This window comes from Geotrypetes seraphini, chromosome 18, assembly GCF_902459505.1.
Source record: "Geotrypetes seraphini chromosome 18, aGeoSer1.1, whole genome shotgun sequence".
NCBI lineage: Eukaryota > Metazoa > Chordata > Amphibia > Gymnophiona > Dermophiidae > Geotrypetes > Geotrypetes seraphini.
The window spans coordinates 15923046-17076478 of NC_047101.1; the positions used below are offsets into that span (position 1 = coordinate 15923046).

Sequence of the window (1153433 nt, forward strand, 5' to 3'; positions counted from 1 at the left end):
AGACCCCTAATTTGACCGAAATGGAGCTGCTGCAACCGCTCTCACAGAGGGGAGGGGGGTAACTGCTTTAAGACACTTTTGTGAAAAGACCCCTAATTTGACCGAAATGGAGCTGCTGCAACTGCTCTCACAGAGGGGAGGGGGGTAACTGCTTTAAGACACTTTTGTGAAAAGACCCCTAATTTGACCGAAATGGAGCTGCTGCAACCGCTCTCACAGAGGGGAGGGGGGTAACTGCTTTAAGACACTTTTGTGAAAAGACCCCTAATTTGACCGAAATGGAGCTGCTGCAACTGCTCTCACAGAGGGGAGGGGGGTAACTGCTTTAAGACACTTTTGTGAAAAGACCCCTAATTTGACCGAAATGGAGCTGCTGCAACCGCTCTCACAGAGGGGAGGGGGGTAACTGCTTTAAGACACTTTTGTGAAAAGACCCCTAATTTGACCGAAATGGAGCTGCTGCTACTGCTCTCACAGAGGGGAGGGGGGTAACGGCTTTAAGACACTTTTGTGAAAAGACCCCTAATTTGACCGAAATGGAGCTGCTGCAACTGCTCTCACAGAGGGGAGGGGGGTAACGGCTTTAAGACACTTTTGTGAAAAGACCCCTAATTTGACCGAAATGGAGCTGCTGCAACTGCTCTCACAGAGGGGAGGGGGGTAACGGCTTTAAGACACTTTTGTGAAAAGACCCCTAATTTGACCGAAATGGAGCTGCTGCAACTGCTCTCACAGAGGGGAGGGGGGTAACTGCTTTAAGACACTTTTGTGAAAAGACCCCTAATTTGACCGAAATGGAGCTGCTGCAACCGCTCTCACAGAGGGGAGGGGGGTAACTGCTTTAAGACACTTTTGTGAAAAGACCCCTAATTTGACTGAAATGGAGCTGCTGCAACTGCTCTCACAGAGGGGAGGGGGGGTAACTGCTTTAAGACACTTTTGTGAAAAGACCCCTAATTTGACCGAAATGGAGCTGCTGCAACCGCTCTCACAGAGGGGAGGGGGGTAACTGCTTTAAGACACTTTTGTGAAAAGACCCCTAATTTGACTGAAATGGAGCTACTGCTACTGCTCTCACAGAGGGGAGGGGGGTAACTGCTTTAAGACACTTTTGTGAAAAGACCCCTAATTTGACCGAAATGGAGCTGCTGCAACCGCTCTCACAGAGGGGAGGGGGGGTAACTGCTTTAAGACACTTTTGTGAAAAGACCCCTAATTTGACTGAAATGGAGCTGCTGCAACTGCTCTCACAGAGGGGAGGGGGGGTAACTGCTTTAAGACACTTTTGTGAAAAGACCCCTAATTTGACTGAAATGGAGCTGCTGCAACCGCTCTCACAGAGGGGAGGGGGGTAACTGCTTTAAGACACTTTTGTGAAAAGACCCCTAATTTGACCGAAATGGAGCTGCTGCAACTGCTCTCACAGAGGGGAGGGGGGTAACTGCTTTAAGACACTTTTGTGAAAAGACCCCTAATTTGACCGAAATGGAGCTGCTGCAACCGCTCTCACAGAGGGGAGGGGGGTAACTGCTTTAAGACACTTTTGTGAAAAGACCCCTAATTTGACTGAAATGGAGCTACTGCTACTGCTCTCACAGAGGGGAGGGGGGTAACTGCTTTAAGGACACTTTTGTGAAAAGACCCCTAATTTGACCGAAATGGAGCTGCTGCAACCGCTCTCACAGAGGGGAGGGGGGGGTAACTGCTTTAAGACACTTTTGTGAAAAGACCCCTAATTTGACTGAAATGGAGCTGCTGCAACTGCTCTCACAGAGGGGAGGGGGGGTAACTGCTTTAAGACACTTTTGTGAAAAGACCCCTAATTTGACTGAAATGGAGCTGCTGCAACCGCTCTCACAGAGGGGAGGGGGGTAACTGCTTTAAGACACTTTTGTGAAAAGACCCCTAATTTGACCGAAATGGAGCTGCTGCAACTGCTCTCAAAGAGGGGAGGGGGGTAACTGCTTTAAGACACTTTTGTGAAAAGACCCCTAATTTGACCGAAATGGAGCTGCTGCAACCGCTCTCACAGAGGGGAGGGGGGTAACTGCTTTAAGACACTTTTGTGAAAAGACCCCTAATTTGACTGAAATGGAGCTACTGCTACTGCCTTCGCAGAGGAGGCAACTGCTTAAAGCGCTTTAGCAAAAAGACCCTGACGTTGGCTGAGATGGAGGGAGCAACGGGAATGCTGCTACTGCTCTCACAGAGGGTGTGGGGGGGGGGGGAATGTAACTGGTCAAGGCACTTTAGTGAAAAGACCCCCCCCCCCTTAACGCTGACCGAGACTGAGCAGCGCGGGCTACCGCTCAGGTAGTTGTCGGAGGAGGAGCAACGTCGCGCGGGCCGAAGCAGCTGGTGCAGTGGGCGGAGCCAGAGGGAGGTGCGCGTGCGCCGTCGCTCGGAACGGCGGCTGTGACTCTGAAAGGGGAGGAGGAGGAGGGGGGCGGAATGGCGGCCTATTAACCCCCCCCCCCCTAGCGGCCACCGGAGACCAACTTGGCCGCCGTCTCCTCACCCCCCCCCCCCCCCCAGATTCCCCGGTGCGGGGGGGGGCCAACGTCGTTCCGTGGACGCCGCCGGTTCGGCGTCCACCCCGCGCGAGAGCCGAGACGACGAGATGAGAGCGCGGCCGTGAGAGGAACCGCGCAAAGGTGAGAGACGGGCAGCGCTGCCTCCTGGGGGTGGGGAGGAGGAGGAGCGCCCTGTAACGGGAGGCGGCTCTTTTATAACGCTCGGGATAACGGGAGAGCGGAATGAGGAGGAGGCAGGACCGCTCCGCGCTTTTACGTCGAGGGCCCGGAGGCGAGTGAGAAGCTGCCCTCCCCCCCCCCCCCCCCCCCACTCGACGCGAGTTCCGGAGGTGGGTTGTTGGTTTTTTGTGTTTTTTTTCGCCTCTTCGACCTCTCTCGGTGCCTTCTTCTGGTGTTGATGTCGCGTCTCTCTGGCTTGGGGGGGAGGGGAGGGGAGGGGGGTTACTCGAGTTCATGTCGCGAGAGCGACTTTGCAACCTTTTGCACGGGAAAGGGAAGGCGCTGTCCGAGATGGCGATGCCGCAGGGATGGGGGGCAGGAAGAGAGCGCGAGCTGGGTGGTGCTGTTTCTTAATAGGCTCTGCTCGCCTTTAGCTGTCTCGATTTGCAGCAGAGAGGCTGGATTTGAGATGGTGGTGGAGGAGAGAGAGTGTAACTATGTGTGTGTTGGGGGGATATTTGGGAAGAACCAGAAAGTGAATTAAAAAGCAAGTTGGTCTTCAAGTGTATAAAGTTTCTACATGCTTTGAATATACCCTCGGGATGTATAGCAGCAGATAAGTTTCAGCTAGTTTTTCTTTGCCGAAGGCAGGGCATATGCTTCACAGTTTAAACATTTTGCTAACATACAAACACAAAGCAACTTGCACAACTGTTTTAGAGGTGAAAAAATGTGACTAGTTATTGATTACACTACGGTGAAACATTGTAGAAGGAGTAGCTAAAAGTCAGATCTGATCCATTCCATCTTTAAAAATAAAAACCACCCAAAACAAAATCTTAGGATCCAGTTTTTACCCATCTTAGGCTCTCAAGCCACGGTGGCCAGTTCCATGCGGCAATCCCTATTGGCTTTAGTGAATTTACCGTGCTGATCTATGCTATTTGGCTTGATAAGAAACCCTTATTAGAGCTGTATCAGATGCTGCTGGTCTGGCAGCTCCTTTTAATATAGGATTCATTGCATCTGGATCTGCCTACCCATGTTGCTAGAGCTGAACAAATGCATTCCATATTAAAGGAGCCTCTGGACCTGCAGTTCCTGACAGGGTTGTGAAGTAAAAATGTACCTACACCAAATCTGGCTCCAGCTTCAAAATGTTAAAAAAAACAAAAAACATATGGTAAACTTATCATTTTATACTTATATATGCATATCTTTAAGCAGTATCTAAAGTTACCAGTACTTTAAATAAATAAAAAAATGTAAAGCCTATTCCAGTGTACTAGATGAGACATTCTAGACAAGTGGGTAGCGTCCCCAAGTCCGTGTGCCATCTGCAAAAGCAATCCAGTTCAGATTTTTTTTTCTGTGCCTCCTCTGTACTTCACTGAGCTCCTTAGTAGAGAATGACACGGTGACTGTTACCTGCAGGAAGCCATAGGTAACCTGTAGGAATAGGGTGAAAAAAAGATTTGTATCTGCAGGTAAGGGGACAAGGCTATCCACCCCCCCGTGAAGAGGTGAATGGCTTTGTTCCCGCAGTAAAGTATCTACTGTGTGTTGCTTCCCTTCCAAACTTGCTTCCCTCCCAACCCTCCTGGTCAGCAGCCTATTGCGTGGTCCAGCAACCCCCTCGTTCCTCCCGATTGCTGCAGTCTAGGCATCTCTTCCCGTCGACAGGCCATCTCCCTCTCTTCTTCTCACCTTCACTTGCACTTTTCAGAGTTTTCTCTCTCCGAGTGGCCCAGACACCACGGCCTTCTCTCAAGTCATGTGGCTTCCGCAAAACTTCTCTAATGTTAGCCGCCCAGGCGGAAACAGGAAGTTACATTGGAGGAGAAGCTTCAGGGAAGGTTGACGTCCAGGCCGCTTGGATTCTGAAAAGTGCCTGTGAAAGTGACAGGGAGGGAGATGGCCCGATGAGGTGAGAGAGGAACAGACGCCGCATGGAAATGGGGAGGAGAGAGGAGGGAGCAGATGCTGCATGGAAATGGGGAGGAGAGAGAGAGAAAGACGGGAGCAGACACCGGAAGGAAGTGGAGAGAGAGGGAGGAGCAGATGCTGTATGGAAGTGGGGAGGGGAGAGAGGGGAACAGACGCTGAAGGGAAATGGAGAGAGAGGGGGAGGGGAAAGAGGAACAGTGTTGATGGGAAATGGGGAGGAGGGAGAGAGAGCAGCATACGCTGGATGGAAGTGAGGAGGGGAGAGAGGGGAACAGATGAAGGGGAGCACATACTGGATGGAAGGAGGGGATAAAGAAAATAGGGCACATGCTGGATTGGGGGAAGAGCATAGATTTAGTGAGCTACTGGTAGGGTGAGGGAAAGAGGTGGCAAGCTGTAGGTAGACACAATTAAAGGGAAATTGAGGACTGGAAAGTAAGAAAGTAGACAAGGGGTTGAAAACAAATTGAGAAGGAAGAGCAGAAAAGGATGGGAGAGGAGAGAGATACCAGAGCATTGGGGGAGGAGACATATACCAGATCTGAAGGAAGGAAAGGAGGAGAGAGATGCTAAAAACCACTTGGGGGAGGGAGTGAGAGAAGGAAGGGAAGAAGACAGACCATGGGGGGAGCAGAGGAAAGAAGATGGGTGCCAGACCAGTTTAGGTGGGAGAGGGACAGATGGAAGGGCAACGCAGACAGTTTCTGGTAGAGCAGCGGTTCTCAACCTGTGGGTCGCGACCCCTTTGGGGTCGCCTAAGACCATCGGAAAACACATATTTCCAATGGTCTTGGGAGGTGTTCTTCAACTGCCGGTCCACAGGGCCGGCACATCCATCTGGCCCAAGACAGCATTCTTCAGTCACTGGTCCACGGTGTGATCAACACGGCCGGCTCCCCGAGTAGTGTACAAAGCCGTGGGAAAAGGCTCCTACGTGCAGCTTGTGCCTGAAACGGAAGTCTTCTCTCTGACTTCACAATGTCAGAGGGAAGGCTTCCAGATGAGGCGTGGGACGCTACCCACCGCTTTGTGCAATGCAGCACTCAGGGAGCCGTCCTGAAGATGCTGCGTTAATTGCACAGTGGACCGGCCCAAATATAAAACCGGGGGGGGGGGGGGGGGGGAAGGCCAGAAGGCAAGGCACATGGAGAGAGAGAGACAACAAGGGTAGGGGAAATGCTTTTATTTTTTTTTTAGTGATTGATTTGTCTGTTCAGGAAGAAATGCATTTGTTTCTTTTCCTCTAGGGTGTACTGCTTGCAGAGTCTTGCATCTTAGGGTTTGTTTGTAAATATTAGTACTTTTTAGTTTTTGGTCCTGCATTTGTATGGGGTTATCTGTTTTCTGGTAGGAATGAATGTTGAAAAGCATGCAGTGTGCTTTGTGTATTTTAATTTTGTGGTTAACCTTTATGTGTTGTTAATACAATTATATTGTGTGTATATGTGAAAAATGAATGGAAGAAATGGTGTTACAATTAGTACTATTATGGGGGCGGGATCTGGGGCAGAGATTGAGTGGAGATGGGCACAACTTAGCCTAGTGTTCTTCAACTGCCTGTCTGCGGACTGGTGCTGGTCCACAAAATAATTATTTTATTTCCGCTGGTCCATAGGTGTCAAAAGGTTGAAGAACACTGGTCTTAGGAACTGAGACACCGCTCCTCTGTCTGTCTCCATACGTTTATTTTAAATTAGAAATAAATATTTCACAATATATAATTATATATTGTTTTTGTGATTAATCACTATGCTTTAATTATGTTCAATTTGTAACAGTGAAAATACATCCTGCGTATGAGATATTTACATTACAATTCATAACAGTAGCAAAATTACAGTTATGACGTAGCAACGAAAATAATTTTATGGTTGGGGGGGTCACCAAAACATGAAGAACTGTATTAAAGGATTGCGGCATTAGGAAGGTTGAGAACCACTGTGGTAGAGGCATAGAAATAGAGCCGATGCCATATGGAAGAGGCAGAGAGAAGGCAGACAGTGGATGGAAGGAAGAGAATGACGAGGAGATAAAGCAGAAACCAGACAACAAAGGTAGAAAAATTTAAATTTCTTTTCTTTTTTTGCAGGGGTTAGAGGTAGAGCCAGCCCACGATTAACTTTAGGGCCGACTGACCCTTTCCTGCCTCCTGGACCTGTCCATTGTACTAACATTTTAAAGCCTGGTGGTCTAGCAGTGAAGTGGGGCAGGAGCAATCTTCCTACGCTCCTGCCCTTGCATAGCTGGGAACAAATATGGTGGCCGTGAGTACCCGTCCATAGGAACCCATGGCAGTCATTTTTGTTCCCAGTTCTGTACAGGGAAGGGAGCATAGGAGGATCGCTCCTGCCCTGCTTCACTGCTAGACCACCATGTTTAAAAAAAAAAAAAAATCCTTCATTGAATTTTCAAAGCTAACAAAAATGCAATATAATATCTATACAAATAATAGTAATCATATATGCACTTATAATCAATCAGTATCCATACAACAGGAAAACCCCTTCACCCAACCAACATTTCAAACCATACAAAAGAACCATACAAAAGAAATACACCCCCTCCCTCCCCCTGGGTGTATGTGTGTATTATACCAACAGAAATAAAAAAAAAAAAGATAACTATAATGAATCCACAAAAGACGTCAATGGGCCCCAAATTAACTTGAATCTCTTACTATGCCCCAGCATATCTGCTTTCATCTTCTCATACCTATAACTTATGCATAAATTTGCCCACCAAAAAGTAAAGCTAAGACCACCAGGTTTTAAAAAGCAAGTAAGTGGAGAGGTGGGGGGTGGGTCACCCAGATGAAACCGTGAATAACTGAAGTCGCGAGTTCTGAACCTGCGAATATGGAGGGGAATGTGTATTGTGGCTGTGTTGATAAACGTTTATGTTGCCCAGCGGTGACTTGGTCTTGCTGGCCTCTCAAGCCGGTATGGTTGGTGTGTGTATGTGATTTGTCCGGGGTATGTTTGGTGTGGATGATATGGTATGGTTTGTTGGATGCTGTCTGATGGTATGGATGGGAATGCATGTAGGGATTTGTGTTTCTTATTTTAAAAGAAGGTTATTGCAGCCCTGCTTGGTTTTCCAGGAAGGTGACTTCTCAATGTTTTCCTTCTGGCCCTTATCATCTGTGGCTCTAATTGATAATTAGTAGATTGTAGCTACAATCTTTCTGTGGGCCTTGTATATGCTTATCATTCTCGATTGTTCCCATGTTGGACTCCTTATTCCCCTTCCTGGGTTATTTGCATTGCTGTTGAATTTCCCTGTACCATAATTCTTGTTGTTGCTTTATCTTTGTCTTGGCTGCTTTATCAATAAAAATTATTAAATAAAAGATAAACGTTTATAAACAAAGCCCTGCCAGCTGAAGATCTCTTCCTCTCGTTTGGCATCCTGAACTCTGATTTCTGAAATGACAATTGTATATAATATTGTTTCTTATACTTTAATAAATTAAGTTCAGTATAAAACTATTCGAGGCTTGTGCGGTTGGGATCAGATGGTTTGCAGGGACGGGGACAAATTTTCATTCTCTACTCCTTAGCTACACCTACAGTTTTTCCCCTTCTGCACGTATGCCTACAGGAGCATGTGCGATCTGTTCTCCACATTTTATTATTTTATTCAGTGTTTTTATTTCTCTCTTTTTGTGCATTTGCTTGGGAGAATTGCTACTTCAGCTTTGTAAAAGGAGCCCTATGCTTTCTTGTAAAACACTTTTTTTTATTGTTCAGGATTTTAGTTAGGTTGCAAGATACTAAAAAAATTGCTGTTCTTAAATAGCTAAAGACAAGTTGTGTACTTGTTAATGTTTTGAACTTCATACAGTAATTGTAATGCTAGTGTAATGTGTCTAGTGGTCCTGAATACTAGGATTTTGCATTTGAACCTGCAAGTTGCTTGCAGAATGCTGTCAATCATCTTTTGAACTCTGCCTCTTTCCCAGAGTTGCTCCTGTACCTCCTCAGTTTTTTTTCTGCAAGCAAGTTGCTCAGAGTGTTGTAGAAAGATTTATGGTATTACTAATGAGCGTAACATAAATAAGTTACGTGTCTCTTCGTTTTCTAGGGGAAAACCATAATCTCCTTACCCAAGGTTCGTTATTTTGTCAGTTTATACTAAGAATAGAGACAAAGCTAATGAGAAATACTTTTATTATGAAAATAGAAAAATATAGTTCATAAGCCAGCAGCAATAACTAATTATTGTTCACAAAATATCCGAATACATATATGAAACTCAGTACATAATTATCACACAACACTTGTTAGATAAATGAAATAAACTAATTCTTACACTCTAAATAATTACTTAAAATCAACAGGGTTGGACCCCTCAGGCCTTCCTACCCTTATATCATGCCAGGTTTGTGCTGGATGGCTAGCTGAGAAGCATCCATGTCCTGGATGTGACGGAGTGTGTGTGGGAGGGGTAGGATCCTTGGGCTCAGCCTCCAAGTCCTCTAGGGCTGGGGGATCAGCTGGAGGTGCATTCCCAATGGAAGAGACCCTTTACAAGTGCATTGACCAAGCTCAGATGTATAGTGGCTAAAGAGACTAGGAGTACCGATGGGGTCCCTGCTGCGTTCCTCAAAACTCCCAGTATGAGGTGGTGCTGAAAAGTGCTCAGCCCAACCAACTTCTTAAATTCTGAGCATTATTTTGCCACTGTAGCTGAAAAGTGTTTTATTTTGCAAAGTGCCAATTTAGAAAATCACAATGCTATGTTTTGACATTATTTCAGAGGTCCTTTTCAGGGTAACGGCAGTGATTTAGTGGAGTAGGAAACAGCAAGCTTCTGGCACTCATCCCTTCCGAACCTCCAAGAAAGCAGATAGGGGTTGGCCTTTTAGTCAGTCTAGGCTCAGACGGGCACAGATCGCTGGATACTAGAAGTTGTTTGAGAAGGTTACAAAATCAAGTTTTGTGCCCCTCATCCAGATCTCTTTGTAGATTCTACGGCTGGCCAGCTGGAGAGAGCCCTCAGAGTCCGAGCAATAGTACAAAAACTACTGGATCTTTGTGCCATAGAACCAGTACTGGATGAAGAATTGGGCTCGGGAAGATACTCCACATACTACATCATACCAAAGAAAGGCTTAGGTGACTGGAGGCCTATTCTGAACTTCAAGTCAATCAGTGCTGCACTAAGAGTGCCACATTTCGTCATGGAGACTGTTCGATTGGTCATAGCTGCAATATCGCCAGGGGAGTTTCTTCCCTTCCTCGATTTGACGGAGACCTATCTCCACATTCCTATTTTTCCGACCCACAGGAGGTACTTGCGGTTTCATGTGCTGGAGCAACATTTTCAGTTCACACTTTTTTACCAAGATGATAGTGGTGGTGATGGTAGCGAACCTCCGCAAAGCAGGGATCCAGGTGCACCCATATTTGGACAATTGGCTAATCAGAACCCCGATCAAGGAGGAATGCAAACTGGCAATTTCAAGAGTGATCCAACTCCTCCAGTACTTGAAATGGATTGCCAACTTCAAGATATTTCTTCCAGAGCCACACAGACTGAAGCCCCGGAAGCAGATTTCGGACCTGCTATAGTCCCAATACCTACAGCATGGCGGTATCTACAGGTCCTGAGGTTGAAGGCAGCAGCATAGAGGTGGTTCCTTGGGCAAGAGCACACATGAGGACTCTCCAAAACTCTCTTCTCTCTCAATGGTCTCCTCAGATAGACTTGCTTCAGCAACTGCTTCACTGGGTACTGGAAGTGAATAGCACTCTGTGGTGGTGGCTGCAGCCAACTGCCCTCTCAAGGGGCATGCCTCTCTGAATTTCCACCTGGAAGATTCTAACAACCAATTCCAGGCTTTACGGTTGGGAAGGTCATTGCAACAGACACCCAGTTCAGGGTTGTTGGACACTGGCTCAGCAATAGTGGTCCATAAATCGACTAGAACTCTGAGCCATTTGACTAGTGCTTCAGGCACCGGAGAAGTCTCTGGAAGGCAAGGCAGTCAGTCTTCTCGGACAATGCGACAGCGGTGGCATATGTAGATAGGCAGGGAGGCACCAGAAGTGAACTGTTCCACCTAGAAGCTCAACTCCTTTTGGTGGGCAGAAGTTCATTTGCAGGCCCTCTTGACCAAGCATGTAACAGGAGTGGAAAATGTGCAGGCCGACTTTCTCAGTTCTTGATCTGGGAGGAATGGTCACTGTCCCTCCCACCCCCCACCTCAGGCATTCAGCTCCATAGCCTGTAAGTCCTTTCAGCACTGATGTGTTGTGGATGATGTAGAGCCATTATGAGTTCTGATTTCGGTAGTCCTAGACTTTTTGCAAGAGGGACTTCCAAAAAAAAGTGAGAAAATTAAGAATAGTGCAAAACACAGCCGTCCGACTAATATTCGGACTAAAGAAAAGTGATCACATTAGTCCCTGCTACAAACTGCTACACTGGTTGCCAATTGAGGCATGGATCTTATTCAAGTTCTCCTGCTTTTGCTATAAACTGGTGTGGGGAATGGCCCCAACATATCTATTACCTCACTTCGAACTTTACACCCCCATAAGGACAACCAGAAATCACAACCTCTTTGCCTACCCGAAGATCATAGGTTGCAAATATAGAACCTTTCTGGATAGAATTTTTAAGTTTCAAGCTGGCAGACAGCAAACCTGGCTAGGCAACTTCATTGACAAAGCCAGGCAGACCTACGGCGCCTTTCGGAAAGAAATCAAGACCGCTCTGTTCAATAGATTTATTTCCTAGCCAAACAACGCCCCCCCCCCCCCCCTTTATTAAAGCTTTTATCTTCATGCTGATATCACGCTTCTTCTCTAACGGTATTCTGCTCTTCACTCGACTGTGCAGTGTCTTCCTCACCAATTGTATTTTGTAAATTGCTGACCATCCAGCCCTTTCGATGTAACATGTTAAGATTATACTGTAATCTGTTTGTACCCTGTAATCACTCAGTGACATCCTACCAATTCTTACCCTGTAATTCGCTGATTGTACAGCTCTCTTCACTGTAAACCGCCTAGAAGTTGCAAGATTAAGGCGTTATAGAAAAAATAAAGTTATTATTAATATTATTATTATTCTGAAAATTCTGTTGATCAGATCATTGAAGGTATAGATAGCAGGCCTTTCTTGTTTCCAAGCTCGGGGGAAAAGTGGCGCTCTGGCCTCTTACCCGAATATCGCCTGGTTCATTAAATGGGCTGTTCGTTTGTGCCCTCCGGTGCTTTTCCCTTTGCTATCATGGGCTCTTAACACCATATTACAAGGTCTCAGTAGAGCTCCATACGAGTCCGTACAGGAGGCTTCCTTTCTGGATCTTACCGTGAAGATGATATTTCTGGTGGTAATTGTCGGCAAGACAAGTTTACAAATTATAAGCTCTATCCCAGGGGTCTCAAAGTCCCTCCTTGAGGGCCGCAATCCAGTTGGGTTTTCAGGATTTCCCCAATGAATATGCATGAGATATATTTGCACGCACTGATTTCAATGCATATTCATTGGAGAAATCCTGAAAACCCGACTGGATTGCGGCCCTCAAGGATGGACTTTGAGATCCCTGCTCTATCCTGTAGGGAACAGTTCCTTAAGTTCCTTAAGACTCCTTGCACACGGTTCCATCTTTCTTACCAAAAGTAGTCTTTGTCTTCCACATCAATCAGGAAGTCTGTTTGCCTGCTTTTCACCCTAAGGGGTCTAAGAAAAAGGATAAAGCATTTACTGGATGTCAAGTGAGTGCTTCTCTGGTATCTTGAAGTTACCAGTGAGTTATGTGTCAGATCACATAACCCCGATATTAAAAGACCCCAAAGGAGCAATGGACCAACCGTCCAACTACAGACCCATAGCCTCAATCCCACTGTACATCAAAATGATGGAAGATCTCGTAGCCAAAACTTTAGCCTCATACCTAGATAATCACAATGTACTCCACCCCACACAGTCGGGATTCAGAGCCAACCACAGCACAGAGACCCTACAAGGAACACTAATGGACACTGTAAGACAAAACCTCTGTACAGGCAAGAAAATCCCACTCATACAACTAGACCTCTATGCAGCCTTCGACCTGGTAGATCATGACATTCTTCTACAAACTCTAGACTCCACAGGAATTTCAGGAATCTTGCATGGTTCAAAGGTTTCCTACAATCCAGAACATACAGGGTAAAAACAATGCAAGAAAAATCAGAACCATGGTCCAACCCCTGTGGAGTTCCCCAAGGATCACCCCTATCACCCATACTATTCAATATATACATAGCCTCCCTCAGCTCCTACCTAGACAAACATGGCATAACTTCATACAGCTACGCAGATGACATCACTATTCTCCTCCCCTTCGACCACCCAGAACCCACCATAACGAGCACAATACACAGAACACTCAAAACAGTAGCAACATGGATGACAGAGCACAAAATTAAAACTTAACCCTGACAAAACAAACTTCATCTTCCTAGAAAACAACAAAACTCCAACCTTAACAAATCTAGTAATAAACTCGATCTCATACCCAATTCAACCCACACTATTACTTCTGGGAGTAATAATAGATAGAGGCTGTACCATGCAACCACAAATCAACAAAGTAATAAAAGCATCATTCGTGACCATGAGAAATCTAAGACAAATCCGAAAATTCTTCGACAGGAAGCAATTCCTACTTTTGGTACAATCTCTTATCCTTGGACTAAATAGACTACTGCAACATACTATACCTCCCATGCCCAGCGACCATGATAAACAATTACAAACAATACAAAATACAGCCCTGAGACTCGTCTACTCACTGAAAAAATATGACCATATCACAGAGGCATACCATGATTCACACTGACTACCAATATAAGCAAGAGTACACTTCAAATTCTACTGCCTACTTTTCAAGACTATTAACGGAGAAAATCCAATCTACTGGAATAACCGACTAACTCAATCCTCTTCAACCAGGCATACACCCATCATCCAAAAATGTCAAATGAAAAAAAACTATATGACAACCTAATAGCCTCCAAAGCAGCTAAACTGGACAGACAAATCGCCACTCTTATTATCGATCATAAACTACAAAACCTTCAAAAAAGCTATTAAAACCATACTCTTCAAAAAATACATAAAACCCATCTAGCATGACCAGTCCCTACCCAACCCACTCTATACCCTTAATACTCTTTAATATGCTTCTATCTATCCAACATAGTCTAAAATGCTTTTAATTTACCCAATACTTATCTCCTTAGATCTCGACTTCTCTTTGGTAATTCTTTACCCAACATTTATCACCTTAAGATCTTGACAACTCTTTGGTACTTCTTAAGTAAATATTATGACATCGCTTATGCTGTTCCTGCAAACTTTTAATGTAATTCTTCTTAACTTTGATGTAATTCGCCTTGAACCGCAAGGCATTGGCGGAATAGAAATCACTAATGTAATGTAATCACCTTTTTGTTCTGACTAGTCATGCCAAAGAAGGGAAACCAGCGTCTAAAGCTTTGATTTTCAAGATGGATTAAAATGGCCATTTCCTCCTTGAATGTGGGCTGCAGTAAGCAGCCGCCAATTGCATTGAAAGCGCACTCCACTAGAGAGAAGTTGCTGCTTCATGGGTGGTTTCAACTGAGGAAATCTGTAGAGCAGCTTCATGGTCTACCCAGTTTCTATAGGCTGGAAGTAGCAGTCAGGAAAGATGCCGCTTTTGGGTTCTTTGTTTTGAAGGCAGGCTCAGTGGGCTCACTCTAGACTCTGGGGACTGCTTTGGTTCAGGACCACTAGAAAAAAAGATTACTGGTAGGTTCCTGCTCGATAATCTTTTTTTTCTTGTTCATGTATCTAGTGGTCCTGAAACCCCACCCCACCAGTGGGCTTTGTCTGCCTTCTGCCTTAAGATCAGTCCGAATTTGGAGAATTCTCTATCTCAGATGAACTGAGAGGATATAAAAAAGGGAAGAATGTAAAATATGGTTTAAGTCTCTGCTTGATTAGCAGGACATGCGAGTAGTTATGAACTCTAGATGAGATTAGTGCTGGTTGCACAAAGTTTTTGTACCTGTCTTGATCAGTTACAATGTTAATGGATTTGTTTGTTACAGAGCAGAGCTGAAGTGTAGTATCGGAGATTTTTCCCTTTTTCCATCCTTCTGGATATCTGTCATTACAGTGCTATTTGATTGCTTTTGTGCAAACTGAGGGGGCAGGAACAGCTACCTGGGAAGGAGGCGGAGTTCAAAAGATGATTGGCAGCGTTTTGCAGACAACTTGCAGGTTCAGATGCAAAGCTCTAGCGGTCAGGACCATTAGAGACGCATCTACAAGAAAGATGATTATTGAGGTAAGAAGAACCTAATTTTTATTTTTCTGCATTGTGTATAGCATAGAATCATTTTACTACAGCTGGTAGAAATCTATAGCATCTAATAGTTGCTTGCATGCTGAGGCTAATTTTTGCAATCTTCTCTTGATTTAGTCTGCTACAAGTTTGCTGAAAAGAGCTGGAATGGCTGCAAAAGAGAAGTTGGAAGCGATGTTAAATGTGGCCCTAAGGGTCCCAAGTATTATGCTGCTGGATGCCCTATATCGATGGGATGTGAGTTCGTTCTTCCAGCAGATCCAGAGAAGTAGCCTGAACAACAATCCTTTCTTCCAGTATAAGTACTTGGCACTCAATATGCATTATGTGGGTGAGTCTTCCCTACAGAATGGGATTTTCTTGTCAAGTGGACATTGGGAGTCATTAACAAAATACTCTTCCCCCACAATGAACTTGCTTATTTTCAGGCAAAATGCAATTAAGTTATAGGGCATTATGACTGAGCAAATGTCGAAAGAAAGGAAAACTACCTTAAAATATTTTTATGGACAGTGGTAAGGCTGGAGTTTTTCTGATTTAAAATGGAATGTGGAGGGGAAAAAAAACACATTTTCACAGTTATAGTTGAGAAGCTTTGCAGTGATCTGATTGTGTTTCCCAAGGGAGGGAGGGCTGCTACCAGTGTCTTGCTGGCAAGGAAGTGTTCCCAGTGACTAACCTTCCAACCCTACTACCAAGAAGCATGTGATAACCTAGGCATGCTTATTGATAAAGTCACGGGTAGGAAGGCACAATAAGGATAAAAATAAGATTCAAACTTTCCACAATTGCCTTCAGAGTGCTGCATTCTATCCCTCATTTCATGTTCTGTGCTTAGCTACTTCCATCTCCCCATATATTCTGTGTGTTTTATATGGCTCTTGTTGAGTGATGTTTCGGGACTCCTGGACTAATTCATGAGTGTACAGAACGCATTTAGAACAAACAGTTATAGCTCTGTTATTCATACCCCATTTGCTGGAGCATTTGCTTGATACTGCTCCGTAGGTATCACATCCTCTGATATTTCTTCTTTTATGATTTAGACCTTTATTTTGACTGACTGGTTTTCAGGCAAAGGAGAGGGAGATGTGGGGGGCCTTGTGGAGAGAAATACTGAGACACATGATTATTCTTTATTGTCCATACCAGTCCAGTTAGTCCAGATGAGCAAGTTATGTTCCCCTGCCAGTAGATGGAGCCAAAGAAAAAACAGCTCAGAGCTAATGTCACTCCCCTGTATAAAGAGCTAGCAAAACAAATCGGATGACTTACTGACATTCTTTTTCCCAGGCTACATCTTAAGTGTTGTTCTCTTGACGTTGCCTCGTCAGCACCTTACCCAGCTGTATTTGTATCTTCTGACTGCACTATTGCTCTATGCTGGGCATCAAATCTCTAGGTAAGAATAGGTGACCCTTTTTTTGAATTCTTGAATGGCCAAGATGTTTGTTTCATTTCAAATAGAAGTCAGCCTTGCAAGTATTCAGCTACTTGATCCTAGTATGTGCAGTAGAAATATTTTTTTTGGGGGGTGTTTTATGACTGGACCAGAGGATGTACTACACATGACTGTGAAGAACAGAGTACTCTGTGTTTTGCTGTTGTGCTGTGAAATGAAATCTTGGGTGACTCTCTTTATAAAGGTGGTTAATCTCAAATAAATAGATTTCTTTGTGTTTTTGTTTTATTGTTTGTAGGGATTATGTCAGGAGTGAACTAGAATCGGGATATGAAGGGCCCTTGTACCTGGAACCCCTCTCTCTTAATCGCTTCACAACAGCATTGATTGGTGAGTGGACACAGCAGCATCTGTCACAAAGACTCCTTTAGTAGAGACCAGTGCTTTCTTGAGATGGGTTCCTTCTTTGATTATTTAATAATAAAATTCACATCTCTCTTAAATGTCCTATCCCAGAGAGCTTGCAGTCTTTTTTTTTTTTTTTTCCCCCTACATAGAATACATGAAATGTTCTATAATCTGGGGTACCCACAATTATGTGCACCTTACATATGTAAATGTATAACTGCTAGCAGGGGACCTAAGTACTATTTTGTAAATATCTGCTTAATTTATTCTAGTGCAGTAGATGTGTCATTCTGGACAGTGGGGTATTCTCTCTATGCTTGCGAGCTATGCAGAAGGAATCTATTATGTGTTTCAGCTCCCTTCTTCTCCAGGGTGCTCCACTGCTCTCTTCAGCTTTTCCTCGTGCACGCGAGCTGGAAGGTGTCTTTCTAATCTGTTCTTTATATTTCTTTATTTTTTGTATGTTTTTGCAGTTTTTACAGCTATTGGTGTACCAGAGCTCCCTAATGCAGGGGAAAGCTCTGCCTGCATGGAGAAGAAGCAGGCTTGGGTCTGCAGCAGGCAGGTTAATCCCTTAGGGACCTGTTTGACCAGCCTTCTGAAAACTTTGTGGAGCTTGGGGTCCATATCCATAGTAGTTTAGCTCGCCTACTGAATCTCAGTGGCTTGAGCAGAGTCTGTTAGGTTCCATGGCAACCATAAGAACATAAGATGTGGATCCTTTCCAGAATGCACTACTTTCTCGGTGGTCCCCATAAACACTCCCTTCAAATGACACTCCTGTGGACTCCGGAATCCCACCACAGTATGAGTTGGTGGCCCGTCCACAGTCTTTATTACGGGGCATGCCCCTCAAAATAACTTCATGGGTGATTCTTACAATGGATACCAGTTTGTTCCACTGGGGAGGCCATTGCGACGGATGTCCAGTACATTTCAGGGGCGGTGGTCAGCTTCCCAGAGAAAGTGGTCCATCAACAGATTGGAACTTTGGGCCATTTGATTGGCATTACAGAAGCTGGAGAAGAGTTTGGAAGGACTGGCGGTTCAAGTCTTCTTTGACAATGTTACAGCAGTGGCATATGTCGATTGCCAAGGAGGCACCAAAAGTGTGCAGCTGAGCCTGGAAACCCACTTTTTGTTCTGGTGAGCAGAGCTATACCTACAGGTGATCTCTGCAGCACAGGTAGCAGGAATGGACAATGTCCAGGCTGATTACCTCAGCAGGTAGACCTAAGACCTGGGAGAATGGACATTATCTATAGCAGCATTCCAGTTCATCGTTCTTCGATGGAGTTGGATAACTTTCAATCTGATGACTATGGTGAGGAACAAGAAGGCAGACCAATTCTTCTGTTGAAGATCTAAGCCCGGAAGCAAAGGCCTGGACATCCTAGTCCAGCCATGGCCAAAGTGCAAGCTCTTGTACATGTTTCCTCCATGGTCCATGATAGGGCGGATACTTCACAGAATAGCAAACCACCCAGGGAGAGTGGTCCTCGTAGCACCGGATTAGCTACGCAGACTGTGGTACACGGACCTAGTGCATCTTAGAGGAACAAGGGTCTCTGACTGCTGACAGAAATTAAATTGGAAAAAAGAGAACTGCAGATGGTGGATGATGAAATGTGTGTTTGCTTGTCGACTATATTGAGCCATGTTTTGAGTCAATTTGCACTCAAAAACGAACACATCCCTCTCATTGATTAGCAATTCTATCTACTTTAGTTTCACCATTGTTATATGAACTTTAACTCTCAAATTTTAATTTTTTGTTGGTTTTGCAATTTTATAATTGTATTGTGCTGAGAAAAACATTTGCTCCATTTAGTGTGCTGGAGCTAAAAAAGTTTGAGAGAAGATGTAGTGGTACCATTTGTAATGATGTACAGTAGAAATAACTGCTGGATGAGAGGAATGTGGATGGTGGTTGTTTTTATGTTTTGTTTTTTAATCAGCACATTACTTTGTTTTCTTTCCATTCATAATGTTATCAATAATGAAATACTGTTTTGTGTCCTGCAGGTCAGCTGGTGGTATGCACCTTGTGCTCCGGTGTGATGAAGACAAAGCAGATTTGGCTATTTTCAGCTCATATGCTCCCTCTGCTGGCTCGACTCTGCCTAGTCCCTCTGGAAACCATTGCTATTATTAACAAGTTTGCCATGATTTTTACGGGCTTGGAGGTGCTGTACTTCCTGGCATCCAATCTCCTGGTACCCTACAATCTTGCTAAATCAGCATATAGAGAACTTGTTCAGGTAAGACTCTTGCGCAGATCATGATGCAAACTTTATCATTTTTCTTAATCAAGGGAGCCAAAAAGAGATTCCAAAAAAATGAATTTTTGATGTATTAATTATTAACCCTTAAACTTTTGAGCCCCTAAGTAAAAAATAACTTGTTAGCAGTTTGAAATTATTTGTCCCATAGGTTAATACCATGCACACTATAGTTCTGCATTTTCATAGGTTACAACAACTGTGCTGACTTTACAGCACAGAAAATTGCTGGTTCTTGACCATGAAATTCCACTATAAAATGAGTTATTACTGTCTTTATAAAAACTTTTATTTGGAAACAAATCATAAAATTGTATGCTAATAGCAACTTAGCCTCAGGTAACATATGCATGTCTCAAAGATTAAGCCATGCATGTGTAAGTATACATGGCTGGTACAGTGAAACTGGGAAGTAAGTCTCCAAGCATATATTTTTGACTCCTATATAAAACATAAGAGTGATTTAACGAAGACTGTTGAATTATAGTTTTTGATACTTAGCATCCTGGAAGGATATTACTGTTACATGGAGTAAGTAGGATTAAATGGGTCTGCTGGGACCATTGCTTCCAAACACATTATATCTTTTTTTTTTTTTTTTTTAATTTCTTTATTCAGTTTTGCATATTACAACAAGTGTATCAGAAAAATTCATATGATCTTATAAATACACACTTGATTTTCCTTCATGTAACACTTTAAATACAACATATCATTCTTATATTCATATTTTATAATAATTTAAATATTATGTAATACATTTAATATGTATGACAATTGTAATTAAAATAGAAAACCCCCCCAATCCCCCCCTACCTGTTTCAGAAAATCTAACCTAATACATCAAAAATATTAATTAATTCATACATATTATGAGATAAATAAAATAATACCCACCCACATCCCCGCTTAACAAATATCTTATTATGGGAAAATGTTATCAATCATTTAGAGATGGGAACAGCTAGCGAGATAATAAATTTGTTGATGACACAAAGTTGTTAAATCGCATGAGGATTGTGAAAATTTGCAAGATAACATTGTGAAATTGGCTAGCTAAAATGGCAGATGATTATGAGCAAGTACAAAGCGATTCATATGGGAAAGAGGAACACGAGCTATAGCTATGTGATGCAGGATTCAATGTTAGGAATCACTGCCCAAAAAAAGGATCTAGGTGTCATCGTTGAGGAAAAGTTGAAACCCTCAGCTCAGTTGCAATGGTAGCTAAGAAAGCAAATAGAATGTTAGGAAGTATCAGGAAAGGAATGTAAAACAAAGTTGAAAATGTTATATGACACTGTAATTTGGCCACTCTATGAATATTGTGTGCAATCTGGTCGCTGCATCTCAGAGATATAGTGGAATTAGAAAAGGCAACGAAAAGGGATGGAACAACTTCCCTATGAGAAAAGGCTAAAGTGGTTAAGGATCTTCAACCTGTATAAGAAATGGCTTAGGGGAGATATGATAAGAGGTCTATAAAATACTAAGTGGATTGGAACGGGTAGATGTGAATCACTTGTTTACTGTTCCGAAAAATACTAGGACTGGGGGACATGCAATGAAGCTAGCACGTAGTAGATTTAAAACAAGCTGGAGAAAATATTTCTTCACTCAACATGTAGTTGAACTTTGGAATTCGTTGCCAGAGAATGTGTTGAAAGCAGTTAGCTTAGCAGAGTTTTAAAAAAGGTTTAGATAATTTCCTAAAACAAGTCCATAAGCCATAATTAAGATGGATTTGGGGACATGCACTGCTTATTTATAGAATAAGCAACATAAAATTTGTTCTAGTGTTTGGGATCTTGCCAAGTATTGGAAACAAGATACTGGAGCTTCATGGACCTTTTGGTCTGTCCCAGTATGGCAACTCTTATGTTCTTATGATATGAAATGACCTAATGATGATTTAGGTGGCAATTATGAGGAGAAATTGAAAAGGAATTTCTTAAGCTCTATAACCTCTGAAGATCCATTATATAATTAAATTAGATTGATAAATAGATTTCTATCTCAGGAGGTTTATAGTTATAATTTGACAAGTTGCATACCTGAGGTTTTTTTTTTTTTTAAAGTTTGATTTCATAATAATTGAATTTTTAAATTAGTGATGTTCAATCAATATTGCCTCAGACCCTGATCTTCTGCTTACCCTAAAGGCAAACAAGGGAACTGAAGTGGTTTTGTTCTTTTCCTGTCTAGGTTGTAGAGGTGTATGGACTTCTGGCTCTGGGGATGTCTCTTTGGAACCAGTTGGTAGTCCCTGTGCTCTTCATGGTGTTCTGGCTGGTTCTGTTTGCACTGCAGATCTACTCATACTTTAGCACACGTGATCAGCCTGCATCCCGTGAGAAGCTGCTCTTCCTTTTTCTTACAAGGTAGGTCAGAAAGTGTACATCATATTAGAAAGTAAGGGGAAAGTTGTACAGACAGAACATCTGGCATTGACGATATGAAAATGATAAAAAGGATGAGATGATTTGAAGGCTAAAGCAGCTAGGGCTCTTCAGCTTGGAGAAGAAACGGCTCTGGGGTTGATATGATAGAGGTCTATAAAATACTGAGTGGAATGGAAAGGGTAGATGTGAATCGCTTGTTTTACTCTTTCCAAAAATAGTAGGATTAGGGGGTATGCTAAGTAATAGAATTCAAACAAACTAGAGAAAATATTTCTTCACACAACATGCAAGTAGATTCTGGAATTCGTTGCCAGAGAATGTGGTGAAATCAGCAGGGTTTTTAAAAAGTTTGAATAATTTCCTAAAAGAAAAGTCCATAGGCCATTATTGAGATGGCATGGGGAAATACACTGCTTATTCCTAGATAAGTAGCATAAAATCTATTTTACTACTTGAGATCTAGCGAGGTATTTGGGACCTGATTTGGCCACTGTTGGAAACAGGATACTGGGCTTGATGGACCTTCAGTCTGTCACACTATGGTAATTCTTATGTTCAATATAGGACTGGTTAAAAGTTTGACTTTTCTTTGCTGAAATTAATAGATAACCAGCACTTGTTTGGGCGAGGAGGATGTCTTCTAAGCACTTTTGATTCTGAGATTTTTCTTTCTCTGATAAGATGCATTTGAATTGTATATGATGCAAATCTGATTTTACAAAGAGCCCTGACATTTGTTTTGTTGTAATGTTATATGCATTTTAGAATAGTGGGATATAAGTTTCAAATCTCATTTGATATACCATCTTACAGATGTGCCATCAAGTTTTTCTAATATGTTCAAGAAGTGGTTTTATTTAATATTGGCCTTGATTAATGTGATTTTTTTTTTTTTAATCTATCTCTCCTCTTTTTCTTTCAGTATCGCTGAATGCTGCAGCACTCCATACTCTCTTCTGGGGCTGGTATTCACTGTCTCTTTTGTGGCACTGGGAGTTTTAACCCTCTGCAAGTTTTATTTGCAGGGCTATAGAGCTTTTGTGAATGATCCTGCCATGAACAGGTAATTTGTGTGTATGTAATTCTAGCCCACTGGCCCATTAAGCCTGATTTCCTGCTTCTAGTAATGGGAATGGGACTTGATATACTGCCTTTCTGTGGTTACAATCAAAGCAGTTTACATACTTATTTTGTACCTGGGGCAATTATTTTGTGGACGCTTAAGTGACTTGCCCAGAGACACAAAGAATTGCAACAGGAATCAAAACCAGTTCTCCAGGTTCTCAGGCTGCTCCACTAATGACCAATCCATGTTACAAGTACCTACAGGATCCCAGAAAGAAGCTAGATTCCATGCTGCCTACTCTCGGGGATAAGCAGTAGCTTAACTCAAGTCTACTTTATTGATAATGGTTTGTGGACTTTTACTCCATGAACTTGTCCAAACCTTTTATAAACACAGTTATGCTAACACCTTTTTTTATCATGTCTTCTGGCAATGAATTCCAGAGTTTAATTGTGCATGGAGGGGAAAAATTCTCTGATCTATTCACCTGCGACTCAATGCCGGCCTTAGGTCCCACCTTGGTGTATCATGTGATGCACGGGGAGGGGCCTAAGGCCATGATTGGCTTAGGCACCTCAGGCTCGTCAGCCAATCAGGGCCTTAGGGCTGGCCATTTGTTTCTTAAAGATAAATCTGTATTGAAATAATGTTAATTTTTTTTCTTTTGGCTGAGAGTAATTAGTGACAAATGGAAAAGAATGGCCAATATGCCTGGCCTTGATGAGATATTGATTGGTTGATATGTCTTTTTATATTTTCTCTGCTGGTGTTTACCAAGCGGCTCCCATAATGTGGACTATGGGCTCTTTTTACTAAGGTATGCTAGCGTTTTTAGCGCGCGCAAACCACGCGCTAAACAAAAAATACTAACAAGCTCAATGGAGGCGTTAGCGTTTAGCGCATGCTAAAACCGCTAGCGCACCCCCTATATCACTGAAAAAGAGAAATTTTATTTTATTCTCTTTCCTTTTTTGTTTTCTTGTATGGTTGGATATTCTTGTATCTTGTTACACAATGAATGTAACAAAGGTTAAATAAAGAAAAAATAAAAGGCATTCTTCCCAGCAATGTTGCTGAAGAAATTGCTATTCTGCAGTATCATTGGAAGCCATATTAAGGCACTATATTAATTAACAAAAAATTTTTTTTAAAAAAATAGTTGCTGTTTTCAAAATGAGAGCTGTCCTTATGGTTAGTTAATGTTCATTTAAAATAACTTTGTAAAAGATGCTAGTTGTGTAAGCTCTAAGAGGAGGGGGGTGGGGGGTACTGTGCTTATTGTCATATGAGGCAGGTTGGAAGGCACATCTTGTATTAATACTCTGCATTTCTATCCTTATGTCGTTCTTAGAGGCATGACAGAAGGTATTACACTTTTGATTCTGGCAGTGCAGACTGGTCTCATAGAGCTTCAGGTAGTCCATCGGGCTTTCCTCCTCAGCATCATTCTTTTCATTGTGGTGGCTTCCATCCTGCAGTCCATGCTGGAAATTGCTGATCCTATTGTTCTGGCACTGGGAGCTTCAAGGGACAAGTAAGAAACTAAGAACTGCTTTTGTTGACGTGTGTGGGACTTAAATCATACCAAAAAACAAAAGGAAGGACTGCAGTGATGTACAAAGCACAGGAACTTTTATTGAAGTCAATAAAATGTCCAAAAGATGGTTCTCATTAGTAAGAAGACAGGACCCAACATGGTCCGTGTTTTGAATGACACTCCGTCCTCAGGTATCCAGAATGTCCAGTGTCTCGTATATTGAGAACCATGTAGAGTACAACAGTTTGTCATAAAATTTGAAGAAAACGGGCGACGTGAAACTCCTGTTCTGCTGCTACTCAGTATCAAAGCTGAATGCAAAAGTGGTTCTCAATATGAGACACTGGACACCCTGGACCCCTGAGGACGGAGTGTCATTCGAAACATGGACCGTGTCGGGTCCTGTCTTCTTACTAATGAGAACCATCTTTTGGACAACCACATTTTATTGACTTTAATAAAAGTTCCTGTGCTTTGTACATCATCTCTGCAGTCCTTCCTTTTGTTTTTTCCTGCCTGACTTTTACTGCAGACTTGTTGGATTCTTCTTTGTTTTGACTTAAATCATACCATTCATATTTTTCAAACCCAGTATCCCATTAGGGATGACCCTTTTTTTGCCTAGTAACAATGTTATTACTGAAGCACAGTACTGGGCACAGCCAATATGGCCTTTTTTTGCCTCCAAGAGGCCTGGAACTAATTTCAGTTCTAAACATTGGATTTCATGACAAAACTGTTAAAAGAAGACCTGAATATGAAATTGCATGATTTCCTTCTTAATGGTATTCTTGGTTCATGTGTTCACTTTCACTAACATTTAAGTTGTAGAGAAACAGAGACACTGAGAACTGTTGATTTTCAATAAACAAATTTTCATGCCATTTTATACTTGATTGTGGGTTTATGCCAACCATTCTGTCAGCATTTGGAACTTCTCATTATATAAAAATGCTGGGCACCAGCTAGTTTTGGAGTTTTTGTTTTTTAACAATCCCTTTGTTGCTTGTAGGAGTCTCTGGAAACATTTTCGTGCAGTGAGTCTCTGCCTCTTCCTGTTGGTGTTCCCTTCCTACATGGCCTATATGATCTGTCAGTTCTTTCACATGGACTTCTGGCTTCTAATCATCATCTCCAGCAGCATTCTAACATCGCTTCAGGTAAGGGGGGAGGGCTTGATGTTTTGCTTTCCAACCAATTAAAAAAAAGAAAGGGGTGCAGGTGTGACACTAATATCTCCTTCCAATCACTGGTAATGCAAAATTCTAGTCTTCCTTCAGGCTAGCGGTGAGGAAGGCATACAACCAGGGCCAATTTTAGACATAATGGGGCCCAGGGCAGAAATTAAGGCGGGGGCCCCTGATCCCCTGTCCTCTCTGCACCCTCCCCCTGATATCCCTACCTCCCATTACTACCACACACATCACAAACAGCTTTAAATGATTTCTTCACACACAAAACACAGACAGACATTTACCAAATACAGAACAAGAGACCACATATAGAAATTCAACAGGGAACTCCAAGAAATTAAACTCAGCAAGTATTACAACACTGGAGAAATAAAAAACAGATATGCACTTTTCTGTACAGAACACACAAGGATCCCAGGCCCAGGTCCACCAAAAACTAGCCACCAAGCAAGGGCTGGGTAAATGACCTTGAAGGGCTATAGTTTGAGGACCCCCTGCTCTGGATGGTGGAGATCTCAAAACCCTGCCAGTTGAAGACCACCTTCTCCAGTCTGGCAGTCAAAAATCACCAAGCTCTGAGTTCTGGCCACCGGACTAGAGAAAGAGGTCTTCAGCTGGCAGGGCTTTGGGAAACCCACCAACTTAGGTTTTCATATTTTGCATTTGGGTAGGAGGCATGGGGCATGGCAGGAAGAAAAATTTAGTGCCCACACACTCGGGCTCTGGGCCACAGCCCACCCTCACTCCCCCATCAGTTGTCTAGTAAGCCACTGGGCACAATTCAAAGATCTGTGATGCACATATCCCAAAGCTAACATATTCTGCCAGTGGCATACATAGCATATATGACATCCAGGGATGATCTTTTTTTTTTTTTTTAACATCCTCTCCTCTATATGAAAAACATGATTTTTAGTAATAAACCACAAGTCACACAAGAATGTACCTAGGAAAAGGTAGCATCTTACACACTAACATCAATACACCCAATGTAAAACAAATAAGCCAGATTAGTACAGATCGATCCTACACAGTCAATGCTAACGGAAAACCATGTCTTTCATACAGACAGAACACAGAAACACCCTCACCTAGTATGGAATAAGTAATCACAAACTAAAAATTAGTAATATGTAGACAAAGGTTAAACTGAACCAAAAAGAAGTCGGACAGTACAACACCACAGAAACAGTGATGCATGTCCTCTAATATTGTACAAAATATAAAGACAGCAGATGTATATTTGAGAAAAGAGAAATGACAAATCGCTTTACAAATTAACAAATAAAACAAAAAAATTGAAAATAAGATAACATCATTTTATTGGACTAATACTTTTTCAATTAGCTGTCACAGGACAAAACCTCTTTCCTCGGGTCAGTAAAATATACTGCTGTTACAGTATCCTGTCCTGACCTGAACAAGGAGGATCTGTTCTCTGAAAGTTAGTCAAAATGTATTAAAATGAGTCCGATAAAAGGATCGCCTTATTTCCATTTCTATTTATAAACATCAACACAGTTACAATAGTACTTTATCCAAAAGCAAAAATAAATAGATTTTTTTTCTACCTTTTGTCATTTGGTTCTTTCCACCCAGCCTACCCTCTCTCCTGTCTACCTCCCCTTCCCATGTCTTTCCCCACCCCCATTGGTCTGGCATTCATCAAGTTTCAAGTTTAATTATTCTTAATGAATCGCCTATTTTAAATCACTAAGCGATGTACAAAGCCTTAATACATACAGATTGATACCTTAACACATACAAATTAAATATCATCTCCCCCCCCCCCCCCCTGGTTTTTAGCATTTCTCTCCTCATTTCCTCCCTTGATATCTATGTCTCCTTCATTCTTTCCCCCCCCCCCCCAGATCTAGTATCTCCCTCTCCTCTCTCTTCCCTTTTCCTGGTCTTCCTTCTCAATTTATTTTCTGCCTCTGTCTAGATTTTTTCTTACTATCCAGTCCTATTTCCCTCTTGTCACTGTGTCTACCTACAGCTTGCCACCCCTTTCCTTCACCCCCTCCAGTATCTCACTAACTGTATCCTCTTCTCCCCATCCAGCGTGTGCCCTTTTTTCTTTATCCTCTCCTCTTTATCCTTCTTTCCAATGTGTACCCTCTTTCATCACTTCCATTCAGCATCTGCTCCCCTTCCATCCCCTCCCCACTGACTTCCAATGTCTGCCTTATTTTCTCTTGTCCCTTTACTCCACTTCTACCATCTGCCCCCTCTCCCTCCTTACACCCCAGTTCCATTGAGTATCCTGTCCCCTTCTCTCCCTCCTTTCACCCCAATTCCATTGAGTATCCTGTCCCTCACCTTCCTACCGCTGCTGCTGCTGCTTTCCCACATGATCCTGACAGCACATAATAAAGCTCAAGCACCACTCAACCTCTTCGCCTTGTTGGCTCATCTCCTCCCCACCCTTCCCCTTACCTTCGCAGTCACCTTTCCAAATTATAGTTTTCTTTTTCAGCAGGGCCCTGGTGTGGCAACCATTTTCATAAGTTGTAGGTGTCTACTGGGCCCGAAGCTTCTCCTCTGACACAACTTCCTGTTTTCACCTGGTTGGATCGCGTCAGAGAGGAGCGTTTTGGGCCGGGCAGCCACCTGCAAATTATGAAAACGGTTGCCGTGTTGTGATTTGGAAAAGCAACCGCGAAGATGAGGGGGAAGGAGGTAGATGGGTCATCAAGGGAATAGATGCCTGGACTCTGGGGCCCTTTGGAGCTGTGGGGCCTAGAATAGCTGCCCTGTTTGCCCTCCCCTACCGCCAGCCCTGCATACAACATTCAGTTTTCTTTTGTGTAAAAAAATCCAAATCCCTATTCTGCTACAGAATTAATAGTGGGTAAGGTAGATTAGGGCTTGGGTGCATTAGCAGAGCTTGTAAGATAGAAGCACCGGGGTAAAGTATGACTTTGGAGAGGTATAGTTAGCAACAAAGCTTGGAAAACTGGGTTTTAGCACAGAAAAAAAAATTAGCAGTTCAAGACAGTGAAAATTGCTTGTAGTAAACTATGGATCTAATAGGATACAAGGTGGTGCTTCAGATGAGCTTGCAAAGTAGCTGTAAACACCAAAAAAACATGTTTCCTCAACCTTTATAAACAAGGATAGAACATTTGTAAATTTTTTATGGGATATATCTGTTTTTGTTATATATTTCATTGAATATATAGATATAGATATATAATATCCTTTTGCCTTCTATTAGGTTCTAGGAACCCTTTTCATCTATGTGTTGTTTATGATTGAGGAGTTCCAAAAAGAACCAGTGGAAAACATGGATGATGTAATTTACTATGTGAATGGCACATACCGGCTGCTAGAGTTCCTGGTTGCTCTCTGTGTAGTGGCTTATGGCGTTTCAGAGACCATCTTTGGGGAATGGAGTGTGATGGGTTCTATGATCATCTTTATTCACTCTTATTACAACGTATGGCTCCGTGCCCAACTTGGTTGGAAGAGCTTCCTTCTCCGTAGAGATGCTGTAAACAAGATAGAGTCATTGCCTACGGCAACCACGGAGCAACTGGAGCAGCACAATGATATTTGTGCCATCTGCTATCAGGTACAACTAAAGTACAACTGCTCTGAGTTAATATGGTCTTATGATGTCACAGGCTTCTAAAATGATAGCTGCATCTTTCACAAAAGAGAAAAATATTTATCCCAGGACAAGCAGGCAGCTATTCTTGACTGATGGGTGACGGCACCGACGGAGCCCCGGTACGGACAATTTTAGAGTGATTGCACTCTAAGAACTTAGAAAGTTCTGGTAGGCCGCACCGCGCACGCGCGAGTGCCTTCCCGCCCGACAGAGGCGCGCGGTCCCCAGTTTCTTAGTTTCCGCGGAGCTAAGAAGACGCGTCTCTCTCAACGGCTGTTGTGAGAGGATTTTTTGTGAACTTCCCGCTCGCGTAAACTTTTTGAGGAATCTTATTTCCTTTCCTTTTTTCTTTATTTTCTTTCTTAAAAAAAAAAAAAAAAAACATTTTGTTTTTTTTTTGCCTGCTTTTCGGCCTTGCCCCGGCGGGGCCTTTAGCCACCATCGAGGCCTCGGCCTTCGATTTGGCTGAAGCCGTTTTTACATTCATGCCCCCCCAACCCGGCTTCAAAAAGTGCCAGCGGTGTGCACGACCAATTTCACTAACTGATCCTCATAATTGGTGTCTCCAGTGTCTTGGTCCCGACCATCGAGCGTCAACCTGCACCCGCTGTGCAACTTTAAAAAAGAGAACTCTTAAAAATCGAGAGATTCAACAAAAATTATTGTTTGGTGCCGAGATGTCTGATTCTACACCGGCACCGACATCGGCACCGGCGCAGTCGGCACCCACATCATCGACACCACGCGATACCGCGGCGGTGTCGACTCCAGGTAAGCCGGCTAAGAAGCCTTCCCCGTTGGAGCGTCCTCCGGTCTCGATGGCAGCGAGTCCAATTCTGCCGACCTCGAGGCGCCCACGGAAGCGCTCCGCTCCAATAGAGGTGAGCCCCTCGACATCGGGGTCCTCATCCTCGGAGCGTAGAGCGGCACCGCAGGTACCATTAAAGAAAAAGATGGTACCGGTGCCTTCCCTTGAGGAGCGTATAGCTGCTGTTCTGAAGGCACAACTTAAAGAACAACTACAGCACCTCCTACCTCCAGCCCTGGCATCGAATTTACCGGTACCAGTCCGGTCTGAGCCACCGGTACCGATAGTGGACCGTCCTATTTTATCGACATCCACTCTATCGGTACCGGTACAGTCGGTTTCCTCGGTCTCCATGCCGATTCTGGCGCCGGAGCCGAGAGCTCACCATCAAGCTGTACAGACTTCGGCTCCGGTGCGTACTGTAGCATCTCCCGGTACCGAATCAGGCAGGTCGGGGAAGTCTCTTCACAAGTCCCGGCATTTAGAGCCTTCCACTCCAGAGTCTCGAGACCGGAGTTCTCAGGTTCGAGACCCTGACTTATGGGGTGACTCGGAGGATCCTCTTCTTTCGGAGGGAGAATGCTCTTCTGGTGATGAGGACCCGTCTGTTTTAGGAGCCTCCTCTAAACCAGAAGTGTCTTCCTTTTCTTCATTTTTGAAGGAAATGTGTGATGAAATGTGTGATTCTCTCTCCATTCCTTTGGAGGCTGAGTCAAAGAAATCCAAGGCTTTCCTTGATGCCTTGGACTTTGACCAGCCTCCAAAGGAATACCTTAAACTACCTCTCCATGATATATTGAGAGAGACGTTTTATAAGAATCTGGAATCTCCTTTAACTATCCCTGGAGCTCCTAGAAAGTTGGATTCCTTGTATAAAGTCATTCCTATTCCTGGGTTTGACAAGCCCCAATTACCTCATGAGTCCCTTTTAGTTGAGTCCACTTTAAAAAAGTCCAAAGGGGCTAGTGTATATGCCTCAGTCCCTCCTGGCAGAGAGGGCAAATCTATGGACAAGTTTGGTAAAAGGCTATACCAAAATGCTATGTTAGCAAATCGATCAGGAAATTATGCATTCCATTTCTCTTTTTATCTTAAGCACCTAATACAAAATCTCACTGCTTTTGAGAAATATCTTCCTGATAGGAAAAAGTCTGCTTTTCACCACACTTGTTCATCTCTTTTACAGCTTCGAAAATTCATGGTAAGATCTATCTATGATACTTTCGAGCTGACCTCCAGAGCCACTGCCATGTCAGTGGCCATGCGAAGGCTAGCCTGGCTTCGTGTTTCAGAACTGGACGTTAATCACCAGGATAGGCTAGCCAATACACCTTGCTTAGGGGATGAGCTGTTTGGAGATTCCATGGACTCCACTACCCAGAAATTATCGGCTCATGAGACCAGATGGGACACGCTTCTTAAACCTAAGAAGCCTCCACCAACCAGGCCCTTTCGTCCACAATCAACCTACCAACGTAGATTTGTGGCTCGTCCTCTGCCTCAAACTGCACAACAACCTAGGCGTCAGAGGCAACAGCGTCCAGCTGCTAGACAACCTCAGCAACAACAGCAGGTAAAACCTACTCCTGCACAAAAGTCTACCCAACCCTTTTGACTTGGTTCTCCAGAACATAGCCAGTCTTCTCCCTCCTACTCAACTTCCACAGCCTATAGGAGGACGCCTTTCTTATTTCATAAGCCCTTGGGAACTTATCACGTCAGATCAGTGGGTTCTGAACATCATCCACCACGGCTACTCTCTCAACTTTCAGACTCTACCTCCTCCAAGTCAACCAAAAGAGTCTGCTTCGCACACTCAGTCTTTCCTTCTTCTCCAGGAGGTTCAATCCCTTCTCCTTTTGAACGCCATAGAGGAGGTTCCTCTAGATCAAAAGGGACAGGGATTCTACTCCCGTTACTTTTTAGTCCCCAAAAAAACAGGAGATCTCAGACCCATTCTAGATCTCTGCGATCTCAACAAATGTTTGGTCAAAGAAAAGTTCAAAATGCTCTCTCTAGCCACTCTTTATCCTCTTCTAAATCAAGGCGACTGGCTATGTTCTCTCGATCTCAAAGAAGCATACACTCATATACCGGTCAATCTGGCCTCCAGACAATACCTACGCTTCATGATCAATCGTTGTCATTACCAATACAAGGTGCTACCCTTCGGTCTTGCCTCCTCTCCGAGAGTTTTCACCAAATGTCTGATTGTGGTGGCTGCCTTCCTGCGATCTCACCACCTTCAGGTCTTTCCTTACCTGGACGATTGGTTGATAAAGGCCAATTCATCTCAGACTGTTCTCCTGGCCACCAACCAAACCATCAGGTTTCTTCAACTTCTGGGGTTCGAGATCAATCTACCCAAATCTCATCTCATCCCCACTCAGAGACTTCAATTCATAGGAGCTGTCTTGGACACAATCCTCATGAGAGCGTTCCTGCCGTCCAATCGTCTTCAAACGCTTCACTCTCTATGTCAGCAGGTGCTTCCACAGCGTTCCATCACAGCAAAGCAAATGATGATTCTCTTGGGTCACATGGCCTCCACAGTTCATGTCACGCCTCTTGCACGTCTTCACCTGCGCACTCCTCAATGGACACTAGCTACCCAGTGGTCCCAAGCGACGGATCCTTGCTCACGTCACATATCTGTGACATCATCTCTTCGTCAGTCTCTACAATGGTGGTTGGTATCCTCAAATCTGTCCAGAGGTCTTCTGTTCCATCAACCTCCTCATCAACTAGTCATCACCACCGATGCCTCCCCTTATGCATGGGGAGCTCATTTGAACGAGTTCCAAACTCAAGGTCTTTGGACTGCCCAGGAAAAGAAGCGTCACATCAATTTCCTGGAACTCAGAGCGATGTTTTATGCCCTCAAGGCCTTCCAGCATCTTCTTTTTCCTCAAGTTGTCCTGTTGTGCACAGACAATCAAGTTGCGATGTACTACATCAACAAACAGGGTGGGACGGGCTCCCGCCTCTTATGCCAGGAAGCCCAAAAGATCTGGACTTGGGCCATAAATCACCATCTATTCCTGAAAGCGATTTACATTCAGGGAGAGGAGAATTCCTTAGCGGACAAGCTCAGCAGAGTTCTCCAACCTCACGAATGGACAATCGATCCTGTAACTCTACAATCCATCTTCGCTCAATGGGGCACCCCTCAGATAGACCTCTTTGCAGCTCCTCACAATCATCAGCTGCCCCTATTCTGCTCCAGACTCTACTCACCTCACCGTCTGGCAGCGGATGCTTTTCTCCTCGATTGGTCCAATCTGTTCCTGTACGCTTTCCCTCCTCTGCCTCTCATGTTGAGAACCTTATTCAAGCTCAAGAGGGATCAAGCAACCATGATTCTGATTGCTCCGAGGTGGCCCAGGCAACATTGGTTCTCCCTTCTACTTCAACTCAGTTCCAGGGAACCTTTTCTTCTGCCTCTGTATCCTTCTCTGCTTACTCAGCATCAGGAAACTCTTCTACACCCCAACCTACAGTCTCTGCACCTGACAGCTTGGTATCTCTCGGGCTGACTTCTCATGATACACTCTTGTCTCAGCCTGTTCGTTCAATTCTGGATGCCTCCAGGAAACCGGCCACTCTTCAATGTTACCATCAGAAGTGGACACGGTTTTCTTCATGGTGTCTTCTTCATCATTATGATCCCACTTCCCTTGCAGTGGAGACATTGTTGGATTATCTCCTTTCTTTATCAGACTCTGGCCTCAAGTCCACTTCAATCAGAGTCCATCTTAGTGCTATAGCAGCTTTTCATGAGCCAATCCATGGAAAACTCCTCTCAGCTCATCCCTTAGTGTCCAGGTTCATGCGGGGTCTTTTTAATGTGAAACCACCTCTTAAAGCCCCTCCTGTTATCTGGGATCTTAATGTAGTTCTCTCCGCTTTAATGAAGCCTCCATTTGAACCCTTGGCTACTGCTTCTTTCAAGTTTCTCACTTGGAAGGTGCTTTTTCTTATTGCTCTTACCTCTGCCAGGAGGGTCAGTGAGCTCCATGCACTAGTGTCGGATCCACCTTTTACGGTCTTTCATCATGACAAGGTGGTTCTGCGTACTCATCCAAAGTTTCTCCCGAAGGTTGTCTCTGAATTCCATCTCAACCAATCCATTGTTCTGCCTGTCTTTTTCCAAAACCTCACTCTCATTCTGGTGAACAGGCTTTACATACTTTGGACTGTAAGAGGGCTCTGGCTTACTATTTAGACCGTACTAAGCCTCACAGATCGTTCCCTCAACTCTTTCTGTCCTTTGATCCAAATAAATTGGGACGTCCTGTTTCTAAACGTACGTTGTCTAATTGGCTGGCAGCGTGCATTTCATTCTGTTATGCTCAGACCGGACTGACACTGGAAGGTTCTGTCACAGCCCATAAAGTCCGAGCTATGGCAGCATCTGTAGCTTTCCTCCGGTCCACGCCCATTGAGGAAATCTGCAAAGCTGCCACTTGGTCCTCAGTTCATACTTTTACATCTCATTATTGTCTGGACACATTTTCCAGACGGGATGGACACTTCGGCCAATCTGTTTTGCAAAATTTGTTTTCCTAATGGCCAACCTTCCCTCCATCCCTCTTTTTGTTAGCTTGGAGGTCACCCATCAGTCAAGAATAGCTGCCTGCTTGTCCTGGGATAAAGCACAGTTACTTACCGTAACAGGTGTTATCCAGGGACAGCAGGCAGATATTCTTGCGTCCCTCCCTCCTCCCCGGGTTGGCTTCTTAGCTGGCTTATCATAACTGGGGACCGCGCGCCTCTGTCGGGCGGGAAGGCACTCGCGCGTGCGTGGTGCGGCCTACCAGAACTTTCTAAGTTCTTAGAGTGCAATCACTCTAAAATTGTCCGTACCGGGGCTCCGTCGGTGCCGTCACCCATCAGTCAAGAATATCTGCCTGCTGTCCCTGGATAACACCTGTTACGGTAAGTAACTGTGCTATTTGGAAGTAGGTTTACAATTTAGCGCTTAAAGTGGAAAATTACTTCTTATTGGCTTGACTGGTCTTTAGAACACGAAGATGATAATGAGATCTTTTAGATACTAAACCATCCCTGCTGATTGTACATTGTGATCTTAAGCATTTTAAGGTTTTAAAATATACTTGCTCCTTATTCTTTCAAAAATAATTGCTAAACAGAAGTTTGCTACTAAACTGAAAGAGAGAGCTCATAAAATTAGTTTTCTTTTTTCTTAATCTTAATTTTGTTGATTATAGGAAGACTGCTGCTAATTTCAGATAAGCTTTATTTTATTTACTATAGTGTTGATGGTGGTGGTTTATAATTCCACTCCCTAACTCAACTGACAAAATCTTGCAGGTCAGTTTGTGTCCCTGGATGTATTTATTTGGTATATCTATTCAATTTAAAGGAATAACTGTGTATTGTGTATATTAAAAAATAATTATGTGCTAACTGAACTGCACTTAATCTCTGTCTTGAATATAATATAGTACAAGATGTAATTTTTTTTATATACCATCAAAACTAATAGCTCTAGACAGTTTTAGACATATTTAGAGAATAGCCAGGTTTACAAAGACTTATGAAGCCTCAGATAATTACATTCAGATTTCAATAAAGTTGGAAGAGAATTCCACAGACTAGGAGCAACTAATTTAAACACATTTTTCTGGGAAGATGCTAACCTAATTGAGGCAGATGAAAATAATAGTGAGGTAAGCATTCTACAGAAATATTCAGAATATTTCAATTTTTCCCCAAAATTTTCATCGTTTTTATCTCATCAAAATTTCTGGTAATGATAAACTTGTGGTTCTGCAGCATATGCCTATGGACCTTTGCAATGCATACAAAATGCTGTTAAATTTAATAGGTAAAATCTCCATTCTTTCTCAGAGTACCCAGGACAAAACACACAGTAATTACCAACTCGTTGTGGGAAACATAAAAAAGCCTCACAAGGATACTCCAGAAAGTCTTGTAGTAAAGCAGAAAATAATTTTTCTCTCTTGCAAGATAGGGTGTCCAAATGCAAAAATTGCAAAGTAGGCACACACAGCTCAGTATAATCATTTATTATCCACCCTCCCATCACATGCTCGTGCTACTTCCTTCAGCTTGTTACTTAAAGAAAGCCCTCAGTTAATACTGCTGAGATATCAGGTTCTGCAGTTACTGGAGGCATTGTATTCACACAGTTACAGAAACTATCTGCATATTTCTAAATCACACAGTATATGCATACAACATTAATACAGGTTCCCCCTATTGGTTCTATATATTATTACACTCTGCAATAATTAACATCATACATTTGTTAGCAAAAATGTATTGGTAATACACTCAAAGTTATTTCTTGTTTCATTTCTCACATCATTCTAGTAACATTATACCATCAAATGAATTAGCACAAAGCAGCTCCATAGACACAAGTTATGTTGCTTTTTTCCTTAATATAGCGCCATGTTCTAGGCCCATCTAGTATAGAAAACAGTCCAAATTAAAATTATATCTCAAACTGTATAACCAGTCTCTAAAACTAATTGCTTTCATCCTAAGCAAAAGGAAGCATAGTTTATTTTAAATTAATTCCATGGGATTGTAGAATTTTTCTGAAATCATAAAATCCACAAAGCATTACATAAAGCACTTTTTTTTTTCTTTTATAATGTTTAAATAGTTTTTAAGCTGAATTTAGAAATTTGTGTTTACAGTTTATTCAACTGCTAAGCCTAATTGTGGCGACAGATTTGTTCTAATTTTATGCAGAAATTGTCGGGTAACTAGATTGCTTGGTAGCTTGTGAATGTTACTGGCCTTATTAGGAGCTGTGGGTTCTGCTGCCTGCACAGCTTGATGCCAGTGTTTTTCACTAATTTTGAGGTATGGAGATTCTTTAGCACTGGGCTAATCTGGTACTCCCAGAAGAGAGTTGTTGTTTAGCAGGTGAAGCAACTGTTCTTATTATTTTCTTTTTTCTAAAACCTTTTCAGGATATGAAGTCTGCCATTATCACACCATGCAGCCATTTCTTTCATGCTGGATGTCTTAAGAAATGGCTATATGTGCAGGAGACATGCCCTCTATGCCACTGCCAACTTAAAAATTCCTCGCAACAGCCAGGGCAAGAGCCAGTACAGCTGCCAAACCCTGAAGCAGAACAGAATGCTGTCATTCCAGGACCCATTGATCATCCAAGTGGACAGCAAGGGGCGAGTCCATATGAGCATCCTGGCCAGGGTGTTGCAGAGGTATCAGAAAAGCTGGAGGACTCTTTAAATACTCACAAATGCACATTGAGCTTAGAATGCAATGGTAGTCCAGCCATTCCCTTGCAGGAAGAAATAAATTCAGTGGAACATCAAGATGTCAACAAACAGGAGCACTGTTTAAATTCAGTCTATCATAGAAGTTACATCAAGGTCATGGATGAACAGATAAACCAAGAACAGCAGCATCAGATAAACTCTCAGAAACATTTTCTGAACTTAGACTGTGATGGTAGGCCTGCTGAGACCTTCCAGGACAAAAAGAGCCAAGAGGAACAGCTTGTAAGGGATCAAGGGAGAAATGAGATCTCCATTGGAATCAGAAACACAAAATAACAAGAGGACGCTTGGGACAAAAGTTTAACTCAAGTCTGACATTTGAGTTGGTACTTGAGAACAGAAGGGATTGCAAGGGCAAGACATACCCAAATCACTCTAGTAACATGATGTGCTTTCTTTCAAGGTATCCTGGACAAGTTTTATACTTCTAATCAAACAATTTCCACCCCTGTTATCATTAATGTTATATATCTAATAGAAATTATAGATATATAAATAGAAATACATTTTTGAGCATGGAGTTTGTGCCATGGAAGTAAAACAGTAACCTGTATAGAGAAAGTCAACAAGCATTGAGGTAATACAATAGTACAGCTGGAAAGGTAAAAACTTCAATAATACCTGAAAGTATTATTTTGTAGGACTTGGAAGTGGAGGAAGAGAATTAAATAAAAGGAAGGAAATGTGAAATGACCATGCAATAGGGAAGAGGGAAAAGATCTTTCTGCCTTATAGTATTGAAAGTACAGTAAGTCAAGAGGCAATTATTCTCTTATGCACTGCCTGCTGGGAGTTAGCCACAAAATATTTTAGCATAGCATCGAAATGCAAGCGCAGACAATGTTGCTTACATTGGTACCTTGTTGCACGCCCACTTGCACGCAGTGTATACACACATTGGGATTTTTTGGAGGGAAAATGGGGTGGGATGGGACAGTTTCATTGATGTAATCTATCATGACTCTTGAATCTTCAGGATTGTCCAATGGATATGATATTTTACTTAGATACAGTACTTGTACTACAATTCACAAACAATTTCTCGGCCTATATGAAGGTAGCTGAAGCTCTCATGAGTACTTTTGTGTCCACTACAGTGTTGTAGTAGAAAAGTGGGATGAGCTTTGGTTACAGAGCAGGCAATCGAGTGATGTTTAATCTCATGTAATGTTTGATTCTTGCAATTAAAGAAAAATGTTGACATATGGCAAATTTTGCACTTTGGGAATGAGTACATAGATATGTATGATCTAACCGTGCAAATGCCACTTTTAAAGCTGTCGTTAGTTTGCACTTTTTTCTGACAAGACATGTCATATATAAATTTTTACATTCATCATGGCTTTAGGTAATATAGCAAAAACAGGCAGTTTTGTATGTGAATTTTGATAAGAAAAAACCCTAGTCACTTATTTATACAAACAGGCTTCACTTTAAAAGGAAAATTGAGTTTTTCCCCTGCCAAGTTACTATGGTGAAATGTGACCTCTTATTTTAAGTTTTATTTTTTAGTGAAAAATTTTGGCTGTAGACTGACATGTAGCAGAATGTCTCAATAAATTGATTTAATGTTATCTGATGGCATGTTCCTTGTGCAAAATAATTATTTGAATTAGACTAATTGGAAAGATTAACCTTTACAAAAGTTTTTTTGTGTCTGTTTTCATAAAGTTTTTGAGGATCATTCATATAAGAGTTTTTAAAGGCATGGAAGATGAGAATATTGACTATATAAGCAGAAGAACTGAGATAAGCAGACTGGGACTTTGAATGGTCTTGGTACAATTAATAGCCATAGGTGAAAGATTAGAAGAGAAAAAAAACCACCAATTACCCATACACATGGGTGTGCAAAGGGGAAAGAGATGCACTCCGCTTTCATACAAATTATGAATAACTCTGGTTGGTTGAGTGACTGATACAGAAACAAAGAAAATGTCAGATAAAAGACTATATATCTTATTCAGTCTTTTTATACAAACCCACTAAGAAGCTCTAGAACTACTTTCTTTCCTTCAGCTTTAACTGCTTAAAAAGGAAACTTGTTTTCAACTTTTTAAGAGTTGAGAAAGACAGCAAAGTACTGGTAAACTCCTAGGAAGACTGACCTGGATACGATTTTTTTTTTAACATTTACATTTTTTTTTCTGTTTAACCCAACCTAAAGTACAATATTAAAAATAGTGAAGTAATGAGCCATAAATACATAAGTCAAATATAGTAGCATAAATTATATTTAAATGACAAATTAAATGACAAAGAACTACCAATTGCCCTAAATCCAGTATAAGAAATATTGTCCAGTATATTCTAAACCATGTAGCATAGGCACTGCTAAACCAAGCTAGGCTCTTTCAGCAAAAGGACTTTAAAAGCCCTATTTTTCATGCGTTGCTGAGATCAGAATGGAACATCCAATTTGGGACATTCATTTTCCAGCCTGTTTTATACCAGTGGCCTGTAAACACAGAGCTTTTTGATTTCTAGGGCCATGGAAAATTCTCCAGATGTGCATCAGATCAACCATTTTATCAAGATATTTATACAAAAACGGTGGCATCACTCAGCAAGTACATCCATTCAGAGGTACTTACTTGTGTAAGTAAAGTGATGATTGGTTGTTCCTTCAGACCATATGCATGGGTTTGTTGTCTCCTGCCAGCAGGTGGAGAGTGAGAACCGAAGATTGCTGGCACCTACATAACTGGCAGCTTCTCCCTCAACGTCACCCCTTATACCACCCCTGATCTGCCCATTTTGGACATGGCTGGTCAGAGCCAATGTTGCGCAGTACTGCCCAGTTAAGTGCAGTTGAATATTGGCAGTTAGGTGTCCAGGAGTCTCTCCTGTCTGCTTAAATTATTTCGAATATTCAGCAGACAGCTGGGTGTTTGTCTGCTGTTATTGTTTCAGCACACTAGATGGTGCCCTTTTTTATTATTTTATTTTTTTATTATTTTATTTTAGAATTCAATGTATTATTCAAGCATATACTTAGAAATCAGAACAAGACATAAATATACAGGGAAATCCCTTAATAGAGGAAATAAATATTCAAATTTTACATGAACATAACAGGAAATTTTAACAAGGCCCTTGGGTGGAATCGCAAAAAAGTTCTTACAGCGTCTTGGGGTCATCAAAGAAAAAAGCGTAAAAAATGCAAACAGAACCCAGAAATTGTTCATACGTATATCTGAAATAATTACGTAACCCCAAATTTCAGTCTGGTTTCAGGACAAAGGTTCCTAACAGGGTAGATCTAAACACCCTGTACTTCCACCTGTGCCTAGATATCACCAGACTTCTCCAGAAGTACTTTCATAGTTTAATATAGAGACAAGTCCAGCCCAACATCTTGATGGCTTCCCATATGGTGCTACAGTTGACTACTGCTAGATTCTAAAATCCACCGAGGGAGATGCCATGCTGAACAAATTCAGCAGATCCAGAAGTTGTTGCAGTGTCAAACCTTGATTCCTGAGATCCTTTCCCCTGGCCATCTTGGGGGACAACGGGGCATTCTATGCACTGGCTCCCTGCTCGAGGCTGAATACTTCTACCCTTTCAAAGACAGTGCAGAAGCCAACAAACTGCTTTCTAATCTCAGTGGAGCCAGCCTATCGTTATGGCTCACAGACACCCACTCTGCACAAAGGCCCAACTCATTAAATGTTGGGCCCTCCGAAGGCACTGCAGTGGATTCATAAGTTATGATGCCAGCAACCTCGAAGATAGTCTGAATTAGCTCAAGAACAGAACCTAGCACCTGCGTCTAGGAACATATCTGTTCGCTCTTCTTTCCCATGGTAGCCAGCACAAATGGGGAGAAAATGGCTTAAAACAGATTCCAACACAGGAGCTGAATCACAGCACTTCTGCTTCACATACAATCTTGACTCCCAATAGTGCACTTATTTTTATTTGTATGCTGAATAGTTTACAAAGTGATTTTGGTGTTCACAGATTTATTAATTTGAATTTCACTGGTAGCTCAAGATGTCTGGTAAAGTTGTTGTTTCCCTGTCTCTAGAGGGCTTACAGTCTAAGTTTATATCAAGTAATGGAGGATGAAATGAGTGCATTTTAATATTACAATGTTTGTATTGTACAAGTAAACAATTATGAAAAATTGAAAAATGATATGAAGTACGTAGACAGCATTTTTTATTGGTCGATGATAGTTCTGATAATAATTCAAACAATAACATAGACATTCCTTTTAAAATAATGCAAGACAATTTGCTTGACAAACTATTATAAAAATACATTTTTCTAGTCTAATATCCAAACCAAACTACTCCAAACCAGACAGTTTATGGCAAGATCAACTTTTAATGCATTTAACGTGACATCAAGAGCATGTCTATTGCTATTAGATGTCTTGTGAGCCTCTGACATGGACATTAACACTCAGGAAAGTTTAGCAAATATTCCACGTCTGGGTGAAGAGCTCTTTGGTGACAAAATCGAGGAAGCCACACAAAGACTTACGTGACATGAACAAAGCTGGACCACCTTAAAGGGTTCAAGGCTAAGTCTCAGCAATCTAAATCTTCCCAGAGACCTGCTTCCTGTTTTTATAAGAGGTGTTATCCAACTATCTTGTCCTCTTCCAAATCCTCACCACAGAAGACGCAGAAATCACAGAAGCCTTAGACTTCAGCTTCTCAAAAACCAGTTCAGTCTTTGACATGCTTCTAGCCACAATACCCCTATCTCAGCTGCCTCCCCAACCCATCAGAGGCCAACTTATCTTATTTCATCAATGCTGGACTTCCATTATCACAGACTTCTGGGTCCTCAGTTCATAAGGGAGAGTTACTCTCTTCATTTTATCACCATTCCTCCAAACAACCTTCCAAGAGAGTCCTCTTTCACATCCCAACAGGCGTCCCTTCTTCATGAAATTGAAGCTCTACTTCACATGAATGCCATAGAAGTAGTACCCCCTTCCCAAAAAAAGCAGGGGTTCTACTTCTGGTATTTCCTAATTCCAGAGAAGACAGGAAATCTTCATCCCATTCTTGACTTCCAAGCTCTCATCAAATATCTAGTAAAAGAAATATTTGCATGCTATCTCTGGAGGCTATACCCACTTTTAGAACAAAACGATTGACTGCTCTTTAGACCTCGGAGGCCTACACACCCATTCCCATATATCTGGACCACAAAAAGTTTCTTCGTTTTCGTGTAGGTCATCATCTTAAATACAAAGTTCTGCCATTCAGCCTTGCTTCATTTCCAAGAGTATTCACAAAGTACCTAGTGGTAATAGCAGCAACCCTACGTTCCCACGGGTTTCAAGTGTTTCCTTATCTAGATGATTGTTTGGTAAAAGCTGCATCACCTTAAGCACTGCACTCAGTTACACAAGTGACCGTAGCTTTTCTCCAGCTTCTAGGGTTCGAAGTCAATTTTCCAAAGTTTCATTTTCAACCCACTCGTGTTAGAGTTCATAGAAGCCGTGCTCAACATGACTCTTCTACGAGCTTTCCTACCCCAGCAAAGACAAACCTTGCTTCAATTTTGCACTCGTATGTCCTCTCTACAAAACATCTCAGCAAGACACAAGATGTGGCTCATGGGTCACATGGCATTTACAGTTCATGTAACTCCCTTCGTTCAGCTTCATCTCAGATTAGCTTAGTGGAGCCTGGCGTCTCACTGGTCTCAGGTCATGGATTCCTTATCCCAACGGATCAAAGACACCTTGTCTCTTCAATAATCTCTTCAGTGGTGGTTAAATCTGGCAAATTTCTCCAGAGGTTTGTTATTTCACATCCCTCCACATCAGAAAGAACTCACGACGGGCACCTCTACTCATGCATGGAGAGCTCACCTGGACAGCCTCCAGTCTCAGGGACTATGATCTGCTCAAGAGAAAACATTTCATATCAACCTGTTAGAACTGCGGGCAATTTGCAATTCCCTGAAAATATTTCAGGATTTTCTTTCTAACCAAGCCCTCCTTGTTCAAATAGCCAATTGAGTGGCCATTCACTACATCAACAAGCAGGGGGAAACAGGCTCTCTTCCTTTATGTCAAGAAGCCGAACACATTTGGAACTGGGCAATTCCTCAGAACATATTTCTCAAAGCTATACTATATATATCTTAGGCAAACAGAATGCCCTGGTCGACAAGCTCAGCAGATTTTTTTTCAGCCGCATGACTCAACTCCAAAGTCTTCTCGATTTTTTTGGGAACTCCTGAAATAGACCTGTTTGCGTCTCCCCTAAGCAACAAGTTACCTCTGTTCTGCTGAGTCAGTACTCTCTTCATCGTCTGAAAGTGGATGCATTTCTTCTAGATTGGTCGCACAAGTTCCTCTATGCTTTTCTGCCAAACCCTCTGGTTCTGAAGACATTAGTCAAATTCAAACAAGTCAGCCACCATGATCCTAATAGCTCCTCAGTGGTCCTCAGCCTTCGTTTTCCCTTCTACTTCAACTGAGTGTCAAGGATCCAATTTCATTACAGATCTTTCCATCTCTACTCACTCAAAGTCAAGGATTTCTTTTACATCCCAATCTGCCATCTCTGCACCTAACAGCTTGGTACCTCTTGACCTGAATTCAGCAGATCTATGATCTTTCTGACTCAGTACAACTATTATAGCTGCTAACGACTCAAATGGATGCACTTTATTTTATGGTGTAATCTCCATCAACTCGATCCCTCCACATCTTTCTTCAGTATTGGACTACCTTCTCTATTTATCCAACTCTGGGCTTAAGACCACTTTGTTTAGAGTTCACCTCAGTGCTTTTAGTGCTTACCATGCTCCTTTAAACAATAAATTGTTAGCCCACTCATCCACTTGTTTCCCAATTTATGAAAGGACTCTTGAACTCAAAACCTCCACTAAAGCTGTCTCCAGTTATCTGGGATCTTAATGTAGTCCTTACCAGTCTGATGAAGCTGCCATTTGAACAACTGGCAACTACACATCTTAAGTTTCTCACTTGTAAAAGTGGTGGTCTTAATCTCTGTCACTTCTGCTCATCGAGTGAGTGAACTGCAGGCATTGGTTTGTGATCTACCATTTACAGTATTTCATTGCGATAAAGTGGTTCTTAGAACTCTTCCTAAATTTCTGAAAGTTGTCACAGAATTTCCCCTGAATCAGTCTATTGTGCTACCTGTCCAAAGCCTCATTCTCATCCTGGAGAAACTGCTCTTCATAAATTGGATTGTAAATGTGCCTTGGCTTACTACATACAGAGAACTAAGCCACACAGGTCTTCACCTCAACTGTTCATCTCTTTTGATCCTAACAGGTTGGGCCTACCTGCAACCAATCTATTTCCATATGCATTTCCTTTTGCTGCACTCAGGTTGGACTGCAGCTTGAGGGTTGTGTTACAGCACACTAGGTCCAAGCTATGGCAGCATCAGTGGCTTTTTGCACTCCACTCCCATTGAAGATACTTGGTCTTCAATTCACACATCTACATCTCAGTACTATTTAGAATCCTATTCCAAAAGAGATGGTCATTTTAACCAAGCAGTTTTACAGAATTTATTTTCTTCCTAATGGCCAACTCTACCACCATCCCATTCAGTAAGCTAGGTAGTCCCAAATGAGAATATGCTGCCTGCTTGTCCAAGGATAAAGCACAGTTACTTACTGTAACAGGTGTTATCCAGGGACAGTAGTCAGATATTCTCACATCCCTCCCATCTCCTCTGGTTGGCTTCTTAGGTTGCTTTCGGACCTGAGGAACTGCGAGCCGACTGGCATGAAGGCGTGCACGGTGCAGGCGGTCTCAAAGCTTCTTAAGTTTAAAGTGGCACTACACCTTTAGCACTGTCTGTATCAGGCTTTGTGGACGACGTCGCCCACATGTGAGAATATCTGCCTGCTGTCCTTGGATAACACCTGTTATGGTAAGTAACCGTGATTTTCCTGAAGTCCCCCAAAGTACAGTATATTGTTCACTGCAGGGAATCATTTCAATTAGTTATGTGCAAGTAAAAATTTATACTAACTTTAAATATTTTACCTAAAGATCTTACTAATAGGTATTTATTCGTACATTGATCTAGATAGAAGATATGCACTGTATCAAAGAGCAAATTTTAAAAATCTTGTGCTTGCTGTCCGTGAATTATCATTCCTCAGTAACAGAAATACCCGGATACAGCGTAGGGGGGTTGAGAATCGGGGGAATTGGATTCAATTCCCATTGTAGCTCCTGATGATCCCGGACAATTCACTTAACCCTCCATTGACCCCAGCTGCTATTTAGGTTTTTGCCAGGTACTTGTGACCTGGATTGGTCACTTCAGAAACAGGATACTAGACTAAGTGGACCCATTAGTCTGACCCAGTATGGCTATTCTTATGTTCTTTTGTGTTGCTTGTTTCCTGCTTAGTTCTGTGGGATATAAATATTACACAGCTTGGGCCAAAAGTAGGTATACAGTATTCATTATTTCTTTTTATTTTACAGGTATTGAATAGGTATGATACAATACTGAATGATGATCAAATAAAAATGAAACAATGTAACATACAAAAACCACGTGAATGTTAATTTTGACACCTGTAAAATAAAAAGAAATAATGTATACCAAGTACACTGGGACCCCAGGCCCTGTCCCCTCCCTCTTTTTGCCCCCTTATGCCCCCCCCCTATGAGAGTGTACCTCCGGGTTTGGCTCCAAAAGTCCAAGTAGCATCTCTTCCCTCCTTTATTATTCAGTGCAACCGAATGCAGTTTTCAAAAGGCCACAGTGATTCCTACATGCTGCTCATGGCTGACACAAAATCCCAGCATCAGAGGAAAGGCTTTTGGGTCAGCCGCAGGCAGTGTGTTGGAATCGCTGCCCGCGGCCTCTGAAAACTGCGAGTTCAGCTGCACTAAATAATGAAGAAGGCAAGAGGAGTTGGCACTTGGACCTCTGGAGCCAGGTGCGGAGGCAGGTACACTGGTGTCATCGGAGCAGGCACTGTTCTGGGCCCCCCCTGAACTTTTCGGGCCTGAGGCACACGTCTACTGGTCCTATTCTTTAATCCTGCCCTGTGTGTATCTCTGTAACATAGCACATACGTACATGGCAGCTCTATGACTGGTGTGAGTGCCTGTAACTAAGTGCATCTGCCCACTCAGTTATGGTAGTTTTCTATAAAGGAAAATAGACACCTATGTATTCATCAAACAGGGGCACATACATAGGGACACAGTTATATATTCCACCCTCCTCCCTCCCCACACACACACACTTGCTTAACCTGTAAATTAATATTGTGAACCTTTAGATTTTCCCACCGATCAAAGAATTCTTTTTCTTTTTTTTTTGTTAAATCCCATATTTTGAATTTGGTATCTTCTACTAGAATTTTCTTTGATAGGTCAATTAACATCTGAGTAAAAAGTTTTGATTTGCTTTGGAAGGAAAATGAAGCTGAGCATGAGGAATTATTAACTACCAGAAGGTGTCACTGTGCCTCTGCAAATAAATGGCCCATCTTTATAAGTACAAAAGAGTACTGAAGCCAATCGGTGTTGTCTAGTCAACCTTCTTTTATTATGGCTTTTACAGTTCTTGCTCTCTTTTTGTACCCTTCCACTATGCTTTCATTTTTTAAAAAATCTTATTTGAATAGTGGTTAGCTGAGGCTGTCTGGTTGCAAATCATATTTGGCTTCAGCTATTTTGGACAAAACAAACTTTCAGTTTAAAATTTGCAGTATGCTGAAGACCCTAGTATTGATTTCTTTCCCTTTTTTATACTGCTGTTTTGGTTTGTCTTTGCCCAGTAACAACGGAAGTCACTAGAATCAATAGTATGTCTGGAACCCGATACATAATGGGGAAAAAGGAGGACAGATTAAACCAGACTGGGTTTTACTTACATGGGTAGGGTTTTCTTATTGGAATCTTTTAAATTCCTTTATCTGGAGCAATATGATAACCCTAACCCAGGGGATAAGCTTCCTTCCCAAAGGACAGGCCTTTGCAGCTGGGGGGGGGGGGGGGGAGGGGGAGGGCTCTGTTTGGGCTTAGCTCACCAAGGCCACATGGGACGGTAGAGGTTTCTGAGTTTGAAGGCCCTGGTAAGTACCAGAACCTGGGACGGGGTCATAGCCTAAATCCAAGTTTCCAAGTTTATTTAATCTTTGATATACCGTTTATCAAAAACATACCTAAATGGTTTACAATTATCAGAATATTGTTAAAATAAAATATAAACGTCAAAGTAAAAAGTGTGTGTGTGGGGGGGGGGGGGAGTGCGACAAAACAAATAGACTTACTGGAATAAAAAGGAATAATGGGAAATGGTAAGAGCTTAAATATAATGAAAAAATAAAATGTTAAAAGGGAGGGAAGAAACAGAAGGGCTTTAGCACACTAGGTTAGGGAATCGCTTCGAAAGAAGCGTTTCAGTTCGGTACTGCTGACAAAGAAGCTGTTAGGGTTCTGGGAGAATAGAGTCAAACTGAGAAGGCGTCTTTAAAAAGGAATGCTTTTAGTTTACATTTGATTTTTTTTCAAGAGATGTTTCTTGTCTAAGATCTGACGGAAGGGCGTTCCATAATATGGGGGGCAATGACTGAGAAAATGGTTTTGTGGGTAGAATCGAGGAATAGTTCGCGAATAGAGGGGACAGAAAATAGGTTTTGAGTAGTGGAACGCAAATTCTGAGAAGGCGTATATGGAATGAGAAGTTTGTCGATGAATGTGCAGTGTTCTCCCCAGAAATTTTTTCCAGCTGGGTGGCATGAAAAAGTAGCTGGGTGGGGCAGGATGGGGAAATTTGGTGGTGGGGAAAATTAACCCCCCTCTTTTACTAAGGTGTGCTAGCGTTTTTAGCGTGCGATAACCCCCGCGCTACGCAGGAAAATAATGCCAGCTCAATGCTGGCGTTAGTGTCTAGCGCGCGGGGCAATTCTGCATGTGCTAAGCGCACGCTAAAACCGCTATCGCAGCTTAGTAAAAGGAGCCCTAAATGTGTACTATTTTTATTAATTATTATTTTCCAATGCTCAATATGACTTCCTTTTTTAAGGCTTGACACTTATGTCAGAATATTTTTACTAAATTTAAGAAGTATCCAATTCTAGAAGGGAATAATTAGATATTTGCCCTCTTTCAAATGGTATAGAGGTTTAAAAAAGGGAAATGCATTAAGAAGTCATTAGGTTCAATCTAGCCATTTATTTCTGCATGAATTTAAACAACTAAAAAAAAAAGATAAATATAGCTCATCCAGTCATACAAGAAATGGCTCTACAGCACCTCTAATAATGTTTTGATCGCTAGGTTCCTTCCTGAGGTCTCACTGAGGATATGAAATAGATGCTATCCCCACTTCCAGACCTCTTCCACATAATTTATGGAAAGGTGCTACTGAGCCTTGAAGGAGACCTACTTGGATAGTAAACTACATCAATTCAAAAGCCAAGCTTATATCCTCTTGATTCATAAGCGGTCATTTCTCTAGGGTAAATATTAAACATGTATGTTCTTATGTACCTTCAGCACTTTTTCTGTTCCTTTTTTGGCCTCTGTTACTCAATCAAAGCACATGAAAAAGATATATATCAAAGAGGAGTCCTCTTTACACTAAACCTTCAATTTTTTGGTGTATATATATCTTTTTCATGTGCTTTGATTGTGTAAAGAGGACCCCTTTTTTATAATAATGGAAAATGAAGTTTAATAATGCATTACTCAAGCAAAGCACATGCTAAAATGTATTGCATAATAGACCTCATTCCCAAAGTTTAAGAAGAGAAACTCTACTCACAATGGCTGTGGCTCAGAGCCAGTAGACATGTTTGCTCGATCTTGACTTCATCAATATGCACCTAGATGGCAGACTGTCATTTAAAAAAAAGGAATATGTGCTGGGGTACCTGACTGTACTAGAGATTTGAACCCATGACTCGTGGAAGATGGAAGCAGTGCCTTTGACCACTGAGCCACATGTGCTTCCTTTTAGGCAGGGGTTCCTGCCATGTGAGATGATACCTTAGGAGATCATAACCATCTCAGGGATAAAATAAGTTTCCCTCTGGACCCTGGAAAGGGCAGAGTGCAAATGTAAATGGAAGTCCACAACCCATGCTCTCTTATGAGACCAAAAAGAAGCTGTTAAGGTCCAGGCTTAGAATATCCAGGAATAACTCCCATCAGTGGTGAGCAAAATGCTCACCGTCGCTGGCTGAATATTACACCCAGTATGTTTATCAGTTGTACCAAAAATTTTCCTGCACTGTTTTTACGGATTTGAAAACTCTTTTATAGCAGTGTCTTATTGCATACACACAGACTGCACAAAGAGCCCACTTCATTTGAAGGTTTGTAAAAACAGAGAAACCTACAGATTGAAATGACCTCAAGCCCTTCATGCAGTAATCCTCTCTGGTTACTGTGCTGCAGTGCCACTTACACTATATAAAGACTTAAGCTCTCACTCTGTTTAGGTTGGAGAGAGAAACCCATACAGAACCAGAAAGAAGCATGCAACATTTAAAATTATATATATAACACCCAAGACAACAGTGCAAATAATAGCATAATAAGACAGGATTTTCAAAACTTGCAGCACAAATAGAAAGAATTCAGGATGGTTGGTACTTATTCAGTCTAGCAGACAGTTGTGCTGTCCCATAAATATCAGCTTTTCACATTTCTGCAGCATAACAACTCCCAGTTCGATGAGATTCAAACATAAGCTGCGCTCTGTGGTCTCTTTACTCCTTGTAATTGTGAGATAATTATCAGAAAAGAGAATTGATAAGCACGCAAGTCTGAAGACCTGGCGTCTAGTTCCATTAACGGTAAAATCTGATGGCAATTTTTCTTTTTGTAAGATTTAACCTCAAGTGCAAAGTAGTAAAAAAAAAAAAAGAAACTCGGGTATAATTCAACAAAAATGTATATTTAACAGCAAAAAAAGAGAGAATTGCTCGGATATCTGTGCCTGCAATGTGATTTTAAAAACTAGGATTAATAAGTTGTAAAATGCCTTGCAGTGCAGTGTGGAAATATCCTCTAGGACAGGTTATCAGAGCAGCAACTATTAGGTGGATTAGACATATGCTGTATTAATATTTCTTAGATTGCTCTGTAGAGTTTGCATGTACAGTGCTCCCCCGGTCATTCGCGGTCAGCGGTTTGTGGTCCCAGTCACTCGCGGTATTTTCCGACCGCGAATGACCGGGCAGCGGGAGAGGCAGGAGAGAGCAGCCAGAGCGCCGGCAAGTGAAGGGAATCACTCGCAGTAGGCTCCGACCGCCTCTTCCTGCATCTACCAGCTAATTAATTGTTTTTAAATTTGCTTTTTAATTGACGGTGCCTATTAAGCCTAATTGAATAATTAAGTTAGGCGCTTAGCTTGGCGAGGCGTGCCAATCTAGGTACCTAAATTCAGGTGCCATTTATAGAATCTAGGCCAAAGTGTTCAATCCCAAAGCCTCCATCCCTAAATCAAGATACCATTGTACCGTATGCAAGGGGGTTTGTCAACTCTGAAGTCCTGATTGGAATTCAATGTAGTTCAAACATTCAGTGATCCCAGCATGAAATCAGGAGAAATCAACCACCTTCCCTTCCAACCTGGCATGTTAAAGAGAGGCTGTGCCTCTAAACCAGGGGTAGGGAACTCCGGTCCTCGAGAGCCATATTCCAGTCAGGTTTTCCCCAGTGAATATGCATGAGTTCTATTTGCATGCACTGCTTTCAATGCATATTCATTGGGGAAATCCTGAAAACCCAACTGGACTATGGCTCTCGAGGACTGGAGTTCCCTACCCCTGCTCTAAACCAATCCTAGATAAATATTTTGCAATAAATTAACAAAGGGGTCCCTCATGCATTTGTAATTCGCTGAATGTCCAGCCTTCTTTCGATGTTGAACCGCCTAGAAGTCGTCTGACTGGCGGTATAGAAAAATAAAGTTATTATTATTATTTTACTAAAGTGCGTTAGCTGTTTTGGCACATGCTAAATGCTAACGCGTCCGTTATAGAGTGGGAAGAGTGTGGCGCAGTGGTTAAAACTACAGCCTTAGCACTCTGAGGTTGTGGGTTCAAACCCACGCTGCTCCTTGTGACCCTGGGCAAGTCACTTAATCCCCCCATTGCCCCAGGTACATTAGATAGATTGTGAGCCTGCTGGGACAGACGAGGAAAAATGCTTGAGTACCTGAATAAATTCATGTAAACCGTTCTGAGCTCCCCTGGGAGAATAGTATAGAAAATTGAAAAAAAAAAATAAAATATGGACGCATTAGCGTTTAGCTCGCACTGAAATGGCTAGTGCTCCTTAGTAAAAGGACCCCAAAGTGCTGAGTAGGAGTATGTCATTGCAAAAACAGTACAGTAAAACCTTGGATTGCAAGTAACTTGTTTTGCAAGTGTTTTGCAAGACAAGCAAAACATTTGATTAAATTTTAACTTTATATACAAGTAATGTCTTGCAATACAAGTACATGAAGTATATACACATCACAACTGAGCCGATGGTTCTTCTCTCTCTGACGCTGCAGGAGTGTAGTGACTGTTCTAAATAAGCAAAGTCTTGCAATACGAGTACATATAGTATACACGCGTCACATCATCACAACTGAGCCGATGGTCCTCTCTGACGCTGCAGGAGTGTAGTGACTGTTCTAAATGAACGAGGTCTTGCAATACAAGTACGTATAGTATTTTTTATTAAAGTTTTTGGGTTGTGGAACATATTGTCTGAGTTTCCATTATTTCCTATGGGGAAATTTGCTTTGATGTACGAGTGCTTTGGATTACAAGCATGCTTCCAGAATGAATTATGCTCGCAAACCAAGGTTTTACTATATTTGTAAACTGTATGCATTAGAGACTTCTACTTACAATACAGGATTAGACAGGATGTAATATTTAGTTGTTTATCCAAAGAAAAGGTTTATGATGATGATCTTGCAAGAATATCTTGGTCCATGAAGCTAGATTTAAATCAATTACTTGAAAGTATTAATGTAACATGGCAACATATTTTAGAAGTATGCCTGGAACAAACTACCCGAATGCCTATGGTGGGCTCTGTCTCGATCAGTGTTCAAATCCAAGTTAAAAGCCCACCTCTTTGAGATTGCTTTCAACTCCTAACTCCTCACCTTCTTCATCCCCAACCCTATATATCATGTCTGTCTGTCCAAGTTAGACTTTAAGCTCTTCTGAGCAGGGACCATCTGTTAAACATCAAAATGTACAGCACTGCATATGCCTTTCAGTGGTCTATAGAAGTGATAAGTAGCAGTAGTAGTGTTATTAGGGTTTTAGATGTGCAGAGTAGTTATCAATGTGGTTTACTGTTTACCTGAGTTATTAATAATTAAGTGTTGTATAAAATGGGACCTATGTTAAAATAGTATACCAAGGGGGGGGGGGGGAATCTACCCTGGGAGCAGGGGGTTTAGGGCTTTTGGAGCAGTCATGGGTCACCAGTCCGCATGCATGTGGCCGTTTGCTCCGCGAGTCCTCACCCCCTCTGACATCAACTTCCTGTTCCAGGGCAGGGGTCCAGCAGAACTGATGGCCATGTGCATGCAGAACACAGCCCTATGACCAGTCCATGCCCCCTCCCCAACTGCCTGGAGGAGGGGGATGTTCTGCCCCAGGTAGCCAACAAGCCAGGCACGCTACTACATGATGTAGTGGCAAAATAACACGTCTTAACAGAAACCCACATTGATAACGATGCCCTTAGATCATGGTTTCAAATGGTATAGCAGAAAAATGTGGATCTGGCAAAGGGGTGTGTTGTGAGCAGGCTTAAAATTAAAGGTGTATTTTTAAGGGGAATTTATATTTATGTTCAACAGTTTTTACACCTGATACCCTGAGAGGTATAGGTTTCAGAAACGTGCTGGTATGAAATAACGCACCATTGAAGAGAATAGAGAAAGTCACCCTTTAATTCTTCAGCTGTTCCCACTCGCCTCAAGAAATCAAAACTGGAAAATATACTACTACTGTATCATTTCTATAGTCCTGCTAGATCAAGGGTAGGGAACTCCGGTCCTCGAGAGCCGTATTCCTGTCGGGTTTTCAGGATTTCCCCAATGAATATGCATTGAAAGCAGTGCATGCAAATAGATCTCATGCATATTCATTGGGGAAATCCTGACTAGAATATGGCATGCACTGCTTAAGTACCTGAATGTAAACCACTTAGGCTATGAGTGATATATAAATACTTAAATAAAATAAATTTTGAGTTAGGATAAAAGCTTATATTGAAAAAAACTTGTACTGTAACTATGGCAAACTGTAAACCACTAACTCAGGGGTGTCAAAGTCCCTCCTTGAGGGCCGCAATCCAGTCGGGTTTTCAGGATTTCCCCAATGAATATGCATGAGATCTATTTGCATGCACTGCTTTCATTGTATGCTAATATATCTCATGCATATTTATTGGGGAAATCCTGAAAACCCAACTGGCATACGGCTCTCGAGGACCAGAGTTCCCTACCCCTGTGCTAGATCTACACAGTGCTGTACATTAATGCATTCAAGAGACAATCCCTGCTCACCAGAGCTTACACTCTAATCAAGCAGACAAATAGGACAAGTAGAGGGTTAGGGCATGGGTACTTTGCAAGTGAGTGGGGGTTAGGAGTTAGAAGGCAACCTCGAAAAAGTGGGATTTCAGCCTGGATTTGAATACTTGGCAAAGGCAGTTTGTTTCAGGCGCATGATGCAGCAAGAGAGAAGGAACATTTGAGGAGAGTTGGCAGTAGAGGAAAGGGTACAGATAAAGAGATTTGCTCAATGAATGGGGAGGAGGAGTATAGGGAGTTTGTTTCAAAAATGGGTAACATGTTCTGTTCTAGTACATAGCTCTTTATTTTACTATTTCATACCATAAATGTTTATATGCCTATTTTGACCCACTAATATTTGTTTCTAAAATGAATACACCTGATGAATGTGATCACTGCATAAACCTCCATTTCTCGGGGGGGGGGGGGGGTTGCAAACAGGTTCTTTACATCAGATCCTTTTCTAAAATTATAGTGGAACTGGAGACATCCTGAATTGAACATCTCCATTCCAATTCATATATCTTTCCTCCACTACCCCAGATACATTAGATAGATTGTGACGCCACTGGGACAGATGAGGAAAATGCTTGAAGTACCTGTATGTAAACTGCTTTGAGTGTGGATGTAAAACTACAAAAAGGCGGTTTACAAGTCCCAATCCCTTTCCCTGATGTCATAATGCCTCATTCCACCAATGCCTAAGAGTCAGCTTCATCAGTGATGTCACAATGACTTCATTGTTCTATACTTGGCTTACTTCTGATATTATATTGGAGGAGAATGTGTTGTAGTGGTTAAAGCGATATTGCAAAAAACTCAAAAAAGAGGGAAGAAACCCAAACAGGAAAAAAGACCAATCTTCCCTAACCCTATAAAAAGGATGAGGGGGGAGAGACACTGTAGCCACAAGAAATAACAAAATATCAATCAAGTTCAAGTTTATTGATTTTTAATATACCGACCATCAACGGGTATCTAGCTGGTTTACAATAATATGCTAAAATAGAAATAAAAGCAATACTTGTTAAAAGTACATAAGAACATAAGAAATGCCTGCACCAGATCAGACCTGGGGTCCATCTAGTCCGGTGATCCGCACATGCGGAGGCTCAGCCAGGCGTACCCTGGTGCATACATTAGTCACTCGTATCCCTCAATGTGTCCTGCAAGAAGATGTGCGTCCAATTTTCCCTTAAATCCTAGAATGGTAGTTTCCTCCACCATCTCTTTCGGGAGAGAGTTCCAGGCGTTCACCACTCGCTGTGTGAAGCAGAACTTTCTGGCATTTGTCCTGGCCGTGTCCCCTCTCAGCTTCAGGCCATGACCTCTGGTCCGAGTCTGGGTCACATTCGCCAATGTGAATAAAGCTGTTTCTTGCTCTCCATCCTTTCCCCCAGCTGGTGAGTGAGCTTGCTCCATTTTGTCGATTCCTTTTAGCAATTTAAAAGTCTCTATCAGATCCCCTCTCAGTCTTTTCTTCTCAAGGGTGAATAATCCCAGTTTTCTGAGGCGATCCTTGTAGCTCAAGTTCTCCATACCTTTTACTAGCTTCATCGCTCGCCTCTGCACCTTCTCCAGCAGTGTTATATCCTTCTTCAGGTATGGAGACCAGTGTTGGACACTTTAAAATAATGTTTATAGAAAGGGAGGGAAGTGTATATGAGGACATAGACAAGACGGACATGAGAGTGAGGATTAAAAAGGAGGAAAGGGGTAAAGTTACATTATTAGAGATAAAAATAAAGAAAAAATAAAAAAAATAATAATATAAATAGTGTGAGTTTGTATATAGTAAGTGGGAAGTCCTCAGTAACACAGCGAGCAACGGGGATCACTCAACCCCTGATGCACCAGCTGTCACATCAGTGTGCCCATGCGGGCACCAACTGTGAAACATCCTCGGGGTCACCCACAAATAATTATAGTGTACTAGTGCACCAAAAATGTGCTAAACATGCAAAAATATAATAAGTGACATACACCGAGGGTGAAGGAGCGACCAAAATCAACCAACACGGCAAGGGCAGGAGAACAAGCCAACAGTTGAAAGGAATACTTAGCTCTCTTGTGACACAAGTCTCTAGGCAGCCAAATGGCTTATCCGCATCAGCTCCTTCACCCTCGGATGAGGGGTAGAGACAATGTATGTCACTTATATTTTTGCATATTTAGCACATTATTGGTGCACTAGTACACTAATTATTTGTGGGTGACCCCGAGGATGTTTCACAGTTTATGCCCGCATGGGCACACTGATGTGACAGCTGCTGCATCAGGGGTTGAGTGATGCCCGTTGCTCGCTGTGTTACTGAAGACTCCCCACTTACTATATACAAACTCACACTATTTATATTATATTGACTGATATTTTGTTATTTCTTGTGGCTACAGTGTCTCTCCCCCTCATCCTTTTTGTAGGGTTAGGGAAGATTGGTCTTTTTCCTATAGTGGTTAGAGCGACAGTCTCGGCACCCTGAGGTAGCGAGTTCAAACCCCATGCTGCTCCTTGTGATCCTGGGCAAATCACTTAATCCTCCCCTGCCCCAGGTACATTAGATAGATTATGAGCCCATCAGGACAGATAGGGAAAATACATGAAGTACCTGTATATAAATCACTTTGAGTGTGGTTGTAAAACTACAAAAAGCGTTATATAAGTCCCAATGCCAAAATGCTGCTCATTGTGTTTGTCATTAGTGGTCCTGCATTACAACTAGAGGTCTGCACAGGAACGGGGATCGCAGGAATTCCGCGGGGGTCCTGCGGGAATCCCCCCCTAACCCACGGGACTCCCACAGGTACCCCCCTCTGGCCCACGGGACTCCCACGGGGATGGAAGTCTTTGGAAGCAGGGTTCGTCCATATAATATAATGGACACATCAGCCTTAGTAAAATAGGGGGTTTATAAGTTAATTACCTGAACAGAAAACAAAAAAAAGGGTTCCACCAAAGAGATTCCACAAGGAAAACAGCAGCGCAAACACAAAAGAAACTGTGGAATTGATGATCCTGTCAGAAGTAATTGATGCTTTTTATGGGGACGGGCGGGGATGGAGGTAATTCCTTGCGGGGATGGGTGGGGACAGAGAGGATCCTGACGGGGATGGGTGGGGACGGAGAGGATCCTGGCGGGGACGGGTTTCTGTCCCCGTGCAACTCTCTAATTACAACAGAGTACAAACTTGCATTTCGTAATAGCAGATATAACACAGAAATAGCACAATTTGCTACAAAAAGTAGAATGCTTAGCAGAGTTAGTTTAACCCAGTGTTCTTCAACCACCGGTCCATGGACCAGTGCCGGTCCATAGAAATTTCCTGCCGGTCCACAGGGCCAGCACGTGCATCAAGCCCAAAACAATGTTCTTCAACCGCTGGTCCACAGTGCAATCAATGCGGCGTTATCTTCGAGCCACTTCCCTCTTCCTAACTGATTCAGTGCACAAAGCCACGGGAAATGGCTCTTACAGGCATCCTGCGCCTGAACCGGAAGCCTTCTCTCTGACGTTGCAACGTCAGAGGGAAGGCTTCCAGATGAGGCACGGGATGTGCAAGGTGCAATTAATACTATTATGGGAGCAAGGTCTGGGGTGGAGATTGGGTAGAGATGGGCGGGTTCTGGCCCACGACTTAGCCCAGTGTTCTTCAACCGCCGGTCCACAGAATAATTCTTTTATTTCTGCCGGTCCATAGGTGTAAAAAGGTTGAAAAACACTGGTTTAACCATTAAGGTAAGCCTAGGCAGTTGCTTAGGGAGCAGCTTCAGGAGGGCCGTGAAGAGCAGCTGTAGTCAAAGCAAAACAATAGAGCTCGATCTCCAAACAAATTTAAAGAGCCCCAGGTGTGTACTTTTACCCGCAGGAAGGACAGGCAATTTTCAAATGCTCATAGCTTATTCACCTGGCTAAATGATTTTTGGAAATTGTCCTCATTATGCACACACGCGTGCATACACACAAACACATGCGGTGTAATATTTAAAAGTGTGTGAATGTCTTTAGGGGCTTGGGGGCCTGAAAGTTAATTGAAGGTTGGGATGGGCCATAAGGGCTACTCCACCCAAAACTCTCGAACAGGCCTTGGTGCAAAGAATCAATTTGTTGAAGATTTCAGTTAGTTATAAGTAAGATCAATAATAAAAGAATTTATTTATAAAGATGAACTACTCTTGTCAAAAGTGCTTTCCCTCTACCAGCCATATGCATTTATATTATCCATAATGTTAACAGTGGAACTGAAGCCCTCTGAAATTGTCAGTTTGTATTGATTTGGGAGCCTGAAAACAAACTCAGGTATTCCTGTCTTGTGGATGAAATTATCTAGCTAAATTATGTGTGAAACCCTCCTGAGGTCCTTTCCACAGATGCATCATCCCTAATGGGGGTTTGGCAGCAGCCACAGGATAAACCTACAATCTGCTGCAGGGTGTCTCTAGAGGCAGACTGTCAAGGAAGCAGTCAGCTAGCCAGCCCTGTGCCAGATCTGTCACGGTGTTGTCCATTTATAACCAGATTTGGAGGGGGGCAGGGGAGCACCACTCAAAACCAGCCTCTTTCTTCATCCAGATGCATCTTAGAACTCCAGAGCTGCTGAACATAAATGCACCTCTGCCACCTTAAAACTAAACACCAAATCAGTCCCAAAGACAACCAAATCTCTTTCCCTTTCATGAAAAACCACCATCTTTCCAGAACCAAAGTTTGTAAAGTATGGGCATTTCTGTGTAGGAGAGATAAAAGTCTTCTATCCATATTAAAATACATTAGGAATGTCTGAAGTTCTTTGAAAAAAAAACCCAAAGCAGAAACTGCTCTTTTTCCCCACAGGTAAATCTAAATGCCTCTAAAACCAGCCTAGAGCAATGTCACTTACACACAAGGAGAATGTTTTCTTAAAGTAATCTGGATTTTCATTTTAAGGAACTGTATTTCTCTTTCTGCAATATGTAACATGCAACACAATAAAACAGGGTCATCCAGCATTGATCCTTGAGGGCTGCAATCCAGTTGGGTTTTCAGGATTTCCCCAATGAATATGCATGAGATCTATTTGCATGCACTGCTTCCATTGTATTCAAATAGATCGCGTGCATATTATATATTTTTTACACTTTATCAATTTTCATAATTTTTAACACGCATTATCCCAGGACAAGCAGGCATGATATTCTCACATGTGGGTGACGTCATCTACGGAGCCCCAGCGCGGACAGCTTTTCAAGCAAACTTGCTAGAAGTTTCAAGTTTGCACACTGCACCACGCATGTGCTAGCCTTCTTGCCCACTAGAGGGCGCATCCCCACCTCGTGGTCCTCAGTTCATTTTCATCCGCGGAGCCAGAAGCCCTGTGGAGAATTTGTGCTAAATTGTGCCTTCTGTCGCCGCGGCTGTGTAGGGATTTTCGCACGGTCGCTGCGTTTTTTTGTCTTCTTCTTTCTTTATTTTCTTTCTTTTCTAAAAAAAAAAAAAAAAAAAAAATTTCGTTTCGTTTCGTAGCTACCGGGGGCTCCCGGTAGCTGTGGCCGAGGAACCTCGCTTGTTCCCGGCTCTCTTTTGGGCCCATGTCCCGGCCCGTAACGGGCTTTAAAAAGTGCGGGCGCTGTGAACGGCTTCTATCAATTACTGATCCGCACGGGTGCTGTTTGCGGTGTTTGGGGCCCCAACACCCGACGGCGTCCTGCGAGAAGTGTGCCACTTTCCAGAAGCGGGCACTTAAACGCCGCAAAGCCCGCATGGCAGAACTTTTCTCGGTCGAGTCCCCTCCGGGGAAGGCCTCGAGTTCGGCCTCGGCTTCGGCCCCGGCCTTGACCTCGGCCTCGACATCGGCCTCGACCTCAGCTTCGGGACCATCGGCTTCGCCTCGGGCCTCGATGCCTTCGAAGCAACTGGCCTCTTCCAAGGCCTCGGGTAAGTCTCCGCTTCCCTCCTCAGCTCCGGGATCGTCCAAAAAGCCATCCTCGGGCTCGTCGGCGGGTGGGTCCGCCTCGGTTAAGCCCAAGATGCCCGCGTCTGCCGCCCCGAGGGAATACTCGAGACCGAGGTCGCCCTCCGAGGAGTGGCGGCAGGCCTTGCCGCAGGGAATGTCAATCCCCGTGTTTCAAGAATTGCTCCGGGCGTTAATCGCCTCGGAGCTCACCGGGGCCATTGACCAGCTGCAGCAGGCTTCGGCCTCGGCTACTTCGGCCTCGGCTGCTTCGGCCTCGGTGGCCCCACAGTTGGCGACCTCGGCCTCGGGTACCGGGGCTTCGGCTCCCGAGGCGCCCACGGCCTCGACCTCGGCGATACCCTCGGACCCGGCTTCGCGGGATCCGCCGGAGCGTAGCGTGCGCCCAAAGGACAAGGTGCGCCGGGTGCGAAGAATCTCGTCTTCGTCCTCGAGGTCCTCGCGAGGTTCATCGCCCTCGGGCAGGTCTCGGGCGAGGCGCCGCCCGAGGAAGGCCAAGCGGTCTCGGACCTCGCCTCGGCGGCGTGGTCGCTCGTCGCCGGCCGGGGCCGATGCCTTGCAGGTGCGGGACCTGCGGGTCGATAACCCCATTTTGTTCCGGTCTCCGGCCAGGGAGAGCTCCCGGGCTTCCTCGCCGGGGCCGAAGGGTCGGGCCTCGGTGCCTCGGACCCCGGGGGGATCCCCGAAGGGTTCCTTCAGACGCACACGGTCTCCGACTCCGTCGAGGTCGCAGGAATGTGCCTCGTTGGGGTCGGGGTCAGGTAGGGAGCCCAGATACTCCCACGAGGCCTCTCCCTTCGGCTCCGCCGGGAAGTCTCGGTCTCCCTCTCCTCCTGCTAAACCCTCATCCTTTACGAGGTTTGTGCAGGATATGGCTGCGGCTTTGGGTGTTGACTTGTCTGAAGGGTCCACTTACACCAAGGAGTTCTTGGAGGAGCAGGATCTTCCTGCCCCCCCTAGGGAGTCCCCGCGCCTTCCGATTAACAAGGTCCTCTGTCAGACCTTCCTGAGGAATCTTGAGGCTCCCTTGACGGTCGCTGTGGTCCCCTTCAAAATGGAGTCTAAGTATCGCACCCTCCCCATCAAGGGGTTCGAGAAGGGCCAACTTTCCCATACTTCGCTCCTAGTGGAATCGGCGGTCAAGAAATCGCAGCCCTCCAGGGTCTCGGCGACGGTCCCGCCGAGTAGGGAGGGCCGGACCCTAGACAAATTTGGGCGTCGTCTCTATGCGAACTCTCTGATGGCTACAAGGGTCCTGAACTACGCATTTTCGTACTCTTCCTTCCTCCGTACGATGGTGAAGGACCTCCCCTCTTTTCGTGAGGTGATGCCTGAGTCGCATAGGGACCGGTTCGCCACCTTTAGTTCGAATCTGGCCCAGCTGCGCCTATATTTATTCCACGCTGTTTATGATGCGTTTGAACTCGCCTCGAGGGTGTCAGCCTGTGCGGTGGCCATGCGCCGGCTGGCGTGGCTTCGTACCCTCGAGATGGAGTCAAATTTGCAGGAACGCCTGGCAAACTTGCCTTGCGTTGGGGTGGAATTATTTGATGACTCTTTGGATGCGGCGACGGAGCGACTGTCCAAACAGGAACGCTCCCTGGCCTCTCTGGTACGGCCGAAACCTAAGGCTCCTGCCCAGCGTCCTTTCCGGCAGCCCCCGAGGAGGTACCCTCAGAAGTCGACGCCGGCCTTCTCCAGACCACCGCCACGGCGACAGCCCCAACAGAGTAGGGGTGGCCCCTCTAAACCTGCCGCGCAGGGGGCCGCCAAGGCCGCGCCGTCCTTTTGACGGGATAGGCGGTTGGGGGCGGGCCCTCACCGCAATATCGCACCATCCCCTCCCCATCGGGGGTCGGCTGGCGACCTTTGCCGGGGCCTGGTCGGCCGTCACGTCGGACGCATGGGTGCTCCGAACAATCTCAGAGGGCTATTCGCTCAACTTCTCCAGTCAGCCTCCAGACTTGCCACCCGGGGCTTGCCCTCCCAATCGGAACCAGTTGGCCCTTCTCCAGGAAGAAGCCAGGGCCTTGTTGACCCTCCGGGCGGTCGAAGTGGTTCCTCCCGATCAGAGGGGACGGGGGTTTTACTCCCGCTACTTTTTGGTCCCAAAAAAGACCGGGGACTTGCGCCCCATTTTGGACCTACGGAAGCTCAACAAGTTCCTGGTCCGGGAGAAGTTCCGTATGTTATCGCTTCCGGTTCTCTATCCGCTGTTGGAGGAGGGGGATTGGATGTGCTCCCTGGACTTGAAGGAAGCATACACCCATGTTCCGGTGCATCCCGCTTACCGCAGGTTCTTGCGCTTTCAAGTGGGGGATTTGCACCTGCAGTATCGGGTTCTTCCTTTCAGTCTGGCGTCGTCCCCTCGGGTGTTCACCAAGTGTATGGTAGTGGTGGCGGCGGCCCTGCGCACGCGGGGTCTACAGGTCTTTCCCTACCTGGACGATTGGCTAATCAAGGCCCCGTCCAGGAAGGGGGTTATCTTAGCGACCCGACAGACTATCAATCTTCTACAAGACCTGGGGTTCGAAGTGAACTTTCCCAAGTCTCAATTGTGCCCGGCACAGTCTCTCCAGTTTATCGGAGCCGTGCTGGACACGGTTCGCCTCCGCGCTTTTCTCCCCCCTCTTCGGCGGGATACCCTGCTTCGGTGGTGCCGCCACTGTCAGGGGCAGCGGGAGGTGTCGGCCCAGCACATGATGGTTTTGCTGGGTCACATGGCGTCGACGGTTCACGTCACGCCTTTCGCTCGCTTGCACCTGAGGCTCGCGCAGTGGACTCTGGCGTCGCAATGGCGACAGGATCGCGACCCGGTGTCTTCCCGGATATCGGTGACCCCTTGCTTACGTCGATCGCTCCGTTGGTGGACCGACTCTTCCAATTTGTCAGGGGGTTTGCTGTTTCTCGTTCCTCCTCACACCAAGGTCTTGACGACGGACTCCTCCGAGTACGCGTGGGGAGCTCACCTGGATGGTCTGCGGACGCAGGCTCTGTGGTCGGCCGAGGACCGTCGTTGTCACATCAATGTGCTGGAGCTTCGCGCCATTTTTCTAGCTGCGCGAGCTTTTGTCCACCTACTGCACGACCAGGTGGTACTCGTGCGGACGGACAACCAGGTAGCGATGTACTATGTCAACAAACAGGGGGGTACGGGCTCTTGGCCTCTGTGTCACGAGGCTCTCCGCCTTTGGGACTGGGCGATCTCGCAGAACATATTCCTGCGGGCAGTTTACATTCAGGGAGAGCAAAACCGGCTGGCGGACAAGCTCAGTCGTCTTCTTCAGCCGCACGAGTGGTCTCTGAATTCCCGGGTCCTTCGCATGGTCTTCGACCGCTGGGGAACTCCTCAGGTGGATCTGTTTGCCTCACCGGAGACCCACGAACTGCCCCTCTATTGTTCTCGGATTTACTCTCCGGATCGTCTCGAGGCGGATGCCTTCCTTCTCGATTGGGAGGGGAAGTTCCTTTATGCGTTTCCGCCGTTTCCACTGATTTTGAGAACGTTGGTTCATCTCAGATCGACCGGAGCCTCCATGATCCTCATTGCGCCTCGTTGGGCCAGGCAGCCCTGGTTCTCCCTACTTCTTCAACTCAGTACCAGGGAACCTCTGCTTCTGCCGGTGTTTCCCTCTCTGCTGTCTCAGAGTCAGGGTTCGCTCTTGCATCCCAATCTTCAGTCTTTACATCTGACTGCTTGGTTTCTCTCCCCCTGACTTCGATTCCGGTATCTCGGGCCGTGAGGGACATTTTAGAGGCCTCGCGTAAGGTCTCGACTCGGCTTTGCTATGCTCAGAAATGGACCAGGTTTACATCCTGGTGTTCTTTGAATCGTCTGGAACCGGATTCGGTGCCTGTGGCTTCGGTTCTGGAGTATCTTTTGCATTTGTCTGAGTCTGGCCTGAAAACGACTTCCATTCGGGTACATCTCAGTGCCATTGCAGCATTCCATCGGCATCTTGAGGGTCGTTCTCTCTCTCTTCATCCTCTGGTGACTCGTTTCATGAAGGGGCTAGTGAATATCCATCCTCCTCTGAAACCTCCTCCGGTGGTGTGGGATCTTAATGTGGTCTTGGCTCAACTGATGAAGCCTCCCTTTGAGCCCATCGACAAGTCGCATCTTAAGTTTCTTACTTGGAAAGTAGTCTTTTTGATTGCACTCACGTCTGCTCGTCGGATCAGTGAACTACAGTCCTTGGTGGCGGATCCTCCTTTCACGGTGTTTCATCATGATAAGGTGGTTCTTCGCACCCATCCAAAATTTTTACCTAAAGTTGTGTCTGATTTCCACCTCAATCAGTCTATTGTCCTTCCGGTGTTTTTTCCGAAGCCCCATTCTCATCCTGGTGAGGCGGCGCTTCATACTCTTGACTGTAAGAGGGCGTTGGCCTTTTATCTCCAACGCTCCAAGTCTTATCGGAAGGTTCCTCAATTATTTTTGTCCTTTGATCCTAATCGTTTGGAACACCCGGTTTCAAAGCGCACCTTGTCAAACTGGTTAGCTGCTTGTATTTCTTTTTGCTACGCTCAGGCTGGACTCCCGCTTGCGGGTCGTGTTACGGGTCATAAAGTCCGAGCGATGGCAGCTTCTGTGGCTTTCCTCCGATCTACACCTATGGAGGACATTTGTAAAGCTGCCACTTGGTCTTCGGTTCATACGTTCACCTCCCACTACTGTCTGGACACTTTGTCCAGAAGCGACGGCCGGTTTGGCCAGTCGGTGTTACGTAACCTGTTTTCATAATTTGCCATCCTCCCACCTGCCCTTTTTTGGTTGGCTTGGAGGTCACCCACATGTGAGAATATCATGCCTGCTTGTCCTGGGATAAAGCACAGTTACTTACCGTAACAGGTGTTATCCAGGGACAGCAGGCATATATTCTCACAACCCGCCCACCTCCCCGGGGATGGCTTCTTTGCTATGATATGGAACTGAGGACCACGAGGTGGGGATGCGCCCTCTAGTGGGCAAGAAGGCTAGCACATGCGTGGTGCAGTGTGCAAACTTGAAACTTCTAGCAAGTTTGCTTGAAAAGCTGTCCGCGCTGGGGCTCCGTAGATGACGTCACCCACATGTGAGAATATATGCCTGCTGTCCCTGGATAACACCTGTTACGGTAAGTAACTGCTTTACAAACCTTGTACAGAAAAGATTGAATTAAGCAAAGTTTCAATTACAAAGAAAAAAAAAAAAATTACAAATTTCTTAAACAATCTCCAGTCCACAAATCAGGATCCAAGACTTTTTATGCGCAATTAATACATATTGAACTATAAATCAAAATTAAGGAAAAATATACATATATTCTAGGTTGTTGTTCCTTCCTTTGCAAGACGCTTCAAAGTTAGAAAATTAAGTTAGGTGCAACGGATCGAAGAACACATATTTGAGCTATACATTTACAGGGGAATCTGAGAAAAAAATACTCCCCCCAAACAAAGTTACTCCAGACTTCATCATTAGGAATTGGTGTCTTCATTTCTGGGTCTCTAAAGTTGAAAGGGGATAGATTCCGTACGAGCGTAAGGAAGTTCTTCTTCACCCAGAGAATGGTAGAAAACTGGAATGCTCTTCCGGAATCTGTCATAGGGGAAAACACCCTCCAGAGATTCAATACAAAGTTAGACAAGTTCCTGCTGAACAAGAACATGCGCTTGGTAGGGCTAGTCTCAGTTAGGGCACTGGTCTTTGACCAGAGGTGCCACCGCGTGAGCGGACTGCTGGGCACAATGGACCACTGGTCTGATCCAGCAGCGGCAATTCTTATGTCTCTTTGGACACATCTGGAAAAATCTGTATCTTTAATCCGAGAAACTCTTTGTGTCTATTTTTAAAGAACAATCTCATCATCCAATTCTTATCTGGCAATAAAGCCACTGTTGCCAAAAGAGTTGCGGGCAGAGCCTGTTGTCTCACCAAAGTTTCCAGGATCGCAGCTATGGGCTCCTTTTATGAATGTACGCTTGCGGTTTTATCGCACACACTGGATTAGCGTGCGCTAGCCAAAAATGTACCGCCTGCTCAAAAGGAGGCGGTAGTGGCTAGCGTGCGCTATTCCGTGCGTTAAGCCCCTAGCGTACCTTTGTAAAAGGAGCCCTATATCTAACTGCGATTCATGTTGAACTTGATCTGTTATTTGTTGAGCTGAGACTTTACTAGGCAAATAGTATATCTGGGTCAACCAGAATCTTAGGTCTATCTCCCAGTGCATTCTGGGATACACTGGGAGTGGCCTAGGACTCAGATTGGCCAAGTCCCTTAGGCCACTCCCTTGGGGTGGGCGAGAGGGAATTAAATTAACACCAGAGCCTTTCCTCAACAGCTATTTGTGCCCTAATCTGATATTATGCCCTGAAATGCAATCTAAAACGCTAATCTAGGCTAAAACACTGTTTTGTATTAAACCCTAACAGAGACTCTAAAGTCTACACCATTGGTTAACTGGTTTTGCTGAGCTAAGAAAGAGACTTACAATGATATAACCTACTGAAACCCAAGTGTACCTTTCCCAGACAGTAGTTCACAGGTTGCTGTGAAAACTTTTTAATGCTGAGCCTCTACAACCTCTCTCTTAGAACCAGGCTTACTGAGGGTTAGGCTCTAGGCCAGCATTCCTCCCTTCAAGGGCAGCCTGCCTTGTGGTGTTTTCTTTTTTTTAACGTGCATACTGATTGGCTGGTTTGACAACAGTAGGACACCTACCACCGTCTACAATCGGGACGCCTTTTATAGACTTTGCCCCTTAATGTCAAGGTCTTCAAAGAGAAAACAGACATCTCACCTTGACAATCTTTCTCACATCCTCTCTGCTTCTGGGCTTCTCAATCCACGCTTCTGGAGACCTCTTGCCTCAGCAGTCCCTTTGAACTACTCCACTTTAAGACATATGAGCTCCTCCCTGCCAGGGTTCCACCCTCTTGAATCAGCAAGGTTGTTCCACCTACCCTGCATATATCTCCACCCACATGTAGCGCCCCCTGCTGTACAGTGGTGTAATAGCAGTATCAGTGAGGGAGTGCTCTTTACTATTCCGCTCTCTCCCTCACAACATAACAGTGCATAGACTGAGTTTTGGCATTTACACGGGTTTATTGTGGTATTCTAATCATACAAGTAATTGCTATATTATCTACTTTCACATCTGCTTTACAGAATAACTCCCATTATGTCACAGTTTATGCAATTTCCTATACCAAGAATCCCCAAATACATTTGAACTTGTACTAATAGCATTAATTATATTTAATATGAATGTTTGTAGTTAATTTCACTGATTAATTGCAGCTTAGGATATAAAATCCACGCATCAACCACTCCTCTTCTCTGTAAGAACTGCAGGTAACTTCGGACAGGATAAATAAACATAAATTAAGTAATGCCTTAAGTTTTCTTCAGAGAATCTTATGTTTTACTGAAAATTGTTTGTTATTTTTTGCTAGGGCCCTTTCTCAAAATGTCCTTAGAGTAAATCCTTAAATACCAGTTTAAGCAGTATATATGGAGGAGAATACAGCAGAAATTAATTTACCGTACTAGGTCATCAGTAGAGCACCTGGATTAGCAACACATCTTTCCTATAATTTTGGTTCTGTAAAGAAAAAAATAATGATTCCCCCACCTGACTTTTCTGTCATTCTTTCTTTTTAATTGAATCTCCTTTCTTTTTATTTGTAAGCCAATCAAAGTAGGTTGTTTTTGTTCCCAGAATCAGAATGCGGTGGAATAGTAGAACTCTTCTGAAGCCTTTGACCACCATGGCCCTTGATAATGTCACATGACCAATTCTGACCTCCAAGAATGACCTCCCGGTTGCTGTTTCCTCTTTGTTAATGGCTGCCTGGTTAAAATCTTTCACTGACAGGAAATGATATCCCATCCAGCCATTATTGCCAAAGTCTAGGATTACAAATGTACAATTGCGTGCATTTTACTTTTTCATTAGTTGCTTATACTCATGCAGAAATGATGCCTCTAATTCTGTGCTCCAGCAAAATGTTTACACTTGTCTTTTCTGTATGGCAGCAATTAATTTATCCGTTACCTATGACAATGCTTTACATACTCCAACCAATCTGCATAAGACAGTGATACTTCCCTGGGATTCTGATGAGTTGACCTTTGCCATTCTGAGTTAGCAGTGTCACTTCTTTATAATAAATTACAGTTGTGTATGCATTATTGTTATATCAGGAAAGTGTTGCCAACTTTTTTTTTGTGTGTGTGTGTAAATCAAGAGTATTGCCATCATTGCTCCACTCATTGGGATACTCTTTCTACAACAATTTGCTGAGGATCTCCATTGCACTTTGTATACAGTAAACCCCCTGCAAATTCGCGGTTCGCAAATCGCAAACTCAGTAATTCGCGATATTTTCCAACTGCCTCTTCCTGGTACTAAAGTCATGGTTACACCAATCAGGAGCTGCTTTGACACGCTATCTGACTTATCAAAACAGCTCCTGATTGGTGTAACCATGACTTCAGTACCAGGAAAAGGCGGTCGGAAAATATGCCTGGTTTCGTAAGTACAATTTAAGCACCCGCTGGCGCCCCAGCTGCCCTCTCCTGCCTTCAATAAGCTGAAAATCTGTTTTTGCGGTTTTTCAAAATTCATGGGTATGCCTGGAACGGAACCCCTGTAAATTTTGGGGGAGTACTGTAATCACGTACTGAATTTAGTCCTATTTGTGTAGTGGAAGCCCCACCCTTGCATATGCTCCTCCCTTCTAAATACACACCATGCTAGATAATTAGGTATTTATCAAAATAGTGCTTAGGCAGTATACTGGCATATACAATTATGTAAGTTGGGTTGTTTTTTTTAAGCTTATATTCCACTATCAGGGGTAGGCAATTCCGGTCCTCGAGAGCCGGAGCCAGGTCAGGTTTTCAGGATATCCACAAAAAATATGCATGAGATAGATTTGCATCTTAAGGAGGCAGTGCATGCAGATCTATCTCATACATATTCATTGTGGATATCCTGAAAACCTGACCCGGCTCCAGCTCTCGAGGACTGGAATTGCCTACCCCTGGACTATACGTAAGCAGATCACAGTGCCTAGTTTATAGAGTTGCCACATAAAACTATAAGTCCTCTATATGTGAATTTTCAAGCTACCATACGGATAGTGCCACCAAAACCTCCTTCTAAATGTTTTGGCAGATGCCTCTTTTTCGGTGCTCCAACACCGCATAATAAAAGCGTGGAGGGGCATAATCAAAACATACGTCTAATTCCAATTTAGGCATATGGCGCTAGACACTAGAGAATGACACAGGGACAAATTTGTCCTCATTTCTGCAGAACTCAATTTCCTCGCCCCGTCCCCGTGAGTTTTGTCGCTGACCCTGCCTCATTCCTATAAGCTCTGCCTTAACCCCACAAGCCTCGTACCCTTATGATTTTAAAGTGTTTGAGGCTTGTGCAGTTGAGGACGGAGCTTAAGCATTGGTGGAATGAGGCATTATGACATCACAATCTGAGCTCTAGAATGTTGCTGCTTAGGATTTTAAAGCGTTTGAGGCTTGTGCGCATGAGGACGGAGCTTAGGCATTGGTGGAATGAGACATTATGACATCACAATCTGAGCTCTAGAATGTTGCTACTTAGGATTTTAAAGTGTTTGAGGCAGATGAGGACGGAGCTTAGGCATTGGTGGAATGAGGCATTATGACATCACAATCTGAGCTCTAGAATGTTGCTGCTTATGATTTTATAGTATTTGAGGCTTGTGCAGATGAGGACGGAGCTTAGGCATCCAAGTCCCAAATGCCCAGAACAAGACTATTTGGATGTGGGAGGGGCCAATCTTGTAATGGACTGGCTATCCAGACATGGCAGCAGAGGGGCACCTTACAGGGCACTGCTGTGAACTTTACAACATGTTTAAGTTTTGATTATGAGCTCCTTATTGTATAATGCCAACTTACCTCATTCTGTAAACTGAGCATGTAAGTGGCAGCCCTGTCCCTGCCACTCCCATGTTTTGATCATATGAATGCCCCATTGCATTTGCACATTATGCCACTTATGAGTGTCCTTACAGAATAACAGTTGATCTGCTGCTAAGTACATAAGTGCCAGTTTTCTGTATATTTATGTGCACAAGTGGTTTGTAACTGTTAGCATTCTTATAGAAATGCCCTTTAGAATGTGGTGAAATAAGTTAGCTTAGCAGTGTTTAAAAAAGGTTTGGATAATTTCCTAAAAGAAAAGAGATAACTTGGGGAAATCTACTGCTTATTTCTAGAATAAGCAGCATAAAATGTTTTAGTAATTGGGATCTAGCTAGGTACTTGGGACCTGGGTTGGCCACTGTTGGAAACAGGATACTGGGCTTGATGGACCTTTGGTCTGTCCCAGTATGGCCATTTTTATGTTCTTTTGTTGGGTGTATAATCCACGAGCAGCTGGGTATGCAGAAGCTGTCAGCCAAATGGGTGCCCAAATGTTTGAATGCTGATGAGAAATGACATTGAGTGGACACTTCCAAGTTGATTTTTATGGCATTTTTAGTGAGCTGGTGCCAACATTTAGGAATGGGTAGTTACTGTTGATGAAACATGGTTTCTTCACTATGATCCTGAGAGAAAACAGTCCATGTAATAGCACTCTGTTTCTCCAAGGACATTCAAGGCCCAAAAGTCATCAGGAAAGGTCATGGCCACAGTGTTTTGGGATCATGTCTCCCCGCTCCTGGCCAAGCTCCACTGGCTTCCAATAATCGCCAGGGTCCACTATAAATGCGCCTGTTTAACTTTCAAAATCCTATATGGTATCCTCCCTCCCTTTATCCCTCTTTCTTGGAATTCCTCAAACCCTAATACCACCAGATCCTCCCACAAATTAAAACTATCCTTCCCCTCGCTAAAAGGCATTTCCCACACAGGAAAGCTAGGGACCTCCCTCCACTTCAAAATCACTGAGCTCTGGAACAACCTTACCTCCCCTCTTCGGAACTTGAGCTCTCTCCAAGTTTTCCGCAAACATCTGAAAACCTGGCTTTTCTCAAAAAATGTAAGTCTCCCTTCAACTTAGGAATCAAGGAAACTCTTATATCTTGGCATCCCAAGTCCTCTAAATTTTCTTCACACTTCTACCTCTAACCCTCTGTTGTAGTTCCTTCCCATTTCTCTTACTGTAAACCGCGTCGAGCTCTACGAAAGTGGAGATGATGCGGTATACAAACCTAAGGATTAGATTAGATCAGTAAGGTTTTGTAAAGACTATCTTCCAAGGGGCCAAACAGTGCAGAATACTACTGTAACTTGTCGTGCCAATTAACATTAACATAACATAGTAACATAGTAGATGACGGCAGATAAAGACCCAAATGGTCCATCCAGTCTGCCCAACCTGATTCAATTTAAATTTTTTTTTTTTTTTTTTTAATTTTTTCTTCTTAGCTATTTCTGGGCAAGAATGCAAAGCTTTACCTGGTACTGTGCTTGGGTTCCAACTGCCGAAATCTCTGTTAAGACTTACTCCAGCCCATCTACACCCTCCCAGCCATTGAAGCCCTCCCCTGCCCATCCTCCACCAAACGGCCATACACAGACACAGACCGTGCAAGTCTGCCCAGTAACTGGCCTAGTTCAATATTTAATATTATTTTCTGATTCTAAATCTTCTGTGTTCATCCCACGCTTCTTTGAACTCAGTCACAGTTTTACTCTCCACCACCTCTCTCGGTTAAAGGAGGCATTGAAAGAAAAAAGGAGAGGGAAGCTGCGGGAAGGAGTTCTCTTTTTGCAATACAATGCATCTCCTCACAAGGCTGGCAAAACGATGGATGTTTTTGATGCAGTTGAGGTTTCAGTGCATAGACCATCCACCCTACTCACCAGATCTTGCTCCATCTGACTGTAAAAAAAAGAGTTTGAAAGGGTGACAAATTTCAAGTGATTCGGAGGCGATTGCAGCAGCAGATCAATATTTCGGTGACCAGACATCAACATATTTTTTTTGTAAGGCTCTACATCATTCTTTCTCGGTTGGGCTGAGAACTTTTCAGCACCCCCCTCAAACTGACTTATTATATTAGTTTTGGATATTAACATACAGATGGGGAAGATTAGTAACTACTATGTAGTGGAAAGCAAAAGACAGAAATACTGTATTGGAATTTCACAGCTTCCATCCACCAAAGCTGAATGAGTCTACCCATTAGTCAGTTCTTATGACACTGACATCAGGGGATTTATCAGAAACGAGCCTGACTTACAGGAAGAAGATACACTAAAACCAACAGCAAGTGTTATACTGAAAACCATCTTAGAAACGCTCTAACTCTGTATTATAACACCTTTGCAGAAGCTCATGTAAACCGCTCTTAATTGACCCACCCAGTCATTAGTGGCAGTATAGAAGGGTATAGATAGAAGAATAGTATACAGGTCCTGGACCTGATGGGCCGCCGCGAGAACGGACTGCTGGCATGATAGACCTCTGGTCTGACCCAGCAGAGGCAATAATAATAATAATAACTTTATTTTTCTATACCGCCATAGTCAGACGACTTCTAGGCGGTTCACATTGAAAGAAGGCTGGACATTCAGTGAATTACAAATGTGTGAGGGGAATGTTGCAGAAGAAAGGTGGGGAGGGAATGTAAGTAGGGTTGAGAGGGGAGGGGATGTGAGAGGGGGTTGGGATTGCCTGAGAGATTGTTTCGGGTTTGTAGGGGAAAAAAGCGTAGAGCGAAGGTCGGTCTGTTTAGGTGATGATTGGTACCTATCCATCTACCTATCTGCAGTCAGTTACAGGCCTTACCTGCTCCGCATGTTCTTTTGTTCAAACATTTTGACACGTATATACGTATACAGATAGGGGGCGCTAGATTAGCCATTTACTGGAAACCAAGAGGCAGAAATAATTTACTGGGCTTTCACTGCTTTCATCCACCAAGCTGAATATGATCGGGGATTAGAACTGAGGGCTTGGGGAGCAGAGTGGGTAGGTCAGACATGGGATCAGAGATGACTGGATCAGCAACCTGAAAGTTATATGGATCCCAGACGATATTCCGTTCTGGCTTCCACATAGCTAAGTAGCAAAAGATAGAACAGCCTTTCCTGCAGTCCTTTTTGGCCGCTCAGCAATTGCAGTCACCAGCACTGAACATGGTTCACGTGTGCAAAAGTGTCCATTCCTCCTGGCATTGACCCGGATATTGATTCTGCAGTCTGAACCAATATTTAGCGGCACTGTCCAGTTGAATGCCACAGAATATCGGCAGTCAGCCCACTCAGCATGGTTTCAGGGGGGCAGAAACTCTTCTTGCTCACTTAAACCATGCTGTATATCAATCCCATTGTCTTTTTCTTGATCTTTCCCTTTTTTTCTCCACCTGTCTCTTTATTGTTGGACTTGGCTGAGGGCTGCAAGAAAATTCTCCTCTGCTCCCAAACCTTTCAGCGCACTAGGAACCATCTCTAGAGCAGTAATATTCTTTCCCTACCACTGAGACCTGATTGCATTACCTCTGTAATGCACCCACACCCTGCTGGGATCTGCTATTTTAAACTTGTTTAACACTATCTGAATTTACAACCTTATTTGGAGTCTCGCCATAATCAGGACTTTCATTGCTTTTCTAGATCTAGTAAGACCTGGAAGGGAGCTGTTTCAGTGATATTGAATGAATGGCTACATCTGTCCTCATTTCTTAAAGTATAAAGTCATTTCAAGCAATATGACATAAGCTGTTTTCCCAATATTCTTTCCTTTAAAAGAAAAAATGGGAACATTATTAATGTTTCTTGGAACATCATTTTCAATATTATGGATACAAATGTGCTGATTTTGTGTTCATGGCTTTAAAAATTATGAATAACATTACAATGGAATAAAACCTTCTTGCATACTAATTTTTATATATTTCTTCTTATGAACTATAAACATATATTCAGTGAGACATAATCTGCTTGGTTATGAGACAATAAACTTCACCATGTTAACGGATGGCAGGAGCAGGCCTTTTCCATAAAGAAGAAGAAAAAGTCATAATTGCTGCTTTTCTCCAAGAAACCAACTGGGAAATTAAAACTTGGAAAAAAAAAACAAACCCCAACAACTTATGAAACCATGACTACAGAAGACTATTTAATGAGGGATTCTTTTCCATTTTGTGTTCATGAACAGCTAAGGCCCCTACATAATAAAGCACTGAATAGAGGAAAACCTTTGTTCATTGTCATACCAGGCACCAGCCTGAAGAGGGCACTGAAGGAGGAGTTGAATTTTTTTTAAAAAAATATGAGGCATTTATGGTGTGGTGTGTGTTGGGAGGAGGATAGATGTGAACACTGGCCCCCAGGTGATGGGAGACCCATCAAACACCACTTTTTTTTTGCTGATGATAATCCCGCATGACTTTTAAAGCACAGAACTGGAAACAGGATTATATGAAAACTAAATATTTATTTCAATGTAATTCATGTCTTTCTGAAAAACACCTGAAACAACTTACATATTATACAGTACAATAAAATCCTAGTCTAAAACTGTATCCACCCTCCCCTTAGCCCATCATCAGATAATCTTGCCATCAATCCTGATCCTTATAGCACAATTTTTAACAGCCCCCCCCAGCCCTTGCTCTTCTATTCAGTGTTAATCTTTTCCAGAGTCCCTGATAAATTTTTTTTTACAACATTCAGGGGGTACCATATATCAGACGTACAAACAATGCACAGGACTTACCGTACCAAAAGGAGAGGAGGGGGATGAAATACAATATTGGATAAGAAAGAAGACAGATAGGGGGGAGGACAACAGGATGGGTAAGAAAAAGACCAAACATGGAGAGAAAGGAGGCTGTTGGAAACGATGCAAAGAAATTAGATTAAAGAAAGAAGGAAGATTCTACGGGAAGGAGAATCGTCAAATAAAATGATAAAGGCCTGACTTGACGAGCTAAAGATCAACGAAAGCATTTTAAGTTGCTCTTAAATCTATCCAGAGAGTGTTCTTCTCTTAAGTGGATTGGAAGAGAATTCCACGTTTGTGGTGCCGTGACTGGGAAGATATAGTGACGCTAGAAAAGATTCAAAGAAGAGCGACCAAGATGGTAAACTGGATGGAACTCCTCCCGTATGAGGAAAGACTAAAAAGGTTAGGGTTCTTCAGCTTGGAAAAGAGAGTGGAGTGGAGTAGAACGGGTACACATGGAGCGATTTTTCACTACGTCAAAAATTACAAAGACTAGGGGACACTTGATAGATAAAGTTAGAAACATAGAAAATGACGACAGAAAAGGGCCAAAGCCCATCAAGTCTGCCCACACTAATGACCCACCCCCCTAACTTTACCCCCCTAGATATCCCATAGCTCATCAAGTCTGCCCGCTCTGATTGCTCTCCTCCAATTTACCCTCTTAGAGATCCCACATGTGCATCCCATTTTTTCTTAAAATCTGGCACGCTACTGGCCTCAATCACCTGCATTGGAAGTTCATTCCAATGATCAACCACTCTTTCGGTGAAGAAATACTTCCTGGTGTCGCCATGAAATTTCCCGCCCCTGATTTTTAGCGGATGCCCTCTTGTTGCCGAGGGTCCTTTAAGAAAGAAAATATCATCTTCCTCCTCGATATGACCGGTGATATATTTAAATGTCTCAATCATGTCTCCTCTCTCCCTACGTTCTTCGAGAGAGTAGAGCTGCAATTTAGTCAGCCTATCCTTGTATGAGAGATCCTTGAGCCCCGAGACCATCCTAGTGGCCATTCATTGAACCGACTCAACTCTCGGCACATCTTTTCGGTAGTGTGGCCTCCAGAATTGTACACAGTATTCCAAATGAGGTCTCACCATGGATCTGTACAACGGCATTATGACCTCGGGCTTCCTGCTAACGAAACTTCTATGGATACACCCCAACATTTGTCTTGCCTTGGATGAAGCCTTCTCCACTTGATTAGCAGCTTTCGTGTCTTTACTAATGATTACTCCTAAATCACGCTCTTCTGCAGTCCTAGTTAAGGTCTCACCATTTAGGGTGTAATTTCTGCACGGATTTCTATTGCCAAAGTGCATGACCTTACATTTTTTAGCGTTGAAGTTAAGTTGCCGACCAGTGTTCCAACAGGAGTAGGTCCTGTGTCATACCGTCAGGCAAATTGCTATTACTTACTATGTTATATAGATTGGCGTCATCAGCGAATAATGTTGTTTTACCTTGAAGCCCCTTGGTCAGGTCTCCTACGAATATGTTGAAGAGGATTGGGCCTAAGACCGAGCCCTGCGGCACTCCACTGGTTACCTCCGACGTTTTGGAGAGGGTACCGTTAACCACTACCCTCTGAAGTCTACCACTTAGCCAATTTTCGACCCATGTAGGTAGTGTTTCTCCTAATCCCATCGATTTCATCTTGCTCAATAACCTACGGTGTGGAACGCTATCAAAAGCTTTACTGAAGTCCAAGTACATGACATCCAAGGACTCTCCCAGGTCTAGTTTTCTTGTGACCAGTCAAAGAAGTTAATTAGATTGGATTGGCAGGACCTGCCCTTGGTAAATCCATGTTGGTGGGGATCCCGTAGATTCTCCTCGCTCAGGATTGTATCTAATTCATGTTTAAGTAGTGTTTCCATGAGTTTACTCACAATCAATGTGAGACTCACTGGTCTGTAATTCGCAACTTCTGCCCTGCAACCCTTTTTGTGCAGTGGAGTGACGTTAGCTGTTTTCCAGTCCAAGGGGACTCTCCCCGTTCTCAGTGATAGATTGAACAGCACTGATAACGATTCTGCTAGGACATCGCCCAACTCTCTGAGCACCTTGGGATGTAGATTGTCCGGTCCCATGGCCTTGTTCACCTTGAGACTTGATAATTCGCGGTAGACGTCGCTGGGTGTGAGCTCGAAATTCCGAAACGGGTCCTCCGAGCTTTGCCTTGCCTGCAATTGTGGACTGGACCTTGGCGCCTCGCAAGTGAAGACTGAGCAGAAGTATTCATTTAGAAGTTCTGCTTTATCGGAGTCTGATTCTACATAATTCCCATCTGGCTTTCTAAGGCGTACTATCCCGTCTGTGTTTCTTTTTCTGTCACTGATATACCTGAAGAAGGATTTGTCCCCCTTCTTAATATTCTTTGCTAGATTTTCCTCTATTCGAAGCTTGGCCTCTGACAGCCAGTTTGACTGCTTTAGACCTAGCTATATAGTCTGATTTAGCTTCCCTTTTCCCCGATTGTTTGTAGGAAATAAATGCTCCTTTCTTTACTTTAATGAGGTCCGAGATCTCCGCAGTGAACCATTGAGGTCTGTTGTTTCTTCGCCGTTTTCTCACTGTTTTTATGTAGCGGTTTGTTGCTTCGTGTAGGGTAGATTTCAGGGTTGACCACATCGCCTCCACATCCATAGTTGGAAGAACAAAAATGGCAAACTGCTGGACATCTATATATCTATATAACCTTATCTATATCTATCTATATATATAGATATATAGATAGGTATAGATATATAGAGATATATAGATATCCAGCAGTTTGCCATTTTTGTTCTTCCAACTATGGATGTTCAGCTGGAACCATGCAAATTGGACTTGGATGTTTTTTTCAAAAATGCCCCTCTGTCCACCACACTATGATTTCTCATGCCATGTCTACTACACGTTTGCTATTCCATGTCTACTGTGCTAGGTTCTATCATGCACAAAAGGGAAAAGGAAAATCCAACGTAGTCTGCAGTAAACAACAGCAAGCAGAAAACAATGAACAGACTGCAGATAATGTACAAGGTTCTATCATGCTACATGTGATATTGTCATGTCAAACTAGGTTAGCCATGCTTGTGATACTATGTTTGCCATAAGAAAATATATATATAGTCTACTTAGATGTCTTGGCTACCGGGACATCTAACTTTATACCCTATTATCAATCAGGAAAACATCCTAATCCTGCCCATTTGGACGTGAGTGGGGGCAGCATAGTAATGGACTGGCCATATAGACATCCCAACAGACACCTTAGAGGGCACTGCTGTGAACTTCACTTAAAGGGTGCCAGCTGTACATCTCACCATAACCATTTTATAATTTAGGGTGAGCCCCCTAACCCCCATCCAAAAAACCCCTTCTATACCTTCCTGTGTACCACCCTAATAGCAGTTATGGCTGCAGGTGGCACCTATATGGCAGTATAGAAGGTTTTGGGTGGGCTCATATGTTATACCATAAATGTAGTGGTTAGAGTGGCTTATGGGCCTGGGTCTCCTCTCTAGGGTTCACTAACCCACCCACCAGGCTGTGTTTGCAACTGAAACAGCGAATAACTAGAGCTGAAAGTACCTGGGAGTGCATCGGATACCGAGTATGCAAGCAGCTCTCTCTCTCTCTTGATCTTGCTGGTTGGGCTGGCTGGGCTTCGTGCAGGCTCTGCTTCCGCTCCATGTCGCAATGAGGGGGCGGGGGCCTGCGTGAAGGACGCGTCTATTTTCAAAGTGCTCGGCACTTACGTTTCAGTTCTGTGCTGTGAGAGGCGAGAGCGTCTGGCGGAGGAGATGATGCAATATTTTTGGGTAGGAACTTTAATCATGAGGTAATTTTTGGGGGTTGGAGTCAGCAGCCAAAAAATCATGAATAAGCGAATCTGCAGATATAGAAACCGCAGATACGGCGAGAGAAGCGTATAATAACCCATTACTTATCTTTTTTTTTTGGGGGGGGGAGGGGGGTTGATGGATTAGAGCAGTGTTCTTCAACCACCGGTCCATGGACCAGTGCTGGTCCACAGAAATTTCCTGCCGGTCCACAGGGCACGTGCATCAGGCCCAAAACAGTGTTCTTCAAACGCCGGTCCACGATGCGATTGATGCAGTGTTATCTTCGAGCCAGATCCCTCTTCCTCACTGATTCAATGCACAAAGCCACGGGCAGTGGCTCCTGTCCCTGAACCAGAAGCCTTCTCTCTGATGTTGCAACGTCGGAGGGAAGGCTTCCATATGAGGCGCGGGACACACAAGGAGCCGCTGCTCACAGCTTTGTGCATTGCATCAGTGAGGAAGAGGGAGCCAGCCTGAAGATAATACCGGGGGCGACATAAAATGACCAGATGGGAGCAGGCCAGAAGGTAAGGCATAGCATGGAGGGAGGGAGACAACAAAGGTAGGGGGAATGATTTTTATTTTTGAATTTTATGATTGAATTATGTCAATTTTGAGAATTTATATCTGCTGTCAGTGTGCTTTTGTGTAGTTTAATTTTGTGGTTAACCATTATGTGTTGTTAATAAGATTATATTGTGTGTATCTATGAAAAATGAATGGGAAAAATAGTGTTACAATTAGTATTATTATGGGGGCGGGGTCTGGGGTAGAGAATGGGTAGAGATGGGCGGGGTCTTGCCCATGACTTAGCCCAGTGTTCTTCAACCGCCAGTCCGCAGACCGATGCAGGTCCACAAAATAATTATTTTATTTCTGCCGGTCCATAGTTGTAAAAAGGTTGAAGGATTAGAGGGTGTTCTTATCCATGTGCAAAACCCATTAGGGCTACGCCAGCAGTTGTAATTCCTCCAAAGTGGATAAAGTGCAAAAGCATAAATGTACGTATCCCATAAGTGAAACAACCTATACAATTTCCAATGCAAATTAGACATAGTACATAGAACAGAGGGATCTTGCACAGTGGAGGCTATATATTATACCACTGGAGGGTAGAGCATTATATGATGGGCAATATAAAGTGTGGCAGTGCATAGTAGTATTTTCAGCATGTTATAATAGCTGATTTTAACTTTCCATCTGCAGGCTGGGTGATATATTAAAGGACCCTTTCAGAATACTATTTTGTTCTATTGTTCATCCTGAGCTAAGAATACTCTGGCATTCTTGATAGCTTTGAAAAGATGCTAATGGGTTTTATGTATTTATTTAGTGTTGCTTGCTTTGCTTTTGGAAATGATATATGTTAGCATTACATATAAAGTATTTATAAGACTCCCTGGCTTCACTATAATTAGATTATAGAGCCCCCCCTTGTAAGCCAATCCAGTCCAAGAGGTAAAACAGTAAAGCAAAACTGAGTCAGTCTGCCCTAGACCCAAATCCCAAATGAAAGTTTTGGAATTAAATTACATGGATGCTCTGGAGCCTTACAAATGTTATTATAAAACTCTGCGGGGTTGTTTTCTGTATTCTTCTGACTTAAAATGATAGAAACAGCCTTCTCCTTGGATGGGCTAGAAAATGGTCCTATTAAGCACCTCCTCCGCCCTTAAGATGTTCAGCTCCTCCTTTCATTTCATTGGTTAAACAATGGTTTACATTAAGAAAGAGAACTGCCCAAACCATTGCAGAGCAAAAGATCAATAGAAGAGAAACCTCTACAATGGCAACAAACAAAACCAGAAAATTCATAGAATCATAGAAAAGTAATAGGGTTGATAACCTTCATAATACCTTTGGGAAGCATGCAACTACATTAAACTAAACTAAACCTTAAATTTATAGACCGGGTCATCTTTAAAAAAAGAAAAAGAAGCTTGCTTTCTTCATCTTGGCAGCCTTGTAAATAGTTTGAAACCTCATTACCCTACGGAGAGTCCAAGAAATATCTTTCTCATAGGTTTTCCTATGAAATAACATCTGGGAGGTCCAAGATCTCATTCCCGGGAAGCTGGTTCCACCTACCATTTCAGTGTCGTCCATCCCATTCCTTCCTTCTCCTATTCGTTATTCACTCATGAATCTGTCTATCATACCATCACTCCCTCCAACTCCTTCGTTCATTCATCTCTTTCCATCATCATGCAGCGTGCTGCTAATGTCTTATCAAGGGCTTCTGGCCAGCTTTTCTCCACTATCTCTTTGCTGTCATTAAAAAAAAAAAAAAAAAAAAAAAGACGTTAAACGAGAGACTCTAACAGGGAATTCCTTTCCTGCAGTCTGTCTCCCTTTACACCATCACCATGCATGCCATTCTCAGCTGTCCATCGACCCCTCTTCCTCTGAAATCATTTCTACCCCGTCAGGACATAATTATTCTTTGCCTCACAACTGCACAAAGGACAACTTTGAGCAAGGCAAGAAGCTCGGAAGTGTGTCGGACATAGTACTTCCCCCCCCTCCACCCCCCCCCCCCATAATAAACATAATCAAGGTATCTGCAATCTGACTACATCAGCCTCGATACCTGATTGCACGAAAGGGAAATCCGTAAACATAGCAGAGACAATTTGCTGAAAACGAAGGCATTCTAAGCAGACCAGAATTTCCTCCCCCGGCCCACCTCGCGCACTGGAGCCCAGGAGCGCCTCGAGCCAACTTTCTCAGCCTTCCTCGGAAAGGGGGTGGAGGCGGAGGTAGGGTAGGCGGAGCCCCGCTGCGCGTCTTTGTTTCCGATTGGCCACAGCTGGGCAGAGGGCGGACGGTATGCAAATGAATGGGCGGGGAGGGTGGATTCCTCGCTCCACTCGCCTCCGAAGAAGGCCCGTCCCCCCCCCCCACCTCCCCTCCTGCCGGGTCTCGTGGGCAGCGTGTTTAGCTCCGGGGAGAGTCGCACTGGATGCCACTGGGGAGAAGAGGCAGCGCAAAGCTGAGGGAAAGCACAGCAGCCCGGAGAATCTCTGGCTCCAGCCATCATCCAGCCCCTTCTCTCTCTCTCTCTCTTCCTTTCTGTCTTCCTCTTCCCCCCCCCCCACCCCTTTCTTTCTCTTCCTCTCAGTCCCCTCGCTCTTACCTTCTGAGAACGGAAAGAATATTTTGAGTCAAACAGCACAAAAAAAGAGGACAATAAACTTGCCTCTTGTGACAGCAAAATGACATTTGATGTGGCAAAGCCTGCAGCTCTAGGTACATCCTATTGTTTCTTAAACTGATATGAGAGGAAGTCATCTCTCTCTCTCTTTTTTTTTTTTTTTTTTGCATTCAGTCTTCATCTGAAGGGCATCTTTGCTTTTTTTTTCTTTTTTTTTTTTTTTCTTAATACAAAAGAGATCTCAGCCCTCCTGCTCCAAGAGATCACTCCAGTATCTTAACGCTTTTGTTGTCTCCGGATTCTTGGATTTGCTAACTGCCTGATTCACCGCTCATCATATTATTTTTTTTAAATTATTTTTTCATTTTTAAATATCTTTTGTGGCGATTGGGGTTTTTTTGTGTTTTGTTTTTTTTGTAATACTATTAGAAGACAGAAAAAGAGGAAGTGATCCTGTGTGTGTTTGGGCGAGAAAATAAAAGACAAGCGAAAGGAACCCCCCTCCCCGAAAGGTTGTTTTCATGTTTGGGATTCAGGAAAGTATTCAGAGGAGTGGGAGCAGCATGAAGGAGGAGCCGCTGGGCACGGGGATGAACGCCGTCCGGACTTGGATGCAAGGAGCCGGCGTTCTGGACGCCAACACGGCCGCTCAGAGGTAAGGACCGGCGCTGGGGCAGATTTGCGCGGCTCACTTGCACCTCGCCCTTCGCTGATCGAGGGTCCTAAATCTGCAGGTTTTTCCGTCTTATTTGGTTTAAAAAGCGTGCTCTTTTAAGATCTAGCCAGCGGCTCTTGTTCCCGTTCCCTTCCCAAAAGTTTTCCAAATCGGCTCCTTGTTCTCGTAGGTTTTAGTACCTGTCCAAACCCAAAACACGTGCAGAAAGTGAACTGTCATGTAACACGCCAGAATAATTTTACAGAACGTCAAATGACTCCTTTTAGAGTTTTATAATCTGGCACTTGTTAGCACAACTTTTGCCGTTATCTTATTTAACTCTTATGAAGATAATATACCTCAGTAAATTACGTTTAGGGTACCTCAAATACAGCAACATTTGTTTGTGTCCACTTTTATGTATCCATGTTTCGCACGTGCGTAATATTTCCTAACTTTATTCGTTATGTATTTTATATGCAATATAATTTGTATTCTGGGACACAAACCTTGCGATTATTGAATAAACTGATTTGTAGGAACAAATACATTTAAAATTAAATAATAATAATAATGATTGGTAGTAGGTAAGCATTTGTTTTAAATGAGGGCATAGCCCGAATCCATAGTCGAATATACTCCCTATCGCCCTAGTTCTGACTGTTTGTTAAATAGTAACTACAGTATTTAGGATGCATGTTCTTTGGACACCAGACCAAAAATAATGCACACAAAAGTGACACAATCCCCCTAAATTTACCAATCTTTAATTACCAAGTTCTTTAATTAGGGACTTCCATTGGGGGGGGAGGGGAAGACGAGAGACATTTAATCCAGAATTTTTTACAATTGATAATGGTATATTGAGCAGGCTGTCACTTTTTTGGATTAAAGGGAAAAAAAGTATTTCTTGTATAGAGTGTATTTCAGACTGGACTTGTGCCCGATACCAATGCGTGTTAAGGGGATGTGTGAATGGATGGAGAGGTGGAAGGGCAGACCAGGGAGACCGAATGTGATGAGGGGGTGATTGAGGAAATAGGGTGGCCGAGGAGACGACCCAGGGCGGATGAAGAGGAGACACCCCCGGGAAAGCTGAGGGCAGATGCGCGGCTACTTGAGCTCCAGGTTCTAATCCAGACTCTTTGTCCGCAGTGGAGTGGTTCTAGCCCGGGCTCACTTTGAGAAGCAGCCGCCCTCCAACCTGCGGAAATCCAACTTCTTCCACTTCGTGCTGGCGCTGTACGACAGGCAGGGGCAGCCTGTAGAGATCGAGAGAACCGCTTTTGTGGGCTTTGTGGAAAAGGAGAAAGTAAGTAGGATTAAAAAAAAAATTTTTTTTAGTGTTGTCTTATCTGACCCCCTTCTCAAGAGCTGCTAAATAGTTCCGGTAGCGCCCAAGGTGCAGAGAAGCTGGCTTCCTACTGACTCTCACTTTCTTTTTTTAAGGAAATTATAAATTAACCATCTAATAAAATTAAATATAAATTTATATTTTTGCTTTTGTACTTGCACCCTTCTGTAATTATGAGATCCGCTAATGCTCTAGGAGAACCTTTTGATTATGCAGTTAAATTTGCTCCAGCTTTCTGTGTTTTAAATATTTATAACTTATTCAAAGTACCATGCTATTCCTTTTAAAATGTTCATTTTGTTGTGCATGGCATACTTTGCCGAGACCATGGCTCTATAGTTTGGCCTCTAAGTGCTGCAGCTTGCTTGTCTTTTCCCTCCTTGCCTGGGGTTTAATTTTATTTTCCCTTGGTTGGGGCTCTGCTCTCCTTCCTTTTTAATATCTTTGTTCTTTTCTTGAAATCCAGGAATCCAACAGCGAAAAGACCAATAATGGGATTCATTACAGACTGCAGCTTCTCTACAGCAACGGTGAGCCTCTCGGAAGCCAGTACCTGGGACCAGGGGGAAGGTGGGTGGGCAAGGCTGGGAGCTGCGATAACAGGTACCAGGGCCAAGGGGTGCAGATCAGTGCCCATAGCGGACTGCAGACCTAACCAGAGACACAGCAAGGTAGAAAGTATTTGGTACAGATCAGTGCTAAAACTAGCTGGTTTGCCTAGTAACTTGAGGGAGATTCAGGGCACAGGGGTAAAAAAGTCAGGGCTCACATTTAAAGGGCCTTGAGGTTGCTTCTCAGATGCAATACTTCTTTGGGTCAGAATAATTTGGATTTGTGTACAACTCTCTGGACTCGTTATAGAGTTACAAATTTTGTACTAATAAAACTGAGAAGCTGTATCTATCGGCCCATTCCAGCTCCTTTTCGCCGAGGCCGTTCTATTGTCAAGCTGAGAAAGATGAAGCCGGTATCAAAGCTGCAGAATTTTCAGCACCGGTGGCCAAAGTTTGCCGTAAATAATTGTGAGGACCTCTGAAAGGGGTTTTCATGCGAGGACCCCTGAAACTGAAAGCTGAGTCTAGAGACCACACCGTATGCTGTAAACATATGTGACCGTGGGGAAAAGGCTTAGTACGCGTGGCCCGGTTCGTTAGGACCGAGCTTTATTAGAAACTCTCCTTGGTAGATGTAGTCTTTACACATCCACTGTACCGGGATGAATGAGCTGTAGGGACGCATTGCTTGGTCTGTCCCCTGGCCGGTGGTTCTTCAAGTTTATTAATCAGGGTGTCTTGGACCAGCTTGGGAGGACTTGGAGAGAGGGATCAGGGGGATTCCATGATTTGTTTGTTCCTACTTTTTTCTTTTTCTTCCTAGGGATAAGAACAGAGCAGGATTTCTATGTTCGTCTAATAGACTCCATGACAAAACAAGTAAGTTTTTGGCTGTGCTGTACAGGGGGCCGCCGGGAAGAGCTGCGGGTGCTGCAGGTGGCACCAAGGTTTTCAGAAGAGGCTTTTGCGTTCTAATATTTGGGCAGATGAATTATTATTTTGTATTAATGTAGTATAGGCAAATCTCTTTCCTCTTCCTGTCCCAGTTGGAGTAGGGGATGGAGATCATCGGACTTGTTGATAACTCCTTTTGCTGGAAGGTATTCAGGCACATTGGTGTTTGTTGGTTTTTGTTTTTCCCTGAATAGCTGCTTTAACAATAAATGCAAATTTAGTTTCCAACAATAAAATCTCCCCCCTGATATTTCTTCCCACACAGCAAGAAGGAAAATGACCAGGGTTGAGGGCTTTGCTCAGAGAGCAACGAGCGAAATAATTAAAGAAATTCGGTTCCAAAGTTCGCAGACCCTACAGAAAATGACACTTTTTTCAAAGATGGAAATCTGCTCTTGCCTCCTCCTTTTCTATAGGAGCGGCCGTTGAAAAGTTTTCAGCCCAACAAAAAGTTGGGGCAGTCTCTGTTGAGGGCTATACTCTTAGTCCAGCAATTTTCCACTTTTTTTCGTTCCATATTTTTCAAACGGAACGAGAAACCAGTGGACATTTGCTGGATTAAGTGTATATCCCTCGATGGAGACTGCCCCAACTTTATTGGCTGGACTGAGAACTTTTCAGCGGCTCCTCGCAGTTGTGGTACAAGCGGCATTGTAACCTCGTCTCCTTTTCCTGAAGACAAATAATACAAAGTAAGAAAATAAATACAAATAAAATTGAGATCCCATCCCATGTATTTAGTTCAGATCCGGACCGGAATTACCATCTTTGTGGATGCTAGCCATGATTTGCTCCCAGCCAAAAATACTCTGAAAATAGAGGCATTCGATAAGCGCTTTCATAATCCAGTTGAGAAAAGTCGGTGCGTTTTGCAACTAAAAGCAAGCCTTCTTATCTGGCATCCCGTTAGATAAGGTGAATCCAGCCTCTCTTATTATTTCCTCTCCCCCCCCCCCTTCCTGCCCCCAGGACATGCAATGGGAGAATGGGTCCCATTACATTTTTGTTCTTGATCTGAGATGCAAAAGCTCTGAAACTGAAAGTGTTCTCAGCTACCCTGTTCGTAGTTTTGGGCTAAGAGAAAGAGGTGTGTGTGTTGGGGGGGGGGGGCCTTGCTATGGATAGGGAAGACAGACCGAAAGGGGCCTGAGCTGGGAGCATCGGTGCCACCCTCGGAAATCCGCAGCTTTGCCCAAACACCTGGGACAGCTCTTACCAAATTTCTTCCGTGAATGGAAGGAGGGGGGGGGGGGGAGGCGGGGGAGTCTTCCTGTGTTAAACTGATTTATTTATCTTTTCTAATTATAGCGATTTCTCCTTCAAGAACGTGGGCTTGGAATTATAATTTGGCTAATATATTTTTTTCACAGCACAACGTGGTTTGTGTCGGTTTTGTGGATGCCTTAGCGAATAGTTAACTATAGTATACCCGTTGTTATATTTTTCGTTACTCTTATTACTTTTAAAAAAACAATAGAACTGTGTTGGCGTCATTATGTCTGAAGAATACCCTACAATTGTTAATTCAGAAAGATAGTCGATTTAAATTGAACATCTTTAGAATATTTTCCAGTTTTGTTCCAGTGTTGAGTAAAATCCGTTCAGTTTGGTTTTTTTGTTGCTTATCTGTGAAAGAAAAAAAAAAAAAAAAAGATTAAAAAGAAATATTGATTACTGATTCGGCATTTGTTGTGATTCTGATTGAATCATCATCGCTATTACTGAATAAATTAAAATTATTTTTATTTTTTAAATGTGACCCTGATCAGGTACTTTGAACCTTTTATTCTGCGATTGAAACCTATCCCGGAGCAAATATATTTGCTAAGGCGTTAATTATTCAATTACTTTCTATCGCTGACTGAAAGTAATGGAGCCATAGTTCTAAGGCAGGGGGTTACTTGTGAACATAACACAATCAGTCTTGAGTCTCTGAGATTTAAATAACAGTAAAACCTTTTATATATAATAAAATGACGCTTCTTGAACCCTAATCAGGTTGAGTAGTACTGCTTCTCCCGGTTATTTAGGTTTCTGCCTGTTTAAAGAGACACCTCTGTTAAGTAGTCCTTTTAGGCTTTCTTAAGGTTGACAGAGCAAAAGGTGCTATTCAGCATTAGAATTTGCTTTCCTGTTTAGGATTTTTTGTTTCATTAAATTGTATAAGGTCTGCTGTTAAAATTACCAAAGTAGATTATAAGCCATTTTTAAAACTGTTCTGCCATTTTTCATAGGACATCCCATTCTCATCTCTCTTTATTACAAACTGCCAGAGGTTTCTTTTAAAAGAATGCGTAAAATACGTTTTCTGACAGTCATGTATATAGCCAATCTCCAGTTATGGTGGCAAAACATTTTTCTTTTGGCTGTGTCTTTAATTATAGTCACGGTTTGACTGGAGAGAAAGGTTTATGCAAAACCAATGATTTTTGTAGAGTGGAAGTTGAGGCGAGTGTTCGAGTGGGAGGTTTTGCTAGGTACCATTGTGAGCCTGCGGGGACAGATAGGGAAAAAAATGCTTGTGTATCAACGTAAAACCGCGCAGACAACCTCCATGGATAGGTGGTATATAAATAATTAATGCACTTGTAAACTTGGAGAAGAGGGTGAGATTTAAGGGTATTTTGAAATTCAGTTCTGGTATTGTACGCATAAAATAAACTCTGGCCTTTCTAATGCTGCCAAAGTCACATGAGCATTCAGTGATATTGTAGAAGGGAGAATTCTCCTCTATATTGAAGGAGCTTTTTTGTTCCTTTGTATATCTGTTAATCCATCTGTTTCAGAAGTGGATTAAGCTTTATTCTTAATAAGATACGTACGAGGGTCCGCTGAAAGGTTCTCTGCCTGACCAACAAAGTTGGGGCCGTCTCCATCAAGGGCTATGCGCTTAATCCAGTGATTTTTCTACTTTTATTTTTCCTGATGGAACAGAATAAAAAAATGGAAAATCGCTGGCCTAAGTGCATAGCCCTTGATGGAGACGGCCCCAACTTTGTTGGTCGGGCTGAGAACTTTTCAGCGGTCCCTCGTACCAGGAAGTAAAGTGAGGGATGTAATACATGAACATAGGCAAATATGAATTTATAATTAATGTTTCCTCTATAACAAGTGATATATAGAGGGATCTCTAACTCCTGAACCCTAAAAATGTAATTAAATATTGTATGTCTGAAATTTCTTCAGTTTTTAACATCAGTTAAGTATAATGTGCCAGCTGACTTGAAGGGCAAACCAGGCCTCAAAAAATAGTTAACACAAAGAATATTTAGAGAAAACAGTTTCAGACAGCAAACCTACTTCCCCGATATCGGTCTAAATCCCTCAAGACTGAGGCATAGGTTTTAATACACACACGTGTATTTCTTAAATGATTATATGATATTTGGAAGCTTTAATATTAGGTTTGTTTGGGGGGGTGGGTTGCACTGTCATTATCTTTTTTTGAAATATGCAAAATCTTTTGCTAATAATTGCTTCAGCCAAATATCTAGGGAGTGACTCACTAAAAAAAAAAAAAATTAGAGATTATAATCCCAAATCAGAAGTATATCAAATAATCCCTCACATATATCGATCATTCAAGGCACATAATATATATGTCAAGTATGTGAGGGATTATTTGGTATATTTCAGTAATTGCTTCAGTGCAAGGGTCTCCGTGAATACTTACACTGTAGCTTTATACAGAACTGGAGTCTAATAGACTGGGAGACCTTCACTTGAATTGCAGGTAGAAACAGCATTTTGACCTCAGATTTCAGTTTTCCCTCACCCCTGAATAATCTAAGTTTGGAATTTTGCATGCGTGGTCAGGACCCACGTATGGGGGGAAATGTTTTTGTTTGGAGTCTGGGGGGTGAAAACAAAGCTGAGGATTTTGGAGAGGCTGCCTCAGCCAGATGGCCCAGTGCATTCCCAGTCTGGCAGCCCAACTGCTCCCGCCTGTATAACATACAGCCATTTGTTCTGCGATATTTATGCTAGAGCTGTTTCCATGTGAATGTTTGAACAGCCTTAAAAATGAATGTATTAGGAAGGATGCATTTTATTAGAACTTCTGTGAAATACGTTGATTTATATACCGTGTGTACATAGGCACACATAAGCGCGTGCACGCACACAGACACTGAATATATGAATGAGATTGTACTGACTTTTGAATAACATAATATTTTGGCTTTCTGCAGCGGACAATTTAATATAGTGTTCACAACTTTTTTGGTAGCAGTTGGTAAAATGGGCTCCATGCGTTTTTAAGCTTGTCGAATTGTTCTTTGTTGGACAGAGAGAAAGCCCTTTTTTCCTGTTCCGTATGTTTTCAAGTTCTCTCAGTGACCTCTCCCATTTTATTAAGCTGGCATTGATAAGGAACTGTATGCATCCGTATCTTAAACCCTCTGAAGTCATACTCAACCGCCAAAGTGATGTAGGGACTTTATTTTTTTTTGCTATCAGTGAGGCCATATCAGCGTGATATTATTCCTTCAAGCCCTTACTAATCTGGCAAGGAAAACAAAAAAGGCTTTATAAACTCAGGGGATAATTTTATAAACAAGTTTTCATGCATAAACCCTGATTTATGCACATCACTGGCCTCTTATGAAATTATCTTGTGGATTACATGCTTAAAAGTCTAGGTGGTGGCAAGAAGGTGTATACTTTTATGTGATCTGTGAAAGGCATGTTTAAAAAGTGTACTTTAGGTGGAGCACAGATGGTGTCAGGAAGTACCGTATACATATTTTATACAATATACATGTATGGAGAACTGGGAATCTTTTCCCTGGAGAAGAGGAGACTTTAGAGGGGATATGATAGAGACTTACAAGATCATGAAGGGCATAGAGAGAGTGGAGAGGGAGAGAAAGAAAAAAAGATTGGAGAAACTGGGTATCTTTTCCCTGGAGAAGAGGAGACTTAGAGGGGATATGATAGAGATTTACAAGATCATGAAGGGCATAGAGAGAGTAGAGAGGGACAGATTCTTCAAACTTTCGAAAAATAAAAGAATAAGAGGGCATTTGGAAAAGTTGAAAAGGGACAGATTCAAAACGAATGCTAGGAAGTTCTTCTTTATCCAACGTGTGGTAGACACCTGGAATGCACTTCCAGAGGACGAAATAGGGCAGAGTACGGTACTGGGGTTCAAGAAAGGATTGGACAATTTCCTGCTGGAAAAGGGGATAGAGGTGTATAGATAGAGGATTACTGCACAGGTCCTGGACCTGTTGGGACGCCGCATGAGCGGACTGCTGGGCACGATGGACCTCGGGTCTGACCCAGTAGAGGCACTGCTTATGTTCTTATGGGAGAGGAGGAGATAGTGGATGCTGCGGATGGACCATTTGGCCTTTATCTGCCATCATGTTTCTAGGTTTCTATAACCATAAAGCTCTATGACATCACAATGCAGGTGCAAAGAGCCTTAGCCTATAGGAAGAGGAGATGCAAATGTTAAGAGCCTTAGCCAATGTGCTTCCAGAGAGCATAATAGGGCAGAGTACGGTACTGGGGTTCAAGAAAGGATTGGACAATTTCCTGCTGGAAAAGGGGATAGAGGGGTATAGATAGAGGATTACTGCACAGGTCCTGGACCTGTTGGGCCGCCGCGTGAGCGGACTGCTGGGCACGATGGACCTCAGGTCTGACCCAGCGGAGGCATTGCTTATGTTCTTATGTTATCTTTTATATGTGTTCATTTCAGCCACAATTTCTGCAGGTTTTATGAGACTCTTATAAAGATTCTTAATGGCACCTACTTGGCCTTCAGACATAAGAATATCATAATTGCCATACTGAGGTAGACCGATGGTCCATCTAGTTCAGTATTCTGCTTCCAAAAGTGGCCAATCCAGGTCACATGTACCTGGCAAAATCTCCAACAGTAGCAAGATTTCATGCTGCCGACCCCAGTTTATGGACTTTACCTCCAGGAATTTGTCCCAATCTGTGTTTTTTGGTTTTTTTTAAATACAGCTACATTAGCTGTTTTTATCGCATCCTCTACGAAGGAATTACAGAGCTTGACTTGAGTGATTTGTTATAAATTCCTCCATACACATGTGTTCATCACACATACAAGGGGGTGCAGAAATGTTTTCAGCCCAACCAAGAAGAGAATGACATGGATATGGTTCAATCAATGATCCGAAACAATGTCAAAAACATAGAATTTGGTTTCTGCAAATTGGCACTTAATGAAATAAGATAATGCTCTTTTCAGCTCCAGTGGCAAAATAACGCTCAAAATTTAGGAAGTTGGTTGGTTTGAGAACTTTTCAGCACCCCCTGGTTTGTAATAAAAAGTGAGCCAAGTATAGGACAATCAAGCCATTGAGACATCACTGATGAGGTTGGCTCTTATTGGTGGAATGAGGCATTGTGACATCACAATCTCAGTTCTGGTTACCAGAGACTGAAACTCTTCACACTACCAGGGGATGCTGGAAAGTTCTCAGCCCAACCAAGAAGAGAATGAGGTGGATATGGTTCAGTCAATGATCTGAAATAATGTCAAAACACAGAATTTTGTTTCTTCAGATTGGCACTTAATGAAATAAGATTAACACTCTTTTCGGCTGCAGTGGCAAAATAACTCGGAATTTAGGAAGTTGGTTGGTTGGGCTGAGAACTTTTCAGCACCCCCCTTGTAAATATGGCCGGGCACTCGGACCCTTTTCATTGTGAGGCATCGGTGTAAAATCATTTGCACAGTGATCGTTCCCATCATCTTTTCCTGGTTAGGTCGGCTAGTGGTTAATGCCATTCAAACGGCCAAATTCATTGTGGATCAAACTGAGCAGTAAACAGTGGCTCAAATAGACCCATATACAGGACAAATCTAAAGACCTTTTTATTTAAGGAAGCCTTTGCTCAAGAATTCTTCGCTCCATGGTAGTGCAATACTTTATCCTTACCTCCTCCCATTGTGTAAGCACTTTGGACTTTTTATTTCCCCCCCCCTCCCCCTTTGTGTCTCTAATTAATATGTTCTCTTGTTTATTTATACTATTGTGTTTTTTGGGGTTGTTGTTTTTTTTTCCTTATCTCTTTATTTTTAACCTTGTTTCAACCTATTGTAAATTGCCTGGACCAGTGGTTCTCAACCCTGTCCTGGAGGACCACCAGGCCAGTCGGGTTTTCAGGGTAGCCCTAATGAATATGCATGGGGCCGATTTGCATGCCTGGCACCTCCATTATATGCAGCTCTCTCTCATGCATATTCATTAGGGCTCTCCTGGAGGACCACCAGGCCAGTCGGGTTTTTAGGGTAGCCCTAATGAATATGCATGGAGCCGATTTGCATGCCTGGCACCTCCATTATATGCAGATCTCTCTCATGCATATTCATTAGGGCTCTCCTGAAAACCCGACTGGCCTGGTGGTCCTCCAGGACAGGGTTTGGAACCACTGGCCTAAATGTAATGATAGGTGGGATATCAAATACTTAAACTTGAAACTTGATCTGGTTAGACTGGAGTATCTTTAGGCTTTCTAGTGCAGCCAGGTATTTGCTGCTGAATATCCCAGATACTTCACTTTCAGTTACCTCCCTGTTCCCGGATTTATCAATGTCTTTAGTACAGGGCTGCCCAAGTCCAGTCCTCGAGATCTACTGGCAGGCCAGGTTTTCAGGATATCCACAATGAATATGCATGAGAAAGATTTGCCTGCACTGCCTTCTTGGTATGCAAATCTCTCTCTCATGCATATTCATTGTGGATATCCTGAAAACCTGGCCTGCCAGTAGATCTCGAGGACCGGACTTGGCCAGCCCTGCTTTAGTATAACAACAGAAACATAAGAATCCATGTAAAAATGGCTTGCTTTTTCTCTGTAAATATTGGGATTTATTTTGGTGCATGGAAGTATAAGGTGCCCCCGTTCTTTATTAGAAAGAGGGGTAGGGGTGAGAGAGAAGGAATGGGTGGACAACTAAGTGGTAGGGGTGGGGGTGGGAGTTGGGGGGGCTGTAGATTCTGTGTTAATCATGATTTCTGCAAAATCAATGCATATTAAGTCATGTTAGAAAATTAGAGGAGAAAACTAGTAAAGAATATAGTAATTCTTGTTGTAGAATGTATTTTTTTTTTCCCAGTAAAAATGGTTTGAAATGGAAATGTTCTATGAATTGAGTCTTGTGGAGAGGATTCCTGGTAGCCGCGAAGGTAAGAGGGAGGGAGGGAAGGGGTTGCGCGCCTTCCCTCAAGTTTCTTTACGCCGCAAAGGTAAGGTGGAGGGAGGGAGATTCTCGGGCCGCTGAAGGGTGGTGAAGTGGTGAAAGGGAAGGGTGGGTGCTACGGCGACGGGGCGGTGAAGGGGACGGCAGGCGGGGATGGTGGTCCGGTGACGGGGACAGATTTTTTTCTCCCGTGTCATTCTCTAATTCCTGGCTCTTGATTTGGCATGGATTGCCCATATCGAACTTTTTTTCTCTGGTTCATATGGTTCTCCTCCCCACTTGATACAAACCAAGGCCTTCTAGAATTTTCTCCTATATTGTAGCAAAGAGTACACATCCAGTTGTATTCATTACTATAACTTTCAAAGTATTTGTTTTTTTGTTTTTTTTTAAGTAATTCTTTTCATTGGAGAATTATCGTACTGTATTTTGTTTACTGAGATTTTACATTTCTGGCTTGATGCGAAGTGGTGGGATGGCCGTGTCGGTCCACTTTCCAAGGTAATATAAAGAAGCAAAACAAACAAGCAAAGGAAATAAGAACATAAGAAGTTGCCCCCGCTGAGTCAGACCAGAGGTCCATCCTGCTCAGCGGTCCGCTCCCGCGGCGGCCCATCAGGCCTAGTGCCTGAACAGTGGTCCCTGATTAATTTTGTAACTTACCTCTAATCCCATCCCTATAATCTACCTCTACTCTTATCTGTACCCCTCAATCCCTTTATCTTCCAAGTACCTATCCAAAGCTTCTTTGAACCCCTGTAGCGTGCTCCTGTTTATCACATCCTCCGGTAGCGCGTTCCATGTATCCACCACCCTCTGTGTGTAAAAGAACTTCCTGGCGTTCGTTCTAAACCTCTCCCCTTTAGAACGAACGCCAGGTAATATCTTTTTAAATTTGACTAACTCACTCCCTCTTTTATAAATTCACGCCAGTGTTTTTAGCCCTGGCCATGGCGGTAACAGCTCGGACGCTCTATTCTATGAGCGTTGGAACTACTACCACAGTGGTCGGGGCTAAAAATGTTAGCGTGGCTTTGTAAAGGAAGAGGTGAGTTAGTCCCAATAAAAAAGATATTACCTTATTTCCTTTGTTTTTGTTTTTTTTTAATTTCTCTCTTACCTTGGCTTGATGTGAAACTGCCCCTTTGTGATGTTTAACGCACGTCAGAATATTAGTCGCCCTTTTGCAAAACCGTAGTGCGTTTTTTTTCAGCCCCGGCCGTGGCAGTAACAGCTCAGACACTCCTAAGATTTTCTATGAGCGTCGGAATTTTTTTCCTTCTCTTCATACCTTCCCTATGTACTAACCCGACCTGCTTATTTTTAATTTTTTTTTTTTATAAATTGTATTTTTTTTTCTTTCTTCCCCCTTTCCTATTGTTTCATGAGGATTGTTTACCCCAGTTTGTTTTTATTTTTAATTTAAAGTAGTTAATTTTAATTACAATGTATTTGTGATTTTAGAAATTTTATTTTATTTCTTTGTAAAACGCTTTGTATTCTGAAAAGCGTTTAATCAAATAATATAATAAACTTGAAACTTGAAACAGTTACCTCCGCAGCCGGTGCTAAAAACTGCGCAATGGTTTTGTAAAAGGGGCGGTGGGGGTGGGGCTCCTTTTTACTGAGCTGCGTAAGCATTTTTTGCGCGCGCGCTAAACCCATGCGGCATGGTTATAACTAAAGCGCGCAGCAATTTGGCGCATTTTATTCCGCGCGCTAATGCCCTAACGCGGCTTAGTAAAAGCCCTTAGTTAACTTTCAAAACATTTTTTAGAAAAGTTCATTTGTAGCAAAAGAGGTTCCCCCCCCCCAACTTAAAACTGTGGATTCAAATTTAAAAGGTATTCAATCTTTTTCTTGCTCATTTGAAAATGAGTATGTTTGACTGCTACTGACTATTTTGACTATTGCTTTCTAGCCAGAGTGCTGTCTTTCTGGGTGATCTTATTTTCTGCCATGTTTATGAGTGATTTGATTGGTTTTGTATTCTGTGTGAGGCTTCTGTGTAAACGAGACGCTCTCTTGAGCTATCACAGTATTGTCTGTTGACAAATAAAGAACCCTGCTTATTCGGGTGTTTGACAGAAAGTCATTGATAGTCATCTGAAGGCAGGAGAGGTTCTGCCTCAGAAATATCTGTCATTTTGCAGTGTAAATAGATACTGGGTGTCTTTTTCTAAGTTCAGGCACGTGGAGGCGTAATTTTTATAGCAAGATGACTAGTGTAAGAGAGTAGAAGGCACCTAATTAGGCCCTATTTTATAAAGAAAAGTAGGTACTTGCTTTTCTTTATGAAATACTAATATAAGTGGCAGACATGGTCATTTACATCAGCTCTAGGACAGGTGCAAAATATCTGCACTCTTTGTCAAATATAATATATGCATATATTTTTGCATTTCACCATGCTTTGGCCACAAACTCCACCCTGAACATTACTACTCTTTATCATTTTCTATAGCACAGAAAGGCGTACACAGCGCTGTACATATGACATTTAATTGAAGGGTCCCTGCTATGAAAAGCTTACAATCTAATTTGGACAGACATATAGGGATTTGGGGAGTTTCTTGAAGAGAGCATGATAGGATGGACATCGGTAATTTTATGGTGAGTGGGAGTTAGGAGATGAGAGCGGTCAAAAAAGTGGGCTTTTAGCTTGGATTTGAATACTACTAGAGACGGAGCCTGATGTAATGACTCAGGCAATCTGTTCCATGCATACGATGCAGCAAGAGAGAAGGGACGGAGTCTGGAGTTGACGGAGGAGGAGAAGGCTGTGGATAGGAAGGATTTGCTCAATGAATGGAGTTCATGGGGGGGGGAGCATAAGGGAGATATGTGAGGAGAATTATTGACGGGCTACAGAGTGATTGCACTTGTAGGTCAGTAAGATGAGTTTGAATTGAATTTGGAAATGGATGGGGAGCTAATGAAATTACTTGAGGAGGGGGTAACGTGAATATGGTGGCTCTTGTGGAATATGTCATGCAGCAGAATTTTACATGGATGGTTGAGTAGAAGACCTGAGAGAAGCAAATTGGAATAATCTAAGCAAGAGGTGATGAGAGTGTGGTTAAGGGTTTTGATAGTGTGCTTGGAAAGGAGAGGTCAGATTTTGGTAATATAAAAGAAAAAGTGATAGGCCTTAGTAGTGTTTTGGATCTGCGTGGAGAAGGAGAGAGGAGTCAAAGATGACCCAGAGATTGGGAGAAGGAGAGTGTTGTCCACAGAAATAAAGAATGGGGGGAGAGGGGTTTAGACAGAAAGATAAGGAGCTTGGTCTTAGCCATATTTCGTTTTAGATGGTGGCGAGACATTTAGGTGGCAATGTTGGATGTGCAGGCTGAGACTTGGGTCTGGATTCCTTTAGAGCAGGGGTCTCAAAGTCCCTCCTTGAGGGCCGCAATCCAGTTGGGTTTTCAGGATTTCCCCAATGAATATGCATGAGATCTATGTGCATGCACTGCTTTCAATGGATATTCATTGGGGAAATCCTGAAAACCTGACTGGATTGCGGCCCTCAAGGAGGGACTTTGAGATATCTGGTTTGGAGAGGTAGATCTGGGAGTCATCAGCATAGAGGTGATACTGAAAACCATGGGAGGAGATCAGTGCACTGAGGGAGTGGGTATATATGGAGAAAAGGAGAGGACCCAAGACAGAACCTTGAGGATAGAGTAGATGCTTTTGAATCTGGTCAGGAACAGGTCGTTATAGACCATAGCAAGGGTAATTTCTGTGGAATGGAGTGGGCGAAAGCCTGATTGAAGATGGGTGAAGAATAGCTTGAGATGGAAGGAAGTCCAGGCAATGGTGGTGAATACATTCTAGTAGCTTGGATAACAAGGGGAGAGGGAGATGGAGTGATAGTTGGAGGGGGATATGGGGGGTCTAATGAGAGTTTTATGAGTAGCGATGTAAATACAGCGTGTTTGAAGACATTATGAACGGTTTTCAGGATTTCAGTGCATATTCATAGAGAAAGCAGACCTTTTCCAATTTTGGGGAGGAAAAGTTCAGTTTTCTCTATAATGGGGGGTTGCACCCCCCAACACTCCCCCAACGTTAGCACGAACACGATGCAGTAAAGTGGGGGGGGGTTCCCCCCACACCCCCCGTCGGAGCTCTTTAAAACAAAGTGTTCCCGCAGCGTGCTTCTTTCTTGCGCCAAATTGTCAGCGCTGGCTTGTCGGCGCGCTGGTGTCTGGCGCGCGATTATCCCGTCACCCTGTAAGGAGTCATTCACGCATGTACAGATTAGTTGCCACAATTGTGCATGAATGATTAAAATACCCCAAAGTGGGTGTGTACTTTACTGCTTAATGTATATACGCCCCCAGTTAGAATTAATCTTGGAATGTCTGTTGCTGATGTGATGTCCAAACGTATTTTAAGCTCTAGGGGGTATATGTGTGCTTGATGGATCCTTCACTTTTAGGGTGCTTTAATGGAAGGGTTCTAAGCTCAGTCCTTAGGACAGGGGTTTCAAAGTCCCTCCTCGAGGGCCGCCATCCAGTCGGGTTTTCAGGATTCCCCCCAATGAATATGCATGAGATCTATTAGCATACAATGAAAGCAGTGCATGCAAAGAGATCTCATGCATATTCATTGGGGAAATCTTGAAACCCCGACTGGATTGCGGCCCTCGAGTTTCAAGTTTCAAGTTTTATTTATATTTGATTAATCGCTTAATTAAAATTGTTTCTAAGCGAATTACAATATATAAAAGTGACATATAATTAAACATAATACTAAAATAGGAAATAACATATAAGATACTATAAAACTAGCAATTTATACAATGAATACATTTAAAATAAATAAATAAATAAATAAAAAAAAGGGAGAATTTACATAACTAATATATAATGAGCTAATAAATTTATACAATAATGAAAAAGATATCAACATAAAAAAGAAAGAATTAGGAAAAGAAGCGTGGAAAAGAAGAAGGGAACGAGGAAGAACTCAGAAGTAATTTATAAGTTAAAGGCATCCTTGAATAAAAAGCATTTTAAATTATTTTTAAAATCGCTTAAGTTATTTTCATCTCTTAACTGTAATGGTAATGAATTCCAAAGTTGCGGTGCTGATACAGAGAACATATCTTGTCGGCGGGTTCCAATAACTTTTAAGGAGTGAATCGTTAAGAGTTTATGGTTGGTTGATCGTAGAGAACGTGAGGTACTATATGGAATAAGCCCCTGCCTTAGGATATATCTAACCAGTCTAGTTTTCAGGATATCTACATCCTTTTGTTTGCACTGCATCCCTAGTTTGCAATATTTTTTCCTCATACATATTCATTGTGGCTATCTTGAAAACTTGACTGGACTGAGAGCCACTGCTTTAGTGTAATATTTTTTTTTGCCTCTTTATAAGGTATCCGCTATTAATATTTATCTCATCTCTAAACACCATATTACGAAAATGAGTTTAACAAGAAATATTTAACAGGTTTTTATTCAAAAGATGTTTTATTTTCCTATAAAACAGACATACAGTAGGAGATAACATTTTTATGGCTTTGCCTTCAAAAGGATTACTTATTGGGAGAATTTGAAAAGCAAACTGCTCTAACGACCTGTAATTCCTTTTTGGCAATGCAGTTGCAGAGAGACATTTTCAGATCTTCTTGAAGAGCAGTTTAAACTTAATTTAAGTTCGGAATTCTTGACAGCTCCATGTCTTTTAAACAATTATGTATGTTTGTGTGTGTATAATATATTTACAGGGAGAGAGAGAGAGGATTTGTGTATGTTAATGCACAAAATGTGTGAAAAGTGTTTTGTAGTTTGCCTGTCAGCAGGTGATATCTTGTGCATTAACTATTTTTTAAAAGATAATTTTGGGCTGGAGTCATGTCATGGGTGGAGAATGGGCGTGGAAACATTAACCCACTAGTGCAGTGTCTTTCAAATTTTTTATTAAGCTCCGGCACACTAAATGGAGCAAATGTTTTAACTGAAATGACAAAATTGCAAAAACCAGTGCAAAATTAAACTTGAGAGTTATATTTAAAGTTCTTTAAACTATATATGGGTAATTTTTAACAATGGTGAAACTAAGGTAGATAGAATAGAATTGCTAATCAATGCAATAGATGAGCTTGTTTTTGAGTTCAAATTAACTCAAAACGCAACTCGATAGTTGACAAGCAAATACACATTTCATCATCCACCATCTGTGCCTATTTGGCACCTATCTTTAGATGCCTTTTATAGAATTTCCCTCTTTGGGCTAGGCACCTACTTTTTTATAGAACTGAGTTTTTTGAGTTAAGCCCCTAGCTTTCAATTTAAGTCCAATTAACTCTTTATTTGGCATTGTTGCTCAGAGGCTGTTATCGGAGTTCTGCATCTCCAAATGCCTGTTACTTGGCACTTATTCAACTTCAAGTTACGTAAAGCTGATTGAGAGTTGTCGAGTGCCAATATCAGCACTAATGAATCCTACTTTTCAATTAAATTAGGCCCCTGATTCTATAAAGTCTGCCTAAAGGTAGGCGCCACTATTGGCTTAATCAGTGCTGATATTGACACTCGACACCTCACAATTGATTTTAATTGGACTTAATTGAAATTTAGGTGCCTAACTTGAAAACCTTAATTCTATAAAACGTCGGTGCCTAACTCAAAAGGGCAAATTCTAGAAGAAGCGTACAAAAGTTTGGCGCCGAAATAGGCACCGTTCAGCGCGATTCAAGTAAAATTGGGTGCCGTTTAATGAATCGTACTGAGCGGCACCTATTTTGGAGGCGCCCAATAAATAGACCAGCTCTAAGCACAACTAAAAGTTAGGCGCCTTTCTGAGCGCTTAAGTACGCTTAAGAGCGGCGATTCTGCGATAAGGCGCCTAACACGTAGCCACACCCAACATGCATAGCGCCTATTTTTTTTTTTTGTTTGAAGGCCGCCTAAATTTTTAGAGGCGCCTTATTGCAGAATCACTCTTGATAGTCGCTTAAGTTTCAATTATTACTGATTAAAAATCTTGATTGAGCTTGTTAATCAATTTAGATAGGCGCCTGTCTAGTTGGGCGCCTCCAAAATAGGAGCCTAACATTAGACACCGGTTACAGAATTTGGGCCAAAGTGCCTACATTATAAAAAAAAAAAATGGACATGGTTAGGGTTGGCTCAAGGGCGTGGTTTTCAGTTAGGCACCTCTTTGTGAATCAGGTGCCGTTGGGCTCTGATATCGGCTCCTAAGTTAGCCCGAGAGCCTGTCTCGACGGGTGTATTGTAACACAGGGCTGGGAGGCCCGTGTGTCGTCCGCGAGGCAGGATGGGAGAGGGGTTCATAGACAACGACGAGAAAGACAAAAGCGCGCGCCGACAATTGAGCGCAGCGCGCGCCGCTCTAAATCACAGTTTTTAGGGGCTCCAACGGGGTTTTTTGTTGGGGAACCCCCCCAGTTTACTTAATAGACATCATGCCGACGTTATGGGGGGTTTGGGGGGTTGTAACCCTCCACATTTTACTGTAAACTGAACTTTTTCCCTAAGAACAGGGAAAAAGTGAAGTTTTCAGTAAAATGTGGGGGGTTACAACCCCCCACATCCCCCACAATGCCCCCACAACGTGGCGCGATGTCTATTAAGTAAAGTGGGGGGGTACCCCCCACGCCCCCCCCGTCGGAGCCCTAAAAACAGTAATTTAGAGCGGCGTGGCGGCGCGCGCTGCGCTCAATTGTCTGGGCGCGCCTTTGTCCCGGCGCGCTTTTGACCTGACACCTGGGAGAGGGGAGGGACGGTAGTAGGCAAGAGTTAAGAGAGAATGTGGAGGTGTGGTTCGCACCAAAAGGCTGGCGAAGGATTGGGTAGGTAAAGTGATCGACGGTGCGGGGGAGGCAATAAAGCTGGGACCTTGGAGGACTCGGTTTTTCCAGGGTCCTTCAGGGCGGTTTTTTCCCCCACCCGCCTGCCCGTTAGGTGGTGGCTTTGGTAGCTCGGGAGGGCGGGTCACCCGAGCTACTGGGTGCTGGGGCTCATCCGGCAATGAACCGTGCCTGGGAGCCATGCCTTGGGGTCAGGTGACCCGGTTAAAGGGGCATGAGGTCATGCCACCCTTCAGACTCTTGCTGTTTGTGGCGGGGTCAGGGGGCAATATATTGATGTTCACACCGGGTAGCTCGGGAGGAGCTTGCTGATGTTCAATTGATGTTCAATGTGTTGATGATGTTGATATAAGCAAAATTTAATTTATTTGCTATTGTTGATTAATAAATTGAACTGCGGCTATGTTCCAAAATTATGTGTGTTGTCTTATTAGTTAGTTGGGACAGGAGAAAGGGTGTGTGGGGGTGGGGGTGTATGGGCGACAGTAGGGACTATTCAGATCCCGCTGTTAATAGTACACTCAGTAAGCATGAGGCTGGCATCAGAGTTCCAGGTCAGGAAACGGCGAGGCAAGCACCTGGTGGAAAGCTTCCTACATATGTAAAATCAAATGACTTTACTGCCAGTCATTCATTAATTTGGAAATGGTGTTTCAGTATTAAACCTGAAGTAGCAGAACAGACATGTGGTGTCTATTGATAATATATAAGAACATAAGAAGTTGCCTCCGCTGAGTCAGACCAGAGGTCCATCGAGCCCAGCGGTTCGCTCCCGCGGCGGCCCATCAGGCCCATTGCCTGAGCAGTGGTCCTTGACTATTTTTATAACCTATCTCTACTCCTGTCCCTATCCTCAATCCTTATCTGTACCCCTCAATTCCCTTGTTCTCTAGGAACCTATCCAAACCTTCTTTGAAGCCATGCAACTTGTTCTGGCCTATCACAGCTTCTGGAAATGCGTTCCACATATCCACCACCCTCTGGGTGAAAAAGTACTTCCTAGCGTTTGTTCTAAACCTGTCCCCTTTCAATTTCTCCGAGTGCCCCCTTGTACTTGTGGTTCCCCATAATCTGAAAAGTCTGTCCCTGTCCACTTTTTCTATGCCCTTCAGGATCTTGAAGGTTTCTATCATGTCTCCTCTAAGTCTCCGCTTCTCAAGGGAGAATAGCCCCAGCTTTTTTAGCCTGTCAGTATATGAGAGGTTTTCCATATCATGGTTTTAGCAACATGGATAGTATACGATTGTAATTTCCAAATCATAAGTAGATTGCAGCCAAGAACACTTTGTAGCTAATTCTAAGTCAACATATAATAAACTTTCTTGTTTTTGCAGTGCTCGGGTTCCACTCGCTTTGCCTTTTATGCATCTGTTCTCTTGGTAGGAGGGCAGAGAATCAAATGTTTTCATTATCTTATGTTACAATCTTTCCCATTGAATCCTGCAATAAGATGTTGTCATTTCCTTTCATTGCTTAATTAGGATTTTTATTTACTGGTTAATAGAATTGTTTTCCTCTCTCTGCTCCTTCTTTTCCAATACTGTGGTGCCCTGGATTAGGTTATGTGGCTTCATAGGCAGGGTCAGTGGCTGTGTATTTGACACGGTCTTGCTAGAATAAAATGCACATAGGACCAATGTATGAATTTGTCAGTGCTGAGGTTTTAGGAAGATGTCACAATGCAGACTTAACAGTTTGCCCCTGGGTCCAGCTTAAAATAGCAACAGAACTGCTAATGCTTGTGGGTTCATAGACAACCCCGCGAAAGACAAAGGCGCGTGCCGACAACTGAGCGCAAGATGGAGGCGCGCGCCGAAGAAAATTACAGTTTTTAGGGGATCCGACGGGGGTTTTTGTTGGGGAGCCCCCCCCCAGTTTACTTAATAGAGATCGCGCCGGCGTTATGGGGGGTTTGCGGGGTTGTAACCGTCCACATTTTACTGTAAACTTAACTTTTTCCCTAAAAACAGGGAAAAAGTGAAGTTTTCAGTAAAATGTGGGGGGTTACAAGCCCCCAACCCCACCCCCAACGCCCCCACAACGCGGCGCGATCTCTAAGTAAAGTGGGGGGGGGGTTTCCCCCCACGCCCCCCCGTCGGAGCCCTATAAACAGTAATTTTCGGCGGCGCACACCCCCACGCTGCGCTCATTTGTCTGGGCGCGCCTTTGTCCCGGCGCGCTTTTGACCTGACACCTTGCTTGTGCCCCACACCTTTTGCGCTCTAGTACTTATTTTAGAAGTTTATGAGGTAGGTTTCAGAAAGAATGCTAAAATCTAGGTGCCGGGATGATGTGTGAATTGTGTAATGCAAACTGCCCTTATAGAATAAGAAAATAAGAATTGCCATCCTGGGACAGACCGAAGGTCCATCAATCCCAGAATCCTGTTTCCAACAGTGGCCAACCCAGGTCCCAAGTACTTGGCAGAAATCCAGATGCTGTAGTAGCAACATTCCAAAGCTCAGATTGCGATGTCATAAAGCCTCATTCCACCTAAGAGCCAACCTCATCGGTGATGTCACAATGCCTTGATTGTCTTATTTGCCATACTGGGACAGACCGAAGGTCCATAGTTTATAGTTTATAGTTTATTCAATTTTTGATTAAACGCCTTATCGATACTTCAAAGCGTTGTACAGAGTAGAAAGTATTAACATTTCACAAAAATAACGATTAAACATACTTTCCTATAGTAAACTACAGGAATACAGACCGTACAAACTGGGTAAATGTTGACGAATTTGCCATAGAAACATAAGGATAAGTGGGAAGAAATACACTTGTAATAGAAAAGTGAGGAACATTTAAGGGAAAAACACTTAGGACCAGGGGAACAGTAAAAAATTAATAGTTGTGGAGAAGTGGTTCAATTAAAAGCGTCGTTAAAAAGAAAGCACTTTAAATTGCTTTTAAAAGTTTTTAAGTTTTTTTCCATTTTTATATACAAAGGCAGAGTGTTCCATATTGTAGGGGCTGTAACAGAAAACGTAGTGGTGCGACGTGTACCAATGATTTTTAAAGAGGGAATATGAAGGTTATATTGAGAGATGGATCTTAGAGTTCTTGGGGGGTCGTATGGGATCAGAAGTCTATCTATGAAAGCTGGTGAGTTGGTCTGCATTGTTTTAAATGCCAAAAGAGCGATTTTGTAAGTTACCCTGTGTGAGACTGGTAACCAGTGGGCCTTTTGGAGCAAAGGGGTAACATGATCATATTTTTTTGCTCCCGAGATTATTTTAATGGCCGTATTTTGAACAAGCTGCAAGCGTTTTAAATCTTTGTGATAGATACCGTTTAGTAGAGAGTTACAATAATCCATTTTTGAAATTACTAGTGAATGAATCAAAATGTTAAGGGAATTAGTATCTAAAAGAGGAGCCAGTGATCTTATCATTCTCAATTTATAATAACAACTTTTTACTATTGCACTTATTTGAGGACGGAATGTTAGCTTATTGTCAATTAAAACACCTAATATTTTTGAAGTTGAGATTAATGGAAGAGGAATATTTTCAATCATGACTGGAGTTATTAATTGATCTCCCTCTTTTCCGACGAACAGAAGAGTATTTGTTTTTAGAATGTTTAAAGAAAGTTTGTTTGTGTTTAACCATTCGTGGACTTTACTTAATTTTTGGTTAATTGCCTGAATCTCGGTTTGATTATTCGGATTAACAGGGTGCAGTAATTGTAAGTCGTCAGCATAAGCGTACACCGTAAATCCTATTGATTGACAGAGAGTCAAAAGCGGGGCTAAATAGATATTAAATAGTAAGGGAGATAAAATAGAGCCTTGTGGTATGCCAAATTTTGAATGATAGGATTTAGATTCTAAATTCTTATAATGTACATCAGCTTCCAACAGTGGCCAAGCTAGATTCCAAGTAATAAAACAGATTTAATGCTGCTTATCCTAGTAATAAGCAGTGCATTTCTCCAGGCCATTTGAATAATGGCCTATGGACGTCTCATTTAGGAAATTATCCAAACCTTTTTTAAAACCCTGCTAAGCTAACTGATTTCACCATATTCTCCAGCAACAAATTTCAGAGTTTAATTACATGTTGCGTGAAGGAATATTTTCTCGTTTGTTTTAAATCTACTTCTTAGTAGCTTCATCGCGTACCCCCTGGTCCTGGTATTTATTGAAAAGAGTGAACCAGCGATTCACATCTACCCTTTCCACTGCACTCATTATTTTATAGACCTCTATCGCATCACCCCTGAGCTATCTTTTCTAAGCTGAAGAGACCTAGCTGCTTTAGCCTTTCCTCACAGGGAAGTCGTACCGTCTCTTATCATTTTTGTCGCGCTTCTCTGTACCTTTTTTAAGAAACGGCGACCAGGCTTGCACTCAGTACTCAAGGTGAGGCCTTACCCATAGAGTGGTACAAGGGTATTATAACGTTTTCATCTTTATTTTCCATTCCTGTCCTGATAGCTCCTAATATTCTATTTGCTTTCTTAGCCGTCGCCGCACGTTGAGCTGAGGGTTTCAACGTATCCTCAACAATGGCACCTAGATCCTTTACCTGGGCAGCGACTCCTAACACAGAACCCAGCATCACATAGCTATAGTTCGTGTTCCTCTTCCCCCCACATGCATCACTTTGAACTTGCTCACATTAAACGTCATCAGCTATTTTGACACAAGTTTGCTGTTTCGTGCCTAACTTTAGGCTCAAGCAATCATGCCATGTCAAAGGCTGGTGTAGGTGTCAATTAACATCAATTTAAGCCAATTATTCAATTAAGTTGTATATGCAACTGTCCTTTTTCTATAAATTGTGCACACAAATTCGCATGCTAGGGATAAAAATTTGGGTACCTGAGTTTAGAGAATTAGGTGATATGTGCATTTTAGCCATGCATAAACCATGTGTTAGAGCTCCTTCTATAACCCTGCAATCGAGGACCTTTCATTTAGCCACTAGGGGGTCGCTGTTGAGTGAGTGACATGGAACTGCCTCCCCTCTAGTGGTTGCGCATGCTCTTTGCACTGTTTGCAGCATCCCCAGCCCTTGCTGATCTGGTGAGCAGTAGACCTCACCTGACTCGGGGATTGAACTGGGGACCTTGTGTATGATGATCCATGGCACTACCACCGAGTCACCCAGCGAGTCATCAAAAAGAACTGCTTATGCTTAGAAAACTACTTTATGTTCATACATTTGCAACCACAGGTAGCCGCCTACTTACGTCAAAGGAACTTCACTTGCTCTCTAAATCAGTCTGTCACTACTTGGCATATCTGTGATATGCCCAGCAGTGGGAAGGGTACTGTTGAGCGGGGAATGAATGAGCATAGTTAACTAATGAAATATTGGGCCCTGTTTGCAGAGCCCAGTTTTAATGGCGTTTAAATGCTATACTGATAGCTGGTCTAGCAGACTTCCTCATCAGATTTAGCACTGAGAGCCTATCTTTAATTAACGGAGCTGTCGGCTCTTATGGCATGCTCTGTCTCTGACCCATCTTATAATATATATATTAATTGAGTCTATGACATTTTTTGCTGCACAGTGCCATTAACATCAATTTGTACAAAGTCAACTATGCTTCATTATACTGTTCTACTGATCAAGTGATCTTATTGGCATAACTCCTTCATTTGCTGTATAATGTATCAATATACCGTAATATTAACCATACCTAAAATACATAAGAAAATGTTAACAATACCATATCTAAGCAGGTAAAGTGTCATCAGTGATATCGTGCGAACTTAATCATACATTTAAGAAACTAGAATAGCATAGATTACTTTCAAATAAGCCTTTTAATATATTCCTATATCATTAGCAATGATGGCCATTATCTGACGAAATTTAATTCTGCCTGCTATATTATCGCAGAAGTTTTCTGTTTCATTTTTATAGCTTTAAGGTGTTGAAAAAATTTACCACCCAGTATTGTTTTTCCCAGTTTCAGGAATTCTAGGGGTGATTTATTTTATGCACATGATTGCAACAAAAAGACAATTTTTTTTTTTTCCAGTCACTGCTGGACATGTGGTAAACAACTATGGTTTAAAAAAAAAAAAAAGGTTCGGACAAATTCCTGGAAGAAAAGTCCATAAACTGTTAAGGTAGATCTGGAATTCTCATCCTCATGCCCAAAGTTGGGCATGGAAATCCAATCTTAAGTGCTGTTCTGTAAGGGGCGTTAGGCCAAAGTGCCCTCTATAGAATAATGCTCGATGTGGATATCCCCTCCCCCCCCGTGCCTAAATTTTAGCACCATGTACAGAATCTGGTACCCTTTTATGTGTAGTTGCATCTTGATTAATTGAATTCACTCAGTCAATCAAAGATGAAGCTAACAAGGCTTGACATGGTCCTCCAGCGGTGCCACCACAAGCAGTGTGGGAGTCTTCTGCCAGCATTCCTGCTGATGGGGGATGATGTTTCAATATGATGTTTTCAATCATGAGGGAAAGGCAAGATCCCCTGGAAATCCTTCCCTCTGTCCCACAATTGAAAATACAATACAATACCGAAGCACCATTGTCAACTGGCAGAAATGCAGGCAGAGGAGTCTTGCAGAGTTTAGAAAGATCAACGCTTATCGGGAGAGAAGGCAAACCTTTTTAATAGATTTTGGGCTTGCTTGGGTCAGGTATAGAGGGCAATTAAAAGATCACTCAGAGAGTGGTAGAAACTGGAACGTTCTTATGGAGTCTTTTATAGGGGAAAACACCCTCCAGGGTTTCAAGACAAAGTTGGACAACTTCCTGCTAAACTGGTGAGACTGGACTCATTTGGAGCACTGGTCTTGACCTAGGGGCCGCCGCGTGAGCGAACTGCTGGGCGGGATAGACCACTGTTCTGACCCAGCAGTGGCAATTCTTATGTTCTTATCAGATAAAAGATGTGAAGGCATTGGCGTGGTAGGGGGTGGGGGGACAGTCCGCCCCCAGGCGCCATCCTGGTGAGGGTGCTGGCATCCGTCCTCCTGACCACCCTTTCTTGTGTCGACTAACTGTTCATGTTTTTTGTTCAGTAAGCTCATGGACTTCGCCATACAATGGGAATTTTTATGGAATGTAGCAGCAGGTCAGGAAAAAAAAAGCTGTATCAATTCATGTACCCTGGTCCTCCGCTCTTAAAATGACAAGTTGTTTGCTTTAAGTGTGTATCCTGGATGGCGAGAGACACCCCATAGTTTGCATAGCATGCAGTTATCTCTTTCTCACTAGAGCTGCTCTTGACGATGCATGACCTCGGACTGTTTTTATTGGCAGTCGGCTGCAATCTTGTCTGTATCCCACTGCAGTGGTTCACTTTGTTTGTGGAGTTCCTAGGGAAAGGTATGCTTTGGTTCTGCCTTACATATTCATGAGATTTTAGTATTTTTCTTGTTTATTTTATTTTCATTGTACTTTGTTTTCAAGGAACAGGGCCAAAATCAGGCCGTGTCACCTTTTTACCTCTATTGGATTCATTTTTCTTTATAATGGAAGTGGAAATTGCGGTTGTCTCAACTATTAGAAATAACCAAACCTACTCCATGCAGTCCATCCCAGGCGCCAACATGGTGAGAGCACAGGCACCCTCTCCGTCCCCCCGCTCCTTCCCCCCCCCACTGCCGCACGTGTGTGTCGCTTCCCTTCCCCCGTTCCCCTGTGTCGTTCCTGTTGCGAGCAGAAACCCCCAAGCTGCTGTCGTTCCAGCATCGGCTCTTCCTCTGACATCACTTCCTGGACCCGCGCCTAGGAAGCAACGTCCCAGGAAGAGCCGACGCTGGCGCAACAACAGCTTGGGGTTGCTGCTCAACGCCAGGAATGTTACAGAGGTACGGGGGGAAGGGAAGCAGCGTGCGTGTGGCAGGAAGGGGGCGGGGAAGGAGCGTGTGAAGGGGAGAAGAGGGTGGGGGAAGGGCACCACAGTCCTGGGCACCTCTCACCCTGGCTGTGCCACCGGCTCCATCATCTGCAGATGTGTGTAATGTACGGACTGAAATGCCAGAGAAGGATCATGTTTGGGGTTTTTTTTAATTATATATTTTTATCATTTTCATAATACAATCAAGTATAAACTTGTACAGATAGCAATATAAGAACAAATCAAATATATATATCAATACATAAAAATAAAACATTTTCACTCTAGTCCCCAATATAAGAGATCCAAAAAGTAGATAGCAGAAAAAACAAAAGGAAATAAATGTCAATACATAGCATACATGGCATTGGGGGCAACCTTTTTCCTATGTTGATTGATGTAAATGTGTAGTTCATTACTCTTCACAGAAATATGTCTTTTTTTGAACCCTTTCAGTTGATGACTTTCCTTTCAATGTCATGATTGGAGAAGGATAGAGCTAAAACTTAATGCCCTATTCGTAGTGTTTAAGAGGTGACTAATTTAGAATACCAACCGTAAGCCTGAAGTCATTATGCCATTGTATAGATCCATGGTGAGGCCCCACCTGGAATACTGTGTGCAATTCTGGAGGCCACATTACCGTAAGGATGTGCTGAGACTGGAGTCGGTCCAGAGAATGGCCACCCGGATGGTCTCGGGACTCAAGGATCTCCCGTACGAGGAACGGCTGGATAAGTTGCAGCTGTACTCACTCGAGGAATGCAGAGAGAGGGGTGACACGATCGAGACATTCAAGTATCTCAAGGGCCGCATCGAGGTGGAAGAAGATATCTTCTTTTTCAAGGGTCCCGCGGCAACAAGGGGGCATTCGTGGAAAATCAGGGGAGGGAAACGGCAAGGGGACACCAGGAAATTCTTTTTCATTGAAAGGGTGGTTGATCGCTGGAATAGTCTTCCACTTCAGGTGATTGAGGCCAGCAGCGTGTCTGATTTTAAGCCCAAATGGGATAGACACGTGGGATCTATTCACAGAGAAAGGTAGGGGAAGGTCATTGGGGTGGGCAGACTAGATGGGCCGTGGCCCTTATCTGCCATCTATTTCTATGTTTCTATGTTTCTATGTAACCTGATCATGTAGGATCATATTTATGAACAAGAAATCACTTAAAAGGTCTTCCCGCTTAAAAGCGCGATTGTTTGTTATCGCACCAACTCATTAATGCAGTGGCCTAATGTAGCGATTCCTGCCAACTTTTTATTGGTTTCCTTAGAAAACCAGGGATCAAAATTTATGAGAAGGAAGTCAGAAAAATGGCACAATGTATACAAACAGACTGACTTCAGTAAAAAAAAATCCTGTCTTCAGAGAGTGATCAATACATGTATACTCCACTCAGAGATATGAAACTCAAAAAAGGAAGGCTGAGGAGCTCCCACGCTAATCCTGTGCTAATCAGTCAGCACGCATCAATGCCCGCAAGCTAACCAATTAGCGCAAGGCATGCCTACTCTCCACCCCTAAAGATATCCACCGCACTAAAAAAATAAAAAGTATTTTTAGCACATGGGTTGCGTGCACTGAGCCCGCAGTTAATGTGTGGCTCCTGAGTGTAACCCACAAGCGCCGTTTTTAAGCAGCGGTAAGCATGCTTAGTAAAAGGGCCTCTTAGTTAAAAATGATCTAAATGCCCTAGATCAGTGGTCTCAAACTCGCAGCCCAGGGGCCACATGCCAGGTACTATTTTGAGGCCCTCAGTATGTTTATCATAATCACAAAAGTAAAATAAAACAGTTTCTTGACCATATGTCTCTTTAGCTGTAAATTACAATATTATTATTAAGACTTAGCCAAAAGGAAAGATTTATAAACCATAAAGAGTTTTACCTCATTCAAAATTATCATTTCTTTAATAAGACGTTAACTATTTTTTCTGAGGCCCTTCAAGTACCTACAAATCCAAAATGTGGCCCTGCAAAGGGTTGGAGTTGGAGACCACTAGCCTATAGGAAGAGGAGATGCAAATGTTAAGAGCCTTAGCCAATAGGGAGAGGAGGAGATAGTGGATGCTCTGGATGGGCCATTTAGCCTTTATCTGCCATCATGCTACTATGTTTCTATAACCATAAAGTTCTATGACATCACAATGCAGGTGCAAAGAGCCTTAGCCTATAGCAGTGGTCTCAAACTTGCGGCCCGCCAGATGCTATTTTGAGGCCCTCGGTATGTTTATCATAATCACAAGAGTAAAATAAAACAGTTTCTTGATCATATGTCTCTTTAGCTATAAATTACAATATTATTATTATTAAGACTTAGCCAAAAGGAAAGATTTATAAACTATAAAGTTTTTTTTACCTCATGCAAAATTGTCATTTCTTTAATGAGACATTGACTATTTTTTTCCTGAGGCCCTACAAGTCCAAAATGTGTCCCTGCAAAGGGTTTGAGTTTGAGACCACTGCCCTAGATCCTGAGCGAACTTTGATGTTCTGTAGTCTAGCCTTAGAGCAGCTCATGAAGTGAATCTGCCCATTAGGAACAATTTCTTCTTAAGTAATATATACACAATTCCTCAGGGAGCATTGTGTTCTCGGCTTACAGCATGGGAATTTCACAAACCCATTAAAATATATTTTTGCGAACTATGTTTGAGGACTCAGATATAGCAGTAAAATGTAGTCATTCAAATACCTCCTAGGAGACACATTCACAGAATTATGCTTCACTCTTGGGCTTTTTCTGTTATGACACCGAGTATTTGGAATTCTCTAACAGTCTCAGTGTGCGTACTTTTGATGATCTTTGTATTTTCTGTAAATGCACGCACACGTGGTTACTCACGCAGGCATTTATACTCTAGTGCAGAGATTTTTCATTGGTTCATATTGTATTGTGGTTTTATCTCTTATGTATTGTTTTGTCATTTTATATTTTGATTTCTTTTTAAGAATTTTTTTTTTAAATTGTTGCTTGCCTTGAAACAGAGTTGAATGGCAAGGTTACAAGTATTTTAAATATAGAAAACCTTCACTTGACCATCTAATGCCCCTATTTTCTCTTCTAGGCTATTGTATATGAAGGGCAAGACAAAAATCCAGAAATGTGTAGAGTTTTGCTCACACATGAGATAATGTGCAGGTAAGAAAGACCCTGTTCTTCCTTAATTTACTTGCGGGAAGGTGAATTTGTGTTTCATAGCCAATATAAAAAGAAAATCTAATTAGCTTGCTTTGCTTAGAACTATACATTTCAGTTTTATATTTTTGGCACTATAACCCACAGATCAGCAATCTTTATAGGCCAGGGGTCATCAGTGATGCTGGTGTCCTGATGGGAGGGTTGCATGTCTTTGGCAAAACCTAGTTAATGGTGGTGATTCTCTCCTATGGGATACCAGCCAGGGGATATCCAATTTGCTCTTTCCCCAATCCTAGCCAAGCAAACATTTTCAAAACTCTTGAGCAGGTTGCACTAATCTCGGAAGCGTTGAGATTGGAACATCTGGCTTGCAAATGTTGTAATTTGGCATGTGGAAAGGAAAGGCATGCTTGCCGGTAGTGCTTTGCCTGTGGGAAATTGTCAACTCCTGCCATAACCAATTATTGATAATATTCCGTGATGCTTCATCCCAGCTTCAGTAGTAGGCGGGACTTCCTGGTTCAAGTGTGTAACCTTTTTGATTGATGCCTTCTTAGACCTTAAAGCTAAAGGTCTGAAGCAGGACATTGTTGGAGAAACCCTCTAATTCTATAAACCTGTAGACACAGTTTTACATTTATCCCTGGATTCTGTATAGGGTGTCCAAATTTGGGTGCAGTTCCCAGTTGTGTGTGCAAACTAATTAGCAAATGAAGCACTGGCAATCAATAGTTGGTGTTAACAAGCAGTTAATTGGTAGTAACTAAGAGTTGCTTGTGAATCAGCCCTATAACCCGTTCTATAACGTACGTGCCTGAATTTCATAGAAGAGTTTGAGTGCAGATCATGGTAAACAGTCTAAATTAACATCGGGACTATTTTGGTAAAGAATTTGTATGACGGACATCTTAAGAGACCCTTGATGCAGGCAAAGAGCCAAAACTCTGGCAGTGTTGGGTCTTTTTAGTGAATAAAGAATCACCGTCCCAGTAACATCGGGATCTGGATAGTCCCATCCTGTTGTCATTCTCCCTCCTTTCTCTACCACCATATTAATAAAACAACACACCTTATTGTGGTAAATAGCCGCAGCTCTTTATTATATCACATTAACCCATAAATACATTTACATAAATTAACATCATTAACACATTGAACCTTAATTAACAATGAACCTCAGCAAGCTCCTCCCGAGCTACCCTGTGTAACAGTACCTTTGCCCCCGACCCCGCCACCAACAGCAAGTGTCTGAGGGGTGGCATGACCTCATGCCCCTTTAACCCGGGTCACCTGACCCCAAGGCATGGCTCCCAGCCGGCCCACCGCTCATCGCCGGATGAGCCCCAGCACCCAGTAGCTCGGGAGACCCGCCTCCCACACCACGAAAATCTCACCAAAGGGAGGGAGGGCGGGACAAAATTATGCCTTGGAGGACCTGCAATGAACTCAGTCCTCCAAGGCTCGTGCTAAAACCTTAAGTAAACGCCCCCATTTTACCTACACTATCCAATCCCTGCCTCTCTTTTTGGCGCGAACCCCTCCCCTTCTTCCATATACTTCTTTTCAACGGTTGTTCTCTATCAACCCCCCCCCCCCCTCTTCCCTACCTTGCCTGCAAGCAACACTCGGGCCTCCCAGCCCCGTGTTACTCTCCGCCCTTTGAGACCAGCTCTCGGGCTCCTTCTTCTATTGGCGTGTACACTCTCTTTTGTGAGTGGTGGTGTTCATTTTAAAACAGAATTACCCCAAAGTATAGATTCTTATAGGGGTTAATTTCATAGTAGGATGCCTGTGTCTAAAAAGTGCTTATTTTAGATCTTTTTTTTTTTTTTTATAGAAAGGCAATATAAAATAATAACTAGACAACTAATAGCTAGAGCAGTCAACTAAGTTCTAGACAATTAGAACTTAAAATAGGCTTTTAGAACTAGGCTGCAAAGTCACTCACGTTACTACTTGCTCCCAAGAAGTCTAAGTCCAGTCCATGCTCTCTGTGCAAGTATGCCCAGGTTTTATAAAATGCGTGTGCACTTTGCAACTAACCCTTGATCACCTAGGTGCGTATTGTCTACTTCGATGCATATACTCGTATGTCCTTGTCTAATGGCCACTTTGTATAATGACACAGGCAGAGTGCAGTGTTAAGAATAGCGGCATCATTAGCTCAAAGTGAGGGCTTCTTTAATTAAAAATATTGGTGTGTGTATTAAAGGGAGGCATGGCCCCTGACGAAACGAGGAGTGAGACGGTTGGGCAGCCATCGGGCATAAAGATAAGTGCCTTTCCTTTACAGCACTTCACGCACTCTATAATGTTTAAAATTAATTTATATACAAGATTTTTTTGCATATGTCACTCGCTAAGACCAATGATGAGAACACCACCCCAGTAAGGGCACGAATAGAATTAAAAAGTAGTGCCTTGGGGTGATTGATGTCTAGCAAAAAATTCACTTGATATAGTTTTGTCCCCGTTATTTGGCACTTTATATATGCAACATGTGTTTTATGCACAGGAAATACTTTTGTCAAATTATCCCCAAGCTGCTCAAAATCTGGTTGTATCGTATTGAGAATTTGTTTCTAACTGGACATTCAAATGCTACAGTGCTTTTTTGGTCTAAATACTGCCCTCTCCCAAGCAGAGATGCTATTTTATCTAGATCTGGAGGAACAATGGGTTTTGATAAGACGAGCTGGGTTTTTTTCATGCCATCAGCCGTTTAGGATTAGCATTGTGAAGTCATAGGACATTGCTTTCTTTTTATTGGCCAGTTCAAATGGGTATTAGCCAATCCGGTGGATGGATATTGTTTTGTTCTTTTCTATCATATCTGCGCTTAACGATTTATATTTGACATTTGGATAGTTTGTCCTATGTAAAAGGATTCTATTCTGAGTACAGAAAGGGATATTAGATTCCCTACAGAAACACCCCCCCCCTTATTAAAGTGACAGATTAGAGATATTTTTCTTGTTTTGAAAATACCTAGGACTAAGCTATTTATTATGCATGTAATGTTACTTTACTGGTAATGTGGATTTTTTTAAAAAAATGTAAAACAGAAAAAATGTTCTTAACCCATTGAAAGCAAATGATGTTATTTGTTCAGCATGCCTGATAGAGAAAAGTCATCTTTAAAATGTCAAGCAGCTAATGTTGGAGATTAAAGCTTTTCGAGCTGCCTCGAGGATCTGTAAGAGGCGCTGTTTGTTTACCAGTCTGCATGACCCTGTTTCACAAATCTGCCATCTATTGTGCTGCTAACGCTTGTTTAAATTGCAAATCTGATGTGAGAGAGGGGCTCCAGGAGGAATTTGCTCCCTTTCTCTTGGTGTCTTGTCTGTTGCAAGTGGAAGTTGGGATATGCTGAATTTGCACCAGAAGTGCAAATGTAGCCTCAGTTATAAGCATAAAATTAGTCTGTTCACCATTAATCAGGCCAGCTAATTGCTATGCACTACCATTAGCCATATGGTGTGAAAGACAACTTGCTCTCCCTAAGATGAAATGTCTGACATGAAATAATGAAGTCCCTCGACTTTAAAATAGCTTGTTTTAGAGAGATAATTTCTAAACAACTTTCCGCGATGCTCTCTGTCGAGACTAACTGCACAATAAAACTGTGCATTTATGCAACAAAACCTGCATATTTATGGTACACAAAAACGTTTAAAAAAATGAAAAAAAAAATATCCAATTCCACGGGATAATGAAGCAGAGAAAATTCAGAGGGACCCTTGCAATTTGGGCTGCAGAAACAGTAATTATGTTTAGTTTTTATTCAGTTTCTATTTGGACCAAGTGTGAGAACAGAAACGGGTTATCTGAGCTTTTGGAAGAAATTGAAGGCTTTTTTGTTCAACAAAATTTTTTTGGTAACAATTTTGTATTTTTGATGTTTTTTTTAATATATATATAATTTATTTATTTATTGAAGACATTTATATACCGCATATGATCTACATGGTTTACATAAGTAACTTGCATAAAATTTGACAATACAACATAATTGTTACAAAAACAAATGCCACATATCATAAAATAACATCAAAAGGCATAAATCAAATCCTTGACCATGCACGCAGCTTCACATCTTGATCATTCACATTCTATTACATCAATGCATCGACAAACAAATAGATTTTCAATAGTTTATATATATATATATATATATATATAGGTTTTCTTGTAAATCACCTAGAACCTGAAAAGGCCCAGAGCGATAGAGAAATTATGGATAAGATTAGATTAGATTTCAGGGATGGTTTATTTTGAAGGGATTTGATTATAGTCCACAGATATCCAAGGCTACCATGTCAGCTGCTAGGCTACCTTAATAAATTAGATTAATAGACGAAGCCTCGCTGAGAAGGGTTCTCACTAATGTTAGCCTCAGGACTTCTAGTTCATAGTGCACTACAGTGGGGGTAGGTTTGAGATTCTCTCCCCCCCCCCCACCCCCGTAGGCATGCATTACCCAAGGGAATAACCTTAAGATGACCGAGTTCTCCAGAGGTGCAGCTGAAGCATTAAGAAGGTCTTTTAGAAAACACCCAAGACGTTCCGATTGAGATTAAGAGGACAGTTGTGTTAAGGGAAACAGAAGGAGTGTTATGTGTTGGGTAGGTCTTCTCAGGCCATAAGGAGAAGGGGTGGAAAAGGATGGCCACGATCTTCTAATTCATGAAGAAGAAATGTAGCTGCTTATTTCCAAGTGATAAAAATTGATAAGTGCCCATCAGTCCAGCTGTTTCCAGTCTATTCTCTGTGCTGTCTAATCTTGAGTCTTCAGGTTTAAGGCATAAATTAAGTTATCTATTAAAGATAAAGGTAGGCTCATGTGTGCAAGTGCCAAGTCTTGAAAAAATTATGGGAGCTATTCTTGACAGACTTGTGTTCCTCAGCCATCTTTAGCCCCTCCCTCCTCATTTAATGCCTTTACCATTGCATTTGCCAGTCATATTTAGCTCCTCCCCCCCCCCCCCTTGGCTAAAGCCAGGCACTCATTTGCTGACCACAAGTGAGCAGATGGTTAAGCTGACTACAGGTAGCTCCATGCCAGGAATCTCAGGATTTGAATTCAGATCAAGGCAAGCAACCTACCAATTGTACCACAAGAAGGTTATGTATTAGAAGAGAATAAAAAGAGACAAAGAAGAAAATTAAGACGAGACCTTTTTATATCGGACTAACTGAATACATTTTCTGACTAGCTTTCAAAGGAAAATATTGCAATAGAAAAGGGAGTGTGAAGGCTTTCTGCTGTTTGTGGGAAGATAATGGGAGATGTGAAGTGTGATCCCACTTACCCTCTCTTCTATTAAACTGCACTAACAGAGAGACAGAGAGACAGAGAGACGTGCGGGCCATTCAGCGCGGCTCACTGCACTAAAAACTGCTAGCGCAGTTTAATAGAAGAGGGGGTTCAGTCTACGGTTGAGTAAGACATGGGGCAAATTTGTCCCCCATCCCCACAGGAACTCAATTTCTCCGTTCTGTTCTCGCGAGTTTTGTTTCTGTCCTTGTCCCCTCCCCCGTTCTTGCCCCATTCCTGTAAGCTCTGCCTTAACTGCAAAAGCCTCGAACACTTACGATTTTAAAGGGCAGAGCTTGCAGGGCTGGGGCAGGGACGGGAAAATAACTCGCCGGAACGGGAAAATGAGTTCTCGTGGGGACGGGGGAAAACTTGTCCCCTTGTCACTTTCTAGTTTACAGCAGTGATTCTTAACCTTTGTGAGTCACGGACCCCTTTAAGAATCTGATGAAAGCTATGGACCCCCCCCTACCCAGAAATATTCACATCAACACAACTTTGCAAGCAATGAATATAATATACTTTTATTTATTGAGATTTGATTGTCTCGTGCATATGTGACATACACAAAGTGTTATTAAACTTTATAGTAAACAATCTAAAAAAAACCACACTCTTTTTTTATGCAAAATAATGGCCACTCGTGATAATTATGAAATAAATCCTCTTGTGCAAATTAAAACAGATCTACTACTACTGCTATATTTACTCTCATTAGCTGCGAGAAAAATCAACAGTACCGAAAAGATGTGCTGAGAGTAGAGTCGGTGCAACGGATGGCCACCAGGATGGTCTCGGGGCTCAAGGATCTATCGTACGAGGAAAGGCTGAAAAATTTGCTTGTGTACTCACTCGAGGAACGTAGGGAGAGAGGAGATATGATCGAGACGTTTAAGTATATTACCGGCCTTATCGAGATGGAAGAAGAGATTCTCAGCCACAAGAGGGCATCTGCTCAAACTCAGGGGCGGGAAATTTCATGGTGACACCAGGAAATATTTCTTCACCGAGAGAGTGGTTGATCCTTGGAACGAGCTCCCGGTGCAGGTGATCGAGGCAAACAGCGTGCAAGAATTTAAGAGCAAATAGGATGCCCAGTGGGATCCCTTAGAGGGTTAAGCCAAGGGAACCTGTCACCAGGAGTGGGATCCCTAGGATAGTAGACTTGGGGGGTGAGTCAGTAGAGTGGGCAGACCTGATGGGCTATGGCCCTTATCTGCCGTCATCTTCTATGTTTCTATGTTACCTGGCTGTATAGTGAATATAAATGTTAATTTTTATCTGACCCTCACGGACCCTCTGAAACCCATCCATGAATCCCCCTAGGGGTTCACAGACCCCAGCTTAAGAAAACCTGGTCTACAGGATGTTATGGCTGAGAAATAAACATGGTATAGATAAGATTTTTACTAGACAATATCTGACATAATTACATGATAAACAATAATGTAATACCCTGAGGAGAAAATGAGTAACTCTAGGCCTGCATCACCAAGGCTTTACACCTATTTGGGCTGGAAAAAAGGTTAGTTAATCAGGTTTTGGGTCTTAGTGATTCTAAACTGGGAACAACCATGCAAAGGCTTCTTCAGTAAGGGCACTGGAAATGTGGAATGAACTCTCATTTGACCTTTGGAGGGAAAATCATCATTTGAGATGCAGGAAGCAGTTGAAAGCGCTCTCTTCCTTCAAGTATTTGACCAAGTTTAAAATTGGTGGCTTTCTTGGGCATGTTAAAAAAAGATGATTTTAGTGGAAGGGGATATCGGGTTGGTTGGTTTGTGAGAGACAGGGGGGGATGCTAAGGGAGGGTTATCTCCCAAATTCTATTAAAAAAAAAAAAAAAACGCCAAAAATTGTGTGTGCAAATTTTGGCATACGTCTTGTTTCATTTTCTTTCTATATATGTGGTATGCCATGTGAAATCTTCCCTAGAAAGAAGGCTGTATGTTGTTCTCTTGAGGCCTAATTTTAAGTGCCATTTATAGAATTCAGTGCTATATATTGGTAGATTTGTTTTAACTATGAATTGTGAAATAAATATTTTATTGCAATGAGTGCAGGTTATGGAAACGCAGATTAAATGTAGAAAAAATAAATATGAGAAATACATAATTTTTCCTTCTGAACGGAAGAGCAGTTTTGTGGGATTGTCTGCTTTTAGTTGACCTTTGGAGAGGGGATGTTGATTGCTCCTTAATCTTTGACCTTTTTTTTTTAAGGAAGTAGCATCAAATTCATAAGATAATGGACGTGTTAGCGTTTAGCGTGCACTAAAACGGCTAACGCGCCTTATTAAAAGGACCCCTAAGTTAACATAAGAATAACCATACTGGGTCAGACCAAAGGTCCATCAAACCTAGTAGCCCGTTCTCACGTTGGCCAATATAGGTCACTAGTACCTGGCCAAAACCCAAAGAGTAGCAACATTCCAGCGTCTCAAAGAATAGCAAGATTCCGGAACCCCAATGAGAGCAACATTCTAGAGCTGAGATTGTGATGTCATAATGCCTCAGTCCACAGTGCCTCAGAGCCAGCCTCATCAGTGATGTTACAATGGTTTAATTGTCCTATACTTGGCTCATGTAACAACATAAGAATATCCTTACTGGCGCATCTGGAGAGGCAAGATGGCGGCGGCGTGAGAGCAGCTAGGAGCCAGAGTTCCATCATACCTTATTTTTCTTAGGCTGGGATCTTCCGGCAGCGTACTTTGGATTTTCTCATTCGTTGAGGAAAGCTTCGTTATGCCCCATAGTAAACATAAGGGGATTGTCCGGCTCGATCCCCCCATACCAGGACAATTTCCGATGGAGCGGTTCCTGACGAGCTCACCGGCTGTAGTGAGCGGGGAAGAGCTTCCTGCGGTAGCTCTGGTGGAAGGAGCCTTAGGATTCGAAACATCATTGTTTCCCCCGGAAGCCAGGTCGCCGCCCAATCCGGCTCAGGACAGTGTTGCAGGAAGGAACGCCGAGGACCCGAGGTGTCCAATGCACTCCGGAGGGGGGGACGCATACTGCCCAAGAAGCCGAGTTTACAACGAGCGGAGGAGCGGGTGTCCCTGACTCCTCGCTGGCAACTTCACCAAACTTATGGAATTTACTCCAAAAATTAGAAGTAGCGGTATCAACATCAACTGGTGAAATGTCCAAACTTGTGAGTAAATTTGATGACTTATTTGCTACAGTTCAAAGTATTAAAATGGAATCGGAATCTAGGTTTGACCAGATTAGTAAAAGTTTCCGCTTTGCAAAATTTTTCAGCTACTGTAGTCAAAGATAAACTCCTTTTCCAAAGAAAAATTGAACGGTTGGGAGAATTTTAATCGGAGGTTAAATCTCCGTATATTGAATTTCCCCAAGACTGTTATCTACTCCACTGGACTTGTTTAAAAAATACTTAATTGGAACCTTAAAATTTTCTTCTGAAATGATACCTCCAATTAATAAAATTTGCTATCTACCGAAGAAGAAAGAAGATTTGCAAGTTAAACAAGAAGTAGGGCCATAAATTGACTTCAATAACCTAACAGACATATTGGAGAATTCAAGTGAGGAGATTGAATATAGAGGAACTTTAGTTGTTGCATTGGTTTTTGAACAGGACCTTAATTCAATATTAAGAAAAAGACGATCCAAGATGGCGACACGTACCGGTGTCTGGTGAGACGCTGAGGGAATTTCTGCTTCTCATTTCTACAGCGATTAGATTTTTTTGTTGGTCGCGATGCCGAAGAGACGGGGTAAGAGCGCCGCTGCAGCCTCGCGGCGTCTTGAACACCCCCCTCTCGCTTCGATTGAACATTTTCTCCAGCTTCTTCAGAGGGAGTCAGTGGTGTCGGGGAGTCGCCCGTTGGACTCTGCGACGTGGAGTGACGCCGGACCGGAAGTCCTGGGGCTGGATACTACGCTGAGCCCCGACCAGAGGAATCCACCTCCCCCACCGCTGAGTGCAAGTTACCCACGAGAAAGGAGTGGGCCAGAAGCTGCAGCACTCTCTGATCGTGAGGCTGTAACACCGGGGAGCCAGCAAGGGGAAGTCTCTATGGCTTTGTTAAGCCCAGAGATAGTTCCAGCGGATAGAGCAGAAGGAGGAGAAAATCCAGACCAACAGACAGAAGGCAGTCAAGGTGAGCCATTTTCAACTTTACATGAGACTTTCTTTAAACATGAAAAACCAGCTGAAGTGACTCTTGACTCAATTTGGGACTTAGTTTCCAAACTGGGAGACTCACTAACTAAACAAATTAAAGAAGGCGAAAAGAATATAAAAATTCAAAAACAGACAATAGAGGAAAATAAACAGGAAATTTCGAATATTAAAGAAAAAGTGGGAGAAATTGAAAATGAAGTGAAAATGATTAAACAAGTTCAATCCACAATAATAAAAGATAATCAAATTATTAGAAGAAAATTGGAGACTATGGAAAATAACTATCGGACTAATAACCTACGATTGCTGAATTTTCCTAAAATTCTATCTATAAACCCGAGAGAGATGATAAAAAGGTATTTTATGGAGATACTTAATATTCCTGAGGAATCATTGCCTCCTCTCACTCGAGTATATTATTTGCCTATTAAAGTAAGGGATCAACAATCGGAGGATAAGAAACAGGAAATACAAGACCTTCAACAAGATTTGACAGCAATCCTGGAAACATCAGATAAAGATTTGGCTAAACCAGCAACTCTTTTGCTATCTGTGGCGTTGTTGCCGGACAAGGATTGGATACTAAAGATGTTTTTTAGGAACAAGAATAAAGAGTTTTTGGGTTTGAAAATTCAAATGTTTCCAGACGTTAGTAGAGAAACTCAGAACCGCAGGCGTCAGTTTCTTATGATGAAAGCAGGAGTTACACAGCTGGGTGGTATTTTCTTTTTACGTTTTCCATGTAAATGCATAATAAGGTATCGAGATATTAAATATGTGTTTTTTGAACCATCTCAACTTACAGCTTTCTTGACACTGAAACGTCTGGAAAAAGAAGGAACAACAGCAACTACAATAACAACAATGCAATAGTAACAACAAATTGGATTTGATAATAGAATAATTCCTCAAGCCAGGCACACGATACTGTTTCTTTTGTATAGTATTAATAAATTGATTTCCTTAAGTTCACTCATATAAATCTTGGATCACATTATAGAGGACTTGAGATTGTTCGATTAGAATTTTATCAATACTACGTAAATGATTTCTTATTATTTTATATTTGATCTGACAATCTTTCTGTACAAAATGTTTTGATTTTGTTAAATATCTTAAAATGATAAATAAAGAATTAAAAAAAAAAAAAAAAATTCAATATTAAAAGCCTTTTTCCGCTCTCCTCAAAGTTTATTCATGGGACAGAAGATTTGGATTTTCCTGGACGTAACTAAAACAACCCAAGACCGTAGAAAATTATTCTTAGCTATGCGTCAAGAAGTAGTAAATACGGGAGCTGTTTTTCTTTTAAGTTACCCTTGCAAGTGTCAAATCAAATTTGCTGGTACTAAATATGTGTTTTATACACCAGATCAGCTACGTAATTTTTTTTGGATATGAAAAAATTAATGATAAAGTGAAATAGGGCTATAATTAGTAAGCTGGAAAGGTCACGTTAAGCTTTTTCCTTTGTTTATATTATAAATGGATCTCCTTATCTTGTTATTACTTGTCTCTCCCAAGATGTAATTGGGGTCTAAGGAAGAGAAATAGTACTCTTAAAACAATTTTCCTCTTTTTTGACTTAAGCTTTAATAATATTTCTTCTTTTTATTTAGAGTTTTCTTTAGTTTTCTTGTTTTGCTTAAATCAAAAAATTTTTTTCTAGGTTTATGCTCTGTATTACTTTAACAAGTGGATTCTTGTAAATGTATTTTGAAATGCAAATAAAAATTTTAAAAAAGAATATCCTTACTGGGTCAGACCAAAGGTCCATCAAGCCCAGTAGCCCGTTCTTATGGTGGCCAAACCAGGTCACTAGTACCTGGCCAAAACCCAAAGAGTAGCAACATTTCAGTATCTCAAAGAATAACAAGATTCCGGAACCCCAATGAGAGCAACATTCCAGAGCTGAGATTGTGATGTCATAATGCCTTAGAGCCAACCTCATCAGTGATGTTACAATGGCTTGATTGTCCTATACTTGGCTCACATAAGAATAGCCATACTGGGTCAGACCAGTGGTCCAACAAGCCCAGTAGTCCTTCTCACGGTGGCCAATCCAGGTCACTAGTACCTGGCCAAAACCCAAAGAGTAGCAACATTCCAGTATCTCAAAGAATAACAAGATTCCGGAACCCCAATGAGAGCAACATTCCAGAGCTGAGATTGTGATGTCATAATGCCTTAGAGCCAACCTCATCAGTGATGTTACAATGGCTTGATTGTCCTATACTTGGCTCACATAAGAATAGCCATACTGGGTCTGACCAGTGGTCCAACAAGCCCAGTAGTCCTTCTCACGGTGGCCAATCCAGGTCACTAGTACCTGGCCAAAACCCAAAGAGTAGCAACATTCCAGAGCTGAGATTGTGATGTCATAATGCCTTAGAGCCAACCTCATCAATGATATTACAATGGTTTAATTGTCCTATACTTGGCTCACGTAAAAACATAAGAATATCCTTACTGGGTCAGACCAAAGGTCCATCAAGCCCAGTAGTCCTTCTCATGGTGGCCAATCCAGGTCATTAGTACCTGGCCAAAACCCAAAGAGTAGCAACATTCCGTGCTACCAATAAAAATGGTATTTTTTTCCCTTTGTTGTAATGCTACATATTTCCTTAGAAACTGAACGTGGACTCTCCAGTCAGCTGACCTGATAGTAAATGTAATAACATTGTTCATGAACACTTTTTTAGGATGATTAACCACCTTTCAAGCTCTTCCCTCATACTCCTCCCCCTCTCCTAGTTATTTACAAGAAAACAAAAAATTCTCTTAGGTAGCAAATATACTTTTTTGCAGTAAAAATGTTAGAGGGTTCAAAAATCACATGAACAGAATGGACCATGGGACCTTAAGGTAGGTTAATTTAACGGTGTTAATTTATTGAGAAATAATCACTGTGTATTTAATTTCATGCCATATGGACAATAATATGTCTGCGTGGGAAAGAAGGGACTTTAACCAAGAGGTGTGTCGAGTTCTGCATCTCAGGTGAGCTTGTGACAATCACGATTGGTGGTGGTGGGGGGGACAGACCCAAAGCTTTTCTAATGTTCCTTACTGAGCAGCTGTGCTGGGAAGTCAGAATCAGTAATTAACCCATGTAAGAGACACAGTCTGGGTGCTGTCACCGCATTTCTGCTGACGTCCAGGTAAAGGGAGGATAGGATTTCTGCCATATTGCAACTCATTGTCTGAAGCTGCCGGTTTCCCCCCCCACCCCACCCCCTAATGCGCCTTTTCCAAGGAAACGGTTATCTAAGACTCCTTTCACTTTTGCTTTTACAGCCGCTGCTGTGACAAGAAAAGCTGTGGCAACAGAAACGAGACTCCCTCAGACCCGGTGATTATTGACAGGTTGGAACTGCTATTAATTTCTTGACTTTTTGTCCCTAATTAGAATGAACCACCTGCTCTGTGTTACTTGTATTACGAACGTGGAAAAAAAAACCATCTGATTGCAGGTCTTGTAGATAGGATAAAGGGGTAAACGAGATACAAAACATATATGCATTATGTGAACTGGATATCATTTTCATATTACATTATTAGTTTCTGTGTTTGGTATTATATATTTATGAACAGGGCTATTGCAATGGGTAGACAAACAGGGAGACCTCCTGGGACACCAAGCCAGGAGAGTACCACATTGACCTTTTTGAGTCAGTGTGTGAGCACAAGAGCCCGAAAGGGAGGGGGAACTGCCAAAAGCAGACCATGCCGGGGGCATCATTTTGTTCAGCAATGGCCCTGTTTATAAAAATGCAATGTTTCTATTTGTTCGCATGCACGATGCGAGCCCGAGTGCTGGGTGATAAGACTTTTGTCACACCCTGAGATTATATGACATTGTGATAAGTGTCTTTCTGCAAGGCTAAAACGTGACCTAAGCATCACGCATCTGGCATTTAGGACATGATTTACTAATGGTCAGCACACAATCTCTTGTGCAGAAGTCATTTTATTCTTACGAGCCCTGTGGCAGATGCGTACACTAACCATTAGTAACTAATCCTCTGACCCATCTCCTGCCCCTCCCCCCCCCCCCAAAAAAAAAAAAAGGTTTATAGCTTTTGGGGAAGAACTTGTTGGCAATTTTCTCTTTTGCATTTCTTAAATTGACTTGCTCCTAACTGTTGTGTTTCTGGATCTGTAGAAATACTTCCTGCTCGTGATCCGTCTCTCGGCTTTGGCGTGAGAATGGGATGTAATTGGGGTGACTTTCTTGTTGGTCTGGAATTAGTTTAATGTCTCTTGCATGTGTGGGTTCACCACAGTAATCCCCAAGAGTGTGTTTTTACCTTTCCAAACATGCCAACCCTGCATTTTGATTTGTGATTAGAGGAAATAATTTTTCACTCTGGACTTTCTTTGGCTTAATTCACATACTATGCCAGGAAGCATCAGAAATCAAATAATAGTTTTGTGATTTACGTGATGTGGCTGGGTGCTCATAAATATTTAACTTTTATTTTTAAAATGTTGCTTTTGATGAATCATTACCATGTTTTTCCTTAGTTCTGTTGGGTGCAATTCATCTGCATTTTTGAGATTTTGGTTTGGGCCTCAACACAGTGAGAAAATAATAGCTCAGCAAATTCCGATTTCCCAGAGCTGAATTCCTGCCTGGGTTCTCTCTAGATTATGAAGTGAGGCATATTTTTTTTTTTTTTTGGGGGGGGAGAAGGGTTGGGGGGAAGATTGTCCAAATGATGGTCTCGCAGAGGGCACACAGGCAATAAATCCTAGGAAAACCGAGGGTCTCAAATTTTAGCATCCACTTGTGTGGAGTTACATTTGCAAATGTTTTGTGTTATCTTTTCCTGAATGCATTTTGTCTAGAAATATATTGTATTTTATGGAGTAGTACTCTTAGCCTGCTAACTAGCCTCAGAAGCATGTGGAAACTGTCTGTCATCGGGAAGGGAAAAGAAAAGCTTGTACCCTGGCCTCCACAGAGATCCGTTGACGAGCTTTATTCATGCTTAGAAAAGCAGGAATAAGGCTAGAGTTACCATATGGCCCCAGAAAGAGGAGGCTGGATGGAGACCTCCGGGTTTTATTTCCATTGAAAGCAATGGAAGTAAGGAGAATGGATTGAAAAGCAACGGAGGTAAAAGCCGAATGTCTCAATCCATCCTCCTCTTTCTGGGGCCATATGGTAACCTCATTTTATAGGTTACCGTGCGGAGGAAAGTTTCAATCCATTATTTACTTTAAGGTCAGGAGGCTTTCTGGGATGTGGAAGATTTAAGAATGCATTTTAAATGCACGCCAAGAGCTTTTTGTCCAGTACTGGAGATTCTTTAAGAACTATGGTATGTTTCATTTTCAGACTTGGAGCACTGTTCATTCATTCACACATGAAGAAACCAGAGCACTTTTAAAAGTAAATAGCAGGTCACATTATGAATTTTAGCTTTGCTTAGCACTGGAGGATGTGAGCACAGCTTCAGAGTATGCATGTGCCGTGTCATGAGTTTGTATGAAGAAAGCAGAAGCTTATTGCTCCAGGCAATATGAATATGTTTATTAGTATGTAAGTAATTGTCTGCACAGTGCCATTCAAGTTACATATCTGTGTCTGAAAGGGCTTGTGTTTGGCATATCTGCGGAAAACGGTAGCCAAAGTACTTGTCCATTTAAAATGACCATGGTTGTGTTTGAGGTGTTAGCTGCAATTCATTTGACTGATTTCAGGCTCTACAACTAATTTCCAAACTGCCAGATGTTGTATAAGAAGTCCATTATGTCTAATGTCCGCCCATGCGAAATTATGCAAAGCAGTACATTGTGCTTTCAGTGTGGTTTCGTGATTGTTAGAAGTCTTCATATAAGCTTCAGTCACAGGCGGCATACTTGGAACCAGGCATCTGAAACGGTGACTCGGAGGAACTTTGGAGTCTCAGTTTTTTTGGGGGTTTTGGCCTGATCATGTGGCTTGCACTGGCCGATGAATCTCGAGCCATCAGAGTTCTAATTAGCCTTGCCGCTGTTTTTGAAATGGGATTGGGTTACCTGGGTTGCCAGTAGAGCCCTGAAAACTTTTTTTTTTTTTTTTTTTAAATTGTCACAAAATATCAATATCTTTAAGAGTGCTGACTGTGTAATTACTAAGCTTTATCCAATTTAATTTGTTTAGAAATAATGAGAAAGTCATATTAAGCTTCCAGACTTACAATAGGATAATATAAAGTTTATTTTGACATGGATATTTTCTCACAACTAGGGCTGAGTTGTCGTAGGTTGCTTTGGAGGGGGAGGGGAGGAATTGATTTGGATTTTAAATTTGGAATTTTTGGTTGAATGGTTTCTAATTACCGTTACAAATAATCTGCGTCGCTTTAGGGTTTGATGTTATTGCCAGGAGCATTTTGGTGATTTTAGCAAAAATATATTTCCAAATAAATATTTGAAAGCCATACACCCATGTTTAGAATATGGATGCTGCAGAGAATTATGCCTAATGCCTCACATCTGTTAAAAAAAAAAAAGTAATTTCATGTGTTTTACCTTGCTTGGATTTCTAAAAGGCTGAGAATACAATTCTATAAATTATGCGTGTACTTAAAGCGAACGGTCCGAAAACACTAAGGGCTCCTTTTACTAAACTGCGTTAGGGCTTTAACCAGGGCAGAATTAACCAATAGGCCAAGTAGGCACGTGCCTAGGGCCCGAAATGGTCAGGGGGGCCCGATGAAGGAGAGCATCAACATTGTTTTTTCCAAACGGCGATGGGCCCCTCCAGCATCTATCGGCAACGCGTCCCCCCCCCCCGATCGGCAACACAGCCCCCCCCCCCAATCAGCAATGCGGCCCCCCCGTTGACGGAAAGTAAGACAAGCAAGCAACGCAGGTAAGAAAGGCAACGGGAACTGTAATTTTGCAAGCGGTGCTGTTTGCCCAAAGCTTCCCTCTGATGTAGCTTCCTGTTTCTGCCTGGGCGCATGGTGGGGTGGAGAAGGGGGGGGGGGCCCAGTGTACTTGTGTGCTTAGGGGCCCTCGACGAATTAATCCTGCCCTGGCTTTAACGAGCGGAATAGCACGCGCTATTTTGGGGCGCTAGGCTAGCATTCAGCTGGCGTTAGTTCTAGCCACATAGTGCGTGGTAATTTCCTGCGTGCGCTAGAAACGCTAGCGTACCTTAGTAAGAGGAGCCCTAAAAGGCATTCAGTGTGGTCTATGCACAGTTTTGTTTGGTGAACTTAAAGGGAGACAGCTTTTTATAATAATGCAGGAAAGATGCAGCTCAAACTTAGGGCTCCTTTTACAAAGCCGCGCTAACGGTTTTAGTGCACGTGCCCGGATTAGCACGCGCTAGCTGAAAAATCTACCGCCTGGTAGCGTGCGTGTTAAGGCCCTAGCGCAGTTTTATAAAATGAGCCCTTAGCAGAAGTTGATCTCTGCTTCCTATTTTCATTTGAATTTGTGTTGCGGAATTCTCCCCGTCTGCTCGACTTACTCTGATCTGGACTTATGGCTGGTTCTTTATAGTGTGTCTGATTTTTTTTTTTGTATTATATCGAATAATCCTCCGAGTTACCCTTTCTTTTAGCAGCTTCACCAGATATATCGCTTTGAACCTAATGAAGCCCTCAGTATCATACCTCCACCCCATTCACATATATTTTTAGCGGGGAAATTTGGGTGTTAGTCCGTCGCCGGCCTTTGAATTAGAATACTAATTCTCAATTCTTAAAAAATCCCTTATCCATTAATAACTTTCTTAAGATAGAGCTGAATTCATATTCGTTTAGTGATAGCGATGTACTTATCTTAGTTATAACTTCATTTCTATCATTGGTTTATAACCTGGGAGACACTGGATCCTGATACGTTTCGCTAGTGCTTTTTCAAGGATCCCTCAGTGCCGCTACTGTCATCCGACTCTTCCTTGTTTGTGCTGAGTTCCCCGCTAAAAAAAAATGTATATGCGGTGGAGGTGGTGAAACTGAGGCCTTAATTAGGTTCAATGAGATATATCTGGCAAAGCTGCTAAGAGAAAGTGTAATTCGGAGGATTATTCGATATATTGGTGATAATTATATAACTCCTGAGTATAAAAGCAATTCTTTAAACTAACCATCTAAGGAAGAACCTGTGATTTTAAAAAACAAGCAAACACATTTTGGGGCAAATAATTTATGTAGCACAGAAAAATGGGAAAAAAAGTGCAGGTTGTGAGGAACTGTTTTTAATTTGCCAAGAATGATAAGCTATTAATAATAATAGTAATAACTTTATTTTTGTATACCGCAATACCAGAAGCAGTTCAGAGGAAGAAACTGTACATAGACAGCGAAATTTGAAAGCTTATTGTCAATTACATTGGTAGAGTAGATCGATTACATAGGGAGTCGAGAATGGTTGGCTAAGACCGGAAATAGGTCAGATATGCAGTAAGTCATGTTAAGAAAACAGAAATCAAGATGAGGCAGGAAAGAAGACGCAGGAAAAAAATGTTTGAAAACATTTGGCAGCAATAACTACTGATTTACGAGGGATTCATTGTGGTTCAAAGCCTCCACAAGCTATTTCTAGGAAACAGCTTTATCTATGAGAGCCCCCACCCCATTTTCGACAGACCATAACTGGCGCTCAGATCCTCACAGTTGATCGTGTTACAGCCGAGAGCTCACCTTGGGTTCCTGGAGGCCTTTTTTCTCCGTGCAGTTCAGTATCCGAGCAGTGCCTTCCTCGGTTGTTAAATCAGTCCCGGTGTCCCCAAAGCCACCCTTCTAGCTTATTATGCAGTATAAAAGTTAACGGTGGTGTTTGATGCCAGAGAATATTTTCTTGGGTGATATTAGCTCACTCTGTTTCTTGAAGATTATGCATTTTGGATTATTTTTTAAATAAAATATCAGTAGGTCTGGGGTTATATTGATTTTGAAAGTGGTTTTGTGCCTTAGTCTATTATACAGTACTGCTGTATAGCAAGAAAGCTGCCCTAAATAGCTTGGGTCTAGCAAGGTGATTTGTCTGCTCATTGCAGAGAGCCATAAATCATGGGTTTGCATCTTGTTAGCTTAAGATCCCATTGGAAAAATACAGTGACTATTGAGCGTCGGGCACAAAGCTGGCTTTCTGTATCTCAAACATGGATTTCTCTGTTATAAAGATCTGATCTCGGAGCTATAACTCTAACAGGCTTAGAGGCAGCTGAGCGTGAATGCACAGGCCCTGTTTATAGGGACACCACCAGGGTTGGTAAAGAGACTTCCGAAGCCTCTCGAGGATAAAACTCGCTATCCCCAATGTTATTTGTTACCGCCTAGGACCCCTTTTTACAAGGCCACAGGAGTGATGCTGCCGCGCTAAATGCGCCGAAGCCCATTCCATTCCGATGGACTTTCGGCGCATGTACCGCGGCAGTGGCGTTACAGTGGCTTTGGAAAAGAGGCCCCCTAGTTAGTTAGGTCTTGCATGTCTGTGGTTTTTTTTCTTCTTTTTATGGTGGGGAAGAATTTGAAAGACTTCAGGTTGCCGAGTTCTGCGCTGTCGGTTTATAGCAGTGGTGCAGCAGCCCAGCTATGGCCTGCTTTTACAAAGGTGCGCTGGTGTTTCTAGCACGCGCACAAAGTTAGCGCGCGCTAGCCGAAAAATTACCGCCAGCTTAAAAGGAGGCGGTAGCGGCTAGCGCGCGCTAAAACCACTCGCGCACCTTTCTAAAAGGAGCCCTATGTTTCAAGTCTATTTATTTGATATACCACCTATCATGATGTATAAGCGGTTTACAATAGGTTTTTAAAAAATATAATTAAAAGAAAAACATCAGACTGAAATACATAATCGAGACATACGGGTCCTTTTACTAAGGTGCGGTAGCTAATTTAGCATGCGCTAAATGCTAACACTTCCATAGACTATAATAGGCTCGTTAGCGATTAGCGCACCTTTGTAAAAGAGGGAGGTGGTGACTGGACACAAAAGGGGGGAGGGGAAAAGGACAATATTGAGGGGGGGGGAAATAAGAAAGCAATCCAGTGACCACACAAATTCGGAGGGGGTAAAGTTCATGTTTTGCACTACCTAAAGGATAAGAATTTTTTAATTGCCTTTCTGAATCCAAAAGGTTCTGACCAAGTTATTGCACAAAATAAAAAACACTGTACAGAAGAAACAAGAAAACACACCCTACAGTCCACACCTTCCCTCCATACTGTGTACAGCAATCGAGGAGTGATGGGCTTTCTCTATTCAGCTGGATGGCTCCGATATGGTTAGGGTTTACTAACATTGTAGCCTGCAATTTTATTTTTAATACTTTTTTTTATTAAGAGAAATTTTTTTTTTCTCTTTTCCTTTTTGGAATATACCCCCTTCTGTACAAAGCTACGCTAGCGTTTTGGGTTTGTTTTTTGTTTTGTTTTGTTTTTGTAGCACTGGCCGCCACGGTAAGAGCTCTGATGCTATGAGCTAAAAATGCTAGTTCGGCTTTGTAAAGGAGGCGGATGGTTATTTTTATTCTATGTTTTTTTGTAAATTTTGTGAACTGCTCTGTTATTGCATAAGGAAGGGCAGTATATTAAATAAAATTAACCATACAGTATAAGAACTGGTATAATGGGTCAGAGCAGTGGTCCATCTAACCCAGTAACCTGGTGACGAGACAATGGGCGCCGACAACTGAGCGCAGACAACTGAGCGCAAGGTTGACGGCGTGCCGAAGAAAAGCACTATTTTAAAGGGCTCTGATGGGGGTGTGTGGGGGGAACCCCCCACTTTACTTAACAGACATTGCGCTGGCATTGTGGGGGGTTTGGGGGGTTGTAACCCCCCACATTATACTTAAAACTGAACTTTTTCCCTAAAAATAAGGCAAAAAGTTCAGTTTCAAGTATAATGAGGGGGGTTACAACCCCCCAAACCCCCCCACAACGCCAACGTGATGTCTGTTAAGTAAAATAGGGGGGTTCCCCACCAACACCTCCCGTCGGAACCCTTTAAAATAGTGCTTTTCTTCGGCATGCCGTTGTCTCGCGCAATTTTGTCTATGAACCCAGTAACCTTATAGTACTCTGTACAACGCTGCATACATCTGGTAGCGCTCTAGAAATAATCGTACAGTGGACTCTCTCAGTTAACCGGCACCCACGGGGATTGATAGATGCCGGACAAATGTAGTTTCTGGTTGCTTGGGAGTTACTATTAAAAATAGGCCTAGCTAATACTATACCCCATACTACGCCATACCATAAACTATTCCAGACAAACTATCGGACATGCGGTAGGTAACGCGTGGGTGTACTCGGTCGTGACGTGCCAAGCTTACACTTACATTTCCACCAGAAACTGATCTTAAGAACATAAGCATTCCCTCTGCCGGGTCAGACCAGGGGTCCATCCCGCCCAGCAGCCCACTCCCGCGGAGGCCCTCCAGGTCCTTGACCTGTAAATTCCCACCACCTGAATTGTTTATGCCCTAATCCTGAAGTACCCTGTATGGTTCATAGACAACGGCGCGAAAGACAAAAGCGCGTGCCGACAATTGAGTGCAGTGCGCGCTGCCGCATCGCTCTAAATTACAGTTTTTAGGGGCTCCGACGGGGTTTTTTGTTGGGGAACCCCCCCAGTTTACTTAATAGACATCACGCCGGCGTTATGGGGGTTTGGGGGGTTGTAACCCTCCACATTTTACTGTAAACTGAACTTTTTCCCTAAAAACAGGGAAAAAGTGAAGTTTTCAGTAAAATGTGGGGGTTACAACCCCCCACACCCCCCACAACGCGGCGCGATGTCTATTAAGTAAAGTGGGGGGGTTCCTCCCCCACACCCCCCCGTCGGAGCGCTAAAAACAGTAATTTAGAGCGGTGCAGCGGCGTGCGCTGCGCTCAATTGTCTGGGCGCGCCTTTGTCCCGGCGCGCTTTTGACCTGACATCACCCTGTATAGTACCCCTCTGTCTATGCCCTGTAATCCATTTAAAGTATTAGAGTGTTTATTTGATCTATTTTTGCTGGTTGCTTGAGTTCCGGTTAACAGAGAGTCTACTGCAGTAGTAGTGGTCATTCTAGGTCATAAGTACCTGGCTTGATCCTCAAAATAAATAGATTCCACGCTGCTTCTCCCTAGGCAGTATCTTTCGCCAAGCCTGCCTAGTTAATAAAGGGAACATGGCAGCCATTCATTAGGAATTGCTACAGAAGGATGGTCCAGTCCTTTCCCCTTGATTTGTATGTCTTTGCGGCTGCATCACAATGTTTCAAATATCTGGTTAATGAAACCGGACAACGTCCCTTTTGTATGAGTGTGCACTCAGGCAGGGGGCAGAAGTTATTCTCAGAATTTACCTATTTTTTTTTCTAAAAAGTTAATATGCCTTCTAGTCTTGAGATTGATTGAATACCCAAATAACTCGTATTTGAATTTAAAAGGTTTGTAATAAAATTTCTGTACTGATTTGAATAAATTGCAGTTTTTATGACTAGATTGGAAAGCTTTGTGTCCCAACCTTTCCCCCATGTAGTTATTTCAGCTCAATAAATAAAACCTCATTAGTCTATTCCCATTTCAAAGAGTTTATTAAATTTTACAGGAGCAATTAGCATAAACTGTGCCAATTTTTTTTTTCTCAAAGTCTAATGAGAGATCTTCTTAATTAGGTTTACTTTGTATGGATCAGAGAAAGGACCTGTAGTGGCAAAAGTCCCAAAAGGTAAGATGAAGTGAGGAGGTGTATGCAAATCTAGCTCATGAATATTAATTGTGGCTAGCCAGAAAACCTAACAGGCTAGGTCGGTGGCTTAGCGAGCTTGAGAGCCTCCCGGGGCAGTGGTGCCCCGCCCCCAACTTTGTCTCCACCCCCTCGCTCCTGAGTGGCTGAAGGCTCCCTCAGGACAGGAATTCTTAATGTTCCCCTACAATTAGTAAAAAATACAAAAATTTTGGGGGTAATTTTTGATACTAAACTTTCTTACCATGATCATATCAGTAACATTGTAAAAATCACCTTTTATAGGTTACGCAAAATTCGTTCCATTTCAAAATTTCTTTGTCCCAAATCACTTACAATACTGATTCACTCTTTGGTGATGTCTAAAATTGATTATTGCAATTCCTTATTTAAAGGAATTGCACTATATGAAATTAAAAGATTACAAATCATACAAAATACAGCCATAAAATTAATAACCAATTCAAAAAAATTTGATCATGTAACACCACTCCTCAAAGAGGCTCATTGGCTCCCTGTTAATTACAGAATCACTTATAAATTATGTTTAATTATCTTTAAGACTCTGATCAATAAGACCCCTGCATTTTTATATAGATTTCTTATTCCTTATTCTACAGAGAGAATACTACGTTCTAGCGAACAAAATCTGCTATCTGTCCCTTCGTTAAAAATTATCAATACAAGGAGACAATTTATTTTTTCATGTACTGCACCGCAGACATGGAACGCCCTTCCTATTTTTTTACGCGAGGAAAAAGAACTTGGAAAATTTAAAACTGAACTCAAAACCTTCCTTTTTAAAGATGCTTTTATAACATAATTTTAGTTTTAGTATCATGTTTTCCTATATGAAACCTGTGTTAATTATTTCCCTTTGTGTTTCCCCTCAATGTTTCTTCTTTACTTTATGAATTGTAGTTCATCCCTCCTCTCCCATGTTTATCAATGTTAATATCACGAGTTCTTACCCATTATTTAAGTAATTGTATGTACTGTATTGTTTGTTTTATTTTTTATATTTGTTAATTTTAAAGTGTACATCGCTTAGAATATTTGATTAAGCGATTGATCAAGTCATCTAATAAACTTGAAACTTGAATGGGAACCACTGGCTTAAGTTGTTACAGAATACCCGCAAGCAGGCTTGTTGGTGCCCTAAACTTTTGTGCGATCACGTCAGATCGATAGCTGGTGTAAGTCGACGTGCCTAAGTGTGCCATGCAGCACACACAACTGATTATGCGTATCCCTCCTTGATGGTACATGCTCAGCGTAGTTTATGGAATAGCACCTAGCGCTTACGCTAGGCCAGATATTGATGCCAGTTCATGCATAAATGTTAGCAATCTATATCCTAGGTGTGGAGTGGAGGAGTGGCCTAGCGGTTGGAGCAGTTGCCTCAGCATGCTGAGGTTGTGAGCTTGATTCCCACTGCAGCTCCTTGTGACTTAGGACAAGTCTCTTAACACTTCACTGCCCCAGGTACAAAATAAATACCTGTCTAAAATATGTAAACTGCTTTGATTGTGTAAACCACACAGGAAAAACAGTATATCAATCCCTTTACCCTTTACAATCAACCTATTGTGACATCACCGAGAAGGTTGACTCTTATTGGTGGAATGAGGCATTATGACATCACAATCTCAACTCTGGTTACCAGAGACTGAAACTCTTCACATTAAGGGGGGAAGTTAGCAACATAGACCACTGGGAGAGGAGGCGTGGCTAGAGCAGCTGCCTCGGTACCCTGAGCAATGTTAGGAAATTCTACTTTACGGAGAGGGTGGTGGGTGCCTGGAATGCGCTCCCGGGAGAGATGGTGGAGAGAACGGCGACGGAGTTCAAAGAAGCGTGGGATGAACACAGAGGATCTAGAATCAGAAAATAATATTAAATATTGAACTAAGGCCAGTACTAGGCAGACTTGCACGGTCTATGTCTGTATATGGCCGTTTGGGGGAGGATGGGCTGGGGAGGGCTTCAATGGCTGGGAGGGTATAGATGGGCTGGAGTAAGTTTTAACGGAGATTTAACGGACAGTTGGAACCCAAGCAAAGTACCGGGTAGAGCTTTGGATTCTTGCTCAGAAATAGCTAAGAAGAAAAAATTTAAATTGAATCAGGTTGGGCAGACTGGATGGACCATTCGGGTCTTTATCTGCCGTCATCTACTATGTTACTATGTTACTAGGTTGCGAGTTCCATTCCCACTGCAACTACTTGGGACTCTGAGCAAGTCACTTAACACTTCATTGCCCCAGGTACAAAATAAGTACCTGTCTGAAATATGTAAACTGCTTCGATTGTGTAAACCACGTGGAAACAGCAGTATATCAAGTCCAATCCCCTTTTACCAGCTTCTACAATTACCCTTTATTAGAAAAAACAGTGTACACTAATTACCATGTTGCACTGAATGGAAAAAAAGAATTAAAACCCAAATAAAACAAACAATCGTGTAAACAACATGAGAAACAAAACAAAGCAAATAATCCCCCTCCTTTACAAAACGCGTAGTGTGTTTTTTTAGCGCCGGCAGCGGCGGTAACTGCTCCGGCGCTAAAACCCATGCTATGCATTAGTAAAGGAGGGGGAATGTTTGGCCTGTAGCCCCTTAGCATTCTTTTCGGTTCATAGACAACGGCGCGAAAGACAAAAGCGCGCGCCGACAATTGAGCGCAGCGCGCGCCACCGCGCCGCTCTAAATTACAGTTTTTAGGGGCTCCAACGGGGGGTTTTGTTGGGGAATCCCCCCAGTTTACTTAATAGACATCGCGCCGGCATTATGGGGGGTTTGGGGGTTGTAACCCTCCACATTTTACTGTAAACTGAACTTTTTCCCTAAAAACAGGGAAAAAGTACAATCCCCCACACCCCCCACAATGCCCCCACAACACGGCGCGATGTCTATTAAGTAAAGTGGGGGGGTTCCCCCCCACGCCCCCCCGTCGGAGCGCTAAAAACAGTAATTTAGAGCGGCACGGCGCTGCGCTCAATTGTCTGGGCGCGCCTTTGTCCCGGCGCGCTTTTGACCGGACACCTTCTTTTCCTTGCATTCATGCAATTGTCGATTTGCTTCCTGGACTTTTCTGGTCTGCATTCTTCTGCCGGTGTCTTGAGCACGCCCAAGGGCTAGGAACCTCCTGAGAGGCTCCAAGAGCTGCTGGCGCCAGGGTGGCCCTGTGTCTTGTAGCACTATGGAAATCATTAAGAGGAACCTCCCCCCCTCTGAAATTTGCGCAGGTTCAAAGAACTCCTCAAGAAAACTTCCTCAATGTACTTCGGTATAGCAGGGGTGGGCAACTCCGGTCCTCGAGGGCCGGAATCCAGTCGGGTTTTCAGGATTTCCCCAATGAATATGCATGAGATCTATTTGCATGCATTGAAAGCAATGCATGCAAATAGATCTCATGCATATTCATTGGGGGAATCCTGAAAACCCGACTGGATTCCGGCCCTCGAGGACCGGAGTTGCTCACCCCTGATATAGAGTACATTAGCTACTGTGAATGGGAGCAAAAAAAAGATACAGCATTTACTGAATAACACTGTCCTGCCCACTGATTTATTTAAGCCATTTGCTCCTGCAATGGGGAATTCAGGCCTGACTATTAGGGGGTGGATTGATAGGGTGCTGTGTTTGAACATTAGACTCAATTGTATCTTATTGACTAATATTGTCGTGGATCTAAAATCTGTATCCGACTCATTTGTGTGTCTGGCAACTGAACAGCAAATAGCTAATGTGTTATTACTGGGAAACTGGTGTTCTTGTATGCTGTTAGTTGCACCCCTGTGTATGTCGGACTGAAGCACGCTACAGAGAGTAGCATTCTGGGGAAGAAAAGGGGGTGGGGTGGGCTGTTTTTATCATAGAATTTCTGTGGATGGGACAAGATTCTAACAGATTTTTAGCACTTCACATAAGGATGTTTCTTAAAAAAAAAAATAATAAAAATAAATCTTTAATTTTCAAATATTAACAGTGCATTGCAGAGAATTTAAACATAAACGACATGATAGAGACTTACAAGATCATGAAGGGCATAGAGAAAGTGGAGAGGGACAGATTCTTCAAACTTTTGAAAACTACAAGAACGAGAGGGCATTCGGAAAAATTAATTCAGAACCAATGCTAGGAAGTTCTTTTTCACCCAACGGGTGGTGGACACCTGGAACGCGCTTCCAGAGTGCGTGATAGGGCAGAGTACGGTTATTGGAGTTCAAGAAGGGATTGGACAATTTTCTGAAGGAAAAGGGGATAGAGGAGTATAGATAGAGGGTTACTATACAGGTCCTGGACCTGATGGGCCGCCACGTGAGCGGACTGCTGGGCATGATGGACCTCTGGTCTGACCCAGCAGGGGCACTGCTTATGTTCTTATGTACTGCAAATGATTTGTCTGAAGGAAGATGGGGTCCTTTTCCTAAGGCGCGCTAACCTATTTACCGCGTGCTAAATGCTAACGCGCACATTATATTCTATGGGTACGTTAGCTTTCAGCGCGTGCTAAATCAGTTATCGCGCCTTAGGAAAAGGCCTCCTATGATAGATCAAAATTGGCCATTTTTTCTATAGCTGGAAAAAATAACTTTTGGAATTCCCTACGTGGAGTATTGAGAGTATGTAGGGATCGTAAATTGTTTAAGACGCTTTTAAAAATACAACTATTCATGGATGCTTTTTTGTAAATTCAGTGGGATCTAATTCTCCAGGTTCTGGGTGCTCTTCAATTTTAAAGGAAGATTCAGGTTAAGGAGGAATGATTTGAATTTCTATGTTGTTTTTAAATGCTCTACCAGTCACAAATGTTTATCATTTTTGTATTATTTGTCATTATTTTGTCTGTTTTTATGATTTGCGTATGTTTGATATGTACACCGCTTAGTTTAAGCGGTTTATAAATCTTAAAAATAAATAAAATGGTAAATAGAGATACTCAATCATATAAGAACATTTCACGTGTTAACTGTGACTATAGAATTTGCAATTCACACTGTTTAAATTTTTAGAGTTTAGAACATTGTATTTTATCACTGGAGTTAGCAATTTTAGCACCTGCATCTGTCTTAAAGGTTTTTGTCTTAAAGATGTAATAACAGATGTAATTTAAGTTTTGTATTTCATAGGTATGTTGAAGGTATGTTTGCAATATTAATACAGTGAATAAGCGACTGAGCTTTTTTTTTTTTTTTGTTAGCGATATTTATTCAAGAAGCTGCGCTATTTAGCCTCATATTTTGTGCTTTTTAATGCACATTCATTGGAGATATCCTAACAAGCTGGCCAGCCTGTGCACCCCGAGGTCTGAAATTGAGTACCCTTGTCTAATGGAATCTAAGATAATCTTTGTATTGAAGGTGGATGGTCTCTCTCTTTTTGCTGTGGTTATTGGTTGGTTGATTGTAAAAAAAAAAAAAAAATAATAATAAGAACATAAGAATTGCCGCTGATGGGTCAGACCAGTGGTCCATCGTGTCCAGCAGTCCGCTCATGTGGCGGCCCTTAGGTCAAAGACCAGTGCCCTGAGTCTAGCCTTACCTGCGTATGTTCTGGTTCAGCAGGAACTTGTCTAACTTCGTCTTGAATCCCTGGAGGGTGTTTTCCCCTATAACAGCTTCCGGAAGAGAGTTCCAGATTTCTACCACTCTCTGGGTGAAGAAGAACTTCCTTATGTTTGTACGGAATCTAGCCCCTTTCAACTTTAGAGAGTGCCCTCTCGTTCTCTCCACAAAAAGAGGTACAGCCAGGAGAAAGAGGGAAAGGGGCTGGTTAGTTTTCTTAAGCTACAATAGGATTCCTTGGTTTTGGTGATGTACTAGCGATCTGTTATACATGAATATTACTGGAACTCATCCGGGGAGAAGAAAATTCCCCTCTCATAAATCAGTGTGGCATCCTGCACAGGTATTGAACCCAATGTGTTTCAAAGTCCCTTTGAACGTTAGAACCATTTTTCTTTAAAGGTGACATGCCGGGCTTCAGTTCTAGCAACTTGCTGCAAAATTAAAAAAAATAAAATAATAATAATGATAAAAAAAAACCACCCATAAAATTAAAAAAACACCTGCACGGATTTAATGATATTAAAAAAAACCACCCATAAAATTAAAAAACCACTGCACGGATTTTATGATAAAAAAAAAAACACCCATAAAATTAAAAAACCACTGCACGGATTTAATGATAAAAAAAAAAAACCCACCCATAAAAATAAAAAACCATTGCACGTATTTAATGATAAAAAAAAACAACAAACCACTGCACGGATTTAATGATAAAAAAAAAAAACAACCACCCATAAAAATAAAAAACCATTGCACGGATTTAATGATAAAAAAAAAACAACAAACCACTGCACGGATTTAATGATAAAAAAAAACAAACCCACCCATAAAAATAAAAAACCACTGCACGGATTTAAGAAAGCAATCTGTGAAAAAAAAGTTACTTTCTTGACGAGCAACAGCTTCAGAAATATCATGCCTTGCATTATCCAGTGCAGTTAAGTGTTTGAGGCTCTGTGATTTTGTAATCAGTATCGCATAAAAGTAATAGCATTAGTTAGCTAACACATCCCTAATAAGATATTGTTCACCTCTTTGCCAGCTGCTGTAGAGCAGACTCTCCCTCTGTGGCTCTTTTCATTCCTCTCAATAAGATTATTTCAAACACTCTAATCCTGAATCATTGACATGGATACAAAAGCTTAGTGACATCTAATAGATGCCTTTTAAACTTTCCTTTTCCTCTTGTTCTTTCCTGGGTTTTTTTCCCCCCCTTAGGCTTGACAAAGCTCAGGCACACTTGGGTCCTGTCATATGACTGTGTGAAAGCTCTTTGTACAGTGTAAAGACTGAAAGGGCTCTGGCCCAAGACTGAGGGACCGCAGGGCAAGGAAAGATAGAATGAATGCCTATAATGTTGTACAGTTCCATGCAGAGGACCTGTACGATTCTTAAATCGGCACACCGACAAATCCGCACATGTCAATTGCGCTCCGTGAAATGCGCACACCAATCTGAATCTGCCATAAGTGGATATCTGGAAGGCCCTGATTTGCTCAGACTCCTCAGGCCCCCTCCCAAGGAAATAGGCTCTTTCTCCATTGGGATTCTGACATCGGAAAATTATGTATGTAAGAATGAGTAAGTGCTATGGCTAATTCTTAATTTAGGTCTGTCCTATTGTTTTCGGAGTTCTTTTCAGTGTATTCTATTCAGTGGCATAGCAAGGGTGAGTGGTGCCCCCTACCCCGCCATTTTCTCCACCCTTTCCGCTCCTTCCTGACCCCCTTGCTGCCCGTATGCCCCGGTTCATAGACAACCCCGCGAAAGACAAAGGCGCGCGCCGACAACTGAGCGCAAGATGGAGGTGCGCGCCGAAGAAAATTACAGTTTTTAGGAGCTCCGATGGGGGGTTTTGTTGGGGAGCCCCCCCAGTTTACTTAATAGAGATCGCGCCGGCGTTGTGGGGGGGTTTGGGGGGTTGTAACCCTCCACATTTTACTGTAAACTTTACTTTTTCCCTAAAAACAGGGAAAAAGTGAAGTTTTCAGTAAAATGTGGGGGGTTACAACCCCCCAAACCCCTCACAATGCCCCCACAATGCGGCGCGATCTCTATTAAGTAAAGTGGAGGGGTTACCCCCATGCCCCCCCCTGTCGGAGGAGCGCTGCGCTCAATTGTCTGCGCGCGCCTTTGTCCCGGCGCGCTTTTGACCTGACACCGTACGCCCCTCCCCTTCCTCAGTACCTCTTTCATTTTCCCAGCGTGAGCAGTATTGTGAACTTGTGGCCCGCATCGTATCGGCTCTCCCTCTGATGTCGCTCCCTAGGTGCGGGACCTAGAAATGACATCCGAGAGAGCAGACGCTGACGCGGGTAGCAAATTTGAACTACTGCTCACGCTGGGAAAATTAAAGAAGTACGAGGGAAGGGGTGCACGTGTGGCAAAGGGGGGGTGCCCCACCAAGACGGCGCCCAGGGTGGACCACCTCCTCCTTACTACACCACTGATTCTATTGTATTTTAATGATGTAAAAATCACTTGGAACAAGCGGTATAGCAAGTCAGAAGAACAAGCGGTATATCAAGTTTTAATAAAACAAATACCGTGATCATAGAGCTAGTTCAATTATGCATGCGAAAATGCAGTAAGGGTGTGCATAACGTATAGTATTCTGTGACTTACATGTGAGTGGAAGACACACCCATATCCCACCCAAGCTCCTCCCACAAATATGTCCCTTGCAGTTATGCGCTAATGCAGTTACATGTGCTCTTGGAGAATAGCACACGTAAGTGGTATTTCTTCTTGCATTCACGTTTAAGGCCCCTTTTTAACAAGCTGCGTTAGGGTTTGTTTTTTTTTTGTTTTTGTTTTTTTACAGCTGCTGTGGTAAAAGCTACAATGCTCATATAAATTCTGTGAGCGTCGGAGCTTTTACCACAGTGGCCAGTGATAAGAAAAAACCATAACGCAGCTTGATAAAAGGGGACCTAAATGCATGTCCCTATTTCCTTGTAGCCCCTTTAATATCTGTGAATGTGAGCCTGCAGAGCAGAGTCCCAGGCTGCAGTTTCGCTCTTGAGCCTCCTCTCCATTCATCGCGTTCCACCTGTGATTCCTCATTCTTCTCCCACAATGCCGTCTTTCAGGGACCTGTCATGGGATTCAGGTTCTCCGTTGCACTTTCATTCTATCAGTTGTTGGCTGGCTTCCTAAGATGTAAAGCAGTGTGATAAGTTGATCTCAGGAACAATTTACCTTGCTCAAACTTAGCTGTTGAGGGACTTCACAGAAAAGAGATATCCTGATATGTACAGTATAAAACAGAATTTTCCTTCTAAACAATAGAAGCTAAGAGGAATCTGGTGCAAATAAGTGCTGATGTTACATTTTTCACAACCCTACCAAAGTGGCACTGTCATCTTCTTGCCAGATATGGCTCAAACTGATCTTTCAGGGCCATGCAAAAAAATGAACATGAATGCATAAAACCCAGCTGTAAGTGATTCTGTGCCTGGAGGCCTCTGTGTCTGCTACAATTGTTTCTAAGTACAGCTAGTCTGATTAATGTTGTTCATTTTTATTTTATTTTTATCGTGTGTTGAAAGCTGTGTGGCACTGCGCAAGCCAAACAGGGTTATATCAGAGCAAAGAGGTGCAATGAATGATACACAAATACAGTAGATAGGTGCGGTGCCTTCCCCAAAGAGCTTAGAATCCAAGAAACAATGGAACCATACAAGAGAAAGGAGAAATTGTGAAACTGCTAGAAAAGGAAATCCCCTAGTTGAGCTTTTTTTTTTTTTTATATGAAAGTTGTTCTATTAACAAATGGGAAAGCTTCTAAAAATAGAAGCTTTCTGAATTTTCATTTGATATATTGGACCATCTCTAGGAAAAGGTGACTAAAGTCACCAGAAACAAACAAAATAAAAAGGTTTCAAAGATTATTTTAGAGCAAACAATTTTTAATACGACAGTCCAATCCCCAGTCTGTTTTTATCCCCTTTTAAAGCTGTACAATGAACTCTAGATCTATCTTATATTTTACTGTTACTCGCTTAGTATGTAATAAGCGATTTATCAAATTTAAATAAACTTGAAACTTGAAACTTTTATGTGAAATTTTTTTATAAAAGTTACAGAAGTTCAAATATGTAACCTTCTAGGCCGCTTATGGACATGACTTGAAGAATCGGCCAACCTCAACATTTTGGATCCGCTCAGAGTGCTTAATTCTTGGTTACTTACCATTTCAGACACCAAGGGGTTAATGAATTTTCAGCCTGCTCCCAGCAATCTTATCATGTGCCTGGTTGATTTTCAAAGGCTGAGGGCTTTCAGTTGTCCATAGGGCATCTTTACCAGCTTCTCCAAGGCCACCTGAACAGCTGCTACCCCGCACAGCCTGTCTTGGGGACATGAAAAGCAATCAGTTGGCTATCTCGCCGGCTCCTGCTGGTCGGCTTGTGCCAAGAGGGGAGGAGAGAGGGATAGCAGGTCAGTGCAATTGCTGCTTCCTGGCATTGGGGAGGGGGGGGTTTCTCCTTCTTCAGCTCTTTAGAAGGTTTTCTTCATTTCTCAGATGTAAGAAATCAATCATAAGGCCAAATTATTTGTTCTTATGGGTCTAGCAATTCAGCATGCTTTATCAGAATGGAAAAGAAGCTACACCTCTCCCTCCGTATTCGCTGTGATAGGGGAATTAACTGACCCGCGAATACAGAAAAACCGTGAATAACTGTTTCATATGTTCGCTGTTTTCTGTTAAAAACCATCGTGACTATGATGAAACCGCGAATAACATGGTGGGAGACCTGGCCTGTTCCTGAAGGATAGGCAAAACACGGTGAAGAAAGTGCCGGGAATCGGCGATTTTTCTCTGTCAGCGCTTGGAATCGGCGATTTCTCTATGCAAGCTGACATAATTTGAGGGGGGAGGAGCCAGCAAGCTAAAAACCACAAATAATCGAAACTGCGATTCCTGAAACCGTGAATATGGCGGGAGAAGTGTACAATTCTTTATCTGCATGGTGGGTGGGAGCCTGTCTTGCCCATAAATACGAAGAACAGGCTGCTATTGGGCGATGTTCAGTTCCCTATTTTAAGAGGGCTCTTTTAGATGACTATTGTAGAACACATGCTAATTGACTTGTCTTTCTGGTTTGTAGTCCCAATTCCTCTACTTTTACAATTTTGTTGGGGGGGAGGGGAAAGAGCTTAAATGCCATTAGGTTAATTGCGTTGAATTATGAAATTGAATAAAGACATGTAAACCGTATGAGCAGTTGCGCTAAATAGGTGTTGAGATTTTATTCATTATAAAAGTGTTACATTCTTCCAGTCTTGATGGGTTATAGAATAAAGTTCAAGTTCAAGTTCAGGTTTATTTTGATTAATCGCCTATATAAAGCTTTCTAGGCGATGTACAATAAAATACAAGTTAAAAGAAAACAAAACATAATATCACATTAGTATTACAAAACATCCGAAACATAATCACAAATAATTATTAATTAATTAAATAAAATTAATAAAATAAATATTAATAAAATAAAAATTAATAAAATATTAATAAAATATTAATAAAATAAAATATTAATAAAATAAAAATTAATAAAATAAAATAAATAAAATAAAATTAATAAAATATTAATAAAATATTAATAAAATAAAATATTAATAAAATAAAAATTAATAAAATAAAATAAATAAAATTAATTAAATAAACAAAACTGTAACACAGGGATACCTTGTACTCGAACAACTTGGAATCCGAACCAAAAAAATTCAAGAAAATTTTACCCCGGAATCCAAACGCTGCTTTGGAATCTGAACGCCCTGCACGTTGTTCGTGTGTGTTTGTGCGTACGTTTCCCCAGAGCTCGGGCCACCCATATGTCGTTCAGTTCCTTGTTGGAAGCTGTAGTGAAAGCATCTCATGTGATTTTCGCCTTTGTGTAGTGTAGTGAGGAAAATATTGTACTGTATTATTATTATTATTATTATTTGCTTTTATTTTACCTTAAAATCCAGTGTATTATTGTTAAAATTTGAGTTTGTGGGACTCAGGAATGGATTAATCTAGTTTCTGTTATTTTTAAATGGGAAAAATTGACTTGGAACTCGAACGATTTGGAACTCGGAACGGGGTTCTAGAACGGATTAAGTTCGGATTCCAAGGTCTCACTGTACATAAAACATGCAAAAAGAGAAGACTGCGGAGCTGATGTTCGTGATGCAGTGATTTATTGCGTCAACTCAAAGATGCTGATGCACATGCTGTCAACAGTGTCCACATATTCTTGGAAAATACGGACCCGACACAGGCCGTGTTTCAACTTAACCGTCTTCTCAGCGGTCCTAAAATGTAATGTAAAACCTTTTAGAGTGATGTAGTTAGTGGTGTGGTAAGGGGAGGGGCTTAGGGGGTAGTTTGCCCCAAACATCATCTTCCTAAGGGCACAGCACCCCTCCTCTGCTCTACCTCTGCCCCCCCCGCTCCTCTCCTTTTTTACTTCCCTGGCGCTAGGTTGCTGCCCGCGTCGGCATCGACTCTCTGATGTCACTGCGTCTAGAAACTGACATTAAAGGGCAAGCCGATACCGACGCAGGCATGCTGCTCATGCCAGAGAAGTTAAAAAGGTACGGGGAAAGGGAAAAGGGTGCACACACAGTGAGGGGGGCAGGGAAGAGGACAAGGGAGGGGCGCCACCGACCCGGGTGCTGCTCACCCTTACTGTGCCACTGGATGTAATGAAAGAATGTGAAATAAATTAGTGGATGAGGAAAAAAGACCCAATGGAGCGAGTGTGAAAAGTGAGATACGGAGAGGATGATGGGTAATAAATGCAAAGTGGGCGAAAGGCATAAATGTGGACCATGGATCAGAAAGTACCAGCCAAAGAAAGTGTAATCAACAAAAGGTGGTGAATTGCAAAGAAAATACGTAGGCGGTCGGAGCATACCGCGAGTGATTTCCTGCGCTCCTGCCTCTCCGGGTGCCCTCTCCTATCTCCCCTGCTAAAAACCGTATTTGCGGTTTTTCAGCATTCGCGGGGGTTCCTGGAACGGAATTCCCGCGAATATCGGGGGGAGTACTGTATTGGAAGGAAAACCTCAGGCCCCTGTTTGCCACTTGCTATTACAACATAGTTTGCAAACCAAAATGGGACCAACATCATTGATTTATAGCCTCCCCCAACCATTTAATTTATAGCAGTGGTCTCAAACTCAAACCCTTTGCAGGGCCACATTTTGGATTTGTCGGTCCTTGGAGGGCCTCAGAAAAAATAGTTAATGTCTTATGAAAGAAATGACAATTTTTGCATGAGGTAAAAACTCTTTACAGTTTATAAATCTTTCCTTTTGGCCAAGACTTAATAATAATATTGTAATTTATAGCTAAAGAGACATGATCAAGAAACTGTTTCATTTTACTTTTGTGATTATGATAAACATACCGAGGGCCTCAAAATAGTGCCTGGCGGGCTGCTTGTGGCCCCCGGGCCGCGAGTTTGAGACCACTGCTTTATAGCTTTAACTTCTGATCTCGTCTTTAACTTCTAAGCTCTTCGAAATGACTTAATACTTAGCTTTAGCTTTCATGCCGGACTTTTGCCCTTGGTATAACAATAGTGCTTTGTTTAGTCAGCTGTCCGTTGCCGACGAAGGCTGCCCGCGTTTCGCTTTGCTGCGTCAGGGCTCCGGACAGAGCAAACTAATTTAAACCGGCAGTGATTTTTCCTGTCATTGTTTAATGGCCGCTGGCAACTGCTTAATCCCCCCCCCCCCATTGCCCCAGATAGTGTGAGCCCACCGGGAAGGACAGGGAGAAATGTTTGAGTACCTGAATAAATTCAGGTTCTGAGCAAACCTGGGAGAACAGTATAGAAAATTGAATAATTAAATTATTAATTTTCGAAGCTGTACTTTTCTTACAGGGGAGGTTTTTTAAGCTAGAAATTGAGAAGAAGGGTGCAGAACATTTTTGGGTGACGCTACCCTAATTTTTGGAGTCTCTTTTTTCCTACCCCTAAGCAACAATATAGTTTGTGATAGTGGGAAGATATGAATATCAGGCATGGTTCTGTACAATGGCATTATGACTTCGTCAGCAGGAAGCCTGAAGTCATAATGCTATTGTACAGAACCATGGTGAGACCTCATCTGGAATACTGTGTGCAATTCTGGAGGCCACATTACTGGAAAGATGTGCTGAGAGTGGAGTCGGTTCAACGGATGGCCACCAGGATGGTCTCGGGGCTCAAGGACCTCTCGTGCGAAGAGAGGCTGAAAAATTTGCGGCTCTACTGTCTCGAGGAACGTAGGGAGAGAAGAGACATGATCGAGACGTTTAAATATATCACCGGCCATGTAGAGATGGCAGAGGAGATTCTCTTTCTCAAGGGACCATCGGCCACAAGAGGGCATCCGCTCAAACTCAAAGGCGGGAGATTTTCATGGCGACACCAGGAAGTATTTCTTCACCGAAAGAGTGGTTGATCTTTGGAATGAGCTCCAGGTGCAGGTAATTGAGGCCAACAGTGTGCTAGATTTTAAGAGCAAATGGGATGCCCATGTGGGATCCCTTTGAGGGTTAAGTTAAGGAGATCGGTCATTAGGAGTGGGATCTCTAGGAAAGTAGACTTGGGGGTGGGTCACTAGAGTGGGCTATGGCCCTTATCTGCCGTCCTTTTCTATGTTTCTATGATAGAGGCTTTTACCGCTACCTGGGGCGCTAGCTGCTCTGACGCTCATTGGCATTCTGTGAGCATCGGAGCATTTAGCGCTCCAGACAGTGATGATAACCTCTATCATGGCCTAGTAAAAGGGGGACAGTCAATGAACTGTCAGGAAACTTTAATATATGTTATAGAATTACGGTGATGTTTTGGTGTGACTAATTGGTGATCTAAACAACATTGCTGTTTGTGGTGGATTATCCTTTAGGATTCAGGTTTTCCATAGGTGTATACAATGTAGTAGGGGTTGGAGGCACCTGGGGCCCACCTATGCCTTCCTCTCCACCCGCCGCTCCCATCCCCCCCACTTCTCGCACTCTCCCTTCCCCCCCCTCCCTGTATCTCTTAAACTTCAGTGCAAGTGGCTTTTCTTCAGCATTCTCCTTGCGCCAGTTTTGGATTTCCCTCTGACGTCACTTCCTGGCCCCTTGACCTGGAAGTGATTCAGAGGGGAACTAGGCTGGCACGAGCAACAGGTAAGATAAGTTGTTTATGCTAGCGAAGATCTACAGAGTTACGGGGTGGGGGGGGGAGAGATGGCGTGAGTGTGGTGTGGTAGGGTAGGGCAGAGAGGTTCTGGTGACATGGCGCCTGGGGCAATCCGCCCCTCCCCCCTCACTACGCCACTGGGTGTATATCATGGCCTCTCTGTTTACTGCCACATATCTACACGTCAGTATGAATCATTCATTTCAATGCCTTTGGTTGTTCTGAATTTAAAGCAGCTGGGCGTAATTTTTCTGCTGCTCCTGTAGCTTCTTTGGGTGCATTCAGCCCCTCAACCTCAATGTACTCAGCACGAGGCACAGTCTCTCATACTTTGGTTGTTTTTAAAATAAATAGCATGAACAGAAGGATGGTGAGGAAACATCTTATGCTGAAACGTTAATTCTTTTAACATGTGGCACTTTTCCAAGGCAGGCTGGCTGCTTTCGCATACTTTAAACAAGATCGGAATTCTTTCTCTCAGCCTTCAGGTCTGACTGCAATTATCTCCACAATCAAATTCTCACCACTGTCCCTGTGAAAGCCTCTAGTCATGGGCTGCAAGGATTATTTGCTTTAGCACTTTGGGGGGGGAAAAAGAAACCTGTTTCGAAATTAGAAGCAGCTGACTTCCCAGAGCTGTCACTTAGTGGGACACTGCTATCCCCACAAAGCCACAGGCTTCCATAGGAGCAATGGGATGGGCCTCAGGGTCCAGGGCCCAACAATATTTTGCTCATCAGGAACTAGAGAGCTGGAGGCAGGGTTGGAGATCGGTTTGTGTGATCCTTCCAGTCATAGGTGTCGGAACGGGGGAGGCCGCAGAAGCTAGGGCCCCCTCCCCCAAATTGGCAGTCATAAGAATCAGTTATGGCTCTACTCCCTCACCCATCTCCTCCTGGCCGCTGTAACTTTAAATCTTCGGGCACTGCCGTGCAACGATGCTGCAGAATGAAGACTTCCGGGGCAGGCCTGCTCGTTGGGCGCTGCGTGGCAGCTGCTGGAAGATTTAAAATGACTGTGGGGAGTCGGGAGCTGGAGAGAGCGTTCATGCCACAGAATTCGGCTGAGGCTAAGGCGTAGCCTTTGGGCCCACCCAAACAAAAAAGCATTCCACTTTACTGCAATCCAGGTTCATGATGTTGGTGAGAGCAACTTCCAGAATACTTGCTGATGTGAATATTTTTGTCCACACTTTGTGGGGTTTTCCCTGATCTTTTGAACATTCCTTTGTTATTAGATCCTACTGGTTGGATCTGGCCAGGAACAGTTCATTAGAGACTTTAGCAAGAGCAGTTTCTGTGGAATAGAGCGGGCGAAAGCCTGATCGAAGCGGATCAAGAATAGTTTGAAATGAAAGGCAGTTCAGGCAATGGTGGTGAACAGCATGTTCTAGTAGCATGGATAAGAAGGGGAGTAGGGAGATGGGGCAATAGTTGTAGGGGCATGTGGGGGCATGCGGGGGTCTCGTGAGGGTTTCTTGAGGAGAGGTTTAACTACGGCATGCTTGAATACATCGGGAACAGTTGCTGTGGAGAGTGATAGGTTGAGGATGTGACAAATAGGAAGATGGCGCCAAGCAGGTGGGTTAGGGTTACCAGATGTCCGGGGAAAACCCGGATATGTCCTCTTTTTTTTTTTTTTTTCCAATTCTTTATTCATTTTCATATCTCATAACAAGTATACAATAATCATTCAATATTCATACAATTCACTTGTATACTTCATATAATATTAAATCTTATATTATCCCCCCTCCCCCCTTCCCTTCCACACATATCAACATTTTATTTGAATCTCACACATTATACCCTCCCAATCCCATATCATATTATTCTTCTATAAAAAAAAAAGTGTCTAATCATTCGAATATTCAATCAATGGCCCCCAAATTTTTTTAAACTTGTTATAATTTCCTTTTTGCATAGCAAGAATTCGTTCCATTTTATAAATATAACATATATAATTCCACCAAAAAGTATAGTTAAGTCTTGTATAATCTTTCCAATTTCTAGTTATATTCTGAATGGCAACTCCTGTCATAATCATTAGTAATTTATTATTATTTGCTGAAATTTGACTCTTTGCTCTCATCATTGTTCCAAACAAAATTGTATCATATGACATAGCAACTGGATTTTCTAGAAAATAATTAATTTGAGACCAAATTGACTTCCAGAAGGCGTTAATACAAGGACAATAAAAAATTAGATGATCCAAAGTCCCTGCTTCTAGATTACAGTGCCAACATTTATTAGATCTAGAGTTATCAAACTTTTGTAAACGTACTGGGGTCAAAAGAGCTCTATGCAACAAAAAGAACCAAGTCTGTCTCATAGATGCCGACACTGTACATCTAATTCTCCAAGACCAAATTCGTGGCCATTGAGAAGCAGAAATTTGATGCTTAATCTCAATGATATGTCCTCTTTTTAGAGGACTCTGCAGGGTCCCAGAAAGACTTTCCAAAACCCGGCAGGTTTTCTGGGTTTCGGAAAGCCCCCCGACGAGTTCTGGCCGCATCCGGAGGGCATCTGAGCATGCACGGATGACGTCGCACACACCTGCGCATGCTCCAGGCCCTCCAGGCGCGGCCGGAGCTTGGGGGAAGAAGAGAGGAGGTTGGTGAGGGTGGGGCTGGGCCAGAACGGGGTAGAGCCATGTGTCCGGATTTTCGCAGCCCGAAAAAAATGGTAACCCTAAGGTGAGTGGGAATCGGATCAGAGGAGCAGGCAGTGGGTTTGACCTCCCCTTCTAGTAACTACCGTATTTGCCGGCGTATAAGACGACTTTTCAGTACCTTAAAATCCTCCCCAAAGTCGGGGGTCGTCTTATACGCCGGGTACTGTTTACATGCAGTGGCGTACCAAGGGGGGGGGCGGAGGAGGCGGTGCGCCCCGGGTGCCAGCCCTAAGGGGGTGCTCCCGGCCTTGCCGTTCAATCCCCCCCCACCCCCGAAGGACCGCTCGCCCCAATGACCTTCCTGCACCACCTGTGAAGCAGTCCGCAGCAGGATCGCAAAGTCAGCGTCAGCGATCCCGCCCCTCCTCTGACGTCAGAGGAGGGGCGGGACCGTGGCGCAGGAAGCAGCGCAGGGATCGCTGACGCTGACTTCGCGATCCTGCTGCGGCTGCTTCATAGGTGGTGCGGGGAGGCCAGGGGGGCGAGCGGTCCTTCGGGGTGGGTCGGGGCATCAGGCCTTCAGGGTGGGGCGGGCAGGCAGGCAGGCTTTCAAGGGGGAGGGGGTGACAGGCAGGCAGGCAGGCCTTCAAGGGGGGACAGGCCTTCAAGGGGGGAAAGGCAGGCAGGCAGGCAGGCCTTCAAGGGGGAGACAGGCCTATAAGGGGGGGACAGGCCTACAAGGGGGGGGACAGGCCTTCGGGGGGGTGCAGGCCTTCGGGGGGTGCAGACCTTCAAGGGGGGGACAGGCAGGCAGAAGGTTGTGCAGAAGGTGTGCGGAAGAAGGGGTAGTCTTATACGGCGAGTATATAACAAACTCTATATTTTAACTGTAAAAGTTGGGGGGTCGTCTTATATGCCCAGTCGTCTTATACGCCGGCAAATACGGTATATGTCCATGTTGCTTTGGAACCTGTAATCCATTCAGTTTTAAATATTCTCATCAGTAAGATCTTGGCGATCGGCCTGTAGTTTGCCTGCTTATGTACCTTTGTGAAGGATGAATCCGTCTGTTCATTATGCCTCTGGAATTGCTCCTTTGTCCAGCAAGTGACTTGGCAGAGTAAGGAGTGGCTGCTAGCTGTTTCTTTAACTTGGGATGTATGCTGCCTGGCTCTTTGTACCCCTTTCTTCCTCCTCATCTTCCTGTCTCACAATTTACCCCTCCCCCCAAAAAAACGTTCTCCTTTAATGAACCTATCTAGAGGCTGATTTGTATTTGCTCTTAGCTATTTCTCCTGCATCCCTTTGTTCTCCTGATTTTTTTTTACTTTCCCTGTCCGCCTCCCTTTTTCCTGTTACACTTCCCTGTCCTCCTCCCTCTGCGATGCCTTGTGCTTCCTCCCATCTGTACATAGGAAAGCAACCCACCAGTCAGTTCCAGTCCGAATGCTGATAGCGTAGCACCATTTCTCACTTATTTGAGAGCCCCTTTTCATCGTGTTTAGAGAGAGAGAGAAAAAAAAAATCTTTATTATATTCTATTTTGTTAAAATAAATACATAAACTTAAACTATTGTAAGTCACTTAAATTTGGAGAGAATTTTACTTCCTGTTTCAAAGGTCAAGGAAAGCTGACCTCGACAGCAGTGTGAAGGCTGCTGAATAATTCATATCATTGACTTTGTGTCAGCTTCCACATTTGTGCAGAAGGATGTTTTATTCATCTGTCTCATTTAGGGTCCTTCTCTGCACCTGTTTCTACCATTAAGTACCCTGTAATTTGCATTTGATGCTAATTTGGTTTCATATCAGCCTGGTCCCCCTTGTTAATTTAATTTTCCAAGACCCTTTTCATTACTGCAGAAATGTTCTCCCTTTTACAGCGAGGAGCTATGCAGGTAATTGTATAAACTGCCTTTTAAATAAAATCTTTTGGAAGATTCCCCTGTTTAGCTCTCTAATTCCTGTGATTAGTGTTGGTTTGATTAATGTTTCAAAGGGTTAAATTAAAATGCAGATGAATTGTCTGGAACGCAGGCTGGATCCATTATCCCCGCGGAGGGCAGGTTTTATACTTTCGTTGTAGACCGGAGCACATTAAAGGGAAGCTATTTGGTTGTCCCTCTGTCCGGGTGTATGGTGCACTGTTCAGCTTTCACAAAGAAGGTATTTGTGACTTTCCTAGACTCCAGAACGGAATGTACCAGTCCTTACTGATTTTCTTCATGCCACAGGGTTTCTCTTTGCCAGTAGAGCTGCTGTGTTCATGCAACCACAGTGTTAAATCGGAAGTCAGTTTAGAAAATTCTGTAATTTGGGGCTTTTCTGTAAAATAAAAATATGTTGGAAGTAAATAAAGAAGTCCTTTACTCTTAAAAAGATTAATTATGTATATAGATTATAACAGAGAAAGGGGGGGGGGGGAGGAATAGGTGCTAGAAAGATATGATGAAATTTTTATGAATAAATATAGAGTAATTAGATGAGATACAGGAAGGTTCAGTGAGTACTGTGAACGGTTCATAGACAACCCCACAAAAGACAAAGGCACGCGCCGACAACTGAGCGCAAGACGGAGGCGCGCGCCAAAGAAAATTACAGTTTTTAGGGGCTCCGGGGGGTTTTGTTGGGGAGCCCCCCCAGTTTACTTAATAGAGATCGCGCCGGCGTTATGGGGGGTTTGGGGGGTTGTAACCCTCCACATTTTACTGTAAACTTAACTTTTTCCCTAAAAACAGGGAAAAAGTGAAGTTTTCAGTAAAATGTGGGGGGTTACAACCCCCCAAACCTCCCCACAACGCGGCACGATCTCTATTAAGTAAAGTGTGGGGGGGGTTCCCCCCCACACCCCCCCCGTCGGACCCTAAAAACAGTAATTTTCTTCGGCGCGTGCCTCCGCGCTGCGCTCAATTGTCTGCGCGCATCTTTGTCCCGGCGTGCTTTTGACCTGACACCACTGTGGTTCATAGACAACCCCGCGAAAGACAAAGGCGCGCGCCAACAACTGAGCGCAAGACGGAGGCGCGCGCTGAAGAAAATGACAGTTTTTAGGGGCTCCGACGGGGGGGTTTTGTTGGGGATCCCCCCCCAGTTTACTTAATAGAGATCGCGCCGGCGTCTGCGCGCGCCTTTGTCCCGGTGCGCTTTTGACCTGACACCACTGTGAACACATCCCAAACAAAACCAATAGAAATCTTAAAAATACAGGTACAGAAATAATAAAGTTTAAATAATTAAAGAAAAACTTATATTTGAAAAAATAATAATTAGCGGCTTTTTCTTGGGGGGGAGGGTACAGATATAGTCGCCCTATAATGAACTTTATTCCACAAAGAACGCATCGAAAAATCAAAAAGGCATGGGATACATAGTAGGAATGCAATGAAATGTTCACTGATAGTGCACACATTCCAATGGCTTGCACATGTGCACACTGTCAAGCAGTGGCGTACCTAGGGTATGTGGCACCCGGGGCCCATCATTTTTTGACACCCCCCCCCCCCCTCATGTAAAATTTTTTTTTTTTTTTTTTTTGCAATAACCATGAAATGGAATAAATGGTCAGAATAGAAACAGGCAGTGAAAATTTTCTTTTTTTTTTTTTTTTTTTTCCCAAAGTATTTTTATTGAGAATGGCAAAAGGTCCAGACAAGCAACCATGGTCTGTACAGAAACTTATACATTATCAAAAAGAACACAGAATGAGAGTAACAGCAACAACAAGCATGAACAAGCCTCTCCCAAGAGAAAATTGCCAATGAGAGGCATAGCAATACACAACAAAAGGCCAAAACTTGGGGCAAGCAAACAAATCCCACCCCAGAACCCACAAGAATAATAAGCCGGACTAGACCCTCAGCCATATTTTATAATGAAAAAAACCCCCACAAGCAACAACACCCAGACCGCTCACCAGACACACCAATCCGCACAACAAGCACCCAAGAAACACCCAGCCACCACCCAGACAAAACTACCAGACACACCTACCCCACCAAGCCCAGACCCAACCCCCCCTCCCCAGAGAGTGCAAGCGCAAAGTGGACCGTGAAAAGGGCAGCTGCAGAAGTGGAAAGCCCCAGATAAGTAGGTTAGCTAAAGAAAGCCCACAGATAGAAGAAATCAGGATAACAGAAGTTCCAACAAATGCTCCCACAGAAAATTTTCTTTTATTGAACCTCATTTATGTAACCATTATTCCAAACATAACATAACATAAATTATGTCTGAATTGTCATGACATCAGAAGTACATATGGAGTAGTTGCAGGTGATGCTTGGGACAGTTCTGATTATGTTAGTTTGGTTTTATGTGTTTTTTTAATAGAAGGGTTTTTATTTCTTTTTTTAAGGTTTTGTAGTTTGTGGTCGAGGTCAATAGGTTGTAGAGTTGGGGGTCAAGTGTTGCAGCTCGAATGGCTAGGAGGTTGTCGAACAGTTTTTTTCTTTTGACGTTTTTGGTTGGAGGGTGTGTGAATGGTGCGTGAGTTCTCCTATGTCTGTTTGAAGTGGATTGAATTATTTAGCTGAAGAAATTAGTTACCCCCCCATTCCACACACATTAATTCTCTTCCATTTTTGTTCCCATTATAAAAAAACACTGATAAGTTCCCAGGAAAAAAATACATTAAAATAAGAAGTGAAAACAAAGGCCCCTACAGATGAGAACATAACATAAGAATAGCCTAACTGGGTCACACCAATGGTCCATCATGCCCAGTAGCCCATTCTCATGGTAGCCAATAGTGCTGCCCGATTCAGAGAAAAATATTTCATTCGATCCGATTCACCCTGTTGAATCGATTTTTCGATTAGATTCACTGTTAATGACACCGCTTTTTAAGTTTAAACAAAGTATAACAATAAATTTCACAACAACAATAAATTTCACAAAGTACTTAAAAAAAAAAAAATCACATTTTTCCATTAAAGCAGTTCTGGAGACATTTGCTTGAACAGTCTTTTTTCCCAGTCCATAAGCAAGCAATATGAAAAAGATTTCCTTAATTATCTACTCAAACATTTTTGCTATTTACTTTCATTGTACCTATACTATTATTCAGTAGAAAAAATGGACTTAACTGTGCAGGAAATGAATCTCCTCATACACCCACCATATAGTGCAAAAATGTGCAAAGGTCTGTTTTTTTCTTTCGATCACTACATAGCCTAATGCCACACAAGCAGCGCTGTTACAAACATATTCTGAAGGTCAATGCTAAGGTTGACAAAGTTTCCTTCCTTGGACCAGAAGGAGATACTGACAAACCACTGGAAGAGATTCTAAAACAACTACCCAGAAATAACACCCAAAGACCCACTCAGTGTGTGAACCAGTTGAGTGGAGTGGACTAACTGGGGGTGGAAATGGGCCCAGAGTTTGCTCAGCAGAATTTCCCAGACTACCTCTTCCTCTCAACACACTGACATGCTACCACCACCACCAACACTAGGAACACCTCACCGAGTATGCCAGCAATGCTTATAAACTTTATAAAACACATTATTATATTTTCTTATAAAGCATATATTTTAACTGAACTCAGCCTTGCCATTCACAAAAATAGAAAAGTTCCCATTTCAAGCTGTCTCATGTACACTTTTCAAATCTAACATATTGTAATCACAAAACAGAAAATAAAATTATTTTTTCTACCTTTTGTTCTCTGATCAATATTCAAATCTTGTTGGTCCCAGGCTCTTGTTGTCTTGCTTGCCAGGGTCTCCTTTCTCCGTGCTAACCATCCGTCTGCCATCTCTGTTCTCCCCTTCCGTTTCCCTTCCCTCTCCCGGAGATCTGGCATCTTTCCTTTTTTTTGTCTCCATCCACAGATTCACCTTTTCTCAACTCCCCACCACCCCAGGATCCACCATCTCTCCCTTTCTGTTCCCAACTATCCTCCTATCCAGTATCTCTATCCCCCCTCCACACCATCCCCTGTTTCCAAGTTCTCTCCCTTTCTGTTCCTTCCCTCCCTAAATCCCATTATGCACCATCTCTCTCCCACTCCTCTGTTTTTAGACCCATTATTTCTAACCCCCAAAGTCTGGCATATGCATGTATCTTTGAACCCCCCCTTCCCTCTCTCCCTCTGTGTACTTTTACACCAGGACCCCCCTCCCCCGAAGGTCTGTCCCCCCTCCGAAGGGCTACACCCCACCCCTGAAGACCTGCACCCCCCGAAGGACTTTACCTCCCACCCGAAGGTCTGTCCCCCTCTGAAGGCCTAAACCCCACCCCTGAAGGACTGCACCCCCCCCCGAAGGCCTGCACTCCCTTGAAGGTCTGCACCCCCCCGAAGGCCTGTCCCCCCCTTGAAGGCCTGTCCCACCCCCTTGTAGGCCTGTCCCCCCTTTAAGGCCTGCCTGCCTGCCTTTCCCCCCCTTGAAGGCCTGTCTCCCCCTTGAAGGCCTGTCTCCCCCTTGAAGGCCTGCACCCCCCTTGAAGGCCTGCACCCCCCCTTGAAGGCCTGTCCCCCCCCTTGTAGGCCTGTCCCCCCCCTTGTAGGCCTGTCCCCCCCCCTTGTAGGCCTGTCCCCCCCTTGAAGGCCTGCCTGCCTTTCCCCCCTTGAAGGCCTGCACCCCCTTGAAGGTCTGCACCCCCCCAAAGGCCTCCCCCCCCCCCCGAAGGTCTGCACCCCCCTTGAAGGCCTGCACCCCCCCTTGAAGGCCTGCACCCCCCCTTGAAGGCCTGTCCCCCCCTTGTAGGCCTGTCCCCCCCCTTGTAGGCCTGTCCCCCCCCCTTGTAGGCCTGTCCCCCCCTTGAAGGCCTGCCTGCCTTTCCCCCCTTGAAGGCCTGCACCCCCCTTGAAGGCCTGCACCCCCCCTTGAAGGCCTGCACCCCCCCTTGAAGGCCTGTCCCCCCCCTTGTAGGCCTGTCCCCCCCCTTGTAGGCCTGTCCCCCCCCCCTTGTAGGCCTGTCCCCCCCCTTGAAGGCCTGCCTGCCTTTCCCCCCTTGAAGGCCTGCACCCCCCTTGAAGGCCTGCACCCCCCCTTGAAGGCCTGCACCCCCCCTTGAAGGCCTGTCCCCCCCCCTTGTAGGCCTGCCCCCCCCCTTGTAGGCCTGCCCCCCCCCTTGTGGGCCTGTCCCCCCCTTGAAGGCCTGCCTGCCTTTCCCCCCTTGAAGGTCTGCACCCCCCCAAAGGCCTACACCCCCCCCCGAAGGTCTGCACCCCCCTGAAGGCCTGCCTGCCCCCCTTGAAGGCCTGCACCCCTTGAATGTCTGCACCCCCCCCCGAAGGCCTGTCCCCCCTTGAAGGCCTGCCTGCCTGCCTGTCACCCCCTCCCCCTTGAAAGCCTGCTTGCCTGCCCGCCCGCCCCACCCTGAAGGCCTGATGCCCCGACCCACCCCGAAGGACCGCTCGCCCCCCTGGCCTCCCCGCACCACCTATGAACAGCCGCAGCAGGATCGCGAAGTCAGCGTCGGGTACCAGCCCTAAGGGGGTGTTCCCGGCCTTGCCGTTCAGTCCCCCGCCACCCCCGAAGGACCGCTCGCCCCCCTGGCCTCCCCGCACCACCTATGAACAGCCGCAGCAGGATCGCGAAGTCAGCGTCAGCGATCCCTGCTGCTTCCTGCGCCACGGTCCCGCCCCTCCTCTGACGTCAGAGGAGGGGCGGGATCGCGTCGTAGGAAGCAGCGCAGGGATGCTGACGCTGACTTCGCGATCCTGCTGCGGCTGTTCATAGGTGGTGCGGGGAGGCCAGGGGGGCGAGCGGTCCTTCGGGGGGGGCGGGGGACTGAACGGCAAGGCCGGGAACACCCCCTTAGGGCTGGTACCCGGGGCGGCCCGCCCCCCCCCGCCCCCCCCTAGGTACGCCACTGCTGTCAAGAAAAGAGTGCGGTCTCTTTAAGAAGAGTGCGCGCTCTTTCACATGGTAAACACTCTTAAGAATATCGCATCCTTTTTACACATAGTATGTACACTTTTTTGCAAAGACAACATTCATTCAGAATGAACCCCCTTCCCCCTGAAAAAATGACTTGAAATATTTTGGTCACCCATCCCTACGAACTTAATTGTTGCTGTGCTGAGACAGACCAAAGGTCCATGAAGCGAAGTATTTTGTTTCCAACAGTGGCCAAAAAGATCCCAAAAGAGTAACACCGATTTTATGCTGCTTATCCTAGAAATAAGCAGTGGATTTTCCCAAGTCCATCTTAATAATAGTTTATGGACTTTTCTTTTAGAAAATTAGCCAAACTAAGTTCAAATACAATTTATTTAATATACCTCAAATATAAAACCAGATGGCAAATCTAAGCGGTTTACAATAAAACATTTAAAAACAAACAAACCCCCCCCCCCACACACACACACACCTTTTTTTAAACCCTGCTAAGTTATAGGTAGCTCTGGAACTCACTGTGGTTAGTGTAGCTTGGTTTAAAAAAAAGATTTGGACAAGTTTCTAGAGGAAAAGTCCATAGTCTGCAATTGGTAGCATGGAATATTGCTACTATTTGGGTTTCTGCCAGATACTTGTGACCTGGATTGAATTCTATTGGAAACAGGATGCTGGTCTGGATGGGTCATTGGTCTTACCCAGTATGGCTGTTCTTATGGTCACAGCTGGAAGCGTAGCTGCAGTGGTGATTCTCCAGGGCCTGTTGAAATTTGCCAGCTGAGGCAGTTGCCTCCATGGCCTGGGCCTAAACGCAGGCCTGGTTGCCTTTAACAAAGAGGTCAGTTTGTGAACGTTTCTTTGTATTTGATTAGTGTGTAAAAAGCAAAACAAATGTTTACAGAATGCAATATGTGGAACTGCTTTGTTGGAAACTTCTACAAAAGAGAATAATGTAAGTTATGCCAGAGTTTAAATATAATCAGTCACATATAATTGCTGAAACCACTGTATAAATTCCAGTGTTTTTTTTTTTTTTTCAAGCTAGGCAAAGAGCTGAAAACACAGGAGAAATTCACTTTTTGCTTCAGTTTTTTCAGGCTTGTGCACAAATTTCAGGCCTTCCACTAAGGCCTAGTAGTGTACTTTGTCAGTTTTGTTTCGGAGAGTGGAAAGCAAGAGGTGATGAGGAATATTGATGATGTGGAGAGGAGGGGAAATTCAGTCTTCAAACAGATGATTCTTAGGAGCTTTTTAGAGGACGGGACTGGAGAGAGTTTGTCTAGGTTTTGGACTCGTTCTCTCCAGTCCAGCCCCCCCACCCCGGAGTCTGGTATGGCTTCTGTGAGTCTCCCCTGTCTCCAGTACCTTCTCCGGTACTGCAATTTAAAAACTTTGGGCAACCAGTGCCGTTAGCAACATGATTCTTCTGACTTCCTGTTCCTGTGTAGGCGGGATACTGCAGAGTAAAGACTTCCAGGATAGGCTGACGACAGAAGAGTCATGTCACTAACACTGCCGGCTGCCAACTGCCCAAAGTTTTTAAAATTGTAGCACCGGAGAAAATATTGGAGACAGGGCAACTCACAAAAGCCATACCCGACTCTGGGGTGGCCTGGGTGGGGGCTGGAGAAGGAGAGGCTGTGTTGGGGGTGGGTGGGTGGGTGGGGCAGTTTGGGGGTGAGACTGCTGGGATGCAGGGGTGGGGCAGGGTGAGATCAGGGATAGGGGGTGGAATGGGGTGGAGCATGGGTGAGATCAGGTGTCCTCTTTTTTGACTTGGCAAATATGGTAACTAGCTTTGATCAAGATAATATGAGACCATTTTCTAGCAATAACTGTGATGAAAGGCCTTAGGATTCATTTTAAAACAAATATCCAGCTGTAAAGGACATGGTTTGTGGTTGAAAACTCTGAATTGCCACATTGAATTGACTGATCGATTCCAGAATTATGGGCATGAGTGTCATCGATGACAGGTATTTATTTTGGCAAGTGGTCCTACATGGACAGGATCAGTACAATTTGATTTCTGCTCAACAATTTGGAAGAAAAAGATGTTTCCAGAAATTAAATATTTGCCGATTCTGAAATTATCAAGGGCACTTTTCAAAGCCTTTTACCAAGGTAAATTGTTGGAAAACTTTTCCCCTGTCAGTCTGGGTGGTTATGCCAGGGAAGGGAGGGAGGAATAGGGCACCCACATTTAAATGGGATTGAGGGGGAGGGGTAACCAAGAGAGTAGTGGTTTTCAACCCAGCCCTCAAGGCATACACAGAGCTAGATGCAGTAAAAGACCATGCAGGTTGTTATGGGCCGCCTTTGGGCTGATTCGGAAACGGCGATTGATGTTCCAACAAGTTTGCGTGCAAATGAGTTTTGCGGAGGTTCGCTGTAATCCCGTCCGATAAGTCGTTGTGAAGGCAACTTTGACACATGCGCAGAATAGCCCACTTGATACAGGCACAAATGTATACATGCACTAAACACGCCAGTCATAGGTGTGCCATTGGGAGGGGGGGGGGGCGGAGGGGTAGCAGCAGCCTACGCAAATGCGGGACATAAACGAGAGTGGTGCTGTAAGTTCTTGGCCCAACTCGTTCATATTTATTCATGAGGAACAAAAAATTTTCCACTTCTCTCATTGGCCCCCATTTTTTCGCTGCCCCCTCGTATACTTTACGCTGTTAATGGGCGCGCATAAGACGCACCTTCAACACACATGCTCACAACGTGTCTATAACACATGTATACGTCCTTCCACCAGTATTACGGTAAAAATGTTATAAACGTTATATTGATTTCATGGCTGAACTATTGATAATCACAGATGCACCAAACCTTCAATCAATGCAGGGATGTGTAACATGTATCATAAATCAACAACAGTTCATAGTTATCCCTCACCAATACTACTGCATCTCAAAGGGCCTTCAGAGGTATTTATCTGTTAGTGAACGGCAATAGCTTTTCAGCCAAATCACCAGATCATCTTCAAAAGTCCTGAGAGCTATTCATTCACTCATCCCACTATATCTCTTCTTAGTAACAAATTTGTCAGTTAAATCTTTACGTTAATAGTTAAACTTATTAAGAGTCAAACACTTTTCTGAATTGTATCGGGGGATGTTTTATACGTCGACACAAATTCATGTTTCGCCCCACTGGGGCTGTCTCGAGGCAAATCCCCCGTTTATATGACTCTCTTCATGTCGGCGATGTAAAACACCCCCAGAAAAGTGTTCGACTCTTAATAAGTTTAACTATTAACGTAAAGATTTAACTGACAAATTTGTTACTAAGAAGAGATATAGTGGATAAGTGAACGAGTAACTCTGAGGACTTATGAAGATGATCTGGTGATTTGGCTGAAAGTCATTGCTCTTCACTAACAGATAAACCTCTGAAGGTCCTTTGAGATGAATTAGTATTGTTGAGGGCTGAGTATGAACTATTGTTGATAAGACATGTAAGCGATTGGTCTTGACCTGTCATTTTTTTCGGGTCACTAGAAGTGATCGCTATATTTTATGCATGGCATAGTGATGTTAGGGCATCAATCGGTCGACTAGTTTTAATATTAATGACCTAATTTGCATGACATTTTTATGTTAATGACCTCGTTTGCATGGCAGAGTCGGTATGAAAAACCGCGTGGTGAGCCGTTTTGTACATTCAGTCGACAAATTCGGTCCGTTGCTAAACCAGTCAAACCAGTTTAGCGATGATCGTTGGACGATTGGAAAGTTTAGTGCATCTGGGCCCCAGTCAGTTTTTCAGGATATCTGCAGTGAATATGCATAAGATAGATTTGCATACAATGGAAGGAGTGCCTGCAAATCTACCTCGTGCATGGTCATTGAGGATATCTTGAAAACCTGAATGGAGGTGTGCCCTGAAGACTGGGTTGAGAATTGCGGTCTAACACTATACTTTAGTGTCTTGCAAACTTTCCGGCCGAGGTACACTAAATCCAGTACCCTGGCCGGAAGGCACCCGGAAATGCTCGGAACGTCAACATGATGATGTAACGTGCATGCGCAGAGGCCCATCTGGCTGCGGCTCGACCCGCTTCGGTAGAGGGATCCGGGAGGTGCGGGGAGAGAAGGAGAGTCATTTGCGCTGGCTGACTTTTACAGGATGTGCCTCTCGCCGCGAGAGGCACTTCCTGTAGGCTGTCAGCCGGCATGGACGACTCTCCTCCTCGCCAGTGTGCCACGGCACACCTAAAATCTCAGGAGGCACACAGTTTGCAATACACTGCTATACATACACTGGATTTTCAAATGCATATGCATGTGCCTTCCAGCAAAAATTTGCCTGCAGAAAAAGCTGTTACGAAGTCCTTTGTTCCCGTGGGTAAATTTCATATGGAAAGTTAGATCCAATGTCCTCGGGTACTTTAGCTGATCAGGGTGTTTGAAATTGGACTCCGTAGTGTGTAGGGTTTTCTCCACGTTCTCCCATCCTTTCAAAAGGAGCTAGTGGTCTGTGAGTTCATGTTTACTAACCGTATGCAGAGAAAGGGAACCGAATACGGATGGTATGAAATAGAAAGGCGCTGTAATGGATAGTAAAATGAAGTAACATAGGTTTTAAAAAATTTTTTTTGAAGGCTTATGAGTTCAGCGATGTTTTCATCGGCTAAGAATGATGAGATCAATTTCTAAACTTTTGGATACTGCATCTTTGAACATCCTAATCCGTTCCCTTGTTTTTTCATGTATAGATTACTGCAACGCCCTCTTTAAAGGAATACAAAAAAAAAAAGAACATAGAAGACTTCAGATTGTGCAGAATACATCAGTAAAAATCATTTATAATGCAAAGAAATATGATCACGTTTCCCCCCCTTCTGCACAAGGCGCATTGGCTACCTATCAAGCACCGAATTAATTCCAAACTTCTCCTTTTAACTTTCAAAACCAGATTATACAATCCAACCAGAATTTATTAATAAACTGCTTATTCCATACGGCCCATCCAGATCTATCTGTTCTGCAGCTCACAATTAGAGAATGACACGGTGACAAAATTCATCACCGTTCCCGTCCCCACGGATAACCGCGGGAAATAATCCCATGTCATTTTCTAGTGTCTATTTCAACCTCGGTCCTTTACACCAGCATTCTTCAAAGCAAAGCTTGCGGGTCAGTGGTTGTGGCCATTCATACTCTGATTCTTATGGGAGCCAAGGATAATGAAGCCATTGTGACATCACTGATGTGATTGGCTCTTAGGCACTGGTGGAATGAGGCATTATGACATCACAATATCTGCTCTGGATACCAGAGACTGTCATTCTGTAGTGTCTGTTTCAACCTCAGTCCTTCTACACCAGCATTCTTCAAAGCAAAGCTTGCGGGTCAGTGGTTGTGCCCAATTATACTCTGATTCTTTCCCCTCTCCTTAAAGAATGACATGAAGATGGTTTCCCGCGGTTATCCGCGGGGACGGGAACGGTGATGAATTTTGTCACCGTGTCATTCTCTACTCACAATCTCCTTAACATTCCATCTTTAAAATATATTAACACTTTTAAGATCCAAGAATTTTGCCGTGACGGCATTCCATTCCCAATTATATAAGGGAAGAAACTTCCGTAGGCCCTTTCAAGATTAAGGGCTCCTTTTACTAAGGTGCGCTAGCATTTTTAGCGCATGCAGGAAATTACTGCGCGCTACGCTTCTAGAACTAACGCCGGCTCAATGCTGGCGTTAAGGTCTAGCGCGCGGGGCAATGTAGTGCGCGCTGTTCCGCGCGTTAAAACCCTAACGCGGCTTAGTAAAAGGAGCCCTAAGTTGAAGACTTTCCTATTCATAGACGCTTTTGCCTCGTTAGGGCAACAATCTCTTCGTTGTTTTTCAGGTCTACCCTCTCCTTAATCTTCCCTTATTTGTTCTTTTCTTTACTGATTGTAATTCTCCCCTTCTTCCTCTTGTTATGTCTGTTTGTCTAGTGTATGTATGTTTGTTATTTCTGACAAATCCCCTGTAATGATATGTGTTTGTTTTTAATCTATACTTCTCCCTCCGGATTCACGGAGGATAGGGGCAGAGCCGGACCACGAATGGTGAAATACTGCGAATATCTTCTGTTCAGGCTCTGACCCACCCCCGCCTCCCTCCTGCTTTCCCCCCGGCATCCCGACCTTACCTGGTGGTGTAGCGGGCTTCTCTAAAGATCATCGGAACCAGACGTCACGACATATTCTCAGTCATGGCTCCCCTTACTTGGAATGCCCTTCCTTTATACATTAGAGAAACCAAAGACCTGAACTTATTTAAATCTAACCTAAAAACTTTCTTTTTTAAAACTTCTTTTAATATTTAAAACCTTCTCACTTACTATTATTTCTTAATTTTTTTTAATCAGCAATTTTAAATAATTCCTATTTCTTTTTTTCTCAACTTCTCTCAATATGACTTTCTAAACCCCCAACCCTAATGTTTTTTCCTCTTTCATATTTTCACTTTCTTCTCCTCTGAGAAACGCAATATGTAACTTTAACCTACTTTATCCCTTCCCATTGTTTTCTCAAGTTTGTCAATATTGTCTGTCCGAAATTTTTATGTACCTCTTTTAAAACTATGTATAGCATTTCTTTTTAATTGTTGCTCGCTTAGTACAAAATAGGCGATTTATCAAAATCAATAAAACTTGAACTTAAACTTGAAAACTTGGGGCAGGAGCGATCTTCCTACGCTCCTGCTCCATGTAGATCGCCAATAGGAAATAGCTGCCGTGAGTTCCCGTAGTCTCTCGAGACTACGACGGGAACTCCCCACAGCCATTTCCTATTGGCGATCTACACGGGGCAGGAATGTAGGAAGATCGCTCCTGCCCCGAAAGCCCGCTAGACCACCAGGTAAGGCCGGGACGCCGGGGGAAAGGCTAAACTGTTTTTTTTCTTTTTTCCCCTTCCCCAAAAAATTGTGAATATGTGAAATCGTGATTGTCGAAACCGCGAATGGGGAGGGGGAAGTGTATTGTTTTTGTGTCATTGTATGCTGTTAATGAATTTTAAATTTCAGATTAAGCGGTATAACAAATTTTTAATAAACCTTGAAACCTTAACCAGGCTAAATTATCTCTGGTCAGAAAGGGTAATTTTGTAAAGGAGACATCAAGACTTGGAATTCAGTCAAACTGCAGAAACAGGGAGTCTCCTTTTTCCCTCGGTAACGACATTGTAGGTAGCCTTTCCTTGTTCTAAATTTCAGCCCTACACACATGGTGAGCAAGGGGGGGGGGGGAAGCCTCAGAGAAAGGGGCAGGCACTGTTTGTGTTGTCAGGAGCGACACGGAGCAGGCATTCCCACTGGGACGGAAAGACTCTGGCTCCAGATTGTCGCCAGAGAAAACAGAAACAGGAGTTGCTTATGTGCTAGGAGAGAGCAGGAGCATTTGCCGACCTGGGAGATGGGCTTCTTCATTTCATGCTGCATGAGTTGAAGCACTGTGGATGTGTTGGGGGAAGGGAAAGCGGCATGGGGTGCGATGGGGGAAAAGATTCAAAGGAAATATTTTAAGGTGACACAGTACAGATATGAATATTGTTAAAAATTTGTTAATGTTGTTGTCATGTCTAACAGGGCCTTTGCTAAAGAAAAGATACATGACATATTTTTATAGACAGGTTCGTCATAAATTTAAATACATGATTAATGGTTTTTAAATGTGGTTTTGCATGTAGTTGAAAAAACCAAAAAAAAAACTCTGTGGAGTGACGATGTTCCTAAATGGACTTTATTTGAAAGTGTCAAAGTTCTAAAGGTACACCGAAATCATCCACATAAAATAATTCCATCCACATAAAAATAAATCATCCACATAAGACCCTTAAAGGACCTAGTCTGCTAGGGATACAGGACCCAACACAGTCCGCGTTTCGACAAAAAGTCTTCTTCAGTGTCTCATGTCCTGAATATGTATACCCTAGAGGAAAGGAGAGACAGGGGAGATATGATTCAGACGTTCAAATACTTGAAGGGTATTAACGTAGAACAAAATCTTTTTCAGAGAAAGGAAAATGGTAAAACCAGAGGACATAATTTGAGGTTGAGGGGTGGTAGATTCAGGGGCAATGTTAGGAAATTCTACTTTACAGAGAGGGTGGTGGATGCCTGGAATGTGCTCCCAAGAGAGGTGGTGGAGAGAACGGTGACGGAGTTCAAAGAAGCGTGGGATGAACACAGAGGATCTAGAATCAGAAAATAATATTAAATATTGAACTAAGGCCAGTACTGGGCAGACTTGCATGGTCTGTGTCTATAAATGGCCGTTTGGTGGGGGGTGGGCTGGGGAGGGCTTCAATGGCTGGGAAGGTGTAGATGGGCTGGAGTAAGTCTTAACAGAGATTTTGGCAGTTGGAACCCAAGCACAGTACCGGGTAAAGCTTTGGATTCTTGCCCAGAAATAGCTAAGAAGAAAAAATTTAAAAATTAAAAAATTTAAATTGAATCAGGTTGGGCAGACTGGATGGACCATTCGGGTCTTTATCTGCCGTCATCTACTATGTTACTATATATGTTAATTCTTTGAACACTCTTGACAACTTTCATTTTGGAACGAAAAAGAAACTATTGAAGAGGCATTAATTTTGTCATATGAAGTGGGCATTAAGATAGCTGTTTAGGTGTGAACGCTTACGATTGTTTTTTATGTATTTTTTTTTATTATTATGTGTGCTTATGCTTGTGAGCCGCTTAGGGAAAAGCAGATTATAAATAAAACAAACACAACTAACGTAGAAAATTATGACACGTATTTTGTGGCTGCCCGTCTCTAGCTCCACTTCTTACAACAGGTTGAGCTGGTCCTGTTTTGCTCCATCGTGTTCACGGACCTTTGCTTCTTCTACAAGTATGGGCAGGTAGTGGAGAAAACCAGGACTGGATTAGCCTGTCTGTAAATGAAACACAAGCAGCCAGAAGATGGGATAGAAGTAATTTGACAGAGATACCAGATGGCTGAAGGTCAACAGGAGTGGCCCAATTAAATCTATTGATTAATTTTAGCAATAGGAGCAGTTCGGATTTCTCCAAGAGAAGGACATTAATTAGGGCAAAAGCAGGGCTGAACCAGCCTTTTTTTGATGAGCCATCTGGTAACTATAGTGATAACCCAGTTGATTTTAACCACTAAAATTATTATTATTTTTTTTTTAGTGCTTTCAAATCAAAGTCCTGAAAGCTTAGATAAGTCCTCATAAAATGTAAATCTAGACAAGCAAGGGGCTTTATATGATACGGAGAGGGTGGGGGAGGGGTCAACTTTTATGCTTTGATCTTATTGACAAACATCCCCAAACGTTTTGTTTCGTATCGTTGCTCGTCATGTATGGGAACCCTTGTTCATTCTTTCCCCCAATTTTTCCATTATTGGAGGAGTTTCATTGGTAGCATGCTGTCTTTTTTTCAGAAAAAGTATACACTTTTCATAAAGAGTGTACACTATTCACAAGACCACAGTCTTTTTCAATAGTGCACACATGCGTGCACTCACACGCACACACATAAGAATTGTGTTTTATGGGGAAGTGATAAATTTGTTATCCCAGGACAAGCAGGCAGCATATTCTTAACGCATGGGTGACGTCACCGACGGAGGCCCGGTATGGACATTTTTCACTAGAAAGTTCTAGTTGGCCGCACTGCGCATGCGCGAGTGCCTACCCGCCCGACGGAGGAGTGCATGGTCCCCAGTTTCTTCGTTTCCGCGGAGCGAAGAAGACGCATGTGGTTTCAACGGCCGTTGAAAACATCCTTTTTGCCTTCCCGCTCGCGCTTTTTTCTCGTTTTTTCTCTTTTTCCCACTTCGGGTTCTCTTTTTTATTCGATTCAAAAAAAAAAAAAAATCTCTCGATTTTCTCTATTTTTTTGAATCCGGCCCAAGCGGGGCCTGTTGTCACCATACAGGCCTCCGGTTTTGATTTTGCGGAGGTCGTGTTTCCCTTCATGCCCCCTCAACCGGGCTTTAAGAAGTGCCAGCGGTGTGCACGCCCGATCTCCCTCACTGACCCACACAATTGGTGCCTGCAGTGTTTGGGTCCAGAGCATCGGGCTGACACCTGCACCCGCTGTGCCATTCTTAAGAAACGCACCTTAAAAAATCGGCAGATCCAGCAGAACATCCTTTTCGGATCTACTATGGAACTGCCGCGACGTCAACGGTACCGCAAAAGACGGCACCGACCACTTCGACGACGCCCGATCCTTCCTCGGGGTCGCTGGCACCAGGTAAGCCGGCTAAGAAGCCTTCCACCTCCCTTGAGCGCCCGCCTGCCACAGTGGCGACGCCGGTCCTCCCGGCCTCACGCCGACCCCGCAAACGCTCCGCCCCGATCTCGGTGAGTGCCTCGTCATCGGCCTCCTCATCGCCGGGGCGTGGAGCAGCACCTATGGAACCGAAAAAGAAAAAAGCGGTCCCAGTGCCACCCCTGGATGACCGCATCGCGGCCATACTCCATGACAAATTGCAGGAACAGCTGCAGCAACAACTCCAGCACCTGTTACCAACCCTCTTGGCTCCACTTCTTTCGGTACCAGACCGGCCCGAGCCTCGCACCATCCCACCGGTGTCCACCCCATCGGTGCCACTCAACACTTCCATGCCAGTCCTCTCGGCTCAACCACCCCGTTCTCATCCTGTGGTACAGACCCGCTCTGAGGTCGATCCCCCTCGGGACCAGGAAGGGCACCGGTCTCCCCGGGACCCTGAACGGCACAGCTCTTTCCGGGACCGGGATCAGCACCGGTCTTCCTCTCCCGGTACCGTCTCCATGCGCTCTGGCAAGTCTCTTTCTAAGACATCTCGGCGTGCGCACACTGATATCAGGGACCCGGACTTATGGGAAGAATCCCCACCCGGTACCGAGGAGGACGCATCATACACAGACGAGGAACCCTCAGTGACCGATACCGCTTCCAAGCCTGAGCAATCCTCTTTCACCAAATTCCTCAGGGAGAGGTCGGCGGCCCTTAGAGTCCGACTCCAAAAAGTCCCACGCCTTTCTGGATGCCTTAGACTTTGAACAACCTCCCAAAGAGTTCCTCAAGTTACCCGTCCATGACATACTGCGGGAAACTTTTTATAAAAATTGGGAAAATCCACTCACCCGGAGCTCCTTGTAAACTTGACAGCCTATACAGGGTCATCCCAATTCCGGGCTTTGACAAACCTCAATTGTCCCATGAGTCTCTCCTAGTTGAGTCTACATTAAAGAAAACTCAGGGCTCCAGTGTTTATGCCTCCACCCCTCCTGGCAGAGAAGGCAAAACGATGGATAAGTTTGGCAAACGCCTCTATCAAAATGCCATGCTAGCCAACAGGGCGAATAATTACACATTTCACTTCTCATTTTATATGAAGCATCTCGTACAACAACTATCCGCCCTACAAAAATACATACCTGACTGCAAAGTTCCAGCCTTTCAACAACAAATTTCCAGCCTCCTTCAACTGCTGAAATTCATGGTGCGCTCTATTTATGATTCATTTGAGCTGACCTCCCGAGCGTCCGCCATAGCTGTTGCCATGCGGCGTCTGGCCTGGTTGAGGGTATCTGATCTTGACATCAACCACCAAGACCGCCTAGCTAACGCACCCTGTCTTGGGGACAAACTTTTTGGGGAATCCCTGGATTCAACCACCCAGAAGCTCTCAGCACATGAGACCAGATGGGACACTCTGATAAAACCTAAAAAGAAAGCTCCACCTGCTCGTCCTTATAGACAACAATCCTCTTACCAGCGCAGGTTCTCGGCCAGGCCTCTCAACCCGCCTCAACAGCAGCCTCGCAGACCTCGTCAACCACAACACACTCAGGCTCGCTCTCAATCTCACCAACCTGCCAAGCCTCTTCCTCCGTCAAAACCATCTCAGCCCTTTTGACTCCTTTCTCCAGGGCATAGCCAGTCTTCCACCATCATTACCTCTTCCTCAGCCAATCGGAGGACGTCTCCAACTCTTCCTCAACCGTTGGGAGGTCATCACATCAGACCTGTGGGTCCTCAACATCATCCGCCACGGCTACTCTCTCAACTTCCAGACTCTCCCACCAGACAACCCTCCTATAGAGTCTGCGGCCCACTCCTCCCAGTCCCTTCTCCTCCTAAGGGAGGTCCAATCCCTCCTTCTCCTCAATGCCATCGAAGAGGTTCCCACAGACCAAAGGGGCCAGGGATTCTACTCCTGCTACTTCCTGGTTCCCAAGAAGACAGGAGACCTTCGTCCCATCCTCGATCTCCAGGATCTCAACAAGTGTCTGGTCAAGGAAAAGTTCAGAATGCTCTCCCTGGCCAGGCCTCTCAACCCGTCTCAACAGCAGCCTCGCAGACCTCGTCAACCACAACAAAAGAAGTGTGGGATGAACACAGAAGATTTAGAATCAGAAAATAATATTAAAGATTGAACTAAGGCCATTTACTGGGCAGACTTGCATGGTCTGTGTCTATGTATGGCCGTTTGGAGGAGGATGGGCAGGGGAGGGCTTCAATGGCTGGGAGGGTGTAGATGGGCTGGAGTAAGTCTTAACAGAGATTTCGGAGTTGGAACCCAAGCACAGTACTGGGTAAAGCTTTGGATTCTTGCCCAGAAATAACTAAGAAGAAAAAAAAAAAAAAAAAAAAATTTAAATTGAATCAGGTTGAGCAGACTGGATGGACCATTCGGGTCTTTATCTGCTGTCATCTACTATGTTACTATGGATAATTTTATAACAGGTGCATATGTCCTTTGATGAATAAGATGGCATAGAAATCTAATAATAAATAAATGAACATATTATATCTGTTTTATAAAGGCAGCATACTCGTAGGTGCTGTTAGAAATCTGTCCTACCTCAAAGGAAGTGCATACATTTACGGCTGCTTGGAGACTGAGCAAATGGCCTACTGAAACTTGTATGGCTGCGCCTCCGTAGCATTGCTCTCAGCTCCCCCAAATTCTGCTCTTGCTCTGCGGTAGTTAGGCCTACATTTATGTCGATATACCACCAAGTGCCTGCTTCTCTGTATAAAATGTGATTTAACATGCAAATAAGGCTTACAAAATTGCCTTAGTCAAGTTGATGTGTGTGTATGTATACATGTTAATAAATAAATTATATCAACCTAAATAATAGGCAGAGCTCATAGGTTGATTATAATTTGTTTATTGACATTTGCAAACCACATTTCAGAGAAGACCCTCTACGACGACGTGTATATTGAAACTAAAACAGTTAAATAAAAGGACATAAAAGCCACAAATAAAACTCATATATACAAAACTAAATAAAATTAAAACCACACAATAAAATTCATGCAAAGTTAAATGCATGTAGGCACACTATTAATTCCAGTAAGTCCTCCTAAAAATAACCCTGCCTAAATACCTTCAAATCAAACAATGTTTACATTACATTACATTAGTGACTTCTATTCCGCCTGTACCTTGCGGTTCTAGGCGGATTACAACAGAAGAAAACTGGACATTTCCAGGAAAAATTACACACTAGGGGCTGGTTACATAGTTGAGTCTTAGAGGAGAGGTTACAAGATGGATAGCGAGCAGAGGAGAAATTACAATACGAGTAGAAATCAGGAGACAACTGGCCGGTTATAGAATTATAACAATTTAGGGGCTGGTTTCTTAGTTTGAAACTATCTGAAAGTATGATAAACAATTGTGTAGCTTAGAAGATTGGTCTCAGAGATGCTTTTGGAGAGAGGGTGACTAGGGACCTACAGGTTAACTTGAAGTGGGGGTAAGACTCAGGGCTGGATTTAGATGAAAAGAGGCCCTAGGCTATTCCACTTATGAGGCCCTTTCACCTCCCCATTTTTAAGTTTGTAAATTACATGAGAGATAATAAAATACATCATTACTGTGATATATATCAATATGTTAAATGAAACATGTTGTTATTGGTACTAACCTTTATAAAAAATGTGACACGGATAATAAATAAATAAAAAAAAGTCGAGAACACTTATTTGGACATATATAGTACTTGTAACAATAACTAATCAAACATAACACACAACATTGCCCCTTCCTATGTCCATAGTGCCCCCAGTGTGTCCTTCCTCACCTCACCCCCCCTCTGATGCCTGCCTGCCTCCCATCCCCCTTCCATTGAACACCCCCCCCATGCCATCCTGCCTGACTGCCTTCCATTAAACCCCCCCACCCCCTCCGATGCCAGCCTGCCGCCTCCCATCCCCTCCCTCCCCCCGATGCCAGTCTGGGCCACCCTGTCCTGACGGATCAACGTTTTGCCTCTCTCCCGGCGGGGCTGGGCTTTGCCCAGCTGTTTCCGGACTGACATCTTTCCCTCCCCGATCCTCCTCCCAGGGTGAGAAAAAGAAAGGGAGAAGCCGAGTCGGCGCCCAGTTGTGGCCGAAGTCAGTTCCGATCCCGAAGCATAGAATTTCTCCTTATTTTCGGTTCAGTGTTTTAGTGTTCACTGTTTTTAGAATAGTGTAATTTTAATTTTGCTAACAATTTGAATGTAGGCCCCTCTTGATCTTGAGGCCCTGGGCTGAAGCCTAGTTAGCCTATAGGAAAATCCGGCCCTGGTAAGACTAGAGACTCCCAAAGAATAAGAATACATTGGACTGGCTCTGAATAGTAGACATTTTGCAACAGAGAAAAGGGTTTGCACAGTACAAAGAGTGACGGCCTGTGATGCCTCATTCAGCAAAGTGCATAAGCCAGCTTGTTCTCAATGAGATTCCAGTTCTTCAGGTGATCTTGCATCATGGTGGTATAGAATGAAAGCGTCTCAACTTGAAAACTAGCTCCTCTTTGACTTTCACAGAAACCTTTAATTTTGTGACCTGATAAATGAACAGCTGTCAAACACGGATTCCTCGCTAAAGATAGCAAAGCCTTCCAGTCGGAAAAGGCTGTGTTCAGAGTTTGTCTCGTGTGTTTCTAGACCTTGCATCATTGGTGTGTATTTGAAGAAACTGGAGGGTTGTTTTGTTTGTTTTTTAAAAAATAATTCTCTGGAATGTCAAACTATTACGTGTTAAACCCCCTATGAATTGTTATAAAAGCCGGCTTTTTCTTAATTATGACGGGAATAGCCATGCAGATTAGAGAATGACACGGTGACAAAATTCAGCACCGTTCCCGTCCCCGCGGATAACCGCGGGAAATAATCCCATGTCATTTTCTAGTGTCTATTTCAACCTCGGTCCTTCTACACCAGCATTCTTCAAAGCAAAGCTTGCGGGTCAGTGGTTGTGGCCATTCATACCCTGATTCTTCCCTCTCTCTGTAAAGAATGACATGAAGATGGTTATCCGCGGGGACAGGGACGGTGATGAATTTTGTCACCGTGTCATTCTCTAATGCAGATGATAACACGCAATTGGAAGAGTTATGATCGACTTAACTTTACTTTCTGGTGGGCAAACTTATGCTCCAGCTACAAATATGAAAGAATGAAGGCTGAAATCGAAGGGCATAGTAATGCATTTAACTTGGTTTGGGGCCCATCGGCATCTTTTATTGCTTTGATATAGTTATTTACCTTTTCTTTTTGTTTGATTTCCTTATGCATCCAGGGTGGGAGGGAGGCTGGGGGAGTGAAACACTACCACTTATTATAACTAGATTATTTAAAGCATATTTGCATTTCTGTTTTCGATTAAGTAAGGGGGGGAGAAAAATGATTGTTTTTGAAATATTTGTATGTTCAAAGTGCTTTTTTTGATTTGTTTATGTTCAGATTCATTGTATTGCACTGTTATTACTTGAAAATCAATAAAGAATTTAAACAAATTATGGAAGGAGAATTCCAAATATTATTTCAAATAGAAATGAAGATCAACAAACTGGCTTTAAGTCATTGGGGGGGGGGATTTTATTAAACAAAAATCAAAGGGTCCCTTATACGAAAGGCCAATAAGCCCTAACACATGTTTAAAGAGCGAGAAAACACTTTGCCGTAATAACCGCTTTTCCAAATGCTAAACTGCGGGTTATTTTTTGGGGAGAGGTGTGTTACGGGTGGAGAACAGGCATGGAAGTGTTAACCTTTTAGTGCATTGCACGGCTTTTACGAAGCCGTGTTAGCGGTTTAACACACGTAATAGCACGTGCTAATTTTCCGGCCATGTTAACCGCTACCGCCTCCTCTTAAGGAGGCGGTAGTTTTTCAGCTAGTTCGGGGGTTAGCGCACGCTAAAAAAGTACGTGCGATAAAGCCGCTAATGCGGCTTCGTAAAAGGAGCCTAAAATTAGGTGCCTCTTAGGTGCCTAACTTAATTGGCAAAATACCCTTAAGAGCCTCAATAATTGGTTTAAAAAAATTTAACTGGCACCTAACCAATTCTCTAAAAGATAGGTGCCTATCGCAATGCGCTTAGCGGCGCATCATGCCTAAGTGGGCGTTTTTGTGGGTGGAGCGTGAGTTTGGTGCTGCTGAGTGTGATTCTCTAAAAACATAGACACCTGAAATGTAGGCCTCTAAAACCCTCGCCTAAATTTCAGGCGTCTTAAGTTTTTACATAAGTGCCGCTAGCCGCAATTCTGTAAATGGTGCCTAAGTGTGAGTGACATGTGGCTGGCGCCTTTTTTTTTTTTTTTTTTAAGGTACCAGCCGATTTAGGAGACGTTTATAGAATCAGACCCTAACTGGCTGATATTGAGTTAACAGAACCAAGGGACAAAAGGGGGTCCAACCTTGTCTGCAGTGAAAAAAACAACCAGGAACAAACAAACCAAAACTGCAGATATGTACAACGATGTAGGCAAAATTTATTGTGACAGCAAAAGTATATTTAAAAATCTTTTTATCAAACAAGGGACCCAACATGGTCCATGTTTCGGACAACCTTCATCAGGGGTCCATGGTAGAAAAGGAAAAAGACATATGTCACAAAAAATTGTAGTGAAAAATACAGTAAAAACAAACAGATAATGTGTCACGCCGAGAGTCACTAGATATTTTAAATTTTTTGTGACATATGTCTTTTTCCTTTTCTACCATGGACCCCTGATGAAGGTTGTCCGAAACACGGACCGTGTTGGGTCCCTTGTTTGGTAAAAAGGTTTTTAAATATACTTTTGTTATCACAATAAATTTTGCCTACATCGTTGTACATATCTGCAGTTTTGGTTTGTTTGTTCCTGATATTGAGTTAATACAGGCGCACCTAGCCCCTCTTAAAGAGACCAAAAGTAGACCAAAAGTGGCCGTCTGTGCGCTTGCATTCCAGGTCTGGCTCCAGCCATTTTAAAAATGGTGACTACCAGCAACTCAGTACTACTCCCCAGATTTCCAATAGTTAATTTATTTTTATTCTGCATATCTTACAATTCTATGTGGATTACAGATTGTTCAGGTACTCGAGCATTTTTCCCTATCTGTCCCGGCGAAACATGGACCGTGTTGGGTCCCATATTCTGCAAAAAAATGGTTCATTGGTACGCAACAATCTGCTTTGTTAGTTCAAAATAAACTTTGCCTCTATCCTGTACATTTCTCTGCAGTTGTTGGGAGCTTTTCAAAACCCGGAAAAAGTGTCAGGTTTTGAAAAGCTGTCCGGGCCCCTGGACGTGTCCTCAAAAGGACGACATGTCCGGAGAAATCCGGATGTCTGGTAACCCTAGTCAGGGCTCATAGTAACATAGTAGTAGATGACGGCAGATAAAGACCCCGAATGGTCCATCCAGTCTGCCCAACCTGATTCAATTTAAATTTTTTAATTTTTTCTTCTTAGCTATTTCTGGGCAAGAATCCAAAGCTTTACCCGGTACTGTGTTTGGGTTCCAACTGCCGAAATCTCTGTTAAGACTTACTCCAGCCCATCTACACCCTCCCAGCCATTGAAGCCCTCCCCTGCCCATCCTCCACCAAACGGCCATATACAGACATAGACCGTGCAAGTCTGCCCAGTACTGGCCTTAGTTCAATTTTTAATATTATTTTCTGATTCTAGATCCTCTGTGTTCATCCCACGCTTCTTTGAACTCCGTCACCGTTCTCTCCACCACCTCTCTCGGGAGCGCATTCCAGGCATCCACCACCCTCTCTGTAAAGTAGAATTTCCTAACATTGCCCCTGAATCTACCACCCCTCAACCTCAAATTATGTCCTCTGGTTTGACCATTTTCCTTTCTCTGGACAATATTTTGTTCTACGTTAATACCCTTCAAGTATTTGAACGTCTGAATCATATCTCCCCTGTCCCTCCTTTCAGCTAACCTACATTAAACTTAGCCCAGGATGGTTATTGCATGACTCGATTGAGTATTTGTGGAGGTGGAAGCTCCTAGCTTCAGATCCCAATCTGACTCCTCTTCGTTTCTTCATGCTTTTGCTTTACATGGTTAAGCGCAATTCTACATTAGCTTCTGATGAGGTCTGAGCAACCTGGATGATTCAAATTTGGAATGGTGGGTGTGGCTAAGTGAGTTGAGTTGGTTTAAAAACATTAGACCCTAATATCGCCTTCAGAATGAGAAGCACAGCAGTAATGGGCAATTTTAATGATTTTCATTTATTCTAATTACCAGTTCAATTATTTAAAGTTTCTTTATGCCAATGCTGTTGCTTTAGGCACCTCGGATCCTTTAATGGCAAACAGCTGTTGGGGGGGGCAATGTAAAGTTTTATTTTGTTTTTTTCTTATTCCACGCCTATGTGTTTCAGATCTGATCAGAGCAGATCAGATGCAGTAGTTAAGTACGCAGCTAGATGTGGTCGAGGAACTTGGGCACTCTGATGTGATTTGGATATAATTACTGGCAGATTTTCTCCTCAGTATTGTGAAAATTCATCATCTCTCCAATCCCCCCAAACTGAATAGAACGATGGGGTTTGGACAAATGATCTGACGTTGTTGCATTTGTCCTTCTCGTGTTCTAAGGCTTGTTATAATGGTGGTCATTTTTGTCATGTGAATCAGTAATTCTAAAAATAAGCAATGCTGACAAGTAATTGTAATTTCTTCAGAGGCCCTTTCACTAAGCTGTGTTAGGCACTAACGCATGCATGCCTAATGCAGCTTAAAATGGAGTACTGTGGGAGGCGCTTGAGCATCCTGCAGTAACTGCGCAAGAAGGTGCTCTAACTTAGCACAAGAAAAATAAATAAATAAATAAAAAATATATATATTTATGGGAACTCATTTTCCCATCCTGTCGAGTTCTTTTCCCTCCCCATTCCTGCAAGCTCCATCATCATCTGCACAAGCCTCAAACACTTTAAAATCATAAATAGCGACATTCTAGAGCTCAGATTGTGATGTCATAATGCCTCATTCCACCAATGCCTAAGCTCCGTCCTCATCTGCACAAGCCTCAAACATTTTAAAATCCTAAGTAGCAACATTCTAGAGCTCAGATTGTGATGTCATAATGCGTCATACCACCAATGCCTAAGCTCCGTCCTCCTCTGCACAAGCCTCAGACACTTTAAAATCCTAAGTATCAATGTTCTAGAGTTCAGATTGTGATGTCATAATGCCCCATTCCACCAATGCCTAAGCTTCGTCCTCATCTGCACAAGCCTCAAATGCTTTAAAATCCTAAGTAGCGACATTCTAGAGCTCAGATTGTGATGTCATAATGCCTCATTCCATCAATGCCTAAGCTCCGTCCTCATCTGCACAAGCCTCAAACGCTTTAAAATCCTAAGTAGCGACATTCTAGAGCTCAGATTGTGTACCGTCCCATAGGATGGTGGTTGCCAAACGCACGCAACAAAAATGCCTCATCTGTATGCTGTGTGCTATATCAATGAAAATATACCGCCAAAAAACGGAAGCATTTATGGCAGCATGTTTTCATCGATATAGCACACAGCATGCAGATCAGGCATTGTGTGCGTTTGGGAACCACCATCCAATGGGGGGACCCCTGAGGAAGAGGTGTTGATCGAAACATGGACCATGTCGGGTCCCGTATTCTGCAAAAAAATGGTTCATTTGTACGCAACAATCTGTCTGTTAGTTCAAAATAAAATTTGCCTGTATTCTCTACATTTGCCTGCAGTATTTTTCTTTGGCCCTTGGGGCTCCTTTTACGAAGGCGCGTTAGCGGTTTAACATGCGTAATGGCGCACGCTAAAACGCTGGAGGCGCTAGCCGCTACTGCCTCCTCTTGAGCAGGCGGTAGTTTTTCAGCTAGCGCAGTGGTAGCACGTGATTAAAAGTCGCGCGCTAAAGCCGCTAACGCGGCTTCGTAGAAGGAGCTCTTAGTGTATGGCCATTAATACAAAGAAATACAAGAAGTCCATTTATTCTCTTATGGTTAAAAATGGCCTTAGTGTGCTTTTCCGTGGGTTTTTCTTTTGCGCTTAGGCCACTTTTTCTCAGGACCCCTTAGTTTCCATAATTGGCATTGTGTATATTTCTCATTGCCGTTTTGAAATAGATACACAGTAAAACTACTATATTACTATTTGGAATGTATGTTGGGTATTAGCGTTCTGCTTTCCATTATCCATTTTTCCTACATCTGTCAGAGTAGATGAATCACAAAGCGGAGAGCTTCCAATATTTCATTCCCTTTTCTTGTTTCTTGTATAGAAACATAGAAACATAGAAATTGACGGCAGAAAAGGGCCATAGCCCATCGAGTCTGCCCATACCAATGACCCACTCCCCGACTTTTACTCCCCTATAGATCCCACGTGAATATCCCATTTTCTCTTAAAATCTGACACGCTGTTGGCCTCAATCACCTGCTGAGGCAGCTCGTTCCAATGATCAACCACCCTTTCGGTGAAGAAGTATTTATTTTTATTTTATTTATTTATTTATTTGGATTTTTATCCCGTCCTCCCAGTAGCTCAGAACGGTCTACAAATGAACATACACAGTGGAGAGTAACTAGACATATAAGTAATACAACAGGTTTAGTGATTTGATTTATAGATTTTGGAGAGAATTAAATACAGGGAGAGTATAGCAGAAAGAGAGAGGGGGGAAATACAGTAGTTTAGTTTAAGGAAAGTTATATGCGTTTAGGTACAATTTGTTAGTGGAGAGAGTAAGAGAGGGTTATACTGGAGTTTGGGAAGGTGATAGGAGAGAGGAGGGGTGGGGCGTAAGGTGGGGAGAGGACAGAGGAGATCTTTAGTTGAAGAGGAGGGTCTTTACCGATTTACGGAATGTTAATAATGAGTTCTGTTGTCTAAGTTGAGGGGGGAGTTGGTTCCAGAGGTGTGGAATGAAGTGGCTGTAGGATCGTTTGTGGGCAGTTTCTGTGAGCAGGGATCTTCCGGGGGGGGGGGGGGGGGGGGTGCATAGGCGTATCTCTGACTTTGAGCGAAGGGTGCGAGTGGGGTTGTAGATGGGAAGCTTGGATTTTATGTAGGAGGGGGTGGTGGAATAGATTCTCTTGTGGGCAATTGCCAGGGCTTTGAAGGTACAGCGTTGGCTAATTGGGAGCCAGTGTTCAGCATGGAGTGCCGGGGAGATGGAATCTTCCTAGCATCACCTTGAAATTTCCCTCCCCTGATTTTCAGCGAGTGTCCTCTGGTTACCGAGGGCCCTGTAAGACTGAAGATATCATCTTTCACCTCTATACGCCCCATGATATACTTAAAGGTCTCAATCATGTCTCCCCTCTCTCTTCGTTCTTCCAGCGAGTACATCCGCAGTTTATTTAGCCTTTCTTCATACGTGAGATCCCTGAGCCCCAAGACCATCCTGGTAGCCATTCACTGAACCGACTCAATTCTCAACACATCTTTCCGGTAGTGTGGTCTCCAGAATTGAACACAATACTGTTATGGTTAAATGTAAATTTTTGTAATAGATATACCCCCCTCTTGCCCACGGAACTCCCACGGGGAACCCCTCTACCCAACGGGACTCCCACGGGGATGGAAGGCTTTGGAAGCAGGGTTCGTCCATATAATATAATGGACACGTCAGCCTTAGTAAAAGAGGGGGTTTATAAGTGAATTACCTGAACAGAAAACAAAAAAGGGGAAGGGGTAAAACGCGGACCTCACGGACCTGACGGACCTCGCGGATCTAAACCCGTATGGCCTTAAAAATCTGAGGTCCGTGTCGGTCCGTGTCCCTGCCGCTTGTAGTTTCTGTCGCTGACAGACCTTGATGAGATTTTAGCGCTGACGGATCCATCTCAGCATAGGGAGGGAAAAGTATTAGGATCCATCAGCGCTAAAAATCTCTTCGAGGTCTGTCAGAGCCAGAGACTAGTGCTGGAGTTTGGAGACTTCTTTTCCATAACCCACGTCCAAAACCTATGTCCCCGCTCTCTTGGCTTCTGCTCTGCCGCTCCAGCACTAGTCTCTGGCTCTGACAGACCTCGAAGAGATTTTAGCACTGACGGATCCTACCACTTTTCCCTCCCTATGCTGAGACTTATCCGTCAGCGCTCAAATCTCATCAAGGTCTGTCAGCAACAGAAACTACAAGCGGCACGGACACCGGACCGACACGGACCTCAGATTTTTAAGGCCGTACGGGTTTAGATCCGCGAGGTCCGTCAGGTCTGTGAGGTCCGCGTTTTACCCCTTCCCACAAAAAAGGGTTCCACCAAAGAGATTCCACAAGGAAAACAGCAGCGCAAACACAAAAGAAACTGTGGAATTGATGATCCTGTCAGAAGTAATTGCTGCTTTTTATGGGGATGGGTGGGGATGGAGGTAATTCCTTGCGGGGATGGGTGGGGACGGAGAGGATCCTGGCGGGGACGGGTGGGGACGGAGAGGATCCTGACGGGGATGTGTGGGGACGGAGAGGATCCTGGCGGGGACGGGTGGGGACAGAGAGGATCCTGACGGGGATGTGTGGGGACGGAGAGGATCCTGGCGGGGACGGGCGGGGATGGGTGGGATTTCTGTCCCCGTGCAACTCTCTAGTATGCCCCCAGATTTGTGTGCACAATCTTTAGAGCCATATATAGAATTTGGGGAAAATTGTGCAGACTCGAACGCCCCGTGAGCTTTTATCTGCTATCATAGTTTCTTTTTCTATATATGGTAAAAGAAGTTAATGAAGATATATTTTCACTCTGCAGTGAGACAAACATCAACAAGATCTGTTGTTTCATTTCATTCTCAAAAAAAAAAACCAAACAAACCCCAAAGGATTTTTTTTTAAAATTGTATGCTAAGTATGTGCTAAAATGGGAAAAAAACAACAACCCCCAAAATCCCTGAATGAAACAAATGGCAAAATGAAAAAGGTTTTCTTGCATGCTTCCAGAAACCGCTATATCCTCCTTAGCACAAAGTTATGGCAATCAGATATTCTGGCCTCCTCTTGATCTCCTAAAAGTCGAGTAAAAGGAAGGGAGTTCTTGTTGCTAATTATGAGAAGCAACATGTTTAGAAATGGGCTGCTTGAACAGTCTGTTTTCCTCCTTTGGGACTTGCATGCACTTTTTGCAGGGAGGGAGGGATGGGAATGGAGGAGGGGGGGGGGCAGGGAAAACCCAGGTATAATGAGAAGCTTAATTCACACAGGCCCTTGCATTGTTAAGCAACTTCAGGACATGGGAAAAAAGCAACTTGCCTTCAAATACCACAGCCGTTCTTGGGTGGTTGAGTGCTATAATAGGATTGCTTTGCAGCCAAAGATATCACGTTCACAAATCCGACTGTGTAATTTTTCTCTTCAGCCGGCCACATCTACCACAATCATACTGGCAAAAATGAGTAGTTAAATACCGGCAGTCATCTAAGTCTTCATAAAACCATTATTCAGAAATGTCGCCTTTTGCATGTAAGTTCATTTAAGTTTTTTTGGAAAGTGCTATTCATAAAGTCCTGAGGTTTGGGTTGAGAACTTCTGGTGTAAATCTAACTGGAATGAACGAGGCTGCGTTTGGAGGAGAGTGTGGTGCAGTGGTTAGATCTATGGTCTCGGTGCCCTCAGGTTGTGGGTTCAAATCCCACACTGCTCCCCGGGCAAGTCACTTAATTCTCCACTGCCCCAGGTTCATTAGATAGATTGTGAGCCCATCGGACACATAGGGAAAATGCTTGAAGTACCTGTATGCAAACTGCTTTGAGTGTGGATGTAAAACTATAAAAAGGCGGTATACAAGTCTCAATCCCTTTCTCTGATGTCATAATGCCTCATTCCATCAATACCTAAGAGCCAACCTCATCAGTGATGTCACAATGGCTTCATTGTTCTATACTTGGTGCATTAGACAGATTGTGAGGCCACTAGGACAGCTCAGGAAAATGCTTGAAGTACCTGTATGTAAACCGCTTTGAATGTGGTTTATAAGCCCTTTTCCCTTAAAACAGATGTAAAGAATTCAGGAACTAATTATCAACATGGGCTACCATTAAAGATGGGTTGTTTTTACCGTTAACTTATGCTATTTTAGCACAAGTCCCATTTTATGAAGTGAGACGTGGTTCCGATAACTTGGGGTTAACAGGAGAGTGTGGCATAATGGTTAGAGCCACAGACTCAGCACCCCGACGTTGTGGTTTCAGACCTCATGCAGCACATGAGAATAACTATTTGGTTATTTGACTTTTATTTTATTGGATGTTTTATTTTAGTTTTTCATCTTTTTACTTATTATAATGGTTTTCTCTTTCTATACATTTTTGTAAACCACATTGATGTTATAGCAAAGTGCAGTCTATAAATCCTAATAAGCATAAACCCTTTATTCTCCTAAGTTTTTGCTTAGACTGTCGTAGCTCTAGGAAAATCAGTGTATGTTATTTCTCCAGAACCAATATGATATACAAATGTTACTTGTACCCAGTGAAGAAGGATGCATTTTTCTCTACCAGTACTATTCTGCAAACAAACAGCCTGATCTCAAAACCTGTATCCCTACAAGATCCATCTTTCCAAATAGAGTACAGACAGTCCCAGATTAAGAACAAGTTACGTTTTTAAAGCTGTTCTTAAGTTGGATCTGTATGTAACTCAGAACTTATAGATTTTAAGATTCTTGATGCTTCCCTCTGCTTCCAGCTGACAAAAGGACCAACTGTCCCTACCAGTATTCCCTCTAAGGTACACCATGCACAACCACACACTGTTCTTAATGTGGCCATGCATTATTCCTGAATCTGCTACAGGAGACGGGTAGGACTCTATGCCACTGGAAATACTGCTCAGTGAAATCAAATGAAGCCACAATCACATTCTTAAGTATAAGTTGTACTTAAGTCGAGCATCTGTAACTCGGGGACTGCCTGCACTGCTTTTATGAAACTTTACATGGGTTTTGTAATCAATAGCAATGTGGGATCAAACAAAAGTTTTTAAAAAAGCAACCCCCTCTTTCAAATTAGAAATATTTTGTTTGGCAGCAAAATTTCATTTGTATCAGACTTCTATTTTGGCAAAACTTCCTGTACTTTTCACAGCTGCATAACAAACCAACCCATCAGTGCAAAAAAACTGCCACAAATCCCTTAGCCAGATGAACTTTGAAATCTTGCACTTTTTAGCCAAGGCAGAGGAGATTCTGATGCAACCCAAATATTGTGCAAGAGTATAAAATTGTACTGGAGCCAAAATGTTCAGGTGCCGCCAGGCTTCTGCCAGATTCGAAAAGTAGAAGCCCGGCGTTAAGAGTCCCTGACCAGGTTTTTCAGTCTCGAGGGAAAAGAAGCTGATTGACAGCACAGGTGGCCTTTGTATTCTGATAGGAATTTGGATCAAGCTCTCTTGGCCGGCCAGCCAGCGAGGAACTGTGTGATGCTAAAGCAAAACATGCTGTCTCCACCTAGTTACAGTGTAACAGTTGGAAAAACATATGGGAAAAAGTGGCAATAGCAGGCTTAATGCAGTGCTCAGGAATGCAAAACACCATTATACTGATTCCATTCTTGTCTGACTGTAGAATTCCATGCATAGGAGCCAACTTTTCAAAATGATTGGGGAGGGGGGGAGTGCTAAGCCCAAAGGAAATTACCCCTCCCTGGATACAGCTCAAATATTAGGGGTACTCAAGCACCCACAGAACTGGCTTCTTTGATTTCATGTAACCTTTACCCGTGAGCCTCGAAGGATGCATAATTTAAAATAAATAAATAACTCTCCTGCGACTGTCATCTCATTGGATTTTACTCTGGGTTAGAGGGGAACTAGGCACCAATAACATCTCTTAACTAGTTCAGGAAACATTAATAATTGTCTTAAGCCCCTCCCCCCAAGTGCATCATATATTTTGGTGGTCTTAGACATGCACAAATTCTGGTATCCAGAGCAAAACACGAAGGGCCTGATTCTAGAGATAATGCCATAAGTTATAATGCCGAAGTTATAATGCCATTATACAGATCCACGGTGAGACAGCACCTGGAGTACTGTGTCCAGTTTTGGAGGCCACATTACCAAAAGGATGTGAAGAGAATGGCCACAAAGATGGTCTCAGGACTTAAAGATCTTTCATATGAAGATCGTCTGAGCAGTCTGCGCTTATACTCGCTCGAGGAGCGCAGAGAAAGGGGGGACATGATAGAAACTTTCAAGTACATAACGGGCCGCATCGAGGGGAAGGAGGAAATCTTCACTCTTACGGGTCCCAAGGTGACAAGGGGACATCCGCTAAAACTTAGGGGAGGAAGATTTCATGGGGACACCAGGAAATACTTCTTTACCGAGAGGGTGATTGATAGATGGGATGGTCTTCCACGTCAGGTAGTCGAGGCTAGTAGCACGCTCGACTTCAAGAGACGATGGGACAAACATGTGGGGTCGCTACAGAGGTATGGTAGAGAATAGTTTCTCGAGGGTGGAAGGGATCATGATTGGGCAGACTTTTTGGGCGGTCGGCCCTTTTCTGCCGTCATATTCTATGTTTCTATGCCTTACTGCTACCTAACTTAATTGGTTTTAATTGGCACGATAATTGCGCTGCTAAAAACTGATTTTAAAAAGTATGCACCGGTAGACGCTTATGAAGGTAGATGTTGTAATAGTGTCTAAGGAGGCATCGAATGGGGCCTAGGATCAAAATAGGGGTGGTTAGGGGCGGAAATGACCATAGTTGCCGTTAGCCGTGATTGTCAAAAAAACATAGGCATCTGCAATGTAGGCCAGTAAAATCCTGACCTACATTGCAGACGCCTAAGTTTTGTGGCAGGCGCCATTAGCCGCGCCGCGCCAGGCCTGTGCGAACAACAGGCTAGAGTAGTTGTTCACGCTGGTGAAGATTTTAAAGAAGTGCGGGGGTGGGGAAGGGAGGGCGCGAGCATGGCGTGGGAGGCAGAGAGGTAGATGCTGGTGCCCCCACCAAGACGGCGCCTGGGGCAGTTTGCCTCCCCCCGCCCCTCCCCTTTACTAAGCCACTGCCTCAGAAATGAACATCAAGAACTCTGAAATCATAAATTCCTTAAACCACAAAACAATTATAAAGATTGATAGAATTGTCCAACATCAGCTACGTAATATTCAAAGGACTAAGCACGATGACTTTTTCCACAAATCCCCGAATGGGGGAATGTTAGATTTGAGCTAAAACCAACAAAGCCAGCTCAGCTAAAACCAACATGATCCTATTTCTTTTTTTTTTTTTTTTTCCAGTTCAAAGATTTTTATTGATTTTAACATATAAAAGTACAAAATATGTTAACAGGGCAAGATACAGACAAGTTGCTCAAGTAAAAGGAATCATAAAAATATTATCTATACAATACAACAAAATATAATAGTCTGCATTGTTGGAAAGATCTATCCAAGGTAGACTCTGCCACATGGTGGAATGCGATATGCCTTACAGCGAAATATGAAAGTGTGATAGCGGTAAAACACGACTCTATGAGTTCCTATTTCAAAATATGGAGTCCGGTCAATTCCTATTGCAACAAAGATTGATGACGTTCAGTTGTTGACTTAGGTTTTTGTTGTCTACAATAGAACCACTTATCTCACGTCATGGCTCATGTTTTGAACTACTATTTTTCTTTTTTAATTTTCAAGTTCCAGTCGGGATATTTAGGAGCAGGACTGCTGAAACGAGGAAACAAAAGCACTGGGATATTTGTACTCTCTCCCAAAATGTGTTTGCTATGAAAGTGCTAAAATGACCCTCTAGCACCAATGTCCATTGAAGAGTAAACATTACTACCTCATGCCTCATTAAAAAAGCGGCAGTCTGTCTCCCCCCCTCTTCCTCCAGTAATATTTTTGTGGTTAGTAGATTACAAGTTATATACCGATGTTTAGATTTATGTGGTATTGTGTTTATTTCCCTGCCCAAGGGCTCTATGTTATACCTGAAGTAATGGAGAGTGAAGGAATTTGCTAAGGTCACAAAGAGCACCAGTGGGATTTGACCTCTGATTTTTCTGGCTTGTATATTGCTGCCCTAACCACTTCTGTATGTTTACTCCTCTACCATCAAGAGTTTTGCCATCGTTATTACTAAGAGGAGTCTAAAATGACACAACTTGAAATAGTTTTAGATCGGGGGAAATTGGAAGAGCTACAATGGTGACTCTAGGCCGGTGTATCGCAAACTGTGTGCCTCCTGAGATTTGAGGTGTGCCACAAGACGCTGGGGGGAGGAGAGGCACAGGCACCAGCTGACTGCCTACAGGACATGCCTTGCGCAGTCAATAAATGTTAGTCCATTGAGTGCCGTGCACGTGCTGGGGTGTAAGGCATTAGAAGATTATGTACACATTGGGGCTCTTTAGATAATTGGGTTTTGGACGTTAATATGATCTTGAAGGAAATTCTGTGGGTGATAGGAAGCCAATGTGCTTCTTTTAAAAGGGGAGTTACGTGATCAAATCTCTCTCATGAATATTCATTGTGGATATCTTGAAAACCTGACTGGCTAAGGCGCCTCAAGGACCAGGTTGGTGAACCACTGGCTTAAGCCATTGTAGGCACATGGTGAAGTCTTTTCCATTCCAAGGCAGAGCAGTAGAGTTCTCTTTTCTGTCTCTCTTGTTCTCTTTGTTTGGGCTCTATTCATATTTCTCAGCCAAGAGCTGAGGCATCACCCACATGCTCTCACCGGCCTTTGTTCTGATGACATTGCATCAAATATGAGATTTCATCCAGTTGATAATCCACTGTCACTCAATGTAAGCCCTTTGGATATATGATTCAATCAGCTAGATTTCTGTAGTGTAGCGGTTATCGCGTTTGCCTTGTACGCAAAAGGTCCCTCCTTCGAAACCAGGCAGAAACAGCTTTCCCTTTTTCTGACAAGAAAACCAGGACCCACAGCATTGGATGAGGTGAAAGATTCTGCCAGAAGGGACGGCATGGCGTTATAATGTGTTTTTTTTAAATCGTGTTTTCTCTTGGGGAGAGGAGGAGATTAGTGGATGCTGTGGACGGGCCATTTAGCCTTTATCTGCCATCATATTTCTATGTTTCTTTCACCTGGCATAGCCGCGTCTGTTTCAGATGTTGGGGGGGGGGGGGGGTGTCCTATCTTTATGTGGTTTTTCAGAGCTGGTTGAGTGTTTCCCTGAAAATAAGACCTACCTTGAAAATAAGCCCTAGCATGGTTTTTGGGCTATGTCTTAATATAAGCCCTACCCCCAAATTAAGCTCTAGTCCCTGGATTCACCAGCAGCAGCGCTTCCCCCCGCTAACCCTCTATCCTTCCCTCTCATCTGAACCCCGCCCACCCCGAGCCCTACATTCCTCCCTGCAGAGCAGCGTCGGGCCGGCAGCACTCTTAACAGGCTGCTTCACGGCTTTCTCCCGCCGGGGCCTTCCGTGTGTCGCGTTACTGATGACATCATCAGTGATCCGGCAGAGGGAATTCCCCAGTGGGAGATGGCGCCTGGGGTGGACCGCTCCCACCCCACCTTACTACACCACTGGGTAAAGGCTCACATGCTTTTTTTTTTTTTAAATCATGTTTATTAAGGAGTCAAAGGCAATCATGCAACAAGAAACAATATATAACATCTGAGAAAGTGCAGAATACAAGCAATAATATGGAATGAAAGGCTCGCAGGCTAATCCTGCACTAATCAGCGCACAGTAATGCAGACGCGCTAACTGACTGGCACAGAAATGCTCCCACTCCATCTCTACGATGCCCCCCTCTGTGGAAAAATTAAAAAATGATTTTTTATTGCGTGGTTTGTGCATGCACATTGCAAGATTTCCGTGGGATGCCTCAGTGCATCCCGTGGTAAGCCTTTTCCAGCCATGTTAAGCATGCACTAGTGCAGTGGTTCCCAACCCTGTCCTGGAGGACCACCAGCCAGTCAGGTTTTCAGGATAGCCCTAATAAATATGCATGAGAAATTTGCATATCATGGAGGTGGCCTGGGAACCACTGCACTAGTGCTTACTGCAGCTTAGTAAAAGAAGCCCAGGATGAGAAGAATATTGTCTGCCATTCAATTTTATATTTCGCACATCGGCGAAATAAAAGCCCACACTCTTTACTCTAAAGCTGCTCCCCATTCATTTAGGAATCCTAATTCAATAGATGTGTTTGCTAAGTTAATACACTGTTTTGCAGAACAGACTGAACCAACACATTTAAGCTTTGTATTAAATTCAGCTTTTCTAATGTTACACTTGATTCATTTTTTTTCCCCCTGTTGTTGTTATTTCCCGCATCTTGTACAAACATTAATTAAAAATGAAGGCATTTATTGGTCTTCTAATGCATTTTAAAAGAAAGTAGGTCAAATTGCCTGTTAATTCTCCAGTAATGAAAAGCAGATCCTAAGTGCTGTTTAATTCCTGGGTCCACGTTTCTGTTTTCTGAGGTATGGGCCCAGGAGATCCCACACTTATGGTGTCATTAAAGACGACGAAATCTTCAGAAGAGGGATATGCCCCGAGCCTCTGCGCAGTCCTTTAGGCTCCCCCTGGGATTTTGTAAAGTGTTGAAAGAAACGCAGTTTGTAGCACCCCTTTAAAACATAAACGCAGGTCACATGGGAGGCCACGAATGGTGGTTTGGTGCACAGACTGAACGATTCCTTGGGGCTCCTTGTACTAAGGTGCGCTAGCATTTTTTTAGCGCATGCAGGATTTTAGCGCGTGCTAAACCCTCGCTACGCTTCTAGAACTAAGGCCAGCTCAATGTTAAGGTCTAGCGCGGGCTGCAATTTAGCACGTTAAAGCTTTCATACGCCGAACGGTTGGACAAGCTGGGACTCTTTGCCCTGGAAAAGCGGAGACCGAGAGGGGACATGACGGAGACTTATAAAATCATGAAAGGCGTAGAGAACGTGGAGCGGGACAGATTCTTTAGACTAGCGGGGACAACAAAAACAAAAGGGCATTCAGAAAAACTGAGAGGGGACAGATTCTTTTTTTTTTTTTAATTCTTTATTCATTTTAACTTCAATTAACAAGTATACAATATGATATCTTATACTATACAAAATCACTTGTACATTCTTAACCATAAATCTTAAATACTGTAAGTTATCCCCCCCATTCCATCCTCCCAGCCCTCCCTATATCAATAAAATTCATTCATATATGTATTATATCCCTTCTTATTATAAAATTTCAAGTATTTAAAGGTGTCTAATCATTTGAATATTCAATCAATGGCCCCCATCTTTTTAAACCTATCATAATTCCCATTCTGTAAAGCAAGAACTCTTTCCATCTTATACATAAAGAGGGGACAGATTCAAAACGAGTGCAAGGAAGTTCTTCTTCACTCAGCGAGTGGTGGACACCTGGAACTCACTTCCAGGAGAGGTGATAAGACAGAGTACAATAACGGGGTTCAAAAAGGGACTGGATGACTTCCTGGAAGCGAAGGGGATTGCAGGGTACAGATAGAAGGTTACTTTATTTATTTATTCGATTTTTTAGCCCGTCCTCTCAAAAGAGCCCAGAACGGGTTACAATGAATATATTGGTGCATTAAAATTATAAGTAAGATAGGTACTTAGAAATTCTCTTACTGTCCCGAAGGCTCACAATCTAACTAAAGTACCAGGAAAAATGACAATTAGAAGAGTAATAAAGAAAGAAAAATAGAGATAGAGGAGAAAAATAAGAAAATAAACATACTAATAAGATTACAATGATCTAAAGGAATTTGAAAGGTTAAAAAGAGGGGAGATAAGAATAGATGCAGAGGGAGAACCGATGAAGCAATAGAATTCTGGGGAAATTTAAATGAAATTTGAATGATAAAATAAAACAAAATAAGTGGACATTAGGCGAACAGGGTATGGAAGTTGTAGGTTAGGAGCACTTACAGGTCATGGACCTGGGGGGCCGCCGTGGGAGCGGACTGCCGGGCACGATGGACCCCTGGTCTGACCTGGCAGGGGCATTGCTTATGTTCTTATGTTCTTAATGCAGCTTAGTAAAAGGAGCCCTTAGACTTTGAAAGGGAGTGGCCTGCATTTTGATTAAATTTCTGGGTCTTCTGAACTGTTCAAACTGCATAAACGCACTGTTGGGTCAGCATGCATCCAAACCACCACAGAGTCCAAAAACTAGACAATAATCATAATAAGTAGAGAGAAACAGACCTCAATATATTAGGCTCTTTGATTCATGCAAAATCATAGGTCTGTGGAAAAAACTCCACTTAACAAATAACTCCCCCCCCCTTCACAAAACCGCAAAAGTGTTTTTTTAGCGCTAGCTGGTGCGCAGAACACTCTGTGCTGCTCCCGACACTCTTAGAGTTCCTGTGAGCTTCAGCGTGCTGGCCTGGGCTAAAAACCGCTTCCGCGGTTTTGTAAAAGGGAGTGGAGAGTAAAGTCCATTCAATCTTCAACTTTCAAATCTACAATATATATCGCTCATAACTTGGCTTTTATAATTCATCGATAGAAATCTTGGTGGGTCTATGTGACAATGTCCCAAACCATGCGGCTCAAGCTTAATATATACAGTGCAGTAAAACCTTGGTTAACATAAGAATTGCTGCTGCTGGGTCAGACCAGAAGTCCATCGTGCCCAGCAGTCCGCTCACACGGCGGCCCTTAGGTCAAGCAATAATATGGAATCCAAAGCGAATTTCTCCATAGGACGATTTGTTCCACAACCCAAAAACGTTAATACAAAATACGATACGTACTTGTATTGCAAGACTTTGCTCGTTTAGAACAGTCACTACACTGAGCCGATGGTTCTTCTCTCTCTGACACTGCGGAAGTGTACTGACTATTCTAAACGAGCGAGGTCTTGCAATACGAGTACATACAGTATACACGCGTCACATCATCACAACTGAGCCGATGGTTCTTCTCTCTCTGACGCTGCGGGAGTGGAGTGACTGTTCTAAATGAGCAAAGTCTTGCAATACGAGTACACGCAGTATACACGCGTCACATCATCCAAACTGAGCCGATGGTTCTTCTCTCTCTGACGCTACAGGAGTGCAGTGACTGTTCTAAACGAGCAAAGTCTTGCAATACGAGTACATGCAGTATACACGCGTCACATCATCACAACTGAGCCGATGGTTCTTCTCTCTCTGACACTGCGGAAGTGTACTGACTATTCTAAACGAGCGAGGTCTTGCAATATGAGTACATACAGTATACAGGCGTCACATCATCACAACTGAGCTGATGGTTCTTCTCTCTCTGACTCTGCAGGAGTGTAGTGACTGTTCTAAATGAGCGAGGTCTTCAAATACGAGTACGTTTAGTATTTCATATTAAAGTTTTTGGGTTGTGGAACGAATCGTCTGAATTTCCATTATTTCTTATGGGGAAATTCGCTTTGATATACGAGTGTTTTGGATTACAAGCATGGTTTTGGAACGAATTATGCTCACTAACCAAGGTTTTACTCTACATGCATATTTTTGAGAGAACTTTATTCTGCACTATCGGTGTGCACTAATTGGCAATGTTGGCATGTTTGTTTGGAGCTTATCTGATGAAAGAAACTTTAATGGTCCTCCTTAAAGCGCTTACAAGCTCATAGGTGATGCTTTTTGCCTTAACTCATCGGGGAGAAGCAAAATATTTATTTGAGGGTTGCTCCTTGCACTATTTTTCTTCGTATTTTTTTGACACACATGCACTGGTTTGTTGACATAAGAATTTCTAGAGTAATACCAGTAAGACATAGGATTTATCAAAGTGTTAAACAGCTTTAGCATGTGCTGAAGTGTTTAAGGCACCCTAATGGACCAAATGCATGCTGAGGAATTCACATCCCTGGGAATTTCCTGTTGGCTTGGTGGCCATCGTGCAGCACATGGAAGCAATTTTGTGTGGTCTCGGTTCAGTTCTGCAGGTCTGTGACTGAATATAACTCAATAACTACAAAAAAAAGTGTGTGTGTGTGGGGGGGGGGGAGGAAAGACCCTGCTGTGCTGCATCTCTTCCAAGCGCTCCGTGATGGCAAAGGTCAAACTGCTGGGCAAAGCTTGATAAAAGCACCCGGGGCCCTGCGTCAGTGAAACTGTACTGAGCTCCCTTTAGAGACTGCTGTTGGTAGTACTGGGTGCCTGGTATACTTACACAGGGTCACCCTATGGCTCCGGAAAAAGGAGGACGGATTGAGACGTCCGGGTTTTACTTCCATTTCTTTCAGTAGACGTAAAGCCCGGCCGTCTCAATCCGTCCTCCTTTTTCCGGAGCCATATGGTAACCCTATACTCCCACATGAACCAAACGGGGCAGATGATTGGGGGCAGGGCAAATGCTAGTGAACAGAACTTGCTTATTGTACAAAGCAAAGTTTTGTGAGCTCCCTTCAGCAACTAACCGTTAGGTTTTTATTTATGAATTTACTAGTTAACAATATGAAATGATACCAAGGAAAAAAAGGTTTCTAACACCAAATTTAACAATAATATACAACACAAAAAATCCTTTTCAAGTCCACAACAATTATTTTTATGTATAACAATTTTTATTGAAAGAATCAAATAATCAGTACAATAGGATAATACAAAAATACATTCAATACAATAAGAATCACAATAATATTTCATACAAATTTAAATCATTCTTTCAAATTTAATTTTCATATGAATTAATTCAATCTTATCTACACGCCCCTGAATTCCATCCCCTACCCACTATCGTCCCCTAAATGAAATCCCTCACCCTGGATGAAAGTTGACAAAAATAAAGAATTAAAATAAATAACTGGAATGTAATTAGTAAACCTAATTTTCATAATAAATCATTGATAACCAAACTTCGTATTTTTGGTGAAAGATTCTGAATATAAGGATCCCAAACGTCCATAAAAAGACGAGTTTTTTTAGGCGAACCTCGAACCTCCCAACTCTCAGATAAAAATAAGCGATGTAATTGATTCCTCCAATGCCAAAAACTTGGAGATTCTTTCTGCAACCCAAATTGCATCATACATTTATGCCCAATCATACAGGCTTTCTGAAATAAAAGACATTTTGGTTGGCCAAAAACCCCACAAGCTGATGCTTTACCAAAAATTATTCCCCTAGGACAACCCACTATCGAATTACCCCATAAAGAACCCAAAAATAATAGGATGGCAGACCAAAATGAGTTGATCAAAGTTGCATAGGATTTTTTTGACCCCAGTTCGATTATAAAAACTAGACAATTCTAAATCTAATAGATGCTGCCATTTGTCATATTAATATAGGGACTCTGGATCATCTGTTATTTTTTTGTCCACTGATACTTAGTTTCTGGAGGTCAATTTGGGGACAAATAAATCTTATTCTTGAGTCATCTATTCCCTTAACCTAAGAAGCCATAATTTGTGGTATGTTACTACACGCTAAGCCTACTTTGGATAAATATAAAAGCCGTCTTTTCTTGATTATGACTGGAATAGCTGTCCAAATGGTCACACATAACTGGAAGAGCCATGACAGACTTAATTACACATTTTGGTGGGCAAATGTGTATACCACATATAAATATGAGAGAATGAATGCGGAATGTTTGGGTTTTAGTAATTCATTTAATAAAGTGCGGAGCCCTTTGAAAACATTTGTTACCTCACATTAATGGTTATGTAAATCTCCTTTTCATAGACTTCCTTACACATCCAGGGTGGGAGGGTGGGGGGAGGGAAATGTATTTTGAAGATTAAAATTACTTAATTATAATAATTATAATAATGTAATCACACAATATGCTTCTGCTACAAAACAGTTTCTCGGTTTATCCCCAACCTACCTCAACCCATACTTCAACCTGAATTGCAACACTAAGAACTCCCGCAGAATTCATCTGTTCACCTTCCTCTCACTAAAACTATGTCACCTCAAAAGGTTCTTCGACAAAACCTTTGCTTTTCAAGCGGCTAAACTGAACCCATGGCTAGCCCAAATGGTGCTCGAGGCCCCCACCTACCTAGACTTCAGAAAGCTACTCAAAACTCACCTATTCCACGGACACAACCCCTGATATCCCGTCCCTCACTACCGTATTTTCGCGGATATAACGCGCGCGTTATACGTGATTTTACGTACCGCGCATACCCCTCGCGCGTTATATGCCTGAGCGCGGTATACAAAAGTTTTTAAACATAGTTCCCACCCCGCCCGACGCCCGATTCACCTCCCCAGCAGGACCGCTCACACCCCCACCCCGAACGACCGCTCGCACGCGCTCCCACCCGCACCCGCATCCACGATCGGAGCAAGAGGGAGCCCAAGCCCTCTTGCCCGGCCGACTCCCCGACGTCCGATACATCCCCCCCCCCGGCAGGACCACTCGCACCCTCACCCCGAAGGACCGCCGACTCCCCAACAATATCGGGCCAGGAGGGAGCCCAAACCCTCCTGGCCACGGCGACCCCCTAACCCCACCCCGCACTACATTACGGGCAGGAGGGATCCCAGGCCCTCCTGCCCTCGACGCAAACCCCCCTCCCTCCACCGCCCGCCCCCCCCCAAGAACCTCCGCCCGTCCCCCAGCCGCCCCGCGACCCCCCTGGCCGACCCCCACGACACCCCCACCCGCCTTCCCCGTACCTTTGTGTAGTTGGGCCAGAAGGGAGCCCAAACCCTCCTGGCCACGGCGACCCCCTAACCCCACCCCGCACTACATTACGGGCAGGAGGGATCCCAGGCCCTCCTGCCCTCGACGCAAACCCCCCTCCCCCCCAGCCGACCCGCGACCCCCCTGGCCGACCCCCACGACCCCCCCACCCCCCTTCCCCGTACCTTTGGAAGTTGGCCGGACAGACAGGAGCCAAACCCGCCTGTCCGGCAGGCAGCCAACGAAGGAATGAGGCCGGATTGGCCCATCCGTCCTAAAGCTCCGCCTACTGGTGGGGCCTAAGGCGCGTGGGCCAATCAGAATAGGCCCTGGAGCCTTAGGTCCCACCTGGGGGCGGGGCCTGAGACACATGGTCGGGTTTGGCCCATGTGCCTCAGGCCGCGCCCCCAGGTGGGACCTAAGGCTCCAGGGCCTATTCTGATTGGCCCACGCGCCTTAGGCCCCACCAGTAGGCGGAGCTTTAGGACGGATGGGCCAATCCGGCCTCATTCCTTCGTTGGCTGCCTGCCGGACAGGCGGGTTTGGCTCCCGTCTGTCCGGCCAACTTCCAAAGGTACGGGGAAGGGGGGTGGGGGGGTCGTGGGGGTCGGCCAGGGGGGTCGCGGGTCGGCTGGGGGGGAGGGGGGTTTGCGTCGAGGGCAGGAGGGCCTGGGATCCCTCCTGCCCGTAATGTAGTGCGGGGTGGGGTTAGGGGGTCGCCGTGGCCAGGAGGGTTTGGGCTCCCTTCTGGCCCAACTACACAAAGGTACGGGGAAGGCGGGTGGGGGTGTCGTGGGGGTCGGCCAGGGGGGTCGCGGGTCGGCTGGGGGACGGGCGGAGGTTCTTGGGGGGGGGCGGTCGTTGGGGGGAGGGGGTTTGCGTCGAGGGCAGGAGGGCCTGGGATCCCTCCTGCCCGTAATGTAGTGCGGGGTGGGGTTAGGGGGTCGCCGTGGCCAGGAGGGTTTGGGCTCCCTCCTGGCCCGATATTGTTGGGGAGTCGGCGGTCCTTCGGGGTGAGGGTGCGAGTGGTCCTGCCGGGGGGGGGGATGTATCGGACGTCGGGGGGGGCATCAGGCTTTCAGGATGGGGACAGACCTTCAAGGGGGGACAGGACTTCAAGGGAGGACAGTGCACGGAAGTCAGGGGGGGTGAACGGAGAGTCGGGACAGCGCACGGAAAGTCAGGGCGGGCGAAAGGAGAGTCGGGCAGCATGCGCGTTATATGCCTGAGCGCGGTATAGAAAAGTTTTTGTACATATCATCGTGATTTCTGCGCGCTATACCCCTGTGCGCGTTTTACAATGGTGCGCGTTATATCCGCGAAAATACGGTACTCCCCCCCTCTTCAATGCACTGAAATCCCCTCTTTCTCCTTCTTACTGTAATATCCCTTCCCACTACCCTCAATAACCTATACTTCCCTCCTCCAGCTAACCTTAACGACATCATTCTTTGTCAATTGTTCATTATTGTTTGTGCACTATTTTAATCTCTGATATGTTTATAACTTTGATAAATTGCTGTGAACCGCCTAGAACTCCCTGGGTATGGCGGTATACAAGAATAAAGTTGTTATTATTATTATTATTAATGTATTAATAATTGGGAGGAGGGTGGGAGAAAATGATTGTTCTTATGCATTACTTGTGTAATTAATAGTGCGGGGTTTTTTGCTGTATTTTATGTTAAATCAGTTGTATTGCACTTTCAAAGTTTGAAAATCAAAAAAGATTATATAAAAAAAAAAGGTTTTAACAAGTGATTCATGTTGTCAATGGCAGGAGTCCGATTAGCTTTTTTTGGGACCATTCCCATGTATTCCTCGCATCCAAATTTAGAAATCGTTTGGAAATCAAAGCAATTCGGGCCCAACTGAACTTTTCCTTGATAGTATTTAGACTTTGGGCATCCTAGAATTTCCATACTTTGTTTATCTGGAGCCTCTATGGGGCAGAAATGTCAGACACAGCTGCATTAGAAAGATGAAATTGGACTAATTGTGCTCTTTAAATTAAAAACCAGTAGTGAAACGATCCAGGAAAACTCCCCAAAGTATAACAGATTTAATCCATGTTTATTCACTGTTCTCTTCTTTGGGGACATTAATAATAAACCGCCCTTTAATACCTTGCACCCACACCACTGCAAGCTGACTTTTTAAAATATGGAAGCTCTTTACAGAGTCCTGGATGTGTTAATAACAGAACCAAGACCATCTGCCTGTCTGGACCCTGCTCGGTCCGGGCATTTAGGCATGCCTGTTGTAGCTGGGCCTTAAGAGTGTGGCATTTCCGTTAGCATCTAAGTGGAATGCACCAGGCAGGCAAGAAAGAGTTAATGCAATAAAATAAATATAAAAATATCCTCTTGGGCTAGAAGGGGGGTCAAAGGTTACTGTGCTGCTCTAGGAGAGCACTAATCGATTAGCTGTCAAGGTGGAGCCGGGGCCTCAAGTGAGAGAAGAATTGAGTGCCGTTCGGGCCCAATCTCCATAATTGCTCACTGCCTTTTGTGTACAACCTTTTATGAAACACCCAAAATATATCACTGAATCCTATCGATTAGCCATTGGGTTGAATAATTCACTTAGTATTTATTACCTGACCCCAAGAGGTTAAATAAATCCGCTAACTCGGCCTTGTGAAAAATATTACTTCTTTATTAAAATGAGGACCGATTTGCAAGCTCAGGAAGTGGCTCCAAAGGCCCATGCTTTGTGAAACGCAAGGAAACAAAGCCAAGAAAGGTTCTGTCATGGTTTGCATTGCAGTGGTTTTATTTCCTTTTTATGATTCAGAATGGCCAGTGCCACTCTTTTTTTCATTGCTTCTCTTGTCCATGGGTTTATTAAATTTCTGCTTGCTATTTAATGTATTTTTAGTTTAATTTATTTATTGAAATTTTTGAGACATATACCCTCCCCCTTTTTTTTTTTATAAAACCGTAGCATGGTTTATAAGCACCGGTGGTAGCGGTAACAGCTCCCGGTGCTCATAGGAAATCTATGAGCGTCGGAGCTGTGACCGCTGTGGCAGGCGCTAAAAACCGCGCTACGGTTTTGTAAAAGGGGGAGATAGTGAATAGAAACATGAAAATAATTCTAGTCAGGAATGTTATGTAAAATACAATTGAATGAGAAGAGAGCTTAGAGATGTAAATGGAATGAAATTAACCCCCTCTTTTACTAAGGTGCGCTAATTGAATTAGCATGCGCTAAACGCTAATGCGTCCATAGACTAACATGCATGCGTTAGCTTTTAGCGCGGGCGCTAATTGGTTAGTTCACCTTAGTTAAAGAGGGCCTAAGTTTGGAGGGTAGAATGTCAACTATGCATGCTAGGATCGGAGCATCAATGATATATGTGGCTGGCGTAGAACTATGGAATGCCTTGCCTGGTATCCTGCGGTTTTGTATGGGGTAGGGAACTCCGGTCCTTGAGAACTGTATTCCAGTCGGGTTTTCAGGATTTCCCCAATGAATATGCATGAGATCTATTTGCATGCACAGCTTTCAACGCATATTCATTGAGGAAATCCTGAAAACCCGACTGGAATATGGCTCTCGAGGACCGGAGTTCCCTACCCCTGCGCTAAATGCTAAGGCTTCCATTATATTCTATGGGAGCCTTAGCATTTAGTGTGGGCTAAATTGGTTAGCGGGGTTCATAGACAACGGCGCGAAAGACAAAGGCGCGCCCGGACAATTGAGTACAGCGTGGAGGCGCGCGCCGCTCTAAATTACTTTTTTTAGGGCTCCAATGGGGGGGGGAACCCCGCCACTTTACTTAATAGACATCGCGCCGGTGTTATGGGGGGTTTGAGGGGTTGTAACCCTCCACATTTTACTGTAAACTTAACTTTTTCCCTAAAAACAGGGAAAAAGTGAAGTTTTCAGTAAAATGTGGGGGGTTACAACCCTCCACAATGCCCCCACAGCGTGGCGCGATGTCTATTAAGTAAAGTGGGGGGGTTCCCCCCCACACACCCTCGTCGGAGCCCTAAAAACAGTAATTTAGAGCGGCGTGCGCCTCTGCGCTGCGCTCAATTGTCTGGGCGCACCTTTGTCTCGGCGCGCTTTTGACCTGACACCGGTTAGCGGACCTGTCAGGGACTGATGCTCACTTTTAGCGTGGCGGAATTTGCCTAAGCAAGGCACAAATACTTTGCTCCCCTATATTCTTCATTAGATTTTCCAAATAAGCAAGTATATAAAGACCTCATTTTATCTTGCAATCACAGGTAGATAGATTATATAGTAAAGCTATACATTATATAGCTTATATAGTATGCATTAGATTAGATATTATACATTAGGTTAGATATTATACATATAGATATTACATATAGGGCTCCTTTTACGAAGCTGCGGTAACGGTTTAATGCGCGTAATAGCTTGCGCTAAACTGCCGGACACACTAGCCACTCCCGCCTCCTCTTTAGCAGGCGGTAGTTTTTCGGCTAGCGCAGGGGTTAGCGCGTGATTAAAAGTCGCACGCTAAAGCCACTAATGCGGCTTCGTAAAAGGAGCCCATAGATATTACATATAGATATTAGATATTATACATATAGATTATATATTATACATTAGATAGATTATATATTTTTAATTTCCAGGATATTTACGACAGCAAACAAGTTTGAGTAGTTTTAAGAAAATGTTGACGAAATACCTCTTCTGTAAGATGAAATATGGGACTTGATCTATAGTTTTTTGATGCGAGGCGCTGGTAGCCTCTTTGTCAATTTAGCATTATTATACTCTATTTGTTTTAATGTACGTGATTTTGTTTGTGTATGTACTCTATTGTGACCCGCCTTGGGAAAGGTATGGTATAAATACAAATATTTATTTATTCAATTTTCTATACTGTTCTCCCAGGGGAGCTCAGAACGGATATTTCATAAGAACATAAAAATAGCTTTACTGGGTCAAACCAATTGTTCATCAATCCCAATAGCCTGTTCTCACGGTGGCCAATCAAGGTCACCAGTACCTGGCCAAAACTCAAGGAATAGCAATATTCCATGTCATCGATACAGGACAAGCAATGGCTTCCCCCATGTCTTTCTCAATAACAGACTATGGACTTTTCCAAACCTTTCTTAAAGCCACATCCTCTGGCAACACGTTCCAGAGCTTAACTATTCTCTGAATGAAAAAACATTTCCTCCTATTAGTTTTAAAAGTATTTTCCTGTAACTTCATCTTTGTAATTTCTGACAGAGTGAAAAATCGATCCACTTGTACCCGTTCTACTCCACTCAGGATTTTGTAGATTTCAATCCTATCTCCCCTCAGCCATCTCTTTTCTAAGCTAAAGAGCCCTAACCATTTTAGTCTTTCCTCATACGAGAGGGGTTCCATCCCCTTTACCATCTTGGTTGCTCTTCTTTGAACCTTTTCTAGTGCCACTATATCTTGCTTGAGATAAGGAGACCAGAATTAAAAGCAATACTCTAAATGAGGTCGCACCATGGAGCGATACAGGGGCATTATAACATTCTTAGTCTTGTTAACCATCCCTTTTTTAATCATTCCTAGCATCTTGTTTTGCAATCTAATGGTGCCCAGGATCAGGTCCTCCTTTTTAGTTGGATGGGTCCAACCAAAACCAATCTCAGTTCCCACCCCCAGACTCTTCAGTTGCTAATGTTGTGTTGAGCAAGGTATCGGTTTGGCCATAGTTCTGTGGCCAACCCCATCCCATTGCCAATGGATTTGAGCATCTTCACGCCAAGTTTTTTCCCCCTGCCTTCTTGTCATGCATCGATGGGATGCTTATACTCTTTCCATGGCGCTCTTTATACAACCGACAGGAAGCAATCTTATGGCTCCAGCCTCAGAACAGCTTAGCGCTGCCGCCAAGCAGCTTGGAATATTCACTTACAAAAAAAAAAAAAAGATTTCCTAACTTTGTACAGAGTCTTTCCTTGGTTTCCTGGCTGCATCCTCTTGAAATATCAAAGTATTGTTTTTGAAAGTTTGATGGCATTTCTGTTAGGTCAAGAGGAGGAAGCTATGCGAAGCTGGCATAGTGAATGGAGAGAGGACACAGCCCCGATCCCAGTGTTGCCTTCTGTTTGTTGCTGGCTGTCACTCTGTATCCAGGATCTAGGGTTAGGAGGTCATTTGCTGGTAGGGTAGAAGCCTGGACTTGGGTGGCAAACGCACGGAGTCCTGCATTTCCGGAGCTGCATTCTTGAAAGACAAATGTCTTTCTGAAAACACATTTGGTTTAGGTGTACCAAAACATACAGAAATGGCGACAAATGTTTTTAAACTTGTCATGTTTATATCCTCTAGTCTAGATAAATCAGAGGATCAGCTGATATATTTATAGATATCACTTTTGCCTCATATGTTTTTGAAAGTGGCATTCATTCTTTTATGGCCCATCTCACATTCTCTTTTCCTAAATAAAGTAACGAAATGATAATGAAAGAAAAATGTCAGTACTATTGGGATTTTTAGCTTATTAAAAAAAAGACTGTTTTACTACGTGGCAATTTACTTCAAATATTTTGGATTTGGCATTCCTTGAGAGCTCTAGACTTATAAGACTACTGTGTGATGCTTGGGAAAGAGTAAATTCGAGTCATCTCTGTGTAGTTTTGGACATTGCCTTCCGGTGTACGTCCAAGTTGAGCCCAATTTCCAAGAATTTATGATCCTGCTCAAAACTTGGTGGTTGTAGCTTGCATTTAAATGACTTCTTATATGTTTTTCTCCCAAATTTTCTTGGCTCTTGCTCACAGCATCCCTAGCCAGAGTAGAACAGGTACCAGTGGATCGATTTTTCACTCTGTCGAAAATGACAAAGACTAGGGGACACTCGGGGAAACTACAGAGAATTACTTTTAAAACCAATAGGAGGAATTTTTTTTTTTTTTTTGTGCTCAGAGAATAGTTAAGCTCTGGAACGCGTTGCCAGAGGTTGTGGTAAGAGCGGATAGCGTAGCTGGTTTTAAGAAAGGTTTGGACAAGTTCCTGGAGGAAAAGTCCATAGAAAGACAGGAGGGAAGCCACTGCTTGCCCTGGATCGGTAGCATGGAATGTTGCTACTCCTTGGGTTTTGGCCAGGTACTAGGGACCTGGATTGGCCACCGTGCGAACGGGCTACTGGGCATGATGGACCATTGGTCTGACCTAGTGAGGCTATTCTTATGTTCTTATCCCTTTCCACCCCACACCGTCTTTTTCTCCTTGCTTTTTTCGTGCTCACCTGCTCTATTTCCTTTGCTGCTCCTTCTTTCTTTCTTTCCTTGGATAAGGTTGTAATTTCTTTTCCTCCTCTTGTTTCCCACTCAGCTTCACCTTAGTGCTCTTCATCTTGGATACGGCATAAGCAAACGACAAATACCCTCATCTAACTATGAGAAATAAGCTCAAATGTCTGACCAGGATAGTTATAAAAGTACAACCTTCAGGCTCAGAGCAACAGTCTAGGGCTAAAGTCTACCAAGTTTCTTCTCAAATCAGGTGACTTTGGCCAATGGTTGAGCGAGGGTAGGAGGCACCTGGGGCGGTAGCACCCTCCTCCCCACCCCCTCTTTCTTCTGCACCACTCCCCCCCATTCTTTCCTCACCCCCCACGCCACGCTTTCACCCTCTCTTCCCACCCCGTACCGCTTTAAGTATCCACCAGCATGAGCAGCTTCTCCAGTCTGCTGTTCACGCTGGTGTTGACTTTCCCTCTGATGTCACTCCCTGGCCCCGTGACCCGGAAGTGATTTCAGAGGGAGCCAGGCTGGTGTGAGCATCAGACCAGAGTAGTTGCTCGTGCTGGTGAAGATTTAAAGAGGTACAGGGTAGAGAATGCCATGGGGAAAATTTCTGTCCCCTTCACTGCCCCGTCCCCGGACCACCATCCCCTTCACCGCCCCGTCCCCGTCTCTGCCATCCCCTTCACTGCCCCATCCCCGCTCTCCCTTTCACCACCCTGTCCCTGTCTTCAGCGTCTTCTCCTCTCCATCCCCCCTTCCCCAGCACCCTTCACGCGGTCCAGCAGCTCCCTCCCGCCAGCCAGCCGTGCATTTCTCTCCCTCCCTCCCTCTTACCTTCTCTTGTGACGAAACTGGCAATTTGTATAAGGCTATGCGCTGTATTACAGTCGAAGCCTTGAAGTCGCGTCGGGTTGCCTGCTAGAAAAGTCTCCTCCGATGCAACCGGAAACAGGAAGTTGCATCAGAGGAGATTTTCCCAGCAGGCAACGCGATGCAACTTCAAGGCTCCGGCTGTAATACGGCTCATAGCCTTATAGAAATCGCCAGTTTCAACAAGAAAAGGTAAGGGAAAAGGAAGGAGGGAGGGAGATGCATGGCTGGTGGGAGAGAGGGAGCTACCGGATCGAACGCTCATTCACCACGCGTGCTAACCATTTACCGCTCCACGGGGCAGTGAATGGCCTTGTCCCCGATCTCGCAGTGACCTTTTTTTTGGTCACCGTTTTGGCGGGTTACCCACAGCTAGCCACGGGTAAAAACCACCGTGTCATTCTCTAGTACAGGGGAAGGGGAAGGGAGGGCATGAGCATGGCATGGGAGAGCAGAGGGGTGTTGGTGCCCCCACCAAGACAGCGCCCAAGGCGGTGGGCTCCCCCTCACCTCCCCCTTACTATGCCACTGACTTCGGCTAGATCACGCTGTTTGTTCTACATCAGGCGGTGTCAAAGTCCCTCCTCGAGGGCCGCAATCCAGTCAGGTTTTCAGGATTTCCCCAATAAATATGCATGAGATCTATTAGCATACAATGAAAGCAGTGCACGCAAATAGATCTCCTGAAAACCCCACTGGATTGCGGCCCTCAAGGAGGACTTTGACACCCCTGCTCTACATCCACTTCCCTTTTATTTTATATCCCATTCCGTGTGAGCCCTTAAATCCAAGAGAAACAAACAGATGTTTAACTAAGAGAGGGAGAGGATGTCCTTATAGATTTATAGGCCATAAACACAGTTACTGTCCACATCAGGCAATGTATTCAGCCCAAGGCAGTCGGCAGCTTTTGAAACTGACTGCTGTGGGATGATCTGTAAATAAATTATATTAATTTTTCTTTTCTTTTATAAATTCCTTATTCGTTTTTGACATCAAATACAAAGTGCAACCACATGAACAATCAAGTAATATAAACTCCAACACTCTATTCCAACAAATAATATAAACCCTCCCCCACCCCTCCTGGATGTGTATAACAATCTTTCAAGAATCAAAGGGAAATAATCATAGTACTAATTGTGTTAATTCATATTCATAACTTGAATTTGCTATGGTGTCCCAACTGTAAAGAGTTAATGTTTTCAAACTTATAAATCCGGCAAAGGGATTCCCACCAGAAACTGTAATTTAAGTTATCTCAACTTTTCCAGTTTTTCATTATCAGCTGCATGGCGACTCCTGTCATGATGAGGAGCAATTTGTTCTGATTTGCATTAAGAACATAAGAACTGCCATCTCCGGATCAGACCTTCGGTCCATCAAGTCCGGCGATCCGCACACGCGGAGGCCCAGCCAGGTGTACACCTGGCGTAATTTTAGTCACCCATATCCCTCTATGCCTCTCGTAAGGAGATGTGTGTCTAGTTTGCTTTTAAATCCTAGAATGGTGGATTGCGCAATAACCTCCTCTGGGAGAGCATTCCAAGTGTCCACCACTCGTTGCGTGAAGCAGAACTTCCTGATATTTGTCCTGGACTTGTCCCCCCCTTAGCTTCAGTCCATGTCCTCTTGTCCGTGTCACATTGGACATTGTACCCTCCTCTGGGAGAGCATTCCAGGTGTCCACCACTTGTTGCGTGAAGCAGAACTTCCTGATATTTGTCCTGGACTTGTCCCCCCCTTAGCTTCAGTCCATGTCCTCTTGTCCGTGTCACATTGGACATTGTACCCTCCTCTGGGAGAGCATTCCAGGTGTCCACCACTCGTTGCGTGAAGCAGAACTTCCTGATATTTGTCCTGGACTTGTCCCCCCCTTAGCTTCAGTCCATGTCCTCTTGTCCGTGTCACATTGGACATTGTACCCTCCTCTGGGAGAGCATTCCAGGTGTCCACCACTCGTTGCGTGAAGCAGAACTTCCTGATATTTGTCCTGGACTTGTCCCCCCCTTAGCTTCAGTCCATGTCCACATTGGACATTGTAAATAATTTTTTTTCCTGCTCTATTTTGTCGATTCCTTTCAGCATTGATTGGTTTCTTGGGTAATAATATCGTTCCAAACAATATTATATCATATGATAATGCTAATGGATGTTATATTAATTTTCGAAGGGATAAAAGTCCTTTTGACAACTGGATGGGAAAAAAGATGCACATAAATCTGTGCTTACTGTGTAGGTACTTTTAAACTAAACTAAACCTTAAGCTTATATACCTCATCTTCTCTATAAAAATAGGGCTTGACACGGTTTACAGAAAATTAAAGAAAAAAATACAATAGGGATAGGGATAATATAGAGGGAAATGAAGATCACAATTTAGAAAAGAGCCATATTTACAGAATACACAGGCATGTGTATGAGTGTATTTTCTGCCCCCCCCAACGCCATCCTCAGGATTGATGTGTAGGAACAATTGTGTCTTTATTTGCTATACATTCATAACTGCGCCCGTATATAACCTAAAATAAACTAAAACTTAGGGCTCCTTTTACTAAAGCGCGCTATTGTTTTTAGTGCGCCGCTAACCCTCGCGCTACATGGAAAATACCAACGCCAGCTCTGTGGAGGTGTTAGCGTGTAGCATGCGTGGCAAAGTAACGCAGCTTGTTAAACGGAGCCCTTATTTTTATAGACCGAGCCGGCAACCAAGACGAGCTCGACTCGGTGTACAATAATGTAAAACATAATCCATAAATTTGACAAGGAAGAGTAGACTGAAATAGTTAATTTCCGAAACGTTTAGCGAACAAAAAAGTTTTCAGAACTTTCCGGAATAAAGCAAAAGAATCTAAACTTCTTAAAGTAAGCGGTAAAGCATTCTAGAATTTGGTTAATTTAAAAGCAAAAGAATAACTAAATCTCTTAAAGGTGGACAGCGTTCAAATACTCTATTTCTGCACATAAAGCTCCATTTTATGCACAGAAATGCCTTTGAAGATTGCACTCCAGACATTGGTGGCACCTTAGAGACTCATAAGAACATAAGAATAGCCTTACTGGGTCAGACCCATGGTCCATCAAGCCCAGTAGCCCGTTCTCACAGTGGCCAATCCAGGTCCCTAGTACCTGGCCAAACTCAAAGAGTAACAACATTCCATTCAGAATCCCAAAGAATAGCAAGATTCTGGAATCCCAAAGAGTAACAAAAGATTCCAGAACCCCTAGGAGTAGCAACATTCCATGTTGCCGAGCCAGGGCAAGCAGTCTTTCTCAATAACAGACTATGGACTTTTCTTCCAGGAACTTGTCCAAACCTGTCGTGAAACCAGCTACGCTATCCGCTCTTACCAGATTTTCAGAAGCAAGAGCTCACATCATTAGATTCTCTAGAACAGTGGTTCCCAACCCTGCAGTGAAGAACCAGTTGGGCCAATTTGCTTATCAAGAACTATTCATTAATTGTAGGTGGAAAAGCAATAGATAAATAAAACAGCCTTAAATTTGTCTTCAGAAAATTTGACTTTGTTCCAAGTCTAAGGCCCTCTTTTCCTAAGCTGCGCTAACCGATTAGCGCCCACTAATCAATTTAACACGTGCTAAACGCTAACGCATGCATGTTAGTCTATGGACACGTTAGCCTTTAGTACGCACTAATTTGATTAGCGTACCTTAGTAGAAGAGGGGGTAAGAGATCAGATGTTTCTCCTATCCATGTCTTCTAGAGCAGTGGTTCCCAACCCTGTCCTGGAGGACCACCAGCCAGTCGGGTTTTCGGGATAGCCCTAATGAATATGCAAGAAATAGATTTGCATATAATGGAGGTGACAGGCATGCAGATCTGCCCCATGCAAATTCATTAGGGCTATCCCGAAAACCTGACTGGCTGGTGGTCCTCCAGGACAGGGTTGGGAACCACTGCTCTAGAAGATATGGATAGGAGAAACATCTGATCTCTTACCCCCTCTTCTACTAAGGTACGCTAATCAAATTAGCGCGTACTAAAGGCTAACGTGTCCATAGACTAACATGCATGCGTTAGCGTTTAGCACGTGTTAAATTGATTAGTGGGCGCTAATCGGTTAGCGCAGCTTAGGAAAAGAGGGCCTTAGACTTGGAACATTCTGAAGACAAATTTAAGGCTGTTTTATTTATCTATTGCCTTTCCACCTACAACTAATGAATAGTTCTTGATAAGCAAATTGGCCCCACTGGTTCTTCACTGCAATAATGACAGTTGATTGGCCATTCCTTTTGTGGTTTATTTTTCCTTACCCAGTTCTCCCTATGTTATATTGTAATTTTCCATCCTTTTTTCCTGCTCTATACGTCTATATTGTACTGTACTATATTGTAATGTATTCATAAACCCCTTTTTACGTTAGTTTTAGTTTTGTAAACTACTTAGATTGTCAAGGATACATAAGTGGTATAACAGATGAAAAGAACATGAGCATGAACAAAGTAGAATCTTGTCCTTGAAGCTCATGCCTCAATAATAAATTAGTTATTGCATAAGGTGCCTTCAGCCTCTGTGTTATTTTTGATACTGTAGATTAATATGGCAACTCTCTGGAGGCTGTATAGTACCCTGATGAAACATATACAAAATAAGTACCTGTATATAATATGTAAACAGCTTTGACTGTAACAACAGAAAAGTGGTTTATCAAGTTCGATTCTTTTAGGACGACCAAGTGCCAACTTGGGTGGGATTTAAGACATATTTAACTTTTGATTATGAGCCTCTTACCCTCCAAGGACTCTTTTAAACCCAGCTTTTAGCACATTCTGAAGCAATAAATTCCAAAGTTGAATTATGTGCGTTTTAGGTTTCATACCATTATTATGTTTTTGTCCCTAATACCTAAAGAACTTACATACACTGTACACTTACAAAGTGATGCACAGAAATGGATATGGACACAAAACTGTTTTGAAGCTGTGTGTGTGTATGATTTTCAAGTTTAAGGTTATAGACTTGTGAGAAGGGGAAAAATGCCCAAGTACCTGAATAAATTCATGTAAAACCATTCTGAGCTTCCCTGGGAGGACAGTATAGAAAACTGAATAAATAGTGTGAAAAGCTTCAGCCTCTGATCACCAGAGCTGGTATTGTGACATCATAATACCTCATTCCACCAATGCCTAAGAGCCAACCTCGTCAGTGATGTCACAATGACTTGATTGTCCTACACTTGGCTCACTTTTCCTATATTTGGATTTCTAGAGTGGCGCACTGGTTAAAGCTACAACTTCAGCACCCTGAGGTTGAGGGTTCAAACCCACACTGCTCCTTGTGACCCTGGGCAAGTCACTTAATCCTCCCATTATCCCAGGTACATTAGATAGATTGTGAACCCACCAGGACAGAAAGGGAAAAATTCATGAGTACCTGAATACATTCAGGTAAACTGTTCTGAGCTGGGAGAACAGTATAGAAAATTGAATACCGTAAATATAGAAATGAAGGGATTAAGGAAAGAGTTTGCTCCACTAGTTATCAATCAGGATGTATAGCAAGTGAAATATTTACTCCATGCCCTGTCCATCACAATCAAAAGAGAAAACTCTCTCTTTTATTGTTCCTGAGGTTGGGCAAGGAGTAATGATCTTCAACTGTTTATATGGTTTAGGCTAAAAGATTCTGAGACTGTCAAACTAGGGTGGGGCAGGGTTTACAATGAAGATGTGTGAGGAATTTGTAGAACTCTTGTTATGATAGATGGCAATACGATGGATTAAAAAAAAAAATAACTGAGGAGATGTCCCAAAAAGGAAACCAATTTCATGACATATAATTAGAGTGGCATGGTGGTAGAGATGGTGGTGGTGGTGGTGGTGGTGGTAGGAGCATTGGTTTGTTCCCTAAGCAAAACAACGAAAAGAAAAGCAACAAGTCACACAAGGGTTCAATTAAATTTTAATTGCAAGAAGTCAAAACAATCTGTGCACAAATAGTCTATTTTTTTTTTTTAATTAAGAAAATGATACTGTCCTGATTTAAAAAAATAAAACAAGTAAGTAGCTTTGATGTTAATGACTTCTAACAACATAGAGGCTTTGGGAAGGAAGTTGCTTCTGACCTGAGGCTTACTGGAAGATGGGCTCTTTTTTCTCCATTTCATGGTGAATTGACTTTAGCTAGTGAGCAAAATACTTCAGTGAGGTCTTCTGGTGGTGCATGCCGTGAAGAAATGTTCGAGGCTCCCACCCCAATATACACTGAATTAAGATCCTAAGAAAAGCCATGCTGGGTCAGACCAAGTTCCATTAACCTTTTCCTATCGTAATAAAATTTTACGTTACTTTGGTTCCAATCGTAATTATTTTAGCAAAGTTTTGTATTATTCACCATTATCATTTACGGCTATTGTAAACATAATGTAAATAACTCATAAGTTTGTAAATTCAAATATTTTGTGTTCCTGGCTCTTTATTAGTCCACACAGACTGTTTATCCACGATAGTAATGACATTTTTGGAATGTCCCGTCATCGGGACACACGATAGGAAAAGGTTAAGCCAAGCATCCTGTCTCCTGTCCGATCACAAGAACCCAGTAGTTCTCAAAATATAGATCTGTTCCTCATAGATAATTTCCATGGGTGAGCAATGGCTCTCCCAAGACTATCTGGCTAATATTTTTTTTTAACGAACTTTTCCTCCAAAAACTTGTCCAAATCTCTTTGGAGCTCTCACCACATTTTCCAGTAGCAGATAACCCAATTTAATTATATGCTGCATGGAAAACCCCCAAACACTTTCTAGATTTACCCCGTCTTCTACAATACCGCGCTAGTGGTTTTTAGCGCAGAGAGCCGCGCTGAATGGCTTGCACTGCTCCTGATGCTCATTGAATTCCTATGAGTGTCGGGAGCAACGCGGGCCATTCAGCGCAGCTCCCCATGCTAAAAACCGCTAGCGCGGTTTCGTAGAAGAAGGGGTTAATTTTCATTTGCTGGTTGATCGTTTCATGGAGTTAAATAAGTGCTTCCTATTTAATCCTTCCACCCCACTCGTGACTTTATTAATTTCTATCATATCTCCTTGTTCAGTTGTCTCTCTTCCGTACTGAAAATCCCTAACCCGTTTAGTCTGTCTTCATAAGAAAGGTGGTCTTGCCGCTTCATAATTTTCATTACCCTTCTCCGAATCTTTTCTAGTTCTGCTATATCCTTTCTGAAATGAGGTGAGCAGAATAGAGGTCTGCACAGATACGGGGATCGCGGGAATCCCGCGGGTCCTGCGGGGGTCCCGCGGGAATCCCCCCTAACCCACGGGACTCCCACGGGGACCCCCCTCTGGCCCACGGAACTCCCACGGGGACCCCCCTCTAGCCAACAGGACTCCCATGGGGACCCCCCTCTAGCCCACGGGACTCCCACAGGGACGGAAGGCTTTGGAAGCAGGGTTCGTCCATATAATATAATGGACACGTCAGCCTTAGTAAAAGAGGGGGTTTATAAGTTAATTACCTGAACAGAAAATAAAAAAAGGGTTCCACCAAAGAGATTCCACAAGGAAAACAGCAGCGCAAACACAAAAGAAACTGTGGAATTGATGATCCTGTCAGAAGAAATTGCTGCTTTTTATGGGGACGGGCGGGGATAGAGGTAATTCCTTGCGGGGATGGGTGGGGACGGAGAGGATCCTTTTTTTTTTTTTTTTTTTTTTTTAATCTTTGTTCATTTTTAAACTTATAATAAGTGTGATAACATATCCATACGGACGAGTGGGGACGGAGAGGATCCTGGCGGGGACGGAGAGGATTCTGGTGGGGACGGGCGGGGATAGGTGGGATTTCTGTCCCCGCGCAACTCTCTAGAGCAGAACTGCTCACAATACTCAAACTGCGGTCAAATCATGGGACAACAATACAGAGTGCCATTTGTTCAGAAACAAAGAGCCGCTGCAATCATCATTCTCTCTTCAGAACAGTTGTGAATTTCACGAGAGAGCCTCTCCTTCGACTTCCTTGGGTATCGCACATTATGTGGCTGGAAGAGAACAATTCTCTTTAGGAGCAGACTAGTCGGGCAGCATTGCATGTGAATTGTTGAACGTGAACAGGGCCCAGTTGCGTAAGTATGTTTTCAAACTAAGATGGCCCCGATAGTTTCCAAGGGTTCTATTTATACAAATGACAACATTTTGACGGTGGGGTCAGTCATAGGCGCTGTGTGGGAAAACAGTAATGTTGCCAGCAATGGGGCAGGATCCATGCTGTGTTGTGGCTTCTACATTCCATTAAATTCCAAGCATTACTGGAGTGTATATAGTGCAAAGTAGAAGAAAGTTCCCCATCCCTTCAGTTTAGCAGTTCTTTATCCCTTTATATTTAATGTGTAATACTTGGGAATATTTCTTTTTTTCTTATATCCATCTTTCTTTTCTACACTGCATGAAATGTGGTATAACAAGTTGGCTAGGGAAAAGCATGGTATAGATTTTTTTTTTTTTTTGGAAATGGATATGTTGCCAAGGTCGCAGTACATATACAAGGTGTTGGCAGAACCACTCTGTGATTATGGATTACGGCGGATGAAATTTAATGTGGACAAATGCAAAGTGATAACATATTGAGAAGAATAATCCAAATCATAGTTACCGGTTGCTAGGGTCCACCTTGGGGAGCAGCGCTCAAGAAACAGATCTGGGTGTCATCGTGAACAATATGCTGAAACCTACCGCCCGATGTGCAGCGGCGGCCAAGAAAGCAAACGAGATGTTAGGAATTATTAGAAAAGGGATGGCAAACAAGACTAAGAATGATATAAGGCCTGTATCGCTCAATGGTGTGACCTCACCTTGAGTATTGCGTTCAGTTCTGGTCTCCTTATCTCAAAAAAGATAAAGCGGTACTGGAAAAGGTTCAAAGAAGAGCGACCAAGATGATAAAGGGGATGGAACTCCTCTCGTATGAGGAAAGACTGAAAATGTTGGGCTCTTCATCTTGGAAAAGAGACGGCTGAGGGGAGATATGATTGAAGTCTATGAAATCCTGAGTGGTGTAGAACGGGTACAAGTGCATTGATGTTTTACTGCATCAAGATTTACAAGGACTAAGGGAAACTCAATGAATTTACAGAGTAATACTTTTAAAACCTGGATCGGTAGCATGGAATGTTTCTACTCTTTGGGTTTTGGCCAGGTACTAGTGACCTGGATTGGCCACTGTGAGAACGGGCTATTGGGCTTAATGGACCATTGGTCTGACCCAGTAAGGCTATTCTTATGATCTTATGTAACCTATAGGAGGAAATATTTTTTCACTCAAAGAATAGTTAAGCTCTGGAGTGCATTGTCAAAGGATGTGGTGAGAGCGGTTAATGTAGCTGGTTTTAAAAAAAAAGTTTGGACAAGTTGCTGGAGGAAAAGTCCATAAACTGCTGTTGAGGCAGACATGGGAAAAGCCGTTGCTTGCCCTGGATCAGTGGCATGGAATGCTGCTACTATTTGGGTTTTTGCCAGGTACTAGTGACCTGGATTGACATCCGTGAAGATGGGACACTGGGCGAGATGGACCATTGATTTGATCCAGTAAGGCTATTTTATGCTTTTATGTTCTTATGAGGTGTGTGTATATTTTACGTAGCCTGGATTTTTATAGGTGCCAATATATTTGAGACTGGAATAGTGTATTATAAAAAAACTAGTCTTTAAGCCCGTTACATTAACGGGTGCTAGAATAGATGTGTCTGTCTGTCTGTGTTTCTTTATCTCTCTCTCCTTGGCCGCTGTCTGTATCCTTCTGTCTCCCCCTCCACCCCGAGCAAAGCTGGCTGCCCCCAGCACCCACCTCCCCCCCAAATGTCTCTCCATGGCCCTCTTCTGTCTTCCCCCCCAGAGCAAAGCTGTCTATCCCCTTTCCCTATCTCTCCATGGCCCCTTCTGTCTCCCCCCAGCACACCCCTCCCCCCAAAGCAGCCCCCTATCCCTCTCCCTGTCTCTCCATGGCCCCTTCTGTCTTCTCCCCCAGAGCAAAGCTGTTTGCCCCAAGCACACTCCTCCCCCCAAAGCAGCCCCCTTTCCCTCTCCCGCTGACTCTCTCTCTGGCCCCCTTTCTCTGTCTGTCTTTCTGTCCCTCTCCCTGCCCCTGTGTCTTTCTTTCTTTCCGTCTTCCTCCCTCCCGCTGTCTGTCTGTCATTTTTCCCCATTTCCCTGTGCAGCAGCATTTCCATCCCACTTCCCTATGCAGCAGCAACAGCATTTCCCTCCTATCCCCCCCTTTCCTGTGTAGAAGCAGTAGCAGCATTTTCCCCCACTCCCCCTTTCCCTTCTCTTACCTTCTCTTCCCTGCTCCATTCGGCCCCTCCCCCTTCTTTTACTGCCGTTGTCGATCCGGCCTGCTCCTGACCCTCCCACCGCCGACAAACCTCGGGGCTCCAGCCGCGTAGGCAGCACTTTAAACACGCTGCTTCGCAGCCTTCTACTGGCGATTTCCTCTGCCGCGTCTGTCTCCGATGATGTCATCAGAGACGCGGCAGAGGAAATCGGCAGAGAAGGGCGCGAAGCAGCGTGTTTATAGTGCTGCCTACGCCGCTGGAGCCGGGAGGCGACGGAGAGGGCAGGGGGTGCTAGCGGCTGGCAGCTGCCGCTCCGCAGGTGGAGAGCAGGGAAGGGCGCTCATGCGCACTTGTCTTGCCTCGCGTGAGGCCAGACCGTAAGCCGCGCATGCGCACTTCCTATGGGTCGCTACAGCTCGCGGAAAACGGATGCACGTATAGGAAGTGCGCATGCGCGGCTTACTGTTTTATTATATTAGATAATACCATGGCTAGAAGATTATACATCCTAGATTGTCTTACTTTGGAAATGTAACATAGTGCTATAAGTATGTAAAGTCTTTCTGAATAGTATAACAGTGCATCTATGCGAGTGTTGGAATGGGGAATTAGAAGAGAGCCTGGGTATTGTTCCTGGCTTTAAATCTGCAAAATGCACAGGTGTGTAGAGGGTTACATTTCCCTCAGGGTAAAGCTGAATATCTCTCAAAATTGGTTCTTGGGCAGTAGGAGACAATTATGCCATGTGTTGAAAAGTTCCAGCTAACCAGCTATGTCCATGACAGAAGTGCTATGCTAAACTTATACCTCTCTATCCCCCTCTCCCCCCATTTTTAGTAAACCGCGATAGCGGTTATTAGTGTAGGCAGCCATGCTGAATGCTCCGCGCTGCTCCCAACGCTCACAGAATCTCTATGGGCTCCTTTGACCAAGATGCGCTAAGCGTTTTAGTGCACGCTAACCATGTGCTAAACGCTGACACGTGCATATTAGTCTATGCGTGCGTTAGCGGTTAGCGCACGCATATAGTTAGCGTGCACTAAATGTGTGCTAAAACGCATGGCGCACCTTAATAAAAGAGGGGGTTAAGCGCGTCTGGAGAAGCGCGGAGCATTCGGTACTTCTTCCTGCGCTAATAATCACTGTCGTGGTTTCGTAAAAGGGGGGGGGAGGAGGGGGAAAACAGTGCGGAGGATGGAAAGCTGCTGGGTTGCCTGTCTTTGGTGTACCTCTTCTTTTTCATGTAGATGTCCAATCAGTGCCTGTATTTATAAAAATGAATTTTGAACTATTTCCGAATCGTGGTAGAGGATGTCAGGAAGTGGCTAATGCGTTGAAAAGGAAATAGACCAGGGCTAGGGAACTCCGGTCCTCGAGAGCCGTATTCCAGTCGGGTGTTCAGGATCTCCCCAATGACTGTGCATGAGATCTATTTGCATGCACTGCTTTCAATGCATAGTCATTGGGGAAATCCTGAAAACCCGACTGGAATACGGCTCTCGAGGACCGGAGTTCCCTACCCCTGAAATAGACCGAAAAAGGTGCCACCTTAACAGCTGGTTCATATTTTACACATGGAATGCTCATATCTGTATATCACGCCAGGCGGTGTTTTTCTAACCCAGGACCATCTGTATGTCTCATCTAGAGTTCACACAACAACAACATACAACTGGTGGTTGCAATAACATCGTGATTTGCGTACCACATTGGTGAGAATCTTTTACCCAGTGTCTTAGCCAAAGGTTAGCCTCCATTGCTAAATGTCTGCAGTTTCATTTTAGCTGCAGTTTTGGTGGGGGTAAATAAATGAAGATGCATAAATTCCTGTGTGTCTTTTTTTTTAATTTTAAATTTATAAATCTTTATTAATTTTCAAATGTTAACAGTGCCATACAATGAATTTAAACATAAACACTACACAGAACGCACTTTAAATACACAAATAATTTAAAAAAACAGTCATTTTCTCCCCCTCCCCATAATTAATAGAAGAAGAAGTACATATTTAATTTCAATAATATAGATAATTAAGTATAGCAAGCAATATTACATCCCCCTTCCCCCACCCACCCACCCTGGATGTGTAAGGAAGTCAAATAAAAGGAAAGGTACATGACAGTTATTGTGACTCAATAAATGCAGCCAATGGGCTTTATGTGTCTTTATAAAATAAGCTTGAACTAGGTAACTCCTTGGCCTTGACAAATAAGTAGCCTGTATGCAAAAGCTGCTGGCATATCTTTTGGCTGGAGCAGTTGCAAAACTTCTTAACAGGCAGTGGCGTACCTAGGGTATGTGACACCTGGGGCCCATTGTTTTTTGACACCCCCCCCTCCAATGTAAAAAAATATATATATTTAGTAATGTTTCCCCCAGGTGCAAGCCATGAGGGGGGTGTTCCCGGCCTGGGAGTCATGGTTCGGGAACTTCCCTTCTCACGGCCCGGTGCCAAGGCTCTGGATAGTCCCCTTGGCCCAGCATGTTCCCAGCCTTCTCTCCTGTCCGAAGGCCCTTTACCTTCCGTGAAGCTGAAAAAACTGCCGGCCCCGGCAGCTACGTCACCCTCGGCTCCCCTTCCTGCTTTCCGTGTCTGCCTCTGCCGCAATCCACCCGGGCGGAAACAGGAAGTTGTGTCATTGGCAGACGCGGAAAGCAGGAAGGGGAGCCGCGGACGACGTAGCTGAATCACTGCCGGGGCCGGCAGTTTTTTCAGCTTCGTGGAAGGTAAAGGGCCATCGGACAGGAGAGAAAGCTGGGAACATGGCTGGGCCACGGGGACTATCCAGAGCCTTAGCACCGGGCCGTGAGAAGGGAAGTTCCCAGACCATGACTCCCAGGCCGGGAACACCCCTCTCATGGCTTGCACCTGTGGTGGACCCCCTCCCCCCCCCCCCCCCGGTACGCCATTGCTAACAGGAAATCATTCTGTTATTTACTATTATTTTAGGTATTTATATACTGCCTATCAAGGTTATCTAAGTGGTTTACAATCAGAAACTCAAGCATTTGCTCTGTCTGTCCTGGCGGGCTCACAATCTATCTAACGTAGGCGTCTGACTCGCACCTAAGCATGTCTGTGGACGCCTAAGTCTGACATAAGCGTGGCTTGTGCCAGAAGTGGCCTTAGGCATTCACTCGAGGAACGCAGAGAGAGGGGAGACATGATCGAGACGTTCAAATATGTCACAGGCCGTATCGAGGTGAAAGAGGATCTCTTTTTCCTTAAAGGACCCACGGCAACAAGAGGGCATCCGTTGAAAATCAGGGGTGGGAAATGTCATGGCGACACCAGAAAATATTTCTTCACCGAAAGGGTGGTTGACCGCTGGAATAATCTTCCACAACAGGTAATCGAGGCCAGCAGCGTGCCAGATTTTAAGAAAAGATGGGATTGGCATGTGGGATCTCTTCATGGAGGTAGTTAGGGGGGTGGGCCATTAGTGTGGGCAGACTGGATGGGCAGTGGCCCTTTTCTGCCGTCATGTTCTATGTTTCTATAGGTGTGCTTAGGCACTTCCAAGTTTCCAAGTTTCCAAGTTTAATATGTATTTGATTGATCGCTTTATCAATTTCAAAGCGATTAACAAATGTTTAAAATTACAATATATAAAAGTTACAATATATTAAATTATTAAAAAAAAAAAAACACGACAAAACATAAACTAACTATGAGACAAATTGGAAACATTAGGATAAGTAGGGGGAGAAATTACAATATGTTTGAGCAGAGTGGGAAACAAATTAAGGAAAACACATATGGGTGGGATAAGAGGGGAGAAGATTGAAAAAATATTCTAGCAATAAAAAATGATTTGATTCCGAAACTTGTAAAAATATAGAAGAAGAAGCCGAATAAAATTAAATAATAAAAGCGTCGTTAAATAAAAAAGTTTTAAGATTACTTTTGAATTTGTCCAAATTAGATTCTTCACGTAAGTGGATGGGGAGAGAATTCCAGGTTTGGGGCGCTGTAACTGAAAAGATATATTGTTGACGCGTATTGATTATTTTTAATGAGGGAATTGTTAATAAGCGCTGTTTCTCTGATCTTAAAGTTCTGTTAGAAGAATAAGGAATTAGTAATTTATAAATGAAAGCCGGAGTCAGATGCCTTAAATGGAGGCCTGTGAAACGCTGTCTGTACAAAAAATAGATTTAACAGATTGTCCCTTCCTGAACAGAGTGAATGAGCTTGTTTAATATTGGGTGTGCTTAACACCCTCTGCACCCACAGACCTTGGGGGGGGGGGGGGAGGTACATTCATAGAATAACCAGGGGCTAAAATACGCATAGTAATAGAAACATTAAATATGAAAGCAGGCATTGTGTCTACCAGCAGGTTTATACAGCATGCTGTGAACCATGAATTACTATTCCTTTGTAAAGAGACGGTGTGTTTTTCAAATGACTTCCATACCTTGTAGAACCTCTGTGCCAAACTGCACAAAAAATCATAAGCTCTCGTTAGTGTGTCTAGTTTTTCTGTCCTAACTTTATCCAGGTAGCTCTCTGGGTAGTGGTTTGAATATCACGGCCACCTGGATAAAAACAGCTGCCGCGTGTGATCGAGGCAGACAGCGTGCCAGACTTTAAGAATAAATGAGATACCCATGTGGGATCCCTACGAGGGTCAAGATAAGGAAATTGGGTCATTAGGGCCTAGACAGGGGGTGGGTAAGCAGAGTGGGCAGACTTGATGGGCTGTAGCCCTTTTCTGCCGTCATCTTCTATGTTTCTATGTCTTCGTAAAAGGATTCCCTAGGTTGAACTGGAATTGGGGGCCAGTGGCGTACCTAGGGGGGGGGGGGGGGGGGCGGGCCGCCCCGGGTACCAGCCCTAAGGGGGTGTTCCCGGCCTTGCCGTTCAGTCCCCCGCCACCCCCGAAGGACCGCTCGCCCCCCTGGCCTCCCCGCACCACCTATGAACAGCCGCAGCAGGATCGCGAAGTCAGCGTCAGCATCCCTGCGCTGCTTCCTACGACGCGATCCCGCCCCTCCTCTGACGTCAGAGGAGGGGCGGGACCGTGGCGCAGGAAGCAGCAGGGATCGCTGACGCTGACTTCGCGATCCTGCTGCGGCTGTTCATAGGTGGTGCGGGGAGGCCAGGGGGGCGAGCGGTCCTTCGGGGGTGGCGGGGGACTGAACGGCAAGGCCGGGAACACCCCCTTAGGGCTGGTACCCGACGCTGACTTCGCGATCCTGCTGCGGCTGTTCATAGGTGGTGCGGGGAGGCCAGGGGGGCGAGCGGTCCTTCGGGGTGGGTCGGGGCATCAGGCCTTCAGGGTGGGGCGGGCGGGCAGGCAAGCAGGCTTTCAAGGGGGAGGAGGTGACAGGCAGGCAGGCAGGCCTTCAAGGGGGGACAGGCCTTCGGGGGGGGGGGTGCAGACATTCAAGGGGTGCAGGCCTTCAAGGGGGGCAGGCAGGCCTTCAGGGGGGTGCAGACCTTCGGGGGGGGGTGTAGGCCTTTGGGGGGGTGCAGACCTTCAAGGGGGTGCAGGCCTTCAAGGGGGGAAAGGCAGGCAGGCCTTCAAGGGGGGGACAGGCCTACAAGGGGGGGGACAGGCCTACAAGGGGGGGGACAGGCCTACAAGGGGGGGGACAGGCCTTCAAGGGGGGGTGCAGGCCTTCAAGGGGGGGTGCAGACCTTCAAGGGGGGTGCAGGCCTTCAAGGGGGGAAAGGCAGGCAGGCCTTCAAGGGGGGGACAGGCCTACAAGGGGGGGGGGACAGGCCTACAAGGGGGGGGACAGGCCTTCAAGGGGGGGTGCAGGCCTTCAAGGGGGGGTGCAGGCCTTCAAGGGGGGTGCAGGCCTTCCAGGGGGAGACAGGCCTTCAAGGGGGGGGAAAGGCAGGCAGGCAGGCCTTAAAGGGGGGACAGGCCTACAAGGGGGTGGGACAGGCCTTCAAGGGGGGGACAGGCCTTCGGGGGGGTGCAGACCTTCAAGGGAGTGCAGGCCTTCGGGGGGGGGGTGCAGTCCTTCAGGGGTGGGGTTTAGGCCTTCAGAGGGGGACAGACCTTCGGGTGGGAGGTAAAGTCCTTCGGGGGGTGCAGGTCTTCAGGGGTGGGGTGTAGCCCTTCGGAGGGGGGACAGACCTTCGGGGGAGGGGGGTCCTGGTGTAAAAGTACACAGAGGGAGAGAGGGAAGGGGGGGTTCAAAGATACATGCATATGCCAGACTTTGGGGGTTAGAAATAATGGGTCTAAAAACAGAGGAGTGGGAGAGAGATGGTGCATAATGGGATTTAAGGAGGGAAGGAACAGAAAGGGAGAGAACTTGGAAACAGGGGATGGTGTGGAGGGGGGATAGAGATACTGGATAGGAGGATAGTTGGGAACAGAAAGGGAGAGATGGTGGATCCTGGGGTGGTGGGGAGTTGAGAAAAGGTGAATCTGTGGATGGAGACAAAAAAAAGGAAAGATGCCAGATCTCCGGGAGAGGGAAGGGAAACGGAAGGGGAGAACAGAGATGGCAGACGGATGGTTAGCACGGAGAAAGGAGACCCTGGCAAGCAAGACAACAAGAGCCTGGGACCAACAAGATTTGAATATTGATCAGAGAACAAAAGGTAGAAAAAATAATTTTATTTTCTGTTTTGTGATTACAATATGTTAGATTTGAAAAGTGTACATGAGACAGCTTGAAATGGGAACTTTTCTATTTTTGTGAATGGCAAGGCTGAGTTCAGTTAAAATATATGCTTTATAAGAAAATATAATAATGTGTTTTATAAAGTTTATAAGCATTGCTGGCATACTCGGTGAGGTGTTCCTAGTGTTGGTGGTGGTGGTAGCATGTCAGTGTGTTGAGAGGAAGAGGTAGTCTGGGAAATTCTGCTGAGCAAACTCTGGGCCCATTTCCACCCCCAGTTAGTCCACTCCACTCAACTGGTTCACACACTGAGTGGGTCTTTGGGTGTTATTTCTGGGTAGTTGTTTTAGAATCTCTTCCAGTGGTTTGTCAGTATCTCCTTCTGGTCCAAGGAAGGAAACTTTGTCAACCTTAGCATTGACCTTCAGAATATGTTTGTAACAGCGCTGCTTGTGTGGCATTAGGCTATGTAGTGATCGAAAGAAAAAAACAGACCTTTGCACATTTTTGCACTATATGGTGGGTGTATGAGGAGATTCATTTCCTGCACAGTTAAGTCCATTTTTTCTACTGAATAATAGTATAGGTACAATGAAAGTAAATAGCAAAAATGTTTGAGTAGATAATTAAGGAAATCTTTTTCATATTGCTTGCTTATGGACTGGGAAAAAAGACTGTTCAAGCAAATGTCTCCAGAACTGCTTTAATGGAAAAATGTGATTTTTTTTTTTTTTAAGTACTTTGTGAAATTTATTGTTGTTGTGAAATTTATTGTTATACTTTGTTTAAACTTAAAAAGCGGTGTCATTAACAGTGAATCTAATCGAAAAATCGATTCAACAGGGTGAATCGGATCGAATGAAATATTTTTCTCTGAATCGGGCAGCACTATTGGCTACCATGAGAATGGGCTACTGGGCATGATGGACCATTGGTGTGACCCAGTTAGGCTATTCTTATGTTATGTTCTCATCTGTAGGGGCCTTTGTTTTCACTTCTTATTTTAATGTATTTTTTTCCTGGGAACTTATCAGTGTTTTTTTATAATGGGAACAAAAATGGAAGAGAATTAATGTGTGTGGAATGGGGGGGGGGGTAACTAATTTCTTCAGCTAAATAATTCAATCCACTTCAAACAGACATAGGAGAACTCACGCACCATTCACACACCCTCCAACCAAAAACGTCAAAAGAAAAAAACTGTTCGACAACCTCCTAGCCATTCGAGCTGCAACACTTGACCCCCAACTCTACAACCTATTGACCTCGACCACAAACTACAAAACCTTAAAAAAAGAAATAAAAACCCTTCTATTAAAAAAACACATAAAACCAAACTAACATAATCAGAACTGTCCCAAGCATCACCTGCAACTACTCCATATGTACTTCTGATGTCATGACAATTCAGACATAATTTATGTTATGTTATGTTTGGAATAATGGTTACATAAATGAGGTTCAATAAAAGAAAATTTTCTGTGGGAGCATTTGTTGGAACTTCTGTTATCCTGATTTCTTCTATCTGTGGGCTTTCTTTAGCTAACCTACTTATCTGGGGCTTTCCACTTCTGCAGCTGCCCTTTTCACGGTCCACTTTGCGCTTGCACTCTCTGGGGAGGGGGGGTTGGGTCTGGGCTTGGTGGGGTAGGTGTGTCTGGTAGTTTTGTCTGGGTGGTGGCTGGGTGTTTCTTGGGTGCTTGTTGTGCGGATTGGTGTGTCTGGTGAGCGGTCTGGGTGTTGTTGCTTGTGGGGGTTTTTTTCATTATAAAATATGGCTGAGGGTCTAGTCCGGCTTATTATTCTTGTGGGTTCTGGGGTGGGATTTGTTTGCTTGCCCCAAGTTTTGGCCTTTTGTTGTGTATTGCTATGCCTCTCATTGGCAATTTTCTCTTGGGAGAGGCTTGTTCATGCTTGTTGTTGCTGTTACTCTCATTCTGTGTTCTTTTTGATAATGTATAAGTTTCTGTACAGACCATGGTTGCTTGTCTGGACCTTTTGCCATTCTCAATAAAAATACTTTGGAAAAAAAAAAAAAAAAAAAAAAGAAAATTTTCACTGCCTGTTTCTATTCTGACCATTTATTCCATTTCATGGTTATTGCAAAAAAAAAAAAAAAATTTTACATGAGGGGGGGGGGGGGTGTCAAAAAATGATGGGCCCCGGGTGCCACATACCCTAGGTACGCCACTGTTGGGGGCAATGCAGTGCTTTTTATTCGATGGAAAGATGCCCTGTTTGCAAGAGATGGATTTTCCTCAGTTTTTGGAGATTTTTGAACTTTCATTGGTCGACTGAGTATGTGCGTGTGTGTGGGGCGGGGGCGATGTTTTGGAGGGGAGTTTTATGAAGCGTTTTTTAAACGATGGAGAAGGGGGTGGGTACAGTACGTATAAGCATCGTACTTGCAGGAGGAATTACATGAGATGAAATGCTAAGCCTGATCATTTCAGGGGTTTAAAGCTGGCAGAATAGCAATTAAGGATCTGAGCAGCTCAGCAGAGCTGGAATTTGAGTCTTTTGTTGACAGATGAAATCAGCATGGTTCGAGGATTCTCTCTGCCAGCTACATATGTTTGTCCTTAAGTGTGGATCTGGTTTTGCTTAATTTATTATGTTTTGTTCACACCCACCGAAGAAAAACAATGACGACTGAAACCAGCTTCATATTCCGTGCTTATACAATGCTTCTCTTTTTCCTAAGAAATAAATTAAAACGTCTCTGAGAAGGAAAGACCTAAACATCTACATGAGTTTTGTTTATAAACCTTGAACAAATTTTAGGCCTTTCTTTACCCATAGGGGTCATTTTATAAAGCATTTTGTAAGTGTGAAGCTTGTTTTCCACACAGGAAGTGGATGTTACAGTATTACGGTGCAGTAACAAAGCCAGACCTGACGTTTTGGGTGGACCCAGAGTCAATATCTCTCTCCCTCTCTCCCCTAGGTCTGTACCTCTTTCTCCTGACCTCCCCCCCTCCCCTCAACAGGTCTGCCATTTCTCTTCCCCCCTCTCTCTTCCAGAATCTCTCTCTCCCTCCCCACCTACTGGGTCCAGTGTCTCTCACTCATCCTCGGTCTTCCAAGCTTGCATGTTTTTCACTAGCAATGATGAAGCCTCTGGCCAATACGGAGGCATTCCCTCTGCCACATCCCACCCATGCAGCAACAGGAAGTTGTGTCGGAGGAGAGGGGCCATAGCAGAGAAAAGTACCCTGGGCTCACTGGAAGCAGCCTGGCTAGGGTTACCAGATATTTGGGAAAACCTGGACATGTCCTCTTTTTAGAGGACCGTCCGGGTGCCCGTACGGACTTTCCAAAACCCAGTAGTTGTCCGGGTTTTAGAAAGCTCTGGCCTTGTCTGGAGGGCCTCTGAGCATGCGTGGATGATGTCACACGTATCTGCGCATACTCGGAGGCACCCGGACATGGCCCAGAGGTCAGAAATGAAAAAAACATGACTTTCAGGGGGCGTGGCTTAGGGCAGAACAGGGCGGGTCTCAGGGGTGGAGTGAGGACAGGGACGGAACAGGGCGGGGCCACGCATCCAGGATTTTATCAAACAAAATATGGTAACCCGAAGCCTGGCTTCATTGCTGCTGGTGGAAAAACCATGCAAGTTTGGAGGAAGAAGGAAAAAGTGCAAATGCCAGACCTGGGGAAGAGAGGAGAATGATAGATGTTGAATGTAATGCAGTTTTTTTTCACTAGGGCATCAGTGAAGGGACTGAGGGTGGCATCTAAGGAGAAAAGTAATGCCCGATTGACCATCAGACTGAGCCAAAAATGGGAGGGTCTGTGTCCATTCAGACCCTTCTATGCCCCTGCATTCCTATATACGCATGTACTGTTAAGCAGATCTCAAATAGGCTTTGCTAGAAGTGATGTTGGAGGTGGGTGTAGTTCAGGAGTCTCAAAGTCCCTCCTCGAGGGTCGCAATCGAGTCGGGTTTTCAGGATTTCCTCCATGAATATGCATGAGATCTATGTGCATGCACTGCTTTCAATGCATATTCATTGGGGAAAACCCGACTGGATTGCGGCCCTCGAGGAGGGACTTTGAGACCCCTGGTCTAGAACAGATATGGGCAATTCCGGACAGGCTGGAATCCAATCAGGTTTTCAGGATTTCCCCAATGAATATGCATTGAAAGCAGTGCATGCACATAGATCTCATGCATATTCATTGGGAAAATCCTGAAAACCCGACTGGATTGCGGCCCTCAAGGAGGGACTTTGAGATCCCTGGTGTAGTTGTATCAGGGTGTAGTTGGAGGTGTGTATGTACTTTATACAGTAAAATATACACATAACCGCTTATAATATTCATAGCAAATTGCACCTGCATTAGAGCAGGTATAATGTTCCTTGTGCAGGAGCATCTGTACCCTTCTGGGAACCTATTTTATAAAGGCACTTATGTGAGGGGCTGCCGAAAAGTTCTCAGCCCAGCCAACAAAGTTGGGACAGTCTCCATCGAGGACAAATATATATTTTACTTATTGATATCATTTGATATACCGTATTTTCACTCATATACCGCGCACCCGTATAAAACACGCACACGGGTATAGCGCACGGGAAACTAATTTATGTAAAGAAATTTTTATATAGCGTGCACACCCATATACCGCGCATGCCGCCCCGACTCTCCCGTCGCCGCCCGACTCTCCTTTCGCCCGCCCCGACTCTCCTCTGGCCGCCCCGACTCTCCTTTCGCCCGCCCCGACTCTCCTCTCCCCCTTGAAGTCCTGTCCCCACCCTGAAAGCCTGATGGCCTCCCCCCGACATCCGATTCACCCCACCGCAGGACCGCTCGCACCCCCACCCCGAAGGACCGCTCGCACTCGCACCCCCACCCCAAAGGACCGCTCGCACCCCCACAGCCTCCTCCCCGCCATCATGGAGAAGCTGCCTACCGTTGTCCTGCTGCTTCCTCTGCTGGCGGTCCCGCCCCTTCTCTGAGCCCTGCGTCTGCGCTGCTTCCTCGTCTGGCGGTCCCGCCCTTTCTCTGACATCAGGAGGCTGTGGGGGTGCGAGCGGTCCTTCGGGGTGGGGATGCGGGTGCGAGTGCGAGCGGTGCCTCAGGGTGGGGGTGTGAGCGGTCCTGTGAGGTGAATCGGACGTCGGGGGGGGGGGGGAACTATGTAAAAAAAAATTTGTACAACGCGCTCACGAATATAATGCGCATGGTTATACTCGGTTTGTAAAATCGTGTATAACGCGCGCGTTATATGCGTGAAAATACGGTAAAGCCCTTCCTGTACAAACCAATCAAAGCGGTTTACAATGAAAGGCCAGCACTTATCATCACAATTTTAAAAGACGCATATACCTCTTTCTGAAGACCAAATATTCTCGTTCTCTGTGAAGATCAAGAAGACTTTCATTCTAGGAACCTTCACTGTACAAGTGCAGAGCTGAATAAAGAAATAAATAGGCTCCACTTTCATTCCTTTTTTTCAGAAAGGTTTGCTGATATCGCCTTTATAAAGAGTAATAAAAATGATCTTAGTATCTTTATTGACTTCTAAACCCCCCCCCCCTAGTTCTCCTGCTGAAGGAAGAGTGGTTTTATTTCATTGCATACAGAAAAGGTGTCGCACACCAGCTATAGGGATAGCATCAGCCATTAATGCATGTTAATTAGGTTATATTAACAGTCCATGCTAATGACATGCAGATGAGTTTTGAGTTTAATTCATAAACACATTAGCGTGGACATTATTGCAGAGCTGACACCTTTGCCAAGCAGAGTTAGAATTTTGCTTTCACTGCCCTGTGTTACCTTTTGCAAAATTCGAGCTGCTTTACGTTTCTGTGCACTAATGGGTACCGAGATGTTTGGCATAATTTTGCATGTCATTACCTTATTAGGAAAGTGCTTTGGAGTAAAACACTTGCAAGCCACGGTGTGTAAAAAGCGCTGATGCATGGAAACAGAACCCGCAAGAGCTATCAGCACTTTTGACATGCATTAACACTTGCAAAACTTGTTAGCACACTTTAATACATTATTGGCTTCAGGGAGAGGTAGAAATATACATTTTAGAGTTAGTATTTCCTTGTCCTTAGGTGCTAATTCTCTAGCCCCCATCACAGTATTTATTTGCACTCGTTTGACTTTTAAGAGTCTCTGGAGTTGGCTCCCTACTCCAGCCTAATTGAACTGACAATCCTGAAAGTGGCAGGGCTGTCTGTGTTTGACGGAGAGTCGTTTATAATCTCCCCGAGTGATAACTGTTGACAGTCATTGATTGCATTTTACCCCCAGATCTGACTTTACTTTATATGCCTGGTGTGAAAGTTAGGAAGCCAGCTGGTTGGCCACAGTGCGTCTACTGGGAAGTGGGTTGAGGGCCTGTCTTCCCCAGCCCTGGCCAGACATTGCTTAGCCAGCAGGATACGACAGCATTTTTTCAGAGTTGGGTTCAGCTTCAGCTGTAGGAGCTTTAATTATATTGTATGACAACACTTTCGTGAGCTATCAAAATAAATCCTTTGAGAAGATCTGCTGTTAGCAGCTTCAGAAGAAACCGTGCTTTGAAGACAACGTAGAGCGGATCAGCTTTTTACTCGATGTCAAAACATGAAACCTTGCTGATGTGTAGACTAGCTTCCTAACCAGATGAGATAATTTGGTATCGAATTTGCCCTTGTTTTTACTCCCTGCGTGCATCTTTTTCTAAACTGAACTGACACACATTGCAGTAGTCAGGAGTGTGTGATGAGCAAAGCCTAACAATTACTACCAACATGTGCCGGGAATACACCCTCGTGCATCTGTATGCCACTGGAAAAGAGAACCTGCTATCAAGTCCATTAAGGCCACTTAAACTAGAGTTTCTAGGTAGAATGATAGTAAAGAATTAAATGAGCGGCTGCTGAAAAGTCCTCAGCCCAACCAAGAAGAGAATAATGCGGCTATGGTTCAACGGAAACACTGTCAAAACATAGAATTTCGTTTCTGCAAATGAAATAAGATAACACTCTTTTCAGCTACAGTGGCAAAATAACACTCAGAACTTAAGAAGTTTGTTGGTTGGGCTGAGAACTTTTATGTAATAAAAGGGAGCCAAGTGTAGGACAGTCGAGCCTCTGTGACATCACTGATGAGGTTGGCTCTTATTGGTGGAATGAGGCATTATGACATCACAATCTCAGAGACTGAAAGTCTTCACACCGTGAGGGGGTGCTGAAAAGTTCTCAGTAGAGAATGACACGGTGACAAAATTCATCACCGTTCCCGTCCCTGCGGATAACCGCGAGAAATAATCCCATGTCATTTTCTAGTGTCTATTTCAACCTCGGTCCTTCTACACCAGCATTCTTCAAAGCAAAGCTTGCGGGTCAGTGGTTGTGCCCAATTATACTCCGATTCTTCCCTCTCTCCTTAAAGAATGACATGGAAGATGGTTTCCCGTGGTTATCCGCGGGGACGGGAACGGTGATGAATTTTGTCACCGTGTCATTCTCTAGTTCTCAGTCTAACCAAGAAGAGAATGATCTGACTCCATGTCAAAAACATAGAATTTTGTTTCTGCATATTAGCCCTTAATGAAATAAGATAAGCCTTCAGCTACAGTGGCAAAATAATGCTCAGAATTTAGGAAGCTGGTCCAGCACAATGAACCTTTTATTCAGATCTCACTAGCTGTTCCCCACCTCACTTTTCCCATTTTCTATTACCTTCCAACTCATTGCAGTAACAGTTTTTGGGCGGGGTCCACATGCTGGAGCGCCCTCTTGAACTCTTGTACAAATCAATGTGACCATTAAACTTGAAGGGTATTAACGTAGAACAAAATCTTTTCCAAAGAAAGGAAAATGGTAAAACCAGAGGACAAAATTTGAGGTTGAGGGGTGGTAGATTCAAGAGCAATGTTGGGAAATTCTACTTTACGGAGAGGGTGGTAGATGCCTGGAATGCGCTCCCGAGAGAGGTGGTGGAGAGGAAAACGGTGACTGAGTTCAAAAAAGCGTGGGATGGACACAGAAGATCTAGAATCAGAAAATAATAGTAAATATTGAAGAACTAAGAACAGTACTGGGAAGACTTGCACGGTCTGTGTCTGTATATGGCCGTTTGGGGGAGGATGGGCTGGAGAGGGCTTCAATGGCTAGAAGGGTGTAGATGAGCTGGAGTAGGTTTTGACGGAGATTTCTGCAGTTGGAACCCAAGCACAGTACCGTGTAGAGCTTTGGATTCTTGCCCAGAAATAGCTAAGAAGAAAAAATTTAAATTGAATCAGGTTGGGCAGACTGGATGGACCATTCGGGTCTTTATCTGACCAGAACTGAACAAGGTACTCCTTAGTACAAGGACCCCCCAGTAAATAAATATTACATGAAACCTTCCCTCTAACAGTGACAGATGGGAATCTAGCCTATCTGTGTCTAATTTTGCTACAGGATAAACTGGAAGAGAGGAATCTACGGTAGATCCATCGATGGTGAATAAAGAGAGGTTTGCTTTTGTCACTTTTGAAAAGTTTTCAGAAATAAACCTGTTCTGTGGTGGTTTAACCACAGATTAAAAAGTGGGACCTTTTTTTTTTTTTAATTTTTTTATAAAGATCTCGACTTCAAGATATATTCACAAAAAATAAGCAGGGGAAGCAAACATTAATGAGGCTGGTATAAAACACTTTGTAGGGGGATAAAGGGGGAATAATAATTTAACATTTTTTATAGTTGCTATAGAAACCCCTCAGCTCTCACTCTTGCTAATTAGTTGGGTTTTACACATTTTATATTTGGAAATGCAAATCAGATTTCATAAATTATTACTTATTTTTCATTTATATTTACAGTACTGTTACTCCGATACACACACAGGAAGTCTAAGATATTAATTAGTTAGAGAACACAAATGAGCATGGCATTTATGATCGCAAGGTGCTACTTCATTTGCATATGTTCAGCTACTAAATGGTGCAGAATTCCAGATTTGTAATCCTTGTGGAGAAAATAGGTAAATGGAACTTGTACAGGGAGGCGGTGGAATTAGGTGCGAATACATACTGGCTTTTACAGAGCCGCGGCACACGGGCCAGCGAGGTAAATGCTCCAATGCTCATAAAATTCCTATGAGCGTCAGAGTACTTATCTTGCCGGCCCTTGGTAGAAACCCCTACCGTGGCTTTGTAAAAGGAGCCCATAGCTTTAAGGCAGGAGTCTCAAAGTCCCTCCTTGAGGGCCGCAATCCAGTCGGGTTTTCAGGATTTCCCCAATGAATATGCATGAGATCTATGTGCACGCACTGCTTTCAATGCATATCAATTGGGGAAATCCTGAAAACCCGACTGGATTGCGGCCCTCGAGGAGGGACTTTGAGATCCCTGCTTTAAGGGTTTTGAAAAGTCGTCCGGACCCCCGGACATGTCCGGGGAAATCCGGACAGCTGGTAACCCTGTCTAGGACCAATAATCACTGGGTTATACTAAACCGTGGAAAAGTTTCTTACTGCGGGCAGGCGAGGCAAATGCTCCGACACGCATAGCAATTGAATGAGCGTTGGGGCGTTTCCCTCGCCGGCCCACGGTAAGAAGCTCTTCTGCAGTTTAGTAAAAGGAGCCCAAAGTTTGTAAAACTATGCGCATCCGAGATTGGCAAAACTGTTTCCTCGCCCTCCCCAATCCTTGAGGGTGGTGGATACATGGAACGCGCTTCCGGAGGCTGTGGTAGGCAGGAGCACATTACAGGGCTTCAAAGAAGGTTTGGATAGGTTCCTAGAGGACAAAGGGATTGAGGGGTACAGATAGGAGTAGAGGTAGGTTATAGGGATAGGAATAGAGGTAGGTTATAGGGATAGGAGTAGAGGTAGGTTATAGGGATAGGAGTAGAGGTAGGTTATAGGGATAGGAGTAGAGGTAGGTTATAGGGATAGGAATAGAGGTAGGTTATAGGGATAGGAGTAGAGGTAGGTTATAGGGATAGGAGTAGAGGTAGGTTGTAGGGATAGGAGTAGAGGTAGGTTATAGGGATAGGAGTAGAGGTAGGTTATAGGGATAGGAGTAGAGGTAGGTTATAGGGATAGGAGTAGAGGTAAGTTATAGGGATAGGAGTAGAGGTAGGTTGTAGGGATAGGAGTAGAGGTAGGTTATAGGGATAGGAGTAGAGGTAGGTTATAGGGATAGGAGTAGAGGTAGGTTGTAGGGATAGGAGTAGAGGTAGGTTATAGGGATAGGAGTAGAGGTAGGTTGTAGGGATAGGAGTAGAGGTAGGTTATAGGGATAGGAGTAGAGGTAGGTTATAGGGATAGGAGTAGAGGTAGGTTATAGGGATAGGAGTAGAGGTAGGTTATAGGGATAGGAGTAGAGGTAGGTTATAGGGATAGGAGTAGAGGTAGGTTATAGGGATAGGAGTAGAGGTAGGTTATAGAAATAGTCAGGGACCACTGCTCAGGCAATAGGCCTGATGGGCCGCCGCGGGAGTGGACCGCTGGGCGAGATGGACCTCTGGTCTGCCTCAGCGGAGGCAACTTCTTATGTTCTTATGATTGCTGTTGTTTGAGATTGTATCAGTGAATCAGTGACTCACTATTTTTAAGCTATGCTCTTTAGCTTTTCTCATTCTTCATGGCTGTGCTCCCAACTATATGTCCAATCTAATTAACTTACCATCAAGGAATTATATTTCTTCAAGATTTTTTAAATCTTCACTGTCCAAATTCTAGGAAAATAATTTGTAAGACTTGTGTTTTCATCACTGTTTGCAAAAATCAATTGGCGAGATGATGGAATTCAATACCTATGACCTTAAGGCAATTAATTATAAAACTTTCTGGAAAATGTTAAAAATCCCACTATTCCAAAAGTTTGTTAAGTATTAAGTGATGTAATAGGAAATTGAAAATGTTTTGTTTACTGGGAAAACCTGTCTTTCTTGATTGTCAGCCATACTGAATATTTGAAGCCAATGCAGGATATGTGTCCAGTATAGTGTAATGTAATTGTATGAGTGAGTGGAAATATTTCAGGGAAGAAAGGGCGATAACAAAATATTTCCGACCTTTGGAAGCAATCCATTTCTTGAGTGTTGTCTTTTTTTTCCTGGAGACTTCAATCCACTGTTTCTCACAGGCACAAGTGAAAATTGCATGTTGTACACTGCCAAATATATATGGGGAAAACCAAAAAACTGGTATTCTGCTAAGAAGAGTGATTAAAGGGAAACGTACAGAAGTCAAAAAAAATCAGTCTGATTTTTTGACTTCTGTATGTTGTACACTGCCAGCAAACTTTGAATGCAAGCAAGTTGGGTATAAGTTTTGCAAACTGCAGTCCCAAACATACCATACCATGTTGTTTCTTATACTCCGCCAATGTCAACTGGGAATCATTGTGGCTTACATAATGATTAATAAGGTTAGCAATATAGACCTTATGAATCGTAGAAAGACTATAATGAAAACAAGATAGGAGGAAGTCTGACGTAAGCAGGTTGGGAGGCAGTTCCAAAACCGAGTGGAAAGGGTAGATGTGAATCGCTTGATTACTCTGTCCAAAAATACTTGGACTAGGGGGCATGCGATGAAGCTACTCCCTACCGTACGTAGTAGATAAACAAACCGGAGCAAATATTTCTTCATACAATATGTAATTAAAGACTGGAATTTGTTGTCGGAGAATTTGGTGAAATCGGTTAGCTTAACAGGGTTTAAAAAAGGTTTGGATAAATTCCTAAAAGGGAAGTCCATAGGGTTGAGAGGGCTTGGGGAAATCAACTGCTTATGCTTAGGATAAGCAGCATAAAATCTGCTTTACTATTTATTTATTTATATTTGTATCCCGTCCTCCCAGTAGCTCAGAACGGTCTACAAGCAAACATTCACAGAGGAGTACATGGGCTTCCACGTCAGGTAGTCGAGGCTAGTAGCACTCTCGACTTCAAGAAACGATGGGACAAACATGTGGGGTCGCTATTGAGGTATGATAGAGGATACTGAAGTATGATAGAGGATAGTTTTGATAGTCGCTATTGAAGTACAATAGAGGATAGTTTCTCGAAGGTGGAAGGGATCATGATTGGGCAGACTAGTTGGGCCGTTGGCCCTTTTCTGCCGTCATATTCTATGTTTCTATGGGCTACAGCTAGGTACTTGGGACCTGGGTAGGCCACTATTGGAAACAGGATCCTGGGCTTGATGAACCTTCGGTCTGTCCCAGTTCTTACGTTCATAACAAGCTCAGAGCAGGCTTGATCATTTCTGCCCCACCTCTGGGCTTGCTTCCTGTTGCTTCAGTGCTGTTCTTGTTCAGTTGTGCCCTAAAAAAAAAAAATAAAACAAAACAGAATGAAACCTTATAAAAATAAACTGAAAAAGCCTACAGACGACACAGGAAACTATACAAAATGATTTTTTTTTTTTGCCTGCGCACCCCTAATGTGTACAATGTGCAAGCATTGTATGAGGAAGAGGTCTATGTGTTGGAACCACAACATGCATACAAAGTGTTCAGCTTGCAAAATATTGTGTGTGGATTTAGCTTGTGCTAATTCTGCTAAATTCTCACTAGAATCATTAGGAATTCATCTATCTGTAAGCTCTTTGTAAGAGCTCAAAATTCTGCAATTATCCACTGGCTCTGTGGCTACTCCCTACATTTTTCAGAGTGAAAGCAGTATAGTGGTGAGACACCCACATAAAAGCGATGAAGGCTAGAACTTCCCAGTCTAAAAATATAATCCTGTCTGTGGCTGAGTGAATCCTCAGAGCCCCTAGATATAAATATAATATGAAGACAAATACAAAATTTTTAACTTGTAGCTAATTAGAGTAATCAAAAAAATACACTTTTTAATTTTTTATTCCACTCCTTTTAATTTCAAGTCTGTGGTGAGGAGTAGTCTGGTGCCTCTGGGACCCTTAGTGGAAGCTATTTCTCCCTCTCACAATAAACAAGACTATTTTCCTTTTTAGGAGCCTGTGGATCTGTTTAAATCCAGGCTCCTGAAGGCTTGGACCAGTACATGTTTGCTACAGAGAAGGTTAAAGGTTTCTGCAAACTTCTTCATTCTTGGAGATAGGTAGCCCTTGGCAGTAAACGGCTTGTACCAGTTAAACCCCTTTGAATATTGACCTCAAAATATTTTTTCTTTTTTTTTCCCCCTTTAATTTTAGTAATAAATTGCATTCGTTCTTACATAAGGAATGCCAACAATGTAATAATTGCAAAAATGATATTGACAGTCAGCGATGCAATTTAACCCTCTCCAAATTTCATCAAAAGATAATAAGAAAGAAAACATTTTGCGGGAGGACTCATTTAGAGGGTAATTTTATAAGGGATGCCAAGATTTAGGTGCTAAGAAAGCACCTATCTGAAATCTTTCTATAACAAAATGCCAACACTTACTTTTCATTATGGAATACAAGCGTAGGTGGCTGAAAACACATGCGTGTTTAAGGTGCAAACATGAACAAAGCAAGGGCCCAGGCATTCCACAGTCAGCGAATGGAAGTCCAAACTCACTGGAATACAATGATCTTGACAAAGCGTTTATTTGAGACAAGTCGAATAAAAAAGAATTTCCACTTCATGAAAAACTGGCGAATGATGTAATACGGACTCTACACGGTCCGTGTTTCGGCAAAAAGCCTTCTTCAGGGGGTCCAGGTCAGTATTCACTCAATGATAAAAGAAGGATAACAAAGTGGTTTACATTGTCAAGATCATTGCAGTCCACGGTGTTTTCTTCTTTTGTGTTAAGATGCAAACGTACCAGCCATAGAGCTGAAGTGAATGTTCAGGCTTAGATTGCAAAAGTTCACTTTCAGATGAAAAAATATTTATCTCTGTTACAAATTGCTGATTCATTATAATAATAATAATAACAGTTTATATACCGCAATACCGTTAAGTTCTATGCGGTTTACAAAAGATTATTGGTGTACAAGTTGAGTTGACGTACAAGTTGAATTAACTTAAGGGATGTGGGGAACAATGGGGAGAAAGGGCAAGAGAGGGGAAGGAGGGAAGTGGGTCAGCTGTCTAGGTATTTCAGGAATAGGTGGGTTTTGAGGCGTTTCCTGAATACCTCATAAGTGGTGGGCAATAGGAGTTGTTCTAGGTCTTTACCCCATAGAGCAGCCTGATGTGAGAGAAGATGCTCATGGTGTTTTTTTAGTTTGCATCCTCTAACCGGGGGAGAAACAAACCAACTTCCCATTGAGTAAGGGGTGGATCAATTAGTAATAACAGATTTGATTTTGATCTTACAGGATTTTTGGAGGATTCTCAGGATTTGCTGGTATGTTCTACTGAAAGTGATAATGTGTTAATTATGAAAACCTTTTTGAAAAGTAAAAATGCTATACAATTATTTTGTACAGCAAAAATTCTTATGCTTCCCTACGTGGCCAAAGCTACACAGCTGAGATGGAAGGCCTTTTTGGCGCTGAAATCTAGGGTTATAGTTTTGGAAGCCACCTTTTTTTTTTTCTTTTTTAAATTTCCTTGTAAATGTTTATTGAAATTCCAAGATAAGGATCTTGTGTTTTGGAATCGACTGTTGTTGGAACAGTTTCTTAAATTACATGAAGAAGGAAAACCATGACTGATTTGAAGAGGAATTTTAATGAATCACGCTATATATTGTTGGACTTAGATCCAAGGATTTTCTTATATATCTACTATAAAATATTAGGTATCACTCTGTCTAGATTTGGGCTTGATGGAATATTGAAGGTATTGTTAAAAGATATCTGCCGGTGGCACTCAGAATTTTGCTCACCGCTGACAGAGTTATCTGGTTATTTTTGAACTGGCTAACAAGTAGTTTCAAAAGTTGATATTCAGCCTTAAGTGACGATGGGAAAGACATTTCTGTATTTTCATTTATGCACTAAACCTTTGAGCTAAGTATAGTGAAAAGAGTAGATTTGATTCACATGTCTACTCTTTTCAAAAATTACTAGGACTAGGGGGCATGCGATGAAGCTACTAAATAGTAGATTTAAAATAAACTGGAGAAAATATTTCTTCACACAATGTGCAATTAAACCCTGGAGTTTGTTGCCGGAGGATGTGGTGAAATCAGTTAGCTTAGCGGGGTTTAAAAAAAGGTTTGGATCAATTCCTAAAAGAGAAGTCCATAGGTCATTATTGAGATGGCTTGGGGAAATCCACTGCTTATTCCTAGGATAAGCAGCATAAAATCTGTTTTACTACTTGGGAACTAGCTAGGTACTTGGGACCTGGGTTAGCCACTGTTGGAAACAGGATACTGGACTTGATGGAACTTCGGTCTGTCCCAGTATGGAAATTTTTATGTTCTTAATTCTCCCAAGATAGCTGCTTTTCAGTTAGGTATTAACCACGGATTTTAGTGGCTGAAAATTAATGGCTAATTCCAGCTGAACGATTTAACCAGTCAGCGGCTGGCTAAATTACTTTGAATATCAGGCCCTGTGTGCGTAATTATGCACCCTACCCACACTTCACCTAAACTCTGTCCGTGTGAACATCACCACTAATGCACTAATACAACTAGATTACGTACTTAAGAATACTAATTAGCCAGAAACTGCTCATTAACACACACATGTGTTCACATTTCACTTACATGTGTAAATAACTAGTTTACCACACATCAGGAAGTTGTGAGGACAAGATGTCAGAAATCCAGCCAAGGTTGTAGTGTACAGTGTCAGAAGCAGCAGATACGTCAAAAAGGGTAAGGATAGAACAGAGGCCTTTGGATTTGGCTAGGAACAGGCCATTGGACACTTTGGTGAAGGCAATTTCCATAGAGTGCAGGGGGCAAAAGACCGACAGGAGTTGGTCAATAGTATTTAGGGATGAGAGAACGTCAAGACAATGCCAGTAGATGGCACATTCAAGCATTTTGGGGAGGAAGGGAGGAGGGAGATGGGAAGATAGTTGGAGGGGCTGGTATGGTCTAGTGAAGGTTTTTTTGGGGGTGTGTAGTATAATTACCGTGTGTTTGAACATGTCAGGGACAGTTACAATGGAAAAGGATAGATTGAGGATAACAAGTTTCAAGTTTAATGAGCATTTGATAAATCGCCTATCTTAAATTCTAGGCGACTGTACATAATAAAATCAGGGGAAATCTATAAAACAAAATAACTTATTACAAAGACAGATGGAAGGGATGACAGTGGGAGATGGCTGGGGATCGGATCAGAGAAGCAGGAATTGAGTTTGGAGGAGGAAAGAAAATCTGTGGTTTCATCGTCAGTAATATCAGGAAAGGAAGAGAAGGTGGTGGGGCCAAAGGAGGGTTGACAGAATGGGCTGGGGGGAAGGAGAGATGGAGGTGTCTAGGTTGAGAGCTCAAGTTTAATCTTGTGAACCTTGTCATAGAAGTACTCAGCCATAGACTTGGGAGGAAGCTGAAGATTGACTGAAGATGCTATGGCTAGAAGCCTGGAAACGTAGGAGTCGGAGGGGGTCATTGGTATGAATATTAAAGTCACCAAGGATGAGGGATGGAGATGAAGGTTGGTATGAAAGGGACTTGTCAGGAGGTCAGTAAATGACTGCTATTCGGAGAGTTAGTGAGGTGAATAGATAGATAGAAGGAAGAAAGGGTCTCTATTAATGCCTCAAGAATGGAGACTTCTGAAGGTGTTCGGGATGGTGCTTGTTTGTCTGGGTCTGAAAGACTGTTTTTTCTTGACAAGGGAAATATTATTCAGATATGCAAGTTCCTTTGGAAGTCAAAATTGTTTACCCAGTGATACTTAGACTTACTATGAGGAAACACTCCTCCATGGACTTCTATTGTGAATGTTGAAAGAAAAATTAAAGAATAGCTATTGTTTTCCTTAATTTAGGAAAACAATGTTCAATGACAACCAAATATTAAAAACAAAATGTTGCCCAAAATAGATTTTCTCAATCATTTTGTAGTACAGTTCGCTCAACCCCCCTCACCCCTCATTCTGCCCAGAACACGTCAAAAAGGGCATTTCATGTCTAATTTGCTCCCCCCTCTCCTGTTCTACCCTCCCAGCAAAAGTAACACACTCTGAGGCTGTGCTGTCATCAGGCTTAAGAAGGTCCTCATAGATTCGTGATACAAATCAGGCAGTTGAGGGCTTCCGGGCAGCGAGCTAAGAAAAACATTCTATCAGAGGATGCAGCCCGGCAAGCGGTGTGGCTGTCACAGCAGTCTGCCTCCAACCTGGGCTTCCGTTTCAGAGCCTCAGCCCCCACATCTGGTGGGACTGTGACCATCGGTGTCGGCGCAGCGTAGAAATCAGATACTCGGAGCACCAGGAAGCCGATGCGCCTTCCACTTCCTTAAACAAACACACCTTGCTATTCTGCTCGGGTTATTTTTCATGTGCAGAGCCTCAGACAGGCCGTAGGTTGCATTTTTTTTTACACCCCGAGTAAAATTGATAGTGCTGGGATAAGTGCACTATCATCCTGAGATAATTCAAACATCCCCTTTTAAAGCAAACTCTCTACAAACGGATGTGAAGCTCTCCCCCTCCAACAGCCAAACCTTTCTGTAAAAATAATAAATATTTGGTTCTGGAATGCAGGAAAAGAATCTGTCAACGGAGATTTTTCATTAAGGGGTTTTCTGTGTGAAAAGGCTTTCCACGGCGCATGTGAATTAGATCCTGTACATAGAAACATAGAAGGATGACGGCAGAAAAGGGCTAAAGCCCATCAAGTCTACCCACTCTACTGTCCCACCCCATTAAGTCAGAGTGCTGTTCGACCCATAGTAACATAGTAACATAGTAGATGACAGCAGATAAAGACCCGAATGGTCCATCCAGTCTGCCCAACCTGATTCAATTTAAATTTTTATTTTTATTTTTTTTCTTCTTAGCTATTTCTGGGTGAGAATCCAAAGCTTTACCCGGTACTGTGCTTGGGTTCCAACTGCCGAAATCTCTGTTAAGACTTACTCCAGCCCATCTACACCCTCCCAGCCATTGAAGCCCTCCCCTGCCCATCCTCCTCCAAACGGCCATGCACAGACACAGACCGTACAAATCTGCCCAGTAACTGGCCTAGTTCAATCTTTAATATTATTTTCTGATTCTAAATCTTCTGTGTTCATCCCACGCTTCTTTGAACTCAGTCACAGTTTTCCTCTCCACCACCTCTCTCGGGAGCGCATTCCAGGCATCCACCACCCTCTCCGTAAAGTAGAATTTCCTAACATTGCCCCTGAATCTACCACCCCTCAACCTCAAATTATGTCCTCTGGTTTTACCATTTTCCTTTCTCTGGAAAAGATTTTGTTCTACGTTAATACCCTTTAAGTATTTGAACGTCTGAATCATATCTCCCCTGTCTCTCCTTTCCTCTAGGGTATACATATTCAGGGCTTCCAGTCTCTCCTCATATGTCTTCTGGTGCAAGCCTCCTATCATTTTCGTCGCCCTCCTCTGGACCGCCTCAAGTCTTCTTACGTCTTTCGCCAGATATGGTCTCCAAAACTGAACACAATACTCCAAGTGGGGCCTCACCAATGACCCATGTAGGGATCCCACGTGGATGTCCCATTTATTCTTAAAGTCGAGCCCGCTGGTGGCCTTGATCACCTGTACCGGTAGTTTGTTCCAGTGATCCACCACCCTTTCTGTAAAGAAATACTTCCTGGTGTCACCACCAAATCTCCCAGGAAGTATTTCTTTACAGAAAGGGTGGTGGATCACTGGGGGCCTCACTTCTCTAGACCAGTCAGCAGAATATTGTAGAAGGAGGTAGGGGTTGTTGAATGTCTTTTCCCTTCTGCTCAGCCATGTGTGCTTTAAAATTTAGACCACCACCCCCCCCCCCGTCCTAAGGTATTTTGAAGTTTCTGATAGGGACGGACTGTGGTTTGTGATATAATGTTGCTTGTCAATAATAGAACACACTCTGACCCAAATTCTATAAAAGATGCCAAAAGACAAGACACCAAAATTGGTTCACCTAACCTATTTAGGTGCTTAACTTAGATCGGCTTTTACTAAACCTCAGTGGGCTGGTTAGGTAAATGCTTTAACGCTCATTCAATACCAATCCCAACCCAATATCCAACGCTCTATTTACCCTTAGATCTCTCTAATACTCTTTTATCTACCAAACGTTATCTAAAACCCATAATTCCACCCTATTCTTACCTCCTAAAGACCTCCACTTCCCTTTGGTAACTCTTTACCCAACATATATTACCTTAAAAATTCGATGTCATCGCTTATTCTATTCCTTCAAATTTTGAATGTAATTTTTGTTTTAGTTTGGATGTAATCCGCCTTGAACCGCAAGGTAATGGCGGAATAGAAATCACTAATGTAATGTAATGTAATGAGCGTCGAAGCATATGCCTTGCCAGCCCACAGTAAGAACATAAGAATAGCCTTACTGGGTCAGACCAATGGTCCATCAAGGTCCATAGCCCGTTCTCATGGTGGCCAATCCAGGTCGCTAGTACCTGGCCAAGAAGCTCTACTATGGTTTAGTAAAAACCAGCGTTAATTATTTACTCCTTCCTCCTTTTTTTAAGCCGAGGTAGAGGTTTCTACTGCGTCCCAGAACACTAAATACTCTGAAGCAGGGGCAGCGGAATGCTGTCTTGTTTGGGGGGGGGGCAAGGCGCTCCGCCCTAGCCCCGGCGAAATCATGTGGCAGCTTCAATTTTAAATGATCGAGCAGCCGCCGTGCAGCGTCAAGAAGAAGGCCTGCCCCCAGAAGTCTTCATTCTACTTCCGGGGGGCAGGCCTGCTCCTTGAAGCTGCATGGCGGCAGCTGCTCGATCATTTTAAGTTAAACCCTGGGAGGGCTGGCGGGTGGGCACCGGTTTTGGGGGAGGCCATGGCCCCTGTGGCCTCCCCTGTTCCGATGCCTATGCTCTGATGCCCCTGCACCGACACTCGGGAGAATTCTATGAGCATCAGAGCAGCGTTGGAGCATTTTGCCCTTCAGGCCATGGTAGAAGCCTCTACCATGGCTTGGTAAAAGGGGGGGGGGTTAATTAGTTTAATTGGCGCTGATAGCAAGCTTAATTGGCTTAAATGAAAATGGATTGCTAATTAGGTGCCTAAATTGGTGAGCGCCTATCGATTTCGGAAAGGCGTGGTTAAGGGCAGATCCTGGGCTGATCTTGGTCGTGTTTCCACGTAGGTGCCTAAATTGGACTTAAGCGCCAACGGGCGCCTAACGTAGGGACCAGTAATTAGGCCAAGAAAACCCCGGCATAAATAGAGAGCGCCTAAAATTTTGATGCCTACTGGTACTTAAGTCCAAGTTAGATGCAGCTAGGTGCGATTCTAAAAACAGCACCTAACTGCGCCGTGTTCCTCAGCAGGGCAGGATTAATTTGTCGAGGGCCCCTAGGCACCCAAGTACACTGAGCCTCCTGCCCCGCCCCATCCCACCATGCGCCCAGTCGGAAACAGGAAGCTGCGTCAGAGGGAAGCTTTGGGCAAGCAGCACCGCTTGCACAATTACAGTTCCCATTGCCTTTCTTACTCGCGTTGCTTGCTTGTCTTACTTTCCGTCGATGGGGCGGCCCCGCGTTGCTGATCAATGCTGGAGGAGCCCATCGCCGTATGGAAAAAACAATGTTGATGCCCTTCTTCATCGGGCCCCCCTGACCATTTTGGGCCCTAAGCAAGTGCCTACATAGCCTATTGGTTAATCCTGCCCTGTTCCTCAGTGCCTATTTTTTAGGTACTGTGCCAAAAGGGCATACTCTTTTTAAAAAGTGCACAAATGTACAAAGAGTTTGTTTATTTAAAAATTTGATACATCGCTCTCTTTTCCAGGCCAGAGTGGTTTACAATTAAAATATACCAACTTTTTTTTTTTTTTAAAAGAAAGGAACTCCATTAAAAAAATAGGATAGACCCACCCATACAACCCAAGGCTTCACTCTATCTCACATTCAAGAAACGATGGGATAAACATCAAGAAATGACTTCCAGAAACGATGGGATAAACATGTGGGTTTACTCCGGGGAAATGCTTAGGGGAGGGTTCTTATAGGGGGAGGGTTATTTGAGTGGGCAGACTTATTGGGCTGTCGGCCCTTTTCTGCCGTCATACTCTATGTATTCTGTAAAATAGCTCTCTGAAGGAGAATCAAGACCTCTTTGGACCCATGACCCTAGATTAAAAGCCTCGTTAAAGAAACAAGTCTTCAGCAAGATTTTAAACTTGTTATAGTTGACTTCTACACAGATTTCTTTAGGCTAATCATTCAGAATGTTGGGGCAGGTCAAAAAAATGCTTTCTCTCTTGTGGTCACCCAGAACACTGTTAAAGAGCGTGATTCAATTTTCAGAGACCAGTTGAGTCCTAACTGTGTTATAAACGTTGTTTATGAGGGCGTACATCTGCCATTGTTATCAGTGGAGTGGTTTAGTATGTAGAACTCCCATGCTCCGTTGGGTTCCCTGAAGCACCCTGTGAAACATGGTCCATGTCAGTACCCTTCAATGAGTTTTCAGATAAGTGAGCTTTCAGACATCATAAACACTTATTGAACATAAGAAATGCCTCTGCTGGGTCAGACCAGAGGTCCATCATGCCCAGCAGTCCGCTCACGTGGGGGCCCACCAGGTCCAGGACCTAAATAGTAACCCTCTATCTATACCCTTCTATCCCTCTTTCCTTCAGAAAATTGTCCAAACCCTTCTTGAACTCCAATACCGTACCTTGTCCTATCACACCCTCTGGAAGCGCATTCCAGGTGTCCACCACCTGTTGGGTGAAGAAGAACTTCTTAGCATTGGTTCTGAATCTGTCCCCTCTTAATTTTTCTGAATGGCCTCTCGTTCTTGTAGTTTTCAAAAGTTTGAAGAATCTGTCCCTCTCCACTTTCTGTATGCCCTTCAAGATCTTGTAAGTCTCTATCATGTCCCCTCTAAGTCTCCGCTTCTCCAGGGAAAAGAGCCCCAGTTTCTCCAATCTTTTGGCGTATGAAAGGTTTTCCATACCTTTTATCAAATGTGTCGCTCTCTTCTGAACCCTCTCGAGTATCGCCATATCCTTCTTTAGGTATGACGACCAATATTGGACGCAGTACTCCAGATGCGGGCGCACCATCGCCCGATACAACGGCAGGATAACTTCTTTTGTTCTGGTTGTAATACCCTTCTTGATTATACCTAGCATTCTATTCGCTTTCTTGGTGGCTGCTGCACACTGCGCCGACGGCTTCATTGTCTTGTTGACTATTACTCTCAAGTCCCTTTCTTGGGTACTCTCACTCAATAACAACCCTCCCATCGTGTAGCTGTATCTTGGGTTTCTGTTTCCTACATGCAAGACTTTACATTGAACTTCATCTGCCCTCTTATCGCCCACTCCCCTAGTTTGTTCAGGTCCCTTTGTTAATTGGATAGGAGAACAGCAATATATTACACCTTTCTAATGGTATATGGTGAGACCTTACATGTGGGTTTCCCGCATGGTTTCTGCATTTCTGAGCATAGACTTTATTAAGTGGTATATATTCATACCTGTTTGAGCCATTTTTTAAGTATATGGTTCAGTGTTCTGGGATTTTTTTGTTTGCTTTATTGTGATACGTGCTCTTTCCCCAGACACAATAGCAAAGTGATTTTTTTTTTCACATAGTACCCCGGGATGTCCCTAGAGAAATGTGGCATCAACATTCTGTAGTCTTGCAACGATCTCAGCCATCTCGCAGGCGTATGCAAAGTTGTCCACTTGTTCAGGTATAATGGCTGCTGTTCCTATAATGATTTATGTGCAGCTCCTATAAGGCACAGGCAATCAATGATACTATACAAACAGAGGGGTTACATGATCAAACACTTGTCAAGTTTCAAGTTTCAAGTTTATTAGTGCTTTTGATTAATCGCTTAATCATAATTCAAAGCGATGGACATAATAATAAAATTACAGTATTTAGGGAATAATACAATACTTAACATAAACTTAAGTCCAAACAGGACTATTAACAAACTTAACAAACAAGAAAAGAGGGGAAAAAGGGAAGTGAACTACAAAATATTAAAAGTAGAACAATCAAGGAAAAAAACATAAGGTAGGGGATATAAAATTCCACAATCATAATCAACAAGATAAATAAAACAAAGAGAGATAATTAATTATCAAAAGCGTCTATAAAAAGAAAAGTTTTTAAATTAATCTTAAATTCATCAAAGTTGCGTTCTTCTCTCAAATAGATAGGAAGAGAGTTCCAGACTTGAGGGGCCATAACAGAAAAAAATAAATTGTCGTCTTGTATTAATGATCTTGAGAGAAGGAATTGTCAATAGATGTTGTTCATTTGATCGTAATGTTCTATTAGAGGAATAAGGAATTAATAGTTTGAAAATAAATGCAGGAGTTTTATAAAGTAGGGATTTGAAGGTAAGTAAGCATAATTTATAAGTTATTCTGTGAGATTCCGGTAGCCAGTGTGCATTCTTAAGGAGTGGAGTTACATGATCAAATTTGTGCATTCCTGAGGAGTCTAAAAGCTGTGTTCTGCAATGTTCCGAGAATTATCAGTCATGAATAGACTACTGTATTTTCACGCATATAACGCGCGCGTTATACATGATTTTTACAAACCATGCGCGTTATAGGTGTGAGCGCGTTTTACAACTTTTTTTTTTCATTCTTATCCGGCATCCCCCCTGCGAACCGGCCTCCTCCCCCCCCGCTTGCGTCACCCCCCCCTCCCCCGCGATCCTACAACCCCCTCAGCACCGCAAAACATCTCTTACCCGATTGGGCACCGGCACCAGCACCAATGCACAGGACGTGCCAGTGCCAGTGCCCGAAGATCCTCCCTCATTGGGCTGGGCTGGGCTGTGCGGTGCAGGGAGATCCTCCTTCTTCCCTGTGGCGGGCTGGACTGGGCTTTGAGCATTTGCGCATGCTCAAAGCCTTCTGATCTCGCTTTCTCCGAGATTCTCAGATTGAGAATCTCGGAGAGAGCGAGACCAGAAGGCTTTGAGCATGCGCAAATGCTCATCTCGGAGACAGCGAGACCAGAAGGCTTTGAGCATGTGCAAATGCTCAAAGCCCAGTCCAGCCCGGCACAGGGAAGAAGGAGGATCTCCCTGCACCGCACAGCCCAGCCCAGCTGGGAGGATCTTCGAGGGAGGATCTTCGGGCACTGGCACGTCCTGTGCATTGGTGCTGGTGCCGGTGCCGGTGCCCAATCGGGTAAGAGATGTTTTGCGGTGCTGGGGGGGGTTGTAGGATCGCGGGGGAGGGGGGTGACGCGAGCGGGGGGGGGGAGGAGGCCGGTTCGTAGGCCAGAAGAGTAAGCGGGAGTGGGAGGAGGTTATAGCAGCATGCGCGGTATACGCGTGTGCGTGCTATATAAAAAATTTTTTACAGACATGCTTTGGACCCGCGCGCTATATGCGTATGCGTGTTATACACGCATGCGCGTTATATGCGTGAAAATACGGTATGTTGTCATGGGAGGTAAAAAAAAAGAAGAGCATATTGCAAAACTAGCACCGAACACATTAGTGTTTCCTGCAACTAGGTTTTTTATTTTTTTTTTGCTCCATTAGGTATCCATTAGCATATAATGCAGCATAGTATAAGGATCCCTTAATTTGTTATTTCAAAAGAAATACTTTTAATCCAGATAATTTGAGATTTTATGACTCTCTTTAGGTGAAAGTTGAGATAGGATGTGCCATTTTTGGCTCAGGGGTTCGGAAACTGCCCAGCTGCAACCAAACTTTGCATCAGGGCTGTAGAATTTCAGTTTTCTCCGAAAAAAAAAATAAAAAATAAAAAAAAAGAGTATTTGATCTTTCCATAAAGGAGAGAATTCAGACTTGTTTTCAATTACTGTTTCTGCTTCTTCACATCATCTTCCTGTGGTCCCCCCCCTCCCCACACCCCTCATCTGACTACCTTCAATAGAAAGGGATTAGTCTCGCAGGAAATTGGGCTCCTGAGGTCAGTAACACAGGCCCCCCGGTGTCTTCTCTGTAGTTTGCTGTAATGACTCCTTTGCTGAACCCAGGATTTGTTTTAAACGTCAAGGAGTTATTCGTCATGAAGCTGACTTCCAGGACACACAGCTGTGTCATACCGTTCAATGTATTTGCCACCTGATTTCAAGTCTAGGCTATGAGGTGCTTTACAAACAGGCAAACTCTGATTTATTTAATCAGATTAATCCGTTTAGCGCTTATGACTTTATACCTGTTTAGACTGAGATTTCTGTCTGAATTGGGCAACTGGATAAACCTCTTCAATGACAAAACTCTTTGCCTAGGAAAAAAATGAAATATGCTTTTTTATTTTTTTTAAGCAGTGATTGATAGTACTATTTGGGTTTTTTTGGGCTAACTTAATGCATTTCTTGTCTAGTTTCAAGAACTCACACTTTATTCCTGTCAAAGGATCATTTTGGATTTGAGGGAAGGAGCCTTAAGTCATGAAATTTAACTAACAAAAGTTTTTGAGAGTAATTTTATATATACCGTGTTTCCCTGAAAATAAGACGGTATCTTATATTAATTTTGGGTCCAAAAAACACACTAGGGCTTATTTTCAGGGATATCTTGTTTTTTTCATGTACAACAGTCATCTCTCCCTTCCTTTCCTCTACCCCAATTCTTCCTCTTTCCTTTCTCCCCCCCCATGTGCAGCATCATTCCTCCCCTCTCACCCATCCCCTTGTGCAGCAGAACCCCACCGACCCTCCCACCATCAGACTGACATACCTCCACTCCGAGGCTTCCTAAAGCAGCAGGGGTAAGGGTTGCTGAATTGACAAGTCCAATTTTTTCAGCAAATCAGGCAGCATTAATGTCAGGGATGGCGTCAGGGACATTCGAGGGGGGGGACTTTGGGGGTCAATCTTAACTATGGCTTATTTTTGGGGTAGAGCTTATATTAGGAGCATCTTTAAAAATCAGCTATTTTGGGGATAGGTCTTATTTTCAGGGAAACAGGGTAGGCATTGGAATGGGGAGGGGGGAAGGGAGGGATGTTACATGGACCCTGGCTCCAGAAAAGGTTTTCTGCCAGGTGCTTCTTCGCCTATGCCTTTCCCCCTTGTGCGCTTAAACCTCCACCCTTTCTTCCTCTCACAATCCCCATTCCTCACTCCCTTCATGTCCATACAAGACAATGGTGCTAGCTACATGGCCGGTCATCACCATTTTGAATACAGGAGCCAGAGTGATAGGGGATCTCTCCTGTCCCATTTCCACTAGAAAGGAATGCTCAGCCCAACCAACTTTCTAAATTCTGAGCGCTATTTTGCCGAAACGAGTGTTATTTTATTTTGCAAAGTGACAATTTTCAGAATCGTAATGCTATGTTTTGACGTTGTTTCAGATCATTGATTGAACCACGTCAATGGAATTTTCAAGTGTGGAACTCCAAGCCATCATGAAGTTCCTATTCTTGCAGAAGAAAACTCCAAAGGAAATCCAAGAATGTATGATGCAGACATTAAATGACAACTGCCCATCATACTCCACAGTGAAGAAGTGGTGTGCAAACTTTCAGTGTGGAGATTTCGAGACCGAAGATGCAGCAAAGTCTGGGAGACCTCAAATGGTGTAAACTCCTGAAATTGTTGACCATGTATATGACCTGATTTTGGCAGATTGGCAAATATCCGCTAAAACAAGTGCTGAACATAAGAACATAAGAAGTTGCCTCCACTGGGTCAGACCAGAGGTCCATCGTGCCCAGCGGTCCGCTCCCGCGGAGGCCCATCAAGTCCACGACCTATGAAGTGGTTTCTGACTATTCTGTAACCTACCTCCACTTCTATCTGTACCCCTCAATCCCCTTTTCTTTCAGGAACCTATCCAGACCCTCCTTGAACCCCTGTAGCATGCTCTGGCCTATCACAGCCTCCAGGAGCTCGTTCCATGTGTCCACCACCCTCTGAGTGAAAAAGAACTTCCTAGCATTTGTTCTAAACCTGTCCTTTTTCAATTTCTCCGAGTGCCCCCTTGTACTTGTGGCTCCCCACAGCCTGAAGAATCTGTCCCTGTCCACCTTCTCTATGCCCTTCATGATTTTGAAGGTTTCTATCATGTCTCCTCTAAGTCTCCGCTTTTCCAGGGAGAATAACCCCAGCATTTCCAATCTGTCAGCGTATGAGAAGTTTTCCATACCCTTTATCAGTTTTGTTGCTCTTCTCTGGACTCCCTCGAGTACCGCCATGTCCTTTTTGAGGTACGGCGACCAGTACTGGACACAGTACTCCAGATGTGGGCGCACCATTGCCCGATACAGCGGCAAAATGACTTCCTTCGTCCTGGTCGTGAGACTGGGTGTAGCTGGGTATGCAGAAACTATCAGCCAATGGGTGCCAAATGTTTGAATGCTGATGAGAAATGACATCAAGTTGATTTTGCAGCATTTTCAATAAGCTGGTGCCAACCTTTTGGAATGACTAGTTGCCGTTAATGAAACATGGTTACACCAGTATGATCCTGAGACAAAACCAGTCCATGCGATGGCAGCACTCAGTTTGTCCAAGGCCAAGGAAATTCAAGACCCAAAAGTCTGTGGAGGAGTGTGTGGCGCAGTGGTTGGATCTACAGCCTCAGCACTCTGGGGTTGTGGGTTCAAACCCCGCGCTGCTCCTTGTGACCCTGGGCAGGTCACTCAGTCCTCCATAGCCCCAGGTACGTTAGATAGATTGTGAGCCCACCGGGACAGAGAGGGAAAATGCTTGAGTACCTGACTGTAAAAACCGCTTAGATAACCATGATAGGCGGTATATAAAAATCCTAATAAACTTGAAAACTTAATAAACTTGAATAGGAAAGGTCGTGGCCACAGTGTTTTGGGATCAGGCAGGTGATGTAATGACTGACTATCTTCCAAGGAGCCAAACAATTAACGCAGAATTCTACTGTAACTTGCCGTGCCAATTAAAGGAGGCATTGAGAGAGGAAAGCTGTGGAAAGGAGTTTTCTTTTTGCAAGACAATTCACCTGCTCACAAGGCTGGCAAAACGATGGATGTTTTGATGCAGTTAGGGGTTTAAGTGCTCTTAGACCATCCATCCTACTGTTTCCAAACCCTAAAAAGAGTTTGAAAGTTCAGCACTTTTTTTTTAGTGATTTAGAGGTGATTGCAGCAGCGGAGAAGGATCGCAGTGACCAAACATCAAGTTTCAAGTATATTATCTTTTTAATATACCGACCATCAACAGGTATCTGGCCGGTTAACAATAAAATTTTAAGAAAGAGAAAAAAGTCATAAATATTTAAAGATGGTAAGTGGACATCAAACATAACTGGACAGACATGAAAGTGAGGGTAAAAGGGAAAGGAAGGGAAGAGTTACATGTTTTGAGAAGAGAAGGAGAAAGTGGGAGTGGGGTAAAACATATTGGGTGGGGTCGCTTTTTTTGGAATGATGTACCAAGTGTATTGAACGTAAGGGTTGAATATGTGGAATAATTTGTAAGTTTCGTGGCTCCATGGCATTCCCTTTTTGGTTGGGCTGAGAACTTTTCAGCATCCCCTCGTAAAGTTACCCCCATTCTTGGGGAAAGTAGGGTACGGGGGCTTTCTTTATTTCCAAAATGAAAAGAAATTTATAAAGGCCCCAAATTCAGAGGGCTTTTAAAATATTTATCTATTATATTTTCCATTTCATTGGAAAATGAATGCACAACCCTGAGTGTCATCTAGAACCGTGTTTCTCGACTCGGTCCTGGAGTACCCGGTTCATAGACAACGGCGCGAAAGACAAAGGCGCGCGCCGACAACTGAGCGCAAGACGGAGGCGCGCGCCAAAGAAAATTACAGTTTTTAGGGGCTCCGACGGGGGTTTTTGTTGAGGAACCCCCCACTTTACTTAATAGACATCGCGCCGGCATTATGGGGGGTTTGGGGGGTTGTAACCCTCCACATTTTACTGTAAACTTAACTTTTCCCCTAAAAACAGGGAAAAAGTTAAGTTTTCAGTAAAATGTGGGGGGTTACAACCTCCCACAATGCCCCCACAACGCGGCACGATGTCTATTAAGTAAAGTGGGGGATTTCCCCCCCACGCCCCCCCCCGTCGGAGCCCTAAAAACTGTTTGAGCGGCACGCACCTCCGCGCTGCGCTCAATTGTCTGGGCGCGCCTTTGTCCCGGCACGCTTTTGACCTGACACCGGAGTACCCCCTTGCCAGTCAGGCTTTCAAGATATCCACAATGAATATGCATGAAAGAAATTGGCATATAATGGAGGCAGTGTATGCAAATCAAGTGTATGCAAATTCAATGTGGATATCCTGAAAACCTGGCTGGCAAAGGGGTACTCCAGGACCACGTTGCGAAACACTGATCTAGAAGCTCTTCCTAAATCTTTCTCATTTCCAGCTATTACACTTCGTTTCGAGGTATCCCTTCAGATGTGTTCAATTTTCCGTTGAGACTCTTCAGTCTCGTCTGTGCTTTTATTTGTGTACAGCAGGGGTGTGAAAGTCGGTCCTCCAGGGCTGCAATCCCAATTAATATGCACAAGATCTATTTGCATGCACCGCTTTCATTGTACGCTAATACCGTATTTTCATGTAGATAACGTGCACCCGTGTAAAACGCGCACACGGGTATAGCGTGCGGGAAACCGAAATATATGTTAAAAAAATTTTGTATATCGCGCACACCCGTATACCGTGCATGCTGCCCCGACTCTCCCGTCGCCCGCCCCGACTCTCCTCTGGCCACCCCGACTCTCCTTTCGCCCGCCCCGACTCTCCTCTCCCCCTTGAAGTCCTGTCCCCACCCTGAAAGCCTGATGCCCCCCACGTCAGAGAAAGGGCGGGACCGCTGGAAGAGGAAGCAGCGCAGGGCTCACAGAAGGGCCGGGACCACCAAGAGGAAGCAGCAGGACACCGATAGGAGCGTCTACATGATGGGGGGGGGGTCGGGAGGCTGTGCGGGTGCGAGCGGTCCTTCAGGGTGGTGGTGCGGGTGGGAGTGCGTGCGAGCGGTCCTTCGGGGTGGGGGTGCGAGCGGTCCTGCGGGGGGGGGGGTGAATCGGATGCTGGGGGGGGACTATGTAAAAAAAAATTTGTACAACGCGCAAGGTTATGCACGGTTTGTAAAATCGTGTATAAAGCGCGCATTATATGCGTGAAACTACGGTAGATCTCATACACATTCATTGGGGAAATCCTGAAAAGCCGACTGGATTAAGGCCCTTGAGGACCAACTTTGACACCTGTGGTGTACAGTGAAAAAAAGCTCCTTCTCGCCTGGGTTTCTCTCCATTCTTCTATCTGTACCGTCTAAGTGCTATCTAATCTGATCAGCAATGGGCTCGGAAGCGGCACTTTTGGTAGTCTGCACATTTCCTTCTCAATAAGGCTGTTCTGCTCCCCTAGCTCCGCACGCGGTGGAGCCTCTTTAATATTAACTGACACCCTCTCCTAAGTTTAATCTCTTGTAAAATTAGGTTGTAGATATGAACACAGATAGAGCATTTCCAGGCCAGCACCAGTGAAGACAATCCTCTGGAACGGAAGCTACAGCAAGATCTGCATTCCAGTGACATAAAAACCAGGCAAATTAGCCCGAATCTGCGCTCCATTCCATTCATTTTCCAGAGGCAGTTAACCTCCTGATTTGATTACCTTAAAAACACGGACTGCTTTCCATTCATGCTAGATCTGCCTTAATCCGCCCCCCTTCCTTTTTTTTTTTTTTTCCCCCAAAGGTCAACTAATCTCCAGTCTTAAGTGCAATAAATGTAAATACAGTTCTAATTTAATTCTCTGCCTGAGATTTTATGTATGAACCTAATAATGGCTTGAGTTAGGAGGGAGGTGAGACGTTTGATGATTCAGTGGAATGTAAATAGGCATTGCGCACCGATTGCATCCTACCCACCTTTAAAACTCGGCAGCATCAGCTGCTCTAGTGGCACGCACTGTTACTAGCAGTTAAAACAAAAATCAGCACCTCCTCCCCTCCCCCCCCCCCCGGAAAAAAAAAGAAAAGATGTAGCGGTAAAACAAAAATTAAGAAAAATTATTCTGGTCTCGGGTCATCTCGCTTGTCATCTTGCCTCTGATGCACCTTGTCAGTGAGCGTGGGGAGCATCTGAAGCTGATTAGCTCTGCGATATAGCACATGTCACCCCCGCACATGGCTTTCTAGCAGAGCTTAATCTAGCTGGAAAGTGCCTGTGACTGCCACGCACTGGTGCTTCCAGCCTGACAACCTGATCCTCGTTTACGGAAGAAATTACACCGTATTTACACAAGAAAGCACCCCAAAGAAACAAATATATTAGCTTTCATTGTTTTATGCATCCCGGTACATCAAAATAATTTTTGCCTACCATGCGGTTTGTAATATATTAAAATATATGTACAGTATAGTTTGCATGCCTCTAGTAATAAGTAGGTGTGTGTGTAGACAGAAATCTCATCAAGTTCTGCCAATGCAGAGGGTTAAACGGGCGGTAGCATTACCAACACTACGCTGTCTGAGAAAAGTGTTTTAGTCGTACTCTAATAGAAATGAGTTTTATAGCTCTGCTGGACACATTGTGCAGAGTGCAATGATTAAATATTCAGGTGCATACAGCATAAATCTCTTCCAAAACAGTTTGGAATCTAGGAAGCCTGTATTCTAAGATGCATTCAATGCGGGCATAATTAAGCTCTGGAATGCATTGCCAGAGGATGTGGTGAGAGTGGTTAATGTAGCTGGTTTAAAAAAAAAAGGTTTGGACAAATTCCTGGAGGAAAAGTCCATAGTCTGCTGTTGAGACAGACATGGGGGAAGCCACTGCTTGCCCTGGATCGGTGGCATGGAATGCTGTACTATTTGGGTTTTTGCCAGCCTCCATGAAGATGGGATTCTGGGCTAGAGGGACCATTGGTCTGACCCAATAAAGCTAGTCTTATGTTCTTAATAAATAATGCAGTGCCTTGATAGTGGATGGTAAGTTGCTTGTTAAACAGTTAAACCAAACTAAAGTAAACCTTAAGTTTGTATACCGCACAGGGCAGGATTAATTTGTCGAGGGCCCCTAGGAAGCTGCGTCAGAGGGAAGCTTTGGGCAAGCAGCACCGCTTGCGCAATTACAGTTCCCGTTTCCTTTCTTACCCGCGTTGCTTGCTTGTCATACTTTCCGTCGATTAGGGGGGGGGGGGGGCATCGCCGTTTGGAAAAAAACAATGTTGATGCCCTCCTTCATCGGGCCCCCGGCCCTAGGCACGTGCCTACTTGGCCTATTGGTTAATCCTGCCCTGATACCGCATCATCTCCATAAAGATAGAGCTCGGCACGGTTTACAGGTAATTCAATAAATGAGGGAAGGACATAATAAGAAATTAGAGGTTATGAAGAGGATAGCTAGCTTTACATTATCAATAGATAGCTTTACGTTTTGGAGAAAAGCCAGGTTTTCAGATGCTTTCGGAATAATTGGAATGAGCCTAGGTTCAGCAGCGGGAAAGGGAGGTTGTTCCAAAGCTTTTTCTTTTTCTATTTCTTCTCTTTCTTTCTTCTCTTTCTTTCTCTTTCTTTCTTTCTCTTTCTTCTCTTTCTCTTTTTCTTTCTTTCTCTTTCTTCTCTTTCTCTTTCTTCTCTTTCTTTCTTTCTCTTTCTTCTCTTTCTTCACTTTCTCTTTCTTTCTCTTTCTTCTTCACTTTCTCTTTCTTTCTTTTTAAACTAAACTAAACCTTAAGTTTGTATACCGCATCATCTCCATAAAGATAGAGCTCGGCACGGTTTACAGGTAATTCAATAAATGAGGGAAGGACATAATAAGAAATTAGAGGTTATGAAGTGGATAGCTAGCTTTACATTATCAATAGATAGCTTTACGTTTTGGAGAAAAGCCAGGTTTTCAGATGCTTTCGGAATAATTGGAATGAGCCTAGGTTCCGCAGCGGGGCAGGGAGGTTATTCCAAAGCTCAGTGAATTTGAAGAAAAGGGATTTCCCTAATTTACCTGCATACATGGAGCCTTTTAATGAGGGGAAAGATAGTTTGAGTATGTGGGCGGATCTGTTAGTGTCGGGTCTCGAAGAATTCCAGGATAGTGGGATTAGGGAAGGAAGAATGCCATGTAGGATCTTGAAAATTAGGCAGGTCCATTTTATGTGAATCCTAGAAATCACCGGAAGCCAGTGAAGTTTTGACAGAAGCGGGGAAACATGATCAAATTTGCTTTTTGCGAAGATCAACCAAGCTGCAGTGTTCTGGATCCGCTGAAGTCTTTGAAGATTTTTCTTGGTTAGACTTAGATAGATGGAATTACAATAGTCCAGTCTGGAAAGAATGATTGATTGTACAAGGACAGCAAAATGTTGGCGGAAGCAGGATCTCACTTTCCTCAACATGTGAAGACTAAAAAAACATTTTTTTTTACCAGAGACTTTAGATGATCATTAAAGGAAAGTGTAGAGTCAATAATGATGCCCAAAACTTTGCTTGAGAATTCGATCTGCAGTGAGGGACCAGAAGGTAGTGGAATGAGCGGGGGTAACTGATCTAATTTTGGGCCAATCCAGAGTAGTTTTGTTTTGGACTCATTCTGCTTCATTTATATAGAGAAGGCCCAGGATTGGAGTTTTTAGCGCAGAGAGCTGCGCCGAATGGACCCGCGCTGCTTCCAACGCTCATAGGTGCTCTATGAGTGTCGGGAGCAGTGCGGGCCATTCGGCGTGGCTCCCAGCGCTAGAAAACTACTTGCGCAGTTTAATAGAAGAGGCCTTAAGTGCTATTTTATAAACGGGCTCCATTTATAGAATATGCTTAGGGCTGGATTCTGCATATGGCGCCGTATTGGTGACTGCCTGCAAAATGGCCACCGATTGCATGTCAGTTCCGGCTATGTCAAGCATAGGGGCTTGAAAGTAGGCCAGGGTTTTCGAGGCCTACATTTCCCGATGCTATGTTTGACGTGAATTGCGTCTACGGAGGCACCTGAGGATGTTTCCAGGGTTAGCCGTGCCTTTGGCACTCTAGGGTGCTCCCGTAAATGAGATCTAGGTGCTTTTATGTGCCCACATTTTTAAATTTTAAAATGGTTTTGCCACTTAAGTTAGGTTCTTTCCATCGTTTCGATGCCTATGTGGATTGTTTGAAATTGTTTGAATAAAGCAGTTTCTCTCAAACTGTGTGCCGCGGCACAGTGGTGTGCTCTGAAGAGAGCACAGAGCCGCAGTCTTGAATATAACCCGAGACCCCTATTTTTGGGCCCAAAATCTCGGTTTATATTTGTGTATATATGGTCTCTAAGGCAAAAAGAAGATGGTTGTCTGGTTCTCGGCCCATTGCTAAGAACTTCACTCCTTTCATCTTGTTCTTTTGCAAGTCCAGTTTAGAACCCAAAGTAAAAAGACCCGCATCTGGAGTACTACGTCCAATATTGGTCGCCGTACCTTAAGAAAGACATGGCGTTACTAGAGAGGGTTCAGAGGAGAGCGACATGTCTGATAAAAGGGATGGAAAACCTTTCATACGCTGAGAGATTGGAGAAACTGGGACTCTTTTCCCTGGAGAAGAGGAGACTTAGAGGGGATATGATAGAGACTTACAAGATCTTGAAGGGCATAGAGAGAGTGGAGAGGGACAGATTCTTCAAACTTTCGAAAAATAAAAGAACAAGAGGGCATTCGGAGAAGTTGAAAGGGGACAGATTCAAAACAAATGCTAGGAAGTTCTTCTTTACCCAACGTGTGGTAGACACCTGGAATGCGCTTCCAGAGGATGTACTAGGGCAGAGTACGGTACTGGGGTTCAAGAAAGGATTGGACAATTTCCTGCTGGAAAAGGGTATAGAAGGGTGTAGATAGAAGATTACTGTGCAGGTCCTAGACCTGTTGGGCTGCCGCGTGAGCGGACTGCTGGGGGCGATGGACCTCGGGTCTGACCCAGCAGAGGCAGTGCTTATGTTCTTATGACCCCCCCCCTCCCATGTTTAAAATGAACAGAGAGGACATATTTTCTCTAAACAATTTCCAAATAAAAAAATATTGACTTCTACCTTGTGCAATCCTGTGCTCCGTACTGCGCCCATGAGAAATCCTCTTTGACATAACCAGAAAGTGTTTTACAGTAAACAATGGAAAGCTTATTTGCATATCCATTAGGCACTCGCCAGTAACAAGGTTGCTTTGAGAGCATGCAATGACTTCACAAAGACACACTCAGACTGGCAATTTAATGTAATAGTTGTACACCAGCTCAAATAAGCATAAATATTGCAGGCTCCATAGTTTGTGGGCTTTGCGTAACCAGAGAAACATCTTACTCAGGTTTACTGAATCTTGGCATTACTAAAAAAACAAAACTAAACAAAACTTTGCAGTAAGACAGAGAAAGAGATGGTGGAGGTCATAACTGGGCATGTTTGGGATAGATGGGAAGAGGGTTGAGAGGCCGGGGAATGGGCAGTGGAGACTTAGTTTTGGTGTTGGTTTGCCCATAGAAATCTATATGTGCATCTACCCAAATTAGGGTTACCAGATTTTCCCGAAGGAAAATCCGGACCCTTGGCCACACCCACATGCCCACCCTGTTTCGCCTGCGTCACACCCCATTCCACTCCCAGCCCCGCCCCCCCAGACGGCATCCACGCATGCGAGGATGCAATGTGATGATGTCAGGCGCTGCATTCGCGCATGAGCGGATGACCCCTCCCAAATTAATGAATGTTACTGGTGGAACTCTACCTCTTATATGACCATGAAGAGGACACAACTGAGAAACTAGGACAATATGATCACTTCAGTTTTGGTCTTCATAAAAAAAACTACCTAGCTATATTGGGGCAAAACTACTGTTTAACTGGGCACTACCATTTGTTGTTAGGTGCCATCAACTTGTGCTTGAGTCCTAGCGACTTTATGAATTGTGGATCTAAAAAGAAATTGGTTTTGTGCTAGTCTGGAAAGGTCCTCCCATAGTTGCTTTCAATGTGTCCAGCCATCTGATTGCAGGTTTCCCTCTTCACCTGGTTCCTTCGATCTTCCCAAACACGATGTCTTTCTTCAGTGATCTCTCTCTTCTGATGATGTGACCAAAATAAGATAATCGTAACGTCATCATTTGGGCTTCGAGTGACAATAGCCGGATTGGTCTCTTCCAGAATTGATTTTTTTTCTTCTGGCGGTCTACGGCATGCCTAAAATCCTTCTCCAGCATCAAAGCTCAAATGAGTCAATCTTCTTTCTGCCTTGTTTCCGTAGCATCCAGCTTTCACATCCGTAACTGACCACTGAGAAAATGAGTGCGTGGACAAGTCTGATCTTTGTTTGGAGTGTTACCTTTCTTGCTTTTCTGAATACTTTTACATTTAGGTGCCAAAATTAAGCAGATAGTGCATCTAATATATAACATCACTGGTGCATGTAATTGCTGTTATAGAATACCAGCCTAAGTCAGCATCATTATACCGACATCTAGGCACTGCCATTTACACCAGATCTCTGGCTGATAAAAATATTAGAGCCTAAATGTGCTATATATGCATGTAATTTAAGTATTCTATATAATTTATGTGACTAAAGGTTGGCTCTGCCCATACTCCACTCATGCCCCTCCTCTGTGAGTGCACTCTAACAATTATGTGCTAATTCATACAGTAGAATATCTCCTTAGGTGTACTACTGCCATTTATGCATGAAAGTGTAATTCTGTAAATTTAAGTGTGCTGGAGATGCCTAAATTTAAGTGACCAGTTAGAGAATGAGGAAAATAAGTTGTATTTTACTGGTATAACTGCAACAATACTTCTGTTCGATATTTCTTCATAGTCTACATTGAGCTCTCACTATATCAGCAGGAAGCCTGAAGTCATAATGCCATTGTACAGAGCCATGGTGAGACCTCATCTGGAATACTATGTGCAATTCTGGAGGCCACATTACCGTAAAGATGTGCTCAGAATTGAATTGGTTCAGCGGATGGCTACCAGGATGGTCTCGGGGCTCAAGGGTCTCTCATATGAAGAAAGACTGAACAAATTGCAGCTCTACACTCTCGAAGAGCGTAGGGAAAGGGGAGACATGATTGAGACATTTAAGTACATCACGGGATGTGTCGAGGTGGAAGATGATATCTTTCTTCTCAAAGGACCCTCAACCATAAGAGGGCATCCGCTCAAACTCAGGGAAGGGAAGTTTTGTGGAGACGCCAAGAAGTACTTCTTCACGGAAAGAGTGATTGAGCATTGGAACAAGCTTCCAGTGCAGGTGATCGAGGCCAGCAGCATCCCAGACTTTAAGAATAAATGGGATACCTATGTGGGATCCCTACGAGGGTCAAGTCAAGGAATAGGGTCGCTAGGGTATAGACTTGAAGGAGCGGGTCAGTAGAGTGGCAGTATGATTAAGGGGGTCAGTAGATTTAAAGGGGTGGGTCAATAGAGTTGGCAGACTTGATGGGCTATAGCCCTTATCTGCCGTCATCTTTCTATGTTTCTAAAGCGATTTTGACAGGAAGCTTTTCAAAACCCGGACAAAGTGCCAGATTTCGAAAAGCTGTCCGGATCCCCCGGACAAGTCCTCGAAAAGGAGAACATGTCCGGGGAAATCCAGACGTTTGGTAACCCTAAGTCCCAAATAGATAAATATCAACAGGGCAGATCGGAAGGTTCAAGGCTTTCATATGCCGTCATTTATATTATACTATGGTTCTTACACTTAGGATATGGTCTGATCTGTTCTCACAACGGATTAAACATCACTAGCCAATGGGAAGGACTCCAGCCAAAGGAATCAAGCTCACTGACATATGGCGAAAACCTGCAGAATTATATAGGAAGTGTAAAAGAAAGTCTCTCTGCCTTACTTGAGAAAACCAAAAAAAATCTCTGTGGAGTGACGATGTTCCCAAATGGACTTTATTTGAAAGTGTCAAAGTTCCAAAGGTACACTGAAATCATCTACATAAAATAATTCCATCCACATAAAAGTAAATCATCCACATAAGAGCCTTAAAGGACCTAGTCCGCTAGGGATACAGGACCCAACATGGTCCGCGTTTCGACAAAAAGTCTTCTTCAGGGGTCCCTGGGGGTCCTATAAAGGTGAGTACGTGGGAAACAATTGTGTGGTGAGCCGGAAGTCAGACACTGCTTGCCACCTTTATAGGACCCCCAAGGACCCCTGAAGAAGACTTTTTGTCGAAACGCGGACCGTGTTGGGTCCTGTATCCCTAGCGGACTAGGTCCTTTAAGGCTCTTATGTGGATGGAATTATTTTATGTGGATGATTTCAGTGTACCTTTGGAACTTTGACACTTTCAAATAAATTCCATTTAGGAACATCGTCACCCCACAGAGATTTTTTGGTTTTCTCTGGATTTTCTTCTTTGTGGATATTTTGGGGTCAATTCCTTTTGTTTTTTTCTCTGCCTTACTTGAACATTTGTTTCAGAATTCCATTTCACAAGGGCAATAAGACTGCCTAGCCTGATGAACACTCGCTTTTGTAAGAGAGTAATGCAATGCAGATAGAGTATAGAGGCACTCGGAGTTTACGAGAGGGGGACATTGTCAGATCATGTTCAAAGAGTGAAAGCACAAACTTCCTGAAGCTTCCCCAGAGAGAATTCTATGTTGGACATCTGAAGTACTGTAGAAGGCATGAAAGTGATAGGCGATGCCTTGTAGTTCAAATGGGAAAAGGATCTTCAAGGGTGAAAAGCCTAGTTCCTAATTGTAGGTGTCATTTGCTGATTCTGTGTCCTGTTCTTCATACACACTGCCCAAAGGTACAGCATTCCAAAACGGTATCTAATTTCACTCGTCCTCATACCCCTTCCCCATACCTCAAACCTAAATAATTATAACTGCAGGAGAGCAAGCATCCCCGCTCCCCCAACCTTTCCCTTCCCCCATGTTGGATATCATTAAGAATGCCATTTCTTGAGCAGCGTGGGAGGGACTGAATATAGTTCCCCAATTAGGTCTTCAGGTTTACATAGCAGCACCTTCAGATCCAAATAAGTAAAAGGTGTTGGAATATGAAAGAAAATGTCCAGAATCTGAGAATCCACTGGTACCAAAAGGGAAGGAAACAGCAGAATTTATAAAGGAAGAGAAAAATCTCTTTAAAGAATTAAATCAGCAAATAAGGAACTAGTTGCACATACTGTACAGTATAGAAGTGGAATGGGAAATGCAAAGTGTCGTTCCAAAGACCGTTCGTTGATGAAACTGGACACTGGAATAGTTAAAATGAGGAGAACTGAAACCTAAGGATGAAAGATTGATAGTTGCAAGTCAGGACAGTAGATTAGGGATGAGATGCTTCACACGCAAGCATAGAAGCACTGCTACAACAGAATCTGTAGATTTTGTAAGAAAGGGCTGCAAAGTTCTGATGGGAGAAAATTTCCACAAGGAAGTTGACCTGTAGAAATCCACAGATGTAACAAGAATCCAAAGCAAAAGAATTGTGGAAGCCGATGTTTCTAAAGTAGACTTTATAAATGTAAAAAGAGTCGATAAAAACACCCACAGTTGAGGTATTAAACAGGACCCAACACGGTCCATGTTTTGACCCAATAGTCTTCCTCAGGGGTCCCGGTGTGGTCTCTTCAGGGGTATGTGGACACAAGATACTACGCCCGAGCGTGTTGCCACTAGAAGCTTCTAGGGTGAGCATTGGCAGTAAATTTGAGAGACTGAGATCATACTCCACATTCGCTGGCTAAATAATAATAAAATTTTATTTATAATCTGCTATACCTTTACAGTTCAGAGTGGTTTACATCAAGATCTGCCAAATGCAGATGAAGTACATACAGAAATATATCCATCAAATAACTAGAGTTTGTTAAACAGATTTTCTAAACATTTGTAAGAGATTAAATTCAGAAATAAACCACTTATAATTTTACTCCAAACACCAGCCGAATAAGGTAAAGTTCTGGCCAGAATTTTTTTTGAAATGCATCCTTTTTTTATATGTATTCAAACATTTTTTATTGAAGGAACAAAATTAGATTCATATAATGTATAAAAATATTTTTACAAATAAATTCATTTATCTAAAAATTCCACTCTATATAATCTATATATTCACTTGCATATAATCAAATATTATCATTCCTCCAAACACTTTATATTATAAACCAGGGGTCTATAAGTCCCTCCTTGAGGGCCGCAATCCAATCGGGTTTTCAGGATTTCCCCAATGAATATGCATGAGATCTATGTGCAGGCACTGCTTTCAATGCATATTCATTGGGGAAATCCTGAAAACCCGACTGGATTGCGGCCCTCAAGGAGGGACTTTGAGATCCCTGTTATAAACCATAATCCCCCTTTATTACCCCTCTCCATTTTCCCTCTCCCTCCCTCCCCTTCCCCCACCCTCCAACCCAATCCTCAAACCCTCCAACCCATTCTCCATACCCCTTCCAGGATGAAAGGTGACAAAAACAGACAAGTTTTGGAATTCAATTAAGAAAACCATAGCTTCAATGTAAATCATTAAGAATTAAACTTTTTGCTTTAGGTGAAAGTTTTTGAACATATGGATCCTTTTAATGTTGGAAATGAGAATAAAGAGATTCTCCGCTTAAGACGAGACACAAAATGCTTAGAGAGATAAATAGGAATAAGTCCAACCAACATCTTATAATATAAACATGCAAACTTAAATATAATTCTAACCTCGACTGACAACCAATGCAACTTCCTGTAATATGGAGTAACATGATCTGACTTTTTCAACTTAAATATCAAACGTACAGTTGGGGTTTCAGGATTTCCCCAATAAATGTGCATTGAAAGCAGTGCATGCAAATAGATCTCATGCATATTCATTGGGGAAATCCTGAAAACCCGACTGGAATACAGCTCTCGAGGCCCGGAGTTCCCTACCCCTGTTCTAGACCAGGGGTAGGCAATTCCGGTCCTCCAGAGCTGGAGCCAGGTCAGGTTTTCAGGATATCCACAATAAATATGCATGAGATAGATTTGCATCTCAAGGAGGCAGTGCAAGCAAATCCATCTCGTACATATTCATGGTGGATATTCTGAAAACCTGACCTGGCTCTGGCTTTCGAGGACCGGAATTGCCTACCCCTGGTCTAAACCAGACATGGGCAACTCCGGTCCTTGAGGGCCGTAATCCAATCGGGTTTTTGGGATTTCCCCAATGAAGATTGAAAGCAGTGCATGCAAATAGATCTCAGGCATCTTCATTGGGGAAATCTTGAAAACCCGTCTGGATTTCGTCCCTCGAGGATTGGAGTTGTCCATGTCTGGTTTAGACCTATTCTTTTACTTTGACTACAGCTATTTTTGCAGTATTCAAAAGCTGCCACTCTGGGCAACTGCCTAATTTTACTGATGGACGCAGCACTCATTCCCCTAGCACTACTAGACATATGCAGATCTGTACATCAAAACACAGAGTATGATCCCTGCATACAGTCCCTGCTCCAAAGAGCTTATAGTCTAGTCAAGACAGACAAACTGGACAAGAAAGTGCATCAATACACTGTGCTCAGATGGGGGGATTACAGAGAGAATGATAAGACAGATATTGGTGCTTACCGTATTTCCCCATGTATAAGCCGCCCCATGATAGGCCGCAGGAAATGCTGATTTAGGTTTTAAAACTCTTAGATAAGCTGCCCCATGTTACTAGCCGTGGTTTATCTAAGAGTTTTAAAACCACATGGGGGTGGCCTATACATCCCTTCCCCCCCTGTATACATCCCTCCCTGCCCCGGTAAATTCCTCGCTGGCTGCCTCCTGCCTCCTTCAATGTTGCGGCCACAGTGCAAGGCAGGAGCGATCTCTTCAGCATCCAGCCGGCCCCGCCCTGCTTCCTCAATGCCTGCGTCAGTTCTCGCGGGACTCGCAGCCTATACATGGGGAAATATGGTAGAAGGTGGGTTGGAGTTTGGAATTGAAAGCAGCTTCCAAGAAGTGGACTTTGAGTCTGGATTCAAATGCTGCCAGAGACGGAGCCTGATGCATTAGGCTCCTCTCCTCTCTCACAGGCTCTGATGGGGAGGGAAGCTCAGCCATTGCACAGTGCTAACACCTACGGGCTAGACTCAGGATACACAGGTTGAGTTGCAGAAAGAACTGTGGTCTACAGTTTTTGGCCAAGAACATTCATTGGGCTCAGCCAAGTATGCAGAGGGAGAAGGAGAGAGGATGGACCTGGATTATAAAAACAGGGCAGGGGTGCACAATTTCAGTCCTTGAGAGCCACAAACCAGTCGGACTTCCAGAACCCTCCCCCCCTCCAAGAACATGCATGAGATAGACTGGAATACAGAGGAGGTAACAGCGATGCCAAATTATGTCATGCATATCCACTAGGAGTGTTCTGATACTGCCCTTTTATGCTTTATGAATTAATTTATGCATCCATCTGTGGTCTACTATAGTGCCCATCGTCTGAAAAAGATCCGTCTCTGTGCTGATTATTGACCTGAGAATTACAGAGGCATTGTGAAGCAGTGCTGGTACAGTCTCCCAGGACCTCTCTAAAGAAAGCCGAAATTTCCTCTGAGCAAACTGTGAAATGGAGAGGTTGACTGGTGTTATCACCCAGCGACATATCCAAGACACCAAGCAACAAAGCTGGTGTGCATGTGGAGGACGTGTCTTTGTTTTTTGGGGTTTTTTTTTGTAAATCTTTATTAGTTTTCAATTATTAACAGTGCAATACAGTGAATTTAAATATACAAATACAGTAAAACCTTGGATTGCAAGTAACTTGGTTTGCAAGTGTTTTGCAAGACAAGCAAAACATTTTATTAAATTTTAACTTGATATACAAGCAATGTCTTGCAATACAAGCACATACAGTATACACACATCACAACTGAGCCGATGGTTCTTCTCTCTCTGACACTGCGGGAGCGTACTGACTGTTCTAAATTAGTGAGATCTTGCAATACAAGTACGTATCATCATCATAATAATAACAACTTTTTTTTATATACTGCAATACCACAAACAGTTCAGAGCGGTTTACAGAGGAAGAGACTGTATACAGACAGCGATATTACAAAAAACTTTCAAAATTACATTAACATGGTAAGATTAATCAAAATTTTCCTGAAGTGTTTTAGAAGTACATCATGGTAGAAATGGAGTCGGAGAAATTTGTCAAAGGAATAAGTTTTGATTGACTTCCTAAAAATTTGGTAAGAAAGTGCGTTTGAGATAAAGTTCGAGATACTGAGGAGCTGCGGAGAGAATACACTTGCAGGTCAGAAAGAGGAATTTGAACTGTATGTGGAAACGGATACGGAGCCAATGAAATGACTTGAGGAGAGGGGTAAGGTGGGCTTGGCGAATAGTATTTGTATTGAGGTTTTTGGGTTGTGGAACGAATCGTCTGAGTTCCCATTATTTCCTATGGGGAAATTTGCTTTGATATACGAATGCTTTGGATTACAAGCATGCTTCTGGAACGAATGATGCTGGCAAACCAAGGTTTTACTGTATTTCAACAACAATTTTCACCCCCCCCCCCCTTAACTAATGAAAATAAAACCACATGTATAATTTCAATAAAATAGATATAATGAATAATAATTATAATGTTTTCCCATCTCCCTCCCTCCCACCACTGTCTTGGTTGAGTTCTGACAGAATCAAGGAGAGGGGCCATACCTTACTCTCCAGTTAAATCTTTAAGATCAGAGGATAAAGCCCTATTAATAGTTCCTTCTTTAAAAATGATCTACTCCCGGAGAGACATGATTTTTTTCTGTTTCGGCCCTCCAAATCTGGAACCTACTTCCGGTGTCAGGTCAAAAGCGCGCCGGGACAAAGGCGCGCCCAGACAATTGAGCACAGCGCGGAGGCGCGCACCGCTCAGAATTACTGTTTGTAGGGCTCCGACGGGGGGGGGGGCGTGGGGGGGAACCCCCCCACTTTACTTAATAGACATCGCGCCGCGTTGTGGGGGGTTTGGGGGGTTGTAACCCCCCACATTTTACTGAAAACTTCACTTTTTCCCTGTTTTTAGGGAAAAAGTTAAGTTTACTGTAAATTGTGGAGGGTTACAACCCCCCAAACCCCCCCATAACGCCGGCACAATGTCTATTAAGTAAAGTGGGGGGGGTTCCCCAACAAAACCCCCCGTCGGAGCCCCTAAAAACTGAAATTTTGAGCGGCGCGCGCCTCCGCGCTGCGCTCAATTGTCCGGGCGCGCCTTTGTCTTTCGCGCCGTTGTCTATGAACCCCTACTTCCAATTAACCTAAGAGAGGAAAAATTATTGAATAAATTTAAAAGTCTTTTAGAGAGCTGGCTTTTTAAAGATGCTTTTCAATAAACTGGTACTATTATACTTTAAGGTGGGACGTGGAGGTTCACTGAAATATATTGGTACTTGTTTCCCATCCTGTGTGTATTAAACCTATGCCCGATTTAATTTGCAGTTTTATTTTTTAATATTGTATTTTATACTGCCCTTTTCCCTAATGTATTAATGTCTAATGCACAGGTGTCAAAGTCGGTCCTCGAGGGCCAGAATCCAGTCGGGTTTTCAGGATTTCCCCAATGAATCTGCATGAGATCTATTTGCATGCACTGCTTTCAATGCATATTCATTGGGGAAATCCAGAAAACCCGACTGGATTCCGGCCCTCGAGGAGGGACTTTGACACCCCTGGTCTAATGTATTAATGACTAATAGTATTCTATGTGATGTATGTGGATTTTATTATTTGATCTGATTTGTTTTTTATTGTAAATCGCATTGAAATAAGATTTTGCGATCAAATCAAAGAATCTATTAAACTTGAAACTTGAAAGGCCGGCCATTGTTGGCCACTTGGCCAGCTTTGACACTGTGGGGCCTGGAATCCGTTGGATGGTACTTTTTTTTTTTTTTTTCCTCTGTTTCACTCAAAGCACATTTACATCCGATGTTTCATTAGTTTATGGTGCTCCGAAAGAGGTGTAATGACTCTTTAAAGGTCTTTACGATGAAAAAGAAAAACTGCTGCAGAAGGGAAAAGCAAGCTCTGATTAGTTTTGCCAAAGTAAACTTTACCGTGTGTGTGTTTTAATGTTTCACATGAATGGCCCCAGTTATAGGCAGAGCTGAGAGAGGTGAGAATCTCCTCCTCTACCCTCCACCCCCAACATGGATATACAGTATATGCTGGAAAAATATCTAAGGAGAGAAACTGAAAGTTGATAGATAAATCAGTAAAAACCGAATATTAAACGGCTGAGCCAGTGGCCGTAGATGCCAACTCTGTGGGGCGCAGTGGGCTCTTGAGCGCTTCCTAATGTTAAACAAACTCCTCTGCACCCGCGAAGGAATGATTTATGCCAGGGGTGCCCACACTTTTTTGACTCGCGAGCTACTTTTAAAATGACCAAATCAAAATGATTTACCAACAATAAAATTTTAAAAAAACACAACGCACACTGTATGCATAGAATTGTTAATTATCATTCCTATTCCAGGGTTTTTTCAAAGAGGTCAAAGCAAATGACTCTATGCACTGTCACCTCAGTAACAACCATACAAAAATAGACAAATACCCACCCCCTCCCTTTTTACTAAACTACAATAGCATTTTTTAGCGCAGGGAGCTGCGCTGAATGCCCAGCGCTGCTCTCGATGCTCATAGGCTCCCTGCGCTAAAAAACACTATTGCGGTTTAGTAAAAGGGGACCATATTGTAAAATATAGACAGCAGATATAAATTCAGACACATTTTGATCACTAAATTTAAAATAAAATCATTTTTCCTACCTTGTCTGGTGATTTCATGAGTCTCTGGTTGCACTTTCTTCTTCTGACTGTACATCCAATCTTTCTTTCAGCCTGTATGCTTCCTCTCCTCCAAACCTCATTTCCTCCCCCAACTTTTTCTTCCTCTCTCCCTGCCCTTTCTTTCTTTCTCTCTTCATGCCCCCTTTCTTTTTTTCCTGTTTCTCTTCTTTCCTTCTGTCTCCCTGCCTGCGCCCTTTCTTTCTTTCTCCCTGCCCTTCCCCAAGCCACTGCCACTGCCACTGCCGCTGCCATCGGGGAACTGGACCCAAACGCCACTAACGGATAACAGGCCCCAAAGCCGCCGCCGCCGCCGCCGCCCCATGCTCTCTCTGCTTCGGGCCAATCAATCTTCCTCTCCCCGTCAATTCTGCCGTCAGAGAGGAAGTTCCGCTCAGCCAGGCAGCGATTGGCTGGCCCGAACTTCCTCTCCGACGGCAAAATTGACGTCGGGGAGAGGAAGATTGATCGGCCCGATAGATCGCCAAGGCAAAGGGAGTCCTGGATGATCGACTCACTTTGCCTTGGCGAGCTACCGGTCGATCGCAATCGACCTATTGGGCACCCCTGATTTATGCTGAGTTCAGCCTCCCAGTTATTCTGCAAAGCTGGCTTTCTTGCTGCACACTGCCACGCAGAGGACCTGGGTTTGATTCCCAGGTCAGGTCTTCTCCTCCTCACATCTGTGCGGGCTGGAACTGCTGCAGAGACAGTTTTCACAGTAGCAGTGCACCGACAGAAAACTGCCGTTTCCAGGGATGTTCAGTTCATTTTTTTTCTTTTTCTTTATGTCATCATAGGAGCAGTCATTAATGAGTACCTACTAGGTTTCTCATATACAAAAGAATCACCACTTAATATGAAAAATACACTGTGTAGATATCATAATCCTATTCAAGAAACCAGGCCTCAGATTCGGAGCATACGCAAAGTCCTATCATGGACTAGACGGTCAGCGTATTCTTACAGCTCCATACTCCAGTCATAGGCCAAGTAGCTTAAATTTAGTTTTTTAATAATTTTCTTAAGTGAAGCTTAAATATTGTGATTAAAAGTCCAAAACTTTTAAAAGTGAAACTTAAATGTTATCCTAAAATTCAATCGTATAAAGTTTAAGATTGAACCATCTACAAAGTGTAGCTGGCCGCGTCGGCTTAGCCATTAAATAGGCTAAATAAAGAATCGGACGTGAAAGCCATAAAGAAAAACTGCTTGAGATAAGTAACTCAGCTGCCTATCAAATAAATAATACACTTTATAGATGGTTCAATCTTAAACTTTACACGATTGAATTTTAGGATAACATTTAAGTTTCACTTTTAAAAGTTTTGGACTTTTAATCACAATATTTAAGCTACACTTAAGAAAATTATTAAAAAACTAAATTTAAGCTATTTGGCCTATGACTGGAGTATGGAGCTGTAAGAATACGCTGACCGTCTAGTCCATGATAGGACTTTGCGTATGCTCCGAATCTGAGGCCTGGTTTCTTGAATAGGATTATGATATCTACACAGTGTATTTTTCATATTAAGTGGTGATTCTTTTGTATATGAGTAAGCGATATTTTGACCACTTGGGTTGATTATATATAGTTTATATCTACTAGGTTTACCAGATGTTCCTGATGTGGGGGGGATTGTCCTTGATTTCAGGCCCCTGCCCCTTTCGATTCCTAATCATCTGTCCCTGATTTTAACAATGAGGGCAGAGGTGCCTTAGGCCCTCTTTTACAAAGGTGCGCTAACCATTTTAGGGCGTGGTTAGCATGCGCTAAATCAACGCGTGTTAACTGCTAATGTGTCCATAGGATAATATGCATGCGTTAGTGCGCGATAATTATCGCGTGCTAAAAGGCATAGCGCATCTTTGTATAAGAGGAGATTAGTGTGCATATATCTGCCTGCGTCCTTTTCCACCTCCCACTCCACCCCTCAACCTTCCCTTTACAGGTAGAGGAGGATATTAAATTCTGGGCCGGAATGGGGAAGAGAGGTAGAGACGGCTGGACTGGAAAGGGTAAGGGACAGAGGGAGGTGGACTGGGAAGTGGGGGAAGTGAAGATGGCTGGCTTGGAAGAGGGGACAAAGACAAGTGGAGATAAATGAACTGGAAAGTGCGGACAGAGAAAGTTGTAGATGGCTGAACTGAAAGGGTGGAGGAGAGAGAGGTTGAGATGACGATAATTGTTATGGCAAAAAAATAGCCATTGGAAAACTTTGTTCAACCCGACTCCACCCTGTCATGTCCTGTCCATCTGACCCGCACACTGTCGGGGAAAGTGCGTTCACGCTTTGCAAATAGGGATCAAGTATAATGGGTCAAAGACTGGATCCTGTTTTATTCATTATTACATATTACCCTGTGTACCCAACAGACCACCTGAGCGAAATATCAAATAGTGGCACTAGAAAAGGTTCAAAGAAGAGCGACCAAGATGGTAAAGGGGATGGAACTCCTCTCGTATGAGGAAAGACTAAAACGCTTAGGGCTCTTCAGCTTGGAAAAGAAGCGGCTGAGGAGAGATAGGATTGAAGTCTACAAAATCCTGAGTGGTGTAGAACGGGTACAAGTGGATCAATTTTTCGCTCCGTCAAAAATTACAGAGACTAGGGGGACACTCGATGAAATTACAGGGAAATACTTTTTAAAACTAATAGGAGGAATATTTTTTTTTTCACTCGGAGAATAGTTAAGCTCTGGAACGCGTTGCCAGAGGTTGTGGTAAGAGCGGATAGCGTAGCTGGTTTTAAGAAAGGTATATGGACAAGTTCCTGGAGGAAAAGTCCATAGTCTGTTATTGAGAAACTCCTTGGGGATTGGCCACTGTGAGAATGGGCTACTTGGCTTGATGGACCATTGGTCTGACCCAGTAAGGCTGTTCTTATATTCAATACAACGTAGCATTACTTATAACATCATCAAATATTTTAGCCCTCAGTGTCTGTCTTATATGGAGTCTATTACAGAAAACTTAAAGGTGTGTTAAAAACGGAAGTCTCATCCCCTTTTTCGGTTTTGCTTTTCTTCATTGCATGTTCTGTACTAGCCGAGCACATCAAAGAGGTTAATCCCTTCACAAACAGAAACAGGTTTGCTACAACTCTGATACTTCAGTTTCCACTTATCCTAGGAGAGGACCCTTTGACTGCTCAGAACTAAGCATACTGATTGATTTACACAGGAAAGATGGGGAGGGTGGACAAAGGAATAATAATCAACCTCGCATAATACAGGCATTTCCAGCTTTTAATAGTTACTACTTGAAGCAATAATAAAGGAGAAGCACATTGCAAATTGGATAAGAAGAAGAATAACAAATACAAATCCTCTGTCTATAATCTCTTATAACGTGAACATCGGATAGGGCTAGTCCAGAGCGCTGATTCCCAGCAGGAAAAGAAGCACTTTTCCTTGGGAAACGTCAGTGTTTAAAAACAGGGCAACATGGTTCAGTTTTAGAGTGTTGGGTACTTAAAAGAAGAGAATTTGTTCCCAAATTGACCTTCAGAAATTAAGTATCAGTGGACAAAATATTATTCCTGAATCATCTATTCCTTTATCTGATGAAACCATAATTTGTGGTACGATGTTACAGGTAAAGCCTGTTTTGGTTAAATACAAGAGCCGTCTTTTACTGATCACAATGATCACAAGGAACTGGGAATGTTATGACAGACTTAACTACACATTCTGGTGGGCAAGTGTGTGTAATACATATCAATATGAAAGAATGAATGCAGAATGCTTAGATCTTAGCAATAAAGTATGGAGCCCATTGACTGCATTTGTTAACATACAATAATGATAGGGATATATCTGGGACTGTCTGCCAAGTCTCTTCCCTGAAGAAGCCCTTTCTGGAAACGTCAATCGCTCCTCCTAAACTTACTTGCTCCACTTCATCACTGACGCTGAAACCGTGGATTGAAGACAAAGTTTTATTTTATTTTTCTTTCCAGCTTATGATTTATCTTTAATCTTATCTATTGTTTTGCCTTTTGTCTTTGTTTTGTTCTATTTCTATCATTTAAATTTCTCCAGAATTCTACTGTTCAACGGCTCCCCCTTCTGCTTCTATTCCTTTCTCTCCTCTCTTCTACCTTCCAAAGTATTTAGATCAGTGCTGTCTTGTTAAAATGTTTATTTTATTTTTATTTTTCCTCTAATTCTACTTTTCACTTCTCTATTACCCTCCAGGTACTTTAGTTAGATGGTGAGCCTTCGGGACAGTAAGGGAATTTTTCAAGTACCTTTCTTATTTCTAATCTTAATGTATATTTTCTGTAAACCGCTTAGAACCTAACGGATGTAGCGGTATATAAGAAATAAATTACATTACATTACATTACATTATTTCTTAGATTTCCTTACACATCCAGGGTGGGGGGAGGGGAGGAGAAAGTATTTGGAAGAGTTCAAAAATATTTAAATATTATATTGTAATAAATAATATAATTTAATATATTAATAATTGGGAGGAGGGGAGAAAATGGATGTTTTCTTTAATAATGTGTGTAATATGGTGTATTTTATGCAATCTGTTAAAGTTATATTAATTGTAATACACTGTCAAAGCTTGAAAATTAATAAAAATTTAAAAAAAATAAAAGAAGAGAATTTGTTACAGCTAATTTTCCTGTTTTTTTCCCCCTCCAAGCATAAAAATATTTCTAAAGAGGCTGTTACCCAGAAAGTCCCTGCCTTAAGTACTTCCCCAGGGCAACAAAATGTGTGTAGCTTTGATTTTTTCCGAAAAAAGCACTTAGCTGTCTCCCCTGACCTAAACTTACCCTGGCAATGCCTCCTAAAATACCAGAGCAACAGTTAACACATTGATAATATGTGCGCCGTCCTTTACCTGTAACCAGAGTGGCAAATTTTCCCCACATAAAGGATTTTGACCATTGTGTTCATAAAAAAGCATCACAAAGGCTGCTGATGGTACAGCTAAAAGACAACCACATACATTTATACCCGCACAGGATATGATGCGTGTTTTTACCCAAAATACACTCCTGAACATGGGCAAAAGTGTGCTTGGAGTAATTTTATGAGAGGCCTTCAATGTGCATACAACAGAGTGTATGCATAAAGCCAGATTCAGTCCACATTATTACAAAAAAAGTGTTACTATTTTACTTAATGTTGACTGAAATTGCCTGTATTCACCAACAAAAAACAATAAAGAAAAAGTGAAAAAAAGAACAGAGTATATATGTTCAAAAATTTTTTTTAAAAATAAAATTGCTTCCTAGGTGCCAACACTTAGAGGTGTGTTCTATAAACGGCGTCCTGCTTGTAGAGGGCGGCAGGCATCTTACCGCTGTCTAACCAAAGTTGGCATCTGTACCCAACTTTGGGTGCGAAGATTTACATCAACTGAAGCCTGATATAAATTTTCCAAGTTTATTTAACATTTGATAAAATCACTTTTTCAAAATTTCAAAGTGATGTACATTAAAAAATGGGAGAGACACAATGACGTACCAAGGGGGGGGGGGTGCGGTCCACCCCGGGTGCAGCCTTAGGGGGGGTGCACAGCCGGACAGGTCCGAAAAATTCCTGACTCAGCTTCCTGTTTCTGCCCAGGCAGTTCAATCAGGGGAAGCTTTTGACTGAGCACCTGTTGCCAATCTGAAGTTCTGCTGATGCCGGGAGAAGGAGGCCAAACTTGAGTGCTGTCACGGGGCAGGGGGGGCACCGATGCCACTGAGTGCTGTCACAGAGGGGGGGGGGGGGCGCTGATGCTGCTGAGTGCCGTCGCAGCCCAGGAATTTTCCGGACCTGTCCAGCTGTGCACCCCTCCTAAGGCTGCACCCGGGGTGGACCACCCTCCCACCCCCCCTTGGTATGCTACTGGGGAGACAAACAATTTATTGGGGAAATGCTAACTTACTTGTAACTTACATGTAAGGTAGACAAATTCTATAATACAGTATCTTTAGTCAATGTCCCTAAACCACCCATGTCCCTTCCCTGGCCACGCCCCCTTTTCACTTGTGCACTAATACCTTTGTGCGTGCATCTTTATAGAATAGCGCTTAGCAAGTTGAATGCACAAATCCAAGTTGCTGACCATTAACGCCAGCAATTGCTACCTGGCTTGTTACTCAAATTGTCCATGGAAATTGGGCTTGCACCCAAATTTCCACAATCAATTTTGTGGACCATATAAAGAATCCAGAAGTTGGTGTATAAATGCAAACACCTTGGTCTGGAATTCACTTGCACGTATCTACAACATAATTACTATAATCACCGTTTTTATCCAGGCTCTTTATCCAATAATGAGTCGTATAACAGGCAAAGCGATGCCTAAGAAAAGGAAGAACATGAACCCAGGAGAATTTGACAGAGAAAATGCTGCATTAAACAGGCTGGACAGTATATTCATTTTTCAAAAGCAACTAGTGAGGGCTGAATCTTTTAAAAGTGTTTTCTTTTCCATTCTTCCTAGTCTCTTTTGTTGCGTTCTCTGATTTGTTTCTCTGTTTTTTAGGGGACAGTGCTAAGAATATGGCTAAGGGCATGTCTGATTTCTTTCTTTAGACCTGTCATGACACTTGACCATTTTAAGGCACACCAACTTGGAGGGAAAAAAAAAATATGTTTCCCACAATTTCCAGAATGAGAAAACCATAAAAGGCAACCTGTACATTTGTACCATATGAGAATTGCTGATACACTACAGAGCTGTCATTTTAGCAGGAAAGCATCCATCATCTGCCTGCTACTCCTCAATAATCACCTTCTATTAGAGGCAGATTGAATCTTCAACCTGTGGCCCTGTGCCAGCCTTTGCTACACTTCTCAGCTTCCTGCTCTGCAAACTGTACTATTTAATGCACTCGGTCCGCTTCAACCCACCCATGTAACTAGGGTTACCATATGGTTCCATTAAAAGGAGGATGGATTGAGACATCTGGGTTTTACTTCTGTTGAAAGCACTGGAAGTAAAACCCGGATGTCTCAATCCTTCCTCCTTTTTCTGGAGCCATATAGTAACCCTACATTGCATTACATCACATTTATAGACCGCAAAAAAATCACGGATCGATGCAGTTCACAAAAGACAAAAAGCTGGACATTTCCAGTAAACCACAGGGAAATCGTCAATTATTTAAATTCTCTAAACATTTTACAAAGTTGATTTCAACAACTTTATGAAATATGTGTAGAACAAGACCTTCCAAGTAAAGATCGTAACTCCCTGTCCCAGCTAACTGCCTGAAATGCAAGCAAACATTGCAGGAACTTTTTATAAATACAGCCTTGGACTGGGGGAGAAACAAATAAAGCAATCTTACGTAGTGACTGATTTGGTGTAAATAATAAAGTAAATAATTATTAAAAAAAAAAAAATCTTTATTAATTTTCAAATATTAACAGTGCATTGCAAAAATTTTAAACATAAATGAATCAGGAAAAGCACTTTAAATATAAAGTAAAAAATTCTAATAGATACTAGGGTTGCCATAGTTAAGGATGGGAAAACCCGGATTCAAGGCCCCACCGCATTTCATCTCCAATCCCGACCCATTCCGCCTCCAACCTCACCCCCCCCCCCCAAAAGTCTCATCTCTTTTTTGAAAGACTACTCAACTTGGCCAAGTTTTGTCTGCAGCCTACATCAGGAGCATAGTTGTCTTGCAAGACTAAGCTACTGAAGCACGCGATGGTTTTTCGGGCAGCCGTGCAAGGCGTCCTTATTATTGCATGACCATTATGTTCCTGTAAACCACTAAGATTTTGATAGTGCTCCCAGTGACATAGCGAGGGTGAGTGACGGCCGAGGCGTGGCACCCCTCCCCGCCCTCTTTTCCACTCGCCGCTCCTTCCCGCCCCTCCTGCTGCGTGCACCCCTCCTTCTCTTCCCCTGTATCTCTTTCATTTTCTCGGCGTGATTGGAAAATCTGGCATCCCTAATTGTACCTAAATGTAACTCACCATGAGCTGTTACTCAAAAAGGTGTGAGCAAAATCAAAATAAATAAATACTGGCTTTGAGCTATGATTGAAAAGGCCCAAACTAAACTAAACTAAGCCTTAGGTTTATATACCGCATCTTCTCCACTGAAGTGGAGCTCGACACGGTTTACAGAGTTTAAAAAATATGGGAAGAGAGAAGAGAAGGAGTTTACAAAGCTAAATCTATCTGTGACTTTTGTAAGCACAAGATAGCATAACAAACCGTTGTGTCCAGTGGCATAGTGAGGGGAGGGGGAGGCGATCTGCCCCAGGTGCCATCTTGATGAGGGCACCAGCACCCCTCCTCCACTCTGTCCCCGCTCAAGTTCCAAGTTTTATTGTATTTAATATACCGACCATCAACATGTATCTGGCCAGTTTACAATGCTAAAAAAATGAAATAAAAGGTAAAATAATAATTATATATATATAGGTGTCAGGTCAAAAGCGCGCCGGGACAAAGGTGCGCGCAGACAATTGTGCGCAGTGTGGAGGTGCGCGCCACAGAAAATGACTGTTTTTACGGCTCCGACGGGGGGGGGGGGGCCGGGGGGGAACCCCCCCACTTTACTTAATAGAGATCGTGCCGCATTGTGGGGGCATTGTGGGGGTTTGGAGGATTGTAACCCCCCACATTTTACGGAAAACTTCACTTTTTCCCTGTTTTTAGGGAAAAAGTTAAGTTTACAGTAAAATGTGGAGGGTTACAACAACCCCCCAAACCCCCCACAACGCTGGCGCGATCTCTATTAATAAATTGGGGGGGCTCCCCAACAAAACCCCCCGTCGGAGCCCCTAAAAACTGTAATTTTCTTTGGGGCGCGCCTCCGTCTTGCGCTCAGTTGTCGGCGCGCGCCTTTGTCTTTTGCGGAGTTGTCTATGAACCATATATATATAAGGGAGGAGTGGACATTAAAAGACGATAAACAAAAACTTACATGAATTTGAGGGTAATAAGGGGAAGGAAGGGTCAATAAGTACATCATTAAAACAAAATTTAAAAGAAAGGGAGGAGGGGGGGGATAAGACATCAGGGATAGGATTGCTTCGTAAAAGCGGTTGAGATGATTTAACTGGTTTGGGGAAGGAGGTATTTAGAGGTCATGATATGCATCTTGAAATAGGAATGTTTTTAGTTTGGTCTTGAATTTAACGAGAAGATTTTCTTGACGGAGTTGAAGTGGCATGGCGTTCCATAAGGTTGAAGCTCCTTCCCACTCCTCCCCCCACCGCACGCACGCCTTCACTCTCCCTCCCCCCATACCTCTATCTCTTTGCCGGCGCGAGCGGCAACTCCACCTGCTGTTTGCGCCAGTGTCGGCTCTCCCTCTGACATCACTTCCAGGTCCCGCACCTAGGAAGTGACGTTGGAGGTAGAGCCGAAGCTGACGCGGGCAGCAAGTTGGTGATGCGGCTCATGCCGGGAAAGTTAAAAGAGGTATGGGGTAGAGAAGGGGTGTGCATGAGCGGCGTGGGGAAGGAGCAGGGGGCGGAGAAGATGGCGGTACCGCCCCAATCGCCTCTCACCCTTGCTTTGCCACTGTTTGTGTCCCTTGGTTACTATCGTATATGTTTTCATCAGTTCAAACATTCCAAGTGCTGTGAGTTGCTTTATTCTTTAGGAAAATAAATGCATTTGCATACTTTCTGACAAAGAAAACCTTATTCTTAGCTGTATTCATGTATTCCTTGATTCTAATTTCCTTACCGATGGTTGAGCTGAATTTACATTTCAGGAGCGAAGCTCAATTGGTGAATGCAGGGAGCCAACGTGGAAAATAGGAAATCATTCGCTAGGGCTTGAAATTGGTGCGTGTATGTGTTTGGGGGCAGGGGTGGTGTTCTTTGTTTCTTTTTATACTTATTCAGGAAGCGCTGACAATCGCCCTACATTAATGAACTGCGCCATCAATCAGAGAGCTGACAATGAGCGGAAAAGTGGGGTAGATGTCAGGCTGCCTGCAGATTGCTTTCTTCAGCTGAGGCCTGGCTGTTTATAGCACATTGAACCGGCCAAAATTTCTCCTGCACTGCGGCCAGGAATAGCAAGAGGAGGCAGGAAGGCAGAACCAGTGGAAAAGTCCCATTCTCTGTATGCCTTTCCACTGAAATAATACCAGTGATAATAATAGAAAGTAGGCTGCTTGTTGTGGTCAGGGGTGGGTGGGTGGGTCTTGCTTTGTAGAGAACAAAGTCATCAAATACTGCAAATGATCCCAAATTGTTTGCTTTACCCCTAGACATTACTCCCAGATTCTATATAGGTTGCCCAAATCTGGTTATGCGGGGCAAAAGCACATATGCAAATTAATGAGTTAAGAGGGTGTCAACAATCAATTATTGACATCAGTTGGCGCTATTTGGGTTTTCTGTGTACATCTGCCCGTGCGTTATTCTAGAACACTGCGCTCCTAAATTGTCTCCCATGCAACCCAAAAGGGAGTGTGGCCATGGGAAGGGCATGGGAGGGTCAGAGACATTTCCCAAATATAGGCACAGCATTATAGAATACCAGGGTTACCCACCCAACTTGCGTGCCAGTCATAAGAACATAAGAAGTGCCATCTCCGGATCAGACCTAAGGTCCATCAAGTCCGGCGATCCGCACACGCGGAGGCCCTCCCAGGTGTACACCTGGCATAATTTGTAGTCATAACCACACCAAGATTGATATTCATTAAATTATACTGTCAGAAATCAGGTGCTAGACACTTTTCAGTTTATGAAACCGGTGAAAGACCTCAGTGTTTCTCAGGATAAATCTTGTGAAACCATCTATGCCAGTAATAATACTGACACAGAGAAATACATCCTTGGTCTTATATTCTACCGTTATACAGTTATATCATTTTCTAATTTTTACTTTTTAACTTTTTAGTTTTTTACTGTCGTCATTTAAGATTTTATGAAAAAGTGAGCACTTATCTTGTTTCCTTCCAACAGTGCAAAACCACCGCAGTTGCCGTTTAAGATTTAACGCGGTATCAATACATCGCTCTGGAATTATTTCAGTTCAGACCGATTAATATAGAAATCCCAACAGGCCCTGTTTCGCTCTACGGCTGCATCAGGGGATTGAAATAATTGAATAATTGAAATAATTGAAATAATTCCAGAGTGCAACACCACCGCAGTTGCCATTTAAGATTTAACGCGGTATCAATACATCGCTCTGGAATTATTTCAGTTCAGACTGATTAATATAGAAATCCCAACAGGCCCTGTTTCGCTCTACGGCTGCATCAGGGGATTGAAATAATTGAATAATTGAAATAATTGAAATAATTCCAGAGTGCAACACCACCGCAGTTGCCATTTAAGATTTAACGCGGTATCAATACATCGCTCTGGAATTATTTCAGTTCAGACTGATTAATATAGAAATCCCAACAGGCCCTGTTTCGCTCTACGGCTGCATCAGGGGATTGAAATAATTGAATAATTGAAATAATTGAAATAATTCCAGAGTGCAACACCACCGCAGTTGCCATTTAAGATTTAACGCGGTATCAATACATCACTCTGGAATTATTTCAGTTCAGACTGATTAATATAGAAATCCCAACAGGCCCTGTTTCGCTCTACGGCTGCATCAGGGGATTGAAATAATTGAATAATTGAAATAATTGAAATAATTCCAGAGTGCAACACCACCGCAGTTGCCATTTAAGATTTAACGCGGTATCAATACATCGCTCTGGAATTATTTCAGTTCAGACTGATTAATATAGAAATCCCAACAGGCCCTGTTTCGCTCTACGGCTGCATCAGGGGATTGAAATAATTGAATAATTGAAATAATTGAAATAATTCCAGAGTGCAACACCACCGCAGTTGCCATTTAAGATTTAACGCGGTATCAATACATCGCTCTGGAATTATTTCAGTTCAGACCGATTAATATAGAAATCCCAACAGGCCCTGTTTCGCTCTACGGCTGCATCAGGGGATTGAAATAATTGAATAATTGAAATAATTGAAATAATTCCAGAGCGATGTATCGATACCGCGTTAAATCTTAAACGGCAACTGCGGTGGTTTTGCACTGTTGGAAGGAAACAAGATAAGTGCTCACTTTTTCATAAAATCTTAAATGACGACAGTAAAAAACTAAAAAGTTAAAAAGTAAAAATTAGAAAATGATATAACTGTATAACGGTAGAATATAAGACCAAGGATGTATTTCTCTATGTCAGTATTATTACTGGCATAGATGGTTTCATAGGATTTATCCTGAGAAACACTGAGGTCTTTCACCGTTTTCATAAACTGAAAAGTGTATAGCACCTGATTTCTGACAGTATAATTTAATGAATATCAATCTTGGTGTGGTTATAAATTTTGAAGATATTCAGCTTGTATTGTGAATAATAATTTGTAGTCACCCATATCCTTCTATGCCCCTCATAAGGAGATGTGTATCTAGTTTGCTTTTAAATTCTAGGACGGTCGATTCTGCAATAATCTCGTCGAGGAGAGCATTCCAGGTGTCCACCACTCTCTGCGTGAAGCAGAACTTCCTGATATTAGTCCTGAACTTGTCCCCCCTTAGCTTCATTCCGTGTCCTCTCGTCCGTGTCAAATCGGACAATGTAAATCGTTTTTTCTGCTCTATTTTGTTGATTCCTTTCAGTATTTTGAAGGTCTCGATCATATCCCCTCGCAGTCTCCTCTTCTCAAGGGAGAACAATCCCAGGCTCTTCAGTCGATCCTCGTATTCCAGTTTCTCCATACCCATTACTAGCTCCTCAGGAATCTGCTCTAAGCACTATTCTATAAGGGTGTTCAGCCCAAGGGTCCCTTTATAGAAATGCGCTTAGCATGGATTTTTCCCGGCGCCTACAATTGAGCACCATTTAATGAACCTGGCCCTTAAAAAGCAATATTTTAAAAATGAATACAAGGAGGTATTTTTTTTTTCACTTAATGAATGGTTAAGGTCTGGAATTTGTTGCCAGAGGATATGGTAGCTGCAGTTAATGTAGATGGGTTTAAAAAATGGTCTGGATAAGTTCCTGGAGGAAAAGTCCATGGTCTGCCATTGAGACAGACATGGGGGAAGACGCTTCTTGCCCTGGGATTGGTAGCATGGAATGTTGCTATTATGTGGGATTCCAAAATGTTGCGAGACTGGGATTCTGCATGGAATCTTGCTACCATTTGGGATTCTGGAATCTTGATACTCTGGGATTCTGCCAAGTAATTGTGACCTGGATTGGCCACTGTTGGAAGCAGTCTGACCCAGTATAAATATTTATATGTTCTTATGTTTGCGTCTACACTTACGAGTGCTACTTATATGTATTGAAGGTGCCATAATTAGCAGTTAGGTACACTGAGCCCTATTATACCTAACTGCTAAAGCATAGAACTGCAAGGGGACATATATCTGGGTGGAACAAGGGCAGGTTATGGACATGTCTCCAACCTATACCCGTAACTTAGAGGAAGATGTCATAATGCCACTTTATAGAACAATGGTCAGACCGCACTTAGAATATAGTGTCCAACACTGGTCTCCATACCTCAAGAGGGATATAACTCTGTTGGAGAAAGTGCAGAGGCGAGCCACGAAACTTGTCAAAGGAATGGAGCATTTGAGCTATAAAGAACGACTCAGGAAACTGGGATTGTTTACCCTTGAGAAGAGAAGACTGAGAGGGGATTTGATAGAGACTTTTAAAATATTAAAAGGATTTGATATAATAGACCAAGAAGCAGCATTGCTAACATTTTCTGATGTGACACGGACAAGAGGTCATAGCCTGAAACTGAGTGGCAGCAGGTTCAGGACAAATGTCAGGAAGTTCTGTTTCACACAGCAAGTGGTGGGTGCTTGGAATGCACTCCCGGAGGAGGTTGTGGCGGAGACTACGGTACTGGGATTCAAGCGCAAGTTGGATGCACACCTTCTTGCATATCATATTGAGGGATACGGTAAAGTCGGGTCTCCAAAAAGGAGTACCTAAATGGGCCGCCGCGTGTGCGGAGCACCGGACTAGATGGACCTCGGTCTGATCCGGTGAAGGCGTTTCTTATGTTCTTATGTTCTTATGATACTATTACATGCTTGGATGGTGCACTTAGGCACACCCATTTTCACCTGCCATTGGCCTGACATAAATTGTCACATTACATTACAGATTTCTATTCCGCCATTACCTTTCGGTTCAAAGCAAAAAGAGTTATGGAAGTTATACATTTTTTCTGTGGTGGATACTTTCAGTCCTGCTTACATTTTTGAAGCCTCGTCTTGCCATCTTTTATGTTATTATCGGGATCTTATATCTGTTTGTAGCATTATGATGTCCTTTGGATTTGATAGGCCATATGTTTGCTGGAACTGTTTGCTACTGAGCTAAAAATGTCCATGCCAACTATTTTCAACTTCCAGATCGTATATGAATTTTAGAAAACAGTTAAAAACCTACTTTATGAAAAAAATTTTTATAATTGACAATACATACTCTATGTTTATAATTCATTGCCCAATGTCCAGCTTTCTTAATTGTTAACCACAAGGATCCACATGGTTTTGTGGTATACAAATGTTATGTTATATGATTTTCTGTGATGATTCATGGAGAGTTTACGCCTTTCTGTTTTGGAGAGGCAGTGAGATGAGCCTGGGGAGGTGGTTCCTTTTTGCTTGGGTCCTTTGATGAAATCACGAGAAGGTATTGATTCATGCCAAGCTGACAGAGCCTGAGATTTGATCATTTTCCTGGTTTATAACTGCTGAGTATCAGAAGGGCTGAATCACTGTGCAAAGGACAGAGTGGAAACATTCTGTCTCCCCACTTCCCCCCCCCTCCAACCCCAGAATTAAGTGATGCCGATGTCCTCATCCTTTCATCCTCTGTCTACAGTGATAATGGATGATCACTCTACCACCACCTACAGAAGCGATGAGTCATGCTTTCTCTTCATCTCATTCCCCAACTTGGCTTTCCTTCCCCCACCTTGATTTTTTATATTTTTTTCTTTATCCCTCTCTGCCCTTCTTTCACCGCTGATGATCCACGATGATGGCATGATTTGCACACGTACTAGGGCAACATGGTTCTTGTCAGCATTCCAGCTCCGAGGACCAGGCTTTCACCTCACAGCTTCAATTTTTTTTTAACTTGACTTTACATCTGGTTTTAGTACCAAACGAAATAATTCTCTAGCAGAAGAGAAAAATGACTGCACACTGACCTCAGCTCTTTTTAATGTCTGTAAAGGTGACACCGAGCATCAGCCTGGCTCCAGGATTCTGGGAAGTGAATTATAACATTTTCTTGCTGTGTCATTTACAGAAATATACTGTCATGCATCTGCTTTTCAATGGCCATTAAAAAAAAAAAAAAAAAAAAAATCTACCATGCAGGAATGCAGAACATAAAATCCCAAAGCCACCTGGTTCTTGTTCAGATAAAGATGAGAAATTAAATAATTGCAATTTAATTTTCATGCTGCTGGACAGGAATGATAACAGTTTGATTTGAGGTTATTGTGTTTTAGACAAGGGCACAAGAATAGCCTAGACAATCATCATACTATATAATAAGACTGTTATTGAGCAATTCCATAACTGAGTGCCCACGATACTTGCCCTTGTGCATGCTGATTGCAGAGAATATTAGCACTTAAAGCATGTGAGCATCTTTCTAAAGGGCTAAAGTGCTATGACATGTCTCTGCTGTATATAGGTGTTTGCAGTTGCTCCAACTCTGTGGTCAGTGTTAACTGTGGATGACCTTAAGGTGGCCAAACAGGTTGACAAGTTGACGGCGAAAGCTAGAAGGATGCTACGGTGCATAGAGAGAGGTATGGCAAGTAAGAAAAAGGAGATATTGATGCCTCTGTATAAGACTCTGGTGAGACCTCATTTAGAAGATTGTGTACAATTCTGGAGATATAAAAATGATGGAGTCAGTCCAGAGGAAGGTTACTAAAATAGTGTGTGGTCTTCGTGATAAGGTGTATGGGGACAGACTTAAAGATCTCAATCTGTATACTTTGGAGGAAAGGCGGGAGAGGGGAGATATGATAGAGACGTTTAAATACCTACGTAGCGAAAATGCGCATGAGCTGAGTCTCTTTAATTTGAAAGGAAGCTCTGGAATGAGAAGGCATAGGATGAAGTTAAGAGGCGATAGGTTCCGAAGTAATCTGTGGAAATACTTTTTTACGGAAAGGGTGGTAGATGCGTCTCGCAGTCTCGCAGAAGAGGTGGTGGAAACAGAGACTGTATTTGAATTCAAGAGGGCCTGGGACAGGCACGTGGGATCTCTCAGAGAGAGAAAGAGATAATGGTTACTGTGGATGGGCAGACTAGATGGGCCATTTGGCCTTTATCTGCTGTCACGTTTCTATGTTTAAGTGTTAGGTGTGCCAAAACTAGGATATGCTAATATTCTATAATCAATTCCAACTTGGCTGCAATGTTACTTATTAACTGTTATAATAATGCAATTTAGCAATATAAAACAACTCGGATCTGAATCTCTTCGGACCTCAGATTGCCATGGGGTAGCGTAACACACTGGCTCCCATCTTCACAGGTCCATCACATATTTGCTTCTTTTACACCTTTATATAGGATCTATAAGATAGGTTGAACAGACTTCTAAATCCCCTAAAGTCCTACTACTGATCACCCTAAGAATAAACAGTACCACTTATCTTTCAGATTAAAGTCACCTGAGTAAAGAATATTTACATAAAGAACTTCCAAGAGGCAAGTTTGAATGATGAAAAATATTGCAGGTGTTAGCTGTGACCTTATGAGTGATTTCGCCATTGCACATGTTTTTAGGATGTTTGTGGAATCTAAAACAGTAGTCTCAAATTCTGGCCCTTTAGAGCTGCAAATTGGTCAGGTTTTCAGGTTATCCCTAATTTATATGGAAGAGAGAGGTTTGCATACGGCGGAGGCTTCTAGGGAGGCAAATCAATCTCATTTCATATTCACTAGGGAAATCCTGAAAATGTGGACTGTTATGTTGGCCTTTGAGGACTGGAGTTTAAATCCATGGCCTAAAATTTATAAATTAGGGAGGTGCATTTGTCAATGTACATTTGGTTTATTTACATGCCCTAAAAAAAAAAAAAGGGAATCACCCACACCACTTTACCCAGATGACCAATACATCGTTAAATTCAAGACCAAACTAAAAACATTCTTATTTCAAGATGCATATCTTAACATCTAAATACAGTGGTACCTCGGTTTACGAGTGCACCAGTTTGCGAGTGTTTTGCAAGACGAGCAAAACATTTGCAAACTTGGTGCCTCGTAAACCGAGCTTGCCTCGCAGTACAAGTGCCCCCCCCCCCCGGCGATCCGGCATCCCCCCCAGCGATCCGGCATCCCTCCCCCGCTCGCGTTGCCCCCCTCCACCGTGATCCTACTTCCCCACCCCCCCCGAGCAGTCAATGACATCCTTTATCCGACTTGGCACCAGTGCCGGTGCCCGAAGATCCTCCCTCTTCTGGCGCGGCTGGGCGGTGCGTCGGAGATCCTCCTTCTTCTGGTCTGGTCTGGGCTGGACTGGCTTTGAGCATTTGCGCATGCTCAAAGCCAGTCCAGCCCAGTCCAGACAAGAAGAAGGAGGAACTCCGACGCACCGCCCAGCCGCACCAGAAGAGGGAGGATCTTCGGGCACCGGCACTGGTGCCAAGTCGGGTAAAGGGTGTCATTGACTACTCGGGAGGGGGGAAAGTAGGATCGCGGTGGAGGGGGGGGGGCAACGTGAGTGTGGGGGGGATGCCGGTTCGCAGGGGGGGAAGCTGGATTGCGGGGAGGGGTTTGGAACAGCTTCGGATTCCTCAAGGGGGGAAGAATGGAGCAGCGCTGGTAGACTCGTGGGGGGGGGGGGGGGGGGAGGTGGAACCAATCAAAGCAGTTTCCCTTACTTCCTATGGGGAAACTTGCTTTGATATACGAGCAATTTGGTTTACGAACATGCTTCTGGAACGAATTATGCTCGTAAACCAAGGTTCCACTGTACCTCCTTTCCCAAAGCCAGTAAAATCTTCTCAACCGCTTTTACAAAGCGACCCTATCCCTGATGTCATATCCCCCTCTTCCCTTTCTTTTAAATTTTGTTTTTAACAATGTATTTATCGACCTTTCCTTTCCCTTATTACCCTCAAATTCATGTAAGTTCTTGTTTATCGTCTTTTTAATGTTCACTCCTCCCCCATATATATACAATTACTATTTTATTTTTTATTTTATTTCTTTTTAGCTTTGTAAACCGGCCAGATACATGTTGATGGTCGGTATATTAAAAATAATAAAACTTGAAACATGATCTGTACAGGAGGTTCCTTGATTCACATTTGTCAAGCTAAGGCCTCCTTTTACTGAGCTGCGTTAGGGCTTTAACATTGCCGCCTGCGATAGATCTTAACGCCAGCATCGAGCTGGCGTTAGTTTTTCCGCATAGCACGTGGCAATTTCCTGCGTGCGCTAAAAACACTAGCGCACCTTAGAAAAAGGAGCCCTAAGTTGTTAAAAGATTTTTTTTTTCTTAAAATTTATAAAGGGAAATGGATAATTTTTAAAAAATATTATTTATTCATTTTCAACACATTCAATAAGTGAAAACCAAATAAAATTAAACATTTTACACTTTAGACATCACTTACGTTTTTCAAGATTCATACATATTAATACCCTCCCCCTATACATATTTTAAACAGAAATTATATAATAAATCACCATTCAAACTTGTTTATCAAACCACAAAAATTACCACCCTTCCCCCCTATTTCCATCTATAAAAATAATCAATAAAAACCTTATATACCACCCATTCCCCCCCCCCTTGGATGTGCATTTAATTTAACAACAAAAACATAACTATAATGATTCTACAGAGGACGTCAATGGGCCCCAAATTAGTTTAAAATTTTTATTATTCCCTAACAGAACAGCGTTCATTTTCTCATTTATAAATTAGACATAAACTTTCCCACCAAAATGTAAAGTTGAGACGATCCAAATTTTTCCAATTTTGTGTAATTTCAAGTTTCAAGTTTTATTGATTTTGATATACCAACCATCAAATTAATATCTAGCTGGTTAACAATCGAATTAAAAAGATAGGGAAAACTGAGAAAAATTAAAATAAAAAATAAAAAAAAAGTGTGAACATATAATAAAATAAACAAACAAACGAACAAACAATTACCAGACGTACTAGAATGTGAGGGTAGAAAAATGGGATGGGAAAAGTTACATATTAAAGAAGAAGAAGGGAGATAGTAGGGGTTGGGTAGTACATAAGGGAGGGGTTGCTTTGTCAAGGAAATTGTTGTGAAAAGGAAGAAAAAGAATAATAGTTCTAATGTTTATTAAATGCATCACCAAATAGGAGAGTTTTAAGACCAGTCTTAAATTTAAACATAAAAGACATCTTTTATTAATTATGACAAGTGCAGCTATACAACTGATTACACAAAATTGGAAAAATTGGGATCGTCTCAACTTTACATTTTGGTGGGAAAGTTTATGTCTAATTTATATGCAAAATGGTACCACAAATTACTATTTCATAAGTTAAAGGAATCTCAGACTCTAAGATATTATTAATATGTCCCCAAATTGATCTCCAAAAAAATCATTATTTTAGGGCAATAAAACAGTAAATGATCTAATGTTCCTATGTCTAGGTGACAGTGTCAGCACCTATTAGATCTAGAATTATCTAACTTATTCAAACTAACTGGAAATGGATAATTAAAAAGCTAAGAAGATAAAATGTTAAAAAGTAAAAACTGGATCAATGATGATACAGGTGTTAATTAACTTTGATACGGAGTCTTACTGAAGAACTCCTTCTGATTCAATTCAAACAAAAATAGGACCATATTGGTAAATTGAGCATCTGGGACTGGGTTAAGTGTTGTGGGTGATTTAATGTTTGTATTCAGTTACAAATTGCATGTGCTTTGAATTTTGAAGCATGTAAAAACAAGTGTGCATAAAATTGATTTAACACATATTAACCTGCTTATTATTGCTTGCAAAGTTGACTTCTAAACATTAAAATATTCTAACGTGTTACAACATTTTTATTAAGAAAAAGTTTGAAATGAATTGGAAAAAATACTCAAAAATCAGGAAAAAAAAGCCTGAAGACAAACCAGAAATTATAGTACTGTGTTACTTTAAAACATTTTGGCCCAAATTCTGTAACCAGCTCCTAAGGTTAGGCACCTATTTCGGAGACACCCAACTAGGCAGGCGCCTATCTAAATTGAACAACAAGCTTAATTGAGCTTTTTAATCAGCACTAATTGAAACATATAGAAACATAGAAGATGACGGCAGAAAAGGGCTACAGCTCATCAAGTCTACCCACTCTGCTTACCCACCCCCTGTCTATGCCCTAATGACCCAATTTCCTTATCTTGACCCTCGTAGGGATCCCACATGGGTATCCCAGTTATTCTTAAAGTCTGTCACGCTGTCTGCCTCGATCACCTAGGCGCCTAGCGAGAAAGAGCGATTCTGTAACAAGGCGCCTCTAAACATTTAGGCGGCCTTCAAAGAAATAAACGCTATGCCTGTTAGGCGTGGGCGTGGCTTTGTGTTAGGCGCCTTGTTACAGAATCGCTGCTCTAAAGCATGCTTAAGCGCTCAAAGGGGCGCCTAAGTTTTAGTTGTGCCTAGACCTGGCCTATGTATTGGGCGCCTCCAAAACGGGCGCCACTCAGCGTGATTCACTAAACAGCGCCCAATTTTACTTGAATCGCGCTGAACGGTGCCTAACTTTTGGGCGCTTCCTATAGAATTTGCCCCTTTATGTTTCTGCTAGCTAGTCTTTTCCTTACATATTCCAACTGTATCTAAAATTGATTATTCTCCATTTATTTCTTTGTTATGTTGGGTTCCTTTTCAACTGTGTGGTCTGCATTGCATTGGTCAACTTTCATCAGTCTTTTGGGACATTTCCTTGTTTACTTTTGCTAATTAGCCCCCTCCTTTACAAAGCCGGCCACAGCGGTAGCAGCTCAGATGCTCATGGGAATTCTATGATTTTGCCATTGCTCATGTTTCAAAATATTTCTAAGTTTTTAGGGTGTTTGGGTAATCTTAAACTGACCGTCTCAAATTCTGGCCCTCTGGACACTATGGAAACAAGACAGAAAGAAGATGGACTCATTTGAGTGTCGATGCTGGAGAAGGATTTTATGGGTGCCATGAAGAACTAACAAATCGATTCTGGAAGAGATCAAACTGACTATGTCAATCGAACCTCAAACGATGACATTATATAAGACTGTGTTATTTTGGTCACACCGTCAGAAGAGAAAGATCGTTGGAGAAGGACATCATGTTTGGGAAGATTGAAGGACCCAGGCGAAGAGGGTGACCTGCAATCAAATGGCTGAATATGTTGAAAACAACCAGACTAGCACAAAACTGATTTCTTTTTCGTTCTTTAATTCATCAAGTCTCTAGGACTCAAACACAAGTCAAAGGCACCTAACAAACAATGTCTGTGTATTGTCACTTAGCAAATAGTCCTCTTAGATTATAAGACCTCTTGGGCTCGGAAATACTCACTGTACCTGATTTCTATTCATTTTGAGCTTGGATTTGCAAAGGTACATAAGTACATGGTGAATAATAAAATCTAAAATCAAGATCCAGATCTATTCTGTGCCTACATGAGATCTCTTTTCTATTTTCTGTAGATGATACCATCCTCATGCATCTGTTTTTGAATGGTTCCTCTCTAAACTTGGTTTCTTTGTAGAGAATCATTCTTATAATGCAAAACTAGAGGGGTGGGGGGTGGGAGAGAAGTTTCTGTGCAATAATTGGTGGAAAGCATAAAATCTTATTCTGCAAAAATATGAACCCCAAACAAAGTTTCAATGGATATCCTCAAAGTCGGCATAAAAATTGTAGAACAATTCAAATCCAGAAGAGGCATTTAAATAAATATTCTTTAATTGGTTTGACAATGCCCCTTTCCTGGCAAAGCCCAGAATATTTGTGTTGTAATTATATTTTTTTCTGGGAAGCATGTGGTTTCCATTAGGGGAGGCATGTGATTGATTGAATTCACGAACTGTGCCCAAAAACAAACCAATGTCTTTATAAATAGGACAAAAAAACACCAAAAATATTAGAACTGACTGAACCTCTAAAAGTAACATTTTTGTGTGTTTCGAAACACACTTTATGCCTCAGCAAATGAGGTTGAACATGAGGAGATACAGCTCGCTGGAGAACTAGTGTGCGACTCTAAGCTAAGTAATCTGGCTTTTCTGCAAAGAATTCTCAGACCCCCTCCCCCCCTACTTTGAAGGTCTTGAAATCTCTGGTTAGGAATCCTTCAAAAGAGGACTGATGTGATGAACTCCGGTCACAGAACTCTGCCTGGAAATGTTTTCTATTACATGAAAAATAAGTTCAGTGTCTTACATGTTATATTTGGCTTTCTTCAAAATAAAGTGAAAAAAAAAAAAATCATTAGAAAGTTACTGCAAAGCTTTAACAGTGGATTTTTTTTCATTTTGAAATATGAAAATTGCCCTTGAACCCTGCCAGGAAAATCATTGGGTAATATTTCACTCAATCCTAATAATTTTCCCTCACCACTGAAACCATTGCTGGCTTATTTTGCAAAACTAACTGGCAGTGTTTTAATGTTGGCATCTGTAGCAGGATATGTAAGATGTATTTATGCCTGTCTTGGGAAGGAAAGGGTCTTGAAACTGTTTTTAGGAGGGAGTGATAGTAGCTAGGGTTACCTGGCACTTTGGGGTTTGAAAAGCCTTCTCTAAATCGCGTTGGGCAGGAGGAAATCCGTGCATACACGGATTTCCTCTTGCCCGACTGAGCAGGCAGCAAGGGGGGAGGCTGGAGCAGGGCTAGGGCGGGATTGGGGGCGGGACTGGGGCATAATGTGGCGGGGATGGGTGGAACTGAGCGGTCCTGGGGGGCGGTTCTAGGGGGTCCGGATTTTACTATAGTAAAATCTGGCCACCCTAGTGATGGCAAAGCTTTCTCATCTACAGGAGACACTAACATCTGAGCATAAAGAGCCACATTCAATGGAATGGCATTTAAAGCAAGGCACAGTTAAGATCCACACTAATTGTCAGTTTTATAAAGGATTCTGTAAATGGCGCCATTATCAGTGGCCGCCTAAAAAAACAGCCGCAGATTGCAGGTCAATCGTGCCATGGTGCCATTTACAGAACTGTGGCTTTCGTCAAAGGTAGGCGCTGGAACTATAGGCCAGTGTTTTAAAGGCCTACATTTCTGGTGCCTACTATTGACGAGAATCGCATCTGTGGAGGTGCTTTGGAACGCCTAAGGTCGTTGCTGGAATTAACCATGCCTACTTCAGCCTTAGACATTCTAGGACGCCTCCGTAGATGCAAAGAAGGTGCCGTTTTTCTAGGCACCGGTAGGCGCCTACATTTTTTTTCTTAATGATTTTTAAATGGCTTTCCAATTTATTTAGGCACCATCGTAAGGCGTCGTTTATAGAATATGGGCCTCAGTGCTAAGCAACCTTCACAGAATAGTGTTTAATGCAAATTTCCTTGCCCAACATTGGGAGTGAAGACTTATTCCTGCCAAAATTTGGTGTAAATCCTTGCACCCAATTGATGACAGTTGGGCTTATAAATCAAAACATTCTTTAAAAATCATGACTAATTTTTGGGAACACCCCTCATCCGCCCATTCCCCTCCATGGCTACACCTCTTTTTGAGTTGTATGTTATACAATTTAGGTGCTCATGGTATAGAATAGGGCATAGGGCAGATGCGCATGTAACTCCTAGCTACTGCCAATTAAGTGCCACTCAACTCCAATTAACTCCAATAATGGGGCACTTAACTGACTAATTAATGTATGCGCATATTTGGAATCCACATCGAAACCTTGGGCATCAAACTTTGGGTGACCTTTATAGAATCTGGAGGAAAGCATTATCATATCGTTTCTGAAAGCATCGGAGCCAAGAACTTTCCTCGTACAATAGTGCTGAATTCCTTTTCATTTTGGCATTGTTAACAAAGGAAGCAAAATTAGGGTCATCTAGTTATGTACATTAATGCAATTTAATGTATGTTATATACATAACTTAAGGCTCATTATGCTCAGTGAAGTCTATATATGGTATTAATATGCATCAGTTCATTAACATACACAAATGAATGAGGCCCTTAGATCTCTCAGGTTAATATGTCACATTTAGTAGAATTTGGGGTAGAGGTCTGCACGGGAATGGGGATCGCGGGAATCCCGCGGGTCCTGCAGGGGTCCCGCTAGAATCCCCCCTAAGCAGCGCAAACACAAAAGAAACTGTGGAATTGATGAACCTGTCAGAAGTAATTGCTGCTTTTTATGGGGACGGGCGGGGATGGAGGTAATTCCTTGCGGGGATGGGTGGGGATGGAGAGGATTCTGACGGGGATGGGTGGGATTTCTGTCCCCGTGCAACTCTCTAATTTGGGGCTCATTGTCAAAAAAGAAAAATGTCCAAAAAATGGCATAAAACGGCATTTTGATGTTTATTTTATATATATATATATATATATATTTTTTTTTTGGCTAAAACATTCAAACGGGGCTAACTGTAATGCTTTTCATTTCAATAGTCTTCTGTCCTTCGGATATTCAGAGACTCCTAAGAGCTCCTCTGTTGAGTCTCAGGACAGAAATTAAAAAGGAGACCAAAACCCAAAGTGGGCTCATGTGTTTTGTAGAGCACACTTTGGTGAAGGTGACACCCTGTGGGGAGCTACTACTTACTAGAGAATGACACGGTGACAAAAGTCAACATCGTTCCCGTCCCCCAGATAACCACGGGAAACAATCCCGTGCCATTTTTAAGTGTCTGTTTCAACCTCAGTCCTTCTACAAGAGCATTCTTCAATGCGAGGCTTGAGGGTCTGTGGCTGGGCCCATTCATACTCTTGATTGTTATTTGAGCCAAGTATAGGCTAATGAAGCCATTGTGACATCACCGATGTGATTGGCTCTTAGGCATTGGTGGAATGAGGCATTATGACATCACAATATCTGCTCTGGATACCAGAGACTATCATTCTTTAGTATCTCTCAACCTCACTCCTTCTCCACCAGCATTCTTCAAAGCAAAGCTTGCGGGTCAGTGGTTGTGGCCATTCATACTCTGATTCGTATGTGAGCCAAGTATAATGAAGCCATTGTGACATCACTGATGTGATTGGCTCTTAGGCACTGGTGGAATGAGGCATTATGACATCACAATATCTGCTCTGGATACCAGAGACTGTCATTCTTTAGTGTCTGTCTCAACCTCACTCCTTTTCCACCAGCATTCTTCAATGCAAGAACTGAGGGTCAGTGGCTGAGCCCATTCATACTCTGATTCTTCCCTCTCTCCTTAAAGAATGACAAGAAGATGTTTTCCCGCAGTTATTTGCGTGGACGGGAACGGTGATGAATTTTGTCACCGTGTCATTCTCTACTACGTACTCCTTCTCTCAGACTTCCTACTCAGCCCCATTGGGACAGCAATGCAGTTACTAAGGCACATATTAGTCACAGCTGGAGGAGAGTGTGGTGCACTGGTTAGAGCTACAGTCTCAGCACCCTGCAGTTGTGGGTTCAAACCCCCACACAAGTCACTTAATCCTCCACTGCCCCAAGTACTTTAGATAGATTGTGGGCCCACCAGACACATGGGGAAAACGATTGAAGTACCTGTATGTAAATTACGTGGGGGTGTGGCTTTATAGCTTCATAAAGGCAGTACACAGGTCCCAATCCCTTTACCTTTAGCTAATCCTAAAAGAACCCTTCAAAGAGGGTCGGAAGAGCGCACACATTCCCACTGAAAGTCTTCCCCAAACCACCCTTTCTCTACATCTTCAAAATCTCGCATTGTCCTGGCGTCTCCTGGCATTCCCCAAAGACACAAACCCCACAGTGAACTGCACTCCACATAGTCTCGTGTGTGTTCCTAAAGAGCATGTTGCTCTGTGTGTTGCTGCCTCCACACCATAATTAAATGTGCTTTCAAACAGCGTCGAAGGCAAGTAGCATTCCAGCTTCCTGGTTAATTAATTCAGCTTTGTCCCCTAGCTTCCCATCACCATGCAATCAATAGTACTCTAGAGAACATTCTGCCAATATTGGAATCGGATACCTCCTGCCCTAAGGTATGCCCTCAGAGTTCAGGTTATGAAATAGTTTCATTCCAAGTAGACAGTCAACAATACCTGCAGGAAGCCTGAAAAATTAATTTGCCTCTCTGGTGAGCTCACCATGTTCATAAAGGATTATTAGTTCTTCTATCCCCTTTGTTCCTTCCTAGTTATTATTTTTTTTATATATATATATAAAATTTGCAATTGCACAAAAATTGCAACTGCCTGCAAAAGCAAGTTCACGCAGAGCGTTGGTTTGGGCGTTTGGGGCGGTTTGTTTTAGTCCCACTACACCACAAACTCGGGATCAGGGTCAGTTAAACTCACTATTCTACTAAATGTCAAAACTAGTGACTTGAGAAGTGGAACGAGAGCCTGAAGAGCATGTTGGGTCTGGAAATTGCATTTGAGAAGCAGTGAAATGGACACCCCTGACGTAGCGAATGAAGCGAAACGGAGGGTCCCCTGTCGGGTTCTGCGGCTGCACGGCCCAGGAAGAGAAGTGTTGGACTGAAAATATCCTGGAAGCTAAGTTGCTTTTCTTTCTGTCTTCTATGCAAGATCCTGGACTATAATGCTGTAGTGCTCATTTGTTCACATCGTCACGATTTTGGGCTGTGAGGCCTGGCGTGCTGTTTGATTTCACTCTGCAGGCTATTATAGTGTTTTTCTCTATTTTTTGTTGGGTTGCAGGAGTTTTTTTTTTGAAGAAGTGGAGTTTTTTGCCAGATGAAGCAGAACTGAGGCTTTTTCTCCACTTCTTTTTCCTTTTTTTTCTTTCCTGTTATTTACACATTGTGTGAGTGGAGATTTCTGTGTGAGTAAGGCCTTTTAGTGTTGCAGGGTGGATATCGGTTTCCATATGGGGTTTTGATATTTAGTAGAATAGTGAGGTTTGTTTTAGCCCATCGGTTTCTTCTTGCTGCCTTGGGCTGGGATCTTGTCACTCTCCGGGTAATTCAATTTGGAGCTAATTCTGGGGTCCTTATACTAAGGCGCTCTAGCCGATTTGGCGTGCGCTAAACATTAGCGCACGCTAACGCGTCCATTATATTCTATGAAAGTAACCTAAAGCCTAAGCTTAGGTTGTTTTTTTTTCCAGTTAATTAAATAGCTGCCTATTGGATAACTCAAATTCTTAAAACCAGCAATTAACTATTTAATAGAAACAAGTATTATCTTAATCAGTTCAATTTGATTCATCTTAATCAAGTATTATTTAATTATTATATGGAGAGAAATAGAGATGTCGGTGCTGGTTGACTGCCTACAGGATGTGCCTCTCGCCTCTCTTCCTCCCTGGGGTCTCGTGGCACACCTGGAATTTCGGGCGGCACAGAGTTTGCGATACGCTGATGTAATAGGTTATATTGGTGTTTATGTTTGAGGTGCAATCAATTCCACCAGCTGCAGAGATGGTATAGATCGGGGGTGTCCAACCTTTTGGCTTCCCTGGGCTGCATTGGCCGAAAAAAAATGTTTCTGGGGTCGCACAAATGTATCAAACGCTGCAGCAAGACAGAGGAGGGAGCCAGCAAGATGGTAAACACCCGGGAGCAGCAGAGGAAAACACTGCATCGCCCTCGACCAGGGCCACACAAAATACTTCACGGGGCTGCATGCGGCCCTCGAGCCACAAGTTGGACATCCCTGGTATAGATCGTTAAAGAGGACACATTTATTTTTACTATTTTAAGGATAGAGATAGAGGATGGGAGTTTTGATATACTGCAGTCACAATGGTTCACTTATTATATACCGTATTTTCACGCATATAACGCGCGCGTTATACACAATTTTTACAAACCATGCATAACCTTAAGCGTTATACACGTGAGCGCGTTGTACAAATTTTTTTTTTTTCATTCCGATCTGGCATCCCCCCTGTGAACCGGCATCCCCCTCCCCCGCGATCCTACATCCCCCCCAGCACCGCAAAACATCTCTTACCCGATTGGGCACCGGCACCAGCACCAATGCACAGGATGTGCCAGTGCCAGTGCCCGAAGATCCTCCCTCGTTGTTGCTGGGCTGGGCGGTGCGAGGGAGATCCTCCTTCTTCCTTGTGCCGGGCTGGACTGGGCTTTGAGCATTTGCGCATGCTCAAAGCCTTCTGGTCTCGCTCTCTCCGAGATTCTCAATTAGGTTAGACCTTCACTCCACTCCACATTTAACAGCATGCATGCCTAAATGTGTGCCCCAGCCATATCCTCTCCAAACTCTACCTGTGTGAGTGCTCACCAGCAAAGTATACACCATTGAATACCAGTGCATATTATAGAAAAGCATTTGTCTGAATGCACAATTGAACACTGAAATTAACCTGCATTATTGCCACCCAAGGCTAGGTGGCGCCTGTAGAATTTCCCCCTTAAGAGTCTTCAATTTTTTCTATCCAGGAGTATTTTCCTTTTTAAAGGTAGTGGTTAGAGATACAGCTTCAGCACCCTGAGTTTGTGGGTTTAAACCCTATGCTGCTCCTTGTGACTATGGGCAAGTCACTTAATCCTTCACTGCCCCAGGCGTATTACATAAGAACATAAGAATTGCTGCTGCTGGGTCAGACCAGTGGTCCATCGTGCCCAGCAGTCCGCTCATGCGGCGGCCTTCTGGTCAAAGACCAGCACCCTAATTGAGACTAACTCTATCAGCGTCCGTCCTTGTTCAGCAGGAACTTGTCTAACTCTGTCTTGAATCCCTGGAAGGTGTTTTCCCCTATGACAGCCTCTGGAAGAGCGTTCCAGTTTTCTACCACTCTCTGGGTGAAGAAGAACTTCCTTACGTTCGTACGGAATCTATCCCCTTTCAACTTTAGAGAGTGCCCTCTCGTTCTCCCTACCTTGGAGAGGGTGAACAACCTGCCCTTATCTACTAAGTCTATCCCCTTCAGTACCTTGAATGTTTCGATCATGTCCCCTCTCAATCAGGAACTTGTCTTGAATCCCTGAAGGGTGGTTTCCCCTATGACAGACTCCGGAAGAGCGTTCCAGTTTTCTACCACTCTCTGGGTGAAGAACTTCCTTACGTTCGTACGGAATCTATCCCCTTTCAACTTTAGAGAGTGCCTTCTCGTTCTCCCTACCTTGGAGAGGGTGAACAACCTGTCCTTATCTACTAAGTCTATCCCCTTCAGTACCTTGAATGTTTTGATCATATCCCCTCTCAGTCTCCTCTTTTCTAGGGAGAAGAGGTTCAGTTTCTCCAATCTCTCACTGTACGGCAATTCCTCCAGCCCCTTAACCATCTTAGTCACTCTTCTCTGGACCCTTTTGAGTAGTACCGTGTCCTTCTTCATGTACGGCGATCAGTTCTGTACGCAGTACTCTAGGTGAGGGCGCACTACGACCCGGTACAGCGGCATGATAACCTTCTACGATCTGTTCGTGATCCCCTTCTTTATCATTCCTAGCATTCTGTTCACCCTTTTTGCCGCCGCCGCCACACATTGTGTGGATGGCTTCATCGATTTGTCCTTCTGAGAGAAGATAGATAAGATTGTGAGCCCACTGGGAACAATAGAAAAAATACTTGAAGTACCTGTATGTAAACCATTTTGAGTGTGATTGTAAAACTACAAAAAGGCAGTGTACAAGTTCCAATTCCTTTCCCTTTCCCCCATCTTCTTGTCATTGTAACGATGGTTCTGAAGCTGAGTCTATGCACCAGGGCTTCCCTTACAACTATAGCTCCAAGTCTGCACCCTAATTGTTACCCTGAGCACTGATCACCACTCCCTCCCTTTTGAGGAACTATAAATCCTTCCTCCACGTCATTCCTAACCCCAGTTAACCTGGGGAGTGGAAGACACGGCCATTTTTTTTATTCCTGGGAACTTTCCACATAAATCAATCTACAGGCTGGCTTAATTTTGTTTTGACACTCCTCCGATGACCAAAAGAATCAGCTAAGTCTGTCATTAGAACAAGCTACCATCAAACTGAGAGGTTGTCTTAGTTCATCTGTAAAACGCCAGCATTCATGGTGTTTCTAAAAGCAAACAGAAGAGATCAAGGAGCAAACATATGGGAAATACGGACACAGTGAGAATTACAAGGAGCCTTATAACTAGGGCTGCCAGATTTTTGCTCGAAAAAAGAGGATGTGGGGCCCTGCCTTGTTCCACCCCCAATCCCATCCCATTCCGCCTCCCAACCCCGGCCCCACACAAACCTTATCTGTTTGGGGCCACGTCTGGAGGACATCTGCGCATGTGCGAATGACCTCCAGAAAGCCACGATCGCAATGCTTTTCAAAACCCGGACAAAGTGATGGGTTTTGAAAAGCCATACAGACGCCTGGACAGCCCTCTAAAAAGATGACATGTCCGGGTAAATCCAGACGTCTGATAACCCTACTTCCAACAAAGTGGATTTGTATTAATTTGCACAACCGTTTCTACTTATTAAAAAGGAACAGTTTAAAGTATGGCTGTTGTCAGGTATCAGGGTTGCAGTTATCCCTTTTTGGATTCTGTACAGTTAGAAACATTTCTTCATGATAAATCTCCGCTATGAGGCTTCCTATTTCTTTTGGAATGTGGAGGAATTGTATATCAGGTTAGCGGTGAGGATGTGTGTTATATTACTTTTTTTTTATTAGGACATTGTTTGTTGAGATTTCATTATCCCTTTATGTGGGCTAAATGAAAAATTCCACATGAGAATGATTTGTATTATTTATTCTGTTGAAATGTTTTTTATTTGCTTTATTTTTGGCATTGTATGCACTGTTTCCTCTAAGCTGAGTAAGGGGTCCTTCAATTGCATTGCTGCCTCTGGGGAGTGGCACTTCAATATTGTGTTATCAATCACTAGGGACAGGTAGGCTCCCTGGAGTCCTGCAGAGCCTGTCTTTTCCTCACTACTGAAAATGTGATAGTAAAAGAGCACCCCCAGTGGCAGGACTGTAGGTGGAGGACTCCCGCTCAGTTTAGAGGGAACAATGGCTATTTTTTTTAAAAAAAATTCTAATAAAAAGTGTAAAGGTTACCATCAAATATTCTCCCACAAACCCTCCCACAGACCTTGTCACTAAAAATTGTAATAAAGTGGTTGCCACAGTACAATTTTTTTTTTTTTTGTAATTACTCATTGCTTGTTTTACAAAACAGATAGCCAAAGGGATTCCGAAGTGATTTCTAAGCTGTCTTCAGTTCTTGAAATATATATTTTGGTAGTGAAGAGGACAAGGAGAAAAAGGATGTACTGCTATCCATCCTCTTGGAGATCAGTAATGGCTGTAAAAAAAAAATGAGGTCATGTCTAGAATACAGATTGCATTTCTGAACAGAAGGTCTGTGGACAGGCAAAAAACTTCCAAAGCTGAGCTGGGTATTTTGGAGGTTGTCTCAGCTTCAATTAGACTGTACAAACAGAACTGCCAGTCATTGATTCTGAGATAGTTTCAGAATCAGGTACTGCAGTAAAATTGTTCTAATTCTATACAGACAATCATAGGTCAAAGTAAATGTAATATAGAAAGAAAGAGGGAAGAGGACATTCTCCTTCTGAGAGGAGAAGAGTAGAAGACATATCTTTGGGTAAGTATACAGTATTTTACTCTGAGCTTTGATAGGTTTGGAGAGAAAAGCTAAATTGTAGGTTCCCTTCTATAGACAGTTTAGATCTTAAAAGAGCAAACTTCACTTAGCTAGTCTCCATAAGATAATAGCCTTTTATAGTTCTACAGTTTTTTAAGTTTGAACCTTCTGCTAGAGATAGTTTCTGGCAGACAAAGCAGGGTCTGGCTTATACTCCATTAAACAAAAGCAAAGAAAAGCACTAGAACTAGTTAATAATAAAGTATACAACCCTGTTCAATAGTTTTTAAAAGTGAAGTGTTTTACCAGAGGTAGAACTTAAATTGAAACAGAAGATTTTAAGTTAGGCTCAAACTTTTGTTTAAAACAAACAGAAAGTCAGTTTCTTTCTTGCCATAAGTTACAGAAACCAGTGCTGCTGACCGGAATTAGGTGTTAATTAGTTTCTTTAAGTTTCAAAGGGTCTGTTATAGGTCTTCTCAAAAATTACAAAGACTAGGGGACACTCGATAAAGTTACAGGGAAATACTTTTAGAAAACCAATAGGAGGAAATATTTTTTTACTCAGATAATAGTTAAGTTCTGTAACGCATTGCCAGAGGTTGTGATAAGAGCAGATAGCGTAGCTGGTTTTAAGAAGGGTTTGGACAATTTCCTGGAGGAAAGGTCCATAGTCTGTTATTGAGAAAGACATGGGGGAAGCCACTGCTTGCCCTAGATCGGTAGCATGGAATGTTGCTACTGTTTGAGGTTCCGGAATCTTTTGTTACTTTTTGGGATTCTGGACTCTTGCAATTCTTTGGGGTTTTGTATGGAATGTTGCTACTCCTTGGGTTTTGGCCAGGTACTAGTGACCTGGATTGGCCACCATGAGAACGGGCTACTGGGCTTGATGGACCTTTGGTCTGACCCATTAAGGCTATTCTTTATGTTCTTATCTTATCCTATGGAACTTTAAGGGTCTCATATGACATAAGTTACAACATAAGACATCTCGTATGTTCCTAGTTCAGATATCTGAATATATAGCAGCAAATATATTAATTTAGGGGCCCCTACTAAGCTAAATTGTTTATGTACACCTAGGGGAAATTCATGAAAAAGCGTTAAGCATGTTAGCATGAACTAACTGATAAAGACGCCCATTATATTCTAATAGGCATCTTTAGCAGCAAGTGTGCACTAATGTAATTTATTTATTTATTTAATTTGTTTTCTATCCCGTCCTCCCCCCCCAAAAAAAAAAAAAGCTCAGAATGGGTTACAGGTTAACATACAAAATATGCAGTGAACAAGTTACAATTTGCCATGGTTATAGTACAAGTCTTTTTTGGTACAAATTTTTATTCCAATTTCACGTGCTAATACGCTTGATGCCCCTTCATTAATTCTCCCTTTAATGCAGCAAAAATTAGCTTACCCCCCTCCCCTTTTTACAAAATCATAGCATGGCTTTTAGGGCTGGCTGCAGCAGTAACAGTTCCAGTGCTCATAGAATGCCTATGAGCGTCGGAGCTGTTACCGCTGCGGCCGGCGTTAAAAACTATGCTACGGTTTTGTAAAGGGGGGGGGGTCTAATGCAGAAGCGTTCAAACATTTTGCCTTAGTTTAACATATGACCACACTAAGTGCATGGTAATTATTTTATGTTTAATGTTTTAGAAGAGTTGAGAGAGGGTGTTCCTGGGCTAAACAGTCCATTTATATTATTGCCTGCACATAGTTAATCCAGGAGTCCTTATCGCCTCCTAAATAGGTGGTAGTAAGTGCCCCTAGAGTGATTATTTAATGACTGTGCAATAATATAACATTAGTGCATGCCCATATATTGAAAAAATAGAAAATGGCCCTTTTCTCAGCCACGCTGAAAATGGCCTTAGTCTTCAAGAAAGACTTGTATAAGGGAGCACTAATGCCTTTTCTTACCACAGCTTAGAAAGAGGACCTCTTAATTTGTAATATGTAGATTACAGCCATGTCATCCAATAACACTCTTTTAAGTTCCAGAAATTCTGTGATGAACTGTTGTTTTTTTTAAACTGAATATATAATGCCCCCTTATTTCAATATAGAAAAGCGTATTGTGAGTAAGGGCATTATTTTTTTAATGTATTATATAAAATAGGATAATATTTAGGAGATGATTTCCAGAGCTCCATTAGATGTCAAATGAGGCTTTCAACACATGCAAACTATGGGGTAGTACATTACCTGTCAGGTGTTTGGCGTTGCAGTTAGCAACAGGCGTGAGAAGCAAATCCCGCCAGGTATGCCTTATAAGGGGATATATAGAGCCTTAATAAAAACTTGTAATGTTGTTCCTGCAAAACATTTGAACAGGAGACAGTCGCGGGAGACGTTTCATTAGAAGATGTAAACCAGCACCAGTTATCTGCTTCTGCTGATGTTTTAAGTTTCAAGTTTATTAAAAAAAATTGTTATACCACCTAATCAAAATTCTAGGCGGTGAACCTCTAATAAAAGAAAAATAAGTTCCTGGCATTGGAGGAACCTGTTGCATCGTTTACTTTTGTTTGAGATTTGGGAGGTTAGGCGATCGTCTAGAAGAACCCGTCTTTTTATGGAAGTTTGGGATCCGTATATTCAAAACCTTTCACCTAGAGCAAGAAGTTTAATTCTCAATGATTTACGTTGAAGCTAAGGTTGTTTAAATTACATTCCAGTTCTTTATTTTTATTTCTTTTTGCCAGCTTTCATCCGGGTAGGGGGGATTGATTATGGGATGGAAGGGATAGAATTTTTTATAATATAAGGATTAGAATTTTAACAATTGTGAATTATTTATTATTTGTAAAGAATATCTTTTTGTATAATTTATATGTATTTTTACTCTATTCCTTTAATAAAATGTTTGAACATAAATAAGGGGGTAGGGAGAGGGTAGAGGGGTGGGGAAGGGGGGATGGGAATGGGGGAATATATAGAGGTATGAGGTGGGTAATAGGGAAATATATTTTGAAAATTAGTATTGTGAATATAATTGTAATGAGCATCTTATTGTATTATATTATTGTACTAGTTGTTTAGCCCGTTACATTAACGGGTGCTAGCAGCCCTTCTCCCTTACTTTTACCTCCTCCCTGTCCAGCAGCACCCCCACCCATTCCCTGCTCCCCCTATATAGCAGTAGCCCTTCTCCTTTTATCTCCCCCTGTTCAGCATAACCCCCCCTCATTTACCGCTCCCCATATCCAGCAGTAGCTCTTCTCCTTTACTTCCTGCTCCCCCCCCCCCTGTCCAGCAGTAGCCCTTCTCCCTTACTTGTATGTTCCCCACTGTCCATGGACCTCTGAGGAAGGAGTGTTTTCCTAAACATGCACTAGCATTTCATAAACATATCCCTATATTTTTTTTAAGGTGACTGAATACAGGCTAACGAATGCACCCCCCCTCCCGTCCACTAGGTGTCAGCATTGTGTGATGACTGCAGTGATTAACTCTGCCTTTGCAGTTTCCCCAACTCTGGACAACTTGAGGAAGGGGGGAAAGGTTTTCTTAGGGCGACATCAAAGCAAAGCAGCATTGAAATAGATATCACACACAGTACTAAAACAGTATTTCGAAGGTGACCATGTTGATATTCAGCAATGAGGTATGTAGCACTTTTTCTAGGATGAGTTCATGAACTTAATTGTCAGGCCTCATATATGGAGTTGAAGAGGTAGGTTTTAAGCTTCTTACGAAACATCAAGTAGTTCAGTTCTGAAGGCTGTAGGAAGTCCGTTCCATGTTTTTGCGCAAAGATATATGAACATCATATTAAATATGCATTTGTACTTGAGGTATTTTGCGTAGGGTAGGTTCAATTGGAGCTTGTCAAGATTTCTGGGTGAAGAGGACCAAGCCGAAGAGAATAGATATATAAGTGGTGCTGTTGAGCTTCCGTTGAGTATGTGGAACATTGTGCAGGAAATTTTGAAATTTATTCGGGTTTGGATGGATAGTCTTATTGCTGTGTTTTGTATGTGCTACAGCTTGAGGGTTAGGGTGGTATTGATACCCACGTAGAAGGAGTTGAAGTAGTCCAGTTGTGAAAGGATCAGCATCTGCACAAGTAGTGTGAAGTGTCGTTGATGGAGGTAAGGTCTGATGAGCCTCAGTTTTCTCATAGTGAAGAATGCTTTCTTCCAGAGGTTGGAGATTTGTGGTTCTAGGGATAACGTAGAGTCCAGTAGGATACCCAATACTTTGGAGGATTTTTCTACCTCTATGGTAGTTCCTGATGGAAGGATGATGTTTGCCAGAGCTGTCTATAGCGGAGAGTGAAACCAATGAATTTTGGTTTTGGACAACATGAGCAATAGGCAATTACAGCACTAAAAATATTCAAATTGCAATCAAAGTATGGCATAGTATGCTACATTACAATGTCGACACAACACAAGGTAAAACATTTTAATAGATAGCATAGGGTGTTAGCATATAGGAGATAAGATAGAGTACCAGGAGTAAGAAAATAAGGGACTAATTTAAAGACGTTGCATATGAAGTCAGAATGGTGCTTGAGAATAGAGAGTTGCACAGGGACAGAAATCCCACCCATCCCCGCCAGGATCTTCTCCATCCCCACCCGTTCCCCGCCAGGATCGTCTCCGTCCCCACCCGTCTCCGTCGGTATCCTCTCCATCCCCACCCATCCCCACAAGGAATTACCTCCATCCCCTCCCGTCCCCATAAAAAGCAGCAATTACTTCTGACAGGATCATCAATTCCACAGTTTCTTTTGTGTTTGCGCTGCTGTTTTCCTTGTGGAATCTCTTTGGTGGAACCTTTTTTTTGTTTTCTGTTCAGGTAATTAACTTATAAACCCCCTCTTTTACTAAGGCTGACGTGTCCATTATATTATATGGATGAACCCTGCTTCCAAAGCCTTCCATCCCCGTGGGAGTCCCATAGGCTAGAGGGGGTTCCCCGTGAGAGTCCCGTTGGCTAGAGGGGGGTCCCCATGGGAGTCCCGTGGGTTATGGGGGTATGGGGGGATTCCCGTGGGACCCCCGCGGAACCCGCAGGATTCCCGCGATCCCCGTTCCCGTGCAGACCTCTACTTGAGAAGTCTTAGGCAGGGTGGATGAACATTACATTACATTAGTGATTTCTATTCCGCCAATGTCACGTGTGTGTGTGTGTATTTCAGTGCTAGTGTCTGTCGGAGAGGTGGGGGAGATGTGTATGTGGGGGTGGGAAGAGGAGGGGAACATGCCTGGCATTTCTGTGCCATTTTCTTCCCTTGTTGATTATTTATACTTACACATTGTCACTTCCATATATTCTTCAGTAAACAGCTTGTAGCAGTTTGATGTTTGCTAATGAACTGTCAATAAACACATGGTAAAGGCAGAAGAAAGAAGAACTTGCCAAGGATTTTTTTTTTTCTACCCGTCTCCTCTTCATCCAGTTAAAACAGAGAAAGGAAGCCTCATTGGTTTAGGACATGGGTGATAGCTCTAGAGCTCCACTTGAGACTGGATGGTGGGACTAATTCTGTCAGCAATGGGGGAGGGAGGGAGGGAGGGAGCGAGGGGGGGAGGTAGCAGACTGTTTGCAGAAGGGAGTGCCAAGAGTCATCAGACTGCAGCTGTGAAATGCCTTTAAAACAGGCTTTTCACAGCCTTAGCAAAGCAAAAGGGCTGAGGAATGGTACCCAAGCTCACAGGGAGTATAAGAGAGATAAGTCTGGGTATGCTTGAGACACCCTACACAACCCAAATGGCCAGTCTGATGCAGGGCTAATTGCTAGTCGTGAATTCTCCCCACCCACCTCCCTCTCTCCATTTTGTTATCAGAACTACATTATTTTCACTTCTGAGATCTACAAAGGAACTTATTGTCGAAGAAGTTAGCAGACACAATACAACTTGTTATATCTCACAATTTTCAACAGGGAATCATTGTGGCTTACAGCAAGATGGGTTACATTTGTGGTAAATTGTTACTGAGAAGCGAGATTAATATTGCCAGATCAGTTTAAGGGATGGCAGTCTGTGAGATGTAGAGGGCTGGGAAAAAGTTGAGTCTGCTGGGGGAGGGGAAGAGATATGTTTGTAGTCTTTTCCTGAAAAGGCAACGTGTAGGTAGTCATTGCAGATAGGCTGGTAGACTGTTCCAGAAATATGGTCCAAGGAACTCGTCCGCCGTACTCCTTGATGGAAACGGTATTAAAATGTGGTGTGGTCCTTGAGTTAAGGTAAGTGTATGAGTCTGGAATATTGGCCACTCTAGTCTACTGGAGTTTTCTCCGAAGATGGACTTATGAATCATATAGGCTAACTTATAATAATAATAATAATAATAATTTTATTCTTATATACCGCCATACCAAAAAAGTTCTAGGCGGTTCACAACAAGGTGAGTTAATACATGGGATACAGATAAAATACAAATTAGAATAATGGACTTAAAAACAGATAAAGCCGGAAAACATTTATAATATAATGCAGAAAATACCGGCATGGCAGGGAAAGAAGTAATACATAGAACAGATAAAATACATCAAGTTGAATATAAGGAACTTGATTGAAAAAATGAAGCAGAATGCATTAAGATACCAGCCTATCAAAGAGTTGAGTCTTTAACTATTTTCTAAAATCAAGTTAGGAAGAGACCTCTAACATCATTTTTCCAAACCATACATTCAATTAGTGAATTTTTTTTTTTTCTCTCAGGTAGCCAGTGTAGTTTGAGCAGCAATGGGTTAGCCTAGAGGTGGCCAACGAGGGCCGCAATCCAGTCGGGTTTATAGGATTTCCCCAATAAATATGCATGAGATCTATTTGCATACAATGGAAGGCAGTGCATGCAAATAGATTGGGGTTATATGAAAATATGTTTTCAAGGAATTCTTGAATAGTTATGTAAATATGAAAATTGTAATTTTATTTCAGATGAATTATTTTTGTATTATATTATTTCCTTCAATAAAATGTTATATACTAAACCAATTAAAATCAATTTAGCTCAGTGTGGAACTAACCTCCCTCTTTTACAAAAGCCGGCCATGCGGGTCGGTGCAGTAAATGCTTCGACCACCCCTAGGCATTGAAAGGGCACTGGAGCATTTGCACGTGGCACTCAGCTTTGTAAAAGGGGGTATAACTTAGACATCGCTAGGCATCTGTGATTAGGGCATCCAGTGCCTTGGTGCCTTAGAATCAGCCCCTGATTACCTACCTTTTAGGTTCCTAAATTTTACTAAAATTGTAGCTGACGACATGGTTCCTTTGAAAATTCAGTTTAGAGCAGGGGTGTCAAAGTCCCTCCTTGAGGGCCGCAATCCAGTCGGGTTTTCAGGATTCCCCTAATGAATATGCATGGGATCTATTTGCATGCACTGCTTTCATTGTATGCTAATAGATCTCATGCATATTCATTAGGGAAATCCTGAAAACCCGACTGGATTGATCGTCGGGTTTTCAGGATTTCCCCAATGAATATGCATGAGATCTATTTACATGCACTGCTTTCATTATATGCTAATAGATCTCATGCATATTCATTGGGGAAATCCTGAAAACCTGACTGGATTGCAGCTCTCGAGGAGGGACTTTGACACCCCTGGTTTAGAGCCTTAAATCTAAGGAGCTCTTTTCTTTCAACATCCGCCTCATGTTTGAAGGACATGAAAGAAAGAGAATAAAATAAAGAAATAAAAAAAATAGAAATATTCCCTGTAAATATTGGGCCTGATTGTCTGTAGGACGCTGATCTCGGCAACCGCCTACGAAGCGGCTGCCAGTCACGTGCCGTTTCGTCGGCTTCCTTTGGAGAATCGCAGCTAATTTTCCCAACGGACGCCTTAAAGGTAGGCCAGCATTTTACAGGCCTGCATTTAAAGCGTCTGCCTCGCGCCTACGGAGACACATTGGGATGTTTACTGACACCCAAGACCACTTCCAGGGGAAACCACACCCACGCTGTGCTTTGGACATCTGTAAGTGCCCCCTGTGCATCTCTGCAGACACCCGAGAGATGCCTACAATGTAGATGCCCATCCTTGCCCTACATTGGCGCAGTGGTTGAAGCTACAGCCTCAGTTTCCTTTGGTTGTGGGTTCAAACCCCGCGCTGCTCCTTGTGATCCTGGGCAAGTCACTTAATCTTCCATAGCCCCAGGTACGTTAGATAGATTGTGAGACCACCGGGACAGATAGGGAAAATACTTGAATATCTGATTGTAAAACCACTTAGATAACCTTGATAGGCGGTATATAAAATCCTAATAAACTTAAAACTTGTCTCTATTGGCTGCCAGCTGGCGGTAGGACACTAGATAGATAGATAGATAGAAAAATGGAAACATAGAAACTTAGAAATTGACGGCAGATAAGGGCCACGACCCATCCAGTCTGCCCACCCTAATGACCCTCCCCTGCCTTTACTTTGCAAATAGATCCCACGTGTCTATCCCATTTGGCCTTAAAATCAGGCACGCTGCTGGCCTCAATCACCTGAAGTGGAAGACCATTCCAGCGATCAACCACCCTTTCGGTGAAAAAGAATTTCCTGGTGTCACCACGCAGTTTCCCGCCTCTGATTTTCCACGGATGTCCTCTTGTTGCCGTGGGACCCTTGAAAAAGAAGATATCCTCCTCTGCATCGATGCGGCCCGTGAGATACTTGAACATCTCGATCATGTCTCCCCTCTCTCTGCGCTCCTCGAGCGAGTATAGCTGTAATTTATCTAACCGTTCTTCGTACGGGAGATCCTTCAGTCCCGAGACCATCTGGGTGGCCATTCTCTGGACCGACTCCAGCCTCAGCACATCCTTACGGTAATGCGGCCTCCAGAATTGCACTCAGTATTCCAGGTGGGGTCTCACCATGGATCTATAAAGAGGCATAATGACTTCAGGCTTACGGCTGACGAAACCCCTGCGTATGCAACCTATGATTTGTCTTGCCTTGGAAGAAGCTTGTGCCACCTGATTGGCAGCCTTCATGTCCTCACTGACGATCACCCCTAAGGCCTGTTCTGCTACCGTGAGAGAGGTATTTAGATACAGATTTGTGTTTGCAAATTATTTTAATACATCTTATTAAGTTCACAGTACTAGATCATTCCAAATACTTGAAAAAAATCCAAGAAACATTTTCTAATGGATTGAAATTTCTCCTCAACTAGAAAACTGCCTTCTTTTCTTTTGAATAATAAATACATAAATTTCACATCCTATTTTGTTGGACAGCAAAAGAACAAGCTGGTGCTGGGAGCAACTTGCACACATTTTTGCTAAAAAAAATACATTTTTAAATATTTCCCTTTTAAAATGTCATGCATCGTTTAAAAAGAATAAAAAATAGGGACAAGCCTGCTCTGACTCACGAGTGCATCCTTTTTCTCATGTATATTTGATACCAGGCTCCTGCCTAATCTGATAAAGTGCACTTTCCCTCCGCTTGCTTACAATAAGCTGGCTGCATTAGTGCCGGGAAAAATCAATACCGATTTATAATTTACCATCACAAAAACCTATCACTTTTTATGACCCTCTATCCGGGCTCATTAATATTACATTAAGAAGAAACCTTCCCCCCCCACAACCCTTTACAGCACCCCTGCTGCAGAAGGATGAAATTGTAACTGGCCAGGGCTTGCGATAAGAATACAAACTTTAATGGCATTGGCTTTCGCAATTTGGCACTTGAATAAGTGTGTGGGAAGTGTGGCACGGATTGTGTGGGAATGAGATAATTCACAAAGGCCAGGTCAGCGTAGCCCTTTTAGAGCGGTCTTTTCAGCATGGGACACTTCATCATGGCTGTTTCATCTCTTAATATTAAGGCACCCTCTTAAAGTCTGTGTTCCAATATAAAGGGAAATCTTATGATGTGCCGATTGATCTGTGATGATACCCCCTCCCTCCCCTTTCAAACCTTGAAGTACCAGATGATACGGAGGAAGGAGAAAGAAGACCACGGGAGGGTGAAGGGAAAGGAAAGAAGCACCAATGGGGTGAGGGGGGTTAGTTCCCCCCCTCCTTTCTTTCAAACCTTGCAGCTTCAGCAATGTAAGCGCTCGCCATTAAAATGGCCACGATGAAACAGCTGTGGTTAAACGGCCATGCTGAACCGAGCTGGCTGAAACGGCCATGTTGAAATAACCGTCCTGAATCATCCTAGACCCGATTCTATAAAGTCTGCCTAAAGATAAGTGCTACTTTTGGCGTCTAATTGATAAATAGTCTTAATTGGCGCCGATATTGGCATTCCACACCTTAGAATAAGCTTTAATTGGTCTTAATTGGAAGTTAGGGGCTTAACTTGAAAAACTCAATTCGATAAATGTAGGCGCCTAGGCCAAGGTCCCTTCATTAAAAGTGGGTGTGGTTAGGGGGGGGCGGATCATGGGCATGGTTTTGAGTTAGGCACCTCTTTGTGAATCGGGTGCCGTTAGGCTCTGATATCGGCTCCCAACTGTAGGCATAGAAAACTGTCATAAATTGGGGATGCTTAAATCTTAGGGCACTGAGCTTAGGTAGGGTTACCAGATTTTCCGTCTGAAAAATCTTGACCCCTACCTAGACCCGCCCCCAGTCCCACCCATCCCAACCACGGCCCCACCCCATCACACCCCAAGCCAGTCCTAGCCCCGCCTCCAATCCCGCCCTAGCCCTTCCCCCTGCGACCGTACGTTGGCCCAGGCTAACGGCAACAATGATGGTTGGCACGTGCTAACTGCAAAATGCCTTCCATGCCTAGTCCCCATCCATGCCCTACGCTCTAACGCCAAATGTCATTAACAATGGTTTAGCGCAGTGGTTCCCAAATCTGTCCTGAGGGACCCCCAGCCAGTCAGGTTTTCAAGATATCCCTAATGAATATGCATGAGAGAGATTTGCATATAATGGAAGTGACAGTTATGCAAATCTCTCTCATGCATATTCATTAGGGATATCTTGAAAACCTGACTGGCTGGGGGTCCCCCAGGACAGGTTTGGGAACCACTGGTTTAGCGCTTGATAAATATCATCAATACTGCAAAACCCGTTGCCATGCTTATGCGGTAGCGGTTGCCATAGGCGAAGCTGCACCTAAATTACATAAACTCGTCTAGTATTTTTAATATTTGATAAAATATTGCTTTTATTTACCTATTTTAATTGGGTTTTTTTTTACACTCTTTTTATATTGTACACAATTTAGACATTTGTTTTGATAGACGGTATATCAAAAATAAAGAAACTTGAAACTTAAAGCACTTCTACCTGTAAATTAATGCAGACAGACAGACAGACAAGGGGCCAGGGAGAGACAGACAGAAAGAATGACAAACAGACAGGGGACCAGAGAGACAGACAGTGGCCAAAGAGAGAGAGACAAAGAAAAAAAGATACAGACAGACAGTGGCCAAGGAGAGAGAGAGAAAGAAAGAAAGACAGACAGATGGCCAGGGAGAGACACAGACAGAAAGAATGACAGATAGGGGGCCAGAGAGACAGACAGCGGTCAAGGAGAGAGAGAGAAAGAAAGAAAGACAGACAGACAGGAGGCCAGGGAGACAGACAGAAAGAAAGACAGACAGACAGCCAAAGGCCAAGGAGAGAGAGACAGAAAGACAGACAGACAGAAAGCAGCCAAGGTGAGAGAGAGAGACAGAAAGAAAGACAGACAGACAGAAAGCAGCCAAGGTGAGAGAGAGAGACAGAAAGACAGACAGACAGAAAGCAGCCAAGGAGAGAGAGAGACAGAAAGAAAGAAAGAAAGAAAGAAACAAAGACAGACAGGCAGCCAAGGAGAGAGAGAGACAGAAAGAAAGCGCTACTGCTGTACAGGGGGGAGCAGGCAAGGGGTGGTGGTGAAAAGCCGAGGAGAGAGAGAGACAGAAAGAAAGACAGAGAGACACATCTACTGTAACATTAATGCCATCAATTTGTGTACATTTCAAAGTGCTATAGCCCTGTTTTACTAAGGTGCACTAACTGATTACCGCGCGCTAATGCATGCATGCTAGTCTATGGACGCATTAGCATTTAGCGTGCGTTAATTAGATTAGCAGGCTCTAATTGGTTAGCGTGCCTTAGTAAAACAGGGGGTATGTGTTGTATTTATTCATTCAATTTTCCATACCGTTCTCCCAGGGGAGCTCAGAACGGTTTACATGCATTTATTCAGGTACTCAAGCATTTTTCCCTCTCTGTCCCGGCGGGCTCACAATCTATCTAACGTACCTGGGGCAATGGGGGGATTAAGTGACTTGCCCAGGGTCACAAGGAGCAGCGTGGGTTTGAACCCACAACCTCAGGGCGCTGAGGCTGTAGCTTTAACCACTGCACCACTCTAGAAATCAAAATGTAGTAAAAGTGAGCCAAGAATAGGACAATCAAGCCATTGTGACATCACTGATGAGGTTGGCTCGTATTGGTGGAATGAGGCATTATGACATCACAATACCAGCTCTGGTTACCAGAGACAGAAACTTTTCACACTATTCAGGGGAGCTCAGAACAGTTTACATGAATGTATTCAGGTACCCAAGCATTTTTCCCTGTCTGTCCTAGTGGGCTCACAATCTATCTAATGTACCTGGGGCAAGGGGGGGGGGATTAAGTGCCTTGCCCAGGGTCACAAGGAGCAGCGTGGGTTTGAACCCACAACCTCAGGGTGCTGAGGCTGGAGCTTTAACCACTGCGCCACCTATATTGCACCAAATATATGAAGCAGTCTGTTAATATTGTTAATATTCAGATTTTTTTTTTTTTTTTCCGTGCACATCTTTAATTTCCACCCATGACTTCAAATATTTCACCCAGCGCTCCGAAGAAACAGATGTCCGTTATCCCTGGTCGCTTTCCGACGTATGAAGTATCAGAATACAGGCACAATGGCTCTTTCACAAAGGGCAACTTTAGAAGAACTTTTGTGTCTGCCTTTCATTCTTCCAGCTCCTGTTGCCTTTTTGATTTAAGTACTGCAGGATAATGTGTGAGGAACAAAAAGGAACTTCTTAGGTCTTTTTATTTTTCTGCTCCCATTCATGCATTTTTGTAAAGAGACCTTGAAAGAAAGAAAGAAAAAAAAAAAGGAACCTGCTTTGGATCAAACAAGCCAAGCCTTATACTGTGGTTTACTGATAGTAACACCTTGGAAATGAACTTTTCTTAAATGACGAGAAATGGAGCTCTGGTGTGACCTCTCGAGCATCAAGGAACTTGACCCCAGACACTGGAAAAGTTGCACGAAATCCACATTTGGTTCCTGTGCATCGAAAGGACGACATGGAAAAATTCAAACAGCCCTTTCCTTTTCTCTTCTTCAGACTCGCTCTTTGAAAGCTTGTTTTTCATGTACGTTTTAAAATTTAACATTGCGTCTAAATTCTTTCCAGCTAATTTTGGAACGGAATGCGACGGTAAGAAGAGTTTTTGGAAACGGGAAAGTGCTTTTCTTTAATTCTTATTCTACGCTAATTGGAAATGAACCAGTTTTAATTTCCTGGTGAAATGGAGCTCCTCCCAGTGCCACGGTTGATGCTGATGCTTTGCCTCGGTGAAGAGTGAAGGAACATGTACATGAGAAGTACACAAAACGAGGAAACCGTGCGCTCGACCGCCTGCACCGGCAGCTTAGATAGATGGTGGCGTGAGTGGCTTATGTTAGAAGATTCTTCATCTCGTTCCCTGATTGACAGGGTCCATTTTTTTTTTTTTTGGGGGGGGGGGGGTTTCTGCCGTCATCAGTCTTCAGCTGCGCAGTGGCCATATGTCGAGGTCAGGGCTCGCTGGGACCCTGTCAGGCAGCCTCCATCACATCTCAAAGGCCGCTGAAAGAAAATCAATCATGTCATAAGTGGGAAGCATCAAAAATTTCCCCCCCCCTGTATGGCCAGGGCCCGTTGGGTTGTCTGCATTCAGTGGCTGAGGTTAGACATCTGTCAAGTTGGGCTAGGTGAAAAGTATTAGAAATGCCAGATAATCCTAAAACGGGCTGAACTGTGGATTGCTCGCCTCTTCCTTTGTCTTTCTTCTGAATATGACAAGCTGAGCACTTTAACTTCATTTCTCAGACAGGCTAGTGTCCCCCCCCTCACCCCCCACCCCTCCCAGCTAATCTATAGAAAAGCTTTTTGTGAACCTGATTATGAAATTGACGAGCCTAAGGGACAGATGGGCCACCTCTAACCTCTTGCTCATCCTCAGATGTTTCGGTGCGTAGATATTACTATTATAACTCACCGGTTGGTATGGTGTTGGACTTATATGAACATGAAAGCATGACGGAGTCGTTTGCTTGGTACTGGAGACTAACTTTTCAAATCCGATTAAATGCATTGTGCGCATTAGCAGTGCAGAGAGCTTCGATCCCTTAATTTGATTTCAGAATTCCAATAGCTGTCCTGTGTGTCAGTGGGAAGAGAGAGGAATAGACTGAATCAAAATGCTCTCTCCCTGCTATGTTGATTCTCTGATACTATCTCTGCCCAGCGTGCAATAATACAATTTTCTTCTTCTTCCGTAATTCCTGGGTTGGGGCCTGATGCTATGAAGCTCCATTCACCACCACTTAAACATTATTCCCTGCATTTTGTCTCCTGCCTAGGGGTAGATTCACAAAGCTTACTGATCGTGTACCACATGAGCAGAACTCACCTGTAGCTTCTGTATATATGCAGAATTTCCTGTATGAATATGCATGAGGCAGATTTGTATACCTTTCACCTCTATTATATGCAAATCTGCCTCATGCATTTAGGGATATCTTGAAAACCCAATTGGCTGAGGGGTCCCCCAGGGCAGATTTAAGAGCCTCTGCTCTAGGGCATTGCTTTGATTGAACTAGAGGCTATTATAAGAATAGGAAAATGCTATGAAAAAAAGTACTAGGGACCTAGATGTAGCAACCTATCATAGATCAACTGTATGTTAATTTAATGCAATATTAGTTATTTGCAGTGAACAAATATTATCTGAGACATCAACAAGAACCAATGCTTTTTTTTAACTGTAAGAACAAGCATTTTACAGGGAATATGCTTATTAATCAAGACCATAATAAAGTCAAGTTCTCCAGCTCACTGGTATACTTCCCAATAGGCATAGGAGATAAATGCCAACCACTGGAAATAGCTCTAGCAGCTGTGTCACTGTATAGTGTCAGCCAAACAACTGCTGCATCTTGGAAAGGGGTATTTTCCTGGACTAACTGCAACATGCAACTTTAGAGAGGGATGTCCCTTAGATGGAGGGATGTCCCTTAGAGGGAGGGATGTCCATTAGAGGGAGGGATGTCCCTTTAGAGAGGGATGTCCCTTAGACCTTAGGGTGCAGCCACTTCTCCTAGTTCTGAAAGGTACTTTGAAGGTTAAATTTGCTAGATTTTGCCCAATCTTTTGGGATGGTTTTTTTTTTTTTAATGCTTGCATTCTATGATCCACACATTTCAGCAGTCCACCATCGTTTGGAAATCCTCTGAATGACAAGAGGTGCAGGTAGATCCCAGAGCGATTGTCAAAACAAACCGCTTGCTCCATGTATTGTAGTTGAAATCAGTTTCAGCCAAAAGCTGTGGAACACGAGTCCAGTAGAGTCGGCATTGTAGACAAAATGAATTACAGTAGCGCTGTGGCTTTGGTATAAGCAGACTCCATTCTGCTGAGTGTAAATGAAACTTATGAAAGCTCACGTCAGTTAAATGCCTTTGTTTCCCAGTTATTATACCCAAGAAAAGAAAAGGAGAAAGAGGGCGCTCTTATTTAGAAAACACTAACACACTGCAGCTTTACATACTACCAAATGAAACAGTGACAGGACGAACAAAGAAAACAGTGCACAAATATTTAAACACAGAATGCTAACTCTTCACAGCGAGTGTTCGTCAACTGTGCATAGCACAAGAAAGAAAAGTAAACGATGGTGTATTGTATATATGTTACATTACATTAGTGACTTCTATTCCGCCTGTACCTTGCAGTTCTAAGCGGATTACAATATAAGATAGCTGGACATTTCCAGGAAGTTACAGTTTAGGGGACACTTACACAGTAGATGAAGGGGGATTACAATTTAGGAGACGTTAAATAGAGGAGGCAGAGGGGAGAAATTGAGGAAGGGAGGAGAATTGAGGAATACTAGTAGGGAAGATGAAGTATAGGGTTGGTTACTTGTTAGGGTCGTTGGGGAGGTCAGCTGGTAGTTTGCATGGAGAGGGGAGGATGCGAGGGGGGGATAGAAGGCTGTATAGTTTTTTTTGAATAGCAGGGTTTTGATTTCTTTTCGGAATGATTTAAAGTCAATTGTAGTTGACAACAGGTTGGAGATACAGGGATCCAACTTCGCTGCCTGCGTCGCTAGGAGGCCATCGTACATCTTCTTACGCTGAGTTCCCTTGAGTGGTGGGTAGGAGAATAGGATCTGGGTTCTTCTTAGTCTGGATGTGCGGTTACGATTTAGACGGTTGTTGAGGTAGATGGGTGCAGTTCCATTTATTGCTTTGTATAATAGACAATAAAATTTGAATTGGATCTGAGCTCGTATCGGTAGCCAGTGTGAGTCTAGGTAGGCATTAGTGATATGCTCAAATTTTCCGAGTGAATAGATCAGCCTGAGGGCTGTGTTAAAATTAAATTGCGGGGGGTTACCTGTGTGAGGTGCAGCGTTTTCGGAGGTGTTTCTGGGCCCTGGACGACAGCAGCACTTTGATTACATCTCGAGTGGCTGACTTCAGTTCCTGAATCTCGGCGGGCACCCGCGGAGATAACAGCCCTGACGTCAGCCGGGTCCTGCACGAGCAAGTGAAAAGGACGCCGCTACTGCCTGCCTGTGGGGGTTACCTGTGTGAGGTGCAGCGTTTTCGGAGGTGTTTCTGGGCCCTGGACGACAGCAGCACTTTGATTACATCTCGAGTGGCTGACTTCAGTTCCTGAATCTCGGCGGGCACCCGCGGAGACAACAGCCCTGACGTCAGCCGGGTCCTGCACGAGCAAGTGAAAAGGACGCCGCTACTGCCTGCCTGTGGGGGTTACCTGTGTGAGGTGCAGCGTTTTCGGAGGTGTTTCTGGGCCCTGGACGACAGCAGCACTTTGATTACATCTCGAGTGGCTGACTTCAGTTCCTGAATCTCGGCGGGCACCCGCGGAGACAACAGCCCTGACGTCAGCCGGGTCCTGCACGAGCAAGTGAAAAGGACGCCGCTACTGCCTGCCTGTGGGGGTTACCTGTGTGAGGTGCAGCGTTTTCGGAGGTGTTTCTGGGCCCTGGACGACAGCAGCACTTTGATTACATCTCGAGTGGCTGACTTCAGTTCCTGAATCTCGGCGGGCACCCGCGGAGACAACAGCCCTGACGTCAGCCGGGTCCTGCACGAGCAAGTGAAAAGGACGCCGCTACTGCGGCGCGGCCGCAGGGCGCGGCCGCAGGGCGTGGCCAAAGGGGCGTGCCCTAAGGGGCACGTTCTGCCCCTTGGGAGCCCCTTTGGAGACACTGGGAGACATTGGACAAAGTTGCTGGAGCTGTATGCTAGTAAGTCAGTAAGTTGAATAAATTAAGCAAATGGGGAAAAGGAAAGCTAAACCCAAAGTATCAACTCCAGTAATAGTTGGCCCTATAGATAGACATTTTATGTCTTCCGATGTCAGAGGAGGTAATCAGGATGCTGCATCTTTGTCAGGGGCATCGCTCAGCCCTCTGGAAAGAACTCCTCCTCCTCTACCAAAAACAACTGTGGGTTTGGATTCCCAAAGAGGTTCCAATTCTCAAACTGTGGTTCCTATGGAACAGGAGGCATCTTCTTCATTATTTTATGAGGAAATGCCTAAAGCTATCTCTTTTCAAAGGGAGGCTTTTGCTCCATTAGAAACCCGGAATGAGCCACAGGAAATTTCCCTCAAAGATTTATGGTCAATTAATGTTAGAGTAGAAGAGTTGTTAACATCAGTGGTAACACAAAATGTTAAATTTTCAAAAGAAGTAGTTACTAAATTAGAAAATATTGATTCAAACTTGAAAATTGTTGAGAAACGTACTCTGATTATGGAATCGCAAGTATCAACACTACAAACTTTGTCATCTTCTGTCCTTAAAGATTCACATATTACCTATACAAAGTTTGAAAAAATGGAGAATTTACTTAGGGCAAGGAATCTAAGATTTGTCAATTTTCCAAAAACTCATTTATTGACTTCAGAGATTTTGATTCGTAAGTATTTTAAAGAAATTTTGGGATTGGCAGATCCAGATTCCTTGCCAATAACAAATATGTATTATATTCCACAGAGAAAGAAAGTTTCGGCAGAAATGGGATTAGACCAGTTGGAACAGATAGAATTTGACTTGACAGGTTTTTTGGAAGATTCACAAGATGTAATCCAAACTAGGTCTACGCTATTAATAACTTTTGCTAGGGAATTAGATAAATCTTTAATTATGAAGGCTTATTTTCAAAATAAGCAAGCAAAGTTTTGTGGATATAATGTGTTAATATTTCCGGATGTAGCCCAGGCTACACAACTTAGAAGAAAGTCATTTTTGAATTTAAAATCACGACTGTTGGCCTTGGGAGCTACGTTTTATTTAAAGTTTCCATGCAAATGTTTAGTGAAATTTAAGGAGAATGATTATATATTTTGGGATTCTATACAATTAGAGCAGTTTTTAAAACTTAATGAAACACAAGTAATTGCCACTTGATTTAACTGTAATATGAGTTCAGTAGAATAATGCACTGTTTAAATTGATCTTGGTTTTAAGATCTTGATTATATTTTTGATTATAGTTGAAGTTAAGATCAGGATAATCCCCCGTAATGAGGACTTGAGGACAAATGAAAGTAATGTAAGATTAATTCTTTAATTTCTGAAAATTGTGATATTATGTTCCTTGTATTATTATTTGTATAAATGATAATGTTTAAAATCAAATAAATAAAAAAAAAAAAAAAAAAAAAAAAAAAAAAATTAAATTGCATTTACTCTCATCTCTGATTCTACACTGCAGTCAAATTTGCCAATGGGCTATGACGTAGGGGGCATATTAGCCGGTGGACTACTGACCGAACATCTATGGCAGGCAGAATTTCGGCAATTCATTTTTTTTAACCTTCACGAACTTGTCTACATTCCACACAGGTTATGTTTAGGCCAGTGTAGAGAATGGCGTGGGAACAACGTTTGTCCCTCAACCCTACCCTGTCCCTACAGACTCTATCCCTATTGGCTCTGCTTCTGTCCTTGATCCATCCCCACAGGCTCTGTCTCCATCCCCCGCCCTGCCCTTGCACGCTATGTCCTCATTTGCACAATTGTCCAGCACTTACGATTTTATATTTAAATCTTTTAATTAAAAGGGACAATATACTGTACAACTGTTTATAAATCGCCAGTAGAGCCTTCCATTTTGATCTGGTTTTAGTACAACCTTCCCAAAGATTCAGTTGCCTATGATTTTATATCATCTGGGAGGGTAATTGGTTTATCTTTCAGACATGGGTGTGGAAGAGAATCTAAACTGTGTAGTGGATGAACAGGAAAATAAGTGTCCATTAAATGTTAGACATGTTCCTGGATGCCAGCAACTACGGATGAATCTATTGCAGTAACAGTAAGATGACTGAGCAGCTGGGCACATGATGGAAGAAAGTTGCCACAACAAAGGCAGACAAGACACAAATGATGTCATTTAACAATTTTATGTTTAAATCCAAAAGCAGCTTCTGTAATTCTTTTAATCACTGAATTTAATTGTCAGTTGTCTAAGATGTGCTAAGTTTTTACATATTGATACTAGTCTCAGGTTTTCAGAGAATGGTACAGGTCTTAGTTCTTCAATTTATACCATTCATATTCTAATTAGAGATACTCTGTGTTCATCCCACACTTTTTTGGAATTTTGTCATTGTTTTCCTCTCTACCATCTCCCTCAGGAAGACATTTCAGGCATCCACTAGAGAATGACACGGGGACAAATTTGTCCCCATCCCCGCAGGAACTCAATTTCCCCGTCCTGTCTCTGCAAGTTTTGTCGCTGTAAGCTCTGCCTTAACCGCACAAGCCTCGAACACTTATGATTTTAAAGAGTTTGAAGCTTGTACAGATGAGGATGAAGCTTGCAGGAATGGGGCAGGGGCAGGAAAGGAACTTGCGGGGACGGGAAAATTAGTTCCCGCGGGGACGGGGGAAATTCTGTCCCCGTGTCATCTCTAGCATCCACCACCCTCTTCATGAAAAATAACTTCCTAACATTACTCCTAAGTCTACCACCTCATAACCTCAATTTGTGCCCTCTAGTTTTACCATTTTACCTACTATGGAAAAGATGTGGGTCTATATTAATACCTTTCAAGTATTTAAATGGCTGTATCATACCACCCCTGTCCTGCTTCTTCTGTAGAGTATACATGTTGAAGCCTTCCAGTCTCTTCTCGTACTTCTTTTGGCACAGACCTCCCCCCTACCATTTTCGTCACCTGCCTCTGGACCGCTTCAAGTCTTTTTTATATCCGTGGACGCCAGATACGGCCTCCAAAACGGAACACAATGCTGCAAGTGGTGCCGTGCCTGTTTTTGTTTTTGTTTTTCAGTTTCAACTGAAGCTGGCCAGCAAAGTTCATCTGCTGATTCTGTTTTGGTTGACGCCGAGAATCCTGGTTTTGGTCAGCCGCCACATTTACTAAGCTGTCGTAAACACTAACACGTTTACCACAGCAAAAAAAAAAAAAAAAGGCATTTCATGATGATTTTTAGATGCACACGAGCTACTTATGTGCTAAAAAAAGAAAATTTATTGTTTAACACTAGGGGTGGGCCTGAGGATGGAAAATAAGCATGATCTCCGCTAACTGGCTACTATATCTATATTGCTGCTCAGTAAACGATTAGCGCATGGTTAGTATGTCAGCCCTTACCAGCTACATAAGGGTGGCAATTAAAACATGTGAATTAATAGGAAAAATAGAAAAATTGGCCATTTTACCCCAGTGATAAGAATGGCTTTAAGGCATGGAAATGACCCAACCGTGCCCTATTCTGGAAAAAATAACTGATTATTAGATTAGTCGATTAATGAATTCAGGGAATTAACTGTTTTTTGTTTTTTTTTCCATTGGATAGTTCATGATTTCTTGATCATTTTATTGGGGATGGTATGGTGGAATTGAATGTGGTAGTCCTATCTAATATATGCTATTTTTAATTTTGTGAGTTTATTCAAATTGATATTTTATTATTATTGAAATGAAAGAATGGGTAATAAGGTTAAGTATATTAGTGAACTATTACAAGGGACTTTCAATTGATTTTTAATTATTATTTTAGGACTGATACATTTTATAGATCTATCATTAAATATTAGATATAAGAATGGGGAAGGGGAACTTTTAATAGTATACTTATCTATTTGATTAAAAATGGCTTAAATATAATATGACTTAAATATAAAGAGGGATATTCATTGATGTTTTATTGATGATTTTACAATGGATTTAATATGTTCATTTGGAAAGGATTATTTTTAAACGTTTTAACACTGTTTCTTAGAAATCATCCCATTAAGAGGAAGAAAATGCTTAATTTTTTTAAACAACAGAATGTGGATATATGCTATATCCAAGAAACGCACTTATCGGCCACAGAATCCAGTAAACTAAAAGGAGGATGGGTAAAACATTGGGGTTTTTTGCCCCTGATGTGGAAAGAAGGCTGGGGTAGCTTTTTTGGTGAATAAGAAATGTTCAGCTATGTTTATATTGAATGCTGCAGATCCCTTAGGAAGATGGTTACATATGAGCTTGGGAAATAATAAGCTGTCGCTTTTCAATGTATATGCCCCTAATTCGAATCAAATTGAGTTTTTTTAAACTCTGCAAAAACTGATACTACCACTGCTGCTTCTAATATAGTAGTGGCAGGGGATTTTAATGCTGTTATGGATCCATTGATGGATAAAAAACCTAGTAAGATTTTGAAGTCTTTGGGATTAAAAAATTTTACTCAATCTTGTGGTTTGAAAACCCTACTCTTTGATAACAGGTTATACAAAATGCAGCAGCATGTCTGATAATGGGTTTGTCTAAATATGGGGCTCCTTTTACAAAGGTGCACTAGTGGTTATAGCGCGCGCACTAGCCTCAACCGCCTCCTTTTAAGCAGGCAGTAATTTTTCAGCTAGCACATGCTATAGTGTGCGCTAATCTTGTGTGTGCGCTAAAAACGTTAGCACACCTTAGTAAAAGGAGCCCATGGTCTAAATATGACCATATTTCACCATATCTCAAAAAATTGCACTGGCCATCAATTTATGTATGGAAACATCCCAGAATTGCTTAAAAGCAATATACTCAGCTATATACCAAAAAGATCTTTGCGTTCTGAGAGTTTAGCTTTACTGAAGACGTCTGTGAATCCAAGACTCGTTGAGACCGGTAAAAAGACTTTCTGTTGCGCAGGAGTTAAGTTATAGAACTCCTTGGTGGGTCAGATACGAAATTGCAGTGAAAAGGGCAGGTTCAGAAAATTACTAAAGACGCAGCTTTTTGTAGATGCCTTTTTTTAGTTGCTCTTGATAAAACTGAAGAACTATCCATGATCTTTTTTATCCATATTTGGTATTTCCTTGATGGTTTTATATGTTTATTTTAATATATGTTTATTCAACTATGTATTTGTTTTTACTCTGGGCTCCTTTTACTAAGCCACATTAGGGCTCTAACGCGCAGAATAGCGAGCGCCTCATTGCCGTGCACACTAGACTTTAACGCCAGCAATGAGCTGGCATTAGTTCTAGAAGCATAGCGTGCAGTAATTTCCTGCATGCACTAAAAACGCTAGCGCACCTTAGTAAAAGGAGCCCTATGTGTTCATTTTAAATAGTGTATGTAAATTTTGTAAACCGTTTAGTTTTAAACGGTATATAAATTTTTAAAATAAATAAATAAATTTAAATGATCTCTACATGTACCTTCAAATTATTTTGCTAAGCGTAATTAGGTACATCTTCTCCTTTTTGCCACTAATTCTCTTCCTTCTCCCCCTTCCCTCCCCTCTATGCCCCAAGATACCCTTTTCCCACTGCAAGTCACCTTGAGCCTGTTTAGGTTTGCCTGACTTACAAATATCAACCTAAGGCCTTTTTTTTTTTTTTCTTTTTACCACAGTTTGGTAAAAGGGAATTCCATAGTCACAGAGATCTTTCATATTTTTACTATTATGGTATATTGTTATGTATGTTTATTGTTTTTTTGTGAAATTCTTGTGTATGTTGTTGTTTTATGCCTGGTGTGTGAGGCGCTTTTTTTTTTTTTCCAGAGGGGAGTTAATACAAATCGGTAATAATGATTTTTTTCTGTAAACTGCTTAGAAGAGAGGCATATGAAATTATATAAATAAATAAATATATGTTAACATTTAAAATGCACATTTATGATGTTGTGCAGAGAAGAGCAATACAGAGTTTTGATCTCACTTTTGGTAATCTAAAGTTTTTTTTAGAATGGTGATCGCTTTATACTTTGAAAACGTGCATCCCTTTCCATCACCAGTCTAGACCAGTGGTAGACAATTCCGGTCCTCGAGAGCCAGGTCAGGTTTTCAGGATATCTACAATGAATATGTATGAGATGGATTTGCATGCACTGCCTCCTTGAGATGCAAATCCATCTCATGCATATTTATTGTGGATATTCTGAAAACCTGACCTGGCTCCGGCTCTCGAGGACCGGAATTGCCTACCCCTGGTCTAGACCAATATCACCTATAAATAGTCCTTTTGTCTTTAGCGCTTAATTTTATAATATAAATATTGATTTATGAGGATTTTGTCCTGATTAGAGGGTAGAAAGATATCACAATGGTTGTATCAATACTTACAAGGGATTAGTCTTTTTAGAGGGAGTGGCATCGCCAAAGTTTAATAAAACCACCTTAACGTTCAGGGACTGGATTAGCTCCATCCCTCTGTAAGAGGAATATTTAATAAGAAAGCTGCCTATGACCTTGAATATTAATATTGTTTTTCTTTCCTGTAAATCAGTGGGTTTCTTTGTTTAATATCCTCTCTTTTTCTGTGTATGTTGTGTTAATTTGCTATAAGCAGTCTTTTTCACATAATTTCCCCAGGTGACTTGTCTCTCCTTGGCAATTTCCGGCTTTAATAAAGAAAACCTAATTAGAAAGAAACTGTTGATTGGTTTACTGGTGTAATTATCACAGGTGACGCTAATGAGTTTCAGTGGTAGATGGGGGAAAAATAAACAAACGGATTTTCTTTAGGGGCTTGAGCACAGTTTACCTCTTAAAAGCCACTAGCCTTCATTGCAGACCTCGGGTTTGCTCTTTGTGGGTCTAGTAGAAGATACGATGTGTATAAAACTGATTAATGAAAGATTTTGATGCTTAGAAACTCTCTCTCTCTCTAGAATTAAAGGCAAAGCTTTCTTTTGCTTCTGAATAACAGAAAAAAAAATATTTATGCTTGCTTAGGTAGGGTGGAATCGTCTTAGATATTTTCATGATTGGATTTCGGTTACTCGCATTAAATACCGTACAGGTACTAGGCAAGGGGGAAATGCTTCACATCGTTTCAGCTTTTCAGTAAAGGGACTGTGGAAGAACAACCTTAGCTCACTAAGGGAGTCTTTTACAAAGGCGCGCTATTTGATTTAGCTCACGCTAAAAGCTAATGCACCCATTATATTCTCCCCCTCTTTTACAAAGGGTGTGTTAAGCTTTTCAGCACGTGCTACGCACACGCTAAATGCTAACGCATGCATGTTATCCTATGGATGCATTAGCGGTTAGCGCATGCATTGAATTTTCTTTTACTAAGGTGGCTAGCGTTTTTAGCGCATGCAGGGTATTACCGCGCGCTACACGGCTAGAACTAACGCCAGCTCAATGCTGGCGTTAAGGTCTAGCGTGTGCGGCAGTTCAGCGCGTGCTATTCCGCGCATTAATGCCCTAACGCACCTTAGTAAAAGGAGCCCTTAGCGTGCGCTAAATCCACGCAAAAACGCTTGGCGCGCCTTTGTAAAAGAGAGCCTCTATGGACGCTTTAGCATTTAGCGCACTTTAGTAAAAGACCCCGTAAGAGCTTCAAGGCAGAGTCGGCCAGTGACTGTGTTATGATGATGTGAGAACAAGCTTTTCCAGTCCTAGATTTCTTCTACTCGAGTTCAGACATGGGGCATCTGGTGTGGCTTTTTTGCTGGACTATGAGAACTAGAAATTTGTTCACACCAAGGTTGGATCATCTGTTCTGAGGCGTGGAGTCAATCGATAATACCATTTCAGAGTAAAACGCTCTTTTCACTCCTTCAGACCTTGAATGCTTAGGTAGTTCACATTTTAGAATCACGATATATTCCCATCATGAGCACGGAAGGGGAGAAATGTAAGCAGTGATGCACTTCCTGTCAGGCCCGTATAGAGGAAAGCCATGCTCTGGTTCTGAAACTGTTGTGTAGCACCAGGGAAGAGAGATGACTAAAAGCAGTGGCATGGGGAAGGGAGGGGAATGCTCGATTTGCAGCTACTGCAGCCAGGCAGGGAAAGACCCTAGGGGAGAGGGTGGAATGATAGAGAGTGGAGGGAAGATGTTGGAATTGGCATGGGTAGATGGGAGGGCTAGTAGACTCATGTATAGGCCGCTCTCCCCCCAAACCTTTGACCTTTAAAAAAGGTTTTTAAAAAATGATGTAACTTATACACTTATATGGTAAATCCATCTCATGCATATTCATTAGGGGCATTCTGACAACAAAGTCTATACTTGGGGGCTCCTTTTATGAAGCCGCGTCAGCGGCTTTACCGCATGCCCATTTTTAACGCGCGTTAACCCCCGCGCTAGCTGAAAAACTACCGCCTGCTCAAGAGAAGGCGGTAGCGGCTAGCGTGGCTGGGAAATTAGTGCGCGTGAAACCGCTAACACGGCTTCGTAAAAGGAGCCCTTGATCTATATATGTATAGATATCTCTGTTTGTTAATGTATAGTACGGAGAAACAGGAATTTCAATAACACAATTTCTTTCCAGTTTCTGGTTTTTTTTGGGGGGGGGTTTCTTTTTTTTTTTTTTAAATAACTGTTTATTCAAGAGACAAAATACACGCAAGAAGCAGAGATAACATTTTCCAATACAGAACAAGTACCAAACAACCAACAAAGAGAACCATGAATGCAATTCCCAAATACATGACTGTGCTTCAATGACATGAAGAATCTAAGGATTCTGTCAATCCATCAATGGCTAAGAAAGGATTTATTTTTTTTAAATCCAAGCTAACTGTCCTTCCACCAGCTAATTTTAAGTCAAATCTTTACTTAAATAGAAACTTAACTTTCTTTTATATTCCTATTCCTCCATCAATTTGCTTGTGATATTTTCTATAATTTCTGGTTTGATAATTACTATAGCTTTTTTAAAAATTAAAATTAGCTTTTTAAAAAAAAAAAAAAATAAATCTTTATTGATTTTCAAGTAGTAACAGTGCAATACATATAAATCTGAACGTATAACAAATCAAGAAAAGCACTTTAAACTTACAAATATTTGAAAGTAATCTTCCCCCCCTTTTACTAAATCAATAATATAAATGCAATTATCCTTCCAATAACCCATTCTTATTTAAAGTACTAATACATTCCCACACTGGATGTGAAGGAAATCAGACAAAAATTAAAGAGAAATGACAACTATATAGAAACAATAAAAGATGCCAATGGGCCCCACACCAAGTTAAATACATTACTATGCCCCAATACCTCAGCATTCATTTTTTTCATATTTGTAGCTGGAGCATAAGTTTGCCCACCAAAAAGGGAAGTTAAGGCGATCCAAGTTAAATTGTAAGCTCTTCAGAGCAGGGGCCATCTATAAATGTCAGCCCACCTCTTTGAGAGTGTTTTCAACTCCTAACTCCTCTCACCTTGGGTTCTGCATCCTCAGTCCTATATGTCATGTCTGTCTGTCCAAGTTAAATTGTAAGCTCTTCAGAGCAGGGACCATAATTAAGAAAAGCCGGCATTTATAACGATCCATAGGGGGTTTAATATGTAATAGTGTTCCACATATTAAGATTAGCTTTCATTTTACTGAGGTTCAGGAAAAGTAGTGTTTGAATTCTTGAAGCTAGAGTTTCTTGAGCTGAGTTACTGGTTTCTTCACATTTTCTTTAAAACATTTTTCCTTTCATTTTATCTCTCACTTCCCCCATCTCCTCTGCCCACTGCTTTCCCCCCTCCCCCCCCCCCCCCCCACCTTCCAACACCTCCACTTCATTTCATTTTTCATCTGTGGCATAGTTCTTTTTTTTTTTCCCCGACCCATGCCACATTTTGTCTTGTCTACAGTTTTGTGACAAGAAAGCCAAAGACTTTCCCTGTCTGGCAGTACCTCCAGGGACATCTTTTGAACTCCCATAATTTGTATTTATTGCCACTCATTCTGTAAGTTCATAGTTTAATTTGCCAGCAGTGGCAGCGTTAGGCCGACATAGTATAACAAGATAACGTTAAAATGTCAGGACGAGAGGGGGCCATGAATGATGCATTACTTACTGCTAGAACCTGTACTTGTCATGCCTTTCCGCCAAAGTATTGTTAACGACCGTGTGAGGGCTTTATCTGACTGGCATGACTCTGGAATGGGATCATTAGTTCACTGCTCTGATTAGGAGGTTGCCATGGCTGATTAAGTCTTCTGAAGTAGGGATCTCGGTGGATAAATTGCATGGTTCAAGCTGGGTTAGGTATCTAGAGATAATTTATAAATTTTTATATAAGAAATTGCCATTTAGAATTGTTTACTGCATGTATGTCTTGGATGCAAAGTATCTGGACGGTAACAAATGAAGGGATTTGGGCAATTAAGGTAAAAACCGCTTTCTCATGTTAATCACATCCACCCTTACAGTCCTCAGTGCTAAGATTCAGTCTAATGTTCACACGAGGAGTCTTTCCCTTTCTCCTTGAAAGAAACATCGTCTGTGTTCTAGGCATTGATGGGGCACTTACAGATGGTTCTTTTGCATAAGGTACAGTTATCAGATTGTTCTAGGAAATAACAGCGGGATCTGGATAGCCCCTACTGTCTTCCCCAACCCCCAACTCCCCTTATCCTAGACCCAATAACAAACCACACACCAGCTTGGAATATAGCCGCAGCTCAATTTATTAATAAAATATCAGCTAAATTCATTTACATAAATTAACATCTTTAACACAGTAACTTCATATAACAAAATCTGCCAGCTCCTCCCGAGCTACCCGGAGTAACCATCAATAAATGGCCCCCAACCCCGCCATAAACAGCAAGAGTCTGAGGGGTGGCATGACCTCATGCCCCTTTAACCAGGTCAATATCCCCCAAGACACGGCTCCCAGCCGGCCCTCCGCTCATCGCCGGATGAGCCCCAGCACCCAGTAGCTCGGGAGATCCGCCTACCCGAGCTACTAAGGCCACTAATAGAGGGCGGGTGGGCGGGGAAAAAGCCGCCCTGGAGGACCCAGAAAAAACCCAGTCCTCCAAGGTCCCGGCTTTAAAACCTCCTCCGTGGCCGCCCCCTCTTCCCCTCAACCAATCACGCACCAGTTTTCTGGCGCGCTTCTAGCCACCCAATTAATCCTTCTCTTACTCGTCCCTCTAACCCCTCCCCCGACTCGAAGGCGACACAGGGCTCCCAGCCCCATGTTATCATACGCCCTTCGAGACGGGCTCTCGGGCTACTCTGAACTGAAGCAGTTCCACTCTATAAAGGAGGAAATGGCGAACCGTTGACCTGCGTTGGTCTAAAAGCTGAAAATTCGGAAATGCTTCATTCTGGATTTTCTGGAAAGGCAACTATGTAGCTTCAGACTGTGAGATAAAGAAGAGATTCTCCTTTCGATCTGGCTTTTCTGTTTTTCTTGTATAGATTAGAGACACATCCGCCTATAATTTTAAATTAACCCTTCTTGACCCAAGACTAGGCAACTTTCACTCATCGTCTTACCCCATCACTAACCTCAATTTTTCGTTTATTGTTTTTTATGTGTTTGTAAAACTGTATTATTCTAATTTGTTAAAAATTACTGTTCCTGATGTTTTATTACTACCCTTTAGCCACCTTAAACCGAAAGGCTAATGCGGTATATAAATAAGCATTTATGTTATGTTATGTCATAATAAGAGAGCTGATTCTACTACTTTAAGTCTATTATTCTAATTTGTATTTTATCTGTATCCCATGTATTAGCTCACTACTATTTAACACTTATATATCGCTGAAAGGCGTACACAGTGCTGTACATTTTGACATGTAATAGACGGTCCCTGCTCTGAAGAGCTTACAATTTAAATTGGACAGACAGACATGACATATAGGATTGAGGATGCAGAACCCAAGGTGAGAGGAGTTAGGAGTCGAAAGCACTCTCGAAGTGGTGGGCTTTTAAGTTGGCCTTGAACATTGCCAGAGACGGAGCCCGCCGTAGGGATTCAGGCAGCTTGTTCCAAGCATACGGCGCAGCAAGGCAGAAAGGATGGAGTCTGGAGTTGGCACAGGAATACAAGGGCATGGATAGGAGGGACATACCAGCTGTGTGGAGCTCACGGGGGGAGGGGAGGGGGGATCATGGGGGGAGATAAGTGAAAAGAGCTAGTGAGGGGCAGCTGAGTGAATGCATTTGTAGGTCAGTAAGAGGACTTTGAACTTCGGGAGTCAGAACAGAATAACTTTATATGAATTAGAAACACATAGGGGTCATTTTATTAAGGTGTGCTAACCAACGTAGTATACGCTAAGGATTAGCACACCCTAAATGTTAAGGTGCCCATAGAATATAATAGATACCTTAGCATTTAGCACACGCTAATCTATAGCGAACGCTAAATCGGTTAGCGCGCCTTAATAAAAGTGACATAATTAGTGACATTTCTATTTATAGCATTTTCAGTTATCATCAGAACATGGTACATCTAAACCTTACCCTAACTACCCAAGACACAAAGACAAAATAGTAGCCGCTGTATGGAGCGCATTTGTCAGGGCGCAATTGTCATGCACGTATTTGATGTGTGCGCAATTGTCGGGGCACATTGGTCGGGGCGCAATTGTCATGCGCATTTGATGTGTGCGCAGTTGTTGAGGCACATTAGTCGGGGCGCAATTGTCATGCACGTATTTGTGCGCGCAATTGTCAGGGCGCATTTGTTGGGGCGCACTTGTCATGTGCGCATTTGATGTGCGCGCAGTTGTTGAGGCACATTTGTCGGGGCGCAATTGTCATATGTGCATTTGATGTGCGCGCAGTTGTTGAGGCACATTTGTCAGGGCGCAATTGTCATGCATGCATTTGTGCACGCAATTGTCAGGGCGCATTTGTCGGGGCGCAATTGTCATGTGCGCATTTGATGTGCACGCAGTTGAGGCACATTTGTCGGGGCGCAATTGTCATGCATGTATTTGTGCACGCAATTGTCAGGGTGTATTTGTCAGGGCGCAGTTGTCATGTGCGCATTTGATGTGCATGCAGTTGAGGCACATTTGTCGGGGCGCAATTGTCATGCATGTATTTGTGCATGCAATTGTCATGTGCGCATTTGATGTGCACGCAGTTGTTGAGGCACATTTGTCAGGGCGCAATTGTCATGCATGCATTTGTGCACGCAATTGTCAGGGTGTATTTGTCAGGGTGCAGTTGTCATGTGCGCATTTGATGTGCATGCAGTTGAGGCACATTTGTCGGGGTGCAATTGTCATGCATGTATTTGTGCGCGCAATTGTCAGGGCGCATTTGTCGGGGCGCAATTGTCATGTGCGCATTTGATATGCGCGCAGTTGTTGAGGCACATTTGTTGGGGCGCAATTGTCATGCACGCATTTGATGTGCGCGCAGTTGTTGAGGCACATTTGTCAGGGCGCAATTGTCATGCATGTAGTTGTGCATGCAAATGTCAGGGCACATTTGTCGGGGCGCAATTGTCATGTGCGTATTTGATGTGCACACAGTTGAGGCACATTGGTCGGGGCACAATTGTCATGCATGTATTTGTGCGTGCAATTGTCAGGGCGCATTTGTCGGGGCGCAATTGTCATGCACGCAGTTGTTGAGGCACATTGGTCGGGGCGCAATTGTCATGTGCGCGTAGTTGTCGAGGCCCATTTGTCGGGGCGCAGTTGTCATGCACGTATTTGATGTGCGCGCAATTGTCGGGGCAAATTTGTCGGGGCGCAATTTTTCATGCACACATTTGACGGGTCACCCTTGGATCTTCATAAAAGGGCAACGATGGAATCTGTTCATCTCAAGATCTCATGTATAGGCTTGCCGAATACCCGTGAGGTTTTGAGATGAACAGGAGAGGCCAGATAGTAAGTCCTAATAAAATTGAAGGGTCAAAACATTTATAAAGGGGATATGTCCATATTTCCATACCGTTCTTCAGTCTGTTACTTAAGGAATCTTGTTTATAACAATTAACAAATTGTACAGCACTTGGAAAATTAGCATCCAAATCGCATCATTGAATTGTGTGCAAACGTTGTGTCTTTTTTGAAGGCAAAGTGGTTCAGGCAATGAATACTTCACTTGTAATGGTATGTTCCGTTGTTTCCGATGGGGAAATGAGATGTATATTTATTTTCAAATTGAAAGTGATGCATAGTAACTTAATGGGATGAAATTCCTTCATAATTCATTATGGGCATTGTAATTGAAGTTAAGGCTGCAAGTGAACACAGTAATATATCATACCCTTCAGTTCTGCACAATACCACCATACCATACATACCATATTATAATTTATAGTATATTTTCTTGTATCCTACCTTACACAAATCGCCATCATAACCAGGGCTGTGGAGTCGGAGTCGAGGAGTCGGAGGAAATTTCGGGTACCTGGAGTCGGAGTCAGAAGTACAAAAAACTGAGGAGTCGGAGTCGGAACATTTATCTACCGACTCCATTTTTGAACTTGGCATATCAATCACGAGCGATGCTTTCAGCTATAGCACCCACTATATACACAGCACAAATGTTGCGAGCAGCTTCCGCGGCCTTAGAACCTTGATTAAAAGCAAAAAAAAGGTGGTGTCGAAAATGCTCATTTCTCTCAACTTGACATTCCATTTTAACGATCTGAAAATTAACCAGTGCTGTGGAGTGGGAGTGGGAGTCGAGGAATCGGAGTCGGAGGAAATTTTGGGTACCTGGAGTCGGAGTCAGAGTCAGAAGTACAAAAAACTGAGGAGTCGGAGTCGGAACATTTATCTACCGACTCCATTTTTGAACTTGGCATACCAATCACGAGCGATTCTTTCAGCTATAGCACCCACTATATACACAGCACAAATGTTGCGAGCAGCTTCTGCGGCCTTAGAACCTTGATTAAAAGCAAAAAGAAGGTGGTGTCGAAAATGCTCATTTCTCTCAACTTGACATTCCATTTTAACGATCTGAAAATTAACCAGTGCTGTGGAGTCAGAGTCGAGGAGTCGGAGTCGGATGAAATTTCGGGTACCTGGTGTCGGAGTCGGAGTCTGAAGTACAAAAAACTGAGGAGTCTGAGTCGGAACATTTATCTACCGACTCCACAGCCCTGATCATAACAATACGCAAATAAAAACGATTACAAACAATAAAATAATTAAGCCACCAGCAACCCACATACAATTCAAAATTCAGGTCCCATACTTCATTTTATTAAAAAAAAGGTGTCTTTTTAATAATATTTTAAAATTCTGCAAATCTTTCCGTCGGCATATACACAACGGAAGCTTGTTCCATTCCCCGGGGCCCATACATGAACGTAAACTGTCCCTAGACACCTATTATGGTGAAAGACATCGGTTCTTGTATCCCGCAAGTATCAGCTAGGAATCATTGCGGCTTATGGATATTAGAAATGATGCAGGGGCGTAGATGTCTTTCAAATGAATTTTTATATTGTAGATTTCTTCATTTCTATCGGAACAGATCTGTTTTCATTTCCCCGGAACTTTCCTCACTTTTTTTGGGGGGGAAGAGCTTTAATGGGATTTTAATTCCTTTGATACTGACTTAAGAGGGATCTTCTGTTTTGTACTGATTGCAGCTTGAGGCATCCTGGAAGTGCGCAATGTCAGCGCATGTTTCATGTCATCATGTCATACTCCAGTTTTTTTTTCTGCCAGCGTTCACCTCTGGTCACCAAAATTTGGGCACAGACCCCATATCCACACAAGGAACTAATTAGTTAATGATCCATTGACAATCAATTATTGATATATGAATTGGCACTAATTAGGACTCGTACATAGATTTGTTCATGTGCTATTCTTTAACACTGGGCACCTATACGATCTCACGTGCAACTCAAAATGGTATGTGGCCATTGGAGGGACGTGGGCAGATCAGAATCATTCCCATAAATTAAGGAAAGGGATTGGGACTTATATACAGCCTTTTTGTAGTTTTACATCCAGGTACTTTAAGCATTTTCCCTATCTGCCCCAGTGGGCTCACATTCTAATGCACCCGGGGCAGTGGAGGAGTAAGTGACTTGTGTGGGGTTTGAACCCGCAACCTCAGGGTGCCGAGGCTGTAGCTCTAACCACTACACCACACTCTCCTCCGATACAGTAGCAGAATTGAGCCAAGTATAGAACAATGAAGCCATTGTGACATCACTGATGAGATTGGCTCTTATTGGTGGAATGAGGCATTATGACATCAGGGAAAGGGACCACCTTGTATACCACCTTTTTGTAGCTTCAAGCATTTTCCTTAGCTGTCCCAGTGGGCTCACAGTCTGGGGCAGTGGAGGATTAAGTGACTTGCCCAGGGTCACAAGGAGCAGTGCGGGGTTTGAACCCACCACCTCAGGATGCTGAGGCCGTAGCTCTAACCACTGTGCCACACTCTCCTCCAATACCAGAAGTGAGCAAAGTATTGTATAGGAAAAAAAATCAAGCCATTGTGACATCACGATGAGGTTGGTTCTTAGGCATTGGTGGAATGAGGCATTATGACATCACAATCTCAGCTCTGGAATGTTGCTACTCTTTGGGTTTCTGCCAGGCATTAGGACACCAGGGAAAGGGATTGGGACTTGTATACCACCTTTTCGTAGCTTCAAGCATTTTCCTTAGCTGTCCCAGTGGGCTCACAGTCTATCTAATGTACCTGGGGCAGCGGAGGATTAAGTGACTTGCCCAAGGTCACAGGGATTACCACAGGGGTTTGAACCCGCAACCTCAGCGCAATGTTGTAGAACACTTGGAATTGCACGCCTAACTGCCCTCAGTTGAGCACAAACAAAATTGCACTAGCTTTTGAGAGGTGTAAGTCCTCCTTCCCAAAGCTGGATGTGGTTAATCTGTGCTATGAAGGTTGCTTAGTGCTGTAAGGAATCTTAGCACAGGTTTTAACAGCACCTAACTTTGGATAGAATTTATTGAATCTGGCCCTTCCCGTGTTACTGTGTATAGCAGTGGTCTCAAACTCGTGGCCCGGGGGCCACATGCGGCCCGCCAGGTACTATTTTGAGGCCCTCAGTATGTTTATCATAATCACAAAAGTAAAATAAAACCTTTTCTTGATCATACGACTCTTTAGCTATGAATGACAATATTATTATTAAGACTTAGCCAAAAGGAAAAAATTATCAACTATAAAGAGTTCTACCTCATGCAAAATTGTCATTTCTTTAATAAGCCATTAACTATTTTTTTCTGCGGCCCTCCAAGTACCTACAAATCCAAAATGTGGCCCTGCAAAGGGTTGGAGTTGGAGACCACTGGCTTAACTGTAACCATGACATCCTGTTTGTCTTTGGGAAGCAGAGCTGAGATTGTGATGTCATAATGCCTCATTCCACCAATAAGAGCCAGTCTCATCAGTGATGTCACAATGGCTTGATTGTCCTGTTCTCCCCTCTGCCCTCCAACCCAGCCAGCAGATTAACTGTTCCCCTTAACTCAGTGGTCTCAAATTCGTGGCTCCCCAGGTTTATCATAATTACAAAAGTAAAATAAAACTGTTTCTTGATCATATGTCTCTTTAGCTATGAATGACAATATTATTATTAAGACTTAGCCAAAAGAAAAAAATTATCAACTATAAAGAGTTCTACCTCATACAAAATTCTCATTTCTTTAATAAGGCATGGACTATTTTTTTTTTTTTTTCTGAGGCCCTCCAAGTACCGACAAATCCAAAATGTGGCCCTGCAAAAGGTTTGAGTTTGAGACCACTGGGGTACAGCCAAAGAGCCTAAAACAGCCTGCCAGGGATATCACTTTGTAGGTTCATAGACATAATCGCGGAAGACAAAGGCGCGCGCCGACAACTGAGCGCAAGACGGAGGCGCGCGCCGAAGAAAATTACTGTTTTTAGGGGCTCCGACAGGGGTTTTTGTTGGGGAGCCCCCCACTTTACTTAATACAGATCGTGGCAGCGTTGTGGGGGGTTTGGGGGGTTGTAACCCCCCACATTTTACTGGAAACTTAACTTTTTCCCTAAAATGTGGGGGGTTACAACCCAAACCCCCACAACGGCCCCACAACGCGGCGCGATCTGTATTAAGTAAAGTGGGGGGGGGTTCCCCCCCAAAACCCCCCAGTCGGAGCCCTTAAAAACAGTAATTTTCTTTGGCGCGCGCCTCCATGCTTGCGCTCAATTGTCTGCGCGCGCCTTTGTCCCGGCGCGCTTTTGACCTGACACACACTTTGTACTGTGCAGTGAGAGAATATTTTTTTTAAACTATCCAGAGCCTCTCGTAGCCTTTACAGGTGCGAAGAAACACAAACCATATGCCATTTATTTTCAAAGATTCCTCATTGCTCCTATGCCATCCTACCAAGTCAATAATAACGAGAGCAGGTTTATCCTTGTTCTAGAAAATAGGTGTCTGAATTTCTGAGAACGAGGTCCTGCACTGTTGCCTGGTTGGAAAAACTCACCTGGTGACCTTTTGCAGTCTTTGGAACTGGTAGGATTTTTTTTTGTGGCAACTTGTTTAAGTCTACACTCATTGTTCGGGGTGAAACAAAAGATTTATAAAATTTGAAGCCAAGACCCTTCCACAGTCTTCTGTGGGGACTAAAGGCTTTGCCTGTCCTTCCAAATGATCATTAGAGCACAAATAGGATGTGGCGAGGGCTCCTTTTTCCAAATAGCTGATGCCTCACTGTGTTTGCCCTGTCACTCTCGCATCCATTTGCCCCACCTCACCAAGAAATGGCAGAGAAGAGAAGAAATGGTCACTAATTTGCTTATTTCTTGTGCTCTAAGATAAGGCTTTTGCAATGCCATTAGGAGGTAGCGTGTCATATTTAAAACCTGTGATGACACCATAGTACCATCCAGATGATTAATCTGCTCATTAAAAGAGTGCCGATGGGCTAGTCTAATTGGAACATGGATCTTCTGAAAGGACGTGGCAGGATTGGGAATAGGAAATATTACTCATAACATAAAGTAGGGATTAATTATGGTACTAAATAGTACCTGGCAAAATTTACATATGGGTCTGCTCAAAAGGAAAGGGTTAGCAAAAGTGCAGCCTCCCACTGCAAGGGATTTGTCATTTCGGAGATAACTGGGGTATGTCCTCGGTGAAAGCCTTCAACCACAAATGTTAAACTGGCCTTAATGAAGGTATAGTCTAATTTCATTGTGCAAAGAAATAAAAGTATAATTCTACCCTTTGTGTTTGCATGATCTATCTAGAGCAATCTTATATGGGGCATCCGTGGAATATAACAAACTGAAAGAGTATACAATCTAATTTAAGCTCTTCTGAGCAGGGACTGTCTATTGTATCTAATCTAATCTAATCCTTAGGTTTGTATACCGCATCATCTCCACGTTCGTAGAGCTCGACGCTGTTTACAGTAGGAGAAATAGGAAGGAACTACAACAGAGGGTTAGAGGTCGAAGTGTGAAGAAAATTTAGAGGACTTGGGATGCCAAGATATAAGAGTTTCCTTGATTCCTAAGTTGGAGGGAGACTTACATTTTTTGAGAAAAGCCAGGTTTTCAGATGTTTGCGGAAAACTTGGAGAGAGCTCAAGTTCTGAAGAGGGGCGGTAAGGTTGTTCCAGAGCTCAGTGATTTTGAAGTGGAGGGAGGTCCCTAGCTTTCCTGTGTGGGAAATGCCTTTTAGCGAGGGGAAGGATAGTTTTAATTTGTGGGAGGATCTGGTGGTATTAGGGTTTGAGGAATTCCAAGAAAGAGGGATAAAGGGAGGGAGGATACCATATAGGATTTTGAAAGTTAAACAGGCGCATTTATAGTGAACCCTGGCGATTATCGGAAGCCAGTGGAGCTTGGCCAGGAGCGGGGAGACATGGTCAAATGTACAGCACTGCATACGCCTTTCAGCGCTATAGACATAATAAAAAGTAGTAGAAACATATAGAAACATAGAAATAGACGGCAGATAAGGGCCCACGGCCCATCTAGTCTGCCCACCTTAATGTCCCTCCCCTACCTTTGCCCTGTGAATAGATCCCATGTGCCGATCCCATTTGGCCTTAAAATCAGGCACGCTGCTGGCCTCAATCACCTGTAGTGGAAGACTATTCCAGCGATCAACCACTCTTTCAGTGAAAAAGAATTTCCTGGTGTCACCTCGTAGATATTGAAACAGGCAGAGCAATAGACATATACTCTAGTATGCTGTATGCTGCCTGGGGTGCTGACACTGCTCCTTGTGTGTTTAGGATATCACCAACACCTCAATCTTCTTTCTGCTATATTAAATCACTTACTGAAGCTCCTCTGTGATAGGCAACCTTAGGCTACATCTGTTACATCTACAGATTAGTAGTGTTTCTTGCCAAAAGCGGCCTAACAGGCCTGGGCACTGTTGCATGTACACGGCAGAAAGTGCTTGCATCGATTGCTTTAGTTGACTCGTGCTTCTGCTTTTCTTGACATCTTAACACTCATGCGGGTTGTGAAAAATTGCAGGCGGACCTTAGGAAATTGGAAGACTGGGCGTCCAAGTGGCAGATGAAACTTAATGCGGACAAATTCAAAGTGATGCACATTGGGAAGAATGACCCAAATCATAGTTACTGGATGCTAGGGTCCACCTTGGGGGTTAGCGCCCGAGAAAAGGATCTGGGTGTCATCGTGAACAGTACGATGAAACCTTCCACCTAATGTGCTCCGGCGGCCAAAAATGCAAACAGGATGCTAGGAATTATCAAGAAAAGGGATGGTCAACAAGACGAAGAATGTTATAATGCCCCTGTATCGCTCCATGGTGCGACCTCATCTGGAGTATTGCATTCAATTCTGGTCTTCTTATCTCAAGAAAGATATAGCGGCGCTTGAAAAGATTCAAAGAAGAGTGACCAAGATGATAAAGTGGATGGAACTCCTCTCGTATGAAGAAAGACTAAAATGGTTAGGACTCTTCAGCTTGGAAAAGAGACGGTTGAGGGGAGACATGGTTGAAGCCTACAAAATTCTGAGTGGTGTAGAATGGGTACAAGTGGATCGATTTTTCTCTCCGTCAAAAATTACAGGGACTAGGGGACACTCGATGAAGTTGCAGGAAAATACTTTTTTAAACCAATCGGAGGAAATATTTTTTCACTCAGAAAATAGTTAAGCTCTGGAACACGTTGCCAGAGGTTATGGTAGCATGGAATGTTGCTACTCCGTGGGTTTTGGCCAGGTACTAGGGACCTGGACTGGCCACCGTGAGAGTGGGCTTGATGAATCATTGGTCTGACCGAGTAAGGCTATTCTTAAGTTCTTATGAAAGAAATTGGGCCCTTCATAGAAACATAGAAGATGACGGCAGAAAAGGGCTACAGCCCATCAAGTCTGCCCACTCTGCTTACCCACCCCCTGTCTAGGCCCCAATGACCCAATTTCCTTATCTTGACCCTCGTAGGGATCCCAAATGGGTATCCCATTTATTCTTAAAGTCTGGCACGCTGTCTGCCTCGATCACCTGCACTGGAAGTTGTTCCAATGATCAACCACTCTCTCTGTGAAGAAATACTTTCTGGTGTCTGCAGCAGCCACTCTCTCCTCCTCTCCCTATTGGCTAAGGCTCTTAACATTTGCATCTCCTCTTCCTATAGGCTAAGGCTCTTTACACCTGCATTGTGATGTCATAGAACTTTCTGATTATAGAAACATAGAAACATGATGGCAGACAAAGGCCAAATGACCCATCATAGAAACATAGAAGATAACGGCAGAAAAGGGCTACAGCCCATCAAGTCTGCCCACTCTGCTTACCCACCCCCTGTCTATGCCCTAATGACCCAATTTCCTTATCTTGACCCTCGTAGGGATCCCACATGGGTATCCCATTTATTCTTAAAGTCTGGCACGCTGTCTGCCTCGATCACCTGCACTGGAAGCTTGTTCCAATGATCAACCACTCTCTCTGTGAAGAAATACTTTCTGGTGTTGCCATGAAATTTTTGGCCCCTGAGTTTGAGCGGGTGCCCTCTTGTGGCCGAGGGTCCCTTGAGAAAGAAAATATCATCTTCCACTTCGACACGTCCCGTGAGCTACTTAAATGTTTTGATCATGTCTCCCCTCTCCCTACGTTCCTCGAGAGTGTAGAGCTGCATGCTGTTCCTGTTTTTTCCTTTTTCTTTCTGAGATCAGTTCATGTCAAGGCAGGTTTTTCAGGCTGAACTTATTACCTGAAAATAGAACGCACCATTGACATCATGTCCAGTGAGACCATGTAACTGCCATTTTGTCAAGTTAAAGCCACAAATATTCTTATTTTCATAGCTATGGCTTCCTTCTTTGGGTCTTGCTTCTCACTTCCCTTTCGGTTATAATTTTGTGCTGTAGCAGAGATGTCAGGTTACCCAGGTCCAGGCTGGAGATTGTGGGCCAATCCTGGTTTTGAGCTTCCCAAAGGAGCGTGGGGTTTGTAGTGCCTGACCCTGCCCATTGACATTAGGTCCCAAAATGTAGCAGGTCCCAAAATGTAGCAGAATGGGGTGGTCAGAAATCCAGCACTGTCCCCAAATCCTGTTGCTTTGGGTGTTCTGTTTTTTTTGCAGAGAACATTATAGCAGCCTCACAATTATGGTAGTGAATCCAAGAAGAGGTTATTTTGCTCTTGTTTTATACTAATGTGGCCCAGGCGTTGAGTGAGATGTCAATCTGACCGGGTGGGAAGGTATGTTTTAAGATGATGACATGCTGGCTCCCATCTCCTGCATCAGTGTCAGGCCCTTAGGACCCTGGACACTCTTTGATTGTCTTAGGAGGGGAGCGGAAGTGGGGGGAGGGAGGGAGAACTAAGGAAGTCCTCATGATCAGGGATGTCTGAAGAGAGATAGCAATAGATGGAACGTAAAGAAGCGAGTCGTGCATGTGGCAGATGCCCGGAGGGGAGTCACCACTGCACGCACGCACATGCATAAAAGCCCCAATTATTAGGAAAGACGCTAGAGAACCAATAAACGAGGGCTCGCCCCCCCCCCCCTTCTCTTAAACGTGTGATAGAAATGATGCTGGAAATTGACTCTGCCCTCCCCCCGTGGCTAATGAAATGAGAATCCTTTGAAACAAGGTGTAGTAACTAGATTCAGAGTCTTAGTATTCAGTAAATGCTACTGTGTGAATAACAGCGGTTACAGCTTTTGTTCCCAGTGCAATAATGATTGGGTAACCTTTGGAAAAGCAATAATGCCAGCAGGCAATGCATTACCTTTGGGATTTGGTGAGGGGGGAAAGGGTGATATGATGTGAGGCAGCATCGAGCTTGTAGTTTAGGTAAATCAGCGGGGGCATATGTAAAGCATGGCGCCCTGCCCTGTCGCTAACCAGCCAACAATTGACGAGAATTCCTTAGCTGACTTCTGGGGAGGTGGCCGGGACGTCCAGTCGCAGCATGGAGGTGACCTGAGCTGGATGAAACAGCGCACGGCCACCTGCTGAGTGTAAAGGTGTGGCTAACCCCCCTCGCCTCCACAAATCGAGGAAGCGTGACCACGGCTTTCCCCCGTGAGCACCAGCCCGCCCTGGATTTCCAGCAAACTTTGATTTCTTCAGTGCCTCCTCTTTATTAATACTGTGAAACCCTCATGCTGTTCCATTGTAAGCCGAGCAGGTTTGCCGAGAAAGGAAGGCTTGTCATTTGAATTCATCCCAGTCAGGGCATCACACTGAGCTCCGTAAGACGTCAATCACAGATACAACGGTGACATGTTTGACATTATTTTTTTTCTCTCTCTCTCAGAGTTATTCTCTGTTCCTTTGCTGCACGAAACAGAAACGGTGGTATGGTAGAAGAAGAGGGAGGACAGGTCAACTTCATGTATTTCTTAGGCGGATGCTGGGTGGAGGAGAGGGGATAACAATGGCCAGAGTTTATTTCTGTTTCATAGGCTGTTGAAGCTTTGAAGTGATCAGATCGGTGTCAGGTCAAAAGCGCGCCGGGACAAAGGCGCGCGCAGACAATTGAGCGCAGTGCGGAGGCATGCGCCGCAGAAAATTACTGTTTTTAGGGCTCCGACGGGAGGGGGGCTTGGGGGGGAATCCCCCCACTTTACTTAATAGAGATCGTGACGCGTTGTGGGGGCGTTGTGGGGGGTTTGGGGGGTTGTAACCCCCCACATTTTACTGAAAACTTCACTTTTTCCCTGTTTTTAGGGAAAAAGTTAAGTTTACAGTAAAATGTGGAGGGTTACAACCCCCCAAACCCCCACAACACCGGCGCGATCTCTATTAAGTAAACTGGGGGGGCTCCCCAACAAAAACCCCCGTTGGAGCCCCTAAAAACTGTAATTTTCTTTGGCGCGCGCCTCCGTCTTGCGCTCAGTTGTCGGCGCGCGCCTTTGTCTTTCGCGGGGTTGTCTATGAACCAATCGGATCTTGCGCTGATACTGTGGCCCGAATTCTGTAACAGGCCCCTATTTCGCAGGCGCCCATCTAGATAGGTGCCTATCTAAATTGATTAACAGGTTCAATTAAGCTTTTTTTTTAATCAGCAATAATTGAAACTTGGGTGCCTATCGAGAGAGAGCAATTCTGCAATAAGGCGCTTCTAAAAATTTAGGCGGCCTTCAAAAAAAACAGGCGCTATGCACATTAGGTGTGGCGACGTGTTAGGCGCCTTGTTGCAGAATCGCCGCTCTCGAGCGTGCTTAAGCGTTCGGCTAGGCGCCGAACTTTTAGTTGCGCCTAGAGCTGGCCTATTTATTGGGCGTCTCCAAAATAGGTGCCGCTCAGCATGATTCATTAAACGGCGCCCAGTTGTACTTGAATCGCGTTGAACGGTGCCTAATCCGGCGTCTAATTTTTTGGGCGCTTCTTATAGAATTTGCCCTTGTGCAACATTTTCATGGCTCTGATAGTTGCCCCGAGACAGACATTAGAAACATAGAAAGTTGACGGCAGAAAAGGGCTATAGCCCATCAAGTCTGCCCACTCTACTGACCCACCCAATTTAGTCTTTTTAGTCTGTGTGCTAATGACCCAACTCTTTAACTCGACCTTCGTAGTGATCCTACGTAGGTGTCCCATTTATTCTTAAAGTCAGGCACGCTGGTGGCCTCGACCACCTGCACTGGAAGCTTGTTCCAGCGATCTATCACTCTTTCCGTGAAGAAGTACTTCCTGGTGTCGCCATTAAATTTCCTCTCCTCTGAGTTTGAGCGGATGTCCTCTTGTGGCCGAGGGTCCTTTGGGAAAGAAAATGTCATCTTCCACCTCGACACGTCCTGTGACGTATTTAAATGTTTCAATCATGTCCCCCCTCTCCCTACGTTCCTCAAGAGTGTAGAGCTGCAGTTTATGCAGTCTCTCTTCGTACGAGAGGCTGAAGATCTTCAGATATTAACAAAGGTTGGTCTTTCGAAGCTTCAGAATTTAGGGCCTGTCCATGCGAATGCCCTTTTACATTTACGTTGGGTACCACTTATTCCACTTCTATGGACTAACAATTTGTTGTTCTGCTGCCACTCACATGCTGGGTACACTTGCCGCCAAAAGTGCTGGTATTCTGTGCATTTACATACATAAGTATTGTGTGAATGCAGGCGCCAGTTAAGACCTATCCCTTTAATAGTTATGTTTTATTAAAATCCATCTTGAACTGTGATTAGAGGACTAGGGCCCAATATTTAGAACACAAGAGGTAGCCCAGTTGTACCCTATGGTGGAACGCCCTTCCCCAATACCTTCGTAACGAAAAAGACATCTTAATTTTTAAAAAACTTTTAAAATCTTATTTATTTAGAGATGCTTTTAATGTTTAAATTAAATTATATTAAATTCAATATTGCTGAGGTTATTAACTCCCTTACCTATTGTTATTTCCTTATTCTACCCCAAACAATTGTAACTTTTATCTTTTCCTTCCCACTGTATGTCTGTATAAGTTTAATGTTCTTATGTTAAAATGTCAACCCCTTTGTTCTTGAAATATTTTTATTATGTACATCGCTTAGTGATTATAATAGGCGATTTATCAAATTGTGTTAATAAACTTGATAAACTTGATATCCCATGGTTGGCGGTGAACCTGGAAATTCCATGCTGGGCCCTATCCGGTGACCGGCATTGAATTTCCGAGGAGTTTTCATGGATGCTTTTGACATAGCCTGTTAAGCCGATGTTCATTGGCCAACTGGCTACGTTATAGCACCCAAAGATAGACCGGCTTTTTATGCGCATGCAGGCAAACTGGGAAAATCCCTTCTCTTCAAAATCACATGTCTTTGGAACGACCTCACCATCCCGTTGCGGAACCTGGGCTCCCTTCAATTATTCCGCAAACAACTGAAAACTTGGCTTTTCACCAAATTGTAACTCTATCCTCCCCCCCTTTTTCTCCTCCCTTCTACACATAAGTTCATGTAAACCTTTTTCTTCTTCTCTACCTATTATTTAAGGTCTTGTAAACCGTGTCGAGCTCCATACTCATGGAGATGATGCGGTATATAAACTTAAGGTTTAGATTAGATTAGATTAGATCTCTCTGGCTGTTAAACTTAGGCGATAAGCCAATGAATATTGTCACAAACCAGCTATGTCGTGTGACACAGCCAGTGACAGGCTAGCCACTATGCACTAATATTCAGCAGCCAAGAGTTGATCCTGGCCGGTTAAACAGCGCTGGTAGAATTATTTACAAAAAAAAAAAAGATCTTTTTAATGGAAGTTGCATTAAATCATCATTTTCTGCAGACAAGGCCAGTGTAAGTAATAATACAGTGGCTCACTGCAGATTTCAGAACCCCCAAATATCAGCATTCCCTTGCGGCAGTTTTCATACGTATATTTGGGGTACACATTTTTCAGTGATGACATGGTAAGCAGAAAATCTGCAGTCTGATACCTCAGCGTCTTCTAGTGGGGATACTGCAATTATGAAGACTTTCTGTCTGACCCAAAGGTGGATAATTACTTCATTAAAGGGCCAACTTATTGTCAACTGATAACCATGTTTACAGGATGCAGGGGGAAAAAAAAAAAGAAGCAATCTTTGCCTCCTTTTAGAAGTACTTGAATCAAATGTACTGCTTCTCTTGACTACATAGTGGATGGTCTTTAGTTCAAGATTTTTGCATGTTTAAAACCTAAAATTGAAATTTTGGGGGGGTTGATCGAACCCTTTTTTTTTTTTTAACTGTTTTATCATTTCACTAAAATATTCCAGAGTTGTTGTCGACCTGGGGGTGAGTGTGGAGAGCACGGCAGCTCTGGAATCAACCAAGCGTTCCCCTAACTTTTTAGCGGTGCGGCAGCCTGTTGCACACAGAATGCCTTGAGAAAAAGGTGGCGTGCAGCCATGTGGAAAATGTCACCATTTGCATCCGCACAGTCGGCTTCAGGGACCCGAGTTTTCACTTCCCCAAACCAAATGAGCAGCTCGCTGTTTGTGGGCTTTAATGTCATATCCTACATAAGTGCAGAGTTGAAAACATTTGAGAAAATACAGCAAAATCCCCCCCCCCTTCCCCCCTGTGAGCCAGCAAACTGGTCACCAAAGTGAAAAGCGAGGCTTTCTCTAGCAGGTTGGGTTTTGGTTTATTTTTCAGTAGCTTTTCCTTTTGTTAACTTGTATTGTTCACAGATGTTCAGGTATGACATTACTGTAAATGTAGAAAAACAACAAATGAGCTGAGCGGAAACGATGCCTGTACAAGACTTAACAAGTGTTTAAAAAAAATGTCGGGCTCCATATTCACAGTGATTGAAGTGGGCAGCAGAGGTTCCTGCTTAAATTGTGCTCAGTGGGCCGATCGCAGATATTCAGTGGCACGTAACCGGCGGTACCCCTGAATTATCAGCTCTGACAGTCCATTTTAAAAGCGGGCAGGAGAAGGGCATTGGAGAGGCAGATTCTGGGAGGAGCCAGTAATATTCCGTACCGGTGGTTGCATCGCTGAGCAACCAAATAGGTCCGTGTAAAAATCAGTCCAACTGTGGCCGCTTAGTAACGCAGGTGTCGGCACTGAATATCATCCTGGAGGCCATGACGCTGCCACTGGAGATCACAGCAGCCATTTTGGCAGTGGTGACAGCAAAAGCAGGAGCTACCGGCGATTGTTCCTGCCCCAACTAGCCACTAGACAATGAAGGGATGTATGGTAGTCCCGGGGTGGGGGTGGGGGGAGGATGCTATCAGTGGTTCTGGAATGAAGGTCTGTTTGTTTGGGCGGGGGGGGTGGAGGGGGGTGTTGGAGAAGGAGAGACTAGGGCTTCTTCTGTTCAGGAGGGAAGGAGAGCCCAAAGTGCAATGGCATTTTCCGGCTGAAATCAAAAGGCCAAATACAAATGTGGTGTTGGTTTCAGTTCTGAAACCGAAACTGAAACTCAGTCAGCCTCTAAGTGAATGTTCATGATCCACAGAGCTTCCCCTCCCCCCTCATTTCAGCTGATTTAATATTGTTCTTGACAGAGAGCTATTCCTCCCCCATTTTTGCCATCTCTATCCCCTTCTGAATAGATTGTAGCCGGATATGGGGATATCTTATTCACTGAACTCGTTGAACTATGCCTCTGTAACAGCCTACAAATACCTGTATGTAAATTATAAATCACTATGGTCATACCACAGAAGGGAGGAATCTCACATGCATTACCCTTACCCTTATTTTTGAAATGCCCAAGTCCATTTCCACCATTAATGATGCTTCCCGAATGTTTAAAGCCTTTAGTATGTGGTTTGCAGTATTTTGCTGAACCACAAAGAGGCGACCCAGAAGAGGCAGAGATCTTCGATGTCAGATATTGTTGTCTAGTAGACGCATTTCTCTGTCAACCCCTAGATCTGGCGGTCAACTGGGTTTTGGTCTGGTGAATTCACAGGCCAAAGAAGTCTGGGATCTCCCAGTGTAGCAGTTCTATGGTGTCCTGTGACCCATGTGCTGGGGCATTGTCCTGTTGGAAGATAAAGCGGTCTCCTGACATGCGACGGATCATTGGCAACAGCTTCTGCGATGAGAGGACGTCCCGGTAGTGTGTGCTGTTGATCTTAACCTCAGGATTGATGAAGAGCAGGTCTGTGAATCCGAGTTTCGAGATTGCGACCCAGACCATGACTGATTGGCTGAAGGTCGGGCAGGTCCATAGTTGGCGTTTGGCATTAACCTCACGCTTCAGGCAATCATTCTGTGCATTAATCAGTGGAGTTCTGATCCATGCACTTGTAATATCAAAAATGGATTATTGTAACTCTTTATTGAAAGGGATCTATCATAAAGACTTAAAACGTTTGCAGTTGATCCGAAATACAGCCATTAAGGTAATCTCGGGCGCAAAGAAATTTGACCATGTTACCACACTGCTTCAAAAAGCCCACTGGTTGCCTGTCCTATACAGGATAACTTATAAAATTGCCCTCTTGACATTTAAAACTTTACAGACCAATACACCAGCATTTATAGACAGACTTTTGATCCCATATGACCCTCCGAGAGCTTTAAGATCTATTTCTCAATATAATCTTAACAGTCCATCTTTAAAAATAATTGGTAGACGTCGTACCTCAATCTTTTCTGTGACAGCCCCTATGATTTGGAATACTCTTCTTTTACACTTAAAAATGGAAAAAAACTTACAAAAATTTAAAAGCAATTTAAAGTTCTTTCTTTTTAAAGATGCTTTTAACTGATCAACTGTGTTTTAGTAATTAATTTAATCTTGTTTCTTACCTTTATTTTCCCAATTCCCTTTTGTGTTTACCTTAAATGTTTCTCACATTTTCTATACCGATTGTATTTCTCCCCCTCTTCCTATTCGTGTCCAGGGGCTTTTTGGTCCTTTTTACCCAGTACGTATTTGTTGTCAGTCAAGTAGTTTTTATTATAATTCAATTAATAATAGATGTGTCATTACAGTAATGTAAGTTTTATTTGTTAAATTTTTGTCTAAATGTTAATTATAAATTTTTCGAAAAAGCGTTCAATCAAAAACCTGAATAAACATAAACAAATATCTTTTCATTTGTAAAAAGGATGAAGCTGATGCTCTAGGTACTTGGTCAAAAGTTGCTTGCACTGTTACAGCTTTGCACCATTGTTGTGTAACATTAACTCTTGGGCATGCGCTTTTTAAGACACTTTAATTTAAGATCACCGTGAATCATCCTAACCACAGTTGTCTGGCCTATTCCGGCTTCTCTTGCTGTTGGGTGTGTTTGCGATGAGCCCTCGTGGCTCAGTACAAGATCGCATATAATGTTAGCGTGCTCTTGTGCGCGAATCGAGCGCAGTCGTCTGCTGCCTGGCTTACAATCCACAGTGCCTGTTGCTCGGATCTTGCGTAGCAGCTCATCGAGATCGTTTATGTTCCAAATTTTCTGTGGGAACTCTTTCAACTATCGTCGACTGCTGTAACCTTTTAGAAGTACCAAGTTCTTTATCAAAATTCAGCCTTCTGCAGTGAAAACCATTTTGAAATAGAGATTATTTTTAAACTATCATTTGCTTCTGCGTGCATCCCATAGCAGCAATTTATTTTCACAAGATAGTGTTGTGGTTCGGTGGGAAATATTTACACCATTTTACATCAACTTCATTCAGGACATGATGCACTAAATTTCATAAAAATCGGCCGAATTCTGTGGAAGATAAGACAAAAACATTTTGGGTTTTTTTCCCCCCCCCCCCCCCCGGTTCACAGTGTACAACTCCTGTGTTGACTCTCTTACCTGGGCTCCAGGCCCACCCTTGTTCACATTACCACAGCCCACTACCCATGTAAGCCTCAGCCTGACTTTGCTGTGCACTGGAAGAATCCAAAACCAAGCGACTGCTGAGGACCAGTGTATTTTGAAAATCAACTTTGGTTCTTATGGATCAGTCTCGGTATCAACTTGCACATCTCTGAATGTTGGTTAAGCCTCTCACTGTTACTGGAAAAGTGTGCACCGGTATTGCCTTTTATTGCAAGTTCTGCAGCAGTGAGGGAATGAATGATTTCACCAATTACAACCCGCTAAAACTAACGTCAGCCAGTACAAATGAGTTGAGTTTTTCCAAAACATTCTTAACGTGCATTTGCTTACATAAAACCTTGTTACATAAACAGACAATTAAAGAAATCATTTGTGATGAATGTACGACTGCCGTTTCTAGACACCCTCTTTACTGGCGCGCTTGGCAGATGGATTGGTTTAACTGATCCACAGATGTGCAGCTTTTGAACTTCACATCTTCCTCCTGCTGTAGAGGTGCCAGGAAGCGAGAAATTACTTTCCGTTTAACCATTCGTGGCTCCTAGTCTGTTTTTGAAAGCAATTCCAGTTCTTTAGCTAATATCTCCCGTTTCATGCATATTAAATAAATCCGCAGTTAAATGAGCCCTGTAGTCTATTATTAAAAGTCGAACCGCTTTCTTTCTCTCCACGCATGATGATATTAGCTTTTGATTGCTGTTGGACTGGCTTTTGAAATTTCATCTGAACCGTGAGAGCAACGAAAACTCAGTGACCTCAAATGCTTTTCCCAAGTAGGGAAAAGTGTCGTAGGGCTGACGGCATTTGACTCGATTGACTAGACACGCTTTCATAATCAAAGCGGCGTCGGAAATAAGGGGCTCCTATTACGAAGGAGCGCTAGCGTTTTTAGCTCACGCACCGGATTAGCGCATGCTAGCTGAAAAACTAAAGTCTGCTCAAGAGGAGGTGGTAGCAGTTAGCTCGCGCGGCATTGAAGCACGCGCGTTAAGGTAGAGAATGACACGGGGAAAATTTCTGTCCCCGTCACTGTCCCGTCCCCGGACCACCATCCTCTTCACCGCCCCGTCCCCGCCGTCCCCTTCACCGCCCCGTCCCCGTCTCTGCCGTCCCCTTCACCGCCCCGTCACCGCCCCTGCTCTCCCTTTCACCGCCCCGTCCCCGTCTTCAGCGTCTTCTCTTCTCCATCCCCCCACCCCCAGCACCCTTCACGTGGTCCAGCAGCTCCCTCCCGCCAGCCAGACGTGCATTTCTCTCCCTCCCTCCCTCTTACCTTCTCTTGTGGCAAAACTGGCAATTTGTATAAGGCTATGTGCTGTATTACAGTCGAAGCCTTGAAGTCGGGTCGGGTTGCCTGCTAGAAAAGTCTCCTCTGATGCAACCGGAAACAGGAAGCTGCGTCAGAGCAGGCAACGTGACGCAACTTCAAGGCTCCGGCTGTAATACAGCTCATAGCCTTATAGAAATCACCAGTTTCAACAAGAAAAGGTAAGGGAAACGGAGGGAGGGAGGGAGATGCATGGCCAGCGGGAGGGAGGGAGCTGCCGGATCGAACGCTCGTTCACCGCGCGTGCTAACCATTTACCACTCCACGGGACGGTGAATGGCCTTGTCCCCGATCTTGTGGTGACCTTTTTTTTTTGGTCATCGTTTAGGCGGGTTACCCGGGCTCGACAATTCTGTTTTAGTTCCCTGTGATATGGAAGGTACCAGGGGGCTTTGTGGGAGTGGGAGATAGATTTTGTAGATAAAGGGGCCAGAGCGTGGTAGGTAGTCCCGGAAAGGGTAACCCAATTATGCCAGTTGGACTCTGGGTCTGTGTGTTTAGGAGAAGTTGTGTTGTATACTTGTGAGTCAAATGTTTCAATAATGAAATGTATTTAGGGGTCCTTTAACTAAACAGAGCTAAGTGCTAGCGCACGCTTATCGCAACTTAAAAGGGCACGCAGGATGTGCTCATTAAAATCCCAATGCACACGGAAAAAAAACAAACCTTGTGCTAAAAAATATTTCAGAATTTTTCTCTGAGGGGCAAGTGTGGGGTGGACAGTTAGTGTGACAGAGAGAATCACATAGGCCCTCTTTTACAGAGGCGCGCTAAGCGTTTTAGCGTGGACTTAGCGTGCGCTAAATCAACGCTTGCGCTAACCGCTAGTGCATCCATAGGATAACATGCATGTGTTAGCCTTTAGCACGCACTAATATTTCATGCACGCTAAAACGCTTAGCGCACCTTTGTAAAAGAGAGGGTTAGTGAAGCCACATTACCGTGGAGTGATTAGCGCAGGATTAGCTTGTGAGGCCTTAGGGGGAAATTCTATAAGAGGTGTCTAAAGATAAACACTTAAATAGGCACCTAAAGTTAGGCAAGAAACAAAAGGAATTGACCCCAAAATATCCACAAAGAAGAAAATCCAGAGAAAACCAAAAAACAACTCTGTGGAGTGACGATGTTCCTAAATGGACTTTGGTGACAGGTCAAAGGTGCGCCGAGACAACTAAGCGCAAGGCGGAAGCCCACGCCGAAAAAAACCAGTGTTTTTAGGGGCTCCGACGGGGGTGTGTGTGGGAGAACACCCCCACTTTACTGAATACAGATCGCGCCGGTGTTGTGGGGTTTTGGGGGGTTGTAACCCCTCACATTATACTGAAAACTTCACTTTTTCCCTAAAAAACAGGGAAAAATTGAAGTTTCCCGTATAATGAGGGGGTTACAACCCCCCCAAACCCCCCACAATGCCGGCGCGATCTGTATTTAGTAAAGTGGGGGGGGGGTTCTCCACAAACACCCCCCCATCGGAGCCCCTTAAAACACTGTTTTTCTTTGGCGCGGGCTTCCGCCTTGCACTCAGTTGTCTCGGCGCGCCTTTGTCGGCGCGCGCTTTTGTCTATGAACCATGGGACTTTATTTGAAAGTGTCAAAGTTCCAAAAGTACACTGAAATCATCCACATAAGAGCCTTAAAGGACCTAAACCGCTAGGGATACAGGACCCAACACGGTCCGCGTTTCGACAAGTCTTCTTCAGGGGTCCCTGGGGGGTCCTATAAAGGTGAGTACGTGGGAAACAATTGTGTGGTGAGCCGAAAGTTAGCCACCTAACTTAACCCCCGCCCCCCCCCCCCTTTTACTAAACCGTGGTAAAGGTTTCTACCATGGCCCAGAATGCTAAATACTCCCAACGCTACTCTGATGCTCATAGAATTCTTATGAGCGTTGGAGCAGTGTTGGAGCATTTAGAGCTCCGGGCCACAGTATAAACCTCTATCACAGCTTAGTAAAAAGGGGTGGGGGTGGGGAGTTGATTTGTAAATGTGCTTCAATTATGTGGTCCTTTTATTAAAGTACACTAACGATGTAGCGCACGCTAAGGCGCCCATAGAATATAATGGATGCCTTAGCACATAGCATGAGCTAATCTTTAGTGCGTGCTAAATTGGTTAGCATGCCTTAATAAAGGGACCCCTATGCGCTATGCAAAAATTTATATAAATGATGTGGACCCAACACGATCCATGTTTCGGGTATGAATAGACTTCCTCGGGGATCTCAAAGCAGTAGTGACACACTCACAGGAACATAGCATGCAGGAAGAATGACTTAATTGAACCTTTGCTGGACTTGATGTTTTAGCAGGTTCAAAATAATAATAATATATTTATACTCCCATTTTTGTTGAATTTGTGCAAATATTTTGAAAAACAAGTGTAAAACACTTTGATAGGTATGCACTTTTCTCACTGCATCTTTAATAATAATAATAACTTTATTTTTGTATACCGCCATACCCCCGAAGAGTTCTAGGCAGTTCACATTAGTTAGACAGAGATTACAAGTGGTTACATATCAAATTGATCATAGAGTTGCGAACAGCAAGGAGAGAAGTAGGGGGGGAGAGGAGGGAGACGGGGGAGGGGAGTGGATCAGAAGGGGGGGGGAGGAGGAGGATTGAAAAGGGGCATTAAGGGTCTTGGTCTCGGAATAGGTGAGTTTTGAGTAATTTTCTGAAGTCGAGGTAGTTGTAGGCCTTGAGGGCCATTTGGGCTAGCCAATGGTTTAGTTTGGCGGCTTGGAAGGCGTAGGTTTTGTCAAGGAATTTTTTTGAGTGGCATAGTTTTAGGGAGGGGAAGGCGAAGAGTTGAATTTTACGGGAGTTCTTGTAGTTGTGGTTAAGGGTGAAGTGAGGGGTGATGTAGCTTGGGGATAAACCAAATATTGTTTTGTACCAGTGGCAGAGAAATGGCAGGACGGACTGTCCGTTGTTATACTTTCTGCTTAAATAATTTAGTTGTATGCAAAGAGAGAGAGAAAAAAAATCTGAAACTGCTTTGGCTGCAATTCATTATTCATTAGTTGCATGCTAATTGTGCGATCCCTTTGAATTTTTAATCACATGCAAAATTGGCCACGGACGTGATGTTTATAGAGAGGAACTGATTTGGGAGAATGAACCAGTTCCTAGGAAAGAGACCTTGCCTGTCCGCCTGCCTGGCCTACTTTCCCATCCCTCTCTCTCTACCTCGGCCCATACACAGTGAGATATAATGTTCTTATCTCACTTCATCAATTGGCAGGGCGGTGAGCTCTTGACTTTATTCAAGTGATATGTCTGCGGAATAAAAGGGTTAATTATAGCCTTTCCCTAGCATTTTGCCTTACAAAAGGCTGCAGTTCCCTTTCTCCATTTTCTTTCCTCCTTTGGAAATCTGATCGTTTTAACGGCAGCACCTAGTGTAAGGGTTTCCCAGAAGCTTTTGTCGGCCCTAAGCTCCCGTTGGAAGATATTTCCCTTTTGTTTTAGGCCAAGCATCTGAGGCTGGTTTGGTTTGCATCAGGTTCTTGGGAAGGAGGGGGAGGCAAAGCGAGAATAAACCATTTTCTTTAATAAAGGACAGTACTGATATTTTGGCCGCATCAGTGAGACTGTTTGCTTTTCACCAGTTTTGCCCAATGTAAGTTGTGTACTGTAATCTGTGCGCACTTTTGCACAGGCCGCATGGCAGGATGTACATATATTTATTTAATTCATTTGGTTTCCATCCCATTCTCCCCAACGAGCTCAGAATGGGTTGCAGGCTAACGTACATCATATACAGTTAGTGCACAGGTGTCAAAGTCCCTCCTCGAAGGCTGCAATCCAGTCGGGTTTTCAGGATTTCCCCAATGAATATGCATGAGATCTGTTAGCACACAATGAAAGCAGTGCATGCAAATAGATCTCATGCATATTCATTGTGGAAATCGTGAAAGCCCGACTGGATTGCGGCCCTGGAGGAGGGACTTTGACACCCCTGCTTTAGAAGATGCCTCTTGTCACTAGCGCAGGGGTAGGGAACTCCGGTCCTCGAGAGCCGTATTCCAGTCGGGTTTTCAGGATTTCCCCAATGAATATGCATGAGATCTGTTAGCATACAATGAAAGCAGTGCATGCAAATAGATCTCATGCATATTCATTGGGGAAATCCTGAAAACCCGACTGGATTGCGGCCCTCGAGAAGGGACTTTGACACCCCTGAGTTAGTGGTTTACAGTTTGCCATAGTTACAGTACAAGTTTTTTTCAATATAAGCTTTTATCCTAACTCAAAATTTATTTTATTTAAGTATTTATATATCACTCATAGCCTAAGTGGTTTACATTCAGGTACTTAAGGATTTTCCCTTTTCGGTCCTGGTGGGCTCACACTATCTAATGTACCTGAGGCAATGGGGGATTAAGCGATTTGCCCAAGGTCACAAGGAGCAGCATGGGATTTGAACCCACAACCTCAGGGTGCTGAGGATCTAGCTGTGACCACTGCACCACACACTCCCCTATATATACTGAGGATCTAGTGCCGACATACATAATATACAGTTAACAGGTTACAGTTTACTGTACACTTCTCCCTCCGGATTCGCGGGGAATAGGGGCAGAGCCGGACCGCGAATGGTGAAATACTGCGAATATCTTCTGGTCCGGCTCTGACCCACCCCCGCCTCCCTCCCGCCTTCCCGGCCTTACCTGGTGGTCTAGCGGGCTTTCGGGGCAGGAGCGATCTTCCTACACTCCTGCCCCGTGCAGATCGCCAATAGGAAATGGCTGCCGAGAGTTCCCATAGTCTCTCGAGACTACGACGGGAACTCCCCACAGCCATTTCCTATTGGCGATTCTGTAACAAGGCGCCTAACAGGAAGCCACGCCCATGCATAGCGCCCATGCACAGCGCCCATGCATAGCGCCTACTTTCTTGAAGGTCGCCTAAATTTTTAGAGGCGCCTTGTTACAGAATCGCTCTTTCTCGATAGGCGCCTAAGTTTCGATTATCGCTGATTAAAAAGCTTAATTGAGCTTGTTATTCAATTTAGAGAGGCGCCTATCTAGGTGATCGCCTCCATAACAGGGGCCTAACATTAGTCGTCGGTCACAGAATTTGGGCCTAAATGCTAACGTGTCCGTAGAATATAATGGGGGCGTTGACATTTCACGCGTGCTAAATAAATTATCGCGTGCTAAATCGGCAAGCATGCCTTAGTAAAAGAGGGGGATAGTTTGTATGATATTCAAATAAAGAGTGTACTGGAGGGTGTGCCAGTTCTGAATGAGTGTATATGGTTCCCATAGGGGAAAAGTGGGGGGAAAAGAACACAATTTCCTGTAAATGATATAGGGAAAGATACAAATGAAAATGTCGAGGTGGCATACCCTTATAAATGAGGACTCTTTTATATATATATATATAAAATCGGAGGTATGTATGTGTGTATGTGTGTGTGTATGTGTGTATGTGCCGCGATCACGCAAAAACAGCTTGACCGATTTGAACGAAACTTGGTATGCAGATCCCTCACTACCTGGGGTGATATGTTCTGGGGGTCTCGCGGCCCACCTGCACACGTGGGCGGAGCTACAAACAGAAAATCAGATTTCACCCATTCATGTCAATGGAAAAAATGTAAAAAGCTGTGGGATCTCCAGTTATTTTACTTAGCAACCTTGACCCACCAAAACTTTGCAATGGCACAAGGCTTTGTGTAAAGAGGTTACTGTCCAATGTAATTGAAGCGACTATCTTAACCGGAAAGGGACAAGGTGAAACCGTATTTATCCCGCGGATACCACTTATTCCAACAGATCTTCCTTTTCAGTTTAAGAGATTGCAAATTCCAGTGAGACTTGCATTCTCTATCACAATCAACAAATCACAGGGACAGACTATTACATACTGTGGAGTGGATTTAAGATCCCCCTGTTTTTCCCATGGACAACTCTATGTTGCTTGATCAAGGGTGGGTTCACCCAAGAATTTATATGTTCTTGCTCCTGGAGGTGAAACTAAAATTGTTGTTTATAATCAAGTTTTGTGTTAGTAATATTTCACATTATTATTTGAATATTGTACTTTTTATAAAGCTGTAAAAAAATAATTTATTTCACCACTATAAAGTATCTTTTTTTTGAATCCATTTACAGTGTTATTGCTATAATTAAATACCCGTGCAATGCCGGGGCATCAGCTAGTATATATATATAAGGAGCTCCCTAGTTTTGTCGTCTCACAAACACTTTTTTTTTAAACAAAATTTTGCTAGCATAACTGCTCCCAGGAGAGATAGGAAGTTGCAGAGAAAGCAGTGTGAAGAATTTTTAATATACCTAAAAATAAAAAGATATGTGTTCCCTCAGTGATCATCAGGTAAATACTGGCAGAACTTTCCCAGGGCACTTTCAGAGAAAAAATTTCTTTTTTTTTTTTTTTTTTTTGGGGGGCAGGGTGTTCTCACCACACATAGAAGGAAGCTGGTCCATTCACTGCTAATGAATTACTGTATTCTTTTATGGTGAAGTTGGTTCACAGTCATTCGGGCACCGGACAAAGCCGTACCGACATTTCAGCCCAGACAATTGCGCGCAAGACTCCAGCGCGCCACTGTAAATGTTAATTTTAAAAGAGCTCCGGCAGGGGATGGGGGGGAACCCCCCACTTTACTTCATACTGTTCGCGCTGCTGTTGGCTGCCGTTGGGGGGGGGGGGGTTAGGGTAAAATTTTTCCTAAAAAATCGGGGAAAAGTTAAGTTGCCTCTATAATGGGGGGTTCCAACCCCCAACCCCCCCCCAATGGCAGCGCAAACACTGTTAAGTAAACTGGGAGGGTGGGAGCTCTTTGAAATGAACTTTGGCGGCGCGCTGGAGTCTTGGCGCGCAATTATCTGGGCTCAAATGTCCGCGCGGCTTTGTCCCGCATGCGAATGACTGTGAACCAGCTTACTGAAACTCTTATTATCCCAGCATGCTGCTTGGAAGGTAAGGACTCGTTTTACTAAGGTGTGCTAACTGATTAGCGCGTGCTAACTGAATTAGCTCACGCTAAACATTAACGCATCTATAGACTAACATGCATGCGTTAGCGTTTAGCGTGAGCTAATCGGTTAGCGCACTTTAGTAAAAGAGGGGATAAATAAATTGGAATGTGTGTGCTGTATTCACTGCACGTACAGTTCCTGGTGTCAGGTCAAAAGCGCGCCGGGACAAAGGCGCGCGCAGACAATTGAGCGTAGCGCGGAGGTGCGCACCGCAGAAAATTACTGTTTTTAGGGCTCCGACAGGGGGGGGCGGGGGGGTAACCCCCCCACTTTACTTAATAGAGATCGCGCCGCATTGTGGGGGTGTTGTGGGGGGTTTGGGGGGTTGTAACCCCCCACATTTTACTGAAAACTTCACTTTTTCCCTGTTTTTAGGGAAAAAGTTAAGTTTACAGTAAAATGTGGAGGGTTACAACGCCGGTGCGATCTCTATTAAGTAAACTGGGGGGTCTCCCCAACAAAACCCCCCGTCAGAGCCCCTAAAAACTGTAATTTTCTTGGGCGCGTGCCTCCGTCTTGTGCTCAGTTGTCGGCGCGCGCCTTTGTCTTTTGCGGGGTTGTCTATGAACCACAGTTCCTCGACCCTTGTAAACCACTTAGACCTGAAAGGTATAGTGGTATATAAGTAGACTGTTATGTTTAGCACGCCCAATCATTTTGAAAAAGGAGGTTTCTATGAATGAGGGGTACAGAAAACAAGAGGGAGCACAAATGAAGGCCCATTGTGTTAGATCGCAGATTGGTTTTGGATGAACTGGAGAAAACCGAATCATCAAATGAAGTAAGATATCAGTAACTTGGATACAGAAGATTTAGACCGGCAGAAGGTTCAGCAAGTAGCGTAAACTAGAGTTGCAGTCCATGTTTCATTTGTAGAGAAAACCCTTGATAAATTGGGCCCCGAGTGCCCATTGTTTGTCCCAGTGGTTGCTAATAAAATCCGTTCTTTTCCCTTCAGTCTAATTATTGGCAAGGTATTAAGGGATTAGTAGGTATTTTGTGCACAACATGGAGATGGAAGATTTTAATCGGTTATACAGAAAGCACTATGAAAGGAAGGAGAAGGTAGAGTGGGGGAAGAGGGTTATCAATAAATGCCTTTCTCTGGGCAGCCTCACACGTAAGTTATAGGGCTCCTTTTATGAAGGAGCGCTAGCGTTTTTAGCGCGCGCTAACCGAAAAACTACCACCTGCTTAAAAGGCGGCGGTAGTGGCTTAAGCGCGGGGTATTTTAGCGAACCCTATTCTGCGCGTTAAGGCCCTAATGCACCTTTGTAAAAGGAGCCCATAGCCTTCACTCGTTGCTAAGTGGGGGGGGGCCACGTTGGTTCTAAATGAGCTGAAGGAGAGTTGCTACTCCATAAGAGTCCAAGTTAGGCTGTGGTTGTCTATGTTATTGGTTCATGATGTAGGCCAGTGGTTCCCAACCCTGTCCTGGAGGACCACCAGGCCAATCGGGTTTTCAGGCTAGCCCTAATGAATATGCATGAGAGAGATTTGCATATAATGGAAGTGATAGGCATGCAAATCTGCTCCATGCATATTCATTAGGGCTAGCCTGAAAACCTGACTGGCCTGATGGTCCTCCAGGACAGGGTTGGGAACCACTGATGTAGGCTGTCTTACATTAATAAAAAAAAAAACAACAAATGTGGAGAAATGATGTTCCTGAGATGGACTTTATTAATATTAAAACTTGGCAAACCACATAAAAACCTCTAGGACGCAGTCCGCTGAAAAGCTTTGGACCTTGGAGCCAACACGGTCCGTGTTTCAACAGAATGTCTTCTTCAGGGGTCCCTTTGAAGTCCTGTGGTAAAGATACGTGGATAAAAATGCTAGTCGGAAATAAACTGATCCGTAAAAGCTGTATGCAGGACATGTTTTTGTCTGGATGGAGATCATTGGGTCAGTTCTCTTGTTTACATTAATAAAACTAAGAATTAGAAAAAAAAAAATTCACACACTAAAAAAGTGTTATAGAAACTGAAAGGGTTCAGGTTTAGAACTAACGCCAGGAAGTTCTTCTTCACTCAGCGGGTTGTGGACACATGGAACATGCTCCCGGAGGATGTGATCGGGCAGAGTACACTACGGGGATTCAAAGAGGGATTGGAGAGATTCCTGAAGGATAGGGGGATTGAAGGGTACAGATAGAGGTAGATAGGGATATAGGGCTAAATCAAGAAAACCTGACAGGTCGTGGACCTAATGGGGCCGCCGCAAGTGCGGACTGCTGGACGTGATGGACCTCTGGTCTGACCCAGTGGAGGCAACTTCTTATGTTCTTAAATACATGGCAAGCTAAATTACAGAAAATGAAAACAAAATTAAATTTTATTTCATGCATTCACCTACACGACTATCCCTTTCTTCAAACCATTGTTGCGATGCTTTCTCAAAGCCGTGTCTCTGCATACTTTGTCAACTTGTAAAACATGGTTCTGTTAATGGAGGGAAAAAGCTTTTTCCGTCCTTGCTTAAAGCATTCCTCTCGGTTGGTGTTCTCTGTGGGGACGGCGTGACCTCCCCCTCTTTCCACTGAGAAAAGTTTTCAAACATTGCAGGAAAATTGACTGACAAGGTGCTCTACCCATGCTCTTTATAAGACATAGTGACTCCACAGCTAATATAACTTTATCTTCATCATAACCTTCCTCAAGAGGTTTGACATCCTCGGCGAGAAACCATGGTCAGACTTATTGTAGCTCTAACTTTGCAAGATTGTTTGTCAGAAAAAGGAGAATCTACCAGCTTGACTGTCACAAAGATGGGGGGTTAATGCCCCTTAAAGAAGTGACGAGATTCACCAAACCATATGTCAGCAAATATTTCAATTTCAATGTGAAGGTACTTAAGACGGGTCACGGGACAGTTACTCGATGTGCATATACAGTATAACTCACTCTGCTTCCTCTCCCTTCAACCAATATATCATAATGAATTTGTGGAGCCACAACATGGGTGTAGGTCTCTTAGGCACCTAAGTTGAGACATGTGGAAGCCACATGAATTATAAGAGGCACTGGCAGTAAGGGGGGGGGGGAATTTATCAAGGGGTTCCAACTGATTTAGCATGCACTAAACTGTATGGGGGGATATTCTATAAATGGAACCAAGAACGTACCGGCACCCAAGTTAATTAAGAAATGCCATTTTAAATGGCAAAAAGTGGTAGAAATAATACGCTTACTGGTGCCTAAATAAAAGATCAAATCCAAATATAATTAATTGGGAACTTTGTCTTATTCTCAAGGTGAATCCAAATGACATCGGAATGAATTATTAGCAACAAAAGACCACCAAATATCTCTATGGAAATGACTATAAAGTGCTCAGAACCTTAACGGTAGAGAGAACATGACCATGGACACGCCCCTAAATGCGCCTCTCTTAGTCTTTCACTGCACTTTATGGGCTCCTTTTACGAAGGTGCGCTAGCGTTTTTGGCGCACGCACCGGATTAGCGCGTGCTAGCCGAAAAACTACCGCCTGCTCAAGAGGAGGCGGTAGCGGCTAGCAAGCACGCGCGTTAAGGCCCTAACGCGCCTTTGTAAAAGGAGCCCTATGATAACTGTTACGCTACTTTACTGAAACAAATTTTCCTTGTTTGATCGACTCGTAAGGAATAACACTTATCGTGAATTTGTTCTGAGAAAAATATGCGGGTTCTGATGTGTTTCGCCAGACCGGCTTCCTCAGTGAACCCAACACATTAAATCACCGTCCTTCAAATCAAAATAACAGCGAAACAGTGAACAGAGGTGGAACTGATATTTGAATTTGAATTAGTTTTAAGTGGTTCCAATACTTCCTGAATTATTTTGTATATTTGGAATCTACAGTCTAATTTTTACCCCTGACACAGGCAAAGGCCAAACATGGCCACGTCAGGTTTTTAATAAAGAGACTTACACTATTTGGACTTCAAGTTTCAAGTTTCAAGTTCAAGTTTCAAGTTTATTAAGTATTTGATTAATCGCTTACTCAAATATCTAAGCGATGAACAAATCATTCAATTTACAGATAATACAGGGGTTATAAAAGACAGATGGACACTGAACAAAACATATTAAATTAACGACTAACAGAATAAACAGAAAAGGAAAACAAAAGGAAAGGCAGAGTAATGAAATACAATAATAATGATAGAAAGAAGGACGGTTATGGTAAAAAACAATAGGAGGGAAATAAAAGAAGTTGCTTTATGAAAATAAGCAAAAATAGGCTGGGACTCCTAAATATCATAAGCGTCTTTGAAAAGAAAGCTCTTAAGTTTACTTTTAAATTTATCTAAGTTCTTTTCTTCTCTGAGATAAATAGGGAGTTTGAGGAGCTGTAACAGAGAAGATAAAGTGAGCCATGTTTTAATAACTTTAAGTGAGGGCGTGGTAATACTAGTGATCTTATGCTTTTATTATCTAAATTACCTAGTCTAAGTCATCAGTATGCATAGAGAGGCTCACCAGAAAAAAAATAGTTTAGGCTTAGGTCCAAGTATCTTATAACTGTCATAAATTATTTTGTGGCTAAATTAAAAACTGTGGTTTTGCATAACCGTTATCACTCAACCTAAAGGGAGTCATTTTGTAAAGCTGTTTCCACATGTAAAACATGTTGTACATGAGAAAAATAGCTGTTATAAAATCACACATGGGTTTACATATGTAAAAAAAATAGTATGTCCACCTCAATATTGCGCATCCTTTTATGTCAGGAGGATTTTGTTTAGGTGGAACTGGGCTAGATTTGCAAGGCAGAAGCATAATTTTATCAAATATGTGTGTAGATGTATAGAGTACATACACATAATTACTCCTGGCCAGTTACATAGTAACATAGTAGATGACGGCAGATAAAGACCCGAATGGTCCATCCAGTCTGCCCAACCTGATTCAATTTAATTTTTTTCTTCTTCTTAGCTATTTCTGGGCAAGAATCCAAAGCTCTGCCTGGTACTGTGCTTAGGTTCCTACTACTGAAGTCTCCGTCAAAGCTCCCTCCAGCCCATCTACACCCTCCCAGCCATTGAAACCCTCCCCAGCCCATCCTCAACCAAAAGGCCATATACAGACACAGACCGTGCAAGTCTGCCCAGTACTGGCCTTAGTTCTTCACTATTTACGATTATTTTCTGATTCTAGATCCTCTGTGTTCATCCCACCCTTTTTTGAACTCAGTCACCGTTTTCCTCTCCACCACCTCTCTCGGGAGCGCATTCCAGGCATCCACCACCCTCTCCGTAAAGTAGAATTTCCTTACATTGCTCTTGAATCTACTACCCCTCAACCTCAGATTATGTCCTCTGTTTTTTTTTCCATTTTCCTTTCTCTGGAAAATATTTTGTTCTGCGTTAATACCTTTCAAGTATTTGAACGTCTGAACCATATCTCCCCTGTTAATTTGCTTCTGTGGGGCTATACGCCGATTTTCAGGAGCATATTACCATTTGGTGTCGCTGAATAGCGGAACTTCTAAAACTGTGGCCTTCTATTTTGTGGGTGCTCTGAGGGCAGACTTGGCACTTATGTGGTTAAGGGCTGATTTTCAGTGCTTGACTACTAAAGTTAAACAGACAAATCAGACCACATAAAACTCAGTCCCATCTTTGTTCAGTTTCAATAATAATAATAATAACTTTATTTTTGTATACCGCCATACCCAGATGAGTTCTAGGCGGTTCACATTAGTTAAACAGAGTTACAAGTGGTTCCGTACAAGATTGATCAGAGTTGCGAACAGCGAAGAGAAGTAAGGGGGAGAGGGGGGAGGGGATTCAGTAGGGGAGAGGTGGAGGTTAATGAAGGGGTATTAAGGGTCCTGGTCTTGGAATAGGTGGGTTTTTAGTAATTTTCTAAAGTCAAGGTAGTTGGGGGCCTTGAGGACCATTTGGGCTAGCCATGGGTTTAGTTTGGCGGCCTGGAAGGCGAAGGTTTTGCCAAGGAATTTTTTTGGGTGGTTACATGCTGAATCTCACTTAACCGCATGAGGGACAGCTGGCTGCACATTATTGAATATTCAATGCTGTTGGCTGGACACGATTCATTCAATATTACATTACATTACATTACAGATTTCTATTCCGCCATTACCTTTCGGTTCAAAGCGGATTACAAAAAGAGTTATGGAAGAAGGGTTACAACGTTAGATCAGAGAAGGTTTCCAAGAGAGGGAAAAGTAGGATCTGGGGTTAGGGAGGGGATGGTAAGAGGGGGGTTAAGCTTTATCATGGTATTAAGCTTTATTAAGGGATTTCTTGAAGAGTATAGTTTTTATTTCCTTTCTGAACATCTTGTAGTCTGGGGTTATTGTCAATAGGTTGGAGACTTGGTTGTCTATCTTCGCTGCCTGAGTGGCCAGTAGTCCGTTGTATAGTTTTTTCCTTTTTACTTCTTTGATTGGGGGGTAAGTGAATGGGGTGTGCGTTTTCTATGCCTGGTAGAGGTGGTTTGGATGAGGCGGTCGTTTAAGTAGGTTGGGCTGTCTCCATTTATAGTTTTAAATAGTATACAGTAGAATTTAAATTGTATTCTTTCCTGGATTGGAAGCCAATGAGAATTGATGAATGCCTCAGAAATGTGATCATGTTTTTTCAATGAATAGATGAGTCTCAGAGCTGTATTCTGAATTGTCTGTAGTTGTTTAATCATTATTGCAGGGCAGGGGAGGTAGAGGATGTTGCAGTCGTCCAGAATACTTAGGATCAGAGATTGTACTAGGAGCTGAAATTGTGTTTTTTCGAAGAATTTTCGGACTTGTCTAAGGTTTCTCATAACTGCGAAAGATTTCTGTATTGTTTTGTTAATTTGTGGTTGCATGGTGCAGCCTCGGTCAATAGTCATACCTAAAAAAAACCACCAACCTACCAGCAGCAGTATATATATCCCTCTGTTTATATCTAGATATTATTTCAGCCATATTTAAGAAAATCATTAGATAATCTGAAGATTAAAAAACACACAAAAAAATAAAAGAAGCTTCAATATAACCACCACACAAACTAGCTTCTCTAAATTAGGGGCTCTTTTACTAAGGCAGACTAGCTGATTTAGCACACATCAAATATTAGCCTGTGTTAAATGCTAACATGCCCATTATATTCTATGGACGCGCTAGCGCGCCTTAGTAAAAGACCCCCCTTAGTGAAGACCTCAATCAAAAGAGCTAACAAACACATTAAAAGTGGAGAAAAAAAAGACCTCAGCTACTAAGCAACAGCCATTTTAGCAACAGGCCTTAGCAGGAACCAAAAAGCACCATCATAAGTTCTGAAGAAAAAAAACAAACCTAAAGTCCAACAGGTAGAATCCAACAAGTATAAAGATCACTTGGCTTCTCATCAATCTTCTCCAGTTGCCTCCTGGATTCTTCACCTGATCATCCATCTCCCGCTTTTTTTGTGTCTGTGCCCTACAAATTTGACATTATCAGAAAGGGGCAAAGCTCCGCTTTCTGGTCTAAAGGCTGCATTTCTTCATTGTATCTAGGCTTAGCTCTGGATCTATAACTTTCAATTCAGTAATTAATTGCCGTTTCATTGGGGACCTGATGCACACAAAGGATTGTTAATTGCCTACAAGTCATGCATCAGCCTCCTCTTTACCCTCCTACGGCTGAATTCATCAGATAACTTTCTATCTACACTCACCCTTTTTTTTTTTTTAATTATACGTGATGTGAAGGTGTCTTGTATATGCTTAACTGTCACAAATTTTGAAGGATTGTCAGTTGAAGGCATCAGAGTCAGGAGTCTTTGATTTAGTCATCCAGAAATAAAAGGGTTTTGTGTGTAACTCCTGGAAGTCATACAATTCTCTTTTCTTGCGTGCGGTATATAAATTCTTGACTGTAGTGGGCAGGCCATCATCACAAGGAATAAATGGATAAATTTCCTTGGATGACAGAGAAGATGCATTCATCTTGAAATAAGTGCTGCCACGGAGTGGTTTGCTGAATATTATTGGGCCTTGCGTTAGAGAATGCCATGGGGACAAATTTGTTCCCATCCCCGCAGGAACTCAAGTGAGTTTAGTCGCTGTCTTTGTCCCTGCACCATTCCTGTAAGTTCTTCCTTAACCGCACAAGCGTCAGACACATGATTTTAAAGTGTTTGAGGCTTTTTCAGATGAGGACAGAGCTTTGTAGGAATGGGGCAAGGACAGCAAAAGAACTCAGGATGGGAAAATTAGTTCCAGCGGGGATGTGGAAAAATTTGTCCCCGTGTCATTCTGTACTTGGGAGAACAGTATAGAAAATTGAATAAATAAATAGTGTGGAAAGTTTCAACTTCTGATAACCAGTAGTTTTGGGGGAGTTTAGGAAGGCTTATCATAAAATGTATAGGGGTTATGGTGAGATGTGTACCTGGCATCCTTAACGTGAAACTCACAGCAGTGAACCCCACTAGTATACCCCACTTCTCTGCTGGTATATCTGTGTGGCCAGTCCATTAAAAATTCTGGCCCCCTTCTACATGCTTGTTTTGGACATTTTTAAACTGGACTTTTTTTTGATAATGGCAAAAAAAAAAAAAATAGACATCTTGCTGGACAAATTATCTTGCTGGGCCATTTTAAAAATAAATAAATAAAAAGAGAGACATCGTGCAGGTTTCAAAATGTACATTTTCTCCACCCGAGTTTTGTATGCCTAAAATCGGACTTAACGTCCTATTGAAAATGCCCCTCATAGTAACATAGTAGATGACGGCAGATAAAGACCTCTACGGTCCATCCATTCTTTCCACCAATATGAACACCTAGCGCAAGGTATGATGCGATGTTACTTATGCATGTTTGATCTTGATTTGACCCTTGCCATTTTCACGTCTCAGACTGTAGAAGTCTGCCCAGCACCGGCTTTGCTTCCCAATTACTGGCGTTGCCATCTAAACACTGCTAAGTTGGTTTGGTTTCGTCCTAACCATGCAGGATTCCTTTGGTTTCATCCCATGCATTCTTGAATTTAGGATGGACTCGGAAATCCCTAGTATAGGTTGCTCAGCTGCCTGTCCGCATGCGGACGCGGTCCTTCCTTCCTGGCGCCTATGTTTTCTGAATATACTAAGGCCTCCTTTTATTAAACAGCGCTAGCAGTTTTTAACGCGGGGAGCCGCGCTGAATGCCTCGCGCTGCTCCCGACGCTCATAGGAGCTCTATGAGCGTCGGGAGCAGCGCGGGGCATTCAGCGCGGCTCCCCGCGCTAAAAACTAACGCAGTTTAATCAAAGGGGGTAAAAGTGCACCAGTGTTTCTGATAACTCTGAAGGCACTGTTTAAAACTAGGACTTGTAGCTCAAAAAGGAAAAAAAATATATATATAACATCAACAACAACAAAAAAAGCCCAAACTGTATTAAAGTCAAAACCCTGGCACAGCCATACCTGCCTAACTCCCACCTTCGCTTTTAAGAACTCCAAAAGTACAATGCTTATGGTAATGAATTTTAGCTATTACTAGGGAAAACAATCACCTTTGATGACATTATAGAATAAACACATTTAACAGCGCGTTGAATTGCTGAAGTATCATTTTCAACGACCTCATTAGTGTCACTTAATTAAAACTTCCTGCTCTTGACTTTGATGCTGGTGCAGGCGAAAACACTGAAGCAATTGAATAAAAAAATAAAAGGGGGGGGGAGGGGTGAAAGGGGAGGTACGTTTTCTAGTGATAAATAGCAGCGTCTGGTAATGAATCCAAATTATAGGCCCTTATTCTTGCAAACTCTGGTAAAATAATATGAAACACGAAGCAATTTTGTAGCAAACCAATTAATCAGCTGCCTTCAGATTTGCTTTACAATAATCCCCTTCACTTATTGATCACTTTAAAAAAAAAACACAAAAATTGTTCACAAAGATTAGGTTGGTGATAATTAAAGGCCCGGCTTTAGAAATACGATAATAACCATTAATTAGTAGGACGCTATTTTCAATGTAATTTGCTAATTAGGAATTGAGCTAGATACGGTGCAAATTCCTAATTATAAAATGGTGTAGGCATTTGTGATTAGTGTGGGCAAATCCATTAAGGTAGGATCCTCGTAGGCTCTCGTTGTTTCTACTGGCAGTCATCAGGGGTTCAGGAGTCAGTCACCCTTTCCTTTTACCTGGTGCTCCAGTGGCGTATCTCTTTACCTGGGGCCCGGCTGTACCTTCTCAGATGGACAAAGAATGCCATGTTTTTCCCTGAAAGCACAGCTTTGAGAAGTGGATTCTCACCTGCAGTGCTCGGGCCTAGGCAGGTAGGAGGCAATTCCGCATTACCCTTCAGATCTATGCAGGTTAACAAAAGTAAGGTACTGCTACAACACAGAATAAATGTCCTCTCTCTTCTTCAATGATCACCTCAACTCTTTGATAAAAAAAATGCTTCTTTTGCCTTCATATGTTGAGGAAGGTGAGATCCTGCTTTTATCATTCTCACTTTACCGTCCTCGTTCAATCTACTATCCTCTCTAGACTGGATTACTGCAATTCCATCTATATAAGCCTAACTAAGAAAAACCTCCATAGACTTCAGCTAATTCAGAACGCCGCGGCTAAGCTTATTTTCGCAAAAGGCAAGTTCGATCACGTCTCCCCACTCCTCTCCAAGCTTCACTGGCTCCCAGTATACTCCAGAGTCCTCTTTAAATGTGCCTGCTTAGCCTTCAAGATCCTACATGGCGTCCTTCCTTCCGTTATCCCACTCTTTTGGAATTCCTCAAATCCACACTCCACCAGACCCTCCCAAAAACTGAAACTATCATTCCCCTCTATAAAAGGTATATGTTGCGCAGGAAAACTCGGAACATCTCTCCCCTTTAGAACCACAGAACTCTGGAACAACCTCTCATCCCCACTCAGAAACTCAAGCTCCTTCCAATCCTTCCGCAAACACTTGAAAACTTGGCTCTTTGCAAAAATCTAATCACCTCCCATTCTCCAGTATTCTGTCCCTCTCTTTCCTCTTAGTCCCTCTCCTTTATCCCTTATTGTAGTTCCTTTCCTCTTAACTCTGTAAACCGTGCCGAGCTCTGCGCCTGCGGAGATGGCGCGGTATACAAACCTAAGGTTTAGTTTAGTTTAGTTTAGTCCTAAATAAATAAGGCTTTAATAGAGTTCTAAAATTTTGACATGATGTAGATCAGGTGGTCTCAAACTCAAACCCTTTGCAGGGCCACATTTTCGATTTGACGGTACTTGGAGGGCCGCAGAAAAAAATAGTTAATGTCTTATTAAAGAAATGACAATTTTGCATGAGGTAAAACTCTTTATAGTTTATAAAACTTTCCTTTTGGCTAAGTCGTAATAATAATATTGTAATTTATAGCTAAAGAGACATGTGATCAAGAAACGGTTTTATTTTACTTTTGTGATTATCATAAACATACCAAGGGTCTCAAAATAGTACCTGGCGGGCCGCATGTGGCCCCTGGGCCGCGAGTTTGAGACCACTGATGTAGATGTAAAAAATAATTGACGAAAATCAGTATCCCAAATAGCTGCTTGAAATGACAGTAGATTATGATAGCGGCAACCTATGGGCGACGGAAAATCAAAAAGGGAAGCTATCCGAGTAGAATGTCGATGATGGGAATAAATGAATCGATCAGCTGAATAGGCTGGAGCCATTTCTTTTTTTTTTTCAGTTCAAAACTTTATTGAATTTTATGATAATACAAACAGCAAAACAGCACAATGTGAGTATGCTTCAAGAAGCATAAAAAAACTGAGAAAAAGAAAACAACACTCGTCTGGTATATCAAATCACATATTAAAGAAAAGGCTGTGTTCATATGAGGCAGAAGGGAAAGTGCAATACAGCAAGTTGAAGGATATGGAGTAGGAGGAGTGAATAGAGTGTAGGAAGGTAAGTATACCATGTTCAGATAGGAACAATGCTTAACCAAGGAAATACATCATAATAGAAAACCTTGTGGGTAAGTAGGACAATTAATCAAACAATCAGGAGGTCAATTAGTCAAAGGTCCGATTTACAAAAGTCCAGCAACAAGGACCATGTTTTAGTGTAAGAGGATAATGAATTATGACGTTCAGCAATATGTCTTTCATATGTAACAAGTAAACATACGGAATTCCACCATTGGTTAAATTCAAGTTTCGTGGAGTCTTTCCAGTGTCGGAGTATTATTTGGACAGCATTAATTAACAATAGCGTTAGTAGGCAATCTTGATACATATTCAATGGTGATGTAAGGGCCAAAGAGCCCATGATAAAGAGTATCAAATGAAAAGGAATCAGATATATGGAAAATTTTGGTGATCACAGGCCAAATGGAAGACCAGAAGGCCATGACATGGGGACAGTCATGAAACATATGACGTAGAGAACCATCCTGGGATTTGCAGGTCCAACAACAGCTGTCAGAAGATCTGGACAATTTGGCTGTTTTATCAGGAGTCCCAGACGTTTCTTTGTAACATAGGCAACTGAACTTAAACTGCGCTCTAGCTTCCATAGGGGGCCAGTGCAGCTCCCTGGAATAAGGCGTTATGTGGTCCAATTTTTTTTTAGTTGAAAAATCAGATGAATTGCTGTATTCTGTATTAATTGAAATCGAGCCAGTTTTTGTTTTGTTTTGTTTTTTTGCTCGACTGCCAGATGCACAATATTGCAATAGCCCAAATTTTGGGAATGCCTCTGACCCATTCATGCACCTCTCATGACCGCCCCCCCCCCCATTGATTCTAGTAACAGCGCTGTAACTTAGGCAGCGGTAGGCGCCCTACGGCTGCCTATCTTGTTTTAATTGGCGGCAATTACCCGCATCATTTAAAAAAAATTTAAAAATCATTTTAAAAAATATAGGTGCCTGCAGATGCCAACAAACAAGGACACTGTAATTGCATCTACAAAGGCATCTAATGTCGCTTATGGTCAAAGTAACATAGAAACATAGAAAATGACGGCAGAAAAGGGCCACGGCTCACCAAGTCTGCCCTCCCCAATGACCCACCCCCCTAATTTCTTCCCTGAAGAGATCCCACATGCTTATCCCAATTTCTTTTAAAATCAGGCATGCTGCTGGCCTCGATTACCTGCAGTGGAAGATCATTCCAATGATCAACCACTCTTTCGGTGAAGAAATACTTCCTGGTGTCGCCATGAAGTTTCCCACCCCTGATTTTCAACGGATGCCCTTTTGTTGTCGTTGGTCCCTTAAGAAAAAAGAGATCTTCTTCCACCCCGACACGGCCTGTGACATATTTGAACGTCTCGATCATGTCTCCCCTCTCTCTGCGTTCCTTGAGTGAGTATAGCTGCAACTTACCCAGTCGTTCCTCATACAGGAGATCCTTGAGTCCCGAGACCATCCTGGTGGCCATTCGTTGAACCGATTCAGCTCTCCGCACATCATTTTGGTAATGTGGCCTCCAGAATTGTACACAATATTCCAGATGAGGTCTCACCATGAATCTGTACAATGGCTTCCGGCTGACGAAACTTCTACGGATACAACCCATCATTTGTCTAGCCTTGGATGAAGCTTTCTCCACTTGGCCGTCTTCATGTCTTCGCTAATGATTACCCCCAAGTCTCGTTCTGTTGTAGTCCTTACTAGGGTCTCACCATTTAGGGTGTAAGTAGGCGTGGTGTATGCCAGAAATGAGCCTAGGTGCCGCTAGGCACCTCCGTAGTCACAATTCTGGCCTACATTACTGTTTGTTTATTGATTTAATTCGTTTTCTAGCCTGTTGTCGCCAAAGAGCTTAGAATGGGTTACAGGTTAACATGCATAATTTCTATACAAGTTTACGATAAATTTTTATCCTAAGTTGATACTTGCTAGGGACTAACGATAATATACAGTTTACTGGTTACAATTTCCTATGGTTGTCCTTATGACGCAAGGTTTCCAGTACAAGTTATACCTATTTGGACACACAGAAAGTTACAGTGTGTGATACAATTTATCCTTATGGACTGAATGCACCACACGCCTCCCCCCCCCCCCCCCCCCGGTACCATTTTAAAGTGGCAGTGACTGCAGCCAATCACAGAGCGGTGCAGGACCAGGCAGAAAGCGCAAAGGTCGCGCTCCTGCATTGTGTATCACTCTGCAGAAAAAGGCAGCCATCCAGCAGGAGACCACGCTGGACCACCGCTACTTAAAAGAAAAGGTACCGGGGAGCTTCAGGCTGCAGGCTGCTTCTTCGGGCTGTGGGTGGCTTTGGGCTGCAGGCTGCTTCAGGCTGCAGGTTTTCCAGCACCAGACGCACCTATGTGTAGAGAGGAAAAACCAGGAAGAAGAAAGTTCTGAACCAAATTTTTTTTTTCTTGGTTTTTCCTCCTCTACAGGTGAGTGCATCTTATGGTCTGAAAAATACGGTCCATCTCTTTGTAGTCTATCGGTCAAGGGTAGGGGTTTAGGTGAAGAGGCATGTTTTTATTGCTTTTCTAACACTGAGGAATCCTTCAAGTGATCTGATCTACAGAGGCAGTTGATTCCAGTGATTCGGTATGAAGAGCTTTGTGGTTGGCAGTTGAAAGGCACGACCAGGGAAGGGGGGGGGGGGACGTTTTGAGGCTTAGGTTAGACATAAGCCATGATTATCTTAATGGTACCTACGTGTGATTGACACACGGCCGGCGCCATTTTTTTAGGCAATGGCTGATGTAGGAGCCGTCGCTAGAATCAGTTTTATAGAACAATAATTGATTGTTAAAGACACATTAATTAGTTTACATAGAGATCTGGGATCAGCACCCAAATTGGGTGAGCTTTATTGAATCTGGATGTGGAATGTCGGAAGTATGTTGGGGCAGGGTTTGTGAAAGAGGTGGGGCTCAAGTTGGGAGATGTCCAGGGGGCTGGGTTGATGGGGAATCTGCATATTGTGATGGGGGATGGCGGAGTATGAATCAGGTGCTTTAGTTGGGTGTTAGGAGTGTGTTGGGGGATCAGAGGGAAGGATGGAGGAGAAGGGGAAGGAGAATGCCTCCTCATCAATTTTAATCATTGGTAGCATGGTTGCTCCTGTACTGTCTGTAACAGTGCCAAGGGGTATATTAAAAGTACGCCCTGGATTCAATGAGCAGTAACTACAAAACCTATTGCACTTTAGTAAGGCAGCCCCCTAAGTTAAGTGCCAGTGCTAAACTTAATAGGCGACTATGCCAACTGAAAACTACCCCCATCATTTTTCTCATGGATAAAATTCTTTCTAATCCACATACTTACCCCATTCAGAAAAGAAATAAAATCCTGATTTAATAATAAATTAGCTTCAGGACAGCATTAGAGTCACTTAACTTGGATCTTTTCTGTAGAGGCTCCCACTTAAGCATCTCAAAAGACAGTAAATTATATTTGGGAGGCTGGAGAACGGACAACCCAGTTTCATTGCCCTGCTGCAGTGCTCTAAATTAATGATCGTCTTCTCAGAAAGGTAAGGACTTGTCTTCCAGCTGCCAACCTTGTCAGGGTTATAGCTCAATTAATGATATCGCCATAGAATTGTAAAAGAGGGAGCAGAATGCAAAAAAAAAAAAAAAAGGTATTTTATCCTGAAATATGTTACAACATCTAGATGTGCTCAGGGGTATTGTGTGCGCATGGGGTATCAGTGCAGAGAGCTGTTGTAACATCCAGATGTGTCTATGAGAAGAGGTGGTAGTGAGAGGAATTGCTGCTAATTTTAGTATCCAGATGCTTGTAGGGGAGAGGGTGAATGAACAAACTGTTCTGTAGAAATCCAATTTGTCTTACGTCCTAGCAGCTTCCTTCTGCTCCTTTTGGCTTCCAAGTTAATCAGAAAATGCCCTACCTGGACTGACTTCAGACCATATATAAGTTATGTACCGGTAATCATACACAGTAGAGAATGACACGGTGACAAAATTCATCACTGTTCCCGTCTCCGCGGATAACCGCGGGAAATAATCCCATGTCATTTTTTTAGTGTCTATTTCAGCCTCAGTCCTTCTACACCAGCATTCTTCAAAGCAAAGCTTGAGGGTCAGTGGTTGTGGCCATTCATACTCTGATTGTTATGTGAGCCAAGGATAATGAAGCCATTGTGACATCACTGATGTGATTGGCTCTTAGGCACTGGTGGAATGAGGCATTATGACATCACAATATCTGCTCTGGATACCAGAGACTGTCATTCTGTAGTGTCTGTTTCAACCTCGGTCCTTCTACACCAGCATTCTTCAAAGCGAAGCTTGCGGGTCAGTGGTTGTGGCCATTCATACTCTGATTCTTATGTGAGCCAAGGATAATGAAGCCATTGTGACATCACTGATGTGATTGGCTCTTAGGCACTGGTGGAATGAGGCATTATGACATCACAATATCTGGATACCAGAGACTGTCATTCTATAGTGTCTGTTTCAACCTCAGTCCTTCTACGCCAGCATTCTTCAAAGCGAAGCTTGCGGGTCAGTGGTTGTGGCCATTCATACTCGGATTCTTCCCTCTCTCCTTAAATAATGACATGAAGATTGTTTACCGCGGATATCCGCGGGGACGGGAACAGTGATGAATTTTGTCACTGTGTCATTCTCTAATACACAGCTAAAGGCAATTGATAGATTATCAGGAATTTCAGAGTACCAGCCAAGTAGTGTAACATAGTAGATGACGGTAGATAAAGACCCGAATGATCCATCTAGTCTGCCCAACCTGATTCAATCTAAAAATTTGTTGGGGGCTTTTTTTTCTTCTTCTCCTTAGCTATTTCTGGGCAAGAATCTAAAGCTCTGCCCGGGTCTGTTCTTAGGTTCCAACTACTGAAGTCTCCATCAAAGCTCACTCCAGCCCATCTACATCATCCTAGCCATTGAAGCTCTCCACAGCTCACCCTCTCCCGAATGGCCATATATAGACACAGACCGTGCAAGTCTGCCTCTTTGCTGGGGCAATCGTCATTGATTCCGCTTGCTTTTATATAGTAATCTTATATTTATGAGTGCTTAAACTATTAACTTAAGCGTAGCAAACAATTTTCTTCTTAGCATTAAAGGCTACTTAGCTTTGCAACTGCACCTCCTCCGACGTGCATCATGTTTCAACTACTTTCTTCGGGGAATGAGGTGAAAAAAGCACTGCAAAGTAAAATCTACTATAATAAAATGCTAAGCACGCATGCGCAATCTTACCCGCGCGATCTGTGATCCGTAGGTCCGTGGCCAGCAGGAGTGCGCATGCGCGCTTAGATGTGCCAGTGGCCGACAGAGAAATTACGAAGCGGAAGTCCTCCATCAAGAAAATACGGCCCTATCGCTTAGGAGCCGTTCCTGAATATACTCTGTAGTAGCGGCTCTCGCTTCTCAAAACCCTCAACCCTTGTGAAGCCTTGAAGCACCAAACGCTTCTTTTGAAAGCGATCCCCCTCCTAATGTCTCGCCACTCCCCATTTACCCCCCTTTTTTTTTTTTTTTTACTAATTTTACTTCGATGCATTTTAAAAAGAACTCCCCCTCCTCAACTTCCCTTTTGTTCCATGTACATCAATGTGAACCCGTCTAGTATTTTTAATATTTGATAAGATATTGCTTTCAGTTACCGTTTTTTTATTGCTCACCGTTTAGACACTTATTTTGATAGACGGTATATCAAAAATAAAGACACTTGAAACTTGCCTCTAACTGGGGATGGGTAGCCTTCCCCCCCTCACCCCAATTTCATTTCCCATGTTATTGAAAGAATTGTGGCCTGGATTCTCTACAGAGCAACAATATCGACGGCCTCCTAAAAAATGGCTGCTGATCACGTCAGTTGCTTGACGGCACCCTATAGCGAATCGTGCCTGCCTGAAAGATGAGTGCTGGATATGTAGGCCAGGGTTTCCCAGGCCTACATTTCCGGTGCTTATCTTTGTTGTGACTCATGCCTACGAAGGTGCTTTAGGCCTCCTAACGCCACTTCCGGCATTAGCCACGCCCATAGTGGCGTTAAGCAACCTAAATTGCCTACCTAGGCGTAATTCCAGTCATAACTACAGCATCTCCTCCATCCATGCCTTGTTGGATAGAGTCCAGTATCAACACTAACAAAGTTTCAGCACCATGCCTTCTCCAGTAGCCATTCTGATAGGAGTCAAGAACAGGAACACTTTCTAAGAGGACATCTAGCTAGCCAAGAACTTCCCTGTCGACAAGCTTCTCTATGATTGATACATTCAAAAATGGGACAATATTTAGTTGAATCTTTACGATCAATCTGATGCTGTTTGGAAATATTAATGCTTAAAACTTCCCTTGATGTCCACGACCGCCATTCTGGACCATCACTGTTCTGGCCTTCATCACAAATCCTTGCAAAAACAACAAAGCAGAAGCATACCAAGATAAACTAAAAAAAAACAACCCAAAACCTAATTCAAACAAACCGGTCATACTATAATAGTTTTTTTTATTTTAGAACATGTATAAAATATTTTTTAAAAAATATTAAAATATTAAATAGATAGTCTGGCTATGATAGCTTTTATTTTAGAAAAAAAAAAGTATAAAATATTTAAAAAGTAACTTATGTTAGTACACAAAAGAAAGGAGATGGTAACCCAAAATTGGAAGAATTACCTTCGCTTAAATTTTCCTTTCTGGTGGGCAAATCTGTGCTCCAGCTATAGGTATGAAAAAATGAATGCTGATAGTTTGGGGCACGGTAATTTATTTAAACTGGTTTGGGACCCATTGACATCTTATGTGTCTTCAATTTTTGTTTACTTTCATACACATCCAGGGAAGGGTGGGGAGGGGGGCTATTTCTGTCCTAATTTGACCTTTGAGCATTTACACCTGGGGTGGGTGGGAAGAGGATGGGAAGATATTAATAATCTGAATAGGGAAATGTATTGGGAAAATCTATGTTTCACATAATAACATAGTAGATGACGGCAGATAAAGGCCTGAATGGTCCATCCAGTCTGCCCAACCTGATTCAATTTAAACTTTTTAATTTTTTCTTCTTAGCTATTTCTGGGCAAGAATCCAAAGCTCTACCCGGTACTGTGCTTGGGTTCCAACTGCCGAAATCTCTGTTAAGACTTACTCCAGCCCATCTACACCCTCCCAGCCATTGAAGCCCTCCCCAGCCCATCCTCCACCAAACGGCCATATACAGACACAGACCGTACAAATCTGCCCAGTACTGGCCTTAGTTCAATATTTAATCTTATTTTCTGATTCTAGATCCTTTGTGTTCATCCCACGCTTCTTTGAACTCAGTCACAGTTTTACTCTCCACCACCTCTCTCGGGAGCGCATTCCAGGCATCCACCACCCTCTCCGTAAAGTAGAATTTCCTAACATTGACTTTGAATCTACCACCCCTCAACCTCAAATTATGTCCTCTGGTTTTACCATTTTCCTTTCTCTGAAAAAAGATTTTGTTCTACGTTAATACCCTTCAAGTATTTGAACGTCTGAATCATATCTCCCCTGTCTCTCCTTTCCTCTAGGGTATACATATTCAGGGTTTCAGTTTTATTGATTAATCATTGGGTGGGTGGGAGAGGGGGGATAAAATGGGTGGCCATGTATATTTGTAAGTTGAATGTGCTTTTATTGACTCATTATATGTTATATATTTGTGTCTTTCACTTTTGACGTTTGGAAAATCAATAAAGAATTTAAACTGAAAAGAAAGGAGATCCACAATGAGGAGCAAAAGAATTGGGAAATGAGCAAATTTAATTTTTTAAGCAATCTAGCAGTACAGCCTATAGGTTTAGCAGTGCTCTGTCTTGTAATGTTATCAATCATTTCAGCCAACCAGTTTCATTTCTTTAAGACGTCGCATTCGGCATAAACGTATCCTATTCTGTCCTTTTCTCTCCATCCAGCGTAATATGAAAACCTGTTTTACCCAGGGGAGTTTTTGTTCCTGTGACCCTCTGTCCATCCGTGACTCATAGTTGTACTTAGCAGAAATTTTGGTTTCATTTCATCAGTTAAGGACGAGATAATACACATTAGACTATTCCCATGATTAGATCCTGAAAAGAAAAAAAAGAAATATCTTCAGTGGGGCTCAAGTACATAGTGAAAAATCTCTCACTGACTCTTTCAGCCTATGTGAAGTGCATGGCTAATGCAATCGGGTCATTGAAAGTACACACAGATAAAGGCTGGCAAAGATACGGAGTCACAGCAGAGGAAGCAAGGGAAAAAAAATTGCCATCTGCCAGTGATTATACAGAATTATTTACTTACCTTCATGCCGAGATTCAAACTGTGAATTCTTAGGATAGGCAAAATGAATCACCCATAATCTGCATTTCTGGCTTCATGGCAGTAACATTGGAGACATTGGTCAACTATATTCTTCGCAACTGGCCTTACCTAATGCAGAACGAGGATCATTAAGGTCAAAGCAAGAGGCAAGAGAAGAGATGATCACAGCAGAGAAGGACGCCAGCATTTCCTCCCCTAGGATTTAGCATTACTTCCTACATAAAATGCACCCTCAGCCCTTGCAGTTGTTTTGAATGTTGCAGTTTCACTGGCTCAAGTGGTGCAAAATCCAGGATGTAATAGACCGTAAATGGGAAACTTTTCTAATTCTCGCTGCTTCCGAGCCCGTATGTTCTTCGTTTATGCCCCGTTGGATTTTTCATCAACATTGCTTGGCAACTCTTTCTCTTCTTTGGTACAGGTCACTTTTTGCAGATCATTTTGCAATGGTCTAAATTTTGGGGGGTTGTTTCCGTTGTGGGTTAGGGAAGTTGAAAAAAGCTGTTCCGAGGATTCAGCAAGACATAAAAGTGGTGATCAATCTCTCTCTTTTTTTTATTTTATTTTTTTAGTTTTAGAAAAGAGGACAACACTTCTATTGACAGGGAATTAGACAGATATTTATATTTTTATTTCACTGGGAGAGTTGGAGGAATACCACAAGAGCCAATTGTGACCGCCTAGCGTCAAGGGCAGATGGGAAGGTGGTGGGAATCAATATATGTCAGCAGCACAGATGGCCAAGCCCAGCGGTGCCCATATCCTGATGCCCCCCCCCCCCCAATCTACTGGAACAGAAACTGATAATCCTTTTATGATGGGTCTTAGCTGCCAACCTGCTGAAAGATCATACGGTGTCTTAGGGCTGGGCTCTGGAAGACATATTTACAGGAAAAGTAATGGTTCTTCAATCTTGCCATCTTGGAGAAGTAAGGAAAGGAGATGAAAGGCTCCCCGTCCTTGGACTGCCGAAGGTAAAGATCTGATCTGTTTTCTGGGAAATTTTCCATTGATTAGCCTCCATAGACTGATGTCAGTCAATATAGTAGAAATAGTGAATGATGACAGTCGCTCATAGACCACCTGGCCTCTGAGGATCTGTGATAGGAGGGGAGAGGAAGAATGCTGTTTCTAGAATGTTTAAGATGGAAAGATGGAGAGAAACTCTCTTCTTAATTGAATTTAAACATATTAGACCTTCAGTAGGTTTAGTCAGCGATGTGCAACTGCTGGGTTAGTTGAAACACTTTGCAAGCTGCCACGCTACCTGCTTAATGCTCTTTCACAGAGGCCAACAAGATTACCATTGGTGATGCTGGCACTGACACGGGCCCAGGTGTCAGACAATTAAGTGGAATGAATTTCCTCCAGTCATTTTCTGAGACAGAATTATCAAGGGAGGTGTGGGGGGGGGGGAAGCTAGGATCTGCTTTTCCTTTGTGCATTACCATTTCAGGCAAAAATAAAAACAACCCTGCTTCCTTTGGCGTTAACGGGCCCCCTCATAGAATGGAAAAGCAGAGCGATGTCTCCTTTGCTGGGTTTTGCTGTCTCGTAGGCAAAAAAGCAGAGTTAGAAACATAACAGCATCAGCTGTCAGAACCCACCCAAAACAAGAAGGGGCACGCCTCTGCAAGCTACAGCTAGTAATGATGAATTCAGTATTCAGCAAATAGACTAATTAATGTGCCATTGCACATCCCAATGCAATTTACAAGTCACAGATTGCATTAGGTGGTACAAATGACTCATTTGTGAACCTGAGGGATGACCTTTGGTAGGACTATTTTGTGATCTTGAAAATATTAAAGAAAGGTTATTTCACCTTGCCATGGTCTCCAAATGCCAAAATAGCCCAATTAAAAACCTTGACATGGAACCATAGGAACAGATGTGAGTCCTAAAGGGTATTAATTATTTCCAGTGTCAGCTGGTTGTATAATGGAGGCCAAATGAGAGCCTGGAAAGCTATTAAGACCTTGTCTTACATGCATTGGGGCTAGTGTTTGTATTCAAATTGTGGCGAATGTTGAGTTTCATTTGGGTGAAGCGACATGGAATTTAGGTGCCTGTAGCCTCCATGTATGATATTTGGTAGGTTAAGCCTCTTTGTGCTGCTTGCGGTTCCTGGTAGGCAGCCAGACCATCCAAACAGGTATATTAGGTGGCCCATTCAGGGTCAGAAACACGGATATAGAGGTTAGACATGATCTTAACATAATATAACACTTATATACCGCAGCTACCTCGCAGTTCTCTGCGGTTAACAAAAATTAAAATACAAGTATACATGTTATAAACGCAATTAATTAATTAAAATATTTACCAAATAGATCAATTTTCATAGATTTTCTAAATGCCAGATAAGACGTAGAGATAGAAAGATACATACTACTGTATTTTTTGCTCTATAAGACGCACCTGACCATAAGATGCACCTATATGTAGAGGAGGAAAAACCAAGGAAAAAAAAAATTCTGAACCAAATGGTGTATCCTGTCCCACCGCCCTACCCCCTGTCCTCCCTCTGGTGGTCTAGTGATAGGCCAGGACAGGGTCCTGTGAGAACTGACGGCAGCCATTCAGGGAGCAGCGTGGGGCCAGGCAGGATCGCGAAAAGCTCACACCTGCCTTGCGTGCTACTCTGCTGCAAGAGATGAGGAGGCAGCCATCCAGCGAGGGAGGGGCAATATAGTGCTGGACCACCAAAATTAAAAAAGGTACCGTGTGTGTTTAAAAAATTGTTATATTCGCTCTATAAGACGCACCTACATTTCCACCCACTTTTTTGGGGGAAAAAAGTGTGTCATATGGAGCGAAAAATACAGTAATTTGTTTATCCCATAATGCTGCCTGATACGTTACTAAAGATCTTACTAAAGAAGCATTTATACACACATCCTTTTACAGAAGGAAAATCAAAGAGCCGAAGATCACGTAGATGTTTTCTATTGGTAAATATAAAATGATCCATGAGATAACTGGGCAATAAACCCACTGAGAGCCTTGAAATAGATACAGCTGAACTTAAAAATCACTCTTGCTTTTATTGGCAACCAGTGCAGTTTATGTTAATACTGCATCACGTGATCGGATCGTTTCAGTCCAAAAATCAAACGCACAGCAGTATTCTGGATAATCTGCAACTTTTTTAAAATTTTTCTTGGATATCAAAAGATAGAGCGCATTAAAATAATCCAATCTACAGAGAACAAGAGATTGAACCAGCAATCTAAATGAGAAAAAGTCAAAATTCGACTTACCATATTTTCACTCATATACCGCGCACCCGTGTAAAACATGCACACGGGTATAGCACGCAGGGAACATAATTTTATGTAATACATTTTTAATATAGCGCGCACACGCATATACCGCGCATGCTAAAACCTCCTCCCGCCTACTCTGAACTGGCATCCTCCCCCCCGCTCGCATCACCCCCCCTCCCCCTCTGATCCGAGATAATCTGATCCGGCATTCCCCCTGAGAACCGGCAATCTCCCCCCTCCCCCCGCTCGCATCACCCTCCCTCCCCCGTGATCCTACATCCCCCCCAGCACCGCAAAGACAACTCTTACCCGATTGGGCACCGGCACCGGCACCAGCACCAATGCACAGCCAGTGCCCGAAGATCCTCCCTCGTTGGGTTGGGCTGGGCTGGGCGGCGCGAGAGAGATCCTCCTTCCTGTGCTGGGCTGGACTAGGCTTTGAGCATTTGCGCATGCTCAAAGCCTTCTGGTCTCGCTCTCTCCGAGATAATCTGGACTAGGCTTTGAGCAGTTGCGCATGCTCAAAGCCTTCTGGTCTCGCTCTCTCCGAGATAATCTCGGAGAGAGCGAGACCAGAAGGCTTTGAGCATGCGCAACTGCTCAAAGCCTAGTCCAGCCCGGCACAGGAAGAAGGAGGATCTCTCTCGCGCCGCCCAGCCCAGCCCAACCCAACGAGGGAGGATCTTCGGGCACTGGCACTGGCACATGCTGTGCATTGGTGCTGATGCCGGTGCCGGTGCCCAATCGGGTAAGAGTTGTCTTTGTGGTGCTGGGGGGGGATGTAGGATCGTGGGGGAGGGGGGTGACGCGAGCGGGGGGGGAGGATGCCGGTTCACAGGGGGAATGCCAGATCCGAATTTAAAAAAAAAATTGTACAACGCGCTCACACGTATAATGCGCATGGTTATGCACGGTTTGTAAAATCGTGTATAACCCGCGCGTTATATGCATGAAAATACGGTAATTGTTCTTAGTTTCCAGAGTAAGAAATAAGATTTCCTGTTGGAGAAGGGCTCTCTGCTCATGCTTTCCTCATGCCATAAAGACTTTGTCTGTGTGGTTGCTTTCAGATGGTATAACTGATGATAAATAGATGCAAAAATATTGAGCTTCCCATATGTCTGATTTCTGCATTTGTTGTAACATCTTGTAGAAAGTCAAACAAAACTGAGTAATATCTGTATTTTCTGAGGGGCATTCACTGCTTTATTTCAGGCTATAGACAGGTTTGATTGAGTCATCCTGAGAAAATGTCTTTCTGCACCATAAAAAAGGGAACAGGGCATGTGTCAAAGTTTCAGATTTTGTGCAAATAGTTTCATATTACTAAAATATGTTCAACATGTTTTTTTATATGGTGAACTTTCATTGTGGAGACCCATAATTAGTACAGGTGTGCAATGGGAAAATTACATAAGAACATAAGAATAGCCATACTGGGTCAGACCAATGGTCCATCAAGCCCAGTAGACCGTTCTCACGGTGGCCAATCCAGGTCACTAGTACCTGGCCAAAACCCAAGGAGTAGCAATATTCCAGCATCTCAAAGAATAGCAAGATTCCGGAACCCCAATGAGAGCAACATTCCGGAGCTGAGATTGTGATGTCATAATGCCTTAGAGACAACCTCATCAGTGATGTTACAATGGCTTGATTGTCCTATACTTGGCTCACATAAGAATAGCCGTACTGGGTCAGACCAAAGGTCCATCAAGCCCATTAGCCTGTTCTCACGGTGGCCAATCCAGGTCACTAGTACCTGGCCAAAACCCAAAAGTAGCAACATTCCATGCTACGGATCCAGGGCAAGCAGTGGCTTTCCCCATGTCTTTCTCAATAACAGACTATGGGCTTTTCCTCCAGAAAATTATCCAACCCTTTCTTAAAACTAGCTAAGTTAACCGTTCTTACTATAACCTCTGGCAACGCGTTCCAGAGCTTAACTATTCTCTGAGTGCAAAAATATTTCCTCCTATTGGTTTTAAAAGTATTTCCCTGTAACTTCATCGAGTGTCCCCTAGTCTTTGTCATTTTTGACGGCGTGAAAAATCGATCCTCTTGTCCCCGTTCGACTCCACTCAGGATTTTGTAGACTTCGATCCTACCTGCCCTCAGCCGTCTCCTTTTCTTTCCATGTTGTTTTCAGGATCTGTTATTTAAATTTGGGGGGGGGGGCATTTTGCCATAAGAAATGAAGGGCCTGATTCTGTATACAGCACCCCAAAAAAATCAGTGGCGACTAAAACGGTGCTTAGCGTGATTCTTCAAAATGTGCGTACCTTTTAAAGAATAATGTTAAGCACCTGCGCATCACATAACTTTTAGGTGCAACCATTTAGGCCAGCTAAAACCAGGCCTAAGAGATCCTTTTACGAAGCCGCGTTAGTGGCTTTATCTCACGCACCTTTTTAGCGCGCGCTAACCCCCATGCTAGCCGAAAAACTACCGCCTGCTCAAGAGGAGGCAGTAGTGGCTTGTGCAGCCGGCAAATTAGCGTGCGCTATTACGCGCGATAAACCGCTAACGGGGCTTTGTAAAAAAAGAGCCCTAAATGCCTGCACCTAAGTTGTGGGCAGATCAGGTGTATTTTTTAACAATGCAAATAACTCTTAGGAATGCCCATGATCCACCCATGCCCCTCCTCTGACCACGCCCCCTTTTTCAAATTTGTGCACTAGAACTGGTGCTTACTTTTTAAACAATTGCGCTTTCCAAGTTGTGCACAAAACTTTTTATTCAACCAGTTATGAGATATTAATTGCAGCCCAAAAGATCTCAATATATATACTCTGGAGGAAAGGCGGAAGAGGGAAGATATGATAGACATTTAAATATGGCGTGGCGTAAATGCGCATGAGTTGAGTCAATGAGAGGGCATAGGATGAAGTTAAGAGGTGATAGGCTCAGGAGAAATCTAAGGAAATACTTTTTTACAGAAAGGGTGGTAGACGCGTGGAACAGTCTCCTGGAAGAAGCGGTGGCGACAGAGACTGTCTGAATTCAAGAAAATGTGGGACAGGCATGTGGCTTCTACTAAAATAATGTTGTTCATTTTTTTCCCTTTAAATATGAATATTCAAGTTTTATTGTGACATGATATACCACCCTACAGCAGTTTACAAATAAAGATTGCACATGTAAGAAGAAAAATACATATTATATAATAAAAAAAGAAGGCAGTTATATGAAAATATATGTAGAAAAAAAAACCCTGTCTTCAAGACAGTACCATCCAAGACCAGCTAACCCAAGGCAATGAGACAGCAGGCCTAGCAATTGAAAATGTTTTGGCTCCCACAGTAGGGGCCTCTAGTTTAAAAAAGCAAGTTGAGCAAGTAGTTTGGTCAATTGTATATCTTTTGATTGATAAAACTCTAAATTTTAAATTCAGTCAGGCGATTGCCCTATTAAAAAGATGCACTTGGCAAAACTTAGTGCTGAAATTGGGCGGATCGAATGTTCCATTTCAGCTGCCCGAGTCTTGATTCGGATGACTGTTGAATCTAGAACCCATAATGATCTGGACTCTGATGTTATCAGGCAGGTGATTGTCAACCCCTTAAATCACATGGTAGTTCTAAGACCATGCTTACCAAACCTCAGTGGTGGAACCCCGCGCTAGTGGCCACAAACAAGCACATGACCTCCAAACAGTTCATGACATAGAAACATGATGGCGGATAAAGACCAAATGGCCCATCTAGTCTGCCCAGCCGCAGTAACCATTATCTTTTCCTCTCTCCCAGGTTTTCTTGAATTCAGACCCACTCTCTGACTCCACCACTTCTACCAGAAGACTGTTCCACGCATCTACCACCCTTTCTGTAAAAAAGTATTTCCTTAGTTTACTCCTGAGCCTATCACCTCTTAACTTCATCCTATGCCCTCTCATTCCAGAGCTTCCTTTCAAATGAAAGAGACTCGACTCATGCGCCCTCTCATAGTATCAGCTGCAATCATGCCATCATCTCCTGCCTTCTGTGGAGCTCCATGGGCCAATGACATTTTTGTGACCCCCATTGGGTCATGACTCACAGTTTGGGATGCACGATTCTAAGAACTTAAACCAGTATAAAGTTGTCCCTGCCCATACCTCGGAAATCTATTTAGCTACATTTCTCCAAATCGTATGGATGGAAAGGGGCTGGTGGCAGTGTCAGCAGGGCTAGGTCTTGCTTAATTATCCATGTAATCTATAATAACTTTGGCAGTGAAATGAAACCATATCTTCACGTGATCTCATACCTTCATTTGCTAATCATTGAACTTAATGAAACGTCAGTATGATCAAATCTCAAATGGTTATCATTTATTTCATAGCATGTGACAAATTGGGCTAGTTTTGTGGTCTGTGGAATTAAGGGCTACTTTTACTAAAACCACAGTAGAGCTTTTTACCGTGGTCCGGCAAGGTAAGTGCTCTAACGCTCATTCAATTCCTATGAGCGTCAGAGCCGATAGTTAGAAGCTCTACCGCGGTTTAGTAAAAGCCAGCGTAAGTTATCAAGGGGCCAATTTTCAAAGTTACTTAGCAGGTTGCTGACCAGTGCGGGAGAGTGTGGCGCAGTGGTTAAAGCTATAGCCTCAGCACCCTGAGGTTGTGGGTTCAAACCCACACTGTTCCTTGTGACCCTGGGCAACTCACTTAATTCCCCCATTGCCCCAGGTACATTAGATAGATTATGAGACTGCCAGGACAGATAGGGAAAAATGCTTGAGAACCTGAATAAATTTATGCAAACCATTCTGAGCTCCATTGGGCGAATGGTATAGAAAATTGAATAAATAATGTGAAAAGTTTCAGCCTCTTATTACCAGAGCTGGTATTATGACATCATAATGCCTCATTCCACCAATGCCTAAGAGCCAACCTCACCAGTGATGTCACAATGGCTTAATTGTCCATTACTTGGCTCACCTTTACTATATTTTGATTTCTAGAGTGGTGCAGTGGTTAAAGCTGCAGCCTCAGCACACTGAGGTTGTGGGTTCAAACCCACACTGTTCCTTGTGACCCTGGGCAAATCACTTAATTCCCTCATTGCCCCAAGTACATTCGATAGATTGTGAGCCCGCCAGGTCAGACAGAGAAAAATGCTTGAGTACATGGTATAGAAAATTGAATGAATAAATAATGTGAAAAGTTTCAACCTCTGATAACCAGAGCTGGTATTGTGACGTCATAAGTTTTGGATGCGTTGGAGGGCTCAGGGTACAATATAAGCCGGTTACAGTGACGTGTACCTGGGACCATTTAATGTGACTTCACTGCAGTAACTCCTAGATTGCCCTTTTGCTCTGCTTTGATCCGCTCAGCTGTCCATGCGGCCAATCTGCTAAGATTGTTGGCTGTTTGGATGTCCCAGTGGCTTGTTTTTGGACATTTTCATATTTGAAAATGGCCATAAAAGATAAATGCACTAAGTGCCAAAACACCTAGATAAATCATAAAAAAAAAAAAAAAAAAGACATCTTGCAGTTTCGAAAATGGGCATTTCCTCTACTGGATTTCTGGACGCCTTTTTTCCAAGACATCCAAATTCAGACTTAAAAATGCCCCTCATTGACTTTAATATTTAATGCATTTATATACAGTGGTGCCTCACACAACGAACTTAATTGGTTCCAGGAGCAAGTTTGTTATGCGAAAAGTTCGTTATGTGAAACGCGTTTTCCCATAACAATACATGTTAAAAAAAATAATTCGTTCTGTAGCATAAAATATGCTAAGATGACATAAAAAAAGATAAATTTTTTGTTATTATTTTTATTTAGATACATCTAAAAACATAATTGTTTTTCATGAAATAGTTTTGATACTCCTTTGGCTACTTTGGCTGATTTTATTGCATCCTTATTTGCCAAAATGGTGAAAATGGTGGTTTTGCTGAGGCCAAACTCTTTGACGAGGTCACACTGTTTTACCCCACATTCACTCCTTCTAATTATTTCCCGTTTCATTTCAACAGAAATCACCTTCCTGCTTTATTTAGAAGCCATGATATACTGTATAAACAATAATTTTACAGTGAGAGAGGGCAGAGTCTCAGCGGCAAAAACTGGGACTTAACTGTTCATTTTTTTTTTTTTTTCTAGCATCGGGGAAGCGGCGAGAGTAGCTCCGCCCCCCCCCAACGCATCAGCAGTAGGCGCCGGGCCCCTGCGAGCCGACGGTCCGCCACTGCACAGGGAGCCAGGCGGAGAGAGGGCAGTTAAGCGCAGTGCCTGCGCGGAAGGATGCAGCTCGGGCGACTTTGTTGTGTGAAACGAAGTTCGTTGTAGGAAGCAAGACCTGAAGTTCGTTGTGCGCAGCGTTCGCTGTGCGAGGCGTTCGTTATGCGAGGCACCACTGTATGTGGTATTAAATGTTTTATCTGTTAGAACACCTGATACAGGAACATGCTGAAACACGGCTGTGTCAGGCCATATCAACAAACGAGTACAATAGTGCGGCTCCTGTGACTTCTTTATCTCCTTTTGGCCCTCTCTGTCTTTTCTTCTCCTAACATGCAGTTAACAAAGGTCTGTTGTTAGCTCAGTGCATTAACTCTTTTATGGGCTCTAGATAAACAGTTAACTTGTGTTAGTGCCCTCCTTAAATGCCTAACCCACTTTAGTAAATAGATCCCCCAAATATACATGTACAGTACTTTCACTTTGAAAATTAGTGCAATCTCTGCAATTAAAAAAAGTAACCATTGTATCTATCCGGCCAGTCTTACAATTACACCCTGTGTATTTATTATGATGATCATTCTGGTTTACAGACTTGCTCGTTATAGTTATCAACACGGCTATCCTATTGAACATAAGAACATAAGAAGTTGCCCCCCGCTGAGTCAGACCAGAGGTCCATCTTGCTCAGCGGTCCGCTCCCGCGGCGGCCCATCAGGCCTAGTGCCTGAACAGTGGTCCCTGATTAATTTTGTAACTTACCTCTAATCCCATCCCTATAATCTACCTCTACTCTTATCTGTACCCCTCAATCCCTTTGTCCTCCAAGTACCTATCCAAAGCTCCTTTGAACCCCTGTAGCGTGCTCCTGTTTATCACATCCTCCGGTAGCGCGTTCCATGTATCCACCACCCTCTGTGTGAAAAAGAACTTCCTGGCGTTTGTTCTAAACCTCTCCCCTTTCAATTTCTCTGAGTGCCCCTTTGTACTTGTTGATCCCCTTAATTTGAAAAATCTGTCCCTCTCTATTTTTTCTATGCCCTTCATGATCTTGAAGGTTTCTATCATGTCTCCTCTATGTCTCTGCTTTTCCAGGGAATTTTAGTTCAGAAGTTATTGTGTGATTTCTTCCTTACAATTTGTATACAGGCACCTCTTTCTGTTGCTTTGCGTTGCAAAGCATTTCTCAACATGCAAACTGTCAAATCAAGGTGTGCATTTAGATAATAGATTGGCATCCCCAATGTCTGTTTAGGGCTCCTTTCCTCAGAGCAAAGCTTACGTTTGGCATAGATTTGTGTGTTGAGGAGGGAGAACAGATTTGGAGGAGGGCGTAGCTGAGAGGGAACACAACAACAGATGTTTACTATCAGTGACGGAAAAACAGTACCAAACAGCTTGTTTTTATGGCGGGTTGAGATCCTGTGTTCCCATTTTGGGGTTGCTCCAAATTTGATTCTGAGCTGTTATGCCAGAGGGAGTGAAAACATGCTCTGCGGGATTATCCCCTTAAATAAGGTATCCAGAATTAACTTTTGCTCACCAACGCCTGAACGTTCCAGCGGGCGCCGGAGTTCTCGGACCTCCCTGATATTCCTGTCGTCGCTGCCGTCTCCTGGCAGTCCAGTGAACTTGATAAGCGTCCCATCATCCTGTTAATCAAATTACTTATGAACCAAAATTGACAGTTTTCATTAATTATAAAGGATTATTCTAATTGCAATTCAAATTTATTCATTTAGAACAGACGGCATTCAGTAATATTTCAGGAAATTTGCATATTAAATGGAGAGGGTCGTCCATTAAGCATGGTAATGTATGCATATTTCCTTATTTTTAACTTCTGGGCCATATGCGCTGCTGCTACTTCAGCAGGTGAAAACCCAGGACGTGCTTAATTTGCTCAGCAAACGCAGGGACAGTAACATTTTTTTGGCCTAATCCACCCGTGTCCTTCGATCTTTATTCTTTGTCCTCCCAGCACACTCTTCTCCTTCCGCTATCTACCACTTACAGATATCCTCCTTCTCACTTTAATGGTTACTTTGGAGGAAATTTTGATCAACCTGCCTATAAAAGAAAAAAAAAAAAAAAATTACAAAATTGCAGGGCACAGCTGGTCGGGGTTGATTGAAATGTTTTACCGTAGAAGCTGTGTGTTCATTAATTTCTTCAAGATGCTGAAACAGGCATTAAGGTTGCCGGCTGGAGTCCTTCACAGTGTCATGTGGAACAGCGAGGGGGCTAATCGTCAGCCTTGTAACATCAACTGGGTACCCCCCTCGTGCGGCATGAACCTTTCCCCTCCGGTGAAAAATGAACCTGTCGGTGAGGAAAGCACAAACCACGCATGCAGTGAGACAGCGCCATTATTCAGGCGCATAAGAGCTGCACGCGGAGATCATTAAAAATCATATCTTCATAATATTAATAAGCACCCACCTAATCCCGGTGCAAAGTTGCATAAAGATGTATTTATAGCTACTCTTTGTCAACACCCTATGGCATTCTGCATTCCAGATAGGAGTCATCACTGGCGTGGTATTTTAAGGCCGGGTTTGTTTGAAGATAATATTCATTGGACTTTAAGGGGGTAATTTTTATCAGGAGTTGCTTACTCTTAGCTGCCAAAAACATGCCTAAACGACCTTGTAAATGACCATGGTTTCACTGTGAGATCGCACCTGGGCAAAGGTTGTAAGGAGCATCGTCGGTGTGAGCAAGCTCATGCATTGATGATATAATATTGCAATTTCTGCATGAATTTGCAAAATGCATCTGCTCTCATTTATATCAGCTCCAGGGGCTGGTGCAAGTGATTGCACCTACAATTAAGGCACATTTTTGGCCTTTTATGATACCCGCCCTGCCGGTTCGTCTTCAAGGATGGAGGCAAATTCTTGCCCATTTAAAACCCAAACTTTCAAACATGTTTAAGTACTTGCTACCTATGGAATTATTTTAAAGGAGAACCTTCCACTTTTCTGTCACTAAAGGAAACTTTCTGGTAGATCTCCCTTACGTGCAGGTGTATTTAATAGGCTGACGTCTATCAGCTACAATGATCTGGTTACTAATCGGCTGTTCTCAACTAGGGACGCTTGAAAGCCTTTCAGGGTGTCACAGCCACTGCTGCATGGGAAGAGAGGAGCACAGACTCCAAAGGGACAATCCTCCGCCACTGCAATAGAAAGAGCCAAGCTCATTCCTCTCAGCAAGTCGCTGCCAACACTAGTCTGCACTCTCTGTGCAATTACTTGGCGTTCCTGGCTCCCTCGCAAGGCTCCTACGCAAAGGCGATCTCGCTAAGGCAAGCGCCTTTGCCGCTCGCCTTCGCCGTGCGCCGAACGGCTGGGCGCCGTTGGCTCCCTTCTAATTAAAGGGGGAGCCCGGGTCCGATGCAACCTGTGACGCGGGTGGGGGTGGGCGGAGCTAACTCTCGCCGCGACCCCGGTCCAAACAGCCTGCTCCGGCTGCTTCCTCCTGCCTTCCCCTCGCTCCTGCAAGAAAGAAAAAAAGAAACAAGCAAAAATAAAAACGCTGCCGAGGTTTGCCTCGTGCCCTGGCTCCCTTCTAATTAAAGGGGGAGCCCGGGCCCGATGCAACCTGTGACGCGGGTGGGGGTGGGGGTGCACTCTCTTTAACTTCCCGGGCACCAACCACCTAGTCCAGGGGTGGGCAGCTCTGGTCCTCGAGGGCCGGAATCCAATCGGGTTTTCAGGATTTCCCCAATGAATATGCATTGAAAGCAGTGCATGCAAACAGATCTCATGCATGTTCATTGGGGAAATCCTGAAAATCCGAATGGATTCCCGCCCTCGAGGACCGGAGTTGCCCATGTCTGACCTAGTCTAATGGCAGTAGAGGAGCTACAGGAGAGGCAGCCAGCCACAAAACTAAAGAGGCAGCAGGTCCCGTGGATGGAGGTGAAAGCACTGTGTTTCATATACCTGTGACTGCTGATTCCTTCTCATCTCTCTCGATTGCAAGGGCTTCCTGATGTGAAGCCTGCGCAAGAGAAGGCGAAGAGGAAGAAGCCAGGCAAACTAGAAATACTGCATGTTTTGCACCTCCTTCTCCCCCCCTCCCCCTTCTGACTCTGCTGAGTCCCTCTACTCCAGGGGTAGGCAATTCCAGTCCTCGAGAGCCGAAGCCAGGTCAGTTTTCAGGATATCCATAATAAATCTCATACATATTCATTATGGATATCCTGAAAACCTGATCTGGCTCCGGCTCTCGAGGACCGGAATTGCCAACCCCTGCTCTACTCCCATACATGTTGATGGTTGCTTTATTTCTCTCTCTTCTCCAATCGCCACGAGAGAGAGAGAGAGAGAGAGAGAAACATTGGGAAAATGGAGTGGCGAGAGGTAGAAAGAGCTAGTAAGAGAGAAGGTGGGAAAACAAAAAGGCTGATAAGGGGGTTGACAGGTGGGGGGAGAGAGAATAATCAGGGAAATGGGGAAAGGCAGAAAAGAGAATGGATTTACAGGTATTATTATTATGAAACTATTTTTATTGGCAAATGGAATAACAACTCACAAGCATAGAATACAGATAAGGATTGTAAACATTTCCAAGAACGAACAGAAGAGCCCCCCCCCCCCCCCCCCGAAGAGGACTGGACTCTGATGTCCTCTCAGGGAACAAAGAGGCCCAAACGCCCCCAACTAGCCCAAACCCCCCCCCCCCCCTATTCCCCAATTTACAGGTATACTTCGCTATAACATCAATGTGGTTTACAAAAATGTATGCCATTATAATAAGTAAAAACATTAAAAAACAAATGAAACATTCAAAAAATTAAAATCAAATGATCAAACAGTTGCCTTGGAGTAGGATCTCCCATACATTAAGTAACGGATGGGAAAGCTAAGCCAAAAAGGTGGGTGAAGGCAGGTGAAGGCAAAACCCCTAAAACTGCTAGTCTTGCTAGCCTGGAGAAGCTGTGGAAGAGCCCAGAAGGTTTGGGGAGTTTTGCCTTCACTTTTAAGAAAAAAAGAATGGTCCTCTCTGATGCAGCCAGAATTGGCAAAGCATAACGTTATGTCGGAGGCTAGTTTTGCACGAGCATAACATAACACAAAAAATCAACTTCTACACCGCATAACCTTGCAGATCTATGCGGTTTACAAAAGATGATATCAACTTACAACCGAGTGAACATCACAGAACTTAATTACCCAGAAATCTAGAGAATAAGTAAGTTTTCAAATGCTTTCTAAATTGAGAAAGGCTTAAGAGATAATGGTTTGAATTCTTTATCCCAACTGGCAGCCTGATATGAAAGCATGCGTTCATGAAATCTTTTGAACTTACAACCCTTCACTGATGGATAAACAGAAAAAAGCATGAGCTTTACGTGAATGTTTTTGAGTAGCAAAGGAAAAGGAATTAATCAAATAAGATGGCGATTGACCCAAGACTTTATAATAGACACAACCCAACATAAAAATAATACGTACCTCAACCGGCAACCAATGCACTTCATGATAGAAGAGAGTTAAATGGACTATTTAGCTACTAAAGACCTCTAATATAAATGATTATTTAAGCTTCTTTTGAAGAATAACTAATAGTGAATTTGAAACATTGGGATGTATATTCAAAAAGTTTCTATAAAAATACGGTTATTGGACCAATGATCCGACAATTATTGTGACTTGATCTGTCACTGATTTATAGCATCTGAGGGTAAGATATTCAGCATAGGGAGGGCAGAGATTCCAGACCTCAGGTGGGAAAGGAAGGAGATGGGAAAGAGGGCAGATGAGAGAAGCAGGAAGATGAGAGATGATGATTCAGAGGCAGTCGCCAGACTTTACACAGCTCAGGAAAAGATGGAAAGGTAGTAAAGAGGCATGAAAATCCGCAACCATGCAGACGTATAGAAAACAGAGCGGATCCCAGGTGATTTCATTTGGGATCTGCTCTGTTTTCCAGAGACGGCGCTTCTTACGTTCTTATGTTTGGAGTCAAATATTGAAAGCGGGATTGAGATTATTTCCTCTGAATAACAAGAGGGAAATCCAAATGAAACAAGGTCTGCTATAGACTAATTCATTTACCACCCACCCCCACCTTTTACTAAACCGTGATAGCGGTTATTAGCATTCTGCGCTGCTCCTAACACTCATAGAGCGTCGGGAGCAGCGTGGGGCATTCAGCGTGGCTCCCTGCGCTAATAACCGCTATCGCAGTTTAGTAAAAGGGAAGGTTAATGCTGTTTGAATAACATAAGAACAACAAGAATTGCCGCTGCTGGGTCAGACCAGTGGTCCATCGTGCCCAGAAGATCGCTCATGTGGCGGCCCTCTAGTCAAAGACCAGCGCCCTGAGACTAGCCCTACCTGCGTACGTTCCAGGAACTTGTCTAACTTCATCTTGAATCCCTGGAGGGTGTTTTCCCCTATGACAGACTCCGGAAGAACGTTCCAGTTTTCTACCACTCCCTGGGTGAAGAAAAACCTCCTTATGTTCGTAAGGAATCTATCCCCTTTCAATTTTAGAAAGTGCCCTCTTGTTTTCCCTCCATTCGAGAGGGTGAACAATCTGTCTTTATCTGCTAAGTCTATTCCCTTCAGTACCTTGAATGTTTCGATCATGTCCCCTCTGTCTCCTCTGTTCGAGGGAGAAGAGGCCCAGTTTCTCTAATCTTTTGCTGAATAAGTTGTCCTTCCTGGAGAGTTAATCAGGACAAGGAAGTCCATTCTGATACCAGGTGGTAAGGCCCCCAAAGACTTGTTTTCAATATTCAGCTGCATAGTGTGCAGCCGAACTGTGGATGCTATATAGCAGTGGTTCCCAAACCTGTCCTGGGGGACCCCCAGCCAGTCAGGTTTTCAAGATATCCCTAATGAATATGCATGAGCGAAATTTGCAAGCCTGCTATCTACTTTAAAGGCAAATGTCGCTCATGCATAGTCATTTGGGATATCTTGAAAACCCGACTGGCTGGGGGTCCCCCATGACAGGTTTAAGAATTACTGGACTAGAAAACTGGCTTACTTACTTCCTAGTAGTAGACCGCTGCTTCAACAATTACATTTTTAGTGGTTGAGTAGAGTCGGAGGGGTGGCAACAGGCCATATTCATAGCTCTAAAGCAGTGGTTCCCAAACCTGTCCTGGGGGACCCCCAGCCAGTCAGGTTTTCCAGATATCCCTAATGAATATGCATGAGAGAGATTTGCATACCTGTCACTTCCATTATATGCAAATATCTCTCATGCATATTCATTAGGGATATCTTGAAAACCTGACTGGCTGGGGGTCCCCCCAGGACAGGTTTGGGAACCACTGCTATATAGTATGAGGTTTCTATTGAAAATATAGTTTTGTCTAACTGAAATATTTTGTTAGATTATTTGCGATATTATTTTGTATGAAATGTACCGCAGAGCGAGACCTGTAGTAGGCAAATTTATCTCATTCATCATCATTCATTCATCATGGTATCCTGAAACCTCAGCTGGCTGTGGGGCTCATCAAAATAATTAGGGAAGCTCTGGTACGGTTTGATGTGCTCACAGTCCAGCTTCTGTGAAGAAACTCAGAGCTTTCTCATGGCAGGCTACACATTTCCCTCACTCAGTGCTCCTTCTTGTGACGTATGACAAGAATGAATTGTCAAATGTGTGCTGTATATCAGTGAGGCACCAGAAGCATATCTTGAGTTGATTGATCAATACAGCTCTGATACTTACCAGTCCTTATCTTAAGAGCCTGCTTGGTTTTGCTAGAATAAAAGATGTGACATGGGCACCTCATGATATAAACAATTTTCAGTGCAGTATATAAAGAGCTGAAAAGTAAACACCAGTCAAATCCAATAACCTGCTGAGTTTTATTGGATTTGACACAGTGGCTTACCGAGGGTGAGCAACGCCCAGGGCGGTAGTGCCTTTCCCCTGCCCCCCCCTGCCGTGCGCACACACAACCTTTCCCCGTACCGTTTTAACTTCGGTGTTTGCAGCCACCAACATACCTCCCGTGTCGGCTTCGGCGCACTCTGAGATGTCACTTCCTAAGCACGGGTCCCAGAAGTGACATCAGAGAGAGTGCCGAAGCAAGTTGGTGGTTGCTCACGCCAAAGTTAAAAAGGTACGGGGGAGGGAAGGGGCGTAGGCACAGCAGGGGGAGGCGTAGGAAGGGGAAGTGCCCCAAGCAAGATGGTACCTCCCTCTTGCCCCCAGCCCCTTTACAACGCCACTGATTTGACTGGTAAAGGGGGATGGGACTTAATACACTTCTCCCTCTGTATTTGCGGGGGATGCGGGAGGACCATAGGCGCGAATATGGAAAAACCGCAAATAACTTTTTATATGTTCGTGATTTTTAGAAAACGCCTTCATTTTTATTATTGAAACCGCAAATAACTTTTCTACTGTTTGGAGCAAGCAAGCAGCAATTTCAGGGCTTGGAGCAGGCAAGCAGCAATTCCAAACGATTTCCAGTGATTCCCAAAGAATTAAGAGCTTGGAGCAGGAAAGCAGCGATTCCCAACGATTTCCAGCGATTCCCAAAGAATTAAGGGCTTGGAACAGGCAAGCAGCGATTCCCAGCGATTTCAGGGCTTGGAGCAGGCAAGCAGTGATTCCTAGCGTTTTTCTCCATGCATGCTGGGAAGAAGCCTTTCTCTCTATGGATGCTGGGAAGCAGCCTTTCTATCTATGGATGCTGGGAAGCAGCATTTTTCTCAGTGCACACTGGGAAGCAGGGAAGCAGCGATTTTTCAGAGTGAATGGTAAGCGCTAAACTTTTTTATCGGTACAGTAAAAGGAAAAAGAACTTTAATGATGATGTAATTTTGGGGGGGGCGGAGTCAGCAGCTGAAAAATCGCGAATAAACGAAACCTCAGATACGGAAACCACGGATATGGAGGGAGAAGTATATACCACTTTTTCTGCGTGGTTTACACAATCAAAGTAGTTTACATGGGGCAACAAAGTGTTAACTGACTTGCCCAAAGTCACAAGGAACTGCAGTGGGAATTGAACTCAGAAAATCAGGCTATTGAGGCACCAGCTCTTTTTTTTTTTTCTTCTAATATTTTTTTGTTAATTTTACCAAGTAAATACATCAAATACAAATAATACAGGCAACATAAATTCATTGCTAAACTATTCTGTTGAAAACATCAGAATAGAGGAAATAAGCTAAAACAAATTAGACAAATTAAGCATAAAATAAAACAAAATGCACAAGAGCTGCGGATAATCTTTTCAGATATAGAGAAGTCAAGTGAGATTACAAAGGCCCTGTTTTACAAAGGTGCGCTAAGCGTTTTGGCACGGATTTAGCGCGCGCTAAATCAACACTTGCGCTAAACCGCTAACGCGTCCATAGGATAACATGCACCACGTTAGCATTTAGCGCGTGTTTAACACGCGGTAATATTTAGTGCGCGCTAAAAAGCTTAACGCCCCTTTGTAAAAGAGGGGGGAAAGTGTTTCTACAGGAATCATCTCGCGGGGCCCATTTCTTGTTGAAGCTAGCAATACTGTTATGTTTGGAAGCAATGATGTCTTCATATTTTCTAATTATAATTAGGCACCTGCTCTAACCACTTGGCCGCTCCTCTTTGAAACAAACGCGTGGTTTTAAAAGATTGTGTCAGCTTGACGGCTATCCTGTGGAACATCCTTGAACTAGGAGAGCTGAAGCTCTGCTGTCTTACTGAGAGCGATCCAGGGGCAAAAAAATTAGAATTCATATGTCAAAGTTTTGTAAAATTTTATGAACTGACAAAGATTTGTATGTTTGAAAGTAGATTTTAGCAGAGCTGTTGCTTGCTCCGTTGTGTTCCCTAGGGTGGACTGAATGCTGGTAGTTTTTTTTTTTTTTATTATTATAATTTTGAATACATTACAATATTCAATAATTACAAAGGAAAATCACACAAAGCAATACATAATCAAATCATACATACATAATTCCTTTTAAGCCCACATTAATGGGGAAAACATGTTACTATTTCTAATCAAATAAATTCAAGAAAACTAAAGGACAATAATCCTCGGTTCATACAAACAACCTTGAATCATTCCTTACTAAATGGGATATTAATTTAATTTCTCCTCCTATTCTCAGCTAGATGAAACAAAATTATTTCTGTTCTCTCGCAACTAAAAATTGTTGTAGTTGTATAGGATCCCAGAAGGCATACTCAATATCTTGTAACTTAACCAAACATTTACAAGGAAATTTCAGGTAAAAAGATGCCTCTAGAGCCAAAACTCTATCTTTCAATTTCAGAAATTCTTTCCTTCTCAATTGAGTGGTTCTGGAGACATCCGGAAAAATCCTGACTAAATCTCCACAAAATTTCATTAACCTGTTTTTAAAGTAAAGTTTCATTAATAACATCTTATCCATCTCGCTCATGCATGTTATCACGAGGGTGGACCGACTCTGGATCACATCCTGTGTATCTTCCAGAAATTCAGTCAGATTTACCTCTGGTGTGGCCAGATGGTCCACCTCCTGAGCAGATTCAATTTTTTTAGGAGGAATATAATAATAATTATTTATAGGAAATTTCTCCGCATTGGCCATTCCCAGTACTTCTTTGAAAAACTTCCTTAATAAAATTTCAGGTGACAATAAATGAGTTACCGGAAAGTTGACTAAGCGGAGATTTTTTACTCTATTCATATTCTCCATAGATTCAATTTTAGAAGAATGCTGGTAGTTTGAACATGCTTCTCGGGAGCGCATGGCATTCTCCTCCGTTTTAATTGTCCAGGCTAATTGGTGGCACAGACCATTCTGCTTCACGTTGTCGCTCGGTCTGTTGTTGCCATGGATGACTTGTTTCCTTTTGAGCCCTGATATAAATGCTTCTTCCTACTGGCTTCTGTGCCTGAGGGTCAGATCTTGTGATACTCAACACGAGACATCCACCATAAATCTCCTTAAATAACACCGAAGGCAGGAAGGGGGTCACTGGGAAAAGCCAGCCAGTCTGAACAAAGTGGCAGTGACGCATGGCAGAAAAGAAACCCCCCGCAAAAAACAAAACCTGGGTACAGTGCTTGAGCAGGACAGCTGCTGTGAGGTGGGAGGAAGTGTAGTGTGGGGTCCTTTTTATTAAGGTGCACTAACTGATTTAGCACGCGCTAAAAATGAGCTTGCGCTAAATGCTACGGCACCCATTATATTCTGAGGGCACGCTAAATCAATTAGCACGCCTTAATAAAAGGACCCCTTTGTCTGTTAGGTGAGCGATTGGATTGGATTGGATTTATTATATTTGATATCCATCCAGAATTCGGCTGCATATTCCGGGAGAGCCGCTTTACTCGTATTACCCCTCTCCTAAAGTCGCTTCACTGGCTTCCCTTCTGTTTCTGAATACAATTCAAACTCCTCTTACTGAGCTACAAATGCACTCACTCAGCTGCCCCTCACTATCTCCCTTCACTTATCTCCCTTTATGATCCCTCCCGTGAGCTCCGCTCCGCTCTTAAGTCCCTCCTATCTGCACCCTTCTCTTCAGCTGCCAACTCCAGACTCCGTCCTTTCTGCTTTGCTGCGCCGTATGCTTGGAACACGCTGCCTGAATCCCTACGGTGGGTTCTGTCTCCAGCAGTGCTCAAGGCCCGGTTAAAAGGCACCTCTTCGAGAATGCTTTCGACTCCTAACTCCTCTCACCTTGGGTTCTGCACCCCCAACCCTATATGTCACGTCTATCTGTCCAAGTTAGATTGTAAGCTCTTCTGAGCAGGGACCATCTATAAATGTCAGCCCACCTCTTTGAGAGTGCTTGCGACTCCTAAGTTCAAGTTTCAAGTTTATTGGTTTTTTATATCCCGACCATAAAACAAATATCTGACCGGTTAACAATAAAATTTTAAATAGGAAGAAATGAAATATTTAATAAAGTTTTAGGAAGATTAGTGAGAAAAATAACGACATATAAAACATATAAACGGACTTGACAGTGAGGGTAAATGGGGAGGTAGGGAAAAAGTTACATAATCTTAGAAGAAGTGAGATAGAGGGAAGGGATATAACATAGAGGGCGGGAGTGCATGATATGAGTGATATGCGCTGAAGAAAAGGGATGAACAAATGGACAAAAAGATTAAGATTTGGCGTAGGCATCTTTAAATAGAAAGGTTTTAAGATTAGTCTTAAATTTTAGTAATTGGATTTCATCCCGAAGAAATTGGGGGAGAGAGTTCCACAATGTGGGGGCAATTATAGCGAAGTTAGTATTCCTTGAGTAAAAAGATTCTTTTAAAGACGGAATGTAAAGAAGTTTTTGATCGGATGATCTTAAGGAACAAGAAGAACTTTGGGGGATTATTAGTTTATCTAGAAATAGGGGCAGGTGGGAATGCTTAATTTTAAAAGTGAGCAGTATGATTTTATAAGTTATCCGATGAGTGATTGGGAGCCAATGGGCCTCTTTAAGAAGAGGGGTGACATGTTCGAATTTACCGATTCTATAGATGAGTTTGATAGCAGTGTTTTGAATAAGTTGCAGCCGACGAAGTTCTTTTTGGGGGAGTCCATATAGAAGAGAATTACAATAGTCTAAGTGTGAAATAACTAGGGAATGAATTAAAGTGTTAATCGAGTCAGTAGTTAGAATAGATCTGAGGGAACGAATGATACGTAGTTTGAAGAAACAAGTTTTTACAACGGAACTGATGTGATCGTGAAAAGTGAGTTCACTATCTAGGATGACGCCTAACAATTTTATTTTAGTCTCCATACGTAATGGTATGGATTTGATGTATATTATTCCTGGTATTACTTCGGATTTTTTAATGGGGAAGAGAAGTCCGCAAGATTTGTCAGCATTGAGTGATAGTTTGTTAGAGAAGAGCCAATCGCTTAAGATAGCCAGTTTGGTATTCAGATCGGTAATATCTGAAAGGTTTGAAGTGGTAATCGGATAAAGCAACTGGATATCGTCACCTTGGGTTCTGCATGCCCAACCCTATATGTCATGTCTGTGCAAGTTAAATTGTAAGCTCTTCAGAGCAGGGACCATCTATAAATGTCAAAATGTACAGCGCTGCATACGCCTTTCAGCGCTATATAAGTGATAAGTAGTAGTAGTAATATACCGCTAGTGCAGGGGTAGGGAACTCTGGTCCTCGAGAGCCGTATTCCAGTCGGGTTTTCAGGATTTCCCCAATGAATATGCATTGAAAGCAGTGTATGCAAATAGGTCTCATGCAGATTCATTGGGGAAATCCTGAAAACCCGACTGGAATACGGCTCTCGAGGACCGGAGTTCCCTACCCCTGCATAGTGCATGAATATTAAGCGGTTTACAATACTATTACAATAGAAGTGGAGGTTACAAAAACAAACGAACAAGACTAAAATACATTAGGAATAGGACTTACTAAACTAGCCTAAACTAAAGCTTAACTTTAAATGCCGGGTCATCATTCGGAGAAAGCTCGATTCGGTTTACAGCAGGGGTCTCAAAGTCCCTCCTTGAGGGCCGTAATCCAGTCGGGTTTTCAGGATTTCCCCCAATGAATATGCAAGTGGAGCAGGCTTCATCTAAGGCTAGACAAATCATAGGGTGTATACGTAGGGGTTTCGTCAATCATAAGCCTGAAGTCATTATGCCATTGTATAGATCCATGGTGAGACCCCATCTGGAATACTGTGTACAATTCTGGAGGCATTACCGCAAAGATGTGCTGAGACTGGAGTCGGTCCAGCGAATGGCCACCCGGATGGTCTCAGGACTCAAGGAGGAACGGCTGGATAAGTTGCGGCTATACTCACTCGAGGAATGCAGAGAGAGGGGAGACATGATCGAGACGTTCAAATATCTCACGGGCCGCATCAAGGTGGAAGAAGATATCTTCTTTTTCAAAGGTCCCACGGCTACAAGAGGGCATCCTTGGAAAATCAGAGGAGGGAAGCTGCACGGTGACACCAGAAAATACTTTTTCACCGAAAGAGTGGTAGATCGCTGGAATGGTCTTCCACTTCAGGTGATTGAGGCCAGCAGCGTGCCCGATTTTAAGACAAAATGGGATCGTCACGTGGGTTCTCTTCACAGAGAAAGGTAGGGGTGGGTCATTAAGGTGGGCAGACTAGATGGGCCGTGGCCCTTATCTGCCGTCTATTTCTATGTTTCTATGTTTCTATGTGCGTGCACTGCTTTCAATGCCTATTCATTGGGGAAATCCTGAAAACCCAACTGGATTGCGGCCCTCGAGGAGGGACTTTGAGACCCCTGGTTTACAGCAATTAGATAGAGATGATGAAAAATTTACAATGATTAAATAAAAACTAAAGAAGGTACACTTCCCCCTCCGAATCCACGGTTTCAGCATCCGCGGATTCGGTTATTCGTGATTTTTTTTTAAGGTGGAAAAAACAAACAAACTTTATTTTGGACCTTCCCCGCCTCCTTCCTGCCCTCTCCCCGGCATCCCGGCCTTACCTGGTGGTCTAGAGGGCTGGAGCGATCTTCCTATGCTCCTGCCCCGTGCAGATCGCCAATAGGAAATGGCTGCCGTGAGCTCCCATCGTAGTCTCGAGGTACTTCCACCATTTAAGTTCTGTACTGGACCCCCAACCCAGACAAAAGCTTCCTCCCCATTGGCTGGAAATGAGCCCCCCCCCCCCACACACACACACACACACCGGGGATACTCTAAACGGAGAGATTTCCATTAAACAGTAACAGAATCTTTCTCTTTCTCTCCTTGGGGCTATGAATTCTGTTTCTGCAATGGCCCCAGGCCGACTGAAGTGTACATACTAGGTGGAGGAGATTACGTACAGCTGTTGCTTGAGCTATTGAGCGGGCCCCTTACCCTCCCAGTTTGATGTAAATCAGGCTCAAACCTTTGTCATCTTTCACGGCTCTAGCGTGCTCACAGTTTGGAATGCTAGGAAGGATATGTTTGCAGGAATTCTCAAATCTTCCAGGACATTCTAAGCCTTTGTGAAGATAACTTTGTTGCAAAGGTTTAAGAATGATTGTAATAAAGTCATGTTACTTGATTGTCATTTCAAAGCCTTTTAGAAAAGCTTATTGTTAATCTTTCCTAACCCTTTTACGCTTATGTTCATAGTCAATTGTAAGCCTTCAGAAAGATGTCTTGTTCTTAAACAGTTGTAATCATTTTTGAAAGGAAGGCACAAATCCTTTCTCATTCCCCACACTCTTGCCTTTATTGTATCATCACAATACCTTCTGCCACAGTAAAGTGTGATGTCAATTGTGGACCTGCAAAAGGAGAGAATGAATTCCAAGGGAAAATATTTTTTTTGCAAATTCATAAGAACCTAAGAATAGCCCAGTAGCCCGTTCTCATGGAGGCCAATACAGGTCTCCAGTACCTGGCCAAAACCCAAGGAGTGGCAACATTCCATGCTACCGATCCAGGGCAAGCAGTGGCTTCCCCCATGTCTTTATCAATAACAGACTATGGACTTTTCCTCCAGGAAATTGTTCAAACCTTTCTTAAAACCATCTACGCTCTCCATTATCACAACCTCTGGCAATGCGTTCCAGAGTTTAACTATTCTCTGAGTGAAAAAAAGAATTCCTCCTATTGGTTTTTAAAGTATTTCCTTGTATCTTCATCAAGTATCCCCTAGTCTTTGTAATTTTTGACAGAGTGAAAAATCAATACACTTGTTATTGTTCTACTCCACTCTGAATTTTGTAGACTTCAATCCTATCTCCCCTCAGCTGTCTCTTTTCTAAGCTTTTTAGTCTTTCCTCATACGAGAGGAATTCCATCCCTTTATCTTCTTGGTCGCTCTTCTTTGAGATAAGGAGACCAGAATTGAACACAAAACTCCAGATGAGGTCACACCATGCAGCGATACAGGGGCATTATAACATTCTTAGTCTTGTTAGCCAACCCTTTTAAAAAAATAATTCCTAGCATCCTGTTTGCTTTTAGGGTCGCCGCCACACATTGGGAAAAATCAGGGAAATATATTCAGTTCCTATGACGTGAACGTGGAAAGCAGATTCCAAGAGGGTCCTTAGCAGAAAGTAAATAGAGGAACTGCGTTTGGTGAGGAAAATGGGCAGAAAAGATGGATCCAATGATCTTTAATCTACCCTTATGCTCTCTCGTACCAAGCTGGCAGATGAACAAACTGCCTGACCACCCTCATCTCATCTGCCCCATCTTACTCATCCTTCAGGAAATCTCTCAAATCTTTCCTCTACGATAAATTTCTTGAAACCCCCCCCCCCCACATCACCAAATAATCAAATACTCCCATCCTGTAATTGATACTGATTGCTTTTCTTGACATTCACCATCCTGCATTGGTTTTGTACACTGCTTTGTTCTTGATTGTAATGAAAGGAACTGTAGGACTTAGGGATATGTAACAATCATTGCATAGTAAACCGCTTCACCGCATTATTCTGTCCCTGACATTGCATTTTGCTCGATAAGTCTCTCGCACTGCTTTCTCCACTATATAAATATCTCTGCTGTATATGTACAGTCCCCTGCATGGTAAATCTACATTGTTCTTCGCTGTATAACACCTTTACTGAATATGTACAGTCCTCATTGTATCTTCGCTGTAAATGTACAGTCTCTCACACTGTAAACCGCTCTGAACTGTTTGTGGTACTGCGGTATACAAAATAAAGTTGTTATTATTATTATTATTAAAATTCTGCATCTCTATGACCTTTCCTTTAGACACCTCAAAATGTTTTAGTATTATTTTGCTACATAAAGAAAGGAAATGAAATTTTGAGAACTTGGAAAAGTGCACTTGAATGGCCTAGAACCTATGCAATGGTATTGGAATTCCGACCTTCTTGAGGGCAAAGGGCATATCTCACTGCTGAGTAGTGGGATTCCTGGCTTTATGACAAGCCAAGGCTGGGCATGTCATTCAGGATTTATTGAAAGTGACAATGTACTCTTGGTCTTTCTTATCAAAAGTAAGCGAGCCAGTCTGTATATCTAATATAATAAAATGATAGGCCGCGCATGCGCACTAAAAAAACGTGTGTACTGTATATAGACATAAATGCGTCTAATCCACATGGCGAAGTTCCTGTTTTCTAGTCCACAATGGCCCGATAGGTAGAATAATTTGTGGAGAGAATGCACCCATCCTTCCATTGGTAAGATCCCAAGTAGTCTGAACATAAGAAATGCCTTCTCCGGATCAGACCTAGGTCCATCTAGTCCGGCGATCCGCACACGCGGAGGCCCATTTAGGTACTCCTTTATGGAGACCCGGTTTTCCCGTAACCCTCAATATGATTAGCAAGAAGGTATGCATCCAACTTGCGTTTGAAACCCAGAACAGTAGTCTCCATCACAACCTCCTCTGGGAGAGCATTCCAAGCGCCCACCACTCGTTGTACGAAACAGAACTTTCCGACGTTAGTCCTGAACCTGCTGCCGCTCAGTTTCAGGCTATGACCTCTTGTCCGTGTCACATCTGAAAATGTTAGTAATGAGGGTTCCTGATCTATTTTGTCAAATCCTTTTAATATTTTAAAAGTCTCTATCATATCTCCTCGCAGTCTTCTCTTCTCGAGGGTGAACAGTCCCAGTTTCTCGAGGCGTTCTCTGTAGCTCAGATTCTCCATACCTTTGACTAGTTTCGTGGCTCTAGATAGATATTGAGGCAATGGCTTGTGTATTCCAGTGTCTGGGGCCATGCTATAGATGGAAAGATATTATAAGAGAATTAACACATGGCTACCACAAAGTATATATTGCAATCATTTAATCTTAACAAAAAAGACGCAATGAACTGAAATCTGACGGCTAATTGCCGTTCAAATTTATCTAAGAGTTGAAAACTTAAGGCCCAATACTCAGCCGGCAGTGCCAGACCAGGGAATTCAATGCCAGGCCGTGCCCAGGCAGCAGCAGCATTGGGTTTCCGAGTACGCAGGGCCAGCGGACACCTAGTTGGCTAAGTGAAATATTCAGCACTTAGGCTCTCTCTTACTAAGGTGCGCTAAGCGATTTAGCGTGCATTGAGCGCACGCTAAATCAACACGTGCGCTAACTGCTAACGTGTCCATAGGATAACACGCACGCATTAGCGTTTAGCGCGTGTTTAGCACGCACTCGTATTTATCGCGTGCTAAAAAGCATAGCGCACCTTAGTAAAAGAGGGGGTTAATCTTCTCTGGGTTACCCATATAAAATATAGGACCACCTTTTATACCGTCCTATTTCTGTGGCTTCCTTGGCCAGTTAATTGCTGAATATTGGCGCTTAACCAGCTAAGTGATGACTCCTCCCCGGTGACGGGATAATCGCGCGCCAGATGCCAGCGCGCTGACAATCCAGCGCCGACAATTCGGCGCAAGACAGAAGCGCGTGGGGAAAAAATAATTTTTAAAGAGCTCCGACTGGGGGTTTGGGGTGGCAACCCCCCCATTTCATTGGTCAGTGTTCGTGCTGCCGTTGCAGGGGGGGGTGTGGGGGGGAGTGAAACCCCCCACATTATAGAGAAAATGGAACTTTTCCCGAAAAAAATCAGAAAAAGTTCCGTTTTCGCTATAATGGAGGTTTCCAACCCCCCGACCCCCCCTCCAACAGCAGCATGAACACTAACCAATAAAGTGGGGGGTTGCCACCGCAAACCCCCCCCCCCCCGTCGGAGCTCTTTAAAAATTACTTTTTCCCCGCGCACTTCTGTCTTGCGCCAAATTGTCGGCGCTGGATTGTCAGCGCGCTGGAGTCTTGCACTCCACTGACTATGAACCCTCCTCCCCCAGAACACCCCAGAATAGCCAGTTTTGAGTTTGGTGCTAACCAGTTATTTTCAATGGTGCTAACTATTTAAGTTCTGCTGAAAATGACCAGTAAACCCCAAACGGGTGATTTTAACTGGCCTGAAGCTGTGTCTGGCCATTTAAATTGTGCTAAGTATGGACTCCTTTGATGTTAATGTGCAGACTATTGTTTATCACAGTGACTCACAAACTGGTTTGTTTGTTGTTTTTAGCTCAGGCACACTAATCGAGCAAATGTTTGTGTTAGCACACAAAAAAGAGGACACATAGCCCTGCCCTGTTCTGCTCATAACCCCACCCCCCATTCTACTCCAGCCCCGCCTTCAGCCTCATCCCCACACAAACCTCATCTTGTCTTTCCTGAGCCCGGGATTGCGTCTAGAAGGCTTCTGAGCATGCATGTACATCGATGCAATGATGTTGCATGGGTGGGTCTGACATCATGTCGACGTCTGCGCATGCTTGGAGGCCCTCTAGACGCGGCCCTGCTTGTTATAATTTACAGAGGTGTGCCAGGGAGCAGAGAGGCGGAGAGACACCGTCAGTGGCAGACATGTGTCTGCATCATCTATTCTTGAATTCCTGGTTGCACACCTGGAATCTCTTTGTGGCACACAGTTTTCAATACAATGTTCCCCCGCATATTCGCGGTTCGCGAATCGCGGACTCTCTCATTCGTGGTCTGCTCCGACCGCTTCTTCCTGTAGTAAAGTTGGGCTACACCAATCAGGAGCTGCGTGTCAAAGCAGCTCCTGATTGGTGTAGCCCGACTTTACTACAGGAAGAGGCGGGCGGAGCAGACCGCGAGTGATTTTCTTCACCCACTGGTGCTCCAGTTGCCCTCTCCTGCCTCCCCTGCCTTTTGACAGGCAAAAAAAGCGCATTTGCGGTTTTTCAAAAAAAATTTGCGGGGGAACGGAAACCCCGCGAATATCGGGGGAGTTCTGTAGACTGGTTTATTGCATCAGAGCAGTATGCAAAGGATTCTTATCAGTACGCTGACTTGGGTTCTCTTTAGTGACTGTTTAATGGGTGCTTATTGAGCTTTGTATATAAACGGTGGCTGGGGCACGTTGCAGGTAGAACTTCGTAGATAGCAGTAGACTTTGTCCTCTGGTTCACAAGGCAGCTAGAACAAGCATCGCACAATACTGGTTGTGCTCACTCGCAGTAGACATTGGCCCCTGGTTTATGTAAAATAAAATGATTCAATTTCTACTTGGCGTATGTCTTTAGTTTCAAGTTTAATAGTTTCTTTGATTTGTTTGCATAATCCAATTTCAATGCGATTTACATCAGTTAGAAATAAAATAAAATAACATCCACATACATGACATACACTGCTAATTGACAATAGAACATTAGGAGGGGAGGTAGCTTAATTACAATAATAAAAAAATAAAACCAGAAATAAAATTGGGTATAGGTTTAGGACACATGGGTTGGGAATCAAATACCCACATATTTCTATGACCTCCTCATCCTAACCTAAAGTATAATAAGACTGATCTATTAAAAAGCGTCTTTAAATAGCCAACTCTTTAGGAGACTTTTAAATTGGTTTAATAGTTTTTCTTCTCTTAGTTAAGTGGGAGTAAGTTCCAGATTTGGGGAGCTGAAACAGAAAAAATAATGTCTCTCCTAGAATATATAACTTTTAAAGAAGGGACTGTTAGTAGGGCTTTGTCTTCTGATCTTAAAGATCTTAAGGGGGTGTATGGTATTAAATATCTTTCTAAGAATGCCGGAGCTTTATTTGTGAGTATTTTATGAGTAAGTAGTGCTATTTTATAGGTAATTCTATGGTTTACTGGTAGCCAATGTTTTTCCTTTAAAAGTGGCCATCCTTGTCTGATTTTCTGTGTATGATGGATTTATATGGGAAATATAATCCTTCCAGTTTGGCAATCAGGGTCAGGTGATATGGTCTTACCCCCCTCCACCCCCCCCCACACACTTCTTATTATAAAGGTTTCCTGTTTCTGCCAAAATGACCAGCTTTGGCTCCTGCTTCAAATGCTACATTGGATCTAAGCAAAAAATAAAGTGAGGGATGCCTACAACTTCCTGAAGTTGGGGAGGGGAGGTGAAATGCACCCCATTTTATATTCTGCCTCAGTCCCTTGAAGTTCAGAGCGTTCTGGGTGATTAGGATAGATCTCTGCTCTCTTCGAAGATGAGAGTCGGCAGTGTGGCAAAGAAAAAAAAAATACAGCATTTGCCTTCTCTCCTTGTTTTTTTGTTGTTTTTTTAACCAAAAGTTGAAATGTTTTGCACGCTCAATTCAAAAGATCCGTCCCGTGAACACCCTGCTGTGATCAGGGACAATGATTTTACATACTCTCAAGTCACTAAAAGTCCTAACTCTACTCACAATTCAACTGTTCAAGCCCCCTCAATACATTACAATCAAAACCATTTTTATAAGGGAACCTCTTGTTGGTATGGATTTCGTTTGTAGCTGTTAGCCGCCTCGTAGGACCCAGGAAGACACCGGGTCCTCCGAGGTCCCGGCTTTATCAACTCCGCCCAACGTTCCTCTCTCCTATCAGGAGGCAGCCCCGGGGCGGGAACTTCAAACCCGCCTATCCTAAGCTGCCTCCTGCTCACCTACACCTCCCCCCCCCCTCGCGCGGAGCGCTCGTCTCCATGGGAGGCTGCGCGGGCCCTCCATCCCCGCGTTACAGCCGCCCATCGAGACGAGACTCTCGGGCTCTCCTTTGCAGTACTGAGTGCTATTGTAATCATTGTAGCATTCAGGGATATCAACATTGCTCCTCTGATTTGACCTCTAAATATCTAACTTTCTCCCTGAAGACTGACATGCCCCGCTTTCCTCCCTCGTCAGACCTATGGACCGCACCAATGCTGCTCACATCTGCCACCTGCAAGACTCCCTTCCCCTCTCTGAAGTTAGTCTATTACAGATGAGAGACTGAAATGATCTCTGCTGTTAATTACATTACATTACAGATTTCTATTCCGCCATTACCTAAGAACATAAGAACATAAGCAGTGCCTCCGCCGGGTCAGACCATAGGTCCATCCCGCCCAGCAGTCCGCTCCTGCGGCGGCCCGAACAGGTCACGGCCTGTCTGAGTCACCAGAAGGGGCCCCCTTGCCACCTTGGTTTCCCATTGAGTCCTATCTTCCCATCGAAGTCCTAACCCTCCGGTCTTGCACATGCACGACCTGGTTGGATTTCTATACTTATTACCTGGTTAGCTTTCTATACCTGTGTTACATCCCAGCACCTCTCTCAGTATCCCACGATCCCCCTATCCCTCAGGAATCCGTCCAATCCCTGTTTGAATCCTTGTACCGTACTCTGCCTGATCACTTCCTCCGCTTTCGGTTCAAAGCGGATTACAAAAAGAGTTATGGAAAAAGGTTACAAAGTTAGATCAGAGATCGTTTCCAAGAGAGGGATAAGAAGAATCAGGGGGTGGGGAGGGGGTGGTAAGAAGGGTATTCATGGTATTAAGCTTTATTAAGGGATTTCTTGAAAAGTATAGTTTTTACTTCCTTTCTGAACATCTTGTAGTCTGGGGTTGTTATCAATAGGTTGGAGATTTGGTTATCTATTTTTGCTGCTTGAGTGACCAGTAGGCCGTCGTATAGTTTTTTCCGTTTTACTTCTTTGATTGAGGGGTACGTGAATGGGGGGGTGTTTTTCTATGCCTGGTAGAGATAGTTTGGATGAGGGGGTCGTTCAGGTAGATTGGGCTGTCTCCATTTATAGTTTTAAATAGTATACAGTAGAATTTAAATTGTATTCTTTCCTGGATTGGAAGCCAATGTGAGTCGATGAATGCCTCAGTAATGTGGTCATGTTTCTTCAATGAGTAGACGAGTCTCAGAGCTGTATTTTGTAAGTTAATGCCACGGAAAGACTTGTAGGGGAAGGGGTAAAACGCGGACCTGACGGACCTCGCGGATCTAAACCCGTACGGCCTTAAAAATCTGAGGTCCATGTCGGTCCGTGTCCGTGGCGCTTGTAGTTTCTGTCGCTGACAGACCTTGATGAGATTTGAGCTCTGATGGATCCGTCTCAGCATAGGGAGGGAAAAGTGTTAGGATCCGTCAGCGCTAAAATCTCTTCGAGGTCTGTCAGAGCCAGAGACTCGTGCTGGAGTTTGGAGACTTCTTTTCCATAACGCACGTCCAAAACCTATGTCCCCCGCTCTCTTGGCTTCTGCTCTGCCGCTCCAGCACGAGTCTCTGGCTCTGACAGACCTGGAAGAGATTTTAGCGCTGACGGGTCCTAATACTTTTCCCTCCCTATGCTGAGACGGATCCGTCAGCGCTAAAATCTCATCAAGGTCTGTCAGCGACAGAAACTACAAGCGCCATGGACGCGGACCGACATGGACCTCAGATTTTTAAGGCCATACGGGCTTTGATCCGCGAGGTCCGTGAGGTCTGTGTTTTACCCCTTCCCGACTTGTAGCTCTACACTCTCTCAGCTAGAAAGAAGCCTATGCAAAACAAAATATTGTTGCCTTTGATTCTCTCCGACTGAAAAAAGCAAGAGGACATTGACGTGCTGAACCGTTGATTCTCTGCTTGAAAAAGAAAACAGCAGAGAGTGCATTTTAGGTCACTCTCCCTGGCTAATTAAAATCAGCCAGAGCTCTGAAAATCTCTAATTAAGGTAATGAAAAAAAATCAGAAAACCCACTTACCTTTAAAGGGACGTAGCCCCTTCGATCTCAAATCCTGCAGAAATGGTTATTCCCGTCTTCAGAAATATCCCCATCTCGCAGGACCCTGCTCATCCCTCCTTCACCAGCCCCTTGTTCCGCTGTTGCCTGAGCCTGGTCGTGGCAGCCTTAGAACGGCAGCCAAACCCTCATCCAGCATCGGCCCTGCATATCTCTGTAATGAGAAGAAACATTGTTTCATAGCAGTTTAATAAATGCTGCCCCTCTGCAGAGGGGGCTGAATTACACACTTCACAAACTCAATTAGCAGCACAACACTTTGCTTTGTTCCAAAGGTGATACGAGTTTATGGGCCTATTTTTCAGCAAGATAAATATGACGCCCGCTAAGACTTCCCCTGAAGTAAATAGTGTAAATAATAAAAGACGCTGCCAAGGAAGGCTGAGAAATGACTCCGTCTCCAGCCATTTATACTGCAACGTCAGCCCGCTGCTGACCAAACTGTATAACAACCTGTCATCTAATCGGTTCTCACTGTATTAGAGCAAGGAGCTGCTTCGGTTCTAGGAAGATTCAGGGGCACATGGCGTTAATGGTTCACCATTTGCCATGAAGAATTATACAGATTGTAGCTAAACCCGGGTGGAGGAGGGAGTGTCATACGCACGTCCTTTCCAGCTGGATAAGATTTATTGTGCAGATTGGCAAATGCCGTTATTCAAGCTCTTCGAAGCGCTTTCCAGCATGCCATGAATCAGTCCATTCATCTGTCCAGAGGCATGATAACTACTTGTCAGCTATACGAGCATAAGACCAATTGTCTCTCTTGCCCAGTATCCTATTCTTCAACTATGTAAGGTCTGCTCTATTTGTAGCATCTTTCTAATCATTGTAAACCGCATAGAACTTCATGGTCCTGCGGTATATAAACTATTATTATTATTATCTTCCTGGAGGCCAATCCAAGTCACAAGTACCTGGCAAAAACCCAAATAGCAGCAGCATTCCAGAGCGGAGATTGTGATGTCATAATGCCTCATTCCACCAATGCCTAAGAGCCAACCTCATCAGTGATGTCACAATGACTTGCTTGTCCTATACTTGGCTCACATAAGAATAACCTTACTGGGTCAGACCCGTAATCCATCTAGCCCAATATCCCATCTTCACTGTGGCTAATCCAGGTCACAAGTATCTGGGAAAAACACAAATAGTAGCAACATTCCACGCTACCAATCCCAGAGCAAGCAGTGGCTTCCCCCATGTCTGTCTCAATAGCAGACTTTAGACTTTTCCTCCAGGAACTTGTCCAAACCTTTTTGAACCTCATCTATGTTAACCGCTGTTACCACATCCTCTGGCAAATGCTTAACTATTCTCTGAGTGAAAAAAATATTTCTTCCTATTGCCCTGGATGTTACAGTAGTCAAGAAGACTCAGCAATAGTGACAACATGACATACATAATACATGTTATAGAATGGTTTGCAGTGGGTTGCACGCGCAAATCACAACTGATGTCAAATTAGCACCAGTATTTAATTGTTAGTATCCAATTATCATTAATAATAAAACCCTAAGCGCGCATGCGCACTCCTACCTGCGTGATCCGTGATCCGTAGCTCCGTGGCCGGCAAAGAAATTGTAAAGTGTGCGGCGCATGGCATGGGCGTTCAGCACGTGCACCCATGATGACTTGATACGAGTGGCGGTTTACTTTATCCAGCAGCGGTTACTGCAGAACTTATCTAGAAGAGGGGCAAGAATGAATAAAAGAAGCTTAGCCAAATGATACTGCAGACCATGTGGTAGCCATGTTTCTACTAGCAAGCTGCAAATGCCCAGAAGCCAGCTTTGTCAGTAGCAGCAAATTGATTGTGACCACAGCGTGCAGTGAGGTGGGTGGACCTACAAGGCTGTATTTTTAGGCAAAACGATTTCTGATTATCACAATGCTTGGATGCAATATTTTCTTACCTCTGTTACTCTAAAAAGGTAGGTGACAGAAGGACAGGGGGCCAGGGAGAGAGATTGAAAGGAAAAAAACCAGATGGGACATTGACAGACTGACACACTGAAAGACAGGTAGGTGAGAGTGAAAGACACACACAAAAGGACAGGGGAGTCAGGGAGAGAGATTGAAGGAAAGGAAAAACAGACAGCGGACAAGGAGAGAGAGACAGCAAAAAAAGACAGACAGACAGTGGCCAAGGAGAGAGACAGCAAAAAAAAGAAAGACAGACAGCGATCAAGGAGAGAGAGAGACAGACAGAAAGAAAGAAAGAAAGACAGAAAGCAGCCAAGGAGAGAGAGAGAAAGAAAGAAAGACAGACAGCGGACAAGGAGAGAGAGAGACAGACAGACAGAAAGAAAGAAAGACAGAAAGCAGCCAAGGAGAGAGAGAGAAAGACAGACAGAAAGCAGCCAAGGAGAGAGACAGCAAAAAAAAAAAAAAGAAAGAAAGACAGATAGCGATCAAGGAGAGAGAGAGACAGACAGAAAGAAAGAAAGAAAGAAAGACAGAAAGCGGCCAAGGAGAGAGAGAAAAAAAGAAAGACAGACAGCGGACAAGGAGAGAGAGACAGATAGCAAAAAAAGACAGACAGCGGCCAAGGAGAGAGACAGCAAAAAAAAAAAAGAAAGACAGACAGCGATCAAGGAGAGAGAGAGAGAGACAGACAGACAGACAGAAAGAAAGAAAGAAAGTAACCAAGGAGAGAGAGAGAAAGAAAGAAAGACAGACACACACATCTATTCTAGAACCCGTTAATGTAACAGGCTTAAAGACTAGTTGACTATAATTGCTTGTTAACCAATTGAGTTGTGCAAGCAATTCCAGATCTTGCCCAATTTTGGGTGTGCAAATTTCAGCAACATTTATAGAATTGGAGGGAGTATTCACAGGGGGAGGACAATGAACCTGCCAAATGTGCTTAAGTTTATTTATTTATTTATTTATTTATTTTATTTAAAAATATATGAATCGCTTTAAATCTAAGCGATGTACAAAAACATTTACATCCACAATTTCAAACAAAAACAAACATTGTAAAATGCAATAAACAAATAAGTCAGTCTCCCCCACAAAATTTCCTTAATACAGAATTATTCAAATCTAAAACAAATAATAACCACAGAGTTAGAGAGAGGTGGGAAAAAAGATTTATTGCATTTTGAAAAGTGGATAACAGCAGAAAAAGACCAACTGGCTCATCCAGTCTGCCCAATTCCTTAGACTTGCATGAATAAGAATATGTTCAAGCTTCCAGGCACAGAAGCATGATGGTTGTACAATATTAAATACATTTTGATTGCGCAAACCTCTTCAGGGTCTGTGAATTTGCAATCAAGTTTCCATAGTTTTTTCTCACTTCTAATAAAGGTTGCTTACTTTTCTGAATTTCCAGTGGCAAGCAGGGAGAAATATTCTGCTGTCATTTCTGAACGAGCTTTCATGTGTCATCCTTACTCTGACTGACATGGTAGCCATGAATTGTGCATGCCAGTCAAGAATAATAGACATAGCAATGGCAGGGCTAATTTTCAGTGCCTTGTCTACAACTAAAACAGTGCTTTCCTTGTAGAAATGAGCTTTTTAAAAACTGCTTGTCCATTATGGGGGCAATTCTCTAAACTGGAGTGGGATGATTCATTGCAACCATACTGAAACGGCTGTGTTGAATCATCCCATACTTCTGGACGGTCAGTGCTTGCAGCCATGGAGGTGGTGCTGCCGCCACAGCCATGTAATTAGACAGGAAGAGGAAGGGGCGGGGCCTGAAGCAGAAAATGGCAGTATGAGCCATGTGAGGGAGCAGGGTGCAGCGATCCACATGTGGTGAGCTCTGGGCTCAGGGAGCGACTGGGGGGGAGCATAGGTACTGAATGACATGATCATCCTAGAATTTTGAGAAAGGGGGGCACTGCCCCCCCCCCCCAATGGAGAGATGGCAGACCACTGGGTGAGGAGGAGTTCATCGCGACACATTTCATGCATTGGTTCAGCACTGAAACGGTTGTGCTAAATGATTAAATGGCCACGATGAATCGTCCTAGACCCATTCTGTAAAGGGCACCGAAATTTGGGTGCTAAAAGGCAGGGCACTGACTACAAGCCCTTGGAAAAGAGAAGACTGAGGGGAGATATGATTGAAGTCTACAAAATCCTGAGTGGAGTCAAACGGGTACAAGTAGATCGATTTTTCACTCCGTCAAAAATAACAGAGACTAGGGCACACTCGATGAAGTTACAGGGAAATCCTCTTAAAACCAATAGGAGGAAATTTATTTTTTCACTCAGAGAATAGTTAAGCCCTGGAACGCATTGCCAGAGGTTGTGGTAAGAGCGGATAGCCTAGCTGGTTTTAAGAAGGGTTTGGCAACTTCCTGGAGGAAAAGTCCATAGTCTATTATTGAGAAAGACATAGGGGAAGCCACTGCTTGCCCTGGATCGGTAGCATGGAATGTTACTACTCTTTGGGGCTCCGGAATCTTTTGTTACTCTTTGGGCTTCCGGAATCTTGCTTTTCTTTGAGATTCTGTATGGAATGCTGCTACTCTTTGGGGTTCCTGAATCTTGCTATTCTTTGAGATTCTGTATGGAATGTTACTGCTCTTTGGGGCTCCGGAATCTTTTGTTACTCTTTGGGGTTCCGGAATCTTGCTATTCTTTGAGATTCTGTATGGGATGTTGCTACTCTTTGGGGTTCCGGAATCTTTTGTTACTCTTTGGGCTTCCGGAATCTTGCTTTTCTTTGAGATTCTGTATGGGATGTTGCTACTCTTTGGGGTTCCGGAATCTTTTGTTACTCTTTGGGCTTCCGGAATCTTGCTATTCTTTGAGATTCTGTATGGGATGTTGCTACTCTTTGGGGTTCCGGAATCTTTTGTTACTCTTTGGGCTTCCGGAATCTTGCTTTTCTTTGAGATTCTGTATGGAATGCTGCTACTCTTTGGGGTTCCGGAATCTTGCTATTCTTTGAGATTCTGTATGGAATGTTACTACTCTTTGGGGCTCCAGAATCTTTTGTTACTCTTTGGGGTTCCGGAATCTTGCTATTCTTTGAGATTCTGTATGGGATGTTGCTACTCTTTGGGGTTCCAGAATCTTTTGTTACTCTTTGGGCTTCCGGAATCTTGCTTTTCTTTGAGATTCTGTATGGAATGTTACTACTCTTTGGGGCTCTGGAATCTTTTGTTACTCTTTGGGGTTCCGGAATCTTGCTATTCTTTGAGATTCTGTATGGGATGTTGCTACTCTTTGGGGTTCCGGAATCTTTTGTTACTCTTTGGGCTTCCGGAATCTTGCTTTTCTTTGAGATTCTGTATGGAATGTTGCTACTCTTTGGGGTTCCGGAATCTTGCTATTCTTTGAGATTCTGTATGGATTGTTGCTACTCCATGGGTTTTGGCCAGTTACTAGGGACCTGGATTGGCCACTGTGAGAACGGGCTACTGGTCTGACCCTGTAAGGCTATTCTTATGTTCTTATCTAGGTACCCAGATTTCATTATAGAATCGAGTGTAATTTGGCAGTCGTGTGCCAACATTTAGGCAATGTTATGTTATGTGCAGTTATACCCCACCAGATCTTCGCAGAGCAGACTTCTAGGCAGGTTACAAATAGCATAACGTTACATAGAACTTATATACATACAATATATGACAGAATCGTATTACAGTACATGCTTAACTGATATTTCTGAAACGGTGATTCACAAATAGCATTTTCATGGGTAGTAGGTTGCAGATAACATTATCGTTACACTGAGTAGACCTTCAGTGTGAAAGCCCCTCACTGAGATATTTGAAAAAGTCTTGTTCTCAGATATTTGCAGAACATAGCATACATAGTAACACGGATCTCCTCAAGAAGTGAGTTCTAGACTTTTGCAATCTGATAGTTAAAAGATTTGCAGTGAGATATTTTTTGTATTGTATACCTTTTATAGATGGAAATGATAAGATGGAAAAGATAAGAGCAATACCATTAGTGATCACTGTCTGAAGCACAATGTACAGATAATCCATCACAGAAACCCTCTAGCTCAGTGGTTCTCAACCCTGTCCTGGGGACCCCCCCAGCCAGTTGGGTTTTCAAGATATCCGTAATGAATATGCATGAGAGAGATTTGCATATAATGGAAGTGACAGGTATGCAAATCTCTCTCATGCACATTCATTAGGGATATCTTGAAAACCAGATTGGCGTGGGGGGGGGGGGTCCTCAGGAGAGGGTTGACAACCACTGCTTCTAGTTTATGTATTGTATTGTAATTATAACACCTACACTAAAGCTCATATATAGCAGCTCATGTATTATAACACCATTATAGAAGCTCATGGAAACCACTCTGAATTGACTCCCCAGTCATTAGTAGCAGTATAAAAGCTTACAATGAACAATTCTTTGAGGATATCCCAGAAACCTAACTGGCATTGGGGATAGTTCAGGAGTAATTTGGGCTGATTTAAGCCATGTGAAAGGCAGGTGTACATCTTAACATGTAAATGTTGCACTTTAGCACAAAGGAGGAAATTCTATAAATTGCGCTTATAATTCAGCACCCGAAAAAATCAGCCCTGATTCCCATGCCGAATTTTAGAAGCCAAACTTACACCTGCTGAGATCTGATGTAAAAGCTCGTGCCTGACCATGGTCTTCCCACTGTTAAATAGAATTATTCAATGTGTCTTCCTTTTTTTTTTTTTTACATTGTTGACCATTTTTTCTCTCCCCATTTTTTGGAAATTTTGGGTTTGGTGTATTCTCTGTTAGCAAAAGCTTGTATTATGAAGAAGAAGAACTATGACCTCAGCAAAGGATTAATGGAACAGATTTTCATGCAATAACTCTAAAGACATATTACAAGTACGAAAAGGGGATTTTTCTAGTGTTTGGGGGATTTATAAGCGCCAGAGGCTAAACAACTCACACAGGCACCAAGATTGCTCCTTTTTTTTCCCCAGCTCGAGACATGTTCTAATACTGTGACACGGCTGGGAATTAAGCTGGCTTACTAAATAGAAGACATGTAAAATAATTGAAAATGCACCGTATAGACCAGAATGACCACTGTAACAAAGTAGGGCTAGAAAGATTACTCTGATTTATAAGAATGTCTTAACTCTTAATCCCAGCATGCGAGATCCCATTGATTTTGTACACCAGTGTGTGTGTTTTAACAAAATGTATATATTGGAGATTTATGGGACAAGCACATTGAAGAAATGGAAAATTAAGTTAGGTGGGCACACATGGGATCTTCTATGCAAGATGCAAAAGCTGATTTCTGTTCTCAAGAGGTGTGCCTACAAATAGGGAATACACAGCTGTTTCTTGGTTATCAGTCAAGGCAGAATATATTAGACTAGTGTTTTAGCCCGTTACATTAACGGGTGCTAGAGTAGATGTCTGTCTGTCTGTCTTTGTGGGGGTTTTTTATTTGTCTCTCTCTCCTTGGACGCTGTCATTCTTTCTGTCTGTGTCTTTCCCTGGCCCCCTGTCTGTCTATCTTTATTTCTAACTCTATCCTCTCCCCTCAATCCTGCACGTGCCCTTTTTTCTTTCTCCTCCCCACTTCCTTCCAACGTCTGCTCCCCCTGTCCTCCACACTTCCATTCACTGTCTGTCTCCCTCTCTCTACCCCTTCCATCTACTGTTCACCCTCTATCTTGCCCCTTCCATTCACTGCCCTCTCTTCTCTTTCCATCCAGTGTCCGCCCTCTCTCTCTCTGTTCCATATGGCCTCTCTCCATCTCCTCCTTCTTTTTCTCTTGGTCTGGCATACCTTCCTCCTTCCCTCCATGCCCTGCCATCTCTTCTTCCCTCCAAGCCATTCTCTTCCCCTCTGCTCCCTTTCTTCCTTGAACTACTTCATCGGGCAGCAGCAGCATTCACAATTCATTGCTGTTGCTGGCTTCAGGTCTTCCTCTCTGGCGGGTCCTGTCTTTATGAAAACAGGAAGTAGGCAGGACCGGCCAGAGAGAAAGGCCTGAAACCGGCAACAGCAGCGAATTGTAAATGCTGCTGCTGCCTGAAGCACCCGAGGCAGACGCTTCTCTCCCCTCCCAGCCCAACCCCCGCTGACTCTGCAACCCTCCCAGCGAGATGACTTTAATAACAAACCTCCCTCCAGCGTTGGCAGCCGCAGCACGTTAAACAGGCTGCTTCGCGGCTTTCTTCTGCCGTTGAGTTCCTCTGTTGCGTCATTGATGACATCATCAGTGACGCGGCAGAGGGACTCAACTGCAGGAGAAAGCCGCGAAGCAGCCTGTTTAGCGTGCTGCGGCTGCCAATGCTGGAGGGAGGTTTGTGCCGGTATGTGCAGAAGCGGTATGTCCCTCCCCCTCCAGTACCTGTGCAGCACTTTGCGCGGCGCATCCTCCCACGATCCTGAGTTGGCCATAGCGCTCGAGTGTGGGCCCTAACCGCGCATTACTCTCCTGCCTGCCACGGACCTACGGATCACGGAACATGCAGGTAGGAGTGCGCATGCGAGGCTAGCGTTTTATTATATAGGATATGTTCCCTTAACAATTCTGTCATTTTGGTTTATTAATTTACTGACTGATATTCCATCTATTGCAAACTACTTTAAAATTTACTTAGGTTTAAGGGGGAGGGGGAGATATGATAGAGGCGTTTAAATACTTATGTGGCATAAATGCGCATGAGTCAACATAAGAACATATAAGACCATAAGAATTGCCGCTGCTGAGTCAGACCAGTGGTCCATCGTGCCCAGCAGTCCGCTCCCGTGGCGGCCCTTAGGTCAAAGACCAGCGCCCTAACTGAGACCAGCCTTACCTGCGTACGTTCTGGTTCAGCAGGAACTTGTCTAACTTTGGGCTCCTTTTACAAAGCTCCGCTAGCGGTTTTAATGCACGCATCCGATTAGCGTGCGCCAGCCGGAAATCTACTGCCTGCTCCAAAGGAGGCGGTAGCGGCTAGCGCGTGCGGCAATTTAGCACGCGATTTTCCGCGGGTTAAGGCCCCAGTGCGGCTTTGTAAAAGGAGCCCTTTGTCTTGAATCCCTGGAGGGTCAAATCTTTTATTTGAAAGGAAGCTCTGGAATGAGAGGGCATAGAATGAAGTTAAGAGGCGATAGATTCAGGAGTAAACTAAGGAAATACTTTTTTTTTACAAAAAGGGTGGTAGATGCGTGGAACAGTCTCCCGGGAGAAGTGGTGGAGACAGAGACTGTGTCTGAATTCAAGAAGGCATGGGAGAGGCACGTGGGATCTCTTAGAGAGAGGAAGAGATAATGGTTACTGCAGATGGGCAGACTAGATGGGTCGTTTGCCCTTTATCTGCCATCATGTTACTATGCTTCTATAACTATTAATCTCTTTGACATCACAATGCAAGTGTAAAGAGCCTTAGCCAATAAGGAGAGGAGATGCAAATGTTAAGAGCCTTAGCCAATAAGGAGAAGAGATAATGGTTACTGCAGATGGGCAGACTAGATGGGTCGTTTGCCCTTTATCTGCCATCATGTTACTATGCTTCTATAACTATTAATCTCTATGACATCACAATGCAAGTGTAAAGAGCCTTAGCCAATAAGGAGAGGAGATGCAAATGTTAAGAGCCTTAGCCAATAAGGAGAAGAGATAATGGTTACTGCAGATGGGCAGACTAGATGGGTCGTTTGATCTTTATCTGCCATCATGTTACAATGTTTCTATAAAACAAAAAACTCAAGTAGATATTCAGAATAGAACTGCTAATAACGAAAGGCAGAAAGGCGAGTTACTAACAGGGAGAAAAAGACCTCAGTGTTTCAAGGAAGCATCCAAGAAACTACTATGACAAGTAATATACTGTCATAGAAAAACACATCCTTGGTCAAAAAACTCCGTGAATAAATATTAGAAAGCTGTAGTAACACAGTTCAAAATACAGTGGTACCTCGGTTTGCGAGTGTTTTGAAAGACGAGCAAAACATTTGCAAACTTGGTGCCTCCTAAACCGAGCTTGCCTCGCAGTACAAGCGCCCCCCTCCCCGCAATCCGGCATCCCCCCCAGCAATCTGGCATCCCCCCCGCTCGTGTTGCCCCCCCTCCACCGCGATCCTACTTTCCCCCCCTCGAGCACGTCAATGACACTAACTTTACCCCGTCTTGGCACTAGTGCCGGTGCCCGAAGATCCTCCCTCTTCTGGCGCGGCCTGGGCTGGGCGGTGCGTCGGAGATCCTCCCTCTTCTGGGCTGGGCTGGGCTGGACTGGCTTTGAGCATTTGCGCATGCTCAAAGCCTTCTGGTCTCGCTCTCAATCTCTGAGATTTCGCCGATTGGCTGCTTCAGGGGAATATCTGAGAAACAAATTTATATATTTAGTCATAATGAAACATATAAATCTATAGTGTATCAAAAATCTAGGTTACCTTAGAAAAACGAGCAACAGCTTCAAAAATCTTCCACAGGAAAATGGCACCCCGGCGTCTGACCTGAGTTTTAAATTGGTGCGTGCTGACGTCAATCATACAGACAGGGGGACAGCAAACTAGTGAGAACAAAAAATAAAAGCGATCGTCAAAAGAAAGCACGCCATTCAATGCGGGCATTCATGCCCTTCGGGATACAGGTTTGTAATCTAAAAATCCATTTTTGCTGTCGTCTCAGAAGCTGCTTAAAGTCACCTCCTTTTCATGATGGAACTAATTTCTCGATTATCCAGCATCGCATCTCTTCAAAAGAATGGTTAAAGTCCATACTATTTTTTTGATAATTTGACAATGTTTCTATAACCGTAAAGTTCTATGACATCACAATGCAGGTGTAAAGAGCCTTAGACTAGGTGTGGTGGTTGTGTTAGTCCACTCTTCAAGGAAATATGTAAACATAAAGGAAAAACAGTACCTTTTTGTTTTCTTCTTCTCTGAATTCCTCTTCACACACACACACTCAACTCCCCCCCCCCCCAAAAAAAAAAACAAAACAAAAAAAAAAACACCCCAAAGAGGAAAGGGAAACAAATTCCTCTTTGTAGGCAAGTTAAATATAGCCACAGTAAGGAAATATTTTGACACCTTGTTGTAACGGAAGCCACTGTTTTCTAACAATGGATTGTCATTTTCACGGTCCTTTGTGTCTGCACAGCTGTCTCTGAGCTGTGGTGTTTTCATGCCTTTAGTAAGCACCTCTTGCCGATCTTGGGTGGGATGGGGGGGCCTCATTCAGGTCGGATGGGAGTGGGCATCTCTCCTGCCAGACATGGGGTGTGCATGTCAAGGGGACTTGCTCAGGCAGGAGGGAATGGGCACCCCTCACGCCAATCTCGGAGGGGGTTGTCCTCTGCCCGCTGCAGCCGGCTGAGCTGATTGCAGCAGGGGAATTTCCCCTGATCAGCTGAGCCAGCAGGACTCTCCCAAGCTGTGGTTTTGAGGAGTCCTGCCAGCTCAGCTGATCGGTGATTCCTGTGCCGCAATCAGCTGATGGCAAGCGGGCGATCTAGTTTCAGGATCCTTGGTGCTAAAATGTAGGCCAGGGTTTTCTGGCCTACACTTCAGCTGCCAATCTTTGTGGTCAGGTACGATTCTCTAACCAGTGCCAGTTAGAGATTCCTTATTGTAGTCGCGATTTTGTATCGGATGCCGGTACATGATTGACACGCGATGGGCGGCCGCTTCTTAGGCGGCTGCTGAGACCGGCGTCCTACACAGAATCAGGCCCTTTCCCTCTAATTCAGGGGTGTGAAATGTCGGTCCTCGAGGGCTGCAATCCAGTCGGGTTTTCGGGATTTCCCCAATGAATATGCCTGAGATCTATTAGCATACAATGAAAGCAGCGCATGCTAATAGATCTCAGGCTTATTCATTGGGGAAATCCTGAAAACCCGACTGGATTGCGGCCCTCGAGGACCGGCATTTCACACCCCTGCTCTAATTCTATAAACTTGAAAAACGTATCTAGGCATAGCTTACAAAGTTTCATGCTTAAGTTATAAAATAGTATCATTACACACATAATTTAATAATTGGCTGATAATTGGAGTTCTCAATGAATTATTGGCTATAAATGGTGCTAATTGGCAGAAATTAGCAGTTGCGCTTGTAACTGAACTTGGGATTCTACAAAGTGTGCGCACAAAGGGCCAAATTCTATAAATGACGCCTAAAATTTAGGCGTCATTTAGACGTCCAGCACTACAACACTGAGTGCAATTCTGTTATGTATAGACGCACACTCGAGGATCGCGCTCAGCAATGCTCAGCGAATTTAAGTGCATCTAGGTCAGGGGTCTCAAAGTCCCTCCTCAAGGGCCGCAATCCAGTTTTTAGGATTTCCCCCATGAATATGCATGAGATCTATGTGCATGCACTGCTTTCAATGCATATTCATGGGGGGAAACCCGACTGGATTGCGGCCCTCGAGGAGGGACTTTGAGACCCCTGGTCTAGAAAAAAATATGGGCAATTCCAGATCAGCCGGAATCCAATTGGGTTTTCAGGATTTCCCCCATGAATATGCATTGAAAGCAGTGCATTCACATAGATCTCATGCATATTCATGGGGGAAATCCTGAAAACCCGACTGGATTGCGGCCCTTGAGGAGGGACTTTGAGACCCCTGGTCTAGAACAGACATGGGCAATTCCGGACCGGCCGGAATCTAATCGGGTTTTCAGGATTTCCCCCATGAATATGCATTGAAAGTAGTGCATGCACATAGATCTCATGCATATTCATGGGGGAAATCCTGAAAACCCGACTGGATTGCGGCCCTCAAGGAGGGACTTTGAGATCTATATTAGACGTCCTTTATAGAACCGAGCAGTGTTTTGTGTGTGCTTTGAAGAAGCGCCTTTTAGGCATCGCAAAGACGTTCTGTCGGCGTCTATGACATCATTAGAACGGCGATTTTATGCTGGTTTTTTTTTTTAACATGAAAATTGTATGTAGGAGGCAGCCCAATTGTACAGAAGTGGACTCCAGGCTGCTGGCCAGGCTCTTCCTCCCCAAGGAGCATCACTTTTTTATTTTTTTTTATTTATCTTTTAATTATTTATATACCACTTATATCCTAAGTGCTTTTAAACATTCAACTACTTTATCATATTTCCCTATCTGTCCCAGTGGGCTCAAACTCTTATTTAGTGTACCTTGGTCAATGAGGGGATTAAGTCAGTGGTTCCCAACCCTGTCCTGGAGGACCACCAGGCCAATCGGGTTTTCAACTATCCCTAATGAATATGCATGAGAAAGATTTGCATATAATAGAAGAGATAGGCATGTGAATCTGCTCCATGCATATTCATTAGGGCTAGCCTGAAAACCCGATTGGCTTGGTGGTCCTCCAGGACAGGGTTGGGAACCACTGGATTAAGTGATGTGCCCAGGGTCACAAGGAGCAGTCAGGGATTTGAACCCACAACCTCGGGGTGCTGAAGCTGTGGCTCTAAACGCTGCGCCACACACTCTCAGCCAGAGAAGAACATAGGGCTCCTTTTATCAAACCGCTGGCCGTGCTAGCCGCTAACACCTGCCTCGAGCAGGCGGTAGTTTTTTGGGCCAACGCGTGATTAAAAGTCGTGCGTGCTAACCCCCGCTAGCCCATAGTTGCAGTACAGAAGGGCCTGGGAGAGACTCACTCGACAATACAACAGGCATGCCTGCTTCCCTCCAGCTGTTACACTGAGCCATCCCATAATTCTGAGGAGCCGCTGAAAAGCTCTCAGCCCAGCTAAACCAGTGTTTTTCAACCTTTTTACACCTATGGACCGGCAGAAATAAAAGAATTATTCTGTGGACCAGCATCGGTCCGTGGGCCGGCGGTGGAAGAACACGGGGCTAAGTCGTGGGCCAGACCCCGCCCATCTCTACCCAATCTCCACCCCAGACCCCGCCCCCATAATAGTACTAATTGCACCTTGCACGTCCCGTGCCTCATCTGGAAGCCTTCCCTCTGACGTTGCAACGTCAGAGAGAAGGCTTCCGGTTCAAGCGCAGGATGCCCGTAGGAGCCGCTGCCCGTGGCTTTGTGCACTGAATCAGTTAGGAAGAGGGAGCTGGCTCGAAGATAACGCCGCATCGATCGCACCGTGGACCGGCGGTTGAAGAACACTGTTTTGGGCCTGATGCACGTGCTGGCCCTGTGGACCAGCAGGAAATTTCTGTGGATCGGCACTGGTCCATGGACCGGTGGTTGAAGAACACTGAGCTAAACATAGAGGGCCTATACCCTTAGTCCAGTGATTTTCCACTTTTTTCATTCCATATTTTACGACAGAAAAAAAAAAAAAAAAGGAAAATCATTCGACCAAGGCCCTCTTTCACTAAGGTGCGCTAACGCGATGCATGTTAGTCTATGGGCACGTTAGTGCTTAGCGCGCGCTAATTCGATTAGCGCACCTTAGTAAAAGAGGGCCTAAGTGCATAGGCCCTCGATGGAGACTACCCCAGCTTTGTTTAGCCAGGCTGAGAACTTTTCAGCGGCTCCTCAGGATTATGGGACGGCACTGGTGCCACCTCCAGCGGTAGAAGCTGAAAGTCCTTGGCGGGATTGCATTCTGGTGCTACAGGAAAAATGAAAACAGAGGTGCTCCACTAGAAAAGAAACTCCTATCCAGGAGTCGGGGGTTGGATTCAGAAGGATTGTGTGAGCGCTGGAATTCAAGTAGTAGAGAATGACACGGGGAAAAATTCTGTCCCCGTCGCTGCCCCGTCCCCGGACCACCATCCTCTTCACCGCCCCGTCCCTGCCGTCCTTTCACTGCCCCGTCCCCGTCCCCGTCTTCAGCATCTTCTCCTCTCCATCCCCCCACCCCCAGCACCCCAGCAGCTCCCTCCCGCCGGCCAGCCGTGCATTTCCCTCCCTCCCTCCCTCCTTTTCTCTTACCTTTTCTTGTTGAAACTGGCGATTTCCATAAGGCTATGAGCTGTGTTACAGCCGGAGCCTTGAAGTCGCGTCGGGTTGCCTGCTAGAAAAGTCTCCTCTGATGCAACCGGAAACAGGAAGTTGTGTCAGAGGAGACTTTTCCAGCAGGCAACGCAACGCAACTTCAAGGCTCCGGCTGTAATACAGCTCATAGCCTTATGGAAATCGCCAGTTTCAACAAGAAAAGGTAAGGCAAAAGGAGGGAGGGAGGGAGGGAGGGAGATGCATGGCCGGCCGGCGGGAGGGAGCTGCTGGGGGTGGGGGGATGGAGAGGAGAAGATGCTGAAGATGGGGACGGGATGGGGCTGCCGGATCGAACGCTCGTTCACCGCGCGTTCACGCTTGTTCACCGCCCCATCTAACCATTCACCGCTCCACGGGGCGGTGAATGGCTTTGTCCCCGATCTCGCGGTGACCTTTTTTTTGGGTCACCGTTTTGGCGGGTTACCCGCGGCTAGCCGCGGGTAACAACCACCGTGTCATTCTCTAACAAGTAGCTGAGGGCAGTGCACATACATTTGATAAACAAGGCACTTTAGGGCTGCCTGCCCATATCAGCATAAATAGACAATGAAGCTTTTAGTCATTCAAAGCCATACCGAGGTTGATTGGCAGCTGGGACTGTTGAACACTACAGCCTATTCCCCTAACACTTCACTGCTATCAATTACAGTTTTGAATACGAAGTGTTTCTAATGTAAAATAATGCCAACCTCTGCCTCTAGCCGCAGGCCAGAAAGCCTCTTTGTGTTTTTCGCCCCCCCACCCCCCTCCCCTCCGTATTCAGGGACTTGTTCACTCACTACTCTCTCTTCACTTGTCCTCCCTCCATTTCCAGAGGACAGACCTGGATAATTGCTCAGTGTTTCAAGGTAGCTTTAAAAATGATCTCATTTTAAGATATACTATGTACTGCTTCCGTACGAGAGAAATTTGGAAAATATATTTGCGCTTCTCTGTTTTCTCGCTCTGAATGTTGCAGTGATGCAGCCTTCTCAGCGGAAACCCAGTAAACCAGCTCTTTCCTCGTGGTAATCAATAATCCCTTGGGAGGGTGACATCACTTCCCCCTTCCTTCATGATAATTAAACACAGGAAACCACTGCACCATCTCAAAACACAATATCTGAAATGTGGACACTAGCATCTTATTGTTGCCATTTTGGTGGGGGCGGGCTATTTAAAAGCAACCAAACAGGAAAAGACTTGCATACAATTTGAATTTTTAAAAGTTTATTTAGCAGTCAACCTTAAATGTTATTCAAAAATTGTATGCACTCAGATCTGGGGGGTGGGATGGGAGCTCCAGAGTGCACATGACACGGTCACATGAACTGGTGCTTCTCCAATTAGAGACTGAAACTTACCCCCAATCCCATTATTTTTCACATGATTTCTAAGACCGGGAAGTTGAAATTGCTATTTACCTTTCCTTTCGGAATGAAATGCCCTAAATCAACTCAATTTTCCCAGACAAGATGGCAATGAATTGAGATCAACGTCAACTTGAATACAGTGCCAAAGAAGTACCACTTATATAGCTGTAGAGACCAAAAAAGATAATACATGAATATTGGAAAAATGATCTCTATTCAAAAATATATCCGTTTCATTCTATATATGTACGATGATAGCTAATCTAGATATATTATGACGTATGCTCAAAGATGTGTAGCCCTTCCAAGGGCCAAAGCCCCTATAGCAAGACCCATCACCCAATCATTGCATATGTAATAAATCGAGAATAAATATTATTTTATTTGTGCGTTCGTAATGTTGAAAAAGAATTGAGAAATAAACACTTAGCTTTGGGAATCTCGATGCAGACCACGTTTCGGCATCTTTTTCAAGGAACCCGAAGGAATTGAATCAAACATTTGTGCTGAGAAAGTAGGATGGTGAGTACAGTTCAAATCTACTGTCCAAGTAATTTACAAATGAATACAATTACCACGTAACTATAGTGTCTGAAAATCTGATGAATATAACTACTATAAAGGCAAATGTTTAAGGTGGGTACCTGTCATTGAGATTCTTCTCTTCACTTTTTGTAACACTCAACGGACAAAACAAGCCCGCCAAGAGGTTTAAGTTCTCTGGGGCGTCACTACGCAAAGGTCACAATGATGTCATCTGAAACACATCACCAAAGGGACTGTCGAAACGTAAACTATCAGGCCACTGGGGTGGAGAGTTTTAAGTTTATAAATCCATCGTTGTTCACGGTCCCAGAAGACATGAGCCAAATCTCCTCCCCTCTTTAACGCTGGTATGTCCAAGACAGAAAAATGAAGGTCATCAGTGCGATGCATTTTATCAGTGCAATGTTGGACTAATGGAGCTTCCATAACTTAAGTGCTGATTTGCTCAAATCTCTGAACATACGTCATAATATGTATCTAGATTAGCTATCATCGTACATATATAGAATGAAACGGATATATTTTTAAATAGAGATCATTTTTCCAATATTCATTGATGAATTTAGATCAGCCTGATACTTCCCAGGTGTTTCAAGAACTGGAGGCTACTAAAGAAACTTTGCAAGTGGAAGCTACTCCATCCTATTTATATCCTTTTGAAGGTACGGTTCCCTGAATTGTACACAGTATTCTAAAAGAAGTCTCACCAAGAGACTTTTAAATATCATAACATAAGGATAGCCTCACTGGGTCAGCCTATTGGTCCATCAAGCCTAGTAGCCCGTTCTCACGGTGGCCAATCCAGGTCACTAGTAGTACCTGGCCAAAACCCAAGGAGTAACAACATTCCATTCAGAATCCTAAAGAATAGCAAGGTTCCGGAATCCCAAAGAGTGACAAAAGATTCCGGAACCCCAAACAATAGCAACATTCCATACAGAATCTCAAAGAATAGCAAGATTCCGGAACCCCAAAGAGTACCAACATTCCATGCTACCATTCCAGGGCAAGCAGTAGCTTCCCCCCATGTCTTTCTCAATAACAGACTATTCTTACAAAGATATTATTTAGTCAGTTAAATATGGTTCGAGGTCATATTATTCACCAAGATTAAGTAGGATTTTATGATGGGTAGAGACATTAGCAGTAATGCCTATACAATTACTTGTGCCGCAGGCAATGAGTCTTTTTTTTTCTTGTTTTATTTCTATTTTATACAATTGTGAACCGTTTAGGTACTTTTTTGATAAACGGTATATCAAGTGACGAATAAACTTGGAAACCTGGATGAGGTCTCATCCATCGCTGTTTCACTTGATACTGAAAAGGCATGCAGTCAAATAGAATAGCATTATTTGTTAATCCTTCTTCTAGTTTGTCTGCAGTGAGGAATTTAACCACTGGTGCAAATTTTATATGTGAAGCCTACTTCTAGAATCCTCTGTCAGCTCCCATCATTCTGGGACGAGGGACGAGTCAGGGCTGGCCCTGTCTTCCCTCTTGTTAACACGGCTCTTGAACCGCTGCTCAGAGCAATTTGCAATCGTAAAGTGATACAATATCAGTTAGAATGTAAGGTCGTAGCATTTGCAGGTAATTTATTGTTTTCCTTAGCAACCTAAATACTACGATTCCTGTTCTACTGGCCATAGTGCAACGATATTTTTTTCCAGTTTTTCTGGGTATAAGATAAGTCAGGATACCAGAGAGCACGCCCATCAATGACAAAATAATGCAAGCAGAGGCCAGTATGTAATTTTAACTCAAACGATCCTTCCGGCGACTTTAGGTACCTTTTTTTTTTTTTTTTAAATAAAATATTGAAGAAATTCTTTCCTTGTGTTTTATCATGTTTGTAAAGCTGGCTTTGATTATGTTTCGTAGATTTAGTCTTTTTGTTAGTTATGTTTGTTTCCCCTAACTTTGTAATTTTAATGATTTGTTCATCGCTTAGAATTTGGAATAGGCGATTAATCAAATTTTATAATAAACTTGAAACTTGATGTAAATTAATTAGACCATGATATCAGACATTAACCCTCTCTTCTACGAAACTGCGCTAGCGGTTTGTAGTGTAGAAAGCCACGCTGAATGGCCCATGCTGCTCCCGATGCTCATTGAGTTCCTATGAGCGTCGGGAGCAGCGCGGGCCATTCAGCGTGACTCCCCTAAGGCCCTCTTTTACAAAGGCGTGCTAAGCATTTTAGTGCGGATGCTCTCCCGACGCGGTCCAGAGGTGAAAGCTTTTCAAAACCTGGACAACGTGCCGGGTTCTGAAAAGCTGTCTGGATGCCCAGACATGTCTAAAAAGAGGAATTGTCCGGGTAAATCTGGACTTCTGGTAACCCTACCCAGTAGTTTATCGCATGCATCAGGAAGTAAATTGGGCGCAACTAGGGTTACCAGACATCTGGATTTCCCCAGACAGGGGTCAGGGAGGAAGTCCGCGCATTTGCGACCGTTACGCAATGATGTCATCATGTAGCGTTCGCACATGCATGGACTTTTTTCCTGCTCGACAAGAGCATGCAGCAGGGGGCAGAGTTAGGGCGGGATTGGGGATGGGTGGAACTAGGCAGGCCTAGAGGCGGAGCTAGGGGGGGGGGGGGTCCAGATTTTCCGAAAGGAAAATCTGGCAACCCTAGGCACAATACTGATCGAAAAAGTCAGTTTTCCATTCCAAAAGAGTTTTTCAAATTCTTTGTCATTCTTTGCCTCTAAAGAGGATCGAAGCAACGTGAACTGGGCTCTCTGTTTATATTGTCAGCAGCGTCTCCCTTATGTTTCATGGCTTGATAAGTTCTTCCTGTGAGACTGAATAAGCAGTTAGTTCATGACGTTGGGAACCAAACCCACAGTGTTGACTTTGGCCGCGCTGCTTTGCAGGAGTGCGTGAAAGGCTGTTCTGCTGTGTGAAAGCCCTTCCCATGTGCTAGTGGTTAACGTTCCAAAGCTGCGCTCTGCCCATGACTTTGTTTTCAGCAAAGTAAACAGGGATGTCAAAACAGGAGAAACAGCAGACTAACCAAGTACAAAAATTTCTGAGTGATAACGTTAAACAGGCCTCGAATCCACTGTTAAGGGCATCTGAGAACGGTGATTAAAGAGGGATAATTGAGGGCTTGTGGCCTTTTGAAAGACGCCCTCTCTCTCATCCTTATTTGATTCTTCGCCGTGGAACGTGTAAGCAGAGAATTCAAGGAATCTATGCTGAGGCCCAAATTCATCATTTAGGAGGTGATTTCCAAAGGTGATTCTTCACAGTAAAACTAATGTTTACCCGTGAAGAAAGTCCCTTTTCAAAACGCTCTCTTTCCCCCTCATTGCAAGCAAAAGGAGCGGCACCGTGACGGAAGCAAAAGCATTCGGCGTTCTAGGTGTGCCTTCGCGATCCCAACATCATCTCTCCCAGAACAATTGGAATCACGCTTTTAAATATTAAATATTTTTAAATATTAAGATTGGACTATTGCAACTCTATCTACTTAAGCCTAACTAAGAAAAACCTCCACAGACTTCAGTGGATTCAGAATGCCGCGGCCAAGCTCATCTTCGCTAAAAGTAAATTTGACCATGTCTTCCCGCTCCTGGCCAAGCTCCACTGGCTTCCGATAATCGCCAGGGTCCACTATAAATGCGCCTGTTTAGCTTTCAAAAGCCTACACGGTATCCTCCCTCCCTTTATCCCTCTTTCCTGGAATTCCTCAAACCCTAATACCACCAGATCCTCCCACAAATTAAAACTATCCTTCCCCTCGCTAAAAGGCATTTCCCACACGGGAAAGCTAGGGACCTCCCTCCACTTCAAAATCACTGAGCTCTGGAACAACCTTACCTCCCCTCTTCGGAACTTGAGCTCTCTCCAAGTTTTCCGCAAACATCTGAAAACCTGGCTTTTCTCAAAAAATGTAAGTCTCCCTCCAACTTAGGAATCAAGGAAACTCTTATATCTTGGCATCCCAAGTCCTCTAAATTTTCTTCACCCTTCTACCTCTAACCCTCTGTTGTAGTTCCTTCCTATTTCTCCTACTGTAAACCGCGTCGAGCTCTACGAACGTGGAGATGATGCGGTATACAAACCTAAGGATTAGATTAGATTAGATTAATCTGTTAAAAGCTTAACTGCAGCTGCTGTATGCCACCCACTCCCCAAAAGGTACTGCCTAGTTTACCTGACCATCTTAACAGAATATGCTTGGAGAGTTTATTTACTTCCTAGTGTATCTTATGGAACATAAGAACATAAGAATTGCCGCTGCTGGATCAGACCAATGGTCCATCCTGCCCAGCAGTCCGCTCACGCGGCGGCCCCAAGGTCAAGACCAGTGCTCCAAATGAGTCCAGTCTCACCAGTTTAGCATGAACTTGTCCAACGTTGTCTTGAAACCCTGGAGGGCTTTCCCCTATAACAGCCTCTGGGAGAGCGTTCCAGTTTTCTACCACTCTCTGGGTGAAGAAGAATTTCCTTACGTTTGTACGGAATCTGTCCCCTTTCAACTTTAGAGAGTGTCCTCTCATTCTCCCTACCTTGAAGAGGGTGAACAGTCTGTCTTTCTCTACTAAGTCTATTCCCTTCAGTATTTTGAATGTTTCGATCATGTCCCCTGGCAGTCTCCTCTTTTCAAGGGAGAAGAGGCCCAGTTTCTCTAATCTCTCGCTGTACAGCAACTCCTCCAGCTCCTTAACCATTTTAGTCGCCCTTCTCTGGACCCTTTCGAGTAGTACCTTATCCTTCTTCATATACGGCGACCAATGCTGGACGCAGTACTCCAGGTGAGGGCGCACCATGGCCCGGTACAAGGCATGATAACCTTCTCGGATTGACTGGAAGGTAAACTCTTATTAAGGGAGGTTTTTCAGCCTTCCCTTCAGAGTTTCACATCTCTGAGACATTTTATGCATACCTTTTTGATCACCATCTATAGGCTAGTTTCACCTAATAAGGTCAGTTGTGTTCTATATTTATTGCATCTTTTTCTGACCTTCATCTTATACTTAATCTTAGTATCCCTGAATACACTAAAGGAAATTTATTTCTTTATATAGCATGATGTCAAGTGCCAGCCTTTAAACTGGGATATTCTGCTCCAACTCATATGCACATGTAGGGTAAGTTAGGGATGGGATATACAACTTCAGTTCCGTGAGGCTACAAATAAGTTTTCAAAACTGTTTTTTTTTAAATTTTATCCAACAATAATAATAGCCAAATTACAACAGCTTGATATAACGCTGAATACAATAACCCTATACTTCAGTCGCATCCCTATTAAAAATCATCTTCTCTAACCCACTCTTTTTTTTTAAATTCTTTATTGATTTTCAAATTTTGACAGTGCAATACAACTATATTAAACATGAGAATTATACATAACGCACTTAAAATACACAAAATTAATACATTACCAATCATTTTCTCCCTCCCTTCCTCACATAACTATTATACTGCACATGCATATATTATTACAATATTATAGATAAATACCTTTAGCAAACCTAAATGCCTTCCCCTCTCCCCGCCCCACCCCACCTGGATGAGTAAGGAATTTGTAAAAAGGGAGATACCTGACATTCATTGCAATTCATCATATGCAGTCAATGGGCTCCACACCTTATTGAATATCATACTAGACCCTAAAACTCTGCATTCATTCTCTCATAGTTATACGTGGAACAAATATTTGCCCACCAAAATGTGTAATTCAGTCTGTCACAACTCTTCCAGTTACGCGTAATCATCTGGATGGCTATTCAGCAAACACGACCCTTAATAACCCATTCACCTCACATGACACTTACCCCACCGCTGCCCCCTTCCTCCTTCACCAGTCCCTCCCTCCCCCACTCTCTACCTCCCCTACCTAGCTCGGTCAAACCTGCAATTTCTGTAATATTGATGTAAACCTGCCCTCTTTGCAGACAGTTAAGAATCGCTGTAACTTCACGGCTGACTGTGGCAAATCACTGTAATTTATCGTAATTCAGCCTGCAATTTTCTGTCAAAAATTCTTCCAATTATGCTGTAAATCTGCCTCTAATTTTGTAAACCTACTGCTAATTCTGTTGTAAATCTGCTATCCAACGCTGTAAATCTGCTTCTAATTTTGTAAATCTACCTCTAATTTTGTTGTAAATCTGCTATTCAATGCAGATCATTTGCTAATTGATGTAAACCGCCTAGAACTCACTGGGTATGGCGGTATATAAGAATAAAGAATAATAATAATAATAATAATAATAATAATAATCGTGAAGAGCCGGCTTTTATATCTATCTAAAGAAGGCTCAATATGCAATATTGTACCACAAATTATGGCTTTATAGGTCAGCGGGATTGATGACTCAAGAATAATATTTATTTGTCCCCAAATTGACTTCCTGAAATTAAGTATCAATGGACAATAGTACAACCGATGATCCAAGGTCCCTATATCAATAAGACAATGCCAGCATCTATTAGACTTAGAACTATCTACCTTATTCTACCCCACACTTTATCCTATTCCCTACCTTACTTCATGTCCAAGTTCCCACTGTTTATCAATTCCCTGCTAATCTACTGATTCAGCCTCTCCCACCCCCTCCACCGAGTCCCTCACACCATCTTTACTCCCTGAATATTCCTGAAGGCATGAACTTTAAAGGGCTCCCGTGTCTAAAAATAAATTTGATATTCGGGATGTCTACAACGAATGTTCATATGATATACTGAAATACATTCTGCCTAATGTGTGGTTTCTTTGAGAGCTGCCCCCGTCTTCGTTACGTTTTACTCTCCCCGAGTTTAAGATGTTGAATTTAAACTTGAATTTCCCAGCCACGGATGAGGCTCATGCTCGGCAGAAGTTTTCACATTTCATGTCGCAGCCCCCTCACCGTCCTTCTCTGGTTTTTTTACCATAACTATCCCCCCTCCCCCGTTAGACACAGATTCCTAAACCCTTCAGTCGAACGCGACAGTCTTGAATTTGCGATAAGGCCGAAGCGAATCTCCCGTTGCATCTGAAGGTTCGGGCTGCACCCGTGCTGGGAAGGAGAGACTGAATCTGGAATAGGCAGGGGGGGGTGGTCTTGAAGCGGAGCTCGGCCCATGCAGGAGCAGCTGTATCTTCAGCGGCGCAGCGTACACGCGTGCAGTGTGGATGTGTGTTCATCTGGCCATGATTCATTCTGAGTGCTGTTTTAGCCTTCATAAAATATTCATGCTGGTTGTGCATGGTTCTATAATTGCCATCTCGAGCCCTGAATTATTTATAGGTTGTACTCTTCACAGTCTCATTTACCGATAGAGCAGATAACGCCGCACAAGAGGATCCCACAACACTGATGCCTGTTACTTTGCATTAAGTAGTGGAATTATATTACCGTAGGTGTAAAGAGCCAACCCTTTTTTTTTTCTCTCCCCCTGTTCTCACTTTAGTATATCATTTCTGTATTTATAATATGCTAATTGCTCAGATGCTGTTAAGCCTAGTAATTCCTGTCGAGTTTTGCAGAAATCATGATGTGGCTGAAACGATTTGGCTCTTGATCCCCTCCCCCCCCCCCCCGAATGATTGTTCTCGCTTTACACGCAGAATAATGTATGAAATGATGCCTAAAAAGGTAGACAGGTTGTGGGGACCTGAGCGCCTTTTGTTTTCTGCTTTTGATCAATTTGGGTGTTTAGTTCTACCAGGCGCGCAAGAGACCTTGCTGCCTCGCACAACGACGAATGCTCTTTCTAGGGATGCTTGCTACCAAGTTTCTAGTTATATATTCAGATCTTTCTTACCTGCTTCCTCAATAATAAACCCGTCATTCGTTGTTGTCTGTGACCCTTTGTACGCTGAACTCTTTGTAATGTTTCGTCAGTGACCAGTGAGCTATGTTAGTGTCACTGATTTGTTCGTTTATAGTTTACTAGTGTTTAAGCCCGTTACATTAACGGATGCTAGAATATATGTATGTCTGTCTTTCTTTCTGTGCTACTCCCTGCCCCTGTCTCTTTCTTTTTTTATTTCTGTCTCTCTCCTTCCCGCTGTCTCTCTTTCTTTATTTCTATCTCTCTCCCTCCCTCTTTGTCTGTTTGTCTGTGTTTCTTTCTTTCTGTCTCTCTCCCTGTCCGCTGTCCTTCTATCTCTCCATGGCCCCTTGCCTGCCTGCCTTTCTTTGTCTTTTTGTATGGCCCCCTTCTTTATCCTCCCCAAAGCAAAAGACCTAGCCAGCTCTCTATTCCCTCCGGGGCCGGTTTTGTACATCGGGCGCCATGGGAGGTGCTCGGGGCTATCGGAGTTGGAGCGGCATGCAGGGCTAATTTTGGGATCGGCCGTTTTTGCAGTGTCGGATCCTGTGCTTTGGCTGGCCGACTTAGGCCCGTGCGTGTCGTCGGACTGGAGGAGCCGGTCGGGGCCTGGAGGAGGCGATCGGGGCAGGGCTCCCTTGTGCGATTCCATGGTCAGCTGCATGGGAATTTAGAGGCATGGGTGAGCAGTGTGTAGAAGCAGTAGCAGCATTTCCAGTCGCGTAGGCAGCACTTTAAACACGCAGCTGTCTCCGATGATGTCATCGGATGATTTCTAGTTTAAAAAAAACACACACCAGGCAAGGCCAACTTTTAGGGCTGGGGTAAAAACTGAGGGACCCACTTCCACAATAACTGCTGCAGGGACTATGAAACAGCAGCATCGCAATTGCTATGTAAGTCTTGTATCCCTTATTGGAAAAAGAACACTCCAGACTCTCATAAATCCCTGCATAGAAACGAGATCCTTTTTTTTTTTTGAGGGGGGGGGGAAGAAGAAGAGTGTTCCAAATGCACTTCTGAGAGTTTATCATTCTAACAAATTGATTTAATCATGGAACTCATAAGAACATAAGCATTGCTGTACTGGGACAGATCAAAAGGTCCATCAAGTCCGGTATCCTGTTTGCAACAGTGTCCAATCCAGGTCACAAATACTTGGCAAGAACCCAAAAGAGTAAAGCAGATTTTATGTTGCTTATCCTAGAAATAAACAGTGAATTTTCCCAAGTCCATCTTAATAATGGCGTATGGACTTTTCTTCTAGAAAATTGTCCAAATCATTTTAAACCCTGCTAAGCTAACTGCTTTTATCACATTCTCTGGCAATAAATTCTGTAATTTAATTACAGTTTGTTTTAAATTTACTACTCAGATCATCTTTATCATCTTAATTTATTGAAAAAAAAAAAAGTGCGGAAGCTTAAGTGGAGAAACATGGAAACAAAGGTAAAACACTTGTAGATGACCAGAAAAAAGGGCATTTTCAATATGACATCTTTATGAACGTCTTGAGAAAAATGCACAAACATCCAGTAGAGAAAATGACCATTTTCAAACCATTGGGCTCAAGTATATAAAGAACATGGTCATGGTGAGTCTAGAAAGTGACCTAGCAGTGGTCGCATCTAGGGCCAATTCACCAAGCGGCCAAATTAATGGACCCTTCTAAGGTGCTGAGATCTTCAGAAGGTTTCCATTACTGGTGTGTGGGCCCACATCATGTTTGATTTCCATAGCTAAGATCGAATCTATTGAGCCAGTACCAGCTCCTCGCACAATAGTGTAGACCAGGGTCTCAAAGTCCCTCCTTGAGGGCCGCAATCCAGTCGGGTTTTCAGGATTTCCCCAATGAATATGGATGAGATCTATGTGCATTCACTGCTTTCAATGCATATTCATTGGGGAAATCCCAAAAACCGACTGGATTGTGGCCCTCAAGGAGGGACTTTGAGATCCCTGGTGTAGACCAACTCAGCTGACATCAGTACAAAAACTAAAGGTCAACACACCACCCAGAAATTCTATAGAGTCAAGTTTCAAGTTTATTCAAAATTTTGATAAAACGCAAATCAAGGCTTCTACGTGTTTTACGATTCATATTAAAAAAGGGGGAGACAAACAGGTAGATACCCACAGGACAGTACTTGGCCAACATAAAACAATGGGAAAAATTGGGAGAACTACATAATATGAGTAAAAAAGTACAAAAAAAGGTAACTCACAATAGAAAATATAGGGAATAAGACATAGAATCATTTGCAGTTCATTCCCGTTATGCCGTTGGTCAGAAAAATCTACTTACACACCAAAAAAGGCAAGTGAGATGTCTAAATCAACCAACAATTCTTTGATTAATGTCAAAAAGGCACTGTAAGGTCACTTGTCAAGTCAACAGAGTGTAGAAACTAAGGTTCCCAACTAGGATCCCAGTTTCGACAGTATGAACTGCCTTCCTCAGGGGACACACAAACAGCTGAAAGTAAAGATAGAACGTATAAATGAAAGACCAGAAAAAATTACTTATGAAAATATATAGAAACATGGGCATATCTTAAAAATTAAAAGGAACAAGACATACAACTCGGCATTCATTTAAAACAAAAAGAGTAATTTGCACAAATAAAATATAAAATCAAACAATGTTAGACACATGAGTAGACGACTATCTATGACGTGATTGAAACAATAGGAGTGTATTCCAGCCTATGTAAGTACAGCAGTGGCTTGAAGTATAGATATTGTTTGAAACATATGGCTAGCAACTTTTAATTGTTTGTAGGTCCCCTGAGGAAGGCAGTTCCTAGTTAGGAAGGGATCCTAGTTGGGGAGGCCTTAGTTTCTACATTGTTGACGAGACATTGACCTTACAGCGCCTTTTCGACATTACTAAAAGAATGGTTGGTTGATTTAGACATCTCACTTGCCTTTTATGGTGTGTGTGCTACAATTTGAGGCAATATCTTTCTTTCATTGGTCAGAAAAATCTACTACCACTCTTCTTTTATGAATTAGTATGATGGATTTTTACTAATGAAACAACTAAACACGGCAATGCTAAAGATTCCTTTTAAGATGGATTCTCTGTCAGTTTAGAACAGGGATGTGAAAATCCCTCCTCGAAGGCCTTAATCCAGTTGGGTTTTCAGGATTACCCCAATGAATATGCATGAGATCTGTTTGCATGCACTGCTTTCATTGTATGCTAATAGATCTCTTGCATATTCATTGGGGAAATCCTGAAAACCCAACTGGATTGTGGCCCTCGAGGAGGGACTTTGACACCCCTGGTTTAGAAGGACATCATAATTTTTTTTTCTTATAGGTCACCTGTAAGCCCAAAAGCTGTTGAAGTGATATACATTCAGGTACAGTAGATATTTTTTTCTGTCCCTGGAGGTTTCACCATCTAGGCTGGAACTGAGGTTAAATGACTTGCCCAAGGTTGCAATTTGCTGCAGTAGGATTTGAGCTGGGCTTCCCTGCGTCTTAGCTCACTGCTCTAATTATTACACCACTCCCTAGTTTGCCGGTGTTGTAGGCTTCTCGAATGCAGCTCGCTGAAGGGCCAATGAAGGAACCTCGTGTTAGAGCTGTGTGCTAATGCGTAGTTCATAGATATCTGACACAAGAGACACAAAGATTTCCTCCCCAGTGCAGTAACCAAATCATATGCAAATAAGTCTGGCACAAAAAAAAATGCGCCCTAATGTGTGAAAGTGCGCCAGACATGTACATATATTGGCCTGCGCTAAAGACAGTTATGTCTTGTGCACAAGTCGGTATCGTTGTTCTCTCTAAGCTGAGCGGGAATCCTGCCAGTGCAGGGTGCTGCTTCACTATCACATTTTCAATAGTGAGGGATAGGCAAGCTCTGCTGGACTCCAGGGAACCCGCCTGCCTCTATCAATTGAAAACACAATATTGAAACTTCACCCCCTACTGGCAGCAGCGCAGTTGGAGGACTCCCACTCAGCTTACAAGGAACAGTAGTTAGCGCTCAAAGTTGCATGCATGTACATCTGCACATGTTCTGGAATACTTTCAAGGCAAAAAATGTTAGATACCAATATCAGTGCAAAGAACAACATTTCTGTTCTCAGTGTTCGTGAATTTCTCAATAGCCCAGTGCTTTGCTCTTTGTCCCAATACGCCTTCTCCTTAGGTGCCTTTTTAAAAAAAAAATAAATCCTTGCAGGTAAAAGTTGCAGGTCTGTGTGCTCACAGTGACACACCTGCCGAAGAAGATCTAATCTTTCCTAGGTGATATAAGAGCAACCCCTCCCCCAGACATTGCTTTAAAGTCCTATTATTGAGCTCTGCTTTTTGGTCTCCTGCACACTTCTCTGCATCTGCGCTGAATAACTACCATATTTCCCCATATATAGGCCACGGCCTATATATGGGTTTTGCAAGCCGGCCCAGTGGGTGGGGCTTGCATATCTGGGGTATGGCCTATACAGCATTTTAAAATCATTCCCCCGCCCTCCCTTACCTCCCTCCCCGGCAGCGGCCTCCTTGAATCTCGCTGCCAGCGTCGCATAGCAGGAGCGATCTTTGCGTCTGCAGGCCGGCCCCGCGCTGCTTCCTGTATAGGCCACCCAGTTACTGGTAGATAAGCCGCGGCTACTAAAATGGGGCGGCTTATCTACCAGTTTCTAAACTCATATAGGCATTTTTTACAGCCTATACATGGGGGCGGCCTGTATGTAGGGAAATATGGTAATAGCTTCATTAGCATAGTTCTAAATGTACTATGTGCTGACGTCTACACAAGGCTTTGCACGTGGCTGGCTCAGATGCCAAAACTGAGCTAACTGCACGGTTCTACTTCAGCCCCTGAGTCATCACTTAATTTTAATTGGTCAATATCTTTTGTCACTGTGTCATGGTATCTGACCTTGCTCTGCTCTCAGAAACTATTCACCCCTCTCCCCCAGCATTTTTTCTACTCTCTGCGGTATAAAATAGCAGTGCTCGGGTATTGTAATGAAAATTTTACAAACCTATTATTTTGGAAGTATTGAGTGTGTCACTGGTTTATTGGAACAAGAGGGGGGAAAAAAAAAAAACCATTCACATTCCCAGAAAAGCAATAGAGGTTTGAGGAAGCTTCTCAGGTCCAGAATAACCTGCAAAGAATCTAATAAAAGGGTAATAAGATATTAATATCTCTTGCCTTTCGATTGCATGAACATGATATAAAAATGTTTTACGTTCTATAAGCCTTTGAATCTGCAAGAAATGACCCAGTAAATAACAAGATATTCAAGACATAGAGAAGGCTTGGATAAATCTATATCGAGAAATAATATTTCACTCATTTATTCTCTAAGTTAATATTTCTGTTGAAGGCTCAGAAGTTAGGTCACCTGTTTGTTGCCTGAGAACCAAGATACAAGACTGGGTGTCACTTGTATACATGCAGGCCCACACCATGTGTGGCTGAGATAATCCAGTTTATGTCCCTATAAATGAAAATGAACAGCTAGCCCCCATCAGGTGATTTAACTGGCCAGTAGCCATTTCTGGTTGGTTATACCGCTTTGAATATCACATCACCCGACGTGGCCACATTTTGGCTTATGCCTGCTTCAGGACCATCATATTGCAACTAGACAAAAATTAATAATAATCATTCAACGTCTTGTTACATGAACTAGAATCGTAAAAAGATAGCCAATGCATTGACAAGTATCTGCAGACTAAAAAGGATTACATCACATTACATTAGTGATTTCTATTCCGCCATTACCTTGCAGTTCAAGGCGGATTACATACCTATTGTCAGGATAATACAGAATACATAACATAGTAACATAGTAGATGATGGCAGATAAAGACCCGAATGGTCCATCCAGTCTGCCCAACCTGATTCAATTTAAATTATTATTATTTTTTTTTTCTTCTTAGCTATTTCTGGGCGAGAATCCAAAGCTTTACCCGGTACTGTGCTTGGGTTCCAAAGGCGGATTACAAGAGAATTGTCATGATATTGGGAGATAAATAGGAGTGGATTGAATTTTTTTTATTTGCTAAGGAGTGGATAGTATAGTAGGTGGAGATTAGGATGGATCAGGTTTCGTTATATAGGTTTTATGTATTTTTTTGAAGAGAAGGGTTTTTGTTTCTGTTTTTTGAAGGTTTTGTAGTCTGTGGTCGAAGATAGCAGATTGGTGAGCTGTCTCTCCAGTTTTGCTGCTCTGGTGGCCAGTAGGTTGTCATCCATTTTTCTTCATTTGCCATTTTTGGTTGGTGGGTATATGAATAGTGTGTGGGTTATCCTGTGTCTTGTTGAAGTGGATTGAGTTAGTCAGTTGTTCCAGTAGGTTGGACTGTCTCCGTTTATAGCTTTAAATAGTAGGCAATGGAATTTGAAGTGTTTTCTTGCTTGTATTGGGAGCCAGTGTGATTTGTATTGGGAGCCAGTGGACTGCATACGAACAGCTTTAGAGTCATTTGTGGGGAGGAGAATGGAAAAGCACAAATCCAGCCTCGATAAAATCAATACTAAAACACACCGAAAAGAGGCAAATGCGATGTCGGAAAACAACCGAATGAGACACATTGATTAGTCCAACAAAAGAAACGCTCTCGTCTGTAGTGGTCACAACTAGGATCCCAGTTTCGGCCCAAGCCTTCCTCGGGGGGGGCCTAGTGAGACACTTGTTAGTGAGTTGTACGCAAATGGCGTTTTGCTCCAGAGTACAACACGCCGACAAGGCTATTGCTAATTTGTTTGATTCTCCAAACCCCTGACTCTTTCTGAAAGCTCCCGCCCCTCTCTTCCCCTCGCTTCTCCTTTCCTGCCTCTCCCTTCCCCCCTCTACTTCCACCTCTCTCTCTTTTTCCCTATTCCCCCTACCTCCTTACCTATATTGTTAATTACCCCCACAATCCCACTTTGTAACCATCCAGTACTGTATCCCCTATTGTATACTATCTAGAACCGAAAAGGTTCATCATTTACTTTGTACTTTTCCGCTGTTGTATACCGTCTTGAACTGAACAGGTATGATGGGATATAAATAAAGCTTTATTATTATTATTACTTCTTTAAATTTTTGTCAGTGTCAGCAGCTTCACTGGTCTGCTGCTCGCTGGCCTGACTCCTCTCTGAATTCACTTCTGGGTCACAAGGCCAGGAAGTGACATCAGAGGGAAAGCCAACACCGGCGCAAGCAGCAGGCCAGATTAGTTGCTCTTGCCGATGAAGATTTAAAGAGGACGGGGGGAAGGGAGGGCGCAAGTGTGGCGTGTTATGAGCGTGGGTGTCACAGAAGGAGCGGGGGTGGAGGGGGGAGCCTCCTACTCTCGCTACGCCTTTGGGTGAAGGAATCTACTCTAACACTATTCTATAAAGGGTGGGCATGACTTAGCACCAATTTTTGTCTATTGCCGAATTTTGAGTACTGTTTATAGAATTCCCCCCCCCCCCAAAGTGGGTTGGCCAAGTAGACCTCAGCAAGGAAACCAAAACCGAATCTCTGAATCATCGTTATAATGAAGTGAAGGCGTGATAGGAAAATGATAGGAGGCTTGCGCCAGAAGACGTATGAGGAGAGACTGGAAGCCCTGAATATGTCTACCCTAGAGGAAAACTCTTTATAGTTTATAAATCTTTCCTTTTGGCTAAGTCTTAATAACAATATTGTCATTTATAGCTAAAGAGACATATGATCAAGAAACTGTTTTATTTTACTTTTGTGATTATGATAAACATACCGAGGGCCTCAAAATAGCACCTGGCGGGCCGCGAGTTTGAGACCACTGGTCTATCTGGTTAAGTGCTGAATTTCAGAATCTGACTGGCTAAGTGCTGACTCCACCCATGGAATGCCCCAAAATTAGCCGGTTTCAGCTTAGGTACTAACCAGGCATTTTCAGTGCTATTAGCTGGTCAAGTGCTGTTGAATAAGCCCCAGACAAGCAGTTTAAATGGCCAGGAGCCATTTTTGGTCATTTAAATTGCTTCGAATATCAACTCCATATGGGTACTGAATATATGTATTTAACCCCTCCCCTCCCTTTTTACAAAACCACAACGGTGATTTTTAGCACAGGTCAGTGCGCTGATGCTCGTAGGCACTCTATGAGTGTCGAGAGCAGCGCAGAACATTCAGCACGCTGGCCTACACTAAAAACCGCTATCACGGTTTTATAAAAGGGGGGGGGGGGGATAAATGTGGCAGTCGCTCCCTGTCCGACCTGATTATAATTTTAAGAGATTTTCTTTTGTTCCTCTGCGATTCACTGTAAACAGGCAAAGGCCTTGCTTCCTTTTTTGTGCCCCCCTGAGTTATGCTGCACCTTTCTAGATTGTTCTGCTGTGACGAAAGCCGTAGCGGTGGTTACCACCTGTAAATCTTCTGGAGCCATACCTTTGATAGGAATCGGCCTGATATACACACAGCACGCAGCTAAGTTTGCTGTTATTTAACGAGAAAAAGCCTATTTTGGCTGTAAAAATATTCACCATTTGTGCTCCCTGGAAACCGCTGATTTCGTTCCCTCTCTTTCCACACTGATGAAGTCCCCTGTGTATCGTTCGTTTGTTTCCAGTTTGGAAAAGAATCATCCGCTCTCATTCGTCATTGCCTGGCTCCTGCGGAAGAGTCTGGGTCCAGCCCGTCATTTGTTAAGAGCGACAAAGCTGCTCTCATAAATGCCGACATGTTACATTAATTTATAGGCACTGAGTGACTTATTAAAAGTGACGTGTGAAATATAACAGGGCCCAGTACGGATGATTAGGTTTTGGGCCTGGAACGGTAGACAAGACATGGGTAATGAATGGCAGCCTGCATGCTGGCATCTTTCCCCTCATTAGTCTGTATTAGCTGCATTAATAGTAATAATTGGATAGATTTATCATTTAAAATGTTTTAATAAATGTTTGGACAGCACCTGATCGAGGCTGTCGTAGATTAGGCCTATACCACTTGCTACGCTGTTATTTCAGTAAAGATTTATTCAGCTTGGAAGCAGAGAGGATGTTGAGGTGCTTTTAATCAGTAATGGATGAAATGATTAGAGGCATTCTGAGGGAACTTGTAACTAAAGCCCAAACTAACTGACATAAGAATTGCCATACAGAGACAGACCGAAGGTCCATCAAGCCCATCCTGTTTCCAATAGTGACCAACCCAGGTCCCAAGTACCTGGCAGAAACCCAGAGTAGCAACATCCCAGAGCTCAGATTGTGATGTCATAATGCCTCATTCCACGAATGCCTAAGAACCAATTTCATCAGTGATGTCACAATGCCTTGATTGTCCTATAGTTGGCTCACATAAGAGTTGCTATACTAGGACAGCCCAAAGATCCATCAAGCCCAATATCCTGTTTCCAACAGTGGCCAACCCAGGTCCCAAGTACCTGGCAGAAACCCAAAGAGTAGCAACATCCCAGAGCTCAGATTGTGATGTCATAATGCCTCATTCCACAAATGCCTAAGAGCCAACTTTATCAGTGATGTCACAATGCCTTGATTGTCCTATAGTTGGCTCACATAAGAGTTGCTCTACTGGGACAGCCCGAAGGTCCATCAAGCCCAGTATCCTGTTTCCAACAGTGGCCAACCCAGGTCCCAAGTACCTAACTAGATCCCATGTAGTAAAACAGATTTTATGCTACTTATCCTAGGAATAAGCAGTAGATTTCCACAAGCCATCTCAATAATGGCCTATGGACTTCTCTTTTATGAAATTATCCAAACCTTTTTCAAACCCCGTTAAGCTAACCGATGTCACCACATTCTCTGCCAACAAATTCCAGAGTTTAATTACCACATTGTGTTTAAGTAAATATTTTCTCTGGTTTGTTTTAAATCTACTATTAGTAGCTTCATCGCATGTCCCCTAGTCCTAGCATTTTTTTTTTTGAAAGAGTGAACAAGCAATTCACATCTACCCTTTCCATTCCACTCATTAGTTTATAGACCTCTTATCATATCACTCCTGAGCCATCTTTTCTCCAAGCTGAAGAGCCCTAACTACTTTAGCCTTTCCTCAGAGGGAAGTGGTCCCATCCCTTTTATAATTTTTGTCGATCTTCGCTGTACCTTTTCTAATTCCGCTATATCTTTTTTGAGATATGGCGATCAGAACTACACACAGTATTCGAGGTGCAGCCATACCATAGAGTGATACAAGGGCATTATATTATAACATTTTCATCTTTGTTTTCCATTCTTTTCCTAACATTCTATTTGCTTTCTTAGCCGCTGCCGCACATTGAGCTGAGGGTTTCAATATATCCTCAACAATGACACCTAGATCCTTTTCCTGAGCAGTGACTTCTAACAGAGCTATAGTCTCACAAGGTCCTCTCGCAATTTAACAACATTGTGTCATCAGAAAATTTAATTATTTCACTCATTCCCATTTCTAGATCACTGATAAATATGTTAAAAAGCAGCGGTCCCAGCACAGACCCCTGAGGAACCCCACTATTTACCCTTCTCTGTTGAGAATATTGACCATTTAAACCCACTTTCTGTTTTTCAATCAGTTCTCAATCCATAAAAGGACATTACCTCTTATACCAAGACTTTCTAGTTTCCTCAGAAGTCTTTCATGAGGTACTTTGTCAAATGCCTTTTGAAAAATCCAAATACACAATATCAACTGTTCACCTTTATCCACATGTTCGATTTGGACATTTAAAAACAACAATGAAGGTGACCAATTGGTGCTCAGTCTCTTTTATTGTAATAGACTTGACAAGATCGTGTTTCGGCCCAAAGAGGCCTGCCTCAGAAGTCTTATAGTTAAATCGTGATAGATAAGATGTACAAATTCACAAAATCTTTTCATTCATCATGAGAAACACCACTCCTTGGAGAACAAGCGTATACTGCTAACCACTGCTTGGAGAACCAGCTTATGCTGCTACTCACAAATCATCCAAAATCAGTGGCGAAGAAATACACATTTTTGAACGTGGCACCACAAGACATCCAAATTGTTTTCTTCAAAAATCATCTATTTGCATGTGAGGTCACCGGGATGTCTAGGCCACCAGAATGTCCAACTTTATATCCTATTTTTGACCACTGAAGCATCCAACTTAGAAACGTCTAAATGTAGACCATGTAGACATGGGAGTGGCCAGCATTCTGATGGACTGGCCATATAGACATGTCAATAGCACTGCTGTGAACTTAACATAAAGGGTGCAACATGTACATCTCACCATATACCTCTCTTTAGCTCAGTAGCCCACCCACCAGGCTACTTAAGCCATCTGTGAGATTCTCTAGTAGGCTATTCTAGAGACAGGTATGTACTGTTTCAGTCTGATTTTTTTAGGGGTGGGAGTGGGTTAGTGACCATTGGGTAATGTGGGGGATCATGTTTACTTACCTTCAGTGACCATCTGGTCAGTTTGGGCACCTTTAGGGCACTTAGATGCTTCTAAAACAGGTCTAGCCTGAAACGTCTAAGTTCCATCTAGGACAGTGTTTTTCAACCTTTTTACACCTATGGACCGGCAGAAATAAAAGAATTATTCTGTGGACCGGCATCAGTCCGTGGACCGACAGTTGAAGACTTCAAGAACAAATGGGATACCTATGTGGGATCCCTACGAGGTCATGCCAAGGGTTAGGGTCACTAGGACTGAATGAGCGGGTCAGTAGAGTGACAGTATAATTACAATTATTCTTTAGGGGGTCAGTAGATTTAAGAGGGTGGGTAAATAGTGTGGGCAGACTTGATGGGCTATGGCCCTTATCTGCCGTCATCTTTCTATGTTTCTAACATTGGGCTAAGTCATGGACCAGACCCCGCCCATCTCCACCCCAGACCCCGCCCCCATAATAGTACTAATCTTGCACGTCCCGTGCATCATCTGGAAGCCTTCCCTCTGACGTTGCAACGTCAGAGAGAAGGCTTCTGGTTCAGGTGCACGATGCCCGTAGGAGCCAATGCCCATGGCTTTGTGCACTGAATCAGTTAGGAAGAGGGAGCTGGCTCAAAGATAACGCCACATCGATCGGTTGAAGAATACTGTTTTGGGCCTGATGCACGTGCTGGCCCTGTGGGCCGGCAGGAAATTTCTGTGGACCGGCATTGGTCCATGGACCGGTGGTTGAAGAACACTGATCTAGGACATCCTTGGAATGGTTTGATTATAGCCGCAATGCGTCCAAATCTAAGCCCGCCCAAAGTCTTTCTCTAACATGCCTCTAACATGCTCCTTTGCCGCTTAGATGTTCTGGAGGGAGAATGTCCTGCAAAATGTCTAACATTTTGGTTTTGATTATCGGCACTCGGACGTTTTAGTGAGAAAAATGTCCAAGTGCCGAGTTATTTTAATTTTTGGAGTTTTGAAAATGCCCCTAGGAGTGTTGTTTAATCCCTCTACTTCCTTGGTTCTCAACCTATTAGAGACTGTAAAAAAAGTTACTGTTCTAATCTCAGTTATGCCATACTAGGAAAAAAAATAATGCTTTAGTCTCCCTGTTCTACAGCCATAAGTGATCAGGCAAAGTACCCGTATTTTTATCCAGCTCTCACTGATGCTTTTTTTAATCCCATATTGTTGTGTCAAAAAGAGCAGGGGTAAAGTACCCAGCAGGCCAAGTTCTCTACTACTGTATTATTATAATACTGGGGAATATTGTATTGCCCTGTATCCTGGGCAACTGTGCCATGAGGTGCAGGCGAACCCTGTCCTTTTGCATCACTTTGGTGATAAATGAGTCAGGTTTACATTTCAGTATGCTCGTTACGCTCGCACAAACCTCCTTTAGAGCCTCATTCAATTATTATAAAACTAGGATCTTAATCACTGAGACTTTTATTGAGAATTTGTGGAGATTGCATCTTTCAGCGAAAACACTCCCTGACATCCAAGATTCATAGACAGCAGCTGATGGCTTTCCAGTTACTTTGTCTCCAGGAGGAAGGTTTTGGAAGGGCCTGCCTGATTAAGTTTACATTAAGAGAGAATTCATTATTCCGGTGGCATTTTAAAGTGACTCATCTGTAAATCTTGGGCAAGCTTTTCAGTTGTCACTTTTGTGAAAGTGAACGCCGCTCCATCCTTCTCAGCAGCGTATGCGCAGATGTGACTGTGGTGATGCAGAATTTCAGAGAACTTGGAGGGACCCTAAGTCAAGTAGTGTTAACATTTCTGAGAGCCTGTATTACTTTATAACGGGGCACCTATGTTATATTGTTTATCATATATTAAACATAATATACCGCCCTAGTTGCAGCACAATTCAAAATGGTTCCCAACAAAATACATAAATAAAAATAGAAACCGAACGCCATTAAACATAGGATAGGATTCTACATTCAGACATAAGAACATTAAAAAAACAGGGTAGGGAGAACGAAAGGGCACTCTTTAAAGTTGAAAGGGGATAGATTCTGTATGAACGCAAGGAAGTTCTTCTTCACCCAGAGAGTGGTGGACAACTGGAACACTCTTCCGGAGTCTGTCATAGGGGAAAACATCCTCCAGGGATTCAAGACAAAGTTAGACAATTTCCTGCTGAACAAGAACGTGCGCTGGTAGGGCTAGTCTCAGTTAGGGCGCTTTTATTACAGGAGACCTTGACATACTTGAAAAAAGCTAGGGCTCTTCAGCTTGGAGAGGAGACAGCTCAGGGGTGATATGATAGAGGTCTATAACATACTAAGTGGAGTGATAAGAGTAGATGTGAATCACTTGTTCACTCTTTCCAAAAATACTTGGACTAGGGGACAGTTAGGGCGCTTTGACCAGAGGGCTGCCGCGTGAGCGGACTGCTGGGCATGATTGACCGCTGGTCTGACCCAGCAGTGGCAGTTCTTATGTTCATTCAAAGATCAACACTGCAAAGGGGAATGTGCTCTTCATTACTTTTCCCAACCAGGTAAAGGGTCGTTCGAAAAGGTAAGTTTTCAAAAGTACTTGAAACCAAGTATATGAAGATTCTAAACATAAGTTTGCAGGTGCTACCAGATGTACGCAGTGCTGTACATTAAACACACAAGAGATGGTCCCTGTTTGAAAGAGCTTACAATCTAATTATGAAAGACGCACTGGACAATAATAGTGTTCTATCACCCCTGCAACTAAAATATCCTATTAGTCCATGCTGGACAGGGGTGGGGGGAGGGGAGAGAGGAGGGAAACTGTGCACACAAACCGCAACAAACCAGTCAATGCCAACAAAGATGTCTGGTTGCGTAGTATTGAAACACCCCTTGAGTGAAATGGTGTGGTGGCCAATTTAGTCCACTTTTCAAGGTAATATTTAGAAATAAAACAAAAACAAAGGAAGCGAGGCAATACCCTTTCCATTGGACTAACTCAATACACCCCATGACTAGCCCTCGGAGGCAATTCCTTCCTCCCCAGATCAGAAACAAGCAAATGTTGACAAATATCAGTATATATAAGGGAAACATGAAAACATTTCAGTGATATTGGTTAACTTTTGCCTATCTCCGGTAAGAAGAAGGGGCCACCCAAGAAAGCCAACTATAAAATGCATTCGGTCAATTGTGTAACAACCCTCCTGAGGTTACGCAGTAGAAGCCAATTCGGTAATAGAAACTAAACACGTGGAGGGGCATAATCAAACGTATATTGCTCAACATAGCATCAGCAACTAGATAGTTTGGGGCAAAGCTGAAGAAAGGTTGCTTTGGCATTTTGGCTGTAGATCCACATGGAAGATGGGTACTGAAACTTTTATTACAGGAGACCTTGACATACTTGAAAAGAGCTAGGGCTCTTCAGCTTGGAGAGGAGACAGCTCAGGGGTGATATGATAAAGGTCTATAACATACTAAGTGGAGTGATAAAAGTAGATGTGAATCACTTGTTCACTCTTTCCAAAATTTCTTGGACTAGGGGACATGCAATGAAGCTACTAACTAGTAGATTTAAAACAAACTGGAGACAATATGTCTTCACACAACGTATAATTGGACTTTGGAATTCGTTGATGGAGAATGTGGTGAAATCAGTTAGTTTAGCAGGGTTTAAAAAAGGTTTGGATAGTTTCCCAAAAGAGGAAATCCACTGCTTATTCTTAGAATAAGCAACATAAAATCTGTTTTACTACTTGGGATATAACTAGGTATTGGGACTTGTGTTGGCCAATGTTGGGCTTGAAGGACCTTCGGTCTGTCCCAGTATGGAAATTCTTGTGTTCTTATGTACTGGAGGCTTTGCTTACATTTGTTTTAGTCTACTGGTTTATAGTTGAAAAGCATAGGAAAACTCTTGTGGGAGCAAGATAAGACTAAAGATCCCATTTATCAGGACTGTAAGCTTACACAGTCAGTCATTTATAGAATCGTGCTTAGATGAAACTGTGGCATTTATATTCATATAAAATAAAATGAGTGTATGCTTTACAAAAATGATCTGTACATGTTTTTATTTATGTAAAGTTATTTGATTTATTTGCTTGTAGTTGCTCTAGTGCAGTGGGTCTCAAACCTGGCCTTGGGGATTACCAGCCAGGCAGGTTTTCAGGCTGCCTTAATGAATATGTATGGATGAGATTTGCCTATAGTGGAAGTTGTAGACATGCAACCCATACATATCCCACGCCTTCTTGAATTCAGACACAGCCTCTGTCTCCACCACCTTTTCCGGGAGACTATTCCACGCATCTACCACCCTTTCTGTAAAAAAGTATTTCCTCAGATTACTCCTGAGCCTATCACCTCTGAACTTCATCCTATGCCCTCTCATTCCAGAGCTTCCTTTACATAAGAACATAAGAAGTTGCCTCCACCAGGATCAGACCAGAGGTCCATCGCGCCCAGCGGTCCGCACCCGCGGCGGCCCATCAGGTCCATGACCTGTCAAGTGTTCCCTGCCCTAAAAAACCTATCCTTACTTCTATCCGTATCCCTCAATCCCCTTATCCTTCAGGAATTTATCCAAACCTTCTTTGAATCCCTGTAGTGTCTTCTGCCCTACCACAACCTCCGGGAGTGCGTTCCATGGGTCCACCACTCTTTGGATGAAGAAGAACTTCCTGGCATTGGTTCTAAACCTATCCCCTTTCAGTTTCTCTGAGTGCCCCCTTGTACTTGTTGTTCCCCACAATCTGAAGAATCTGTCTCTGTCTACCTTATCTATGCCTTTCAGGATCTTGAAAGTTTGTATCATGTCTCCTCTAAGTCTCCTCTTTTCCAGGGAGAACAGCCCCAGCTGTTCTAGCCTGTCGGCATACGAAAGGTTTTCCATACCTCTTATCATTTTTGTCGCTCTTCTCTGGAAGAGATTGGACTCGTGCGCATTTATGCCATGTAGATATTTAAACGTCTCTATCTTATCTCCCCTCTCCCATCTTTACTCCAAAGTATACATAACCGCTCTGAATTGACTCCCCAGTCATTAGTAGCGGTATAGAAGCTTTCAATAAACAAATCTTTAAGCTCTTTGGAGCAGGGACTGTCTCTTCTATGTTTTTATATACAACACTGCGTATGTCTAGTAGTGCTAAAGAAATTCTAAGCATAGAATACGCATAGCGGCCAGCCTCACATTAAATTTTGCGTATATTCCCATGCTTAAATTATGCGCTGATCAATCTTATTCTATAACAGTGCGTGTTATTTACTGGCATATTCAGAGCCCGCCTAAGCCCTTCCTATGACCAAGCCCCCTTTTCAGATTCATTTATTAGAATACTAGCTGATGCCCCGGCGTTGCACGGGTATTTAATTATAGCAATAACACTGTAAATGGATTCAAATAAAGATACTTTATAGTGGTGAATGAAATTATTTTTTTACAGCTTTATAAAAAGTACAATATTCAAATTATAATGTGAAATATTTGACAAAATGAATACAATACAACTAACACAAAACTTGATTAGAAACAACATTTTTAGTTTCACCTCCAGGATCAAGAACATATAAATTCTTGGGTGAAGAGACCCCCAGAACATAGCACCCCAGGTAGTGAGGGATCTGCATACCAAGTTTCGTTCAAATCGGTCAAGCCGTTTTTGAATTACTGTGAGAATGGCAGCTTTTTACATTTTTTCCATTGACATGAATGGGTGAAATCTGATTTTCTGTTTGTAGCTCCGCCCACGTGTGCAGGTGGGCCGAGAGACCCCCAGAACATATCACCCCAGGTAGTGAGGGATCTGCATACCAAGTTTCGTTCAAATCGGTCAAGCCGTTTTTGCGTGATCGCGGCACATACACACACACACACATACACACCTCCGATTTTATATATATAGATATGCGCACCATTTTATAGAATACGCTTAGAAAGTTGCACACATGGATTCTACTTAGTGCCGGATATGGACAGTAATTCCTCATTAGTGGCCAATTAGCAGGGCCAAATTTGCAAGTGCAGTTTTGGTCACCGTGCATAGAATCCGGGGGATTAGTTGCAATATCTGTGCATTAACTGTTGGAGGTGTTTCCAGGACTTTGGAGAGAGCCAGGCAGTTAACTCAAATCAACGATCAGTACCACACATTAATGCGACAATTGATAACATAGAATGCAATTAGCGTTGCCTTTCGAGATGAGGCTCACTGCACTGCTTTTTCTAGCTTAAAACCTTTCCTATTTCTAGATGCTTTCAACTGCTCTTGAATTACCTCTTTCTCACTCAACCAATCGCTTTTACGAAGCGATCCTATTCCTAATGTTTTATCCTCTCCCTCCATTTTCTTTCAAACTCCTTTTTTTTTCCTCTCTTCCTTTCCTAATTATGTAACTTTACCCCTCCCCTTCCCCTTAATCATCACTTTCAAGTTTGTCCCGTTCATATCCTTAATGTACACTTCTCTTTAATTAAACTTTACTTTTATAAGTATAACCTTTTATCCCTATTTTAACATTTTATTGTAAACTGGCTAGATACCCGTTGATGGTCGGTATATTAAAAATTAATAAACTTGAAACTTGTTGCATTTAGAAACATAGAAACTGACGGCAGAAAAGGGCCACGGCCCATCCAGTCTGCCCAGAACAATGACCTTCCTCTATGAAGAGATCCCACGTGCCATTTATAGCTACTTCTAATGTAGCTCAGTAAATAGATCCTCTAAAACAGTGTTCTTCAACCTTTTTACACCTATGGACCGGCAGAAATAAAAGAATTATTTTGTGGCCCGGCATTGGTCTGCAGACCGGCGATTGAAGAACACTGAGCTAAGTCGTGGGCCATCTGGAAGCCTTCCCTCCAACGTTGCAACATCAGAGAGAAGGCTTCCAGTTCAGGCGCAGGACTTGCATAGGAGCCGCTGCCCGTGGCTTTGTGCACTGAGTCAGTGAGGAAGAGGGAGCCGGGCTCGAAGATAACGTCACATCCGTCGCATCGCGAACCGGCGATTGAAGAACACTGAGCTAAGTCATGGGCCATCTGGAAGCCTTCCCTCCGACGTTGCGACATCAGAGAAAAGGCTTCCAGGTCAGGTGCAGGACGCGCGTAGGAACCGCTGCCCGTGACTTTGTGCACTGAGTCAGTGAGGAAGAGGGAGCCGGGCCGAAGATAATGCCACATTTGTCGCACCGCGAACCGGCGATTGAAGAACACTGAGCTAAGTCATGGGCCATCTGGAAGCCTTCCCTCCGACGTTGCGACATCAGAGAAAAGGCTTCCAGGTCAGGCGCAGGACGCGCGTAGGAACCGCTGCCCGTGACTTTGTGCACTGAGTCAGTGAGGAAGAGGGAGCCGGGCCGAAGATAACGCCGCATCCGTCGCACCGCAAACCGGCGATTGAAGAACACTGTTTTGGGTCTGATGCACATGCCGGCCCTGTGGACCGGCAGGAAATTTCTATGGACCGGCACCAGTCCATGGACCGGTGGTTGAAGAACACTGCTCTAAAACAATTTTTCACAGGCTGTGAATCCTTACTGACCGAGCCTCTTCTCTGAGACCCTCATGTTCATTACGCCATATTGCCCGGAAAGAGAAGGTGCCCAAGTCTCAACACATAACCCCCCTCCCCCCCCAAGAATGCAAGGTTGCCTACGTTCGGCCACTTCTTGCAGGCAGAGCACGAGGAAGAGATTCACAGTTACGTTCTGAATTGGACAGCGTTGTCAACATTTTCGTTGGGGATTTAGCGAGGCTGAATCTGAAAGTGGGTGTCATCCTAGAGGTTAATCCTCTGGCTTTCCAGTGCTTCTCACACTTACTTGAATAGTGACGTAGGGGAACAGCTGAATTCTGAAATCCTCAGCTGGCATCCCTAGAGGACGTGGCATGAAAACATTTCATACACACGACGGGGATGTCAACGTTATTAGTGAAAGGAGTTTGTGCTTTCGGTCCACAGAGTGGCTTGGGCTGCTGACTGATCTATGCTGGAATGGAACTCTATCATGAGCAAAGTCTGTTTGTGTGCTACAAGAAAACTGCTGTTGTTTGTATGGAAAACCTTTTCTGGGGATCTGGCTTTCATAAGTGTAGAATTATTTAATGACTGCTATGTAAGCTCCCTATCTGTTTCCGCATACAGTTCAAATGCCTCTTAATGACCTACAAGTGTATTTGCTCTGCAGTTCCTCAGTATGTCTCCTTTCTGTCCCTCCCCCCCTCCCCCGGGTATTCCGCTCATTAGGTAAGTCTCTCTTATCTGTAACTTTCTCCTGTAGACCAGTTCTAGACTCTGTCCTTTCTACTTTGTTGTAGTAAAAACTATAACCGATACAACACAAATACTGAAAAAGGACACTGAGCCCACTCCATCGGCACAAACCCTAGCCAACTTCTTTCAAAACAAAATCACCGAATTAAGAGCAACTCTACCCACTTCCACAACAAATGCTCTTCAATTCCTGGACCCCCATGACCAAGACACCAGAGTAGACATGCTATGGGACCACCTCGAATACCCAAACTGGCAGCAATTCCTAAATTTATTTAACAAGTACACCAAATCTAACTGCCTACTTGACGCATGTCCCCCTAAAATCATGACAATTGCCCCCCTAGAATTTAAAAAGGAACTTTTTGCATGGCTAACATCCGCCCTTGCAAACGGAACACTAAACAAAAAAATGGGACATATACTAATCACTCCAATCCCCAAAGATCAGAAAGCCTCCTCAGCACTGACACCCAATTTCAGACCCATAGCAAGCATTCCCCTCTTCACAAAGATACAGGAAGGATTGGTCAACCTTCAACTAGTCAATTACCTGGACAAATTTAACCTCCTTAGCGAACACCAATCAGGATTCAGAAAAGGATACAACACAGAAACTGTCCTAGCCTCCTTGCTGAACCACCTTTATGATCTCTTTAGCAAAGGCAAAAGCGCACTGATCCTACAATTAGATCTCAGCAGCGCGTTCGACCTGGTAGACCACGAAATCATGCTACTGTGCCTTGAAGCAATGGGAATCTCGGGAAAGGCAAAGAAATGGTTCCAAGAGTTCCTAACAAACAGATCCTACCGAGTAATCAGTAATGGAAACTACTCTAAACCATGGAAAAACCCTTCAGGCTTGCCTCAAGGTTCCCCCCTATCCCCCACACTTTTCAATATCTATATCGCCTCCTTAGGTCACCTACTACAAAAACTAAATTTAATATACTACATCTATGCGGACGACATATCCATCCTTATACCCTTACACGACATCACAAAAGAAACTCTAGATAATCTCTCAAACACAATGACCGAAATCGATAAATGGACCACTAATTTCAAACTAAAACTAAACGCAGAGAAAACAAAAGTCTTTCTGGCTAGTCCCAATGACAAAATTACAAAAACATCAATAAAAATAAACAACCACGAATACCCAATTTCCAAAAACATAAAAATACTGGGTATCACTCTTGACACTCACCTAACTATGACTGACCACACAAACTCACTAGTGAAAAAATGCTTTTACACGCTATGGAAACTAAGAACCATAAAAAAATTCTTTGACCCTTCATCATTCAGGTTGCTGGTACAGGCACTGATCCTATCCCTTCTTGACTACTGCAACATCATCTACCTAGGCATCCCACAAAAAACAATAAAAAAACTGAGATTAATACAAAACACCGCCGTTCGCCTAATTTTCGGACTTAGAAAAAACGACCACATCAGCCCCTACTATAAAAAGCTGCACTGGCTTCCAATAGAAGCGCGAATTCTATTCAAATTCGTTTGCACCTGTTTCAAACAAGCCTGGGGACTAGCACCTTCATACCTACAAACTCACTTCACCCTACACAACCCCACAAGAACGACCAGAAACAAAAACATCTTTGCATACCCAAAGACTACAGGCTGCAGATACAAATCCTTCTTGGACAGAACCTTTAAGTTCCAAGCGAACAGACAGCAAACCTGGCTGAAAAACCACATAAACGAACCAAATATGACTTATAATGCATTCCGCAAATCGATCAAAACCACCCTATTCGCTAAATTCATTGACTAAAACGGTCCCCTCCCCCACTAAGACCCCCCTCATGGATGTTCTAAATCTTTCAGACACTCATTACCCTTAGATCTCCAATTAATATGTAAGTTTACCATTTAGACTATTGTATGGCATCTAGACTCTTTGTTCGGTACTCTATTTAAACTTATTGTATAGTATTGTATTTAGACTCACTGTATTGTATTATATGTGGATTTATTGTATTGTATTAGCATTGTACTGTACTAAGACCTTTGTTATTCGCTGAATGTCCAGCCTTCTTACAATGTAAACCGCCTAGAAGTCGCCTGACTATGGCGGTATAGAAAAATAAAGTTATTATTATTATTATTATTACCGTATGCCTGGAACAAACTGCCTCAATGGATACATCACGCTCCGTCTCCGGCAGTCATCAAATCCAGACTCAAAGCCCCCTTTCAATTCCAAACTCCAACCCACCTTCTAAGCACCGATATCTGTCTTATCATTCCCTCTGTAGTTCTCCCCCACCTGAGCACTGTGTCTAGATGCACCTTCTTGTCCAGTTCCTTTGTCCTGACTAGATTGTAAGCTCTTTTGAACAGGGACTCTTTCTTTTGGGTTTTGATGTTCAGCGTTGCGTATGTCTAGTAATGCTATAGAAATTAGTAGTAGAAGCATGGAATGTTGCTACTCTTTGGGGATTCCTAATAACAGCAGCATTCCAGAATCTTAAAGAACTATAACATTCCGGAATCTTCACTCGCTACATCAGGCTCCGTCTCTGGCAGTCGTCAAATCCAGACTCAAAGCCCCCTTTCAATTCCAAACTCCAACCCACCTTCTAAGCACCGATATCTGTCTTATCATTCCCTCTGTAATTCCCCCCACCTGAGCACTGTGTCTAGATGCACCTTCTTGCCCAGTTCTTCTGTCCTGACTAGATTGTAAGCTCTTTTGAGCAGGGACCGTATCTTCTACGCTTTGATGTTCAGCACACGTTTGAGAACTGTCGTCCACTCAAAAACAGGATCCTTTATGCTTCTCACTAAGCCTATCATTGTTTCGGTTCTCAGCGGCACCACCAGAGACTCGATAAACTTTCATAGTCCAAGGCTTTAAGTGTGGATGATGGCAGTGATCTAAGTTAAGTGCTGTAAGCAGTAAGGGATTAGCGCCCTGAAATAACCGTTATAGGTGAAACCCGTTGGCTTAAACAGCCCTACATCTCGACCACAAAGCTAAGCACTTTTTGAAGTGCATATAAAGTTAGACTAAAAATGAAACACTTTTGAAAAGGGTTCAGTGAAGAGTTGACGCCCAAAGCCTTGGACTATGAAAGTTTATCGAGTCCCTGGTGGTGCCACTGAGAACCGAAACAATGATATGTTGACAACAGTTCTCAAAGGTTTGTTGATTAGCGAGTTTCTCAACGAGCGGAGCAGAAAAGATATAAGTGCCTTGGAGAAACTGATGCTCGGCACTGCATATGTCTAGTAGCGCTATAAGAAACGCTAAGGGCTCCTTTGGCTAAGCTGCGACAGCGTTTTTAGCGCAAGTAGCATTTTAGCGCGCGCTAAACCTACGCTACGCACAGTGCCCGACAGTATGACGCAGGACCTACTCCTATTGGAGAATTGGTCAAAGACTTGGCAACTAAGTTTCAATGCCAAGAAATGTAAGGTCATGCACCTTGGCAGCAAAAATCCATGCAGGATTTACACCCTAAATGGTGAGACCCTAGCAAGGGATCCTCGGCCACAAGAGGGCACCCGCTCAAACTCAGGGGCGGAAAATTTCATGGCAACACCAGAAAGTATTTCTTCACAGAGAGAGTGGTTGATCATTGGAACAAGCTTCCAGTGCAGGTGATCGAGACAGACAGCGTGCCAGACTTTAAGAATCAATGGGATACCCATGTGGGATCCCTACGAGGGTCAAGATAAGGAAACTGGGTCATTAGGGCATAGACAGGGGGTGGGTAAGCAGAGTGGGCAGACTTGATGGGCTGTAGCCCTTTTCTGCCGTCATCTTCTATGTTTCTATGATGGGTCATTTGGCCTTTATCTGCCATCATGTTTCTATGTTTCTATAATCAGAAAGTTCTATGACTCACAATGCAGGTGTAAAGAGCCTTAGCCTATAGGAAGAGGAGATGCAAATGTTAAGAGCCTTAGCCAATAGGGAGAGGAGGAGAGAGTGGCTGCTGCAGACACCAGAAAGTATTTCTTCACAGAGAGAGTGGTTGATCATTGGAACAAGCTTCCAGTGCAGGTGATCGAGGCAGACAGCGTGCCAGACTTTAAGAATCAATGGGATACCCATGTGGGATCCCTACGAGGGTCAAGATAAGGAAACTGGGTCATTAGGGCATAGACAGGGGGTGGGTAAGCAGAGTGGGCACACTTGATGGGCTGTAGCCCTTTTCTGCCGTCATCTTCTATGTTTCTATGATGGGTCATTTGGCCTTTATCTGCCATCATGTTTCTATGTTTCTATAATCAGAAAGTTCTATGACATCACAATGCAGGTGTAAAGAGCCTTAGCCTATAGGAAGAGGAGATGCAAATGTTACGAGCCTTAGCCAATAGGGAGAGGAGGAGAGAGTGGCTGCTGCAGACACCAGAAAGTATTTCTTCACAGAGAGAGTGGTTGATCATTGGAACAAGCTTCCAGTGCAGGTGATCGAGGCAGACAGCGTGCCAGACTTTAAGAATAAATGGGATACCCATGTGGGATCCCTACGAGGGTCAAGATAAGGAAATTGGGTCATTAGGGCATAGACAGGGGGTGGGTAAGCAGAGTGGGCAGACTTGATGGGCTGTAGCCCTTTTCTGCCGTCATCTTCTATGTTTCTATGTTTCTAAGGACTGCAGCAGAACGAGACTTGGGAGTGATCATTAGTGAAGACATGAAGACTGCCAACTAAGTGGAGAAAGCTTCATCCAAGGCTAGACAAATCATGGGTTGTGTCCGTAGAAGCTTTGTCAGCTGTAAGCCCAAGGTCATAATGCCGTTGTACAGATCCATGGTGAGACCCCATCTGGAATACTGTGTACAATTCTGGAGGCCACATTACCAAAAAGATGTGCTGAGAGTTGAGTTGGTTCAGTGAATGGCCACCAGGATGGTCTCGGGACTCAAGGATCTCTCATATGAGGAACAGCTGGGTAAGTTACAGCTATACTCACTCGAGGAACGCAGAGAGGGAAGACATGATCGAGACGTTCAAATATGTCACGAGCCATATCGAGGTGGAAGAAGATATCTTTTTTCTTAAAGGGCCCAAGAGAGCAACAAGAGGGCATCCGTTGAAAATCAGAGGGGGGAAATTTCACGGTGACACCAGAAAATATTTCTTCACCGAAAGGGTGGTTGATCGCTGAAATAATCTTCCACTACAGTTAATTGAGGCCAGCAGCGTGCCATATTTTAAGAAAAAATGGGATAGGCATATGGGATCACTTCATGGAGGAAGTTAGGGGGTGGGTCATCAGAGTGGGCAGACTAGGTGGGCCGTGGCCCTTTTCTGCCGTCATTTTCTATGTTTCTGGAACTAATGCCAGCTCAAGGCTGGTGTTAGCATCTAGCGCGTGCTATTCCGCATGTTAATGCCCTATCGCAGCTTAGTAAAAGGAGCCCTTAGTTGTAGGAGCAGCAGTCGCAGTAAGTCAAAGAGCTCTGTATGCCACTCATGTAATTTGTACGTGCCTTGAACATAAACAGTTCCCTCTCCGTATTCGCGGGGGTTTGGGGCAGAGCCAGCCCGCAAATATTTAAAAAATGCGAATAATATTTGGGCCGGTTCTGCCCCTAACCCCCGCTTCCCCCGGCTATTTTGAGCCCTGAAAGCCCCCCCCCCTTAAGCCTTACCTGGTGGTCTAGCGGGTTTTCGGGGCAGGAACGATCTTCCCACGCTCCTGCCCCATGCAGATCGCTCACAGGAAATGGCTGCCTTGAGCTGCCTTAGTCTCTCGAGCCATTTCCTGTGAGCGATCTGTACGGGGCAGGAGTGTGGGAAGATTGCTCCTGCCCCGAAAACCCGCTAGACCACCAGGTAAGGCTTAAGGGGGTGGGGGGGGGGGTGCTTACAGGGCTTAGAATAGCCTTAAAAACGAAAATGTATTTTTAAAATTTAAAACCGCAAATAAGCGAATCTGTAGATACGGAATTCGCGAATACAGAAGGGGAAGTGTACTCGTTTTTAAGCTGAACTTTGGTCTCTGCCTACAATATGCGTCCCAGACATCATCTAGCTCCCTTCTCGGTTTCTGTCTTTTCTTCTTCAGCAGCAGTACAGATGTTTGAAGGACTGTATTCTGTTTCCAACGGTGGCCAATCCAGGTCACAAGTACCTGGCAAGATCCCAAAAGAGTAACACCGATTTTATTCTGCTTATCCTAGAAATAAGCAGTGGATTTTCCCAAGTCCATCTTAATAATAGTTTATGGACTTTTCTTTTAGAAAATTAGCCAAACTAAGTTCAAATAGAAGACTGCGAGGGGATATGATAGAGACTTATAAAATAATAAAAGGATTCGACAAAACAGAGTGAGAAGCATCGTTATTCACATTGTCAAATGTGAATCAGACAAGTGGTCATGGACTGAAGCTGAGAGGTGACAGGCTCAGGACAAATACCGGGAAGTTCTGTTTCACGCAGCGAGTGGTAGACGCTTGGAATGCTCTCCCGGAGGAGGTTGTGACGGAGAACACCATTCTGGGTTTCAAGGGCAAGTTGGATGCACACCTTCTTGCAAATCACATCGATGGATACGGGTAAACAGGTTTTCATCGGGGAACACCTGGCTTGGCCTCCGCGTGTGCGGGTCACCGGACTGGATGGACCAAAAAGGTCTGATTCGGTGAAGGCGTTTCTTATGTTCTTATGTCTTTCTTCAAAACTAGCAGCTCATTTCTTAATAGAAAGTGTGCAAAGCAGGGACAGCGTCCTAATTGCAATTAACAGCAATGCTGGGTGGTTATTACACGCGCCATGCATACATTTTTCCGATAAGAGTAGGACATCGCCAGCACTGAGAATTAAAGGCATTGAGGGAACTATAATGACAGACTTTAGTGTTATTTTATGACTACCCGATGAGCCCAGGCTCCAATCTTAAACAGAAAAAAAAAAACAAGTTTAAGCAGGTTTCCTTACCCTATCACGCGAAGGGTCAAGCAAGGAAAGTAATTAAAGAGAGGTAGAGTGACTGAATATTAGTACTTTTACTGGGCAAATGAAGAGTAGTTCTGTTAATTGCGTGACGTTTCTTGTACTAATGCGCTAATAAAGCACTCTTATTCTGGCGAGGCCTGTCACATTCCTAGCAAACGCTCTGACCCTTGAGCTCAGAAAGAGCAGACAGGAAGGAAGACGCATGCAGGCAGAAAATCACAGAGAGAGGCCAGGTTCATAAAAAGAGAGAGAGAGAGAAAAAAAAAAAGTCTATTTTCCCTTAAATAATATTAGCCAGGGCTCTATTTTGTAACCAGTTTGATAATATCAGGTTCTTCTTTTCCAAAACGAGATAACTTGGTGTTTGCTATTTTCTTTTCTAGCTATTTAAATGCTTATGTTTGTTTAGGCCCTGATGAATTGCCAGAATATGGCACAACCAAATCTCACAAAAATAAACAAGTCAAAGGATTTTACAGGCCTTAAATCTGGTAACCCTAACTGCAGCTCCTTGTGAGTCTAGGCAAGTCATTGCTTCAGGTAAAAAATAAGTCCCTATCTAAAATATATAAACCATTTTGTGTAAACCATACTGAAAACCGAAGAGAGTTGACCCCAAAGTATCCACAGAGAAGAAAATTTAAAAAAACAACAAAACACTGTGGAGTGACGATGTTCCTTAAATGGATGTTATTAAGAATATCAAAGACAAGGTACAATAAAATCATCCACATTAGAGAATGACACGGGGAAAAAATCTGTCCCCATCACCGCCCCGTCACCGGCCCACCATCCTCTGCACCGCCCCGTCACCGCCGATCCCTTCACCGCCCCGTCACCGTCACCGCCATCCCTTTCACCGCCCCGTCACCACCACTGCCATCCCATTCACCGCCCCGTCACCGTCACCGCCATCCCTTTCACCGCCCCGTCACCGCCACTGCCATCCCATTCACCGCCCCGTCACCGTCCCCGCTGCATCCATATAAGCCTTTTTCCTTTCACTCCCTCCTTCCAATTTGAGCCGGGAACACTAGCGATCGCACGGTCCCCGCGGCCACTACCTGCCTGCCCGGTCGATCCTGGTGTTTGGCCGGCTCTCTCCCTTCTCCTCACCTTGGTTTGTGGGTTTTCTTTTTCGGCAACCTGCGCGCTTTCCCAGGGAGCCGCACACGCGCGGCTGCTCAGTGTTCGATCTTCTGCTCTGCTGCAACTTCCTGTTTCCGGTTGCGTCAGAGCAGAAGATCGAGGCTGAGCAGCGGCGGGTGTGCGCGGCTCTCTGGTAGCGTGCGGGTCGCCGAGGAGGAGGATCTGCGGACTGGGGTGAGGAGAGGGGAGAGAGCTGGCTGGACACTGGAATCGATTGGGCGGGCGGGTGTGAGCTGCGGGGACCGCGCGATCCTTCATGCCTCACTGCGGGGGACAAGACCATTCACCGCCCCGCGGGCGGTGAATGGCCTTGTCCCCGTCGCCGCAGTGACTGCTAGTTTTCTTCCCCGTTTTCGGCGGGTGACCCGCGGCTAAAATGCGGTGGCCGCGGGTAAACCGCCACCGTGTCATTCTCTAATCCACATGAAATAAGTTCATCCACATAAAAATAAGGTAATCCACATAAAAGCCTAAAGGACCTAGTCTGTTAAGGACGCAGGACCCAACACGGTCCGCGTTTCGACAAGTCTTCTTCAGGGGTCACTGTGGGTCCTATAATGGTGAATACGTGGAAGAGCTGATAAGTGGAGAGCCTCAAGTGAAACGCTGCTTGCAGCCAAGGCAAAAAAAAAAAAAAAAAGCAGTTTCACTTGAGGCTCTCCACATATAGGTTCTTCCACGTATTCACCATTATAGGACCCCTGAAGAACACTTGTTGTCGAAACGCGGACTGTGTTGGGTCCTGAACCACACTGAAAAAGCAGTATACAAGGCCCAAACCGTTTACTTTTATATTACTAACTAATGTGGTACGATTGCAATATTTCTTTGAGTGTCTGCATCCTCTCCCCTCCTGTCTCATGTCCTTTACGACTTTGTACATTGCTGAGATTTGGTTGTACAAAATACAAGAATGAAAACTAAAGTTCGCTCAAAAAGTGAACTTACACCATATAACTCAGTAATTTATTCAGATTTCTTTGTCTTTTATATAGATTTTGATACACACAGTTGGGTTCACCACAGCCACCCAGGAAGGGCATGAAAGTATTTTGAGTAATGCTCCGGGTGTATGAGGTCTGAATAAATAGTGAGTTATATGGTATAAGTTCACTCTTTGGACTTGTTTATTTTGTGTGAGACATTTCTGAGCAAACTTTGGTTTTCATTCTTGCATTTTGTACAACCAAATCTCAGCAATGTAGAAAGTTGTAAAGGAAATGAGACAGGAGGGGAGAGGTTGCAGACACTCAAAGAAACATTGCAACCGTACCACATTAGTTAGGCATACCACGACTCACACTGGCTCCCAATACAAGCGAGAGTACACTTCAAATTTTACTGCCTACTACCGTATTTGCCAGCGTATAAGACGACCCCCCCAACTTTTAGTTAAAAAATAGAGTTTTGTGTTATACTCGCCGTATAAGACTACCCCTTCTTCCGCACACCTTCTCTACCGCCCCGGGTGCAGCACAGCCGGCCAGGTCCCCTTACTTTTGTGGCACTTCCCTGACCGACCGACCGACAACAGCCCTGGTCCGACAAACCTCCCTGCCCTTAACCGCGAATCTAAATTACCTTCTTACAGCTGCTGTAAGAAGGTAATTTAGATTCGCGGCTACAGGGCAGGGAGGATTGTCGGACCCGGGCTGTTATCGGTCGGTCGGGGAAGTGCCACAAAAGTAAGGGAACCTGGCCGGCTGTGCTGCAACCGGGGCGGGGCGGCCGCCCCTCTCTCTTGGTACCGCGAGGTTACTCTCCTTCTCCTTACCTGCCATGCCTGCAGCACAGAGCCGAACGGAAGTCTTCCCGACGTCAGCGCTGACGTCGGAGGGAGGGAGGGCTTTGTTTAAGCTTTGTTTAAGCCCTCCCTCCCCTCCGACGTCAGCGTTGACGTCGGGAAGACTTCCGTTCGGCTCTGTGCTGCAAGCAGAGAAGGTAGGGAGAAGAAGAGCCGCGTACATCCAGAAGACTGAGCATCCAGCCCCGCAGGAGCCCCGCGACCCTCGGAGGCGTCCCCATGGGATCCCCGCGACCCTAGGGGGCGTCCCCACGGGATCCCCGCGACCCTAGGGGCGTCCCCGTGCAGCTCTGTAATGTAAAGTAAGTACATGTAAAACAGTACCCGGCGTATAAGACGACCCCCGACTTTGGGAAGGATTTTAAGGTACTGAAAAGTCGTCTTATACGCCGGCAAATACGGTATTTAAAGCAATAAACGGAGATAGCCAGCTTATTGGAACAATCGACTAATTCAATCCACCTCAACCAGACATAGAAGAACCCACGCACCATTCACACACCCTCCAACTAAAAACGTCAAACGAAAAAAAAACAATACGACAACCTCCTATCCACTCAAGCTGCAACACTTCACATCCTTTTTTTTTTTTTTTTAATATTCTTTATTCATTTTGAAAACTTACAGCAAGCGTACAGGAATATATCATTAGTAACAACAATAACACTTGTAATTCTCATATAATTCTACAAACATAAAAATTATATCCCGTCCCACCCACCTTCTTTCAAATATTATAATCAATTATATCATAAATATAATATAAACATATAATTTAGTGAAATTTCCAGAAAAACTCCCCCCCCACCCCCCCTATGTGTACATATATGCATCCAAGGAAAATGATGTTTATTCATTACAATATTGTTCCAATGGCCCCCAGATCTTTATAAAATTATTATAATTCCCTTTCTGTATTAACAAAACTAGAGGCTCCTTTTACGAAGCGCATGCACAAAATTAATGCACGCTATAGCGTGCGCTAGCCGGAAAAACTACCGCCTGCTCAAGAAGAGGCGGTAGCGGCTAGCGCACGTGGAATTTTCCAGTCTTTAAGTACCACTTTGCAACATCTTTATGGAATCATTCTGAGAGACAGAGATGATAGTTATGGATATGGGTATTTATTTTTAATTTCAATATATATATTCAGGCTATGGTAGCAAGGATTCATATTGTTGGTCATGAAAAATGATCCTCATTTTTCCACAAAAATACGTCTTTGAAAGTACCTGTGAGAGACGTACAACTGCCGAGATGCTTCAGCAAAATATGTAAATAAACAAATGTGGGAAAAGCTGTTCAAAAGACGTGAAAGGGAAAATATGAACAACTACAAAAAAAACAGCTTGAACTTGCTGAGCTCCCTTTTCACTCTGAATAAATTTTAAACAAGCGTTGAATACAAATGGCTCTGATTTGCACTATGACTTTTGTGAATATGCTCAGAGACCTGGAGTCCAGCAGGGAGCTATGCCCTGATGGAGTCTCACCATCCAATCATCGCATATAAATGTGGTTTACCGTATATACTTGAATATAAGATGAGATTTTGGGGCCAAAATAATGGCCCAAAAGTGGGGGTCTCGTCTTATATTTGGATCAGCGCCTACCTGCCCCCCCTTCAGGACTTGTTGCAGGCATCTGCCAGGCCTGCCGTATGACCTGGTGGGCTGGGACAGGAGGGATCCTTCCCATTTCCTGTCTCAGCTGACTCTGACAATTTTTTTTTACCTCCTGCCTTCCCCTGTGTACCTTTATGAATCTTATCCCAGCCTACCACTCAACTACCAGGTGATACAGCAGGCTTGGAGGAGGCCTGCAGAACATTAGGAAAGAGGGGGACAGGGTACAGGGCAGGGAGGTGCGACAGGGTGCAGAGCCTGGCAGGGAGTGAGGGGGGACAGGGTGGAGAGCATGGCAGGGCAGAGAGTGAGGGGGGACAGGGTGGAGAGCATGGCAGTGCAGGGAGTGAGGGGGGATAGGGTGGAAAGCCTGGCAGGGCAGGAATTGAGGGTTGACAGGGTGGAGAGCATGGCAGGGCAGGGAGTGAGGGGGGACATGGTGGAGAGTATGGCAGGGCAGGGAGTGAGGGGGGACAGGGTGGAAAGCCTGGCAGGGCAGGAATTGAGGGGGGATAGGGTGGAGAGCATGGCAGGGCAGGGAGTTAGGGAGGCCTGGTTGCAGATCCTGGCAGGGCAAGGAATATGAATATTAACCTCCCCCTCCCCCGGCTTATATTTGAGTAAACAGTTTTTCCTCCTTTTTGGAGGGAAAAGGATACCTTGACTTATATTGAGATCGTCTTATATTCAAGTATATATGGTATATCGTTGTGATTAATAAATTATAACACTCTTCAGTGCTGAAATCATGATAGAAAATCTTATCTTAAAAATGCTTCAGGGTTCCGACATGGACCATGTTTTGTTTCCTTCTTCAGGGAACCCAAATTAAGCCTCAAAGTTCTTTATTCAGTAGGTCTTTATAAAGTCAAAAAACTCCATAAGTCTTTGTTTAAAGTATAATGCTCATAAACTAACTCATTCTTTACCTGTTAGTTGGAATACTTATTATGCTGTTGAAAATCTTCAAATAGGGTTAACCGATAGAAAACGTCAAGATTGCTATTTGTTAAATAATCTTCATCATCACATTGTTACGTGGTGACATAAGAGCTGTCAAACATCAGCCAATGAAATTCTCTATAGAAGATTTAAATCTCCCTGCACTAAACTTGCTCGCCCCTCTGTCTCATTGTTAAGGTCGTGTTGTGTCAAAGTATTTAATTTATATATTCAGCCCTGTTCCTTATGCCATAATATTTCAGCCACATTGCCTCCCCGCCTGAACATGGGTGTCTATAGAATGGAAAATTGTAGATTGCCTACATCATGCTTATAGTCAACCCAAAGTTGTACCGAGTTTTAATTCTACTTAAATGTTCAACAATACATGTCTTAATATACCTCAATGTGGTTCACTGCGGAGATCTCAGCCCTTATCAAGGAGAAGAAAAAAGCATTCATCACTTACAAACAATCAGGGAAACAGGTCTCTAGAGCAGACTACTTGACCAAATCAAAAGCCGTCAAAACGGCAGTCAGGGAGGCTAAGTTTCACATGGAGGAGTCTCTGGCAAAAAACATCAAGAAGGGAGATAAATCCTTCTTTAGGTATATCAGTGACAGAAGTAAAAACTCAGGCGGGATTGTACGTCTTAGGAAACCAGATGGAGACTATGTGGAAAAGGATTCAGAAAAAGCCCAACTATTAAATGAATACTTCAGCTCAGTCTTCACCCGAGAGCGCCGGGACTTGGCCCTCAGCTACAGACAAGGGTTGACTCAGTTGACCCGTTTAGTAACTTCGAGTTTACGCCCAGCAGTGTCTACAGTGAGCTATCAAGGCTCAAGGTTAACAAGGCAATGGGGCCTGATAACCTACACCCCAGGGTGCTAAGGGAGCTGTGTGATGTCCTGGCGGAGCCACTGTCCAAGCTCTTCAACCTCTCCCTTAGGAAAGGCAGCGTCCCGTCGGACTGGAGGACGGCTAACGTAATTCCACTCCACAAGAAAGGCTCCAAGATGGAGACAGCAAACTACAGACCGGTGAGTCTAACATCGATAGTGAGCAAACTAATGGAAACTCTAATAAAACACCAATTGGATAAGATCCTGGATGAGGAGAATCTACGGGATCCCCGTCAACATGGATTTACAAAAGGGAGATCGTGCCAATCCAACCTGATCAGCTTCTTTGACTGGGTGACGGGGAAGCTAGATATTGGGGAGTCCCTGGACATCGTGTACCTGGACTTTAGCAAAGCATTCGATAGCGTACCACACCGCAGGTTGCTGAGCAAGATGAGTTCTATAGGATTAGGTGACACATTGACGAAATGGGTTGGGAACTGGCTTCAAAGGGTGGTGGTGAATGGCACACCCTCTGAAATGACGGAGGTGATCAGTGGAGTGCCTCAGGGCTCGGTCTTGGGCCCAATCCTATTCAACATCTTTATAAGGGACTTGGTAGAAGGGCTTCGGGGTAAAATAACATTATTCACCGATGACGCCAAACTAAGTAATGTAGTGGGCAAATGCACAATAGGTGATGTTTCAATGCCCGACAACATGATGCACGACCTACTCCTACTGGAGCGCTGGTCTAGGTCCTGGCAACTCAACTTCAATGCCAAAAAATGCAAAGTTATGCACCTGGGCAACCAAAATCCATGCAAGACTTACACCCTAAATGGAGAGATCCTAACTAGAACTGAAGCAGAACGTGACCTAGGGGTGATCGTCAGTGAGGACATGAAGGCTGCCAATCAAGTGGAGCAAGCTTCATCCAAAGCAAGACAAGTCATAGGTTGCATACGCAGGGGTTTCGTCAGCCGAAAGCCGGAAGTCATTATGCCGCTGTATAGATCCATGGTGAGGCCCCATCTGGAATACTGTGTGCAATTCTGGAGGCCGCATTATCGCAAGGATGTGCTGAGACTGGAGTCGGTTCAGAGAATGGCCACCCGGATGGTCTCGGGACTCAAGGATCTCCCATACGAGGAACGGCTAAACAAATTGCAGCTATACTCACTCGAGGAGCGCAGAGAGAGGGGGGACATGATCGAGACGTTCAAGTATCTCTCGGGCCGCATAAAGACGGAGGAAGATATCTTCCTTTTCAAGGGTCCCACGACAACAAGAGGGCATCCGTGGAAAATTAGGGGAGGGAAACTACGAGCTGACACCAGGAAATTCTTTTTCACCGAAAGAGTGGTTGATTGCTGGAATAGTCTTCCAATGCATGTGATCGAGGCCAGCAGCGTGCCTGATTTTAAGGCCAAATGGGATCGTCACATGGGATCTATTCACAGGGCGAAGGTAGGGGAGGGATCTATTCATAGGGCGAAGGTAGGGGAGGGACATTAAGGTGGGCAGACTAGATGGGCCTTGGCCCTTATCTGCCGTCTATTTCTATGTTTCTATGTTTCTATATAGTGTTGGAGACAAAGACACTGAATGATATAAGTTGCCCCACTGGAATCGCAATTAGATTAAACTTTTGCTTCTCTTTTTGTACTCATTTTGGTACTTCCATTTGACTAAACGGTATACTATGTTTGCAGATCTTAAATTAATATTTTTTTTGCTGAGTTGTATGAAATGAATTGAGATTTCACCAAATAGTGTTTTATATTAAACCCTTTAGAAAATGCAAATCTGGGGTAATCTTGAAAACACGAATGGTACTGTAAAATGCTCCATCACTTCTTTATAATATGTTTGATTCCAAATGCGTGCTGTGAATATGGTAACACACATACTACAGAATTATCATCCGATTTGGACATCGCATTTAAAAGTGTTGATCGTTGAGAGTGTAAAGTTCTTTTATAAGCTTTTTTGATAACCATCTCTGGGTAAACCCCATTCTTTAAACCTTATGCACATATCAGCAGCTTTATTGATAAAATCTTCTTGGGATGAACACAATCATTTAAGTCGCAAAAATTGGTCTACTAGAATATTTTCTCTAAGATGACAAGGGTGGAAGCTATCAAAACTGTATCCACATTTTCCAAAGTGATCAGCGAATCCAAAAGGGAAAATTGTTTATTATGCATCTCAAGTGTGAATGCCAAATTGGGGTCACATTCATTCAACCATCCAATAAACTCTTCTAATTCCAATCTGGTTCCAAGCCATACTGTAAATACAACATGAATATAGTGTTTCCAAAACAGCATGCTCTAGTAAAATTTTGAAGGATATAAACATTTATCTTCAAATACTGCTATGGTTAATGCCATTTATTCGCCCTTAACGGTGCCTTTTATTTGCACAAACATTTTTTTGTCAAATTGAAAATAATTCTTATGCCAGGCGACCTTAGCTAATTGTGTTAACAATTCTATACGTGCTGCTGATAAATTAAGTTGTCATAAATGGTATTGAATAATTTCCACTGCTGCTTGCTGTGGGATGTTTGTATATAGGGCGGCAATGTCCAGAGTAATTAATAATGCTTGCGATGGAATATTATGGTATTCATTTAGCAGATTAATCTTATTTGTGGTGTCCTTCACATAAGATGGAATCTTAAAGATCTCATTTTTGAGCTGGAAATCAATGAACTCTGAGCCTATTCCTGAAACTATTAGATGGCATGGGGGGAGGGGGGGTTGTTAATGATTTGTGAATTTTAGGATATTTACAATGTAACAGTTTGAATTCTCCATCATTTATGAACCCAGATTATAGGGTTTCTATCAAAATATTTGAAATACCAACCACAAGTTCTTCAGTAGGGTCATTATCAAATTCCTGATAATAAGTATGATCCTGTAACTGACGATATGACTCTTGAACATACTGAACATTGTTGTATCCGTGACCACAACTCTTCCCCCTTTATCTGCGGGTTGAATGATGATGTTAGTATCTGCCATCAAAGTATCCAGAGCTTCCTGCTAATGTTTAGTTAAATTGTGGTGGACTCTTGATGTGTGGGTCTCTAATGCCTTCACATCTTGTTCAATAAATTGTTCAAAAGCTAAAATGTGAGGATCTGTGGGACCTAGGGAGCACCAAATTGATTTACTCCATTTTGAAATACCACTATTGTGCTCCTGTGTGTTATCCCCCAAAAAGTCTTAATTTACATTTTCTCAAAAAACGGTATACTATATATGAATGATTGTTTCTAAAGAGTCACATCTTGTCGTGGGGACATAAGATAATCCTTTATTAAGTATAGAAAGTACTTTTTAAGTTAATGCTCTACTGCAGTGGTCCCCAACCTTGTCCTGGAGGACCACCAGGCCAATCGGATTATCAGGCTAGCCCTAATGAATATGCATGAGAGAGATTTGCATATAATAGAAGTGACAGGCATGCAAATCTGCTTCATGCATTTTCATTAGGGCTAGCCTGAAAATCCGATTGGCCTGGTGGTCCTCCAGGACAGGGTTGGGGACCACTGCTCTACTGGACAAATTGAAAACATTAGATAGGATATCTATGTCTTTTGAACTTTCAATCGAGTCAGTCTTCAGTTGTTTGCTCTTGAGGCTCCTGTCTGAAAACTTTAGTTCTGCACTTTTTATTAATAGATTGAGTAAAATCAAGAAGAGAAATCTGAATTCCCAACTCCTCATTCCAATTTTGTAGAATTTTATCATATGTACGGGTAGGTAATATATTCCGCCACCACTTGTGTAATAAAGAAACTGAAATAGGCACATCATCACATTGATTAAAAAAAGAAATAATTCTGTCATGAACTCCACAAGAAAAATTCAATCTCTTCAATTTATTAATATAATTTACCAATTGCATATACACATATAATGACCCAGGACCCCCTCCCACTATAATAGAAAGGTCAGGAAAACTCTTAATCTTCCTAGTTTCATCCAATACTTATGATAAATAATAAATACCTTTAAGCCCCCAAATTCTAAAAATCCTAGATGTCATACCAGGTTGAAAATCTCCATTACCCTGAATAGCTAGCAAATCTGTTATACATGAGTTATATCTCCATAATTTAATTAAATTTCCCCAAACTGATCTCATTGAAGATAAAATAGGATTACCTTTAAAATGGACCGGTAATTTAGATGGATGTATCTGAAGAATATATAATAAATGAAAAGGGTAATAGAAGGCTTTTTCATAAAATATAGGAGAAAATAAATCATCATCAAACACCCAATCCCTAATATGTCGTAGTAATCAAGCCTTCCCATAAATCTGAAGATCAGGAAGACCCATGCCACCCCATGTTCCTGAACCTAGTAAAAAATCAAAAGATAATTTTGGCTTTTTCCCATCACAACAAAATTTAGTAATAACTATTCTTAATTTCCGCCAATCTTTATTTGTCAATTCTAGGGGAAGCATTTGTAATGTATATAACCATTTAGGAAAATAACCATTTTAAAAAGGGCAATACGCCCACCTAAGGATAAAGGCAAAGACTGCCATTTTAATAACTTTTGTTTTATGTAACTCATCAAATCGGGAATATTATAACTATATAAAAATTTAGAATCTATAGGAATATAAATTCCCAAATATTTAAATTTATCTTCCATCCATCTAAGAGGAAAATTAGGACCCCCACTGTATTCTTAAACTATCATTAGTAGCCAGAGCTTCAGATTTATCCATATTTAATTTGAATCCTGAAAAATCACCATACTCGGCAAAACTTTCCAATAGATTGTAAGGAAATCTTAGGATTAGTTAAATGTACTAAAATATCATCTGCAAAAGCAGCTATTTTAAAAGTAGAAGATCTAATATCTACACAGTGAATATCTGAATTAGCCAGAATCTCACGAATCAACGGATCCAGGGTCAACACAAAAATTAACGGAGACAATTGTTCCATTGTAAAAATTTCTGAAAGGCATCCATTAACAAAAACTCTAGCCTGAATATCTGAATAAAGGGTTTTAATAGCATCCTGAAAATAACCTGTGATACCATATTTAGTTAAAACAGCAAACAAAAACTCCCATCTAACTCTATCAAAGGCTTTCTCAGCATCAAAACTAATCAACAAAGATGGTATATTCTTATAACGTACCCACTCTAATGAATATAATATAGATCTAATATTTTTAACTGCTGTACGTCCTTTTACAAATCCAACTTTACAAATCAGCAATCAAATTAGGCAACAACTTTGCTAGTCTATTAGCCAAAATCTTAGCCAATAGTTTAGCTTCATAGCAAATCAAAGAAATCGGCCTGGGAGGGGGGGGGGTTATTCGAGTGGGCAGACTTGTTGGGCCGTCGGCCCTTTTCTGCCGTCATACTCTGTTTCTATGTTTCTCTATGTTATATGATTCTACCTTAGAAGGATCTTTACCCTGCTTTGGAAATACTATTATTTGAGCCTGATGAAGAGTTTTAGATAAAATTTGTTTGTCAATCTGATTATTAAACATCATCACTAAAGGAGTTGCTATGTTATTACCAAGAATTTTATAAAATTCTGCTTTATAACCATCTATACCAGGTGCTTTACATAACGGGCTTTGCTGTATGGCCAACAATAACTCTTCTTCCTCTATAGGACAATTCAACAATGTCTGCTCATCTTCTCTAATACAGGATAATTCTAAACTGGATAAATAAGTATCACTTGATAATCCTATCTCTTGACTATTAACAAACAAAGAAGAATAATAACTCCGAAATGCTTTCCTAATATCATTATTTCTTTTTAATAAAAAATTGACCCTGGACCGATCTAATCTATGAAACCCTAGTCAACCCACACCTTCCTTTCACCAAACGAGCTAATAATTTCCCTGATTTATTACCATATTTATACAATTGATATTGATAATATTTCACAGATTTAACAGCCCTCTGAGCAAGAAGTTCATTCAATTGAATTTGAATAGCTAATAATTGAGCCAAATTATCATCTGAAGGACATCTAGCTTGAATTCCTCTAATTTTAATTAATTGCTTTTCTAAACGTAATATAGCCCTATCACGAGATTTCTTTTTTTTGACTAGAATAAGCAATTTTTCCCCCTCATTACCGCCTTAGCTGTTTCCCAAAACAAAGTAGGAGAATTTTTGTGTTGTTCATTGTTAATCTGATAAGAATTCCAACAATCAAGAATATGTTTTTGAAATTTAACATCATATTATAAATCTAATGGAAATCTCCATTGAGGAAGACCCAGAGATTCAGAAACCAAAGACAATGTAACCCAAACAAAGGCATGATCTTAAATCTCTGTAGGTCCTATACCAGAATCTTGAATTTTGGAAAATAAAATATCAGAATAAAGGAGATAGTCAATCCTGGAATGAGTATTATGAGCCCTGGAATAATGAGTATAATCTCTATCTAATGGATGTAGCACCCTCCATATATCCAATAAATTTAAAGATTCACAAAATAAAGGGATCCCTTTAGTTACATCCAATTAATCTGTTGCCCGAAGTACCGATTTATCAATCATTGGATCTGCCACCCTATTAAAATCTCCCCCTATCACAATAGGACAAGAATCCTGTTGCAAAAAGTAATTTAAAATTGTAGTAAAGAACTTTTTATCATAAGAATTAGGAGCGTATAAATTACAAAGCAAAACATTAACCCCATTAATCTTAACATTTGCTATAATATAACGACCTTCTAGATCCACATTAATATGTATCTTTTCAACATTTAATTTTTTATGGAAAAGAATAATTACCCCCTGCCTTTCTATGAAGGGCCGGTACTTCAATATAATCACCCACCCACCAAGTAAGAAGTTTAGAATGTTCTTGTGATGTCAAATGAGTCTCTTGTAAAAAAAACAATAGATGCATTATGTCTATTTAAGCTTTGCAAAATCTTGTTTCTTTTTAATGGAGAGGAAATACCCCCCACATTCCAAGTAATGATTTTTAAAACCATAGGAATCCTTGTACAAAAAAGATATTATAAAAATTGAAAATTAAAATCACAACAATAGATAGGAACTGTCCCAGCCACCAGTCCCCATACATACCAAATAAAATAATATTCCAAGGTAATACACATCCCATGTCAAATAGAAAAAAAATTTTTTTTTATCAACTTCCATCCAAAACCTCTTTCCCAACCCCCCATTACCCCACATACTTTTATTATCCAAACCTTCCCCCCATTCCAACACAAAATCAAAATTCTCCACCACCATCTTTCCCATCCCTTCCACTCCCAAATCCAACCTAACTGCCTACCCCAACTCCTTAAATAATTACAAATAAAATTTAAACTCATATTTTGACTTTGTAAAAACCCAAAGTCTAGAGCCCTCCCTATGTATATTTATTTAGTATTGTGTTCCATTTCTCCACCAAAATGGCATTATCCAAAAATAGCCTCAGTTATGTTTTCATGCATAATCCTCTTCGAATGCGCTTCAGCCTGTAATACTCTGCCAAAGTGGCATCATGTAATTCAGCTCTTACAATATGCTTTTGTAAAATTTCCAATTGTTCCCAATCTGTGGGCATATTGCTGTCCTCCTCAGATGTAAATAGGTGAACGGATGATAATAAATCATTTTCTTGCTACTCAAGTTCAAGCAGTTTTTTTGTAGTTAGCAAAATATGTGACATTCTTGGAAGTAGGCCTTCATTTACAAAACTGTTTCTGTATTTGTATATTTGCCGTTGTTCATTTTGTTCTTTACAGATGACTTGAAGATTCTACTACCAGCATCTTTCTTGAATTTTGAAGTTCAGCTTACTTTCAGGGAATTGGGTTGATATTTTCGTGCATTGGAATTGTTGGAACTTGACTCGCTTTGCATGCAAATGTGAATTTGTTTGGCTATCTACTTTGGAATTGATCATTTGATCTGACATCTTTTATTTTTTAATTGGTGAATTTTGTTTTGACTCGATATACTGACACTTTATATTGGGGGGATGTTTATGATGTTGTCCAGACATGTCTATGTTATATGTGGAAATCGCAAGGAAACAAGATTTTATGTATGTGATATGTAAACCGGCATAGTCGTATGCGGTAAATAAATGTTTAACTAAATAAATAAATTACCCATTTTACAGTACAAGTTGCCCATACCAGCTAATTCTGAAGAAATTTCCAAGTTTGTCTAAGTGTTTTTTTACATTCAGGTACTCAAGCATTTTCCCCTATCTGTCCTGGCTGGCTCACAATCTACCTATCAGTGCATAGATTCATCAAATCTATGCAGAAATGTGAGACCTCACCACATGAGGGCCTGTTTTCAGCTTCAAGTATCAGTTGACAAGGTTGTCTTTGCCTCACAACAGATGATGTGGCTTTCTATTTTAGCAAACAGTCCAGCACAGAGGGACTTTCACCAGTTCATGGTGGGATACAGGAGCCGCTCTTCCTGCCTTTGCCAACATTTCTAACTACAGGGGCAGCTCAGGGAAAGAGGGATCCAATGTCCGTGCCCTCCATAGCTCAGAGATTACTGATGAGCTGCTGACAGGAAAGTCATCAAAGTTTCATTTCTAAAGTGTCAGATCCTGAGCTCTCCACACTTCATTTTTCTTAGATGGAATTTATGGCCTATGTGCTTGTCTCTCAACCCATCTGTAGGTAAGGTTACCAAACATCGAGGAAAACCAGAACATGTCTCTTTTTAGAGGACTGACTGGGTGTCCGGGGTGGGGGGGATTTCCAAAACCCAGCAGTTTGTCTGGGTTTTGGAAGGCCCCAAGCTCGTGGCCATGTCTGAAGGGCTTCCGAACATGTGCGCATGCGACATGACATCATCACATCGCATCCACATATGCTTGGAGGCCTTCCAGACGCGGCCCCAAGCTCAGGGAAGAAGAGACAAAGTTTGTTTAGGGGCAGAATGGGGCGGAGCAGGGGCAGAGCAGGGCAGGGGCTGGGATTGGGCGAGGCCATGTGTAGAGTTGCTAGATTTTCCCGACGAAAAATTCAGATCCATGGCCATGCCCTCAGGCCCACTCACCCATGTCGTGCCCCATCCTGCCCCCAGCCCCACCCCCCTTAACCTGTTCGTGCGTCGGGACGGCGTCCAAGCATGCAAGGAGGCGGCTTGATGATGTCACATGTGTGCGCGTGGCGTCACCACGTTACATCCGCATGTTTGCGGACGCTGTCCCGATGTCGGAAGCTTTTCAAAACCTGGACAAATTGCCAGGTTTTGAAAAGCCGTCCGGACCCCTGGACATGTCCTCAGATTATCCTAAGAAAGAGAGGATTCATCTCTGTGCATGCAGTAGGATGAAACACAAGGTTGCATCAGCTTGTTTGGGCCAATCTGGGTTAAATACTCCAGATATTGGAAGACTTGAGGAAACTTCTAGAAAAGGACTCTTGCTCCAAATGTGTAAGCGTAGGCTGGAGGAGCAAAGCTGCGAGCCATGCAAAGAGTATTGCTGTCCCACGGATGTTCCTTGTATCCTTGAGCAAATCACTTCTACTTTCTTTGCCTTAGGAACAAACTTCAGGCCTTATTTACTGACCTACTGAAATTTCTCATGTATTAAACGCTTACAGATAGAATTATTAACGGGTGCTACTGTTGCATTCGCACATGGGTGCATTATTAGTAACAGTATTAGCACGCAATAACACAATGTTATAACGCTAGGCCCCATTGAGAGTATGGGTGTTCTTGTATTGACGGTTGCTTGTTTACTGAATTTACAAGGTAAAGATTTTGCATAAATGACACAGACAAGACAGACGGACAGTTAATCTGCTGGTTGGGTTGGAGGGCAGTGGGGAGTAGGATTGAAGGCTATATCAAAAAAGGTGGATTTTTCAATCTGCTTTTAAACAAGGGAAGGGAATGGTAATTACGTAGTTTGCACTCTCGGAAAGAACGTGCCCTCTTTGCAAATATGGCGCACTCTTCTGAAAGAATAAGCATTCCATTGCCCCAGGCACGTTAGTCAGATTTTGAGCTCTGTGGGACAGAGGGAAATGCTTGGATACCTGAATGTAAACCGCTTTGGTTGTAAATGGTGTATAAATACTAAAAAAATAAAATAAAAATGCACTCTTTTAAAACAGTATAATCTCGTTCAGAAAGAGAATCCTTTTACTTCACTCTTGAGCACCCGCTTCCTTCAAATAAGGTGCACATCCTCCAGTTTTTTTTTGTTTTTTTTAAATTTATTATCGATTAATTACAGACAAAGAATTAACTTTGAAAAGTAAATTAGAAAAAATACCATCAATACCATTGAAACACACACTTTTTTCCAAACTTAATATATAGTCCACAACTGGGAGAACAAAGTAAGTAAATAATCCCTTCCAGGAAAAAGGGGACAAATACAAATGTATAAAGAATAGAGCAGTTAACCTCGGCTAAATATTAACAGACATGAGTAAACCTGTACTTCCTAAGGAGCATCGAAAATCCCTTTCCCTTCTAAGAAAAAACGCAGCTGTTCTGGGTCAAAGAAAATATATTTATTTTGTTGGTAGTTTATAACAGGGAAACCTCAACTGAAAGGAAGCTCCTAAAGAAGTAACTTTAGATCTATATTGAATAAATTCCTTCCTTCGGATCTGAGTCCATCGTGAGACATCAGGAAAAATATAAATTTTTCCACCCAGATAGAAAATCTGCTTTAAATTAAAGTATAATTTCAAAATCATGTCCTTATCTTGAAGAAAAACGAAAGATACTATTAAAGTGGCACGACCCAGAATTTCAATTTCAGATGATTCCAGTAGCTCGGAAATTCCTAACTGTGCTTGTTCTTCCTCTTCTTTCTTTTCCATCATAGTTCTCTTAAGGAAATAAAGTTTTTGTATAGGAGGGATATTAGACTCTGGAATTTTCAATATGGAGATCAAAAAATTTTTAAAGATCTCTCTTGTAGTCATGAGTTTAGGTATAGGAAAATTCAGTAGCCTTAAATTCAGGCTCCACATCCTCCAGTTTAATATGTGATGTACCACGGATGCAGACCTAGCTTATGTTGTAAAATAGTCCGTAGGATTGAGCTGCCATGAAATTATTCATCAGCGCATCGTTTTACTCTGATTAAAATAATGTTTGTCTCTTTTTATTTTCTGCAGATTCTTCCTGAAATTTTTCCTCAAATGTAACCAAAATTGCCTAAAAAATGCGGGGAACCCTCGGGACATGCGACGATTTCAGGTCAGTGCCTGCTGCCTTTACTCTCTTCTATTCCAGAGCCAAATCATATCCGTGTTGCAATGGCAGCAGATTTAGCTGGCATTCATTCAGAAAGCCTGGAGGGACTGTAGTTTGAAGTCTGGAGCCAGCAGCAATGGGCACCAGGTGCCTGAATCTGTTGGCAGTGGGCAGGAAGAGCCTTGCGGGTGGCATCTCCCCGGGGAACATGTGGCTGTAAAAGAAAGGGAAGATGCTCTAGTGTTCTGTGCATTTTTTAAATAAATGTACCTGATTGAAACTCGGCTTGACCTACTGAGAAAGGCATGACATAATCCAAATCCCAAATCCAGTTAATCATATTAAGGGAAATATTTGTCTGGTACCGGAAAAACTTTAAGAAAGCACAATCATTTTTAATTAAATAGATAATTATGTATATGGGCAATCTGAGAAGGCAGCTGTCTGTACTCTTCTCATATTCCTTGGTGATTTGAAAACAGACAAGGGTGTCAGGTCAAAAGGGTGCCGGGACAAAGGCGCACCCAGACACTTGAGCGCAGCGCGCACCGCCGCACCGCTCTAAATTACTGTTTTTAGCGCTCCGACGAACTTCATTTTTTCCCTGTTTTTAGGGAAAAAGTTCAGTTTACAGTAAAATGTGGAGGGTTACAACTCCCCAAACCCCCCATAATGCCGGCGCGATGTCTATTAAGTAAACTGGGGGGGGGGGTTCCCCAACAAAACCCCCCGTCGGAGCCCCTAAAAACTGTAATTTACAGCGGCGCGGCGGCGCGCACTGCGCTCAATTGTTGGCGCGCGCTTTTGTCTTTCGCGCCGTTGACTATGAACCCAGACAAGTATTTTATTTATCTGTCCTGGATTATTAGGAAGGTACAGGGATGGGAAGCTGGAGAGCATGGCAAGCAGAACAGCAGTAAAATGTATTCCATGTCCACATGTACGAAGGACCGCTGAAAAGTTCTCAGCCCAACCAAGAAGAGAATGATGTGGAGCCATGAGACTTCCACGTTGTCAGGTCAAAAGTGCGCCGGGACAAAGGCACGCCCAGACAATTGAGCGCAGCGCGGAGGCACGCGCCGCTCTAAATTAATGTTTTTAGGGCTCCGACGGTGGGGTGTAGGGGGAACCCCCCCACTTTACTTAATAGACATCGCGCCGCGTTGTGGGGGCGTTGTGGGGGGTGTGGGGGGTTGTAACCCCCCACATTTTACTGAAAACTTCACTTTTTCCCTGTTTTTAGGGAAAAAGTTAAGTTTACAGTAAAATGTGGAGGGTTACAACCCCCCAAACCCCCCATAACGCCGGCGCGATGTCTATTAAGTAAACTGGGGGGTCCCCCCCATGCCCCCCCCCCCGTCGGAGCCCTAAAAACAGTAATTTAGAGCGGTGTGTGCCTCCGCGCTGCGCTCAATTGTCCAGGCGCGCCTTTGTCTTTCGTGCCGTTGTCTATGAACCGACTTCCACACTTTTCTTAACTCTTTTTGTTTCAATGAGGCAAATGCATCCAGTAAATGGGTACAAATATAGGGAAACCAAGACATTGTGACATCTCCAATGAGGTTGGCTCTTAGGCATTGGTGGGATGAGGCATTGTGACATCACAATACGAGGGGCTGCTGCACAGTTCTGAGCCTAACCAAGAAGAGAATGATGTGGAGCCATGAAACTTACAAGCTTTTCTTGACACCCCTACTTGCCTGAGTTTTAAGCACCCTTTAGAGAATTTGGGAGACAAGGTTGCACAGTTAGTGTGCCATGAGCTCCAAAGGCACATATTTTCTAAAGCAGTGTTGTTCAACCAGTGGTCCGTGGACCAGTGCCGGTCCGCAGAAATTTCCTGCCGGTCCACAGGGCCGGCATGTGCATCGGGCCCGAGACAGTGTTCTTCAGCCGCCGGTCCGCGGTGCGATCTCAGTGCTGCGGTGCACAAAGACGCGGGCAGCGGCTCCTACGCACTTCCTGCGCCTGAACCGGAAGCCTTCTCTCCGACGTTGCAACGTCAAAGGGAAGGCTTCTGAATGAGGCGTGGGATGCGCTGCCCGTGTCTTTGTGCACTGTGTCAGTGAGGTAGAGGGAGCCGGCCTGAAGATAACACCGGGGGGGGGGGGGGGGGGCGGCATAAAATGGCCAGGCGAGAGCAGGCCAGAAGGTAAGACACAGCATGGAAGGAGGGAGACAACTAAGGTAGGGGGAATGATTTTATTTTTGAATGTAGTGATTGAATTGTGTCAATTTTGAAAATTTACATCAGCTGTCTGTATTTTGCAATGTTCAGGAAGAAATGCAGTTGTTTCTTTTTCTCTGGGGTTGTACTGCTTGCAGAGTCTTGCATCTTAGGGTTTGGTTTGTATATTTGGTTTGTACTTTTAGTTTTTGGTCCTGTATTTGCATGGGGTTATCTGTCTTCTTGTGGGAATGAATGTTGAGAAGCATACAGTGTGCTTTGTGTAGTTTAATTTTGTGGTTAACTATTATGTGTAGTTAATAAGATTATATTGTGTGTGTGTGTGCGTGTGTGTGTTCAAATATGAAAAATGAATGGAAAAAATGGTGTTACAATTAGTACTATTATGGGGGCGGGATTTGGGGTGGATATGGGCGGGGTCTGGCCCACGACTTAGCCCAGTGTTCTTCAACCGCTGGTCCACAAAATAATTCTTATATTTCCGCTGGTCCATAGGTGTCAAAAGGTTGAAAAAAACTGTACTAAAGGGTGTTAAGATGTGGTGTTAACAGATTTTAACACGTGTTAACTGCAAATCCAACACTATTTTTCTTGAGGGAATGTTGTGTGCAAGTCATGTGCTAATGTCATTAATGTGCGTACACTACTAGGATTTAATGCAAGAGCACTTAGCGACTCCTGTATAGGGACCGCCAAGTGATCCAGCGTTAACCCAACATGAGTTCATGCCCATGCCATTCCTTCTCCCAGGAAATTCCATAATGCATGCGATAACAGGTATGTTACTGCAGAATGCCTTAATGCGGTCATGTGGTAACCTTATTAGCACACATTAAGGGCTTAAAACCGTTTAGTAAATATACCCCTAAATTAGTTAATTGGTGCTAAACTAGCATTAAGTACCAATAATTGGCATCAACAAGCATTAATTGGGTGGTGGATGCCTGGAATGTCGTTGCGAGGGAGGTGGTGGAGATTCAAAAAAGCACGAGATGAACACAGAGGATCTCTAATTAGAATATGAATGGGCAAACTTTCACAATCTGAATCCCGCAAAGGAGATGGTTCGGATAGGCTGGTGTGAGATTCAACTGCAAATCCAGTAGTTGGAAACTAAGGACAGTACCAGGTAGACTTCTAAGGTCTATGGCCCAGAAGTAACAAAGAAAAAAGACATTTTAATTTACACTTCTCCCTCTGTATTCGTGGGGAATGTGGGCAGAACATAGCCGTGAATACCGAAAAACCGTAAATAACTTTTTGCATGTTATTTGCGGTTTTTTGGTAAAATAGACCTGAAAAAGATAATAAACCGTGAATAACCCGACCTGTGATTTGCTCCGTACAACACCAGGAGCTGCAATTTCCTTCAGGAACCACCGGGAGCAGCAATTTCCTATGTGAAACGCCGGGTTCAGTGATGAAAATTAGGGGGGGGCGGAGTCAGCTGGAAAATCACAAATAAGCGAATCCGCAGATACGGAAACCGCGGATACGGAGGGAGAAGTGTAATCATTAAATTGTAATGCATGTGATTACAGGGCAGACTGGATGAACTGTCATTTACTTTGTTACTATGTAGTTTGTAGTTATAAGTGGAACTGACTTTCATCCCTATTCTGCAGACTTAGCACTTATTTCTAGGATGCACAATCCTGAGTGGAGTAGAACGGGTACAAGTTGATCGATTTTTCACTCTGTCAAAAATTACAAAGACTAGGGGGAAGCTCGATGAAGTTACAGGAAGGATGAAATTTTTTTTCACTCAGAAATAGTTAAGCTCTGGAATGTGTTGCCAGAGGTTGTGCTAAGAGCGGATGGCGTAGCTGGTTTTAAGAAAGGTTTGGACAATTTCCTGGAGGAAACGTCCATAGTCGGTTATTGAGAAAGACATGGGGGAAACCACTGCTTGCCCTGGATCAGTAGCATGGAATTTGCTACTCCTTGGGTTTTGGCCAGGTACTAGGGACCTGGATTGGCCACCGTGAGAAACGGGCTACTGGGCTTGATGGACCATTGGTCTGACCCAGTATAGCTATTATGTGAGTCAAGTATAGGACAATCCAGCCATTGTAACATCACTGATGAGGTTGGCTCTAAGGCATTATGACATCACAATCTCAGCTCCGGAATGTTGCTCTCATTGGGGTTCCGGAATCTTGCTATTCTTTGAGATGCTGGAATATTGCTACTCCTTGGGTTTTGGCCAGGTACTAGGGACCTGGATTGATCACTGTGAGAATGGGCTACTGGGCTTGATGGACCATTGGTCTGACCCAGTATGGCTATTATGTGAGCCAAGTATAGGACAATCAAGCCATTGTAACATCACTGATGAGGTTGGCTCTAAGGCATTAAGACATCACAATCTCAGCTCTGGAATGTTGCTCTCATTGGGGTTCCGGAATCTCGCTATTCTTTGAGATGCTGGAATATTGCTGCTCCTTGGGTTTTGGCCAGGTACTAGGGACCTGGATTGATCACTGTGAGAATGGGCTACTGGGCTTGATGGACCGTTGGTCTGACCCAGTAAGGCTATTCTTATGCTCTTATGGTCATGGGAGAGACATAGCCAGGTCAGAGGTGTGCAATTAGATGCTAACTTATAAAATATTGTCACTTATACGTGTGAATATTTATTGCAGCATTGACTTGGTGTAAGTGCTTGTATCTAGAGTTAGGGGCCAAAATGTGTACTTATGTGCTTAGCGCCCAAATTTTTGCCCTTTACTAAATTGAGTCCCGGTCAGCTCTGTACAAAGAAACTGGAAAATATACAAGGGCATCAGTGGGTGGTGAGTCTCCTAAAGCAGTCACATTTTTACAGTAACCATCATGAATATGCATAAAATAGATTTGCATGCAAGTTGATCTCATACGCATTCTGTCTGGAGATGTTCCAGGCGAGGTTTCAGACCCACAGTTCTAGATAGTAGTGGACATTGCTTTGAAAGGAAGCTCAAGAAGGAAAGGGCATAGGATGAAGGTAAGAGGCGCTAGAGGAAAGGAGAGACAGGGGAGATATGTTTCAGACATTCAAATACTTGAAGGGTATTAACGTAGAACATAATGTTTTCCAGAGAAAGGAAAATAGTAAAACCAGAGGACATAATTTGAGGTTGAGGGGTGGTAGATTCAAAGGCAATGTTAGGAAATTCTACTTTACGGAGTAGGAACCCAAGCACAGTACCGGGTAGAGCTTTGGATTCTTGCCCAGAAATAGCTAAGAAGAAAAAATTAAAAAAATTAAAATTGAATCAGATTGGGCAGACTGGATGGACCATTTGGGTCTTTATCTGCCATCATCTACTATGCTACTACTATGCTAGGCTCAGGAGTAATCGGAGGACATACTTTTTAATAGAAAGGATGGTAGATGAGTGGAACAGTCTCCTGGAAGAGATGGTGGAGACAGAGACTGTGTTTGAATTCAAGAAAGCGTGGGATAGGCATGTGGGATCTCTTAGGGAGAGGAGGAGGTATGGGCCATTTGGCCTTTATCTGCCATCATGTTTCTATCATCATAAAGCTCTATGACCTCACAATGCAGGTATAAAGAGACTTAGCCAATTGGAAGAGGAGATGCAAATGTTAAGAGCCTTAGCCAATAGGGAGAGGAGGAGGAGATAGTGGATGTTGCAGATGGGCAGACTGGATGGGCCATTTGGCCTTTATCTTCCTTCATGTTTCTATATGCGGTCAACCCTATCTGCCAACCGTACATCCTTTATGAATGGACAAGAAAAGGACTCCAGACCCCTCTCTTCTTCTCGCTACTCCATGTACTGCCAAATTCCAGCTCCCCAGTGGGACCCATGCTAATTTTCGGATGGAAATTCCTTTGTGTCTTTTACTGAGCAACAGTCAGGAGTCTGTGTAGGTGACCGGCTGGGACACAGGGAAGGTTGTTGATCTCTTGACTTGTAAAGACATTCTGTCGAGCCAGCCCAGCTTCACAGTAGTTGAGCCTTTCAGTGTGTAAACAGAGCCTGCTTAATTACACAGGTCATGTCAATTAACATGACCTTAGCATTTTCAAGAAATTAATCACTTTCAGCCCCGGCAGTTGTACTGCCTATACTTCTATATGGTGCACTATTAATTCTGCCTGAATTTCCATTTGGCATCAGTATGTTGGGCTTTTCTACTCTCCCACCCCCTCCACACCCCCTCCCATTCCCTTGGCATTGTTTTCTCTTTTTTCTTAAACTTGTTGCTCTGCTGTTACGAGCAACTGGCTTCCTGAAATAGAGCTGTGAGGCCTTGTTTGCCACGGTGCATAACTGACAGATATTGGTTTCATTTATTGCAGTGCCGAGCTTCGGGGGGGGGGGGGGAGGAGGGGGAAGAATGAGACAATTTAGGCAGCATTAATGAGCCAGCCACCCCTCGTCATCGTGACCTGAGAGACATGATCCCGGCAGCACCGGTTGCAAATGTCTATTATCGGGACAGTGGGAGATGACCGGGGCTTACATCAGATCAGAACCCATCTCGCGGCGACTCCACTCACACGAGAGATGCTACGGGTCATGAAACAGAGATCATTTGAGATAAACTAGGCTAAGGTTCTAGGAATAAAATAAAAAATGGAGGAGCCAAGAGACACAGAATAGTATTAAAATAGAAAGGAAGAGAATATGGGGGAGAGAGAGAGTAGTAGAGAGCTAGTGCTATTTGAAAAATCACACTACGTTCTCTAAAGATGATATATGGCAGGGGTAGGCAATTCCGATCCTCGAGAGCCAGAGCCAGGTCAGGTTTTCAGGATATCCACAATGAATATGTATGAGATGGATTTGCATGCACTGCCTCCGTGAGATGCAAACTTATCTCATGCATATTTATTGTGGATATCCTGAAAACCTGACCTGGCTCCTGCTCTCGAGGATCGGAATTGCCTACCCCTGGTATATGGGATCAAAAAGGAGACAGCCACAGGAAAAACACAATCCCATAGATTGAAGTAGTGATGAGATAAAGTTTGTTTGTTTATTTATTGCCCGCCCTTTTCCAGGGTGAGTTACATGTTAACATACAAAATAAAACGTAACCTTCCGCCAGACGTAACCTTCCGCTCAATGTGCGGCAGCGGCCAAAAAAGCAAACAGGATGCTATGAATTATTTTAAAAGGGATGGTTAAGACTAAGAATGTTATAATGCCCCTGTATCGCTCCATGGTACGACCTCACCTAGAGTATTGCGTTCAATTCTGGTCTCCTTATTGCAAGAAAGATATAGCAGCACTAGAAAAGGTTCAAAGAAGAGCGACCAAGATGGTAAAGGGGATGGAACTCCTCTCGTATGAGGAAAGACTAAAACAGTTAGGGCTCTTCAGCTTGGAAAACAGACAGCTGAGGGGAGATAGGATTGAAGTCTACAAAATCCTGAGTGGTGTAGAACGGGTACAAGTGGATCGACTTTTCGCTCTGTCAAAAATGACGAAGACCAGGGAACACATGAAGAAGTTACATGGAAATACTTTTAAAACCAATAGGAGGAAATTTTTTTCACTTAGAGAATAATTAAGCTCTGGAACGCTTTGCCAGAGGATGTGGTAAGAGCGGATAGCGTAGCTGGTTTTAAGAAAGGTTTGGACAAGTTCCTAGAGGAAAAGTCCATAGTCTGTTATTGAGAAAGACGTGGGGAATGCCACTGCTTGCCTTGGAATGGTTGCATGGAATGTTACTACTGTTTGGGGTTCCAAACTCTTTTGTTACTCTTTGGGATTCCAGAATCTTACTATTCTTTGAGATTCTGTATGGAATGTTGCTACTCCTTGGTTTTTGGCCAGGCACTAGGGACCTGGATTGGCCACCGTGAGAACGGACTACTGGGCTTGATGAACCATTGGTCTGACCCAGTAAGGTTATTCTTATGTTCTTTTCAAGACCAACACTAAAACAACTACATACATACACATAAAATCAGATTGCATAAAACATAATAACCAATGCTATCCTACATCAAAATGTAAAAATACATAGGGCACACAAGATGCCTCAATGAAAAACATCTTTATGCCAAATGAGACAAAATAGACCATCGAAAACTTCCGTGACCAGCACTCAGCCCTCAACAGTCATCACTCCTACCCCCTCAACCATACCATATATTTCATCTTACAGAACAACTGTCTTTTCAACAATTTCTTGAAGTTCTGTAAATTTTGCTGTTGACGAATATATCCTGGAAGGTTATTCCACTCCCTGGGACCAATACAGTGAAAATCACTGTTCCTGGAAGAAGAAAGTCCTGCACAGCTGGCACAAACAGATCACAATGCTCAACTAGTGGAGCAATCGAGCGGGCTCACGAGACAACCAGCTTGGACAGAATAGAGATACGTTTCTCAGCCAAGACTTACAAGTTCCACGTTTCCATCGTTGATTCTCAAAACCTTCCCCTCATTTTTTTTTAACACTCTGGAATTATCCACTGAATTTTTTATTGCTTCTTTCTTTAAAATATTTTCAATGGTGGTTCCTTTCTCTCATATTATTAATATCATTTCTTCCACCCAGCCAAGAAATACAATAACTTCTCTTAAATAGATGCAAATTCTGAAACCCGACGGGACCCGTTTCGCCCTTTCTCCCAGCCTTCACCGGGAGTGACGCAGTCAGAAATACAGCGTCATTTTTGAACCCTTGAGAAAGCCTAGAGAAAGGGCAAAACGGGTCCCGTCGAGCTTTGGAATTTGCATCTATTTAAGATAAGTTATTGCATTTCTTTACTGTTTGAAAAAATCCCCAGCAATTTCTGTAGGGAGCCGGAAGCATTGAGTTGTGCCAAATTTAAGCTAGAGAAGAGGAGGGTTCATAGACAACCCCGCGAAAGACAAAGGCGCGCGCCGACAACTGAGCGCAAGACAGAGGTGCACGCCGAAGAAAATTACAGTTTTTAGGGGCTCCGACGGGGGTTTTTGTTGGGGAGCCCCCCCAGTTTACTTAATAGAGATCGCGCCGGCGTTGTGGGGGGTTTGGGGGGTTGTAACCCTCCACATTTTACTATAAACTTAACTTTTTCCCTAAAAACAGGGAAAAAGTGAAGTTTTCAGTAAAATGTGGGGGGTTACAACCCCCCACAATGCCCCCACAACGCGGCACGATCTCTATTAAGTAAAGTGGGGGGATTCCCCCCCACCCACCCCCATCGGAGCCCTAAAAACAGTAATTTTCTGTGGCGCACGCCTCCGCGCTGCGCTCAATTGTCTGCGCGCGCCTTTGTCCCGGCACGCTTTTGACCTGACACCGAAGAGGAGAGCTGCATTAAACCTGCAGATTATTCCTGCCCTATTTTATGTTGCACTGGTTGAAAGAATATACAGAGAATAAGTTTGAAAACGCAACTGTTGATGCAGTAAAAACCATCACATAACCCTGGAAATGGGCTATAAGCTAGATCTACTTTTGAGAAATGCCATCATCCCTCCTTCCCTGAGAGAACTTTCTGTTTCCAGGTGGGGGGTGTTATGGAGAGAGGCTTCAGGCAGTGGAAGAGACGGAATGCCTTTTGTGGCGGTGGTGGATCAGCCCTCGAGGAAGAGAAGGTTACTTTGGAGGGCAGAGGCAGGCGGGTGGAGAGATGAGAGTGGAAGGATGCCAACGAAGAGAGACTGAACAAATTGCAGCTCTACACTCTCGAGGAACGTAGGGAGAGGGGAGACTTGATCGAAACATTTAAGTACCTCACGGGACGTGTCGAAGTGGAAGATGATATTTTCTTTCTCAAGGGACCCTCGGCCACAAGAGGGCACCCGCTCAAACTCAGGGGCGGAAAATTTCACGGCGACACCAGAAAGTATTTCTTCACAGAGAGAGTGGTTGATCATTGGAACAAGCTTCCAGTGCAGGTGATCGAGGCAGACAGCGTGCCAGACTTTAAGAATAAATGGGATACCCATGTGGGATCCCTACGAGGGTCAAGATAAGGAAATTGGGTCATTAGGGCATAGACAGGGGGTGGGTAAGCAGAGTGGGCAGACTTGATGGGCTGTAGCCCTTTTCTGCCGTCATCTTCTATGTTTCTATGTTAACCAATGATGGGGGGGAGGGGTGTTTGTGGTCTACAATGAATGACTGCTGGGGCCACAAGTGGCTCATGGGCTGGAGTTTTGAAGACGACTGTGCTATGGACTCCCATGTTAACCCAATGTTATCCAGTTAATGTGCATGATTGTGCTTACTGGATAACGCTTCCATGTCCATTCTCTGCCCATGAAATGAACCATCCAAAAATATATTTGTTTAAACCCAAAAAACAGCCAGCAAACGTGGTTTACTGCACCCTAACAGGCAAAATACTGCGAAACACTTTAATTATATTTTAGGGTAGCCAATTGATGTGTGCTAACCACACATTTAGGGCTTAGTGCCTTTTAGTAAAAGAGCCTCTTCATGTATAATTGACACCAGCATGAAATGGTATTCAGGTTATTTTCTGAGTAGGAAGTGATTTATTATTTGAAGGATATGTTTTTGAATTAGACATGTTTTCACTTTTCTGGTGTAAAAGAATGCCTCTATTTACAGAATCCTTCTGCAGCATTGTGAGGCAGCTCATGGCTCGGGAAACACAACGAGTTGTTTATTTTACATTTAAATATTCCCCCCCAAAAAGGTAGAAAAAAAAAATCTGGCACAGAATGACATTCCAGATAAATTATGTCAAATGTCTCTAACTGCGGAAAGCGTAATTTATGTCATGAGAAGGAGAAAACAAACTTTTCTTTTTTTTATAATATTTAGCCAAGAGCTAATTGAAAGCGTCAGGAATTTTTGTTTTGTTTTGGGGGTTTTTAGCGTTGTCAGCATTTTCAGATTTAAAAAAAAAGATTGTTCTAGAATTTGGTGGATGCAAAGTTTTGTCAAGTGTTACTTAATTTGGGGCAGAGCTATAGAAGGAAAAACAGATTTTAGCACAAAGTTCAGTGGTTCAGAAGATTCTACAATGAGTTCTGCTTATCAGCATTAACTGGCTCAGATACTGACAGGAAGGATGACATTGAATAGAAAAAAAAAGCCCTAATCAACAACCCCCCCTCCCTCCCAACTGCCAGCTTCTGTGCCCTTCTCTTCCTCTGCCAACTCCAGACTCCGTCCTTTCTGTCTTGCTGCACCAAATGCCTGGAACATACTGCTTGAATCTCTCAGGGGGGGGGGGGAGGGGGTGCTCTGTCAGTGTTCAAGTCCAACTTAAAAGCTCACCTCTTTGAGACTCCTTTCAACTCCTAATTCACCTCACCTTCGGTTCTGCATCCCCAACCCTCTATGTCATGTGTGTCAGTCCAAGTTAGATTGTAAAGCTCTTCCGAGAAGGGAATGTCTATTTAATGTCAAAATGTACAGCTCTGTGTACGCCGTTTACCACTGAGTATGCTGCATGCTGTTGGTACACAGATGAATTGAAGCTTTTCCCTGACCCAGCCAGGACAGCTGGCAAATCAAGATTTCTTATTGGGATATTTTGCTGGGATTTTGCTGATGGATTTTGAGGATTGCAAATATAAATTAAAAAGTTGTGCTGGGCCTTCGCTGGCGAAGTATTAATCTTCTAGGAAACATTTGAGAAGTGTCCGAAAGCACACAAGTGGGACCCAGGAGATGAATTATGCAATAATGTTTATTTAATATAAAGTTCAACAATCTCAATCAAACAGTACAATGAGCAATACACAACAAACTGGAATCTGGACCCTACACGGGCCGTGTTTCGGCAAAGGAATTGTCTTCCTCAGGGGTCCTTGGGGAGAACAGAAATTTAAAAAAACCATAAATAGAATGAAAACTCTCAAAGAAAGAAAAATAAATAAAAGAAAAGATAATAGAAGTTGAAAAGGATAAGATGTAGAATTTATGAGAGACAAAGATCCAGTGATGCTAACTCAGGAGTGAAAGAAGGGAAGTGCAAACTGAAATGCCATTATGGGAGTGTGGAAAAGGCGAAAAAACAATGTGACAAGGCAGTGGCTGCTGCCAGAAGGATTCTGGGCTGTATAAAGAGAGGCGTAGTCAGTTGAAGGAAGAAGGTGTTGATGCCCCTGTACAGGTCATTGGTGAGGCCCCACTTGGAGTATTGTGTTCAGTTTTGGAGACCGTATCTGGCGAAAGACGTAAGAAGACTTGAGGCGGTCCAGAGGAGGGCGACGAAAATGATAGGAGGCTTGCGCCAGAAGACGTATGAGGAGAGACTGGAAGCCCTGAATATGTATACCCTAGAGGAAAGGAGAGACAGGGGAGATAGGATTCAGACGTTCAAATACTTAAAGGGTATTAACGTAGAACAAAATCTTTTCCAGAGAAAGGAAAATGGTAAAACCAGAGGACATAATTTGAGGTTGAGGGGTGGTAGATTCAGGGGCAATGTTAGGAAATTCTACTTTACGGAGAGGGTGGTGGATGCCTGGAATGCGCTCCCAAGAGAGGTGGTGGAGAGTAAAACTGTGACTGAGTTCAAAGAAGCGTGGGATGAACACAGAAGATTTAGAATCAGAAAATAATATTAAAGATTGAACTAGGCCAGTTACTGGGCAGACTTGCACGGTCTGTGTCTGTGTATGGCCGTTTGGAGGAGGATGGGCAGGGGAGGGCTTCAATGGCTGGGAGGGTGTAGATGGACTGGAGTAAGTCTTAACAGAGATTTCGGCAGTTGGAACCCAAGCACAGTACCGGGTAAAGCTTTGGATTCTCGCCCAGAAATAGCTAAAAAAAAAAAAAATTTAAATTGAATCAGGTTGGGCAGACTGGATGGACCATTTGGGTCTTTATCTGCCGTCATCTACTATGTTACTATGTTACTATGGAATATATTGAGATCAGTTTGTGACGATCACAGTGGACAGATACGTTTTTTTTCTTCATTTTTGTTGTTGTGTGCACACTAGTGGGTGGTTCTCTCTGGAGATATGGATGACATTTTGTAAAGTAGAGTTTTTTATGCCCACGATAGAAGATTATACTAACCACTTTTTCTAAGGATATCGTACACCACAAATTTTTTTTCAATATTTGTTATTATGTTCAAAGCATTTTTATAATTTCCAAACAAGACTTCAGAAGTGTCACTCAAGGCTCAGTTATTCTCTCATTTACACACCCACCTCCTCATAAGTTATGTATTTTTTTTAATGACGTTAATATAACCCTTATTTAGCTTTAAAGAGTAAATAGAGACAATCACTTATCTGTTTTTATACATTCTGTCCGTCAGGTAGGGGGAATAAATCCAACATGTTTCGCCAAAACACAAGAAGCGACTTTTTCAAGGATTTCCCCTCTTAATGCCGAGTCTGATCAGGGACAACACTTATGCACTTAGCATTCAAAACACTCCCTTTTATAAAGCCGCGGAAAGCACTAATTCATGCTTACCGCGGCAAAAAAAAAATGGTATACTGTGGGGCACACTGAAACATTCAACAGTAATTTGGTGACTTGCGTGTGTCACCCACATGCTAAAAAATAAAATGTATTTTGTAGCACTGGGGAAAAATCTGGGGGTGGAGAATAGGCTTGTTCTGTGCTAATGCGTGGGCATGGCGCAGGTTTAGCACGTGAATCCCTACTGCCTACAAAATAGGTAGCAATAGGGGCTCACACGGTAATGACCATGCACTAATGGGAAAATTAGGAAAAATCGGCCATTTTACTGCAGCGGTAAAAATGACCGTAACACGCAGGAATGACCCGGATAAGAGTGCGCTAAGGCAGAAGTGTCTACGAGGCAGAATGAACATATGAATCCAAGAACGACCAAGGTGATTTATTTCGCATCAATTTTGTAGAGAAACGAGATATCATGTTCTTTTACTTCATCCTCACTTTCTTTTTTCTTTTACTTCATCCTCTCTGCTTATCTACCCTTTCTATTTCTTTTCTTAGCAGTTTCAAATACTCTGAATTCTTCTTAATAATTTGTTATATGCAAATGAATGCAATTACGGTTTCTTTTGTTTCTACATCAATATTTCTTATTCAATTTTCATGTACTTGAACTGCTTTCTGTATATTATTTATAATATTCAATAAAATTATTGAACTCAAAAAAAAAAAAAAAGAGTGCGCTAAGGCCACTTTTTACTGCTGTTTGGTAAAAGGGCCCCTAAGTTACATGCTGAAATGCCACATTTAGGTTCATGCATTTGCGCCTGCTATTGATATGGCAAAAACAAGTGCCCACAAATGCAGGATGCCAACTTATACCAGTATTCTATTACAGAATCTTGGTGCCCAGATGCCATCATCGAAGTAAAACTCAGTGCACTGCATCTAGGCACTTAGCTTGTGATGCCATAGAATTGCCCCCTTAACTTACATTTGAATCCTTTTTGGATGAAAGATGCTTATATAAATCCATATTACGGGGTGCCCAGAAAAACACTCCTTGATTTTAAATGGTTACAAAGCCAAAATTTATTGGAATATTTTTGCACCTTTGAGGCTACAGTCTCATCAACTCATAAAGTTTCATATGGTATGATTACATACACTTGTTGTGCGCCCCACTAGAGAATGACACGGTGACAAAATTCATCACCGTTCCCGTCCCTGCGGATAACCGCGGGAAACCATCTTCATGTCATTCTTTAAGGAGAGAGGGAAGAATCAGAGTATGAATGGCCACAACTACTGACCCGCAATTTTGCTTTGAAGAATGCTGGTGTAGAAGGACCAAGGTTGAAACAGACACTACAGAATGACAGTCTCTGGTATCCAGAGCAGATATTGTGATGTCATAATGCCTCATTCCACCAGTGCCTAAGAGCCAATCACATCAGTGATGTCACAATGGCTTCATTATCCTTGGCTCACATAAGAATCAGAGTATGAATGGCCATAACCACTGACCCGCAAGCTTTGCTTTGAAGAATGCTGGTGTAGAAGGACCGAAGTTGAAATAGACACTAGAAAATGACATGGGATTATTTCCCGCGTTATCCACGGGGACGGGGACGGTGATGAATTTTGTCACCGTGTCATTCTCTACGCCCCACCTGTTACTCGGCAAACATTGATGCGATAATCAAGTTCGGACCAGACTCTCCAAAACATATCTGGCGTGATCGCGTTTATAGCCTCAGTGATGTGTTCCTTCAGATCATCCATAGTTACGGGGAGTTGAGGTACTTTCACGTACCCCCCCCAAAGGAAAAAGTCACAAACAGCAAGGTCCAGTTGCAGCCTATAAGGGTGAAAGTGCAAGCGATTGCGCGAGATCTTGCTAATCGTGCTTTTTGGGACGTGTATTTGCTGTCACCTTATTTATAAACATATTCCAATAAGTTTTGATTTTGTAATCATTTAAAATCAAGGAGTGTTTTTGTGGGCACCCTGTATATCACCTGCATCTTACTTTGTACCCCAGTTGGATGGTGAAAAGAACAGAAGTGCTTCCATGACTCCTTCCAACATCAGTGTTTGACCAAAGCCAGACAAGTCGGCCTCTCTTCAAGTCCCAGTACCTGTAAAATGATTTACTCTTCAGAAAACTAAATGAAAACAAAGGGTCTTCATGGGGCAGAGCAAATTCTTCTTAGCAAATCCCAAATCCTCTTCCTTGGCATAGGAGGGGGGGAGGGAGTGGGGGGAGCTTTGCATCATTATGAGAGCAGATCTATTATCCCCTCGTACTGTTGTCTTTCATTTCTCAAGTGAGGTGGTTCTAATTAAATTAATCTGCATGTCAGTCTATCGGTGATCAATCAAAGGGGCCGAGGTCCCCCTTTGCGGCGGTGCGCTCGAGGCTGACAGGGGCTGATAATGGAGGAAGAAATAAACTGCCAAGCAAAGTTAATTAGTCAACATAATAGGTGGATTAAACAGGAGCTGGCTGATTGCTGTTTCATGTGTGGAAGCATGAAGAAGGAGATGAAACTGCAATTAACAGACAATTATTATATTTGGATGTAAGAGGGCGCATGAGTAAGCATCTCTCTATGGGTTTCTTTTAATCCCATTCTTGTTACTATAAGGAGAAGTGTAGGTCATTTCATCTTATTGTTGTAACCAAAGTTCTGGAAAACAACAAATGTGTTTTCTAGCTATCTCTCCAATCAAAAGTGGCATCCAGTAAGAGACCAGCCTGGTTGGTTGTGGTTATTTTTGTTTTTTTCTTTTTTTTTTGGGGGGGGGGGAGGGAGCGTTGTTGGAGACTAGAGGTCTGCACAGGAACGGGGATCGTGGGAATCCCCCCATAACCCACGGGACTCCCACGGGGACCCCCCTCTGGCCCACGGGACTCCCACGGGAACCCCCCCTCTAGCCAACGGTACTCCCACGGGGATGGAAGGCTTTGGAAGCAGAGTTTGTCCATATAATATAATGGACACGTCAGCCTTAGTAAAAGAGGGGGGTTTATAAGTTAATTACCTGAACAGAAAACAAAAAAAGGGTTCCGCCAAAGAGATTCCACAAGGAAAACAGCAGCGCAAACACAAAAGAAACTGTGGAATTGATGATCCTGTCAGAAGTAATTGCTGCTTTTTATGGGGACGGGCAGGGATGGAGGTAATTCCTTGCGGGGATGGGTGGGGACGGAGAGGATCCTGGCGGGGACGGGTGGGGACAGAGAGGATCCTGGCGGAGATGGGTGGGGACAGAGAGGATCCTGGCGGGGACAGGTGGGGACAGAGAGGATCCTGGCGGGGACGGGTGGGGACGGAGAGGATTCTGACTGGGACGGGTGGGGACGGAGAGGATCCTGGCGGGGACGGGTGGGGACAGAGAGGATCCTGGCGGGGACGGGTGGGGACAGAGAGGATCCTGGCGGGGACTGGTGGGGACGGAGAGGATTCTGACTGGGACGGGTGGGGATGGAGAGGATCCTGGCGGGGACGGGTGGGGACAGAGAGGATCCTGGCGGGGACGGGTGGGGACGGAGAGGATTCTGACTGGGACGGGTGGGGACGGAGAGGATCCTGGCGGGGACGGGTGGGGACAGAGAAGATCCTGGCGGGGACGGGTGGGGACAGAGAGGATTCTGACTGGGACGGGTGGGGACGAAGAGGATCCTGGCGGGGACGGGTGGGGACAGAGAGGATCCTGGCAGGGATGGGCGGGGACGGATGGGATTTCTGTCCCCGCGCAACTCTCTATTGGAGACTTGGGTGGGAGATCAAGCTGACTGGCCCCACAAATTAGAATGGTGGAAAGTGTTAAATACGATCAGAACAGCATTTCAGATGTAGTCACTCGAGAAGAGTTTTTCGAAGGCGTACACGAGTTAACAGCGACGTAGCCAGGCAAAATGATTGTAAAACTTGCTTTCCTCACGGCAGCTAGAAATGCACATGGGCAGTCTTGTAAACATATTTACCACAACCTCCCCCCCCCTTTTTTTTTATGAAGCCGCGTTAGGGTTTTTATTGCAGGCCGCAGCGGTAAAAGTGCCGACGCTCATAGGAATTCTGTGAGTGTCAGAGCTTTTACAACTAAGGTCGACAATAAAAAAACCTAACGCGGCTTCATAAAAGGGGGGAGGGTTATTCTGGAGGAGGAATCCCACGCAGTTACTTCTGACTTTCAAACGCATACGCTCTAGTTTGCCCTTAATGGGTTGCCCACACAAATCAAAGCTCAAAACCCACTTTTTGGAGGCTGCTTTAAACTCCTAACTCCCACTCACCATAAGATACCTATGTCCATCCTATTCTCTCTGCTAGAATCTCTCCAACCCCTATATATATCCTGTCTGTCTGTCCAAATTAGATTGTAAGCTCTTCTGAGCATGGACCGTCCATGACATATTAAATGTACAGTGCTGCATACGCCTTTCAGCAGTATAGAAATAATAAATAGTAGTAGTAATGTGCTTGGCAAAACATCTTCATCTCATTTTTGTAACATGTGTCTTTTCTTCCCAAGTTTCATTGAACCTATTGGTTTGTTTTGTTTTAATAGAAAAGTTTTAATTGCACACTAGTTAATTTATAAGTTAATATGCATTAAAATAATTTTGTGTGCTCTAGATTTTTTTAAGGTACACTAATGACCTAAATACACAAATAGCAGGTGTAGGTTACAAGGACACCCTCTGTATAATTTACGTTATGCAAATTTTCAAAGAGATAATTTGGAAAAGTTTCTCTTGGAAAACTTGCATAAATCACACAAAAGCCAGGAAGTTTGATCACGTAACACCTCTCCATAAGAAAGCCCACTGGCTTCCGGTAGCTTACCGGATAACATATAAATTATGTTTGCTTACATTCAAATTAGAGAATGACACGGGGAGCGATCCCCGCGGGACTCCATAGCCAAATCACTGCAGACACGGGGACAAAAGTTTTCACCGCCCGCAAAAACGGTGAAAAGATTTGTCCCCACAGGCAAATGTATCCCCTTCTACATACCGCGATTTACCGAGTCTTCACCGTGTGTTCGGTTCACTTCGGGACAGGCGTCTGATTTTTTTCCGGCGGCCATGCTTGTCGGCCATTTGGTCTCCTCCAACTCGTCTCTCTCCACCCGACTTGCACGTTGCCTGACTCCGCCCCCTTCAATATTCTGGCTCCTCATTAGTCAGTTCTTTCCTGCTCAAGAAGGGGACCAATCGCTACTGCCACACATGATATTTAATGGGTTGCAGTAGCGATTGGAAATCGGGGGATTTCGGAGCTGAGAGGCAAGCCCAGGATTTTTTTGGGCGTCGCTGCCTGGATTGGAGAGGAATCACTGCTTCAGACGTGGAGGAGCTGAAATTTCATTGAAAACTTTGGCGCTACAAGTAGAGGTAAGGTGCACACTTTCCTACTACTTGCCTGCCCAGGGTTTGTGGCGGCGGCAAGAGGGGGGGGGGGATTCTTTGACCGGTTTGAGATGGGAATCTGGCTGAGCTGGGAGCTGTTGTTTTTTTTTTTAATCTGAGTACTAGTGTAGTAGTGTGCTGTGTCCATTCCCATGGGTTACTGAATCCTATTCCTGAACATGTGCTGCAAGAATGGAAGAATCCAGCACATGTTCAGTATGTAACCCATGGGAATACGTTAATAAAGATAAGTATATAAAATCATACCTGTTTGAGGCTTTTATGCATGCTACGGTGACGGTGACGGGGCAGTGAATGGGATGGCAGTGGCGGTGACGGGGCGGTGAAAGGGATGGCAGTGGCGGTGACGGGGCGGTGAAAGGGATGCCGGTGACGGTGACGGGGCGGTGAAAGGGATGGCAGTGGCGGTGACGGGGTGGTGAAAGGGATGGCAGTGGCGGTGACGGGGCGGTGAAAGGGATGGCAGTGGCGGTGACGGGGCAGTGAAAGGGATGCCGGTGACGGTGACGGGGCGGTGAAAGGGATGGCAGTGGCGGTGACGGGGCGGTGAAAGGGATGCCGGTGACGGTGACGGGGCGGTGAAAGGGATGGCAGTGGCGGTGACGGGGCGGTGAAAGGGATGGCAGTGGCGGTGACGGGGCGGTGAAAGGGATGCCGGTGACGGTGACGGGGCGGTGAAAGGGATGGCAGTGGCGGTGACGGGGTGGTGAAAGGGATGGCAGTGGCGGTGACGGGGCGGTGAAAGGGATGGCAGTGGCGGTGACGGGGCGGTGAAAGGGATGCCGGTGACGGTGACGGGGCGGTGAAAGGGATGGCAGTGGCGGTGACGGGGCGGTGAAAGGGATGGCAGTGGCGGTGACGGGGCGGTGAAAGGGATGCCGGTGACGGTGACGGGGCGGTGAAAGGGATGGCAGTGGCGGTGACGGGGCGGTGAAAGGGATGGCAGTGGCGGTGACGGGGCGGTGAAAGGGATGCCGGTGACGGAGACGGGGCGGTGAAAGGGATGCCGGTGACGGTGACGGGGTGGTGAAAGGGATGCCGGTGACGGTGACGGGGTGGTGAAGGGAACGGCGGTGACGGGGCGGTGCAGAGGATGGTGAGACGGGGACGGGGCGGTGACGGGGACAGATTTTTTCCCCGTGTCATTCTCTAATAATTAGCAAGCCAGTCACTTTCCTGATTTTAACTTTACTGTATAGCTTCACTTAAGAATTGCCAAACTGAGACAGACCAAAGGTCCATCAAGACCAGCATCCTGTTTCCAACAGTGGCCAACCCAAGTCTCAAGTACCTGGCAGAAACCTAAATAGTAGCAACATTCCAGAGCTGAGATTGTGATGTCATAATGCCTCATTCCACCAATGCCTAAGAGTTAAACTCATCAGTGATGTCACAATGCCTTGATTGTCCTTTACTTGGCTCACGTAAGAATTGCCATACTGGGATTGGACGAGTTCCTGAAGGGAAAGGGGATCCAGGGGTATAATGAGTAATAGATCACTACAGGTCATTGACCTGGAGGGCCGCTGCGGGAGCGGACTGCTGAGCGTGATGGACCTATGGTCTGACTCGGTATACAGACTTCTCCTTTCCTTATGTATTTCCCTTGAATGTCTTACTAACTATCAAATAACTTGTAGTTCTTTTCCCTTCCTTTCCCTGTGTCTATGGGTTTGTTAAGTTTGTCATTAGTCATGCAAAACTCAGTTCTTGTTATGTGTTGTATCGTTCCCTAAATTTTGTAATTTTAGTGTTATGTACATCGCTTAGAATTATGATTAAGCGATTAATCAAAACCATATTAAACTTGAAATTTGATGCTAATGATACCTGGATAGTTTTCAACTAGGCAGTCTTTTTGAACATTGTATTTGTAGATCTCCTGTGAGCTTGTTTATATATATATATATTTTTTTTATGGGTTTTTTTTGAGGAGACAACTTATTGCTATGGAAACTGAATAATGCAATTGTGTTATTCCTGGAAAAATGATACCAGCAAAAAGCTCCAGGGCCATTTCTTTAAGGGACCAGTGTGTGAAATCAGGAACATCGTCTTACCTCTTCTCCTTGATGGTCCACAGCATATCCATTCCTCTCAATGCCCCCTCACAAATACTCACCTAGAATTGTTGGATAGAGCAATATATACATTTTCTACATAAAAAAATAAAATATCCCCTTGATCACATACTTCTCATCTTAATGGGACTCCATTCCAAAGGTCCCCAGGTCTATCTCAAATATCCATGGGATCTAGTGGGGTTGGGGGCGCTGCGATGTTTGGTTTTTGGTTTTTTGTACCATTTTTCCTTTCATTCATTTTCCCCTAATGGAATTCTTGTTTCATTCCAAAAGTAGCAAGAAGAGAAATCCTTGCACCAAAGTTGCTCTTTTGCAATCTTGACTGGGCACATTTTTTTCTTTCTTGGACCTGAAAATGTAATTATTCTCTTGGGGGTTGATTCCAAAGAGCTTATTCACATATGCTAGAGAGGACCTCAAGAGCCTAAATAGTAGCAACATTCCAGAGCTGAGATTATGACGTCATAATGCCTCATTCCACCAATGCCTAAAAGTCAAACTCATCAGTGATGTCACAATGCCTTGATTGTCCTCTACTTGGCTCACTTAAGAATTGCCATACTGAGACAGACCGAAGGTCCATCAAGACCAGCATCCTGTTTCCAACAGTGGCCAACCCAAATCTCAAGTACCTGGCAGAAACCTAAATAGTAGCAACATTCCAGAGCTGAGATTGTGACGTCATAATGCCTCATTCCACCAATGCCTAAAAGTCAAACTCATCAGTGATGTCACAATGCCTTGATTGTCCTCTACTTGGCTCACTTAAGAATTGCCATACTGAGACAGACCGAAGGTCCATCAAGACCAGCATCCTGTTTCCAACAATGGCCAACCCAAGTCTCAAGTACCTAGCTCGATCCCAATTGTAAAATGGATTTTATGCTGCTTATTCTAGGAATAAACAGTGGATTTCCCCAATTTACAGTATGTGGAGCTAGTGTTAGTTCTTGTGAAAGTGACTAGCTAGTTAGTTACTTCTTCCATTAAAGTCTTGTGAGAAGAGCCAAACTTTTACCCGTTTCCTGAACTAGAGATAATCTTGCAATAAATGAAATCTTTCTGTGACCACTTTCCAAGAAATGTTTAAAAAGCTATGGTAGAAATGATATCATTAAAATGGATATCTGCTGCTACATGGAATGAGTAATTTTGACTAAAAACTATATCGGATGCCTTCCATTCCACAGCTCCTTCTAAGAACAATTGCCATGTAGCCTGGCTAGCTGTCTGTAGCGGGGACGGTGAGGGGAATCGGAGTAGAAAGTGCTTACTGTGTCATCCATGTTTGTGTTCAAATATATCTTGACGGCTCTCATGTGTTTCTACCACAGGTGGTGGTTTCCACAACGGTCAGCGTAGACGGGCATGTCCTGGCAGTGTCAGACAACATGTTTGTGCACAACAACTCAAAGCACGGTCGGAGGGCTCGGAGGCTTGACCCCTCTGAAGGTACGCCTTCATATCTGGAACATGGTAGGCAAATCATTTTCCTTAGCTGCTGTTGTTTTCAATGTGAAATGTTACTTGGATTCTACACTTGTTGGTTCGCCACCCCGCCGACAACAAATTTTATTGCAGAACGATTTCTCCACTAGAGCCTTATATTAAAATAAATCTCTAGTAGAGAATGACACAGTGACAAAATTCATCACCGTTCCCGTCCCCGCGGATAACCGCGGGAAATAATCCCATGTCATTTTCTAGTGTCTATTTCAACCTCGGTTCTTCTACACCAGCATTCTTCAAAGCAAAGCTTGAGGATCAGTGGTTGTGGCTATTCATACTCTGATTCTTCCCTCTCTCCTTAAAGAATGACATGAATATTGTTCACCGCGGTTATCCGCGAGGACGGGAACGGTGATGAATTTGCCACCATGTCATTCTCTAATCTCTAGGTCTAGATCCCCTACTATGGACGTCCATAGAAAAATTGGCCTAAAAGCAGCAATTCTAGAATTATACCACAGAATATACTGATTAACTCTTTCCTTAGTTTAGCTCTGGATTAGAGAATGACATGGGGACAAATTTTTACTCGTCCCCGCAGGGACTCATTTTCCTGTCCCGACCTGTCCTGTCCCCGCGAGTTCGTTTCCTGTTCCTGCCCTGTTCCCACAAGTTCTGTCCTGATCTGTACGAGCCTCAAACCCTTTAAAATCCTAAGTAGCGACATGCTAGAGTTCAGATTGTGATGTCATAATGCCTCATTCCACCAATGGCTAAGCTCCGTCCTCATCTGCACTAGCCTCAAACCCTTTAAAATCATAAGGGTTTGAGGCTTGTGCGGTTAAGGCAGAGCTTACAGGAACGAGGCAGAGAGAGCGATAAAAACTCGTGGGGGACAAGACAGGGAAATTGAATGCCTGTGGGGTTGGGGGAAAAAATTGGTCCACATGTCATTCTCAAGCTGACGGCATGAACGGCGCCAAGGGGCAGCATTTACAGAATCTTGGCTAACAGCGGATATTTAAAAACTTAGGCGCCTAAGTTTTTGGCAAATAATGCTTAGTGCCTAATTCACGCTGTGCCTATAAAACGCCCACTTAGACATTAGGGCAGAGGTGTCAAAGTCGATCCTTGAGGGCCGCAATCCAGTCGGGTTTTCAGGATTTCCCCAATGAATATGCATGAGATCTATGTGCATGCACTGCTTTCAATGCATATTCATTGGGGAAATTCTGAAAACCCGACTGGATTGCGGCCCTCGAGGACCGACTTCGACACCTGTGCATTAGGGCATCATTAAGCTCCATGCGATAGATGCATATCTTTTATAGAATCAGATAGGCGCCTTTCGCCCAATTAAATTTTTTTCCCATTATTTAAGCTATTAAGGGTATTTTGCCAATTAACCCCTTCCTACCCCCTGTTACAAAGCCGTGTTAGGCTTTTTTTTATCACCAGCCACGACAGTCTTAGCTTCGACGCTCATAGGAAATCTAGGATCATCGGAGCTTTTACCACCGCGGCTGGCGTTTAAAAGCCTAACACAGCTTCGTAAAAGGGGGTGGGTAAGTTAGTTGCCTAACTTTAAGTGCCCTTCACAGAATCAGCACCTCTTAACTCAAATTAATATAACTTAGGCCCTCTTTGACTAAGGTGCGCTAAACGATTAGCAGGCGCTAAATGCTATCACGTGAATGTTAGTCTGTGGACATGTTAGCGTTTAGCGGCGTGCAAATCGTTTAGCGCACCTTAGTAAAAGAGGGGGTTAGTGTGCTTTAAAATTCCGGCTGCCTTTTAACGGACCAGAAATGATGCCAACCAGTTAAATAGTGTTTTGCTGGCTAAATGCAAATATTCAACGTGAGATAACTGGTTGTCTCCGCTGAGTATTCCTAGTTAATGGCTACAAGTGAACCAGCTACGTCATGCAATAACTGGCCATTTTCAGCGCTGACCGGCCAAATATAGCAGCCAAATTGGGCCGCCCAAATAGGAGTCTCGTCTTTAGCCACTTAAAAAACCCCTAATATTGCTTAATAAAGCTGAATATTGGCCTAGATGTCGGCATTTGCTCCAGCCTTTGACGTGGCGCGCATGCTCGTGCTTAAAGAGAAGTGCGCGCTTGCTGACTTTTGCCCTGTTTTATCACGACCATTTTGAACGCCACTGCCGTTACAGAATGGGCACTTAAGCCCTGATTCTATAAATGGTGCCTACACATTAAGTGCTGATTAGTATGGCACTTAAGTTTGGTTCTGTAAAAGCTGAGAGCACTGTATGGAATCACGCTTAAGTGGGCTTAGTTGTCGATAGGCGTTCTAACATTAGGTGCACCCAGTGACGCAGTAAGAGGGGGGGCGTGGTAGGGTTACCAGATTTTCATAAATGAAAATCTGGACCCGGGGCCCCGCCCTCAGGTCTGCCCTGCTCCGCCTGGCCATGCTCCATTCTGCCTGAGTTGTGCCCCATTCCGACACCCAGCCCTGCCCCCTCAACCTGTTTGCTCTTCGGGACGGCATCTGCGCATGCGTTGGTGTGACGCGATGATGTCAGGCGCATGTGCAGATGCCGTCCCGACATCGCTCGTTGCTGGAAGCTTTTCAAAACCCGGACAAAGTGCCGGGTTTTGAAAAACCGTCCGGACCCCCGGACTTGTTCTCAGAAAGGAGGACATGTCCGGTGAAATCTGGATATCTGGTAACCCTAGGGCAGGGGGAGCAGACTGTCCTGGGCGCTGTCTTGATGGGGGCGCTGGCAGCACTTCTCCTCTCTACCCCCCCCCCCCCGCTCCTTCCCACTCCTCTGCTGCGTGCGTGCGTGCCTTCAATTCCCCTCTACGATACCCCTAGCTCTTTGCTGGCATGAGCAGAAGCTCCAATCTGCTCCTAGCGTCGTCCCCTCTGACATCACTTCCAGGACTAGGAAGTGACATCAGAGGGAGAGCCAACGCTGATGCAGGCCGCAAATTGGAGATGCTGCTTGTGCCAGGGAAGCTAAACAGGTACGTGAGAAGGGAAGGGGGAGTGTGTGGCAGGGGGGTGGAGAAAAGGGTGAGGGAGGGGGCGCAACTGCAGCCCCTGGTGCCTCCCACCCTTGCTACGCCACTGGGTGCTCCCTATTTATACCAGGGTTTTCTTTTCCTAAATGGGTGCACCTAAGTCCAAAACAGACACCTATATGCAAAACACGCCCATGATCCATCCCCTAACCACGCCTACTTTGTGGTAGGCGCCATGGTCTAATTTCCCACCTCAAAGTTAGGCACCTAATATTCAATTAAGTGTAATTTATGTCAATTAAGATTTGCTGGTTGTCAATTATTGGTGCAGATTAAGCATATTAAAAATCACAGTAGACACCTACAGTGGCTAGGCACCGCCGATATAAGCACCTAATTTTACGCGCCTTTATTAGAATCACGGTCTTAACGCCCATATTTTTGCTGTTTAATATATGGTGCCCTTAGTATCTAAAAGCAGCTTAGGCCTTTTGACTGCTGCTGTGTGCCCAGAGCGAAAAGGGATATTTTTCCGAGGAGTGGTTAGGGCGGGAGGTGGGCCTTAGGCCTTTTGACTGCCGCTGTGTGCCCAGAGCGATAAGGGACATTTTTCCAAGGAGTGGTCAGAGCGGGAGGAGGACCCAGGCCCATAAGCCACTCTAACCACTGCATTCATGGTAGAACATCTGCACCCTCTAAAACCTTACTGTACTGCCATAAAGGTGGCACCTGCAGCCATAAGGGCTATTGGGGTGGTAGGCAGGTGGGTATAATAGTTTTGGGGGTGTTTTGGGGGGCTCACCATGACCTATAAAAGAGTTGTGAGATGTTTATGTGGCACCCTTTTTGTGAAGTTCACAGCAGTGCCCTGTAAGGTGCCCCACTACTCTGTTGCCATGTCTGGATGGCCAGTCCATCACTTTGCTGACCTCTCCCACATCCAAAAGATCTTTTTTCTAGGCATTTTGGACTTAGACGATTTTTTGGCCGAGAATGGGGCATAAAGATAGACGACTTGGCGGTCTGGATGATCAAACGGCTGGACATATAATTAGACGATTCTCAAAAAAAAAATATTTTGGACGCATTTTTTGAAAATAGACTTTAGACGCTGCCGAGTTTGGGCGACTAGCGCTGTAGGCCCAAAACGTACTTAGACTTTAAAAAAAATGTTTTTTTTTTATTTTGACGCTCCACATACAGTAAGTTCCCTTTTTTTTGTCAAACTCTGCAAAATACTTCTTGACGGCATCATTGACCTAATGGACTGTGGCGCCATATCATGGAAATTTACCAAACTTTTCAAACCGCCCTCATATATCTGTTCTGGCAGAAACTTCAAATTATGACAGATGGGAAGGAAGGGAGAACAGCTAGCAGGCTTTGTGTAAAGTCAACGGCAGCATTTGTTTCAGATAGAGAGAGAGATTTTTTACCCATGGCAAAGCACAATGGCCTGGAACAAGGATAGTGCAGGGACCCTGTCAGTTTGCCTGTTCTAACACTTGATTATCTAATGATCTAATATGCAACAAGGCAAAGGGGGCTGGGCAGGGGAAGCAAGTCAGTCTGACAGCATTCTTCCAAGACATTCCTAAATTGCTTTTTTGTACCATTAGCAGGAGCAGATCTGGTGAACTCTCTGAGCATTTGTGGAAATCACTAGAAAAACACTGAAGTGGCCTTGTCAGGCAGGAAGCTGACAAGTAGTTTAAATGCTGGGGTGTCTTGTTATGTCTTTTAAAAAAAAAAAAAGGGGAAGTTTAATCTGCACACACTTGACTGTCCTAAGAGACCTGAAGTCCAACTGTTTCAATAACGGAGCCCAAGTTATAAAACCTGTAATCTGTGTTTTCAGTTATCAGTATGGCTTTTATGACCATTAATGTTCTCATAGAACGGAATGATTGGTGGAATGACTGGGTGGCATTTGGGTTCTTATTTATTAGGATTTTTTTACTGCCTTTTTGTTTTTTTTTCATAATTCTTTATTCATTTTCAATTTGAACAACAAGTGCACAAAAAATAATATTACAATAAATTATTCCACAATATCACTTTGATATCTATACATAATATCTAGTGAAGCAATAACCCCCCCCCTACCACCCAACATTCATCATATATTTCAATAAAATACACACATATTATAAATCATATTATAACATATTACATCAAATTATTTCCAACTCCCCCCCCTTTTTTGTGTGCCAAGGAAGAAAAAAAAGAAAAAGAGAAGAGAAGAAGTGATGTCTATTCGGTACAATATTTTGCCAATGGCCCCCAAATTTTTATAAATTTACTGCCTTTTTGAAGGGATTCACTCAAGGCAGTGTAGAGCAAGAATAAGTCAGACCTAAGCAATAGACAATTACACAGGAATAATGACAATTCAAAGTATGGCATGCTAAATTACAATGGAAAATGTATATTAATCAGCTTTGAGGTAATTTGGAAGGTTTGGGGGAGGGGGGGTTATTATAATTCACTTTGAGCAAGAAATGAGATTTTATAAATTCATCAATCAAATGGCCAAAAATGAAGGGATGATCTTTTCTTGCACATCTGTACTCTATGAGGTACATAATCGAAACAAAAATACGTCTAAAAACCCGCCTAAATCAGCACTTAGATGATCAAAAGACAGGTCGTCCAATAATCGAAATGGGTTTTAGACGTATCTAAAAACAGCTTAGGCCTTTTCAGTGCTGCTGTATGTCCAGAGTGAAAAGGGATGTTTTTGAACGAGTGGTTAGGGCGGGAGGTAGGCGGGAGGTAGGCGGGACGTAGGCTGACCTAGACTTAGTCATCCTGCAGCGATAATCGAAAGTTCTACGAGACTTCCTAGACGGAACTTATATGTTGTGACTTAAGCGATTTAAAAACAGGTATAAGTGCCCAGAAGGTATCAAACATGACCAGTTAACAACTGCCCCAGTGATCACTGACCCTCCCCCCCATAAAAATTGGAATAAAAAAAGTACATACCTGCCTCCAGATCTTCAGCACCTGACATAGGAAAGCCTAGTAGAGTTGCACAGAGGTGGCTTAAGTAGTCTGGGGGGTTGGGCTATTAAACCATAGAGAGGAGAACCCAGGCCCATAAGCCACTCTAACCACTGCATTCATGATGAAACATGTGCATCCACCAAACCCCCCCAAAACCCAACTGTACTGCCATATAGGTGCCACCTGGAGCCATAAGGGCTATTGTGGTGGTTGATAGGTGGGTATAATAGGTTTTTTGGGGTGCTCACCATCACCTATAAGGGAATAGTGGTGAGATGTTTATATGGCATCCTTTTTGTGAAGTTCACAGCAGTGCCCTGTAAGGTGCCCCACTATTCTGTTGCCATGTCTGGTTGTCCAGTCCATCACTTTGCTGATCCATCCCACGTCTAAAAGGTCTTGTTCTAAGCGTTTTTGACTTGGGACGATTTTTTTTGTATGAGAATGGGGTATAAAGATAGATGGCTTAGCGGTATGGATGATCAAATGGCTGGACGTATAAGTAGACGATTCTTGGGAAAAAAATATTTTGGACATATTTTTCAAGAATGGACTTTGGACTTTTCCGACTTCGGGTGATTAGTGACTTAGGCCCAAGGGCTTCTTAGCATTTATTACGTGCAAATTCTCTTAATGTGCGCTAAGCTTTAGTAAGAGGGCCCGTAAATGTAAGAGGAGGAGGCATCTGACTTGGGACATAGATTACATAGAGTATGACGGCAGAAAAGGGCCGACGGCCCAACAAGTCTGCCCACTCAAAGAACCTTCTCCCTAAAAGAACCCTCCCCTAAGTATTTCCCCGGAGCAAACCCACATGTTTATCCCATCGTCTCTTTAAGTCGAGCACGTTGCTGGCTTCGACTACCTGGCGTGGAAGACCACTCCAACGATCAACCACCTTTTCGGTGAAGAAGTACTTCTTGATGTCGCCATGAAGTCTCCCCCACTCTTGAGTTTGAGCGGATGCCCTCTTGTTGCCGTGGGACCTGTAAGGAAAAAGATATCTTCCTCCACCTCAGTCCTTGAATTTATTGGCTCTCAGAGTTCTTTGTTCCCAATGCAGATATGGCCAAGAAGGAGGCTTAGTTGTGATGTAATAGCATATGCACAGGCCACATCGGTAGAGTGGAAGAACTTACATTGGATGAGGTGCACCTGAAACGTATGGGATCTGATAGTCCAACAACAGCAAAAATCCCAAACCAAACCAAAAAAACAACTGAGCTTCTAAATTTCTACTTCTAAGAACGCGGTTCAACATTGATTTTTCTTGGGCGCCAAATTTTGAATGCCATGCATAGAATTTATCCCCGTAGGTTCCCACAGAAATGTTATAAGTGTTAACACCTAAATGGAAGCCCCACCCATGCTCTTCCACTGTATATTCCCTCTCCCCCACACCTCCTCCGCAGTGCTTAAATAGCTATTTGCAAATAGCACTTAGGTAGCATTCTGGTGTATTCATACTTAAGTGCACATGGCTGCTAGTGTTCTAAACATGGATGCATGCAGTGGGCACGTAAATGTTAGTACCTTGTTTATAGCATTGAATTTACTGTATCTTAACTGTCATTTCTGAGTGAGGAGGCAGTGATCGGCTGAAACTCCGAGATGCCAGAGCAGTCTTTGCATCATCTCAGGTCTAGGTTAGCCTATAGACAAAACACACGAGATCTGATAATGGCAACCCATATTTCATATTTGCGGTATAGACCACAAAACATCATTGGACCGGGCCTCCCTAGGGCTACCACAGGTCATCTAGTGCTGCAGATAGTCCACCAGTGCTTTAGGGGGCAATCCACTTCTGATGTCCCAGCTGGCTGATCCAGTAGAAAAGAGAGGGGTAGTCTCCTTCCCTTGGACGATGTGAATTGAAGAGGGGGGAAGGAGTTTTCCTTCCAATGACACTACCAGAAGCTTAAGAACTGCAAAGAGCTCCTTTATCTATTCCAGCAATAGCAGTGCCTGCATCCCACGTCTCAACGAGGCACATTGGCGCCCAACTTGCTCATCTCTCCTGATGGCTCTAACTGTTATTAAATAGAATTACTGGCTACCTCTGGTGCCTGTAGAGCTCCTTTAAAATAAAGCAGGCAGTTCTGTTGAATATGAACAAAGCAGTGCCTGGTTATAGAAGCTTGACTGCTTACAATTTTTTTTTTCTCAAAGCTCTAATTGCAGAACTTGGCTATGTGACTCTGGTAGATGGGAGACCTTCCTAGAAGCAGTGCCTGCAAGTCCTGCCGAGCTTTGGTTGATGGGCTTGAAAATCAATACCAATTGAAAGGATCTATCATGGGGCCAACCATGATCAACTGGAGGTTACATAAAAGGGCACGAGACTTAAAGTGGCAATAAAAATGGATTTTACTTGGATTAATGAGCTTCAAACAGACAAAACTACAGGGTGACAAGTGAACACATCAACATGTTCCTTAACATCCAAGACAGCAAAGAATAAAATGATGTGTTTCCTATGTTATTTGGCACTCAAAAGTATATAGGAACTGTGAGATGGATTATGCTTGACCCTAGAGCAGGGGTGCCCAACGCGTCGATCGCGATCGACAGGTCGTTCGCTCAGGCGACCCCAGTCGATCACACAGCAGGTTCCCTTCTTCCCTTCTCTTTTTTTCCCCTCCTGACTGGCCCGCCTCTTAAAGAACGCTGGCCAATCAGAGTGCTGGAAGGGCGGGGTGAAGGCCGGTGGGGGACGGAGCTCAGCGCATCACAAGAAATAGAAGCGCCTGTAATGATTGAGGTAAGAGCGAGGCCTAATGCTGCCCGATATACAATTTTAAAAACCCCAAAATCGGCCTCCCAATCAGTGGCGTACCGAGGTGGGGTGGTCCGCCCCCGCCCCGGGTGCACGGCGTAGAGGGATGCACAGCCGTCCGGGTCCTCCTGCCCTTCCTTTCCACCGGTCTGCGCACGGGGCTCGCACCCGCCGCCCAAATGGTGCTGTTGGTTATCGCGAGACTCGCGGGAGTTGACGGCACCATTCGAGCGTCGGCGCGGGACCAGGCAGGCGCAAGCCCCGAGCGCGGACCGGGGGAAAAGAAAGGCAGGATGACCTGGTCCTGGCCGGCTGTGCACCCCTCCAAGCCGTGCACCCGGGCGGATCGTCCCCCTTCTAAATCCATTGTACTTGTCTTTTATTCAGTTCCACTAATGAGCATTGTGACAGGCAGTTCTTATGGAGCAGTTCTTGGAAGTATTTCTTTGTTTTTCTGTGCCTAAGTATTCTATTAATTTAACTTCCTTATTCCTGTGGGGATCTCCAAAGGGGACGAATGGGAGACAGCCGGTGGCAGGTGGTACTTTAGCAATTCTTACAGGTTGCCATAGGCCTCAGGAGCTGTCTTCCCTCTGCCGTGGTCCTGCCCCTCCTCTAAGTCAGAGACAGGCTTGGGGCAGAGGGAAGACAGCTCCTGAGGCCTATGGCAACCTGCAAGGATCGTTAAAGTACCAGCGATCCTCTCTGCAGACTGCTCCCTGCTGGAATTAGGTAAATGGATGTGGGGAGGGTAGGCCTTCGGGGGGGGGGGAGTGCAGTCCTTCAAGGGGTAGTGCAGGCCTTCAGGGGGGGAGTCAACCTTTGAGGGGGAATGTGCAGACCTTCAGGGGGGTCAGGCCTTCGGGGGAGGGGGCTGTATAATAAAAAAATATTTGAACATAAATACAAAGTACACTCGGTGTATATATATATATATATATATATATATATATATATATATATATGTATAAATAAATATATATATATATATATATGTTTAGCATTTTTATTGTTGGTAGATCATTTTGACTTGGTCATTTTAAAAGTAGCTCGCAAGCCCAAAAAGTGTGGGCACCCCTGCCCTAGAGCATCACATTATATGGCTCATGTACGCTGCTCCTGTTATTTCCACATTGGGATAGATGTTGATTTTCAACTTCTTGTCACCACTAGGTTTCTTTTGCTACTCAGATTCTTTTTCTGATTGATCATTCCTAATGTGACCATGCGTCCCGTTTTTAGATCCCCTGTCCCGTTGCCCCCACGCACAGCTTCGGGATGCCGAAACGTCACTTTTTCAGAGAGACTGTCCCGAAGCGGTACGTGGGGACAACGGGACAGGCGATTGCGGAGCCTGGGCGCTCTCCCTGCTTCCCTGCCGCCGCCACAGCAACAGGGCCAGACATGTGCAGCGACTGCACAACAGCTGGCCCACAAGCCTTCCCCCGATGTCAATTCTGATGTTGGAGAGGAAGTTCCGGGCCAGCCAGGCAGCGATTGGCTGGCCCGGAACTTCCTCTCTGACGTCAGAATTGACGTCGGGGGAAGGCTTCTGGGCCAGCCGTTGTGCAGACGCTGCACTCGCCTCACCTGCCCCTGTTGCTGCGGCGGGGAAGCAGTGATAATTTGTCGTTGTCAGTGGTATGGGGGGAGGCAGGGAGAGAAAAAGAAAGAAAGAAAAAGTTAGGGGAGTGTGGCGGCAGTGGCTTGGAGGGGAGGGAGAGAGAAAGAAAGACAGAAAGAAGGGGGCATGGAGAAAGAAAGAAATAAAGGATGCACAGTTAGAAGGAAGTTCAACCAGAGACTCACCAGACAACAAAGGTAGGAAAAATGATTTTATTTTCAGTTTAGTGATCAAAATGTGTCAGTTTTGAGAATTTATATCTGCTGTATATATTTTGCACCATACAGTATTTGTCTATTTTTCTATAGTTGTTACTGAAGTGATATTGCATATTTTAAAGTCATCTGTCTTGACCTCTTTGAAAACCCCCCGAATATAAATGATAATTAACATTTTTCTGCATACAGTGTGCTTTGTTGTTGGTTTTTTTTTAATTTTATGGTTACCATTATGAATTAATAAGATATTGTGTGTACATGAAAAATGAATGAAGAAATTGGGGGTGGGACTGAAAATCAGTATATGTTCCGTTTTGATGAAAAAAATAAATGGTCACGTTAATCATTCCCCCATTATTTTCCCTTGGATACCTGGAATTCTCAGTCAACAGCGTATAGTCCAGTGCTTTCCAAATTTTTTTTTTCTAATATGACCCCACATTAGCACTTGGAAACTCTATCAACCCCAGATGATGATGAAAATAGATTGCCACTTCTTTTCCCCATTCCCTTCCTCTTTGCCCAGCTACCCAAAGCAGGAAGGAGGATTCTAGCAATAATAGCAGTAGTCAACACAAGGCTTACAGTCCTAACTTCTCCGTTGTTGGGCGATCCGTGGCCGAGTCTTGCCGGGTGACCGATTCACAACAGACTCTGCATGCAAATGTTGGATCGGGTGCACGCCCTATAGCGATCGAGACGCATGCGCAGACCATCCTCGTTGGCCGTAGATGCGATCCGAGCATGTGCTTGCTCTCCGGCACAAGCGAGGTCAAAACTAAGAGGGTGGGGTGGCTGAAGTTTTAAGTGAACATTTCAATGGAACAGAACACGCTTTTAACCCGCGGGTTAAAACCTTGGGCTCGCAGGGCGGCAGAGAGCAGGCGAGTCGGCAGAGACTTTCAGGCGGCAGAGAGCAGGAGAGTCGGCAGGGACAGTAAGCGACTGGTCCTCAGTAGTCACGTCATTTTGGATCGGCAAGCCCAATCGGTGTTCCTTCTTCTGTTTAGTGAATCGCTGCCTTCCTACTTATGTCCACACTGTTGTTACTGCTTCTACCCCCTGCAATCTGTGCAAAACTCCGCTGCATGACTCATCTTCCACCAACCTCGCTACACTCATGTCACCCCCTCTCCTTAAGTCACTTCACTGGCTCCCTATCTGCCATCGTATATAGTTCAAGATCTTTTTGCTGACCTTCTGCTGCCCCTCAATATCTCTCCTCCCTTCTCTCTCCTTATTCACCTCCCAGAGAGCTCCGTTCCTAAGATAAGCCGCTCTTAGCTGTACCCTTCTCCTCCACTGCCAATTCCAGACTTCATTCCTTTCATCTAGCTGCCCCCTATGCCTGGAATAAATTACCTGAGTTTGTCCGCCAAGCTCTTCCCCTTCCCTTGTTTAAAAGCAGACTGAAAACCCACCTTTTTGATATAGCCTTCAATCCATAACCCTACTCCCCACAGCCCACCAACCCAGCCAGCAGATTAACCGTTCCCCTTAACTGTATGTGGGTTTTTTTATTTATAATCTGCCTTTTACAAGGTGAAGTACACAGCACACACATAATACAGCTTCACAAACAGCTCACAAAATTAAAATTCTACATAAAATACAAGCCTGGCAATAATAACATCACCAAACACGTCTCCTATGCCAAAAATCAATCTCGAACAACCTAATACAACTCAGGTTTTCAACACCTATCATCTCATACTCTATATTTCATACAACAAAACAGATGTCATTTTAACAATTTCTTAAAGGCATCCACAGTTTTAAAAATGTTTTTTGATGTGTCCATGACATCCTGTTTGTCTGTCTTGGCTGTTTAGATTGTAAGCTCTTTCGAGCAGGGACTGTCTTCTTTGTGACTCTGTATAGCGCTGCACACATCCGGTAGCACTATAGAAATAATTCATAGTAGTAGTAGTAGTGTGAAGAGTTTCAGTCTTTGGGAAGAAGAGCTGAGATAGTGATGTCATAATGCAAGAGCCAACCTCCTCAGTGATGTCACAATGGCTTGATTGTCCAGGGACTCCCCTCTGCCCTCCAACCCAGCCAGCAGATTAAACATTCCCCTTAACTGTATCCATGACATCCTGTTTGTCTGTCATGTCTGTTTAGATTGTAAGCTCTTTCAAGCAGGGACTGTCTTTGCTGTGTACGTCTGGTATCGCTATAGAAATAATTAGTACTGGTAGTAGTGACTTTCCTCATGTGATTACAGCCTTTTTTTTTCTTTTCTTTTCAAATAACCTGGCCTTATTTGCTTTGGTTTCCGTTTTTGCATCCCTTTAACTTTTCTCTGATTAATATCTATGTACAGGATTTTGGCTACACATATTATTTGGTCTTTTCACCTCATTGTTCATCTGTTACTGGCTGGAGTAATACTCAGGCAGAGCCATTCTATTGTCTCTCATCTAGGGCGGCCAGATCTCTGACTATTCTCCTGGCTCAGAGCCTAGAAACCTGAATCCTTCCTCCATACCATGTTCTTGGAGCTGGCGACTTCATGCACTTTCTCGCTTGGCTTGCCCAAGGAATGACCGACTTTTCACATGATAAATATGTGCTTGCATTGTATCTGGCAGTGTTGAAAGGGAACTCTGCTGTCATTCTTAAAATCTTCACTTAATAAAGTCTTTCTGGGTTTTTTTTTTTTTGAAAGAATGTTTTTATTGAGGAGACACTGTGTTTCTGGTTCATCAGGCAACGTACGCCAGTGAGGCAGAGTTACAAGCTCATAACCTTTGAAATACATGCTGTATTAAAATGCAGCCAGGGATGACAGTGCAGGCTAATTGCTTATGTCTTCCAGCATCTCATTTCAGAAGTAAACCTGTGAAATCTGTGATCTCCTGGCAGGTAGGCTTTAGCTCCAGGGTTTCCAGGCTTTTAATACCATTCTGAGATCTCTGGAAAATACCGTGTTGCCCCCCCAAATATGACCTATCCTGAAAATAAACTCTAGCATGATTTTTGGGGTAGGTCTTAATATAAGCCAGGGGTCTCAAAGTCCCTCCTCGAGGGCTGCAATCCAGCCGGGTTTTAGGATTTCCCCCATGAATATGCATGAGATCTATGTGCATGCACTGCTTTCAATGCATATTCATTGGGGAAATCCTGAAAACCCGACTGGATTGCGGCCCTCAAGGAGGGACTTTGAGATCCCTGATATAAGCCCTAGTCATAGGCAGCCGCGCTTCCCCCTGCCCCGCCCCCGCCACGCAGCCAAACCGCCGAACCCCCGCTGACCCTCCATACTTCTCTCCCAACCGATCCCCGCCGACCGCCACCATAAATACCTTGCTGCAGAGGAGCGTCGGGCCAGCAGCACTCGCAGACTGCTTCACGGCCTTCTCACTGGGGCCGTCTGTGTACTGATGACGTCTGACGGCAGACAGTCAAGAAGTGGCACGGGGCCAGGCTGGATGCCGAACAGATCGCTCCTGTCCTGCACCGCTGACCACAAGATTGGAGGAGGCAGCCAGCAGCCGCGGAGGTATTTGAGGGAGATTTTAAAAAGGTACAGGGAAGGGGGGTGATTGTAAAGGTTTAGATAGGCTGCCCAATTTAAGTAAGCTGCACCCCATAGGCAGGTTTGTAAAACCCATGTATAGGCCGCGGCCTCTTCATGGGGAAAGATGATATTCATTGTGAATATCCCGAAAACCTGATTGACTAGGAACTTATCTTAGCTAATTCTCAAAAGTAGACTATGACATGGTAAATTTGATTTTTTTTCATTGTGCCTTAAGACAGTGGTTCCCAACCCTGCCCTGGAGGACCACCAGGCCAATCGGGTTTTCAGGCTAGCCCTAATAAGAACATAAGAAGTGCCCCTTCTGGGTCAGACCAGAGGTCCATCGCGCCCAGCAGTCCGCTCGCACGGCGGCCCAACAGGTCCAGGACCTGTGTAGTAGTCCTCTATCTATACCCTTCTATCCCCTTTTCCTTCAGAAAATTGTCCAATCCCTTCTTGAACTCTAATGCTGTACTCTGTCCTATCATACCCTCTGGAAGCTCATTCCAGGTGTCCACCACCCGTTGGGTGAAGAAAATCTTCCTAGCATTGGTTTTGAATCTATCCCCTTTCAGCTTTCCGAATGCCCTCTCGTTCTTGTAGTTTTCGAAAGTTTGAAGAATCTGTCCCTCTCCACTTTCTCCATGCCCTTCAAGATCTTGTAAGTCTCTATCATATCCCCTCTAATTCTCCTCTGCTCCAGGGAAAAGAGCCCCAGTTTCTCCAATCTCTCAGTGTATGAAAGATTTTCCTTACCTTTTATCAAATGTGTCACTCTCTAAACTAAACTAAACCTTAAGTTTATATACCGCATCATCTCCACGGATGTGGAGCTCGGCACGGTTTACAAGAAGAGAAGGGAAAAAAAGGTTTACATGAACTTATAAAGAAGAGAAGAGTAAGGGGGGATAGAATTACATTTTAGTGAAAAGCCAGGTTTTCAGTTGCTTGCACAAGAATAATTGGAGGGAGCCCAGGTTCCGCAACGGGGTAGTAAGGTCGTTCCAAAGACCTGTGATTCTGAAGAGAAGGGATTTTCCCAGTTTGCCTGCATAGCGAATACCCTGTAGAGAGGGGAAGGATAGTTTATACCTTTGGGTGGGTCTGGTAGAGTCAGGACTCGAGGAGTTATAAGATAGTGGGATTAAGGGAGGAAGGATGCCGTGAATGATCTTAAAAGCTAGGCAGGAGCATTTGAAATGGATTCTGGAAATCACTGGGAGCCAGTGAAGTTTGGCTAGGAGTGGGGAGACATGGTCAGACTTGTGTTTTGCAAAGATCAACTTGGCTGCAGTATTCTGGATTAGCTGGAGTCTTTGAAGACTTTTTTTTGATAGGCTTAAGTAGATGGCATTGCAGTAGTCTAATTTGGAGAGGATAATGGATTGGACAAGGACGGCGAAATGTTGTTGACAAAAATAGGATCTTACTTTCCTTAGCATGTGGAGGCTTAAAAAGCATGATTTAGCCAAGGAGTTGAGGTGGTCATTGAGGGAGAGAGAAGAATTGAGAATGATGCCAAGAACCTTGCTTGAGAACTCAAGCTGCAGTGCAGCGTCTGAGGGTATCCTATGCATGAGAGAGATTTGCATAGAATGGAAGTGAGAGGCATGCAAATCTGCACCATGCATATTCATTAGGGCTATCCTGAAATCCCGATTGGCCTGGTGGTCCTCCAGGACATGGTTGGGAACCACTGCCTTAAGATGAATTTTCAAGGAATGGGCTCAATCAGAGTTTGTAGTCCTATCCGCCCGTGCCTGCCTCTCGTCAATAGTATCCTAGCTAGCTTAGCATTTATGGTGATCAGGTCCATAGCTAGGTATGTGTGGCCAATGCAGCTGCCCAGAGCACAAGGGAAACTGGGATGCTAAACTTGTACCCCATCTATTGGCTTCCCTTGCTGGTATGTTAGTGGGCGGGACTGAAACATTCGGGGGTGGATCAGCCAGGGCGCGTTTTTTAGTGTACTCCCAGAGTGTTCTACCATTGCACTCCGGTTGGGTTGACCTCTGCGATTTTCCCAAATGCGGGAAATTCGACTGCATAATTTCTGGTAGTGGGGGACTGCGTTCATGGAATAATAAATAATAATAATAATTTGCAGCTTGTGATACTCTTGACCGTCTCCAGCTTTCTAATATGTATCACATAACTTAAAATTTTATTTGTATACCGCAATACACCATGAAGTTCGATGCAGTTAATAGGGGTTAAATAGAGGATCATGCATAAGAGGTGAGGGTACAATGACAAGTAACATACGAGTGTAAATAAGAAAGGATCGTGGCAGGCCTGAGTCAAATGCAATACAGGTGAGGCTCAAGAAATGTTTCTGTTTCGTTTGCTTTTTTGGAAACGGGCAAAAATTAAAGGCATATCCTTACAAAAGTTAACACCACGTGACTTATATTCACATGGCGAGATAGTAAACGATGACAGATAAAGACCTGCACCAGGGTCCAGCACCTATGACACCCGTGCCGCAAGGCATCACGCCGGGAGGTTTAATGTGGTACACGCTAGTTTCTGTTGCTGTCGGAGCTGCCCAAGCACCGCTAGCTGAAAATGTTCTCTGTTGAACCCCCTGTGCCATCTGTGCAGCAGAAAAGTTGGTGCTGGGCTTCCGGATCCCCAGGCATGCTCAGTCCATGAACACAGCGCGTGCACGGAGTGTTGACGTGAGCAGCTAGAAGCCCGCCTGTGACTTCCCTGCTCTTCAGATGGCATGGGGAGGTCAAGCAGAGAAACTTCTGCTGCTGCCGGGGCTTAATCCAAGATAACTGTTATCTGCAGCAACGGTGTGTGTTTTATTTACTTAAACAAATTTCTATTCCGCATTCTCACGGCTAGGATTTGCACTACTGCTGCTATCATTTCTAACCCTAGCGTGTAATAGGGACAGACAGTCCATTTCAATGACAGGGGAAGTGTCAGTGACATTTCCCCTGTCATTGGCAAATGAAAACAGGAAGGGGGGACCCCCCCCCCCAGTGTCATGTTTCTTCATTTGCCAATGACGGGAGGCGGTCTGCCGCTGCTCGATGCCAAGGCTGATATTCATTCTTGACTGTTTCCTCTTTGAAAATCATCAACACAAGAAGAACAGAAATGTTCTCCGTAACCGCACCGCAAATATGGAACCATTTGCCTCCCTTTATTAGAGCAGAAACACGATTTACCCCCTCTTTTACTAAGGTGCACTAACCAATTAGCGCACCTTAGTAAAAGAGGGCTTAAATAAATTCAAAAGTTCTCTCAAAAGTTTCCTTTTTTAGCAACGCATTCGAGCGCTGAAGTTAGAGACAAACATTAGATCCGCCAAAATAATTAATATTTCCACAGTTATAACCAGCCTTTTTTAGACTACCATTGAATCCTCCCCTATGTGTTTACCTATTTAATGTTACTTTTCTATGACATTTGTAGTTCTCCCCCTCCTTTTTTTTTTGTTTCTGTTAGTGACTGTCTTGTTTTGGTTTGGTATGACTTAAGTGTTTTTACCCTGGATCTTTTAATTGTAAATCACTTAGAAATGTTTATAAGCGTTTTATCAAATTTTAAATAAAACTTGGAAACTTGGATCCTGCCACAAGGTTAGCTAGTACATGGCAAGCTGAATAATGGCCTTGGCTGCATCAGCTGCTACCGAGCCCCTCCCCCCCTCTGCCCCACACCCTCCCTTGATCCAGATCTCCCCTTCTGTCACAACCCCAACAGCAGACAATCGTCAGTGAACATATGTCAGACGACCATTATTTACAGGACTTTCTTAGAAACAAGGATGTAGTGTACTAACGGACCTTTAGAGAGGCCTAAATGGGTTTTATAGAGTATTCAGAAAACCATTCACTTTATCCTAAACATTCCCCAAATGTATGTCTATAGCCTCTTTTGAAAAGAGAATCCATTGTGGTTCCAATGAAAATTAGCCCTCCCTGCTTTCACTCAAGGAGCTTGCTCAATATTGGGGGTGGTCAAACACCCACGGAGCTGGCTCCTATGGAATAGACTCCCACTGTGTACCATTGGGTCACCTCAAAGGAGACAACTACATATAGAATTACCCCTTTTAGTGACATCATAGCCCCAAACCCCTGTTCACACCACTTACGAAAATAATCACCATTGTCTGTAATGCAGATATACTTTGTTCTTTTCAAGAATATTCAGATCCAGTCAAGTCACCGGCATTGTAAGTTTGACTTTTGTATGGCAGTTTATTTGGTGTATTCTGTCCTGGTAGAGAAAAGAGCGAAATGCAAGTAGTGTGTGAACCACAGGACAGCTCAGAGAACAGATGGTGCAAAGGTTGGCTTAATCCTGTCACACTGATTCCTGTATAGCCATCTGGATGATCCAGCGCAGAAGTCCAACACCCATTAAAACTATGATTTAGGCCAAGATTAGCATCGCAGATTTTCCACTAGACTTGTTCATGTTTGACGTTATGATTCTAAGACCCCCAGAAATTGCATTAGAGGCGCACGCTCTGATTTGCAAAAGAAATCAGAGCAGGGATCAGACTGGGTTAGGCCTACTGCATTTGCCTTTTAAAAGAGTGGATTATATCCTCTGCACAGAGATTGCTTTGCTATGGTGTGGTTGCCGCTTCATCGTATTTTGCATGTAGGATTCATTTTCTGGGCTTTAGGTTCTGGTAGCAGTGTTTCAGATTGTTCCTGGTAATTGAACATCAGAGAGTAGCAGAAGGGAAAAAGCGGAAATAGTTTCAAGCAGAAGACTAGTTTGTGCATAGGAAGAAAAGTGCTATTATTTTCTGTGAATTTACTGCTGTTTTACTGAATAGAGCTTTATGTAGTAAAGAGGAAAGTCCGTCAGTCTTTCATGGCTGACTCATCCTTCCTTGTAGTATTGATTGTGCAGTAGAAAATTTGAGTTGTGATGGACCATTTGACATAGATCATTTGGACTCATACTAAAATCATTTGGACTCATACTAAAATCATCATACCTTTCTTAATGATACCCAACATTCTGTTCGCTTTCCTTGAGGCTGTGGCGCACTGCGCCGACGCCTTCAATGTTGTGTCTACCATCACTCCCAGGTCTCTTTCAAGGTTGCTCACCCCTAGCGGTGATCCCCCCCATCTTGTAAGAGAACATCGAGTTCTTTTTCCCAACATGCAAGACCTTGCATTTCCCTATGTTGAAGCTCATCTGCCACTTTTTGGCCCACTCTTCCAGCGTTGTCAGATCTTCATGGAGGACTGCGAAGACCTCCAAAAAGATCTGACAACACTGGTGCATCTTTTAGAAGGAGAATCCAACCTTCGTCTATTTCTTACTGTAGCCATAGTTTTTGAGGCAAGAACGTTATTTATTTTCATTGTGTTTTCGGTCCAACTATTTTTTTCTTGCTTCTTTGGGCTCAGTTAAAATTAGCTTCTTCTGGGCAGTGGCTTCATGAGCCTTAATTTGCAATTACCTAGAATATTTTCCCTATTTTTATAACTTTCTCTTGTTAAGCTCTGTTGCATTCAGGAGCCAAAGATACAGTTTTCTCCAGAACACGGTACGCATGCATTCTAGTTCTACTCAGTAGGTGTCACCATTGAGCAACGGCTGAGACTTCCTCCCCTATTCCCGAAGGACTGGAGAATGCTGCTTCTGCGAGGCACACGGCAGTGGGAGTTGACAGAATACAGAACAACCAATAGTGCTCACAAACAGAACTTTATTGCTTCAATGTGGGCTTGACACAACACAAATCGTGTTTTGCCTATAGATAGAGCCTACTTCAGGAGTTTAAGATTATGCCCAACCAAGTGAGAATAATATCATGCCAACAACACCTTACATATGCCAAGAACAAAGGCATCCCACTATAAGTAAAAAAACAAAAAAAAACCCACCTTCACAATATTATTTATTTATTTAAAAAGCTTGTAGCCAGATGAGCACCAGCACCGGACGCTGGGAACCGTGTCCTTGGAGTCGCCTCGCTCACAGACGCAAGCTGCTGCTTCTTCTCACGGGTCCTTCACCCGAGAGCCAACCCTTCTCAAAAGCAGCAGGAGGAAGAAGAAAAAACCCCGCGAATGACTGGGGGAGCAAATTCTGAACCGTGAATTCGCAGGAGAGTACTGTGCACGAAACTTGGTGAGAGATGATTCTAAAGGTAAATATATGGAGGGTAGTGAATTCCATATGGCCAATGCATATTGGAGGGGAATTCCTGGAGGCAGATAGGGGCAGAGAGAATGCCCACACCTATATTATGTGCATTTCCAAAAGTATGCTTGGATTGGATTGGATTTATTATATTTGATAAAACCGCTTGTACTTGAGTATTAAGCAGTTTATGATACTACACTTCTCTCTCGGTATTCGCGGGGGTTAGGTGCAGAGCCGGACCGCGAAGTGTGAAAAATTGCAAATAACTTCTCGGCTGGCTCTGACCCACCCCCGCCTCTCTCCTGCGTCCCTGGAACCTTACCTGGTGGTATAGCGGTGAAGTGGGGCAGGAGCGATCTTCCTATGCTCCTGCCCTGTGCAGAGCTGTCATCAGAATGGCTGCCGTGAGTTTCCGTTGTGGTCTCGAGACGGCAGGAGCATAGGAAGATCGCTGCTGCCCCGCTTCACCGCTAGACCACCAGGTAAGGTTCTGGGGAGGCTTAAAAATAGCCAAAAAATGAAAATAGTTTTTTTGTAAAAAAAAAAAAATCACGAATAACCGAATCCACGGATACTGAATCCACGGATTCGGAGGGAGAAGTGCAATACATTAGTAATGTAGGTTTTCGTGGAAAATATCAGTACAAACAGCAGGCAAATTTTTTTCCCCTTTGAGAACAGATGTAAATGCTACAGGCAAAACATAAGTGCAGCCTTTAAACACGCATAAATCATTTTACCCCCTTAAATTAAAACAAACCTTGTATTTTCCTTACTGAAGGGAAATCTCTGGGTATTTTCCTAAGCGCACCCTGAAGAAAGTATTAAGTTCCATCAGCACCTGCTAAATTAAAAATACAGTTTGAGAATGTCAGACCTGCAGCCCTGGAAGCCGAATGCCTGCAGGGTTTTGTGGTGGGATGGGGGAGGGTGGTTAATGCCACAGAAGATTTAAAAACTGTTAAAACCACCAATAGCTAATTATAGACCACGATGTATTGTATCTGTTTCCTTTTTATTTTTCCTTTCCAGTTCTCTCACTGATTTACTGTCTTTCTGCACCTCTCATGTCACCCTCTGTTATCTTCCCTCCAACTTTTAGTTTCTCCATTATTCTGTCCTTCATATCCTCTTTCCCTTGTTCCCCTCCCTCCAACCTTTATTTTTTCCAGTTCACACCTCCCACAACTTTATTTTCTCTATTATTTCCATCCTCTTTCCTTAATTCATTTTTTTCCCCTTTTCTTCCCAACCATCTCCTGTACGTATTCTTTATTTACCTGTTTTCTCCCTCAGTTTTTTTCCTTTTTTTCCCTCCATTCTTTTCTTTTTCTCTTTCACTTGCTCTCCTTTTTCTTTCCTCTTACCTCTCCTTTATTTTTCTTTTCCTTTTCTACGGAGCGGATAGGGTAGCTGGTTTTAAGAAAGGTTTGGATAAGTTCCTGGAGGAAAAGTCCATAGTCTGTTATTGAGAAAGACATGGGGGAAGCCTGGATCGGTAGCATGGAATATTGCTACTCCTTGGGTTTTGGCCAGGTACTAGAGACCTGGATTGGCCACCGTGAGAATGGGCTATTGGCCTTGATGGACTCTTGGTCTGACCCAGTATGGCTGTTCTTATGCTCTTACATGTGCCAAGTATTGGACAATTCAGCCATTCTAACATCACTGATGAGGCACTTTGGCATGAGGCATTATGACACCACAATCTCAGCTCCGGAATGTTGCTCTTATTGGGGTTCCTGAATCTTGCTATTCTTTGAGATGCTGGAATGTTGCTTGGAATTTTGCTTGTCCTTGGGTTTTGGCCAGCTACTAGTGACCTGGATTGGCCACCGTGAGAACAGGCTACTGGGCTTGATGGATCTTTGGTCTGACCCAGTATGGCTATTCTTATGTGAGGACAGTCAAGTAAGCCATTGTGACATCACTGATGAGGTTGGCTCTGAAGCACTGTGGAATGAGGCATTATGACATCACAGTCTCAGCTTTGGAATGTTGCTCTCACTGGGGTTCTGGAATCTTGCTATTCTTTGAGATGCTGGAATGTTGCTACTCCTTGGGTTTTGGCCAGGTACTAGTGACCTGGATTGGCCACCATGAGAATGGGCTACTGGCCTTGATGGACCTTTGGTCTGACCCAGTAAAGCTATTCTTATGTTACCTTATTCTCTTCCGTATTGCCTCCTTCCCCCCTTATCCCCAGTCTTTTCATTCCTGTCCTCCTTTTCCCAGCTCTCCTTTTCTTTTAAAAAGCTCCCTCCTCCTCCTCCCCCCCCCTCCGATTCTATTACTTGGTGCCTACCCTTAAGTTCCATTTGCATGATAATAGCACTTAAGCGTGTAAGTGTACACGCGTGCATGTATGTGTTAGGGAGTGATCAGCACTATTCAATGAAAGAGAAGCACAAAAGCGGTGGGGGAGGGGCATTCACAGAGGGGAGTTGTTTTTTTATAATATTAGAACTGCCTAGGACTGTTTTTTCCTTAACCTTCAGTATTTAAATGCTTTACAGCGGGGGTGTCCAACCTTTTGGCTTTCCTGGGCCACATTGGCTGAAAAAAAATTTTCTGGGGCCGCACAAACACACAAACGCTGCAGCAAGACAGAGAAGGGAGCCAGCAAGATGGTAAACACCCGGGGGCAGCAGAGGAACACACTGCATCGCCCTCGACCGGGGCCGCACAAAATACTTCACGAGGCCGCATGCGGCCCTCGGGCCGCAGGTTGGACATCCCTGCTTTACAGGGACATGGAACCCCTGACCTAGTTATAATCCTGTCTATCCTCGATATTATAATATGCTACAGAAGTTGTTATATTTCCCAGTAATAACTGGCTTCTTCTCCAAGTGTTTGTGGAACATAAGAATTATAATTCTTATAATTATTATAACCATGGGAAAAGGTTTGTGACCGAAATGATAACAACTCTCGCATGAGTAAAGGCCAAAGAGGTTACAGCTCTTCAACTTGGAGAAGAGGCAGCCGAGTCATGACACAGGTCTATAAAATCCTGAGTGAAATGAAACAAGTAAATGAAAATCAATTGTTTATGCTTTCAAATAATAGAAAGACTAAGAGACAAGTCACAAAGTTACTAAGTAGTACATTTAAAACAAATAGGAGAAAACATTTTTTCACTCTGGCATTTGTTACCAGAGGATGTGATAAAAGCAGTTAGTGCAGCTGGGCTTAAAAAAGGTTTGGACAATTTCCTGGAGGAAAAGTTAATAAACCATTATTAAGGTCAATATGGGGAAATTCACTGTTTGTTCCTGGGATATGCTGTATGGAATCCTAGTATCATAGGAAGAGGATAAAAACAGAGAAACATGATGGCCCAAATGGTCTATCCATTCTGCCCATCTACTATCTCCTCCTCTCCCTATTGGCTAAGGCTCTTTACACCTGCATTGTGATGTCATAGAACTGCAGCATCCACTATCTCCTCCTCTCTCTTCAGGCTAAGGCTCTTTACACCTGCATTGTGAGGTCATAGAGCTTTATGGTATAGAAACAAAGAATCAGAGCTCTGGAACAACCTTACCTCCCCTCTTCGGAACTTGAGCTCTCTCCAAGTTTTCCGCCAACGTCTGAAAACCTGGCTTTTCTCAAAAAATGTAAGTCTCCCTCCAACTTAGGAATCAAGGAAACTCTTATATCTTGGCATCCCAAGTCCTCTAAATTTTCTTCCCACTTCTACCTCTAACCCTCTGTTGTAGTTCCTTCCTATTTCTCCTACTGTAAACCGCGTCGAGCTCTACGAACGTGGAGATGATGCGGTATACAAACCTAAGGATTAGATTAGATTAGATAAAGGTCAAGTGGCCTATCCAGTTTGCTCATCTGCAGTGTCCACTATCTCCTCTCTCTAAGAGATTCCACATGTCTGTTCCACACTTTCTTGAATTCATCCAGTCTTTGTCTCCATCACCTCTACCAGGAGAGACCATTCCATGCATCTACCACCCTTTCTGTAAAAAAAATATTTCCTTAGTTTCCTCCTGAGCCTATCACCTCTTAACTTCATCCTGTGCCCTCTCATGCTGGAGCTTCCTTTCAAATAAAAGAGACTCACCTTATGCACATTAATGTCATGTGGGTATTTAAACATCTCTCTTGACCGATAGCTTCTGAATACCGAGCTACTCATGGTTTAGACACCCAGCACGTTCCCTGAATACCTGTAGTGTCTCAGCAATTGTTTTAGCCGATATTCACTGATCTTCCAAAATCAGGTCATGGACATGGTCAACAATTTCGGGAGTTGACACCGTTTGAGGCATCTCAGACCTTGCTGCATCTTCGGTCTTGAAATCTCCACGCTGAAAGTTTGCACACCACTTCTCTGTGGAGTACAGTGAGAGATTGGAGAAACTGGGCCTCTTCTCCCTCGAACATAGGAGATTGAGAGGGGACATTCAAGGTACTGAAGGGAATAGACTTAGTAGAGAAAGAGAGATTGTTCACCCTCTCCAAGGTAGAGAGAACGAGAGGGCACTCTCTAAAGTTAAAAGGGGATAGATTCTGTACAAACGTAAGGAAGTTCTTCTTCACCCAGAGAGTGGTAGAAAACTGGAACACTCTTCCAGAGTCTGTCATAGGGGAAAACACCCTCCAGGGGCAGATAAAGGCAGATTGTTCACCCTCTCCAAGGTAGGGAGAACGAGAGGGCACTCTCTAAAGTTGAAAGGGGATAGATTCTGTACAAACGTAAGGAAGTTCTTCTTCACCGAGAGCAGGGATCTCCAAAGTCCCTCCTCGAGGGCCGAATCTAGTCAGGTTTTTGGGATTTCCCCAATGAATATGCATTGAAAGCAGTACATGCACATAGATCTCATGCATATTCATTGGGGAAATCCCGAAAACCTGACTGGACTCGGCCCTCGAGGAGGGACTTTGGAGACCCCTGACTCAGAGAGTGGTAGAAAACTGGAACGCTCTTCTGGAGTCTGTTATAAGAGAAATCACTCTCCAGGGATTCAAGACGAAGTTAGACAAGTTCCTGCTGAACCGGAACGTACGCAGGTAGGGCCAGTCTCAGTTAGGGCGCTGGTCTTTGACCAGAGGGCCGCCGCGTGAGCGGACTGCAGGGCACGATGGACCACGGGTCTGACCCAGCTGCGGCAATTCTTATGTTCTTATGGGTAGTTGTCATTTAATGTTTGCATCATACATTCTTGGATTTCTTTTGGAGTTTTCTTCTGCAGGAATAGGAACTTCATTACATTACATTACATTAGGGACTTCTATTCCGCCTATACCTTGCAGTTCAAGGCGGATTACAAAAGAGCTAACTGGACATTTTCAGTGAAGTTACAACAGTTTTGGGGGTTTTTGTTTTTTTTGGTTACAAGGGAGGAGAGGTAGCTGGATTAATTCCGGAAGAACTTGCAAATTGGATATTAAATTAACTGTACGTTACTGTGTGATATAACAAATAGATTACAGTTAGAGTACAAATAAGATTACGTTACATTTCAGGGATCTGAATACTTGGTTGGTGTTTTGGGGAGGAAGAGATTATTTAAGTGGAGGCTTTGGGGGAGAATTTATCTAGTAGGAGGGGGAAGGGTTGGGTTAAGATATCTGGATAAATTTTTTGAAAAGTAGGAGTTTTGATTTCTTTTCGAAAAGTTTTGAAGTCGCCCGTTGCCGTCAACAGGTTGGAGGTGGAGTGGTTAAGTTTTGCTGCTTGCGTCGCCAGAAGGTTATCAAACATCTTTTTGCGCTGAGTGCCCTTGAGTGGAGGGAAGGCAAAAGGATTCGGAGTTCTTTGTCTTGAGGTGAGGATCTGGTTTAGGCGGTTGTTTAGATAGGGGGGGCGGAGCCGTTTAATGCTTTGAATGATAGACAGTAGAATTTGAATTGAATGATGGCTTGGTGTTCCACACTTGAAAATTCCATTGACATGGTTCAATCGATGATCTGAAACAACGTCAAAGCATAGCATTACAATTCTGCAAAATAAAATAACACGCTTTTCAGCTACAGTGGCAAAATAACACTCACAATTTAGGAACTTGGTTCGGCTGAGAACTTTTCAGCACCTCCTCATAAACTGGTGCTGGGCAGCAAATGATTGAACACGAGATGGACCTGGTCATTCTGGAAGGCGGTATTGAAAGCTGGAGATTAATCACAACATTAATAGATTTCCGAAGGCAACCCCAGCAGTCTCTCAGCTCTGCTGCCACGTATACATGCATTTCCTCTAACTCGCCCCAGTGAGCCTGTCCTGTTCTGCATCCCAAAGACTTCTATTACCGTCTTATTCCTCAAGCCATCTATAAACCATGCAGTAAGCCTTAGATGACTGTATTTTTCTTCTCTTGTTCCCCATCTTTTAAAATCCTGGCAAATGTTATTTGTCAGTAAAATCTATGCACCTTCCAAGCTGACATTAGTAATGGGCCTGGAAGGTGCATTGTGCTCATGCTATTTGATGGAGCTTGAATCGTGGAATTCTTTAAATTGTGGATGATTTGACATTGGAAAAAGGCCATCTGCTATTTTATTGGGTTAATTTTTACCCTTGACTATTCAATGAGGTACATAAATGCTCTAGGGCAAGGGTGTCAAAGTCGATCCTCGAGGGCCGCAATCCAGTCGGGTTTTCAAGATTTCCCCAATGAATATGCATGAGATCTATGTGCATGCACTGCTTTCAATGCATAGTCATTGGGGAAATTCTGAAAACCGGTTGTTTTTAACCACTTTTGTGGTAGGGGCAGATTGCTTCTGGGGACAATATTCATCACCTACGCTACCCCCTAGAGCACAGGTGTCAAAGTCGGTCCTCAAGGGCCAGAATCCAGTCGGGTTTTCAGGATTTCCCCAATGAATCTGCATGAGATCTATGTGCATGCACTGCTTTCAATGCATATTCATTGGGGAAATTCTGAAAACCCGACTGGATTGCGGCCCTCGAGGACCGACTTTGACACCTGTGCTCTAGGGGGTAGCGTAGGTGATGAATATTGTCCCCAGAAGCAATCTGCCCCTACCACAAAAGTGGTTAAAAACAACCGGTGAGAGTGTAGGTACTTTTTCTTTATTTTTTTTCCCTTCTTCTGTTCTTCCTTCCTCCCTCACCTCACCAGAGCCAGCACTTACATTAGGCAAACTAGATGGTCAACTGGAGTGCCAAACTTTGGGAGAGTATCAAATTACCTCAGATTGTTCAACATTAATCACAAAATGTGCTTTTACACCTCATTTCTTCTTTTATAATCAAATTCAAACACTTTGTATCCATAGCTGTGTTATGCACATCTCTTCAATACATTCATTAGAGACCCCTCCTCCCCCATCTATAAACTAGGAGGGTGGTATATCATACGATGTAAACTGATTTCAGTGCATAGGACCTCCCATAACTTATGTTATCCCAAGTTTGTATTCTGTTCAGTTGTGAATAATCATTTATACCAAAATCCTCCTTCCCAACCCTTAATTTATTAATTAAAAAATTCCTTATTAACTTTAGTATTTAATATTTTATTAAAATGAGTTCCTTAGTTTCATCAAACTTCATAAAAAAATTTTTATCTTCTTAATTCTATTTGTAAATTTGAAATGTCTATAGTAAAAATCATTATCAACATAACACAACCTCAAAAATATAAGATAACAAGTCCAAGTGTTACTCTCAAGGGAGAAAAGACCTCAGTGTCTAATAGGGAAAATCAAAGCAACCCATATAGACAGGCTAGTTGCAAATATCACTTGCAGCCAGCAGACTCATCCTCGGTCAAAAACTCCCAAAAAGTTGAGGACACAATTTCACAGTGAATTTCAACAGTCTTAATTCTAAGTTTCAAAAAGTTTTCAAAAAAACATTTATCTGAAAATTGTTGTCTTCTCAATCAAATTGCAAATACAAGAACGTGATCCTGGAGCTTAGAAGCAGGAGAAAATCATTCCATAGGAGACAAACTCAGAGCATAGCAGCTACTAAATATCACCACTATCATAATCCTGTCTATATGGGTTGCTTTGATTTTCCCTATTAGACACTGAGGTCTTTTCTCCCTTGAGAGTAACACTTGGACTTGTTATCCTATATTTTTGAGGTTGTGTTATGTTGATATAGATTTATTTAACAGCCTCCCTTGGTTCTATTTATTTCTTTTATAGTAAAAATCAGTCAGCAGCACTTATCTTTAGCAGCACCAGGAAATATTTCTTCACCGAGAGAGTGGTTGATCCTTGGAACGAGCTCCCGGTGCAGGTGGTCGAGGCAAACAGCGTGCAAGAATTTAAGAGCAAATGGGATGCCCATGTGGGATCCCTTAGAGGGTTAAGCCAAGGGAACCTGTCACCAGGAGTGGGATCCCTAGGATAATAGACTTGGGGGTGGGTCAGTAGAGTGGGCAGACCTAATGGGCTACGGCCCTTATCTGCCGTCAACTTATATGTTTCTATATTGCTGATCCAACGTTGGTTTTCCAATTATAACTTCCCGACGCTCTCATTCTACACGAGCGTTTCAGTCAAAAAGACCTTCATCGGGGGGAGATCCTGGTTGCTGCAATCCGTACTCTTACAGAGCTTCTTTTGTCAACGGCGCCACTCGCGGCAAAGTTTTTCAATGAAAGATTGGATGCAAAGTGTTTTGACTTTGATTCTAAAAGAAGAAATGAGGCGTAAAAGCACATTTTGTGATTAATTTTGAACAATATGAGGTCATCTGATAGCTTCCTAGATCTGTTTGAGATCTTTACCGAGATCTGTTTGAGTTTGGGTAGGAATTTTGTGTAAAAGATCTGTTTTTGTTTTGAAAACTTTGGGAGAGTAGCAGGACGTCTCTCCCCCCCCCCCCCCCCCCACCAAATCTCCCTCCTCTGAGTTTGAGCGGGTGCCCCCTTGTAACTGAAGGTCCCTTAGGAAAGAATATGTCGTTTTCCACCTCGACACGACCTGTGACGTACTTAAACGTCTCAATCATGTCACCCCTCTCCCTGCGCTCCTCTAGAGAGTAGAGCTGCAACTTGCCCAGTCTTTCCTCGTACGAGAGACCCTTGAGTCCGGAGACCATCCTAGTGGCCATTCGCTGGACTGACTCAGCTCGAAGTACATCTTTACGGTAATGTGGCCTCCAGAATTGCACACAGTACTCCAGATGAGGTCTCACCATGGTCCTGTACAGTGGCATTATGACTTCAGGTTTGCGGCTGACGAAGCTTCTATTGATACATCCCCTGTGTTTCCTCAGCAGTTCCCCCCCCCCCAGCGCACCGCCTTTGATCAACACTCTCATGAGCGCTAAGATTGTCTGCCTGCTGCTGGTAAGATGAGAATGACATTTACAGGGCACTCATAAAGCAATCAGAGGAGCGTTGCCCTCAAACAGGCAGGGCACGGTAATATTTAATAAAAAATTAAAAAAAAGCATGAACATAATCTTCCGAATTAGCATTTTGTGCCTCGCAGTACCTTTGGGAGAGCAGGTTTTATTTGTGGAGTGATCATTCTTATTACAAAGAGGAACTACTTAAGAATTTCCACTTTAATTCTCCAATATGCCATCAGCGGTTCAGAGCCCATTATCCTAAACGGTGGCAGTGATCATTTCATTGTCCCAGTTTGATGGGAAGGGAGATCTCCTCTACTCTGGTGGCTGAAAGGGGGGGGGGGCGGGGGAGAGGGACTTCTACCCTCCATCCCCCTTCACACACACACATGCACACAAACACTTTTCTTTCCCCAAGCTTATGCAGACAAGTTACTTTATGGAACATCCTCTATATCAAGTTTATTCAAGTTTATTAAAATTTTTGATTAATCGCTTAATCTTACTTCAAAGCGTTGAACATACATTAAAAAAAAAACAATTAAAATTACAATATTAAAAAGCAATACATTATTTAAACATAAACATTAAAATAAACTAGACGATATACAAACTTAACAAAACAAGAACAAAGAGGTAAAGGGGATTTGAACTACAAATTGTTATAGAAAAGGAGGTCAGGTCAAAACACAGGGTTGGGAATTTAAAATGAATGGTCAAATGCAACATTATTAATAAATTCAAGATTAAGACTTATTGCTCGAAAGCGTCTTTGAAAAGGAATGTTTTTAGATTGGTCTTAAATTTATCAATATTATGTTCTTCTCTTAAATAAATTGGAAGAGAATTCCAGATTTGTGGGGCAGTAACGGAAAAGATAAATTGTCTTCTAGTGTTGATGATCTTAAGAGATGGAATTGTCAGTAAATGTTGTTCGTTTGACCGCAATATTCTGTTTGAGGAATAAGGGATCAGTGATTTAAAAATAAATGCGGCCAAATATGGCCAGTAAGAAAACAATTAAGAAAAGACAACGAGATCCGCTTTTCCTTTTTCAGATACCCCCAAGTTACTTAATGAAATGTGCCGTCACTTTCCTAAGTACCTTAAGGGCTCCTTCTACTAAGATGCGCTAACCCCACGCTACGCGGCTAGAACTAACACCAGCTCAATGCTGGCGTTAGCGTCTAGCGTGCACTATTCTGCGCGTTAATGCCCTAACGCAGCTTGGTAAAAGGAGCCCTAAATGTTTTCTTGATAACGTTCTTTTCTATGCAGCCAGTTTCTCACCGGGAGTGTGAGAGGTGGCATAAAAGAATTGATTTGGATTTTACGCTTACGTTTATTAAGATATACCGCTCCCGCATTTTACTGACCTAAGCGGTTTGCAATGTAACAATTGAATGCTGAAAGGAACTCCACTGAACATAGTCAGAGAGGAAAGATACAAGCTACACATATCCTAGCAAGTATTCATGACGGGTGAAAACAAAAAAATTACTTTAAAAATAAAAAAAAATCTGGTTTTTCTTGGTGTATTTAAAGGTTGAAATTGTATAAATCAAAAAATAAAATTGATTCTGTGTGATTCTTGCTACACAAAGGGAAAACAAAGCAAAATTGCAAATCAGAACACCAACAGGTAAATTAAAGGGTTCTGGTGAACAGAGGGAGACAGAGCTCAGGGCCCAAATGGGAGAACGTTAAAAGAAAAAATAGGCAACATTAGACATGAGAACTGAAAGGGGCTGTATCGTTTGTTCCCCTGATGAGCTTGTTGGGAAGATTGGAGGAGAAGTGACAGCGTTGGAGCTCAAGTCGTCTTTTGGCAGCTAAGACCTTGAGCGTGCCTCTGGGTGACTTCTGCCTTTTCTAAACCTTTGCCAGTGAAAGTATCAAAAGCCGTTTCGATTTGTACCTTTTGGTTCTATACTGCTACATTAGTCTGAGGCTTTTTCTTCCTCTTTTTGGGGTGCATGCTGGGTTTGAAGAGGGGGGCACCTCGGTGCCACGATCACACAACATTTTGAATCAATCTATGAACATATTTTATGTTGTGCGTCCTCGTATAATTTGTTAACTTAAATAAAACACCTTTATAAGGGGATTCCCTGAAATAAAGTATTTACAGGGCTTTAAAGTCTGAGAAAAGCAATAGAGTCTAAAAAGGGAAATGGTAGGTCAGCATATTTGGACCTAATCTTCTCTTTAATGCTCTTTCTCTAGTTTCTCCTGTCTGTCCAGGTCCTAATAGGTAACATAAGAATTGCCATACTGGGACAGACCGAAGGTCCCTCAAGACCAGTATCCTGTTTCCAACAGTGGCCAACCCAGGTCACAAATACCTGGCAGAAACCCAAATAGTAGCTACATTCCAGAGCAGATATTGTGATGTCATAATGCCTCATTCCACCAATGCCTAAGAGCCAACCTCATCAGTGATGTCACAATACCCTGATTGTCCTATACTTGGCTCACATAAGAACATAAGAATTGCCGTCCTGGGACAGACCGAAGGCCCATCAAGCCACTGTTTCCAACAGGTCCCAAGTACCTAGCTAGATCCCAAGCAATAAAATAGATTTTATGCTACCTATCCTAGGAATAAGAAGTGGATTTCCCCAAGCCATCTCAATAATGGCCTATGGACTTCTCTTTTATGAAATTATCCAAACCTTTTTTAAACCGTGGTAAGCTAACTGGTTTCACCATATTCTCCGGCAACCAATTCCAGAGTTTAATTACATGTTGTGCAAAGAAATATTTTCTCTGGTTTGTTTTAAATCTACTACTTAGTAACCTTTTTCTCCGCTCCATTAGCATCATCGCTTTCCCTGTAAAATACTTAAGCTTCCCTTCAAAGAACTGAGGTACTTAATGCAATTTATTTAGTATTTATATACCACTTATAGCCTTAGTGGTTTATATTCAGGTACTAAAGCATTTTTCCTTATCTGTCCTGGTGGGCTCACACTCTTATCTAATATAGATGGGGCAATGGAGGATAAGGGTCACAAGGAGCAGTGTGGGATTTGAACCCACAGCCTCAGGGTGCTGAAGCTGGAGCTCTAACCACTGTGCCACACACTTCTCTGTCTACTAGCAAGTGTAATAATGCTCTAAACAAATGGTTCCCAACCCTGTCCTGGAGGACCACCAGGCCAAACGGGTTTTTAGGCTTGCCCTAATGAATATGCATGAGAGAGATTTGCATATAATGGAAGTGACAGGCATGCAAATCTGCTCCTTGCATATTCATTAGGGTTGGGGTCCACTGCTCTAGACAGCAATCCACCACATTGCTTCAGTCTCTAATGCAGGAATGGTACGTACTGTATATCCTCTAGGACAGGGGTGTCAAAGTCCCTCCTCGAGGGCCGCAATCCAGTCGGGTTTTCAGGATTTCCCCCAATGAATATGCATGAGATCTGTTTGCATGCACTGCTTTCATTGTATGCTAATAGACCTCATGCATATTCATTGGGGAAATCCTGAAAACCCGACTGGATTGCGGCCCTCAAGGAGGGACTTTGACACCCCTGCCCTATGGTACAGGGCTGTCAACGAGGGGTCCTTTTACAGACTCATTAGTATTTAGCACGCCTTAGTAAAAGAGAGGGTAAATTTAAATAACTTCTATCTATAGCCTTCGGCTCTTAGACCTGTCCTGCGGTCGGGACCCAGAGATCTTCTTCGGCCAGTGACAGACTAACAACATGGGATCATCTCAGCCATTGTATCCCTTAAACTGAACTGAACTGAGCCCAGTTTGGACTTCTATACTTTTTGCTTTTCTTTTTCATCCCTTTTACTGAATTTTAATATCGTTTTCTTCTTCTATTATATGTAAATAGTTCCCACCGTCACTTCTCAGGCTGTATAGCAGAGATTGTGATCCCGTCTGGGACAGGTAGGGAATATCTATCCCCCTCTTGTACTAAGCTGATTTAGCGCGCGTTAAAATGCTAACGCATCCATAGAATATAATGGACGCGTTAACGTTTAGTGCATGCTAAATCAGCTAGCGCACTTTAGTAAAAAGGACCCCTATGAGCCTCAACACTATGCTCCGGTTATCTGTTTTTAATGCTACCATTTTTCTTTGATGTATTCCTGTTGTACACCGCCTCGAACCGCGAGGTATTGCACGGTATATAAATAAATACGTATGTTATTTTAACTGGTTGGGTCGATATTCAGCACTGACTGACTGCGTTTTTATTGGTCAAAAATAGGACTGATATTTAGGCAGTCTGACTTGCCCAGCATAGAAGCAGATCCCCTATGTCTTTTGGGGTTAATGCATCTGCATTGTAAATGTATTTTGCACATTTTCACCTACATTTTTTTTTTTTTTTTTTTTGCTACCCAACTAGGTGATAAGTTGTTTTGCATTTCTTGTGCATGAATTTTGCAGTAACACCATTGCTAGTTAATTGACCTCATTCAAAACACCGCCGTCCGCCTAATCTATGGACTCAAAAAGTCAGACCATATCAGCCCTTACTACAGAAAACTTCACTGGTTGCCAATAGAAGCGAGAGTCATCTTCAGATTCACCTGCCTCTGCTTCAAAACCTTAACTGGCTTGTCCCCGATATATCTGTCTCACCACTTTGCGTTCCCAGGCACCACTTGCACGCGTAATGCCTATCTGTTTACCTACCCATCCCCAAAGGGATGCACCTACAAAAGATTCCTTAATAGAACTCTCTCATTCCAAGCTGGCAGATGGACAGATTGCCTGACCACCCTCATCTCATCTGCCCCATCTTACTCATCCTTCAGGAAATCTCTCAAATCTTACCTCTATGATAAATTTCTCGAACCCCTCCCCTCCAAATAACCAATTTCTACCACCTCTCCTCCCCCCGATCTCTCCTTTCCTCCCCCCTCAATCCAATACTTCCATCCTTCTTACTAACCCCTCCCCTCTCGGCACCCTCCTGTAATTGATACTGGTTGCATTTTCTTGTCATTCTCCACTCTGTATCCTCGCTATATATGTAACTATCATTGCATAGTAAACCGCTACAACCGCATTATACAGTCTCTTGCATTGTATTTTCACTGTATAAATATCTCTGCTGTATATGTACAGTCTCCTGCATTGTAAATCTGCACTCTTTTTCGCTGTATAAACACCTATGCTGAATATGTACAGTCCCCTGCATTGTAAACTGCTCTCAACTGTATAGTACATTCCCTTACATTGTATCTTCGCTGTATATATACAGTCTCTTACATTGTAAACCGCTCTGAACTGTTTGTGGTATTGCGGTATACAAAAATAAAGTTATTATTAGTATTATTAACCACCTGTAATTACACACAAGCACGTGGAGAACAGTTCTATGAAGGTGGGGAGGGCAGGGGTAAAGCAGGGGTGTCCAACCTTTTGGCTTCCCTGGGCCGCATTGGCCGAAAAAAAATGTTTCTGGGGCTGCACAAATGCGCAAACGCTGCAGCAAGACAGAGGAGGGAGCCGGCAAGACGGTAAACACACGGGGGCAGCAGAGGAAAACACTGCATCGCCCTCGACCAGGGCCGCACAAAATACTTCACTGGGCCGCATGCGGCCCTCGGGCCGCAGGTTGGACACCCCTGCTGTAAAGGGAAGCAGACGCCTTATTTTCTTTATAGAATACTGTTGAAGCCAGGTATATATTTAGACGTAAGCAGGTGCATGAAAATCAAAGGTGACATTAAAAGCCTGAGGTTATCGCTGAATATCTACTCCTTGTCCTCTATAACTTTCGCAGCAAAAAAAAAAAAAAGATCTATAGCCATCCAGTCAGGGTTTGAAACCAAGCTACAGACGTTTGGTCAACGCAGAACTCTATGAAGTGTGTAATTACATAACAGGCCTACTGACTTTAATCCTTAATAGGGACAAATACATAATGACATATTTACCCAATGTTACAGCACTAAAGTGTCTCTATAAGTCATTGTAAGTTCATTAAAATGTCACTGTGCTCATTGCATACCAGCAGAGCAGCTCCAGTCCTTTCTAAGAGGCACAAGCCTGTAAATCCACTCGAAGTTATGTCCTGAAGCTAATTGGTAATGCATTGCATTAGGACATCCTGACTCAGCTAACAAGCGAATGGCAAATACTCCCCATCCATTGCCACCCTCATTTTGTAAACCACAAATAGGTTTAGAAATGTTCATATCTTTTTTTTTTTTTTTTTTTGTAGCTTCGTTAATACTGTAAACTAAAATATGCAATACTTAAGTTTGATATAGCAGAGCTGGAAAATTTTACATTACATTACATTAGAGATTTCTATTCCGCCATTACCTCGCGGTTCAAGGCGGATTACAAAAGATTTATGAATGGGGGTTACAATGGAAGAACATTTGTCATTTCTAGACTCTTCTATTCAAAAAACACCTTCCATCATTCTAACCTACACGCACACGCATACCCCTTCATAAACACCACCCCTATAGTATCCCCAAGCCAAATTCTTCAAACCTTCCCCAAAATCATATTCAGAAACCTAAAAATACAACCTCCATCCGGGATCAGAATATTGCTTTCCTTAACGCTATGTAAGCAACCTCCATCTGTACCCAGAATACTCCTTCCCTCAACGTTATGTAATAATCTTCCTAATTTGTATGTATTGCTATTGATATGTAAACTTGATATATATATGTATATATACCTGATATGTAAACTCCCTGAAAATGTCCAGTTTTCACCCAATTTTGTAATCCGCTTAGAACCGCAAGGCACAGGCAGAATCGAAATCTCTAATGTAAATGTAAAATGTAAAGAGGAAGGTCATTTGTCAGTTCTCGAGTGGTAAAAAGTGGTGAAGAGTAGGTAGATATTTAAGAATGGAGGGTAACAAAGGAAGATCATTTGTCATTTCTCAGGTTGTAGAGAGAAGGTCAGGTAGTTTCAGTGTGGCGGGAGGAGGGAGGGAGGAATGACGGAGTAAGTGAAGTTAGGACTGTTTCAGGAATTTCTTGAAGAGTATAATTTGTATTTCTTTTCTGAATATCTTGTAGTCTGGGGTGGTTATCAGAAGGTTGGAGATCTGGTTGTCTAGTTTTGCAGCTTGTTTCTTTTTTTCTTTATGGGGTAGGTAATTCTATAACACAGGTGATACATTTATACACCAATTAACTGCTCAAATGTGTAGAACACATAAGTGCCAAAATTCCACCTAGGCTCTGTTCTGTAAATACCCAAGTAACTTACATAGAGCGTATGCACAGTCTGAGGGCGGAGCTTGGAGAAACCATAGGCGTCCTTACTTGGAACCTAAGGAAAGTGCTGGGCAGACTTCTTTGGTCTTTGTCACAGGTATTTAATCTGGAGCACGAGCAGCTCCTGGCATTGAATATCCAGGTATACTGTTTATGCTGACCTGCAAGTTAAATGGGCATCGACCACTGCCCGGTTAACTTAGTGCATAAAGTTAGAACAGCCTTTTTTTTCTGGCCTAACTTTAGGTACATATTAGTCAGTTGGTGAACTGAGCATCATCACTAACCAGCTCAGTGCTGTCTCCGCCCAAGCTCCGCCCTCAGCTACTGAGATAAGGGATGATCAATTAGTGGAGATATTTAACAACACTAACTGGTTAAATATGGCTGAATATCAGTGGGATTTAACTGGATAGCTAAACTCACTTGCCAGTTAAACTCTTTAGAATATTGACCCCTTTGGCATTTAGGTGCTAACGTTGATAATAGCTCTATAGTTTCCATAAGTGTCTCTGCCTAAACGTCAAGTATGTATTTGTGTAATTATGCTAGTATTCTATAAAGTAGGCACCCAAATTCCTTTATAGAATAGAGTTCAACCAGAGGCCTAATTATAGGTACCCAGGAACAGAGTTGCCCCCATGTATTTTGATAGTTTTAAACGTAGGGTTAGAAGAGCCTGCACTTTCAAGGATCTCAACCAGATGTTCAGTCTGATCACATCTTGTGGCAGAGCTGGATCAAACCGCATTGTGTTTTTCAAAGATTTTGTTAGAGGAGGTAGTCAGAATGCAAAACGCATCCCGTATCCATCGAGGAGACGGCGTTAATCAGCATAATCCTCATTTTGAAAGAGCTCTGCTAATAGACAAGGTCACAACATGCTCAGTTTTCTGAAGGGTTTTCCTTATCAGCTCAGAATGAGAGATGAGGTCAAAACAGTGTGCATTTCTGCGTTGCTCCGCTAGCAGATCTCTTTTCTGTCTGAAGAGTCGCACTCTTGGCTTGAAGCATAACCCACGGTATCTATAGGCATCTCTTGTAGAGATGGTCAACAGCATGTCCCGTTTCCAAAAGACTTCACCAAGACCCACATCCTGTTCCTAAAGAGTTTCACGTGTTCAAGTAAAGACTACAGCATGTTGTGTATTTCAAGGGCTTCCCTTATCAAGATAGCGATACGATCTATTTTACACGGGCTTCTCTTTTGTTAACATGGTTACAACATATATTTTTACTAGTTATATCCTATAATGCTACACCCGCGACCCCCACCTGCCAAACTCGCACTCTCCCTTCCCACCCTGTATCTCTAAATCTTCGCCTGCGCGAGCAGCTTCTCCAGCCTGCTGTTCACACTGGTGTTCCCTCTGATGTCACGTCGGGCCCCTCAACCCGGAAGTCATTTCAGAGGGAGCCAGGCTGGCGCGAACAGCAGGCTATAATAATTGCTCGCACTGGTGAAGATTTTTAAAGAGGTTTGTGGGAGGGTGGGGGGGGGAAGGGAGAGCGCAAGCGTGGCGCGGGAGGGAGCAGGGAGGTGCATGCAGGTACTTTCTCTGTCCCTATTGGGCTCCTAATCTTTTTTTGGTACTTGGGGGGCAATGGAATATTAGATGAGCTGCAGTGAGAATTGAACCCAGTTCTCCAGGATCAAAGTCCACTGCACTCACCATTAGGCTACTCTTTCACTTGATTTGCTTGTAGACACTGATCCAATGATATTCAGCTACTGCTGGTCAGTGTTTTCAAAAGTGCTGACTATCACCAGCTGAATTTGATTTGGGTATTCGTTGCTGGGCCTAAACCTAATTTAATATTCAGACCTAATTTAATATTCTGGCCTAATTTAGGCCTAATTTAATATTCCGGCCTAATTTAGGCCTAATATTCAGGCCTAATTTAATATTCAGGTCCTAGATGGCTGCCAGAACTTGCTTGGATACTGGCAATATTTGGACTGGTACCTTAGAAAGTGCCTGGATTGAGTCAGGAGTAGGGTTACCATATATTTCTCTTTATGAAATAGAATATTGTCTTTCCACAATGGTTTACTTCCTTGTTGATGATGTTGTACGTGTTTTGACTGCTGCAATCAAGGTTGGCCATTGAGATTGATCACAAAGGTCATCTGAAAACTGAGTTTCGCTTGACCCCACTCCTTTTTTGTGCTTTGATTTTTCCACACGGGCAGTTTGTTCCCCCTCCTTTTTTTTTTTTTAATTTCTTTATTGATATTTTGAACTTGACAATGTATACATTTGAAAAATCGAAAAAAAAAACCAACTATATGAAAATACACTATTAACATCAGAAATATTACAATAAAAATTTTAAATCCCTTCTTAACCTATAACAGTAATGATATTATATTATACTCATCAATATTATAGAATATTATGAAATTTATACCTCTAAATAAATAATACACCCCCCCACCCTGGATGTGCAAAGGAATCTAACATAAAGAAAAAGGAATCACTTTAATTATAATGTGACAAAATTAGTTAATGGACCCCAAATCCCCTTAAAGGATTTAACAAACCCTAAACGCTCTGCCATAATCTTTTCATATTTATATGTTGCACATACAGTTGCCCACCAAAAACTAAAATTAATCCTATCATGATTTTTCCAATTAGATGTGATCATTTGAACCCCTATTCCTGATAAGATCATGAAAAGGCGACTATTATTTCTATCCAAAGTGGGTTTATTATGCAGAATCGTTCCAAAAATTATTGCTTCATATGTCAAAGGAATAGAGGATTGAAGAATATTATTAATTTGCCCCCAAATCGACTTCCAAAAGCCAAGTATCAATGGACAAAAAAATAAAAGATGATCTAAAGTCCCAATATCAATATGACAATGCCAACATCTATTAGATTTAGAACTATCTACTTTATTCAACCTAACTGGAGTCCAAAAAATTCTATGTAATAAAAACAACCATGTTTGTCTCATATTTTTGGGTTTCTTGTACTTCCTGTATTTCCCGCACAGAAGACAAACGTGACTGCAGTCGTGCAGTTATCGAATCGCCTTTAGAATGCCTTGTACATCGACAAATTTCTCATAAAAACAAAGCTACAGTGTACGCTTGTCGCTGAGATGTTCAGCAATTCATCAAGCTGTGGTCTTCCTCACCATCTGAAGCACTTGATAAACGAAAATAGGAATGAATAGTCCAATTAATTAATTTTAATAGGGGAACACACGTCAAGCTCCCACCCAAGCTCGTCTGCAGGGGATCCTATACATACCGGGCAAAGGAGTTTACAACTGAGTGATGTTCTCAATAGCTCAGGGGAAATGAGAGCATTTATTTTGTTTTTCTTTCAAATCTTTCATCATTAAAATCCATTTCTAACAGGCTGAATGCTTCTTTTTCTTCCATGTGTGTTGGAAAAGCAGCTACGCCGTGTATCAAAGCCATCAGTCCAAGCGAAGGGTGGACTACGGGAGGTGCCACTGTCATCATCATAGGAGACAATTTCTTTGATGGGTTACAGGTCATATTTGGAACCATGCTGGTCTGGAGCGAGGTAGGTGTTGCCCGAGTATGAACATCTAATACCTTTTTTGTAGGTTTCTAGCTGGTATTCTTTCTTTTCAGGTGCCCTAATCAACCACAATAAAAGAGCAACTCTAACCCCCCCTCGTTAACTAAGGTGCGCTAATCGAATTAGCGCGTGCTAACCTCTAACGTGTCTGTAGACTAACATGCACACACGTTAGCGTTTAGCGCACCATAGGGCTCCTTTTATTAAGCCGCGCTAGCGGGGTTCACGCGTGTGACTTTTCACCCCTGTGCTGGCCTAAAAACTACCGCCTGCTCAAGAGGAGGCGGTAGCCGCTAGCGCGGCTGGCGGTTTAGCTCACGGTATTATGCGTGTTGGACCGCTAGCGCGCCTTTGTAAAAGGAGCCCTTAGTAAAAGAGGGCCTAAATGTTTCAAAGCAAACCAAGCCTCTGCTTTTTGAGGGTTCCATGAATGCAGCCTGTTATCGCTGGGGAAAGAAAAAGGATTAAACCCTTAAATTGGGCTTGTGAGAGCAATTTTCAAAGGATTTGCCGCAGGCTGAAAATTGGCCACCTCCGTAATGTGGCTATCGATACTGATATTGCTCCAGCATGTGCCCTTTTACTCGCAAAACAGAACAAAAGTGGAACCCTAAATCTGGGAGGTACAAAAACGGGTGAGAATTCAAGAAACCCCCCTCACCCCAAGAAGTCTACAAAGATTAGGGGAAAGAGATGAAGTCCGACTCCAGACTGAAATAAGTCCAAAAAGAAAACTATAATTTAAGATATAAGTGTTAAACGGACAAGCCCTCGGTCACACAGCAACCTCTGGAATCTCCAGGGAAACGCTGTCGCGGGTTTACACCCAGAAAGGTGTTAACTGCGAAACATCCCCGGGCTTGTTCCGGATAATATTACAAGTGCCTATAAAGTGCAATGTGTGAAAAACTCAAATAGAAAAAACACACATAATCAAAATGAAGAAGGAATTCATCTCTTGCCCCTAAGCTGGGGGCCAAACAGGAAAGTAAGTGTCCAAAATCTAACCAAACTCAAACTTTTACTCGCAAAGTCAGCCGTAGTTGAAAAGAGGTGTTGCCAGGTCAGGGGAGGGGGGGCAGAGGGAAGTGCTTGGTGTGAGTTATAAAACTGTTACTAACTTATTTTTGACTTTTGCACCTCCGTGTATGATATTAAAAGTTTAATAAAGATTGAACTAAAAAAAAAAAAAGAATATAAGAAAATTATATAAATATTTCTTACAAATTATGATACTGATTGATTTCTCCCAAATAACTCTGCAAGTCATGCTGTCCTTTGGGAGAAATATACCCTTTTTTTTTTTCCCGAGAGAAAAATCCTTATCCTTTCCACAAAAAAATCTGCACTACAAACGTGTTTTCCACTCCATGCTCACCTTTCTAGGCGTAAAAACTTGGAATGACCTTACTGAAATGGTCAGGACGGAACCTAACTACACCATATTCCGGAAGAAACTGAAAACTCATCAATTTGACACTTAATCACCTGTATCCTCTCCTCCCCCCTCCGCCCCTCTCCCTCCACCCTCCTCCCCTCCTCTTCTCTTCTCCCACCCCTTCCCGTTCTCCTTCCTCACCCCCCTCTTTAAGTCGCCTTGAGCCTACCTAGGTATGAGCGACGCAAAAATAGATTAGTAAAAACCAGACCCTGTATAAGTTGCCCGTCTAGAAATGAAAAAGTTAATTCTTTAACAATGCAAGAGTTTTTCGTTGCTGCTGATCCCATGGATTTCCAACTGGAAATATGAAATAGTTAATATTATTTACCTCTCTAGCAAATCCAACCCCTGCTGGCTCTGTAACACATATGGTAGTAATTTACATATAAATGAAACTTAGGGCTCCTTTTACTAAAGTGCGCTATGCTTTTTAGCGGGCGCTGAATATGCGTTCATGTTAGTCAATGGGCGTGTCAAGGTTAGCGCGCGTGTAGATTTAGTGCACGCCAAAATGCTTAGCACACCTTAGTAAAACGGGGGGGTTAGTATTTCCTGTAAACTCTTAACTTTCTCTCTTCCCCTTTCTTTCTGATTTCAGGAGATGGGTTGCAGATCTCACTCAGGCTTTACAGACCGACTGCAGACAACTAGGAAAGACAGTCAAGCAGTGGCCTAGTAAGAGGGTGCGGCGGGGGAGGTATATGGACCACCCCGGGTGCCAAGTCAATGGGGGCACTGGCACCTCTCCCACCCTGCCACAGCACGCCACCCTCGCGCCATCCCTCTCCCCCCCTACCCGTACCTCTGTGTTATCTTTGCTATTGCGAGCAGCTTCTGCCTGTTGCTCGCGCCAGCCTGGTTCCCCTCTGAATCACTTCCGGGTTACGGGGCCAGGAAGTGACATCAGAGGGAAATCCAACGCTGGTGCAAGGAGCATGCTTGCAAAAGCCACTTGCGCTGGTGAAGATTAAGAGGTATCAGGGGTGGGGGGGAGAGCAAAAGTGTGGGAGGGAAGGAGTAGGGGTGTGGAGAGAAGGGTGCGGAGGGTGGTGGTGGTGCCACCTACCCTTACTACGCTACTGCAGTCAAATTCTCACCTGAGTAGAGATTAAGCATGTGAAGTACACAACTTTTTGTGTGCCTTTTTTTTAACCAACACATCAATAAATGCTTTCATAGATAAATTCTTGTCCAGGTACACACCCAAAATTCTAATAGTTGAATTAATGGGATAAGATACCCCATTAAGAATTACATTTTCTTTGGTAGGAGATGTAGAGAAAAATTTAGTTTTGTCTGAATTAAGTTTCAGTTTGAAGTCTTTCATCCAGTGATCTAAGCTCTGGATGACTTTTTAGATTTTCTTAGAGGATGAAGAAAGGTTAGAACAGATGGAAATAACGATAGCGAGATCATCGGCATCACTAAAAATGTTAACGTTAAGTGATGATAGTCTCGTACCTAGGGAAGCAAGGTAGATATTGAAAAGAACAGGAGAAAGAGGGGATCCCTGGAGGAACACCACATGGATTACTCCAAATGTTTGAAAAAAAAAAACAAAACAAAACCTCGGAGCTCCTTTTACAAAGACGCGCTAGTGGTTTTAGCGCACGCTAGCCGCTACCGCCTCCTTTTAAGCCGGCGATAGTTTTTCAGCCAGCGTGCGCTATGGCGCGCACTAACCTTGTGCGTTCACTAAAAACGCTAGCGCACCTTGGTAATAGGAGCCCTCAGTTGAAATAAACTTGATAGGTTTGCGATTTCGGGAAATCCTGAAACCATTGCAGTGCTGTACCAGAGGTGCCCCATGGCATCCAAACAACTAGGCGAAAAGTGCTGCTTAAATCAGACTCTATCTCGACAGTCGTTAGTTTAAAGTAGGGATCAAGCTCTTACCAAGCGCCGTACGATAACTGAGATAATTTTGTTATGGCTGAGAGATAGAACACTTGTAAATATTGTTGCAAATGCTTTTTCTGCATGTTAGATCAAGATTGTATTCACACATTGACAAGTTAATTACATGTTTTAAGGCTTTGTTTACTGAGATTTGACAGGGAAATGTGTTCCTAAGGAGCTCTGGAGCAGAACAGTGACATTTGTTTTCTGTGTGTTACTTCTCTCCTAGTTGATCACCCCTCATGCAATCCGGGTGCAGACTCCTCCGCGGCACATCCCCGGCGTGGTGGAAGTCACATTGTCTTACAAGTCCAAGCAGTTTTGTAAAGGGACACCAGGGAGATTCATCTACACAGGTAGGAATGAATGAGGCAGAGATGCGGTAGATAGGAAAGGTCTCTCGTGTGCTTTTGTCCTCGAAAGGGTTGGTGGTTCGGCTGTTTTCAAAGAAGCTGTACTGCGTTTCACGCTTCCATCCAGCAGTGTCAGTGGTGAATCGGTTCATAGTCTTAAGCGCGCGAGACAGACGCGTGCCGACAAACGAGCGCCGACAAATCAGCGCAAGACTTCAGCGCGCTGCAGAAAAACCTTCTTTTAAAGGGCACCAACGGGGGGTGTTGGTGGGGAAACCCCCCCACTTTACTTAATAGTGATCACGCTGGTGTTGGGGGGGTTGGGGGGTTGTAACCCCACATTATACTGGAAACTTAACTTTTTCCTTATTTTTTTAGGGAAAAAGTTAAGTTTTCCGTATAATGTGGGGGGTTACACCCCCCAACACGGCAGCGCGATCCCTATTAAGTAGAGTGGGAGGATTCCCCCCCCCCACGCCCCCTGTTGTAGCCCTTTAAAAGAAGATTTTTCTGCGGTGCACTGAAGTCTTGCGCTGAATTGTCGGCGCTCGTTTGTCGGCGCGTCTGTCTCGCGCGCTTAAGTACCATCACCGGTGAATCAGTGCATATAGGGGTCCTTTTACTAAGGCGTGCTAACCGATTTAGCACACGCTAATCAATTAGCGCGCTAACGATTAGTACACGCTAAATGCTAACGCATCCATAGAATATAATGGGCGCGATAGCATATAGCGCGTGCTAATCGTTAATAAATGAGGGGGATAATTAGGAAGCATGAATTTGATGGAAATTCTGAAGCTCTGCATTGTGCCCGAGACAGAACGTAGATTTGGATAACAATCGCAAGAAACAACAGTAAGGTAATGATCTCTGCGTTTGAGTTGAGCGTGTTCACTTGATGTCTACAGGTTGTGTGTTGGATTTTGTCTCCAGCTTTGTCTACTTTGCGACTGAGGCAGAGAGGGAATGACCGACTGGTTGCAATGTGGGTTGCAATTCAGGAAAAGCACCGAAGCATGTGTTTAGGACTTGCTAGTGGCTCTGTGCGAGCTGGGACAGGACACCTCCTTCTCCCTCTCTCCCAGCTGGTGTTTGATTTAAACTGGCTTTTGCCAGTCGGCTAATTTATAGATTTAAAACATCATTCACAACTTTTCATTTGGCAGTTCATTGGTTGTTCAAAGGGTGGGGGGATGCTTGGAATTAGAGAATGACACGGTGACAAAATTCATCACCGTTCCCGTCCCCGTGGATAACCGCGGGAAATAATCCCATGTCATTTTCTAGTGTCTATTTCAACCTCAGTCCTTCTACACCAGCATTCTTCAAAGCAAAGCTTGCGGGTCAGTGGTTGTGGCCATTCATACTCTGATTCTTATGGGAGCCAAGGATAATGAAGCCATTGTGACATCACTGATGTGATTGGCTCTTAGGCACTGGTGGAATGAGGCATTATGACATCACAATATCTGCTCTGGATACCAGAGAGTGTCTGTTTCAACCTCGGTCCTTCTACCCCAGCATTCTTCAAAGCAAAGCTTGTGGGTCAGTGGTTGTGGCCATTCATACTCTGATTCTTAAGTGAGCCAAGGATAATGAAGCCATTGTGACATCACTGATGTGATTGGCTCTTAGGCACTGGTGGAATGAGGCATTATGACATCACAATCTCTGCTCTGGATACCAGAGACTGTCATTCTGTAGTGTCTGTTTCAACCTCGGTCCTTCTACACCAGCATTCTTCAAAGCAAAGCTTGTGGGTCAGTGGTTGTGCCCAATTATACTCTGATTCTTCCCTCTCTCCTTAAAGAATGACATGAAGATGGTTTCCCGCGGTTATCCGCGGGGACGGGAACGGTGATGAATTTTGTCACCGTGTCATTCTCTACTTGGAATGCCCTTCAAGTGGAAATGATAGGAACAAATACAGTGACTGAATTAAAAAAAAAAAAAAAAAAGTCCGGGATAAACAGAATACACTTCTCCTTCCGTATTCGCGGTTTCGATTATTCACAGTTTTTAGCTTGCTGGCTCCTCCCCCCCAAATTACATCAGCTTGCATAGAGAAATCTCTGATTCCAAGCATTTACAGAGAAAATCGCTGATTCCCAGCACTTTCTTCACCGTGTTTTGCCTCTCCTTCAGGAAAAGAGCAGGTCTCCCACCATGTTATTCACGGTTTCACCCTATTCACGATGGTTTTTAATAGAAAACAGCGAATAACATATGAAAAAGTTATTTGCGGTTTTTCTGTATTCGCGGTTCTCTTAATCCCCTATCACAGCGAATACGGACGGAGAAGTGTATCCCTATATAGGAAGTCACTTAACCCTCCATGGGCTCAGATACAAAATAAAGACCTGCATATAATATGTAAACCACTTTGATAGAAAGTTGATATATCAGATCCCATCCCATCCCACCCCAAATGCTATTCTATAAACGATGCTCTGAATTAGGCGCCGTTTATCGAAACGTGCTTAGCGCTGGGGGTCTGTGCCCAATTTGGGGTGTGAGGATTTAGACCAAATGAACCCTGGTGTAAATCCATGCAGCTAAATTAAGTGCAGAGATTCCATATTCTCTAATACTGCGCACACACGTAGCGAAATGCCCCTGATCCGCCGAAGCCGCTCGTATTGCCGTGTCCCCATTTCAGTTGGACGTTGAAAAATACCGGCTGACAAGATGCACATATAAATTTAAATTGTTGCCCGCGAGTGCCAATAATTGATTGGGAACAGCAAATTTGAGGCACTAACAGGCTCATTATTTTGTATGCAAATTTAAGCACCATTTATAACAGGGGTGTCCAACCTTTTGGCTTCGCTGGGCCGCATTGGCCGAAAAAAAAAATGTTTCTGGGGCCGCACAAACACGCGGACGCTGCAGCAAGACGGAGGAGGGAGCCGGCAAGATGGTAAACACCCGGGGGCAGCAGAGGAAAACACTGCATCGCCCTCGACCAGGGCCGCACAAAATACTTCACGGGGCCGCAGGCTGGACACCCCTGATTTATAGAATGCCTTGCACATCTGGTCTCATGCTTCCTGTCTTTTAGCCAGTTCTCGGTACAGAATAGGGCACTGCTTTCTCTCTTCGTGACGTTATAAATTTCCAGACGAGTGTCTCTTGAGGGATTTTTCAAAAGCCTTCTGAAAATGCACAGAGTGAATATCAGCCGTACGATAGTAAGTTGCCGTAACCCGCTTCGAACTCCGCTTTAGAGGATTTGGCAGGCTATAAGGCCACATGTAACTGGCCAGATATGTTTTGGTCTCTTTCTGAGCAGCATTTTGGCTATTCAAGAAGCATGAGATTCACGGGCCCTGGATCTGTGGATTGTTCAGCGAGCGACTCATAAGTCATTTTGATTCCTGTGATAAAACGAAGCGATTATGCAAAACGAGATGACCAAGCTCATTTTATTACTATTAATTCTTCCCATTTTTATAGCACTGCCGGATATTGCAGCACTGTACAAATACGCCTTGAGACAGGCCCAGTCTACAGAAGACCAGGGCTTCCCAGGCCTGTCTTGGCGACCGTACAGTCAATCATGTTGTCAGACTGTCCACAGAGAATATGCATGAGACAAATTTGCTTAATATAACCTCCCCCCCCCCGCCTCCAATATTTAAACTTTGCAGTCAGCATTGTTGCAAATAAATGATCGGGGCATTTAATTTAGAGCCAGGTATTCGGGTATAAGATGGCTGCCAGAAGATATTCTGCTCCAGATAGCTCTATTTTGGCTCTCCCTTTGGATCACCTCGATGTACAACTACAAGATGGGGGGGATGGTATTGGGGAAAAGCAACCTAGAAAGGGACTTGGGGGTTTTAGTGGACCAATCAATGAAGTCGGGACCACAATGCGCAGCAGCCTCAAAGAAGGCGAACAGAATGTTGGGCATTATCAAAAAAGGAATCACCCGCATCTGGAATAATGCATTCAATACTGGTCGCCGTACCTTAAGAAGGATATGGCGACACTCGAGAGGGTCCAGAGAAGAGCAACAAAAATGATAAAGGGCATGGAAGACCTTTCATATGCTGGAGAAACTGGGGCTCTTTTCCCTGGAAAAACGGAGACTTAGAGGGGACATGATAGAAACTTACAAGATCATAAAGGGTATAGAGAAGGTGGAGAGGGGCAGATTCTTCAGACTGGCAGGGGAAACAAAATCAAGAGGGCACGCAAGAAACTGAAGGGAGACAGGTTCAGAACAAATGCTAGGAAGTTCTTCTTCAGCCAGCAGGTGGTGGATACCTGGAATGCGCTTCCGGGGGAGGTGGTAGAGCAGAGTACGGTTTTGGGTTTCAAAAAGGGGTTGGACGAGTTCCTGAGGGAAAAGGGGATTGAAGGGTATAATTAGAGGGATACTATACAGGATAAGATGTCATTGACCTGGGGGGCGGCTGCGGGAGCGGACTGCTGGGCACGATGGACCTATGGTCTGACTCGCAGAGGCGATGCATATGTTCTTATCACTAAAGGGTCCTTTTACTAAGGTGCGCTAACCGATTTAGCACGTGCTAATCGATTTTAGTATGCGCTAACGATTAGCGCGCACTAAATGCTAATATATCCATAGAATATAATGTGCGTGCTAAGTCGATTAGCGCACGCTAAATCAGCTAGCATGCCTTAGTATAAGAGGGGTAAAACTCTGTGTATGGCCCTAGTCAATGGCACTTATCTAGATAGGAGTAAATGCAGCTGGATGTCGAGGCCCCAAGTGGTCTACCAACTTGTCTTATGCCCGTTCATGCCAGAGAATGTGGCAATCTGGCTGTAGATTCACCGGAACACCTCATAGACATCTTCGTGAATTACTGTACATGTACCAGCCCGGTGTGATGGATTTAAAGATGTCCGCCTCATGGCTTTTTACTTTCTCAGGCCACCTTTGTGTGACATTAAATCGGTGTCAGGTCAAAAGCGCGCCGGGACAAAGGCGCGCCCAGACAATTGAGCGCAGCACGGAGGTGCGCGCCGCTCTAAATTACTTTTTTTAGGGCTCCGACGGGGATGTGTGGGGGGAACCCCCCCACTTTACTTAATAGACATCGCGTCGCGTTGTGGGGGGGGTGTGGGGGGTTGTAACCCCCCACATTTTACTGAAAACTTCACTTTTTCCCTGTTTTTAGGGAAAAAGTTCAGTTTACAGTAAAATGTGGAGGGTTACAACCCCCCAAACCCCCCATAACGCCGGCGCGATGTCTATTAAGTAAACTGGGGGGGTTCCCCAACAAAACCCCCCGTCGGAGCCCCTAAAAACTGTAATTTAGAGTGGCGCGGCGGCGCGCGCTGCGCTCAATTGTCGGCGCGCGCTTTTGTCTTTTGCGCCGTTAAATCGTACTGGAGTGGAAGCGAGTGTACCGTAGTACGGCACGGCAGGAGACCTGCCAACCTTTTGCGGCGGCTTCTCTCTCCTAGGCAGGATTTGAAGTGCACCCCCAGACAGCTCCTTTTTTTTTTTTTTTAATTAATTGAAAATTATAGCTCTGACCAAGAGGATAACTGTTTGCACTGCACTCGATTTTCACAAATTAAGGAAAATTACCACAATTTCCTTTCGCACTGTGCGGGTGCAATTAACTCAGCAGCCCTGACAAAGTCTGCACTTGGAACAATAAGTCTTTCGCTCTCTCTTTTGTGTGGTGTGTGTGTGTGTGTGTGTGTGTGTGTGTGTACAAATGAAGCATACCAGATCCTGTGACTGCCTTATGAAACCAAGACCAAGTGTTTTAAATTAGGATTATTGGTTCCTTGTAAGTTTTGAAGAATAATCAAACTGGTATATTAGCTTCTTCTTTTAAAGCTCTTTTGTTTTTTTAACTTGGTTTTCCCATGAGAACTGTAACTCCCACATAGAGCTAGAATATTTTGTTTATGTACTTTTTACAAGGCTCACCATGAGCCTACAGGAAATGGACCAATTGGATGCTACGAGCTTGTACGTTTTTAATAGACGGATGTTTTTCACCACGTTCTTCAGTGAACTCTCTGTCCTGAAATATATTTCAAAACTTGTAGAGGCCAGGCAAGCACTCGGAAGGGTTTAACCCCTTCTTTTTATGGTCAAAACCTTTACTCGGTGATTTATGTACCCTACTGTTAAAAACAAGAGAAGAGGTGGGGGGAATTGTTTTTGTTTTTTTTGCGTAGGAGGGTGGTGCCATGGAATTGAGGCTAGAGTCGGTTACATAGATGCAGGCAAGCGTGGCTTCCTCCCTAGTGACAGTAATAATAATAATAACTTTATTTTTATACCGTAGTACCTCACAGTTCAGTGCGGTTTACAATAAGAAAAAACTGCAAAATACACGACAATATTACACGAGAGTATCGTCCATTAAAAGCATTAAAAGTACAAATTATACATATTTATCAAAGAGATGTTTTCAATCATTTTCTAAAAGTCTGATAAGATGAAGAAATCATTAGCAAAGCACCAAAACACTTAGGCCCTCTTGTACAAAGGCGCGCTAAACGTTTTAGCGTGGATTTAGCGCACGCTAAATCAACGCATACGCTAACCACTGGCACATCCATAGGATAGCATGCACGCGTTAGCGTTTAGCGCGTGTGTACAGCGAGCTAAAAAGCTTAGCGCACCTTTGTAAAAGAGGGGGGTTAATCCATTTCCCTGCCTGAAATTAAAGTGTTCTTTTCTAAAAAAAAAAAAACCTTTTTGGATAACCCCTTATTAAAAGGAAAGAGGACAAAGGAATGCCTGTGGATAGACCATTTAGGGCTCCTTTTACTAAGGTGCGCTAGCGTTTTTAGCGCACGCAGGAAATTACCGCGCGCTGCGCTTCTAGAACTAACGCCAGCTCAATGCTGGCGTTAAGATCTAGCGCACGCGGCAGTGTAGAGCACACTATTCCACGCGTTAAAGCCCTAGTCGTGCACCTTACTAAACGGAGCCCTAGTTTCCGAAAATTCAAAATGATCAATAAAAATAACCTGGGACGAGGCCCAAATAATGTGGTACAACACAAGCAAGCAAATTTCAAAATTATTCTTGCCTCTATCGGAAGCCAGTGTAACTTCCGTTCAAGGGTTCCTTTTGTGCTTAGGTTCCCCTGCTCCTCCACGCCACCTGGCGGTAACCTGATTTCTTTTTTTCCTTCCCCCTTGTGCTGTTCAGTCTTTGCATTCCCAGAAGCAATCATGTCCAATGAGCGTAACCTAATCATTTTAGTATTTACATTCTCAGAAGAGAATGTACTCAATGACTGCGATCCAATCACGCTAGTATTTAATCGTTCATTGGTAACTACAAATTACGCAGAGCAGCGTTTCACTCTGAGCCAAAAACTGTGTGGCACTGAAGTGTTTCCCTAAAACCCTGTAAATTCTGTATTCCAGCACTAATTTGCTTCACTCCTGAAAGTTTAAAATATAGCTCACTTTGTTTTTTCTTATCCTTTGTATTTTACTGGTGGCACTTTGGGCTTGATTCTATAAATGGCACCTAGCGGGTAGTTATATAATCAGGCACCTAGTTTAAGATGGCCAAAATATAACCGTTTTATAAAGAAAAGCAGGAACCTACCTTTCATTGTACTCTGGTTGGAGCAACATCTGAATTTTTGGGGGGAATTCTATAAATGGCACCCAAAAATTGTGTGTGTGTGTGTGTGTGTGGGGGGGGGGATAGGACAGAAAAGATCAGGGCTAAGCATATGTCCCGTATAGCATATCCTTAGAGCCCATTCTCAGGGCGCCAGACGTACAGCTGTTGAAACCTGATGTAAATCCTGGCACCCCAGTTGGGCACGCTGACCCATTGTTCTGTAACAATGCGTGCAGCCTTTTGGAACACTCATGACCCACCCATGCCCCTCCCATGGCCACACCTCCCTTTGGATTGTCCAATGTCAGACCACGGGAGGCAGCCCAGCTACCTCCCGCTGTCAGTAGCAAACCTGTAAATTCAATGCCCGGGCCATATCTAGTGACCGGAATCGAATTTCCAATGTATTTTTTAGCTGCATTTCTCATAGCCGGCCAAACTGATATTCATTAGCTGGCTGGCTAAATTTTAGCAACCCAAAACGGATGTGCTGTTTAGTTGATGCTGGTGTTTAGTTGATGCTGTTTAGTTGATGTTTAGTGCTGGTGACGGGTCAAAAGCGCGCGAGGACAAAGGCGCGCCGACCACCGAGCATGGACAACTGAGCGCAGGGCTTAATCGCGCCAAAGAAAACCCGTATTTTAAAGGGCTCTGATGGGGGGTGTGGGGGGAGAAGTCCCCCACTCTACTTAATAGGGATCGCGCTGCCTCACGCTGCCATGTTGGGGGAGGGGTGGGGGGTGTAACCCCCCACATTATACTGAAAACTTAACTTTTTCCCTAAAAAACGGGGAAAAAGTTAAGTTTCCAGTATAATGAGGGGGGTTACAACCCCCCAATCCCCCCACAACGCCAGCGCGATCTGTATTAAGTAAAGTGGGGGGGGGTTCCCCACCAACACCCCCCGTCGGAGCCCTTTAAAATACGTTTTTTCTTTGGCGCGATGAAGTCCCGCGCTCGGTTGTCACCGCGCCTTTGTCCTCGCACGCTTTAGACTATGAACTGTTTAGTTGGGTCTATCTGGCCACTAAACGTAGCTGGTCAGCCAATGAATATTGGTACTAACCAACTATGTCATGCAACATAGCTGGTGACCGGGCTGAGCGAGATATTCAACGGGAGATCGGCGGCTGTCTCCTGCTGAATATTAGTGGTTAGTTATTTGTAGGGTACCCAGATTTTCCGTTTGGAAAATCCAGACCCCTTAGACCACCCCCCCCCCCCCGGCCCATCCAGTTCCACTCACCTCCGCCCAAGTCCTGCCCCCTGCTGCCTGCTCTGGTCGGGCAGGAGGGCATCTGCACATGTGATGCGATGACATCACGCACGTGCGCGTGACATCATCGCATTGCCCTCCTGCCCGACGGTGATTTTGAGGGAGGCTTTTCAAAACCCAGACAAAGTATTAGGTTTTGATAAGCCGTCCAGACCCCCGTACATGTCATTACATTACATTAGTGATTTCTATTCCGCCTGTGCCTTGCGGTTCTAAGTGGATTACAAATTAGAAGAGATCTGGACATTTCCAAGAGAATTACATTACAAAGATTCATGTAGATACATGTTACAGTAGAGAGTTACAAATAGAAGATATCTGGATTTTTTTCGAGAGAATTTTATAGCAAAGATTCAAGTAAATTGCAGAATACAGTGGAGAATAACAATATTTTTGGGTAACAGAAAACGTTATCTAACATTGAAGGAAGAAGTTTATTGGATACTGATGGAGGGTGCTTATTTAGGCTTCTGAATATATATTGGTAGGTATGGTTCGAGGAGTTAACTAATGTGTTAACATGGTGGGAAAGCGTGTGCGAGTTGGGAGGAGATTAGTAAGTAGGGAAGTGTTTTTTGAATAGAATTGTTTTGATTTCTTTTCGAAGCACTTTAATGTCTGTTGTCAAAAGGAGGAGAAGTCCAGGGAAATGCGAGCATTTGGAACCCTAGTTATTTTGGTTGGTTTTTTTTTCTTCTTCTTTATTCCTTCAATCAAAGAATTCTATTATACCCGAAAAACAAACTTTACAGTTGTCGCTCCAACACTATGGAATGCTTTACCACAAGAACTTAGAGAAGAACAACATCTAGATAATTTCAAGACCAATCTGAAGACATTCTTATTCCGCGATGCTTTTGTTAGTTCTTAGTTCCTCCTTTTCTTTTTTCTTTTTTTCTTTTTCTCTTTTCTCTATCCCCTAAATTCTCTTTTTTACTTACCCCACTTTTTCAATCTTTGTCTACCTTTATCTCCTCTATTCCACTCTTTTTTCCTATCATTTTTTCCTTTTCAACTGATTCGTTTTAACTTATCTAGCCAACCGCTTTAATTAAAGCGATCCTACCCAATATGTGTTTCCCTACCCCCACTATTTCCCTCTCTTCTCCAGAATATGTAACTTTCCCTCCCCTTCCCCTCATATCCTCACTTTCATGTTAGTCAATTATGTCTTTAATGTTTACTCACCACATTTTATATTTTAAATATTATCTTTGCTTTCCTTTTTATAAATTGTACTGTGAACCGGCCAGATACTTGGTGATGGTCGGTATATTAAAAAGTTAATAAACTTGAAACTTGAAACTTGAAACTTCTTTTTATATTTTACATCAAGTGTACAGAAAATATCAAGAATTTAAATATACATCACTTGAATTTCTACAACTATTCTTGAAAATAAAATTTAACCCCATCCCTCCCACCAAATTAATATAAAATAATATATATAACATACTATAATATCGTATAGCATTTCTTTCATATCTAATAATGAATTCAAAAAGAAAAATCCCACCCCCCATCCCAAATCAGCAATGATATTAAGTAGGGAAAGGTGATAATTAATCCTTACAATAATTCATCAATGGCCCCCACACATCCTTAAATTTATTGAAATATCCTTTTTGAACTGCTAACGCCCTTTCCATTTTATACAAGTGGCACACTGAATTCCACCAAAAACAATAGTTCAGTGTTTTATAATCGTTCCAATTATATGTTATTTGTAATGCAGAAGACCTGTGATTGAGATTGGTCCGTTTACGGGCAGTAATTGTGTCTCAATTGAGCACACGATTGACCCGTGGATCTCTGAGGTCTTTTCCTTCTCTTATAACCGTTACCTACTGTTATAGCAACCTTCCGTGTGCGCATTGAGTTATCTTGAGCTCCATTTTGGCTTTGAAAATGATCCTTTAGAAAAGGACACAAACACGCAGGTGTTTCTGGAGGAAGGAGTTTCTGGAGTTGGTTGCTGCTGTGGAAATCCCGAGTGACTGGTCCTTAGCAGGAAATGGAATCAATGAGGAAATTAGTTATCTGACAAAAAGACAGGTTAGACTTGACTGAGAGATTCACAGTACAAATGAAAAGACCTTTGATAAGTGGCACGTTAGCTGTCTGGGATATCTCCACCCTGTCTGCAAAACTGCTGAGCATCTTTTAAAAGAGAAGCCCTAGCCTGGGCCTGTTTCAAATATCTGTACCTGGAGGGCAGTTCACATTATCAGCTGTAGACCAAGTTTCAAGTTTAAGTTCAAGTTTATTTAACATTTGATGAATCGCCTATTAAAATTGCTAGGCGATGTACATAATTCAAGTAAAGAAACAGAGAAACTAACATATTAACAATAAATTTACATAAAGTACGTACTTGAGATGGGAGGAAAGAAATTAAAAAGTTACAATCTTGGCTTTGGTAAATAAGGTAAAAATAAAAGGTAAGGGGTTTTAAAACCAAAGCACAATTTAAGAGGTGTCCCTAAAACAAATAAATTTCAAGTGTTAAAAGCATCATTAAATAAATAAGTTTTTAAAAGTTTTTTAAATGTTACAATGTCGTGTTCAATTCTAATATATTGGGGAAGGGCATTCCACCTTTGTGGTCCCATCACTGTAAACATGTCTGATCTCCTTGTCCCTATAATTTTCAAAGAGGGTACGGAAAGTAGATTTTGATCTGATGATCGGAGTGGGCATTGGGTTTTGTATGGGATTAGTGATCTAGAAATAAATTGTGGTTCGTTAGATGCTATAGTTTTGAAAATGAGAAGCATTACTTTGAACATTATCCTATGGCCGATTGGTAGCCAGTGAGCGTCTTTTAGTATTGGGGAAACATGGTCATATTTTTTCGCGTTATAAATTAATTTTATGGCCGTATTCTGTATTAAATGCAATCTTCTTTTTTCTTTCTGCGTAATATTAATAAGTAGAGCATTGCAGTAGTCAATTTTTGATATTACTAGGGAGTGAATAAGTATTTTTATTGAAGTTGAATTAAGAAATTTGGCGATTGAGCGAATCTGACGGAATTTTAAAAAACAGTTTTTAACAATAAGAGAAATGTGTTCGTGGTAAATTAATTTATCATCAAGTACTACGCCGAGAATTTTGACCGAGGATACCAGATTGAGAATAAGCCACAAAAGTAGCCGGATTTACATTTATAGCGTTAAGGCTTCATGTTGAGGGTTACGGGAAAACTGGGTCTCCATAAAGAAGTACCTAAATGGGCCTCCACGTGTGCGGATCGCCGGACTAGATGGACCTAGGTCTGATCCGGAGAAGGCATTTCTTATGTTCTTATATGTTCTTATGTTCGCGCTTCCCTCTCCAACCTGACAATCCCGTATTGCCCCAGCCGAGTCCTCCGATCCCTTAATGACCACCTCCTAATCCTCTCCAGTCCAAAAACCATTCATTTAGAAACAACTGCTTTTGTTTTTTTGTTTTTTATCCCCTTCTACTTGGAACTCTTTTCCATTATCTCTCCATAGCAAACTTTAAAGCTAGTTATTAAAGCATATCATTACGTGGACTGATTCTTGGGACCTTCAGACGTGTGATCTTGCAGCCACCCTTCCCCATGTTTTATTTAACTCTTTTTTTTTTCCTATTTCTTCTTCTTTTCCTTTGTGTGATATGTTTCTTTCCAATCTGTATTGTATTTCCTGTTTCTTTTTTCCTTTCTTTTCTATTTTAACATAGAACATAAGACTTGCTGCTGCTGGGTCAGACCGGTGGTCCATCGTGCCCAGCAGTCCACTCACGCGGCGGCCCTTAGGTCAAAGACCAGTGCCCTAACTGAGACTAGCCTTATCTGCGTACGTTCTGGTTCAGCAGGAACTTGTCTAACTTTGTCTTGAATCCCTGGAGGGGTGAAGAAGAACTTCCTTACGTTTGTACGGACTCTGTCCCCTTTTAACTTTAGAAAGTGCCCTCTCGTTCTCTCCACCTTGGAGAGGGTGAACAACCTGTCTTTATCTACTAAGTGTATTCCCTTCATTATCTTGAATGTTTCGATCATGTCTCCTCTCTTCAAGAGAGAAGAGGCACAGTTTCTCTAATCTCTCACTGTGCGGCAACTCCTCCAGCCCCTTAACCATTTTGCTCGCTCTTCTCTGGACCCTTTCTAGACCGCATAACCTTAAAGTTCAATGCGGTTTATTAAAGTTAAATAATAACAAAGAAGAAAACAGTAGAACCCTAATCAACCAAATGTTTTGAAAAAAAAAAAGATGGGTCTTCAATTGTTTCCTTTTTTTGAAATAAATCTTTATTGATTTTTAAGGCCAACAAAAGTACAGAACCGTATATATACAATAATCATCAGGTTAAACACTTATAATCATAATCAATAACAATGCATAAAAAATAACACCCCCCCCTTTCCCTTCCATTACATTTTCATCAAGAAATGAAACAAAGCAAAGAGATAACCACCACCACTCCACCCTCCCCCGACTTTTCCTGAATATGACCGGGATTGCCATGCAGCTGGTTACTCGTAATTGGAAAAATTATGATCGCCTCAATTTTCCTTTTTGGTGGGCAAATTTATGCTTATGCTGCAAGTACGAGAAAATGAACGCAGACATGTTGGGGCATAGTAATTCATTTAAATTGGTTTGGGGCCCATTGACGTCTTTTATTACTTCATTATAGTTGCCTTATACCTTTACTTGTTGTGTATTTACTCTTCAATTGTTTTCTAAAATGTATATAGGAGTGCGATGTAAATATCAGCTGTCAGAAATCCTTATCATAGAGAGCTGCCTGGAATGAAAGAGTATGATCATGATATTCCTTTCTTTTACTACCCTTAACGAAAGGAAATACGAAAAGGGCATGGGATCTTCTACTGTTCCTCTGAGAAGCTACTAAAAATCTGTCACTGTGGGGTAGGCTGGGGGGGGGGACACAGCATCAACTTAGGCTCTGGGGCAATATTTAGTCCACTAACTGGCTTCCCCCCACCCCCTTACTATGTTGTGTTTGAGGTTTCTACCGCGGTCCAAAGTGCTAAATGCTCCGACCCTCATGGAATTCCTATGAGTGTCGGAGCATTTAGTGCTCCGGGCCGCAGTAGAAACCTCTACCGTGGCTTAGTAAAAAGGGGGGTGGGGGGGGTAAGTGAGCACATAAAGTTAGGACAGCTAAACATTACATTACATTAGAGATTTCTATTCCGCCATTGCCTTGCGGTTCAGCTGCCCTAACTTTATCTGCCAAGTTAACCGGGCACTGATCTGAATGTTGGTTAACTTCCGGGTCAGTGCACATAGCCAGTTATTCAATACCAGGAGCTGCACATGCCATCCAAAAAAAACAAGGCAAACAACCCCACAACAAATATGCAACAGAGGAAAAGTGGGGAAGGAACCGTCCGCGTCAATCTGCGAAAAAGTAGAGTTTATTGAGTACAATCAACTCTTAAAATATCAAACGTGTAATAATCAATCTATCTTGCAGACCCTTGTAGACCCACCAAAGGGGCAGATATGATGTTTCTAATCAAACAGCTGCGGTGTTCAATGTTTCTGGTCCGAACCATACGTTTGGTCTTGCCCATATATATTTTATTGCATGGGCATTGAATTAAATAAACTACAGAGGATGAGTTGCCCACACGAAGAATACATCTGTTCTCCTATCCGACAATAAAAGCCTGCCGCTACAAAAGATTCTTGGACAGAACTCTTGCCTTCCAGGCAGGCAAATGGAACGATTGGCTTAGTAACGTTTTCGCGCTCTCATCATCCTACTTCAGTTTTAGAAAACTGGTAAAAACGAGCGTGTTCAATCGATTTGTTAACTAAGAATCTACTCAGTAACCCTAATGCTCATATTCCTTCATTATGTAAGATTGTATTGCTGACTTTGATTGTAACTTCTTCGCTGATTGTCCAGCGCTTCTTGCTGTAAACCGCCTCGAACTTTTACGGCTTTGGCGGTATATAAGAATAAAATTATTATTATTAGAGTTATGTCTAATAATGCATTCAAGCTGGGTTTTTGAAGGCAAATTCATTGAAAAGGGAAACTTCAGAACAGGACTGAGAGACAAGCTCCGGATCTAGCGTGCATTAATTAATCTGATGTATCTATTTTTTATCTGTAAATCGCTTAGCAAATTAAATTAAGCGATTCAATAAGTCAAAAATAAACTTGAAACTTGAAGCATTAACATATTCTTATTTGGCCCATGATGTCCAGAAAATTATCCGCAAGAATTGGCATTTTAATAGTTGATTACTACTATTACTAATACTTATCGCTTCTATAGCACTGAAAGTCGTACACAGCGCTGAACATTTTCACATTTATAGACAGTCCCTGCTCAGAAGAGCTTACAATCCAACCTGGACAGACATAACATATAGGGTTGGGGATGCAGAAACCAAAGTGAAAGAACTTAGGAGTTGAAAGCACTCTCAAAGAGGTGGGCTTTTAAGTGGGCCTTGAACATTGCCAGAGACGGAGCCCGCTGTAGGGATTTGGGCAGCTTGTTCCAATCATATGGTGCAGCAAGGCAGAAAGGACGGAGTCTGGAGTTGGCATGGAGGTGATACTGGAAGCCACGGTAGGAGATCAGGGTTCCAAGTGAGCAAGTGTAGATTGAGAAAAAGATGGGTCCCAGGACAGAGCCTTGAGGTATACTAATCAGTAGCAGGAAGGCTGTGGAGGAGGAACTACTGCATACACTGAAGGTATGATGGGAGAGATAGGAAGAAAGCTAGGAGAGGACAGAACCCTGGAATCCCAACAAGGACAGCGTAGGCAATGATCAACAGTATATTGTACTCAATAAACTCTACTTTATCTCAGGTTGATGTGTTCGGTTCCTTCCCCACTTTTTCTCAGGAGCTGCACATGCATCAGCATTAAATATCCGAGAGACTTTCAAGATCATGAAGGGCATAGAGAGGGTGGAAAGGGACAGATTCTTCAGATTATTGGGAACTACAAGCACAAGGGGGCACTCAGAGAAGCTGAAAGGGGACAATTTTAGAACCAATGCTAGGAAGTTCTTTTTTACACAGAGGGTGGTGGACACCTGGAATGCGCTTCCGGAGGTTGTGATAGGACAGAGTACACTATGGGGGTTCAAGGAAGGATTGGATAAATTCCTGAATGATAGGGGGATTGAAGGATACAGATAGAGGTAGAGATAGGTTTTAGACAGAGTATAAAAGGGATTAGAGAAGGATCACATTACAGGTCATGGGCCTGATGGGCCGCCGCGTTGCGGACTGCTGGGCACGATGGACCTCGGGTCTGACCCAGCGGAGGCAACTTCTTATGTTCTTATGTTAGGTCATCATCCTGTGGCTGGAAGAGGTTTACCACTATGGGCTGAATATTACTCCCTATATATAACCAGTTCTCGGTACACTATAGTTATATTCTGTATTATTCCAATTAGGTTCAATGCAGATTACATCACAAGAAATCCTCCAATTAGAAGATAATTATAATCCTTAGCAAGTTTCTAAAGAACACTAGAAATAATAATAAAAAAAATATATATATATAACATTTTCTTTTGAAACTACTAATAGCAATGATATTATGTTATGTTAGAGAATAAATAAGTTTTATGGAGGCGTTTATGGGTGGGTTAGTTTTTAGAGAGCAGGAATATGAAGCAAGAATTAAAGAAACGAGATGTGTATTTGGGCAGAATAATATAATATGGATTTTATGTAGGTTATTTATGTAACTCGCTTAGGATTTAAGCGGGAAACACATTTTTTAAAATAAATAAATAAAGCTTTCTTGAAAGAATAATAGAGGCCAATTTGCCTAATCTGAAGGGGAAGCTGGTTCCGTACTTTTACTCCTTGAAGCGCAAAAGAAGATTCAAACATATATTTTTGAAGAATATTTTTTTTGCAGGCGGATAACCTAATTTCAGTCGCTGTGTACTGCGAGCAGAAACAAACGAGTTCGGTATATTTAGACTACATCCTAGCCTTAGGGAATTTAGTCCATATATAGATATAAATCAATGAACAGATAGATATAGGGATAGCGATATATGGCATTTCATAATTTTGAATCTAGCATACCAAGACAACTGGCCTATATGTGTTTCCTGTTAGAGAAACATTCGATCAGTATGCAAGCAGCTACTTTAGCTGAATGATTAAAAAAAAAAAAAAAAAAAGAGAGAGAAAACATACTTTATCTGAGTTTAGAGCATATATGAAGAAAGACTTCTCCCCCAACCTTGGCTTTTTTCTCTCTGCCCCAAGTTAATAAGCGATAAGGCCAGAAGAAAGATAAATCACAGAAAATCCCTGTCCAAAGAAAACATATTGACTAGCGCCAAGCAAATAACAGCCTGTAACCAATGGGCCTATTCATCATTCATGTAATAGGGAAAAAGAGTATTTTATACCTGGGAAAGTGCAGACAAGGAGAAAACGGATAAGCTCCCAGCCTAGAGCTGCGTAATTTGGTTATTATGAAACATCAACTATTTATCACATGCCCTTAATCTTACTTTAGGACATGCTGCCACTTCTAAACTGCACATGTGCGATAAATTTAAAAAAAAAAAAAAGTCAGGTGTTGTAAAACTATTAAGGAGAAACCCAGCAGCGAGATTTATTAGTGCTCTACCATGGAGCCCAGTGAAACGAATGCCCAGGGAGGCTAAACACAGAGAAATACAAGGAGGGCATTTTCCATTCAGAGATTATAATAATAATTTGCCTTTGGAGCGTGCCTTTCATCCCAAAGCGGATGCAAAACAGGACCATTAAAGCACAGAGACACATCATATGCACAGACTCCTGAATGAAGACAGACTCTGCACTAGAGATCTGCACAGGAACAGGGATTGCGGGAATCCCGCGGGTCCCAAGGAAATCCCCCCCCTAACCCACGGGACTCCTCTGCATGTTGCCTGGAGAGTAGCAGATAGACCTTGGACCTTTTTATTGGAATTTGCTTAGGCCAGAGCTAATTGAACTGTGGTTGCTTTAAAGGTGCATTAAAGGCCTACCTGTACATAGCATAGCTGGTTTTAAGAAAGGTTTGGACAAATTCCTGGAGGAAAAGTCATTAGTCTGTTATTAAGACATGAGGAAGCCTCTGCTTTCCCTGGATTGGTAGCATGGAATGTTGCTACCCTTTGGGTTTTGGCCAGGTACTAGGAACCTGGATTGGCCACCGTGTGAACAGGCTGCTGTGCTTGATGGACCATTGGTAATGAACCAGGACAATAGCCCCCTTCGCAATATCATTCCCAAAACTGAATTTGTAAACTGTTAACACCCAATCACAAACTATGAATACCCCATTCAATTTATGGAATTTTTCTAATTCTTTGTAAGCCGCATGGCACTTCAAGGCCCTGCAGCATACGAACTGTTGTTATTATCATTAATGTCCCCATTATCAGATGTACACTGCTATACTCTGTAATTCGCTGTATGTACAGTTTCTCTTTATTGTAAACCGCCTAGAAGTCGCAAGATTGTTGGCGGTATATAAGAATAAAGTTATTATTATTATTATTATTGGTCTGACCTAGTTAGGCTATTCTTATGTTCTTTTAAATTAAACTCCAACATAGACCAGTTCAAGGAGGTGATATCAACCCTTCCCTTTCCTGGTCCCTTCCCTCCTATTCGCACTGAATTTCTTTTCTTGCTTTTACCTGGTGAATCGCTGTGTTGTTCCTCTCAGTATGAAAGGTGATATTTCAGGAACTAGACTAACCTGTATATGTTCCTTTCGGCATACAGCATGGGAAGAAGGGAGGGGGAATCGGGTGCTGTGTCTCTTGGGATAAGGCACAGAATGAAGAAAGGACCTGAAAGTTGTGAGCTTGCTGGTGGCTTTTCTGCATACTGAAGGCTATGTCAGCAGCGAGCTCTCATGGGACGGCAGCTGCAAAATTGGTACTTTTCCTGAACATAGATGTTTCAAATCCATTCTGTTAATGCACTGAGAAATGCTCCCATTTCCTGTAAATTGATATGAAAATAAAGAACAGATGCAATTCTTCATGTAACTAACAAATACAATTAATCTTGGACTAATGTGATGCCTAGAAAAAACTAGAAGCTTGGTTTCCCTGATGTTGCAAGAATTTGCTTTTGATTCTGTTCACGCCGGGCAGAGTTTTGCTCCCATTTAAGGGTTAAGGATTTGATATACAGTACACTGGTCGCCGTACATGAAAAAGGACATAGTACTACTCGAAAGGGCCCAGAGAAGAGCGACAAAAATGGTTAAGGGACTGGAGGAGTTGCCGTACAATGAAAGGCTAGAGAAACTGGGCCTCTTCTCCCTCGAAAAGAGGAGACTGAGAGGGGACATGATCGAAACATTCAAGATATTGAAGAGAATAGACTTAGTGGAGAAAGAGAGATTGTTCACCCTCTCTGAGATGGAGAGAACGAGAGGGCCCTCTCTAAAGTTAAAAGGGGATAGATTCCGTACAAGCGTAAGGAAGTTCTTCTTCACCCAGAGAGTGGTAGAAATCTGGAACGCTCTTCCGGAGGCTGTTATAGGGGAAAACACCCTCCAGGGATTCAAGACAAGGTTAGATAAGTTCCTGTTGAACCAGAACGTACGCAGGTAAAGCTAGACTCAAATAGGGCACTGGTCTTTGATCTAAGGGCCGCCGAGTGAGCGGACTGCTGAGCACGATGGACCACTGGTCTGATCCAGCAGCGTCAATTCTCATGTTCTTACTATCTTTCTGTGGTACAATCAAAGCAGTTTACATATTACGTTTAGGTGTTTTGTCTAACCCTAGCGGGTTCACAGTCGTTCTGTACCTAGGGCAATGAAGGGTTAAGTGACCTGCCCAAGGTCATAAGGAGCTGCAATGGGAATCGAACCCTATTCTCCAGGTGCTCATCTCATCGCATTAAACCATTAGTATAGCTGCATATCTTGGGGGCATTTACTACATGTTAACAGAAAAAAAATTAATAGGTAGTAAGAATCACCTCTGTCGGGTGAAAGCAATGGAAGTAAGTAGGACAGATTGAGACATCTGAGTTTTACTTCCATCCTCCTTTTTCAGGAGCCATATGGTAACCCTAACATTTCACCCATGCAAGAGTATCTAAAACCAGACCTCGTAATTTAGCACTGCACTTCCCCCTCCCCATTCGCGGTTCCTGCACTCGCGGTTTCACTTAATCGCAATTTTTTCTGGGGAGGGGGAAAATTTAAAAAAACAGTCTTAACCTTTAAAACCCCCATATTTTTTCCTTCCCTGCTGCCTTCCTGGCCTTACCTGGTGGTCTAGAGGGCTTTCGGGGCAGGAGCGATCTTCCTACGCTCCTGCCCCGTGCAGATCGCCATGAGGAAATGGCTGCTGGGAGTTCCCGTAGTCTCTTGAGACTATGTCGGGAACTCCCTACAGCCATTTCCTGATGGCAATTTGCATGGGGCAGGAGCGTAGGAAGATCGCTCCTGCCCCGAAAGCCCTCTAGACCACCGGGTAAGGCCGGGAAAGTGGCAAGGAGGTGGGGGTGGGTCAGAGCCGGATAATCGCGGTTTTTCGGCATTCGCGGTCCGACTCTGCCCGTATCCCCCGCGACTGACGAGGGAGAAGTGTATATATGTAGAGAGATCTTTTCAACTTCTGCTATCTTTCAACGATGAACAAAAAGTTCAGGGCCAAAATCTAAGCAGTTCATTGCTTACAAAGTATTAATAACCAAAGGCAAGCAGGTTGTCACTCAAGCCAAACCATCACAGCACATTCAAAGCCCAAGAGAGGGTTCCTCATACCCACCACCATTCTCGTCTTCCTCCTGTAATCTTTCATCTTTTTCCTGTTAACATAAATTGTGGTAAACCCCTTTGCCCCGAGAACCAGGAGTTCCTGCTGTTAACCGCTCAGACTGCAGCATCTGGAGTTGGCACATGCATGTCTCAGTAAATACAAATGCAAACTCTCATTTCCAGCAGATTTCAATGAGGAGGGGGAAAGTAATCAAAAGGGGGGTAGGCATGTTAGCAGTAATAATTGCGAATACTGTGAAAGAATTCTGCGTTATTTGAAATTCCTCTTTTTTTTTTTTTTTTTTTTAGAAGAGATATAGAAGGTTTTGTTCCATTAAGGAGATAATGCCAATCAACAGTAAAGGCAAGCCTTTTAACAGGTGTTCCCTTTGAGTTATGTTTGTGAATAACAACATAAAACAGACACGAAGCCTCCGTTTTCAGTTAGGAATAGGTGGTCAACCATCCGTTCTAAGTCATGCATTCAAAACATGTGTCTTCTGTCTTTGCTGGATGAAGGGTGAATGTTGTACTAACTATCACCCAGTAGTCAATCCATGTGGTGGTCATCGTGTTTTTAAAACTCCGACTGCCACTGGATGTTCAGTTAGACCAGGGGTGGGCAAGTCCGGTCCTCGAGGGCTGAAATGCATTCGGGTTTTCAGGATTTCCCCAATGACTATGCGTTGAAAGCATAGAAACATAGAAATAGACGGCAGATAAGGGCCACGGCCCATCTAGTCTGCCCACCCCAATGACCCTCCCCTTCCTTTCTCTGTGAATAGATCCCATGTGTCTATCCCATTTGGCCTTAAAATCAGGCACGCTGCTGGCCTCCATAACCTGAAGTGGAAGACTATTCCAGCGATCAACCACCCTTTCAGTGAAAAAGAATTTCCTGGTGTCCCCGTGCAGTTTCCCACCCCTGATTTTCCACGGATGCCCCCTTGTTGCCGTGGGACCCTTGAAATAGAAGATATCTTCTTCCACCTCGATGCGGCCCGTGAGATACTTGAATGTCGCCCCTCTCTCTGCGTTCCTCGAGTGAGTACAGCTGCAACTTATCCAGCCGTTCCTCGTACAGGAGATCCTTGAGTCCCGAGACCATCCGGGTGGCCATTCTCTGGACCGACTCCAGTCTCAGCACATCCTTACGGTAATGCGGCCTCCAGAATTGCACACAGTATTCCAGGTGGGGCCTCACCATGGATCTGTACAATGGCATAATGACTTCAGGCTTACGGCTGACGAAACTCCTGTGTATGCAACCTATGATTTGCCTTGCCTTGGATGAAGCTTGCTCCACTTGATTGGCAGTCTTCATGTTCTCACTGAAGATCACCCCTAAGTCTCGTTCTGCTTCAGTTCTTGTTAGGATCTCGCCATTAAGGGTGTAAGTCTTGCATGGATTTTGGCTGCCCAGGTGCATGACTTTGCATTTTTGGGCATTGAAGCTGAGTTGCCAGGACCTAGACCAGCGCTCCAGTAGGAGTAGGTCGTGCATCATGTTGTCGGACATTGAATTTATGTCTGTTGTGCTTTTGCCCACTACATTGCTTAGTTTGGCGTCATCGGCGAATAATGTTATTTTACCTCGCAAAATAGATCTCATGCGGAGTCATTGGGGAAGTCCTGAAAACCCGACTGGATTCTGGCCCTCGAGGACCGGAGTTGCCCACCCCTGAGTTAGAACGAAGACCAAAAAAAGAAGATCTAACTGATCTGCAGTGAAGAACGATAAGCCAAGGACAAAGAAAAGGACTGCAGACAAGTTTACAAGATGCAGGCAAGGTTTATTATGAACAAAGAAACAAATTGTTTCGTATGGATAAGCCACTTAGCATTATGGGAACCAGTAGCACTACACCAGGGATCTCAAAGTCCCTCCTTGAGGGCCGCAATCCAGTCAGGTTTTCAAGATTTCCCCAATGAATATGCATTGAAAGCAGTTCATGCACATAGATCTCATGCATATTCATTGGGGAAATCCTGAAAACCCGACTGGATTGCGGCCCTCAAGGAGGGACTTTGAGACCCATGCACTACACCATACACAGAGTAGGCATATTTGTTGCATTTGTTTGATACCACCTATTTATGGGACCCCTGAGGAAGACGTGTTGATCGAAACACGGACCGTGTCGGGTCCCATATTGCTAGAAGTGGTTTATTTGCATGCAACAATTAGTTTATTTGTTCCTAATAAATTTTGTACACCTGTCTGCAGCCCTTTCCTTTGTCGCTGGATGTTCGGTGCCAGATCCAGATACCAGCTGGTGCTGAATATCCGCTGGCAGCACTATCTGATTAGCACTGATATTTAGACCACTAATTGAATAAAGTTAACTAGTCTTTTTGCTGTTCTAACTTTTAGGAATCTGAATAAAACTATGAACCAGATAACCTCTGGCTCTACCCAAATTGCCTTGCCTGGCTCTGTCTGGAGAGTGCCGAGGCAGTCAGGGGGCATACGTATTGAGTGGCGCTATCTCGTTAGTGCTAGGGATGGGCTGCCAGAAAATATTTATTTTGTGTTGGTTTTGGGGGGAGGGAATGCTTGTTTCAAGTTTATTTAAAATGTGATTTGACCGCAATATTGTGGTCCAATGCGATTTACAAATATAAAAACAGGGTTTTAGTAAAAAAAAAAAAAAAAAAAAAAAAGTCATACTTTAAGACTGACAATACACGAAATAAGAGGGAAACGGGTTGAACTACAATGTTTAGGAGAAAAGAGAACATAGTAACATAGTAACATAATAGATGACGGCAGATAAAGACCCGAATGGTCCATCCAGTCTGCCCAACCTGATTCAATTTAAATTTTTTTTTTTTTTCTTCTTAGCTATTTCTGGGCGAGAATCCAAAGCTTTACCCGGTACTGTGCTTGGGTTCCTACTGCTGAAATCTCCGTTAACACCTACTCCATCCCATCTACACCCTCCCAGCCATTGAAGCCCTCCCCAGCCCATCCTCCACCAAACGGCCATACACAGACCGTACAAGTCTGCCCAGTAACTGGCCTAGTTCAATCTTTAATATTATTTTCTGATTCTAAATCTTCTGTGTTCATCCCATACTTCTTTGAACTCAGTCACCGTTTTCCTCTCCACCACCTCTCCCGGGAGCGCATTCCAGGCATCCACTACCCTCTCCGTAAAGTAGAATTTCCTAACATTGCCCCTGAATCTACCACCCCTCAACCTCAAATTATGTCCTCTGGTTTTACCATTTTCCTTTCTCTGGAAAAGATTTTGTTCTACGTTAATACCCTTTAAGTATTTGAACGTCTGAATCCTATCTCCCCTGTCTCTCCTTTCCTCTGCAGGGGTGTCCAATGTCGGTCCTCGAGGGCCGCAATCCAGTCAGGTTTTCAGGATTTCCCCAATGAATATGCATTGAAAGCAGTGCATGCACATAGATCTCATGCATATTCATTGGGGAAAACCTGAAAACCCGACTGGATTGCGGCCCTCGAGGACCGACATTGGACACCCCTGCTCTAGGGTATGCATATTCAGGGCTTCCAGTCTCTCCTCATACGTCTTCTGGCGCAAGCCTCCTATCATTTTCGTCGCCCTCCTCTGGACCGCCTCAAGTCTTCTCACGTCTTTCGCCAGATACGGTCTCCAAAACTGAACACAATACTCCAAGTGGGGCCTCACCAGTGACCTGTACAGGGGCTTCATCACCTTCTTCCTTCTACTGACTACATTATAGAAACATAGAATATGACGGCAGAAAAGAGCCAATTGCCCAACAAGCCTGGCCCACTCTAAGGACCCTCCCCCCTAAGCAATTCCACGAAGTGAACCCACATTAGGGGCTCCTTTTACAAAGCCGCATTAGCGGCTTTAGCGCGCGCGACTTTTCATCACGCGCCAGCCGAAAACTACCGGCTGCTCAAGAGGAGGCGGTAGTGGCTTGCGCAGCCAGCGGTTTAGCGTGCGCTATTGCGTACGTTAAACCGCTAACACGCCTTCGCATAAGGAACCCTAGGATAGGGAATTGTTACCCATTAATTTTCTTTTATAAGGATAATAACTCGCTGTGGACTATCTGAGTTCTATAGAATCCGGAAAACTCAATTGAAAGCGTCTTTGAAGAGCCTTTTAAAAAGTCCTTTAAACTTGTTAAGCGGCTTATTTTCCCTGATTTATATCAAGTTTCAAGTTTTTATTAATATTTGATGAATCGCTTATTCAATTTGCTAAGCGATGTACAACTTCATGAAAACATAATTGTGAGAACAGACAAAAATAACATCAAACTTACAAATTTTAAACAGACATGAGTCGTGGAGGGTAGGGGGGAGAAGTTACAATTCTTTGCTAGAGAGAATAAACAAAAGGGAAAAAGATGAGAGGGAGGGTAAAAAGTTAAAGACCTAAAGCATCTGGTCGTAGGCCTAAAGATCAAATGTTGAATGCGTCTTTAAAAAGATAAGTTTTTAAAGATTTTTTAAATGAGGCAAGATCCTTTTCTTCTCGAATGTACTGTGGTATTGAGTTTCACAGTTGAGGGGCCATATTGGCAGTGAATTCCAAGTTTGTGTGTTTGCTCTTTCCAAAAAAATACTAGGCCTATAAAGCATTATGGCTGGTAGTGTAAAGGGTCCTTTGGCAGGATGCCTCAGTCATTCCTGTCCTTGCTGGTGCTATCCCTCAAAATGATACCCCTCATGGTAGTCTCTTGGTACTATGGCTAGGGATCATGTTTATGTATGGGGGTGATTTCGATCGGGGGAGGCCTTGGGTTGGGAAGATTTGGATGAGTGGCTTGTGTTCAAGGGAGAGTGTGGGTGCTGATCAGGGGTAGGTGGCAGAAGCAAAGCCCTTCAGAGATATGGATGAGGAGCATCAGGCTATTCTTGGAGGCCTGAAGGATTAACACTGCAAAGTGATTCATAGGTAGGGTTACCAGATTTGCCTGCCGGCCTACCTCCCCCAAAGCCCTCCAAAGCCTATAGTGCTACTAGACATGTAGTCCTGTACACATTATATGCAGGTATTCTATCTCGAGCGGGTTCACAATCTAAATTTTGTACCTGGGAAATGGAGGTTAGGTGACTTGCCCAAGGTCACAAGAAGCTTCACTAGGAACTGAACCTAACTGGCCAGGGTCAAAGCTTACTCCTCTGACAAATTACTTAGACTGTGTATAACTCAAGTAGTGAAAATAAACTTATTTGCTTACTGAAATTTGACAGAAAAAAAAAAATCAGTAAAACTTCATCTGTGGACTGGATTTGGCCCTTGGCAGGCCTGAAAAATGATCTGCAAGGCCTCAGTTGAGGGATCCATCCCTATATTGATTTTTCCAAGCCACGTTTGTCTCCTCTCCAGATGCCAAAACAGCACGTTCTCCCCTAGTCCCTTCCCACACTGGTTGCTGCATGCGCCCTCCCTACCGCGTCCGATTCCACTACCCCCGGTCCGCTGCCGCTGCTTGCTGTCCAGAATCCTTCTTCCCGACGTCAATTCTGACGTCAGAGAGGAAGTTCCGGGCCAGCCAATCACTGCCTGGCTGGCCCGGAACTTCCTCTCCGATGTCAGAATTGACGTCGGGAAGAAGGATTCTGGACGGCAAGCAGTGGCAGCGGACCGGGTGGGGGTGGTTTGAATCGGCGCTGGAGAAAGGCTGGCAAGAAGCAGCGGCGGAGGACCAGGGGGGGGCGGAATCAGGCGCGGCACCTTAGATATACTATATGTTGGGCAGTGGCAAAGCGAAGATAGGAGATTCCTGGGGCAGTGGCGTTCCCCTCTTCCCCCACTGCTCCTTTCACGCCCCCTTCCTCTCTCCTTTCCGCTCCCCCCCTCCACACTCGCGCTCTCCCTTCTCCCCACATACCTCTGTAAAATCTTTGCCAGTGCGAGTGGCTTCTCCAGCGTGCCGCTTGCACCAGCACTGGGTTTCCCGCTGACATCACTTACTGGACCTGTGACCCAGACGTGATTCAGAGGATGATGGGATAATCGCGTGCCAGATGCCAGCGCGCCGACAATTCGGCGGAAGACAGAAGCGCGCGGGGGAAAAAAATAATTTTTAAAGAGCTCCGACTGGGGGGTTGGGGTGGCAACCCCCCCACTTTATTGGTTAGTGTTTGCGCTGCCGTTGCGGGTGTGTGTGTGTGTGGGGGGGTGAAATCCCCCACATTATAGAGAAAACTGAACTTTTCCTGAAAAAAATCAGAAAAAGTTCCGTTTTCGATATAATGGAGGTTTCCAACCCCCCAAACCCCCCTCCAACAGCAGCGTGAACACTAATCAATAGAGTGGGAGGGGGTTGCCACCCGAAACCCCCCGTCGGAGCTCTTTAAAAATTACTTTTTCTCCCGCGCGCTTCTGCCTTGCGCCGAATTGTCAGCGCGCTGACGTCTTGCGCGCCACTGACTATGAACTGATTTAGAGGGGAGCCAGGCCAATGCAAGTAACCGGCAGGAGAAGTTGCTCGTGCTGGTGAAGATCTACAGAGGTGCGGGGAGGGAGAGATGGTGCGAGCATGTCGGGGTGTGGCAGGGCAGAGAAGTGCCGGCACCCCCATCGAGACTGTACCCGGGGCAGTCTCCTCCCCCCCCCCACACCTCACTTACTATGCCACTGATGTTGGTGATTCCCATGGTAAATCAAGGTATAGTAAAAGTTTGAGGGTTTTTTTTTCTACTGAATAACTTTGATTTTGCTACCCTTCGCATTATACTGTGTTGCAAGGATAATGCCCCACTAGAGCAGCGGTTTCCATCCCAAATGGAATCACAGAATAATAGAGTCACAGCCATAGTTGTAAGTAAATCCCCAGACAGTGAAAATATTGGCCCTTGCAGGTTGATAGGATGTTATAATTCAGGCTGCCTGAGCTGAACAGGCAACAGGGCCTATAACAGCATTATCATCGTATGCTATATTTCAGCCTGGAGCGAGGCATAGGAGGGAAAAGGTAGGGCTAGGGATGAGTTTGGAAAACACTTCTGCAGAAGATTAAAAAAAATGAGGGGGAAAAAAAAAGCCCGCAGAGAGGACTGAGCAGCTCCACTGACTTTTGCTCAGACACAACCGAAGTAGTGTCACGGTTCAACCCGTTCTGTGAAAGGCTTCTTTGGTGAGCCACAAGGCTCACGTCTTACTGAAAAGAAAAATGGCACGGTGTGTTGTTTTGCTCCGTTCTCAGCGAGGACACTAAATTCCCACGAAATGGAGTGTCGGAATTGTAATGAACTGAGACCTGCTCCAGCACAGATCGAGCCCTGTGGTGTCCTCTGGGGCCCATCCGAGGAAAGGTAGGGGGAAGTCCAGAACGACAGCAAATGGACTCGGAGACCGTTGTGAAATAATGAAGACCACCTGGACGGAGCTTTCCATGACCGGAGGATAACTCTGTGCTGGGGGGGGGGGGAAGGGGGAGCATTCCTACTTGTAATTTTCAAGATCCTTTTATTACACCACACTAAATCCATATGTAACATACCACCATCGTTCAATGTCGTAGGCTCAAAAGATGAAATATGATGCCAGCTAAATTACTCACCCTGTATTCTCATACCGACCCTAAAGTGACCCCTCTTCCCCACCTCTCCTATCATTCAATCCCTTGGGCAAAGCATGCAGTATGTACCTTGTATTTTGATCAGGAAGTAGAGACCAAAAAATCGACTCCCCCCCCCCCAACCCAAAAAAGCACTAATTGCTATTTTATAAATGGCGCTCTGAGTTAGGGTCAGCGCAGCGTGTTAATGGCAGTGCTATAGAGATGCTAAGAGTGTGGCGCAGTGGTTAAAGTTGCAGCCTCAGCACCCTGAGGATGCGCGTTCAAACCCAGGCTGCTCCTTGTGACCCTGGGCAAGTCACTTAATCCCCCCATGGCCCCAGGTACGTTAGATAGATTGTGAGCCCGCCAGGACAGAGAGGGAAAAACTGCTTAAGTACCTGAATAAATGCATGTAAACCGTTCTGAGCTCCCCTGGGAGAACAGTAATAAATAGTGTGAAAAGTTTCAACCTCTGATAAGCAGAGCTGGTATTGTGACATCATAATGCCTCATTCCACCAATAAGAGCCATCCTCATCAGTGATGTCACAATGGCTTGATTGTCCTTTACTTGGCTCACTTTTGTTACATTCTGATTTCTAGAGTGGCGCAGTGGTTAAAGCTACAGTCTCAGCACCCTGGGGTTGTGGGTTCAAATCCACGCTGCTCCTTGTGACCCTGGGCAAGTCACTTAATCCCACCATTGCCCCAGGTACGTTAGATAGATTGTGAGCCCACCAGGACAGACTGGGAAAAATGTTTGAGTAGCTAAATAAATTCATGCAAACCTTTCTGAGCTCCCTTGGGGAAACGGGGATTGATAAATGAATAAATGAAATTTAAAAAAAGTAGTGGTAGTAGGTAGTGCCTAGTGCTGGGATCTGCACCTAACTTTTAAGCATGAGGATTTACACCAACTGAACCCTGGGGCTGTGGCAAGGTAAGGGGGGTGCGGACCACCCCGGGTGCCAAGTCGGTGAGGGCTCTGGCACCTCTTCACCCTGCCCTGCCACACCATGCCACCCTCATGCCATCCCTCCCCTCCCCCCCCATACCTCCGTATTATCTTTGTTAGCAGGAGCAACCAGAGCCTGGTTCCCCTCTGAATCAATTCCAGGTCACGGGGCCAGGAAGTGATGTCAGAAGGAAATCCAATGCTGGCACGAGGAGCATGCCTGCAGAAGTCAATCGCGCTGACAAAGATTAAGAGGTAGGGGGAGGAGGGAAGTGAAAGCGCAAGTGTGGAATCGAAGCAGGAAGGAATGGGGGTGCCGGAGGGGGGAGGGGACTGGGGGTTGCCAGGGCGGCCATGTTTGGGGCAGGTAGGCAGGCACGTTCAGGGCTGCAGGAGGCATTCGGGGCAGCAGGAGATCGGGGCTGACAGGGCAGAGAGCAGGGCTGCAGAAGGCAGGGCAGTCGCAAAGGGCTTCGGCGACTGGTCCTCAGCAGTCGCTTTATTTTTTTGATCGGCCAACCCGGTCGGTGTTGCAGGGTTTTGTTTAGTGAATCGCGCTCCTGCCTATTTTGCATGCTGTTGCCCTCATTTGCATGCGCGGATTGGAGGATGGTCGGAAGACAGGTAAGTGAATCGGGCCGGGGCCGCAAACCGATCGATACACAATCGGTTTGCTTTGTGAATCTAGGCCAAAGTGACGTCTGACTGCAATTATTCGCAGCCCTCTTGCCTGCCCCACTCCAGCTCTTGAAAATCAGCAGAGGCTCCCGCCTAGAAGCCCAGTGTAGCATGAGGGTATGCCTTAACCTGATTTGATTTGCTGATGCGTTAAACACTTAGCAGGAGACAGCCAGAGAACCCAATTAAATCACTTCAAGGTGCAGAACATTAGCTGCTTAGAGAGAGACAATTTAAGTGAATTACATCAGTCCCTTTAAAAAAAAAAAACAAAAGGCAGTAGAAATTTCAGGAGTGAAATGGTAATCGGGTCATTTCCTTCTCTGTGTACCTAGCATTGTTTTCTGTTCATTCCTGATATCTCAGGGTTGGGTTTGTTTGTTTTTTTTTGTACTGCTGCTATTGTCATGCAGAAAGTAGCAGCCATTTTGGTCCTGGAGGGAAAAGATTCTTTGCAGATTTTGATTATTTTTATTGGGCAAGTGAAAGAATAATCCAAAAATGAGATTGAGCTTTTGCTTTTGAGACTGTACAGGTCTCTCTTGGGGTATTGCTACAGCCACAGCTTTTCATTCTACAACCTGCCCCCCACCTCCCCCAGCTCCCCGCTCCCTCCCAGCTTAAGATATTGATTAGGCCACGTGTTTAAGCCTGGGACAGAGCTTAACAAAATTTGTTAGCACTGGTGCACTGCGTCGTGGAGCTTTCAGACACTGCATCTTATTTAGTGGACCGGAATTCCCAGTTTAAACTAATCACAAAATTTATGGTGAAACGGATAAAAAAGGTTGTAAAATATTGATTGGGGCAAAATAATAACACAACTCATCTATAATAAGAAGAAAAATGAAGCAATAAGTCAGCGTGTATCGAACGGCTCGCCACTGGGACTATTGATCCCTCTGCTGTAGCGTATGAGATCGCACCTGAGATGGGACTGAAGGAAAGCCGTGCACAGCCACGCTCATTATTTCCCCCCCCCCCCCCCCAACGCCAGCACCTCGTTACCTAGGCCCTGCAGGCTCAGAGTGGGAAGAGGAGGACCTGGCACCGAGAAACACTGAGGACATTTATCTGCCACCTTCAAGCCACAGCGTCCAGCTGCCTTAATGACTACAAAATGACGGGTTGCCTAGTCTGCGTACGACCTGCCCTTTTCCGTGGGCCAAGGCTCCCTCCAGTTCTTAGCCCAGCTCTTAGGATTTGTAGAGCAAAGCACAGGGAGCGGATCTGTGGTTGGCGAGCTGGAAGACAAGTCAGGCAATGAAATAACCAGACAAACGAAGGTATACTCGCTGTGTGTGCCGGATTACTGAAACTGTAATTGCAGCAGGGCATTGATTCTTACATGAAGGAGTCAAGTTTCAAGTTTCAAGTTTATTTATTCTTGATGAATCGCCTATTTAAATTGCTAGGCGATGTACAATAATAATAACATGTATTAATGAATGAAACAAGTACAATATTAATGGTGACATAAAAACAAATTTGTTGTTAGTTAAAATTTAACACACTTAACAAACTGAGTGTAAACATAAGTTTAAAATATTTTGTGGGTAAAACATACAAGACATGTGAGGTTAAGAGGGGGAATAGTTACAATTTTTGATAGAAGAGAAGAAAAAACATAAAAGGGAAAAACAAAAAGGTAGGTTATAATGGCTGTTTTAAATAAAAAAATAAAAAAAAAAAAAAATATATTAAAAAAAAAAAAAAAAAATAGAAAACTCGGTAATGGTTAAAAGATAATCGATTTTTCTTTGTCCTAAGATCCATACGCATCTTTAAAGAGTCGAGTATATTAGTCTCTTATTGTAGAAGTGTTTATGCTTACTATAATACGCTAAATCCATGTAGACGCAGTTCAAGGACTGAACATGGCCGCTGGTGACTGAAGGGTAATGCGGACGTTGCGCTCGTTTCCCCCAAGGCTTCTCAACCCTGTCCTGATATTCCCACGAAGAGTTGGGTTTTCAGCATATCCACATTCAATTGGGCCCCGAAATCAATTTAAACGTGCTCCTCGCTGTGAACTTGCTTGCTCCTTTTTTACGCTTGGCGCACCACGTTATACATGCAGGTTACAAAATAGTGGCAGTTACCCTTGTAACTTTAATAACGAGGCCGTCCGTCAATGTTAATAAACAATGATTGGCTATAATTGCTGTTAATTGTTACTAATCAGTTATGCACATAACTACCTTTAGTCAATATTCTACAAAATGTGTGTGCAAAGTCCATAGCGGGCGACTATAAGGGGATGTGGATCTGGGAGTGGCGTGGGCCGGTCAGGAGCATGCATAACACTTAAAGGCACTGGTTACAGAATATCAGCTGTTGTGCGCCAACATGTACACCAGCCTTTGAGCTAGCTTAAGCTAACGCGTACATGGTATCCTATGGACACGTTAGCGGTTAGCGCACGCGTTGATTTGCGCTAAATCCGCGCTAAAACGCTTAGCGCGCCTTTGTAAAAGAGGGCCTAAATGATTTGAAAATTCATAAAACGAGTCAGGCTACCCCCAAGCACCTTTCTTTTGTAGATTTTTCAAGTCACACAGCTCCTCGTTTTGTGTTGATAAGCTGCAGTTTTGAACGGCACAGTACATCGGCGGGGAGTAAAGCAAACACACAGGCCTAGAATGTGGTCTATAAACTGAGACGCTCGTGAACCTCTTCAAAAGAGGTTTCGAAAACAATATGCCAAACCTGGAAAGGTTTCAAAGGTTCACCGAGTTTATTTTTTTTTTTTTATGGCAAAGAAAGCTGACGCTCGTGGCAGCGCGCACTTCTGATGTGCAAGAAATTCAAAGCAGACTGTAAAGAAATTCACAGCAGATTCTTTTTTTAAAACAGTGGGACCTGCTTAGAATTATAACGGAGCCACTGTAGGGCTTCCCCCCCTCTCCTCATATCCATTGAAGAAATCCAAAATTTCTTTAGTCGTGGTACAGAAGCTTGCAATAAACAATTATTTAGTTACCCCCCCCACCCCTCCCTCTATACAAAACCATGAAAATGATTTTTAGCGCAGGCTGGTACACTGAATGCGCTGCACTGCTCTCAACGCTCATAGGTACTCTGCGAGCATTGGGAGCAGCGCAGGGCTTTCAGTGCAGCGGCCTACGCTAAAAACCGCTTTTGTGCGGGGGGAAGGGGGGATTCATTTATTTTCTATCCCATTGTCCCCAAAGAGCTCAGAATGGGTTACAAGTTAAATATCTAATATAATAAAACGGTAAGCCGCGCATGCACACTTCCTGTGCGTGCGTCCGTTTTCCGTGAGCTGCAGCACACATAGGAAGTGCGCATGCGCGGCTTACAGTCTGGCCTCACGCGAGCCAAGACGAGTGGCATGCGCGCTCTTCCCTGCTCTCCACCGCTGCCGGCCGCTAGCACCCCCTGCCCTCTCCGTCGCCTCCCGGCTCCAGCGGCGTAGGCAGCACTATAAACACGCTGCTTTGCGCCCTTCTCTGCCGATTTCCTCTGCCGCGTCTCTGATGACATCATCGGAGACAGACGCGGCAGAGGATATCGCCAGTAGAAGGCCGCGAAGCAGCGTGTTTAAAGTGCTGCCTACGCGGCTGGAGTCCCGAGGTTTGTTGGCGGTGGGAGGGTCAGGAGCAGTTAACAGGTTACAATTTGCACTGAATTTGCCATAATTTCAGTATAAGTTTATGATACAAGTTTTTATCCTAACTTGACACAAAGACAGTTTACAGGTTAGATTTGTCATAGTTACAATGCAAGTTTTCCTCACGTGATACATACTAAGGGCAGGGGGTTAGGTGAAGAGCTATGTTTTTATTGCTTTCCTAACAATGAGGAGTCGATTCCAATGGCGCGGTATTTAGTGTGTGTGTGTGTGTGTGGGGCGGGTGGTAGGAACATTTAGAATCAGAAAATAATATTAAAGATTGAACTAGGCCAGTTACTGGGCAGACTTGCACGGTCTGTGTCTGTGTATGGCCGTTTGGTGGAGGATGGGCAGGGGAGGGCTTCAATGGCTGGGAGGGTGTAGATGGGCTGGAGTAAGTCTTAACAGAGATTTCGGCAGTTGGAACCCAAGCACAGTACCGGGAAAAGCTTTGGATTCTCGCCCAGAAATAGCTAAGAAGAAAAAAAAAAAAAAAAAAATTTTAAATTGAATCAGGTTGGGCAGACTGGATGGACCATTCGGGTCTTTATCTGCCGTCATCTACTATGTTACTATGTTTGAAGTTGAAGGGCATGACCAGGAGGCGTTTTGAGGCGTATTTCATCCTGGGAAGGGAGGAACCTGTTCGGTGCGTACAGAGGGAGCTTTGCCATCGCATAGCTCAGCGCCATGTCACGCAAGGATTTGAAAGCTAGCATCAGGCCCTTGAAGACACGACGTTTGACTAGGGGCAGCCAGTGAACTGATGCTAGAGCCTGGGAGACAGGATCGCGGGGCGCGGAGGTTTTTAAGAAGCCTGATCGACACGTTTTGTACACGCTGCTTGATTTCAAGTCAATAAGTAAATAAATAATAAGGCAATAAGTTATCAGCATGGACTAACTTTAAAGAAAAACTGCAGACTAGAGGTCTGCACGGGAACGGGGATCGCGGAAATCCCACGGGTCCCATGGGAATCCCCCGCTAACCCACGGGACTCCCACGGGGACCCCCCTCTGGCCCACGGGACTCCCACGGGGATGACGCCTTCATCCGGGGTCCTAATGAATAAAAGATCTAATAACCAAAGGGCTGAAACATAGAAATAAGAAATAATAAAAGTGAACAAGATGGACAAGTGAACAAATTGAAAGTAAACAAGAGTGTGTGGAGAAAAAGGTGGACACAACCCATAAATAAAGTGATATGCCAATAAATAATTATGGACAAGGTTCTTCATAAATGGAATATAGTGATAATAGTGTGCTAATCCAGGGGAAAGAGAGTGTGGAAAGATGACGTGAAAATGCACCTTGGACAAGTGAGAGTCAAGTAAAGTGGACCTGAATGGAGCTTGGTTACATACCCTGATCTGAAAGGTATCGAGTACAACATCAACTAAAATAAACTGTAAATAAAACATAGTGTATTTAATGTATAAAAGGGTGTAAAATTGAAGTGATACATAATAAAATCAATATACATAGTAACATAGTAGATGACGGCAGATAACGACCTGAATGGTCCATCCAGTCTGCCCAATCTGATTCAATTTAAATTTTTAAATTTTTTCTTCTTAGCTATTTCTGGGCAAGAATCCAAAGCTCTACCTGGTACTGTGCTTGGGTTCCAACTGCTGAAGTCTCCATCAAAACCTACTCCAGCCCATCGACACCCTCCCAGCCACTGAAGCCCTCTCCAGCCCATCCTCCCCCAAACGGCCATATACAGATACAGACCGTGCAAGTCTGCTCAGTACTGGCCTTAGTTCAATATTTACTATTATTTTCTGATTCTAAATCCCACGTGTTCATCCCACGCTTCTTTGAACTCCGTCACAGTTTTACTCTCCACCACCTCTCTCGGGAGCGCATTCTAGGCACCCACCACCCTCTCCGTAAAGTAGAATTTCCTAACATTGCTCTTGAATCTACCACCCCTCAACCTCAAATTATGTCCTCTGGTTTTACCATTTTCCTTTCTCTGGAAAAGATTTTGTTCTACGTTAATACCTTTCAAGTATTTGAACGTCTGAATAATAATAACAATCATGTAAAATAGAGGAATATTTATTCTATATCAAGTGTATGTAAGAGAAAACATACAGTATATGAGAAAACAAGAACAATAGCGTAAGGCCTTAAAACATCTCATAACAGATGATATGGGTTAGACATGGCTGACGACCACATTATAAATGTGAAAAATGAGGAAAATAAATGTTTTTTTAATGGAGTATACGCCCAAATAATGGTCAACCCAGCGATATAATGGATTTAAAAACATGATAATAAAATAATATGATGGTTTAATAAATGAGAATATTAATGAGAAATGGCAAATAGGCGCCTTCTTGGTGGGAGTGCTGGTACATGTCCTCCTCTCCATCCCCTGCTCCTTCCCGAGCACGTGCACCCCTTCCCTCGTATCTCTTTAATTTTCCTGGCTTGCACAGCATCACCAACTTGCTTCCCGTGTTAGTGTCAGCTCTCTCTGATGTCACTTCTGGGTCCCATAGGAAGTGATGTCAGAGGGAAAGCCGACATGATGCGGGCAGAAAGTTTGTGATGTTGCTCATACCGGGAAAATTAAAGAGATCCGTGGAAGGGAAGGGGAGGCACGCGCGGCAGGGGGGAGGAGAAGAGGGTGGGGGAGGGGCGCCACTCACCCTCCAAGATGGGATATTGAATGTGATTCCACCTCATTGTATTTTAGCCCATTGCCAACTGCTGTCAGGAATTATGCCCTTAAATTTCCAGTCTTTTTTTGATGATTAATTTTTCTAGCTTTATTATTCCCATATTGATGAGGCGGGATAAAACAAACTATTTCATGATTCTGTTTAAATAGCCATCCTTGCCCTTCTATTTTTGGTTAAAACTAATTTGTGTGTACTTTGTAGGAAATCAAAACCACATTTTTCACTTAACTTTCTGAAACTGAAATTTATGAGGAAAAGAAGCAATAAATCTGTTACAGTCTGGTTATCTATAATTATCTTGATGGTCTCAGTAGTTCCACATTACAAAATATGACACCAAAGGTTTGTCAGATTTTATGACCAGAACAGATTTCACTTCTCCTTCAGCCCTTCAGATCAGGAGCCTTACGAAAATGCTGAAATAGACACTAGGCTTAGGGAAGATCATTTTCAAAGAAACTTCCTTGGGTAAACCCTGCTTTACCTGCAGATTTTATAAAATTGTCCAACCTATATGATGTGGAAAAACATAGAAATAGACGGTAGATAAGGGCCACGGCCCATCCAGTCTGCCCACCCTAATGTCCTTCCCCTACCTTCGCTCTGTGAATAGATCCCATGTGACGATCCCATTTGGCCTTAAAATCAGGCACGCTGCTGGCCTCGATCACCTGCAGTGGAAGACTATTCCAGCGATCAACCACCCTTTCTGTGAAAAAGAATTTCCTGATGTCAGCTCGTAGTTTCCCTCCCCTAATTTTCCAGGGGTGCCCTCCTGTTGTCGTGGGACCCGTGAAAAGGAAGATATCTTCCTCCGCCTCTATGCGGCCCGTGAGGTACTTGAACGTCTCGATCATGTCCCCCCTCTCTCTGCGCTCCTCGAGTGAGTATAGCTGCAATTTGTCTAGCCGTTCCTCGTGTGGGAGATCCTTGAGTCCCGAGACCATCCGGGTGGCCATTCTCTGAACCGACTCCAGTCTCAGCACATCCTTGCGGTAATGCGGCCTCCAGAATTGCACACAGTATTCCAGGTGGGGCTTCACCATGGATCTGTACAATGGCATAATGTCTTCCGGCTTCCGGATGACGAAACCCCTGCGTATGCAACCTATGACTTGTCTTGATTTGGATGAAGCTTGCTCCACTTGATTGGCAGCCTTCATGTCCTCGCTGACGATCACCCCTAAGTCGCGTTCTGCTTCCGTTCTTGTAAGGATCTCGCCATTAAGGACTAATCTATTACAGGGTACACGGTAGGAGCCCTTTATCAACATCTTTATAGAATACTAGAAAAACTGGGTTTATAAGTACCTTGGGTGGGTTTAGGGTGGGCTTAGTGCTTGGAGGTTCTGCAGGGATAATCAAACTTTTAACGAAACATCCAGGGCATCATTAAGACGTTTGGAGCTAGACCTGTTTTAAAAATGAATAAGGAAAAAAAAAAAAGGTGCCCAAACTGACCAAATAAGCCTTCTGGTCTCGCTCTCTCCGAGATTCTGAATCTGAGAATCTCAGAGAGAGCGAGACCAGAAGGCTTTGAGCATGCGCAAATGCTCAAAGCCCAGTCCAGCCCGGCACAGGGAAGAAGGAGGATCTCCCTCGCACCGCCCATCCCAGCCCAACGAGGGAGGATCTTCGGGCACTGGCACTGGCACGCCCTGTGCATTGGTGCTGGTGCCAGTGCCCAATCAGGTAAGAGATGTCTTTGCGGTGCTGGGGGGAGATGTAGGATCGCGGGGGGGAGGGGGGGGTGACGCGAGCGGGGGGGGGAAGATGCCGGTTCGCAGGGGGGATGCCGGATCGGAATGAAAAAAAAAAATTTGTACAACGCGCTCACACATATAACGCGCATGGTTTTGCACGGTTTGTAAAATCGTGTATAGCGCGCGCGTTATATGCGTGAAAATACGGTAATCTTTTTGTAGAACAATCTCTTTTTGTCCGATGCATTATCTAAATAAAAAAAAGGAATCCCAGGCACGCAGTGAGTAGCCGAATGAGTTAATGTCTTGGTGCTCAAACATTTTCAGTAAGTAGAGGTTTTGCGGAGGGGTTTTAATCATGCAACCGCTGTACAGCTTGGATTCATTTTGGATGATTACCTTGCTGCTAAATGTCTATTATCTGCTCAGTTAGGAAAGAGACTGTGTGCAGGAATCGGGAAATCAATGATAATAAAGTCAGTAAACAGAGGGTGGAATTTGCTGGCATGGCATACACTGATCCCTGTTGAGTTTGGGAAGAAAAATCATGATTGGATAGAAAGGATCATTTGACAATACAATAAGCGAAGCCTCGCTGTGCAAGTCGCATTTTCTTTCCCAGATGTCCTCTTGCCACGGCGTTGTCCGTTAGATACCGGTTACATTGTTTGCGACAAGCAATTTCTCCTTCGTTCCAATCCAGCTCTGATCGGCTATTACTGCTATAAAACATATCTAGAGCACTATTAGGCATACGTAGCACTATATAGAGAAAAGAGACGGTTGAGTCAAGAGACATAAACAAGACAAAGAAAAGGCTTAAAAAATCTCATTGTTGTAAACCAGTGATTTCCAAACCTGTCCTGAGGAAACACCAGCCAGTCATATTTTCAGAATATTCACAATGAACGTCCATGAGATCAATTTGTTTACATGGCCTCTTTGGTATACAAGTCTATTTCATTCATATTCTTTATGGGTTTCCTGAAATCCTGACTGGCTGGGATTCCCCCGGGACAGGTTACTGTTGTAGGCCATAATAGGAGGAATGAGTGATCTGTAGACAAAGCAGCTCTACTAACTCCAGTGCCATGTTTAGGTTTTCATTGTTAAAGGCATTTGTAGAGTATTTTATTTTATTTTATTAAGTATTTATATACTGCCTATCAAGGTTATCTAAGTGGTTTACAATCAAGTAAAAATCAAGTAAAAAAAGCTACAATCAAGAAAAAGCTAGGGCTTTTCTCCCTGGAAAAGCGGAGACTTAGAGGAGACATGATAGAAACCTTCAAGATCATGAAGGGCATAGAAAAAATAGACAGGGACAGATTTTTCAAATTAAGGGGATCAATAAGTACAAGGGGGCACTCAGAGAAATTGAAAGGGGAGAGGTTTAGAACAAATGTCAGGAAGTTCTTTTTCACACAGAGGGTGGTGGATACATGGAACGTGCTACCGGAGGATGTGATAAACAGGAGCACGCTACAGGGGTTCAAAGAAGCTTTGGATAGGTACTTCGAAGACAAAGGGATTGAGGGGTACAGATAAGAGTAGAGGTAGATTATAGGGATGGGATTAGAGGTAAGTTACAAAATTAATCAGGGACCACTATTCAGGCACTAGGCCTGATGGGCCGCCGCGGGAGCGGACCGCTGAGCAAGATGGACCTCTGGTCTGACTCAGCGGGGGCAACTTCTTATGTTCTTAAGTATTCAAACATTTTCCCTATCTGTCCTGAAGGAGGTCACAATCTATCTCATATACCATTAGGTGTACACAGACATATATAACAGACCAGTGGTATTCACATTCAGTCTTTAAGGGTCACAAACAGTGATAGGAAGGAGTGCAAAAGTGGCATTGTGAAACTCAAAAGTGAAAGGGAGAAATATGTAGAAGCTGATAAAGAAAAGGCTGAAGTGTTTAACAAATATTTCTGTTCTGTGCTCATGGCTGAAGCGCCGGGAGCGGGACCGCAAAAGACAAACACGAATAGGGATGGAGGAGTGGTAGACCCCGATCGATTTTCAGAGGATTGTGTTTGTGAGGAGCTAGCTAAATTAGAGGTAGACAAAGCGATGGGGCTGGATGGTGTGCATCGGAGGGTGAAATTCTGGTGGCTCCACTAATGGATCTTTTCAATGCTTCTCTAGAGTTGGGAGTGGTAGCAGAGGACTGGAGAAGGGCGTACGTGGTCCCTCTACACAAAAGTGGAAGTAAGGAAGAAGTAGGGAATTATAGGCTAGTAAGTCTGATTTCTGTGGTCCTTCGGGGTGGGGGTGCGGGTGTGAGTGCGAGCGGTCCTTTGGGGTGGGGGTGCAAGCGGTCCTGCGGGGGGGGTGAATCGGACGTCAGGGGGGGCATCAGGCTTTCAGGGTGGGGACAGGACTTCAAGGGGGAGAGGAGAGTCGGGGCAGCCGAAAGGAGAGTCGGGGCGGCCAGAGGAGAGTCGGGGCAGTCCTGCGGGGGGGGGGGGGGGGTGAATCGGACGTCGGGAGGGGAACTATGTAAAAAAAAAGTTGTAAAACGCGGTCACGTGTATAACGTGCATGGTTATGCACGGTTTGTAAAATCGTGTATAATGCGCGCGTTATATGCGTGAAAATACGGTAGTAAGCCCCGTGCACCAAACAGAATATATTTAAAAATACATGGAAAGAAACTGGTAGCCAGTATAATTTTATCAATAATGGCTTCATAAGATCAGTGTTCCTTGCTTTCAGTCGAATCCTAGCTGCTGCATTTTGACGAGTCTGTAGTCGCTTAAGTTTAGAAATAGGTAAACCTTTGTAGATAGTGTTATCATAGTCCAGGCATGATAAAAGAAACTCATGAACTAGAGAATTCAAAAAATCTAACCCAAAAGACAAAAAAAACCCCACCTTTCTTAAGAACCACTGAAATTTGAGCGTGAAAAGTTAATCATGAGTCAGTAGCTAGATACCAAGCTAGGATTATAGTAGGACAAAGGACGAAGACTAATATTGAAAAGTATATAGCGCCAATCACATGCGTACAAGAGTGCTGCTAATCTATAAACTAGATGCACTAATGGCAGCATATTATAGAATTGACATTCATGGGTTTTCTCCCTTTTGTATAAATGGGGGGAAAATAACTTAGTGAATCAGTTTATATGATGTTTACAGTTGTTCCTTGTTTTCTTTCGGGCTGGTTTGCTTAGAGCTGGAGTTTCTATTTTTACCGTATGAGAAATGAAAGATCATCTGGGAAGAATTTGGGACAAATGTACCACATGATTAAAGGTCATCTGTTTGTGTTTAAATACGGCACTATCCATTTATAATTGCAGAACAAAATGAATAGCTCCATGTGAAAATGGAATAGATTTCTGGTCGTGCAGGCCGTAAAGCTACGTCTTAAGATAGTTTCCAGAACACCGTCAACTTTATGTTTTTCTTGACTCTATTCCTTCATCTTATTGGGGTTTCTTCCCCTTTCTAAAAATAAGAACATAAGAACAGTGGTCCACCGTACCTAGCAGTCAGCTCACGCGGCGGCCCTCCGGTCAAAGACCAGCGCCCTAACTGAGACTAGCCCTACCCGCGTACATTCTGGTTCAGCAGGAACTTGTCTAACTTGTCTATTCTGTACAATTGTCATTTTATAAACACAAATAATACAGAGCAAGGATCAACAAAACCCCTGTCTCCCCTGCCTTTCACAAATATCCCCTCCACTATTGTGAAAACTGAACAAACCAAATTGCTACAGAAGGCTACATAGAAAAATCAAGCTAACAGAATACTTCAGTCACACATGGCAGGAATAGTGTTAGGGGAGAGCAACTAGGGCAACTGACCCTGGTCAGAGAGAGCCCTAAGCCAGCTGGAAGCTAAAGAAGCACAGCCTGGGCTTTGCGGTCCCCAGTTATGTCTAATATCAGCTCTAGCAGTAAAACATATTTCAAATCTGAAATATTCTAATCACAAAATATAAAAGAATTTTTCTTTCTATCTTTTGTTGTCTGGTAATTTTATTTTTCAAATCACATTGGTCTCAGGCTTTGGTTTTGGGTTCCTTCTGTCTTCATCGTGGCATGGCTAGCTCCTGAAGGTAAAATAGGCCCAAGAGGAGCTGGGGAGGAGATCCGAGTCTGACAAGGGCGCAATTTTTTTAACCACAGGAGCAAGACTTTTCACTACTTCCACGGGGCGGGGCATCTTTAGAACCTAACGGATGTAGCGGTATATAAGAAATAAATTACATTACATTACATTACATCTTGTCCCCATTCCCGTGGGGCGGTGAAAGGTCTTGTCCCATTCCTGCGGTAAACTAGTTGTAAATGTTTCCATTCCTGCGGATTTTCTGCGGTGACCACGGTTTACCGCAGTAAACAGTTCCCGTGTCATTCTCTACTCAAGATCTCAGGTGCAACGAACTTAATGTATAAAATACATAGGAAGTCAGCAAATGCATATGTAGTTGCTGTTGTATATGGGGAAACATTGATATTAGTAAGATATAGATATATAGATGAAAATAGTAGACAAATAGTGGCCCGATCATATGTAAGTGAAACATAGAAACATGATGGTAGATAAAGGCCAAACGGCCCATCCAGTCTGCCCATCTGCAGCATCCACTATCTCTTACTTTTCCTAAGAGTTCCCACGTGTCTGTCCCATGATTTCATTAATTCAGACACAGTCTTTGTCTCCACCACCTCTAACGGGAGACTTTTTCACGCATCTACCACCCGTTAAAATATTTCCTTAGATTACTCCTGAGCCTATTACCTCTTAACTTCATCCTGTGCCCTCTCATTACAGCGTTTCCTTTCAAATGAAAGACTCAACTCATGCGCATTTAGGCCATGTAGGTATTTAAACGTCTATCATATCTCCCCTCTCCCACCTTTCCTCTAAAGTCTACAAATTGAGATCTTTAAGTCTGTCCCCATACGCCCTATGATGAAAACCACATACCATTTTAGTAGCCTTCCTCTGGACCGACTCCATCCTGTTTATATCTTTTTGAAGGTGCGGCCTTCAGAATTGTACACAATATTCTAAATGAGGTCTCACCAAAGTCTTATACAGGGGCATCAATACCTCCTTTTTCCTACTGGCCGTACCTCTCCCTATGCACTTTAGCATTCTTTTAGCGTTCGCCATCACCTTTTCAACCTGTTTGGCCACCTTAAGGTCATCACATACAATCACAACCAAGTCCCGTTCCTTTTTAGTGCACAAAAGTTCTTCACCCCCTAAACTGTATTGTTCCCTTGGGCTTTTGCAGCCCAAATGCATGACCTTGCATTCCTTAGCAGGAAATCTTAGCTGCCAAATTTCAGATGATTCTTCAAGCTTTGCACCAATTAAGTGGCACCAATTAAGAAACAAACCTGCCAATTGTACCCCCTTTAATCCCTCATTTCAAACCCAGACTTTAATTCGTAAGCATTTTTATTATACGTGTCTCAGAGCTTATGTAAAAGCTGACAGGAAAATTTTCTTAAATATGAGTGTTTATTCCTATTGTAACATGAGACATACATGTATAAATTTTGGGGCCATTCCTATCTAAACCATGCCTTGAAATATGGCTATCCAGCAATTTACATGTGTAAAGAGCAACTTTCTGAAATTTTCATTTATGCAAGTATCCAATCTATATAGGTAAATGCTTCTCAAATGACTTCCTGTATGTTTTGCAAAAGGAAAACTAAGAATCATTGATTTACTGAGCCCTCGTCAAGTATTTTATGATAACCTAGCGTCTTGCTGTCTGAAGCGGAGCTGGTGAGGGTCTTTAGCTAAGAAGTTGATTTGAGTACGTCACTGCTCAGGTTAAGACCAAAAGAGGGCATTATAGAGTCAAGAAATTGGTGGCTTGACGTTTTAGGATCATTTAGTTCATTCTTGAAATGGAGAGGAAGAGTGCCCTGTGTCAGACAAGCTTGAAGAATACTGTACCTTATAGCCAAGATCAGCTTCAGTTTCTGTGGCTTCGGAGTCTGCCTCTATGTACTCCCTGCTGAGAGCTATAAGTTGCTTGTAGGCTTGTTCTGGGAAGAGTAATAAGTATTGTTGTTTAGCAATTGTGTTGTTGAAATTCAGCTCCATGCCGTCTGACAGTATTTATCTAAAATACTTTCCCCGGTGCGTGTTGGAGTTCCAGTAAACCATGTCTTATTGTGCGACCTTTTCATTTCCCAGTGAGAAGGGATCAGCTCGTCAGATAAAAGCTACAAGCCAGAGTACAGGAAAAAATGCGTGCTCAGAAAATCCGAGCATGATTGAAAACAAGATGTGTTAAATCAATGCGGTTTATCGCCTGCCTATTCCTGGCAATTGCTGCTGTAAGCTCGTTCTGAGCACAAACAAGATGATAAAAGTACAGTGTCACAGCGCTCGCTGGGGTGTGAGGGCAGGGGACATGTTTGTCACACACGCAACTAGCAGGTTTTTTTTTGTCTTGATAATGGTGATTGTCAAAACTCCTATGGAAGAATTGTGAAGAACAATTATAAAGGTGGCACTGCAAGCTGAGAATCAGCATGTACTACGAATGGTAGAAGCGCAGATTCCCTTCAAATGTTAACAGTACAAAGCTGTGGCAGCCATATTTGTTCTGCAGAAAGCTGAAGTCTACCTATTGTGATACTTTACGAGAAACCCTGAAAGTTCTCTGATGTCATAATAGATCAGCAGAGTGGAAGGGTGGCCTGGGCAACAGGGGAGTCAGGGTTCAGATCCCACTTCCACTGATACCTGTGTCCTTGGGCAAACCACCTTTCACTGCTTCAGGTATGAACTTAGGGCCTCTTGTACTAGCATGCATTAATTCAAATTAAGGAAATAGTCAATAAGCTCCGTTGATAATAATCGAGAGTACATTAGTATGCTTCAACACAAGCATTAATATCTTCAATGGGGCCTATTTGAATTGTGCTTAATGAGTGCATTGATGCATGTTCATTAAGGAAGCCCTTAGATGGGAAGCCTTGCGGGACAGGGGCTCACCGTTATACCTGAGATGTAATTTCCCATAGGCATAGCCTCAGAAAGATCAGTAATTAAAACACAAATCCAGCGAGCCTTCAAGACTTCATAGGTCCTAAATGAATAATGAAGGTGAAAAAAAGATCACAACTTGTAAAGAATACTAAAGTCTGGCAACTTAGAAAGAGGTACTCTTCCCTGTCCAGAAAAACTCCTATCCATTATGAAGACCCTTTGGCTGAATGCTGATGAGAAACGAAGTTGAGTGGACCCTTCCAAGTTGATTTTGCAGTATTTTCAGCAAGCTGGTGTCAACGTTTTGGAATGACTAATTACTGTTGATGAAACATAATTACACCACTATGATCCTGAGACAAAACAACAGTCCGTGCAATGTCAGCACTCAAGTTCTCCAAGGCCAAGGAAACTCAAGACCCAAAAGCCATCAAGAAAGTCATGGCCACAGTGTTTGGGGATCAGGAAAGTGTTGTAATGACTGAATATCTTTCAAGGGGCCAAACAGTTAATGCAGAATACTACTGTAACTTGCTGGGCCAATTAAAGGAGGCATTGAAAGAAAAAAAGGAGATAATGCACCTGCTCACAAGGCTGGGAAAATGATGGATGTTTTGACACAGTCGGTGTTTCAGTGCATTAACCATCCACCCTACTCACCAGATCTTGCTCCAACTAACTGTTTCCAAACCTTTAAAAGAGTTTGAAAGGGTGACAATTTTCAAGTGATATGGAGGTGATTGCAGCAGCAGAGTATTTTTTCAGTGACCAGAGATCAGAGTATTTTTTGGGAAGAATTATAGAAACTTCAGACATGATGTGTCAAGTGTGTTGAACTTAGGGGTGAATATATGGAATAACTTGTAAGTTTCATAGCTCCACATCATTCCCTTCTTGGTTGGGCTGAGAAGTCATTATGCCGTTGTATAGATCCATGGTAAGGCCCCATCTGGAATACTGCGTACAATTCTGGAGGCCTCATTACCGCAAGGATGTACTGAGGCTTGAGTCAGTCCAGCGAATGGCCACCTGGATGGTCTCGGGACTCAAGGATCTCCCGTACGAGGAACGGCTGGATAAATTATGGCTATACTCACTTGAGGAACGCAGAGAGAGGGGAGACATGATCGAGACGTTCAAATACCTCACGGGCCATATCGAAGTAGAAGAAGATATCTTCTTTTTCAAAGGTCCGACGACGACAAGAGGACATCCATGGAAAATCAGGGGCGGGAAATTGCACGGCGACACCAGGAAATACTTTTTCACCGAAAGAGTGGTTGATCGCTGGAATAGACTTCCACCTCAGGTGATCGAGGCAAGCAGCGTGCCTGATTTAAGAAGAAATGGGATCGTCACGTGGGATCTCTGCACAGAGTTAAATAGGGGAGGGTCATTAGGCTGGGCAGACTAGATGGGCCGCGGCCCTTATCTGCCGTCTTTTTCTATATTTCTATGTTTCTACCCCCTCATAACGAATTTTAATAAAATAAAATAAACTAGCACAGGGAAAGGCTGTGCTTTCTCTGAATTTTGCTCTCCTAATTTCTCTGTTGTTCAACTCCATGTTATTCATAAATGAATGCTTTGCTTGTCGGTGCCCTCCCTCATATACTGGATGAAAGAAAGGACATGAGATTGTTTTTGTTTATTGATGCTTAATGAGCATTTAATGAGGTCAAAGATTATTTATAAAAATCAGTGATGATTGGAAGGATGTCATTATTGCCTTCGTAAGGTATGATGGTTGTAAAATCAGGTGAAACAGTTGCTCCAGTGTCTAAGACCTCTCATGCCTTCTGACATCTTTGCCTTCCACTTCCACTGTTTACAGTATTATGATCTTCAAAAAAACAGAACCCATTTAAGAAAGAATGTATTCTTTCAAAAACATATATAGGTGAGCCAAGAAGAGACAACAGGCAAAAATAATAAAGTTAATAATTTAGAAAGTGAAAGAGAGTCCTCAGTTATCACGACTCTAATATGGGGAACCAACCTTTTCGAGTTACATTCATGCAAGATAAATACCGAGTTTCCTTGCCATGATTTTGGTTCCAGCTTTGCGGTCAAGAACAGTCTTCAGGCATTTGACTTTGGACGCCCATATATAGGTGATTCAAGAAGAGACTTATGTGGCTTCACTTATAGTTTTTCATGTTCATTCATTCACGTATTTCATGTCTTTTCACTGCAAGAGAGCTCCGGGGATGTAGCGCAAACTGTACCCATTTTGGGTTTAACTTGTGTCAACTTTATTTAGGGGTTGGTTCCCCATATTAGAGTCGTGATAACTGAGGACTCTCACTTTCTAAATTATTTATTTTATTATTTTTGCCTGTTGTCTCTTCTTGACTGACCTATAGAATACATTTGGGTCCTTACAGTATTGTGATGCCATTTGGTCTCAGGCCTAAACTGGCTGAATGCTCTGTGACACAAGTAGTATGGAACAGAGCAGACCGTTTTCAAAACACTGTTTTCATGTCTGTTCAAACTTTAGAGAACTTTAATTATAAAGGGTAATATGCATTGGAAGCTTTATTTTTTTTTTCCTAATTTGCATAGTCTAATTCGGTGGTGTTCATTTCCAGTGCTCAAGGGCTCAAATCTGTTGTCTTTTTCATGTTCTTCATAATGCATATACATGAGATAGATTTGCATGCAATGGAGAGAGTTTGCACGCAAATCTGTCGCTTTTATATTCATTAGGGATATCCTGAAACTCCGACTTGTTTGCCGCCCTTGAGAGCTATCAGTGAACACTACTGCCTGGAGTAGGATCTGAAATGGATGTCTCTGTTTTATCTAAGCTCCATGTTTTAGGACAGATAGATCCAGTCCTGCTCTTACTCTATTGCATATATGAACCTGTAATTTTGATTTCTCTAAGAAAAGTTGGATTTACAAGTTCATACATAAATGGGGTAGAGCTGGAAGTGGATTAGCCTGACAGGGGCCCAGCAACTCTAGTTTTGTTTTTATCATCTCATGTTGCTCTCCTATTTTGATGTGTGTTGGTTATTTCCTAAAATCATACCTGGTTCCATTTCAGAGAGGGCCATTGCCATTCATGTCCCAAGGTATTGTTAAAAATGAGTAAATGACGGCAAAGACTCAAACTTGTCTCTTCTTTGGTATTTCTGGGTCATAGACTGTAAAGTCCACCTGGTATTGTCCTAGGTTCCAAATGCTGAAGTTGCCATCTAATCAAGCCTTTGTGACATCACTGATGAGGTTGGCTCTCAGGCATTGCTGGAATGAGGCATTATGACATCACAATCTCAGCTCTGGAATGTTGCTACTCTTTGGGTTTCTGCCAGGTAACATAGTAAATGACGGCAGATAAAGACCTGAACGGTCCATCCAGTCTGCCCATTAGTTATACCCATTAAAAATACATGATTAAATTAACCTGTCTCTTCTTTGATATTTCTGAGTCTTAGACTATAAAGTCCACCTGGTATTGTCCTAAGTTCCAAATGCTGAAGTTGCCATCTAATCAAGCCATTGTGACATCACTGATGAGGTTGGCTCTTAGGCATTGGTGGAATGAGGCATTATGACATCACAATCTAAACTCTGGAATGTTGCTACTCTTTGGGTTTCTGCCAGGTAATATAGTAAATGACAGCAGATAAAGACCTGAACGGTCCTTCAGGTTTGCCCATTAGTTATACCCATTAAAAATACATGATTAAATTAACTTGTCTCTTCTTTGATATTTCTGGGCCTTAGACTGTAAAGTCCACCTGGTATTGTCCAAGGTTCCAAATGCTGAAGTTGCTGTCCAAGATCCCTCCAGTCTATCCAACCATCCTGTTTGCAGGATATCTACCATAAAGTCTGTCCAGTAACATCCTCATGCTCCAAGTTAGTGGAATTCCCATTGATGCTCTCCCCAGCCCATCATACATCAGTTCACAATATATGGGACACAGACCATGCAAGTCTGTCCATACCGGCCTTAGTTCTTTAATTTATATCCTTCATTTTCTAATTAAAGATCCTCTGTTTATCCCACCCTTTTTTTTTTAAATTCCATCACCATTTTCCTCTAACCCACTTCCCTCGGGAGGGCATTCCAGGCATCTACCACTCTCTCCGTGAAAAAGAATTTCCTAACATTGCTCCTGAGTCTTCCTCCCTGCAACCTCAAATTATGCCCTCTCTAGTTTCACCATTTTCTCTTCTCTGGAAAAGACTTGGTTCTATATTAATACTTTGATCTTCAGAAGTTCATTTTGGAGAAATTTGTAATGCTGTCAGCTATATGTGCCATAGGACTTAGAAAAATGCCCACCAAAACGTGTATTCTGTGCCTTGGGTAAATAAAAATAAATGCATCCTGATTTTGGAAAATATTGTTGCATCTCCTTGTGCATTTCCACTACCCTGAACAAACTCCATTTTATACAGAATTTGAGGTCTGTCTCTGGTACCTGCTAAATTACCAACTTCGTTCCAGCATGCAGGAAGCATTTTAAATAAGAACATAAGAATTGCCGCTGCTGGGTCAGACCAGTGGTCCATCCATGGAAAGTCACTCTGCCATGTACTAATTTGGGGCTCAGTGTGCGCCAACCAGGTGCTAAAAATACGGGGGGCATATTTGGGGGCAGGGTTCTTTTCCATTATTCCTTATTCTCCTGCTCTCTCTTCACTAATGTTGCTAGAAAGCTAGAAAACAATATTTATGTAATGTTTAAAAAATTGCTTAATTGAATATGCCAATTAATTTTTGTGCTTAGCAAGGCACCCGCCAATGCCTACCTGAAAAGTAGGTATGGTTATGGGCAAAGAATAGGCATGGTTGACTTAGGTGTCACTAGGTATTTGAGTTAGGTGTCAGTACAATAGGCAGGTAAAGCCTACCTCTATGTCTTCTAATGATGCCCAAGTCCACTTAGGCACCAGTAGGCGTGATTCTGTAAATGGTTCCATCTGGTTAACTGACAACCATATGGAGTGGCTCCTACAAGTTAGGCGCAGTTAGATGTTGTTAGAATCATGCCCTTATTAGGGGGGAAATGTCCAAATAAATAAATATTGAAAATAACCTTGATTTGATAAAGAAGTTGTCTTTTCAATAGGATTAAATCATAAGCCTGGTTTTTACTTTTTCTTGTTTGGGGTGGGGGGTGGGGAGCTGTTTCCCTTTAGCCGAGGTGAAAGTACTGTAGGATGCAGAAGGCATTATTTCAAAGAGTTGAATGGAAAGATACAGAAATTCGTAGAGTATGTACATGGTCTAAAAAGTGTTAGAACCTCCTCTTATGTCATTAGTTGAATTATATCGTACAGTAGTCATTTGCAGGGCTCCAGATTTAATGCAGCTTTAGAAGACACATATTTTAAGAAGAAAAAAACCTTAATGCTTTTTCCTTATATATTATTTTTATTATTATGTACCACTTAACGCTGAATTAGTTACTAAGGGAAATTTGTCTTACTATGGAGAGATTATCGCTTTGCATAAATGGTGCCATTCAGCTCAAAGTCCTGCCATAATGCGACATACTACAGATGAACTGTAAAGGAAAAACAGACTGTTTGAAAAAGAGATTTAGCTTCATAATTTCACAAGAAAGAGATAAACCTAATGGGCCAATTATTGAAAACCAGCAGTTCTGCTCTTCATAAAAATGCTTCTGGCAGCTTTCAGAAAATAATGCTTTCAGTGTGGACCTCAACATGAAGGCTGAGTAGATGAAACTTTCTTTAAGCCTTCATAATACTTAGTCCTTAAAATATAGCAATTTGGGCAGACCTTGCTGGCTGAAACAAGAGCATACTTTTCTGTCATGTGATCCAGAAGAATTTAGGGTGTAAAATGTCAAATGGCTAGCAGTTAAAATAAGGCGATCTATGATAAATATTATAGGAGTTGCATATCAATTCTACACAGTTGGGTGTTGCGCTGTCCATCATCTCTGATTTGTCTCTTCGGTGTTGTTTCCTCTTGCTGCCCTTGTCCTCTGCATTCACAGCTGAAGTCATTCTAATGAGAGCTATTGGTAGGGCTGGGCCCACACTGCTGCAACCAATGCCACAGAGCAACTACATATGCAACCCTGATTCCAGCTCCCCTTCCCCTGTGTCTTTTGCTTGACCTCTATCACCAAAAACAAGCTGTCATTTTCAGCCCAAACCAAAACATGACGAAAAACTTAAATAACCTTTCAGCCCAAACTAAAACCAGGCAGAAAAGGGATTTTGGACCAGTTTTGGCACTGTATCTGAAACCAAAACCAAAATTTAGTTATACTCTTTAACATATACATTTATTCTTCAATGTATTGTAGAAAACATCAGAACATAAGAACTGCCGCTGCTGGGTCAGACCAGTGGTCCATCGTGCCCAGCAGTCCGCTCCCGCGGTGGCCCCCAGGTCAAAGACCAGCGCCCTAACCAAGACCAGCCCTACCTGCGTACGTTCTAGTTCCACAGGAACTTGTCTAACTTTGTCTTGAATCCCTGGAGGGTGTTTTCCCCTACGACAGCCTCCGGAAGAGCGTTCCAGTTCTCTACCACTCTCTGGGTGAAGAAGAACTTCCTTACATTTATACGGAATCTATCCCCTTTTAACTTTAGAGAGTGCCCTCTCGTTCTCCCTACCTTGGAGAGGGTGAACAATCTGTCTTTATCTGCTAAGTCTATTCCCTTCATTATCTTGAAGATTTCGATCATGTCCCCTCTCAGTCTCTTCTTTTCAAGGGAGAAGAGGCCCAGATTCTCTAATCTCTCACTGTTCGACAACTCTTGTAGGCTGTAGGCTGGCAGATCATTTTTTTAAATGCTAGTGAAAATGAACACATTTTAGCCCAGACGCCATAATTCCAATTTGTATATTCTTTCTGAAATCTGCCTTTGAAAGACATCTGCATGCGTGATTTTCAATGTCTGAATTTTTCTAGGTTTTTAGAGTGGTTCTAGGTTCTTAGAGTGGTTCTAGGTTTTTAGAGTGGTTCTAGATTCTTAGAGTGGTTCTAGGTTCTTAGAGTGGTTCTGTAGCATTGCTCACTGAAGCTTCACGGCGCCTTGGAGCTAAAGACCATTGATAAACTTCAAGTCGGTGAACAATTTTAAATTTTATTTTATTTTTTGTGGTTCTTCAGGATACGGAGCACGTTGGGGCAAATTCTATAAGAAGCGTCCAAAAGTTCAGCGCGAATCAAGTAAAATTGGGTGCTGTTTAGTGAATCACGCTGAGCGGCACCTATTTTGGAGGCGCCCAATAAATAGGCCAGCTCTAGGCACAACTAAAAGTTAGGCAGCCATGCAAGCGCTTAAAAACGCTTAAGAGCAGCCATTCTGTAACAAAGCGCCAAACACGAAGCCACGCCCACGCCTAACGTGTATAGCGCCTATTTTTTTGAAGGCTGCCTAAATTTTTAGAGGCGCCTTGTTACAGAATCGCTCTTTCTCGATAGGCGCCTACGTTTCAATTATTGCTGATTAAAAAGCTTAATTGATCTTGTTATTCTATTTATAGGTGCGGGTTACAGAATTTGGGCCTAGGCGCCAAACTGTTGTAGAATCGTGCCTTTTGTGTTGTTGTTGTTTTTGAGGGGGGGTGGTTCTCTCTGTTTGAGGGCATGCCACAACCCTCATTAAAAAAACACATTTGGGAACATGTTTTCCACCCTCACAGTAGAGAATGACACGGTGACAAAATTCATCACCTTTCCCATCCCCGCGGATAACCGCGGGAAATAATCCCATGTCATTTTCTAATGTCTATTTCAACCTCGGTCCTTCTACACCAGCATTCTTCAGAGCAAAGCTTGCGGGTCAGTGGTTGTGGCCATTCATACTCTGATTCTTATGTGAGCCAAGGATAATGAAGCCATTGTGACATCACTGATGTGATTGGCTCTTAGGCACTGGTGGAATGAGGCATTATGACATCACAATATCTGCTCTGGATACCAGAGACTGTCATTCTGTAGTGTCTGTTTCAACCTCGGTCCTTCTACACCAGCATTCTTCAGAGCAAAGCTTGAGGGTCAGTGGTTGTGGCCATTCATACTCTGATTCTTAAGTGAGCCAAGGATAATGAAGCCATTGTGACATCACTGATGTGATTGGCTCTTAGGCACTGGTGGAATGAGGCATTATGACATCACAATATCTGCTCTGGATACCAGAGACTGTCATTCTGTAGTGTCTGTTTCAACCTCAGTCCTTCTACACCAGCATTCTTCAAAGCAAAGCTTGCGGGTCAGTGGTTGTGGCCATTCATACTCTGATTCTTATGTGAGCCAAGGATAATGAAGCCATTGTGACATCACTGATGTGATTGGCTCTTAGGCACTGGTGGAATGAGGCATTATGACATCACAATATCTGCTCTGGATACCAGAGACTGTCATTCTGTAGTGTCTGTTTCAACCTCGGTCCTTCTACACCAGCATTCTTCAGAGCAAAGCTTGCGGGTCAGTGGTTGTGGCCATTCATACTCTGATTCTTCCCTCTCTCCTTAAAGAATGACATGAAGATGATTTCCCGCGGTTATCCGCGGAGACGGGAACGGTGATGAATTTTGTCACCGTGTCATTCTCTACCTCACAGTTCTTGTCTCAGGACAGGCCTTTATCAAAGTATAGAAGAAAGGGCAGAAATTCCACCCAGCAGGGATATAAATGAAAAAGCCCTGCACATTTTATAATGCTTCCATGTTCTATCTGTTTATTTTCCTTTAAGTAATAACGTTAAAATGTGTCTAATTGAATTACCATTTGCAGCTCTGCCCAATACCCCAAGCTATGAGTTCCAGATGACATTTGGACGGGCGCTTTTAATTGCAGATATTAAGTGTCGATCACTTGGGCGCGCTTGGCAGCCTGGTTGAAGCAAGAAATTCCTCTCTCCAAAGCTTCAGACAGCCATTCAATTAACAACCGACACTCTGTTGACACAGTAGGGATTCATTAGGTGAAATAAGAAAGCCTCCCCGGGTGCTGGAGCAAAGCAGAGCACTTCAGCAGCTCGCGGTGTGCTTGCCCACTTATGAGAACGAATCAATTCAATTATTCAAAGGGCTGGCACTGCACTGGATCTCAAATCTTCTGCTAGAAAAGCTTGAAATGTTTTTTTTGCAAACAAAGTTGCAAATTAAAGACGCAAAGAGCTTATTCGTATGCAAAGAGCTTATTCGTATGCAAGTTTTCAACCCAAATCGGAGCGTTATTTTACCGCTGTAGCTGGAAAGAGCGTTATCTTATTTCGTTAAGTGCCAATTTGCAAAACCAAAATTCTAGGTTTTGACATTGTTTCAGATCATTGATTGAACCATATTCACGTCATTCTCTTCTCGGTTGGGCTGAGAACTTTTCGGCACCCCCTCACCGTGTGAAGAGTTTCAGTCTCTGGTAACCAGAACTGAGATTGTGATGTCATAATGCCTTATTCCACCAATAAGAGCCAACCTCATCAGTGATGTCACAATGGCTTGCTTGTCCCTATACTTGGCTCGCTTTTATTGCATACGAGGAGGTGCTGAAAAGTTCTCAGCCCAACCCACCAACTTCCTAAATTCTGAGCGTTATTTTGCCACTGGAGCTGAAAAGAGCGTTATTTTATTTCGTTAAGTGCCAATTTCCAGCAATGAAATTCAGTGTTTTGACATTGTTTCAGATCATTGATTGAACCATATCCATGTCTTTCTCTTCTTGGTTGGGCTGAGAACTTCTCAGCACTTTCTCGTAAGCAATATGTGGTTTTTGATTTATTTATCTATTTTTATTCCTGGTACTGAAAGCTCAACATTGTACTCCTAAGTTCCTTCCAGTTTGCTGCCAAAAGATACAAGCGCCTTTTGGATGTAGAAAATCTCTCTTGAGAGAAAGTTCTTTCTCCAGGGTTTAAAAAGGTAATTCACAAAATAGTGACTTGTAATAAATATTGTGCCTCTGCCAATCTGCTAGGCAGATAATTTAGCCAAAAGGCAACTATTGTACACCTGGGTGTAATTTTTGATAATTCGCACAAGAGACAAGCTGAGAGTTTGTTTAGAGAGGAGGAAGAAATGGCTAAATCTTATATTTGTAAAAAAATATATATACGGTATATTTATATTACATTTGCGTGAATGAAAAGGCCACGCTATTAGCAGCGCAGGTAAGCAGTGAATTTAGAAGTCTTTTAACACACACAAAAAGAAAAAGTTGTCTGAAGTTCTGTACAACTTAAAACACATAAGTGAAGGGGAAGTACTTAGTCTGAATCATCTGTCTTCCCAAGGTGTAATTATTGCTTTTTACTTTACCTATGTAAAAAAGGTTATCTTGTAAATGGATTCTTGGCCACTTTACAACACTTTTTTAAAAAAAAATCTTTTACATAAAAAGTAAGCACTGTCAATCAAAGGAATTTAAGGTTTATTTCCTCTTTAGAATGATTGATAGCCTTTTAGATTTACAAGTTGACAAGTTAAGGGCTTCTATTTGTATAATTATGTAAGACGTTCACAGTCTTTCCATTTAAATGTCCTTTTAAAAACCATAAGATTATTATATCTGTAGTTTGAAAAGCGGGCCAGTCAGTTTGGGGTGGTGTACAAAATTGCTTCCATTAGCCTTAGGACCTATTTGAATTTCATACAGTTTTATCCTCTCTTTTTCATTTGGGGTAGCCTTACTTTTAATGTCACTTGCATATTTAGCGTAATGGGAAATGCATTTTCACTTAAATTATGTGGTAACTTGTTTTTTAATGTATGGTTGGATGGAAGGTACACAAATACTTTTCCATTGTACCTGTTTTAGAATAATAAAACAATAAAGTGATTTTTATTCTGTTAGAATATAAAAAAAATCTCCCTCTTGTGTGGGGTGTCACTGGGGATTGGGGACACAAGATAGAAACATAGAAACATAGAAAATGACGGCAGAAAAGGGCTATAGCCCACCAAGTCTGCCCATTCCAAATACCCACCCCCCTGACTTTACTCCCTTAGAGATCCCATGTGAATATCCCATTTTCTCTTAAAATCTGAGACACTGCTGGCCTCAATCACCTGCAGTGGGAGTTTGTTCCAATGATCCACCACTCTTTCGGTGAAGAAATACTTTCTGTAGTCACTATGAAACTTCCCCCCTCCCCTGATTTTCAGCGGATGCCCTCTGGTAGTCGAGTGTCCCATGAGACAGAAGATACCATCTTCCGACTCGATACGGCCCGTGATGTACTTAAACGTTTCAATCATGCCTTCCCTCCCTCTTCGTTCCTCAAGTGAGTACAGCTGCAATTTATTCAGCCTTTCTTCATATGTGAGATCCTTGAGCCCCAAGACCATCCTAGTGGCCATTCGCTGAACCGACTCGATTCTCAGCTCATCCTTCCGGTAGTGTGGTCTCCAGAATTGAGCACAATACTCCAAATGAGGCCTCACCATGGACCTGTATAGCGGCATCATGACTTCAGGTCTCCTGCTGACAAAACCTCTACGGATACAACCCATCGTTTGCCTTGCCCTGGAGGAAGCCTTCTCCACTTGATTGGCAGCCTTCATGTCATCACTAATGATCACCCCTAGATCACGTTCCGTCGTGGTCCTGGCCAAGGTCTCACCATTTAGTACGTAAGTTCTGCGCGGGTTTCTCTTACCCAGGTGCATTGCCTTACACTTTTTAGCATTGAAGCTTAGCTGCCAAGTTGATGACCACCGTTCCAGCAGCAGTAGGTCCTGCGTCATATTATCAGGCAAAATGCTTTTACCTACTACGTTGCAAAGTTTGGCGGCGTCGGCGAACAGTGATACCTTTCCTCTAAGTCCTTGGGTCATATCCAGTGCTCCCTCTAAGCGGGCGGGTGTTGTGAGCAAACTTTTTTCACTGTGAGCTAAAAATATCGGGCGCCAGCAAGTTATGAGCCAACTCGCCCGATTCTCCTCTCGCCGGCCTGCCATCTGCCGTACGCCTCTTCCGATCGCCCCCCTCCCTGCTCGCACCCCCACCCCGACGTCCGATTCCTCCCCCAGCCTCCCCTTACCTTTGCGACGCGTTACATGGACTGCCAGCTCGCCTGCCTGCAAGCACGTGTGTGCGCTGTGACGAGAAACTTGTGCGCTGCGATGTAATATTTTGTGCGCCAGCGCACGCCAGCGCAGCTTAGCGGGAACACTGGTCATATCTCTTATGAACAAGTTGAATAGAATCGGGCCCAAGATAGAATTGTTGGTTGCCATAATTGCCGCTAACAGTGGGCCTTTGCCATGTCATGAATGAATTGGTCCGTAGCTCACCTGCTCTTAACTGAATGCAGCAGAAACACACACGCGCGCGCACACACAGAGATGGCATATGCCCTTCTTCACTTGCACGTGTGCACACACGTGTGCATTAATTTATGCATGCACACACGCATATTCTCTTCTCCACTCACATTCACATACACGCCGCACACACATTCCTTTCTCACTCGCACACACACACATATGTTGCACATAGCCTTCCTCCCTTGTGTGTGCACAAAACTGCCTGGACTGTATGAGGGCAATTCTATTAAGATGTATCTATTGGAAACTTATTCTATACAGCTGTACTCCTTGCTACTTATAAACTGGGGCCACTTTGGATCCAAGTAAGCTAAAGGAGAACCACCAAATATCTTCCCATGCAGGGTCACAATACTTCTAACCGGAGTATGGCAATGACATCCACCTCCAACATCCTGCCTTCCGATTTCTTATTGGATATATCCTCAAAGAGGTGGGCATTTCCAAATACTGTACATTCTCTTTGTCTATTGAGAAATGCCTTGTCCTTCAAGCCAGTGGCTCTTCCCCATCCACTTCCCCCTTTCTGTCATGAGTTTGGACAGAGAGAGCGTAGCAGAAAGAGAACCTGAACGACAATGAGGGCCAACCCAGAGGCCTCCTGGAGCCTCCATTGGCCCCTCTACCTCTACTTTCCAAACTAGAATACGAGCATTGCAAGGCAAACACATACTTACTTAAACCAGCCATTATGTCGGTATAAATACTCGAGCCAAGATTGCTTAGAAAACATGCGTAAATTATCCCCAGGCCTACATTTAAGATGTATATCTTGCACCTACGAAGACACATAGGGATGCCTACAAATGCCCATGGCCACTTCTGGTGGAAACCATGCTCACACCAGCCTTGGGCATCCGTAAGTGTCCCTATACGTCTCCGTAGGCATGAGACAGATGTCTATTACTACAACTGTTAATTATTTCTATAGCATCTACAATATAGGTGTCATTCGCCACATCCGTTAAAAAAAACCAAAACCCTGTGTCACGATTGGCTGGTGAGACAGCGATAGTACGCCTACCGCTGCCTACCATCAGGGCACTGTTTGTAGAATCAGCTCCTTTATGGTTGGTTTTTGTTTGGGATTTTTTTGGAGCTTCTCTCGCACTAAGAGATAACTCTGCCTTACTTTGATTGTCTCCAAGACATGCCAAAAGATAAAAAAAATCCCCGTAAGCATTTATGTGGTATTTTTATATTATTAGGTCACTAATGAATGAAATACACAGGCACAAGAACTCTTGCTTATGTGGAAAGATTATTTTAAGACCTTCTAGTAAGAGGAGCAATAATTTTGAGTCATTCATCCCCGAAAAGTGCCATATAATTACTTGTCCTTAAAGAGGTAGATATATTGCAGCTATTTATGAAAGAAAACACAATTTGTTTACATCTACATATTGTTGGTTGAAATCAATTCTCACTTTCACTCTTCTCCTCCAATTCATAATAGGGAGGAATATATGTCTTATAGTCTCAGTCACATCTTAGATGTCTGGCTCCAAACCAAATGGAATGGCTCTCGTTTGCAGACACAACAGTCTCCACCTACGTCTAGCAGAGATAGCGGGGTCTTCTCACTCCTTTCCCAGAGTAGCATGCATTCTGGTTGATCAGAGATCCTAGCTGAAACTTGTTATGTGTTAATACCCATTCGTGACTCTATGATTTATTTTCTTAAGAGTCTGCAAAGCATGTATTCTTACTCCAATATTCTCTATAAGTTGTAAGTTATTGATCCTATAGCTTTGTGTTCTGATCCTGTAGGTGACGAGACAAAACCTCGCGCAGACAATGCCGGGCAGACAATCGTGCGCAGGACGTCAGCGTGCTGGATTAAAACGCCATTTTAAAGCGCTCTGAGGTGGTGGGGAGGAACCCCCCTCTTTACTTAGAACTGTTGGCGTTCCCATTAGGGGGGAACACCCCCCTTCATTACAGAGGAAAGTGTAATTTTTCCCTGAAAAAGAGGGGAAAAGGCTGTTCCCCCAACACCCCCCACAATGGGAGTACCAACAGTTCTAAGTAAAGTGGTTACACACTCCCTCGGAGTGCTTTAAAATTGTGTTTAAATCCAGCGCGCTGACATCCTGCGTGCGATTGTCTCACGCGGTTTAGTGTATGTACCGATCCTGTAGCATGTTATTGACTCTGTAATGTACTTATCTCCGTTCCCGAAAACTTTGTGTATGTATGTGTCAAAGCAGCTCCTGATTGGATAAGGCCCCGACTTTAGTGCAGGAAGAGGCGGTCGGAGCATACAGCGAGTGGTTTCCTGCACTCGCTGGCGCTCCGGCTGCTCTCTCCCGCCTCTCCCGCTGCCCTCTCCTTGTCGGCGGTTCGCAGTCGGAAATATACTGCGAACGACCGGGACCGCGAACGACCGGGGGAACACTGTATATTATTTTTAAACAATTCTGGAATGTTTCCATACAAGAATTGATGACAAATCATTAGTGCTTTATACTGTACTCTGAAGGCGACTGGTAACCAGTGCAATTTTTGGAGATGTGATGAAATATGATCATATTTAGACAAACCCATTATTAATCTTGCTGCTGCATTTTGTGTGACCCGCAGTGCTCTACATCTTGCTTTAACCACTGAACCACAAAGCTTCTCAAAACATGAGAGCCCTTAATCTAAGGGAAATTCCAATTTGTCATAGGATAGGCATTCACTAATGCATCAGTTTATTTGTTAAGGCCCTTTAGTAAATTTTGGCCCTCTTTTACTAAGCCGTGGTAGAGGTTTCTACCACAATCCGGAGCGCTAAATGCTCAGACACTCATACGAATTCTATGATCGTCAGGGCATCATTGGAACATTTACCTCTTTCTGCTCTTTCCCCTTTCCTTTCTGTCTCTCTTTATTTCTCTCTCCCCCTGCCTGCCTGGCTTTCTTTCTCTCTCTCTCCCTGCCTGCCTGGCTTTCTTTCTCTCTCTCCCCCCTGCCACCCCCACAAGCCATTGCACCAGTTTCCACTTCCTTGATTCATTCTCTCTCACTGTGGCCACCCCCCATGCCAATTTCCACTTCCCTGATTCATTCTCTCTCCCTGTGGCCGCCCCCCCCCAATGCCATCGCACCAATTTCCACTTCCCTGATTCTTTCTCCCTGCTTCCCCGAGCCAGGCCTGGTGCATACAAGCGCCGGGCTCACAAGCCTTCACCTCCTACGTCAATTCAGACGTCGGATAGGAAGTGCCAGGCCAGCCAGGCAGCGATTGGCTGGCCCAGAACTTCCTCTCCGACGTTTGAATTGACGTCGGAGGTGAAGTCTTGGGTGACAGGTCAAAAGCGCGCGCCAACAAAGGCTTAAACCAAAATAAAAGTGTGAAATAAAAGGCAAAAATGTGAAAAATTAAGATAAAAAGACCAAATGAACTGATCATTTTTGCCTTGGGCATATCTTTAATTTCAGATGTTTTTTAACACAGGCTGACTTGGGCCCTCTTTTACTAAGGTGCGCTAACCGATTAGCGCTCGCTAAACGCTAACGCGTGCACGTAAGTCTATGGATGCGTTAGCGTTTAGCGTGCGCTAATCGGTTGGCGCACCTTAGTAAAAGAGAGGGGCTAGTTTCCGTTCTTCAAGTTTCAAGTTTATTATACTTCTAGGCCAGGGGTAGGGAACTCCGGTTCTCGAGAGCCGAAATTCCAGTTGGGTTTTCAGGATTTCTCCAATGAATCTACATTGAAAGCCGTGCATGCAAATAAATCTCATGCATATTCATTGGGGGAAATCCTGAAAACATGACTGGAATACGGCTTTCGAGGACTGGAGTTCCCTACCCCTGTTCTAGGCTGTTTTGCATAGGTAAATCACTGAAAAGGAGGGGAACAGACATGAGACTAACAAGACTAAGGGCTCCTTTTACGAAGGCGCTTTAGGGCCTTAACGCGTGGAATAGCGTGCTCTAAAATGCCATGCACGCTAGCCGCTACCGCCTTCTTTTGAGCAGGCGGCAGATTTTCGTAAAAGGAGCCCTAACTGTGCATGAGCTTGTCATCTTGCATTTCCTAGGGAAATCTGGAGCTCACCGCTCCTTGCCTATAGTTGAGTAGAACTTAACGACTGGATTAGCCCATCACTAAAATAAAGTTTTAAAAATGGAGCAAGCTGTTAACCTAGAGCAGGGGTAGGCAATTCCGGTCCTCGAGAGCCGGAGCCAGGTCAGGTTTTCAGGATCTCCACAATGAATATTGCCTGAGATCTATTTGCATGCACTGCTTTCAATGCATCATCATTGGGGAAATCCCGAAAACCCGATTGGATTCCAGCCCTCGAGGACCGGAGTTGCCTGTGTCTGGTCTAGACAAGGGGTAGGCAATTCCGATCCTCCAGAGCCGGAGCCAGGTCAGGTTTTCAGGATCGCCACCATGAATATGTACGAGATGGATTTGCATGCACCGCCTCCTTGAGATGCAAATCTATCTCGTGCGTATTTATGGTGGAGATCCTGAAAATCTGACCTGGCTCCGGCTCTCGAGGACCGGAATTGCCTACCCTGACCTAGAACAGAGCAGCACTATGAGATACGAAAAGGAGCTTTGTTTTTGCGTATTTCTTCTTCCCATCAAAAGTCTCTTCCCTTGAAACATGAGAAATATGAAACACTTAACGATAAGCGGCTTTTTTTTTTAAACGCCTTCACAAATAGTAATTATGGGCTCCTTTGACGAAGGTGCGCTAAGCGTTTTAGCGCATGCACTGGATAGCGCGCGCTAGCCAAAAATCTACCGCCTGCTCAAAAGGAGGCGGTAGCGGCTAGTGTTAAAGCCCTAACGCGCCTTCGTAAAAGGAGCCCTTTGTTTTCCAGTTAGGACAAAAGCCTCAGAACTCAGAGCAACTCTTATTATCTTTTCTCAGGCCCTTGAGTATACAGTAAATTTATTTGTCTTCAAATTAGTTTCTTCTGTCCAGGATTAAATAACTTTTAAAGAAAAGGTCTTTCACAGCAATGTTAATTTCAGCTACTTAATAAAAAAAAACAAGAAGAAATTCCATTTTGGTCTACTCAACAAATTTATAACAAGCTGGTCAAGTTGGAAAAATGACTCAGATTGTTGCTTATAGTTGTTCTTTATTTCAGCTCTGAACGAGCCTACCATTGACTATGGCTTCCAGAGGCTACAGAAAGTAATTCCAAGACATCCTGGGGACCCTGAGCGCTTGCCAAAGGTCAGTTCTAATAAGATATGAATGCTTGATATGATAATCACATGACTCTGTATGCACCACCCACTGCTGTCCGCTTCTTTCCTGTTGTTGTCCAATAAACTCGGACCTGACTTTCATGCATAGTAACATAGTAGATGACGGCAGATAAAGACCCGAATGGTCCATCCAGTCTGCCCAACCTGATTCAATTTAAATTTTTATTTTTTTTTTTTTCTTCTTAGCTATTTCTGGGCAAGAATCCAAAGCTTTACCCGGTACTATGCTTGGGTTCCAACTGCCGAAATCTCTGTTAAGACTTACTCCAGCCCATCTACACCCTCCCAGCCATTGAAGCCCTCCCCTGCCCATCCTCCACCAAACGGCCATGCACAGACACAGACCGTACAAGTCTGCCCAGTAACTGACCTAGTTCAATATTTAATATTATTTTCTGATTCTAAATCTTCTGTGTTCATCCCACGCTACTTTGAACTCAGTCACAGTTTTACTCTCCACCACCTCTCTCGGGAGCGCATTCCAGGCATCCACCACCCTCTCCATAAAGTAGAATTTCCTAACATTGCCCCTGAATCTACCACCCCTCAACCTCAAATTATGTCCTCTGGTTTTACCATTTTCCTTTCTCTGGAAAAGATTTTGTTCTACATTAATACCCTTTAAGTATTTGAACGTCTGAATCCTATCTCCCCTGTCTCTCCTTTCCTCTAGGGTAGACATATTCAGGGCTTCCAGTCTCTCCTCATACGTCTTCTGGCGCAAGCCTCCTATCATTTTCGTCGCCCTCCTCTGGACCGCCTCAAGTCTTCTTACGTCTTTCGCCAGATACGGTCTCCAAAACTGAACACAATACTCCAAGTGGGGCCTCACCAGTGACCTGTACAGGGGCATCAACACCTTCTTCCTTCCACTGGCTATGCCTCTCTTTATACAGCCCAGCATCCTTCTGGTAGCAGCCACTGCCTTGTCACACTGTTTTTTCACCTTTAGATCTTCGGACACTATCACCCCAAGGTCCCTCTCCCCGTCCGTGCATATTATGCAGTAACATAAAGAGGCTAACATAAGAATTGCCATACTGGGACAGACCGAAGGTCCATCAAGCCCAGTATCCTGTTCCAACACAAGTACCTGGCAGAAACCCAGAGTAGCAGCATTCCAGAGCTGAGATTGTGATGTCATAATGCCTCATTCCACCAATGCCTAAGAGCCAACCTCATCAGTGATGTCACAATGGCTTGATTGTCCTATACTTGGCTCACAAAGCACATAAGAATTGCCATACTGGGACAGACCGAAGGTCCATCAAGCCCAGTATCCTGTTCCAACACAAGTACCTGGCAGAAACCCAGAGTAGCAGCATTCCAGAGCTGAGATTGTGATGTCATAATGCCTCATTCCACCAATGCCTAAGAGCCAACCTCATCAGTGATGTCACAATGGCTTGATTGTCCTATACTTGGCTCACAAAGCACATAAGAATTGCCATACTGGGACAGACCGAAGGTCCATCGAGCCCAGTATTTTGTTTCCAACAGTGGCCAACCCAGGTCCCAAGCACGTGGCTAGATCCCAAGTAGCAAAACAGATTCTATGCTGCTTATCCTAGAAATAAGCAGTGGGTTTCCCTGCCTAATGATCAAATCTCCCACTATAACGGCAGCCCTAAGCCTTCCTTCTTGGGAAAAAGCCCCTGGAGAGACATCCTCGGTACAAGAGGACATTGCATCCCCTGGTGGGCATGTCCTGGCTCCAGGGTCGCCTCCTATTTCACCAGGCTGATGCTCTCCTTTAAGAAGGCCTCCCTCCTCCAAGGCTGCCAGACTGGAAGTGGGACTTTTCTTGGCTACCTATAAGAAAGAGGCTACCAAAATGGTGGATTCGCAAAGCCAGCTAACCAGATCACGCTTCCGAACATCAGGGCATACTGGTCCTGCACAATTTGGGCAGGTCTGGATGCGGAATGCAGGCACAGCTGGAAGTTATTCCCCCCCCCCCACACACACACACAAACGCACGCATTTTTTGTGCGCATATCTGGCTGTGCGGTCTTTGTAGAATAGCTACCATTAAGATGTGTTATTTTACCATTGTCTTGTACTATTGTAATATAGGTCCTATTTTATACAATGAGACCTAGTTAGCAATAATTATGATTGGCAGTAAAATAACATATATGAACAGTCGTTCACTTTAATAACATCCCTTCTAAATTTTCAACACCACCCAGCGAAGAGACCTTATGCCAAGGATAGTTGTAAGAGTGTTGGATGGCAGTGGAAGGTTAAGAACATAAGAACATAAGAAGTTGCCTCCGCTAGGGCAGACCAGAGGTCCATCCTGCCCAGCGGTCCGCTCCCGCGGCGGCCCATCAGGCCCACTGCCTGAACAGTGGTCTCTGACTAATTTTGTAATTTACCTCTAATCCTGTCCCTATAACCTTACCTCTACTCCTATCTGTACCCCTCAATCCCTTTGTCCTCCAGGTACCTGTCCAGACCTTCTTTGAAGCCCTGTAGCGTACTTCTGCCTATCAGGTTCCATTGCCCAAGTCAATCACAGGAAGATAAAGTAAAGTGGAACCTCGGTTTGCAAGTAACGCGGTTTGCGAGTGTTTTACAAGGCGAGTAAAACACTCCCGCAAACCTTAACTCGCAAAACGAGCATGTCCCAATAAACGAGCACCCCCCATTCTAACCGGCATCACACACCCTGCCCGCGAACGCCCCCCCCCCCTCGAGAAGCAAAAATATTGCATGAAATTGTTCAGGCACAGTCAAGTCTCCTCCATGAGGAACACTATCACACTTGCTGCCGTCTGATTAGTGTATTCCTATAAAGAAAGTGAAGGTGACTTGAGGTTCTCAGATATGTTATGGAATCAAATAAGACTCGGCACATACGTGTTTGGGCCCAATGGCATGCATCAAGAGTCTGATTAATCACTAAGGAATTGTGACAAATTACAATGCCGATGCGTAATTGCCAACGAAAAAGCCTCAATGGAGAAATCTAATAAAGAGCACACGTTCTGCTTCAAATTATGTGACACAACTACTCGATTTCTCCATTGAGGCTTTTTCATTGGCAATTACACATCGGCATTGCAATTCTGGAGGCCACATTACAGTAAAGATGTGCGCAGAATTGAATCGGTTCAGCGGACGGCCACCAGGATGATCTCGGGGCTCAAGGGTCTCTCGTACGAAGAGAGACTGAACAAATTGCAGCTCTACACTCTCGAGGAACGTAGGGAGAGGGGAGACATGATCGAAACATTTAAGTACCTCACGGGACGTGTCGAAATGGAAGATGATATTTTCTTTCTCAAGGGACCCTCGGCCACAAGAGGGCACCCGCTCAAACTCAGGGGCGGAAAATTTCATGGCGACACCAGAAAGTATTTCTTCACAGAGAGAGTGGTTGATCATTGGAACAAGCTTCCAGTGCAGGTGATCGAGGCAGACAGCGTGCCAGACTTTAAGAATAAATGGGATACCCATGTGGGATCCCTACGAGGGTCAAGATAAGGAAATTGGGTCATTAGGGCATAGACAGGGGGTGGGTAAGCAGAGTGGGCAGACTTGATGGGCTGTAGCCCTTTTCTGCCGTCATCTTCTATGTTTCTATGTTTCTATGATGGGTCATTTGGCCTTTATCTGCCATCATGTTTCTATGGTTCTATAATCAGAAAGTTCTATGACATCACAATGCAGGTGTAAAGAGCCTTAGCCTATAGGAAGAGGAGATGCAAATGTTAAGAGCCTTAGCCAATAGGGAGAGGAGGAGAGAGTGGCTGCTGCAGACACCAGAAAGTATTTCTTCACAGAGAGAGTGGTTGATCATTGGAACAAGCTTCCAGTGCAGGTGATCGAGGCAGACAGCGTGCCAGACTTTAAGAAGAAATGGGATACCCATGTGGGATCCCTACGAGGGTCAAGATAAGGAAATTGGGTCATTAGGGCATAGACAGGGGGTGGGTAAGCAGAGTGGGCAGACTTGATGGGCTGTAGCCCTTTTCTGCCGTCATCTTCTATGTTTCTATGATGGGTCATTTGGCCTTTATCTGCCATCATGTTTCTATGTTTCTATAATCAGAAAGTTCTATGACATCACAATGCAGGTGTAAAGAGCCTTAGCCTATAGGAAGAGGAGATGCAAATGTTAAGAGCCTTAGCCAATAGGGAGAGGAGGAGAGAGTGGCTGCTGCAGACACCAGAAAGTATTTCTTCACAGAGAGAATGGTTGATCATTGGAACAAGCTTCCAGTGCAGATGATCGAGGCAGACAGCGTGCCAGACTTTTTCGTTTATTGTTTTGAATAATAGACAATAAAATTTGAATTGGATTCGAGCTCGTATCGGTAGCCAGTGTGAGTCTAGGTAGGCATTAGTGATATGGTCAAATTTTCTGAGTGAATAGTTCAGCCTGAGGGCTGTGTTTTGAATGGTCTGTAGTTGGCTTGTCAAGATTGTGGGGCATGGAAGGTAGAGGATATTGCAATAGTCCACTAGTCCTAGGATAAGGGATTGGACTATGATCTCATTTGTTTATTTTTTATTTAAAGCTTCTACACCTAGGGGTACCAGACGTCTGGATTTCCCCGGACATGTCCGGATTTCCCCGGACATGTCCGGGGGTCCGGAGGGCTTTTCAAAACCCGGCACTTTGGGTTTTGAAAAGCTTCCCGACAAAATTGCATTGGGAAGGGGGCATCCGCGCACTCGCGGGCGTATCGCGGTAATGTCACATGCGCATGTGTGTGAAGTCATCGCGTCGCATTTGCACATGCACAGATTCCAACTGGGGGCGTGGCTGGGGGTGGAACAGGGCCTGACAGAGGCTGAACTGGGCGGTCCTGGGGGCGTGGCCAAGGCTCCAGATTTTCACTAAGAAAAATCTAGTAACCCTATCTTTACCACTACAATTCAGAGCGGTTTGCATGAGATTCTGTAATTGTGTTACAATACACGTGCTTCTTGGATGGTGGTATAATACAGAGTTAGCATGTTTTGAGACAGATCAGTACAGTTTGGGTTTTGTTATGTTCTTTTGACTGAGCATACATTGTGAATCTTCTGCCGTGCCTCTCCTGTCAGGGTGAATTGCTAGCATTTGAAACTCATTACATGCAGCCACCTAAGCTTCCTCTCACAGCCCCCAGGTACTGTGTTTTGCTTAGGTGAACGTTTCCATTATCTTTTTAACTTAGCCATAAAATTGCAGAGCAATGAAGGCATTAGCAGGCCCTATCAACAAGCATTGCAAACACAAACACAGTGTGAAGAAGAGAAGGTAAATGGAGGTTGCATTTGTGTATTTTGCTCCGCGGAGCTGCAAGTATCTGGTAAATTGATCCAGTGGGAGTAATAAATACACATTACTTTATCTTGTAGTTCGTGGCCTATACCTCTGAGCCCTGAGAGAACAACGCCACTTAATAGACTTAAAAAAAGAGTAATTACAGCCATTGGTTGTGTGATTTTTCAGCCCTTCCAGCCCTGCCTGACCTTCTAATTCACCTCACCGCATCTAACTAATGCATTTATATTCATCTTTTATGAAGCATGGGTTGTAAGGCATTGGCTTTACGTCCTTCAGTGGTCTGTCTTACCAGTTTTAGGAATTCGTTAGTGGTTTGTTATTTATATGGCCCTCGCACTCAGACACTGCTTTGAGTGCACTCGGAAATTTCCTTCAGCCATCTGACACCGAAGAGGGGGCCAACTAGGGAGATCTCCACCGTGAAATGCACTCCGCCCTAGTTAAGCTTTCCTGGAATACAGCAGAAGAGGTAACTGCGTTCATTTGGAATGAATTGTTATGAATATTGGATGGGGTGCTGAGGATTGAGAATTTTGCCTGCGCTCATTTCTGTATCAACCTGAGCACGATCACTGTGGGGTAATTCTGGGGTAATTCATGGGGTAATTCTGAAAATGGCTTCCTAGTTTCAGTTGCCTGAAAGGTGCATACATTGAGGTATTCTTGTCATTTGCATGTTTATGCATCCATTTATCATAATACAAAAAGGAGAAAGGATTAACCGCTAATAACTAGATCCACAAAAGGCTAATCTAAAGAGCAAAGAACCATCTGATTCAATGATATTAATCAAAATGAAGGAAAAAGATCTCAGACTTGCCACTCCCGGGATTATCTAATATAATAAAACACTAAGCCGCGCATGCGCACTCCCACTTGCGTGCGCCCGTTTTCTGTGAACTGTAGGGCACCGCAGGTAGGAGTGCGCATGTGCGCGAAGCTCTCTCTCTTCCTCCCCCCCGAGGCTGATGTTGGCCGCCGCGGCTGTTGGCGGCCCAAGGCGGATGTCGGCCACGGCGGCTGCTGGCCGTGGAGGCTGTCGGCGGCCCGAGGCGGATGTTGGCCGCGGCGGATGCTGGCCGCGGCAGCCGAACCCGGATGGCATTTTACAATAAAAAAGGCAAGTTGGCTTATCAAACCACCCCTCCCACCACCACCACCGCCGACGCAATATCTTTTAAAACCTTCCCCTCCAGCTTTGTGGTTAAGGCCTGGCTTCTTTGGGCAGCAGCAGCGTTTAAAATTTGCTGCTGTTGCCGGCTTCGAATGATAGGGCATGAAGTTAAGGAGGAAGGTATGGGGGGGAAGAAAATACTGCACAGGGAAGTAGGGTGGGAGGGAAATGCTGCAGCACACGGAAATGGAGGGGCAGAAAAAGGAAGGGAGGCAGGGGGAGAAGGAAAAAGGGGTTGATGGACAGGGGAAGAGGTGCTGATGGACAGGGGGGGCAGAAAAATGAAGGCAGGCCTACTGCTGGACAGGGGGAGCAGGAAGGAAGTGATGATGGATAGGGGGAGGTAAAACAAAGGGAGAAGGGCTACTGCTGGATAAGGTGAGCAGTGATGGGGTGGTAGAGGACACAGAGGAGGTAAAAGGAAGGGAGAATGGACAGGGGGAGCAGGCAAGGGGTGGTAGTGGACAGCCAAGGAAAAAAAAAAGAAAGAAAGACACACAGAAATACAGAAAGCGGCTAAGGAGAGAGAAAAATGTAACGGGCTATAAGACTAGTAATAATATCGCCCAGAAAGGAATTGTGGTGTGGATATCTTTCATTGATCAAAAAACCTTCATATTTATTATTATTATTATTATTTGACTTAATTTGTCAATGTTCAATAGATATATTTTTTTAACCCACTCCACATATAATGAATTTTTTTGTAGTTTTCTTTAAAATTTTTAAATTTAAAACGCTGTGCAAACAAGCATATATCTAAGCTGTGCAAACGACAATTGTAAAGTGGCTAGTGCATTAGCTAGCCTACTTCATTCAAAGGACTGTGCAAATAGCAATAATTAAATGGCTGGTACATTTGCTAGCCTGATGGTGCAAAAGAACTATGCAATCAAGCACTTATCTTTTTAGCTTGATGTTGAGTAAATAATTTGCTGAGGCGGCATGCAAGATATCACCGCATGCACAAACCCCAAGCCTTCCCTGAATCTCGTGCACACAAAAACGCCTGCATGCAAATACTGAAGCCAACACCAGCCTTTTCTCACCCACCACTATCCAATTCATATCCACTGTGTTCCTGCGCATGCCCAGTAATTCCAATACCAGCCCTAAAACCAAGTTTTGCTCTGATTTGTTGGCCCCGATCCCCAGGGCACACACGTCCACTAACATTTCCTGGTGCAGTGGCCCAGACTTGACCCACTCTGCTTCATCCTTCTTAGGGTTACCAGACCCAGACATTAGAGAATGACACGGTGACAAAATTCATCACCGTTCCCGTCCCCGCGGATAACCGCGGGAAACCATCTTCATGTCATTCTTTAAGGAGAGAGGGAAGAATCAGAGTATAATTGGGCACAACCACTACCCGCAAGCTTTGCTTTGAAGAATGCTGGTGTAGAAGGACTGAGGTTGAAACAGACACTACAGAATGACAGTCTCTGGTATCCAGAGCAGATATTGTGATGTCATAATGCCTCATTCCACCAGTGCCTAAGAGCCAATCACATCAGTGATGTCACAACGGCTTCATTATCCTTGGCTCACTTAAGAATCAGAGTATGAATGGCCACAACCACTGACCCAAAAGCTTTGCTTTGAAGAAGGACCGAGGTTGAAACAGACACTACAGAATGACAGTCTCTGGTATCCAGAGCAGATATTGTGATGTCATAATGCCTCATTCCACCAGTGCCTAAGAGCCAATCACATCAGTGATGTCACAATGGCTTCATTATCCTTGGCTCACATAAGAATCAGAGTATGAATGGCCACAACCACTGACCCGCAAGCTTTGCTTTGAAGAATGCTGGTGTAGAAGGACCGAGGTTGAAATGGATACTAGAAAATGACATGGGATTATTTCCCACGGTTATCCGCGGGGACGGGAACGGTGATGAATTTTGTCACCGTGTCATTCTCTAATGTCCGGGTCTGGTAACCCTAAGAAGGATGAAGCAGAGTGGGTCAAGTCTGGGCCACTGCACCAGGAAATGTTAGTGGACGTGTGTGCCCTGGGGATCGGGGCCAACAAATCAGAGCAAAACTTGGTTTTAGGGCTGGTATTGGAATTACTGGGCATGCACAGGAACACAGTGGATATGAATTGGATAGTGGTGGGTGAGAAAAGGCTGGTGTTGGCTTCAGTATTTGCATGCAGGCGTTTTGTGTGCACGAGATTCAGGGAAGGCTTGGGGTTTGTAGGGATTGAAGGGGTAAGTCTGAAGGGGAAAAATAAACAAGGAAAGGGGCTAATGCAGGGGTAGGAAACTCCGGTCCTCGAGAGCCGTATTCCACTCGGGTTTTCAGGATTTCCCCAATGAATGTGCATGAGATCTATTTGCAGGCACTGCTTTCAATGCATGTTCATTGGGGAAATCCTGAAAACCCGACTGGACTACAGCTCTCGAGGACCGGAGTTCCCTACCCCTGGGCTAATGGCTTAAAATCTGGGCTCCGAGTCCTGAATTTGTGAAGGCTGTTGGTAGTGAACAAATGATGGGGAAGTGCAGGGGAGAAGAAAATGATGGCTGGGCAGAGAGGATCTGACTGGGAAAAGGGAATTGACCCCGCAGCCAGTGGCGATCCAAGATTTTCAACGCTGGTGCCATATCCGGGTCAAAATTGGGTGGCTTGGACAGCTGGCCAAGCTGGTTTTCATTAGCATCTCTTAGCGCAGGGGTGGGCAACTCCGGTCCTCGAGGGCCGGAATCCAGTCGGGTTTTCAGGATTTCCTCAATGAATATGCATGAGACCTATTTGCATGCACTGCTTTCAATGCATATTCATTGGGGAAATCCTGAAAACCCGACTGGATTCCGGCCCTCGAGGACCGGAGTTGCCCACCCCTGTCCTAGCACCTAAGTTAAGGCGCTGTTTATAGAATTTCCTCCTCTGAGAAGATGAAATGGCTCCAGTAGCTGATGGATTTTTTTTTTGATTGCCTCACTGGAAAAGCTTCCCAGCTATGCGCTTCGGAATTCCCGATTCCCAGCAACTGCATTTCTGTTTTCCTTCACCTTAGAGCACTGAACCGCATATTTGAACACCAGACTAATTAAGACGACCTTAAACGAATGGAAATCAGCAGCGGCATCCTTAAATATAAATCATTTTCACCTCCACAGGCCTCTGATACGCAATGTCTTAGCGTCTATCGAACGCAAATGTTTGCAGTCTCAGCTCATCGGTTCACATTAGCCTCATACTGAATATTTATACAGAGATCAATTTGAACACCCCATGAAAGGAGACAGTGGCTGCCCTTTCATTCAAACCAGTGCGAGCTCATCTAATAATAATTTAGTAAATCAGCTTTTTAGTGGCTCTGTTTTGCTCCGAAGTGGTGCCAGATAAGCTACAGTTCAGTTGCAGGCCAGCAGTGATCCTATTCAAGCTTTAAGCAATCTGGAAACGAGCGACTGCCAAAACCCAGGGATCTCTGTGCAGCAGGTCAACAGAATGGAAAGTACAGCGTGCTTTTATCTGCCATCCTCAGTTGCTCAACATCATCTACCGTCTACAAATTCTTGTAATCTCTTAAGCAGTTGCAGAGTTGTGTCTTAGAGTTTACCGTCGGAATTTCCTTCAATGTCTTGGGTCACCTTTGTCCTACTACAACTGTTCACAATTCCGTAGGATTATCCTTTGTTACACAAAGTACAGTTGCACAGCCATATCCTGCATCAGTACTGGACGTTCACTGGGTTGGCGAAAATAAAAAGAATGTCTCCTTCCGTTCATTCGTCTAAGATACATTTTAGCAAGTGCTTTCATCATAAGAACATAAGAACATAAGCAGTGCCTCCGCCGGGTCAGACCATAGGTCCATCCTGCCCAGCAGTCCGCTCCCGCGGTGGCCCAAACAGGTCACGACCTGTCTGAATCACCAGAAGGGGCTCCCTTGCCACCTTGGTTTCCTATTGAGTCCTATCTTCCCATTGAAGTCCTAACCCTCAGGTCTTGCAGATGCACGACCTGGTTGGGTTTCTATACTTATTACCTGGTTAGCTTTCTCAGTATCCCACGATCCCTTTATCCCTCAGGAATCCGTCCAGTCTCTGTTTGAATCCTTGTACCGTACTATGCCTGATCACTTCCTCCGGTAGCGCATTCCAAGTGTCCACGACCCTTTGGGTGAAAAAAACACTTCCTTGCATTTGTTTTGAACCTATCTCCCTTCAGTTTCTCCGAATGCCCCCTCGTACCTGTTGTCCCCTTCAGCTTGAAGAATCTGTCCCTATCCACCCTCTCTATGCCCCTCATGATCTTGAAGGTCTCTATCATATCTCCCCTGAGCCTCCTTTTTTCCAGAGAGAAGAGCCCCAGCCTATCCAACCTCTCGGCGTATGGGCAGTGTTCCAGCCCTCTTACCAGTTTCGTTGCTCTCCTTTGGACTCTCTCAAGTACTGCCATGTCCTTCTTGAGGTACGGCGACCAATATTGAATGCAGTATTCCAGATGTGGACGCACCATCGCTCGATACAATGGCATGATGACTTCCCGCATCCTGGTTGTTATGCCCCTCTTTATGATGCCCAGCATCCTGTTGGCTTTTTTCGAGGCTGCTGCGCACTATGCAGATGGCTTCAGTGATGCATCCACCAGCACACCCAAGTCTCTCTCAAGACTGCTGTCTCCCAACAATGCCCCCCCCCAATTTGTAGTTGAACAACGGGTTCTTTTTCCCTATATGCATGACCTTACATTTTTCCACGTTAAAGCGCATTTGCCATTTGTTTGCCCAGTCTTCCAGCTTGTCTAGGTCCTTTTGCAGGTCCTCACACTCCTCCCTGGAGCTAACTCTGCCGCACAGTTTGGTATCGTCTGCAAATTTTATAACCTCATCAATCTTGTAATTTTTAATATATTGTCAAATTTGTGTTGAAGGGGTTGAATTGTTGGTATCGATTTTAGCTTATTATGTGTTTATTTGATATTATGAAATATTACATTGTATTTTGATGTTTCAAGTTTTTATTCAAATTTGATAAAACGCTTATTATGTATTCTAGGCCTTTTACAATTAAAAAAAAAATTAGGGGGAACTAACAGCCACAGACTAACCAGACATAAATAGACTTACAAAAACAGTAGGCAAGTAGGGAGAAACCACCCGGAGACTAAAACCACCCGGAGACTAAAACTGATTCAGAACACCGCCGTCCGCCTTATATTTGGCCTGAACAAATGGGAACAGATCACCTCCTTCTACCACAAACTACATTTGAATCCAGAGTCCTATTCAAATTTGCTTGCTTCTGCTACAAAACAGTTTTTGGTATATCTCCAAACTACCTCAACCCTCACTAATTGCAGTGCAGCAGTCCTTTATAATAAAAAAAAATATAAAAAATTAAAAAAACACCCTTCCTAATGTTTTTTTCCTTTCGTGTTTCTCTCTTTTTAAAATGATTAATATTGTAACCTGAATCCCTCTTCCCTTCCATCCAGTTGAGTCTGTTGGTCTGTAGGTCCAACCCCCTTTTTTTTTGGATTTGTTGTTATTATTATTTTTACCTTGTATCTTAACATATGTTCAAATTTGGATTTTATTGTAATTCGCTTAATATTTTATTTGTTATTATTATTTTGTATTTTAACGTATGTTCAAATTTGGATTTTAATATAAATCGCTTAGTATTTTACGTATAAGCGATTCATCAAATTTTGAATAAACTTGAAACTTGAAACTTCTATTTAAATGGCAACAATAAGAACTCCCACAGAATTCATCTGTTCGCCTTCCCCTCCCTAAAACTATGTCATCTCAAAAGGTTCTTCAACAAAACCTTCGCCTTCCAGGCAGCCAAACTGAACCCATGGCTAGCCCCAATCGCACTCGATGCCCCCACCTCCATTTCAGAAAACAACTCAAAACCGACCTATTCCCCGAACAGAACCCTTAATACCCCTCTCCTACCTCCCTCACCCCATCCACCATTGATCTGAACTCCATCCTCTCCTTCTTATTGTACATTCCTAACCTGTTAACTTAAATGACCTGTACATTCCTTTCCTGATAATTTCAACGACTTCATTGTTTGTAACTTTGATTAATTGATGTGAACCTCCTAGAACTCCCTGGGTATGGCGGTATACGAAATAAAGTTGTTATTATTATTATTATTACAATATTTAATAGGAAAGAGGACATAGAAGGGAAAACACGAGAGGCAGGAAGGGAGAGTCCAGTAAGGAGAGGGACTCGATTAGCAGAGAAAGGATTTCTTATTCAAAGGCGTTGTTAAAAAGGAAGTATTTTAATCCTCCTTTAAATTTATCAGTGTTTTTTATTCTGCCCTGATGTTAATAGGAAGAGTGTTCCAGATCAAGGGAGCTGCTATAGAGAAAATAGAGGCCCGACGAGTACTAATGATTTTTAATGAGGGTACAATGAAATAGATGTCGAGAGGTGGATCTTAGGATTCTGGGTGGGTCATATGGGATCAGGGGTCTATCTGTGAAGGCGGGTTCCTTGTATTTAACTATTACATTAAATTACATTAGTGATTTCTATTCCGCCATTACCTTGCGGTTCAAGGCGGATTACAGAAGGAGTTATCTGGCCATTTCCAGAGGAATTGAAGAGAAGAGCGAGTTGCTTCAGAGAATTGGGATGAGTCTTGCGGTGTTAGTATGTCTTCAAGGATTTTTTTGAATAGCATGGTTTTTATTTCTTTTCTGAACGATTTGTAGTCTGGGGTCATCAGTAAATTGGAGAGTTGGTCGTCTAGTTTTGCTGTATGGTGACCCACCTGAAAGTAGAAACAGACTATTTTTTAAATTTTGTATTCGTTATTTATATACCACTTATCAAGGTTTTCTAAGCAGTTTGCAATCAGGTCGGTGTCGTAGTAAGGGGGTGGGGGGGGGCAGACCACCCTTAGTGCCCTCTTGTTGGGGGGCACCGGCGCCTCTCATGCTCTCTCCCTCTCTGCCCCCACTCCTCCCCCGCCGCGCCTTCAGTTCCCCACCACCGTACCGCTAGCTCTTGCCGGCACGAGCGGCAGCTCCAGCCTGCTGCTCGTGCACTTCTCGGTGCTCCCCTTTGACACTGGTGACCCGTCAAATGATAAATGCGCCCCGACAATTGCATGCAGCGACAAATGCGTGCACTGAATGGGAGGTCTGCGCCCCCCGATAGAGTCATGCACTTATGTGGATACTATTTTGTCTTTTTGAAGGGGGGAACCCCTGGGAAACACCCCCCCCACACACTACACTTAAAAGATTCACTTGCTATCTAGTGTTAGGATAAGGTTTACATGATGACTATGGGAACCCTTTACATAACTGGATATCTGGAAGGTCCCTCACCCTCGCTACACCACTGAATCAGGTACTCAAGCATTTTCCCTATCTGATCCTTTGGGTTCACAATCTATGTAATGTATCATAGGAGGGGCCTTAGGCACCTGGGCCAATCAGAGTCTTAGGCCACTCCCACTGTATCCCAGGATGCACTGGAAAGGAGGCCTCAGACTCCGGTTGGTCCAGGTGCCTAAGGCCCTTCCTATGGGATAGACCCCCTCCTATGGGAGAGGCCTTAGGCATCTGAGCCAATCAGAGACTTAGGCCCCCTCCCTGGTGTATTCCAGAATGCACTGAAAAGGGAAAGGCCCGCCATTTTGGAGTGCTGGGCCAGCCGGCTATAGGATGTGAGCATCCCTCTGGCTGGACTTTCAAATTAAAGGTATGGGGGGGTTGGGGTTAGAGTTAGGGGTACAGAGTAGGGAGCCTGAGCCTGGGGGGTGTCAAAAGGGTTCGGGTTTAGGGGATTTCGAGTTCAGTGGGGTGGCGGCAGGAGGGAGTGAACATCGTAAGGAGGAAAAGTCCATAAACCGCTGTTGAGACAGTCATGGGAGAAGCCACTGCTTGCCTTGGATTGGTGGCATGGAATGCTGCTACTATTTGGGGTTTTGCCAGGTATTTGTGGCTTGGATTGACCTCTGTGAAGACGGGATACTGGGCTAGATGGACCATTGCTCTGATCCAGTAAGGCTATTCATATTTAGAACATAAGAATAGCCTTACTTGGATGTTCTTATATTCTTTGATATTTTGAAAAGGAAGTATATGAAGCATTTGAAATAAACCATAAGTGATAAATGATTCTGAGTATGATATAGGAGCATCAGAGGCAAAATAGGGCCTGAAACACTTACTGATTTCCAAAAATGAGTTTGGGGATCAAAGGGGTATCAGAAGCAGTGAAGTACAAATACATTCCAAAGAATGATTGGGTCTAGACCAAGAATGGTGAACAGAGGCACTCACCTCCCCTTGGGAATAATTATTTCAGAACATGGTAATATCTCATATGATTAAATGCAACATTTTTCATTTGAGGAATCCAAATCTGGCAAAGGTTTCCACAGAAAAATAAGGACATAACAATTGCCACACTGGGACAGACCAAAGGTCGATCAAGCCTAGTATTAGTGTTTCCACAGTAGCCAACCCAGGTCACAAGTACCTGGCAAGATCCCAAAGAGTAAAACAGATTTTATGCTGCTTATCTTAGGAATCAGCAATGCATTTCTCCAAGTCCATCGTAATAATGGCTTATGGACTTTTCTTTCAAGAAGTTATCCAAATCTTTTTTAAACTCTGATAAGCCAACTGCTTTTACAACATTTTCTGGCAACAAATTCCAGAGTTTAAGTACATATCGACTGAAGAATATTTTCTCCAGTTTGTTTTGAATCTACCGCTTAGTAGCTTCATTGCATGCCTCCTAGTCCTAGTATTTTTGGAAAGAGTAAACAAGTGATTCACATCTATCCATTCCACTTCACATAAATCTAATAAATAGGAAAAACAAGGAGGAGCTCATTAAAAAAAAACCAAATTGTGCAATCATTTTAAAACTGCTTTTATGAGTTTTAGCAGACATGTTTTACATAAATAATTTGCTATACTTGAATGATTTTTTACTGTGCTATTTTTTTTAAGCAAAGTGCCTTAATCTTTATTTTTGATAGATATGTACATATACATAATACTTTTGACATGTTCTCTATTTCCCTTGGCTCTTTAGCTTAGAATGTGAGCCTATTTTCGGACAGAGAGGGAAGTTTCTAAAAGTGCCTTAAGACAATGCAATTTACGTAAAATGTAATCATAAGAACATAAGAAGTTGCCTCCGCTGAGGCAGACCAGAGGTCCATCTCGCCCAGCGGTCCGCTCCTGTGGCGGCCCATCAGGCCCATTGCCTGAGCAGTGGTCCCAGACTATCCCTATAACCTACCACTACTCCTATCTGTACCCCTCAATTCCTTTATCCTCCAGGAACCTATCCAAACCTTCTTTGAAGCCTTGTAACGTGCTCCGGCCTATCACAGCCTCCGGAAGTGCGTTCCATGTATCCACCACCCTCTGGGTGAAAAAGAACTTTCTGGCATTTGTTCTAAACCTGTCCCCTTTTAATTTCTCCGAGTGCCCCCTTGTACTTGTGGTTCCCCATAATCTGAAAAATCTGTCCCTGTCTACCTTTTCTATACCCTTCAGGATCTTGAAGGTTTCTATCATGTCTCCTCTAAGTCTCCGCTTTTCCAGGGAGAAAAGCCCCAGCTTTTTCAGTCTGTCTTAGGTCTAAGTAGAATAGAATGTTAAAAATAAAAATCTTTCCTTGTTTCTTCTCTCCTTTCTTCCCATTGCTAGCATTTCTATCTCCATCCCTCCCTTCCAACCAGGGTCCAACCTTTCTCCCTCCATTTTCCCTCCCTCTCCTCTGCCCTTCAAGTCCAAAATCTCCTCCTTCATCTTCCCTCCCCTTGTCCTGCATCTCTCTCTCCCTCCCCTCCACTGGCAATCTGGCATCGTTTCTCTCTCTCAGTCCCACCTTCACTGTCTACCTTAAACTTTGTCTCCCTTTAGAGGTCACTGGAAGCACTGCAGTATCAATACACATATGCTGTCTGTGGCCTATCCTGGAACCTTCCCTCTGACACATTCTGCCCATGCAGGAACAGGAAGTTGTGCCAGAGGAGGTGGGACATGACCTAGAAAAGACTGAATCAGACCACAGGTAGCATATGTGAATCACTGTTACTAATGGCAACCTCTAAAGAGAGGGACAAATTTTAAGATAGAACAGGGAAGATGGTGGTGGGGGGGGGGAGGTTTTGAGAGAGAAAGAAGGGATGCTGGACTATGGGCAGGGGAAAGAAGAGGGGAGTAGAAGGAGATTAAGGACTGAGGAGGGGGATGGAGGGAAAGAGGTGCTTGGCATGTGAAAGCCCAGCAATGAAAGCAGAACGCAGTCACGCTACTGTGAAGGCTGAGCCGGTGAGGTAGACTTTCGGCACCTTTGAGCTTCGATGCTTGGAGTCAATGCCTCACCTGGCCCAAGCTTTGATCTGATTCTGACAAAGTTACCATTGCTTAAAACTACATGTCCATGGGTAAAGCGCCTCGTTATCTGTGGATATTACTTTGAAAGCAACCCCCTAACCTTTGCTGGAGCTGAACTCTTCTATTTCATGATCTATTTCTTTCTTCTACAGAACTTGCATCTAGCCCCCATAATCTGTAGTATAAGATGCAGTGGCTTCTCACTACATCCACCCAAATTCCTTCTTTATAACAAAAACCAAAGAACAACATCTATATAACACCATTTACACTAGGGGTGTCCAACCTTTTGGCTTCCCTGGGCCGCATTGGCCGAAAAAAAATTTTCAGGGGCCGCACTTGCAGCAAAACAGAGGAGGGAGACGGCAAGACAGTAAACACCCGGGGGCAGCAGAGGAAAACACTGCATCGTCTTCGACTGAGGCCGCACAAAATACTTCACGGGGCTGCAGGTTGGACACCCCTGAATTTTACACAGTTTGCCGTGACTTTTGAAAATTCCTTTTGGGGCTAGAGACATTGTTATATACTGAGTTAAGCAGGAGAGGTCACCTTGGAGCCAGGCACAAGATTTATGCGTTTTGCTGTTGAAGTACATTGTTAAAAGTGAACATGGAGACAATGTGGTGATCTACAATGGGATTACAATATCCAGGCTAGGAACTGCTGGCTGAAACTGTGAACCTTTGGTGTTAAAAGCTTCCTGATAACATAATCTGTCATCGTTCAGCTCTCTATGGGCTGGATTCACTAAAGCCCCGAAATCTATCCTATTCGTGTCCTATCCGTTTCCGAGTCATTGTAGCCGACCGATTCAGTACAGCTTGTCCATGCAAATGATCCAATCGTAAATACGCCGATATTAGCGCTGAAACATCGATCGACGCGCGTGTGCACTGTATCCTTGTTGGTTTTGAAGCTCTTTAGGAATTCACTGCGTAGAAATGGGGCATGGTTTAAGCGCGGACGTCATTAGCGGGCTCCGAATGCACCAACCGAAAAGCATTGTTGTCGTAAAAAAAGGCAATAAATAAGGAAGTATTCTTACCAACCGTTCTTTTTCTGAAGCACTGTTGCTAGCTGTACAAGCTGTGTACAGTGCACAAGGAGAACACGGGGTTAATCCGTGATTTTCTCGCAATGTGCATTACAAATCTGAGATTCACTCCCATGCTCGCTATGCGCATTCCAAAAAAAGGAAAAAAAAGAAATTTTTTTCTAATGCTTATGTACATGAAGGTTTACATATATTTAAAAGTTTTGATGTATTTAGGATTTTTGGAGGGGTAGATATATATTTTTGATGGGGTTCTTAACATGCAGGCGTCAATTGCTAGGCAGAAATAGCCGGTGAGGACGTAAACGACTGGTCCTCAGCGGTCGTAACTTTTTGGAACGGAATAGCCAGTCGGTTTGGACGAAATGGTTTCAAGAATCGGCGTTAAGAGATTTGCATGCCTTTTTACTCATTTGCATGCGCTGATCGCATAGCGTGCGGATGAGGTCTGGAAGGTGGTTAGTGAATCGAGCCGGAGTCGGAAATTGAGCGCAAACCGAGCGGTACATGATCGGTTTGCTTAGTGAATCTAGCCCTATAAATGGTTTTAGAGGTTTATTTTATCAGTTCCCTTTGTTACATAGAAACATAGAAGATGACGGCAGAAAAGGGCCATAGCCCATCAAGTCTGCCCACTCTAACGACCCCACCCCCTTGATTTTACCCCGCTAGAGATACCACATGTGTATCCCATTTCCATTTTTACCCCCCCTAGAGATCCCACATGTGTATCCCATTTCCTTTTAAAATCTGACACGCTGCTGGCCTCTCCAAGGAAGAAATTCCCTCCCGTTTAATCCTTGAGTGTCTGGTAAAAAGAGAAAACGGTTCTCTGACTTGATCAGTTTGTTTGGGACATGTATGACAAACGTTTGTGCTCCATTTGTGTTTGTTTATGGGGATTTTCCCTCAATTTTTGTTTCGTTTCACAATTTTGCGTGTGCGGGTCGCCAAAATAGATGGACCTAAAGTCTGATCCGGTGAAGGCGTTTCTAGTAAGTATTGGGGTTCAAGAAGGGATTAGGCAACTTTCTGAAGAAAAGGGGATAGAAGAGTACGGATAGAGGACTACTACACAGGTCCTGGACCTTATGGGCCTCCGCGTGTGCAGACTGCTGGGCATGATGGACCTCTGGTCTGACCCAGCGGAGGCAGTGCTTATGTGCTTAATCAAAAAAAAAAAAGTTTGTTATGCGCAATGACATTTTTAATGCATTAATTCATGGGTTAATGCAGATTAAATTAAGTTTGCCCAGAATAAGTTGTTGAGGTGCCTTAATGAATCAAGGGCACGCTAATAATTGCACATCCCAATCAATTTGGGAAGTACACATATAGCACCATTTGTGAACAATTTGTTGTATTGAGCCTTTAGGCCCAGATTCTGTAAAGGACGCCTAAATGACACCTAAATGAGGCGAGACTTAGATGCCCAAATAAAGTGGTTAATGAGTGATTTAAGGGTCTTAACGAGCGCTAATTGGCTCTTGGGCATCCAAAGAATGTGGATGCGAGTTCAAAGGCGTGTCCACAATTTCTTGGGCGCACATCAGGAAAAGCTGCACCTAAATAGATAGGTGTGACGCGGGCGTGGCGTGGGAGAAGCTTCAATATAGACATCTGTTGACTGGTTTACATAACGCTGAGCGCCAATGGGCGTCCATATAGTGCCTACATTGTAGGCGACAGAAAACCAGGTCTACTTTTCAGCTTGGTTTGGGCTTCATATAGGTGTGAGTTCTGTGGATGAGACTTAGGCATCCTTTGGATGTCTCCAATGCGTTTCGCTAATAGGTCTTTTGGTTTATATTTTTGCTATATTAAGCTCAAAATACATTTACTAATGCACCACATAAATAAGGCACATGAATACAAAGATTCAGTTGGCCCATGTGCCTAATGCCCCGCTCATAGGAGGGGCATTAGGTAACTGGCCCAATTCCGGTTGGCTCAGTTGCCTAAGGCCCCTCCTATGGGCGGGGCCTTAGGCATCTGGGCCAATCAGGCCCTATAACCCTCCCCATTGCATCCCGGCCGGCCAGGGATTAAAGTTAGTGGGGAGGTCCGGGGAGGTGGGGAGTTCAGGGGCTCAGTCAGGGGGGTTTTTGTCCAGCAGGAGGACTTGGGCTCCCTCCTGCCTATGATCATGTGGGTGTTGGGGGGGTGTTCTTCGGCAGGAGAGATTAGACATCTCTCCTGCCACAATCATTGCCGGGGGGGGGGGGGGAAACAACGGTTCCAGGATTCTGAAACCGACGTTGTTTTTTTGACAGACGCCAGTTACAGAATCCTGTTTTTAGGCAAAGGACTGGCTCCTCCTTCGCTTAAAAGGTCTTGTTTTGGGCGTTTGGGACTTGGGTGATTAAACTGGTGAACATAGAGGTAGGCAATTCTTTTTTTTTTTTTAACTCATTTTGGACGTTTTTTTTAAGAATGGACATTTCCCTGCTACCTACTTTCTGCATCTAGGGACTTAGGCCAAAAGGAGACTTAGAGGTTTCTTTTGATTATGCCCCTCCATAGATCATTTGTTAATTGATGTAAACCGCCTAGAACTCGCTGGGTATGGCGGTATATAAGAATAAAGTTATTATTATTATTATTATATATATATATATTTCATGTGCTTTGCTTGAATAATGCATTATTAAACATCTTTTTGTATTATTACTAAAGAGGAGTCCTCTTTACCCCCCAATGCAATATATATTTTTTCATGTGCTTTGTGTAAGTAATGCTTTATTAAATATCTTTTGACTTTAATATCAAACTGGAGTCCTCTTTACCCCCAAAAGTAGAAGCCCAGTCACCTATATGTGGATACCTCTGGCACGCCTAAGTGACGCCTAAGTCACGTCCGCCTAATTTGCGACCAACTAATGCTGAAAATTAGACCTGCTTTTGTAATGCCTATATTTTAGGCGAGAATGTAGACTCGTTAGGATGCTGAGCAGCATACAGTTCTGTAAATGGACATCTATATCAAAGCCACGCCCACGCCTACCCCTTTAGGTGCAGCTTTTTCCGATGGGCGTCCACGAAATTGTGGCTGCCTATTGTGTGAATTGTGCACAGCCTTTGGACGTCTAACTTCCAATTATTGCTTGTCAAAGTCGTTAATTGGGCTTATTATCCAATTTATTTGGAAGCGTAAGTTTAGGCATCCTTTATAGAATTTGCGCCAAACTGTGCCCCCTGATCAGGCACATGTGGATCACAAAACACTTTCTTAACACCTTTCATATTTTATACACATAACGCCCCCCTCCCCCCCCCCCCCCAGGTAATTTTATAAAACCCCTTTTTTCAAGAAGAGTCCTTTAAAAATTGCCTCCATGGTGTACAAAGAGTAGATGTAACCCCTAACAAATAAACAGCTGGGGCAGGTCCTTTGTCAGGGTGTAAATCCTGTAATAGGCTGACTGGGGAAGGAATATCATGTTCAAATCATTATAAAAGCTTGAGGGCACTTCCTGTGCTTTATACTAATCAGAACCTGATCTGTGAATGTAGGCCCAGAGGGTCAGAGGTCTAGTCATCATAAAAAGGCAGAAAATGGAGTCACGGCAATAAAGATCTTTTGTCTAAAGTCATCAATTGTGCTGAACTGTCACATGGGATGTGAGTTCATACAGAAGGAAGAGTACGTAATACATGTCAACCCTTAAATATTCGGGGGGGGGGGGGAAATTACGATGTGTAAAGAAGAAGACGCAATGCGCCATCTTATATTTCTTATTTCATTTTGTGAACATTTAATTTATACATAACAGATGGTTTTCAAGTATTAATATCTATATGAAAGTGTATTTCACAGAAATAGCAAATCTATTCAACATTAACACTTTAAAATGTAGATATGGTGGGTTGTTTTTGTTTTTTTTTTAGATTTAGCTCATACCTTTTTCAGTAGTAACTCGAGTTACATTTATTTATTTAAATCATTTTCTATCCCGTTTTCCCAAAGAGCTCAAATTGGGTTAGAGGTAAAATATACAATTAACAAGTTACAATTTACCACAGAAACAGTGCAAGTTTTTGACACAAGTTTTTGTCCTAACTCAATACATACTAGAGATCTGATACCAATACAGTGTTCCCCCCATGAATTCGCGAATCGTGGACTCGCTCATTTGCGGCCTGCTCCAACCGCCTCTTCCCTGTAGTAAAGTCAGGCTACACCAATCGGGAGCTGCGTGTCAAAGCAGCTCCTGATTGGTGCAGCCCGACTTTACCACACGAAGAGGCAGTCGGAGCAAGACCACAAGTGATTGCCTTCACTCGCCGGCGCTCCAGCTGCCCTCTCCTGCCTCCCCTGCCATGAATTTCGGGGGAGTACTGAATACATCATATACAGTTTACAGGTTGAATTTGCCGTAGATACGGTTCAACAGGCACCCCTTTCCTTCCCCCATACCTCTAGTTGAAGTTGTTGCTCGCGGCGGTCAACAACGTGATCTTCGTGACCCCGCTGATGTCACTTCCGGGTGCCGTGCAAAGGAAGTGATGTCGGAGGGAGAGCCGACGGGGTTGCCAGAAGCACGTTGTTGACCGTTGTTGAGTCAGTTCAGCGAATGGCCACCAGGATGGTCGCAGGACTCAAGGATCTCCCGTATGAGGAACGGCTGGATAAGTTGCAGCTATACTCACTCAAGGAACGCAGAGAGCGGGGAGCCATGATTGAGACGTTCAAATATGTCACGGGCCGTATCGAGATGGAAGAAGATATCTTTTTTCTTAAAGGACCCACGGCAACAAGAGGGCATCCGTTGAAAATCAGGAGTGGGAAATTTCATGGCGACACCAGGAAATATTTCTTCACCGAAAGGGTGGTTGATTGCTGGAATAATCTTCCACTACAGGTAATTGAGGCCAGCAACGTGCCAGATTTTAAGAAAAGATGGGATTGGCATGTGGGATCTCTTCATGGAGGTAGTTAGGGGGTGGGCCATTAGTGTGGGCAGACTAGATGGGCCGTGGCCCTTTTCTGCCGTCATGTTCTATGTTTCTATGTTGGAGAAGGGAAGGGGGGGGGGAGGGAAGGAATGGGAAGAGGCGGGGGGCGGAGATAAAAGCAGGGGAGGGGCGCAGCCACCCCTGGTGTCTCTCGCCCTTGCTCCGCCACTGAGGATGCCCCACAGTATACGAGACAATAGTGGGTTAAGCGATTTGCCCAAGATCCGAGGGAGCAGAAGTGGGATTTGAACTGGGCTCTCCCAGTTGACAGATCACTGCTCCAACTACTAGGCTATTCTTCCACTCCCTATATAAATACAGATATTTGTATTTTATAATGTTAAGACAGAATACTTTTATGTCACCTATAATCTTTATAATTCCATTTACAAACATAATCAATGTGGTGTAATATTCTATATACTCCAAGAGCCGTGTACAGTAAATATTCCCCTTGCCTCTGAAATGTGCTTGAGCCTTTAAATTGTTAAAACTGTGTTGCCCTTTCAATCTACTTATCTAATGTCATAAAATATACATTCTAAGGCAAATGAAGTCAGCTACTTCAATTTAGCCCCTCAAACTGGTAGTAAACGAGAGGTTAACATTATGCTGCCAAATCCATTATTGAGGAAATTTAGCACCTTGGACAGCTCCGTAAAATCTTTATTGCTTTGCTGACCCGCTCGGCATGTTCCGTCTGTGTGCTCCGCGCCTCTCAGCTCTGACTGAAAGGCAATATATTAGATCCTGGAACACAAACACGCTCCAGGGCGAGTTCACTGCCAGCGTAATGACATGGAGGTGAGAGCAATTTTCTGGTCGCCACTCTCCAAGCACCTTGCAAGGTTCCTTTGTTCCAACTTTCCTGGTGGGGGGGGGGGCCTGGTGGCCTCTCTGTGGTTCTATCCCTCACCTTCTCCTGTCTCTCACTTTGGTTTTGGAACAAAATTAAGAAGTGTCGCCTCTAGTGATTTGCTGACTAGTTGGGGGGGGGGGGGGGGAAAGGACTTGCACTGCATTAAACCAGACATATGAAGATTTTAGGGTACTTTTATTTCCAGTGCACTAATAGTCAAACGTTTAATAATAATGGTATTGCAGTGATGTATACAGGGTGGGGAAAGGTGTAATAAATTTGTGCAAAACAAAAGTTGTAGTGTGCACAGCAATAAAAATGTTCGCATATACGGTAAAACAACGCTTAACGGGCTGTGCTGTATATTATAGAAATGCCTGAACTTAGGGCTCCGTTAACAAAGGCGCGTTAGCGGTTTAATGCGCGCAATAACGCACGCTAAACCGCTTTCTGCGCTAGCTGCTACCGCCTCCCCTTGAGCAGGCGGTAGTTTTTCGGCTAGCGCGGGGGGTTAGCGCGTGATGAAAAGTTGTGCGCGTTTAACCCGCTAACGCGCCTTCGTAACAGGAGCCCTAAGTATAACTGTGCATGGAAAGGCGGAAAACTGTAGCGTCTATATGCAGATAGTGTTTCTGGCCTAAGGGATAAATTCTATATATACAGTGGTGCCTCACACAACGAACTTAATTCGTTCCAGGAGCAAGTTTGTTATGCGAAAAGTTCGTTGTGTGAAACGCGTTTTCCCATAAGAATACATGTAAAACAAAATAATTCGTTCTGCAGCCCTACATTTCCCTCCCTCCACCTCACCTTATATGCAGAGTTTGCCAGCTTTCTTTTTCACCCAGCCGCACGCTTTCAAAAAGCTGTGCACGCGCAGCTGCTGGAGTTGATCAATGTTCTCCTCTCCTGCAACTTCCGGTTTCCGGTTGCGTCAGAGGAGAAGATTGAACAACAGAGCATGCGCGCATGTGCTGCTCTTTGAAAGTGTGTGGCTGGCCGAAAAAGAAAGCCGGAAAACTCGGCATCTAAGGTAAGGTGGAGGGAGATGATGGAACACTGCATTCAGACAGGAGGGTGCTGCTATTCCCGGCTCACATTAGGAAGCAGCGAGAGTAGTTCCGCCCCCCCCCCGGGCCCCTCGGGCGACTTCGTTGTGTGAAACGAAGTTCGTTATAGGGAGCAAGACAAAAAGTTCGTTATGCGCAGCGTTCGCTGTGCGAGGCGTCCGTTATGCGAGGCACCACTGTATATATATACAGTGGAACCTTGGTTTCAGAGTAACGCGGTTTGCGAGTTTTTTGCAAGACGAGCAAAACACTCCAGCAAACCTTAATTCGCTAACCAAGCATGTCCCAATAAACGAGCACCTTCCCCCGCTCAAACGGCATCGCAACCCCCGAACTGGCATCGCACCCTCCCCCCCCCCCAGTGAGCGCCCTCTGCGAGAACCGCATCGCCCCCCCCCATGCTGGAAGCGGCATCTGCCCACCTTCCCTCTCAAACAAGCTCCTTACCCCATCTGTGCTTGCCAGTGCGAGTGACAGAAAGATCCCGCCTCTTGCCGGGGGGGGGGGGGGGAGAAGGAGGAGGTAGGCCAAATCAAAGCGAGTTTCCCTTACTTCCTATGGGGAAACTCGCTTTGCTATACGAGCAACTTGGTTTACGAGCATGCTTCTGGAACGAATTATGCTTGTAAACCAAGGTTCCACTGTATTACCTAAAAATTTGGCGCAGAAAAGGACGTTACTTAGTATGATTCTATAAACCGCCTCCAGAATTGGGTGGTTTATAGAATCACATGTAGCACTTATCCATGTGACTACAGGCGCAGGCTTTGATGCCAATGAAAATCAGGTCTAAATACCTATGTCTAAGTTATGTGCGGATCAGGCATGCCAAAGATGCACTACTCCTGCACGCGGAAGTCTCCCAATTCTGTAAACTTCGCTATGTAGACGCGAGACCGACACCTTAAATGTAGGCCTGCAAAATACTGACCTACATTTCGGGTGTCTGACTGGGACTGTAGACGCGATTCTCCTTTGGACGCCAATGCGTGATTGTCACACGATCGGTGGCTGCTTCTTAGGCAATCAGGCTCCTAGTGTCTTCCTTTAGGCGTGCCTTGTAGAATTACCCTTTACAAGGGCACATAACATTTAGGAATTCCCACAACTTGGCCATATTCTTCCCCTGGCCATGCCCTCTTTTAAGAGCCACGCTCTAGAATTTACATGTACCGCTTTATAGAATACACTTAGAAAGATGAGTGCGTAAATTCTAATTTGTGCCAATAACTGCTTGTTAATTGGCACTTATCTGCCGTAGATTGGTTTATCAAACAACTAACATGTACAGATCAGCAATGCGTATAAATTTTCATGTGCAACTTTGGCGACAGCATATAGAATCTGTGGGTAAGGGCTTGTGCGTGTGAAATGAAGTATGGACAGTTCTCTTTATTTCCTCATGATTCAGTCCCCTTGCTATAAACCTGCAGACAAGTAAGTTTGCTGAAGGGGAGAATTGTCAGTGCCTGCAGCAAACGCAAACAAGCATCTGGATCCAGGACAAGAAGTAATAAAGATGCCCAAAGGAATATAATACCTCCAAATTATATGGCAATCAACTTACTAGCTGTCTCCTTCCAGTCCTAAATATTCAATAGAACACATATCCTGTTGGACTGGATACTAAAGACTCATATCGTTTATGAGTAAGCCTCAGCACCACCACTCCACCGCTGTACTATCTCATGACTGCGGGAAGAATTATGTGGCAATTCATCATTGGCTGCCCATATACGGTTCACTAATCGTTACTCTTTTACCAATTTTAGATTCTTTCTTTATATAAAAAAATATAATTTTCAATTCTTGCTTTGTATGCAAAGGTAATCAATGTCCTTAGCTTATATCAACCAACGCCTGGGAGTCTGACCCGACATGACATGTTTCGCACCGACTAGTGCTGTATCAAGGGTCTCCCGAGGTCGCGCGTGTCATCCGACTCTAGTTTGTATAAAGAGAAAGGCTCTCCCTATGCATCTTTCTCTTTATACAAAGGGTCTCCCGAGGTCGCGCGTGTCATCCGACTCTAGTTTGTATAAAGAGAAAGATGCATAGGGAGAGCCTTTCTCTTTATACAAACTAGAGTCGGATGACACGCGCGACCTCGGGAGACCCTTGATACAGCACTAGTCGGTGCGAAACATGTCATGTCGGGTCAGACTCCCAAGCGTTGGCTGATATAAGCTAAGTACATTGATTACCTTTGCATACAAAGCAAGAATTGAAAATTATATTTTTTATATAAAGAAAGAATCTAAAATTGGTAAAAGAGTAACGATTAGTGAACCGTATATGGGCAGCCAATGATGAACTGCCGCATAATTCTTCCCGCAGTCATGAGATAGTACAGCGGTGGAGTGGTGGTGCTGAGGCTTACTCATAAACGATACGAGTCTTTAGTATCCAGTCCAAAGGAATATAATATGCATCTTACCATTTAATGCGTGGTAATCATCAGCTTGCACTATTGTGGTTAGCGTACGCTAAATCACATAGGCCCAAATTCTGTACACAATATTCTAAATGAGGTCTCACTAGAATCTTATATAGGGCTTCAATACCTCTTTTTTCCTAATGGCCATACTTCTCCCTATGCATCGTAGCTTCTAGCTTTCATTGTCACCTTTTCAACCTGTTTGGCCACCTTAAGGTCATCACATACAACCACAGCCAAGTCCCACTCTTCTGTCATGCACAAAAGTTCTTCACCCCTTGAACTACCATTCCTTTGGGTTTTGGTATCCACAAATGCATGACCTTGCATTTCTTAGCATTAAATTTTAGATGCTAAATTTCAGACCATTCTTCAAGCTTTGCTAGGTCTTTCTTCATGTTATTCACACCGTCCAGGGTGTCTACTCTATTGCAGATCTTGGTATCATCCGCAAAGAGGGCAAATCTTACAGCCCTTCAGCAATATTGCTTATACCAAGGGTAGGGAACTCCGGTCCTCGAGAGCCGTATTCCAGTCGGGTTTTTAGGATTTCCCCAATGAATATGCATGAGATCTATTTGCATGCTTTCAATGCATACTCATTGGGGAAATCCTGAAAACCCGACTGGAAAACGGCTCATAAGGACCTGAGTTCCCTACCCCTGGCTTATACAAATGTTAAAAAGAACAGGCCCAAGAACAGAACCTTGAGGCACACCACTGGTAACATCCCTTTCCTCAGAACAATCTCAAATGGCCAGTACCCTCTGTCGCCTTCCACTCAACCAGTTCCTGACACAGTCCACTTTGAGGACCATCCTGAGGGCACCCAGTGTATTTATTAGACACCCTTGTGGAACACAGTGAAAAGCTTTGCTAAAATCTAAAAATACCACATCTAGCGCACTCCCTCTATCCAATTTTCTGGTCACCCAGTCAAAGAAATAGATCAGATTTGTCTGACAAGACCTACCTCTAGTGAATCCATGTTGCCTCCTATCCTATAATCCACCGGATTCCAGAAACTTTACCATTCTCTGTTTTAAAAATGTTTCCATTAATTTACTTACCACAGAAGTCAGACTTACTGGCCTTTAATTCCCTACTTCTTCCTTACTTCCACTTTTGTTTAGAGGGAACACATCCACCCTTCTCCAGTCCTCCGGTACCACACCTGACTCTAGAGAAGCATTGAAAAGTCTGATCTCTAAGAAAGTTCAGGGTTTGGTAAAAGGGGCCCAGTACCTCTGATAAGTAACACGCTTCCTGCACTGTGATTTAAATTCATTATTACTCAGAAGGTATTTTACTAATTTATTTTATTTATAGCCTGTATTATCTCAAAAACCTATGTCTAAGCAGAATCGTACAGAATTATTAGTTATTTGAAAACAGAATTGTTAATTTGTATCCTCAGGGCTAAATGTCTCTTAATAATATACTGTGTGTAACAAGGGTTGAAACTAAGCTTCTGCATTTCTTCCAAATCTAAAAGAGTTGTAGATGTGTCAGACTTACTTCTAATCTATTCTACAATTTGTGAGTCACTCTATGCCTGATTAGGTTCAAGGCGATGTACAAGTCGAGTGAAGGCAGAAGAAAGAGAGAGGAGAGGAGAATAGTCTTCTAATTGGGTGGTAAAGAGGAGAATTTGTGGTACAATTTACATTGGAAAGAATTAAAATCTCTGAGTCAGAACAAGCTACTGATTGTCAATGGAGTATAAGAACATAAGAAATGCCCCTGTCGGGTCAGACCGGAGGTCCATCGTGCCCGGCAGTCCGCTCACGCGTCGGCTCCTCAGGTCCAGGACCTGATAGTGCTCCTACCCTAAAACTCTCATACGCTTTTAGCTTCTGTCCTGTAGAGTAACCTTCTATCTATACCCTTCAATCCCCTTCGCTTCCAGGAAGTCATCCAGTCCCTTTTTGAAACCCAGTATTGTACTCTGTCCTATTACCTCATTTGGAAGCATGTTCCAGGTGTCCACCACCCTCTGAGTGAAGAAAAACTTCCTTGCGTTCGTTTTGAATCTGTCCCCTCTCAGTTTTTCTGGATGACCTCTTGTTTTTGTTGTCCCCGCTAGTCTGAAGAATCTGCCCCTCTCCGCCTTCTCTATACCTTTCATGATTTTACACGTCTGTATCATGTCTCCACTTTTCCAGGGTAAAGAGCCCCAGTTTGTCTAACCTTTCGGAATATGAAAGGTTCTCCATTCCCCTTATCATCCTAGTTGCTCTCCTCTGGACCCTCTCAAGCATCGCCATGTCTTTCTTAAGGTACGGTGACCAGTATGGCCTCGAAGAAAGACTTGAGGCCTTCACAGCTGTTGCACAACTCCTATTTAAATCCGTGGCAGCCTGAAGCAAGAGTCTGAGTGTTGTCAGAGGTCAGATAGATCTGAGCCAATAGAGTTAGTACAGTATTTCCATGAAAGGACGTTGCAGAGATTTTGCCAGTCAGCAATTGGCCTTTTCTTGTTAGGAGGCTATGGTTTTCCGCAGCAGGTTAAGGAATGGAGGAGCGGCATATGAGTAGCTTAGTGTTTAGAGCTGCTGTCTCAGCACCCTGAGGTTCTGAATTCTGTTCCAGCACTGCTCCTTGTGACCTTGGGTAAGCCACTTAAACCCTCCATTGCTCCATGTACCAAAGTTAGATTAGGAGCCTGCCGGGACAGATAGGGAAAGTGAGCCTGATTACCGTATTTTCACATAGATAACGCGCACCCATGTAAAACGCGCACACGGGTATAGCGCGCAAAAAACACATTTATGTACATAAATTTTTATATACCGCGCACACCCATATACCGCGCATGCTGCCCGACTCTCCTTTCGCCCGCCCCGACTCTCCTCTGGAGACCCTGACTGTTTCTCCTTTCCTCCTTGAAGTCCTGTCCCTACCCTGAAAGCCTGATGCCCCCCCTGACGTCCGATTCACCCCCCCGCAGGACCGCTCGCACCCCCACCCCGAAGGACCGCTCGCACCCCCACCCCGAAGGAGCGCTCGCACTCCCACCCCGAAGGACCGCTCGCACCCCCACCCGAAGAACCGCTCGCACCCCCACAGCCTCACCCCCCTCCCCCATGGAGAAGCTGTCTACCTTGTTTCCGGATGCCAGCGAGCCCAGCTGTTTCCTCTGCCGGCGGTCCCGCCCCTTCTCTGAGCCCTGCTGTGCTGCTTTTTCTTCCGGCGGTCCCGCCCTTTCTCTGACATCAGAGAAAGGGCGGGACCGCCTGAAGAGGAAGCAGCGCAGCACAGGGCTCTGAGAAGGGGCAGGACCGCCGGCAGAGGAAGCAGCTGGGCTGGCATCCGGAAACAAGGTAGACAGCTTCTCCATGGGGGAGGGGGGGAGGCTGTGGGGGTGCGAGCGATCCTTCGGGTGGGGGTGCGAGCGGTCCTTCGGGGTGGGAGTGCGAGCGCTCCTTCCAGGTGATGAATCGGGCGTCGGGGGGGGGAACTATGTAAAAAAATTTTTGTACAACGCGCTCACACGTATAACGCGCAAGGGTATGCGCGGTTTGTAAAAACCACGTATAACACGTGCGTTATATGCGAGAAAATACGGTACTAGTCAAAGTGTTCTAAACCGAAGGTCCATCAAACCCAGTATTCCCCCCAAACTTGGATTTGGATGTCGCGTCGAAAATGCCCCCTACATGTTACTAGGTCCAGTGTTCTGGATTCTGGACTGGATAGATCTATCTTCATAAAACTGTTTTTAATTTGTTGTTTATGTGTAAATAAAGTCAGTGCTTTGTCGTTGCTAATTCAACATTGCTTTTCTAGGGAGCTAGGACTGGAAGTTTTTCCTCTCTTTTGTTGGTTTGTACCTTTTTGGAAGCAGTTAATTGAAACAAGGGATTAACCCCTCCCCCTTTTACTAAGGTGCGCTAAAGAAATTACCGCACGCATGAAATTAGCGTGCGCTACGCAACGCGGTACGCTTCTAGAATAACGCCAGCTCAATGCTAGGGTGCGCGGCAATTTAGCGCCCGTTATTCCGTGCGTTAAGGCCCTAACGCACCTTAGTAAAAGGAGCCCTAAACTTCGATAGCGGTTAGTAGCGCAGAGAGCCGTGCTGAATGCTTCGCGCAGCTCCCGACACTCATAGATTTAATTACATTTTTATACTTTATTTCTCTTCTTTTCTGTTTTTTCTTTACTGTTCTTCTTTCTCTTTCCTATTTTTTATGGCATTCTTTTTTTTTTTTTTTAAATATTTTGTACAATGTGCTGTTGGCAAATCGAAGTGCGGTTAAAACTTTTAATAAATATAAACATTAAAAGGGGAAGCAAATGCAGTCTCGTGGCTGCCCTTTGGGCTCCTTTTACTAAGCTGCGCTAGCGGTTTTAGCACGTGCGTTCGTATTTTCCGCGTAGCGCGGGGGTTAGCCCGCTAGCGCACCTTAGTAAAAGGAGCCCTTTGTGGTCCAAACTTGCGATCTCAACTGCCCCAGGCAATCGATCCCTTAAGAGCGCTTCACGCCATAGGCCTCTTGCGTAGCTCTGTGCTGCAGAAGCCAGAGATATAATAAACATTTAAACATAATAAACTTCGCATGTGGAAAGCTAACTTAAAGCAAGACTCTGTTTGCTGGAACTGCTTGAAAGAGGAAGGAACTCTTGATCATATGTTATTTCATTGTACTCTAGTCCGCTCTTTTTGGACCTACGTCTGGAACACCATACAATCTATTACTAACTGCTCAGAAGAAATCTCTATAGACATTGTAATCCTTCGCTCTCAACACCCATGTTTCACACAATCAAATTGTCCACCTAAACTCATTGATACCATGTTGGTGACTGCTCTCATGCACATTCTAAAAAATTGGAAATCACCCGCGCTATTAGATTATACCTTTTGGTGGAACTCTCTGAGTATGTATCATAGATTTGAATCCTACGCATATGAGAAGAGAGTTACATTCCGAACCTGCATGAACTTGAAATACAACAAATCTCCATGGTCATTCTTAGATTCCTATGTACGCTCATCTTCTTAGACACTCCTGTTATCCTTTTCTTCTCCTCTCTTCTCTCTTTCATTCTCCTTTCCTTTTTCTTTACTGCTCTCTCTCATCTTTATCTTATATATCCCTTACATACATTTTTAATAACTGGAGCCTTTGCTCCTATACAGTTAAACATAGATTTATATATGTATTTTATATACAGAAAGCTTTATTTTGTTTCTATGTACTTTAAATGATTCTTGTATCCTTTAAAATACTTAATAAAAATTATTGAACTTAAAAAAAAAAAAAAAAATAAACATTTATTCCAAGTTCAAAATCCTTCCTATTGTTGAATTTGGGACGTTTTCTGTGTTATAAGCAGTTGGAGCAGTATGACAACTCTTTTGTCTCATATTATGGAGGATTTAAAATTGAACAAATGCTAATAGGCATCTAAAAGCTTGTCATTTCGAGAGTTGTTCTAGGATTTTTGAAGAGGTTATGGTGACAGCGAAATGAATGCAATTATATCTCTATTTTCTGATCAGAACCGGCAGTCGCTGAAAATTGAGCATTGCTGTTTTTTCTAGCCTTGCATGGGAAGAGAAAATGTGTCAAATCATTTTTTTCCAAGTTAAACTTTTTTATAACTTTACGCAAACTATAACAGAGAGCAATGATGGTAAACCTGTCTGTAAGCGATGCGGAAGGATTTAAAAATAAAAGGAGTCTGCCTGCCTGTTCTCGGAATAAACAAGCAAGCTTAGCTCTACGGTGCAATTTCTTGTTTTACCATGGGGTATTCTCCCCCCCCCCCCCCCCACCAAGGAAAATCAAGAATATACTTGTGAGAGATATTTATCTGGTGCCAAACTGAAATGTGCACTATGGTTAATGAGATTCCATTGTTTATTTATTTATTAACATAAGAACATAAGCAGTGCCTCTGTCGGGTCAGACCACAGGTCCATCCTGCCCAGCAGTCCGCTCCCGCGGTGGCCCAAAAACAGGTCAAGACCTGTCTGAATCATCAGAAGGGGCTCCCCTGCCACCTTGGTTTCCCATTTAAGTCCTGCCTTCCTATCGAAGTCCTAGCCCTCCGGTCTACACCTGCACGACCAGGTTGGTTTACTCGTTTCCTGGTTAACTTCCTACACCCGTGTTACATCCCAGCTCCTCCCTCAGTATCCCACGATCCCTCTATCCCTCAGGAATCCGTCCAATCCCTGCTTGAATCCCTGTACCGTACTCTGCCTGATCACTTCCTCCGGTAGCGCATTCCAAGTGTCCACGACCCTTTGGGCGAAAAAAAACTTCCTTGCATTTGTTTTGAACCTGTCTCCCTTCAAAACAAATGCAAGGAAGTTTTTTTTCACCCAAAGGGTGTTCTAGACCATTCTCCCAGGGGAGCTCAGAACGGTTTACATGAATTTATTCAGGTACTCAAGCATTTTTCCCTGTCTGTCCTGGCGGGCTCACAATCTATCTAACGTACCTGGGGCAATGGGGGGATTAAGTGACTTGCCCAAGGTCACAAGGAGCAGCGTGGATTTGAACCCACAACCCCAGGGTGCTGAGGCTGTAGCTTTAACCACTGCGCCACTCTAGAAATCAAAATGTAGCAAAAGTGAGCCAAGTATAGGACAATCAAGCCATTGTGACATCACTGATGAGGTTGGCTCTTATTGGTGGAATGACTCATTATGATGTCACAATACCAGCTCTAGTTATCAGAGGCTGAAGCTTTTCATACTATATATTTATTCTATTTTCTATATTGTTCTCCCAGGGGAGCTCAGAACCGTTTACATGAATTTATTCAGGTACTCAAGCATTTTTCCCTATCTGTCCCATCAGGCTCACAATCTATCTAATGTCCCTGGGGCAATGGGGGGATTAAGTGACTTGCCCAGGGTCACAAGGAGCAGCCTGGGTTTGAACCCACAACCTCAGGGTTCGCTTTAACCACTGTACCACACTCTCCACTTGAATTGAACTATGCAGATAATTTTCAAAGCTGTTTGCATGCTTTCTGAAAATTGCCTTCCTCCAATATGACCAAGGCATTGCCTGTTGTTCTACAAGGCAGGGACCATGGGCTACATTCAGGGATGGCATTCCAGATAAGCATATTGGGCCTGATCACCGACAGGTGCCATGTCCAGAATTGCAACTTTTTTTTTTTTAAACATAGGTGCAGTGGTTAAAGCTACAGCCTCAGCACCATGGGGTTGTGGGTTCAAATCCACACTGCTCCTTGTGACCCTGGGCAAGTCACTTACCCCAGGTCCACTAGATAGATTGTGAACCCACCGGGACAGACAGGGAAAAATGCTTGAGTACCTGAAAAAATTCATGTAAACCGTTCTGAGCTCCTCTGGGAGAACGGAATAGAAAATTGAATAAATAAATAGTGTGAAAAGTTTTAACCTCTGATATCCAGAGGTGGTATTGTGACATCATAATGCCTCATTCCACCAATGCCTAAGAGCCAACCTCCTCAGTGATGTCACAATGACTTGATTGTCCATTACTTGGCTTTAGATAGATTGTGAGCCTACCGGGACAGACAGGGAAAAATGCTTGAGTAGCTGAATAAATTAATGTAAACCGCGGACTAGATGGACCTAGGGTCTGATCCGGTGAAGGCGTTTCTTATGTTCTTAGCTTCCCTGGGAGAATAGTATAGAAAACTGAATGAATAAAAAACTCAGGTATTCAATAACTTCACAGTTAATTTCTGGGAGCGGCCCTGACCTAGTCGTGCCATGTCCATGGCCACGCCCCCTTTGGAGTTGCTTGCATGATATTGATTAGGGTGTAGGGCAGATCTGTATGTAACTCCTAATTACTGTCAATTAAGTGCTTGTTAACTCCAGTAATTGATTTGTAGCGCCAAATGTACTAATTAGTTTACACCGATCTGCACAGATCTAAGATCCGCACCCAAATTTGGGCAACCTACGCAGTTTAGGACCCATTCGTTAAAATCATGTGGTGAATGGTCTCAGAATTTTGCTCCACGCTAAAGATATGAGTGTTTCAGCAATAGCACATGTTTTCCTGCATATGATATGATTAAGCACATATGCCTAACGAAGAAAAACCTCTACAGACTCCAGCGGATCCAAAATGCCGCGGCCAAGCTTATCTTTGCAAAAACTAAATTCGATCACGTCTCACCACTCCTTTCCAAGCTTCACTGGCTTCCGATAATTTCCAGAATCCACTTCAAATGCATCTGCCTAACTTCCACTGTCCTGGAATTCCCCGAATCTTAGTACCACCAGACCTACCCAAAAATCAAAACTATCCTTCCCCTCATTAAAAGGCATTTCCCACCCAGGAAAACTGGGGACTTCCCTCCTCTTCAGATTCACCGAGCTCTGGAATAACCTTACCTCCCCTCTTCGGAACCTGAGTGCTCTCCAACCCTTCCGCAAACATCTTAAAACCTGGCTTTTCTCAAAAACTTAATCACTCCCTCCTCATCTGACATCCCAGCTCTTTAACATTCCTCTTTCCTCCGATCTTCATCTAACCCCTTTCCTTGTAGTTCCTTTCTCTTCACAATCCCTGTAAACCGTGCCGAGCTCTATGACCATGGAGATGGCGCAGTATACAAACCTAAGATTTAGTTTAGTTTAGTGAATGGCGCAAAGGGAGATGGGAGATGGGAGTCCCAAGAAAACAAAAAGACTGTGATATCGATGTTCTTGGTGCAAATGTGAATTTAAGTTCTCATAAAATACACTTTCCTCCACATGGAGAAACAATGTCAAAACCGCTTATTGGATATTTGTTTTGATTGTAAATCTTTATTCGTTTTTAAAACTTTCAACAAGTGTAACATAAGATACAATCCTTTTATACTTTAACCTCACTTAATATACCATCAAATTCAAACACACATCAAATATCCCCCTCCCTTATACCCAACAATTGTTCTCAGGCATAATAAATCAGAAAATATCCCCCCCCCCATACGGGACGTGTATGAACAAAGGGAAAAAGGACAGATTCTTCAGGCTGAAGGGGACAACAGGTACGAGGGGGCACTCGGAGAAACTGAAGGGAGATAGGTTCAAAACGAATGCAAGGAAGTTTTTTTTCACCCAGAGGGTCGTGGACACTTGGAATGCGCTACCGGAGGAAGTGATCAGGCAGAGTACGGTACAGGGATTCAAACAGAGACTGGATGGATTCCTGAGGGATAAAGGGATCGTGGGATACTGAGAAAGCTAACCAGAAAATAAATGTAGAAACCCAACCAGGTCATGCAGGTGCAAGACCGGAGGGCTAGGACGTTGATGGGAAGATAGGACTCAATTAGGAAACCGAGGTGGCATGGGGGCCCCTTCTGGTGATTTAGACAGGTCGTGACCTGGGCCGCCGTGGGAGCGGACTGCTGGGCAGGATGGACCTATGGTCTGACCCGGCGGAGGCACTGCTTATGTTCTTATGTAATATTCATTCTGTACATTATTTTGTTAATGGCTCCCAAACATCTCTACATTTCTTAAAATGCCCCTGCTGTATGGCTATTACCCGTTCCATTTTAAAGATCTGGCATAACAAATTCCACCCAAAATTATAATTCAGTCGATCCCAATTTTTCCAGTTTTTCATAATTTGCTGTATGGCAACCTCTGTCATGATGAGCAAAAGTTTATTTTATTAGAAGAGATTTGACTCTTGGCTCTCTTGGAAGTACCAAATAACACAGTGTCATATGATAATGCCAACGGATTTTCCAGTAGATTATTCCAGTGGATTTTCCAGGACATAATGCCAGTGGATTTCCCCAAAAAAACCTACACTATTGCTACTTCCTGCGGAAGAGCTTGCATCCTACAAATATCCAATACACGCTAATAATTGGTTTATCAGGACATGGCTCTGTTCTGAAAGCTGGTGGTTAAAAACCATGGTTGGTAAGAAACAGAGCAAAGAAACCCACACGCTTTGCCCTTCTCTGTATTATTTAGCTCAGGGGAATAAACTTATTTTTCTTTCTGACAGGAGGTAATATTAAAGAGGGCAGCTGATTTGGTGGAAGCATTGTACGGGATGCCGCATAATAACCAGGTAAGTGCTGCATTCATTTGGAGAAGTGCATTGTAAAAGTTGACCGTTAAGACTTGAAGAGCCTATTACATGGCAGGTCATGTGTCTAAGCAAAATATTTCTGTAGAGTAGCTTTAATAAGCACAACGATGCATAACGAAGAAAGTGAGGACACATAATAACTAATTATGTAAAGACAGACTGCAGTTACCTACGGTTTGCTCCACTGTTCATGTCTCTGGGCTGCTTTCAAATGCATCACACTAGCTGTTTCTTCCAAAGAGACTACTAATTAGTTTTTGCAGGCTTTTAAAAGGGCTGGACTTAAGATTACGGCGCTCATAGGCAGAAGACTGGGGGAGGGGAAGGGGGGGGAGAGGGAAGTAGTCCTATACAGTTTGGAGAGTTTTTGGATTCCTTCAGAATTTAGCACTCTAGGCCAGCGTCTCGCAAGCTATCCAAAGCCGCGGCACGCTAAACAGCGGGCTGCGGCTGGAGGGCACCCAGAAGTGTGTGGACGTCAAAGCGATAACATCACACGCATGTGTGATGTCATCATGCCGATATCTGTGCATGTGCGAAGGCCCTGTTGATAGGCCCTGAGCCACTAGTGGGAGGGGGGGTGCTCAAGGTTTCAGGTTTATTTAAAAATTTGATATACCGCCTTATCAAAATTCAAAGCACATTTGAGGTCATTCATTATCCAGTATTTAGAATGATCAGCATTTCACAATACAGGTCTGCACGGGAACGGGGACCGTGGGAATTCCACGGGTCCCGCGGGGGTCCCTCCTAACCCACGGGACTCCCATGGGGATGGAAGGCTTTGGAAGCAGGGTTCATCCATATAATATAATGGACACGTCAGCCTTAGTAAAAGAGGGGGTTTATAAGTTAATTACCTGAACAGAAAACAAAAAAAGGGTTCCACCAAAGAGATTCCACAAGGAAAACAGCAGCGCAAACACAAAAGAAACTGTGGAATTCATGATCCTGTCAGAAGTAATTGCTGCTTTTTATGGGGACGGGCGGAGATGGAGGTAATTCCTTGCGGGGACGGGTGGGGACGGAGAGGATCCTGACGGGGACGGGTGGGGATGGAGAGGATCCTGACGGGGACGGGTGGGGACAGAGAGGATCCTGATGGGGACGGGTGGGGACGGAGAGGATCCTGATGGGGACGGGTGGGGACGGAGAGGATCCTGGCAGGGATGGGTGGGGACGAAGAGGATCCTGGCAGGGTTGGGTGGGGACAGAGAGGATCCTTGCGGGGATGGGTGGGGATGGAGAGGATCCTGATGGGGATGGGTGGGGACGGAGAGGATCCTGATGGGGACGGGTGGGGACGGAGAGGATCCTGGCAGGGACGGGTGGGGACGAAGAGGATCCTGGCGGGGTTGGGTGGGGACAGAGAGGATCCTGGCAGGGATGGGTGGGGACGGAGAGGATCCTGACAGGGACGGGTGGGGACGGAGAGGATCCTGGCAGGGTTGGGTGGGGACGGAGAGGATCCTGGCGGAGACGGGTGGGGATGGAGAGGATCCTTGTTGGGGACGGGCGGGGATGGAGAGGATCCTTGTTGGGGACGGGCGGGGATGGGTGGGATTTCTGTCCCCACGCAACTCTCTATTTCACAATTGCTCTTTTTTGTGTGCACTTGAAGGAAATAATTCTGAAGAGAGCAGCGGATATCGCCGAAGCATTGTACAGTGTGCCCCGCAATCACAACCAGCTTCCGGCCCTTGCTAACACATCCGTGCACGCGGGTATGATGGGAGTCAATTCTTTTAGCGGTCAGCTGGCTGTCAATGTCTCTGAGTCCTCTCAAGTCACCAATCAGGGTAAGCGTAGGGTTCGATTCTTTTTTTATTTTGGAATTTGAAAAAAATGTGTTTTCTGTGGGAAAAAAAAAAAAAGAAAATGTACCTATTCCCTCCTTTTGCCAAGCCAAGCTCGGCAGCACAGCTTGGTAAAAGGGGGTAGGGGGAGGGAATTGATTTTTGGAACAAGACAGGTAGGTGAAGGATGTGACTTTTGCTTTGCTGTGCCCCTTAAGGGATTCTGTTGCTTTGGCAAAATCGCAAAAGACACTTATCAGAACAAGAAAATGTACAAAGCAAAGAAATTTCTGTGGGAATAACCTGATATAGCAAGATAGTTTTATTATGGAAAAAGACCATACACAAATAATTGCTGTAGTAATTTTCTTCCACCAAGTTACTGAGAAATAACCAACCTTTTAAGAAAAAAGACAACAAAAAAGTGAGCTATAGTTAATATTCATAGGAAACTGGGCAATTGTACATTTTTGAATGTGTGAATTAGCTATTGTGAAATTGCATAACTTCTGCAAATGACTTTATGAAAATTAACCAGTAGTACGACTAAACTTCAAAAATGCGACAGTTATGCATTAGTTACTTCCATGTACTCAAGCCTTTGTGAAGCCATTCACAGCTTAGTACAGGGGTGTCAAAGTCCCTCCTCGAGGGCCGCAATCCAGTCGGGTTTTCAGGATTTCCCCAATGAATATGCATGAGATCTATTAGCATACAATGAAAGCATTGCATGCAAATAGATCTCATGCATATTCATTGGGGACATCCTGAAAACCCGACTGGATTGCGGCCCTCGAGGAGGGACTTTGACACCCCTGGCTTAGTACATTGGCCTCTGAAAATTATTTGAGACCCTAACCAATATATTTGCCAAACTATTGAAATCAGGAGCATTTTGTCTAGTTTTTCCTTCATACCCAAGGGCAATGATTACAAGATTTTCGAAAAGGTTTCTCTCATCTTGCGCCAGTGGGAGCATTGCTTGAATCATCTGATCCTAAGAGGGTAGTTATATAATCAGGCACCTAGTTTAAGGCAGCCAAAAATTACCTGGAGAAGGACTGCAATTGCCTGGCAGAGTTACACATGAGAATGGACCAGATATTGTGCCATTCAAGGATTAAAGTGTATAATTATGATCAACTTGAAAAGATGAAGGTGGACAGAGCCATGGAACTGGACGGGATTCATCCCAGTATATTGAAGGAGCTCACAAAGGTTCTGTCGGGTCCATTTAAAGATTTGTTCAATAAATCCCTGGAGACAGGAGTGGTTCCAAGGGATTGGAGAAGAGCGGATGTGGTCCCTCTTCACAAAAGTGGTCACAGAGATGTAGCAGGAAACTACAGCCTCACTTTGGTTATTGCAAAAATAATGAAAATGTTGCTGAAGGAGAGGATAGTGAATTTCCTAGATTCTAATAGGTTACTGTAATATAAACTGAGATTTTTAGGCCACAAAAATGGGGTTTTGGTTTATATTTGAGTCTACTACCATAGTTTTAAAAAAATATCCAAATTTAAGCCTACCGGGCTATGGGGAATGGAGTCGCGGGTCAGGGGCAAGCACGGACATGTGAGACATGCAGCTGATTCATCCCTGCGGCGGCTCTAGCAGTCCTCCATGCTGTTTTCTGGCTACCGGGAGGAGGGGGGAGTGAGGAGTCAGCAACGCATCCAGATTGGGAGCAATCCCGCCTTCAGTCCTGTCTCGGTCCCAGACCTGCTAAACTGTCTGTTAATAACAAAGCCAGACACCACAGGGTGCTTTCCCTTTTTTTTTTTTTATACTTATATCTTTTATTATTTTCAATTTAAATTCCAAGTATTACACTTGTACAGAAAGCAAGAATAGAATAAATATCAAATACAATACAAATGTAAATCCTAAATTAACAAATATACTATTTATGCTCAAGTCCTCAAATTGAGATCCAAGAATTAAAGAAAATTGGCGAAATTATAAAGAAAAATAATAATTTTTAAGAAACTGAGAGCTATAGCGATGAGATGAGGTCATAATATCCAAATTATAGGGCTCAAAGATTATTTGCATTCAGACGAGACATTGCCACGAAATTTGTCAGTTGTGATGGTTCAAAAAACACATATTTAAGAGTACGGTAACACACAATACATTTACATGGGTGTCTCAAATAAAAGGTTGCCCCCAAAGATAAAACCCCAGATTTCAAAAGAAGAAATTCACGGCGGCGCCTTTGCGTCTCCCGTGCTAAATCTGGAAACATTTGTATTTTGTAACCAAGAAAACTTTTTTGTCTATTTTTAAAGTAAAGTTTTAACAACTATGTTTTATCAATTGGCAAAGCTAAAGTAATGATCATAGTGGCTGGTGATGCTAAATCCTTCTCTGATGTTTCTAAAATCTGTGAAATGTTTAAAGGTTCTTGATCTGAAGATTTTACTTTTTGTTGTTGATTTTGTTCTTTATCAGGCAAATAATAAACTCGTGAAAATGGTGGTAATGATTCTTCAGGTATCTCCAAATTTTCCACTAGATATCTCTTAAGCATATCTCTAGGTGTTACCAACTCAAGTCTTGGAAAGTTAATTAACCTTAAATTGTTGCTACGTGAATTGTTCTCAAGCATTTCAATCTTCTTCCTTAGGTTAATATTGTCTTTAACTAAAGTCTCTTGCATTTGTTTCGATGTTACAATTTCTTTTTATATTTTTTGAATGGATGAGTTAGAAGTGTTCATTTCTTTTCTTAAATTCTTCAGTTCTTTATTATGTTCCTTAATTTTCCCTTCAATTTGTTGAAATGTAGGAGTAATATTTTTAACAAAACCAGCCATTAAGTCCCGGGTGCCTTCCCTTTTGCCAAACCGCTTAAGGCTCTGCCGGTCTTGATCCTGTCCCCCTCTGAAGTTACTTCCTGATTTTTAGGAGCGAGATTGAGACCGACAGAGCCTATACCAATTTAGCAAAAGAGAAGACCCCCCCCCCTCCCGCAATATCTGGCTTTGTTTTAGCCAGCCAGTTTAGTGGGACCAGGACAGGACTGAAGGCAGGGCTGCTCACAAACCGGATGCACCGCTGACTCTTCACTCCCCCTCCTCCTGGCGACTGGCAAATAGTGTGAAGGACTGTTGCCAGGAGGAATCAGCTGCCTGCCTCGCATGTCGGGCCTCCCATGACCCCACGACTCTGTTGGAAGAAGCAAAGGGTAAAAGGTGATGGGGAGAGATCTTGGATGTAGGTGGAGGGAGAAAGAGAAAGATGAGGTGTTGGAGGAAAGAGGGGGGGATAAGATCTGCTGGATGGAGGGGGCAAGATAGTAGATCCAGGTTAGAAGAGTGAAAATAACGGGGGCAAGAGAGAGAAAGAGAAGATGCTGGAAGGGGGCAGAAAGGGAAAAGTTAGCAAAAAAAACCCTGGAGAAATGGAAGCAGATAGAGATGCAGAAAAATAAATGGAGGAAAACTGAAAGGAAAAGTTTAAAGTCAGAGATGGATGTAGGAGAGGAAATGAAGACAGGAATGAGAGAAAAGGCAGATAGATTGCAGACCCTGGAAAGAAAATTAAGAAAAAGCAGAAACTGGGATTAACATGAATAAAATGGCCAGGCAGCAAAGGTAGGAAAAATAATTATTTTTTATTTTTTATTTCATAAACAGAAAATGCAGTTGTACTGTAAATTTGCACTGCTTTCTTTTTATATTCCAAAGTGTAGCATGCTATTTCTCTTTCTCTGATGTTGAACTGCATATGGCTTCATGAGGTTTAAGTTTGATTTTTGTCTACATTTATGTAAGTTTGTGGTTGCTTGTAGTTGCGTTTTCCTACGTGGGGCTTTGTTGAGAATATATTAGCTTTGGGATATATGCATTACAGATATTTGTATTATGTTTAGTGACTTACAAGATAGCTGATGGGGAGGGAGGGTGAACAGTCTTTATAGACTGGCTCACCATGAAAACCCAAATTTCTAACCTTGGTTTATATTCAAGTCAACCTTTTTTCTCCCTTTTTGGAGGGAAAAAAAAAAGATACCTCAGTTTATATTCGGATTGCTATATATTCGAGTATATACGGTACAAGATCCGAGACGACATGGTTTTACTAAAGGTAAATCATGCCAAATGAATCTGATTGAATTCTTTGACAGGGCGACCTGAGAATTGGCTTGAGGACAACGAGTGGTGGACACCTGGAATGTGCTTCCAGAGGGAGTAATAGGGCAGAGTACAGTACAGGGGTTTAAGAAAGGATTGGACAATTTCCTGCTGGAAAAGGGGATAGAGGGGTATAGATAGAGGATTACTGCACAGGTCCTGGACCTGTTGGGCCGCCGCGTGAGCGGACTGCTGGGCATGATGGACCTCAGGTCTGACCCAGCGGAGGCATTGCTTATGTTCTTATGTTCTTATGACATATGCTAGATATAATTTACTTAGATTTCAGCAAAGCCTTTGACACAGTTCCTCATTGAAGGCTCTAAAAAACTTGACAGGCTGAAGTTAGGATCCAAGTGGTGAACTGGATTAGAAATTGGTTGATGGAGAGATGGCAGATGAATGTGGTTAATGGAATTCACTTGGATGAAGGAAGGGTGAGTAGTGGAGTGCCCCAAGGATCAGTGCTGGGGCCGATTGTATTCAATATATTTGTAAGCAACATTGACAGGTTAGAAGGTAAGGTTTGCCTTTCTGTGGCTGATACCAAGATTTGTAACAGAGTGGACATCCAGAGGGAGTGGAAAACATGAAAAAGGATCTGCAAAAGTTGGAAGAATGATCTAATGTCTGGCAACTAAAATTTAATGCAAAAAAGTATAGAGTGATGCGTTTCGGCAGTAGAAATCCGAGGGAGATGTATTTGCTGGGAGGCAAAAGGCTGATATGCTCCTCCCATGGCCATGCCCCCTTTGGGTTGCACACTGTCGGACCGTGGGAGGTAGCCCTTATCTAGGGGTCCTTTTACTAAGGCGCGCTAGCCGATTTAGCGCACGCTAAATGCTAAGGCATCCATTATATTTAGTGCGCGCTAAATCGGCTAGCGTGCCTTGGTAAAAGAGGGGACTAGTGACTAGCACTGAAATCCCAGTGTATTTTTAGCTGTGTCTGACATTGCCGACCAAGCCAAGGCTGGCTAAATTATAGCGGCTAAAGAAGGATGTAATGTTTAGGTCTAAGCTTAGTTTAGGTACTAAGCTTAATTAGTCAACCAGGGAACATTTAGGTACTTAGTTTAGGTAACTTAGTTTAGGTACTAAGCTTACTTTAGGTAACTTAGTTTAGGTACTAAGCTTAGTTAGTCAGCCAGTGAACATTTAGATACTTAGTTTAGGTACTAAGTTTAGTTAGGTAACTTAGTTTAGTTTAGGTACTAAGCTTAGTTAGTCAGCCAGGGAACATTTAGGTACTTAGTTTAGGTAACTTAGTTTAGGTACTAAGCTTACTTTAGGTAACTTAGTTTAGTTTAGGTACTAAGCTTAGTTAGTCAGCCAGTGAACATTTAGGTACTTAGTTTAGATACTAAGTTTAGTTTAGGTAACTTAGTTTAGTTTAGGTACTAAGCTTAGTTAGTCAGCCAATGAACATTTAGGTACTTAGTTTAGGTAACTTAGTTTAGGTACTAAGTTTAGTTTAGGTACTAAGCTTAGTTAGTCAGCCAGTGAACACTGATGCTAAACGGCTATGTCACATAACATAGTTGGTGACCGGGCTAGCTGCTGCCCAAGATATTCAGCAGGTGATAGGTGGCTATCTCCCACTCAGTATTAGCAGTTAGCTCTATTAGCTCTATTTAGCTGGCCAGGAGCTGTTTTGGCTGCCTAAATAGCACTGAATATTGGGCGGTATGGGATTTAGATGCCCAGTGTCATAGACCAGCAGGTGCAAATCTTAATCGATGCTAATTAATGTCAATTATTTCTTATTAGCTTCCAATTATTCATGATTAACAGCTCTTTAGCCAGTTAAGTTGCCATATTTAGAATCCAGTGGGATAATTCGCAAATGAACTTTGGCAATGTGCAGGTGAGTGGAGAGGGGGACCAGTTTTTCTTGCGGAAAGAATAAGCGTCTAGAGGAAAAATGGTGTGAGGAAAACAGCGGACCAGCAAAGGGAAGTGAGAAACAGAGGTGCAAGCCGATTCTGGTGGGAAGTGAGACGATCTAGCTCCTTTACAGCAAAAGATAATAGAGACAGTGGCGTAGTAAGGAGGGAGAGCAGTGGGGGGCGGGGCAGACTGCCATGGGTGTCATCTTGGTGAGGGTGCCTGCACCTCTCTGCCTCCCCCCCACCATGCCACACTCATGCCCTCCCTGTCTCCTTCACCTTCCTCTTTAAATCTTTGCCAGTGTGAGCAACTTCTCCGGCCTGCTGCTTGAGTTGGCCTGGCTCCCCTCTGACATCACTTCCTGGTTGCGGAGCCAGGAAGTGATGTCAGAGGGAAAAAGCCAACACCGGCACAAGCAACAAGTCGGAGAAGCTGCTCGTGCTGGTGAAGATTTAAAAAGGGACGGGGAGGAAGAGAAGGCGTGAATGTGGCATGGGGGGCACAGAAAGAGCAGAGAGGGGGGGCACCACCGTCCCAGGTGCCTCCTATCCTTGCTACATCACTGAATAGAGGCCAGTTGCAGTGAGACCAAATCCTGGGAAACTGAAATTTGTTCTGCCGTAGTCCAGTACTATAATAATTTGCCACTGCAGCTGCTGTCTCTTAGTAAGCCCTCTCTTTCTCCATTTGTCTCTCTTAGGTTTCACTCGCAACACAAGCAGCGTGTCGCCCCATGGGTACGTGCCAAGCACCACCCCTCAACAGACAAACTACAACTCGGTCACAACCAGTATGAATGGTTATGGTACTGCTGGGATGTCCAACTTAGGCGCTTCCCCCACTTTTCTAAATGGGTCGGCAGCCAACTCTCCTTATGCCAGTAAGTGCTCTATGCTCTATTTCTCTTAAGCAAGAGGCTAGGATGTGTTGGCTTCTGCTCAGACATCTTCCTCCCTAAAGGAATGACTTTTGAAACATATTTCAAGCAGAGGTCTCATCACACTTGCTCTGCCGTCCAGACCTTGTGAAATCTTAAAGCTGCAGGGACGAGGTCTAGGCACCTTGGTTAATATTCTCTGGTTTGCCCTCATTTGCCAACCTGTAAAATAAAGCACTGTGCCTTAAACAGATTACTAAGGTTTTCAAAAGCTATCATGTTTCCCTCAAATTTGCAAGCTCGGGTGATATAAATATAAATGTCAGTCAGGCAAAAAACCCAGATCCTTCTGCTGAGACATGCTGTTTGCAGTATAATATAGTGTGTGGTAGGGATTATAACACAGCACCTACAAACATATCGCACAAGAAAAACACCCATTTTTTTAAGGCAATCAAGCAGAAGTGCAGGAATTTAGGCTTCAAGTGCTGCAAACAGATCAGGTTTTCAAGATAGCCATAAAGAATATGAATGAGATAGATCTGCATAGTTCCTGTCCGTATTATTTGAAAATCTCTCTCATGCATATTCCATAAGGGATATCCTGAAATCTTTACTTGTTTGCAGCACTCGAGGCCTGAACACCCGCTTCAGTGCAGTAATGTCATTCATACAGGGCAGGATTAATTCGTCGAGGGCCCCTAGGCACCCAAATGCACTGGGCCCCCTGCCCCGCCCCACCCTACCATGCGTCCAGGTGGAAACAGGAAGCTGCATCAGAGGGAAGATTTGGGCAAGCAGCGCCGCTTCCAAAATTACAGTTCCCGTTGCCTTTCTTACCCACATTGCTTGCTTTTCTTACTTTACGTCTATTGGGGGGGCCCGCGTTTCCGATCGATGCTGGAGGGGCCCATCGCCGTTTGGAAAAAACAATGTTGATGCCCTCCTTCATCGGGCCCCCTGACCATTTCGGGCCCTAGGCACGTGCCTACTTGGCCTGTTGGTTAATCCTGCCCTGCATCTATATACCATTATAGAATAGGTTTCCCGAATTCTCAGTTTTCCAAAATGACTTCTGCAGAAATTGTTGTCTGCTCCGAAACAGATGCAAATACGAGCTTCCACTTGTATATGTGTGTACTCTATGCATGCATGTGTGTGCACGTACATTGCAATTCCCTCTCGGCTCTTTCTAAACTGCGCCCCCCTGAGAATGCCTATGCATACTCTCTGTGCACTTTTTACACAGGCAGTTAGTTACTCGCACACGACTTTATAATTGTCAGTTCCACGTGTGCAACATGCTTTACGCTCTGAAAGGGGTTTCTAAAATTACCTGCAAGTACAGAGATGACCATTTAAAAGTGATTTTCAGGAGTAAAAAACAGTGTTCGGCTCACAGAAATCAGCTTTTTGAATACAGCACAGTTTCCCTAAGGGCAAACTCACACCTGTGGTGTCTCTGCAGGGATAATTCTGTTGAAAAGGAGCTAATGTACAATTATACACATACAAGATTAATACTGCCACCACTGGCGTAGTAAGGGGGTGCGGTCCGTCCCAGGCACGGTCTTTGTAAAGGGCACAGGCACCTGTCCTCCCTTCCGCCCCCCTGCCAGGCAGGTGTGCCCCTTCCCTCCGTGCACGAGCAGCATTATGAACATGCTGCCCGCGTCGGCTTTCTCTGATGTCACTTCTGGGCACTGCGACTAGGAAATAATGTCAAAGGGATAGCCGACACGATGCAGGCAGCAAGTTCAAGTCACGCGATGATGTCACGCGTGCATGGGCACGATGTCATCGTGTCATATCCGTGCATGCACGGATGCTCTACTGCACGAAGGAAAGCTTTTCAAAACCTGGACAAGGTATCGGGTTTTGAAAAGCTATCCGGACATGTCCGGGGAAATCCGGACTTCTGGTATCCCTAAACCAGTGGTCTCAAACTTGCAGCCTGGGAGCCACATGCGGCCCGCCAGGTTCTATTTTGCGGCCTGTAGTCTTACTAGTGCTGCCCGCTCTTTGTAGCGTCCTCTGGCTTCCCCTCTGGCCTCTCGCTCTTACCTTCAGATAATTACCACAGCTTACAGAGAGGATTGCTGGTGCTGTAGCGATCCTTGCAGGCTGCTGTCCTCAGCAGCATGTTCCCTCTGCCGCGATCCTGCCCCTGATGTCAGAGGAGGGGGCGGGACCGCGGTCGAGGGAACGTGCTTCAGAGGCTGATGGCAGCCTGCAAGGAACGCTACAGCACCGACGATCCTTTCTGCAGGCTGCAGTAATTAGCTGAAATTAAGACCAGGAGGCCGGGGGGGGGGGAGTTGGAGGACGCTGCAAAGAAGGGGGGAACATGCACACCTTCGGGGGGAGGGGGGAGATTTATAAACTATAAAGAGTTTTACCTCGTGCAAAATTGTCATTTCTTTAATAAGACATTACCTTTTTTTTTTTTGTGGCCTTCCAAGTACCGACAAATCCAAAATGTGGCCCTGCACAGGGTTGGAGTTTGAGACCTAAGAGACCACTAATTAACATATTTCGACCAGTTAAAGTAATTCACTGCTATAAAGCTGCCATCTTTGACACACACTTCTTCTCACCTAGATATAGGAAAATGCACCTTTGAAAACCTAGCCGGTTACTTACCCAAGGTCGCTGAAAGTTAAGTGCTGGGATGGTGTGTTTTAAGCGTGACTTCTATAATGGCAGTTCTGTTATACTGTAGTATATTAGGGTAAGTCTGCAGCTACATGACTATTTTAAGGGGTGTCAGGTCAAAAGCGCGCCAGGACAAAGGTGCACGCAGACAACTGAGCGCAACGTGGAGGCGCGCGCCGAAGAAAATGACTGTTTTAAAGGGTTCTGATGGGGGGGTGTGGGGGGTAACCCCCCACTTTACTTTATACAGATCGCGCCGCGTTGTGGGGGGTTTGGAGGGTTGTAACCCCCCCTCCATTTTACTGAAAACTTCACTTTTTCCCTAAAAAACAGGGAAACAGTTAAGTTTCCAGTATAATGAGGGCGGTTACAACCCCCCAAACCTCCTCACAACGCCGCCGCGATCTGTATTAAGTAAAGTGGGGGGGTTCCCCAACAAAACCCCCCCGTCGGAGCCCCTAAAAACACTCTTTTTCTTCGGCGCGCGCTTCCGTCATGCGCTCAGTTGTCGGCGCGCACCTTTGTCTTCGGCGGTTTTCTCTATGAACCATTTTAAGGTGCAAACAGTTACACCAGCCAAATAGATAACTCTTTTTTTATAAATCTTTATTGATTTTCAATTAGTAACAGTGCAATACATATGAATCTGAACGTATAACAAACAAGAAAAACACTTTGAACTTACAAATATTCAAAAGTCATTTTTTCCCCCACCCCCTTTACTTAATCAATAATATAAATGCAATTATTCTTCCAATAACCCACTCTTATTTAAAGCAGTAATACATTCCCACCCTGGATGTGTAAGGAAATCAGACAAAAATTAGAGAGAAATGCCAACTATATAGAAGCAATAAAAGATGCCAATGGGCCCCACACCAAGTTAAATACATTACTATGCCCCAATACCTCAGCATTCATTTTTTTCATATTTGTAGCTGGAGCATAAGTTCCCCCACCAAAAAGGGAAGTTAAAGCGATCATAGTTCTTCCAATTACGTGTTATCATCTGCATGACTATTCCCGTCATAATTAAGAAAAGCCGGCATTTATAACGATCCATGTCTCACATTCCGTCTATGTGTGTCTCAAATATGTCTAGATTGTATTTAATGTTCCAAAACCTGACGCCTCAGCCCCACCACTCCACCGCAATATTCAGTTTAAAGAGCGGGAAGTTTGATGTGGGTGCCTCATCATTGGCTGTCGGGTTTGTAACGTTATTTAAATCGTTGTGATTTTTGCTTTTTATTTTTTATTCACTTCTAAATAAATTTTAAGAAATTTTAAGAAATAAATATTCCAAGACTCTTCAGTTTTTGAATGTCATGGTGTAAACTCTAAAAGTTTTTTATATACTTATCTCAGCATAAACCCAGGGAGTCAGACCCGACATGTTTCACAAAGATGTGTTTTATCAAGGGTCTCCCAAGGGCGCCGCTGCCATCCGACTCAAGTGGAGTCGGATGGCAGCGGCGCCCTTGGGAGACCCTTGATAAAACACATCTTTGTGAAACATGTCGGGTCTGACTCCCTGGGTTTATGCTGAGATAAGTATATAAAAAACTTTTAGAGTTTACACCATGACATTCAAAAACTGAAGAGTCTTGGAATATTTATTTCTTAAAATTTCTTAAAATTTATTTAGAAGTGAATAAAAAATAAAAAGCAAAAATCACAACGATTTAAATAACGTTACAAACCCGACAGCCAATGATGAGGCACCCACATCAAACTTCCCGCTCTTTAAACTGAATATTGCGGTGGAGTGGTGGGGCTGAGGCGTCAGGTTTTGGAACATTAAATACAATCTAGACATATTTGAGACACACATAGATTACTATTAGTCTGGATTATATCAAATAAATACTTTTGCCACACGGTTTGTAAGCTTCACATTCCGTCTAGACAGAATTCCAGTACAATAAAGAAAAAGCAGACCCGGTAAAGTTGATCAACAGGGTCATCTCTATAGAATCCACTGATTGCCCTGGTTTCTCCCCACCTTCACACTTCCCAGTACAACCTGCTCTCGTTAAAGAAAACCTGTATTTTAGAATAGTAGAGGAGGAACAAGAACATCTCCCCACTTCAAGAGAAGATTTCCAGTCATGAAAGGATGGAGCCCCCAGTGCTTGCAGAGCGGTTCGTATGGAAAGTGATCTAGTCTATGTTTGCAATCATTCTCCTTTTTACCTTTGAATTCTTCGTCTACGGAAATTCTGCTGACAAGACCATTTTATATAGTCACAGAGGTCCTTTTATAAAGCAGATTCACCCTTCTGAGGTGGTTTTAGATTTTATACAATCCAGGTGAAGGATCCCTGTGCTTCAAATAGGTCTTGAAGAATTCACCATAAAGCCCAAGGGTCAGAGAGAGGGAAACTCAAAATGTGCTTATGAGTAGACAATAAGATGAGTACCTGGAGCTTTCAATGTTCCGAAATGTTTATCACTTCCACCTGTTGTATGATCACTCTATCACCTTGTGACATAAAAATTATCTGCCAGCAATTCTATTTTATTTATTTATTGAAATCATTAATGTTATAAGATACTTCTCACTTTATTAACTGGATCCCCATGCTTACTGGTACCCACTTTATACATGCTAAATTTTAAATATAAGAACATAAGCAATGCCTCCACTGGGTCAGACCTGAGGTCCATCGTGCCCAGCAGTCCGCTCACGCGGCGGCCCAACAGGTCCAGGACCTGTGCAGTAGCCCTCTATCTATACCCCTCTATCCCCTTTTCCAGCAGGAAATTGTCCAATCCTTTCTTGAACTCCAGTACCGTACTCTGTCCTATTACGTCCTCTGGAAGCGTATTCCAGGTGTCCACCACACGCTGGGTAAAGAAGAACTTCCTGGCATTCATTTTGAATCTGTCTCCTTCTAACTTTTCCGAATGCCCTCTTGTTCTTTTATGTTTTGAAAGTTTGAAAAATCTGTCCCTCTCTACTCTCTCTATGCCCTTCATGATCTTAGCATGATTGATAGAGCATTTTCTGGTAGGAGAAGACACTTGGTAATGTATTTAAGCTATTCCTGCGATGTGTTCTTACATATTTATAGAAAACATCGAATGCTTAATGGATTCATCTCTGAGTGAAATGTGATTGTGTTTTTTTTCCTTGGTTTCTTTGGATTTTTTTTTTTTTCCAGTTGATCCAATAATCCTCAATCCATTTGTTGAGCAAAATGTTCAATCATGACCTGAAAATTAAAAGGTTGAGCTCCTAATGAAATCAATAAATTAATCACTCCATGGTAGCAATGCAATTTCGGGGCCTTGATTGCTCTGCCTTTGGAGCTAGTTGCAAGCATTGGGTGTCTCCAGACCATCAAGCTACGCTGGACAGATTTTTACTTCTTATCCTCTGCTAATTGAGTTCTCTGTCATTCACAAACTGGCTAATTCCAGCTTAGCTGGCCCGAGAGTTCCTCTACAAAAATAAAATAATCATACCCTGTTTTAGTATTCACAAACAATATGAATGGGGTGGAACAGGTTAATGTAAAATGGTTGTATATACCTGCAAGTTGTATTGGGATTAGAGTCGGTCCATGAAACTAATAGCAGATTTAAAAAAAATTGAAGAATGTGTTTTTGTTCACCCAATGAGCAATCAAGCTGTAGAATTTGTAGCCAAAGAATGTGGTCAAGACATCTAGCATAAGTGGGTTTAAAGGGGCCTTTGGAGAAATTCCTGGAAGAAAAGCAACTAGCCCAGGAGTGTGCAGGCAGAGCATTTTCTTTTTCCGCTTTGCTTTTTATAAGTGTTATTTCATTTGGGGGGGGTTCTTTTACTAAGGTGTGCTTTATCGCGCTAAACGCTATCGCATCCATTATATTCTATGGACACATTAGTGGGTGATAGGTCAAAAGCGCGCGCCGACAAAGGCGTGCCAAGACAACTGAGCACAAGGCGGAAGCCCGCGCCGAAGAAAAACAGTGTTTTAAGGGGCTCCGACGGGGGGTGTGGGGGAGTAACCCCCCACTTTACTGAATACAGATCACGCCAGCGTTGGGAGGGGTTTGGGGGGTTGTAACCCCCCACATTATACTGAAAACTTCACTTTTTCCCTAAAAAAACAAGGAAAAAGTTAAGTTTCCAGTATAATGAGGGGGTTACAACCCCCCAAACCCTCCCCCAACGCCGCACAACATCAGCGCGATCTGTATTAAGTAAAGTGGGGGGATTCCCCACCAACACCCCCCGTCAGAGCCCCTTAAAACACTGTTTTTCTTTGGCGCGGGCTTCCGCCTTGCTCTCAGTTGTCTCGGCGCACCTTTGTCACCGCGTGCTTTTGACTATGAACCCATTAGTGTTTAGCGCGCATTAAAACAGCTAGCGTGCCATCGTGAAGGATCCCTTTATTTGGTAAGAATGTGTGCTGGCTGACAACAGTGGGCGGGGTTTTTTTTTTAATATTGCACACTTTGTGGTGTGCAATAAATGAAATAGCACATGCTTTTAGAAAACAGCATTAAATGGTATACAAATGCACCACCCTGAGAAGGAGCTGCAAGGAACGGACCTCCTTCGTGGGATTTGCCAATACTTCCCAGTGATCCGGATTGGCACATTCTAAGATAGGATGCTGGGCTGAATGGGCTTTTGGTCTCATCCAGCATGACATTTTTTTTTTCTGTTCTTATGCCCGAAAATATGCAAGATTAGCAAGAGATCCCTGAAAACCCGAAAATGTCTGGCTTCATGCAAAAAAAAATGAAGGGGGCTCCTATCCGGTAAATCAGTGCTGACCGAGTGTATTCAGTAGCATATAACCAGACAATGTCATTAAATGCCCCATCTGACTGCCCCTTCGTAATAAAAAGCCATTCAAGATGGTCTGCAATAATAAAAAAATAATAATTTAAAGCATAATCAATGAGCATTTAATATATTAATAAAAACAATAATAAAACAACCATCATATCATTTTAGAAACACATAGGATTTCAAAACCTTTCTAAAACTGGAAATGGATAATATGGGGTTCATGCTTGATCAAGGCAGATGTCCAAAAGTGGCATAAACCAGTACTTAGATGTGCTAATCGCCGGGGCGTCCAAGTGTCAATTTTCAAAACCGTCTTTCTGGGCATCTTTCTGCCCACTGTTTGTCCAAGAGTAAAGGGAGGCATGTTGGAGGTGTGCTCTGGGTAGGCTTTGGGTGGGCTTAGACTTGGACACCTTGCCGTGATAATCAAATCTTTCCTAGGACATTCTGAATGGAGCTGACACATTCTGAGCTAGACCTGTTTTAGAAGCATCTAAATTCCACATAGGTTCCTAAACTGATCAGATAAGCATGAAGGGATTAAGTAATAGCCCCACACACTCCTCCAGTGGCCATTGACCCCCCCCCCTCCTACTCCCCCCAAAATCTGAATGAAACAGTACATGCCTGTCTCTAGAAAAGCATTTGGTATGGGAAATCGCAGTTCTGCATCATTCAGGTGTCTTAAGTAGCCTGGTCAGTGGACTACTGAGTCATAGAGATGAGGGCCCAGACCCATAAGCCACTCTAACCACTACATTTCTGGTGGAAAGTGTAAATCCACCAAAATCCTACTATACTGCCATATAGATTCCACCTGCAGCCATAAGGTCTATTAATTTGTTGGGCAGGTGGGTATATACCCCCCTCCATATTCGTGGAGGTTAGAGGCACAGCCCCCTTGCAAATAACAAAAATTTGCAAATAACTTTAGGGCCAACTCTGAACCACCCCCACCTCCCTCCCACTTCCAAGACCCAGACCCAAAACTACAATGGGAACTCATGGCGGTCAATTTTGATTGTGGCTCTGCATGGGGCAGGAGCGTAGGAAGATCACTCCTGCCCTGCTTCACCGCTAGACCACCAGGCTTTAAAAGTAAGATGCGGGGAGGTCTGGGAGGCGGGAGGGAGGCAGGGTGGTTTAGAGACTCGTGCATAACTGAATTCATGAATCCTAAACCCGTGAATATAGAGGGGGTAGTGTAGTAGGTTTTGAGGGGGAGGAATTTTGGAGGGATAACCATAAATTATAAGGGGGTTATGGTGAGATGTGCTTCTGGCACCCTTCATGTGAAGTTCACACTTCACAGCAGTACTGCTCTGTTGGCATGCCTGTGTGGCCAATCCATTACAACGCTGGCCTCTCCCATGTCTGAATGGTCTGGGTTTGGAAGTTTTCAACTTGGACGTTTTTGCACTCGAAAATGACGCTTGACCACACCATCTCCAACCTGCTGATAACAACAAGCAACTTCAAATCTTTCCAAAAAGAAATCAAAACCCTGCTATTCAAAAAATTTATCCAGATGTCTTAATTCTAACCCTGGTTTTCCCCTTCCGTGTAAATTCCCCCTCAAACCTTTCTTCCTCTCATGTTATCCTTTCTCCTCAATGTCCCAATCATGTCAATTTACTGGAATTGTCCAGCCACCTTTTTGTAATCCATAACCCTAAATTGCAATTTTCCTGGAAATGCCTAATCTGTCTCTTTTGTATTCTGCCATATAACTGCATGTAAACAGCTCCCCAAATTGTAAATCTTCTGGAATAGTCCAGTCATCTTTTCTGTATCCAGTACCCTAAATTGTAATTTCTCAGTCATCTTATCTGTAATCCAAAACCCTATATTGTAATTCTCCTGGAAATGTCCAGTTGTTTTCTTTTGTAATCCGCCCAGAACTGCAAGGTTCCGGCGGAATAGAAGTCAGTAATGTAATGTAATGTATCTTAATATCAAATGTCCTGGCGGCCAAGACGTCCAAACGGACAATTTTCCTCCAAAAATATAGGGCGTCCAGTGATTTTGAAAATGGCACTTTTGGGCATCTTGTAGGACTTGGATGCACTATCAAAGATGGCCCTCTACACAGGGCAGGATTAATTCTTCGAGGGTCCCTAGGCAAACAAGTACACTGGGCCGCCTAGCTCTGCCCCGCCCACACCCGTGCCCCACCCCCATTTATTTACCTGTTTTATTATTTACTTCTTTATTTCCGCTCGTATTTATTTTTTTCTTTTATTATAAAATTCAAAACAAATAACAAAGATTACCATACCAGTGCCAGTGTACAGTTTTAGTTCTATGCAAACCCCAAACATCTCTGAACAAATCCCCCCTTCCTTCCCTTCCCACCTACTTGCCCAGGACTTTAACTCTGAACCCTTTCCATATGTATATAAACGTGTTCAAATACACTGTAAACATAATTCTATATTAATAACCAAGTTTGCAACTCATCTCAACTGCCTCACTCTGTCATCCAACTGCATTCATGTATGGGTAACCAATGCACATTAACTAGCATTTGAGAGGCACTGGTTCTCCTTTTACTTTTCATCAAAACTTTTGCTACCTACCTTTAAATCTAATTGCTAAAGTCTTTCTATTTTTCTTATAATTCTTGGACCCTATTACTTTCATATTGTGAACGAAAAAGTTAATCTTTGGGGTTTTTTTCCTTTTCTTCTAATTTTTCTTAATGTAATTTCCAATTTTTCTGAGTTATCCCGTTAATATGGTGATGTATTAATTTGAAATGTAATAAAAATAAAATTTTAAAAACCCTTTTGCTCCCTAAAGTTTCCTCAGGTAAACCTATATATAAAGCAATACTACTGTCCTAAACAGATCTGCATTTCATAATGGTCTTCGTTACCTAATAAATTGTATCTTATAATAAACTTGCTTTAGCACCTCACATTGACCAATATCTTTTTAACATTATGCGAGCTACCTGGTTAGCGGACTGAAGGCTGCTGCTAACCAAGTCTCAGCTCCGACCCAACTCCACAACTGGATCACCCTGACGTTAAGCAGATAAGCCATTGCAATCTGTCCTCATATTCATGGCACTGTCTTGAGGAGCGTAGAGAAAGGGGAGATATGATTGAGACATTTAAGTACATCTCAGGTCGTGTCGAGGCAGAAAGCGATATATTCTTCCCCAGGGGACCCTCGGTCACAAGGGGGCACCCGCTCAAACTCAGAGGAGGGAAATTTAATGGTGACACCAGGAAGTATTTCTTCACAGAAAGGGTAGTAGATCACTGGAACAAACTTCCGGTGCAGGTGGTCAAGGCCACCAGCGTGCTCGACTTTAAGAATAAATGGGACATCCATGTGGGATCCCTAAGGGGGTTGAGCTAAGGAACTGGGTCATTAGCACTCAGACTTGATGGGGTGGGTCAGAAGAGTGGGCAGACTTGATGGGCTGTAGCCCTTTTCTGCCGTCATCTTTCTATGTTTCTATGTTTCTATCAGTGACAAAATTGACCATCAGGATTTACTCCCCTGCCGCTGAGGTAACTGCCCCGAAGCCCAGAGGGATTTAAAAGGCTTCGGAGCTTTTGCCATGCGGAAGCCGCTAGCGTGATTTTGTTAAAAGGGGGGGGTGTTAATCGGGTAGAATCCTTCCTACCTGGTTTAATCCTACTCAATATCTACCCCCCCCCCTCAAATTTCAAATGTTTTGCATTCTGGTGTACTTCAAGTACAAGGTTAGTAAAGGTGTGACCTTCCCTTGTGAAATGTTCACCTACTGTAGTATCACTTGCATGGAAATTCATGCAAGAATGGTTCTGTTTTTTTCTTCCCCATTTTCCAGTTGTGCCATCAAGTCCAACAATGGCTTCCTCCACTAGTCTCCCTTCAAATTGTAGCAGCTCCTCTGGGATTTTCTCCTTTTCACCAGCCAACATGGTCTCAGCCGTGAAACAAAAGAGTGCATTTGCCCCTGTTGTAAGACCCCAGACCTCTCCTCCACCCACCTGCACCAGCACCAATGGAAACAGCCTGCAAGGTAAGTTGATCGGAGCACAGAAGAGAAGACCCTTACTGTGTGCTAAGATTTAAGGCCCCGTTTGCAAAGCCATGGGAGCGATTCCCATGCGGCAAATGCGATGCAGTCAATTCTGTTCCGATGGGCTGCGTCGCATTTGTCGTGCTGGGATTTGCTTCCATGGCTTTGTGAACGGAGCTTTTGGTGCACTGTTGCAGAGAGATAAACTGCAATCCTTCTGTTTCTTCTGTGGATAATGAAAGTATTTTTAACTCATATTTCTAACTTTATTAATGCTGTAAAGTGCAGTATTGCTAATAAAAATGGAAATTATGGGAGTAGAAGCAGCGGAGCTACCGAAATTCCAGTCTAACTAAACAGAAGTGCTAGCTGAGTTGCCATGCCACCACAAAAAAGTCATTCTCTTTGTTTTAAGCAGTTGCAAATGTGGTCTTGATGCTTTTAGGTTTTCTTGATACAGTTGATTTTATTGATGCAGAGTTTTTTTGTAACCAGTGTTTCTCGACAAAAAAATGAAGACCCCTCTTATTTTCTTAATGGAATGTCCTTCTAAGGTGTGATGGTGCATTAAAATGGTGCTAGAGCAAGTCTTGGATGGCGAAGGGCACAGAATCTCTCCAGTTGGTCTCAACCCAATCCTCAGGGCACGCCCATCCTGTCTGGTTTTCAGGATGTCCACAACGAATTGCATGAGATAGAAGCAGCGCATGTAAATCTCTCTCACGCACGTTGATTGTGGACATCCTGAAAACCAGACTGGATGGGCGTATCCTGCGGACTGGCTTAGGACCACAAAGGCTGGCACCACAGAAGAACTAGCAAGGAAGTAGATGGCTGAGTGTTAAGGTATTTCTTTGGAGGAACTGCTGATTGGATTATTTGTGAGAGTTGATCTAGCAGTACTGCTATTGTAAAAATAAAAAATAAAAATGCTTGCTCTGGATTACTAATGCCCTCCTTCTTCTTTCTCTCCCTCCCCTTTTTCTTATTCCTCATTGCGTTCCATTACCAGACCAGTCTTTTGTGGACTCTAGCAAGTACTCCACTGCAGGGTCCCTCCAGGGACTGGCCTTCTCTTGAAGTATGTCACTAATTCTTTCCTTCCTCATACTCCTGTCATCGTTTCTGTGTTGCATCCTCAGGACCCTCCAGGATTGGTGCATTGCAAAGCCATTTGTCAAACATTCCGGGATCTTCTTTCAAAAATGGCGACTCCCCCCCTTATACATTGCATGTTTACGTCTTACATTGGCCTTCCTCTAATAATAATAACAACAGCAACAATAATAATGGGGTCGATATTCAAAACGGTTTAACCCCATTGAGCTAGCCAGTCCCGGATGTTCAACTAAACTGGCTAGTTATCCCCACTAACCAGCCAACCCCTAACCAATGAGGCTAGGGGTAATCTTGGAGTAGAGTTAGGACAGAGCAGCAAGTTAGCCAGTTAGGCTCGAATTCTTGAACCGGCGCCAATTTTCTAGCTACCTGTAGGCGCATACCGGTGCCTAGAAAATTGGTGCCGGAATCGTGCCTACGTAGGTGCTTTAGAACACCGAACGCCAAAGTAGGTATGGCCAATGCCGGAAGTGGCGTTAGGCGGCCTAAAGTGCCTTTGTAGGTGTGATTCACACAAAGATAGGTGCCGGAAACGTAGGCCCGGAAAACCCTGGCCTACATTTCCGGCACTTATCTTTTGCATCGCTGCGATTATGAAACCGGCGCCAATGCCTGATTGACACACGATTGGCAGACACTTTTAAGGCGGCCGCAGATATCGACACTGGTTCAAGAATCCGGGCTTTGGTGATGATAGTCAGTCCTACTGGTTAAGTAAGTGCTTAAGGTTAGGACAGCAAAAAGGCTGTCCTAACTTTAGGCACTCAGGTAACCGGACACCAGTCTTTAATATCAACTGGTGCTCAGTTAAATTTTGGGTCAGCAGTCATACCCAGATATTCAGGGCTGGGAGCTGCACATGCACCAGCATTGAATTTGAGGGCTTAGGTCAACCCGTGTCTGGAATTGGCCGTTTACAGCTCTGGGCTGAATATTACACATTTGAAAAAATTGAAACAAAAGCCACTAGTTGTCCATTCATGGCTGTTTTGTGTTTATAATTGCTGTTGACGGAACATCTCTTTATTCAGATATCAATATATAGAAATGTATATAAAGAGAACCATACACACACACACACACACACACATATATATATATATATATGCTAGTTGAGCAAATGAGTTTTATTTATTTTCTGTAAAAAGTGATCATGGAATATCACAGAGCTATTATGTTACTACCAGTATTAAACAATTTTATAACAATACAAAATGTATATGGCATTGCACAGACCCGAAAAAGACAAATCCCTTCTCTATAGAGTTTACAGTCTAGTCAAGACAGACAAAAAAGATTAAAAGCATGTAGGTTAAAAAGCCAATAGGGGACCTGTAGGAGCAGCTCTTGCCCACATAAGTTCCACTGACCAGTCCATACCTGGATATTCAGACATTAGGGGCCTGATTCTCGGAACACACAGTGCTAAGAGGTTTGGTTATCAATCACTCTTATTTTCATCTAGAGCTATGAGCAGGTCAGGCATTCCACTTAGCCATTTATATAGAAATGTATTTGGTTATGTAAAGTGTATTCAAATCAGCCTCATGCATATGCAGGGCCTGTAACCTAAAAATCTGATTCCAGTTTTTCCATGTTACAATTCTAGTGCATTGACTCCTGATTTTTAATCAGGCATGATTGTACTACAGTAAAATGGATAAAAACAGTGATGTTATCATCCATGTTGCTAAAACCCTGTCTATCATATAGCAACGGCAAGGAAGATGTCTATTCAACCAATGACAGTCTTTATTTGAAAATGTTGTCTCAACAAGGATCCAAGTTTCGGCGTAATCAAGACTCCTTCCTCAGGGAGACGCTCCGAGATGCAGTTACTCTCAGCAACTACACGTGGTTTTGTTCCTCGGCGCATTCAGATCATTTTTTAATGAGTACCCCCTGAGGAAGGCATCTTGATTACAACCGAAACTTGGATCCTCGTCGGGACAACATTTTCAAATAAAGACTGTCAGTGGTTGAATAGACTTCTCTCTTGCCTTTTGTTGGAATGTCTGTATCTCAAGGTGAGATGTTCTTCTTTTGCCTGTCTACCATATGGTAACAAAATTCCCATATGATTCCTCATTATCTATTTCAACCCCCCAACATCACCACCACTATTTCCTTGCATATTGCAATATGTCTGTGTATGGCCCAAAGTGAAGAAGAGACTATGAGTAAGACACAGAGTCCTAAATTTTGAGGTGTGCTTCAGATGATCTTATATCACAAACGCCTCTCAGATTATCGCACTGTCTTATGATAGCGATGCTCCCACTTTACTCTGTGAAGTTATCACCATGATATATTACAATGTCTAATGGCCTGTTCGTGATTAATGTAAAAGTAACTTTGGTCACCTCTGTGCTCTGCAGAAAATAAATCTATTGTGACATGAAATCTGTTGCTTTCTCCAGCCTTTGGAGCTCTCTATTATAACCTACATATCCTAGCTTATGGAATTCACGAGATGCCTTGGCTTCTGTTTGCCTGTCACACGTATCTTCATTGTGCCATGCCCAATGTATGTGACATCAGTTTCTAATCCAGACTATTGAACTATTTTTTGTACACTTAACTATTTTAGCTCAAAGTTGCCTCCAACATACCACTGTGCTCCATACTTCTGAGCAGTACACAGAATTAAAATACAGTACACACAAATCTTCAAGTGGGTATGGTGTTTACTCAGCATTAGGGAGGTCAGCTGGTTCAATTGTGGTCTTCTGCTTCTCTTATGAAGCTCAGAGCGCAGAGACTGTGTGCATAGTTTGGTGAAAGTACATTAGCCTGCTGAGAAAGTGGAGCCAGCAAGAAAGCTGACTATACTGGCAACTGGGTATTAACCACAAAACCAATAATTCAGCTTTCAGTTCTGATAAATACAATTGTACCCTGACTTACACAGCTCAATGATATCCCTTGGAGTGATTGATTCACTGTTTTTGTTTTGTTTTTAATATTTATAGACTGTATCTAATACACAATAAGCACAAAAGCATTGCCACATTTTAGTTCTTCAAATCCAGACAGCAGCATCAAATGTCAACCTTTGAGTATCACCCCCTCCTTTTCGGTCAACACAGGAAATGTCCAGGACACAACAATTTTCAGGCCCCACAGTCCCCAAAGCAGATAACCACGCGCCCTTGCAGGCTCCTGCGCCCACCTGAATTTTCCTGGCGGTATAATGGGGACAGTTAGAGCAGGAGTGTTACCCCTTTGGTACCGCCCGTAGCTGCACCAAATCCAATATGGCGGATATGACCTCTTGTCATAGTTTCATGGCACTCCAGTGACTCCTGGTTGGGGGGGGGGGGGGGCACACGGAAGGGGTGGGGATTGTCTGTTCTTGGAAGGAGCCAGAAAGAGGACCCTGGGGGGAGTTTTGTCCCATATCTCGCCACAGCTGATGCTATGTGGTAGGCTGAATATCAGCCTTGGCCACATTGAGCAGCAACAGGCAACCTCCTGCCATTGGCAATTGAAAAAAAAAACGTATCCTGTTTTTTTCCTACTCATTTACATTACCCATAGGAAATGTCCTGTGCAGATTAAAAAAGTAATAGGCTGCAACCGATGCAAATGCACGAAAGCTCTTCATTATTATTGAAAATGAATAACACAGCTTCTGGTAAGCTTTGCAAGCTGTGCTATTCACTGCAGTTTACAGCACCTTTATAGATTCACCTCCCCCCCCCCCCCCCCCAGTAGCATCAGCTCACCACACACAAGCCAAAGCCCCTTTGGATCATGTGAAAAGGTCCAGTCTTTCCGTGGCAGGACAAGCCTAGTTGTGATCTTGTAAGACTACCATTAGAGCTCAAGGTAGCTATTTCCTGGGACAGTGTAGGAGCGGAAAGGGACTAGTTCCATCTGCACACCCTAGACCAGTGGTTCCCAACCCTGTCCTGGAGGACCACCAGGCCAATTGGGTTTTCAGGCTAGCCCTAATGAATATGCATGAGAGAGATTTGCATATAATGGAAGTGAAAGGTATGCAAATCAGCTCTATGCATATTCATTAGGGCTAGCCTGAAAACCCAATTGGCCTGGTGGTCCTCCAGGACAGGGTTGGGAACCACTTCCCTAGACCACTAGGTAAGCTCTGGGGGTGGGTGAGGGGTTTGGGGCTTCCTAGGGGTGGGGGGGGGGCGGGATACAATGTCCTTATATGAAAGGTTGAAACCTGGTGGTAATTGCATGAGACAATATCCTGGGCCGGTGCCAGACAGGGTGGGAGTGGACAGGGACTGGTCTGGGTTGGGGGAAGAAGAACAGCTCCAGAGGAGGCTCCTGATATGGGGGACTAGATCCAGGGTTCTTTCAACCAGGGGAGGTGCTAGTACAGAGGGGGGATTTCATTTCATGGAGTTGTTTCTAGAGGGGGACATGTTGATTGGTGTGGAGGCTGCCTGTTTGAGGCGGAGGGTGTGATAACAAAGGTGATCAGAAACTACACGTGCAGGTTTGCAAAATGTCAGGTGTGCCCAGGTTTGTGGTGCCATGTTTTGCAATCTACAGCACACACATAGTTAAAACCTAATGCTGTCCTTGTCTATTTCTTAGACATTTAAGGTAGTGTATGTATATGGAACCTCAGCCTACACATGTATCACCTCACCTAACATTATTTCCCTGGGGTGGGGATATGCCAAATTTAGATGGGAGCCAACCATGCGGACCTGCCCTTCCAAAATATGTCACGTGTTCTGCACATTTTCACTTCTGCATTGATATTCATCCACCTAAATGGTGCTGCAATATCTAGATGGGCTAATAATGCTCTCATGTGATATAAAATCAATGAACACTGGCTAGCGCTCAATCCACATATTGACACTTGTACGACAGTAAAATCTAGATTCAATGAAATAGGTGCTTTCATATTCTTAGACATTTTCCAATACCAAAGAAATGATGTGAAAATTATAGCAATAAAATGGGTAGGAACTTCGTTGACAATAGTGCATGCTTTCATGATTTTCAACCTTGTTTGGGAGAAGCCACATCTAGGGAGAAATTAAGATCTGTGTCAATTCAGCTCTTAGCTCCAGGGTAGCAGATTTTGAGTTGTGGAAGAGTACACATGTCCCAGGAACTAAATGAAGAATCCCAATTTTCATAAGCCACTAACTGAATATATGAGTCTTAATTTGCCATCATCATTGACTCATGCATTCATCAGAAAGATTGCCCAAATGAACAGCTCCAGGTTACCACACTGCAGAAGTACAAGGCAAGCTTAGCAGGACTTTCATGCAACATTGACCCCCACGTTACAATGGTCAAGTAGACGGAACTGCTTATTCAATATAACAATAACCCCAGACAGATGTAGCCTTGCCTTAAAAGTTCTTGGTCTTGTGTAAAAGCTCTTATGATTTGGAAAGTCTGCGCAATGTGAGTAGATAACCTTTGGTTTGTAACATCTACCCATTTTCTCAATTTTTTTTTCTCATTTTGTTTAACAGCTATTTCAGGCATGATTGTTCCACCCATGTGAATTTATTGTGATCACTATTACCTGGAAGAATTTTCCTAACAAAGGGGGTTGGATCATTCTGCAGGAGGAAACTTGCTACAAGCCCCAGAGCGGAACTTTTTAACTCAGGCCTTTCTAAAGAGGAATTACATGAACTGCAGATTTTTAAACAAAACTTATACCTCCCACCATGCAAACCCTGAAAACACGTAGAAGTTATAAGGTGTCAGGTGCGGAGGATTCCAAATATCTGGGAAATTATATTTATTCTATGTTGATATAAGGAAATCCTTTGTTTTGTTTTTAGTTTTGCTTTAGTGGATCTTAATTTGAATCAAAAACCAGTTGTCTCATAAATTGTAAAAATAATAGAAAGGACGCTATAAATACCACCTATACATGTTAATTTATAATGTTTTTGATGTAGTATAAAGGGATAATGAAGAGATGACATTTACAAGGATGTCTATTGAGGAGAGGGCAGATGGAAGCACCAGTTCCCTGAAGTTTCTGAACCGAATTAAGGGTCATTCAGCTATCACTGAGTCCTATAAAGTTGACTCATCTGTCTCACTGGAAAGGAGAATCCTTTATGATTAATGCCATCCCCTTCCACTATAGCCTTGACCCAAGAAACTTTGTAAATACTAGAACCTAAGCGGACAGTAAAAAGTGACTAGGATCATGAAAGACTGACCTTCTGATTCTCCGCCATCAGTAACGCCATAGTCACAGACTGCCACCTTGATGTTGAAAACTTAGATAAGTCGGCACTTGGATATTGAATTGCAAATGATGTAAAGATACTCAAACCTCATTGGTTGAGATGCAGTGTAACGATACCCAGATCTGATGAGGCAGCCCACACTGACCATGCTAGATCACTGCGCCATGAAACCCTGAGATGTTCTCAGTATAGCACAGGACCAGAGCTTCCTAGCCTGACCACTATTGAAAGCAAAATGTTTAGTCTTCAAGGGCTGTAATCGGGGCATGCAAATCATTCGGGGGGATTCTCCATCTGTGTTGACTGACCCTTTCCTCTCTATTTCTGTAACTTACGGTAAGTGGATTGGGTGGTAGGTGAACTACTTGCAGGGTGTAGAATATAAAGAAGGGAATGAGGGATTTGCAAAAATGAAGGATTCAAAAGTAAAGCGTCAGGACGCTATGGTTTCCTGCCCACTGTCCTGTCCGAGCTGAGGGAAAGATGAACCTTGAATGAGCTGACCATGCAGCCAAAGCCAGAAGGAGGGTGCGTTAACCTGACGCTTTTCTTTTGTGTTTTGTACTTAGTTATAAATACTGTAGATTTTTTTTTTTGTGATTTCCTTTTGCCAAAGTTGTTCTATTTATACATTTTAATGTCTTCGGACCTTTTTTTTTTTTTCAAATTTTACAAAAGAAATTTGCAACAACGAAAAATGCTTCACTGCCTTTCACTTGCACATACTTGCAAAATTTAGAGGGGGGAGGGAAAGCTTTTTGTTTTAAAAGAGGATTTTGTAAAATATCCATATAAATAATGTATTTATCTTTGGAATTTGTATATTGCTCCCCCTCTCTCCATTTATTTTATTGTGTTTGTTTTTGCTATGTGAAAAGTGCCGATTGGTTTTATCAGCCAGATTTGTATCAGCTGCTTATATGTGGTTTCTTTTTTAAAAAAATTCATAAATAGTCGTAGGGGGTTCATGAGGCAGGATTTTGTATTATTCTCAGTCATGGTTCCACTTTTTATTTCCATCCAAAAACCGTTGTCTATTTTTGTATTATTTGTAAGTTAAAGAATTTTTTTTTTTTCAATATATGGTAAAAAGAAAAAGTAGCATATTATCCTTGTAGTATTTAGTTCTATAGATTTACAAACTGTATCCTTTGCTTTGGAGGCTTGGAAAAGCTAACGCTCTCTTACTATATTAATATGCATGGGATCTGTCTCTCCCCTAAGGAGTGACGCTTGCATTTTGTGCATTAAATGTGGGGAGAAACCGTCATAGATACCAGTATAAAAATACATTCTTTCTTAGTTCTGCTTGTATATTTTCCCTGTCTTTCACCTAACTATAAACCAGCAGATTGGATGCCTTAACAATGCAAGTCATAAACATTTCACATGTACATAGTATCGTGCACCAAAACTGTTAATCACTAACATTCAAAAAAAAAACAAAAACAAAAACCGAAAAGCACAAAATAACTGTTTTGTTACCTAAATTCAATGTAACTTTTTTCTAGTTGAGCAAGAAATAATTAACGACCATGCTACAATGGTTGCATGATTTTGGGTCTGGATTTTGCAATAGGTTGAAAGTTACAGTCTGATATTAAGGGGTGGGCATAGGGGAAAACAGCAAAGCCTGAGCAGGAATTTAGTGGTAAGAAAAGATTTAAAAAAAAAAAAAAAAAAAAACTGGACACTAGCAGAGACATTGATGTATTTGCATTCTCTGTACAGAGATAGAAATGGATTATTGTGCAAAATTTTGTTGGAAACGAAGAAGGGGGAAAGCCAGATTTGGAATCGTAAGACAAGCTGCAAAGTTCTTCCCTTTCCTTGGGATGGTCTTCTCTTCCCATGCTTAACCTTTTGTACATTCAGAACCCAAAGAAATCCCTTTTTTTAAAGCATTTCAAGCGATTGTGTTTCATTGCAGCTCCTAAGGTGTTTTGGTGAACAAGAGCCCAGTAAGCCATCAGGATAAAATGTCCTGGCTTCCATTGGATATAAACGATGGATTTAAGTGGCAAAGGATGTGTGATCCTCAAGTGACTGGATGCGGCTGCAAACGAGATCGTCTTAGCTGATGACCTTACCTTTTTGAAAGACACACTGTACAGTTCTATTGTTAGAGAAAACTACTGTAGAGATTCTTATAATTTTATGCAGAATTCAAGCTGTAAAAACTTTTCAACTTTCACAATATTTAATTAAAGTTACTTCCTGTCTGTGATCATGGCTTTCCAGCGGTGTATTTATTTCCCCATATGGATGTCACCAGCAGGTCATTGAAACCAAGGGCAAATCAAGCAACTGTTTATTAATCTGTTGTATGCTCATCATCCGGCTGTATCATACCCCCTTAAGGAGGCAATTCTGTAGCTAGGAGCCACCTTTTAGGTACCTTGAGGCTGTGTGGTAGATGCCTAGGTTCCATTATGGAATATTAGCTTACCATGGTATTGATGCATTTAGACCAGTGGTCTCCAACTCAAACCCTTTGCAGGGCCCCATTTTGGATTTGTAGGTACTTGGAGGGCCTCAGAAAAATTAGTTAATGTCTTATTTAAAAAATGACAATTTTGCATGAGGTAAATCTCTTTATAGTTTATAAATCTTTCCTTTTAGCTAAGTCTTAATAATAATATTGTCATTTATAGCTAAAGAGACATATGATCAAGAAACTGTTTTATTTTACTTATGTGATTATGATAAACATACCGAGGGCCTCAAAATAGTGCCTGGCGGTCCACATGTGGTCCCCGGGCTGCAGGTTTGAGACCACTGGTCTAACATATAGGTACCTACAGAACTAGCTAAGTGCAGGTACCCAAACATGACAGGGATGTGTAACATATAAAAATCTGTAAGTTATGTGCCTAAGTGGGAGTGCCGCCTATTTCCTGCCCACTAGTGTGCATCCAGTGGCTTAGTAAGGGGGGGGGAGGGCAGTCTTCCCTGGGTGCCATGTTGGTGGGGGTCCTCTCCACCCCCACCTCTTCCCATTCCTCCCCTTCATGTGCACGCCCCTTTCCCTTCTCCCTTACCTTTAGCTGAAGTTGTTCATGGCGGTCAACAACTTGCTCTTATCGACCCCGTCGGCTCTCTCGCTGACGTCACTTCCGGGTGCCGCACAAAGGAAGTGGCATCAGAGGGATAGCCAATGGGGTCATGAGGAGTGGGGGGGGGAGCGGAGATGAAAGTGGGGAGGGGCACCAATGCCAGGGGCACCTCTCACCCTCGCTATACCACTGTGTGCATCCCTCTTGCAAATACATGTTCTGTAATTTAAATGGGTAGTCCCAGAATAGAGCATAGGCACCATGCGATGACTTAGATAGGTATATGTGCAATATGGGCTGGATTCTTTATATGGCACCTACAAATTAGGTAATGACTAGTGCGGCGCTATACTCAAATCTATAAAAGGTGCACTTTATAGAATCATTAGGCGTCGCTAGGTGTCCTAATTTTTAGGTACTCCATATTTATGCCAGGGCTTTCTTTTTCTAAATACCTACTGGTACCTAACTCCAAAACAGCCACCTACATACAAAACATGCCATTGCTCCACCCCCTAACCATGCCTACTTGGTGGTAGATGCCTTGGACTAGGTTCCTGCCTCAAAGTGGTAGGTACCTACCAAGTTGGGCATTTACGTCAGTTATGAGGTGCTGATGGTCAATTACACAGGCCAACAACCACAACAAAAATTTCATGGTACCTTGGGGTTTTTTGACCTGTTCCTGGGGTTATTTGGGGTTCTGATTCAGAAAATTGCATTGGATAGACCACATCAGCTCTCGTTTCTTTGATATGGTTGAATTTCTTCATATTTTTTTAATGCTATATAAAAGATCTCTTCTGCAGAATCAGGATGTCACAAGGTTGGCCTCCGAGGGGATATATGACGGTTGGAGGACAAAATGTAATCAATGAACCTTTGGTAGCATGAGATAGAATCATGCTACCACCACTACATATAAAGCTAGGCTTGATGAAACTATTTGTAAAGACTTTGAATAAAGACAATTTGCGCATTGAATACATATGTTACCTGGACTTACCAAGGAAAAACTGAACGCAGGAATTTTTGATGGTCCACAGATCAGACAACTTATAAATAACCCACATTTCATAGTAACAATGAATGAATGAAATCGAATCATGTGCCTGACCTTCATTTGTTCTTGTGAAAAACTTTCTTGGCAACAAGAAGGCGGACAACTACACACAATTAGTAGAGGATATGCTCTTTCATTTCTACAGGCTTGGCTGTAACATGACTATTAAAGTCCATTATCTGCACAGTCACTTAGATCGCTTTCCAGAGAACCTCGGTGACTTAAGCGAAGAGCAAGGTGAAAGATTTCACCGAGACATAAAAACAATGGAAGACAAATACCAAGGAAGATGGGATGCAGACAAGATGGCCGACTATTGTTGGAATCTTATGTGGGATTGTCCTGGCAGATCCCACTCTCAGAAGTCTTACAAAAGGAGATTCTTGTGTGTCGAATGACTGGAAAGTTTATATCATAAACCCGTGCTTTTGGTATGAAATAAGTAGATTTTCATGTTGTACACTTTTCTTTTAATTTTTCATATGTTTCCTTCATGCTTAAAAGATATCCAAGTTTATTAAAAAGTTTGTTATACTGCTTATATAAATTTCTAGGCGGTGTACAATAATAGTAAAAATGGGGAAATCGTTAAAAATTACACCAAACGAAAGACCACTGAAGACAAAAAAAGTAAACTCCATACAAAAGGGGAAAAGGGAGGAACTACAATATTTAAAGTAAGATAAAATACATTTAAAAGGGAAAAGACAATAGGAAGGGAAAGACTAACGATTGTTTAGTCCTAAAAAGGACAGTTTTATTCAAAAGCATCCTCAAACAAAAAAGTTTTGAGTTTAGCTTTAAATTGTTTAATAGAAGGTTCCGTCCGCAAATAGGGAGGCAATGAGTTCCAAAGGGTAGGAGCAGTAACAGCAAAATTATTGGATTTAAACACCGCATTAAAATATCCTGATTTTTTAATGGTCATAGAAACATAGAAACATAGAAAAAGACGGCAGATAAGGGCCGCGGCCCATCTAGTCTGCCCACCCCAATAACCCTCCCCTATTTATAAGAACATAAGCAGTGCCTCTGCCGGGTCAGACCATAGGTCCATCCTGCCCAGCAGTCCGCTCCCGCGGCGGCCCAAACAGATCACGACCTGTCTGAATCATCTGAAGGGGCTCCCCTGCCACCTTGGCCTCCCAATTTGGTCCTGCCTTCCCATCGAAGTCCCAGCCCTCCGGTCCTGCACATGCACGACCTGGTTGGTTTATACTCATTACCTGACAAACTTTCTATACTTTTGTTACATCCCAGCTCCTCCCTCAGTATCCCATGATCCCTTTATCCCTCAGGAATCCGTCCAATCCCTGTTTGAATCCTTGGACCGTACCCTGCCTGATCACTTCCTCCGGTAGCGCATTCCAAGTGTCCACGACCCTCTGGGTGAAAAAGAACTTCCTTGCATTTGTTCTGAACCTATCTCCCTTCAGTTTCTCAGAATGCCCCCTTGTATTTGCTGTCCCCTTCAGTCTGAAGAATCTGTCCCTATCCACCCTCTCTATGCCCCTCATGATCTTGAAGGTCTCTATCATATCTCCCCTGAGCCTCCTTTTTTCCAGAGAGAAGAGCCCCAGCCTATCCAGCCTCTCGGCGTATGAGCAGTGTTCCAGCCCTTTTACCATTCTCGTTGCTCTCCTTTGGACTCTCTCAAGTACCGCCATGTCCTTCTTGAGGTGCGGCGACCAGTACTGAACGCAGTATTCCAGATGCGGACGCACCATCGCTCGATACAATGGCATGATGACTTCCCGTGTTCTGGTTGTTATGCCCTTTTTTATGATGCCCAGCATCCTGTTGGCTTTTTTCGAGGCTGCTGCGCACTGTGCAGATGGCTTCAGTGATGCATCCACCAGCACACCCAAGTCTCTCTCGAGTCTGCTGTCTCCCATCAATACCCCCCCCAATTTGTAGCTGAACAACGGGTTCTTTTTCCCTATATGCATGACCTTGCATTTGTCCACGTTGAAGCGCATTTGCCATTTGTTTGCCCAGTCTTCCAGCTTGTCCAGGTCTCTTTGTAGGTCCTCACACTCCTCCCTGGTCCTAACTCTGCCGCACAGTTTGGTATCGTCTGCGAATTTTATAACCTCACACTTTGCCTCCTTTTCCAGGTCATTGATGAATATGTTAAAGAGTAACGGCCCCAGCACCGATCCCTGTGGCACACCGCTCGTGACTCCCCGCCAGTCAGAGTATTGACCCTTTACTCCAACCCTCTGCAGTCTACCCGACAACCAGTGCTTGATCCATCTGTGCACATCCCCTCCCACCCCGTGGTTCCAAAGCTTCTTCAGTAGCCTTTCATGTGGCACCTTGTCGAAAGCCTTCTGAAAATCGAGGTAAATGATGTCTATGGGCTCCCCTTTGTCCATGCGACTGCTTATTCCCTCAAAGAAGTACAGCAGGTTCGTTAGGCACGATCTCCCCTTACAGAATCCGTGCTGGCTTGTTCTCAGTAGGCCATTCCTCTCAATGTGCTCGCAAATGCCGTCCTTGATCATAGCTTCCACCATCTTCCCTATAATTGAAGTCAGGCTCACCGGCCTGTAGTTCCCGGGGTCACCCCTCGATCTCTGTGCAGAGATCCCACGTGACGATCCCATTTCTTCTTAAAATCAGGCACGCTGCTCGCCTCGATCACCTGAAGTGGAAGTCTATTCCAGCGATCAACCACTCTTTCGGTGAAAAAGTATTTCCTGGTGTCGCCGTGCAATTTCCCGCCCCTGATTTTCCATGTATGTCCTCTTGTCGCCGTCGGACCTTTGAAAACGAAGATATCTTCTTCTACCTTGATACGGCCCGTGAGGTATTTGAACGTCTCGATCATGTCTCCCCTCTCTCTGCGTTCCTCGAGTGAGTATAGCCGTAATTTATCCAGCCGTTCCTCGTACGGGAGATCCTTGAGTCCCGAGATCATCCGGGTGGCCATTCGCTGGACCGACTCAAGCCTCAGTGCGTCCTTGCGGTAATGAGGCCTCCAGAATTGTACGCAGTATTCCAGATGAGGCCTCACCATGGATCTATACAGTGGCATAATGACTTCAGGCTTGCGGCTGACGAAACTCCTATGTCAAGCAGAGTGAAGAGCGGTATATGGCACATGTTCTGTATCTCAAAAACTAGAGCTGGTAGGAGAAAACTGGTGCCATTTTTGGAATCAGCAGCTCAAATATACCCAGAAACAGGTCTAACATTTGAGGCACCAAAATGAGTGTTAGCCAGTGTTATCGGTGCCGATTAACCCTTTCAGGACCATAAGGATCGTAGGCCAATTTTTGTGGTTTTGACGACATTTTTATGGTAAAAAGGGCTTGCAGATGCCAAAAAATTGATTTTTTTTTGTGAAATATCATTATTTTTATTTAAAAAAATCACACTTCTGGCTTATGGACAGTGTGGCAAGTGAATCTTCTCGTCAATCTGGCAACGACGCTAATGAATGAATGTCGGAACCAGTTTGTTTACATAAAGGCAGTATCATATGGAATCCGTACATATCAAATTTAGAACTGTAGACTATCCCAATCAAAATGTATAGGATTTTAAAGTTATGGGACAAATATGTCCCTTGGTCCTGAAAGGGTTAAGGGCTCCTGTAACAAAGGTGCGCTAGCATTTTTAGCGCACGCACCAGATTAGCGCGCGCTAAAGCATGCGCTAGCCGAAAAACCACCGCCTGCTCAAGAGGAGGCGGTAGCGGCTAGCGCACGCAGCATTTTAGCGCGCGCTATTCTGTGCGTTAAGGCCCTAACACACCTTCGTAAAAGGAGCCCTAAGTCTATTAAACAATTTAGGGGTCCTTTTACTAAGGTGCGCTAGCCGTTTTAGCGCGCGCTAACCGCTAACGTGTCCATTATATATGTAAGCAAAAAAGAAAGACTTCTCAGAAAGGAGGTCACTAAATAATGATTTAAATAGAGTTCTATAAGGTAAATACACTTTAGCGTACACTCAGATTTGTGTAGTGCGGCCAGGAGCCGTGGCTCCTATAGCCGGACCCACCGTTCCATCACTGTGTATAACTGTTAAGTGGTAAGGTGAGGTAGATCTTCTTAAGTGTTAAGCGAGTTTTTCAATGGCAATAAAGGATAAGTAAATCTCACTTATCTTAGAAACATAGAAATTGACGGCAGAAAAGGGCTACAGCCCATCGAGTCTGCCCATACCAATGACCTACTCCCTGACTTTTACTCCCCTATAGATCCCACGTGAATATCCCATTTTCTCTTAAAATCTGACACGCTGTTGACCTCAATCACCTGCTGAGGTAGCTCGTTCCAATGATCGACCACCCTATCGGTGAAGAAGTACTTCCTGGCATCACCTTGAAATTTCCCTCCCCTGACTTTCAGCGAGTGCCCTCTGGTCACCGAGGGCCCTGTAAGACTGAAGATATCATCTTTCACCTCTATACGCCCCGTGATATACTTAAAGGTCTCAATCATGTCTCCCCTCTCTCTTCGCTCCTCCAGTGAGTACATCCGTAGTTTTTTTAGCCTTTCTTCATACGTGAGATCCCTGAGCCCCAAGACCATCCTGGTAGCCATTCGCTGAACCGACTCAATTCTCAACACATCTTTCCGATAGTGTGGTCTCCAGAATTGAACACAGTACTCGAGATGAGGTCTCACCATGGATCTGTACAGTGGCATTATGACTTAAGGCTATAGGAGCTCCTGGCCGCACTACACAAATCTAAGTGTATGCTAAAGTGTATTTACCTTATAGACAGTAAGGGAATTTTTCAAGTACCTTTCTTATTTCTAATCTTAATGTATATTTTCTGTAAACCGCTTAGAACCTAACGGATGTAGCGGTATATAAGAAATAAATTACATTACATTACATTACATAAAGTACTTCTGTTCTAAACATTTATATACATAACCTAAATTATAAGTAATTTCCTAATCTCTGTCTGGAACAAGAACTTTCTCATTCATCTAGTAGTGCCATAGAAATAATAATAAGTAGTAGCATTAGTAGTAGTATATGACATAAGAATAGCCATGTTGGGTCAAGTCCAATGGTTCTTTTAGCCCAGTATCCTGTTTCCAACATTAGCTAATCCAGGTTACAACTACTTGGCAGAAACTCAAAGAATGGCAAAATTCCAGAATCCCAAATAGTAGAAGCATTCCATGCGACCGATCCCAGGGCAAGCAGTGACTTTCCATGTTTGTTTCAATAGAATTACCCTTCCCATATCTTAGTTCAATTACACAATATTGGTCTAGATTGTCAGCTAAGTGGCTGCATTAATTTCAGCATCGACTGAATATTGCCACTATCCAGATAATTTTTGAGCTCACCTTCACCCTGCCCCAAACCTAGCCCCTTTGGTCAGATTATTGCCTCAGTACTATCTAAAGGGCCCTTTTACTAAGCTGCACTAAGAAATGGCTTAGCACATCCTTACATGGGCCTTTCATGCATGCTAAGCACATTTCTAGGGTGGTCAGAGCTTTCCACCAAAGCCTCTCACCTCCACCAGATGAAGAAACAGGAAGTGAGAGCTCTCCAGCAGCTTGCCACCTTGTAAGCTCCTCTCCAAAGAGTCCACAAGGGCACTGGTCTTTTATGCACCAGGAAAGGTTCTCGATGACATAGAGGGCCAACCACCACACCGTCTGATGTGATCGGCATTGGCACTTTCCACCAAATCCTCTCACCCCCACCAGAAGAAGAAACAGGAAGTGAGAGCTCTCCAATTGCTTGCCACCTGGTAAGCTCCTCTCCAAAGAGTCCACAAGGGCACTGGTCTTTTATGCACCAGGAAAGGTTCTCGATGATGTAGAGGGCAGACCACCTCACTGTCTGATGTGATCGGCATTGGCACTTTCCACCAAAGCCTCTCGCCTCCACCAGATGAAGAAACAGGAAGTGACAACTCTCCAACAACTTGCCACTGGTAAGTTCCTCTCCCAGTTCTTATGTTCTTATCGTCACCAGAGGAAGAAGGCTTCTGGGCCGGTTGTGAGCAACGTGTATGAACTGTAGCTGTTTGTGATCTGAAAGATCACGCCAAAACTGGGATCCTTGTTGGGACTTATTTCTTTGAATAAAGACTTATTCTAGTTGTTTAAGACATCCACACAAGAAAAAGTGGGAATGGGCAATGAACACTCCACATAGGATCACTGATGTAAAAGAGTCTTGTTTATTCCAAGAAAAGGACATATATAATCTGTGCGGTTGAGGAATCCTCAAAACAGATTTTCGCCCAGAATTGTTTCTAGTCTTTGATCCATGAGATTTTGTATCAGGACCTTCAGGGACCCCTGAGGAAGATAGGTTTGTCAAAACATAGACCGTGTTGGGTCCATAGGTCCCAATGTTTTGGGTCCTACGTATTTCCTCATGTGGATTATTGGACTGTACTTTCAATAAAGCCTGCATATTGAACACCATCTTCTCCACAGTGTTTTTGTTCTCGTCAGACTTCTGGTTCTGTGGCGCACCAAAGGTCAACTTTTTGTTTGCACATTGGAGAATAAGGTAACATTATGAGACTTTGGGGAAAACAAATATTTTAAAAAGCTTAAAAGAAAAGTAACTTCATTTAGATTTCTAAAGGAAAGAAAGGTCCATCAAAATCTATGTATTTATGGGAGTGCAGTCTCAGAGAGAACTAAAAAGCTGTTTTCCGCCCCTTTATTAAAGAAACTCTGACACTAGTAGATGAAGCAGGAAGATCTGCTTTTATCTCTGGAATCCTCTTCTGACATGCAAAAACAGAAAGATATAAACCTAGCAGATAAATGGCTTTGAGAAATAATAATTGAAGCTTGTAGAAGTTTGTTTCTTCCAGCAGCCTTTAAGCTTTTCCAAGCCTGCCCCAAAAGACCGAGGAATAATTAATCTATCAGTTAGAAGTGCCATGAGTTTTAGTTAGCCAGCGTGATGTTTCTTGTATAATAACCTGGAATTTGAGGCAGGGTCCACAGGGGCCATGAAACCTGCTATCTCTGCTTGAGTAAAGCTCCCTTGTCAACAAAGAGATGCACAGATGGAGTCCCTGGAATGTTCATTAATAAATATTTGACAGTGAGCAGACTCGCTTCCAGAATTTGAGAGAAAGTTCCACTCATCAGCAGGTTGACTTTAGCATTTTATAAAACAGTAATAAGCAATGAACTTCCATGTTTTCTGGCTTACTTCCCCCCTCCCCATTGCCCGACAAATGTGCGCAGGACAACGGCGCCCTGTCAACAGCGGATATTATTTTGTCTTTTTGAGGGTTACAAAGTAACCCTCTTTTTTGAGGAGGGGTGGGGGCAATTGAGAAGCAATTGAGGGTTACGTGGCTTGCCCAAGGTCACAAGGAGCTACAGCGAGAATTGATCGTCCGACATCTTTGATGAACAAGTCTTTTGAGTTTATAGGAACAAAGCTTTAGAATGATCTTCCTACTGCACTAAGAACAATTTCTTATTACTGTACATCTTTAGAAAATTGTTTAAAAATTTTTTTTTTTTTAATATTCTTTATTCATTTTCAAAATTACATTAAGTGTAAAATATATTCATTCACAGTAACAATAAATATATCACTTATAAACAATCATTGGTACATTATATAAATGTTTATCCCTTCCCCTTTCCCATCCATATCTTCCATTATTATATAATATATGTAATAATAAAAATACCCCCCTCCCTATATCCTGAACTGATAATTAAAAGGGAAATAATTTTACTTAACTCTTACAATATTTTGTTAATGGTTTCCACACATCCTGAAATTTCTTAAAGTATCCTCTTTGTAAAGCAATAAATCTTTCCATTTTATAGATATGGCATAAAGAATTCCACCAAAAGTTATCATTTAATCTCCTCCAATCCTTCCAATTATATGTAATTTGCTGAATGGCAACCCCAGTCATTATTAGTAATAATTTATTGTTGTTAAAAATTTTTTAATGATTGTTCAATGAATACTTTTCTATGGACACGATATTTTTTGTTGTTGTTATCCGCCTATAATCTATTGTGAGAATAGTCAGAAATATAACTAGAATAGAATAGAACCCAGTTCCCCAGACTCTCAGTTCACTGCACTAACCATTAACCCAGTTCCAATGGCCTAACCCACATGCAGATAGCTGCCATGGTGACAGTTACAGCACTTGTTAATTCATGCATTAATTACTTAATGCACTTTAGTAAAAGACCCCATAGTAACATAGTAAATGATAGCAGTAAGACCTGCAGGTCCCATCACTTTGCCTAGTAAGGTGGTTATTTATTCAGTTTTCCATACTGTTCTCCCAGGGGAGCTCAGAACTGTTTACATGAATTTATTAAGGTACTCAAGCATTTTCCCCCTTCTGTCCCGGTGGGCTCACAATCTGTCTAATGTACGTGGGACAGTGGAGGATTAAGTAACTTGCCCAGAATCACAAGGAGCAGCCTGGGTTTGAACCCCCAACCTCAGGGTGCCGAGGCTGTAGCTTTAACCACTGTGCCACTCTAGAAATCAAATGTAGTAAAAGTCAGCCAAGTGTAGGACCATCAAGCCATTGTGACATCATTGGCGAGGTTGGCTCTTAGCCATTGGTGGAATGAGGCATTATGATGTCACAATACCAGCTCTGGTTATCAGAGGCTGAAACTTTTCACACCGTTTATTCATTCAATTTTCTATATGGTTCTTCCAGGGGAGCTCAAAACAGTTTTTTACATGGATTTATTCAGGAATTCAAGCATTTTTCCCTGTCTGTCCCTGTGGGCTCACAATCTATCTAATATAACTGGTTTTAAGAAGGGTTAGGGCAATTTCCTGGAGGAGAAGTCCATAGTCTGTTATTGAGGAAGGCATGGGGGAAGCCACTTCTTGCCCTGGATCGGTCTCGTGGAATGTTGCTACTCTTTTTTGCCAGGTACTAGTGACCTGGATTGGCCACTGTGAGAATGGGCTACTGGGCATGATGGGCCATTGAGACTGACCCAGTAAGGCTATTCTTATCTTCTTTAATCACTGCACCACACTCTTGAAAGTGATCAACATACCTGAGGGACCTATTACAGAAAGTAAGTATTGTGTTTTTATGCTTTACAATCTATAAATGATTGAGGTATCTCAGCTCAAGTTTAGATCACAAAGGGCTTTAACATTTTGCTTCAGAGCATAGACAGATCAATAAATACAGGCATAAAGATATAAAGAAGGGAGGTAGGGTTTTTTTCCCCATTTATGAACAATAAATAACTTTCCAGACTGATTCAGTCGATGCTATCTATCTACAGCATGCCTTTACCTTGTTATTTATTAAAAAGTTACTTGGCAAATAGGTCACATGGAGGGTAATTATGTATCTGTGAAGGCCAAGTAATCACCTATTTACAGCCTCTTTTTACAGATATATGGGCAGAATTCAGTAAATGCCCCCCCCCCCCCCAAATTAGGCATTGAGAAGATCCGTGCTAAGCCAGTAGCCTAGAAAGGGCACCCTGCGCAGAGCACCTTTTATAGAATACTGGCTTCGCCGGTGTAAACGCTGGTGTTCAATTTATAGCAGCTGGACATGCAATTGATAGCAATCTTTAACATCCTGGTAGAGAATGACACGGTGACAAAATTCATCACCGTTCCCGTCCCTGCGGATCACCGCGGTAAACCATCTTCATGTCATTCTTTAAGGAGAGAGGGAAGAATCAGAGTATGAATGGGCCCAGCTTTGCTTTGAAGAATGCTGGTGTAGAAGGACTGAGGTTGAAACAGACACTACAGAATGACAGTCTCTGGTATCCAGAGCAGATATTGTGATGTCATAATGCCTCATTCCACCAGTGCCTAAGAGCCAATCACATCAGTGATGTCACAATGGCTTCATTATCCTTGGCTTCCATAAGAATCAAATGGCCACAATCACTGACCCTCAAGCTTTGCTTTGAAGAATGCTGGTGTAGAAGGACCGAGGTTGAAACAGACACTACAGAATGACAGTCTCTGGTATCCAGAGCAGATATTGTGATGTCATAATGCCTCATTCCACCAGTGCCTAAGAGCCAATCACATCAGTAATGTCACAATGGCTTCATTATCCTTGGCTCATATAAGAATCAGAGCATGAATGGCCACAACTACTGACCCGCAAGCTTTGCTTTGAAGAATGCTGGTGTAGAAGGACTGAGGTTGAAATAGACACCAGAAAATGATGGATTATTTCCTGCGGTTATCCGCGGGGACGGGATCGGTGATGAATTTTGTCACCGTGTCATTCTCTACATCCTGGCTAACTCCTGGGAATGCCCCTCTCATAACCACTATGCACTGTGCACTATGAAATTTTAGGCATGACTTTTATAGAACAATGCCAAGGGTGGATGAGGAAAAGTCCAAATTGATGACATCAATTGTCGATTGCCGATGCCTCATTAGCAAATTAATTTGCGTGCGGGTCTGCTATCAGTGCCCAAATGTAGACGCTCAACTTTGGGGGAAGTGCCTTATAGAAAAAAAAAAAATAATAAAGGATAGGTAGTGATACCTTTTTTATTGGACTAAAGTATTTTTTGTGAACTTCGAAAGCTAATTTAAAAATGCATTAAGTTAGTTCAATAAAAGAGGCATCACCTTATTTTCTTTACTCAAGGGGAAAGTCACAGAAATCATGTCTAAATAGAAATCGCAGGCCGTTATGTCTGCTGGGCAGCAAGGGGAAATATTAGCACATTGAGAAGGTCATTTTATAACACAATGTCTGATAAAGGCATTGGTTATGGTGCCTATTTCTATATAGAACAGTAGGGTACCTTGTTTTCCTTATAGAATATGTTCATGTTTAATAAAACATTTGATATACCACTTAACAACACCCAGTACACAGCGGTTTACAATCCATAATAAGTAATACATAAAAGAAAAGCAATAATAACTCTATTCATAATATAGGACAGACCTCCATTCCATTCATACCAAGATCTCTCTTAAAACAACCTAATAGCTGCTCATCCAAAAGAAATTCAGCAAAAACAAAGGACTGAAGCCAAGGACAAATGCCTTCTCCCTCCAGCTAAAAGTTTCCACTCCCCCCCCTTTTATTTTTTTTTGGGGGGGACAGAATTGAAAAATAAATGTGACCAGAGATTTCCCCACCAGAATTTAAAATTGTGTCCAACGGATGTTCCCGCCGAAATTCAAATTTGTTTTACCAACTAACTTTCCCGCCAAACTTCAAATCTGAGACCAACAGACTTTCCCGCCACTTTTCAAGTTTGTGACCAACAAAGTTTCCTGCCAAAATTCAAATTCATGACCAATGGTCCTCCCTGTTCTCAATCAGGTCGGTGGACTCACTATATATAAAGGCAAACTGCAGGCCTCACAGTGTTTCCTGAAGAAAGCCACAGTGTGATGGCTGAAATGTCAGTTCGACCTACCCTGATGCGGTGAGACCCGGAAAACAGGAACATATCTAGAACCATCCACCTAATAAGGGCTAATTCCTCATCCCATTGCACTAGTGCAAGTGGTCAAAAGGCAGAATCATTTACACCAGCCCTATAGTTGGTGCAAACATTCATGCCTAGCAATTATCACGAATGCACAGAAATGATAGAATTCTGTGGTTTATGTGTGCACCCATGACCAAGGTTCCCTCTAATTTTTCATAGGCTGTGAGCGCAAAAAATTTCATCTGTGCGCATTTTAAAGAAAAACTAAATTTGTGTGCGCTATAAAAATGATTGCCAGAGGGCCCGGAGTTCAGTTATGGGCATTTATGGGCAGGTCTTTGAGTTTAGTCTGAATTAACGAAAACACAATGTAATTTTAGTTACACTTTATGTAACATAAAGTCTCATTTCAATATATCATTTTAGGCAAAAATTTATTTTTTTTTGTGCGCGCTATTTTAATTTGTGTGCGTGGGTTCGGCAAGTTGTGTGCGCGCGCACGAGCGCACAGCTTAGAGGGAACAGTGCCCATGACCCTCTGCCCATACTTTGCCCCAAACTCTGTTAATGCTCATGCCTCAGATCATGGCGCATATTTTTCTACAAATCAGTATTCTGTAAGAGGTATTTTAATTTTATTTATTTATTTACAAAGGCCTGAGATATCATCAATCATGTGAACACATTCAGGTGATTTATATATATATATATATATATATATATATATATATATATATATATATATATACAGTGGTGCCTCACACAACGAACTTAATCCGTTCCAGGAGCAAGTTTGTTATGTGAAACGTTCGTTGTGTGAAACGCGTTTTCCCATAAGAATACATTTAAAACACAATAATTCGTTCTGCAGCCCTGTTTTCCCATAAGAATACATTTAAAACACAATAATTCGTTCTGCAGCCCTACATTTCCCTCCCTCCACCTCACCTTGTATGCGGAGTCTGCCGGCCCTCTCCCTCACCCAGCCGCACGCTTCCAGAAAGCTGTGCACGCGCAGCTGCTGGAGTTGGTCAATGTTCTACTCTCCTGCAACTTCCGGTTTCCGGTTGCGTCAGAGGAGAAGATTGAGCAACAGAGCATGCGCGCGTGCGCTGCTCCCTGAAAGCGTGCGGCTGGCCGAGAAAGAGGGCCGGAGAACTCGGCATCCAGGGTAAGGTGGAGGGAGATGATGGAACAGTATTTCATGGTACAGTATTACTATTTGTTAAAAAGGAAATAATCTTTTGATGTTTTCTGGATTTTTTTTCGTTAGCTTAAACATGGCTTAACTTGCTGTAAATGGGTCAGGTCTCGTAAGATAGGACCAGAGAATCGGGTCTGGGTAAAACCAGGATTTGCAGGATCTCCAGGATCCTCATGGACTTGTATTGAGATCCTGGTAATATTGCAGGATTTCACGAATTTTCCAGGACCCTGGTCCACCTTAACAGCAGACCTCCTCTTTTTTTGATTGCCACAGCTGCTGCTCTGCATTTACTGGAGTCCCCTACACGCCGTCTTCTCCTTCTCTGCATGGGTGCTGCTGTTCCCGGCTTCGGCGAGAGTAGTTCCGCCCCCCCCCCCGGGCCCCTCGGGCGACTTCGTTGTGTGAAACGAAGTTCGTTGTGGGGAGCACGACAAAAAGTTCGTTGTGCGCAGCGTTCGCTGTGCGAGGCGTCCGTTATGCGAGGCACCACTGTATATATATATATATATAAAGAAAACTGAGAAGAAAAAAGGAGAGAGCAGAGAAGGAAACAAGCCATCAATGTCATAATCAAACTGACATCAATTAAGGAGAGCAAGCAGGGCTCAAGTTGACCCCCAAAAAGTCCAAATTAAATAAATTTCCAGCAATGAAAAAGCTAAGTAAAAACTTGCTTAAAAAGCCAAGTTTTAAGGACTAGGATATCATTTATGCTCTTTTCTGACATCTAATACTGGATGGTTCCTTATAGTTTCAAATTGTCAGATGTGTTCTTCTGTCTGCTGGTGTTAAAGAATTAATAGAACCTAGAAAAGCTTGCATGGCCATTAGCTAATGGATTGCTAAGGGGAAAAGGGACTTCCTTTAACCCCAGTGCACTTAGCACATTGTAGGGAAGGAATGTTATAAGTCTTGAGATAACGCTCCATCTTCACTCCAAAAGCCCAAGGGAGAGAGGTGGCTCAGACTCTAATGGAGTTCCTGTGACAGACAGGTAGATCGATGCGGTTATTATTATGTGCTCATACAATTTGGGGAACTATTTATTGGCTAAGCAAAGAGCCCCAGGGAGCATTAAATGTGCATTGCCTCTGCCACACCAGGGCTTTGATAGGAGCATTGGTAGAGGTACGGACGTCAATCGTATCTCCTCATTCTGTCCATTCTCCTGCCACTCCACTTATGCGTATACCGAAGACTGTCTTAGCCATTGTTCCAAGCTCCACATGTTTGATGCTCGACAGTGCATTATGTAATGTAATGTAATGTAATTTATTTCTTATATACCGCTACATCCGTTAGGTTCTAAGCGGTTTACAGAAAATATACATTAAGATTAGAAATAAGAAAGGTACTTGAAAAATTCCCTTACTGTCCCGAAGGCTCACAATCTAACTAAAGTACCTGGAGGGTAATAGAGAAGTGAAAAGTAGAGTTAGAGGAAAAATAAAAATAAAATAAACATTTTAACAAGACAGCATTGATCTAAATACTTTGGAAGGTAGAAGAGAGGAGAGAAAGGAATAGAAGCAGAAGGGGGAGCTGTTGAACAGTAGAATTCTGCAGCATCCACTATCTCCTCCTCTCCCTATTGGCTAAGGCTCTTAACATTTGCATATCTTCTTCCCATTGGCTAAGGCTCTTTGCCTGCATTGTGATGTCATAGAGCTTTATGGTTATAGAAACCTAGAAACATGATGGCAGATGAAGGCCAAATGGTCCATGTAATGTAATGTAATTTATTTCTTATATACCGCTACATCCGTTAGGTTCTAAGCGGTTTACAGAAAATATACATTAAGATTAGAAATAAGAAAGGTACTTGAAAAATTCCTAGCGAACTGCAGGGAGGGTGGAGCTCATATTTTTGCAGGACCGGGACTGTGGGTTTTTGGTGGGTTGGTCCCGTTGCTGCTTAGGTGTAAAAGCAATTGATCTCCCACTGCTGCTGATATTTAAAAGCAGGCAGATTGTCCAGGGAGAGGAGCTCTGCACTCAAACTGCCATCCTCCTCGCCTCCAAGTTCCGGAATTATCCGGAGCCCTGTAGACCTTCACAAATTAACAACCTGTCACAGTTTGCTAAGATGTTGTTCCATCACAACCTCACTGTTGTCGTTCCAGACAGTTCCAGCTTATTAGCATTGAAACAAAAGAATTGCTCATTTTAGGTTCCCCGTGGTTCTGTTAAGTCTATTAGCAATCTGATTTATTGTTCTTGGGATGAAGAATGGATTTCTTATCATTCAGTGCATTATCCTACAAATGTCCAGAAACAGAAAACAGCTAAATTACCTAATAAATCCAAGTATGGTGCATAAAGTTTTTGTTATCAAAACTGCTTTCGAATGATGGCTGAGTATATTTGAAGCAGTTCTTCGATGACCCAATTACTAAAAGATTAGAGCTATAGAAAAATTGCCAGGGAAAGATTAGAAACTGCCCGATACGAGAGTAAATCCACAGGTCTGCTAATGCTCTCTACTACTACTACTATTAATGATTTCTACAGCGCTACCAGACCGCACGCACCGCTGTACAGAGTCACAAAGACGAAGTAAACAGTCCCTGCTCGAAAGAGCTTACAATCTAAACAGCCAAGACAGACAACCAGGATGGCATGGATACAGTTAAGGGGAAGGGTTAATCGGCTGGCTGGGTTGGAGGGCAGAGGGGAGTACAGGACAATCAAGCCATTGTTTCATCTGAGGAGGTTGGCTCTTAGTGGTGGAATGAGGCATTATGACATCACAATCACAGCTCTGCTTCCCAAAGACTGAAACTCTTCACACTACTACTATGAATTACTTCTATAGCGCTACCAGACACTCGCAGTGCTGTACAGAGTCACAAGGAGACAGCCCTGCTTGAAAGAGCTTACAATCTAAGCAGACAAGACAGACAAACAGGATGTCATGGATACAGTTAAGGGGAACGGCTAATCAGCTAGCTGGGTTGGAGGGCAGTGGGGAGTAGGGTTATGGACTGAAGGCTATATCAAAACAGTGGGTTTTCAGTCTGCTTTTAAACAAGGTAAGGGACAAGCTCAGGCGATTTATTCCAGGCATAGGGGGGCAGCTAGATGAAAGGAACGAAGTCTGGAATTGGCAGTGGAGGAGAAGGGTAAAGCTAAGAGCAGCTTATTTGAGGAATAGAGTTCTCTGGGAGGTGTATAAGGAGAGAGAAGCAAGGAGAGATATCGAGGGGGCAGCAGAATGAACACACTTGTAGGTCAGCAATAGGACCTTGAACTGGCAGATAGGGAGCCAGTGAAGTGACTTAAGGAGAGCATAGAGAGGTTGGTAGAAGATGAGTCGTGCAGCAGTGTCTGAGAAGTGTATTGTCTTCTGCTAGAAAACATGGGCACCATATTTTTCTTTGTTACAGACGCAGAAGAGCACATTCAATCCCAACTCCTGGAAGCAATATGCTAATGCGTGTAGGTTTAATTGCCACTCTGGGAACTGGACTAATTCTTGCTACAGATTGGCCAACCACGACGCAAGACGGATCATTCTAATTCAACCAGAATCCCCATCTGATTGTCTAGTACAGCTGTAACCCAGCTCATATAGGGAACTGGACTCCAATAGCTGGCTTTGGTTTAACTTGCTGGTAAAAAGAGAAGAGCGAACCTGTGTGTCCTTTTGGTTCCGTCATACAAGCCTTTCAACAATGGGAGGCTTCTCACACTCCAACCTCCCACACACCAACTCCACACAATTCTCCCGCCCAAATCCGCCACTCACAATCCATCAATTCCCACCAATCACCCTTCACTTATTCTTCATTCCTTGACCCAATCCTTTTCCTTCCACCTATCACCTTCAAATTTCTTTAACTCTTTAATCATTACACTTTCAATACCTCAATACCCCCCCTTTCCCACCCCCACTTCTAATATTTTACTCTTGCAGGGCTCGTCCAATATTATGAGCCCTTTCTTTACTTTCAAGGCCTTTCTAAAGCGCGGTCGCTGCACTAAACACTAACGCATGCCAACGCGTCCATTATATCCTACGGACGTGTTGACACGCGTTAGCATTTAGCGCATGCTAAAGTGGCTACCACGCCTTAGTAAAAAGACCCCTAGTGTTTTGAAGTTTCTTAAGCAATTGCTGTTTTAATGCATTTGTCTGCTATAAATGATGTATGTTTGTTAGAATTTGCCTAGGAATGTCGATAGTGCGGAAAATAAAATTTTTAAATACATTTTTTTTATAAAAAATACTTTACTGGTTAGTGGGTAAAGCTAGGACAAGTTCTACTGGGCTGGAGGACCAGGTGGGGAAGGATGATGAGTCAGCTTGTGACATAGCATATTTTACCGATGTCAGTGTACTCCTCTCTAAGATAAGTTGCAATTTAAAATTAGGATATGAAGGAGAAGAATGCAGATTTAACTTCATCAGTGAGACCTGAAAGGGCTACTCACAACTGACAAAATCAACGAGATGCGAACAACAATCAAATTTCTTCTCTGTCACTGCATTACAGATACACGCCAACAGTGTGGAAAGAGAGTCGGAGAAACAAAGACAATAATTTCCCAAAGATTACCAGCAAAACACGGCAGAAAAAACAAACTGCTTTCATCAGTCCTACCTGTAGATAGCATAATTTGGTTTTTGCCACAAATCTAAAGATATTTCACCCTTGTTTCAGTTTAATGTGATGGTTGAAATAGGAGTGAACGCCTCAGATGACCCTATTTCGAAGAGAAGGGCTCCTACGGCAGAAGACTGGCAGGGCACATGATGGAAAAAAAAAACCCAGGAAAGCATTGAAAAAAATAATAGAAAGCACAGTGGCCCAAAGTAAAACGCCTGCCCTGCTGAGAGAGAATGTTCCACAATAGACTATGTCTGGAAGGAAGATTATTATCAGGAAAGTGTCTCACATTTTCTACCATATGGGAGTGTCAGTGGTTAGAGCTACAGTCTCGGCACCCTGAGGTTGTGTGTTCAAATCCCGCACTGCTCCTTGTGACCCTGGGCAAGTCACTTCATCCCCATTGCCCCAGGTACATTAGATAGAGTGGGAGCCCACCAGGACAGTTAGGGAATAATGCTTGAGCACCTGAATAATTTGTAATCCACATAGAATTGTAGGATATGCAGAATATAAATTATAAAAATATATATATACTGTATATTCATATTTTCATAAGGTTTTCTAAAGGTTAGGCTAATGGAAAGCACTTTAGTCATAGATCTTAATAAATGGCAGGCAAGGTTCATAGGGCTGAAGACGACACAAAAGGAGCTCCAGTAGCTGGTATTTTTTTCAGATCCGATAAAGAACTCCTTAATCTTCAGATCTCCTAAAACATTGCACGTTCTACTAATAGACACAGTTGCGTACTATGCACCAATCTAGATGGGCTGGATTGTTTTCCCAACTAAATAATAACAATAATAACTGTATTTTTCTATACCGCCATAGTCGAAAGACTTCTAGGCGGTTCACATTGAAAGAAGGCTGAACAATCAGCGAATTACAGAATGCAAGAAGTGAAATGTTACATAAGAAATAGGAATTACGTAAGAAATTACATCGAGGTTGGCAAAGGGGAAATATAGTGGGTGAAGGGCATCTGTTTAGGAGATGAATTTGTCAAATAGAACGGTTTTAATTGGTTTTCGGAATGCGCCGTAGGTCTGCCTGGCACTATTAATGTAATAATAATAATAATAATAATTTTATTCTTATATACCGCCATACCCAGCGAGTTCTAGGCGGTTTACATCAATTAGATTAGGATCTGCATTGACAAGCAGATTTACAACAATTTATCAGAATTACAGCTTTGATCGAACTTGACAAAGGGTGTAGAGAGTATGGAAAAGAGGGAAGGTCTAGTGAAGGAGGAGGGGAGCAGGGGGGGAGTTTGCTGTAGAGTTTGCTGATGTGATTTAGCTTATGAGCCCAACAGCATTCATATGGAGGACAGAAATCATGTAGCGAAAAACAAAGCAACATAAGGGGGACGATATCCAAAATGATGTAAATGGTCAGAAAGGGCACCCGGCCAGTTAGATCGCTTCTGCTGTGCAATCCATTGATACTCAGCGGCACTTAACCGGTTCGCGCCACTGAATTTCACCACTAAAGTGAAAGCTGGATATTTTGTGGGTGGTCTGGGGTGGAGCCAACGGCCGTATTGGACTTCATGAAAGTCAGTTCTATCTTTATGCTGTGTCGCTTAGGAAGTTAAGTGCTGAATATTTTACTTAACCACAAAAGAAATAGCCAGCCACACAAACCCAGCTAGATTGATCACAGGTACTTCTAGAATGGCTCGTATAACGCCAGTATTGAAGAAGTTGCACTGGTTACCAATACATTACATTAGTGATTTTTATTCCGCCATTACCTTGTGGATCAAGGCGGATTACAGTAGAGGATTTTTGGACATGTCCAGAGGTGTTACAGAGTAGAGCGGGTTGCTTCTGAGGATTGAAATGTTTCATATGGTGTTAGTTAGTCTTCATGGATTTCTTGAATAGCAGGGTTTTTATTTCTTTTCTAGAATCCCAAAGAGTAGCAACATTCCATTGAGAATCTCAAAGAATAACAAGATTCTAGAATCCCAAAGAGTAGCAACATTCTGTTGAGAATCTCAAAGAATAACAAGATTCTAGAATCCCAAAGAGTAGCAACATTCCGTTGAGAATCTCAAAGAATAACAAGATTCTAGAATCCCAAAGAGTAGCAACATTCCAGAACCTCAAAGAGTAACAAGATTACATTAGTGATTTTTATTCCGCCATTAGCTTGCGGTTCAAGGCAGATTACAGTAGAGGATTTCTGGACACATCCAGAGGTGTTACAGAGTAGAGCGGGTTGCTTCAGAGGATTGAAATGTTTCATACGGTGTTAGTTAGTCTTCATGGATTTCTTGAATAGCAGGGTATTTATTTCTGTTCTGAAAGTTTTGTAGTCTGGGGTCGCGATTAGTAGATTGGAAAGTTGGTGGTCTAGTTTTGCTGCCTGTGTGGCCATCGTACAGTTTTTTTCCGTTTGATGTCTCTGATTGGAGGGTATGTGAAGGGTGTCTGGGTTCTCCTATGTCTGGTTGTGGTAGTTTGGAATAGGCGGTTGTTCAAGTAGGCTGGGCTGTCACCATTTATGGATTTAAATAATAGACAGTAGAATTTAAATAGTATTCTTGCTTGATTTGGGAGCCAGTGTGAGTCGAGGTATGCCTCGGTGATGTGGTCGTGTTTTCTTAGTGAATAGATTAGTCTCAGGGCTGTCTTTTGTACTGTTTGTAGGGTTGGTTTTTTTATCATTGTTGCGGGGCAGGGGAGATGAGTCCAACAAAGAGTCCAATTCAAAATTCTTTCCATAATCAATCAAACTTTCTACCAAGTCTCTCCTGCTGTTTTTCAAGAGCTTTTTAAAAAAATCTATCAGCCTAAAAGAAGTCTGAGAGCAGAAAACAGTATGAAATTATGTTTGGAAGGTAATATGTTAATCTCCCACATTAAGATTGGTGCGACTGTTATCTGTGGCGGGTGTAAAGCTGTGGAATACCCTGCCAGGAATTCTGCGTTTGTGTGCTGCTAGACTTAATTTTAAGAAAATGTTTAAAAAAACAACTGTTTGTGAAGGCTTTTTTGAGTTGAAATTTTATATCTTCAAACTGGATTTGAAGATTTCTGATGCTTATTGACCATTTTTAAGAGTGTTTTTTTTTTTTTAACATTTTATGCTTGTTACTATGGAAGCCGTATAGGTAATATACGATATATAAATTTTTAAATAAATAAATTCAATGACAGTGCCGGACATGGCTTAAAAAATAAAAGCTTGCTGCTGTCAGATGAATATCTACCCCAAATAATAAAAAGGACTGGACTTTCTGCTTCCTTACACTTCCAGGTTGGTCAGAACCAGAGCTGGAATCATAAGAACATAAGAATAGCCTCACTGGGTCAGACCAATGGTCCATCAAGCCCAGTAGCCCATTCTCACGGTGGCCAATCCAGGGACACTAGTACCTGGCCAAAACCCAAGGAGTAGCAACATTCCAGAGCTGAGATTGTGATATCATAATGCCTCATTCTACAGTGCCTCAGAGCCAACCTCATCAGTGATGTCACAATGGCTTCACTGTCCTATATCCAAGGAGTAGCAACATTCCACGTGGAATCACAAGAATAGCAACATTCCATGCTACCTTTCCAGGGCAAGCTATGGCTTCTCCCATGTCTTTCTCAATAACAGACTATGGACTTTTCCTCCAGGAAATTGTCAAAACCTTTCTTAAAACCAGCTACGCTATTCACTCTTACCTCAGAATATGAGTGTTACCTATACTGGAGCGTTTACACCAGCTATAGACCTGGCGAAATTAGGGTGTCTAACGTGGCAAGGATAAGTTGCACCTGTAAGTGGCAGCCCTGCTCATGCCCCTCCCATGCCCAGGGGTGTTTTCCCCTATAACAGCCTCCGGAAGAACGTTCCAGTTTTCTACCACTCTCTGGGTGAAGAGCTTCCTTACGTTTGTATGGAATCTATCCCCTTTTAACTTTAGAGAGTGCCCTCTCGTTCTCCCTACCTTGGAGAGGGTGAACAACCTGTCTTTATCTACTAAGTCTATTCCCTTCATTATCTTGAATGTTTCTATCATGTCCCCTCTCAGTCTCCTCTTTTCAAGGTAGAAAAGGCCCAGTTTCTCTAATCTCTCACTGTACGGCAAATCCTCCAGTCCCTTAACCATTTTAGTTAATCTTCTCTGGACTCTATAGAGTAGTACAATGTCCTTCTTCATGTACGGTGACCAGTGCTGGATGCAGTACTCCAGGTGAGGGCACACCATGGCCTGGTACAGTGGCATGATATCCTTCTCCGATTTGAATCCGTGGAGGGTGTTTTCCCCTATAACAGCCTCCGGAAGAACGTTCCAGTTTTCTACCACTCTCTGGGTGAAGATCTTCCTTACGTTTGTATGGAATCTATCCTCTTTTAACTTTAGAGAGTGCCCTCTCGTTCTCTCTACCTTGGAGAGGGTGAACAACCTGTCCTTAACTACTAAGTCTATTCTCTTCATTATCCTGAATATTTCGATCATGTCCCCTCTCAGTTTTCTCTTTTCAAGGGAGAAGAGGCCCAGTTTCTCTAATCTCTCACTGTACAGCAACTCCTCCAGTCCCTTATCCATTTTAGTTGCTCTTCTCTGGACCCTCTTGAATAGTACCGTGCCCTTCTTCATGTACGGGGACCAGTGCTGGACGCAGTATTCCAGGTGAGGGCATACCATGGCCTGGTAACCTTCTCCAGAGAATAGGGGCAGGACATAAAAATGTCCCGAGTTCATGTGGACTGCGGATGAGCTCTAGCAGGGGCTGGTAGGATGAACCCGTGACCACTCTGAAATCACAGTTTGTGATTGGAAACACAGGGGGTCCTCAGAGAAGCGTATTTTCAAGAAGCACTCTACGGGCCAGGTCCTACACGTCATGCCCAATCTGATAGCATATCGAGAGCTGATGCAGATATAACAATGCAGGTATAAGAATCCATAAATGAGCTACCTTCATACATTTTTATAATTTCCCATTGAACCAACTGTTGTGAATCTAGAATCTTCCCAACCAATTGACAACTCCCTTTCTATTATGTATTAGCCTTGATATTTATGGACTTTAAACAAAACTCGTCTTCTTCATAATTCCTGTCTTCGTTGTATGCAAAGACGGCACAAAATATGGAAATGTGGCCAAGCAGTTTTTCAGAGTATAATAGGCTTCCATAAAGCTGAATTTTCTGAGTCTTAAATATTCAAATAGCCAAACTCTATTTGAAGGAACATCTGAAGCTGATCTTTGCAACCTAAGTGCAGGAAACTCTTTTGAATCTTGCCCTTGAAATAAACTTGATGTTCCCATAGGAACCCGGGAGTGTTGAAAACCAGGAGCTGCAGAATGACTGAAAGCAGAGGCAGGAGTCCTTCCATGGGTGGGATGTGAGAAAACGAAGATGAGCAAATGCTTCAGAAGTCTGATCAAATGTGATTTTTTTTTCCTGCTACAAGTGGATTAAAATGCCACCACACTATTTTAAAGGTTCTCCCCCCCCAAAAAAAAAAAAAAAAAGAAAATCCAACAGGGCAGGCAGTCTCCAAAATTGGAGATGGTAATCGAAACAACAGATCATCCAAGACGATATAAACAGTCAGTTTATTGTTGCGGAGACACCATACACATACAAAACCCAACACAGGCCGTGTTTCACTCACGCAAGGGCTACATCAGGGGTGCGCACATGGAGGTTCTTAAGGCTCACTCAGAGAGCTTAAGATTCTGCAATGTTGGACTTTGGAATTGTGTCAAGGATGCAGCTAAAACTACTGCAGATATAACGGTGTTAATTCTTATAGCAAAAGTCAACTAGATGACAATTAAAAAGCAAATATGAACAAATAGCAAATCAATAAGCACCATCTTCTTCTTCACCATCACCAGAAACCTACTAGAGCCGCTGATCACAAGTCTCAATTAGAGGTCTACACTGGAACGGGGATCGTGGGAATCCCGCAGGTCCCGCGGGAATCCCCCCTAACCCATGGGACTCCCACAGAGATGCCCCTCTGGCCCACGGGATTCCCACGGGGACCCCCCCTCTAGCCAATAGGACTCCCACGGGGATGGAAGGCTTTGGAAGCAGGGTTCATCCATATAATATAATGGACACGTCAGCCTTAGTAAAAGAGGGGGTTTATAAGTTAATTACCTGAACAGAAAACAAAAGGGTTCCACCAAAGAGATTCCACAAGGCAAACAGCAGCGCAAACACAAAAGAAACTGTGGAATTGATGATCCTGTCAGAAGCAATTGCTGCTTTTTATGGGGACGGGTGGGGATGGAGGTAATTCCTTGCGGGGATGGGTGGGGACGGAGAGGATCCTGACGGGGACGGGTGGGGACAGAGAGGATCCTGGCGGGGATGGGCAGGGATGGGTGGGATTTCTGTCCCCACGCAACTCTCTAGTCTCAATTCAATCTGCATTTTGCAGTGGAAATTGAAGGCACAGTTTTGAAGATGGATGGGAAGGTTGCAAGTGTATGAATATTTTGCAGTGGCGTAGCAAGGGTGAGAGGCACACACCCCCTCCACTCCCCCCTGCTGCACCCCTTCCCCCATTCCTCTTGTTGTTCACTTCCACAAGCAACAAGAACATCAACATGATCCCTACAACCCCATCATCTCTCCCGCTGACATCACTTCCTGGAAGTGACATCAGTGGGAGAGATGATGCAGTCACGAGGAACATGTTAAAGTTGTTACTCGCGGCGGTGGAGAAAGGGAAGAGGGGGCACGTGTGTGGTGAGGGGAGGAGTAGGAAGAGGCAGGGCAAAGAGGAGGAGGGATGTTGTTGCCTCCACCAACATGGTGCCCGGGGAGGACTGCCCCCCTTTCTACATCACTGATATTTTGTACCTGTAGATCTGTGACCTTATTTTCAAAGGGAACATTTTCAAGGAGCTTTTTTTTTTTCAGAATCTTTATTGATTTTCAAACTTTGATAGCGCAAATACAATTGGTTAATCATAAATACTGCATAAAACACATATAATTAATACCTTAAACAAACATTTTCTCCCATCCTCATCTTAATTATTGATACAATAACACATATGATATGATTACAGTATTATTAATAAATAATTTAACTCCTCAAAATACATTTCCCTCTCCCAACCCACCTTTCTGTTTGACAACGCAGACCAGTGGGAAAGTACCTTTAGGGAGCTCAAAATGAACTCCCCTTGGTTCTATTTTTATTCTTCTAAACTTTTTATTTTTTTAGTAATATTTGAAACTGTATTTTAACTAATGCTGTATCTGACTGCTGTGTGAAGTATTGTTTTTATGAAATTGTATTTTTTCACTGAAACGTTTCAGTTTTCTTTTTTCTGTTGTGAACCGCCCAGAGCTGTTGGTAGGGCGGTAAATAAGAAAATAAATTATTATTATTACTTTTTCTTCCATGCCTTATTGTAGTCCCTTTAAGTCAATCCTAAGTTGTGGCTATTATCAATGGGTAGATTAATTACACCATTTTTCACCAAATACAGTCATACTCTAATTTATCATACTGATTAGATGGATCCTCAGATGGCTGCCTTGAGTTTAATAACATTTGTACACTCAATTCTTCGGCAAAAATGTTCATAGATCCATATTTTCATAAATTCAGCCTTTCACTACAACTATTTCCCAAGTCAGTTATTATTTCAATTAATTATTTCAGTGAAAAATCACTTATCTTGTCATTGAAACTGTAGTAGGGATCACCCCTCCTGACATGATCACTTTTCAAAATCTCTTCTTCCGGGTTGAGGTTCCTCACATTTTAGATTCCCTATACAATCAGCTGTTGCTTCAATTATGCTACAGCAGCTTTGATTTCCTTGTTTATCCACTATTGGGGTCTCTGGCACCTCATGTTTCCTACATAGTAAGAAGATTGTGGATCAAGATATGCACTTTTGACCTAACCGAAAGGGGAACTTATCAAATAGGTAACTTACCTCTGTTAATAGCTTACAACAAAACTAGACGCTGCTTAAAATTGCCTTCTCTGTGCATTATAGTAGAAATAATAATAATAATTTATTTCTTGTATACCACCCTGCCAATAGTTCTAGGCAGTTCACAACAGTGTAATTAGAAAGCATTTCAGTTAATAAATGCAGTCACATGCACATTTCTATGGGCAAAATTATACATCATGGTTAAAATACAATTTCAGATATACAGTAATTAATATCTCAATTAAATACAGCATAGTTAAAAGGAAAGGTTACAGGCACAACCTAATAAACATTTTAAAAAAACTTATGATAAAAATCATCATTCTTGTTTATCAAATAAATGTGTTTTTTGTAATTTTCTAAATATAGGGTAAGAGCAATCAGTAGACTTATCCAAGAATTCACTTTCCCGGCCTGATATTCTAGATTCCTATCAAAGAATGTTTTATAGCGACATGCCCTTGGGGTAGGGAAGATAAACATCCCTGAATTTCTGGTATGCTTTGTTGAATTAAACAATTTCAAATATGATAGATCAGAAATGAACAGACAAGCTAGTCTAGAACTGAATTCATATAGAAAGAAAATAGCACAACCCTTTCAAAACACCCTCTAAGCATTAAAAAAAAAATAAATAAAAAATAACTGACATACCAGCAGAGACATGTATAGAGATAGGAAGCAAAACACAAACAGGATAAACCTGTTTCACTGCAATACACTGATTCTCTAATTTCTCCCCAGAGGATAACTTGACAAAATAGTGTCATTTGCAAGAATGTTTCTTAACTCAAGAAACTTGATAATTAACGACATCTACTAAACAGACTTGAGCAATGCTACAATCTAGAAATAGAACAAGACGTGATGTGCGATATCATACACATTCTGTAGGAGAACATCCCAGAACTTATTGGGATTTTCTCAAGATTCTGTTTCTATTTTTTTGTGATTACACGTACCTAAGCCCTGATAGTGTTTTTTTTCATATAGGTAACGTATTAAATATCAGTTGCAGTGTGAAAAGCAAACAGCTCTTGGAGCTGGTCAATCAGACAGGGAGGATCATTTCAGAAGACCAACCTGGAAAAGACTTTCAGGGAATAAAGAAGTTTACCAAGACAAAAGCAACTTTTGCATTCCTCCATTAAGACGATAGTTGCATGTCTAGCTAATACTGCCACAGAGAACACCTTTCTACATCTTGTTCTGGCCCTTGTTTTGGCCCTTCCTTCGCCTAAAAGGTCTGGGTTTGGGCGTTTGGGACTTGGGTGATTTTTTGGTTGGGAATGTGGTGTAGGGATAGACGTAGTGGCAGTCTAGGCCGTTAGATTGCTGAACGTGCAGGTAGGCCATTCTCAAAGAAATTCCTCAATTTGGATGGGGGTTTTTTGAGAATGGACATTTCCCTGCTGTCAACTTCAGCGTCTACTGACTTAGGCCAAATGGGGTCTTAGACATTTTTATGATTATGCCCCTCCTAGTTAGGTGCCGATCAGCACGATTCTGTAATGGGTGCCTAAGTGTGACTGACACGCAGTGGGCACCCAAAGTTAAGTTATCTTTATAGGCGCCCAAATACAGAATCTGGTTCTTAGTCCATTGATTTTCCACTTTTATCATTCTGTCGGAAAATCACTGGAGTACGTGTATAGCCCTTGATGGAGACTGCCCCAACTTTGTTGGTTGGGCTGAGAACTTTTCCGCAACCCTTGTATTATGTCCAAGTCTGTGTGAATTAGGCACACTATGGAAAAGCTCCTAGCACAAAGGTGTGTAACAGCCAAATATCAACACAATCACATGAGTAAGTTCTAGTATTCTATACATGTGGTGAGTTGTTGGTGCCTATATTTAGGCGTCAGTTATAGAGAAGGGTAGAGAGAAGGATGATGAAAATGATAAAAAGGATGGAATGCTGGACTTGTCTATGAGGAAAGGCTAAAGTGGCTTCAAGGGTTAGATGATAGAGGTCTATAAAATACTGAGTGGAGTGGAAAGGGTAGATGTGAATCATTTGTTCACTCTTTTCAAAAATACTAGACCTAGGGGGGCATACGATGAAGCTACTAAGTAGTAGATTTAAAACAAACTAGAGAAAATATTTCTTCACACAACATGTAATTAAACTCTGGAATTCATTGCCGGAGAATGTGGTGAAATCAGTTAGCTTAGCAGGGTTTTAAAAAGGCTTGGATAATTTCCTGAAAGAGAAGTCCATAGGCCATTATTGAGATGGCTTGGGGAAGTCCACAGCTTATTCCTAGGATAAGCAGCATAAAATCTGTTTTATTACTTGGGATCTAGCTAGGGACTTGGGACCTGGATTGGCCACTGATGGAAACAGGAAGCTGGGCTTGATGGACCTTCGGTCTGTCCCAATATGGCAATTTTTATGTTCTTTACCACACTTTAGTAGAAGGGCCCCTAAAAGTCTTCTATCTGCACAGACTTAACCACCCCATAGTCCCCCTACTCTGTAAAGCATAATACAATAAAAAAAACAGTCATTTCTTTCTACATCTGCAGGATTTTCTAATCAAGGACCTTTGTACGTCAAAAGAAAACATTCCTTCTTAATCAGGATCCCGTGCGGTACAGTACCAGCCAACAGCTGGATCTGTAGCACATTCCAAAGTCAATTGATTGCACAAGCATACACAAAAGAAATAAAATGATAAATAGATTATAAGCACAAATAAATACTGGTATGTGTGGATAACAGTTGTATATGATTCTTAATAACAAAGCAAAAAAAAGTCACTTTTATATTTTCCAGCTGTGCCTATAATAATATACAAAGCCTTATGAATCGTTTCAGGGTTTATTAACTGAAATTTTTGTCTTCATCTGGTGAACTAGGAAAATAAATCCCTGGGTTCCCAGTATGTTCTTAAAGAGCACTATGAAAGAGGATGGTATAGGTTGTCCAGAAGACTGTCACTTAATCCTCCACTGGGACAGATAAGGAAAATGCTTGAAGTACCTATATGTAAACTGCTTTCAGTGTGGCTGTAAAACTACAAAAAGGTGGTTTACAAGTCCCAATCCCTTTCTCTGATGTCATAATGCCTCGTTCCACCAATGCCTAAGAGCCAACCCCAGCCTCATCAGTGATGTCACAATGGCTTCATTGTTCTACACTTGGCTCACTTCTGCTATTGTATTGGAGGAGAGTGTGGCGCAGGGGTTAGAGCTACGGCCTCAGCACCCTGAGGTGGTGGGTTCAAACCCTGTGCTGCTCCTTGTGACCCTGGGCAAGTCACTTAATCTTCCACTGCACCAGGTACATTAGATAGACTGTGAGCCCACTGGGACAGCTAAGGAAAATGCTTGAAGCTACAAAAAGGTGGTATACAAGTCCCAATCCCTTTCCCTGGTGTCCTAATGCCTGGCAGAAACCCTGTGGCATTATCATATGATACTGTGCTGTTTGGTATGGCAATGAGAGCAAAAAGTCAGATATCTACAAATAATAACAAATTATTACTTATAATGACTGGGGTTGCCATTCAACAAATTACATATAATTGGAGAAATTGGAATAGATTAAATTATAATTTTTGGTGGAACTCCTTATGTCATATTTATAAAATGGAGAGACTTATTGCAATACAACTGGGTTGTTTCAGGAAATTTCAAGATATTTGGGAGCCATTAACAAAGTATTGTAATGATTAGAAAAATCTTGTTTCCCTTAAATTTACAAGTTCAATTATGGGGTGGGAGGGAGAGTATTTTTATTGTTACATGTGGTATAAGTATTGATTATATGATAGATAAGGGTGGGGAGGGGGAGATAAGAGAATATTATATGTATCATTGTTGATGATTAAGTGATATATTTATGGTTATTTGTATGGATATGTTATCACACTTATTATAAGTTTAAAAATGAATAAAGATTTAAAAAAAAAAAAAGATTTTGAACTTCAGATCTAACTAGGTTGCCTTCCCCCTTTTCAGTTTTTAAGGTAAGAACATAAGAACATAAGAAGTTGCCTCCACTGAGGCAGACCAGAGGTCCATCCTGCCCAGCGGTCCGCTCCCGCGGCGGCCCATCAGGCCTTATTGCCTGAACAGTGTCCCTGACTAATTTTGTAACTGCCTCTAGTCCTCTAATCTTATCCCTATAACCTACCTCTACTCCTATCTGTACCCCTCAATCCCTTTGTCTACCAGGTACCTATCCAAACCTTCTTTGAAGCCCTGTAGCGTGCTCCTGGCTTATTACATCCTCCGGTAACGCGTTCCATGTATCCACCACCTTCTGGGTGAAAAAGAACTTCCTGGCGTTTGGGGGACTATTCTGTCGGATGGCAGTAGAATTTTTCAGATGTTTACAATAACCATTGCTTCTTATTAAACTGTTTTTGTACTGATTACTGAGATTTAAAGCATTTTTCAAATCAAATGCTAGAGAGGGAGGAGGGTACAGCAAGGGGTAACCATTCTTAAGAAATGACTCCAAGAGCTGGGGAATAATATCTGAAAACTGATCCTTTGAGAGCTTGTCTAATGTGCTGTGCTGTTCGCCTGGACTGGTCATGAAACCCAGGGTGTGTTTTCAGCTATTACATTTTTCTCTCGAAAAGCTCTAATTTTCTACTTTGGTTCTTCCAAGCAAGCCACAGACTCCGGAGGCACTGTGGTTTGTCGACAAAAGAAATGTTGAATTGCAGCCAGTTGTTTGTAAACTGTAATTCTGAAATATGGCATAATACCACATGCTGTCAACTTCTGTAAAACATAACAAAAAAACAATAGTACGATATAATATTTACCAGATGAGATTTTTGGGGGGGACTAATTGTATTGGAATTCAGGGAGCAGCTTTCTTTATATTTCAAAATCCATTTTCGAGTTCCCTTTCCATTTTCTTTTTTGCATAGGGTAACCATATAGCTTCATGTCCAAGGTGATAGGTTAAGCCAGTCCTGGCATTATCCCATTGCATGCTGGTAGATGTAGTCCTGTTTTACTTAACAAAATCAATTAGGAAAGCAGACCTATATTTCCTAGCATGCAATGGGGCGACACCAGGACTAATTCAGCCTGCCCCCCTTCACATGGACCTATATAGGTACTCTACATTAAAATTAAATAAAGATAAAATGAATCAAAAATGGGAAGTTACGTTAAAGTGTTAACAATTAAAAGTATTTATTACTCACTGGTTACAATAATTAGGATTCTGGGATTACATTTTGATAATAATCTTTCTCTGTTACCTCAAGTCAATATAGTAATTAAAAAGTCTTTTGGTCTTTTTTTGGAGACTTAGAAGGTTAAGAAAATATTTTGAACATCATCAATTCTGTTTACCGGTGTAATAAGGGTTGCCAGATTTTCAAATTGGAAAATCAGGACCCCTAGACCCGCCCCCAAGCCCGCCCACCCCCACCCTGTAATGTCCTAATCATGCCCCCAGTCTCGCCTTAGCCCCGCCCTCCGCTGCCTGCTCTTGTCGGGCAAAGAGGAAGTCCGCATATGCTGTGGTAAAAATTGCCTTAGCGTATAGGAAAAACCTACATAAAGGTGTGCTAAGGTCACTTAGGGCCCTTTTTACAAAGCTGGCATAGGAAGTACCCTATACAATGCAGCCCATAGGAATCGAATGCTTTCCTAAAGTGCAATAAAATTTTGCAGTTACTGTGCAGCAATTAGCTGCAAACATTTCTGCATTACAGCCTCGTTTACAGAGCCACGCTAGCGGCTGCGCTGCACTAACGGCCCCGAAGCCCATAGCGATTTAAAGGGCTTCGGGAGTACTGATGGGGCGGGGTGGAAAGGGGAGGGGAGGTGGGGGGATTGAAAGGTTCTGGCACTTAGTCATGGATATGGTAAGTGGGGTTAAGTGGGGGGGAGGGGTGGTGTGGCATCTTCGGGGCTCATAAGAATCCAGGGCCTCGGAGTGTCTTTCCGCCCTCATTAGTCTCGCTCTCCCTATGTAGGGTAGGAAGGGGGGGTGGAGTTTGGTTGCTTTTACTCTTCTTCTGTACATGCTTATTCTATTATTGTATATGATGCATTATTGTTTGTCCTGCGCACCCTTGGGGTGCCCTGGCGTTGTATTTGCAACAATAAAAATTGTTTGAACCTAACGGGCTTCGGGGCTGTTGCCGCGCGGCTTTGTAAAAGAGGCCGTTAATTGTTGGCAGCATTCTGAGCACCAGCCCATGCACTTAAAGTTCAGAAAATAAATTTAGCCATTAATTTATCTTTCTATATCTTGAAATTATAAGGCAAATTAAACCATGAAATCCAGCAAAAGATATAATGAGAGATAAGGAACATTTCTTCTGTCTCCCATACGAGGAATGTAGAGTGGTTTAATTCTCCCATCTGAAAAAATGTGAATGAGGGAAAAGCTTTAGGAACCTTTTTTCACCCTTTCCAGCCCCTTTTATTCCTCTCTTTTCTGTGGAAACAAGTGTCCAATTACTTTCCGCAATACAAGCCCTTTAAGCAACTCTGTCTCGGGGAAAGGTACAAGGACACAGCCCTAGCGGTCAGATGCGATCATCGGTCTTGATCTTGTGGCCTTAACAGTGCTGGACAATAGCCAGACGTCCTAAATGGAAATGAAGCCAGTGTAGAAAATTGACTGGAATGACTTTAATAAAAAAAAAAAAAAAGCAGCTAATGAAGCTGAATGGAGCTAGCGGAGAAGCAGCTTTCCAAACTGGCGCTGATTGCATTTAAGATGCAGAGGGAAAATAATTATAATATAATCTTGGACGGTGTCTATTTAAATCTTAAAACAAGGAGGTCAATGAAAAAAATGGTAATGGCATTGAGATGAAACATGCATTTCTAAAATACATAATGAGCTTATGACTCAGGTACTCATACATTGTATTATAATTTATTTTTTTATTTGTTTTTATACTCTCAGCAGGGATGACAGACAGAGGGAAAACCTGGGATCCTAGTTCAGTATGGTTGACTTTGGTGCAAGTGATAAAGGTTCGATTTTATTCACAAGCTTTGGAGGGATTTTTGGTAAGTTATAAAAAAAAGTTTTTATTTAAAAACTTTTTAAAATTTAACCGAGAATTAACTTGTGCGTATAACCGAAGAGTATGTAAATCTAGCATTAAAAAAAAAAAATGAAAGTGTATTCTTTAAAGATCAAGAAAAATAATAATTACGGTATAATAGGTCAACTCAAATCCACATATAGAGAGGATTCAATTACATCATAGGTAAATAAGAAATGAGATAACCCCTTTGGCCACTTTCTCCCCCCCCTCCCTTTATACAAAACCAAGATATCAGTTTTTAGTGCAGGCCGGTGCGCTGAATTCTCTGCGCTGTTCCCGACGCTCATAGAGTTCCTGCCTGTGTTAAAAACCACTATTGCGATTTTGTAAAAAAGGTGGGGAGGGGTAAGTTTGTTCAATTGGCATTGGACTCTGACCGAGACTAGTTGCCTAAAATGTTTTTAAAGCAACACAATAATTTGTTTATGAATCACAAAATACGAAAGCATCCAGATGTTTGTAGGGCTACCCAAAAGAAGAGAAAAGCGATTCCTACTTTTGCGAACCCAGGTTTTACAAATGGGAGCAATGTTTGTGCTTAGATACTCTTGTAAATGTGGGGTTACCCTGCAGGGAATTAGCTACGGAGTTTTTGAATCATCCCAACTGGCCACCTTTATTGTTCGTCAAGCATCTTCCTCTGCTCCTCCTCAAAATCTGCAACCTCAAACTTCACAATGAAAAGCTGACGTTCAGTTTCAGGCTGCTTTTCTTTTTCCTAATTATTGAATACCGTTCTTAAAAAAATTCTGCCATTTTCTTTGTGCTCCTCCCTCATAAATTAAAGACCAAATAACGGTGCATAAAACGTATCTGTGTATTTATATTTTTCTTAATTTTTCCTTATTAGAAAATGTGCACTGTTTAGTTCTGCCCGACCATTTATGTCAAGTATAATTAAAATGTCAATAAATAAATAATGAAAAGCAAAGGGCTCCTTTTACTAAGGATGAAGCAATTGCAGACAATACAGAATACAGCCCTGAGACTTGTCTATTTCCTAAAAAAAAATATGACCATATCACAGAGGCATACCATGACGGTGATGGGACTAAATCGCGTGAGACAAAGGCGCGCCGACAACTGAGCGCAAGGTTGACGGCACGCCGAAGAAAAGCACTATTTTAAAGGGCTCCTATGGGGGTGTGGGGGGGAACCCCTCCACACACTTTACTTAACAGACATTGCGCTGGCGTTGTGGGGGGTTTGGGGGGTTGTAACCCCCCCATTATACTTAAAACTGAACTTTTTCCCTATAAAACAGGCAAAAAGTTCGGTTTCAAGTATAACGAGGGGGGTTACAACCCCCCCAAACACCCCACAACGCCAGCGCGATGTCTGTTAAGTAAAATAGGGGGATTCCCCACCAACACCCCCCGTCGGAACCCTTTAAAATAGTGCTTTTCTTCGGTGCGCCGTCAACCTTGCGCTCAGTTGTCTGCGCGCCATTGTCTTGCGCGATTTTGTCTATGAACCTACCATGACTCGCACTGGCTTCCAAGCGAGAGTGCACTTCAAATTCTACTGCTTACTTTACAAGGCTCTCAACGGAGAAAGCCCAACCTACTTTAATAACCGTCTAAATCAATCCTCCTCAACCAGACACAGAAGATCCCACTCACTATTCACTCACCCATCATCCAAAGATGTCAAACAGCAGCTAAACTGGACAGACAAATCACCACTCTGTTATCTTCGACTACAGACTACAAAGCCTTCTGGAGAGACATTAAAACTATACTCTTCAAAAAACACATAAAACCTATCCAGCACAACCAATCCCAACCCAATATCCAACACTCTATTTACCCTTAAATCTCTCTAATACTCTTTTATCTACCAATAGTTATCTAAAACCCATAATTCCGCCCTATTCTTACCTCCTAAAGACCTCCACTTCCCTTTGGTAACTCTTTACCCAACATATATTACCTTAAACTATTGTTATCATCATTAATGTTGGTATTTTCAGATGTATACTTCTAGACTCTTTAATTTGTTGTATTTACAGCTTCTCTTTATTGCATTTACTTACAGTTTCTCTCTATTGTAAACCGCCTAGAAGTCGCAAGATTGTTGGCGGTATATAAGAATAAAGTTATTATTATTATTATTATTAAAAATTCTATGCCATCGCTTATTCTAGTCCTTCAAATTTTGAATGTAATTTTTGTTTTAGTTTGGATGTAATCCGCCTTGAACCGCAAGGTAATGGCGGAATAGAAATCACTAATGTAATGTAATGTAATGAGCTCTAGGGTTTTTAGCGCGTGCAGGATATTACCACGCGCTACGCGGCTAGAACTAATGCCAGCTCAATGCTGGCATTAAGGTCTAGCATGCGTGGCGATTCGGCGCACGCTACTCCGCGCGTCAATGCCCTTTAAGATGTTGGAGACGGACCCGATGACGTCAGGGGTCCGTCTGTATGGGTGCCTGTCGGCGTTGGTCAGAAAGAAGAGAGAACCGCTGATGCCGGAGACTGGGACCACACAAAAAGCCTCCTCCGAAATATCCTCCAGGTCAGTAACAACTCCCCTCCAGGTCAGTAACAACTCCCCTCGTTAATGCCCTAATGCAGCTTAGTAAAAGGAGCCCACAGAAATGAGGTAGCCCCTAAATAGGAAAAACAAACCCACTTGTAGATCGCATTGGACAAAAGTACCATCTATCCCCCAGCAACAGATTCTCTCGCTGAAGGAGCTACCACAAAACACCTAGAGGGGAGGTTGCAGTGGTTACAGCTGCTGTCTCAGCACCCTGCGGTTTCCCAGTCTGCTCCTTGTGACTCTGGGCAAATATCTTAATTCTCCATTGCCCTAAGTACCACAGTTAGAATGTCAGCCTGCCAGGACAGATAGGGAAAACACTTAAGAGTACCTGATTACTATTCAATGCTTTGTAAACTGCTTTGGGTGAATCAGCGGCATAGAAAGGGTACGTGGCGCCCCTCCTCAGCCCCCCCCTTGCTGCGTGTGTGCCCCCTTCCTTTCCCCAATACCTTTTTAACTTCTCTGGCGTGATCAGCACGCCCATGTCGGTGTCCTCTAACCCTTTGACATCACTTCCTAGGCGCGGGTCCCGGAGGTGACATCAGAGAGAGCGCACCGATGCCGACGCGGGCAGCAACCTTGCACCAGGGAAGTAAAAAAAGGTATGGGGGAAGGCAAGGGGACGTGCGTGCATGGCAAGGAGAGGAGGAGGAGGGGTGCCTCGCCGTTAGGAAGACCGTGCTTGGGGTGGACTGCCCCCAACCCCCCCCCTGTACCCTCTTACTAAGCCACTGAGGTGAATCTCTTCATGAAAAGGCAGTTAATAAATCCCAATAAATAAATGCCAGAAAATTAGACAGGTGAGGTGACAGGAAAATATTTTTGTTAGATTAGCTCCCAATTGAATTGCTCCTGGTCTTAAGAACAATTGTTCTCACCTCTTTTGAGTCTCTTGAAAAATGGTCCAGAAAAATCAACACCTTCATCCCCAAACAAATTTTCTCTCTTGTCTTAACAATAGAGCTTGAAAGCGTGGTGTCTATCTAACATTTTCAAAAGATACTATGTATCAAAGTTCTTCCAGGAATTTCAGAAGATTCTTTCAATCCATTGTGATTTTCCAAAGAGTCTACAGGTCTTCAGTTACAGAGTGTTTCTGATCTAGAAGATAATAAACTTTCACAATAGGTGGAATAACTTCCTGTGGTAACATATAAGCGTTGCAGCAGCAGAAGTCCTGTATCTTGTTCCTGTGGAAAGTTCAGGTCTTAAATGAACACTTCTCATCAAATTCTCTTTAGGTTCGGCTTTAAATTTAATAAGAGATAAGAGAACCCGAGAGCTGGTCTCGATGGGCAATTATAATGCGGAGCTGGGAGGCTCACATGGTCGCCCATCAAAGGCACATGGATATCCATGGGGGGTGGGGGGGGGTGGACAGGACGCAGCGATAGGTCAGTAGGATTTCTCACCATGAAGAAGGATGGCGATTGGCAGGGCCATGGCCCCAAGGGGCGCTGGGAGGGAGGGGGGTGCTTATAAGCCGGGACCTTGGAGGACTCAAGGCTTACCTGATCCTCCAAGAGGGCTTTTTCCACCTGCCCACCCTTAGGGTTTGACCACTGGAGGTAGGGGATGAGCGGTGGGCTGGCTGGGAGCTGTACCTGGGGATCGGGTGACCCTGGAGAATGGGGCATGTGGGGGATATGCCACCCCTCAGATCCTTTCTGGCATGGCAGGGTCAGGGGCTATAAGTTGTTATCATACTGTAGCTCAGGAAATATGTTATGTTTGTTGCTATGGTTTTGAACTTGTTAATATCAAATAAACAGGGCTGTGTCTATATTTCACCAACAAGAGTGTCTTGTGTAGTAATCGTATGGGGGGGGGGAGACTGGGGGAATGAGGACTGGGGGAGTAGATCTATGAAGGGGGGTTGAAGTACCTTGACGAGCGGGCCTTTCCAGATCCCGCTGTTAATCTCAGTTATACAGGAAATTTGTACTGATTATAGTTTAGCATCAAGCTTGATCCAAAGGATTAAATTTTGGGGGTGAGACCTTTATTTTTAATTAGCTAGCAAGTCAACAACTGTCAATAATTAAATGTTAGCAGTCAATTATTACAGTTAATTGTCATTAATTAGATTGTGTGCACTATTGCACCTTCGTCCCCAAGCACATAACTCATAGGGCAAGATTCACGAACCTGCCCGATTGGGACCGATCCGTGTCCGATCGTGGCAGGTCTGATCAATTCTTCAACCTTGAATATGCAGATGGGGTGATCGGAGGAACACCCCCATCTGCCAGCATGGATCGCTGGTGTGCTATCCCAACGCATGCACAGACCATCTGTAGATGATCTGCGCATGCCCGTCCAAGCCGTGACTTTTTTTTTTTTTAACTTTTAACTTTTTTTACTATTTAGCCCAGCGAGCTCGTGATTTTAACCCGCTTTAAACCTGCAGGTTAAAACCATGGGCTCGCAGTGCGGGGAAGGGCAGGAGAGATTTTGGGCGGCAGGCAGGAGAGATCCGGGGACGAGCAGGGTGGCAATTCGGGAGAGAGCAGGCAGGAGAGATCGAGGAAGAGCATCAGGGTGGCAGGCAGGAGAGATTCGGGGCAGCAGAGAGCGGGGCGTGCAGAGAGAAGGCTTCGATGGAGCTGGAGAGTCGGAAAGACGTTTGCAACTGGTCCCCAGCAGTCGCTTCTTGGGTTGATCGGCATGCCCAGTCAGATCGGGAAATTTGTTTGGTGAATCGCATCCCTGCCTACTTTGCATGCCTTCCCCTCATTTGCATGCGCGGATCGGATTCAGATTTATTGAGACAGACATGGGGGAAGCAACTGCTCGGTAGCATGGAAGGTTGCTACTATTTTGGGTTCTAGAATCTTGTTGCTCTTTGGGATTCCGGAATCTTACTATTCTTTGGGATTCTGTATGGAATGTTGCTGCTCATTGGGTTTTGGCCAGGTACTAGGGACCTGGATTGGCCACCGTGAGAACGGGCTATTGGGCTTGATGGACCATGGGTCTGACCCAGTAAGACTATTTCATGTTCGGGCTCCAGGAAAAACCATGCCAAGGTTGATTCAACTCTTAAAAGCAGGTCTGTCTCAGTAACGCTCGCAGCATATGTGTTTTTCTTGACTTGATGAACTTAAAAGTCTGTCACTCTTCACACAAACGTGCCCCAAATGAGAAACAGTAAGGCAGGCTTTTGTCTCCCAAGTTTGAATTTCCAGCATTACACGTTGGCAATGATTTCTCGAAACAAAAAGAACATTTTAAAACCATTAAAATCACTTTCTTATCAGAAACACATGCTTCTCTCCAAAGTGAGAAGCTCATTGTGCTAACAAAGGGCCTAACAATTTGCAAATAACGCATGTCAGTCGGAGGATGCTGGACATCTCAGGTTTGCTGAGGGCAACTAGCGTTTGTTAGCAGAACTGTGAGGATGCCAAGCTCAGTGAAAGTGGATTTGCAGTAACTATATTGCCCATACTGCGAAAGTATCTAATTTTTCTTTTTTGTTGTATTATGAAATTTAAACTAGAGAATGACACGGTGACAAAATTCATCACCGTTCCCGTCTCGGCGGATAACCGCGGGAAATAATCCCATGTCATTTTCTAGTGTCTATTTCAACCTCGGTCCTTCTACACCAGCATTCTTCAAAGCAAAGCTTACGGGTCAGTGGTTGTGGCCATTCATACTCTGATTCTTATGTGAGCCAAGGATAATGAAGCCATTGTGACATCACTGATGTGATTGGCTCTTAGGCACTGGTGGAATGAGGCATTATGACATCACAATATCTGCTCTGGATACCAGAGACTGTCATTCTGTAGTGTCTGTTTCAACCTCAGTCCTTCTACACCAGCATTCTTCAAAGCAAAGCTTGCGGGTCAGTGGTTGTGGCCATTCATACTCTGATTCTTCCCTCTCTCCTTAAAGAATGACATGAAAATGGTTCCCCGCGGTTATTCGCGGGGACGGGAACGGTGATGAATTTTGTCACCGTGTCATTCTCTAATTTAAACCACGAGAAACAAAAAGGAGCATGAACCCCTCCCCCCAGTTTTGGGCTCTTCTTATCTTTTGGAGTACTGTACATGCTTTTCAGTACTTTGTGGTATAAGGATTTGGACAGCAGACAAACTTTTATTGTCTTTTATAAGTAATTTAAGTCTTCATATTGGTTTTTATACCCTAAGGGTTCCTTTTATTAAGCCGCGCTAGCGGGGTTAACACGTGTGACGTTTCATCACGCGTTAACCCCCGCGCTGGCCTAAAAGTTACCGCCTGCTCAAGGGAGGCGTTAGCGACTAGCGCGGCCGGCGGTTTAGCATGCAGTATTACGCGCGTTAAACCGCCAGCGTGGCTTGATAAAAGGAGCCCTAAGTTCCATTATAAGGACAAACACACACTAAGCTGGAGGTGCTGGCGTCGGTTAACAAACTGATTGAAACATACAATGGACTATTCCACTTATGAAGGTGGTTTGAAAGGTTTGGTAAAAAAGCAAATTGAACAATGTACAATAGTGTCCGTCAAGGGCAGGGATCTCAAAGTAGAGGTCTGCACGGGAACAGGGATCGCGGGAATCCCGCGGGTCCCGAGGGGGTCCCGCAGGAATCCCCCCTAACCCATGGGACTCCCATGGGGACCCCCGTCTGGCCCACGGGATTCCCATGGGGACCCCCCTCTGGCCCATGGGACTCCCACGGGGACCCCCCTCTAGCCAACGGGACTCCCATGGGGATGGAAGGCTTTGGAAGCAGGGTTTGTAAAAGAGGGGGGTTTATAAGTTAATTACCTGAACAGAAAACAAAAAAATGGTTCCACCAAAGAGATTCCACAAGGAAAACAGCAGCGCAAACACAAAAGAAACTGTGGAATTGATGATCCTGTCAGAAGTAATTGCTGCTTTTTATGGGGACGGGTGGGGATAGAGGTAATTCCTTGCGGGGATGGGTGGGGATGGAGAGGATTCTGGTGGGGATGATTGGGGACAGAGAGGATCCCAACGGGGACGGAGAGGATCCTGGCAGGGTCGGGTGGGGACAGGTGGGATTTCTGTCCCCGTGCAACTCTCTATCTCAAAGAACCCTCCTCGAGAGCCGCAATCTAGTTGGGTTTTTAGGATTTCCCCAATGAATATGCATGAGATCTATTAGCATACAATGAAAGCAGTGCATGCAAATAGATCTCATGCTTATTCATTGGGGAAATCCTGAAAACCCGACTGGATTGCGGCCCTCGAGGAGAGACTTTGACATCAAGGGCTATACACGCGGAGGGGCATTTTCATAACATATTTCCAAGTCCATTTTGGACGTATGGTGCTAGACGTCCAAAGTCGGCAGTAAGAAAATGCCTATTTTCAACAGGGAAAACCATGACCCTGTTGGCTCTCCCATTGATGTCACATCCTATGCGCAGCACCCGGAAGTGAGATGGGGTCACGAGGAGCCATGAACAACAACTTCAACCAGAGGTATGGGGAAAGGGCAGGGGGCGCGCATGTGGAGGGGAGGAATGGGAAGAGCTGTGGGACGGAGGGGAGGAGGGGTGTCGGCACCCCCACCAATATGGCACCCCCTCATCCCCCCCTTTACTACTCCACTGTAACTATCCGGATAAAGTCAGAACAGAAAAACTGCTGTCCTATCTATCTGGTTCGCTACGTAGATAGTAGTGCAAATGCCCTTGGTTCACGAATATTCATTGGCGCTCACTGTCTGGATTGTGATGCTGAGTATCCATGAATAATTTAAACACCCTGGCCAGCAGTTCAACCGAACGCCACCTGCAGAGTTTACACTTTGACCCCGATCGTGATTCTAAGAGTCCAGACGGAGCCTCCTTGCCTGGCCCCAAAATAACGCGGTGAATTGTCCGAGACCATAAAATAGGAAAATGTCCTAAGGAAGTTCATGGTGTCAGATCTCAGCCCCTGTTCAGATTGTGCTGGAAGCGAATCTCCCAGTTGCCCCCCCCCCTCCCCCTTCCCCCAAATAAAAAGAAAATAGTAATGACTTTTCATGATAAGAGAAAAGTTCAAGGAAGAGACATTAAAAAGACATGCAATACCTTAGCAATGCTCGCAAATATGCAACATCTACTCAATCATAAAATCAAAAAGAATTCTAGTCTGTATCCTTGTTTCCTGTATGTGGCATCCCTTGATTGCTACAAATACAACCTAGAAAAAAAAAAAGAGGATGAAATTGTATTGCTATCCTTTACACTTGCTAAATATGGTCCAACCTCTTTCAATCAATTTTGAAAATAGGAAAATTATATTACCATAACATCAGCTTCAGTAACGTGGAGTCATTCACAGATGGAAGAGGATTTTGTCTTGGTTCCCTAACAGAAGAATGAGGAATGACTTTGTCACTTCTATGCTAAACATATTGTATTTTTATTTTTAAAAAAATGAGCAAAAGAAATACAGTCACCTTGAGCCATAAGGCGGCCATACCGAGGTGAGCATTGCCTAAAGACTTCTCGCATTGTTGATTCACTTCACACCCGTGTTCATTCTCCTCCGGCATTCTTCTATCAGAAAGCATGGAGGCCCTTTTTTTTTTTTTTCCCCTGTTAAAGGAAGCAGCTTAGCCCCTTGTACAATATGTTCGACTGTGTTGAAGGACGAAGTCAAGAACGAGGCCCAGTGATTGAATATGAGGCTTGTTAGGAACAGCAGTAAATCCTCAGCCTTCAAAACTTCCTGCATTTAGCCAAATGTTTCCGTTAGGGGAAGGCACTGTACCGTACACACATACGCAGCCGTCAGCACTTTCAGGACGGCTCCCAGTTGGCGAACACCTGGATTATAAGCAGTCTCTTTGCTTTGCCATATGGAAGAAAATGCTTCACTGCCCGCACACACCACTGATACCTGAGGGAAGATGGTCACAAAATATATATTGGTGAGCTTGGAAATTGCTATGTACTTGCCATGTGACTTCAGATTCATTAGTTTGATACAAGGAGGGCAAAGACCTCTACACATTTTAAATGAAAGACACCATGAAATTGTAATTGTTTATAATAACTAGTTTTTTAGCCCGTTACATTGACGGGTGCTAGCAGCCCTTCTTCCTTACTTTTTGCTCCCCCCTGTCCAGCAACACCCCCCTCCCTTCTCTGCTCCCACTGTCTAGCAGTAGGCCTTTCCCCTTACTTTTCCCTCCCCCCTTCTCCATTGGTTTTCCCTCCCCCCCTCTGTCCAGCAGCACCTCTTCCTTGCTCCCCCTGTCCAGCAATAGCGCTTCTCTCTAACTCTTATCTCCCCCCTGTCCAACAGCACCCCTTCCCTGCTCCCCCTGTCCAATAGTAGCCATTATCCCTTCCTTTTACCTTCCTCCTGTCCAGCAGTACCAATTCCAGTGGTCTCTCCCTATCATCAGGCCCTCTCCTCCTCTTCCCGTTGCCAGGGTGCCTGCAGCGGTGCCTATCTCCAACACTCACATTCTCTCCTTGTCCTCCTGCTCCAGGGTGCTCGATTTCTCCCCCTCCCCGCCCCCCGAAACAGATGGTAGTGTTGATTGCGCGACTTCGTGCAGCGGTCCTTCACTTCCTGTTTCCTGGGCAGCGGGGGTTTTTTTTCGTGTAGGCCGGCTTCTAACTGCCGCATGTGCCATGCGCTGCAAACAGCCACAAGTGCCACAAATAGAATACGGCCAGGAAGTCAGACACCACGGCGGCAGGGATCACAGTGTTGTAAGTGCGCATGCATGCTTAGGGTTTTATTATAGAGGATAATAAAAAAGTGGAATGCGTGCACAACTTAGGGCTCCTTTGATCAAGCCGCGCCAGTGGGGTTAGCGCGCATGACTTTTAATCACGCGCTAACCCCCGTGCTGGCCCAAAAAACTACCGCCTGCTCAGCCGGCGCAGCCGGCGGTTTAACGCGCATTAAACCGCTAGCGCGGCTTGATAAAACGAGCCCTAAATTGCGTAACAAGCCAATAATCGGGCATTAACATGCAACTATTGGTAATAACTAGAATTCACATGCACATCTTTTGAGGCGTATTCTATAACGCGGCGCATGTAAATTCTACTGTGTGGATCTGAAAAGGGGGCATCAGTGGCGTTGCGAGAGTGAGTGGCACCTGGGGCGGTGGCGCCCCTCCCGTGCCCTCTTCCCCGCCCCCGCCATGCACGTCTGCACCCTTTCTTCTCCCATACCTTTATAACTCCGGCGCCAGTAGCCACCAACTTACTGGCCGTGTCGGCTTTGGCGCTCTCTTCGATGTCACTTCCTGGGCACGGGTCCCAGAAGTGACATTGGAGAGAATGCCAAAGCCCACGGGCAGTTTCAAATGGTGCTGCAATATATTTTGTCTCTTGTTACTTGTCTTCTCATTCTCTTGTTTCCACACAATAATGCTCATCAGCACAATATTTAATAAAAGAACAAAAAAACATGTGTGTTGCCCAAAGAAAGTTAATAGAGCAAAACTAGAGTTCTGATTTCAATTAAGGCTGAAAAAAATGTAATTTAGAAAGAATTCCAAGCATCAAGGGCTCAATCCCATCCATAGAAAAAAATGATACCAGTCTTTGCTTTAGCATTTAATTAAAAATATGACAACTCTTTGAATTGTTGTCTGCTTTCTATTGTGTTTGTCTTAATCATGCACATACATAAGAACATAAGAATTGTCGCTGCTGCTGGGTCAGACCGATGGTCCATCGTCCCCAGCAGTCCGCTCACGTGGAAGCCCTTTGGTCAAAGACCAGTGCCCTAACTGAGACTAGCCCTACCTGCGTACGTTCTGGTTCAGCAGGAACTTGTCTAACTTTGTCTTGAATCCTTGGAGGGTGTTTCCCCTATAACAGCCTCTGGAAGAGCGTTCCAGCTTTCTACCACTCTCTGGGTGAAGAAGAACTTCCTTACGTTCGTACGGAATCTATCCCCTTTCAACTTTAGAGATTGCCCTCTTGTTCTCCCTACCTTGGAGAGGGTGAACAACCTGCCCTTATCTACTAAGTCAGTACCTTGAATGTTTCGATCATGTCCCCTCTCAATCAGGAACTTGTCTAACTTTGTCTTGAAGCCCTGAAGGGTGGTTTCCCCTAGGACAGACTCCGGAATAGTGTTCCAGTTTTCTACCACTCTCTGGGTGAAGAAGAACCTCTCACTTCAGGCGCATCCTTGTTTTAACAACATTATAGACAATAATCCTGTCGACATCCACAGTTCTGTTGTACTCAAAGTTGGCATCCAAAAGTTTCACCCCGTACATTGTGCTCCCAGAATCTTTTGCCCCCCCACACGTTTCACCCCCAGATGTTTCGTCCCCAACATTCACTGCTGTACTAAATTGCAATATCATAATCCAAGTTTCCAAGTTTATCCACTATTTGACATACTGACCATCGACAAGTATCTGGTCGGTTTACAATGCTAAACTTTAAGATAAAAATAAAAAGTAAAAAGGGGCAATATATAAATAACATAGGTGTCCTTTTCCTAAGGCGCACTAGCCATTTTTGTGCGCGCTAAACGCTAATACGTCCATTATAGTCTATGGATGCGTTAGCGTTTAACGCACACTAATATGGCTAGTGCGCCTTATAAAAATGGCCCCTATGTTATTAGACAAGACATACCCCCTCTTTTACAAAAGTGCGCTAAGCTTTTTAGCGCACCCTAAATAATAGCACACGCTAAACAGGCATGAAAGACAAAAGCGCGCGCCGACAATTGAGTGCAGCGCGCGCAGCCGCGCCGCTCTAAATTACAGTTTTTAGGGGCTCCGACAGGGGGTTTTGTTGGGGAACCCCCCCAGTTAAACTTAATAGACATCACGCCGGCGTTATGGGGGGTTTTACTGTAAACTGAACTTTTTCCCTAAAAACAGGGAAAAAGTGAAGTTTTCAGTAAAATGTGGGGGGTTACAACCCCCCACAACGCGGCGCGATCTCTATTAAGTAAAGTGGGGGGGTTCCCCAACAAACTCCCCCCCCCCCCGTTGGAGCGCTAAAAACAGTAATTTAGAGCGGCGCGGCGGCGCGCGCTGTGCTCAATTGTCTGAGCGCGCCTTTGTCCCGGCGCGCTTTTGACCTGACACCACTTTGGTTAGCATAAATAAAAACTTGAAAGCAGTCTACAGATGATCTAACCGTCTTCAGGAATTAGCATAACCTGTGACGGGGTAATCGTCACTGATTCCGCTTGTGTTCCTTAATTTTTTCAACTTTTTATATTATTTTTTCTGAGCAGCTCAATATATATATGCAAATCAATTTCACTTCACAATGACAAAGATAACTTATCTTGAACTTTCTTCAGGGATTGAGGTGAGAATACATTTTAAACTTTCCTTCCAAAGAGTCACAAATTCAAGCTGCTGGTAAGCCGCGTCACTTGAAACAGGTTAGACCATCTGTAGACTGCTTTCAAGTTTGTATTTATCCTAACTATACACTGTAGTTGAAAATCAATCAAACCTGATTACTCATTGACTAACTAACTTTAGGCTGCCTAAGTAGAATCTTCCAGTTAGTGCACTTTAATAAACGGTGTCAGGTCAAAAGCGCGCCGGGACAAAGGCGCGACTAGACAATTGAGCGCAGCGTGGAGGCGTGCAACGCTCAAAATTACTGTTTTTAGGGCTCCGACGGGGTGGCGTGGGGGGACATCCCCCCCCACTTTACTTAATAGACATCGCGCTGCTTTGTGGGGGCGTTGTGGGGGGTTGTAACCCCCCACATTTTACTGAAAACTTAACTTTTTCCCTGTTTTTAGGGAAAAAAGTTAAGTTTACAGTAAAATGTGGAGGGTTACAACCCCCCAAACCCACCATAACGCCGGCGCGATGTCTGTTAAGTAAAGTGGGGGGGTTCCCCAACAAAACCCCCCCGTCGGAGTCCCTAAAAACAGTAATTTTGAGCGGCGCATGCCTCCGCGCTGCGCTCAATTGTCTGGGTGCGCCTTTGTCTTTCGCGCCGTTGTCTATGAACCTTAGTAGACGGGTTGCATCCCTTGATCTCACCCTGCCCTGGAATATCTTCTAGAATACAACTAAATGCAACACACTTGCTTTTACCCACAAACACAGTGAATTTTCATGTCACCCTTTGAGAATCATCTCAATTGGCCTCATTCATCAAGGCTTTGCTCCATTTCTATATCTAAGGGTAAGAACATAAGAATTGCCGCTGCTGGGTCAGACCCGTGGTCCATCGTGCCCAGCAGTCCGCTCACACGGCGGCCCTCCGGCCAAAGACCAGCGCCCTAACTGAGTCTAGCCTTACCTGCGTACGTTCTGGTTCAGCAGGAACTTGTCTAACTTCGTCTTGAATCCCCGGAGGGTGTTTTCCCCTATGACAGACTCCGGAAGAGCGTTCCAGTTTTCTTATGTAGTATTCCAAAATCTTTGCACCCTAGTTGGAAAATTAAGAGGCGATTTCTTTGAAACTGTTTCAAGTCTGCACTGGCCAGAGGGATTTATCCACTTCAAGCGAGGCCTGATCAGCTTTACCCAGTAAATGTTCTACCTTCCAAGCCATTACTACACCATATGAAGTGTGTAGCGCAGTGATTAAAGCTACAGCCTCAGCACCCTGAGGTTGTGGGTTCAAACCCACGCTGTTCCTTGTGACCCTGGGCAAGTCACTTAATCCCCCCATTGCCCCAGATTCATTAGACAGATTGTGAGCCCACAGGGGATAGACAGGGAAAAATGTTTGAGTACCTGAAGAAATTCATGTAAACCGTTCTGAGCTCCCCTGGGAGAACAGCATAGAAAATTCAATGAATAAATAGTATGAAAAGCTTCAGCCTCTGATAACTAGAGCTGGTATTGTGACATCATAATGCCTCATTCCACCAATAAGAGCCAACCCCATCAGTGATGTCACAATGGCTGGATTGTCCTTTACTTGGCTCACTTTTGCTACATTTTGATTTCTAGAGTGGCGCAGTGGTTAAAGCTACAGCCTCAGCGCCCTGAGGTTGTGGGTTCAAACCCACGCTGCTCCTTGTGACCCTGGGCAAGTCACTTAATCCCCCCATTGCTCCAGGTACATTAGACAGATTGTGAGCCCACCGGGACAGACTGGGAAAAATGCTTGAGTACCTGAATAAACTCATGTAAACCATTCTGAGCTCCCCTGGGAGAACAGTACAGAAAATTGAATAAATAAATACAATACAATAGGACATTTATATTCCGCTACTATCCTTTGGAGTTCAATGTGGATTACATTCTAAGAAGGTGGGTATCTCCAGGATTAATATGGTTTCAAGTTTTATTTACATTTGATGTATCGCTTATAAAAAATATCTAAGCGATGTACAATTTAAAAACCAACAGATTGTGGTAATACATATAATTTATCTAAGTTATACAATTGACAAAACAATTTGGACAAACATGATTAGGTAGGAGGGAAGGGGAAAGTTACAATTGCATTGTTTGTTAAAATTTACATAGAATGGATAATACAGTAGGTATAATTGGGATGAAGCAAGAAAAGAATATTAGAGAAATATGAGAGTCTAAAATAGATCATTTCATAAATCAAATGCATCTTGAAATAAGTAAGTTTTTAACAATTTTTTAAAAGAGATAATATCTTTTTCATTTTTAATAAAATTTGGGAGGGAGTTCCACAATGAGGGAGCCACCACTGAGAACATATCATTACGTCTAGTGCCGATTATTCTTAATGAAGGGACTGAAAGCTGATTAGATAAAGATGATCTTAGGGATCGAGAAGGGTTGTATGGAACTATCATTTTTGATATAAATTGGGGTTCATTTGAGATTAATGTTTTATAAACTAAAAATAAGGTTTTGAAAGTGATTCGGTGAGAGATTGGAAGCCAGTGAGATTTGATAAGTAAAGGGGTAACGTGATCGTATTTTTTCGCTTTGTGAATTAATTTAATTGCGGTATTTTGTATAATTTGAAGTCGTCTCCTTTCTTTCTGGGATATGTTTATTAGGAGAGAATTACAGTAATCTAATTTTGAGATAATTAGCGAATGAACCAAAATGTTGATAGATTTGGGGTCTAAAAAGGTGGAAATTGAGCGTAGGAGCCGAAGTCTGTAAAAACAGGATTTAACTGTTTCGCTGATATGGTTATGAAATGAGAGATCCGTGTCAATTATTACTCCGAGAATTTTCATTTGAGAAACGGATTCAAGAGGAGAGTCATTTAGTATGAATGGAGCTTTTAAAGTTATGTTTCCTTTCCATGTAAAGAACATCCAAAAAGTTCTCAGCCCAACCAAGAAGTGAATGTCATGAATATGGTTCAATCAATGATCTGAAACAATGTCAAAACATAGAATTTTGTCTCTGCAAATTGGCACTCAAGAGAATAAGATAACCCTCTTATCAGCTACAGTGGCAAAATAATGCACCCCCCTCATATAATAATAACTTTAAAAAGCAGCGTAATAACAGCTTCAAAAATTCTGGAATAAGAAAGATATTAACGTTTTCCAAAATTGCATATAATTATGTTCACACACTATTTCTGTAGGAAGATTGTTCCAACATAACAGCACTTGATGGGAGAATTGTAACTGACATAGTTTAAGTCCCTTTACTCATGGAAAAAGTAAGGCAGCCAAGCCTCTTGCATGTACAACGTTTACACAATTGGGGGGAGGGGGAAGCTTAGCAATGACATTATGGGGTCAAACATGCAAGGATCCTATGGACCACAGAACATAATTTAAACTGAACTTGATCTTGGACCAGCTATTTGCAAAATCAAAGTTTCCAAATTAATTCTAGAAACCCTTGTACTTGGATTTGACAATTTGGAAGAGTTTGGACACGTTCCTGGAGGAAAAGTCCATAGTCTGCTATTGAGACAGACATGGGGGAAGCCACTGCTTGCCCTGAGATTGGTAGCGTGGAATGTTGCTACTATTTAGGGTTCTGCCATGTACTTGTGACCTGGATTGGCCACTGTCGAAACAGGATACTGGGTGAGTTTCCAAATTTTTTTCCAGTCTGAACATCTCGAATTGCGACTAATAAGCGATGATCAATAAATACTAAACTGCAAGTAATAACAAACAGTTGCAGATCATATGGCATGGCAGTTCACCAATAAAATAGTTTGTTATTGTATTGTTAAATCATTGGACTGGATTAGGTTGTCAGAAGGCCTGAAGTTTATTGAGTCCACTCTTCTTCAGATTCTTGAATGAAAACTCAGCTGAGACTCACTAAACTCCACTGCCCTTCCCTTTGAAAATTCATGGATGGCTAGTACTGGTGGGACAGGTCTTTTTTTTTGGGCCTTTATCTGCCATTTTGTTTCTATGCACATGGGATCTCTCGGAGAGAGAAAAAGATAATGGTTACTGGGGATGGGCAGACTGGATGGACCATTTGGCCTTTATCTGCCATCGTGTTACAATGTTTCTATAACCATAAAGTTCTACGACATCACAATGCAGGTGTAAAGAGCCTTAGCCAATAGGGAGAGGAGATACACATACATGTTAAGAGCCTTAGCCAATAGGGAGGGGAAGAGATAGTGGATGCTGCAGATGAGCAGACTAGATGAGCCATTTGGCCTTTATCTACCATCATGTTTCGTCTGTTGTACCCACAGACAGTGCATTACTTTGTAGCAAATCAAAAATTGACGTCATATGCCACACAAAGGGATTTCAACATGAAATCCCCACACGTTGTCTGCCAGCTCCATCCTTCACCCTAGGCTTTCCTCTTTGCTGCCTAGGTTAAAGAGCACATGCTGGAGTGCAGATATTTTACCTGACAAAGCAGAGATGTTACCTGGGGGTAGAGATGTTACCTGGGTAACTGCACTATCCAGATACAATCACTGGAGTGCTTCCCCTTCCTGTGACTGTAGCCTTGATCGGTCTCGGTGGTTTCTATTGTCTCGCATCTCATTGGCCTTTCTCATCTCATGGCTTCTGTTTTCTTTCTTCCTCATATTTATCTCAGGCCTCCTTCCTGCCATCGCTTTTTCTTCCACGCTTTCTACCACTCGCACTATTTTTATTTATTCAAATAGCTTCCACATATTATAAAGAATAAAACAATCCCCACTGTGTGCATCATTAAAACTGTAAAACCCTGCCAGGTTTCTGATAACATTCTCAAACCACAAGATCTTTGCTCTCGTGGCTTTATCCATCAGAACCTCCCGATGCTAATTACATCCTCTTATGCACATTTGGGAATACTTTATTCTGTATTAATATTATTACACTTGCATGGGGAATGTACAGCTCCGTGAATTTTCCTTTCCGCTGCCCTTAAAATTCGAGCTGTGGGTTTACTCTTCGCTACCCAGATGACAGCCGAGCTGGAAAGTTCGAAGTGACAGCCTTGGTCTTGAGAAAAGGATGCAGAGAGAACAGACAGTGTCCTAATGTATTTCACTTTAATTGTTTTTATTTTAGCCTTGTCTGCTGGCAGAAGAGCCCCTGGTATCAGCTGTTATGATAGGTGAACCATGAAAAAAGCTTGGGTTCAGTCAAAGTAATCCCATTAGGGCCAGAGAGGGCCTGGTGAAACAAGAGTAGGGAAACTCATCTGCTAAAAAAGACAACAGCTGGGGCCGGTGACATCATTGCAGGAGACAGAGTGGGTGAGCTCAGACAAAAGAGAGATAACGATGCTACTGATCTCACCCTTTGCAATGTAAATATTCTGTTTTGCATTCTACAGTAGATAAAAAGAGGGGGGGGGGGAGGGAAAAATCTGCACAATTTGGAATGTATGTTGTTTGAGAATTTTAGGCAATCACTGGTGACCAGTAAAAAAAAAAAAAAAAAAAAACCTAGCAAAACATTTTCCAGTTGCTGTGTGGAGATGGGAAAGGGCTCTCCTCGAGTGATATAACCACACAGTTCCACTAAGTGAGCAGTCATTGGGAGTCCAGATTGCCGAAAACAATTAGGAGGCTGTCAGTAGCAACCATATGACTCGTGTTCATCTTCCTGGCATGATTTGATCTTCTAGGACAATTCTGCATCTAATTTGTTCGGCTATCGTGTCTATTGCACACAGCTTTACAGGAGGCAAACCGAAAACCATCTTTCCTCGGGAAACCTGTGATTCACGTCTACCCATTGTAGTGAAAGAAGATGTGCACAGCCGTAAGGGGCTGATGTCAGTTTTCAGATTCGATGACCAATTTTCAGCTCTAGCTGCAGTGTGGTTTTGTTTCATTTTTCAATTCTATCAGCACTCTGGCATATATATACCATCCAGTCCAGGTGATTTGCTACAATTTAGTTTGTCAAACTGACCCATTATGTCTTCCAGTGTTACAGAGATTCATTTGAGTTTCTCTGGTTTATCAGCATTGAATACCATTTCTGGCACCGGCAACTCCCCCGCATCTTGCTTGGTGAAGACTGAAGCAAAGAATTCAAATAATTTTTCTGCGTACAGTACTAGTCACTGTACATGAAGAAGGACACGGTACTACTTGAAAGGGTCCAGAGAAGAGCGACTAAAATGGTTAAGGGACTGGAGGAGTTGTCGTACAGTAAGAGATTAGAGAAACTGGGCCTCTTCTCCCTTGAAAAGAGGAGACTGAGAGGGGACATGATCGAAACATTCAAGGTACTGAAGGGGATAGACATAGTAGATAAGGACAGGTTGTTCACCCTCTCCAAGGTAGGGAGAACGAGAGGGCACTCTCTAAAGTTGAAAGGGGATAGATTCCGTACGAACATAAGGAGGTTCTTCTTCACCCAGAGAGTGGTGGAAAACTGGAACGCTCTTCCAGAGGCTGTTATAGGGGAAAACACCCTCCAAGGATTCAAGACAAAGTTAGACAAGTTCCTGCTGAACAAGAACGTACTCAGGTAGGGCTAGTCTCAGTTAGGGCGCTGGTCTTTGTGAGCGGACTGCTGGGCACGATGACCACTGGTCTGACCCAGCAGCAGCAATTCTTATATTCTTAACCCCTCAGTTGTCTAACAGTCCAACTGATTCTTTTTTCCTGTCCCTTGCTTTTAATATACCTAAAAAAAGTTTTTGCTATGTTGCTTCCAGTGCAATCTTCCTTTCAAGATCTTTTGGGCTGCCTTTTTAGCGCCTTGCATGCGACGTGCCATTCCTTGTGCTGTTTACAATTATTTTCAGTCTGATCCTTCGTCCACTTTCTGAAGGATTCTCATGTAGCTCTAATTGCTTCCTTCAGCTCTCTTTTTTTTTTTTTTTTTTTTTTTTTAATTATCTTTATTAACAATTGCAAAGGAACAAACAACCCGGAGCAGAACAAGCAGAAAACAGAGCATTCGAAAATAGAACGGAAGATAATGACAACGGGAGTGCGCATTTGGGTGCATGGCTGTTTAGAGGTGCGAGGGCGGAGTGCTTGTTGTGGCTTGTGGTGTGGGCGCGAGGTTTGTGTGTGTTTGATTGGAGGGGTTTGCTATTTCAAAATGCCAATTGTGATGGGCAACCATCCATGGGGTTTTTGTACCGTGGGCCTGAACAATCTCTTAGCTAGACGTTTCCTTCTAAAATTCCATTCTGGAAATAACTGATCTTAGGTTGTATAAACAGACCGCGAAGAATGATTTCTGGATTGAGGTGTCAAATGCAATATTAAGGGACACGCGCATAAAACATTTTAAATGTGTATATTTAATATGGGAGTCAATGCAAGAATGGCACTAAGGGTGTAATATTGTCTTAACCTTTCTTTTTCCTCAGCCCTCCCCCTCCCTGTACAGGCTGCATGCGTATGCATGCCCTCAGGCAAATGTGGGTGGGGGGAGGAGAGAAAGAAATAAAACATGCCTCCAGGCTCTCTCTTCCTCTCTAGTGGGGTTCTAAGTAATACATTTTTCATGCTTCCAACTCTAGTCAGTCTGAAGGACAACTGGAATGAGCTTGCGTTTAGACGTGGCTATTATCCATGAAGGCATATAACATTAAACATCACAGATTACTGGGCCGGTCTACTTATGCATTATTAGTAGTAAGAATTTGCTGTTTCTGGAAAATGTTCTTGTTTCATTCTGGTTTTCATTTCAATTTCGTTGCAGGTCCGTGTTTTAAAGCATGTTCAAATGCAAAAAAAAAAAAAAAAAAAATGAAATAAACGTTTGGGATATTCTCAGATGATTTGGGGATGAGAAAAGCCATAAAGGGCTAAATGCAGTAAACGGTGCTAGAAAGAAGTTAGCAGCCGGCGCTATTTTATTCGCAAAATTGTCAGAGAACTAAAATGATTAATGATTACACTTCCCCCTCAATATTCGCGGGGGTTAGGAGCAGAGCCGGCCCGCGAATGTATAAAAAAAACCCCGTGAATAACTTTTAGGACTGACTCTGACCCGCCCCCGCTTCCCTCCTGCCTCCCAGACCTCTATATAGCTTGCCTGGTGGTCTAGCGGTGAAGCGGGGCAGCAGCGCTCTTCCTGCGCTCCTGCCCCGTACAGAGCCGTCCACGGAAATGGCTGCCGTGAATTGTTCAGTCTTCTTTTTATGTTAACCACCCAGAACTTACGGTTGGGAGGTATATTAAAGTCCACGAGAGGATGCAGAGAATCCCCCTCTCATGAAGGAGATGAGTGAGTGAAATCAGTGAATAGATGAGGCTGTATGTGGTGCTAGGAGGTTAACCCTTTCAGGACCATAAGGATCGTAGGCCAATTTTTGTGGTTTTGACGACATTTTTATGGTAAAAAGGGCTTGCAGATGCCAAAAAATTGATTTTTTTTGTGAAATATCATTATTTTTATTTAAAAAAATCACACTTCTGGCTTATGGACAGTGTGGCAAGTGAATCTTCTCGTCAATCTAGCAACGACGCTAATGAATGAATGTCAGAACCAGTTTGTTTACATAAAGGTAGTATCATATGGAATCCGTACATATCAAATTTAGAACTGTAGACTATCCCAATCAAAATTTATAGGATTTTTAAGTTATGGGACAAATATGTCCCTTGGTCCTGAAAGGGTTAAACGCTGCTGAAAATGATCAGTTAGCCTTAAACAGATAATTTAACCTGCCAGGAGCCGTTTCTGGCCAGTTAAATCTTATCGAATATCACCCCTGTAACTTATACGGTAGTTTTCTCTAAGTTACAAATCTAAGTATAAGCCCTGCCCCCATTCCAACCAGACTCCGCCCATACGAATGCCCACCAGCAAAGTGCATACTATAAGATGGTATGTGTGTACCCACAGAATAGAATCCAGCTGGAGCACTCATATGCACAGAACTGACTAGAACAGTGGTTCTTAAATCTGTCCTGGGAGACCCCCCAGTCAGTCGGGTTTCCAAGATATCCCAAATGACTATGCATGAGCGAAATTTGCAAGCCTGCTATCTACTTTAAAGGCAAATCTCGCTCGTGCATAGTCATTTGGGATATCTTGAAAACCCGACTGGCTGGAGGTCCCCCAAGACAGGTTTAAGAATTACTGGACGTATTACTAACTGCTCGGATGAAATTTCCTTAGACACTATTATTCTTCGTTCTCAACACCCATGTTTTGCTCTGTCGAACTGTCCTCCCAAACTCATTGATACTATGTTTGTGACTGCCATTATGCACATCTTAAAAAACTGGAAATCCTCTTCCTCATTGGATTATACTTTTTGGTGGAACTCTTTGAGCATGTACCATAAATATGAATCATATGCATATGAGAAGAAAAACATTGCTCGTCTTTCCATGAATATGGCACGATGTAACTCTCCCTGGAAATTCTTAGACTTTTATGTTCATTCTGTTTCATAGACACTCCTGTCTTCCTCTTCTTCTTCTTGTCTTCTTTCTTCCATTCTTTTCTTTCCTTTTTCCTTCCTTCCTTTTCTTTCTTTCTCTCTCGTTCTCTTACTGGCGGTCCAAGTACTTTGAATTTCTTAAAAAGTTTTGACACAATTATAGTTAATTGCAGTTGATGTTATACTGTATTAAGCGTTTTAGACTTTAATGTCCTGATGTTGAACATATATTTTAACGTGTATCTGGGCCTATACTTGGACTGTAACTTTTCACAAACATTAATAAAAAACATTGAACTAAAAAAAAAAAAAAAGAATTACTGGACTAGAAAACTGGCTTATATGCACATACTTACTACCTAGTAGTAGACCGCTGCTTCAACAATTACATTTTTAGTGGTTGAGTAGAGTCGGAGGGGTGGCAACAGGCCATATCCATAGCTCTAAAGCAGTGGTTCCCAAACCTGTCCTGGGGGACCCCCAGCCAGTCAGGTTTTCCAGATATCCCTAATGAATATGCATGAGAGAGATTTGCATACCTGTCACTTCCATTATATGCAAATCTCTCTCATGCATATTCATTAGGGATATCTTGAAAACCTGACTGGCTGGGGGTCCCCCAGGACAGGTTTGGGAACCACTGCCCTAAAGGAATTGTTGCAAATTCCTCACCATTGGATCCTGATGCTTGCTCATTAAGCCTTGTGGCTGGAGGTGGCTTACAACATCTAAGAAAGATGAGAATGTCCATTGCTGACAATAAAGTTCATGGAATAACACCTGTCAGAGACCCAGAAAAATCAAAGAATATGAGATCTCTTTGGTATATGCATATACATGAATAATTTGATACTGTTCCACATATGCAGTGCATACACTATGGACCATAGAAAGAGATGCTTTCGCTTCTGATATGGTTGGTGCTAGCTCTGTTGAAAGCTGGGAAATGTTCCAGAGGAAATCACCTCCATGCAAACGGAGATTAGCAGCTCTCCATTGCAAACATATGGAAGTGATTCCATGTAATCTCCGGTAATTGTAGCTGAATTACATTCAAATTCTGTTTTCAATTTTCTTAAACTTCTAGACTGATTGTGTTATTAACTCACACTGGTTGATATCTTTAATACAAGTCTATTTAATATTTATAAAATCAGGGAAATAAGTATGAGCTTGTCTCAATACCAAAATCGTCAATGGGTCAGATGTGTTTCTCTAATATACAGGTATGCTTAATGAAAAAGAGTTGACTAGTCTAGACATCTTCCTAGTTTCCTGATACAACAGTCATTGTTTTGTAATGGGATTCGTTGCTTAAAAATACTAAACAAAGACGCACAAAGAAGGCAATGGCATACACTGGAAAACAGAAATTGAAACATTATCACAGTCAGGGGGAAGTTACTAACATGGCTACCATTAAGATGGGCTTATCTACTCTTACCACAAACCAAAGGAAAGTGTTCCCTATGACTTGAACGTCAAGCAACTAAAAGGAATAGTAACCACAAGATGCTTCCACTCAGGATCTAAAGTTCATGAAGAATACGTCCTCTCAGAGTCTTGGATCTTCAAGAATTTTATTCCATGTGCAGACATGGTTCAAGCAATTATTCCATTGTAAACAAAACAATGACTCAATATGGCCAGTGTTTCAACACCCTAAAGGTGTCTTCTTCGGGAGTTGAATGCTGCCAAAATGTAGTGAATGGAAAGTTTCTGAATTTAGCGACAAGCAGTTCAAAAATGTAGTTCTAGTTCCACACCATTTGTAGAGAAAACAATGATTCAATACGGCCAGTGTTTCGACACCCTAAAGGTATCTTCTTCAGGAGTTAAATGCTGCAAAATGTAGTGAATCGAATGTTTCTGAATTTAGCGGCAGGCAGTTCACAAAATGTAGTTCTGGTTCCTCACAATAGCGTTTGCAGTGAAAAAAAACACAAATGTGTAAAAAAAGAATGGGAAGAAAACCCAAACTGTGAGAAGAAACAACTAGGGAAGAATTATTGTTTCTTCTCACAGTGAAAAAAAACACAGCATATGCTCAATAACATGTATCAACAGCATGAGCCGTTGTGAAGAACCAGAGCTATATTTTTTTAGCTGCCTTCCGCTAAATTCTGAAACTTACAATTACTACATTTTGCAGCGTTCAACTCCTGAAGAAGACACCTTTTGGTGTCGAAACACTGGCCACATTGAGTCATTGTTTTGTCTACAAATGGTGAGGAGCCAGAACCACATTTTTGAACTGCCAGCCGCTAAATTCAGAAGCGTTCGATTCACTACATTTTGCAGCGCTCAACTCCTGAAGAAGACACCTTTTGGGCGTTGAAACACTGGCTGAGTTGAGTCGATGCTTTGTCTACAAATTGCTTGAACCGCGTCTGCACATGAAACACAATTCTTGAAGATTCAAGACTCTGAGAGGACTTATTCTTCGTGAACTTTAGTTCCTGAGTGGAAGCGTGAGACCTATGCTAAAATAGCACAAGTTGGGAGTAAGATAACCTGACTTAACAGTAGTGTATGTCAATAACTTCTCTTCTTAATTGGGAAGTTCGCTTTTGTCAAGTGGTACTTGATGAGAATTCTACTCATAACTCTCTTATACTTTGGTATATCAATTGATAAGAGTGTCAAACTTACTAAAACGGTTACCTGTATATTATGTATGTTTAACCTGTAACCCATTATGAGCTTTTGGGGAAAACAGAATAGAAAATAAATTTAATAAATAAATATATGCATAGTATTTGTATTTATTTATACCCCGCCTTTCCCTAGGCGAGTCACAACAGATTACATACCCAAACAGAATCACATACAGTACAATAAATCGAACATGAATAAACCATAATAGTGATAATGTAAAGCCTCCTAAAAGTACAAAGAGGCTACCAGCGCTGCGCATCGAAAAACTATAAATCAAGTCCCATATTTCATCTTACAGAAGAGGTGTTCCGTCAACATTTTCTCAAAATGACTCAAACATGTTTGCTGTCGTAAATATCCCGGAAGCTTATTTCACTCCCGAGGACCCACACATGGAAACATGCAAGCTCTAGACACGGCTAGCCGCAGCTGTTTCACTGTCGGAAAACGTAGGTCATCGTGAGTCACTGAGCGTAACATGCGCTCTGGTTCGTATGGCAGAATGCTATCCATCAAATGCTTCGGTGCCTTATTGTGAATACAAAGATGCACCATGACCAGTAATTTATAAAGGATTTGATGTTCTAATTTTAACCAATAGAAAGATATATAGCATTCTGTCACATGATCGCTCTTTCTTAGTCGAAACAAAGTTTGAACGATCAAATTCCGGGCTACCTGCAGCGCACTCAGTGCTGATGCAGGTAGACCCAGAAGCACTGAATTGCAGTAGTCTAAGCATGATCACACCACACTCTGCAAGACAGTCCTAAACATAGCAGCTGACAAATATGGGTGCAAACTGCTCAACAGACGGAATTTTAAAAATACCTTTTTCATCCCCGCACATACATGCCCCTTGAAAGTCAGACAAGAATCGAGTCTAGAATCTAAATAAAGATCATATCAAGACCAGACCTCAAATGGCCCAAATCAAAGAGAAACGCTCAACTAAACTCAAAGCCAAAATCAGTCGCACAACAGCAGAGAGCGACCCCAGCATGAACCCTAGACTACTACTAGGATTAGAAGCGCAATCATAAAGGGAAAGTGACCAAACGGGCAAAAACCGGAGCAATTGTGCAGCTACAACCAAAGGTAAAAAAACTCAGCCCTGCTTGAAAGCCAAAGCATTACTAAAGTGATACAAAAAAATAAATAAATAAAAGCCTCAGTTGGAATTTAAAACAGAGACCAGGGTGAGAGCCAAGAGCCAGAGTCCAGAGAATCCATATGCCTTAATCATGGAGTGTTAGTCATGACAGGCGAAAAAAAAAAAAACCCCAACAACAACATTTTCTTAAGTAAATTATTGATTTAATTTACTTTTGGTGGAGTGTGTTTGGTGGGTGGAAGTAGCAGTGCACGTAATTAATGGTTACATCATTGCATACAATGTAGCTTTGCTTTTTTTAAAAAAAAAACTTCAGCATAACATTCTTATAGTAGCAATATAAAGGGCTCCTTTTACTAAGCTGGCATTAGTTTTTACACGTAGCGCGGGGCAGCGCACGCAAATCTGCAGCGAGCACTAAAAACACTAGCGCACCTTAGTAAAAGGAGCCCAAAGTGTTTCATGGAGAATTAGCCGTAAGGGTAACATGTCGCCAGAACTCCGTAAATAGCCTGGTCACTGGCTAATGGGTTAAATTACATCCTGCCTCTCTGTTCTCACCGGCAACGTGACCAGCTTCTCCTCTGCCTGAACGCATGGCCAAACCTTCACTTTACTCTCCTGTTCTCTGTGCCTGCTTATTAGAGAATGACACGGTGACAAAATTCATCACCGTTCCCGTCCCCGCGGATAACCGTGGGAAATAATCTCATGTCATTTTCTAGTGTCTATTTCAACCTCAGTCCTTCTACACCAGCATTCTTCAAAGCAAAGCTTGCGGGTCAGTGGTTGTGGCCATTCATACTCTGATTCTTAAGTGAGCCAAGGATAATGAAGCCATTGTGACATCACTGATGTGATTAGCTCTTAGGCACTGGTGGAATGAGGCATTATGACATCACAATATCTGCTCTGGATACCAGAGACTGTCATTCTGTAGTGTCTGTTTCAACCTCAGTCCTTCTACACCAGCATTCTTCAAAGCAAAGCTTGCGGGTCAGTGGTTGTGGCCATTCATACTCTGATTCTTAAGTGAGCCAAGGATAATGAAGCCATTGTGACATCACTGATGTGATTGGTTCTTAGGCACTGGTGGAATGAGGCATTATGACATCACAATATCTGCTCTGGATACCAGATAACCGCGGGAAATAATCTCATGTCATTCTGTAGTGTCTGTTTCAACCTCGGTCCTTCTACACCAGCATTCTTCAAAGCAAAGTTTGCGGGTCAGTGGTTGTGGCCATTCATACTCTGATTCTTTCCTCTCTCCTTAAAGAATGACATGAAGATGGATTCCCGCGGTTATTCGTGGGGATGGGAACGGTGATGAATTTTGTCACCGTGTCATTCTCTACTACCGGGACCTACTACAAAAAGAGAAGGCTACTCTGTCCATAAAGTTTTTTTGTTCTGTGTTTTTTGAGGGATAGCAGCCTTCTGGGCTTTGACTAGAGACTGTTCCAAGTTTTATTAAACATTCTATATAACGCCTATCATACTTCTAAGCGGTTTTACATAATAAAATGATTAAAGAGGGTGACAAACATGAGACAGACAGGACTAACTGGAACAACAGGGTTAAAGGTAGGAAATCTATCTTTAAAATAGAAAAGAAAGCCAAGAAGGGGAAGTACAAATGGGCGGGGGATCTCATCTGAGAGCCAGAGCGAAAAGGTCTCTTAATAATTAAGCGAAAAAGGAAGCAAGAGAGGTTTTAGAGATTAAAGGTGTCTTTAAAGAGGAATGTTTTTACCTTTACATTTTTCTAGAGAATTTACAATTTTTTTTTTTTAATTTCAATCATCTTTATTAGTACAGAGAATTTTACATTTCTAGAGAATTCCAGAGAGACGGGGCAGTGATTGCAAAATTCGATGTGCATGTGATGCTCAAAATACAGAGCGATGGGATGGTAAGTTTCTAAGTTTAATCAATTTTTAATATTCCACCCATCATTAATGTACAATAAAGTTATTTAAGAGGCTAGAGAGGGGGTAAAGAATTAAAAAAAAGAGGTGGGGAGAATGTCGAGTGGCAGGGATGCAACTCTGCCTTTCTGGATCCATATGTTAATACTGTCTTTCCTCCACATATGTCAAAGCAATTTACAATCTAGAACTAGTAGCATTTTCCCTATCTGTCCCAGCAGGCTCCCATCCATTTAAATAGCACATAGCTACCTATCCGCTGATATCCATCAGGAAATAACTTACTTTATCACGCTGAATATCCTGGTCTCTGGATTGGCCAGTCACTGGCTATGTCATGCAACATTACCAATCACTGCCAATATTCAGGAGCTCACTGGCTAAGTGCCGCAGCCAAAGACAACCGCCTAAAAGGGTGGTATATCTTTGGCCATTCGAACTTAGTTGATCAGCTGCTGAATTTTAGCATAGCTGGCTATGTCTCAGCCAGCCAAAAACAGACCAGTTCAATGCCAGTCACCAGATACGCCAATGGCATTGAATTTCCGATATTGCCACGGACCACGGGAGATCGCTGGCAATCTCCCAGGGTCTGCCTATTTCTTGCCCTGGATGTTTTTACAATGTTCCATTGTGCAGAAAAACGCCCAAATTGTAAGCCTGCCCTAGACCCACCCAAAACACGACTTTAACATGCCCTCTTGAGATTTAGGTGAACTGCATAGAAAAAGTCTTAAAATGAGTTTTAAACCTAATGATTTGGAAGGTTTTGCGAATAATAAACCCCATAATCTGCTTCTTTGTGCCATTTTTGGATGTTTTTCTGTTTTGAAAATGAGCCCCTTAACTAATTAATTTGAACCTATGGTGGTATACTGCCTCTCAACCTGGAGATGAATCTAATTTAACTGAATGTTCAGAACTTTCATCCATGGTGGTAGCTAACTATTCGTATCTAATTTAATTGGTGTCAGGTCAAAAGCGCGCCGGGACAAAGGCACGTGCAGACAATTGAGCGCAGCGCGGAGGCACGCACCAAAGAAAATTACTGTTTTTAGGGGCTCCGAAGGAGGGGCGTGGGGGGAACCCCCCCCCACTTTACTTAATACAGATCGCGCCGCATTGTGGGGGTGTTGTGGAGGGTTTGGGGGGTTGTAACCCCCCTCATTTTACTGAAAACTTCACTTTTTCCCAGTTTTTCGGGAAAAAGTTAAGTTTCCAGTAAAATGTGGGGGGTTACAACCCCCCAAACCCCCCACCACGCCGCCGCGATCTCTATTAAGTAAAGTGGGGGGCTCCCCAACAAAACCCCCCCTCAGAGCCCCTAAAAACAGTAATTTTCTTCGGCGCGCGCCTCCGTCTTGCGCTCAGTTCTCGACGCGCGCCTTTGTCTTCCGCGATTATGTCTATGAACCAATTTAATCAGAGAGCTCTGGGTCAGAGCTCTTTCTCCTATGATTGTAACAGATCTTTCTTTCAGTCAAAATATGAGCTGCTCGAGGCATCCGGAAGCGCGCGGACATCGACGTGATGACATCACGTGCATGCATGACATCATCACATCAATGTTTACGCTTGTGCGAAAGCCGTCCAGATGGGCCCTGAGCCACCAGTGGGGGGTGCCGGCAGGGAAGACGCGCAGAGAGGAGAGGCACTGTCCCCGGCTGATTGCCTATAGGATGTCCAGGGCCGGATTTAGATGAAAAGAGGCCCTAGGCTATTCCACTTATGAGGCCCTTTCACCTCCCATTTTTAAGTTTGTACATTACATGAGAGATAATAAAATACATCATTACTGTGATATATATCAATATGTTAAATGAAACATGTTGTTATTGGTACCAACCTTTATAAAAAATGTGACACGGATAATAAATAAAAAAAAGTCGAGAACACTTATTTGGACATTTATTCTCAGCACCATATATAGTACTTGTAACAATAACTAATCAAACATAACACACAATATTGCCCCTTCCTATGTCCATAGTGCTCCCAGTGTGTCCTTCCTCACCTCACCCCTCCTCCGATGCCCGCCTGCCTCCCATCCCCCTTCCATTGAACACCCCCCCCATACCATCCTGCCTGCCTGCCTTCCATTAAACCCCCCAACCCCCCCTCCGATGCCAGTCTGGGCCTCCCTGTCCTGATGGATCCACGTTTTGCCTCTCTCCCCGCGGGGCTGGGCTTTGCCCAGCTGTTTCTGGACTGACGTCTTTCCCTCCCCGATCCTCCTCCCAGGGCGAGAAAAAGAAAGAGAGAAGCCGTTCCCCCGTTGCGGCCGGAGCCAGTTCCGATCCCGAAGCGTAGAATTTCTCCTTATTTTCGGTTCAGTGTTTTAGTGTTCATTGTTTTTAGAATAGTATAATTTTAATTTTGCTAACAATTTGAATGTAGGCCCCTTTTGATCTTGAGGCCTTAGGCTGAAGCCTAGCTAGCCTATAGGAAAATCTATCGCTGCAAGAGGCACATCCTGTAGGTAGTCAGCCAGTGCCTCTCCCCCTCCCCAGGGTCCCACAGCACACCTGAAATTTCAGACCTTGGCACACCATTTTCGATACACTGGACTAGACTGTGAAATCACCGGAGAAGGGGCGGTCAGAGCATCAGAACGATGACCCTTCAAGAAAGAGTTTGTTCCATGAATATTCTTCACCAATGGGAAGAATCCATGGTAGTTACATTTAAGGACGTTCATGTGTAGTGACAGGGCAGTGAGTTGAAAATCTTTTTTTTTTTAATCTTTATTGATTTTCAAACTTTGACAGTGCAATACAACTAATTGAACTTAAAATACTGTATAAAAACTATACAATCTCCTGTGAGTTTAGGAAACCCATCTCTCAGGAAGAAACAATCCACACCGAAAACCCTGCGCACATAATACAGCTTAATTTTTCCCAATTAGTAATCTCTGTTCAAGATCGGCCTGAGGCTGAACGCAGTGAGAAAGTTCCCCGGGGAGGGTCTCTGCTAAAAGGAAAACTGGAGTGGCAGAGAGTCGTGGAGAAGCTTGCAAGAAAGTGTGCCTTGCAATCCTATATCCAGGTCAGCTCCAGGTCCTTTGGTCTTGTGCCCAGCAAAAGAATTCAGAACAGCAGGGATAGAAAAGCAAGAAAATAGCACTTGAGTTATTTCAAGAATGTGTGAGAGGGCATATACGTTCCTTCGCAAATCCCTCTGCAGCGATAATTAGAAATGGCTGTGAAAGAGTTCACTGCAAGTAATATTACGTTCGGTACAGAGTTCTGCACATATAATATGGACCATCCTATGAAGGGGTCTTACCCCAGGACGCTCTAGCTAAATATATAACAGAATTTTGAATTTTCAGCACAAACTGCTGTGGTGCTAATCCAGGGGTGTCCAACCTTTTGGCTTCACTGGGCCGCATTGGCCGAAAAAAAAGGTTTCTGGGGGCCGCACAAACGTGCAAACGCTGCAGCAAGACACAGGAGGGAGCCAGCAAAACGGTAAACACCCAGGGGCAGCAAAGGAAAACACTGCATCGCCCTCGACCGGGGCCACACTAAATACTTCATGGGCTGCATGCGGCCCTCGGGCCGCAGGTTGGACACCCCTGTGCTGATCAGTTAGGTGTCTATACCTTAGACCAGAGGTGAGCAACGAGGGCCACAATCCAGTCGAGTTTTCAGGATTTCCCCCAATGGATAGGCATGAGATCTATTTGCATGCACTGCCTCCATTGTGTGCAAATGGATCTCATGCATATTCTTTGGGGAACTCCTGAAAGCCCGACTGGATTGTGGCCCTCATTGCCCACCCCTGACTTAGATGCACCCTATTTATGTCAGGGTTTTCTTGGCCTAAATACTGATGCCTATGCCCACTTTAGATGCCTACAAGCAAGCCACACCCACGGTCTGCCCCTAACCACACCTACTTTCTGAAAGTTGTCTTGGACTAGGTACCTACCTGAAAATAAGAACATAAGAACAAAAGCAGCGCCTCCAGAGGTCCATCGTGCCCAGCAGTCCGCACACGCGGTGGCCCAACAGGTCCAGGACCTGAATTGTAATCCTCTATCTATACCCCTCTATCCCCTTTTCCAGCAGGAAATTGTCCAATCCTTTCTTGAAACCCAGTACCGTACTCTGCCCTATTACGTCCTCTGGAAGCGCATTCCAGGTGTCCACCACAAGTTGGGTAAAGAAGAACTTCCTAGCATTCATTTTGAATCTATCCCCTTTCAACTTTTCCGAATGCCCTCTTGTTCTTTTATTTTTTTCGAAAATGGTAGGTGTTGAGGGGTGGTAGACTCAAGAATAATGTTAGGAAATTCTTCTTTACGGAGAGGGTGGTTGATGCGTGGAATGCGCTCCCGAGGGAGATGGTGGACAAAAAAACGGTGACAGAGTTCAACCAAGCATGGGATGAACACAGAGGATCTCTAATCAGAAAATAATGGGTATACATTGAAAGAACTAAGGCCAGTACAGTTGAGGATGAGTTGGGGAGGGTTTCCATTGCTGGGATGGTTAAGATGGGCTGGAGTGAGCTTTGATGAAGACTCCAGTAGATAGAACCTAAGTACACTACTGGACAGGGCTCTGGGTTTCTGGCCCAGAAATATTGAAGAAAAAGGACCATTTAAATTAAATTAATTTATGTAGCATATATGGTTGGGCAGACTGGATGGACAATTCGGGTCTTTATCTGTCGTCATTTACTATGTTACTATGAATTAGGTGCCTAGCACCCAATTAATCTTAATTTAAGCCAATTATGAGGTGCTAATTGCTTGTTATCAGCTCCAATTAAGCTTTTTAAATAATTGAGGGCTCTTTCTATCAAGTAGAGTTTTTTTACCAGGGGCTGGTGAGGTAAATGCTCCGACACTCATAAGAATTGAATGAGCACTGAAGCATTTACCTTGCCAGCCTGCAGTAAAAAGCTCTTCCACTGCTTGATAAAAAGAGCCCAAGTTAGGTGCCTAGATTGGCCAATCTGGGTACCTACCTGCAGGCATCTTTTATAGAATCAGAGCCTTGGTGTCAGGGTGGAGTCATAACACATAGCTGCGATTTTTCAGTCCAGTAATCAAGTAAGCCCTCGGATAAATTAGGATACAGTAGGGTGGGGCGGCATCTGCTCTCTCATCGGGAAGGAGCTGTGGGTGTCTCTGGATCTGCTGAGTGAGGCTGTGCCAATGACTCCTCCCGATTTTCTACTGTTGGAGTCAGGCTGGTGAGAAGGAGGATGGCACATCAGAGTGAGCGCGGAGGCAGTGCTTCTGAGGAGAGGACGGCCCCTGAAGGATTCCAACGTGTGCGGCCGAAGGAGCAGTTCTCCTGCCTTCAAGCTAGCCCGTTCATCGGAGGGGCCCCATGATGTATGGCGAGAAGCTGTCGGGTAGCTGTTTGGGCTTGCAAGTTCCTTCCTGCATGCCATACTTTCCTGGCATCAAGTGGCAGGATTGCGGTCAGCCTGCATTGGAGGTTCATCGTGCTGGTTGCATCTCTTTGTCTCCACTGCACTGAAGTAAAGCTTGGACTGAGTACCAGACTGGAGTTTATTTTACTTTTAATTTTTAATTTATAATCTATAATTGCCTACTACTTTATTTTGGTTCCTATTTCTTCTTTTTCTTAAAATGTAGTCTTTTTGTCTTCATCCTTACTGAATTTATGAATATCTTTATCTCTATCTTTCCTATTTTCAAAGGAGTTCCTTTCTTTAATTGCTTGCATTGTAAACCGCTTAGGTCTGTGATATGCTAGAGCGGTATAGGAAGTCTTAATAAACATAAATATAAACACACATATAGTACCCAAAGCTTATTCGGTTTTTTTCATGTCTTTTTCAAGAACAAATGCACATTTATATTATGTAGGTATTTAAACGTCTCTATCATATCTTCCCTCTCCTGCCTTTCCTCCAAAGTATATAGATTGAGATCTTTAAGTCTGTCCCCAAACACCTTATCACAAAGACCACACACCATCTTAGTAGCCTTCCTCTGGACTGACTCCATCCTTTTTATATCTTGTTGAAGGTGCAGCCTCCAGAATTGTACACAATATTCTACATGAGGTCTCACCAAGGGCATCAATAGCTCCTTTTTCCTACAGGCCATTCCTCTCCCTATGCAACCTAGCATCCTTCTAGTTTCGCCATCACCTTTTCAACCTGTTTGGCCACCTTAACATTATCACATACAATCACACCCAAGTCCCGCTCTTCTGTCGTGCACATAAGTTCTTCACCCCCTAAACTGTACTGTTCTCTCTGATTTTTGCAGCTCAAATGCATGACCTTGCATTTCTTAGCATTAAATTTCAGCTGCCAAATTTCGGACCATTCTTCAAGCTTCACCAGGTCTTTCTTCATGTTGTTCACACCATCCGGCGTGTCTACTCTATTGCAGATTTTGGTAGCATCCGCAAAAAGGCAAATCTTACCCGAGAACCCTTCAGCAATATCATTTATAAAAAATGTTAAAGAGAACAGGCCCAAGAACAGAACCTTGAGGCACACCGCTGGTAACATCCCTTTCCTCAGAGCAATCTCCATTGATCACTACCCTCTGTCATCTTCCACTCAACTAGTTTCTGACCCAGCCTGTCACTTTGGGACCCATCCCAAGAGCACTGAGTTTATTTATTAGACGTTTGTGTGGAACACTGTCAAAGGCTTTGCTAAAATCTAAATACACCACATCTAGCGCACGTCCTCTAGCCAATTCTCTGGTCACCCAGGCAAAGAAATTGATCAGATTTGTCTGACAAGACCTACCTCTAGTGAATCCATGTTGCCTCTGGTCCTGTAAGCCACAGGATTCCAGAAACTTGACCATTCTCTTCTCTGATTGTGTAACCAAAATAAGACAGTCGTAACTTCATCATTTGGGTTTTGAGTGACCTAGTTGGTTTGATCTCTTCCAGAATCAATTATTAGTTCTTCTGGCAGTCCGCTGTACGCCTAAAATCCTTCTCTAGCACCAAAGCTCAAATGAGTCAGCAAGCAATTTGCACCTCATTATTGGCTTAAACTAAAATTAATTGGGTGGTAGGCCCCTAACTCAGTAGATGCCTACCGCTTCCAGGTAGACGCCTAGTCCAAGGTGCCTACCAGAAAGTAGGTGTGGTTAAGGGCAAATTGTAGGCATGTTTTATGTGTAGGTGCCTAACTTAGGTACCAATATGTGGGCTAAGAAAACTCTGGCATAATTAGAATGCACCTAAGTTTCAGATGTCCTACTAGCACTTGTTCACTTTAGGTGCCTCTTTGTGCGATTCTAAAAAACAGCATCTAACTTAAGGTTGACATGTGCTATGTGCCGTGTCCCTAGGCACTTTTAATTTAGGCATCATTTATAGACTTGGGCCCACAGTACATTACTAAAGAGGGGTGGGGTGTATGTGCGGGTCAGTAATGGGAGGGACATGGGCTTATCTTTAATTTACACATACAACTTATAAAATCCTAATAGGGATGTGTGTTACATGGTGCATTAACACCAATATCAATATATTGCTAATCCATTTCAGTTCTTATCACATATGTATAGGTATGTAAGTATAAATTTCATATAGTATGGAGGTATAAATTTCAAGTGGATCATAAGATAACTGTTGGAGTCAATAGCTCCATGCAGCACAATTCCTGATCGATCCATATTTTCCAACAATTAAAAATCCAATAATCATTTCATACTTTCTAAATGGCTAGGAGATTTTTCCTCTTAAATTTGCATGAATGGTCACTATTTTTGGAGGATTGAATTCTTGTCAAATATACCCTATGCTACACAAGGAAAGATAAGGTCTGGATTCTGATTTAGTCTTAATGCGTGAGTCCTGGAAATCCAGGCTGTTCTGGCACCTTTGAAATTGCCACGAAGTTTGCCTTGTATGTGGCACCACCCCAGGGACAATCTGCAATAGTGTTTCACTTCAAAGACCGTCTGTTGTCCGACTGGTAAAATAAAAATTCTTCAGGTAAGCCGAAAGGTGAAAGTGAACCAGAACTCCTTTATTGTCATTTTCCAAAGGCTGGCAAGAACTACTCACCTTCTCTAGTGCATGTATACTCACAATAAAAATAAATTCTGTTATTGCTATTTGGAATCATGTGGCATCATTTGACTATTCTACAGAAGAACTGATGCCAAAAGTGCTTAAAGAAATGAAGCGTTTCAGCTCTGGATATCCTCAGCAGAGAACATCCAGGCCAGATGATTGGCTTCGATTCAAACCATTTCTCATGACTTAAACAAAAATACACTGAAAAGAGCTCTAATACTTTTTTTAAAGGAATGCTAAAGGTACAAATATAGAGGCTGGTGGATTAAAGTTAAAATCTCTCTTAACACATGCTATGTCAATTTTGGGGCAAATTCTATAAATCAAGATAAAACATCGGTGATAGAAAATTAGACGCTGAGTTGAGCGTTATTTACAGAATAGTGCTTAGAGTCGATTCCCCAGCCCATAGTTGGGCGCTGGTATTTATTGTACGCCAACTGAAACCTGCTGTAAATTTGGGTGCCCAATTGTGCCCAACATTTATTGATCAACTTCTTACTCCTTATCACCCAGCTAGATCTCTTCGTTCCACATCGCAGAATCTTTTAATTGTCCCATCTCTCAAACCGATCAACACTTTGAGATCCAATAATTTTGCAGTTACTGCTCCTACCCTTTGGAACTCATTGCCTCCCCATTTGCGGATGGAACCCTCTCTTAAACAATTTAAAGCTAAACTCAAAACTTTCTTATTTGAGGATGCTTTCGGATAAAACTGTCCTTTTTAGGACTAAACAATTGTCAGTCTTTCCCTTCCTACTGTTTTTTCCCTTTTAAATGTACTTTATCTTAAATATTGTAGTTCTTCCCTTTTCCCTATTTGTGTGGAGTTTACTTTTCGGTCTTCAGTGGTTTTTCGTTTGTGTAATTTTTAATGATTTCCCCTTTTTATTATTGCTGTACACCGCCTAGAAATTTGTATAAGCGGTATAACAACCTTTTTAATAAACTCGAAACTTGTTGTCATTTTGGGCATATGAATTATGGTATTCTGTAACAATGGGTGCACTTTTTTGGAATGCCCCTGTCCTACCCCTGGCCATGTTCCCTTTTGAGCTGCACGCTAGTGGATTTGAGCGCCCGGTGTTACCGAATAGCACGCAGGAAGAGGCACGCACAAATTCCATTTACTGCCAATTAACTGCAATAAATGACTGTTAACATCACACTTTTTGCAAAGTCATGGCTCGTTAGCTAATTACTTTGCATGTGCGTCTTTGATCCAAATGCAAATTTCAGTACATATTTAAGAACGTAAGAACGGCCATACTGGGTCAGATCAATGGTCCCCCTCTAGCCCAGCTTCCTTTTCCACAGTGGCCAAATCCAGGCCACAAGTCCCTGCCAAAAACTCATAGAGAAGGAACATTCCATGCTGCTGATCCCAGGGCAAGCACTGGCTTCCCCCGTGTCTGTCTCAAAAGCAGACTATGGACTTTTCCTCTAGGAAACTCCTCTCATATGAGGTAAGACTACAGAGATTAGGGCTCTTCAGCTTGGAAAAGAGATGGCTGAGGGGAGATATGGTTGAAGTCTACACAATCCTGAGTGGTGTAGAATTGCTAAAAGTGAATCGATTACACTATGTAACAATTTTTTTTTTGTTGTTCCTGGGTAACGGATGTTCTTTCTTAATTGCCTATGCCGCAGAAATATAAAAAATGGCTATTATTCCCCACAAACTTTGCTTTTGTGACCATGACATTAATATTTTGACATTTACCTTTTTTTGCAGAACATTCCAGATTGACTGGGGGGCCCTATTTCTATGGTGATATAGTTTCCCTGCTGTCTCTGCCTTTGGGACAGCAGGGACACAAAGACGCACTACCAAAGGCGGGACTGACCGCGTTCTCTGAGGGAAGAAACAACGTCAAATGGGAGCCACTGATGGGCTCCCCAGAAGGTGCTGTCACCACTGCACATCAAATTGGGCCTAATGAAACAATTTGTCAGAGCTCTAGATAAGGAGTTGGCATCCTTCAAGGACCTTCAAAACATTTCCTCCAATCTGTCTGAGGCAAAGGCCAAAAGCTGGTGTCTTTGTCGGACCACAGATAAGGAAGATCCTGGAGTGCGAGGAATTTCTCAAGAAGCTAACTAGGAAGGAGAAAATGGCATGGAACAGCTTTGTCAGAACTTCCTGGACAATCACAAGGCTGAAAACTACGTGGAGTATATTGAGAATTTTGGTGATGAATTACAGTAAAATGGGCTGTAAGATGTAAGAGGGGGATAGTGTCAAGAATATTTTTGCCTTGAATTTAATATTCAATGCTTTTCTGCATTTTAATTGTTGAAATTATAATTTGATAATGCTTGTTTTTGAGACTGTATTATTTTTCCCTGGGGGGAGGGATAGGAAGTTTATGTTTGTCCATTGTCTGTATCATATGTTTAGAAACATAGAAACATAGAAACATAGAAATTGACGGCAGAAAAGGGCTACAGCCCATCGAGTCTGCCCATACCAATGACCCACCCCCTGACTCCTACTCTCTCAGAGATCCCACATGAATATCCCATTTTCTCTTGAAATCTAACACGCTGCTGGCCTCAATCACCCTCTGAGGCAGCTCGTTCCAATGATCTACCACCCTTTCAGTGAAGAAGTACTTCCTCGCATCACCCTGAAATTTCCCTCCCCTGATTTTCAGCGGGTGACCTCTGGTTACTGAGGGCCCTATAAGACTGAAGATATCATCTTTCACCTCTATACGCCCAGTAATATACTTAAAGGTCTCAATCATGTCCCCTCTCTCTCTTCGCTTCTCCAGTGAGTACATCCGCAGTTTTTTTAACCTTTCTTCATACGTGAGTTCCCTGAGCCCCAAAACCATCCTGGTAGCCATTCGCTGAACCGACTCAATTCTCAACACATCTTTTCGGTAGTGTGGTCTCCAGAATTGAACACAATACTCGACTAAAGGGTGACCAGGATAATATGTATGTAACTAATGTGTAAACCGCATAGTTTTATGCGGTATATAAATTGTTAAATAGTGTATGGATGGAGTGAGTGTGTTCTGTTCTCCTGGGCAGCGCCTAGGGTGGCTGAGGAGGTGTTTGGGTAAAAAGATAAATGAGGGGTCTTGGACAATGGGCTATATCCTTAAGGATGGATTATCTGCTTTCCGTGTTGCCTGTTTGGCTAGTTGCAGTTGTCATAATGCTTGTACGGTTTCTCTCTCGTGTACTTACTCCCTCTTTTGCTAAGGTGCGCTATGCTTTTTAACGCACGATAAATATTATCGCGTGCGCTAAACTCTAACGCGTGCACGTTATCCTATGGAAGCGTTAGCGGTTAGCGCACGCGTTGATTTTGCACGCACTAAACATGCGCTAAGACGCTTAGCGCACCTTAGTAAAAGACGGCCTTAAGTAGTCTCCGTCTGGCGTTGCTTGATGCCTTATACATTATTATTCGGTCTCTTTTGATATATGCATTTTTGTATATTTTCTGTGGCTTGCACTATATAAAAAAAAAAAGAAAGTGAGCAGGGGTGATCCTTCTCTCTCTCTCTCTCGCTCACCGCTTCTCAAACCTTCTGTTACTATTCCTTTCCCAGAAGCTACTGCTTTGCCACAAAAGGGCCTGCTACTGTTTCTCAGACAAGCAGCCGCGCGCTTAATGCTTCAGTTCCCACATTTGATTTTGTAGGTAATTTAAAGCCTGTGGTGCTTTAATTGTAAAATAGGCCTTATTAAAACAATCGCTTGGAGCACAGTCGGGGCATCTTCGGCTTTGCAGTGAAACGGGGGTCTTCAGGTTTAATAGCTACTTACAAGGGTTTAGAAAGCAACACAGTCAAAATAAAGCCGTAGAAACCCCCTTTTCGCCGTGAGTGATGGGCCCAGAGACTACCTGATCATTACGCTTCTTTTTAAAAAAAAAAAAATCCTGTCTGCAGCTCCCGTTAGGAATCCCATGCACACCCTTTGCTGCTTTTATGATTGATGATACGGCAAGGAGACTTCAGTACTAGTAAGCAACGTTGTGCTTTGATTAATGATTCTGCCGGAGCTCCCAGAAGACCAGGAGAATAATATTGTTATCAGAAAAACAGCTGAAACGGCTGGGAAGGGCTTGAGCATCCGAGATCTCAGAGAAACTGTAGCTTTCCGGATGCTTCCCTCCCCCCCCCCCCTAAAAAAAAGGGGTTGTTTTATAAGAGGGCAACTCCAATTCGATATCCTGGTGCCACGTGGTGAGGCTCTGATGCTGCACCAGGACTCCATTATAGAATAACAGCGTAGTCTGTAGTTACACTAGTCATAGACCGTGCATAACTCAGGGACTTAAATGCGCCAGAGACACGTGTAAAGGGATAAATATTTTAATCGTAACACCAGTACTAAAGCTCATATATTGTAGGTCATGTAAGCCACTCTGAATTGAGAGAGCACGAGCTTAGCATGGGGTGCCTAATTTCTGGGATCACCCCCTGACCCGCTCAAGCCTCTACCATGGCCACGCCCTCTTATGAGTTTGTGCTATGAAATTTAGGTCCTCATGTTATACAACAGGACATTGGGCAGATGCAGATGCAACTGCTAATATTGCTAATTAAATGCCAATTCGTTCATATTAGTGTCTAATTGACTAATTAGTTTACATATGCATCTGAGATCTGTGCCCCAATTTGGGTGTTGGATGACCTATATAGAATCTGGCCCTATACTCTTTAATGAGATTCTAATTTAACTGTTTTGTAAACCACTTCAAATCCTTTGAGAGATTTAGCGGTATACAAGACACCACATTAAATTAAATTAAATTAAATGGTCACCTTTATTTTTTATTGACAAGACAAACGAGGAATTCATCTCCGGCTTACTTAGGTGTGGTGCAACTGAAGCCTGTGCAGGAAAAGCTGAGTTCATCTCTTGGCAGCAGGATTAGCTGATTCACGAAAGATGTGACTACAAATTTCTTTTCTGCACATCTGTCCCATCTGCTTTTAATTCTGTAGAGGTCCTGGAAACAGGGTTTATTTCATGAGCTAAAATGACATAATTCGATGAAAATTATTTCCATTGCTGAAGCAGGTCTTTTAACCTGCTAGATCCAGTGAGGCACGCTAACCGCCTTACGCAAATGAATGTTTTCCAGCTCCATTGCAAAATCCTTTCACGTTTACATTAGATCAAGAAACAACCTAGTAACATAGTAGATGACGGCAGATAAAGACCCGAATGGTCCATCCAGTCTGCCCAACCTGATTCAATTTAAATTTTTCAAATTTTTTTCTTCTTAGCTATTTCTGGGCAAGAATCCAAAGCTCTACCAGTACTGTTCTTAGGTTCCAACTGCTGAAGTCTCCATCAAAGCTCACTCCAGTCCATCTACACCCTCCCAGCTAAGGAAGCCCTCCCCAGCCCATCCTCCCCCAAATGACCATATACAGACACAGACCGTGCAAGTCTGCCCAGGGCCTTAATTCTTCAATATTTACTATTATTTTCTGATTCTAGATCCTCTCTGTTCATCCCACACTTTTTTGAACTCAGTCACCGTTTTCCTCTCCACCACCTCTCTCGGGAGCGCATTCTAGGCATCCACCACCCTCTCCGTAAAGAAGAATTTCCTTACGTTACTCTTGAGTCTTCTATCCCTCAACCTCAAATTATGTCCTCTGGTTTTACCATTTTCCTTTCTCGGGAAAAGATTTTGTTCTACGTTAATACCTTTGAAGTATTTGAATGTCTTAATCATATCTCCCCTGTCCCTCCTTTCCTCCTTTCCTCCTTTCCTCCTTTCTCCCCAGTTTCTCCTCATACGTCTTTTGGCGCAAACCTCCTATCATTTTCGTCGCCCTCCTCTGGACCACTTCAAGCTTTTTTGTGTCCTTCACCAGATATGGTCTCCAAAACTGAATATTTTTATTGTGGAACTATTTTGTCTCTTCTTTGCATGCTAGGGAATGGAACATAAAGAAATAGCATAGCATTAACTACGATCCCTTCGTATAGTATGAGTTGTCTGTCTCCAAGGAAATATTTTGTTTTTCATAACTGTCGCAATAGATTAATTTTTATCAAGAGCCAACCTTGTGCAAATCTGACTGTTTCTTAAGACCGTCCTTTCTCCAAATGTTGGAAGAGAAATTGCCTAAAATCACAAATGTGGCAGGGATAACATACTAATACCAAAACAGAAGACTGCAGGAGGAAAAAAATGTCCTCAATATCTTTTGTATATTTCTTTTTCTTTTTCTAAGTGGAGCACGTACATATCTCTTTCAGATTAATGGGAAAGTGTAAACAGGTCACAAAGATCAGTAACATCTGAAAGTAATTTCAGTTTCTGAACTGAGAAGCAGAAGGTTGTAATGTGGAAAACATGTTTAATGGGTTTAGAGATTAGATGTATGTGAGCAGAACATGACACAACTGAAAAGCATACTCTTCCTTGGAGAACTGGTCTTCTTACATTTCCTTATTTCCACGATCCTTTCTTGGTACAGGTTTGCTCACTTGATTAATTACTTGACTGGATGGCCAGAGTTGGGTCGAGAAAGAGTACTAGAGAGCCTGAATTTAGATTTCAGCAAAACCTTTGTCACGGTTCCCCATAGGTGACATAAATAAATTGATCCACTGCTGGCCCTGAGATCAGTGCCATGAAATCTTACCTGGCTATTGTTGGAAGCAGGACACGGGGCTAGATGGATCATTGATCACACCCAGTAACACTATTTTTATTGTCTCTAAAGTGACTGACTGGATTAAAAACTGGTTGACGCTAACCGTTGATGTGCCATGAGGATCGATTCTTGATCCAGTTCTTATTAACAATTTTTGTAAGCAGTAAAACTGAAGGGCTGAAGAGCTGTTGGATGATCCTGAAGGGCATAGAAAAAGTGGACAGGGACAGAGTTTTCAGATTATGGGGAAGCACAAGTACAAGGGGGCACTCAGAGAAATTGAAAGGGGACAGGTTTAGAACAAACGCTAGGTAGTACTTTTTCACCCAGAGGTTGGTGGATATGTGGAACGCACTTCCAGAAGCTGTGATAGGCCAGAACAAGTTACAGGGCTTCAAAGAAGGTTTGGATAGGTTCCTAGAGAACAAGGGAATTGAGGGGTACAGATAAGGATTGAGGATAGGGATAGGAGTAGAGATAGGTTATAAAAATAGTCAAGGACCACTACTTAGGCAATGGGCCTGATGGGCCGCCGCGGGTGCGGACCGCTGGGCGCGATGGACCTCTGGTCTGACTCAGCGGAGGCAACTTTTTATGTTCTTATGTTCTTCACAGATGATACCAAAATCTGCAATAGGATGCACGCCCTGAAAGGTATGAGGAGGGATCTAGGGCAGTGTTTCTCAACTCGGTGCTGGAGTACCCCCTTGCCAGTCAGGTTTTCATGATGTCCACAATGAATATGCATGAAAGAAATTTTCATATAATGGAGGCAGTGTACGCAAATCAAGTTTAGGCAAATTCAACATGGATATCCTGAAAACCTGACTGGCATGGGGGAACTCCAGGACTGAGTTGAGAAACCGACTGATCTAGAGAAACCTGAAAAATGGTCTAGAAATTGGCAGCTAATACCGTACTTAGTGCCAAAAAAATGCATGGTTATTAATTAAGGCTAGCGTTCAAACTATAAACAATCCTAACTGAGTGGTATAAATATTTAATGTATCACAAAAATCAAGTCTCCACTCATATGAAGAAGTACTCGCACTCCACTCTTATAGTCTATTCATACTTGGAGCTTAATATTCGTTCAGGAATAGGCCTCAGAAATAGGGAGTACTACGCTTATAGTTTCAGCGAGATTTCACAATATTCGGTGACTCTTGGCGCAATATATAATCGTTTTTTTCTACTGCAACTTTTTCCACTACAATTTTTTGTGACATATTTTTCTTTCCTTTTCTACCATGGACCCCTGATGAAGCTTGTCCGAAACACGGACCGTGTTGGGTCCCCTGTTTGGTAAAAAGGTTTTTAGATATATTTTAGTTGTCACAATAAATTTTGCCTACATCGTTGTACATATCTGCAGTTTTGTTTTGTTTGTTCCTCAGTGGTAATCATTACCAGCTTAGGTGTATTTCAAACACGTACTCCGTACTGCAATCACTGGAAAAAAATCTGGTTTTTTTGCTTCATTATCCATATTATGTTTAAAATAGACTATAAGAGTGGAGTGCGAGTGCTTGAGTATAGACTTCTTCATATGAGTGGAGACTTGATTTTTGTGATTCATGAATTAAGGCTGCAAAAAAACCAAAAAGGAAGTAATTCAGTAAAGGGGGTGACGTATGTCTATGCATGAAACAGGTGTAGGACCTGGAAGTGATCATGTCTATCATCTTAAGGTGACAAAATAGGTAGAAAGAAATTGGAAAGAATTTGCATATACAACGGAAGATCAGGTTAGGACCTTATGCAATAGACTAAGTTGGAGCAATTGCTCGCTGGATCCATGTCCATCTTATTTTTCTGGTTGAAAACAGCAAATAAAGTTAGACATCCTGGTGGTTTGGCAGCCAAGATATCCAAGCAGATGATTTTCAAAAATAAAATGTGATATCATAGACCTTTATGCTTATAGAAACATAGAAACACAATGGCAGCTAAAGGCCAAATGGCCCATCCGCAACATCCACTATCTCCTCCTCTCCCTATTGGCTAAGGCTCTTAATATTTGCATCTCCTCTTCCTATAGGCTAAGACTCTTTAAACCTGCATTGTGATGTCATAGAAACATTCTAACATGATGGCAGATAAGACCAAACGACCCATTCAGCCTGCCCATCTGCAGTAACCATTATCTCTTTCTATCAGTTTGCCCGAGAACAGGGATATGAAGTTGGCACCTGTATAGCCAGAGGATGTGGTAAGAGCGGATAGCGTAGCTGGTTTTAAGAAAGGTTTGGACAAGTTCCTGGAGGAAAAATCCATAGTCTGTTATTGAGAAAGACATGGGGGAAGCCACTGCTTCCTCTGTATTGGTAGCATGGAATATTGTTACACCTTGGGTTTTGGCCAAGTACTAGTGACCTGGATTGGCCACAGTGAGAACGGGCTATTGATCATGATGGACCATTGGTCTGACCCAATAAGGCTATTCTTAAGTTCTTATGTTCTTCTCAACCAAAACACCCATATTTTTCTCCATCATTTTATTCTCATTAGTACTCGGAATGGTAGTTCTTAATCTTGTCCTTAAGGACCAGCCAGCCAGTTTGATTGCAAGAATTTTTGAATATATGTGAGATATTTGTATGCATGAGAAGCTGTGGATGCAAAGTCCCTCATACATATTCATTGTGGATATCCTGGAAGCCAGAGAGGCCAGTGGCCTTCAAGCGACTGGTAACGAATTGCTAACTTAACTCCAAAGAGCAGAGTTTGGTTTAAAGCTGACCAACCGAAGCGGACGACTCTGCGAAGGTATATGAGGACATGAAAACCCAAAAGTGTCAGAGAAGAATGTTTCTCTAGCATCATGGCTCTAAAGGAACATATATTTTTAAAAGAAGCTACACAAAAGAGGGGAAAAGGAATACTTAATCAGGGTCTCGTTTTATTTTAGAATTTTTGAGAGGGCTGCTGTATTAAATTAAAGTCATACGTACATTTCAAAGAAAATCACATGTCTGCCGAAAGGCTGAGCCCACCTGACAATGCATCGCTAACAGAATTGTAAATGAAAAAGGGTAATGCCTGTCAACGCTTGACAGCTTTAAATGGCCTTTTAGTTCAGTGCGCAAAGCTGTCATAAAAAAAACATAAAAATGCATATGCAGACAGCTGAAACTGTGCCGCCGATCATTATCTGCAAATAGTATAAGTGTCCTGAACAAAGGGCCTTCCCGTTTAAGGACATGCAGAAGACGGGTTTTCTGCCTCCAGCCTTACAGCAAAGCAAGGTTGCCGGCAGCAGAACTGAGGACTGGCTGTCAGTCAGCCAAGTGGTATCTCCACTTGTACATATGATTATGACCTTGCATATGAGAGGCATATCCTTAACAAATGTGTGCATAACTCCTTCCAGGTACCGCTGCTGTATCTTTTGACATATCCGTGCTCTTTTTTTTTTTTTTTTTTTCCATCTCAGCTGGTATTATTTGTTGCTTTGGGCTGTCAGCTGAGATCCGTTTCTTCCCCATGCTACCAGCACACCACCTGGTGCATTGCTATAATCTGTCCTGTATACAAGGGTAGGATTCAGTTCTTTAAATATTTAAGAGCTTTACGCTGGAATGCTTTGATTTATTTCCCTCTACCTACTGTTCTGTGTCACGTGATCTTGTGTTAACAGCAGCTATGCAAAAGGTACAACATTACGAATGCACCTTCTTTGTTCGGTAGGTGGGCTGCTGGCTCTACAGTATATCTATTTGTTTGTTTGTCAGTTTTATAAAATGCTTTCCTGAAAAGGCTCTGAGGTGGTTTTTACAACATGATAAAATACATAGAAATGGTAAAATAGCATCAAACAATAGACATATTAAAACAATAACTTCATCGTAAGCCATTTCAAATAAGCTTTACGTCTTAGGTAAAGGAAACAGATTTCCCACCAACTAAAGTTGAAGCTTATTCCTGACTAGAGAATCTACACAACAAGCCCCGGATTCGACATAAGGTGCTATGAGTTGCCATCGAAAACTTGGGCATGCGCCCAATTTGCTTCATAATTTGAGGTTGAGGGGTGGAGCAATGTTAGGACATTCTTCTTTACGGAGAAGGTGGTGGATGCCTGGAATGCGCTCCCGAGAGAGGTGGGTGGAGAGGAAAACGGTGACTGAGTTCAAAGAAGCATGGGTTGAATACAAAGGGTCTAGAATCAGAAAATAATATTAAATATTGAACTAGGCCAGTTACTGGGCAGACTTGCACGGTCTGTGTCTGTGTATGGCCGTTTGGTGGAGGATGGGGTGGGGAGGGCTTCAATGGCTGCGAGGGTTTAGATGGGCTGGAGTAAGTCTTAACAGAGATTTCGGCAGTTGGAACCCAAGCACAGTACCGGGTAAAGCTTTGCATTCTTGCCCAGAAATAGCTAAGAAGAAAAAATTTAAATTAAATCAGATTGGGCAGACTGGATGGACCATTCGGGTCTTTATCTGCCGTCATCTACTATGTTATTATGTTTAACTTAATTGATTAATAAGCCAATCAGCGCTGATAATTGCTCACTAGCAATCAATTATCAGCACTAATTAGAATTTATGCGCGCATCTTGTAAGGCGTATTCTATAAAGAGGTGCAAGTAAAGTTTAGCTCCCTCCGGGGACCAGGATGGGGTTTCCAAAACCCGGCAGTTTGCCCGGGTTTTGCAAGTCCTGAGCTTGGAGGCCATGTCTGGGAACATTTGCGTGCGTGGCCGTCACCGTGATAATAATAATAATAATAACTTTATTCTTCTATACCGTCACAATCTTGCGACTTCTAGGCGGTTTGCAATCAAGAGTGCTGGACATTCAGCGAAATACAATAAGTACCGATATTCAGAGGAAATACAGAGATCAGAGACCTCAGGAGGCAATAGTATAGAAATACAATTTGCTGAGCGAAAATGTAATATGTACATTTTAGTAGGTAATGTCCGACAGGACCTGTTGGGGATAAATAGCAACGTAAAGTTACGATATGAAGATAACAGATTATATTTATAACAGTGCTGTAAGTTCAGGTGGAATAGGGAGGGGGGACAATTTCCTGCTGAAGAAAGGGATTGAGGGGTATAGATAGGGGGCTACTGCGCAGGTCCTGGACCTGTTGGGCCGCTGCGTGAGCGGACTGCTGGGCACGATGGACCTCGGGTCTGACCCAGTGGAGGCATTGCTTATGTTCTTATGTTCTTATGAGGGAGAGGGAGAGCGGGTCAATTGTTTAGGTATTTCTGGAACAGGTATGTTTTTAGGCATTTCCTGAATTCCCCGTATGTAGTGGGCGAAAGCAGTTGGTCTAGGTCCTTGCCCCATAGGACTGCTTGGTGAGAGAGAAGGTGTTCGTGGTGTTTGATGTCCTACACATGCATGCATGCGTGTGATGTCATTGCATCGATGTCCGCGCGTGCGCGAAGGCTTCCAAATGTGGCCTTCGAGCTTGGGGGAGGTTTGTGGGGGGGCGGGGCTGGGGAGGAATAGAGCGGAGCTGGAGGCAAAATGGGGCGGGGCTAGGGTGGCGGAATGGGGCGGGATCATGCATCCTTTTTTTTCAAAGAGGAAATCTAGCAACCCTAATGATAGAGATGTAAATGCGCACGAGTCGAGTCTCTTTCATTTGAAAGGAAGCTCTGGAATGAGAGGGCATAGGATGAAGTTAAAAGATGATGGGCTCAGGAGTTATCTAAGGAAATACTTTTTTACAGAAAGGGTGGTAGATACGTGGAACAGTCTCCTGGAAGACGTGGTGGAGACAGAGACTGTATTTGAATTCAAGAGGGCCTGGGATAGACACGTGGGATCCCTTAGAGAGGAAGAGATAATGATTACTGTGGATGGGCAGACTGGATGGGCCATTTTGCCTTTATCTGCCATCATGTTACAATGTTTCTATAACCATAAAGTTCTATGACACCACAATGCAGGTGTAAAGAGCCTTAGCCAATAGGGAGAGGAGATGCAAATGTTAAGAGCTTTAGCCAATAGGGAGTGGAGGAGATAGTGAATGCTGCGGATGGGCAGACTGGATGAACCATTTGGCCTTTATCTGCCATCATGTTTCTGTGTTTCTAATCTGGCCTAGCATACCAGCACCTAGGTGCAATTCTATAAACAGTATCTAACTTTAAATAACATGTGGTAAGTGCTCTTTTCCCGGGCGCCTATCGATTTTTGCGCCCTTTATAGAATCAGGCTCTGAGCACTTTCTATAAAAAGTGAATAATTAAAATGAGCTGTAAAAACCCCCCTAAAAATCAGGAAACACTTGGGGCTCCTTTTATCAAGGTGAGCTAAGGGGGTTAGCGCGTCGGACATTTCATCAGGAGCTAACCCCCGCGGTACGCCAAAAACTAACGCCTCGTCAATGGAGGTGTTAGCAACTAGCGCGACAGGCGGTTAAACGTGCGGTATTCCGTGCGTTAACCGCCTACCGCACCTTGATAAAAGGAGCCCTTGGTCAAAACAAACATGAACCTCATCTTTTTGGGCCTAAGTACAATTCTAAAGCTGTTTTCTGCCTCAGCGATTCTCTGTTGTGATCGCATTACCCTAACTGAAGCAAAATAAAAAAAAAATAAAAAGAAAGAAAGTCATCTCAGACAGTACTTGAAAGCTTGACATATTTTTGAGCTGAAAGACTCGAAGCATAAAAGTTGAAGAGGTTTTCCCTATATAAACTGAAGCAACAAGAATTTCCCTCTTGAAAGTGACACTGATTTCTCACTCACCTGAAGGTTCTGCTTTTGCAAACAAAAACAGCTTTCTGCAGTCCTTAACACGTCTGTCAAGGACATGAGAAAAGCACAATACACCAGGGTCAAATTATGTTTTTTTTTAACCATTATCAGAATGATCTGTGTTTCAGGATATCTCTCCGTTCTCCACCCCCTTCTGTCCGCTGTATCTTCTGCTATTTTCTGGCAAGGGTCAACATACGCAATGCCTACCTATTTGCCTTCCCCTCCCTGAAGGGCTGTACCTACAAGAGATTCATCAACAGAACACTGTCATTCCAAGCAGGCAAATGGAATAAATGCCTAACCACCCTCATCTCTAATACACCCTAAACTAAACTAAACTAAACCTTAAGTTTATATACCGCATCATCTCCACGGATGTTGTGGAGCTCGGCACGGTTTACAAGAACTTAAAATATAGGAAGAGAAGGAAAAAAAAAAAAGGTTTACATGAACTTATATATAGAAGAGAAGAGTAAGGGGGGGATAGAATTACATTTTAGTGAAAAGCCAGGTTTTCAGTTGCTTGCGGAATAATTGGAGGGAGCCCAGGTTCCGCAGCGGGGTAGTAAGGTCGTTCCAAAGACCTGTGATTCTGAAGAGAAGGGATTTTCCCAGTTTGCCTACATAGCAAATACCGTGTAGAGAGGGGAAGGATAATTTATACCTTTGGGCGAGTCTGATAGAGTCAGGACTCGAGGAGCTATAAGATAGTGAGATTAAGGGAGGAAGGATGCTGTGAATGATCTTAAAAGCCAGGCAGGAGCATTTGAAATGGATTCTGGAAATCACTGGGAGCCAGTGAAGTTTGGCTAGGAGTGGGGAGACATGGTCAGACTTGCGTTTTGCAAAGATCAACTTGGCTGCAGTATTCTGAATTAGCTGGAGTCTTTGAAGACTTTTTTTTTGATAGGCTTAAGTAGATGGCATTGCAGTAGTCTAATTTGGAGAGGATAATGGATTGGACAAGGACGGCGAAATGTTGTTGGCGAAAATAGGATCTTACTTTCCTCAGCATGTGGAGGCTGAAAAAGCATGATTTAGCCAAGGAGTTGAGTTTCCTTTAGGAAAGCAATTAAAACCTATCTTTTCGATAAATTTCTTTGACTCCTTCCCGCCTTGTTGTACCTCTGAAATACTTGTTGTAGTCATGTTATTCTTCCAGATATACCTAACCCTCCCGACTTACCAATGTGATTTGAAAATATTTTCTGTGACATCGTGTCTGTGCACAGTCTCTTCCTCTGTAAACCGCTCTGAACTGCTTGTGGTATTTGCGGTATACAAAAATAAAGTTATTTTTATTATTATTATATACCCCCCTGATATAGTCTCCCAGTCGGCATGCCGTTCCCTGCAAAATGACCACACCATAATCATCTTCAAAACTCACAGGCCACCTCTGTTGATTTCACAGTGTAGTTTTAATAAAGGTTCATAAAGCCATCACAGCACAGATTCTTACATTACTTATCTAGTGAAACTGTGTCAAAAGAAATAAGGCATTTGTAAGAAGTAGAGAATGACATGGGGACAAATTTTTCCCCCGTCCCCGTGTGAATTCATTTTCCCGTCCCATCCCAGCGAGTTCTTTTCCTGTCCCTGCCCCATTCCCGCAAGCCCCGTCCTCGTCTGCACAAGTCTCAAACATTTTAAAATCACAAGTGTCCGAGGCTTGTGCGGTTAATGCACAGGAATGGGGCAGGGATAGTGACAAAACTCGCGGGGACGGGGGAATTGAGTTTCTGCAGGGATGTGGAAAAATGTGTCCCCCGTGTCATTCTCTACACTGCACCACTCTAGAAATCAAAGCGTAGTAAAAGTGAGCCAAGTATAGGACAATCCAGCCATTGTGACATCACTGATGAGATATTGTGATGTCACAATATCAGCTCTGGTTATCAGAGGCTGAAACTTTCAACACTTTTATGTATAACAATTTTTATTGAAAGAATCAAATAATCAGTACAATAGGATAATACAAAAATGCATCCACTACAATAAGAATCACAATAATATTTCATACAAATTTAAATCATTCTTTCAAATTTAATTTCCATATGAATTAATTCAATCTTATCTACACCCCCCTGAATTCCATCCCCTACCCACTACTTCTTCACTGAAAGAGTGGTGGACAGCTGGAATAGGCTCCCAGTACAGGTGGTTGAGGCCAGCAGCGTGCCAGTTTTTAAGATTAGTTGGGATGCTCATGTCGGATCTCTTCGAGGGAAAAGGTCATCAGAGAGCAATTAACTAGGGGGGTGGGTCAATGGAGTGGGCAGACTCGATGGGCCTTGGCCCTTTTCTGCCGTCACTTTCTATGTTTCTATGTTTCTATCTTCCTCTAAATGAAATCCCTCACCCTGGATGAAAGTTGACAAAAATAAAGAATTAAAATAAATAACTGGAATGTAATTAGTAAACCTAATTTTCATAATAAATCATTGATAACCATACTTCGTATTTATAGTGAAAGATTCTGAATATAAGGATCCCAAACCTCCATAAAAAGATGAGTTTTTTTAGGCGAACCTCGAACCTCCCAACTCTCAGATAAAAATAAGCGATGTAATTGATTCCTCCAATGCCAAAAACTTGGAGATTCTTTCTGCAACCAAAATTGCATAATAAGTTTCAAGTTTATTAATACATTTGATGAATCGCCTATTAAAATTGCTAAGCGATGTACAAAATCCAAGTAAAGAATACTAAAGAGAAACTAACATTTTAACAGTATAATTACATGAATTACAAACATGAGTTGGGAGGGAAAAATTAAAAGTTACAATATTCAATTTTTGGTAGAAAAAAGGAAAAAACAAAAAGGTAAGGGGTGATTAATCCATAGCACGATTAGGAACTTAGGGGTGATTAATCCATAGCACGATTAGGAATGCATAATACATTTATGGCCAATCATACAGGCTTTCTGAAATAAAAGACATTTTGGTTGGCCAAAAACCCCACAAGCTGATGCTTTACCAAAAATTATTCCCCTAGGACAACCCACTATCGAATTAACCCATAAAGAACCCAAAAATAATAGGATGGCAGACCAAAATGAGTTGATCAAAGGACACAACCAAAAAGCATGAGATAATGTGCCAGGATCTTTATTACATTTAATACAAATTGGGGTATCTATTAAATTCACATGAAAAGCTTGAATTTGGGAAAAATAAGCCCTATGCAAAATTCTATAAGTACATTCTCTTCAAACATACCCTTTTATAATCTTTGGTAGTCTATTAATAGATTGAGTAAAATCAAGAAGAGAAATCTGAATTCCCAACTCCTCATTCCAATTTTGTAGAATTTTATCATATGTACGGGGAGGTAATATATTCCGCCACCACTTGTGTAATAAAGAAACTGAAATAGGCACATCATCACATTGATTAAAAAAAGAAATAATTCTGTCATGAACTCCACAAGAAAAATTCAATCTCTTCAATTTATTAATATAATTTACCAATTGCATATACACATATAATGACCCAGGACCCCCTCCCACTATAATAGAAAGGTCAGGAAAACTCTTAATCTTCCTAGTTTCATCCAATACTTGTGATAAATAATAAATACCTTTAAGCCCCCAAATTCTAAAAATCCTAGATGTCATACCAGGTTGAAAATCTCCATTACCCTGAATAGCTAGCAAATCTGTTATACATGAGTTATATCTCCATAATTTAATTAAATTTCTCCAAACTGACCTCATTGAAGACAATTTTCTATACTGATCTCCCAAGTAGAGAAAGAAACGGGGGACAAATTTTTCCCTGTCCCCCGTGAGAACTCATTTTCCCATCCCGTTCCGTCCCCTCAAGTCTCCGCTCATTCTCTAGTAAAAAGTGCCACTTTTCTTGTCTTTCAGAGGTGGAAGAGCACGAGTGAGAAAATAGTGGCATTAAAAAGGAGGAGAGAAAATGCAGCTCAGGATGAGTAACACTAGATAACACTAGTAACACTGTGGTAACACTAGGTCTTGCAAGCGCTGTCACCCCCCTAATTGTGCCACTGTAGGCAACCGCCTAGTTCACCTACCAGCCTTTGGGATCAGAAACTCCAATAACGTCACATTTTTTCAGGACCTTTGTTATTGCTGCTAATGTCTGAGCTGCAACTTGCTCCAAAATTAGAGAAGGCCAAAGAATCAACAGAAAACTCCTACAATCTCAAGAAAAATATACAGCCTTAACAAAGATATCGCACAAAAAGGCTGCATTCTATCCTGATTTTGTTTTAAAGTGGGGTTCTTTCCTGATTGCAAAAGCTAGGACATAAGAATATGAAAATATAAAAGTTGCCATACTGGGACAGGTCAAAAGGTTCCAGCAGTGGCCAAACCACAAGTGCCTGGACAGATCCCAAAATAGTAAAACAGATTTTATGCTGCTTATCCTAGAAATAAGCAGTGGATTTTCCCAAGCCCATCTTAATTATGGCTTGTGGACTTTTCTTTTAGGAAATTAACCAAATCTAGTTAAACCATGCTAAATTCCCAAAGTTTCCAGCACTTTTGACTATCGGAATATTTGCGTTCATCATGGTATGGCTATAGATTGATGCATAACTGAACTAGGAAGCTGTTTAATTCTTCCCATGTTAAAATCATGCATGCATCCGGATCTATCCATAAATAAATCATGTTATCATTTGACTATTATTTATAAACTAGTATTTTAGCCCGTTACATTAACGGGTGCTAGAATATATGTCTGTGTGTCTTTATTTCTGTCTCTCTCTCCCTCCCACTGTCTGTCTCTCTCCCTGGCCCACTTTGTCTGTCTGTCTTTCTGTGTCTCTCCCTGCCCCTGTGTCTTTCTTCTTTTCTTTCTATCTGTCTCTCTTCCTGCCTCCTATGCGGCAGCTTTTCTCTCCCACCACTTCCCTGTGCAGCAGCCACTGCAGTATTCCCTCCCCCTCCATTTCCTTCCCCCCACATCACTTCCCTGTGCAGCAGCAGCGTTTCCCCTACCCCCCCTTCCCTTCCCGCGGTCTGGCCGGCTCCCTTAGTCCCTTACCGCCCCCCCCTTCCCTTCCCATGGTCCCGACTAAGCTTCTGATTAAAGCAGCGTCTGCAGCACTCTACACACTGCTGCTTCGGGGCCTTCAGTCTTATCTATACCCCCCCTTAATTCCATCCCCTACCCACTATCTTCCCCTAAATGAAATCCCTCACCCTGGATGAAAGTTGACAAAAATAAAGAATTAAAATAAATAACTGGAATGTAATTAGTAAACCTAATTTTCATAATAAATCATTGATAACCAAACTTCGTATTTTTGGTGAAAGATTCTGAATATAAGGATCCTTCAGTAGAAGGCCCCGAAGCAGCATATGTAGAGTGCTGCAGACACTGCTGGAATCGGAAGGTTTCAGGACCCGCAGCCCTTGGCGGACCCGAAGCGAGCTGTGGGGTTGGTTTTTTTTTTTTTATGTGGGCCCAGCCGGAGCAGGAGGAGAAGCCTGGGAGGCAGGAATTAAAGTCCATTCCGGCCCCCGCTGACATCGCCCTGGCCAGTTAACATCCTTCAGACTGCAAGAGCCGCCGCGTCTGACAGGCTCTGCGCCGCCGTGCGCATGCGCACTCCTACCTGCGGGTCCCTACAGCTCACAGAAAAGGGGAGCACGCAGGTGGGAGTGCGCATGCGCGCTTAGGGCTTTATTATATTAGACGCAAAATTTGGTGTTCATTGTTCTTAGACAAGAATAAAGTGAAATAGCTTGGCATCAAAATTTCATTTTTTGTAGACAAGAATAAAGTGAAACAACTTGGCTTCAGATTTGGATGGGAAAGGTCTTTCCTTAAAGCTGACATTCTGTTTATTTGTAATTAGGATAGCTTAATTCCGGTGTTTAGTACTGGAACAAACAGCTGAAGTAAAGTAATAAAAAACTTACTCACTAGGAGGACCTGAGGGAGGATTTTCCACTGGCGTTGATCCATTTTTTTCCAGTTAACATCACTGTTACTGCTTTAGAAATTGGACTTGTGCTGCCATTCGACCTAAGAATCATTTTCTGATAAACCCTTCCAGTTCCGAATTCTCTTTCACTGGCTTGGGATTGACAGCACTTCTATTGAAAACGCGGAACTGCTTCTCCCAAAGTGTAAAGATGTTTAGAGAAACTCAAACCTGATTATCTGTAATGTCTGAAGCTTCAGGAGTTTCAGGCAAAGCTTTAATTAGAAAATGAACAATATTAAATGACGAACAAGAGCTGGTACTAGGCAGGCTTGCACGGTCTGTGCCCCGTACGAGTTATATGGCAATTCGGTTTAGGATGGACGGGGGAGGGGTTCGATGGGAACTCCAGTCATTTAGAACATGAGGAAGGTTCTGGGTGGACTTTTACGGTCTGTATCCCACAAATGATGAAGGGGCTAGACCAGGGGTAGGCAACTCCGGTCCTCGAGGGCCGGAATCCAGTCGGGTTTACAGGATTTCCACAATGAATATGCATGAGGCCTATTTGCATGCACTGCTTTGACACACAGCTCCTGATTGGATAAGGCCCGACTTCATGAAGGAAGAGGCGGTTGGAGCGAAACACGAGTGATTTCCTGCACTCGCGGCGCTCCGGCTGCTCTCCTGCTGCCCTCTTCAGGCTCCCCCGTGATAAACCGTATTTGCGGTTTCTCGAGATTCGCGGGGGTTCCTGGAACGGAACCACCGCGAATCTCGGGGGAGACTGTACTATCTTAAGTTTCAAATTTTATTAAAATTTGATTCAATCCACATCATCTTGATGTAGGGACATTGGATCATTTGCTCTATCATTGTCCCTTGATACTCAAATTCTGGAAATCCATTTGGGGTCAAATTATCACAATATTGGACATTCCACTAGCATTATCATATGATATAGGATTATTTGGAACAATTTTATTACCCAAAAAAACAATGAATGCAAATCAAAACAAATTGCTCCTCATCATGACAGGAGTAGACATGCAATTGATAATGAAAAACTGGAAAAGTTGGGATAACTTAAATTATAGTTTCTGGTGGGAATCTCTATGCCAGATTTATAAGTTTGAAAATATTAATTCTTTACAGTTGGGACATCATAGTAAATTTAAGGAAATTTGGGGCCCGTTAACAAAATATTGTAAGATATGAATATGAGCTATTATCATTATTATTACTACTATTATTTCCCTTTGTTTCATGAATGAACATTATACATATCCAGGTGTGGGGGGGGTTAGGGTGGGAAGGGGGGATAAAACAGTTTTATATTTTATTGTTGGAATAGAGTGCAATATGGTACGTTACTTGAATGTTCATGTGTTTGCACTTTGTATTTGATATAAAAAATGAATAAAGAATTTTAAAAAAAATTTGATTCAATCGCTTATCAAAATTTCTAAGCGGTATACAGTATTTTTTTAAAAATGGGGGACAATAACATATATCACCGGTCTCACAAATGAACAAAACTAGACTAACTCAGAAACACAAGGAAAAAGGGGAGAACTACAATGATTATAGGACAGGAGAACGTGTAAGGTCAAGGTTTCAAGGTTTCAAGGTTTATTAAATATTTGATGAATCGCTATATCTTTATACAAAGCGATGTACATGATAATAAGATAATTTAAGTTAAAAAACATACAATATATATAAACATTAGAAGTCAGACAAGACAAACAACAATTGGAAGGAAAGGAGGGGAAAAGTTACATCTGTTATATAAAGAAAAACAATTAAGGGAAAAAAATCGAGGAGCAGGGGGATTCTTAAAAACAGAATTCGTAAAATAAAATAAAATTTAAAATAAAATTTAAATATTAAAAGCCTCTTTAAAAAGGAATGTTTTCAGGGATTTTTTGAAGGAAGAAATGTCTTTTTCAATTTTTATGTATTGGGGCAATGAATTCCACCATTGGGGACCCACTATGGAGAACATATCTGGTCTTCGAGTGCCTATTATTTTTAAAGAGGGAACAACTAATAGATTTTGAGAAGATGATCTAAGTGCACGTGTAGAACAATGAGGAATTAACATTTTTGATATGCACTGAGGTTCCTTATATATCAAAGTTTTAAATATAAGTAATAAGACCTTAAACTGTATGCGCTGGTTAATAGGAAGCCAATGAGCGTCAATGAAAAATGGAGTTACATGATCGAATTTCCTTGCATCATAGATTAATTTAATAGCAGTGTTTTGTATGATTTGCAATCGTCGTTTTTCTTTTTGAGTAATATTGAGCAACAAAGAATTACAATAGTCTAATTTCGCTATTACCAGTGAATGAATTAATATATTGCGAGATTTGGGTTCAAGGAATTTGGATATAGATCGAATCAAGCGTAATTTATAGAAACAGACTTTAACTATGTTGTTAATATGCTCTTTAAATTCTAATTTTTCATCAATTATAACTCCTAAGATTTTTAATTTGGAAACAATTTCAATTGGCGTGTTATTAAGGATGAAAGGTGAGTTTAATCTGATGTCTCTTTTCCAATTAAAAATCATTGCTTTTGTTTTATTTATATTCAATGCTAATTTATTATTATTAAGCCAATTTTGAACTAGTTCGAGTTTTACATTTAAAGATTTAATGTCTTCCTGATTTTCAGGATTGAATGGATGAGTTAAGGTCTGAGCAAGTGGGAGGGGCAGAAGTAAAACAAGGAATAGGGCTGAAAGTCGGAGATTCTGATTAGAGGAGAAAGACAGCTTCTACAGTTTGCCAGTGGCCCAAACTTAGATTTCGAATGTTGTTTGAACTGATGGAAATGTGATGCTGAAGGTATTTTTTTTTAATATCTCTTTTAATGTTGAAATCTAGGTTATTCTGCTAAACATATTTATAATTTTGATGGGGTTTTTTGTAGAGATTTGCCCTAATGCAGTGTTTAGCGAAACATTTGTGTCATTGGGCAGCAATCAGAATGTAGTTAGTTCTGTGGCAGTGAAACATCATTGGAATCGATAAGACAAGATAAGGGGTTTTTTGATATGAACAATTTAAAATACGAATTTTTGAAGGGCTACGAAAAAAACACATATTCAAAGAAGCTTGTTGACAGGACTGATGAAGAAGCTAGCGGTGCAAATCTCCACAGGTGAAATTATATCCTATGTGTGGAACCGCTTCTGATAGTCTTGTTATTGTGAACGGTTCATAAAGTGTTACCTTGGCATTTCTTTGAAAATACAGTGGCATATATGTTGTTTCAAGCCTCTTCCTGACCCCACCCCTGACAATGCTCCAGCAGATGTGGACAGAAGCCCACACATGCTTCAATCAGCACCCAGGGAAGGCAACTTTTAAACAAAATACTTGACTTGCATAAATTACTCTAAAAAAAATTACTTCCTCTGTGTCTATCATGTGCATGTTTAAATTCTGGCCACCATTTTAAGTTCTACAATGTTCACTGGATGTCTACCAACCTCTTGGTGAAACATTGTATAATAACATAGAAACGGTTCTCAATAAGACTGATGATTGGTTACATTTAGGATTTTGCGTATGATAATTCTCTTGGGAATGAATTGGTGTTGGTTATATTGAGAGCTTCATGTAAGACAGTTCAGAAGGGGCTTTATCAGCCGAAAGCCTGAAGTCATACTACCGTTGTACAGATCCATGGTGAGACCTCACCTGCAGTACTGTGTCCATTTTTGGAGGCCACATTATCAAAAGGATGTGAAGAGAATGGAGTCGATCCAGAGAATGGCCACTAGGATGGTCTCAGGACTTAAAGACATCCCATATGAAGAACGTCTGGCCAAACTGCTCTTATATTCTCTCGAGGAGCGCAGAGAAAGGGGGGACTTGATAGAAACATTCAAATACATCACGGGTCGAATTGAGGTGGAGGAAGAAATCTTTTTTCTTACAGGTCCCACGGCGACAAGAGGGCATCTGCTAAAACTTAAGGGGGGGAAGATTTCATAGTGACACCAGGAAATACTTCTTCACCAAACGGGTGATTGATCGATGGAATAAACTTCCACACCAGGTGGTCGAGGCCAGTAGTGTACCTGACTTCAAAAGTCGATGGGACAAACTGGTGGGAGGGCTACAAAGTTGTGCATGAAAGAGGGGCACCAGGGAGGGAGGGTTCTTAAGTGGGCAGACTTGCTGGGCCGCCGGCCCTCTTCTGCCGTCATACTCAATGTTTCTATGTTTCTATGTTCACAACAGTGAGGAGTTAGGGAGATATTGGTGGTGAGGTAGTAATGCTTAGAGATCCGATGCGTAGAGGTGAGTTTTAAGCAATTTCTGAAAATGAAAGTACGTAGTAGGTTGTCTTATATGTGACGGCAATTTATTCCATATATGTGGTCCTTGGAACTCGAATGTAGACTCGTATGCTTTCTTCTGGTATATCTGCTGGGAGGAGGGGAAGGGAATCTTGAAGCGCTGGGCTGTGCGTGCGTTCAAGAAGGATGGGGTGACGTTGATACTTGAGGTGAGTCCACCAGAGTTTTCCCGGTAGATTGTTTTGTAGATCATGCAGGCCATCTTGAAGTGGATTCTCTTCTTGCCCTCTCTATCTTGTTTGACTTAAATATGAGACTAGCTGCTGTGTTTTGTAGCAGCTGTAGTCGTTCTATTTCTTTTTCAGGGATGCCACAGTATAGTAGCGCACTAATATAGCTGTGTAACTATGCATAACATACGAATAGCTTTACTGGGTCAGACCAATGGTCCATCAAGCCCATTGGTTAATCCAGGTTCCTAGTACCTGGCCAAAACCCAAGGAGTAGCAACATTCCATACAGAATGTCAAAGAATAGCAAGATTCTGGAATCCCAGAGAGTAACAAGATTCTAGAATCCCAAATAGAAGCAACATTCCATGCTACCGATCCAGGGCAAGCAGTGGTTTCCACTATGTCTTTCTCACTAACTGAATTTATTCTGTATCAGTTTAGATCTTATTATTCTTAGCTGTCTGAGTCTGACGAAGAATTTGGTCATGGAAGGTTAGGGATGACTCTAGTATCACACCCAGTACTTTGATTGTATTTCTATTTTGATTGCCTCTCCTGTGGTTAGTGGTAATGAGTTGTAATCACCGAACCACTATATTGGTTTTAGATTTGTTGAATTTGAGGTAATTTTGTTGAATCCATGTGCTCATATGTTCTATTGTGTCTTTTAGATGTAGTAAGGTATTCTCAAATGCAGCCTGCTTTGCGCAGAGGAAAAATATATCATCTGCATAGAAGAACATGTGGAAGAGGGGGTGGAAGAGGTTTCTGCCTAAGGTTTGTAGGTATAGTTTGAACAGAGAGGGGCAGAGAGGAGAACCTTGCGGGACCCCGCAACTGGCTTTCCGATTTGGGGATTTATTTCCACTTTTCCATACTTTGTATGTCCTATTTTCTAGGAATTACGTGAACCACTGGAGTACTATTCCCTGTATCCCTGTTTCACTTAGGCCCACTTTTACTGGGAAGCTAGAGATGCTGGAAGGATGAGGAAGCGAAAGATGTTGTTTATGCAAATATGGGATCCATATTTGCAAGCCTTATTTCCTAAAGGTCGTAGTGCGGTTTTAAGATGGGTGTCCTAACTGAGATTGAGGAGGGGTAGAGAGTACCATTGGAAGGGGAAGGGAAGGGAGGGTTTGGGGAGGGAAGGTAGAGGGTATTAAATAGATTCAAACATGTAGTCCTATTGAAGTTTGATGGGGGATGAAGGAGAGTACCTTTGAATGGGGAAGGGAAGGGAAGGTAGAGGGAATTAAATGATTTAAAACATGTAGTCATACATAGATTGAGTGGGGTTTGATGGGGGATGAAGGTATTTTCTAGGTTTATATGGGATGTATTTTACTCGATGCCTCATTATTATACTATAATCATATAAAGAAACCGGTATGGAGTATTTTCAAATCGTTTCAATGAATTATGAGTATGCCTCAACCCCACCACTCCACCGCTGTGCTAGCTCTTAACTGCGGCGAGATTTATGTGGCACTTCATCATTGGCTGCTCATAGTCATTTTAAATCTGCTAGTCTTGTTTTTTAATTCATGGTTTCATGGTTGGTGTTTCATGGTTGGATTTAGAAAATACCATGAAAAGGGCGGTGAGGGCTGAGTTACACTGCAGCACTTTGGTACAATACTTGAAGAAATCAATGATCCCAAGAGGGTTAAGGATAATAAAAGAACCCAAAATGATCTCCAATGATAGAACATTTGGTGAGAAATGGACAGCTATTCTTAACCGGTGTTCAAGGGATCTAATGATCCTTTTAGTGGAAACAACTGAGGTCATGGAAAGGGAACTATGCATCAAGGCCAGCGAGTTGGAAGGTGAATTACAACAATTACAGGTGAAGGAAGATTTTGATAGGAAATTGAATGAGCTAAAAACCTCTATGAAACAGTTTAGAGATGATATTAAACAAGGGAAGATTAAGAAATGGAAGAGGGGTGAGAGGGACTATGTAAATGACAGAGTTTATTCATGGCAGCGCAAAACCCCCATTACCCCCCAAAGGAAAAGAGTGGCTTTTGATAGCACATCTCCCGAATCAGACGGTACCAGTGAAGGGTCTGTGGAAGAGACAGGTGAAAAACCAGGGGAGAGTACCAGCAAAGACGCAAGAGGAAGGGGACGGACGAGACAGCAGCGAGGGAGAGGGGGCACACTACAACAAACGGCCCGAACAAGAACAGGGACGAATCGACCGTGATTAACCTGTCCACCCTTGAACTGACTCCTCACCAGCTATCTATTCTTGAAAAGGGGTTGGGTTTTGTTGCTACCCAACCCCCGGACTTCTTTAAACTTCATACTGCCCTCCATGCCTTTATTAGAAAGATGCAACTAAGGGTTTTCTTTGATCACCCGGCGAGAGAGGTGAATGATAAAACTGAGAACGACCAGGAAGAAATGGAGATCGCTACTACTATAGGAATTTGCAAACTAAAATCCACTTGGGTCCCACCGGGTCCTATGGACCCGATGATTTATGCCTTTAGAGAAATGATGACCAAGGAGCTACTAACGTTGCAAGCATCTTGGGAAAACAGGGGACCATATAACACTACGATACAACAGCAACAGGGATTAAAAGAACTACTGGAGAGGGATGATATTATCATCATAAAAGCAGATAAAGGTGGAGCCACAGTTGTGATGAGCAGACAGGCATATGACACTGAGGCCACAAGACAATTGAATGACACTCAGGCCTATTATAGGCTGGAAGGAGACCCTACAGATCGAATTGGTACTGAAATTTTGGACTTTCTTAATATACATCAGGAGAGTGGCATGCTTACTAAAAAAGAATATACCTTCCTCTTTGAAAAAGATCCTAGAGTTCCAACTATATCCTTTGTTCCCAAGGTACATAAGACTTTGAATAACCCGCCCGGCCGGCCCATAGTGAATACCCGACAATCCATTCTTGAACCCCTTTCTAAATTTGTAGATTTTTTTCTAAGAGAGGAGGTTCCTAAGATTAAATCCTACATTAAGGATTCCTCCCAGTTTCTTAGACTGGTGGAGGGGCTTTCTGTAGATATGGCGGAGAAATGGATGGTGACCCTAGATGTCATATCTCTATACACCCAGATCCCCCAGGACGAAGCCTTGGCAGTCATTAATAACACTTTATCATCAAGACAAGGGCACCACCGTATATCGGTGGAATTTTTAAATCAATTAGCCCGCTGGGTCATCCGGGAGAACTATTTCCAATATCAAGACCAGTTTTACCAGCAAATTCAGGGGGTGGCCATGGGGGCCACTTTGGCCCCATCGGTCGCCTCCCTGTATATGTCTAGATTTGAGGACAACTTTGTATATACATCTTCCTGGTACCCCCAGGTTTTGTTGTGGTGCCGGTTCCTGGATGATGTATTCTGTATTTGGCAGGGCACCAGAACGAGCCTCGATCAATTTTTGTCCCACCTAAACTCTGCAGACACTAACATCAAGTTTACCATGACATGCCACACTACATATATTGAATTTTTGGACATCGCACTTTCAGTCAGGGAGGGCCACATATACACGTCCTTATTTAGAAAACCCATTATGAAAAACACTGTCCTCCACTTTGACAGCTTTCACCCTTTTAAGCTGCTTTTCAGCCTTCCTATAGCGCAATTCTTGAGGATCCGGCGCATTTGCTCCACCTTAGGGGAATTTAAGGATCAGGCTAACCTCTTGTCAGAACGGTTTAGACAACGGGGTTATCCTGAGAGAGCGATTAGGCAAGCCTACTTGCGGGCTAGGTTTGCACAGCGGGAACTTATCCTGCAAGAATCAGAAGCCCTGGAGAATGACACTGGTGAAGTCCTCACTTGTGTACTCCCCTACTCAAAAGCAGTCAAAAAGGTGGTAACAATGATGAGAAGACACTGGTGTATTGTTCAGACCCACCAGGCTTTACAGACGTTCCCTAGGATTGCTTACACTAGAGGTACTACTATAGCACAGAAGTGCAATTTCCAAAAGTATGGGGTGAGACCTAAGAGGGTGGGAGGACAACATAAGGCTTGTAAAAAATGCCAATGGTGCTTATTAACCATTGAGGGAGAATCCTGGCAGGTTCCGGGGAGAAATGTGACTTTGCACTCGAAGGCTGACACGGATTGTACTACTCAAGATGTTATATATGCGATTGTGTGCCCCTGTGATTTAGTATATGTGGGGCGCACATCAAGAATGATCCGTGTAAGGCTTACTGAGCACAAATCACGGATTCTCCACAATGTTACTCAGGCCCCCCTGGTGTCTCACTGGACGGCGATGCACCATAAGGTTGAGGATATGAGATGGCGGGTCATATGTAAAGTGATCGGGAAGGATGGTGGGAAAGACCATAAAAAATTGAATCTCATTGAACAGAGACAGATATTTTCTCTGAATACAGTGGAACCATATGGGTTGAATGGGGAGATAGAGTGGATGTCTGTGATTGGTTAGAAGTCTAGCCAATGATCCTCCAGGGGCTGGAACAGTAGGGATATTTAAGGGCTGAGGGGAACGCCGCGGCCATTCTACTCTAGACACTGAATGAGTCGGATGACACGCTGCACCTCGGTAAGGACACTTTGAAATATGTGGTTTTAAGATGAATTGAGTATTTTAAGGGGAAATTGTTAGGATAAAACACACTCTAACGCTCCTCTTTACTATTTATTTTTTAGGGAGACCCTTGACACCGCGCCTGTATGGTGCGAAACATGTTGGGTTAAACTCCCCGGCGTTGGCTGGATTTAGCTATGCTACTTAAAGCTAAGTACAATTAAGTACATTTGATTCTTACAGCTAAGATGGTTTTATAGGTACACATAAAAAAAGATACAAAAAAAAGAATTAAAAAACAAGACTAGCAGATTTAAAATGACTATGAGCGGCCAATGATGAAGTGCCACATAAATCTCGCCGCAGTTAAGAGCTAGCACAGCGGTGGAGTGGTGGGGCTGAGGCATACTCATAATTCATTGAAACGATTTGAAAATACTCCATACCGGTTTCTTTATATGATTATAGTACATTTAGAGATTTGATCCCGGTAAACCAATATAAGAAGATAGCCATTTTCTCAGAGGTCATTATTATACTAAGCACCTTGGTGTTGTATGTAATATTGACCACATCAATATGTTCATCATATTATTATATTTGATGCATCATCATTGTTATACAAGTTTTAATGTTGTATTTGTTGTTGTTTGCATCAATAAAAATTGTTTGAACTTACCAAGGTGTGCTAACCGATTAATGCACACTAAACGCTAACACGTGCATCTTAGTCTATGGATGCATTAGCGTTTAGTGCACGGGGGTTAGTCTTATTAGTTGTAGGGAGTGGTCTACTGTGTCGAATTCCACCACGATATCGAATTGATTGTATTCCTTTACTGTGATAGTGTTCCACTTTTGATGTTCGTTCCAGTAGCAGGGATTCTGTGCTGTGCATCGGTCTGAATCCACGTTGTGAGTCATGATACGTCTCCGTTGCTTCTAAGTATTGAGCTAGTTCTACTAGAACATAAGAACATAAGAAGCGCCATCTCCGGATCAGACCTTCGGTCCATCAAGTCCGGCGATCCGCACACGCAGAGGCCCCGCCAGGTATACACCTGGTTTATTTATAGCCACCATATCTTTATATGCCTTTCTCAAGGAGATATGCATCTAGTTTGCTTTTGAAGCCTGGGACTGTCGATTCCGCAATAATCTCCCCTGGGAGAGTATTCCAGATGTCCACCACTCTCTGTGTGAAGCAGAACTTCCTGACATTAGTCCTGAACTTGTCCCCCCTTAGCTTCATTTCATGTCCTCTTGTCCGTGTCAAATTGGACAATGTAAATAATCTTCTCTGCTCTATTTTGTCGATTCCTTTCAGTATTTTGAAGGTCTCGATCATATCCCCCCGCAGTCTCCTTTTCTCAAGGGAGAACAATCCCAGTGTTTTAAGTCGATCCTCATATACCAGTTTCTCCATACCCTTCACTAGTTTAGTTGCTCGTCTCTGCACCCTCTCCAGCAGTTTTATATCCTTCTTTAGGTAGGGAGACCAATGTTGGACGCAGTATTCCAAGTGAGGTCTGACCATTGCCCTATAAAGCGGCATTATTACTTTCTCCGATCTACTCGAGATTCCTTTCTTTATCATGCCCAACATTCTATTTGCCTTCTTTGCCGCTGCCGCGCATTGTGCCGACGGCTTCAGGGTCCTATCTATCAGTACACCCAGGTCTCTTTCTTGTTCACTTTTTCCCAGAGTTGCACCTGTCATTTTGTACTCGTATTCCTTATTCTTACTGCCTAAATGCATTACCTTGCATTTCTCCACGTTGAACCTCATTTGCCATTTCTCCGCCCATTTTTCTAACCGACACAAATCGCTCTGGAGTTCCTCACTATCCTCCTGCGATCTGATTGCCCGGCAGAGTTTTGTGTCGTCTGCAAACTTGATGATCTCACTGGATGTTCCGTTTTCCAAGTCATTGATATAAATATTAAAAAGGATCGGCCCAAGTACCGAGCCCTGGGGTACACCACTAGTCACTTTCTCCCAGTCCTACTGACTCTGGAAAAGATTTGTTTGTATACTAACCCCTTTCAAATATTTGAATGTCTGTATTGTATCACTTCTGTCTCTCTTTTCCTCTGGGGTATACGTCGTCAGGTCCTCACGACTCTCCTCATAAGTCTTGTGGTGCAAACCCCATACCATTTTTGCTGGTTTTCTCTGAACCACGTCAAGTCTTTTTACAACCTTAGCAAGATATGGCCGCCAAAACCGAATACAATACTCCAAGCGGGGCCTCACCAATGACTCGTACAGGGACATCGATACCTTCTTTTTAGAGAATGACACGGTGACAAAATTCATCACCGTTCCCGTCCCCGCAGATAACCGTGGGAAATAATCCCATGTCATTTTATAGTGTCTATTTCAATCTCGGTCCTTCTACACCAGCATTCTTCAAAGCAAAGCTTGCGGGTCACTGGTTGTGCCCAATTATACTCTGATTCTTCCCTCTCTCCTTAAAGAATGACATGAAGATGGTTTCCCGCGATTATCCGCGGGGACGGGAACGGTGATGAATTTTGTCACCGTGTCATTCTCTACTTCTTTTGTCTGTTCATTAGACCCCTCTCCATGCAGCCTAGCATCCTTCTGGTTGTGGCCACCGCCTTGCCACATCATTTTATCACCTTGAGCTCCTCAGACACCATCACCCCCAAGGTTTCTCTCCTGAGCTGTGCTTCTCAGTCTCTAAACCCCTTTCTCATATATCTCCTTTGGATTTCTGTACCTCAAGTGCATCGCTCTACACTTCTTCACATTAAATTTTAACTGCCAGGTCTTTGACCATTCTCGTTTTAGGAGATTTTCTCTCGTTCCTTTACTGCTTCTCTCCCTTTTACCTCATAGTACCACACCTGACCCTACTGCTTTTCATTCTGTGGAAAATGCTACCTTCCGTTACTTTATTGAAGCCTAATATCTTTCTGGCAATTTCACAGGATCACGTTGCATACATTGAGGGATTTCATTTCAGTAAGCCTCCAGGGCATGTACCCAAAAAAGTGACTATCCCTAAAGATATTTTTTTTTTCCTTTTTAAATCTGATTATGAAGTGTTCAGTTAGCTATGCTTTAACAGCGGAATTGTATCCAAATGCCTATAATCAGGGTATTGTTTCATGTGCTGTATTTTCTGGGTGGGTTAGTGAGTGGGTGGGTGGTGAGCGAGCCTGACCTGAGCATGTGCCAAAGGCGTATATATGTGGGGGGCAAGAAGACAGGAGGGAACAGAGCTTAGGATCTCAGTTTCCTCGAAATAGTAATGCAGAATATTAACGGAAAGTTTGATTGGGGCTTGGGCTGTTGACATGCAGTATGGATTAGGTAAAAATCCAAAACAGACCCCTGGAAAATGGTTCCTGACTGCAGGAATTTAGAACATGAGGAGACAGTGCTCGCACAGGAAATACTCTATGGGTGTGGTATGAGCTCTGCTCTCCGGCCTGTCACTACATTATTTTTCACTTCTTTCTTTCTCTCTCTCCCCTCCCCCCCCCCCCACCTCCCACACACACTTCCGTCCACAGAACTAGGGTAGCTATCCTGTTATGTCACAGAAGCTTATTTACAGCTCAAATTGCAAAAATGGGCCATTATGTTTATCAAGGTAGTAAAAGGCTGTAGTTCGTCACAGCTGTCAGGAGCTAGAGGCCACCACTGGCAGGCTAATTGTCTCTCCTCCCCATCCCCTCTCTCCGAAGAGTAAATATATGTGTGAACAACCTGGGTTATGTGTTTTCATCAAGGATTGGACCGCAGCAGGATAAAAGGTCATAACATTCCAAATTAGTTAAATTTGTTAAGGACGCGCGTGTCAAAAAAATACATATTTTTAAATTTCCCATTTATAATGATCAAGGCTTTTCTCTTTTTCTTAGGAAGAGGCTGTGTAAGGAGGATTCTTTCTGAAGGTGAACCCTTCGCCAGAGTGAGGCTAGAGCGCAGACGGCATTAAACTGACAGTAGTTAACCCTTGTGACTAATTTTGCTTTGAGCCAGAACCTACAGAGCAAAAGGGAGCGACAACGCGGCACCAGCTTTAATTAGTGGAGCCGCAGGGAGAAGATGGGCTTATAATTGACTAGTTTGCTGAATCGGTCAATGCAAACCTTTAATGGGGGCATGCCGAGAAGTGGACATTAAGCGAGTATGGAGTAGCAGGGGGTCTAGCCCATTAGTATCATTAGTGTGCTGTGGCAATGGGGCATTTACCAGCTCCCTGCACTTAAACAAATCAAGTCACTTTGATGCTAGAACAGTTTTCCCCGTACTGAGCAATGACTAGCGACAATTCAGCCTTAAAGTCCAGATCTGGATTAGAGAATGACAAGGGGGAAAATTTGTCTTCGTCCCCGCAGGAACTCAATTTCCCCGTCCCGTCCCCGTGAGTTTTGTCGCTGACCCTGCCTCATTCCTATAAGCTCTGCCTTAACCCCACAAGCCTCAAACACTTATGATTTTCAAGTGTTTGAGGCTTGTGCAGCTGAGGACGGAGCTTAGGCATTGGTGGAATGAGGCATTATGACATCACAATCTGAGCTCTAGAATGTTGCTGCTTAGGATTTTAAAGCGTTTGAGGCTTGTGCGCATGAGGACAGAGCTTAGGCATTGGTGGAATGAGGCATTATGACATCACAATCTGAGTTCTAGAATGTTGCTGCTTAGGATTTTCAAGTGTTTGAGGCTTGTGCAGATGAGGATGGAGCTTAGCCATTGGTGGAATGAGGCATTATGACATCACAATCTGAGCTCTAGAATGTTGCTACTTAGGATTTTCAAGTGTTTGAGGCTTGTGCAGATGAGGACGGAGCTTAGGCATTGGTGGAATGAGGCATTATGACATCACAATCTGAGCTCTAGAATGTTGCTACTTAGGATTTTCAAGTGTTTGAGGCTTGTGCAGATGAGGACGGAGCTTAGGCATTGGTGGAATGAGGCATTATGACATCACAATCTGAGCTCTAGAATGTTGCTACTTAGGATTTTCAAGTGTTTGAGGCTTGTGCAGATGAGGATGGAGCTTAGGCATTGGTGGAATGAGGCATTATGACATCACAATCTGTGCTCTAGAATGTTGCTACTTAGGATTTTAAAGTGTTTCAGGCTTGTGCAGATGAGGATGGAGCTTGCAGGAATGGGGCGAGGATCGGAAAATAACTCGCGGGGAGGGGGGAAAATGAGTTTCCGCGGGGACGGAGAAAAATTTGTCCCTGTGTCATTCTCTAATCTGGATCTAAAGCCAAATTAGACACAGTTCAGATAGAACAAATCAAGAGAGAAGCAGACCAATGGAGATTTTACAGTTTAACTTTCCTTTTGAGGGTTATGGAATATCTAGTCGAATGTGAACTCTCAAAAGATGTGTGTTTATGATTATTTCCAAGAAGTTGTTCTATCCACTGAAGAAAAACAATCCCAAAGGCAGAGGTTGAGTGTTTTCTAGATGTATATCTCTAGATCCAGGAATAGACATACAAGTATATATATTTCCTTATATTTATTCCAGTGAAAGTCTCCCACAGGAACAACTAGGTTGGTTTTCTTGATTCATTTGTAGAAGTGTAAAGGCTGACTAAACCTCACTTCATGTAGGGCAGGGGTCTCAAAGTCCCTCCTTGAGGGCCGCAATTCAGTCGGGTTTTCAGGATTTCCCCAATGAATATGCATTGAAAGCAGTGCATGCACATAGATCTCATGCATATTCATTGGGGAAATCCTGAAAACCCGACTGGATTGCGGCCCTCAAGGAGGGACTTTGAGACCCCTGATGTAGGGCTACCATATGGCTTCCACAATGGAAGTAAAACCCGGATGTCTCAATCCGTCCTCCTTTCTCTGGAGCCATACGGTAACTCTAACTTCATGATACTTTCCAGCAGTGGGAGTAGTGAGAAGAATACAATATTTTGGGTGGTTATATAAAGCCTCTGCTCATTGGATGGGTCTTTCTGTCCAAATCTATATAGGTGACCCCATGGGTCACTAGGAGGTGATATTATCCAGAGGAACAAGGAAGAGGCTATCCTTGATCCTGGAAGAGGAAGGATTGCCAACATGGAGGAGTAGCCTCGGGGAAGCCCAATTTAAATCCCAATGCTGTTCCTTATAATTGTGTATTAGTCACTTAAGCCTCTATTGCAGGGCTTCTCAAGCCAGTTCTTGGGATTTACCAAGTCCCATCAGGTTTTCAGGATATCAACTATGAATATGCATGAATTAGACTGGCATGCACTTCCTCCTTGGTATGCAAATCTATCTCGTGCAGAACAAACCAGAGAAAATATTTCTTCACTCAACATGTAATTAAGCTCTAGATTTCATTACCAGAGAATGTGGTGAAAGCAGTTAGATTAGCAGGGTTTTTAAAAGAAAAGTCCTTAAACCATTATTAAGATGGGCTTGGGAAAATCCACTGCTTATTTCTAGGATAAGCAGCATAAAATCTGATTGTTGCAGTTGTCCAGATCTTGCCGTATCTGGGTAGGTAAAACCATTTCAGCCATCAAGCTATGGCTTTCTTCAGGGTGTTCTGTGAGGTCTGCAGTTTGCCTTTATATATAATGGGTCCTCAAACCTGATTGGTTGAGGCTTGAGATGATGGCTGAAATGTCGGTTCTACCTACCCAGACATGACAAGACCCAGACAACTGCAACAACCCTCTGAGGCTACTCCTCAGATTGGTCTTATCTGAATGTTAATGCATTTCTTTGAATCACAGCCAGCACGATAGAAGTATCGCATTACTTCCTCACGGATGTTTTCTGTGAAGCTGCTATGTTTTTATTGCTGTATTTGAGGACCCCTGAAGAAGGCAAATACTGCCGAAACACAGCCCATGTAGGGTCTGGATTAGGGATATCTTGAAAACCTGACTGGCTGGGGGTCCCCCAGGACAGGCTTGGGAACCACTGCTTTACACCTACACCTTTGGGAAGAAAAACCTTCCTCTTTAAGGATGCTTATGATAAGTACTCCTCAGACCTCAGAAAGAAGGAAGAACATACCCCCTTCCTACTGTATTGACTTTTATCGTTCTCCTATTGCAAATTGAATTTCTCCCCCTGTCCCACATGTTTCAATATGTCATTTAAGACTGTTGTCTAATTATGGTCCCGTCCCCCCCCCCCCCCCCGATTTGATTGGTTTATGACTCTGTACACCACTTAGACAACATAAGAACATAAGAAATGCCTCCGCTGGGTCAGACCTGAGGTCCATCGTGCCAAGCAGTCTGCTCACACGGCAGCCCAACAGGTCCAGGACCTGTGCAGTAATCCTCTATCTATACCCCTCTATCCCCTTTTCCAGCAGGAAATTGTCCAATCCTTTCTTGAACCCCAGTACCGTACTCTGCCCTATTACGCTCTCTGGAAGTGCATTCCAGGTGTCCACCACACATTAGGTAAAGAAGAACTTCCTAGCATTCGTTTTGAATCTGTCCCCTTTCAAATTTTCTGAATGCCCTCTTGTTCTCTTATTTTTCGAAAGTTTGAAGAATCTGTCCCTCTCTACTCTCTCTATGCTCTTCATGATCTTCTAAGTCTCTATCATGTCCCCTCTAAGTCTCCTCTTCTCCAGGGAAAAGAGACCCAATTTCTCCAATCTCTCAGCATATGAAAGGTTTTCCATCCCCTTTATCAGATGCATTGCTCTCCTCTGAACCCTCTCGAGTAACGCCATGTCCTTCTTAAGGTACTGCGACCAATATTGGACGCAGTACTCCAGATGCGGACGCACCATCGACCGATACAATGGCAAGATAACTTCTTTCGTTCTGGTTGTAATACCCTTCTTGATTATGCCTAGCATTCTGTTTGCCTTCTTAGCGGCCGCTGCGCACTGTGCCGTCGGCTTCATTGTCATGTCCACCAACTTTTTAAGCAGTACACTTTCCCCTCCATATTCGCGGGGGTTAGGGGCAGAACCGGCCCGCCAATATGGAAAAACTGTGAATAATATTTGAGCCGGTTCTGCCCTTATCCCCCGGCTATTTTTAGCCCTGTAAGCCCTCTCTTAAGCCTTACCTGATGGTCTAGCGAGTTTTCAGGCAGGAGCGATCTTCCCATGCTCCTGCCCCATGCAGATCGCTCACAGGAAATGGCTGCCTTGAGCTCCCGTAGTCTCTTGAGCCATTTCCTGTGAGCGATCTGCATGGAGCAGGAGCGTGGGAAGATCGCTCCTGCTCCGAAAACCCACTAGACCGCCAGGTAAGGCTTAAGGTGTGGGGGGGGGGCTTACAGGGCTAAAAATAGCCCGAAAAATAAAAAAAAATTTCTGGACAAAAATCGCGAATAACCGAATCCGTAGATATGGAATTCGCGAATACAGAGGGGGAAGTGTATATCAAATTTTAAATAAAACTTGGATATGATAATGCTATAGATATGATACCTTGTATTAGGGTATTCTAAGGCCAAAACTGGTCATTTTAATATAACCAGATTCTAGAACTTTTGGTCCTGCCAACACTCGTATTGTAAACATACAAAGAGAACTGAAGGACAACATACAGGACAACCACAGCAAATTGTAACCAATAAACAGTATTAGCCCCTAGCACAGTGTTTTTCAACCTTTTACACCTATGGACCGGCAGAAATAAAAATTATTCTGTGGACCGGCATCAGTCCGTGGACCGGTGGTTGAAGAACACTGGGCTAAGTCATGGGCCAGACCCCGCCCATCTCTACCCAATGTCCACCCCAGACCCCGCCCCCATAATAGTACTAATTGCACCTTGCACGTCCCTTGCCTCATCTAGAAGCCTTCCCTCTGACGTTGCAACGTCAGAGAGAAGGCTTCCAGTTCAGGCGCAGGATGCCCTTAGGAACCACTGCCCATGGCTTTGTGCACCAAATCAGTTAGGAAGAGGGAGCTTGTTCGAAGATAATGCCGCATTGATTGCACCATGGACTGGCGGTTGAAGAACACTGTTTTGGGCCTCATGCACGTGCTGGCCCTGTGGACCAGCAGGAAATTTCTGTGGACCGGCACTGGTCCGTGGACTGGTGGTTGAAGAACACTGCCCTAACATATATCAAGTTAGGATAAAAACTTGTAGCGTAAACGTACAAAATTATGCATGTTAGACCTGAAACCCGTTCTGAGCTCTTTGGGGACAACAGACAAACGAATTAAATAAAACATCAACATTAGAACATACGCAGTATATATAGTGCAAGTATAACAGTTTGCAGTCAATGCACTAGTAATTGGGAAATTTAGTCATTCAGGATTCCACCTGCTTTGGTAAGCAAAATGTTTTCTTAAGCATAAAGGGGAAAACCTGTCTTCAAGTTTCAAGTTTATTATAAAATTTGATTAACGGCCTATTCCAAATTCTAAGCGATGTACAGATCGATAAAAATTACAGAGTTGGGGGAAACAAATGTAACTAACAAAAAATACTAAATCTACTAAACATATTAAAAAACCAACTTATACAAACATAATAAAACACAAGGAAAGGCTAGGGAGGAAATACAATCTGATTATAAAGAAAAACAATTAAGGTTAAAAACAATAGGAAAGGGAAAACTATCAAAAGATATATAGATAAAATGATAGTCATAAGCAATTCATTTAGTCATTGAATGCATCTTTAAAAAGAAAACCCTTGAGTTTGCTCTTAAATTTTTCCAAGTTCTTTTCCTCTCTTAAATAAATTGGAAGGGCATTCCATGTTTGAGGAGCTGTAACGGAAAAGAGAGGGAATGACCAATAAGTATTGGTCATTCAACCTCTGTAATCTAGATGAAGTATAAGGAATCAAAACTTTATAAATAAAAGCTGGGGTTTTGAATGTCAGAGATTTAAAGGTGAGCAGACTTAATTTGTACATTATACGATGAGCAACTGGAAGCCAATGCGCTTTTTTAAGTAAAGGGGTCATTGAATCTGCCCAGGAGGTGGACCATCTGGCCACACCAGAGGTAAATTTGACTGGATTTTTGGAAGATACACAGGATGTGATTCAGAGTCGGTCCACCCTGGTAATAACATGCATGAGTGAGATGGACAAGATGTTGATAATGAAACTTTACTTTAAAAACAGGTTAATGAAATTTTGTGGGGATTTGGTTAGGATTTTTCCGGATGTATCTAGGACCACTCAACTGAGGAGAAAAGAATTTCTGAAATTGAAGGATAGAATTTTGGCCCAGGAGGCATCCTTTTACCTGAAATTTCCCTGTAAATGTTTGGTTCAATTGCAAGATATTGAGTATGCTTTTTGGGATCCTATACAACTACAATAATTTTTAGTTGCAAGAGAACAGAAATGAGATTTGTTTCACCTAGCTGAGAATAGGAGGAGAATTAATTGAATTAATATCCCAATTTAAGGAATGATTCAAGGTTCTCTAGTGTGAACCGAGAATTATTGTCCTTTATTTTCCTGAATTTATTTGATGAGAAATAGTAACATGTGCTCCCCATTAATGTGGGCTTAAAAGGAATTATGTATGTATGGTTTGATTATGTCCTGTTTTATATGATTTTCCTTTTTTCCTTTGGAATTGCTGGATATTGTAAAGTATTCAAAATTATAAATTTAAAAAAAAAAAAAGTAAAGGGGTCATATGATCAAATTTCTTGGCTTTCATAATAAGTTTGATGGAGGCATTCTGGATGATCTGCAGACGCCTAATTTCCTTTTGAGCCAATCCCTTAAATAGGGCATTACAGTAATCGATTTTCGAAATAACCAAAGAGTGAATTAGTATGTTCAGAGACTTTGGTCATAAGAATTTAGACACTGAACGAATTTGACGGAGTCTATAAAACATTGATTTAACAATGTGACTAATATGATCATCGTAAGTTAATTTATCATCGAAGATAACCCCTAGAATCCTAATTCTATTTATCAACTTCAGGGAGATACCTTTAATAGATATTGGAAAGGTAAGCTTATTAGGTTTTTATATACCGCCTACCAAGGTCCTCGAGCATTTTCCCTATCTGTCCCGGTGGGCTCCCAATCTATCTAACGTACCTTCGGAATAGAATGTAAACAAAATCAAATGCGTTGATACAAACTTCCCTGAATTTAAACAAGGTGTACGGCCGAGTTGACAGAGCAGACCTCACAGCCATCGACGATTCCCAGCGGAATATAAGATTGATTTCAAAGAGTTGATGATACCTCAAGGCCACAGCCTCTCTGAAGAGACGGGCGCTGACGGGGGCTGGAACATTTCCTCCATCAGCGCATTTGAATGAGCACTTTAAATGTCCAAAGACTGAACTATAAAGAGAAATTAGTTTATTAATAATTCACAGACTTCCAGAAAGAAAGAGAGAGAGAGAGAGAGAGAGAAACAAAATAAAGCTCCAGATCAAAGAAGAATTCACCTCCCATCCCAACTCCTTTCTGAGCTCAGCAATTTGTAGCAAAGTGTGTTGAACATAAGAAACATCGTTTTGGGTTTTTAAACTGAATAGTACAAACAAGTTTGTTTTCCTTCTATCTGAAACAAACTTGAGGTATCAGCCTCTTAAGATAGATAAACGAGGGGATGCTGAAAAGTTCTCAGCTCAACCAAGACAAGAACGTGGATATGGTTCAATCAATGATTACATTACATTACATTAGAGATTTCTATTCCACCATTACACCCCTTTTGATAGATGCACACTGGCTCCCAGTTATCCATCAGATAACATATAAACTCTGATTACTTGTTTTTAAGTCTCTTCTCTACAAGACTCCTGCATTCATATTTAAACATTTAATACCATATCATCCAAGCAGAACCTTGAGGTCTAATGAGCAAAATTTATTGACCATTCCATCACTTAAGGTTATTAATACTAGACGTCAGTTTATTTTTTCTATAACTGCTCCTCAAACTTGGAACGCTCTCCCAATTTATTTACGGAATGAGCAGGACCTGGGAAAATTTAAAAGTAATCTAAAAACATTTCTTTTTAAAGATGCTTTTAATATTTAATTAAACAGTTCTTAAACCAGCGATTTTATTTTATTGTATTATGCTCTGTGGTTATTTATTTCCCTATTGTATTTTTCCTTTGTTTTGCTTTTCTTTATTAATTGTATTTCAAACCCTTATCTTACCTTATGTAATGAGTATAATGTATAATGTATTAGTTATCTACCCAATGTTATTATTTAAAGTTTGTAATGTTTTGTCTCTATTTGACTATATTTTAATGTGTTCATCGCTTAGAATTTGATTAAGCGATCAATCAAGATAAATATTAAACTTGAAACTTGAAATTACCTTGCGGTTCAAGACGGATTATAAAAGAGTTGTAAACAATGGGTTACAATGGAAGATCATTTGTCATTTCTAGAGAAGGTAAAGAGTAGATCTGAAACAATGTCAAAACACTGAATTTAGTTTCTGTAAGTTGGCACTTAGGGGTCCTTTTCAGCTACACTGGCAAAATAGCCCTCAGAATTTAGAAAGTTGGCTAATTGGGCTGAGAACTTTTCAGCACCCCCTTGTATGTAATGGTGTCAGGTCAAAAGCGCGCCGGGACAAAGGCGTGCCCAGACAATTGAGCGCAGCGCGGAGGCGCACACCGCTCTAAATTACTATTTTTAGGGCTCCGACGGGGGGGCGTGGGGGGGAACCCCCCCACTTTACTTAATAGACATCACGCCACATGGTGGGGGCGTTGTGGGGGGTGTGGGGGTTGTAACCCCCCACGTTTTACTGAAAACTTCACTTTTTCCCTGTTTTTAGGGAAAAAGTTAAGTTTACAGTAAAACGTGGAGGGTTACAACCCCCCAAACCCCCCATAACGCCGGTGCAATGTCTATTAAGTAAAGTGGCGGGGTTCCCCCCCCCCAACGACCCCCCGTCGGAGCCCTAAAAAAAGTAATTTAGAGCGGCGCGTGCCTCCGCGCTGCGCTCAATTGTCCGGGCGTGCCTTTGTCTTTCGCGCCGTTGTCTATGAACCGTATGTAATAAAAGTGAGCCAAGTATAGGATGATCAAGCTTGCTTGTGACATCACTGATGAGGTTGGCTCTTATGGGTGGGATGAGGCATTATGACATCACAATCTCAGCTCTGGTTACTAGACACTGAAACTCTTCACACTATGAAGGGGTGCTGAAAAGTTCTCAGCCCAACCAAGAAGAGAACATGGATATGGTTCAATCAATGACCTGAAGCAATGTCAAAACATAGAATTTAGATTTTGCAAATTAGCACTTAACAAAATAAGAAAACCCTCTTTTCAGCTACAGTGACAAAATAACGCTCAGAATTTAGGAAGTTGGTTGGTTGGGCTGAGAACTTTTCTGCACCCCCTTGTACGTATGTAATAAAAGTGAGCCAAGTATAGGACAATCAAGCCATTGTGACATCACTGATGAGGTTGGCTCTTATTGATGGAATGAGGCATTATGACATCACAATCTCAGTTCTGGTTACCTGAGACTGAAAATCTTCACACTACGAGGGGGTGCTGAAAAGTTCTTAGCCCAACCAAGAAGAGAACAACGTGGATATGGTTCAATCAATGATCTGAAACAATGTCATAAAACATAGAATTTTGTTTCTGCAAATTGGCACTTAACAAAATAAGATAACACTCTTTTCGGCTCCAGTGGCAAAATAACGCTCAGAATCTAGGTAGTTGATTGGTTGGGCTGAGATAGGTTTGCCAGATTTCCTCTATGAAAAAAGAGGACACCTGGCCCCGCCCATTCTGCCCCTAGCCTCTCCCCGTTCCATCTCCAGTTCCGCCCTGTCCCACCTCCATACGAACTTCCTCCGAGCTTGGGACCATGTCTGTACATGCGTGGGTATCAATGCGATGAGGTCATATGCATATGATGTCATCACATTGGATGTCTGCGCAAGCACTGATGCCCTCCAGATGCAGCCCTTAGGTCAGGGACTTCGAAAAACCTGGTCAAACTGCTGGGTTTTTGAAATCATTCTAGGCGCCCAAATAGAACTTTTCAGCACCCTCTCGTAAAGGCCAACTTTTTGGTATCCAAAATGCAAAAATGGAAGAATTTTTGTCATGCAACCTTTGTCTCTTGCTGGTATTACCCATCCCAGGACAAGGTGTTCCAAATGATTTGAGTTAGGGATGTGCATGGGCAAAAAAGGTCCAGTTCAGTTGGGCGGCTTTCACTATTTTGAGGCTTCTTTTTCAGTTTGCTTCAGGCATTCTTTGCAATAAAATTTTCATAATGTTTGTTCGAACCTTTAAGGCATACAAAATGATTGTACACGTGTTAGTTTGTAGGTTATCAAGTGTCAAATTGATTTTGACATGGTCTAAATTGTTAAAGTGATACAAATGAAATGAATAGCTGCTAATAAATGCATATCCCTTAAATCAGTGGTTCCCATCCCTGGAGGACCACCAGGCCAGTCGGGTTTTTGGGATTGCCCTAATGAATGTGCATGAGAGAGATTTGCATATCGTAGAGGTAAAAGGCATGCAAATCTGCCCCATGCAAATTCATTAGGGCTATCCCAAAAACCCGACTGGCCTGGTAGTCCTCCAGGACAGGTTTGGGAACCACTGCCTTAAATGATAAATAAGATATGAAAATAAACCTCCAAAGTAAAAATATATACAAAATCTTCAAAAACATTTTTCAAAAAAGTATTATATTGTGCTAATGTCATGCAGTGGCACCAACCCAAACATTTGGATTAGGTCAGTGATTCCCAACCCTGTCCTGGAGGATCACCAGGCCAATCGGGTTTTCAGGCTAGCCCTAATGAATATGCATGAGAGAGATTTGCATATGATGGAAGTGATAGGCATGCAAATTTGCTTCATGCATATTCATTAGGGCTAGCCTGAAAACCCAATTGGCCTGGTGTTCCTCCAGGACAGGGTTGGGAACCACTGGATTAGGTAACCAACTGTAATAATTTAATCACTGCACAAAAACCTTATAAAGCATATGAACATAAGAATAGCCACACTGGGTCAGACTTATGGTCCATCTAGCCCAGTATCCTGCTTCCAGCAGTGGCCAACCCAGGTCCTAAATATCTGGCAGAAACCCAAAGAGTAGTAACATTCTAGAACTGAGATTGTGATGTCATAATGCCTCATTCCACCAATGCCTAAGAGCCAACCTCATCAGTGATGTCACAACGGCTTCATTGTGCTATACTTGGTTCGCATAAGAACATAAGAATAGGCATCCTAGAACAGAGCAAGGGCCCATTTAGTCCAGAGTCCTGTTTCCACGGTGGGCAATCCAGGTCATAATTACCTGGCAGAAACACAAAAGATGAATGTCCATATTTAGCTCTTTCTTTATTTCTCTTATGAATTTTTTTTTTTTTTTTTGTCAAACTCCCAAATAACTGTTTGCAATCCTTGAAATTAGCTCTGCCAAACAGCCAGGGAGAGCATATCTGCCCAACATCTCACGTTTGGCATGTGAAAATTGCACAGAGATAATTGTTGGTTTATCTCAACCCAAGATAAATGAGCAAAGTAAAACTGGCTTCTAGCTGCATGAAAAAAAAAAAAAATGTTAATTACCGAGATAAACACAGCTAATGATTTCTACCCTATTTTTATTTCTTAAAGGACAGCTAACGAGAACCATCACTCTCCAAAGGGCAACATGAGTTCAAGAAGCGCTCAGCCCAAGAAAATCTAACTAAAAGTAAGAACGGTGAGATTAGCAAAGAAAGGAATGGCTCCCAAAGGCAACCCAGACAATAAGTAAAACCCATTCCTTCAGTTTAGGCTTCAAGTCACTCACAAGTCTTCCTAAAAATCTGTTTTTCTCTTTACTGACTTTATTGCACTCCATATGATATCAGACAGTCCATTCGTCCCCTTCATCCCCAAAGATCTTGTGATGCTGCCCTAGTTCCTCAATTTATATCATAAGAACATAAGAACTGCCATCTCCGGATGAGATCTTCGGTCCATCAAGTCCGGCGATCCGCACACGCGGAGGCCCAGCCAGGTGTACACCTGGCGTAATTTTAGTCACCCATATCCCTCTATGCCTCTCGTAAGAAGATGTGCATCTAAACTAAACTAAAGTAAACCTTAGGTTTGTATACCGCGCCATCTCCGCAAGCGTAGAGCTAGGCACAGTTTACAGAATTAGGATAGAAAGGAACTCCAGAGAAGAAGGGTAATAGGAAAGGAACTAAGAGGGTAGAGAGGGATCAAGGTACCAGAGATCGGGAGGTGTTAGATTTTTGAAAAGAGCCAAGTTTTCAGGTGTTTGCGGAAGAGTTGGAGGGAGTTAGAATTTCTGAGCGGGGAGGTGAGGTTTTTCCAGAGTTCTGTGATTCTAAAGGGGAGAGATGTTCCTAGTTTTCCTGCGCGGGATATACCTTTTGTAGAAGTGAATGATATCTTCAGTTTTGGGGAGGATCTGGAGGAGTTAGGGTTTGAGGAGTTCCAAAGGAGTGGAATAACGGGAGGAAGGATGCCGTGTAGGATCTTGAACGCTAAGCAGGAACATTTAAAGAGGATTCTGGAATGTACTGGAAGCCAGTGAAGCTTGGACAGAAGTGGAGAGACGTGGTCGAACTTGCCTCTTGCGAAAATGAGCTTAGCCGCGGCATTCTGAATCGTTTGCTTTTAAATCCTAGAATGGTGGATTCCGCAATAACCTCCTCTGGGAGAGCATTCCAGGTGTCCACCACTCGTTGCGTGAAGCAGAACTTCCTGATATTTGTCCTGGACTTGTCCCCCCTTAGCTTCAGTCCATGTCCTCTTGTCCGTGTCACATTGGACATTGTAACCTCCTCTGGGAGAGCATTCCAGGTGTCCACCACTCGTTGCGTGAAGCAGAACTTCCTGATATTTGTCCTGGACTTGTCCCCCCTTAGCTTCAGTCCATGTCCTCTTGTCCGTGTCACATTGGACATTGTAAATCATTTTTTTTTCCTGCTCCATACCTTTTATTAGCTTCGTTGCTCATCTCTGCACCCTTTCCAGCAGTTTTATATTCTTCTTTAGGTTGGGAGACCAATGTTGGACGAAGTATTCCAAGTGTGGTCTGACCACACTTGGATCTGTGTTCGGCCCATGCTTTTTCCAATTCTGTGACGGTTTTGCTCTCCGCCACCTTTGTAAAATAAGCTTCCGGAACAAGCCTCAATAACGTGCAAATGCCATCATCAGCATTTACATCTGCTCCGAGTCATGTATTTGATCATATATGCCGGTACGTTGCATCTCCAGCTCCCTCCGCTGCTGAAACTACACCTCTTGGAGTGCCTCCAAATGGCGCACTGACACACACTGTGGACATAAAGGACTAAATTTAGAAAATAGTGCCTGAATTGGGTTGTGGGGGGGGGGGGGGAAAAGCACAACGAGGGCCAGATTCTATAAAAGGCGTCTAAGCGCGCCTACAATGTAGGCGCCGCTCTGCATGGTTGTCAATTAACCTATAGAATCCCGCCTAGCAGGGCTTTTCATGCTTAGTTGTTAGGCATCCTGGAGGTAAGTGCCAGTGGTGTGGTAAGGGTGATGCCCCTCTCCCGCCCTGCCGCACGCGCACCCCCTTCCCTTCCCCCGTACCTTTTTAACTTCTCCGGCGTGAGCAGCATGCCCACATCGGTGTCGGCTCATCCTTTGAGGTCACTTCCTAAGCACGGGTCCCAGAAGTGGCATCAGCTAGGGCGCTAATGCCAATAAACTAAAGAAGTGTATAAAAATACCAAAATAACATAAAGCATAAGAACATAATAACAAAAACTCAGTCTACGCACACTGTAAGCTCTGCTGTTTTCTATTTGTAAATCTTTATTGACATTTCAAACTTTATAATGTATACAATTGAAGAATCAGAAAAAAACTATGAAAATACATTGTAATCATCACAATTATTACATTAAACAATTTTTTATCCCTTTCTTATCCTAATTATAAACAATAAAATTATATATTATACTATCAATATAATAAAAAAGAATTAATTTTAATCTTCCAAATAAATATTCCACCTCCCACCCTCCCTGGATGTGTTAAGGATTCTAACGAAAAAATAAAAAAGAGAATCATAATTTTAATTATAACGTAATAAAATTAGTCAATGGACCCCCATACCGCATTAAAGGACTTGCTAGTACCTAAATGTTCTGCCATTATCCTTTCATATTTATACGTTGTACACACAGTTGCCCACCAAAAATTGAAATTAATCCTATATTAAAGAACTGGAGTTTAAATTGAAAGCAAAATGGGAACAAAATACTTTTCATACTCTACTAAAAGAAAAATATAGACACAAGGAGATTTCTTCACAGTTGGCCAAGAAAGAGTTGGTATCCCATAAAGCTTTGTATTATGGAAGCTCGAATAAGGCGGGAAGATTACTAGCTAATTATCTTAAAGCAAAAAAAAAAGAAGAGTAAATATAATGGCTATTGCAGATGAGAATGGAATGATTCATTCTAAATTGGAAATATCTTAAAACAATTTTTAAAATTTTTTAAAAACTTGTCTTCTTCTGAGCTCTGCTGTTTTCCATGATTACAACTTAGATCCCGGCATATACATGTATATATTATTTTGTTTGTTCCTCTATATGCCCCAGGTTTTGACTTTGATGTTCATCTCATTTTTACGGCATACATTTTGCTTTCTTTTGACCACTGCTTGTAGTTGTTTCATTTTTGTGATGTTTTTATTATATTTTTATTATCATGTTCTATGCATTATATTATTTTAGTATTTTATACACTTGTTTATTTTATTTTAATGTTTTTAGTGTCACCTGATGAAAGTATCGTTGATGCCGAAACTTGGATCCTTGTTGGGATATTTTCACAAGAAAGATTTTATACTGGTTGACTAGGACATCTCCCTTGCCTTTCTTTCTCTTTGGTTTGCCTTTCTCACACGAGGCAAGTTCTCTTTGTCTAGCTCCATTACCCAAAAGTTTTAAATTAGACATGATTCTGTAATTGGCGCCTGTCAAGGGATAGGCACTTATATTTCAAGTTTTATTGAAAATCTGATAAAACGCTTATATAAACAAATTTGTAAGCAATTTACAATATAAAATATACATTTAGGACCTTTAAATGACAGATACACACTTAGACATACTTGAGGGTGAGGAAAATAAGGTAAAATACAATTTATCAAGTAGAGCACATAGAAAGAGAAAAACATTAGGGAGGGATTTGAGAACTGCCTAAAAAAATGTGTTTTACCTAAATGTACCCGAGCAATGAATATGAAAAGAAGAGTAGGTTTTATGGAATAAACTCATTATTTTTCAAAAGCATCTATATAGCGAAAACTTTTGCGCGAACCTTTGAATTTCTCTAAGATAGTTTCCTCTCTGAGGTGGATTGGTAAGTAGTTCCATAATTGGGGAGCAGTAATCGAGAACATTTCAGCCCGCCTCGTGTTTATGATTTTTAGTGACGGAATAAATAAGAGGTGTTGGCTCGTAGATCTGAGTGACCTTGGGATTGTGTGTGGGAATAAAAGTTTATCTAAGAATGCAGGAAGCTTGGATTGTTGAATTTTAAAGGTTAGGAGGGCTATTTTATAGGTGATTCTGTAAGAGATCAGTAACCAATGTGTATTTTTAAGAAGTGGGGTGACGTGGTCAAATTTTCTTGAGTTTGTAATAATTTTTATTGCCGTGTTTTGTATGATTTGTAAGTGTCTGAGATTAAATTTCAGTGAACAAAAATGGATATATACTTTAAATACTGTGGAACTGGGAGGCTTGAATCAAGAAATAGAATGGATGTCACTGGTGTAGCTCCTGATTCGCTGCCGAACATCTCTGATGTCAATAAGGGGGAGTATTTATTGAGTTGAAAAAACGCTGAGGCCATCTTGATAAAAACATTACACAGATCGGGATGGTGCAGATAAAGTACAGAAGGGGTAACGGTTTTTGATCATTTATCTTTAACCTAGTTCGCTCCTAATAAGGATTTAAAGATGTTATAGATTTATTAGTTTAACTTCTTGATTTTTATGTTCTAGGGGGACTTTTCTTGAAACAGCCTACGGGCGAATCATGTTGAAATGACAGGTCCCTTCCCGATGTGAACAAGAGAATAACATTAACAAACAAAAGATAAGTTTTTAATGCTAAAAGTTTAAAGTTGACAACATTTATAAAGGATAAGTTATAAATAGAGCACATAGCACTTTAAAGTTTAAGGAAAATAAAGATAAAATATGGGGCTAGTGAGGAAGCCATGGCCACAAGTATATTGATAGCCATAGAAAACATTTGGCTAACCATTGGCATATCTGAAGTCCTAAAAGAAGAAAAAAAGGAGTTTAAGTTTTCATTTGGATACTGAATGTTGTATATCAGGTATCATTTCACAGTATCTTACTATTTGGCTGCAGGATATACTGATTTCTTTTTGTGACACGCCTTTGTAAAGGGAATTACAGTAATCTAATTTTGAGCTCATGAGGGACTATATTAAGACATTTAATGCCGTAGATTGCAAGACCTTTGAGAGTGATCTAATTATCCTAATTTTGATAGGTGTCTATACTTTTAGATATCATTTACAGAATTTCCCCTTAAATGTACCAATTGTAAAGCTAGCTCCTAGATGCAGTCATCAACTTGTTAAGTCAATGAAGGTGTCAGTTCAATGATAACATCTAACAGGTTTCTCAAAGAAGCCAGAACGGAATGTGTTTCCCAATGTGCTACATACTAATTATCTTCTGTTTGTAGTGCTTGTTTTAATTAGGCCTTTTCAAGTTGCAAATAGTTTTCATGGTTATGAGCACAATTCTCAAATTCCTCTTAACAGAAAGTACATCAAAATTCACATGCTTGTAGGAATCGGGCAGGAGCTGTAATATAAATGCTTTTAATATCTACCTAGTCAACTTAGGTCAACCTTTTTGCTGTCCAAAGTTAACTGAATAGTTATCCAGGTACTGTTGCCGGCTGTTTCCTGATGGTGCCCCGGATCACCTTGACTCTAACCGGCTACTAGTTGTTCCCCACCGAGTATCAGCTCCTATGTGTCAGTCCAGGAGATTTAACTGTCAAAGCTGAGCAGATCTTTTGCTTTTTAATATCATCCCCTGGTTTTTAGCATACAATATAACTCTTTTTGTTTGCCAAACTTGACAAATAAAAGTTCTTAAATTTGGATCAATTGAGTATTCTGGTCATTTCATTTTTAATTTGGTGGTTGCAAGAAAATGGGAAAAAGCTAAGATTACTTCTTGAGAGGCCCGGGTATCCCTAGTTTGGCAATATCAAATGTCAACCAGGAATGATGTCTATTGGAAACAGACCAATTACACTAGTCAACAAAAAAAGTTTTTCTTTGCTACGCTAACTGAGAACTTAAAAAGTGTTCTTAGTTAATTTAATGACACTGATTTCAGATCTGTAATTGAAATTCAGCTAGCATGTCAGGTTTCTGAGATACACGTTACTGATTTTTTTAGAGTTTGTCAAATCGGCATAAGCCAGGATGGTGTGACGATCACGGAAAAAAGATATTTTGGTGTCCTGCCTTAAAAGATTCCATTGCTTCAGCCTCGAACCCAACAATTCTGCTTTCTCCTTTGACAGTGACAAGTCGCTACCCAGATCATTAAGATCTTCTTGAGTTTGCAGGTGAGGTTGTATTTCATCCACTTCAGGTTCATCCAACTCCTCCACAGTAGCAGAGGCCCATTCTTCATCTGAACTTTCGGCACATTGTGCTGCAGATGTGGAAGGAAGAATTGGAACTGGATTCTCTGAGTCATGAGGAACGTGTTTGGCTTTAACATGTCCATTATCTGCACAGTCACTTAGATCGCTTTCCAGAGAACCTTGGTGACTTAAGCAAACATAGAAACATAGAAAATGACGGCAGAAAAGGGCCACGGCCCATCAAGTCTGCCCACTCTAATGACCCACCCCCCTAATTTCTTCCATGAAGAGATCCCACATGCTTATCCCATTTTTTCTTAAAATCTGGCACGCTGCTGGCCTCGATTACCTGCAGAGAAAGATCATTCCAAAGATCAACCAAAGAGCAAGGTGAAAGATTTCGCCAAGACATAAAAACAATGGAAGCCAAATACCAAGGAAGAAGGGATGCACACATGATTGTTGGATTCTTATGTGGGATTGTCCTGGCAGATCCCACTCTCAGAAGTCTTACAAAAGGAGATTCTTGTGTGTTGAATGACTGGAAAGTTTGTATCATAAACCTGTGCTTTTGGTATGAAATAAGTAGATTTTCATGTTGTACACTTTTCTTTTAATTTTTCATATGTTTCCTTCATGCTTAAAAGATATGAATTTAAACACTGCATTAAAATATCCTGATTTTTTAAAGGTCAAGCAGAGTGAAGAGTGGTATATGGCACATGTTCTGTATCTCAAAAACAAGAGCTGATAGGAGAAAACTGGTGCCATTTTTGAAATCAGCAGGTCAAATATACCCAGAAACAGGTCTAACATTTGAGGCACCAAAATGAGAGTTGGCTAGTGCAATCATTAAAAAAAGACAATTGACAAAATCCATGCAGACAAGTGAGAGTAGGCTTAGGGGCTACCTTACAGCTAAGTGCCAAATGGCTGGAAGAAAAGATGTGGTTTTAGGAGTCTTTTAAATTCCTGCAGGGTGGGCGAATTTCTGATTTGCAAAAGGAGATGGTTCCATAGCTTGGGGCCAACATAATGGAAAGCAGAGAGGCAGAAAGAAGATAAGCCCATTCGCAGCATCCACTATCGGTGCTTTTATCTTCCTGGCTCCCACCCTTCGGAATGCTTTGACCCGAGGTCTTTACTCTCGATGTTCTCTTACAAAAAATTCAAGCAAATTTGAAAAAAGTTCCTATTTCTTGAAAACATTCACTTTTTATCACTATAACGCTGGGGTGCAGAGCAGGCTGGCTGTCACTCTAGGAAAATCCTTTTTTTAAAACTTTACCCCTCCCCCTTTTCTCTCACGTTTCTGAATGTATGAGTTCTTTCCTTTTGTTCCCATTGTAATTCTTTTTTCATTTTTGATTTTAATTGTTTTATAAGTCACTTTGACTTATCTGGCCCAAAATAATGCAATTCATCAAGTTTCATAAATAACAATGAGAAGGAAGGAAAAAAAAAAAAGATGCTGCATCTCTCTCTCCCTTCCACCCCCAGGCCTAACATTTCTCCATCCCCTTCCATCTCCAGATTCAACTTCTCTCCCTTTCTCTTCCCAACTGCCCCCCATCCCATCTCTCCCCCTATCTGCCTGCCTCCCTCCCTCCCCCCAGGTCCACCATTTCTCCCTTTCTCTTCCCAACGGTTCTCCCTTCAAGTAACTTTTTCCCTCTTTCTCCACACTACCCCAGGTCCAACCTCTCTCCCTTCATCTCGCTTTCTTCACAGCCCGTCGTGCCTTTCCCTCCGGCGCTGGTCCGATGTCGCTGCCGGGGAATCTGACGGCCTTGGCGATTCAAGAGTGCTGTGCATGGCTCCTCCTACTACTTTTTGCCTTCTGAGGTCTGTCTCCAATGATGCGCAACATCCTGTTTCCGCCCAGGTGGACCACGGCGGATGGAGGGCAGGAGGGGGAGCCACGAACAGCACTGCCGAGTCGCTGCCGAGGCCGGTGGACTTTCCGGCATGGCGTCGGACCGGCACAGAGAAGAGGACACACTGGGCTCAGAAGGGGAAGATCGGTAACGTTGCCGCGGGCCACATAAAAAGGCCAGGCAGGCTGGATTCAGTCCACGGGCCTTGTGTTTGACACATGTGTTCTAAACCTTCAACGATGATGATCACAAAGATATTAAACAGAATTGGCCCCAGCACCAATCCTTGAGGCATTCTACTACTCACCTTTCTTTCCTCTGAATTCCATTTACCACCATCCTCTATTGTCTGCCAATTTCTAATCCAGGGCCTAATTTCAAGCTGCTTAGTTTTTTTTTTCCTTGTAAGTCTTGCAAATTCTAGAAAGCAAAGAGTCTACACTAGGCTATTCTTTTAATCTGCCTTATTGTGAAGAGGTCAGCATGAACTGTTTATTCATTAAATTTACAAAACCGCATGTTTGTGTTCTCATTATATAGAGCAGTGGTTCCCAAACTGTGGGTTAGGACCTCAAATGGGGTCACATCGTCAGTAAATGGGATCACAGAAACAGAACTGCTCCCCCTCCCCCTTCCTCCTGACCTCCACTGTGACCTATGCCCAGTTGTGGCAATCAGCCCGAGGCCTGTTAGGCAATGAACATTTGCAGGCCCTCTCCCCTCCTTCTCTGTGAACTTCCTGTTAGACTGGAAACCTGTGCAGGGTACTGGAGTGGTTGAGCTCTCATTGCTGCTGCTTTCATGCATTAGATACATGGCGGCAGGAGGGAAGGCGAAAGGGGAAGGAATTTTGGATTAGTTCATGCCTATTTCCAGTTGTAGCTTAAGATGAGTTATAGTCAGGTACTGTAGAGTTATGCGTCTTTCTCAAGATCACAAGGAACCACAGTAGGATTTGAATTGGGCTTCCCTGGTTTTTTATTCACTGCTCTAGCCAACAGGTTATTCCTAATGGATGGAAGTGGATGAGAGAGGGAAAGGTGGGGGACCTACTACTGCATTTTGTTATCACCTAAGGCAGGGCTGCCCAAGTCCGGTCCTCGAGATCTACTGGAAGGCCAGGTTTTCAGGATATCCACAATGAATATGCATGAGAGAGATTTGCCCTGCCTTCTTGGTATGCAAATCTCTCTCATGCATATTCACCGTGGATATCCTGAAAACTTGGCCTGCCAGTAGATCTCGAGGACCGGACTTGGGCAGCCCTGACCTAAGGTCACATGATTTTAAGTTTGAAAGGGAATGGGGACTTGTATGCTGCCTTTTTTGTGGTTTTGGCATTTCAAAGCTGGCATTCAAAGTGGTGGCCCCTAGAGGATTAAGTGACTTGCCCAGGGTCACAAGGAGTAGCACTGGGTTTCGATCTCACAACCTCTGGGTGCAGAGACAGCCACTCTACCAGTGAGCCACACCTTACCTAAGGGTTCATATCTAGGGTTACCACATTTTTCTCACTTGCCCTGCCCTGTTCCGCCTCCAGCCCCGCCCATTCTGCCCCAAGCCCCACCCCCCCACAAAGCCTCCTCTCTTCTTCTGGCTGAGCTCCAGCTGCGTCTGGAGGGCCTGGAGCATATGCAGATGTGCACGCTCAGAGGCCCCTCCAGATGCGGCCAGAGCTTTTCAGGGCTTTCCAAATGCCAGGTTTTGGAAAGTCGGTCCGGGAGCCCGTTTTGGATCTGAAGACTCTGGCGAAAGGGGGGAATATCAGAAACTGTAGAACAGTAGTTATAATATGGTGTTATAGCTGTTAAGCCTATTTCCAAATTATTGTTTTGTTTTTCCTTTTTGAGTCTCTCTACTCTATGGAATTCTCCTCCTCCAAGTTGTGGTCTGAGAAAGATTGAATATATTTTGTTTGTTAATTGATATTTTAATTAACATTAGTGATGTAATTCCTTTTATACGTTTTCTTTCTGTTTTTCTTGAACAAGAAGATTCTTGTGAAGTAATTGAAATTTCAATAAAAAAATTAAAAAAAAAATTAAAAAGAGGGCATGTCCAGGTTTCCCCCAGATGTCTAGTAACCCTATATTGGACAAAAGTTTGAGGTTCACAGGAAAGCAACCAGCTTTGCATATGGTTCTAGTGTAAGTGCTTTGCTTCTGAACAGAAGCACCAGTTTTTGTGTTACCACAGAACAAACCTCGGTGTCCTCTGGATAAGTATATCCTATAGATCTATTAAAGGTAAGTGTGTATCTTTGAGACTTTTGAATTGAAATTGCATCCAGGACTTTTATTTATTGAAAAATAACGCAATTAAAAAACATCTAACTTATACAGCTGCGTACAAAGCGATTGCCTCCTGTTTCAATAAACCTCCAACGTGCATTCGTGCACCGGGGAATTTATGAACTTATGCTAAACCGTGGAATGAAATCCGAGAGGCACCAGGGTCTGAAATGAGATGCTGCAGGCAAAGGTCAGATGTGCTTGGTAATGATGACATCATCATTTTTTGGCAGCGCTGCTCAAATCATGTCGAGTGAAGTAATGCCCCTGAAATGAAAACTGACAGCAAGATTAATGATGATAGATTCATAAACTTCGATGTATAATTTAAATTGGTGTCCAGTTACATCTGTTTCACATTGCCAAATGATTATCAGTGCATTATCCCAAAGATAACCGAGCGGCAAAGTACAGTGATTAGACTTTTCCATTATTAGTCTCCCTTACTTGCACGTGAGTTTCTTTTCATTTTAAGGATGAAATCAGCCTTTTCCCTGTTTCTAGGGCCTTTCATTCAAGAAGATCAGCGGTGGAAATAGCAGATCTTCTGGGAATATTTCTTCTGGCCTGAAACCTATATTGGACAAGCACTGGAAAGGCCAGCATAGGGCCTCCCCAAAATACCTCTAACCTGCCTAGCTCCCAGGCACATTTCGAGTGAAAGTGAATGAGAGAAAAGACTTTTGAAAGAATTGGAGAAATGAATTGTAGCCGGCGAGGAGGTCTTGGAATCAGAAAGGCAAAATAAATCACAAAAAAGGCAGGGTGGGGGTGGGGGGAGAGGAGAGAGAGCAAAACTGAAATAGACATAACAACCTAGAAAGTTAAAACAAGAAGGAATCCTGAAAGTTTAAAAGATGAAAATGTTAAAATAATAATTCAAACAAAAGCAACACGGAAAAACAAGGGGGGATGTCTTTACAACCAAAACAAGGCGGCTTTTCTGCCCAGCCGCCCTGTTTGAGAGGCCGAGGGGCAGGTCACGTGGTAGCTCAGGAAGGTGCTTATCCCGAATTACAAGTTGCTGGGCTCATCTGGGGATAAGCGGTGGGCCAGCTGGGAGCCATGCCTTTGGGTTGGGTGACCTAGGTTAATGGGGCACGGAGGGACATGCCCCTCCCAGACCCTTGCTGACATGGCAGGGTCCGGGGCCACAAATATTATGTGTTAATATTTTGGTAGCTCAGGAACTGTTTTGTTTTAGTTACATTTAACTCATGTTACAAAGCAGTTTTGGGGATGTTACCTGACTATCTTGCTTCCTACTTCTTGATTAATTATCTTAACAAGAGTACACGTAGAATAAATTTATTTAACTATCCCCCTTTAAAATCCTGCCAATACAAGAAGTTTTTTGACAGAATATTTTCCTACCAGGCCGCTAAACTGAATATGTGGCTAGGAAAGCTTATATTAGAGGCCTCTTCATATTTTGGTTTTAGGAAAACATTAAAGACCCGTCTGTTTGACATGTCTATATCCTAGAACCATAACTTTTAAATTTATTTTATCTCTTAACTGATAATACTTCAATTTTATTGTGTCTTAATTGATATATTCCAATTTTATCGACTGTTTTAATGTTTTATTGATTGCAATGTTTTTTTTCATTGATTGTATGTATTTTATCATATTGTGAACCGCTTTGAATCTTTTTTGGTATAGCGGTATATAAAAATAAATTATTATTATTCTTATTAAACAGAGCAGTGACTATTTTACCCCCAAAAAGAGTAAATCTTATGGTATAGGGGAAATGTAGTTATCTGTAGCAAAGTGATAAAGGTGCGGGTGGGGGTGTGAAAGAGGGCAAAGTGGGGGTAATGGGGACAACCGGGCCTGTCCAGATCCCGCTGTTAGTAAGTTCCAGATGCTCATAGAATTCCTATGTGCGTCGGAGCTGTTAGCGTCATGGCCAGTGCTAAAAACCGCACTACGGTTTTGTAAAAAGGGGGTGGGGTGGGTTGGGTGGGGTGCCACCCAATTCTATAACAGCCTAGTGCAGGGGTCAGGAAACTTTTTAAAGCAAAGAGCTATTTTATCTTAAATGTTCGACCGCAATGGGTCAAGAAGGGGGTTTGAGATATGATTTTAATGTGATATGTGTATATATGCATTTAACACAAAAATGCGACTTCAAGTACTTACAGAAAATTAAAGCAAAAAACAATTGAATGAGACTTTTGACACTGTATTTCTGCACAAGATGATTTCATGTCAATCTCTTCATCTCTCCCTCCCCTCCACCCCGTGTCCATATCTCCCTCTCTCCCCATACACCATCTCTCCCTCTCCTCCACCCCGTGTCCATATCTCCCTCTCTCCCCATACACCATTTCTCCCTCCCCTCCACCCTGTGTCCATATCTCCCTCTCTCCCCATACACCATCTCTCCCTCCCCTCCACCCCGTGTCCATATCTCCATCTCTCTCCATGCACCATCTCTCCCTCCCCTCCACCTCTATATCAATATTTATTGATTTATTTAAAAATGTACACCCCACTTAAACCTAAGCGATTCACGAGATACATACATAGTTTTTAAAAACAATACAAAGAATATTCAAAAATACTCTTCAACAGTATTATTAAAGTGAGCAGCTTTTAAGAAAAGGCCTCTATAAATAAAACCATTTTGAACACCTTTTTAAATCTCTGAATGTCAGAGAGCATCCTAAGTGGCCCTGTCATATTATTCCTCTCTCCCCATGCATCATCTATCCCTCCCCTCCACCTTTCTCCATATCTCCTTCTCTCCCCATGCACCATCTCTCCCTCTCCTCCACCCTTATATCCATTTCTCCCTCTCTCACCACTCTCATCCCACTGATACTGCTCCACACTAGTATTCTACACGGTATAATGAAATCTGGGCACTCAGATGCTGGTATGGAATAGGTTCTCAAGCAACTGGCATCGGCTCACCTAAAAAAGGGGACATCCAGTTATAAAATCATCCCCCTAAAGTGTATTACAGACACAAAACAACAGTTGAAGCAGAAGGGAGAAGGAAAGGGCTGAAGTCAGTGACGAGCCTGTTTGGCAAGAAGATTTTGTTTTGAGTTCTGGCCCTTTGTTTTTACACCTTTTTCCTTGGAAGAAATCACAGAAATAAATTGTTTGGATTTAGAGACTGGCCAGGAAAATGTTCCAGGAGTAAGAGGACTGATGTTGCCAGAGGAGGAAGCCAGCATCCCACAGGAGGTAAGACCTGGAGAATTTGTTCATCTCCTTTCCAAGATGTTCCCATGATTGGGAGCCTAAAGTTTTGTCCCTAACTTCTACTGCATGCCTGATATGAAGCTCTTCCTCCAGCTACCCAGGCTGCTACAAAGGTTATGCTTAAGTTTGTTAAGTTCTCTTAAATGTAACATTTTGCTTTTAAGTAAGCATATTTTACAATTAGATTTACCGTATAGGGCCATTACTGCCTATGTCTGTTGAAATTATTGCAGTTCCATTCATATGAGTCCTAGTTAGGGCTAGAATTGCTTTCCTTTCGGTTTGTGGTTCTCAGTGTCACCCTAAGACTGTTTCTAAAAGCTTTCTATATCTTCAGGTCTCAATTAACTTGGGCTGTGTAATTTCATCTATATAATGCGTCAGTAACAATCTACTGTTTAACGGTTCCTCTGCCACAAAGCAAAGTACCCAAGAACTTTCTCAAAACTTCAGGCATTCCGTAGATGGCCACCACTTTGGTTTGACGCTCAGAGAATAGTGTACTTCACAGAAGCCTGATCGCGCTTATTGGTTTCAGGGATGACAGTGCTGAGAAAATGCTTGGGATGTACCAGCCACTTGTCAACATGGCGACAGCTACTAGCGTTAGTTATTGAACTTTAATGACAGAGTCATAGAAACATAGAAAATGAAACATAGAAAATGACGGCAGAAAATGGCCACAGCCCATCAAGTCTGCCCACCCTATTGACCCACCCTCTTAACTTTGTCCCGCTAGAGATCCCACATGCGTATCCCATTTTTTATTAAAATCTGGCACGCTGCTGGCCTTGATCACCTGTAGTGGAAGTTCATTCCAATGATTGACCACCCTTTCGGTGAAGAAATACTTCCTGGTGTCACCATGAAATTGCCCGCCCTTGATTTTCAGCGGATGCCCTCTTGTGGTCGAGGGTCCTTTAAGGGAGAAGATATCGTTTTCCACTTCGATACGGCCTGTGATATATTTAAACATCTCAATCATGTCCCCCCTCTCTCTACGTTCCTCGAGTGAGTATAGCTGCAATTTGTTCAGCCTTTCCTCATATGGGAGATTCTTGAGCCCCGAGACCATCCTGGTGGCCATTCGTTGAACCGACTCAATTCTCAGCACATCTTTACGGTAATGTGGCCTCCAGAATTGTACACAATATTTCAGATGAGGTCTCACCATGGATCTGTACAAAGGCATTATGACTTCAGGCTTCCGGCTGATGAACTTCTACGGATATAACCCATCATTTGTCTAGCCTTGGATGAAGCTTTCTCCACTTGATTGTACTTGTACAGTGAAGGGCAATGGTCACACATGAAGATTTCAAATGCAGGCCCAAAATTTCAGAGTGTTATCACGTTACAATATACATAAATCCCAGCACTGAGTTATGTGTCAATACTGTTATCTGTGTATTATCTTTCATCTGTTATCTGTGTATTATCTTTCATTCTACCCCTTTTGTCTGGAGGACCCATTCCTCATCAAATTTCAATGAGTCAGCATTTATTGGAGAAGAGCCCTGTGGATGGTGTTTGCATTTGCGCAAGGAGGCACTCTGTTCTTGTACCGAGGGTGGTTAGAGATACCATGAAGAGTTCAGGGAAGGGAGCTGAGTTTAAAGCTGCCTTCTTTGCTTGGCTGTTGTCTGCTCTAGACGGAGGGGGGGGCAATGTTCTTATATTAAGCGAATGGAAGGTGACAAAGGCTAATCCTTAATTAAAAGCTGACCCCAAAATGGCATCTGAGCTTTGCATTTACAAAGGGACTTGTTCACCAGTGCATTACTACATCTCGGTGGCCCCTGATGCAGGCGACTTGCGTCGCTGAAACGCAGTACCGTGTCGGGCCCACGGTTGATGTTCATCCTTTTTTGGAATAAACAAGATTGTTTTTACTTTTTTGTTCTTGGAGTGTTCATTGCCCGATCCCACTTTGTTTTGTTTGTTTATAACAACCTACGAGCCACGAAATCTAGGTCTCAAATCTTGTTCCTCCTCGATCGGTGACCGCGCGCCTTCCTTCCCTTAACTGCGGGGACAAAGCCATTCACCGCTCCATGGGGCGGTGGATGGCCTTGTCCCTGTGCCCGCAGTGAGCACATTTCTCTCCCCCTCCCCCATTTCGGCAGGTTACCCATGGCTAGCCGCGGGTAATTGCCACCGTGTCATTCTCTACTCCCTGTCTATCTTACAGAACAGTTTAAATGTGCTTCTATGGTTTTTAAAATCATACATGGGCTATTTACGTCTTTGATTCTTCTAATCAGAAATCTTCTGATTCAAGAAACTTTCAGAAATTTAAACTGTCCTTTCCATCTTTAAAAGGAATAAAATCTATTGGTAATATTACTTGATCTTTCTTATATACTTTTACAATGATTCAGAATGGGATTCCCTCTTGTGTTAGAACTCTTTTCTCCTTCCAGATTTTCCGTAAGTCTATGAAAATACTCTTATTTTAACCGTTCTTAGAAAATTGTTCTAAGGAAAATTAGTCTTCTTCTCTCTAGGATGTCGGATGAGGGTCTTCATTAATGTTATTTTCTCTCTAAACTAGCTACTTTCACTTTGATTATCGATTTTTATGTGAACCGAGTCGAGCTCCTTGTGGGGAGATGACATAGAATACAAATCCAAGATTTAGATTAGATTAGTGTGTGCTAAAATCATTTATCACATGATGAAATAAGTTTAAAAGCTCATGCTACAGAAAAGTGAAGTAAATCTCCAAATCAAAGGCAAACTTCTCCCATATACTGTCACAGGGAACCCCCTGTGAATGCAAAGGAATCCTTGCAGTGGCCCACAACTGATGAGCAAAGTAGGGAATTGTCCCAGGAGAAAACAGTAGATAAACTTAAAATTCCTCCTAGGGCCCTGCAAAGAAAGAAAATGCCTTTGCAGAGCAGTGCACAGAAGGAGGTAGGGACTCCTCATGCCTGTTTACCTTTTTCTAAGCAGCAAGTGAAAAGCAAGGTGACAGGACTACAAATCCCATCAGGCCAAAGGCAGAACTGGAACAGCTCCAGAGCCTAGCAAATCCAGAACTAGTTTGAGCCAGCTCAACAAACACCTGAGCTCAGAATTAGCCAGAACTAAGGGCACACCTGCACTTCAGCACAGGCAGCTAGCTACTGAAAGAGAAAAGGGTGAGGTTCCTAGTCACAGGGAGCCACCCAGGAGGAACCCAACAGGGAGAGAGAAGGGAACCAGACCTTCTCTGCCAGAAAACTGAAGTGCACCAGAGCCTTATACTATAGAAGGGCAGGTAGGACCTCAAGATTGGGAGGATTTTGTTGAGGACTCCTATACAAATGAAAATGATATAGAAATGAATGAAGCTCACAGTATGGAAGAAATGAGTGATGATTTGTCATTTGCTACTGTCCCTGATTTAATAGAGTGGAGCTGAGGTATGGTAGGAAAAGTTTGGAGTTTATCAAGAGGAAATTGTTGGTGAATGATTCCAGACTAGCCAGGCTGCATTATTTAAAGCCTCTGGCTGAAAGAGTTTGTTTGCTTTTTTTTGCCACTTGTTGTATGGGACTTGCAGGGAGAAAAGTGGGACTGGGTTTTGTTTTTCTGTGATGCTGTTTGAGGCAGTGCATGAAAATTGGTTACCTAAGGCACAGCTGGCCACAGGACACTGGGGAACTCTTTATTCAAAATCTAGTAGGATCTTGGTTGGGATTTTTGTACACCAAAATCTACAGGGCGGGTACAGATCCCAACACCTCTGGGGATATTTTGGTTAATAAAACCCCAAGGTGAACTTTTCCCCAGTGAAAGGACTTACAAGAAGTCATAGCAGAATCTGTTTGAACAAGCCAGACGGCAAACAGTGGCTGGGCCAGGAGGGGCCTAGCCCAGTGTGGCAGGTGTAGGCCTGAGAGCCTCTGAAAAGGGCCATTAAAAGGCTGAAATAGAAGCCAGTGGATGGCAACAAGCCAAATAAAGGAAACAAATGGATTGTTTTTGTTGTGTATTTTGTGCAAGTACTATTGCTCGCTTGTATTTTTGGAACTCATTTGGAATTGCTACTAACTTGAGTTGAATGCACCAAGTCTGGTGTGAAATAAAGGTGTATTTTGTGGCACCCAGGTGTCTTGCACTATTTTGAACTTTATTGCAGTCCTTCCCAGCTTCCCATACCTCGCTTTCGCTCTGCCGAGATCTGTGTGTTTTAATGTATTGGCCCCTGGACACGTCCAATGGCCATGCCCGGCCACAATACACACCCCTATGCATAATACCAGCCTCCTGTTCTGTGGCTGGAAGTAGAACATAAGTTGATTGCGTTGTAATTCTCAACCCCTCTCTTTGATGGGCCTAACTCCTCAGTGCTACTTAAGGTCATAAACAGATTTTGCAGCCTCCTGAAATATAATCTTGAAATCGAGTAATTGTATTGGCTCATGATTACTCAGTCTTGCATTTATTTATTTATTTTTTTTACAGTAATTGCTGGAATGTAGCATTAGCTAATTCTACTGTGCAACTTAAGTGTTTAAAAGCTTGACTACTATATTTAAAAGCTTGACTGCTATTTTCAAGTACAAACAGAAAACAGAGTGTAAGGAAAACATTTTGAACAACACAGAAGTAGGTATCTTGCAGTTGCAATAAAGCATGGGGGGATTTTTTTTTTTTTTGTACTGCTCCAGAAAACGTATCAAACTGTGCACTTCTTTGTTCAGAACTCTTAGATTATAGAAAACCTGAACCCAATGAGCAAAACAGGGTGAGATGTTCTCCAACGCAATGCATTCACTTGAAGTCATGCAAACCATGCAGGGCTGAGCAGGGGCTAACCATATGGCAAATCGCTCCCCTTGTGTATACACAGTAATAGCATTGGGCATTTGTGTATTCCAGCTCAGCATAAGCTCTCATTCAAAATGATGTGCCTGCCTTCCAAGACACCTTGGGGTGATGCCCCCAAATTACACTGAAGCAGAAATGAAGGAGAAAGCTTCAAGAAACAGATGTTCAGAAATGCATCTTCTTCCTATTTAGGATCTTTGTCTTAAACTGTGCATTCTCACTTATAAGAAATCATTGTGAGGGATCTATGATAAACTGAAGCAATGGCAAGATTTTTTTTTTGCAAAAAAAAACCCCCGCGACAAACCTAATAAAAGATTTTCAATCTGTTATTTAAAAAAGGAGCTTTCCTATCATTTGCCTACCTCAGCTCAGTCTGGTTTTCAAGATATCCAAAAAGAATATACATAAGAAAGATTTGCATACTATGGAGGCAGAGTATGCAAATTTATGTCATGGATGTCCTGAAAATCTGGCTGGCTGGGTGTGACCTGAGGACTGGGTTGAGAACCTCTCTGGTCTACATTAACCAACCAAAATGCATATAGAAAAGATCGTTCAGCTGTAAAGAAAGGGCAGCCACTGCAAAAAAAAAAAAAATAAAAAAACCACCCAAAAAACAGCAAAGAATGTCCCCAAAAAAGTGGAGAAGAAGAGACCTCGGAGAAATTCTGAAGCACTCAAATCCGGACCAGTTTCCACAGATCTGTTTCTTCAGTGCGCCCAGTCCAGCTGGGAAACCGGTCCGGATTTGAGTGCTTCAGAATTTCCCAGGATACGGTATAAGCGCATTGCTTTTTTATTTTTTTTTTTTTTTAGTTCAGAAAATTTTTATTAGTTTTTTTTAAGAAAAATATAATGCCAACATTGAGAGTGTTCCTGAAAGGGGGAACATTTTGACAATTTTGCTACTTTTGAATGTTATTCGAGTGGAGTTTTTTAATTTATTTATGTATTTATTTATTTTTGAGACCTGTGATTGTGCTATATTTTAAACTTTTTTTATATCGTAACTTTGTACACCGCTTAGACCGCTATTATAAGCAATATATCACATTTTAACAAACTTGAAACTTAATCCCTTGACCAGGACTTTTGGACTGAATTCCTGGGACTTGGGGCTCCTTTTACTGAGCTGCGATAGCGTTTTTACCGCGTGTTGCAGATTAACGCGTGCTAACCCCCGCGCTATACATAAAAACTAACGCCAGCTCAATGAAGGCGTTAGCGTCTAGGGCGCCCTATAACCGCTAGCGCAGCTTAGTAAAAGGAGTCCTAAGTGTTCTGAAGTCTCTTTTTTTTGGGGGGGGACATTCTTTGTTGTAGTGGCTGCCCTTTCTTTACCGCTGTATGATGTTTTCTATATGTATTTTGGATTGTTGATTGATAGAATTCTAGTTCCTTGGTTTACCTTTTCTACATTAACCAAACCACGTTGGATTATTAAACCAATGTATCCACCAATATGAGACGATGTACGTACAGTATTTGTAGTGTTGGGTAACTAAGGCTACCAGTCATCCGGGAAAGCCTGGACATGTCCTCTTTTTAGAGGCCTGTCTGGGTGCCCAGAGGGATTTCCAAAGTCCAGCAGTAGGTCAAATAAGTCAGGGCATCGGTTGGAGAAAGTCTGTGTTGGCCGTTTGGGGGTTAACCTCAAGAATTTCCCAAATGTTTTTGTTGTCTTTCTGCAGGGCCAGCTTCATCTTTAGGTAGACTAGTGACCTCCCAAGGCAGCAGCTTCTGTGGGGCAGCAAAGAGCCGCTGACAGCCAGACTAAATCGAAGAGCTGTCGGCATGTAGGATGATTAGACAGGCTTCAAATAGGCTATTTACTCTGATAATTGGCTTTGGAAATTGCTTTCCTATGTGTATTTATCGTGTATATATCTCTACTTATGATACACAAAACAAAGTTTTTGAATGGGATTGTTTTGGGAGGGATGATGGTGATTGTTGATTTTAATTATCAAAATCGTGGGAGGACAGGGCTATAGGTTCTGAAAATGGCCAGTAGGGCCTAGAGTCTCTAACCTGTGCCATCGCATGATTGGCTCACGATCGGTGACTGCTTTTAAGGTGGCCGCCAAGCGTGTGTAAATCACCAGATGGCCTCGGGCAAAGGTAGGTGCCAGACATCTAAGCCAGGGTTTTCCAGGCCTACATTTCTAGTGCCTACCTTTGACATGAATTGCGACTCCGTACTCCGTAGGTGCTTTACAGCACCTAATGGCGCTTCTGGCATTAGACACGCCCACAAATGAGTTAGGCACCATAAAACACCGACGGAGACATGATTTTGATGCTGAAGTTTTAGGCGCCTAAAAAAACAATGCAAGTATAGAGAATAAGGGGCTCATAATCAAAACAGAAATACATCTATAATCCCACCCAAATCAGCACTTGGATGATCAAAAAGACAGGTCCTGCAAGTGCTAATAATCAAAATGGGATTTTAGACGTATCCAGGGACATTTTAGGCTTCTGAATACAACTGTGCGCCCAGAGCTAAAAGGGGTGTTTTTGGAGGAGTGGTGAGGGCGGGACATGGCAGACCTAGACTTAGTCGTACTGCAGGGATAATCAAAAGTTTTATGTTTTATGTTGCTGCCTGGACAGAACTTATACGTTATGACTTAGGCAAACGGGTCTAAGTGCCCAGAAGGTAACCAAAGTAACCAGATAACCGCTGCAGACACGAAGTAGGCAGACAGACGGATAACACACACACCCCTCCAGAGCATCAACAACTGGCATGGGAAAGCCTAGTAGAGCTGCACATAGGTGTCTTTAGTGGTCTGGGGGGTTGGCTATCGAACCACAGAGAGGAGGACCCAGGCCCATGAGTCACTCTAACCACTACATTCATTGTGGAAAATGTGAGTCGACCATAAAAACCCTACTCTACTGCCATATAGGTGCCACCTGCAACCATAAGGGCTATTGGGGTTGTAGACAGGTGGGTATAGTAGGTTTGGTGGGTTTACCATGACCTGCAAGGGAGTTGTGGTGAGATGTTTAAGTGGCACCCGTTTGCTATGAAGTTCACAGCAGTGCCCTGTGTTTAATACTTTAAAAACCAATAAAAGGGTTGTATAAGTAATTCAATAATTTATAGGTAGTCAATGAGCTTCCTTAATTGAGAGGGTTATATGATCGAATTTTCGTAAACTATAAAAGAATCAAATTATTTGGCGTATTTGGATGTCTTTCTGGCGTAAGCGAGCCAATATTTGGCCCGCAACTGGCAAGGATGACTGCGTAAATAAGACTACAAAAGAGCTAGTCCTGCTTTTATGCAGTGTCCCATAGCTGGCTAAGGGGGGAATTCTTCAAGGGGTGCCAACTCTGTTAGCATGCACTTAACGATTAGCGTGTGCTAAACACAAACCCACTCTTTCACTAAAGTGCGCTTATCACGCGCTAAACGCTAACGCGTGCATATTATCCTATGGACACGTTAGTGGTTAGCACATGCGTTGATTTAGCGTGCACTAAACGCGCACTAAAACGCTTAGCACGCCTTAGTAAAAGAGGGCCTAAGATGCCCATAGGATCATAGCATGCGCTAGTTGTGAGCCTACGCTAAAAGAGTTAACACCCCTTGATGAATTCCTCTCTAAGGGCCCGATTCACTAAAGTCAGCAATCGTCGCTAAACCTGTTCAGCTACGATCACTGCTCTCCGACCCGATTCACAAAACTGCCCACCGTGTGTTTTACCCCTCGATCGCCCATTTTCCCTAAGGTCAACATTGCGCAGGAGCTGGCCAGAGGAGCAAGAGGGGAACCCTGTTCCTGACATAAAGGTACCCGGGGGGTGGGGGGGGTGGAGTGTAGACCAGGCAGGAGGGCAACGGTGGTGGTGGGGTCCTGATGTTGGGGGAGGGTCCCGGTGGCAGTGGGCATCCCTCCTGCCATATCTAAGTGGGGAGAGGGGCAATGGCGAAGGGAGGGAGCATCCCTCCATCCCTCCTGCCATATTCACGTGGGGGGGGGGGGGCAGCATCGAGTGGAGTATCGGCTGGAGTGTCTTGTGGCAGGAGGGAGTGGGCATCCCTCCTGCCATTTTTTTGGGCTCGGGGAGGGAGCGCTTTGTCGGGGGATTCTTTTTTCTAATTCTTTTCTTTTTATTTGGTCAAATATTTTGCGTGTATAATACACAAAATATATGTGCCATTAAAAAAAAACCCACCAGAATATTGGATAAGATAAGGGGGGGGTGGGATTATGACGAATAATAATTGATAGTTGTTATTTATTGGTATATGGGTGGGAGGGGTGGGTTTCTTATATAATTATTTATTTGGAATAATACAAATAAGAATGTCAAGTGATGAATTAAGGTATTTCTGAATGACTGTTGTACACTTGTTGTAATTTTTGAAAATGAATAAAGAATTTTTTTTAAAAAACAAAAAAAAACCAACCACAACCCGGCAGAAGTCCTGTCAGGAAACTGCTTCTCCTGTCACTAATGTTTTGCACCTCTGTGCAAATCATTTGCATGCAAACTAGATAGTGAATCAATCGCTGTTTAAAAAATCGGCCAGAGAATTGGCCAACAGCGATTGAGTCACTATCTTTAGTGAATCTAGGCCTAAGTGCTGAATGTTGCACTTAACTGGTATTAGTCAGCTACACAAACCCAGAAATTCAATGCCAAAGACCAGATGTGGCCCGGCATTGAATATCTGAGAATAACACTAGCAGCAGTCATCAAAACACTGAATATTGGGCCTGATGATTTAATAACAAACTCTTCCCATCTAATGGTGTACCGTGAGACAGACCTTCAGTGTAGTTTTAACTTTCACAAAATGCCCTTTCCCTGGTCTTTAGTGTTTAATTCATTTGCAGACGAGAAAATGCAGTTCACTTTATTTTATGGGATGAGAATTTTGTCTAATGTGAAAGACTCTGTAGTCAGCATTAATACAAATTATTTTATTTCAAAACATAAAACCCAGTACTCCTCATAGTAATAAACAACAGACCTTGTGCCAACAGTTCTGCCTGTTTTTATTATTCCATTATATTCCATGAGAGCTATTGTGCATAATTAAATAGAAAACTTAAACCTGGAATTATAAAACCGTCACCACAAACCAACAATTCTACTTGATGTGTATTAAGTCATTAAATGGAAAAAATATATATATATATATTTCTGCTTGTAAATCATTAAAAATGCATGAGGAGCATGGATTCACTTCAGAAATTTATGCAGTGAAACTGAAAACCACTGTAGTAAAAGAGAGAAACAAATAATTTGGGGCTATTTTATAAAAATTGTGGGGTTCAGTCGTCTGTGAAGAAACTGCAGGCCAGGGAGACTGTGCAGCCAAGGGGACCAGTTCCTTATGGCAGTTAGTTCTCGATCCAATTCACGAAGACCACCTCACCAGTTCGGTTTTCAGGATATTACAGAGAAGGCATGTCCTCCTAAAGGCATTCAAAAGAGGTATGTGATTCTTTCCCATGAATATGCACAGAAGGTATCCTGAAAACCAAAACCAAGCATGCTGCATGGTCCTTGAGGGCCAGGTTGAAAATCATTGCCTTAGAACACACATAGGGACATAATCAAAACTCTTGAATGTCCATAAACTGGAATGAGTCGGCACTTATCCCACCAAAATGTCCATGTGCCAATTTTCAAAACTGACTTCTTGGACATCTAGCACAATTTGTAAGCTGCTGTGCATTCAGAGTTCCAGTAGGTGGGTTAGGAGGCATGTTATAGGTGGATTGTGGGCAGGCTTTGACATTTTGCAGGCCATAATCGAACTTTTCCTAAGACGTCCTAGACGGAACTTAGACATTTTTGGCTAGACCTGTTTTACAAGCGTCTATGTACTACAAAAGTACCCAAACTGGCCAGATGAATACTGGAGAGATTAAATACTGACCCCCACACACACTCCCCCCAGTGGTCACAGATCCCCCTCCCACCCTACAAAAGTCTGAATGAAAAAGTTTATACCTGTCTGTAGAACAGCAGCACTTGCAATGGGAAAGCCTACTACAGGTGTATTAAGTAGCATGGGAAGTGGGCTAGTAAACCATAGAGAGGAGGACCCAGGCCCATAAGCCACTCTAACCACTACATTTATGGTAGAAAGTGTGAGCCCACCAAAACTCTCCTATACTGCCATACAGTATACAGTAGGTGCCACCTGCAGTTATAAAGAATTTTGGATTCGTAGGCAGGAGGGTATAGTATGTTTGGGGGGAGTTTTTATGGAGGGGGTGCTCACCATAAATTAAAAGGGTGAGATGTACATCTGGTACCCTTTATATGAAGGCTCCAGCAGTGCCTTCTAAGGTGCTCCGGTGGTATGTCTATGTGGCCAGTCCATTACAAGTGTGTCCCCTCCTATGTTGAAATGCAGACCATTTGAATGTTCCAAATTGGACAGTTTCTTTGTTAAAATGGGGCATAACTTTGGACTTTTGGCAGCATGGACATCCTAGCGGCCTGGACGTCCAAGTAGATGATTTTCAAAAAATACATTTTAAACATCTAGTGGTCCTGCTTTCGAAAATGGCCACGTTTGTGCTTCCGACTTTGGATGTTTTGCTGGAAACTTCCAAATCGGTCATAGACGTCCTTTTCAAAAATGGCCGTCACTAACTTTCACATTCAAGCTACCAGTCAAACTGACTCAGATTTGTGGTGTCTGCCATCATAATCTGATTAGAACATAAGAATACAAGAATAGCCTTACTGGGTCAATCTAATAATCCATCAAGCCCAGTAGCCTGTTCTCACGGTGGCCAATCCAAGTCCCTAGAACCTGGAAAAACCCAAAGAGTAGCAACATTCCATGCTACCAATCCAGGGCAAACAGTGGCTTTTCCCATGTCTTTCTCAATAAAAAAAACTATGGATTTTTCCTTCAAGAAAATGTCCAAACCTTTCTTAAAACTAGTTACACTATCCGCTCATACCACAACCTCTGGCAATGCTTTTCAGAGCTTAACTATTTTCTAAGTGAAAAAATATTTCCTCCTATTAGTTTTAAAAGTATTTCCCTATAACTTCATTGAGCATCCCCTACTCTTTGTAGTTTTTGATGGAATGAAAAAATCGATCCTCTTGTACCAAACGTCAAAACGCATGCTGACGTCATCAACCCTACTAAGGGTCCTGTTTAGGTTCATTTTGGGATTTATATTATGAAAATAAAAGCCAATCCAGTCAAGGAGCTTTTTCAAATTTGCCCATACTCTACATTAATTCTATGACTTTTAAGGATAGAAGGCAGAGAGAAGAGCAACCAAATTTCATGATTGTAGATGAGGGAAGATAAAGACCTGCATAGTCTATCAAAATAATCTTCTTCTGATTAGAAACTAAACCAGTAGACCTAAGGATGTCAACAATAGGTGCAACCTCTTCATTCCTCTACTCTGCCAACTGAGCTACCGAAGAAGATTTTTCCACGAAAAAGTGGCAGTGCCAAGACTGTCAAGGTCAGGGTACCAAACTGCAGTCCTGGAGAGTCGCAAACCACTTAGGTTTTCAGGATATCTTTCCTTAACGATATCTTTCCTGTCAATTTTAATGGCATTCATTTTTCACTTTTTATTTGTATTTTAGTTTATTGTAAACCGCCCAGATCCTCTCTTGGTATAAATGTTATAGCAAGTTCAATAAATAAATAAAAATAATCCCCTATACCCATTGTCTGGGAAAATCTGAATTTTTAAACCCCAAAACTCTTTAGGTCTATTTTGGAAGAAAATCTTTATTATCCAAAATTTATCAGGTCAACCAAAGCTACCAAAGTAGATGGTTCAGCAACCTCGGATGTCTCTAATATGGTTGAAATGTCTAATAAATCTACTTTTGGATTTTGATCATTAATTGCTGATCTTGTAAATTTTTTTGTGGTAAATAATAGACTAAGGAGAAGCCTGGGTGGATCATGGGCATTCCTAAACGTTATAGAATATGCCTGATATGCACACAACTCGTGTACGGACATTTAGGCCTGATTATCATTGGCATAAATTCATGCGCCCTAATGTTGCGTAGATGGGCACTATGCGTGAGTCTATAAACTGCACCTAACTCCAGAGGCAGTTTATAGAATCGCACTAAGGCCTGGATTCTCAAACAGACGCCAATTATCTAGGCATCGATAGGCGCCCATATCTCTGTTAAAAACGCCATCCATATGTCATTTTTAGCTGAGATTAGAGGCGCATACCAGTACCTAGAAAATTGGTGCTGGAATTGCGCCTACATAGTCTATTTTAGGCCGCCAAACACCCAAGCAGGCGTGGCTAACAACAGAAGTGGCATTAGGCGGCCTAAAGCACCTACATAGGCACAATTCATGTGAAGACAGGTGCCAGGAATGTTGATCATGATTTTCCAGGCCTACATTTCTGGCACCTATCTTTCGTGTCGGAGCGATTCCAAAACCGGCGCTGATGCGTAATTGACACACACGATTGGCCACTTTTAAGGCGGCTGTCAATATCGGCACTATGTATGTGGGAGCAGCCATTTCATCATCTGCATGTGGGGAAAATCAACAACAGAAATTTGGCTACATACCACATATCATGGTACATATTTAGACATGTATGTGAGCCATTTGGCATACCTGTGTATGTAAATGCTGCTAATTAACTATAGAGGTTGTAATAAATTATTTTCAATTTGGAAGGGGAAATGAATAATGAGGAATGAAGTAGGACAGCAACCCTCAAGTCTACAAAAATCCTGAGTGGTGTACAACTGGTACAAGTGGATTGATTTTTCACTCCATCAAGAATGACAAAGACTAGGGGACACTCGATGAAGTGACAGGGAAATACTTTTAAAACCAATAGGAGGAAATAGTTACGCTCTGAAATGCATTGCCAGAGGTTGTGGTAAGAGCAGATAGCGTAGCTGGTTTTAAGAAAGGTTTGAACAATTTCCTGGAGGAAAAATCCATAGTCTTGTTATTGAGAAAGACCTGGGGGGGAAGCCACTGCTTGCCCTGGATTGGTAGCATGGAATGTTGCTACTCCTTGGGGTTCCGGAATCTTTTGTTACTCTTTGGGATTTCGGAATCTTGCTATTCTTTGAGATTCTGTATGGAATGTTGCTGCTCCTTGGGTTTTGACCAGGTACTAGTGACCTGGATTGGCCACCATGAGAACGGGCTATTGGGCTTGATGGACCATTGGTCTGAGCCAGTAAGGCTATTCTTATGTTTTTATGTTTGCTATTGTATGGTGGAGAGGGAAGGTGGCATAGGGGAGTTTTCAGGACTGGAAATGTTTATTTCTTTGCTGCTTGCCATCGGTTTGCCATTCACTAATCCATCTAGAGAAATATTGCATCACATTGTCAACGCTTTTCCAAAGATTCATGGCAACCCAAACAGTCTCTATTAAATATGCCATTGTTGTAACTTCTAAACATAATGTAAACTTCTTGATTTGTAAGTCGCCTTGAACCTAGATAGAGACAGAGCAACCCAAAAACTGAAGATCATAATAGATTAGATACTGTACTCATGGCTGTTTTATTCTGGTTAAGCTGAGCATGTCAATATGAGTGATTATCATATGTCAAGTTTAGAAAATGACGTTTTTGTTCATTTTCCAAGTACTGAGTTTCTCAGAAAAAAGACCATGATTTCTGTTTGTGTTGCCGGCATGTTGTTTATGGATAGTCTGCATATCGATTGCTTCTTTCGTCCTGACATTTTCATTCCTCAAGCTCTCCACTCATTGTGTCTATTAGCTTCCCAAATCGGAAATTAGCACTAAGATTTATCTGATATTTCATTTTCCTTCTGCACTGTCGAAAGAATTGTATAGAGTGCTGATAAGTCCTTGGCTTTGTAAAGACAACAGGCTACGAGACTGAAAAATGTATTTACTCTACATATTCACCCCTGAGTTCCCCACACTTATGACTTTGTTGTTCTAATTTGGCCATACGTCCCGTTTTTAGGTAGCCTGTTCCGTTGTCCCCAAGCACCACTTCGTGACACCGAAATGTCCTGTTTTCAAAAAGAGAGCAACCCACCTACTATATTTCCCAAAAATAAGACCTACCCCTAAAATAAGCCCTGTCCTGCGCGTTATTGATGGTGTACCCAATCCACAGTAGTCGGGGCTTCCCTCCCCCGCAACCAGTCACAGAAAGGCAGCAGTGAGTGGGTAGAAACTGAGCTCCTTTATTAATGCTTGGGGGGGGGGGAATGGGTCATTTTTAGCAAGCAATGGAAAAGGTGCTGGTACTTGGGACCTCTGAGTACCCCCCAGAAAAGCCCTGGTAAGAACAGTGGACAAAGGAAAGGTCTGCAGACAGGTGTACAAGATGCAGGCATAATTTATTACAAACTAATAACAAAATAGCACATACCGCTGGAGTACTACACCGTATACAGATCAGGCAATCTTGTTGCGTTTGTGTTACCACCTTTATATAGGACCCCTGAGGAAGACAGTGATCGAAACACGGACCATGTCGGGTCCCATATTACTATAAGTGGTTTTATTTTTACGCAACAATTTGTTTATTAGTTTATAATTTTCGCCTGTGGAGCCACGGGGTGGAAGGGGACGTGCACAGATGGGTCAAAAATTGGCTGGCGGACAGGAAGCAGAGGGTAGGAGTAAAGGGACACTACTCTGACTGGAAAGGGGTCACGAGTGGTGTCCCGCAGGGGTCAGTGCTGGGAACGTTGCTGTTCAATATATTCATTAATGATCTGGAAACAGGGATGAAGTGCAAAGTTATGAAATTCGCAGACGACACAAAACTCTCCAGTAGGGTCAAAACTGTTGAGGAATGCAAAGATCTACAAAGTGACCTGAACAAAATGGGTGAGTGGGCAAATAGATGGCAGATGAGCTTCAATGTAGAGAAATGTAAAGTCTTGCACATAGGGAAAAGGAACCCAATATACAGCTATACGATGGGAGGGAAGGTACTGGGGGAAGGCAACCTTGAAAAAGACTTGGGGGTATTGGTGGATACAACGATGAAGCCAGCGGCACAATGTGCAGCGGCCTCAAAAAAGGCGAACAGAATGTTGGGCATTATCAAAAAAGGTATCACTACCAGAACGAAGGAAGCTATCCTGCCGCTGTATCGAGCGATGGTGCACCCGCATCTGGAGTACTGCGTGCAGTACTGGTCGCCGCACCTTAAGAAGGATAGGGTGATGCTCGAGAGGGTCCAGAGGAGAGCAACAAAAATGATTAAGGGCATGGAAAACCTTGCTTATACCCAAAGGCTGGAGAAGCTGGGGCTCTTTAGCCTGGAAAAGCGGAGACTTAGAGGGAACATGATTGAGACCTATAAAATCATGAAAGATAGAGAGGGACAGATTCTTCAGGCTAGCGGGGACATCAAAAACAAGAGGGCACTCAGAAGAACTGAAAGGAGACAGATTCAAGATGAATGCTCGGAAGTACTTCTTCACTCAGAGGGTGGTGGACGCCTGGAATGCGCTTCCAGGAGAGGTGATAGGACAGAGTACAATAATGGGTTTCAAAAAGGGCCTGGATGACTTCTTGAAGGAGAAAGGGATTACAGGGTATAGGTAGAAGGGTTCTATACAAGGTACTTCAGGATTAGGGCATAAACAATTCAGGTGGTGGGAACTTACAGGTCAAGGACCTGGAGGGCCGCCGTGGGAGCGGGCTGCTGGGCGCGATGGACCCCTGGCCTGACCCGGCAGAGGCAATACTTATGTTTTTATCTTGTACACCTGTCTTCAGTCCTTTCCTTTGTCCTTGGTTTCTGTTGGTTGTTCTTTTTTTTTTTTGTCTTTGCTGCTAAGAACAGTACCAGAAAGTAGGAAGCTCAGCAGTACTTGACAATACTCAAACTGCTCAAAGGACATTACAATTTCAAAAGACTGTCGGCAGTAAAGAGGCCCTAATAAATTTTATAAAGCGGGAAGGTTCTTCAAACAGCAGCTTCCCCCTAGCCACATGGTCTGAAAGGAAAAATTGTGAGGTGCTATGCAGGAGAACCTGAGACCCGAGAATAACATCCAGGCATGAAGTGGGGATCAGCTCCAGTGGTCAAACCTTTTCAGCTTCCGAGAGAAGACAGCAGCTGCTAAAATTAATCAGCCTGTAGCCATTTGCATAATATTTTATTGTCTCCCCCTGGCAGTCTGAGATTGGCTTTCTCTGTGAGAAAGGAAGGTGAGGAGGGGGAAGGCACCGAGCAAAGGGGAGAAACGTGACGGGCAGATGCTGTCTCCCTGTCCTGCTGTAGAATAACAAGGGGAGATCGTGGGGACGAATTCATCTGCCGAATCTCCGAAGAGGTTAAACAGATTGGGAGCTGGGTGGTCACAGATCGCCTCTACAATCTTCAAATGCCGCCTGCATTGAATTCAGCATCCCCTAGAACAAAAAAAAAAAATAAAAAGCCGGTCGCTTTTCATGTTTTGCAGCATGAAAGCTACCCATTGGAATTACTTTATATAATCTTCCTGCTAGTCTCTGTGCTGTGCTTCTCCTGCACTGCTGAGAACTAACAGCGCAGGGTTTGGACAGAACATGAGCTCAATAATAATAAATTTTTTAAAAAAAATAAGCAAGAACTTTAATCTTCAACGCTAAAAGAATGCAAAAATGTATATTTAGTTGCAGGAAATGCTTTTCTTTTGGTGTTTAATATAAGACTAGGGGCACCTTTCTACTAAGCTGCGTTAGGGCATTAACGGGCGGAATATCATACGCTACGATGCCCCGCACGCTGGACGCCAACGCCAGCATTGAGCTGGTGTTAGTTCTAGCCATGTCGCGTGCGCTAATCTGCTGCGCGAGCTAAAAACACTAGCGCACCTTAGTAAAAGGAACCCTAGGGGGTCAGTCTATTTTGAGAACGTGGAAAGGCTGATCTTCGCTCTCATTTCAATTTTGGTGTAACTCAATTTCTTTAGTTGGAAAATATGAAGCAACTATAATGGGGTAAAAAAAAGCAGGATTTGATAAAATATGGTTGCCCATTAATAAAATATGTAGATAATAAGATTTGAATGTCATGGATGACTGGGTATGTTTGCGTGTATATTGATGTGTGTGGTACGGCATTCTCTGTATGTGGAGAAAGGGTGGGATGGGTTATGTTTAAGATACAAAAGTATCCCTTGCTTATCTTAAGAAAAATGTAAGGAACGTTTTGAGATATGCCGCTGTACTTGGCCATGGTGCGCCCTCACTTGGAGTACTGCGTCCAGCATTGGTCACCGTACACGAAGGAGGACACGATACTACTCGAAAGGGTCCAGAGAAGAGTGACTAAAATGGTAAAGGGGCTGGAGGAGTTGCCGTACAGTGAGAGATTGGAGAAACTGGGCCTCTTTTCCCTTGAAAAGAGGAGACTGAGAGGGGACATGATCGAAACATTCAAGATAATGAAGGGAATAGACTTCGTAGATAAAGACAGGTTGTTCACTCTCTCCAAGGAAGTGAGAACGAGAGGGCACTCTCTAAAGTTAAAAGGGGACAGATTCCGTACCAACGTAAGGAACTTCTTCTTCACTCAGAGAGTGGTAGAAAACTGGAACACTCTTCCGGAGGCTGTTATAGGGGAAAACACCCTCCAGGGATTCAAGACAAAGTTGGACAAGTTCCTGCTAAATCGGAACGTATGCAAGTGAGGCTGGACTCATTGAGAGCACTGGTCTGTATCCTGAGGGGACCACTGGTCTGACCCAGCAGTGGCAATTCTTATGTTCTTATGTATTCTTCTGTCTATTGCTTTGTTTTGAAAAACTTTTCAATACAAATTTTTGAACTTTAAAAAGACTAGGGCCCTCTTTTACTATGGTGCGTTAACCGATCATTGCCTTCTGGATCCTCACTACAGATTGAATTCTCAAGCAAAGTTTTGGGTGTCATTATAGACTCAACACTTTCATTTAACGACCATCTTAACTCTCTGGTAAAAAAAAAAATAAATAAATAAAAAGTTTCTTTAGTCTCCACATGTTGAGAAAAGTGAGATCCTGTTTCCACCGAGATTTTGCTGTCCTTGTACACTAATCATTCTTTTGAGGTTGGATTATTGTAATTCTATCTATTTAAGTCTAATCAAGAAAAGTCTTCAAAGACTTCAGCAGATCCAGAATACTGCGACTAGGTTCATCTTTTGCAAAAATCAAATTTGATCATGTTTCCCCGCTTTAGTTAAAGCTTCACTGGCTCCCAATAATTTCTTGGGTTCACTTTAAATGTGCATGCCTAACATTTAAGATCTTTCATGGCTCTCTTCCTCCTTTAATTTCTCTATCTTGGAATTCTGCAAGCCCTGATATTACCAGATCTATCCAAAAGCTTAAATTATCTTTCCCCTCGCTAAAAGGCATTATCTATGTTGGAAAATTAGGGAACTCTCTTTACTACAAAATTGCTGAGCTTTGGAATAATTTTCCTGCCCAGTTACGGAATTTGGGTTTCTTCCAATTATTCCGAAAACATCTGAAAATTTGGATATTCCTTCTTTTTAAATTTCCTGTAAACCGTGCCGAGCTCTATCTTTATAGAGAAGATGCGGTATATAAGCTTAAGGTTTAGTTTAGTTTAGCTAGAAATTGCAAACTCTGTCAGGTCTTTAAGAGTGGAACTAGGGGCTTTCATGCCTTCAATTACGCTTGAAAAGGTAGGATGAGAAAAGGAAAGAACAACATTGAAAAGCAATGGTTTACCAGACTGTTGACCCCCATTGCCTACCCGAGATATAGGTTGAGTCCTCACAGACTCTCTAGTCACTCACCACCTACCCAAGAGTGTAGGCCAAGTCCTCCCAGTCTTTCTAGATAAGTTTGCCCTTGGCCACACTTTGGCCACAACAAGTAGGGAAGCTCTCTTTCCTTAGGGAAAAAGTTCTCAGGTCCTTGTGGACACTCCATGGAAGGGTCAGGATGAGTGCCATACCAATATCTCTGGAAAGGCCCCTCCTCTCACCCAGACAGTCATTTGCTTTGGTGGGTAAAAGCTTGCATATGCAAAATGAGTCCCAAGCTAAGAATCCTGGTTAAACCCAAGTTGTCTTTAGATACTGAATTCTGGCTGTCCTCCAAGTGGCAGATGACGGAACGTATACCCCCTCTCACACACATTTCTGGGATGTTACGTTCTTCTTACTAAATTATATACTTAATTAGGAGATTACTTATTAAAAGAATTCAAGCATAGTAAAGTTTTTAATTGACAGCAGAATTTTATATAATGTGGCTCAGATCTAATGGACTTATTCTAAGATGCAGCAGCTTGATAAGAAAAGAGACATGAAAATACTTCTCTTTTTCTTTTTTATATACGTAGCAGAAGGAAAGCTCAAGATTAATTGATTTCTAGAGAGAGATGTTCTATATACAGTCCATAAGAAGGAGTGGTCCCATCCAGACCAGTGTGCATCTCTTAAAATTCACTCATGCTTCCATCAGTAACCAGTGTGACGTAACCAAAAGGGGATTAAGATGGTTGAAGTTCTTTGCATTACAAATTAATCTAACTGTTGTATTTTGCAGGGATTAGTAATCTTTAATTAATTTATCTGCACAGCCTCAATATAATGCATTGCAGTAACCTAGCTGTGGTAAAATAAATGCTAATATTATTTTAAAGTAGATTTGACGTAGTTTCCAAAAGACTCATTTCTGACTTGAAGCAGATAGTCTCCGGCTGAAAAGTCAAAGCCATCAGTCTCCGCTTTGCCCTTAACTCACTCTACTCCTTCCTTTTTAATTAATTTTTCCTGCAAAGAAATGATTAGTTTATATGACAGCAAACATCAAATCCTATTAATTACTACAGAGACCTTAAGTGGTTCCGCTGATTCTAAATTACACCTTCAGCTTACTGTGGATAAGCAGCCCCGACACTCAGATTTAATACTAGTCTCATAAAAGCAGTTTCTGACTTTGCTAAAATGGAGATGGGGAGAGGGGGAATGATAAATGTTGTCATTTTCTTTTATTCCGATGTACGATCTACCCTCATATATTGAGATAATATGAGCAGGTGACAGGGGAAAACCCCCCCAAATAAAATGACTCATTTCAGACCTCAAGAGATGGAGTCCAGAGGGAGGAAAGGGCCGGAGGGAAGGGGAACCACAACAAAAGCTTCTACCAGCACTTTACAGCTTGCTAGAAATCAGTTACCTGAGTTAAGGGTGGTCATGCACTCCCTAAGAAGCCTTGGGGCCTTAGATACCAGATGTTTAGAGCAACAGCTGATTTTGGTAGCTCTTTAGATGATTACTAAGCTTAGTGGTAAGATATGAGCGATGTGGGTGTTGGATAAAGTATGGCATCCTTGAAGCTCGTACATCATCCACAATACCCAATCTGATATATATCATGCGATAGGAAGTCAAGAGCTCCAACGTATGGTGAAAAAGACCTCAGTGAATTTAACTCTTCAAAAGAATACCTTTGATACGCTACCAACATCATAGGCCAGAAAAGACTCCATATACTGTTGTTGATATCCAGCCCATATTCACTCTTCAGGATCAATGTTCATACTCGTATCCATGCATTCTAGAAATAAAAATCAGATATTGGAAATCATGCACTTAACTAAGTGCACAGTTTCCAATATCTGCTAGCTCTGGGGAACATTCTTTTCATCTCATATAAATTATACCTGACTCATGAGAAATGGTCGTCTATATGCCACTCTTCGCTGGAGTTATATGGCGAGGAAAAAGATTGCAGTACTCATTGATATGAACCAAAATTAATCAAAAATCATTCCCCTGTATCTTCTGTTTTGATAACTTACAAACTGCGGGAGCTGTGGCGTAGTTAGGGTGAGCGGCGCCCGGGATCCCACAGAGACACATTCTAGTGCTGTTATTTTGGCTTGGTGGTTTGTTTGTTTTTTTTATTATTGTAGAGGCTTTATTTCTTTCCAGCTTTCATCTGTTGGTGCTTCATTTTGCTGTGGATGGTCTAGCTCTGTAATTAGCTATTTTTTTTAAATAGCTTGATTTGGGTTTGTAATTGTTTTATGTGCTTTTTTTAAATATATATATCTTTATTGAAAATGGTCAGCAGCACATACAGCAGATTGCAAGAACGACAACCAAGAAGACGAGAATACACATTTGGGTACGAACAAGAATAATGCTAATAGCAATCAGCCGCTCCACCCCTCTGGGGAAAGAGTGCCAATCGAGAAATACAAGAAAAGCCATCAGAAAAACCCCAACTCTTCAAACCAATCCAATACTAAGCATAACTGACCCATGAGAGTCGTGCCAACCCACCATTCAATTTTTCTTTTAAACCCCAACAATCATACAATCGCTCATCCCCCAAGCCACGCACTCCAAAAGTACAACAAGCAATCCAATCATTCAGGCCATCCCAACCCCCCACCCCTCCATGTTCCCCCTAAAGTGCAGGGAAGACACAGATGCTACAGAGAAGAAAAAGAGAAGAGAAGAAAAGGCGAGAGTGGCACAAAGCCCAACTGCAAATCATTTAGATGGGAACCAAATCCAGCAGACACCGCCACAGAGAGGCGTAATACTTTATGTCCGAACTGCAAGATCAGGTCTCAAACTAGGCTTCAAAGAAGGTTTGGATAGGTTCCTAGAAGACAAAGGGATTGAGGGGTATAGATAGGTGTAGAGGTAGGTTATAGGGTTAGGTGTAGAGGTAGGTTATAGGGATAGGAGTAGAGGTAAGTATAGGGATAGGAGTAGAGATAGGTTATAGAACTAGTCAGGGACTGATGGGCCACCGCGGGAGCGGACCGCTGGGCGAGATGGACCTCTGGTCTGCCTCAGCGGAGGCAACTTCTTATGTTCTAACTCCCGCAACCTACATTTCCAATGGTTTAGGTATGTACCCTCACTTTCCCATGGCTGGTTTAGCCTTTCATTTTTTTCAATAGCTGGTTTCATGTTTGCCCCCTATAATATGGATTCTTACCTTTCTCAGCATTGCAATCATCTGTATTAATGTGCATTTTTTACCCTTTTTTTTTCCATGCAGTCCCTATGTCCTTTTATAGACAAGTAGTCAGTCCCTATGTTTTTTATCTGATGTCTGCACAATAAAATTGAACTTGGTTTCTACACATCTTCTTGGCTGTGCTGCTTTTCGTTGACAACCATTTTGCATCCTGCCTGCCCTGTTGTTTTCTAGAACTGTACCCATTAAATGCAGGTGTGAAGTAACAGCAAGGCAGATGGTCCACTAGGAAATCAAACGTGGGGCGCAAAACAACAGGTAGGCCGAATGAGGAAGAATAAGTTTATTGAAAATGTTCCCAGGAGCAGCGCCCAACACGTTTCACCTATGCAGCTTCTGCCGGGGCATTTAACTAAACAGTAAAATATATAAACATAAAATACAACATAATCCAACTGAATTAAAAACTGATTAAAATATAAAACAAAAAACCTTGTCATTAAAACCTCAGAAGGAACATATCGAGAACCAATTCAGTAGATGGCTTACCTAATTGAAGTTTGTTTGTTTTATTTATTTATTTAAACATTTTAAATCCGCTTTTATCCCAGGCAGCTCGCAAATTTCCATCCATAATAAAATAAACATTTTAAAAGGAGACATACGTGAGGTAGAGGATATACGAAGTCACAGTATTATATCATTGCAAATTCATCAGAACTACGTCTAGACAATTACCGTATTTTCACGCATATAATGCGCGCGTTATACGTGGTTTTTACAAACCGCGCATAACCTTGCGCGTTATACGCGTGAGCGCGTTGTACAAAATTTTTTTTACATAGTTCTCCCCCCCCCGACGCCCAATTCATCACCCGGAAGGAGCGCTCGCACCCCCACCCAAAGGACCGCTCGCACCCCTACAGCCTCCCCCCCTCCCCCATGGAGAAGCTGTCTACCTTGTTTCCGGATGCCAGCCCAGCTGCTTCCTCTGCCGGCGGTCCTGCCCCTTCTCAGAGCCCTGTGCTGCGCTGCTTCCTCTTCCGGCGGTCCCGCCCTTTCTCTGACATCAGAGAAAGGGCGGGACCGCCGGAAGAGGAAGCAGCGCAGCAGGGCTCAGAGAAGGGGCGGGACCGCCGGCAGAGGAAACAGCTGGGCTCGCTGGCATCCGGAAACAAGGTAGACAGCTTCTCCATGGGGGGGGAGGCTGTGGGGGTGCGAGCGGTCCTTCGGGGTGGGGGTGCGAGCGGTCCTGCGGGGGGGTGAATCGGACATCGGGGGGGGCATCAGGCTTTCAGGGTAGGGACAGGACTTCAAGGGGGAAAGGAGAGTTGGGGCAGGCGAAAAGAGAGTCGGGGTCTCCAGATGAGAGTCGGGGCGGGCGAAAGGAGAGTCGGGCAGCATGTGCGGTATATGGGTGTGCGCGGTATATAAAAATTTCTGTACATAAATTTGTGTTTTCCGCACGCTATACCCGTGTGCGCGTTTTACACGGGTGCGCGTTATCTACGTGAAAATACGGTATCTTTAAGACACATTGGCACCATGCGTACTAATATCTTTTCTGTTACGGCCCCTACCATCTGGAACTCGGCACCAAATTATATAAGAGAAATTTCATCACTTGATAAATTTAAAAGTAGCTTGAAGGCCTTTCTTTTTAAAGACGCATTTGGAGTATAATAGTCCTTTTAAGGACTGTAATGGAACTTCGCTCCTTGCTTTTTCTTATTCATTTTAATCTTTTCTACAAAGTGCTAGATTATTAATTTTTTTTTCCCTCCCTTTTGCTTTGATCCTTCTCCCTCTCTTTTTCATTACACAAATGTATTTCTACCCTTTTTCATTTTTGTTTCGGTAAGTTAATGTTCGTCTATGTGTTTGACTGTCTGTTTTAATAATTATAATTTGTTTTTAATGTATGCCTTTCTACTCTTTGTTTTTATATATTATGTAAAACCGCTTTGAATTTTGATAAGGCGGTATATCAAATTTTTAAATAAACCTGAAACCTAACATCTTTCTTCAATTTAGTTAAAAGCTGCTTCTGCCACCAAAAGTAACCAAACTGGTGGCCAGTGTACGCTTTTCAAACACTGTTAAAAAAAAAAAGAAAAGAGAAAAAGTGAGTTCACTTTTATGGCACACTCCCTGACCTTGGTGTATACAAGAGACCGCTGAAAGGTTTTCAGCTCAACCAACAAAGCTGGGGCAGTCTCCATTGAAGGCTAAACACTTAGGCCTCCTTTTTATGAAACTGCGAAAGCAGTTTCTAGCGCGGGGAGCCGCGCTGAATGGCCCACGCTGCTCCCAATGCTCAATGAGTTCCTAGGAGTGTCGGGAGCAGCGCAGGCCATTCAGCAGGCCATTCTCCATGCTAGGAACTGCTATCACAGTTTGGTAAAAGAGGGGATTAGTCCAGTGATTTTCCACATTTTTCATTCCATATTTTTCCAATGGAACAAAAAAAAGTGGAAAATCACTGACCTAAGTGATTTTGCCCTCGATGGAGACTGCCCCAAATTTGTTGGTTGGGCTGAGAACCTTTCAGTAACCTTTTGTATACACCAAGGTCAGGGAGCTTGCCATGAAAGTGAACTCACATATTATAAAGAATTCTGAAAAACTTAAAAAAAAAAAAATACCGTACTTTTAGAACTATTTCTGGTGAAATTAAATTCTTAAGAAAGGTTTTAAAACTTACAAAAAGAGTACAGCAGAAAACTTAGAGACCTAGATTTGTCAGTATCAACTAAACTAACTTGATCATACAGGCAAACCAATGTACCAGAAGTCTGGTATCATGCATACTATTAGGTAAAAGTTAATTAAAAGAGTATAAAAAGATATAGAAGACATCCAGAAAGAAGCTTATAGAGTCCTGGGTTTGTTTGTAAGTTTCAAACAGACTAACTTGTTCACACAGCCAAACTTAACTTTCAGGAGTCTGATGTCACACATGGTAATAAGTGAAAAGTTAATTCAAATCACTTAAAAGCAATGTCAAAACTGGCACAACCATTAAAAACAGCTTAAGATATGGCTAAAAATCAATAAGAGAAATGGAAAATGTAAAAAAAAAAAATCAAACTAAATATCTAAGACAGATCAAAGGAAGTATCACTTAAAATGCAGATAAAGGTGTGTGAGTTCTGCAGAACCATCTAATATAATAAAACCCTAAGCCGCACATGCGCACTCTTACCTGCGTGCTCCCGTTTTCCGTGCGCTGTAGGTCCCCGCAGGTAGGAGTGCACATGTGCGGCTTAGGGTTTTGTCAGCTTCAGGCGGCGTGGAGGCTATCGACCGCGGCGGCTCTTGGTGTCTGCAGGCCGCCGCGGCTGTTGGCAGAGGGCAGACGCGAGGTAAGGGGTGCTGCTGGACAGGGGAAGAGACGGGGGTAGAAAAAGGAAGGGAGGCCTACTGCTGGACAGGGGAGCAGGAAAGAGGTGCTAGGGGGGAAGAAAAAAGGAAGGGAGGCCTACTGGACGGGGGAGCAGGAAAGAGGTGCTAGGGGGGAAGAAAAAGGAAGGGAGGCCTACTGCTGGACGGGGGAGCAGGAAAGAGGTGCTGATGGACAGGGGAAGAGACGGGGGGGAGAAAAAGGAATGGAGGCCTACTGCTGGACAGGGGGACAGGAAAGAGGTGCTGCTGGACAGGGGGGAGATTAAAAAAAGGGAGAAGGGCTGATGCTGGATAAGGGGAGCAGTGAAGGGGTGGTGGTGGACACAGGGAAGGTAAAAGGAAGGGAGAATAGGTGGACAGCCGAGGAAAAAAAAAGACAGAAAGAAAGACAGAAATACAGAAAGCGGCTAAGGAGAGAGAGAAAGAAATAAAGACAGACACACACATATATTCTAGCACCCGTTAATGTAACTGGCTTTAAGACTAGTGATAAATAAAACCAAGCTAAAAACAGAGAGCCATCTTAAGGAATGAAGCATAACATCTTAGATCAGTGTATCGCAAAACTGTGTGCCATGAGATTCCGGGTGTACCGCAAGATGCTGGCAAGGAGGAGAAGCCCTGGCACCAGCCGACTGCCTGCGGGACGTTCCTTTCACAGAGAGAGGCATATCCTATAGGCAGTCAGCTGGCACCCGCACCTCTTCTCCTCACCGGTGCCTCTCCTGCTCCGGCACCCTCCCCCCCCCCCCACAACACACACACTGGCGGTTCAGGGTCCCGTCTGGAGGGCTTTCGCGCATGCACAGACATCAACGTGATGAAGTCAAGCATGCGCGTGATGTCATCAAGTCGACAACTGCACATTTCCGGGTGCCCTCCAGTGGCGACCTGGAGTTTGCTGTGCCACCGAGTAAAAATGTTTGCAGGATACTATCTTAGATCATGATAAAAACAGGGGGGCTCTTTCACTAAGCCTCATTTGATTGACTTGTTGTTTTGCACTCCACATTATATGCAGGTACTTTCTCTGTCCCTAGTGGGCTTGCAATCTGTTTTTGTACCTGAGACAGTGTTAAGTGACTTGTCCAGGGTCATAAGGAGCTGCGGTAGGAATTGAACCCAGTTCCCTAGGATCAAAGTCCACTGCACTAACTAGAGACTTACTCAATGAATGATGAACGGAGTTCCCAGGGAGGTGCCTAGAGAGATATAAGAACATAAGAATAGCCTTACTGGGTCAGACCAATGGTTCATGGAGCCCGGTAGCCCGTTCTCATGGTGGCCAATCCAGGTCACTAGTACCTGGCCAAAACCCAAGGAGTAGCAACATTTCATTCAGAATCCTAAAGAATAGCAAGATTCCGGAATCCTAAAGAGTAACAAAAGATTCCGGAACCCCAAGGAGTGGCAACATTCCAGCATCTCAAAGAATAGCAAGATTACGGAACCCCAATGAGAGCAACATTCCGGAGCTGAGATTGTGATGTCATAATGCCTCAGTCCACAGTGCCTCAGAGCCAACCTCATCAGTGATGTTACAATGGCTGAATTGTCCTATTCTTGGCACATGGAAGAGCATAAGAACAGCCATACTGGGTCAGACCAATGGTTCATGAAGCCCAGTAGCCCGATCTCATGGTGGCCAATCCAGGTCACTAGTACCTAGCCAAAACCCAAGGAGTAGCATCATTCCATACAGAATCTCAAAGAATAGCAAGATTCTGGAACCCCAAACAGTAGCAACATTCCATGCTACCGATCCAGGGCAAGCAGTGGCTTCCCCCCATGTCTTTCTCGATAACAGACTATGTCCAAACCTTTCTTAAAACCAGCTAGGCTAACCGCTCTTACCACAACCTCTGGCAATGCATTCCAGAGCTTAAATATTCTCTGAGTGAAAAAACATTTCCTCCTATTGGCTTTAAAAATATGTCCTTGTAACTTCATCGACTGACCCCTAGTTACAAGAAAGTATAGGCCTTCAAAACCCTGGCTTACCTTTCTGGCGCCTCTTTTTGAGGTAGTCACGATTCTAAAAATGGCGCCATTGCGTGATATCGGCCTAAGCCCTTCCCCTCTTCAGACTATTGTCTGAATACTTTTCATGGTTCATTTGTACTTTCTAGTATAGTACTGAGATCTTTTGCTCATTCAGTCCTACCTGAGGAGGGGGGTGTTAGCTTCCAAAAGCTAGTCAAAGGTTTTGCTGGAATTTTATTGTTTCTTATTTATTAATCTTTATACATGTGTGTCTGCATATTTGCATACTCTGACCGGTTGTCTGTGTATATGCATTTATGTCTCTGCATGCTTAATTGCCTAAGTAGGTGTATAGGTCTCAGTGTTTACATCTATATGTGAATCAGATGCCACTCATTAAGAGGATTATCTTTAAGTATAAAAGACAGAGCCACAGCACAGCCACTGCCTTATTCTTCCTGAGCAATGAGCTTGACAGCCCCTTTCAAAAAGGCTTCTGCCACCAGCTGCTAAATATCTCAACCAGCCTATGGTAGGCGCCTGTGGAAGGGAAGAAAGGTCTTTAAGACAGGTCTGGGCCATGCTGCCGGATCTAATCCTGCTTAGCACATATACTGTATAGTATCACTGTAAAGCTAAAGGAAGATTATTCCCTTTGCAAAAAAAAAAAAAAAGACCTCTAGTGAAAAAATAAAGTAGTTAAATATGGTTCAAAAGCTCAAGAACTATAACATTGGGACTATTTGTCTGAGTCTGGATCTGGATGCCTAGTTTTCATCTGAAATGAAATAAACAAAACCAGGGCCTTTCCTCTAAACCAGGGGTAGGCAATTCCGGTCCTCGAGAGCCGGAGCCAGGTCAGGTTTTCAGGATCTCCACCATGAATATGTACGAGATGGATTTGCATGCACTGCCTCCTTGAGATGCAAATTTATCTCGTGCATATTTATTGTGGAGATCCTGAAAACCTGACCTGGCTCCGGCTCTCGAGGACCGGAATTGCCTACCCCTGCTCTAAAACGATCCCTAGGGAGAAAGTTGCCACTACTACTACTATTTATTATTTCTAGAACGTTGAAAGGCGTATGCAGTGCTATACATTTTAACATGCAATATAGACAGTCCCTGCTCAGAAGAGCTTACAATCTAATTTAGACAGGACATTTCAGGGTTGGGAGATTATTGTAGAGGAAATGATACAGTGGGCACTGGGATATTGTCCGTTCATCCAGAATGATACACCAATTGCATTAGAAAGGCCAAATCCCGCTAACACTTGAATAATTGTCCATGTTCCATTAAATTTCATTGCTTAACACTACCCGAGTGATACTGAATAAGGTGTGGCTTTTCTGTTGTTCTCTTACAGTGCTGCCTCTTTAAATAGCATTGCACAGCTTACACCCATCAAAGGACTGTCTGCTTTCTTCATTTGCTTTCAATAAACAGTAATCATGAGCTTGGTAATGTTCCAGTTTCCAGGAATTAATCTTTTGGAAAGTGTTGCTAGTATCTAAAAAAACTGAAAACGTCTTATGTTTACTTAGCATAATAGCCTTGAGAGAATGGCTTTTGAGTGGAAAAGCTTTCAACCCTATTGGGCAAATTTAATTTCCAAAAGATTTCTTTCTATGTCTCTCTCCAACTCAAATTCTTCCTTCATTTTCTTCTTCTTCCCTTTTCCCTTCTTTCTGTCATCTCTCTTTAACATGTGAATACTTACTCAACAGTTCCATGTACAAAGCCACTGCACGCTGGTTTGGTTTGATCTGTGTCCTAGCTAATGGTCATAACTGTACAGAATACTACTTATTCCAAGGTCATTTAGGACACAAAATCAAAACACACTTGCACTGAGCACAATTAGACGTTATGAGAGAATCTGCCTTTTTCTAAGCATCAGCATTATGGAATCCCTTCCTTCTCCACCTGAGGTTGTAGAACTGACTACAATCTTTTAGAGACCCTTAAAACATTTTGGGGGGAGCTTCTCTGAAAGTTGAAAAAAATACAACCAAAGTATCAGGGGTAATTTTGGACCCCTCCTTGACATACAAGGATCAAATCACAAATTTATGGAAGGAAACCAGAGACAGTTGAGATTGGTGAAATCTATTTTTTTTTTTTTAACATCCTTTTGCATTGGTGGTTCAGATGTTGATATCACAACTTGATTATTGAAATTTGAACTTAAATTTTAAAAAATGGTTAAAAAATATTGCAGCCGATTCAAAATACTGCAGTAAGATTGATATATGGTCCGAAGAGACATGATAGTGTTTCTATATTTTGTAAGAAACTTCATTGGCTGCCTATAGAGAGATGTATAGCGTTAAAACTGTCTGATTCATCATATTATACAGTCCGAGGCTTCTGATCATTTTAGTTCTTTTCATGTTTGCATTATTCATCTAATTTAATATAATAAAACGATAAGCCGCACATGCACACTTCCTATGCGTGTGCCAGATAAACATCTCACCAGAACCCCCTTATAGGTTATGGTGAGCCCCCCAAAAACCACTATACCCACCTGTCTATAACCCCAATAGCCCTTATGGCTGCAGGTGGCACCTATATGGCAGTAGAGTAGGGTTTTGGAAGGATTTTGTGGGTGCACATGTTCCATCATAAATGTGGCTTATGGGCTTGGGTCTTCCTCTCTATGGTTCACTGGCCCACCCCCCAGACTACTTAAGAGACCTTTGTGCAGCTGTATTAGACTTTCTATACTAGGTGCTAATGTTTTGGAGATAAGTATGTATGTTTTTATTCTGATCTCTGGGGGAGTGTGTGTGGGTCTTTATGTTTCCTCTGCAGTGGTTATATGGTTATATGCTTCCAGTGCAGGTGATCGAGGCAGACAGCGTGCCAGACTTTAAGAATAAATGGGATACCCATGTGGGATCCCTACGAGGATCAAGATAAGGAAATTGGGTCATTAGGGCATAGACAGGAGGTGGGTAAGCAGAGTGGGCAGACTTGATGGGCTGTAGCCCTTTTCTGCCGTCATCTTCTATGTTTCTATGTTTGGATACCTTTTGGGCACTTATACCTGTTTTTACATCATCTAAGTCACAACGTATAAGTTCCATCCACGAAGTCTCGTAAAACCTTCAATTATCCCGACTAAGTCTAGGTCGGCCCACATCCCACTCTAACCACTTCTCCATATACGCCCTTTTTAGCTCTGGGCGCACAGCGGCATTCAGAGGCTTAATAAGTCCCTGGATATGTAAAAAAAAATAGGTTTGATTATTGGCACTTGTACGACCTGTCTTAAGTCATCCAAGTGCCGACTTGAGTAGGTTTTTAGACATGTTTGTGTTTTGATTATGAGCCAGCAAAAAAGTTCAATTACAGCCACTTCACTTTGCTCTCTCCCACCCCTGGGACCAGCATTCCCTTCTTCTGGCCTGGCAGTTCCACCAACCCTCTCTGATCTACATCAGCATCTCCACTGGTGCAGTAGCGACACTCCTCCACTGCCAATTACACCACAGGTTTCTCTCTGACTCTGCCATATCCTGCCCTTGCTGACATCACTTCCTATTTCCTGGATGCAGCAGAGGGAAACTTGTGAGGCCAGCACAGGCCACAAAGGTCCATCACTGCTGCTCTGGTAAAAATGTTGGGGGGGGATTGCCTGACCTCAAGTAGGGGACTGATGCTGGATCCAGGGTTGGAGGAGAGAGAGAGAGAGGTAGGTCAAATGAGGGGTGAGTTTTGGAAGGCCCATCCAACTTATCTGTGGGCCCACCCAAATTGATAAGTCTGGCTATGCCACTGGTGCCTACTTTTCTTTACAGAAAATTAGTATAAGTGGCTGAAACATGCTTACCTTTAAGGAACCACCACATACACTAGCCCTGTAGCTAGTATAATTATCCATGCCTTGTTGGGCCGCTAGAATGAAAATAAATCACAGCAAGGACTACAGCAGAACGGGATTTGGGGGTGATCATCAATGAAGACATGAAAACGGCCAATCAAGTGGAGAAGGCCTCATCCAGGGCTAGGCAAATGCTGGGTTGTATCCGGAGAAGCTTTGTTAGTCGGAAGCCCGACGTCCTAATGCCCTTGTACAGAACCATGGTGAGGCCTCATCTGGAGTACTGCGTACAATTCTGGAGGCCACATTACCGTAAAGATGTGCTGAGAGTCGAGTCGGTACAGCGAATGGCCACCAGGATGGTCTCAGGGCTTAAAGATCTATCATACGAAGAAAGGCTGAACGAATTGCAGCTATACTCTCTCGAAGAACGTAGGGAGAGAGGAGACATGATTGAGACATTTAAGTATGTCACTGGTCGTATCGAGGTAGAAGATGATATTTTCCTTCTTAAAGGACCCTCCGCCACAAGAGGACACCCGCTGAAAATAAAAGGCGAGAAGTTTCATGGCGACACCAGGAAATACTTCTTCACCGAAAGAGTGGTTGACAGCTGGAATAAGCTCCCAGTACAGGTGATCAAGGCCAGCAGCGTGCCAGATTTTAAGAACAGATGGGATGCTCATGTCGGATCTCTACGAGGGAAAGGTCATCAGAGAGCGATTAAATAGGGGGGTGGGTCAGTGGTGTGGGCAGACTCGATGGGCCTCGGCCTTTTTCTGCCGTCACTTTCTGTTTCTATGTTTCTATTCTATCATTTTTAAGTGCACACCCATGCGTCCTATCTTCTCTGCAACCAAACCGCCCATGTGCGTTTCCACCAGCAAAATACACACCATAAAATCATGGTGCATACTTTTCTGCTAGTCCATATTTAATACAAGGTAATTTACACACATAAGTGGCCATTTCTGCCATTTCCTTGCTTTCCTGCTACCCATAGCTAGTATCTCTTTACAGAATTATTGCAAGCCTATTAAGAATAACATTTAGGTAAAATATTTGCAAATATTCTATAGCGAACAAAGAAGAAACAATATTTAAAAAAAAAAAAAGTGACTGGTGAATTGTACAAAATAATTGATTATTATTACTGCAAACATGTATTTGCTCAGTCCCTAATGAATGTAGTCCTGCTACACTGGCACTAGTAGAAAAATAGCTTTTGCTCTGAAAGCCCTTGCATTCCTCCCCCGTGATATTATTTATTCCAGATGTGTTTTTGTTCAAAATTATGAAATGGAAAAATGGCAAGCATTTTTAATGTTTCATAAATAACTTGCTGTTTACAGTATGCAGATGAAGGAAATGCTTAGAGACCCGTGTCTCTGTCTTACTGCTCTGTACTTCCATCAGGGCTTGATCAGATTGTCAAAACGAGTCGCAGAATCTGAACATTAGACTTCACTGGCTGATAGTATAGGTCAGGAGTGGGACTTTTTAAAATTTCAAAAGCTATTGAAAATATATAAGAATTGCCGTACTGGGACAGACTGAAGGTCCATCAAGTCCAATATCCTGTCGCCAACAGTGGCCAACCCAAGTCCCAAGTACCTGTCAGAAACCCAAAGAGTAGCAACATTCCAGAGCTGAGATTGTGATGTCATAATGCCTAATTCCACCAATGCCTAAGAGCCAACCTCATCAGTGATGTCACAATGGCTTGATTGTCTCACATAAGAACATAAGAGTTGCCATACTGGGACAGACTGAAGGTCCATCAAGTCCAATATCCTGTCGCCAACAGTGGCCAACCCAAGTCCCAAGTACCTGTCAGAAACCCAAAGAGTAGCAACATTCCAGAGCTGAGATTGTGATGTCATAATGCCTAATTCCACCAATGCCTAAGAGCCAACCTCATCAGTGATGTCACAATGGCTTGATTGTCTCACATAAGAACATAAGAGTTGCCATACTGGGACAGATTGAAGGTCCATCAAGCCCAATATCCTGTCTCCAACAGTGGCCAACCCAGGTCCCAAGAACCTGTCAGAAACCCAAAGAGTAGCAACATTCCAGAGTTGAGATTGTGATGTCATAATGCCTCATTCCACCAATGCCTAAGAGCCAACCTCATCAGTGATGTCACAATGCTTTGATTGTCCTATACTTGGCTCTATACACTTCTCCCTCCGGATTCGCGGTTTCAGAATTTGCTAATTCGATTATTCGCAATTTTTCTGGTCTACTTTTTCTTCTATTTTTAGGCTGTCCGAACCTCCCCGGACCTTAGGTGGTGGTCTAGTGGTGACGCAGCGCAGTAGTGATCTTCCTATGCTCCTGCCCCATGCAGAGCCATCATCAAAATGGCTTCCATGAGTTCCCGTTGTAGTCTCGAGACTACAACGGGAACTCACGGCAGCCATATTAATGACGGCTTTGCACGGTGCAGGAGCATAGGAAGATCACTCCTGCGCTGCGTCACCGCTAGACCACCAGGTAAGGTCCAGGGATGCAGGAGGGAGAGCCAGCCAAAAACTTATTCGCAATTTTTCGCTATTCGCAGCCAGCTATGCACCTAACCCCCATGAATACGGAGGGAGAAGTATACTGCTTTACTACAGACTTGGTTTTCTTTGTAGGAAATCCTCCCGCACTGTTTAAGAACGGAAGACAATCCACTTCAATATACCGTGCTTCCCCCGAAAATAAGACAGTGTCATATTAATTTGGGATCCAAAAAACACACTAGGGCGTATTTTCATGGATATCTTATTTTTTTCATGTACAACAATCATCTCTCCCTTCCTTTCCTGTATCCCAATTCTTCCTCTTTCCTTTCTTCCCCCCCCCCCATGTGCAGCATCATTCGTCCCCTCTCACCCATCCCCTTGTGCAGCAGATCCCCACCAACCCTCCCACTGTGAGACTGACATACCTCCACTCCGAGGTCTTCTAAAGCAGCAGGGGTGGGGGTTGCTGAATCAACAAGTCTGATGTTTTCAGCAAATCAGGCGGCACTAGTGTCGGGGATGGGAGTCAGGGAGTATCGGGGACATTTGGAAGGGAGGGCGCTTTGGGGGTTGATCTTAACTAGGGCGTATTTTTGGGATAGGGCTTATATTAGGAGCATCTTTTAAAAATCATGCTAGGGCTTATTTTCGGGGAAACAGGGTAGCTGTAAATTATTGCATTGTCCAGCTCTATTCTAAATTTCGCAGATTGATCAGCTTTATTCCTTGGGTTGCATATATGAGATCTATACCACATACTTAAGATTCATATTTTTCCTTTTATCTATTTCTTATGTAATAAGTTGTACCCGCTCTTCTTGCATCTGTAATTGGCTGATTGTCCAGCCTTCTTGGATGTGAACCGCCTAGAAGTCATTCGACTGTGGCGGTATAGAAGAATAAAGTTATTATTATTTTGTGAAAAGACCCCTAATTTGACTGAAATGAAGCTGCTGCTACTGCTCTCACAGAGGGGGGGGGGGGGGTAACTGCTTTAAGACAGCTTTATTCCTTGAGTTGCATATATGAGATCTATACCACATACTTAAGATTCATATTTTTCCTTTTATCTATTTCTTATGTAATAAGTTGTACCTGCTCTTCTTGCATCTGTAATTCGCTGATTGTCCAGCTTTCTTTGATGTGAACCGCCTAGAAGTCATTCAACTGTGATGGTACAGAAGAATAAAGTTGTTGTTAATAACATTATTATTATTATTATTATTATTATTATTAATAATAATAATCTCTTGCAAGGACAGTAGTCATTAAGAGGTTCATGTTAACAAGAAACACGCTTAGGCTGCTAAGGATTTCCATGTAGTCGGTCAAGCCCAATTGTCTTTCAAAATCCTTCTAAAGCAAAATAGGAAGAAAAGACGTTTTATTTCACGTTTGTTTGGGGTTTTTTTAGCAGCGTGTACATGGCACGGCACCTGTCAGAGTCAGGCTTGTTTCTTAATTCTTCCTCAATGCGCCGTGTGCTAATTATCATTTGCTGAAAGCATCTCCCAAAGATAAGGCAGACGTCGTAAATAACCAGCCGGTTAATGCAGCCGTGCGGTATGACAAGGTTTCAATCGCCCTTATCTCTCGGCAGAGAGAGCTCATACATTACTGGTACTAATGAATCTCTTTCATTTGTACAAGTGATGTTTTCATTTGACAATGACATGAGCAGAAAGTGGAGGTTAATTTACTCGGTTCCAGGAGGTTCATTATTTAACCTGACGTTGAGGACAAAACAATGTAGCTTAATAGATGGCACACAGAAAATGAGTTGTGATGAATTTTGCCATTTAACGCTCCCCCGTTCATTGAGTGTTTGGCATAAGCGTGGCAGGAGAACTCAATTGCTGTGTCAGCTAGGATAGGAAGGAAGCGAACTTAAAGAGCCTGAGAAAGCAAAGAACCCTCCAGTTCCTTTCTTTACCAGGTTTCAGACTGCAAAAAAAAAAATAACAATGCAAAGTTGAGCAATGCCTATTACACAGTTGGAACGCCCTTGGAGGTACATTTCATAAGGAGATGAACATACTTGGGAAATTCTAAAACCAGCACCCTATCGGCACCTAAATTAATTGAAGAATGCCATTAGAAACAGGAAAAACCCCCAGCAAGGTTGAAGTGCTTACTGAAGTCTAAATAAAAGGCACCGGAATCGCGCCTATATAGAAGGCGTGGCCAATGCCCCTAGGTGTGATTTGCGCAAAGATAAGTCGCCAGAAATATAGGTCTGGAAAAACCTGGCCTACCTTTCTGGCACCTATCTTTCCCGTAGGTGCGATTCTGAAACCGGTGTCGATACGTGATTGAGAGGCGATCGGCAGCCACTTTTAAAGCGGCCGCCAATATTGATGGAGTGAAAAATTGATCCACTTGTACCCGTTCTACTCCACTCAGGATTTTATAGACTTCGATCATATCTCCCCTCAGCCGTCTCTTTTCCAAGCTGAAGAGCCCTAAGCGTTTTAGTCTTTCCTCATACGAGAGGAACTCCATTCCCTTTATCCCAGTTGCACTTTAAAAAATAATAATAAAAGAGCAGAATAGACTGCACCAGTCATCGGTTGTGTTCAGTTCTGGTCTCCTTATCTCAAGAAGGATATAGCGGCACTAGAAAAGGTTCAAAGAAGAGCGACCAAGATGGTAAAGACTAAAATGTTTAGGACTCTTCAGCTTGGAAAAGAGACGGCTGAGGGGAGATATGATTGAAGTCTACAAAATCCTGAGTGGAGTAGAACGGGTACAAGTGGATTGATTTTTCACTCCGTCAAAAATTACAGGGACTAGGGAACACTCGAAGTTGCAGGGAAATCCTTTTAAAACCAATTAGGAGGAAATATTTTTTTTCGCTTGGAGAATAGTTAAGCTCTGGAATGCGGTGGCTGGTTTTAAGAAAGGTTTGGACAACTTCCTGGAGGAAAAGTCCATAGTTATTGAGAAAGACATGCTTGCCCTGGATCAGTAGCATGGAATGTTGATACTATTTGAGGTTCTAGAATCTTGCTGCTCTTTGGGTTTTGGCCAGGTACTAGGGACCTGGATTGGCCACTGTGAAAACAGGCTACTGGGCTTGATGGACCATTGTTCTGAGCCAGTAAGTCTATTCTTATGTTCTTATGTAAAGACAGAAAGGGACTAACCTGCATAAAGTTGCAGGTTCAAACCTGGCTGCCTTTTTGGGCAGACTGGATGGGCCATGCTGGTTTTTATCTGCCGTCCTTTACATCCTTCACGATCCTTTACATCGATCACGTGACGCCATACTTCAAACAGCTACACTGGCTGCCGATGGAAGCTCTTGTAAAGTTTAAGTTCGCCTGCCTCTGTTTTAAAGTTTTCTACGGTCTAACCCCTAAATACATCACTGACCTATTCTCCTTCTCAGCCAACAAACACAAGAGAAGCTCCCACTCGCACTTCGTTTCTCCCCCCGGTTAGAGGATGCAAACTAAAAAAACACCATGAGCATCTTCTCTCACATCAGGCTGCTCTATGGGGTAAAGACCTAGAACAACTCCTATTGCCCACCACTTATGAGGTATTCAGGAAACGCCTCAAAACTCACCTATTCCTGAAATACCTAGACAGCTGACCCACTTCCCTCCTTCCCCTCTCTTGCCCTTTCTCCCCATTGTTCCCACATCCCTTAAGTTAACTCAACTTGTACGTCAACTCAACTTGTACTCCACTAATCTTCTGTAAACCGCATAGAACTTAACGGTATTGCGGTATATAAACTGTTATTATTATTATTATTATTATTATTATCCTTAATGGTACTATGGCTCGGTTTAAAAGGGACACTAAGTTTGTGTAGCTTTGTTTAATCATAAAGCTGTAGGAAATTGCTTTTGACTCCTGGTTCATTTTATGATTGGGTGCATTCAACTGTATTGTATTATTATTGCTTTAACTTATGAGTTTATTTTTCTTGCTTTAGTTTCACATGCCATGTTTTTGTAAATATGCTTTAGTTTGATTTATGTTCCTCTGTGCTACCTTGGGGATTTAAGGAGGTGATTTTAGAAGGGTCATGTGCCATTCACATTTGTAAAGTGCTGATTTACGAATTGGAGTAGAAATTTTAGAAAAGTCGCTGCTTATATATGTCTACCCGAGGAATGCATGGATTTGATGGACATGTGGCTTGGAAGAATCTTAGATGTGTTCCCTATTTTGCAATAGAAATGCAAATGTAGGACTAGATTCTATATATGGAGCCTTAAAAAATTGGTGCAAAAAAATTCCCACTGAGCATGAATACACCAATGAAAGCATGGCGCAAATCCTCATAGCTAATTTAAGCGTGGATCTCACCATACTCTATAAGTTAGAGCAGGGTTGTGAAACTCAATCGCGTAAGGGGCCGAAATCTAAAACACAGGCTAAGTCGCGGGCCAAATTTTTTTTTTTTATTAAGATACTTAGTAGCCTGCATGGGGAGAAAGAAAGGTTTAGAACACAAGACGGGCCTAGTGAGAGAGAATCGCTCTTACAGCGATCCGTGGGATCGCTTATGGGCGTGCGTCCGATCAGATCGTTTGTGTGTAGAATCTGTAGTGAATCGGTTGCTCGGCAAAAATCGTCCAAGAATCGCCCAACAATGATCCCGATCGGTAAGAGGGTTAGAGCACCAGCTGAGGACTAGAGCAGGGAACTAGAGGCAGGACAGAACTAATTGTCAGCCCTTCAGGGATAGAATAATAGCTACTCTATTTGGATGTCCCTTGCCCTTCTGTAATTGGAGTTGAATGTCCATATTTTGACCCCTTCTTGCTCCTACCCAAGATACCCCAGACCACGCTCCCTTGCCAAATGGACATAAAGCAGTGTTAGATGTAATGTAATGTAATGTAATGTAATGTAATTTATTTCTTATATACCGCTACATCCGTTAGGTTCTAAGCGGTTTACAGAAAATATACATTAAGATTAGAAATAAGAAAGGTACTTGAAAAATTCCCTTACTGTCCCGAAGGCTCACAATCTAACTAAAGTACCTGGAGGGTAATAGAGAAGTGAAAAGTAGAGTTAGAGGAAAAATAAAAATAAAATAAACATTTTAACAAGACAGCATTGATCTAAATACTTTGGAAGGTAGAAGAGAGGAGAGAAAGGAATAGAAGCATGATGAAGTGGAGCAAGTAAGTTTAGGAGGAGCGATTGACGTTTCCAGAAAGGGCTTCTTCAGGGAAGAGACTTGGCCGACAGTCCCAGGATGCCTATGTCTCCTCCCCTGCGATGTTCTCCCATCCATGCATTCCCTCCCAGACACACTGCCCGTGCCCCAGCCGCTCCAAGGAGGCTGCCCCAAATGAGGCCCACGGTGAATGAAGGATTCTCTCCTCTGCGGGAAAGCCGCCCGGAGCCGACAGTCGATCTTCTTAGCGGATTGCATGGGGGGAAGAGTTCACACTCTTGGTTAGATGTCTATAGCTTGACTTTATAATATTGAGATTTGGATGTCCATGCAATGTGGGTATCTAAATGCCATTTTTCAGACATCCAATACACAAATAGATCTTCTAAACTAATCACCATTAGCTATCATGTTATACTTGAATTTGGGTTTGCTTTTGTTATAGCTTCCCCCCTCCCCCCCCCCTGAAAACGTACTGTAACGAGCAAAGTGTGACTTCAGGTATTGTAGAACGTAATGAGGTGGACTGAGGACTTCTTTCCCTCCGATCGCAAGAGAAGATGAAGTTTAATGGAAGATTTGATGGTGTAAATACCAAGATTCATTACAGTAAACATAGTGTGTAATGTGCAGGAATTCCACAGCTCAGCCCTGCGAAAAAAGCCACGGCAGCAATCAGCTTCTCTCCTGGGCCTGCTCCTGATGCCCACTAATGATCGGAGCTAAGCAAACATCATGCTCTCCTCTTCCTCTCAACCATCTCGCTTATCACCCGCATCCAATGTTGTTAACAAGGGGACAAGCAGTCCTCGGAACAGAATTCAGTTCAACTCGTTGGAGCCACAAAAGTATTTATTGGTAATAAGTGATACAGATCTAATGTCATTGTATTGTTTGGTTGTTCTAATAAGAGATAGCACCAGTAGCAACTTACCTTGTGAGGTCTTAGAGGAGTCCTGGTCGAACTTGACAAATACTATAGTGCAGGGTGTTTGGCTGTGTGCCGTTGCAACAGATGCAGTTCATTAACAAATTTTAGATGTTGAATGTGTAAATATAAATATATTTGTGCTTAGAAAATAATTAACCTTATGTTTGGGGGTTTTTATACAGAAACGTTAGTTTCTGATATTGGCCACCACTATGTACAGGCCCCAGTCACCCATGCTTAATTTACTGGTTGTCAAGTCTCCGCCATGCCAACTGTATAGATAGCCAAACGTGATGGAGTCTTCGTTATACCCACATTTCATCCCCAAGTATTGCCAAAATTATTCAGCTTACAGTCCAGATAACTTCTCTTCTCCCCACTCCCCCCCCTTCACTCGCAGTTTTGCCGTCCTAACCTTAAGCACTCAGCCAGTTAACAGACTGAATATTGCCATTGACCAGCTAGGGGGGGCTCCTTTTACAAAGAATTCCCCTGGGGGCAAATGCGATAACTGCGACGAAGCCCATAGAACTTGAATGGGCTTTGTCGCAATTGCCTCGCCGAAATTGCTAGTGTGGCTTTGCAAAAAGAAGCCTGAGCTGGCTCTGCTCCCAGCCCACCTCTAACCTACCTGGTTAAATGATAGCTATTAGGATATTCAGTGACACACCCACCATGCCTGGTTAAGTGGTACTGAATATTGATGACTGGCTAGCATAGTTGTACAATGTTTTTATTATATTCACTAATAAAAAAAAGTGTACCCTGTTATGCTAGTTGGTATTTTATGAGAGGCTATTTATCCATTCATTCATTTAGCCTGTCTTCCCAAAGGAGCCCAGAGCGGGTTACAAAAGTACATTCACTGTATAGAAAGACAAAATTATTGAAAGACATTTTTGGCAGACATAGCTTAGAAGAATTTGCGGCATTCGTAGAAGATACTACATAGCGTAGTATAGATTTAGGACAGCATTCACCGTACTAATAGAACGGTATTAAAGTTTTAGTGTTGTAAGTGAGTACATGATTGGTGGTCGGCAGTTTAGGTCCCGTGAGTAGCGTCAGTCATTATGGAGCTCGTGATGTGTGGTGCATGGGTGATCACCTACATTACATTACATTAGAGATTTCTATTCTGCCATTACCTTGCGGTTCAAGGCGGATTACAAAAGAGTTATAAATGGTGGGTTACAATAGAAGATCATTGGTGAATTCAAGAGAAGTTGAGGAGAAGAGCAGGTAGTATCTGTGGGGCGGGGTGAAGGCGGGAGGATGGAAGGTAATTGAGATGTTAAGAGTGTTTCATATAAAATGCCAAAATGTTTATATAAAACAACCTCCGTGGTGTCGAACCACCACTTTGTCACTACTCCTAACCTCCAAATGTGTGGAGTGCTTTTTTTCTTTTTTTTTTTTTTTTACTTCCACAAATTAAAATATGACTGAAGTCCTAGGTGTGGCTCAGAAGTGCGGCGTGCGGCAGGTCTGAATTATCGCCCTGTTCAAACGCCTCTCCCTCCAGACTGCAGGGAGCAAGAGGAAACATATTGGCAAATTTATTGAGTATTTCAGTAGATCAATACAAGGTATGATTTAAATGTCTCTGCATAGGCTCCTTAAATCTGTTTAATCAAACCAATTAATAAAATAAAATGTGGAAGGTTGACATATCCTGTAAGGGTACCATAAATATACTTCCCTTGCTACGGCTTTTGATCTCACTCAGGTAATTAATGGCTTTGGTTAAGTTCACTGATTCCCTTGTGTCTGCTGCTGGTCATAGAAGCTCTGGGTTGCATGCAACATAAGATTTATTAGGTTTTCTTTATGGCTTTAGCTTCTTAGCTCTTTTTCTTTGGGCCTATCTCTCTTCTGTATGCTTATGTCTCTTGCTGAATCCCCCCTCGCCAATCTCCATTGATTTTTTTTTTTTTTTTTTTTTTCCTGAATGGCCCTCTTTTCCCAGATTCACCTTTCTATATGTCCGAGCTGTGTTCGTGGTCAGTCCATCTGTTCTGTTTTTTGTCATCAGCTTCATCAATGTTCTTTGTTCTGCATGTGAGAATGATTATGTCACTGATCATGTGTGTCCATCTACATACTTTCCCCCTTCTGGCCTGTGTTTCATTCTTTGGATAACATAAGAACATAAGAATTGCCACTGCTGGGTCAGACCAGTGGTCCAGTTTAGCATGAACCAATCTCACTAGTTTAGCATGAACTTGTTCAACTTTGTCTTGAAACCCTGGAGGGTGTTTTCTCCTATAACAGACTCCGGAAGAGTGTTCCAGTTGTCTACCACTCTCTGGGTGAAGAACTTCCTTACATTTGTACGGAATCTATCCCCTTTAACTTTAACTCGTTCTTATCTTGGAAAGGGTAAACAATCTGTCATTATCTACTAATTCTATTCTCTTTAATTCTATTCCCTTCAGTATCTTGAATGTTTCGATCATGTCCCTTCTCGGTCTCCTCTTTTCAAAGGAGAAGAGGCCCAGTTTCTCCAATCTCTCCCTGTACGGCAACTCCTTCAGCCCCTTAACCATTTTAGTCGCTCTTCTCTGGACCCTTTTGAGTAGTACCACGTCCTTCTTCATGTATGGCGACCAGTGCTGGGCGCACCATGGCCCAGTACAGCAGCGTGTTAACCTTCTCCAATCTGTTCGTGATCACCTTCTTTATCATTCCTAGCATTCTGTTCGTCCTTTTTGCCGCCACCGCACATTGCGCGGACATCTTTATTGACTTGTTGATCAGAGCTCCCAAGTCTCTTTCCTGGGAGGTCTCTCCAAGTACTGCACCGGACAGCCTGTATTTGTGCATGAGATTTTTGTTCCGACAGGCATCACTGTGCACTTATCCACATTGAACCTCGTCTGCCATGTTGATGCCCATTTCTCGAGCTTGATTATATCACGTTGCAGATCTTCGCAATCCCCCTGTGTCTTCACTACTCTGAATAACTTCGTATTGTCTGCAAATTTAATCGCCTCGTTGCATATTTCTCTTTCCTACCTGCAGAAAACAAGAAAGAGTGTAAGGGAGAGATGCAGAGCTGTGATCTGACTTCTTCGTGAAGGGCTCAGATCAAATGACCCATTCCTTTCTTCAGCCTGGAAAGTAGAGGGCTGAAGACAAATGTTTCAAGATGTTCTGCCCAATGTCCCTTATTAAGGGGCACTTATACTAAGTCGTGCTAGGTGCTAATACTTGCAGCTTAAAATGGCGTACTGCGTGAGGACAAAATCCAAATAACACCAAAAGGTTCCACAAAGGAAATGAAGCAGCAAAATGACAAAAAGATTGTGAACAGATTGGATGTAAACAGTTTGTAGTTTAATAAGCATCCAAATAACTTAAAAACAATTCACAAAGGGTGTATTCAGTCACAAGTGACCCACAGGATAGAAACCAAATTATATATGCAATAAAAAGGTGTCAGGTCAAAAACGCGCCGGGACAAAGGCACGCGCAGACAATTGAGCGCAGCGTGGAGGTGCGCGCCGCAGAAAATTACTGGTTTTAGGGCTCCGATGGGGGGGTGGGGGGGAACCCCCCCCCCCCACTTTACTTAATAGAGATCGCGCCACGTTGTGGGGGCATTGTGGGGGGTTTGGGGGGTTGTAACCCCCCACATTTTACTGAAAACTTCACTTTTTCCCTGTTTTTAGGGAAAAAGTTAAGTTTACAGTAAAATGTGGAGGGTTACAACCCTCCAAACCCCCCATAACGCCGGCGCCATCTCTATTAAGTAAACTGGGGGGGCTCCCCAACAAAACCCCCCGTCGGAGCCCCTAAAAACTGTAATTTTCTTCGGCGCGCGCCTTTGTCTTTCTCGGGGTTGTCTATGAACCAATAAAAATCACTCAACACGGGCCATGTTTCAGCAAAATAACTACCTTAGAATTTTGCACAAATCTGGAGCATGCAATACAACATATCTTAACCGAATGGAAGAATAATTCTACGTTATCCGAGGTTGTATGGTGTAATGTTGCTCGTTTAGGAAGGAAGTATGAAGAAGCAGCTGCTGCAACAATTCATTATTGCAGGATTTGGGGATTGTTGGATTTGCATTGTCAGTCTGCCGAATAAATCGGGGACCTGACTTTTTCAGGAGGTTAAATTGGCTGGGTGAAGGGATATTACTGTATTACTATGGCCTCCTTATACTAAGGTGCGCAAGCATTTTTAGCGCACGTAGGATATTAGTGCGCGCTAAACCCGTGCTACGCTTCTAGAACAAATGCCAGCTCAATGATGGCATTAAGGTCTAGTGCGCGCGGGAATTTAGCGCGCGCTATTCCATGTGTTAAGGCCCCAACGCACCTTATTAAAAGGAGCCCTATATATTAATGCTGTTGTCTTAAATTAAATTTTAAAAAAATTGAACATTAAACCACAAACTGGTACATCTAATCTTCTGTTCCACAATCTTTTTGTTGTACTGGGTGAGGAAAAACGCCGCTTGTTCAAACTGCTGCTTCTTGCATTTAAGATTTTTCATGGGCCAGCTTCGGGATATTTTTTCGAAGGAGATTTCTAAGTATGTTCCTAATCCTCTTTTGCACTCTCAAAAGGCAGAGATTTTTTTTTTCCTTCCCTCTGCTAATCTTTGTACCTTAAATAAGAACATAGAACATAAGAAATGCCTTCACCGAATCAGACCTTTGGTCCATCTAGTCCGGTGACCCGCACACGCGGAGGCTAATCTAGGTGTTCCCTGATGAAATCCTTAAATTCCCGTATCCCTCAATGTGATTTGCAAGGAGGTGTGCATCCAACTTGCACTTGAATCCCATAATGGAGGTTTCCGTCACTACCTCCTCCGGGAGAGCATTCCAAGCGTCCACCACTCGCTGTGTAAGACAGAACTTCCTGACATTTGCCCTGGGCCTGTCGCCCCTCAATTTCAGTCCATGACCTCTAGTCCGAGTCACATTTGACAACGTGAATAACGATGTTTCTTGCTCTATTTTGTCGAATCCTTTTAGTATTTTTAAAAGTCTCTATCATATCCCCTCTCAGTCTTCTCTTCTCATGGGTGAACAAGCTTAGTTTTCCGAGGCGTTCCTTGTAACTCAAATTTCCCATACCTTTTACTAGCTTTGTGGCTCGCTTCTGCACTTTCTCCAGCAGGGTTATATCCTTCTTTTAGGTAAGGAGACCAGTGTTGGACACAGTACCCCGGGTGTGGTCGGACCATTGCTCTGTAAAGCGGCATTATGACGTCCGTTGATCTACTCGTAATACCCTTCTTTATCATGCCCAACATCCTGTTCGTTTTCTTTGCCGCCGCTGCGCATTGTGCCGATGGCTTCAGGGTCCTGTCTATCAGCACCCCCAGGTCCCTTTCTTGTTCGCTCTTGCCCAATGTCACACCTAACATTTTATAATTGTGTTCCTTGTTTTTCGTACCCAGATGTATCACTTTGCATTTGTCTATATTAAACTTCATCTGCCACTTTTCCGCCCATTTCTCCAGCTGGTTCAGATCTCTCTAGAGTTCTTCAATGTCCTTTTGTGATCTAACTGATCGACATAGTTTTGTGTCATCTGCGAACTTGATTATATTACTCGTCGTTTCCTCCTCTAGGTCATTTATGAATATGTTGAATAAAAAGCTTGTGTTCCATTGAAGAGTCCGCCAGCCCTAGGTGTTCCTCTGAACTGCTATTGGACAAGTTCCTGCTGAACCGGAACAAATGCAGGTAGGGCTGGTCTCGGTTAGGGTACAGGTGTTTGACCTGGGGGCCGCCGCGTGAGCGGACTGCTGGTCCGATGGACCACTGGTCTGACCCAGCAGCGGCAATTCTTATGTTCTTATGTTCTTATTGGTCCAAGAACCTGTGCATTATTCTTATTCTGGGTTTTTTGGGGGGTTTTTTCTTGGAATAAGCTTCCTTCCTTTTGAAGAGTTACAGATAATTTATTGGGGTGTAAGAAAGCTGTTAAACCCGTTACCTTTTAATTAAGGGTTATGTGATTTTTAGTAGTATTATTTCTTTGGATTTTATCATTTGATTGATTGCAAAGGCCAACAAAAACCCCCCAAAAACTTTGGTCTCGGTGCCTTGCTTTTTTTGATCTGTTCCTGGGGTTATTTGGGGCACTGATTCAGAAAATTGCATTGGATAGACCGCATCTGCTCTAGTTTCTTAGATATGGTTGAATTTATTAATTCTTTTACCGCTATTTAAAAGATATCTTCTGCAGAATCGGGATGGCATAAACAAGCTTTCTTTTTTGAATGGCAAATTTATGTATTTAAATTACCCACACTTTTTTGGGTGTGTATAATGGCCTTTTGTTTCACAACTATTCGTCTACTTCCTTTCCTATAACGCACATTGGCATAAAAACGTAAAGCTCAAATGACAAAATCGCCTTTGTTCTGTTAAATTACTATATGTGCAAAAAATTTAGATGGTAAACATGGTTTTTTTAGACTACATAAATTTGTCTTTCAAAGGTTTCTCAACCTGATCTCTTTAAAACAGTTGCACATAGATTTAAATTCTAGTGGATTTTTCAACTTTTGTCTTCTGTTACCTGGTTTGTGTTTTTTGCGAACAAGTTAGCTGATATAGCAATGGTGTTTATATATTTCCAACTGTAGTTTTACATCCAAAACATTGGATTGTAAAAGGTAAGTAACTTATCTGCACAGTCACTTAGATCACTTTCCAGAGAACTTTGGTGACTTAAGCGAAGAGCAAGGTGAAAGATTTCACCGAGACATAAAAACAATGGAAGCCAGATACCAAGGAAGATGGGATGCAGACAAGATGGCCGACTATTGTTGGAATCTTATGTGGGATTATCCTGGCAGATCCCACTCTCAGAAGTCGAATGACTGGAAAGTTTGTATCATAAGCCTGTGCTTTTGGTATGAAATAAGTAGATTTTCATGTTGTACACTTTTTTCTTTAAATTTTTAATGTTTCCTTCATGCTTAAAAGATATTAATTTAAACACTACATTAAAATATCCTGAATTTTTAATGGGCGAGCAGAGTGAAGAGCGGTATATGGCACATGTTCTGTATCTCAAAACCTAGAGCTGATAAGAGAAAACTGGTGCCATTTTTGGAATTAGCAGGTCAAATATACCCAGAAACAGGTCTTAACATTTGAGGCACCAAAATGAGGGAGTGTTTATGGATTATGTTTTAGCTCCTCCTTGATCTTGTTTTTTTTTATTACACATGTTTTTGTAACATATTCTGGGCTTTACAATGAAGACAGGCTGATTGACAATTGCCCAAACGTTCAAAACTCTATTACTTTGCACTGAGCCAGAGTGAGTGTATTTTTTTGGTTATTGTATTTTGGCCTGGCAGTTTCCTGCAGCTCTTTTGGGAGTCCAGGTTAATTGGAGCGGCCTCAATTGGCAAACAATGCCATAAGCCTTAAATCTCAACCGCACGCTGGAAAGACCCTAAGGCCACATTTGACTGCAGCTTAGCAAAAGGACCCCAAAAGTACTGAAGAGGGCATTGGTCTCTTTCCCCTTTTAGCATGCACAGATCTGCGGCAACTGTAAATTCTGTTGTTTAGTCGTCTCTTTGCAAATATATTCCCCCATCCCTCTCTCGCCTTTCATTTCTTCATAACTTTGAAAAGAAGAGTACATACACTTTCCTAATAGCGTGCATATAGGTGACCCCTCGCACATGCATACACTGTGCAACTTGTCCACTGATAACTCTCTGCCCTGGCCGCTTCACTGCTGCTAATGAGAGGAGGTGTTGGACTGGGAAAGATTTTTGTGCATCTCCATATTTGCACCCTGTGCGGTTACAGTTCTTGCCCTGTCCTTGGTTTGCCCTTGAGGTGAACCAATAAAGGATAACCAATAATGCCTGTATCCATCAGCTTTTTAAACATTATCCCATGCTCGATGGTGTTAAATGCACCTAAATTACTCTCCTTTTACAAAACCGTAGTGCAGTTTTTGCACCGGCTATAGCGGTAACAGCTCCAACGCACATAGAATTCCTATGAGCGTTGGAGCTGATACCGCTATGGCCGGCCCAAAAAAGCACTGCGGTTTTGTAAAAGGGGTGGTTAATTAGCATATGCCATCTCAATATGTATACTGTGGAGGAAAGGCAGGAGAGGGGAGATATGGTGGACGTTTAAATACCTACATAGCGTAAATGCGCACGAGTCGAGTCTTTCACTTGAAAGGAAGCTCTGGCATGAGAGGGCATAGGATGAAGTTAAGAGGTGATAGGCTCAGGAGTAGGATTACCATTATTTGGGTTGCAAAAATCCAGATACATGGCCCCGCCCTGTTCTGTCACCGCCCTAACCCCACCCAGTTCCACCTTCAGCTCTGCCCTATTCCGTCCCAGCCCCTCCCAGTCCAGCTTCCAGCCCTGCCCCCACAAACCTCCTCTATTTTTCCCCAACAAGATTTGGCCGTATCTGGAGGACCCGAAGCATGCGCGAACGTGTGTAGCATCATCCACGCCTGCTCAAATGCCCTCCAGATGTGGCTGCAGCTCGTCGGGGCTTTTCAAAACCTGGACAAACTGCCAGGTTTTGGAAAGTAAGTCCGAGATCCCGGACAGTCCTCTAAAAAGAGGACATGTCCAGGTTTTCACGGATGTCTGGTAACCCTACTCAGGAGTAATGTAAGGAAATATTTTTTTTACAGAAAGAGTAGTTGATGAGTGGAACAGTGTCCCGGAAGAGGTGGTGAAGACAGAGACACTGTCTGAATTCAAGAAAGCATGGGATAGGTACGTAGGATCTCAGAGAGAGAGGAAGAGATAATGGTTACTGCGGATGGGCAGCTCTATGACCTCACAATGCAGGTGCACAGAGCCTTAGCCTATAGGAAGAGGAGATGCAAATGTTAAGAGCCTTAGCCAATAGGGAGAGGAGGAGATGGATGCTGTGGATGGGCCATTTGGCCTTTATCTGCCATCATGTTACAATGTTTCTATAAAAGATATATGTAATAGCAAGTGGAATATTAATAAGACACACCACCAAAATATATTCCAATAATCACTCACTACTATGGAGAAATACAGACCAGAGATAAGAATATGTAGTTATATGGAGAAAAGACCTCAGTTTCCTCTTAGAGAGGTCACTATGTCTGCCGTACACAACTTAAAGCAGCATAGGAGAAAACATCCCTGGTCAAAAACTCCTCTACTACTCCACTACAATGTTTCTATAACCATAAAGTTCTATGACATCACAATGCAGGTGCACAGAGCCTTAGCCTATAGGAAGAAGAGATGCAAATGTTAAGAGCCTTAGCCAATAGGAAGAGGAGGAGATGGATGCTGTGGATGGGCCATTTGGCCTTTGTCTGCCATCATGTTACAATGTTTCTATAACCATAAAGTTCTATGACATCACAATGCAGGTGCACAGAGCCTTAGCCTATAGGAAGAGGAGATGCAAATGTTAAGAGCCTTAGCCAATAGGGAGAGGAGGAGATAATGGTTACTGTGGATAGGCAGACTGGATGGGCCATTTGGCCTTTTTATGCCATCATGTTTCTAAGTTTCTATGTTTAAATAAGTTTAAACTTAAAGTGCCTACCAGCGCCTAAAGGAAAGCCACCAGAATCACGCCTCCAGAGGCGCCCACCAGTGGCTAACACCACTACGGATGTGGCTAGTGCTGGAATTGGCATTAGGTGCCATAAAGCACCTGCATAGGCATGTTTCAATACAAAGATAGGCCCTGGAAATGTATGCCTGGAAAACCCTGGCCTACATGTCCGGCGCCTATCTTTCCTGGAGGTGTGATTCTCTGTAGGGCGCCACTGCGTGTTTGACACCCGATTGGCGGCCATTTTTTAGGCAGCCGCCGACATCGGCGCTGTATAGAGAATCCGGGCCTTGGGTTTCAGGCTTTTTGCATTTGATGATATACCACCCAAAAATCCAACTTGTCAGAGCAGTTAAAAGAAAGATTAATTTCCGTTCTTTTGTTCTTCAGAAAAGCCAGATTTGTTTGTGGCTATAGAGGACCAGCATTCACGATCCGTGATCTACAAAAATTGTCTACGTGGATATTTCAGAACAGGCTACGGAAAGAAAAGGGAAGCGTAGACCTGATTTCATTATTATTGTAATTCAGTTTCTAAGTTATAAGACTGGAGCCAATTAATCTATGTTATTTGTACATATGTAGATGATAAATGACCATACCGCTCACTTACCAGTATAAATCTTTGATTTAATGATGGCTGCACTTTGATTTATAACTTACTGTACTAGTAATCAATATTTGTGATTAATGCTTGATTTTAAGTACCACCCATTTTGTAATATTATTTAACATATGCAACACATTTTCTAATTAACCAACAAGGGAATATTTTCCCATAGGTAGATCGGTATTTCATTTTGTACAGTAGAAGCAGAGATTCATAAGTGAACGGCCGATGTTTCTATTTGATTGACGTAATGTGATAATATTTGAGAGCTCCAATCAACAAGCAAATTATAGTTGGCATTGTAGAGGTGGCAGGGTGGTTATATTTTAAAGCAATAGAGAGACGTAAGGTACTGATTTGGATGATGATGATTTGGAATTCTCTTCCTTTACACTTAAAAATGGAAAAAAACTTACAAAAATTTAAAAGCAACTTAAAGTGCTTTCTTTTTAAAGATGCCTTTAGTTGATCACCTGTCTCTTAGTAATTTACTTAATTTTGTTCCTTACATTTTAATTTCCCAATTCCCTTTTGTGTTTACCTTAATTGTTTCTTACACTTTCTATAACGATTGTATTTCTCCCCCGTTCCTATTTGTGTCTAGGGGCTTTACAGTCCCTCTTACCCAGTACGTATTTGTTGTCAGTCATTTAGTTTTATTAATTTAATTAATAATAGACACGTTATCATGGTAATGTATGTCCTATTTGTCAAAAATTTTTGTTTTAAATGTTATTTTTTATATTTTGTAAAACGCTTTGCAGTCTCGAAAAAGCATTCAATCAAAAACCTGAATAAACATAAACATACTGTGAGAGCGATGAGGATATATTTTGCAAAGAGATGACAAAACAACAGAATTTATAGTTGCATCAGATCTGTGCACGCTAATAGGGAAAGAGGCGATATATTGAATCTTATTACTCTTACCCTCACCAATGCCCTCTTAAGTCCCCTTAGCTGTAATAAAATGTGGCCTTAGAGCATGCTTACTTGGGTCTTTCTCGTGTGCTAAGGCAATTTTTACCACAGCAGGAAAATGGTCAATATTCCATTTTTCCCAATTAATAGCTACGTGCTAATATTGCTATTGGCACATGGTCATTAACAAAAATTAGTATGTGAGCCCTTACCACAGGGGTAGGGAACTCCGGTCCTCGAGAGCCGTATTCCAGTTGAGTTTTCAGGATTTCCCCCAATGAATATGCATTGCAAATAGATCTCATGCATATTCATTGCGGAAATCCTGAAAACCCGACTGGATTGCGGCCCTCAAGGAGGGACTTTGGGATCCCTGGTCTAGAGTTTGGCAACTAAAATTTAATGCTAAAAAAAAAAAAATCATACATTTAGGCCAGGGGTGGGTGACTCTGGTCCTCGAGAGCTGTATTCCAGTCAGGTTTTCAGGATTTCCCCCAATGAATATGCATTGAAAGCAGTGCATGCACATAGATCTCATGCATATTCGTTGGGGAAATCCTGAAAACCCGACTGGATTGCGGCCCTCAAGGAGGGACTTTGAGACCCCTGGTGTATATCCAACTTTTATAGAATTAGTGTCGCTCTCGTCGTTGTCAATTTTGTAGGCAACTAATTTTTTTTTTTTTTTTTTAATTTATATGCTGTCTATATCTAGACGGTTTCCATATAAAAACATACATAACATAAAATCAACATTACAAAAAGCTGAGTCTTCATGACATTTCTTGCCCACTTCCATCTATTCCCTGTACAAATAGAAATCTTTCCTTATATGAAAGCAGATACAAATAGCTGCATTTTCAATAGTATCTTTTTTATTTCAATCTGTCAGTACATAGTCGTAATTGCCCCATCAATGCCTTCCACATTTTTAACACCTGCCACACACAAAGCAGCTGCTCTAGTCTCAGCATATCGCACTGTAGTCGATGCTTCAAGTAGCATGGCATTTTCTGAACAGTATAACATCGGCAATTGCGTAAAATATAAAGGTATCGGATGGTAAAGCATTTGAACAATCGAGATTACTTTTATATTGGACTCTCTTGCTACTGGTAACCAGTGCAACTTCCGAAGGACCGGGGTTATGCGCTCATTTCCCGCAACGCCCATAACCAACCATACGGCCTTATTTTGGACTAACTGCAATGCGCTGCTCCTTCTTTTAGTTATCCCAAGGTACTGCCCATTACAGTCGTCCAGTCTGGCGATAACCATTCTGTGAACTACAAGTCTAAAACCAAAATATGTCCGCGTTGGCTTTAACCCTTTATTTGGCATTGTTGCTCAGAAGCAAGTTGCTCAATTCGTCTTCTATGGCTCTTATGGGAGATCTGCATCTCCAAATGCCAGTTACTTGGCACCATTGCTCTCGTTTAACATCAAGTTATGTAAAGCAGCAGTTTCATCACCTGCCAATTAAAGGGTTAAACGATGTACAGTGGTGCCTCACACAACGAACTTAATCCGTTCCAGGAGCAAGTTTGTTATGTGAAACGTTCGTTGTGTGAAACGCGTTTTCCCATAACAATACATGTTAAAAAAAATAATTCGTTCTGTAGCATAAAATATGCTAAGATGACATAAAAAAAGATAAATTTTTGGTTATTATTTTTATTTAGATACATCTAAAAACATAATTGTTTTTTAAAACAACACACATTTTTTAAATTTAAAGACAGACTAAGTAGAGTCTAATTTTACAGTGAGAGGGCAGAGTCTCAGCGGCAAAAACTGGGACTTAACTGTTCATTTTTTTTTTTTTCTACCGTGTTTCCCCGATGATAAGGCAGGGCCATCAAATAAGACAGCCCCCCCTTTTTAGAAAAAAATGTAAAATAAGGCACCCCCCCGCAAATAAGCCACCCACCGATACCTGCGCTTACCCGAATCGGGTGGTACGGTGGGTGACTCTGTGTAGTCCCTGGCACCCCCGACACGATCGGGGCAAGAGGGAGCTCAAGCCCTCTTGCCCCCCCGACTCCCCGACACGATCGGGGCAAGAGGGAGCTCAAGCCCTCTTGCCCCCCCCCCCGACTCCCCGACACGATCGGGGCAAGAGGGAGCTCAAGCCCTCTTGCCCCCCCCCCCGACTCCCCGACACGATCGGGGCAAGAGGGAGCTCAAGCCCTCTTGCCCCCCCGACTCCCCGACACGATCGGGGCAAGAGGGAGCTCAAGCCCTCTTGTCCCCCCGACACGATCGGGGCAAAAGGAGCTCAAGCCCTCTTGCCCCCCCGACTCCCCGACACGATCGGGGCAAAAGGGAGCCCAAGCCCTCTTGCCCCGCCGATTCCCCAACTCCCCGACAATATCGGGCCAGGAGGGAGCCCAAGTCCTCCTGGCCACGGCGACCCCCTAACCCCACCCTGCACTACATTACGGGCAGGAGGGATCCCAGGCCCTCCTGCCCTCAACGCAAACCCCCCCTCCCCCCAACGACCGCCCCCCCCAAGAACCTCCGACCGCCCCCCCAGCCGACCCGTGACCCCCCTGGCCGACCCCCACGACACCCCCAACCCCCTTCCCCGTACCTTTCTGTAGTTGGCCGGACAGACGGGAGCCAAACCCGCCTGTCCGGCAGGCAGCCATCGACGGAATGAGGCCGGATTGGCCCATCCGTCCCAAAGCTCCGCCTACTGGTGGGGCCTAAGGCGCCTGGGCCAATCAGAATAGGCCCGGGAGCCTTAGGTCCCTCCTGGGGGCAGGGCCTGAGGCACATGGTCGGGTTGGGCCCATGTGCCTCAGGCCCCGCCCCCAGGAGGGACCTAAGGCTCCCGGGCCTATTCTGATTGGCCCAGGCGCCTTAGGCCCCACCAGTAGGCGGAGCTTTGGGACGGATGGGCCAATCCGGCCTCATTCCGTCGATGGCTGCCTGCCGGACAGGCGGGTTTGGCTCAACTGGAGGATTGAGTGACTTGCCCAAGGTCACAAGGAGCAGCACTGGGATTTGATCTCATAACCTCCGGGATGCAGAGGCAGCAGCTCTACCATTGAGCTATACCTTCCAGCCAGAGCTATTTGCTACAGAGAAACCTGAGAGGGAGATGTTTGTGGCAGTCAGCAAATTTCATAAGCTGACTTTTTGTTACAAAGAACTTTGAAAATTCTTGCAAAGGATCATAAAATTCAATGGGATAAGATGAAAACAAAACACAACGGCCACAGTGCATCGTGAACTACAAAGTGGAAGGTGGTACTGTATATCAAACGGATAAATGTAATGACAGCAAATGAAATTAGATTTAATATCGCCGAGGCAACTACTAAAAAGTCTGAATGAACCAACCTGTGTGTTTGCTTTACATTGGTATCCATAATTACAAAGATGGCTTTGGTCCAATTCTTTGATACATCCTGTTTGCTTGATGGAAAGCCTCTGGGTGCATGGGGCTAATTATATATTTATTTATTAGCCACCTTTATGAAGTGATTCACCTGAGACAGTCTACAGCAAGTTTAAAATCAGGTACTCTTAAGTATTTTTCCTATTTGTCCCAGCAGACTTACAATCTAATTATGGTTCCTGAAGGGTTCAAGTCCACAACCTTGGGGTGCTGACACAGCAGATCTAACCACTCCTTTGACTTTGGTATCATCATTAATGCATTTATTACATAACTTAAGATCAATTTCTAGGCCGCATAACCAAAAGAGTTCTATGCAGTTCACAAAAGATTAGTTAAATAAAACAGTAGGAAGGAATCAGATTGATGGAATGTTAAGTACCTAAAAACTTTATGAACAGATAGGTTTTAAGTTGACTTCTGAAATGAAGATGGGAATTAGAGGTCCAGAGTAAACATCTAAAGTCTCTGTCATGTATTGCTGCCTGAAAAGAAAGTGTTCATTTGTGGTACTTTTTAAATTTGTAACCCCTTACCTGAAGGGAACACAAAAAGAGCATGCCCATATATGCATGTAAATGCCAAATCTCTGCAATTGCAGTATTGCCTGGAGGACTTTTTTTTTATCTAGTATAGAGGAAGTAAAATTTAGCATCGCATAAAATAAATGATTTTATTTCAGCTGGTGATTTTTGGCACAAACTAGAGCTGAAATGGAAAACTTGTAATGAATGCTCTTGAGTTTATTATAAATGGAAATTGAACTAGGCAACCCGAGCCTCTTTTGGCAAAAGCAGACTTCCTGTACATGGTGTCAGGTTAGGAAGAGCTGATGTATGAGTTCCATTAAAGGTGCAAAGCTTATTTTCTTCAATGTTATAGGTGTGAAAGTTCACTCATAATTACGTTGTAATAAATGGCAACCTAAATCTGTCAAGAATAATGTAGTATCCTTGAACTGTGCATTGCTGAAAATGGAGTTAAGTCTAATTAACCTACTTAGGAAAACAAACACAAAAACTCTGGAACAAATGTAGTGTTTTTTTTCTTCCGCTTGAAATGTTCTCTGTGGTTCTCCTTCCTATTCTACTAATTACTAACTAGAAATAGGCTGTTTGCAATGGCATGGGAAATATTAAGACACAAGCTACCAAAAAAGAGAGAGAGGACAGGAAGGCCCGGATTCTATCAACCGCGCTGTAAGTTAGCCCCCTACTTCCGCCTAACTTAATTGTTTTAATTGGTTTTAATCGGCACAGTAATTGACTGCGCCATTAAAAATGATTAAAATTTCATTTAAAAAAAAGAGTACAAAGGTAGGCGTTGGAATCATTTCTAAGCATGGAGCCTAGTGATGCCTAAGGTCAAAGTAAGCACGGTTAGGTACGGAGATGACCGTAAGCACCAATAGAAACATAGACGGCAGAAAAGGGCCAGCGGCCCAACAAGTCTGCCCACTCAAGAACCCTCCCTCCTTTGAGAATCCATTTTTTAAGCATAACTCTATAGCAACCTCACCTGTTTGTCCCATCGTCTCTTGAAGTCGAGCACGCTACTGGCCTCGACCACCTGGCGTGGAAGACCATTCCACCGATCAACCACCCTTTCGGTGAAGAATTACTTCCTGGTGTCACCATGAAATCTCTCCCCCCCCCCCCCTTAAGTTTTAGCGGATGCCCTCTTGTCGCCGTGGGACCCTTAAGAAAAAAAGATTTCTTCCTTCACTTCAATGTGGCCCATGATGTATTTGAATGCTTCTATCATGTCCCCCCTATCTCTGTGCTTTTCGAGAGAATATAAGCTCAATCTGCTCAGACGTTCTTCATACGGAAGATGTTTAAGTCCTGAGACCATCCTAGTGGATCGACTCCATTCTCTTCACATCCTTTTGATAATGTGGCCTCCAAAACTGGACACAGTACTCCAGGTGCGGCCTCACTATGGATCTGTATAACGGCAGCATGACTTCAGGCTTGTGCAATTCTCCATGAAACTTAGATGCTGGCAATGTAGGCCTTAAAAACCCTGGCCTAGATTACTGATACATAAGTTTGTGGGGGTTTTTTTCTCAAGTGGCTAAATAGATATGACAGAATATAAACTATAAAACAGTCTACAGATGATCTAACAGTCTTTAGGAATCTTCAGAATACCAGCCAGGAAGCATAGTTTCAAGTTTAATACAATTTTTATTAAAACGCATTACAGTATAATCTCGTTATAACGGACTTCAAGGGACCTGAAAAAACAGTCTGTTATATCCAGAGTTGCATTTTTTTTTTTTTTTTAACTTTATTTAGGTCAACTTGAAACAACGTTCAATCAATGAACAACAGTCACTGCACAAGCGTATCAGCAACATCAAGAACAAAACTCAGCAAAACAAAATGATTGCAAAACCAGAACACTAAAAAATGTTCTAAAACGTTATGTCGCACTGTACTGGAAAGAAAAATATTCTGTCATTTTCTTCTGGGCTGCATTCTGATACTATATCACCGGCATGCCACGCGCCTTGTAGGCGGAGCCTGCATGTACGTTATAGCCAAAGAAAACTACAGCTAAAAGCAGCTCTGGGGACCAAATTGGTTGTCCGTTATATCCGAAAGTCCGTTATACGCGAGTCCGCTATATGCAATGATTTTCTGTATGTTTATAATGGTGCACAGCCGGGACCAGCGGACCTCGTCCACTATAGGCGAGGTTCCGTCATAAGCGAATCCATTCTAACGAGATTATACTGTATCATATATTCAATGCGATGTACAAAATTTAAAATAACGTAAGACAAACATACCCCCTCTTCTATGAAACCGCGCTAGCTGGTTTTTAGCGCAGAGAGAGCACAGAGAGCCGCGGCTGGTGGTCTCCCGCTGTTCCCAATGCTCATCGAGTTCCTATGAGCGTCGGGAGCAGCGCGGGCCATTCAGCGTGGCTCCCCGCACTAGAAACCACTAGCACAGTTTCGTAGAAGAGGGAGATAGTATTTGGGGGGAAAAATACTGAAACCTAAGGTTCCTTTTATAAAGGTGCGCTAAAGCGATTTAACGCGTGTTTAGCCTGTGCTGAATCAACACATGTGCCAACCGCTAATGCGTTCATAGGATAAGATGCGCGTGTTAGCGTTTTTAGCGCGTGATAATTATCGTGCACTAAACATCACAGTGTAGCTTTGTAAAAGAGGGGGGGGGATATACTACTATACGATAGGAACAAAAGGAAAGAGGGAAGAGCTACAATGCGTAAGGAAAGGAGAAATAGAAGGGAATAACAGTAGGTTAAAGCACTTATAATTTGGTGACCATGTAGCATAACCTTTGCTGGGGTAATCGTCATTGATTCCGCTTATTTTTCTTAATTTTTTAATGATTTATATACAGTGTTCCCCCACGAATTCACGGTTTGCGAATCACGGACCCAGTCATTTGCGGTCTACTCCGACCGCCTCTTCCTGTAGTAAAGTCGTGCTACACCAATCAGGAGCTGCGTGTCAATGCATAGGGATATATTGATGGAAAAGAGCGTACGCATTAGAAACATAGAAACATAGAAATAGATGGCAGATAAGGGCCACGGCCCATCAAGTCTGCCCACTCTAATGACCCACCCTATTTATTTTTGCGGATAGATCCCACATGTCTATCCCATCTGGCCTTAAAATCTGGCACGCTTCTGGCCTCAATAGCCTGGAGTGGAAGACTATTCCAGCGATCAACCACCCTTTCAGTGAAGAAGAACTTCCTAGTGTCACTGTGCAATTTCCCGCCTCTGATTTTCCACGGATGCCCCCTTGTTGCTGCGGGACCCTTGAAAAAGAAGATATCTTCCTCCACCTCGATGCGGCCCGTGAGATACTTGAATGTCTCGATCATATCTCCCCTCTCTCTACATTCCTCAAGTGAGTAGAGCTGCAACTTCCCTAACCGCTCCTCGTATGGGAGCTCCTTGAGTCCCGAGACCATCCTGGTGGCCATTCTCTGGACCGATTCCAATCTCAGCACATCCTTGCGGTAATGCGGCCTCCAGAATTGCACACAGTACTCCAGGTGCGGTCTCACCATGGATCTGTATAACGGCATCATGACTTCAGATCTCCTGCTGACAAAACCTCTACAGATACAACCCATCATTTGTCTTGCCCTGGAGGAAGCCTTCTCCACTTGATTGGCAGTCTTCATGTCATCACTAATGATCACCCCTAGATCACGTTCTGCCGTGGTCCTAACCAAGGTCTCACCATTTAGTACATAAGTTCTGCGCGGGTTTCTCTTACCCAGGTGCATTACCTTGCATTTTTTAGCATTGAAGCCTAGCTGCCAAGTTGTTGACCATCGTTCCAGCAGCAGTAGGTCCTGTGTCATATTATCAGGTAACAAGCTTTTGCCTACTATGTTGCAAAGTTTGGCGTCGTCGGTGAACAGTGATACCCTTCCTCTAAGTCCTTGCGTCATATCTCTTATGAATAAGTTGAATAGAATCGGGCCCAAGACTGAGCCCTGTGGCACTCCACTGATCACGTCCAACGCTTCAGATGGGGTACCGTTCACCACCACCCTCTGAAGTCTACCGCTCAGCCAATCCCCAACCCATGTAGTTAGAGTGTCTCCTAATCCTATCGATTTCAGCTTGTTCAATAAGCTTCGGTGTGGGACGCTATCAGATGCTTTACTGAAGTCCAAATATACCACGTCCAGTGACTCTCCGGCATCCAGTTGTCTAGTAACCCAGTCAAAAAAGCTATGTTCTGGTAACTTGTGCTTTTTAAAAATTCTCTCTGGCTTAGTGAAATTCATTTGTGTTTTTCCTGCAGAGATCTGTTTACTTCACTTCTCATTTCCGCCATTTTTGTATTTGTTCTGAACCTCAGAGAACATTGAGAATTCAGCCTTGAAGGCTTCCACGTTAGACAGAAGACTGATAGGATAATGATAATGGGAAGCTAAATGCTATCTATGTAAATCAGTCCCATCAAGGCATTCAACACAACTCCAGCTACATTATATTTTCTTTTCTCTGACATACATTTTCATTTTTAAGGCACTGAATACCAGGTGGATGTTAAGCTTCTTTAGAAATATCTTAGCATTAATGTGGGGCAAATTATTCTGCAGAAAGTCAGGTTCAGTTCTGATTTGATACCTAATTCAGCTCCGTATTCTTTTAATGACTTTGCTCTCGTTGCAGTCTAGTGCTTATTTTATCAAATGGATGCAAGGGGAGATCTAGCTTACGGAATGGAGGATTAACAAAAATTTAGAGATTAATTTTCTTCTACAAAATATTTCAATTTTAATAGTCTGGAGGCTTACAGAAGCAAATGTAGAGCATCAAAGTTAAAAAAATAAAATAAAACTGGCAAATCAGTGGAGACCCTAGTGATGTAAACAACACAAAGGCCCCTTTCTTTAGAAGTTCCGTTTGTGTTTTGGAAGTCTGAAAACCAATATTTAGACGACCGTATTGCATGGACGTCCAAATTCTGATTTCATGAAGCCAGGTTATAGATGTCAAAACTACAGAATGTCCTGATGGCAAGGGGGGTGTGGTCTGGAAATGTTTTGGGCGGGGCTACTTTTTATCCTATTTTCACATTCCCTTTCCGCATGTTTTTTCCTGCCCCCTCTTCTTCTTCTTTAGATTATGAAAAAGATTAAATATTGTAACTATTCCCTCCCGTTTTCTTTCCTCCCTGATGTATCATGTCAGTCTGTTTGTATTAGAACCCAACTTACTGTAATACTTCTAAAATTCTATTTATTTTAAATAAATTGTTCATCGCTTAGTTTGTAATAAGCGATCAATCAAATATTAATAAACTTGGAAACTTGGCCAAAATATGAATTTCCAACCTTGATTCCACATAGGGAAGGGATATCTATGTCCAAAAAGATGGATATAGTTATTTAGACTGGTACTTGGCATATCCAGGATACAGAAATGGGCTCCTATTGAGCAGCTCTCCACGGAAGAGATTAAGGCAAGTCATCTGATTAATTCACCAGTGGTTGCTCTCTATCTCCCTCCCTCAAATGTGAAACTGGTATGGGATACCAAGCACAATGGTTCACATCTATTGTGTGCACTCTTTCCAAATATTGTGCACTATTATTGGCATAAAACACCCACAAAATAGCATGTCTTTTGTTTGCCCTTTTTCATTTGTTAATGCCATGCAACTATATAGATATGTCTTGGGAAAGATTATTATTATTTTTTTACCTGTCAAGAGACTTGACAGAAGGGCTCCGAGGTAAAATAACATTATTCGCCGATGATGCCAAACTAAGCAATGTAGTGAGCAAAAGCACAACAGACAAAAATTCAATGGCAGACGATATGATGCATGACCTACTTCTACTGGAGTGCTGGTCTAGGTCCTGGCAACTCAGTTTCAATGCCAAAAAATGCAAAGTCATGCACCTGGGGAGCCGAAATCCATGCAAGATTTACACCCTAAATGGCGAGATCCTGACAAGAACTGAAGCAGAAAGAGACTTAGGGGTGATTGTCAGGGAAGACATGAAATCTGCAAACCAAGTGGAGCAAGCTTCATCCAAAGCAAGGCAAATCATAGGTTGCATACGCAGGAGTTTTGTCAGCCGTAAACCATCCATGGTTCAGAAAAGAGCGACACGATTGATAAAAGGTATGGAAAACCTTTCATATGCTGAAAGATTAGAGAAACTGGGGCTCTTTTCCCTGGAAAAGAGGAGACTCAGAGGGGACATGATAGAGACTTACAAGATCATGAAGGGCATGGAGAAAGTGGAGAGGGACAGATTCTTCAAACGTTCGAAAACTACAAGAACGAGAGGGCATTCGGAAAAATTAAGAGGGGACAGATTCAGAACCAATGCTAGGAAGTTCTTCTTCACCCAAAGGGTGGTGAACACCTGGAATGCGCTTCCAGAGGGTGTGATAGGACAGAGTACGGTTTTGGGGTTCAAGAAGGGATTAGATAATTTCCTGAAGGAAAGGGGATAGAAGGGTATAGATAGAGGGTTACTATACAGGTCCTGGACCTGATGGGCCACCGCGTGAGCGGACTGCTGGGCGTGATGGACCTCTGGTCTGACCCAGCAGAGGCACTGCTTATGTTCTTATGTCTCTCCTGACAGGTGCTTGAAGGAGAACAGCAGTTCCACTTAAAACATTAGAATCTAGAGAAATTGAAAATAATTCTCTATTTAGGGGCTAAGATACAAGACAGTGAAACAGAATTTCCAGCACAGCAGGGCTATTACTTCTTACAATTACATGTTCACAGCATTGTACAAAAAACAAGTTAAAGTCAGTCCCTGCTCCACAGAGCTTACAGTTTATTCAAGGCAGGCAAACAGGGGGTAATTCTCTATAGTTCGCCTAAAGTTGGATGCTAGGATGATGCACGCTGAAGGAGTTGCTTATATGGTGGTTAGACCCCACCCAGTGCATCCCAGGATGCACTGCTCTGGGCATGGCGCTGTCATTTTGTAGATGGAAACCTGAAGAAGCTTGAGCAAGTGGCCATTGTTCCTGCTTCAAATGTATGATTTATAGCTTTTCTGAAATTTAGAAGGCCCTGGAGGGAGCTGATGTGTGGAGGTAGATTATTCCAAAGGTTTGGTAGTAAATGACTTGTATAACTAGTTTTGTGCTGTTACTCTTAAGGAAATCAGACCATGGATGAAGTGGTGTGAAAACCTGGATGATTTCAGCTTTTGGGCATTAGATATGAGGGGGCTTCCAGGTCCCAGCCTAGCATTCATATTCTAGGCTGGGGGGCCAGGTACCAGGGATCCTCCTGGAATACTACAGTTGTGGGCCCAGAATCCAGATGTCACTCTTGGGCAAGGTCATAACTCCCTCCCCAACTGCCCCAGGATTGCTAATGCCGCCTTTGTAGAATCCATGAAGAAAGCATAGAGGGGGGGGAAAAAAAGTCCCACAGGAAACAAAATGAAAAGGATAAGAACATAAGCATCGCCTCTGCCGAGACAGACCACAGGTCCATCATGCCCAGCAGTCCGCTCCCATGGCGACCCTCCAGATCAATGACCTGTAAGTGATCTAATGCTCCAAAGCATTTTGTACTGTATAGTAACCCTCTAATTGGACCCTTCAATCCCCTTTTCCTTCAGGAACTCGTCCAATCCCATTTTGAAACCTAAAATCGTACTCTGCTCTACCAGAGATGACCAAAGAGAGGAATGATGCAAGACTTGGCCATCCCCTAGATTTAAAAGTTTATTTCAAATCCAAATGTGGTGGCACATCAAAACCTTTTAGTCATACCCTCATTACGACAAATTGTTTAGTAATGTACATCACTTTGAAGTTTGATTAAGCGATCAATCAAATCTTAAATAAACTTGGATATCACTCGTAAATCGATTTTTCTCTGTAAATGCCCTCTTATTATGGAACTCTCTGCCATCACATCTTCAGGAGGAATCTTCTCTGGATAGATTTTAAATTGAACCTGAAAATGTATTTATTTATTTAAAGATGCATTCAATTTATAATCTCCCTACAACTTTTAACCGAACGGATGAAATCATTCCCTTCCTATTGTATTTACCATCCGTGTCTTTCTATCCTGTCAATTATCGTATTTCATCCCCTTCCCTATTGTATATTATACATCTGTTCATTCCATAGAAATCTAAAAACATTATTGTTTTCAAAATATTTAGATAGCCACTCTAACCCACCCTCTTATGAACGCATAGCACCGGTAGCGGCAGTAACTACTCCGACGCTCATAGTGAGTATTGGAGCAGTTACCGGCGCTAAAACCTGCACTATTCGTTCATAAAAGAGGAGGTAAAAAAAATTTTTTTTTAGACGTTTGATTTGATTTTGTGCTCATTTTTGTAAAAATGTCTTTTCCCTTATTATTTGCTTTTTTGTAATTTCTAGCTTCTATCTTTTTGTTAACCGAGTCGAGCTCCTAATTCTAGTGATGACCAGGTCTATAAATCTACATTTTAGTTTAGTTTCGTTTCCCCTACATTTTAATTATTTAAACCTTTGTACGCCGCTTAGAAATTTGATACGCCAGGTATCAAATTTTAATAAATTTGATCAAATGACCTGATTTTTAAGGACCTTTGTATGGTAGTGTATAGCGTTGCTGTTGAGTCACCAGACAGGATATCTGGTTTATTCTGTTTAAAATGTATAAATATGGAGCTATTTGTTATATCACACAGTAACGTACAGTCAATTTAATATCCAATTTGCAAGTTCTTCCGGAATTAATCCAGTTACCTCTCCTTCCTTGTAACCAAAAAAAAAACAACCCCCCAAAACTGTTGTAACTTCACTGGAAATGTCCAGTTAGCTCTTTTGTAATCCGCCTTGAACTGCAAGGTATAGGCGGAATAGAAGTCCCTAATGTAATGTAATCTATACTTGATAGGATGTTGCTTTGCTTGATGAAGGAGGTTTACTTTTCGGTCTACCGGACATGCCTCACTATTTGAAGCTCCACTATTTGAAGCTGGGATAGTGTACTGTACTTCTGAGTTAATGTTTGGGGTGATGCATTTTCTTGTATTTGCATTTGTAGAAGTTGTCTAAATAAAGAGTTTGAAAGGAACAGGGGGGGGCTTTCTAAAGCTCACAAGAGGAAGGAGAGGACTCACCGTGGCGGAAGGATAACGAGAAACATTCCATTCTGCAACTAAAGCAGCAGGAAGAGAGATGATAATGTGAAGATACAATAATCGGAAAGGATGCCTTGTAAATCAGTGCTACTCTAGGCACAATTTTTAAAAACATCTCAGCGATGATGACAGCTCTGTGCCGGCATGTTTAACATAGTAACTGTTACCAGGAAAATCTGCATCGAATGCCGGCTCGCCAGAGCTATAAATCACAGCTTCTTCTCCTGGAGCAAAGGATGAAGACTGCGCATCCCTGGCAGGAGAAATAACCCATCATTACTCAGACATTTTCAGGTGCGAGCAAAGAAATACATTTTGTAGCAGCGACAAAATACCCTTCGAGTTACATCATTTATATATGCTTACAAAATGACTTTTGGCATTAGATGTTACCAGTGGTGTGTCAGTATGAATGCAGGACTGCGTGGTTCGTATTGCTTTCGCATCTATTTAAGAGGCGAGTATGAATGGAAAGCTGCCAAGAAGCTCATGCTACATCCAGGAATTACTGCCCAAGGAGACGCTCTGTCACCATGGAGGGACTAGCGTTTCTCAAAGGGAAGCTATAGGTTCAAAAGAGTCGAGACTAATTGTTCATATCAATCTCTTCTACAAGAAATACTGCATTTGATGTGATATCTACAGATGAAAATTGTGCATGTCCTGGAAAAGCCAAATTAGAAATATACTTTTCGGAGTTTCTTGCGCAACCAACGGCTGTGCTGACTACATAAGCAGAATCTTTCTTAACATTGGAATTTACCCTATATGCATCATTTTATATATTTGGAGTGGTATTATAGAAAAGACAGACAAATTGGAATTGCGATGTCCAGGTCAGGATGTGTCAAGTCCTGTTAGTATTGTAAAGAGGTTCTGCCAATTTAGTATCTGTTCTAAGCTACTTGGAGAAATGAACGTGTAGAGGAGCATAATCAATAAAACACGTCTAAGTCCATTTTGGGCCCAAGTCGCTAGTCGCCCAAACTCAGCAGTGTCAAAAGTCCATTCCCGAAAAATACGTCCTATCATAGGAATAAGTAGAGGATTTCCCCAAGCCATCTCAATAAGGCCCTATGTACTTCTCTTTTAGGAAAGTATCCAAACCTTTTTTAAACCCCGCTAAGCTAACTGATTTCACCTCATTCTCCAGCAATGAATTCCATAGATTAATCACATGTTGTGTGAAGACATATTTCTCTGGTTTGTTGTAAATCTAATACTTAATAGCTTCATTGCACACCCCCTAGTCCTAATATTTTTGGAAAGAGTGAACAAGCAATTCACATCCACCCTTTTCTCTGCACTCCACTCAGTAGTTCTTTAACATGACATACACAATAACTGTGTTCAAGTTGGGTTTTTTTTTTTGAAAATCGTCTAAGTATACATCCAGTTGTTTGATCGTCCAGACCGCTGTCGTCATCTATCTTTATACCCCATTCCCGTCCAAAAATTAATCCAAGTCAAAAACGTCTAGAACAAGATCTTTTGGGCGTGGGAGGAGCCAGCAAAGTGATGGACTGGACACCCAGACATGGCAACACAGTAGTGGGGCACCTTAGAGGGCACTGCTGCGAACTTCACAAAACGGTGCCATATAAACATCCCCACCACAACTCCCTTTATAATTTATGGTGAGCCCCCGCCCCCCAAAAAAAAACCCCAAACCTATTAGATCCACCAGTCTACAACCCAATAGCCACAGACTACTTAAGCCACCTTTGTGCTGCTCTGCTAGGTTTTCCTATGCCAGTGCTGATGTTCTGGAGGCAGATATGTAAAGATTTTATTACGATTTTTATTGTGGTGGGGGGGGGCAGTAATCACTGGGGGAGTGTGTGTGGGTCTGTACGACATCTCTACAGTGGTTATCTAGTCACTTTGGAGACTTTCTGGGCACTTAGACCTGGTTTTCAATCGCCTAAGTTGCTACCTATAAGTTCCGTCTAGGAAGCCTTGTTAAACATTTGGTTATACTTGCAGTACGACTAAGTCTAGGTCAGCCCATGTCCCGCCCAAATCCTGCCCTCACCACTCCTCCTAAAACGCCCCTTTTAGCTCTGGGCGTGTACAGTAGCACTGAAAAGACCTAAGTCATTTTTAGATACGTCTAAAACCCCGGTTCGAATATCGGACTTGGACGACTTGTCTTACTGATCATCCAAGTGCCGATTTAGGCCGGTTTTTAGACGTATTTCTATTTCGATTATGAACCCCGTAAGCTCCACCTACATGTGGCAAAAGCAGCAATACGAATGGGGCCCAAAATGGGCACATCAACATTTATGTTCTGAAATGCCAAAATACCCATCTATGTACAAGGTGGTGCTGAAAAGTTCTCGGGTCAACCAACCAACAACCTCTTCTTCTCTAGAGTATTTGTTCAAGTCCTAAACACCCAGAACAAGACCTTTTGGATGTGGGAGGAGCCAGCATTGTGATGGACTGCCCACCCAGACATGGCAACAAAGCAGTGCGGCACCTTACAGGGTACTACTGTGAACTTCACAAAAAGGGTGCCAGATAAATATCTCACCAGAACTCCCTTATAGGTTATGGTGAGCGCTCCCCCTCCAAAAAAAACCAAAAACACTATACCCACCTGTCTACAACCACAATAGCCCTTACGGATGTAGGTAGCACCTGTATGGCAGTAGAGTAGTGGTCTGGGTGGGCACACATGTTCCACCATAAATGTAGTAGTTAGAGTGGCTTATAGTTTATTGGCTTATATCCCGCTATATACAAAGCGAGTTCCAAAAAGTACTTACATAATATTATCATATCACATTCAATTGAACAAATCAAACAAGCAAAACATTTCAGGGACCAGCGCCTTCAATTATATTAAAGCTTCAGTTCCCATATTTCATCTTACAAAACAAATACTTTTTCAGTAATTTTTTTAAAATTGTGCAAATTTCACTGCTCCCAGATGTACAGTATATAGGGATCTTATTCCGTGCCTGCGGGCCTCTGCACGAAAATATACATGTTCTCGGCACCTGCAAACGCAACTGTTTTTAACAGGTGGAACAAACAAATTACCTTGTTCCTCAGAACGGAGTTTTGGAAGGGGAACATATAATAGAACACTGTCGATCAGATACCATGGTGCTAGTCCATGTACACATAAGTATGCCATAACCAGCAGCTTATAACGTATCCAAAAATCTCATTTCAGCCAGTATAATTTATGTGCCTGGGTCCTCCTCTCTATGGTTCACTAGCCCCCCCCCCCCTCCCCTGCCGGCTATTTAAGACACCTGTGGGCAGCTCTGCTAGGCTTTCCTATACCAGGTGTTGATGTTCCAGAGACAGGTATGTATGTTTTTATTCTGATTTTTGTGGGGATGTGAAGGGGTCAGTGATCGCTGGGGGAGTGTTTGTGGGTGTTTACACTATCTCCGCAGTGGTTATCTGGTCACATAAGAACATAAGCAATGCTGGGTTAGACCTGAAGTCCATCGTGCCCAGCAGTCCGCTTACGCGGCGGCCCAACAGGTCCAGGACCTGTGCAGTAATCCTCTATCTATACCCCTCTATCCCCTTTTCCAGCAGGAAATTGTCCAATCCTTTCTTGAACCCCAGTACCGTACTCTGCCCTATTACGTCCTCTGGAAGCGCATTCCAGGTGTCCACCACACGTTGGGTAAAGAAGAACTTCCTAGCATTCGTTTTGAATCTGTCCCCTTTCAACTTTTCCAAGTGTCCTCTTGTTCTTTTATTTTTCGAAAGTTTGAAGAATCTGTCCCTCTCTACTCTCTCTATGCCCTTCATGATCTTATAAGTCTCTATTGTATCCCCTCTAAGTCTCCTCTTCTCCAGGGAAAGGAGACCCAGTTTCTCCAATCTTTCTCTCTCTCTATTTCTGTCTCTCTCCCTTTCTCTCTCTCTTTCCATCTCTCTCTCTCTCTCTCTCTATTTCTGTCTCTCTCCCTTTGTCTCTCTCTTTCCATCTCTCTCTCTCTCTCTATTTCTCTCTCTCTCCCTTTCTCTCTCTCTTTCTGTCCTTCTCTACTCTTTCTATGCCCTTCATGATCTTATAAGTCTCTATCGTATCCCCTCTAAGTCTCCTCTTCTCCAGGGAAAGGAGACCCAGTTTCTCCAATCTTTCTCTCTCTCTCTCTATTTCTGTCTCTCTCCCTTTCTCTCTCTCTTTCCATCTCTCTCTCTCTCTCTATTTCTCTCTGTCTCCCTTTCTCTCTCTCTTTCTGTCCTTCTCTACTCTTTCTATGCCCTTCATGATCTTGTAAGTCTCTATCATATCCCCTCTAAGTCTCCTCTTCTCCAGGGAAAAGAGTCCCAGTTTCTCCAATCTTTCTATTTCTCTCTGTCTCCCTTTCTCTCTCTCTTTCTGTCCTTCTCTACTCTTTCTATGCCCTTCATGATCTTGTAAGTCTCTATTGTATCCCCTCTAAGTCTCCTTTTCTCCAGGGAAAAGAGACCCAGTTTCTCCAATCTCTCAGCGTATGAAAGGTTTTCCATTCTCTTTATCAGACGTGTCGCTCTCCTTTGAAACCTCCCGAGTAACGCCATGTCCTTCTTAAGGTACGGCAACCAATATTGGACGCAGTACTCCAGATGCGGATGCACCATCGCCCGATACAATGGCAGGATAACTTCTTTCATTCTGGTTGTAATGCCCTTCTTGATTATGGCACTTTGGATACCTTTTTGGCACTTATACCTGTTTTCTCATTGTCTAACTCACAACATATAAGTTTCATCCAGGAAGTGTAGGTCGGCCCACATCCCACCCAAATACCGCCCTAACCACTCCTCCAGACACACCCCTTTCAGCTCTTGGGTGCACAGCAGCATTCGGAGGCCTAAAAAGTCCTTCGATAAGTCCAGAAATTCGGTTTGGCTATCGGCACTTGGATGACCTGTTCTGTAGGTCGTCCAAGCGCCGACTTGGGCAGGTTTTTTTTAGACGTTTTAGGTTTGATTATAAGGCCCTTTATCGTATAGTATTTTATTATATTAAAATTAAAGATCCAATGGAGGCAGCAGTTTGCACGACCCATGCAAAATTCTTTTGGTAGGACTAAAATATAGCAATGTAATGAAAAGTTGGAGTATCAACTTCTAGCTTCTGAAGCCTGGTTGTAGAGCTGAAGTTATAACAGGAACAGTGGCGCAATTAGAGGGAGCTTCATACATATTTGCAAGAATCGTCTCTGCTCCTGCCTCTCCGTAGGTGGTCTCCCAGTTTATCAGTTCATAAATAAGTAATTTGAAGTGTGTTCCTGGGGGAAATTTCCATCCTCCTCTCTTGCACAGATTGTGCTCATCAGTTTACAGTTCTCCAGGTACCCGGCGTTCTCATTTCGAATGGCCAGAGGAGCTACACCGTTCTCATTCCTGCTCTGAATGTGTTCCTAATGCTTGTTTCCAGAAGCTTCACAACACCCCATGTTTATATTGATAGACAAAAAAATATATATATTCCTCAGTGTATGTTTTATTAATCTGGGGGCCCAGGTTCATTTTATGACTGGTTTTGATGGGTTGTGCGTTTCTTTGCAAAGCAAGTAACATTCTCCGACCCTGTGTAAAGCTGAGTATTTTGTCCAGGTCTGATAATTGCTGCCTTCATTAATTATCGTGGCGTTCATAACTCATACAGCTATCCTGTACATCAGATGTACTGGACAAGTGTGTAACAGTATCAATATTCTATAGTTCAATAGATTTCTTGCCACTCCAAAGGTCACAGTGATGTATAAGACATTCCTAAAACGGTAATACAAGTTTGTTCACTAAGTTAATACAAGAGGCGTACAGAGAAGAAACATTGCCATCTATCAGATCTTACAATTTTGTTTCACTTTCTAGCTCCTTTCTGCCCAATCCATCTTTCAGACTTTCCGCTCAGTCTTCATGCTATACCAGGTGTCTCAAAGTCCCTCCTTGAGGGCCGCAATCCAGTCGGGTTTTCAGGATTTCCCCAATGAATATGCATGAGATCTATGTGCACGCACTGCTTTCAATGCATAGTCATTGGGGAAATCCTGAAAACCCGACTGGATTGCGGCCCTCAAGGAGGGACTTTGAGATCCCTGTGCTATACCTACCTCAGTAATTGCCTTTCAGCTGAGACTTCTGCCAAAGCATGGGAAGAACACAGAGGACCTCTAATCGGAAAATAATGGTACATATTGAAAAACTAAGACTAGTACTGGGTAGACTTGTACCGTCTTGGTCCTGTATATGGCCATTCAGTTGAGGATGGGCTAGGATGGTATAGATGGGCTGGAGTGAGCTTTGACGGAGACTCCTAAGTACAGTACCAGGCAAAACCTCTGGGTTTCAGGCCCAGAAATATTTAAAAGGGTGCATTGATAGATACAGTAATAGTGCATGGGCTAGTGCCGGATATCTCCTGAGCATGCCAAAAAGGAGGATGCGATTCAAAAGCAATCCCTTTTATGAAACTGCGCATCCTAACAGAGAACCAGCCCTAAGGCTGAGCCCATTCCTAGTGTGGCTGACAATTCTGCTTTTTTTCCAATTATTTCATTTTCTGGCCATGCATTAATGTTTCCACAACAGCAGGGACAATGTATCAGCCAGAGTCAGAAAAAACATTAAATGGCAAAATAAAGACTGACTCACTCAGTATAGCCAACATATGAGAAGGACAAGCACTACTGTCTCAAAGCTCAGAGACTTGTAACTCTGAAGAGGGGAAGATAATCCTCTCTTAGGATACTAATATCGGAGCGGGAGGCGGCGTTCCTTGTTGCACAGAAGTTTTCTATTGTTTGACCGGTATGTATGCTTTATGTGCCTTTCATGCGCTTCAGCTGTTAATTTTTATGAAATTTGCACAGGTCCAGCAGCTTTTTGAGTGTCAGTGGCTGTATCTGTAGCATTTCATTTCGTTTTTTGGTTTTTGTATTTCAGACCGCAGTTTGAACACCTTTATTAGTGTGATTCTTTTGCAAGCATTTTGTGTGTGTGGCGGGGTCTCCTGAAGCAGACGCCGAAACGGGGCCGCGTCGGGACCCTGAATATAGCTTTATGCTTACAAGATAAGTTCACTCTCTGTACAACCTGAATGCAATCTCCTACTTTTTTCAAATAACTGAATCAACTATATTAGTATCCTAAGAGAGGATTATCTTCCCCTCTTCAGAGTTACAAGTCTCTGAGCTTTGAGACAGTAGTGCTTGTCCTTCTCATATGTTGGCTATACTGAGTGAGTCAGTCTTTATTTTGCCATGCATTAATGTTAGCATAGGTGCTCAAAAAAAAGTCAGAGACAAAAAGTCTGAAGATAGATTTTGAAAAAAAAAAAAAATCAATAAAACAAAGTAGCTTGGTAGAAAGACTTTAATACAGCATCCCGCAAACGTTGTCGAGCCGCAGCACACTGAACATCGTGGCCACGGCTCAAGCCATCCGGAAATGCGCAGACATTGACGCAATGATGTCGCACGCATGCGTGATGTCATCCCATCGAAGTCCACACATGGCGCGAAGGCCCTCAGCCACCAGTGGGAGATGCCAGCAGGGAAGGAGGCGCTGGCTGATTGCCTGCAGGATGTGCCTCCCGCTGCGAACCACTTTAAAATCTTCGCCTGCGCGAGCAACATCTCTACCCTGCTGCTCGCGCTGGCCTGGCTCCCTCTGAAATCACTTCCAGGTCATGGGGCCAGGAAGTGATGTCGGAGGGACAGCCTATGCCAGTGCAAGCTGCTCGTGCTGGTGAAGATTTCAAGAGATACGGCGTGGGAAAAGATGGTGGGGGGGGGCTGAGAGGAGGGCACTGGGATGTGTAAGCAGCAGGAGATAGAGAGGAGGGTGCCATCGCCCCGTGCGCTTCCTACCCTTGCTACGCCACTGCTGATAAACAGTATCACAGAATGTTATGCAATGTGGCAGGATGTCCCATACAGCATCTATCTTGCATAGAATCACTCTATCGAGCTTCTTGTACCAGTGCATCAGCATTCTTGCTTCTGTTGTGTCACTCTTGCCAGATATTAACCAATATTGCTTTGTTTGCTTTTTAATGCTGGGGTGGTAAAAACTTGGTAAAAATACTAAGAGCTGGATTAATGATCACTTATGTCATCTTAGAATATTACATTCTTCAGAGCCAAGTCATTACTGCGCTCACTGGAAATCTGGGCCCAGGATGATGTCATTTTTATATTGAACTGACTAAAGAGGCAATTAGGACATCTTGAATTTCTCTTTCTTGCAGACACACATTCTTCTGGTCCCCAGGTAGCATTTGTAATCCTCTACATGAAACGCATAGCTTCTCCCCATCTCTTTTCCAGTGTACATCCCATGTTAATTAAGGTTAATCATAAAATAATGTTTACACATCCGGGACTGAAATCGGAGGCCACTGAAATGCTTAAGCCCCCCACCCCCACCCCCCCCAGTGCTCCTCTCTAAGCATTTGATTAGGTTTAAATCACCCTGGTTGTGAAAATTTGCACAAAACTGAATAGAAAAAAAAAGAAAAAGTGATGCTCCCCTTAAGGGGAAATCTGGTTGAGGTAGGGTTACCTGATGATTGGGGAAAACCCGGCCATGTCCTCTATTTGGAAGACTGGCTGGGTGTCCAGATGGACTTTCCAAAATCTGGCAGCCAAAAAAAGCAAACGGGATGCTAGGAATGATTAAAAAAGGGATGGTTAACAAGACTAAGAATGTCCTAATGCCCCTGTATCGCTCCATGGTGCGACTTCATCTGGAGTATTGCGTTCAATTCTTGTCTCCTTATCTCAAGAAAGATATAGTGGCGCTAGAAAAGGTTCAAAGAAGAGCGACCAAGATGGTAAAGGGGATGGAACTCCTCTCGTATGAGGAAAGACTTAAATGGTTAGAGCTCTTCAGCTTGGAAAAGAGGCGGCTGAGGGGAGATATGATTGAAGTCTACAAAATCCTGAGTGGAGTAGAACGGGTACAAAGTGGATCGATTTTTCGCTCCGTCAAAAATTCCGAAGACTAGGGAACACTTGAAGAAGTTACACGGAAATACTTTTCGAACCAATAGGAGGAAATGTTTTTTTCATTCAGAGAATAGTTAAGCTCTGGAACGCGTTGCCAGAGGATGTGGCAAGAGCGGACAGCGTAGCTGGCTTTAAGAAAGGTTTGGACAGATTCTTGGAGGAAAAGTCCATAGTCTGAATGTATTTACCCAGATTTTATTACACTTTAGTAAAAGGGCCCCTAAGTTGAGTAATGGAGGGTTAAGTAACTTGCCCAAGATTACAACGAGCACCAGCGGAGGTTGGACCCCAGCCTTCCTTGATTTGCAGCCTGCTGCTCCAACCATAAGGCGTGCCATAATTGGCCAATCCAGGCCACTAGGATGCAACAGGGAGATCCCAAAGAATAAAACCATATTATAATTAAGGCTTGCTCACACCTTAGAGGAGTTGCACTCAAGTACACCAGGTGTTCCCTATCCCTATCAGTACAGAATATACCCAATCTTCATACGTGAGATCCTTGGGGCTCAAGGATCTCACGTATGAAGAAAGATTTAAAAAATTGCGGTTGTACTCACTTGAGGAAAGAAGAGAACGGGGAGATATGATTGAAACGTATAAGTACATCACGGGACGCATCGAGTCAGAAGATGATATCTTCTGGCTCATGGGACCCTCAACCACCAGAAGGCATCCGCTGAAGATCAGGGGAGGGAAGTTTCATGGCGACTCCAGGAAGTACTTCTTCACCGAAAGAGTAGTGGATCATTGGAACAGACTCCCACTCCAGGTGATAAAGGCCAGCAGCGTGACGGATTTTAAGAGAAAATGGGATACTCACGTGAGATCTTTAAGGGAGTAAATTCAGGGGAGGGGATACTTGGAATGGGCAGACTTGGTGGGCGATAGCCCTTTTCTGCTGCTTTTTTCTATGTTTCTATGTTTCTACACTTTGGGTACAGACATTTAAACCAGGTTTTCATTGACATAAATGGCCACACCTATATTTTAATCGTGTGGACAGGCCTAACTCCAGATGCAGTTTATAGAATAGCGCTAGGCATGGATTTTTTTTTTTAGGTGTCATAAATAGAATTTACCTTACCTCCCCTCTTCGGAACTTGAGCTCTCTCCAAGTTTTCCGCAAACATCTGAAAACCTGGCTTTTCTCAAAAAATGTAAGTCTCCCTCCAACTTAGGAATCAAGGAAACTCTTATATCTTGGCATCCCAAGTCCTCTAAATTTTCTTCACACGTCTACCTCTAACCCTCTGTTGTAGTTCCTTCCTATTTCTCCTACTGTAAACCGCGTCGAGCTCTACGAACGTGGAGATGATGCGGTCTACAAACCTAAGGATTAGATTAGATTAGAATTTCCCCCTAAGAGCCTATACTATAGGCAGTTTTATAACACTAAATTCCTGCAAATAAAATAATATTTTACCTGCAGAAATGTATTTTATAATCCCTTAAAATATTCCAGCTGCTCTGTGTCGGGAAGTTTGAATATCGGAGATTCAGGCGTGGCCTGTGGCTCTCTCCATTCAGCTCAGGGAATGTCCGAGCATCTGTTCAGTTCTGCATTTGCCTCCGATGCCTTTACTTTGTGGACACTGCCATCTAGTAGGTCAGGCACAGATCCAGAAGAGGGCCAGTTGGTGCTGCCAGACAAGCCACAGGAGTGCTCAATTCTCGGCGTAAACTCGGTCCTGCATCAGGTCTTGAGTTTATGTCAATGTTGGCAAATGCAGTCCTGCTAGTTCCACGTGCTGCATCTGACTGAGCAGCCTAGCAGATTGGAGGAGAGGCTTAGTGGTTACACCAGCTCCCTCAGCTCCCTGAGATTGGGAGCTCAATTCCCACTGCGGCTCCTTGTGAACTTGGGAAACGTAGAAACATAGAGTATGACGGCAGAAAAGGGCCGTCGGCCCAACAAGTCTGCCCACTCATATAACCCACCCCCCTAAGCACTTCCTCGAAGTGAACCCACATGTTTATCCCATTTATTCTTAAAATCGAGCACGTTGTTGACCTCTACTACCTGAAGTGGAAGATCATTCCATCAATCAACCACCCTTTCTAGTGTCACCATGAAATCTCCCACCCTGATTTTTAGCGGATGCCCTCTTGTCGCCGTAGGTCCTGTGAGGAAAAAGATGTCTTCTTCCACCTCAGTACGGCCAGTAACATATTTGAGCATCTCTAACATGTCTCCCCTCTCTCTGCCTTCCTCGAGAGTGTATAGCTGCAACTTACCTAGGCATTCTTCATATGGGAGATCCTTGAGTCCTAGTGGCCATTCGTTGAACCGATTCCATTCTCAGCACATCCTTTCGATAGTGTGGCCTCCAATATTCCAGATGTGGTCTCATTACTACATTACCACTTCGGGCTTTCGGCTGACGAAACTTCTCCGGATGCCACCCAGCATTTGTTTAGCCTTGGATCAAGCTTTCTCCACTTGATTGGCCGTCTTCATATCTTCAGAACCGATTCCATTCTCAGCACATCCTTTCGATAGTGTGGCCTCCAATATTCCAGATGTGGTCTCATTACCACATTACCACTTCGGGCTTTCGGCTGACGAAACTTCTCCGGATGCCACCCAGCATTTGTTTAGCCTTGGATCAAGCTTTCTCCACTTGATTGGCCATCTTCATATCTTCAGAACCGATTCCATTCTCAGCACATCCTTTCGATAGTGTGGCCTCCAATATTCCAGATGTGGTCTCATTACCACATTACCACTTCGGGATTTCGGCTGACGAAACTTCTCCGGATGCCACCCAGCATTTGTCTAGCCTTGGATCAAACTTTCTCCACTTAATTGGCCGTCTTTATATCTTCAGAACCGATTCCATTCTCAGCACATCCTTTCGATAGTGTGGCCTCCAATATTCCAGATGTGGTCTCATTACCACATTACCACTTCGGGCTTTCGGCTGACGAAACTTCTCCGGATGCCACCCAGCATTTGTCAAGCCTTGGATGAAGCTTTCTCCACTTGATTGGCCGTCTTCATATCTTCACTAATGATTACTCCCAGGTACGGTTCTGTAACAGTTCTAGTTAAGGTCTCACCGTTCAGAGTGTAGGTTCTGCATGGGTTTCCGCTACCAAGGTGCATAACTTTACACTTCTTGGCATTAAAACTCAGTTGCCAAATAGTAGACCATTGCTCCAGTAAAAGTAGGTCCTGTGTCATAGTGTCAGGCACGGTACCTCCGCCCACTACATTGCATAATTTAGCATCATCGGCAAATAATGCAATTTTACCCTGAAGTCCCTGAGGCAGATCCCGTGCAAAAAAAGTACTAGTCTAAAATATGTAAACTGCTTTGATTGTAACCACACAGAAAAAGCAGTATATCATGTCATTTACCCTTTACAATCAAGCTATTGTAACATCACTGAGGAGGTTGAATCTTATTGGTGGAATGTGGCATTATGACATCACAATCTCAACTCTGGTTACCAGAGACTGAAACTCTTCACATTAAGGGGGAAAGTTAGCAGCATAGACCACTGGGAGAGGAGGCGTGGCTAGAGCAGCTGCCTCGGTACCCTGAGGTTGTGAGTTCAAATCCCACTGCAGCTCCTTGTGACTCTGGGCAAGTCACTTAACACTTCGTTGCCCCAGGTACGAAATAAGTGCCTGTCTAAAAATATGTAGACTCTTCTAATTCCAACCACACAGAAAAGTGGTATACAGTATAGCATAGCAGAAAAAGACCTGAACGGTCCATCCAGTCTGCCAATAGTCACACTCATTAAATTGTCTTTTCTTTACTATTTCTGGGCAATAGACCATAGAAGTCCGTCCGGTGCTGTCTTTAGGTTCCCACTGCTGGATTTGCCATTGAAGCTAACTCCAGCCTATCCTAAACATCCTTTCACTGTAGCGTCTATCAAAGCCCTCCTAAACGAAATCACTCTATATGGGACTCGGACCCATTAAGGATTGACCAGTGCCGGCCTTAGTTGGTTTTATACCATTCATTTAATATTTAGAGATCCTCTGTATTCAGTGGGATAGTAAGGGCAAGCGGCACCTGGGGCAATGGCTCCACTCCCCTGCCCCCCTGCCGCACGCATGAACCCCTTCCCGCGTACCTTTTTTAAGTCTCCAGCATGAGCAGCACGCCCACGTCAAGTGTCGGCTCGCAATTTGATGTCTCTTCCTAGACATGAGTCCCAGAATTGGCATCGGAGAGAACGCCGGTGCCAACGCAGGCGGAAACCTCACGCCGGGGAAGTAAAAATGGTACGAGGGAAGGTAAGGTGCACATGTCCAGCAAGGAAAGGAGCGGGGGGCGGGGGGGCAGAGAGGAGGAAAGATGCTGCACTCTTAGGAAGGCCACCCCCCCACACACACACTTTCTCCCTTTACCACGCCACTCTCTGTGTTCATCCCACTTTTTTTAAAAAAAAATTCTGTCGCCGTTTACATCTGTACCACCTCCCTTGCAAAGAGAACAATGTATCAGCAGCACCATGTGCAAACAAAGTAAAACGGGATAGGCCCGTTATTCAAAGGATTTATGCTCTTAAACTGTGAGAGTTAGGCTCCTAAATTGGCCATTCAAAACATTTACTAGGGCTGCCTAAGTTTTTGCTCAAAATTGACAAAATCCCTAACTTTAGCAGCCATAAAAAGTGGGTGGCGACAGGGGTGGATTTAGGAAAAGGGAACGTTAGCAGATTAACACTGATTTTCAGCAATAGATTCATGAATCTAAGCCAAGGGTTGTGAGGCCTAACTTATAAAGCTCCTAAATTAAGCTGAATTTTCAGCTGAAAAGCTTAACTTAAGAGAGCCTATATTTATGATACAATTTTTTTTTTTTTAATATCAGGCCCGATGCGTTCCTGATATTGCCTTTGAACCCTTCATTTGGTATCTGGCAGTAGCAGACAAATGTTGAATAGGATCACTTGTCCATCCTTTTCCTTCGCTCCTCGCTGGACGACGAGCACATCGTATCCTTCTCCCACTCTTCAAGTTCCGTCCTGGATATTAACAAAGGGCAGAGATGTGGAAATTGCTGACCTACAGTAAAGTCTTACACTCTGAGCACTTACCAGGTTGACAGGCTCATGCGAGTGTTCCAAGTCATGCATCTTTTCACCGAGGACAGTAATTAAAAACCAAATAACGAAGCGGAATGAGCCTACGAGCAGGCTGTCCACGAGAGAATTCCATTTTATGGCAAGGCCCGCTCCTGCACTAAAGCTGGATTTTCCTTCTTATTAAAAAGAAGTGCAGAAATCGGAGCATACAAATCACCAAAGCAATGAAGCCCAGAAAAGCAGCAGCAACCCCAGTACCTTGCACGGCACTCAGCGATAATACTAATGCAAAATTCAAATCAGTTGATGCTCATAAGATCCTAAGATGTTAATTGGGTCTGCTCCCAGAAGTCTCCGCACAAGCGCATGTCAAAAGTTAGCAGGTTTGAAGTTTCAAGAGGGTGGGGGGGGGGGGGCAAGCTTTAATTCATACACCTTGTCCTAATTACAGAGAGCTCTGCTTTCTCCCTTTCTGTTTATTGTAGCTCAGAGCTCCAACTAATTGGGTTACAGCAATAGAAAACTGAACTGTGGATGGGAAACCTTTCTTGGGGATGGTCTTTTATAGCCTTAGCAAAAACTCCCATTAATTAGTGCCAGGTGATCTGGCACTAATTTCCTTGGCATGTGCACAAGAAATAACCACCATAGTCAGGTGTTCAATAAAATGAGTCGCTGCTTGTCATCTGCTAGTTTAGGGAGTAAGATTGGAGGACCACGCAGGCCTCAGCCCACCCTCTGATGTCACTTCCTGTTCACGGAATCAGGAAGTGATGTCAGATAGAAGACATGCCCCTCTAACAGAGACAACCCTCCCCACTGCTGGGTACAAACTTTCATTGAGGCCTAGGGAGATGTCTAGTGCCATTTAAGCTCACCCAAGGCCACTTCCAGGCGAAACCACGCCCAGCTTTGGGTGAGCTTAAGTGTGTCGACATGTCTCCCTCAACCATGACAAACACCTACAGTGTAGGCGGCCTGTCTCGGAGGTTTTTTTTGTTTGTTTTTTTTACTTTTATCCTGATTGGCTGCTAGACAGCGATAAGACGCCTACCACTGCCTACAATCGGGATGCCTATTTATAGAATCTGCCCCTTAGTCCAGCGATTTTTCACTTTTTTTGTTCCATTAGAAAAACACGGAACGAAAAAAGTAGAAAAGCACTGGACTAACAGCTATAGCTCTCGATGGAGACTGGCCCAACTTTGTTGTTTGGGCTGAGAACTTTTTCAGTGGCACCTCATAAGACATTCTCTGAGCATGCTCCTTGCCTTTCTTTCACACAGTTCACTATGCTCCGATGTCATCAGAACAACTTCACATATCCAAAAAAGAATTAATGAGTCCCTTGCATTTTTTTTAACGAGGCAAGTAATGCATTCCAGCCCATGGAGAGCGGCCTGCTAAAAATGTCTTAACATGCGCTCGTTATAATTATCAGCCTATTTTCAGACATCCAAGGGACTGTTTTCCCAAATTCAGGATAACAAATAGGATATTCCCTGAAGAACTATTCACCCCAATATCATCGATGACCTCTAAATGGCTGACTTGACCCCAGAGCTTGTAGCAAAAAAAGTTTGCCAGCTCCTTTATTGTATAATTGCACAAGCAAAAAAAAAACAAAAAACAAAAACCCCACCAAAAAGAACAATATGTCAGTCAAAATAGAATCACATCAAAATAAATTAGAAGTGGATTAAGGGCCAGATTCTATAACTGGTACTGTTATTAGCGGCTGCCTACAAAATGGCCGCCGATCGCATGTCAGTCACGCAATGGGGCCATTTGGAGACTCACAGCTACATGAAAGACGGGCGCTGGTAATGTAGGCCAGTGCCTACTTGCTACGAGAATTGTGTGTAAGGAAGGGTTACCAGACGTCCGGATTTACCCGGACCATGTCATCTTTTAAGAGGACATGTTGGACGGCTTTTCAAAACCCGGCACCTTTGTCCGAGTTTTGAAAAGCAAATCGCGTCGGGAGGGGCATCCGTCCATGCGCGGACGCGACGCGGTGACATCACGCACGCCTGCGCATGATGTCATCACGTCGCATCCGCAAAATGCGTGGATGCCCTCCCCACCGAGACAAGCAGGCTGAGGGGGCGTGGCATGGGCCTAACGGGGGTGGGTGGACTTGGGGGACTGGGCGGACTTGGGGGCGGGTCTAGGGGGGTCCAGAATTTACATGCGTAAAATCTGGTAACCTTAGTCTATGGCCACTTCCAGTGTTAACTGTGTTTATGGTGGCCGTATGTGCCCTTAGGCACCTCTTTATTTGGGAGAAAGGTGTCATTTTTGAAGGCATCTAAGGGCAACTCCATTTTTTAAAACAACATTGGAACTGTTTTTTTAATTGGTGCAATTTAAGTTAGGTGGCAGGAGGGTGCCTAACAAATGGTACCATTTTCAGAATTTGCTCCTAAATGCCTATATATATTTTTTTAGCTTATTAACAAAAAGCAAAATCGTATCACTCTTGACTTAAAAACATAGAAATAGATGGCAGATAAGGGCCATGGCCCATCCAGTCTGCCCACCCTAATGACCATCCCCTACCTTTGCCCTGTGAATAGATCCCATGTGTCGATCCCATTTGGCCTTAAAATCAGGCACGCTGCTGGCCTCAATAACCTGAAGTGGAAGACTATTCCAGCGATCAACCACCCTTTCAGTGAAAAAGAATTTCCTGGTGTCACCTCACAGTTTCCCGCCCCTGATTTTCCACGGATGCCCTCTTGTTGTCGTGGGACCCTTGAAAAAGAAGATATCTTCCTCCGCCTCGATGCGGCCCGTAAGATACTTGAACGTCTCGATCATGTCCCCCCTCTCTCTGCGCTCCTCGAGCGAGTATAGCTGTAATTTGTCAAGCCGTTCATCGTATGGGAGATCCTTGAGTCCATCCGGGTGGCCATTCTCTGCACCGACTCCAGTCTCAGCACATCCTTACGATAATGCGGCCTCCAGAATTGCACACAGTATTCCAGTGGGGCCTCACCATGGATCTATACAATGGCATAATGACTTCCGCCTTACGGCTGACGAAACCCCTTCGTATGCAACCCATGATTTGTCTTGCCTTGGACGAAGCTTGCTCCACTTGATTGGCAGTCTTCATGTCCTCACTGACTTAAGCATGACACCGGAAAATGACTAACCAACATTACGGTGAAGAAGGTTTCAGCATGCAATCGAAATATCACGAAGGCATGTAGGGAAGCAGAAAAGGGAACCAATAGAAGATCAGCAGGAAAAACCATAACTTTGCGTGCTAGAACTGAGATTCTGAGTGGTTTATCAGCCATGTCAAGATAGAATGAGTTAGCTCAGTGACTCAGCTGCAGTTGATTGTTGTGGGACCAGCATTCCCAGCCCCCAGAAGAAGAGAGTCTAATTCATTGTGTACTGGCAACACCTAGTGGCATGACCTAGGGGCTGCTTGGTAACTTTACCCCCAAGTATGCAACCTGCATTTTCAGATGCCCATTATTCAGAACATCCTCTATTTTCAAATGTCCAACAGTGGACCTGATGGAAGGTGCAAGTAAGCTGAGGTCCCTCCAAGTGAATCGGAACAGTAGAAGATGTCAACATGCCATGCTAGAAATATGCTCTTAAACGGCTCCATCTTCGGAAAGAAAGATAATTGTTACTGTGGATGGGCAGACTAGATGGGCCATTTGGCCTTTATCTGCCATCATGTTTCTATGTTTCTAATTGGTCCGCCTGCCACGTCATTGAAGAGGGAGCCCAGCTCACCTCTGGCCAATGGAAGGGTCATTTGGCTCAGTCATAACGTGTCGGCTGAGAATATTTTTTTTTCTCTTCAGAAGTCAGTGAAGGCAACTTGTATCCGATCTAGAAAAAGAAAAAGTTTAAAACGGGGAAAAAAATACTTCTCATTAAAAATGGATATGGTTTATGACAACTCCAAACTAAATCATGTTCACTTACCCTGCATTTTTCTATTTATAATATTTTACTATTGCTGTGTATTTGTATAATAAATTATTAAATGGCATTGGGGCTTTTATTTTGATGAGAGAATTTCTGATGAATGTGACAGTGTAATTACTTCAGATCCTACTATGAAAATATTTAATTTTATTTACTCTGATAAATAATTAAACTTTGGAAAGTAGTCTGCATTGCTTGCCTTATGGGTCTTTTTTTTTTCTATTTGATTCTCCCTAATTAAAACAAGGATGTTTAGATGTACACGAGATTGAAACACTATATAAACTACAGATCTGGGGGAAAAAAGTTTTAGACATTAAAATGTGGGTATGTTTCTTTACCAGTTTAATAAACAATTCAGACGAATTGACAGATCAAAATGTACAGAACAGAATGTACATGATAATGTAATAATACCTTTATTTCTGAATATCAAATTTTTACAATCTTACAATGGACTATACGCTTTGAATACAACAAAAATCAAGATATATCTTATTGATGGAACAAAAATTCTATAATGCTTTTAAATGTTCCTAAGTGCACTATACTTATATGGTGAGGTCATGAAGAGTTATGAAACTAGCTTTGCAATTGGTTAATAAAGAGGAGATGGGCAAATTAGCTTTATCTGTTGGACCAAACCCACCTGCTAAGCACCCATATCTGTCTTACCATTCCCTATATAATTCCCCACCTGAGCACTGTCCAGTTTGCCCGTCATAAGTAGCTTGTAAGCTCTTTCGAGCAGGGACTGTCTCTTCTAGGTTTGGTTTACAGAAATGGTAGCAGCAGTTTGCTTAGTGAATCTAGCCCTTTAACCCATAGACATAACCTTACAGAAACCTGGCTGCATTGGAATTTTGGCTAAATTATTTATTGCAATGTGTCCATAGGATATAATGGCCGCATTAGCATTTAACATGCGCTAAGACGCACATGCACGCCTTGGTAAAAAGGACCCTTTAAAATGCCCACTGTAGCATTTAAGGGCCCTTTTGCCAAGCAGCGATAAAAGAAATGGCCTTGGCACGCCCTTACATGGGTTATTTTTTGTTTTAAACATAGAAACATAGAAATAGATAAGGGCCATGGCCCATCTAGTCTGCCCACCCCAATGACCCTCCCCTACCTTTCTCTGTGAATAGATCCCACGTGTCTATCCCATTTGGCCTTAAAATCAGGCACGCTGCTGGCCTCAATCACCTGAAGTGGAAGACTATTCCAGCGATCAACCACTCTTTCAGTGAAAAAGAATTTCCTGGTGTCCCCGTGCAATTTCCCACCCCTGATTTTCCACGGATGCCCCCTTGTTGCCGCGGGACCCTTGAAAAAGAAGATATCTTCTTCCACCTCGATGCGGCCCTTGAGATACTTGAATGTCTCGATCGTGTCACCCCTCTCTCTGCGTTCCTCGAGCGAGTACAGCTGCAACTTATCCAGCCGTTCCTCGTACGGGAGATCCTTGAGTCCCAAGACCATCCGGGTGGCCATTCTCTGGACCGACTCCAGCCTCAGCACATCCTTACGGTAATGCGGCCTCCAGAATTGCACACAGTATTCCAGGTGGGGCCTCACCATGGATCTATACAATGGCATAATGACTTCAGAATTGTGTATTAAGGAAGTTAGTGGGGAAGATTGACTTATTTGTTCATTGCGTTTTAAAATGTTTTGTACTTGAAATTGTGGATGTAAATGTTTTGTACGTGGCTTAGATTTTAGGCGAATCATAAATTTTTAAAATAAATAAATAAATTCACCTTTTCAACAGGTTTCATTCTATATATTTCACTCGGTTAACAAAAGATTTAACTTCATAGGTCATACATATATCTAAACTATTGTTAACCCTTTCAGGACCAAGGGACATATTTGTCCCATAGCTTTAAAATCCTATCAATTTTGATTGGGATAGTCTACAGTTCTAAATTTGATATGTACGGATTCCATATGATACTGCCTTTATGTAAACAAACTGGTTCCGACATTCATTCATTAGCGTCGTTGCTAGATTGACGAGAAGATTCACTTGCCACACTGTCCATAAGCCAGAAGTGTGATTTTTTTAAATAAAAATAATGATATTTCACAAAAAAAATCAATTTTTTGGCATCTGCAAGCCCTTTTTACCATAAAAATGTCGTCAAAACCACAAAAATTGGCCTTGGTCCTGAAAGGGTTAAACTGGCATCCGTATTAGGAAAGACGAAATAAAACCTTTCAGAAAACCTACAAGACACTTGGGGCCCTTTCACCAAAGGCCACTGCAGGTTAAAATGACATACCGAGGGGCATGCTGAGGTGTTCCACAGGAAGTTACGAATGTGCGTGTGCTATCTGCATGCTAAAAATAGTTTTTAGCTGAGGCGGCATGTCTGGCGGCAGAGAATGAGCATTTCTGCGCTGATCAGTTAACGCGTGCTAACTGATGAGCACAGAATTAGCACATGGCCTCTTACTGCCTTTAAAATAGGTGGCCGTAAATAATAATAATAATAGTAACAGTTTATATACCGCAATACCGTTAAGTTCTATGCGGTTTACAATAGATTAAGCGAGGTACAAATTGATTGAATTTAAGAGGGGGGGAAGGGGAGAGTTAATAGGACCAGAAATGCGTTGTTGAGGAGAAAGAGATTAATAGGACAGAGGAATCACTATGGAGGAGAAAGAAGAAGAGTGGGTCAGTTGTCTAGATACTTTAGGAACAGTTGAGTTTTTAGACTTTTCTGAATTCCTCATAAGTAGTGGGCGAAAGCAGTTGATCTAGGTCTTTACCCCACAATGCTGCTTGATGTGAAAGAAGGTGTTCATGGTGTCACTATTGTAAATCACTATTGTATCACTATTGTAAATCACTATTGTATCACTATTGTAAATTACTATTGTATCACTATTGTAAATCACTATTGTTAATAGGACCAGAAATGCGTTGTTGAGGAGAAAGAGTAATAGGACAGAGGAATCGCTATGGAGGAGAAAGAAGATGAGTGGGTCAGTTGTCTAGATACTTTAGGAACAGTTGAGTTTTTAGACGTTTTCTGAATTCCTCATAAGTAGTGGGCAAAAGCAGTTGATCTAGGTCTTTACCCCACAATGCTGCTTGATGTGAAAGAAGGTGTTCATGGTGTCACTATTGTAAATCACTATTGTAAATCACTATTGTATCACTATTGTAAATTACTATTGTATCACTATTGTAAATCACTATTGTTAATAGGACCAGAAATGCGTTGTTGAGGAGAAAGAGATTAATAGGACAGAGGAATCGCTATGGAGGAGAAAGAAGATGAGTGGGTCAGTTGTCTAGATACTTTAGGAACAGTTGAGTTTTTAGACTTTTCTGAATTCCTCATAAGTAGTGGGCGAAAGCAGTTGATCTAGGTCTTTACCCCACAATGCTGCTTGATGTGAAAGAAGGTGTTCATTGTGTTTTTTCAGTTTACAACCTCTAATTGGCGGGGAAACGAAGTAGGAATGAGAGCTTCTCTTGTGTCTGTTGGCAGAGAAGGAGAAAAGGTCAGTTATGTATTTAGGGGCAAGTCCGTTTAGCGCTTTAAAGCAGAAGCAGGCGAATTTAAACTTTATGCGTGCTTCCATCGGTAGCCAATGTAAACTGCCGGTAATAGGGTGACACATGATCGAATTTCTTTAGTCCGAAGATTAATCTGACCGCTGCATTTTGCATTAGTTGTACACGTCGCATATTTTTTTGGGAAATAGCTAAGTAGGCGATGTTACAGTAGTCAAGTTGACTTAGTACGAGGGATTGGACCAGGGTTCTGAATGCCGACGTATCGAAATAAGCTTTAATGGATCTGAGTTTCCAGAGAGTGAAGAAACCCTTTCTAATTAAGGAGTCCACCTGGTCTTTCATGGTTAGGGCTCATGTGTAATTGCTATAAATAACCATGAGTTAATGGCAACGTAGTGCATGGCCATTAAATCAGAAAAAGGAAAATCGACCTTTTACTGGCCACAGTAAAAAGTGGCTTTAGCACATAGGAAAACCCCACATAAGGGCACGCTAAAGCCATTTTTTTGCCACAGCTTTGGTCAAAGGGCCCCTTTTTTCCATATGCTGAAGGTTACAACAGCTCCACACGCTGTGCTTCGTGAGCTGTTTCCATGAATGGCCCAATGTTTTTCTTATAAAGAAGAAAAAAAAAGATAAATTTGGCCTTTGACCCAGGATGTTTCCTGAATGCCTGTGGGAGAATGAAACTTTAAAAAAAAATATATATATATATATATATTTGGGCTTGGAATTTTCTTTTCAGGAAACTTGATTTCAGGCTTGGCACTGAGATTTAGCCCAGCTAGACTTTCCAACAGACATTTTTAGACCCTCCTTTTGTTTAAAGATTCATGCATGTCCGTATTTCTGTGGTGTGAAATTTTTGAGAAGTGTAATTTGTACTTTTTGCATAAACATTAGTATTCATAGAGCACAGTTTTTCATATTTTGATATTTTCTCCCAGGGTGATAAATGGCTGCTGCTGTTCTTGACAGTTAAAGTCATGGAAAGAAACAGACTGTAGTCTGTTTAGGACTTTTTCTCCCCCAAAATAATCCCCCCCCCCACCCCGATATGTAAACTCCATGCTTGGCATTTAAGGGCCCTTTGGCCAAACAGCGATGAAAAATGACCTTGGCGCACCCTTACATGGGTCATTCCCGCAAGCTAAGGCCATTTTTTTCTGCATGGGTAAAAATGGGCCAAATTCTGAATATTTCAGTAATGGCCACATACTAATGGGAACATTAATGCCTGGCCATTAGCACGTGAGCTCCTACTGTCCCCTATTTTGTAGGTGGTAGGGACCCATGGGCTAAACCTATGCTAATCACAAAGTAATTGCGTTAACTGATTAGCGCAGAACATGTCTACTCTCTGCCCCCAGAAAACTGTCCTGCACCAATAGATTTTTTATTTTTTTTTAGCACATGGTTAGCGAGCACACATAGCAAAATTACCACGGGACGCTTCAGCACGCCCCATGGTATACCAGTATAATGCTATGGTAAGCACACATTAGGCAGGTGCTGCCAGTGACATAGTGAGGGTGAGAGACGCCCGGGGCAGAGGCACATCTCCCCTGCCCCCTTCTCCACCCCTCCATCTGCTCCTTCACCGCCCCCTCCCCTTCCCCGTACCTCATTAACATTCTCAGCGTGAGCAGTAACCCCAACCTGCTACTCACGCCGGCTTCGGCTCTTCCTCTGATGTCACTTCCTGGGCGCCGGTCCAAGAAGTGATGTCAGAGGAAAAGCCAACAGCTGAAACAAGCGGTAGGTTGGGGTTGCTGCTTACACCAAGAATGTTAGAGGTATGGAGAAGGGGAGGGGCGGGGAAGGGGCAGTTGGGGGGGGGAAGAGGACAGTAAAAAGGCGGGGGGGAGACAATAAGTAAATATTTTCTAAATAAATAGGTTTTCAAATTACAGCAAAGGAGAGAATATGTTCTGATTCCTTTTAAATACAAAGGAACAGAGGACCAGACCAGTATCGTCTGGAGCTATTCAACCCTCTTTTGTATTGTACCCCCTCCCACCCCCCCAAAAAAAAATAAATAAATAAACTGGTTTCTATGGCTCAAGTCAAGCAGATTCTGTTTGGAAAACCACATATTCTGGAGCGAAACCCTCAAATATCTTTAAAAACTATGCACGCTAGTTTAAAAACAATCTTCGCTCTGATCGGTAGCCAAAATGACAGTATCAATGAGTGGGGGATGCCTCATGAACTGGGAGGGGGGCTCCAAGAATCTAGGCGATTTACAATATACACAAGGTTGTGTGCGGTGGGAAGTGTGTATTTGTGTATAAGTCATTGCTAAGATGACTCGACAGTATTGCCTACAGATTTGTTCAGAAATGGCTGGCACTGGAGCAGATGTGATGTGGACCCTGCAGATACTCATTGTCATTCGAGTCGTAAACATGAACCTGTGAGTAAGAACAAGCTCCGAACCACATAGGGAGGAGCGATGACAAATCGGCCGAAGCCTTGGGGCCAATCGGCTAGGAGCAGGAGGGGGGGGGGGGGGGGGGGTAGGCTAGATTAGGGTGAGCGGAGGGGAGGTCGCCCCTTTCGATCCGGCTTCACACGAGGCGGACGCGGCTTCCCTCCCGCTCACCCTCAACACACTAGTTTAAAAAAAAAAAAAAAATAAAAAAATTAAATAAATAAATAACTATTTAATGGAGTCTTTCACCTATTTGTCCCTCTCTTGCTTTGGGCCTGGAGGTGAGCGGGAGACGGCCGCGTCTTCGTGGTACCAGCAGCACAGACGCTGTGGGGGATCTGCGGGTAAGAGCGCTGGAGGGCTTGGACGGGGCCGGGCCACTGCACAGGCGGCCCGGATGCGTGGCGGGCCCGTCTGTGCCGCGGGCCTCCGTGGCCAGGAGTGCTGTTGCTGCGTGCATTCTCGGTCGGCTCGGGCCGACGCGGCCGCGTGGGCGGGGATGCGCCAGCCGACTCCTCCTGCCTACTGCGTCCGGCGTTGGAGAAGGGGAGGGATTGGGGTCTCCGTCCTCTGGCGGCCACGCGGCCGCGGACTCCGACGGGCCCCATTGCCACTCGGACTCGTGTTAGCGGATCGGGAGTTTTTTCTTCGGCCTGGAGCGCCAGCCACTTGCTGGCCCCAGCGCGGCCGGGTTTTTCTTTTGGCTGCGGGGCCCAGCTCCGACCGCGGCGAGGCGGCGGTCTCGCCCGCTCCGCGTGTCGGGTGCCCCCCCCCCCCCTGAGCACTTCGGCGGTGGAGGAGGGGGGAATTGGATCACTACCTCCCAGCCGCCCTGCTCCCACCCCGAACCAGGCGCCACTCAGCAATGCCCCTGTAAAAAAGAGAAATATTTTTGTGTGATTTTAATGGATGATATGGTAAGTTTTATGATTTATTGATTGATTCATAGGTTAAAGAAGTTCACTTGTCAGTGCCCTTAAGCAAGTTTTGAATTCCATGCATTTTTCCTTTGGCGGCTGGCCACTGAACATGATATGCTCCATAATCCTCCTAACAGGGCCCACAAGTCCCTCAAGCACTGGTCTGCAGCAGCTGCATTTAGGAATGTTTAGAAACAGCTCCAGTAAAGCACAAGGAAAATATACAACTAGGTATTCTGCTAATTAATTTTGCTCATAAGCCCACTCACTGCAAGCATAAACTAATATTGTATGATGCAATCTGTTGAGTTTGTTTACGAACTGTTATGAACTGTTATATCTGATCATAAGCACTCATAGTGCAAAATAATTATAGATGAATGTACATTGACTTACGAGGGGGTCCTTTTACTGTAAATGCTAGCACACACCGTAGCTTAAAAGTTCTTACCAGTTATGAGGTGCTAATTGCTTGTTATTGGGGCCAATTAAAAATTTTAAATAGTTAAGGGCTCCTTTTACTAAACAGTGCTAGAGATTTTTAGTGCGGGCCGGAGAGGTAGATGCTCCATTGCTCATAGAATTCCTGTGAGCGTCAGAGCATTTGCCTTGCTGGCCCCGGCTAAAATGGTGACAGTATCCGTGCTGCCAATCCCAGGGCAAGCGGTGGTTTCTCCATGTCTGTCTCATTGGCAGCCATGAGCTGTTCCTCCAGGAACTTTACATGTCTTCATGTAATTATATATGTTTTTGTATATCTGTGCATCTATTGCACAGCCATCTCAGTCTTCCATCTGCCCTGATCCTGCCTCACGCGGCCAGCGAAGCTGATGGCGGTCAACCGCTCTGGGCACCCTGGAGGCTGCTCCTTCACCGCCCCCTCCCCTTCCCCGTACCTCATTAACATTCTCAGCGTGAGCAGTAACCCCAACCTGCTACTCACGCCGGCTTCGGCTCTTCCTCTGATGTCACTTCCTGGGCGCCGGTCCAAGAAGTGATGTCAGAGGAAAAGCCAACAGCTGAAACAAGCGGTAGGTTGGGGTTGCTGCTTACACCAAGAATGTTAGAGGTATGGAGAAGGGGAGGGGCGGGGAAGGGGCAGTTGGGGGGGGGAAGAGGACAGTAAAAAGGCGGGGGGGAGACAATAAGTAAATATTTTCTAAATAAATAGGTTTTCAAATTACAGCAAAGGAGAGAATATGTTCTGATTCCTTTTAAATACAAAGGAACAGAGGACCAGACCAGTATCGTCTGGAGCTATTCAACCCTCTTTTGTATTGTACCCCCTCCCACCCCCCCAAAAAAAAATAAATAAATAAACTGGTTTCTATGGCTCAAGTCAAGCAGATTCTGTTTGGAAAACCACATATTCTGGAGCGAAACCCTCAAATATCTTTAAAAACTATGCACGCTAGTTTAAAAACAATCTTCGCTCTGATCGGTAGCCAAAATGACAGTATCAATGAGTGGGGGATGCCTCATGAACTGGGAGGGGGGCTCCAAGAATCTAGGCGATTTACAATATACACAAGGTTGTGTGCGGTGGGAAGTGTGTATTTGTGTATAAGTCATTGCTAAGATGACTCGACAGTATTGCCTACAGATTTGTTCAGAAATGGCTGGCACTGGAGCAGATGTGATGTGGACCCTGCAGATACTCATTGTCATTCGAGTCGTAAACATGAACCTGTGAGTAACAGGGGAAATCTGTTCTCCCTGAGTAGCCAGCCCAGCTCTTTAAACAAAGATCAGGCCACAGTGGGCAGCTATTGTAATATGTTTCTGCCATGTGTTCCTTGCAAAAAAGCCCTGGAGCAAGGCAGGGCAGCCAGAGGGGTGGAAATGAAGAGTGGGTAAAAACCATGTTGGCTTTCAGAGTGCATGGAGATGATCTATCCCATTTCCCCAATGATGCGAGTTCATGCGAGTGATGCAGATGCAGTGGCTTGATATAAAAAGCAGGGCCGGTTTAAGGCGGCAGCTTCAGTTGATGCAAGTTTCAACTTTATTCCGATTTGATATACAGTATAATCTCGTTACAACGGACTCGCTTATAACGGAACCTCGCTTATAGCGGACGAGGTCCGCTGGTCCCGGCCGTGCGCTTTTATAAACATACAGAAAATCATTGCATATAGCGGGCTCGCGTATAACGGACTTTCGGATATAACGGACAACCAATTTGGGCCCCAGAGCCGCTTTTAGCTGTAGTTTTCTTCGGCTATAACGGACATGCAGGCTCGGCCTACAAGGCGCGTGGTATGCCGGTGATATAGTATCAAAATGCAGCCCAGAAGAAAATGACAGAATATTTTTCTTTCCAATATAGTGCGACATAATGCTTTAGAGCATCTTTCAGTGTTCTGATTTTGCAATCATTTCGTGCCGTACCAATGTTTTGCTGAGTTTTGTTCTTGATGTTGCTGATACGCTTGTGCAGTGACTGTTGTTCATTGATTGAACATTGTTTCAAGTTGACCTAAATAAAGTTTTTTTTAAAAATGGAACTCTGGATATAACGGACCATTTTTCTAGGTCCCTTGAAGTCCATTATAACGAGATTATTCTGTACTACTTTGACATACCAAAGCGGTTTACATCTTTACAATAGTGAAAATAATTAAAGACCTGGGGGGAATAGACAAACAAACTAATAATGACTATTACGACAAAAAGGATTGAAACAAAAGGAAAAAGAGTAAGGGTGAAATATTAAAAATAAAAGGAAACAGTGCAGGAAAAAAATGACAGGGAAAAGGGATGGGCTGGAACAGGCGTCTTCGGGGGGGGGGTTTGGGGGGTCACATTATCAATCTTAGATCTCGTACGCGTCTTTGAAAAGAAAAGTCACTCAGTCCACAGTCCAAAAAAAATACCCACGATGGTCCGCTTTCAAATGTTTACGAGCTTTTTCAGGATTATTTTGGGGTGATCATAGACTTGTTGTGTTTAGTTATCAGACTATCAGGGAGGGTGAGAAAGAGGAGCCCAACAGACCTAAAAGTTAACTGAGAGGTAACAAGGCTAAAAATTAGCCTCTGGTTTCTGATAGGTTTACACTGGCCAGCATTAAAACTACTCTGTTTCCCTGAAAATAATACCTATCCTGAAAATAAGCCCTAGCATGATTTTTAAAGATGCTCCTAATATAAGCCCTACCCCGAAAATAAGCCCTAGTTACGATCGACCCCTGAAGTCGTCCCCCCCCCCCTCCTGAATGTCCCTGACACTCTCTGGCTCCGTCCCTGACACTAATGCTGCCTGATTTGCTGAAAAAATCGGACTCGTCAGTTCATCAATCCTGCCCCCACCCTGATGCTTTACGCGTCCTCGGAGCTGAGGTATGTCAGGTGGGAGGGTCGGTGGGGTTCTCCTGCACAAGGAGATGGGTGAGAGGGGAGGAATGATGCTGCACATGGGGGGGGGGGAGAGGGAAGAGGAAGGGAGGGATGATTGTTGTACATGAAAAAATAAGACATCCCCCAAAATAAGCCCTAGTGTGTTTTTTGGACCTAAAATTAATATGACGCTTTTATTTTCAGGAAACACGGTATACACTGACCGCCCTGCTTTTCTTAAACTTCAAAAGGTAAATGTTTGCACTGACATACAAATTTCTTCTTCCAGATAGGTAGTATTCAATCCACTGCTCACAGTGGTCTGGAGAAAATGAAATGACCCACCCACCTCCCCTTAGAATGAAGAACCGTTATTAATAAACTAATTGAGCTGTTTGTTATTTATTATTTAAGCCCTCAGAAGCAGCAGGTTTGAGTGATATATGAAACATAGGCCAGTAATTTATTTATTAGGGAAAATAATGATTTTTTTTTTCTCTCTCGCACGTAGAGTAGGCCTCCCTGACCTGTCATGCAGGGAGGTTTATCAAGTGCAAAAGGACGTGGACTCTGTACGCGATGACTCCTTCAGAGACTTGTAGCTGACAAACTGCCCACTGTAAGTACATTGCAGAAATAATTTATTGAAATTTTCGAGGAATATTTGTGGGTGTTTTATTGCCACTCTGGCATGCTATTGATTTTAATATAATGTATTAACATAATATGAAAGTGAGGGCATAAACCGAGCCTTTTATCCAAATCAGTTCTGATAAGAGTCTGTGAACTGAGTGAACGGGGTTAATAATTGCATGTCGGAGCCAAGGGTTTTAGATAAAGAGTCTTGACTGCTGCACTGGAGGCGGAACAAGCCAGCGGTCAGTTAGATTCGAGCACTTTCATCTCTCTGACAAATCAGTTTGAAGGGCCCAGTGATTCAGCCTTTGCACATTGCAGTTCAGTCTCAATGGGGTCCACATGGTCTTGGCATGTGGATTCCAAATCTGAACCCAAGGTGAGCTACGATTCAGGTACTGTTTTACACTGTAATCATTAGTCCCGTAACTGGCAGCTGACATTGCAAATAATACCGTTTCATAATGATGCTTTCCTTCTTATAAAGACCTTGTTATAAGGTCCACTGTTGTCCCAGATTTTCACATTACATAAAGGTAGTTTCTTTGCGTCATCAAAAGGCTCTTTTACTAAATGGCAGTACAATTTGCAAATATTTTGGCTTAACACAGGACTGTACTGCACTGTAGCTGCAAATTTAATGCAACACTTAGAGGTGCTTCCATGCTTAACATTCCATTAATGCGGTTTACCTGCGCCCAGTAAGTGGTTCCACATTAACTCCATTAGTCAGTTAATGTACAGTAAGCACTGCCACACCCAATGTCTGCCCATGTCATGCCCAGTGGTGTAGTAAGGGAGGGCAGGGTGGTGGTCCGTCCCGGGTGCTGTCTTAGTGCCACTCTTCTCCTTGGTGCCGCTGCTTTGGTCCGCCCTGGGGTTCCATCTTGGTGCACCTCTTCTCCTTGGTGCCACCGCCTTGGTCTGCCCCAGGTGCTGTCTTGGTGCCACCCTTCTCCTTGGTGCCACCGCCTTGGTCCGCCCCGGGGTGCCATCTTGGTGCACCCCTTCTCATCTCCACCCTTCCGTTCCTTCCCATTGCTCCCCTGCCACGCAAACCTTCACACTCCCCTCCCCCCACCCCATCTCTATCTCTTCGCCGGCACGAGCAACAACTCCAACCTGCTGCTTGTGCCAGCGTCGGCTTTCCCTGTGATGTCACAGGGACAGCCGACGCTGGCTGCTCTTGCCAGGGAAATTGAAAGAGGTAGGGTAGAGAAGGGGTGCATGCGTGCAGCAAGGGGAGCGGCGAAAGAGCGGGGGACTGAGAAGAGAGTGGAGGAGGGGGCACCGCTGCTACGCCGCTGCGTATGCCCCAACACAAAAAGCACTGATGCACGGTTTACCGTGGGGTAATTGCTAAATTACCACAAAGCCTCTTCATGCGGCTCTACGCTAGCGGGTTACTCCATGGTAAAAACCATGTGTTAAGGCCCAGATTCTATAAAGGATGCCTAAAATTAGGCACCTAGATTGGCACGCCTAGTCGATCTAGGCACCTAACGTACTCTTCCCCTTTTACAAAGCCGCGTTAGCCTTTTTTTTTATCGTCGACCATGGCGGTATTAGCTCCAACGCTCAGAATTCCTATGATCAGCGGAGCTAGATTTTTTTTAAAAAGCCTAATGCAGCTTTGTAAAAGGGGTGGTTATTTTAAAAGCGTAATTGGGGCCAATAATTGGCAATTAAGAATTAGTAATTGACATTAATTGCACTTAATTGGATGGTAGGCGCCTAACTTGATAGGTGCCTGCCACTAAAGTAGGTGTGGTTAGGGGCAGATCTTTTATTTATTTATTTATTCAATTATCTATACTCTTCTCCCAGGGGAGCTGAGAACGGTTTACATTAATTTTCTTCAGGTACTCAAGCATGTTTCCCTATCTGTCCCAGTGGGCTCACAATCTAGCTAATGTACCTGGGGCATCTTGGACTTGTTTTATTTGAAAGAACATAAGCAGTGCCTCCACCGAGTCAGACCACAGGTCCATCCTGCCCAGCAGTCCGCTCCCGCGGCGGCCCAAACAGGTCAAGACCTGTCTGAATCCCCAGAGGGGGTCCCCTTGCCACCCTGGTTTCTCATTTAAGTCCTAGCTTCCCATCGAAGTCCTAACCCTCCAGTCTTGCACATGCACGACCTGGTTGGGTTTCTATACTTATTGCCTGGTTAGCTTTCTATACCTGTGATACATCCCAGCACCTCTCTCAGTATCCCACGATCCCCCTATCCCTCAGGAATCCGTCCAATCCCTGTTTGAATCCTTGTACCGTACTCTGCCTGATCACTTCCTCCGGTAGCGCATTCCAAGTGTCCACGACCCTTTGGGTGGCACCTGTTGTTGTGTTATATATATATATATATATATATATATATATATATATTTTTTTTTTTTTTTTTTTTTTTTTAAATGTATTCCAAAATAAACATTGCACTTAATAAAGGAAAATAAAAAGCCCACATTATAATAATAATAACAGCTTATATACTGCAATACCGTGAAGTTCTATGCGGTTTACAAAAGATTAAGCAAAAGTACAAATTGACTGACTTCAAGAGGGGAAGAAGAAAGAGAAGTAATTAGACAGGAAATTCATTGTTGAGGAGAAAAGTGATCAAAAGGACAGTAGGTCGCTATTGAGAGGAAAGAGATAAGTGGATCAGTTGTCAAGATGTTTTAGGAACAGGTGTGTTTTTAGACGTTTCCTAAATTCCTCATAAGTAGAGGGCGAAAGTAATTGTTCTAGGTCTTTACCCCATGATGCTGCTTGGTGTGAGAGAAGGAATTCATGGTGTTTTTTCAGTTTGCAACCTCTCACTGGGGGGGAAACGAAGTTGGAATGTGAACTTCTCTTGTGTCTGTTGGTTGAGAAGGAGAAAAGGTCAGTAATGTATTTGGGGGCAACTCCGTGTAATGCTTTAAAGCAGAAACAGGCAAATTTGAACTTTATGCGTGCCTCCATCGGCAGCCAATGTAGCTGCCGGTAGTAGGGTGTCACGTGGTCAAATTTCTTTAGTCCAAAGATTAGTCTGACTGCCGCATTCTGCAACAGTTGTAGGCGTCGCATATTTTTTTGGGAAATTGCCAAATAGGCGATGTTACAGTAGTCAAGCAGGCTTAGTACGAGGGATTGGACTAGGATTCCATAAACCGATGTAACAAAATAAGCTTTAAGGGATCTGAGTTTCCAGAGAGTGAAAAATCCCTTTCTGATTAAGGAGTCTACTTGGTCTTTCATGGTTAGGCATTGATCCAGAGTTGCACCTAGTATCTTTATGGAGGGCTGGATAGGGTAACTAAGGTTATTGATACAGAGGGGTGATTTAATGTCAAGTGGATGTGGTGAAGCAATGAAAAAAGTCGTTTTATCTGAATTAAGTTTGAGCCTAAAAGTTTGTCATCCATTGTTCCATCATGTTTATAGCTTCTGAAGCTTTGGGAATAGTTTCGGAGACAGAATTGGTGAATGGGATGATAATCGTAAAATCATCTGCATAACTAAATAGTTTTATCCCTAGCTGGGAGAAAGAGGAATAAATCGTCAATTCCAAAAAAAATCAGGCATAGAAGCAGTCACCTGAAATTACAAAGGGTTAATATCAAATCACTCACCTACTGATCTTCACTTTTAACAACCTAACAGGAATCTTCCAGCTGATCAAGCTCATAAAAAACATACTGTGCATTTACAAAGCTGCGTTAGGCTTTTTTTTTATCGCCGGTCGCGGCGGTACTAGCTCCAACGTTCATAGAATTCCAGCAGAGAGAGGAGGAAGGGAGTCAGCTGATTGTCCCTCCTCTCTCCACCTGGGGATTTTCAGTTGAACTGAGGCCCCGCCTATTACCTCCTGGGCCTGATTAAGCAGCCCTTTAAAGGGCTGCATGAGGTGGGCATGCACCGTTGCTGGGATCCCGCCAAAGGGCCCTTTGTACGGACCAAGCAGGACCAAACTAAAACCTCTGCTCTGTTTTCATTATAGTCTTGCTATGATTCATAATGTCTATGTTGCTAACTTTATTAATTAATTAATTAATTTACAAATTTATAGCCTGCATATCCAACAACTAAAAACATAATAACATACAATAAGCAAAACATACACTTCAAAAATACCAACAAAATAATCAGACACAGAGAAAAAACCCCACTTAAAATTAGTAACAAGCTGCACAATAAAACCTTAGCCCAAATATCTTCTCAGCAATTGTTGAACAAACAGATATATAGCAATCAAGGTCATTTAAGAAAAGTACGTTCAAACAGCCGGGTTTTTAATATTTCCTAAACTGTAGAGTGCCTTACATCCAACGGTAGCACATCCCAGAAAATCGATTCCCTGATAACCACACCACACTCTTATCCATGGACCGTAACACACGTATCAACTGATGAACATGCAATAATGAACGCAAAGCCACCGGGCAATCATCCTTCAACAGCCTAAAAATTACACAGAGGACCTTAAATTCAAAGCGTACACTAATAGGTAACCAACAAAGATCCTTCAGAAATAGAGTAATGTGCTCAGTTTTCAAAGCCCGCACAATGTGTCAGCATTCTGAGCAAGTTGAAGAGCCTGAACCACATACTTCGGCAATCCCAGAAATAAAGCATTACAATAATCAAATACCGGGGTCAACATCATCGTGATGATAGCCCTAAAATTGTCCACAGACAAATAGTCTCTTATTATGCGCAACAGTCAAAGCTATAAAAAAGCATGAGATACCACTGACTTTACTTGTGGCTTAATAATGTTGAGTCCAAAAGTACTCCTAGATATCTACACTGCCAAAGCACTGGAACCTCCACATTTTCCAATAAAACCTCAGAAGGGAACAAAGATACTGATAACTGCTTTTCCCGACCGACACACAAAACTTCTGATTTTGCCACATTCAATTTTAGCTGGTTCTTACGCATCCAGTCCTGAATGACTTGAAAGCAATTATGTAGACATCTCAAAGCTTCAGCCATGGATTTATCCACAAGAATCGGGAACTGGATGTCGTCCGCATAGAGGTAGAAACTAATACCGAATTCCTGCAATTCCTTACATAATGGTAACAAATAGATATTAAACAACATAGCAGATAATGCTGACCCTTGGGGGACCCCACAGTGGACCAACTTGACTTCTCCTGACCCGTCTCCACACCAAAAATGACCAAAACCACTTTAGTACTATCCCAGTTGACAATGATTCCTAGTTGATATTTGTGAGGTATAAGAAACAATATGGTATGGTAATACTGCTGCGGCTGGCAATAAAAAAGCCTAATATGGCTTCGTAAAAGGGGAAGTTAAATAAATAATCATACGTTTGGCTGAAAATATCAAAAAATAGGTTGCTCCAAGATCCAAAACTCTAGACTTACACTGAATAAATTGTTTACATCTAACATGTGTTGCTCTGGAAACATCTGGAAATATTTGTAATTTCCTTCCATAAAATGCGAAATGCAGGCGCTTATTTTGGACTTAGGCACCAGAATTTAGGTCAAAAAAACCCTTGCATAAATATGATACGCCTAAGGTTAGGACGCCATGACCACTTTAGGTGCCGCTAGGTGTGATGCTGTAAAACCCGCCTTTTATAGAATTGCACCGAAGCACCACAGTACGCTGCGCCTAGGTTTTAGGCACCATGTATAGAATCGGGCCCTAAGGGGCTGTTTCTGGAAGCAGCGCCTGCCGTGCCCGGCGCTTACAAAACAGACGCCTGCCACATGTCAATCGCTGACGAGCGCCGCTTCCCTGAATCGTGGTTTCACGGGCCTACATTTCTGGTGCCTAGGGTCGTGTCGGAATCACGGCCAGTGGCGCCTAGTGATGCCAAAGTCCAGCACTGCCCCTAACCATGCCCCATTCCAGGCTTCGGCGCACTATGCGCTGCTAACCGCCAGGGAGGTAGGCGCCAGTTGGGGAGGCCACTTAGCAGCAGCAATTATTTTTTTTTTTTGTTAATCACCTTTTTATTGGAATTAAATTATCTATACGTCTGGTAACCCTACTTGGAACATAGGGTTTCATCAACTTTTCTCACCATTTTATTTGGTACATTTATGAGAGTGAAGAGTCAACCAGGGCAGGATTAACCAATAGGCCAAGTAGGCACGTGCCTAGGGCCCGAAATGGTCAGGGGAGCTCGATGAAGGAGGGCATCAACATTGTTTTTTTCCAAACGGTGGGGACCCCTCCAGCATCGATCGGCAATGCGGGCCCCACCCCAATCGGCAACACAGCTCCCCCCCTCCCCCCCATCGACGGAAAGCAACGCGGGTAAGAAAGGCAACGGGAACTGTAATTGTGCAAGCGGTGCTGCTTGCCCAAAGCTTCCCTCCGACGCAGCTTCCTGTTTCCGCCTGGGCGCAGGGTGGGGTGGGGCGGGGCAGGGGGCCCAGTGTACTTGTGTGCTTAGGGGCCCTCGACGAATTAATCCTGCCCTGGAGTCAACTATCTGTGAGAAGTAACAAACTTCTCTTTATAATGACAGGGGTTGCCATGCAGCTTATTTTAAAAAAACTGGGATAGACTAAATTACACATTCTGGTGGGAATCCCTTTGTTATATTTTTAAAATGGAGCGATTTTATGGCCATTCAGCAGGGAAATTACAATAAATTTATCGATGTTTGGGAACCACTAACTAAATACTGTAAGGATTGATCTCTTTAGATCAAGTTTATTCAAAAATTTTGTAAACCGCCCAGTCGGCCTTCTAGGCGGTGAACATTATGTTAAAAAAAACATATATGGGGTAACTATACATCCTTTAAAACAATAATAATTATTTAAAACAATACCAAAACAAACGGGAACAAAAAGGGAAGAAGGATAGAACTACAATTTATTAAATAAAAAAGAGAACATATAGGGAAAGGATAAAAGGAATAAAACTACGTAGCCCTAAAAAGGGCATTTAGGTCTCGATGTCCCTTTAAACATACACATCAGGGCTGGATTTTCCTATAGGCTAACTAGGCTTCAGCCTAGGGCCTCAAGATCCGTGTCACATTTTTTATAAAGGTTAGTACCAATAACAACATGTTTCATTTAACATATTGATATATATCACAGTAATGATGTATTTTATTATCTCTCATGTAATTTACAAACTTAAAAATGGGAGGTGAAAGGGCCTCATAGCTGGAATAGCCTAGGGCCTCTTTTCATCTAAATCCGGCCCTGATACACATCCAGGGTGGGAGGGTGGGGGAGGGGAGTACATTTTGGAATTGGTTTAAGGGGTATGTATTGATTGTTCTTGAAGGTATTTATTTATTTGATTAATAGGTAGAAGGGTGGGGGGAATAATTTTCCTCTTTATACATTTTTGTAAGTTTAATGTGCCTTAATTTTAATATTCTATGTAAGTGTATTAATTATTGTGCACTTCTGTTGTTTAAAAATTGAATAAAGAATTAAAAAACAAACAAACACTTTTCTCACAATTTCTTTCATGAAAAAGAGGAAAAGGTAATATTTCAGCTACGCCTCCACTCCTTTCTCCCTCCTATGCAAACCGCAGTACATATACATCCTGTGTCATATTCTCAGCAATTATGCTAGAAGGAGCTCACTGTTTATACTGAAGTAACCACAGTTAATTATCACAGATCAGCTGGAGTCACTTGTGTTGAGATCAGTCAAAGTCCGTTCCCAGGGTATGGATTTCGGCACCATCCTTCTCGGCAGACTGCCCCTCCCCCCCTTATTGGGAAGGAAAATACCTGGATCGGAACATGTTATTTCAAAGTAAGAAACAAATACCCAGCTTCAGATGTAAAACTAAAGAAACACTGCTCTGGTCAAGCCAGGATTTTCAATAAGTGTGAGAACACGGCAGTAGAGACAAGTTGGTTTTTAAAATTAGGTTTCACACATTCATTGCCAGAAAAACCTTAAAGAACTAAGAAATCGGACATTAGAAAAATTGCATCCCTCAAAAAAGAAACATAATCGACCACATCAGAAAGAATCAGTCACCAAAAGTTAACAAAACAAAGAAAAATGACAAAGAATAATCAAGTTTCAAGTTTAATTATTTTAAAGTCTGATTAAATCGCAGATTCATACTTCAAAGCGATGTACAGTATAAAAAATAGGGAAAATGGACTGCATGTATTACAATAAGACGTGGACCAAACAAGACAAGTAAAAGGGTGGAACTACAAATTAAATTAAAGAAAAGACAGACAAAAATCAAAAAGGGAAGAGGTATCTTTATCTATTAAAATTAAGCTAGCCTTATGAAAGATTCAAGCTTCGAATGCATCTTTATAGAGCCAACATTTTTGTGTTCCCTTGAATCTGTTAGGGATCCTTTCTTCCCTAATATAAGCCGGCAACGAGTTCCATATTTGTGGAGCTGTCACCAAGAAAATAGTATTTCATCGTGTACGTATAAACAATTCTCAAAGACGGACTAGAAAGAAGTTTTTTGTCTTTTGATCTTAAAGTTCTTTTGGGAGTATATGGAATTAGATATCTTTCTAGGAATATTGGTGCTTTATCTGTTGATCTACCAGGACATCTATCATTCAGTCTAACTAAATAATGGACTCCATGACCCTAATACATCACTGGCCTCCTGTGGTTCTAGGTATAGGTCAAGCGGAAGGGAGTTGCATAGATCAATGATCTTAATGCAGGAAGAACTAGCAGAGTGAGATTCAGTTTGAGATAAATGGACACACAGTAGACGAGATGACATGGAGTATATGGCATCGGAAAAACAAAAGGAAATGAAGGTAAACCAGTGCCAAAAATCTGATGGACTAAAATCGTAAGCAATGGCAAAGCACTATCATCGCCAAAAACAAAAACTCCACAATCGACAACTGCAAAAAGCAAAACAAAAATATAATTCAAAATATGGACCTCGGTAGATATGTCCTTAAATATCAAACATTTTCAAACAGTTACGATTCCAGATGAATCCATAAAGAGTTACATCATCTGTGGCAAGGAGGTAAGACCTCAGACCATATGTCCGTACCACATGCCAGCCTAATGGCCGTTCAGCCAATGCGGACAAAGATTTTAATCACTGGTCTACCTCCAGCACCTCCAATTAATGTGCAAAATCATGCTTTATGATGTATAAATAATACAGAATATAAAAATCCACTTATCTGAGTGGTATCAAGCAAGTCATAAAGAGAGCTGATTCTGAATCTGACGAGCTCGTTTCGCTATATCTTCTTCAGAGATTCAGAACATACGTCATACTTGCATTCAACAACAGAGCAGCGTCTCAAGGGCTCACTTTGCCTATAGTGTCCAATGAAAACATTTAGGTAATGACGTCTGCCAAAGTGCCATCATACCCTTTTTTCTTTATCAAGTTTCAATTTCTTATCAAGCATTTACATCTCGTTCAGAAAAGAGTGACCTAGTTACATAATTTCTCAAGAGAAGAAAAAAAGCAAAACCATTTTAAAGAAATATTAACTAATCATTCTCAAGTCCCCATATATGGATCCAAGATTGCATTAAAGCGGAGTTTGAAGAAATTACTAGTTCAAACTAGAAATAAATAGAAGGCAAATCATCTGATTCAACAAGACCAGCAAATTCTTAACCAAAATCAAGAGGATGATCAGTTAGATGTTTCAGCTATCAAAAGCGAAGGTGTCGGTTTTTACTTTTGAAAACTGGAATTACTTTGATAGGAGGGGCTTTTTATTTGGGATATCCTTGTAAATGCTTAGTTAAAGTATCGATCTGTGAAGTACGTGGTTTTTTTTTTTTTAACCTTCTCCTTAACCTTCTCGTCTAACGGTTTTTCTGTCCATGAAACGCCACAAGGAAGAACGAAGTTTGAGCTCTTATAAGATTGGTGGTCTCTTGAACCAGGCATTAGATGATTCGCCGCCATACTTTCTAGCACCCAAAATAAGTTTCAAAGCAGTGTTGAAGATGTCTAAGTTCATATGGTAATAATAAATAAAAATTAGCTAAGCGATCCTTATCCCTGAAGGGAATATATAGAAATTAACAGTGTGTAAGAAACTAACTGAACAGCTGGTCACTTAGATAAATTATCAATATAAATAAATGTATAGAAAATAATAACATAAGTCACTAAAGGACATCAGTATGAGCCTTAAGTAGGTAGCATACGATACATAGGCTCAGGCTATTTCTCATAGGTGACTAGCACCAGAACCTCGGTCCAAATGAGAATCTTCTCATACATCATTAAGTCCTCTTAAAGTGACCAGAAGTGCTAAAGTGAAAAGTGCTAAAGTAAAAGAAAAACTTAAAGTTCAGGGGAAGGATCTTCAAGATAATTAACTAATTGAAAATAAGAAAACTCCCAAAAAACATCACATATTATTGTATTGGACAGTATTGGCTATTCTAGTCCTTCCGGGTTGCAAATTCTTTTTGCTGTTTAAGTTCAAACCTGTTGCACTTCCTATATGTCTAATTACCCTCCATTGTGTATGTTCACTTGTAGACCGTTCTGAGCTACTGGGAGGACGGGATAAAAATCTAAATAAATAAATAAATAAAGTTCATATGGAGCAGGCCATGTAAAGCTGAGATTATCACAAGAATACTAGCATTCTTATACAGCTAAGTTTATTCATGAGCACGAGCACTACTACTACCTCAAAGGCTGGTGTAAAAGCCCGGACCTAACTGCCTGCAGTTACCGTGTGTAACTGTTAATATTCTGTGTGTAAGTACTACCCACTATTTCCATACACCTCTCTCTATACATTAGAATGGTGGGCCACATATTAAACCCACCAAAAGAGCAAGGCAAATGATGGGTTGTATCCGTAGAGGTTTTGTCAGCAGGAGACCTGAAGTCATGATGCCGCTATACAGATCCATGGTGCGGCCTCACTTGGAATATTGTGTTCCATTCTGGAGACCACACTATCGGAAGGATGTGCTGAGAATCGAGTCGGTTCAACGAATGGCCACTAGGAGGGTCTTGGGGCTCAAGGATCTCACGTATGAAGAAAGGCTGAATAAACTGAGGCCGTACTCACTTGAGGAACGAAGAGAGAGGGGAGACACGATTCAAACGTTTAAGTACATCACGGGCCGTATCGAGTCGGAAGGAGATATCTTCTACCTCATGGGACCCTCGACCACCAGGGGGCATCCGCTGAAAATCAGGGGAGGGAAGTTCCATAGCGACTCCAGAAAAGACTTCTTCACTGAAAGAGTAGTGGATCATTGGAACAAACCCCCACTGCAGGTGATTGAGGCCAACAGCGTGTCAGATTTTAAGAGAAAATGGGATATTCATATGGGATCCCTAAGGGAGTGAAACCAGGGGGCGGGTATTTGGAATGGGCAGACTTGGTGGACTATAGCCCTTTTCTGCCATCTTTTTCTATGTTTCTAATACTTCCCCTCTCGGTGTATATACTGTATAGAAGGTGAAGGTACATTTACAAAAAAAAAAAGGTACGTATATAATAGAAATATCACCGTTGAGGTAAGTGCCCGGCTAAATTAGACCCAAATACCAGTGCATCAGCCACTGAAAATCAGCAATGGGATGCAGATAGCAGCCATTTTGCTGCCTTAAGTTAACTGGATAGTTTTCCAGGTGCCATCGGATAACTTCTTCCGCTGTCTCGGACTCTGCCTCTAGACTGCTCTGGCACTAACCAGATAGTAAGCAATACTAACCAAAAAATAAATAAAAAATTATAAGCCAAACTAAGAAAATAGCCGGTATTCCTGCCAAATACTAAATTATGAAATCTGTTTATAGAAATCTATTTATGCAGAAGGAGGAAACGACCTTAAGTGCTCCAGGAATTTGAGAGTTACGAAAACTTCCTGCCCAGTTCCTACTACAGAGCTATCATTGGTCAGAAAAACCTCCAAAACTTTTATATGGTTTTGTGGGGTGTTTTTTGTTGGGTTTTGTTTTTTTTTGCTAATTTCTATAAATACAATACTAATGTTCACTTAGATGGATAATGCTGAGAAAACCGTAAAGCGATAACGTGTCGGCAAAAGTTCACAAGGAGACAGACCCCCCCGTCGCTAAGCTTTTTCCTTAGTTTGACTAACCAGATAGTGCCATGATGATCTACCCTGATTTTCAGTGGTGCTATCTAGTAGAGAATGACATGGTGACAAAATTCATCACCGTTCCCGTCCCCGCGGGAAACCATCACCGTGTCATTCTTTAAGGAGAGAGGAAAGAATCAGAGTATAATTGGGCACAACCACTGACCCGCAAGCTTTGCTTTGAAGAATGCTGGTGTAGAAGGACTGAGGTTGAAACAGACACTACAGAATGACAGTCTCTGGTATCCAGAGCAGATATTGTGATGTCATAATGCCTCATTCCACCAGTGCCTAAGAGCCAATCACATCAGTGATGTCACAATGGCTTCATTATCCTTGGCTCCCATAAGAATCAGAGTATGAATGGCCACAACCACTGACCCGCAAGCTTTGCTTTGAAGAATGCTGGTGTAGAAGGACTGAGGTTGAAACAGACACTACAGAATGACAGTCTCTGGTATCCAGAGCAGATATTGTGATGTCATAGTGCCTCATTCCACCTGTGCCTAAGAGCCAATCACATCAGTGATGTCACAATGGCTTCATTATCCTTGGCTCACATAAGAATCAGAGTATGAATGGCCACAACCACTGACCCTCAAGCTTTGCTTTGAAGAATGCTGGTGTAGAAGGACCGAGGTTGAAACAGACACAAAAAAATGACATGGGATTATTTCCCGCGGTTATCCGCGGGGACGGGAACGGTGATGAATTTTGTCACCGTGTCATTTTCTACTATCTAGTTAGGTGCTGCTGAAAATTATCAATTCTATTTAACCGGATGGCGGCCTGAACTACCCAGTTAACTGGCACTGATTATCAGGCCCTGTGTTTTCATGCCATGCAGTGCTAAAGAGTCTGTTTTTGGTTTTGATATTAATTCTCCCCCTCTTCTGGGCTGCACATATCTAGCGGGGTGTACTTCTTGCCTTTCCGGATCCTGGTGGCTCTTACCAGTTGCTTGCTCACCGTCCCAGGCAGGAGCCAATGGTGATGCCTCCACCCATTGTCACTTGCAGCCTAGAGAATGACACGGGGGTCAAATTTTTTTCCCCATCCCCCCGGGAGCTCATTTTCCCGTCCCAGAGAGTTCTTTTCCTGCCGCTGCCCCATTCCTGCAAGCTCTGTCCTCATCGGGTACAGATGCTTGAGCACCTGAATAATTTGTAATCTGCATAGAATTGTAGGAATATAAATGATGAAATAAAAAAGAACTAAAATCTGCACAAGCCTCAAATACTTTAAAATCAAAAGTGTTTTGAGGCTTGTGCAGTTAAGGCAGAGCTTACAGGAATTGGGACAGGAACAGCGACAAAACGTACGGGGACAGGGAAATTGTTATTGATCCCTTATACCCCAATCAGATCACTGAGATCTATTGAGCAACATCTATTAGTTACGCCCTCACTTAAAGTTATTAATGCACGGCGGCACTTTATCTTCTCTGTTACAGCTCCTCAAACTCCCTATTTATCTCAGAGAAGAAAAGAACTTAGATCAATTTAAAAGTCAACTTAAGAGCTTTCTTTTCAAAGACGCTTATGATATTCAGGAGTCCCAGCCTATTTTTGCTTATTTTCATAAAGCAACTTCTTTTATTTCCCTCCTATTGTTTTTTACCATAACCGTCCTTCTTTCTATCATTATTATTGTATTTCATTACTCTGCCTTTCCCTTTGTTTTCCTTTTCTGTTTATTCTGTTAGTCGTTAATTTAATATGTTTTGTCCAGTGTCCATCCGTCTTTTATAACCCCTGTATTATCTGTAAATTGAATGATTTGTTCATCGCTTAGAGATATTTGAGTAAGCGATTAATCAAATACTTAATAAACTTGAAACATGAAACTTTTGTTCCTGCAGGGACGGGGACAAATTTGCAGCCATCACTGCAATCTGTTTTTTTTTTTTTACCTTTGTCTCCCATTCACCACCATTGCCCTTATGGCCTTTTTTTTTCTCTCATTTCGGTGCCAGAAGCCACAAAATCTCCTCCTCTGTTCTTTTGACCCAAATCTCACTTCTCTGACTGTCTTCCGTCCTCGTTTGTAGGGATAGCAGCTGGCCTCAAGCACAAATTCTTTTCCCACTTATCCACATAATCGGCCACGGCTTTCCACCCACTGAATTATTTCCATAGAGGTATTATATCTTGCTCGCCACTGGGCTGGGCAGTTTGCCCCCGTGGGAACTAAAAGCCCCGGCTGCAATGAGACTTGTCCACATGCAGCTTACTTACACTGCTTGTTGGGGATAAGTTCAGATCGGATGTTGTCTTAACTCTGTACCATTATTTCCTGTTGCAACATCTACAAACCTCAAACTTGCTACATGTAAAACACTTGGATTGCCATTCTTTACTGTTAGACTGTGGGAAAGTGTCGGCTCTCCAGAAATGTGCTTGATTCTGCCAGATTCTCCTACCCTCTCAGTCTGACACAAGCTCAATGCCAACATTTCTCACTTAACTGACAGGAAAAATAAATTGCGTCCTTTTCTTTTCTGCAGGGGAAACTTGAGCAATCTCTAAGCATCTCTGTTGTATGTCTTTCTCGCCTAATCCTGCAGACTAACCCCTTTTCTGCCTCTAGGGGTCTCTGCATTTTTTTTCTTCAGGCATAAACCAAGTCCTACATTCACTTAGGGCTCCTTTTAGTAAGCTGCGCTAGTGTTTTTAGCGCGCGCTGCCCCCCGCGCTACACGTAAAAACTAATGCCAGCTCAATGGTAGCGTTAGCGTCTAGCGCGTGCGCTAAAACCGCTAGCACAGCTTAGTAAAAGGAGCCCTTAGAGATAAAGAAGCAGTAGCATAGTAAGGGGGGGCGGTCTACCCCAGGTGTCCGCCCTCAGCTTCTTTCCCGCCTATTTTTTTTGAAGGCCGCCTAAATTTTTAGAGGCGCCTTGTTACAGAATCGCTCTTTCTCGATAGGCGCCTACGTTTCCATTATTGCTGATTAAAAAGCTTAATTGAGCTTGTTACTTAATTTAGATAGGCGCTTATCTAGGTGGGCGTCTCCAAAACGGGTGCCTTACATTAGGCGCGGGTTACAGAATTTGGGCCTTAATAATACATTGGCTGCAGAAGCTCTGTGATAAAGCCACTGTGCTGCAAAAAAAAAAAAAAAATCCCTCTTACCAAGAAAAACCTTCAGCAGGTCAGAAAGCCTTGGCCGACCTTCCCAGTTTTTCAGTGATCCGCAGCTGCATCGAGCTGATGTCACGGACTGACCGAAGTCTGTTCAGGGTCACGTGATTTTCCAGGCATCATAAAAAATGGTTTCTCAGTTAACCGTTTGCAGCTTGACAACCTTTCCTGGTTGGACACAGAATTCTATGGGATGGCAACGGTTGGTCCCAATTTGAAACATTCAGCCAGTAACCATAAAACATGCTGGAGTGTTATCGGGGCATTACTGCTAATTGATGAAAAAGAAAAAGCCTGGAAGGTTCCACTCGCTCAGAATGATATATAAGTAAGTCCCATGGGTGGCAACATCTTTGGGGGGAAATAGTTCCATGGCAAGGAATGTCAATCCATTTATTTCTTGCTTTTGGTATAGATGCACTGATTATGTCTGGACTAGATTTTCCCTTTTTCTGTTAAAGAGACAGACTTTCTTTTCTTTTTTAAGAATGTTGCTCTTGTAATGTCACAAAAGTATCCCGCCTGCAAAGCAAACGATGGGATAGTTCGGAAGGGAAAAGTCAAAGGGTCTAAAGAAAAATTACAGGGTCCTCTCGTTAATATGGGTCAGTGAAATCCTGGCTTGAGAACTACTGCTGACTTCCTTCTCCCAGATCCCTGCTGTTGGTAGACATACCACAGAGAAAGGGAGACAGACAGACCCAGAATGCAAAAGCGAGAGCGATCAGCAACGGATACTAAAAGAGAAAATAAATGCATTTATTTAAATATTTATAACCTACTCTCTCTTACAATCTGGGCAGACTCCAAAAATATACTCATAAAACAAATACTACAATACTGACTTCACGCAGCCCTGTAGCAAGGGAAGGTGGTGCCTGGTAGAGAATGACACAGGGACAAATTTTTCCCTGTCCCCGTGGGAACTCATTTTCCCATCCCGGCGAGTTCTTTTCCTGCCCCTGCCCCATTCCTGCAAGCTCCGTCCTCCTGCACAATAAAGCTGCAAAGGGTTGCTGAAACAAGTAAGCTTTTAGTTCAGACATGGGCAACTCCAGTCCTCGAGGGCCAGAATCCAATCGGGTTTTCAGGATTTCCCCAATGAATATGCACGAGATCTATTTGCATGCACTGCTTTCAATGCCTATTCATTGGAGAAATCCTGAAAACCAAATTGGATTCCGGCCCTCGAGAACTGGAGTTGCCCATGTTTTTTTAAGTTACTTCTGGAATAAAAAAAACTGCTCAAGATATACTAGTCAACTGGTAATGAATTCCATTCTCAAATTTCAGCTAGAGTTCAGTGGTTCCAGGTTTTCAAAATATCCATAATGAATATGCATGAGAGAGATTTGCATACCTGTCACTTCCATTATATGCAAATCTCTTCATTAGGGATATCTTGAAAACCCGACTGGCTGGGGGGTCCCCAGGACAGGGTTGCGAACCACTGAGCTAGATAGTATTATTTCAAGAAGTCCCTTCCTTTCAGAGTACAATGAGAGGGGGGGGAGCTGTGGGTTGTGATAGATCTTAAGAGCAGAACACTCGTATTTGCTGGGGTCTCTGTAGATCAGGGCTGCCCAAGTCCGGTCCTCGAGATCTACTGGCAGGCCAGGTTTTCAGGATATCCACAATTAACATGCATGAGAGAGATTTGCATACCAAGAAGGCAGCGCAGGCAAATCTCTCTCATGCATATTCATTGTGGATATCCAGAAAACCTGGCCTGCCAGTAGATCTCGAGGACCGGACTTGGGCAGCCCTGCTGTAGATGATGCTTTAAATATGAGCAACAGAACCTCGGCTTGTATTCATCGTGTCGCCAGCAACCAGTGCAGCGAGTACAAAGTCTCCAGAGAGGACGCAGGCAGGAGATACTCGGGGAAAAATCGGTAACTATGGAAAAAAGGAAAAGAGATGGAGAAAAATGTCAGAAGAGATGGTGCCTGCTTGAAAGGAAACAGCTTATTGCTGTTCGCCTCATTTCTGAGGCCCATGTGACATCATGAGGTCGGTGCAGACATAAAGTATGTCAGCGCCATCTTCTGAGAGCGAGGCATTTGCTCACCTCTTATGCAGCCCAAAAGCGCACACAAGCCAGTGTTTTATGTGTTTCTCTGACGTTGCAATGACAGTACCTAGACATGGTGTCGCTGGATGGAGACGGCCAAGTCTCATGGAACCAGGGGCCATTAGAAGCATCATAAAATATCTAGTCGAATACTTATCTACTACGGCTTACTTTTCTCATCTTGCTGTTAAGAGGGAGTGTAAGGCTGTGATGGGGTATTGAGTTTAATATCACATTGTGATGACAGTTTACCAAAAGAAATGAAACTATTGCAATCATAATAGTTCGGTGCGTGATGTCTTTGGTTGCCGTATCTCAAGAAAGATTCAGTGGAACTAGAAAAGGTTCAAAGAGCGACCAGGATGCTAAAGGGGATGGAATTCCTCTCATATGAGGAAAGACTAAAGAGGTTAGGGCTCTTCAGCTTGGAAAAGAGACAGCTGGAGGGAAGATTACAATGACTAGGGGACACTTCCAGTTACAGAGAAATGCTTTTAAAACTAATAGGAGGAAATATTTTTTCACTCAGAGAATAGTTAAGCTCTGGAACGCTAAGGTAAGAGCAGTTAACGTAGCTGGTGTTAAGAAAGGTTTGGACAATTTCCTGGAGAAAAAAAATCCATGGTCTGTTATTGAGATAGAGAGCAAACAAAGCAAAAAACTGCAGATTTTGTACACGATGCAGGCAGACTTTATTTGTAACAAGTAAAACATTAGATAAAAACCTTTTACCAGGCAAGGGACCCAACACGGTCCGTGTTTCGTATAATCTTCATCAGGGGTCCTAATAAGTACAAGTACAATATTAAAACCAAGATATTAAAAACAAGATATTAAAAAGAATAATATTAAAAAGATAATATAATAAAATAATATAAAATAACATTACAGTTAAATATTATAATGGTCCAATTTTTTAATACAGGGAAAAATGCTATATTTATATAATTAAATATATCTGATGGGTGACGCTATTTAACCATAAGAAGTACAAAAGTTATATATTAAATATTAAATCATAAATACAAAAAAGGATATAGAATAAAATAGAAAAAAGGTTTAAAAAAGGGGTGTAAAAAAAGGGGGAAAAAATGTGAATTAGTAATGGTAATATAAGTGTAAAGCATATAAATACATACCTTTTAAATAAAAGGAGAGAAAACAATCAAAAGAATAGCCTTGAAAAAATAGCTATTAGGAGACATAGAAAAAGACATATAAGTTTGAAAGATATTATAACTGAAACAATAATCAAAATAACATAATATAAACAAAATTATTATGTTATTTTGATTATTGTTTCAGTTATAATATCTTTCAAACTTATATGTCTTTTTCTATGTCTCCTAATAGCTATTTTTTCAAGGCTATTCTTTTGATTGTTTTCTCTCCTTTTATTTAAAAGGTATGTATTTATATGCTTTACACTTATATTACCATTACTAATTCACATTTTTTCCCCCTTTTTTTACACCCCTTTTTTAAACCTTTTTTCTATTTTATTCTATATCCTTTTTTGTATTTATGATTTAATATTTAATATATAACTTTTGTACTTCTTATGGTTAAATAGCGTCACCCATCAGATATATTTAATTATATAAATATAGCGTTTTTCCCTGTATTAAAAAATTGGACCATTATAATATTTAACTATAATGTTATTTTATATTATTTTATTATATTATCTTTTTAATATTATTCTTTTTAATATCTTGTTTTTAATATCTTGGTTTTAATATTGTACTTGTACTTATTAGGACCCCTGATGAAGATTATACGAAACACGGACCGTGTTGGGTCCCTTGCCTGGTAAAAGGTTTTTATCTAATGTTTTACTTGTTACAAATAAAGTCTGCCTGCATCGTGTACAAAGTCTGCAGTTTTTTGCTTTGTTTGCTCTGGATTGTTTTTTACTGCAGACGGTTGGACCTCTGTTTTTTCTTTTTGGTTGGGTTTGCTGTTATTGAGATAGACATGGGTGAAGCTACTGCTTGACCCAGATTGGTGCTCCAAAAATTAGTGCTCTTCCCAAAGCATCAAACTTCTTATTGCAGCATTACATCATTCTTTAAATTTGGAAGGTTTATTCTCGGAGACTTTTAGAGGAAAAAAGGAGGACTAACCCCCCAAAACCTCTTCACCCAATCATTGCATGTTCTTCCAAACTCATGGCATATTCTTATAACTCATACATGCTTATGAAAACAAAAGATAAGAAGAACACATCTATTTAAGTGGTTCCGACATGCTTCAGGAAACTAATCGGATGTTAAATCTCTTTTTCAATGAACAACGGGTGATAGTCTTTGTTAGTATGAAAAATTATTTTCACTGCTACTATCACCCGTTGTTTGAGGTGTTTTGTTGTCTCTATTATCTCTTTGATTCTTCTTGGCCATCAACGGTCTTCTTTCTCCAAGACTTTTGTCTTCTCAAATCTAATCGAGAACAAGACCCATGTCAATCTGGCTTCAGGTTTGGATTTGAAACCAAGGCAACTTTCATGTCTACCTGGCCCCATGTTACAAACCTTCACATGTAAGTGATTAGAAACATGATGGCAAATAAAGGCCAAATGGCCTCTCCAATCTGCCCATCCGCAGTATCTACTGTCTCCTCCTTTCCCTGAGAGATCCCACGGGTTTGTAGTAAACTTGCTTTTAGTAAACATTGCCCAATGATAGCTCATGCTGTCATTTCACTTTCATAGACCCTGTGACGGAAAGCCTGCGTTGATCATTGGCAAATGACCCCAATTGTGTGTTAAGATGTGGGAGTCTTGTTACTAAGCTTACCACAGATTAAAAAGGCAATACACTTCTCCTTCCATATTCACGGAGGTTAGGGTCAAAGATAGCCCACGAATACCAAATTAACGTGAATAACCTTTTGCGTTCATATTCACAGGGTTTGTGGTATAGCCCTCACAAATACCATGAACTTGCGAATAAAACTTATCGTTAGTATTCACGATTGTTTTGAAAAACAAGTTATTGTATCATATGGTTTATAGACAGTACATATACTTTTATCTCTGCACCCCCTAAATGCTGCCGTTTCCCGACCATGCTGACGCAAGTGCTGAACTTTTCTCTCTGCACACATTGTTCCAGCGCTGCCGTTTGCCTGACCACGCTGACAAAGGCGCTGAACTTTTTACTCGGCACGCCAGGGTGACCTCAGAAGGGGGCGGAGTCGGCAAGATAAAAACTGCGACTAAGTGAAGTCGCGAGTGCCAAACCCGCGAATATGGAGGAAGACGTGTACCTTTGGACACACACTCAAGCTTCCTGCGATAGTTATGAAATCGGTGCATGCTACCCGTGCACAAAAAAAAAAAAATTTTATTTTTTAGTTTGGAGGCAGAGAGTATGTATGCCCTATATTAATCAGCACAGCTATATCGCCAAATACTAACTAATTAGTGTGCGGTAGGCATAGGAGCCCTACTGCCTCATAAATAGGGAAATTAGCGCATGGCCACTAGTGGAGAAAATGGAAATTGCAGCCATTTTTTAGCCACGCTCAATGCATGGGAAATCCCTAGGCTAATAACAGTGCAGGCCACTTTTCAGCGCAGCTTAATAAAAGTCTCTAATTATAGTCACTGTTGATATCTTTCAACTGGACTGCCTCCAGATTTAGTCATAAATGTACCGAGTTAGTCCAGCTAAAAAGCATCACCCAGTTTTGTTTATTGGCACTTATTTTTAGATAGGCTAACACAATAATCATAAGCTACTATCGTGTAAAATGTGTGGCCCATTCTTCATCAAACTGTGGCTCTTTGCTTCAGAAAATAAGGCTGAAGGTCAGCTTATTCATCTTAGTCCTTGAAGGTTACATATAAAGCCCACAGTTAAACCAGGGGGTGCTGAAAAGTTCTCAGCCCAACCAACCAACTTCCTAAATTCTGAGCGTTATTTTGCCACTGGAGCTGAAGAGTGGTACGAGGTCTGTTCAAAGAGTTCCAGGACAGTTTGAATTGTGTGCCAACGGGAAGTTCTTGTGAGATGCGCTAGGTGGCGCTGTGTAGCTTGAAACCCCACAAATAACCTCCTTTTTTTCCGTGTGTTGATATCTGTTTTTGGCACTGAACTTTTGTGAAAGTGTTTTCTTTTCATGATCAACTATTTTTCATCATGTGCGACCTCAACGAGCAGCGTTACAGCGTGACGTTCTTTTTAAATTGGGGAAGATCGCTACAGACACTTATGAAATGTTGAAAGTGGCTTATGAGGAACAAGTCATGAGTTGTAGAAGATGTTTTAAATGCATCAAAATTCACAAATTTTGCGCAAAAAGCGCGATGACGGTTCTTCCCCGGCCACCTTACACTCCTGACTTGGCCCCTGCTGACTTCTTCTTTCCTAAACTTAAATCCACACGGAAAGAAAAGCGATTCAACACCATTGAAGACATAAAGCAAAATTCAATGCAGCAACTCTTGGCGATTCCAGAATATGCATTTAAGGACTGTTTCCAAAAGTGGAAATGATGTTGTGAAAAATGGATTTGTTGGAAGGGGAGTACTTTGAAGAGGACCCAATGGAATAAGTTGTAAGACTTAAATAAATATTTATAAAATCAGTCCTGGAACTTTTTGAACAGACCTCGTATCTTATTTCATAAATTGCCAATTTGCAGAAATGAAATTCTATGTTTTTTGACATTGTTTCAGATCATTGATTAATAATAATAATAATTTTGTTCTTATATACCGCCAAAGCCATGGAAGTTTGAGGTGGTTTACAGCAAGAAGCGCTGGACAATCAGCGAAGAGATGACAATCAAAGTCAATAGTACAATCTTACATAATGAAAGAATTGGAAAGCTATATAGTTCTTAGCAGAGCTGTATAGATTCTTAGTTTACAAATCGATTGAACAAACTCGTTTTTACCAATTGTCTAAAATTGAAGTAGGATGAGGAGAGCGTGATAAAGTTACTAAGCCAATCGTTCCATTCTCTTTTGGGTTGGGCTGAGAGGTTTCCAGCGCCCCCTCATAGTGTGAAGACTTTCAGTCTCTGGTAAACCAGAGCTGAGATTGTGATGTCATAATGCCTCATTTCACCAATAAGAACCAACCTATACATGGCTCACTTTTATTGCATACCAGGGGGTGCTGAAAAGTTCTCAGCCCAGCCAACCAGTTTTCTATATTCTGTGCGTTAATTTTCCACTGTAGCTGAAAAGAGTGTTATCTTATTTCATTAAGTCATTGGCATAAACAAAATTCTGTTTTGGGGTTTGTTTGTTTTTATTTTGTTTTACATTGTTTCAGATCATTAATTAAGCCAGTGATTCCCAACCCTGTCCTGGAGGAACATCAGGCCAATCGGGTTTTCAGGCTAGCTCTAATGAATATGCATGAGAGAGATTTGCATATGATGGAAGTGATAGGCATGCAAATTTGCTTCATGCATATTCATTAGGGCTAGCCTGAAAACCCAATTGGCCTGGTGTTCCTCCAGGACAGGGTTGGGAACCACTGAATTAAGCCATATCCACATCATTCTTTTCTTGGTTGGGCTGAGAAGTTTTCAGCACCCCCTTTTATTTCACCTGCATAGTCCAGGTCAAAGATTCCTTGTCCACGCTCTCATCACCTCGCGCTTAGACTACTGCAACGTACTTCTCTCAGGCCTCCTGCGCACCTGTCTCTCGCCTCTTCAATCCATTCAAAACCCATATTCCGTGAGAGCCGCTATTCTCACATTGCCCCTCCCCTCAAGTCACTTCATTGGCTCCCCGTCCATTTCTGAATATAGCTTAAACTCCTCTTGCTGACTTACAAGTGCATTTGCTCTGAAGCCCCCCCAATATCTCTTTTCACTTATCTCCCCCTATGCTCCTCCCCGTGATCTCCGTTCATTGGGCAAGCCCCTCTTATCTGTACCCTTCTCTTCCACTGCCTACCCCAGACTCCGTCCCTTCTTTTTTGCGAACAGGCTGCCTGAATCAATACGTCGTGCTCCATCCCTAGCAGTGTTCAAATCTAAGCTAAAAGCCCATTTTTTTTTTAAACTGTTCTCAACTCTTAACTCCCCCTCACTGCTGTCAGATACCTAGACCCACTATAATCTCCCCAACCCTGAAATGTCCTGTCTAAATTAGATTGTAAGCTCTTCTGAGCAGGGACTGTATATCGTATGTTAAAATGTCAGATACCTAGACCCACTATAACCTCCCCAACCCTGAAATGTCCTGTCTAAATTAGATTGTAAGCTCTTCTGAGCAGGGACTGTATATCGTATGTTAAAATGTCAGATACCTAGACCCACTATAACCTCCCCAACCCTGAAATGTCCTGTCTAAATTAGATTGTAAGCTCTTCTGAGCAGGGACTGTATATCGTATGTTAAAATGTCAGATACCTAGACCCACTATAACCTCCCCAACCCTGAAATGTCCTGTCTAAATTAGATTGTAAGCTCTTCTGAGCAGGGACTGTATATCGTATGTTAAAATGTCAGTTACCTAGACCCACTATAACCTCCCCAACCCTGAAATGTCCTGTCTAAATTAGATTGTAAGCTCTTCTGAGCAGGGACTGTATATCGTATGTTAAAATGTCAGATACCTAGACCCACTATAACCTCCCCAACCCTGAAATGTCCTGTCTAAATTAGATTGTAAGCTCTTCTGAGCAGGGACTGTATATCGTATGTTAAAATGTCAGTTACCTAGACCCACTATAACCTCCCCAACCCTGAAATGTCATGTCTAAATTAGATTGTAAGCTCTTCTGAGCAGGGACTATATATCGTATGCTAACATGTACAGTGCTGCGTACGCCTTTCAGCGCTATAGAAATAATAAATACCGTAGTGGTAGTATTTAAGAAACTACATTTTGGGTTCATTTTGAAGAAGCACAGTTCTGACTGCCATTCCCATCTTCCCTGCAAATTTTTTTTTTGTGTGTGATTAATTAACTAATAATTTTTTGTTACCTCATTAACATGCCGAAGACTTGCTTTACAGCTGGTCAGAGGAACAAAGGTGGAAAAATTTATGACTTAATTTTAGTTCATTAGTGCATGGAGAAGCCTATCCCATCACTCTCTCTCCCCCCCCCCCATGCCCCTCCTTTTGAGAAATCACTATCCCAAGAAGCCCCTAAACTCTTCACACCGTACAAGGCGCCGAAATCATTGTCACCCCTTTATCTTCCGCTGCCTCATTAAGAGAAATGAACCCGTGGAGGAGCGAGACAGCACAGGGGAAATAAAACTACAGTTCCATGGTACCACCTATAATGAATTGTTATGAAAACCACAAAAACATCTGTCTGCAGATATTGTTCTTTGATTTGAAGTCAGTGTTGTAAGCGGTAATTTTTGTCATTAAAGCTGTTAATCTGCTCAGCGCTCCTCATAACTTTTTATGAAGAAAAACAGCTCCTTTGGTGAGAATGAGAGAAAGAGAGTCAGAGGAGAAAAAAAAAGAGAGAATATAGCAGATAAAAACAGAGTGGCAGAGAGAGAGAGAGAAGATATATATATAGAGAGAGAAGGGGAGAAAGAATGGAGAAAGAAACAAAGGGAGGGAAGATAAAAAGGAGAAGGAGTAGGAAGAAATTAAAAAGATGTGAAGATAGAAGGGAAAGGAAAGAAGGAGTGACATTACCTTATATTAGTGATTTTTATTCCGCCATTACCTTGCGGATCAAGATGGATTACAGAAGTGGATTTCTGGACATGTCCAGAGGTGTTACAGAGTAGAGCGGATTGCTTCAAAGGATTGAAATGTTTCATATGGTGTTAGTTAATCTTCTTGGATTTCTTGAATAGCGGGGTTTTTATTTCTTTTCTGAAAGTTTTGTAGATTGGAGAGTTGGTGGTCTAGTTTTGCTGCCTGTGTGGCTAGAAGGCCATCGTACAGTTTTTTTCCGTTTGATGTCTCTGATTGGAGGGTATGTGAAGGGTGTCTGGGTTCTCCTGTGTCTGGTGGTGGTAGTTTGGATTAGGCGGTTGTTCAAGTAGGCTGGGCTGTCACCATTTATGGATTTAAATAATAGACAGTAGAATTTAAATAGTATTCTTGCTTGATTTGGGAGCCAGTGTGAGTCGAGGTATGCCTCGATGATGTGGTCGTGTTTTCTTAGTGAATAGATTAGTCTCAGGGCTGTGTTTTGTACTGTTTGTAGTTGTTTTATCATTGTTGCAGGGCAGGGGAGATAGAGGATGTTGCAGTAGTCAAGGAGACCTAGGACTAGGGGCTGGAATTGTTTTCTGTCGATGAATTTTCAAACTTGCCTTAGGTTACTCATGACCGCAAATGATTTCTGTATTGTTTTGTTGATTTGTGGTTGCATGGTGCAGCATCTGTCTATCGTCATTCCCAGAAGTTTTAGAGTGGGTTGAATGGGATATGTGATTGAGTTTATTACTAGGTTTGTTATGGTTGGGGGTTTTATTTTTTTTGAGAAGTAGGAATTTTGTTTTGTCTGGGCTCAGTTTTAGTTTGTTGTCTTTCATCCATGTTGCCACTGTTTCTAGAGTTGCCATTCATTCATGTTGCCATCTGTGTAGTGTCTCTGTCATGGTGGGCATTGGCCGATCAAAAGGAAGGAGAATGGTGATGCCATCTGCATAGCTATAGGAGGTTAAGCCCATTTTGTCTAGGCAGGTGCAAAGGGATGCAATGAACAACGTACTGTAGAAGCAGTTGAATAATTGGCTTTAATAATAATTGATTCTAAGCTCTGTCTCGGCTTTTGATTTGCAAAGTAAAAGTTACTATACTGAAATCTCAGCGCTGACTACAACAGCAGCAGAGAATGGGGCAGTGAGATACAGCAACGGTGTCAATGTGGAGCCTTAGAGGTGGGGGTTGACTTTTGTGCCTCATTTAATTGAAATAAACCCAATAGAAGAAAAAGGATTCCCCTCTACCTCTAACCTCCCCTGCACCCATTACAGAGCAAAGGTAGGGATGGGGGAATGACTTCTGTGGCTCAAGAAAAAATTAAATTAGATTCTGATTTGAATAATCTGAAATCCAACATGCCAGAAATAGAATTTACTGACAAATATAAAATTATGACTAACAATATGGTGGAATTTAGAGAAAATTTGAAGAAAAACAAATTAAGAAAATTCAAGAGAGATGAACATGATTATTTGAATCAAAAAGTATATTCGTGGATGAACCCCAACAATAAGAGCCCCACACAAACAGATAAAATGAGCTCAGATGTTTCATCCATTTCGACATCTAGCAGTGGAGATGGTCAACAGCATTTTTTAAGGAGAGGCCAATCCTCAAGAAGAGGCAGATTGAGAGGCAAGAGAGGGAATCAACGTCAAAGACCCACCACTCGGTCTCAAACGCTGAGAAACCAGTGGTGATTAACCTCTCTCGATACACACTTAGCGTTGAAGAAAATAGAGTGTTATCTTATGGATTTTCATTCGTTCCATCCACTGATTTCAATTACTTCCAATTTAACGTGGATTTAGAAAAATTAATCAGGAAACTGCAGTTAAGAATTTATTTCGAAAATCAACCAAGGAGCCTAGACCACACAGTAGTATCTCCTAAGAGCACTTGGTATCCTCCGATTCCACTAGATCCCATAGTAAATGCTTTTAAATTATGCGTTCTCAAAGACATCGAATCATGGAAAGAAAGCAAAAAACATCAATATAATAATTTGAATAAGAATGAAAGAGAAGTGATTAAAAAATTGAGTAAAGATGAAACCATTATAATAAAAAAAGCCGTGCAGTGAGATACAGCAATGGTGTCAATGTGGAGCCTTAGAGGTGGGGGTTGACTTTTGTGCCTCATTTAATTGAAATAAACCCAATAGAAGAAAAAGGATTCCCCTCTACCTCTAACCTCCCCTGCACCCATTACAGAGCAAAGGGTAGGGATGGGGGAATGACTTCTGTGGCTCATTTAATGGAGCAAAAAAAAGATTCCCCCCTCCCTCCGCACCCATTAAACACAAATATTGGCTGCGACTAATTGCCTAGTGTAAAGCAATGACTGAAGCCATGGGGAAAAGGTGGCTTCCCGTGGGAATCTGCTTCCCCAAAAGGTGAGGTGGACATTGCAGACTTTGGCCGGGAAATTGTTTTCACTTCTGTTCTCGAAATCCCAGATGAGAAAGGATGACCATTTTAAATCCATACACCCCAGTCTATAGTGGGCCTCCTTGGGATGATGATGATGAAAAATAATAATAATAATTTCTGGGAAAAGTGGGTCATTTTGACCTTCTGTTAGAGAATGACACAGGGACAAATTTGACCCTGTCCCCGCAGGAACTCAATTTCCCCATCCCATCCCCGCGGGTTTTGTCGCTGTCCCTGCCTCATTCCTATAAGCTCTTCCTTAACTGCATAAGCCTTGAATACTTATGATTTTCAAGTGTTTGAGGCTTGTGCAGATGAGGGCGGAGCTTAGGCATTGGTGGAATGAGGCATTATGACATCACAATCTGAGCTCTAGAATATTGCTACTTAGGATTTTAAAGTGTTCAAGGCTTGTGCAGATGAGGACGGAGCTTAGGCATTGGTGGAATGAGGCATTATGACATCACAATCTGAGGTCTAGAATGTTGCTACTTAGGATTTTAAAGTGTTCGAGGTTTGAGCGGATGAGGACGGAGCTTAGGCATTGGTGGAATGAGGCATTATGACATCACAATCTGAGGTCTAGAATGTTGCTACTTATGATTTTAAAGTGTTCGAGGCTTGTGCAGATGAGGACGGAGCTTAGGCATTGGTGGAATGAGGCATTATGACATCACAGTCTAAGCTCTAGAATGTTGCTGTCCTGAAAACTTTTCTTTTTAGAGACGCTTTTAATCTTTAAATGACATACCTAACACCCCTCCTTATGTTCTTTCCATTTTTGACTTTTTCTTCTCTTTTTTAATAATGAAAAATATTAATTTTGTAATTTCCTGCCTTTTTTCCCCTATGTATCCAGGTTTGTCTGTCTGTCATTCCGTCTAACCCATTTTAATGCTGTACATCAAATTATATGTTGATCTTATATTTTATTGTTACTCGCTTAGTACTTAATAAGCGCTTCATCAAATTTAAATAAAACTTGAAACTTTTAATACATGCGAGACTCCTTACTAGTATTTACACCCCCCTCCCTCTGCCATTGGGAAAGAGGTTGTTACAGATGACCAAAGGATCAATAACTAACACGAAACCAGGGATATCCAACCTGCGACCCGAGGGCTGCTTGTGGCCCTGTGAAGTATCTTGTGCGGCCCCGGTCGAGGGCAATGCAGTGTTTTCCTCTGCTGCCCCCAGGTGTTTACCGTCTTGCCGGCTCCCTCCTCTGTCTTGCTGCAGCATTTGCGCATTTGTGCGACCCCAGAAACATTTTTATCGGCCAATGCGGCCCAGGGAAGCCAAAAGGTTGGACACCCCTGCACTAAACCCTTGTTGACTGGCAGTAGTGCTCAAAGGTTTCCAACATGTGCTAATTCAACCATTTTTCCATATGTCAAGAATGAAAAAACCCCGAGCAGCTACCCATAAGACAGAGATTTCCTTTGGGTGCCAACCCACTGTTACCATATCCCTGTTTGTGTCTTCCTGCTGTAATGGTGCCTGAAGCTGCCGATAGAAAAGTGCGGATTTAATGACAAGCTTGCAGGCTTCGTTGCCCATCAAAGGTGAGAAGCTAGAACAACAAAATAAGCTTTCCAGATGTTAATTATTTGGGTTGCACGCGCTGGTGCTTCGAAGGTCAGTTGTTCGTCCACCCAGAGAAAGATAGCGTTGTAAGTATCAAATTATAGAAATACATTTATATTAGCTCCCACCCTTCCCTTCCCCCCCCCCCCCCCCCTTATTTATATAGAACTTTTTATTGAAGAAATATATAATAATATAATAAAATAAACCCTCCTCCCCCTTTTTTTTTTTTACTAAACTGCACAAAAGGTTTTTAGCGCAGAGCATTCAGCACGCCAGCCAGCGCTAAAAACCTCTTATGTGGTTTTGTAAAGGGGGGTAAATTTCTCCCAACTACAGTATGTATGCAGTCCAATGTACTTATATAAGGATATAAGAAATCTCGCCTTCACACTTATTCCATCTGATAAGCTTGCAGAAATCAATTCAGTTTGTATATAGAGAGATTTTCATATCTGACATCAGTTTGAATCTCATAAATTTACTTATTTTCTTGTGTCAGCCTCCAACCTCCAAAAGAGCCTCGCACTGATCCCGACTATTACCTGCCCTAGTAAATATATTGCCGAAAAATGTAAAGCAAAAACAGCACAGAGGAAGCACGAAAGAGGAGAAGAAGAAAGGAAGGAAAATCATAGGAGGAATGAAAGAATGTTGCTTCACATTTTACAAGGCCTAGATGAAGGGGGACGGATGTTTTGAAGAACATCTTCAGAGAAGCCTTTTCCTGCTCCAGAAGCAAGCCTAATAAATTATTTGTGCCTCTGACACATACCAGAGAATTTCACTACCTCAGAGTTCATTACGGGGAACTTCAGTGAGGGTCAGCAAAGCTCCTTTACAAGGACAGTGCAGCAGAGGGGCAGGAATGGACGAAATACAAACTCATAAGTGAGCAGACTTGTGCTAATAAGAACAAAAATGATGGTGCTTTGTGACATTCTACGGTGTAGTGAAATAGAGCATGTTTTCCCCACTGGACTTCATAATGGGAAGGAGAACCCAAAACAGCATTCATTACTGGTCTATTTAACATCTTCAAATTCATTATAACTATGGTATTGATTTTTGGTTATTACTTTAAAAAAAAAAAAAATGCTGGTAAAATACTGGGGGGAAGGAAAGTAAGCTGGGGCTGGAAGAAGAGGAGATGATGGGCCTGAGAGGAGGGGGAGGCTAATGCTAGGTTTGGGAAAAAGGGGGGGGGTGATACTAGGGCTGGGGGAAAGAGGAGGTTTATGCTGGGGCTAGAAAAAAGAGATGTTACTGGACTTGGGAAGCAGGGGGATGATCTTGTTCCTGAGAGAAGGAGGTGATGCTGGGGCTGGGAGGAGGAGAGGCTAATGCTAGGTTTGAGGAAAAGGGGGTGATACTAGGGCTGGGAGAAAGAGAAGGTTTACGTATGCTGGTTTAAGGAGAAGGTGAGGTCGATGACTGGAGAAAGGGCTGACTCTGGCAGATGCTGGGGGTGGGGATGAAAGAAAGAAGCTGTAAGTATAAAACCACTGGAAAATGATGTTTTGGGTCATTGAATGGAATCCACCTAAAAATCCAGAAGCTTTTTTTCTTGACATGAATACATTAAAACTTCTATTTTTCTGACTCTGGGAAAGCACTTAATTATCTCAAAAATAAATCTAAGAGTCCATACTAGCTCTAATTACAAATAGGAGATTAGAAAGTCGCTGAAGTCGCCTCCTCTTCTCCCAACCTCCCTGTCGCTCATTATAGATCAGTGGTTCCCAACCCTGTCCTGGAGGACCACCAGGCCAGTCGGGTTTTTGGGATAGCCCTAATGAATATGCATGGGGCAGATTTGCATGCCTGGCATCTCCATTACATGCAAATCTCTCTCTTGCATATTGATTAGGGCTATCCCAAAAACCCGACTGGCCTGGTGGTCCTCCAGGACAAGGTTGGGAACCACCGTTATAGATCACTGCAATGAATTTGTGTTTTTTGGGTATCGGCCCTCAACCACATACAAGGATTAAATCAGTAGACCCGTTTAGTAATTTCAAATTTACACCCAGCAGCGTCTACTGCGAGCTGTCAAAAATCAAGGTCAACAAGGCAATGGGGCCTGACAACCTACACCCTAGGGTACTCAGGGAGTTGGGAGATGTCTTGGCGGAACCACTATCCGCGCTCTTTAATCTCTCCCTTAGTACAGGTAACGTCCCGATGGACTGGAAGACGGCTAACGTCATTCCACTACACAAGAAAGGCTCCAGGGTGGATATGGCAAACTACAGACCAGTGAGTCTCACTTCAATAGTGAGCAAACTAATGGAAACCCTAATCAAACACCAAATGGATAGGTTCATGGACGAGGAGAATCTGCGGGATCCCCGCCAACATGGATTTACTAAGGGGAGATCGTGCCAATCCAACCTGATCGGCTTCTTTGACTGGGTGACGAGGAAGCTGGATGTTGGTGAGTCCCTGGACATCGTCTATCTGGATTTCAGCAAAGCATTTGATAGCGTGCCACACCGCAGGTTGCTGAACAAGATGAGTTCTTTAGGTTTGGGCGACACTTTAACAAAATGGGTTGGGAACTGGCTTGGAGGTAGGCTTCAGAGGGTGATGGTGAATGGCACTCCCTCCGAGATGTCGGAGGTGATAAGTGGAGTGCCACAGGGCTCCGTCCTAGGCCCGATCTTGTTCAACATCTATATAAGAGACCTGACAGAAGGGCTTCGAGGTAAAATAACATTGTTTGCCGATGATGCCAAACTGTGCAATGTAGTGAGCAAAAGCACAACAGACAAAAAAGCAATGACAGACGATATGGTGCATGACTTACTTCTGCTGGAGCACTGGTCTAAGTCCTGGCAACTCAGTTTCAATGCCAAAAAATGCAAAGTCATGCACCTGGGAAGCCAGAATCCATGCAAGATCTACACCCTAAATGGCGAGATCCTGACAAGAACTGTAGCAGAAAGAGACTTGGGAGTGATTGTCAGGGAAGACATGAAGTCGGCAAACCAAGTGGAGCAAGCTTCATCCAAAGCAAGGCAAATCATAGGTTGCATACGCAGGAGTTTCATCAGCCGTAAACCTGAAGTCATTATGCCACTATATAGATCCATGGTGAGACCGCACCTGGAGTACTGTGTGCAATTCTGGAGGCCGCATTACCGCAAGGATGTGCTGAGACTGGAGTCGGTCCAGAGAATGGCCACCAGGATGGTCTCGGGACTCAGGGAGCTCCCGTACGAGGAGCGGTTGGGGAATTTGCAGCTCTACTCACTCGAGGAGCGTCGAGAGAGGGGAGATATGATCGAGACATTCAAATATCTCACGGGCCGCATCAAGGTAGAAGAAGACATCTTCTTCTTCAAGGGTCCCGCGGCAACAAGGGGGCATTCGTGGAAAATCAGGGGCAGGAAACTGCACAGTGACACTAGGAAGTTCTTCTTCACTGAAAGGGTGGTTGATCGCTGGAATAGTCTTCCACTTCGGGTTATTGAGGCCACCAGTGTGGCGGATTTTAAGGCCAGATGGGATAGACATGTGGGATCTATCCGCAAAGATAGATAGTGAGGATCACTGGAGTGGGCAGACTTGATGGGCCTTGGCCCTTATCTGCCGTCTATTTCTATGTTTCTATGTTTCTATGTTTCTAAAATAGTGTCATTTGTGGAATAATGACCAAGCTCGTGCTTTTCACGTCTAGATCATAGAGTTGTGCGAATCTAGGTACCTAATTTGAGAAACCTTAGACAAATCTGAAAATTCTTTGACAGAAAACAATTCCAACTCGTGGTTCAATCACTAATCCTAGGCCTAATAGACTACTGCAACATACTATATTTCTCCTGCCCAGCAACAACAACGATGAAACAACTTCAAACAATACAAAACACAGCCCTAAGACTTATCTATTCGTTGAAAAAATACGACCACATCACAGAGGCATACCACGACTCACACTGGCTCCCAATACAAACCAGAGTACACTTCAAATTCAATTGCCTACTATTCAAAGCTATAAACGGAAACAGCCCTACTGGAACAATCGACTAACTCATTCCACCTCAAACAGACACAGGAGAACCCATACAATATTCACACACCTGCCAACCAAAAATGTCAAACGAGGAAAAATGTATGACAACCTACTGGCCACCAGAGCAGCAAAACTGGACCGATAACTCACCAATCTGCTGACTTCGACAATAGACTACAAAACCTTCAGAAAAGAAACAAAAATCCTACTCTTCAAAAAACATAAAACCAATATAACTTCACCAATAAAGTCCCAAACTCCACCGGCATTACCAATCCACTCCTTAGCAAATTAGAAAATGCTCTTTTATAATATTATGTACTAGCTGATGACCCGGCGTTGCACGGGTATTTAATTATAGCAATAACACAGTAAATGGATTGAAATAAAGATACTTTATAGTGGTGAATGAAATTATTTTTTTACAGCTTTATAAAAAGTACAATAATCAAATTATAATGTGAAATATTTGACAAAATGAATACAATACAACTAACACAAAACTTGATTATAAACAACAATTTTAGTTTCACCTCCAGGAGCAAGAACATATAAATTCTTGGGTGAACCCACCCTTGAGCAAGCAACATAGAGTTGTCCATGGGAAAAACAGGGGGATCTTAAATCCACTCCACAGTATGTAATAGTCTGTCCCTGTGATTTGTTGATTGTGATAGAGAATGCAAGTCTCACTGGAATTTGCAATCTCTTAAACTGAAAAGGAAGATCTGTTGGAATAAGTGGCATCCAAAAGTTTCAGTATTGATTTAAACAACTCAATATGTGGAAACTCAGGTTGAAAAGAAACTCCATGTAGTTTGTTCCCGGTTCAGAATGGAACCTGTGTTCCTAGTTCAGCATATGTGAGTACTCATGTGATGTAATAACATTATGAACTGGGGTGCATGAAGGAAACAGTTACAAACACAGTTAGAACATACAAACTCTATATGTATGGTGTATGTGGTAGAATAGAAACGATGTCCCTAGTGGTTATAGTGTCATAGAAAGTGTTTTATAGTTGGAATTACAGTGAGAATGGCAGCTTTTTACATTTTTTCCATTGACATGAATGGGTGAAATCTGATTTTCTGTTTGTAGCTCCGCCCACGTGTGCAGGTGGGCAGCGAGACCCCCAGAACATATCACCCCAGGTAGTGAGGGATCTGCATACCAAGTTTTGTTCAAATCGGTCAAGCCGGTTTTGAATTACAGTGAGAATGGCAGGTTTTTACATTTTTTCCATTGACATGAATGGGTGAAATAAGATTTTCTGTTTGTAGCTCCGCCCATGTGTGCAGGTGGGCCGCGAGACCCCCAGAACATATCACCCCAGGTCGTGAGGGATCAGCATACCAAGTTTCGTTCAAATCGGTCAAGCCGTTTTTGCGTGATCGCGGCACATACAAACACATACATACACACATACATACCTCCGATTTTATATATATATATATATATATATATATATATAGATTAAGATCATAACAATTCTTATGTAATCTGCCTTGAACTGCGAGGTAAAGGCGGAATAGAAGTCACTAATGTAATGTAATTTCAGGCGCCATTTTTAGAATCTGTGCCTAAGGGCTCTTTTTATCAAGGTGCGCTACGGGGGTTAGTGGACATTTCATTACGCGCTAACCCCCTCGTCAATGGAGGCGTTAGCGACTAGCGCGGCAGGTGGTTGAACGCGCGGTATTCTGCGCGTTAAACCCCTAACGTGCCTTGATTAAAGGACCCCTAAATGCGAAGATGCAATCATGGATATAAAATGGGCTTCTTATCACTTAGCGTGCTAATTCAATTAGTGTACACTTAAGGGATCCTTTTACTAAGCTGCGGTAGCGTTTTTAGCACGCGTTACGTGGAAAAACTAATGCCAGCTCAATGGCGGCATTAGCGTCTGGCGCATGCTTAAACCGCTAGCGCAGCTTAGTGAAAGGAGCTCTAAGCTTAAGTAAAAGGGCTCTGCTAATAACAATTATTAGCATGCGCTAAGCGCTAACACGTCCGTTATATTCTATGGACTCGTTAACGTTTACCATGTGCTAATATTTAGCGCCTTAGTAAAAGTGGGGGAATATTATTATGCTGTTTTCTACCCATACTCATAGAATAAATCGATTTAATTACCCTTCTCTAAAATCATGTCAATACAAGACGTTTTCCGACAGAATTTTATCATTCCAGGCCGCCAAACTGAATGCATGGCTTGGAAAACTTATACTTGAGGCCACTTCCTATTTTGATTTTAGAAAATCTTTAAAGGCATGCCTGTTTGACATCTTAGTTGTGCTACTGTTTTAACGGTGACAGGTCAAAAGTGTGCATGCCGACAAAGGCGCGCCGAGACAACTGAGGGCAAGGCGGAGCCCGCGCCAAAGAAGAACAGTGTTTTAAGGGGCTCTGATGGGGGGGGGGGGGCCCCCCACTTTACTGAATACAGATCGCGCCAGCGTTGTGGGGGGGCTTGGGGGGTTGTAACCCCCCACATTATACTGTAAACTTCACTTTTTCCCTAAAAAACAGGGAAAAAGTTTGTTTCCAGTATAATGAGGGGGGTTACAACCCCCCAAACCCCCCACAATGCCGGCGCGATCTGTATTCAGTAAAGTGGGGGGGTCCTCACCAACACCCCCGTCGAAGCCCCTTAAAACACTGTTTTTCTTCGGCGCGGGCTTCCGCCTTGCGCTCAGTTGTCTCGGCGTGCCTTTGTCGCCGCGCGCTTTTGACTATGAACTGTTTTAACTTCTCCTTGTTTTTTAACAGATGTATTCTTGTATTGATTGTTTTATTATGCATTTCACATATGTTGATTGTATGTATTTTTTCTGTTGTGAACCGCTTTGAACTTTTGGTATAGCGGTATACAAAAAAATAAATTCTTATTATTATAACAAGAAAACACTAACAAACTTTCTTTTGTGCCATTATGTCATTTCAGCATGAGCTAAAATGTTTTAGTGCAAGGGTGTCAAAGTCCCTCCTCAAGGGCCGCAATCCAGTTGGGTTTTCAGGATTTCCCCAATGAATATGCATGAGATCTATGTCCATTCACTGCTTTCAATGGATGTTCATTGGGGAAATCCTGAAAACCCGACTGGATTGCGGCCCTCAAGGAGGGACTTTGAGATCCCTGGTATAATCCCTCCGAAAATGTTTATAAGCTCCAACAAATTTGCCAGAAGGTTGTGGTAAGAGCGGACAGCGTAGCTGGTTTTAAGAAAGATTGGGACAATTTCATGGAGGAAAAGTCCATAGTCGGTTATTGAAAAAGACATGGGGGAAGCCACTGCTTGCCCTGGCGTATACTTTTAGAGATACAGCATTTCAAAGTACAGCAAAATTCAGCGTATTCGTGGTTTTTTCATGAGCTTTCACCTCCATTGTAATTATTCTTGCTGCCAGTTCCCTGACGCAGGGTCAAAATGTGGCACGTCGGAACCAGCCACATTCTAAAGTTAAGTTTTTCAAACTATTTTTCAAACATCTGTTACTTGGATGGGAAGCTTAGCATTGCTGTAATAGCTAGCATTATACAAGTGAAAGCAAGGCTATATATGTACATTTTTGAACACTGCAATGATTGGGTGGTGAGGCGAAACAAATTGCCTTCATGTCTCTGAGCAGAGTTCTATTGAATGTTATATGAGCAACATAGTAACATTGTCTCAATTGTATGCAGTGACTTTTTCATTTGTGCAACATTACTTTAGTCACTCTCCTTTAAGTATATTTTTGCTTAAAGTGCTTGCCCTGTTTCTATATATTTTGACTGCCCTGGATCGGTAGCATGGAATGTTGCTACTATTTGGAGTTCTAGAATCTTCTTGCTCTTTTATTCCGGAATCTTCCTATTCTTTGGGATGCTATATGGCAGTGGTTCCCAACCCTGTCCTGGAGGAACACCAGGCCAATTGGGTTTTCAGGCTAGCCCTAATGAATATGCATGAAGCAAATTTGCATGCCTATCACTTCCATCATATGCAAATCTCTCTCATGCATATTCATTAGGGCTAGCCTGAAAACCCGATTGCCTGGTGTTCCTCCAGGACAGGGTTGGGAATCACTGCTATATGGAATGTTGCTACTCTTTTGTTTTTGTCAGGTACTAGTGACCTGGATTGGCCACCGTGAGGAAGGGCTACTGGGCTAGCTGGACCATAAGGCTATTCTTATGTTATGCTCTTATGTTCACCTGGCTAATATCTCCGCTGTTATGCACATGAGTATGCAACCTAAAATCTTTCTCTGAAATGCAATGGTGCATAATGAAAAGAGTGTATGAGACACAGTTAGAAATGTGCACAGCCAAGGTGGCGGTCTGACCTAAAGGCACGATCCCTGGTTTCAATGCGGCCCATAGTCATTGTGTCAAGGCTGATTTGAATAAACATAACAATACCTGTAATTCACAGAAAAAGAATGGTAATAGTGGAGAAGTCTGCCCCCTGGTGCTGTACGTTTATAAAATGCTATTTAAAAATAGGAGGGGGGGGGAGGTTATGGCAATGATTGTGCCAAGGAGAAAGAGAAAAAAAAGGTTAAGAAGTGAAATGAATTTCCACATTTTCTCAAGCTGGGAAAACAGATGTGATGGTTCAGTTCATTACAAAATAATTTGGTACAGGCTTTTCACACAGTTTTATTGAATTTGGGGTAAGGGAGGGTAATGGTGTGGGAACTTATTACAAAGTACTTTCCCTTATTTTAATCAAATGAATTCTCAGAGTAGCTGGCTTACTGTTAAAACATGCATGTTTGCTTGCTTTCATACTTTTTTTTTGGAATAAAGCAACAGCAAACAGGCAGTCCGTATACATGCACATAGAAATATACACACAAATGCAATGGCATACCACATACATACGTACAGTCAACATTAAGTGGTCTCTACCTGTAGACTAAACTAAACTAAACCTTGGATTTGTATACCGCATCTTCTCCACAGTCGTAGAGCTCGGCACGGTTTACAGGAGTTAGGATAGAAAGGAACGCCAATGGGATTATAGGAATAAGTAAGAAGAGAGTTTAGAGGGGCTTAGTGTACCAGAGAGAGAAGGAAAGTTACATTTTTGAGAATAGCCAAGTTTTCAGATGCTTACGGAATAGTTGGAGGGAGCTCAGGTTACGAAGCGGGGAGGTAAGATATTCCAGAGCTCAGTGATTCTGAAGGGGAGGGAAGTCCCTAGTTTTCCAACGTGGGATATACCTTTTAATGAGGGGAAGGATAGTTTTAATTTTTGGGTGGATCTGGTGGAATTAGGATTTAAGGAATTCCCAATCTAGTGGAATAAAAGGAGGAAGGATGTACCCAAAGTACTAAAGGGTTTTATGCATTTTAGGGTCAATCCTAGAACGTGGTGCCCTGAAAGAGATACCATAAAAGGCCTTGCTTAGCGCCAACTGTTTAACGACTTAAGCATGCCTAAGCCATTATAGAATACTAGAGTAAAGGTATGTTGGTAGACTTTAGCCTGCCCGCTTACGACAGGTCAATGGCTGGTGAAAGTGGGCATGCTTACGTGAACCATGCAGTGCATGCAACTGAGTTTAGTCTTTACGCTGTGTGCTTCTCATGGTGACACGCATGCTCCAAATATATTTGCCCCGTGCAGATAATGTACAGTATATGCTAAGTAAATGTGGCATATACTTAATAGAAAAACACTTACCACTAGCTCATATTCCCCTGGATTCTTCTTTTTTTGTTTTTTTTGAAGATATTTTTATTTAAAATGATCGATGGCACTTACAGACGCTGAAACATTTGCGTGTGGATTAAAGATGCTCATGCACTTAATAACACCTACCACTAACACACAAATCCCGGGATTCTATATATGACGCTGAAAAATTTGCATGCGGATTGAAGATATTTTCAGTTATGGCCCCTCAACTGTGGAATTCACTCCCCCAACACATTAGAGAAGAAAAAGACCTCAATTTTTTTTTTTTTTTTAATCACTTAAGACTCATCTTTTTAAAGATGCATTCAACATTTAATTCTAAACCAATACTTTTTGGTTTAGTTTTTTACCTTTCCTTTCGTTTTCCCCCCATTTTTGTGTCCTCTCTCTCTCTAACTAAGAATTGTAACTTTTTCCCTTTATCCGTCACCAGTCATGTCTGTCCTGGAGTTTGAAGTCCTAAGTTATTTGTTTGTCCACACATCCCTGTCTTTATGAAGTTGTACATCGCTTAGAATATTGAATAAGCAATTCATCACCCCTTCTTAAGAAAACGCACTGGCTTCCAGTTGCCCATCGGGTAACATATAAACTATGTCTGCTTACATTTAAATCCCTTCTTTTTAAAACTCCGGCATTCATCTACAAGATATTAATTCCTTACATCTCCAATAGAACATTAAGATCCGCTGAACAGCATTTGCTAATGATTCCTTCCCTTAAAATTATCAATACTAGACGACAGTTGATCTTTTCAGTTATGGCCCCCCAAACTTGGAATTCTCTCCATAGTCATTTAAGGGAAGAACCCAATATAGAAAAATTCAAAGGTAAACTGAAGAGTTTTCTCTTTAAAGACGCCTTTGTAAACTAATCATTTAGTCTTTGAACTAATTTTATTTTTTTTTTCTCTACAATTTTATTGAAGTAATTTTTTTTATCTTCCCTCTCCTTATGTATCCCCCTTATTTGTTTCTTTAACTTTTAAACAAATTGTAACTCTCATCCATCTCCTCCCTTATGTTCCTAGTTTTGTTAAATTTGTCAATAGTCTTGTTAGTCTTAGTCTTTTTATTTATTGTATTATTCCCCTTATTTTGTAATTTTATTATCATGTACATCGCTTAGAATTTAGATTAAGCGATTAATCAAATTATTATTAAACCTGAAACTTGAAGTATTAATAAAATCTTGAAGATGCGCATGCAAATTAATTGGCCAACAAGCCATTAACTGGCAGTAACGGAGGAATTCACCAAGAGGTGCTAATCGATAGAGCATGCGCTAACCAGTTTAGCCCATGTTAATGATTTACTAGGAATTAGAGAATGACACAGGGACACTTTTTTCCCCGTCTCTGCGGGAACTCATTTTCCCGTCCCCGCAAGTTCTTTTCCTGTCCCGCTCCATTCCTGAAATCTCCGTCCTCATCTTTGCAAGCCTCAAACACTTTAAAATCATAAGTGTTCGAGGCATTGCGGTTAAGGCAGAGTTTACAGGAATGGGGCAGGGACAGTGACAAATCTCGCGGAGACGGGATAGGGAAATTGAGTTCCTGCAGGGACGGGAACAAGTTTATCCCCCGTGTCATTCTCTACTAGGAATAATAATTGTCTGATTGCCCTGAACAGTGCTGCGATTCATCCTCTAAACCAGGGGTGTCCAACTTTTGGCTTCCCTGGGCCGCATTGGCTGAAAAAAATGTTTCTAGGGCCGCACAAACATGCAAATGCTGCAGCAAGACAGAGGAGGGAGCTGGCAAAATGGTAAACACTGCATCGCCCTCGACCGGGGCCGCACAAAATACTTCACGGGGCCGCAGGTTGGACCCCCCTGCTCTAAACAATTAATAATTGGCCAACCCCACTATTTGACCATTTATTTTCAAGGACGGATCCAAAATGACAGGAATGACTTGAGAACCTTTACATTTTGCTCTAAGAGACCTGAGTTAAAAGTCCTCCTGGCTTAGGGGTACCAGATTTGTTTGAGAAAAAAGAGGACAAGTGGCCCCCACCCCCGTTCCTCTCCCAGCCCCGCCCTTACACAAACCTCATCTCTTCTCCTTCCCCAAGTCCAGGCCATGTCTAGAGAGCCTCCAAGCATGTATGGATGTGACACGATGATGCCCCATGCATGCACGCATGTGTGTGACCTCATCATGTCGCTTCTGCCCATGCTTGCAGGCCCTCCAGATATGACCCCGGTCTCGGGGGCCTTCCAAAACCTGGACAAACTGCCGGGTTTTTGGACAGTCCTCTAAAAAGAGGACATGTCTGGTGTTTCTCGGACATCTGATAACCCTATCCTGGCTAAGTTTTTAGTTCAGGCCAAACCTCACAAACTCTCTTACTCTGCCTGCCTGCCTTCATGGAACTTTCAATTGCGACAAACAGCGCTTAGGAGACGGAAGAGCCTGGATACTTTTGCCTTCCTAATTTGTACTGATTTCAATGCACATTTCATTAGTAATGCTGTGTCCTTGGCTTCAACTTGAGAGAAGTTCCTTTTTTGTTTGTTTCATGTCAGCCGGGATGTTTTACACATCTTGCCCTTGCTACGACCCAGAACATCAGGATCCAAAGAGAAAGAGATAACCGGGTAAGTCTATTCCTTTCATGTGCATATTCATATTTCACTTACTTGGTGTCCCAGGTTTCTCATATGCTCGTGTGCCCTTGTCAGGTGAAAACGGGACCCTCGGCATCTCGACAATTCTTGCTCACCTGGGAATCGCATCCCCTCCTTATGATTGAGACCCGCCTTTAGATCGGGCTCTGTTTCCTTTATTCATTGATTTATGCAGTCGCAACCCTGTGTTCGTTCCTTTCCCAGTGGAGAGAGAAGTAGCACTAGGAATATTTCGGGGCTCAAGGGTCTCTCGTATGAGGAGAGACTGAACAAACTGCAGCTCTACACTCTGTAGGAACGCAGGGAGAGGGGAGACATGATTGAAACGTTTAAATACATCACGGGTCGTGTCGAGGTAGAAGATGACATCTTTCTACTCAGGGGACCCTCAGCCACAAGAGGACATCCGCTCAAACTCAGAGGAGGGAAATTTAGGGGTGACATTAGGAAGTATTTCTTCACGGAAAGAGTGGTGGGGCACTGGAATAAACTTCCGGAGCAGGTGGCCAAGGCCAATAGCGTGCTTGACTTTAAGAATAAATGGGACATCTATGTGGGATCCCTACAGAGGCCTAGTAAGACACTCAGACTTGATAAGGCGGGTCAGTAGAGTGGGCAGACTTGGTGGGCTATGGCCCTTTTCTGCCGTCACCTTTCTATGTTTCTATGTTTCTATCATAGCCTTCCTAGTATGGCACAATAAAAGAGAGACAAAAAAAGCACAGAAGATTTAGAAAATCAAGCGTAGGTGGAAAGACTCTTGATGTTAACCTCCCGCCCAAGATTCTAACACTGTTTTTCATAAAAACAAAGATAAAAACAAGAGACTGTGGATGTCCTGAAAGATGATTTTTATTCGCTCGTCACAATAAATAAAAGTCTGAATCAGTAATACACGTACGATTGTCCTGACGGACCCTACACCGTCCGTGTTTCGGCAAGACCGCCTTTCTCAGGGGACTGGATGATGTAGGCTACAAAGATAAAAATATGAGCCTGAGGAAGGCAGTCTCACCGAAACACGGGCCGTGTAGGGTCCGTCAGGACAATCGTACATGTATTACTGATTCATACTTTTATTTGTATTTTTATTGTGACGAGCGAATAAAAATCATCTTTCAGGACATTCACAGTCTCTTGTTTTTATCTTGATTCTTTTTATTGTGGATCATTGGGTCTCCCTTTTTGGGGGTTTTTTGGGTTTCATAGAAACAAGCTATCCTATGGACTGAAGAAAACGCATTTTCCTATCGGTAACGTACCCAACTCTATCTGTAAGAAAATGTTCCTCGTTTTAACTTGTACTTCAGTACAGCTGCATTTTCACTGGAATGTGTTATACAAATTCCTTTCTTTCAGGCAAAATTAGAGCCAAGGCATGAGTCCTAGAAATCAGCATTTCAGATCGTTTTCCTCTGCCCAGTGGATTGTTGCCTAGAAATGTGGGTCCCCTTATAAATGTCCTGTCAAGCTGTTGACGAATGGGAATGAGCACGCCGAGATCAACCAAGAATGCATAAAAGTCAACATTTTCCTACCGACAGAGGAAACGGAATTGGGTAACTCCTCCTTATTAGGAAAAACATCCCTTCTCATGTTGTCAATATATTCCAATTTTTCCATCCTCTTACGTCATCCTATTTCCTGCGCTGATTAAAATACGTCTTACTTTGTTCACCAAATCTCTCTTCCGAGCTTTTAAATTTTCATTTTTTTTTATTGTATCGCGTGCAATACATGAAGGCCCATTTTACATGGAACATTGACACGGGAATTGAGTTGTCCAGGCTCAAAAGTGCTCAGGTCCCTCTGTATTTTACAAAAGGCTCTGCTCTACAAATTGCGCTTAAACCCTCCTTTTTACAAAGCCACGCATGCGTGGCAAAAGCCCCCAAAGCCCTTTAAATCCCTATGGGCTTCAGGGCAGTAAACGCAGCGGCCTGCGCTATTGAACTTTGTAAAAGAGGGAGAAAGTTAGGTGCGGTTTATAGAATAGCTTTTACGCCCCGGATGCGCACCTAACTTAGACCCATCGACTTGCACCTAATGAAACGTGGGGAAAATCCTCACGCCTAAATTAGACACAGATTCCTCTTATTCTATAACTGTGCACTAGAGAATGACACGGTGACAAAATTCATCACCGTTCCCGTCCCCACGGATAACCGCGGGAAACCATCTTCATGTCATTCTTTAAGGAGAGAGGGAAGAATCAGAGTATGAATGGCCACAACCACTGACCCGCAAGCTTTGCTTTGAAGAATGCTGGTGTAGAAGGACCGAGGTTGAAATAGACACTACAGAATGACAGTCTCTGGTATCCAGAGCAGATATTGTGATGTCATAATGCCTCATTCCACCAGTGCCTAAGAGCCAATCACATCAGTGATGTCACAATGGCTTCATTATCCTTGGCTCACATAAGAATCAGAGTATGAATGGCCACAACCACTGACCCGCAAGCTTTGCTTTGAAGAATGCTGGTGTAGAAGGACCGAGGTTGAAATAGACACTAGAAAATGACATGGGATTATTTCCCGCGGTTATCCGCGGGGACGGGAACGGTGATGAATTTTGTCACCGTGTCATTCTCTACTGTGCACCCATGCTAAATTTGCCACATGCGCTAGCCGCTACCGCGGTAGATTTTCAGCTAGCGCGCACCATGGCACCCGCTAATCTGATGCGTGCGGTAAAACCTGTGGCGCACCTTCGTAAAAGGAGTCCTAAAACTACTCTTGAATTTATCCACTTGTGATCCTCCCATTTCTAGGCCCTTTTATTTTATTTTTTTTATTCATCCAAATGAAAAACCCAGAGGGAAGAACACCTCAAAATCAAATACCATAACGGTTCTTCAAGCGAGCACTGAGGGAGATACAGAATCCACTCACACAATTATATTGCTAGAAATAATAATTTAGTGATTTGGAAGTCCTCAGTGTGAGTTGCGGAAGTTGGAAAAAACGTGCAAGAGCACAAGGCTCAGTGCAGCACACCATCACAGGATCTTCCTGAGTGCATAATACTCGTAATAATAGTGTCATAGAAACATAGAACATGACGGCAGAAAAGGGCCACGGCCCATCTAGTCTGCCCACCCTAACGGCCCACCCCCTAACTACCTCCATGAAGAGATCCCACATGCCAATCCCATCTTTTCTTAAAATCTGGCACGCTGCTGGCCTCAATTACCTGTTGTGGAAGATTATTCCAGCGATCAACCACCCTTTCGGTGAATAAATATTTTCTGGTGTCGCCGTGAAATTCCCCCCCCCCCCTGATTTTCAACGGATGCCCTCTTGTTGCCGTGGGTCCTTTAAGGAAAAAGAGATCCTCTTCCACCTCGATACGGCCCGTGACATATTTGAACGTCTCGATCATGTCTCCCCTCTCTCTGCGTTCCTCGAGTGAGTACAGCTGCAACTTACCCAGCCGTTCCTCATACGGGAGATCCTTGAGTCCTGCGACCATCCTGGTGGCCATTCGCTGAACCGACTCAACTCTCCGCACATCTTTTCGATAATGCGGCCTCCAGAATTGTACATCGTATTCCAGATGGGGTCTCACCATGGATCTGTACAACGGAATTATGACCTCGGGCTTACGGCTGACGAAACTTCTACGAGTGTAAGCCCACTCAAATAATTAAGACATGAAATTTAGGCGCAGATTCTGTGCCTAAATTTTACACGTATAACTTTTAATGAAATCCAATCGGAACTAGCAAATGATTGTTAAGATGCCAATTGTGCTAATTCAAGTTTCAAGTTGTATTTAAAATTTGATACAACGCTTATAGAAACAAATTTCTAAGCGATTTACAATATAAAATATACATTTAGGACCGTTGAATGACAGATACACGCCAAGGGGTCCTTTTTACTAAGGCGCACTAGTGCGTCTTAGCCCGCGCTAAATATTAGCGCGGGCTAAATGCTAATGCGTGGCAACGCATCCATAGGATACAATGGACGTGTTAGCACACGTTAGTATTTAGCGCACACTAAGACGCACTAGCGCGCCTTAGTAAAAGGGCATTACTCAGACTGGCAATGGGTCACGAGCGGAGTCCCTCAGGGATCGGTGTTGGGACCACTCCTGTTCAATATATTTATCAACGACCTGGAGACGGGGACGAAATGTGAGGTCATTAAATTTGCTGATGACACCAAACTCTGTAGCAGGGTCAAAACCAAGGAGGATTATGAAGACCTGCAGAGGGACCTGACGAGACTAGAGGAGTGGGCAAAAAAATGGCAAATGAGTTTCAATGTGGACAAATGCAAGGTCATGCATGTAGGGAAAAAGAACCCGATGTTCAACTATAAAATGGGGGGAATATTGCTAGGGGTGAGCGACCTTGAAAAAGACCTGGGGGTGATGGTGGACGCAACATTGAAGCCATCGGCGCAGTGTGCGACAGCCTCAAAGAAAGCAAACAGAATGCTGGGCATCATCAAAAAGGGTATCGCAACCAGGACGAAAGAAGTCATCATGCCACTGTATTGTGCAATGGTGCGCCCGCACCTGGAATACTGTGTCCAGTACTGGTCGCCGTACCTCAAGAAAGACATGGCAGTACTCGAGGGAGTCCAGAGAAGAGCGACAAACTGATAAGAGGTATGGAAAATTTTTCATACGCTGACAGGTTAAAAATGCTGGGGCTGTTCTCCCTGGAGAAGAGGAGACTTAGAGGGGACATGATAGAAACCTTCAAAATCCTGAAGGGCATAGAGAAAGTGGACAAGGACAGATTCTTCAAACGGTGGGGAACCACAAGCACTATGGGTCACTCGGAGAAATTGAAAGGGGACAGGTTCAGAACAAATGCTAGGAAGTTCTTTTATACCCAGAGGGTGGTAGACGCATGGAACGACGCTCTTCCAGAGGTTGTGATAGGCCAGACCACAGTACAGGGGTTCAAGGAAGGTTTGGATAGGTTCCTAAAGGATAAAGGGATTGAGGGGTACAGATAGAAGCAGAGGTAGGATATAAAAATGGTCAAATCACTTCACAGGTCAAAGGACCTGGTGGGCCACCGCGGGAGCGGACCACTGGGCGGGATGGACCTCTGGTCTGACCCAGTGGAGGCAACTTCTTATGTTCTTATGACCCCTTAGATATACTTGAGAGTGAGGGGGGGGAAAAAAAGGTAGCGCTCCAATTTATCAAGTTAAGCACATAGAAAGGGAAAAACATTAGGGAGGGATTAGAGAATTGCCTAAAAAAAAGAGTTTTACCCAAATGTACCCGAGCAATGAATATGTAAAAAAGAGTAGGTCTTACGGAATAAACTCGTTATTTTTCAAAAGCATTGTCTTGCTAATCATTTAAGTCGCACGTACCAATCGGTCACATGCCCAAATTTGCACACGTAACTCAAGGCATCATATGTAGAATGGGGGGGGGAGGGGATAATGGAAGCAGCCAATTTGCAAATTCACATGTGCACAAAAAGAACATCGTCAGGCCCAGCAGCTTCGATGTCAGGAATAATACGTGCAGGAGGGATCATTAAGGAAGCCAAATAGAAATAAGTGCCACCAATTAACTGGTGAAGCTGCAATTATTTTTAAATTTGGAAGCAGAAATTTAATAAAAGGGATTAAGGATAATGACTCCCTTAATACCTCATGTAAAGCCCTGGCCAAAAGGGGTACTTTTAAAGAACTTAATGGTGACATTTCTTTGCATATACATGTACTCCAATTATAAGGTTATGAATACTGTACATATAAGTTTTCAGCCTGTCCATACCATGTCCTCTAGACCAGTGGTTCTCAACCCTGTCCTGGAGGACCACCAGGCCAGTCGAGTTTTCAGGCTAGCCCTAATGAATATGCATGAGAGAAATTTGCATATAGTGGAAGTGACAGCCATGCAAATCTGCTCCATGCATATTCATTAGGGCTAGCCTGAAAACCCAATTGGCCTGGTGTTCCTCCAGGACAGGGTTGGGAACCACTGCTCTAGACCTTTACACAAGCAGACAGATAAAGAACATAAGAGGCGCCATACTGGGACAGACCAAAGGTCCATCAAGCTCAGTATCCCATTTCCAGCAGTGGCCAACCCAGGTCACAAGTACTTGGCAAGAGTCCAAGGAAATGGTGCAGTGGTGAGAGCAGCAGCCTCACCACCCTGAGGTTGTGGGTTCAAACCCCTGCTCTTCTCCCTGGGATTCTAGGCAAGTCACTTAATCCTCCACTGCCCCAGGTACGTTAGATAGATTGTTAGCCCATCAGGACAGGGAAAATGCTTCAAGTACCTGTATGTAAACCGCTTTGAGTGTGGTTGTATAATTACAAAAAGGTGATAAAACTGATTTCATGCTGCTTATCCTGGGAATAAACAGTGGATTTCACCAAGTCCCTCATGGACTTCTTTTTTTTTTTTTAGGAAATTATCCAAATCTTTTTTAAACCCTGCTAAGCTAACTGCTTTCATCACATTCTCCGGCAACAAATTACAGAGTTACATATTGCGTGAAGAAATATTTTCTCCAATTTGTTTTAAATATACTATTTAGTAACTTCATTGTAGCCCTCCTCCCCCCTCCCCCCAATATCCTATTTTTGGAAAGAGTAAACAAATGATTCACATCTACCTGTTCCACTCTACTTAGTATTTTATAGATCTCTATCATATCTCTCCTGAGCCATCTCTTCTCCAGGCTGCAGGGCCCTAGTTGCATTAGTCTTTTCTCATAAGGAAGTTGTCCCATCCTTATTATCATTTTTGTTGCCCTTCTCTGAACCTGTTCTAATTCTGCAATATCATTATATTAATGGGCGCTAAGCCCTTAACACAGAGTTAACACATGCAAACAACTGATACAGAAGCACGTTAAAGCATTTTATAATATTTTGCCTGTTTGCATGTGCTAACCTACGCATTATTGATTTTGGAAAATATTTTCAGAGGGGGCTTGTCATGGTTGGATTCCTGCGTTATCCTGCTAACATGTTTTAAAAACAGCTTGCTAAGCAGATAACACAGAGTTAATGCAGGAGCACTTAGCCCCTCCTAAATAGAAGGCGATACGTGCTCCCATGTTAATTTTTTGCAGGTACTATACACTAAGGGGAATTTTAGCACATTACCTGCAAATAAAAAAAAGGAAAAAGCCCTTTACAAATAAGTGCTGCATTAAAGGGAGAATTCATCAACAGCAACAGGTACTAAGCGATTTAGCATGCACTAAATAATAAGATGCCCATAGGAATATAATGGAGATCTTAGCATTTAGCATGAACTAATCGTTAGCATGCACTAACGCAGTTAGCACATGCTAAATTGCTCAGCACCTTTTGATGAATTCCCCCCTAAATCTAGGCTTAGCACAAGGGAAAGTCCCACCTTAAAACATGTTATGTCAAGACTTTACCTCACTCTGCTAAAAGGGCCTCATAATTAGACATTTTAATATTATAATGAACTGAAATTGAAGCCAATCAACTTTTAAATGCTGGATTATAATGTATTATAAATGAATGGCAGAAGAAAAGTTGTAATATACTGTATGCAGACAAGAGCCCTGAACACGATTAAAACAGAGTGTAAAGTTGCTCACAAAATCTGAAATGCTAAAGGAGCCATAAACTTCTCCCTCGTCAAGTTTAAAGTTGTTTTTTTTTTTATCATTCTGGGTTTGCTCCACGGCCTTTCCATAGGCTTTGTGAGACTGCAGCAGTGTTCTTTACAGATGTAAGACATTAGCACAGCCTGCCTGGCAGTATCCGGTTTTTCCTATCACGCCTTTGAACCTCCTCCACGTTTCTCAGGGGTTTTATCAGAAAGATGTTCCTATGAAACATCTCAGCATGGAGATCTGACAGCTTCTCAAACACCAGCTGAAATTGATTTGCCTTCCGCCGCTTCCTGTTTTTACAAGTTTATTAATGTTTCATCGAGATTTACTGGAGATTAAAATGCTCCCCACTAGAACTGAATTTTAATTTGAGAGATCGAGCTCTTGTTACTTGGTACAAAGCAAGACTGGGAAAAAAAAAAGTCCCTGTTTCTGAAAAAAATCTTTTCATAGAATTCTAATGAAAATATGTTTGGGGGGGAGGGGTCCACCCATTTTCTTTTCCAAGGCCCAGTTTAGAGAAGTTCCCGGAAGAAGAGAGAGTGTTACCAGTGCTGCTAAAGACAAGCCATTAGGACTGGCCCTACCACTGAGCAACTGCTTTTCACATATGGCCCCTCTTTTAAGCCTATATTGACTTATGCAAATGAGGCCCTGCAATGCACATGTGATGGCATTCAAAAATGTGTGGGAAAAACAAAGGATCTCTATATGAAAGGAGGATGGAATCAAAATTTAGCAGTGCATAGACAGCAACTCCAGCAGTTGGGAAATAAGACCAGCACTGATAATGGTATAGTAATGGAGAGCAGGGGGGGGGCGTACTTCCCTGGGCACTGTCTTGGTAGGGGCACTAGTACCTCTCTGCCCCCCACATCACGCTCGTGTCCTCACTCCCCCTCCCCCCAGCTGGCCTGCCTCCTCTCTGAAATCGCTTCCAGGTTGCGGGGCCAAGAAGTGACATCAGAGGGAAATCCAACGCCGGCATGAGCAGCAGGTTGGAGAAGCTGCTCCCGCTGGCGTAGATTTAAAGAGGTACGGGAAGGTGGCCTGAATGTGGTGTGTGTGGGGGGGGGGGTATAAAAGGAGGGGGCGGAGAAGGAACGACACACCACCTACCCTCGCTATTCCAAACTGCTATGGTCTAAGCTTAGAAAACGGTCAATTCAGAGGGAGCAGGGGGAATGGATTTTTGTAAAATAGGCTGAAGGGCCAAGAGAGAGGGAAGGGTCAAAATCAGCAAAGGCATAGGTGATTGGCAACTCAACTGTTTGGGGAGGCTAAGGTGGGGTGGGGTGAGGCTAGTTAAAATCTTTGTCTCCACTCCAGCTTACCTTTTTCCTCATTTTGTGTTGCATAGACCATCAAGAGAAACTAGAAACTTCTAATTATTCGCTTATCCAAAAATGGGTGTAGATGATAAGACCTTCTTAGATAGGACCCTGGCATTTCAAGCTGGTAGGCAACAATCTTGGTAAGGTAAATGTATTCAGCAAGCTATGTTATCCTATTGCAGTTTTCGGGAATTAATTAAGACCACTTTGTTCGATAAGTTTATTACTTAGTGAGTTTTATTATTGAAATTCTATTTTACAAATATTTGTATTTTTTACTGTATTATTGTATTTCACTGATTGTCCAGCTCTTTTTAGTTTAAACCACCTAGAACTTTTGGTTATGGCGGTATAAAAGAATAAAGTTTGTTATTATCAGGGGGCAACATGCATGTCACTGGGTCTCTGGTGTATAGGCACCAGCTATTTCTTCTAATATCTCTATTACTGATGATATTATGCACACTGAATACATTCCAGATAATTATGTGCCAAAAAACATACAAATAATATTCCACAATAATGCAAATGATTAGACAGAATAGTATTTGCGACGTTCTCGAAATATATGCAGGTACTTTAACACATGGCTCCCAGTCAGCTCTAGTTCCCCAGTCCAGCATCTTCCCGGTGGCTAAGTGATCAGAGGCGTTGAGCAGAAATCCTGTGGGGAAAGAAACCAACAAGGCAATCGGTCCATTATAGAATCCAATGTGGAACAGGCGACAATAAGCTGACCATAGGGAGATAAAGCAAAGTTTAATCAAGATGCTCCCAGGAACAATGCCCGGTGTGTTTCACCGACAAGGCTACCTCAGGGGCAGCTGTAATAACAGAACAGCTTCAACAAGCAATAGCAGTGAGCTACTGGGTAAAAAAAAAAAAAACAGTCCTGGGTCCATTGTGATTGGGAAACAGGTGTTCTCTCTTTACAGCTAGTTAGATGCCCCTGAGGGAGCCTTGCTGGCGAAACATAGAAAGATGACGGAAGAAAAGGGCTATAGCCCATCAAGTCTGCCCACTCTACTGACCCAGTTCCTTAACTTGACCTTCGTAGGGATCCCACGTAGATGTCCCATTTATTCTTGAAGTTAAGCACGCTGGTGGCCTCGACCACCTGCACCGGAAGCTTGTTCCAGTGATCCACCACTCTTTCTGTGAAGAAATACTTCCTGGTGTCACTACTAAATTTCCCCCCTCTAAGTTTAAGAGGATGCCCTCTTGTGGCCGAGGGTCCTTTGAGAAAAAGGATGTCATCTTCCACCTTGACACATCCTGTGATGTATTTAAATGTCTCCATCATGTCCCCCCTCTCCCTGCGTTCTTCTAGAGTGTAGAGCTGCAATCTGTTCAGTCTCTCTTCGTACGAGAGACTCTTGAGCCCCGAGATCATCCCAGTGGCCATCCGCTGAACCGACTCGACTCTAAGCACGTCTTTACGGTAATGTGGCCTCCAGAATTGCACACAGTACTCCAGATGAGGTCTCACCATAGTCCTGTACAGTGGCATTATGACTTCTGGTTTCCGGCTGACAAAACTTCTATTGATACATCCCATCATTTGTCTTGCCTTGGATGAGGCCTTTTCTACTTGTTTGGCAGCCTTCATGTCTGCACTGATGATTACGCCCAAATCTCGTTCTGCTGAGGTCTTAGCCAATGTTTCTCCATTTAAGGTGTAAGTTCTGCATGGATTTCCGCTACCGAGGTGCATGACCTTACATTTCTTAGCATTGAAACCCAGCTGCCATGTTGAGGACCAGTTTTCCAACGCAAGAAGGTCGGGCATTGTTCCTGAGAGCATCTTGATTGAACTTTGGTCTGCTTATTGTCCTCGGACATCCCGTGGTTACTAGTAACCATAAAATGATCTCTTTATCTTGGCCCCCTTTTATCAAGCCGCGGTAGTGCTGCCACAGCGGTAAATTTCTATGAGCATCGGAGCATTTACCGCACTTGCCTGTGCTAAACTGCTTCATATAAGGGGGCCCAAAGTTTTGGGTAAGTTGCCAAATGGCCACCAGGCTTTAAATCTGCTGGTTTTAGTTTACTGTAGAGTTACAAAACATTAAGCAGGTAAAGTCTATTAAGATGTTTTATTCTATATTGACATTGTACAGAGTACATGATACAATAATAAGAACATAAGCAGTGCCTCTACTGGGTCAGACCCGAGGTCCATCGTGCCCAGCAGTCCGCTCACGCAGCGGCCCAACAGGTCCAGGACCTGTGCAGTAATCCTCTATCTATACCCCTCTATCCCCTTTTCCAGCAGGAAATTGTCCAATCCTTTCTTAAACCCCAGTACCGTACTCTGCCCTATTACGCTCTCTGGAAGCGCATTGGCTAAGGCTCTTAATATTTGCATCTCCTCTTCCTATAGGCTAAGGCTCTTTGCACTTGCATTGTGATGTCATAGAGCTTTATGGTTATAGAAACCTAGAAACATGATGGCAGATAAAGGCCAAATGGTCCATCCGCAGCATCCACTATCTCCTCCTCTCCCATAAGAACATAAGCAGTGCCTCTACTGGGTCAGACCCGAGGTCCATCGTGCCCAGCAGTCCGCTCATGCGGCGGCCCAACAGGTCCAGGACCTGTGCAATAGCCCTCTATCTATACCCCTCTATCCCTTTTTCCAGCAGGAAATTGTCCAATCCTTTCTTGAACTCCAGTACCGTACTCTGTCCTATTACGTCCTCTGGAAGCGCATTCCAGGTGTCCACCACATGTTGGGTAAAGAAAAACTTCCTAGCATTCGTTCTGAATCTGTCTCCTTCCAACTTTTCCAAATAAGTCGCCTTTGTTATTTGACTATTTGTTCTGCTGAAATTCTATATTGGCTATGTCCAGATTGTTCTTCCTGTACATAACCCTGGATGAATTTTCTCAAAAAGGCAAATAAATGGTTTAGAAATAGGTGAAAGATCTTGAAAAAGCGGATGGCGAGGGCGCTCTAACAAGGTTCATTTTCCTTCTTTCTTTGCCCTTTAAATCTGAGCCCGATTCCCATCCCCCGCCCCCTTTCTGAATTTTGTTTCGGTGCCAGATTAATTCTTAAATCTGTTCATGCATTAAAGGTATGAAAACATTTGGCAAAGGTGCTAATTATAAAATATATAATGTATTCATACGGGGACTGTGAACATTTTACCTCTGTCGGAATAATCTGCATGAATTCACCTCCGATGTTAATTGTAACTGTTTTATGCAATGTTATTTTGGTTATTGATTTAAAACTTAAAAAAAAAAAAAAAATTTGAAACGACAAAGAAAAATCTGATGCTGCCACTTGACTTCCTGTGGAATACATTCCTCTTCAGTGGCACCAAAGGCAAATTATTTTACTTTCTTACTAGGTTAGCTGGAAACGAATTACTTGAGGGCCAGAAGTGTATTCACTTCTGGCCCTCAAAGGCTGCAGACAGTTTGGGTTTCTGGAATAACCTTAATAAATAAGCACAAAATTGATTTGCTATTCTTTGGGATTCTGTGTGGAATGTTGCTACTCTTTGGGTTTGGGCCAGGTACTAGGGAACTGGATTGGCTACTGTGAAAACGGGCTTCTGGGCTTGATGGACCATTGGTCTGACCCAGGAAGGCTATTCTTATGTTCATATGATCTAGGCGCCAGTTTTGTAGGCGCCCACATTTTTTTATTTTTTTTTTAACTATTTTTAATTTGGTTTTAAATGACTTTGCTACTGCTCTATACCATGGACACACTCCAAATTGATTATTTTGTTTGTGAATAATTTATGTACCCGAATTACAAGAGAGAATACAGTGTATCGTTGTCAGTTACAGACTCCTGAGGCAGGCCCTTTGGCCGAAACATGTACAGTATGTGTCAAGTCTTGACTTCAATAAAAGAATTGAGTACCATCTGGTCGCCTACATATGGGTGGACCATGGGCGTGTCTCCTCGTTAGACCCATTGGGGCTGATACTCAGCTGGCAGTGGGCAACATGCTTAAAGCCCATCACCAGCACTGGCCCTGGATATTCAATGTTGAGTGACTGATAACTGTTTAGCCAATATTCAGCACTAACCAGTCTTCGGCTAGCACACGAAAATAGGACTGATATTTATGGGGTCGTATCGATGAACTAACCTTGGCCAATCGGTGATAATCGGGGCCTATATTGGACCCACCCCAAAATGCCCCCAGAATACCCCTAGGATCACCAGCTAGCATTTTGGTGCTAACCAGTGATTTTCAGCCAGGGTAATTGGTTATCCATGGAGACACAAGTTAACTGGTCGGCAGCTGTTGCTGACCAATTAACTCATTCGGAATATCAGGGGGATGGTTTATAGTCCTATAAACTATATGCGTCACTTACCCCCGTTTTACTAAGGTACACTATGTGTTTAAGCGCACGCTAAATCTGTGTGCGCTAAACGCTAATGCATCCGTAGACTGGTTAGCGCGCGCTAATATGTAGTGCACGCTAAAATGCTTAGCGCACCTTAGTAAAAGGAGCCCTTAGTGCACCAGGTGCGCCAACTTATTCCTGCCATTGACATGGCATAAGAGGGCACACCTACACATGGGTGCACCAATGCCGACCTTATCCTAGTATTCTATAATGGAACCCTGGTGTCAAGATGGTGTTACGGGATTGGCTCAACAGCATGGCACTGGGGCCCCTAGACCGAGTCACTCATTTATACTGTAGAATTTGCCCGGATTCCAGTCGCTAGATGCCATTCTGTGGTAAAATGTTTTCAAAGCAGCCAGGAAGAGGAGAATTAGGAATCACTGGCTCAGCCGAAATGACGAGCTTAGCTTCCAGTTGGCCAATGCCACTTTCCTCAAGGTGGGAAATATTTAAGCAGTCATCCCTCAGAAACTTGGTCATTACCTCGAAGCTAATGACTGATTTCTTAGTTAATAGCACAAGGTGAAATCAAGGGCAGGAAATTCTCCGAACAATCCTCACCCTTTTGGCAGTAAGAATAGATTTCAAGGGTAATATATGTCATGTTCATGATTTATAGCAACACTAATGTTTTCTAAAAGAGCTGATGCAGTATAGTAGAAAATATCTCATTCCCTAGGCCTTTAACAACCAACTGCTCACTAGCCAAAGTGCATCTGAAGCTTAGCTCTGCATATTTGTAGCTGTTCCTGTATGGAAGCGTCCAGTAAGTTTCTTTTGTTTTCCCCTAGCATCGGTGCATTGTTTCGTATCTGCATTTCGGAACTTGGAGAGCCGTGGCCTAGGAAGGGTGGGCGGAGCCCCTGTCACGCTCACGCCCCCTTCCCTTTCCCCGTACCTTTTTTTTTTTTTTTTTTTTTTTACATCGTGCCCACGTCGGTGTTGGCTCACCCTTTGACGTTACTTCCTAGGCAAGGGTCCCAGACGTGACATCCGAGAGAGCGCCGACGCCAACGTGGGCAGCAACCTTGCGCCAGGGAACTAAAAAAAGATAACGGGGAGAAGCAAGGGATGCTTGCGCAGAAGGAGAGGGGAAGGCGTGCTGTGCCCTTAGAATGACCATGCCCAAGGCAGACTGCCGCCACCCCCCCCCCAAACCCTCCTTAATACGTCACTGGTGGAAAGTGTTTATGAGCCAGACAATATGTACTCTACTAGATCTGTATAGGTCCACACAGGAATGCAGGAGAAACTTTGTATCTATCATCAGAAAGTACAACTTTTGTTGTGCATTGTTGCACAGTAAGGGCCTGATTTTATATATATATATATATATATGTATGTATTTTAGCCCGTTACATTAACGGGTGCTAGAATATATGTCTGTCTGTCTTTATTTCTGTCTCTCTCTTCCTCCCGCTGTCTTTCTTTCTGTCTGTCTCTGTCCCTGGCCCCCTTTGTCTGTCTGTCTTTCTGTGTATCTCCCTGCCCCTCTGTCTGTCTTCTTTTCTTTCTGTCTCCCTTCCTCCCTCTGTCTGTCTGTCCAAAGCAGCATGCCCTCCCCCCTCCATTTCCCTCCCCCCCACACCAGTTCCCTGTGCAGCAGCATTAGCGTTTCCTCTACCCCCCTTTCCCTTCCCGCGGTCCCAACTACGAACCTGGCGATTCCAGTGTGTGCACACGCTACTTCGGATAGATATATATATTGGCACAGACTAGAATGATGCTGAGTGCAATGTGACACATATAGAATCATGCTTAGCACAAGAACATATTTATTTATTTTTAAAAGTTCTTCACCGCTTAACGCCTAAGCAGCTCACAAAACAAACATACGCAATCCTGTACACATACATATTCAGTGCTCGCATCTTTCTACCTAGTTCTCTCAGCTCTTCTAATTACAGCTAAAATTAGCACATAGATTAAAAAAAAAAAAACCAACTCAAAACAGGTTATCAAAATATAGAACTTCGCTACTTAATAAAAAGCTTTCACAAACAGAAATGTTATTAATTGCTTCCTAAAAGACATCCTAGCCTGACATAATCTCAAATGTCCCGGTAAAGCGTTCCATTGCGTCTTTTTGGGGTGAGTTTCACCAAGCACCTCTATTGATAGCCTCAAGGCAGACTCTGACCTTAACGTTTGAGGTGGAATGTATGGTTTTAGTCATTGCTTTAATTACCATAGTGGTACCCCATAGATTGCTTGGTGAACAAGCATCAAGAATTTATCATCAGTCTTACTTTGGATTGGCACATTGACTTAGCCAAGGATCATCCAGTATGCTTCTATTAAACTTATTGCGAAAGCTAAAAAAATTTGATCATGTGACACCCTTACTTGAGAAAGCACATTGGCTCCCAGTTGCCCATCGCATAGTCTACAAATGATGCCTCCTTACTTTCAAGTCTTTGACATTCAAAACCCCAGCTTTTATTTATAAAGTTTTAATTCCTTACACTTCCTCTAGATTACTGTTCCAACTTTAAAATTTATTAACACACGGCGGCAATCTATTTTTTCAGTTACGGCTCCTCAATCATGGAATGCCCTTCCAATTTACTTAAGAGAGGAAAAGAACTTGGATAAATTTAAGAGCAAACTTAAGGGCTTTATTTTTAAAGATGCATTCAATGATTAATAGAATTGCTTATGCCTTTTAGTTTATCCTTACTTTCTTGATAGTTGTTTTGTTTTTTTTTCTTCCCTCTCCCTTTCCTATTGTTGTTGTTTTTTTTACCTTAATTGTTTCTTTTATAAATAGATTGTATTTCTTCTCTCGCTTTTCCTTTTGTTTGACTTTATATGTATATGCTGATTTATTAAATATGTTCAGTAAATTTGTCCTTGTTAATTATGTATTTGCTGATTTTATAATATCTAATCTAATCTAATCCTTAGGTTTGTATACCGCATCATCTCCACATTCGTAGAGCTCGGCGCGGTTTACAGTAGATGAAATAAGAAGGAACTACAACAAAGGGTTAAAGGTCAAAGTATGAAGAATATTTAGAGGACTTGTGATGCCATGTTCAGTACGATCTGCCCTTGTTAGTTATGTCTGTCTCCCCTGTTATTGGAATCTTCTTATCAATTGTACATCGCCTAGAATTTGGAATAGGCGATTAATCAAATTTCATAATAAACTTGAAACTTGGAAAGCCAGGCCTAAGTGGTTGTGGATCAGGCACAATCTACTCTAGTGCATATAACTTTTAGGAATGCCCACAATCCACCTATGCCCCTCCCTCTGGCCATACCCCCTTTTCAGAGCACTAGAACTGAAGTGCACCACTTTGTAGAATTTGGTAGGGGCATGGCACACATCCTCCTCTTTGACTCCCTCCCCCCCTGGCGTGAGCAGCAACCCCCGACCTGCTGTCGTGCCTACATCAGCTCTTCTGACATCACTTCCCGGACCCATGCCTAGGAAGTGATGGCGGAGGAAGAGCCCACGCAGCTGCGACAGCAGGACGGGGCTGCTGCTCATGCAAGGAAGGTTACAGAGGTAGGGGGGAAGGGAAGCAGTGTGCTCACGCGGCAGTGGTGGCAGCAGGAAAGGAAAGTGAAGGGGTGGAGAAGTGAAGAGGGCAGGGGAGAGGCACCACCGCCCCGGGCACCTCTCGCCCTACCACTGAGTGAAAGTCACCATATTTAGCAACTATTAAGGAAACGATATGGTTCAGTCCCTAGGTTTCACGGTAACGTTTGCACCACAGAAAATGAAATGCATGACTGAATCACTACGATCCAGTCGAGCAAGACTAGTATAGCAGCAGGAGGGTGTGGGGAAATAATGAGGAGCTTGTTCTGTGGAATTATTTCCAACTCATCTATGTGTCTGTGTACTGTCTGCATTTCATATCCGCTTGTGTCTGTGTCGATATTTAATGTGTGTGTGCTTGTATTTGCTTCTGTGCATTTGGATGTTGTGTGCGTCTGCGTTTCGTTGGTGTACATTTTTGTGTACACGGAATATGGCACCTAACCATTCCGTTCCAACTGGAATGGCGCTTAGCGTGACTCTACAAGCTACGTGCACCTTTTATAGAATCGTGCTTAGCGCCTGTGGTGTGATACGTAACTTAGGCACAAACCGGTCTTAAATGTCTGCACGGAATGTGTGTGCAGATTTGTTATTCTACAAGTATAACGAGGCATCTAACTTTTAAGAACGCACCCGATCCAACCCTGGCCATGCCCCCTTTTCACATTTGCTCATCGCAAGTTGCGCGTGTAACTTTTAATTAATCTGAATTAGCATCAATTAAGAGGTACTAATTGCTAATCATTGGTGCCAATTAGGCTAATTAATCAGGTTGTGTGTGCACATCAGCTACGGGCATCAATTAGGTGCCATGTACAGGATTTACAGGATGGTGTGTGAGTGTATCGGTCTCCTGTTGTGTGTGCATATGTGGTTTTATGTATGTGTTTAATTTGTGTGCATGTTTCTGTGTCCGTGGATGTATCTCTGGTGACTTATCTGTGGATGTGCAGGAGTGTGAAAATACTTATCTGTAGGTATGTTTGGGGCTGTATGTGGGTATACATACAAAGAGAGGTGTGCGAGTGGGTGGGTGTATCTGTGGCCAAGAGATGGGGGAAAGAGGAAGGAGGCCTCTAAGAAAGCAAACGGAATGTTGGGTATTATCAAGAAGGGTATTACATCCAGAACGAAGGAAGTTATCCTGCCGCTGGTGCGCCCGCATCTGGAGTACTGTGTCCAATATTGGTCACCGTACCTTAAGAAGGACATGGCGATACTTGAGAGGGTCCAGAGAAGAGCCACACGAATGATAAAGGGTATGGAAAATCTTTCCTATGCTGAGAGGTTAGAGAAACTTGGGCTCTTCTCCCTGGAGAAGCGGAGACTCAAGAGGAGACATGATAGAGACGTACAAGATTATGAAAGGCATAGAGAGGGTGGAGAGGGACAGGTTCTTCAGCGTACTGAGAACTACAAGAACAAGAGGACATACAGAGAAATTGAAAGGGGACAGGTTTAGAACCAATGCTAGGAAATTATTCTTCACACAGAGGATGGTGGATACCTGGAATGCGTTTCCAAAGGGTGTAATAGGTCAGACTATATTATGGGGTTTCAAAGAGGGACTAGATAGATTCCTGAAGGATAAGGGGATCGAAGGTTACAGATAAAGGAGAAAGAAAGGGTATAGATAAAAAAGAAAAGGGGTTTGAAGGATATAAAGGATTAGGGAAGAACAGGTTCTAGACTAAAGATCACTTTACAGGTCATGGACCTAATGGGCCGCCGCGGGAGCAGACCGCTTGGCACGATGGACCTCTGGTCTGACCCAGTGGAGGCAAATTCTTATGTTCTTAAAACAACCCCCTAACTACTCTGTTCCACTGTATCAAACTTTCTATGCTGCAGAAGCTAGAACGTTTCCAAGAGAAATCCAATTTGCCGTTTTGGGGGGAGTCATTATTTCTCTGGAACTCCGAGTCTAATCTGACCAGTTTTATCCCATGCCAAATGTAGTCCTATTCCATTAACTTTTTAAAGTTATTTTGCCCCACGACAGACAGATATTCTCAATCCCTTATGCATAATTAATTTCCAACATCCATTGGACAAGAAAGAATCAAAATGCCGGTGATCTGCGAGTGCGAGAAGCTGGTCTGCGCGAATGATTTGACAAGGTGGGAAGCAAAGAGAGCCATCTCCGTGCTGTCCCCCCCCCCCCCTTTCCCACCCCACCACAATCATCGCGGTTGTTGTCTTTCCCAGAAAAAAAAGTCAATAAAGAAAAACTGATGTAACATGAAAACGTTGCTGTCAGGTTGTGATTTTCTTGGTTTTCCAGAGAATTTATTGTTGTGCCAGGGATTAATTTGTGGATAATCACAGTCTTGGGATCGGAGCAAAATTCATGTGAAGAAAAGAAAAAAAAAAACCTCAAGAATGTTCTAATTGGCAAGAGGAGAAAGTGTTCTGCTGTCAATTTGACTACTAAAGAAATTGGGATAAGTTGTTTTTATGAAAATGGGTTGTTGGTTTTTTTTAAAAAAACAAATATTGATTAAAGCATTTTGCAAATATACATCTGAAAGGCCAGTTCACTTAGAGCCTACCTACCTCTCCACGATTGCCTTCATCTTGGTTCACTATTTCCGTTATACTCGGTGTTTAGATTATGAATCGATAGATGACATATTTTCTAAATCATCGAGTGGTTTCAGTAAATGGTGCCAAAATAATTCCACTGCTGTTCTATAAAGGGTGTGCATCTTAAACATATAGACTAGCATTTAGGCCTGGATTCTCTAAATCAGTGTTCTTCAACCACCGGTCCATGGACCAATGCCAGTCCACAGAAATTTCCTGCCGGTCCACAGGGCCAGCACGTGCATCAGGCCCAAAACAGTGTTCTTCAACCGCCGGTCCACGGTGCAATCGATGCGGCGTTATCTTCGAGCCAGCTCCCTCTTCCTAACTGATTCAGTGCACAAAGCCACAGGCAATGGCTCCTACGGGCATCCTGCGCCTGAACCGGAAGCCTTCTCTCTGATGTTGCAACGTCAGAGGGAAGGCTTCCAGATGAGGCACGGGACGTGCAAGGTGCAATTAGTACTATTATGGGGGGCGGGGTCTGGGGTGGAGATTGGGTAGAGATGGGCGGGGTCTGGCCTACGACTTAGCCCAGTGTTCTTCAACAGCCGGTCCACGGACCGATGCCGGTCCACAGAATAATTCTTTTATTTCTGCCGGTCCATAGGTGTAAAAAGGTTGAAAAACACTGCTCTAAATGGTGCCGATTTAGTCCAAACTCAGTAAAAAAACAAAAAACAACACACCTTCTTGCAAAAAACAACCCAACAGATGTTTTTAACTGAGTTTCAAGGCACCTATAAAATCAGCGCTGGAATTGTGCCTCCATAGTCCACCTAACGCCATTGGGGGCATGGCTAAAGCCAGAAGCCCAACCGCTCAATTTAAACCTTAAACTGCTATATAGGAGTTCAGAGTCCACCATTTCATTCGAAATTGGTAAACGTGGTAATCTTCATTATTCCCTATATAGCTTTACTACTGTTATTTTCTATTTTCTTTTTAGATGAACTGATTAGTTTAATATCGCTTAGTTTTTATCCTTGCTGTTTCCCCTTGCCGACACGTTTCGCCTATCTAATCAGTTCATCTAAAAAGAAAATAGAAAATAACGGTAGTAAAGCTATAAAGGGAATAATGCCAGAAGCGGCATTAGGTGGCCGAAAAGCGGAGGTGCGATTCACATCATAGGTAGGCGCCAGAAATGCAGGCCCGGGCCTACATTATCAGCGCGTACCTTTTACCGGATGTGTGATGCTGCACCCGTCACCGTCGCATGATGAGCGGCCGCTTTTAAGGCGGACACCAACAACGGGCACCGGTTACGGAATCCGGGCCTTGTGGTGGGTCCCACAGCTAACTTTTGGGCGTCGGACTTAGCCCGGCATCCAAGTTAGACGCGGTTAGGCAATAGGGCGAAATTGATTGGGACTTACTTATTCAGAATTATTAACTGCCTTTTCATGAAGAGATTCACCCAAAGTGGTAATTGGGTATGATCCAAACAGGAAACCTTATCTTCATACACTTTCTTATCTACACCTGATGATACATAAGCGCGCAACACTGGCCCTGTTTCACCTGTAAGGACTCCTTCAGAGGCAGATCCCATAGTCTTCACCACGCACCCTCTGATCAAAATTTATTAGCACAGTAAAACCTTGGATTGCAAGTAACTTGGTTTGAAAGTGTTTTGCAAGACAAGCAAAGCATTTGATTACATTTTAACTTGATAAACAACAATGTCTTGCAATACAAGTACATACAGTATACACACGTCACAAATGAGCCGATAGTTCTTCTCTTTCTGACGCTGCGGGAGTGCAGTGACTGTTCTAAACAAACAAAGTCTTGCAATACGAGTACATGCAGTATACACGCGTCACATCATCACAACTGAGCCGATGGTTCTTCTCTCTCTGACGCTGCGGGAGTGTAGCGACTGTTCTAAATGAGTGAGGTCTTGCAATACGAGTACATACAGTATACACACATCACAACTGATCCGATAGTTCTCTCTGACGCTATGGGAGTGCAGTGACTGTTCTAAACAAGCAAAGTCTTGCGATACGAGTATATACAGTATACACGTGTCAGATCATCACAACTGATGGTTCTTCTCTCTCTGACGCTGCAAGAGTGTAGCGACTGTTCTAAATGAGCAAGGTCTTGCAATACAAGTACATACAGTATACACATGTCACAACTGAGCCGATGGTTCTTCTCTCTCTGATGTTGCGAGAGTGTAGTGACTGTTCTAAACGAGCAAAGTCTTGCAATACGAGTACATACAGCATACACGCATCACATCATCACAACTGTGTTGATGGTTCTTCTCTCTCTGATGCTGCAAGAATGTAGCGACTGTTCTAAATGAGTGAGGTCTTGCAATACGAGTACATACAGCATACACGCATCACATCATCACAACTGTGTTGATGGTTCTTCTCTCTCTGATGCTGCAAGAATGTAGCGACTGTTCTAAATGAGTGAGGTCTTGCAATACGAGTACATACAGCATACACGCGTCACATCATCACAACTGAGCCGATGGTTCTTCTCTCTGATGCTGCAGGAGTGTGGCGACTGTTCTAAATGAGTGAGGTCTTGCAATACGAGTACATACAGCATACACGCGTCACATCATCACAACTGAGCCGATGGTTCTTCTCTCTGACGCTGCAAGAATGTAGCGACTGTTCTAAATGAGTGAGGTCTTGCAATACGAGTACATACAGCATACACGCATCACATCATCACAACTGTGTTGATGGTTCTTCTCTCTCTGATGCTGCAAGAATGTAGCGACTGTTCTAAATGAGTGAGGTCTTGCAATACGAGTACATACAGCATACACGCGTCACATCATCACAACTGAGCCGATGGTTCTTCTCTCTGATGCTGCAGGAGTGTGGCGACTGTTCTAAATGAGTGAGGTCTTGCAATACGAGTACATACAGCATACACGCGTCACATCATCACAACTGAGCCGATGGTTCTTCTCTCTGATGCTGCAGGAGTGTGGCGACTGTTCTAAATGAGTGAGGTCTTGCAATACGAGTACATACAGCATACACGCGTCACATCATCACAACTGAGCCGATGGTTCTTCTCTCTGACGCTGCAAGAATGTAGCGACTGTTCTAAATGAGTGAGGTCTTGCAATACGAGTACATACAGCATACACGCGTCACATCATCACAACTGAGCCGATGGTTCTTCTCTCTGATGCTGCAGGAGTGTGGCGACTGTTCTAAATGAGTGAGGTCTTGCAATACGAATACATACAGCATACACGCGTCACATCATCACAACTGAGCCGATGGTTCTTCTCTCTGATGCTGCAGGAGTGTGGCGACTGTTCTAAATGAGTGAGGTCTTGCAATACGAGTACATACAGCATACACGCGTCACATCATCACAACTGAGCCGATGGTTCTTCTCTCTGACGCTGCAAGAATGTAGCGACTGTTCTAAATGAGTGAGGTCTTGCAATACGAGTACATACAGCATACACGCGTCACATCATCACAACTGAGCCGATGGTTCTTCTCTCTGATGCTGCAGGAGTGTGGCGACTGTTCTAAATGAGTGAGGTCTTGCAATACGAGTACATACAGCATACACGCGTCACATCATCACAACTGAGCCGATGGTTCTTCTCTCTGATGCTGCAGGAGTGTGGCGACTGTTCTAAATGAGTGAGGTCTTGCAATACGAGTACATACAGCATACACGCGTCACATCATCACAACTGAGCCGATGGTTCTTCTCTCTGACGCTGCAAGAATGTAGCGACTGTTCTAAATGAGTGAGGTCTTGCAATACGAGTACATACAGCATACACGCGTCACATCATCACAACTGAGCCGATGGTTCTTCTCTCTGATGCTGCAGGAGTGTGGCGACTGTTCTAAATGAGTGAGGTCTTGCAATACGAGTACATACAGCATACACGCGTCACATCATCACAACTGAGCCGATGGTTCTTCTCTCTGATGCTGCAGGAGTGTGGCGACTGTTCTAAATGAGTGAGGTCTTGCAATACGAGTACATACAGCATACACGCGTCACATCATCACAACTGAGCCGATGGTTCTTCTCTCTGACGCTGCAAGAATGTAGCGACTGTTCTAAATGAGTGAGGTCTTGCAATACGAGTACATACAGCATACACGCGTCACATCATCACAACTGAGCCGATGGTTCTTCTCTCTGATGCTGCAGGAGTGTGGCGACTGTTCTAAATGAGTGAGGTCTTGCAATACGAGTACATACAGCATACACGCGTCACATCATCACAACTGAGCCGATGGTTCTTCTCTCTGATGCTGCAGGAGTGTGGCGACTGTTCTAAATGAGTGAGGTCTTGCAATACGAGTACATACAGCATACACGCGTCACATCATCACAACTGAGCCGATGGTTCTTCTCTCTGACGCTGCAAGAATGTAGCGACTGTTCTAAATGAGTGAGGTCTTGCAATACGAGTACATACAGCATACACGCGTCACATCATCACAACTGAGCCGATGGTTCTTCTCTCTGATGCTGCAGGAGTGTGGCGACTGTTCTAAATGAGTGAGGTCTTGCAATACGAGTACATACAGCATACACGCGTCACATCATCACAACTGAGCCGATGGTTCTTCTCTCTGATGCTGCAGGAGTGTGGCGACTGTTCTAAACGAGTGAGGTCTTGCAATACAAGTATATACAGTATTTTGTATTAAAGCTTTTGGGTTGTGGAATGAATCATCTGAGTTTCCATTATTTCCTATGGGGAAATTCACTTTGATATACGAGTACCTTGGATTACAAGCATGCTTCTGGAATGAATTATGCTCGCAAACCAAGGTTTTACTATAGTCCCATCACTTAGACGCATCAACAGCAGATGCTTTTAATATTTAAACTTCTTAAGTAAGGTTTTAAATGTGCCATAGATTAACCACCCCCCTCCCTCTTGTTTTTTCCCTTTTTCTACCAAAATAAAAATTGTAACTTTTTCACTTTCCCTCCCGACTCATGTTTGTATTTTATGAAAGAATATTGCCAATATGTTAGTTTCTTTGTATTATACTCTATTTTTAATTTTGTTCATCGCTTAGTAATTCTAATAAGCGATTCATCAAACATATTAATAAACTTAAACTAGAAATTCCATTTTTTCAGTTGTTGCTCTTTCCCTTTGGAACTCGATGCCTAACTCCTTAAGAGAGTCAACGTCTATGGAGAAATTCAAATCCTTCCTTAAAACGTTCCTTTTTAAAGATGCTTTCCAAGTTCGACTGTCCTTTTAAGGATTTTAGAAACTTAACTTCAGTCGGACTGCTAATTGTTACCCTGCCCTTTTGTGTTTTCCTGTGTGTCTCTCTTTTCTTCATATTGTAGTTGTCCCTTTTCCTCTCGTTTCAGTATGTCCGTTGGTCTCATTTGTCTGTCGTCCTAATTGATGATGGCGTTTCTTTGTTACTCTTTGTTCCCCCTCCCCCCTTTGATTTTAATGTACAACCACCTTGAAATATTTGATAAGGCGGTATAACAAATTTTTAATAAACTTGGAAACTTGGATAAAACCACCACAAGTGGTGTTTCCGCTATTGCTTCACCAGCTCGGTCAAACCACTCTCAGGGACGTAGTAAGAGCGAGCGGCACCCCTCCCCTGCCCTCTTCCCCACCCCCTCTGCCACACACGCGTCCCCTTTCCCGTACCTTTTTAACTTCTCCAGCAGGAGCGGCGTGCCCACATCGGTGTCAGCTCACCCTTTGGCGTCACTGCCTAGTCCCGGGTCCCGGAAGTGAGAGAGAGAGCTCCGATGGCGATGTGGGCAGCAACCTTGCACCAGGGAAGTAAAAAAAGGTATGGGGGAATGCAAGGGGTCATGAGAAGAGTGGGGGTGGAGAGGAGAAGGGGGTCAAACCCTTAACAAGACAGCGCCTAGGGCCGAACCCCTCTCCTTACCACTCCGCTGGGTAACAGGATGCAGCAGCTCTTTATAGCTTGGGCTGTTATATTACAAATTGCCTCTCCTCAAGTTGCTTCATTGGCTCCCCGTCCATCTCCAAATACAGTTTAAACTCCTCTTGCTGACTTACAAGTGCGTTCGCTCTGAAGCCCCCCCTCCCCTCATATCTCTCTTCACTTATCTCCCCCTATGCTCAGGAAGAAGCATTACTGACATTTTCAGATGTGACACGGACAAGAGGTCATAGCCTGAAACTGTGTGGCAGCAGGTTCAGGACAAATGTCAGGAAGTTCTGTTTCATACAGCGAGTGGTGAGCGCTTGGAATGCTCTCCCAGAGGAGCTTGTGGCGGAGAATAGTGTTCAGGGTTTCAAGCGCAAGTTGGATGCACACCTTCTTGCAAATCATATCAGGGGGTACGGGAAATCCGGGTCTCCAACAGGGAGCACCTAACTTGGCCTCCGCGTGTGCGGATCGCCAGACAAGATGGACCTAGGTCTGATCCGGTGAAGGCGTTTCTTATGTTCTTATGTCCTCCCCGTGATCTCCGTTCATCGGTCAAGCCCCTCTTATCTGTACCCTTCTGCTCCACTGCCAACTCCAGACTCTGTCCCTTCTTTCTTGCAGCGCTGTATGCCTGGGACAGACTGCCTGAATCAATACGTCGTGCTCCCTCCCTGACAGTATTCAAATCCGAGCTAAAAGCCCACTTTTTTGAATGTTTTAAACTCCTAACTCCCACCTACTGCTGTCAGATACCTAGACCCACTGTATCATTTCCTCTACCATAATCTCCCCAACCCCGAAATGTCCTGTCTAAATTAGATTGTAAGCTCTTCTGAGCAGGGACCGTCTATTGTATGTTAAAATGTCAGATACCTAGACCCGCTATAACCTCCCCAACCCTGAAATGTCCTGTCTAAATTAGATTGTAAGCTCTTCTGAGCAGGGACTGTATATCGTATGTTGACATGTCAGATACCTAGACCCACTGTATCATTTCCTCTACCATAATCTCCCCAACCCTGAAATGTCCTGTCTAAATTAGATTGTAAGCTCTTCTGAGCAGGGACCATCTATTGTATGTTAAAATGTACAGCGCTGCATCCACCTTTCAGGCCTTTAGAAATAATAAATAGTAGTAGCCTAACAGAATTTATTAAAACCTCAGATTGTGAACCCTCCAGAGACAAAAAAAAAAAAAAAATGCCTCCTGATCCTGAATATAGACCATTTCAATGGCTGCAGGCACAATATTTGAAATTAAATTATTGAGCTGCGGCAGCAGCTTTCCTCGGCACAAGAGTTTCCTACGAGCAGATAGACTGGGTAAATATGATCCACTTTTTGGGACCAGCCAGGTACTTGTGACCCAGATTGGCTGTCTGTCAAAGACTGGAGGATGCTGGGCTTGATGGACCTTGAAATGACTCAGCATGGCTTCCCCCCCCCCCCCCCCCCTATTATGAGCATTGCTATCCTCCACATATAAAGGAACCATCTCTGGGTAAGGGGTTAGACCCTGTAGCGTTTCTCTTCTGGTTACATTATAGACTCTGCTTATTTTCTATATGTGCTTTATTTTGCTACTAGGATTCGTGTCTTTCAGCATTCTGCAGAGCTGTCCAGCATTTTAAATGTCAATGCTGCAGCGCCCTCCTGTGACTGAAAGGACAGGATGCAAGTTTCCCCATTGCTCAGGCTGCCGTCCTTCCCGGCGCTGCTTCCCGTGCTCCTAATTTGCAAGCCACTGGGTCCAGCACTTGATCTCCTGCACCTCGGCATGAGACTTAAGTTATTAATGGGAGAGGAGATGATGATAGGACATGATAGTTGCCTATGTATGTTATTGCTTGCATTTTTTTTTGTGGGAGTATTTATTGTTGATTGTGTATGTATTTTGGACGTAATTTCATAGTTTTGTATGTAAGTTTGTAACCCACCCTGGGACCCAACCTTGGGACTTCTGCATCACTTCCCCAAGCCAGTGAAATGGCCCAGGTGTTCTGCCCTGGGAACCAAACCCGGACTCGACACTTGGAAGCGCGGCATAAAAACTGCCCGGCCATTTTCAAGCCCAAGGTGGACTGCGACGAACCCAAAATTCTCAACTACAGAAAGTGAACTTGATCCCGGCGAGGACTTTTAATTGGGTATCTTTCTGTGCAGAGTCGCTGAGGGTAATGGAGCAATGCTGCCCAGATGACTTTCCCATGACATCTGATACTGGCTCATCAGCCCCGGCGATGGCTGGATTCCAGTCTTGTTTCGTAAAGCCTGCTGGAGCAGTGCATCGCCCTTTTGTGCATAAACCATTTGTTTCCAATTTTGTGAATGCGGTTATTTCCGTAAGCTCTGTTATGAAAGCAAAATGGCATTCTTTTACTCTTCATGTTGCAAACCTAATTATAAATCATTACCACAGTACTGCCCACAACAAAGTTCTCAGACCCCAAGAACGAATCGTTTGTAATTATTACATTCCCACCCCCTCTCTGACTCTCACTCTTATTTTCTCTTTTTAGGAAGGGGGGGGAGAGAGAACTGCAAGGGGGGGGTCACATTTTATTTAAAGATGTTTTTATTGGCTTTGAAAGGGAAAATGTCAGTTCCAAGGACTTTTTTTTCCCAGAGTACGATAAACTCCTGCGTGCCCATACATCATTGCTTGAATGTCTCCCCGACAGGACCCCACATTTCTTTTGTAGGCATTTCCAGGGCCGTATCTGATCAGACCGTAATGGAAGGGGTAACGGAGGAATTTCAGGAGGGATAAATCTTTCTCTACAGCGGTGTCTCTCAAACTTTTTTTTTTTTTTAGGTCTGGCGCACGAAACGGAGTAAATGTTTTCCACAGCACATTATAATTGAAATTATAAAATTGCAAAAAACCAATTTAAAAAAATTAAGGGGGCCTTTTACTAAAGTGCGCTGGCCGTTTTAGCGCACGCTAAAAGCTAATGTATCCGTAGACTATAATGGACGCGTTAGCATTTAGTGCACGCTAAAATGACTAGCACACTTTAGTACAAGGATTCCAAAATTTGAGAGTTATTTATTTAAAGTTCTTTAAGCTATGCATGGCTAATTGTAACAATGGTGAGATTAAAGTAGATGGAATATAATTACTAATTAATGCGATGGATGTGCTTGTTCTTGAGTGCAAATTAACTCAAAACGCAGCTCGACAGTCGCAAACATGCTTTGCATCATCCACCATCTTCAGTCATTCTCTCTTTTTTTAATTTAAAGAGTAGCCAGTGAGCTTGTCTCAAATGGCGGATAGTAACACGGGGCTGGGAGGCCCTCGTGTGTCCGCAGGCAAGCTGGGAGGACGGTTAGGTTAGAATAATTAGCTTAGGAGTAAGGGAGGGGTGCGCGCCAAAAGGCAAGAGGATGATTGGGTAGTTTAAGGAATGCGGAGCGGGCCGGGGAGCAGATGAACCGGGACCTTGGAGGACTCGGTTTGTAGCAGGTCCTCCAGGGCGGTTTTTGTCCCACCCGCCCACCCTTTGGTTGGTGGCTCTAGTGGCTTGGGATGGTGGGTATCCCGAGCTACTGGGTGCTGGGGCTCATTCGGCGATGAGCAGTGGGCCGGCTGGGAGCCGTGCCTTGGGGTCAGGTGACCCGGGTTAAAGGGGCATGAGGTCATGCCACCCCTCAGACGCTTGCTGTTGGTGGCGGGGTCGGGGGCAAATGCAATGTTTATACGGGGTAGCTCGGGAGGAGCTTGCTGATGTTAATTTAATTAATGTTCATTATTTTAAAGATGTTAATTTATGCAAAGTTAATTTATTGGTTATGGTGATTTAAATAAAGAGCTGCGGCTATAGACCATAATAAAGCGTGTTGGTTTTATTTTAAGGGGTGTAAGGGGAAAAAGGGGTGTTTAGGGACAGCAGCGGGGACTATCCAGATCCCGCTGTTATTTCTGTTAGAGCTGAAAATCCAAGTTTGCAAGATTAAGAAGACCCAAATGATAAAGCTTCGATTGCTTTGTTGCTCAATTTAGGATAACTACTGGATAAAAAAACCTAAAATGACTTGCCGTTAGTTTTCAAGGACCAATCGCCTCAAAGAAAGATGCTTGTCTGGGCGATTGTATCCTTACGCACACAGACGCTCATAACATTGACAGACTCTTGCGTACGTGACGAACAATCTGGTTTTCGCCCCCCAACACTCCACTGAGACTGCCCTCACTAAGGTCTGCAGTGACTTGTTCATGGCCAGATCTAACGGCCTTTACTCTATCCTTATCCTTCTTGACCTGTCTGCTGCCTTTGAGAGTGTAAATCACAGTTTACTCCTTGATATGCTGTCCTCGTTTGAATTCCGTGATTCTGTCCTCTCCTGGTTTGCCTCCTATCTTTCTCAACGCATCTTTAGTGTATGTGTTGGTGGGTCCTGTTTGTCTGTCTTGCCTGTTTAGATGGTAAGCTCTTTCGAGCAGGGACTGTTTTCTTACTCTTTGTGACTCTGTACAGCGCTGCGTGCGTCTGGTAGCGCTATAGAAATAATTAATAGTAGTAGCAGTAGTGTGTAGAGTTTCAGTCTTTGGGAAGCAGAGCTGAGATTGTGATGTCATAATGCTTCATTCCACCAATAAGAGCCAACCTCATCAGTGATGTCACAATGGCTTGATTGTCCTGTACTCCCCTCTGCCCTCCAACCCAGCCAGCAGATTAACCCTTCCCCTTCACTGTATCCATGACATCCTGTTTGTCTTTGGGAAGCAGAGCTGAGCTTGTGATGTCATAATGCCTCATTCCACCAATAAGGGCCAACCTCTTCAGTGATGTCACAATGGCTCGATTGTCCTGTACTCCCCTCTGCCCTCCAACCCAGCCAGCAGATTAACCCTTCCCTTTACCTGTATCCATGGCATCCTGTTTGTCTGTCTTGGCTGTTTAGATTGTAAGCTCTTTCGAGCAGGGACTGTTTCTTCTTTGTGACTCTGTACAGCAGTAGTAGAACAAGTCACCTATTCTAGTGTATATTTATGAAGGAAATTTTTTAAAAATAAAGTAAAATTCTGGAATCTCTTCAGGGCACACCCCTGTGCCTTGGCACAGAATTTGAGAGACGCTGCTCTACAGGATTCTTCAAAGCAGGAATCTAGGGCCAGGGTTTGAAAATCGTGAGATTTTTAAGAGCAACCGTTGTACTTGAAGCTTGTTCTGATGATTATTGCAGAGAGAGCTTCCAAGATCAGAGTACGGTCCAGGGATTCAAACAGGGATTGGACGGATTCCTGAGGGATAAAGGGATCATGGGATACTGAAGGAGGAGCTGGGATGTAACACAAGTATAGAAAGTTAACCAGGTAATGAGTAAAAACCAACCAGGTCGTGCATGTGAAAGACCGGAGGGCTAGGGCTTCGATAGGAAGGCAGGACTTAAATGGGAAGCCAAGGTGGCAAGGGAGCCCCTTCTGATGATTCTGACAGGTCGTGACCTGTTTGGGCCGCCGCGGGAGCGGACTGCTGGGCAGGATGGACCTGTGGTCTGACCCGGCGGAGGCACTGCTTATGTTCTTATGTTCTTAACAGAGTTTTAATATGCTTTCAGGGTTCATTTGCAGGCAAAAATCACAAGTTCTTTTCCTGTTATTTCTGTAGAGAGCAGACCAATTAGCACACGAAGCAAGTCGGAAGTGATCCAGTTGTGGTCCAGTCTATTATATTAGCCCGGTTGGATTACTGCAATGCAGTCTAGTTGAGCATAAGTAAGACCTCCTTGCATAGACTCCAATTAATACAAAATACTGCTGCTAAGTTGATCTTTGGACAAAGTAAATTCGATCGTGTGTCTCCATTGCTCTTAAAACTTCACTGGATTTGGTGTATGGTGAGCCCTCCAAACCCCACTAGACTCAACTGTGCATCACATCAATAGCCCTTATGCCTGCAGGTGACATCTCGCACGTGGGATTTGGGTGGAGTTTGGAAGGCTCATAGATTCCACCATAAGTGTAGTGGACTGAGTATGGTTCTAAGTCCCCATCTCTATGGTTGACTACACTGCTTACCAGGAACCTGCTTTCTGCTCTACTAAGACTAGGCATAACCTCTGAAGCTATCATACAGGCTGGTATGTACAGTTTCAGTTACATCTTTGGAGGGTAAGAGGGGTAGTGTGAGGGGCTCATGCTTATATCTCTCCAGTGGTCATCGAGTTAGTTCAGGCACCTTTTGGCATGTATTTGTTGTTAAAATAGGTCTAGCCCCCCCCCCCCCCCCCAGGCAAACTTTTACACGAGTCTAAATAAATCCACAGAAGACAGAGCAGTTTAAAACCAGAAAAGAGGTCAGACAAAACCGAGAAAACACATTCATTTTATCTAGCTCTGTGATTGGCAGGCTCAGATCAGTGATTAGAAATCGTGGGCAACAGAGTCCTGAAGGTTTGTGACATCATTTGGCAGAATGACATCACTAAGGAGAAAGAACAATATATGACGTTAAAAAAAAAAATAAAACAGTTCAGATACCATTCAGAGCTGTTAAGTGATTAGAAGATATCCCTTTGAATGGGAAAAGCTGAATGCTGAGGATGCAGTCAACACATCTGCTTGGTTGTATGCTAGCAATTCACATAGGAAAAATCATACTGACCTCGCAATCTGGAACTGAAAACCCATTTCCCCTGGCACTAACTTGGGGCTTTGGGAAGGGAAGGTTAGCAGAGGCAGTCCCTGGTGTTTCACAGAGCTCAGTTCTGCCTGCTATTTTTAAGATTTATTATCCTTTTAATATAATAAGTGAAATAACAGATGCAATTTTCTTATTCTAACATGGGAGATTTTACTGTCTGGGAGTCTGTGTTGCATAATCTACAGTCCTCGCTGGCCTTCAAAGTGGTTTAATTAATTTCCAAGTCAAAATATATTTAGGGACCTCATTTGGAACCCACAGATCACAACTTTAGAAATCTGACAAAGTGGATTCTTCATCTCAAATACTTATGCTTGAAAAAACTGATGTCTGCAAGGTGCTTTTGTAGAATCTGTGGCACAGGGGGATGAGTAATAAACCCCTTATAAATCTGAGAAAAAAACATTCATTCCTTTCCTTGCCAACTGCTTCCTCTGACCTCAATTTTTCCGCCCTTACTATTACCTTCCCACCTGTCTCTCTATTCCTCTCATCTCTTCAGTTCTCTTTGTTCTTAGTTTCGCTTGTAAGCTCTTTTGAGCAGGGACTGTCTTCATTGTGACTCTGCACAGTGCTGGGTATGTCTGGTAACACTACAGAAATAATTCATAGTAATAGTAGTAGTGTGAAGAGTTCCAGTCTTTGGGAAGCAGAGCTGAGATTGTGATGTCATAGTGCTTCATTCGACCAATAAGAGCCAACCTCCTCAGTGATGTCACAATGGCTTGATTGTCCTGTACTCCCCTCTGCCCTCCAACCCAGCCAGCAGATTAACCCTTCCCCTTAACTGTATCCATGTCTGTCTTGTCTGTTTAGATTGTAAGCTCTTTCGAGCAGGGACTGTCTCCTTTGTGACTCTGTACAGCGCTGCATTTGTCTGGTAGCACTATAGAAATAATTTATAGTAGTACTTGTCTCCCTTAGGTCTCGCCTTTCCTTTGTTCGATCTTGACCTCCTGTATTTTGCTCTCTCTCTTCTACCTCTCCTTGCACTTGTCGCCCTTCTTTCTTTGCACTCTCTCCTGCTTTCCTGCTTTGATCTGTTCCCTTTCTCTCTCTCTCTCTCTCTCTGTATGTTTTTGGGGAGAGTTAGGTTATGCTCCTCTTGGTACCGGTAGCCAATGTGAGAGGACCCAGAAAGCTAGGCAGACAACCAGATCATTCCTAATTGTGCCCATGTTTCTTGTGGATCCTGGGTCTTATTCTGCCAGGCCTCTCATGGACTTCTTGAATTGCAGGAGCTGTGATTGTGTCCCCTATGATGATGTCTAGAAGTTAAAATAATATGATTCTTTTTTTAACTGCAATTTAAAAAAAAAAAACTAGCTATTTCCACTCTTCTTCCTCATGCTTATTTACATGTACGTTTTGAAAGTAAAGTTCAAGGCTCCCAGATGAGATTAACAACACTATCTGATCTATTCATTGCATGGCTTCCTGGGCTTATTCCAGCAGAGGGCAGGACATAAAGCTGAGCACTTTTCTTCTACTTTCCAAAAATGATAGACTTGACTTTACTGAGTGTGCATGGATACACATAAGAAACAGACATATAGCACACTCACAAACTGCAAGCACTTTCCCAGTTACCCTCACGTTAAGGATAACCCACAGATCTAGCCTAGCACACAAGAATCATGACCGGCTGGACCAACCTCTGCCAGCTCCAGACACCTATAAATAAAAAACCTGCACAGACACGACTGTAGAAATCTGACAAAGTGGGTTCTTGAGCTCAAATACTCATGCCTGAATAAACTGATCTGTCTGCAAGGTGCCACCAGTCTCTTTCTCAATTTTTATTGCTTCAGACTAACATGGCTACCCCCTCTGGAAGTGTACTGATTGTGTTTGCCCCTTAACCCCGAACTACAGAAAGCTCTTACTTTTTCAATACTCAGTTCCTAGATCTCTTCTCCAATATTGTTCCCCGCCATGTAAACCCTCTGTTCCCAGAACCTTCCACCGCCCATTCCAAGACAAAACCATCCTGTAAAAAATTAAGTAAAATAATCATTCTTTTTCAGAGACAGTGATGACAGTAAGCATGAGATTGCCCTTCTGTGTCCAGATTTCTAAATTGTGTAAGTCTGAGAAAAAAAGGTTATTGCTTTTTTTTTTTTTCTGTACTGCCTGTTTTTATATATAAAAAAAATGGAAGCATTTCAGAAGCCAAGAGATGTTATTTATAGTCTGTAATTATTTCTGCTAATGATGAAACCTTTGGGAAACTTGTTGGTAATCTCAGAAAGAATTCTCAGGGCAGGCACTCCAAGGTATAAATGAATTAATAACCACTGGACCCAAGAGAAATGATTAAATTACATTTTTAGATGCAGCTCTAACACATTTTCACATTGTTCTCGTTTCGTTTTTTTACATATTTGCCTATGTAGACATGAACCCTTAAATCTATATTGTGCACCATTAAGGAGCCAAACTAGAGAATGACACGGTGACAAAATTCATCACCGTTCCCGTCCCCGCGGATAACCGCGGGAAATAATCCCTTGTCATTTTCTAGTGTCTGTTTCAACCTCAGTGCTTCTACACCAGCATTCTTCAGAGCAAAGGTTGTGGGTCAGTGGTTGTGGCCATTCATACTCTGATTCTTATGTGAGCCAAGGATAATGAAGCCATTGTGACATCACTGATGTGATTGGCTCTTAGGCACTGGTGGAATGAGGCATTATGACATCACAATATCTGCTCTGGATACCAGAGACTGTCATTCTGTAGTGTCTGTTTCAACCTCGGTCCTTCTACACCAGCATTCTTCAAAGCAAAGCTTGAGGGTCAGTGGTTGTGGCCATTCATACTCTGATTCTTAAGTGAGCCAAGGATAATGAAGCCATTGTGACATCACTGATGTGATTGGCTCTTAGGCACTGGTGGAATGAGGCATTATGATATCACAATATCTGCTCTGGATACCAGAGACTGTCATTCTGTAGTGTCTGCTTCAACCTCGGTCCTTCTACACCAGCATTCTTCAAAGCAAAGCTTGCGGGTCAGTGGTTGTGGCCATTCATGCTCTGATTCTTATGTGAGCCAAGGATAATGAAGCCATTGTGACATCACTGATGTGATTGGTTCTTAGGCACTGGTGGAATGAGGCATTATGACATCACAATATCTGCTCTGGATACCAGAGACTGTCATTCTGTAGTGTCTGTTTCAACTTCAGTCCTTCTACACCAGCATTCTTCAAAGCAAAGCTTGAGGGTCAGTGGTTGTGGCCATTCATACTCTGATTCTTATGTGAGCCAAGGATAATGAAGCCATTGTGACATCACTGATGTGATTGGCTCTTTGGAATGAGGCATTATGACATCACAGTATCTGCTCTGGATACCAGAGACTGTCATTCTTTAGTGTCTGTTTCAACCTCGGTCCTTCTACACCAGCATTCTTCAGAGCAAAGCTTGTGGGTCAGTGGTTGTGGCCATTCATACTCTGATTCTTCCCTCTCTCCTTAAAGAATGACATGAAAATGGTTCCCCGCGGTTATCCGTGGGGACGGGAACGGTGATGAATTTTGTCACCATGTCATTCTCTAACAAACTTTAGGCGCTCAACATAAGTTAGAGGCCCAAATGGGGGTAAATGGCAGCTATGCACCTAGGGGGAAATTCATCAAAAGGTGCTACTGCGTGGCATGCGCTAATGATTAGTGCATGCTAAATGCTAAAGACGCCCATTATATTTCTGTGGGCATCTTTAGCATTTAGAGCCAGATTCTATAAATGGCGCCAGTATCGATGTTTTATTGAACCAATGCAAGCATTGTCGAAGGCGGCTGGGGAAGCTGAAGTACTTGAACTTTTGAGACCTTTTGCCAAATCGTAAGAATTGCTGGACTGGCTCAGACCAAAGGTCCATCAAGCCCACTATCCTGTTTCCAACAGTGGCTCTGTATATCAAGGCGAAGGTTAGATCTCTGTTGTGACTCGCCGAGAAGATGAGCTATTCATGCATGCGCTAAGGCCCTCCAAGCGCGGCCCCAAAATGAACGCTTTTCAAAACCTGGACAAGCTGTTGGGGTTTTGAAAACCTGTCCAGACAACTGGACAGTCCTCTAATAAGAGAACGCATCTGGGTAAATCCGGTATCTGGTAATCCTACCTTGAATATGACTGTTAGCCTCAAACAAGCAATTTAACTGGCCAGGAGCCATTTCTGGCCAGTTAAATCATTTTGAATATTGACTCCTATGGGGAAGAGGGGGATAGGGGATGGGATATGATATGATATGATATACTGCCTTTCTGTGATTACAATCAAGGTGATTTACATATTATATTCAGGTATTTATTTTTTTTGTACCTGAAGCAATGGAGGGTGAAGTGACTTGCCCAGAGTCACAAGCAGGGCAGGATTAATTCATCGAGGGCCCCTAGGCACACAAGTACACTGGGCCCCCTGCCCCACCCCACCCCACCATGCGCCCAGGTGGAAACAGGAAGCTGTGTCAGAGGGAAGCTTTGGGCAAGCAGCACCGCTTGCACGATTACAGTTCCCGTTGCCTTTCTTACCCACGTTGCTTGCTTGTCTTACTTCCCGTTGATATGGGGGGGGGGGGGGGAGCCCGCTTTGCCAATCGCCGTTTGGAAAAAACAATGTTGATGCCCTCCTTCATCAGGCCCCCCTGACCATTTCGGGCCCTAGGCACGTACCTACTTGGCCTATTGGTTAATCCTGCCCTGATCACAAGGAACTGTGGCGGGAATTGAACCCAGTTCCCCAAATTCTCAGGCTATTGCACTAACCATTAGGTTACTCCTCCCCTAAGCAGATAAAGTTAGGATAGCCTGAAAATTGCCACTAACTGGTTAAACTGAAGCTCCTTATGCACCTCCCAGAGAACTCCATTCCTCAGATCAGCCGCTCTTAGCTGTACCCTTCTCTTCCACTGCCAATTCCAGACTTCGTTCCTTTCATCTAGCTGCTTCCTATGCCTGGAATAAATTACCCGAGTTTGTCCGCCAAGGCCCCTTCCCACACCTTGTTTAAAAGCAGACTAAAAACCCACCTTTTTGATATAGCCTTCAATCCATAATCTTACTCCCCACTGCCTATCAACCCAGCCAGCAGATTAACCGTACCCCTTAACTGTATCCATGACATCGTATTTGTCTGTCTGTTTAGATTGTAAGCTCCTTCGAGCAGGGACTGTCTCCTTGTGACTCTGTACAGCACTGCGAGTGTCTGGTAGCGCTATAGAAATAATTCATAGTAGTAGTGTGAAGAGTTTCAGTCTTTGGGAAGCAGAGCTGAGCTTGTGATGTCATAATGCCTCATTCCACCAATAAGAGCCAACCTCCTCAGTGATGTCACAATGGCTTGATTGTCCTGGACTCCCCTCTGCTCTCCAACCCAGCCAGCAGATTAACTCTTCCCCTTACCTGTATCCACGACATCCTGTTTGTCTGTCTTGTCTGTTTAGATTGTAAGCTCTTTTGAGCAGGGACTGTCTTCTTTGTGACTCTATTCAGCGCTGCATACATCTGGCAGCGCTATAGAAATAATTCACAGCACTAATGGTAGCTCTATTCCAGACTCAGCCCTGTACCACCCTGTCAGTAACCAGATAATGCTGCAGTGGTTGGAGCTGATACACAGCAGCACTGTCCAATCAAGTGACACTGAATATTAGTGTGAGAGTCAATCAAAGTGATTTCTCTGGGCAGCAGCCTCTCCTGTCCTGTTCAATGATTTTTGAGTATAAAAACAGCCTGCAGAAGGGACACCAGCTGCAGACAGCATAGCTCTGTGGGGTTCATGTGCTACTGTACCCAGACAAGTTCATGATTGCCAGGAGTGGCAACAAAGCAATGAGCTTTCCTCGGCACAAAGGAGCAATCATGGTTGCTTTTTTTTTTTTTTTAAACATCCTTAATTACAACTTTAGTTGTTGTCTGTGTTTCACGCGAGTCTCACCCCAAGAAAAATGACAGCATTAAGATAATAGTACTACTTGAGGGTTTTTGTTTTGGTACATTGCAGTCCTAAATATATCTTCCACACGACATTAATTCATGTTATAAAAATATTATGCTTCTAGGAATATGTTTATCAGGTCCCAAGACTATTATTAACATCTACAGTGTCATTGTTTACTGATTTCTATTACTGGTTACTGGGTTGCTCTTTCCCATAGTAAAATTACCATAAACACATGCAGTATAGTGAAATTATCAGCATGGACCATTCCCAGGCATTGTCAGCATATCGGCACAGCTGAAGGACTGCAGGCTGTCCTGCTGACGGGGTGATATGGGCACTACCACTAGAAGCGGCAACAACACAGGATACCAGAAGGGTGACTGGCAGGCGGGAGTATGTCTGGGTGTGTGTGAGAGAGAGAAGTGTAGAAGAAGGAAAGGCCAGAGAACAGGTAGGTATAAAGGGGAGGAGAGGAGGCTGTGTGAGAGAGAGAGGAAGAGAAGCTGTTAGGTTGAAAAACCGTATATGTATGCATACAAGAAAGGGTGTGTGTGTGTGTGTGTGGAGAGTGTGTGTATGTGAGAGAGAGAGAATGTGAGTGTGAAAGAGAGAGAAAGTGTGTGTGTGTGTGTGTGTGTGTGTGTGCGTGTGAGAAAGAGAGAGAAAAGTGTGTGTACATGTGAGAGAGAGTGTGTATGCAAGCGTGTATGTGTGTGTGTGTGAGAGTGTGTACGCATGTGTGTGTGTGACAGAGAGAAAGTATGTGTGTGAAAGAGAGAGTGTGTGTCAGAAAGAGAGAAAAAAACTGTGTAGGTGTGTGAGAGAGTGAGTATATGTGTGTGTAAGAGAGAGAAAGTGTTTGTGTGAGAGAAAGAAGGAGAGAGAAAGTGTGTGTGTGTTTGTGTGAGAGAAAGTGTGTGTGTGTTTGTGTGAGAGAGAGAGTGTGTGTGTATGTGTGCATGTGTGTGTGAGAGAGAGAAAGAGTGTGTGAGAGAAAACGTGTGTACGCGTGTGTGAGAGAGAATGTGTGTGTATGTGTGTGTGAGAGAGAGAAAGTCTATGTATGTGCATGTGTATGTGTGTGTTTGTGTGAGAGAGTGTGTGTATGTGTATTTGTGAGAGAGAGAGAGAGTGTCTGTGTGAGAGAGAATGCGTGTGTGTATGTGTGTGTGTGAGAGAGAGAAGTGGAAGACTGGGACCATATGACAAAGAGGGTCTATGGATCAGTTTCTATGAGCAGTGCTGGCACCAGTAGGATGGAATATACTTGGGACCACGCATTAAAGGGGCCCTTCAACCCTGAAGAAAGGTGGCTCATGCTGTGCCAACAACCCCAAGAGTTGCTGCGGATTACAGTGTGGCCTTGCAGGTGGTGGCGAGAAATGGGAACAGGGAGCCAGAAGTGGCCTAAGATTGCATTTACAGCACTCCAATTTTGGCCCCATGAAATGGAACACCTTCATTATTTTTCAAGGATGCACTGGTGCCAGCTGTGCCTGAGAGACACTGTGACTGGGAGTGAATGTGTTTGTTGTTCCAAATGTATGCAAAGGAGAGGGAATGTGTATATTCGTCCTTCAGTTGGGGAGGCTGGGGCTTTGTGAGGCTGAGCTTTTTGTGTGAGGTTGTGGCTTCATGTGTATGCAAACTATGCTGTAATTATCAAATGAAAAATTTATCAAAACATAGAAAAAAATCAGTGTTTGAGGTCCTCTGGGGAAGTCTGTGAATCTATGCCTGAGGTTTTGCACATGTGAGTTTGTGTTGGCATGAGGCAGTGAAAAATTAAAGCACTGGTGGCTCATTGACAAGTGGAATCCACTTTCTTGATGGAGAATCTAGTTTAATTCTGTTATTCTGTGGAGCAAGCAGCAAAAAATATTTTCAAGAAGACTCGAAAACGTCTCATGCTTAGTGCAAAATACTCTTCATCCAGTTTTTATCTGGCTCAAGGGTGAAGGCCATTATCAAAGTGGTCTGAGAGGAAATAATAGAACTTTCCAAAACTTTTGTCAAGTCCAAACTGTCAGCAGATAACAACTCTCTGGCCCTCTTTCACCTCAAGCCTGCCAGAAGCAAAGCAAAAAATTGAAGGAAAAATAGCTTCCTTTTGCAGCTCAAGAACCTCCATAAATTATTTTTTCACCGCTTCTTTAATGGTACTACAGGAGATTTAGGAAAGTTCAAAAGTTTTAGAAGAGCAACCAAGATGGTAAAGGGGATGGAAATCCTCTTGTATGAGGAAAGACTAAAACGGTTAGAGCTCTTCAGCTTGGAAAAGAGACGGCTGAGGGGAGATATGATCGAAGTCTACAAAATCCTGAGTGGAGTAGAACGGGTACAAGTGGATCGATTTTTCGATCCGTCAAAAAGGACAAAGACTAGGGGACACTCGATGAAGTTACAGGGAAATACTTTTAAAATCAATTGGAGGAAATATTTTTTCACTCAGAAAATAGTTAAGCTCTGGAACGCGTTGCCAGAGGATGTGGTAAGAGCGGATAGCGTAGCTGGTTTTAAGAAAGGTTTGGACAAGCTCCTGGAGGAAAAGTCCATAGTCTGTTATTGAGGAAGACACGGGGGAAAGCCACTGCTTGCCCTGGATCGGTAGCATGGAATATTGCTACTCCTTGGGATTCTAGAATCTTATTACTTTTTGGGATTCCGGAATCTTGCTGTTCTTTGGGATTCTATATTGAATGTTGCTACTCTTTGAGTTTTGGCGAGATACTAGTGACCTGGATTGGCCACCATGAGAATAGAAACATAGAAAATGCTGGCAGAAAAGGGCCATAGCCCATCGAGTCTGCCCCTGCCAAGTATCCGCCCCTCTGAATTTACTCCCTCAAAGATCCCACGAGAGCATCCCATTTTCTCTTAGAATGGGCTACTGGGCTTGATGGACCATGGTTCTGACCCAGTGGGGCTATTCTTATGTTCTAATATGATTGTCTAACATTTCCATCTTATGGCTAGCCTCTTTGCCCTTAACTAGCACAATTTGACAAACCTTAAGTTGAGTCAAAAAACGTAGAAAACAACTAGAACCGTTCCTAGCAACCACGTTGTTCAATTAGCATTGGATTCGGATAGATGCTGGAGTACTGCGTTCAGCACTGGTCGCCGTACATGAAGAAGGACACGGTGCTACTCGAAAGGGTCCAGAGAAAAGCGACCAAAATGGTTAAGAGGCTGGAGGAGTTGCCGTACAGCAAAAGGCTAGAGAAACTGGGCCTCTTCTCCCTTGAAAAGAGGAGACTGAGAGGGGACATGATCGAAACATTCAAGATAATGAAGGGAATAGACTTGGTAGATAAAGACAGGTTGTTCACCCTCTCCAAGGTAGAGAGAATGAGAGGGTACAGATTCCGTACAATGTAAGGAAGTTCTTCTTCACCCAGAGAGTGGTAGAAATCTGGAATGCTCTTCCGGAGGCTGTTATAGGGGAAAACACCCTCCAGGGATTCAAGACAAAGTTAGACAAGTTCCTGATGAACCAGAACGTAAGCAGGTAAGGCTAGACTCAGGGCACTGGACTTTGACCTACGGGCCGCTGTGGGAGCGGACTGCTGGGCACGATGGACCACTGGTCTGACCCAGCAGCGGCTGTTCTTATGTTTTTATGTTCTTATGTTCTTAAGATAAATTGTTTATAAATCACAAAATTAGAATGTATTCAGACGTATCCAGAATAACCCAGAAGAAGAGGAAACAATTCTTGCTTTTGCGACCTCAGATCTTAAAACTGGGAGCTACTTTCGTTATTTCCCTGCAAATGTTTGGCTAATTTTCAAGGTGTTAGATATATTTTCTTTGAATCTTCACAGCTGTCTAGATTTATTTTGGATAAAGAGGTGATGTACTACTGCTATTTCTTATTTCTATAGCGCTGAAAGGCGTACATGGCGCTGTGTACATTTTAACATACAATAGACAGTCCCTGCTCAGAAGAGCTTACAATCTAATTTAGACAGGAATGGTAGAGGAAATGATACAGTGGGTCTAGGTATCTGACATTTTAACATACGATATACAGTCCCTGCTGATGTCCAGCTTATCTTTGTTGTAAACCACCTAGAACCGCTAAGGGCTGGCGATATATAAGAATAAAGTTATTATTATTATTTATATATATATATATTTTTTTTGTAACCCTGAGTTGGGGTCAGTAGTTGATCAAGTATTTTTAGCGGACCAGAGGGTGAATAATCTACTATTTTAAGGTTGACCAGACCTCTTTCAGAGACGTCGTTTCTGAGATGGTTCAAACTGACGACAGATAGAAATCACTTAATTCAAGCTCACTAGTGGGCACATCATTAGACTGCTACCTATCCCTGAAGGAATTAAAGCATCACAGATCTGGCTCCATGGGCTCTGTCTTTGGTCTCTAATGAGATATTTCCCTGCTAGGCAGGAATGTCATTGCCTCGAGCAAGGATGTACTCGCTCCTGTTGCATCTACAGATGCCTCTGTATTTGTCACTAGGTGTTCCAGAATCCAGAACTCACTGGATCTAACTGCAGAGTTTGCTAGTTCTGTAAATGGCCCCAAAATGGGGGTCTCGGTTTATATTCAGGTCAGCGTTGACCTTCCCCCCTCCCCAACCTGTTGCAGGCCTCTGTCGGGCCTGCCGTGAGACCTGGTGGTCCAGCGGTGGCCAGGACAGGAGGGATCTCTCCCGCCTCATGTCCCAGCTGATTCTAAGAATTTTTTTACTTCCCTCCCACCTCCCCCGCGATACCTTTAGTATCCCTAGTGGTCCAGCGGTGAATCGCAGCAGGAGCGACCTTCCTTCACTCCTGCCCGTGCAGAGCCACTACACGATTGGCTGCCATGAGTTCTCACAGTCCCGCGAGAACTCGTGAAAGCCAATCAGCTAGCAGCTCTGCGTGGGCAGGAGCGAAGGAAGGTCGCTCCTGCCGCGATTCACCACTGGACCACCAGGGATATTAAAGGTACCGCGGGGGGAGGCATGAGGGAAGTAGAAATTCTTAGAATTGGTTGGGACTGGAGGCAGAAGGGATCCCTCCTGTCCTGACCACCACTGGACTACCAGGTCTCATGGCAGGCCTGGTGGAGACCTCCAAGTCGTCAGGAGGGGGGCCGGGTGCAGAGCCTGGTAGGGCAGGGCAAGGTAAGGCACTGCACTTTAATTTTAAACCCCCGGTTTATATTGGAGTCAAACTTTTTTCCTCCTTGTTTGAGGGAAAAAATGTTACCATGGTTTATATTCAGGTCGGTTTATATTCGAATATATACAGTACATATCCAAAGTCATCTCCTTTTCACCACCCATGCAAAGAACAGATCAGGGCTTCAAAAAGAGGTGTACACTTCTCCCTCCGTATTCGCTGTGATAGGGGATTAACAGACCCACGAATACAGAAAAACCGCGAATAACTTTTTCATATGTTATTCGTGGTTTTCTATTAAAAACCATCGGGAATATGGTGAAACCACGAATAACATGATGGGAGACCTGGCCTGTTCCTGAAGGGAGAGGCAAAACATGGTGAAGAAAGTGCCGGGAATTGGCGATTTTTCTCCGTCAATGCTTGGAATCGGCGATTTCTCTATGCAAGCTGACGTAATTTGGAGGGAGGAGCCAGCAAGTTAAAAACCGTGAATAATCAAAAACCGCGATTGCGGAGGGAGAAGTGTATTGTACTTACCATATCAACAGAAGAATGGGAGTTGAACTAGGCTTTTTTGGTTTGTGAGGATTTTCAAACCTAGAACTCACGGATTTTACAATGTTTTCCTTTGGGTCTGACCAGTGGCATAGTAAGGGAGGAGGGGTGTGTGCCCCGGGCGCTATGTTGGTGGGGGCACCGGCACCCCTCTTCCTCTACGCACCTCCACCTCACATGCGCCCTTCCTCCATGCCTCTAGTTGTTCACTGCTGTGAGCGACAACTTCAACGTGTTCCTCGCAACCGCATCAGTTCTCCCACTGATGTCACTTCCGAGTGCCGTGCATAGCAAGTGACATCAGAGGGAGAGCCGACGGGGTCGTGAGGAGCATGCTGAAGTTGTCACTGGCAGCGGTGAACAACTAGGAGTGCGAAGGGGAGGGAAGAGGGCACGTGCAGCGGGGGGGGGGGGGGGGGGAATCGGTGAAGGAGTGGAGGAGCGAAGATGAGGGGAGGGCAGGAGAGCGGCACCTCTGCTCCAGGCACCTCTCGCCCTCACGATGCCACTGGGTCTGACTCTGAATCGAATGATAGATATCAGACTTTTCGGCACTAAGATGATGATGCTTGTCAGACACAAGATTTAACCTGGATACTGTCTGATGATGTAATGTGATATTTACCCTTCCTCCCTTTTTTTTTCTTTTTATACAAAATCGTAGCTTGGATTTTAGCACCAGCCAATGCAGGAACAGCTCTGACGCTCATCGAATTCCTATAAGTGTTGGAGCTGTTACCGTGAAAACCAAAAAAAAAACTCTGTGGAGTGACGATGTTCCTAAATGGACTTTATTTGAAAGTGTCAAAGTTCCAAAGGTACACTGAAATCATCCATATAAAATAATTCCATCCACATCAAAGTAAATCATCCACATAAGAGCCTTAAAGGACCTAGTCCTCTAGGGCAGTGGTTCCCAAACCTGTCCTGGAGGAACACCAGGCCAATTGGGTTTTCAGGCTAGCCCTAATGAATATGCATGAAGCAAATTTGCATGCCTATCACTTCCATCATATGCAAATCTCTCTCATGCATATTCATTAGGGCTAGCCTGAAAACCCGATTGGCCTGGTGTTCCTCCAGGACAGGGTTGGGAATCACTGCTCTAGGGATACAGGACCCAACACGGTCCGCGTTTCGACAAAAAGTCTTCTTCAAGGATACCTGGGGGGGTCCTATAAAGGTGAGTACGTGGGAAACAATTGTGTGGTGAGCCGGAAGTGAGACACTGCTTGCATTTGCCGTGTTGGGTCCTGTATCCCCAGCGGACTAGGTCCTTTAAGGCTCTTATGTGGATGATTTATTTTTATGTGGATGAAATTATTTTATGTGGATGATTTCAGTGTACCTTTGGAACTTTGACACTTTCAAATAAAGTCCGTTTAGGAACATCGTCACTCCACAGAGTTGGTTTTTTTTGTTTTCTCTGGATTTTCTTCTTTGTGGATATTTTGGGGTCAATTCCTTTTGTTTTTTTGGCTTGGAGCTGATACCGTCACAGCCGGTGCATAAAACCGTGCTACGGTTTTGTAAAAAGGGGGGAGGGGTGTTTAATTAGATGATGGGTGGGATAGTAAGTCCTTAATAAACTTAGACGCTTGGAAACTTGGATGTGTTATGTAAACATATTTATTATGTTATATTATATATTAGTAACTTTGGGCCCAATGTTCAAAAAATACTGAGTTTCGACATTTATGCTCTTAAATTTGTCCCTACTTTCAGTCAAACTTAGGTGCCTAAGGTCTCCTTTTACAAAGCCATGATAGCGATGCTGATGCAGCATAAGCTAAGTGCCGAACCATCCATTCTAATCCTGTGGACAGTTCAACATTTAGCTCGTGCTGCTCAACAACGTGGCTTGACAAAAGGGGTGGGGGTGAGGGGTTCTTCACCAAGCTACATCAACCCCCACTTCAACCTCTATCGCACCAACAAGAAATCCCGTCGTATTCAGCTGTTCGCCTTCCCTTCACTCAAACTTTGTCACCTCAAAAGATTCCTGGACAAAACTTTCGCCTTCCAAGCAGCTAAGCTGAACCCATGGCTAGCCCAAATGATACTCGAGGCCCCCACTTACTTCGGCTTTAGAAAACTACTTAAAACCTACCTATTCAGCAAACAAGACCCGAATTGTCCCCTCCCCCCTCCCCCGACAATAACTCCCCGCCTCCCCACTTCGCCTCCCTCATGAGGCCTTCCCTTTTTCCCTGCTTTCCACATCCTCTTTCTAGTTTGTTTAAAGCTGTAATTTCTGATAAATAATTGTAAATCTGCCGTCTAGGCAGATCCTAATCTAATTGATATAAACCGCCTAGAACTCGCTGGGTATGGCTGTATATAAGAATAAAATTATTATTATTATTAAATGCACTGAAGCCCATAGGAATTGAATGGGGTTTGGTGCATTTACTGTGGCAACATCGCTACCACAACTTTGTAAGAGAACCCCTAAGTTTTCAGCTGAAACTCCATCTTAATTTATGTTTATAAAGTTAGGCCCTGCCATTTATTCACTTATATTTATCCAGAGCTGAAGATCTGTGTTTATTTTCCTGCCCTAAATCTTCCCCTGTTGCCACTCGCTTTTATGCTTTGAGATTTAGAAGTTTAATGACATTTTGAGCATAAATTTAGGCACTCGGCCTCAGGAAATTTTCAAAGAGGCCAGTTTAGAAGCATAACTCTCAAAAGTCAGAAGTACAAATCCTTTGAACATCGAGCACTTTGCAGTTTTGCGAGCTCTGTGTGCACAGAAATGGTCTCTCCCGGGGGGGCCATTCTGATGACTTGATCAGAACAAAAGGGATTGTTTTAATTAGGTTTCTACATTAGAAATAGACACACCTAAAAAAGCCAAATTGGTTCACAAAGAGGGCCTCTGATTGATACATGCAGACAGGCTTATGAGTACTTATGACAAGAGGCATTTTGCACAGATGAAAGGCCTTGGAAATGGTTTAAAAATATCTGGAAAAGATGAAGGTGTGGTTTTGCATATTGGTGCGTGCTTTACAACATTGCTCGTGTCTTTGTCTTAGATGCACCCTAAATAATTAAGAAAAAATCCCAAGGAATCTCCTAGAAAAAGGCTATTAGTGACCGAGCAAAGGAAGTAATATCATTGATTTATCAATTAGGGGCATGAAACAATGGTATCCTCATATCTGAAGAGTGTCTCAAGAGGTAACAATATATATCAAAATATACTGGTATAGAGAACTTAGGACTCCAGCAGTATGATGCACATTGAATATTGTAAGATTACACTTTTTTATTTTTATTTATTTATTATTTATCATTTTATAAAAAAATTAGCAAGCATTATATCTTGTACAGTAAGATTGTAATCATGAGCATAATAAGAAGAAGACATATAACATGTTCTCTTACACTTAAGCAATCTATAGTCCTCAATTATTGGATCCAAGACTTTCAAAGAGTGACATTACCAATTAAGAAAAGGAAAAAAATAACCATTAACAAATAAGACAAAAGTAGCTGAAGTCGGAGGGAGTATTCTAATCATGAGTCCGTTATTATTCCAGTTGTTCCTTCTTTCTCAAGACGTTTCAAAGCCACAAAATTTGTTAGGTGCATTGGATCAAAGAAAACATATTTATCTAAACTATGAAGAACAATACATTTACAGGGAAATCTAAGAAAAAATGTTCCCCCCGTTGAAATTACTCCTGGTTTTAATAACAAATTAGAGAAATGGAAAAGATATGTAAACAAGAACAAGAATTAAATGAAATACAAGTGGATATGACCTCAATTAAAACTAAGTTGGGAAAAAATGAACTTGAAATAACTGAGGTTAAACAGGTACAAGAAATAGTGGTCAAAGATTGAGTGAATATTAGGCGGAAACTAGAAATGATTGAAAATGGCCAGTGAGCCAATAATTTAAGATTTCTAAATTTTCCTATGACTCCCAGGGAAATGTTATTTGATTTTAAAAAAATGAAATATGTTAGGAATGTGAGCAATCCTAAGAAGAACTGAAGACCAAAAACCCAACCCTGAAAATGTGTAAGGCACAATTTCTTTCTCCACCCTATATCATCTTCCTGATATCACCCAGGAATAGGACATTCTCCATACAATATTAATACAAATTGCATTGACCCATGTCAGCTCTCTCATGCAATGTTTCAGGGTTTGTTAATAACCGCGGCCGAAAGTGGTGCTGGTGGCTTTTAAGCCCCTCCACCTGTCTTAGCAGTTTTGAAGTTTTGCAGAGAAGTGCACATTATTATCAATTATAGCAAGGTCTCATCAGTCAAACAGTGAAATTGTTTTTGATAGATCATGTTGCCATGTGATTGCGCTTTACTGGGGGGGGGGGGGGGTTCTCTCTATGGATGGCTTTAGGGCTTTGTAACTGTAAGTGAAGTCTGTTCCCTGGGCTGGAGCCCATTTGGTGACTTAAGTGCAGACTCTTGTCACAATGTATTTTTCCACAAATGTGTGATTTTTGAGGTTTGCCTACCTTTTTGACAATCTCCTGGCTCTCTAAGGGACATCATGCCTGTTTCCCACACTCTTTCATTTGACTATTGCTGAAAACCCGTCCGCTCCAATCCTCTGAAGCCTTTTTGATGGAGAAGGCATGCTGACAGCTCCCACCTCTCTGAAGTTCGTACCTTGATGTCCTTCTTCATACTCACATTTTTTTTTTTTCCCCAATAACCGGAGCCTCATTCATGTTGGCAGCATTTACATTTCCAGGCCTTTAATAAGAAAACTGCAGAATCAGAGACTTCACAATGGTTCCCTGCCTCGCCTGACCTTTTGCTTCTCAGTATCTGTCAGAAGTTGTGACTGTTGGTGTTTTCTCGGTGGCTAAAGGGACCACTGCATTCTCCACTGTGTCTCTATGCCCCTCTGTTCCAATGTATAGCATGTTGTAATCCTCATATCTGATGATAAACAATAAAGTGTGTTGACAGTGACAGGTAGGCAGGGAAATGGTTTTACTTGGATCTATCAAATTACTTTCTACAAATATTTGTAATTAAAGAAGCCACTTACTATCTTTTTGAATGGTGGTGTGTTAATTTACTAGTCAAAGGCTCCTCTGACACCTAGAGCATAAACTGTAAAGAATAAAGCACCTACTGGAGTCCAGAGCCAGTGTGAGAACCACTACCACACACTGCTGGCCTAAATGAACTTACTAGACAACTACCACAGGGGTCAAGCTGACAAATAAGACATTAGCAAAACAATGCTCTCAGGGAGGGAAAAATAAAACAGCTTGCAATGTTGATCCCAACCCAAGTTGCTTTCAGGAGCCGCTGTAGCAATTTCTAACCTGTAATCCTAAAGTTAGCAAAGGTTAGTGACTTCTGTAGTACAGGCAGTCCCCGAGTTACAGACGTCCGACTCATACTTAAGAACGTGGTTGTGGGCTTCATTTGATTTCACTGAGCAGTATTTCCAGTGGCATAGACTCCTACACTTCTGTAGCAGATTCGGGAATGATGCATGGCCACATTAAGAACAGTGTGTGGTTGTGCATGCTGTACCTTATAGGGAACACTGGTTGGGACAGTTGGTCCTTTTGTCAGCCGGGAGCAGAGGTTAACAGCAAGAATCTTAAAATCTACAAGTTCTGAGTTGCATACAAATCCAACTTATGAACAGCTTTAAAAATGTAACTCGTTCTTAACCTGGGTACTACCAGTATAGAAATAATCAGACTATTATGACATCACTGATGAGGTTGACTCTAAGGCATTGGTGGAATGAGGCATTATGACATCACAGCATTAGCTCTAGAATGTTGCTACTCCTTTGGATCTTGTCATGCACTTGGGACCTGGATTGGCCACTGTTGGAAACAGGATACTGGACTTGAAGGACCTTTGGCCTATCCCAGTATAGCAACTCTTATGCTCATATGTGAGTCAAGTACAGGCAGTCCCTGACTTACAGATGCCTGATTTAAGTACATTATGACTTGTACTTAAGAGCACGGTCACAGCTTCATCTGATTTCATTGAGCAGCATAGAATCTTAAAATCTAAGATAAGCTTATTTTCGCAAAAGGCAAGTTCGATCACGTCTCCCCACTCCTCTCCAAGCTTCACTGGCTCCCAGTATACTCCAGAGTCCTCTTTAAATGTGCCTGCTTAGCCTTCAAGATCCTACATGGCGTCCTTCCTCCCGTTATCCCACTCTTTTGGAATTCCTCAAATCCACACTCCACCAGACCCTCCCCAAAACTGAAACTATCATTCCCCTCTATAAAAGGTATATCCCGCGCAGGAAAACTCGGAACATCCCTCCCCTTTAGAACCACAGAACTCTGGAACAACCTCTCATCCCCGCTCAGAAACTCAAGCTCCCTCCAGTCCTTTCGCAAACCCTTGAAAACTTGGCTCTTTGCAAAAATCTAATCACCTCCCGTTCTCTAGTATTCTGTCCCTCTCTATCCTCTTAGTCCCTCTCCTTTATCCTTTCATTGTAGTTCCTTTCCTCTTAATTCTGTAAACCGTACCGAGCTCTGCGCTTGCGGAGATGGCGCGGTATACAAACCTAAGGTTTAGTTTAGTTTAGAAATCTGACTTAAGAACATCTTTAACAGCGTAACTCGTTCTTAACCTGGGGATTACCTGTATATTAAGTCAGGTAAAATATGATATGTTAACACAATTTAGTAATTCCAGTCTCCATCCCCCACCCCCTACAGTTCACATTCAGACCATAAATCTTTCTTGTTTCTGTCAAGGTCGCATCTAATACTGTGAAGCATTTTTTTTTAAAAATGTTCTATGCTCAATACCATGTGCATATCAAATTAACCTTAAACATGTATTTTCTAAGGATACTAGGGTACCTAACTCATCCTGGATATAATTAAACTACACATTTTGGGCGACCTGCAATCAGATGGTTGGACACATTGAAAACCACCATGGGGATGACGCTGGAGGACCATTCCGGACTCCGGACTAGCACAAAACTGATTTCTTTTTAGATTCGCAATTCATCAAGTCGCTAGGACTCAAGCATGAGTTGATGGCGCCTATCAGCACATTTTGGAGACAAAACTATAATTGGACACCTCCATTAAGGCACCCTGAGAGCATGCATTGGAAGTGTGTTCATTCTGGTGCCCCTCACTGTCTCTCCGCTCTTCTCTCTTCTTATACACTTCCCAGAGAACTCCGTTCATCAGATACGCTGCTCTTAGCTGTACTCTTCTCCTCCACTGCCAATTCCAGACTTTCTTCCTTTCATGTAGCTGCCCCCTGTGCCCCAAATAAATTACCGAGTTTGTCCAAGCCCCTTCCCTTACCTTGTTTAAAAGCAGCCTGAAAACCCAACTTTTTAATACAGCCTTCAATCCATAACACTACTCCCCACTGCCCACCAACCCAGCCAGCAGATTAACCACTTCCCTTAACTGTATCCATGACATCCTGTTTGTTTGTCTTGTTTGTTTAGATTGTAAGCTCTTTCAAGCAGGACTGTCTCCTTTGTGACTCTCTACAGCGCTACATGCGTCTGGTACCACTATAGAAATAATTAGTAGTAGTAGTAGTAGTGTGAAGAGTTTCAGTCTTTGGGAAGCAGAGTTGAGATTGTGATGTCATAATGCCTCATTCCGCCAATAAGAGCCAACCTCCTCAGTGGTGTCACAATGGCTTGATTGTCCTGTACTCCTCTCTGCCCTCCAACCCAGCCAGCAGATTAACTCTTCCCCTTACCTGTATCCACGACATCCTGTTTGTCTGTCTTGTCTGTTTAGATTGTAAGCTCTTCGTAAAGGAGCCCTAAGTGACTTGCCCAGGGTCACAAGGAGCATTGAGGGATTCGAACCCACAACCTCAGGGTGCCGAGGCTGTAGCTCTAACCCACAGGTGTCAAAGTCCCTCCTCGAGGGCCGCAATCCAGTCAGGTTTTCAGGATTTCCCCAATGAGATCTATTTGCATGCACTGCTTTCATTGTATGCTAATAGATCTCATGCATATTCATTGGGGAAATCCTGAAAACCCGACTGGATTGCGGCCCTCGAGGAGGGACTTTGACACCCCTGCTCTAACCACTGCACCAGCATTTAGCTTGGGATGGTATAGCGCATTTAAACCCCCAAAACCCTTCCCACATTTTGGCAGAGGCGTCTCTTAGCTAAATATTTTACACCCTAACGACCATTGTAGCTCAGTTTCACCACACCTGTTCCCCTCCCATCCTTCGTCACTCTTCTTTCTACTGACCCTATTTAAATGCTCTAATAAGCACGACTAGAACTCTCGCCTGTGAATCACCTCTGTTGACTCAGCAGGTTTTGCAAGACTTAAGCCACTGTCCCACCCACTGGAGGAAGTTGTAGTCCTCGTGTGGCGTCAGGAAAGTACAAAGTCTGACCCTTTCCAGTCTATGGGCGGGAAAATGACGGGAAAACCTCCGCCCTCGAGCCCGCGCAGGAACTGGGAACGGAGAAAACACCAGGCAGCAGAGTCCCAGCGAACTACACCTCCCAGGGCGCCCCGCGAGAGGACGCGCCTTCCCCCCACGCCAGGGCGACGTAACGTGCGTGCCGCGGCTCTCTCCGCCTCAGCGACTGCACTCGAGACGGGGAGAGGAGCTGCAGCGGCTCGGGGAGGCAGGAGCGCGAGGCCGCGGCTGCTCGGTCGGGATTCCCGGGGGGAGTGGGAGAGGAAATCCGTGGCGGGCCCGCCTCCTCCCCCACCCCCCTCTCCAGAGGCCGCGTAGGGACCAGCCGAGGCCGGTCCGTCCCCGTTGTGGGGAAGCCGCCGACATGCTGAATATGTGGAAAGTGCGGGAGCTGGTGGATAAAGCGTGAGTACGGCTTCCTCGCGCCAGGGAAGAGGTTCCCCCCACCCCCTCCCTCCCCTCGCTGCCCACCATCCCCCCGGCTCGCGGACACGTACCCAGCCGCTGACGTCATGCCTCGCGCCACACACACACACGCTCTCAGCTGCTGAGAAGGACCCGTCATGGCGGCGACGGGCTCAGTAGGAAGGGAGGCCGCAGGCAGGGCGCCGTCCCGGAGGTTTCTGTAGCCCTTTAGCGGGCAGAGGGGAATAGGCACCCTTATTTCGTGCCCAGCCACTCTCGGTAAAAGTCTGGAGGAGGATGGGGGGGATCACCTTTAATAACTTGGGGTGACTAGAGGACATGTAATGAAGCTAAGGGGGGACAGGTTCAGGACTAATGTCAGGAAGTTCTGCTTCACTCAGAGAGTGGTTGACACCTGGAATGCCCTCCCAGAGGAGATTATTGCGGAATCGACCGTCCTAGGCTTCAAGAGCAAACTAGATGCATATCTCCTTAAGAGAGGCATATAAAGATATGGTGGACTATAAATTACGCCAGGTGTACACCTGGCAGGGCCTCCGCGTGTGCGGATCGCCGGATTTGATGGACCGAAGGTCTGATCCGGAGATGGCAGTTCTTATGTTCTTTCTGCACCTCCAAACTTTGTCGTCGTCCCCCCCCCCCCTATGCCCTGTGTTTTTTGGTCCCCCACTTTCTTCATAATGGTGTAGCCTGCATTCCTTAACTAAATTCTGTAGCAAAGCTGCAGGAGCCAACTTTAAAAGTGCATTAGGGTGCTAACCTCAACCTAAGCGAAAGCAGTGTAGGGGGGCTTAAGCATCTGCTGCACCCACAGAGTTGGCTCCTGTGGTTCAGTGCTGCCTAAGAGCTTTCTCGGGATGCAAATGTGCGATCGTGTTTATTAATTATGTCTATAATTTGCTATGGCTCTAAGTTTTGTTTATGCTGGATAAAGCATATGTGTTATGCTCTCTTGGTTTTCTGCCGTTGATGGCATGATCATTGTAGCAGTCTGGGTTGTACCATATCCAAGCAAGTGACATCCTGCTGTGGCTGTCTTCAGGTGTGTGACATGTGACTTTCTGGAGAAAAGTGCAGCAGGAAGGCTGAAACTTAGGTTTCACTTACCTTGACATGGTACATCCTGGACAGTGCAGTGATCAAATATGTCTGTTGGTGATATGTGGCAGTTTATTTTGCGTTTATGGACTTTCCTCTTGTTATCCTTATGAAAATGGCCTTTAGGAATATCAATTCAGAAAGAAGTTTAATAATATTTTGGCATTTTACTTGTTTTTACAGGTTGTCATAGAAACATTATGGCAGATAAAGGCCAAATGGCCCATCCAGTCTGCCCATCCGCAGTAACCATTATCTCTTCCTCTCTCTAAGAGATCCCATGTGCCTATCCCAGCCTTTCTTGAATTCAGACACAGTCTCTGTCTAAATTAAACTAAACCTTAGGTTTATATACCGCATCTTCTCCATGATCGTAGAGCTCAGCACGGTTTACAGGACTAAGATAGAATGGAACTCAAAAGGATGATTGTGGATTAAGAATAAAGGAGGAATAGAGGGTTTAGGTACCAGAGAGGGGGGAGATGTTACATTTTTGAGAAAAGCCACCACTTCTACCAGCATCTACCACCCTTTCTGTAAAAAAGTATTTCCTTAGATTACCTCTGAGCGTTATCATCTCTTAACTTCATCCTATGCTTTCTCATTCCAGAGCTTCCTTTCAGTTGAAAGACTCAACTCATGCGCATTTACGCCATGTAGGTATTTAAACATCTCTATTACATTACATTAGGGATTTCTATTCCACCATTACCTTGCGGTACAAGGTGGATTACAAATGGTTTGTTCGGAGACTAGAAGTATTTAGGGAGTAGTTTGTACATTTCTTAGAGTTGTCAAGGATTACATCTGAGTTGACATGATATTAGAAGTTCATATGTAGTAGTTGCAGGTGATGCAGATGTTAGTTCAGTTTCATATCTCCCCTCACCTGCCTTTCCTCCAGAGTACACATATTGAGATCTTTAAGTCTGTCCCCATATGCCTTATGATGAAGACCACATACCATTTAGTAGCCTTTGCCTGGACCAACTCCATCCTTTTTATTACATTACATTGGTGTCTTCTATTCCACCAATACCTTTCAGTTCTAGGTGGTTTATAAAAGAATTGGCCTGGGCATTCCCAGGGATATTTCAAGGTTGATAGTTGGAAAATGCATTAGGTTCTGGGGAGTCAAGAAGGTTTAGTTAGATCAATTGACAATTTTTTCTTGGTTTTCAATTTCCTGAAGGTTTTGTAGTTGGGCATTGTGGCCATCAGATTGAAGAGGTGGTGGCCTAGTCTTCCTGCTTGGGTTGCTAATAGTCATCATATAGTTTTTTGCTTTGTATGCCTTTGACTGAGTGGTGGGTAAAGTGTGCCTGTGTTCCCCTCGGTCTGGATGTGTTGTTCTGATTAGGCGATTGTTTTAGATAGCTTGGTCTGTCTCCTGACTGTTAGCAATTCTTTTTAATTGATCTTCTGCTTTTGTTTCCTCTGGCTGATAGAAAACATTCACATGAAGTGTTAGATTTATTTTCATCATATAGTACTTAAAAAGCTTGGAGCACTCACAGTAGTTGTTTTGTCCAAACTTAGCATCTATGTTTACACATGCCAGTGCTTCTCAGACTTTGTGATGTGACCATGACCCCATTTCAGTATTAAAAGACAAGCACAAAGTGCCCAACGCTACCTTGCTCATGTACTGCTACTCCAGGCTCTAGTGGCTATGATGATACTATAATACTACTTATCATTTCTGTAGCACTGCCAGATATAACATTAAACATGTGAGAGACAATTCCTGCTCGACAGAGCTTAGAATCTAATCAAAGCAGACAAATATTACATGTTTAATGTTTAAAAATGTATGCGCACAGAATTATGGTAGCCTGCATGGACCAGGTTTACATGGAGGTTCCCCTCTTCCTCATCCATTACCTCATGTTCTAAATCAGTGATTCCCAACCCTGTCCTGGAGGAACACCAGGCCAATCGGGTTTTCAGGCTAGCCCTAATGAATATGCATGAGAGAGATTTGCATATGATGGAAGTGATAGGCATGCAAATTTGCTTCATGCATATTCATTAGGGCTAGCCTGAAAACCCAATTGGCCTGGTGTTCCTCCAGGACAGGGTTGGGAACCACTGTTCTAAATGATGTTGGAAAATTTGCAACACAGCCAAGGAAACACTGGCATATACAATGCATTGTGATATGGTTCACTCCAGTGCCTCATACCTCTGCAAGTTATCACATAGGTTTGTATATTGCAGTGCTCTAGACATGTTAAGCATTTTTCCTGTATAGTCCTAGTAGAAAAGATTTTTGTTGTGTAATCTCTGGTTTTCATCTAGTACCTCATCCCCACATTTCTAGTTCTTTTCAGCATGCTAATCTGAAAGGGCAGCATTTTCAAAACAATTCTCAAGCACACAAGACAAAAATGTTTAAAAAAAATATACTTTTAAGAAATGTATTATCCTGGAACATACATATGTGGCATATCACATTAACAATCAGAAGTGCCAAGGTCACAAACTATTGTTTCATGCTCAAATTTTCTCAATGTATCCATAAATGGTGCAATAGCTTATCAGAGAGGCAACAGGTATTTAGCAGAGAGACCTGTAAATGAAAAAAAAGTTAAATTTGCATAAAAACAGCACACTTCAGTCTGTGGAATAATTTACTTTAGGTCTTTAATGAGCCCTGTAAATCCTCATTTTTTTTTCTTTGGTTAGTAGTTGCTTAGACTTCTGTAACCTTTTTGAAACAAGGACTCAAAACGTCACAGATCTGGAATCTGCAGACTGTGCAAAATACTGCTATTAGGTTACTCTTTTGTGCCAACACATTCAACCATGTCATTCCTCTCTCCTTCGTGAAGAATACTAGCTTCCAGTTACTTATAGGATGCTGTTCAAGATCTTTACTATTGCTCGCTGTATCTTTTACTCTGGTTTACTTACATTTCTAGCTTTTTAGTCCTCTATACATACCAGCAAACTCTTTGATCCTCCCAGCATAATCTGCTGTTTATCCTATCCCACAGCTTTATCTTGCTTCAGTGACCAGGGGTCCTTTGCTTTAGAATGGCGTCAATGTAGCTGGAAATACTGCTCAGTGGAATCAAATGAAGCCGCGACTGCGTTTATGAGTTATACTTAAGTTGGGCATCTGTAACTTATGTTCTTGCGGAGCTCTGTTTAAAATTACCTTTCCAGTTTTTCAAAGCAAGACTTCATCCTAATACTCTTCTGATTAGGACATATCATTAACTCTTGCATTATGATTTGCGATGCAAATGTTTGCATTGGAAGAAGTAATATAAGCTTCGTCAGCAGCTGTTTTAAAAACCTATTTTCAACAGTTAATGCCTAGGCATGATGTGAAATAGATTATAGTTCAAGAAATAACTGGTTAGAATTGTGGCATTGGTTTTCTTTCCAGGAGAGATAATGACTAACTGTAGAATGAATGCACTTTTATAAAGGGTAAAGGTTTGTGGATCTGATGTACAACAGAAAGATCGTATTACCAAACGGTTTAACATATAATATATGAAGGTACTTTCTTCCTAGTGTGAGAGGGAGCAGTTTGAACCATATGCAGAAACCAATAAAGAGTCATGGTGGTATCTTCAGAAGAAGGTTTGGAGATGGAGAGGGTCTTAAACAGGGATCTCAAAGGCCCTCCTTGAGGGCCGCAATCCAGTCGGGTTTTCAGGATTTCCCCAATGAATATGCATTGAAAGCAGTGCATGCACATAGATCTCATGCATATTCATTGGGGAAATCCTGAAAACCTGACTGGATTGCGGCCCTCAAGGAGGGAATTTGAGACCCCTGGTCTTAAAGAAAGAAAATGAGTAGGGGAAGGGGATTGAAGTCTCCAGGAGGGGGAGAGGATCAACTTAGCACCACCACTGCAGCCTACAGAGTGAGAACTATGAAAGAAAAATTAACATTAATAAGAAAGGGTTCTGCTTTGTTTGCTGCTCTAAGGATAAAGCTAAGGTTCAGTCAAGGACAGAGGGGAAGATGAGATGAAAAGGTCAAGCTTGTTGGAAATGGAATGGGCATTCCATAGCAAGTGTGAGAAGAGGAGGGTGGAAGGGAGTACACATATGATTGGAGGGGGTCATGGTTAGAGGTGCACAGATGGATGAAGGGTAAGGGACAGTTTCCAGGATTGAATTTCATATTCTGAGTAGTGGAAGAAAATAGAAAGGAGGCAGAGGTGCAGTGACGGTGATGGCAATAATGTTGTCTCTGGGAGAGTACAGGTGACTAGTGGGAGAAATAAGACTTTGAAGTTTAAGGGAAATGACAGACTAGAAGACGGAACAGCTGGTGAGTTGAAGCATTTAATTAGATTCAAGAAGGACAATATAGAGGAGCTATAGCCAATAAAGATTGGGAAAATGTAGTCATAGAGGCCTGCCTCTTGGCCATCTATCTGATGGGAAGATCAAATGGGTTGTGGTGGTTTCCAGAGTTTACAGCCAAGAGGAGAACCTTTCATCTAATGCAAGGGTCTCAAAGTCCCTCCTTGAGGGCCGCAATCCAGTCGGGTTTTCAGGATTTCCCCAATGAATATGCATGAGATCTATGTGCATGCACTGCTTTCAATGCATATTCATTGGGGAAATCCTGAAAACCCGACTGGATTGCGGCCCTCAAGGAGGGACTTTGAGACCCCTGATCTAATGTGTGTGAATCTGTGGACCTGCAAACCACCTACTTAAATGATTTAAAGTAATCAAAATGTCCAACTAGTTTACATCCTCATTGCAGTTAGTTGAGCCAAAATACAAGTCTTATTTGGCCATAATCTTATCTCTAGTTATTACTTCAGCAGATGTAGTATGGCTGGCTGGATTTGTTTGGATTTTGGTGGACATAGCACTGAGTTTTGAAATGTGCTGTTCGTTTGCCTGTTTATTTTAATGCATGTTTGAAACAGGATAGTAAATTGCTTGTTTTTTAAGGAAAATGTTCTATCTGGTGGATTGATTTGGAAATGATGCTTTTTGGACTTGCTGAAGTTACAACACTTTGGAAATGCTTTTGGGGGTCACAGTGATATAACATTACAGCCACCTTTCTTAAGTTATTTTGTCACACTATACTGTTACCCTGCAGAACTGGGGAAAAAAAGACACCCGTTCAGTTTTTAAGATCCTCTTTTTAATTTTTTCTCTTTTCTTAAATTTTCTTTTGTTTTGCAAAAAAAATAAAAAATCTCTTTTTTCAGAAGGGGCTGTACTTTTGCTCCCCCCCCCTACACACTTTGCTTTGCCCTTTACTTTTTCCCTTCACGCTCTTCCTGCTACTGTGGCTTATTGAGCTGAGCTGAAGGCCTCATGGTGAAATCATGGCTGCTCTTGAGGGAGTTTAAGGCCAGCTTTCTTCACTGTAACACTGTTCTTGAATGCAAATACTGGAAGCTGATGCTTATGTTGTTGAATTGTATTTCCAGTGCAATAGGTGAGACGTTCTAGGCCAGGCCTGCCCAAGTCCGGTCCTCAAGATCTACTGGCAGGCCAGGTTTTCAAGATATCCACAATGAATGTGCATGAGAAAGGATTTGCCTGCACTACCTTCTTGGTATGCAAATATCTCTCATGTATATTCATTGTGGATATCCTGAAAACCTGGCCTGCCAGTAGATCTCGAGGAACGGACTTGGGCAACCCTGTTCTAGACCAATGCTTCTCAACTCAGTCCTGGAGTCCCCCCTTGCCAGTCAGGCTTTCAGGATATCCACAATAAATATGCATGAAAGAAAGTTCCATATAATAGAGACAGTGTATGCAAATGTATATTCATTGTGGCTATCCTGAAAACCTGACTGGCAAGGGGGTACTCCAGGACCGAGTTGAGAAACACTGTTCTAGACAGTACAGTTATTTCCCTATAGCCGTGTGCTGCTGCAGAAGGAATCCACTCCGGATTTTTCACCCTGTCTCTGTTGTACTTCACTGGACTCTCTAGCTCCACCTTCAGTTAGCACCCAAGCACGTAGAGCCACACAATGCACGTGAAGTAGAGGCACCTGTAGCAACAGGCTTAAAAAAATTGTTCTGCTCAAAAGTAACTAAACAGTACCGTCAACTGCCAACACTGCCTTCAAAGGAGCTCAGAATAAATAAATTCAAACTTATACAAATTCTTCCCCGTCCACAAGGGCTGACAGGCATCCAAGAAGAAGGACAGGGCGGGAGTCTAGAATCTCACACCATGGGCTCAGGACGAGAAGGAAGTTTGAAAGTAGTTAAACCTTAACAGGTAGAATCATTTACTTTATTTTACAGTGCTCTAAATGTTCTGTATACAAGAAATCAAGTGATTAAACATTCTCTATGGTAGTTTCAGAGGAAAGATTAATCTACTTACTCAGTTTTCACAGTTGTGTTGTACTAATTCAGCCACACTACTCTTTTAATTTAAAATTAATCCCTGGTCTAGTAAGTAAATATGGTGATTTGGATTTGTTTGCATCTCAGTTTTGCTCTTCAAGCTGTTTGACTGCTTCTGAAGTGGCACTTGTAAATTCTTCTGGTAGAAAGGTTAAGATTTGGATTTAGACTTAATTGCATGCTTTTCCAAATACGAGCTCAAGGCAAATTACAATCGGATATAGCAAGTGACAACAGTGCCAGGCAAAATGGTATAAGCCAGGGGTGCACAACTCTGGCCCTCGAGGGCAGAATCCAGTCGGGTTTTCAAGATTTCCCTAGTGAATTTGCATGAGCTCTAGTTACCTGCACTGCTTCCATTGTATGCATATTGATCTCATGCATATTCATTTGGGAAATAAGAGCATAAGCATTGCCTCTGCCGGGTCAGACCAGGGTCGTGCCCAGCAGTCCGCTCCCGTGGCGACCCCCCAGGTCCATGACCTGTAAGTGATCCTTTACCTAAATCTTTTATTCCCTAATCATTTAATATCCTGTATAGTAACCCTCTATCTTTACCCTTCAATCCCCTTCTCCTTCAGGAAATCTTCCAATCCCTTTTTGAAACCCAATATCGTACTCTGTCCTATCACCTCTTCTGGAAGCGCATTCCAGGTGTCCACCACCCTCTGAGTGAAGAAGAACCTCCTAGCATTTGTTCTGAATCTGTCTCCTTTCAATTTTTCTGAATGCCCTCTTGTTTTTGTTGTCCCCGCTAGTCTGAAGAATCTGTCCCTCTCCACCTTCTCTATGTCTTTCATGATCTTATAAGTCTCTATTATGTCCCCTCTAAATCTCCGCTTTTCCAGCTTCTCTAGCTTTTCAGCATATGAAAGGTTTTCCATGCACCTAGGAAGTGACGTCAGAGGAAGAGCCAGTGCTGGCATGAGCAGCAGGTTGGGTGGCTGCTCACACCGGGAACATTAAAAAGGTACCGGGGAAGGGGCATGCATGCAGCTGGAGAAGACAGGGAAGGAGCAGATGAGGGGCACCACCACTTCGGGCACTTCTCATTCTCATTACATCACTGGGCCTAGGTGTCACTTTGTACAATATGATGAAATCTGCTTAATATGCAGCAACAAACAGAATGTTAGGAATCATCATGCACCTCCATAGTGCAACCTAAAGATATCATCATGCACCTCCATAGTGCAACCTAAAGATATCATCATGCACCTCCATAGTGCAACCACACCCTGAGTATTATGGTGCAATTCTGGCCACTGTATTAAAAAAAAAATAAAAAATAGTGAAACTAGAAAAGGTACAGAAGAGGATGACCAAAAGTTTTTAAAGGGGGTAGAATGACTTTCAAATGAGGAAAGGCTGAAGAGATTAGGGATCTTCTGCTTAGCCTTAGATAGACGGAAAAATATAGAGTTCTTTACAGTTTTGAGTGAAGTAGAAAGGGTAAAGGCAAACTTATTGTACTTTTTGAAAGAATAAAATACTAGGATTATTCCATGAAGTAACACAAAGCAAATTGAAGAAAATATTTTTTCACTCAAAGCATAGTTAAGCTCTGGAGGATGTGGCAAAAACAGGATAGATGGGCTTAAAAAAGGTTTGGACAAATTCCTGGCGGAAAAGTTAATAAATTGTTATTAAGATAGACCTGATGATGCCACTGCTTATATCTGGGGGTAAGTAATGGGAAACCGTGCTACTTTTCGGAATCCTGCCAGTTACTTAAGTCCTAGATTGGACACTTGAGCTTGATAGACATTTGATGTGTCCTACTATGGTAATTCTTTTAAGTTCTTAAGCATTTTATTTCCCCAAAGGGCCATACTATGTAAGTTTGTGTCTAAAAGGGTGGAGGGTGAAGTAGGTTACTCAGGGTCATAAGGAGTGTCTTTAGGAGAAGCATGATTTGAATGTTTGCTCCTTGTTTGCTTCCCTGGTTCGCAGCCTCCTATTCTAACCACTTGGCCACTGTTCTAGTCTCTTAGCCAAGACTGTTCTTATCTTGGTTATAAACAGAAGCTTTGTAGGTGATAGTTGAGTGTCATTTTATAGTTTACCTGGCCTGTAAATGAGAAAGGAGAGCTGTGGGACAGTAAGGTGTATATGGTGGTGGTAGTGGGAATGAGATTAATTTCATTAATTTCTTATATTCTACTCTCTCATTTTAAATAAAACTATTCTGGGAAGTTTAGAAATAATAATAATAAAAAAATAATTATCACCTTTTATTTCTCTCTCACTTTTACTCAGACCATTTTTGAGATTCACCCTCTCCACCCCCTCCCCTGACACTCTAGTCATTGGTTTCCCTTCCTACATGCCAGAACACAACATCTCATAATATACAAAGTTTTCTTTTCCCTTAGGCTATTTTACCTGTTCTTTGTCTTAATAAATCAGGCCCTAAAGGAGCTGCAATGGATTTTGAAGGAGATTGGTAGGGAGGGGGAGTCAGAGCCTATGGCCACTAACTTTTGACCTGCCTACCTCCCAAATCCAAAGAAATGTGTGTTTCTTCTAAACCACAATGTACAGTTTCCTAACATTGAACTAAATACCTAGGTAATCACGATTTCTTTATTCTCTGTAATCTTGGTATGCGTTGCCTTGATCCCATTTTTTTCTGATATAGCAGTGTTAGTGTTTGCAATGGATGTGCCTTTCTTTAGACATGACTTCTTACTAGAGAATGACACGGGGACTGTTTACCGCAGTAAATCTGCAGGAATGGAGACATTTGCAACTTGTTTACCGCAGGAATGGGGACAAGACCTTTTACCGCCCCGTGGGAGCAGTGAAAAGTCTTGCTCCTGTGGTAAAAAAATTGCACCCGTGTCAGACTCGGCATCTCCTTCCCATCTCCTCTTGTGCCTATTTTTACCATCAGAAGCCAGCCATGCCACGACGAAGACAGAAGGAACCCAAAACCAAAGCCTGAGAGACTATTTTATATTTTGTGATTAGAATATTTCAGATTTGAAATATGTATCCTGCTAGAGCTGGACATAACTGGGGACCACAAAGCCCAGGCTGTGCTTCTTTGGCTTCCAGCTAGCTTAGGGCTCTCTCTGACCAGGGGGCAGTTGCCCTAGTTGCTTTCCCTTAACACTATTCCTGCCATGTGTGACTGAAGTATTCGGTTAACTTGATTTTTCTATGTATTCTGTAGTAATTTGGTTGAAGTTTTCACAATAGTAGAGGGGATATTTGTGAAAGGCAGGGGAGACGGGAGTTTTGTTGATCCTGGCTCTGTACAGTAAATTATTTTTATGTAAAAGTCAAGTTTTCAGATTCTCAAATAAATAGTCATGGACTGGCTGAACTTGCATTTTTTTGTACTGAAACCGGGCCATTTTGTGGCTCTGAGAGACTTGAATTTGGTGAGTTTAGAACACTAGGCTCTTTTTACAAAGCCACACTAGCAATTTTGGTGCTGCAGCTATAATGAAGCCCATTCATCACTTTTGGGCTTCATCACATTTGCCACGCTGGAATTGCTTGTGCAGCTTTATAAAAGGAGCCCTAAGATTTTACAGAATTTGTACTTGTGGGCTGGTTTATCCCACAGTTATTGAATGTGACATTATCTAAACAGTGAGGATACGAGGGTCATTTCATAAATAATTCACACTATTTTTTTTTTTTTTTTCTAATTTACATGTTTTATTTATTTTTAAGTATTTCTTTACATTCCTTCAATATAGTCTCCCTGCTTTGCAATGACCAAGTCCCAACATCCAGGAAGCTTCATTATTCCATCCAAGACACCGTTTTAGTTCAGTTGCCGAATGGCTAGGGTACCGGCAGAAGAAAGCTCTTCCAGAGATGCAAAACGATGTCCACACATAGGTTGTTTCAACTTTGGAAGAAGGTCAAAGTCTGGTGATCTCATGTCTGAACTGTAGGGAGCATGGGGGTAACACCTCCCAGCCATATTCATGTAGTTTTTCAATGACATTCCCTATGTGCGGGCGAGTGTTGTCGTGAAGAATGAGTGGACCAGCCAAGAGCAACTGAGGTTGGGTCTTGTGCATTTTTTGCAAAAAATCATGATAATACGCTGCTGTGACACTTCTTCCACATGGAACTTTGTCTGTAATGATGATGCCTTCATGATCATAAGCAAAATTAATCATTTGTTTGACTTTTGATTGAGCTCATTTAAATTTTTTTGGTCGTGGGGAAGATGGAGCTCTCCACTCATCATTGAAAAACTACGCAAATATGGCTGGGAGGTGTTACCTCATGCTCCCTACAGTCCAGACATGAGACCACCAGACTTTGACCTTTTTCCAAAGTTGAAACAACCTATGCGTGGATATCTTTTTGCATCTCTGGAAGAGCTTTCTTCTGCCGGTACCCGAGCCATTTGGCAACTGAACAAAACTGTGTCTTGGATGGAATAATGAAGCTTCCCAGACATTGGAACTCGGTCATTGCAAAGCAGGGAGATTATAATGAAGGATTATAAAGAAATACTTGGAAAAAAAAACAAAAAACATGTAAATAAAAAAAAATAAATAATAGTGTGCATTATTTATGAAATGACCCTCGTATAATTTACAGGGTATGTGATTGTTTATTTAGAATCACATATTTCAATTTTATTTGTACAAAAGGCTAATTTTGAAGGTTACTATATATTTGAAGCTCTCATGTTGCTGTTTCCTTTAGTATTGTTCCATTGTTCACAGACTCAGAAACCAGAGACATGAACCCCAATGCAAGTGAAAATGCCTTGCTTTGTTTAGCGTTTACATTTACATGATCCACTAGTGAAATCAGTTTTTTGTATTGTATTACTAGGAAAAAGATCAAATATTTCACTCTTTGTAAAACTGGATAGGGATTCTGAACACTCAGGACCGGATTCTCAAAGCTCACTGGTAAAATCTGTCAAGTCAATGTTGCGGCCATAGTGGGAGCAATTTTTCTTTAACGGGCAATTCTCGGCATAATAGCATGCAAATTTATATGCATATTAATTGTGTGGAAAAACACCGGTAAAAGGAGGGAGGAACCGTGCCTGGCGCTTCGCAGAAGAAGTAACAAATTTGAAATAGTGGCAGCCTCTAATATCAGGTGTTAACCTTACCCAGTCAAACATATCAAAGCATATCAAAATGGACCTCAGAATCCGAAGGATGAAACTCCAGGAATACAAAAATTCACTAAGGGAGATATCAAATACTATCACTGGTTACTTTATGTTTGTGTTATAAATATGAAAAAATGAATTATAAGAACATAAGCAGTGCCTCTGCTGGGTCAGACCAGAGGTCCAACATGCCCAGCAGTCCGCTCACATGGCAGCCCATCAGATCCGGGTCGGCACCTGTATAGTATTCCTCTATCTATACCCTTCTATTCCCTTTTCCTTCAGGAAATCATCTAATCTCTTCTTGAACTTCAATACCGTACCTTGTCCTATCATTCCCTCTGGAAGCGCATTCCAGGTGTCCACCACCAGTTGGGTGAAGAAGAGCTTCCTAGCATTGGTTCTGAATCTGTCCCCTTTTAATTTTGCAGAATGCCTTCTCGTTCAGAAATATCGTGTCATAATAAACTATTTAAATTAACATGGGGTCCATTGATGAATTTTGTTAACTCTGATTAGTTGGATTATGCCTTTATTTCCTATTTGATTTGCACATCCAGGGAAGGAAGGGAGGGGGGGTAATATATTTTGTTGTATTCATTGATCGAATCCAAGTGCTGCTTTTATGATATTAATTGTATGCATAATTTAAAGCACTTTGCCTTTGTTCTCAAATTAGGGAGGGAGGGGGAAAAATTTTGTAGTACTCTTTTGATCAATTGTAAGTGCTGTCTATGACGTTAATTGTATGTATATATTTAATGCACTGTTCTCTAATTGAAAATTAATAAAGATTTTAAAAAAAATAAATACTATCACTGGTCCACTGCCGGAAAACAAAAGCCAGAGAGAAAAACTCCCTTTAAAGGGAGAAAAGTCTCTGGCTCAAAAACCAGGCAATAATCTAAACCTGTGAAATAATATTTAAAGTAACACCCAATATTGAAGGAAATTCCAGAAGAGGTCAATTAAAGAGCTGTGTAATAATTGCACATAATTGCATAAACCCCGGGGTATGGAAAAAATATAAACAACTTCAGCATGACTGATAGAAAAGTGCCAACTTAACTTGGCAAGGCTTTATCGCCACTATGCTGTACTGGATAGTGCAGTCCTTTTCTAGGAAACCAACAAAAACGAGAATACCCAAGTTTCCACAGGGAAAGAAGAACAGATCCAAACAAACGAGACTGTGGAAACACAGTGTCCTCGGATCTTTGGTTGTAATTTATTCAAAATTTCCTTGATAAAAGCAGTAGCAACGAAGCAAACTCAATCCACATATATCATGAGAGAACCCAACACTACTTCTTTTATCAAGGAAATTTTGAATAAATTACAACCAAGGATCCGAGGACATTGTGTTTCCACAGTCTTGTTTGTTTGGAGCAGCCTTTTTTCTATCTGCATCAAACGATGGTTGTAATCTAGGCAAAGCTGCTATTGCTAATCGGCCCTGGGATGCAAAAACAGTTCCCAACAAGAGAATCCTTGTTTCGCATCCGCTGCTGCATCGGGAGAAGCCAACCGCTGTTCCGAGTACTGCACTGAAAGAGAGAGGGTAAGAACCTGCTTAAAAGCAGACCTAATGACTTCATACTGGCGCGAAAATTCAAAACGCCCAAGTTAGAGGACGTACTCCAAAAAGAAAGAAAGCAAAAATTTCTAATACACCAAAAAGTTCAAGATTTAAGAAAAACTCAAAACCACCACGAAGTTCACATGTTCAGCCAGGACATAGAATATGATAGATGCCTTTAATATGATGCCAGCAGAATTTATTTTATGTACAGTGGTGCCTCGCATAATGAACGCCTCGCACAGCGAACGCTGCGCACAACGAACTTCATGTCTTGCTTCCTACAACGAACTTCGTTTCACACAACGAAGTCGCCCGAGCTGCATCCTTCCGCGCAGGCACTACGCTTAACTGCCCTCTCTCCGCCTGGCTCCCTGTGCAGTGGCGGACCGTCGGCTCGCAGGGGCCCGGTGCCTACTGCTGATGCGTTGGGGGGGGGCGGAGCTACTCTCGCCGCTTCCCCGATGCTAGAAAAAAAAAAAAAAATGAACAGTCCCAGTTTTTGCCGCTGAGACTCTGCCCTCTCTCACTGTAAAATTAGACTCTACTTAGTCTGTCTTTAAATTTAAAAAATGTGTGTTGTTTTAAAAAACAATTATGTTTTTAGATGTATCTAAATAAAAATAATAACAAAAAATTTATCTTTTTTTATGTCATCTTAGCATATTTTATGCTACAGAACGAATTATTTTTTTTAACATGTATTGTTATGGGAAAACGCGTTTCACATAACGAACTTTTCGCATAACAAACTTGCTCCTGGAACCAATTAAGTTCGTTGTGTGAGGCACCACTGTATTTATATACCACTTAAAGCCTAAGTGGGTTACATTCAGGTTCTCAAGCTTTCTTTCCCTATCTCTCCCAGTGGGCTCACACTCTTATCTAATGTACTTGGGGCAATGGTGGATTAAGTGACTTGCCTAGGGTCACAAGGAGCAGCATGGGATTCGAACCCACAACCTCCTTTACGCAGGGAGAAGGCATGAAGGCTCTGGACTGCATAGACTTGCAGTTATCTCTCCAAAATGCACAACGATAGAATAACAGCAAAAAGACAACAGGGGAAAACAGTTCTAAATAAAATACCTAAAAATACCAGTACATAGTGCAGTTATACTCCTCCTCTGCCCAGCCCAGGCATATATGCAAACCTGACAAAGGTAATATGTGCTAGGCAAAATATGTGCACATGCACCTAATGTTTCTCTGCCTGTTACTAACTGATAGGGGTGGAGGAGTTAAAGCCTCTGGCTGTGAAAGGGGAATTCAGTGACAAAGTAGTGTAAACATGGGCATATCAGATAAAAACAGATTTGAGGCCAAAGGTAAGACCTTGGATACCTAACGAGAGGCCTCTGAAAAGCCCAGTTCACAGCCTATGTGAGACCAATTTCCAGTGACAAAAGTTGTTTTGTTTCATTCTTCATAACCTGACTTGGTTGGTTGATTCTACTATCAAAAAGCACAGAAGGGCAGAGAAGTTTTTACCAGAAAATGATCTTGGGCTTTTGGATGACCTGGGTAAGAGTCTTCTGAAAATCCATACTATTTGCAAGAATTGGTTATCAGTTATGTATAGTACAATATATGTACTGCATTTTTTCAGAAAATGCAAGAAATTTGATCTAACCTCCCTTCTGAGAAGATGCAACCCACTTTGTTTGTTTAACTTATATCTTTGGCACACTGTCTAGGATTTCAGCATCAGCTTTGCTGCTGGGCACCTTACCTGGTTACTTCTCAAAGAAGACATTCATGATGAGTTGACAGATGCACCTTGCTCTGGAGATATCTCTTTGCATTTCTATCTCTCTTCACCAATCAAAGATCGTTACACAACCCTTCGTCATCTTCTTCAGTATCAGTTCTTATGAACACAGTTAAACAGAAAAGTTTCTCTAGGCCTCAACAGAGAGGAGACAACCAGAATAGGCTAAATAACTTCTGACCAGCCTCAAACCTACCATTTCTGAAAAGCCTGCACCTATATTGCTGCTTTTATCAAGCTGTTATATATTTTTTAATATGTTACTTAGCATATGGGTATGTTTGAGCTAGTCGGCGTAGTGTATTTGAGTTTTCAGATTTGAGATTTAATAATTTCATGTGTTTCTCTTAAGGAATGTTATCTTCGTATGAGAGGCAGTGTCCTACTGTTTGACTGGGAGTTGGTTAAGACAGGAAACAGTAAACTAAATGATCAGTTTTTGAAGAGATCATCCCTTGTTAGAAGTTTGATGTTTAAAATCATATTTGTATATACTTTAGATCAGGGGTCTCAAAGTACCTCCTTGAGGGCCGCAATCCAGTCAGGTTTTCAGGATTTTCCCAATGAATTTGCATGAGATCTATGTGCATGCACTGCTTTTAATGCATATTCATTGGGGAAATCCTGAAAACCCGACTGGATTGCGGCCCTCAAGGAGAGACTTTGAGATCCCTGCTTTAGATATATGGCTATAAATTACAAAAGCTTACTTTTAATTTTAATGAAAACTATCAAACAAGCCGGGCCCAAGTTTCTCCCACACATTCTGCTTTGAGCTTCACAGGCCTTGCTTTGCTTCTGCCGTAATCTGTCCTTCGCCTTGCCCTGTTCATTATTTTCTTTCTTTCCTCCATCCATTCATCTTTGAAGCAAATGTGGTCTTCATGAATGCATCTTATCTTGCCTCTCTGCCATCAAAACATTTCTAATTCTTTGTGTCCGCCCACTATCTAAAGCATGAGTTGAATGCAATAAGGCTGGTGAAAGTGCATATGTATCAAGTGATTTCTAAGAAAATATCAAATTTGTGTTCTAGAATCCTTGCAATCTTTCTCTAAAGTTCTGAGCAAGGGGAGGTGGCTAGCATTATGTGTGTTGGGATAGGTGGGCTGTTTTGGGGCTATTTTTTAAAAGGTATGTAAAGGTATTGTATTAAATAACGATACAAGTTGTAAGGAGCACAGGAAATAGCTTCTTAGTTCCTTCCTCTTCCAAGCCATAACTCAGTTTTGGACATCAGGATGTTTGTCTTGGCTTCATTTTCCTTAGTGCAAGGCAAATTGCACATCTGCCACATAAATTATGAAAACTGTTAACATGAAAGTTGGAAATCCAGGTCAGCTTGTTCGTGCTTGATCAAGTAGATGGTACAAATAAGTAAAAGTTTAACCTGCAAAATTTCAGTTGCTATATCTAGCTTTTATGCACTTGCCTGCCTGATGTAGTTTTAAACTATCATTCGTTTGTACTTTTCATACAGTCAAGAGGCACTTAACCTGAGACAAGTATTATTGGATGACCTACAGTATGATACAAAGTGAGGCATTTTTAACATACAAATATTCATCTGTCATCACTTCCAGCTCCAGATGCAGGATGCTAAGTGTTCGGTCTGCGTGCCAGACTTTAAGAATAAATGGGATACCCATGTGGGATCCCTACGAGGGTCAAGATAAGAAAATTGGGTCATTAAGGCATAGACAGGGGGTGGGTAAGCAGAGTGGGCAGACTTGATGGGCTGTAGCCCTTTTCTGCCGTCATCTTCTATGTTTCTATGTATTTAAAAAATCTAGTTTGTTTTTCAGAATTAGGTGAACCATACTTATCCAAAAAATACAACACCAAATATACCAGCAGTTCTGAAGAGTGGATTGTAGTGGAGTTATGCCCAGGAAATTATAATAGTCCATATTAAAACAGTATGTGGAACACAGTTTTCATATATCACCAGTTTAGTTGACACTATCAACTGATTCATACCCTGATGAATGAGGTATGAAGAAACGCCCTACCCAAGTCGGAAGGACAGAGAAAACACTGTTTCCATTCTTCTGTTTTCCTTATTTATTTAAAAAAAAATTTATTAACTGCCTTTCTTATCCCAAAAGAATCACTTGGTGAATCTGGCAGGTATTTTTTTTTTTTTTTTATAGCAGTGATCATTTCTTCATCTTTTTCTTTGGGGCTTCATACAGCTTTAATAACCTTGTAATGGCTGATTTCAGAAATTCCCAAGGAACCTTTTGGGCCATTGGTTTCCAACCTTTTTCATGTAAAGGGCCGCAATGTGAATACGAGAAGGCTCTGAGGACCGCCAAAGATTTCAAGCTTACACTAATTTTGTAAACTTCCTTGACCTGTTTATTCAGATTGGGTATTAAACAAAAATAATTCTAATATTGATTCTACAGCATTTTAAGAATATATTTTTAAAACGGTTTGGTACAGTGATTAGAGCTACAGCCTCAGCACCCTGGGGTTGTGGGTTCAAATCCTGCACTGCTCCTTGTGACCCTGGGCAAGTCACTTAATCCCCTAGTGCCCCAGGTACATTAGGAGTGTGAGCCTGCCAGGACAGGTACATTAGGAGTGTGAGCCTGCCAGGACAGATAGAAAAAAATGATTGAATACCTGAATAATTTGTAATCCGCATAGAATTGTAGGTATGGGAATATAAATAATAAACATGGTTTTCTTTCGTCACCAGTAGCAAATTCCTTCCATGAGACATCTGTGTAATATTCTTGTTTACAGTTACTATATCAACTGATATATCAACTGTTACTATATCAACTGGAATACTGATTCTACAACACAAACAGGATGTGTTTAAACTTGCTTAACTGTGGCTTGTCAACTGTAGAAAATATCATTAATGTATCTGCTTATCGTTTATCAGGAGCCACTGGAAAGTTTTCAGCCCAACCAAAAAGAATAATGTGGACATGAAACTTACAAGTAATTCTGCACTTTTTTGACACTTTCAATGATATGAAATGAAAAGTGCGGAATAACTTGTAAGTTGCATGACTTCACATCATTCTCTGAGATGCAAAACAAGAAGACCCAATGCTTCATAGAAAAAGGAGAAATCTGAAGGAAAACAAACTGGAGATGAACAATGTTCTTGACTTTTTCCTTTATTTCTTCAAGATATCTTCAAACAATGGTAAAATTAGTCCACATCAAACATACTACCGTGACCTGACACGGGTCATGTTTCGGCTGACAAGCCTTTTTCAAGGGTCCTAAAGTCAGTCGTGGACGAGTAGTAGGTATAATGGAATTGATTTCCAAACTTGAAGAGTCCAAGTTGAAGAGCAAGACTGGAGTGAGCCGCTAAAATGCAGTAAATCTGGCGGAAGGAATGATACAATGAGTATAGGTATTTGACAGTGAGTTAAGAGTTGAAAGCGGCTTCAAAAAAGTGGGCTTTTAGCTTGGATTTGAGTACTGCCGGAGACTGAGCATGATGTGTTGACACTAGCAGCCTGTTCCAGGTATACGGTGTGGCAAGAAAGAAGGGACAGAGTCTGGAGTTGGGCAGTGGAGGAGAAGAATACAGATGGGAGGGACTTACCTGAAAAACAAGAGTTCATGGAGGAGGGGGTAGATAAGTGAGGAGAGATATTGGGTGTGAGGGGGGGGGGGGTGCTACAGAGTGAATGCACTTGTAAGTCAGTAAGAGGAGTTTGAACTGTATTTGGAAACAGATGGGGAGCCAATGAAGTGACTTGAGGAGAGGGGTAATGTGAGCGTGATGGCTCTTGCAGAATATGAGTCATGCAGCAGCATTTTGAACAGATTGAATATAGTAAAATAGTAAATGCCAGAAGATAAATACCCGAATAGTCCATCCAGTATGTCCAACCATACACTCTATAAATTAATGATTTAATTTAAATTGTCCATTTTCTTAGATATTTCTGGGCCAGAAACCCAGAGCTCTGCCTGGTACTGTGTTTAGGTTCCATCTATTGGAGTTTCCATCAAAGCTCACTCCAGCCCATCTAAACCATCCCAGCCTCCCAAGTCCATCCTCAACTGAATGGCCATATATAGGACACAGACTGTGCTGTGCAAGTCTGCCCAGTACTGGCCTTAGTTTTTCAATATAGACCATTATTTTCTGATTAGAGATCCTCTTGTGTTCATCCCATGCTTTCTTGAACTCTGTCACAGTTTTCCTCTCCATCACCTTCCTTGGGAGCGCATTCCAGGCATTAACCACCCTCTCTGTAAAGAAGAATTTCATATTAAAAAAAAATAATAATAATAATTCTTTATTCATTTTTGATATCAAATACAAAGTGCAAACACATGAACAATCAAGTAATATAACATACTGCACTCTATTCCAACAAAGAAGAATTTCCTAACATTACTCTTGAGTCTACCACCCCTCAACCTCAAATTATGCCCTCTGGTTTTACCATTTTCCTTTCTCTGTAAAAGATTTTGTTCTACATTAATACCTTTCAAGTATTTGAACGTCTGAATCGTTTCTCCCCGTCCCTTCTTTCCTCTAGTCTAGGGTATACATATTCAAGGCTTCCAGTCTCTCCTCATTCATCTTTTGGTGCAACCTCCTACCATTTTTGTCGCCTTTCTCTGGACCACTTCAAGGCTTCTTATGTCCTTTGCCAGATACAGTCTCCAAAATTGAACACAAGTGGGACCTCACCAAACGACCTGTATTGGAAAATTGGGCAGCACTAATACGCCTAGCATCCTTCTGTCAACAGCTTCCACCATGTCAGACTGTTTCTTTGCCTTTAGATCTTCAGATATTATCACCCCAATCCTAAGCTTAACCCTAGCACATACAGCTTCTTCTGATTTCTAATCCCCAAATGCATTACTCTACACTTCTTTGCATTGAATTTTTAACACAAGTATTTATAGTGAAAGCTCCTTAATGTACTGTGATTGAATTTTAGTTGCCAGATGTTAGGATCTGCAAAAGTTAGAGGAATAGGCTTTTTCATGTCTTCCACTCCCACCTTAGTGTCTACTTTTGGTATCATCCACAAAAAGGCAAACCTTTCCTTCTAACCCTTCGGCAATGTCACTCACAAACATATTGAACATGATCAGCCCCAGCACTGATCCTTGAGGGACTCCACTGTTCATCTTTCCTTCCTCTGAGCAAATTCCATTAACCACCACCCTCTGGCGTCTCTCCATCAACCAGTTTCTAATCTAGTTCACCACTTTGGTCCTAACTTGAGTCCATCAAGTTTGTTCAAGAGCCTCCTATGAGGAACTGTTTCAAAGGCTTTGCTGAAATCTAAGTAAATTACATTTAGCATATGTCCTTGATCCAGTTCTCTGGTCACCCAATCAAAAAATTCAATCAGATTCATTTGGTATGATTTACCTTTAGTAAAATCATGTTTCCATTAGATTCTAGGAATTTCACTATCTTTTTTTTTTTTTTTCAGCAACGTTTCCCTTATTTTTCCAATAGCTGAAGTGAGGCCTGTAGTTTCCCGCTTCATCTCTGTGACCACTTTTGTGAATAGGGACCACATTCGCTCTTCTCCAATCCCCAGGAGCCACTCCTGTTTCCAAAGATTTGTTGAACAAATCTTTATTAGGATCTACCAGAACTTCTCTGAGCTCCCTCAGTATCCTGGGATGGATCCCATCCGGTCCCATTGTTTTGTCCACCATCAAATTTTTAAGTTGTTCATAAACACTTTCTACTGTGAATGGCACAGTATCTACTCCATTCTTATGTGTAACTTTGCCAGACAATCTTGGTCCTTTTCCAGGATTTTAACATGTTGGCTTTTTCTTTATCACTCCGCATATCGGTTCATAGCATTTTTTAATCTTGCAATTCCATTTTTCATCCTCTTCCTTTCCCTAGTATAGCTGAAAAAAAATTTAGTCTCCCTTTTTAATATTTTTAGCCATTTGCTCTTCCACATGCGCTTTTGCCAAACGTATCTCTTGGCCTCTTTCAGTTTCACCTTGTAGTCCTTTCTGTACTTCTCTTCTTGAGTTTGCTTTTATTTTCTCTGCCACTATTTTTGAGAGCGATATCAGTTTCCTTTTTCTCTTGTTTTTATTTATTTTCTTCACATAATGGTCAGTAGCCATTTGTATTGCTCCTTTCAGTTAGTCCATTGTTTTTTTTCACTTCTCTTATGTCCTCCCATCCTAACAGCTCTTTCTTCGGGTACTCTCCTGTTTTACTAAAGTCCGTACATTTGAAATTTAGGACTCTTGAGTTTTGTGTGGCCGGCCTCCACTTTAGCAGTTATATCAAACCAAACCGTTTGCTGCTTCCCAGGTGGGCACCCACTCGAACATTAGAGATACTCTCCCCATTTATGAGTACCAAATCCAATATTGCTTTTTTTCCTCATGGGTTCTGACAACATTTGTCTAAGAAGAGCCTCTTGAAAGGCATCCACAATCTCCCTACTTCTTTCTTCTTAGAAAACTACTCAAAACTCACCTATTCAGCAAACAAGACCCTTAACCGTCCCCTTCTGGCAATCGCCTGGCCTTTGCTCGGCTCATCTCCTCCTTCACGATCGCTTCTTTCTCCCCTCTCCTCTCCCCTCTTCCTTCTTCATCTGCCAAGCTCGGCTAATTTTGTTGTTAATCTAATAAATTTGTTGTAAATCTTCTACCCTCTTCCTTCTTCATCTGCCAAGCTCGGCTAATTTTGTTGTTAATCTAATAAATTTGTTGTAAATCTTCTACTCTCTTCCTTCTTCATCGGCCAAGCTCGGCTAATTTTGGTGTTAATCTAATAAATTTGTTGTAAATCTGCATGTCAATGCAGATCCTAACCTAATTGATGTGAACCGCCTAGAACTCGTTGGGTATGGCGGTATATAAGAATAAAATTATTATTATTATTATTTCTGATTCCGCAGATTGAAATCACCCAACAGCAGCACCTTTTTCTTTCTGATCTTTTGGATATCTGCAATCAGATCTTTATCAATTTACTGTGGTTCTCAGAGGTCTGTAGATTACTTCTACATAGATAGAAGTTCTATCTTCTCTTTTCATATTGCTTCTTCCTCTCTCCAGGTTCTCTGCATTTCAGTCACTTGGATATCGACCTTTACATAGAGAGCTACTCCTCCACCTTTTTGACTATCTCTGTCCTTCCTAAAAAGATTATATCCTGGTATGTTTGCACCCCATCAGTGGGATTCACTGAACCCATGTCTCTGTGATAGCAACAATATCCAGGTCTGTCTCTAACATCAGGGCTTGCATTCCAGCTATCTTTCAGTGGTAAACTCATTGTATAGTTTTGCTTCCTATTGCGTTGCTAAGAAGTGAGTTGCTAATATTATTTGCATTGCTAGCTTTACTAACATCCCATCTTGTCTTTTGCTGGGGATGGCCTCCATAATTCCTCTCCCTTTCCATATGTAGGCAATACTTCTGAAAAAGCTACAGTCTTTACAAAAGGTTTTAAGCCTTCCCCTAGCTCCCGAAAAGCTTTCTACGCTGCAAGTGGGAAGTTGGCCAGATCCCAAATGGATAACAACATCAGCCTTAGAATTTTTAGTTTCTTCCCTAATTATAGAGAGTATTTGTTTGGTACTCCTGGTAGCTGAGGATCCTGGGAGACACTTCACTATTTTAGGCTCCTTGACTTGTATTCCAAGGTTAATGCCTCTGATGATGGAATCCCCTAAAAGCAATAATTTTCTGAATTGAGCTTTCTTAATTTTCCTTTGTGGGTGCTTTTCCTCACTGGTTCCAGTTCTATTTCAGGGGAAGAGAGACAGTTGAGCGGAAGACCTGAAAGAAGTTCATTGCAGTAGTAGTCTAAGCAAGAGGTGATGAGAGCGTGGATAAGCGTTTTGATGATTTGCTCGGAGAGGTTGGATTTTGGTAATATTATAGAGGAAGAAGCAACAGGTTTTAACAGTTTGTTGGATCTGAGCGGAGAAAGGGAGAGAAGAATAAAAGCTTACTCTGAGGTTGCGAGCTGACAAGACAAGGAGGAGGAGAGTACTATCCATAGAAATAGAGAACGTCGGGAGGGGGTTGAGGCGGAAAGATAAGGGGGTTCGGTTTTAGCCATATTAAGTCTCTCTCTCTCTCTCGTTTTGTACCTAAATATATATTATGCTGGATTCAGTTTAAAAAAAAAAAAAAAAGAAACATAAAGGGACAAAGAATGATTTAGATCAGTGTTTTTCAACCACCGGTCCATGGACCAGTGCCGGTCCACAGAAATTTCCTGCCGGTCCACAGGGCCAGCACGTGCATCAGTCCCAAAACAGTGTTCTTCAACTGCCGGTCCACGGTGCGATCGATGCGGCTTTATCTTCGAGCCAGCTCCCTCTTACTCAGTGATTCAGTGCACAAAGCCACGGGCAGTGGCTCCTACGGGCATCCTGTGCCTGAACCGGAAGCCTTCTCTCTGACGTTGCAACATCAGAGAGAAGGCTTCCAGATGAGGCACGGGACGTGCAAGGTACAATATGGGGGCGGGGACTGGGGTGGAGATTGGGTAGAGATGGGCGGAGTCTGGCCCACGACTTAGCCTAGTGTTCTTCAACCGCCGGTCCACGGACTGATGCCGGTCCACAGAATAATTATTTTATTTCTGCCGGTCCATAGGTGTAAAAAGGTTGAAAAACACTGGTTTAGATAAAGCATAGTTGTCCAGTGTTGGCCCTTGAGGGCCGCAATCCAGTCAGGATTTCCCCAATGAATTTGTATGAGATTTATTTGCATGCACTGTTTCCATTGTATGCAAATAGATCTCATGCATATTCATTGGGGAAATCCTGAAAACCTGACCTGGCAGGGACTAAGGTTGGACACCCTTGAGATAAAGGAACACATAGGGCTCCTTTTACTAAGCTGCGATAGCGTTTTTAGCGCACGCAGCATTGTAGCGTACGCTAAACCCACGTTACGCGGCTAGAACTAACGACAGCGTTAGCGTCTAGTGCGCGCTATTCCGCGCGTTAATGCCCTAACACAGCTTAGTAAAAGGAGCCCATAATATGGTGCAATCATTTAACACATAAAAAGAGTACAGTGATACCATCTTGGAAATAATTAACAGTAAGCTGTCAACATGCAGCTATCTAAGAGCCTAACTCCTAACATGCTGCTGCTTATAGGCACCCCTGTAGCTTTATTTTGAGGAGCATGTAATCTGCACACACAGTTTCTACATAGATTTAATTACTCCCATGGGATACATAATTTACTTTTGGGAAATTCTGCACAACTGTGCAGCGCAGAATTCCCTCACCTCTTAGAATTCTGCTCGGTGCCAGCTTCGGGTCTCTCTTTCCCTCCCTTGCAGAGATCTTGAAGGGGGGGGGGGAGGAGAGAAGGTGAAATACTGCACGTGAATTACTTCATCCTCCTCAGCCGGCAGAAGAAGGGAAAGTTGCCCAATATACAGCAGTTCATGTTATCTTCCTGCCGTGCAATTGCTGCAGAAGAGGGGAAGAATCAACTCCAGGGGTGGGGGAGCAAAGAAGGTGAATGTGCCATTGAGGAGAAGAGGCTGGGAACCATGAAGAAAATTGAAGAGAGAAATCAGAAGAAATGTTGGGCTTTGGACGGGAAAATTTGTGCAAAAACGCTGTAAACGGCACATAATTTTGCAGAATTTTTTAAAATTTTATGCAGAATTCCCCCATGAGTAATAGCTATTTTCATTCTTCACCAGCATATTTTACAGCAAGCAGATATTTTTCAAAATAAAAACAACCATAGAGTTGAGACAGATTCCAAACTTTATACCTTCTTTAGGCCAGACATTGATGGGGGAAAAAAACTCTTTTCCACACGTGGGCCTCTGGTTTATGTGAAGCACGATGAAGCAAGCATTTAGCCCTCCACCAACCTGCATCCCCATCCCTTGCATGGTCTGTTCGTAATCTTATGTCATAGGTTGTCCACTATAGTAAAATTAAACTGAAACAAAAGCTTAGGTTTCAGCTTTGAATGTTCCCTATTGTCAAATATAGAAGAGAAACAGAAGGTGCCTTGTTTAATGATGTCCATTGAGTGATTAAATGCAGAATTGGGTTCCCAGGGCTCCCATGTATGCTCGATACCATACGACTTTTTGAAATGTACATTTTTAAATGTTTCACTATATAAATTTGAGGTAGTGGTAAGTACAGCCATGCTAATGGCAGTCATGACTGCTATGAAACAATACAACTTTGCAAGCGCAAAGAAATCCAAAGTGCCCTCCTAACTATTGTCATATCTGAACTCGTTGAGGATCTTCAGATTGCCGTTGTGGCAATTAGCTTGCAACATGGCTCCATTCTTCCTTGATTGACTTAGCTTTCTAATGCAGCATTAGAAAGCTTAGTCATTTATCTGACTATTACATGATTATTATAAGAATTTTCATTATTTCTTATGGGGAAATTCGCTTTGATATACAAGTGCTTTGGATTGCAAGCATGTTTCCGGAACAAATTATGCTTGCAAACCAAGTTTTTACTGTATTTAAATAAGAAAACAATAAATTAAACATTACGTGGGAGTATAAAAGTTTACAAAGGATCAATGAAGAATGGATCCATGGTGTGAGCTATTTGCCACAGCGACAATCTGAAGATCCTCAATAAGCTCAGATATGATAATAGTTAGGAGGGCAATTTGGATTTCTTTGCACTTGCAACGTTGTATTGTTTAATAATGACTGCTTAGTATTTGGTAGCCTTATCGTTTTGGAGTGTACACTTCTCCCTCCGTATTCGCCGTGATAGGGTATTAACAGACCCGTGAATTCAGAAAAACCACAAATAACTTTTTCATATGTTCGCGGTTTGCTATTAAAATCCGTCGTGAATATGGTGACACCGCGAATTAACATGGTGGGAGATCTGGCCAGTTCCTGAAGGAGAGGCAAAACACGGTGAAGAAAGTGCTGGAAATCAGCGATTTTCCTCTGTAAACACTTGGAATCGGCGATTTCTCTGTGCGAGCTGATGTAATTTGGGGGGAGGAGCCAGCAAGCTAAAAACCGTGAATAATCAAAACCGCGAATACGGAGGGAGAAGTGTAGTTATGACTGCTAACACATGGCACAATCTAGTTTTGCTAATAGACACATATTGTGCCATAGAAGTATGAAGAACATGTTTTCCTAGGGCTAGTAATATTATGATCACACCCCAATTTCCACTTTCTAACAAAAATTGGCCTTTAAATGAGCAGTCTGGGTATAGTAAATAACTTTTTCACAGACTTTTTTTTTTTTTTGGCACAGGGCCAGATGAACTCAGTTTTTCTCAGCTGACAAAAAGGGAGGGAACCTTTTTATTGGTCCATTTTCTAACATTAATTATTAAACAAAAGTCACTTTAAAAACTTTTTCTGCTGATAGTGCAAATTTGAAAACAAATCTAGCATTACAAGGCTCCAAATAAAAAGTATTCTCTCTAAATGTATCTTTGCATTCTAGCTTTGTTTCCTTGTTTTTGATTTCAACATTGGATTAAGATGTGGAAAATATAGTTGCTTTTGATCTTGCAACTGGTATTTTGCTAAAACTTTACTATTCTCAAAAAATAATTTGTGTGTGTTTTGATTAAACTTATGTCACAGTAAAGATACCAGTTGTGATATTCACTTATTCGGTTAGATGTCTCATATCCTGCATATTGCCCTCTACAGCTGCTAGCGATCTTTTATGCATACTTCAGTTTTATCAGACCAGCACCTTGTGCGAGTTATTGGCTTTAAATGGCCAAGTTAATTCAAAACTAAGGAGCATTTTCTGCTGAGAGCATGCTATGGAACAGTAGGATGAAAGATCTCATCTCGTGCATTTGCTTGTTTTGGAGACGTGGTCTAACTGTGCAGCCCGGCATAATTCTCTGGACAGCACCCAGTATAAACTAATCAGAGAGCTCCCCCTGGCCTCGGGAAGTGTCCACTGATATTAAATTTATATCAATCACAGGAAGTTCTTGGCAATCAAAGCCGTCATTTTTTCCCTTCACATCTGGACATAAATTATTTTTTTGCTGCAGAGGTCATAGGAATCATGGGTAGGGCATGGAACAAGGGCCATAGAAAACATGGGAAAGGAAGAATGAAACCAGAGTCCCACCTTTTTAGAAATGGTTATTTTTAAGAAACTTGGAGCCCAGCCAAACTACACAGATTTTTCTGTTTTTTGTTTTTTTTTTTGTTCAAGTTTACATTTGTAACTGAGTTAAATACCGCTTAATGTTATTTGTTTGTATTTTGAAACTGTTTATACCATCAGACCTCATTTTGGCATTCTGTGAAATGCTGGGCTTGCTTACCCTTGCCGAAAATGCCGTTTGTCGTGGGCTGATTCTGGGTTTTTCACATTTATGCATCCCAAGTCTTTTCCTTTCTTTCTGATAGACTATATCTTGTAAGCAGAATTCTTATTTTCATGCTATTTAATGCCTTTATTAACTAAAGAACAATCAGTGGTAAACATTGGAGTGTAAGTTTCTCCGTGATGACACTGTTCTATTTTCTCAGCTAAATGGACTGCGTGTTTAGATGATGGAAATGAAACTATTTTCTGCTTAGCTGTCGTCATTTACTGATGACAGTAAATATTCTAGAATCAGTTGCTGTTTCTTGCACTTTGGTTTTCTCAGGTCATCTGGGTAATATCTGCAATGTAGGTATTTGGGGGGTTCTGCTAGACTCCTCGTTATCCTTCAAACCGCAGAGTAAGGCTGTCATTTCTTGTGTGTTTTTCAAATTGCGACATTTGCGTACACTGCGAGATTATTTGTCAAGTGATAATTTTAGAACGGTTATTGTGATGTTGTTGACCCCGTCGTTTGATTATTGCAACTCACTTTATTTAGGGTTACCCAAATGTGTGATGCAATTTGGTGCAGAATGCTGCTGCACGTCTCATTGCTCATTGTGATCTTCACTGGCTGCCAGTTAGCACGCGGATCGAATTTAAGTTCTTGTCCATAATTTTAAAATTGTTAAGGGACAACTGTCCGTTGCTCTTACGTTCTTTTTTGCAGTTGTATTGCCCCGTGGGTGTATTACGCTCATCAGATAGACTGCTTGAAGGTGCTCCGTTGAGCATTGTCAAGCTCTCAGTGAGTCATAAGACTATGCTTTCAGTTAAGGGGCCAGTGTGTGTTGGAACGCCTTACCGTTGGAACTGAGGCAATGTTAGAGAAGGTCTGAAAACGGTTCTGTTTGAGCGCTGTTTTGCTAAGTGATTAGCGAGGGCACGGGGGGATTTATTTTTCTTTCTTTATTCTTAGTCATCCAGGTCGGTGTACATGATTTTATGTTGATTTTTAAAATTTGTTTTTGTTTTGTATGTTTGAGTATATGTTTTGCTTATTATTATTATTATTATGTATGTTATGTTGTCACCTGCTTAGTATTGTTGGAAAAGTGGGCTATAAATATTTTTAAATAAATAAAAATAAATCTGCCTTTGCCAGAGCAGTCCTTTAACCATTAAACTTGGTAAGAGTACCATGGCAGCCAGTTCACTGCATGTACAGGCAGGATACGGTATGCTCAATATCACAAAGCTTATGATGTCAAAATTATCTGGGGAGGATTGAGAAAAGTAATGCCATGGTTTTGTGCCAAACATCTGGGACTATTTTTGTGTGTTCTGTACATATAATTTATTGATTTCTAGAAACACTGAGCAGGCCTCTCATGGGTATTATCTTCCCTAGCATTCTAGCATGTTGGGCCTCTATTCGGCCTCTTGGTCCCTGCGCCCTTGGCATGTTCAGACAAGCAATGGTATAATAAAGCTCTTGTTACGGTGATCTACGTGGCTCACTTTAATAGAATGAGATTTAGTACTTCCTAGTGTAAATTGTGGAAAACGTGGTGTGTTATTTCTTTATTCCCTTCTTTTCAATCTTCAAAGTCCCTCCTCGAGGGCCACAATCCAGTCGGGTTTTCAGGATTTCCCCAATGAATATGCATGAGATCTATTAGCATACAATGAAAGCAGTGCCTGCAAATAGATTTCATGCATATTCATTGGGGAAATCTTGAAAGCCCGACTGGATTGCAGCCCTCGAGGATGGACTTTGATGACACCCCTGCGGTAAGGTATTAATGATTGCTGCATCAAACTCCCATCAGTATACCGGAACAATGCTTGTATCAAATATTAGCATGGCATGGATGGTGTGTATATCGGTCTTTACCCTACTGTACATGCATCCTTTCAATATGGTGTTATACCTCTGCATAAGTTGCACAGCTAGGTTTTGTTTGGTATGGTAGAAAACTTGGATGCCAGCCAACATTTTTAGGATCATTTTTAGGGGGCAGTGGTTCCCAAACCTGGTCCTGGATGCACCTCACCTAATCATTTTCAAGATATCCACAATACATTTTCATGAAATAGATTTGCATGCAGTGGAGGTAGTGCATGCAAATCTCTCTCATGAATATTCATGGTAGATATCCTGAAACCCTGACTGGTTGGGGTGCCTCCAGGACAAGGTTTGGGAACCACTGAGCTAGAGGAAAGCTTTCCAGTTCCTTAGAAGAGATGTTAATTTACTTTTATGTTTTGTTGCTTATTTTGCTTTGTGTTTTTCTCTTAACTCTCCATCGTCTTTCCCTCCCACCTTCTGCCTTTCTCCCTGTCCCACATTTCACCTCTCTAACCCCCACCTTATGTGCAGTGGGTAGGTAGGAGCTGGTGGCACCAGATTAGCCTAGATGGTGGTACCACTTGGTCCCAGGCAGGCTTCAGCTTCTAGGTTTTCTTACCCCTGGTCATTTGTACATTATTTGTTTATCATATTTATTATATGCATCTTATATCAAAGCAGATCACAAAAGAACATATATAATTAAAAACATAAACAAAGTAACAAATACTTCATAAAAATAGATAACTTCCACTGTATTAGGATTAAAAAAAAACTTCTATTGAAAAAACTTACACTGTAAGGATAACTATGGCAAATTGTAACCTGTAAATAATAATAATAATAACTTTATTTTTCTATACCGCCACAGTCGAATGACTTCTAGGCGGTTCACATTGAAGAAAGCTGGACAATCAGCGAACTACAGAATACAAGAAGTGAGGGTACAACTTATTACATAAGAAATAGATAAAAGGAAAATATGAATCTTAAGTATGTAGTATAGATCTCTTGTATGCAACCCAAGGAATAAAGCTGGACCATCTGCAAATTTTAGAATAGAGCTGGACAATAAGGCGAATTGCAGAATGAAGCGAGTTACAGAATAAAGCTGAATATGTATATTGATATTAGATCCCTAGGATGTGTCAAGTTAGGATTAAACTTGTAAAAATTGTATTATAGTTATGGAAAATCATAACATGCTAACTGCATATTATGTATGTTTAACCTGTAACCCGTTCTGAGCTCTTTGGGGAGAATGGGATAGAAAAATGAATTAAATAAATAAACAAAGATAAACATACATCATACATCCTCGGTTTCCACTTCAGCCTGCACAGCAACTAAGCTGTGCAATCAACCACCAGGAAAAGCTTGTAGAAACCAATAGGTCTTTAACACTTTCCTAAAGTGCTGTAATGTTGTACTGAAATGAAGGTAATCTGGCAAATTATTCCAAAGCCATGGACCGGCAATGGAAAAGGTAGAAGATGGCCAGTCATGTGAAAAAATTAGGACACCCAATAAAATATTCAGTTCTTTCTTAAGAAATGTTTACATATCGATGTCAAATCTTTTTTTATTTATCTCTGGAAAAGAAAGTGATATAATTGCAGGTAAATAAAAGTTTTCCTTGATTTACTCATGAAACAAAAGATATCCACAAAAATGTGTATTCTAGCTGGGAAATAAATTGGGACACCCTGCACTTTAATAGTGAGTGTTAACCCCCCCCCCCCCCCTTTGGCTAAAATAACTGCAGTGAGACGCTTCTTGTATCCATCTACCAGTCACTGACATCGGTCTGAGGAAAGTTTGGCCAACTCCTCAATGCAGAATTATTTAAGCTGTGAGATGTTTGAGGAGTTTCTTGCATGTATAGTCCGTTTCAAATCACACCACAGCATCTCAGTGGGATTAAGATCAGGGCTCTGCCACTCTAGGACTCTCCATTTCTTAGTTTTCAGCCAGTCCTTGGTGGATTGACTGGTATGTTTTGGGTCATTGTCGTGTTGCAGGGTCCAGTTCTGCTTCAGCTTTAATTTTTTTACAGCTGGTCTCACATGTTCCTCAAGCACCCTCTGATTAGAGGTCTGAATGGGGATCGCGAGAATCCCACCCTAACCCACGGGATTCCCACAGGGACCCCTCTCTGGCCCACGGGACTTCCACGGGGATGGAAGCCTTTGGAAACAAGGTTCATCCATATAATATAATGGACACGTCAGCCTTAGTAAAAGAGAGGGTTTATAAGTTAATTACCTGAATAGAAAACAAAAAAAGGGTTCCACCAAAGAGATTCCACAAGGAAAACAGCAGCACAAACACAAAAGAAACTGTGGAATTGATGAACCTGTCAGAAGTAATTGCTGCTTTTTATGGGGACGGGCGGGGATGGAGGTAATTTCTTGCGGGGATGGGTGGGGCGGGTGGGATTTCTATCCCCGTGCAACCTCTACCTCTGATACATGGTGAATTCTGTGATGGTGAGCTGGCCAGGTCCTGCTGCAGCAAAGCCTCCCCAGACCATGACACTTCCACCTCCATGCTTCACAGTTGGTTTGAGGTTCTTTTCTTGGAATGCTGTATTTGGTGTACGCAAACATGTCCTCTTGTCTGGTGTCCAATTAATTCAATTTTAGGCTTGTCTGTCTACATAACACTATTCTGGAAGTCCTGGTGCTTGTCTACGTTTTCTCTGGCCTTGATGTTTCTCTTAGAGAGCAAAGGTTTCCTCCTTGCACACATCCCATGCAAGTTTAATTTTGTGCAGTCTCTTTCTGATTGTAGAGGCATGCACTTCCACATCAACATCAACAGTAGCAAGAACCTGCTGTAGGTCCCGTGATGACATTTTAGGGTTTTTGGAGGCTTCTTTTAGCATCTTGCAGTCTGCTCTGGGGGTCACCTTGTTTGGACGGCCAGACCTGGGCATATTGGCAGTTGTTTGGAAAGTCCTCCACTTGTACACTATTTTCTGGACCGTGGAATGGCTAATGTCAAATTCTTTTGAGATCTTTTTAAATTCCTTACCAGGCTTATAAGCCGTGACAGTCTTCTTTCTGAAGGCCTCAGACAGCTCTTTTGATCTCACCATGGTGTTTACTCTCACCGCAGCAATCATGAGCACACCAAACTAAATGTCTGAGGTTTAAGTAGGGCAAACCTCCTTCAAAGTGCTGAGTAACGATGTTCTAATCATGTGCACCTGATGTAATATACCTGTGTGTGATTTGAGCCACTTCAAGTGGGAGGATATGTGGGGATATCTTAATTTATTCCTCAGTTAGAATATACATTTTTTGCAGAGGTGGCACAACAGGGCTGGATTTAGGATCTGGGCTTGCAATGTTCCTGGAAGAGCCCTGGTGCAGGGCACCTGACTGTCTTAGCAATGACTGGGCTGGCTGAGTCAAAGAAGCTAAAAAAATAGAGAGAAATTTCCTAGGTAGTTGCAAATGAAGGCTTATATTACATGATTTTAGCCTGTCTCTGCTTGAGCTGGAGGCCCAAAAGGATAAGGAAGTTGCCAAACTCACTCATGCTTGCCCATGCCCCACCCTCAAATAAAACAGCAAAACCTGCTTGCATATGGATTCCTTTCTCCAGGTCTTCTCTGGTTTCCTTATGTCATCCTCTAAATTTTCAGTCTAAGTAGCTTGTGTTTCTCTATCCCTAGCGAGGCTCTATTTTTGCCTTGTATTAACTGATATAGGCATGGAGGACCTCTCATATACTGACAGACTGAAAAAGCTAGGGCTTTTCTCCCTGGAAAAGCAGAGACATAGAGGAGACATGATAGAAACCTTCAAGATCATGAAGGGCATAGAAAAAATAGACAGGGACAGATTTTTCAAATTAAGGGGATCAATAAGTACAAGGGGGCACTCAGAGAAATTGAAAGGGGAGAGGTTTAGAACAAACGCCAGGAAGTTCTTTTTCACACAGAGGGTGGTGGATACATGGAACGCGCTACCAGAGGATGTGATAAACAGGAGCACGCTACAGGGGTTCAAAGAAGCTTTGGATAGGTACTTGGAAGACAAAGGGATTGAGGGGTACAGATAAGAGTAGAGGTAGATTATAGGGATGGGATTAGAGGTAAGTTATAAAATTAATCAGGGATCACTGTTCAGGCACTAGGCCTGATGGGCCGCCGCGGGAGCGGACCGCTGAGCAAGATGGACCTCTGGTCTGACTCAGCGGGGGCAACCTCTTATGTTCTTATGTTCTTATATGTGCTGCAGGGGGTTCTAGGAATTACTGTTGGTGCATAATGTATCCCAGGCTCTCCAAATCTTTCAAGAATTCATGTTTGACCCTTTTTGTAACTACATTCCATTTTATGCTGGAGACTGCAGCATTTTAACACCCGACTGCATCTGATTTGGCTGTGACTTGGTGGAATGGGGGAGGTATCCTGTATAATGCAGAGCAGGGCTGTCAAGGCTCTTGGAGGGCGTGAGCTCTCCATTTGGAAGGCTAAAATAGTTGTATTTCTGCTAATATCTTTAGAAGTTTGGGTACATAATTGGACAGTGTGGAAGCTGGCAGGCAGACTCAATCCAGTTAGGTGGCTACTTAAGTTTTAATGGTCTCTAGCCATCCTGCTTCACTTTTAATTTGACCAAAAGTTATTTTTACTGGCATAATGCCAATTCTAATGTAGCCCTGTGTCTCTTATCTGTATTCTGGCAGCTAATGGAATAGTAAAACCTTCTTAAAGATACTTAAATGCATCAGATCATGTCCTAAGGGTTAGCTGGTGTACTGTCTGTTCATTCTGTCGAGGTGTCTCATTAAGGTGTCCAATCGTGTTGTCATTAAGTTTTTATGTGCTCTCTCAGTTTTGATGCTAACCTTGTGCGTTCATTTCTTTCTATTTCTTCCTCTTTCCAGCACCAATGTGGTGATGAATTATTCAGAAATTGAATCTAAGGTTCGAGAAGCAACGAATGATGATCCATGGGGACCTTCAGGACAGCTCATGGGAGAAATTGCCAAGTAAGTAGTAATTTGTCTTGACATAGCATATATGAAAAGACCACAGTTTTGTCCAGAAATGCAAGGTTGGTTCCTTACCTGTTAAAATCTATTCTTGGTTTAATACACACAGTAAAAGTGAAACAATAATGTTTAAAGAAGCCATCTTTCTGTTAATGCTGGGCATACTTTAAACCTGTTTCTTTTAACTCGCATGCCGTCGTGAAATATACAGGCCACAGACAAAACTAAGAGACTTTATAGCGTATTGTTGGTATGTACTTCTTACAGTGTATTTGTAAAATGATGTTATCTTTAGAATTAAAATTAAGTTAACCACAAAGACATCTATTTTTTGTTATGGTGGTTAGATATTTTCCACTTATACAGAGGTACACATGACAAGCTTCAGAAGCGCTAATATTTCAGGTTTAAAATAAATGTTCACATACACGTTTACCTGTTTTTGCCAATGGTTTTGGAAGACGGGTTTTAACTGAGTTGGATCTAATTGTTTTCTTTTAATTTTTTTCTGGTATTATGGGGATATATGCAACTTTTCAAGTGTGCACTCTGGTGGCCAAAAAAGTAATATGTCATTTTTACAGGACAAGGTGATATACACTTAGGGCCTGATTCTCTAAAGGATGCCGATCCCAGCAGTCGCCGATCACGTGTCAAATCATGCATCAGCGTCCTTTAGTGAATTGCGTCTTTTTTTCTAACAGACGCCTTAAAAGTAGGCCAGCATTTAAGGTGTTTGTCTCATGTTTATAGCGATGCATAGAGACGCTAGGGATGCCCAATGCCACTTCCGGTGGAAACCACACCCACTCCGGCCTTGGGCATCAGTAAGCATGCCTAGACGCTTCCAAAAGTGCGAGTCAGACACCTATATTATAGGCATCCTTCGTGGCATGGATTTTTTTTTTTCAAAGACATGCGTCCCGATTGGCTGGTGAGATGGTGGGAAGTCTAGCACCACCTACAGTCGGTATGCCATTTGGAGAATCAGCCCCTTAAGGTTTCACTTGATTAGGTTCGTAAAGTTTTATAATTCATGGTGATAATTGTATAAATTTCTACATTAGATATAATATTTGGGTATTATGTCTTAATGATTGCTTATTTGTTGCACTTCACCATTGTCACTTTGATGTTGGTGATAGCTTATTTGGAAAATTCTTAAGTGGTGACAGTTGTTCCTTCCCCGCAGACCACTCTGCAGGGTCTTTGCCAATACTTTGAACGTGTACAAAATTCACAGCTCCCATCCCGTCCTGTTTTCCTGCTCAAGATTCAAAAAGATGTTCCTCATAGCTCTAGTCAAGGATGTCATTGGATGCTATATAGCCTCACCCCCCACTCATCCACCATTCTTTTTTAATTTTAAAGATAGCGTACAGTAATAATCATAAATAAGCAACAAATAAAATGAATTTTTCAGAAATCTCAGAGATTCTCCTCCAAGAACTTCAGCATTTGCTTCTTAAAGACCCTTAACTGAAGGAGCAGCTTCTGTTGTCCAGCTGGTAGAAGGTTCTATGTCTGTATGATCCCTCCTTAAGTTACTATTACTACTTTAAAAATGAATAACCTTTCAGAGCCTTCATAAAATAGGAATCTGCTTGACCCTTCAGGGAAATTAATGGATCAGATAAGGGTTACTGCACAGCACATATGTAATATTGAACTACTTGGAAAGAAATCTGTGCAAATTTGGGTTTATAGAATATTTTAACACACAAATCAAAAGGTTCTTGGTTTGCTAAAAGAAAGAGCTAAGGTTTGGTTTTTTTAAAAAATTTCTGTTGAGAATAAAACAAAGTCTGCCATCTAGTGCCTAAAATTAGCTAGACAAAAAGCTATTGCAAAAGAAATGCTGGTTATTACACACATAGGTACAAGATTCTTCATCCCAAATTCTTGGGACCAGGCATATTTCGGTTTTCTTTTTGGATTTTGGAATGGTAATGTTAAATCAGAAAAAGACCAGATTCTGCAGCTCTTTTTTTTTGTTTTGTTTTTTTTGCCATTTTCCAGCCCTTCCACTTGAATTGCACAGAAAACAGAAGAAACACAGGCACGTGCATTGGTTCAGCATGCATCACATTGGGGAAATTGACTACTTCCAGTTTACATCAAATTTCGGTTTTTGGAGCTTTTTTGATTTTTGGAATTTCAGATAAAGAATTTTGTACTATTACAACAACTTATCATTTCCATAGCACTGCTAGATGTATGCAGCACTGTACATTAACATGTGAGAGAGAATTTAATTTCCATATTTATATCCCGCTTAACCACAAAGTTCCAAACGGGTTTCAATAAAAAAATTATATAAAAAAAATTTACAAACCGTTAATTACATCTTAAAATATAATCATAATATCCACTCTACTTAACTGAAAAATATTTCTGAAATAACCATGTTTTTACCACTTTCCTAAAAAGCCTGATAGACAAATTTCTTGTTTCACTGGGCAGAGAATTCCAAAACTCTGCAGCTCTTCCCAAGAGCGTTGTCTTCTTAGAGGAGAGCGGTCTACAATCTTTACAAGATTGTGTTATCAATAACAATTCTCAGGAAGAGCATAAATACCTAGCTGAGGGATATACTGTTATCAAATCCATCAAATAACCTGGACAATACCCATATACAATTTTAAAAATAAAATGCAAGCTTTTAAATTCAATTCTTGCCTCAATTGGCAACCAATGCAGTTTTCGTAACAACGTGGTAACATGTTCAAATCTATTTCCACCCCCCAATATAAGTTTAGCAGCAATATTTTGTAAAAACTACAATCATTTCATCTGTTTGGAAGACTAGACAAATAGAGCTTAATAGACCTTACAATCTAATTAAAACAGACAAACAAGACAAAAAAGGGTTAGGGAATTTCTTACAGAAGGAACGATAAAACAGATTTGGGTTCTCTAAGAATGTACAAAGTTATCTAAAGATCAACTAGAATTGAAAGGAAGGGGAATGTTATACATACATGTATTTGTAGAGAAAACTTTGGGTTGAAAATAAGCGCTAAAGGAATTCCTACTATCCACTTATAAAATGTATTACATTGAATAAGCAAATTATTTTCAATGGCTAAATGTCAAAAAGATTTGGAAAAGGCATAGCAAAGGTAAATTTGATAAAGCATCAACCCCCATTGTGTTCCTTTTTTAGGGCCACGTTTATGTACGAGCAGTTTCCAGAACTGATGAACATGCTTTGGACCCGAATGCTGAAGGATAATAAAAAGAACTGGCGGAGAGTTTACAAGGTGCGAGTTGCAAGGAAATTCCACCTCCTGGCTTTGCCTCCACTTCCTTTCTCTTTGCATGGCCTGTAGCACTGCATGTAGTTGTATAAATTGCAAGCAAGATGGTTTTCTTGCTACTCACGTGGTCCAAATATTTTACAGTTCCCATAGCAAGAACCACCAGCAGTAGACATCATCCGTTTGTAATTGAACGATTGGTCCTGTAGCTATATGTGGTTAAAGAATCTCTTGACTTCCGATCAGATATTTGTTTTAAAAGTGTTGAAAACTGAAGTTAGAAATGAGGCCTTTAGCAATCATGCAAAAATCCATGGGAGTAAAATGGTAACATTCTTTTAAACATTAATCCTAGGTAGGTAGTTGCTTTTTTTAATGTAAATGTTCAAAATTAAGCAATATGATATTGCATATCAAATTCAGTAATGAGGCTACAGCTAGAAGTAACTTCTCTAGTAGGAAAAAACCTCAAACAGTTAGTTATAAGAACACCTTAGAAACCATCTGATCTATGTTCTTTTGACAGGGTGATCTTATAGCAGGGATGATTATAAATGACATGGGAAGGGAACACATTAGAAATGGGTAAAAATGCACCATATTATTTATTTTATTCATTCAATTTTCTATACCCTTCTCCCAGGAGAGCACAGAACGGTTTACATGAATTTATTCAGATACTCAAGCATTTTTCCCTGTCTGTCCCGGTGGGCTCACAATCTATCTAGTGTACCTGGGGCAATGGGGGGCATTAAGTGACTTGGCCAGGGTCACAAGGTGTAACGTGGGTTTGAACCCACAACAAATTATGTAAACTAAGGAAAGAAGGGCGATTTAAATCTAATAAATATCTCAAACACAACCCCGCACAGAACAAACTACGCTGGATTGAGACATATCCGATGAGTGGTTTTTTTGGCCTAATGCTATGATTTCGGATCACTGTGCCTTTGGGCCCTGTTGCCACATTTTATTCACGTGTGGGGTTATGTACCCCTGGTGCTTTTGAACATTGACTTTGCAAGCTATTACAGTGCTTTCTTCACCCTACCGGTTTGTTTGTGTAGGAGTGTATGTGAAGTGGAGTTTTTTGCCAAATGAAGCTGAACTGAGGCTTTTTCTCCACTTCTTTTTTTTTTGTTTTTCTGTTTGAGTGCTTCTGCTGTGGATGGTTGGGTGTATGTATGTTTAAGCCTTGTAGCGTTACTGAGCAGGTTCGTTTGTTCTGTGTGGGGTTGTGTTTGAGATATTTATTAGATTTGAACCCACAACCCCAGGGTGCTGAGGCTGTAACTTTAACCACTGCACCACGCTCTCCCCAGGACCTTTTAAATGGGTGCACCACCTGGCTAATTTTACTCGCCACCCAACTAACTTAACAGAAAATTTTACGATATTGTACAGTACTCATCCTTTCAACCCATCTTCTTCATGTTACCCAACTGACAATAATTTCTGGCAAGCGTACTGTCAATGCAGGTTGCTTATCTTGAAACAGGGACTGCTGATCTCTGAGCTGTGCAATAAAGTAGATAATTTGACTTGGGATTTTCACTTATGTATCCTGAGCTGACCCTTTGCTTATTTTTAAACCAACCGTTCCCCTCATATGCTCCTCTGTCCCCCAGCCCAAAGCTTGTCTCCCTTTTTCAAACGTCTTTAAAAAGCTAGTTTGTAAGTGTAATAATGGTTCATAGTGGGTCATAAATCATATCCAGAAGGGGCTAACATCCAAAATCTAATTTTATTCATTAACAGCAATTCTTTGGTTCACACAGTTTTTAAAAAAATGCTATATTTCAGAGTTAGGGTGGAGGTGAGGTTTCATACTTGGATACAGGGGTTGGGGGTTTAGGGTTTTTTTTTTTAACTTGGCACTTCTCCAAGTACAAACTTTGAAGTGGAATTTGAGCCTGTTTGATAATTTAATTCTTAGTTCTCACATTTAGTAATCTTTTTTTGTTTCATTTTTGCATCTCTTATCGCTTGAGACCTCAAGAGCTCTTTCACTTGAGTGTTTCATTTACTTCTGAAAACATAACTTTTTTTTTTTTTACATTTTACATTTGAATTGGAAAAATAGCTGGCTACTAAACTGGCTTTTTTTGTTAAGCTAAATTGCCTCTACAGGTTGATTTGAAGGAGCGATCGATTATAATGTAGAAGGATTTGTGACTTTAAATTTTATTTCCCTGAAAAAAGTAACTTCACAGCAACCATTTCATTGGAGCCACTTAGTCTGAACCTCTTCTCCTAAATGCACATATAACTTAACCTCTTACAGAAAATCTATAATACATGTTAACATAACTTGTTATGTTAGGAAAAGAGAGACCTCTGAGACTGGCAAGAGACATACTTTAATATACTCTGCAATACTCCACAGATGCCAAAATGCGCACACTTGCCAGGTTCCATCCACCATGTACCATCATTATTTAACCCAGGCTGGTTTGTTTGTATTTATTTGGAAAACTGTTGCACTGAGATGGTTAATATTTTGTGCACGTATGCAGCTGAGATGGTAGGAAAAGTAAAATTAATTCCAGGGCAGGGTGCGCAGTTTCTCGGGGTGCTTTGTGAGCACCATAATTGTTTTCCCTGGAGTGTTTAATATTTAATGCTATCCTACATAGTACATACTGCAGAGCTCTAAAGGTTTTTGTATGGATTTTTTTTTTTTTTTTTTCAAATGAGCTGCCAAACTTGAAAAGGTTTTTTTTCTTGTCCTCAAATTGAAGGGTGTCTTCTCTTTTGGTAAGCGCAGGCTGAAAATCAAATCCTACACCTGCCAATTTGAAATTGTCCAGACTGGAAGTTTACAGTTTAAAAAAATAATTTGAATATTGAAGACTCTTGTGTGCTTCCATGTTCCTTTGAAATGTACCTGGAAATACTGTATTTTCTGCAGACAGTACTCATCTTCTGGAGAATCTGCAAAATATTGTCCTTTTTCATTGAAACTTTGACTATTTTCTTATTTCTGGCTGCTAAATATGTAATATCTATTCAACCCATAAAGTATAAAAATGGGAGAAAAAAGACCTTGGATAAGCATCATAAGCCAAAAAAACTCCCAGATCCAAGGAAATACTTGCATGGGTTGTGATTCAATGAAATACAAAGACCCAGCTTTCAATGCTGTGAGTTTCAATAGAGATAATACGAAGTAGCATTGTGCAGGTTAAACAATGTTAATATCAGGCAACAGCGAAAAAAGTTCAAAATTACTTTGCTTGCTTGCTTTCAGTTTAAGCCTGTTCCATCAGTTATCCAACTATTTTTAACTCTTGGAAGTCCAGGATCTGGTTCCACATTTGTTTTTCAGTTCTAACCGGTTTCTGTGGTACCAAGGTCCATTTCTGTGGTTGGTCGGACTGTCCTGGTGACGTAGACCATTCCACAGTTTTTTCTGCATTTGGAGGATTTTATTTCCTACTTCACTAGGTTGATGCTCTCCTTCTAGGAGACCTCTCTCCTCCAAGGCAGCACAGGGGCTACCAGACTGGAGGCAAGACTTCTCAACAACATCCCTGTAGGTCTCCTCTATGTACTTCTCTGTCTCCCTCAGCTCCTCCACTACTCTAGCCTCAAGGGAACGTAATCATTCTCTGAGAGCTAGAAGCTTTTTGCAGCGCGCACACAGATAATTTCTCGCCAACTGGGAGAAAATCATACATGTGACACTCAGTGCAAAAGACTGGATAGCACCCCTTCTGCTGCTAGACTACTGTCTGCATCTTATTATTGAGCTGATTAATTAATTAAACATTAAACTACTAGGAATATATTAGACTAATATAGAGAGCCTAAGGACTATATTATATACTTTATATAGTGTTTGTTTCTTAGAGAGTCTTAGAGTTATATTGTATGCTTATTTAGTGTTTGATTCTTAGAAGGTAATGAAATAGTATAGTAAGAATTATGTAGTAAAGAGTTCTCCTGTTATCCTAATTAGAATAATTGACAATAAATTAAGATTATAAGTAAAGAAATGAGCTAGGGGTGGGTGGGAAGGAATGAAGACTAAGCCAGACCCTTCTCTGCCTGCCAGAGACTATTTCTAGCAGAAGATTCAAGCTTACAAAACTGTAGAACTGTAAAAGGCTATTATTCTATGGAGACTAGCTAAGTAAAGTTTGCTCTTTTAAGATCTAAACTGCCTATAGAAGGGAACCTACAATTTAGCTTTTCTCCCCAAACCTGTCAAAGCTCAGAGCAAAATAATATCTACTTACCCAAAGATGTGTCTTCTACTCTTCTCCTCTCAGAAAGGAGCTGTGTATATGGATTGAGCATGGGCAGGGCTCCCAGTTTTACTATAAGTGACATTAGATGCCGACTGTCGGGTCTATGATGCTGGTGTAACTGTGGGTCCATAAATGTGCATGCCAGTAATGTGTTAGACTAGGTCGGCTAATCTTTTCAGGTGCTATTCTAGAAGGCTTCTACTGGGCATCCTTGGGGTACCTGAATGGAGACACCCAGTTATAGAATTTATCAGTTTGGTGGGTTTTTTCTAGATAGTTTTTCTGATTTTATAAATCTTATTTTTGTTGTCCCTGCATGGAGACTATCTTGACTAGCATCAAACTCTGTGTTAATACCCCTATTTCTTTTTCTGTGTCTGGGCCATCTCTTAAAATAGAGAATGGCTGCTCTGAATTTATTTTGCATTCTTAATATTTTCAGTAATAGCAGAAAAAACAACTAGTGACTTCAAGAAGCGTCTGAACTGCCATCAAAATTTGTAAGTCATGGTCCTTAACGCAACATGCTATAAACATCTTAATGAGAACAAAGATGCCAATTGTAGCATCTGTAAATGTTATTGAAGGCCAGTTCTGCAAGAAGAGGCTGTAGGCCTATTTTGCTTTTGAAAATTAAACCAATTGCATTCAATGATGTTGAATGTGGTCTCAAATCATTTAGCTCCAAAACCTATTGTGAAGCCCAACAAACACATCCACTCTTGCTCTCCCTGCTTATGCTAACCAGAGGGTTCTGTACATTTGAGCACAGAGCATGGAAGATTCAGCATCTAGAAGTTGTCAAAGAGCAAGAACCATTAACACAACAAAACTTCATATGGCGTTGGAATCGGGAAAGTACTAGATCTTATAGTATCAGGCTCCTGAAGTATCCATATGAGTAGTTGCTGCTTTATTCATTGGTCCAGTTTAAAGCTGTTGACTACTCTTAGAAGCACCCAGAGGAAGGTCGTTGTAACTTCTGGGTCTCGTTAACTCTTGGAGAAAGAACTCGGACCTTTTAGATAGTCAATACTGTGTATGAATAGTATTAAGAAGCCATCATTCAGCTCAGTGTCTCTTGGTGCATCAACCATTCTGGCACTGGCAGCAAGTGTCAAGGTTCAATCTCTGCACAGGGAGTACTGAATCATATTTGAACAGCTTTGAAGAGGGAAGCAGCTCTACCACTAGGCCACTCTTTTGTGATAACTTGTTGACTACCTGAAGTCTTCCTTTGATGCTGAAAGGCAGTTTTGACAGTTCTCGCCTGTCTTTGTTGGAAGTGATTCCAAAGTTTCTTGAGAAGCATCGTGTAGATAAAGCAGAAGTTGGCAGAAAAGAGGACTGTCCTGAAGTTCCCCACCTGAGTGCCCCTTCTTTTCCAGTGTTGTTTAAGTAGCTGTTAAGGTCATTCCTGTCAAGTTGCAGAATGAGGGCATGCTCAATTTGGCTGCCTGAAGTACTGTACTTGGATGCCCCAAAAATTGTTCCAGTAGTTGTCCACTCTTATCATGGAACTGTTATACTCTGTACTGAGTGAGTAAGAAGGCAGACACAAAGTACCAGGTGTCCAGATGACTCAAACATTTGACAAGACCCAGTTGCCTCGCTAGTCTTTGGTTGGCTAATCTGTTTTAAAATAAGCCGAGAAGCCCACCTCTCCAATCCAGATTATACATAGAAAATTTGTTTTACGAGAAGGCTCTTATTCAGTCTTATATAGATTCTTCACCATTCAATTGTTTCACACCATTTTGTTTTAATTTGGAATATTTTATTAATTTTTGTGTAATGCAAAATCATCTGATATGTAACCAGACATCAGTAAAACATTTTCATATCTCCACCGGTACCACCTTCCAGACAGCAGACGATTGAGCAGTTATTGCCCGGCATCTGCATTGGACCTGGCGAATTAAGCCCCGTGTTGGGGAAAGGTAAAGAAGGCCTTACCTCACTGGGGCATGAGATCTCACTTTCGCCACCGCAAGCAGAGCCACCTCCTTGTCCGGCGAACTCGAATGCCCTGGAGGCGGGAACAGCCAGTGTTGCTAGGGACGCGCCTGGAGTTCCGGTGGAGGAAGCGGCAGGGGCAGACGAGTTTGAGCCGATGGAGGTCAACATTGGGGAGAAAAACCCCAGTAATGAGGTGACTCTAGCAGCAATTTGGCAAATGCTCCAGAAATTGGATAAGGCTGCAGCTAAAACATCAGAGGCTGCTTCAAAGACATCAGAAGAGGTAAAAACTTTGGCTGGTAAAATCGATGATATATCAAGAACCTTGGAACATTCTAATACAGAAATGAAAAATTCCATAATAAAAGTACAATCAGAAGTTCAAGTTTTGCAAGTTTTCAAAGTAGCTGCGATTAAAGACAATACTATGCTTCAAAGAAAAATAGAAAATATTGAGAATTTTAATCGCAGACTTAATGCTAGAATTTTGAATTTCCCCAAAGTACCCCGGATTTCTGCATATGAGATGTTTAAAAGATATTTGTTGGAAGTTTTAAAATATTCACCAGACCATATTCCTCCATTAAATAAAATATATTATCTTCCACAAACAACTAGACCTCGGGAAACAATGGAGGGAATTCAACCAGATACACCGCAATTGGATGTTAACAATATATCAGATATTTTGGAAGAGTCAATATCTGACTCTTCATTGAGAGTGACACTTCTGATTTCATTTATATTTCAACAAGATTTGGATTCCTTTATGAAACTTTATTTCCGTTTATCAAAAGAATTGTTTCATGGTAAAAAGATATGGGTATTCCTGGATGTAACTAAGGTTACCCAAGAAAAGAGGAAACAATTTTTGTCTTTGCGACAGGAGACCAGGGCACTTGGGGCGTCTTTTTTACTGGCGTACCCTTGTATATGTGTAGTAAAATTTGCTCAGGTTAAATATATTTTTTTTCAGCCAGAGCAGCTAAAATCATTTCTGGAGCTTAAGAAAATTGCTGGTGTTTAGCGGGGAATATTATGATAATGCAGAGTATGTTATAGCCTTTCATTGATTGGTTCTTTTTCCTTTTTGTTTAACTTCTTAATAATAATTGCCATTACTCCCCAATATTTTGTGGTCTAAGGAAGCAAGAATTTTATTTTTATATAATCTGATATGATGTGTTACCATTTATTTTGGCTGTATTTCCTTAGCAAGAATGTTTATTTCTTGTAATATATTGAAAATTTCAATAAATATATATTAAAAAAAAACAAAACATTTTCATATCTCCAAAATGCTGTCTCCAGGAATTTTCATCTTTTTTTGTCAGCTGACAAAAATGGCACTCCAAGAAGCAGCAAAAAAAATATAAATTTAGCAAAGTGACTGAAAACACCAGAGTCCAAATGGAATTCCATTTCTCTCCTTTCAGAGCCCCACCCCCTATCCACTGTCATCTTTGGGAATTATCACCATAACTGGCTTTAAACTCTGACCCAGTTTCACAATGTCTAACCCAGAATCCTCCCTTAATTATTAAGTAGGCATATAATTTCACCGAGTACTCCCTCAAGGGGCCCAAGCTGTTCAGTGTTTTGTGCCAGAAATAAAGAGTGAGAAGCATCTTATCTGCTCTGCTTCTGACATGTTTATCAATGAAACCAGACTCTCATGGCTACATGCATTAGGGCAAGAAGTAGCTTAATGGTAGAGCTGCTACCTTAGCACCCTGAGGCTGTGGGATCGAATCCCAGCACTGCTTCTTGTGACCCTGGGCAAGTCACTTAATCCTTCATTGCCCCAGGTACAAAAATAAGTACCTGTATATATGTAAACCGCTTTGAATGTGTAACCACAAAAAGGTGGTACACAAGCTCCATCTTTTCCCCTTTCCCTTCCTTAAGTGAAGGCTTGCAGGAATGTCCTGCTGATGTGCCTTGTACTGCCTTTGGAGAAAAGATCATAAGCCATTGATTTCTTAAGAGTATCACCACAATACACCTCAAGCCTTCTCAGCTACAACCTCTGACTCGACCACCTTCTTCAAAAAGTACTGGAGTCATAAATCTGGAAAGCATTTTCATCAACGGAGAAAATAGTTCCAGTATCCAGTTTGCTGCTATTGGAAGCAGGGCTAAAGACGTTTTCAGTACGAAGACAGAAGCTTTAAATTTGGAACAGGCTTTTGATAGCATCCGAGTTTATAGAATGTGTTCCAGAATCACTCCCCACAGGATGGGGCTGAGACTCTATCCAGACTATTGGCCCATCATATACTCGAAAAAAGGGGATACTCTAAATTCACAGGGCTACAAACTAAGTCTATTGACTTTATCACCTGACAAATGTAGGACCTTCTAGAATTAGAAATCTCTTCCATTGAAAAACACAGTGTTGTCAGAAGGAGGAGGGAGGGGGATATTTTTTTCAGGTGTTCTCTAATAAACAAAAAGATATGGTACAGTATTTCTCCACTTATAATATTGGCCTGGTCTGGAAGAGAGTAGAGTTTTCTATATTTGTTGATTTGTTTCTGACCCTGTGTATACAGTATATTACAGTATTCCTCACCCTATGAGATTTAATGTCTTAAAAAAACAAATTTTTCATGAAAGAGAAGTTCAGGATGCATACCCTGAGCATTGTACTTACCCCCTGTTAAACAAAGGACTGGCTGTGTTCTACAGATATGAAAGAAGCATACACATAGAGATCATTCATGTAACATTGAAGGGGGAGGGCATCACAATATCTGCCATTTAACTAGCTAGCATCGGCACCAAAAGTTTTTACAAAATGCCTAGCAATAGTGACTGGATATTTATGCAAACTGGATATTTGTGTTTTCTATAACTACAATTAGCTGGTGAAGGGCATATCTCGGGCAGAGAAGGCATTGTTGAGCACCATCAAGGTGCTGGAGTTAACTACGGTTCATGAATGGAGGTGCAGACCGGTGATTAGAGAGTGGGCTCAGAACCAAGAAAGTCAGGATTCGGACCCCACTGATGATGCTTCTTACATTGTGTACAAGTCAGTTCCCCCAGCCCAATTGCCTCAGATACAAACTAAATTTTACTAGTGGGTTCATTTGTGTTAATTTCCACATATTTGTAAAATAGACCCCAGTGACAGAAATGTACTTTGCTCTAAATTGTATCAATGCACGTTAAAATATTAACACAAGTTAGTAGAAGTAGCCCTTAAATTGTAATCCCTCTGGGAGCTACCAGTTGCAGCAGAAGTATAGCTTGCATTATGCTTGGGTTTGGAAAGATGAGTAAATCCTAATTATTCTAATTCCAGTCTCAACTCAACAAATGGCTTGTCATGGGGCTCTACTGGAAATGGCTCTAGCCTTAGCTTTCTTTCCTGCTGATACAATTAGAATGCAAGATTTTTAAATGTATTTGGGATTAGCATGTAGCATCTACAAAACAGTTTTTAAGGTGTATGAGCAATATTATGGTTTTAGTAGTACAAACCTTATGTATGTATTGTATGTCTGTGTTTTATTGTTTATGTATGTTTTATTGTGTATGTGTATGTTTATTGTTTATGTACTCCGCTTTGTATAAGGTGGATTATAAATAAAAACTATAAATAGTTTCCCCATTTTATTTAATCATGTTTAAAAGGTCTTATGACTCTGGACTGACAGAATGTCTAAAGAAGCTCCCCCCAAAATTGACTTGTGGCTGATTGTCTTGTCATTTGTTACTCTAAAGTTACAGATCCTCTTTAATTAATTAGATGATGAATTTTTAGATTGTCTTTTGTGCAATGCTTAAAAGTAAGAATAAAAGGGTGTCATGGGATCTTTTGTTCGTGTAATTATTAGATTACTTGTTTGCATTACTGCCTTATAAATATGCTTTTTTAAATATTTTTTAAGACTTTGCTACTCTTGGCTTACCTCATAAGAAATGGATCAGAACGCGTCGTTACAAGCGCCAGAGAACACATTTATGATTTGCGATCCCTGGAAAATTACCACTTTGTAGGTGAGCATTTGAAAATTGTATAAGTAAATCAAACTGTTCGTCAGAGTTGTCAGTCACCTGAATCGTCTTTAGAAGCTTCCGCATTTCCCTAATTAGAATGTGACTGTTGCTGATTGTGTGTAGAGGGCAGAATCCAAGACGCGGGACCCTAGAGTATTAATTAGTGAAGACAAGAGCTTGCAGAGAGGACCGGCTAATAACAGCAGAACCAGCACAACATGAGTGTTCGGGTTTATATTAAAATATGCACCAGAGACTGGTCCCCCGTGGTGTCCATAAAGGAATAACTTTAATTATATGGGAAGAAAAGGTTAGAGTTCCAAAACACACAAATCTGTTTGAAGCTGCTTTTTTTTTTTTTTCTCTCTTCTCCGCCAAATAATATTTACAGTGAAAAGGGGGAGGGGCTGGTGCGTGTTTTGAATGTGAGAGAAGACAAGCCGCACATTCTGGTGTCTAGTTGCCTGATCTTGCCTGAAAGCACTTTTAATATAAAATAAAATGGAAGGAGCCTGTTAATTAGTGTTTCCAAAAACAGCACCTGCAAAATCAAGGAATGGGACAAGTACTTCTTAAAGTGTTAATTTGAGTAAAATATCTTTTTAAGTAGAAAAAAACTGGTCGGTTTAACAAGGGGAAAACACATAAATAATCAGATACAGTCCTTTTCTTTGTTTTGCTTCTTTTACTGGTCCTTTCAACAGAACACTTGACAATCTTTTGTAATAAAGAAAAATATATCCTTAGCAAGATATTTCTGGTTTTTAATGCAAAGGAAAATTGCCGCCTTGGAAAACGGAACCGAGGGTTCCCCCCCCCCACTCTGTTTTATAGTTTTGTTATTTGTATTCTGCCTTTATACAAGGCGGATCACAACATAGGCAGGGAAATTGTTTACGTTCTCTGAATTTTATGCAGTACACTTTGACCAGTTCCGACTCTTTAAGTCTTCCTGTTTTATTTTCCCTCTTCCTCCACAAAGATGAGAACGGCAAAGACCAAGGGGTGAACATACGACAGAAGGTGAAAGAAATGGTGGAATTTGTTCAGGATGACGACAGACTTCGGGAAGAAAGGAAAAAAGCAAAGAAGAACAAGGACAAATATATTGGAGTGTCGTCAGACAGTGTTGGAGGGTTCCGATACAGTGAGTACCGTGCTGTGTTAGGCGAGACGATGGTGAGAGCGCTTGACACCCGCACTTTGACTTTGTTGCATGGATGCACTGCAAGGAGAAAATGCAGCACAGCACAAAACTTGGTTGAGGCATAAGCCATTGATCTTTTTTTCTTCAAAGCCATTATGGGAGCAATTCTGTACAGCTCACCTAAAGTGGTATACACTAAATGTTATTTTTTTATTAAGCAGATAAGTACAGAAGTCCGCAGGTGTGCAATTAATGTTAAGTACAAGCATGCTAGTTCTGTGGTAGCTGTAAATGCTGATGCCTAAGTTAGATACGTATTAGAGAATGACACGGTGAAAAAATTCATCACCGTTCCCATCCCCGCGGATAACCGCGGGAAACCATCTTCATGCCATTCTTTAAGGAAAGAGGGAAGAATCAGAGTATAATTGGGCACAACCACTGACCCGCAAGCTTTGCTTTGAAGAATGCTGGTGTAGAAGGACTGAGGTTGAAACAGACACTACAGAATGACAGTCTCTGGTATCCAGAGCAGATACTGTGATGTCATAATGCCTCATTCCACCAGTGCCTAAGAGCCAATCACATCAGTGATGTCACAATGGCTTCATTATCCTTGGCTCACATAAGAATCAGAGTATGAATGGGCCCAGCTTTGCTTTGAAGAATGCTGGTGTAGAAGGACCGAGGTTGAAATAGATACTAGAAAATGACATGGGATTATTTCCTGCGGTTATCCACGGGGACGGTGATGAATTTTGTCACCGTGTCATTCTCTAATACGTATGTGATATGCATGTAACTGACATTATTCTAAAAGCTTAGCACTTAAATGCTTGGCGCATCCCCTGCTCTCTAAGGTCCATATCCTTCTCACAGGTACTTTAGGCTCTAATGTAGAATAGCACTTAAGCACAGTTGCATGCCAGTTAACTCATTAATCACTGCTTATTGGTTATAAGTGCCAATTCAGACCTAATTTAGACAATTAACCTGTGCATATAATTGCTACTATTCAATAACCTACGCACACAAATTTGTATGCTTGAGATTATAGAATGTAATCAACCAGTGTATTGACCTCGTAGTGGGGGGGGGGGGTGCTCAACCTTGGACCAAGGGTGGCTGGAGGTCTGAATAACTTTGAGATAAATTTAATTCCCCTAATTTTTGTCAAAAAATTTCTCTCCCTCCCACCCCTCATTTACAAACCCATGTGGTGCTTTTCAGACTTATTTCTGGTAGGATCTGCCACCAAAGGTCAGCAGTATATGAAGAAACCAGAAGTTAGCTGTAATATTTACAGGAGTGTAGTAGCGGTTGTCAGTCTTGAGTATTTAAACATAGTTGATTTTTGGTTATGAATTCTTTTATGCCATCTAAAATGTTTTGGCTACAATTCACTAGGTGCAGAATATTTTGCTAATAATGCTTGTTTTATTAAGCATTGAACCACCTTTTAAGAATGAAATCTTGACTTATGTACTCAAATAGAAGTAGATTTGTCCCATTGCATGAAATGACACTTATAAAGCAATTTGCAGAAATTGTATTTTTTAAAAGTTTTGCCATTCTTTTTGTATTAGTATAAGATGTTACTTTATAATGGCAGACAAGTATGCCAGTTAGGACATCTCCACAAACGAGAGCAACCTAAACCCTTCCTGTATACACTTCCCCCTCTGTATTCGCGGTTTCCGTATTTACGGATTCACTTATTCACATTTTAAACCTAAAATTCTTCTTTTGGGCTATTTTAAGCCCTGTAAGCTCCCCCTTAAGCCTCACCTGGTGGTCTAGCGGGTTTTTGGGGCAGGAGCGATCCTCCCACGCTCCTGCCCCATGCAGATCGCTCACAGGAAATGGCTCGAGAGACTGTGGGAGCTCAAGGCAGCCATTTCCTGTGAGCGATCTGCACGGGGAAGGCGCGTGGGAAGATCGCTCCTGCCTGAAAACCTGCTAGACCACCAGGTAAAGCTTAATGGGGGACTTTCGGGACTTAAAACAGCCAGGGGAAGCGGGGGATAAGGACAGAACCAGCCCGAATATTATTCACGGTTTTTTAATATTCACAGGCCGGCTCTGCCCCTAACCACCACGATTACGGAGGGGGAAGTGTATTTAGTATGGCACTGTAAGTAAGGCAGGTAGAGATCAATTGTACCATCCAGTCTGCCTCATTTTTTTTCAGCCATTCTGGAACAGTTTCTCATCCAAAGCATAATTTTTATTTATTTATTTATTTTTTCTTTATTAACTTTGCTGCTCGACAGCTCTTTGAAAATCTACCCCAGATTCATTGTTCTGCTTTTATTTTCTATTTTGCGTCATCCTATCCTTAGGGCTCCTTTTACTAAGCTGCGTTAGCATTTTAGCGTGTGCTAAACCTGCGCTAAGTGGCTAGAATTAACGTCAGCTCAATGCTGGCGTTAAGGTTTAGCGCGTGCGGCAATTTAGTGCGTGCTATTCTGCATGTTAAAGCCCTAACGTGGCTTAGTAAAAGGAGCCCTTAGTGATATTATTGGTGCATTCACAAAATCACTGGAATCTTGAGTTAATTGTATTTCTCTAATGCCATAAAAGCCTTCTGATTTTTTTTTTTTTTAATTTCCATAACCTCCCATATGTAATGGAATGTGGCCTGGGAAGCAAAAAAATAGCAAAGTTACTGTATTGTGTGAAAAGACAAATAACAGACACATTTTTAAAGTGGCCTGTTTTCTTCAAAATGTTGTGTTCATGCTTAGGTTGCAGTGACATGTCTGAGGCCAACATAGACCTCTGCCTTCTTTTACTTCCACCCAGTTATTTGCTGTAGGTTTGCCTGTAATGATTGACTCATTTTCGCTAATCATGCCTCACACATCCGAGTGCTCTGTGGCTTTTCGCTGTTGAAATCATGTAAATGATCTTGGCAGGCAGTTGCAGTCACAGAGCATAGGGAAGTATCTCCTTGCAGTGTATTCCCTGTAGGCTTATGCTGCACTGATAATGCCGATTCTTTCCTCTCTCCAGTCTGCTTGCAAAACACACATGGGTCGCTGCATCTGCATCTTTTCAGCAGTTGTCTGCTTCCTTCCTCTCCAGGAACTGATTCTTCATATTCTGCTGTTTCTCTGTTCAAGAACTACTGATGCCAACGTTTCAGTGATCAGGGTCCCCTACCTTTTTTATATCGTTTTCCCTGCATTAGGACTGGCCCACTTTCTTATACATCCTTCTCTTCAGTGAGATCTTTCAAATTAACTCCTTGCCAAGAAAAAATGGATGCTTCTCGCATTGCTCCCAGAGGGAACATCTGGCACTTTTTTGGGATGGTGTAATATAGAAAACAATCAAATAGAATATCAAATGAGTGGAATAAAAAGGAGAACTTTATCTCTACACCTTACTGATGGCTGATTGTTGGCTTGTTTGTATTTAAGTCCAGATCCTTAACTTGTGGATTAAGCTATCCATCCATTCAGTACATATGGGAACTAGTCTGTTTGGCTAATGGGCAAACTTGCCTAGAAATCCATCGGCTCTTCATAGCTGAACCCCTTAACCCTGAGATGAGGCAGGAAGAACTGGTCTCTGTTCAGTAATGCTTGTATAGAGGGTTCAGCAGAATATGCAAAGTCAGTACTACTATTATTAGTTTACTCTTTAAGGTATACTTTTCTTTTAGGAGTTTTAAATGACTTGTTAATTTTGTTGCTGTTTTGATTTCAGTTTGGCTTTCTTGCTTTGAGACTTTAATTTCTAATAGATGCAAAATCGCCTATCTTAGAATTGGAATGCATTGGGCTAGTTAGAAGAACAAATGTTCTTCCGTGTATTCTTTTCTGCTACTTCTCCAATCTCTCGGCTTAGTGAGCAGCCTCTTGGTATGGACAGGCCCAGACTTTGTTGAGGAAGGGATGCCTCCGACGGCTAAATTTTGGGAGGAATCCTACAGCTAGGTCCTAGTTGGCTTCTTTTTCATACTTCTCACTAGCCGAGGTGTTACTCTTGTGTTGCTTCCTTTGTGTCTGCACAGCATCCAGAGACACAACACGGAGCATAAGGAATGTGCAATATTACATCTTCATCGTGCACTGGTCTGGGCCCTGATAGAAATTCAGCACACACTGGAAATTTGGCATTTGCTGATCACAGGAAGGGGGTTGTATGAAACCTGCTTCACAGTCCGCTCCCCCCCCCCCCCCAACCATTCTTTTAGTCGCACGAACTGCTTTTCATTTCACTTTTGGTTTTAATTCATGATGTAGGTGAAAGATACGATTCTGAGCCCAAATCCAAGTGGGATGAAGAATGGGACAAAAACAAGACCAGCTTCCCATTCAGCGATAAGTTAGGTGAGCTGAGTGACAAAATTGGGAGCACAATTGATGACACCATCAACAAGTTCCGCAGGAAAGACCGGGAAGACTCTCCTGAGCGATGCAGGTATATTTATGACCGCAAAGACGCTGCCTTGCCATTTCTACCTATTTTCTAATGCAGGCAATAGTGTATCCAATCCTGTGGTGTACTTACCTCTGGATGACATCTTAATTGTAATTTCCTGTGTAATTATCATTCTTGTAACATATTTCCTCGTTCCAACATGTTTTCCTTTTAATGTGTTTTCTGCTCTTGCATTGGCTTAAATAAAAGACCATTTTCTATGATTTTTTTTACTTCCACCATGGCTCTTCCTACTTTAATTCATTGTCTAGTGTTCTCTACCATTGGACCTATTAGCTTGCTATTCAGGCACAATATCGCATTTCTGGGTCTATTCAAAGCTCCAGGTATTTCAAATTGAACACCAACAGAGTTGAATCGGTAAATTCCATTCAAAGGATAGCACAGTATTTAAGTATTAAAACCTGTGACCTCAAAAGTAGTAGTTCCATTTTAGTGTGAAACATTTTTTATTGAAAACATCTGCCATAATAAACAGAAATACAATCAACTGTAATGCCAAACAGAATTCCCCAAACCATCCCCCCTCCAACCCCTACCCTCCACCAGCTCTATATTTAAAAAAGTGTACAATAATATCTGAGGAGCCCATCTACTAGAAAGGGACACCCATAGTGTTATGTAGTCGGCACCAGCCTTTGAAACCTACAAATGCTATGGTCATGCCCCACCCCCTAGTCACTGATCCCTATATACCCATTGGTGCCCCTCCACCACAGATTCGCTGACTTCATACACTCGTGGATTGTGCTGCAGCAGATCCGCTGTATGTTGAACTGGGTGGGACATTGAGCATCTGCGCATGCTCAAGGTCTGCTGGCTCCCACCTTCTCTGAGAATCTCGGAGGAAGCGGGAGCCGTCAGACCTTGAGCATGCATCATAACCTATGGGTGTAAGGAGGTCTGTTGCCCTGGGGGGTGTATGGAGGTCAGTGAATCTGCAGCGGCAACAACACCAACAGGTATTTGGAGGTCAGTGACTCAGGGGGTGGAGGTATGTATTGTGGATAACGGCTCCAGTGTGTGTATAGTGGCGGTGGCACCCCTTCCCCCAGGCAGGATAGTGACCAGTGACATACTGGGGGGGGGTCCAGGTGTTCTGATGACTGGTGCCAGCATCTAGAACCTCTTCCTGGCAGCAGCAATGTTCCCAATTCACTGCTTGACATCGGGCCTTCCTCTGAGCTGGATCCTGCCTTTGAAGAAACAGGGAGTAGACGGGACCCGGCAGAAAGGAAGGCCAGATGCTAAGAGCAACGAATTGTGAAGGTTGTGCTGCAACCAATTGGGGAGGGAGAGAGAGAGAAGGAAGGCTAGGGAAGGAAGAGGAGACAAAAAGAGAGAAGCCAGACCATGGGGAAAGAAAGGATGGAGGGAAAAGAAGGAGATGCTAGGCAATGGAGGGGAAGGAAGAGATGCCAGGGCATGGGGGAAGGGAAGGAGACAGAGATGCCAGACAAGGGAGAAAGGAGGGAGGGAAAGAGAGGAGATACCAAAGCATGGAAAGGAAGTGAGAGATGGAAGGTGAGGAGAGCGATAACAGGGCATGGGGGGGGGGGGATGGGAGGAGACTGAGATGCCAAACTATCAGGAAGGGAGGGAGGGAGGGAAAGGAGATGCCAGAACATAGAGGGAGAGATTCCAGGGCATGGGAGAAGGGAAATAAATGCCAGATCATGGAGTTAGTTGGGGTGGGAAGGAAGGAAGGAAAGGAGAAGGTAGAGATACCAGAGCATGGGAAAGGGGGTGGAGACAGAGAAAAATGGAAGGAACAGAGAAAGAGGGCTGATGCTGGATGTAATGGAGAGTGAAGAGAAGATGAAGAAAGCAGAAACCAGTACTTACAAAAGGTAGAGAAAATATATTTTTTGTTTCTTTAGAATAAAGTAGTATTGTAGCTGTATTGATAAATATTTGTAAATAGAAAATGAAAATAAGGTAATCTTTTTATTAGACTAATTTTAATACTTTTTTTTTTGTACTAACTTTTGGAGATCAAAATCCCCCTTCCTCAAGAGTTTTGCACTAATAAAAATATTTAATGTTTAAAAGAAATTGTGTTAAAACTTATGGCAAGGATGTCTGTTCTTTGTAGACTTGCTCACCAGGATCACCCAAGTTTCTAATCTCGGTTTATATTTGAGTCAGGTTGTTTTTTTTTTTGTTTTTTTTTGTTTGTTTGTTTTTCCCTCCTTTTGGGGGGACCTCGGTTTATATTAGAGTATATACACTAAATGTCTAAGAACATAAGAATAGCCTTACTGGATCAGACCAATGGTCCATCTTCATGGATGCCAATCCAAGTCACAAGTACCTAGCAAAAACCCAAATAGTTGAGAAAATAGAAACATAGAAACAGACGGCAGATAAGGGCCATGGCCCATCTAGTCTGCCCACCCTAATGACCCTCCCCTACCTTTGCCTTGTGAATAGATCCCATGTGCCGATCCCATTTGGCCTTAAAATCAGGCACGCTGCTGGCCTCAATCACCTGCAGTGGAAGACTATTCCAGCGATCAACCACCCTTTCAGTGAAAAAGAATTTCCTGGTGTCACCTCGTAGTTTCCCGCCCCTGATTTTCCACGGATGCCCTCTTGTTGCCGTGGGTCCCTTGAAAAAGAAGATATCTTCCTACGCTTTGATGCGGCCCGTGAGATACTTGAACGTCTCGATCATGTCCCCCCTCTCTCTGCGCTCCTTGAGCGAGTATAGCTGTAGTTTGTCTAATCGTTCTTCGTACGGGAGATACTTAAGTCCTGAGACCATCCGGGTGGCCATTCTCTGAACCGACTCCAGTCTCAGCACATCCTTGCGATAATGCGGCCTCCAGAAATAGGACTGAGAAGAATGATTAAAGGGGAGGTTTTTTTGTTCCTGTTGCTTTAAAAGAAGTCTTGCTCATTACTGCTGCTTCTACTTTATAAGGTAGGAAATGTAATGATAAATGGGTATTGAAGGGAACACCAAAGATTGACAACTTTACTTTATTTGCTTCCTCCTCGTTTCTCCCACAGTGACAGCGATGAGGACAAGAGACCTCGAAGAGGTAAATCACCCAAAGATGAATTTAAAGATGAGGAGGAAACTGTGACAACAAAACACATCCACATTACACAGGCTACGGAGACCACCACCACCAGAATGAAACGCACAGGAAACCCATCAAAGACCATTGACCTGGGAGCAGCGGCACATTACACAGGGGACAATGGCAGTCCCAAACAAAACTCCACAGCTCATACCCAGCATGCTGCAGCCAAGGTATATCGAGCTGTAATAACCCTCTATAACACACCAATCACAAAGTATTCAAAATGGAAATAAATGATCAAAAGCAGATTGAAAAGCCGGCCTCTATAGATGAGGGAACAAACTTTTTCCATTATTATAGTCAAGAAAAGGAGGTCAGTCGCAAGCAGGAAACTTATGAGATGAATGCTGGTTACTATTCATTTGTGCAATTTTTCAATTCTGGATTCCCTCATTATTTTCTTTTCCCCTGTTCACCCATGAGTACCCTTTGTTCCTTCAGGCCCAACGCTTTGCACTTCTTCCACTTTCTAAAATTAGACTCGAGTTTACCAGGTGTACAATCTTTGCAATGTGCCGCTCCCTTGCTCTGCACCTTGCTTCCCCTGGATTTAAGATTTGAATTCTCTTATGTTAAATTTAAGAGTGGATTTAAACATGGTTGGTTTTGCATGCCTTTGGATATCTGTGCTCTAGGAGAAACAGATATTTGGAGTTAGCTTTATTGATCTACATTTTCTCTTCTTTCCCTTTTTGTACTTTGATGAGGAAAGTTTAGAGGAGCAGGTTCATATGTGGATACCTTATTTTTTTTATTTTAAAATTATTAATTTTTTCAAAAATAACAGGAAAAGACGTATTGAATGAAAACCCCAATACAGTATGCCATTTTACTACAAAGAAAACAGACCACATCATGGAGAACTTGCTACTGTGTCTGTGTCAAAAATATAGTTGACTAAATATGAGAAATTTAATCTCCATCTAAAGAAAAAAACCAAAACCCAAGAAATATTAACTGAGAAAATCCTAGAGACAAGTTGAAGTGCAGTTTATTAAAGAGCAAGGCTTTTAACTGAGAAGGACCTAACTACACAAAATTGGCTCCTTGGTATGAAATTAAATAATTACAAATGAATATTCTATTGATATTTAAATCCTAAGGAAATTCCTTAAGTTTGTAGCCTGAATGGGAGCAAGATAACCAAAGACTTGTCTTTTCGTTTCATTTAATTACACTTAGCAGGCCCTGCTGCAGTCATCTCCTAGCAATGTACAGAAATCAAAATACAAAAAATATATACAGAAGATAACCCACATCCCGTTATCAAACAAACCTGATAGGTATTTGGTGCCATTCCCCAACTCTCCATCCCGCTTCTTTATCTCCCAGCAACAATAACAAAAATGTCTTCCCTCTCAACAAAAATAAAAGAAAATGGACAGACAAACCATGTTAGAAAAGGATTTTAGAGAAAGAAAGTAAACTAGATTTTACATAGGGGAGACATTCAAGAAATGGTGTCTAAATTTAGGCCAGCGCCTAGATTAATTAACAAACATCATTTAAAACTGCAAAAAAACCCCTACCATTAAAGCACCTATTGGCTCCTAAATAATACTTGTTGGAATCATTGGCGCTTTAGGCTGCCTAATGCCACTGTGTGCATGGCTAATGCCAGAAGTGGTGTTAGGCGGCCTAAAGCACCTACATAGGCATGATTCATGACAAACATGGCTGCCAGAAATGTAGGCATGAACAACACTGGCCTACATTTCCAGCACCTAAAGTTCGCGAAGGCATGATTCTCTATAGGGTGTAGTCATGTGAGCGACACGCAGTCGGCACCCTGTAAAGAATCCAGGCCACAAACAAATTTATTCAAATCTCCCCCCTCTACTGAGCCCACTTTTCCCAATGTGGACTAGAGAGTTGCGCGGGGACAGAAATCCCACCCGTCCCTGCCAGGATCCTCTCCATCCCCACCCATCCCCGCAAGGAATTACCTCCATCCCCGCCCGTTCCCATAAAAAGCAGCAATTACTTCTGACAGGATCATCAATTCCACAGTTTCTTTTGTGTTTGCGCTGCTGTTTTCCTTGTGGAATCTCTTTGGTGGAACCCTTTTTTTTTTTTTTTCTGTTCAGGTAATTAACTTATAAACCCCCTCTTTTACTAAGGCTGACGTGTCCATTATATTATATGGATGAACCCTGCTTCCAAAGCCTTCCATCCCCGTGGGAGTCCCGTTGGCTAGAGGGGAGGTCCCTGTGGGAGTCCCGTGGGTTGGGGGGGATTCCCGCAATCCCCATTCCTGTGCAGACCTCTAATGTGGACCAGCACTGAAATAAGTTTGAAAAAGCCTAGACTAGATTAGTAAAGAGAAGAAAGGATAAGGGGGTGTAATCTGTTTGGACTTCAGGAAAGTCTTTTGACACTATTCTGTTTTTATGCTCGGGCATTAAATATGAATTTCAAGGTGTACCAAGAACTTCAAGGTTTTATATAGTTTTGCTACTGTGTTGTTGAAGGAGCCCAGATTACATTGACTACTCCATATGGAAAACTGGTTTGAAAAAATTATTCTTGTCAGGCAGCAGGAAAGAAAATCATTAGCTGGAAGAGGAACAGTTAAGCCACATAAACCAAAGTAAATGAGGTCCACTTGGATGAAGAAAGAATGATGGAATTTTAACAATTGATGTGCAATAGCCATTAATCAGTTATGAGGATAAGAGCTGGCAGCTAATGAGGAGAGGACTAATCTCTGACCTAAACTTTGGCAGTTGGTTTAATGAAATATCAGAAAAGGCAAAGTATTCCCAGTAGGAAAAGAGAAGTAATATTTTCCTGGCACAGAGATTAAAACCCCACCTTTCGAATATTGTATCCAGTTCTGGAGACCACACCTTTTGTGTGAGGATTTTGAGAGGGTGAAAACGATCCAGAAGAGAGCTGCCAAAAAAGATGTACCAGCTGATATTCAGCACTATTTAACTAGCCAGAAACGGCGCTGACTGGTTAAATTATGTTTAACCAATTAAATGTGAATATTCACGGTTAACAGCTAAGAGTTAACTGGCAATTTTCAGCACTGAGCAGCTAAGTTTAACTGCCAGTCAGACCATATAAATAGCAGTCAGTCCTGTCTTTGGCCACTATAAACGTAACTGGTCAGCAATGAATATGGACTTAGCTGATTAACTTTTTAACATCCCCCTCACAAAAAAAAAAAAAGGATATTCAATGCCAATCATAGTTATCCTGTTCAGTCAACCATCAAGATATTGGGGTATGATATTGGATCAGGGTCTGACTCCTCACTGCACTCCGAATGGCTGCCTGTCAGTTCTCGCGGGACGAGAACTGACAGGCAGCCATTCGGAGTGCAGTGCGGGACCAAGCAGGCACGCAAAAAGCGCGCACCCGCCTCGTGCACCGCTGATGCTGCCGGAAGAGAGCAGGGGAACCGAGGCAGGAGCACGGAAAGCGTGCTGGACTGCTGGGATGGCAAAAAAAGTATGGGTTTTTTTGTTTTGTTTTGTTTTTTTACATTCGCTCCTTAAGACGCACCCTTATTTCCACCCCCTTTTTAGGGGTGGAAAAAGTGTGTCTTATGGAGCGAAAAATACGGTAACCATGCATTACTGAGTTTTTCAGGATTTTTCTTTCAGGATGCCAGACAAATCTACTGCATTTCTTTGAGGGGATAAGTAAGCAATTGGACCAAGGTGACCCAGTAGACATTATATATCTAGATTTCCAAAAAGCCTTTGACAAGGTGCCCCATGAACGCTTACTGAAGAAACTGTGGAGTCACGGGGTGGAAGGGGACGTGTACAGATGGATCAAAAATTGGCTGGCGGGCAGGAAACAGAGGGTAGGAATAAAGGGATAGGGGTCACAAGTGGTGTTCCGCAAGGGTCAGTGCTGGGACCATTGCTGTTCAATATATTTATTAATGATCTAGAAACGGGGACAAAGTGCGAAGTTATCAAGTTCGCGGATGACACAAAACTCTCCAGCAGGGCCAGAACTGTTGAAGAATGCAAAGAATTGCAAAACGACCTGAACAAACTGAGTGAGTGGGCAAAAAAATGGCAGATGAGCTTCAATGTGGAGAAATGTAAGGTCTTGCACATAGGGAAGGGGAACTCCAGGTACAGCTATACGATGGGAGGGAGGGTACTCGGGGAAGGCAGCCAAGAAAAAGATCTGGGGGTATTGGTAGATAACACAATGAAGCCGGCGGCACAATGTGCAGCGGCCTCAAAAAAAGCGAACAGAATGTTGGGCATTATCAAAAAAGGTATCACTACCAGAACAAAAGAAGTTATCCTGCCACTGTATCGAGCAATGGTGCGCCCACATCTGGAATACTGCGTCCAATACTGGTCGCCATACCTCAAGAAGGACATGGCAATACTCGAAAGGGTCCAGAGGAGGGCAACGAGGATGATAAAGGGTATGGAGAACCTTTCATATGCCGAACGGTTAGACAGGCTGGGGCTCTTTACCCTGGAAAAGCGGAGACTGAGAGGGGACATATAGAAACTTATAAAATCATGAAAGGCATAGAGAAGGTGGAGAGGGACAGATTCTTTAGACTAGCAGGGACAACTAAAACAAGAGGTCATTCAGAAAAACTGAGAGGAGACAGATTCACAACGAATGCAAGGCGGTTCTTCTTCACTCAGAGGGTGGTGGACACCTGGAACGCGCTTTCCGGAGAGGTAATAAGACAGAGTACAATTCTGGGGTTCAAAAAGGGACTGGATGACTACCTGGAAGCAAAGGGGATAACAGGGTACAGATAGAGGTTTACCGTACATTGAGCGAATAGGGTATGGATATTTTAGGTTAGGTAGGGAACACTTTCAGGTCGTGGACCTGGGGGGCCGCCGCGGGAGCGGACTGCCGGGCACGATGGACCCCTGGTCTGACCCGGCAGAGGCAACACTTATGTTCTTATGTTCTTATGCAAGGTATGGGTAGAGAGTAGGCAAGGAAAAGTTAGCCAGCTAGTTCACTACATTTACCACGCACTAACTGGCTATCATAAAAATTAATGCAGAAGCACTTAGCACCTCCTAAAAAGGAGACAGTAAGGGGGCCGGGTTTTGTATAGGATGCCTACATTAGGCACTGCTAGGCAAGAAATGCACCAGTAAATTAGGCCAGATAAAACATTACATTACATTACATTAGTGATTTCTATTCCGCTTGTGCCTTGCGGTTCTAAGCGGATTACAAGTTAGAGGACTGGACATTTCCAGTAGCATTGCAGTACATGTAATCAAGAGTGTGTCCAGTTACAATTGTTAGTCTGGACTTTTCCAGGAGAAATTGATAGCAGGTAGTAGATAGTGATAGGTTGTTTAGACGAATAGAGATAATACTGTCCGGATTCAGGGTGTTGCTGGTGGTGGTGATGGAGGTGGCCTAATGTACTGAAGTCTACCTATGCGACACCTAAGTCTAAAAGCAATGCCTACGATGTAAGTGTATTTAGGCGCCATTTATAGAATCTGGCCCTAAGTAGCCCTACATTAACTCTCAGCAGATACAGCATGCTAATGGGAACATTAAGGCCTGACCTGCAGATTAAAAAAAACTTACAGGAAACATCCCTTCTTGTTAGAGTGTTAGTTTGGGGCTTGTGTTTAAAATCCTGTGTTAAAATGTGTTTTAGTCCAAAACTTTAACGTACTTTAGTAAAATACCCCCTTAAAAGTTTATTTTGATTTAATATATATTCAGATGTATTCAAATCCATTGTTCACAATTCACATATTGTCTGGATTTCAAGGTATCCAACCTGCACATTATTCTATCAGACTTATGTAGCGCTAAATGGGTATCCAGTCAGACCCACTGTGAACCTCAGGGACCTGGAGGTTGGGTGCTGCTTTTCCCAGCTATAGTTCTTAGTTTTGATTTCTCCAAGATTGTGTTTTGTTTTTGGGGTGTTTTTTTTTTTTTTTTTTTAACATCCTAAAGGTTAACTTCGTAGCCATTTAATAGGGGCAACAATCATTTTGGCTTATGCAGGAAGATTTTAGTGCATTTCCCAGGTATTGAATTATGCTTCAGAATTCGCTTTTTAATGTGCTCCATGTTGTGGTGGGTGTCTACCATCATTGGAATTGTAATGGCAACAAAGAACCATATTTTGACTCGCTGAATAGAATTTATAAGGTAAGATTTGCAAAGCTAACAATATTTGAGCTAATGAATTCTTTGGGTTTTTCTTTAGGCCCCGACAGGATCAGGCAGCAAGTCATCCAATGACCTTGTGAATCTTTTGTTTGAGAACTCCGGCCAGTCACCCACTACAGGTAGAAATAACTCAGTCTCATCCCATCTATATGCTTGTATCTTATTGCAGGAATCAGTAGTTCCCGCTCTGAAATAATGGAATAATTTTTTTTTTCTTTTTTGGTTTTCCGTAATGTTTTCATTCTTTTTTTTGGTTTTCTGTAAAAGTTTTTTCCCATTCCTGGTCAAAGACTGGAAAAGATCTATATGTACCACTAGTGAGTAGGGATCACACCCACAGCGGTATTTACCCTAAGCTATATATAATATGCCCATGTATGGGCACACAGACCATGAGCCCCAAACACATGGCAAAACATGCACATGAAAAAAAAATCTAATACTAATAATATAGTAGATGACGGCAGATAAAGACCCGAATGGTCCATAATAAGTACATATTATAAAGCAGTATAGAAAACCAAACCATTTGCATGTGCCTGATCTTAGTAGTGACTACTTAGACTAAATTGGCACTCTGTCATGTTGACTGTTTGGGTCATAGATTGTTAAATTTTAATAATGACTGTATTGTTGGTTGTATTTACATAATCCTGAATCTTTCCATTGAAAAGATTTCTGGATTTTCCTTTGCTGCGCTAAACCACATAGCTCGACTATATGATGGCCTTCTGACCACTCAAGCAGCCAAACTAGCAACCAAATCGCCAATCTACTGACGGCATTCCTCGACTACAAGACTTTTAGAAAAAAAATAAAGACCATACTCTTAAAGAAAACTTTGAAAAAAGAAATAATACCGCAAGTCTCAAACTCCACCTCTCACTAAAGCCAACTACCCCAAACAAATAACCTTACCCATTTCTTACTCTCTTTGAAAATGACCAATTTTTTTTTTTTTTTTTTGTAACTTCTTGTTGTAATACATCTTGGATAATTCTTTTGTAATCCGCCTTGAACTGCAAGGTGATGGTGGAATAGAAATCCCTAATGTAATGTAATATACACCCCCTTTACCAAACCACGAAAGCGGTTTTTAGCCCAGGCCAGCACGCTGAATACTCTGCACTGCTTCAGACACTCGTAGAGTTCCGATGAGTGTCAGGAGCAGCGCAGAGCATTCAGCATGACGGCCTGTGTTAAAAACCACTTCCGCAGTTCTGTAAAAAAAAAAAAAAAATAAGGCAGGGGGAGTTAGAAACTTTATAGTGGCAGTATTTAAAAAAATATTCTGACCTGAAATGTCACCATTTACAGACTTTGGCCATGCTGTTGTGTGTTAAGTTATCAGTTTAATGGAGGATTAGGACAGAGTTTATCATAATGTTTGTTTATTTGATATACCACCCAACTATTGTCAGACCACGTTGACATGTCAATAATGCAAATTAAGAAAAAGAACTCCATAAATTTACAAGGGAAAGACCTACGCGCACACACTTAAGAACCTATCTCGACACCCCTTCTTGATCAGTCTCCTAGCAGGGCAGCAGAACTCCAAATATTGCATGACTAGAGTTACAGATGGAAAGCCTGTTTAAAGAGAGAGATGACTTTAAACTAGCACTGAACATTTTTTAACTCACACTGTCTCTCTCAGGGCAATACATTCCACAGTGACAGGGCCTGCCAGAAGAAACACTTTTTCTCTTGTGGCTGCCCAATATCCTTTAGTGGGCCAGTGCAAAAAGTTACAGGGAAAACTTGTAAGGTGAGCTGACCTAGCTTACCCTATTTATATGTTACAGTAAGTGCATCAATTTGAGGTCCCATAGTTAATCTAGAATCTAATATGATGTCTAATACTTCAATATACTGTACAGTAGACTCTTAACTTGAGCACAGTCCCTTGAACTGGCAGACCAATCTGAAATGGTTGGGAAGATAGAGCAGCCAGCCCAAGGATACGAGTTTTATCTTTATTCAATTTTAGCCTATAAGCCGAAGCCCAGTTCTACTTGATGAATACAATTGTCAACTGTAGCCAATGGATCAGGTAAACTCGGCAAAACAAGAACCAATAAAGTTATATCATCCAGAGATGGCAGGTATTTCCCTAGGATAGACATCAATAGATTAAATAAGATTGAAGAGTGTGGAGATTCCCGGGGGAAACCACACTCCACCTACCAAGGAGTAGATACAGAGTTCATCAAGTTTAGCCCTATGAGTACTTTCTGTCAAAAATTTCTTGAACCAGCCTTCAGAATTTCAATTAGAAACCAATTACTTAAGATTACATAAGGTATTTAAAACATGGTTGTTTGCTAACTATGTTCTTTAATAAAACTATGTTCTATACAATAAAACCCTAGCCGCACATGCGCACTCAAATCTGCGTGCTTCCATGATCTCTGATCTGTGAATTGTAGGTCTGTGGCCGCAGGAGTGTGCATGCGCGAGTCCCCAGCCTTGCTGCTGCCCAGGAGTGGCCGCCAGTGTTGGACTCCCTGCTCTCCAGATCGAGGTTTCAGCTCCTCTCATGAGCCGCCCCAGCGTCGGAGAAGGCTTCCAACGCTGGCGGAGATCGAGAGGAGCCGCTGCGACACTCGCCCGGAGCAGGCCAGACCGCGGGCCGGGCAGGGAAGCGCCGACAAAAACAGACTCGAGCCACTCAATGGGACCAGGCAGGCAGCCAGCCACGCTAGGGAGGGAAACAGAATGAAAAAAAAAAAAGATAACGTGCAGGGAGAAGCTGGGCCTTCCTGTGGGAAACGCGATAAGGGAAGGGGGGCCCTTGGAGCAGGCTAGACCTCAGGAGGGAAGGGGGAGGGGCCAAAAGGAGCAGGCCACATGGTGGTAAGAGTAGGGAAGGGGGGTGGGGGAAAATGCTGCTACTGCTGCACAGGGAAGTGGAGGGGGAGGGAAATGCTGTTGCAGCTGCACAGGGACATTTAGGCAAAGAATGACAGACAGACAGCAGGATGGAGGGAGACAGAAAGAAAGGAGGAAAGACACAGGGGCAGGGAGAGGGACAGAAAGACAGAGAAAGGGGTCCAGGGAGAGAGAGAGACAGAAAGACAGACAGACATATATTCTAGCACCTGTTAACGTAACGGGCTTAATGACTAGTTTAGTTATATTGTACTACTTTTATAATTTAGTTTCTATAGGTTGAAATTATTTTGGTCTTTAAATGCTATTGTATTTTATTCATGTACTTTGTTGTTGTATTTTGTTTATGATCACGTGTACAATTTTTAAAAAATATTATGATGATGTAAACCATTCTGAGCCTCTGGGTTTGACTTTGTATATAAGGATTCATATATTATGCTAATACCCTATCTGTAATACCTGTTTCACCTAGTAACCATCAAAATACAAGAGCGAATCAAAAATTAAAGGCAATTGTTAAATTACGCGATAACCGGAACAAAGCTTAGCAAAATACAGCATATGTACTCGTACATTGCCTGTTGGATAGTTTGTCCATGCACAGTGCAGCGCTCGGCCTTTAGTAGTTTAAGAAGCCATGAGGTCAGAAACATGGACGCTTCATTGCAAGATTGCACCATCAAAGAACAGCATACAGTAGTGTGCTTTCTTTGGGTAGAGGGCATGAAACCTGTGGAAATTCACCATCAGATATTGACTCATAACATAACTTTATTTTTCTATACCGCCTTAATCGGAAGAATTCTAGGCGGATTCCACAAAAGAGAAAAACTGGACAATCAGTGAAATTCAAAATAATAAGAAAAGGAATACAGCCTTATATTAAAAAAAGACATTAAAAATTTAAAATTAATGGAATAAAATTAATTATGTTAAAGATAAAAGCACAGATTAAGAGATAAATTGGTCAAATAATACTGTCTTAATTTCTTTTCTAAAAGTGCCATAGGACAGCATGGCTCCGCTGATATAATTACCCAACCAGTACTGTTGTCTGCCTGCTTGAAAAGCAAGCATCCTGCCTAAATAAGAGCTAAGTTTGCAGCCTAAAATCTTCGGGTAAGAAAATAGGTTACAATTCCTGGCTATCCTCACGGGGTTATATAGCACGAAATGAGATAGCAGGTATGTAGGTGCCAATCCCCAAATTGACTTAAAACAGAGGCATGAGAATTTAAACATTACTCGTGCCTCCACTGGTAACCAGTGCAATGATTGGTAGTAAGGACTGATATGATCGCTTTTCTTCAGTCCAGAATGGACATAGCACCATGAATCAATGAAAGGTTTATGAGCAAGTAAAAAAGTTTAAAGTGGGAAGAACAGGTGTAACCAAAGGTCATTCTAGTCGCCCATTAACATTGTGCGCACCTTGATTAGAGAAGACCGACGGATAACGGGTGTATCAATTAGTTGCAAATTTGAATATCGGCTGTGGATCTGCATTTGCCATAATGCATGACGACTTGGGATACAGGAAAATCTGTGCATGATAGGTTCCCCAACAGCTTACCGATCTGCATGCAACAGCAGGTGGAGGTTGAAACCCAGTTCCTGAGACGGTATGAAGAACTGAGTGTTCTGGAGAGAATTGTCACCAGCGACGAGACCTGGGTGCATCACTGCAACCCGGAGAGCAAAAGACAAAGCATGATGAAGTTAAGGAAGCGGTGCTCACCTGGCTTCGGGAGCAGCCGAAAAACTTCTCTGCAGGAAATCAGAAGCTACTTGAACTATACAACAAATGTATTGTTTTGCATGGAAACTGTGTGGAAAAGTGATATTTTCAGTTGCTCACGGTTATTTCTATTAAAGCTGTTAGATGTATTTTGCCTTTACTTTTTGATTTACCCTTATATTATAATAATAATAATAACTTTATTTTTATATACCGCCAACAATCTTGCGACTTCTAGGCGGTTTACAATAAAGAGAAACTGAACAGACAGCTACTTACAGAGTATGGCAGTGTTCATCTGATAGTAACAGCATTAACAATAATAACAATAGGTTGTATACTGCAGGACCATGAAGTACCGTGTGGTTTACAATGGATTAGAAAATTCCATAAATTGAATGGAGCATTCATTGTTAGTGATTAGGGGTTAGCAGTTTACAAGATCAGATTTGGGTGGGATTGCGAAGGGGGCTATTGTTCTTGTTCGTTACCTAGGTATTTCGAGAACAGGAATGTTTTTAGGTGTTTCCTAAATTCTCCATAATTGTTTGTAAGTGTGATTAGTTTTTCTAAGTCTTTGCCCCATAAGGCTGCTTGATACGATAGAAGTTGTTGATGGTATCTCTTATATTTGCATCCTCTAGCCGGTGGGGAGACGAATTTCAGATGTGCACTTCTTTCATGTCTGTTGGTTGGGAATGAGAAGAAGGCTGTTATGTATTTAGGGGCTAGACCAGATAATACCTTGATCCACCAGATGAAATGCTGACAGCTATATCCTAAAGGCAGTATTAATCGGCTACACACATATGAAAGCTCAGTACCATTTCAACATATTGTGGTAACACAGAAATATAGGGATATTGGATTTATGTGAAGTATGTTTTAAGTTTACATTTTTTGTACTAAAGGGATATTCAGTAAGGGGAAGGGGAGACCAGGAATGCTGAGCTTTAGCCAATTAATGATGTCTTTATGAAGGGGCTCAGGATACTGAGTCTCCCTAGTCTACAGAAAAAGAGTAGAACAGACCAAAGAAAATAGTGGAGAAGCTTATAGCCAAGTTGATGTGTCTTAGTTCAAGAGAATCAGCCAAGTACAACTTTCAATATAGAATAAGTGACTTAATTTCATTGGAAACTGTATCTTAGTCCAAGAGATCAACCAAGCAGAACTTTCAATGAAATTAAGTCACTTTATTTTACACTGGAAGTTGTACTTGACTAGATTGTAAGCTCTTTGTAGCAGGGACTGTCTCTTCTATGTTTTTAGCACTATAGAAATAAGTAATAGTATGTAGTACTTGGCTGATCTCTTGGACTAAGAAACATCAGCTTGGCTTTAAGCTTCTCTAGTTCACCATTTTGTTTTGGTTTACCCTGCAGTATTTATGTGGGGAACCAGTTCTGCTGCTGTTTTGCTTTGAGTCTCCCTGGTCTATTCACATTATCAACTTAGTTATTGAGGATATGCCCAGCGGCTTCCCCTCTCTTGCTTTTGGAGTACAATGTTTTAAACTTCAGTTCCTTGTAAACAGATTTTTTTTTTCCCCCAGATACCTGTAATTATATATAGTGCTACTTGGTGCCTGTCGGTGCATTTTACTGTAAAACAAAATCACCTTTGGGCTGATCTAGTGGAAGGGTTCCCAGTTTGATCTCTGCCTCAGGCAGAGATGGTGTTCACAACCCCAGGGTAGAATGGAAGATCCCTATAAATCCTTAATGGCAAGACCTGGTGGCAAGATTTAGATGATATTGTGGGCACAAAGCAGCTTCAAGCAGGGAGGGAAAAAATGAGATAAACAGTCTCATTTATGAATTAAATTTTTAAAGCTTATTAAGTGAGTGTGTGTGCTTGTGGCTTGAAATCTGTTCTGGTTTCCTAAATTAGAAACAAAGTGGCTTTTATCTGAGAGACAAATGCATTTATAGGAAAATGGATTTTCTCCTTTTGTCCTCCATAGTTGCTTTTGTCCATTTATTACCAAGGGCATAGTTCCAGTTTAATTAACCCAGTTGAGTGTAGCAGATGGGGCAGAATGTCTTACAGCAATATGACAATTTAGGAGCAGTACCAGATGTTGGAAGTTGTCCCTTGTGGTGTTTGAGTGCTGCGCAGATGTTTCAGTCCCACCTGGTTGCTTCCTGAGCACTGTGTGCTAAGCAGCTGTGATGTAACATATATAACGTCCACAGAACATTAAAAGTGCAATAATTGCATCACTGCTCATGTCTGTGGATAAGTCTCTGCTGAGGTGAAATCACTAAAGACGAGAAGGTGGTTTATGAATTGTAGATAACAAAGATGCATTTATCAAAACTGATGAATGCAAAAAAGAAAAAAAAAAAAAGAGAGAGAGAGAACTGTACCAGAAAATAAATACATCTAGTTCAGTGGGTAAGAAACTGCTGCCTCCAAGACATACAGAATGTGCTACACCTCTGTAAGGACATAAAAAATAATCTCTTTAAAGTACCATAAATAGACTTGGTTACTGGAAATAGCTCCATCACATAGCACAAAAGTGAGGCACTGTCTCTTTTAATAATAATAATAATAACTTTATTCTTCTATACCGCCATAATCAGACGACTTCTAGGCGGTTCACACCGAAGAGAGCTGGGCAATCAGCGAATTACAATATGCAAATTATTAAAATACAAAATTTTATACAAGAGTGGACATAATAGCAGTATTAGATTTAGTGAAACTTCTGTTTAGGAGATAAATCTATTAAACAATGCAGTTTTATTTCTTTCCTAAAGGCGCAGTAAGTCAGTCTAGCTCTATTAATGTAGTTGCCTAACCAAAATTGCTGTTTACTTGCTTGGTACATAAGAGTCCTATCCAAAAAGGATTTGTATTTACAGCCAGTAATGCTTGGTTTAAGCTTAGAGCTGGACGAGGTGGTCCCAGTCTTATCTGTAAGCATAATCTTTTGTACCCAGACTTGGCTAAGCTAGTGAAGAAACAGGCAGATCAACACTGCAGCTTGTTAGTAAAGAATATGACGACTTCTTTGAGAGTTCAGACCATCCTTAATATGTAGCCATAAGGATTCTAGCTCTTCATATTTAATACTAGTTTAGAAGTACTTTTAGTGACATTTGCTGGATGCCAGGTTTTTGTTTATGGAACAGAAGTGATGTTTGATGAGGTGGTAGAGCATTAACTTAGCACATGCTACTTCATACTAACAAATGCTTGAATGATGCAAGTAAACGGGATTTAGGAGGGACAGCTAGCTTTTGAAATCCTTAGTTCCAAGACCTCAAGTACATGTTCTTAGATGTGGTTGTAAAGGAGGTACAGTTGAGAGCACTCTGTGTTAATGATCTACAGTTCTCTCTGTATTGGCATTCCAGATACTGCTGAAATATACAGTGCTTAAGAGATTTTATGATGTTGTGCAGAAGAATTCATAATAAGCTTTTAGTGCCCCTTAAAGACTGAAAAGGGTTTTGATCATAAAAAAGGTTAAACTAAATTCAATAAGGCTTCCTTGTCTGATATATACCCATTTCCCTCTTTCCCCTCTCTTGCCCTTTCTCCCAATTGTTCCCCACATCCCTTAAGTTAATTCAACTTGTACGTCAACTCAACTTGTACCACAATAATCTTTTGTAAACCGCATAGAACTTAACGGTATTGCGGTATATAAACTGTTGTTATTATTATTATATAAAGTCTATGTCTTGTTAGTCTGCTGAGTAAGGAGGGTTAGTGCCGATTGGATTTCCCGACCCTAAAGTCTGCTACCTGAAAACAGTTCAGGTGCGTAGACCTGAAGATAATCCTTCTGGAGTCTTGTCTCCTCAAGATGCTATTGGCGAAACACCGTCGGGTGTAGAGCAAGGCTGTTGTCATATGCCATCTTCCCAGTGATCCCTGTTCAGAACATTGTTTGTAACCTTCCCGTTATATATAGAGTCAAGCAAGAAGTTTTTGAAGAACTCCTTTTGGAAATCTATGAACTTTGAAATGGTACCTTTGATATGATGATGCACCTTAAGTTTTACTCATAACATCTTTGCTGAAGAGGTGTATTTGGGGTTTATTGCATTTTATTAAATATTGTGATAGTCATTGTAATGATTATATTTGCACAGCGCTTATTTCATAATAAATAAGTTTGTACTGTTTTATTTGTATAGTGATTGAGCTTCAATATTTAGTGTGTATTTAGGTAACTGACCTGTACAATTTTAGTCCACACTATCTGATCTCTAGAGCTGTTTCTCACTAGCTCTTAACTTTGTTAATTCTACTCAATCTGTAGCATCTTTTAATCATTGTAAACCGCATAGAACTTCACGGTCCTGCGGTATATAAACTGTTATTATTAACACCGCCATAATGCTTTGTGTTCCGAATTTGTGTTTGGTCTCCTGGATTGGCAAGAATATAAATGTTGAACAGGAAATAGTGCATTTGAAGAAATGAGCTGGCATCTCCAGTTCACAGATCTGCTACCATGATCAGAATCAATGAAGAGGGTGGGCGGTCACTCACATTATACGTCTTTGATTCTAGGTCCTTCACCTGACCCATTTGGAGGCTTTGCTGACTTCACCTCTGCAGCAGCCCAAGGTATCCTGAGATTTCTTCAGCCTAATTAATAGAGGAGAGGTTAGGGTTGAATTTTAGTGCATCTTTGGCCATTTGATGGCAAGACAGTTTTCATCTGCTACCTGTTTTTATAGTTGCTGTTACATTGGTTTTCTTGTTCCAGAGTATTGATGTGCTTCCTACAAGTGAATCAATTGTGTGCATGAAAATATATTTATTTGAAGTTTGAACAAAGTATAAAATGATAAATTTTACACATTATAATGTTTTCCATTTTGATCCTGGAGTCTGTACATTTTACCAACTTCGATGCCACCCAGCATTGCTTTCAACTCCGACTCCACAACCCTTCAAGCAACTGGCCTTGACCAAAACTACGCTCCCCCCCCCCCCCCAACATGGTTAAAAGGACTTAATATGTATAGTTTGAGCTGTTAAGTAGGCATTCCAAGGGGAGAAGTAGGTTAGGTGAATAAATTGGCATGCATGTATATTATTTTCAAGTGAATTTATATTTTGCACTTTCTCACTTCCCACACAAATGGATGCAAAGTAATGAGCATGTTTACTTTGCAACTACTGATTTTCAAAGGGAAAAATTGTGGATGATTTTTATTTTTTTTTAATTTGACTGCAGTGCAGAGGCAAAAGCAGTTGTAAGCTATTCTAAATGGTCTTTGTTTGTATGGTAGCTGTTTGTTGTGCACACAGCTTCCTTTTATTTAAATTGATTATTTTGACAGTTTTCCAGAAAGGGCCTAATTTTTGTAAAATTTTTACTGTGTGTAAAATCTGTTTTATAAAACGTGTACCGAGCAGGAGCGGTTTTCCCGTGCTCCTGCCCCGTGCTGAGATTCTAGCTGAATGGCTGCCCTGAGTTCTCACAAGTCCCATGAGAACTTGCGGAAGCCATTCAGCTAACTGCTCAGCAAGGGGCAGGAGTGCAGGAAGACTGCTGTGCTCCAGACGACCATTCAACCACCAGGGATTTCAAAGGTACGTGGGAGAGACGGGAGGGAGTTAAAAAGTCATCACAGTCAGCTGGGACAGAAGGTGGGAGGGATCCCTCCTGTCCCGGCCCACTGCTGGACCACCAGGTCTTACAGCAGGCCTGGCGGAGGCCTGCAATAGGTCTGGGTTGGGGGGAGGCAGGTGGGTGCCGACCCAAATATAAGCCGAGACTCCCATTTTTGGGCCATTGTTTGGCCCAAAAATCTCAGCTTATATTCAAGTATATACAGTAGTTACTGCTTTTGATATTTATCATAATATCCTACATGCTGCAGGTTGGTTCACCCTGGGATGTTATAAATGAGTAGCAAGTGTAATAGAAACAAAGCAAAGTTTCCAAAATCTCTCATCTTTTCAGTTTAAAGTTAGTGCAGCATCATGCTGGGCTTAGTGGAGGAAGACATTGTGTCCTGCCTGGGCCCAGTAGAGAAAGAGGAGGTCACATTTTCATCCTGGACCCGATGGGGAGGGGATCAGCAGCAACTGACCCAAATGTAATGAAGCTGGCTTAGATGTTAGCCATTGCAGTACATATACCAGTACCATATCACAGATAGCAAATAGCTTACAACTAGCTTACAGATTCTGTATTATCCGGAAATAGTTTGCCCATAAATCAATAGGTGTGGGGGTTTTTTCCATCATCTGTTTACTTCTGTGTACTAATTAAGTGTCATATTTTATTTTTTTTTATTTGTTTCATATAGACAGATGGAAAAAGAATAAGCATTCAATTCCCATTCAGATAATAAAAGCAGGTTATAGATAAATGCAGATGTTCCTTTAAAACTGGGTGGGTTGGCTTCTTTGCCTGTGTGGGAATTGTATAGCCTAAGCATTTTGGAAGGTTAATAAGAGGTTTCGTAACCTGCTAATTCCTTTTTGTGTTGGTCTCTAGTGGGTTTCTGAACTATGGGCTAGATTCACTAAGGCCACGGATCTGATCCGTGACCGGGAGGCTGATTCACGAAGCGCCCTCAAGCAAATGAGGGTGATCATAATCGCACCCCAACCGACCGCATGGATCGCCTAAGAGTGATCCCGATGCATGCGCAAACCATCTACTTTGCCTGTAGATGTCTGTGCATGAGTTTGCTATCTGTGGGTTTTTGGGGTTGTTGTTGTTTTTTTGTTTTTTTTTAACTTTTTTACTCGCAAGCCTGTGGTTTTAACCCATGGTTTTAAAGTGGATTAAAACCACAGGCTTGCGCTGCAGGGAAGGGCAGCAAGCAAGAGAGTCGGCAAGAGTTGGGGCAGAGAGCAGGGTTTTTCCTCAAGTGACTGGTCAGTCGCTTGTTTTTGGATCGGCCAGCCCAGTTGGTGTTCCTTAAATTGTTTAGTGAATCGCTGCCTTCCTACATTTGCATGTCATTCCCTCATTTGCATGATCGGATCGGAGGTTGATTTGCACCAAGGTTAGTCAATCGGGTCGGGGAACAATCGGGTCGCAAAGTGGTCGGGACACAATCGGTGTCCTTAGTGAATCTAGCCCTATGTAGGGTAGCAAAGCATTTGATGGCTGCACAGGAATCATCTTGCCAGCTGTTCTTCCTCAGTCCATAGGCTTCCATAGCAATAGTGGATAACAAGAAGCCTGAGAGGGGGGGGGGGGAAAACAACCCAGAAGCAAGTTGGACTCTGAAAATAAAACTGTTCCACATATACACAAATCAAGTCTCTCTTGTTTTTATCTTCCAAGGTGGGTAGGTTCAAAGTGGGCCATGCCTAGCAGAAAGGGGAATTAGGAGGTTCTCCCTCTGTTACTCTCCAGCTGTTTGTACCTGTAGAGATTAACTAGAGCAGTGCTTTACATGAGTTGGTTAATCATTCCCCACTAATCTAATTTGAATTTCTGAATCGCTCTTATCCAAAAACAGGTTCTAGGTCTATGCAGTATGGGTGGTGGTTTGTAAATATATATGGATTGTCTGTCACGATACCTGTTTGAATCTGCTGCATTCACTTCCACTCCATCTACCTGGGAGGGTACCACAGGCTTTATAGAAAAGAGCCCTTAAAAGATTTGAAGATGAATTTCTCTTCAATACGAGGCTCAAAGATACTGTTTGGTTGTCTGCCTTTGTTTTCCCCCCAGATAGTGTTCAGCTTTTGAAGCAATCTTGACCTGGCCTATTCAGTATTAAACATTTCAATATTCTCATCATTAAAATCAAGTGCAGAATGAGACAAACCTTTAAGAGGAAAACTTGTTAGCATTCCTTTGAAAGATAAGCAGGTGGTTTGGCATGCTTCTAGCATGACTAGATGGGAAAGCAGGTGGGGTAAAGGAAACAGTCTCAGGTTCTGAGGCCATGAATAAAATCTGTAGTGCTTTGTGTATACCTCACAAAACTGGGAATATGGGAAATAAATCTTCAGTGATAATATGATATTTGTTTAAATTGGTGTGTAAATGAAGTGTTCAGAACCCATATCTCCTGCAACAGAGCTACAGAAGAGTCAATTTAGGGACCGTCACCACACTTCAATGTCTCCACATTGATTCTAGTTTCATTTTAAAATATATTCCCAAAACTACTAATTGGAGCTAAGGCACTCATTTGTTTAAGGTTTGTTGTAAATCACTCCAATTCCATTCATGTAATAATAAATCCCAGTGGCTCAGCAGGAAAAACTCCTTTCAGTGCACATAGTCAATAGAGCAATCAAGAAAATTTTCTCTCTCCCTCGTTTCTTTGCTCCCTTCTACCCAGACCTAAGTTTCATCCGATAGGCGTCTTCAGGAGGGGTAGCAAAATGGTGTGACACATTCATGTCACCCACTCTAGAGGATTTTAAATCAGAGGTTGTGTATAGACAGGTATCTCAGAGCTGCCAGTGATATTAGGCACAGCCCTGTTGGTGTGTCAAGTCTCTAAAGACTGTTTTGTGTGATAGTGTTTGGTCTATAGGTACCTACCTATAGACCAAACACTATCACACAAAACAGTCTTGGGAAGACAGATGATGTGGCATGGGAAGTCAAAAAAGTCCACTGAAAACATAGAATATAAAGGAGTAAGTACTGTAAAATATTTATTTTAAAAAGGGGGGAAAAAACCCTAAAAAAAAGGACATCGAGAGATAAGGGGGACCAGGGTACAGGACAGAGAGGGGGGGAAAGAGTGGAGAGCCTAGCAGGGCAGGGAGTGAGGGGGGGGGGTGCAGATCCTGGCAGGGCACATGAATATTAACACACACACACACCACCGGCTTATATTCAAGCCAACCTTATCTTCCTCCTTTTGGGGGGGATAAGGGGTACCTCGACTTATATTTGGATCATCTTAAAGTTGAGTATATACAGTATTTGGAAATGGATGGGAATCCAATGAAGTGACTTTAGGAGAGGGATAACATGAGTATAGCAGCTCTCATGGAATATGAGTCATGTAGCCAAATTCTGGACGGATTAATGGGGAGAGAGATGATTGATCAGAAGACCTGAGAGTGGTGTGTTGCAGTAATCTAAGCATGAGGTGATGAGGGCGTGGATAAAGGTTTTGGTAATACTCTTGGAGAGGAAGGGTCAGATTTTGGTGGTAATATGGATGAAGAAGCGGCAGGTTTTAGTGACGTGTTGTATCTGGGCGGGGAAGGAGAAAGAGGAGTCAAAGATGACCCAGAGATTGCGAGTAGACAAAACAGGGAGGATGAGTGTTGTTCACAGAGACGGAACAGGGGAAGTGGGGAGGTGGGTTTGAGCGGAGAAATGAGCAGCTCTGTTTGTCATATTCAGTTTTAGATGGTGGTGAGACGTCCAGGCAGCAATGTTGGACAGGCAGGCTGAGACTCAGGTCTGGGTTTGAGTAGAGATACCTGGTGTGCAGAGATAAATCTGAGATCATCAGCATAGAGGTGATACTGGAAGCCATGGGAGGAGATCAGTGCTGCAAGTGATCAGATAAGGAGTGGTCCCATGACAGAGCCTTGAGGTACACCAGTTGATAGCGGGATGACTGTGGAGGAAGAACCACCATTGCATAAACTGAAGGTGCGATGGGAGAGAGAGGAAGAAAACCAGGAGAGAGCAATTCCAATCACAGCAAAGAATCTGGGATTGCCGTGAAGCAGTGCAAATGTTCTAGTGAGCTAAGTGCTTCCTGGTTTTGTTTTTTGTTTTTTTTATATTTTCTTTTGACATGTTGATCAGTTTAAACACAATGTTAAGGTTTTTTGCTTGTGATTGGAATTGCTTTTAGCACATTTCTTTGAGAAACACTTTCTTGGGAGGCTTTTATTTTCCTTTTGTTTTGTTTTTCATGTGTATACATTTTACAGTACTTGCACATATATAATTTGTTTTCAGTGGACTCTGGAGTTGTTTTTTGGGGTGTTTAACTTTTCCATTCCATTGTCCTCATAGTTTCTTGGACATGGATAGTGCCATTAATTTTTGTAGATGTGAGGACTACAGATGGCATGACAATGTCTTTTTCCCTAGGTAGATCTGTTGGGGATGAAAAGAACAGCACAGGCAGTAAATTTTGTATGCTGATGTTGAATTACTCCTCCTGCTGTCTTGCAAGGACCACTGGAATATTCATCAGAATGTGCTGTCCAGATGGGAATCGTTGCTTGCAAATAGTAACAAGGATGGTCATAGATCTGCTCTTTAAATGAGTACAGTAGTGCCACTATGGACACTAAGAAGAAATAACTTTGATCAGAAAATTAGTAAGGAACTATTCAGGGTGGTGACAAAGCTTACTAATTTGCCATCACAGTATGATGTTGACATCTTCACAAGTCAGGATTTTTCATAACATACTTTACAAGTAAGGTCCAGAATGTTTGTGCAGATTTTTGCAATGATCCTTTGATTATATAGTTCGAGACGCAGGATGTAAGGTGGTCAGATTTTGAAAGGGTTACAGAAACGCAAGTGAAAATGGTTATTCAGAGTTTAAATGTCTACTTGTTCACTTGACCCATTTCCTGTAAGTGTACTTTCTGGTATTAGAGAGACTATAACACCATCTGTATTGAAGGTAATTACAAAATATTTGGTTGTGGGTTGTGTCCCTATAGGTTTGAAGAAAGCAATTATTCGGCCGTTGTTAAAGTCTAAGCAGAGTGGAAAGCAATTGGATCCTTATCTTCCTATTTCATCTTTGAATTTTCTGGCAAAGGTGTTGGAAAAAGTTGTACTATCTCAGTTGCAGGATTTTTTGGATAGGCAATTCCGGGCCTCGAGAGCCGGAGCCAGGTCAGGTTTTCAGGATATCCACAATAAATATGCATGAGATAGATTTGCATCTCAAGAAGGCAGTGCATGCAAATCCATCTCATACATAGTCATTGTGGATATCATGAAAACTTGACCTGGCTCCGGCTCTCGAGGACCGGAATTGCCTACCCCTGTCTTAGACCATTTTCAGTTTGGGTTTCAGCATAAACATTCTACAGAATTATTGTTGGTATTTATGCTGGATTCTTTGAAACGAGGTCTTGCCTAAGGTAATTGAGGATTTTTTTGTTATCTTTCTGGACATTTTGTCTGCTTTTCATACTGTCCATAGATCTTACTGATAAAATTGAAGGCTTTAAACATTGAGGATACAGTGTTGGATTGGTTTCAATCATTCTTATCAGAGAGGATGTTTTGGGTAGAGATTGCTCAAGATCGGTGGTTCCAAACCTTGTCCTGGGGGACCCCCCAGCCAGTCAGGTTTTCAAGATATCCCTAATGAATATGAATGAGAGAGATTTGCATACCTGTCACTTCCATTATATGCAAATCTCTCTCATGCATATTCATTAGGAATATCTTGAAAACCCGACTGGCTGGGGGTCCCCCAGGACAGGGTTTGGGAACCACTGCTCAAGATCATTCAGATTGGGCTACCCTCGTAAAAGGTGTGCCACAAGGTTCAGCGTTGGCAGCAGTGTTATTTAACATATATTTGTTGCCCCTTTGTCAGGAATTAAGAAAATTGGATGTGAATTTTTGAATATATGCCGATACCAGTGGTTGACTGTGTGTCGAATACAATTGTCCTCTTGGGGGATTGTTTCAGAATTGGGATCTTTTCCAGATAAGCCCCGCCAAAAAGTTAACCCCTGCCACCCAAAAAAAATTATAAAAAAGAGGCACGATCTGTAGAAAGTAAAGTGGGGGGGTTCCCCCCCACGCCCCCCCGTCAGACCCCTTAAAAAAATGGTCGACAGTTTATCCTATTTTTTTATAATATTAAGTTTCATATCCTCTTTTTTATAATCTTTTTTGATAATGTTAAGTTTCATATCCTCTTTTTTATAATCTTTTTTGGGTGCTACGACGTGGGGACATGGGGGGGAACCCCCCCCCCCACTTTACTTTATACACATTGCACCGCGTTGTGGGGCCGTTGTGCTGTGAACTTCACTGGTTAAGGTTGCGTGCACTGGCAAAAGGTGGCGGGACTTAACTTTCGGCGCGTCCACTTTTTCCATTAGTGGCCGGGCTTATCTGGAAAAGATCCCAGAATTGTTTTCAAGGTGTTAAAACTTGGTTGCATCAGTTAAAACTAAATGTTGGTAAAACAGAGGTTTTATATGTAGGTCATAAAGAAAAGCTTGAGAGATTCCCGTCTAATAGAATGCTTGATAATATGGATGTTCCGGTTCTACAACAATGTAAATCTTGGGTGTTTTGTTAGACTTTAACGCTGTTGTTTAAACTGCACATTAAGTCTGTTATATCTCAAGGTTTGGGGTTTTTTTTTTTTAAGTTTCATTTTTTTTGCAGAGATTGAGAGACTATTTTACGATGGAAAATTTTTGTACATTGATTACAACGTTTCCAACTCCAGTACTTGATTACTGTAATTCACTGTACCTTGATCTACCCAAATATGTGATGCATGCATTACAAATTGTGCAAAATGCTGTGGCCAGAATTATTGTTCAAGTCTCCAGATATGAGCGTATAACACCAATTTTGTGTAGTTTGCACTGGTCAACCATTGCCCATGCTGTGTTTGATTTTTTAAAGTATTGAGAGACGAATGCCCTGTAATGTTGAGTTTGCTGTTTTGCCGTTATCAATCGAAAAGAGCTTTGCGGTCTGAGAATCAGATGAACCTTTAAGTTCCATCATTGAATCTGGTGAGATCTGTAAGAATTCGTCAGCCTATGGCAGGGGTAGGCAATTCCGGTCCTCGAGAGCCGGAGCCAGGTCAGGTTTTCAGGATATCCAAGATGAATATGTATGAGATGGATTTGCAATGCACTGCCTCCTTGAGATGCAAATCTATCTCATGCATATTTATTGTGGAGATCATGAAAACCTGACCTGGCTCCGGCTCTCGAGGACCGGAATTGCCTACTCCTGGCCTATGGTGTCAGGGCAGGGTGCAGTTTTATGGAATTTGTTGCCAATTAAAATTAAGCAGTCTTCCACTGTGATACAATTTTGAAAAAGTGTGAAACTTTGCTCTTTGAAAGAGAATATAAGTAAGTTATTTTATTGCAGGCAGATTCTTTTTAGTTTATTGTATTTTTGTAAAATGAGTAGAGATAATAGTAATTGAATGTAAATTTTCCAGGAGTTTTATCCTTTATGTATGTATGTTTGTTTGTTTATTTATAATCCGCTTTAATTTAAAGCGGAGAACAGAGATTACATTCATAATATAACTGACATACACAATAATAAACTGCACACATACAAAGCTGTTAACACAACTAATATTCAATTCTAAGAACATTACATAAAACTCCTAATCAGGACTATACCTTAAACGCGTGACCTCCACATGACTATAAGAATAATTTCATCTCTAATATTTCATTTGAAAGAATAGATGACATTTCAGAAGCTTTTTAAACATACTTATATTGTCCTTGCTTCTGACATATAATGGGAGCTTGTTCCATTCCTCAGGTCCTATACGGGGACCCCCCACCCCCCCAGTTCTTACAGTTTGTGGTCCCAGATCTTTTCTCGTAAGTATTGACAAATCTAGGGGAGTGGCGGACCTTAATTTCGATAATGGGAGATAAGGAGAGATACGATCTACCAAGTATTTGGGCGATGAACCTTTCACACTCAGATATATGAGTACCAATAATTTGAATTTAAGCCTAAATTCCACCTTGAGCCAAGAAAGCTTAAGGTTATAAATACCCTGAAACATGATCACTTTTTCTCGGTCTAAACAATGTTCTTGCTATTGAATTTTGAGCAACCTGCAGGGAGTGCAAGACAGTAGATGGAACGCCCAATAAAACTACCTCAACCAGACATAGGAGAACCCACAAAACCGTTCACGCATCCCTCAATCAGAGACGTCAAATGAAAAAAAACTAAGATGGCCTTCTAGCCACACAAGCAGCAAAACTGGACCACCAACTCTCCAATTTACTGATAATGACCCCAGACTACAAATCGTTCAGAAAAGAAATAAAAACCACGCTATTCAAGAAATCCTTGAAGTCAAAATAACACTGCAAGACTCTTCCCAATTCTCTGAAACAACTCGCTCTTCTCTTCAATTCCTCTGGAAATGGCCAGATAACTCTTTTGTAATCTGCCTTGAACCGCAAGGTATTGGCGGAATAGAAATCACTAATGTAATGTCAAACAAGGCTGCAATAGTCCACAGGCTATAGTCATTCTAGGCAAGATAGTGGTAAAGCCTGCTCAGCAATCTTAATGTTTGTTTGTCACAATTTGATTGTGTGGTTTTTGTAACCCGCACAGAACTGTAGAGACAGCGGGTTATAAATGTTTTAAAATAAATTTCTATAACTTCACTGAGTCAATGCTATTTTTCTCGTTGTATTTTCTCCCCCCCCCTGCCCCAATTGCCATGCACAGCAATGAGTGGGAATGGAGAATTTGGAGACTGGAGTGCTTTTGGTCAAATATCTCCAGGGCCTGTGGCGCCCAACTCGGACCTCTACGGTGGAGCCTCCCAACCAGTTCCAGGCCTATTTTCTACTTCCCCACAAGCAGCCCCAAGTCATGCTCCAGCTGCCACAAATTCTGCCGTCTTCTTCGACATGATGGCACCTCCTCATGCCACCCTGACTTCCTCTCAAAGCATGAACATCTCCTTGATGAGCTCTAACAACATGGGCATCACGCTCCCTATGTCAAGATCCCAGGTAGGAGACCTCTTATCCTCTTCAGTCGTCATTTATATCATTCTTTTGACCATAGGGCTCATCAAAAGACTTATACCCGCGTGTTTCAAAACAGTACATCATTTACTATTTGCATTAACTCGCAAATAAAGATGATATATTGGTTAACAGTTAAATATATTAATGGCTAATATTTTATAAAATACTTATTGACTGTTTTGTAAATTCTACCTTTAATGAGATTAATAGTTGTAATACTTTGCACCCTTCGATTACTGGTTTGAGCTCACGTGTGGCAATGTTAATTGTTTACATGTATAACATGGTGGTGATCTGTTCTGTAATGATCTTCATTTCTTAGGAAAGAAATGATAGTATTACAGCTCTTTCTCCAAAGGAAAGCAAGAACTGACTTTGTCCTTTATTGGAATGTGGCAGTTGTTCTTCACTGAGCTGTACTACTCGCCGATAGTGTTTTAAAGTGTGTGGAGTTGTGCTGTAAGGTTTGCTGCTTTTCTGTTATTAGATGAACAAGCTGGGCGTGGTAGTTTCTCCCTGGCTGGCAGGAACAGTTCTCTCTTTTTAATTGCTGGGATAACTTTATGAGGCTACTACCTTGCGAACAATGTGAATTCTTTCTAGTTAACTGACTAGCAGAATTCAGAGAATCGGCGCAGTGAACAGGTAAAAGATTGCTCGACTACTGAAAGCATCTGCCTCTAATATTTATAAACTTGTGGCTCACTGGATTCTAGTCCTACACGGCCTGAGTGGAACTTGCATCTTCTTAAAGTAGATAAAATGCAGACGCTGCTTCCATAAAGGAGATCTGATTTTGGTTCCTTTCAGGGTGGAGGTGTTAAGACCCCATTCCAACTTCTAGGATTGTCTTCACTATAATACGTGTGGGGTGCCTTGTGAACAGTAAGTGTGGCACAGTGGTTAAAGCCTCAGCACCCTGAGCTTGTAGGTTCAAACCTACTCTGCTCTTTATGACCTTCCCATTGTTCCGGGTACATTAGATAGATTGTGAGCCCGCCAGAACAGACAGGGAAAAATGCTTGAGTACCTGAATGTATTTATGTAAACCGTTCTGAGCTCCCCTGGGAGAATAGTATAGAAAATTGAGTAAGCAGTATTTCAGCCAGTGATAACCAGAGCTGTTATTGTGATGTCATAATGCCTCATTCCACCAATGCCTAAGAGCCAACCTCCTCAGCGATGTCACAATGGCTTGATTGTCCATTACTTGGCTCACCTTTACTATATTTTGATTTCTAGAGTGGTACAGTGGTTAAAGCTACTGCCTCGGCACCCTGAGGTTGTGGGTTCAAACCCACGCTGCTCCTTGTGACCCTGGGCAAGTCACTTAATCCCCTCATTGCCCCGGATACATTAAGAGAGATTGTGAGCCCACCAGGACAGACAGGGAAAAATGCTTGAGTACCTGAATAAATTAATGTAAAACCGTTCTGAGCTCCCTTGGGAGAACGGTATCGAAAATGTAATGAATAAATAAATAAATGTCTGTCATCAGGATTGTCACTGTGGTGATAAGGGCTGGATGAAAATTTTAAAAAAAAACAGTTCTAAATGGAGGTGCATAGTGATTTACGGTCCAATAGAGTTGGAAATTCAAGGAACAAGGGCAGATTCCCAGGCCAGAAAAATAATAAAAGTGGTAAGATAGTTGGGTAATTTAAAGTACTTTGAGCAAAAGTTTTGTGAATGAAACTGGGAAACCAAATGATGAGGATGTAAAAGATAAAATACTTCTGGAAGTGCAATGTGAATGCATGAATGACAAATAAATATATAATTTTAATCAAAAAGTCAAAGCCAAAGCCTATCGGAAGAGATGGGGAAATAAGCCACATCTCAGAACAGCTGGGTTTGTTGTGACTGGGTTTTCCCCCTTTTTATTCTTATAGCCTTTTCAAAGTATTAACACAACCTTACAGAAGCCTCACCCTCTTCCTACTCAGGGAACAGATCTGATCCCAAAGCAGATTGGCAAGTCACTGCCATCAACCTGGTCAGACCCTAGCGTGAACATCAGTTTGGATAACCTAGCTCCAGGCATGCAACCATCTAAACCTCAACAGCCATCACTTAACACCATGATCCAACAGCAAAGTAAGTCAGCGTGTCCTACTTTTTCATGCCTTCTTTTTGTTTGTGGTTTTCCCCTTCATCTGTTTTGCATTTTTTATAAACCACTCCTCCAGATCACCCTGCTGTAAAATGTGAGGCTGCCCTTCATCCTTTCAGTCTGTTATCCACTGAAGTGACTACGAAGCACTTGGTTGATATATAGCAAGGCCAAGCAAGTGAATGAAATGTGTACACAGTATGTGGATGAAACTTTGTCTATGCTTTTGCTCTTCACCAGATTGCATGTCTGTTATATCTACATTACGACTTGATTTTGATTTTATTTCTTATATACCGCTATACCGTGAGGTTCGAAGCGGTTTACAAAAAATATACATTAAGGATACAATAAAAATAAGATAAGTAAAGATAGGTACTTGGAAATTCCCTTACTGTCCCGAAGGCTCACAATCTAGCTAAAGTACCTGAGAAAAACAATTAATGAATAGTAAAGATGTAAATATAAAGACAGAGATAAAAACAAGATATGAAACATCCCAACAAGAATTCATTGATCTCTCTAGGAGCCACTCTTTTTTCAATAGCAATATGTACATCCCAACAAGAATATAGAAACATAGAAGATGACGGCAGAAAAGGGCCACAGCCCATCAAGTCTGCCCACTCTGCTTACCCACCCCCTGTCTATGCCCTAATGACCCAATTTCCTTATCTTGACCCTCGTAGGGATCCCACATGGGTATCCCATTTATTCTTAAAGTCTGGCACACTGTCTGCCTCAATCACCTACACTGGAAGCTTGTTCCAATGATCAACCACTCTCTCTGTGAAGAAATACTTTCTGGTGTCGCCATGAAATTTTCCGCCCCTGAGTTTGAGCGGGTGCCCTCTTGTGGCCGAGGGTCCCTTGAGAAAGAAAATATCATCTTCCACTTCGACACGTCCCGTGAGCTACTTAAATGTTTCGATCACGTCTCCCCTCTCCCTACGTTCCTCGAGAGTGTAGAGCTGCAATTTGTTCAGTCTCTCTTTGTACGAGAGACCCTTGAGCCCCGAGATCATCCTGGTGGCCGTCCGCTGAACCGATTCAATTCCGCGCACATCTTTACTGTAATGTGGCCTCCAGAATTGCACACAGTACTCCAGATGAGGTCTCACCATGGCCCTGTACAACGGCATTATGACTTCAGGCTTTCGGCTAACGAAACTTATATTGATACAACCCAGTATCTGCCTTGCCTTAGATGAAGCCTTCTAGTGAGTAAACTAAATTCTGCAATATTGCACCAAACAAATTCACGGAGCATTATTCTCACGCCACCATTGGTTGCAAACACTAAGTTGAGTTATTGCCGTTATTAGAACATAGTATGATAGCTTTATTTAAAAATTTAAAAATCTGTACTGAGGCTAGGTGGGTTCCAACAAAACATAAAAATTTCTACAAACCCATGACATAGGTAACAGTCCAAAAAAAAAAAAAAGAGCGTGTGGCGCCATGGTTGAAGCTGCAGCCTCGGTACCCTGAGGTTGTGGGTTCAAACCTACGCTGCTCCTTGTGACTCTGGGCAAGTCACTTCCCCCCCCCCCATTGCCCCAGGTACATTAGATAGATTGTGAGCCCACCAGGACAGACAGAGAAAAATGCTTAACTACCTGAACTGTTCTGAACTTCCTTGGGGGAATGGTATAGAAAACCGAATGAATGAAAATATCCAACAAAATAGTATTCAGACCAGTTTATCATGTTACTGCTGCAAATTCCTTTCAAAACAAGTGGGCTTTCAGATGCTCCCTAAAAGGAAATAATTGAGTCACAATTCTGCTGGTTAAAGAATTCCATAGGGCTGGGCCACCAGTAAAGAATATTTCCCCCTGCCCCTCGTGTAGCTTATTAAGTTAAATCATGACTGTTGAAGAGTATACTTACATTTTATGGCATTTCCCTCTGACCATGTGCTTTGTGTATTTAAAGCTGTTCTGTCCCCTGTTTCTCTAGAAATGAGCCAACGGGTGTCTTTACCAATGCATCTTACTCTTGACCCGAAACACGTATTTGCTCTGCTAATCCTGGGCTTTCATATAGTGCTGTCCTGAATTATTAAACTTTCCCTGATTTTTATACGCGTGAACAAATTTCCCCACGGGCTGTCCTGGTCCATTTGGAGAACAGCAGTTGCCTTGGGTCCAGTCAAGAATTGCTTTGCGTTATTAGGTAATGAATTAAGCTCTCTTGTTTCTGTTCTTGCAGATCTGCAGCAGCCCTTGGGTATGATGGCTCAGAATTTTGCTAGCATGAATCTGAATCCAGCCCCTAACATGTTGCCCATTCGACCTCAGACCAACTCCATGTTGCCAGGGACGATGCAGGTGGGGATGGGAATGCCAAACATGGTGTCCGGGACCATGGGCATGACCTCCACACCAGTGATGAACCAAGGAATGATGGGAATGAACATGAATATTGGGATGCCAGCTGGTGGTATGGGCTTGACAGGTACCGTGGGCTTAGGAATGCCCAATCTAGTTATGGCTTCTGGAACGGTGCAGCCCAAGCAGGATGCCTTTGCAAATTTTGCCAACTTCAGCAAGTAGAAATGGTAACAAATTGGTCAATCAGATGAAGGATTTTAGCTGCACAAATTCTTTTTTTTTTTGGGGGGGGAGAGGGTGGAAATCACTGCTGAGATCTGTACCCCCTTTTTTCTTATTGATAAATTAATTAAAGGAACTTGCATTAAGAACCTAAAGGCTCTTTTATAAGAATGGAACTTCTAGCTGTGGAGAGATGGTGAGAATATCAGGGGCTCCTTTAATGCATATCCAGTTGCAATTTCTATGTATCTGTACACTCGTGGTTTTGCAGCCACAGCATTAAATCCTTTAAAGATTGAAGACTGAATTTTAAGTGGGGAATATTATGGGGAGACTGGACTGAATCTGAAATTTGAGTCTAATTTTGTAACGATTTTTGTTTTGTTCTCTTTGAAGATCCTATGTTTTTCTTTACCCAATTCGTGTTCAATCACGACTGAACACATTCCTTTTCCTGCGTTGTATCATACTGGGTTCAGCGCAGCAATCACTCCAATCTGTTGATTAGTTTTTTATAAGAATATATATATTTTTGTCCAAAGTAGCATATTGATAAAATTCTAGCTAATTCTGGGGTTTAGATCTCTTATCTGCGATGTATATACTTTTGCTACTTTTCCTGTAACAATATTTCTTTCCTTTTTAAGAAGTTTGTGGGCTTTTCTCTCTTTTATTTTACCATTGTAAGTAATATTCCGCTCAGAACAGAGATGAATTTTTTTTGCAGCAAACAATTAATTGGGTTTTCATGGATAAAGGAAATGCAGGACTGCCATTACAAGTGGTAATAATGTATGTCATTTGAAATCTTGGGCCATGTTTATCAAAATATGCCTCCCACTTAGTGCCTAAGGGAAAGACTCTTGGTAAAGACGTCTCTCATTTTTTGAAGCTGATATTTGTGCTACTGAATTGGGAGCTCCAGTGAGAGCTGCCTTGTTGCCAGGAGAGTTACATGTGGCCTCACATATGCTAGCACATGATTGTCCACCTGGTGGCTGGGTGTATAATTGATTCAGGCATTCTTTGAGGTTGGGACTTTTAAGAACATAAGAATAGCCTTAGTGGATCAGATTGATGGTCCATCTAGCCCAGTATCCCGTCTTCATGGAGGCCAAATAATAGCAGCATTCCATGCCACCTATCCAGGGCATGTCTGTCTCAACAGCAGACTATGGACTTTTCCTCCAGGAACTTGTCCAAACCTTTTTTTTTAAAACCAGCTACATTAACCGCTCTTCCAGAGCTTAACTATTCTCTTGAGTGAAAAACTATTTCCTCTTATTGGTTTTAAAAGTACACATATGCCCCTAAAGTTAGGCATCCAATTGCACCCCCCAAGTGTAGATTCAAGTCAGTTATGCACATAACATAATTAGTTAATTGGTGCTAAATTGACACTTGAAATATAAGAACCAATAATTGGCCTTACAATTATGCCCCGATATTGTAAACTTGAGTGCCTAACTTCTCTCGTATGCAGCTGCAAAGGGAGGTATGGGTGGGTGAGGGGCGTTCCCAGAATTTAGGCGCAAAGTTATAGAATGTTTTTTATACACCTAAGTTGGGCAATAGTATTTCACCAGGTTTTAACAAGTGTAAATCTAGTGCCCAAAATTAGGTGCAAGATCCGCACTAAGCTAGTATTTGGCAAAACACACTGCGAAGAGCAGTGGTCTCAAACTCGCGGCCCGACAGGTACTATTTTGAGGCCCTCGGTATGTTTATCATAATCACAAAAGTAAAATCAAACAGTTTCTTGATCATATGTCTGTTTAGCTATAAATGACAATATTATTATTAAGACTTGGCCAAAAGGAAAGATTTATAAACTATAAAGAGTTTTACCTCATGCAAAATTGTCATTTCTTTAATAAGACATTAACTATTTTTTTCTGAGGCCCTCCAAGGACCGACAAATCCAAAATGTGGCCCTGCAAAGGGTTTGAGTTGGAGACCACTGGCCTATAGGAAGAGGAGATGCAAATGTTAAGAGCCTTAGCCAATAGGGAGAGGAGGAGATGGATGCTGTGGATGGGCCATTTGGCCTTTATCTGCCATCATGCTACTATGTTTCTATAACCATAAAGTTCTATGACATCACAGTGCAGGTGCAAAGAGCCTTAGCCTATAGCAATGGTCTCAAACTCGCGGCCCGACAGGTACTGTTTTGAGGCCCTCGGTATGTTTATCATAATCACAAAAGTAAAATAAAACAGTTTCTTGATCATATGTCTCTTTAGCTATAAATGACAATATTATTATTAAGACTTGGCCAAAAGGAAAGATTTATAAACTATAAAGAGTTTTACCTCATGCAAAATTGTCATCCTATATAATAAAAAGCTAGCTGCGCATGCGCACTCATACTGCGTGCTTCCATGATCTCTGATCTGTGAGATGTAGTTCCGTGGCCGCAGGAGTGCGCATGCGCGAGTCCCCAGCACTTACCTAGAAAGGAATGGCCGCCAGCGTTGGACTCCCTCATGAGCCGCACCAGCGTCAGAGAAGGCTCCCGACGCTGGTGGGGATCGTGAGGAGCCGCACCGATACTTGCCCGGATTAGGCCAGACCGCGGGCCGGGCAGGGATGCGCCAAAGAGACTCCAGCCGCGAGCCATGCAAGGGAGGGAAACAGACTGGAAAAAAAAAAAAAGGTAAGAAGCTTGGCTTGCCTGCGGGAACTCGATAAGGGAAGGGGGGGTCCTTTGAGCAGGCTAGACTGCGGGAGGGAAGGGGAGGGGCCAAAAGGAGCAGGCCACATCTGGTAAGAGTAGGGAAGGGGGTGGGTGAAAATGCTGCTACTGCTGCACAGGGACCTGGAGGGGAAGGAAGAGGGTCAGAAAGTCAGAGAAAGGGGGCCAGGGAGAGAGAGAGACAGTGGGAGGGAGAGAGATACAAAGACAGACAGACATATATTCTAGCACCCGTTAATGTAACGGACTTAATGACTAGTTTCTTTAATAAGACATTAACTATTTTTTTTCTGAGGCCCTCCAAGTACCTAGAAATCCAAAATGTGGCCCTGCAAAGGGATTGAGTTTGAGACCACTGGCGTAGAGCATATTTTGCAAAATATTAGTTTAGCGTGGATTTGCCCAGCACTTAACTTTGGGCACCATTTACCAAATTCTCCCTATGATAGTGATAATCAGACTGCATTTATCAACATGGCTCCCCACCAGTGAGGATTATAGAACAGCTATTTAGGAGAGATTTTTTAGTGTGCTTGCTATTTTTAAATTCTTTGCATCAACTCCATAGTTTTATACCAGAAGAAAATTAAATAGTGGAATTAGCACTTGGCCAACACAAGATATTTTCTCTTCATTCTGGTTTCTAGGGATGCCGGTCGTCACTTATCTAAAGGAATGTTTATATAGTAAGTGGAGAGGACATGCCTTAAACTCCCATGGGAAATACATTGAGCTAAATGATCAGTTTATTTTTCATGACAAATCACAACGGAAAAAATGGTTGTTTAAAAAAAATTGTATTTAACAGTTCTGTGATTTTACTGTATTCATAGTACTGGTTTCCTTGTGTGCCACTTGCTTATAAAATATGGCAAAAGTCAGCAGTCATTTTCTCCTCTAATAACAAACACTTTGAGAGAAGATACACACATGGCTCCAGTGACCTGTTTGAGTTATTGAAAGAGTATCTGGAGAGCTTTCTGAAAAAAAAAAAGGGTTCTGAGCATTGACAGGCAAGGACACTCTTGACCCAGAACCAGCTGTTAGAAACAGTTCAGTTTTGTCTGTCCTATGAAGAAGAGCTTCTTGTCAGATATTTTGTGTCCTGTCACTGTTTCCACCGAGTTCTCTTTTTTTGTTGTTTTTTGTTTCTCTTTTTCAGTGCTCATAATTAGGCATTTTAACTTTTTGGCTGCCAGCATCTCAGCCATATTGCATTAACCTCATCAGGCACTCTTTTTCACTTAATCTAATCTAATCTAATGCTTAGTTTTGTATACTGAGTCTTCAATCCAAGAAAGCTCGACTCAGTTTACAGTAGTTAGATAAGGTAATGAAAATATAGAACAGTAATTAAATTAAGCAAATAATAACATAGCAGAAGTAGGAGAGGAAGTAATTACCAAAGTGTTTGGTGAACAGAATGGTTTTCAAAGACTTGCAAAAGGATGAAAGAGAACTGAAACTTCGCAAAAAAAGTGGAAGATCATTCCAAAGTTGGGTGAACTTGAAGAACAGAAATTGACCAAAAGCTTTGGTTCTTTAGCAACAAACCAAGAAGAGGCCATCCGCATTGTTCCTTCACAGTGGTCCATGTGTACAAAATAGTAAAAAAATATATATACTCCCCCCACCCACCCACCTAGAGGGAGCTCCATTTTCAGGAATTCAAAATAAGGCTACGGGCTCAAGGCGACATGGCATTCCACAAAGGAGACCAGGTATTTTGATATAGTCTCCATCTTTTGGTGGAGCCCTGTCGATTTCAGGTTTTTTTAATTCTAGTAATTTTTTGCCATATATCCACAAAGCAAGGCCAGTGACTTCCAGAGTATAACCATGCTATGAAAAAATTTCCATGATGGATTCTCACCAGTTGTATTAACACTTTCTGAACATGACTTAAAACCAAACAGTGTCGCAACTCAAGCAAAGACCTTGACAACTACGTGATTTCCCTTTGGCACACAACTCCAGGGGCTCAGATGTGGTAAAAGCTGAGCTTGAGCTGTTGTAGACCCTCAAGGGCTGCCTTGAGCAAGCCTTTATCCAATTGTGATACCTCAAAAGAGATTAGCACTCAAGATATTTTCTGAACCTTGGATTGCCAGGATTAGATGCTGCAATTGAAGGTGCATTGATTAACTCTTTCATGGTCCAAGACTCGTCCTGAATAATGTGTGTGTAGCTATCCCTGCCAGTCATGATGGAGAGAGCATGTAATTAGCATGAGATGTTCCCTTCTACTTATCACTTTCACAACTGGGATAGATTTAGACTCGGAGCAATGCTAGATCTTCATTGGGTCTGCCTGCTCATGAACTACTTTCTTCCCCTGTGTCAGCTCCTCCAGTTAAGGAATAAGAATCAAAAGTTTTGAGTACTCTGAATTCTATTGTTACGGATCTTGGAGTTATGAAGAGTATTCCGATCCAAACCCTTCTTCAAATCCATCTTATGGGAATATTCCCCTTGCCATCTTTGTTGAAATATATCTAATGTCCATTTTGAGAGGCATACATTAGGAGAGCTCCGAGCCACACCGAGGTTTTCTGAAATACCTGGTTGCTTCTTGGAATACACGACAGTATCTGTCAATCCAAAATGATGACAAATCTATGTGGTCATTTGTACCAGTAACAGTAAGAAAGTAGACATAAAATGTCATATTCAGCCAACTCCAAGAAGGGATGTGGCTCACTGGTTGAATTGCTGCCTCTGCACCCAGAGGTTGTGAGATCAAATCCCAGTGCTGCTCCTTGTGACCCCTGGCAAGAAATTTTAATCCTCTAGTTCCCATCGCTTTGAATGTCAGCATTTGAAATGCCAAAGCGACAAAAAGGCAGTAAGTGTACAAGTCCCCCATTCCTATCATGTTCCCATCCCATATGACTCTCAGTAGCTTCCACATCAGAGCTGGCTTAGCTTTTAGTGTGAATGCATCTAAGCAAGTAGTCTAAGATACAACTATCTTGAAAATAGAATGTTGTGCTCATTTCTTATATGACACCAGGTCTTTTTGACCAACTGATGATAAACCCTGTTGTTTAAATTGGAAGACTGTTCCTTTGTATGTCTTTCAGCTGTTTTTTCCAGCCCTTCAAGCTCATAGGGGGAAACCTGCGGTTCATCTACTGACTTGCTATAGAAAGCCAAGGATGAAAGCTATTAGAAGATACTTTTGATACCAACAAGACCTTGCATTACCAGAGAGGAAAAAACACCAGACTGCATGTCTCATTGTTACTAGACTGACATGTCGAGCCCACACAGTGTCAACCAGTGGTGATGGTTGTCAGTCATCAACCTCCTTTGTGAGTTGCAAGGCTGCTTGCTACATGTTCATCCAAATTGTTTCCTTGAAACTGCCTCTTGGCAGCATTTGAAATTTGGTCTGTTGCTATTATAAGTTCCTTTCTTAGGATAAAACCCTACCAGGAGTCCTCTTCTGTTAGTGTCCAGAGTTTTCTATTCCATTTGGTTTCCACCAAAAAAAAACCCAAGCATTTCACAAAGCAGTTGTGTTATAACAAAACCAAGCACTGATGCTCCTATTATGTACTTATTTTTAAATTTAAAACCCACCATTGCTATTCCTATGGCTTTAGGTTTTATTCCTACTGATCACTCATACGATCCACCATACAATCCACCATCTTCCACCTTGTCAAAGTTGTTAGGAGTTTTGTTATGTTTTTGCTTACCTAATTTTGGGTGGCATTTGAGGAAGGTCCCTTCCTGCACATGCTCAGAAGCAGTTTTTGATCCTCTCCTGGAAAGCTCTCAATGGTGGCTGCAAGGCAGGTAATAGGATCCATATGTGCAACTCCTTCAAACTGCTGTCATTAGAGAACAAATTTTACAGGTAAGTAATTTTACTTCCTCAATACCATTTCAGAATTATGTAGGTAATAAGATACACTATTTTATTTTAATGTAATATGTGGATTTAAAAAACATTCATCAAATGACAATGTATTTTAAATTTTATACAAAGTTTACTTTTTTTTTCTGTGTAAATATGACAGTATCGGCTGTGAAATCCAACAAAGTTAAATTAAAAATATATTGGTATATATATATTAAATGTGTAGATACCAGGAAAAGAACATTTTATTGATTTAAGGAGAATAAAAGAAAATTTAAGAAACTAATATCCCCTTGCTTGGATTTCCAGCTGTAATTCTGATGTTAATTTTATGTTTACCAATCATGATACTTGGAATGGAAATTGAAAATGTTAATAAACACTATGCCATGTAGGTCTTAGATGATTTGCTTTGCTTCATAAATTTGATTTTTTTTTAAATGCTATTGGTAAAGCATTTGTTTTCATTGTATCTCATACTTCCTGCTCTACATAACATTAAAATGTTCATTCCTGTCAACTCTGATCTCACTCCCTTTCCCAACTAGATGGCTAACTAAAAACATCTTGGAGAGAGAGAGGAAAGGAAAATTTAATTTGGAATGAGCCATTTTTATGCATAATCTACAATTGTTTAATGGTTTCTTGTATCCATTGGCTTCTCTCAGAATCCACAATTAAGCGTTAAAAGGGAGCAGGGAAAATACTCAACCCTGAGTAACTCCATCTATCGCGTTTGCAACTGGGCAGAAGAAATCCATAAATTTCAATGTTCATGGCAACCTGAAAGTGATTTGTTCACTGAATAAGAGAGGAGTCTAAGTAATTATTGTATGACTAGTCTTATAGTCCGTTACATTAACAGGTGCTAGAATATATGTGTGTGTCTTTTTTTATTTTTTTTTTCTCTCTCCTTAGCCACTTTCTGTATTTCTGACTGTCTTTTTTTTTTTTTCCTTGGCTGTCCACTACCACCCCTTGCCTGCTCCCCCTGTCCATTCTCCCTTCCTTTTACCTCCCCTGTGTCCTCCACCACCCCATCACTGATCACCTTATCCAGCAGAAGCCCTTCTCCCTTTGTTTTACCTCCCCCTGTCCATCATCACCTCCTTCCTGCTCCCCCTGTCCAGCAGTAGGCCTGTCTTCATTTTTCTGCCCCCCTCCCTGTTCATCAGCACCTCTTCCCCTGTCCATGAACCCCTTTTCTGCCCCTCCATTTCCCTCCCACCCCACTTCCCTGTGCAGTATTTTCCTCCCCCCCCCATACCTTCCTCCTGAACTGCATGCCCTACTTATGTTAAAATGCTTTCCGGGTTTGGCTGCCGCGGCCTGCAGTCGCCGACAGCCGCCGCGGCTAGCAACCGCCGCGGCCGACATCCGACTCGGACCGCCGCGGTCGACATCCGCCTCGGGGGGGGGAGGAAGAGAGAGAGAGAACTTCGGGTGGCCAGCAGCCGCCGCGGCCGACATCCACCTCGGGGGGAGGGAGAGAGAGAGCTTCACGCGCATGCGCACTCCTATCTGCGGTGCCCTACAGCTCACAGAAAACGGACGCACGCGATGGGAGTGCGCATGCACGGCCTAGCGTTTTATTATATTAGATTGTAATCTTTAAATGGTTCACCGTGGCAAAAGCTGCTATTCTTTGGAATGAAAATGTTACATCAAACTGTACTTTGGATAGAGTGAAGGAGTTAACATACATTGACAACCATAAATCTGGTAAAATGCTACCTAATTCCTTCTTTAATACATGTGGGCAGGTGTTATGTAGTCCAGGGTGGCTTTCAAGAGTACAACCTTTTTTACTTCTGAGAAAATATTGGCAGGAGAAATATTCTTGTGAAAATGTCTGCTTTGCTTTAAAGCTAGCTGACTTGATTAACGTGATTGCTTGAGCAGGAGAGTTGGTCATTTTTGGACTTTTGCTGAGCCAACGAAAAAGGACTGGGGGGAAATGTTATTTACAAAATTCTGGCCTGCTTCAAACAGTAAGATGCATAAGGAACCACAAATATCCACAGTTTTACAAAAACTACTGTTATCACTTACTGTCAAAAAATAACTTATATCTCAATTCTAAAAAAAAATGTTCACTTACAAAAAATCAAAATACCCTGCTGCTCATTCCAATCTTTAAATAAGGCGCTGGCAACCACTTAAAAACCACCCCTCAGACTGTCAATGATGTCATTGCTGATGCATTGCAACCTGCTGAGCCAATCAAGACCCATTTACAAAAAAGAAGCTTATTCAATCCAGTAGATTCAACTGAATGCAACTGATAGATCCACCGTTGTTCCCACTGCCATTATCTCCTGGCTGTGTCCCCATCACACTTGCCTAGTTTTCCTGGGATAATTTCAAACTGAAACTATGCATGTGCCTGTGCTTTGAAAATCTGGCAAAGTCCACATAGTGTTATGTTTCACTGATGCAGATAGAAAATAACATCCATCCCTCCTTTGTTCTTTTAAAATGCCCTATTACAGTGATGCACATCAGGACTGATAGTAGGATGATGCAACCTAGTGTTTATATATTTGACTCAAAGGTTTTAGATGCTTTTCTTGTGACGAGGGTCAGTCTGTCTGTCCACTCATCCTTTATGCCTGGGTGGTGCCTCTCCTCCTCCCTAGCGTCTCATGGCACACCTCAAATCTCAGGAGGCACACAGTTTGCGATACACTGTGCTAGAGGTTTCTACAGCAATTGTGGTGGCTGACAGCATAAGTTCCCATACTCCTGTCGGCAGAGTCCATTTGTGATCGAGCCCAGTGGTGCACTGAAGTCGAGCACTTTTGAAGGGTAAAAACCAGCAGCTAAGGTGCTATAAAATGGCCCTTCTGAACCAGCTAGAAAGAGAGGGAAAGGGGAAAAGAGAAGTTGATTCACACTATGGGCTAGATTGACTAAGCAAACCGATCGGTTTGTGACCCCTTTGCAACCCGATTTTCATTCAACCCAATTCACTAAGCTCGTGGCCGATCACCTCTGATCCGCGCATGCAAATGAGGGGAAACGGCATGCAAAGTAGGAAGAGCCGCGATTCGCTAACAAAAAGCAGGCACACTGACCTGTGCTGGCCGATCCAAAAATAAGCGAATACTCGGGACCAGTCACTTGTGTACAAACTCTGCTATTGCCCCGAATCTCTCCTGCCCTTTCCCGCACTGTGAGCCTGTGGTTTAACCCGCGGGTTTAAAGCGGGTTAAAACCATGGGCTCGTGAAAAAGTTGAAAAGATTTTTTGCTGTTCTGCCGGACACGGAGGGCCAGCACATTTGCAGACCATTCAATGGCTGGGAGGGTGTAAATGGGCTGGAGTAAGTCTTAACAGAGATTTTGGCAGTTGGAACCCAAGCACAATACCGAGTAAAGCTTTGGATTCTTGCCCAGAAATCTCTTTTAAAAAACTCTTAAAAACTTTTTTATTTAATGACGCTTTTAATGAATAACTTTTCTGTTGTTTTTTTTTTAACATCCCTTACCAGCCAGGCTTTTAATGAATAATTTTCCTTTTTTTTTTTTTCCTACACCCCTGTTTTATGTTTTTTCCTAATATATGTTTTTTTCACCAATAGAAAATATGTAACTTTTCCCCCCTTTCCTCCCTTTTCATGTTTGTTTTTAATGTATTATTTAATTTAATTATTTAACAAATATGTGTTTTATTGGTTTTTGTTTTTTTAATGTTTTTTACTAATATGACTGAATGTTCTTTTATAACTTGTTTTTAAGTGTACATCGCTTAGAATGTTTTAAATAGGCGATCCATCAAAAATAAAGTGAACTTGAACTTGAACTAAGAAGAAAAATTTAAAAAAAATAAAATAAAAAATTTTTTAATTGAATCAGGTTGGGCAGACTGGATGGACCTTTTGGGTCTTTATCTGCCGTCATCTACTATGTTACTATCTACAGCCCCCCCCCACCTCCCCCCCCGGACACATAAGAACATAAGAATTGCTGCTGCTGGATCAGACCAGTGGTCCATCATGCCCAGCAGTCCACTCACGCGGCGGCCCCCAGGTCAAAGACCAATGCTCTAAATGAGTCCAGCCTCATCAGTTTAGCAGGAACTTGTCCAACTTTGTCTTGAATCCCTGGAGGGTGTTTTCCCATAACAGACTCCGGAAGAGCGTTCCAGATATCTACCACTCTCTGGGTGAAGAAGAACTTCCTTATGTTTGTACGGAATCTATCCCCTTTCAACTTTAGAGAGTGCCCTTTCGTTCTCCCTACCTTGGAGAGGGTGAACAATCTGTCTTTATCTACTTAGTGAATCTATCCCTATGTCTGCACACCTCCCCATGACTGCAGGCCCACCAATCATTTCTATAGCACTAGTAGACATATGTAGGTACTTTTTCTGTCCCTAAAGGAGCTCCCAATCTGTTTTTTATGTACCTAGAGCAAATGGAGGGTTAAGTGACCAGCCCATGGTCACAAGGAGCTGCAGTGGCAATTGAACCCAGATCCCCAGCATCTCAGTGCACTGCACTTGCCATTGGGCTAACATTTACAAAATATAAAACCATGGATGACTTTTAATGAAAGTATGAGGTTCTAAGACAGACCCTTGTACACCAATTGCTTTTCATTTGAACCTTGTAAAGAAAATAACTTTTTAAAAAAATGCTGGATAGAGTAGATGAGTGCTACTGTTGACCTGCTGCGTCTTTGTTGGCTGTAGAGAACTTGTGAGCACAGCAGGAATGAGGCTTACGCCATCTGCATGCAACACCAATTTCCAGTTTTTTATGAATAATAGAACAGGCTCCCAGTCTCTGGCTTAAAAATTGCTCTGCTGTAAACACATACAAACACACTCGCACATAATATAAATAACATAGTAATCCTGCAACAGCCAAGGGTGACTGAGGGTCTTACCATCTGCTACAGTTTTGAGAATTGTTGTACAGTAGTTTCTGAAAAAATGAAAGCTCCGAGAGACTGAAATTAAGCTCATTCTTTCATAAGCTGACACAGAACCAGAAGACCTTCAAAAGTCATTAGTCATTTACCTGTTTTATTAGAATTAATTCACATCCTCATTGATACAGCAACAACAAGGTTTGTTCTGCAGCTGTTACCTATGTGGCATAAATATGCATGAGGCGAGTCTCTTTCATTTGAAAGGAAGTTCTGGAATGAGAGGGCATAGGATGAAGTTAAGAAGTGACAGGCTCCGGAGTAATCTAAGGAAATACTTTTTCACAGAAAGGGTGGTAGATGCATGAATTAGTCTCCCGGTAGAGTTGGTGGAGACAAAGACTGTCTGAATACAAGCATGGGTCGGGCACGTGGGATCTCTTAGAGGAGGAGATAGTGGATGCTGCAGGTGGGCAGACTGGATGGGCAATTTGGAAGTCTCGGCAGCCATTTACATAGCTGAGCAGGAGCTAGCCCGCCAGGAAAACAAGGTAGGCCTGAGATCCTTCCTCTGGGTCCGTGAGGGGGATTAGTGGTGTCAGTTTGAGGAGGGAGGGGGAACGTTGCCTTTTCTTGTCAGGGGGGCATTCTCCTTTCCCTTTGTTTCTATCCTCTGTTTTTTTAAGAATTGTAATTTTTCCCCCTTCTATCTGTTTTGCTTTACCCTTCCCCCTCCCCCCCCCCCCCAAGTTAGTCTGTTTTTGTTTACTTCAGATTTTTAATGTGCAACGCTTTGAAATTTTATGTTAAGCGTTCAATCAAATTTATATAAACTATAAACACTAATGGGGATGGTAGTAAAAATGGGACTTCAGGAGGGAACCTGGGACTTCAAGTGCTATCCCATGCAGAAACCTAACCCTATTCTCCCAATAGGATCCACTGTTCACTTTCTACGGTTTTGAGGTGAAAGGTGTAATGCTGGAACCTAACCTTTATTTTTCCATAGACTTAGCGTTTTGTTATTCATAAACATTTTCATGAGCCATACTACTGTGAATAATGAAAACAGGTCAGTTTGCAAAAAAAATATATAAATGTGCACAATGATGGGAGGATAGGCAGGTGTGTAAGAGTCTTGTATTGGATTCTTAAATAGCGCTCAAAGGCATATGCAGTGCTGTACATTTTTAGAAGAGTTTACAATCTAACTTGGACTGACAGACATGACATATAGGGTTTGGGATGCAGAACCCAAGGTGAAAGGAGTTAGGAGTTGAAAGCACTCTCAAAGAGGTGGGCTGACATTTATAGGTGGTCCCTGCTCTGAAGAGCTTACAATCTAACCTGACATATAGGGTTTGGGATGCAGAACCGAAGGTGAGAGGAGTTAGGAGTTGAAAGCACTCTCAAAGAGGTGGGCTGACATTTATAGGTGGTCCCTTCTCTGAAGAGCTTACAATTTAACTTGGACAGACATGATATATAGGGATGGGGATGCAGAACCCAAGGAGTTAGGAGTTGAAAGCACTCACAAAGAGGTGGGCTTTTAATTGGGCCTTGAACACTGCCAGAGACGGAGCCCGCCATAGGGATTCAGGCAGCTTGTTCCAAGCATACGATGCAGCAAGGCAGAAGGGACGGAGGCTAGAGTTAGCAGTTGAAGAGAAGGGGTATTGATAGGAGGGACTTACCAGCTGAGTGGAGCTCAAAGGAGGAATGTCATAAAGTGCCTCTGGAGGCACGATTCCAGTGCTGTTTCTTTAGGTGCTAATAGGCACCTTTAATTTTGTTTTAAATCCACTTTAAACACAATTTATAGAATATGGGCCTGTGTATAGCCCTCAGTAGAGACTACGCTGCTTAACCCACTTGCTTTTTTTTTTTTTTTCCCCAAAACTTTTCAAACCACCCTTGTACGTTTTATCCTACCTGTGAAAACCCCTGTTACTCCTAAGAGCTCTGATCACCTCTCAATTTCTATCATTTTTCATAAGGGATTCTTTCCTAGTGAACTGTTTATAGTAACTAGTAGTGTTGAAGTTCCTCACTGGTTTTGTCCACATCACTTCCTGCAAGAGAACATTCCAGGCATCCACCATCGTTTCTGTGAAAAAGTATTTCCTGATATTGCAAGTTCCCTCCTTGCAGCTTCAATTTGTGTCTCTTAGTTTTGTACAGAGGAGGGACAGTAGAGATACAATATAGATGTTTAAGCATTTGAAAATATTAATAAATAATTAAACCTCTAACAAACAAAAGGCTATAGAACTTAAACAAACTATAGAACTTAAACAAAGTTCTATAGCCATGAAAGCCTTTAAGTTCTATAGCCTTTTGTTTAAGTTCTATAGCCATGAAAGTTTAAGTCTAGAAGCCATGAAAGTTGCAAGGATGAGAAAGCAACATCAGGAAATATCATATTTGCTGGCATATAGGACACATTTTTTCCTTTCAAAATACGCTTAAAATATGGGGTGCGTCTTATGCGCCGGTAATTAAAATTATGAGTTGAAATTTCAGTCAGTCTAAAACTTCTGGCTTACCACTCGAACAGAAAAAGAAGAGTCTTCCTTTGACAAGCACAGCGAGAAATAAAACAAAAGAAAGGCAAAGCTGATGTCACAATACAACACAAGGGATTTTCTTGAAAGTTCCTAGGAACTAAAATCCCTTGTGTTGTATCCCTTGTGTTGTACCGTCACGTAGTTTCTGCTCTCGGACACCTCGAGGTCTCACAAGTACACACTGTACACGCATCACGTTTCTGCTTTCTCTCGGATGCTGCGAGGTCTCAAGTACGCATGTGCGTCATGTTGTTTCTGGGTTTTGAGGATGAAGTTTAAAAGGTACCTAACTATACTGTTCCCTAGTTACATTTTTTGTAGGCATAACTATAAAATTAGTACAGTAAATCATTATAGAAATTCATGAAAAAATGTAGAAAATTATTTTTTTCTTAAAGTGTATAAAAAAGGGGGAGTGCCTTATACGCCAGCAAATATGGTACTTTTTCATGGAAAAGGTATCAGATGCTTGAATGGGGATTAGTGTCCATGACTCACTATAGCAGGCCCTGGTGCAAAGACATTAACAAAATTCACTTTAAAAACATTTTTTTCTCCTTTCAAAACCACTTGACATAATGTGCACAGTGTAATACAGAATAGTGGCTAAGGGTAGCTTGTTTGTTTATACAGTGGAACCTTGGTTTACGAGCATAATTTGTTCCAGAAGCATGCTCGTAAACCAAATTGCTCGTATATCAAAGCAAGTTACCCCCATAGGAAGTAAGGGAAACTGCTTTGATTGGTTCCACCTCCTCCACACACACCCCCGGCACTGCTCCATTCTCCCCCCCTTGAGGAATCCGACACTGTTCCAAACCCCTCCCCGCGTTCCGGCTCTCCCCCCTGCAAACCGGCATCCTCCCCCCACTCGCGTTGCCCCCCCCCTCAACCGCGATCCTACTTCCCCCCTCCCCCCCGAGCACATCAATGACACTTCCTTTACCCAACTTGGCACCAGTGGCGGTGCCCGAAGATCCTCCCTCTTCTGGCGTGACCTGGGCTGGGCGGTGCGTTGGAGATCCTCCCTCTTCTAGTCTGGGCTGGGCTGGGCTGGACTGGCTTTGAGCATTTGCGCATGTTCAAACCTTCTGGTCTCGCTCTCTCCGAGATTGAGAGCGAGACCAGAAGGCTTTGAGCATGCGCAAATGCTCAAAGCCAGCCCAGCCCAGAAGAGGGAGGATCTCCGACGCATCGCCCAGCCCAGGCCGCGCCAGAAGAGGGAGGATCTTCGGGCACCAGCACTGGTGCCAAGATGGGGTAAAGTTAGTGTCATTGATGTACTCGGAGGGGGGGGGGAGTAGGATCGCGGTGGAGGGGGGGCAACGCGAGCGGGGGAGATGCCGGATCGCGGGGGGGGGGGCGCTCGTACAGCGAGGCAAGCTCGGTTTACGAGGCACCAAGTTTGCAAATGTTTTGCTCGTCTTGCAAAACACTCGCAAACCAGTGCGCTCGTAAACCAAGGTACCACTGTATTTATTTGGTTGGTTAGTTTTATATTTCGTCCTCCCCATCAAGCTCAGAACGGGTAACAAGGTTGACATACATAATTCATAAACAAATTATGAATTTACATGTATAGTAACATTAGATATACAGTTGCACACAACAGCTAATTCATGCCAATTATTGAATTAAGTTGCATGTGCACAATGAATAAAGTCAGGCACCTAACACAGTTTACTACCTGGTAACTGTTGGAACAGCGCTGCATTAAGGGGGCTTTGCAATTAATGCATGGTCCCAATTCAAATGAGTCACTAACAAAATCCCATAGTTCACAATAAAAGTACATCCAAAATCATCTTAACACAATTAAATGAGTCTAAATCCATGGTATTGACATTTGAAGAAAGTATGGTGCTTTCTGGATTAAAATGTTTATAACCATCATTCTCCATCTCATCTAAATAGTTTTGAGCCAAAACATTTGGGTGGAGATTCTTTGGGGATTTAAAATACTGTGGAATGTTTAGTCATAAATGGGAGTGCACTTTTAAATTTTAAGAGCTAAAAAAACAAACTTAGGCAGAGAAGATATTCTTCACTAGGCAGCAGTCCAACACTCTGAGCCCCCAAAAGTAAACTGAATTAGGACAGAACCTGAAGGAGCCAACTATCCTCCACCCATCGCTGCTTAAAATCAGCTGCACCTTGCCAATAGTAAAAGCAGTTTCTACAGGGAGCAGCCCCTGGTAAGCCAAAACCCTGCCAGGATGACACTTGGAGGTATGTTGCTGAGCCAATTTGTGAAAATCACTTTTATAAATATATTAATAAGTCAAAATGTAAAAGCAGAGGGTGAGAACTCTTAACCCTTTAATTTAGGGGTGTCAAAGTCCCTCCTCGAGGGCCGCAATCCAGTCGGGTTTTCAGGATTTCCCCAATGAATATGCATGAGATCTATTAGCATACAATGAAAGCAGTGCATGCGAATAGATCTCATGCATATTCATGGGGGAAATCCAGAAAACCTGACTGGATTGCGGCCCTCGAGGAGGGACGTTGACACCCCTACTTTAATTGGAGGATGGTGAAAATGGCTGCTTCATGTAACTTGATGTTGAACGAGAGCAATAGTGCCAAGTAACGGGCATTTAGAGATGCAGATCTCCCATAAGAGCCACAGAAGACGCATGGTTAACTGTGCTCCTGCCTGTACAGTGATGTACTCTACTGGTTTTAACTGGTCTAACAATATTACACTACCAAACTCTTTTTTTGATTACCCTGTTTTTTGTTGTAATGCCAGCAAATGCAATTGATGCATAAAGCAGTGATTTCTCCATGAGATATGAATAATCTAAAGAGATTAATTTGACACATTACTTGAGACAAAAATAAGGTCCAATATGTGATCTTTTTGACATCTAGGGGCTGTAGCTATCTAACAACAGATTCATCAACTGACCGAAAAATACGTTATGTTAATCAGGCTTTCTATTCTGCCTTTACCTATTTAGTTCCAGGTTGGATTACATTACAAGAGGTTGGGTCAGTTACCCTGGAAGATACAGTGGACAGTTTGACACGAACATTCAATAGAGTTGCTAGTACAATTCAGTACAGGTACTAATACTGTTAGGTCATAGTTGCAAATACAGAGTTACAAGTTCAAGTAGGTCATCATTAGCTCTTCATTGTGTCCCAGGAGTTGCATTAGACAGTTTAAAAATGGGCTTTTACAATTACCATTTCAGTTACTTCAGGTTTGGCTCCCTGTCTTGGTATAGAAATGCTTTTGGAAAGTTTTCTGAATCTGAAATAGTGGTCACAAGATTGTAGTATAAGTAGTAGTTCCAGCATTTTGCTAATTAATATTGGATGGATAACGTAATTTGCCTAGTAGACACTATATTATTGCATAGGGGAAAACACCCTCCAGGGATTCAAGACAAAGTTAGACAAGTTCCTGATTCAGATTGAGAGGGGGCATGATCGAAACATTCAAGGTACTGAAGGGGATAGACTTAGTAGATAAGGGCAGGTTGTTCATCCTCTCCAAGGTAGAGAGAACGAGAGGGCACTCTCTAAAGTTGAAAGGGGATAGATTCCGTACAAACCTAAGGAAGTTCTTTTTCACCCAGAGAGTGGTAGAAAACTGGAACGCTCTTCCGGAGTCTGTCATAGGGGAAAACACCCTCCAGCGATTCATGACAAAGGTAGACAAGTTCCTGCTCAACAAGAACGTGTGCTGGTAGGGATAGTCTCAGGGCTCTGGGCCTTGACCAGAAGGCCGCTGTGTGAGCGGACTGCTGGGCATGATGGACCACTGGTCTGACCCAGCAGCGGCAATTCTTATGTACTTCAATATTTCCAGTGTTGAACGCTGAAGAAATAGCTAGAGCCATTGGCCAAATGGTATTATATCGTCAATATCATGGTGAATTTTGTCTATGGTGTGTACACATTCACATCCACCCAAGGTACACCTCTAGGAACAACTGCAGCTGTGTATATTCAAGTGCATAACCTCGATCTTGTAAGCACGTGCATTTCAACATGCATCTTCTGCTGTGCAATTTTCCATGCATAAAACATGAAGAAAAGCTTATGACCTTTTATGTATCCAAGCAGCAACGTGGAGAAGAGAATAACAGATAAAAATATGGACAATGTGTGAGTCACCCAGAGCACTAACAGTACATTTTTGAGAGCCTGAGATCATATCATGAGTGCCACATAAGAAACATTCCTCTCAGGGTATGCGCTGACCAAATCCACTTGGAGCCACTAGCTTAACTGACATCATACCAAGTGATAAACAGCTTGATGTTAGAAGCCAGAGTCACGCAAGAACAGCTCTGCTCATAGAAGTAACACTGCCAGAACTGTAGCAAATGATGTACAGGCAGTGAGCATAAGGGAGGCAGGGGCTCCAAAATTGTGTCCTGTCTAATAACATAACTTTATTCTTCTATACCGCCATAATCAAACAATATGTAGACGTTTACAACAGAAGAAGACTGGACAATCAGCGAAATACAATTAATTGAAATGCAGCAATTTTCCTAAAATATTCAGTATAAAATTGCTTGACTGTGATGCTCTAGGGCAGGGGTGTCCAACCTGCGGCCCCATTAAGTATTTTGTGCGGCCCCAGTCGAGGGTGATGCAGTGTTTTCCTCTGCTGCCCTTGTGTGTTTACCGTCTTGCCGGCTCCCTCCTCTGTCTTGCTGCAGCGTCTGCGCATTTGTGCGGCCCCAGAAATTTTTTTTTCAGCCAATGTGGCTCAGGGAAGCCAAAAGTTTGGACACCCCTGCTCTAGTGGGTACTGGGTGTGTTTCTGGCTTGGGACAATCCTGCCAGAGTCCTTTTCTGTAAATCTCATGAAGCACCAAAACGTGTAAATCAGATTGGGCAAATGTGGCACAAAACTAATCAATATCATCTTGAGTGGGATTTAGATACCACTGGCAGGGTTAAAAAATACCCTTTATGCTCTCAGTACCTTACAAGGACCAAGAAGAAGCTGACTTTGGTATGATGTAAGTATTATGAACAACATTGCTAGGCAAATTTGAGACTGAGATCAGTGGCAGAGCGAGAGTAGGAAGTGCCCAGGGCGGTGGCACCCCTCCCCCCACCTTCCTCTCTGCCTTCCGCGCCGCCATGTCACACTCGTGCCCTCCCTTCCCAACCCCGTACCTTTTTAAATCTTCGCCAGTGTGAGCAGCAGCTCCGGCCTGGTGCTTGTGCTGGCTTTCCCTCTGATGTCACTTCCTGGCCCTGAAACCCGGAAGTGATTGCAGAGGGAGCCAGGCCAGTGCAAGCAGCAGGCTAGATTTGCACTGGCCAAGATTTTAAAGAGGTACAGGGGGGTGGGGAAGGGAGGGTGTGAGCATGGCGTGGGGGTGCAGAGAGGTGCTGGTGCCCCCACCAAGATGGCAGGTGCGGGTGCCCCCATCACCGTCAGCCCCCTCTTATTACTCCACTGACTGAGATTGTACCCAGGCCTGGTGCAAGGGTATTGGGCACCCTAGGTCAGGGCTTCTCCAGCCAGTCAGGTGTTCAAGATCTCCACAAGGCACATGCATAAGACAGATTTGCATACCAAGGAGGCAATGCATGCAAATCTCTCTCATGCATATTCATTGTGGATATCCTAAACACCCAACTACCTGGGTTGCGAACAACCGTACTAGGCAGAATTTAGACATGTGCCCCCACCCCTCAGATTTAAATCCCATAATCTCCTCACACTCCAGACACTATGCTTTTATTAAGCTTTGGAGGGGGTGTAAATTGAGTGCTACTTCCTCCCCCTTTGCATCCTCGACCTTCACCTGAGAAAATCTCAAGCAATGTAAACTTTCCATTCAGCTTCTCCTATGGATTTTCCTCCGCTTGTAGACTGGGTTGTTAAGTTATATATGTCTGCACATGTCCCATCTTGATTTAATGTTAGATTCTAATTCCAGAGAAGATAAAAAATTATTAGTAAATTATTTAAGACTTATATTTCAAATAGCCAGTGACTGTAGTTCTTGCTATTTAAAGGCTAATCTAGTGAAACATGTTTCAAGTTTATTAAATTTTACTATACCGACTAACAACAAGTATCTAGCCGGTTTACAAGTTAAAATAAGATAAAAAATAAAATTAATACAATATATAAAATAATTAAGAAAAAGAAAAGAAAAGGGGATTGTGAACATTTAGACTTTAACTGGACATACTGGAAAGTGATGGTAGGGAAAAGAAATGGAAGGGAAAAAATACATAGTTCAGCTTAAAAAAAAAAAAAAAAAATTGTATTGGGGAGGATGAAACATAAGGAATGGGATCGCTTCCTAAAAGCGGTTGAGGTATTGAAGAATAAATTATATTAGGGAGCAGGAAAACGCGTCTTGGAATAAGAAAGTTTTTAATTTAGCCTTAAATTTGTCAATTGATGTCTCGTGACGAATGTGGGATGGCAATGAGTTCCATAGGGTAGGAGCGACAATGGAAAAGTTAGCCTTTCTCGTATAGAAGAAATCTTTGATTGTGGGGACAGATAGCAGGTTTTGATCGGCTGATCTGAGGGTCCGTGATGAGAAGTAGGGGATTAGAAGTTTATCTAGAAAAGAAGGTTGGCGGGAGAATCTGATTTTGAAGACTTGCATAATTGTTTTATATGTGATACGATGGGTTTATATGATGCATACAATAAATTGCAGAGCATTAATATATAGTGATATTCTTGTCCGAGAGTCACTCTGAATGGCCTTGTGAACATCTCTCCCGTTTCTGCATGCAGACCCTTATAACATCCACACTTCCTCTACACATACTGCATGTAACCAGCCTCCTCACCAAACTTTTCTTTAGAAGATTCAAAACTATGCAAATGAGAAAAAGCAGCAAGCAGAAGGTGCCACTTTAGCAATTAAGTGGTTCTTTAATATGTACCTCAATTACTTTTCATTCGGTGATAAGACGAAAAAGAAAGAAAAAGCTTTTCATGACAGCTCCCTCAGACATCTGGGAACCTCAAAACAGCTGGCTACCTAATGAATATGCATCTGCTTAAGAGGCTGTAGTTCATTAATAAACCAATAGCTGCAAAGCAGGAGAGAGTCTTTGTCAGCTCCCAAAGAGACAAAGCAATGTGCTGTGAAGTGTCACTGTCGCATTCAATTGAGTTTGTGAGGATAACAATCAAATGGAAGCCTCTCTGTGCCTGCTCTAGACGTTCACTTCAGCCAGCTCGAGAACCGTTGAGCATAAAAGGATGTGGGGGACTGGCTTGCGCTGCTGCCACCACCTTCCTTGCTCTTGGTGGCATGTTTATTGTCCTTGCAGTGCCTCTTTGGTATGACATATATGTTGAAAAGTAGCGGAGATAGTAAGGCACCCTATGGCACTCCATAGTTAAGTGGTTTGGGTTCAAATGTTGACTGGCCTAGTCTTTATTTGAGATTGGAGCTGGTATGGTTATTTTGTGGGTGTTAGGTACTAGGTCTCCATATCTGCCTTGGCCCGTGATGACTGGTATGTGGATTGGCATCATTTCAGTGAAGAGTGCAGTTAAGAGCAAGGACCGAGGGTGTAAGTTTGTATGGGTGTGCAGGGGAAGTGTGGGCAGGGTTGCTGGCTTGGTCCTACTTGGGAAGACTGTAGTGTAGATTCCGGCTTGTTGTGTCCAAAAGGCCTTTTGGCGGGGACTGCCTGCATGACAGCCCTTTAAAAGGGCTGGACAGGAGGCAGTGGAGTTCTAGTCGAGAAGGGGGCAGGGCTTCCCTCCAAAGAAAGAACAATGGTGTCCCGGTGCAGTGAGGGGGATGACTTGGCCTCCATTCCCCTCACTGTGTTGATGGATCTGGCTGCATACAGTCTTGGTTAACCCTTTAAAAGGGCTCAAGAGGAGACGGTGGAGCTCTGGTCGAGAAATGGATGGGGCTTCCTGCCCAAGAAATAATGGTGTCCCGGTACAATGTGGGGGATGACTTGGCCTCCCTTCCCCTCACTGTGCTGCTGGATCTGGCTGCACACGGTTTAAAAGGGCTGAAGAGGAGGTGGTGGAGCTCTGGTTGAGAAAGGTGGGGGCTTCTTACCAAAGAAAGAACAATGGAACAATGGAAGTCGCTCAGAGGAAGGAAAGGTGAGTAGTGGAATCCATCAGGGTTTGGTGCTGGGGCTGATCCTGTTCAATATGTTTGTGAGTGACATTGCTAAAGAGTTAGAAGGAAAAGTGTGTCTTTTTGCAGATGATACCAAGATTTGTAACAGAGTAGACACTGAAGAGGGAGTGGAAAATATGAAAAAGGATCTGCAAAAGTTAGAGGAATTGTCTAATGCCTGGCAACTAAAATTCAATGCAAAGAAATGCAGAGTAATACATTTGGGGATTAATAATCGGAAGGAACCATATATGCTGGGAGGTGAGAAGCTGATATGCATGGACCGGGGAGAGGGACCTTGGGGTGATAGTGTCTGAAGATCTAAAGGCGAAAAAACAGTGTGACAAGGCAGTGGCTGCTGCCAGAAGGATGCTGGGCTCTATAAAGAGAGGTGTAGCCAGTAGAAGGAAGAAGGTGTTGATGTCCCTGTACAGGTCATCGGTGAGGCCCCACTTGGAGTATTGTGTTCAGTTTTGGAGACCGTATCTGGCGAAGGACGTAAGAAGACTTGAAGCGGTCCAGAGGAGGTCAATGAAAATGATAGGAGACTGGAAGCCCTGAATATGTATACCCTAGAGCAGGGCTGCCCAAGTCTGGTCCTTGAGATCTACTGACAGGTCAGGTTTTCAGGATATCCACAATGAATATGCATGAGAGAGATTTGCCTGCACTGCCTTCTTGCTATGTAAATCTTTCTCATGCATGTTCATTGTAGATATCCTGAAAACCTGGCCTGCCAGTAGATCTCGAGGACTGGACTTGGGCAGCCCTGCCCTAGAGCAAAGGAGGGACAGGGGAGATATGATTCAGACGTTCAAATACTTGAAGGGTATTAACGTAGAACAAAATCTTTTCCAGAGAAAGGAAAATGGTAAAACCAGAGGACATAATTTGAGGTTGAGGGGTGGTAGATTCAGGGGCAATGTTAGGAAATTCTACTTTACGGAGAGGGTGGTGGATGCCTGGAATGCGCTCCCGAGAGAGGTGGTGGAGAGTAAAACTGTGACTGAGTTCAAAGAAGCGTGGGATGAACACAGAAGATTTAGAATCAGAAAATAATATTAAATATTGAACTAGGCCAGTACTGGGCAGACTTGCATGGTCTGTGTCTGTATATGGCCGTTTGGGTGAGGATGGGCTGGAGAGGGCTTCAATGGCTGGGAAGGTGTAGATGGGCTGGAGTAAGTCTTAACAGAGATTTCAACAGTTGGAACCCAAGCACAGTACAGGGTAAAGCTTTGGATTCTTGGCCAGAAATAGCTAAGAAGAAAAAAATTTTAATTGAATCAGGTTGGGCAGACTGGATGGACCATTCGGGTCTTTATCTGCTGTCATCTACTATGTTACTATGTAATGGTGTCCCGTTGCAAATTAAATTTCTATTACTTGAAATCCATTTCTATTTTACAACTTAGAGGCGATTATATATACACATATGATTTCTCTCAAATGGACCCACAAGTATCCTACCCGCTACCTACAATGTGCTTATCAGCAAGCTTTTGCTTATGTTTGATCTCCGCTATGGAATTAATTACATCGAGTTGCTTATTTAGCTCCTATTTCAGGTAGTTGGTTTCTTTCTTGTTGAGAAGGTAGGGTGTGAAGGCTTTTTGTATTTTTATGAGTTTATTACAAGTTAGGTGTGGCTCACTGGTAGAGCTGCTGCCTCTGCACTCAGAGGTTGTGAGATCAATTCCCGGTGCTGCTCCTTATGACCCTGGACAAGTCACTTAATCCTCCAGTGCCCACTGCTTTGAATGCCAGCTTTGAAATGCCAAAGGCACTATACAAGTTCCCATTCCCTTTTATATTATGACATCACATTAAGGTATGCAGTCAAATGAAAGACAGGAAAATGAGAGTATATTAAACAAAAGAAAAAGCATATTGCAATCAGGGCAACAAATTCAAAATAGCTGGGGTGAGATAATGAAAGGGCTGGAGGTTTGGTGCTCTTAATATGAATTAATTAGCTGGAAACATAGGCTCTTATCCATTCATCCCCCCAACCTTTGCACTGTAGTGTATGTTAGGAAAACTGGGAATGCTGCCGACATTGCACTATGTGCACCCCTCCTGTAACCGCTTTATTAATTGTAGGGTCACTAATAACCTTCTTAAGATAAAGGCAAGACTCACTCTAGATTCTGTGCCACTCAGCTGATATTCACAGAGCACCTGCCGTCGGCGCAGCTTCACCGAGTGACCTAATTACTTAATAAAGTAATTGAATATTAAAAAGGATGTTGCAAGTGATTAAAATTTAAGGGCCTTCAGAACATTTATTAAAGCCATAAATCATACATCACTGTTTTCATTTGCATAGCTACAGAATTACTAATGGGCCTGAGCGCATATGCCATTCAGTAATTAGTCATTGTATTAAACGTTGGAGGGGGGATTTAAATCTCCGACTCGATGTAGGTATTTATTAAATATGAGAAATTTGCAGAATAATCAATTTCTTTCTTCTTTCTTAATTAACAAAAGTGCTTTATTTGGGGGGCTTTGGCTGGCTGTAGTGGCAATTTGTTCTGGAGATTCTGCAGCTGTGTAGCATCCTATGAATTTCCTATAGGTATGGGAAGTGAGGATGGTGGGCAAAGGGAGAAGGAGCAGAGGGCCTCTCAGCCTCTTCTAAATCTGAAACTTCCATATTATCATCAATTCAATTTACCCAGCTCCTCTCTTTCTGTAGAAACATATCAAATAACCCAACATCAGCGGCGGTAGAATCTGAATTCAGGGCTCAAAACATCAGCCCTAATGCCAACCCCTAAAAGTAAGATTTTATATTCTAATTCCCATTTATTTTTATTTATACCACTCACACCAAAGGATAGGCCCAGCTTCTCTCACTGGCTAAAGGCAGATAAGTCTGAAATAATTTGTTCTTTTTCCATCAGTACAAGGTGCATTGGAATGACTGATGCCTTCCTCCCAAATCGGGCTTAAGTCCATAGCCACTTCTGCTTACCATCAAATCATGGTTGATATAAAGTAGCATGTAGAGAAGAGGGTAAGCTAAACATTAAAACATAGCCCCCTCTTCCAAACTGCCAGGTTTTACCCATATCACATTCACAGTGTCTTATTTTGCTCCCAAACAGGGAACAAGATGGGTCCTTCCTCTGCTTTGGAAATTTGTGCATCAATTCACAACTGTTTCTATTATTAGCATGGAATGTTGCTACGCCTTGGGTTTTGGCCAGGTACTAGGGACCTAGATTGGCCACCGTAAGAACAGGTTCTGTTGAGGGATCAAGATGGGGATTTTCAGAAACTGTTAAATTATTGAGAACAGTAATGGATTTTTAATTTGAATGCCTCTGTTGGAAACAAGAACTTGAACTTAATTCCAGATTAAACTAATTGGAACTCTTTTTGGTCTCTATCGGTTCCTCCCACCATGTCAGCCTCAATTTGTCAATCAACCTTTTCTATTCTGCAGAGGGCTTATAGGATCCCTAATAAAATTGCTAAATTTAAATATCCACGGCCTCTTTTACAAAGCCACATAGCAACAGCCCCGAAGCCTTTAAATCTCTATGGGGTTCGGGGTGCTAACGTGGCTTTGTAAAAGAGGGTGTCAGTTTCTTCAGGTTGATGTTGGTCTTGCCATATGCAGTCTGGAACTCTTATATACCTCCTTTATAAATGTTCCAAGGTACAAGTATTCTGGACCAATATTTGGTCCAGAATATTCTCTATAACTCATTTAAATAACCATCTTCCCATCTCGTACAAATCCATCATTCTGCACTTCTCAAATCCAGATATCTTGATCCCCATCAACATATATCAAAATATTCGACACCATCCCCCTCTTTTACAAAGGTGCGCCAATGCGTGCATGCTATCCTATGGACGTGTTAGCGGTTAGCCCACGTGTTGATTCAGCACGTGCTAAATCCGCGCTACAATGCTTAGCGTGCCTTTTGTAAAAGAGGGCCTAGGATTGCTTTAGCTTATCCACCACATCGCCATCAATTGAAAAGATAATTCTAAACTCAACTTTCTTGAATGGTGGAATCATTTGAGTATAATTAGAAAATATGAGGAAATAGCCATTAAACAAAATAATATTGCTAACTTTACTGAGAAATGCCCCCCCCCCTCCCTCCCCCGGGATGGTTTTTGTAAAAATTCAAATAAGAATCTCTCCTAACTCCCTCACATCTGAAATGGATATTTGCAGCTTATGCGAAATTTATTTTATTCTGTTTATTTTATTCTAGGTTGTTAATTTTTATAATAGACTTAGTCCTTATTAAGTTGTAATAATGTGTGTATTTATTGTTAATATTGTATTGTATGTATTGGAAGTGTATATTTGAAAATAATAAATATATTTTAAAAAAAGGAATAGGAAATTGGGCTAGATAGTCCTTGCTCCGAGCTAGTAGGGGAACTCTTACAACCTGGAACAGCACAACTCTGGAACACCACCCGAGAGAGGTGGTGGAGAGTAAAACTGTGACTGAGTTCAAAGAAGCGTGGGATGAACACAGAAGATTTAGAATTGGAAAATAAGATTAAATATTGAACTAGGCCAGTTACTGGGCAGACTTGTACGGTCTGTGTCTGTGTATGGCCGTTTGGAGGAGGATGGGCAGGGGAGGGCTTCAATGGCTGGGAGGGTGTAGATGGGCTGGAGTAAGTCTTAACAGAGATTTCGGCAGTTGGAACCCAAGCACAGTACCGGGTAAAGCTTTGGATTCTCGCCCAGAAATAGCTAAGAAGAAAAAAAATAATAATTTAAATTGAATCAGGTTGGGCAGACTGGATGGACCATTCGGGTCTTTATCTGCCGTCATCTACTATGTTACTATATTAGGAAGGAGCACATCTTGGTCTCGGAATCCATTCCAGTGAAATGGATGGCATCCTTTCCTTGATGGCTCTTAATTTCAAACACCCACATCTGCCACTCCCCAATCTTATAAAAACTACTAATGGGCTGATACCTTTACCATTCTCCAACACCCCCCCCCCCAAATCATTCCACATCAGTAAATATCTAAAGGGATGATGCTTAGAACCTAATGCCAGCATTAGAGCTAATTAAGGCGTTATCTGTGCAGAATGTGTGTGCCAGAGTTGACTGTAAATTGTATTTAAATGTAGTCAAACAGATATTATTGAGGTCATCTGCCGTGCTCTCCCAAAGCTCAGGGAGCAGTGTACAATCACACACCCTGCTCTTACTGCTGGAAACCCAACACCAGTTCAGAGCTGGCACTGGAGGGTTGGAAGAGAGGCTTTCTTGGGAGTTTCTGTTTAAAATCTGCCAGTTTTGCTTTGAAAGTAGAAGGAAGCCTGTGATAACCATGGCAGGGAAACAAACATGTGCGAGACTAAGCAAACTTGAAAGTAAAAGCACACGTTGGTGCTTGTTTTCTGTGCTTAAAAATAAGCCTTTTGAGTGAAAAAATTTTGGGGGGAAAGCTGATCTTTAAAGAAACAGAATAGTGCCGATGTGTGCTTCACTTCACATGCGCACAAGAACTGCGTTTACCACGAAATTCTTGCGCATAGGTAGCAGGTGCATTCCTCCCTCTTGCTTTCAGTCTCACAGTTGTTATATAGGGTGGGCCAAAAGTAGGTAAGCACTATTTATTCATTATTTCTTTTGATTGTGCAGGTATTGAATAGGTATAATATGATAATCAAGTAAAAGCAAAATCATATTCTGTTACAAAATCTTCAAATTGTTATTTGTGACATTTGTAAAAATAAAAAGAAATAATGAATAAGTACTGTATACTGCTATTTATTATTTATAAAGCACTACCCGACCCATGCAGCGCCGTACAATAAACATGCAAGAGATGGTCCCTGCTTGAAAGAGCTTACATCTATTTAAGACAGACATAGGCTTATACATGTTATTTAGGTGATTAAATATAAGCAATTAGAGGAAGGGGAGTAAAAAGGGAACAGCAACAGATAGGGGTGGGAGGATAGGGCATAAATGCAGTTTCAAAAAAGTGGGGTTTTAGCCTGGATTTGAGCACCACACGGATGGGACTTGATGCACTTAGGCAGGATGTTCCAGGCATAAGGTGCAGCAAGGAAAAAGGGATGGAGTCCAGTGTTGGCAGCAGAGGAGAAGGGCATGGGCAAGACAGGTTTGCCTGATGAATGGAGCTTCTGGGGTGGAGTATAGGGAGAGATACTAAGGGCTCCTTTTACAAAGGTGCGCTGGTGTTTTTAGCGCATGCACTGGATTAGCACGAGCTAAATGAAAAGCTACCGCCTGCTTAAAAGGATGCGGTAGCGGCTAGCATGCGCTATTCCGCTTGTTACACCTTTGTAAAAGGAGCTGCAGAATGAATACTCTTGTAAAGTGGCCTAGTGAGGGTGAGCAGCAGCTGAGGCGGTGGCGCCTTTTCCCCGCACCTTTTCAACTTCGGCGCGAGCCACCACTAACTGACTGCCCGTGTCAGCTTCCGTGCTCCATCTGATGTCACTTCCTAAGTGCGGGTCCCGGCAGTGATGTCACAGAGAGCGCTGAAGCTGATGCGGGCAGCCAGTTGATGGCTGCTCATGCCGAAACTAAAAAGGTATGGGAAATGGGTGTGCACGCGCGGCAGTGGGAGGGATGAGTGGTGCTGGCACCACGAGCAAGATGGCACCCGGAGTGGACTGCCCACCTCCCCTCCCCCCCCTCACTACACCACGTACTTGTAGGTTAGTAAAAGGAGTTTGAACCGTATACCTACTTTGGGCCCATCCTAGCACTGGAGGGCTATTTTTCTGGGCTATAGCGCTGGAGCTTTGAGCTTCAGGGCCCATGAGTTTCCAAGGACAGATGTGGATGAAATCAGAGCTGCACTTACCGAACCTAAGTCCAGGAGCGTGTGGTGCAGTGGTTAAAGCTACAGCCTCGCACCCTGAGGATGTGGGTTCAAACCCACGCTGCTCCTTGTGACCCTAGGAAAGTCATTTAATTCCCCCAGGTACATTAGAAAGATTGTGAGCCCACCAGGACAGAGAAAAATGTTTGAGTACCCAAATAAATTCATGTAAACCGTTCTGAGCTCCTTTGGGAGAACGGTACATAAAATTGAATGAATGAATAAATGAAAAACAGAGGGCATCCCCACTGCCCTGTTGAGTCAGTCTGCAAGTACACAAACCTGAATGGGAAGGGTATGCCAAAATCAATCTTTGTCAAATACATCAATTTTTCAACAACTGCCCTTTACCGAATGCCAGTCCTCAATTTTATTCATCTAATTTGAAGATAAGTTCAAATGAATGTTCCCTAGAAATAATGTATAGAGGCGAGTATTTGCTTTTTTAATCCAGAGGATGTTGTGGGGTATTTGAATAAACACATCTATGTTAAATACCTTCCCAGTCATCCTGATTGCTCTGCAAACTACTGCCATCTAGTGGTAATAAACAAGAGTGTAAATTGTATCACTAAGACAGTGGAAAAGCTGCACTTCAACTAGATCAATCAAAATGAAAAACCCAGTGGAAGAACACCTCAAAATCAAATACTTTAATAGTTCTTCAAGGGAGCACTGAGAGAGACACAGAATCCACTCACACAATTATATCACTAGAAATAATAATTTAGTGATTCGGAAGTCCTCAGTGCAAGTTGTGTAAGTCAAAAAAATGCACAGCGTTCAATACTTATCTCATGCAAGAGCACAAGGCTCAATACAGTACACCAAGCAGGTCTTTTGAAAAATGGCAGTTCAAGTTTCCTGCCCTTCAGACGCTGCCCAGCTCAGCGTGCAAGTTTTGCTGTGCTGAAAATTCTACTTTAAAACCGAGAGTTATTGTTCAAGCAGAGGTTCCTGACAAAGGGGTGGTCCCGAAACCGAGCTCAGTAGAACCACTTCTGGCAACATTTTCCAGCACAAGATACTTTTTTCATTTTTGTACTCTTAACGTGTTGTACAGTGTTGTAGCACTTTTGAGATTGGTCTCCACTCATTCCATTATTGTTTATATTATTATTTGCGTGGGTTTACACTCTACACCAGTGTTTCTCAACTCGGTCCTGGAGTACCTCTTTGCCAGTCAGGTTTTCAGGATATCGACAATGAATAATGCATAAATTTTCATATAATGGAGGCAGTATATGCAAATCAAGTTCATGCATATTCATTGTGGATGTCCTGAAAACCTGACTGGCAAGGGGGTACTAAAGGACTGTGTTGAGAAACATTGCTCTACACCAGGGCTGCCCAAGTCCGGTCCTCGAGATCTACTGGCAGGCCAGGTTTTCAGGATATCCACAATGCATATGCATGAGAGAGAGATTTGCTTACCAAGAAGGCAGTGCAGGCAAATTTCTCTCATGCATATGCATTGTGGATATCCTGAAAACCTGGCCTGCCAGTAGATCTCGAGGACCGGACTTGGGCAGCTCTGCTCTACACTATTATGATGATGCACTCGGGAAGATCCTGTGATGGTGTGCTGCATTGAGCCTTGTGCTCTCGCATGAAATAAGTATTGAACATTGCTCGTTTTTCTGACTTACGTAACTCACACTGAGGACTTCCAAATCACTAAATTATTATTTCTAGTGATATAATTGTGTGAGTGGATTCTGTATCTCCTTCAGTGCTCTCTTGAAGAACTATTATAGTATTTGCACTTCAACTAGAAGCATTCATGGACAAACCAACTCATGGCAATTGGCAATGAGGAAAACTGGGTCCTTGAAGGCAGACTGGCAATCCAGCCCTGCTTTTGCATTCTTGGATTTTCATTCCTACCAACAACTCTTAAGATTTGGGGAGGTAAACTAAGTCTCAGCAAATCTGAAGTATGCAAAAGCACATTAGCCCTGAAATTCAAGCAGCGAGGCACAGCACTAGCTCTACCTTACTGCAAAACCAGCAGACTGCTCCCTGATACATCCCAGCTGGTGCCGAGACGTGTGTGTACACACTTGGTCTAAAGGTAAAGAGAAATAACGCCTGAACCTGAATCTAGCTTCCTCAGAGCTGCTTACTCTTACATCCCTGCAACATTAGTACTGCATCCATTTTTCAGACCTGAAATAAAAGTTCCATTTTTTATTACTTTTTTCACATAGAGATCCAGAAGAATGAAAAGAACACCAAAGATGAGCATCTCCAAGTGATTAACATTTTAGCACTGTTCAGAAATTTGTGCTATAATTTAATTTTTGGAAGACTCTGATTCTTGAGGTAGACCCTGGAGAGACAAAGCTAATCATGTCACCAATGGCAGAGGAAACCGAGCCAAAGAGACATGACGTGTGTCGCTAGCATCTAACTCAGCCTTCAGCTACAAGGAAGCCGATGCCACTGAAAATGCAGCAACATAATCTTTCTGAGAAAAGCCACTTTGAGCTAGCAGGGTAGGGTCCCAGCATTGATGCAGACAACACATCTGGGATGTCAGGGTGGTGTCCTATGGTCAGAAGCTGTACAACTAAATCTCAAATGCTTTTATCCTTCTGACCGGCTGTGTCCCTTAAGATCTGCATTCTCTTTCAGTCTGGCCAGAGAACTTTTCCCATATTTCATTTTATACCTCACTCCACTCTGAACGTACCCTGCTTTCTTCCAGTCACTGGATCTTTTTATCCTCCCACCTTCCTGCTTCAGAGTTTGAATCACTCCAGTACTGAACTCTTTGCTTCTGTTACGGTGGGCAGTCCTGGATCCTTCTAGCAAGATGCACAATGGGCAGTTGCTTTTTATACTCTACTTCTGAACAGCTCACTGTGCAATATGCACCAACAAAACATTCTCCCCCCGTATGAACACCTGCTTCATGTGCCTTGTGAACACCCGCTGATAATCTTTTGGGGGTTTCTTGTCTTTCCCTCCAGGGATGGAGCTGCGTTCACTAGGCCTTAGCTCTGGACCTGCTGTAACTCTGGGTTTAGTTCTCTCGCAGTCGTGTGGCATCTCACTTTCTCTGCCCAATTGTCTCTGCATTTTGTCCTCACAGGTGGTTCTTTCACAGACTGGCTCTGCTTGAGGTACAGAAAGTTTTGTTTCTTTTTCTGCTTCTGGCTGTGACAAGGAGGCCTGGGACTCATCTCCTGCGTCCGGACCGGATTCCTGAACTCTGAGACGATCGAAGAGCTGCAAAAATAGAAACGAAAGAAATAACTAAAACAGCCAATCACCTCTCCTCCCTTCTCAGCGCAGGAAAACAGAAGCCTGGCAGTCAATGCTCCAATCACACGAAGACTGGAGATACCACATGTACACTGGTATTAAAAAGAATGAAATTAACCTACTGTACAATTAAGGCTTTTCATTCAGTATTAAATAACGTGGAAGGTTAATGCATTAGAGATCTTTACAGTAGTTGTTTTAAGTAAATAGAAGCATTTGTGAATTAGTTATTCTAATGAAGATATTGGGTTAGAGTTGAAATAAAAGTTTAGCAATCACCTCATTCACGGGGTTTAATTTTGCTTTTTGGTATTTAATGATATTCTTTTTTTTCACAGTGGGATTCAATGTAGGCTATAAGTGCCTTTTCAAATTAAATATAAAGCTAGCCCCATTGTATTCTGTGCCAGTCTCCTCCACACACCATGCAGTCATTGTGCCTCTCTACTGAATAGCAGCACCCCCCCCCCCCCACTCTGTATCTCCTCTGGTGGAATTATATACAACAAATTCTGAATACTCAGTCAATGCAGCTTCAACAAAAACATAACTCAAAATATCCTACATCCATATTAGAAAGATGGAAAGACGAGGCAGTTTGGTGTGGATGTTGAATCAGCTCAGGATAAGACTCGTTGCCATGTTTCAGTATGCACTAAAAGTTATATATCTATATCTACATTCTACCTGCACAGACCTAATATAAATTGAAGATCTTTCCATTGTGAGGGTATAGATCCAGAGGATGACGAAAATGAAATGGTAGATCTCCTTTTCACCTCTCCACGTCTATCCAGTGGCATAGCGAGGGTAGGAGGCACCCCCCCCCCCTCTTTTCCATCCACACCACACTCGCACCTTCCTTCACCACCCCTGTATCTCTCTAAAATCTTCGTCAGCATGAGTTGTTTCTCTGGCCTGCTCTTGCACTAGCGTTGACTTTCCATCTGACTTCACTTCCCGCCTCCGTGACCCAGAAGTGATGTCAGAGGAGCCAGGCCAGCATGAGCAGCAGGTCAAAGAAGTTGCTCACGCTGATGAAGATTTAAAGAGCTATGGGCGGGGTGTGGGGGGGGCAGAGAGGGTCTGATGCCCCCAAAATGGCGCCCAGGGCAGTCTGCCTTCCCCCCTTCCCTTACTATGCCACTGCATCTACCCAAAGCATAAAGGCAGCAGCAGCAGGGTCACGGGTACTGTAATCCGCAAAGACCCTGTCTTTCTGTGTGCACTCACAGACCCCCAAGACTCTGCTTAGGTTTCCAGTCTAACAGAAGGGGGCAGGGCCTGCAAATATTCACTGTTACACAGGCCCCATGCCACTGTTAGGCAGAGATCACAGTGGACATTGGCAGTTTGGGAATCACTGGTGCTGTAACAGAAAAAGTACCTCCCAGGACAAATGTTCCCAGCCTACTATGAACAGCCAGGTAGATAACTACAATGAGGAGAGTTCAGACCTGGTCCCTGCTACTGGAATTATCTTCTCTCTAATGCAGACAAGCTGAACTCTAAATAAGCTTTCTGTCTGTTATATGTATATTTTTTTACACAACTTGTGGAGTATTTTATTGGTTATAATCCAACACAAGTAATTTCTGAATAGCTCCTTAAATTTGGAGTGTTTTACAGGACTACCTGAAACAACCACCAATAAGAGGTTTATTTTTGTCGTGACTATCGGTACCATTTTTTATGCAGTTCTTTAGGGGAAGCGCAAGAAATCTTCACAAAGTGCTCTGTTAGACATTATTTAGTCTGCTTAATGTTAATGTACTTACCTGGGTAAGAGTCAGCTGCCGCTCATGGAAGAAGGCTTTGCCTAAAATTGGCTTCCTGTATGTCTCATCCACATCTCTCAGGGCCTAGAAGGAAACAAGAGGAATAGAATATAAGAATAGACACAGGAACATAAGAACAGTCATATTGGGACAGACCATCTAGCCCAGGGGTCTCAAAGTCTCTCCTTGAGGGCCGCAATCCAGTCGGATTTTCAGGATTTACCCAATGAATATGTATGAGATTTATGTACATGCACTGCTTTCAATGCCTATTCATTGGGGAAATCCTGAAAACCCGACTGGATTGCAGCCCTCAAGGAGGGACTTTGAGATCCCTGCTCTAGCCCAGTTCCCCACAGTGGCAATCCAGGTCTCAAGTAGGTTTCAGGTTTATTAAAAATTTGATATACCACCTTATCAAATATCAAAGCAGTTTGTACCTAGCAGAACCCCAAAGAGTAGCAACATTTTTAACATTTAGTCTGTGAGCCCACCGGGACAGATAGGGAAAATGCTTGAGTACCTGATTGTAAAAAAACGCTTAGACTTGAAACTAAACATTCTGGAATCCCAAAGAGTAGCAACATTCCATGCTACTCTTTCATGCACGAGTCATCACTAATGTGAATAGCGTATGCAAATGCACACCAATAAGAAAGAATATGCATTGTTCACAGATGGGAGGGCATGCATTATGAATAGTGTTCACTCTTTGCAAACAGTGCGTGCTCTTCCAGAAGAGTGCACACTGCTCTCAAGAGTGCGCTCCCGTAACAAACATTCCCAAAAACAATGCAGGAAAAACAAAAGGAACAACTGAGACCAGAGAGCAAAAAAACAAAGAGAGAAAGATGCTGACCACCAGAGAAACCAGAGGTTGGTTTAACAGTGTGACTTGTCCTTACTAAAACGCAGGTGTGTTCAGGCACTGGTGCTTCGTCTGTGGAGATGGGCATGCATGGGGACAAACCAAAAAAGCAAACAGGATGCTAGCAATTATTAAAAAAGGGATGGTTAACAAGACTAAGAATGTTATAATGCTCCTGTATAGCTCTATGGTACGACCTCACCTAGAGTATTGTGTTCAATTCTGGTCTCCTTATCTCAAGAAAGATATAGCAGCACTAGAAAAGATTCAAAGAGGAGCGACCAAGATGGTAAAGGGGATGGAACTCCTCTCATATGAGGAAAGACTAAAACAGTTAGGGCTCTTCAGCTTGGAAAAGAGACGGCTGAGTTGAGATATGATTGAAGTCTACAAAATCCTGATTGGAGTAGAACGGGTACAAATGGATCGATTTTTCACTCCGTCAAAAATTACAAAGACTAGGGGACACTCGATGAAGTTACAGGGAAATACTTTTAAAACCAATAGGAGGAAACATTTTTTCACTCTGAGAATAATTAAGCTCTGGAATGCATTGCCAGAGGTTGTGGTAAGAGCAGATAGCTTAGCTGGTTTTAAGAAGGGTTTGGACAATTTTCTGGAGGAAAAGTCCATAGCATGTTATTGAGATAGACATGGGGGAAGCCACTGCTTGCCCTGAATTGGTAGCATGGAATGTTGCTAGTCCTTGGGTTTTGGCCAGGTACTAGGGACCTGGATTGGCCACCATGAGAATGGGCTACTGGGCTTCATAGACCATTGGTCTCACCCAGTAAGGCTATTCTTATGTCCTTAATCAACACTACAGACCAGTTAATGGCTATTTGAGTTCATGAACTATCGAAAGGAAAAAGGCATTCAAACACTAAGGGCTTTAAGTTCAACTATAGGATCTCATTTTGGGGCTTAGCCTGTCCCACTACAGTGCAGAATGCTTGATCTGTGCAGCCGTGTGGAAGAACAAGCTGGGACTGAGTTGTTTTGATGGCTTTCACAGATCACATTTATTTATTTAAAAAATTTATCAACCGCCTATTCCTAGGCGGCATTACAAAAGTAACATACACCGAATGAAACAGATATCTTAAATTACAAATGAATAATTACATCTTAAAGAGCCATAATTTAATAAACTCACAGAATGAGGACAGGGATTCCCAAGAAAGAATTCTATCTGATCCACAATCTCTTACTCAACCAGTTCATAAGTTAATGACTGTCTACCACCCTTCAAATATTTATTTATTCAAATTTTCTATACCGTTCTCCCAGGGGAGCTCAGAATGGTTCACATGAATTTATTCAGGTACTCAAGCATTTTTCCTATCTGTCCGGGTGGGCTCACAGTCTATCTAATGTACCTGGGGCAATGGGGGGATTAAATGACTTGCCCAGGGTCACAAGGAGCAGCATGGCTTTGAACCCACAACCTCAGGGTGCTGTAGCTTTAACCACTATGCCTCGTGTATACCCATCTAATTCAGTACCCTGATTCCACCAGTGGCCAGTCCAGAACCTTTAGCATTGCCAGCACATCCAAAAGACACAGCAGGAGTCCTAGGCCTTAACTTTTCCACATGCACAATTACCTTCCTTTTTCTCTATGACTCAGTTTACACAGATGCAGCCACTCAGGATGAGAGAGGCTTTTTTGAGCTGCAGCTTAAAGGGATGCACATCTTCTTGCAAATCATATCGGGGGATATGGGAAATCCGGGTCTCCAACAGGGAGCACCTAACTGGGCCTCCGCGTGTGCGGATCGCCGGACAAGATGGACCTAGGTCTGATCCGGTGAAGGCGTTTCTTATGTTCATTTCAGCTAAATAAAACATCACATAGCTGTGTCTAGGGCATGCTGTCATCCTACCTGAATGGAAGGTTGTACATTAAGAGGAAGAATGACCGTTTTACCATTTAGAGACTATCAAAATTATTAAACAGAGTACTGCTCCCTTCTCCAAGTAGCATAAAGCAGTCTGAGAAGCGTTCAGAAAGTGATTGCTACTTTTTCTAGGCCCCAACCCCAAGCAACCTCCTCACAGAAAGTGCTTCAAAGCTCCTTCATAATTTACCATGTTCCAGAACTTGTCGAAGGCCACCAGGAACCCTGCACACACGCCACGCAGTCCCTTGAAGGTGCGGATGTGCACATGGATCTTTATCTGGTCTTGGACACAGCGGTACAACTCTCCCAATGGGCTGCCCTTATGCACTAGACACAGAAACACCAATGTGGTAAGCTCTGGTGGTCAGAGAGGAATGCAGGATGCTGTTTGTACTACAACCAACTTGGCACACATCAGAATAAGCATAGACCTGGTCCAGGAGGAGGCTATTAACATCTAAAGCAGGGGTCTCAAAGTCCCTCCTCGAGGGCCGCAATCCAGTCGGGTTTTCAGGATTTCCCCAATGAATATGCATGAGATCTATGTGCATGCACTGCTTTCAATGCATATTCATTGGGGAAATCCTGAAAACCCGACTGTATTGCGGCCCTCGAGGAGGGACTTTGAGATCCCTGATCTAAAGCAAACCACAGAGACTGCAACTTGAAGCTACTGCTGAACATCCTAATAATTTTTAGAGCACTGCAGTCCTAAGGGACCTTTCACCACTAATCCTGGCCGACACTGACCAACTGAACACAAGAACTATAGAAAAATAAGGGCCAGCCTGTAAAGTGTTTTGGGGAAAAACAATCAACTCAGAGACAGGCAACAATAGGGTTAATGAACTGTGGAAATGCTATTTGGCCAGTCCTTGAGCCAACACACTTTATTTGATTATTTAGCCTGTCTTCCCAAAGGAGCTAAGAATGGGTTACAAATCAGGTACTTCAAGAATTTTCTCTGTCCCGGTGGGCTCACAATCTATCTAATGTACCTGGAGCAGTGGAGGGTTAAGTGACTTGCCCAGGGTCAAAAGGAACAGTGTTGGAGTTTGATCCTACAATCTCAGGGTGCTGAGGCTGTAGCTCTAGCCACTATGCCACACTCTCCCCCTCCCTTTTTCATATTTAGAGATTTGCTCTCTGTGATTTATAGAGTCCTCTTATATTGAAAACTATTGAGCAACAGAACTTTATCAAATCCATACTGAGTGTTTTGCCCTTTTCATTATGTTAAGTTGGCATTATGCTTCATTCTGAAGGAAGAATTATTTTTAAAGAAATCATGTTGGACCTTTCTTATTATAGACTCCTAACCACACCCACGATCTATCCTGAAGGACCTACAGCAACTTTAGCATGGAGCTGAGGCATGATATTTTGGGTAAGCCTGAGTCCAAAATGGGTGGGCCCACAATTTCCCATCCCTATTCCTGCACCAGCGAACCCCCAACAAATAAACACCTGCGCTGGCGGATTTCCCCAAGCCTTCCAAGCAGGAGGAAGTCCTCCAGCGGCCAGAACAGATCTTGCTGCAATCCAGTAACACTGTCCACAGGCTGCTGCACGATAACCAAGCATGTGGGGATGGGGGTGCGGTAGCAATGTGTGAACAGTGCCGCTGGCTCTAGCAACTAGAAGAATGACCTGTTCTGACCGCCAGAGGTTCCCTGCCAGCCATAACAAAGGTGTCAGAATTTGGAGTAGGCCCATGCTCTTCTGTGGCTACACCACTGGCAAGATCGTCAGTGTGGTCAAAGTGAACTGAAAGCTTAACAAATAAACTGCTAACATTTTATTAACACAACCCATAGGAGGTCAATGTGCTCCTTTCAGCAAGTGTGTGTAAAATAAATAATGAGAGCACCAGAAGGGTTTGAACACAAGCAGGACTCAGGACAGAAACTGAGGAAGGGGCCTGGAAGACCACACTTCAGGTTCTTGCCCTGGTTGCTTCCCTCTGACATTACAAACCAAAGAGAATTGACCCCAGGGAATCCACAGAGAAAAGAGTCCTTTTGATTTGTATGTGGATTTGGGAACTTGGATTATTTTATTGTACATTTGGAACTTTGATTCTTTCAATCAAGTCCATTTCAGGATTATCGTCACTCCGCAGTGTTTTCTTGGTCCCTCTGACATTAGTCATGGCTGGGAATGATGCTGCCCTAACCAGCAGGCGGATTTTGGGTCATATTGGGATAAGAGTACAAAGGGAGGAAAAACAAGGAGATGTCAAATTCAACCTGTGGTCACAAAGCCTTTATTTGCAGTTTGTATCAAAGTTACATAACAAGTATTTGAAACAAGCAAAGTTCCAAATAAACAAAGGGCCCAAGACAGCTGCCCTAACCTCTAGGCCAGCGGTTCCCAACCTTGTCCTGGAGGACCACCAGGCCAATCGGGTTTTCAGGCTAGCCCTAATGAATATGCATGGAGCAGATTTGCATGCCTGTCACATCTATTATATGCAAATCTCTCTCATGCATATTCATTAGGGCTAGCCTGAAAACCCGACTGGCCAGGTGGTCCTCCAGGACAGGGTTGGGAACCACTGCTCTAGGCTACTTTCTTAGCTGGTGAAATGAGAAAGTTTTGCCTCTTTTAGTCTCAGCATCATAGGTCATGGCTCTGAGAGACCCCAATGCTGAGACTAAAGGAGCCGACTTGTAAAACTTATTGGGGGGGGGGGTACTAAACCCAATGCCAACGGCTTATCCTGGGACATAATCAAGGACCGGGCTCAATTTTGGCTCCGGGGTGGGATTTGAACCCGAAGCCGCCGCCCCTCACCAGGCATCCGGGTGAGCACGTTCTTGGGAGTCCTCTTCTTCCGGCCCCCCCGAGGGGGCCCCTCCTCCTCTCCTTCCTTGGGTACCACCAGCCGCTTCAGCCTCTCGAGCCTGGCGGGGTCCGGGGGCGGCGGGCCTCGCTGCTTGCGCGGCCTGGGGGGGCCCCGAGACCGGGGCCCCCCGCGCTGCACGAAGCTCTCGTACTCGGACAAGTTGTTGAAGCAGCGCGCGCCGGGGAAGGGGAGCGGGGTGCGGGGGGAGTAGAGGGCCAGGAGGGGGTCGAAGAGCTCCGAGCTGACGTCCAGGCGCTCGTCGACCGGCGCGGGACCGGGCCGCCGCCTCTCCTCCTCCTCCATGTTTGAAAGAGCGCGCCAACTTCCGGCCTCCGGGGGAGGGGGGGCGGAGCAGAGACCCGAAGCCGCTCTGCAGCACCATAGAGCTCCAGGCAGGGAGGCTAGAGGAGCTCCTTGGCGACGCTTTTCCGCTTCCGGTGATGCTGTGGTCGCGTGCCGGCGGCGCGCGGAAACCGGCTTGGGTCCTGCGGCGGCTTGGCAGGGTTCTCGGGGGCGCGGGCGGAAGCATGGCGAAGAGCAGCTACGAGTACGTGAGGCAGTTCGAGGCGGACGACACGTGCCTGCACAACTGCTGGATCGTGGTGCGCCTGGACGGTCGCAGCTTCCACAGGTGAGGGGGGCCTGACAGTCTCGTGGCTCGCGGGACTACCACTCCCAGCGTGCTGTGCGGTAGCGTGCGACGCTTAAACGTTAGGGCACGTGCCGGTAAGGCTCCAGGCAGCAGGTGTGAGGCTCTGGTTCTTAATCAGGGAGATCAGACGTTGCAGCCTGGCCTATGATGTCTCCTAATTTCTAGTCAACATACAGAAAAAAAATAGTTTTGGAACTCATTGACAGGTCAGTTAAGATTATGTAAACCTAGAGATACTTTGAAGACACGGTTGATGGTCAATGTATTTATGTGAACAAAAATACAGTATTTCTGTGATACTTAAAAAAAAAACTCATTTAGATTTACTTTATAACATTTTATTGAAGAAATGCAAGAAATACATAATAATATAACAGTAAAATAGTCATTACATTAAATTGACCATATTAACTTCTAATAAATGTTTATCATTCCTTCAAAATAAATGTTTATATCTCTCAATATGTTCCCTCAATTTCCGACCCCCCCTTTATATATTATTGTATATTTATTTGATTCCTTCAATAAAAATGTTATAAAGTAAACAGGACTTATTCATAGATCTTGTTTATTCTTTAACATTTTATTGAAGAAATGCAACAAATACACAATAATATAACACAGTAAAATAGTCATTACATTTAAATTGACCATATTAACTTCTAATAAATGTTTATCATTCCTTAAAAATAAATTTTTTATATCTCTCAATATGTTCCCTCAATTTCCAACCTCCCCCCCCCCCCATATTTTAAACAGGACTTATTCATAGATTTTGTTTAGAATTATAGGAGTTTTGATTAAGCACAATTAATTTATAACGTTTTTGAGCACAATTAAACAATGTTTTACTATGAATTCAACTGCAAAGAACATCCTCCTACATCACATTTTTCATTTGCATAAACATTTTATCATTCCTCCAACATATATTTTAATATATCTAAACTATTTTTCCCTATATCCCCCCTTATTACTTTATATATTAAAATCATTCCAATTTCCCTCCCTACCCTAGAATGAAAGGTGACATAAAACATCAAATAAACAAAAATATTTAAAAAAAACCCCAACACATTTATATCTAATATAAAGTATTACGAATCATACTTCTTGCTTTCGAGGATAATTTTTGTATATAAGGATCCCAGATTTTTAAAAATAATCGTGTTCTTTTAGGAAATTTACGAACCTCAAAAACCTCAAATAAAATTAAACGATGGAATTGATTCCTCCAATGCCAATAATTTGGAGAATCTTTTTGTAACCAATATTGTAATATGCATTTATGACCAATCATACATGCTTTTTGAAAAAGAATACATCTTTCATGTCCAAAAACCCCACAAGATGCTGCCTACCAAACAACACACCTTTTGGAGATTCAACCAATTGACAATTCCATATTGACCCCAAAAATAATAGGATGGCAGACCAGAAAGATTTAGATTTAGTTATAGGACAATGCATTTATGTGAACAAAATGAGTATGTTCATAGTGGAGGATGTAGGAGAGTCTACGAGTATACACTTCTCCCTCCCGATTCACAGGTTTAGGACTCGCCAGTCTCTAAACCCGGACCCACTCCCACCTGCCTCCTGGACCTCTCCACACCTTACCTGGTGGTCTAGCGGTGAAGCGGGGCAGGAGCGTTCTTCCTACGCTCCGGCCCCATGCGAAGTCGTCCACAAGAATGACCGCTGTGAGTTCCCGTGGTCTCACGAGACTACAACAGGAACTCGCGGCAGCCATTTTTGTTGACGGCTCTGCACGGGGCAGGAGCATAGGAAAAGCGCTTCTGCCCCGCTTCACCGCTAGATCACCAGGTAAGGTGTGGAGAGGTCTGGGAGGCGGGGGTGGGTCAGATTCAGCCCTAAAAGTTATTTGTGTTTTTTCAATATTTGCAGGCCGGCTCTGCCCCTAACCCCCGCAAATATTGAGGGGGAAGTGTATGTTGTATTGTTATTTATTTTGTATGTTTTGTAAAAATTGCCTAGATTTTAGACAATATATACATTTTTTAAATAAATAAGGAGACTGAGAGGGGACATGATAGAAACATTCAAGATACTAAAGGGAATAGACTTAGTAGATAAAGGCAGGTTGTTCACCCTCTCCAAGGTAGGGAGAATGAGAGGGCACTCTCTAAAGTTAAAAGGGGACAGATTCCATACAAACGTAAGGAACTTTTTCACCCAGAGAGTGGTGAAAAACTGGAACGCTCTTCCGGAGGCTGTTATAGGGATTCAAGACAAAGTTAGACAAGTTCCTGTTGAACCGGAATATATGAAGGTAGGTCTGGTCTCAAGGCACTGATCTTTGACCTGGGGGCCACTGCAGGAACGGACTGCTGGGCACGATGGACCACTGGTCTGACCCAGTATGCATTGCTTCCTAGATTGTTTTGCTGATTTGTGTTTGAAAGACAAATTATTTTACCCTTTAGGTTTGTAGAACAACATAACTTTACAAAACCCAATGATGATCGGGCTTTGCAGTTGATGAACAAATGTGCACAGACTGTGATGCTGGAACTGAAAGATATTACTATTGCTTATGGACAGAGCGATGAATACAGCTTTGTTTTTAACAAAAAAACACATTGGTTTAAGAGGAGAGCCAGGTAAGAGAGGAAGTGTGTTAAGTAAAAATAACTTTCCATCTGTTTACAATCTCATAAGCATTGTCGGTTTATTTTGAGGTTATGTCATGGGGTTTCCTCGGTTGCATGCCATCTTTACACACTTACAACATGTTTAAACTGGCTCTTTAAAATCAGCTTAGTAGCCTGCAGAACATTGGGTATTTTTGTTGTGGGGTGTTAGTGCTGTTTTTAGTGCTGTTTGTGTGTTGCAGTGAGGTGGATGATTCATGCATTAGTTGCCATCTCGGTTGTGACTTGGATTAGTCTCTGGATGATGGGCAAAGATAGATAAGGCCATTTATTCACTACACATTCATACACAGTTCTTTATATATCTATATACAGTCAAATCTCGGTTTGCGAATGTTTTGCAAGACGAGCAAAACATTCTCGCAAAACTTGTCTCACAAACCAAGTGTTGACTCGATTTGCCAGAACCCACCCGAGAACCAGCATCGCTCCCCCCCACGCTCGAATAGGCACCCCCCTCCCCGCGTGAACCGGCACTCCCCACCTGACCAACTTGAATTCACCCCCCCCCACCCCACCCCGTATGGCACCGGCACGAGAACCGGCATCGCTCCCCCCCACTCGCAAAGGCCCCCCCCCCCACTTGAATCGGCAAACCCCCCCCCCCCCCAATGCCGGTTCTCGTGCCGGTGCCAGACAGGGGGTGAGTTCAAGTTGGTTGGGCGGGGGGTGCCGGTTCGAGCAGGGGGGGGAGCAGCCAGTTTGAAGGAAAACAAGAGCAATGCAATAAGATATAGATATTGATCTCTTTGATTTATAGCTGACACAGAGCCTCATTATGTGTCTGGAAAAGAGACTCTGATGAAATCACCATCATATTTAAAATAAAGTTGTGTGTTCTGGTTATTGTTTGTAATGTTTCATATATACCCACAGGAATAATTGCCCTGTGCCAAACAGAAGTTCAGAAGAGATTTGTAAAGAATGTGAAGGGTAAAATCTGAACAGTATTCTGGGTGCATGCCACTAGATGACTATTACTGCCTAGCAGTGTAACAGAAGGCTCTTGCTGTTGTTGTGACATGTCAGTAATGTGATCTCTCTTTCTCTCCTGGGAAGTAAGTTCATGAGTCATGTGGTATCCCAGTTTGCTGCCAGCTATGTCTTCTACTGGAAGGATTACTTCAGTGACCAACCGCTTCTCTACCCACCAGGATTTGATGGAAGGGTGATATTATATCCAAGCAACCAGAATTTAATGGACTACCTCAAATGGAGGCAGGCAGACTGTAAGGATCTCATGAGAACCTGTTCATATTATTTCAGTCTTGGTGCTTTAACCTGCCTTTCTACTGCCCATCTGTTCATGGTTACTCTTTCATTTTTTTCCATTGTGTCCATCTAATATTGTTTAGCTTCTTTTTAAAGTATTAGAGAAAATCTGAGCACTGAAGGCTGGTTAGTTTCATTTTTCAGGGCTACTAACTCTTAGAAGCAAAGGTGGTGCTTGTCTAAGTCTGTTGTCTTTGATTTCCCTTAATTGCCTTTTCTGTTAAATAGGCATCTGTACATTAGGTGATCAATCCATGCTCGTGAACCATTTGCAGAAGAGTGTCGATCACATCTTTCAGCTCCTCCTCCATCACCAGTGGAGTATAACTGCCTCTTTAGTATTTCCTTCTGCAAGCGAACCAAGAAGAGGTTTTCTGATCTGCTCAATTTGGTTTTTATTATTTTGGGGGCTTTTTACTCTGTTTCGGGAGGCTTTGGTGCCAAAGGATGCAGACTCCGCGAAGGCAGACTAGCTCGCAGGCAACCCGAAGGTGTACCTGATGAGCCAGTTTGCTTTGTTACTTCAAGGTTGGGGTTTGTTCCCCTGGAAGCCTGCTTTCCATCTGATTTATTAGAGGCTTGAGTTCAAGCTGTGAGGCCCCTCTGTGATTCCCTTTGGGGATTTGTGGGGGTTGAGTCTTCAGTCGGTTCCATTCCAACTGGCAGCCTGAAGATCTCCAGGTCTGGACTAGAGAGTTGCGCGGGGACAGAAATCCCACCCGTCCCCGCCAAAGTCCCACCCGTCCCCGTGAGGAATCCCACCCGTCACCGTGAGGAATCCCTCCGTCCCCACCCGTCCCCGCGAGGAATCCCCTCCGTCCCCACCAGGAATCCCCTCCGTCCCCGCCCGTCCCTATAAACTTCAGAAATAGTTATTTCATTTAATTATGCTACTGAATTAAAGGCTCTGGTAGAAACCCATTTACAAATAAGCAAAAAGACTTTATTAATTTGAAAATATTAATTGGGAAGAATACATACTTTGTAAACGGGTTTCTACCAGAGCCTCTAATGTTTATAAATTTTTATCAACACAACTAATATACTACTTTATCCTGAAGCAAAAAAAAAAGAAATAGAATTATTTTCCTACCTTTGTTGCCTGGTTTCTGCTTTCCTCATGTTCTCATTCAATTCCTTCCATCCACTGTCTCTCTTCCTTCTGCATCTTCCATTTGCTCTGTTACTGTGCCTCTCCCTTTCTTCCCCCTTCCAAATTGGTCTGGCACCCATCTTCTTCTCTCCGCTCCCCCCATAGTCTGGCATCTGTCTTCTTCCCTGCCAGCGTCTTCTCCCTACTCTCTCTTCCTCATTTCCTTTCAATGTCCTTCTCCCCCCATCTTCCCCATGTCCTTTCAGCGTCCTTCTCCCTCTCTGTCTTCCCCATGGCCTTTCAGCGTCCTTCTCCACCCCTTTGTCTTCCCCATGTGCTTTCAGCATCCTTCTCCCTCCTCTGTCTTCCACAAGTGCTTTCAGAGTCCTTCCCCCCCCCCCCCGCCCTTCCCATGGCCTTTCAGCATCCTTCTCCACCCCTTTGTATTCCCCCATGTGCTTTCAGCGTCCTTCTCCCTCCTCTGTCTTCAAGTGCTTTCAGAGTCCTTCCCCCCCTCCTGTCTTCACCATGGCCTTTCAGCGTCCTTCTCCCTCTCTCCTTCTCTACCGCCCCGGTTGCAGCACAGCCGGCCAGGTCCCCTTACTTTTGTGGCACTTCCCCGACCGACCGACAACAGCCCCGGTCCGACAAACCTCCCTGCCCTTAACCGCGAATCTAAATTACCTTCTTACAGCTGCTGTAAGAAGGTAATTTAGATTCGCGGTTAAGGGCAGGGAGGATTGTCGGACCCGGGCTGTTATCGGTCGGTCGGGGAAGTGCCACAAAAGTAAGGGGACCTGGCCGGCTGTGCTGCAACCGGGGCGGGGCGGACCGCCCCCCTCCCTTGGTAGCCACTTGAACCGCGAGGCTACTCTCCTTCTCCTTACCTGCCCTGCCTGCAGCACAGAGCCGAATGGAAGTCTTCCCGACGTCAACGCTGACGTCGGGAAGACTTCCGGTCGGCTCTGTGCTGCAAGCAGAGAAGGTAGGGAGAAGAAGAGCCGCGCGACTGAGTACATCCAGGCCCGCAGGAGCCCCGCGACCCTAGGGGGCGTCCCCACGGGATCCCCGCGACCCTAGGGGCGTCCCCGCGGGATTCCCGTCGTCCCCGTTCCCGTGCAGCTCTCTAGTCTGGACTGTTCCACAAGGATCTGAGGTGGAAAGTTCCCTCCACTTCAGCCATGTTGAAGCAAAACTGACACAGGCAGGCAGCAGCACTGAGTACAGCCAAGGCTTAACCCCCGTAAATTCCCTATGGAGAAAATTGGAGGAGGAGTTGATTTCAAGGGTTTCTGGGGCCAGAGATTGGGGTCCCCCATCTCCAAAACCCCTTTCCCTGATAGAGACGTACAAGATAATGAAAGGCATAGAGAGGGTGGAGAGGGACAGGTTCTTTAGCGTACTGGGAACTACAAGAACAAGAGGACATACAGAGAAATTGAAAGGGGATAGGTTTAAAACCAGTGCTAGGAAATTCTTCTTCACACAGAGGGTGGTGGATACCTGGAATGCGCTTTCGGAGGGTGTAATAGGTCAGACTACATTATGGGGTTTCAAAGAGGGACTGGATAAATTCCTGAAGGATAAGGGGATTGAAGGTTACAGATAAAGGAGAAAGAAAGGGTATAGATAAAAAGAAAAGGGGTTTGAAGGATATAAAGGATTAGGGAAGAACAGGTTCTAGACAAAAGATCACTTTACAGGTCATGGACCTGATGGGCCACCGCAGGAGCAGACCGCTGGGCACGATGGACCTCTGGTCTGACCTAGCGGAGGCAAATTCTTATGTTCAGGGGAGTTCCCTTGGGATGTTTTTGGTGTGATTTTTCTGGCAGCAGCCATCTTGGATTTTAATCAATTGGGGTTTTTTAAAGCCTCCATCTGCCTCAAAAACCCTTGATTTGGCTCAAAATTGACTGGGATGGACTCCTCAGACTGTTATACTGCTAAATCATGCCAGTTTTGCACTGGATGGTCAGCGGAAAAGCCGCCTCTGAGTCCTCTAGGGCTGGGGAACTGCAGGAGGGCCAAGTGGTAGGGAGAGAATCCCTCCCATTGTCCTCAAATTGCAAAGGTGTGAAAGCAAGTGTGCAGACACTGCGGAGCCCAAGAGAAACCAGACTGAGGTCCTGCAGGGGTCCTTGGGGCCTTCTGTCCAAGGATTTACTCCAGAATTTGTGAATTTTCTGTGGAAAGCCTGGTGGTGGTCCAGTATCAGACTGGGTTGAGATACCACTTATCTGCCACGCAGGAAGCTATCTCCCAGCCTGTGTGACCAAGCAGAACAGGACTGGGAAGATTGCAGATCAAGCTCGATGCCTTTTCTTGTCCCAGGGCTTGGCTTCCTTCCTGGAGGATTCCGGTTTTCTGTCAGGGATTGGGAGTCAAGAGGCGATGGTTGTTCTCAACCAGGGAGATGATCCTTTGGTGCGGTGACTGTCGGCTACCATCTTATGTCATTACGGATGTGCTCAGGGAGTTGAAGTTGGGAGCCTCAGCAGCCATCCACCTCACAGTTCACAGTCATGAATGGCATAAATGCTCAGACCACCTTTTTTCCCTCATATCCTGACATCACCTTGCTGGTCACAGAACAGTGAGAGACTCCGGAAGGCTCCCTACAGTTGGCCTATAGCTCCGGAATTTCAGCAGCTGTTTAGTCAGCCGAAGGTGGATTCCACTATTGCTCAAGTAACTAAACGTACCTCCTTCCATAGTGAGGGTGATGTTAAAGGATGCACAAGATTGCAAGATGGAAGTGGTTCTTGAGAGGCAATTTGAAGTAGAAGCTTTGGGGGTCAAAGTAATAGCAGCAACCTCGTTTGTGATACGTGCTTGTTACGGCGAAGTTTGGCCAAGGAGGAGTATGTATGCCTCCAGCTGGTGCTAGAAGGGGTGGATTATTTGGCAGACACTCTATATGACATCATTAAAGTCATGAGCAAGATGTTGGCATATGCAGTGTCTGCCCGTCACATGCTCTGGATCAGACAATGGGCAAGTGACTCGGCCTTCAAAGCCTTTAAGCAGACTGCTCTCCAAAGGGCAGATGCTATTTGGTAAGGGCCTCGACGCCCTTATGGCCAACGTAGCAGATTGCCACCCTAAATCTCTGCCTGATAGCAGACATTGCTGACCTGCTGGGCAGAGGCAATTTTCATTCCTCATGATGTTCCTTGTATCCAAGTTCCTCCGCTCAAAGATCTTATCAGGGGTCCAGACAGCAGTTTGGCAACTCTAGACACCAGCAACCCTCAGGGTCTCTTATTAGCACAATCTCCAAGAAATCGCAATGATGCCAGGTCGGCTGCCGTGTTCCCACACATTGGCAGGAGACTGTTGGCATTCTGGAGGGAGTGGGAGCAAATTTCCTTGGACTACATGGTTCTAGATCTTATTCGAGAGGGTCGCAAGATCGAGTTTTATCACCCTCCTTCAGGTCAGTTTATTGACTCTTCAGCCAGACAGCCAGAAAAAGAGGCCAGGGTTTGAGCAATGGTCAAAGGCTATTGAACATCCAAACTATGGAACCAGTTCCTGAAGATAAATTAGGCTCTGGTAAATACTCCATATTTCTCTTGTGGATTCATACAATAAATTTGTTATCTGGTTACTCTCCTTGCTTCGGTTGGAGGATGTTGTTTTTCGTGTAGTTTCCTTTTCTGGATTTTGGATTGGATTAGGGCACTCTAAGCCCATTTGCTAGTGCAGCTTAGTAAATGGACCCTTAAGCTACAAAAGAATATAGGTAAATCCTCTTGTCAGCAAAGGAAGTGAAATCTGTAGGAGATGATGTGAAATGAAATAAACACCTGGAACTTCAAAATTTTATAAAGATTTCAATTGTAAAAGGTCTTACTTTTTTATTGAACTTATTTATGTTAAAGAAAATAAGGTTATTGTATATATATGGCAGGTGCTATTACCTGGAGTAATGAAAAAAATGTATATACAATGCTTTTTATTGAAGACAAAGCAAGAATTCTGTGAGTTGGCCTTAATTAATGTTTAGTGTCATTTGAAGACATTGCTATTACCTTGGCTATGTGGCAAATGTATTTGCTGTGAATAATTTTATATGATTTCATGTCTATTATTATGAGTTTCAATTTTTTACTGTTTTACATGTTTTAACATTTTTTTCTATGTTTTTTTGGTTAATTTTAAATTGTTACAGGTTTATTCCATGGTACAATGAAGTGAGCAATTTGGATATTTTTGATTTATAAAATAAAACTGAAATCATACACAGCACTGTGGAACTCTTAGGGCCTGATTCTGTATAGGACACCTGGTCTAAGCAGCTTTTGAGAATTGCGATTCTCTACCTGGCATCCATGTTACAGGCGCTGGTTAAAGAATTGCATTGCCATTGAGCAAATCACGGCAAGAGAATCTCCCTTCTGCGATCAGTTTAGCAGCCACAGCAGGGAACCCATTCCCCCCCCTCATGAAGTCAGCTGGCAGAAGGGATGCCCACTCCCTCCTGCTGGAACACCCAAGGGGCCCCCCGCCCTCAGGCATCCCCTTGCCGACTCCCTCCTTCCACTGGCCCCCAACACTCCTCGACTCCACCTGGACAATTCCTTGATACCCCCAAGATCCCCCTTCCATCCTCCCCCTCCCTTTATCTGGCCGGCAAGAGGGATGCCCATTCCCTCCTTCTTGCAGGCCCACCACTGCAAAATGGTGGTCGTTTGTTTTTTTTAATTTGATATACTGCCATATTTAACAAAAATGTTAAGTCAAAGCAGTTTACATAAGTAGACCATGGGAGGGGTTTTAGATATCTGGCCAATCTGAGTCTTAGGCTACTTTCAGTGCGTCCCAGGATGCTCTGGGAAGGAGGCCTAAGACTCTGGTTGGCCCAGGTGGCCTTAGGCATCTGAGCCAATCAGGGCCTTAGGCCCCTTCCCAGTGCATCCCAGAATGCACCAGAAAGGGGAAGGCCTGCCTGCAAGAGGGAGTGGGTAGATAAAGGTACCAGGGGGGGGTTGTTGGGGGTGTCGGGGAGTTAGCTTACATTTCAGGCATCTATTGTGGCTTTAGGGAGACGCTTAAGCTCGCCTAAAGCCACTTCCGGTTGAAACCATGCCTAGCCTTGGGCGAGCTTAAGCAACCCTATGCATCTCTGTAGGCTCACGAAAACGCCTACAGTGTAGGTGGCCTGCCTCAGGGTGTTTGTTTTTTTTTTTTTAAAGTGCATTCCGATTGGCTGGTTAGATAGCGATAGTATGCCTATCGCCGCCTACAATTGGGACGCCGTTTATAGAATTTGGACCTTAGAGCCTATGGTGACTTGAAACATAGTTTTGTTCTTTTCCATAGTCATATGAGAGTAGACTGTGATCTATTCATCTGAGCTTTCACACTGTCATAAGCCAGCCTTCTAGAAGGGGTATGTGGTCTTCATCATAAGGTGTATGGGGATAGACTTAAAGATCTCAATCTGTATACTTTGGAGGACAGGTGGGAGATACGATAAGAGACGTTTAAATACCTACGTAATGTAAATGTGCATGAGTTGAGTCTCTTTAATTTGAAAGGAAACTGCAATGAGAAGGCATAGGATGAAGTTAAGAGGTGATAGGCTCTGGAGTAATCTAAGGAAATACTTTTTTACAGAAAGAGTGGTAGGTGCATGGAACAGTCTCCCGGAAGAAGTGGTGGAGACAGACTGTATCTGAATTCAAAAGGGCCTGGGATAGGCACGTGGGATCTCTCGGAAAAAGAGATGGGCAGACTAGATGGGCCATTTGGCCTTTATCTGCCATCATGTTACTATGTTTGTTGTAGTGTTTCAGGGACAGATCATAGGCTAAACTGCTCCTTTCTCCCTTTCCAGGCCACATCAATAACTTGTACAACACTGTTTTCTGGGCATTGGTTCATCAAGGAGGACTAACGAAAGCACAGGCACAGGAACGTCTACGGGTAAGGCAGATTTGCATTTTAGATTAGCAGAGAGAATGCTATGTATTTGGAGACTTGTGTTTCTGAGTTTGTAGAGCTCTGCATAAAAAAATCCAGTCCTGGATTGTCTGTTTACTGTAGAGCACCTGTATAGAGCTCCGGACTAATATTTTCTTGCTCCTTGACATCAAGGAGAACAACTGATTTTTTTATTCACATAAGAGTTATTTCTACTTAACCTCTAGCTATAAAATCATATTTTTATTTACAAAATACTATTGCATTCAGTTGCTTAAAAACAGAAGCTTGTGGTACAGCACGGTATGGAAAGATGCTTTCACAGTTCTTTTCCTCTTTTCTAGGGCACTCTATCATCAGACAAAAATGAGATTTTGTTTTCGGAATTTAATATTAATTATAATAATGAACCATTAATGTACCGGAAGGGAACCATCCTGGTATGGCAAAAGGTAAAGACAACTTAGGTAAAAATGTTTAAGCGGAAACTCCTATTTTCTGTGAAATCTCTCCGGGTTTGAGAGGTGGTTAGTGGCGTGCTATCCTGTGAAACATTCTACAAAACCCAGTCTGTATATGATTCAGTCTTATGTTGCACAGTATAATTAGTGTGATAGGCGTGTGGAGTCATTGTGTGGCAGCTAGATTCCATGGCCGTGACAGATAAAAGAGCTCTTGGAACTGCATTTACTTGTAGCTGTATTAATATTTGCAATGTTCTTGATGCAGAGTGAATGTGTGGCAACATGTTCAAATAGTAGAAAATTGAAATAGGGCTTTATTTAGCATAAAGGACTTTTCCACTTGCTACAGCTTGATGCAGTAAGTGCAGGTTTGGGAATCATCAGGTTACATGCAGTTCAGGAAACATTTGGGCATGCATACTAGTGCCTGCCATTAATCTGGCAAAAATATTTACACCTAACTTTAGGTGTGCAAATAGTGATTTACACTGGTATTCTGTAATCCTATCTCTTATCTTTCCTTTCTGAACATGTTCAATAGAGTTCCTTTCATTATTCAATTGTTACATTGTAAACCGCTTAGGTCAGTAAAATGCTGGAGCGGTATATCAAATCTTAATAAACAAACTTAATTGCATCTTAGCACAAAGAAGCTGCTATAGAATTTTAATGTTTAGCAAGCTGTATTGCTGCACCAGTTACAGAGTTGCCCCATAACCTTTCGCATATGGTTGTGGTATGTCTTAGCAGCTCTCAGTGCACACGATGCTATATGAGATGATTTTCAGTCGGTATTCTTACCCCTTACTCTCCAGTGTTCATATCCAGGGCAGTCTCATGTCACATATTAACTTGACGATTCATGTTTTAGGTGAATGAAATTGCGACAAAACAAATAAATTCAGAGAAGGAAGTGAAGCAGACACCGAGCAAAGTCACATCGCTGCACTGTGATATTATTGGACAGCAGTTCTGGAAGGAACATCCGGAAATTCTTGATGACAGCTGATATAGCTGGATTTAGTGCTTGGAAGGTCAACAGTGCTGTGCAATACCTAGAAGGAGTAGAATTTCAACCACAAACCTAAAGGATAGGAGAAAGGGAGCACCGCTAGGACAATTTATAAAATGGTAGGAGAAATAGTAAGAAAGTCATCTCTGGGAGAGAAATGAAAAGAAGAAGGGACTGTGATTTGGGGGGAGGGAGGATAGGTTGCTAGGCTCTTGAACAGGGCTCCCCAAAGTCCCTCCTTGAGGGCCGAATCTAGTCGGGTTTTCAGGATTTCCCCAATGAATATGCATGAGATCTATGTGCATGCACTGCTTTCAATGCATATTCATTGGGGAAATCCTGAAAACCCGACTGAATTCGGCCCTCAAGGAGGGACTTTGGGGGGCCCCTGCTCTTGAAGAACAGAATGCTTTCCCTCTTCCATATAAGAGTTTGATTACATTCCAGATATTTACACCCTCTTCTACTACTAGCACTGCTTCTTATCACTTATATAGAGCTGAAAGGTGTACGCAGCGCTATACATTTTGACATTTATAGACAGTCCCTGCATACAATCCAAATTGGACAGATATGACATAGAGCAGGGCTGCCCAAGTCCGATCCTCGAGATTTATTGGCAGGCCAGGTTTTCAGGATAACCACAATGAACATGCATGAGAGAGATTTGCATACCAAGAAGGCAGTGCAGGCAAATCTCTCATCCATATTCAATGTGGATATCCTGAAAACCTGGCCTGCCAGTAGATCTCAAGGACCAGACATGGGCAGCCCTGACATAGAGGGTAGGGGATGCAAGGTGAGAGGAGTTATGAGTCAAAAGTACTCAGAGGTGGGCTTTTAATCGGGCCTTAAACACCCTCCAACCCACAATAGGTTGATGTTCTGAAGGAAGGCTCATTCTTACCTACTGGTAGAAATGTCAAGAGATTTAAAGGAAGAGCAGAGTCTGGGAACTTTACAGGGTATTTGTGAGAGTTTTGAGGAGCAGCATCATTCCCTTGAGCTTATGATTTGAATTTGTTTGTAGACTCAACACCCTGAGGTTGTAGGTTCAAACCCACACTGCTCCTTGTTACCCTGGGCAAGTGATTTAATTCCCCCATTGCCCCAGGTACATTAGATTGTGAGCCCACTGGGACAGACAGGGGAAAATGCTTGAGTACATGAATAAATTCATGTAAACCATTCTAAGCTCCCCTGGAATGGTACAGAAAATTGAATAAATAAATAAGTTATGAATTACATAGATTTATGGTTTTTATTTATATCCTGCTTTATACAATGCGCGTTCCAAAATCACACATTACTAAAACACATATATACAAGAACAGACTTGTCTTAACTGAATTCAGGTACACTAGGAATTTTTCTGTCTTCACAGGGCTTACGATCTAAGTTGTGGATATTCAGCTGGTGATGCTCAGCATTTTGTTGGCTATCTCTGGCATTATCCTCATAAATGCAATGTTGTATCATGTCTGGGCTTTGGCATTGAATTTCTGGGTATATGCAGGTGGTGAAAACACTATAGGTTAAGTGCAATATTCAGCACTTAAACAGGTAAAGTGAACCACATAAAGGCCTTCAAAGGGGGGGGACAGGCAGGCAGGTAGACCTTCGGGGGGGGATGCAGGCCTATTTATGCAGTTATCCAGACCACATAAATGCTGACTCCATCCCAGGAACATTCGCAAAACAATCGTTTCTGGCTTGGGTGCTAACCTGGAATTTTCAGCAGCACTGTTGGGTTAAAGTGCCATTGAATATGCTTGGTTCGCTCTAGACAACAATTTAAATGTCCAAAAGCCGCTTAAAATTGCTTTGAATCTCTATCTTTAAATTTGTATCGGAGGCAACTGCCTAATAGCCATTGAAAGCAAAGTTTGATTAAATCATCATATATAGCCACTTGTTTCTCTCCCTTCACCAGTAAAATTTCTAAGCTCCAGCAGTGAAATCTTGGCTCGGCTACCTCTCTGAGCAGGCCACTAGAAAAAAATAAATGCACCCAGACAGAAGAGATAGAGCTCTTAAGAGTTACTGCATCATTTTACTCTCACTCTGCTGGCCAGCTGCCTGTAGTTTTTCCGTTGACAGGGTAATGGGTTCCTGGTTTTATCAGTTACATCCACTTACCATTGCGATATATTTGTTTATTAAAATATTTAATATGCCACAAATGCTAAAAGGTTGATGCGACTTACAGTAAATCAAATAAAAAAAGGAATGCCAATTATAAGAAAGAAAAGAACCAATCAAACAAGGTGGGATAGACATTAATAATAAGAGGCAGTGACTTGCTACAACGAATTCATGGCCCCAGCAGCGACCGGGCTCACGTGGCATGACTAGGGATAAGGGAGTATTAAATGCTAACTGAAAAAAATATACTTTTAGTAAAAATTTTGGATAGGCCAGTTCAGAACAAAGATAGAGGGAAGGCTATTCCAAAGGAAAGAGGACAAGAAAAAATAGGCCGCAGAACAAGTGGATTCGTAGTGTGCTAACTTAGGGGATGGAAGGACCAATCTATGGGAATCCAATGAACGTAAGATTCGAGAAGGTACATATAGAATGGTGACAAGCTAAATATGGGGGTACTTCTAGATGTAAGGCCTAGAATGTTAGAGAATTTTAAACTGGCATCTGTAATGAATAGGCAGCCAGTTGAAGTAAGGCTGCTTTTTCTACTTCTCTGGAATGACCACAAGACGGCGTTGTATATTCCAAAACAGAAAATACTTTTTATTGTTAGTATAAAAGGTTACTAAATTATAGCAGCATAGACATACCGAAAAGAATATTGTCTGACTGGAAATGCAATGGAGAGAACTTATGCATACAGGGGACAGCACTTTTCTGTATGTATATCTGCCTCTCTAACCCTGTGTAAGCATGGGGTTTTATACAGATTTTTTCTTTGTTTCCTCCAGCTCAATTCGTGTATCATCCCTATAGGTAAATTAAACAAAGGTACACTTCAGAGCCAGAGGAGGGAGGCGCAGAGGGGCCAGAGCACTCAATGGAAATACATGATAAGAAAAAAAAAATGCAAATTCACAGTACAGAACAGGCACATAACTCAAAATTGTGGTTCATCATACACAGCTTCAACAGATTGAGGTAAAACATACTCCTGATTCAAGGAGGGTACGAGCTGGTAACCATGGCTAGAAAGAAACTGAGATGTCACTCATTCAGTAGCATGCTGTAACAGCTTATAGCAACAGGAGAGGCAACATGGTACCAGGAAAAAGATGGAGCAATCACAGCCCTAAAAGGGAGCAGGGGGCTTAAAGCCCCAAGATTAGAGAACCAAGAATCAAACTACATTTACAGCATTCAAAACAATATGTGTGCCATTTCTAGGTAAAGTGCAGCATGAAGATTCATTAAGAAGCAAACATCGAATCCAGTATCTAACGATATATCTGGGAGGCGGAAAGAACGATCAGCTATGGCAGTGATACCAGAAAATGAAGATGTGGAAAGGTTGCATCCTGAAACCCCCATACAAAGGAGAGAAAGATACAAACAGATGCTGTCAGTTTCTGTATGTATGTTAGGGTCTCTGATCCCCCCTCCCTTCCTTACATAAGCATTGGGTTATATACACAAGTTTCTTTGTCCTGCAAGACCCACCTCTAGCTCTGTCCATGTACTGTCCCTATAGGTGCAAATCTGCTGCCCAGTTATCCCACCCCTAGTCCACACCTCCATCCTTCCCTGGAGGGCCCAGGACAGGAATGTCTTCTTGAACTTTCTTCTCAAACTTTCCATTCTTCACACAGGTACATCAGTACAACATCCCCCACCTTTGGGGCCTGGCATCTCTTATCAGTTCCTAGGTTTCTGGAGCCTGTGTGCCTATATATGGAGTGCTCTGCTGACATGGTATGATTTGTTGCTCTTCTGCCTTCAACACCTTCAGTGTCCGGCTCTAAGGCTGTGCGCTCAAGAGGCAAGTTGGAAAAGCAAAATGACCTGGATCCTCCATGGATACCAGACCATGCGTGGAGAAGTCTGGAGAGAGGCTCAGCCAAAGGCTGTGAGCTCTGCACAGGCACAGCAAATCTGTGTACCATGGACTGTGAGGCCAATCTAGAGTCACCAGAATGACGGGACATGGAAGAGCTGCGATCCTCCGAAAGACTCTGCCAACCATCGGCCAATGAGGAAAAACATACAGGAGAATCTCCAGAGACCTAGCCTTATGTTTTATCCTTCTCCCTTTTTTCCGTACCTTAGATTTCATTGTAGCCAACCATAGAGGCTGCTAAATTGCACAGTGAAGTACTATTGAGTGAAAACTGAGTGGATTCCTTCTGCAGCCATTTGACTAAAGGAAAATAACCCTACTGTCTAGAAGAGGGCTGCCCAAGTCCAGTCCTCGAGATCTACTGGTAGACCAGGTTTTCAGGATATCCACAATGAATATGCATGAGAGAGAGAGATTTGCATACCAAGAAGGCAGTGCAGGCAAATCTCTCTCATGCATATTTATTGTGGATATCCTGAAAACCTGGCCTGCCAGTAGATCTCGAGGACCGGACTTGGGCAGCTGTGGTCTAGAACAGTGGTTCCCAACCCTGGAGGACCACCAGCCAGTCAGGTTTTTGGGATAGCCCTAATTAATATGCATGAGAGATTTGCATAGAAGTGACAGGCATGCAAATCTGCCCCAGGCATATTCATTAGGGCTATCCTGAAAACCTGACTGGCTGATGGTCCTCTAGGACAGGGTTGGGAACCACTGGTCTAAAATGTCTCACCTATTGCACTAGAATAGAAATTAGGAAAAGAATGGAAAACAAAAATGAGAATAATGCCTTTGTTTTGGTGCAACTGCACTTTGAATATTGTATGCAATTCTGCTCATTGCATCTAAAAAAAAAAAAATAGTGTAATTATAAAAGGTACAGAGGAGGGATGCTAGGGCAGTCATCCCATCTTTCTTGTGAGAAAAGGCTAAAGAGACTAGGTTTCTTCTGCTTGAAGAGATGGCTAAGGAGAGATATGATCCAGGTCTATAAGATTCTGAGTGGAACAAGTAGATGTGGAGTGTGGTGCAGTGGTTAAAGCTACAGCCTTAACACATTGTTTCTTGTAATCCTGGGCAAGTCACCCACCAGGATGGAAAAATGCTTCAGTGCCTGAATTTATGTAAACCATTGAGCTCCCCTGGGACAGTGGTATAGAAAATTGAATCAATAAATTGTTTGCCCTTTCCAAGGACTAAGGTAAGGGACATGAAGCCACTAATAAATCGGAGAAAATATTTCTTCACTCTATGTAATTAAACTCTGGAATTCATTACCAGAGAATGTGGTAAAAGTAGCTTAGCAAAATTTTTAAAAAGTACGCACCACACAAGCCAAGAAAGCTAGCTTATTACTTAAGCGAAAGAAAAGCACCATTGGTGTGTGGTTGAAAACAGCAGTTAAGATCTGCGTAGTGATAGCCTGGATTTGGTGCTAAGACCCTGAAGCAGTGGTTACTGGATTTGCTAAGACCCTGAAGCAGATCGTCAGCCTGGCCTGTTTGTGTTCAGTGGTTTTTACCATTAATCATTGTTGGCTATTTTTTTTGCTCCCACCTGCTAACTTTAAACATCTGCAAAATTTTTTTGCCTATGGTACTTGGGTGGTAGAGTGTGGGTCCACCTCTCCGTTTGCCTGAGGCTTTTCTTTCGCTTACCTAATAAGCTATCTTTCTTGGCTTGTGTGGTGCTTCTGTCTTGGAGTGATATTTTTGGATTTTTGAATTACACTTTCCTCCATCCCTCCCTCTTTTTTGTAATTTCCTAAAAGTACATAAGCCATGGCTTATTTTGTATTAGATTCTGAAGAGTGAAATAACTTTTTGGAAGGGCTAAGTTATATTTGTTACAAATTCTCAGACACTTTAGATCTAACTATGTATACCTCTTTTACATATTCTATCTATGCATATAAACTGTGCCTAGTTGCTTATATGTGACATTTTAATACTTTTAAGAGATTTTGATGCATTTCTGTTGGTGGGGGGAAAATAATCTTCGTTTTTGATGTTTATATCTTCAAAAGTTAATAAAACCGAGAAAACATTAATAGAGGGCTGTGGCCGCCTATGTTTTTGAAATAAAGGGGAAGCAGCTCCCGGCCGCTGGAGTAGCCAATCTGTCCCGTTGTTTGGAACGTTTCCCGCTCAAAAGGCAAAAACCAAAAAAACCGCAAGCTTTTCACTTTCCGGTAAACCGCGCAGGGCCGGTTAGCCCCCCCCCCTCCCCACCCCTAAGGCCAGCGTCAAGCGCGCGGCGTCACTCAATCGCCCCGCCGACGCCACAATAGCGGCGTCGCCGTCGCCCCCGGCAACCGCTTTTCCACGTGCTCGCCTCGGCTCCCTCACGTGCTCGAGCTGCCGGCCGCCATTTTTTCACACGCTCCGTGCCCACGTGGCACCAATGGGAGGGCGCGCTGGCGCACGAGGGAAAAGGGCGTCGAGGGCGTGGCCCGCCGAAGGGGGGTAGGGGCGGGGCTAACAATTTAAAAACAAGACCGGCGTTCTGAGAACGTTGGCAACTAACCGAAAGAAAGAAAAGGCAACAAAGAAAAGCAACAATCGGCCGCCCGCTGAGGCGGGGCATGCGCAGTGGCTGAGATCACAATAAAAAACAATCACAATCCCACCATGGAGAGGAGCGGCCCGGGCGGAGCCTGTAGCCCGCAGAGCCGGCCCAGGCAGGCGTGGGAGAGGTGCTCCGGCGCGGGGGGAGGAGCCGGGGACCAGCCCCGGCCTCAAGAGGTCGCGGAGCAGCTCCGAGAGGCCCCGTGCGGGGAGAGCGAGGTGCTGCGGGTGAAGGCGGAGGCGCCCGAGGCCCAGGAAGCGCCGAGCCAGGGCCACTGCGAGCCCAGGGCGCCCTCGGCCAGGGGCCTGTGGGAGGCGCCCGAGCCCAGGGCGGGGCACAATGACTACCGGGCCCTCGGCAGGGGCTCCTGGGAGGCCCCGGGTCACAAAAAGGGCCACTGTGACACCGAGGCCCGGGCCGGCGCCGGCCCCAAAGGGCCGTGGGAGGCCCCGGAGGGCAGTCACGAGCCCCTGACTGGCGATGACAAGAGCAGGACCAAAGCGCTGTGCGGGGGCATGCACGTGCTAGTGCGCGAGCGAGCCATCAAGACGGAGGATGTGGAGGGGGAGCCGAGCGAGAAGAAAGACCCCGCCAGGCCCAACGGCTACCTGCACCCCCAGAGCAAGGAGGTGCTCCTGGCCCAGGAGGCCAGCGTCTTCGGCACGCTCTCGCAGGACCTGCGGATCCCCTTGACGCTGCACCCGGTGCCGCCCGGCACCAGGATCCAGTTCCAGGGGCCCCCGGCCGCCGCCTCCGACATGATCAGACTGACCAAGATGCCCCTGACGCCGGTTCCCATTAAAATGCAATCGCTCATGGAGCCTTCGGTGAAAATAGAAACCAAAGACGTCCCCCTCACGGTGCTCCCCTCAGATGCAGGTAGGAGGAGCTCGGCGCTAGGTTTTTGGGGTGCAACGGAGTTGATGCAGGATCTTGATTTAAAAAAAAGGGCTCCAACACGGCCCGTGGTTCGAACCGGGAAAGCGTCTTCCTCAGGGGCAGCATATGATACAATCGATGCATTTGAATAGCCCCCCAAAATGTCATTTGAATGGGCCTCTTGTGACGGGTGAGGTGAAGCAAGATCTTGGTTATCAATGGCACACTTGACGGGGAATAGAATTAAAAAGGGGTGGAACAAGACACCAGGATGTGAGAGGTGTAGCCACTGTGAATGGTACAAAAAGAAGAGGGTGACTAATAAGAGAAAAGAGGACAATTCAAAGTACATTGCATGTTGACATTTCTTTATTCTCATCGACATTAATTTCTTTTCTAAAGATTCAGTCCCACCTTGTTGTTTTCCACATTGTTCCCCAAAAATAACATCCTGGTTTGTATATAAGTTCATGGTTTCCTGGTGCTTGTTCCTGTCGACATGAAATGCTCTCTTACTTTAGATTTTGTCCTCTACAGGCATATTTTCTCTTATTAGTCGCTCTCTTCTTTTTGTACCATTCACTGGTGCGTTACACCTCTGCAACATGTCTTGTTCACAGCACTGTTCCACCCCCCTTTTAAATGCATACCATTACAAATCGGCACCTCTCGTCGCCGTTTGCACAATACATTTAGACTGAAACAGGTGTTCACTTTGCTTCCCCTCACCTGTCACAAGAAGCACATTCAAATGACATTTTTCAGCTATTAAATTTATCCCTTATCTTACCATAGGATTCCTGAGGAAGATGTTTCAATCAAAACACAGACGGTGTTGGGTCTTTTGTTTAAAAAATGGTCCACAGTTTCATTGATTTAAATAAAGATCTTGCATCAAGTACATCAATTCTGCAGTTTCTCTTTGGTGTCCATTGCCCTACACTTACTGCAGACCTGTTGGATCTCCCTTTTTTTTTTCCTTTTAACTCCCACATTAAATTTTTGTGCGCCAACAACACTGGAAATGGGATTTCAGCCAAAGGGTAAAGGCAGTTATCCCATAAGTGCCACTTCCGGGACACTATGGGCATAGTTCTCAAAAGGTTGTCTAAAAGTTAGGTGCCAGGTTGGTTGGTGCTGAGTGAAAATTCTACATTCTACACATACAGTCCACAGTTGCACACCTAACTTTAGCTGAATAGCTAGTGAAACTGCTAGAACCCATACATGAAGTGCTAGGCATGCCCCTGACCTCCCAAGTTCACCACCCCTAACAGTTGCATTCTGTGGATTATGTGTACGCAATTACTTTTTTCATGTCTTCTGCATTAGGAGCAATTCTCAGAAGGCTCTTAGAAGCTACTGACAGTTACTAATTAGATCTGGCTACTGTTAAGTTAAAATTGTTCATAACAAATTGTATGCCAATAACATTGCCCACAGGATTTATTAAACTGTACAAAAATGTCCTCCACATTTCTCATTCCATAAAATTTTGATAGTTCTGTCATTTGGTTTTGGTTGCCAGCTGCACTTGTTTCTAATTTTACCAGTTCAGCTCACCCTTGCCTGACCTTGGGCTTGCCAAGCTGTGGGTTGTGACCCCAAATGAAGTCTAAAACCCGCATTTGGGTCAGGAGCAGGACCTCCATAAACACATAATTGGTCACCTCTCTGAGGGACTGCACACTTTGTGTTGCTGTTCACATGGGGTCAGGGTGACAGAAAGTTGGTAAGCGCTGGACAAAGTTTTTGGCAAAAGCAAACTAGGGAGAGAGAACTTTGATTTATTTTCCCATCAGACTGAGCCTCTAATGCAGTATATCGCAAACTGTGTACCGTGGTAGATTCTAGGTGTGCGGCAAAACACCGTCAAGGAGGAGAGGCACCAGCGCAGGCTAACTACTTGCATAGCAAGAGGCACGTCCTGTAGGCAATCAGCTGGTACCTTGCCTCCTCTCCCACCAGCATAGTTATAGCAGGCTCAGGGCACAGATGTCGATGTTGACATCATCATGTTGACATCACACAATTCCGGCTCCGAGTTCAGTGTGCCACTGCTCTAATGTTTTAGCTATTACCTTTCTCGGGGAAGATGTCTTTTACATGATAGTTCACTAGCACAATATCACTATCCCTGACCAGGATAAAAGACACTGGAATCTTTGTGACTAGACCAAGATCACAACAGTTTTTAATAAATCTGTAAAGTATTTATGGTATAATTGAACTGCCTTTACGTTTCTTAGAAAGAATGGACTGTTTGTGAGTTTAGCTAGGAGTGTTGAGATGTTTTCAAATGTAACACTTCATGTGGTAGTATACATGGTAGCAAATCTTTACCACTCCATAAGCACTTGTGAGCTGAAGACAAGGGAATAATCAGTTTGAGAAAACGGAGCATAAACAAGTTAACTTTCTATTTTTGAGAAATCATTCCTCCCCATTTGTTTTTCTGGCAGAGCTGTATGTTTATTTTGTAACCCTCTGTGCTGTCAGGATGCCAGCTAAATATCAAAGACATAATAAAAGCAAAATCTCTGTACTAATCAAATTTTATTTTTAACAAAAAGATGCAATTCGCAGGTAAAGGATTTGTGCTCTATACAAGGAGCTGCTGAAAAGTTCTCAGCCCAACCAAGAAGAGAATGATGTGGAGCCATGAAATTTATAAGCTATTCCACACTTTTCATTTCAATGAAATGAAAAATGTCAAGAGAAGTGTGGAATAACTTGTATGTTTCATGGTTCCACATCATTCTCGTCTTGGTTTGGCTGAGAACTTTTCAGTGGCCTCTCGTGGAGGTAATTGTGTATTTGATTTGTTAGTAAAAGAAGCTATGCCCTCTCTGGACTTCTCAGTATTTCAAGAATACACAATAAATAGTAATAACTATTATCCCAGGACAAGCAGGCAGCATATTCTTGACTGATGGGTGACGGCACCGACGGAGCCCCGGTACGGACAATTTTAGAGTGATTGCACTCTAAGAACTTGGAAAGTTCTAGCAGGCCGCACCGCACACGCGCCTTCCCGCCCGACAGAGGCGCGCGGTCCCCAGTTTCTTAGTTTCCGCGGAGCTAAGAAGACGCACGTTTCAACGGCTGTTGAAAACTTTTTTCTATTTTCGCCTTCCGCTCGCGTAAACTCGTTGGGAAATATTGTTTCCCTCATTTTATTTTCTTTGTTTAAAAAAAAAAAAAACTTAATTCGTTTTTCTTTCATTTTTTCGGTTTCGCCCCAGCGGGGCCTGTTGCCACCATCGAGGCCTCGGCCTTCGATTTGGCTGAAGCCGTTTTTACATTCATGCCCCCTCAACCCGGGTTTAAGAAGTGCCAGCGGTGCGCTCGACCAATTTCACTCACTGACCCGCACAACTGGTGTCTACAGTGTCTTGGTCCTGACCATCGAGCGTCTACTTGCACCCGCTGTGCCACTCTTAAAAAGAGAACTTTAAAAAATCGACAAATCCAACAGCGATTATTGTTTGGTACCGAGATGTCGGATTCGGCGGCACCGGTCCCCACTTCGACCCCGACGCAGTCGGCACCTGCCTCGTCGACACCGCGCCGGCGTCGCACCCTTCAGGTAAGCCGGCTAAGAAGCCTTCCCCGCTGGAGCGCCCTCCGGTCTCAGTGGCAGCGAGCCCAATCCTGCCGACCTCAAGGCGCCCGCGGAAGCGCTCCGCTCCGATTGAGGTAAGCCCCTCGACATCGGGTTCCTCTTCGGAGTGTAGAGCGGCACCCAAGGTACCGCAGAAGAAAAAAGCGGTACTGGTGCCTTCACTGGACGAGCGCATTGCCGCCGTCTGCAAGTACAGCTTAAAGAACAACTACAACAGCTGTTACCTGTCCTTCTGACACTGAGCCTTCCAGTCCCGGTCCGGTCTGAGCCTCCGGTACCGACAGTGGAGCAGCCTCCTTTGTCGGCATCCACCTTGTCGGTACCGATGCATACCACTTCCTCGGTATCTATGCCAGTCTTAGCGCCGGAACCGAGATCCTTACACCAGGCTGTTCAAACATCGGCGCCGACACAGCCTATAACATCTCCCGGTACCGTTTCACAGAGGTCTGGGAAGTCGATGCATAAAACTCGACACCTAGAACCCTCCACACCGGAATCCCAGGACCGCAGTTTTCAAGTGCGGGACCCTGATCTGTGGGGCGATTCGGAGGACCCTCTTCTCTCAGAGGGAGAGTGTTCATCAGGAGAAGAGGATCCTTCTGTTTTGGATCCATCCTCTAAACCTGATGCAACTTCTTTTACCTCTTTTCTCAAAGAGATGTGTGAATCTCTCTCTATTCCCTTGGAGGCTAAATCCAAAAAATCCAAGGCATTTCTTGATGCTCTGGATTTTGACCAGCCTCCAAGGGAATTTCTCAAACTGCCTCTCCATGACATATTAAGAGAGACATTTTACAAAAATCTAGACACACCCTTGACCATCCCAGGAGCTCCCCGCAAACTGGACTCCTTATATAAGGTCATACTATTCCAGGCTTTGACAAGCCGCAACTCCCCCATGAGTCCTTACTGGTGGAATCTACTTTAAAGAAATCCACGGGGGCTAGTGTATACGCTTCTGTCCCTCCTGGCAGAGAAGGTAAGGCCATGGATAAGTTTGGCAAGAGGTTGTATCAAAATGCGATGCTAGCAAATAGATCAGGGAACTATGCTTTCCATTTTTCTTTTTACCTTAAGCATCTCATTCAGACTTTGTCATCTTTTGAGAAATATCTCCCTGACCGTAAAAAATCTGCCTTTCGCCAAACTTCTTCATCGCTCTTACAACTGCGCAAGTTCATGGTCAGATCAATCTATGACACCTTTGAGCTGACCTCTAGGGCCGCGCCTATGTCGGTAGCTATGCGGCAACTGGCCTGGCTCAGAGTTTCAGAACTCGATGTCAATCATCAAGATCGACTGGCCAATGCACCTTGTTTGGGGGATGAGCTGTTTGGAGAATCCATGGACTCCACTACTCAGAAACTCAGCTCATGAGACTCGATGGGACACTCTCCTTAAGACAAAGAAGAAGACCCCACCTACTAGGCCTTTTCGCCAACAATCGGCCTATCAACGTAGATTTGTGGCTCGTCCTTTACCTCAGGCCCAGCAGCAACCCAGGCGTCAGAGGCAACAACAGAGGGAAGCTGCTAGACCAGCACAACAGCAACAGCAGGTGAAACCTCCCCCTTCACAGAAATCAACTCAACCCTTTTGACTTGGTTCTCCAGGACATAGCCAGTCTCCCTCCTTCTGCCTATCTTCAGCAGCCCATAGGAGGACGCCTTACTCATTTCATAAGCCGTTGGGAAATCATCACCTCGGATCAGTGGGTCCTCAACATCATCCGCCACGGCTACTCTCTCAATTTCCAGACTCTTCCTGCCCAAAGTCTGCCAAGAGAGTCTGCTTTGAACACTTCTCAGTCTTCCCTCCTTCTTCAAGAGGTTCAATCCCTCCTTTTTCTGAACGCCATAGAGGAGGTTCCTCTGGATCAAAAGGGGCAGGGATTTTACTCCCGTTACTTTCTAGTTCCCAAAAAGACAGGAGATCTCAGACCCATTTTAGATCTTCGCGATCTCAACAAATGCTTGGTAAAAGAGAAATTCAAGATGCTTTCTCTAGCTACTCTTTATCCTCTTCTCAATCAAGGCGACTGGCTATGTTCCCTAGATCTCAAAGAAGCATACACTCACATACCGGTCAATCTGGCCTCCAGACAGTACCTCCGCTTCATGATCAACCATTGTCATTACCAATACAAGGTGCTACCCTTCGGTCTGGCCTCCTCTCCAAGAGTGTTCACCAAATGTCTGATTGTGGTGGCCGCCTTTCTACGTTCCCACCACCTTCAGGTGTTTCCTTACCTGGACGATTGGTTGATAAAGGCCAATTCTTCTCAGATAGTACTCCAGGCCACCAACCAGACCATCATGTTTCTACAACTTCTGGGGTTCGAGATCAATCTACCCAAATCTCATATTATCCCCACTCAGAGACTTCAATTCATTGGAGCGGTGCTGGACACAGTCCTCATGAGAGCTTTTCTGCCGTCCAACCGTCTTCACACTCTCCAATCTCTGTGTTAGCAGGTGCTTCATCAACGTTCCATCTCTGCCAAGCAAATGATGATACTCTTGGGTCACATGGCCTCCACAGTTCATGTCACACCCTTCGCACGTCTCCACCTACGCACTCCTCAATGGACCCTAGCGACCCAATGGTCCCAAGCGACGGATCCTTGCTCACGACACATATCTGTAACATCCTCTCTTCATCAGTCTCTACAATGGTGGTTGATATTCTCAAATCTCTCCAGAGGTCTTTTGTTCCATCTACCTCCTCATCAACTTGTCATCACCACCGACGCCTCCCCTTATGCCTGGGGAGCTCATTTGAACGAATTCCAAACTCAAGGACTTTGGACAGCCCAGGAAATGAAACATCACATCAACTTCCTGGAACTCAGAGCAATGTTTTATGCCCTCAAGGCCTTCCAGCATCTTCTCTTTCCTCAGGTCCTTCTACTGTGCACAGACAATCAAGTTGCGATGTACTACATCAACAAGCAGGGTGGGACGGGCTCTCGCCTCTTGTGCCAGGAAGCCCAGAAGATTTGGGCTTGGGCCACAGATCACCACCTATTCCTAAAAGCTATCTACATTCAGGGAGAACAGAATTCCTTAGCGGACAAGCTCAGCAGAATTCTCCAGCCTCACGAGTGGACACTCGATCCTTTTACTCTGCAGTCCATCTTCGCTCAGTGGGGCACTCCTCAGATAGATCTCTTTGCAGCTCCTCACAATCATCAGCTGCCCCACTTCTGCTCCAGACTCTACTCTCCTCCCCGTCTGGCAGCGGATGCATTTCTCCTGGATTGGTCCAATCTCTTCCTGAATGCTTTCCCCCCTCTGCCTCTCATGCTCAGGACCTTGTTCAAGCTCCAGAGGGAACAGGCCACCATGATTCTGATTGCGCCACGGTGGCCCAGGCAACATTGGTTCTCCCTTCTACTTCAACTCAGTTCCAGGGAACCTATTCTACTTCCACAATTTCCTTCTCTGCTCACACAACATCAGGAGACCCTTCTGCATCCCAACCTCCAGTCTCTGCACCTGACAGCCTGGTATCTCTCGGGCTGACTTCAAATGATACTCTTTTATCTCTGCCCGTTCGTTCTGTTCTGAATGCCTCCAGGAAACCGGCCACTCTGCAATGTTACCATCAGAAGTGGACACGATTTTCTTCCTGGTGTCTTCTTCATCATCATAATCCTACGTCCCTTGCTGTGGAGACCGTGTTGGATTACCTTCTTTCTTTGTCTGATTCTGGTCTCAAGTCTACTTCCATCAGAGTCCACCTCAGTGCTATTGCTGCTTTTCATGAGCCAGTCCATGGGAAACTCCTTTCAGCTCATCCCTTGGTCTCCAGATTCATGCGAGGACTTTTCAATGTGAAACCACCTCTTAAACCTTCTCCTGTGATCTGGGATCTTAACGTGGTTCTTTCAGCCTTAATGAAAGCTCCGTTTGAACCTTTGGCCACGGCTTCTTTCAAATTTCTCACTTGGAAGGTTCTCTTCCTGATTGCTCTCACCTCTGCCAGGAGGGTCAGTGAGCTCCATGCACTAGTAGCAGACCCACCCTTTACCGTCTTTCATCATGACAAGGTGGTTCTGCGTACACATCCAAAGTTTCTCCCTAAGGTTGTCTCTGAATTCCATCTCAACCAATCCATTGTTCTGCCTGTTTTCTTTCCGAAACCTCACTCTCACTCTGGAGAACAGGCTTTGCATACTTTGGACTGTAAGCGGGCTTTAGCTTACTACTTAGACCGTACTAAGCCCCACAGATCATTCCCTCAACTCTTTCTGTCCTTTGATCCGAATAAATTGGGACATCCTGTTTCTAAACGTACGCTGTCCAATTAGCTCGCAGCGTGCATTTCTTTCTGTTATGCTCAGACCGGACTGACTCTGGAAGGTTCTGTCACGGCCCATAGAATTAGAGCTATGGCAGCATCTGTAGCTTTCCTCCGTTCCACTCCTATTGAGGAAATCTGCAAGGCTGCCACTTGGTCCTCAGTTCATACTTTTACATCTCACTATTGTCTGGACGCATTCTCCAGACGGGATGGTCACTTCGGCCAATCTGTTTTGCAAAATTTGTTTTCCTAATGGCCAACCTTCCCACCATCCCTCTTTTTGTTAGCTTGGAGGTCACCCATCAGTCAAGAATATGCTGCCTGTTTGTCCTGGGATAAAGCACAGTTACTTACCGTATCAGGTGTTATCCAGGGACAGCAGGCAGATATTCTTGCGTCCCACCCACCTCCCCGGGTTGGCTTCTTAGCTGGCTTATCCTAACTGGGGACCGCGCGCCTCCATCGGGCGGGAAGGCACTCGCGCGTGCGCGGTGCGGCCTGCTAGAACTTTCCAAGTTCTTAGAGTGCAATCACTCTAAAATTGTCCGTACCGGGGCTCCGTCGGTGCCGTCACCTATCAGTCAAGAATATCTGCCTGCTGTCCCTGGATAACACCTGTTACGGTAAGTAACTGTGCTTTACTTAGGTCTAAGGGAGCAATTCTAATAAAGTTGAGCTTAGGTGCCATTTAATTGACAGGTAGGCATCTCTGTGCAATAGGTGCATCCCAGGATGCATTGGGAGGGGGAAGCCCCATCATTGCAGCACACAGCCCTATAGGCAGGAGGGCGTGAACTTCCCTCTTGCCGTTTGCTCTTCCAAAAGTAGGGAGTTCTGGGGAGGTAGGAGGGGGAGGGCTTTATAGTTTGAGTGGTCATCATCAAAGTATTGAGAGAAATTCTAATTGATTTTTGTCGCCTTTGCTATTACAGCTAATATAGACCAAAAAGATCTGAGATGTGATGTAATTAGTGACTGTACAGCTCTAGAGTAATAAGCAATAAGTAAGACAGTTATCGCCTACAAAATAACTCAAGGCGATGTATGTAAAAGTGGTAGCCATGCATAATACAGTAAAATAATATGCAGACAATAGCACAAATGAAAAACATGTTCACAGGGAGACAAATACAGTCATGCAATAAAATATATGATCGTCAATCAGATCAATTAAGCCCAAGAAACCTTGGCCTAAAGACTAGGTACAATAAAAAGTTAATGAGGTGTTTACACTGGACTGCAGAAAGCTTGAGTGAGTATAAAAGTAAGCTTAAAAGCCTGTCTGAAAACAAGATAATTGCTTTCTAAATGGAGATCTCTGGGAAGAGAAATCTATACAAAGGCTCAGCGCTTGTAAATACTCGACTCCTCGTTGCAAGCTTGCACTCCTTGACAGAAGGAAGGTAGAGATGGTCTTCTTCGGAGTGAGCACACAAGGATGTATCTTTTTTTTATTATTATTTTTTTGATAAATAAACTGGACCTGTGCCATGCCTGACCTTAAAACTAATGCAAATAATCTTGAACTTAATTGGATGCTAGTGTAACAGCTGGGGCAGGAATGAATTCATTTTTTGAACACATGAACATTAATTGCACCAGTGTTCTGGCTGTAGACCCCAAAACAAGTTATGTTAATTTGCCTTTGAAAGGTATACTTGCTATAGCATCATTCTAAATTGGTTAATTGTTAAAACAAAAAAAGTTTTAAGGGAGCACATTAAATATGTTTTAAACTGGGTACATTTTGATATGGTAATAAATTTTTTATTTTGCAAAATTAGTTGGCTCCAAAATCACCTCTAAGCTCTTAACTTACAATTTTGGGTGCAAGAGAGAGTCCAAAGAAATAGAGGAAGGTTTAATGATCCAAATTATCTCTTTGCTAGATTTGAGGATTATTGAGAGTTTCTCAGTTTAAACATAACTAACTAACATTTGTCCAAAAAAGCAGATGGATCATCAGATTCTAAGCTATTGATCTGCTGGTCATCAGTATAAAACAGAATATTAAAACTGAATAATCTGAGAATCTTCTTTATTGCCTAATCCAGAATTCAACTGAGTTGGAACCAAAGTTTTTCCTCTTTAGACAGATTGAAACCTAGTAGATTAAAAAAACAAACCCCCAAACCTTCAAATTGCTGCAGGATGTTTTCTCAAACCCTGAAACCAACCAACCCTGATAAAAGGATCTCGTACTTAACATTTTCAAAGGCAGCAGTCTGCTCCGGTGAAATTGTTAAAGAAGCTTGGCCATGGACCGATCCATTACTGTAGATACATAGTAAATAATGGCAGACATGTACACATTTATACTACCGGTAACTGTCCTAATAAATGCCTTCATTCTGTCCTCGAGGGATGCAACCTAGTTGGGTTTTCAAGGATTTCCCCAATGAATATGCATGAAATCTATTTGCATAGAATGGAGGCAGTGCAGGCAAATAGATCTCATGCGTATTCATTGAGGAAGTCCTTAAAAACTTGAGTTGCACCCCTCGACAGCTGATGTTGCCCACCTCTATTCTAGGAAATGTCAAATTGCCTCAGCTGTCAAGACTTTTCTCTGCATTCCATTTTACCTGTTCCCATACACCTTAGAGATATGGACACAACTGGTTAAAATCCCCTGCATTATACTGTATCATCCCCTCAGATTTTTCAGCCCAGATGCACAATACTGCATTGTGACCTGCCAAATTCTAGATCATTCTTCAAGTTTTACCGGATCCTTTTCATGCTATCCACACCATCCAGGGTGTGCCTTATTGCAAATATCGGAATCAAATGCAAAGACTCAAAACCTTACCTGAGAACCCTTGCACATCATTTACAAAAATATTAAAAGGTCCAATCCTTACTGCACCCCACTGTGTGCAGGATCATCTACCAAGACCTCCCTCTAATAAAACCATACTGCTTTGGATCCTGCAAACCACTGGATTCTGGAATTTATACAATCTTCTATTTTAGCAATGTTTCTCACTACAGAGGACAGATTAACTGGCCTGTAGTTCCCAACAGCCTCCTGTTTTTGTGGAGAGAGGAACCACATTTATCCTTCTTCAGTCCTCCAGGACTCAAGTCTCTAAAGCGGTGGTCTTCTCTAATTTTTAAGTAGGGGCCACTCTGAATCCAAATGAGCTGAAGAAGAGGCTCGATGCTGCTGACCAGTGTGTGTCACTGACATCATCCCTTCTTCAGACTTTTCATTGGAGGTTTCTTCAAGAAGGTGTGCATTCTCTTCATGTATTGAGAAATACCTTGTCCTTCAAGCATGCAACTTTTCTTACCATCAGTTTCCCTCTTTCTGTCCTGAGCTTGGATAAAGAGGATGGAGGTTTCCATTGGCCCCAGAACTTGCACTGAAGAACATTGCTCTACAGCACTGAATACCTCAGAAAGCAGAATCATCGGAACTTCTCTAAATTCCTTCAGTACTCTTGGATGTACCACATCCAGTTCCATTGCTTTGTGTACTTTTAGTTTACTAGCTTCTCACATACACACTCTTCTGAAAATCATGAGATCTATCTCACTTTCATTCATATTTGAGATTTTCTGTAGCTCTGCTTCCAGCCCTTCATCTGTCATTACCAAACAAATATTTGTTAAGTAATTTTGCTTTATCCTCATCAGCTTCTACATATTCCTTTCCTTCACCCTTGAGTCTGAGAATGACACATTTTTAAAAATTTTAGTGCTAGGAGTAGCCTAAGGGATCTGGCCAATTGGAATCTTAGGCCACTCCCAGTGCATCCCAGAATGCACTGTGAATTGGGCCTAAGATTCCGGTTGGCCCCGGTGCCTAAGGCCCCTCCTATTTGAGGGGCCTTATGCACCTGGGCCAGTCGGGGCCTAAGGCCCCTCGCCAGTGCATCCCACAATGCACCAGGAAGGGGCAGGCCCGCCATTCTTGAGAAGGTGGGCCACCCAGGTGGAGGAATCCCTCCTGCCGGCGATGTATGGAGGGTGGGGGGTTCCGGCAGGAGGGGCTGGCCATCCCTCCTGCTGGTGATGTACGGGGGGGGGAGGGTTCCGGCAAGAGGAACTGGGCATCCCTCCTGCCGGTAGTCTTCGCAGAGGATGGGGACTGGTTGCCGCTAATCTTATCTCGGCAGGGAGATCCCTTGCCGCAATAAGCTAAGCAGCCACTCAATTCTCTAACTGCTGCCTGTGACATGGATATTGGTTAGAGAATCAGGTTCTTAGGTGGGCTTAGGCGTGTGCAATTCTCAAAAGCCGCTGAGGCGGCTTCTAAGACTGGGCCTCTCTGCTGAGCAGCCTCTGGTAAATGATCTCATGGTCTAGGAAGCTGAAATATTCTCATTGACACCATCTGCACAGGCATCCATCCATTCATCTATAGGATGAAAACTTCTTGGCCCTGGCCTTTACCTTCAACAGGAAAGATCTTGAACAACCATGTGTGCACTTAGCTACTTCACCCAGTCTCACAGAGCCATGAAAATATCTTTGATATGTTTGGAGGACTACTTAGCAATATAATCGTGCCAGCTTGGATAAGAAGCAAATCTTGGTATCCTGCAGACAGCACACCTCCTTGGAAATCATGTTTGGATGCCTCTGTACAGTGTTATTTATTTCTATATTTTCTTCCATTAAAGTCCAACCCAAAGTGGTTTTCAGTAAATAACAATACAACGTAAAATAATACATCAAAGTGCAATAACATTTTATCCTAAAATATATGGTACAATAATGTATCACATATCAAGTAATTGAAACTAAGCTCAAAAAAAGCAGCTTTTTGCCTTGATCTTTTACTTTATTCGTTTGGTTTGCCATCCATCACAAACAACAGCTGAGTGGCTCACAATAAAAATACAAATAGCATAATTAGTAAACACAGGCAGCAATATAAAACCTTCCCCAATCTATTCTTTCCTTTTAAGCAGTATTACAGAAAGGAATGTCTTCATTTTTCTCCTAAATTGCAAATAATTCATTCAGTGGCAGAAGAAAGACTCCAGACACTCTGACAGACACGTTGACAACTGAAAAAGTTATCAAATTTGTCCTGTTTTCCAAGACCTTTATCACTTTGTTTCTTTAAATGGTGAAAACAATTGATATTGCAAAAGATGTATTCTGAGATTTGAATATGCTTTTTTTTTTGTTTGTTTCAATCCATATTTATGCCTTCGCTCCAGCATTTAAAGTCCCTGCAATAGTTCACATGGAGCTGAGTGTGTTTCAGCAGTTTTGCATGCATAATGGGCAGAATGTGTAGGACACCTGAAAGAAAGGGCTCAAATATTCAAGAAAGTGACTTTTTTCCTTGAAGTATTCACATGGGATGGTAATGATCAAACGATCTGACCTTTTTTATTTTTTTAATAAATCAGCCCCAAAGAGCCACAGAAAGGTCTAACATAAAATTATAGATTACTGTTGCTGGCTAGTGAGCTGAACAAAGGGTCATCAACCTACAGGATTTCTAACATCCTGACCCAACAGCTCTTACATAAAGATGTTTCTTAAATGTAAAATACATTGCTCATTAAGATACTTGCAGAATTGTTAGATGTCCCTTTCTAGAAGGAAGAAACCTTTATGATCCTGGTTCATTCTTTCCTTCCTAAAATCTCCCTTAGTCCCAACACATATCCATAGCAGACCATGACAGCTTCTTCTTCATGTCAGCAAATCTTATTAAATGTATGTAACTAGTCCATTCAAGGAAGGCTAAAAATGTATCCATGCATGTAAGTAAATGTAATTTACTGATTTGTCTCTATATTATGAATGCAGATTATAGAGAATGACATGTGACCAGAATTTGTCACCTTCCCCATTCTTGCGGATAACCATGGGAAACCATCCCACATCATTTTTTAGTGTCTATCTCAACCTCTGTCCTTCTACACCAGTGATCTCAAACTCAAACCCTTTGCAGGGCCACATTTTGGATTTGTAGGTACTTGGAGGGCCTCAGAAAAAAATAGTTAATGTCTTGTTAAGTCTTGGCTAAGTCTTAATAATAATATTCTCATTTATAGCTAAAGAGATATATGATCAAGAAACTGTTTTATTTTACTTTTGTGATTATGATAAACATACCGAGGGCCTCAAAATAGTACTTGGAGGGCCACATGTGGCCCCCAGGCCACAAGTTTGAGACCACTGTTCTACACCATCGTTCTTCAATGCACAGCTTGAGGGTTAGTGCTGTGCCCATTCATATTCTGATTCTTCCTTCTCTCTGTAAAGAATGGCATGGGGATGGTTTCCCACAGTTATCCATGGGGGATGGTGACAAATTCAAGTATGTATTTGTTGGTTTGGACTGCATGCTACAGAATTGTCAAGTTGCTCTAGGCCATGAAGATAAGCTGATCAATTTGCTAAGCAAGCTGGGATTTCTTCCACATTTAGCAGAAACAGACATGATTCCAAATTATAGATGAAAAGCAAGCATGACTTCAGCTATTAATGGCTGGATCTATCTAAGTTCATACCTGTAGACTAGCTTAGCCAAAACTTGTTTCAAAGCATTTACATATCCCATGTAAACTTTTGTTTTCCTTTGATTGAAAAAGCGAGAAGAGTTAGTCTAAGAACAGCTAAGAATCCGGGATCACTAACAATTTTATACATTTCTTGACTGTGTTACATAGGAATGCCTGATACTCCCTTTAGTAAAGACAGGAACGGCCACGTAAAGCGGCCGATGAATGCTTTTATGGTTTGGGCAAGGATCCATCGGCCAGCGCTAGCCAAGGCAAACCCAGCTGCTAACAATGCAGAGATCAGTGTGCAGCTAGGGCTGGAGTGGAACAAACTCAGTGAGGATCAGAAGAAGCCTTATTATGACGAGGCCCAAAAGATTAAAGAGAAGCACAGAGAAGAGTTCCCTGGTAAGGAAAACATCTTAACATTTTACTTATACGTTTCAATGCATCTTAGAAAGAATGTGTAAATCAAAATTGAGACGTCTAATTTAGTACAACTCAAGTTCCACTACTATCTTAGAACAGAATCTACTGACAGAGAGCTTGTTCTAAGACAGTGTTCTTCAACCTTTTAACACCTATGGATCGGCGGAAATAAAATAATTATTTCGTGGACCGGCAAACTAATAAGACTGAAATTTTTAAAAACCCCATTGCCACCCCATCCCCGCGAGCTCGGTCCTGTTAACCATCTGATCCCATCTGCACAAGCCTCCAATAGTTATGATTTTATATTGAACATATTTTATTAAAGTATAAAAAGAAACAAAATTCTGTACAATTGTCATTTTATAAATATAAATAATACAGGGCAAGGATCAACAAAACCCCCGTCTCCCCTCCCCTTCACATATATCCCCTCTACTATCAAGAAAACTGAATAAGCCAAATTATTACAGAATGCTACACAAATATCATGCTAACAGAATACCGCAGTCACACATGGCAGGAATGGTGTTAGGGGGAGTGCAACTAGGGCAACTGCCTCCTGGTCAGAGAGAGCCCTAAGCCAGCTGGAAGCTAAAGACGCACGGCCTGGGCTTTGCACTCCCCAGTTATGTCTAACATCAGCTCTAGCAGGATACATATTTTAAATCTGATATATTCTAATCACAAGATAGAAATAAAATTATTTTTTTCTACCTTTTGTCGTCTCTGGTTTCTGCTTTCATCGTCTTTTCTCTCTTCCATCCATTGTCTGCCCTCTGTCTCTTCAATCCAGCATCTGCCTCTTCCATCCACTGTCTGCCCTCTACCGCTCCCCCTCCCATATGGTATCTGCGTTCTTTCTATGCCCCTCTCTCCTACACCAGATCTAGCATCTTTGTCCCTCTTTCCTTATTTTTCATCTGAACCCCCTTCCCAGCATCAATCTCTCTCTACTTTGTCATTCCTCTGTCTCTCCCCTTTCCCTCATCTGATCTCTCCATTCCATCCTGACTCCTTCCCCTCCTCTAATCTCCCTGCCAGCTGTTTCCTTCCAATGTTCCTCCTCCCCTGTCCAGCAGTACCTTCTCCCTTTCTTCCTCCCCTTATCCAACTGTAATTCTCATCCCTTCCCCTTCTCCCTGTCAACAGTATCCCCTTCCCCTCCCTTGTCCAGGAGTACCCCTTCTCCCTTTCCTCCTCCTTTTATCCAACAGTAACTCTCGTCCCTTCCCCCCTGTCAGCAGTATCCCCTTCCCCTCCCTTGTCCAGGAGTACCCCTTCTCCCTTTCCTCCTCCTCTTATCCAACAGTAACTCTCGTCCCTTCTCCCCTTTCAGCAGTATCCCCTTCCCCTCCCTTGTCCAGGAGTACCCCTTCTCCCTTTCCTCCTCCCCTTATCCAACCGTAATTTTCATCCCTTCCCTTTCCCTTCTCCCCTGTCAGCAGTAGCCCCTTCCCTTCCCTTGTCCAGGAGCACCCCTACTCCCTTCCCTCTCCAGCAAATGTTTCCTCTATGTAGGCTAGCAGCAGCTCTGTGTGCTTTTAACTTCGGCACACAGCTGCCCCTAAGCAGTATTTTAGCCGCGGTTTCATGAGGCAGCCTCGGGGCCTTTGGTAGGCCGGCCCGCTTCGATGATGCGTTGTGGGCCGGCCTACCAAAGGCCCCGAGGCTGCCTCATGAAACCGCGTTAAAATACTGCTTAAGGGCAGCTGTGTGCCGAAGTTAAAAGCACACAGAGCTGCATACGCAGCATGAGTCGATGGTGGAAGGCAGGAGTGCCGGCATAGCGACGGCAACAGGAAGTTGCACGTCAGCTGACGCCGGCACCTTTTGCTGCGGTGGGGACCCGAATCCTTCGCGGACCGGCAAGATTTTTTTGCGGACCGGCGGTTGAAGAACTGTGTTCTAAGATACATGGAAAATGGGTGTTTATCTTCTGATGTGCGACAGAAGAATCTCCTTTTCACATAATATCAATAGGTCAGTATAAGCACATGAATGTTCTGAAATGGCTAGATATGTAGATATTAATGCAGCAGAGCATAAACTTTTAAATTGACCATTCTAAAACATAACCATTTATTTTTCCTAAGCTATCACTGAGGGGGCCAATGCTCAAAGCTTACTGGGCTTGTAACATTCCGTTTTGACCAATATTCATTTTGACGACCTTAATAATGCTGCCACCACAGATCTTTTGACCCTCTTAAAAGATTTGAATCTCCTTCCTTTGCTAACCAGTCCCACTCGCATAGCAGAGCACACTCTAGACATGGTTCTTGTGCCAATGTCACTGAATGACCAATTTCAAGTTATGGCTTGTAAACAACTTCCTTGGTCAGATCACTTTCTCATTACTTTCTCCCAGTATACCAGGTCCCATGCACTTAACCTTAGCCCTAAGACAATAACTTCTCGTGATTATTCAAAGTTGAAGATGCATCCATCTTTGAATCCAAACTAGTGGAAATGTCAGAATCTTCCATTGAGGGGAAAGTTACCTCATAGAAAGCCATCATAACCAAACTTCTAGATTCTTTAGTTCCTACTGTCACTCGCACCATTTCTCAGCGTAAACAACAAAAAAACCCTGGTAAGGTTACCCAATAATCAAAGACCACAAAATTAGTGTACATGAAGTTTCTAACTATCAACCTATCGCAATTATCCCTTTCTTGGCAAAGCTTACAGAGAAAATTGTCTTCCATCAAATCTCTGATTTCGTTGAACAAACAAAAGTTTTATATCCAAACTAAACTGGATTCTGTCGGTATCATTCCGTAGAACTTTCACTCATTGGATTGGCCACAAAAATACTTTATCATCTTGATCACCACCAGTCCATTTTGCTCATCTCCTTAGACCTTTTGTCAGCATTTAACATGATAGATCACAAGCTTCTTCTGTCTAGTCTGCGCAAAATCGGAATAACAGACCAGGTCCTGGACTGGTTTTCATCTTTTTTACTGATCGGTCCTCCAAGGTAGTCTTTAATACAACATCCTCAGATCCATTTACAACTGAATACGGTATCCCGCAGTGTTCAATTTTATCTCTTCTCCTTTTCAATATCTTCCAGTCCCCTCTTAACATTAGGGCAATCTATTGGCTTCACGATGTTTTTACGTGGATGATGTCCAACTAGTTCAAACTATTAGACCTAAACAACCTAAATGAATTAAAACTCATAAATCAAAAATTGGAAAAAATTAATTCTTGGCTCGATTCAAATATGCTTTCTTTGAACATCAAAGTCCAAATTAATGATCTTTCCCATCAAAGAAGGACTTTCCCTGCAGGTTCCTCTTAAACTCAAAACTCAAGCTATCAACGTTGTACCTTCATTATCATCTCCATATTAGCACAGTGGTCCAGCGCTGCTTTTATCGACTGCGCATGATTAGATCCCTATCCAAATTGCTAGAGCCCGCTTCTCTGAACATTTTGATCCACTTTCTCATGATTTCATGTATAGATTATTGTAATGCCCTCTACAAAGGCATCACAAAAAAAGAAATAAGAAGACTCCAGATTATACAGAACACTGCAGTAAAAATTATATTTAACGCAAAAAAAATATGACCATGTCACTCCCCTTTTACATAAAGCTCACTGGTTGCCAGTAGAACACAGAATCACTTATAAAATTCTCCTGTTAACATTCAAAACCAGATAAAACAACCAGAATTCATTAATAATCTTATCCCATATAACCCATCTAGGACTAAGATCGACCGCTCAAAATCTTTTCTATCACGTCACTTAAGTACATAAATACAATGAGGTCTACCATCTTTTCTGTTAGCGCCCCCTCTCTTTGGAATAATATTCCGACTTAGTTACGTGAAGAATCGACTCTTAACTATTTCAAAA

General features: G+C 43.0%; 6 protein-coding genes, 1 long non-coding RNA gene, 1 other non-coding gene and 1 pseudogene across 17 annotated transcripts in view; 8 read left to right on the forward strand and 1 right to left on the reverse strand.

The window, feature by feature from the left end:
• The first annotated feature begins 2412 nt into the window (after positions 1-2412).
• RNF145 (ring finger protein 145) lies at positions 2413-38593 on the forward strand. 2 transcript variants are annotated; one of them, XM_033927504.1, is made up of 11 exons: positions 2413-2654; positions 15106-15319; positions 16282-16390; positions 16689-16780; positions 18824-19059; positions 21286-21461; positions 22405-22545; positions 23900-24082; positions 25098-25245; positions 28499-28855; positions 36674-38593. In XM_033927504.1, exons 2-11 carry the CDS (start codon positions 15136-15138, stop codon positions 37283-37285), a joined length of 2238 nt encoding a protein of 745 aa, XP_033783395.1. In that variant the 5' UTR covers positions 2413-2654; positions 15106-15135; the 3' UTR covers positions 37286-38593. The 2 variants fall into 2 exon arrangements, with proteins under 2 accessions (XP_033783395.1, XP_033783396.1); XM_033927505.1 differs by lacking the exon at positions 2413-2654 and adding an exon at positions 2676-2863.
• Positions 38594-81073: 42480 nt separating this feature from the next.
• On the forward strand, positions 81074-672255 carry EBF1 (EBF transcription factor 1). Of its 6 annotated transcripts, none has more exons than XM_033927092.1 (17): positions 81074-81855; positions 83011-83167; positions 83676-83739; positions 84587-84642; positions 111640-111713; positions 124480-124548; positions 476302-476383; positions 498755-498896; positions 539101-539234; positions 542822-542948; positions 605133-605221; positions 642442-642507; positions 644150-644327; positions 651052-651231; positions 662499-662693; positions 663706-663774; positions 669290-672255. In XM_033927092.1, the coding sequence occupies exons 1-16, from the start codon at positions 81722-81724 to the stop codon at positions 663771-663773; spliced, it is 1815 nt and encodes a 604-aa protein (XP_033782983.1). In that variant the 5' UTR covers positions 81074-81721; the 3' UTR covers position 663774; positions 669290-672255. The 6 variants fall into 6 exon arrangements, with proteins under 6 accessions (XP_033782983.1, XP_033782984.1, XP_033782985.1 ...); XM_033927093.1 differs by having other exon boundaries at positions 539104-539234; XM_033927094.1 differs by having other exon boundaries at positions 498755-498872; positions 539104-539234.
• On the forward strand, positions 188112-188184 carry TRNAT-UGU. Its single transcript has one exon. It is a non-coding gene; the product is annotated as a tRNA-Thr (tRNA).
• Positions 514951-515101, forward strand: LOC117351931 (annotated as a pseudogene).
• A 130574-nt stretch (positions 672256-802829) lies between the features above and the next one.
• Positions 802830-936246, forward strand: LOC117351528. The gene is made up of 5 exons (XR_004537450.1): positions 802830-802999; positions 892881-892927; positions 893188-893295; positions 934497-934568; positions 935958-936246. It is a non-coding gene; the product is annotated as an uncharacterized LOC117351528 (long non-coding RNA).
• Positions 936247-986702: 50456 nt separating this feature from the next.
• CLINT1 (clathrin interactor 1) lies at positions 986703-1075653 on the forward strand. 3 transcript variants are annotated; one of them, XM_033927412.1, is made up of 12 exons: positions 986706-987077; positions 1022053-1022157; positions 1025327-1025423; positions 1035532-1035640; positions 1036623-1036787; positions 1041041-1041218; positions 1044255-1044501; positions 1050528-1050609; positions 1059663-1059719; positions 1069513-1069802; positions 1071713-1071917; positions 1074148-1075653. In XM_033927412.1, exons 1-12 carry the CDS (start codon positions 987037-987039, stop codon positions 1074489-1074491), a joined length of 1920 nt encoding a protein of 639 aa, XP_033783303.1. In that variant the 5' UTR covers positions 986706-987036; the 3' UTR covers positions 1074492-1075653. The 3 variants fall into 3 exon arrangements, with proteins under 3 accessions (XP_033783306.1, XP_033783303.1, XP_033783304.1); XM_033927413.1 differs by having other exon boundaries at positions 986708-987077; positions 1071767-1071917; positions 1074148-1074491; XM_033927415.1 differs by lacking the exon at positions 1059663-1059719 and having other exon boundaries at positions 986703-987077; positions 1074148-1074491.
• A 29985-nt stretch (positions 1075654-1105638) lies between these two features.
• LSM11 (LSM11, U7 small nuclear RNA associated) lies at positions 1105639-1114461 on the reverse strand. Its single transcript, XM_033927549.1, has 4 exons — positions 1114080-1114461; positions 1111471-1111610; positions 1108512-1108595; positions 1105639-1106697 (listed from the first exon to the last, which is right to left on the reverse strand). The coding sequence occupies exons 1-4, from the start codon at positions 1114432-1114434 to the stop codon at positions 1106326-1106328; spliced, it is 951 nt and encodes a 316-aa protein (XP_033783440.1). The 5' UTR covers positions 1114435-1114461; the 3' UTR covers positions 1105639-1106325.
• Positions 1114462-1114535: 74 nt separating this feature from the next.
• THG1L (tRNA-histidine guanylyltransferase 1 like) lies at positions 1114536-1127274 on the forward strand. Of its 2 annotated transcripts, none has more exons than XM_033927550.1 (6): positions 1114536-1114762; positions 1117231-1117407; positions 1118518-1118687; positions 1125669-1125757; positions 1126099-1126206; positions 1127090-1127274. In XM_033927550.1, the coding sequence occupies exons 1-6, from the start codon at positions 1114572-1114574 to the stop codon at positions 1127225-1127227; spliced, it is 873 nt and encodes a 290-aa protein (XP_033783441.1). In that variant the 5' UTR covers positions 1114536-1114571; the 3' UTR covers positions 1127228-1127274. The 2 variants fall into 2 exon arrangements, with proteins under 2 accessions (XP_033783441.1, XP_033783442.1); XM_033927551.1 differs by lacking the exon at positions 1114536-1114762 and adding an exon at positions 1114814-1114989.
• Positions 1127275-1133805: 6531 nt separating this feature from the next.
• The window catches only part of SOX30 (SRY-box transcription factor 30), a 35470-nt gene continuing 15842 nt past the window's right edge, over positions 1133806-1153433 (forward strand). Inside the window, exons 1-2 of the mRNA XM_033927494.1 lie at positions 1133806-1134719; positions 1149297-1149536. Coding sequence (XP_033783385.1) covers positions 1133903-1134719; positions 1149297-1149536 — 1057 coding nt within the window. The 5' untranslated portion in view covers positions 1133806-1133902. The remainder of the gene's footprint in view (positions 1134720-1149296; positions 1149537-1153433) is intronic.

What these genes read in the sequence shown, in the direction of transcription:
- LSM11 (XM_033927549.1), bottom strand. Translation starts at nt 1,114,434, where the DNA reads ATGGAGGAGGAGGAGAGGCGGCGGCCCGGTCCCGCGCCGGTCGACGAG. An exon ending in TCGACAAGTTCTGGAACATG is followed by an intron (nt 1,108,596 to 1,111,470) that starts GTAAATTATGAA and finishes GTTTCCTTCTAG; the next exon opens with GCCCTGAGAGATGTGGATGA. An exon ending in GGCAGCTGACTCTTACCCAG is followed by an intron (nt 1,106,698 to 1,108,511) that starts GTAAGTACATTA and finishes CTATTTTTGCAG; the next exon opens with CTCTTCGATCGTCTCAGAGT.
- CLINT1 (XM_033927412.1), top strand. Translation starts at nt 987,037, where the DNA reads ATGCTGAATATGTGGAAAGTGCGGGAGCTGGTGGATAAAGC. An exon ending in CGGGAGCTGGTGGATAAAGC is followed by an intron (nt 987,078 to 1,022,052) that starts GTGAGTACGGCT and finishes TCCTCTTTCCAG; the next exon opens with CACCAATGTGGTGATGAATT. An exon ending in ACTGGCGGAGAGTTTACAAG is followed by an intron (nt 1,025,424 to 1,035,531) that starts GTGCGAGTTGCA and finishes ATATTTTTTAAG; the next exon opens with ACTTTGCTACTCTTGGCTTA.
- RNF145 (XM_033927504.1), top strand. Translation starts at nt 15,136, where the DNA reads ATGGCTGCAAAAGAGAAGTTGGAAGCGATGTTAAATGTGGCCCTAAGG. An exon ending in CTTCACAACAGCATTGATTG is followed by an intron (nt 16,781 to 18,823) that starts GTGAGTGGACAC and finishes TGTGTCCTGCAG; the next exon opens with GTCAGCTGGTGGTATGCACC. An exon ending in CTGGGAGCTTCAAGGGACAA is followed by an intron (nt 24,083 to 25,097) that starts GTAAGAAACTAA and finishes TGTTGCTTGTAG; the next exon opens with GAGTCTCTGGAAACATTTTC.
- EBF1 (XM_033927092.1), top strand. Translation starts at nt 81,722, where the DNA reads ATGTTTGGGATTCAGGAAAGTATTCAGAGGAGTGGGAGCAGCATGAAG. An exon ending in GCCTTCATATCTGGAACATG is followed by an intron (nt 498,897 to 539,100) that starts GTAGGCAAATCA and finishes GTGTTGGAAAAG; the next exon opens with CAGCTACGCCGTGTATCAAA. An exon ending in AGGGAGATTCATCTACACAG is followed by an intron (nt 542,949 to 605,132) that starts GTAGGAATGAAT and finishes TCTTTATTTCAG; the next exon opens with CTCTGAACGAGCCTACCATT.
- THG1L (XM_033927550.1), top strand. Translation starts at nt 1,114,572, where the DNA reads ATGCTGTGGTCGCGTGCCGGCGGCGCGCGGAAACCGGCTTGGGTCCTG. An exon ending in TGGTTTAAGAGGAGAGCCAG is followed by an intron (nt 1,117,408 to 1,118,517) that starts GTAAGAGAGGAA and finishes TCTCCTGGGAAG; the next exon opens with TAAGTTCATGAGTCATGTGG. An exon ending in CCATCCTGGTATGGCAAAAG is followed by an intron (nt 1,126,207 to 1,127,089) that starts GTAAAGACAACT and finishes TTCATGTTTTAG; the next exon opens with GTGAATGAAATTGCGACAAA.